The following is a 1,019,700-nucleotide window of genomic DNA, read 5'->3' as shown; positions in this document are numbered from 1 at the left end:
TTACAGATCGACAGGAAATGGCAAATAAACTGGAACAGCAGTACCAAAGAATGAACTTTGTACAACCAAAGATTATTAGAAAGATCAAGAACCCAAATTTAAGAAATAAGATCTAAGAAATATGAACCGCATCAAGACAGGAAACATTACTGGAAGGCAGACTCGGAAAATATCTTCCAATTAACGCAGAAAGAGGAACACAATGCACACAATGTACCAAAGTAGAAGACCCGAGACATATCTTTAATGATTGTCCATTTTATAATAGAGAAAAATAGGCCTACTGCAATGCAACAATGCAGAAGATACGAGAACCTACTACATACCCAGAGTTATTGATGCCAACAACCAGTAACAAACAAGTCACTGATCTCAACATTATTAATTATCTCAGACAGGTAAAATAGGTAGAGTATAAATAATATTCAGTAAAATCTCTATAATAGAGCCCTCAAGCTACAAATTAACAACAATCGGACCTTGCGAGTGGGACAAGGTGGATAGAGCAGCTGACAAAGGGCCGGAACATCTGTCACTAGGACATGGTTACGTCACTGCGTGTACTCGCACCCGGCATCGGTTGAGATGGTACTCCCTGCCGTTCGTACGTCTGATAGTTAATTAGACCAACCAACTAGCATTAGCAACAGGGATATAATATAGATTACGGTACCAATGCTAGGCAACCCTTAAATCACACTATATATTTAACCAAAAGGTAAAGGAGGGGAGTACTGAGAGGGCAAGTAAATAGTAAAAACGTCAACACAACAACAGCAGATTACAAAATCTTTAATTTAACACTCTCTACTACCTAGTTATTCTCAATAGAATCCTGGGGACGTTGTAGCTAGATGACCCCAAATAGTTACTGCAGTTGGGACAAAACAAGGACCGTCATGTCCGGCTGTATATTCAGCAACATAAATCGGGTTTAGATTATTACATAAGACCCAAATTAGGAACGTATGAGGTGGATTAAGCCCAAACCATTAGGACCTTCGTACTATATTTTTTATTTTTTTTAATCCATCAGTTTTATATTGAAGTTGATGTTATTTGTATATTCACAGACTTCAGTTAACTCATAATTAACTACATTGGACACAATACAGACTCAAGGCCAGTTCTATAAATAAAAGCAATATTGACATTATTAGCCTATTTTCGTATTTAGCATCAACATTAATGTTGATCTGTATTGAAATAATCACAGATGATGATATAAAAAGAAAAGCAATGACCCAAATGTTCCTATGTGTCTGAAGGTTTCGCTTTACAGTTTCGTACTTTGCACATGGTTAATGTTTAGAACATAAAAGAATTTCCCACGTTTTCCTCAATGAGTATCCTGGTAATATAAAATAGACATAATACATCTTGGGTATTTTTAAATTAACTTTTGATTCCCTTTTTGGGGTGCATGATTGATGACAGTAACTTGGGTTATATGTATAGTGCTTGACCTTACACAAGATGTGCATCTCTCAAAACAAAATAAAATGGAAAGTTATATTACAATCAATAATTTAAGAAAGACCTCAAAATGCACAAAATGTTCACCTCAGCAACAGCCGTCTATCTGATAATGAAATTGATATTAACTATCCAAATAAGAACAGAATATTAAACTAGTTTGCTAAATTTAACATATGACTGTTCTCATCCCTAGATATAAAACGGTGTTACACAAAACGGCAATCTGCATTAATCTGCTTTGAGTGGCTCATATCTCTCATGATACTTACTACTAACTCCATACTTGGTATAAATAACAGAGAAAGATAGGATTTAAATTTTACAGTACATTGGGGAAGAAGCTGGTCTTGATGAACATATTTTTTATGAGGTTATAACTAGAATTGCAGATGATATGAGAACTTCCTACTGGCATAGGCTACATGCATTTTAATCATGTCTTGTTCCTGCAACAAAACTGCTCCCAACCCAGCATCAGAAGCATCGGTTCTTATGATAAAAGGTTTGCTGATGTCAGGTAGCTTTAAAATAGGTGCACTAGCCAATTTTTCCTTAAATGCATTGAGTGCTTTTCCTGAGATGGTCTCCATAATCCTTTATTTGGTTGCCCCTTCTTTTTTTATATCTGATCAAGAGTTAGCAATGACAGAGAAATTAGAAATAAATTTCCTATAGAAACCTACCAAGCCTAGAAAAGACTGAACCTGCGATTTGTTATTTGGTTGAGGTGATTTGATAACCGCTTCTACTTGCTTGGGGTGTGGTTTTAAATGCCTGCTTGAGCAGACCATATGCCCCACTCTAAATGAGTATAGCCAATACTGCATCTAGTAGGTTGCACCGTGAGGTTGGCTTCACGGAGTCTTCTGAAAAGTTCAGCCAGAACGGATAGATGTTCCTCCCAAGTATCCGTATACACAAAAATGTCGTCCACAAAGCTATTAACGCACACTAAGCCCTTTAGTAACCTGCGCATCAAGCGATAGCATGTGGCACTCGCTCCTACCAATCCGAATGCCATCACCTTGAATTGGTACAGCCCTTTCTGTATAGCCAATGCCTTCAAGTGGAATGGAAATAAGACTCAAGTAATCTCATGTAATCAAAATGACCCAATTGAAACAACAATCAACTGAAACAAACATATGACTCGGTCATTTGTACATAAATATTTGTAAAAACTTGCAAATATGTCCACTAACATACCTGACAGGTCTCCCGAATTATTGGGTTGGCACACACTTGCATCGGCCGCACACACCCTTCATGGATTCACCATGCGCACAAGTTCACAAATTAGCGATGTCGTCTTTGTTTGGCCTTGATGGTTACCTCATCTTCCATATCCATATAGACACGCAGATGGACAGATAGACAGCCTTATTATCAGGCTGCCAACCTTCCAGGCATGCAATTAGTGAAAATAGGGATAAAAATTAGTAGATTTGGACATGAATTAGTGAAAAATACCATGACAATAACTCTATCCACTCTAACAGGCAATACTACACTATATCAAGATCGCAATATAAAACTAAAACACTACATACATGCAGAAATATATCTGCATTTCTATTTATTATGGTATTCATAAACTTCACTTGTTCTTGTGATTATTTATCATGACATGATAATGTGGCAGACTTGAACTTCCTCGACTGCTTGATCGTAAATTTGTTTTCAAAATAGTTCAGACTTCTTGCCTGCTGGTTGATCTTGGTGACTAGAATTGCTGACAAGGAGGCCCTAAACTCTGTCTTATTTTTCCTCACTAGAGAAAATACTCTTTCACTGTCTCTGTTGCTGTGAGGAATGCACAGGAGCTTCAGCACTTTTGGTTCTTCCACAGGAACATTTGGAAGCGATCTTCGAGTCCGGGGAACATTTGTCCGAATAAATGTTTAGCATGGTCTATAGCTGATAAAGATAGATTGTGTTCAACAAGAAAACTCACAAATAATGCTTCAGCGTTGGTAGCCTGCAGGCCTTTTGTCGTTGGCTTAAAATATTTCAGAGCTGAAATCTGCGAATTCTTAATTTTCACAACTTCTACGTGGTTTTTTCCAACCGATGTGCTTCCTCACATCGTTTCTGCCGCCATGCCCAATACTAAACTTTGTGGCACACTGTGTGCAAAAAGCATGATGTATATCAATGTTTAATGGCAGAATGCACGGCAATTTTTGGTATATTACAAATTAATCTTTCAACATCTTACATGCAATGCCGGACGATAATTCAAATCAGTGTTGGTGACGCATGCACGAAGCAAAATTCCGGTTAGGCCAGTTTCTCTCAAAAGCATTTGTAAAACTACTCTTATACATATTGATTAAGATAGACTAAAATGCTTGCTACCGGAAAACTGTACCAATAAACCGTAGTTCTACTAATATCACGACCAGCAGTACCAGGCCGTTTCGGCAACTGCCAATATCACGACTAGCGCTTAATGGGAAATCGGTTATTTTATTAAAGATTTAAAATAATTAAAAATTGGAGAATTCGTGAATTTTTTGCTTGCGGCGTGAATCCGTGACTCCCTGAAAAAGTTGTGAAATTCATGGTCAATCGTGAGGGTTGGCAGCTATATGTAACCCGCACACAAATATGCACCGACAGCACAGTTTTCCTAAATTGGGTTGGCCCACTTGTTCTGGCTACATCCACCCTTCATGGATCCACCATAAGCACAGACATACGTATAGACATACATAGACAGGTAGCTACAGCCCTATGACTGGAGAACAAAAATGGAGAACGTTCACTCCTTGACAAGATCCAAAGACCAGTGTGTCAGTTAGAAAACAAACTTGCCTAAATTTACATGAGTGATTGCTGGTAAGAGTTAAATAATCGTGCATATCGTGCTTTTTGTGTCTCTCGCCGCAAGCGATCTACGACGAGAAACATGCTTGTTCACTTGCTTACCTAGAAAAACAATTATCCACCCTATGTAATGTCGCATGGAGGTACGACGAAAATGATCAAATCGTTCTAAGGCGAAACAGTGTCACTTCTTGCATCATTATATGACATCTATGGAGCCCTCTGGGCAGAAGTTGCAAGCTTAACGACGGGGTGGGTGTGGGTGGTGATTGGGTATAGAATTATAAGATTTTCGTAATATGCCAGTTAATTTATGAGATATACATTATGCAAGATATTAAGAACCTTAAGATATCGAACATTTATGTTGAACTACTAAAGATATGCTACAAAGGAAGTTAAGTTAGTCACTAAAATTTATAAATAGATTGTTGTAGTTTATAATATCGTTAAAAGATGTTAAGTAAGCTTTGAAAAATACATTCCAGAGTTAGATATTTGGTAATGTTTCCATATCAAGTTCCAAACTGTATGTATGTATGTATGTATGTACTGTAGTGCGCTCACCCCAGTCAATTTCCAGCGCCAGCTCACTTACATTTAGAAGAGTTAATTCCCATCTCTTGTTTTTGTTGTTGTTCTTGTAGGGTTTAACGCCATTTTTCAGCACACGATAGGCTATACATGGCTGCCAGTATTAATGGTGGAGGAAGAACCCGGGAAATCCCCGGAAAGAACCACCGACCCTTGAGAATCTACTGGCAAGCTTTCTCACGTACCCACATTGGCCAAATCCGAGACTAGAACCCACGCAGACAGAGGTGAGATGGCAGTGATCCGTAATGGAGAGCGCTTTAGACCACTCGAGGCCCCTCCCGTCTCCTGACTACAGCAATCATTAAATTCAAACCTTGAATTGGTTGCAATGTTATGATGTACCAGTAGGCCGGTTACGTCAAAACAAAAAGGTGTTTCCTATTGCACTGGTTTTAAAATTAGGGTACGTAGGTAGGGATTATTTAATTTTTTAAGCATTATATATATGATAATGATTAGTATATATCATGTACTAAGCGCATCAAGTACTGGGCTAAACAACATGCACAAATTAATTTCTGGAATTGTTAAAAAGAATATTTATCCTTAAGGGAAAAAAGGGCTAGGGTCGAGGTTAGGCCGGAAACACGAACGTTTTCTATTTGTGTGTGTATTTGTGTGTGGGGGGGTCGTAACAAACGAAATCCCAGTATAAGTTATGGCTTGTTACATTAGCTACTTATATATCAAGAAACAATGCATCTATCCAAGTATACAGACAACATAAATTCTGGATGAGAAAATGGAGGATTTATTTTAATCTTCAAATCACAAATAAATTAATATAATAGAATTTACATATTCTCTTATTCTGTTCACTCTATTTCAATACATGTAATTATAATCAGGAGTGACGACAATTTGTCTTAAATACTACTACTACTACTAATAATAATAATAATCCCATAACATTTAGTATTAAGATTTAAGAACAGTCCTAGGAATAACATTAAATTCCCAATAACAAACACATTCAAATAATTTAACTATTCAAAATGATTGACCATTCCTGTAACAATTTAAAAAAATTAGTTATACAAATGTACTGAAATAGCATAAGTTTTATGGAGATCATATAACCCTACGTACTCTACCTTATGTCTTTGGCTTATATTTTTATTAGTACCGAAACTTATTAAATATTTATATTGCAAATATAAATATATACTAGTATGATTAATTTCAATTCAGAGAATCATAACATTCCTTATCACTTTTGGAGCCCGATTATAACGTATATGTTAAACTTGTTTATGAACCGTATACTGGTCGATTGGAAATTCGCTAGTGTGCACAACACCCGTATTTATAGCCTTCGGTTGACTACATCATGTAACACTCCGCGAAAATAGTGCATATTGCTAACAGGTATTTAACACAAAATACATATTAACTATGGTTAAAAATCGTGATTCGAGACAAGTATTGAATGCTAATTACATTATCACACTTTTAATTGGAAATGCATCACTTGACACTAAATTTATTGTGTCAGCTTTATAACAGTGAACATTTGGCCTCCAAATGAGTTGCTGGCGCAGGAAAATGAAAACATGCACTATGTGGACCTGCTAGCTTTGCAGGAGATATTAAGTGGATTAATTTATTGTTAGGCATAACTTATTCTACGTAATAAAAAAAAATCCTTAAATTAACTTGTTAGTAATGTTAAACTATGTTTGTGCACACTGCATAGTAAACATCTGTGGTGCCTCCAATACATAAATTTGCCTCCGAAACAAAGATGGCGGACATTGTAAAATACATTTAACGTAGCACATAATATCAATCATACAGAACATTATAAGGCATATCATCCTATTTAACATAGTCTCAAAATACTCTTATGTACATGGAACTATTATGTGTAATTTACAGAACTCACAAAATGTAAACAAACGATACAAAACACTGAACGTGCATCAATTTACCAGTACATAAACTGCCTCCAAAACAAAGATGACAGGCATCATCAAATAATAATAATAATAATGAGGACTTTGTATAACACCTAATCTTTAGAAGATCTAAGCGCTTTACAACATTAGACAACACCTATAAGATAAAAAAAGAACATAATGATATTACAAAAACAAACAAGAAATTAGAAAACATTATAAAAAAAAACATGCTGAGAATATTTAAAGTAGGAAACACTGTTATGTCTTTAAGTTTGTTCTTGCAGTCGAAATAAGTGAGGTTTGAGAGCCCTCTTGAATGTGATCACTGTGTCTTTGTGTCTAAGTTCAGTGGGCAATTCATTCCACACTGCTGGCCCTGGTATGCAAAAGAACGCTGTCCATATGACTTTGTTTTCATAGTGGGAATAATGAGTATACGATTGTCAGAAGAGGAGCGTATCTTGCTGGTATGTACACACATGGGTGAGGTCGGATAGGTATGTTGGACTAGAGTCAGACAGTAAAACATAGCACAGAGAACAAATTTTGTGTTTGATTCTGGATTGAATGGATAGCCCGTGTAGGGTACAGAGCAGTGGGGAGGTGTGTTCTGATCATGGTACTTTAAGTATGATCCGAGCAGCTGTGTTTTGAACTTTTTGAAGTTTCTGGAGCAGATATTGAGATGAACCAGACAGAATTGAGTGACAATAGTTCAGTCTTGAAAGTACTAATGAACACACAAGTGTTTTAGTGGCATCAACTGAAAGATATTTGCGAATTGAGCTGATGCATCTCAAGATATGCAGCCTTGCATATGTTCATGACATGTTGGTGCAGTGTGAGAGTAAATGCATCGAACGTTGTACTTAATATCAATCATATCGAACATTCTTTTGCAAAACAGAGTACTTAACATATAGCCTCAAAAATACCCATCTGTACATGAAACTAGTATATTTGCTATTTACAGCATGTAACAAACTGCTTACAATGCACAAGTGACAAGAAAATGGTACATTTATCAATAAATCACAACAAATCGCTGCCAAAAAAATAATAATTTATATTCATGTAAAACTTTTAACAATATGTATGTTATGATATGTTACAGTACAAGTATACAGTTCTATGGCGTGGTTTGTGCTAAACAGACATAGATATTGTAATTCAAGTTTGAATGTTAATACATAATAAGACATGATCTCTACTGTACTTATATAATCCATTTGTCAAGCCGTGAAACTCTCTGCATACTGCAAATATCCTATTGGTATTGTTTCTTATAGAATTCTCCGCATATTCTATTCAATATATTACCTGCAAGTGCAGAATTCATTTTCTTTCTTGGTGCACCAAGGCTGCTAGCACTAATAATTATTCACACACCCTCCCATTTGTTTGTAGACCCACACACACACACATTATTTTAAAAACAAAAGGCATAATTCACCGATTTATTATAATTTCTATCCTGTCGTCAAGGAGTCCCTAACACTGTTGACCAGTTAAGAAGCCTGAAGATGATAGCATGAAATAAGGGAAAAGATTCATTTAGTCCTCAGTATGTATTATTCTCCTTGCATATTCAGATGTTTATTAGGGATAAACTAACTCATAACAATTGTTTGGATACTGAAAAGCTCCCTGATCAAGGTGTACTTGCAGTGTGTCGAGTTCCGAGTCAGATTCCACTGAACAGATGATGTGGGTGAGTTATAGTTTGTAGCATAGTAAATAATATAGTAATGTTTAATTTAAAAACCTGATTATGGGATTATACCCTTTTTCTTGAAGTTTAGAGACTTGCAAACAATTCAGTTCTTGTAACTGGCGGTGACAAATATCCCATAACTCTTCCTATTCTTTATGGAGTTAAAACATGCTTTCTGAAGCAAACAAAAATGACTTTTTATATATGCTTCAGCAACATATTGGAATCAGCACCAGGTACACTAACTTTTCCTGTCCTTGAAATATGCAAACACATTTTACAGATGTGGGCATAACTTTTATTCAGAAAGTGCACTGACAAAATTATGCAATAGTCATTGGCTTATTTTCAATAATATACTTCTAAAGTTCATTATGTGAATATGGCCATAGAGAACTGGCCATCTTCCGTGAGATGCATATCAGAAGCAGTAGGTAGAGTATCAACAGTAGTCCATATAATCAGACAACCTTGGTATTTAATACCCTGATAATTGCTGTTAAACTCTGATTGGTGCTTCTGACCCAAACCTTTCAGACCTAGCAATATATACACTTCCTGCAAAAACAGCTTCCTTTCCCCATCTAAATTTGCCTTAAAATGTTTTCATTTTTGGGATGTGGTTTTTGCTTGATTTAAGATGTAGACAAGCAAATGCTTTAAACCTGGACCTAGCGAGGTTTTAATGGAGACCATTGATCTGTAAGATTTATGTTATGAACATTTTACTGTTTATGAATTGAAATATACAGTTTTGGGCAGACTAATGTTTGTTTTAAGGTAACCTTGTGCACAATGCAAGGTTCAGAGTAATGAATACTTTATTTTTCTCACAGCTACATCTGATCCTACAAAGCAGCCCACCCAACCCAATACAGCTTCAGTCACTGAGATGAATGTAGACCAGCCTTTAGCTTCTGGCAGAGAACTCAAGACTCCTGAAGTCCTCAATCATTTGTAGTCACATGGTTCTTTGGTCTAGCAGCCACCAAACAAAAATACAAAAAGAGATTAGCAAGTGTAAGAAGTCGCCCCATTGACTTATGACTGCTCAATACATACTCATATAATTAGTTAATCACTTATTATAGTCATCATTCTATGTGAGTTTAAATCACTGTTAATAGTACCTACTTATTACATATAAGATTAAAATACACATTTATTCTATTTGATCATATTGTTTTATATTCTGTATGCTGTGCAAACTTAAATTGATTGAAGATATCTCCAAATTAAAAATTGTTTCAAAAACGTAATAGCAAAGGTTGTTATGCCATTATCTGAAATACGTGTGTGTTGTGGTGGTAGAAGAATAAGTCCGAAAAATAACAGACCTAGGCCAGATAGAAGACGAGGCGTTGACTGATGATTTAATCGATTCTAATGCCACCCTTGAAAAGATTGTAACTTTCATCTATATGGACACTTCAATTGTAGTGTTAAGTCACAGTCCTCATTGCGTTTATGAAAGCTGCATTGCCAAACTGTTACTCATAAACCCTTAGACATGAATAATTTGTCAAAGTTCTTTTAAGTTCTTGTCTTTTGAACTAACAGCCATTTTTACTATTTTATTCATACACGAATTAACTCGCACCAGATTAACAAGATTATCTGTGCATCTATTTAAATATCAAAACATTAATTGGAGATTATGTCTTCAACAGAACTAAACATGAATTATTAGATCACTGTACATTTAAATTTGTTAGATTATCATGAGCTTTTTATACTTGTAGCCAAGGCTGTTTGTAAGGAGAAACAGCATGGCCTGTTGTGGATAGATGACTAAACAGACTCAACGAATTAAAAAGGTTAGTGAATGAATTTGAATTTTCAGGAGAATAAATTGAATTTATTGCTGGAGGTTTTATTGCAGCTAATGAAACACAGATATGACTGGAGCTCTGAGGGCAGTTTTGGTGTCTTCAACATTGAGATTTTGTTTTAGGGGATTTTTGTTTCTTTTTGAAGTCAGATACTGTAATGTGCATTATATTTCAGTTGACCATTCTTGTTGACCTAATGGCATGAAGACTGTTCACAAATGTTGTTCTCAGGTTGTTCACAAATGTTGTTCTCAGGTTGATGATTGACACCAGCTGTGAAATGGGAGTGGACAAGGACAAAGATGGTTGAAACTTTCAAATGCAATATGTCTAGTTGTTGTTCCAAGAATAACTATAATTTGTAGTAAATTCAGGGACTTAAGCACAAATGGTACTTTTTCATTTAACACTAATGTAAATGACACCCACAGACCAGACTGAGAATGTTTTAAGGATTATTGAATTCGGAGTTTGTTTTGAGGTAAAACAAGATCACAATGAATATAATATCATGTAGAATATTGACCGAGTAGCAGTAATTACTATAAGATCAGATGAATGAAAATAATTGCAAGAGATATTGCTGTTCATTTTCCCATTTACTGTTTTGTTCATATACTATAAATGTCTGTATAATATTTGTCAAAATTATCTTTTAATTTTATATCACTAGTGAAGTAAGATTAATATCTAAAATCTTAACCTCAGAAATAAATGATTTCATTTTTTAAAAATTTCTACCAGAGGGAACAAAATCCATAAGAGGTAACAACAACCAGGGGCAAAACATCTCCAAGGGAGCTAACCAAACTAGGGTAGAATTTCAGTCGATTTAAGTTGCAACCCATAACACATTAACCCCTGGTGACAAGTTTAAGTGGCAGGAGGTAGTAGCGGATATATCAGTCACTGGGAGTAATAGTGCTTTTGCAAATTTCTCGTATATGTTTCATACATTTTGTCAATTGTGATATTATTTTAATATTTTTATATGTCACGGCATGTTTGCTTTTTATTTTTTCACTGGCTATTTCTCATTGTATATGATATTGAATGAAAATGATTCAGGAATAATCTTCACTTTCTTTTTCAGATTTTAATGCATCCATTTCTGTATTCTATAAAATTGTTTCAGTTTTTAAAAAATAATTTTAATGTATTGTTCATGTCAAAATTATTTTCAAATCTAACACATATTTTGGTTGTATTATGTAAAACTTGCTGATGAAAATTCCATTGTATATATTCATCAGAGGCAAGACGTTTTAAAATCTTCGCAATTATTGTACCCTGAATTCACTATGCGAGAACATGTCTTCCTGTATGGTTTCATTTTCTACATAGCCACATGATCTAAACAGATGGGATTTTTCTCTCATTTATTTCATCTTCCACTCACTGTTTTCACTTCTATAAACTGGCAATTTGATGAATGCTTTGTTTGAAAAATAATTCACTTTTGGTCTTCTGTAGTTTTATTCATGTTATCCCTTTACTTCATACAACTATCTTTGGATGCCTCTACAAAAGTCGCATCGAAGCGACTTTTGATGCTTCTACAAAAGTCCCATGGAAGCGCCTTTTGACGTCTGCTGTAAACATCAGCCATTTTAAGCCGGTTTTCGTAGCGCCACCTTCAGGGGAAAACCGCTTACTAGATACTACATTCAATTCTGTGAGTGACAATTACGTCAGATCACGTGGTCACTGTTTATGCACTGGTCGATATCTGCTATTTAAAGTAACTGGGTCGTAATCTCCACTCTCCAAAATGGCGGTTGCGGATTTCATTCAGTACTTACGAAGTTTTCACGATTAGAATCACAACTATGAAAGATTCAATAACCTCGGTAAAGGTCTGATATTGATATAGGCTGCAATTAGTTTTTATAAATTTTCAAATTTAGATGACTTAGTGATGTAGACACAGACGAAAAACTTATAAATTTTGAGTATGAGAAATGGCACCTATGGTTGGTCACACTGCCTCACTGACATGACGGTGAACGAGTTCTCTCCAGATTTTAAAGCACATAACAAATTCTTCCGTGATAAATAATTACACAGCTATAACAATCGGACTTTACTCTTAAATTGTTCCAGATATAATAGATGTGTACCAAAAATGTAAAATGGTTAAAATTGCTGTTAAACGTAACATACACTACATTGCTTAATATTTCACAGGCAGGCTATGCGTATGCGGTCGGCTAGGTAACAGGTGTTCTATTTATAGTGCACTGCACTTTGTCACTATCCTCTATGAGGTAAAGGGTTATTGTTTAATAGTTGTATTTATTCATGTAAACCTCTTAAATTGTACTTTTTTGCCTATGTGTGTTATTTACAATGTTGTTTTACTAATTATGTGTAACTATGGTTCTAAAGAACAACATTATCTTCATTTATAATTATTTGATGTGAATTTATAATAACCTGGCATGTTAACTTAAATAATGACCAAATTATACAAATGAATTTAATTAGTATCAGTTTTTTTTGCCCATTACTTTTCTATGCATGATATTTTGAGATTTTGATCTTTGAATGATTACAGAAGAAAGAAAAACATGATCACAAGGATTCCATTATATAACACAGTCTTGATCATCAGTTATATTGTACAAGATTAAGAACTGAGTGAACGTCACAATAATTTACAATCTGCTTTGGATATTCACTTTATATTCCAAGTCTTAATAGAATTTAAGCTTTAGAGAAAAGAATGCATTTGCATATCCAAATTTCACGAACATTACTTTAAATCTGGTCTTTGTGTTTGGTTTCTTTTCAGTAGGGGACTAGTCGTGTGGAAACACAGCTGTGATTTAATTAATCTAAGGGTCAACTAATCAGTCAGTTGAATCACAGTTAAGAAACTGTCAAGTTTTGAGCCAAGTACAAATGACTCGAACCATCCATTAGTATCATCTATCAAATGTTTAGCAAAAGGACTATACTGAATTAGGGCCATTTTTATGGGGAACTCCTACACACTTATGCAGCATGTTTGCATTATTCTGTGAGTGAATCCCTCTCCCCATTTCCCTGTTCCTTTAAGATTTGAAATAAGAACATTAGTTTTCATTTTGATGGGGGGGGGGGCAATGTTTTCAGTTTTTAGTAGAAGTGTTTCTTCATGATATTTAAATTAATCATGGTTGAAGTCAGCATTAAATGAGGGAAGTGTTTGTGTTTCATTATAACTTTTCAACCAATAGTGTTTTCTTTTTTATTAATGTCCAAATTCTACCTTTAAAGAAGACTGAAGCTGGGAATAATAACTTGCCACTTTAATTATATTTTAAACTTTTAGAAAATACCGTGTTAATTATCGTAGACTTTTTTTTACACTTATTTTAACACAAGTTAGATATGGACTAGGTGGCATAACTATGATAGCCGACTAACATCATGTGATCAAACGTTTTGAATTTGAAATCGACTGTTGTGCTTCCTTGGCATATTAATAAAATGTGTTCGCGCCGTTATAGATCTCGCAGCTAAAACAACAATAGATGCACTTTTTGGGCGGGGTGGGGATTGGTCTGTTTACCCATTACCATTCATATTTCACAAAAGTATGCAAAAATTACTAAAGTGTTGTGTAAGGGATATAAAATATTACTTGGCATTTGCATTAATATGCAGACAAATATATAGTTCATCAACGGATCATAGATCAAGGGGTATGGAAGTCAAGGTATTTTTGCTATAGATTGAAACATGTATGTGTGTGTGTTATATTACCATGAAATTATAAGGATAAAAATACATAAAGAACTTGTCATTTCCAGTGAAGGTCACAAACCAATATATTTGGTGGAGAAGCTAACATACTGGCTCCTGTTAATGCCTCTATATATTCAATAATTCAATAATGTTAATCAATGTTTCATGTTGGAAGATTTTTTAAATATTTTTTGTCAATGAATTTAGGTGTAGTATTCAGTTCACTTATACATTATTATATATATATATATATATATATTATATATATATATATATATATATATATATATATATATATATATATATATATATAATTTACAGAGCTTTATAACCCAAAAATAATAAAAATGCATGGTGCAAAATTTAAAAGTGAGTGAATAGTTCTTGAAAAAGCAGTATCTATGAGAAGTTAATGGAAAAGATGACTCCTTCTCATGTCTTTTTTGATAGTGTTTTGACACCCTGTAACCATGGCAACTGACACATGAACACAAAACTGATGTCAGAAATAAATGTTAACCAACTCATATGTACAGTATACAAACAATATGGATATTTGAAGAGGGAGGCAGAAAATGGCCCTTATTCAATGTAGGCCTTTGTAAATTTTGTTTTGAAATTCATTCCTTTATTTCAATGATTTAAAATTCTGAAGAAAATAATTCAAAGTCATCTTGTCTTTCCAACTAAATTCCACTGTTTGGTGATTATTATCAACTCATCATTTGAACAATTTTTAACTTTTAGAATTCAACTAAATTCCTCTGTTTGGTGATTCACAATATATAAAAACATAAACCATTTGAAACTTTAGAAATTACTTACAGATTCTGAACCCTACTTATCCAAAGTAGGACGTAAATTATTATTATTAGTCACTCATAATTTGATCAATTTTTAACATTTCGAATTCATTTTGAGGCTTCTGTTTGCTTTTTTTGTATTTAAAACAATTAGTTAAGTTGTATTTACATGTACAAATGAATTTGCACTTTTTAATATTTTCTTTGATTCAGTTTAAATGTTTATTTTGAAGCTGATGGGTTCTTTTATAGATGTTTGTTTGACCACTATATTGGTCAAAAATTAAGATGAAATGTCGATTACCCTAGTCTGAATGTCCAGAAAACTACTGAGACTACAGTAGTAACATTTTTGAGACCAAATTTATTTGTTAAAATATTGATTGAAAACAAATCGAATGTTTTTCGGTTAATTCATAATTAGCAGTCATAAATGAGTGGATGATGATGTCTTTGTATGTTAGAATTTTTGTGTACAAATTCACCATTCAAAGTTTGGATGATGGTGGATTGTTTTTATAACTGAAATATAATTCTGAACATTTTTTGATGTACTTGATATATAACGTAGTATGGTAGGATAACAAGTATTTGTTTCAGAGCAGATGAATCAAACATGTTCATAATTAGTTTTCCATACAGATTATTAAATCCTTAAAGGAAAAGATCTTGGGCAGATTCTAGAATCACTCCAAAATATGGAAAATGGTATTGCTTTTAGTCTGTTGTCTTTTTAAATAGGTAATCACTAAGAGATATAATTTTTGCTCACTTTCTGGAAATTTTAGTATGAAAATTGAGGTAAATACCAGCCATACACAAGGAATGAGGTGGACAAATTCTGCCTCTACCAAACAATACAAAATTATGAAAGAAAAGTGTTGCTTAGCCTCTCAATCTTTCCCATATGTGTCTATGGTTCAAGCGAGACTAAATTTATGCCTTAATTTATAATTAAACGTGCAATAATTTTAATAGACACAAGAGTTCAGCATTGCAAACAATTTTTGACACAAAATTTGATTTTCTCTAACTTTTATGGTTTAGAATGTTAAAGGTGCCATTTAATTGGAACATTGTACATTTCTAAATTGTACATGAAAACTTTTATTATGTTTTTACTTTTACTTTGCCATGTATGGCACAATGACCTTTATTAATAAAACATCAAACTTGTAGTCTCAGCTTTTATGTTTATAAAGACTGCAATTTCAAAATTATACATCAGATTTGTATAAAATAAAATAAAATGTTTAGATAAAATATAGTTCGGATGACTAAGTTTAGTGGTCTTTACTTGATACACCAGACTGGACTTGGAGACATACAAGTGGTTTCATCAAACTGATAATTTTGAAGAATGATGTCTGAGCTCTGACAATTTACCATATTTTGTAATACACTGCATTAGCCACCTGTTCAAGTGTCTCTTCACACTGATGCACTGGCAATCACTGAAAGAGAACACAATTTTCATGGGTCATTTTGCAATTACAAACATTGTCTTTAAAACACTTTAGCAATACAGATAATAATAAATCTCTTAGGTTCTCTGAACATTTGTTTCCCTCTTCATATCCAATGTTTCCAAAAAGCGGTCTGACCAGACTCACTGTCACTGTTTAGTGTATTGTCATGAACACAGACATTTGCTTTGCATTGCCGTAATCAAGTCCATAAATAAATCTGTTTGTGATTGACTGGCTTTTTGAATTTCTACTTAATTACACATCTTCTCTTTGAAATCACAAATTCTCTCAATATTTGTGCTTTGTCTTATTTGGATGTTGAAATAATCTGTTTGACACAATGACGCACAATTTTGATCCAATCCACAGTTCCAGAATGTGCCACTACCACATCTATCATTTCAATCATAATGGCAAACTCAAGTCTGGTTTTGAACCTTGATTTCACTTAGAAAATCCAGTGCCACTTCGGTACATGATGAACTAATTTCGGTACCAACACATTATTCTGTGCAAGGTTGGGTTTGGAATTAGGATTATTTAAACCTGTCATTATGTGAATCATTTCTGAATGAAGACTTTTAGGTTGATTTCACCTGCAATATAACACTGATGTCAATTTTGTCTCTTTAACGATTTTACTACAATGCCTCTGTAAATAACATCATTTGACATTTTGAATACTAAAATTTGTGTTAGTAAACATTTATAAGCCTTGAAGGAAAGAAATAAACGATGTTGACTATTCACTCTTTTCATTTTGTGCTAGTATACTTGAAAGAACTTCTGAGGTGATTTTATTCTTGTTGTTTTTGGTTTTATGCCATTTCTAAGTGCAGGATTAGGCAATATATAGCCACCAGTATAACTAGTGGAGGAAGAACTTGGGCGAAAATGTTGATAAGAAACTAAACCTATGTTAAGCTATTGGCAAGTTTTCTCATATACCCACACTGACCGAGCCAGAGACTCGAACCTACATGACATGGCAGTATTAGGTTATGGTGAGTGCATTCAACCACTCAGTTTTCTGCAGTGAAAGAATGATCTTGTTGGCACTAAAGTACAGTGGAGAGATCTACAGTCATAAAAGTTTGAGGTCTATCTCATTTTATTTGACCTTGAACCCTAGCTCATCCCAATGCCAAAAAGAAAGACATTTCAGTCACAGTACATGAAAGTAGCATTGACTTAAACAAATATTCCATCTGTTCTGTTTGTTGAAATTGCATATAAATTCACCTTATACTTGTTCCTCTTTCATATGTACTTAAGAACTGTAGAGTGGAACAATACTGACCAAAGAGGTCTTATTACTGTACGATTTCAATTTCATTGTACCAATTAAACATTTAAGTCAAAATAATGTGAGTTCTTTTGAATAAATACAATAAATTCGTTCACAGAACTATTTATCTCAAACAGGTCTGCTTCCTCACATGATCATCCCCTCCCACAGCATACAATGGTGAAAACGGATTATTCATTTTAAGATGTCTCCTGATACATTTTACAGGTTGAACTAATGTGGAACAGACCAGGTTCAAAGAGTATTAAAAGAAGTGAAAACGAGAAATTAAGTAAACTCAACAAATTTCTCTTCAATACAAAATGAAAATTTAAAAGATACATTTTTGTGAATTAAATCCAAAATAATCATATCACAAATCCAAAAATACTGAATGTTCTGAATGAATTCTAATAATCTTGAATGCCCTGATGCACTATAATGATGCAATCATCTATTCTTGGCATTGGACACAAAACTATTTTGTTCACATTTCTATAGTCAGTACACGTGTGGAATGCATTATGTGCTTGAAGCACAAGAATGCATGGTGAACTCTGGTTACATTGACTTGGTTCTATAAAATCATTCTTCAGTAAATATTTGTTTTTTCAAATGAATTATTTCTGCTTGAGACGAATCATTATTTGAAGGTGCCATTTCATAGTTTTAGAATCTTTGATCTCAAGGTCATGACAGATTGTATTGTTTGTACTGGAATATCAGAAAATAAATGCTTATATTCACATAATAGTTGTTCAAGTCCACTTTTCCTGTGGTTGTAGATGTTAAAGTTTTTGGTCCAGATTCTATATTACTTCTGAATTCAGAAGATTGGTTAAACCAAAGACAACCATATTGTATTCCATCGTTTACATCCTCACTGTGTGGGACAAGCACAATTAGGCTATCACAGTCAAAATACACTTTTAACATACTTATGTGCCAAAGGTGTATCTGTTTCCGCCTCCCAATGTTAATTTAAGTCACTTAATTTCTTTTTGATTGTGTAAGGATGATAACATTTTGAAATATGGGCATTACAGTCAGGCTGAAAACTCCTTTCCTTTGTATTTATGTCATACCTTAATATCACGAATCAAAAATAATTGGAATGTTCCAAATGAAGTCCAATAGTCTTTAATGCCCTTATGTACCAGAATGATGCAATCCAAAATGTCTTTAATAGTTCACAATTAGTCCTAAGCAGTGTATATCCAAAGTCAATAAGCACTTAGCAATTCCACTGAATAATTTAGATAACTACTTCCCATTAAATTATGTACGAACACAACTGTAAACTCTGATAACAAATGGATCCCATAGACTTGAACTAACATAGGAATGATTTATTTGTTTACTATATCCCTTATTTATATACAATGTATTTGAAGCTCTTAGATGTGAATCATTCGAATTGAAAATTCTAATCAGATTGAAACAAGTCTGTTTCTAGAACACTTAGCTCATTAACAACCTGGCGACCTTTTTTGAAAACTGGCAACAAAATACTGAGGTTGGCAATATTTTTGCGGACAACTTTTTGAAGCCAAGACCATCCCTGAATATGCTAAGTAAACATTAGTTCATAAATTTCCATTATCTAGAGTCCAAGAAACAATCATGGACATAAATCATGTACACAATACATATAAACTTAACAAAGGACCATGGGTAAAATGGTTGCTAACTCTTTGAACACCAATATCTAAAAGGATGAAATTCAGTTTACCTAGTTGTTTTCTCAATTTTGTTAGAAACTAGTTTTAAAAATATGAGAAAATCAACAACATATGTGCAAATATTTTCTTTCATTTAATTCATAACTGTTATATTTAAACTGATATGCTCTAAGATTTTTGTTTCCCCATAATCAAGGACACTATACACAATACTAGCACAAGGCATATTCTATAAGATAGAGCAATATAGATATTATTAGCCTATTTTTATATATGACATCAACATTAATGTTCCTCTAAGGACACTATACACAATACTAGCACAAGGCATATTCTATAAGATAGAGTAATATAGATATTATTAGCCTATTTTTATATATGACATCAACATTAATGTTCCTCTAAGGACACTATACACAATACTAGCACAAGGCATATTCCATAAGATAGAGTAATATAGATATTAATAGCCTATTTTTATATATGACATCAACATTAATGTTCCTCTAAGGACACTATACACAATACTAGCACAAGGCATATTCTATAAGATAGAGTAATATAGATATTACAGTAAAACCTGTTATGAGAGACCGTCCCTTCTGCCAACCAAAAGTGGTCTCTCAAGACAGGTGGTCTCTCATAAGAGGTGTGTGAAAATGGACTGGTTTTCAGGGTCAATAGTTAGCATTGTTAAAAAATAAATAATACCCATACTCACTGTACAAGTATTATATCCTTTATTCATAAATCTTGTTAAATATTGCATGTATTCCTCTCAAAATATCTTTATATAATAAAGATGTACATCTATCAAACAACGAGAATACAATTTATATTTCAACATCACATTAAGATGTACAAAAAATGAACAGTTAGATATGATGTATATATCTTATTTTATACACTTATTCACTTGTTTTTTTTTATAAAGAAATCCATTATACTTCTTTGTTGACATGTTTTACTCAGCTATTTGGTCTGAACATGTATCTCAATTATTGCCTTTTCCTGAATCAACTTTCCACTTACTGGTATGTTTTTACTCCTTGCAACACAAAACCACTCCCATACTCGCTCGTTCAGATCTCCATAAACTGTCTGTTGTGCCGTGGCATATTTCCTCTGTGCTTGTGCACCTTTCTGCCATTCGTTTCTAATGGACTTCTTATCTTTGATTACATTTTGAACTTGCGTTTTACCGATGCTTAAGCTCACTGCTATTTTGCGAGTGGTCTCGCCTTTTTCATTTCTTTCAATGACATTAATCCTTTCTTTCAGTGTTAAAATTTTTTTTTTAGCGGAGATTCTGCTGTTGTTATTAGTGTTGACGTTATAAAGACTATCGGTTTTGATCAGGTTTTGGGGAAATATGGAATAAATATATATTATGTACCAATGAATGAAACCAAAAGACATAATTAACTCATCGAGAAACAATACATTTATTCTGAGACGAATTTTAAATCAACAGCATTATAGCTCCATAATCAAATGTTCCGACCATCTGCACCCAGGTAAACACTAACAAAAGAAATAAAAAATAATTTTTAAAAAATCTGGAAATGATTCTCACTTCCTACTATTAAAGACAATGAGCTCATTCACCCTCCAGGCATTATGGATTAACTGGAAAGACAAACGATGTACTCAAACCTACACTGAAGCCCTTTCAAACAATTTTTCACTGGGACATAAAGACTACCGGCATTTTGTGAGTTTTCATAAAGATAAAGAAAAATACAAACCTCTAAATTGTCTGCGTATATCCATCATTACTCCCTTTGATGTTACTGTTACTGGCTATTCACATGACTTCGGCACTACAATGGCAGTTAGTGACATGTACTTAAGTTTGGTTTACTGCAGTTTACAAACGACACCGTACGCTGGAGTTGTAAATTTCACAAAACTGGTACTGTAGCAAGACGAATTATTTTTAAATACTTTATTAAAGAAATCTTTGCTATTTATGCAGTCTTTGTTACAAAGGATTAAATGATGGTTAGAGGTGTTTATCCCGATATACGGTTGTTCAACTATAGTGTTATTTAATGTGTACTTTGTTTGCATACTACATTTATCCCGAGCTCAAGTGTTTACAATGGATTAAGTTAAGGTCAGTGGTGTCAATCTGTTTTGAATTTTTGGCAATGCAGTCGTTCATAGCAGTGTCAAAATGCATATTTTGCCAAGAAATCGCGGTCGCTGGTCGCGTTCAGCAGGTGGTCGTTCATAACAGAGCGTTTATATAGTAAAATTGATCCGTGCATTACGATTGTGGTCGGAAATGACAGATGGTCGCTCATAGCAGAGGTCGCTCATGACAGGTTTTACTGTATTAGCCTATTTTTATATATGACATCAACATTAATGTTCCTCTAAGGACACTATACACAATACTAGCACAAGGCATATTCTATAAGATAGAGCAATATAGATATTATTAGCCTATTTTTATATATATCAACATTAATGTTCCTCTGCATTGAGATAGTCACACATGATGATATAAAAAGAAAAGCAATGACCCAAATGTTCCTATTTGTCTTAAATATTTGCTCTAAACAGTTTCGTTGTTGTGGGGTTTAACGCCATTTTTCAGCACACGATAGGCTATGCATGGCGGCCAGTATTAATGGTGGAGGAAGAACCCGGGAAAACCCCGGGAAGAACCACCGACCCACGAGAAGCTACTGGCAAGCTTTCTCACATACCCACATTGGCCGATTCCTGGACTCGAACCCATGCAGACAGAGGTGAGATGGTGAGTTTTTTAACATAAAAGAATTTCAGAGGAATTCCTCACTGGGTATCCTGGTAATATAAAATAGACATAATATATCTAAGATGTCATAAAAATAATTTTTCATTCCCTCTGTTTTGGTGCATGATTGATGACAGTAATTTGGGTTATATAGTATACTGCTTGACCTTACTTGATATGTGCACCTCTCAAAACAAAACAAAATAGAAAGTTATATTACAATCGAGTTTTAAAGAAAGACATCCGTTATTCTGTCAATGCATACAATATTAAACTTGCTCATGGCAATTAATTAATGACTGTCTACCTATAGTTTGTTAAATTTAAGTTTCAGTATTCTCATCCTTAATCGAGATTGTGTTATACTAATCAAGTCTGTTATGAGAAGCTCCTTACTACTGATTCTAAACTTGTTAAATTAAATATAAGAGTGAAAATGGAGATTGAAATTTTACAACACTCTGCAGAAGAAGTTGGTTTACATGAACATATAGTTTATGAAGATAAATAGAATTACAAATAACAAATGATATAAAAAATTCTTCATGATATAAACATCCAATTACTAAAATTATTAAAATAATTTAACTGAGCAAATAGTTTTTTTAAGACTTTTTGTTCTTAAAATAGAGAGAAGAAAAAAAAGTAATATTTCATAGAGTTCATGTTTAATTCTAAGGTCAAGGCACCACAATCTTATATTAACATAAATGACAGTCTGGTTCAGTTAGCTTTTCCTTTCAGGAGACAATTAAAAATGGGAAGTATATGATAAACCTATGATTTTAAAATTTGCAATATAATTGAACTGAACAAACGGGAATTTTAATTTTAATAAATCCAAGTTACAGTAGTTCCTTGACTTACTAACGAATTTTTCGAGATACGAGGCATCTCCAGGCCGATTTCTTTGCTTTGAGTTGAGAGTTAAAATTCGGGTTACGAGCCAGCTTCAGATACCCCACCACTAGTTGGCGCAGCGAATGTCACAACATCTGCCCAGCATTCCGTGTCTCACTCGTTCAGTTTAAGTGGTTAGCTCGCAGTGGAAGCATCAGTGTTGTGCTCACATCTGTGCTTGCAGTTATTTTGCAAAACTTCGTTTTTCCAACCATGGATCCAAAGAAAGTGAGTGTGAATGACAGTGCTGAGAAGAAGAAGGGGATGATGTGCATTGAATTAAAGAAAGAAATTATCGAAAAACATGACCAAGGTGTGCGTGTAGTCGACTTGGCGAAGCAGTACGAGCGTAGCACTTCTACGATCTGCACCATACTGAAGCAAATGGAGTCGATAAAGGCTTTAACACCAGCCAAGGGCATTAAAATAATTTCTAAACAGCGGACATCTATCCATGACAATATGGAGAAGCTGCTGGTGGTGTGGTTGATGGAGAAACAGCTCACAGGAGATACCGTGACGGAGGCTATAATCTGCGAGAAGGCACGAGCTATTTGCGCCGATTTGCTGCAGCTGACCCCAGGCACTTCAACGGACGAGGCATCGGGCGAGCCATTTAAAAAGCCAGTTTGGGCTGGTTCGAGAATTTCATAAAGAGGACCGGTATTCACTCCATTGTCAGTCATGGTGAGGCAGCGAGCGCGGATATGAAGGCAGCTGAGGATTACCTCAAAACTTTTGCTGGAATTATAGCAGTAGAAGGATACATCCCCCAGCAAGTCTTCAACTATGACGAGACAGGACTCTTCTGGAAGAAGAAGCCAAGCAGGACTTATATAACGGCAGAGGAGAAGAGGATGCCAGGCCACAAACCCATGAAGGATAGGCTAACCCTCGCACTGTGTGCCAATGCGAGCAGTGACTGCAAGATTAAGCCGCTGCTCGTTTATCATTTGGAAAACCCCAGAGCCTTTAAGCCATAAAAGATTCTGAAAGAAAAACTGCAGGTTATGTGGAGGGCAAACCAGAGGGCGTGGGTCACCAGGCAGTTCTTTGTGGAGTGGGTTAATTTGGCCTTTGATCCTGACGTTAAGAAATATTTTCAGGAAAATAACCTACCCCTGCAAGCCCTTCTCATCCTGGACAATGCACCTGCTCACCCACCTAACCTCGAAGATGACATCCTCAAAGAGTTCAAGTTTATAAAGGTTCTGTACCTTCTACCCAACACCACCCCTATCCTGCAGCCCATGGACCAGCAGGTGATTTCTAATTTCAAGAAGCTCTTCACTAAGCACCTGTTCCGCTGCTGCTTTAAGGTGACGGAGAGCACAAACCTCACCCTTCGAGACCACTATAACATCATGATATGCCTCAGAATTATCAATATGGCCTGGCAGGGTGTTACAAAGAGGACCTTCACCTCTGCGTGGAAGATGCTGTGGCCTGAGGTTGTGTCTGTAACGGACTTTGAAAGACTCAACCCCGAAGCAGCAGTGGTGGAGGAGATTGTATCCCTCGGCAAGTCCATGGGCCTGGACATGGATGAAGGTGACATCAACGAGCTCATCGAGGACCATACCGAGGAACTGACAATGGAGGAGCTAAAGGAGCTACAGACGCAGCAACACGCGGAAAGTTTGCAGGAAATAGGTGATGCGGAGGAGGTTATCTCTACAAGTGAGATAAAGGAAATGTTGGGAATGTGGGAGAAACTTTAAGACTTTATTGAAAAGAAACACCCAGAAAAAGTTGCAACTGGGCGTGCAACGGCACTATTTTATGACACTTGCCTAACTCACTTCAGAAACATTCTGAAACAGAGGATGAAACAGATCTCATTGGACAGGTTTTTATCAAAAACCCCTGCAGATGAAAGTGAGGAAAGCGTGGCGAAAAAGGCAAAAATCAGCGAATAAGATTTAATTATTCACTTTAGCCTTTCTCCTACATGTAACAAAAAAATTGCAGTGTTTTTTTGGGATCCGGAACGGATTGATGGCTTTTCAGTTCATTTCAATGGGGAAAAGTGATTTGACATACGAGTAATTTGAGTTACGAGCTCCGTCACGGAATGAATTAAACTCGTAAGTCAAGGAACCACTGTACTTTAAGTGGAGGTCAGGCAGAATTCTAAGGTCAATGCATGAAATACATATTTTTTATTATTGTTACTGATACCATTATTGTTATTATAATTATCAGTCAACAATACCAGAATGGTTTATGTAATGGTTGATTAGCAGACACCATTCTAGACTGAGAGGCCAGTGCTGCTTTTTGAGCATGAAAAATAGAGATGAAAATATGTAAACTGTCCAAAATCCAACTTATTTGATGAGACAATATTAACAAAATCACCACACATTTTAAAACACTTAAAAAAGTGAGGTGGATCTGGGTAATTGTGAGTTGAAATGAGGTTCAACCTCAATCATATGTTTTTGGTGACTTTAGTTCAGATTAAATTCTAAAGATAAATGTTTCCTTTAGCCATTATTAAGGTTACCAATAGACATAACAAATTATAGGTGAACCAACTTCCTGGACACGGAGCCAAAACACTGTGTACTAAACAGCTTGATGCAATTCAAAATAGTTGCCATCCAAGCTTTTTTTGAGATATTTTACATGCATCGAACCCACATGTTCAATGCTATGGGTGACTAGTTCTTTTTCCTAGCCAACTAGTGGTATTTTGCTATCTACATACTACAAAGTTATTATGGGGAGGTGTACATGAGCCACATCAGTTTAAACAACCCAATACTGAAAAACCTAGTAAACAGATGTTTCCATATTTTTTTTAGTAAACAGTAATAGTCGAAAAAGTCACACCATAGCCTAAAGTTAAGAGATCTGACAGGAGACAATTTATGAAACTCTCCCCTGCCAACATCAGCATTTGGGTCAAAATTGTTTATTTCATACGGTGTGTACATATGACATATTTAGACATTATCTAGTAATATGGTTGTTGTTGTAGGGTTTAACACCATTTTTCAGCACATGATAGACTGGCTATACTTGGCAGCCAATAATAATGGTGGTGGAAGAACTCGGGGGAAAACCCCAGATAGAACCACCGACCCACGAGAAGCTACTGGCAAGCTTTCTCACATACCCACATTAGCCAAATCCGAGACTCGAACCCACGCAGACAGAGGTGAGATGGCAGTGATCTGTAACAGAGTGCTTTAGACCACTCGGCCACTCGGGGCCCCTAGTAATATGGTATAAAGAAACATATTTTGCATGCAAAACTAAACTGTTACTACTCTTTTTAGAGCAGAAGTGACTACTTTGTGCCAAAAAGCATTGTATTATTTACATTGTGAGTTATGATGACTGCATTTCTTGAAAGATTTAAAATTGTGCAAAAGCTCACATGCTTTTTATCTTTGTTAAGGGCCACATCATCAGGACAGAATCAATCAAAGTTCCTTTACAATGCTGCTCAAATGCTGAAAAGGGATTTGGAAGTTACAAGTTGTAGGAGTGAATGACAGGAATGCTATATTAGTTGTCAGTAACAGAAACTGAAAAAGTTGTCTAAACTCTTCTGGCTAACATCTCGGAAAGAAACTATACATTCAAGTAAATAATGTGCTTTAGAAGTAATTTTAGTCTGATATAAAAGAAATAGCTCTGACCCATTCATTTAATTCTGGTAGAGATAATAGCAGCATCAATGTTGTGAGAGTGTGTTGTGGGGGGAGGGCAGGTAATCTTAACAGTCTAGCTAATTGGGAGAGATCAAAGTTTAATAAAAATAACAGAAAATGTTGGAACATTGATACACTGATGTGTGGGACCTTGGTAAGCTTACAAAGTGAAATATCAAATAAATCCAATGATACATAGATATAAAAACTGACTATACATATATGATTACACCATAAAATTTAACAGAAATTTCTCATCAGACACCAATTCACTTACAACTGACTTTGATGACTTCTACACTTTAAAAATGATAGTAAATAGTAAGATAAAGTACAGAACAAATAGTAATAGTGGAAAATTCAGTTAAAGATAGAAAACATTTCAACTGGTTGTTTTTTTAATATGTACGTACCATAAAACAACTCTTGCTGAAGCTAGATATGCCCATTTAAGTCACTCTCTTGTGCGCTTTGATCAGGAGGACTATGTGGATGAGGTTCAAGCTAGTGTTTCTTTCAGCATGACTGACCAATTAATCCTTATATTTTACCATGCAAATTGAGACCTAAAAAAAGAAAAGATACAACTGATGATGAACTTTTAACACTCAATCGAAACTTGAGAATTTCAGAAGAAACTGTATTGTCAACTGTTTAAAAAAAATTTCAATTCCTCAAATGTCAAAATGTTTTTCCCGAAGTGAACATCCATGAAAGGCAAGGCATATACCTTTCCCCATAGCTGATAAAAGCAGAGTAACTCTGACTTTAGCTAGAAGAATTGATATACCAAGAGGAAATAATGATCTGCTCTTTCAACAACTTATAATCTTGATTTCAAATGAATTGTTGTTACACCGCTTTGAGGAAGTAAACGTTTTGTACAAAAAAAAACAAGGTTTACCAGTCGAAAGAAGCAAATTATATGCAAGTTCATTTTGCAGGACTGCTAAACCATGTACAAGCAATGAACAGACATATGGCATTAAACCCAACAGAATATTGCCTTTGTAGAATGCATTTAGCCCAACCAATATGTCCAACAGATTCTACCACATAATTTTAAGCTTGTTCGCCTTTGATAACTGAACCTAGAAGTTTTACGATATATGCATGATATTTCTTATTTATCACCCAAGTGTGAGATACGAATCTGATTTAAAATTCACAGTTGGGTCATGAAAGTAAAAACAAAGTTGCTGTACTAAAAATGTAATTCTTCTCTGCCAATATATAGCCCACAATATGTCATATGCATTACTGTGTGCTGGTGGCATTCACCATTCATAACAGCATGTTTATTTATGATTTCTCTCTTGTGTATCTGCTCCAGTAGAGTGAAATTACTTTTAAGAATCATGCATGTTGAGATATTATTCAACTCTCTATATATGTATGTACTGAACATGAATAGCATGCACTAAAATAGGGGTACAAGACCTTGACATCTACAGATTCTTTAAGACAAGAAAATATATTATAATCCCATTCAGATTCCCACATTAAGTTGTGACCAAAATATGCTACTGTCATCATGTAACTAGCTCTAAAATGAGGTACAAAATACAGTTACCTTCCCTCAACTGAGTTGTGCATACAGCAGAGAGTGGTATATGGGAAAATGAAGGTAGTATAAGGTGGCTAATACTTAAAAATTACTTACATACATACATACAATACATACATACATACACACACACATACATATATACATACAGTCATACATACAAAGTCAGCTGAGTGGTCTAAAGCGCTCTACATTACAGATCTCTGCCATCACACCTGTCTTCACCAGTTTGAGACTCGGATTCAGCCAATGTGAGTATGTGAGAAAGCTTGCCAGTAGCTTCTCGTGGGTCAGTGGTTCTTTCCAGGGTTGTCCTGGGCTCTTTCTCCACCATTAATACTGGCCGCCATGTATAGCCTATCGTATGCTGAAAAATGGCGTTAAACCCCACAACAACAACACACATAGTCATATGTACATACACACACATACAAAGAAACAAAAAGTTATAACATGTGGCTGACTGCACCAACAACAACAAAATAGCAGCTTTGCTTACGGGTGCAATAGTGAGCTTGTATGCACAAAATGAATGTATCATCTACCTGCCTAATACAAAAAAAGATCATACAAAATAAAATGCAAGAGTGAAGTCAAAAAGGTCCATAATAATTTTTGGATAGCTATATTAAAACAAAGCAAAAGAATAATATTCACTTGACCTGAAAAATAACAGCAGTTCATAGCAAAAGAAGTGTATGCATCCCAACCCCAAAATATATATCCACATTTTTCATGTTGAAGGTCATTTTTGACATGATGTGATGCTCACGGTGCAAACACATGCCCTGTTCCTAAGTTATAATTTTGCAAATCATTGTGCTACAATAAACAAGTACAAGCATTTTTTTAATTGGTAATGCATTGTAATATTATTATTAGAGGCTAAGCACTGTATCTACTGTACATAACAGGGAGAATGAACAGCTGATTGGAGAAATAGCGCTTAGAATGAGGCAAAATTTGGGAATAAAGTAATTTCCAGTTGGAGGAATAAAGGAGGGACTGCATTTTTGGCTTCTTTCAATGGGGCGACTGTTCTGTCTACTGGATATGGAAAAATAGTGATCAGTGAAGCACTGCCATTTCTGACCCCAGCAAGTGCATGTGTTATTTTTGTGATTGAGCAACAGAAGGCCGGACTTCAGGACAGATGTTTTGTTATTGATGATGCAGTGGTAATAGAGCTTGAGAATCATGGAGCTTAAGTGGATGAGTTATATGCAAATGTGTGTGGACAGAGAAACATCAGCAGTGGGTTTAAACAATCACTACATTCAATCAGACTCATATACTAAGAGTTTCATGTCATCAATTTATTCACCACCCTGGAAAATGTATATGTACAAAAGACCAAGACTACATATTCACATATATAGTGAAGTGATGCAGTAAAAGATTTTCATAAAAATCTCTTTTCTTCTGCAGAATACTATTCTTGCCTTAACACTTGAGAATTCTGTGTTTTTTGTTGTGACCAGTTTGAGCTGAGTTTTTACTTTTTCTTCAAATTATTCGATTTTTTCATTCTCGAATTTGATTTGTAAGACCATACATTCTTTTTCTTTTTACCTTGGGTTTTCAGGTAAATAAATTATGTGTTAAATTTTACAAAGCTTGTTGTCTTCACTTTTTTCTTTTTACTTTTAAAAAGAGCCTAAAAACGTAACACAATCCTATAGTTATAAGGCACTGACACTTGTGAAAAATAAAGAATAAAATGTAATCTTTACCATATATCTAGATACTAACTAAAGGCTAAAGACATGCACAGTCAAATTAGTATCTTGTATCTAAATATAATATGTTTGCGTACAAAACATACTTGGTCTTTCATGGGGTCAATCTGCTTTTCGACCAGCATATATAAAGTTAGCAAATATAATATATCAATATGCAAAAGAAAAATCAGTCACGATTAAAAATCTATGTATTAACTTTGCCTCTTTGTAACATAAATTTACCAGCTGATATGAAGTTAGCAAATATAATACATAAATATACAAATCAGTACTACAAAGATCACTCAAATGGTTATTAAAAATCTGTATTTAAAATTTACGTCCTTAAAGCATTAAAACAAAATTTTATTTTCTGATGAATAATCTATACAATGGTAAGATTATTTATCTTTGCCTTAAAAGATTTCACTACAGAATTTACAGATGTAGGTAAAACATTTTATGAGTGCTTTGTTTATATGTAAATTTAAGAAGTAAACCAGACCCAAGTATATTTCTCACTTGACGTGTATAGCTCCAAAACTTACCTTGGCCAAAAGGTAATCAGTGTTTGAACACCTTCATCACACACTTCAGAACTTCAGATATGTTTGAATAAGGTTTTGGAGATCTGAATGCTGTCATCTGCATGAAAAAGTTTCGGCAAGCTTCTCCTAAAAATGGTAATTTGTATCTATAGTTAATTTACAACAGAATACAAGAATATATAATTAAATAATGACGAGGCAAACAATATGACATGCAATACCTTAGTTTAATGAGTAATGAAGTAGTCAACTGAGCAAATGGATCAAAAAAATGTTATAAGATACAAACTATAATAATTTCCTTATTTCTTCAAAAACTTGTTTATTCAATAAAATTCAAATAATTATTATAAAAACATGCTTATTACATTCTACTTGGCTACCTTAAGTGATTGTTTGTTAACCAATACCAGTAAGTGTTTTTATATATTTAAAATAGATGTGCAAAGTTAAAACACAACAAAGTCACCAGAATCAAAATATCTGATTTGGGATGGTTTAGCAATATAGTTCTTTCCCTTTTTGGGGGAGTTGATACCTTGCTTATAATAAAAATAAAAAAACTAGGTTTTGGTCAAAATGCTCAATAATAGTATTAAAAAATGGAACAAATTACTACAATGGCTTGAAATTCTAATCAGCTCATCTACAGATTAAAAATATGCACAGAAAATTCCATTTGTTTTAGCTTAACCTTCCTTACAAGGTTTATGTCAAACAGTTCCAAGTCCATACATTTCAACCTTAAGTGATTTTTCTTGATGGATGTTGCTTACAAGGTTTTTGCAAGAATGTCTGAGACCAAAAAAAGCAAAACATATCCACAGATAATTTTCAGAAAGTTCAATTACTAAAACCAAATCGAGTCTTTGAACCCACTCAAGATATATAAATATTCAGTCTTGTTTTGTGTGACATAATACAAGATACCTTGCTTACAAATTATCACATGACAGCCAGAGTGATGAATGGACATCCATTTCTCTCTTTCCTTGAATAGAGACCTAGACAAGTGCTGTTACAATTCTATGGTCTTAAACTAACAGGAAAGATAACACACCAACATTAAGTTTTTGTAAATTCAACAAAAATTTATTTCACAGAACACAAAATGAAAATTAAAAAAAGAACTTAAGAGTATTGTAAATTAAAAGTTCTATCATTAGTCCAAATGTATGAAGTTCCAACTGAGTTCTAGTGGCATTTATCAAAAGCTCCAAACTGTCAATAAACTGATGTATTAAACTCATGAATCAAATAAACATTTACCTCCAAAGATAATGATCTGTATATATAATCCACACTCACATCAAAATATTAGCTATGTATTGTGTTGTTTACAAAATAAATGTTAGTGGTTAAGTACACCAAAATAAAGATGTACAAAATATAGTCACTAAGAAAAGCCAACAAATAATGCAAATTAAATACACATAATGGTGCAATATATCCACTGGTTAATTACATATTATACTGAACTAAAAATATTTCAGCCCTACAATTAACTATGGTTGAGGTTACTTTGTATTGCTACTGCTCGTAGCAAGAGATAGACAATGGATTTATCCTCCGTGAATATGGTACATGTATACGGAATGAAATGTTTTTCAAAAATCTCCCTCCTCCAAAGAGGAAATTGGTTTTGGAACAATTTTGGAGTAAATAACATCCTTGAAAATAGCCATATTAAAAAATGTTCATTTTTTTACTTCATAAAAAGGGTTCAATGGGGACTAACAACTGTTTGGCTCCCATCAAAAAGGCATACTCCACCGATAAAATTACCAAACAGTCAACTTCCCTTATCTTTTTCTTCTGACCAGTAAGTATGACTGCAGTTAATATATTGTATAAATTCTTTATTCATGTATGATTTCCTTTTTTATTGCCTAATTAGGAAACTAAAGAAGGGTTAGTGTGATTAATGTTCTTTCTGACCAAATGGTCTCCACAAGCGTTAACTGTTAACCTAACTTCTACTAACAGGACTACTCTGTTACCGAGCCGATTTAAAGTAGAATTATCAGTTCTCTTATGGAAGAAAAACAACATGACTTTTTTGAAAAGGTTATATCACTTCAACTAAAATTGCATTTTACATGCATATCAAATATTTCCTAGAATGGGAGGGTGGTGATGATAATGATACATGTACTACGTTTAAATGAACTTTTTTGTTTTCATTGGGGAAACAAAAATTATATCCTCTAGTCCAAAAATATAAAAAGGAAAAATATGTCACTTAGTATGTACCTATGTTCTGATTATAGTTGGCAATTTAATTTGTATTTCGAACATGTTGTCTGGAACTGTAAAGTAATTTTAGAACAGTATGGACTGGAGGTACGAGGGGGGATTCTTTAGAAGAGGTTCTTCTTGGTAGAAATTGTGTAAATGTAGCACAGTACAGTAAATAAAACAATGAGAAACAGAACTTAATTGTTCCTCATTCAGACAGTATTGGACTGAATAATGGTCCACAAAAATAGATGGATTACAATTTTGGTACAAGAGGTTAAGGTGTCTTGAACTTATATAAAGCGCTGCTCACCTGCGAATGCTGAATGTAATTTATACCGTCTATAAAAAATAAATAGAAACATTCTTCAGTTAAGATCAGACATTAAATGAGCTTTAGTTAACTTTTTTAAAATTTATTACAACACATATAAAGAATTCAAATTATAAAATACAAGAATGGAGGTATTAATATCATCTAAATAGTTACTGACAATACTTTTCTAGGAATACAAGGAATACTTTTTTAAACTAAATATCCCTGTCACTAGATTGTGAAAACCAGAAGATAATAAAATAACATAATGGACAAGTGTGACTAGCAATACCTAATTAATTCTTCCGCCCACTTGCACAATTTGATCATGTGATGCATTAAGTCGAATGACATACAACATTACTTTTACCCAGTTAGGCAAGGCTGGACTGTGTGGTCATATATAAAATTATTTTCAATATAATGTGATATCCAGTCACAAACATTATATAAAGACTAATGTCATAGGTATGAGTATCATAGCCATTATGTGTACTTTATTTAAATGAAATTGTTCATGAATTTGTTCAAAGCAGGTAACCAAAAAACAGGGACTCAACGTGAATTCAATTCACAGGACAGTTCAGGTGGATGTGAGTAGCTGGATATAAAGTGCTGCCCATTCATTGGCACTGATTAAAACTTACATGTCTGCATATTAATTAAAGAAAAATGAATATCCTTCAACTTCTGAATAGTGGAAATTGGAAAGGTGGAATAGTTGAGCTGGAACAAAAATGTAACAAGTCCACATTCCATTTTGGTAAGAGATGTACCATTTAGCCACATCTTGAGTTCGTTTATCTAAATAGAGCAGGTGGCTGGAAGTTCATTTTTTTTTGTGGGGGAGGGGGGATTCTGTATGAAGAAACATGCACTTGAAGACATCTTTTCTAATACCAACAACCATAATGTACTGGGTGTCAAGACTCTAGTCAAATTTCAGCTTAAGTGAACAGAAACAGAAACCAGCCTGCCAACCATTTTAAAAAGGCATTTTTGCCAGTACTGGGCTCACATATGGACAGTAGCAGCATAGATGGCGCTCTAGTTTCATATTTTGCATATGGTTAGATTTGTAAAGAAAAAGAATTTCCCAGATTTAATGACTTTAAAAAAAGACCTTGTATGTCTTCAGTATTGCAAAAAGAACTTTTAATTCCCTTTCATTTGGTGCAACAGTAATTTGGTTTTGAGTTTTCAGCTTGGCTTTAGTTCAGACGTGCACCTATCAAAAATTGACAAGTTCCACATGGTTCTTTTCACTTCCAGGACTTCAGAAGTAAACTGTAAAAAGAAGCAGCAGAACTCTTTCTTTTTGTTTACATTTTATATATTTTATAATTCATTGCACTTTAGAAGCTGGTGTTGCCTACTCTGGCAAAATTCATTTTTCCTATTTAATAATTGCTAAAGAATAGTGTCCTTTAGGATAATTCAAGATGAATTTTTTTAGCACAGAGAAGCAGTAATTTTAGTTAGCTGTGTGCTTATGTACAATTTCCACAAGTATAATTCCAAATAATTTTAGTCACACAGTGCATGAAGGTAACATAGATGTATGCCAAATTTATCTCCTTTCTACATGTTGCAAATGTAAATAACTTCACCTTACACATGTCACTCTTTCTTCAGTTCACATTATCTGTTGAGCATCCCCATAAGGGCCACGAACCATGCTATTTGGAAACAAGGAAGTTAGATTTCACTAATCCAGTTGGTGTCCTATGCCAATGCATGGGTTACCTAATTCATGACGTACAATCATGTTCCCATATAATCCCTGCATTTAAGATTATTAATCAGAATATGGAATGTACTAAATTAGGACGGACCCCAAGTGGCAGAGTGGTCTAAAGCACTCTCATTACGGATCACTGCCATCTCACCTCTGTCTGTGTGGGTTCGAGTCTAGGATTTGGCCACTGTGGGTATGTGAGAAAGCTTGCTAGTAGCTTCTTGTGGGTCGTTAGTTCTTTGTGAGGTTATCCCGGGTTCTTTCTCCACCATTAATACTGGCTGCCATGCATAGCCTATCATGTGCTGAAAAATGTCATTAAACCCCACAACAAACAAACAAAACTAAATTAGGATGTTTTCAGGGCTTTCAATAATTGGTAATTATCATATGGCATTTGCTATTGTGGTTCTTTGGATGGACACATTGGCAATGGGGTGATTAGTATTAGGTGAAGAAAAAAAAGAAAGCAATATACTGTTACAATCCATGGATCTTTGCTTCACCAAGCAGTGTCAAACCATTGCACGATTCCCACTAAAAGTCATAAGTTTACCCCATTTCCAAAGACTTCCATACAATTTCAGTTGTAAATTAGAAAGCCTGACGTGTTCGTTCTATACATAAATTTTACCGGTTTCCAACAGCAAAAAATGCCACTGCAGTTACTCCACCAATGTACACCACTAGATTCTAATATGGACTTTGTTATTCCAGAGACACTCATTCGGTTTTGACCTGAATTCACTACTAGTGAACCATGGCATCATGGAAACTCACTAAGACTTCACTCAGTGATGTTTGCTCCTAGTAATTGGCTAACTATTTCTGGCTAAGGAATCTTTCCATTGCACTGAATGTCAATAATCAGACTTGTAATCACGAAAATCTAAGAATTCCTTAAAACGGGGCACAATAACCAAATGCGCATATTCCAAATTTATAACAATACTTTAGCTTGCATTAGCTTAAAAATTGGTAAGTAGGAAATGACAAATAATAAAGGGATTCACAAGCAACACAATAAACTGAACCAAATTAATGCAATGGGCTACCAGGGCAGAAGTTTCATGGTTAACAGTGCAGGGATAGTGGAATGGTTTGTGTGTTGTACCTACCAGCATGTATTTAAATAGAAATAATGATGATTATGTTAGTTTTACAGTTTTGTGTAATCTACACTACCATATATACTTGCTTATAAGTCCAGTCCAACTGCAAAGAACAAAGACCCTGATCTGCCATAGCAAAATACGCCTGAAGATCAGGGTCTATGCTTTTTGTTCTACTTATTACTCTTAACAAACTGCATAGACCAGCCAGGGCATTATGCAATGGCAGATCTGGGTCTATGTAGTTTGCAATTGGGCTCTACTTATAGGCAAGTATATACGGTAGTAATCATTTGCTGCTGGAAACACTGTACCTTTCCTCACCTCACCTCCAAACCTGGAGGCACAATAATAATAATAATAATAATAATAAAGACTTTATTTAGAGAAGGTAACTCAATTAGTTACCGAACTAATCTACCTTGAGGCCTTCTATCTGCTATGTACAATATATATAGTATATACAACTTCATGTGAAGAGTCTGGCTTGACACTAAATAATTAAGTAATTTAAAATTCAAAGTATCAAGCCTGGAACACATTCACAGGCATCAGTGAAAACATAAACATATACAAAAAACATAAAATATATTCCTGCATTGAAATATTCAGCTATGAAAATGATGTAAAATTACAGAAAAGCAGGCGGTATTGTTTGTACTAGAATTGTTCAATTTTCTAAAGATTTCATCCATTTAAGACATTGATTGTGAAAAGATGAAATGCTAGGAGCCTACCTTATGTCACTGGGAATGTTGTTCCATACCAGTGGACCAGTATATTGAAAACTTTTTTTAAACAAGTCCTTCTTTGGCCTTGAAAGCTAACTTTATTTTATGCTGAACAAATTTGTCGGCAAATATGTAATGGATTGTGATTATTTAAACTTGGCTCAGCACTAACTTCTTTCAAGATCTGATTTGAACATTGTCCTTCACAGACCAGACAGCAGAGAGATGGTTGGTGGTGGATATGCTAGATATTACGTTATACTTTGTTAAAACTAATATGCTGTCATTACTAGGACTCCATGTGTCGAATATGTACATCAAAATATATATCTTATAAACACTGATAAAATATATATCTTATAAACACTGATAAAATATATATCTTATAAACACTGATAAAACCTCTAAAATAAACTTTTATAATATATGCTTTTAAATTATATTATGAAATGAATGAAATTTGTGAGCCCTCATACAAATAACGATTCTGGCGATTGAGAGTAACATTTCTAAACAATGATATCCAACACTTTATAAAACAATATATCAGTTATTATATACATTATGCAAGATATGTACTGGTTAGAGACCAATTCTCACCGCATACCAACTGTCACAATAGTAATAAAAACTTGTGAACACACATGAAGTTTTGGTTCCTGTTTAGAAAATAAGACTGATTGAAGCTGACAATTCTGAGAAAAATTAATCATTAGATAAGTCCATTAAGTAAAGAAAATAACCAAAATCCCCACTTTAGCCCCTTACACCTCCATTTACTGACATGAGGCAGTCATGTGGTACAATTAGCATACTTATGTCAACAAGAACTATGTCATAAAACAATACCTTGATGAGGGCTCCCGATTTTATAGCAGATGCTGTAAGGGAAAATTACAACATTTCCACAATAAAGCATCCTCAATTAAACGTTTTCCTTTTTCCACACTATGCAAAAACACAGCAAATAGCAAGTCTGCAGCATTCATTTATAATTTATTATCAGATCTTGTTAACACAATTCCATTAGCATTTCCAGACGCCATATTTTATTTGCAAAGAAAGATCAAGGGGCCAGAGCCAGGGAGCATTGATTATTATATTTCTTCCAAAATGGGGGAAACAACTCTTTTTAGAAAATATTACACTGAAACACAATTGTTACCCTTCTATGGAAATGTGTGCACCATTACTATCAACAGAAAACAAATATCAACTATATTTATTCCATGCTATATAAAAAATTTATAAACTAGCAAAATTAAATACTACGGTATTTTGGGACAATTAAAAAATAACCAACCTCCTACTTGGAATTTATTATATGTTTCATTAATCTTTCTTATGGTTATCAAAAATGCATATGAAACAGCTATGAAAAAAACAACTACTAGTCAGCTGACAAATATTCTTTAGTCCATATATTAACACATTAATCTCTGGAGCTTTTTGTCATTTTTGCCTAAAAATCGAGAGGGAAACACATTTGAAAGCTATTTCTGGTTAGACTCGATAAAACCAAATCCCTGGACATCTTTCACTAACATACTGCCTAGTTGTGTTAGAAACATCGTTTTTCATTGGTTATTTGACTTGTGCATGAGCAGAAGGGTAAAAGTTGGCCTTTTTTCTTTTTTGCTAAATGGAGCCATTATTTTTGTGATGTGATGTGTGATGTGATTTGCATTTTTAACGTAGCTTTAACAGTTTTTCAGTCATATCGCTACGATGTCTGCAATGTGGCAGTTTATCATGATGTCTAGCACTGGGGCATCATGCCGCAGACATGTAGCATGATGTCCCACCCAGTCACATTATCCTAACACTAACCTCTTAATGCTGAGCGCCAAGCGAGGCAGCTGTTAGTACTGTCTTTGTAAGTCTTTGGTATGACTCGGCCGGGGATCGAACCCACGACCTAACGCATCCGAGGCGGACACTCTAACCACTAGGCCACTGGAGCGGTTCATTACTTTTGTATGGAGACCACTCTTTATTCCAAATGCCCATCTTATCCTACTTTTTGCAAAGACTCATCTGTCTGTTTGCAGTTCATACCGGTTTGCTTTAGATCTGAGACCCAAAAGTATAAAATCTGGACACCAAATCGGATTCAGACCACAGGTGAATTTCGGGTTTTAAAAAATAACGGGTCCAAAAATGAGGTTTTTTAAATCTGTATTTTGTAGTGCAACTAGATATTCCAGATTATTTGGTATCATTGTAGAGCTACATCTGTCTACCTTTCTATAATACCACCCACTTTAGTGTATCATGCATGACCATGACGCTACAGAGCTAGGCAGTAGGCTACTACATCATGCCTCGTTAAGTCGTTGCTAGGGGTTAATGTGTTAAGGCATCTAAAAGGTGTTTTCCACTGCACATTATTTTTTAGTGGATTTTACTTTAAGATTTATTAAATTTCTGTGCATCATTATACTTCACTGTCACAATTTTAATAATTCATGACAAAGAGAAATGAAGATTTTTTCCTCAAATAAATTGACACATGTAATATGAAAACTGTTAAGAAAAATAACGTCTTTCTGGTGAATGTTACCTAAAGCAGTAAAGACAAGATATAAATTACTTTTCTTTTTTTTTTAGCAGTGCCAAAGAGGTATAGAACTGAAGAACTTCAATCTGCTATGTCATCTGTAAAGCAGAAAATACTCACAATTTCACAAGCATCTAGGGAATTCAAAGTTCTAGAAAAACTAGAAGACCAAGTCAAAGGGAAGGTAAAAGAAAAGGCCCCTGGAAGATGATAAGTGTTAACAACAAATGAAGAATTGTCCATGGTCAGTTATATGAAGTATTCGGTACAACAAGGTTTTCCGCTGACCAGAAAAATTACCAGGCAATATGTAATTACCATCATGAAGCAAAATGGGCGCCATTCCCTTTTTAACATAAGTAAAGGTCCCAGTGACAAAACTATCAGAGAGACATACTGAGCCACAGGACCAAGGCAGGAACAGGATGTCAAACATGCATGTCATGACTCGTTACTTCACTCTTCTTGAAGACACACTACACAGATTAGGATTAGACAACAAACCAGATCAGATTTTCAACTACGATGAAACAAGACTTAATGGAAAAGAAAAAAGTAATCAGAAAGTTATTGGTATCAAAGGCCAACAGTTACCATCAATCTGTCACATCACTGCGCATTTATGCATATCTGCAAGTGGAAAAATTATTCCATCTTTTTTGATTTTTGAAAGATGTTTACCCTATTTAGCTTATAAGGAAGGTGTTCCAGGTTCATGGTTATTTGGATACTCTACTAATGGGTATATGGATGGAACACTCTTCACTCATTGGTTTAAGGAATTCTTTTTATGTCATTGTGGATCAACAAGACCAGTGCTACTTATCATGGACAGCCACATAAATCTATATGTCATCAAGCTTGCACAAGATTATCAAAATGAATTATTGGGGTTGCCACAACACACATTTTACAACCACTGGATGTGCAAATCATTGGTCCACTGAAAGCAAAATTCACCTCAATTGCAGTTAACCTAACGGTTACATCAACAAAAATCAAATATTAAATAAAGCCAAGTTTCCAACATTGCTGTCTTATGCCCTTGATCAGTTTACCACTTATCAGGTCAAAGAAACCTTTAGAAAAACTGGTATACACCCATGCATGGAATCCTGATGCTATTGACAAGACACAGCTTGTCAATAGCCATTTGAAAATGGTGATTTGTCAGCCAGTTCCATCATGTGAACCATCCACATCAGCAAAACCATTATCTGATGAAGAATTACAGGCATAAAAAATCAGCCTGTCCAACCTGTGGTAGTTACATTAGAGTAAAGCCTTTGGTAGCAGAAGGCCTTATACCTCGACACTTATTTTAACATCTTCCCAGCAGTGTCTGTGAAACCGCAAGTTAGAAGAGCAAAACTGGTGTTACATTCAAGAGTACCAACATGTGATGATTTTTACAGAAAGTTAGAGGAAAATGCAACAGAGGACAAGAAAAAGCAAGAACTGAAAGAAGGACGTAAGAAGGACAGAGTAGAGAAGAAAGCACAAGTGAAAGAGAATGAAGAGATGAATTAATCAAGAAAATGTTTGGAAGGAAAGAAAATGTAATCTAGCTCTGATTTTGATATATGTGGTGTGTGCAAGTTGTCTGATCCATCAGTGGAAGAGTCAGATGATGAGAATGTTGAAGATGAGGCTAAAGATATATTTTGGGTTCAGTGTAGCAAGTGTCCACAGTGATACCACCAGTCCTGTATTCGAATATATACTATTGAAGAGGGTAACCTTGGCAAAGATGACACAGAATTCATCTGCAGTCTCTGCCTGAACAATGAAGAATTATAAGTTATATTAGTGTTGATAAATAAATCATTAATACAAATATTCATGCTACAATAATGACAATTTATAATAATTTCTTTAATGTTGTGCGGCTTTTATATTTTTTCCTAAATAATATAAAACAGAATTCATCAGCATCCTGTGCATGAACAATTAAAAATAGTTTTATTAGTGACAATAACAGAATCAGTAAAAAATTATTTATGATGCACTAATGATAAATTATAATAATTGGTTTACTGGTGTTTTTATTATACATTTTCTCCAAAATATTATGAAAATATTAAAATAATTTTATTTGACTCTTGTTTTTAATTGTGTATTTACTTTCATGGTTTCCTTGCCAATATTTTGTATAATTATTTATAATTACACAGCCAGCTAACTGCACAAAACTGGTGTCAAAATGATGCGACTACTTACCTCATTCACCGTGAAATGATAACAAAACGAATTCTCAGCAGAAAAAATTCTCATGTCACGTATGTAATTATATATGAAATGAAATAACCTGGACTCATTATTTCGAGACATTTAGTAAAACTGCAGAGAAGCAGACATTAATGTAACCTTTACATGTCACACAATGTTAAAAAAATCTGGGTTTTTTCAACCGGTGAATAAGTAAAATTACATGCATTCCTATATAACTCATAACTGGTAAAGAATATTAATTTGAATTACAAAGCTACACAAATTAACAATTAATTAATCAGAAATAATATTTTCTTTTAATTAAAGAGAAAATATATAGAGGATATTTGCTTGAAACAAGTGAATAATGGCAGTGGCGTCACGCGGGTTGGTGTCACCCAGTGCTGTAGCTCATGGTGTCACCCCCATGGTCCTCCTTCCGTAACAGACCATACAGAATCCTTAGTAATGTCATTTTGGTGTCACCCCCTCTGATGGTGTCACCCGGTGCAGTCCACACAACCCGCATCCCCCTAGCGATGCCACTGCTGTGCCTGCTAGTCATGTATTTAACTATGATCGGTTATCCGCTTATGAAATCCGACTAGACCGAGCAGTGTGTGCTCTGTAAAATTTGCAATTTTTCATTTTGGTGTCACCCCTCTGGGATGGTGTCACCCAGTGCGGTCCGCACCCCGCTAGCGACGCCACTGAATAATGGATATATTTCATAGAGTGGATGAAAATACTAGAGTTTTTCACCCACAAGATGAAATGTATCCATTATCCACTTGTTTCAAGCAAATATTCTTTTTATTTTATGCTCACATACGTTGGCTAGCTAAAGTTTGTGACACAGTGAATTAACAGATTTCTTACGGTAATGTCAGCTGTTTACTGTACATGTTGTGCTGTGCTATGTGTATCTGCACACAAAATTAGTTCCACATCAGATTGATAAATATTAACTGATATTTCTAGAATAACAAACTACAAATTTCAAGGATAACAGACAGGGATTATTAATAAGAAAACAAGCATAAGTAATTCATCAATGTATAATTGTTTTTTTTATTTATTAAAACAGAAAATCAAAGTGAGGTAAGTATGTTGTTGTTGTTGTTGTTGTTCTAGGGTTTAACGCCATTTTTCAGCACAAGATAGGCTATACATGGTGGCCAGTATAACTGGTGGAGGAAGAACCCTGGAAAACCCAGGGAAGAACCACCGACCCACGAGAAGCTACTGGCAGGCTTTCCCACGTACCCACGCTAGCCGAGCCTTGGACTCGAACACACGCAGACAGAGGTGAGATGGCAGTGATCCGGAACGGTGAGCGCTTTAGACCACTCAGCCACTCGGGGCCCCAGGTAAGTATGTTCTAACCCCAAAAAGTAGTTCCTGTAGTGAATAAATAACAATATTTTTTCACACAATGAAATATCAATATTATTTTAATTAGAAAATCAAGTAATTCACTGCTTAGCATAAAATAAAATAAAATCTAATAACCATGTCTGAGTAGATCATTAATTTTTAAACATGTGGAGACAATTGGTACTGACTCTCCTGTGAAGTTCAACACCAACACCGTTTTAATTAATGGTCCCAAAGTAACCATTCATGTTGCTGATTTCACATTTAACATGAGGAAAAATATGTTCATGTATTTTACTGCCAAGAAGCAAGTTCATGTTGGTAGTGGATAATTACAACAAAAAAAAAAAGGAAAAGGTGTCAAGAATTGGTCTCCAACCAGTAATAATCTTAAAATGTCACAAATTTACTTTAAACTTCTAAAGATGTCATACAAAGGAATTAAAGATTGTTGCTAAAATATATAAATATACTGTAAATTATGGCAAATGATATTCTTGGAAGAATTTATGCAAACTTTGAAAAATATCTTCAGAATTTAGATACTGCTACAGTTTCTGTATCAAATTCTGAGGATGGATGCATGCATGCATGTAAACAACAGAGCAGTCACCCAAATGGCAGTTTCATGTTTGCAGGTCTTAAGAGAACAGAAACTGTCAACAGAAAACCAACTTTATTAAGGCAGCTAACAGTTGTAAATACATATAAAAACCGCCATGTCACCAATTCTATGTGTGTGGTAATTCTGCACAACGATATGTCATTTCTGTAAACATTGGATCACATGCTATTTTGGGTCAAAAATCCATTTTGTATCCAGAAAGAACAATTGTACATTAATTAAGAAAAGTGATATTCATAAAGTGTACCAAAATATCCCACATTTAAACTTGAAATGCACATAAAAATGTGATTTCTAAATGGCCATGTGATGACCCACTCCATGACCTCCTTGAAACTGTAACCCAGAAAATTTGATTTACTATGCATCATTTAGAATCATACAAATAAACACATTATATAAAAGAGGAAAATGTGTACCTTAAAAATGTATTGCAATCCAAGTTTCCAATTTTGCAAGCTGTCCCACACGTACAAAATCATCTGCTACCCAACGTGTCTACTTGCCGTTAGAACATAAATTATCAACAAATTCCCTGGCATATAGTGTGTTTCTAAATTCTGCAGTGATTTTTCCACATAAACAAGACGTAATCACATTACATCCTATTCATTGTTGTTTCTCTTCCACATAATAGCTTATTTTTCATAACATGTTGAACTTTACTAACTTTTTTTTTACAAGATCTGTTTAGTTTGCTTAATATCTCTTGCCATTTATTGGCATTTTTACGTAGAATTTTGTAAACTAGCTATAAACCTGACCTAATTACTGGACTGAACTGCTGACAGAAACAGTACAGAGTAGTGTATTTCATTTCTGTAGCCCGATGGATAAACATTACATCTTTTCAAAGCTATGCGCAGAATAGGCCGACATATTGCGAGTCAGGAAAACAGGGAGGTGGTATCCTGTGTGTCCAAAAAAAAAATTTCATATTATTTTGAACAGAATATTCTGGTGACAATTGCATCTTTCAAATGGTAAGCATTGCTGTATTTTATTTTTGTCAATCACTCAAATTTGGTATGCGTTTTGCTTCAATATTGGAAACAAAAACCTTAGGTGCGCAGGAATGCCCGACAGCCGTGTATAATTTGATTGTCTAAATAAATTTTTTCATGCACAATTCAGAGTAACACAATGTAAGTGAAGGGTGTGTGTGTGTGATTAAGATTTTTAACATAGCTTTTTCAGTCATATTGCTACGATGTCTGCAGTGTGACAGCTTATCGTGATGTCTAGCACTGGGGCATCATGCCACAGACATGTAGCATCATGTCCCACCCAGGCACATTATCCTGACACCAGGCCGACCAGTCCTAACACTAACCTCTTTAATGCTGAGCGCCAAGTGAGACAGCCTTTACTTTTTAGTACCATTTTTGTAAGTCATTGGTATGGTTCAGAAGGGGATTGAACCCACGACCTTCCGCGGCAGATGCTCTAGCCATTAGGTCACAAGAGCGGTCAGTAGGTTAAGGGAAAAAAGTATAAACGGGATAATGCATAATGTGGGTAGATTCTAACTCCAGTATTTTGAGGTCAATGTAGATGACATTATATTTATTCCTCTACTCCAAATAGAATGTGTTTTCTCCAGAAAAATGGCTACTGTATCCGTTTATGATCTGAACCATAAATACTGGTAAGAAAATAAATTTCTTCACAGGCTTTGGTGACTTAGCAATGAATTATGGGTGGGGGTAAGTCTCTTTTTTTATACAACTTAGCCTGGACACAAAAGTATTATTTAACCTTAATACATTAAATATCATAGCAAAAAGTCAAAGCATAGCCCTAGGTCATGTAAAGCACAATGGGTGTAACTTTTTAGAATTTGATTTGAACTTTCATATCTTTAAATGGCAATTATTTCCTTTAGTTCGATCCCCATACATCCATATTCCTTTTGGTAGGTGATTAGTGACATTCCCCGAGAAACACATATGGCAAAATCAATGCTAAATTACGTGGACAGTTCTGGACAAGAGCAGCTTTAAGGTGTGATCCATCCAGTACAATCCAGATTGAATATCGCGCGCCGTGATGTCACAATGCACGCTACGCAGTTTTATACCCGTACAACTTTGTATTGTGACGTTTAGATTCGACGCGCTCTTTTCTTTACCCATTTTAGTACCTGGATACCATTGTAACATCGAATGATAATTTCTCATATAAGTATGTTGATGATAGTTATTGTTGTGTTATTGTGTTAAAACATAAGATGATACGTCGTGTTCTAACTATCAATACTTTAATAATATACAAGTGACTACTGTGAGGTCTTAATACAGAGTGCTATCAAAGAGGCAGACGCCTGTAGATAGTACCAGTGGAGCTATGACTCATGCACAGAGGGTTCTGATTGGTCAGTTACACATGGATAATGTTACAGTTATGGTACAAAGCATTTAATAATCAGTATAAATTTTAAAACAATAATTTATACTTAGTTTTAAATTAGTAAATGCACATACGTGACTTGTCTTATTTTAACTATAAGTTACCTGATGTTCGTAAGTTTGAATAGCAGCCCCATCCATTCAAGATGCAGTTATGGAAGACAGTCGTACTAATATTAGTACCCTTACTCGTACCTCAACCACAACAAATCAAGTTGAGGCTACGACATCGTAGCTAGGAAGACAGCAGACAGCCGATGTTTTGGGGTAAAACATACAGCACACACTCTGTTTTGACGCGGCCATTTTCTACTACTTTAACATTTGTAGCGGGCGTTATGATTGGTTGCTACACTCTTGTTGCTTGGATGGCAAGTATAAAACTCAAGAGCAATAGTTTCCTGTGCGGCAGATTCAGCTTGATTTAATTGGGTACAGCCAGAAATTTCCGTTTCCATTTTCATTTACACTTCTTATAACTAACCATAGAAATTCCTTGTATTAAAGATGCCAAAATCTGGGATTGTACGATAATGTGGAAATAATACTTTCAACACAGAGATTAACAGAATCAATGTTGGGGTTTGGACTGAGAAAAGGAAATACCTGTAAAGGGGTTATATTATTTGTCTCCCCAAGACGCAAATAATGTAACTCAGCGACTGATATTTCCTTGTCTTGGTACAAACACCGACATAGATTATAGTTCTCACCCAATTTTTTGCAACTAAATTAAAATAACCCTGTATCCTATCAATTTTTTAGAAATTCAAAACACGGTATTCATCAGGTACTATTATTGCTTCTCACTATGTATAAATGCCACCAGGTTTTGTACTCTTTTATGAAAATCAGAATAATTATCTACTTAGAATCAAGCTATATATGCCACTCCTAGAAAAGGAAACAAATAAAGAAAAAAGTTATGATTGTTGTGTTGGAATTATTGCGCAGTGAGCGTGGTGAACCACGTGCCTTTGTTTATCCATAGAATGCGCGTTAAGACGAATATATAAAAGGCGTAATACTGTATTTTAAACAATACCACGTTGCTAGAGAAGTTCGTTGCACAATACATCCAACACCTAACAGTTATAACTTTATTCCTTTATTTGTTCTTTTCCCTTTTCAAAGAGTGGCATGTAAAAATCACACACTGACCTTGTGACGTGTTAACATCAGTTAGGTGAAAGAATATACCTATTTATATCACATCCCCACCCTTTACATAATAGCATATATTTTTATTTTGAAAAGTGTAGTTGTCTATTCATAATATGATTATAAATACAATCCCATGAGATTATATTTGTTTTTGTTTTTAAATTTTGTTACTCTGTTCTTTGTTGGCACAGTGACGGGTAAATCAGTGTAATTTAGATACATCTATATTTTAATAAGCAAAACCTTCAGGGAACATTATAGTAGACGATAAAAGCAAATGTTCTGTCACTGGATAGAATATATTTTGCACTTCTTTTGAGGCGCAGCTTTGTTATTTTCATTACTTCATTAAAAGCAGGCAGAAATAAAAGGATTTTGTATTACTGTTAACAGGAGAAATTATTACATATTATAAAGGGGCCCCGAGTGGCCGAGTGGTCTAAAGCGCTCTCCGTTACGGATCACTGTCATCTCACCTCTGTCTGCATTGGGTTCGAGTCTCGGATTCGGCCAATGTGGGTATGTGAGAAAGCTTGCCAGTAGCTTCTCGAGGGTCGGTGGTTCTTTCCGGGGTTTTCCCGGGTTCTTCCTCCACCATTAATACTGGCCGCCATGTATAGCCTATCGTGTGCTGAAAAATGGCGTTAAACCCTACAACAACAACAACAACATATTATAAAACCGCTGGCAGACTTTGGTTGTAGAACAGGTGAAGTGCAATTATTACATGCTATAAAACTGTTTACTGGCTTTGGTTCTTGGACAAGCCAAGAGCAATTATTATATACATGAAGAAAAAATCTTTGCAGGCTTTGGTTACAGAAAATGTAAAGAGCAAGTATTACATGCCATAAAACTGCGTTCTGAGCGTGGTTGTAGAACAGGCCTGATGCACGCTTATGTACGTTGTAAGACGTCACTTCTGTGGATAGCTTCTATCATGGCTTAGTGGTTAGCGTGCAAGGTTTGTGATTGAAAGGATGTTGGTTCAGATCTTACCATTGAATTAGTCTGGATTCGCATTAAAACCAAACCATATATACTGTACATAGAAATTATGTGCAACATGTAGGAAATTAAGTGACATCTACAAATTAAATTTTCAATAAAATTTTCATTTGATCAACATTTTATTACGGTAATAATACTCATCATATCAAGTTTATTTGGCAAGGTCCAACTTAAACTCTAGGTAATCTTGCTGACTGTATTTTCCCACAGCCCTCTTGTAGAGCCGAATGAATTAGTCATAAGAACTGATTCCCAGAAATAATGAAATGGACAAAAGTAAATTCAAGCGGAAAATGAAAGATGAAAATAATGCATGCATATTAGTAGCAGCGGGGCGGGGGGGGGGGGGGGGCGAATCCTATAACTTTTTATAGGGTTCCGAATGTCAAAATAAATCCTCCAAAAAAAAGGATTTCAGCCAGAAATAAACCGTCGACTACGTTTCAAGAGGAACCTTTGGAGGGAAAAACCTCCCAGGAGGTCCTCCTGAGTTAGTCTAAATACGGTTTCTGGTTGAAATATTCATTAATGGTTTTTTGAATACGAAATGAACCAAATTTGTTGTCGTCGCCCTCCTCTGCTGCTCAATTAAAATTTTTTATCAAGACCAACTCGATACCGTGTTCGAGGATCATGTAAATTTATTGTTACAAATCCGTGCAGAGTTATTTTAGCACAACTGAAGAAATTTTTAAATTTATTTATATCCATATCACCGTTGCACCAAGTTTGATGAATATTTCTCAGTGTATGTGTATCAACTCCGTTAAAGACAGTAAGAATATTACAGTTATCCCTGATCACTTTAGGAATTTGTGTATATCGCTGGGTTACATAAATGACATCTGTGTTTTTGTGCCTGCCTCGTGAAAATATCCTGGCAGGATTTGATTGTTTATCCAGCATTACATCATCGTACACAACTAAATTGTTAATTGACCCGTCAATGAAATCAATACTTGGTGCTTCATTAATGTCAGTTATAAATTCGACAACATCATCTCCGCTCTCATTTAACAATTTTGCGCTTTCATTATAATCTTTTATTACATCATAACAACGCTGATCGTCCACAGATGGTGCTACCAAATACAATTTATCCCATTTCATCCATTTCATTATTAAATTAAGTAACAACTGCGTCTTGCCACTTCCAGATGGACCAATGATAATCATACGAACAGAATTTGGTAGCGCTGCGTGATGCTTAATTGGTTCTCGTCGTTTTGTAGCAGAAAAGTCAGTGATTTCCATTAGAAAATATATAAAAAGAATATGGATTTATATTGTGTGAAATGTAGGGCGCGCACACCGACAAGTGATCTAACAACTATTACAACAAAAAATAATAGATCTGCGGTTACGGGCAAGTGTGAGCGATGCGGTACAAAGAAATTTAAATTTATCTCCACTGGCAAATCAAGTGAAAAACCAAAGCCAAAGCCAAAGTTAAAGTCAAAACCAAAGTCAAAACCAAAGTTAAAATCGAGTGAAAAAAAAAGCAACACGGAGGTGATATTGCAGCAAAATTAACAAAACTACCCGGTACTCCGTGGGCCAAATACCCAGGAGAAAAACATCTTCCAGGATATAGTTACTGCGGGCCTGGAACCCGACTTGATATCAGACTTGATGACCAAGATCAACCAAAACCAGGTGAGTATCCGATAAACGCTATTGATAAAGCGTGTCATGCGCATGATGTAGCTTATAAAAGTAAAGATCTACAAGATAGGCATCTAGCAGATGTAAAATTAATTCACGCGTTAAATTCCATCACTGATAAATCTCTCAAGGGAAAATTAGCTAGTTGATTAATAAAATCTGCGATAAAAGGTAAATTAGCGCAAGGTGCTGGTAATTAGTTATAATGGAGTCGATTTATTATTCCCCAAAAGGATATTGGAGGGGTAGCCAGCAATCAGTAAACTCGCTGAAGCAGCAAAAGTTACGCGAGTTACTGCTAAAAATTGGTTATCCAAACAGGCAATATGGCAAATTTATCTACCGCGTCCAAAACAAATTCACTTTGCGCATTTTAAAGTTAGTGTGCCAAATGAAGTTCACCAGGCTGATATATTATTTCTGCCACATGATACCATTAAAATCCGAAGACGTCAAAACACATACAAGTACGCGTTAACTGTAGTTGATGTTGCAAGTAGATACAAAGATGCGGAACCATTAACGACTAAAACAGCATCTGAAGTAGCCAATGCATTTGAACGAATTTATCAACGAGGTGGTCTACGATGGCCACATCTGCTACAGGTTGGTCCTGGCAAAGAATTTGAGGGTGCAGTATCATCGCTGATGAAACAACATAACGTCACCATCAGACGAGGACATACTGAAATTCACCGCCATCAGGCAATTGTTGAGCGATTTAATCGAACTCTTGCTGAGCGGTTATTCGGATATCAATACGCGAAGGAATTCATTCAAGATAAAAGATCACGCGAATGGGTCGCAAGATTACCAAGCATGATAGCTGCATTAAATAACGAGATTACTCGAACAACCAACATGAAACCTATTAACGCAATTACTAAAAAACATATACCCGTACGACGTGATTCTTCAGCACAGCCAGTACTGGGTGATGTTACTGTCAGGTATTTATATGAACCAGGTGAACTTGAAGGTGGTGAAAAAAGAGCGACTGATCCCATCTGGAGTGTTACCACACACAAGATATCTAACATAACTAGATCTACTGGAGACCAGCAATCTACACGCTGGATTCAAATGCTCCTCAACGTGGGTTTACACGTGAACAATTACAAGTAATTCCCGAGGATACACAATTACCGCCCAAATCACTTAACTAGCACCCAAGGCGCTGGCGCCTCTACTTCGATTACACTCAAGACAGGTCAGCATTACATTTTCGCGTGTATGACCACGGCTGTTATCTTTTCTATCTACGGTAAATTGTCTTGAATGTTTATCCAAATACTGCCATAACATCATACAATTACAGCTTGCACAGTGATTATTCTGCTGTTGCTTCAGTGTCATGATAAATTCAACATCAAGGTCAAATTCTCTATTATTTTTTTTATCACTCTGTTTATAACCAGCTAATCTTTTTCTGATTATATCACTGTTATTTTCATTGTTAATTTCATCAGGCATTGACTCATCCAAGACAATCCTTCGCAGTTGAGATATTCTTCTGATTCTGGACACAGCTAAGTAAACTAAGTTTGACCACTCGATTCGATCATCAATGATCCAAACAACTGTATCAGTAATAGTTAATCCTTGAGATGAATGTATCGTCATTGCGTATCCTAGCGTCCACGGGGATTTGTTCATTTTTTGTGCATTTTCAACAACATTGATATCAACTGTAACAACATCATTTAATACTAAATTCTGTTTCCCTGACTGTCCTGGTATATCAATGTCAATATTCTGTAACCGCGAATCAGCTGGTCTATAACACAATGGCACTGGCAGTGTTGGAAATTTCTCTTTGTGTAATTGAAATAACTGCCGTTGAAGTGTGTCTCTGACTATCGTTCTACTTGCCATTATCAAATCATTTGGTTTCCACGTTTTCCAAAAGTCGTTCAAAGAAGTTTCTGAAATCACCTCGCGCATAATTTCACACTGAATTTTATTCGGTTGCAGTATGATTAATTTCTTAAATTCTTTTAATTCTGCATCTAGAGATCTATGATCATCAGTCACTACTTCGTAATAATCAACAAAATTCTTCAACCAATCGTGTGGAGATGGTCCAACAAACGGAGGTGGCTGACCGTGATCGCCGCACATAACCACAGCTGTATTTTTCAATAACAACCAATCGAGAAATGTTTTTAATGTTTCTAACGGCACTGTGCACACTTCATCCCAGATAATAACTTTTGGAATATATTTCTCTCCCATTCGATCTGGAGTCCACACACCGCCGCTGTATTTGAAAAAAACTGTGATAAGTACTAGAATTAACTCCTCGTTGTTTCATCTCCCTGGCAAGTCTGTGTGTTAGTGTTAGTACGATTATATCCGATTTTCCACGAAATAATTCGATTACTCGAGTCGTCTTACCAGAACATCCCGCCCCGTTCAAATAAACGGTTTTGTGTCTGGATACTGGATCATACACAGATGATGCACTCGACATTTCTGATAATTCTGATTTACAATAACTATCTTTAACCGCAATATCAGCGGATTCACAATAACAATGTAACATTTCTTTTCTTATTCTCCACGAACTCCATGATTCATCATTGCTTGTGAAACAAGTCAGTAATTCTGAATACTTTTTATCAATATAAAATGAATCCGTAGCAACTCTAACTGCAGTGTCAGGAAATCTATTTATGATCGATAGTAAATTTATAGAAACATAAGCTAGCATTGAAGATCTTAAATGAGTGTATTGAGGCGATTCTCCTTCGATGTAACTAACAATTGTGCCCAATTTTGTTCCGTCAGACAAGTAAGCATCTTCCCGATTACAAAGTATATATCTCGCAGTGGCATCATTAATTACAAATTCCAATTCAGCATCATCCATAATCAATCGTGAGTTATGTCGTTTATGATCATATGCACCACCTTGAGTAAATTTACCGATTATTCTTCTACCGAGATCTTTTGCTGTTTTTTCGCTGTTGTTGAGTTTAATCTTAAGAATATTAACAATGACATCCGCGGATAAATCTGGATATTCTCGTGCACATTCTTCGAGACTGATATACTCCGGTGTTGGTAACCAAACCGAAGTTTGTTTTCGGTACGATATAATTGCTTCACTGACCGTCAACGATATCAGTATTTTTTTGTCAAGCATATATCGTAATAACACTATTGGTGCCCAGCGTTTCTCCGAAAAATGTCTGCCAAACCAAACATAACACATCGGATGAAGATTCACAGTGAATTCAAACGACGTTACACGAGCAAATCCTGTCAAATCAAAATCGGGTAATGGACCATTAATCGATACTCTTACTATCTCATGATAAGGATGACCAAACCTTGTAAAATATCCAGCGCACTCGCCCATCCCAAGAAAACTTCCAGGATAACACGCGGTCATGTCTACGGAAATCATCTCGCTGATATTATACTTGATGTTCCACAAACCGCCGTGTCCGTATTCGATACAACTATTCTGGACATCTTCGAGGAACTCAGCGTGTGTTGGTCTCCAAGAATTTTTCTCTCTCGCGGCATGAGCAGCAATTGACGGAGCTGTAAAACAATTAGTTAATAACTGCTCAGTATTTTCTGAATATTTCTGTGCGAGTTTTCTCATTTCTTCGTGAAGAGATTCTTTACGATATAATTCACCGTTAGGTCTTACAAATTGATCATACTCACCTTCTTCGGAACTTTTAAACAACCACACTGATACAGGGTCGTTTTTGCTTATTTGGCTGATAGCATCAAACATTCCATTCCAAAATCTCTCTGACGAGTAATATCTCACAACACGATTTCGTGGAAATATTGTGACTGCGGGGCTCCAAGCGTGAGAATTATGATCAATGATATTTATTGGAGCTCCATTTCGATTATATTTTGATTTGTATAATATTTCCCCTGTTATCGTTGCTACGGTTATGGGAAATCTTAATGTTTTTCTAACTCAGCAACATCGTTTATTGACGCTCCTGTATCCTTAACCGATTCAGCCCATTTCCACGCTTCGCATTTTTAAAATATTCTATTACTCGCTCGGCCACACAATTTAGCCTTGACAAAGTCAAGGATTCGGATAAATTCCATAAATGACCGCTGTTACAGGATACGCTCGAGCATAATATGGTTTGTCGATTCCAGTCAGCATTCCTGGTTTGGAATCTTTACTTAACAGAGCGGTTTTTCCATCAGCAAGAACAGGGTCACGTTTGTCACGGATAATCCAAGTATCATCATCCGAGCGCACAATAAACTTTACTCTGAAAAAATATTTCTGATTGAGGTAATCGATAATTATTTTCGCCCGTGCATGATTCATTGTAACGTCCTTGACTTCGTCGACATCATCAATGTTGGTTGTAATTTTGAATGTGGACCACACGTGAGATGCTCCATCATTATGAAATTCTTTTTTGGCATCTCTGATAATATCAAACAGATCAGTTAAGGCTCGCCTTCGCGAATCAGGGGTTAGTCTGTCAAGATCAAATCTAGAAACTTTTCTGGGTTTGATTGCAGATAATCTCTCAAACTCTTCCATATTATATTTAAGCAAACATTTAAATAAGAAATATTATATATAATGAACCATTGCAGGTGGCTCAAAGTAGGATCTGTGACTGTTTGTAACAAATCATGCAAAAAAGAATTCTGCGGAGAACATCTCCAAAGTATCCGGAAAGGGTGTTCAAGACCAATACCGTGTCTGCAGTGTGGTGTTGGGGTCAGAGATAAAACACAATTATGCGCAAATTGTGGGGGTAAGCGATACCGCGAGCTTAAGAGATATTATAACAAAAAAAAAATAAAAATGACGTGTTGAGATGTGAGCGCGATTATATAACTAAGTTCTCAGAGAAATATAAATTAGAAAAATAACATTATTATAATGAACCAAGAATTTGTCCGACACCCTATCATCAAGAATTACGAAGCGAATTGTAATGGTGAAATTAGAAATTGCAGATTAAAAAAACCAGTTGGTTTTGTTACTAATGCTGGATATATAATGTTATCTCTGTCATCGCTTCATATTTGAGGTTTATTACGGAGTGATCGAAGATGGTCTTGTAATCAATCACATAGATAAAAATAAACTTAACAATAATTTATCTAATCTGAGAGTTTTGACACAAAGCGAAAATTGTAAATTTAGAAACGCTGGTTGTACTGATAATAGCGCCAAAACCACTGTATCTGTAAATCTAAAGACAAACGAAGAAAAAATATTTTGTTCAATGTACGCGGCTGGCAAGTATTTTGGTATTCAGTCGATATCAGTCAGACGTGTTGCAGAAAATATAATCAAATCAACATTTTCATACCGGTTTGATAGCTGGATTTTATTTCGTTATATAGATGCAGATAACGGAGACAACTCTGCAGCAGCTGTGTAAAAGTTAATGACGCAGTTATCCCGAGTCAAGGTCATTACCTGTAAATCAGCGAGCAGAACTGTATATAGTTTTTTTTTACACAGCCAATTGTAGCAGCAGTCTATTTTCACCTTGTCAATCCAGGTAAATGTTTCAGGTGACTGCACAACACCTGTAAAGGTGCATTATCCAGCGGCGGGCAGAACTGTATACAGCCATTTGTAATTGCACACACACTCTATTATCACTTCCGCCTTTGATTGTCAGTACAAATAAATATAAAATCAGAATTTAAAATCTAGTTCAGAACTTAAAATCTAGTTCAGAATTTAAAATCTAGTTCAGAATTTAAAATCGTTCAGAACAGCTGCCAAGCTCTGTCAAGTTACCTATATGATGTTAGCCGACTTTCGTCCCTCAGTTATCACTGTCTTCGGATCGAATCTCGTCACGGACATATGTAGACGGTGCCAATATTATGTCTTTTTTTTAAGTTGGGGGGACCCAAAAAGGGCCCTTATGTGCATATCCTCCTCCTCACGTTAAATCGTTGGGTGACGTCTTTCACCCCGGGATTTAATTCACGGGGGTGGGTATGTACATGAAAACACAGACAGCCTTCTGAATACTCTAACACTTCGCCTCGCTTTCGCTAGAGAATTCGCTGGAGGTATGTTTGTGAATACGCCCCCCCCCCCCAAAAAAATAAACAGTTGCCTTGGATGCAAAAGCTCTACGTCACATGGGTCTCACTAAAACAAAGCATTCAGAAAGAATGCGGCCAAAAAGAAACGAGTCACGAAGGATGCCGAGAATCGACAAGAAGCGATCTGTAAGACAAAAATCTTCGAGATAAAATCTTGGGATAAAAGTCTGAAAGGACCTTCGTGGAGACACACAGGCCAGTGCAAGACCCATGATTTGATAACCGCTCATCAAGAAACTGTTTATTTTTTATTTTAAATTTATAATTATATAAATATGAACTACGAAAATATCAACCAAGTAATTGCTGCTATTAAAAACTTACAAGAAAATAAAATTAATATATCTGATGACTTAAATGTTGAAAAAATCATGTCTGATTTTGAAGCGTTACACGAGGCTGCATTGGAAGGTCGGTATATTTTACCTGCTCAGTATAAATTTATTAAAAAAATCCAGACAGAGTTATATAAATCACTAGCTACAATACAAGAACAGCAACTAGATGAATTTGTCTCTCTGTCTCGTGCCATAGAAAAAATCAGGTTAGTGTTATCCCAAGAGTACGAACACAGAAAGGTAATCGGTACGCGTATGAGACAGTTGAAAAAAATTATGTCAGACCGTGAGTTAAATCCCCTTGATGAAATCAAGGATGAAATTGAAATTACTGGGAAATGAAGTCAGGTTCGTGGAAATGAAATCGAAAGTAGAAGTCTCGTACTGACAGAAAAAAAATATATCACCAGTTTTTTTTTTACCCACATTAATCTGACCTCCATCAATCTGATAAGTTATTTTTAATCAATCAATCTGATAAGTTATTTTCAATCAATCAATCTGATAAGTTATTTTCACTTGTATCATCTGCATCTGGATTTGGATTTGGGTCAATTTGATCCACAGGGTTAAATAGTATTTCCTTAAGCTGACTAAGTGCAATGCACGAGTGCGCGTAATTTAAAATCTGATCTCTGTCACATGTGATGATACAAATATGTTTTTGCTGCAGTTCGTCTAACTGTCCCTGCGTTAATAAAAAATCTTCATTACCAAACATATCAATAATCAAATCAACTGTGCTGACCGGGGATTGCATAAACACCTCCTTGATGTATTTTTCAAGTGCTTGCTTGTCGTGAATAAAAACCTTCACATGCTGGTACATATATGATACTCGTTTGATGAATTAGAAAGTCTGTCAGGAATAAGATTCTTCACAGGTATATATTTTTTTACTGAATTTGTGCAGCGGATGATTTTTATGATTCTGTCAGGGTAATCACCCTACGGAATTAGCAAATTGGACGATTTTCATGATTTTGATAGGCATATTACCCTTCAGCGTAGCAAAATCGGACGATTTTTCAGTAAAAAATCCCTGTCAGATAATCAACATCATCAAAGTTTTTTTATTATAAGAAATTTTATTCTTCATGGAAAATACTGATTTTTCGTGATTTTGATAGGGTAATTACCCTGTGGAATTAGCAAATCGGATGATTTTCATGATTTTGATAGGCATATTACCCTTCAGTGTAGCAAAATCGGACGATTTTCATGATTTTGACAGGCATATTACCCTGCAGAATTGAGAAATTTGACAATTTTTCAGTAAAAAATAAATTTCTTATAATTCTGAGCACCCTGACTGTCAAAGATTAAAAATCTTGAAGATTAAAAATCTTTAGCTGAAAGTCTTTAGGATGAAAGTCTTAAGACGAAATCCTTAGGATTTCACAAGTAAATTAATATGCAGAGTTTCATTTCTTAAATCCAGAAGGTGGTTAGATTGGTCTGTTAGTTTGAAATTTATTCTTGATAATAGTGGATTATAACACTGCAGATAAACCTGATTGATCGGCTCTTGCACAATCAGATATCCAGGTGGTTCTTTCGGGGTGAATGAATAAAGAACAAATCCTTGCTGGGCTTGATTTGATACTGATGTGTCTGTGCTGTAACTGCCATCGATGACATCACACACAAGATTGACCGCGACCACTTCGGTTATATTTACGATGCCCGGGGACACATGCCGGCCTGTCCCTTCCGAGTCATTATTGTGCCGGAGAATAGTTGCTGGTGGCAGTGTTTTTCTCCACGCAGCGAGTATGTCAGGAAAATATTCATCAATGACATCATTGACTGATTTTCTTAACTCAGCTGCATTATACCCAGGAAGTTTAAAATTCGGCAATGTAGCTTCTGTCAGCGCGTATGTAGTTAAAAATTGTTGTTTAGAGATACTCTTCTCGGCAATTATTGCTCCAAGTAACCGCCGATGAGTATATTCCATATCAGATACAAGCTGATTTAATATTTCCATGCGTTTAATAATTTCGCTGCGTGAGTTATCAAAAAGATGTTCTTGGAAACTTTGCTGTAGTCGTTGTAGTTGTGTTTTATGTTCTTCATTGATAGATTTAAAATATCCAGTGTTTTTGACTTAAAGTAATTCCAATACCTGATTCTCCAGCTTGACGTTTTTCATAAGCAAACTCCCATTCCATAGTATCCTTGTCGCGAAAATTAAAATTGTCATCCAATTTCGCTTGCTTTATACGATCCATCTTTATCTTGTAAACCAATGCAAGATCGTGATACGAAGTCTTATCCGTGACTTTTTCGGTTCTGGTGGTGCCGGTGGTGCCGGTGGTGGTATTTTAGGCCATCCTAACACTGTTCTGATCGAACTCTGATATATATCCACAGCATAGCCTGGAGTGTTTATTTCGATCGCAGAAGACAGCGTTGGCTCATGAACAGTTATTTTTATATTGGATTCTTTTCCTGTGATATTTTTTATCCGACGCTGTAATTCCTCATTGATTTCTTCGACTTGATAAGACCCGGTTGGTATCCCAATGACGTTCCAGTCGGGTGTACCATCGGGTTTATTTTTGTGTGCAAACACGAACGAATTATTTGCTGGTAATCCACCAAACGATTTTGATCTGATATTGGGCCAACTGTGATATACTCGTAATTGTGCTAGTGCGATTTCTTTCACGGGAATTGCAGTTGGAAAATTAATACTAAATTCAGGGTTAGTCGAACTTACCGTTATCATCGGAATTCTTCTCGGGGTTGTATTTTCGACTATGTCGAGCAGAGCTCGATGAAGTAATTCCGTCATTATTGTTCTTGATTGTTTTTAAATGGCGAGTGCAGTCTTCGTATATCTTAACCATTAACGCGAATTCGGAATCTGATATTGTTGTGTCATCAATGCTTGATGATATCAACGACGATAATTTTGAGTATGCGGCTGTGGCTGTGTTTAGTTGCATGACATAATCGTGGTATTTTCTGCTCGTGCACGAGGATATTTTGTTTGCGATTATATTAAAAAAACCCGCGATGGCAGTTGATGAAGAGACAATTGTTACTACGATTGTTACTGGTGTTAGCGCTGATAATACTACTCCGGTAGATGCAACTAGCGCGGATACTGAGTATACTAACGCATCCAGGATGACCGCTCGTCGTTTATATTTTTTTACTTTTAAGTTGTATTTGTCGATGAGGGTTTTTAACTCTGATTGCCATTCGCGCACTTGATCGTATCTGTATTGTTGCGCATCCAATGTTGTTGTTGACTTCGTCATTGACTCTGTTAAGGGGATCATTTATTATCTTACGCAGTAACCAATTCAGGTGTTTCAGCTACGAATTCCAAACACCACCAGTAAGATGTTGCGGTTAATTTCTTATCGGCTGCTTCTAGTATAAACTCTTCTTCGGTTCCCTTGTTTAGTATTACAGTCACAACCCCGGAAAACTTATCAGTGGAATGTCGCCAGGGATACTTTGTAAATATCTCAAATTTTGCAGCACTGAACACAGAAAATCTGTGCACACCAGTAACTGTTGCGGTATATTTGATAGTATTATTTTGTTTAGACCATGTTGCAAATCCAGATGATACCGTGTATTCTATGTTGTTAAAATGCCCAGGAGTAACTCCAGGTGGGAATTTAATCAAACTGGTTTTGTTAACGATATCAGGAATCCCACTTACGATATCTTGTTGTGTTTGTTTGATCGTGTCAAGGTTGGTTTTGATATCAGCAAGTTTTATGTCAACGGTGTGCGGAGCGCCGAAGAATTCTTCTGCGGTTTTTTGATGGTTTCTACGAAATCTTGCAAAAGCACTCACGTGAACGTCATACTCGGCCGCAGTGAATTTACTGTCTACGTTGTCAACATATTTTTTCGTTGCAGCATCTTCATCAGATGTTGGATCTCTTAAAACAACTATTTTGTTCCCGCTCATGTTGAGTTCACCTGTCATTGTGTCACCGGTATTTTTTAAGCGGTTAGTCACACTTTTTGCAATTTCATCTCTGATGGTTGTAAACGAAACACTTGAATCCCTGATTTTTCCGCTGTCAGTAAACACAGGAATGTTATCCGGGACAGCTCCAAGAACCCTGCGAACTATGTCATTCCATTTGATATTGCTGGTTTTTAGTTTTCCGTATCGGTCCTGAAAAATAACAACCTCATCTGGGTCTATCCCGGATAACGTTAAAAGATTGTCAATTTCATCTTTGGTCGCATATTTTGATAAATCTACATCACCGCGTTTTTTTTTTTTTTATCTCTGCTTCGATGAGAGATCTTCCCTAAATATCTACCATTATTCTCTTAAGGATTGTTTAAATCGACCCGAGGTATAGTCGTGCACGACCTTGTGAGGTGGTTTGGTTGATTTTGATATCGCATCGAGAACATTTAATACTTCACGGTCACATATCGGTGGATCGGTTAGTGTTTGTGTTGGTAGTGTTGAATACCAGATTGGAATGTTTTGCACTCTGTGCGCATATTTAAGAAATTCAACTGGCGGTGCTAACCCATACGAATCGAAATAGATAATTCCACGTGGATCGATCGCATAAGCATCCCAGTGAGTTCCTGGACCATCACTATTATCGAGATTAATAATTCCAGTTTCTGGATTATCCGGTTGTTGTGGTAGTTGGTCTCGCATAAAGACGCCTTTGAAATTTTTTATATTTAATTGTTTAGCAGCATCGAGTAAATCAAACTTTGACATCGGTGAAATACTTCGTATTTTCAAAACCGTTTTGGGTACCATGAAGGCGGAGTTCCTGGGAGTCTGAGACCTCGTCCTTTTTTTTTTTTATCCTTTTCCAGTTGCTTTTTTTAATGCCATTCCGGCAGCTGTTCCAACAGCTCCCAACGCGGCTGCTTTAGCTACAGCTGGGGCAGCAGCAGCTATCAGTGCTGGTATTGCTGCGAGAAGAGGAAATATACCACCTGATTTAATCATATCCTTGATAGCTTTTGGAGCGAAATCAAGTTGAACTCCGGTTTTTGCTTGTTTTGCTTTATTGAAATGTTTTAGTTGGGTTTTAGTCAGCGATAACCTGTTTGGACCACCACCTGAGATTTGATCATTTTTTAGTGTTATCGCCGCCCCACATACTTTTGCGTTTTTCGATTGTAATTTCTTTATCTGACCAGAAGTCAAAGTAACATTAACGTGACTATATGACATTTTATAATAAACGCGATTGATCTAATTGTCTACATGTTTTCGGAAAACTACATATTTTCCACTGGTGCATCAATGATTCTCATTCGGCCACTGATACCTTCAAGTAACATTGCCTTATCACTAAGTATAACAGCAATTGCTCTGTAAGGACCATGAACAACTGGCGGACCAACCGCGGTAATTGATGGGGTACCAACACGAGCTCGGAAGTGGTTATCAACAACAGACTGCTTGGATAAATCAAGATGCTCCAGCGAAAAGTAATAAATCGGATACAAATTTGTAAAATCAAACTGTGATATTTGCGTTCCAGTATCTATATTTATGTTACGCGCCAAGAATGTCAGCCAGCGATGATATGCGCGCGCTACATGATTATTGTTGAAATCTAATAATATGTCTTCGGATGGTTCTTGTTGCCCGTTTATTCTCAACGAAACCTCGGTAACGTCAAGTTTGTCAAATATCATATGAGATCGTAGCTGATTATTCACTCGACGCATATCTTGCAGCGCAATAAAAATATGTCGTGGCGCAGAAACACCTTGCTGTGATGCTATATGCCAAGTAAATATATCTTTGACGGAACTTTGGATGGCGTCTGTGGTTACTGTAAACCACGATAGCAATAATTTACCACCTTGATTCATAAAAGAAAGTAATCGTGGTTCTTCTGTGACTGATGGAGTTAATACCGGCATACACAGTGATAGTTTCGTTATTTTTACCATACCAGCAAGAAGAGCATCAGCATTAGCATCAGCACCAACAACACCAAGCCATCGCCAGATCGCATCATTGTCATCAGTTTTTCGTACGAGCACAACTGTGTGTTTAGCTCCAAAGATGACCTTTCTAACATCCCTGCAAAATCCGAAGATATGAGAGTGGAATCGCGCACGAAAAATTTCTTCATTCTCCTGACAACATTGCTTGGCGTGTTGCAAATCCCATGTTGAAAGTCGGGGCAGTACCTTTTATAATCTCAAAATTATCACCTGGCCTAGCTTCACGGTCTGGGTTGACAGCTTCTGCCTGATTATCAACTGCAGTAGCCCTTGGCGTGAGTAACTTGGTATATTGATTATGGTTTGCTTTGTCGGTGATATCTTTAGCAAACATCATTGATGGACCAGCTGATCTTATGTAATCGTCAGAGTATCTTGCTAAACCAATTATTGTTGTAGCAACATCGACATCATTCTGAATCGATTCGATATTTTTTCCATCAATCATGTAGATAGCGCTGCTAAATAACGCCATAATCCCATTATTGACAAAACCAACTCGAAGATTAGCATTGTATACAGTATCATTCGCCTTTACAAGCTCACCTTCTACTTCAATAAACGCCTCAGATGGCAAGAAATATCTACTTGTATCATGAACTTGAAGTTCGATACGCACTCGCTGATTTGGGGTTTTTTCATCATAGGAATAAAATTGATAATCACGCACTGATTTATCTTTAGGGACTGGCTCATCTATGTTAAATGCTGTGTCGGATATGTGTTTGAAAATTTTATACTATTGAGTGTTTTCAAATGGTGATTATCTTCGTCGAACACGAAGTCCACTTCCTGCTATCAAATTTGCTGTTATATTTTTTGTGCGTCAGATTCTAACGCTGCTAGTCTCTGATTTGCAGCTTCATTTATCACCTTACTGACATCCGCGGCCATAATTTCGGTACTCGGTAATTTCACCGGTGTTGATTTTCGTCTTATTAATCGCGCTAGTCTTTCTTTGATTGCCGAGAGTGCCTTACCAGCAGCGCTAACAATTGCACCAGGAGCTTTTTCAGTAACCACGTTAATGGCTTTCATCGATAATTGTTTTGCAAGAGGACCCAATTTTGGTGCTAACCCTGCAAATAATTGTTGAGTTACATCACCAAGTCCATCTCCGTAAGCTGCTCTGTAGATTTGTAATCGTGAGTTTACTGCTCTGATCTGCACAGGTGTATGTCTGTTATATATAACCATGTTATGCTATTTACTATTGTTTAATCGCTGTAATCACCAACGAGCTCGTCAACGAGTTCTCGGTAAATATCAGAATCCATAACACCACCTTGAAACAATCGCCGACAGATATCAGCTGCTTCATTAATTATTTCTGGTGAGTTATTTCCAGCTCGTTTTCCTCCTATGAGAACTTCTAATCGCGAAACGTCATTGAAGACACTATCAGGACAAGGAATACTTCCCAAACCACGGCCAATAGTACTGGGTGGTCTTGGAGGAGATCGTTGTAATGTTCTGACCTTTTCCATAAATTCCAAGTAATTGGGATCATTTGGGTTAAAAGGTAATCCTTTAACGGTAAAATATACTGCAGCAGGCCACTGCTAACGCGTTACTCTTTCAGAATATTCAGGTTTTAAATGAGAATTATGATCATTATATCTCACAGCAACCCAGACTAAAGTAGGGTCTGAATGTTTTCGAATTTTTTTTATAGAACGTTCTACAAACATATCTGCGAGATTCTCTGGTAATCCGGGCTGGGGTTGTTGTTGTTCTGTTTGCTGCGGAGACGAAGAAGATAGATATAAAGGAGGATCATCTTGGTCTTCTTCTTCTTCTTCTCCAGGTGGGAAATACTCACTATCCAGAATATCAGCACGGAATTGTTTTTTTTTTTTTTCCTCTTCCTTTCTTTTCTCCTTTGTTCTTGTGCTTCTTGTTTTTCTTGTTGTTTTTTTCTTTGTCGTTCTAGTATTCTCTCTCCCTCTTGCTGTTTTTGTTCCTGCATCATTCTATCATATTTCTTCACTCCTGATAAATATGTCTGATAAGATAAATTTTTTTTTGTCTAATCGATCATCACCTTTCTTTACCTTAAACACCCAATCACTCAATATTACGACCCACATTATTAGCATGTTCGGGTTTTAAAAAATCTTTTTTTGAATTATAACTAGCAGCAGCAAACATACCAAACTCGATTAGCTCATCACGACTTTTAGATGCTTGTTTTTTATTGTTGCTATACCCGATACAGTAAATTTATCCCTAAAATCAACTCCATTTTTTACCTTTTGAGTTTCTCCAACAGCATCTTCAGGTTGAGGCTGAACCGCAGCCATTTTTTTCAGCAGTTTCTTTTAATACTTGAATAAGACTTTCTTGTTTCTCACCTGGTTCCTTTTTAGGTCCCCTGATAGCAGTTAAAACATCTCCAGTAGCCGCGGTAAGAGGTTTAAACAACTGTTCCGTTTCCGCTGCGTACTCAACTTGTGCTTCCTGTCGCGATTGCACGGTTTTTTTTTTTTTTGAAGTCCTCTTTTACAGGGATATATTTTTTAAGTGCTTGTTCTCGCTCTCTAGCTAGTCTACCTGTGTAGGATTCCGAGTGTACCATTATTTGGTATAGCAATAATTTTTAATTCACAGCAGCAGGGAGGGCGACGACAACAAATTTGGTTCATTTCGTAATGAATTTTTCAACCAGAAACCGTATTTAGACTAACTCAGGAGGACCTCCTGGGAGATTTTTCCCTCCAAAGGTTCCTCTTGAAACGTAGTTGACGGTTTATTTCTGGTTGAAATCCTTTTTGTTTTTTGGAGGGTTTATTTTGACATTCGGAACCCTATACAAAGTTGTAGGATTCGCCCCCCACCCAGCCACCCCACCCCCCGCTGCTTTAGTTATTCATCAGTTAAGTAGTTTATTGTTAAATATGAGGTCTGAATGTAACCAAGTAGGTAACACACTTGTTAAGTAGTTTATTGTTAAATATGAGGCCTGAATGTAACCCAGTAGGTAACACACTTGTTAAGTAGTTTATTGTTAAATATGAGGCCTGAATATAACCCAGTAGGTAACACACTTGTTAAGTACTTTATTGTTAAATATGAGGTCTGAATATAACCCAGTAGGTAACACACTTGTTAATTTAAGTAGTTTATTGTTAAATATGAGGCCTGAATATAACCCAGTATGTAACACACTTGTTCTTCACCTGTAGCATCCTTGGTTCAGTCTCCACTACCATGCTTGCCAATCCATGGTTGGTGGTTTTCTCTGGGTACAATATTCTGATTTCCTGTACCGTAATGATCACTTTATGCTTTCATAATGATTTGAGAAGTACTTGTCTGAATTGATAGATTTCACCATAAATCAGTCAGTTACCAGAAGCGTATATTGTTTAAACATTACATTTCCCGTTAGTCTTAATACAGGCACAAACAAAATATGTGGGTTAAAGGCGTAATATTAAACTCCGTTAGCAAGCCCACACCTGTTAAACCTAGTAACAGCGCATTTTTTAAAATATTTATTTATTTATTTATTTATTTATTTAGCAGCTATTCTGTGCCAAGCGCTTTAAAACATTTGTATTTTAGGCATTTTGAGGAGCTAAATTTGCAAGTTCATAAAGCAGTCAAAACAAATAGCAAGTGGGTCAGAACCCTCTGTGTGTGTGTGTGTGTGTGTGTGTTGGAGAGGTATGTTTCTTCTTTTTGAGGATTATGAATCAAAATGTATCTCACAGTACCATACTTTCAGCTGTCCCGTTTTCCCCATATTTTCATTGAGCTGCCACTTTATCCTTCTTTTCTTCAAATCAAACCCACTACTCTTCATTTTAAATATTTAAGAAATGCATGTATCCATCTTATATTCCTGTGCATATCTATATTGTGTTTATAACTTTTGGTGCATGATTGTAGATTGCATATGAGATATATATAAAAAAGTGTTTACAAGTCTTAAAATCAGTCTTAGCAATAAAGGTGTCGACAATTTTGGGGTAATTTCTCTTTGGATAATGAGATCAGGTGGGTTCTATATTGCGACAGACATCGAGCAGGAAACTATTGCGATGTATGCCCGTAAGGGTGTATGCGAAGAGGTGGACAATTATTTCACTCACATTTTCCCATTTTCTTGTTTCAATATCAGTCTGTAAGTGTATTTAATGTTGTGTTTAAATAGAATTTGAGGGGACTCATTTGTTTGGATAGTCATCGAGATTACAAAGTGCTAATCAAGCCTGGACTTAAATATTAGTTTGGAGTTATGGCAAATTGATGTGAAAGAAGCTTTGGACAATGCCATTGTAAAACATCAAGAGTTTAGGCACGTTAGCATGTTCAAGGCTACTAATACGTAAGCCCATCCAGGCACTGGAATTCATTCAGATCATTCGTTTCTTTTGGACATCTTTAGAATACTGTAAGTTTTGTCTTCATTTTTCGTTTTATAAGTTAGAGATGTAAATTATTTGTGAACTTTTACACAAAGTTGTGGTTTTGCTTTTTCTGTGAATTTTGTGACAATATGTAGTAACCATCATATGGAGGTGTATTGCCCTCTCAGTGCTTTTTTTCTCAGTCATTTATGCAGTTATTACGGAACAAATTTTCTCTACTGTTATAAGTTTTGGTAGCCAGCCTCATCCATCTATTTCCTTCATTATTGATAAGTGTGACAACATTGTATTAACTGCAGTTTCAGATAAAGATGTGCTACCGCAGTGTGGAACTTGCTTATTCCTGGAAACATAAATCCTTGTTGGATTGCAGTGACAATTGTGAGATAGAGATGGTACTGAAGATACGGTTAACCATGGTAAATTAATCACATTGCGTTTGTTTTAATGTTCTCTCAAGAAGATATTTGTCTGTTGACAACAAAACCTTAGTAGGTATCGACAAGATGTTTGTATATTTACCGTAATACCTTAGGAGTTATCAACAAGATATTTGTCTATTGACAGAACAACCCAATGAGTTATTAACACGACGTTTGTCTATAAACAGCAATAACTTAGGAGTTATCAACAAGATAATTGTCTGTTGACAGCGATACCCAAGGAGCTATCATGAAGATATCACAAATGGACAGAACATAGATTAAGTTTATAATATATTTTCTCCTTAAACAATTATCACATTTACAAATATTTGAATAGGCACAAAGAATGAATATATCTTTCGAAAGTTTTATTGTTACGTCTTTTAATATCGTTTAGTACAGATGTATGCAGGAGAACATATGAAACAGTAACGCTATATTTGAGATAAAAAAAGTTTTCAAGATTTGTTTTTCTTCGTGGGGTATCCATATAAGTTTGGTGAGATTGCAATGTTTCTGTGTGTAGATTTATCAACATATAAACAAATTCCTATATTTCGTTTTTGTGTGAAATCTGACACCACCCTCAGTCAGTATGAAATAATTTGAATAAAATTATGAGAAATGTTAAAAAAAATATATTTCCAAATTATGCAGCATCATGATTCAAAGGTAAAATCTGGCCAAGTTAAAAACTAATTAACTAAAAATAACAGTAATGACAAAAGCTGTGTACAAAAATTGAAGCAAAGTTTCGGAAAATATTTTTGTTATCAAGAGGGTAATCCCAATGTATGTCAGTATATGCTGTATGTTCTTTTGACACCAACATATATTGATTACAATACCAAAAGCCCAACAATTAACACCATTACACAAAAACAGAATCGAGAAGAATGAACAATTTTGTATGATATTATACGAACGAGTCTCTAAAAATATGAATTTAAAGATCGGTTCATCGACACATTAAGTAAACGAGATTGAAAAGGGCATCCATGCAAAAGGGTGTATGTACATGACATGAAATTTAATCATAGTGACAGACGTAGAAGCATCCGAAAAAGATAAAAACAAAACTAAATATATTTCGACTGTGTATATATTTTTTTTCTTTTGTAATAACCCACAAGGCTACTAATTTGTCATAAACCATATCAGTTGGTAAAAACAATATTTGAAATAAACTTTTGACTTTTTGTCCTGCGGTTTTTCTTCTAAGATGTAAGCTTCTCCAAAAATTACCTTCTCATATAACCTTTTCTTGAATCTTAAACAGTTAAAACAGAGTATGTAATACTAATTGTGTTTGCAACTTAAATACCAAATAAACAAATCACGTAAAATCTGATACTCTTATTTACTTTCACAATACTTTTATCTGTTAATCCGTTGGCATCTTGTATTTTCTCGTATAGCAATTTGTTATTAATTATTCAACATGGCATATAACCTTCATGCCTAAAGAAACCAAGCATACAAGTTTTTACTTATTCTGTTATTTAATGCACCTTTTGCTGACTGGCCCCAATCTGTTTCGTAAAATTTATTATTGCGTGACTAACCATTTTTTATCATAGTCATGCCTCTAATCACGATGTGGGGGAATGTTACAAAATTATTTTAAATTGCTCTAGGTCTGTTTTATTATCCTTATGAAGATAGAAGCGTTTTCTCTAGATAATGGAACATTCAGACAATAATTTGATTATTTGAAAGTAATAGCACCATTTTTGTTGCTTTTACTGACTCCAATATACTGCTGTTTGTTGTTGTAGGGTTTAACGCCATTTTTCAGCACAAGATAGCCAGTATAATTGGTGGAGGAAGAACCCTGGAAACCCCTGGGAAGAACCACCGACCCACGAGAAGCTACTGGCAGGCTTTCTCGCGTACCAACGTTAGCCGAGCCTGAGACTCGAACTCAAGCAGACAGAGGTGAGACGGCAGTGATCCGTAACGGTGACCACTCGGCCACTCGAGGCCCCTCCAAATAGACTGCTAAATAACCATAAGATATTTCATAAGCTGGTGTTGCCATCCACACCACTCACATTTAATGACACTGCTAAAATTATATATTGCACTGTGCGCTGTACTTACTCAACAAATCTGTGTAATGAAGTTGTAAAATGTAATTATCAAAAATTTCTAATAGTTTGTGCGAATTGTTTGTGGTGTAGAAATTTAATTTAAGTAAACATTTGTTCAATGTTTTCAATAACTAAAGTGGTAAACGGAATGGCAGGAGAACAAAAGGGTGCTGTATTTATTTATTGTTGAATCACAAATCTATTTCATTTTCGCTATCTTATCATGACCCTCAGGATCATCAATATCAATTTCATCGATCTCACTTCTAGCTAAAGAAACTAACATCGATTAATTATGCATTTTGATGATAGAAAATGCAGCTATCATGACTTATACCTATTTACCATGAAGCGGGGTTGTTTTGAGAGCTAACCATAAAGCAAATAATTAATAGCGAAGATAGGAGATACTGTCGAAATAGTAATTTGTGTGTAAGTTTAAAAATTAAAAATGACATGGGATCTAAGATTTAGTTGTGGGTAATCGACCACGTGAGCAAAATTTTATCATTAAATAGGAGTGTCTTTTAATTTGAGATATCCTGGAAATTCAATGACCTCTGTCCTGTTATACTTGTAGCAATCGAATTTATATATAGGACAGATCCTGGTCTTTACAATATGCAGCTAAACTCAGTTGGTGTCAACTTAAAAGCATGTATAAGTACATAAATATGTTTCCAACCGTTTATTGGCCTAATAGTATGGTGTCTCCATTCCTTTCAGTTTTTATTGTGATTTCAAGCCTTATACTGCATACAGAGTGCAGAGTTATTAAATACGAATTCAGTGGAAGAAGTATAATTAGAAGGTAAGTGTTTTATTCTATAATTAAATACACGTAGGTAGGTAGGTAGGTAGGTAGGTCTGTAAGGGTTTAATGTTGTTTTTTCTGAGTTTATCTTTGGTATGAATTGTCAGTTGCCAAATCAGACAGCAAATAACTCCAGACGGGCGTTATGTAACCTGTGTGCTTTAGCAACTTACAGTTTATACCACGATAAATTCAGAAAAAAAGCACAAATTAAACCCTTATAATTGCAATTTTTTATTTTTTAAAATTCTAGTTATTTTGCTTTTTTGAAGATATTTCCTATCAGTTTTAGAGCTTTATTTCATCGTATGCTTTCTTGTTCATGGCGGCTGCTTCGTATTTATTTATAGGATAGGAGATTCTCCATCTGCAACGTAACAGCTGCACCAACGTAAAAAAGATGCTTCTACCAATGGTAGGCGATCGAAGACTTTGAACATTCCAGAGTATGGTCTTAATATTTTATCGAAATTGGCATATGTAATCGTAGTAAAAATTCAATATTCAACGCAAAGGATGTGTTGTTTTGTTTTAGATACGAATGATTCTTGGATTTGATGCTCTCATGAGTTAATTGTGACATGGCTGAATCTCTATCGTCCAGACACGACAGTAACCCATTTTTATTTCTTTTAATCTATTTTCGTGTTGCTTAACAGTTTAGGCTGCCAAAAGGGGCTATTTACAAATGAAATTAAGACTATCGGTAAATGGTTTTAGTCAAACAGTGCAAGACATCGACACCAACATTTATCTGGTAGTGGCGGAATTTCTATCCCCCACCCCACCCCACATTGTAACTATCGAATGAAGGTGCTGCACTATATAGACCCAATGTTCTCCTTCGCAGATTTTGAGTCTCCCAGCTTTTTTCAAACCTTACCAAAGAAAGAACTATTTATCTTCAGAAACGTTTTAAAGAGTTATTTGATTCTGTCAAATCAATATATTAAATTTTCTATATTTTAAATAAAACCCACTGATCTTATTTTTTTTCTTCAAATATAGACATTGTGTATGCTAGTCCGTATTTCATATGACATTTGCCACCCCATTTAAATATTTAATCCGCTGACAGACGAGATGTAACTCTATCGTTGATGAAATTTGACCTGGAACTCGCCATTTGCATTCTGAGTCACATGGCTACACAAATCTCGCAACCTACATGTTAATGACATCAGAGGTCCAATAAGCACGTGATATCAACAATATACCATTTCGAAAATTGTTGTACATATAATTCGAAAATATTAATTAAAATTTATGTAATACATTACATAAATATAACGCACACTTAATTCCATATTTATTCTGAGAACAACGACTAGAAACCTGTCGGTATCCCAGCAAGGTGGAGAAAACCGGATCCATCAAGTACTAAGCACGTGTCTGCAATTTTTGTTGGTATCACATGACTACTGCATTGACCCATACTCTCCGCTTATTGAATATGGTTTCGTCCAAGTTGCTGCATTATTTACAGATTTCTGATCGTAGTTTTCAGAACAAATATTTTTAGAAGTTTATGTTCTTTCATTTTTCTGTAAATAGTACCTGACTTTCATTTATATTTTCAGTTTGTTTTCCTACAGCAACGTTAGAAACGCTTTATTGTTAATATCACGTGACTATTTGAACTCGGATGTCATTGATATGTAGGTCGCGAGATTTGTGTAGTCATGTAACACAATGTGTATAAAATAAGATAAAAAAAGTAACCTCTGTAAAATGTATATGAAATAACAGACAAAAGCAACACCTGTAAAATGTATATGAAATAACAGACAAAGGCAACACGTGTAAAATGTACATACAAAATAACTGAAAAACGTAACATCTGTAAAGTCATGGTTAAAATTTCTTTTACAAACCTTACACAGTTACGTCAAGAAGATTACAAGAAAAAGCTTATGTGTGTGTGTGTGTGTGTGTGAGAGAGAGAGAGAGAGAGAGAGAGAGAGAGAGAGAGAGCTTTTACAGTGTATCAGATATTTCTTTCAATTGTAATATTTCGTTACACTTCTTTCACTGTCAAACTGCCGATATTTTCAAGAGAATTTTTGTGTTGTTGAAATTTAATCCATTGAATTTCAGCATAATTAAAATAACACAGTCCCTACTATATAACAGTATGACGCCTGTTTTCAACGACATAAAGGGTGTTGATTCTTCCTCCTGTAATTTGTATTGGCTGATTATGCTTCAATGTCAGTAATTATGTCGTTGTAGAGATCCTTTATTTGCAGCTCGACTGGACGAAATATGAGATGTGCTAAGAATATATAAAATATGTTAAGACCAGGGAAAAAAGAAATGAGTGACCTCTCACCAGTACGGGGATTCTTTTGAACGAATGGAGATATTTGAATGAAACTACTTGGGCAGTTATGATTAGAGTTATTATCTACTGGTGTTCGGAAAAGGCTCCCGCTTGCTCCAATTTATTCACCATTACCTTAAACAAAACAAATTTTATGGAAATGAAACAGTTTTTATTCAAAAGTAACAGGCCATTGCTTTACAGAATGACAGTTTAAAATACTAGCAATTACACTACAAACTAATAATGCGAAATGCTGAAATAGTTTAACAGTTTAGTTGTTGATAAAATTTGGTTTAAATCCTGGAAGATCCGATGAACAAATCAAAGTTGGTAAAAATGGGAAATCACCGTACCAGTTAATGATATTGAAACCTTACAATTAATCCCATGATATTTAAACATGTGAAAAACTAAACACGTCTTAGATATCACGAATCTAAATTCTTAAGTTCCATGCCAAATTTTGGCTGAACTCTCAGAACCCCAGGAAGCGATTTTCTGTGGAAATCAAAGGCAAGGGAAACATGCAATCAGGGTCCACAACATCGCAAACTATATTTAAAAAAACAAACAAACAACAACCTGGAAATAAAACTATTCTAAGTACTTCATTACTCTACAGCCGCAAGACAAATGTACTTAAAATCAAATACTCCTAAGTAAAAGTGTGATGATTAGCCACAAAAAGTGCAAACAAGGCCCATAACCTATGCAAATATAAACAACTTCAAGTGTCTTCAATATAAAGTCGAGTCTCAAAATTCAGCTGAAATCCAACCATTCATAGTAAATTCATGTTGCTAATAAAAAGATAGTTCCCCGGGAAAAGGTAACCTGCGGAAACTAAAAATAGGTGGACTTTTGGTTTTCACAAGGAAACTTTACTTGAAATGATTAATAACCAGTCTGTGTTAACAAATCCTAGAGGTCAGGCGGATCATGTCGTGGAAAGGTTAATGTCAAACTCGTTCTCAATTGGACTGAAATCGAAGATTTCCGCTCTTGTTATCTTGCAGGAAAACACTGTAGGAAGCATGGAAATCGGGGCAATAACTACACTTAAAAATGACCATGTAGACTCAAGGTTGAAATGCAATTATTCCCAGTAAATTTACGTTGTGTAAACCAAATTGTTGACTGCCAGCCGCACTGCTGGACCGATTGACATACCACAAGAATACTATAAAGCTCCGCCCTATTTCGTCTGGTTATTCCCAGTAAATTTACCTTGTGAAAACCAAATTGTTGACTGCCCGGCTACACCGATGGACCGACTAACATAAAGCCTGGCTACTATTGTGTTCCGCCCATTTCGTTCCATATGTCCCCATTTATACTTGGTGACACGGATGTAATTGTCTTAAGCGGCGGAAATAGTATGTATCTAAAAATGTGTATTGCTACACGCCTTCAAAAATATTCCCATAAACAACTACGCATTTAAATGCTAGTTTTGAGATAATAAATTATCCTCAAAATCGTCTTTGAATAAAACGTTTCTGTTTGTTTGCTTTAATAAGATAATTCACACAAAGTAGATATGTTGTCTCTACCTGATTTCTCAATTGCAGTAAAAAGAATGTAGACGAGGCGGAGATACGCACAACCGTGTCAACTACGAATGAGAGTGAGTTTCTTTTGAGCCTAACCTGACCTTGGTACTAGCCCGACCTTAGATTTCGATGATCGTAACAGCTATTTCGGACTCGGAGCACATCATTCGAATCACAGTATTTTAAAAAACATTCTTTCGATATCTTCAACTCTCGACTGCCCAAACCATCCCACGATAAATTTCGAGAATCAATTTTATTTTATTCGCGTGCTTTTTTTTTTGGTAACAAAATCAATATTGGATATTAAAAGACTCTCAAAGATATTTTATATCCACCCATTTGTAGATATTTTACGATAGGCCATGACAGTTTGACGTCCGACAGGGCGTACATATACAATCCATTCGTCCATGCGTCCGTCTCTCCTTCACTGTTATCCTATAATCTAAACTCCATTTACAAGGATTGTGTTTAGAGTGATGATAATTAGGAATTTGAGTAGATGACAAAGACGATTCAGATTCTGTATTGACTGAGGAGGAGAGGGTGGGGGGTAAAATGTCATATTTTCATAATTAACATGGATTTGTAATTTTAAGCTGAGCTACATGTACACCGATTGATGGAAGGCTAACATATCTGATAGGTTTCATTAGGACGAGTACATGAATGGCAAAAAATATTTCGAATTCGTAATACAGCTCATGCGGTCGGTGTTTGGGGGTTGGGTATTAGTGGGGTTTTGCTGTTGCTGCTGGTGAATGTGTTTGTTGTGTTGAGTCAAAAATAACTAGACCTGAAAGCCATCACAAATATCCACATCTTTTAATCCAGCCCCACGCCAATCCACCCACTCCAGTGCGTCCGCTGTCCAATACCACGTTTGCTTCTAAGATATAAAAACTTTGTTGATCCTTACTCATCGTCATCAATCATCTTAGGAGTCCAATGGCTTTTTTTCAATCCGTGCAGATCCATTTGATGTTCCAAGAAACGAACAGTCGCATGAATCCGACTTACGGACTGACAGACTTACAGGGAAGACTTGAACACAGTGTGGATTTGTACAGATTTTTAATAGCTTCCATTTCAACTTATTCGTCTTTGCTTGCTAAGAAAATGAGATAAACTAAAGGTAAACATTTTCAAAATTAAATGGTGCCAGTGTCCTTTGAGATCAGGTCCTCCCTCATTAAAAATATTTATTTTGAGAACCTACTCGACTTAGAATTCATTCTCCTTTCGGGTTCTTGTATTCTGAAATTTAGGACCAATATCTCAATTTCAAGACTTGTAAAGCCAGTTTATTTAAAAACGCAGGTATATTCCAGTTATTCTACCGTTATTTACAACTGATCGGTGTGGAAAGTTGGGATGTTTTTTTCTCTTCAAGTCAAAATGTTTAATGAAAAAGTAAAATTAAAACCGCGAAATGTAGTAGGTAAATAGAGAGAAGAAAGCAGTATATCACACTAAACTGATGTGCCCCCAATACGGAAACAAGAATAAATGTCCTTTATTTTGTCATGTCTCTAAACGTCCATTTTATTGACTTCGCTTGACTGTCATGTGCCATTCATTCCCAAATTCAAATCTTGATTACCTTATTCTAGTAGATAGGCACAGACTTCCACGGCTATTAATAATTCTTCGTTAATGTTCAAATACAGCTAATAATTAAAAATAAATATTGTGAAAACAATAATAATGTCATTCCAAGGTAATAAGATAGAAGTAAATTATTTATTACTCCAGAGAACGAAGGGAAGAAGGACGATGGCGTAGGCAACGATGCAAAAGATAAAGAAGAAAACTCCACTACTTTGCAAACTTCCAAATACATGACAACCACGGAAGCGATTCTAAGTTCGAGTTCTCCTACAGATGAAGATAAGAAGAATACAAACCGAAAAGGTAGCATTATTGTAAAACAAAATTAAAATTAATTTTACTTTTTGCTGACGTTTATGGTTGTCGTCATCGTCATCCTCTCCTCGTCTTTTTCTTCCGCTTCTTTTTCTTCTAAATTCGCCGGCATGCTCTCGTAATGCGTATGTTAGGTGCATGACTCTTTTTAATTCATGGAGACAAGAGAAAGGAGAGTTTATGCTATACACGTAGCGTCGTCTACGTCCTCGGTGTTGTCCGCAGTCGTAGAACAATTTTATAACGTTGCTATCAGGGCCGAATTATGGTTCTTGTAGGTCCTAGGCACTTTTGTTTCGTAGACCTTTTGGCAGATGCATTTTTATTGGGTTATTGATTTCGATGGGTTATCAAAATTATCATGATAAACGTTTCTCTGAAAGGAAACCATTCAAACAGAGATCTTTCTTACAGTTTTTAAAATTTGTTTTCGTAGGGCTTTATGTTTTTGTTGGCCCTGGGCACAATGCCTACTGTGCCAATTAGATAATTAGACCCTGCTTGCCATTACCTCGAGCTTTTTGCATAATTGGATACTGATACTCCCATCAATCCGAACCACACCAGAGAAAGTACGTGAAGGTGATCTACGTCATGGGGATTTAGTTTATATTTTGACCCTAGGGTTTTAGTTTTCATTTCTTGACATAGCTTTACCTTGGCATGGCATCTTCGTGCTGCTTGGTCAGAATACTACTGTGCTTCATTCAAACACTGCATGAGAACCAATGTCAAATTGGTATGATTCTCACGCACTGGTTTCTGACATTTCTGGACTACTTTTACAACATTTAATTCCATTTGTAAAATCTTGTGCCATACACATTAGTAGTGAAGGGGGATACATTAGCGACAATGGGAATTAGCATTACAGACCCCCCCCCCCCGGGACAGATTAGCGACAATGGAAATTTAACGTGGAGAAAAATCGTGGGACAGATTAGCGACAAGGGAAATTAACATGGAGAAAAATCGTGGGACTGTTGAGCGTCAAGGGGAATTGAACATGGGAATAGGGGACTGTATAGCGTCAAAGGAATTTAAACAGGGTGGGACTGTATAGCGTCAAGGGAAATTGAACATGGGATTTTTTTTTTTTTTAATTTTTAAAAAAGGGGTAGGCAATCGAAAGTCATTCTCTTTTCGAGACCTATGAGTGGCCCTGAAAAGGGCCTTTGGGTTTCTTCTGCTTCTAATTTCTTCTATTTCTCCACCAACTTCTTATTTTCTCTCCTACACTCTTTCTCTTCTTTTCTTCCTTTTTTTTCTCTTCTTTCTTCTTCTCCTGCTCTTCTTTCTTCCTCTTCTCATTTTCTTCTTCTTTTTCAATTTTTTCATTCCATGCTCTTATCCATATCCTTTCCTCTTCATCCTCCTTCTCCTCCTTTATTTCTTTCATCACATCACTTATCATGTCCTTTACTTTTCTTAAGTTGTTAATCTCCATCTTCACTCGATGGGGACTATAAGAATAGTGATCCTCGTTTAGTCTCACTAGCATTTGTTCCATCATGCCCAAATTGTCCAGGACGTCTTGCAATGTTTGCAATTTATCGAGGTGGTTTGAAGCCATCTTCTCTGTAGAATGGTTTGAACGACAAATACTGTGGGTTCTTATACGAAAAGCGCGGACGTGATGGAAAACATCCCCCTAAGACATAAAATTGATCTTACCTAGATGATGACCTAACAACGCGCGGACGTGAAGGAAAACATCCCCTACTTTTCTCATTTCATATAATATACTATCCACATAAGTGAACCATCAATAAACAAACCCCAAATCTACTATTCACACACGCAAAGCATTAAAATGAAACCCAAAACTACTATCCACACAAACATACGTGGGCGCTTACAAACACACACACACACACACACACACACACACAAAAGAAAAAAAGAGTCAGTGTTTATATTCACACTACTCTACATACACATTGGCAAATCGATTGTTATATCTTTTCTAGAGATTGGGGTAGCCCTGAAAAGGGCTGTTTTTTTAACTCCAGATGCACCTATCTAATGCTGGCACCTTCCTGGTCTGGCACCACACACACATCTTCGACTCCAGTCTCCTTGCCAATTCACCCTTGTTGCTGTAAGCGCAGAGGCGGGTTGAGTGGCTTCACTATTCCAATCTTCTGTCTCTGGAATAGTGAAGACTTAACTTTCTCTTCTTCTATTTCTTATTCTATGATGAATTGGCATCCTTACCTACTGTTGTGGTGCAGCTACAGGTTGGGGAGATGTTCTTGCCTTAGGTGTCACCTTGCACACAGGGTTCATCATAGGGTGACACCTGATCTCTCTCTTTCTTTCCTCCTCTTCTTTCATTTTTCTCTCTTCCTCCTCCTTTCTATCCTGGCTTCTTCCACAAGGGCCTCCGCAGCCAGCTCGTTCAGGAGGCATCTGGCATATTCCAGGTGCATCTGGAGTTCAAAGAGTTTTTCAAGTCTGCTACTCATTTTTATTGTTGATCAGTCAACAAGGGTAGCTAGACTGTCCAGCGAGTTTCAATTTATAGTGAAAGCGCGGACGTGAAGGAAAACATCCCCTAAAAACATAAAATTGATCTTACCTAGATCATAACCAAACAACGCGCGCACCTAAAAGAAACACTCACTTTTTTTATACTGCCCATCACTATTCTAAAAACATTTCATTAATCACTTCAATATACCATTCACATACGCAAAGCAATCCAATCAAACCCCAAATCTACTCTCCCCACACGTCAAACAGCAAAAAAAACCATGATCTTAATCTACTATCCACACCAACCTACGTGAGTACTTACAAACACATACACTCACACTATAAAAAAGAGTCAGTGTTTATATTCACACTACTCTACCTACACACATTGGCAAATCCATTGTTATTTCTTTTCTAGAGTTTGGGGTAGCCCTGAAAAGGGCTGGGTTTTTTTTGTTTGCTATGGCAATCGTTTAGTTTCTAAGAATGCGACGTCCTCTGAGGATAGACTTTCTGACGATAGGTCTGCTTCTTCGGAAAGAGAAGAAGAACTCTTTGGTGTCGATACGACAATCGACAAAGCCTCTCTCAGGTTCAGGTTCCTGCTGCTGCTGCTGCTGTTGTTGTTGTTGTTGTTGTTGTTGCTGCTGTCTCTGAAGTCTGTACTTCTCTGTCCATTCTTCTTTCTCCCTGTTCACTTCTTCTCTGAAGAGCTCTTCTATCAGGTCTTCAGTGACTTTTAGCATTCTCACATTCTCTATCTCTTCAGCTTTCGGTATCAGACTGTGTCTGACCCTATGCAAATTCACGTAGGCTTCGTTTAGCTTAGCTAGTTTGGAGCACATCTTCGTAGGAGGATGAGTCGACAATGGATGGTTAGACTGGAAACTGACTTGGTTCTTAAAGTCAAAGCGCGGACGTGAAGGAAAACATCCCTCTACGGTTTTCGAGCCGCAACGTTCAATGAGTGTCATGAGAGGGATAGTAAGAAGTCAAAGAGCATGAATCAACATTCTTATAGCCAAACAAAAGACAAAGGCATTTTTTTTTTCAAAACACAACATCTTTTATTCAAAAATCACTTAAACTAAACAAAAACTCTAACATTTTTTTAACAATAATCCAACCATATAACATCAAACATTTTTTCAAATCACAAACATTTTTTCAATTCACACTCTACTTTAAACAGGGCTGACAACATTGTGAATGAAATTGTGATTTCCACTGTTGGAAATCATTAGGCCATTGTCGGACACTACGTTTCCTAGCTCGAGACAAAAGATAAGCATAATGGTCACAAAACCATCGATCTACTTTCACATCGTTTCTTGAAGAAGAACGAGGATCAAAATGAGTCACTAAATGTTCTAAGGAATAGCCCAGGCTGCGATGATGCAGAAAATACACACAGTATTGTCCACACACCAAGGAATCTGTGCCTTGTAATTTCACGTTATTGAATCGGGTGGTCTGAGCATTTCTTCTCATAAAGTCGATGATATCGTCTTCCAAAGGGGGCAATCCGTACGAATCGAAATATTCCACACATCCTTCTTGAGGAAAGTAAACGGCTACCCAGTGGGTTCCTGGGAGATGACTGTCGTCCGTGTTGATCACATAAGCTAGATGGTCTTGAGGTTTGCGATGAGGGAGTTCATCTTTAGCACAGACGACAGGATTCCAAGAAGCCGTGTACGAACTGTGGTTTAAAAGGTAATAGAGTTCCCAGGTATCCATTGTTTTGTGTGTTTTCTTCTTCACAGGTAATAATAAGTCATCAATTCGATCCTGACTTTTTGCTTGAAAATGTCTGACAAATAACCGTTTCTTCGTTTCGTCTCCTCACTTTGATTCAGGAGAACTTCGATACGATCGATCTCTTGAGTGGTTAATGGTGGACAAGAATGTTCACGCAAGTCTTTATACCACTGATGCAACACGACTTCGTCCGAGATGAGACTCCAAGCTTCGTCCAGATACTCGTCCAATTTTTCTTCTTGACGTAGCATCAGGCATTTATCGTGCTGAATTTGACTGGGATGATCGTTTTGACATCCATAGCAATTTTTCTTGATCAATTCCGTCATTTTTTCGACCAAGTGTTTGGCAAAACAGGAGACTAAATGGGCTTCTTGTTCTGGCCATCTTGACTTCATCATGATAACTTCTTCGTCGTTGTCTTGGGATTCTTCTTCTTCCCCGGTCTCCTCACATTCCATCTCCAAAGTTTCTCCACTAGGTAAAGAGGGATAACAGTCTTCCATGGCTTCTAATAGTCTAGAATGACTTCTCTCAAACTGTTGATTTCTATCGTATTATCGAATTCTGCATACAGGATGACGTTCACTGTCTCTTTCACTTCTTCTGCAAACTGAAGTTCCACACGAATTTGGCCAGATTTTATAGGGTGGAAATGTCCCTCGTCACTGCCTTGGTCTGGAGTGAAATCGAAAGCCCACAAAGCGTAGCCTCCTGCGTAATCTTCGTACGTAATGCCGTGACTGGTGTTGGTTTCTAACTGACCGGTAGCTTCGTACAGGGACAAGTACGATCTCAAGTAATTGTTCTGGATAAAGTTCGGTTCGAAAGGTCTGGTACACAAGGTCTTGCCATCGCGACTGACTTCGATTTTCTTCACCTTAAAGTGTTTAAACTTAAAAGGATTTTCAGTGAAGGTTCCGTAAAAGGCTAAAATCTTGACCATACCAAGGATTAAACGTTTGGGTAACTGTCCTTGAAACAGATGATCTTGGATCATGGAATGTTGGTTAGCGGGAATGGTGAACGTTTTCACTTCCACACGTCGTATGGGACACTTGGCGGTCGTTCTGCTCAGCGTCTGACTGATGTCGTTTCCCACTTTAGGTAACACTTCCACGTGTCGTACGTAGAGTTTGGCCTCCTCGATTTTGCTTTTGGGATTGACGTCAGCACTATTAGCCAACAAATGGAAAGAGGCACTGCTGCGATTCAGTCTCAAGCGGATATCCACCCCGTTTAGCAAATACTTTTCTTGCAACCACATGTCCAAATGCAAACGATCCATCAGTTCTAAAATCTTTCCATTTTTGATTTTGTTTCTTCGTTCTACAAATCCCTCTTTGTGTGGTGTTTTGGATGCATCCGGTTGGAATTCGTTAAACTCGCCCGCATCGTCAGGTTCCCATAGCACGCAGGCATTGAGATGGGTGTTCTTGGCATCTATTCCGTACGTCAAAAGATTTTCCAGGTAGGCACGGTAAGGGTAAGTATCCATGCTGCTACTGACTAGTTTGTTATTCAAGTACAAATCCACTGAGCTGAACAAGGAATGCATGAAATTGTTGACGGGAGCTACTGGCTCAGTGTCTATAGCATTTCCATCCTTATCTAGAACTTTGACTTTCAAGTACAAGTAACTGCTATTCAGATCGATGTAATCTTCGGGCTGTCCCTTGATGTCAAACTCGATGGGAGCGGAATCTGTCAGTGAGGAGACGGGGTGAAATTCCACCCATTGGGATTCTTGCATCGTCATCATCGTGGGGGGCATGGCAAACAGATCCAGTTCCGACTTGGAACAGGCGCAAGACTCTTGGTGCATCATTTTTTGTTGTTGCTGTGTCTCAATAATCGAAAACGTCTAAGTCTCGAACGGTTCTTCTTTTCTTGGTCTTTCTAGCTTTACACGTGTGAAGTCTGGTGAAAGGGTGTTTTCTTCGTCGTCTCTTTCTGCCTTGTCCTTGCTGAATGCCTGACTCGGTAGCGTGCAGGGCATTTATAGGTGTGTCTCGGCGGCCCTAAAGGTCTTTGCTCGTTTGCAGCAAGACATTTTTGCCTGCCCTCATGAAAGCTTCTTTGGGGTTTTGTTTGTCGATGATGACATTTTGGAGAAATTCTTTGCCTTGCGTCAGTTCCGCATCTTTCAAGGCGTGCAATCCGCGTGTCACCATCGGTTTCAACACCGGGGCCACCGAACGAAAGGTCGATTTTAACATATCTCCTAAACCGTGTCCTCGCTGTCGAGCAACCCCTCGGTACACTGGATACATGACTTACGAATCGTGAGAGAACCGTTTTCGAAAATGGAGTTTCACCGTGACTTTTCCTTTGGTGAATGGAATATTTTGTTCCAGATCTCCTTTTATAGCAATGTTGACCGTGTCCAAATACGACTTGCTGACAGGCAAATAGTGAGGATGTACAAATTCGCGGTGAACGTGGTAAGTGTTTCCACCTTCCTCGTCAGTGGCCGTGGCAGAATTTACTTTGAAAGGAATGACACGCAGTAACGGTACGGAGGTGTGTCCCACCACGTTGTACTCCACCACATCGGAGTACACGAAGATCAAATTCAGTCCCTGGTTCAGTTCTAAAGGGAAACGAAAGTACCTTGCAAAATGCCCGTTGTTGTCAATCTCTGCTTTCTCTATCTTTTTGGTCTGCTTATCCGTGACCATATTCAGGTCTCCACCCAAAATGTCATACAATTCAGGGCAAAATTTAATACGTATACTTTTTTCCTCACTTTCAAATTTGATGAGTAGACGGTGAGACAGTTTGTGGTACTCCATGGTGACACGTTTTTTTAGTCCGGTCAGAACTTTGTCAAATGTTGCATAGAATTTGTCGGCGATGGCCTCCACCAGATGTTGACCACTAAAATAATGGCCTGAGTTAATTTTAAAGTGATAAACATAAAAAGGAGGAGAAGTGTCACTGCTGCTCCGGTGTATTGGGTCCTTCGCAAGAAATGATCTATGTTGAGGAGTGTTCGTCATGGTTTGCTGCACTGTTGGGTCCAGAATTTTGACGTCAGAAGTGTTTTGAGTTTCAGTGATGTTTTTGATTTGTGTTGGGTGAATCATTTCTACCAAAGCCACTTCCCAATGGGCTTCGTGATCTAACTGGATGGCCTGAGGTAATTTGGCCGTGTAACAGCGCAACGTGTTGTGAGGAAACACCTCCATGGAACTGTCACTGGGTAAGGTTAAGTAAAATTGGTTTTGGTGACTCATAAGTTCTGTGGCTGTCCGAGGGGTTACTGGACGTCAGAGGCGTGTCTCCACCCAAAATGGGTTGTTGTTGTTGGAGTGGTGACTGGCACTGGCACTGGACACAAGGTTCCCGTGGTTTCCGTTGGAAGAGAATTTCAGGGAGGGATCGGGAAGCAGGTAACCGATGCAACTGCTCAATAAAATGGTCCACAATTGTTTGTCTCCTTGTTGCAAACTCAAATTGGCAATGGCTGCCCCGATGACACAATACACCACGAAAATTTGGCAGAAAAAGACGATTTGCGTTTTAGGCACACGTTCTCCACACCACACCCACAAGGGTTGTTTTTGTAAATCTTGCACAGAAGAACTAGGTGAAGGAGTGGTCGACGTAGCTGCGTCTGTGTGAAAGGGCATGATGGTCAGTTCTTTTTATAGTCGATGACTTCCGAAGTGTCGATCCAAGAATCAAACCTGGGTGGATATTCTTTCCAACGTACTTTGACTTCTTTGACACGTCGTTTGCCCACTTTACGGGTTCTGCGTTCGAGAATGCTTTCGATGTCGTACACGTCGTCTTCTTTTTTGGTCACACGTTGTAACTCGGGCAAATAAAACGTTCCTTTGAGCACTTCTCCGTTCATGTCTTCCAATTTATAGACGGTAGGATGACGGCCATGCACTCGTCCAGTGACGCGAAACACTTCGGTCGTCCAGTTAGGTAAGTAACCTTTGTCGAAAGTGCGTTTGGTTTTGCCAATGCGCACCCAATCTCCTACGGCCAACTCTCCACTTTTCTTGGGGACAGCCCTCGTCGGGGACGTACCAAACAGACGCTCAAACACTAGCACTTCGTTGTCGGGAGTCACTTCTTGCGGGGCACGTACGATGCTTCGATGGTAAGATTGGTTGTACGCTTGCACCAGGTGCGGTAAGATGTCGATGTACTTCAGAGTGTGGTGATGCGTTTAATATTTCCACATGCGTTCTTTCAAAGTGCGTTGAAAACGTTCCACGATGCTAGCTTTGGTTTCGGGATTCTCGGTGGTAAAAAAATGAATGTCACGTTTCTTTAATTCTTTTTGGAAAGCTTGGTTCAGAAATTCGGTGCCTTTGTCCGTTTGCCATCGAAGAGGGTGACGACTACTTTGTTTCAACACCCGTTGCAGGGCTCGCACTAACTCGCTGCTCGATTTGGAAGTCAAGGGCACGACCCAGGCAAATTTGGAAAAGACGTCGATGACACAAAACAAATATTTGTAGCCACGATTGTAGCTGGCCAAATGAGAGACATCGGCTAAATCGGCTTGCCATTGATGATCGATGCCTTCCACTCGGGTGCGACTTCTGGCAAACTTGCGTCGAATGGGTTTGTGTAAAGTGTAGGTAGCTTGTTCTTGTAACCATCGTTGCACTTGAGGTAAACGGAGACTTTTCAGTCGCGTTTTGGCAGCACGATACAATTTTTGAACTCCTGCGTAACCTGCAGGATGCGAGAGATCATAGTAAATGCTGGATAAGACTTTTTACATTTTTTGTTTGTGTTGGTTGGTGTGTTAATAAGTCACCCACTCTTCGGTGATGCTACTTTGGGTGGGTCGAAAGGGTGGTTTGCAAAGGGATTTACGTGTCCGATGGGCTACGGGAGTAGAAGTCGAAGGTAGTGGTGGTGGAGGTGGCAATGGAATGGCATTGGTCTTCTTTTCTTTTTTCACTTCTGGTTTCCCTTCTTTCTTTTTCACTTCTGTCGAAGGAGGAGTGGACATCATCTTTTTAACCCAAGCTTTCATTTCTTCTCGTTGGGGTGTGGGGGACGGGGTCAACAAGGATGCTGCAATCTTACTCGAAATGGGAGCTGCTGACGGTGTTTGAAACACTTCTCCCATCTCTTCTTCCTCAGGTCTTCGTGGGGTAGCATCTCTGGTGACCCCTGGGGATGGTAGTAGTGGTGGTGGTGGTGGTGGTGGTGGTGATAGTGATGATGGTGCTGGACTTTTCATCAAGGTCTTAAAATCTTTCAGAGTGGGTAGAGCTGTTTCGTCTAAAGCTTTCTGGTGAAAGAGTTGCAGTCGTTGCAAGAGTTGACCGTACTTTTGCGATTTTTCTGTTTCGGACAAATCTTGGCGATCCATCAAGGACTGCAATTCGTGTTGTAACTGGGACATCTCGCTCAAATGGGGATTGGGAGGTAAATGCGGGGTGCGTTGTTCTTGCCAACGATGGTATTCCATCCATCGTTTGTAAGGCACTAAAGCTAGTTTTCGTCCTTCCATGGGGTTGTCAGGGGTCGATTCTGAGATCTTGGGACTTCTGAGGGCCTTTTGATCTTGCTCCCACCAGTCCTCCCAACATGGTTCCCAAGACTCCTTTCAGCAAGGGACCTAACAAGAGGGGTAAAATGCCTCCACGTTGGACCAACATCTTCTTCTTTTGACGAATCGGAATTTTCTTTTGAACCATTTGGCGAAGAACGTGACGATGTTTGCTTAAACATTGTTTCTGGTGTTTGGATAAAGGGATCGTGCCTTTCAAAACGTTCAAACAACATTCGCACACAGTATCGATGACCTCTTTGGAGGCCGATTGAATGAGTTTTTTTTCGTAGAGGTGGAGAAGCTTTGGACAGGACAGATAACATGTCCCCATGTTTGACTAAACATGGTGGTAGTCCTTTCCTTTTCTTTCCTTGGGGTTTTCTGGAGGGTGACATCTTTGAGTCTTCAGGAGCACCAAAAACACTGATACCCCCGACTTGGTCACAGGTCTTTTTTATACTGGAACGCGTCGCCACTGATTGTCTTTACGTCGTATCAGTTTGAGGACAGGCATGACACGTCGTGCAGGGGTACGTAACGGACTAAATCGAGCCAGTTCTTGCTTGGACAAATCCAGTAAACTTTGTAACATGCCCGATCTTTCTTGGACTTTGATTTTGGGAGAAGGTACTTTGTGAGCAGCAGCCACTGCGACTAAATTGGAGGGTCCTGCCACTGGGGAAGTTCTTTTTGGGGTCATCAACGGAGAAGTTCTTGGTGTGATCAACGTCTCCAAGTGCTCTTCAGTTCTTGGTGTCATCAACGGAGAAGTGGATGAACGTGAGGCTGCCGGAGACGCAGTCACCGCCGTGGCAGGTCGTGGTTTGCGAGTGTAAGGTTGCGTCCTGGCCGAAGAAGTGCCTCTCTTGCGACTAGTTTTCTTTTTCTGGGGACTTTTTCTCTGTTTCTTTTTCTGGGGGCTTCTTTTCTTTTTCCGGGGTGGTGTCTGGTAAGAGGAGGATCCCGCCACTGGAGAAGTTCTTCTTGGGGACCTGGTCTTTATCTTCTTCTTGGAGCTTCGTTTGACTTTTTTCTTGTGGAGAAGTTTGGGGGCATTAGGATCCCATCTTAAGAGAGAGCGAATGATGACCCCTCCTAGAGTACCGCTCCCTCCAGGTTTCAAAATGATTTGTTTTTTGGTTTGAGTGTCGATGCGGGGATCGGCCAGTTGGACCAAAGCGACTTTGTTTCGATCGAAAAAGCGTTTGGTTTGATGAGGAATCTGAATGATTCCTTGGATTATTTGACGTGCCGTCACCGTGAACCATCGTAAGACTTCTTTGAAACTAGCTTCTAAGACACGAGCTCGTATTTGTGGATTTTTTTTCTCGACTGATGCCATACAAGGCACGAATCAATTTGACGGGAAGATGCGACTGAAGGGACGTCATGTTCACACTGTGTGAGACAGACGAAAAGGGTCTGAGGTGTTTATAGATTTTTTTGTGGAGTGAAATTAAGTCGAGGACGGAGACGTGTACAGGACAGGCCCTCCGTCTTGGCACCAGTGGTGAAACAAGTGGGTACGAAATCGCAAATCCTCGGGGGTCCTAGGTTTCAAATCGACGGGTAAATAGGCGTGTGGAGTTTGAGTGGCATCGTCGTACGCCTGAGTCAGCCAAGGCGTTCCTAACTGTTCGGCTAAGACTTGCATTTGCGATTTATCTCGAGGGCTTTTAAACAAGACCACGTAATGCGCGTTGAGACTGATGGTGCGATGGGCTTTACTTTGTTGAAACAAATTTTGGGTGATGTAAACGACACTGGCATTACGGTGATGCCCTTTGCGCGTGAACCACAGTTTAATTTCTTCTTCGTCTTCTCCTAACATGTCAAAAATGGCCAAATGGGTTTGACTGGAGTCAGAGACGATGCCGTCGTCTTCTTTAGGAATGCCTTCCACAAACACGATGGAATCGCCTTGACTTTCTCGCAAGAGGCTGTACGCCGATTGCCACTCTTTGCAACACCACACGATCCGCTGAGGTGGCCGATCGATCAAATGATGTTTATGTTCGATCAAACGTTTGACGAATTCGGTTTTGCCTGAACCGCTAGGTCCAGCAATGAGCATGTTAAAGGGATGGCGAAGATACAAAGCCTCCCAACTGGCTCGATCTAAGTGTTCGTCGATGACTTTGACAGTAGAGGAAGAGGGAGCAGAGACAGCAGAGGTAGCCATAGTGTTAGGAATGTCACTTGTGACACGAAAACAGACAACACGAGAGTTTCCGTCCTTAAAGAGGCCCGCGCATTTCTTGAGGGTACACTTTCAAGGTGTATCGTGGAGCTAGGGCATCTTGCAATGTTTGCATCTCAGGAATGCCACAGGGTGTGTCTTTGGATAGGCCAGCTTGTTGTAACAGGAGTTCTGCTTCATTTCGTTGTTTGGCTCGATCGGATCGTTGAATAGTTTTCCAGGTTCTTTTCCATTCTACCGTGTCGTTCTTATCGGCATAAGTTCGTCCCACCACGATGGCCCTGGCTAAACACATCTGGTCTTGAGGGTTGTGAATTCGGACGAGACTCTTTTTGGTGCTGCGAAGCTCGTCCACCAATAACATCTTTTTGCGTCCAGTCCCTTGAGGAGGAGAGACGTGGGTCATGTCCAGTGTGGCTTTTCCATCGGTGATGTCAAACTGGTCATTAGATTGTTGCACGTGTTGAATCTTGTCCATGACTTTGGAAACGGTCAATTCTGCAGGGGTGCTAAACTCGATCCAAACAGGGGATTTCAAACCGTCGTGTTGTATGGAAAGTCTCAAGCGATCGTCTTCTTTGGGTTGACATTGTCGCTTGAGTGTGGTGAGCAAAGAATCCCACACCCCAGTGATGAACCTTTCCGCTTTCTCTAACGGTACTTCAGCCTTGAAATCTTTAAACTTCACCGTGTATTTGTAAGCCGTGGTTCTAAATTTTCTAGAGGAGCGCTTTTCCGTCTCTCGAATGGAATAGTACTTTTCAGGGTTGACTAAGGGTGGTGAACTTGGTTTAGAGGGTTCGGATTCTGGTTCACTAATGTCCTCTTCAAAATCACTGGCATGAATTTGTGCCAAGACTTCAGCCCTGGTACGAGGCGATAGATCACGTTTCTGCCTCTTACTTTCTTCTTCTTTCTTCTCGAATGAATAGGATCGTTTCATCTTGAGTAAAAAACGCCAAATGATTCAAGTTTAAACACCATAGACTAATTTATAGTCATGGCAGACCAGCGTATATAAAAGGGTGTGTGTCTTGTCCTTTCACTATTCATTTCACTCTCAAACCGAGCACAACGATGGAAGAGACTACCCAGATGGAACGTTTCATCAGAGCTTTGCGAGGGGTCATTAGAAAATTCTCTTCAGACCAGCCCACGGACTACTCTCCTTCCTTTCGAGATAAAAGTCAAGATACTTGCTATATCTGTCAGAAGAAAGGGCATTGGTCTTCAGAGTGTCCAGACCATCAAAAAAGCAAAAAAGGGGCTAGAAAACACAAAAGTCAAGATACCTGTTATTATTGTCAAGAAAAAGGACATTGGTCTCCAGATTGCCCAAAAAAGAAACAAGGGGAGTCAGAAGAAAAGAGGGATTCTTCAGAGGAAGAGAGGGATTCTTCAGAGGAAGAGAGGGATTCTTCTGAGGAAGAAAGCAGCCAGGTAAAGAAAAAGAAACAGGAGAAGAAAAGAAGAAGGAAAGAAAGTGAGGAGGAAGAGGAGGAAAAAACTGTGACGGTGAAGAAATTGAAAAAAATAGAGAGAGTAAACAATGAGACAGAAGAAGTCAATGAACTTTTTAAAGTGCTCTGTTGTGAATTGTGAATTGGATTGTAACAATGGATAAAAGAATAAATTAATTATATAAGGTAAGTGTCTTTGAGTTTTGATTTTAAAATAAGAAGCTACACTCACGCACTCATATACACGTACTATAGGGGTAAAATGGGTTGTTTTTTTTTGTTGTTGTTTTTTTTGAGTTATTGGCAATTGAAATTGTATTTATTTTCGAGAAATCTGGGGGGGGGGGCCTGAAAAGGGCCTTTTTTGGTGTAGGGGTGAGTTTAAGCAATCAACTTTAACTGCCTTAAGCCTTTGCCACGGCCAAGGCCTACTTCTGGACTGCGTACTGTTGATGATGATGATTGGGTTGAAATCACTAAGGGTGGTACGGTATTCTTAGTCACAGGGTTAACGTGTTTAGCTCGGGAAGGTCGTATTCTCTTCGGTCGTAATAAAGAAGTCTGATACATTTGTTTCAGACTTCTTAACTCCGCTAAAATGTCCAACAGTACCGTGACCGTTTGATTTTCACCCTCTTGTTTCTTTGCTGCTACTTCTTGTTGTTGTTGTTGTTGTTTTTTTTCTTACCTCTTCTTCTTGCTGCTGTTGCTGTAGGAGAAAAGCTTGTTCCGCTTCCTTTTGTCGTTGTATAAATTTCTCCAATTCTTCTTTCTGTCTCTGTCTAAAATTCTCCACTTGCGGTAATGAAGAAGGTGACGAAGGTTCCGGAACAAATTCTTGCGAGGTAAGAAAATCCACAAAATCCCAATGTACCTCTTCTGAAAGTAAGTCCGGGTTCCCTTGGGCGGTCTCCACTGCTGGTGCACCCCAGTTAATCGTTTTCTGAGTTTCCGTCATGTTGAATCACTGTCGCATAGATTGACTGCACACAGGCGCTAGCGAATCTATATAGACCACGTGACGTCACAGACTGCTCTCTTTGGATTGGATGCGGACTGACTGAATTTTGTAACGCGTGTTCGGATTGGTGAATGAACTCAATCCGTTTTAATCCTTCCTCTACCTATAAATAAGCGCAGTTCACTGCATTGATTCACCTGTTCTCGTCGCCTCAAGATGTGGACCACAGTTGAATCATCCACCCTTGTGTCTTCAATGATGTTTAGGACGGACATGCTCATGTATGTCCGATCCAAGTGGACCGTTGTCCACAGGACAGCCACCAGTCTGTGGATACGTAGGATCTACGTAGAAAGACAAGGATGCCTCAAAAGAGTGCTGATTTACGGTCCTACAGTGAGGCGCAGCCTAAGGACAAGAAGAAGACCAATGCGGTGCCAATTATGTTAATGCATACATTAACATAAACCCAAAGGCCCTTTTCAGGGCCACTCATAGGTCTCGAAAAGAGAATGACTTTCGATTGCCCACCCCTTTTTTAAAAAAAATTTATAAAAAAAAAAAAAAAATCCCATGTTCAATTTCCCTTGACGCTATACAGTCCCACCCTGTTTAAATTCCTTTGACGCTATACAGTCCCTTATTCCCATGTTCAATTCCCCTTGACGCTCAACAGTCCCACGATTTTTCTCCATGTTAATTTCCCTTGTCGCTAATCTGTCCCACGATTTTTCTCCATGTTAAATTTCCATTGTCGCTAATCTGTCAATGGGGGGGGGGGCTGTAATGCTAATTCCCATTGTCGCTAATGTATCCCCCTTCACTACTCACGATAACGCTCATATAAAACCCATTTTTATATATAAAAACCCACATCACCCTTATTCGTAGTCCATATTGTTATTTTCCGAGGTGGACCACTCATATGTTCATCACAATTAAAACTATAGATCTGAGATTTCGGCTCTTTGCGCTTCTGTGCTGCATCTGAAATTCACTTACATTTAAAGTCTGTATCTCTCGATGGATGAGACTGCGCCAGGTGGAGCGATCCTGTGTGCGATCTTCCTACGAGTACCGGTCAATGTTGAAGTGTATCAACGATGACTTGCTGGAACAGAATCCAGATACTGAATTTGAATATTAGTCAGTCCTGCATTCTGCACTTATCATGGCCTTCGTCACATCTTCTGACTGGTATGTATATTCCACATCACCATCTTATAATTGCAACGTATCTACCACGGCATCATTTTCTGATTGGTATGTACCTACCAAGTCACCATCTTCTGATATATATATATATATATATATATATATATATATATATATATATATATATATATATATATATATATATATATCACGTTACAATCTTCTGATTGGTATGTGTCTTCAACGTCACCATCTTCTTCTGATTGGTATGTATCTACCACTTCACCGGGTTCTGATTGGCACATATATACCGAGTCACCATTTTCTAATTGCTACGTATCTACCGAGTCATCATTTGCTAATTTGTATGTCTCTACCAGGTCACCACCTCCTGACTGGTACGTAGCTAACACATCATCATCTTTATATCTTCGTTTTGTCTCCTTGTAACCTGAACTACTCCTACATAGGCTGAGGATGAGGGATATTTACCACGATTTGTACCACGTCACCAGCTTCTGATTTGTATGTATCCACCACGTCTACATCTTCATATTTTAAAAAATTTCTCTATGTGTGTGTGATTTGGATTTTTAACGTAGCTTTAACAATCTTTCAGTCACATCGCTACGATGTCTGCATTGTGGCAGTTTATATTGATGCCTAGCACTGGGGCATCATGTCGCAGACATGTAGCATAATGTCCCACCCAGTCACATTATCCTGACCCCAGGCCGACCAGACCTAACACTAACCTCTTATAGCTGAGCGCCAAGCGAGGCAGCTGTTAGTACCATTTTGGTATGACTCGGCTGGGGGTCGAACCCACGACCTCCCGATTTCGAGGCGGACGCTCTAACCACTAGGCCACCGGATTTTTTTCTTTCTGTAACCTGAGCTACATCTACACTAAGGTAGGGTGATCACATCGACGGAGATTGGGTATGGTGTATAAGTATTTAAGAAGAAGATAAGCAAAACCAGTTCGACATTAAAGCCGTCGGGAAAAAAAAAACATACTTTCTTTTCTTTATTGTTTCCCTCAGTCCACTTCACCCGAAAAACTCCCGCCCTTAAAATCATTTTTGTTTCCAGGATACGAAAACTTCGTTATTATCTACTCATCCTCAGTCAGAGACCAAATATAATCATTCTTCTTCAGTCGTTATAAACGAAGTTCAGGTTACAAAAATAACATAGAGACGGATTAATACAAATGACTCGATTTCATGATTGAATGACAGGCAGAAGGGTATGATCGCAATATATCCACAAATAGTGGATATATCAGGGTGGGAATATTTATGATAACTTTCGTTTTGTTTAAAAGGGGTATCAAATACATGCCCGTGGAGTTATTTCCTGCTGCTTTCAGCCACACCTTGAATTCTGTAAAATAGTTAATAATGCAAAGATTGTCTTCATAGCCAGCCAGCTGTGATAAAACTTCGATTCTTACATCGTCTACTTCTTGTTTCCAACATTTCGACTGGTTACCTTTTATATGAGCCGCTCTCGCTGTATGAAAAGGTTTCAGTGATGCGGCCATCGGGCCAATATACTAGTCCTCACGTGGTACTCGTGGTGATTTGAGTTTGAGACCTCTTGTTTAAAGGAAATGACATCAACGAACACTGTCCATCTGCAAATTTAAATTGCTCTGAGATCGTTTCGAATCTTGTCTTGCTTTCATTGAAAGTTTCTGAGCTTGAGTACCTACCTCTTTAAAAAAAAAGTTCTATGTTGTGAAATTTATCTCAATGTCACACAGTGAAAACCCAGTTTATTTCAAAACGTAGCTGTAATATACATATCCCACAATTGCTTTACAAATGATGTGCAAAATTTGAGTTGAATTTAAAGTTAAGACGTTCTATGAAAGCTCTATTATGAATAATCCTTCGTCAACATTCCAATATAGCAAATATTGAAAAATCAACATGATGAAAGCAATAATAATGTTGTTACAAGTGTTAAGCTAAAAATGAAAATATTTGTTCTGACAGGGAAACAACATGTGAATGGTAATAAGGGAGTTAATAAACATGAAACTACTTCTCGAATGTCCGTGGAAACGCAACCCACAGAAAAGATTCAAAGTTCGAGTTATCCTACAGCTCGAGATAAAGAAAATGCGCACCGACTAGGTAGTATTGGTGTATTTAAAAATAAATTCTACTTTTCGGCATGATGCACAGGGCCATTCAAATCAAGACGCTCTGTATATTAGAACGCAATGTCATCCAATGAGATATATTATCATCGTCGTCATCATCTCATCGTCATCATCATCAAACTCATTAATATCTTTATTTAGTTCTTCTCCTTCTTTAAAAAGTCGTCTGCATGCTTTCGCTGTGTATGACTATAATTTCAAACCAACTACAAAATAGGCGAGTTTATGCTATGCATGAAGTGTCTTCGACGTTGTCAATGTCTTCTGCAAGTTTTGTTTTCCTGCCATTATATCTCCAGCTTATTGTATCATTATATAGTGGTATAGAGATATGTTCCATTCGTCGTACAACTAGATAGACACTTTATAGGTAAATAGCTACAGATTCATATATAATATTGAGAAAAAAAGCATGGTGTCTCGGACAACAATGGTAATATATTAACATAAAATAGTAAATATATATTTTGCGTGTAATAAGCATTTACAATGGAAATTTATTAAGGCCGAGAGGGGCTGTTACTAGAATGAAGTCTGACAGGAATGGCTCTGTCTTGTTAATGCAATTTATGGACTATTCATTGTTTTCAAAACACCCCTTGCTCCTAGATTATTGTGATACTTCTCGCCTACCACTTCAGTTTCTTACAATTTAACTTTCTTGCTATAAGGATACGAGCGTAATATTTCTGGACCACTCATATTTTAAACACTGCCTTCAAAGTCCTACTCATATTTCATAAATACTCAAAATACACTTTAATCCCTTAATTGTACGCTGAGTAGAAAGAAAATAAAATAGTTTTTGCACCACATACAATTTGGTAAAGGGCGACAAATCGATAATATTTCTGGACCACTCATATTTTAAACACTGCCTTCAAAGTCCTACTCATATTTCATAAATACCCAAAATACACTTTAATCCCTTAATTGTACGCTGGGTAGAGAGAAAATAAAATAGTTTTTGCACCACATACAATTTGGTAAAGGGCGACAAATCTTACAAAGTTGTTTCCGTTTTTATAAGTGATATGTATATGATAGTTCTTGAGCGCTTGACCCCACTTTATTATAGTATTTTTTAATTTAAAAAGGAAGAAATCTAATTAGAAAGTAAGAAAAAGAATAAACCTGAAATATTTTATTTGCTTTACTTATTAAAAAAATATCTAAAAAGGTCAGCATGTTTTTAAAGATATTAAAATTAATCAGATACCAGTTTGACAGTCAACGGTGGCAGGAACTTAGCATTTCAAGTTGATCACTAGAAATATATGAAAATGAAAACTGCTGTCAATAATAATTCCGCTAGATTTACAATAATGCATGCCAGTAAAAAGAATATAATAAAAAAATAAACAAAAAATCTTGATCGCATGTTTCTCTTACTAGATGTGTGATACAAGACGCGCCAAAAGGGTAATAACAAAATCAAAATCCTAATGTAATAAAAGTGTGAAAGAGAATCTAATATGCGCAAAACAAATATAACAAAGTTGTATTCATGTTGTCTCCCACGTAGGTATTAACTAATGCAAAATTTTCAGACTCTGAGTTGGGCATTTCGCAAATATTTGTATAGATTTCTTTCACGTATGAAAATTGTGTGTGTGCGTGTGTGTGTGTGTTTGTGTGTGTGGTTTAATTTTTAACGTAGCTTTTAACGATTTTTCAGTCATAGCACACCTATATCTGCAGTGTGACAATGTACAATGATGTCTAGCACTGGGGCATGATGCCGCGGACATGTAGCATCATGTCCTACCCAGTCTCATTATCCTGACACCAGTCCAACCAATTCTAACTCTCGAATCTTAATACTGGGCGCCAAGCGAGGCAGCTGCAACTACCAGTTTTTGGTATGACTCGGCTGGGGTTCGAACCAGCGACCTCCGGCATCCGAGGCGGATGCACTAACCACTATGGTCGACGGAGCGGTCGCGTATGAAAATAATTAGTACCTTGTTGTGATATGATTGAAAAGTCGTTAAAGCTATGTTGAAAATCCAAATCATACGCACATAAGTTGATAAATGCGTGTTTTTTTAATTATACATTTTTACATTAAAATGATACTTAAGACCATTTTCTTCGAATAATCATTTCAAGATCGTAAAAGACAATGCACCAAGAAGAGACACGCTATTCCAGTTTCCAAGGATCAGGAATAACAGTAGATGACTAGATCATAAAACATTTCAATTTTAATTCTATTGGGATTTTGATACTACTACGTAAAGAAATGTCTGCACTACTTACAAAGCCAGCGACAGCACATTGCTTTAGTGTACATGGACTACCTCATGATGCTAATTTGAAAATCTGTAAGGTGGAATTACAAATGCAAATGAATGTTATATATATATATATATATATATATATATATATATATATATATATACTCTACAATAAGTTCAAAATGTTGCTAAAATGGAAAAAATTACTGTCAGAATTAGCTGCGTACTGTATTCAAGAGAAAGCAGATGCGTTTCACAATATCAGATATAGCTTCGTTGTGTATTCAGATGGAGGTTGATACGTTTTTAAAATGACAGGCACAGCATAGTTAAGCATTCAGGTGGAGACCGATACATTTCACGATGTCGGAAAATAAAATATTCACTTTTACGACTCAAGTGACAACAGAAAAGTAAATCATTTGGAGTTCCCAGGATAAATGAAAAGAAACGAAACCTTTCAAGGCTAAGTTGAATGGTTTATCATTTTTTTTTTAAATTGTGCTCTTACAAATTTATAACGAATAACGAATCCTAATTTAACTAAACTGTAAATCAAGATATATTTAATTAGATCATATCATAGTACGTAATGCTGCACTAAGTCGCTGTTGATAAAAAGTGTTTTCGTGAATAGCACAACCACATATTGCATGGTTGTGTAGCTGATGGAGTACAGAAGATTCTACAAGAACTCGGTAATTTCCCATCGGTTGGGCTAGGTCACATGAATAATCAATTTTGAGACAAAATGAGTAATAAGATCCGTCGCGTGGGGTATATTTTGAAATATAGTCGTAATAGTTGGTGTATATAAGGAGGAAACTGATTAATTAGATTTATTCCGATTTTTTAGTCATTCTTATTTGTATTCATGTTCTAAGAGTGTATACTTGTTTTATGTTGTACTTAGATATTATTCGAGAGGAGAAGCATTTGTTTAGACTGTTCAGTGGAAATATAAAGTTCTCATTATTTGGACTATAATATTGTTCTGGAGCTGTTGTGAATTATTCAAAGGAGTTCTGGACGACGCCCTCTTTACAACGTTACGATTCTTTGCGCACTTGTGTATTTTCGGTTTTGAAATTTATACGGAACCTTTAATTCTTTGTGACTTTCATAGAACTTTGTCGAGATTATTGTTGATTCACTTCATAATATTGTAAGGTCTTCTCAAATTTTCGTCTATAATTTTTATAATTAAATACTTTTTAAGTGTAACGAAACTTACTGCTTTTGCTTCTTTCTGTTACTTAATTTGTGACCATACAGTCGTAACAATAAGGTATGTAATAAATTCCAACGCCAATGTATTCCTTTGCCCGTCGATACAACGTATGTTATGAATGTCTACGCCAATATAGTCTTTTGTCCATGGATATCATATATGTTATAAATGCCTAGGCCAATGTATTATTTTGTCGATGGATATCATGCATGTTATAAATGCCTGCATCAGTGTAATCTTTTGCCCATCAATATCCGGCGTATTATAATTGCATGCACCAATGTATTATTTTCAGGCATGTTATAAATGCCTCTGTGTAACTATTATGTTGCCAGTCGGTATAAGGTATGCGATAACTGTCTACAGCAATTTATTCTCTTGCTGATACATATCAAGTATGTTATAAATGCATACACCAATGTAATATTTTGCCCAACTATATCAGTTTTGTTATAAATGACTACAGTAATCTTTAATTTTGCCTTTTGACGTAAGGTACGGTACAAATAACAACAGCAATGCATTCTTTTGCCTATCGAAATAGGGTATGTTATAAATGCATACACCAGTGTACCTTTTGCCCATTGGTAAATCGTGAAAGGTTTATGTTGTTTTTATTCTAACATGAAACATTCCTAAGATTTTAAAACAGTAAATGTTGTGATTTACAGTAGGAAATATATTTCTGTTGTTGCCGTTATTATTATTATTATTATTATTATTATTTAGATTACGGCTATACGGAAAGCGGCAAAATAGCTTTAACGCTGGCCGTTGCCTTGATCCTAGTAGCATTTTGTGTTGGTGCGTTTGTGATGGCAGTAATTCTTTGTTGCACTCAAGAAAAATGGACGAGGTATACCTTATCAAAACTTGTGTTCTGCTTGTTATATTTCTATGTAATAATCAGTTCAAAGTAGACTTAACAAATGTATGTATGTATGTATGTATGTATGTATGTATGTATGTATGTATGTATGTATGTATGTATGTATGTGTGTGTGTGTGTGTGTATGTATGTATGTATGTATGTATGTGTGTGTATGTATGTATGTATGTGTGTGTATGTATGTATGTATATGTGTGTATGTATGTATGTATGTATGTATGTATGTATGTATGTATGTATGTATGTGTATGTATGTATGTATGTATGTATGTGTGCATGTATGTATGTATGTATGTATGTATGTATGTATGTATGTATGTATGTATGTATGTGTGTATGTATGTATGTGTATGTATGTATGTATGTATGTATGTATGTATGTGTGTATGTATGTAAGAAGGCGAGTTTTAGTCTCTGCCAGGAAAGTTTCAGCTACAACAAAAATAAACCCCAACAAAATCAAAATGGTTGTTTGAACGCTATATTGGCTCAACGATGTTTGCTTTCGGAACGTGTTTAATGTGATCATAAAGAGTGACTTTTAATGTGACACATTAGTGGAGACAATGAAGAGGGGGGGGGGAATAGGTAAGGTCAGACACATATACAAATAGACTAACAATTATCCTTGCTAACCACCACATTACACATACGTTACTTTCCCAACAAGAATAACTATTGTTGGATTGTATTTTTAGCCGCTTTCCAAGTCAACGTACACACCACGCCAGTAAATCATCTACTGAAAGATCAGACGCCGTTAATGTGATGTCAGACGTACAAATACAGACGGTAAGATAGTCACGCAATCACACACATTTGCACACACGCATCTGTATCTTGATATATATATATATATATATATATATATATATATATATATATATATATATATATATATATATATATATGTCTCGTGTATTCATATATTTAGATCCTAATAGTATGTACCTGATCTAACAATGTGTACTTATCTCGTTACAGTTAATCTACCTGTCAAATTTATGGTCACCATCTATCTCTCAAGTACAAAATATACATGATCTATCTCTCTCTCATCTTACTCAACCATCCAACCATTTCTCTGTCTGTCTGTCTGTCTGTCTCTCTCTGTCTCTGTCTCTCCCTCCCTCTCTCTCTCTCTCTCTGTATATATATATATATATATATATATATATATATATATATATATATATATATATATATATATATATATATATAATATTACAGAGTGGTTCAGTTGATGTGGATCCCGGCGAAAACGAAAATCTATCAGCAAATAATGTTCCTGTCAATCTAGGTGTCGCACACTTTGAACTAAGAGTTCCGTCGAAGCCAAACGAATACGAGATCGTGTTTGAACACGGTAATCGAAGAAGCAGCTTGGAACATCCATATGATTGTATGTTCGCAGGAAGTGACGTAAATCCGATTGTACACATTGAAATGTTGCATGATGAGACAATAAACAAAGAGGGAGAACATGAATACTTTGTTCTTCCATTAAATGAAGCTGACGGGGAAAATGCTACAGAGGGAAGCGAAATGAAAATGGTCGATGAGAATCACGACTATTTTGTTCTTGCACCACATGAACGTGATGGAGAAAAGTCACTGAAGAAATTAAACTAGAAACGATGGAGCCAAATCACGACTGCTTTGTTCTTTGATCTCACGAATATGATGGGGCAATGAAATAAAAAAGATGGAGAGAAATGATCATCACGCCCTATTTGAAGAAAAAGAAACAAGCACTAGCTGTACTAGTAGAGTTGAATCGTATGCATTGTATTGGACGTAGGACATAATCCTGCTGAGTCAGCCAATCTTGGCTAAACATGACACACAATCATTGTTGTAGACTGTGACTACTGCTATTTTTATTTGGATCTTGGCTGAATTGGTGGACCTTGAGAATAAAAACTGGAATAAATATGAATTGACAGCCATTATTTTATGCCATTGATTTGGGGACCTTACATATCCCTGACTAATTAGATCAATTATCAACAGTCTGTATTTCATGTCCATCAATTAATTATGACATAGGACATAGAGGACTCATTTTTTTATTTTATTTCTGTGACATCATAATTATGTGCGCATGTGTGTTATTCTGAATTAATAATAATATTAAGCAAAACTAATTTTTTCCATTTAACTTTTTTCAATTATTATCTAAATTTCCCTGCCGTATAATCATAAATATTTTCTTTAATGCAAGTAGGTTGTAACATTATACATGTGTAACTGACCAATCAGAACCCTCTGTGCATGAGTCATAGCTCCACTGGTACTATCTACAGGCGTCTGCCTCTTTGATAGCACTCTGTATTAAGACATCACAGTAGTCACTTGTATATATTAAAGTATTGATAGTTAGAACACGACGTCTCATCTTATGTTTTAACACAATAACACAACATAGGTCTTTAGTGCAATGTCGTAATTTGCTATCTATAGGTCTCCTTTTGAGAGATAGAGTTCTCTGTATTGAACTCGGATTTTGCTTTACAACTTAGACATTTTGAATGTGGTCCAATGATGCCTTACTTAACAATGCTGTAAAAATGTCCAATAATGTAATCATTAATAATGTCCAATAATGTCATCATTAATAATGACAGTAATGTATTCATTAATAATGCTCTATAATGTCATAATTAATCATGCCCAGCAATGCCAGTATTAATAATGCCCAATAATATCATCATTAATAATACCCAATAACGTCATTAATAATGCCCAATTATGACATCAATAATAATGACCATCAATGTCATCAATAAAAATGCCATCATTAATAATGACCAATGGTGTCATCAATAATTATTCCCAATAATGTCATCATTAGTAATGACCAATAATGTCATCATCATAACATTAACTTTTCCATAATGCTCATTAAAAATAATGGCTTCAACATGATTTTAATTAAAAATTTGTAAACATTCCAATCAAGACCTTTCAATTCCAGGGTCTTAGTGTGATTAGGACTGCATTATGCATCCAAATGAATCCCATCTATTCACTGAGTTTGTTTACAGAGTGTTTTGTTAGGTTAGGATTGAAATCTAAAGGTGCAGAATCTCTATACACTTTATATTCGTTTTATGCATATTGATCATTTATTGCTTTATTACAGTAATATTTACATTACCTGTCATAATTTGCTCATTTAGGTATAATTATTTCTTTTTATGGAATGTTACATTTTTGGAAGGTCCTTTCAATCTGAGTAAAATTCTCTATGAAACAAAACCAATATGAACCGCCATTATCTAACTTTGGTGTAATACCTGTTTTTCTTTGTCACATATACTTGTTTCTTGTCTTATCAGTTTCACTGAAAAATATTTGTAAGTATCATTTTCTTTATTTAAATAACTCTGTAATACTCAAAGAAATCCGATTTAATGGGTTCACTTTTTTTTAAATAAAGTACACACATAAAGCGCGTGCATTTGATCCGTCTCTGATCTGCTTAACATTTCCTGCTTGTTTGCTTTCGATTATGATGGTAACTGCACATCTTGATTCACAATTAGAATATCAGAAAACCAATTAAGTATCAGTAGTATAGGGGATACCACTGGGATCTAAATAAGACTCAAGCTATAACTGAAATTAGTAAAAGGCCGCCATAAGAAAGGATGATTATCCCCGTGTCTAATTTTGATTCACTTGATGCTGATCGGCGATTAAACATCAAAAACTTCAGAAGTGTTTTCATGCGTGATCAGTTGACAGAACAATCGAACCGTGTTGAAATTGGTATCATTAATCGATGGCCGTTCTGGTACAGGTACTCACTGGGTTGCGTACGTGGTTGATCCATAAAGTGTTGTTTATTTTGATTCCTATGGACTGACCCACCGAGAGAATTTTTATAAAATATCAGTGGACTGAGAAGCACTCCGATCTGGTATTCAACCTTAACCAACACGGACATTAACGGATCCACCCATATGCGGTCCAGAAGTACTTGCTGTAAATACCATTGTATGAAGGTCATCAGCGACACCATTTAAAAGTTTATAATGGTAGATATTTACGGAATATGTGCTAGAAGTAAGGCGACATTGATTTAGCAGCGTATGGAACACGAGATAAATTTACTGATCTTAAGAGTCTCACAGGGGTTGACCGGGATGAGGTTGTTGTTTTTCGATATTTACTGATACTGGAAAAATCAGAGACTCAGACATATAAATCGCAGCGATCAGAAATAGGATCTGAAATGAGGTCAGTAAACGTTTTGATAAAACCGGCGATACAATGACAGGTGAATTCAACATGAACGGAAGGAGAATTGTTGTTCTACAAGAACCATCATCAGACGATAATGTTACGCCCGCTGACATCGCCGAAAAAATTAAAGTGATTGGTGTAATTCATACTGCTCCGTTTATCAACGCGGTATACACGATGAGTCAAAACTAAATAACACAGACAAACATACCGTTGTGGTCACCGGGGTGTACAGGCTCTCAGTGTTTAATTCTGCGAAATTTAGGATATTTACGACGTATCCATGCCGTCATTCAACCTATATATTTTCTGGAACCATGTCAGTCATTCTAAATCAGGATACCGAGGAAATATTCATACTGGATCCCGAAGGCAAACAATTAACCGCAACGACGTATTGGGGGTGTCTGGAATTCCACACAGTCTTACAGATATAATAAAGCATGCGCGTGGAAGACATCGCTGGAAAACATCATTGATACTGCAGATGAATCATCGTCATCGACAATTTTGTATATGTGGTGTCTCGCTGATCACTGAGCAACAACGTTAATGGGCACATTATCATCAACGCACGTGATATCGCCAGTGATAGGAATTGGTTTCGCCGCTGTTCTCGGGGTTGCTGGTATTCTTAATATTACTGCGAAAAGAAAAACAACATATGCAGGTGAGAAATTACATGAACACACATAAATAGTGTAGGCGGTGACACGTGCTTATATAAATATATCATAGATAATGTCAACGGGGTTAAACGATGATATATCAGACTGTGAATTTGCTGCCATTAGTAATATGTATTATCGATATCACAAGAACACAGGCATCGCGACGCCGCCGGCATTGTTGCCACGCCAGATTTAGAATCAGTATAAATATAATAATGACCGCAGAATAACCACACGACTAGAACAGATGATCTCAAGCACAAAAGCGGCCGACGATCACAATGAGATCAGCGAGTTAACGTAGCCGGAATTCGATATTAGTTTTCCAACTCTGACAAAAGCGCTCAGTCGGTCACTCGAAATCGCACTGGCACAATTACGACTTTATTTAAGTAGGCCAAATATCAGATCAAAACCATTTGGTGGATTAGACGCTAACAATTCACCGGTATTCATTGATAAGAATAAGGAGGGGCCTGAGGATTCTGACTAGGAGGTCGTTGAACTCCAACAAGATCATATCAAATCGAAGAAATCAGTTACGGATTTTAGCGTAGAATCAAATGTATAGCAGGATAAGAATCAAAGATCACTATCAAAGAATACAAGCAAACGCTAAGTGCAGCTATTAAAATATCAATCCACAATTGCGTTGTTGACATATATACATGTAAGTCGTCGATCAGATGTGTGTTGAGATGGCTTCTTGTAGCACCGGCTTATGTTGGGCCACCGCATCTGATTATTTATCAGACAAACAAACATTCGTACAATGTCCAGAGTATAGAATACACCAAATATGCGCGGGGGGGGGGGGGGAGTCAAACGTTTTTCTGTTGGGAATGCAAGGATTAGTCTCATGGATTGGTTTTTATATCATGAAGATGAAATAATGTTAAGAGAATTTACCTTAAGGTCAGTGTATGAACTGGGGTTTACAGATAAAATAATTATAGCTTAAATAGCGAAGGAACATAAAAATACACAAAAAGATCTTGAGTGGTATATACTTGAATATCCGAATGATGATCTTAACCAAACAATTATTGTGACAGTACAGCACCTGAACTGGGTGAATTATGTTGATGAATTCTGTCAAAAACTTTGATAGATTAGTAATTCCCCATGGGGAGGGTTTGAAAATAGGAGGTGTAATTAGCCGTGGGGGGTTGAGAATAGACGTCGTAGCATACAAATAAAAGTTTCTTGACCTTTTTAAGATTACCGAAGACCAACTGCTTGCGTTCAAACTACCCGTCTTGGAGATCGATAAAATTCAGCAGGATCTCAATGATATAATGGACGAATATTTTCCGAAGACCAATGCTGCATGGATGAAAATTAAAGGCCCTCGCGTGTCGCTGAAAAGTTACTCACGTATAAATTGTAGCAATATGTATTATTTATATTCATGAGTCTAGCCTATATTGTGTTCGATGCAAGGGGGTCATGGATACAAATGAGCTAAGAGTAACAACCATAAGGAATAAGAGGCAAGTGTGTAAAATGCGGCATAAAAGTATAAGTTTAATTCACTCGGGAGATTCCCAGGAAACACCACGGGCTACGTACCCGGAGGAAAACACCTTCCGGGATGTGATTGCTGTAGTCCTGGAACACGACTTGATATCAGACTTGACGAGAAATATCAACCAAAACCGGGGAATTTCCAGTAAATGCAATTGATCAAGCATGCCATACCAATGAAGTCGCATATAAAAATAAAGATTTACAATAACGTCATATCGCTGATGTCAAGTTGATTCATACGTGAAGTCGATACAAAATAAAAACATACGAGAATCGCTCGCTAACTGGTTGATAAGATCGGAGATGAGCGGTAAATTGGCAGTGGGGCGGGCAATTCATTGTCCGATTATTATAACAATGGAGTCGAGTTATTAATGTCCAAAAGGATACTGGAAAGGTACAGCAGCGATCAGCAAACCCGCCGATTCCGCAGATGTCTTGCGTGGTGTTTCCAAAGAATGGTTGATCCAACATGCAATATGGCAAGTTATCTACTGCCACCTAAAACGATTCAACATGGACGGTTTGATGTCAGATCTCCCACCGAAGTTCACCAGATAACTTGCTTTTACCACATGACATTATCACGGACACATCACGCAAACGACAGACTCGTGCATACAAATGCGCGTTGCAAGTAGATAGAAGAAAGCGGAACCGCTCACTACTAAAACAGCAACTGAAGTCGCGACTGAGTGTGAACGAATTTATTGTGGACCTTTACGCTGCCCACAGTTACTACAGATTGATCCTGTCAAAGAATTTCTTAGTGCAGTAATATCGCTGTGCAACAACATAATGTTAAAATCAGACGCGGACACACGCCATACTTCGTGATCAGGCAATCGTTGAACGATTGAATCGAACACTTGCTGTGCAATTGTTTAGACATCAATACTCTCAGCAATTACGGTGCAAAGATAGATCTCACGAATGGGTTGCAAGACTAGCACACGTTTTAGCCACGTTAAACAGCGAAGTCACGCGTGAAACTGCCATGAAACCCGTCGATATAATCGCGTAGAAACACATACCGGATAAGCGGCGAGATTCGTCGCTGAGACCAGTGCTGGTCAGCAACGCGACTGTCAGGTATTTATATGAACCTGGTGAATTTGAAGGTGGTAATAAAGAGCACGTTGAATTGTCTTATCTCATTAGGAAAATATTCTCACAAAATTAGTGTGTTCTAGCAAGCGAAGTGATTATTTGGTCGTTATCTCAACGTCACGATACAATCAGGATCAAGGTCAAGCTCATGTTCATTTTTTTGGGATCTCGCTGGTAGCCAGCTATAATTTTTCCTTACCGTGCCGAGAAGTTTAGTGGAACCAAGGTGAGGTTGATTATAAACCATCTTGGAATTGTCCTAGAAAATTCTCCGCAGCTAAGACATTTTTGTAGCCGCCGACGCGACTATATACACTAAATGTGACCATTCGACACGATCATCGACGATCCAAATATTGGTATCTGAGATTGTTAGGCCCTACGATGAATGAATTGTTATTGCATATCATAGAGTCTAGCACGGTGATTGTGCCAGAGCCTGCTCAACAGCCTCCACGGGAACAACAACTATATCATTAAGAACGAGATTTTGCCGCACCACAGGGCACGTTACTGGAATATCCATGAGAATTATCTGGCGACGAGAATCTGCTGGATGATAACATTGTGGAACTGCCAACGTTGGAAATTTTTCCTTATGAAGCTAAAATAATGTACGCTGAAGTGAATCGCGAACTATTTTTCTGGATGTAACAATCATATTATTAGGGCGCCATAAGTTCACGAGGTCATTGATCGCTGTTTCTGGAATTACACTGCACATTATTTCACATTGAATCTTGTCCGGATGAAGTCCAATTAACGCTTCCAGCTCTCGTAATTATTCCCGTTGATCTATCATTTCTTCGTAAACGTCGACGTGATCACGCAACCATTTTTGTGGCGATTCTCCAGTAAACGGAGGAGATTGCCTATGAATACCATACATGATAACCGCAGTTTGTTTTCTTTCTATCCAGCCAAAACTATTTTTAAATAATTTTTGGACACAGTACAAATTTCGTCCCAAATCTTGATTTTGGAAATATGTTTCTCACTCCTTCGTTTTGGTGTTATCGCATCACCGCACATTCCAAAGAAGCTGTGGAAATATCAATACTTAACACCCCTTTGTTTCATCTCTCTAACAAGCCATTGAGTTGGGGTGAGCAATACCATATCGGAATTTCTAAATAAATTTAATGCACGCGTTGTTTTACCAGAACCATCAGGACCATTAAGATAACAGTTTTATGTCGTGTAATAGGATCATTTGGTGATGGCGCCGATGACGGTTGTTATAATTTATAGTTGCGGTAATACACGATGAGGTTTATAATCTGCAAATTCAGGATAATTACGTATCGTTTATTTTTTTTATTCTCCGATGACCCCAAGGAGTTGAATTGGTGTTGTCGGTGTGTAGCTTCGAAATATTTTTTTAAAAAATCTGTTGTTGATCTACTTATATAAAATGAGTCCGTGGTGACTCTAACAGCGTCATTTGGAAATCGTTAATCATCAATAATAGGTTGATTGATGCATAGGCAAGCATCAAGGATCTGAATAAACTGGGAAGTATCGCCGTCGTAGTAGCTGATGATAATACCAGTTGCAGTTTCATCTGGTAGTTTTGCCCCCTCCCTGGACGCTAACACACCTGTTTTACCATATCTGCGATTATAAAATTATGTTCTGCATGATCCATAATTAATCTCGTGCAACGTCTCTTGTCATCAGATGAGTCTCTATGGGTAAATTTGCCAATAATTTTCTGCTCAAATCTTTTGTAAACGATGTATCGTCATCTGGCAGACAGACCTTTTTTGTGGCATATATAACATTATCGCCGTGCCCACTGTCAGCGATGTCAGTATGATTTTATCGAGCATGAATCTCCATAGTACTGTTGGAGAACCCAACCACATTTATATTTTTGCACAGCAGTCTAGGAGATTTATTTCCGTATATGGTTTATTAAAACAGTGACCAAACAAACCAACAATAACTGGCTAAATGTTTTCTGCAAACTTAACTGATTCAGTCTTGGCAAGTCCAGTTAGATGCACAGCTGGCAGTGGACTGTTTCCTGCAGCTCTGGTCAGTTCATGTGTTGGATGACCAAATCGTGAGAAATGCGGCTCACGTTCACCAGCTCCAAGAAAATTAGCGGTGTAACAGGATACCATATCAACTGAAATTACACCAACGCGATTATATTTTGTATTCCAAAGGCCGCCGTGTCCTAATTCAATAAATGAACCCAATATATCCTCGAGAAGGACTTTTGAGGTTAGGCGCCATGAACAAGACATAAGTATCTTTATACATATGCATGTCCAAATATAATTTTACAGCGAACTTATAGTGTAGAGGTTAGAGCGGTTGGTAGCTTGTTCAGCGACCGTTGGTCGCCAAACGGAACATAGTTTTGGTTTTGAATCACGTTTAAAAAAAAATGTTATAATTGTGGGACAGTTGCAATCGACGGAGAAGATGTCGAAATATCAATCTACAGGTAATTGTAACGAACATAACTTGACGAAGGTGAATTTGACTGGGCCCTTCCATCATAACACACTAGGGTGTTCGTTTTGCACCAATGGGTTCACTTTGGAGGGTATTACAAATTAACGATTAAAACAATAAATATAACAATTACCCGTGAAACAGTATAGGAAACATCATTCAGCTGGGCGTGGTCATCTCCTTTTTCTAATTATTTATCTATTTTCTTGCACCACGGGACTGCATCTGGGCTTTAACTCTGGTCAATGCTTCATGTGCAATGGCTGGCCCGTCATGATTTCATCTTGGCAACCAGGCTTACATACAAGGCTCAACATTTTTTCCAAGATCCGGATTGTAGAATAGGTTCCTTGGCGGTGTAGGGTGGTCGTCACCCACCCACCCCCAAAGAAACAATCGGCTGTCCCCCACCCCTGCTTATGAGAGTGAGAGTTTTGACCTACTTGCTATTGTTTTGACTGCTTTATAAATTTAGAAATTTTGTGCAAAATACAAATATGCAACGTATTTGGAGCAGCATTCGTACTAAAGAAAGAAAATAAATAAATAAATAAATAAATAATATGTGGCCTTGTAAATGGTCTAAGGGAATTTAACATTACTCAGTTAGTCTATATGTTTTACTGGTATAGGCCTATATGGGATCTAACCGAGTTTATTATAACTACTTGTGTCCACACTGAACACGTGTAGGACAGGCGTTGACCTGCATTGGGACAAACGGAAATTGTAATGTTTAAGCTACATATGCTGTCCAACACTTAGTTATAAAATGTAAAACAACCTGTTATCTACCTTCCATCACTCACTAATTTAATATTAAATACCCACATTTGCTGTTTAACACACCATTTAGAGTGACTATCACCCAGTTATGTGCTATCCAACAACAAATTATCTCCCAGTTATTTACCATCCACATTATTGAATTTACGTACGTACATCTTATCCATACTTAGAAACACAAATCAAAACATAAAGATATTCTGGTGAATGGGAATCACTCTGAAATTTCATAACACATCTTCCTATACTGTTTTCCTTTTGGACTATTTTCACTTGAATGAGTATCCCTGGTTTTTTTTTTCTGCCTATCTTGCTTGAAATGTCTTTGTTTTCTTCTTTTTCCTCGTCTTCGGCTTCTTCGTCTTCAGGAATTAACTCCTTTTTATCACTTTCTCTGGATACTCTGTAAACCAAAGTCTTTTGCTATTGATGATGATAACAGGTATCTATCTGTACATTTGTCTCTCTTTCCTCCTTTCATAGAGGTTTCTATTCTTTGATGTTGTTCACATTTTCAAACCCATTATCCTTTCTGTTGACAAACTTAGCAAGCATTTGCACTGTTATCTTGAGAGGAGTAGTAATAACAAAATGATAAATGATTTATAAGATAGAGCGTATTTCATAGACATAGTTTCAAAGGACCTACATTTTTATTTAGGAAGCCAGATATTATAGCACAGGATTTTCCAGACAAATTTACGTTAAAAAGACACGTTCGTGTTTTCGTTTAAAGTAAAAGAAATTCATGATGCAACAAATGTATATAAAAAAATATTTAAAAAAATCATGCTATTTTCTCTCATGGTGCAATTTTATTATTAGATTACCACATTATTTAATAAAGAAGTGACTTTCACTATTCCAGTAACATATTTTAGTGAAAGAAAAAATACATTTACTGCTGCAGCAATCTAATATTAATGACAAAACTGACTTGAACTGTTCAGTAGTAGCAGCTAACGCGTGACATCGCTTTATATATGTTGACAAAATGCGTTCTATTACATTGATTACTTTTCATTATGCATCTCCATGGAATCAATATAAAACATTCATTAATTAAACCCTTTTCTTAATTACAAGTACAATTTTCAATTCGTATGAGCATACTGCTCATTTCGTCAACGGTAAACTATATTTAGAGCAAATGATCAATTTACATTTCAATTATGAAAGCACTTTGTACCTGAAATATGCATTGAAATCATTTAATACATTAGGAGCTGCCTATCTTCTATATTTTAAAATTACAGGAAATGCCTTTCAGTGCTCACAGTTTCATTACCCATCCATCCATCCATACACATACGCACACATACGTGCACACATCCATCCATACATACATACATGCATACATACATACATACATACATACATACATACATACATACATGCATGCATGCATACATACATACATACGTGCACACATCCATCCATCTATCCATCCATCCATCCATCCATACATCCATACATACATACACACATACATACATACGTGCAAACATCCATCCATCCATACATACATATATACATACATACATACATACATACATACATACATACATACATACATGCATATGTGCACACATCCATCCATCCATCCATCCATCCATCCATACATACATACATACATACATGCATGCATATGTGCACACATCCATCCATCCATCCATCCATACATACATACATACATACATACATTATATCGGGTTGTAATTCATATACTGAAGACCTATCAAAATTTATTGATAGTGTTTTACAACCTTTAATGAAATCACTTCCTTCATACATTAAAGATACAACTACTTTTATTAAAAAGTTGAAGTCTATTCCACAGCTATCTGATAATTTCAATCCTGGTATCATTAAATGTAACATCACTATATACCAACATTCCGCATGCAGACGGTATTGAAGCGTGTAAATATTTTCTTGATAACAATCCTAATAGTAGCACACTATCTAGTGAAGATATTTTTAAAATAATAAAACTTATCTTGGAAAATAATTATTTTCAATTTAATAATACGAATTACATACAAATAATGGGTACGTCAGTGGGTATTAATATGACTCCTTCATACTCTTCCCTTGCATGGGTAAATTAGAAACGGGTTTCCTTCAAAACGAAAAGTTTAATCAATATCTTTAACTCAGATTTTTAGATGACATATTTATGATCTGGAAGCATTCAACTGAAGAACTGCAAAAATGCATTGATCACCTAAATCATTTTCACCCGACGATTAAATTTACTTTCATTTTTAGATTAAATGTAATAAAAAAAATATTGATAACACTATCTCTACAAATATTCATATCAAAGAAAATAATATCCACCAATATGTACGCGTGATCATGGTGGTTTTATATATAATAAAATAACGTAATTTTTGTATATTTTGCATCGGTAATTTAGTAGTGAAATATTTTTTAAACTTCTCGTTCAACTTGAAATAGTTTGTTTGTTATTACTGAGAAATAATAAAATTACGAACACTGACAAAAAAGAAAAAATAAACTAAATGATGGGCATAGTATAAGTTAGCTTTCAGAAACCGTCCGAATTCTGTGCATTAGTCATAATGATGAACTCGGAATAATCAGTGGCGTCGCTAGGGGGGTGCGGGGGGTGCGGACCGCACCGGGTGACACCATCTCAGAGGGGTGACACCAAAATGAAAAATTGCAAATTTGACTTATTTTAAGAAGAAGAAATCCATGGTGGAAGTCTGGAGGGGTTACACCGTGAGTTTACCGCACTGGGTGACACCAACCCTAGCGACGCCGCTGCGAGTCGGATGCGACCGCATTTCCTGAGTAGGCGTCACTGATGCTTTTTATCGAGTTCAGTTATCATTCGTCAGTGGTTAGCAATTCTCAATGAACAATCAGATTAAATTGTTCAGTTAGAGAAATGATAGGATAACCCTTTGGCTTATTGACGGTCATCGCCACTTCAGTCGATTTCGGGTTATAGCGGTCCATGCCATAAAGTCATCTCACGATGACTTAGGTTAACGCCATTTTTCAGCACATGATAGGCTATGCATGGCGGCCAGTATTAATGGTGGAGGAAGAACCCGGGAAGAACCACCAACCGACGAGAAGTTACTGGCAAGCTTTCTCACATACCCACATTGGCCGAATCCTAGACTCGAACCCACGAGGACAGAGGTGAGATGGCAGTGATCCGTAACGGAGAGCACTTTAGACCACTCGGGGCCCCTTTATTAGGTTGGAACCCTTTCGTATATAAAACTGCAGACATCACATCATGCTTACACCCTCTCTATTTTTCCAAATAAAATGCATCTAATGATTTGAAGAGTAGAGCAAAAAGTACAGATAACACTTATTTTTCGTTAAGTACAGAAGCGGCGTTGATCAAATGGAAAAGTTGAAAAATTGCAAATTTTATAGATTTAATAAGTTATCAAGTTGAAGAAAAACAACAATAAATAAAGCCTAAGTCATGTGGCGACACCTCAGAATTACTATATATGATCCTTGGGGCGACTTCTCCAGGCGCCATGGGGCGACTTCTCCTGACACCTGGGATGAGTTCTCCCAGGGCGAGTTCTCCATGGGGCGAGTTCTCCGCTATTCTTGTTTGGCCATTATCGTGTCTAAAGATAGTGGACTCGGATCACAGTTATTACTCCGTTTCAGTACCCACGAATGTAGTCCTATTCTATTTTTAGAGCATTTTTCCCACTCTTTTAGGTGGTGATAAAATGCATTCTTTGCATTGATTTAAAGATAATTGTTTACTATTTATTATAATTTGGACGCAGTGGAAAGAACAGTACTGAAAACAAATGTAGAGGCTATATCTAGGAAAAACAATTATTTTATCCGGGTCCAGTTGCAAAACTCATGCGTGCCCCGATATTCAATCGCTAAAATGGAGAGACCACAAATGTAATATTTAAAGAGTAAGTGTGACCAACTCATGAAATGCTCACATTGTGAGTTCATAAATACTGGCTTGATAGTTGTTTTAGGAGTCCTGTGTTACATGACCACGAAAAAATCCTTCTTAAAATGACAGGATTACGAATAAATGCAATTATATTTAAATGATTAATTATTTTATGATTTCTTTCTTTTTCATTCTATTAAACAATAGCATTTTGTGATCTTCCTTGATGCATTTGATTTGCCGTCAGTCACATTAGATCTCAGAGAGTTGGAATGAAAACCTGCCGAACTCAAACAAACATCTTTTTTCATGCATAACTTATAATATTCCTTAAAAGGTACACTGATGACCAACATACAGATTTCAAAATGATATTCAATGGTATCCTGCTTGTAGGAGCTGTAAAAGAAGTAGACCTGGAGCAATGGGGTGAGCAACTGATAAATCATGTTCTGAACGTTGCAAGTTTAATCTAGCGAGCAATCGAGTCCTTATAAACATCATTACAATTTGGTTCAAAACTGATGAACAGGTCTTTTAAGGGTTAAGACTCTTTTGGACCGGTTTCGGCCTGTTTTATGCGGTTTGAACCGGTTCAATCCGGTTAAAAACGTTTCCAGCCGTATGAAACCTGTTCAAACCAGTTTATTCTGGTTCAGAACCAGTTCAAACCGGTTTATTCCAGCCGAATGTATAGTTTAAGGCTCTATTGGACATGTTTTGACCGGTTGTAAGCGATTCAAACCGATTCAATTCTGGTCAAACCAGTTCAAACCAGTTTATTCTGGTTCACAACCAGTTCAAACCAGTTTATTCCATGCCTATTCGATCGTTCAAGGCTCTAATGGACATATTTTGTCCGGTTTCAAGTGGTTCAAACCGGTTTAATCCAGCTGAAACCGGTCCCATCCGTTTCAAATCAGTTCATACCAGTTTATCCTAGTTCAAAACCAGTTCAAACCGGTTTATTCCAAGCCCATTTTATAGTTTATGACTCTGTTGGACAGAATTTGAATGGTTTTAAGCGGTTCGTTCAAACCGTTTCAATCCGGTTTAAACAGGTTCCATCCGGACCAAGCCAGTTCAAATCAGTATATTCTTGTTCAAAACCAGTTCAAACACATTTATTCTAAGCCTTTTTCATGGTCTAAGGCACTATTGGACAAGTTTTGACGGTTGAAACCAGTTGAAGCCATTTTATCCTGGTTCAAAACCAGTTAAACTGGTTTATTCTAAACCGATTTTATGGTTTTATGCTCCATTTTACAGGTTTTTACTGGTTTTAATCGGTTCAAACCGGTTCATTTTGGATTAGACTGGTTCCAACCTTTTCAAACCGGTTTACCTAGTTTATCCTGGTTAAAAACAGGTTCACACTGGTTTCTTCCAGCCGATTGTACGGTTTAAGGCTCTATTGAACATGTTTTGACCAGTTTTATTCGGTTGAATCCAGTTCAATCCGGTTCCATCCGTTTCAAACCAGTTTATATCTGTTTTTCTTCCTTCAAAACCAGTTCAAATCGGTTTATTCCAAGCTGATTTTATGGTTGGTTTAAGGCTCTATTGGACAGATTTGACTGGTTGTAAGTGGTTCAAACATGTTCCATCCGTTTCAAACTTGTTTAAACCAGTTTATCCTGACTTAAAACCAGATCAGACCGGTTTATTGCAAGCCGATGTTATGGTTTAAGGCCATAGTGGACAGGCTATGACCAGTTTTAAGCAGTTCAATCCGGATAATTCCTTTTCAAACCGTTCCATCCTTTTCAAACCATTTCAAACCAGTTTATTCCAAGCCAGTTATATATTTGAGGCCCTATTAGACAGGTTTTGACCGGTTTTAAGCTGTTCAAACCGCTTAAATCCGGTTCAAACTGGTTCCATCTGTTTCGAACCAGTTCAATCCAGTTTACCCAAGTTCGAAACCAGATCAAACCGGTTTATTCCACGCCGATTTTATGGTTTAAGGCTGGATCGGACAGATTTGGACCGGTTTTACGCGGTTCAAACCGGTTGAAACAGGTTGCATCCGTTTCAAACTAGTTATTGGTTCAAAAACAGTTCATACCGGTTTATTCCAAGCCGATAATATTGTTTAAGACTCCATTGGACAGGTTTTGACCGGTTTATAAGCGGTTGAAAACTGAACAATGCGGTTCAAACCGGTTCCATCCTTTTCGAACCAGTTCAAACCTGTTTATACTGGTTCAAAACCAGGTCGAAGTCGTTAATTCCAAGCTGATTTTATGCTTTAAGACCCAATAAGAACGGCTTTGAACGGTTTTAAGCGGTTCAAACCGGTTTAATCCGGTTCAAACCGGTTTCATCCATTCCGAGCCAGTTAAAGCCAGCTGATTTTTGTTCAAGACCAGACCATACCGGTTTATTCCAAGCCGATTTTATGTCATTATTCTCTATTGTACAGGTTTTGACCGGTTTTAACGGTTCAAAATTGTTCAATGCGGTTCATAAAGGTTCCATCCATTTCAAACCAGTTAAAATCGGTTTATCCTGGTTCAAAACATGTTCAAAATTGTTTATTCCAACCCGATTGTGTGTTTTAAGTTTCTATTTTACAGGTTTTAGTGATTTTAAGCAGATCAATCCGGTTTAAAGTGGTTCCATCCTTTTCAAACCAGTTCAAAATCAGTTTATTCTGGTTCAAAACCAGCTCAAACTGGTTCATTGCAAATTGATTTTACGGTGTCATGATTTTTGGGACAGATTTTGACCGGTTTTAATTGGTTCAAACTGGTTCAAACGATTTGCATCCGTTTCAGTTTACCCTAGTTCCAAACCAAATCAAACCGGTTTATTCCATGCCTATTTTATGGTTAAAGGCTCGATTAGACAGATTTTGACCGGTATTACGCGGTTCAATCTGGTTTAGAATAGGTTGCATCCGTTTCAAACTAGTTTAAGCCCGTTTATCCTGGTTCAAACACAGTTCGTACCAGTTTATTCCAAGCCGATATCATTATTTAAGACTCCATATGACAGGTTATGACTGGTTTCTAAGCAGTTGAAACCGGTACAATCCGGTTCAAATCGGTTCCACCCCTTTTAAACCAGTTGAAGCCTGTTTATCCTGGTTCGAAACAAGTTTAAATCCGTTAATTCCCTGCCGATTGTATACTTTACGACCCAGTTGGACCGTTTTTTTCTGGTTTTAAGCGGTTCGGACCAGCTCAGTCATGTTGAAACCGGTCCCATTCGTTTCATACCAGTTCAAAGAAATTTATCCTGCTTCAAAACCAGTTCAAACGGGTTTATTCCAAGACTAATTTATGGTTTAATGCTCTACTGGACAGATTTTGACCGACTTTAAGCGGTTAAAACTTGTTCAGTTCGGTTCAAGCAGGTTCAATGCCTTTCAAACCAGTTCAAACTTGTTTATCGTGGTTGAGAACCAGTTCTAACGAGCCTATTCCAAGTCGTTTTTACAAAATATTGGACAGGTTTTGACCGGTTTTAAGCAGTTCGGACAGGAACAATCCGGCTCGAAACCGGTTCCAACCGTTTCGAACCAGTTCACACCAGTTTATTCTGGTTCAAAACCAGTTCACACTGGTTTATTCCTAGCCAATTGTATGGTTTAAGGCTCTATTGGACCGGTTTTGAACGGTTTTAAGCGGTTCAAATCGAATAAAACTCATTCCATCCGTTTAAAACAATTCCAACCAGTATATCCTGGTTCAAACCGGTTTATTCGAAGCCGATGTTATGGTTTAAAGCTCTATTAGACAATTTTTGACCGGTTCAAAGCGGTTGAAACTGATTCAATCCGGTTCAAACCGGTGTCATCCGTTTCAAACCAGTTCAAGCCATTTTATTTTGGTTCAAAACCAGATCAAACCAGTTTATTCCAACCCGATTTTATGTTTTAAGTCTCTATAATTGGACAGGTTATGACCGGTTTTTAGCGGTTCAGACCGGTTCAATACAAATCAAACCGGTTCCATCCGTTTCAAACCAGTTCAAAACAGTTTATCCTCGTTGAAAACCAGTTGAAACCTTTTTATTCTAAGCCGATGTTATAGTTTAATGCTCTATTGGACAGGTTTCGACCAGTTTTAAGCGGTTCAGACCGGATCAATCAGGCTCAGACCGGTTCCTTCCATTTCGAACCATTTCACACCTGTATATCCTGGTTCGAAACCAGTTCACACTGGTTTATTGAAAGCTGATTTTAATGTTTAAGGCTCTATTTGACCGGTCTTGACCGCTTTTAATCGGTTCAATCCGGTTCAAACTGGTTCCATACGTTTCAAACCAGTTCAGTTAAGTTATCCTGGTTCAAAAACACTCCAGTCCGGTTTAGTCGAAGTTGATTTTACGGTTTCAGGATTTTGGGGACATATTTTGGCCGGTTTTAATCGGTTCAATCCGGTTCAAACGATTTGCATCCGTTTCAAACCAGTTCAATTAAGTTTACCCTGGTTCAAAACCAGATCAAACTTTGCCTGGTTTGATGCTCCATTAGACAGATTTTGACCAGTTTTAAGCGGTTGAAGCTGGTTTAGACAGGCTGCATCCGTTTCAAACTAGTTTAAGCCAGGTTATCCTGGTTCCAAAACAGTTCATACCAGTTTATTAAAAGCCGATAATGTTGTTTAAGACTGCACTGGACAGGTTTTGACCGGTTGTTAAGCGGCTGAAACCTGTTCAATCTAATTCAAACTGGTTCCATCCGTTTCAAACTATTTCAAACCAGTTTATCCTGGTTCAAAACTAGACCAAATCAGTTTATTCCAAGCTGATTTCATGACTTTGTTCTCATTTGGACTGGTTTTGACTGGTTTCAAGCGAATCAAACCGGTTCCATCCGGGTCAAACCGGTTCCATCATTTTGAAACAAGTTTGAACCAGTTTAACCAAAACCATTTCAAAACCATTTCAAAATTGTTTATTACAAACCGACTGTATGGTTTAAGGTTCTACTTGACAGGTTTTGACCGGTTTTAAGCGGTTCAAACCGCTTCAATCAGGTTCAAACCGGTTCCATCCGTTTGAAATCAGTTCAATCCAGTTTATCCTGGTTCAAAACCAGTTCAAACTGATTTATTATAAGCCGATTTTATGGTTTAAAACTATTGGGCCGGTTTTTACCGGTTTTAAGCAGTTCGAACCTGTTTCAAGTGGTTCACACCGTTTATATCCGTTTCATACCAGTTTATTTTGGTTACAAACCATTTTGAACCGATTTATTCCAGGCCTACTTTATTTCCTAATTCTCTGTTGGACATTTTTTCAACACTTTTAAGCGGTTCGAACCGGTTTAATCCGGTCCAGGTCCCAACCGTTTCAAACCAGTTCAGTCCAGTTTATCCTGGTTTAGACCGGCTTTAAGCTTTCAAACCATCGTAATCCGGTTAGAACCGGTTCCATCCGTATCAAATTAATTCAAGCCAGTTTACTGCTTTGAAAGTGATGGAACCGGTTTCATTCAGTTTGTACCGGTTCCAACCATTTAAAACGGATGGAACCGGTTCTAACCGGATTGAATCAGTTTGAAGAGCCTTAAACCTGTTGAAACCTGTCCGGTCGAGACTTAAACCATACAATATGCTGATTAAAAACTGATGGAACCGGTTTGAACCGGATTGAACTGGTTTCGACAGCTTAAAACCTTTTGAAACCTGGTCAGTCGAGTGTTTAACCATATATTAGGCTTGAATAAACTGGTTTGAAACAAGGATAGACTGGTTTGAACTGATTTGAAACGGATGCAAACGATTTGAATTGTACAGAACCAGTTTCAATCTTTTAAAACTGCACGAAACCTGGCCAATCGGGTCTTAAACCATAAAATAAGCTTTTAAAACGCCGATTTGAACTGGTTTGGATACAATAAAAACTGGTTTGAAACGCATGGAACCGATTTCAACCCGAATGATTCGGTTCCAACCATTTAAAACTGGCTGAATCTTGTCCATTCGAGTCTTAAACCCTAAAATTAGCTTTAAAAAAAAAAACGTTTGAACTGGTTTGGAACCAGGAAAAACTGGTTTGAATCGGATGGAACCGATTTGAACCGGATTGAACCGGTTTCAACCGCTTATAACCATTTCAAACCTGACTAATCGTGTCTTAAACCATAAAATCGGCTTATAATAAACCGGTCTGAATTGGTTTGGAACCAGGATAAACTGGTTTGAACGGGTATGAATTGGATGAAACCGATTTGTACCTGATTGAATTGGTTTCAACCGCTTATAACCGTCTCAAACCTGGCCAATCGTGTCTTAAACCATAAAATCGGCTTGTAATAAACCGGTTTGAACTGGTTTGAAACAGGATAAACTGGTTTGAACTGGTTTGAAACAGACTGAACCGTTTTGAACCTGATTAAATTGGTTTCAACCTCTTAAAACCGGTTGTAACTTGGCGAATCGAGTCTTAAATTGTTGTTGGTGTTGTTGTTGTATGGTTTAACGCCATTTTTCAGCACAAGATAGGCTATACATGGCGGCCAGTATATATGGTGGAGTAAGAACCCAGCAGGCCCGGCCCTAGGATGTGCGGGGTCCAAGGCAGCAAGCGATGAGAGCAGGCCCCCAAGCAAAAAAAACTGCATTGCCTGAAAGCTTGGGGCCCAAGGCGGTTGCCTCGTTCGCATTGCCCTATGGCCGGGCCTTGAACCCGAGAAAACCTCAGAAAGAGCAACTGGCCCACAAAAAGCTACTGGCAAGCTTTCTCACATACCCACATTAGCCAAACCCGACACTCGAACTCACACAGACAGATGTGAGATGGCAGCAATCCGTAACAGCTGGTGTTTTTTTAACCACAGGCCACTCAAGGCCCCAATCAAAGCCAGTCCATACAAATATACAAGTGTGTAGCAGACTATAACAAGAACACACATAGCATGCATGTTTGGATTCTATGAGGATCTTTGGCACAGATCACCTAAAGATCGAATGATGGAAGGCAAAGGCAAAGTATTTCGAAGGAAGGGACTACAACCCTCTTATGTCTAATAAACATATAAAAACCTTAATATAAACAGAGAAACTCCAGTCAAAATTATATCTAAATAAAGTTTTATAAACAAACTTCTGTTTGATTTTTTTTTTATAAAACACACAAATACAAACCTTTGAAGGAAACATACACATAAAACGCTTTACAAACTTTCGGACAGAGGTACTGGGTGGACACCTCTCCAAGGCTAATAGCTCTTATAGGTATATGTTTGAGAGGGGTCCACAAACAAAACGCAAGTTTACTGAGAGAAAGGCTCCAGGGAAGCAGCTGGCGGCCGAGCGTCCATGTGCTAGAATCAATTGAAATTATAGATATCATATAAATTTAAAACGAACAAGATAAGTGAAATATACAACATTATTGTTTGTGTGATCTGTGAATTTAGTTCACTTTACATATACATTTGGAAAGTGTATAAATTTCCTACTTCAACTTCTGACCTTTAAACAAGTCGTGAAAAGAAAATGTCTGTGATGGAGAAATACTTTAGATACTGAGGAAGGGCCATTCCTAGAATGTAAATATGCAGAGGGAGTACGAGAAAGAGATACTTCAGCTATTCAACCTGAAAATAGACCCACGATGCAAAGAATCCTATCAATCCTGGCATTCTGACAGCTTGTAGACCAATCAGAGGCGTTAAACAGAATTGGGAACACCGAGAGCTGTATATTATGAACATAAGAAACAAAACCTCTCCTGTCATAAGGACTCGTGCATATATCCAGGACAAAGAGAGCGGTCACCAGTAATGAAGAAGATTAAGAAATACAACCTGAAGAATTATACATAATGGGCTTACCATACAAAATTCCCCTCGAAGCTATAGTCCAAAGATTTGAGCAAAATTTTAACAAAAAACATACGGCGCCAGATGGGGAATGCATATTGGATACAAAGCCGAAAACGGAGTAAGAATCGTAGAAATAGACGAGGAACAGACCAAGAATATGAAAACTTTCCTCTATCTAGATGGTTTTCTTGTTAAAAGGTGGTATAAATTTTGCACCTTCCTCCGTAAATGTAAGAACTAGAATCACTGGTCATACATCAGCAAAATGCCCGAGGTAGAAGATGAAAGGACAAGAAAGGAAAAATGAGAGGAAAGAGCGCCCGTGAGGCCCACTTACAATGCTGAACTAACTATTTTCCCAAAAGTGGTCGATAGAACAAGCACTACAACAAAGCCGAAGCTGCAGAACAAAATGAATTACCAAAGTGGCATTAACGAAGTAGAAAAGAAAAGAAAATCAAACCAAGCAGAAGCATTACAACAAAAAGTTGCAGTGTGTTGAAAAGAATTAACGACTAATAAAAATGCAAAAACAAGCACAAAAAGAGAACAAAGACTGACAGAAACATAAATAACCTCAGAAGAAGCAACATAATCCAGTTCCTAGATAGAGATGATTCCTGCTAAACCCCCGAAGAAAAAGAAAACAGTATCCAAATAACGAGAGAAAAAATGACGAACATTACAATCTGACTTTGTGAGCTCTGACGAAGGACCACACTAATAAGATCCAAAAATATATCCTTATTTGAATTTCAATATAAATCCAAGTCTCTATTTCCAAGAATGTAATTTTTAACACTTTGTATTTCCGGAGAAGAATAACTTGAATTAAATAAATTGAATAAATAAATTCCAGCCCAAATGAAATACTAGACACAACAATAATACAACTGATTCTGCTCATATACTACAGCACAAATGAATAATTTCTAGATAAATAAACTTATATTGTCCTCTGCATCACCACAGGTCACAATCAGCATTTTCCACAAAAAGGTCTATTATATAATGAAAAATTTAAATCTGGAAGGTTCCAGATGTTTTTCAAGATAAAATCTTAGACATAATTAGAAGGTCTGATACTAGAATTATAATATAAGTAGTGAATAGGGGCGATTTGGCGACAATGGGAATTAGCATTACAAACCACCCTGGGCTTGATTAGCGACAATGGAAATTTAACATGAGCAAAAACCCTGGGCTTGTTTAGCGACAAGGGAAATTAACATGGGGAATAAATCGTGGGTCTGTTTAGCGACAAGGGAAATTTAACATTAACCACCCTGGGCTTGTTTAGCGACAAGGGAAATTAACAAAGGAAATTTAACAGGGTAGGTCTGTATTTTTTTTTTTAAAATGGGGTAGGCAATGAAAGTCAAGATCTTTTCGAGATCTATGAAGGGGCCCTGAAAAGAGCCTTTGGTGTCATCATCATCTTCTTCTTTTATTTCCTCCACTTCTTCCACCAAGTTCTCACTTTTTCCATCATTCCTTTCTTCTTCTTCTTCTCCTTCTCTGGCATCCAGTCTGGATGACCTATCGCTCGGAATTTCTCCTGTATTATGATCCAATTGTTGTTGAGTTTTTCAAAGGCCTCTTTTTTCTTTAAGTTTTCCTTATCCTTTCGTTCTTTATTCCACTTGTCTTTGATCTTCATGACTTCTTCCTCCATCACTTTTCTCATAAGTTCTTCCGATTTCTTAAGCTGGTCCAGGCCTTTTTTGACAAAGGACCACTCTGTCCATTCCATTACGTTTCCAAAAAGCACCTTACTTCTATCACATTATCCATGGCTTCTTTCAAGTGACCAATCTTTACATACTCTGGATCAATAAAGCCTCTTAGTCTTTTTACTTCTTCTTCTATCATCTCTTTCACCAGATCCATAGCTAATTTCAGGTTTGTCACTTGCCTTCTGACAAAATCTCTGGTAACTTCATGCTTCCATTCACGTTCAGTCCTTTCCACTACATAGGCTCCATCCACCATCCAATACCAAATATCTTTCAACTGGTTAAACAAGGCTATTACTGCTGTCATCTTGTTCCTGGCTAATTCCGTAGAATGGAGCGAACTATCAACGTTATGGGCTTTATAGTTAAAGCGCGGACGTGAAGGAAAACATCCCCCAAGACTCAAATCTTATATACCCAGATCATCACTTAAAACGCGCGGACGTGAAGGAAAACATCCCCTACTTTTCTCATCTCTTATTATATACTATCCACATACGCGAAGCAGCAATAAACAAACCCAAAATCTATTATCCACACACGCAAAGCATTAAAATCAAACCCAAATCTACTATCCACACAAACATACGTGAGTGATTACAAAACCCAATAATCTACTATCCACACGAACCTATGTGATCGCTAACACACAATCATATACATAAACACATATAATCTTAACAGGAAAAGAGTGAGTGTTTGTAAATTCGTTTTCGTTAGTTGGATTATAGTGGTTTTCGTTCTTTTGAACATGTACCACTTTTTTATTCACGCACTACGTGATTTTTAATTACTCCTGGGGGAAGGAAAAGGAGCCTCATCCCCCAGGCTTTTATGTACTCAAAGAGTACTTTTTAATTTAGCCACTCAGGTGTAGGACTAACTAGTCCTTAACAACCTGACTGAAAGGCTAATAGACATGAGTGGGAATAGTCACACCACACACTCGTGTTTCTTAGTTGGATTGAAATGCCCCAGGTGTCAAACCAAGCAGTATGTGACTCCCGCCACGATTGGTCGGCAGCGATGACGTCACATTAGGACACCCGGTCTTGTGGCATTGACGAAGTGGCCCGCTTTTTTGATATCATCAATTGCCTTTCCCAGTCCCATATTCCGGTAGACAGAGCCTTCCTTTTTTCCACTCTGTTTAGGTGGTGCAGGTTCATCAGCTTCATTGCCGCTGGATGATGATACTTCCAGGGCCGCTGCCAGCGTGGAAGTTTCAAATTCTTCAGTGTCGTCTGCCAACATTGTCTGGATTTGGCTGAGTATGTTAGTAGAAATAGCTGTGGAAGCTTGATTTAAAAGTTCAGCCAGATGTTGTTTAAGAGACAAGGAGACGGTTAGGAGTATTTTTTTTTTTTTCTTTTTTTATTCATGAATTCCTTATTTATTTTGATTCCCTATCTTATTGGTTTGGAATGAAAACTTGTTTTATGGTTGTTTGTATGTTATTATGGAGTCCTGTTTTAATTAATTCCTATTTTCCTATTTTAATTTTTTGTGGCCTTAATTGGTTTTTATTATTCGGGGTATGAACGGCTGTGTCAGTTTGTGAACCTACGAGACCTAGCAGGCCGTCATAATTCCCAAACAGTGATTTTGTAATATTCGTCCTTAACTGGTTTTTATTATTCGGGCTATGAACGGCTGTGTCAGTCTGTGAACCCACGAGACCGAGCCGGCCGTCATAATTCCCAAACAGTGATTTGTTATATTTTTAACTGGTCTTTGATTTACTTTCTTAGATTTTTTTGAGTAGATTGGATTCGTGTATAAAACTTATGATATTTCTGAATGTTAGATTAATATTGGGGTTTGTGTTTATCAAGAATTCTGGGTATGTTGTAGGGGATCCAATTTTATGCTGTTTAACTTTAAACTCAGCCCTTTCTTTTTCAAGTGTATGGCAGTTGTTAAAAATATGCTCTATGTCTTCTGGGACCCTGCAGTGGTAGCAGTTAGGGTTATGTGGTTGTGGTCCTATGTACTGTCCGAAGCTGTTAGCCAGCTTGGTTTTGCCCGTGAGTATTCTATTTATGAATTTTTGTTCACTGCCTTTTGTTTTGGGTGGCTTCCTATTTCTACATACTTCTTTAATGATGGTTTTTAGTTTCCTGCCTTGAGTGCTTGTGTTCCATAATTCCTGTTTATAAATACACTACTCTATATACACACATTGGCAAATCGATTACTATTACTTTTCTAGAGATTGGGGTAGCCCTGAAAAGGGCTGTTTGTTTTGAACTCCAGGGCACCTGGTTAATGGTTGCAACTCCCCGGCCTGGCGCCACACACATCTTCTACTCCAATCTTTCCAGTTGACTATTTTGACTGGGAGCGCAGAGGGAGGATGATTGGCTTCAGCACCCCAATCCTCTGTCTCTGGTATATTGTAAGTCATCCTCTCTCCTATTTTCTTTTCCTCCTCTTCTTTTTTCCTTTTTTGCTCCTCTTCCTCTTTTATTCTCCCTTCTTCCACTATAGCCTCCGCAGCCAGCTCATTCAGTATGAGCCTGGCATATTCCAGGTGTACATGAAGTTCAAACAGTTTCGCTAGCCTTCTGCTCATTTTGTAGTGTTGATCAATCAACACGGGTAGCTAGACTGCCTAGCGGTTTTCAATTTATACGAAAAGCGCGGACGTGAAGGAAAACATCTCTTAAAACCTTAAACTTATATTACCTAGATCATGACCCAAAACGCGCGGACCTAAAAGAAACACTCACTCACTTTTTTACTACCCATTACTAATTTAAAAATTTCATTAAATAAATAATATACTATCCACTCACGTAAAGCAGTCAAATCAAACCCAAATCTACTATCCCCACACTTCAAACAATCAAAAAATATCATAATCTACTATCCACACAAACGTACTTGAGCACTTACAATCACACACACTTTCTAAGCAAAATAAATAATTCATGTGCTTATACACGCACTTCTATTTTTTAACTTATTATAGGCAATCAATTATTATTTCTTTTCTAGAGGTTGGGGTAGCCCTGAAAAGGGCTGTTTTTTGTTTGCTATGGCCATCTTTTTTAGGTTTTCAGATTGCGGCCTCTTCTGACGATAGGCTTTCTCCCAGGATAAGGTCTGCTTCTTCGGAAAGAAAAGAAGAACTCTTTGGTATCGATACGACAGTCGACAAAGCCTCTGTCAGGTTCAGGTTGCTGCTGCTGCTGCTGCTGTTGCTGCTGTTGCTGTTGCTGCTCTCTCTGCTGTTTCTGAAGTCTGTACTTCTCTGTCCATTCTTCTTTCTCCCTGTTAATTTCTTCTCTGAAGAGCTCTTCTATCAGGTCGTCAGTGACTTTTAACATTCTCACATTCTCTATCTCTTCTGGCTTCGGTATCAGACTGTGTCTGACTCTATGCAAATTCAAGTACGCTTCGTTTAGCTTAGCTAGTCTGGAGCACATCTTCGTAGGAGGATGAGTCGACAATGGATGGTTAGACTGGAAACTTCCCCGGTTCTTAAAGTCAAAACGCGGACGTGAAGGAAAACATCCCTCTACAGTTTTTGAGCCGCAACGTTCAATGAGTGTCATGGGAGGGATAGTAAGAAGTCAAAGAGCATGAATCAAAATTCTTATAGTTAAACAAAAGACAGGCATTTTTTCTTCAAAACAACATTTTTTATTCAAAATCACTTAACACTAACAAACAACTATAACATTTTAACATAATCAAACAATATTAGATCAAATATTTTTTTTCAAAAACAAACATTTTTTCTCCAATAACACTCTACTTTAAACAAGGCTGACAACGTTGTGAATGAAATTGTGATTTCCACTGTTGGAAGTCATTAGGCCATTGATGGACACTACGTTTCCTAGCTTGAGACAAAAGATAAGCATAATGGTCACAAAACCATCGATCTACTTTCACATCGTTTCTAGAAGAAGAACGAGGATCAAAATGAGTCACTAAATGTTCTAAGGAATAGCCCAGGCTGCGATGATGCAGAAAATACACACAATATTGTCCACACACCAAGGAATCTGTGACTTGTAATTTCACATTATTGAATCGGGTGGTCTGAGCATTTCTTCTCATAAAGTCAATGATATCGTCTTGCAAAGGAGGTAATCCATAGGAATCGAAATATTCCACACATCCTTCTTGAGGAAAGTAGACGGCTACCCAGTGGGTCCCTGGGAGATGACTGTCGTCCGTGTTGATCACATAAGCTTGATGGTCTTGAGGTTTGCAATAAGGGAGTTCATCTTTAGCACAGACGACAGAATTCCAAGAAGCCGTGTACGAACTGTGGTTCAAAAGGTAATAAAGTTCTCAGGTATCCATTTATTTATGTGGTTTTTTTCTTCACAGGTAATGATAAGTGATCAATTCGATCCTGACTTTTTGCTTGAAAATGTCTGACAAGTAAAAGGCGTTTAGCTCCGACTTCTTACTCTGGTCAAAGAGAGATTCGATGAGACGGCACTCCAGAGACGTTAATGGAGGAGAAGAATGTTTATCCAAGCCTTTATACCACTCATTCAACACGAATTCTATCTCGATGCGACCCCAAGCTTTGTCCAGATATTCGTCCAATTTTTCTTCCTGACTCAACATCAGACATTTGTCGTGTTGAATTTGACTGGGATGATCATTGTGACATCCATAGCACTCTTCCTTGATCAATTCTTTCATTATATCTGCCAGGACTGTAGCAAAACAGGAGACTAAATGGGCTTCTTGTTCTGGCCATCTTGACTTCATCATGATAACTTCTTCGTCTTGGGATTCTTCTTCGATGGTCTCCTCACATTCCATGTCCAAAGTTTCTCCACTAGGTAAAGAGGGATAACAGTCTTCCATACTTCTAATAATCTAGAATGACTTCTCTCAAACTGTTGATTTCAATGGTATTATCGAATTCTACATACAGGATGACGTCCACTGTCTCTTTCAGTTGTTCTGCAAACTGAAGTTCCACACGAATCTGGCCAGATTTTATAGGGTGGAAATGTCCCTCGTCACTGCCCTGGTCAGGAGTGAAATCGAAAGCCCACAAAACATAGCCTCCTGCATAATCTTCGTACCTAATGCCGTGACTGGTGTTGGTTCCTAACTGCCCGGTGGCTTCGTACAGAGACAAGTACGATCTCAAGTAATTCATCTTCGTGGGATCAAAGTCCGGTTCGAAAGGTCGGGTACACAAGGTCTTGCCATCGCGACTGACTTCGATTTTCTTCACCAAAAAGTGTTGAAAGTTGAAAGGATTTTGATTGAACGCTCCGTTGAAGGCTGAATTCTCGACCATACCAAGGATTAAACGCTTGGGTAACTGTCCTTGAAACAGATGATCTTCGATCATGGAATGATGGTTAGCGGGAATGGTGAACGTTTTCACTTCCACGCGTCGTATCGGATACTTGGCGGTCGTTCTGCTCAAAGTGTTACTGATGTCATTTCCTACTTTAGGTAACACTTCCACGTGTCGTACGTAGAGTTTGGCCTCCTCGATTTTGCTTTTGGCAGCACTATCAGTCAACAAATGGAAAGCGGCACTGCTGAGATTTAGTCTCAAGCGGACATTTACACCGTTCAGCAAATATTTCTCTTGCAACCACATGTCCAAAAGCAAACGATCCATCAGTTCTAAACTCTTCTTATTTAAGATTTTGCTTCGTCTTTCCTCAAAGCCGTCATTGCTTTTATCTATTTTGTCAAACTCGCCCGCATCATCAGGTTCCCATAGCACACAGGCATTGAGATGAGTATTCTTGGCACCTATTCCGTACGTCAAGAGATTTTCCAGGTAGGCACGGTAAGGGTAAGTATCCATGCTGCTGCTAACCAGTTTGTTATTCAAGTACAATTCCACTTAGCTGAACAAGGAATGCATGAAATTGTTGATGGGAGCTATATTCTCAGTGTCTTCTATTCCACCATCATCCTTATCTAGAACTTTGACTTTCAAGTACAAGTGACTGCTATTCAGATCGATGTAATCTTCGGGCTGTCCTTTGATTTCAAACTCGATGGGAGCTGAATCCGTCAAAGAGGAGACGGGGTGAAATTCCACCCATTAGGATTCTTGCATCGTGATCATTGTAGGTGGCATGGCAAACAGACCCAGTTCCGACTTGGAACAGGCGCATGACTCTCGGTGCATCATTTTTTTTTTGTTGTTTCTCAATACTTTAATAATCAAAAACGTCTAAGTCTCGAACGGTTCTTCTTTTCTTAGTCTTTCTAGCTTTAGACGTGTGAAGTCTGGTGAAAGGGTGTTTTCTTCGTCGTCTTTTTCTGCCTTGTCCTTGCTGCGGCTTCAGGGAAGCGGGAATGCTTGACTCGGTAGCGTGCAGGGCATTTATAGGTGTTTCTCTTCGGCCCAAAAGGTCTTTACCCGTTTGCAGCAAGACATTTTTGCCTGCCCTCATGAAGGCTTCTTTGGGGTTTTGTTTGTCGATGATGACATTTTGGAGAAATTCTTTGCCTTGCGTCAGTGCGGCATCTTTCAAGGCATGTAATCCGCGTGTAGCTATCGGTTTCAACACCGGAGCCACCGAACGAAAGGCTGATTTTAACATATCTCCTAAACCGTGTCCTCGCTATCGAGCAACCCCTCGGTACACTGGATACATGACTTACGAGTCGTCAGATAACCATTTTCGAAAATGGAGCTTCACCGTGACTTTCCCTTTGGTGAATGAAATATTTTGTCCCAAATCTCCTTTTATAACAATGTTGACCGTGTCCAAATAAGACTTGCTGACAGGCAAATAATGAGGATGTACAAATTTGCGGGGAACGTGATAAGTGTTTCCACCTTCCTGGTTATTGTTCGTGGTACTATCCACTTTGAAAGGAATGACACGCAGTAATGGCACAGAGGTGTGTCCCACCACGTTGTACTCCACCACATCGGAGTACACGAAGATCAAATTTTGTCCCTGGTTCAGTTCTACCGGGAAACGAAAATACCTTGCAAAATGCCCGTTGTCAATGTCTGCGATGTGAATCTTTTTGGTATGCTTATCCGTAACCATATTGAAGTCTCCACCCAAAATGTCATACAATTCAGGGCAAAATTTAATACGTATACTTTTTTGCTCACTTTCAAATTTGATTAGTAGACGATGAGACACTACTCAATGGTGGCACGTTTTTTTAGTCCGGTGAGAACTTTGTCAAATGTTGCTTGGATTTTGTCAGCGATTGCCTCCACCAGATGTTGACCACTAAAATAATGGCCTGAGTTAATTTTAAAGTGATAAACGTAAAAAGGAGGAGAAGTGTCACTGCTGCTGCGGGGTACTGGGTCCTTCGGAAGTGATCTATGTTGATTAGTGGTAATCATGGTTTGCTGCACCGTTTGGTCCAGAATTTCGACGTCAAAAGTGTTTTGAGTTTCAGTGATGTTTTTGATTTGTGTTGGGTAAATCATTTCTACCAAAGCCACTTCCCAATGGGCTTCGTGATCTAATTGGATGGCCTGAGGTAATTTGGCCGTGTAACAGCACAACGTGGTCTTGGGAAACACCTCCATGGAACTGTCACTGGGTAAGGTCAAGTAAAATTGGTTTTGGTGACTCATAATTCCAGAGTTCTGTGGCTGTCCGAGGGGTTACTGGACGTCAGAGGCGTGTCTCCACCCAAAATGGGTTGTTGTTGTTGGAGTGGTGACTGGCACTGGCACTGGACACAAGGTTCCCGTTGTTCCCGTTGGAAGAGAATTTCAGGGAGGGATTGGGAAGCAGGTAACCGATGCAACTGCTTAAAAAAATGGTCCACAATTGTTTGTCTCCTTGTTGCAAACTCAAATTGGCAATGGCTGCACCGATGACACAATACACCACGAAGATTTGGCAGAAAAAGACGATTTGCTTTTAGGCACACGTTCTCCACACCACACCCACAAGGGTTGTTTCTGTAAATCTTGCAGAGAAGAAATGGGTGAAGGAGTGGTCGCCGTAGCTGCGTCTGTGTGAAAGGGCATGATGGTCACTTCTTTTTATAGTCGATGACTTGCGAAGCGTCGATCCAAGAATCAAAATTGGGTGGATATCCTTTCCAACGTACTTTGACTTCTTTGACACGTCGTTTGCCTACTTTACGGGTTCTGCGTTCGAGAATGCTTTCGATGTCGTACACGTCGTCTTCTTTTTTGGTGACACGTTGTAACTCGGGCAAATAAAACGTTCCTTTGAGCACTTCTCCGTTCATGTCTTCCAATTTATAGACGGCAGGATGACGGCCATTCACTCGTCCAGTGACACGAAACAATTCGGTAGTCCAGTTAGGTAAGTAACCTTTGTCGAAAGTGCGTTTGGTTTTGCCAGTGCGTACCCAATCTCCTACGGCCAACACTCCACTTTTCTTGGGGACAGCCTTCGTCGGGGACGTATTAAACAGGCGCTCAAACACTAGCACTTCGTACTCGGGAGTCACTTCTTGCGGGGCACGTCCAATGCTTCGATGGTAAGATTGGTTGTACGCTTGCACCAGGTGCGGTAAGATGTCGATGTACTTCAGAGTGTGGTGATGCGTAAAATATTTCCACATGCGTTCTTTCAAAGTGCGTTGAAAACGTTCCACGATGCTGGCATTGGTTTCAGGATTCTCGGTAGTAAAAAAATGAATGCCACGTTTCTTTAATTCTTTTTGGAAAGCTTGGTTCAAAAATTCGGTACCTTTGTCCGTTTGCCATCGAAGAGGGTGACGACCGCTTTGTTTCAACACTCGTTGCAGGGCTCGCACTAACTCGCTGCTCGATTTGGAAGTCAAGGGCACGACCCAGGCAAATTTGGAAAAGACGTCGATGACACAAAACAAATATTTGTAGCCGCGATTGTAGCTGGCCAAATGAGAGACATCGGCTAAATTGGCTTGCCATTGATGATCGATGCCTTCCACTCGGGTGCGACTTCTGGAAAACTTTCGTCGAATGGGTTTGTGTAAAGTTTAAGTAGCTTGTTCTTGTAACCATCGTTGCATTTGAGGTAAACGGAGACTTTTCAGTCGCGTTTTGGCAGCACGATACAATTTTTGAACTCCTACGTAACATGCAGGATGGGAGGGATCGTAGTAAATGCTGGCTAACAACTTCTCCATTTTTTTTTTGGTTTGTTAATAAGGCACCCACTCTTCGGTGATGCTACTTTGGGTGCGACGAAAGGGTGGTTTGGAAACGGATTTACGTGTCCGATGGGCTACAGGAGTAGAAGTCGAAGGTAGTGGTGGAGGTGGCAATGGAATGGCTTTGGTCTTCTTTTCTTTTTTCACTTCTGGTTTCCCTTCTTTCTTTTTCACTTTTGTCGAAGGAGGAGTGGACATCATCTTTTTAACCCAAGCTTTCATTTCTTCTCGTTGGGGTGTGGGGGACGGGGTCAACAAGGATGCTGCAATCTTACTAGAAAGGGGAGCTGCTGACGGTGTTTGAAACACTTCTCGTATCTCTTCTTCCTCAGGTCTTCGTAGGGTAGCATCTCTGGTGACCCCTGGGAATGGTAGTAGTGGTGGTGATGGTGTGGGGGATGGGTTTTCATCAAGGTCTTAAAATCTTTCAAAGTGGGCAGAGCTGTTTCGTCTAAAGCTTTTTGGTGAAAGAGTTGCAGTCGTTGCAAGAGTTGACCGTACTTTTGCGATTTTTCTGTTTCGGACAAATCTTGGCGATCCATTAAGGTCTGCAATTCGTGTTGTAACTGAGACATCTCAGTCAAATTGGGATTGGGAGGTAAATGCGGGGTGCGTTGTTCTTGCCAACGATGGTATTCCATCCATCGTTTGTAAGGCACTAAAGCTAGTTTTCGTCCTTCCATGGGATGTCAGGGGTCGATTCTGAGATCTTGGGACTTCAGAGGTCCTTTTTATCTTGCACCCACCACTCCTCCTATCACGGTTCCCAAGACTCCTTTCAGTAATGGACCTAGCAAGAAGAGTAAAATTCCTCCACGTTGGACCAACATCTTCTTTTGGCGAAGGGGGATTTTCTTTTTAACCATATGGCGAAGAGCGTGACGATGTTTGCCTAAGCATTGTTTCTGGTGTTTGGACAAAGGGATCGTGCTTTTCAAGATCTTCAAACAACATTCGCACACGGTATCGATGACCTCTTTGGAGGCCGATTGAATGAGTTTTTTTCGCAGGGGTGGAGAAGCTTTGGACAGGACAGATAACATGTCCCCATGTTTGACCAAACGTGGAGGCAGTCCTTTCCTTTTCTTTCCTTGGGGTTTAGAAGAGGAATGTTTTCTGGATGGTGACATCTTTGCTTGTTGGTTCCGGGACATTCACCGAACAGACACTAACGTCGATGACTTAACACACACCCTTTTATCTTTTTTTTTTGGGGGGGGACTATCGCTTTGTCATAAAGGTGACAATGTTTTTCCCAAAATCGCCAAGGAATCCTCCCCTTTGTTGACGCCTCTTTTTCTTGGAACGACTGTGTCTTTTCTTAGGGTCACGTCGATGCTTGGCTAAACACTTTGTCGGATGACGAGTCTGCCTTTGTCTCTTTCGTTTTTGACTTCTTGGAGGTGACATCTTTTGGAAGTTCACTGATACCCCTACTTGGTCGCAGGTCTTTTTTATACTGGAACGCGTGGCCACTGATTGTCTTTACGCCGTATCAACTTGAGGACAGGCATGACACGTCGTGCAGGGGTACGCAACGGACTAAATCGAGCCAGTTCTTGCTTGGACAAATCCAGTAAACTTTGTAACATGCCCGATCTCTCTTGGACTTTGATTTTGGGAGAAGGTACTTTGTGAGCAGCGGCCACTGCCGTTAAATTGGAAGGTCCTGCCACTGGAAAGTTCTTGGTGTGATGAACGTCTCCAAGTACTTTTCAGTTCTTGGTGTCATCAACGGAGAAGTGAATGAGCCTGAGGCTACCGGAGACGCGATCACTGCCGTGGCAGGTCGTGGTTTGCGAGTGTAAGGTTGCGTCCAGGTCGAAGTGCCTCTCTTGGGACTAGTTTTTTGTGGGCTTTTCTTTTTCTGGGGACTTTTTCTCTGTTTCTTTTTCTGGGGGCTTTTGTTTTTCCAGGGTGGTTTCTGGTAAGAGGAGGGTCCCGCCACTGGAGAAATTCTTGGAGACACGGGTCTCCTTGGGGACCTGGTCTTGCCACCGTGGCTCTTTTTCTTCTTCTTGGAGCTTCGTTTGACTTTTTTCTTGGGGAGAACTTTGGGAGCATTAGGATCCAATCTTAAGAGGGAACGAATGATGACCCCTCCTAGAGCACCGCTCCCTCCAGGTTTCAAAATCATTTGTTTTTTGGTTTGAGTGTCGATGCGGGGATCGGCCAGTTAGGTCAAAGCGACTTTGTTTCGATCAAAAAAGCGTTTGGTTTGATGAGGAATCTGAATGATCCCTTGGAGTATTTGACGTGCCGTCACCGTGAACCATCGTAAGACTTCTTTGAGACTAGCTTCTAAGACACGAGCTCCTATTTGTGGATTTTTTTTTTCGACTGATGCCATACAAGGCACGAATCAATTTAACGGGAAGATGCGACTGAAGGGACGTCATGTTCAAACTGTGTGAGCCAACTGAAAAGAGTCTGAGGTTTTTATAGATTTTTTTTTAGTGAAATTAAGTCGAGGACGGAGACGTACACAGGACAGGCCCTCCGTCTTGACATCAGTGGTGAAACAATTGGGTACGAAGTCGCAAATCATCGGGGGTCGTAGGTTTCAAATCGACGAGTAAATAGGCGTGTGGAGTTTGAGTGGCATCGTCGTACGCCTGAGTCAGCCAAGGCGTTCCTAACTGTTTGGCTAAGACTTGCACTTGCGATTTATCTCGAGGGCTTTTAAACAAGACCACGTAATGCGCATTGAGACTGATGGTGCGATGGGGTTTACTTTGTTGAAACAAATTTTGAGTGATGTAAACGATACTGGCATTACGATGATGCCCTTTACGCGTGAACCACAGTTTAATTTCTTCTTCGTCTTCTCCTAACATGTCGTCGAAAATGACCAAATGGGTTTGACGGAAGTCATAGACGATGCCATCGTCTTCTTTAGGAATGCCTTCCACAAACACGATGGAATCGCCTTGACTTTCTCGCAAGAGGCTGTACGCCGATTGCCACTCTTTGTAACACCACACGATGCGTTGAGGTGGTCGATCGATCAAATGATGCTTGTGTTCGATCAAACATTTGACAAATTCGGTTTTGCCTGAACCGCTAGGTCCAGCAATGAGCATGTTAAAGGGATGGCGAAGATACAAAGCCTCCCAACTGGCACGATCTAAGTGTTCGTCGATGACTTTGACAGTAGAGGAAGAGGGAGCAGAGACAGCAGAAGTAGCCATAGTGTTAGGAATGTCACTTGTGACACGAAAACAAACAAGACAAGAGTTTATATACTTTTTTCAGGACACGTTTATTGAATGTTTTAAACATGAATATGAAAAACAAAAATACATAAAAGCCAAAGGCTTAAGTACAACGATAAAAGGCACATCAAAATCATCAACGTGGAATAGAAACAAGTGTCTGTACACCATGTTTTGGGTAATGTTCTGACCAGTTCTATAGGGGGTAAGGTCACACATCTCTCCTCCCGAAAGGGTCTTTCAGGCATGTCCACGACAGTCCTGTCCTGGGTGACGGGTTCTTCTTCTTCTGGCACCGTCACTAACACAGGTTGATAAGTAACTTTTTTCCTTGAACAACTCTCGTGCATACTGGGCCACTTGATGGGTCCAAGCCTCAAAATCCCATTCTTTCCAATCACGGACATCTGTCCAATGGGGGGTGTAAGTCACAAGCTACACACACATCGTCATACACGTCTTCAGCAGCTAAAAGTTGACGAATCTTTTTTTCCCGTAGAGGTCGAGAAGTATCCAGATGAAAACGCAAGGCTTTGAGCAAAAGCAGTGTTTCGTGACCATTTAAGGACATTTGGGTGGTAAGTACTCATCGTAAAGAGTCCACAAGGAATCGGCTGGTAAACGAAATCCCAGAAAACAAGTCACTAAGACACACACCTATTGTCGACCCAAATTGAATGGATACAGTTCTTGTAATAATTGATGGTAATGATCAACGGTTTGAATATGTTCATTGAGTTCCTTCCACGGAATCTGTTCAATCACATGTGATAAAAGTCGTGGCATGGCAGCCTGTTTTTATACTCTCTTTGTTTCGGAAACAATACACGTACTTTCTAGCCAGAGATCTTCGTTCTCCAGTGGGGAATCTAAATGCTCCAAACTGTAACCTAAACTTCTTACTTCGATTAGAAGTTTCCTCTTCCGCTAAGTAGATTCCACGTAAAATATGTTGGTAATCCTTTAACTTGTCTTCCTCAATGCGTTGCACTAGGTGAATCTCGAAGTAACCAAAATTATGAACACGTGGATCATCGGTAGCCTGGAAGTATTGAACGAGGTCTGACCATTGAAACAATTTCTGACGAATCAGTTCTCTTATACCATCCAGGTACCAGTCGTTAAACATCTGGTGACGTAACGGATGCAACTGTTCTTTACGTTTGACTTGTATTTTGACCAGCTATCGGTAAATGCGTTCTCTCAACTCCACAGGCAAGCACGAATGTTCTCTTGCAAAGTATCCATAAACAGGTCATACTAAAAAAACTTTTTCTCGCAGACAATAAGTGTACTGCCTGGTCAGAGATGGTTTTATTCCAGTAGCAAATCGAAATGGTTTAGTCACTAACTTGCACTTTACAGTTCGTTCAGAAGTTTCCTCTTTCACTAAGGTGACATTCTGTAAAAGATGTTGGTATTCTTTTAACTCTTCTTCCTCTGAAATTTGTTGCAGTAAGTCTACCTGGTACCAAATAGAATCATCAAGAATGAACCATTTGTTTGAACCAAACGGTAGTTGATGAAGGTCTGTCCAATGAAACACTTTCAAACGAATCAATCCTTTTATAGCATTCAGGTGCCAGTGATTTCAAAATCGGTGACGTAACGGATGCAACTGTTCTTTACGTTTGACTTGTATTTTGACCAGCTCTCGGTAAATCCTTTCTCTCAACTCCACAGGCAAAGCACGAATGTTCTCTTGTAAAGTATCCATGAATAGGTCAGTCCGTACAATTCACAATCTTCTCCTAGGGCAAAAGTAATCCACATAGTAAGTAACTTCTGACCACTGCCACTCAGGGTAACGTCCAAGAATCTCATTGAACTCTTTTGATGTAAACGGTCTAGAGTGATATAATAGGATGAATGCACACTTGACCCAGAGAAATCTAACACATGATTAATTTTTTTCACTTTCCTCTTGTGAATTTCTCGACACAAAAGTTCTGCAGTTACCCATTGAGATTTCACTCTGGCAAGTCCCCGCCAAACTTCATTGTAACTCTTTTCTTGCAGTTTTTTAGGTAATGATTCATTATCGTTTTTGATATGAAGTTTAAATACTGGTCTCGGTGATGTCCAACATTTGATTCCTAACCAATCTGGTTTCTTCTTCTTCTTCAACGACATGGTAAGTTACTTCAATGTCTCGGTCCCACTAAGGGTAAGTAATTACAATTCGGTGACCATCGAGCATGTTCCAGGTAGGCCGAATCGTGTGGTTCCCAGTGGTGAAGTGACACACCGCAACTGAAGCACTTGATTTTATCCCCTTCGCCCAAGTAGAAAAATCCGGCTCCGGCTAATTCTTCGGGGGTCGGTCCTCCCAGATACTTAGGCCATTTTCCTTTGAACGATTGAAGACGATTTTCAAAGTCGCAGTTTTCCGACAAACGCACAGGAAACGAATATTCGTCTTTCACAGGTTCGTTTCGATGAGGGTTGGGTGACATGGACAGGAGTTTGCTCAGGGCTGGATGAAATCCGTAAGGGGGTAGACGTCAAGGTTGACATCCACATTTAAAACGAAACCCAGTAAAGTGTTCAAGAGGACGAGTGGCATCGCTTTCGCATCCCTCAGGTTTGACACGCACAGCATCACTTTCCATGATAGAAGCAATGAGAACAAAGTTCACATGATGCTTTACGGCATCGCTAAGGTCACAGCGTACAGCATCGTTCCCATCGTAAGGCTCACAATCGCATTCCACTTCAGAGGCCCCAAACTTGAATTGTGCCTGTCTGAACTTGTTTTGTGTTTCTCTGAAAGTATTCAACTTGTTCGCTTGGTCTTGATAGTCACAATGAACTATCGATCTTGACCATAGCCCCTTTTTATACTAGGCGCAATGCAGTCTCATTCTTGTGCATCGTTCCTTTTTTATGTCTTGTTTTGGAAGGTACCGTCTCTAAGGTACTGTCATAATTGTACCGTAGTGTAATGGGTGGAAAGGCCATAGAAAGGTAAGGGCAGTGCGGAGACCATCGAGTATGTTCCAGAATAGTTGAATCTTTATAGACACATAGAGCCATTCGTAACTACAGTCCGCAAGCGAAACACTGTACTTCGTATCCCAATCCAGTCTCAGGTCCCAAGTAGACAAATCCTGTTCTAGCTAAAACATGCGAAGAAGGTAATCCTTCCCTATCGGTAGGTCGTTTTTGAAACGTGTCCAATGGACGGGCACAATCACAATAGTCAGGTAAGAAGACTGGAAATTGGTAGGGTTTGAACTTGGAGTTCTCATCGGGTTTCTCACTCGATTCTTGCTGTGGCGAAGTCATCCTTCTGGTGGGTGGCTATCCTCTTACAACCAATGTTTTATACCAACATTTCCATACGGCAAAGTAAAGTGGTTGGGAAGCCGCACTCGCTTCTGGTACACGATTTGATAGACTTTTTCCAAGGGTCGACTGACGATGTGGTGAGTGGGTAAACGTACAATCTTGTTGGGTTGATAGGTGGTCACTTTAAAGTGGTCATCTTTTCCAGAGTGTAAGGCTTCTTTCAATAGCCAGAGTTCACCAGTCGACTGGTACGATAATTCAGAGTCAATCCTTTCACTTTACACTTCGTGTGCACTTCTCCTTGTTTGTCCCGGTATTCGTAGCCGTAATTTTTAGGACCGCCACTGGCGAAACTTAGAATCTTGTCGTCGGGGTACTTGTCTGTCCAGGCTCCTAAACGGTCTCATTCGATGTCAGGGTGCTGTTGACTCGGGAGATCGATGTAAATGCAACTGTCCGTGTCAAAGTACAGGACGCGTTCCCCTAACAGTTCTAAAGCTTCGTACAATTTTAAGCGAGCATGAGCTGTCACGTAAGCCGCAATGATGACATTTCCAAAGGAGTCGGCTTCTACAAAGTCCAGATCTTCTTCGTAATTGACCAAGATCAAATCCTCACGAACGACGTCCACGTGTTTCATGAATTTGGTTTTGTCGTGAATCATCTGAAAGTAGCGGGAAGGTTCTGTCAAATATTCCGTCTTGGGTAAACACGGTCGTTGTGCTATTTTACCCCACAAACAATTTAACATCACTTTGGCAAACGATCGCATGCCTTCGTTTTTCTCGATGTGATCTAAAGTAATGCCTTCTTGTGCCCGGTATTTCTCTTTGAATGTCTTTTGGTCTTCGGGAGTGTGACACCAGGAAGGATAGCCGCTGGCTTCTTGCTTCAGTTTCAAAAAGGCATCCACGTAGTCTGCGAAAATGCCTTTCTGCGTGGGGTCACCCTTGTGGTATTGTTGTGTCTTGGGAAAGTGATAAATTTCGTACACTTCTAACAGTTGGTATCCCAGGTCCAGAGCTTTGAACAATTCTACGCTGACCCACGTCCCCGTCAAGGTCCGTTCTTCCTGGGTGTGCTCACAAGGGTGGTCTTGGTTGCACGTTTCGGCACAAGTACGGCACAAAGGAAACATCAGTTTGTCTTGGCAATGGTGAGGTGGTAACACTGGATGGTACAAGTCGGTGGGAGGCAAAACTTTACATTTGATCAAGCCTTCGTATTGTCGAATGTTTTTCAGGTCGATGTGTTCCGTGAACAATTGTGGGTGCCCTGCAGGAAAGCGACAATATTTGCACACGTAAGGATACAGCGAACACACGTCCAAGTATTTCATTTCTTCTCCTTTCTCTTCGTCGGTTTGGTACAGCAAACAGGTGGCACTGGTCCTTCCTCCGTACAAACTATTCCCGGGTTCAGGGGGTTCATGAACTGGTAACTTTCCACGAGGCGTTTAAACTCGGGATCGGTTTTCAAACGGTGATCGTACTCGTGTTCCCACATTTCCACCACTTGGTATCCTTCCTGTTCTAACTTTAGGCGTCTCTGACAAGTGGCTTGGTACAAGTCTTCCATGGTTCGTTGTAAAAACTGATTTTTAGTGTCACGATCAGGGTAACAGACGGGGCATCCGTGAAATAAGCAACCGTTAAACTCCTACACGATCTTGGGGTTTTCTAAGTCCCAGCCATCGACCGAATGCATTCAGATGGACTTTTCACCCCCTCCGTTGCGTGCGTGCTGAATCCATTTGTCTTCCTTGTCGCACAAGTAATGTAACCAGCGTAGGGCTTTGACCGAGTATTGACGTTTGACAAAGTGGGTCGTTTGAGGACTGATGACAGCCACGGTGTTTTCAGGCATGAATCGTTGGCGGTACACTAAGGAACACGCTTTGGCAATGGTGCAAGCTTCTTTCAAAGGATCGACCCCTCCGTGTTCCATGAACAGTTCTCGAAATTTTCCACAGCAACGCCGTAAAATGTCCACGTCGGAACGACAATACTTTAACAGTTCTTCCAGAAAGTCGAAAGGGTCGGAGGCATGGACCTGGTACCAAGCGTAGAAAGCTTCTCGTTGTTCGGTACGCATGTTGTCGGGGTCGTAGTCTTTAGTCTCAGGCAAATGGGGTAGAACGGCATGTTAATTGGCTTCCGTATTGAAAAAGTGTGGAAAGTACCCTTTAGCCATTTCTGTCATTCCAAACGTTTTAGGCATTCGACTCAAAGGCATGGCCAAGTAACTCATCGAATCTTTAAACTGTACTTGTCCCACTTGCATGAAAATGATTTTGGCTCCGTTCAAAGTTACTTTAGGACGCTCGGTACCATGTTCCGTATATTATCTCAAAAGAAACTGTCCATCGTATCAGGAGAAATTGTGAGCCATCACCGTGGCATAACGATGACAATCTCCGTAACGTTCGATGTCCTCTTGGCTCCACGTCTTGTTGATGGGGTCTAAAACCCATTGAGCGAAATCTGCTAGAGTGTTCGGTCCTCGAAAGATTTTTTCACGCCCTCCAGGAATCTTATTGCAGTGAGGGCAATGACTGAAAATAGGTTCTTGAATGCACTTCTCGCACGCTCGATGAGCCACGCAGAAATTAGGAATGTGAATGCCGGTCTCTTGCATACATTCAAAATCGAAAAAGATGAAATTGCCTTTCTTCTTCTTGTGACCGTCCTCTTTCTCTGGTTGGGGTTGGTATTTTTGCACGTAGCATTAATGTTCCGTGTCCACGATGTGGTGACAAATGTGACATTTTTCTTTCCTCGACATACGTGTGCCTTGGTAGTATTGGTACATAGGCCTTGTCCACAAGTAGGGCACAATCTCAGGAGTTGACAAGCACATTTCTGCTGTGAACCTTGCATCTTCAGATGTTGTTGGTAGCAGTCAGAGCTGACAAACATACGCAGACAAGGAGGACAATGCACTCATTCTCACCCTTCGTTCAGACAGGGTTGAGAGGCCAAACACCCTGAGTATTTCGATCCGCAACGCTTGTGTTGCTCTCGATTGTTATAGCCATAGTCACATTTCTCACAGTAATAACTGTATCCCAGAAATCCGGTGATGCTGATAATGGTATCGAAATGTTCATCGTGATGATAGAGATGAATGTATTTTCCATCCTTAAAGTCTGTCCCTCGAAACAACAGAAGCCCGCGCACTTCTTGAGGTTGCATTTTCAAGGTGTAGAGTGAAGCTAGGATATCTTGCAATTTTTGCAGCTCAGGAATGCCACAGGGTGTGTCTTTGGACAGACCAGCTTGTTGCAACAGGAGTTCTGCTTCGTTTTGTTGTTTGGCTCGGTCCGATTTTTGAATAGTTTTCCAGGCTCTTTTCCATTCTTTCGTGTCGTTCTTGTTGGCATAGGTTCGTCCCACCACGATAGCCCTGGCTAAACACATGTGGTCTTGAGGGTTGTGCAATAAGGTCTTTCTGCGTTGTCCGGTCCCTTGAGGAGGAGAAACGTGGGTCATGTCCAGTGTGGCTTTTCCATCAGTGATGTCCAACTGGTCATTGAATTGTTGTACGTGTTGAATCTTGTCCATGACTTTGGAAGCGGTCAATTCTGCAGGGCTGCTAAACTCGATCCAAACAGGGGATTTCAAGCCGTCGTGTTGTATGGAAAGTCTCAAGCGATGGTCTTCTTTGGGTTGACACTGTCGCTTGAGTGTGGTAAGCAAAGAATCTCACATCTCGGTGATGAACCCTTCTGCTTTCTCTAACGGTACTTCGGACTTGAAATCTTTAAACTTCACCATGTATTTGTAAGCCGTGGTTCTAAATTTTCTAGAGGGACGCTTTTCCGTCTCTTCAATGGAATAGTACTTTTCAGGGTTGACTAAGGGTGGTGAACTTTGTTTAGAGGGTTTGGATTCTGGTTCACTCATGTCCTCTTCAAAATCACTGGCATGAATTTGTGCCAAGACTTCAGTCCTGGTACGAGGCGATAGATCATGTTTCTGCCTCTTACTTTCTTCTTCTTTCTTCTCATATGAATTGGATCGTTTCATCTTGATAGCAAAATGTCAAATGACTAAAGTTTAAACACCATGGACTAATTTATAGTCATGGCAGACCAGCGTCTATAAAGGGTATGTGTCTTGTCCTTTCACTATTCATTTCACTCTCAAACCAAGTAGAACGATGGAAGAGACTACCCAGATCGAACGTTTCATCAGAGCTTTGCGAGGGGTCATTAGAAAATTCTGACAGAAGAAAGGACATTGGTCTTCAGAGTGTCCAGACCGTCAAAAAAGCAAAACAGGGGTTAAAAGAGACAAAAGTCAAGATACCTGTTATCATTGTCAAGAAAAAGGACATTGGTCTCCAGATTGCCCTAAGAAAAAAGAGGAGCAGCAAGAAGAAGAGAGGGATTATGAAGGGGAAGAAGAAGAGGAAGAAAGTAGACAGGTGAAGAAAAAAAAACAGGAGAAGAAAAGAAGATGGGAAGAAAGTGAGGAGGAAGAAGAGGAAAAGACTGTGAAGATGAAGAAATTTAAAAAACAGAGAGAATAAAAAAAAGAGACAGAAGAAGTCTATGAACTTTTTAAAGTGTTATGCTGTGAATTGTGAATTGAATTGTAAATATTTATAAAAGAATAAATTAATTATAAAAGGTAAGTGTCTTTGGGTTTTGATTTTAAAATAAGAACCTACACTCACGCGCTCATACACAGACACGTACTATAGGGGTAAAATGTAGGGTTTTTATTGAGTTATTGGCAATTGAAAGTCTATTTCTTTTCGAGAGACATGGGTGGCCGTGAAAAGAGCCTTTTTTGGTGTAGGGGTGAGTTTAAGCAATCAACTTTAACTGTCTTAAGCCTTTGCCACGGCCAAGGCCTACTTCTGGACTGCGTACTGTTGATGATGATGATGATGTGGTTGAAATCACTAAGGGTGGTAAGGTAGGCTTAGTCAAAGGGTTGGAGTCTTTAGCTCGGGAAGGTAGTATTCTCTTTGGTCTTAATAAAGAAGTCTGATACTTTGTTTCAGACTTCTTAACTCCACTAAAATGTCTAACAGTACCGTGACCGTTTGATTTTCACACCCTCGTTTCTTTGCTGCTGCTTGTTCTTGCTGTTGTTTTTCTCTTACCTCTTCTTCTTGCTGCTGTTGCTGTAGGAGAAAAGCTTGTTCTGCTTCCTTTTGCTGTTGTATAAATTTCTCCAATTCTTCTTTCTGTCTGTCTAAAATTCTCCACGTGCGGTAATGAAGGAGAAGGTGACGAAGGTTCCGGAACAAATTCTTGCGAGGTAAGAAAATCCACTAAATCCCAATTCACCTCTTCTGAAAGTAAGTCCGGGTTCCCTTGGGTAGTCTCCACGGCTGGTGCACCCCAATTTATCGTTTTCTGAGTTTCCGTCATGCTGAAAGACTGTCGCATGGATTGACTGCGCACAGGCGCTAGCGAATCTGTATAGGCCACGTGACGTCACGGACTACTCTCTTCGGATTGGACGTGGGCTGACTGAATTTTGTAACGCGTGTTTGGATTGGTGAACTAACTCAATCCGTTTCAATCCTTCCTCTCCCTATACATAAGCGCAGTTCACTGGATTCCTTCACCTGTTCTCGGTACCCCCAACATGTGGACCACAGTTGAATCGTCGACTCTTGTTTCTTCCATGATGTTTCGGACGGACATACCGATGTATGTCCGATCCAAGTGGACTATTGTCCACAGGACAGACACCAGTCTGTGGATAAGAAGAATCTATGTGGAGAGGCAAGGATGCCTAAAGAGAGTACTAATATATCGCCCTGCAGTCAGGCGCAGCTTAAGAAGAAGAAGATCTAGCAGATGCCTTGTATGTTAATATTAAGTGTATATTAACATAAAACCAAAGGCCCTTTTCAGAGCCCCTTCATAGTTTCGAAAAGATCTTGACTTTTATTGCCTACCCCATTTTAAAAAAAAAAAATACAGACCTACTCTGTTAAATTTCCCTTGTTAATTTCTCTTGTCGCTAAACAAGCCCAGGGTGGTTAATGTTAAATTTCCCTTGTCGGTAAACAGACCCACCATTTATTCCCCATGTTAATTTCCCTTTGTCGCTAAACAAGCCCAGGGTTATTGCCCATGTTAAATTTCCATTGTCGCTAATCAAGCCCAGGGTGGTTTGTAATGCTAATTCTCATTGTCGCCAAATCGCCCCTATTCACTACTAATATATAATGTAGTAAACAAAAGGTAGACCCGGCATTTCGTGAAGAAATTCCAGTGTTCTGGACCCATATTGAGATAAAAATCATAATCAATCAATCAAAAGAAAAAGGATTTCAACCATGTTGATAAGTGGTACAAAAGTGACTTAATCATTTGCTAGAATCGATTACTGGAGAAGTGATGAAGATGATAAAAGAACGCGCTTTTCTGGAAAGATATCACATGTGTATCTTTCGGTTCTTACAGAAGGATGGAAATTAACTTTAGCTCTTTACAAACTCGTCAACATGTCTAAAATTGCAAAATTAGGCGATTCCCTTCTGGTGCAAATGAATAAAGCACCCCGTGAGCCAGAGGAATTTGTACGGAAAATATCCAGATTTTTTTCAAGATGCCACAAGGCCTCGTGAAGATGTCATAATAGAGAAAAGCAACAGAGCAAGAAAATAATGGGATAAGATAAACAGAAAAAGCAGCAAAAGAAACAGCAGGGAGAAGAGGTGGAGCAATGACATATAGAGACAGAGAAGGTCGATGTCTCCTGCTGAAAGAGGGGACTCTCTGCAGTAATATACCCAAAACGAGACCTAGTCGTCCTGAATACCGTCATTAATATATCAATAGACTGCATGGACAATCTAGGGGCAAACAAACCATATTTAATGTTTGATTCCATTATATTAAATCCCCTAACGAAATGTTAATTAATGCTTGCCCTCCATGTAATGAGGTCAATAACTTCTAAGAATGTAACAACGTAGCCTAAATGCTGAATTTCAATTTGAAGCTCAGGTTAAATTTACGATTGTTCCCAGAGTGTCCACTAGTGTAAACTCAATGCTTAATGATAATTCCTGTTTGCACCGAGGCTGACCCATATGACTTTCATTTTTGTTCCCATTTCGACTTCCAATACTAATGAGAAATGTGATTGTCTGTAGACGTGGGTGCTGGTCAGTAGGTGCGAATGCTGGTTAGTACGACGCTGCATTGGTCAGTAGGCGTTGGTGCTCGGCAGTAAGATGATATGTTGGTCAGTAAGTGCGTGTGCTAGTTGGTAAGACTGCCTGCATATCAGCTGGTCAGTAAAACGCTGTATTGGTGAACTGAAGTGCATTCTGGTTAGTAACATAATATTTTGGTTAGTCGGTGTCAGTGTTTTACGTATTAACTTTCCTCACACCATCTCACGTTGTTCATCATGTGGTTGTTTTTCATATTCCCTTTATCGCCAGATAATCCCAACCGTCGCAGCGGTCCCCCTTCATTACTATTATTATAGGTGCTGTCAAATACGAACCCTTCGTCAACATAAATAGGTTCATGCGGTGTTTGCCGTCATATACACCAATTTCTTGTTGCATTTGCCCCAATCTCTAAACACTTTGCCTACATTGTGATCAAGCTTGATGAACGCAATTATTCTGATGGAAATACAAATTATATAATCTTAAAATAAATGTAGGTTAGTTTTCACGTGACGTCACAAAACGTGTGTACTTCCATATCCGCCGTTTTTAGCCCCTAGCCCCTCAAATCGGCACTTAATAACATTGTTCTTCCCGCATAATTACGAAGGCACGTCTCATTTTGTGCGTAAGAATATAATAATACAACACATTCTGTTCTGCATATCAAACGCACGAGACAGAATGCGTGACTTTTCTACTTGTTTTCTTCAAGTAAAACGTTTAAATTTCAACAATCTTTGTTATTCTTTCATAAGCAAAAAGATCGATTGATAAACAAACGCATAAACAAATGGATACACAAACAAGCAGAAACATTTAATGATTTTTAATTTTCATGGGATGAAATCAATCATTTGGTTATCTTTCAAGTTAAAAAGCTAATTGTTAATATATAATTTAATATTTCTAAAAGCATTTCAGGAATACTTCGTTTTGACATTCGACACAAAGTCATGTTCCGTTTTGCATGTGTTTCGTTTGAATACAGTGAAGATGTAACGTCTTTTTGAACGGTTATCACTTTTATTCAGTATCATTCTACGTCGATCATCTCCACAACAAATACAATATTTGACCAGTCTAATTAAACTGGTTTGTCAACTGTCTTTGGTACAAGCACCGGTTGTCGCGAGAAGTATTTGTACATAAAAGTTCTGGCATAAAACACATGCTGTAAAATTTTAATTCATAACTGATATTGTATCCCGAAATTCATTGTCCGGAAATACTCTTTCAAGATGACAAGCTTAGGGATATGATACGATACACTTTTTAAAATTGTAAATATTGCCTGTTTGTAAAATAAGAATGCATTTCTATTTGATAGCAATATACATGATTACGGTTCAGCTTCACTTTTATGTATTTCGATAAAAGCAAGGGAACTTCTAGACTTAGTTTTATTTTCGTTATATAAGGCACTTAATTTCAAGTTTAATATATGTATTGTTTCAATGAAGTAAATGTCCTTATCGACACTTAAATCATATTATTATCTTAAATATACATGGTGACTAATGTTGACAAAGGTTTGTTAGGGACTCATAATGGCGGCGTAAGTGCGATCGCATTGCATTGTGGGTATTTGCGTACTCAATCGTGACGTTGGAGAAAATAACCCATAGTTTAATCGTTGTTTTTTATGGGGTTTTTTAGTGATACTTTTATGGTCTTCATTCACATTTTGGCAGAGCATGCGCGATAGAGTATAGACACTTAAATACATAAATAAACAAATAAAGAAATAATAATAATAACAACAATAATAATATGCATATACGCGTACTCTCTCCTTTTTCTTTCTGCCGATAGGATCCGGAACGCAGAGTAGGCGGTGTTGTTGCTGTAGAATATATTCCCACCCAATGGTGCCCTTATGTCGGTACGACCGTACCGGAAAGATATGGTTTGGGGGTCAGTACCATACTGGTAAGAGTTAGTACCTACTTGTACCACTGTCCCCACCTTTCTCCTTCCCGAGTCCCCCTGGCTTTATCTTACAGTTGACCTTTTCGGGTGAAGGCGCAGTTCTTTGTTCTGTGTATTTTGATGCCTCTTGTCCATTTGATGACAGTATGATGTGAGACCTGTTTTGTTTACAATTTGTTTTCGTTATTGCCAGCAAGAATATAATGTAACATCAGTTTTCTCTGTTTAATTTCACTATAAAAGAGATTGATGAACGGTAAATGAAGTTGTATGTAAAGTATTTGTCTCTTGAAATGGACGCTGGCGTAACTTATCCTGGACGTATTTGACGCACTTTGCATTTACTTTGACCTTTTCAGAAAAATACTCATTTCATAGTGATACCTCTCATTACTCTATTTTAACAAAGTATGGATAATAAATGACAATGATATATTCTTTCATACTCTTATTGTGTCTTTAAAACAGAACCATTGTGCATTTCATCCTCATTTTGGCGCATTTGATAGCCTTTATATTCTTCCGGTGACACAATTGCACATATGCGTCAGTAAAAACAATATTGCAGAGCAACATTAATAGCACACGGAGAATTCAAGCGTACAGGAAAACTTACAAGAAGAAATTTAACTTAACATTCCTAAAGCTTTTCTGTTATCATACTTTTGGTCTGGGAATAGATTTTGTGTCAAAGGCTAAAATAATGAAATTGGAAAAAATCATTATGGTATTATAATAAAATTGTCTACTTATAATAAAAGAATATTATATTTAGTGTATGACTTTACCTCAGTCCTTGAATGCAATGATTCTGAAACTTCAAAACTGTTTTGCATCATTCATGACATATTTCTCTAGAAGCACAGAGACATACGACAATAATATTACAGTAGACGGTTATATTTTCATTTATTATAATTATTAACATTATCAACAATTTTTTTTTTTAAAAATTGGTTAAAATAAATAACAAGGTTGATTGAAAAATTTAGAGTTAAAGTAAGCTTACTTGTTTATCAGATAGAAAATAATAATACAAACCTCATCATTCCTATCTTAATATCAGTCTTAGTTGAATTCAATTATGGGTGCATAGAAACACAGGAATGCACCTAAATGCCAGAACTCACTGAAACGCCGGAACGCAGTAGAGTAGAAACACCGGAACACACATCAGTTATATCGTATATACCATATCGTATATTGGTGGTGTATGTATAATTCATATTTGTGATATTTAACAGTAGTTATATAATAAATTAATATGTAATTTGTTTTCTGCAAGTGATGCAACATTAAACTAAAAGAAGCTGGAAACTGCGCATTTTGGCGACAGTTCTTATAGTAACAAAATTTAATATTAACAGCGTGTAATGCAATTTATACATGAGTTTAATGCTTCAGCTCTTAATAATAAAAACATATTAATATTGATTTAATATTGATTTCTTAAGTTGATTATTATGTTGTGGTTATTACTTATTAATTTTTCTTATTATCTTAAGTTCCGAGATGTGTAAGAATTGTGCAACCCAGCATGCAAAACAGCTGTATAGTTTGAGTGTAACTATCATGAATTATGCGTGCAAATGGTCTAAATGCAAAGAAACATGCGATATTGGCGTGTCAATTCATTTCTGTCATTCGTTGACCTTTTATAAACCTCTTCTGCTATTTGAAGAAGAGTATGGGATAGTGGTAGAAATGGGTTTAATACACAAAGACAAGATTTGGATCATATTTCAAAATGTATTTGTTGCATATAACACACAAATGTTTCAAAATTAATATACAAATAAGGCTTGCCCACTCAGAAATAAAATAATATTAAATGTAGCAACAACATGAATTAACACATACCAAGTTATATCAAATAAATTGATAAGACTTTGGCCTCACCATTCAGCCTCATTGCCAAAAAATGTATGAATCATTGCGCAGTTTTACCCGATGAGCAGCATTAGCCAACATGGTGACATATATATATAGTCACTAAAATATACAAAGTAATTAACACGTTGCCATGCTATATATTCCAAAGGACAATTTACTAGTTTATACAAGTTTATATACAAAGCATCACATAACCTACCATGAATTTATGATATAATTCCTATTAATATTAACTTTAAAACTTATACAAATATGAACAAGAAAAGCGGGCATGCAAAGATATTAGTTTCACAGCAATCAAACATTAGATTGTTGTTTCATATAACACACAAATGTTTCAAAATTAATTTACAAATAAGGCTTGCCCACTCAGAAATAAAATAATATTAAATGTAGCAACAACAGGAATAAACATGCTATTTACTCGTCTTAGTCTTTTGGCATCTATCTTTATATTTAGATAATTAAAATAATTGTCCATGCATAAATCTTGATACACTTCCACTGTACGGCTATTTAAATTGCTTATTTTGATGAAGTTTGTTCATGCCGGCATTAATAATCATATTATGTATTTATTAGTAAGAGATTAAGCATTATAATTATGTAACAATTGTATTAGACACTATTAATAGTAAATGTTCAAAATTTCACAATTTTCAGCATGGTATATACGATATTGCGTTCTGCTGTTTCTACTCTACTGCGTTTCGGTGTGTTCCGGTGTTTCTATGTAACGTTCAATTATAATTTGAGAGGAATCATTGGAATTACAAAGTATTCATTGACTGTTTGGACTCGGAGACTATTTTGGGATTATTGTAAATTCAGAATCATTCAGAGACATTCTGGATAATATCCTGGTGATACATCAAGAATGGTAACACATTAATACATTCAGGGCTATTGGTACATCAGCACATTAAAGACCTGTAATTCATTCATAACACTATATACTTTTGGACTTGAGATAGAACTTTTGGGATTATTATGGAGATTATTCACAATACTGTTAAGTTCCTTTTAAATTTTCACTTTTTATTCCTGGGAAATAAATTTTTGTTGCATTTTGCTAACTTATTGGTTTAAGCTATTTTCATACCAGCCTGTGTTTTATCCGCTATTCCAGATGTACTTCTGTTGGGGAGGAATTTGTGTTTAATGTTTTATCTCCCATCTTTAGCTTGCCTCTACTGCAAAGCTATTGCATTAGCCCTGACATTTCTTGGGTTTACCTATTTGTTATAGTTGTTGTAGGGTTTAATGACATTTTTCAGCACAAGATAGACTATACATGGCAACCAGTATAACTGGTGGAGGAAGAACCCTGGAAAACCCTGGAAAGAACCACTGACCCATGAGAAGCTACTGGCAAGTTTTCTCACGTACACACTTTAGTCAAGCCTGAGACTTGAACCCACACAGACAGATGTGAGATGGAAGTGATCTGGAATGATGAGCGCTTTAGACCACTTGGCCACTTGGAGCCCCTGGGTTTCATCTAGAAAATATTCAGCAGTCAGAGGAAAGATATGTTCTGCAGATGGATATCTTATGAGATTTACACATGGACATTGATGTTTCTGAAACTGAATCATCCGTCTAAAAATGATGAACATGTTGTAAATAGTGTATAAATAACTTGTTTAAGACTTGGACAAATAACAAATAACACAAATTATACATGTCTTTGTAGACAAATTTATTTGTAACAATTGGTGAAAAATTCTTGGATTTTTATCAGATATAAAGGAGAAATTAAAGTAAGAATGAATGCATGTGCATGATGTTTACAGAATTTTCCAGCTAGTTTAAAACTTGCCATGGCACAAGCATCTAGTCACATCTTAGTGATGCTAGGATACAGCAGTAGCAATGCTGATAATAGCGCTGGGATGAATGAAATAAAAAAAGGTAATATTTTACTGGCACAGGTTAATTGTTTCTTTATTTAGCTCAAGAACAAATACATCTTTAACCACATGTATAAAGTTGTGCTTTAAAACTTGGGTCAGGAACCATAAATTGTCATTGTGTTATATAACATAGCATGCAATATCAAGACCAGTAACATGCATGAAACTTGATAAAAATCAGATGCATTTTGATCACTAAAATAGGTATCAGTAATCCATATTGCATGCTTTATTGTCAGGGTTAAATCTTAAGCACTGTTTGTGTCGAAATCTTTGGACAATTGCAAGCATCTCTTGTAATATCACATGATTAAAAGACTTCAAGCAGATGAAGGTTGCTATGATCCACATTTCACATTTTTATGGCTTATGTGAAGTTTAGAGTTTAGCTCATGAACATGTACGTTTTTACCACCTGTATAATACTTTATTGCTGTAACTGGAATCGTAATGCTTGGTAAGAAGATGTATCTTGATAAGTACTAACGGTACACCCTCAACATAAAGTAGGTCACAAGGGACACTTGCTTCATGCTTAATTGACTTAGGTAAAATATTTTATTTTTACTGCATATGGTTGAATCATTAAACTAGATGATTGTATGCCTCACACTTAGTACTACACCCAGACCAAAATAGTGTGACCTGTATTGCACATTTCATTGGCTTAGATTAAAGTTTTGCATTTAGTTCATGTCCATATAATGTTTTCGGCATGCTGTGTATATTTTATCCTGTCTAGGATCATGGAACGTAAGCATTTTCATTTCATTGGCAGGTTCTTATGGTCCAGTGTTTATACTTAAATGACTTGAGTTATATTTTGTGCTTCATGTTCATTTCTCAGGCACTACTCATGCTAAAATTGAGGTTTATGATGATATACATACCTGTTACTACTATACCTTTACACTGTTACTACTATGGTACTACAATGTTACTACTATGCCATTATAATGTTTTTACTACACCATTATAATGTTACTACTACACCATTACAATGTTACTTCTAAACCATTACATTGTTACTAATACACCATTACAGTGTTACTACAAAATTACAGTGTTACTACTACACCATTACAATGTTACTACTACACCATTACAATGTTACTACAACACCATTACAATGTTACTACTACACCATTACAATGTTACTACTACACCATTACAATGTTACTGCTACACCATTACAATGTTACTACTACACCATTAGTGTTACTACTACACCATTACAATGTTACAACAACACCATTACAATGTTACTACTACACCATTAGTGTTACTACAAAATTACAGTGTTACTACTACACCATTACAGTGTTACTACTACACCATTACAATGTTACTACTACACCATTACAATGTTACTACAACACCATTACAATGTTACTACTACACCATTAGTGTTACTACAAAATTACAGTGTTTCTACTACACCATTACAGTGTTACTACAACACCATTACAATGTTACTACTACACCATTACAATGTTACTACTACAACATTACAATGTTACTACTACACCATTACAGTGTTACTACTACACCATTACAGTGTTACTACAACACCATTACAATGTTACTACTACACCATTACAATGTTACTACTACAACATTACAATGTTACTACTACACCATTACAGTGTTACTACTACACCATTACAGTGTTACTACAACACCATTACAATGTTACTACTACACCATTATAATGTTTTTACTACACCATTATAATGTTACTACTACACCATTACAATGTTACTTCTAAACCATTACATTGTTACTAATACACCATTACAGTGTTACTACAAAATTACAGTGTTACTACTACACCATTACAATGTTACTACTACACCATTACAATGTTACTACTACACCATTACAGTGTTACTACAACACCATTACAATGTTACTACTACACCATTACAGTGTTACTACTACACCATTACAATGTTACTACTACACCATTACAATGTTACTGCTACACCATTACAATGTTACTACTACACCATTAGTGTTACTACTACACCATTACAATGTTACAACAACACCATTACAATGTTACTACTACACCATTAGTGTTACTACAAAATTACAGTGTTACTACTACACCATTACAATGTTACTACTACACCATTACAATGTTACTACAACACCATTACAATGTTACTACTACACCATTAGTGTTACTACAAAATTACAGTGTTTCTACTACACCATTACAGTGTTACTACAACACCATTACAATGTTACTACTACACCATTATAATGTTACTACAACACCATTACAGTGTTACTACTACACCATTACAATGTTACTACAACACCATTACAATGTTTTTACTACACCATTATAATGTTACTACTACACCATTACAATGTTACTACTACACCATTACAATGTTACTACTACACCATTACAGTGTTACTACTACACCATTACAGTGTTACTACAACACCATTACAATGTTACTACTACACCATTACAGTGTTACTACTACACCATTACAATGTTACTACAACACCATTACAGTTACTACTACACCATTACAGTGTTACTACAACACCATTACAATGTTACTACTACACCATTACAGTGTTACTACAACACCATTACAGTGTTACTACTACACCATTACAGTGTTACTACTACACCATTACAATGTTACTACAACACCATTACAGTGTTACTACTACACCATTACAGTGTTACTACAACACCATTACAGTGTTACTACTACACCATTACAATGTTACTACTACACCATTACAGTGTTACTACTACACCATTACAATGTTACTACTACACCATTACAATGTTACTACAACACCATTACAATGTTACTACTACACCATTAGTGTTACTACAAAATTACAGTGTTACTACTACACCATTACAGTGTTACTACTACACTGTTACAACAAAAGAAGCTCATCGTGACCTATATTTCATGTTTTCCTGGTTAAGTTTTAGCATTTCACTCATGACCACACATGATAAGCTATCTGCATTCCGTCCTACTTAGAGTCATGAAATGTGACTGGATGCATCCTGGTAAGTTGTGAATTTTATTGTAAGAAAGGTCTTTGTGGTTGATATTTCATGTTTCATGGACATAAAAGAAACTTTTTTTGTCAACACATCAACCCCTGCCGACAAGTTTACGTGGCCAGAGGTAGTAGCCTACTGCCGAGCTCTGTAGCGTCAAGGTCATGTATGATACACTAAAGTGGGTGGTATTATAGAAAGGTAGACAGATCTATCTCTACAATGATACCAAATAATCTGGAAGTTCTAGTTGCGCTACAAAATACAGAGGGAAAAACCTCATTTTTGGACCCAATTTTTTCCACCCAAAATTCGCCCATGGTCGGTATCCGATTTTGTGTCCGGATTTACTTTTTGGTCTCAGATCTAAGGCTGACTGGTATGAACTGCAAACAGACAGATGAACCTTTGCAAAAAGTAGGATAAGATGGGCATTTGGAATAAAGAGTGGTCTTGATATGAAAATAATTGGTCTGTTAAGCAAAAAAACAAAACAAAAACAATTTTTACCCTTCTGCTCATAGCGAGCCAAATATCCAATAGAAAACAATGTTTCTAACACAACTAGGCATTAGGTTATTTGAAAATCACCTGGAACTTGATGCGTTTGGATGTATTCAGAAATAGCTTTTTAAATGTGTTCCCTACTCAAATTTCAGGCGAAAATAACAAAAACCTCCAGGAGTTAATGTGTTAATGGGTGCATTTTGATGACGTCACCAAATTTGAATATTCCTTGCATATTTAATCACTTGTGCATCGACATTGCACATAAATTACAAATTTAGCCATTCCTTGACGATTTGTAAAAAAATTAAAAACTCCTTGTTAACACATTAACCACTGTCAACGAGTTTATGATGAAGCTGTACAATACCACTGTACAAATTTTACATGATGTGATGAAGCTGTACAGTACCACTGTACAAACAATACATGCTATGATGAAGCTGTACAATACCACTGTAAAAACACTAGATACTGAGATTAAGCTGTACAATACCACTGTCCCAAAAAATACATGCTGGAATTAAACTTTATAATCATAGAAACTTTTCCACCATTGTCATACGTGTTGTAGGAAATAATGCAAAGTGACCATGACTTGGAACTGACAAGAAATATATAATCAAATTATGAGACATATACATACTCAAATTCCTTATTGTGAAATACTTTAGTTCTGTGAGAACTGGTTCCATGTAATGATTGTAATGTTTGGGGGACAGTTGAATCTTGCAGAAGACAAGCACAGCAATAGAACTGTCAACAGGTCTACAACCACTAGGATTTCATTACTAAGGATAGCTATGTAGACAAGAGACTTTGTGGTAAAAATGACTTAATTCACCTTTCATAAGAAGGACTAGAATGACTTGTCAAAAACATAAATGAAGTCATAAGAGTTTTGAACAATTATATTGGTGTCACTTTCAGAATAAAAATTATAAACTCACAAAGTTAAAACTTTGTGGACAAAAGTAAACAGTTCACCATTATAGACATTTAAGGACAAATCAAAGATGTAATCGGTGTGGTAGAACAAGCCACACTTTCACTGATTGTAGGCATAAAGGTAAGGAAATCAGATGCTGGGTATGTTCTGAGATAGGTAGGCATAGAGGTAAGGAAATCAGATGATGGAAATGTTCTGAGATAGGCCACAAAGCCAGAGCTCATAGCTCTTTCAGGACACAGACAATGATGTTGTTACTGTTGTTTCCATCAGTGGTGCAATCAGCTTTATCACAGACTCATGTCAACTGATAAACCTCACCGGCTGTCAGGTAAATCTAGACATCTGGTATGCAGACAGTAAATACTGTAAATAATACATTAAACAGGACTAAGAAATGAACTATGCACGAGAATGGGTCCAAAGATAACAAAGAAGGATACAAATGACAGCAGTGTAAATCTGTGTAGAAATAGTTGTATCCTTGGCTGCCCAAAATAGTCACTGCAGTCCTGTTAATGTTACAGTTATGAATTTAGGAATTTCAGCAAAACCATTATTTGTGATCCATAAAACATTGCAGAGATTTTCGATGAATTACTTGTAAAGTTTGCATCCAATAAACTAAGTTAGACTGATGATTAAAAACTAAAATGATTTTGTTAAACAAAACTTCCAAGTGACACATAATTTGAAATCCCATTAGTAAGTTCTGAATTTGCTTTGTCAATTACCTGAAAAACATTGATGTTTCTAAATCTACAGGTCTTGCCATGATAGGTGCAATACTTCTTAAGGCAGTTGCATGATGCTTTAATCTTTGACAGTATTACCTTTCTTTGTTGTTGTTGTTGTAGGGTTTAACGCCATTTTGCAGCACACGATAGGCTATACATGGCGGCCAGTATTAATGGTGGAGGAAGAACCCGGAAAAACCCCGGAAAGAACCACCGACCCACAAGAAGCTACTGGCAAGCTTTCTCACATACCCACATTAGCCGAATCCGAGACTAGAACCCACGCAGACAGAGGTGAGATGGCAGTGATCCGTAATGGAGAGCGCTTTAGACCACTCAGCCACTCGGGGCCCCCCTTTCTTTGTAATCGCAGTTTGAGAAAAAGTCAATTTCACTGATCCTGGAAAACTGACAAAGTAACATCACTAAACAAAGCTGGATCAAAATAGGATGAAAATAACTATAGTCCAATATAAATTCTTCCATCCTTTTCCAAATTACTAGAAAAGCATATACACAGTTCTTTTGCAAACTATGTTAGTGATCACAATATGCTTCGTGAAAATCAGTCTGGCTTTTGAAAAGATCATTGTGGTGAAATTGTACTTGTCTCTATGACTGACAAATGGCTGAAAGCATTAGATGAAGGAAAGTTAGTTGTTACTGTAATGACAGATTTTTGAAAGGCTTTTAACCTAGTAAACCATGAAATTTTTGTTGAAAAGTTAAACATTTATTATTGCAGTGAAGATACCCTTAATTGGTTCCCATCCTAATTGAGTAATAGGACTCAACAGGTAACATTAAATGGACACCTACCTGAAACTTAATATGATAAGTTGTGGATTGCCACAAGGTTTTATCTTGGAGCCTTTGTTATTTGTTCTGTTCGTAAATAACTTACCCCCAAAAATAGGAGATGCAGTCTCATCAGCTGACATTCATGCTGATGACACTACTTTGATGCTCAAAGCAACCAAGCCACAGTTGAAAAAAACTTCAAATTGCTCTCAGCAGACTTCAAATTTGGTGCAAGGAAAATGGCTTGATCCTCAATACTGACAAAACAAAAGTCTTGTTGATAGCTACACAACAGAAAAGAGAAAGATTGCAAACTGATGTGCTGCATGTTCTCTATGATAACATTGATCTGAAAAAGATGTGTTTATATAGAATTCTTGGAATATTTGTAGATAAAAACTTGAAGTGGGCTTATCCTATAAATTATCTTTCAAAGAAAATAAACTCTTTATCATTAGCTTCTAAAGAAAATCAAGGCCTTCATTCCATTACAGAGTTATCTTTTATAAAAGTTACGTTCAACCACATGACTATGGTAATATAATTTGGGGTGAACACAACTGCTACATTGTAATATGAGAAAAATTTCCAGACTCGGGGAGAGGTCGTGTAAAAAATTTCTTGATCAGCAAACAGAAAATGTTCAAACTGCAATGATTACATTCAAAGTACATGTATTACCAAGATATGAAAGAATATTTTTGAGAAAGACCAAAATAATGTTAAAGGTGCTTACAAAATCTGCTCCTACTTACCTAAACACCATTTTCCATGAAAGAGAATGTTGTTGTTGTTGTAGGGTTTAATGTCATTTTTCAGCACACGATAGGCTATACTTGGCGGCCAGTATTAATGGTGGAGGAAGAACCCAAGAAATCCCTGGAAAGAACCACCGACCCTTGAGAAGCTACTGGCAAGCTTTCTCACATACCCACATTAGCCGAATCCGAGACTCAAACCCACGCAGAGGTGAGATGGCAGTGATCTGTAACGAAGAGCGCTTTAGACCACTCGGCCACTTGGTGCCCTGAAAGAGAATGTACTGGTACCCCTGATATAAGATCATGAAAAGGAGAAAAATTTCACAGTACCCAAGCCAAGAAAGGAGCTTTCAGTTTTCAGGTGTGCTTGTCTGGAATAAAATTCCATATGGTATTAAATCAGCTCCAAGCATATCTTCCTTCCACAATAGGTGTATTAGATCGATGAAATCATAAAAATGGTGTACGTATTAAAGTACATGTTACACCACCCACCTCCTCTGCTTCATTTTCATTTCTGCAGCAATTCAGCATTTATGTGAATAGTTTATGTACTATTTGTGTGTGTGTGTGTGTGTGAACATATTATTATTAGCTTGTACCTTTTATGTACATAATAGAGGGCTTCTAAATAGATTTCTTATCTGTAACTAATTGAGTCATGTAGATTAATTTCTCATTTGTAACTACATGTAATGGAGTCACCCTCAGAAACTAAAGTCTTTATTAAGATCACTTTAGTCTCAACTTATTATTTTGCATTATAATTAATGTTTACAACAGCTACTACTACTACTAGTACTACTACTACTGATGCTCTTACTATTACTACCAATACTATTTCTACTAAAAAGTTATGTACACTGGTTGTTTTACAGCTGCTAGCCTACAGTGATGGACAAGAACAAGCTAATTGAATTTGGATTAGGGGGCCTAGCAGCGTGTGGTGCAGGTGTATTTACCAATCCTCTTGAAGTTGTCAAGACCCGTATGCAGCTCCAGGGGGAGCTTCAGGCAATTGGAAAGTATACTGTGCACTATCGAAACTCTTTCCATGCATTTTACATTATTGGCAAAACAGACGGACTCCTGGCCCTTCAAAAGGGCTTAGTACCTGCAATTTATTACCAATTCTTCATGAATGGCTTCCGACTGGGAACATACCAAGGATTGATAAATGCTGGTTTAACACAAGATGCAAATGGGAAGGTCAGTTTTGTGCGCAGTGTGATGGCCGGAGCATTTTCAGGTTGTGTTGGAGCCTTTTTTGGAAGTCCTTTCTACATGGTAAAATTTGGCAAACATTCTTTTCTTGTTTATTTTTCATGATTGATGCCATAATTGTCAGCATGATTGATGCCATAATTATCAGCATGATTATATCATTTATGTCAACATGAGTGATGCCATAATTATCAGCTTGATTATGTCATTATTGATGTCAGCATGATTGATGCATAATTATCAGCATGATTATATCATTATTTATGTCAGCATGATTGATGCCATAATTGTCAGCATGATAATATCATTATTGATGTCAGCATGATTGATGCCATAATTATCAGCATGAGTGATGCCATAGTTATCAGCTTGATTGATGCCATAATTATTAACATGATTGATACCATAATTATTAGCATGATTGATGCCATAATTATCAGCTTGATTTATCATTATTGATGTCAGCATGATTCATGCCATAATTATCAGCTTGATTTATCATTATTGATGTCAGCATGATTCATGCCATAATTATCAGCTTGATTATATCATTATTGATGTCAGCATGATTGATGCCATAATTATCAGCATGAGTGATGCCATAGTTATCAGCTTGATTGATGCCATAATTATTAACATGATTGATACCATAATTATTAGCATGATTGATGCCATAATTATCAGCTTGATTTATCATTATTGATGTCAGCATGATTCATGCCATAATTATCAGCTTGATTTATCATTATTGATGTCAGCATGATTCATGCCATAATTATCAGCTTGATTATATCATTATTGATGTCAGCATGATTCATGCCATACTTATCAGCTTGATTATGTCATTATTGATGTCATCATGATTCATGCCATAATTATCAGCTTGATTATATCATTATTGATGTCATCATGATTCATGCCATACTTATCAGCTTGATTATGTCATTATTTATGTCAGCATGATTGATGCCATAATTATCAGCTTGATTATATCATTATTGATGTCAGCATGATTCATGCCATACTTATCAGCTTGATTATGTCATTATTTATGTCAGCATGATTGATGCATAATTATCAGCATGATTATATCATTATTTATGTCAGCATGATTAATGCCATAATTGTCAGCATGATAATATCATTATAATTGTCAGCATGATTGATGCCGTAATTATTAGCATGATTGATGCCATAATTATCAGCTTGATTTATCATTATTGATGTCAGCATGATTCATGCCATAATTATCAGCTTGATTATATCATTATTGATGTCATCATGATTGATGCCATAATTATCAGCTTGATTTATCATTATTGATGTCAGCATGATTCATGCCATAATTATCAGCTTGATTATATCATTATTGATGTCAGCATGATTCATGCCATAATTATCAGCATGATTATATCATTATTGATGTCAGCATGATTCATGCCATAATTATCAGCATGATTATATCATTATTGATGTCAGCATGATTCATGCCATAATTATCAGCTTGATTATATCATTATTGATGTCAGCATGATTCATGCCATAATTATCAGCTTGATTATATCATTATTGATGTCAGCATGATTCATGCCATAATTATCAGCATGATTATATCATTATTGATGTCAGCATGATTCATGCCATAATTATCAGCTTGATTATATCATTATTGATGTCAGCATGATTCATGCCATAATTATCAGCATGATTATATCATTATTGATGTCAGCATGATTCATGCCATAATTATCAGCTTGATTTATCATTATTGATGTCAGCATGATTCATGCCATAATTATCAGCTTGATTATATCATTATTGATGTCAGCATGATTCATGCCATAATTATCAGCATGATTATATCATTATTGATGTCAGCATGATTGATGCCATAATTATCAGCTTGATTATATCATTATTGATGTCCGCATGATTCATGCCATAATTATCAGCTTGATTATGTCATTATTTATGTCAGCATGAGTCATGCCATTATTGTCAGTGACATAATAGCTGTTAGATGATCAATATTTGTTAAAAGTTTGTCATAATGAGTGAAACATGTAAAACATAAAGCTCTGTTTGCAGTGAAACAAAGATGTCCTGCAGAATCTATAATGATGAAAAGACATTGACTTTGTGATACTGCATGAGAGTTACTATGGAGTTTATATGAAGTATGACTTGAGTCACACACCATGTAAGGGTACTCAGTGATACTGCATGATAATTGCTATGGTGTTCATGTGCAGTATGACTTGAGTCCCACACCATGTAAGGGTAGTCTTGGTAATGCGTGAGAATTGCTATGGTGTTCATGTGCAGTATGACTTGAGTCATACACCATGTAAGGGTACTCATTGATACTGCATGATAATTGCTATGGTGTTCATGTGCAGTATGACTTGAGTCATATGCCATGTAAGGGTAGTCTTGGTAATGCATGATAATTGCTATGGTGTTCATGTGCAGTATGTCTTGAGTCCTACACCATGTAAAGGTACTCTTCATACTGCATGAGATTTGCAATGGTGTTCATATGCAGTATGACTTGAGCCATACACCATATAAGGGTAGTCTTGGTAATGCATGAGAATTGCTATGGTGTTCATATGCAGTATGACTTGAGTCATACACCATGTAAGGGTACTCTTGGTACTGCATGAGAATTACTATGGTGTTCATAAGCAGTATGACTTGGGTCATACACCATGTAAGGGTAGTCTTGGTAATGCATGAGAATTGCTATGGTGTTCATATGCAGTATGACTTGAGCCATACACCATGTAAGGGTACTCTTCGTACTGCATGAGAATTGCTATGGTGTTCATATGCAGTATGACTTGAGTCATACACCATGTAAAGGTACTCTTTGTACTGCATGAGAATTGCTATGGTGTTCATATGCAGTATGTCTTGAGTCCTACACCATGTAAAGGTACTCTTCATACTGCATGAGATTTGCAATGGTGTTCATATGCAGTATGACTTGAGCCATACACCATATAAGGGTAGTCTTGGTAATGCATGAGAATTGCTATGGTGTTCATATGCAGTATGACTTGAGTCATACACCATGTAAAGGTACTCTTTGTACTGCATGAGAATTGCTATGGTGTTCATATGCAGTATGTCTTGAGTCATACACCATGTAAGGGTAGTCTTGGTAATGCATGAGAATTGCTATGGTGTTCATATGCACAATGACTTGAGTCATACACCATGTAAGGGTAGTCTTGGTAATGCATGAGAATTGCTATGGTGTTCATATGCAGTATGTCTTGAGTCATACACCATGTAAGGGTACTCTTCGTACTGCATGAGAATTGCTATGGTGTTCATATGCAGTATGTCTTGAGTCATACACCATGTAAGGGTAGTCTTGGTAATGCATGAGAATTGCTATGGTGTTCATATGCAGTATGACTTGAGTCATACACCATGTAAGGGTACTCTTGGTACTGCATGAGAATTACTATGGTGTTCATAAGCAGTATGACTTGGGTCATACACCATGTAAGGGTAGTCTTGGTAATGCATGAGAATTGCTATGGTGTTCATATGCAGTATAGGGGCCCCGAGTGGCTGAGTGGTCTAAAGCGCTCACCGTTACGGATCACTGCCATCTCACCTCTGTCTGCGAGAGTTCGAGTCTCAGGCTCGGCTAACGTGGGTACGTGAGAAAGCCTGCCAGTAGCTTCTCATGCGTCGGTGGTTCTTCCCGGGGTTTTCCAGGGTTCTTCCTCCACCAATTATACTGGCCGCCATGTATAGCCTATATTGTGCTGAAAAATGGCGTTAAACCATACAACAACAACAACATCATATGCAGTATGACTTGGGTCATACACCATATAATGTACTCTTTGATATTGCTTGAGAATTGCTATGGTGTTCATGTGCAGTATGTCTTGAGTCATACACCATGTAAAGGTACTCTTCATACTGCATGAGATTTGCAATGGTGTTCATATGCAGTATGACTTGAGCCATACACCATATAAGGTTAGTCTTGGTAATGCATGAGAATTGCTATGGTGTTCATATGCAGTGTGACTTGAGTCATACACCATGTAAGGGTAGTCTTGGTACTGCATGAGAATTGCTATGGTGTTCATAAGCAGTATGTCTTGAGTCATACACCATGTAAGGGTAGTCTTGGTACTGCATGAGAATTGCTATGGTGTTCATATGCAGTATGTCTTGAGTCATACACCATGTAAAGGTACTCTTCATACTGCATGAGATTTGCAATGGTGTTCATATGCAGTATGACTTGAGTCATACACCGTGTAAGGGTAGTCTTGGTACTGCATGAGAATTGCTATGGTGTTCATATGCAGTATGACTTGAGTCATACACCATGTAAGGGTACTCTTCGTACTGCATGAGAATTGCTATGGTGTTCATATGCAGTATGTCTTGAGTCATACACCATGTAAGGGTACTCTTGGTACTGCATGAGAATTACTATGGTGTTCATAAGCAGTATGACTTGGGTCATACACCATGTAAAGGTACTCTTTGATATTGCATGAGAATTGCTATGGTGTTCATATGCAGTATGACTTGGGTCATACACCATATAATGTACTCTTTGATATTGCTTGAGAATTGCTATGGTGTTCATGTGCAGTGGTATATCATGTAAGGCTAGACTGAAGAAGTCTAATGCCCACATTGCTTTCAGAGGTTCATCTTGATTTTGTCAATACATACATACATACATACATACATACATACATACGTACGTACGTACATACATGCATGCATGCATACATACATACATACATACATACATACATACATACACAGGGATAGTCCTGGCTTTTAAAAAGCTGTCGCCAAAAAAATCGCCAACCTCAATATTTTGTCGCCAATTTTCAAAAAGTATCGCCAGAACAAGTAGTGTACATTTTTTCAAGTGTTAATTTAGTCTGTTAATGTAACAGGCAATGAAAATTACAAAAGATGAGTTAGTTAATACTCTAGTTACAACAAGCATTAACAAAAGATTACAAAATGTTGCATGAAGATCCGTCGCAATTTTAGGGCTGCCCACTTGTTGAATGCAGTTTTAAAGTCTAATTTTTCACATCTGTACATGCTGATTCTCATTAAATTCTCGAGAGATGAGATGCAGAGTTTATTTCTGATGTCAGTTTTTATGAAGTTCATCTTACTGAATCCACGTTCACAGTCTACAGTGCTGACAGGTGACACCAGTAGTCTCTCAGCAGCCCCCCCCCCCCCACTTTATGGCTAGCTTCACAAAGCTTGTAGTGAATTGCTTCCTAAATCCCAAGAATGATCACTGAATGCTGTACAGATTTTCTCGACAAGCAAAATAGGATCTCCATTCCCACGAATGAAACTTACATGAGTCAACACCTGGCAATATTGGACCGTATATATATAAGCATAAATTCACACCCAATTTAGGAATTCTTTCACTCCTGTATTTTGAGAAATAAATAATTATTATTAATTATACAAAACTGTTTTTTTTTTTTGCTATTTCTTGTTGCGGAGTTCAAGTCTCTGCAGCTGTAACACGGATTGATGGCAAAAGGAAAAGATCAATGAGTAAAATGCTGCACTGGCGACAGATATAATTGTGATTGAGATTTTTTCCATTTGCTTTGTATTTATACGCAGTAGTCGGTACTTCAAAGGTTATCAGTTTTCTATGAAGGTTCAGCAAAACTATTGTATTGGTATATGTCAACGACAACAAAAAAACAACAGAAGGATTAGCCATTCAATTAATTGTATCTGTTCTGTTCGTGTCTTCAGAAGCCAGTCAGTTGTAGGTATAGTTCGCTAGCATGATTGACTGTATCACAGCATACAGTACTCAGCCCAGATGTCAGCATAAGCAGATTATGATGTAACAATGCATGGTAAAGATGGGGTTGTCAATACAAACAAAGGATTGTTTGTGTAACAGATTGATTCCAATGCATTGCTTAGTCAAGTTTGTGGCTTCCTTTCATTCTCCCTTTTAATTTATCCAGTCCAAATCCATGATTGTATGTACAAATTAAATAACCAAAAAGTCTGTCGCCAAAAAAATCGCCAGATGGGATATTTTTGTCGCCAATAAAGAAAAAAAATTGCAATTTGCGACATTGGCGAAGCCCAGGACGATCCCTGCATACATACATACATGCATACATGAATGCATACAGCCATACACACATACATATATAAAAAAAGGAAATGCATGCATGCATGCATACAGTCATACATAAATACATAGATACATACATACATGCATGCGTATAGACATTCATACATACATACATACATCAGTGGTCCCGAGTGGTATAAACCGATCACCATTCCGAATCACTGCCATCTCACCTCTGTCTGGGTGGGTTAGAGTCTGACATGGATAAATGGGGCCACAAGTGGTCTAGAGCGCTCTACGTTACGGATCACTGCCATCTCACCTCTGTCTGTGGGTTCGGGTCTCAGATTCGGCTAATGTGGGTATGTGAGAAAGCTTGCCAGTAGCTTCTCATGGGTCTGTGTTCTTTCCGGGGTTTTCCCAGGTTCTTCCTCCACCATTAATACTGGCTGCCATGTATAGCCTATTGTGTGCTGAAAAATGGCATTAAACCCTACAACAAGTACAACAACTAACATGGGTACATGAGAAAGCCTGCCAGTAGCTTCTCGTTGGTCGGTGGTTCTTCCCGTAGTTTTCCAGGTTTCTTCCTCCACCAGTTATACTGGTCGCCATGTATAGCCTATCTTGTGCTGAAAAATGGTGTTAAACCCTACAATAACAACATACATACATATGCAGGAGGTCATGGGTTCGAACCCCAACTGAGTTATGCCACAGACTTATACAAATGGTACCAGTAGATACCTCTTTTGGTGCTCAGTATTAAGAGGCTAATGTTAGGACTAGTTGGCCTGGTGTCAGGATCATGTCTCTGGGTGGGACATGATACCAGATGTCTTTGGCATCATGCTCCATTGCTAGACATCACTATAAAATGCCACACTGCAGACATTATAGTGATATGACTGAAACATTGTTAAAGCTAAATTAAAAATCCAAATCGCACACACACACACACAGAAGCTTGTCAGCAAGATTGCATAAAAACCAATCCATAGAGACAAATGAAATTCTGATGGCATATTTATATCCATATGTAGCTGTCTTGATAAGATTTCAGGTCATTACCACAATTTTTTCAGTCTTTATAGATTTTTTACTTATATTTTTTTTTACCTTGTTAGTATGATAAAGCAAAACCCAATTAAGGCAGGCAAATTAAATTTTATATGCATATTTGTTTCCACAAGTAGATGGCCTGGTTCTATTTTCAGGCATATAATAATTTTTTTCTTTCTTTTCTTCAGATTTTTAAACTTTTTGGATGATAGTCTTGTAGACACCTTAAATATGTTTTTTTGCATATGCTATTATAATAAAACAGTTTTGAATTTCTCTGCACAATGGGGTCATCCACATTTTACAACATAATTTAGCTGAGCTAAAGTTATTCATTTGACTCAAAACTTGAGCAACATCTTTGGCTTACCATTTTAAATCACCATGTGCGTTATTACATACCATATTTACTCGCTTATAAGCTTGATCCAGCTGCAAACAGCATAAACCATTATCTGCCCATTGCATAGTGCACTGGCAGTTCGTGGTCCAGGTTGTTTGTTCGTCAGATTACTCCAAACAAAATGCATAGATCCTGATCTGCCAGCACATTATGTCACAGCACATCTGGGTTTATGAAGCTTTGAGTTAGATCTGACCTGTAAGAGAGTATGTACAGTACTGCTCTATCATTGACATACCCTGCTTCAGTAGCACCTGCAACTCTGGATAGTAACCCAAGGGAGCTGACCTAAATTATACTGGAAGCTTCATATGTCTACCTTGAAAGTATGCTTCACTTGGTCTGCTGATTTGCAGAAAAAAAGTTCAGGCCTCAAAATATGTTACACTAGTGATTGGCAGATAAAAGGTTCAGGCCTCAAAATATGTTACACTAGTGATTAGCAGATAAAAGGTTCAGGCCTCAAAATATGCTACACTAGTGATTGGCAGATAAAAGGTTCAGGCCTCAAAATATGTTATACTAGTAATCAGCAGACAAAAGGTTCAGGCTTCAAAATATGTTACACTAGTAATTGGCAGGCAAAAGGTTCAGGCTTGAAAATATGTTACACTAGTAATCAGCAGACAAAAGGTTCAGGCCTCAAAATATCTTACACTAGTAATCAGCAGACAAAAGGTTCAGGCCTCAAAATATGTTCACTAGTGGTTGGTAGACATAATGTTTAAGCCTACAAATTTTAAATCACCAGATTAATTGCTTTTTATTGAAATGAATCATCATCAAACAATTCTGATGACCTCTAGTGAATCAAACAAATGTTTGAGCCAACAAGACACGGCTTTTAAGTTTTTTAATGTAACTATTTCTTATGTACTATTAGCTGTATTCATTTGCACCAATGACTGCATTTGGCTTCACCATTGACTGTTTTTGGCTCTATCATTAGCTGTATTTGGCTGCATCATTGGCTGTATTTGGCTGCACCATTGACTATTCAGTTGCACCATTGGCTGTATTCAGCTGCACAGTCTGTATTCAGCTGCACCATTGGTTGTATTTCAACTACACCATTAGCTGTATTGGCTGCACCATTAGCTGTATAAGCTGCACCATTGGCTGTATAAGCTGCACCATTGACTGTAATAACTACAACTTTGTTGAAATATATCAGAGGCAAACATGGGGAAGAATATAATGTACTTAATTGACCTATCACCACTTGTCAATCACACTGATTGATTAACCAATCAGTGAGTGTAAACTAGACACACTTCCAGGCATCACTTACATCTGCCATTTTACTCCTAACACAAGGTGCTTGTGGTGATAATAAATTGATTCTGATAAATATTTACAAATCAAGCAATAGTTTGTCAATTTCTTGATCGATAATAAGGAAAAGAAATCAACAGAAGCTTTGTGATTCCGACAGTCGGTATCCAGATTGCCTAAATGGAGGAATTAGACTTCCTGTAACATATATGAAACTTGGATGGATTAAGACTTGTAGTCGCGTGTATGATCAGCTGAATATAGACACAAGTGATGGCAATTACCACACGTTTATTTGTGTAAACGTATGTGGACAAGCATGTCCCATCGATAGCTTGAAAGCATAAAAAGAAATAGAAATTGACAAATATATGTAAGAATAAATGTGTCTAGAATATATGTGGAGAACTTCCTAACTTTTGGGCTTTGCTATGTTTATTTGTCTTCTATGGGATGCAGTGAACTTATAAACAGTAATTATATGATTTTATTATATGTTTTTAAATTAATTTACTTCTAAAGGCAGCATGCACATAAATCAGATAAAATTAATAAGGATAAGATCACATACTAAATACATTAAGATTGTTTCCCTTTACTTGAATATATTTTCAGGTATCTTTAAAATTGATTTTTATTATCTACAGAAGTAAAACTTGTATCTTTTTACTATATGAACTTAAAGTACAGATATAAATATTGTCTACAGCAATATAATTTATACAACATGGTAATTTTACATTATTAAGAATAATACAAATCACTCTTAATAAACATATCACTTAAACTGAAACATGTTTCTTTGCCAGATACTGCATGTCTGTCAGAGGTTAATAGGTCATGTCATGTGTTTTGGCAGGCAAGCAATCTATTATCTCACGGAAGGTCAGCTACTTTATTCTCTAGAGTCCTGAACATCAGAGTACCGATAACCACTCTTGTGGAGTTCAGATACATGTCCTACTAATTGTACTTGGAAATGGAAATGACTGTACTGTACTCCAGCGTACATTTTGGAGTACAACAGAAATGTAGGCAGTTCAACTTTTGGAGCATTTCCTGCCAACATATTAAGTTAATAATTAAAGCAAATAAAATTGTACAAAACTAATCTTGCATAACATGAAATTTTTTAGCAGATATTATTTTCTTTCCTTGAGTGACTTTAATTTGTAAAGAGAGAAAGACTCATATTTCCATGATCTACAGGAAAATACCAGGAATGTTGAATCCTATATTTCTGCTGGAAGCATGTGTTCATATTGTGTGGATCTGGTGTAATCTGACATATAAAAATGAGACCAAATGCAACTCACTGACAATGTATCAGTTGAATTGACCAGACTGGTTTGCTCATTGACATTACACTGTTGTTTAAACTTTACGGCTGAATTATCCAAGTGAATCCTGGTCAAAACCACGTAGTTCATATGATCATAAAGTTAGCATCATCAAAACTGTGTCCAATGCAGTTTGACCATTAGATATGCTTGTCTGTATGGAACAATGAATATATGTCACATTTGGGACTGACCATTTCAGTGGGTGAAGAGGGGAGGGTGGATGTAATATACTCAAGTTTAAAGGGGGCCTTTGCAGTACATACAAAGTAATAATAAACACCTCTGTCCAGTATGATGTTAATACATTATCAATACTGTACATATCAACTGTGCAACGATGAGTGTATGCTTATTATTGTATTTCAGTGAATTGATTTTATGGCTAAATCAACCTGAATGGCATGGGGAAATTAATAGATGGTATTTTAAGAGGAATAAGACAATGGATAATAAAGAGAACTAATTGGAATGTTCAGTTCAGCGTGTCAGATATGTTTTGGTTTGCCCTGATGTTGCATACAGGTGGTGCTGCTCTTTCGGATGTTGTGCTCTCCATAATGACCTGTGTCGATATGTTGAAGGCAGTATATGCATAGAATTAGTTGCTTCCCATTGCTGTTGTGCTTAATTACTTAAAACTCTATCAACCAGGAGTTCTGAAATTTAGTTTTGCTTGTCTTTGCTGATAGCTTGTTGCTTCCTGGATTAATGGAAATGAATTCAGATGTTTTGTCTTCAAACATGAATCACGGTTAAACACTAAATTCTGACGACTGAAATAATCAAAAAAATTACTGTATTTAATCAGACATTCCGTTATTTCAAACTTTTTTGTGTGAATGTAGTATTGCTTGGGAAAAGTCAAAGTTTATGAGAGTTGTTTTGTACCACACAATACACAACATGACACTTTTGGTTGATTTACTCGCCTTGCTGATAAAATTTCTTTAAATTACATTACATTTCTTTAAATTATATTGTTGAACTTTAAAAACATTTTTTTAAATAAAACCTTTGAAGATTAACATTTTAATTTTAAAGAAACACTGTTTCAGGTTTGTAAACTACAGGGGTATACATATGCATAGCTAGGTATGGCATGTACATTCTCAAGGGTTAATATAAATAGCTACATATGGCATGTACATTGTCAAGGGTGTTCATATACATAGCTATGTATGGCATGTACATTGTCAAGGGTTAATATAAATAGCTACATATGGCATGGCAAGGGTATACATAATTAAAAGCTATGTATGGCATGTACATTGTCAAAGGTTTACATATAAATAGCTACATATGGCATATACATTGGCAAGGGTGTTCATATACATAGCTAGGTATGGCATTTACATTGTTAAGGGTATATATATATATATATGGCATGTACATTCTCGAGGGTTCACATATACATAGCTAGGTATATCATATACATTGTCAAGGGTAAACATATACATAACTGTGTATTGCATGTACATTGTCAAGGGTAAACATATACATAACTGTGTATTGCATGTACATTGTCAAGGGTAAACATATACATAACTGTGTATTGCATGTACATTGTCAAGGGTAGACATATACATAGCTAGATATGACATGCACATTGTCATAGGTTTGCATATAAATATGTGTAGCTAGATATAATGTGCACATTGTCAATAATTATTTCATTGCAAGCTGTGCAATATGCATTGACTTTACAGAAGAGTACTACAATAACAGCAGAAATACTTTATGAAGAGAAAATCTGGGAAAATGTTATCTTGCCATTGACCATTAAAGTTCCTTCCTGTAATTTCATAGTAAATATGGTGAAATTAGACTATGATTCTTTTATGTGAACAATAAAAGCATATTCTTTACACTATTAGGTGAAGACACATCTCCAAGCCAGATCTGCCAAGACAATTGCAGTAGGGACACAGCATGACCATGACTCCATGTTAAAAGGATTTCGTTGTGTCTATTCAACTGGGGGCTTTTTGGGATTATGGCGAGGTGTCAGTGCCGCTATCCTGCGTGTAACAGTTGGCTCAGCATCACAGCTGTCCACTTTCAGCACGTCCAAAGCATATATTGTACATTTACAGGTATATATTGAATCTATTATTGACATTTCTTCCCATGACCAATAGAACGTTATCTGGACGAACAATTGGTTGTTGAAAAAGAAAATTAATGGTGAAGTTGGTCTTAAATCAGAATGGAGCTGCTCAGACATCCAGTATGCTGCTGCACTGGCCATCTTGAAAGTCTTTGTATCCTCGCCTTCCAAAATTCATGGTCATATCTCAAGGATTTTTTTACGATGTTCAATCTTCTCAAGTAGAACACCAATCTAACTCTTGTACCAGTACAGGTTTTGACAAAATTCTTTTAGCATTAATAATCAAAAATCATGAGGTCAGCAAAAACGTTTGGTAGACATGTTTTTTATTCATATATGATTACCCCGGTAGCGTTGTATGCTAGTAGTGTAATTGTTTAGATTTGTGTACATTGTTCTAACTTCCTGATCGGCATTGTGATTATAGGGTTAGGTGTGCATGTTTTACAAACACAAATCAAGTTGGCTCTGTTTATGATAGATCAGAAGAGCTTATAGGATGACTTGTTGTCCTTTCCATCAGTCCTTTCATCTACTGGCACAAGTTTATTATCACTCCACATCAGCTACTTGGAAGAAATTTATAGACACTATCATTCAAATGCCAAGTTGTTTCTAAATGAACTTGGTCCATACAGACATGTAATATAGCTGACACAGTGACCGTCTTGAAAATCTTTTTACTGCTGCTGCATAGTAGTCATCTTAAAAATCTTGTTATCATCATTCATCAAAGATGGAAAGTCATATCTACACATAGTTTTTATCAGGAGACTTCTTGTGATATATAGATTACCCAAACTGAAAACAGCACTGATTTGACCTTGGATATGGTGGCCATTATGCTCATCCTGAAAATGTCATCATCATTCCTCCACCTGATTTGGTGGTCATATTGACATGGGATTTTCAACAATGTACATAATATAGTATCAAGCGGACCAGAATGAATAAGTTGCCGAGTGACATGCAATATGGCCATCATGGCAGCCATCTTTAAAATCTTGTCATCATGACAGCTGAATGGGAAGTCATATTGACCTGATGTTTTCACCAGCACATCCAGGTTTGTAGCAAAAGTAATGTACCTATTTCCGTAGGAGTCTGGTGTTTTATCAATAAAATACGAGGATAATTTGAAATACCTATATCTGTACTGTCAATATTTATGGTACAGATATAGTTAATTTGTGTGGTTACAAAGTTTCATAGTATTTCATTGATTAAACATCAGACTCCTATGATTTGTCAAACAATGTCCTGTGATTATGGCATGCAATGTCGATTACACCTTGTGTTTTTTTAAATTAGCTCTAATTATGCTTACTCCATTTTTGGAGTTGCCATGCGGCTCTGGTTGTCTGTTTTTAGCCTTCCTCCATACATTCTCTCTCATTTTCTCTCTCTTATTTACTGTGAAACTGAACCTGCAGTTTAGTTTTAAAAAGTGTCACTTATAATAAAAAAATCTGTGGCTCTTGGTTAACCCTTTACCTCATGCAAGTGTCTTTGGACGCCTCTACTCCATTCGCATGGAAGCGCCTTTTGATGCCTCTACTCCATTCACATGGAAGCACCTTTTGACGCCTGCTGTAAACATCAGCCATTTTGAGCTGGTTTTCGTAGCGCCACCTTCGGGGAAAATCAACCTATTAGATACTACATTCATTTCTGCGAATGACAATTACATCAGATCACATGGTCGCTGTTTATGCACTGGTTGATATCTGCTATTTAAAGTAACTGGGTCGTAATTCCACTCTCCAAAATGGCGGTCGCAGATTTCATTCAGTACTTACAAAGTTTTCACGATTAGAATTACAACTATGAAAGATTCAATAACTTAGGTAAAGGGTCTGATATTGATGTAGGCAGCAATTAGTTTTTATAAATTATCAAATTCAGATGACTTAGTGATGTAGACGCAGACGAAAAACATGTAAATTTCGAGTATGGGAAATGGCAGCTATAGTTGGTCACGCGGCCTCACTGACATGACGGTGAATGAGTTCTCTTAAGGTATTAAAGCACATAAAAAATTCTTCCGTGAAAAATAATTACACAGCTATAACAATCGGACTTTACTCTTAAATTTTTCCACATATAATAGATGTGTACCAAAAATGTAAAATGGTGAAAATTGCTGTTAAACATAACATACACTACATTGCTTAACAGTTCACAGGCAGGATTTCATTCAGTACTTAACAAAGTTTTCATGATTAGAATCACAACTATGAAAGATTCAGTAACTTAGGTAAAGGGTCTGATATTGATGTAAGCAGCAATTAGTTTTTATAAATTATCAAATTCAGATGACTTAGTGATGTAGACGCAGACGAAAAACATGTAAATTTCAAGTATGGGAAATGACAGCTACAGTTGGTCATGCGGCCTCACTGACATGACGGTGAGTGAGTTCTTTCGAGATTTTAAAGCACATAAAAAATTCTTCCATGAAAAATAATTACACAGCTATAACAATCAGACTTTACTCTTAAATCTTTCCACATACAATAGATGTGTACCAAAAATGTAAAATGGTGAAAATTGCTGTTAAACGTAACATACACTACATTGCTTAACAGTTCACAGGCAGGCCCATGCGTATCTGTTCGACTAGGTAACAGGTGTTCTATTTATAGTGCGCTGCACATTGTCACTGTGCTCTATGAGGTAAAGGGTTAACAATATTTTTCGTAATCCAAGTGTTTGAAATAGACATGCTAATGAAGATAACCCCATGGCAATGAGACTATCACCCTTCTTTTCCCCAGTCTTCATGCACTTCTACACGTCTCTTCGGTGTTGAATTTGTTATTTCATCCCCGCTCCTTACATAATCTTTAGGTATCTGTCTCCCATGCATATCACAACAGATGGTGTATACACAGACATGGCACAACCAAGTGCAGTCAACAAATTTTGATACCAGCGAGTATCCTAAAGATCATCTGTTATTTAGTAATGTCAATAAAAAGGTTGTTGGTAAGCTCAATGACAAATGTTTGGGTAAACTAATTAGTGAGTATTTGGGACTGTGGCCAAAAATGTACTCCATTGTGACCAGTGGATCCAAAAATGTTAACAAGACTATTGGTGTTCCACAGGTGATTATGCCAAAAGATCTGATGTATGAACTGTACACAGAGTGTCTTTGAGATTAACATGAATTAACTGTACATAGAGTGTCTTTGAGACTGACATGAATGAACTGTACATAGTGTGTCTTTGAGACTGACATGAATGAAATGTACATAGAGTGTCTTTGAGACCGACATGAATGAACTGTACATAGAGTGTCTTTGAGACTGACATGAATGAACTGTACATAGAGTGTCTTTGAGACTGACATGAATTCTCATGCATGGCAAGCATGATGCAATGTGAAGAAACATTGCAGGGGTATATACCGATGCACCAAGGTCAGTTTGCCTCCCTTGATACCAAGCAAGGATACTTCCAGATTGAATCACCACTGGTCATCATGCTGTAAACTAACTTATGATTGATACTGGTTAAAGTATCAACACAAATCCTGGTGGTAGTTCTGTATATGCTGGAATGACATGCAATTCCACTTGCACAAATGCAAGGCTGGGAGGCTTTGGCCTACCAAGGGTGACAAATACTGAACAAACTTGTCTCCAAGTGGTTGTAATGGTACTGGCTGTGAAATCATTTTCTGATTAACAGTGACAGTCTTTTGACAAATCGCATTGGCTGGTTTTAATCCAGTAGTACATTAGACTTCACTACCCACTCGGTCCTCATCAACAATTCCAGTGCATACTGGCAACCAAATAACTGTTCTGCAAGAATGCAATTAAATTGTTCCAAAATGGCTTGGTCACGATGCACATGAGATGTCTGGCATGTACAAGGTATTTGGTCAACATCACTATAACAGATCCAAGAAATTCTTCGCCAGGATCCGTTTGTAACAAATATGTCCATGTGAGTGGTCCACATGCATAAATATGCTCAAGTACATCTGCAGCACATGCAGAATCTTTTGATATCAATGGCGTGGCTTCTTTGTATCTGCTGACCACATTGACAGTGGTTAGAATGTATATGTACATGTGTAATTTACCTTGTCAATCACTGACATTATCATTGACAGTGGTTAGCATGTACCTTGTCAATCACTGACATGATCATGTGGAAGAAACAACAAACCAGCCTTATGGACCTCATTAGGTATTTGGACATCAAACCAACCATGTGAAATTTTTCTTGGTACTGGTAGGTAAATATGCCACAGTGCTTGTTTGGCCAACCATGCTCAAGCAACCCCATGAGGGACCTTTGCTGCACTGGCTAACTGTTACATGGTGACTTCACCTCTCCAGTACCCATGCAGACTGTAATATATTTTGGATAATGTCTGGCTTTTTATGTCCATTGTTTGTTTTTATAATTTGCTTTCAGTACAGTCTTGTCTTTCATACCTCTTTTGATGCCCCATCTTGCAATCTGTTCTTCCAATGTTGGATTAAATACATTTAAGTCATAGATGAAATCCACTTTGGTGCTTTTGATGTGAAAGGATATAATTGGATGCTTTATAAGCAATATGATGTTGGTAATATGCAGCATCAGTGCAGTGCAGTTAATAGGTACTTCAACAGGCTTTGGTCGGTTATTAGGATGGAGCCATATATCTAGCCATATACCAGGCCACCAGTAATTTTATCCAGGAGGGTGTTTTTCACCCAGATATTTGCTCCATGGTGTCCCTGGTAACTTTGTTAGTGCAGGTACGATATTACTGCCACCGACAACTGTTTATTTGATAAAGGTAAACTTATTTACTCCACATCGAACACAAGTTCCAGTAAAATCTGCTTGTCTACTGCGTGTCTGAACTCAAGTTGGATTTGCTGTACATGTTTTGGCATGACATCACATGCAGGAAATTAGCAAATACTTTTGGTAAAAGCAAAGATTTTTGGCCATTGACTTTTTTGCACAAGCAACGCCATAACCATCTAAGCATGGTGATGGAACCATGCACTGATCACTGGTCCTGCTTAATCAGGAAGAACACAACTGTTGCTGACTGGTTTTATGATAGTTAACATGGGATCGTTTGTACATGATTGTGCCATCAGCTGATGATCAACTATGTTAAGACATTTTCAAAGACTTTCAAAAAGCAATCAGTGATTAAAGATCGTTGAGAAGAGATGGTAACACCACCTTTGATGAAGCACCTACCATTGATGATTTGGATGCAAACAAAAACAATCTTGTTGTGTATGGCGATGTGATGCTTGAGAACCAAGTCAGTCAGGTGTTTTCACAAGGCTAACACAAAAACACTGATGTCATCTATTTGACTCAACAGTACTCACATGTAATCTATGACAACTGTAAACATGCTGATGATATTTCATGACATTGGCACTCATGGTCTTGAAATAATTTCTTTGGACCTTGTGTACTGCAGACCACATGTGTGATGAAATTTGTGAAATGTTTCCACAGATCACCTTGGTGACATATAGTTTTCTCACCATTGATTTAACTAGAACTTGCATGGGTAAATATTTTGTGGGTCTGAACACAGATATGTCTCACACGTTAGTTTACAATCAAAAACAGTCATATTAAATGTTCACCAATGATGTCATAGAAGAGTATGGGAAGCAACAACATAAATATCTCAAAAAAAGCAACAATTGATTCAAGGAAATTGCCCAATGTACAGAGGATATTAAAATGGCCACAAACCACAGTGGAACAAGTGGATTTGCTCACTGGAACAGAAGAAGAACCAGGTTGTTCATAAGATGCACCAAGGCTATCAAAAAAGCAGCAGAAGAGGTGTTTGCATGCTTGCTAAAGTAAAGAAAGGAGACATTAGAGAACCTAAAGAGTGTATCACTTCCACCCAGACATCACTGAATACACAGAAACAAAATTTTAATGAAGAATGTTGCCAAGGATCAAAAAAGATTCCTACCATGCAAGTCTTAAAATACACCCAATGGGAGAGATTTATTGACCAAAGAACCATCAAAGGACATAAACAATGGGTTGGGTCAAATGGGTTTAAAAGGAATTAACTGAGTCCATAAAAGCCTCAGGCAAGGTGTTTAATATTATAATAAAGTACTTGCTTTGATAAAAGCAGGAAAAATAATGAAGCAGTTGAAGCTGTGCAATATTTCTGCATGGGGTCAGGAGAATATCAACTAGTCTATGAGTCTTCTGCATGGGGTCAGGAGAATATCAACTAGTCTATGAGTCTTCTGCATGGGGTCAGGAGAATATCAACTAGTCTATGAGTCTTCTGCATGGGGTCAGGAGAATATCAACTAGTCTATGAGTCTTCTGCATGGGGTCAGGAGAATATCAACTAGTCTATGAGTCTTCTGCATGGGGTCAGGAGAATATCAACTAGTCTATGAGTCTTCTGCATGGGGTCAGGAGAATATCAACTAGTCTATGAGTCTTCTGCATGGGGTCAGGAGAATATCAACTAGTCTATGAGACTTAGAAGAATATTCATATCATCCAACCTTTGAAACTAAGATGGAAGAATATTTAGAATAATCAGTTATTACTCCTAAAATTGAAGCAAAAAGAATATTCAGATCAAGCAGCCACTTCTCGTCAACCAAAACAAAAGCCTTCACCAGTAAAAGTCACACAAAAGAAAATATGCTACGACACAATAAGAACAACCAGCACCCGAATCTCCTAAGCTTGAAAAACAATCAGAACGGAAAGATGAGCAGGACTGAATATCATATTGCACCTGACATTGTGAGGATTGTCTCATTTTCCCAAGTCGAATTAACCTTTGATGTCTTCAGTGGCTGTTATGAAAGCAGGTCTGAAATGATTGCAGTAGTTGTTCAGGGCTATATACTCTTTAGGTTTTCACCAACCATGGAACCAGATGATTTAATATCAATAACACCTGCAGCACCTGTGTATCTTCCATGCCAAATCAGCTGACACATATTCATTTTTCCCTTGTGGATCAACACAGGCACATTGTGGATCTGCATGGTAAAACATTGATGATACAACTGTTCATTAGAGATCAACCGGACATTTAAATATAACAATGACTAGTTTATGTGGACATGTGAAACCCATTAGTGTTATTAATGCAAGATATATATATATATATATATATATATATATATATATATATATATATATATATATATATATATATATATATATATATGTGTGTGTGTGTGTGTGTGTGTGTGTGTATGACATATTATGGAACTGGCCCTGGTAATGTTGTTCATGAATTGTACAGGCACAAGGCACATCAAAGGTGCTCTCTGCCTTATCATTGCATGCTCCAGCAATTGCTAAACAAGTTGCAACATGAGCCGTGGATAGTGTCAAAAGTGCATTCGTGGATTGATTGAAACCACATTGATCACAGGCTGCTCAGTGACTTTCAGATTGTGATGATAACGACATGAGCACCAACAAAACCAGTTACGCTACCATGAACATAAGTAATACTGCCGGCAGTTAATAAAGTCATTAATGAAGCCACTCAATGATTGTCAGATTCAGTGATTGCAGATCTGACAATGGGGAGTGGAATTACACACCAAGCTGTCATGCTGTAGAAAATCAATGTATTGTCTTGTCATGGGTCATTTTAAAGATAATCTGATTCAGCCTGTATTAGTGGATAGAAGCAAACACAATTTTCAGTATTACTCATGTCCAGCCAGGGATCACAGAATTACAAGTGAAGGACACATTTAGGTTTCTCATTCCATGTGAGTCATTCTTTGAAGTTAAGGGAAAACTGGTACAGGATAACAGTGCAGATTATCCTGCCAATAACACAGTTGGACTGTTAACAATGACATCATGGCATTGTTTAACAGTGCACATTATTTCATCGATGGAAAGGAAATCAAATCGATATTGAAAAAACGCTGATGTGGCAACACTTTATGATGAGACACTTTTGTCGGAGGGTGCTAGTAGCCAAATGAGGGTGATCAATGCACCTGTGGAAATTTTGTAGAATTCATAATTAAACCTGTTCCGTATTTTATTAATAATGTCCTTTCATGAAGTGGTATATCAAGAAATCTCTGAGTCCCCCTGTGCAACTTAATTCTGGATCTCTTCCAAGTAAAAAAATGTTTGATGTGAATTTTGGGCCCTGTGATGTTGTGAAGTGAAGAGTTGCATCTTAAGGTCTGTTTTAAACACAAGTTTGGAAAGTACTTGAGAAAAGGGATAGAAGTCATGTGATTGAGGACTTGAGGATATGAATGGTAGCTTTACAATTGTAAATATCCGCTTTATTTTTCAGTAAATATAAACTTAAAAAGCGTACAGTCCATTTGTAACGTTGATATAAATTTTTACCAGCTCAGCTGATGTCACAGTAAAACTGTTCTAAATATCCACTTTACCAGCTCTTTTGTCTCCAGTAAATATCTACTTTACCACAGTAAATGTCCATTTTACTTTCTTTGCCGACTTTTCTCCAGTAAATATTTACTTTAAGAGCACCAGTGACATGTCTCCAGTGAAACTAAATTTTGTGACAGTAACACCTCCATTAACATTCATATATCAAAAAAATATAAAAGATGTTACCGTTTAATACATGAGAAAACATAAATATCATCAATACATCATTTTATTCATCATACATATTAATTTATCTTATTTTTATTGTCAAAGGTTTTTCCTACAGAGAGTTGGCTGAACGCCCTTGCAGCAGCAGTGATGAGTGGTTTTGTTGTCACAGCCTTCATGACTCCATTTGATGTTGTCTCTACACGGATGTACAATCAGAGAACTGATGCTCATGGAAAAGGACACATATACAAGAATGTGTTAGAGTGTTTTGTGAAGATCTTCCAGACAGAGGGACTGTGGGGATTTTACAAAGGCTGGGCACCTTCCCTGATGAGACTTGCCCCACATACTGTACTGAGTCTAGTTTTCTGGGACAGATTACGTGATGCTTATAGAAGATTTCAGCAACATAATGTAATTGAATTGTGATTGTGAATAGTTTTGCCTACTTGATAACTAGGCTTTCAATTAAAAAAACTACTTGATAATTAGACTTTCAGTTAAAAAGACTACTTGATTTCTAGGCTTTCAATTAAAAAGACTACTTGATAACTAGGCTTTCAGTTAAAAAGATTCTTGATAACTAGGCTTTCAATTAAAAAGACTACTTGATAACTAGACATTCAGTTAAAAAGACTACTTGATAACTAGCTTTCAATTAAAAATACTACTTCGTAACTAGGCTTTCAATTAAAAAGACTACTTGATAACTAGCTTTCAATTAAAAATACTACTTGATAACTAGGCTTTCAGTTAAAAAGACTACTTGATAACTAGGCTTTCAATTTAAAAAACTACTTGATAACTAGCTTTCAGTTAAAAAGACTACTTGATAACTTGGCTTTCAATTAAAAAGACTACTTGATAACTTGGCTTTCAATTAAAAAGACTACTTGATAACTTGGCTTTCAATTAAAAAGACTACTTGATAACTAGCTTTCAATTAAAAATACTACTTGGTAACTTGGCTTTCAATTAAAAAGACTACTTGATAACAAGGCTTTCAATTAAAAAGACCACTTGATAACTAGCTTTCAATTAAAAAGACTACTTGATAACTAGCTTTCAATTAAAAAGACTACTTGATAACTAGGCTTACAGTTAAAAAGACTACTTGATAACTTGGCTTTCAATTAAAAAGACTACTTGATAACTGTGTTTTCAGAATAGGTAAGCAGAAGACCTATAGAGCAGTTATCACTGACAGCATTAATATATGGGAAACTTGTATCGGGTAATTCCTATTCATTGTTATATCAGAACAATCATCAGTAAGTAAATTATACCAGTCTTTACAGTATGGATGCCATGTTAGTTTTATTGTGTCAGTGAAATCACATTTCATCAGTTTTTATTATATTTTATCTATATGGTACACATGTGATATCACATTACAGTATGTAATATGATTTTACAACAACACTTAAATCAAAAGTAGAGGATCTAATATATTTTTTAAATCCATTATAAAATTAAAATTGTTTTAAGTATGTGCTCACATCAAGTCAGAACATGTATATTTGTAATGTTCATGTTTACTAGTTCTGTGTTATCTGTGCTGTAGAACTTTTAAATGGGTATGACGCTCTTTCTGAAAGTGTATTACATAAATTATATTTTTTTATTGCCTTTAAAGGAGACTAGAAATCAAAATTTTCCTTTTACGTATGTAATTCTCTACAGATTTTAATTCGACTGCAATGTTTATAAATTAAATATCGTAAGCGGGTAGTGATTATATTGCGTGGAAGATACCACGATTCCGTAAATTGCCGAGTTTTTCCGAGTTTTGATGAGACGACAGATCACGTGGTACCGTGACGCTATACTAGCCAGTCCTCGAATACAAACATAAACATTGGCGAGCGAGGCAGACAGGAGACCACATTTGGGTTGCACATTCAAAAGTTGAATCTGCAGTCTGATATAACAGTTTATATACTGTACTGGTAAGTGCTAAAAGAAATTTGTTAGGCACAGGCCCCGGGCTGGTGACTTAAATAAACTAAAAGTCCTGAATGAAATTCCACAAGCCCGGACAATTCATACCTGTCAACTCTCAAGCCGGGAGAAAAATCTCCCGATTTGGGGGGGTATTTCCTCATCTACCTCCCGATCTCGTAATATCTCTCAATTTTGCGCAGCGAAGTCCCGATTATTACATTATGTCTGTCAATTTTCATTTGTCAGAAGAAAAAAACCCAACCCCAAACCATTTATAAATATAACGTATGCAATCCACAGTCTAAACTGCCACACGGCAGACATCGTAGCGATATGACTGAAAAATTGTTAAAGCTACGTTACAAATTAAAATCACACGCACACACGTCTAAACCCGGCACTGGACGAAATAATTAATATCATACAACAGTTTTTTTCTTTTATTCATCTTCAGTAAATAGAACGTGAAGATTAAACATTATTCAAGCAAATTTCAGATGTTTTTAAACAACTACAACATTACTATAGAAAAAAATATTAAAAGAATAAAATTGTCACAATTAGCTTAAATGAATGATCGCTTTGAAATTTTCTCAGCAAACAAAATCGCATCTCCATTTCCGCCAAAGAAACTCGGCCAGTTAACACCTGATGTTCCTCTACCGTATATGAAAAGTTTAATTACCATGATTAAATTACAAGGAATAAAACGAAATATACCATGCAGTATATGTGGCCCTAAAGAACTAATTCTATAAATATTTTAATCAGCAAACAGTGTTACATGCATTAAGACTTAAACCTAAGGAAATAAGGTGGGGCATAAAACTTGAGAAAAACAGTTGCCACATGTACGGTAACTTGTGACTGCAGATTTGAACTGTTAAAATGAAGTCCATGGCATTGTAAGTAACAACAAAATAGGCATCGTTACATGTATTTGGCAATCAATTGCTGGTGCTTACACATACACACACTGTCGAACATGGTTTCTTTGAAGTATGTCCGAAGGGCAGTCCTTTTCACAAGATCAATGCAAGGATAAGGATTATGTTCATTAGTCACACCAGCTTTATTGTTTGTATACTTAAATCAAAACTTTAGCTATTTTGCAATTTAGCCAGAACTGACCAGAATATGCAAAAGGGGCTTGTCATGGGGGAATAATAAGGCATATCATAGGGAGAAAAGGCACGTCAAATGGACCGTCGCACATTGGGGCAAGGGGTTGGGGTCAATAGTGCCCTCCCCCTGTTCTATTGTCAGACAGTTAATGTGAAACTTTGACGTCTTTTTTTTTAATCACTGCTTTTTAAACTGCCCAAGGAATAGTTTTATATCAGTTCCAATTATTACAGATTACCGTTTATGCATACTACATGTATACAATGCATTTTTTTTTAAATTTTTAATTTTTATAAGATTACTGAAAATTGTGTTTTCTTGAAACACGACAGGTTTAGAATCTTATTTTTAGCAAAGCTTCCATTTGATTAAAATCAAATCTAAATTTCACCTAGGACAGTGGTGATTTGATTTAGATTGTGCCGTGTTAAGGCATGTATGTCAACATCTTGAAAATACATTTACTCATTTCACCAGCGCAATCAAAGTTTCCTCAAGCAAACAATTTTTGTTTCGACAAGCCTGACGGGCACCTCACTTTGAATACAGGATGGGCCGGAACTAAAACCAGAAGGGGCCCAGGGTGTCGGGCTATCAGATTTGTTTTTAGCACTGCTGTTTTAGATAAAAGATATGTGGATTGATTGTTGCATTTTGTGGTCACTTACTTGTCCTTCTGCCTATTTTCGTAACTCACACATTTAACACTTTTCCCAGGATTTAAAATGTCCAAAGGTATGTCTGGAACAGCGCCAACTTTTAGTCTAGGCCTAGCATTTGCGTATCTTTGAGCTGCCATTTTTTCATGATCCCTCTCGTAACATTCCTTTGAGAAATGTAACGAGCACATAGTGCTGTATGGTGTTGCTTTGAAATTGACTCGTTTGTAATAATGTACCCATTCTTTCATTATGCCTTTGTCTTTCGGAAAAGAAAAGAAAAATTATGTCAACAGTCTTTTCTTAATGTTCTATTACACCCGTAAGCAACGCAAAACGGTATTGTCTTTTACTCTGGCAACTCCCACTTGGGCTGCTGGAGTCGCTACTATGACGTCACATCCCGAAAGTAACCGAATAGGCGCAGAAATTTTGCATACGAGGTCACGGAAATTCAGCTTCTAGAAGATAGGCCAATATTTAAATATTGGCATTACGGTCGCAGATGATACTTCAGAATAAGGTTTTCTGCTATAGTACTTTTATTATTATTCTATATTTCCATTGGTTTCTGGTCTCCTTTAAGTTATTAGTTTCATTTACTTGTTTTCCTCTTGCTAGCATGAAATTTCTTTACCCCTTGCCTTTCTTGGAGGTGTAATATATGGCAACATACAGTAATCCCAGTATTTTAGTAAGATACAGTAATCCCAGTATTTTAGTAAGATACAGTAATCCCAGTATTTTAGTAAGATATAGTAATCCCAGTGTTTTAGTAAGATACAGTAATCCCAGTATTTTAGTAAGATATAGTAATCCCTGTGTCTGTCCATCTGGCACACAGTTCCATGTACTATGGCAGCCTGTTAAAAACACTGGTTATTGATGCAGTTTCAAAGCAGAAAGGCATGTGAACAACAGAAAATATTTTGTGATGTCTATTTTGTCCTGGATGAAAATGTTACCTATCTAACATCCAGTATGGCATCCATCTTCAAAATCTTGTTACAACTACTCCTCCAAAATGAATGGTCATATTGTCATGGGTTTTGCCACCAGAAGACTCAATAAACATCTGGTCCAAAATGAAAATGGCATCAATCTTACAACCAATGTGGCTGCAATGATGGCTGTCTTTAAAATCTTATTATTGTAACACCTCAAATTTGGATGGTCATATTGATGTGCAGGTTTTTGGCAAAAGACTTCAAATGATCAATAGTTTTTCTAATTGAAAATCATGCCAGTTATGTCCACTCTGGTAGGCAAAGCAGACAGTTTGAAATCGGTCAAGAATACCATAAATGGTTTCAGCACTCAGAGTGAAGGAACAGTCTTGTCTTGAATTTCTGGAAATTCTGTACAGCCAGTAGAGGCTCGGCCTCTTTGGGAGACTTTTGTAAGAGATATTGCTAACTTTAATTCCAGCTGGATATAGTTCATGGCAAATCTTGTGAACACAATAGTCTCACATTTGGTAAGGGATCACTACAGAATGTGGTAAAAGTTGTGATCCTGATGGATCACCTTAAAACATGGTAAATGTTGTGATCATGATTTAATGATACCCATGGCAACAAATCACTGTGTTCATGATTATTTTGTTGGCGTTATTGCCCTGTTTGAATGGGAGCCCAGTGTACCATATGTGCTTGCTTACAAGTCAAGTAGAACTGCAAACAACATAGACTCGGATCAGCCATCACTTAATTCAGTGGCAGTTCAGAGTCTGTGTTGTTTGTTATTCTGATTACTTATAGCAAATTGCATATACACAGCGCTGTATGTGATGGCAGAACTGGGTCCATGCCATGAGTAAATGTGGTAGTATATGACAGAATTTTGTGAATACAGCTGTTTTTGATGGCTCACTATGAAAATTTTAAATGTTATGGCAATCATTTATGGAGATACTCATTTCAGCAAGTTACTATATTCACCCAATATTTGTTAAGAGTTATTGCCCTTTTTGTCCTGCAGCTGAAGGCAGTGTAAATCATAATCATGTGAAAGTAGCATGTCATGTAGATTTTATGGACAGCTGTGAAACTTGTTTCATATTATGGTCGTCATTTGAAGATATTGTCCAATCTGCTGTAACTTTTACAAGAGTTGATCATTAGTAATTTCCAATACCTGAACTATACTTAAGATTGCTTATGAATTCGAAAAATTTGGCAATAACACACTGCCTTCATTAGAGACTAGCGTTGATTATGTGACTTATAATAGCGACGTGATTGGAGCAGACTAGTGTAGTAATTCAAGTCTCTGTTTAATTCAAGATTCAAAGCATGTTATTCTAAGTATGCAGTGGCAGTTAATGCAGTAGATACACTTCCAAGAGTTCCTTGCAGTTACTGTAAATTTGTTATAAAAAGTTATCTCCCTTACCCTTTTCACTTGTCAATGCATGTGCAAGATATGAAGTGGTGATGGTTTTTTTTTTTTTATAACTTGCCAGTACTTAAGATTTAAATACAGTTTGTGATGTTATTTCATGAAAATGTTCAGGTTAGTATATACAATATTGAACATACCAGTAGTGTGGGATTTGAATCATTCAGTCACATATTTATTTTGGAAGATATCTTTCATAGGCAGTGTTGTTTTATCCCCTCACCAGCACAGTTGGGAGGGGACCTGTTGTTTTGCCCAGTGGTTCCTTTGTGTATTTGTTACCATCTCAGAATTTGTTACCCCTCATTATTTCAAACCCCATTGCATCTACAAACATTTGTATGTGAAAGTATCTCAGGAAGAGAATCTCAGTCATATAACTAGGTCATTGTGACCCAATTTGCACATTTGAGTGACATGTACTTTAATATATTCAGCTGTTCCCACCTTTGACCCTATCGTACATACACTGATGAAAATTGTTGTTGTTGTTGTGTGTGTGTGTGTGTGTGTGTATATATATATATATATATATATATATATATATATATATATATATATATATACATAGATAGATAGATAGATATAATAGACAATGAAGAGAATACTTAATATGAAAGAAATTATTCTGAAAAGGAGGATTTCTTGTTTTCAAAGAGTTGAGTTGTCAAAGTTTTTTTTTCCCCCAAATTTGTTGATGTGATATTGTTTGCATTTTCTATGAGTTAAAATATAGTGACATTTAATGGTGCATTGTTGATGGCGTTTCCAGATTAACACCTTTGATAGCTGACAGAATGTTTTTGTCCTGTAAACAATGCAGGAATTAATTATTAGAGCCCAGTTATGTAGAGATCCTTTCAGTTATATTGTTGGAGTCAGTGTTCATCTCATGCAATCTCTTTAGTCAATTATGCAGAAATCGTGTCAGAGTTATATTGATTGATTCAGTGTATATCTCATGCAGTCTCTTTAGTTATTTATGTAGAGATCCTGTCAAAATTATAATTGTTATATCTCATGCAGTCTCTATTGTTAATTATGCAGAGATCCTGTCAGAATTATAATTGTTATATCTCATGCAGTCTCTATAGTTAATTATGCAGAGATCCTGTCAGAATTATAATTATTATATCTCAACCAGTCTCTTTTGGTTTAAGTTGTTTGCATAGGTTAGGGCTATTAAGACAGACATATTTACATAAATCCAATGTGTTTTGCTTTTTTTTTTCTTAGAAGCTGTACTGAAAGATAGGAAGTTGTTAGTTTGATGATATGTTCAACAAAGCAAAATATTCAGTGGGTGGGCATTGAACTATGCATTGGAAGTGAACTTGGCCTCGTATGTTCTGTTTATCTCGATTGAACAACTCATTGGAAATGAATTTGGCTGCATATGTTCTATTTATCTGGACTGAAAAACTCGTTGGAAGAATGAATTTGGCTGCATATGTTCTGTTTATCTGGACTGAACAACTCGTTGAAAAAATGAATTTGACTGCAATGTTCTGTTTATCTGGACTTAAGTAGTATAAAACTGGCAGCATTTGTTCTATTCCCTAGTCAGAATACATAATTATTCATAGAATATACCTCTAATGGATTGAAAACTGTGTGGTCTGTATCTGTTTTAATGTACAGCTTCTGTCAGAGTCCAAATACAATGCACACTTTTATTCTTAGTTTTTCACTGAAAGATCTGCCAGTGTATTGTACATGAAAACAGAATTTTTATAAATTTGTTTTTAATTTACCATTTCATTTAGTCTCCATATTGTCAGAAAAACACAAAATGCACACATACATACTTACATGGACATTAACATAGAATAACTCTCATGTTATATGAGATCATATTTAGAAAAACTCCTTTTTTTAAAACAATACATCTAGACTAGATTTCTTGAATATATCAAACTTACAAAAGATTTGTTGAATGCTCATTAATATACAAATAAAGTATGAAAACACAATTATAGATGATTGTAAATATTTGTCATATTTGTATCTTATATTCAATAGTGGGAAGAGGATACTATACACAAGAGATTTAAATAAACTTGTACAAACAAAGCAATATATACTGATATTTTGTGAGGTGTTATAGAGATGTACTTGCTTATAAGTCGAGTCCAGCTTCAGACTGCATCGGTACTGATCTGGCATCTCTTAATGCACAGGCAGATCTCGATATGTTCAGTTCAAAGTAATGAGTAGAACAAGCAACAATGACGCTGATTTGCTGGTTCATTATGTGAGGGGGGATCAGGGTCTATGTTGTTTGCAGTTGGGTTCAGCTTGTACACAAGTAAAAGTGGTAGTCAATTTTAATCAGTTGTTAATCAGGTTTATTTTTCTTTTGAGATATAAACTATAACAACAAAGTAATTTTTCCAGGGGTATAGTTAAATTATCCTCCAGGATCATGAAAGTCTAAGACATTTGTTACGTCAGCTTTATCCCCCTCCCTATGATTGCTCAAAAGATAAAACAATTAAAGTTGGTGATTCTTTTATTTCTCGAGTTTTTTAAAATATTTTTTTAGAAGTGGGAAAGATAACCATCTTGTAATCACATCAATAATCAAAATTGGTGCATTCATTTGGACTTTAATAACAAAAGAAAATGGCACCTGTGAAAATTTACATGCATCTTTATTAGAAGAAAGCTGTGTGGTATACTTGATATCATGTGACTTTGATAGGCTATGTGGATGTACTATACTATTTTGTAATGCAGAACTGTGGTAGACTGTTGAATGATAATATTGCAGTTAGCACAAGTAACCTAATGCCATACCTATATATGTGAATGTTATAGACATATACCTCATTTTATATGCCAGCCATAATGTGAAGCATATCATGTTTCGATATAAATCTGTTTTCTGTTTTCAACAGAGTCACTTTACTTCTCCACCATTTACCATTACCAAATTGTATAATTATGTTGTTCACATTTGGGACAAGGAAGAACTGATTGATTTGAGGCACAAGAAGTCAAAGGTCAAAGTCACAAGGAATAAAAGAAGGAAAACCTTCTATGCAATAACTTCTGTTCCAGACAGTCAAAATAGCTTCTATTTGAGACCAGAAAAAGACACCAATTGTTATTTTCCTTTTTCTTCATTAAATATGTTACCCAATCATTATACCTTAGGAGAACTACTGCTACCTTGCAAATCTAGCCCTCCTAGTTAAAACTTTTTAAGCTAAAAAGAACTAAAAGCTACCCAACTTGGTGGCAGTTAGGCAGAGTCATCTCCCATTGATAAAGGGATTGGCAGCAAACCAATGAATATCCCAGTTACTACTTCTGCTTGTGCCAGGAAGCAAGCTCTCAGCCCAGGAGACCATAAAAAAATCAGAATCAACGTTGATACAAGTTGGAAGAGTTCTCACTTCACAAGGAAAGTATACTCCATCAATATTTCCAGCTTATCTCTCTATCTTGACATGGTTCTGCCTTTACAATTTTAGCCACACTTTGTCATCTTTACACATTTAATTGTACTTTGTTATTTGCATGGGTAGCCCATGCCACTTCACAAATAAGCTATTGTCTAGGTAATGTTTTAAGGCATGGCTGTGCAGCAAATTTCTTTCAATAATAAGAGAGAAATGCAGAGCTACAACAGGTTTATACATTCTGCTCTATTTGTACTGAAGATTGGACTATGGGCAAAGCACAGGAATGTACAACTTATGGTGAAGACACTATTAGCCTAAATGTTGACATGGCTTCATTGTGGGAATTTTTAGCAGATAAGGGAGATAACAAAGGTCTTCTTCAGTTACAAAACACCAGAAATCAACTTGATCAGAAACAGCCCCAGCACCTATGTCCCCACCACAGGACTGTTATCTCTGGCTGTACCTTTAGGCATTGCCTCCTTAGGGTTCCACTCTATAGCTCTCGATGATAACAATGAGTGCATGAATAAAACAAAGCATCCTTTTGCTCCACCAATACATGGACGAGTCACATGGATCAAACCTCCCATAACCCACCTCAACCTTATGACTTGGATGATGTCCTCCTTGCAAACATGGCTATTTCTGTTTTGACTGGCCTATGTCTAGTAGAAGGGATCTTCAAGGACAAAAAGCTCAACATAATAAGTTCCTAGAAATCAATTTGTTGTCCAGTCTGCCGAACCCATTGTATACAGGCAATTTTATGGAGACCAGTCTAACCCACATGTCCTCACTGCACTCTCCATTTATGATACTTAGCTTAGTACCTGAGCCTCTGACTTATGTCGCCTTTCATTTCTCTTAAACCTTGGTCAATAAAAGGGATACTTTAACTGGTTTGAAAATCACCATTTCTACTTCAGGGCACTCTACAAGTTTTGTCAGTGGCAGACCTCAACACTCTTTACTAGCTGTCTCAGGCAACTCGAGAGATATCAGCCTCATGCAAGCAGAGGTGATACTTGCTCTCAGGCTCCTTCTTCACTTTTCGATCTCACTATGTCGCAGTCGACCTCATCATCTTTGGTTGCATTCATATGCACCTGTTACAAATGAATCTCAAATCCCAGTGGAAGCCAAAAGTGTCCCCACTGGAAAAACCTGGATGCTTAAACCTAATAACAGATTCTTTGACCCAGAACAATCAGCTGACACAGATGGAATGGTCTCCATCCCTCAGTGTTCAGTCAGATATTCACTCGATGGGACTGACTATTGGTGGGCCTGTTTGCAACAAGGTGGGATACCATGCTATCAGTCTTTGTCTTGTCAATCCCAGATCCCAAAGCGTGGGTAGTCAGTGTGCCATTCATAGATTGGAATGGCCTTGATGTATATGTCTACCATTCAACACGTCAGATTGTAAAGATGATACAAAAGAAGCAAAGTGTAACCTCATTCTTATTGCACCACTCAGATGGGAGAAATTGTGGATCACCAACCTCCTCAATCTCATTCCCTGGAAAATAGCAAATATCCCTCTACACAAACAACCTTGATGGCAGTTGTTTCACCCCTGTCGAGAGCTACTGAACTTACACATCTGGGTCATATTCAACAGATCCTCAGAAATAAACTTTTCTTGAAACCAGTAGTGGAGAGAATAACTAAAGTAAGAATGCCTTCCACTCTGAAAGTTTATGAAGGCAAATGGAAAATGTTTTGAACACATTCTAACTACAAGCATCTATACCTGGTATAACTTTCTCTTCGGGCTCTTTAACGATAAAACGTTAGCACTATCAAAGGCTATTGGTCCACAGTAGCTGACATTTCATCACCGAAGAGAGGATATTGGACAAAACAAAGACTTATCCAACGTCTTCTTCAACTTTGATTATACATAACCATAAATATTGGCTTTGTGCCTAAAATGGAACCTATCATGGTACTAACCTGGTTGAGTTCAACACCATTTGATCCACTTTCAGGAACATCTCTGGCTCACCTTTCATAACAAGACATGCTTCTTTATCACATTAGCAATGGCAGGCAGAATCTGTGAAGTACATGCCCTATCAGGTGGCCCAAATAACATGCAATTCTGACAAGATTGGTCAGTTTTACTTGTGACAATTCCCTTTTTCATCACCAAGAACAGGCTTCCATCCATGGGCAATGAGACCTTTGTACTGAAATCATTGTCTACTCAAGGCAACCTACAGGATCCAAGCCTTAAAGTACCTTTAAAAGACAGAGCCATTTTGTCACGAGAGTTCACTTCTATTTTTACCTTTCAATTAGGGACAGGATGATCTAGCAGCAGACCCTTTCACTCCAACTCCAACTCATGAATTTCAGCTCATGAGGTAAGAGCTGTTGCCACAAGCATAGCCTTTGACCAGAACTGTTCTCTAATATGATGCATGCCTTGGGATAGAGATACGAGTCCACATTCTCCAGCTTTTACCTCAGAGATCTTCATCTCAAAGGGTTGAATTCAATCAGATGGGGCCTATAGCCATGTCACAAGTGTCCACCTTCCCACATTGTTTGATAGCTTAATAAGAAGTGGCTTCACAACTTCTGTTGGATTTGCAGGAGGGAAAATTTTCCCTTTCCGAAGCCACACTGCGACAGATGGAGTCTTCTCCAGTCTGGTTACCTAGAAGCTCTCTTACATGCCTTAGGTCAGGAGATCTCATCTCGGGGGTAAAAGGGATGTACCTCCCTCCACCTGTTACCTACTCTCCTAAGTTATTTGTATTGGGTCATGTATTTAAAGAAGAAACTAATTTTTCTCTAGTTCAATGTTTCTTCGCAAATACTTATCCAGTCATAATACACATATACATATACTCTCCCAACCAGCCTGCAGTTACATCCATATAGAGTGCAGGCCTTGTCCTCAAGGAATAACTAAGATATTCATGGGTTTTGCCACCAATCCCTATATCAAGGGGAGATCACTCTGCTCAACTGCCACCTAGGTGGGCCAATAACTTTTAACTCTTTTAGCTAAAAGGTTTTATATGGGAGGGCTGGATTTGCGAGCTTGTAGGAATTTTTCTAAGGTATTATGATTAGGTAAGTATCTGCAAAGACACATATTTACTAGAAAACAGCTTTTTTTTTTTCATGGGTGCAGGTGGGGGTGAGGTGTAAACAGTCAAGACAGTCACTAAAAGAAGAAAAAATGTTTTTTTGCATAGTATTTAGAGTTGTTTCCCACCTCATTTGCCAAAATTTTGTGGATGGCTTGCATTAGAGAATTGAAAGCATCTAATCATTTTTGGGTCAAAGATCAAGGTCACATGGATTGATAGAAGAGAAATGATTTCCACAAAATTGCTTAAGGTCTGTAACAAATAATGTAGTTAAACTTTGAGGAAAGCATTCAGTTGAGACCAGAAAAGCACCTGTTGTGTTTGAGGTTAAAAGATGAAAGGTCAAGGTCAGAGCAACTCCAAAAAGGAAATATGCTTCCACAAAATAACTTGAGACTATGCCATAAATCAAGACCAAACTTCGCAAAGGTCTTTGGAAAATAACCAACTTCTGTGTCTTTTACTTTGATACAATTTTGTGGATAGCTTGCATTTAACACAAGACACAAGTTTATTTTGGAGTCAGAAGGTCATTTATCCAATCAGTGAAAAAGAGTTTTACCTAACAGAGGTATAATGATGCAGTTGACCATATATGGCAGGTATACAATGTACCATTTACAATACTCATTTGACTTAGAATTGGAATGCAACAGTAACAGCTCTGCAGTGGAAACATATAGGTTCCAAATACTTTTGATAAAGTTTAGTCCAGTATTTGATCTGTGATTGCATGAGGCCTTTTGTATAATTTGCTAATATGCATTACAAATGAAATTTCATACAACTTGTGAATTAATTATGTTGAAATAGTTGTATCCAAGAGGTTTTTATAGGTGCTGGCATAGTCTTAACTATATTTGTTCACTAATAATACATTACTTTGGGTATATTCTCCATTTAGTATCATTCATTGTATTTTGATATTTGTTAGATTACTTGGTATTTAAATATAAGTGTAAAATGTTGATCTAGTGAAATATTTTGCATAATGCTTTCATTTTGCCATTCATAATATTAAATAAATACAATTTTATCTGGTTGTTACAGTAAATAAAGCCAATTAAAACAGAATTTGTTACCTCATTTACATGTACACCTACCATACTTTACTTGTGCATTTTTATGGTGTTAAGAAGTATAACAACATTCTCTCCACTGTGCATATTGCAACTATAAAACAACTTCACCGTATACCCTCACTCTCCCAGAAGTTTTTAATATCTGTAGAACACCCCCAAGACCAGTTTTTGTTTTACATGGTTCACATCATAGAAATTGATTTATGTGTTCTTCAATCCAGCAGTAAGCCTTTATGTAACCCTGAATCAGACCTCCTGGTAGACCAACAAGTAGATCTATGTTTCTTCTGACATTTATGGTAGTACAAATATCAGGGAAAAAAGAGGGGAAATCTACTTGTTGGTCAAACCCTCTTGACTGACCTGATAAAAAACATGATTACATACTTTAACACCAATTTTATTGGATAAATGTCCTGATCCTGTTGTATAATGACCTTGCAAGGAATATAAATCAGTGAGGGCTATTCCATTTAAACATACACGCTACTCAGCGAAGGAATAGAAATCAGTGAGGGCTGTTCCATTTAAACATATATGCTATCCAGGGAAGGAATATAAATCGGTGAGGGCTGTTTCATTTAAACATACATGCCACTCAGGGAAGGTAATTTTTTAAATATATGGCAAGGTACTACGATTACTCAAAGAGTTCATATGAAAATAACAGTAATTCTAAATTATGGGTGGCTACTTCACATTATGTCTTCCCTGGGTTCCAAGTATATTTTAAAGGTATGTGTAATAAAATTTATGAAAACTGGGTTCCCCCACTTTTTCAGATAAAAATTTCCAGCTATTTTCCTGGATGAAATAGATATTTTATGGTTCACCTTTGACCCATTCTGGACAGAATTAAAAAAAAAAATTGTTCTGGTTTAGAAAACATGCACTTAAAAACAGTTTCAATTTTGAAACATAACATTTTATTTAAGCATATGACCATATAATAAACCACCGCTCCAGTGGCCTAGTGGTTAGAGCGTCCGCCTCAGATCCGGGAGGCCGTGGGTTCGATCCCAGGCCGAGTCATACCAAAGACTTACAAAAATGGTACTAACAGCTTCCTCGCTTGGCGCTCAGCATTACGAGTTAGTGTTAGGACTGGTTGGCCTGGTGTCAGGATAATGTGACTGGGTGGGTCATCATGCTACATGTCTGTGACATGACGCCTCAGTGCTAGACATCACTAAAAACTGCTACACTGCAGACATTGTAGCAATATGACTCAAAAATTGTTAAAGCTACGTTAAAATTCCAAATCACACACACACACACACATGTAATAAACCACAGGATGTATCACTACAATCAAGTATAACTATTGAAATATATATAAATGCATGTAATTGATTTTCAATTTACATAATGCAGATGTTAAATTTACTCTGTTTAACTGCATATGTTAGGATGAATACAGTTTTTTTCTCACTCTGGTCTTACTAAATATACACTGGCACCTGTTGTAAGCTTGATCCTCGAAAGGTTTGAAACCTGCCATCTTCCTTCTGAAGATAACAATTCATGATCAGGAAAGGAAAGCTTGTTTTCCTTGTGACATGTTCTGGGCTGACAAATAGGCAAAATAATTTGGTGATTGACATGCGCTTGATGCTGAGCATTGTTGAGCTTCAGAAATTGTTACAGGTAGAAGATGTACACCCATATTCTCATGGTGTGAATCTGGCCCAGGGTTGAAAAAGATGTCAAGTTTCCCCGAGTGTTTTTCCTGAGCCATGTTTATGCGTTGTTGGTACCCTAACATTTACCTTCAGTATAGTCTGATTATGGACTATATTTAATGCAGTCAAGGTAATAATTGGATATACCATTAAAAGTTTCCCCAACACTGGGTAGATTTCTTTGTATTTATATGTAGCTTGATTGGATTGTAAAATGTACCACAAATACATAACACCTTGTTCCCAGTGTAAACTACCAAATAATAAGCAAAGATTTATAACATTACAAATTATACAGCGATTGTTATTAGTCATCAAGTATATAATTTTATACATGTGAGAAATATACAGAATTTACCCTGATGGCATGGTTTATCTTCATCAAATGTGCCATTGTGAAACATCAAGAACTTGTTCCAATGGCATAGTTTACATTGATCAAATGTGCTATCAGGAAATATCCAGAACTTGTCCCAATGGCATAGTTTGCATTGACCAAATGTGCATTATGAAATATCCAGATCTTGTCCCAATGGCATAGTTAGCATTGACCAAATGTGCCATCAGGAAACACTGCTTAAAGTAGGAACAGTATGCTAACAACTCTGGACTAAATGCCTAAAATTGCTTTATGTGATCTGAATGCAATACAAATTTCATTATGCATTTTTAGTCAGTTAAAATTTGTAAATACACTGCCTATCTAGAACTCGTGTCATTCTCATGTACAATACACAGATACCCTGATGAGGGTAACTTAAAACAGTTTATAATGTAATGTCATTAATAAGGAAAGGTTAATACTGAATCAAATCTAAGCCACTCGCGAAGGCCAGGAGCTGGATTTTAGTTGACAGAGGCAGTAGGAGACGCAGGCCGTATGGGGCATTTTGGAGGATTGGGGCGCTTGTCTCCCAGTCCCACCCCGGGCAATGTCAACCTTAGACCACAAACCAGACCATGTTTTCTACTAACAGGAGAACGGGTGAAGGCGGCCCACTGGCGCCTTAAAACCAGTTGCTTCGGGTAGATGGGACTCGTAAACCTTGGATGGTAGCTCATCTAGGAGAAGGAAAACTCCGATTCCAAACCTCTGCTGCCTTGTGGCTATACCCACTCATGGGAAAGGCTAAGGGAGTAAACCCCGACAGAAAATCCGGAGATGGAGTCCCTAAGGCGGTATGACATTGACTTCAACGTCATTCCGGCAACTCCTGCGACGCCGTTGGTGCCAAGCTGTATCGGCATTCGTCGTTCCCTTGGGCACACCAGCTGCGTGGAGAGGGGGGATCTGCTGCATGGGCAACAGCTGATTCTCCATACCACCCTGCCCAGGCTTCATAGCTCCACTAGAGAGGACACTCCAGCGTCGTCGTACGGCGTCAGCACAACACGAGAAGTAGCAGTTTACCGGTTCTAAGTCAAAGCTCGATTGGCGTAGAGCTTGGCGCCAGGGGTTACTTCTGACGGTGGGAGAGATCATCAGGTCTCACTGGACAGCTACTGCCCGCCTCAAGCTGGGCAGCCCCCAGTCAGTAAGGTGCTGCCCACCATGGCCTGCCTGCTTCACTGGGTGCGTGGAGCTCAGAGAACCATCTCGACAAGTGGGCCACAAAACTCTGCACCAGGAAAGACTAAAAGAAGAAATAAAAAGACTCCAACTCTTCGTTTTGCAACCTGGAACATCAGGACCATGTGCCCTGGATTGACCACTGACCTACAGCAGATCGACGATGCACGGAAGACTGCCGTCATTGACAGAGAACTCTCCCGACTGAACATCGACATTGCCTGCCTCCAGGAGACCCGACTGGCTGACAGCGGCACCATCAGGGAAGCCAATTACACATTCTTTTGGCAGGGGAAGCCCTTGGATGAACCTAGGCAGCATGGTGTAGGCTTTGCCGTCAAGAACACGCTAATCGCCTTCATTGAACCTCCATCATCAGGTACTGAGAGAATCCTTGCCCTCCGGCTGTCAACATCCTTAGGCCCGGTCAACATCTTCAGTGTGTACGCCCCAACCCTCTACTCCACCTACGAGGAGAAAGACAAGTTTTATGAGGCTCTGGATCAGGCAATATCCAGTATCCCCAACAATGAAAGCCTTTACTTACTAGGAGACTTCAATGCTAGAGTGGGAGCTGACCATGAGGCCTGGTCCACCTGTCTCGGTTTTTACGGAAGGGGCAAGATCAACGAGAATGGTCAGCGACTGCTGGAGATGTGCTGCTCCCACAGCCTATGTGTGACAAACACTTTCTTCAAATGCAAGGAGATCCACCAGGTGTCGTGGAGACACCCACGTTCACGCCACTGGCACCAGCTAGACCTCGTCATCACCAGGCGTGCAGAACTGGCCAGTGTCCTCCTTACCCGCAGCTACCACAGTGCCGATTGTGACACGGACCATTCCCTCGTGGCCAGCAAGGTGCGAATATTACCCAAGAAGCTGCACCACGCCAAGAAGAAGGGTCACCCACGTATCAACACCTGCTGTGCAAGCAACCCAGAGAAAACACAGCAGTTCATCAGCAAACTGAAGGAAGCCCTCACCAAAGTGACACCTGATGACACCATTGATTCCAAGTGGTCCCATATCCGTGACTCTGTGTACAAATCAGCCATCACAGCTTACGGGAAGAGGGAGCGAAAGAATGTCGACTGGTATAAGGCAAACTGGGAGGAGATGGAGCCCGTGACTGAGGCAAAGAGGAAAGCCCTTCTGGCATACAAGGCTGCACCTAGCCCCAGAACACTACAAGCCCTCAGGATTGCAAGGAATAACGCCCAGAAGACCGCCCGCTGCTGTGCCAACACCTACTGGCTGAACCTTTGCAACAGTATACAGACAGCTGCTGACACCGGGGATACAAGAGGAATGTATGAGGGTATCAAAAAAGCGACAGGCCCCCCCAGCTACAAGACCGCCCCCCTCAAGTCCAAGACGGGCGAAGTCATCACAGACCAGGGGAAACAACTGCAGCGATGGGTTGAGCACTATCTTGAGCTATATGCAACCCAAAACAATGTCACTGGAACTGCCCTGGACGCCATTCCAGACCTGCCTGTCATGGAGGAGCTAGACACACAGCCCACCCTGGAAGAGCTCGGAAAAGCCATCGATTGCCTTGCCTGTGGGAAGGCTCCTGGAAGCGACGGCATTCCGCCTGAAGTCCTCAAGAGCGGAAAACCAGCACTGCTCCAGCCCCTACACACACTCCTCTGCCTTTGCTGGGAACAGGGATACATCCCACAGGACATGCGTGATGCCAACATCATCACTTTGTACAAAAACAAAGGAGACCGTAGCGACTGCAACAACTATCGGGGCATCTCCCTCCTCAGCATCGTCGGAAAGGCCTTCGCCCGTGTTGCCTTGGCACGCTTGCAGATCCTAGCCTCCCGCGTCTACCCAGAATCCCAGTGTGGATTTCGAGCCGGCAGGTCAACTGTAGACATGATCTTCTCACTACGTCAGCTGCAGGAGAAGTGTCGCGAGCAGCAGATGCCCCTCTACATTGCCTTCATAGACCTGACGAAGGCGTTTGACATGGTTAGTCGGAGTGGACTCTTCAGACTCCTGCAGAAGATCGGCTGCCCCCCACGTCTGCTTGCTGTCATTATGTCGTTCCACGAGAACATGCACAGCACAGTGTGCTTCAATGGCGCAACATCTGAAGCATTCCCAGTCGTTAGCGGAGTCAAACAAGGCTGTGTCCTTGCACCGACGCTCTTTGCCATCTTCTTCTCCATGCTTCTCCAGTACGCATTCAAGGACTGCAGCGAGGGAGTGTACATCCATACCAGGGCTGACGGCAAGCTGTTCAATATCGCCCGTCTCCGTGCTAAGACTAAAGTCACAGAGGTACTCATTCGTGAATTGCTCTTTGCCGACGATGCAGCCTTGACATCACACACGGAAGATGGACTCCAGCAGCTGGTATGCTGCCTCTCCCATGCATGTAAGGAATTTGGACTGACCATCAGTTTGAAGAAAACAAATGTCATGGCACAGGACACAGACTCCCCTCCCTCTGTCTCCATCGATGGGTACAATTTGGAAGTTGTCGAGAACTTCACATACCTCGGGTCTAACATCTCCAGCTCACTCTCCATTGATTCTGAGGTGGGCGGCAGGATTGCCAAGGCAGCAGCAGTGATGGCCAGACTTAACCAGAGGGTCTGGAACAACCCCAACCTCACAGAGAAGACCAAACTGCGTGTCTACCAAGCGTGCGTGCTCAGCTCACTTCTCTACAGCAGCGAAACATGGACCACCTATGCAAGACACGAGAGGAAACTCAACAGCTTCCACCTGAGATGTCTGCGGCGCATTCTGCACATCCAGTGGCAGGACAAAGTACCCAACACAGAGGTTCTAGAACGCGCCAACATGAACAGCATGTTCTCCATACTCAGCGAGAGGCGCCTTCGCTGGCTCGGCCATGTCAAGAGAATGGACCCAGGTCGCATTCCCAAGGACCTGTTATATGGGGAGTTAGCAGAAGGTGCACGACCAACTGGACGACCACACCTGCGCTACAAAGATGTTTGCAAGAAGGATATGAAGACAGCAAACATCAATGTCAACGACTGGGAGAGCTGTGCAAACAACCGTTCCAGCTGGCGTCTAGCTGTCAGGCAGGGAGTTCAAAACGCAGAGGAAAAGAGAAGAATAAAGCAAGCTGAAAAGAGAGCTAAAAAGAAGGATAAGCAAAAGCGTACTTTGGAGCTATGCCATCGTCTCTCGTAGACGGACGGATGCCAAGAATACTGAATAAACATTTATTTTCCATTGCACTGGTCAGAAAGGGCCATCTGAGTAAGCTAGGATGAATTTAGCACGGAAGAATCTGTTTGGTCATGAGCTGAATACAAATACATGTACCATACTTTACTTTAGCAATGCAAATATTGTAGGTCACTGTGATAGTTAGTTGTAAGGTTGGATTACTAACAGAAATGCATCCAGTTGTCAAGTTTCATGATCAGAACATAAATGGCACCCAATTAAGGACACAACATTTTAACATAGTCACTGAAGCATGAAATATAGGCCCAAGAGACCTCTTTTTGCAATAATGGTGTAGTACATATCTAGCTGCATTTGTTTATGATTCTAAGAGGGACTGTATGCAAATAGCATGCCATAAACTTCTTAGGTCATATTAAAAAATCAAAAACTTAACCAAAGCCAGTAAACAATCAACATTGATTAGCTTCTTATGTAGTAAGGATGTGGCACTAGAAGAGACATATATAATCATTTGTTTCATTACTCTAGCATAAGAAATGCCTGAGAAATAAATACCAAACTTGAACATTAAAGTTGGTGAATCGTAAACTATAGCCTATAATACAAAATAGCATATTTGGTCATGAGCTAAATGCAAAATATTACCTAAATATAAAATTTTCAAATTGAAAACTTTCAATGTTAGCATAAATATATTTCACAATAAATAATGGTTACAATGCACTGATGTTCATTAAAGTTTTCTAGAAGAATTCTAATTGTTGACTGTTGGACAGGCAGGATTACTGTAAGGTACATCATGTAATCATCAAATTGGCCTGTTTGCTAGCAACATTAGCAGGTGCTGGTTGGAGAAGTACTAGTATTAAATAAGCAATATTCAGGACTTTTTCAATAATAAGACCAGGTGGCCAGCCTAAAAAAAGGGTCAAAAAGTGGCGGTTATGGGCTAATTATTCGACAAGATATCCTAAGTAAATCTTTGCCAGACTTAAAAACAGATGGGGGACAGACATGTCATCTCAAGATTATCTCTTACTCTCTGTCAAACGTTCAAGGTACATCAAGTTATTTACAATGGACAAACAGTGACAAACATAAAACAGGATATGTTGAAATAATACTTTATTATTTGAGATAAAATATGAAATAAATACACAGACTGCTCAAATCTGGTCCTGAGGCCAATCTTGTCCTAAGGCCAATGTTACCAACAATAATCCCCATCTTGGATTTAAATTGGTTATTAAATGCATTTAAAATAATGACAGTATTTGCTTCTAAGCAGAATTCAACAGCAAAATTACACAGACCAATTTCTGTCACAAAATGCTCTGCCATGCAGAGTTAGTTATATCAGTTTTGTTAGGAGCAAAGAGTAGAACAAAATTATCTGACAGCAGATCAAGGTCTACATTGCTTGTAGTGGGACTGGGCTTATACGGGAGTATATATGGTACATCTCAAGGTTGTCACAGAAATATAAGAATAGAAGTTTCTATTTTGTTTTGTGGTTAAAATAAATTTGTATTTTAGTAAGACTTGTCCACAACTAATTTTATTCACATACTTTGTTCTAAATGTTAATTAATGTAGAACTGCATTTTCCTTCTCTATTTATAACCCAAGAAGAACATCAATAATTCCACTGATTTTATCTTATGTACTGTAGCAATTAATCCACTGATCCATTTTCACAACTATTTAATTAGGGGTCCTGGGATGAGGTAGGTGAGAAACTTACAATCCATCTCTTTGCTGCATTTTTTTCTCTCTAATATTCTGCTCCTTCAGAATTCGGATGACCCAAATCATCCAATAAAATAATATGTCAAGAAAGAAATCACAAGTACTGCAGCTCTAAAGTCAAATCCCAGGCTTACCCCCCCAACACACACATCAACCTAAAGAGAAATGAATGGATGTAATATGTCGATACATCCAGGTCCTTGTATGTAGGACAATATGACTCGTTACATGGTTTACTTTTGTGATTTAATTAAAAATTACTTAAATATTACAATCTGGAAATATGTGGATAAACAGCAATGATGGAAATTTATAAGTGTTTTAAAAGGACAATGCTTCATTGTTCTGATAACTATGAAAAACAGGAAATATGAAAAAAATATGAAATCACAGAAAGTATATTACTATATGGACTGTCTGAATATACAAAGAATTGCTCACACAATCCATACATGTCACACAATCCATACATCAAGCCATATTTTCAGAAGTACTCACAAAATGTAGTACATGATATTTCCATAAACGAATGAAGTAAAATCTAAACAACACAAGGTCTTGATCCATGACAATGGGGAGGTACAGTTACTGTATTGCTCTGCACCAAGGCAAGGAGTACATTACTTTTGGAATGATTTTAAGCTGCTTAAAGGTATATGAATGAACTCAAAATCCATATAAGCAAAGACACTTGATTGGTAGAAGTGACAAACCAACTTACTGGTACAGCATTACATTATTTTAACAGCAGTTTCAGTTAGGTAAGAAGGCATCAATCACAGTCTGACACACCAACTTCCTGCTAGTCAGCACTAAAAAAAGTCTCCCAGCTGTGTAGAAGAGGACCAGTCCAGAATCAAACTGTTAGATATTTATGAGACTGTCTGAAGTCAGTTGATATTGGAATTTAAAAAAGTCTAATTTATCATGATTCTTATTATGATTCGATTTACCCTATATAAAAATGCCACTAACTTAAACTTTTGTGCAAAGGAGGCAATTTCTGATGGCAATAACTTGTCCAATTAGAGGTATCACACACCTATTTTATTTCATTTTATGTTGTTATATAATACATATTTTTTTAATTAAAATCCTGTCACATACCAGTCTGATGATAAAGTGAAAGAGTAGAAAAACTATCTACCAATATGAAGCAATTTGCATCATATGCTTCAAACAAATTACCTGGCCCATCTCTTGCCACCTGCCCATAAATACATTTTGTACAAAATTTCTTTCTGTTCAAACCATACTGGGCCCCAAGTGACCATGTGGTCTAAAGCACTCTCCATTACAGATCACTGCCATCTCACCTCTGTCTATCTAGGTTCGAATCTCAGGTTTGGCCAATGTGGGTACATGTCAGTAGCTTCTTGTGGGTCGGTGGTTCTTTCCGGGGTTTTCCTGGATTCTTCCACCACCATTTATACTGGCCACATCAGAGTCTATTTTAAATAGTAGTACTGACATTAAGAAACAACACTGTAACAGAGATCCAAAGCTAACACTGTAGCGAACACCAAAAACTAACACTTAGGAATTTTTCCTGCCAAAAAGATGCTACATCATCATCACTGAGTGAACTTAATGTGAAAATGTAAATTCCACATGTGATATTAGATCAGGGTGTCTGTTGTTCTTTCTACTGATTGATCCTAACAAACTGCATAGACCAAGATTTGCCAGCACACCCACAGACCTTCAACCTTGCCAATGTTTAGAGTAGCTGAACAGTTCATGTGTACTTCTACTTCAATAAACAAAACATTTTCTCTACCATATGAGTCACATGTAATAAATATCTAGGTGACTTGGCTTTTGCAAGAGTGGCAACATTTGGTAATGTAAAATATTGTGTTAATTACCTGAAAACTGACATTGTGTCGTGTTACACCACTTGTGTCATGTTACACCATTTTCATCATTTATTTATATGAGCTTTCTCAAATTTTCTGTAGATGTTTCTTCTAATGAAGTTGATTGTATATGATATGAAAACAGTTCATTAAGGTCTCATTAATTTATTTTATCGTTATCCACATTTTAATGGCACATCTGCATTACAAATTCTGTACTGAAAGGTCAAGATCCTTCATCAGATTTTGTCAGATTTGTTTCAAATAAAGTTGTTTGATTTGTTTGAGGAATATTCTGAGATAAAGTAATTGTTTGATTTGTTTGAGGAATATTTTGAGATAAAGTTGTTTGATTTGTTTGTGGAATATTTTGAGATAAAGTTGTTTGAGGAATATTTTGAGATAAAGTTGTTTGATTTGTTTGAGGAATATTTTGAGATAAAGTTGTTTGAGGAATATTTTGAGATAAAGTTGTTTGATTGTTTAAAAGGTTCTACATTTACATTATCTATACAAAATTTTAAAGCCCTTTTTTATCCCTTCTGTCTAATTATGTTAAAATGTGTTACCAATTTACAAGAAATAACTTAATAGTTTTAGTAACAATAGATGGTAGTTGATAACAGATCAGGATTACAAATCTGAAAGACCTTCATCCCAGAATGTCCTGTGCCAAATTCACTTGAAACTGGTCTAATAGGTTTTGGAAAAATTAAAATAACACATGCTGAAAGTGATGATGGACAACACAGATGGATGTGTAGACATGCCACAAGCTCACTTGGTCTTTCATTTAGATCAGGTAAAGTCTAGAAATAGATAAAAAGATGAAGCAGAAAATGACCATAATAACAACCACTTTGTAAGGTATATCATACCCATCAAATAAAAAAAAATTTCTTCTCCATGTCCATATATACATGTACATGCTTTATGATGAGTTGATGTAAATGAAAACTATACAGACCAACATCTGCCATGACAGCATGATGCATGAGCAGACCTTGATATATGCAGGTTTTCTTTTAGGACTAATCAGTAGAACAAAGCACAGACCCTGCTCATCCGGCAGATTATGGGATAGGAAATCTAGGTCTATGTTTGTACTTAGACCTGATTTATCAGCGACACAGAATGTATATGAAGTAAAGGACCTCATTGCATGGAACAGCTCATGTAGGACATTTCCGAAAACATATTTCCATGTACAGATGAAAACTGTCACTCTTGATATTCATTTAACCAATAATGTAATAGAAGGCTAACCAATAAATATTTAATGCATTCCATTAACAAGAACAATAGTGCAATTTGTCTTGTCAATCAACTATCAAAGTGTATTTTATTGTCATGTACACAACTTTAGAAACTCATGAAATTTCATATATTTCTTGCTAAGACTTGTAGAGGATAACAGGAGGCCTATGTGGGGCCTGAGATTGCTCACCTAGCTGACATCTGCCTATATAGCCAACTGCAAGAAATTGTATCCAATATTGAATATGCTATGAAAACCACTGCTGCATCTTCATCTCTGTTTAATGGCACATTAGCATCATTTTTTAAATTAGGGGCCATCCATTTAGTATGTACACAAAAATCTGACAAAGCTTGACCCCCTATACACATGTGTACCTTTTTAACCCAACCCCCCCGCATACGTAAACTTGACAAACACACACACTCCAAATCCTACAGAATGGCCTATCTTTAATCCATGCAAAAGCGATCAAGGATTAATAATATTAACAAGTTTAACAAAACAGATAGTCCACCAACATTGAATGTCTGGCTGCATCAAAGAAATAAGCTGCATAACTTTAAAAAGTTTATTATGTGTCTGCTAAAATTCAAATGCAGACTGAACCCAGTTGAACAGGTTACATATTAGACAAATTATTATTGAGGTTTCACCCCTCCCATTTTCTATACGTATGTACATTATCAGTAGAAACCCCCATATGCAAGCGTATGCATTTGGGTTAATCATCCTCCCCCCTCCAAGCATACATACTAAATGGACGGCCCCAAATGAATGGCAAAATAGCATCATTTGTCCAATAATGAATCACACAGTAGCATTTGCCCAATAATGAATGGCACAATAGCATTTATTGGTCTTGTCCAATAATAAATGGCACAGTAGCATTATTTGTCCAAAAATGAATAGCACAGTAGCATTTGCCCAATAATGAATGGCACAATAGCATTATTTGTCTTTTCTAATAATGAATGTCACAGTAGTATTTTTTGTCCAATAATGAATGGCACAATAGCATTATTTGTACAAAAATGAATGGCACAATAGCATTATTTGTCCAATAATTAATAGCACAGTAGCATTTGCCCAATAATGAATGGCACAATAGCATTATTTGTCCAAAAATGAATAGCACAGTAGCATTTGCCCAATAATGAATGGCACAATAGCATTATTTGTCTTTTCCAATAATGAATGGCACTATAGCATTATTTGTCCAATAATAAATGGTACTATAGCATTATTTGTCCAATAATAAATGGCACTATAGCATTATTTGTCCAATAATGAAAGGTACTATAGCATTATTTGTCCAATAATAAATAGCACAATAATGAAAGGTCCTTATGCCATAATGCTTTCTGTCAAACTTTGTCAAATTCTGTTTTGCATTGTTTTTAAATAAAAAGATAAAATCATTTAAATATTTTTTGTAGTAAGGATAACCATATTTGACCATATTTCACAGTGGATTGACATCATTTACAGCTTAAAAGAAGTCTTTTGAAGCATGCTTTGTCAAATTTGAATACATTCGGTTTTTGAGAAGTCAATTAAAGGTTGTTCAGTTCTTAGTAATGGCAGCCATTTTTATTGGGAGATTGGTGTCAGTTGTATGAAACTGAGAGCCTTCCATCCAGTATTCTATCAGTCAACTTCAGTCAAGCAAGTTGTCAAAAGTCATATTAAAAGTATATGTATGTATTTCTAATAACTGTGGTTGCATTTTAAAGTCGATTAGCAAATGTGAAACTTTAAAGATCTCAGTGCAAGTATGTTTTGGTCAGAATCTGCTAAGCAGTTTTAAATAATTCATTCACAAGTTTTTTTTTTTTTTTTTTTTTTTTTTAGTAAAGGCAGCCATACTTGATGGCATGTAAGCATCACTTGTATAAATCTGAATAACCTTCATGCCAGAATACTTCCTGTCAAAGTCAGCCAATGTGGGTATGTGAGAAAAATTGCCAGTAGCTTCTCGTGGGTCAGTAGTTCTTTCCGGGAGTTTCCCCTGGTTCTTCCTTCACCATTAATACTGGCCGCCATGTATAGCCTATTGTGTGCTGAAAAATGGCGTTAAACCTCACAACAACCAACTAGCCAACCATCCTGTCAACATTGGTCAAAAATCATTTGAGCTGTTTTTGAGAAGCTGATTTACATGATTGTCTATTTTGGTGAAAAGGGGCCATATTTGATAGCAGATTGTCATCATCAGCACAAACTTCACATATCTTGATGCAAGGATGCTATCAGACAAATCTGGTAAAATTCTGCCGAGTACATTTTTAAATGTTGATTAAATGGTTTTCAATTAGTCAGTTTAAGGATTTTCTATTTTTACTAGTGGCAGCCATATCTGAGAGCAAATCAGCAAAATTGCTATAAAATTAAAAGCCCTTCAGGCAAAAATGCATTTGTTGGTCAAATTTGTCATGGCAACCATGTTTGATTGTGGATCAGCATAATTTGTACCAATTTGAAAGAACTCTGTATGGCTTGTATGGAAAGGTGGCATTACACTGCCACATGATAAAAACAATTCCAAAATGTCCATGCAAGGCCATTTTTTCCCTTCAAATTTAGTGAAATTCTACTGAGTGATTTTTGCTAAGTCAGTTAGAAACTTTCCTATATGCAGTATAGTGGCAAATTTTGATGATGAATCAACATCATTTGTGCAAACTAAAAACACCTGATTTTTTTGTCCTGACAGCTATAGCAGAAAGAACTTCATGCCACAATGGTCTCTGCAAAGTTTTTTTGAAACTGGTCCAATGTTTCTTGAAAAACTGAAAACAGACAATGTTAACTGACCTGTGATGGCCAATGCATTCTATAGCATACCAGTCATTTGCCCTGATGGCCATTTGAGAAGCCTGCAACTATAAAGACTGTTCCTAAATGACCAATATATATGCATCCTTAACCTAAACTGAAATATATCTGAAAGTGATAGATTGATGTGAATGTACCAAACTGTTAAATTTGACAAGATTATGAGAGTAGAGTAATTTATTGTCATTTTTTCAATCTGGTATAATTCAAACGTAAACAGACTGTTCTTGACTGTCAACTGTAAGAGATACAAAGTTTTGATTTCAGTGTACACACTATAAGCTGATCAATATTTTCATGGAAAATGTTAGCACACAAAATGTTATGGTAAATTACTCTACGAGTTGGCCTGTGCGATTGTCTCTAAGGTATGTACTATGTACCATGGCTTTTGTTAAAATATAACAAGTTATTCAAAGCAATGAAATTTCATATTTTTATTTCAAATTCTTTTATCAATAAACAAAGGTTGGGTTCTAACTGCTTTAATGGAAGAAAAAAAATGGTTTCTATTCCAGTGAAATTATGCAATGGGACATGTGCAACTGAATTTTACCCATATTTTCAAATGAAACTGAAGCTATTAAAATTATTCACTAATCAGATTACAGCTCTCCACACAATGACAACAAACAACACAATGACAATGGCTAAATGAAAGGAAAAGAATGGTTTGTAGACATTACGTCAGAGAATTCATATTGTCTCATGTCCTCATTATTATGTACCATATATACTCACATACAAGTTGAGTCAAACTACGATTAACAGACCCTGATTTGCCATCAGATCAGGGTCTATGTTGTTTTCCTACTTATTGCTCCTAACAAACTGCATAGACCCAGGTATGATGACATTTTATTTGACAAAAGAACTGCAGTTTGCAGCTCTATTTGACTTGTAAGCATGTACTGTAATTAAATGTATAAAAAAAACTTGAATTATCCTTCATACTGACCCGTCAATCATGATGCCATAGAAATGTAAGACAATATTAGTAACCATAAATGATATAAAGGTAAAATTTACGACATGTTAATAAGGTGCACATTCATCAACAACAGGTATCACACCTGAAATTGGGATATATATATGTATATATGAAAGGAAATTTCATAAAGTGATAGTTTGCTTCAGATGTTAAATACATTTTTGTCACAAAGTCACAGTATCATAATTACTGTAGACAGTTTTTATGAGTAATCCTTGGCACATGAGAGCTGTAGGTGAAATAAAAATGTTGTGCTAGTTGCAGAATTCTACGATAGTATTACTTTGACCATCTCTATGGTCAAATAAATGAAGGTCTACATTATTAATCTGAACTTGTCCGATACAGCCCTTGAATCCCATGTAATATTCTGGAGGCAAACCCCATGGCATATCAGCTTTGCCACCTGCAATAAACAAAAACATTTAAAATTAAATACAGTCAACTGTAAACTGAGGAACTTTTCTAATGAAACCAAAGATGGACATTCAGGGGCCATAACTCCTCTAAATGATGGCATGGGGAGCTGGAAATCCAATATATTTAAGGTCTCATCAGTACAAGTAACATCCCATGTAAATATATGAAATATGAAATAAAGATATGAAGTATCAAATAAGAATATGGTTCTGCAGCTATGCTGAATGCAAAACATAAAGCACCCATGGCACCATTACCTGCAAAAAGTCATACATGCCAAATCATCTGAACAATACTGAATCTTGAAAGATACTGGTCCTAAACTATGTTCGGTTCCATTAAAATCTGATAATATCAACATTTCAAAACATTTTGAGCCATTTTTTTTCTCCCTGGAACTGAAAAACTTTTTTTACATGTGCACAAATACATCCAATGCTGATTGGCGACATCCGTGGGTCAAATGATTTCATTTGAAAGCTGGAACACAAGATTTGAAGTCATCACCATTGTAAACATAAAAAACCAACACCATAATATGTTGTATTGTCTTCAGCCCATGTTCAACCTTTAAATGATTTCATGTGACCACCATTATTCATATTTTTATCTAATGTATGCTTTTCTTCTCAGATCTGCTTAAAAAAATGTGGGCCTGCCTCTCTTCATTCCATCTTGAATCAATTTGTGTGCCATGTGTAGATGTTAAAATAAAATAAAATAGAGACAAATGGTCATAAATATATTAATATTGTTATAAAGGATATACAATATATAAATTTTAAAAAAACCAACAATTTATACAATTTTATATAGTGCATTGACATTAAGTCCATTAGGATACAAAGTATCTAACTTATGAATCCAATAAGTTTCTTTTATGAGTCGATTCATGTCACCATGCACAATATCTATTGGCATGAAAGAAAAATCGAGTAGAGAGTGATTGTTGGTGCTAAAGTGTGTTGAACTATTAGAAAAAAACGGGATCTCCATAATTTTTTTTATGAAAACGATGATTATTAATACTCTAGGAAACTTGTTGAAGTGTTAGTCCACATTCTACATTTTTTTTACAGGTCATCAAATAAATCACATCAGTTGATATGCAGTTAGTGTTATCATGTAGAGAAAATACTGCTTTTGTATTAGTGCTACTGAAAGAAGTACTTTCTCTTATGTTTGCACATTGAGAGCACTGGTGTCTGTTACATTTTGATGAAAAAAATTGTCTTTTTTAATTTTCTGTCTGTTTAGTTTTAATTAGAAAATCTTGCAAATTGTTGGGTCTTCTATAAGCGAGAATTGGTTTATTTTTGTAAAGTGATTTCATGCTGGTTTTATTTGATAACTTTAGGAGACTAATATTTATTAATTATATGACCAAAATATAATCCTTCATTACCTAATACAGGTAACATACACCGGTGCTCTCGATGTGCAAACATACAATAAAGTACTTTAAGACCAAGCACTTTTAAGTTATATTATATGTTGTGTCAGTTTTGAGCTGGAAATTTTATTTCTTCAAATTATTGAATTTAAGTGATTATTTTCTCTGGAAATATAAAAGTGCTCTGATAAAATTCTTGGTTAGAGACATTCACTGGAATTTATAGTGAATTCAAACCTGTAGTTATATTACTGTGATGAATAAAAGACTCTTGACACATCAATACTTTATAAGCTACCACAAGAACATCTTCACTTTCAGTTCTTGGATTTATTCTGGACTTTTACTGAATTTTATTCAGGACTTTAAATTACTAGGACTTGTGTCTGTAATTCTTTTTTCTCATTTTCAATTGTATTTTCGGGAAATAAATTATTTGTTGAATTTTACAAAGTTGGTTGTCTTTCACTCTTTTCTGTTACTTATTTTAAGAGCATAGACTCGTAACACTGATAAATACCTATCCACAAGATGCCTTCTGTATCAAGCTGTGTAGCTCCATTATCAGAGTCTCCTACAATGGGTTTTTCCTGGTCCACCTGTAGGGAGCCGTGCCTCTTTTCCCTGTAGAATAGAACAATAATTTGAATCACTGAAGATATGATTCAATACAGTTAAATAATATTTGCAGTAATTTATTTAATAAAGAATGTTATTCTTTCAAGCCTTTGGAATTACTACTTTTGTAAAAACTTGTAAGATAAAATCTTTAATGATACATTTAATTCCCTCTATTTATAGCATAACATAAAGATGTTTCAGATGTATAGAGGATAAATGGAAAGTCTGCAAAAAATTCAGAAGACATCAAGTTTAAATTCCTGAGGAACTTAGAGAAGACTTGAAAAATATCATTCCATTTATTCTGAAATAAGATGCCATAGAATGTATTTATTGACCTGAGGAAAAAAATGTTATCAAGATTTTAACATTTTCACATGTCCATATGAAAAGGTATTTAGTAATTTGTCAAAAATGGAGAAAGGAATGATACACAAAGTTTCTTTGATTCACTTTACATCTACATGCCAAATGCTATCAGAATATGGTAGTGTTTATCAAGCTAAGCTGATTACACCATGACAGCATGTGATGGTCTGGAATTCATCTCATTTGAAACAGAATACAGTAATCCGATGCAAATTTTGGTCCATGGAAATTATACATGCACTAGTAATTACAATACAACTTCCCATTTTATTATATATTTATTAGCCATGATTTTCTCATCACATGATTGAATACTTTTGTTTACAATGTTTCTTTTTTTCACATTCACACTTTTGTATCAAAAAAAACAAAATACATTGAAGCTCAATTAATTATTAAAAAAACACCTCTTTCAAAGTTTTCTAAAAATCATGACCGTGAAATAGGTAACAATTAGAAATACTTTGCTGAGCATCTAAATATCAAATGAGCAGAACTAGTAATATTTCCTGGAAAAGTTTTATATTAACTTCCTTTTCTTAATGTTTCACTTCTCAGTTAAGCAAAGTTTGAATGGCAACATTTTTCACGTCTAAATGATACATTTTTTGGATGGGATATCATCTGTGTTTATTATCAAAGAAATGTGAGTTTCCTTTTTTACATTCTCGCACTATGTTTCAAGGACAAATGAAATGTACATGTTGGGAGTTTCAAGGACAAATGAAATGTACATGTTGGGAGTTTCAAGGACAAATGAAATGTACATGTTGGGAGTTTCAAGTACAAATGAAATGTACATGTTGGCAGTTTCAGCCATATTTATTTCAGAAACTTTGTCCAGTGGAATTGTACAGACAGGCACCGGATTTGGGATTTTTGTTTTTGATCTTTCAATAAGTATTTGTCATGAATACTAACATGGTATTGTTGTTGATCATATTTTAGTATGCATGATTACCACCATGGCATTGTTTTGGATTATCTTCAAGGCAGTATTTGTCATGACTATCACCATGGCATTGTTTTGGATTATCTTCAAGGCAGTATTTGTCATGACTACCACCATGACATTGTTTTGGATTATCTTCAAAGGCAGTATTTGTCATGATTACCACCATGGCATTGTTTTGGATTATCTTCAAGGCAGTATTTGTCATGATTACCACCATGGCATTGTTTTGGATTATCTTCAAGGCAGTATTTGTCATGACTATCACCATGGCATTGTTTTGGATTATCTTCCAGGCAGTATTTGTCATGACTACCACCATGACATTGTTTTGGATTATCTTCAAAGGCAGTATTTGTCATGATTACCACCATGGCATTGTTTTGGATTATCTTCCAGGCAGTATTTGTCATGACTACCACCATGGCATTGTTTTGGATTATCTTCAAGACAGTATTTGTCATGACTACCACCATGGCATTGTTTTGGATTATCTTCCAGGCAGTATTTGTCATGACTACCACCATGGCATTGTTTTGGATTATCTTCAAGACAGTATTTGTCATGACTACCACCATGGCATTGTTTTGGATTATCTTCAAGGCAGTATTTGTCATGATTACCACCATGGCATTGTTTTGGATTATCTTCCAGGCAGTATTTGTCATGACTACCACCATGGCATTGTTTTGGATTATCTTCAAGGCAGTATTTGTCATGACTACCACCATGGCATTGTTTTGGATTATCTTCAAGGCAGTATTTGTCATGACTACCACCATGGCATTATTTTGGATTATCTTCAAGGCAGTATTTGTCATGACTACCACCATGGCATTGTTTTGGATTATCTTCAAGACAGTATTTGTCATGACTACCACCATGGCATTGTTTTGGATTCTTCCAGGCAGTATTTGTCATGACTACCACCATGGCATTATTTTGGATTATCTTCAAGGCAGTATTTGTCATGACTACCACCATGGCATTGTTTTGGATTATCTTCAAGACAGTATTTGTCATGACTACCACCATGGCATTGTTTTGGATTATCTTCCAGGCAGTATTTGTCATGATTACCACCATGGCATTGTTTTGGATTATCTTCCAGGCAGTATTTGTCATGACTACCACCATGGCATTGTTTTGGATTATCTTCAAGGCAGTATTTGTCATGATTACCACCATGGCATTGTTTTGGATTATCTTCCAGGCAGTATTTGTCATGACTACCACCATGGCATTGTTTTGGATTATCTTCAAGGCAGTATTTGTCATGACTACCAACATGGCATTGTTTTGGATTATCTTCAAGGCAGTATTTGTCATGACTACCACCATGGCATTGTTTTGGATTATCTTCAAGGCAGTATTTGTCATGATTACCACCATGGCATTGTTTTGGATTATCTTCCAGGCAGTATTTGTCATGACTACCACCATGGCATTGTTTTGGATTATCTTCAAGGCATTATTTGTCATGACTACCAACATGGCATTGTTTTGGATTATCTTCAAGGCAGTATTTGTCATGATTACCACCATGGCATTGTTTTGGATTATCTTCAAGGCAGTATTTGTCATGATTACCACCATGGCATTGTTTTGGATTATCTTCCAGGCAGTATTTGTCATGACTACCACCATGGCATTGTTTTGGATTATCTTCAAGGCAGCATTTGTCATGACTACCACCATGGCATTGTTTTGGATTATCTTCAAGGCAGCATTTGTCATGACTACCACCATGGCATTGTTTTGGATTATCTTCAAGGCAGTATTTGTCATGATTATTTGTCATGATTCAATAACCTCCTTCTTTAGTTTCATTTAATGCAATGTTTCCTATTTAACCAAGATAACTGTTCTTAGTGACTGTAGTTAGAATTTTTTTTAAACCCCAGAATTTCAAACAAGATGGTTTCAAATTCCTAATATGTCTAAATTTCTTAGATTAGTTTCTACAAAATTTGCTAATTGTTACAAACATTTCTCAACATCAGGCATGCTATGTGATTCAAGACATTTCTCAACGTCAGGCATGCTATGTGATTCCAGACATTTCTCAACATCAGACATGCTGTGTCATTCCAATCTTTTCTCAACATCAGGCATGCTGTGTGATTCCAATCTTTTCTCAACATCAGGCACTCTGTGTGATTCCAATCTTTTCTCAACATCAGGCACTCTGTGTGATTCCAAACATTTCTCAACATCAGGCATGCTGTGTCATTCCAAACTTATCTCAACATCATGCATGCTGTGTGATTCCAATCTTTTCTCAACATCAGGCATGCTGTGTGATTCAAAACATTTCTCAACATCAGGCATGCTGTGTCATTCCAAACTTATCTCAACATCAGACATGCTGTGTCATTCCAATCTTTTCTCAACATCATGCATGCTGTGTGATTCCAATCTTTTCTCAACATCAGGCATGCTGTGTGATTCCAAACATTTCTCAACATCAGGCATGCTGTGTGATTCAAAACATTTCTCAACATCAGGCATGCTGTGTCATTCCAAACATTTCTCAACATCAGGCATGCTGTGTGATTCAAAACATTTCTCCACATCAGGCATGCTGTGTCATTCCAAACTTATCTCAACATCATGCATGCTGTGTGATTCAAAACATTTCTCAACATCAGGCATGCTGTGTCATTCAAAACATTTCTCAACATCAGGCACTCTGTGTGATTTCAAACATTTCTCAACATCAGGCATGCTGTGTCATTCCAAACATTTCTCAACATCAGGCATGCTATGTGATTCCAAACATTTCTCAACATCAGGCATGCTACGTTATTCCAAACATTTCTCAACATCAGGCTTGCTGTATGATTCCAAACATTTCTCAACATTAGGCATACTGTGTGATTCAAAACAGTTCTCAACATCAGTCATGCTGTGTGATTCCAAACATTTCTCAACATCAGGCATGCTATGTTATTCCAAACATTTCTCAACATCAGGCACTCTGTGTGATTTCAAACATTTCTCAACATCAGGCATGCTATGTTATTCCAAACATTTCTCAACATCAGGCACTCTGTGTGATTTCAAACATTTCTCAACATCAGGCATGCTGTGTGATTTCAAACATTTCTCAACATCAGGCATGCTGTGTGATTCCAAACATTTCTCAACATCAGGCATGCTGTGTGATTCCAAACATTTCTCAACATCAGGCATACTGTGTGATTGAAAACATTTCTCAACATCAGGCATGCTATGTTATTCCAAACATTTCTCAACATCAGGCACTCTGTGTGATTTCAAACATTTCTCAACATCAGGCACTCTGTGTGATTTCAAACATTTCTCAACATCAGGCATGCTGTGTGATTTCAAACATTTCTCAACATCAGGCACTCTGTGTGATTTCAAACATTTCTCAACATCAGGCATGCTGTGTCATTCCAAACTTATCTCAACATCATGCATGCTGTGTGATTCAAAACATTTCTCAACATCAGGCATGCTGTGTCATTCCAAACATTTCTCAACATCAGGCATGCTGTGTCATTCCAAACATTTCTCAACATCAGGTATGCTGTGTCATTCCAAACATTTCTCAATATCAGGCACTCTGTGTGATTTCAAACATTTCTCAACATCAGGCATGCTGTGTGATTCCAAACATTTCTCAACATCAGGCATGCTGTGTGATTCAGGAAAAGGTGACTATGTAGAACAATTCCTTGAGAATGAAAATTGGTTCTGAGAGTCATTTTTAAGCCAAAACTGACACCAATGTCTGAATGTTTCAAGCCAAAATATGGGGGCAACGGTACAAATTGCTTGGGTCATTAACTAGGCAGCTCACCATTCTACTGCAAATGTACTGATTACCTCTTTCCAACCTCAACCTGATATGACACGAGGCATGTTTGCCCTTAATGATACCCAAGCCATATCATAACCTAGCCTTATGTATGAACCCATTTGGATCACCTTTATTCTTTGGGGGCAAAAGGGAAGACATTAAGCGGCAAGCAGCCCAGAGACTGCTCCTCGAACTCACCTCACAAACCCACAACGGCTTTTAGGACCAATCTGCCTATGCCACAGAAGAGGTGTGTGAGATGGACCCGGGACAAGACTTCTCTTCCATCAAATCTTGAGTTAAAATCCCAGCCTAATTGCAGGAGGCATTTAAAATCCATGCCTATTTACAGGAGGCAATACCATGCCCAATTTAAGAGGCAACCTTACAATAGAGGCAAAACACAAAGTTTCTCCACTTCCAAGTTTCATAACTCAGGATGCTGACCTACCAAACGCACTGCTGCAGAAGGCCCACCAGTGGGCACCAAATTCCTGCAATTCCAGTCTCATCAAATCTCTTCAATTCCAGTCTCACTCACCAAATCGCTGCAATTCCAGTCTCACTCAATCACCCTATTTCCTCAGAATGAATGGTTAATCCAAGTCATTTTGTAAGGGCTTTGGATTTCATTTACTGAACTTTCTCTTCTTTTGTCCTTTTTGCTCTTCATGGAGGCACGGTCAGATCAGGAGAGGGATGCTTTTCTACAACAGGAGATATGGTAGGTAATTATAAAACAGGCAATGAAGATTGTGCAAAACCACAATCTCCAGGTTTTATTTTAGGCTTCTTCTTATCCAGAAGGTAAATTGATGCCAATCATCAACACAACTGGCATTAACCAATAAAATTTCTTTGATTTGCATAATGTGACTTGGTTTATCATTTAAAATCCTATTCTTTGGTTTAAACATTAACCCCTGGATGTTTACCAAAGTCATGGATTGCATAGTCACTCTGTTAAACTCGACTTCATCTACAGAAACTGTAACATACCTGCACAGCAACCTCCTGAAACTTAACTTATGGTAAGTTCTATTCTCCTCAAGGGTAGAAACAATCTTCAGTCACATTTGAATCATCTTGGTATTCCTGTTCTCAAGAGAAGAAACAATCTTCAGTCACTTTTGAATTTATTTTTAGAGAACTAGGAAAAGTCACATCTTCAGTCATCTGGGTATGGAGCTCACCAACATCAATTTGGCTTTCTCACATTTTGGGCAGTCCGGATCATCAAGACCATTTCCAGCAGGACTTGATTTCTTTCAAGAGAGTTCTTGCAACTCCTTGGATTACTCAGTGTGGTGGTGGACTTGATCCTGCTCCACCATATTTTTATGCACCCCTTACATAAAGCTGACCTGCTGGCCCTTTTCAACTCCCCATCAATCAAACATTGATGATAACACACACATTATGATCATCCCTGCTGGCCCAAAGTTGTCCCTTTTCAACCCCTCATCAATCAATCACTGATGACAACACTCACATTATGATCATCCTTGCTGGCCCAAAGTTGTCCCTTTTCAACTCCCCATCAATCAAACATTGATGATAACACACACATTATGATCATCCCTGCTGGCCCAAAGGTGTCCCTTTTCAACTCCCCATCAATCAAACATTGATGACAACACACACATTATGATCATCCCTGCTGGCCCAAAGTTGTCCCTTTTCAACTCCTCATCAATCAAACATTGATGACAACACACACATTATGATCATCCCTGCTGGCCCAAAGTTGTCCCTTTTCAACTCCCCATCAATCAAACATTGATGACAACACACACATTATGATCATCCCTGCTGGCCCAAAGTTGTCCCTTTTCAACTCCCCATCAATCAAACATTGATGATAACACACACATTATGATCATCCCTGCATGAGTGGCACAACCTAGGTTGACACATGACCAGGGTTCCTATAGAGAAGTCTCAAGCAAAAATTAAAGTATGTACCAGTATGTATCGTTGGGTTGCCCACCTGTTGGATTTCACTTCTATCAGTGGTATGTAGGAGCTAGGGGATCAGCCTCTTATCTAAATGAAGGTTGTCATCAAGGTCTTTCAGTTCTGGAGGAATCGACTCTCAGGACAAATGGTCCTAGTTATGTCTGACAATATAGTAGAGGCCTAATTCTTCCAACACGGGTGGAATAAATCACCTGACTCTGATTTAGTAGTTTCTACATTGATGCAACCAACTCCATATTAAAATACTAATCAGGCAAATTCCAGGCAGATTCAGTATCCAGGCCAAGACAATATAAAGAAAGGGTCAAGTCATTCATATGGAATAGCCTCTGAATCAATCAGGATTCCATTGTTTGTGCATACCCAATCAATGTATCCTGTCTTTGCAAATACCCAATCATTGTATCTTGTTTTTGTAAATACCCAATCATTGTATCCTTTGTTTGTAAACACCCATAATTATAAGAGAGAAGACTTCAAGACAGAATAGTCTCAATAACTGTTGATTAATAATGGACCTTTTGTGATGACGATGATGAAGATGATGATGATGATGATGATGATAATGATGATTCCATCATCAATACTTACCTATATGCAATAACTGTGTGCCAGACTCCATCACAAACATCTAGAGTGGATCTCAGTTTAAAAATGTTTATTTCATTCTGCTTTCCCAAGTTATAACTAAATTCCACTTTTCCATTCACAACACTTAATGATAAATAGTCACCAAGTATACTGGGACCACTACTTTGAAAAAGTAATAATCCATTTTTTTCTACAGTCTTGAATTGTAATTTAAATTTGTTATCTTTCTGTGCTGGTTGCCTGAAAAAAAGAAAACAAACATTTTAGCAAAATTAAAGAAGACCCAATAAAGAGAAGTCATCAAATTTCAAAGACTCCTCATGAATTTTTTTAGATTTAGAATGTATGCATCCATTAATACTCATGAGAAAGTATATACTTTTGTACAACTGAGAAATATATTTCCAGTTTCTCAAAATAATTCAAGAAAAATTCTGCAATTTAGCTAAAGGTTGTTGTGGGGGAATTGTTTACATTTACAGATTTACTATCAAATTATTTATTTTTGTGTATTTGTTTTATTGTGGTTTGGGTAAAAGTTACTTTTTTGGAGAGTCAGTACTTAAATTATCAAACTGAAGGAGAGTTATATTTTTTTCCACAAAAGATGTGTGTGTGTGTGTGTGTTTGTTCAAAATTTGCAGTGATATTTTTACAAAAAGTGCACAAGTTCTAGTGTACAGATTGTTGTATTTTCACTTTCTTTTCACTTTTCAGTTGATCTTTTTTTCTGGATCTAGATGTAGTGTTTTTCTTGGACTGTGCAACTGCTGTGTGCTGATAACAAACAATATTGGGTTGCACTCTCTGTTATCTGTCAGCAATGTAATATTTGAGAGCAATATCTCAGGAAATTAACCAGTACAAACATATTGATAGGTCTGACTCTACAAATATGCTGCATATCAACTTGATTCATACTAAAAGTGTCATGAATTTACTGCATATCAACTTGATCCATGCTAAGTGTCATGAATTTACAGCACGTCAACTTGATCCATACCAAAACTGTCACAAATTTACTGCATGTCACCTTGATCCATAATAAGTGTCATGAATTTACTGCATGTCACCTTGATCCATGATAAGTGTCATGAATTTACTGCATGTCAACTTGTTCCATACTAAGTGTCACAAATTTACTGCATGTCACCTTGATCCATACCAAAACTGTCATGAATTTACTGCATGTCAACTTGTTCCATACTAAGTGTCACAAATTTACTGCATGTCAACTTGATCCATACCAAAACTGTCATGAATTTACTGCATGTCAACATGATCCATACTAATGGGAAAAATATTGTTACCATGATACCGATTACTGGCTTATCAAATAGCTCCACAAAAAGACATGCCTTTGCCAGCAATTTCAGACTGTGAAAAACATGTTTACAAAACCAAAATCAATGATTCAGGTCAGGTAGACAATGAATTTGATTTTGGACAAGTTCAAATTTCAAAATGCATTTTTATTAAAAAAGGAAACAAAAATTGCAAATTAAATATGCATAACAAAAGGCACAAGCAAGTTGTTGTGACATAGTTTTTTGTAACTGGGTTAATTTTTGTGTCCCTAGGTATTCTTGTACTGCATCTGTAAAAGCACATGCATGTTATTGTGTAACAGTTTATTATAATCAAAGATGACTGTCCCTAGGTATCCCTTCACTGCATTTATAAAGATGCATGCATGTTGTTGTGTAAGAGTTTATTGGAATCACAGAAGACTGTCCCTAGGTATTCCTTCACTGCATTTATAAAGGTGCATGCATGTTGTTGTGTAACAGTTTATTATAATCACAGATGACTGTCCCTAGGTATTCCTTCACTGCATTTATAAAGGTGCATGCATGTTGTTGTGAAACAGTTTATTATAATCACAGATGACTGTCCCTAGGTATTCCTTCACTGCATTTATAAATGTGCATGCATGTTGTTATGTAACAATTCTTTTACAATCAAGGTTGATGTTTGTGTCCCTAAGTATTTGTTCACTGCATGCATATGCATGTTATTGTGCAATAGCTTTTATGTAAATAGCATCACAAGAGAGTTCCAGCATTATATCGCATTGTAACAGAAAGTTGGGGAGCAGCAAATTATCGCAGCTGGATCTAATAAAGATCTGTGTTGGCCTGAAGTACTCTAAAAATTATTTGGAATTCTGTATTCTCCAGTTTTACAACCTACTTATAAGTATCAAAGATTTAACCATGCAGTATTCAAAGAAATTTAATTCATTTCTTAATAGATTTTTTTAATTAAATGACACCTTAAAAATATTTCAGAATAGTGAACTTAACTGAGCAGATTTTCCAAAGCTGGGAATTCAGCACAAATAAGCATTAAATAAATTTCCCCATAGAAAGTTATAAAAAGAAGTCCCCTTCTATGAAGATAAATTAAAAGTTCTCATTTGAAAGGAAGACTTGATGTATACTTACATCATTTCCACTTCATTATTATACTTAAGATAAGTTTTTCCATTGAACATTACAGGTGAATTAGTATTTACACTATCAGCACCTATAGAAGAAATGGAAAAAATGGCACATGTTAAGTCATCCATAAGAAACCAGTTATAAAATATCTAAAAAAGAAATGTGTGACAAAAAAGAATTATATTTTAAAATTGCCTTTCTATCAAAAATATTAGAAACATGTTGAATTAGTGATATATTCTCCACAACAAAGTTTTAGAAATAATGAGATAGTTAATGTCCTGAGTTCCCCATACCAACTTCTTATCCTTTTATCCATTTATGATGAATTTTTGTGGGGGGGAGGATTGTTTTCTTTGGTCAAGTTTTTGTCGTAATGCATGCATGATTACTGGAGTTGCAGACATTAAAAATGAACATCGATCGTGCTGAAAGTTATTATAAACATTGTGATTGCTGAGTCTTGTGTGAAAGCCAGACAAAAATAGGTATCAGAAAAGTAAAAGCCCTTCCATTAGATACGTATGTTAGTCTACCTTTCTTTTCAATTAACTGAGAACAATTTCTTTTTCCATTAACTGAAAACTATTCTTTTTTTCATTAATTGAAAACAATTCCAACAGTTTAAACAATTTATAACAAAGTGTGTGTGATTTAGATTTATATGAAGCTTTTAATCATTTGTCACTAATAACGCTATGATGTCTGCAGTGTTGCAGTTTATGGTGATGTCTAACACTGAAGCATCATGCTGAGACATGTAGCACTATCTACCACCCATGACACCAGGTTGACCAGTCCTAACACTAACATCTTAATGCTGAGTGCTGAGTGAGGCAACCTATAGCCCCATTTTTATAAGTCTTTGATATGACTCAGCCAGGGTTTGAACCTGCAACCTCCGAAATTTGAGGCAGATGCTCTAGTCACATAGGTTTGTTTTATTACAATTACAAATTATGCAAGGTACACCGCTCCCTCGATAACTCGCGCCCGGATAACTCGCGATCCCGCTTATAACGTGGTGTCCGTCTTGGCTCCCGATTTTTTCCAGACAAAATGTATTTAAAATATCTTTAAAATATGCTGAACATGAAAAAAATTATGATAAGAATTGATAAATTAAACCTTGATACATTGCTCGTTTTATCATCAAAAATGGTGATTAATGCCTGTAAAAATATAATCCATATTTTGCAATTTGCAAGCTCTAGAGAAGAATTAATTTCAGAGATCTCGAAAACGCTTAATTACGCGTATTTGGACGCCAATTTTTGATCTGGGACGCAGAAAATCACTGAGGCTGGAGTCCTCCGTACGCATGTAATAGGTGCGCGGGAAATTTCAAAGATTTGCCGGTCCTGTTTCAGCCACCTGCTTTGTGGGAAAATGTGTTGATCAGTTTACTGTGCTGATATTTACAATGACAGAATTCAGTGACTGAAAGACTCTTTGATGTACTGTTGTTATTTCATAAGAGTACATTAAAAAAAAAAAAAAGAACATGATGCAACAGCTAGGCGGCTAGATCAAAGGCTTTGACTTGGCGGCCGAGTGAGAAAATATACTGATATTTAGTGATTGAATTCAGAGGCAGAAAGACCCAGTTTTAAAATCCTAGCGAGACCTCTGTTTAAAGATATCATATATTATGTAAGTTTTTAGGATAAATAGTTGTCATTATACTGTAAATAAACAGTCTGGTGAAATAGCGATCAATGAAAACTTCTGGTAAATGTTAACAGGTGGCAACAGAGAATGAAATAAACACCAATTAAACGACTTCCTGTGTGAAAGCCACATTCTAATCCTTTAATTCCGTTTCAGTGTAAACATTATAATCACAACATAGTCTGTTCATTGAAAACATGAAAAGAGTCAATCGACCGTCACATCGAAACCCTTGAGTACTTCTGTGAGAACCTAATTACATGTATATGCCGGCTTTGTTTTGATCAACAACTTGGGGAAGTGTTTGTTGCATTAAAAAAACAATCGATTACAAGAGACCTCGGGTGCTGGATTAAGGGTCTTGGAGCTGCCTTTGACGTAAAGCAAAACAGTAACAGAGACAACGACGACGATAGTGACTTCGAATGTTTCAGTGAAACTGATGTCATTAATGCCGAGGCTGTTTGGGAGAAATTAGTACAGACTCATGGTCCTGAGATGGGCGTTTCTCTTGGTGGAGGAGTGGATTTGTGCTGACAATGATTGCCCTACAGCCGAATACATGTCAGATGAAACTATAATTATTTCTATAGCGAACAAATTTGCAGCAGAAGACGATTCTAACTGGAGTAACACAAGTGTTGAAAGTGATGCAGACACAGATGTTGCACCCCCACCCCTCTGCACAGGAAGCAAATATTTTGATATTGCCATAAGGTGGCTGGAGACCCAAAATGTTGACTACGTAAAGCTCATGCAGTTGAGAAATCTGAGGGATTTTGCTCGGCGGCAGAGAAACCATGGAGTAACACACACAAAAAAAAATTAACTGATTTTTTCAAAAAGTGAATTGATATTTGTCAAGCGTGGCACAAACGGCAAGTATTAACTTGTTCTAATTTACGTTGTTTTAAATTTGTAGACCAATTAAATATGTCAGTACTGATTAACTCTTGTTTCTTTTTGTTTTCCATTTTACTTCTATCGCATTCAAATCTATCTATCTATCTATCGTTCGATCGACACTGTTTCTTGAAAAGAGTCGATCTTTTGTGTATAAAAAACTTCTAATTTGGCTCAAACAATAAAACTAGAATGCATACAATTCAACATAAAACTTAGTGACGTAGTACACAATGTGTGAAGTGGTACACATGTTCAGCGAACGGAAACCATATGGAATAATGTTTTCAATGTCAATATACTGTAATTTATCCTGAAATTTTTAATGTTGTCCTATGAGAAAATAATAAAGTACACCATTATGAAGAGATATTTATTAACAGTTAATCTCAGAACGATTATAAAGTGAGTATTCAACAGTATAATCTGCCTACCCCACCCCCCTTATTTTTCCGTTATGTCGTCAATCACTTTATTGGTTTTGGGCTTATTTTATAGGTCCCTCGATAACTCGCCCCTCGCTTATAGTGCGGTCGATGTTTCTGGACCCCGATGTGCGCGAGTTATCGAGGGAGTGGTGTATAAGAAATGGCAAATAACAATGTTTTAGATATAGTGAAGTACTTAAGTATTTACAAAAGACTGTGTAGTTTACGATAATATTTAAGATATAGTGAAGTACTTAAGTATTTACAAAAGACTGTGTAGTTTACAATAATATTTAAGATATAGTGAAGTACTTAAGTATTTACAAAAGGCTGTGTAGTTTACAATAATATTTAAGATATAGTGAAGTACTTAAGTATTTACAAAAGACTGTGTAGTTTACGATAATATTTAAGATATAGTGAAGTACTTAAGTATTTACAAAAGGCTGTGTAGTTTACAATAATATTTAAGATATAGTGAAGTACTTAAGTATTTACAAAAGACTGTGTAGTTTACGATAATATTTAAGATATAGTGAAGTACTTAAGTATTTACAAAAGACTGTGTAGTTTACAATAATATTTAAGATATAGTGAAGTACTTAAGTATTTACAAAAGACTGTAGTTTACAATAATATTTAAGATATAGTGAAGTACTTAAGTATTTACAAAAGACTGTGTAGTTTACGATAATATTTAAGATATAGTGAAGTACTTAAGTATTTACAAAAGACTGTGTAGTTTACAATAATATTTAAGATATAGTGAAGTACTTAAGTATTTACAAAAGACTGTGTAGTTTACAATAATATTTAAGATATAGTGAAGTACTTAAGTATTTACAAAAGACTGTGTAGTTTACAATAATATTTAAGATATAGTGAAGTACTTAAGTATTTACAAAAGACTGTGTAGTTTACAATAATATTTAAGATATAGTGAAGTACTTAAGTATTTACAAAAGACTGTGTAGTTTACAATAATATTTAAGATATAGTGAAGTACTTAAGTATTTACAAAAGACTGTGTAGTTTACAATAATATTTAAGATATAGTGAAGTACTTAAGTATTTACAAAAGACTGTGTAGTTTACAATAATATTTAAGATATAGTGAAGTACTTAAGTATTTACAAAAGACTGTGTAGTTTACAATAATATTTAAGATATAGTGAAGTACTTAAGTATTTACAAAAGACTGTGTAGTTTACAATAATATTTAAGATATAGTGAAGTACTTAAGTATTTACAAAAGGCTGTGTAGTTTACAATAATATTTAAGATATAGTGAAGTACTTAAGTATTTACAAAAGACTGTGTAGTTTACGATAATATTTAAGATATAGTGAAGTACTTAAGTATTTACAAAAGACTGTGTAGTTTACGATAATATTTAAGATATAGTGAAGTACTTAAGTATTTACAAAAGACTGTGTAGTTTACGATAATATTTAAGATATAGTGAAGTACTTAAGTATTTACAAAAGACTGTGTAGTTTACAATAATATTTAAGATATAGTGAAGTACTTAAGTATTTACAAAAGACTGTGTAGTTTACGATAATATTTAAGATATAGTGAAGTACTTAAGTATTTACAAAAGACTGTGTAGTTTACGATAATATTTAAGATATAGTGAAGTACTTAAGTATTTACAAAAGACTGTGTAGTTTACGATAATATTTAAGATATAGTGAAGTACTTAAGTATTTACAAAAGACTGTGTAGTTTACGATAATATTTAAGATATAGTGAAGTACTTAAATATTTACAAAAGACTGTGTAGTTTACAATAATATTTAAGATATAGTGAAGTACTTAAGTATTTACAAAAGACTGTGTAGTTTACAATAATATTTAAGATATAGTGAAGTACTTAAGTATTTACAAAAGACTGTGTAGTTTACAATAATATTTAAGATATAGTGAAGTACTTAAGTATTTACAAAAGACTGTGTAGTTTACAATAATATTTAAGATATAGTGAAGTACTTAAGTATTTACAAAAGACTGTGTAGTTTACAATAATATTTAAGATATAGTGAAGTACTTAAGTATTTACAAAAGACTGTGTAGTTTACAATAATATTTAAGATATAGTGAAGTACTTAAGTATTTACAAAAGACTGTGTAGTTTACAATAATATTTAAGATATAGTGAAGTACTTAAGTATTTACAAAAGACTGTGTAGTTTACAATAATATTTAAGATATAGTGAAGTACTTAAGTATTTACAAAAGACTGTGTAGTTTACAATAATATTTAAGATATAGTGAAGTACTTAAGTATTTACAAAAGACTGTGTAGTTTACGATAATATTTAAGATATAGTGAAGTACTTAAGTATTTACAAAAGACTGTGTAGTTTACAATAATATTTAAGATATAGTGAAGTACTTAAGTATTTACAAAAGACTGTGTAGTTTACAATAATATTTTAGATATAGTGAAGTACTTAAGTATTTATAAAAGACTGTGTAGTTTACGATAATATTTAAGATATAGTGAAGTACTTAAGTATTTACAAAAGACTGTGTAGTTTACAATAATATTTAAGATATAGTGAAGTACTTAAGTATTTACAAAAGACTGTGTAGTTTACGATAATATTTAAGATATAGTGAAGTACTTAAGTATTTACAAAAGACTGTAGATTACAATAATATTTAAGATATAGTGAAGTACTTAAGTGTTTACAAAAGACTGTGTAGTTTACAATAATATTTTAGATATAGTGAAGTACTTAAGTATTTACAAAAGACTGTGTAGTTTACAATAATATTTTAGATATAGTGAAGTACTTAAGTATTTACAAAAGACTGTGTAGTTTACAATAATATTTAAGATTTAATGAAGTTACTTAAGTACTTATAAAAAATCTGTGACGTTTTATTTTTATCAATGAAATTCAGCTGTAACAAAGAAATTTCACTGGTCCCCAACATCTAAATGACTTTGTAAATTTGTATCCATTGTAAATTCTACCCTTGGTAAGTCTCTACTCCTAGAATATGAGAAACTTATACTAACGTTTTTCACAGCGCTCTCCAATATATCGCTTAGGGCACCTGCAGTCAGCATTCTCAAGCCGTGGGACACAGACTCCACCATTCAAACAGGGGTTGATATTACACGGCTGTCCTTTATATTCCTCAATATGCCATGCTTCGATTACTGAGTTCATCAAATTGTCAAATAGGTGGTTTATATACAACTAGAAAGAGACAAGAAAATCTGTATCAAAAAACCATCTGACCACAAAAGAATTATACTTACATATACATTCATATTTATACAATTTATCAATTTATCAGAATCATCATATGGTTTCTGTTGGTAGCTACTGCCTGAAATTTTCTAAGTCAATGGCTGTGCCAGCTGTACTAACAGTGATGGGTTTGTATATATATATATATATATATATATATATATATATATATATATATATATATATATATATATATATATATATTTATGGCTGTACTGACAGCAATGGCCTTTTATATGTCTGTGTCTGTACTAGCTGTACTAGCAGTGATGGCCTTTTAGTATGTCTATGGCTGTATTAGCTGTATTAACAATGATGGCCTTTTAGTATGTATATGGCTGTACTAGCTTTCTGACAGTGATGGCCTTTTAGTATGTCTATGGCTGTATTAACAATGATGGCCTTTTAGTATGTCTATGTCTGTACTAACAGTGATGGCCTTTTAGTATGTCTGTGGCTGTACCAGCTGAACTAACAGTGGTGGCCTTTTAGTATGTCTATAGCTGTCTGACAGTGATGACCTTTTATTATGTCTATGGCTGTATTAACAATGATGGCCTTTTAGTATGTCTGTGGCTGTACCAGCTGAACTAACAGTGGTGGCCTTTTAGTATGTCTATGGCTGTATTAGCTGGTACAGCCATAAAAAGGTCATCACATTTAGTTCAGCTGGTATGTCTATGGCTGTATTAGCTGTGATAACAATGATGGCCTTTTAGCATGTCTATGGCTGTACTAGCTGTCTGACAGTGATGGCCTTTTAGTATGTCTATGGCTGTATTAGCTGTATTAACAATGTGCATGTGGTTCCTATCATTATGTCTATATTTGTATAAAGTAGTGTTTTCAAGATGTTTTTGACTTTGAGAATTCCTGGGGGACAAATTTACTTGCTCCAGCTATATAAAGCATTCTTACAACATCCTATCTGTTTGTAACCCACTTCTAGTTTTAAAAAAAGAAAGCATCAAGGATATAAAATATGCATGAAACTTGGTCATTTTATTAAATGATTTATAAGTTCTGACATGGATGTCACCAGAGGTCCCAAATACTGTCAGACTGTAGGTGTTTTAAATCAAACAAGAGTTTCTTTCGAAAAATGGTAGCCATATTTGCATAAGCCAGTCTGTGTTTTCAAGCAACACATGTGATGTAGTTCACCATCTTTGATAATCTCAATAATTCCATACATCTCTTTGACCGCTTGTATACAAGAGATATTTGTTCAGTTGGGGGGATATTAAAACTAGACATTTCAAATATTGGATGCATAAGACAGTTTTTAGTAAAATGGATTATTATAGAACCAGAAAAGGACAGCGATCAGTCTGTCTGTTTATTTACATCAAGAGCTTCCATCTGCTTTGAAATGCCAAAAAGCTGACAGTGTTAGGGATCCTCTTGGTGACAATCAATTTAGAAGTAATAAACTAATGAATAAAAGGACTAAGTTCTGTACATTTTTCCTTGATGATTTTTGTTTCTAAAATAGGTAAGAGGGTACAATTAACAAATGGATGGTGTGTGTATATTACAGACCTCTAGACCTGTTCCAGGTAAGTTTACAATAAGTAACAGGTAAGTTTACAATAACCTGGGAAAGCAAAACCGAGAAGGCATAGGAATGTTGATGGAACACCATCACAAATACTTTAATACTTACAATAACCTGGGAAAGCAAAACCGAGAAGGCATAGGAATGTTGATGGAACACCATCACAAATAATTTCTTTTTGCAACTAGTGTCTATTTCCAATTTCATGCAATTGGAACCAATGCAATTTTGATGCTTTGCCATTGGAAATTAATACAAGTCCCTGCCATGATACTGAGGAGGAAGCAGGCACAAATTCTTTCAGGATATTATAGAGGAAGCAAAGACATGTCAGGATATTGTGGAGATCACTGTCCAATGGTCAGGCACAACCCAGATAATACTGAGGTTCATAGACTGAAAGTTTAGGAAACCTGATGACTATGCTGGTCTTCTGTGCATCATGCTCTTGCCTTTAAATTAAGCAATATATATTAGGCCAAAGTCTGATGTATTCATTTCCACCTTACCCTCTGTATGGCTCCAGTTAGATTTGAAGTGATCCCAGAGTCAACTGGAATACTAAATCTATCCTTGTAACCTCCCAGATACACTTTCTCAGACAGCTGCAGTTCCATAAAGTCTGACTGCTAAAAAAGACAAGAATTGAATCAGACATAAATATTGATAAACCAAAAGAGTTACCGAATTTTGTGCCATTAAATATATAAGGTTTTTAAAATACAATTTTGTTAAAGTCCTTTAGTTAATGACATTATAAATTCTAAGATCCTATGAATGTCTTGTGTACTAAAAAAGGAGTAAAATTATAATATATAGTACTATTTTCATCTATGAAATCTCAAGGTCAAAGTGACAAGTACAAGTAAACATCATCACTTTGTCCAAATAGGTCATTAATGATGCAAATGGAGGTCAAAATAGTATGACATGATCAAAGGAGGACGTCTGTACTGTATGGGAGTCAGGCTGAATTATTTTGTGATTGGATAAAAACTTGAACAGCAGTTGTTGAATTAATCATTGGAAAAGTATTTCACAATATTCATTAATTCCAGAAACTCCAAATATCATTTTTCTATCATATTAAGTAATTACATTAAGAGCTTTTTGCACCACATTGTTCATTCATAGAGTTTGTTGACTTGGAAGATAACTCGCTGAGAGTTGTTTATTAGAAATGATAGAATCTCTTTGGACTCACAGTGCAAAAAAGAAATATTTATTTAAAGACTGGGAAATTAAGATCTGAACTGATTTATATCTTAAAAGGTTTCAATGTAAAATATTCATGAAAAATTTTTTTAATTGATCTACTGAGAAATATTTATGCAAGAATACTTTTGGAAATTTAAAACATCGTTATTATTTGTGTAGTGTTAGTACATAAACATTTTAACTGGCCACAGATATCTTTCAGAATATCTTAGGATGTATTTGCATATCTTGAAAATAATAGAGCATTTAAGGATTTCAGGAATTCATTAATCATTGTAAGTTAGTTTTAATTGTTACTCCTGTATATTAGGGAAATACATTTTTATTTAAAATATAAAATACTTTTTGGTTTTGCTCTTTCTTTTGATATATGTATATATACATATATATATATATATATATATATATATATATATATATATATATATATATATATATATATATATATATATATATATATATAATTTATTTTATTCCATTACATGTTATTGCAACAATGTTTGCTGACCTGTCCTTGTCCAAAATTGAGTTCAGTTCTGTTTGACCGGATTGACTTTTTCTATTTTTAAATATTTAATTTATGTAAACAACTAATAATGTACATATTGGCATTTCCTGTATCTATCTATTCATTCTAAATTGCCCGCATTTCCTGCACGTGAGAAGTGTTAAACATTTCATTGATGGCAACAAAGAATGTCATCTACTATAACAGTTCTTATTCTTATTATGTATCTTGCTTTTATGAGTTACAGAAAAGTGGTTTTAATTTCAGTAACATGGATATTAACTATACACATGTCTCATCTTGGATCCTTCTTTCATAATTTTACATGATATTTTATCATAAACCATGAATCCCCATGCCAAGACAAATCCCCATGCCAACATGAATCCTCATGCCAAGACAAATCCCCATGCCAACATGAATCCTGATGCCAACATGAATCTCCATGCCAACATGAATTCCCATGTCAACATGAATTCCCATGCCAACATGAATACCCATGCCAACATGAATCCCCTTGCCAACATGAATCCCCATGCCAACATGAATCCCCATGCCAACATGAATCCCCTTGCCAACATGAATCTCACTGCCAACAGGAGCACATTAGAAGCTGAGCCCAAAATACACAAACTAGCATGGAGGATAAAAATAATCACACAACCTGAATATGGGGTCCGAGTGACCTTGTAAGGCAGAATTAATGTCATTGAAATATACCCACATACCAATTTTGATGAGTGTAAGTGAAATAGGGTCCAATATATATATATATATATATATATATATATATATATATATATATATATATATATAAAAGGTGTGACAAAGAAATAGACGACAATACAAAATTTACTCTTGCATGATAATGAGATCATAGGGACTTTGCTTTGATAAGGTTGAGTTACCCTCCATAAGATACATCCATATGCCAAGGTTTACAAGTGTGTGTAATAAGATACATCCATATGCCAAGGTTTACGAGTGTGTGTAAAAAGATACATCCATATGCCAAGGTTTACGAGTGTGTGTAATAAGATACATTCATATGCCAAGGTTTATGAGTGTGTGTAATAAGATACATCCATATGCCAAGGTTTATGAGTGTGTGCAATAAGATACATCCATATGCCAAGGTTTACGAGTGTGTGTAATAAGATACATCCATATGCCAAGGTTTATGAGTGTGTGTAATGTAGATTACAATATATTGATGATGTAATGAAGATCAGCTGAAAACACACAAGTCACTTGTTCAAAATTGGGTGAAAATAACCTAGCTTTTAAATTGTAAAATTACTCACAATGTTATGCAAACATATTGCAATTTTCGTAAATACAGGTAAATATGGTATACGGTATTGATGGTGTAATGAAAAGATCGCTAATACAACAACAGTCACTTAAAGGCAAGAACACTGGGTCACAGCAAGCTAATTTGGGTACTGACAAGTTACTCTGTTCAAAATGATTCCATACAAATTTTCATCAGTGTTGGTGAAACTGGATCTATGTTACTGAAAGCTTTATGAACAAGATAGTTGAAAATGAAGTGTGAAAACTGGGTCATAATCAATGATGATCTAGAATTGGTTGTTGTTGTTGTTGTTGTTGTGGGGTTTAATGCCATTTTTCAGCACACGATAGGCTATGTATGGCAGCCAGTATTAATGGTGGAGGAAGAACCCAGGAAGAACCACCGACCCAAGAGAAGCTACTGGAAAGCTTTCTCACATACCCACATTGGATCTAGCATTGGTATGGTCAGATTACTCTCCCTGATATGCATACCATTTTTTATGTGTGAGTGAAATATGGTCCAATATATTTAAGGTGTAACAAACTGAGTGCTAAAATTTCAAAGTCAGTCAAACATGAAGGTTAGGTCACAATGACCTAACTTTGGAATGGTCAAGTTACTTTTTTTTAAACACAATCACACACCAATTTTCATGCAAGTAGGTGATATATATCAAGATTATGGATGGTGTAGTGAATAAGAAACTGAAAACATAAAAGACACATTCATACATTTTAAGTCTCAATGCCCTAGTTTTATATGGAAAGATTATTCATTGTGAGATGCATATACTTTGCAATTTTTATGATCATATATTAAATAGATAATCCAGATTACTGAGTCACTGAAGGTATAACAGACAAAATAATGAACAAACAGATGAACAAACACAAGAGCAAAAGACACCCTACTCTGTCTGTACCCTGTCAACTCTGCAGGTAAGATGAAAAATGCATTGCATATATTCATTTTATGTAAAGTCTATAACATTTAGATATTCTTTTATTTTTTCCTTATATCCAAATTGGTGTGCGTGTGTGATTACCAATGCATATAAAATTTCTTTTGATCATCAAATTCTCCAAAACAACTAGACATTTTTTTATCTACTGAACTATACCAGTAAATTGGGGCCCCGAGTGGCCTAAAGCACTCTCCGTTACGGATCACTGCCATCTCACCTCTGTCTATGTGTGTTCGAGTCTTGGATTCAGCCAATGTGGGTATGTGAGAAAGCTTGCCAGTAGCTTCTCGTGGGTCGGTGGTTCTTTCCGGGGTTTTCCCAGGTTCTTCCTCCACCATTAGTATTGGCTGCCATGTATAGTCTATCATATTCTGAAAAAGTGGCGTTAAACCCTACAATAACAACAACAACAACAATACCTGTAAATCATAGTTCTTTAAAACTGGACACCTTATAAACTTGCAGATTCCTTGTAATTATTCAATGTTTACAATATATATTTAGCTATTTCCAATTCTCTTGGTTTCATTTTTGTTTTCATAATACAGTATAGTAGCAGTAGTGGTAGTAGTAGTATTAGTATCAGCAGCTTTTGCAAATGCGTTATAATCAGACATTATCAGCATAGCTGAAATCTAGATATAATGTTGATCAAGTTTCACTTCACATATGTAAAACTATATCTGACTAGAAAATCCAGAATCTGACAGAAATATTCATAATGGCATAAATTGAGGTTTAGAATAGGATTCTGGATTCTTGGCAGTATTAGTAGTGTCAGTTCCAGTTCCCCTTCTGACTGTACAAACGTCCTCAATATTATTATCATCAAAGTAATTTGTTACAATTTAATTTACAGGATCATGGAAAGCAAAGTTTTAGTCAGTTATGTTTCTTTAAGAATATATACCCAATTACATTTTAACAACAGGAAATAAACATCGTTCTGTCTCAAAACCAGCCTGCTCAGCAAGATGAAATTTTAACTTTCCCATCTATATAGTACATGGGGAGAAGAAAATCTTCCAAATCACCTTCCTTTCCAGCACTTGGCATCTTCCCCTATAAAAAATAATGCCTATTTTTGCTTGAGAGAAATATCATTGAGGAGGCTCACGTTTTGGTGGGTTTTGGTGGGTAGTGTGATTGGATAAGTATTTTCAGAGAAAATTTTTAAAAAAAAATAATTTACCATTTTACTTGAATACGTTGCCCCAAAAACATCTTAACAATATATAATAGAAGGACATACATGAAAATCCATCCCCCACCACAGGAATACTAGAGTATCCATTCCCCACCACAGGTATCCTAGAGCATCCATTCCCCACCATAGATATCCAGAGCATCCATAACCCATCACAGGTATTCAAGAGCATTCATACCCCCAGCACAGGTATCCAAGAGCATCCATTCCTCACCACAGGTATCCAAGAGTATCCATTCCCCACCACAGGTATCCAAGAGTATCCACTCCCCACCACAGGTATCCTAGAGCATCCATTCCCCACCATAGGTATCCAGAACATCCATACCCCCAACAGTTATTATAGAGCATCAATCCCCCACAAGTATACTAGAGCTTCCATCTCCACAAAACATGTGTTCTAGAGCATCCATCCCCCACCACAGGTATCCTAAAGTATCCATCCCCCACCACAGGTATCCTAGAGCATCCATTCCTCATGACAAGTATCCTAGAGCATCCATTCCCCACCACAGGTATCCTAAAGTATCCATCCCCACACCACAGTTATCCTAGAGCATCCATTCCTCATGACAAGTATTCTAGAGTATTCATCCCCTACCACAAGTATTCTAGAGCATCCATTCCCCACCACAGGTATCCTAAAGTATCCATCCCCCACCACAGGTATCCTAAAGTATCCATCCCCCACCACAGGTATCCTAGAGCATCCATTCCTCATGACAAGTATCCTAGAGCATCCATTCCCCACCACAGGTATCCTAAAGTATCCATCCCCACACCACAGTTATCCTAGAGCATCCATTCCTCATGACAAGTATTCTAGAGTATTCATCCCCTACCACAAGTATTCTAGAGCATACATTCCCCACCACAGGTATCCTAAAGTGTCCATCCTCCACCACAGGTATGATAGAAAAAAAATGTCAGGAGACCCTACATGAAAATAAACCTCTCCCTTAACATGAAAGCAGCAAAGCTGACAGTCATGCTGTATGGCGATGATGCAGTTGATTTGATTCCCCTACCAACCTGTTTTGATCCACACATTAAACTGTTTCAAGAAAAATATTTTTTTAATTCATGACTTTTAAACTAGATTTGGAATTGACTAATAACTCCTGTGAGCAAATATGCAGGCATTTTAATTCACCACCCTTGGAGTGTAGGAGAAAGATTATTTCGATTTGGATTTTAATCAACCAACTAAAGCCAACAAGCCAAAAACCAAACCACCCTTCAACAATTTTTCAGTCATATCACTAAAATGTCTGCAGTGTGGCAGATTGAAGTGATGTCTAGCACTGGGACATCATGCCGCAGATATGTAGCATCATGTCCCACCTAGTCCCATTATCCTGACACCAGGCTGACCAGTCCTAACACTAACTTGTCAATACTGAGTGCCAAGCAACGAAGCTGCAAGCATCATTTTTATAAGTCTTTGGTAAGCCTCAGCTGGGGTTCAAACCCGTGACCTCCCACATTTGAGGTGGATGCTTGCATAAAGTAATTTATTTGACTGTCCTTATCTAGTAAGTCAATTAGCCTGCATTATTCCAAAAGAAATCTTAGACATGAACTCTTTCTATTGCACACATATTTTTAAATTATCAATTACATTGTGTACCATTTACCACACCAGAAAAAGTCTGAATTTCATAAAAAGCGAAAAATATGTAAAAATATCAATGAAAATTCACAAATAAGGAAAACTATAACAATACTGTTTCACATTTTTTGGTCAATGTGTAGAATTAAAGATGATGTTGATGGATATCAAGAGTTGATGAAGCGAGATATTACTCATACCACAGCAACAGCTTATACTGGTAAACATCCAGTATATAGTCAAAGAATTAGTGGGGGTAATTTTGAAGTGTTTCTTCCCTTAGTCTATTCTGGAGGGCTGGACACAAGATTTAGCTCAGAGTTTATTTTCTAACATTCATGTGTGCAGGATTGTTTTCCACGGAGAAATACAATTCATGAATTCAGAAATTTCTGACATTGAAAAATACAATTAATGTGTTCAGGAATGTATTCCATGGAGAAATACAATTCATGCATTCTAGAATGTCTTCCATGATGGAGAAACACAATTCATGTGATCAGGAATGTATTCAATGAAGAAATATAATTCAGGCATACAGGAATGTATTCAATGGAGAAATATGATTAATGTGATTAGGAATGTAGTTGTAGTTGTTGTGGGGTTTAACGCATTTTTCAGCACACAATAGGCTATGCATGGCAGCCAGTATTAATGGTGGAGGAAGAACCCGGGAAAACCCCAGAAAGAACCACCGACCCATGAGAAGCTACTGGCAAGCATTCTCACATACCCAATATGGCCGAATCTTAGATTCAAACCAATGTAGACAGAGGTGAGATGGCAGTGATCCATAACGGAGAGTGCTTTAGACCACTCTGCCACTCAGGCCCCCTGATTAGGAATGTATTCCATGGAAACACATGTTGTCTGTTATAAACATGCTAAACAAATGTAATTTTTATCTCAGGACAGACTTAAGTATCAGGGTTTATGCTGTCCATACAGAATAGCGTAGTATACATATCATAAACATAATAACTGTACCTGAGAAATGCCCTTATCAGGTTTGCCCCCATCTAGGATCAAATCAGCTTCCCTGTTCATCCGATGCACCATTACTCTATGCCACTTGTTGAGGGTAACTGCTTTTGAGCTCCTAGATAAAAATGACATTAAGAAAAATCATACATCAGGTATTGTATAAATTACAAGATATAAATTCATTCATTTTCAGAGAATACATTTTCAAGTTTATTCTTCTAAAAAATAAATTTGTGCAGTATCAATTTCATCAATTTGTGAAATGGGCCAGCTGTTTCAGAAACAGCTGTAGAATCTACAGAAAGGTCATTGCTTGCTTAGTCTTTGAATTCATAGTTTGTGGCAACCACAAAATTACAAAGATTGATGCATTGCAATTTCTTGAACTTTTGTCTAAAAACTTAATGATTGCTCTTAAATATAAGTTTCATTGTACCATAAGGATATTCTGAATTTATGTTGATTCCTAACAGATACACAATTTGTAGTAAAATTTTCATGGTGTTCAAAGTTACTGGATTCAGAATATTTTCTACAATTTGCAATATATCAGCCATGCTCAATGGTCATTGTCTGCATGAAGTAAAAATTATAAACAAACTGCAATTCCATTATACCATCCTTGTTTAATGGTCATTCAATTTCCATTTTACCATCCATGTTTAATGGTCATTCAATTTCCTTTTTACCAGCCATGTCAAATGGTCATTCAATTTCCATTATACCAGCCATGCTTAATGGTCATTCAATTTCCATTTTACCAGCCATGTTTAATGGTCATTCAATTTCCTTTTTACCAGCCATGTCAAATGGTCATTCAATTTCCATTATACCAGCCATGCTTAATGGTCATTCAATTTCCTTTTTACCAGCCATGTTTAATGATCATTCAATTTCCATTTTACCAGCCATGTTTAATGGTCATTCAATTTCCTTTTTACCAGCCATGTTTAATGATCATTCAATTTCCATTTTACCAGCCATGTTTAATGGTCATTCAATTTCCATTTTACCAGCCATGTTTAATGGTCATTCAATTTCCTTTTTACCAGCCATGTCAAATGGTCATTCAATTTCCATTATACCAGCCATGTTTAATGGTCATTCAATTTCCTTTTTACCAGCCATGTCAAATGGTCATTCAATTTCCATTATACCAGCCATGCTTAATGGTCATTCAATTTCCTTTTTACCAGCCATGTTTAATGATCATTCAATTTCCATTTTACCAGCCATGTTTAATGGTCATTCAATTTCCATTTTACCAGCCATGTTTAATGGTCATTCAATTTCCATTTTATAAGCCATGTTTAATGATCATTCAATTTCCATTTTACCAGCCATGTTTAATGGTCATTCATTTACATTATACCAGCCATGTTTAATGGTCATTCAATTTCCATTTTACCAGCCATGTGCAATGGTCATTCAATTTCCATTATACCAGCCATGTCAAATGGTCATTCAATTCCATTTTAACCAGCCATGTTCAATGGTCATTCAATTTCATTATACCAGCCATGTCAAATGGTCATTCAATTTCCATTATACCAGTGATATTTAATGGTCATTCAATTTCATTATACCAGCCATGTGCAATGGTCATTCAATTCCATTATACCAGCCATGTTCAATGGTCATTTAATTTCCATTATACCAGCCATGTTCAATGGTCATTCAATTCCATTATACCAGCCATGTTCAATGGTCATTTAATTTCCATTATACCAGCCATGTTCAATGGTCATTAAATTCCATTATAACCAGCACGTTAATGTTTATTTTTAGTATGAAAAGAAATTAATGGACAAACTGACTGTATAGACTTTAACACAGTTTAATTTGTATACTGAGTGACACACTAAAATAAACATGAAAGGTATTTTTTATAAAAGGGGGACAGATTTATCACAGGTGATCCTCATCCAAATTCATTCTGTCATACTGTTATCTGATATAAATAATAAGAATCTTCACATAGATATCTCGGAATTCAAGAATGTATTAGAAACCAAATTCAACTTATATTTTTTGGTAGAAATATGCATATTAAATTTAATACTGAACCCCACAGATTTAATGTGATCTTACGCTTTTATTACAGCTATGGATCTTTCAATGTTTTTTTTTATCACACCTGATTTTGACAGGACCACTTCCCAGGTCAAAATGGAACTCCACGTGCCTTTCCACAATGTTTAGAGAAATAAAATCTCCAAGCCCATCATACTGACTGGCAAACAACAGCATCCCTTATAAAAAGAAATATAATGAATTAAGTAATTAATGATCAATAAAAAAGAATTTAAATTAATTCATCATATTTTTTAATGTCCAAATACTTAAAGACAATGAAATAAATCAAGGTATGATGAAATCAGAACTTTTGCTTTCTAGAGATCTATTCATTTTGAGATATTTCTATGTAAATTCTGATGGTTCAAAATAAGAAAGTACCCAAGTGATAAAAATAGTACTTTGTCAATATCAGCCAAGTTCATGTTGCCAGAACTGCCACACATGAACATCTCATTGTCAATATCAGTGAAGTTCATGTTAAAACTACATGTCACACATGAACATCTCACTGTCAATATCAGGGAAGTCAAAGTTGTTAAAACTGCCACACATAAACATCTCTTGTCAATATCAGGGAAGTTAAAGTTGTTAAAACTGCCACACATGAACATCTCTTGTCAATACCAGGGAAGTCCAAGGTGTTAAAACTGCCATGCATGAACATCTCATTGTCAATATCAGTGAAGTCCAAGTTGTTAAAACTGCCACGCATGAACATCTCATTGTCAATATCAGTAAAGTTCACGTTGTCAGAACAGCCATGCATGAACATTTCATTGTAAATAAAATCATACATGTGAACTTTGCAACTGGGAGGATTCTCCTCCCAATAAGAATGTTGTGCCCTGTCCCTCCTGTCACTCAGGGAGATGTCCAGTGTACACAAAATTATCCCCCAAAGAATTCCAAAGCAAAAACTTATTCATTTTGTTTATTCACACCTTGCATCTAATGTAGCATATTTACAGTGCAGACTTCCTGTCATCACAAGATTATGAACAGGCATATGCAGCAAGTAAGACACTTTAATTCAAGAGACAATGGCCTACACCATGTCAATAGATTATACTATGTGTAATCAGTAGTAATTTAGGAAGGATTAATGATCTTAACAGAATATTTATGGATTACTAAAGAACTCAAAAACAATGAACATTTCATTCATCTTGGATGGTTGGCTTGACTTCAATGTTAAACTTTAAATTACAGTTTTTGAAGATTAATATTACCAAATAAAAGTGTTCTTTTCAGTGTCAGCTTTAACAGAATTCTGTATTTACTTACTTAAAAATAAGTGTAAATGACTATAGTAGATCTTTGTTTTAAAAACTGAATTAAGAAGTCTTGAATATTTGGTTCATGCAAATCAGTGTAAAACCATGATACAATGTTATCTTTGACTGCCTGTATAATCATGTAGTAATGAAACAATGGACAGATATTATTATCTCTTTTCTTCCTTTGCAATATCAATCTTATGACTTATGTAATAAGTCAGCTGATCATCTCACTAGGCATACAAAATCAATACACTTCATATCATACTGATTTTACATATTTTGCTGTAATTTAGGCATCTTGTTTTCCAAATGCATCTTATACAAGTTTATTGCAAGAGTTTATACAGCATTATCAAGTTGTAGGAATACAACATATTACATCCTTCATTTACGAAAGTCAATCCTACATTGCTATGCAAGTAACATACCATTAGGCTGTAAAGTCAGGAACCAGACCTCTATGGACATTTGTTTAGCCACCTTTTCCATTGGTAGAACCATAAATGAGTCACCTTTAAAATAGGGAACAATCACTCGTTCTAGCTTTTCTGAAAATAAATAAAAAAGATACATTTATTTTATATAATAGAATCCTTTTTGGTAAAACTTCTAATTATCTTAAAACCATTTTAAATTAATAATTAGATCTGCTAAATGACATTTGCACCTCTGAATCATGCTCTAATAATTAGTAAGCAGTTAATCAAGAATAGTTTCTGGTTTGCATTATGTACTAATTGGATTATCACCACTAACTGGATTATCCACACCTAAAGTCAAATTTTGAGAAAACTGATATGTGTTAGAAAGAGTTCAGAACAAACGTTTTAATGCAGTCAGTCACAAACTGAATAGGAGAACCAAGAAATAGACAATAATTCCAATATGTGTTTAACAGACCTCCATGCAGACCGTAGCAGAGGATACGGTTGACTCTGTACGTTATTGACCAACACTTCTCAATGGCCTGATTCTTTGGTCAAGGTATGCATCTTTGGACTAAATGTATTGTGCAGAAACCATTATGTTATTATCAGACTTGCCATGACCTTGAACTATGTCCTTCAAACCTGAAAACCTACAGGTTTCTTATTAGAAAAGTGCAAGCCAGCCATCCACAGAGTTTGTCAAGAGACTTACTTTAGAAGAAAAAAATTATTATGCAAGAACTATTTTTCTTTGAGTTACAATGACCCTGACCTACAACCTGTTGACACAAAATTTGAAAGGCCTATCCCATAGCTATGAGATATGCATGGCAGGATATGTACTCTGGTTGAGGTTCACCCTTCAAGTGATATGCACAAGTCAGATAGGCATGCCCTATTCACAATTAGTACACAACCACCTTACCTCTGTGATTTGTTTTATATGAGGGAGCCATGATGGATTTCATCTTATTAAGCTTGTTCATGGAGTTTTCATTCACAGATTTTGCTGTGCATGCTTGTTCATGGAGTTTTCATTCACAGATTTTGCTATGCATGCTTGTTCATGGAGTTTTCATTCACAGATTTTGCTATGCATGCTTGTTCATGGAGTTTTCATTCACAGATTTTGTTATGCATGCTTGTTCATGGAGTTTTCATTCACAGAATTTGCTATGCATGCTTGTTCATGGAGATTTCATTCACAGATTTTGGTATGCATCAATATCATGCTGATTTATGTAATATTTTAAGCCAGTGTTTGGAATCTTCAATTTGAAAATGGGTGTCTGCAGGGTAGCTTGATCTGCCATTTCCTTGCCAATATGAATATGACTAGGCAGCCAACAGTACAGAATATATTTTCCAGATTACATGAGCAAGTGATGTCTCTGTAACATTAATGATCTTAACAGGTTGTCAAGTTTCTAAATTTTCAAGGCTTCAGTGTGGAAAAGAAATGCAAAGGGATGACACATTTGTTTTTTGTTAGGTCTGAATGTTCTTCAAAACTTTCAGTATGATAGTAAAAGCTGCATGTTTGGCAGCATTAAAAATGGAGGTTTTGCCAAGTAACCAACCCAAAATGTTGCTAAGGGTCTTGCGACCTTGTTGCCATCTTTCAAAAATGACTGTACAAAATATGTCTCTGATTTCATTGAATCTGTTCTGAAAAATTAGAAGATTTGTAAAAGATGTCACAGATTTGAATGGTAGAATAATATTTTTGAGGTTGTGAGAACCATGACGGTGATTTGGGAATACAGAATTTTGCAAATATTTGGAAACATTTATTTTTGCTGGTTCTGCATTTTGCTTTTGACATCTCTGGAAGCATCATCAAACCATTGTTTGCTGGCATGTATAAGGACAACAAAGATGTTGGTATCCTAAACAACACCCTGGAGTATTTCTTTTAAATAAGAGATTGTGTTCACTATGTTTCTTTTCTTAAATGAACAGGCATCATGTTTGTTTTGCAGGGAGAATGAAACATTTTCCAATCTGCCTTGAACTTATGACATAAAGTTTGACAAGGATAGATACTGTAGACTTGACATTATCAGATAGAAGTGGAAATGCTACAAGTTTGAAAAGGATAGATACTGTAGACTTGATGTTATCAGATAGAAGTGGAAATGCTACAAGTCTGACAAGGATAGATACTGTTGACTTGACCTTATCAGATAGAAGTGGAAATGCTACAAGTTTGACAAGGATAGATACTGTTGATTTGACCTTATCAGATAGAAGTGGAAATGCTACAAGTTTGACAAGGATAGATACTGTAGACTTGACCTTATCAGATAGAAGTGGAAATGCTACAAGTTTGACAAGGATAGATACTGCTGACTTGACCTTATCAGATAGAAGTGGAAATGCTACAAGTTTGACAAGGATAGATAATGTAGACTTGACGTTATCAGATAGAAGTGGAAATGCTACAAGTTTGACAAGGATAGATAATGTAGACTTGACCTTATCAGATAGAAGTGGAAATGCTACAAGTTTGACAAGGATAGATAATGTAGACTTGACGTTATCAGATAGAAGTGGAAATGCTACAAGTTTGACAAGGATAGATAATGTAGACTTGACCTTATCAGATAGAAGTGGAAATCCTACAAGTTTGACAAGGATAGATACTGCTGACTTGACCTTATCAGATAGAAGTGGAAATGCTACAAGTTTGACAAGGATAGATACTGCTGACTTGACCTTATCAGATAGAAGTGGAAATGCTACAAGTTTGACAAGGATAGATAATGTAGAATTGACCTTATCAGATAGAAGTGGAAATCCTACAAGTTTGACAAGGATAGATAATGTAGAATTGACCTTATCAGATAGAAGTGGAAATCCTACAAGTTTGACAAGGATAGATAATGTAGAATTGACCTTATCAGATAGAAGTGGAAATCCTACAAGTTTGACAAGGATAGATACTGTAGACTTGACCTTATCAAAGAGAAGTGGAAATGCTACAAGAAAGAAGGGCTAATGCATAATATGCTCCACAAAATGGTGGACATACAAAAACTTAATTTTCAAATAATTCATACAAATAGTAATTTAAAGTTGGTTCGAGCACTAAAGATAACTGGTATAAGGCAAAGATATAATACTTTGTTTGGACCACGTTTGCTACTATAGTTTCAAAATACCAGTATGACAAAAATGATTACTCCCAACTTACATCATAAATACAAGTTCGCTCATAGGGCCTAGATATCATATTGTTTACATGTTATTCAATGCATGTTCAAGCCACATTTTGTTGCATGTAATTGGTCTCCAGTCAAAGGCATGTGGTTTATATGTGAATGGCCTCCAAATGGTTTCCAGCTAAAGCTTGTGGTTTGAATGTGCATGGTCTCCAGTAAGGCTTGTTGTTTGTGTGTGAATGGTCTCCAGTCTAAGGCTTGTGGTTTGCATGTGGATGGTCTCCAGTCTAAGACTTGTGGTTTGCATGTGAATGGTCTCCAGTCTAATACTTGTGGTTTGCATGTGGATGGTCTCCAGTCTAAGACTTGTGGTTTGCATGTGAATGGTCTCCAGTCTAATACTTGTGGTTGGTGTGTGGATGGTCTGCAGTCTAAGGCTTTTGGTTTGCATTTGAATGATCTCCAGTCTAAGGCTTGTGCTTTGTGTGTGAATGGTCTCCAGTCTAAGACATGTGGTTTGTGTGTGAATGGTCTCCAGTCTAAGACTTGTGGTTTGCATGTGAATGGTCTCCAGTCTAAGGCTTGTGGTTTGTGTGTGAATGATCTCCAGTATAAGCTTTTGGTTTGCATTTGAATGATCTCCAGTCTAAGGCTTGTGGTTTGTGTGTGAATGGTCTCCAGTCTAAGACTTGTGGTTTGCATGTGCATGGTCTTGAGTCTAAAGCTTGTGGTTTGTGTGTGAATGGTCTCCAGTCTAAGACTTGTGGTTTGCATGTGCATGGTCTCAAGTCAAAAGCTTGTGGTTTGTGTGTGAATGGTCTCCAGTCTAAGACTTGTGGTTTGTGTGTGAATGGTCTCCAGTTTAAGGTTTGTTGTTTGCATATGAATGGTCACCAGTAAAGCCTGTGGTTTGCATGTGAATGGTCTCCAGTCTAATGCTTGTGGTTTGTGTGTGAATGGTCTCCAGTCTAATGCTTGTGGTTTGTGTGTGAATGGTCTCCAATCTAATGCTTTTGGTTTGCATGTGAATGATCTCCAGTCTAAGGCTTGTGGTTTGCATGTGGATGGTCTCCAGTCTAAGGCTTGTGGTTTGTGTGTGAATGGTCTCCAGTATAAGGCTTGTGGTTTGCATGTAAATGATCTCCAGTCTAATGCTTTTGGTTTGTGTGTGAATGGTCTCCAGTCTAAGGCTTGTGGTTTGTGTGTGAATGATCTCCAGTCTAAGGCTTGTGGTTTGTGTGTGAATGGTCTCCAGTCTAAGTCTTGTGGTTTGCATGTGAATGGTCTCCAGTCTGAGGTTTGGGTTTGCATGTAAATGATCTCCAGTCTAAGGCTTGTGGTTTGTGTGTGAATGGTCTCCAGTCTAAGGCTTGTGGTTTGCATGTGAATGGTCTCCAGTCTAAGGCTTGTGGTTTGCATGTGAATGGTCTCCAGTCTAAGGCTTGTGGTTTGCATGTGAATGGTCTACAGTCTAAGGCTTGTGGTTTGTGTGTGAATGGTCTCCAGTCTAAGGCTTGTGGCTTGTGTGTGAATGGTCTCCAGTCTAAGGCTTGTGGTTTGTGTGTGAATGGTCTCCAGTCTAATGCTTGTGGTTTGTGTGTGAATGGTCTCCAGTCTAAGGCTTGTGGTTTGTGTGTGAATGGTCTCCAGTCTAAGGTGTGTGGTTTGCATGTAAATGGTCTCCAGTCTAAGGCTTGTGCTTTCTTCTTGATTCTCTTATTTTCTTCATGTCAAAGACCATCCCAAACCTCTTAGCTATCAAGGTTGTGATTGCTACAGATAACTGTTTTGTAAATGATGTCATGAAATGTAAACTTTAAAATATCATTACAAAACTTGATCTTACCATATTCACAGTACTGCCCTTCTCTTCCATCTGGACAGTAGCAGATTACCTCCCCTTCACCAGTCACACTACAGGTGGCACCATGGTGGCATGGATTGTTGGTACAGACATCTAGGGCAGTTTCACAGGTTCCTCCTAAAATATGGAAAGAAATGTCATTAGAATGATTAGCAGAGTGTGAACAATGGATTTATCATATATAATCCGGTCAATATTCACCTGAAATTTCAGAATGTAATTTTGTACAAAGAGACATTTTTAAACATTGTAACTTTACATGCCACCTGAACAAAGATTTGCATTACACATGCTTGTTTCAAGTGATTTAATGCTAACATCTAGGTAATGATGGTCGTAACAAAAAGGCAAAGATTAATCACAAGTTTAAACAAGTTTCAACACATAGTCCTGAAGAGTGCATTTATAATTCATCTTCCTTCTATAACAGGCACCAATATTGCTGTTGTTTTTTGGGGTATAATGTCATTTCTCAATAAAGATAAGCTATACAAGGTGGCCAGTATAATTGGTTGAATAAGAACTTGGGAAATCCCTGGAAAGCATCAATGACCCATGGGAAGCTATTGGCAAGCTTTCTGTCACATACCCCTATTGGCCATGCCCAGGACTCGAACCCACAATATTGCAAGTATAGACTTTCAGATTTGGGTGACTTGGTACCTGTTTTACAAAATAAATCTATAACTGCTTTATTATGTAAGAATGCTGATTCCCAAATTCTCAAGAAATTTCTCAGCTTTAATCTCTATTGCCAGCATGAAGATTTTTGTCCAAATATTACTTCTAGATCTGTATAATATACTGGAACAGCCCTTATTTTAAACTGCAAATTGGGTATAAATCGAGTCCAGTACAAATATATATATAGCTTTGTGAAGAGTTATGGGTATGATGATCAGGTTAATATAAAATTATATTGAATTCTTGCTTTAATCTGCTGACCATGCTTTCACCTACTTCAATCTGAGATAGATTATACATTACATAGTTCAAGACAAAACTGACCGGTGTATCCTTTAGGACATGTACACTCAAACAAGTCTGCCTCCTTCATGATGCATGTCCCTCCATTGGCACATGGAATACTCTGACATGGATTCCTCCCGCATGGGGCTGGAGTAAAAACAATAAATAAATAACAAGAATTGAAATCCGACAGTGAGAGTTGCTACAACAAATTAAATTAAACTAAGTAACAGAAAAAAGAAACACCAACAAGTTTTAAAATATTTAACAAATAATTTATTTCCTTGAAAAATCCAATTGAAAATTGAAAAGGAACTTCCAAATAATCCTAAAACTTCTATCACAAGTCTAAAAGTTCTAGTGCTCTATATGAATTCCAGTACTGGATGTATTGATGTGTCAATAGTCTTGGGTGGGCTGATGTGCCAACAATCTTGATGTATCACAATAATATAATCCAGAATGTCCTTGAATAAATCCATAACAGTGATTTTAGTCTGAACAGTCATAGAGCACTTTGTAACTCCAAGGAATAATATAAATATATATTTCCTCTCAAATTGCAACTGAATACGACTAAATTGGATTCCACAAGATTGATGTTAAGATAAGAATTAATATTAGTGATGTAAACCACCTTATATACATCCCCACTTGACCTATATGGCAGTAAATTTTTCTGAGAAAACTCCATCATCTTAGTGGAAAATTAACCCAAGCTATAAACAAATTAATTTCTAGAATCTTTGAGGTCATAATCAAGACTGGGTCTTGAAGTGCAACTCAAGTAAACAACGTATTTATATCTTATTAAAAAGACAAACATGAAGACCTCTATCCTCAATTACTGGTACATACCAAGGTCAAGCATACAATTCAAATTAAATATACATAACAGAGTAGTATGAAAATAAGAGACATAACAATAGAACTGCACAATTATGTACTCTTTGAACATCAATATATGCATCTGGACATAAAATACAAACTTAATTTGCATTAACGAGGCACAATGGGCAAATAAGTTAACATTGACTTTTAATTAATTAATAGCCCATTATATGGATAGACTATATATGTGATTACACATGAAAATTAACTGGCAGCCAGATAATTATGCAGTATCATAGCAAAACATTGAAATGAGATATAAAAAAAAGATACCACAAAAAAACCACTGTTATACTTAATTATGAAATGCACTGGAAAATGTGTTTCCAGACTTCCTTTTGCTGCACATTTTCATTGCTTTTATCCTTTTGTGATTCACAAGTCTTATCTTGAACTATTTATTGACAAGAATGTTTTTTTCTTCTTCAGAAAACCTTAAGAAAGTCATACAGCAACACTATGTATTCCAGTGAACTTGCCGCCTTTAAAAATTAAAAGACTAAAAAGATTAAAAGTTACAACAAGGAGATTTACTACTGTATCTGCAAAATGCTTAAAATGGAAAGTTTCACTTGATCAGCAAATGTTCATTTGAGCTCAACTGTCAGCCATGTCCAGCAAATAGGTGTGTGTGTGTGTATATATATATATATATATATATATATATATATATATATATATATATACACACACACATTAAAAATAACATGGCATTTAAAGTGTTGGTATAAAGCAATTTGATATACCCATACTATTGGTATGTCAAATTATGATCTGCCCATGGTGCAATAATATGCATATATAAACAACATTCTAGCGAATGTCTGCAGTTGATTCTGGATCAATATTCAATTTCCACATATTAATCTTTAGTGACATAAGAAAATAATGATAAAAAATATCAATAATCCCTGTTTTCTAAATGAATTTAATATGGTGCACATTTTTATCACAAACCTTTCTGATTTCTGTTCCCCCTCCCCTCTCATGCATAATGGACAAATTACGCATCATATGTGGAGAGAGAAAAGGAATTTGGACTGGATTAAAACTTTGAAATTGAAATTACACCAAGTAACCTGCAAAAATATGGTGTGTCATAATGATATATGTGCACTTTCCTTGGGATTTTTCTACAGCGTTTATCAGTGATACAAAGTTGCAAACCGTGTCACATTATACAGTATATTTCTTGGTTACATGGTACACATATTGTGATGTATTGAATGTTTTATTGTTGTTGTTGTTGCTGTTTCTTAACCATACTATAATGTTCTAAAAATCGATTAGCATTAATTAAATATGGAAATGTCCAAAGACCTATCTCTCTCGACCATCATAGCAAGATACTGGCTAAAATCCATGTAATGACAAATGTAGAGGATTTTTGTTTGTGTCATACCACAATGTCTCTGGACTTATGAATGATGGTAAAAGTTCAGTAAAACCAACTGAAGGATGAGAGAGAGAGAGAGAGAGAGAGAGAGAGAGAGAGAGAGAGAGAGAGAGACATACAGACAAACAGACAGAGACAGACAGAGAGCTTTAAAGTCAAACTGACTAGAGAGTGAGAGAGAGAGAGTTTGTGGTCAGTGGTACTGTTACTAAAGCAGAATAATGACTTAGATCAACTGTAAATATATTAAAATTATTTAATTACCTCTTGTTGGTTTATCATTTCACTTTGTTTCTATTCCATATTAATTTCCATGTGCAGGTATGTGAATGGCTAAGCATTCAAGTGAATGGCATATCTAACCAAGTATTTGTAGTGCTCTACTTTTATCATTAAAACCAGCTTTCATGTTTAAATCATAAGTGTGTATTATATTGATTTAATCAATGTGAAGAAAAACAGAAACTAAAAAAGAAAATATCTGCATGAAGGCAAATGAATAGAGGCTTGTGGCAAATATGGAAGTGAAATATGTGTTGGATAGGTCTAGACTGACCACATGTGTGTCTCTTTATAAAACACCTGATTGACTCTACCATTTCCATTTTGAACTTTGGTCCATGGATCTATTTTTATTGATTTGGGGCACTAAAAAGAGCCTGGATTGAAAATCCAGAGTTCCGTTTACAAACCCTATCTCCATTTACCACTTGTCTAGTAACAACCAGATCTCCTTCTTCAGCATTTTGGCTATCCCCAAATCTGAATATGCATCCAACATGAAAGGGGAAGATGAAGGTCAAGGCATCTGAAGCCCCTGTGAATGGAACTGGATCATTTTGCAAAAATAGTTTCATTAAATTCTGGTAAAAAATGAAGGATTCTTCTACGACAAGCTGGATGTCTTTGACCAGTTGGGGTGATGAGTCAGCAGCAGTTATTGGTGGGTTTTGAGAAATAGACAATTTATTTATTATTCCATTTTTAAACTGCCTTCTTAAATGATAGGCCTGCTGCCATATTAAATTTAATTTGAGGCTGAAATTGTTGTTGTTGTAGGACAGTATTCAGGCTCTTATCTCCTGGTCAACAATCATCCTCCACTGAGGACAAGACTGATTTAGTTATAACACTGATGCATTAGTTATAACACTGATGCATACAATGACAGATGGAGGTTCAACTTCTTGGCTGCTTGCCTCTGAACCTTCTCCTACTGTCAAATATTATCTACAGCCTGAAGACTTTTGTATGGAAGGCCAAGGAGTAATGCTGCTTGCCTCTGAACCTTCTCCTACTGTCAAATATTATCTACAGCCTGAAGGCTTTTGTATGGAGGGCCAAGGAGTAATGCTGCTTGAATGATTACAAGGAAGGACAAGTATCTGTCCTCACTGAAGACTGCTGAAATGGCAGATAAATCTGCTCTAGAAACCAATGCAAGATCGCTGCAATGATTTTTCCACAAATCAAACAATGACATACAATGGAAGGTCCAATATGGAGCATGCTGCCAGAATGTTACACACAAACCTTACAGGTGGGATGGACAAGGGCCAGCATATGTATCACTTCTTCCTGTACCAGGTGACTCATCTGCAACTCTTAATAGCATATGGGATGAATGCAGGTATGGTAACTATGCAACTCTTTCTTTGTCAGATTTGCTGGATATATTCATTGCAGTTTTCACACGCAATCTGAGACATAAAAATCTCTCCTAGCTCTTGATGCTTTACCACAACACATTGGACATGACATTTTCTGACCATGACATTTTCTGACCAACTTCATTTTCTGACCACTTCATTTTCTGACCACTGACCACTTCGTTTTCTGACCACTTCACTTTCTGACCACTAAACACTTCAGGCTGAGGATGGTGAAAACTCCATGCAAGCTCAACATGTATTAAATGTACATGTACCTTCATTAGGTTTACATTTCTTGTAGCACTTGCTGCATTTCGTTGGCACAACTGTTTGACTAACGTGACAAGAAATTGATAAATATGTGGAAAATAGCAGCCTATCACAATAAAAACATGATTTGTTATTTAAATAAATGAAAATATACAAGCAGTAAGAAAGAAATAAAGACCCAACAACTAACATAAAAAGACCATTTTGGAGGAAATTCTCAAAATAAATGAAGTTCTCAAATGCAAAATACTTCATATGAATGTTAGTTAAAATTAGAAAATAATAACACTGTACTACTAGCGTTCTGGATAGATGTCTTAAAACACTAACATATTCAAGGATTTCTTGCAATAACGATGAGTAAAAGCTCAAAACTGAACAACGGTAATTGGGATGTAATGGGTATGCATTTCTTCTCTTGGTCAGTAAGACATACATATGAAAAGACACAATTTTCTTCTTTTCAGTAGGGCTGCAATCAGCAGGGATGCAAGTTCATTTTCCTAACATTAATGCAATCAGAGAATGTATGTAAATAAAAATGAAAGGAAAAGTACTGACAACACTCAATCCCAGCTTTCTTCCAATCAACAACAGGTGATGTTACTGGAGTCAGGTAAGTAATAATACTTTACTGGTGTGCCAGGCAGTGAATAATCTACATGTAGTTTTGATTAGTGATTACTGTTTACAACTGTTTTGTTATCAGTCTGTTCCAGTCTAGGGAAAACATTAATAGTAAATAATGTTCAATTTGCCACTAAAAAAATCCCAAACATAAATCCAGACTACTAAAACCAAATATTGATAATTGCAGGATTAAATTCTTTCTTAAAACTTGCAACCTTTTAAACTATGTGGGCTCTTTATTTTTACATCACTGATCATGTGACTGATCATGTGACTAGTAGAAGGTAAAAAACCATCCGTATTATTTAAGAATGATTTGTTTATAGCTGTGTCAGCATTGTTACTTAAGAAAATAAAAAAACACTGATGTGTATGAAAATTTTAATGTACATATAAATGTTAAAACTTACTGATGTGAATGCCATCTTTAATGTCTGTGTAAATGTTGGGATATTCCATGTTGTAAATCTTGGCCAGTTCTGTCCGACCAGCTGCCAGACTCTGGATACATCCCACAAATCCCAAGTTCACTCCAACCTTCTCTAGAACACTGTTCAAAGTCAAGTTTAACTTTCATTTATTTTATATCAACTGTACAACAAAATCTATGTACAACACTATTGATTACTAAAATATAATTATGTAGTTCTGACACTGACCTATGGTATAAAAGTCAAGCCCAACAGCAAATAATATCAACCAGTAGATAAGAGTCATCTGTTGTCTGTTCTACTGACTGCTTCTGGCAAACTGCAAACACCCAGGTTTCCCAGTGCATTATGTAATGATAGATCTGGGTCTGTGCAATTTGTAATTGAACTTGCCTTTTAAGTGATTATATATATATATATATATATATATATATATATATATATATATATATATATATATATATATATATATATATATATATGCTGCAAAAAAAAACTTAATTACTTCGATTAATCCATATCAGACTCTATGGTCTTAAACTAAATAACAGATAAGAGCGAAAACCAACAAGTTTTGTACCATTCAACAAAAAGTTTACTTCAATTGGATACAAAATGAAAATTTACAAAAAAGTTCTAAAAGTTCTATAAAAAGTCCAAATGTATTAAGTTCCAACTTAATTCCAGTAGTGTTCAGAAATAGTCCAATACTGAATGTGTTGATGTGCCTATAGTCTCAAATATGCTAAGGTACAAGTCACAATTATTGTGGTGATGTGTTAACAGTCATTTTATGCATCACAATAATATAATCCAAAATGTCCTTGTCTGAATTCACTATAATTCCAAATTAATGTTCTTGTCCAAGAACTTTATTAAGCACTTTGCTATTCCAGTGAATAATAATTTGAATTAATAAATCCAACCCCAGTGAAAAAATAAATAAGATTGATTCTGATGTTAAGGCAAGAATTAGCAATTTTTCAAGTAACATCATTATATTAAAATCTAATACACAATAATACTGAGGGAATGAAGAACTCAATCACAGCATTTCTTGTATTTTTTAAAGTTTATGTGTTATTTCTTTTTCAGTTTGCTTAGTTTAAAATCAGAATCTCTCTTTCTCATAGAAACACATAGACAGGTTCAGGCTTCTTGGAAATGTATCTGTCATCTCTCACAATGCATTTTAGTTGATGACTCTTTATTTCATCACACTGTGATTCAACCTAACAACAGCATTGCACTGTGTACCATACCTCAGCTGACATGTAAGTTCCATGCGATGTAGTGGATACCCACTATTACATAATTATATTACTGTAAATAAAACCACTATGAGCCATGATGAGGACAATCCATGATGACCACTATATCTGGTCAGTACAGGCCAATTAAGCTCCACTGTTTGACTGTAGATTTTCCTTACATGATGTGTGTACTGTTTCGTGACTTACATTGCAGCTTAGAACATTTTTGCCATGAACCAAGGACCAATTTTACATGTCTACTAATGTGTCTTGCTATTTCCATCATAAACCTTGGACCAGTTTTACATGAAAGAATCCATGTCTCCTACTGTGTCAAAGTACAGTAGTCCCTCTCTCTAACAGCCCCCTTGACCAGTTTTACATGAAAGAATCCATGTCTCCTACTGTGTCAAAGTACAGTAGTCCCTCTCTCTAACAACCCCCCTGACCAGTTTTACATGAAAGAATCCATGTCTCCTACTGTGTCCCTCTCTCTAACAGCCCCCCTGACCAGTTTTACATGAAAGAATCCATGTCTCCTACTGTGTCCCTCTCTCTAACAGCCCCCCTGACCAGTTTTACATGAAAGAATCCATGTCTCCTACTGTGTCCCTCTCTCTAACAGCCCCCCTGACCAGTTTTACATGAAAGAATCCATGTCTCCTACTGTGTCCCTCTCTCTAACAGCCCCCCTGACCAGTTTTACATGAAAGAATCCATGTCTCCTACTGTGTCCCTCTCTCTAACAGCCCCCCTGACCAGTTTTACATGAAAGAATCCATGTCTCCTACTGTGTCCCTCTCTCTAACAGCCCCCCTGACCAGTTTTACATGAAAGAATCCATGTCTCCTACTGTGTCCCTCTCTCTAACAGCCCCCCTGACCAGTTTTACATGAAAGAATCCATGTCTCCTACTGTGTCCCTCTCTCTAACAGCCCCCCTGACCAGTTTTACATGAAAGAATCCATGTCTCCTACTGTGTCCCTCTCTCTAACAGCCCCCCTGACCAGTTTTACATGAAAGAATCCATGTCTCCTACTGTGTCCCTCTCTCTAACAGCCCCCCTGACCAGTTTTACATGAAAGAATCCATGTCTCCTACTGTGTCCCTCTCTCTAACAGCCCCCCTGACCAGTTTTACATGAAAGAATCCATGTCTCCTACTGTGTCCCTCTCTCTAACAGCCCCCCTGACCAGTTTTACATGAAAGAATCCATGTCTCCTACTGTGTCAAAGTACAGTAGTCCCTCTCTCTAACAGCCCCCCTGACCAGTTTTACATGAAAGAATCCATGTCTCCTACTGTGTCAAAGTACAGTAGTCCCTCTCTCTAACAGCCCCCCTGACCAGTTTTACATGAAAGAATCCATGTCTCCTACTGTGTCCCTCTCTCTAACGCCCCCCTGACCAGTTTTACATGAAAGAATCCATGTCTCCTACTGTGTCAAAGTACAGTAGTCCCTCTCTCTAACAGCCCCCCTGACCAGTTTTACATGAAAGAATCCATGTCTCCTACTGTGTCCCTCTCTCTAACGCCCCCCTGACCAGTTTTACATGAAAGAATCCATGTCTCCTACTGTGTCCCTCTCTCTAACAACCCCCCTGACCAGTTTTACATGAAAGAATCCATGTCTCCTACTGTGTCCCTCTCTCTAACAGCCCCCCTGACCAGTTTTACATGAAAGAATCCATGTCTCCTACTGTGTCCCTCTCTCTAACAGCCCCCCTGACCAGTTTTACATGAAAGAATCCATGTCTCCTACTGTGTCCCTCTCTCTAACAACCCCCCTGACCAGTTTTACATGAAAGAATCCATGTCTCCTACTGTGTCCCTCTCTCTAACAGCCCCCCTGACCAGTTTTACATGAAAGAATCCATGTCTCCTACTGTGTCCCTCTCTCTAACAGCCCCCCTGACCAGTTTTACATGAAAGAATCCATGTCTCCTACTGTGTCCCTCTCTCTAACAGCCCCCCTGACCAGTTTTACATGAAAGAATCCATGTCTCCTACTGTGTCCCTCTCTCTAACAGCCCCCCTGACCAGTTTTACATGAAAGAATCCATGTCTCCTACTGTGTCCCTCTCTCTAACAGCCCCCCTGACCAGTTTTACATGAAAGAATCCATGTCTCCTACTGTGTCCCTCTCTCTAACAGCCCCCCTGACCAGTTTTACATGAAAGAATCCATGTCTCCTACTGTGTCCCTCTCTCTAACAGCCCCCCTGACCAGTTTTACATGAAAGAATCCATGTCTCCTACTGTGTCCCTCTCTCTAACAGCCCCCCTGACCAGTTTTACATGAAAGAATCCATGTCTCCTACTGTGTCAAAGTACAGTAGTCCCTCTCTCTAACAGCCCCCCTGACCAGTTTTACATGAAAGAATCCATGTCTCCTACTGTGTCAAAGTACAGTAGTCCCTCTCTCTAACAGCCCCCCTGACCAGTTTTACATGAAAGAATCCATGTCTCCTACTGTGTCCCTCTCTCTAACGCCCCCCTGACCAGTTTTACATGAAAGAATCCATGTCTCCTACTGTGTCAAAGTACAGTAGTCCCTCTCTCTAACAGCCCCCCTGACCAGTTTTACATGAAAGAATCCATGTCTCCTACTGTGTCCCTCTCTCTAACGCCCCCCTGACCAGTTTTACATGAAAGAATCCATGTCTCCTACTGTGTCCCTCTCTCTAACAACCCCCCTGACCAGTTTTACATGAAAGAATCCATGTCTCCTACTGTGTCCCTCTCTCTAACAGCCCCCCTGACCAGTTTTACATGAAAGAATCCATGTCTCCTACTGTGTCCCTCTCTCTAACAGCCCCCCTGACCAGTTTTACATGAAAGAATCCATGTCTCCTACTGTGTCCCTCTCTCTAACAGCCCCCCTGACCAGTTTTACATGAAAGAATCCATGTCTCCTACTGTGTCCCTCTCTCTAACAGCCCCCCTGACCAGTTTTACATGAAAGAATCCATGTCTCCTACTGTGTCCCTCTCTCTAACAGCCCCCCTGACCAGTTTTACATGAAAGAATCCATGTCTCCTACTGTGTCCCTCTCTCTAACAGCCCCCCTGACCAGTTTTACATGAAAGAATCCATGTCTCCTACTGTGTCCCTCTCTCTAACAGCCCCCCTGACCAGTTTTACATGAAAGAATCCATGTCTCCTACTGTGTCAAAGTACAGTAGTCCCTCTCTCTAACAGCCCCCCTGACCAGTTTTACATGAAAGAATCCATGTCTCCTACTGTGTCCCTCTCTCTAACAGCCCCCCTGACCAGTTTTACATGAAAGAATCCATGTCTCCTACTGTGTCCCTCTCTCTAACAGCCCCCCTGACCAGTTTTACATGAAAGAATCCATGTCTCCTACTGTGTCCCTCTCTCTAACAGCCCCCCTGACCAGTTTTACATGAAAGAATCCATGTCTCCTACTGTGTCCCTCTCTAACGCCCCCCTGACCAGTTTTACATGAAAGAATCCATGTCTCCTACTGTGTCCCTCTCTAACGCCCCCCTGACCAGTTTTACATGAAAGAATCCATGTCTCCTACTGTGTCCCTCTCTAACGCCCCCCTGACCAGTGGCCATCCACTTATAGCTAGAATCTCTTGGCACAAGTTTGTGTTCGAAAGTACCCCTCAAGGATGTCCATTCCTCTAACGCAACCAGCAGCCGGCATAATATTAATAAAAAAATGTGGAATGTTCCCTCACAATCGGCCACTTTTTATTTCAAACGTATTCAGAACCAGTAATTACTTCATATTGTAATAGAAGGTAAATAATCAGATTATCTCTATCATCGATACATGTCTCCCAAAGTCAAGTTTCTGTTACGGAAAGAAGTGTTAACTAAAGTAAATGTAACAGTGAGATTAATATTATATTATTGTCTATAAAAGCTAACGTTTACAGGAAATGGACTCAACAATGTTGTATAGGGTTTGGAGTTTCACACATCTGTCGAGTTCTTCTCTTTGATGATTACAACCAGACATAACTGTCAATATCATAACTGGGTCAGCATAGGCTAAAAATAGATTTTGTGCATTAACACACCCACACACAGAGAAACTGAACAAAACAGGGCTCCAGACAAAGTCTGAAAAATCATGTGACAACACATTTATCACTTCCTTTATAAAAATGGCTTTTTGTTCACTTTATAAAAGTTTTGTCTGCATAATTAAATCACATACAGTTAGCATCATTCAAATAAATAAATACCAAACATTAACATGTCATCACGTAAACGGAGACATATTATTTTAGAAGAAAGTCAGTTATTCTACTTGACGACATCGGGTGAGGTGGGAGGGGGACATGTTGAACAATTTAATGCTGAAAAGACTTGAATAAACATTGTAATTGATAAGGAGGTTATTCAGTAGCAGTGGGAAAATGAAGCAAATGGAAAAAGAATTATGTAAGTATCAAGATTTAACAACGTTTTTGAACGGTTTTGCAATGTGCATGACAACAATACCCACTTGCATATCATGCTTACACCAAGAATAAGAACAGTTAATGTATATTCAGTTGAAATAAGTCTATTATTATAACAAGAACAACCTTTTATTTTAATAATTAATGCTATTTTTAAACAAAGATATTAAATGAAGATATCAAATGCTTTGAACTATGTAGCTTTCTTACTACGTACATTAATATACTTCTCACAAAAAATTTAGTCCCCCTCTGGAAAGGCCACCTGTCTTATAAGGCCACAGATGTAATGAAGTCAGTGCAGTCACATAAATGTTTATTCACTTAATTACTGTAAACTACCAATGCACTAGTTTTTCAAAAGAAAAATATTTTTTCATTTATTTTTAAATTAGTGCCCTTCGGACTATTACATTGGAATCTATCTGAAGCTGAGGAACATATCTTTTTCCATAAGAGGTAGGGTTTAAGTCTGTTTATTTTTCTTTTGTTGGTGCTGTATAATTTCAGTTGTTTTCTTTTTGTGTTAACCACCTCCTATTAGTCTTTAGTTATATGAAAGATTACTGAAATTTCTAAAAAGAATGGCCAGAGTTATTCTGGATGCTAAATTAGATATACAGTCAAGAAATCTTTTTAAAACCCTAAAGCAGGCTCCATTTTAGCAGTCTCAGGACTCAGTTTCAAAACAGTCTATAAATCATTACATGGTTTGGCCCTGATCAGTTTAAAATGTAAGTTTAAATTTGTTAGCAATGTGCATGTGTATGAACTAAGATCCATCTAAAATAACAAGTTATATTTACCTAAACGAAATTCAGAGTACTTTGGTGAAGGCTTAATTTAACTTATTTGACAATGTTTTAAACTTTTCAACTACATACACAAACAATAGAGAAAGATAACTTGAAGCTTTCATCCACACCTAAGGACTTCATCCGCAGATTGATTTAATCTCTATTGACTGTTAACATCACTAGATAGGATGGTGAGTGATGTTAACAGATTGTCCTAGATATGCAGCAGGTTGTAACAAGATGAGGGACAAGCTTGGTTCAATCTGTGGATTAAGGAGTTGATTGACATCCATGCACACAAACTGGCGCTGAACAAGGATGGGGGCCATTACAACCTGCTGTATATGTGGCAATATGTTAACAATGCTCACAATCTGTCTAGCAGTGTTAACAGTTCAGCTGACCTGATGAGCTTCTTCTTTAAATAAAGTCATTGTTATTATTGTTGTTATTATCATTATTATTATTATTTTTTATTATTATTATTTTTATTATCATTTTTATTATTATTATTATTATTATTATTGTTATTATTTTTGAAAAAAACTAGTCCTTATGAAACTTGTAAAATAAAAAGATGGGGAGAACTCTTGGTATGCATTCAAATTTTTTATTTTCAAACTTTTTTAAAGAAAACTAGCACCCCTCACAAGTCCTTAGTCTATGGGTATGTCAGTATTTTTATTTTATTGTTGAAATTTCTGTGCAACTGTGCATGTTTACTGATGGGGAGAACAAAACTAAATATTTTGACCAAGAGGAATTTGTTCTCAATACTGATAATTGATGTATGGACCACTTACTATGATAGATTTTGAGGAATGTGTCCTAGATATAGTGCTCCTGAGAGGTCCAGCGCCTTGAATGGGCTGGCATGGTTGACTTTGACTGGTTCACTGTTATCCTGGATAAGTATCCCATCTTGCCCTTGCAGCCTAATGATCACATGATGGTAACTGTCCAATGAGATTTCATGTGGATGGTGAGCTATGACTGGCCCTTCACCCATATCAAACCTGAAATTTCAGGATGTGAATTATTAATGCTTTCATTAAAGGAAACAAATTGATGGAAAATATCAGAATCTGTTCTAACCATCTAGGCCTCCTCACCCCCCCCCCCACCCCCCCCACCCCGCACAATCAACCTCAAAACAATATACAGTCAAATGATATTAAATAAACGTCTACTTTTAATTAACTTATTTGAATGTTTGAGGATATGTAGTGAGCAGCTGCAGGTCATTCACAGCTATTTAAAAGCCCCTATGTTTTTCATTATTGGGTTGATGCTGAATTAGTGAGGTGGTTGAATTCTCAAATGAAGTGACAAGAATATTATGTTCAATGTTTAATAATGTTCAGTGTCATTTATAATAATGTTCAGTATCATTTCTATTAATCTTCAGTGTCATTATAATAATGTTCAATGTCATTTATAATAATGTTCAATGTCATTTATAATAATTTTCAATGTCATTTATAATAATGTTCAGTGTCATTTATAATAATTTTCAATGTCATTTATAATAATTTTCAATGTCATTTATAAACTAAAAGAATGGTGAGAAATATGTTCATGTAAATACCCCCTGCTTATCCTGTTCCCACCCTTAACCCATGATGGAAGTAAGCCTATAATATAAAAACGAGCACATCTCTTCTAAAAATAACACGAGTAAAATGAATGGTGAATATGCACATCTGATGATAACCACAACATCAAGTAAGTTTCTCTATACAGCATTCACATAATTCTGTCACACATAGTTCATGTAGTCCTGGAGATTTCTTCAAGGACGTTTCAAGGACTTCCAAAGTTTTTCAAGAATTATTTTGTCTTGCAGAAATTGAATATACTCCATGTCTTAATTTGCTGGTGTGGTGTGTTATAACATTCACCAAATTTTAACCAATTTTATTTATTTATTCATTATGTCTGAAAAAATAAATAATAAAAATGCTAAATTTAGAGAGTGATATATTTTTTTCAGTTCTAACCTTTTGTATCCCTTCTGAATCAAATTTAAGGAGATTCGGCAAAATTCAAGATATTGTTGAAAACAGTTAAGGTCTTATAAAACTATTTCATTGAAATTCAATGAACTTTCATCATTTTATAAACCATGGTCATATACTGCATGGAGCCTTGTGTCCAAAAGGGCAATACTCTTACAAATGTCATAGAAGCACTCAATTTTTAATTTGATAATAGTACCAGAACTCCACAAAAGAACACAAGACAGGTTGCCATCATAAAATTCTGTCTTACACTGTACTCTGCTGCATTATGTCAAGGATAACGCATACAACAATTATCAAGCAAAGTGATTTGTTTCTATTCACTTTCTCAACTGATGATTATTCATACAACAATTATAAAGCAAAGTGATTTGTTTCTATTCACTTTCTCAACTGATAATTATTCATACAACAATTATAAAGCAAAGTGATTTGTTTCTATTCACTTTCTCAACTGATCATAATAACATGTACACAAAGTTTCATACATTGAAAACTGTGAGGCTAGTTGTGCTTATGGAATTCCGTCATCAAACACTACAACAGGCTCCAAAGTCAGCAAGGGCAATAACTCTTACAGACCAAATCAAGGGAGGACAGTACTTGTGCACATCTTGTGATGATGGTCACATATTTTCCCCATGTCATGCTCAGTAAGAATAGTAGTATTCTAAACAGTGTCACATACTTCATTCAGCTGCAAGTCAAAATGGGGATAACTCTTTTTTAAAAATTCCATCACAATCCATGAAAAACTGTAGGAATGTGCAACAACAAAGTGTCATACACTGATTTATGCTAAAAGACAGAAACAGCAACAACCCAAACAAAACTGAGGGAGCAGCGAGTTTGTCAATATGAACATCTTTATGTAACAACCATATTTACCAAGTTTATGGCAATCCACCAAACACTCAGGACTAACTACATTGTGTCATACACTTGTTATATGAACAAAAAGCAATAACTCTGACAAAAAGAGACAAATTATTTGTTGATATGTTCATCTTCATGTGAGGACCCTAATAATATTTATGATGTTTCATAACAATCTATAAAAACTCCAGACAAAGTTGCAGTAATGAGACTGAATACCAGATGGACATGAGGTTTGTGTTAATGATTATGCCTGCCAGAAAGACATGCAAGTTGTGTTAAAAAGACTGCAAACCAAATGGATATGCATGCTATGTTAATGAGACTATTGCCAGATGGACATGAGGTTTGTGTTAATGATTATGCCTGCCAGAAAAACATGCAAGTTGTGTTAAAAAGACTGCAAGCCAAATGGATATGCATGCTGTGTTAAGGAGAATGCATGCCAGATAGGCATGAGTGCTGTGTTAAGGAGACTGTATGCCAGACAGACATAAGTACTATGTCAAGGAAACTGTGTGCCAGATGGTCAGGAAGATAATTATTCATCTCTACTTCATTATAATTTCAAAATTACTTACAAGGTTATATTATAGCATTATCTTGACACAAGTCAGCCTCAAGCAAGCATGGAAATTCCCTCAAATTAATCCACAAGTCAGCCCCAAGCAAGCATGGAAATTCCCTCAAATTAATCCACAAGTCAGCCCCAAGCAAGCATGGAAATTCCCTCAAATTAATCCACAAATATAAATAATGGAACCAGTGAAAGAAATACAACTGAAGTCAAACTGAGTCATGACAAAAAGCTTTCTCATAACTTTTGCTTGATTACAGTTAATCTTATTTAATATTTTGATTTCAAATAATGAATATTAAAATAATAGATCCAACATTTGAACTAATATCTGTCTCTCATTTATGATGCAGCCCAAAGATACAACTCTAAACTCATTTTGTATTCCTGAGGTTTCATTTCATATTAACAATGTTCAAAGTAGTAATATATTTAATGAAATGCAAATCTCCAAAATTTAACAGTTGTACTATATGCCATACCATGTAGACTCTATCATTGCTCCCCTAATGTTAAGTGGCTTTAGCTCTTTAACAAGCCTAAAATTTAAAATACATATATACTCACTTATAATATGGGTCAAACTGTCGATGACAGATCTGCATTCATGCAGTTTGTAAATGGACTGGACTTCTAAATGATGATACTATGTATTTTCCTTGTTCAGTTCCCCATATAATGTGGGTGTGGCCCTGGATCCCATTAGACTGTGTCAAGTTTGTTTTATTGTTGCTACTTGTTCATTTGACTTTAATTCTTAGCTAATGAGAATCAGTCTTAATGTGCTGTCACATCCCATCAAGCACCAGCTTCACCTCTATTTACTTCTCTCATACCTCCATAATGTGACATACAGTTCTATACCAATGTGTGGACTTCATTGAAAATCTTGTAGTTATAATGGCAGGATAATAGATTCAGACAAAACAGCTTTGCATAACTAATAAACATACATTATATTGATATTTAACAACTTATAAAAGGAAATAATATGAATAAAAAATCGGAATATTCAGTAAGGAACATGAAAATGTTTTTTGACTTGCTAATAATAGGATTCAGAAAACTGGAAAATAATAAATGTTCAAGAATATTCTTAGAACACCATATGTCTTACTCCTTAAACACCATATGACTTACCTCAGTTCCACCTGTCCATTAGTGATGGCCAGCGAAATAAACTGTCCAGTGCCATCCTTGTTTTCAGAGGCAAAAAGAATGACACCATCTTTATTCATGGAGTGAAAAGCAATCTCCAAAGTAAAATGGTCTGTGATGTTTCCTATTGGAGTCAGGCTCAAAAAGGACAAACCCGAAAATGATGGGTACATGAAGCTAATCTCTGTAAGGAATAAAAGAACAAAATATTTTATAGCCAATGTAGAAACAACATCATATTGGCCAGAAGACTGTATTTTCATAACAACTGACCAATGGCCATAACAGCTTTTGGCATGGCCTGGTGTCTGCAATTATGCTGACTTGTCCAGTGTTAAACATATTAAATACTAATAAGAAACTTGCAAGAGAAATAGGTAAAAACTGGCACATGTATTTAAGTAATAAGTGGGTAGGAATGTAACTGACTTGGTCAGTAGATAGACAGAGAGGTGCATAGATAGATTTCAACCAACTAACCTTGTTTACAAATGGATCCTGATCTGCCAATGACACATAGGCAGCGATATCCTAGCGAGTGATCCAGCTGGCAGATTCCCCGATTTAGGCATGGATTTAATGTGCAGGCATTAAAATCAGTATTGATGGCAACTGTATTCTCACTAGGGTCTACATGAACAGCTGTCAAGAAAAGAAAACTTTTTCAATGACATAAAATTATTTAAATGACATACATACAACACATTACTCGAGTAAACAAGAGCGCTTCAGAGGGTCACTGACATTCAAATAGCTGCTAACCATCTCTAATATTATTGAAAATCTCCAACAAACTGAATTCAGTAAAAAGAGCATATTTTATTAAATGTTAGAGTCAGCATGTCCACAATACATATGTAAGTAAAGGGTACAATTCTTTTCAACACCATCTGACTTTGAACCCAATATCATGAATAGAAAATTACCGAATTTGTCTCAGACAATGTCACAATATGATAAGTTTGGTTAAATTGATAATATTTTGTGGGAAAATGTTAAGTAATCCCAGGTGAAAATGCAACTGAAATTTAACTGAAATTCACTGAAATGTCCTTTTTTACCAAAATTATGGTATTTGGCCAAATTTCAATAATATTTCACTGAGATTTTGCTAACATTTCTGAATATATCAGTGAGAGTTCATGATTGAAATTTCAGCGAGATTCAGCCAAAAGTTCTGAAAATATTGGTGACATGTTGTAATTGTAACATCAGTGAAATTTCAATGAAAAAAAATCACAATGAACGAGTACTTTACTAATATAAAAGGGGCCCCGAGTGGCCGAATGGTCTAAAGCGCTCTCCGTTACAGATCACTGCCATCTCACCTCTGTCTGCGTGGGTTCGAGTCTCGGATTCAGCCTATGTGGGTATGTGAGAAAGCTTGCCAGTAGCTTCTCGTGGGTCGGTGGTTCTTTCTGGGGTTTTCCCGGGTTCTTCCTCCACCATTAATACTGGCCGCCATGTATAGCCTATCGTGTGCTGAAAAATGGCGTTAAACCCTAAAATAACATAACAACAACTAATATAAAAAAAATGGTTTTCAGCAAAACTTATATTTCTCATTTCTTTATGACAGCTCTAATTTTATTGTTCAATTTGGGAACAACAACTTCTTTCCAGATACTTCATTGTTCTTTTTCCTGTATTATTTTGTTTAACTTCAACTGGATTTTAATGCCCTCAGATGTCAAGATTGTTTTCCATTTTTAAAGTAGAATTCCACATTTTTCATCTGGTTTTCTTTGATATGGACCATTTTTTTAAATACCATCTCTGAAACAGATTTTTTAGAAACGGTCTGTCTGGTCCCATTCCGCAACAATCCTAATAATAGTATTTCCTCCATATATTTTTTAGCAGATGATCACTGTAAAGAGCTTTCTCATTGGTCAGATGTAATACTTGCTTATGAATATTCATGCAACAGAAACTAATGAGATATAGCATGCCTGCCAAACATGTTGTTTCAAATTTTCCAGCAGGACCAAAGTTTGAATAATGGTTTGAAAAACGTACAAAAATGAAAATGGCTTGAAGGAAAAGTCAACATGAATGCAATTGGACAATATATAAGAGAACTGAATTTAAGGACTTGCATTTTAAAATTTTTGCCATCAAGATTTGAACTTATATTACCAACTTCGCTGTACAGTAGTGGATCACATATTAAATGAGAATTTGTATAACCCCAAACTGATTCCAGAATTACAGGAGGGACAATATAAAGATCACTGGTGGGGAGGTTTCTATATTGTTGCCAGATACAATGTCAATCAAAAATCATCATATCTTTACTGAGTTTTCATGGACCACTAGTAGAATCATCTTTCAGTGTTGTGAGTGATGTTACTGCTTATATTAGCAAAATATTCTGTGTTATAATTCTGAGTAAAATCAGAGTTATTATATCATGATAAACATTTGTCACCATTGCTTATGGATCAAGGGCTCATTCAAGTGATCACAACAACATGACAATTCCTACCTTTACAAGTTGTCTGCAGTACAACATTCTCATAAATCATGGATGTCATAATGATAACAGCTGTGTAATTTTGTTTCGTTTATAGTACTGTGTTTAATAAAGCGCAGTATAATTCATATCCATTATTTCATTTGAAACCTTTGGAAATGTCTGAAAAATTACTGAAACCTGAGTTAAATGCTGCATACAGTAACTTTGGAATTTCACTATTTCAGTGAAATCTGTTCAAATTTTCAGTGAAAGATTTGGTCAAACTTTTTGTGAAACCTTATCAAAATTTCAGTGAAATCTAATTAATATTTAGACCAATTTAGCATCAAGTGAAATTTCATGAAATACCAGTGAAATGTCAGCAAAATGTCTGAATATTTTGTTGATCATATCTACAACATTTTTTACTCTGACCCAATCAATGATATGTCACAACAATATTTTGTTGAAAATGCATGCATGAGGAGTATGCATAACAAGGTTCTCAAGATGGCCACTATGGTGCCATGTTAGAGGTCAGAACCAGCTACAGATTGCTATAATAATGTTAAAGTGATTACCCATATCATTAAGACTATTAATTCAAGACAATAATTAACCCATATCACTAAGTCCATCCAGTCAGGACAATGATGAACCCATATCACTAAGTCCATCCAGTCAGGACAATGATGAACCCATATCACTAAGTCCATCCAGTCAGGACAATGATGAACCCATATCACTAAGTCCATCCAGTCAGGACAATGATGAACCCATATCACTAAAGCCATTCAATCAGGACAAGTGATAACCCATGCCAATAAGAAAATCCATTCAGGACAATAATGAAGTGATAGCCCATATCAGTATAATTGATACCATACATCAATAAGACCATCCAATCAGGACAAGTGATAACCCATACCAATAAGACCATCCATTCAGAACAATAAGGAAGTGATAACCCATAGCAATAAGACCATCCATTCTAGGAAAATAATGAAGTGATAATCCATACCAATAAGACCATCCAATCGGGACAAGTGTTAACCCATACCAATTTTAAAGACCATCCATTCAGGACAATAATGAAGTGATAACCCATATCAATTAGACCATTAAATCAGGACAAGTGATAACCCATACCAATAAGACCATCGATTCATGACAAGTGATAACCCATACCAATTATAAAGACCATCAATTCAGGACAATAATTAAGTGATAACCCATACCAATAAGACCATCTATTCAGAACAAGTGATAAGCCATACCAATAAGACCATCTATGCAGGACAATAATGAAGTGATAACCCATACCAATAAGACCATCCATTCAGGACAAGTGATAACCTATACCAATTATAAAGACCATCCATTCAGGACAATAATGAAGTGATAACCCATACCAATAAGACCATCTATTCAGAACAAGTGATAATCCATACCAATAAGACCATCCATTCAGGACAAGTGATAACCTATACCAATTATAAAGACCATCCATTCAGGACAATAATGAAGTGATAGCCCATACCAATAAGACCATCAATTCAAGACAAGTGATAACCCATACCATTACGACCATCCATTCAGGAAAATAATGAAGTGATAACCCATATCAATAAGACCATCCATTCAGGACAAGTTATAACTCATATCAATAAGACCATCCATTCAGGACAAGTTATAACTCATAACAATAAGACCATCCATTCAGGATGATAATGAACTGATAACCAATACCAATACAACCACCCATTTAGGACAAGTGATACTCATACCAATTATAAAGACTGTTCATTCAGGACAATAATTAAGTGATAGCCCATATCAATAAGACCATCCATTCAGGACAGGTGATAACTCACATCAATAAGACCATCCATTCAGGACAGGTGATAACCCATATCAATAAGACCATCCATTCATAACAATAATAAAGTGATAACCCATTTCAATAAGACCATCCATTCAGGACAATAATGAAGTGATAACCCATATCAATCAGACCATTCATTCAGGATGGGTGATAACCCATATCACTAAGACCATCCAATCAGGGCAAGTGATAACCCATACCAATATGACCATCCATTCAGGACAACAATGAAGTGATAACCCATATCAGTAAGACCATCCATTCGAGACAAGTGATAACCCATACCAATAAGACCATCTATTCAGGACAACAATGAAGTGATAACCCATATCAATAAAACCATCCATTCAAGACAAGTGATAACCCATACCAATTAAAAAGACCATCCATTCAGGACATAGCCCATATCAACAGGACCATCCATTCTGGACAAGTGATAACCCATACCAATAAGACCATCTATTCAGAACAATAAAGTGATAACCCATACCATTAAGACCATCCATTCAGGACAATAATGAAGTTAAAACCCATATCAATAAGACCATCCATTCAGGACAAGTGATAACCCATATCAATAAGACCATCCATTCAGAACAATAATGAAGTGATAACCCATGTCGATAAGACCATCAATTCAGGACAATAATGAAGTGATAACCCATATCAATAAGACCATCCATTCAGAACAATAATGAAGTGATAACCCATGTCGATAAGACCATCAATTCAAGACAATAATGAAGTGATAACCCATAGCAATAAGACCATCCAATCAGGACAATAATGACGTGATACCCCATATCAATAAGACCATCCAATCAGGACAAGTGATAACTCATACTAATAAGACCATCCATTCAGGACAACAATGAAGTGATAACCCATATCAATACGACCATCCATTCAGGACAAGTGATAACCCATACCAATAAGACCATCCATTCAGGATAAGTGATAGCCCATATCAATAAGACCATCCATTCAGGACAATAATGAAGTTATAACCCATATCAACAGGACCAACCATTCTGGACAAGTGATAACCCATACCAATAAGACCATCCATTCAGGATAAGTGATAACCCATATCAATAAGACCATCCATTCAGGACAATAATGAAGTTATAACTCATATCAATAAGACCATCCAATCAGGACAAGTGGTAACTCATACCAATAAGACCATCCATTCAGGAGAATAATGAAGTGATAACCCATATCAATAAGACCATCTGTACAGGACAAGTGATACCCCATATCAATAAGACCATCCAATCAGGACAAGTGATAACTCATACCAATAAGACCATCCATTCAGGACAACAATGAAGTGATAACCCATATCAATAAGACCATCCATTCAGGATAAGTGATAACCCATATTAATAAGACCATCCATTCAGGACAATAATGAAGTTATAACCCATATCAACAGGACCATCTGTTCTGGACAAGTGATAACCCATACCAATAAGACCATCCATTCAGAACAAAAATAAAGTGATAACCCATACCAATAAGACCATCCAATCAGGACAATAATGAAGTTATAACCCATATCAATAAGACCATCTGTTCAGGACAAGTGATACCCCATATCAATAAGACCATCCAATCAGGACAAGTGGTAACTCATACCAATAAGACCATCCATTCAGGACAATAATGAAGTGATAACCCATATCAATAAGACCACCCGTTCAGGACAAGTGATACCCCATATCAATAAGACCATCCAATCAGGACAAGTGATAACTCATACCAATAAGACCATCCATTCAGGACAATAATGAAGTGATAACCCATATCAATAAGACCATCCATTCAAGATAGGTAGCCAATATCACTAAGACCATCTAATCAGGACAAGTGATAACCCATACCAATATGACCATCCATTCAGGAAAAGTAATAACCCATACCAGTTATAAAGATGATCCATTAAGGACAATAATGAAGTGATAGCCCATATCAATAAGACCTTCCATTCAGGACAAGTGATAACCCATACCAATAAGACCATCCATTCAGAACAATAATAAAGTTATAACCCATATCAATAAGACCATCCATTCAGTAAAAGTAATAACCCATACCAGTTATAAAGATGATCCATTCAGGACAATAATGACGAGATAACCCATATCAATAAGACCATCCATTCAGAACAATAATGAAGTGATAACCCATGCCAATAAGACATTTCAATTCAGGACATGTGATGACCCATATCAATAAGACCATCCATTCAGGACAAGTGATCACCCATACCAATAAGACCACCCATTGGACAAGTGATAACCCATATCAATTATAAAGACCATCCATTCAGGACAATAATAACGTGATAACCCATATCAATAAGACCATCCATTCAGAACAATAATGAAGTGATAACCCATGTCAATCAGACATTTCAATTCAGGACAATAATGAAGTGATAAGCCATACCAATAAGACCTTCCATTCAGGACAATAATGAAGTGATAACACATATCAGTAAGACCATCCATTCAGGACAAGTGATAACCCATACCAATTATAAAGACCATCAATTCAGGACAATAATGAAGTGATAACCCATACCAATAAGACCATACAATCAGGACAAGTGATAACCCATACCAATAATGACCATCCATTCAGGACAATAGTGAAGTGATAACCCATATCCATAAGACCATCAATTCAGGACATGTGATAACCTATACCAATAAGACCATCTGATCTGAACAAAAAGAGGCCACATCAGTAAGACATCCATTCAAGACAATAAAGAAGCCATATAAAAAATGTAAGGCTGGCCTTGCAAATAGCCATCTAGAATGTAAGCATTATCATTATTGTAATACTGGAATGACCAAATATCATATATACTCAGTCATAGGTCCAGTCAACCTGTAATATTGGAATGACCAAATACCATATATACTCACTCATATGTCCAGCCTAATTGCAATCTGTATAGACCCATATAAGCCACATAATAATGCACCAACAGACCTGGGTCTATGCACTTTGTTAGGAATAACTTGAACAACAATATTTACCATGATCTGCTGGTGCTTATACAATTATCAGATCAGGGTGTAGTATATTGTTTTGTGTTGGACTTGACTTATAAAATAGTAAATGGTATTGCAAGAAATTAAAGAAGGAAAGTTTTGTAAATATCTGAGTGATCATCTGTTTGGGAAAAGTAGCTGTTAAAGGTTTTTTTTTAAATTTTGGAGGTCATCAGATTCATTTAGGAACTGGAACATGTGCTGGAAAGTGTTTCAGTGAAAATCCCATGCTGATATTACTATCCATTTAAGGGAAGTAGTGATATCATTTTCAAGCTGTCCACCTTTGATCTGAACCATTTTTATTTAAAAACAATATGAGATACAAAATCTTTTAGCAAAAAGCCCCTGTCAATATGATCAACTGCTTGGTAAAAATGGTAATGAGATTTTCAAGATGTTTGTCATAATGGCCACATGAAATGTCCAAGGGCAACATTTTTTTTTCCAGACCATCTAGACATTACAATTGGTCATCTAGTGAAAACTTAGGTTGATATGCCCTCCAAGATGGCTACTATGGAGAACAATCATGTCAGGTCAGCACCGTGTACATTTAGGTAGATATTATAACATGCCTTTTTGGTCAGGATGAGTGACAGTTTCAAGATGGCCACTAGACCAACATACAGGATGTGAGGTCAGCATCATTTTTATTGAGGACGGCTACATGGTAGAGATGAAATGCATGAGGAGTAGAAAGAAGACATTTTAAGTCAGCCATCATGCTGACCATATTGGATCTAAGATCAGCATTATTTTCATTTAGGACAAACTAGATACTTTAAGACATCTTTTGGTAAAATCCTCATGTCAATATTGTTTTCCATTCAGGAGTAGCCAAATACAAAATATTCAATACAGCTGTTATGATAGCCATATTAGATGTCAGACCTGCTCCATTTTTAGTTTATAATAACTGGATAGAAGTCTTTTGGCAGAAAGCTTATGTCATTATACAGCAGGAGAATCAATAACAAGATTTTCAAGATGATTCTACCATGGCTGCCAAATTGCAGGTAAGATTGGTACTATCATCATGCAAATTTGTCTTGTGAGAGCCCCATATTGATATGACTGTTCAGGAGGAATAGCAATAATATTTTCAAGATGGCTGCTATGGTGGCCATATTGGATGCTCAAGCAACACTATTTTCATTTTTTAGACCAACTAGACTTTGGGATGTGTAGGCAAAGTTTCATGACAGGAGTAAAATAAACTTGTTATAACAGGCAAATGAAGGACAACAGGAAACGAATAAGAGGACATTCCATACATTCTTCCAATGAACAGATCAATGACCCATAGAGCTAAAACATTTCAATATGACATGTATCATCACAAAGCATCAGACTTAGATTATGCAGACACTTCCTTTTAAACTCAATGACCTCTCTGCTTTAAATTCCATTGCATGTTATCTGCACACATTTACCAACCTAATGATCAGCTCTTGTCTCCTGCATGTGGATTTCAAGAGGTATGATGGGATTGTTTTAACACAGTTAATGAGATAATGATCAGTAATTGCCTCCCACATGTGGATTTCAAGAGGCATGATGTCATTGCTTTAACACAGTTAATGACATAATGATTAGTAATTGCCTCCCACATGTGGATTTACACAGGCATGATGTCATTGCTTTAACACAGTTAATGACCTAATGATCAGTAATTGCCTCCCACATGTGGATTTAGACAAGCATGATGTCATTGCTTTAACACAGTTAATGAGATAATGATCAGTAATTGCCTCCCACATGTGGATTTAGACAGGCATGCTGTGATTGCTTTAACACAGTTAATGAGATAATGATCAGTAATTGCCTCCCACATGTGGATTTAGACAGGCATGATGTCATTGCTTTAACACAGTTAATGACCTAATGATCAGTAATTGCCTCCCACATCTATATTTCAAGAGATATAATGGGATTGTTTTAATCTTTTGCAATATTTTGTATAAAATTACCATGTGTACTCCCCTGTAAGTCGGTTTCAACTGCAAAGAACATAAACCCTGATATGCCATCACATCATGCACCAGCAGATCAGGACTATGCTGTTTGCTATACTCTGAACAAACTGCATAGACCTATATCTTCTGGCACATTATGTGACGGCAAATCTTGGTACATGTAGTTTGTAGTTGGACTAAGAAAGTACAGACAGTATTATTGGTTGTTCAGAATGATGACAGATGCATATCTTAAAGAAGTGTGGTACATATTCTTTTTATATATGTAGTATTCTTTTTATATATGGTACATATTCTTTTTATATATGTAGTATTTACCTGGGACAGGAATCCCTGAGTAATACCAATTATCACATAAATGATACATGGCCTTAATGCAGCATAGATGACATAAATAGTGTGTACTGGAGAGCATAGATGACATAAATAGTGTGTACTGGAGAGCATAGATGACATAAATAGTGTGTACTGGAGAGCATAGATGACATAAATAGTGTGTACTGGAGAGCATAGATGACATAAATAGTGTGTACTGGAGAGCATAGATGACATAAATAGTGTGTACTGGAGAGCATAGATGACATAAATAGTGTGTACTGGAGAGCATAGATGACATAAATAGTGTGTACTGGAGAGCATAGATGACATAAATAGTGTGTACTGGAGAAAACATGTTAGCTTACTTGCAAAAATATTTTCAGCATATCTACGCATCAAAATATAAAAAACTCAATAACTTCAAATTTCTGATTGCTTATGATCAAACCAATATTTATCGGTATAGATACATCCTGGTGCCAGCCTTTGCATAGAAAAAACCATACCAGTCACTGCATCTATGTGATTGAAACATGGGTTTTGAATTCTACACCCAAGAGTAAAATGATAAATTCAGGAATAAATTTTCCAAACTTAAGTCTTGAAAAGAATGAAATTCCATTATAAAAAACACTGTCTTGTTTTCCAGTTACAACTAGGGTATCAAAAGATCTTCATGACTAAAATGTTACTTTCATTATCAATCAATACTGGCCAACCAAACCCTATCATATATATATAATATATATATACAATTTTACCTAAACCCACTTCTAGACTGGTTCCCATTCTGATCATTTTGACCTGTGGTGCTGCTAGGCAGACTGTTCAACTTGGGTACCAAAGAGACATCAATATAACTGTCATGTTAGTATAGGACATAGTTTATTTACCAGGATTTGCTTTGTTAAATGAAAGGATTTCCTCAAGTTATAACTAAATTATTCCACCATTTATGTTGTTACTTCAGACTTGATTCCAGGACTAGGCTTTTACTATATCTGTTGCTGCATATGAAAATCTCTATACATGTGTTTTCAGTTCATATTAGTCTCAATACTATATTAAAAGGCCAACAAGAACAAAACAACTTGGTGAAAGAAAAATGTTTTCACAATGATAAAGCACTAACCAGAACACTGTGTGTTCTCGTAAGTTGGTATGTATCCCTCCATACAGTGACACAGTCCAAACTGACAGATGCTGTTAGGAATGTAACACCGCATGGTGCTACTGTCATCGACATCGTCAAGACATAAATCTCCTATCCTTCCTGAAATAAACACAAAGTCTTCAAACACAAGTAAAGTAAATTTTGCCATAAATATATTTTGTAACCAGCCCAAAATGTTTATCTTTTGCAAAATCACAAAATCAAAAATGATGCACACAACAATGAGTGAAGTTAAATTGTGGCTTTGAGCAAAAAGATTTTTACAAACTGCCATATTGTACCTTACAGCATCAACTTGCTACATTTTCCCTTAGAGGGGCATGCTCTACTGTGCCGTAGTAGGAACACTGCTACAGTGAGCCTTAAATTGGCAAGTTGCTACACTTCTCTCTCTTGACTGGCCTGACTATGTAATGGCCTGTACAGTACTCTGTGGTCAGGTACTCTAAATTGTTATTCTACTTATGCTAATATCATGTGAGGTATTACACCCAATCTTATACTACTTTTGTTACTGTCTTATGGCCATGTACATTCAATCTATATACTACCTGTGTTACTGTTTTATGGCATGTACATTCAATCTATATACTACCTGTGTTACTGTTTTATGGCATGTACACTCAGTCTATATACTACCTGTGTTACTGTTTTATGGCATGTACACTCAATCTATATACTACCTGTGTTACTGTTTTATGGCATGTACACTCAATCTATATACTACCTGTGTTACTGTTTTATGGCATGTACACTCAGTTTATATACTACCTGTGTTACTGTTTTATGGCATGTACACTCAATCTATATACTACCTGTGTTACTGTTTTATGGCATGTACACTCAATCTATATACTACCTGTGTTACTGTCTTACGGCCATGTACATTCAATTTATATACTACCTGTGTTACTGTTTTATGGCATGTACACTCAGTCTATATACTACCTGTGTTACTGTTTTATGGCATGTACACTCAATCTATATACTACCTGTGTTACTGTTTTATGGCATGTACACTCAATCTATAAACTACCTGTGTTACTGTTTTATGGCATGTACACTCAATCTATATACCTGTGTTACTGTTTTATGGCATGTACACTCAATCTATATACTACCTGTGTTACTGTTTTATGGCATGTACACTCAATCTATATACTACCTGTGTTACTGTTTTATGGCATGTACACTCAATCTATATACTACCTGTGTTACTGTTTTATGGCATGTACACTCAATCTATATACTACCTGTGTTACTGTCTTATTGACCAGTATTGTCAATTTTTATACTACTTGTGCCACTGTCTAATTGCCAAGTGTTGCCATTTTTTATACTACTTGTGTTACTGTCTAATTGCCAAGTATTGTCAATTTTTATACTACTTGTGTTACTGTCTAATTGCCAAGTATTGTCAATTTTTATACTACTTGTGCCACTGTCTAATTGCCAAGTATTGTCAATTTTTATACTACTTGTGTTACTGTCTAATTGCCAAGTATTGTCAATTTTTATACTACTTGTGCCACTGTCTAATTGCCAAGTATTGCCAATTTTTATACTACTTGTGTTACTGTCTAATTGCCAAGTATTGCCAATTTTTATACTACTTGTGTTACTGTCTAATTGCCAAGTATTGTCAATTTTTATACTACTTGTGCCACTGTCTAATTGCCAAGTATTGCCAATTTTTATACTACTTGTGTTACTGTCTAATTGCCAAGTATTGTCAATTTTTATACTACTTGTGCCACTGTCTAATTGCTCATCATTTTCAAATTTTATACTACTTGTGCTACTGTCTAATTGCCAAATATTGTCAATTTTTATACTACTTGTATTACTGTCTAATTGCTCAGCATTGTCAAATTATATACTACTTGTGCCACTAATTGGCCAGTATTGTCAATTTTTTATACTACTTGTGTTACTGTCTAATTGCCTAGTCTTGTCAATTTTTATACAACTTGTGTTAATGTCTAGTTGCTCAGTATTGTCAATTTTTATACTACTTGTGCCACTAATTGCCAAGTATTGTCAATTTTTTATATTGCTTGTGTCACTGTCTTATTGGACAGTAATGTCAAATTTTTTATACTACTTGTGTTACTAATTGCCAAGTATTGTCAATTTTTATACTACTTGTGCCACTGTCTAATTGCCAAGTATTGTCAATTTTTATACTACTTGTGCCACTCTCTAATTGCCAAGTATTGTCAATTTTTATACTACCTGTGCCACTGTCTAATTGCCAAGTATTGTCAATTTTTATACTACTTGTGCTACTGTCTAATTGCCAAGTTTTGTCAATTTTTATACTACTTGTGCCACTGTCTAATTGCCAAGTATTGTCAGTTTTTTATACTACTTGTGCCACTGTCTAATTGCCAAGTATTGTCAATTTTTATACTACTTGTGCCATTAATTGCCAAGTATTGTCAATTTTTATACTACTTGTGCCACTGTCTAATTGCCCAGTATTGTCAATTCTTATACTACCTGTGCTAATAGCTTATGGCTGACCTCTCTCCATTTATATCCTACTTATGTCCCTCAATGCTACCCTTTTCTCCATTACAAAATAAAAAGCGATTAATGAAGAAAATTCTAAGCATCAAAAGGCACCTCTATTCAACTTGCTTAACATGTGCACCTTGTCTGGGTGAAATACTTGGAACAAACTGAGATATAAACTCTGTAAATGAAATGTGTACATATAGACAGATGTATGGAAATAACCATAACAATATCCACCCATATTACATATCTAGGAAATAAAAAAGACTTAAACGTATGGTATGGGGATGAAAATATTGAACAGAGTTTGTCACCTACATGTATTTTCAAATCACCAAGTTAATGTAAGTTGCTGTCTTTATCCTCCCCTTTTCAATTTTTATCTTATAACTTCCTGACATCAACATCAGACAGTGGTGTACAAAAAATGTTTTGGGCCAAAATGTGTATGAACAGTGACACTTCACTATAAAAGAAGAAGAAATAAACTTGCTTTAATGAATATCAGGATTTTACAGCCAATCTCTAGGCAAAATACTCAAGTATATATGAACCGAACATTTCATCAAATTAAGTGTCCTACTGTGACAAGCTATTCTTTTGGATCTCAGGTTATTGCTTTTAATGGGTTGAAAAAAGGTTTGGTGGTTTAGTGTTTAAGGGCACAGCTACACAAACTGGAATTAATTGCTGTTGCCGATGGACACACTAGGGTATCTGGCCTGGGCTGATCTGATGTTAGAATTAGAACTTGCACCCATTCAGTTTCAAGTCCAACATGCCTACCACTCAGTCACCCCATCACCTGGATTATTCTTCTCTTACTGCGTTGAGAGCCTATCCTACATCAGCAAGCCTAAAGGGGGGTTAAAAAAGAACTAATTTACTTAAAGTTGTTCTTCATTGATGCTCATATTGTTTACTCCTGTGTTAAAGGAAAACATCAAAAAGAACAAAGCAACTATAACCAAAATGAAAGTTGAATATTCTTGCAAATTTACCATAATTCAAGTTTGGTTCTTTGGGTTTGTTGATTGGTGGCTTCTGTGTGGAGTTGCTACTTGGTTTTAAGTGAATATGTCGTGTGGTCTTCCTTGATTTGGTGGTTAGAGCTGGTGGGGTAATTCCCTTTGTAGAAAGTACCTCCCCTGAAATAAGGCAGACATACCATGTACACTATAATTAGGTTACAATTTTACTTTTAAGTTTAGTAAGGAAAGGCAACAGTTTGAAAATAATTTTATTCACTAAAAAAAAAGAACAAAAAAACAATAATGTGTGACTAAAAAATATAAATTAAAAGACAACATAATCAATTCTTATGACACAAAAACATATTTATGTAGTGATTGTTGTGGTCTTCATTTTCTCATCAAGCACCAACTAAATGATAAAGTAGTTCAGTAAACATATTTATAATTTAATGTTTAAATAATAATGTATAACTGACATCAGGCGATGACAAAAGTTTTGATGGATATCAGTCTTCTTATTACTTCTTACATGAGGTTTTCACCAAAAGATTTTTATGATATCTAGGTGGTCAAAAATGAAAATGCTGCCAATCTGACATCCAATATGGCCACCAAGGCAGCCATCTTGCTGAAAATCTTGTGTAACTTGTAACTGAATCTCAGTATGTATTTAATATTTCGAATATTGCAAGCAAATTTCTTACTCGGAAATTATAATTTGATTCAATATATATAAACTATATTTTTATGTTTGAACCAAAGGACACTAAATATTAATTACCCCTGCAAGGTCCATGATGTACAACCATGATTTCAACCTGAATGCGGCAGGATGCTTTTCGCAGCAGACATGTAGAGGCATATGTTTCTCCATTAGAGCCACAGACAGTTTCTGCCCTCCCATTGTTATTGCATGTTATGTCACACACACACTGTGCTGTTTCCCAGAACTTGGCACAGGTGGCTCCAAATTGGCATTCCAACTCTTCACATGACCGTGCCTGTATGCCTAAAACAAGGGGAATAACTCTGTATACATATTATAATTAAATAACAGCGACAGCTTAAAATTTCATGAGATTATCTATACATAAAAAATTGAAAATCATTCAATAAGCTTGAAAATCTTATGAGATTATCTATATATAAAATGTGAAGATCATTCAATAAGTTTGAAAATCTTATGAAGCTTGAAAATCTTCCGAGATTATCTATATATAAAATGTGAAAATCATTCAATAACCTTGAAAATCTTATGAGATTATCTATATATAAAATGTGAAGATCATTCAATAACCTTGAAAATCTTATGAGATTATCTATATATAAAATGTGAAAATCATTAAATAAGCTTGAAAATCTTATGAGATTATCTATATATAAAATGAGAAAATCATTCAATAAGCTTGAAAATCTTATAAGATTATATGGACATGAAATGAAATAATCACATCAAATTTCATTTGCCCCAGTCAAACAGGTTTCACATAATCTTACTACCAAGGTTTGCCAAAGAAAATTTAAACGTTTAAAAAGTATTTTAAAAAAAGCAAAATAAAATTCAAAACTAATTTAATTAGATGAAAATCTAAACATATCACATAAATATGGACAGAAACAGGCCAACTAAATTGCATTTGTCTGTGTAAATAAGCTCTTACATGATTATGCCAACAAGCTTTTCAGAATGGATAGATGGACAGTTGGACAGAAATAACCAAATTCATCATGAGACCCTTGAAGCAAGCTGTGGAGGCATACAAAAATAATGCAGAGTGGAATCAATGAATTTACTTAAAATGAATATATATTCCCTGAAAATATATATTTCAAAGACAGGGATTGTGAAATATGCATTAGATTTATATAGTTGTCTTGTCGACCTTGAAGACTATACATTTTACATGACAATGACTACTACATAAGTGTCCACAAGATTTTGTTGTTTGTTGTTCTTTTGGCAGTTTAACATAGCGTTTTGGTGCATGATTGGCTACACATGGCTGCCGGCATAATTGGTGTTAAGAAGAATCCTGGAAAGCCTTGGTAAGAACCATTGACCCACAGGAAGCTACTGGCAAGCTTTGTCACATACCCATATTGGCCAAGCCCAAGATTTGAACCCACACAGACAGATGTGAGAATTGGCAGTGAAAGATAAAGTTGAGCACTATAGGCCACTCACCCACCTGGTGCCCCTTCCATAAGAACTTAAAATTATGACATCTGAATAATATAAAGCAGAACTACAGTTAGAAGCAACATCATAATGTTATTCAATCATTAATGTGAAATTTAATAGAACACACTCATCATAATGTTATTCAATTATTAATGTCAAATCTAATAGAACACACTCATCATAATGTTATTCAATCATTAATGTCAAATTTAATAGAACACTAACATGAGAGTACATTTATATAATAACTGCTTGCACATTGCTGAATGACAACGCTTTGGCTGCTAAATGATATTTAAAACATTGTAGGAATTGATGCAAATGTATTGCTCACATAAATAAGCCACTACAGCTGTATTACACCACTACCCCATAGCACATCTCCTGTATCATATCTCTACCCCATAGCACACCTCCTGTATCATATCTCTACCCCATAGCACATCTCCTGTATCATATCTCTACCCCATAGCACATCTCCTGTATCATATCTCTACCCCATAGCACATCTCCTGTATCATATCTCTACCCCATAGCACATCTCCTGTATCATATCTCTGCCCCATAGCACATCACCTGTATCATATCTCTACCCCATAGCACATCTCCTGTATCACACCACTACCCCATAGCACATCTCCTGTATCATATCTCTACCCCATAGCACATCTCCTGTATCACACCACTACCCCATAGCACATCTCCTGTATCATATCTCTACCCCATAGCACATCTCCTGTATCACACCACTACCCCATAGCACATCTCCTGTATCATATCTCTACCCCATAGCACATCTCCTGTATCACACCACTACCCCATAGCACATCTCCTGTATCATATCTCTACCCCATAGCACATCTCCTGTATCACACCACTACCCCATAACACATTTCCTGTATCACACCACTACCCCATAACACATCTTCTGTATCACACTGATACCCTATAACACATCTCCTGTATCACACCCCTACCCCATAACACATCTCCTGCACCACACTGATATCTAATAACACATCTCTTGTACAACACCAAAACCCCATAACACATCTTCTGTATCACACTGATACCCTATAACACATCTCCTGTATCACACCCCTACCCCATAACACATCTCCTGCACCACACTGATATCTAATAACACATCTCCTGTACCACACCAATACCCAATAAAGCATCTTCTGTATCACAACGATACCACATAACACATCTCCTGTATCACACCACTTCCCCATAACACATCTCCTGTACCACACCACTACACCATAACACATCTCCTGCACCACACTGATACCCAATAACACATCTCCTGTATCACACCACTACCCCAAAATGCATCTCCTGTATTACACCATTACCATTAACACATACCCTGCATCACACCACTACCCTGTAACACACCCCTTGTATCACACAACTACTCTGTAACACATTGTCCATATCACATGGATACCCCATAACAAATCTATATCACACCATTACTCAATGATGATGATGATACAGTCAAGAAAAGCTTAGAACTCCTCTAAAACAATTTAAGTATAATGATTTGTCTACATGCACATCTGATGACTGTCATGGAATAAGGCAAGACAATAATTTGGTAATGCCTAAGATCAAGTTGGGTGACTGGTTTCTTGGATGCATACAACGTTACCATGGGTACTTCATATCTTTGTTTGTTGTGTGATTGGACAAGATACCCATATAGCACAATGTGCATGGGTACTTTATCCTGGTCATATACATTTTTTCCCCTGTATTTATAGGAGATATATTGTTTTATGCAACACAGTGATCATGTCAAGGAGTGTCAATACACTTACGACTTACAACAGCCATAGGAGTAAGTGTTAAAGAAAATACAAGTCAGTTTTGTAACTGTACATATAGTATGACCCCGCTATAACGCAGTAGTTGGGATCCATAAAACCTGACCACTTTATATACCGAACCGTGTTATATACAACCAAGTCATTGAGCTGAAGAAAATGTACCCCCAAAAAAATTTTGTGGGGTGTGTGAGTAATAAATGTGGGTGGTAAAATACGTGCTTCATCGGCACAGTTACCATCTTAAATTGATGCATATTAAATGAGAAATACACCTGTAGTGAAAACAGAGAAGACATAATATAATAGTTTACTTTATTTAGAGAACCATGAATTGGTACATATAAGTGAATCCTGTTTATATATAAATGTCTAATGTATAGCATGAATAGAGTATCAACACCGTGTACTCACCTGCGAACCTCATCATATACATTGAATCAACAATACAAGTGATTCCATCAAAAATATGCACACACACAGCTTTAAAATATTCATTAATTTTGTAACAGGTCATACTGGTCTGAATTCTGTGGAAAAACATAGCACAATCACATAACGAATAACGAAGCACATTTACTTTAAAGTATGTTCCAAATTGGTAAAAGTTAGTTCATGTTTTAAGCCGCCATTGGTAACGTTTGTAAGCATAAATTTTTTCCCTACAAAAAGGAAACTTTCACAGCACAGTTAATGTGTTCCAGTCATGTTGGAAAATGCAAAAATCCATCAGATTCCATCACTTTTATTTAAGTTTGGTGCTGACTTCCTTTGAAGAAAAGTTCTTTGCTGTTATTGAAAGATTGTAGTCGGCTTTCTTTGATGAAGGGTGCATGCGCAATTGAAGTCATCACTAAAGGACAGCTTTGGAGAACCAAATGAATGCCCATTTCTTATTGTGGCGGCAATATCAAATAATTGTGTTGCATGATTGAGACTTTTATTTTTTCCATTTGCTGAATACATTTTCATAACAGTCGGTGCTTCAAAGGTAATCTGTTTCCTTTGAAATTTCAGCAACTAGTTTATCTGAGTACATTTTTAAAAAGTTATTGGCTGTCGTTTAGACTATTCTAGTTACTGTCCCTCCATGCGCATACATACTGAATAAACCAATAAGTACAATGTATTTTTTTTTTTTTACATTTGTGGTAGCAGCGTGATGCTGCCTTCCACGCATGCATCTGAAAATTAACAAAGGGGCAACGGACAATAGAGACGCAGGTGTTCTGATGACAGGGATTATTACAGAAAATGTGAGTGTTCTGAAGGATTTAATTCTGAGTGAAAAGAGGAGGAATTTTACCTATCATCTACATACAAATGTCAGTCTTTGTAAATATATTAATTACTAACAAGCGGCCAAAAATCTGATGAAAGATATAGTACAAGACAATGCCTTGTCCAGTTGATCTCCATTACCAGAAATGTCAACAACAAAAATGTGGATATTTCACAACATACAGAACTCATGCTAGATGTCAGGATAAGCGGATTATGATATAACAATGCACTGTTTAGATGGTTTGTCAGTATGGACAAAGAATTTGTTTCTGTAACAATAGAAAAATTTCAGTGCATTTTATATCCAGTTTGTGGCTTCCTTTCATGGGGCCTCTGAATTTCTGCTCTCCAAACCAATGGTTGTATATAAAAGTTTAAACAGCCAACAATGTGCCAACAAGTAAAAAAAGCCACAAGGTATGTTTTGGAGCTAATAAGGACAAACAATCCAAGTTTGCGACATTGGCGAGGACCTATGCAATCCCAGAATAAATTTTTTATGCATTTTTTCTTCTTCTTACTTTTAAGAAGAAAAAAAATACTTTTTCATTTTCGAGAAAAATACATATAAAATTTCAGGAGCCAAGCCACAATCATCGTGTATTATTCATATGCGATCTCTTCCCCAAAATGATAAGCAACTTTTTATGTTTTTTGGTACTTTTTAAGAATTTTTTTTGTGCACAAGAAAAATATATGTATATGAAATTTTGGGAGCCACACCATGACCACTTTATATCTGAATTTGTGTTACAATGTAGTGCTATAGTGGGGTCACACACACTATATATATATATATATATATATATATATATATATATATATATATATATATATATATATATATATATATATATATATATATATATATATATATATATATATATATATATATATATATATATATATATATATATATATACACATATCATTATTTTTAAATGTCTCCCATTAATGTATGTACTGTTTTTTATTTGTCTCTCTTCAGATGTAAAATACTAGAAAATTGTTGGTCTGTGATAATTCATTGCTAGGGGTGTATTTTGATGTAAAAAATATGGTAGCATGTATTTATGGATTTCCTCTCTGCATTTAGTTTACATCTTATTATGATCAGCTTGTTATATATATAGCTGGATGGATGGATGGGCTGGAAGAACCAGAAAGGTGATGGCATGACCTGCAGTATGGCAGCATAGCCATTGATATTGATTCAACTGACATTGTATCTGTTACTGCATGACTGGACATGTACGATAAGAATTCTAGATTCTGGAGAAGGACTAGGAATAGTGATGTTAATTCGAAACTCTCAATAAGGACACTGTACACTGCTATGTTTACAATGAAATATGGTTGTAAGAACAATGCTTATTTCTCCCCAGCATATGGTAGCGTGAACCATGCTTATTTTCTCCCAGCATATGGTTGTAAGAACCATGCTTATTTCTTCCCAGCATATGGTTGTAAGAATCATGCTTATTTTCTCCAAGCATATGGTTGTAAGAACCATGCTTATTTCTCCCCAGCATATGGTTGTAAGAACCATGCTTATTTCTCCGCAACATACGGTTGTAAGAACCATGCTTATTTCTCCCCAGCATATGGTTGTAAGAATCATGCTTATTTCTCCCCAGCATACGGTTGTAAGAACCATGCTTATTTCTCCCCAGCATATGGGTGTATGAATCATACTTGTTGGCATAATCATGTAAGAACTACTTTATATCATATGGTTGTAAGAGCCATGGTTATTCCATTGTATCATTTGATTCTATTAGTCGTACTCATGCTTATTCCTTTTTATTATATGATTCTGTGAATCATACTCCTTTTCATTATATATATTGTGGATATATGAACCATATTCATATTTATTTTATATATGAGCCTGTTTTCTTTTCATAACATGTTTAGTATGGTAGTCTTATATGTAGTAGGTGTGTTTGTGATTCTACTTGCATATGTATTGTCATGGATATTTTGCATTCAATTCATAAATTTGCATTCACTCATATTGTATTGTGTTTTCACTCAGTCTAAAAATCCATTCAGTTACAATCTACAACATATACTATGTTTGACAGCAATCCTACAAGAACTTCAGTCATACACAGCATTCAGCAGCAAGTGAAAAGGGCAAGAACTCATAAACATCATGGGAGAACAGATTTTGTCAATATGTACGTATTTAGATGATAACCATAATTTGTACCAAGTTGTACAGTCATCCATTAAAATAAACTGTTATCACAAACTGTATGACAAACTGTATGACATACTGTATGACAAACTGTATGACAAACTGTAGGACTAACTGGTAGATGTATTAATAAGATTGTGCCAGCCACAAAACAATGCAATAATTCTGACAGGATGCCTATCTTGACTAATATTTACCAAGTTTCATGACAACCCATCAAAATTGGCAGGACTAGTTGATCTAACAAGATTGTGTCAAATACTGTGCATTAGCAGCAAGATAAAAAGTGCAATAAGTCTTAAAACAACTGCTGAAGCAGAGTTATTTGTCAACAGGTACATCTTCAGGTGTTGACCATGATATTTACCTAGTTTCTTGCCAATCTGTCACAAGTTTCATGGCAATCTGTCAAAAGTTTCTTGCCAATCTGTCAAAAGTTTCATGGCAATCTGTCAAAAGTTTCATGGCAATTTGTAAAAAGTTTCATGGCAATCAGTCAAAAGTTTCATGATAATAGTCAATAGTTTCCTGGCAATCAGTCAACAATTTCTTAGCAATCAGTTAAAAGCTGTAGGTTAAGCTATAACACAAACAGGGAAATGACTTTCTTAAAAAATTGCTAGAGCAAGGCAATTTGTCAACATATGTACCTCAGGTAATGACAATAATATTTACAAGGTTTAATGGCAATCCATGAAAAACACTGCAGAACTAGCTGCACAAAAGGAGTGCCAGAGAGAACCCAAATACTACTATACGCCCTACCTGGTATCTATTTCACATCTGCCATGTTCATTGGTGTTTTTTGTTCTCTCACATGAGCCAACTTTGTAATCATATACCCATGATAGCAGTGTCACAGATATGATGTTTATTTACAAGGTTTGCCTGTTTTCTCATGCATGTGGCTAATCTGTCTCACAGCTGTGTTGTTACCACTTTTCTCACACATGTTACATGTCTTGCAGCTGGCATGTTCACTAATGAGTCAGCCTGTATGTTGTTTAACACCTATTTTACTTAGTCTCCATGTAACCAGGCTTGCTTATCCCTAAGATGCCATGTTTACTAGTGAGTTCTTCCTGGTTTCCCTGTTGTCTTAAAACTGCTACACTTGCTTCTTATGTACCAAAATTACCTCATAAGTACCATATTCACTATTAGTTCACTTTTGTATCAACCTTTTTACATGTTATCCCCATGTACCTCGATTACCTGTGTCACAACTGACATTTTCACTGATCTTTTTGCCTGTCTTCTCACACCTGTCACACTTGGTTCCATTGTAGCCACGCTTGCACACACAACGTCCGGTCATTTGCTGACAGTCATCTCTCTCTGACCCAGTCTTGTGACAACCACAAGCTACAAATATATCAGAATCCTGTTAATCTTAAGAGTGTCTGCTTAACTGTTTACAAGCTTATATGTAACACTGTCCTGTCACTGTTTACACACATATATGTAACATTGTTATGTCACAGCTTGCACACATATGTGACATTGTTATGTCACAGCTTGCAAACATATATGTAACATTGTTATGTCACTGTTTACACACATATGTAACATTGTTCTGTCACTGTTTACAAGCTTATATGTAACATTGCTCTGTCACTGTTTACACACATAAATGTAACATTGTTATGTCATAGCTTGCACACATAAATGTAACATTGTTATGTCACTGTTTGCACACATATATGTAACATTATTCTGTCACTGTTTACACACATATATGTAACATTGTTTTGTCACTGTTTACACACATATACTTAACATTGTTATGTTACTGTTTGTACACATATATAACATTGTTATGTCACTGCTTGCACACATATATATAACATTGTTATGTTACTGTTTACACACATATATGTAACATTGTTCTGTCACTGTTTACACACATATATGTAACACTGTTCTGTCACTGTTTACACACAAATATGTAACATTGTTCTGTCACTGTTTACACACATATATGTAACACTGTTCTGTCACTGTTTACACACATATATGTAACATTGTTCTGTCACTGTTTACACACATATATGCAACACTGTTCTTGACAGTTTTGTCTTGGTTTGGCTGATATGATTAATAAACTGCTTAATGTTTATCCTTTGAATAATCCTTCTGATCTCAAAGCAACCACATTTAGCATTTCACACCTTTTATGTCTTGTTTTGTACATAATAAATATAATGTTTAGCCTTGTGATGAAAATGACACCTGCATGCCAATTAATCATCAATGGTGACTGGGGGGAACTTTAAAGTCAAAATTTTATTCTCTCAACTTTCACTACTGAAATGAGCCTAGGTATTGAAAGAAAATAATTAGTTTGTTACACTAAACCACAATGGACAGTGTCCTCAAATTAAATTTCTGTCTAGCCGCTCTTTAATGTGACATGAGAGAGACAAAAAACAGGATTGCTTTAGCAGATCAAACAACCATGTACTGTGTTTGTGTTTAATGCACACCAAACTCTAATCAGTACATACCTAATTCTGTCATTACATAATATATCAACATATTAGATTCTGGGTAGTGTAGACCTAAATCTGTCATCGAACAAAGTGCTGGCATATCAATGCCTATGCTGTGTAGACCCAAATTCATTACCAAACAACATGAAGGCAGTTTATGGCCTTAATCTATCATCACATAACATGCTGGCAGATCAAAGCCTATGCTGTGCATATCATTCTACATCAGTACACAGAGTGACAGCAAATCAGGGCCAAACAATTATGTGTAGACCTAAATCTGTCATCAGACAAAAAGCTGGCATACCAGTGCCTATGCTTGTGTAGACCCAAATCTGTTATCAAACAACATGAAGGCAGTTTGTAGCCATAAGCTGTCAATATGTGTTGTGTATGTCTTACTCTATCATTACACAATGTACCAGCAGATAAGGGTCTAACAATGCAGTACAGACCTAAATCTGTCATCAAACAAAAACCTGGCATATCAGTGCCTATGCTGTGTAGACCCAAATCAGTTATCAAACAACATGAAGGCAGTTTATGGCCTTAATATATGACAATATGTGTTATGGATATCTTACTCTATCATTGCACAATGTGCCAGCAGATCAGAGTCTAACAATTATGTGTAGACCTAGATTTATCATCACACAAAGTGCTGGCATATCAGTGCCTATGCTGTATAGACCTAAATCTGTTAGCAAAGAATGTAAAGCCAAATTAAGGAATACTGGCATTGTGCATACCTACATTTATAAATGCAAAGTGTGCCACCAGGTCAGGGCCTTACAGTGTTGTGAAGAACTAAACCTGTCATCACATAATGTGCTAGCAGATCAGGGCCTTACAGAGTAGTGAAGAACTAAACCTGTCATCATCATAATGTGCTAGCAGACCAGGGCCTTACAGAGTAGTGAAGAACTAAACCTGTCATCACATAATGTGCTAGCAGATCAGGGCCTTACAGAGTAGTGAAGAACTAAACCTGTCATCACATAATGTGCTAGCAGATCAGGGTCTTACAGAGTAGTGAAGAACTAAACCTGTCATCATCATAATGTGCTAGCAGATCAGGGCCTTACAGAGTAGTGAAGAACTAAACCAGTCATCACATAATGTGCTAGCAGATCCAGGCCTTACAGAGTAGTGAAGAACTAAACCTGTCATCATCATAATGTGCTAGCAGATCAGGGCCTTACAGAGTAGTGAAGAACTAAACCTGTCATCACATAATGTGCTAGCAGATCAGGGCCTTACAGAGTAGTGAAGAACTAAACCTGTCATCACATAATGTGCTAGCAGATCAGGGCCTTACAGAGTAGTGAAGAACTAAACCTGTCATCATCATAATGTGCTAGCAGATCAGGGCCTTAAAGAGTAGTGAAGAACTAAACTTGTCATCACATAATGTGCTAGCAGATCAGGGCCTTACAGAGTAGTGAAGAACTAAACCTGTCATCATCATAATATGCTAGCAGATCAGGGCCTTACAGAGTAGTGAAGAACTAAACCTGTCATCACATAATGTGCTAGCAGATCAGGGCCTTACAGAGTAGTGAAGAACTAAACCTGTCATCACATAATGTGCTAGCAGATCAGGGCCTTACAGTGTTGTGAAGAACTAAACCTGTCATCACATAATGTGCTAGCAGATCAGGGCCTTACAGAGTAGTGAAGAACTAAACCTGTCATCACATAATGTGCTAGTGGATCAGGGCCTTACAGAGTAGTGAAGAACTAAACCTGTCATCACATAATGTGCTAGCAGATCAGGGCCTTACAGAGTAGTGAAGAACTAAACCTGTCATCATCATAATGTGCTAGCAGATCAGGGCCTTACAGAGTAGTGAAGAACTAAACCTGTCATCACATAATGTGCTAGCAGATCCAGGCCTTACAGAGTAGTGAAGAACTAAACATGTCATCACATAATGTGCTAGCAGATCAGGGTCTTACAGAGTAGTGAAGAACTAAACCTGTCATCACATAATGTGCTAGCAGATCAGGGCCTTACAGAGTAGTGAAGAACTAAACTTGTCATCACATAATGTGCTAGCAGATCAGGGCCTTACAGAGTAGTGAAGAACTAAACCTGTCATCACATAATGTGCTAGCAGATCAGGGCCTTACAGAGTAGTGAAGAACTAAACCTGTCATCACAAAATGTGCTAGCAGATCAGGGCCTTATAATGCTCTGCAGACCTAAATCTGCCATCACAAAATGTGCTGGCAGTTAAGCATGTGTTATTCATAAACAAATACAGAATATAATCAGTTAATAGCTGACATACCACATACCATTGTTAGTGCATCTGATAAAACTTGCAACCCCTATACAGGCAATTGCTGCATCTGTCTTCAATCACAGTCTAGGCATCAAGTGAGAAGCATACATCCTTATAAATGCAGTATTTCTCTTTACTAATGTAGTGCCTTACTGTTCTGCCTGACTGATGGGGTCACTACTGCAGTTGACTTGGGGGTGGGGGTGACTACCTGAGCCTCATGCTGATGTAGCCAAATGACAATATTGAGTTGATGACTTGGGAATATGGGCCAACTGTTTTTAGTTATTCTCCTGATAAATGACTGTTTTATATACTAAAAGCATGCATATATAAAAACTATAACTACTTTTTGCATGTGATTCTTTTATCCCACTGACTTCCACAAGACTGATGATAATACTCCAAGAATTGAACATAGAACACATTATTGGTAACAAAATAGAACACATTATTGGTAACAAAATAGAACACATTATTGGTAACAACATAGAACACATTATTGGTAACAACATAGAACACATTATTGGTAACAAAATAGAACACATTATTGGTAACAACATAGAACACATTATTGGTAAAAACATAGAACACACCATTGGTAACAATACAGAACACACTATTGGTAACAGAACACACTATTGGTAACACAGAACACACTATTTTTAACACAGAACACACTATTGATAACACAGAATACACTATTGGTAACAACATAGAACACACTATTGGTAACATAGAACACACTATTGATAACACTAAGAACACACTATTGCTAACAACACAATTTGTCTGTCATTATTGTATACAGACTTATGTTCTACACACATAATTATTTACAAATGTTTAAATGGTAATTATGTTTTCTATTAGTTCTTAATTTGCTGTTGGAGATATTTGTAAAAGTTTTGTTTTACACAAACATCACACTGCTTGCACATTATGGACACAAACTTCAGCATCATGCTTCTCTTATGTCCATTTGCTCCATAGCTGTTAGTTTCAGCCATGATTTTTTGATCAAATAACAGTGGAAAATATTTAAATAAGAAATCTATCAAGTCTTCTCCTCACACAGATCTCTTATCCACACACTGTCCTCATTGTCTGATTCTGTCTCAATTTCTGACAGACTGGACAAAAGATGATAATTAGATATTACTGCTAACACTTTTTAAACCAATATAATCAATTTTGTTCCCATAAAGACCTAATTATTACATTTCCAAATCGCTAACAAAATCCATTGTTTCCACTATCAACAACTGCATGTATCAACTATCATGTGTTACAAAATTCCAGAAAATCCCCATATTTTGTAGCCATATTTAGTATATAATGTATTTCACTGGAAGAACCATCATTTGTAAACTCTGTTTTGATTGGATGAATGTTCTTTTACTGCTCATTGTTGATAAAACAATATTTCACTGGAAGAACCATCATTTGTAAACTCTATTTTGATTGGATGAATATTCTTTAACTGTTCATTGTTGATAAAACAATATTTCACTGGAAGAACCATCATTTGTAAACTCTGTTTTGATTGGATGAAAGTTCTTTTACTGCTCATTGTTGATGAAACAGATCATTTGCAACACAGATATACAGAGTGGATCTGTCAGTCACTGAAGCACGTAACAGGCAAGTGGATATAAACACTACAGCAGATAACAGTACTTGTTTACATGTGGATTTATCAGTCATTGTGGAGGAAAGGCAAATGTATTCAGCTGATGTACATGTCAGTGGTAGAAAAAGAGATATTCATACTTTATATGATGAAATGTACGATGTTGTGTGTCAAAGAGAAAAATTTGACAAGTTCAACTTACGCACACAACCAGAATGTTGTTTCTCCTGTATCAGATGAAGGCCCCAGTATCCAGGCAAACATCTGTCACACTGCTGACCTCCTACCCCACCTTTACACTTGCATTGCTTTGTAATGGAGTCACAGTTGGTCCCCAAAGAACCCATGCTGTTACACTGACATTCATCTGAAATGAAAATATTGACATGAAGACTGTTGTTGTTTTTATTTATCTGGATATCTAGGTCTCTCAGTCAAGCTGGTAACTTTGTCCTGAATTCTGGCTCAGTCTTTATTTTCAACATATTTTAGGCATATAACTTGAACCACAAGTAAAATGAATTTGACAGACTGTAACTTTAATTATAGGGATAGTTATGTCTTTTGATTGGTAAAGTTGTAGGTCTGTATATCAACTTTAACAACAGCTTGCACAACACTATACAATCCAGCTTATGATGCTGGTGACATCAGCTTGTCTACATGACACATTTTTCTCCTTTAAACAGCATGGACAAAATAGTTATTGTAAAGCTTTCATTAGTATCTGAAACTATAATATTCCATTAGTATAATGTACTTCAAGAATACAGATGAACAAACAGGATCACAGTAAATGTCTGTGACATCCCTGGATGGTGAAGAAATGGCATCACCATATATGTCTATGACATGGCATCACAGTAAATGCCTACAACATCCCACAAAGGAATGGTATCACAGTAAATGTCTATGAATCCCAAAAAAGAATGGCATCACAGTAAATGTCTATGACGTCCCAGTTATTTCTTATTAGAACTGGGCAGTTATTATGGGTAAAAAATACACATAAATAATGTAAAACCTCCAGACAGTTTGGTTTTGAATGTTGATTCTGAAACCAGTCACCTTCATTTAATCATTATGTTACACTTTAATCAGGTCATTGAACACAAATATGCATACCAATGTTTTGTTCAGGTTATTTTGCACAATGTTGCTACTGTGTTAATCAGATGGATGGACATACCAAATCCAGATGCTTCCAGCAAAAGGGGCTTAAAAAGTGTGCTAATTTATGTAGGGAATATTTGTCAAGAAAGAAGTGCTTTGTGTGGGGAAGGGTATCTGAACATGCAACTGAATAGTAAAACATGCATCAAAATTTTACAATCTTTTCTCTTCTTGCTATCTTCTTGTATATGAATTTTACCCCATGATATTTTAGGTTTGCATTTATTATACAGTGTTTGATAAGCAACACCCACATGTTGTTGCTTCTGACTTGACACAAAAAATCCTGAAGTGTGATGTACCAAATGCTAATGTATTTTGTACCAAATCCTGAAGAGTGATGTACCAAATGCTAATGTTTTTTTGTACCAAATCCTAAAGTGTGAAGTAGTAACTGTGAGTATATGAAAGATACTGAATGTGTGCTGATTACAACTGAAGTACCAACAATATCAGAGGAACATAAACTACATATTTTAGCTGTAATTGTGCCAAAGGCCAAGGATGGTATTAATGGAAAAAGGGGACAATATAAAACATGAATCAATTATCACTAACTCTAATTATGCAAGCTGGAAAGCTTTAAAGAGATTTTTTAAATGTTCAATATGGAAAAGCAAAAGTGGATAAAAATGAAGACAAGGTGAGACTTTTTTCAGGATTACCACATGTTTTATGTATGTTAAACAACTAATCACTGAGAGCATAGACCTGCCTATATCTAAAGTATTGACAGATCTGGGTCATCAGTATTCAATTCAAACTCTATATAGAATGGATCTATTCTATGATGTACAATTGCTAGATTCATGCTAATTCCTAAACAATCACACCCAAAAAGCAAGTATTATATTCTCAAGCCATGCCTTTGTTTCTTTGTTGAATCTATATTATATTTTGAAAATCACCCTAACCACATTTTCAAATGGGGGAGGTAATTTCACCCCTAAATTTGACCTGTGTAATAAACTATGGCTTAGACGCTAGTCTGCCTTGTAATTATGTGATAAAAGATCTGGGTCAGTGATAATCTACTATGCAATCATGTGAATTTGGGTCAATGCTGTCTAGAGTTTGTTGTGTAATATACATAATAAATACAAACATAATAATAAATATGAGCTATGCATACATGCCATAACAACATCATACAAATATTTCCATAAAAAACATCAAGCCATGCAATAAATAACGTCAAAGACCAAAACATCCAAACCTGACTGAAATAGATACCCGAATGAGTTACCATGGATACCATAATGAGTTACCATGGATACCATAATAAGTTACCATGGTTTTACACATTAAAACATTGATACCTTATTTTGTCCTTAAAAGCAGCATATAAAATAAGTCTGTGAAAAGAAAGCAACATAATTATAAATCAGCTGGAAGAAATGTAATATATGTTTCATGTATGTGTTCAATGAAAATTTTCAAAGATTTTTTTTTTTTCATATATATGATTAACATGACCTTTTTGCTCTTCATATTGGCATATAGTAATGAATAAAATATTTGAAATAAAATTTCAAATAAAATTACAAACAGAATTAAATACATACTTGGCTAGATTTTGTTTCATCTTTCTTTCTTTTATAATTTTGTAGAATTTTCAAAAATATAAATGGCACTTTAGGATTAAAATAAACTTTTGATTTATATCTACTCAAATTACATGCATCTCTTTTAAATGTGAATTAATATTATCACCCAAGCAGAAAAAATTTACCCCAATACATGTTTCATTCTCATTTACAGTAGTCACCCTCTTGAACAGCCCCCCCTGACCAGCAGCCACCTGCTTCTTTTGGCCAGAATCTCTTGGAAATGATGAGTTTGTGTTCAAAAGTACCCCTCAAGAACAACCACCCCACTAATGCAACCAGCATATTAGTACAAAAATGTAAAATGTTTTCCTCATAAGTGCCAGGCCACTTTTATTTCAAATGTATCCAGAACCAATAATTAAGTCATTTCATGATGTACGGTAAGTACTCATCTCTATCATCGATACATGACAGACCCAATGTCAAGTTTCCGTTACTGAATATATTGACTAAAGTACATGTAACATTAAAATTAATATTATACTATTGCCGATAAAAGCTGACAGTTACAGGAAATGGGCTCAACAATATTATGATAATAGAGTTTCAGGCTTCATTCATCTGTCAAGTTTTTCTCTTTGATGAGTACAACTGGACCTTATTGGCAAGATCGTAACAGGGCTGGCATAGGCTAAAAATAGATTTTGTGCATTAACACACACAAACAGAGAAATTGAACAAAACAGGGTACCAGACAAAGATTGAAAAATCATGTGACAACACATTTATCGCTTCCTTTATGAAGAAGACATTTAGTCCACTCTTCAAACGTTTTGTCTGCATAATTAAATCACATACAGTTAGCAACATCCAAATAAATCATTACCAAACATTAACATGTCATCACATAAACTGATACGTATTATTTTAGAGGAAAGTCGGTTATTCTACTTGATGACATGTAGAAAAGACTCAGATAAAACAATTTTATGTTGAAAAGACTTTGAATTTGAATAAACAACAACGAAACCGATAAGGAGGTTATTCAGCAGCAGTGGGAAAATGGAGCAAATGTAAAGAGAATTATGTATACACCAAGATTTAAATGACGTTTTTGAATGGTTTTGCAATGTGCATGACAACACATATCACGCTTACACCTAGAATAAGAACAGTTAATGTATATTCAGTTGAAATAAGTCTATTATTATAACAAGAAGAACCTTTTAATAATTAATGTTACTTTTAAACAAAGATATTAAATGAAGATATCAAATGCTTTGAAGTATGTAGCTTTCTTACTACATACATTACATATAATTCTCACAAAAAATTTAGTCCCCCACTGGAAAGGCCACCTGTCTTATAAGGCCACTTTCCCAGTGCAGAAGGGGTGGCCATATAAGTGGGGGACCAATGTATACATTAATGCAGAGCATAGGTTCCTAAACAGGAACCAACTTTTTGTTATGTGTTCGACCAAGATGAAGATTTGGTTCCCCATTGATGGATGAATTTGAGTTGCACCATATGACACATACATGAGGTTTTGTAGTGATGCAAAATATTCATAAATTGGGGGTTTACTGTAGAATGAAGATGTTTCTGTTTCATGAATAGAACTATGTAATATGGAAGGTATGGTATACTCAAATTATACAACTGCAAACACAATAGAGACCATGATCTATTGTCTAAAAATGCACTGCCAGATCAGGTTACATGTTGCTTGCTGACTGATTAGTCCTAACAAAAATGTACAGACCTAAATCTGCCCATGCATTGTGCAACGGAAGATCTGGGTCTGTGCAGTTTGCAGCAAGATCCATCTTTCATGTGAGTATATATGGTATTCATAAGCAGCTCAAAGGGTCATTTGATTTGAATCATTGGCGAGTTTCAGAATTTGTAGTCAACAAATGCATTTATGCAAAATAACTTCTCAAACAAGAGTCCCCCAACTGGAACTGTAGAAATTCATGTGAAGTCTGTTTCTTTCCTTCCTCTTCTGAGTATTGAAATCATCCCAGACATTCTTGAGAACTTCCAATATACTAAATTGGCAACACTGACCACTGAATGTTCATTGGAAGCAGTCCCATTTTCTGACCAAAAGAGCTAAATGTTATAATGAACTACTTAGATGAATATACTCTGAAATGAGTTATTTCAGGAGTGTATGTACCCTGAACTGAGGTATTTCATGAGTGTATATACTATAAACTGAGTTATTTCATGGGTGTATGTACCTTGAACTGAGTTATTTCATGGGTGTATATACTCTAAACTGAGTTATTTCATGGGTGTATATACTCTAAACTGAGTTATTTCATGGGTGTATATACTATAAACTGAGTTATTTCATGGGGGTATATAGTTTTTACATGGCTGTTAATTTTCTTCACTTGCAAACAAATTACATGTAGATGGATTCTTTAATTCACAGACTAGAAAAGGCATCCTAGTCTTCTGAGAACTTGGCATTGATATATGTGTTTTGGCTTTAACCACATAATCCAAGCAAAATGGTAACCCACATACAATGATGAATTCATAGTGTCATACATTTTAATTATTTATGGATTCTACCTCAGTATGGTGACTATTTATCAAATTGATATTTTACCTGGGCATCCAGCCTGTAAAGGCCCTAGGGCAATGGTAAAACCATCGCTACAGCACCCATATGTGGTCTCTGAACAGTCTGTGATACCATCCGACAAATGAGCTAACATATGTAAAAGAAACATGCAAAATAATGAGAAAACAAAGCTGCAGAAAACATGCCTTAAAATTTATCTCATTCAAGAAATATCTAGTGTGTTTATTTAACAGCTGCAATCTAAGTATCCCCAAATTTTGGCCTTCATTTCAAATGGACCTACCATACGGTCACTTGTAAGTTGAGGTCAACTACATCATCTGTCAATGCAGTTGGTCAGTGGTCAGAAGTATTCAGCAAAACAAAAAGCATGGACCCAAATCTGTCAATGCATGATGCAATGGCAGGCTGGGTCTATTGTTATTTGTAGTTGGACTCAACTTAGAAGCCAGTACTGACAGCAATTAATTACAGTGCCAACCATTTTCAAGTTTACAAAGCTCTGCATTTTTTGATAAAACAATGGGGTGTTTCATGTTCACTCTATTTGCATTTTTTGTCAATGTACTGAAAAATTACAACAAACATTTCCCCCATGGCATATAAGGTCTTTTGTGGTATATACTCACAGAATAATTTAAACTATGACAGGTATGAAAAGATTTCAGTGAAAAATTTCAAAATTATCACAAGAAACTTTCAAGTAATCAGTATTTGACTCAAACCAGTTTGAGATTTTTATTCACCAAAAAGGGGGAGCAAACTCTTGATGTAATTATGAGAACTAGCATGCACAACATAAAATTAAGACAAGCCCGACTTAAAAATTAAAATCAATAGCCAATGAGTTTTAATATCTGCAAATGAACATTGCTTTATATGTCATGACAATCAAATGAATGAAAAAAAAAATTTTCTGTACTTTCTATCCCCTAATTTCATTAAATTTTCTGTTTACAGCAAAATGGCAACATATTTCAACTAGAAATAAACCAGGAATAAACCAGGTAGTTTCTGCAGATATCAGATAATACAATTTAACTGAGATGAGATATGTCAGAAACATTTGTGCATCTCCAAGATAAAAAGAAATGACTGCACATGTGGCAATAACATATGCAAAATCTTCATGCTGCAACAAAATGTGTCTACCTCCTTTCAATACAATAAATAATAACAGTAGAACCATTCAATAATTATGCATCATGCAAAGAAGAGCACTACAGTGGAAGGTGTCCAAACCAGCCACAATTTGTGCCATAGATTCTGCCGAATATTCTCAAATTGTTAATGTTTTAAATAGATTACATTACACTGAATAAACAAAAGTATCAGGAATGGCACATTATATGTCTGTCCCATGTTAAATATTACATTATTTACACACTAGAGGGCATGGTTGACTGTGGACATTATTAACAAAAGGATACTGTCAATGATCCTCCCATTAAGAAATGAGGCCTGGAGCTAAACATACTGTGCAAGAACCATTATTTTCTTCATAGACTTGCCATGACTGATACATCTGATCTTTGGATCCCAGAATCTATAGGTTTCTTTATTACCCCACATACAAGCCATCCAGAAAGGCTGCTCATGGAACTTACTCTGCAAAAGCATTATTCTGCAAAACACATTTGTCTTTGAGCCTCAGTGATCTTCATCTTTCACATTTGTATGCTAAGTTCAACAGACTTCTTCCATACCTCAAGTACTAGCCCATCACAAACTTTGCTTGGTGCAGAACTAAAATTACTATGCAATAATCATTTTCTCCATCAGTAACATTTACCTGACCTTTGACCTCAAAATCAGTATGCTTCTTTCTCACCCAACATTTAAGTTAGCCACAAAAATTGGTGCAGATACATGGTCAAAAACTGGTGTTTTTGTATAGACACTATTTTTTCCTTCAGTGAGTGATCATTATCATTGACCTTTTGACACCCAAAATTAACAGGCTCTTCTAAACCAAGTTTCAAGATATGGAATTTTTTGAAAACTTTACTGCAAATGTTATCATAATTGTATCTTTAGAGGCAAGATAACTGTAACCCTGAACCGTGTTCAGTTTAGTAAGAGAGAACAATAATTTTGTCAGGCTATACTTTTTCCTGTTCCACTGTAGCACTCTTACATTCACGGCATGTATCAAGATACCTTCACTGCAGCACTTTCCAAACTGGAGGTGACAATAACTGTGGCCTGGACAGTGGTGACCAGTTGAACACCTGTAATCAGTGTCAGTCCTTGGGTCAATAAGAGCAGGTTCACCATCACATAACACATGGGTCATACCTGTTCAGAGAAATGAAATTAAAAAAATTTCAGTAAATGTTTCACATCATAAATTTTCTTGATTTTTAAAAAAAAAATTATATTGACCTGAAAGCCACTAACATTTCTAAATTCAAATTATCTTAGTATTTTATTTAATATAAACAGCACAAAATCCATTTCTAAAAACTGTTTTTGACACCTGATGAATACATTTCACAAAAGTCTTGTCAAATCAACTGAGGTAAGAGATATTTGGGTATTACAAGTATTTTACATAGTGATATGTGCTATTGCTTATAACATGGGTATATGAGACAGGTATTGATATTTACTGTATTTTAATTTGCTATAACTGTTATATCAAACACAGGTATAATTTTTCACAGGTGAAGTAAACATCCAGTTAGGATTCTCTTTTAAGATTTTTGATGTCTTACCATCACAGCTCTCCTGTGACACGACTGCTATTTCAATCTGCCTGTCACAGGCTGCAACCCGAAGTAAACACTCATTGCCATATGTAATGCCATCAGATCCGCACACTGGTGACCTGCATTAGACAGTGCATAAAATCCATTCACTTTTCTTCCTTCTTTTCTTTTCAACTTTGTCCTTCCAGGGAAGTATTTACATTATATATTTGAGATCGTTCAGTTTTTTATAAAAGAATTTTTTTGAAATTTCTTAACAAGTTTAATAAATCACTAAAATCCTGAACTAAACAAAAACATGACAAAAATGCAGGAGATTACAAGTTTGTAATTGTGATGATGAAGAAATAACCTATCACATAGTAGATAGAGAATTTTTTCCAGACTCCTTTGGCCATAGGTTGATAAAATATATGTTAATTAAAATATATGCTAATTAAAATATATGCTACTTAAAATATATGTTAATTAAAATATATGTTAATTCAAATATTAAAGTATTGCAGAAAAATATTGACCTTATGTAAGACAAAACCCATAAGACAGAAACTGGAAGACCTGCTTTATCAATATTCTAAAAAGAATTATCTACAACAGTGACATAATATTTTTTTCCAGGCAATAGTATGGTATGTGAAATATATACTGACATCATTATTCCAGAAAGAGACACTAATATATGATTCAATATGCTTGACACTTTTCCTTGAACTGAAAACACATTTTTGCAATAATCTTCAAAGCTAACTAGATTTTGTTTTGTACAATACATATGTTCTCAACTGAAGCAAATTTTTTATAAGTTCCAAAAAATAATATTTATAAAAGGTTACAATGACACAAAAATCAATGCAAATCATGTATTTGTCCATATATAATTTTATTTTGGCAGTAATTTGTTATTGATGCTAACAAGGCATTTACTGCATAACCATACTAAACAGTATTCACTGCTAAACTGTACTAACAATGTATTCACTTATAAACTGCACTAACAAGGTATTTATGGCTTAAATGTACTAACAAGGTATTCACTGCTTAACTGTACTAACCTGTCCACTTATTAACTGTACTAACAAGGTATTCACTGTTTAACTGTACTAACCTGTCCACTTATTAACTGCACTAACAATGTATATGCTGCTTAACTGTACTAACAAGGTGTTCAAATATTAACTGTACTAAAAAGGTATCAACTGCTTAACCGTACTAAAAAGGTATCAGCTGCTTAACTGTACTAAAAAGGTATTCACTGCTTAACTGCACTAACAAGGTATTCACTGCTTAGCTATACTAGCAAGGTGTTCATTTATTAACTGTACCAACAAGGTATTCACTGCTTAATTTCACTAACAAGATATTCACTTATTAACTACACTAACAAGGCATTCAGTGCTTCACTGTACTAACAAGGCATTCACTGCTTCACTGTACTAACAAGGTGTTCACTTATTAACTGTACTAACAAGGCATTCACTGCTTCACTGTACTAACAAGATGTTCACTCATTAACTGTTCTAACAAGGTGTTCACTTATTAACTACACTAACAAGGTATTCACTGCTTAACTGTACTAACACGGTATTCACTGTTTCACTGTACTAACAAGGTATTTCACTGTACTAACAAGGTATTCACTTATTAACTACACTAACAAGGCATTCACTGCTTAACGGTACTAACAAGGTATTCACTGCTTCACTGTACTAACAAGATGTTCACTTATTAACTACACTAACAAGGCATTCACTGCTTAACTGTACTAACAAGGTATTCACTGCTTCATTGTACTAACAAAGTGTTCACTGCTTCACTGTACCAACAAGGTGTTCACTTATTAACTGTACTAACAAGGTATTCAGTGTTTAACTGTACTAACAAGGTATCAACTGCTTAACTGTACTAAAAAGGTATTCACTGCTTAACTGCACCAACAAGGTATTCACTGCTTCAATGTACTAACAAGGTGTTCACTTATTAACTGTACTAACAAGGCATTCACTGCTTCACTGTACTAACAAGGTGTTCACTTATTAACTGTACTATATGCAGTACTACAAGGACCTAAATAGTTCATTATATGCAGTAATACTAGGACCTAAACAGTTCAGTACATGCAGTACTACAGTACCCTCAATGAGATGGAACAGGCTAGTCAGCTGGCGAAAATGCATACATCTGTGTATATGCATGTTGAAAGAAAATTGCAATTTCAGTGCAAGAACGCTTTACCATTGACCTATCAGCCATGTGTATTGATTAGTATTGACCAGGCATAATATACCAAAGTTTAATGAAAACTGGATGCATGTAAATTGAGTTATCATGCAGAAAACCACTAATGCAATTTTCTTTCCAGTGACAAACTTTATCAATTGCAGACTCAACAGGGAGCTATCCTCAAAGGTAAAATGGAACTATACAGTTGATAAAAAATGGGAACTTGTTGAAACTGGTTTGCAATTTGGAACCAATAAAGAAAATGTTATTTCCAGTTACCTTGACCTTTGACCTACTGGCCTGAAAATAAATAAAAAACAATATGTAGGTGCCTTTACTTCAGTATAGATTATAAAGTTTGATGAAAATTTCACTTACTGACCAGAAAGATGAAAAAGTACAGTGTTATTTCAAGAGACCTAAACTTTTCACCTCTTAGCCCCAGATTCAAATGAAATCTGCCCATGTACAAGAGTAGTTAACCACAAAAGCCTGTTGAAAATTAGATCAAGGAAACTTGACTGGTCATGCAGAAAGGAAAATCATGTTTTCAGCTCCAGTGACCATGATCTTGAGCCAAGCAATTCCAAAATGAACGAGCTACTTCCTCTCTCCATGGGTAAGACACTTTAGGTTGGATGAGAAAGAAACACAACAAGCTAAAGTTATGTTATGAACATCACCTCATATGCAACAGACAGACAGACAGATGGACACTGCTATAATTATTTATCCCAAATCATCAGTCAAGGTGATAAAAATACAGTTTAAAATCTCACCTGATGGCATCACAGATGAAGGAACATCGGCAGGAAAACAGACCATCATCTCCAAGGTAACAGGTGCCTCCAAACTTGCACATGCTCTCGTCACACACCACCATGCCATCTGACCCTGACCCTGACCCTGACCCTGATCCTGATCCTGATGCTAGCTCTGTGAATTTACTTAATACATCTTATATCCATTTGAAATACTTCTTGTTTCTATTATTCAGAAATCTGAACACCAAATATCTGGGTACTTTGGTCTCAGTTTTTCTTTACAAAGCATGTCTAAACACTGTATCTTGTTTTCTTTGCATTCATAGTAAGTACCCTTGTTGTTTATAATGCATGCTACTGTAACATTAGTTTAAGCTGGTCTGACATATGATTCTTTATTTCTTGGTTAACTACATTATCCTTCATTTTTTTAAAAAGAAAAATGTACATACTAACTATATATACTCAATATTTTACTCTGCATGTTGAACACCTACTTTGCCATTTTTGCCATGAAAACAAAACATTTACCAGATCTGCTAACCAAGAAACCTACTTAGTAAGGCAATAAATATTTTCCTGCATGTTAAATGAACTTTTAGTAAGGTGTAGCAAAATATCATGTACTACTGTTATTGACTTGGAAAACATGCAATTAAAGTGTTCAGATGTGTGATATGATGTAACGATGGTAGCATGATTGTAAAGCAAACACAGAGTTTAATGACCGCCAGTTAAGTTTAAGAAATGCAGTTGCAACCTTATTGTTTTCAATTTCTAATGGGAATGGCTAACCTTTCCAACTGTAAGCAGTACTCAAAACAGATTGACATGATGTCTATTAAACATAAGCAATACTCAAAACAGTTTGACATGATGTCCAATAAAAACAATTGTTACCTATCCTGTCTTTTTCCTGGGCATAGCCAAGAATCTAAATATTCCCTGTTATGCATCTGTACTGATTGTTTGAACCATTTAAAAGGCTGAATGTCCATTTTTCCAAACAAAGTGGTGTTGCTTATTGGACAACATTTCAAGATAATTTTATAATAGCAATAGACTATTCATGCGACCTTTTAATGAAAAACAAGTTCAGATTAAAGCCTTTATAGTTCCCCTATAAAGCTAGTCTGATCCCCTGGCCAGCTACATTGAATCTAATGTGAAAACCAGATATGGAGCAAAAAAAAATCTTATTTTTTTTCTTCATATTTTTTGCTATGATTTAGTAAGTCCATTATATGGGGTCATTTTCTGTAAGCCTTAACAGTGACATCATAAGGTGTTGGATGTTACATGTTTACGTAAAAACACTAAAATAGTTTGGGTGTAAAGAACGAATGAGTGTGGGTTCTAAGATAGTTTGCGTGTAAAGAATGAATGAGTGTTTGTTCTAAGATAGTTTGGGTGTAAAAAATGAATGAGTGTGGGTTCAAAGATAGTTTGGGTGTAAAGAACGAATGAGTGTGGGTTCTAAGATAGTTTGGGTGTAAAGAATGAATGAGTGTGTGTTCTAAGATAGTTTGGGTGTAAAGAATGAATGAGTGTGGGTTCAAAGATAGTCTGGGTGTAAAGAACGAATGAGTGTGGGTTCTAAGATAGTTTGCGTGTAAAGAATGAATGAGTGTGTGTTCTAAGATAGTTTGGGTGTAAAGAACAAATAAGTGTGGGTTCTAAGATAGTTTCGGTGTAGAACGAATGAGTGTGGGTTCTAAGATAGTTTGGGTGTAAAGAACGAATGAGTGTGGATTCTAAGATAGTTTGGGTGTAGAACGAATGAGTGTGGATTCTAAGATAGTTTGGGTGTAAAGAACGAATGAGTGTGGATTCTAAGATAGTTTAGGTGTAAAGAACGAATGAGTGTGGGTTCAAAGATAGTTTGGGTGTAAAAAATGAATGAGTGTGGGGTTCTAAGATAGTTTGGGTGTAAAGAATGAATGAGTGTGGGTTCAAAGATAGTTTGGGTGTAAAAAATGAATGAGTGTGGATTCTAAGATAGTTTGGGTGTAAAGAACGAATGAGTGTGGATTCTAAGATAGTTTGGGTGTAAAAAACAAATGAGTGTGGATTCAAAGATAGTTTGGGTGTAAAGAACGAATGAGTGTGGATTCTAAGATAGTTTGGGTGTAAAGAACACATGAGTGTGGGTTCTAAGATAGTTTGGGTGTAAAAAACGAATGAGTGTGGGTTCTAAGATAGTTTGGGTGTAAAGAACGAATGAGTGTGGGTTCTAAGATAGTTTGGGTGTAAAGAACGAATGAGTGTGGATTCTAAGATAGTTTGGGTGTAAAGAACGAATGAGTGTGGGTTCAAAGATAGTTTGGGTGTAAAAAATGAATGAGTGTGGATTCTAAGATAGTTTGGGTGTAAAGAATGAATGAGTGTGGATTCTAAGATAGTTTGGGTGTAGAACAAATGAGTGTGGATTCTAAGATAGTTTGGGTGTAAAGAATGAATGAGTGAGGGTTCTAAGATAGTTTGGGTGTAAAGAATGAATGAGTGTGGGTTCTAAGACAGTTTGGGTGTAAAGAACGAATGAGTGTGGATTCTAAGATAGTTTTTGTGTAAAGAACGAATGAGTGTGGGTTCAAAGATAGTTTGGGTGTAAAAAATGAATGAGTGTGGGTTCTAAGATAGTTTGGGTGTGAAGAACGAATGAGTGTGGATTCTAAGATAGTTTGGGTGTAAAGAACGAATGAGTGTGGATTCTAAGATAGTTTAGGTGTAAAGAACAAATGGCTAAAAAATACACAAATCAATCAAGTATGCTAATGAGGCTATGATGACCTAGTTCTGGCATTGGTAAATTAATATGGCCCTACTATATCTCAATTAATTCATGCCTGAAAACAATGCAAAACTCTCAGTTTATGATCAATTTCAGCTAACCACATTTCCATACCCAAACCAAATAAAGAACTCTTTAAGAAAAGTTTTCAATATCCAGGATCACTAATTTGATCAAAATCCCAAAGGATTATTTAGAGAAAGTACAAATATAAATACATTTAATTATAACTGAATTCAATGGATGAAACACGGAACCCGTTTGATTTTACAAGTACATTCCACTTAAGAATACATTTCACTAACCTTCCACATTCTTGTCTCATTATTTTTGTACTAAACTCAAGCATGAAATGTAGGTCAGAGTGACCTATTTTTTAATAGTTGACTTACACTCTATGAGATGCACCCACATACAAATAAAAATCAGTGTTGATGAAATCGGGTTCAAAATACTGTGATTCTATAATACAGATAGGTGGCGATATAAAGATCACATTGGCATGGAAATAAGGTTACAATGACCAGCTTTTAGAATGGCTAAGTTGCTCCTTGAGGCACATCAACATATTAATTTTTCATTAGTGTACACAAAGTAGAGTCCCAGATATTGAAAGTGTAATGAATTAATAGCTGAAAATATGAAATGCAGCTTTGCAAATAAGGTCATAGTGACTAAACCTTGATAGGCCAAATTATACATACCAGTTTTCATGAGTGCTGGTGAAATGCAGTCCAATATGATTAAGGCATAATGAAAACTGTATACTCCCTAATTAAGGCCCATGGGCACTACAGTTTCCAAATAAGGGATGTTTATTATAGCAAAATAATTAAATCTAAATTCATTCTTTTAATGTACTATCATGATGACCACATGTATATCTACCACTGAATTAAGTCACAATGACCAATCAATCAACACATTTTCCCACTCTGAATTAAGTCACAATGACCAATCAATCAACACATTTTCCCACTCTGAATTAAGTCACAATGACCAATCAATCAACACATTTTCCCACTCTGAATTAAGTCACAATGACCAATCAATCAACACATTTTCCCACTCTGAATTAAGTCACAATGACCAATCAATCAACACATTTTCCCACTCTGAATTAAGTCACAATGACCAATCAATCAACACATTTTCCCACGCTGAATTAAGTCACAATGACCAATCAATCAACACATTTTCCCACACTGAATTAAGTCACAATGACCAATCAATCAACACATTTTCCCACTCTGAAGCATTTGAAAGTAGGAGCACAAGTCTTTGAATTTTCTGTTCAGCTAAAGTCTTTCAACTTGCCACACAGCTATTATGTTACATTTGACACTACATATGTGCCTGTGACAACTTTAGTAATTTATACATTGATGTATACATCGCAACAGTATTGTTATCTAACTGAGACTGCTGCAGTATTTTGTTGTAATCATGGATCTGTAGAAGAAAGGGATTGAAAAACAGGTCTTACATTGCATGTTTAAACTTTTCTGCTCTTAAAATAGGAAAGAGGAGTCAATTAGTGTTATTTATGGAGAATAAAGTAGTTTGTAAAATTACGTAGCGTCACTCGAGCACAAAAATGAGTCACAGTGTCATTGTTGAGGTTTTCTTGCTATGATTCATACTTGCCCTAATTTTTATAAGTGAAGAAATAAAAATAGTGTCCTAGATGTTGATGGAATAGTGAATGAATAGTTGGAAAAAGAAAATTAACAAAGGTACAGAGAATGGCACACCCCTTGTTTAACAATCCTCTTAGCATGCACTAGTTGAGTATGATGGAGGTGACAACAGTAGATGTGTGTGCTTTTTGTTTGTAGTTGGATGCACATGATTCATAAGTCAATATGGCAACTGAAAAAGTAGACATCTTTATGTGGATTTTTTATACTAATCTGCAAGTAAGGTAGAAATCTACTAATCTGCAAGTAAGGTAGAAAACTACTGTGTTCACTCACTACAAAACACCTCAATACAATCACAGACCCTGAAATGATATGGGCATAGTCACAAATTCCATTGTACTCAGGTTGAATTCTGTTTTTTCAGGTACCTCAGTACAACATAGCCTTGCCTATAAAAAAAATTCCAATTAACATTTGGTGGGTGGTAGGTTTTTAAAAAAATAATTTGGAGATAGATTTTTGATAAACCAATACATACACAACATACAATTTGCTTGCTGTACTCAAAGCATCAACAGTTGTGTGAACACCAAGTGTAGATATAAATAGTACACAAACAATTAAAGCAACTATCTGGAGCTGATCTAAGGTGAAGGTCATGGAAAATGCACTAGTTAGTGTAAGCCACTGCCATTTGTTTGCATCACAACACAAATTTGTTTTTTGCATGCGCTGCTGAGAATATAAAAGAAGAATTAATGTGACACAACATTTCTAACTCAAATTAAACCTATACTTTCAATGCTGAACTGATTCTCTTGAAATGAAGCAATAGCTTGCAATCAGCAAATTTACCTTGTTATGGCTATTCTCATACTACATTTTGTATGTCATTAGCTACTTTTTGACATGACTGTTCTTGTACTACATTTTGTATGTCATTAGCTACTTTTGGACATGACTGTTCTTGTACTACATTTTGCATGTCATTAGCTACTTTTGGACATGACTGTTCTTGTACTACATTTTGTATGTCATTAGCTACTTTTGGACATGACTGTTCTTGTACTACATTTTGTATGGCATTAGCTACTTTATGACATGACTGTTCTTGTACTATATTTTGTATGTCATTAGCTACTTTTTGACATGATTGTTCTTGTACTACATTTTGTATGTCATAGCAACTTTATGACATGACTGTTCTTGTACTACATTTTGTATGTGATTAGCTACTTTTTGACATGACTGTTCTTGTACAACATTTTGTATGTCATTAGCTACTTTATGACATGACTGTTCTTGTACTACATTTTGTATGTCATAGCTACTTTTTGACATGTCTGTTCTTGTACTACATTTTGTATGTCATTAGCTACTTTTGGACATGACTGTTCTTGTACTACATTTTGTATGTCATTAGCTACTTTTGGACATGACTGTTCTTGTACTACATTTTGTATGGCATTAGCTACTTTATGACATGACTGTTCTTGTACTATATTTTGTATGTCATTAGCTACTTTTTGACATGATTGTTCTTGTACTACATTTTGTATGTCATAGCAACTTTATGACATGACTGTTCTTGTACTATATTTTGTATGTGATTAGCTACTTTTTGACATGACTGTTCTTGTACAACATTTTGTATGTCATTAGCTACTTTATGACATGACTGTTCTTGTACTACATTTTGTATGTCATAGCTACTTTTTGACATGTCTGTTCTTGTACTACATTTTGTATGTCATTAGCTACTTTTGGACATGACTGTTCTTGTACTACATTTTGTATGTCATTAGCTACTTTTGGACATGACTGTTCTTGTACTACATTTTGTATGTCATTAGCTACTTTTTGACATGACTGTTCTTGTACTACATTTTGTATGTCATAGCTACTTTTTGACATGACTGTTCTTGTACTATATTTTGTATGTCATAGCTACTTTATGACATGACTGTTTTTGTACTGCATTTTGTACATCATTAGCTACTTTTTGACATGACTGTTCTTGTACTACATTTTGTATGTCATTAGCTACTTTTTGACATGACTGTTCTTGTACTACATTTTGTATGTCATTAGCTACTTTTGGACATGACTGTTCTTGTACTACATTTTGTATGTCATTAGCTACTTTTGGACATGACTGTTCTTGTACTACATTTTGTATGTCATTAGCTACTTTTGGACATGACTGTTCTTGTACTACATTTTGTATGTCATAGCTACTTTCTGACATGACTTTTCTTGTACTATATTTTGTATGTCATTAGCTACTTTTTGACATGACTGTTCTTGTACTACATTTTGTATGTGATTAGCTACTTTTTGACATGACTGTTTTTATACTACATTTTGTATGTCATTAGCTACTTTCTGACATGACTGTTCTTATACTACATTTTGTATGTCATTAGCTACTTTATGACATGACTGTTCTTGTACTACATTTTGTATGTTATTAGCTACTTTTGGACATGACTGTTCTTGTACTACATTTTGTATGTCATTAGCTACTTTCTGACATGACTGTTCTTGTACTACATTTTGTATGCCATTAGCTACTTTCTGACATGACTGTTCTTGTACTATATTTTGTATGTCATTAGCTACTTTATGACATGACTGTTCTTGTACTACATTTTGTATGTCATTAGCTACTTTATGACATGGTTGTTCTTGTACTATATTTTGTATGTTATAGCTACTTTATGACATGACTGTTCTTGTACTATATTTTGTATGTTATTAGCTACTTTTGGACATGACTGTTCTTGTACTACATTTTGTATGTCATTAGCTACTTTCTGACATGACTGTTCTTGTACTACATTTTGTATGTTATTAGCTACTTTATGACATGACTGTTCTTGTACTACATTTTGTATGTTATTAGCTACTTTTGGACATGACTGTTCTTGTACTACATTTTGTATGTCATTAGCTACTTTCTGGCATGACTGTTCTTGTACTACATTTTGTATGTCATTAGCTACTTTATGACATGACTGTTCTTGTACTATATTTGAAGGTCATTAGCTGCAGGTAGTCTACTTTAAATCTGTGACATTTTCACTTATTTTAATGTACATATTTATGACTAAAAATCTGGTATGCAGTTGTAACAGCTGACAAAATTATACTTAGTTTTCCAGTACCTGTCAAACAGAATAACCTCTAACATGAAAATGAAAAACTCAAAGCATTGTTCTGTTTTCTCCCTGAAGTAAGCCAATGTCATAGTGTCCTCTGCATTGCATATATCAGGAAATAGTAATTAAATGAAGGAATGGGAGAAAATGCCTGTGTGTTTAAATTACTTGTTTGATATATCGAAACAAAGAGGGACATGTAGTCTAGATTGGCTGACACAATCATCTGTATACATTGTACTACTGGTGAAAGAAAAGTAACACACAGTACAATAATAAGTACATTACACCAGTAATGAGTACATTACACAGGTAATAAGTATAATAATGAGTAGATTACACAGGTAATGAGTACATTAAATTATCCTTTCCTTTACACATAGTTCTACATAGATAACTGAAATACTGATCAGTTATAACAGCAGGATAATTAAGTTTTGGTAATGCACTATTTCTCAACTGGTATTGTGAATGTTGTAAAAATGTAACATGGCACCAATTATAATGAAGAGAAACATATTTGTATACATTAATGTTCTAGCATTCCTAAAGCCATGTATACATTACTCTCCAGAAATTATCAAAGTAGATTGAATAAATGGTAACAGCTAAAATGAAAGGGCTTTTAATGGAAGTATTTCAAATAAAGAAGTTAGTACATAAAAATGATTTGAACATAATTATTTCAGTATCATTTCTAAAGGTTGAAGCTAAAGAGTGTTCTGACCATGGATCAATCATAAGACATATACTACTGCAGTTACTTGTGTATATTGCATAATCAATTGCAAACCTTGATCTGATGTTGCATACTTCACTGGCAGATTAGGGTTACACTGCACTGGCCAGTTTTCATTTAATTTCAAGTCAAAATGTTGACCCTAGTTTACTATCTTGTACTTCACTGGCAGATTAGGGTTTACACTGGCCATTTTTCTCTTAATTTCAAATGAAAGTGTTGACCCTAATTTGCTATCTTGAACTTCAGAGGCAGATCAAGGGTCACACTGGCTGTTTCAAAAGTAATTTCAAGTGAATGTGTAGACCCTTATCTGATGTGTTGTACTATACTGGTAGAACAGGGTCTACACTGGCCATTATTCTTATTATTTGAGTGTAACTCTAATACTAATCTGCCATCATACTACCAACAGATCAGGGTCTACACTGGCAATTATTCTTAAACTTTTGTTTGATAGTGAAGACCCTGATTTAATATAGCATTTTGCACTGGCAGATCAGGGTCTACATTGACCATTCTACTTCTAATTTCATGTGAAAGCAAGGACCCTGATTTGACAGCATATATTTTATTTCAACTCCAGAGGTGACCACAATCAGACAGTATATATTTTATTTCTAACTCCATTGTTGACTCCAATCTGACAGAGCATATATTTTATTTCTGAGTCAAGAGAAAGTAAAGACCCTGATCTTCATTCAGATCAGGGTCTATGCCAGCCATTCTACCTGTTATTTGCTACTAATAACATCAACACTGATTTTCCAGAGCATTATGTGATTGAAGATCTGGTTCCCTGCTTTTGGCAATGGATTTGTATTATATGCATATATATAGGGTCAGAACATGACAGACAGACAGACAGATGCACACTGGCAAGAACATGTTGAATTCAAAAAAGTTTTAAATAGGAGCATAGATGTTTTCTTCTCTGCAGCTAAGACTACCTCCTGATCCAGATTCAATCACTTCACTACACTCGCCACTGTAGGCAATGCTCAGTTCATGCCCTGTCCTACAGGCCTCTTTCTGCATCTCACATTCACTTTTGTAACCAATTCCATTGCTGGCACAGACAGGTTCAGACACTAATGGGCAATGCACTGGGCAAACACACATCCCCTTCTCACACCTTGCCCCGTTCTTACACTGTACACCACTGCAATCCTCTAGAATTGAAAGTTTCATGAGTATTTTAAGCAGAATTGTGCCAATGTCAAAAAGTACACACTATTATTATTATTATTATTATTATTATTAATAGTATTATTATTATTATTATTATTATTATTATCATTAAACTATTGAATGAAGATTATATGATAATACAATTATCAATTACCAAATCTGAAGTACTAATCATCAGTTTTTGTCTGGGAATAAAACATAAGACAGAACATTAGAAATACATTTTAACTGATGATTTATTAGTATTCTACATTATTAGTGTTCTACAGTATCAATTGCCTTCTTCCTTTCCCACGATTAGCTCCAAACAAAAATTAAAACTATGTGACAAATGGTATTGGTTAAAACATTATCTTTTTTGTATACTCCATTGAAAATTATTGGAACAATAATCTTGTAATTTTCAGGGGTCCAGCTGATTTTATGACTGTAACTGAATCAGTCATATTTGCCAATTAACCATTAAAATGTAAACTTTATTGAACAGCATGTCTGAAATTTCCAGTAGTCATTTTTTAATTACATTTTACCATCATCAACATATTTGTTCCATCCACAAAGTACATTATATAATATTACATTTGATATGTTGACAAAAAATAATTAAAAAGTTACATATCATCAGTGATAAAAGTACTGACTTAGTGAAGAAGAGTGGTCAAGAAAATATAGTACAGTCTTTCAGAAAACCATGACTACTGGACTTCTTGCTACCATAGTTCAACTTTTTCAGAATCAATTGACACAATAGCATAATTATTACACTAGTAAGCTGTTTAAAGTTATCAATTATCGCTATTGTCTATTCATATATAACACATTTATGTCAGTATATTTGAAAAAGTCTTTCCAGATAATATATTTGGAGTGACTTCTAATCATACCCTTGTGCAAGAGGAAAATTGCTGGTAAGAAAAAATGTCAACAACAGGCTTGAGCAATTAGCAATTGATGCATCCCAGAGAGCTGAGCTCTTTATAGTTAACTCAGTGGGACTTTAATCAAATGATCTTCAACTGGAAAACCAAAGTTTGAAGATGAGCTATCAGGGGCCATAACTCTTCTAAATTATGACATGGCTTGCTGAAAATTGCACTCATTCAAGGTATTGTCAATATAAAGTTACATAATAAGTTTGGTTCAAGTGTTCCTTAGCAAAATTATGCTCAGAAATCAAAATCAAGAGGATGGCAACTTAATGCCTGTAATGGAGTAATCCATCAATGTCAAGTGACCCCAAATCTGATTGAAATTAAAACTGTTTTAATGAAGTTATCATGTGGAAACCAAAGTCAGTGGATGAGAATTCAGGGGCTACAGCAAGCCCAATATAAGGCACATTTATATCTAAGAGTCAGTAATGAAACAAAACTGAATAAGGATACGTAAAATTGTCCTTTAGCTCAGCTAGTTACAAACAACATCCCCTGTCAATATATGAAGTCAATTTTCAAGGGCTATAACTCTATTCAACTGGAGATAATGATAGAAAACCAATTAAAGGCAGATGTAGATCCATGAGATAATACACACCAATTTGCAATAGAATATACTGACTGGTTTCTGAGCTCCATGAAACAATACATGCCAATTTGCAGTTGAATATACTGACTAGTACCTGAGCTCCATGAGAAAATACAAGCCAATTTGCAATAGAATATACTGACTGGTACCTGAGCTCCATGAGAAAATACAAGCCAATTTGCAATAGAATATACTGACTGGTACCTGAGCTCCATGAAACAATACGTGCCAATTTGCAGTTGAATATACTGACTGGTATCTGAGCTCCATGAGAAAATACAAGCCAATTTGCAATAGAATATACTGACTGGTTCCTAAGCTATTACAAGGATTTGCTGCAGTGGTAATATATTATTTATGGAAAAAGAACTCCATCAAAATTAGACCTGAAAAGAAGACACATTTAAAAGACAATCCTGCATGAAATAAGCAACTCATTCACATGCAATTAGATGTAAGATTGCAGAACTGTGCTGGTTACAAGCAATGTCTTATATGAAGACTTCAATTGACAATGGCTATAAATCACTGCAAAATGGAGTTCACATGATGACCCCCCCCCCCCCCCCCCCCCAGGCATCCTAGGTCTATCAGACAATGAAAATACAAATTCCAACAGAATATGTTGACTGGTTCCTGAGATATGATCAATTCACAAACCAGTCACTATAATTATGTCATGAAACATGCTCAACCAGTCACATAACTATAATTATGTCATAAAACATGCTGAACCAGTCACAAAGATTGATTTTGTCATAAAACATGCTCAATTCACAAACAAGTCACTATGATTATGTTAAAAATCATGCTCAGTTCAAAAACTGGAATTATAAATATAATTGTAATAACAATATCACAAAATAAAGAATTCTGTAAATAGAAGAACATGCCATTAATATTCTCCAAGTATCACAATAGGAGATGAGGATGCAAAATATATGACCACAACATACACATCATTCTTCAAGCACAAAACAGCAACAGATATCATCCAGGATACAGGATAACAATTAAATGAGGCGGGGTAGAAAAATCCCATATGATCAATTGTACCACACTGGAAAACATACACCCTGACACATGCAGGAATGTAAGAATCAAGTCATTCCATCTATTATTTAATTCACCCTGCCTCATGTTTGCATTATTTCCCCCTGCCCTATTCACATTACAGTCTATCTTCCATATGGTATGTCCCACTGATGGAGTTGCATGATACACCAGTTTACTGTGGCATTTCTTCCAATGGTACATAACCACAGTACATTTTCACTGTAATGGTACTTTGGTAGTTTCTTTCCGTAAGGTATGTATGGAAATTCCTGACTAATCTTAATTTAATGTTATTAAAACAGTGTTTTCATTTTCATCACAAAAATTATTTATAATATTTTTACAAAAGTTTGTCGTATTTTTTAAGCTAAGTTTGTATATTACAAATGTATAGGTAATTATATTAAATAATCATACATTTGCAATGTGTCATGTGTCAAATAGGGATGTTGTTAAAGATAGTCAGGCCAAATCCAACTTTTGGAAAAATTTGAGATTAAATTTTAAAAAACTTTTTTGCTCTTTACTAGCATTACAGTGTGAAGTGCATGTATTTCTTGTAAGATTTCTAATTATAATCATTTGCAGAAGTGCAGTTGTTTTCTGTTAGAACTTTGTCATTTCTCAAGTCCACTATCTATTGTTCTCATTTGCTGAGTAAGTGAGTTTTATGTTAATTGGCCCTCTATGATAAATATCTTGCCTGGGCTTTAGCATCCCACTCAAAGTTTCCCTGCCTATCAATATTAGACCTAGTAAATTGTATTATTAAGCGTCAGCACTTCCTATTTCTGTCAACAAGCTCTTCAATATCAAAACCATGTTGTTTACAGGGAGCCAACTATAGTGTAAGCTTATTCATCCAGTTACAGTGTTTAGATTCCAACTTATGAAACAGTTAACATACACATGGCAAATGCATGTACTGTAAGGTAAGACCATGTTTAATTGTTTTGTGGGGGGAGGCTGTGATTTGCTTTTGAGCTGATATATTTTCTTTTCTTTTATTTTAAAAAAATATGTTTTTTCAAATAATATAATGGATACAATAAAGTGTTATTTTGCAATAAATCAGAGCTAGATATATTTAGAAGCCACTGACAGACTTAAATTTAAAATGCTAGAACACTACTTAGAACCATAAGTTGTTGCGCCCTAATATAATTGTGGTACACCATGGTACATTGTGGTACACCATGGTACATATCAAGGTATGTTCAGAATATGTTATGGTACCCTAAGCTCTAACCACTGACATACTTTCTTCAGGCAACCTGAGACTCCAGGAAGGAAAAACTCATCTTATTTTTTTCTGTTTATAAAACAAGAGTGCCATAAACAGGACATGACATTCCCAGCTCAAATTTAATAGTTCTCCATGTAAGAAATGGAAGAGTGTGGATGATTCTGGAGATTTTTTTACCAACGTTCTCAGTGGGCTGGTCTTAAATCTGGTTTTGGTCTTTAATCAATGTTAATGTGCTGAAACTATTATTTTGTTTACAGTCATGGTTACATTGACCTCTGATCTTTTGATGCCAAGGTCAAAAGGGTTATTCCTTACCTCAAGTGAGAGCCTTTCACAAAGTCTGGTTACTGAGGATGGTGAAGAGCTCAAGAAACCATTTTTCTTCAATTAGTCATAGTGACAATGACCTTCAATTAGTCATAGTGACAATGACCTTCAACTTAATCTGACCCCCAAAACGATAGAGTTCTTCCTTACATGAAGTGCAAGCAATCCACAAAGTTTGGTAACAGGAGATAATGGACAATAATAGCATAAAATGGAAAAATGGGCATCAGGCCTAGACCTAAAATCCTTATAATAATTATACTATTAATGAATTAATAAAAATGACATATGTCCATATAAGGTCGTAATCTTTCGTGTGCAAATGACTGAAATGTGAGCAAACCATAACAGTACAGCATTCTGTTTTGATGGTTCAAAAATAGAAATGATTTAAATATGCATACAGACCACACTGTCCTAAAGAGACCATCAGGATGGTTTTCTGCATCCTGCAGGAGGCCACCCTCAGCTCACATTCATTCTGATATGTCACACCATCTGAACCACACACCTTTGCGTCTACCTGAAATGTAAAAATCATATCAAGTGTATATACCCAATGCTTTGAATCAAATGGTAAACAAATATTTTAAACACATCATAATGCAGAACTCAGGATTCTTATGAGTGTTGCCTTTGTGTGAGTGTTGCCTTTCTGTGCAATTAATGAAACATTGTTGAATGGTTTACATGTTTTGTAAGTTTTCTCAAACATGATATCATTTCAGAGATTCATAAACTTGATTTGAAATGAATATAAATGTAAAATTATGTGTATCAACAGACAATACAAGTTTTTCTTACTAAGTCATAAAATATGGGAAAAATACCAAGAGAGGTTTATTACACATAAACCCAGTTATAACATGTTATAACACAAATTTGGATATAGCATGGTAGACATATAGCTCCCAAAACTGTAGAAGTTGGCCAGTTTTGTGAAGTAGACCCAATCTCTTGTGAAAAACTAGAATATGATTGTCACAGAATTAGGCAAAGAAATAACTTGGCTTTGCCTTAGAACTATTTGACTATTTCTCGTTGTACATGTGTACAGCGCTATCTAGGGTAAATATGTGTTTTTCCAGGTAAGCGACTGTATTAACATGTACCTCGCCAGAAATTACTTGTGACGAAGGAACATTAATAACATGACATGCACGGGTATTTTACCCTGACTTTTGCTCACTCTCCCATGGATTTAAGTAAGATCAATTTCTAAAACCAACACTGGTCATTTTGGATCACGTCAAGGAGTGTATGCTCTCCATTGCTTTCTAGCCATAAGGGTAAGTGTTAAATTTACATTTCATTTGATATGCGGAGCTTATTCGGTTTGTAATGTCTTATCGCACAATAATGTATTTATTACAATGCAGATTTGAAATTTGAATTACAAGTCACTATTAGAGGTTAAGGTATTATCATATATCTAGAGATTTTACAGAAACTATTATTATGACCAATTTGGTTTTATTGTAGCTGATTGTGTCTGTCGCTGTGATTGTGACTATGACTAGAGCTGACTAGAGTTTACTAGAGATGTCTGAAGCTGTCTAAAGTTGTTTAGAGCTGTCTGGAGTTTCCAGAGTATTTAAGGCTGTGTGCTGTTGATATGTATGTATGTATGTATGTATGTATGTATGTATGTATGTATGTATGTCTGTGCCTTGGACATAGGTGTAGCAAATTCAAAAGGGTGCTGTATGCTGTCTGTACGTGTATAAGTATGACTGTACATGTGGTGGATCCATAAAGGGTGCGAGCGGCCGATAAGAGTGTGGGCCAACCCAAGGAATCGTGCGACTGTACAAGGGGTCTAGAAGCATACGTTTGGTTCAATTATTGTTCCAATTACATTTTTATGTTCATAAGATTATTTTGAATCTTGTGTTCATAAGATTATTTTGAATCTTAGTTGTGTTCATAAGATTGTTTTGAATCTTAGTTGTCTTCATAAGATTATTTTGAATCTTAGTTGTGTTCATAAGATTGTTTTGAATCTTAGTTGTGTTCATAAGATTATTTTGAATCTTAGTTGTGTTCATAAGATTATTCTGAATCTTAATCGGAGTTCATATTTGAGATTTATGTGAATCTCTCTTGTAGTGTATAATACTGTTTGAAGTGTATCTGCAGTCCATGAAGTTTCTTGGATCTGTACTTCATATTGAATTGATATTTTTGGTTTATTTTCAATGTGTGAATGTTGTGTAGAGTGATTGGTCAACCGTATGTTGAGAACATGAGAGAATCATTGTATTTTTACATCATATATTTGTCTTTATTAATTCATTTCATAAATTTCCATCTTTCTCACATTGTGTTTGTCTTATTCATTTAGTCCAAAAACCCATTTGGTTTCTATTCTGCGACACTGATTGAATTACTTGGCAAGACATTTTGTATTCTTCAATAAAAAAAATGAATCTTATCACTGCTTCTTATTTTTCAAAAAATACATCGGCTCCTTTACAAACTTATGATTGTAAATCTAATTATTACTGAACAATCAATGATATATCCATTTTCTTTGTGTTTCTCAACAATGCATCCTGGGTAAACAATACCCAACAGATGTTGCTCAGTCATCTAGCTTACAAACTTAAGCACAAACAATGCAGTGGTCTGAACACCTGAATTACAAATCAATAAAATTACTTACATATTTAAAGTAGAACATTTCCAAAGCCTTCTCAGTCAAATATCATACACAACCATAATGCCATTGCTAAAATAATTTTATTACCTGAACTGTGTTGTGCACACACATACCCATCCACCCATGCACACTGCTCATCATCTTACCTCAGTTAACTCCATAAATAGAATTATAAATGTAAAAACAAATTATCTCTTTATGTAAGTTTAGAAGCCATCAAAAGCCCTACCCATATCCTTAAAATCTAGTCAGAAATGCAGACATCAGCTTCAAACCACTCAGAGGCTGCTCTGAACAATGTCTTAAATAAGGATGTTTTATAAAAGTGATGCCTATTATAAATTCTAACTGAGGTTTGTATTGTTTGTATAATCACTGACCGTTGAACAGTCACTAGGACAGACACATCTAGAAGTCTCCCCATCAAACTGACATGCAGAGTAGTACTGGCATACGGTCTTGTTCTTCTCACAGCTGTTGCTCACTGAAAGAAAATTAAAATGTCAAATAACTTCTTACTAGATTATTACACTTTAGTCTAATAATCTGCTCATCCCACCCTGTCTGACCCTCATATAAGGCTATCCCACCATTTGACCCTCGTATAATATTACCTCAGTCATACTGTTACTATTCTCACATCCTCCAGATTGATTTATTCCAATATTTTTTGTTGGGTTTTTATTTTGTGTTATACAGGTATCTCAGATACAATCAGCATAGTCAAACATGGGAAGTACAAGATTTCTACATTCTTTCTTAGGATAAATGATCCTATCTCTTTCAAATTCTTCAAAGTTGCTAGTTATCCCTGATGACATTTTGAGGATTTCCTTTAAGAAAATTTCTAAACATTTTTACCAAGAATATGAAGGTTTCAAAATTTAAAAGTGAAAAGTGATTTTGTAATATTTCCACTGTCTCCACTCCTGACAAAAATATTAACATTGTTTACAGTATCTCCTTAAAATCCTTCAGGCAATTAAAGACACAAAGACAAACTTTGTCATAGAAAGATGAATGGTTCAATGGGGAAAATGGCAACATGAAAGCATTGTTACTGACAGAGAGTTGAGTAGTCAGATGTGGTACAATGACAATATCCAACCTTTGTCATGGACAGAGAGATGAATGATTCATTGGGGGAAAATGGGGCCCCGAGTGGCCGAGTGGTCTAAAGCGCTCTCCGTTACGGATCATTGCCATCTCACCTCTGTCTGTGGTGGTTCAAGTCTAGGATTCAGCCAATGTGGGTATGTGAGAAAGCTTGCCAGTAGCTTCTCGTGGGTCGGTGGTTCTTTCTGGAGTTTCCCCGGGTTCTTCCTCCACCATAAATACTGGCCGCCATGTATAGCCTATCGTGTGCTGAAAAATGGCGTTAAGCCCCAAAACAACAACAACAACAACATTGGGAGAAAATGGCAATATCCAAAAACTGTCATAGAGAGATGAATGGTTCAATCAGGGAAAATGGCAATACCCAAACACTGTCATAGAGAGATAAATGGTTTGATGGAGGAAATGACAATATTAAAGCTTTGTTATTGACAGCAATGAGTAGTCAGATGTGGTACAATGACAATATCCCAACTTTGTCATGGACAGAGAGATGAATGATTCATTGGGGGAAAATGGCAATATCCAAGCATTGTCATGGACAGAGATGAATGGTTTAATGGGGGAAAATCGAAATATCCAAGCATTGTCATGGCCAGAGAGATGAATGGTTTAATGGGGGAAAATGGCAATATCCAAGCATTGTCATGGCCAGAGAGATGAATGGTTTAATGGGGGAAAATGGAAATATCCAAGCATTGTCATAGCCAGAGAGATGAATGGTTTAATGGGGGAAAATGGTAATATCTAAGCATTGTCATGGCGAGAGAGATGAATGGTTTAATGGGGAAAATGATAATATCCATGCATTGTCATGGCCAGAGAGATGAATGGTTTAATCGGGGAAAATGGCAACATCAAAGCGTTGTTATTAACAGAGAGATATGTAGTCAGATGTATTACAATGACAATATCCAACCTTTGTCATGGACAGAGAGATGAATGATTTATTGGGGAAAATGGCAATACCCAAAAGCTGTCATAGAGAGATGAATGGTTCGATGGAGGAAATGGCAATATTAAGCTTTGTTATTGACAGCGATGAGTAGTCAGATGTCGTACAATAACAATATCCCAACTTTGTCATGGACAGAGATATGAATGGTTTAATTGTGGAAAATGGCAATATCCAAGCACTGTCATGGACAGAGATGAATGGTTTAATGGGGAAAATGGTAATATCCAAGCATTGTCATGGAGAGATGAATAGTTTAATGGGGAAAAATGGAAATATCCAAGCATTGTCATAGCCAGAGAGATGAATGGTGTAATGGGGGGAAAATGGTACTATCCAAGCATTGTCATGACCAGAGAGATGAAAGGTTTAATGGGGAAAATGGTAATATCCAAGCATTGTCATGGCTATGGTTTAATGGGGGAAAATGGAAACATCCAAGCAATGTTATGGCCAGACAGATGAATGGTTTAATGGGAGAAAATGGTAATATCCAAGCATTGTCATGGCCTGAGAGATGAATGGTTTAATGGGGGAAAATGGTACTATCCAATCATTGTCATGGACAGGGAGATGAATGGTTTAATGGGGAAAATGGAAAAATCCAAGCATTGTCATGGCCTGAGAGATGAATGGTTTAATGGGGGAAAGTGGTACTATCCAATCATTGTCATGGACAGAGAGATGAATGGTTTAATGGGGAAAATGGAAATATCCAAGCATTGTCATGGCCAGAGAGATGAATGGTTTAATGGGGAAAATGGAAATATCCAAGCATTGTCATGGCCAGAGAGATCAATGGTTTAATGGGGAAAATGGAAATATCCAAGCATTGTCATGGCCAGAGAGATGAATGGTTTAATGGGGGAAAATGGTAATATCCAAGAATTGTTATGGCCAGAGACATGAATGGTTTAATGGGGGAAAATGGTAATATCCAAGCAATGTCATGGCCAGAGAGATCAATGGTTTAATGGGGGAAGATGGTAATATCCAAGCATTGTCATGGCAAGAAAGATGAATGGTTTAATGGGGGAAAATGGTAATATCCAAGAATTGTCATGGCCAGAGAGATGAATGGTTTAATGGGGGAAAATGGTAATATCCAAGCATTGTCATGGCAAGAAAGATGAATGGTTTAATGGGGGCAAATGGTAATATCCAAAAATTGTCATGGCCAGAGAGATGAATGGTGTAATGGGGGGAAAATGGTACTATCCAAGCATTGTCATGGCCTGAGAGATGAATGGTTTAATGGGGGAAAATGGTAATATCCAAGCAATGTCATGGCCAGAGAGATCAATGGTTTAATGGGGGGAAGATGGTAATATCCAAGCATTGTCATGGAGAGAGAGATGAATGGTTTAATAGGGGAAAAAGGTAATATCCAATCATTGTCATGGACAGAGAGATGAATGGTTTAATGGGGTAAAATGGTAATATCCAATCATTGTCATAGACAGAGAAATGAATGGTTTAATGGGGGAAAATGGTAATATCCAATCATTGTCATGGACAGAGAGACCAGTGGTGAAATGGGGGAAAATGGTAATATCCAATAACTGTCATTGAGACAGAGATGAATGGTTTAATGGGGGAAAAAGGTAATATCCAAGCATTGTCATGGCCAGAGAGATGAATGGTTTAATTGGGGGGAAATAGAAATACCCCTATTCTTGAGTGACACAGCTTAATGTTGTACCTCTCTCTGTATATATCGGCTGCAGGTGGACGCAATGAACATTCATGTAGCAGTACTGGTTATTCAATATACATACCACAAAGACCTTGGTACTCAATTTCAATGTTTCTTTTCTTCTCGCAGTTCTCCTGTTTCAATTTACACATGTTCAGGTATGACATGCCATCCTTCCCACACACCTGAAAGTTTCAAATTACTCCAACTTTAAAAATGATGAGAAAATCAGTGATATGAACTGTAGCAGAATGTCAAAGCTAACTAGATGTACATAGACATGCATATCCCATTCTTCAGAAACATTCCTTGGAACACACTTTTTTATGTGGCAAACAATACAAGTTCGCCTTCTCTAAAGACCTTCAAAGCAATGAAAGATCAGAATCAATCCTATACATTTATAAACACTCAGGTATATAAATGTAAATGTAATGATATAGTAATATAATAGGGTTGCATACATACTCAATGAACAGGCTGAATTCTTGAAGCTCCTCCTTTTTCAATGAGGAAGGCATTGTTAAGATAAAGGAATATCAATGTACAAACGTCTGTCATCTTGCTTGTATTCACCATGCATTAGTCACAAGTCTTCAATGTTATTTAAAGGTGTTAATATGTCAGACTTGAAAGCAAGGCAGTTTTTAGCATTAGGGTAGAGTGTTGATGCAATTTGTTTACTGGATGGTATGAAAAGTAGCTGTGATATCACAGCAGAAATATGAATCACCTACTGTGCCAGTGTGACATGTTATAATTCTTCATGAATTAAAGCTATCTCTGAAGGAAAACAGTATGATCATAAATACAGAAAAAATGAAAGCCCTTCTAGTCACAACACAACAAAAATGAGCAAGGCTAGACAGCGACAAACTCCAGGTTCTATTTCACAATGTGAGCCTTAATATGACCTCTCAAGATAGAATTCTTAGTGTATTCATAAATAACAATTTTACTTGGTCTATTCTTTATACTGGTCTACTGGTATGGAACAACATTTCCAGTGACATAAGGCAGGCTCCCAGCATTTCTTCTTTTCATAATCAATGTCTTAAATGGATGAAATCTTTAGAAAATTGAACAGTTCTAGCACAAAATATAACACCTGCTTTTCTGTCATTTTGTATCATTTTCATAGTTGAATTTTTCAATGCAGGACAATATTTTATGTTTTATATATGTTTATGTTTTCACAGATGCCTGTGCATGTGTTCCAGGCTTGATAATTTGAATTTTAAAATTATTTAATCATTTAGTGTCAAGTTAGATTCTTCACATCATGTTGTATAATATTGTATATATTGTACATAACAGATATAAGGCCTCAAGGTAGATTAGTTCCGTAAATGAGTTACCTTCTCTAAATAAAGTCTTTATTATTATTATTATTATTATTTTTATAGAAAATGGTGATCTCTGACAAGAGATATGAGTTACATTTCTTTTCATTAGGGTCAAGGGTCAGTCAACATTTAAAACTTGTCTGTAAAGGGTGGCATAGTTCTAGTTTCTAGGTCATGAAGAGTACACATATATTGCTTCTTTTGATCCCCTTTTCACCACAGGCCTCTCATGTAAGCTGACTGTCTTTCAATTTCAGCATGTTGAACAAAAGGCCAATCCCGATATTGGATTTGAAGCATGAACAAGATGTTTTCAAGCCTAATTTATAAAAGCTGGCAGACCAAGAATCAGTCCTTGGTTTTACAATCATATTGTTATGTTTAGGCTCTTATAAAACATAACAAGAAAAGAGTGAAGACAACAAGCTTTGTAAAATTTAAAAATAATTTCCCTAGAAAAACAAGGTAAAAATGAAAAAATTAACTTATGGTTTTATGAATCATATCCAAAAATAATCCAAGAATTAAAAAATAGAAAAAGTCCTAGTAATGAAAAGTCCTAATGAAAATGAGTTCTTATCATGATGAAATCCAAAATGGAAGGCAATGATGTATGCTGTGGCCAGTGTTGTACTGATGTGTCAACAATTCTTTGTTGAATCACAGAAAATAATATTCCAGTGTTTGAATTCTTTGTAAATTTTGATAACTGTCCTTGTCCAAGAATTAATTTAAAGTATTTCCAGGGAAAAATAATCTCTTGGAATCCAAATAATTTTTTGAAAACAAAATAATTATCCAAACAAATCTGGTCACAACATAAAACACTTAGACTTCTCTTGTGTGAAGGCACAGAATGACTATTCTTTCTCAAAACATCAATATCAAGTCTTAGCAAGATGCAAAACAGATGCCCAGAAGTGAGTCAGTCTACTGGAAAACCTAACTAATACATGTTATTTGTCAAATATTCCAAGTATGGCCTCAAATTCACTCTATGAATCTTACTGTGAGAAAGAATTTTAAATTTTTTTAAAAAGTTGTTTTCTTCAACTCTTGCTAATTCTGAATCAAAGTCAGGAACATTGCCAGCATTAGATACAAAGGTTTTATTATTAGTGTTTACGAAAAACAGTCAGATCAAACTGAACTGAATTTCTGGAAAATGTCAAATCCAGTAAATAAAATTACATTACAACAGCATATAATGGAATGAAAAAAATTAAAACTAACAAACAAACAATTAAATTAAATCAAATATGAATTAAATCAAATATGTATAACAATACACAATATATCAATCAGTGCCAAAAAGAAACAACTCAGTGATTTTTTAAAGTCAGTAATGATGTAATTAATAGGATGGGACAAGATCGTGTGTGGAACATGAATTTGGCAAAGAACATTTTACGATTCTGCTTAATAGTGTTCATGAAACAGTTTTTATAACATAATGACATTGACAATAATAATGACAATGACAATGACAATAATAATAATAATAATAATAATAATAATAATAATAATAAAGATATTCAGTGCATGATATCTGTTAAAAAACAATTCTGACATGTTACCTTGTGTATCCATAGTTACATCTACCCAAACTGATAGACTGTGGGAGCAGATGAATCCCAACAATGTTACATTGGGGACAAGTTTCCATTCATTCCTGTGATATGGCATGGAGATGGATAAATCTCACAATCTCAATCCTTAGGTTAACTTTTTAGATGACAATAAAGTTACACCACTCTCTCGATAACTCACAAACCTGCTTATAATGCGGGTTCTGGAATGGCTCCCATTTTTTAAACCAGAAAATACCCTAAAACTGATCCCTATTTGTTGAACTTGAAGAAAATCACAATCACAATTGGTAACGGAAACTTTGATGTTTTGCTCGTTTTATTGTCGAAAACGGTAGATAGGACCTGGAAATTTTAATCAACATTTGAAAATATCAAATTTATAAATAGGTCATAAAATATTTTACATTTTCTTTTTAAATGACATTCCTAAGTACACTGCAATTAATGATAAGTAAGGAAATTTTGGTCAATGAAAATGTCACACTGAGCGGAAGCAGTACTTTAATAAATACAAATTAAATAATTTTTTATCAGTTGAAATTTGTGTCCTAGTTCTATCTTTTAGTTCCTTTTAAGTGTAATCATCATAAAGGCAAGGTGTTCTCTTGTAATTAAATGTAAAATGCCTCAATCTGCCATAACATCTATATCCGCGGGTGTTTTGATAACTGACTTCCGGAAGTATTTGTTGTATTGTTGCATTGAATTGAAAGCTGGCTTCCTTTGTATTACCATGTTAATTATGTTTTTTGAATGAAATAAAGGAGGTGGAATGAAAAGTAAGTTAAAAGGCACAAAAATCCTACAAACTTTAAATCTAGTGGCCTTGGTCAGATGTCGGGTGAACTCACTTCATATTTGATCAATCAAACACTTATAAATATTATTGTACATGTAACATAGACTACCTTAAATTAAAGTAGTCTTTCATAAACTGTGATCAAAGATAACAAGGCAGCCAAGCAAATGAATACTTCATAAAATAAAGAGCATGATTTTACAGATACGGACCATCGTGGGCAAGCGAGTTTCAAAGAATACTTGAACTGGCACTAAAGTATGATAAGAAGTTTCATTATTACTTCCAATGAAATCATGAGATCGATATTGTTGCGTTTTTTGATAAAAAGGAATCTTGTTTGATGGTGTCTCAACAATTAGTCTAGTTCCCTGCTCTATGGACTTCCAATTTGGCAGGATAATAGTAAACACCAGTTGGAATGATCTTTCATATCTTGGACATCTTAAAATAAATATTATTAAGACAGAAGAATAAATAACTTCATTAGAGTAAGCATGTTATTAAATATTATCAACATAATTGTAAAATGAGGATTCAGTCAATAAACCAGTTCCCTAATGCCGCTCCCCCACCCATGGTTTTCTCGATGTCAAGGTGATTTTTTTTCTCAATTTTTGGAGGTCCCTTGATAACTCACGCCTCGCTAATAGTGCAGTCTATGTTTGTGGACCCTGTTGTGCACAAGTTATCAAGGGAGCAGTGTATTATGCTCAGATTGTTTTCCTTTTGATATTTTTTATAATTATATTAGAATTGATAGACTTGTGATGCCCAATCAATGTTTGCATAAAATGACCAAATGACCAAATGTGCAAGTGCCTGTAGTTTTTGAGTAAACCTGGAATCTAATAAGGATCATTTTAGTCTGCATTTTCCATACAATGCACAAATTCTTAGAACTCAGCATAAATAAATTCAGATAACTGCACACATACCCTTTTTGTCAAACTTTTCTTGTCCTCTTCAAGAGATATGTATATGTAGATATATACAAGGGAAGGGTCTATTTGCATCTAATGTTAAATGGCAATTTAGCAAAGCTAAAAGTAGAGCTAAGTTTAAAAATGCCTGTACTCCCATTTAGACCAAGATGTTAAACCCTACTGGCTGTAGAGTATATAATTGGTACATGATATCCAATAAAGTTCTGTAGAGTATATAATTGGTACATGTTATCCGGTAAAGTTCTGTAGAGTATATCCAATAAAGTTCTGTAGAGTATCTAATTGGTACATGATATCCAGCAAAGTTCTGTAGAGTATCTAATTGGTACATGATATCCAGCAAAGTTCTGTAGAGTATCTAATTGGTACATGATATCCAGTAAAGTTCTGTAGAGTATCTAATTGGTACATGATATCCAGTAAAGTTCTGTAGAGTATCTAATTGGTACATGATATCCAGTAAAGTTCTGTAGAGAATATAATTGGTACATGATATCCAGCAAAGTTCTGTAGAGTATATAATTGGTACATGATATCCAGCAAAGTTCTGTAGAGTATCTAATTGGTACATGATATCCAGCAAAGTCCTGTAGAGTATATAATTGGTGCATGATATCCAGTAAAGTTCTGTAGAGTATGTAATTGGTCCATGATATCCAATAAAGTTCTATAGAGTATATAATTGGTACATGATATCCAGTAAAGTTCTGTAGAGAATATAATTGGTACATTATATCCAGTAAAGTTCTGTAGAGTATCTAATTGATACATGATATCCAGTAAAGTTATGTAGAGTATGCAATTGGTACATGATATCCAGTAAAGTTCTGTAGAGTATATAATTGGTGCATGATATCCAGTAAAGTTCTCTAGAGAATATAATTGGTACATGATATCCAGTAAAGTTTTCTACCTAAAAATAGCGCTACTGGAGAGCTCTGGATCAGATTTAATAATTTCTATTATCAGATATTAACGCAATCTTTGTTGTGGTCAGATAAATAAAATGCTTAGACACCAGGGCATCTTTATGATTACGGATATCCTTCTCTTATTCTTTTAGTCTCACCTACATATTTGTGTTCCAGGCACTGATGAAAATTAGTGACTCTTGTGTGTAGATTAATTTCTAATCCTCAAGCATTTTCCCCCTTTAAGGCTACACTCTTGGAGGTAGTCAGACATCATTTTTAGTTACATGTATTTGGAATGAAATTTTCTCACTTTTTTATAAAGTGGAATTGATTGGGATAGCAGTAGCAAACATTCACTTTGGGCATTCTCTAACTGGTTCTTCCATTTTTGCAGGAAGTTGTGGGTTTGAACCCAGGCAGTCATACCAAAGACTAATAAAAATGGTACTAGCAGCTGCCTTGCTTGGCTCTTAGCATTTAAAGAGGTTAGTGTTAGGACTGGTTATTCTGGTGTCATAATAACATGACTGGGACATGATGCTATATGTCTGCAGCATGATGCCCCATTGCTAGACATCACTATAAACTGCCACACTGCAGACATCATAGTGATATGACTGAAATATTGTCAAAGCTACATACAAAATCCTAATCAGACATACACACACCACACACACACCCTTCTCCTGAGGCGTCTTAGTCACCCCCTGTCTCGACTGGTTTTGTTACTGTTGTAACTCATGAGAGGGAATAATATGGGTTGATTTGTTTGTTCAACTGTTGAACAAATGATTCAACTCATCCAAGCAGTTAATATCTTCCTTAAAACTATAACTATTTTATGTATCCATACATTATATATCTTCCCCTCCTCAACACCCAACCATAATTATATAGAATTGACTCCAGGGTCATATTCCAAAACTTGTCCTTAAGCTATGACCATATATTTATAAATCTGGTTAAAAAAATATTCAACAATGTCCATGTGATTCCTACTTGTTTATATTATTGAAATCTGACCCCCTCCCTACAACCCCCAGGAATAAGATCCTAAAACCATGCTCTTCAAAGAGATAGTTGATACACAGCAAATCCGATGAAAACATTCGATGAATTTCCAGCGAGTAGTTAATGGTTATAGATAGACGGAGGTCATGACAATAACCTCTGTTAATGTGTAGGTATGATATAAATATTGACAGAGTTTACCGGATCATATTCCTCTGTGCATGCTGGACATTCGCACACAGGCTGACCTGTACGAACCACACATTCTTCTCCAGTATCACATAGCACAGTCTTACAAAGGATATTGGTCTCTGGAATAACAGAACAAAATCTACAGCTCAGTGAAGTTATCAAAACTTTGCTTTAAATATAATCTTCCTTCACATTTGTTACATCTATACAGATTTATCTGCAATGTTTAAATACCTTAATCCAGGTAAAACAGTTGCATGATTTCACTCCCATTGCAACAATCTTTTTAAATGCAAAAATTAAAAACATTATTCAAAATATTTAATGAGAATATAGGAATTCTAAGTGGTTTACTAAGTTCAACCAGTTGGTTACATGGACACTAGGATAAAAAAATATTAATTCTGATCATGTTGCCATGATTAATTGTTTTTAAAAAAATCAATTACTTTTAACTTGTAGCTTACTAGTTATCAAATGTTCAAGCAGTAATTATCAGTATAAACACAAATGTAATCCTTGATAGAAAACTAAAGTGTTACAGGTATTTGAAATGGACAGCATTTACATCAGTTAAATCTTTCAAGTATTTGAAATGGACAGTGTTGGCATCATTGAATTGGACTGCATTATTTTTTTTCAAGTTTAGACCATAACACACAATGCTATAATGAAGTGAAACATATTTTGAATACTGAAACAATCTGAAATGAACCAAATGTACTACTTATTATTAGTATCACTTATCCAAACGTGTACAGTTCCAAAACATACCATGTCTCATAGTGGCCTGTCTGACTTAGCACAATGTTTATTCAGGCCAACAAAACATGGCTTGCAGCCCACAGCATGTCTCATTTAAACTTTATTTCACATGACAGCATGGCACATTACAATATGTCCCACTAAGCCTATAAATCACACATGTTTTATTCAGGACTATATCACATATCATGTCTTATTTAGGCCTTATTTCACATGACAGCATGTCTTACATAGATTAATATCACATTACAACATGTCCCATTAAGCCTAGAAATCACACCACATGTTTTGTTCAGGCCTATATTATTTAGGCCTAAAACACATAGCATATCTTATTCAGGTCTATATCACATAGCATGTCTTATTCAGGCTGATATAACAGAGCATGTCTTATTCATACCTATATCACAGAGCATGTCTTATTCATACCTATATCACTGAGCATGTCTTATTCAGGCCTATATCACAGAGCATGTCAATATTCAGGCCTATATCACAGAGCATGTCTTATTCATACCTATATCACAGAGCATGTCTTATTCAGGCCAATATCAAAGAGCATGTCTTATTCAGGCCTATATCACAGAGCATGTCTTATTCAGGCCTATATCACAGAGCATGTCTGATTCAAGCCTATATCACAGAGCATGTCTGATTCAGGCCTATATCACAGAGCATGTCTTATTCAGGCCTATATAACAGAGCATGTCTTATTCAGGCCTATATCACAGAGTATGTCTGATTCAGGCCTATATCACAGAGCATGTCTTATTCAGGCCTATATAACAGAGCATGTCTTATTCAGGCCTATATCACAGAGTATGTCTGATTCAGGCCTATATCACAGAGCATGTCTTATTCAAGCCGATATCACAGAGCATGTCTTATTCAGGCCGATATCACAGAGCATGTCTTATTCAGGCCGATATCACAGAGCATGTCTTATTCCTACCTATATCACAGAGCATGTCTTATTCAGGCCGATATCACAGAGCATGTCTGATTCAGGCCTATATCACAAAGCATGTCTAAGTCAGGCCTATATCACAGAGCATGTCTTATTCAGGCCTATATAACAGAGCATGTCTTATTCAGGCCGATATCACAGAGCATGTCTTATTCAAGCCGATATCACAGAGCATGTCTTATTCAGGCCGATATCACAGAGCATGTGTTATTCAGGCCGATATCACAGAGCATGTCTTATTCATACCTATATCACAGAGCATGTCTTATTCAGGCCAATATCACAGAGCATGTCTGATTCAGACCTATATCACAAAGCATGTCTAATTCAGGCCTATATCACAGAGCATGTCTTATACAGGCCTATATAACAGAGCATGTCTTATTCAGGCCTATATCACAGAGCATGTCTTATTCAGGCCCATATCACATAGCACGTCTTATTCACACCTATATCACAGAGCATGTCTTATTCAGGCCGATATCACAGAGCATGTCTGATTCAGGCCTATATCACAAAACATGTCTAATTCAGGCCTATATCACAGAGCATGTCTTATTCAGGCCGATATCACAGAGCATATCTGATTAAGGCCTATATCACAAAGCATGTCTAATTCAGGCCTATATCACAGAGCATGTCTTATTCAGGCCTATATAACAGAGCATGTCTTATTCATACCTGTATCACAGAGCATGTCTTATTCAGGCCGATATCACATAGCACGTCTTATTCGCACCTATATCACAGAGCATGTCTTATTCAGGCCGATATCACAGAGCATGTCTGATTCAGGCCTATATCACAAAACATGTCTAATTCAGGCCTATATCACAGAGCATGTTGTATTCAGGCCTATATAACAGAGTATGTCTTATTCAGGCCTATATCACAGAGCATGTCTGATTCAGGCCTATATCACAGAGCATGTCTTATTCAGGCCTATATAACAGAGCATGTCTTATTCAGGCCTATATCACAGAGCATGTCTTATTCAGGCCGATATCACAGAGCATGTCTTATTCAGGCCTATATCACAGAGCATGTCTCATTCAGGCCTATATAACAGAGCATGTCTTATTCAGGCCTTTATCACAGAGCATGTCTGATTCAGGCCAATATCACAGAGCATGTCTGATTCAGGCCTATATCACAGAGCATGTCTTATTCAGGCCGATATCACAGAGCATGTCTTATTCAGGCCGATATCACAGAGCATGTCTTATTCAGGCCGATATCACAGAGCATGTCTTATTCATACCTATATCACAGAGCATGTCTTATTCAGGCCGATATCACAGAGCATGTCTGATTCAGGCCTATATCACAAAGCATGTCTGATTCAGGCCTATATTACAGAGCATGTCTGATTCATGCCTATATCACAGAGCATGTCTTATTCAGGCCTATATCACAGAGCATGTCTTTATTCATACCTATATCACAAAGCATATCTGATTCAGGCCTATATCACAGAGCATGTCTGATTCAGGCCTATATTACAGAGCATGTCTGATTCAGGCCTATATCATAGAGCATGTCTTATTCAGGCATATATCACAGAGCATGTTTTATTCAGACCTATATCACAGAGCATGTCTGGTTCAGGCCTATATCACATAAAATCATGTCTCCTTAAAGGCCCAAGATAGCAGAGTTATCTAAAGTGCTTGCCTTTACCAATCACTGCTGTCTCACCTCTGTCGACATGAGTTTGAGTTTCAGGCTCAACTAATATAGTTATGTGAGAAAGCTTTCATTTAGCTTCCAATGGGTTGGTGGTTCTTATCAAATATACTGGCTGCCATTTATAGCCTATCATGTGCTAAAAGCAAATGACATTAAACCCAAAACAATAATGTCTCACTTGTCCTAAATCATAAAGCATATTTTATCATGGTCTATATTACATAATAACATTACTCACTTGGGTATAAAGCACATAACAGCATTTCTCACTTTGGTCTATATTACATAATATCATGTCTTATTAGGCATACATCACACCGCAAGTCTTATTTAGGTCTATACCACACATAATGTCTCATTTAAGCCAATAGCATATAGAATGTTTCACTGATACTGATATTACATAATATCATGTCTCAATAATAATAATAATAATAATAATAATAATAATAATAATAATAATAATGAGGACTTTGTAAAGTGCCTCATCTTTAGAAGCTATAAACGCTTTACAACATTAGACAACACCTATAACACAAAAAACATATAATGATATGATTACAAAAATACAAACACCATGAATTTAAAAAAACATATAAAACATGGTGAAAATATTTAAGGTAGGAAACATTATTAGGTATTTAAGTTTGCTCTTGTAGTTGAAATAAGTGAGCTTTTAGAGCACTCTTGAATGGGATCACTGTGTCTTTGTGTCTAAGTTCAGTGGGCAATTCATTCCAATAGACCTACATCAAAAAGCATGTTTCATTAGACTACATTAAATAGAATGTCATCTTTAGATCAATATCACATAAAAGCATTTCCCATTTAGATCAATATCACATGTTAGCATATCATGTAGGACTGTATCATTATTTTGGTCTGTATCATATAACAGCATGTCTCATTTTGGTCCGTATCAGATAACAGCATGCCTCATTTTGGTCTGTACCATATAACAGCATGTCTCATTTTGGTCTGTATCATATAATAGCATGTCTCATTTTGGTCTGTATAATATAATAGCATGTCTCATTTTGGTCTGTATCATATAACAGCATGTCTTATTTTGGTCTGTATCATATAACAGCATGTCTCATTTTGGTCCGTATCATATAACAGCATGTCTCATTTTGGTCCGTATCATATAATAGCATGTCTCATTTTGGTCTGTATAATATAATAGCATGTCTCATTTCGGTCTGTATCATATAACAGCATGTCTAATTTTGGTCTGTATCATATAATAGCATGTCTCATTTTGGTCTGTATAATATAATAGCATGTCTCATTTTGGTCTGTATCATATAATAGCATGTCTCATTTTGGTCTGTATAATATAATAGCATGTCTCATTTTGGTCTGTATAATATAATAGCATGTCTCATTTTGGTCTGTATCATATAATAGCATGTCTTATTTTGGTCTGTATCATATAACATCATGTCTCATTTTGGTCTGTATAATATAATAGCATGTCTCATTTTGGTCTGTATCATATAATAGCATGTCTCATTTTGGTCTGTATCATATAATAGCATGTCTCATTTTGGTCTGTATCATATAACAGCATGTCTCATTTTGGTCTGTATCATATAATAGCATGTCTCATTTTGGTCCGTATCATATAATAGCATGTCTCATTTTGGTCTGTATCATATAATAGCATGTCTCATTTTGGTCTGTATCATATAATAGCATGTCTCATTTTGGTCTGTATCATATAACAGCATGTCTCATTTTGGTCTGTATCATATAACAGCATGTCTCATTTTGGTCCGTATCATATAACAGCATGTCTAATTTTGGTCTGTATCATATAACAGCATGTCTCATTTTGGTCTGTATCATATAATAGCATGTCTCATTTTGGTCTGTATCATATAATAGCATGTCTCATTTTGGTCTGTATAATATAATAGCATGTCTCATTTTGGTCTGTATCATATAACAGTATGTCACATTTTGGTCTGTATAATATAATAGCATGTCTCATTTTGGTCTGTATCATATAACAGCATGTCTAATTTTGGTCTGTATCATATAACAACATGTCTAATTTTGGTCTGTATAATATAATAGCATGTCTCATTTTGGTTTGTATAATATAATAGCATGTCTCATTTTGGTCTGTATCATATAATAGCATGTCTCATTTTGGTCTGTATCATATAACAGTATGTCTCATTTTGGTCTGTATCATATAACAGCATGTCTCATTTTGGTCTGTATCATATAATAGCATGTCTCATTTCGGTCTGTATCATATAACAGCATGTCTAATTTTGGTCTGTATCATATAATAGCATGTCTCATTTTGGTCTGTATAATATAATAGCATGTCTCATTTTGGTCTGTATAATATAATAGCATGTCTCATTTTGGTCTGTATCATATAACAGCATGTCTCATTTTGGTCTGTATCATATAATAGCATGTCTCATTTTGGTCTGTATCATATAACAGCATGTCTCATTTTGGTCTGTATCATATAATAGCATGTCTCATTTTGGTCTGTATCATATAACATCATGTCTCATTTTGGTCTGTATCATATAACAGCATGTCTCATTTTGGTCTGTATCATATAATAGCATGTCTCATTTTGGTCTGTATAATATAATCACTCAATACTCTAGATGTCAACATTCAAGATGTCAATACACTAGTTGTTAACATTCTAGATGTCAATAAAACTAATTGCCAACATTCTAGATGTCAATGCCCTAGATTTCAACATTCTAAATTTCAATACTCTATATATAAATATTCTAGATGTCAATGCTTTAGATGTCAACATTTTATATGTCAACATTCTAGATACCAATACTCTAGATGTCAACATTCTAGATACCAATACTCTAGATGTCAACATTCTAGATACCAATACTCTAGATGTCAACATTCTAGATACCAATACTCTAGATGTCAACATTCTTGATGTCAATGCTCTCTAAATGTCAATACTCTATAGATCAATATTCTAGATATCAATACTCTTGATGTCAACATTCTAGACATCAATGCTCTATATATCAACATTCTAGATGTCAGTACTCTATATGTCAACATTCTATACGTCAATACTCTAGATGGCAATACTCTAGATGTCAACATTCTGTATGTCAATGCTCTAGATGTCAACATTGTATATGTCAATACTATAGATGTCAATATTCTAGATCTCAAAATTCTAGATATCAGTACTATATATATCAACAGTCTATATCTCATTGGTCTAGATGTCAGTACTCTAGATATCAACATTCTATATGTGAATACTCTAGATGTCAACATTTTATACATACATACTATAGATGTCAACATTCTAGATGTCAATGCTCTCTAAATGTCAATATTCTATAAATTAACATTCTAAATATCAATACTCTAGATGTCAATGCTCTAGATGTCAATAGTTTAAATATCAATGCTCTAGATGTCAACATTATAGATGTCAATACTCTAGATGTCAACATTATATATGTCATTACCCTAAATGTCAATGCCCTAGATGTTAACATTCTGTATGTAAATACTCTAGATGTCAACATTGTATATGTCAATACTATAGATGTCAATATTATAGATCTCATCATTCTAGATATCATTACTATATATATACCAGAATGTATCAACATTCTAGATGTCAGTACACTAGATGTCAAAATTCTAGATGTCAGTACTCTAGATGTCAACATTATAGATGTCAATGCTCTAGATGTCAACATTCTTGATGTCAGTACTCAAGATGTCAACATTATATATCTGAATACTCTAGATGTCAACATTTTATATGTCAATACTGTAGATGTCAATTCTCTAATCTCAACATTGTAGATAGCAATATTATATAAATGAACATTCTAGATGTCAATGCTGTAGATGTCAACATTCTAGATGTCAGTACTCTAGATTTCAACATTTGTGATATCAATACTATATATATATCAACATTCTAGATGTCAACATTCTGTGTCAATACTATGTCATTACTCTAGATGTCAACATTTTATATGTCAATACTATATTATCAATACTCTAGATGTCAACATTCTAGATATCAATACTATATAAATCAACATTCTAGATGTCAATGCTCTAGATGTCAACATTCTAGATGTCAGTACTTTAGATCTCAACATTCTAGATATCAATACTATACAAATCAACATTCTAGATGTCATTACTCTAGATGTCAACATTCTAGATGTCAGTACTCTAGATCTCACATTCTAGATATCAATACTATATATGTCAACATTCTGGATGTCAATGCTCTAGATGTCAACAGTCTAGATGCCAGTATTCTAAATCTCAACATTCTAGAGATCAATACTCTAGATGTCAACAGTCTAGATATAAAAATTCTAGGTATCAGTACTCTAGATGTGAGTTATCTAGATATCAATATTCTAGATGTACCAATCCAAAATCATATAAATTGCAATTTGTTTGACTCCCATTCACAATGTACAACTACTAACTCTTTAGAAGGTGTCAAGGAGGACTACATAAAAAATGCAACTGTGTATTTAGGTTTTGTTTGAAATTCAGACAAAAACACTTGTTGCTGTAGCATATGAATATATCTAGGCCTTATCAAACTCATTATTACTGCCATCATGGAACAAAACCCATACATGGCTCTGTGTCTTTATCATTCTGCTTTAATGTATGAAACTCATCATCACAATAATTTATCTCATTATTGTCATATACCTACCACATTTACCACTGTGAACAATGTTTATCTCAACATCATGTTCACAGGCATATTTCCGCAACTCGCACTCATTTTCATAAGTCTGACCATTGCTCCCACAGACTGGTCTCTTAATCTGTTCACATGGCACTGGACACATGCAGACAGCCTGGCCTTTTCGGTCAATTGTGCAGTCCCGGTTAGGCCCACAATCCAGTGCCTCACATAGATTGTCCTCTGCTAATATAACATCTACTGAGATTTAATGGTGGATGGTAATTGCAAATGAAAATTCATGTGGTTTGTATTATGTATCAATCATACACAAGTCAAAAACCTGTTCACAACTTCCAAGTTAATCTAAACAACAATTTAATGCTGACAAAATTCAAATTCCACATAATTTATACAAGAAGCATGATGGTAAATTGATCTCTGTAACACTCTAGAAAATTCTGTTAACTCTCATAATAAACAAAGATTCAAATAACAAAGGCTCTGTAAGAATGCAACAAAAATGTTCACTGAAGTCTGAATTCTTCCCAAGCATTTTATTAATTCTTACAAAAATTTCTGTAGTTCTCAGAAACTCAGAATGTAATCCTAATCTCAGAAACTCAGAATGTAATCCTAAATAATCATAAACAACTTGGTACAGTATTTGGAAACAATAAAACAAAAAAAGACTCCAGGAATTAATGATAATATGTAGCATGTTAATCAAGTCGAGAATTATTGAAAAAATAGTCAATTACAGCTGTAAAAGATCAAACTGAATGAGATAAGGTAAGAAAAAAAATGAACATTTTTATACATACTGCTTATATACAAAAATCAAGCCATGCATGGACTAGCATATTTAAATTATGAAATATTCAAACTGTTGAATTACTGACAGCAGACAAAAGAAGCACCACACTGTCTGTATAAAACCCAACAAATAGAGACAATAATGATTGTGCAACATGACACTCATGCTATACATTTGTAATCATTACATTTAACTCATCCAAGATTTATAATCATGGTTCCCAGAAAGAATCACCTCAAATGACACTACATGCTCAGCACTGTCTGACTAATATAACATACTGCTAAATTGGATTCTTGTTTTCTTTTCTTTGGTCTGTTAATATTGTTGTTAATCAAAAGTTGATGTATGTCTGTCTATACTGAACTGTAGAAAAATACCATTTAATTTCTCTCATAACAATATACTAAAATCATATACCTTTATTCATTTTGTATGCAAGACAAGGATTGTTGTAAAATAAAATCACATACTTTTTTCCAATTTATACGCAAGGCAGAGATTTGTCAGTGATGAATTGAAATGAGACTGAGTCAGTCACTGGGGATTTGGAATGCACTTTTGTTTAATTATCTGCTAGTTTGAAATATTAGAGTTTCAAAAACAACCAGCCCCCTTGGTAGTTTTATGACAATTCCTGTGATTTTGCTTATAATGTCATTTATACAACTGTTTATATACGAACGATGGTCTAGTTTGTACAAATACTTACTATAATACCCTGAATAGAATTGGACCAGTCTAGTTTGTGCAAATACTTACTATAATACCCTGAATAGAATTGGACCAGTCTAGTTTGTACAAATACTTACTATAATACCCTGAATAGAATTGGACAAGTCTAGTTTGTGCAAATACAGTGCAACCCTGCTATAATGCAAATTTGGATACAATGCGGTCATGGCATGGCTCCTGAAATTTCCTACATTCATTTGCACATGAAAAAATACTTTTTGTTCAAAGTACATTTAATTTATTATCATTATGGGGAAGAGATCATGTATGAATTCGAATTTAATATGATTGTGGCGTAGTTCCTGAAATTTTAAATACATGTACATGTATTTTTCTCGTACCTGGAAAAATACTTTTTTTACAGTACAAGAAATAGTGTGTAAAACATTTATTATCATTTTGGGGAAGAGTTCGAGTACAAATTCAAATATAATATGATAGTGGCTTGGCTTTTGAAATTTAACAACTTCACTAGGTTCTTGAAGTGTTATGCCAAAATAAACATTATCGGAAATGTTACTTTTTACTGATCCATGACTAAAGCCAGTAAGTCATCTTTGTGATTTTCTTCAATTAATTCTGTATACAATCATTGCTCAAACAATAACCGATATGTGTTTCTTCTTTAACTGCATAACAAACAAGCAGCAGACAATGCGGTGGTTGATAAAAGAGCCTCACAATTTAATAAACATTAAAAAACTAAAGCGGCCAACATGTCTGCTTAGCTTGGCAGTGTTGTTAAATGCAATCAGTTGACCAGTAAATACTGTCCACTTTATTAGTTGGAAATTGAAAGGGTATGAAATTGTACATGCGGTCAGCTTAATTTTTATATATAAAAGTGACTTGTGGCAATTGTAGGCCTACTGCACTTAGTTCTCAGATTTTACATGGGTATGGGGTTTGTTTATGAACTTGTTATTAATTTCATATTTTTGATAAAAATATTTTACTATTATGGAAAAGCAAGTTCACAAACGCAAGTTGTTCTCTTCACTTTTGCAAAGATTAGTATAGTAGTTTTCACATATTTCTTTCGATATTCACAAAACCTGAAGTAAAAGTAATATGCACACTGAAAGCATGTGTTGATTGGTAATTATTCTTGTTGTAGTTGTTCAAATGAATAGGCATACAAGCATTAATTATTGAAAATTTGCAACGGATAAATGCACATGGAAACGCATATGAGAAAATTTTAGCAGTATGAAATTTCTACAGACGCAGTTCATAGACCCTGGAAAGTAATAAACCATACACATGCTTTGTCTTTCTTAACCTAATTTTTGCTGTTAATTTTTCCCATTGAATTCAGATACATAATGGTGTGTGACAAAATTATTGAATAGTTTAAATATGTATGCAATTTTTGCACTGGAATTACATATTTTATGGATTAATTTCAAGCCCCGATGGTAAGTAAATGGTGTTGATACTCTGTTCGTGCTATATATTAGATGTTGAATTCAGACACAATGATCTGGGGAAAAAATAATGAATATTGTAAATCTGTGTACAATTTTTCAATGGAATTACATACATTATAGATGAGCTGAATGCCACGATGATATGATAGTAAACGGTGTTGATACCCTATTTATCATCAATATTAGACATGAATACATGTATATGTACCAATGAGCCGTTCTCTGAAAAAAGTAAAATACTGTAAAACTCCGCATTAACGTGACCCTGATATTAACATGATCCAATTTTTTTGGACCCCAATTATCGTGTTATAGCAGGATTCCACTGTACTTACTATAATACCCTATATAGAATGGGAACCAGTCTAGTTTGTACAAATATGTACTGTAATACCCTGAATAGAATTGGAATCAGTCTAGTTTGTACAAATACGTACTGTAATACCCTGAATAGAATTGGAATCAATTTAGTTTGTACAAATACGTACTGTAATACCCTGAATAGAATTGGAATCAGTCTAGTTTGTACAAATACGTACTGTAATACCCTGAATAGAATTGGAATCAGTCTAGTTTGTACAAATACGTACTGTAATACCCTGAATAGAATTGGAATCAGTCTAGTTTGTACAAATACGTACTGTAATACCCTGAATAGAATTGGAATCAGTCTAGTTTGTACAAATATTTACTATAATACCCTGAACAGAAATGGAATTCTCACGATCAGGCTTCACCCATCGGTTTAAAATCTTGCTTTGTTTTGCCAAATGTTTGAATTTATAAAATATGCTGCATATGGCCATTATACTGAGTACCTAAAAAGTGCATCCACTGCTATTTTAATTTTTTCACTGCAATGAAGTGTAACATCAACATGAGGTGTTTATTAAAAAGAAATTTATCTCTTGCATGAAATGGACTTACAAATTTACATAATCTTGTTAAGACTTAAGATTTTCTTTTACAAAAATGCTGTCCCTGTGTGGGTGTAATATAGGCCTGATTAAAATACATTAAAAACATCCTCATTTTGGGTGTAAAACAGGCCTGATTAAAATACAAGCTTTCCTCACTTGGGTTTAAAATAGGCTCAATTAAATTAATACTGTCCCCATTTGGGTGTAAAATAGGCTTGATTAAAATTTGTGCTGTCCCCATTTGGGTATAAAATAGAACTGATTAAAATTTGTGCTGTCCCTATTTGGGTGTAAAACAGACCTGATAAAGTTCATGCTGTCCCCATAGGGGTGAAAAGGTCTGGTTAAAATTCATGCTGTCTCCATGTGTGTGTAAAATAGGCCTGATTAAAATTAATACTGTCCCCATTTGGGTGCAAAGAAAGCCTGATTAAAATTCATGTTGTCCCCACATGGATGTAAAAAAGACCTGATTAAAATTCATGTTTACTCACAGTGGGTGTAAAGAAGGCCTGATTAAAATTCATGCTGCCCCATGTGGGTGTAAAGAAGGCCTCATTAAAATTCATGCTGTCTCCTTGTGTGAGTAAAGAAGGCCTGACTAAAATTCATGATGTCCTCTTTTGGGTGTAAAGAAGGCCTGATTAAAATTCATGCTGTCCCAATGTGGGTGTTCAAAAGGCCTGATTAAAATTCATGATGTCCTCTTTTGGGTGTAAAGAAGGCCTGATTAAAATTCATGCTGTCCCAATGTGGGTGTTCAAAAGGCCTGATTAAAATTCATGCCTGTTGCAACATGACTAATAGCGGTGATACATTTTCCATTTCATTTTCAGCATGGTCCAATTAAATGCTGTGATCTACCATTATTCTCTTTCTCTCTCTCTCTCTCTCTCTCTCTCTCTCTCTCTCTCTCTCTCTCTCTCTCTCTCTCTCTTGCTCACTGCTACAATATTTGCATAACTTATGAAAAAGTTATTATATGAACAGATAATAAACCATGCATACCTTGCATATCAACACAAACAAGAATGATTTAATTGCATGCAGAGTTTGAAAACTGAATGAAAATTTACTACACAAGTGTTAAGAATTCACCTGTCCACTGAGTGCCTAAATAACAAAGACAAATCAAACTGCATATGTGGTAATTACATGTGGTGAGAATACAGGAAAGAAATATATGCATCTATAATGACCAATGACTCCTACAAAAAATGGAATGACCAATGACTCCCACAAGAACTGGAATGACCAATGACTCCCAAAAAACTGGAAATTATGTACCCAGATTCATGCTGAATAACTAGCCAAACATAAATGAGGAGACTGATTTATTCAAGGGAATTCACCAGATTAAAAATTTTAGTCGACAATGGTCTAAAGAATTTATCAAGCAAAAAAATGCATCTAATATCTAAAAGTACCATCATTTAACTGTTTATTTTCTATCTTCTAACTAAGCAATGTTTTTGAAAATGTGCATGTATTTACACAAAAATTGTAGTGATTCAATATTTATTTTTGGAAATACTGTTGTGCAATTGAGTACCAGATAACATTTCATGACTGCATGTCTGATTGGATGTCAGATAACATTTTATGACTTCTGTCTAATTATTTGCCAGATAACACTTCATGATTGCTATGTCTAATTGGATGTCAGATGACATTTCATGACTGCTATGTCTAATTGTATAACAGATAACATTTCATGACTGTTATTTCTAATTAGATGTCAGATAACATTTCATGGCTGCTATGTCTAATTGTATAACAGATAACATTTCATGACTGCTATGAAGAGAAGAGAAATTCAAGAGAACTCTATATTTAATTGATGGTACCATTCATGTATGAATTTAAGATCTGATTTTAGATTCATAATGGAATGCATGATGTTTTGTTATCTGTCATGTTATAAGCATCCCCCTATACAAGTTGCATTATTTAACAACAACGAGTTTTTTATTTTTTTAGTTTATAATAATACATACACAGCTTTTATTAGTCACAATTTCTTATACAGATACTGTTTTAACGTGGGGACTCCATGAAAACGGCTTTAAAACAATCAATTATGATTACAGGATTGGAAAGACAAAAGGATCAGAATTGAGTCGGACCATTCATTGATCAATAAAATTATGATTACTGGATTGGAAAGACAAAAGGATCACAATTGAGACGGACCATTCATTGATCAATAAAATTATGATTACTGGATTGGAAAGACAAAAGGATCACAACTGAGACGGACCATTCATTGATCAATAAAATTATGATTACTGGATTGGAAAGACAAAAGGATCACAATTGAGACAGACCATTCATTGATCAATAAAAAGCCATCGTACTTCTACAGAATAGTCAACAGAAAGTAATCATGTGATACATAAAGACAAACTCGCTTACAAGTCCAACTACAAAACCACACAGACCACCATCACAAAATGTACCAACAGATCTGAGTCCATGCAGTTTGTTAGGAGTAATTAGTAGAACAGATAGCATTGACCATAATCTGCTGGTACATTATACAACTACTGATCAGGGTCTTTGTGTTTTGGAACAGACTTATATGTGAGTATACATGGTATATTAACACTGTGACAACACGAGGATTTACCAAAAAATATCTTTTCTTCCTGAACATCAAATGAACTGCCTGCCAAACAAATTTACAATGACTAACAATTATCAATATGCTAGACATACAAATACACTGACACACAACTACACAGATAATGATTATCCATCGACATCATAGCAAAAGTCAAACTATTTTGCAAAATTTAATGACTAGATTATCTAAACATATATTATTAATTCAATTTTCAGCTCACATCAAAATATTAACTTGAAATATTTAATCAGCTGCAGCTTATAATGCAGTATAGCTATGGATCCCATATTTTTTAAGAGCTGGCAACAACAAATACAGACATGGAAGATAACAAAGTAAGACTCTGTTTTCAAAAAACTCTAAAACATAAAATGTCCAATTATTTTTTGATGTTAATCAAGATCAAAAGAGATTTTTTTTAATTAATATCCAATTATATAAACATTTACACTAACATAAGGCAGCTTGGTCTCATGTCCAATAATGACATATAGCTGACCCTTTTATACAACTGTTATGAACTTAATTGTCATCCAACATTATATTCTCAAGAATGTGCTAAAATACTGCTTGTTTACTTTTGGTAAATGGGGGAATGGGTGAGGGAGGGGGAATGAGCAAACAAATTCTGATCGACTGACCCAATTTTTTTTTACCAGTGTCAACATATTGATGATTGGCTCTGGCTCAACACTTTGTGTCTTCTTACAATGGATGTACTGAAAGGGAGGCAACTCCAACTTTAGATAACCCTGAATTTGTATGCATTGCATAACAACTGGATTTATATTAGAGGTCTTTATTAATTTCAATTAACTTTTTGAGATCTAATATCCAGTAAGCTTACAATCCATTATCACAATATTTATGCAGGACAAAGGACTTATATAAATCAGAAATATATTGGACAACACAAAAATGTATATCTAAAACTGTTACTTTGTCTCATGCATGGGAGGTGGGGGGGAATACAAACATTCTGGTTCCATTGATCCATGAAATTCATACAAAATGCCATGCAAATCCTCACAACACTAACACAAGCACCAATAAATGACAATCTCCAAACCTACACCATTATAACCAACAACAAATGATTTGATAAATTAATATGGATAAAGATGCTCAATGAAAATGCAAACTTTTGAAAGTGTGCATGATCATTCAAAGAGCTCCTTGAAATATGCATGTACTAGTCACTATTTAAAAAAAATCAATCTTTCTGATGATTTATCCATTTCATCCAGTGTTTTGATCTAATGATCGATAAAGCAGATGTGACAATTGCCAAGAAACCATAACACCTATCAAATCTTGACAAAGAACTACTTCCTTAAGACACAATGTATATATCATTAATAGTAAACACACTCTAAAATAGGAACAATGTAAAAGTGAAAAACATATGCAGAAAATTGCCTTCTGGTATTTAGGTAGCACAAGTCAGCATGATTAGCATAATCTGCGTACAAAGAAATCAAATGCTGTGCTGTCAAGTCAGCTTGGCTATTTCTATAAAGTACTTTCTCCTTTCTAACAGCAGTCTGAATATGCTGTAAAAGAAAATTGAATTGTGATGAACTTCACTGCTGATAAGTACGTCTCAAAATTGCATTTGATCTTCAATAATTTATTTTAAAAAGCATGCTTATGACCATGATTATATACTACCTATGCATCAAGTTTCACAGACTTACCACTGCACTCTCCCATATATCTGACAGTGATTTCTCTTCGTGATTTGCAAGCCTCCCGTCTCATCAGACATTCATTATTGTATGTTCGACCATCACTCCCACAGACTGGTGCCACGACATCCCCACAGTCTGTGTCACATCGACAGACTGGTTTCCTGTCCGCATCAATCTGACAAGTTTGGCCATCAGTACACTCAAATCCATCACAGGGATCTGATAAAAAAAGGTTTTAACAGGGTTTTGTTTTGTTTTTCTAATGGAAATGTATGTTCATGCAAACAAAATCCTAACATTCCCAATTAGATTTATTGCACACATACATCATGCGTACTGTAAACAACAAAGATTACAGTGGTAAAGAAGTGCAGCATCGCATGCTGTAATGGATATTGTTGTCTAGAGAAATATTTATTCTTATTCATTTATTAGTTTAATAAAAAGGAATCATCCTATTGTAATAAATCATCCTATTGTTATAAATCATATTGTTATAAGTCATCCTATTGTTATAAATCATCTTATTGTTATAAAATCATCCTATTGTTATAAATCATCCTATTGTAACAGTTATAAATCATCCTATTGTAATAAATCATCCTATTATAATAAATCATCATATTGTTATAAATCATCCTATTGTTATCAATCATCCTATTGTAATAAATCATCCTATTGTTATAAATCATCCTATTGTAACAGTTATAAATCATCCTATTGTAATAAATCATCCTATTGTAATAAATCATCATATTGTTATAAATCATCCTATTGTTATCAATCATCCTATTGTAATAAATCATCCTATTGTTATAAATCATCCTATTGTAACAGTTATAAATCATCCTATTGTAATAAATCATCCTATTGCTATAAATCATCTTATTGTTATTAATCATCCTATTGTAATATATCATCCTATTGTTGTAAATCATCTTTTTGTTATAACTCATCCTATTGTTATAAATCATCTTATTGTTATCAATCATCTTATTGTTATAGCAGTGTTAGGGACCAGCTTCACACTGCTAAAAGATACTGCCGTAAAGCTGAGAGGCTTTGGCTTTCCACCAGACTCACTATCCATCACAATTTTCTTCTTGCACCTAATAATCAAATAATCCGTAAACTCTTTGGAGAGAGACAGACAGAGTTACGTCTTCACGATTGTAAATGTGTATTGTTCACTTACCTGATGCCTGATTTTACTTGTGTCTATTGTCAATTAATACCACTAGTTATGCAGTTCCTTCTGGTTTTGTTTCTATTATCCATTTATTATAAGAATCACATGACTTTGTAGTGGTATTTACATGCTAATTAAATATGCCACAGCTGTATTCAGTCATTCCAAGCTAACACCTGTTTGAGGTCAATATTTGGCAGACCAGATTAGATTAATGAGGCTACTAATAGGGAAATGAGGCTACCCATGGGTATTACTAATACCATACCATATTTTTTGGAGCAGTTTCCGAATCTTCTGGACTATGGAAATTTAATAGGTGGCAACCTGATCATTCTTGGAGATTTCAACTTTCACTTTGACTGTCCTGGAAACCCAAATACATCAAAATTCATAGATGCCATTAATGTTTTCAACCTCAAACAATCAGTTAACCAACCCACCCATAAACATGGTAACATTTTAGACTGGATTCTTCATAGACCTGATGATGACATTCTACGGTCCTCTCTGGTATCCCATGACCTTGCATCAGATCACCTCTGCATTATATGCCATCTTGACATATCACTAATCCCTAACACTCCACCTTTATCTGCTACTAAGAGAAACCTCCGTATGATAAATAGAGTACCAAACTAATGCACAACATCCAAGCTAACCTAACAACTTGCTTACCTCCTACCGCAGAATAACTTGATAACTGCCTACGTTCATTGCTTGACAAACATGCCCCAGCTACCAAGTGCAAGTACACTACTAAGATCATGGAAAGTGCCAGTTGCAAAGAGCTCTTTGAGATTACTAACAAGCTAATGCCAAGGAACAAATCTACACCACCACTTCCAACTACCTTCTCTCCAGTCGACCTTCCTAACACGTTTGTAAATTTCTTCTGTGACAAAGTACAAACCATTAGAGATAAGCTTGACACCACAATTTCAATTGACTTATCGTCACCATACAGTTGGGATACAGAATTTGAGTGGCAACCATCAGCAGCATTTGAACCTGTCTCTATGGGTTTCATATGGACAATCCTGATGAAGAGTGAACCAAAGTCATGTGAACTTGATCCAATCCCATCATCACTGCTACTTGAGTGCTTAGATCCAGTATTGCCTTCACTAACTGATATTATTAATACTCTCTCTCATCCGGGGAATTCCTATCATTTTTCGAAAACTGCCATTTTAATTTAGCCTCTGCTGAAGAAACGAACACTAGACCATAACCATGTAAAGAACTACCACCCAGTTTCTAATCTCCCATTCATATAAAAAAATCTTAGAAAAGATTGTTCTATCACAGCTTGTATCTCATCTAAATACAAACAGTCTTTTTAGCAATGTACAATCTGCATATCACCCTGCCATAGTACTGAAACTACTCTTCTAAAAGTAGTTAATTACATTCTCTTTGTGTTGGATAGTGGAAAGATTACAGTCCTCACCCTCCTTGATTTGTCTGCAGCATTTGACACAATAGACCATGATATATTACTTCACCATCTCCAGCATGCATTTGGCATTCATGATACAGCCTTACTGTCATTCAAGTCCTACTTGGTAAAACAGGACACAAATTGTATCTGCAAATGGAATACACTCCAGCCGAGTTGATCTATGTTGTGGTGTTACACAGGGGTCTGTTCTTGGACCTGTTCTCTTCATTCTGTTCACTCAGTCGCTCTCAAGCGTCATAGATCATCATCCAGTGTCTCACCAATTGTATGCTGATGACAACCAAATATACAAATCTAGCCACCCAACTGAAGTTGATGCTACCATCCAAGGTGTAGAGATGTGCATTTCTGATGTGAAATCATGGATAACATGTAACAAGCTACAGATGAATGATGATAAAACTGAGGCCATTCTGATCACAACACAAAGACTTTCCTTTACTTCAAACAATAAATATCAGCAACACCAACATTAAATTCACACAATCAGTATGCAACCTAGGTGTTACTCTGGACATTACTCTCACATTGCACCAACGTATCTTTCATTTGATGCCACTAAAACACTTGTGTGTTCATTAGTACTTTCAAGACTGGACTATTGTAACTCAATTCTGTCTGGTCCATCTCAATATCTGCTCCAGAAACTTCAAAAAGTTCAAAACACAGCTGCTTGGATCATACTTAGAGTACAAAGATCAGAGCACACCTCCTCGTTGCTCTGTACCCTACACTGGCTATCTATTTGATCCAGAATCAAACATAAAATTTGTTCTCTGTGCTACATTTCACTCTAGTCTAACATACCTATCTGATCTCAACCATGTGTACACACCAGCAAAATACTTATGCTCCTCTTCTGACAATTGTATACTCATTATTCAAACTATGAACACAAAGTCATATGGACAGTGTTCTTTTGCATACCGGGCCCTGCAGCAACATGGAATGAATTGCCCACTGAACTTAGACACAAAGACACAGTGATCACATTCAAGAGTGCTCTCAAAACTCACTTATTTTGACTGCAAGAACAAACTTAATGACTGAATAATGTTTCCTATCTTAAATATTGTCAGCATGTTTTTTAATGTTTTCTAATTTCATGGTGTTTGTTTTTTGTAATCATGGCATTACAAAGTCCTCTCTCTCTCTCTCTCTCCTTACCTCTCTCGCATATAACGGACCATATTTGATTTTGATCATAAGGTGCAGAAATAAAAATGTGATGGAATACATATGCATTCTGCTCTCTGTACCCGCCCCTGCCCCCACCCCAGAAAATGCATTTTAGTAATAATGATGCAATTGCTGGTTATCTGAAATAGCATACAGTGATACTTTTAATATTTATGAAACCAGAAGTAATTATAATTTAATTCCACATAGCATTGCAAGTTTCATCCTATCTGTAAATCAAAATCTGATCAGGTCAACATCATTATATATAGCCAAAAGTACATAATATGTTTAAAATATTTCTTATGAAACAAATTAGGTACTTTTAGTTACATTTAATGATCCTGACTAGACAGGTTACTCGGTTACAGGTAGGATAAAATTCGCGATGCTGTGTGAAATGAAATGAAAAACACAATCCAAAATGCTCATCTAGCCTTGTCTTCTCCTCAGCATTGACTTATATAAGGATGAAGGCTGGAAAATTTCCAACATTTCCTGATTTAACTTCACATCAACTTATAGGCCAGCAAATACAGCAAAATGTCATATGTAAAATCCTATCCATGAATTCAAAGTTCACGTAACTGAAAAGTCTATTTCTTAAATGTTATTTCAAGTCCAAAAGCCAGATCCAGAAGTTTGAGCAAATCAATACCAATCCTCCACATGGTATTTGCTATCAGAGCTACGATGCTTGCCTTTACTGATCATTTCCATTTCACCTCTGTCCATGTGGATTCGAATCTCAGTCTCAGCCATTATGAGTATGCAAGAAAGCTTGCCAGTAATAAGCTTCCCATGGTGACTTCCTGGGGTTCTAATCCCAGGTTCTTCCTCCACCAGACAAACTGGCTGCAATGTCTAACCCATCACATGCTGAAAAATGGCATTATACCCACAAAAACAACAACATACGTGCTTTCAAACAACGAATTCCCCCAAGGAGTTCTACTCTGATGTTTATCAAAGGTTTTGTCAACTATAATTGCATTTTTATAATTCACTGACACTAAAATAATAAATTACTCCTATTTGTATTTTATCAACTCTTTGTACAACTAAAATTAATAAAGCTGAAGTTAAAATTCATAAGCCTTATTATGGTGTAAAGATTCCCAGTGAAGTTAGACTGAATCTTTAATCTAGTTATAACGATGACATTTTGAGCTTCGTATGTATTGATTGAAGGAGACCTAGAAATTTGGGAACAAATTTAATCTGTTTGCTGTAGGATAATTTAATCTAAAAGACTGCTCTTCGAGTGTCTACAAAAACTGGCAGCATCATCAATTACAGCAACATTGGTACTGTGAGTGAGTGAGCCAGCAATATACAATAGCCGGTGAAAATTAATGAAAACATTATGTTTATCCAAATATAAGCAGAGACAATTAAACTGAGTGTCAGGCAAGTTCATTAATATCAGTTCAGTCTGACATGTTCTTAATGATGAATGCAAATTCATGAGAGGGAGCCATTATGGTGGCTCAGTGCATGGTTTAAGCCAAACCAAATTCCTGAGAGGCAGCCATTGTGGGTCAGTGGTTAGCCAAGCCAAATTCCTGAGAGGCAGCCATTGTGGGTCAGTGGTTAGCCAAGCCAAATTCCTGAGAGGCAGCCATTGGGGGTCAGTGGTTAGCCAAACCAAATTCCTGAGAGGCAGCCATTGTGGGTCAGTGGTTAGCCAAACCAAATTACTGAGAGGTAGCCATGGTGGCTCGGTGCATGGTTAGATGTTCATATAAAAATGAATATATGGTCTTGATGTCAAACATATTACAGGCTAAAAGACACAAGGACAGGATGTGCATGTCAAGCACATGATAAAAGCATTGCTAAGTAAAACATGTGACCCTTGCCCCTATGGTCAAAAGGCATAATATCTTACAACAATAACAATAATAATAATGTTGTTGTTGTGGGGTTTAATGACATTTTTCAGCACATGATAGGCTATACATGGCGGCCAGTATTAACAGTGGAGGAAGAACCTGGGAAAACCCCGGAATGAACCACCGACCCACGAAAAGCTACTGGCAAGCTTTCTCACATACCAACATTGGGTGAATCCAAGACTCGACCCGATGCAGACAGAAGTTACATGGCAGTGATCCGTAACAGATAGCACCTTAGGCCTCTCGGGGCCCCAATAATAACAATGATAATAATGATATAATAATAATGATATAGAACATAGCATGATACAGAATGATATCTTATAATAATAATAATAATAATGATAATAATAATAATGATAATAATTAATAATAATAATGACTTTATTTAAAGTAGAATCTCATTTGGTCAACTGACCAATCTTCCATTAGACTTTCTACACTTACATTTATATGATGTACAATTTGTACAACTTGTGGTATTTTTAGACTAGAGTGCTATTAAAACACAAGATAGTTGATCTACAACTTTAATGTGTACAGGGTATTAAAGATGCAGGATTCGTACAAAGATCAGATGTTAATCTGTGTTAGACAATTAATTTACAGGTAAGTATATGGAAGCACTTTGCTTTAAAGATGAGCAGTACTGAATTACACAAAGTCATACATTATTTCTGTGAATGTTCACTAAGAAACTTTTTAAAGCTTTTGGATGATTTGTATTAGCTTATGTAGATTAGAACAGAATTCTACAGTTAGAAACTGCAAAACTATTCTAATAAACCTGTGAATTTGGTTTAGGTAAATATGATTTTTGTATGAGATCACTGATAATTCCTATGTATTGATATTACACAAAAACTTAAAATTACTTTTGAGATAATCATGAGCTAATTCATGTCAGGATTTGTATGCTTGTAATCCCTTTTGAGATAATCATGAGCTAATTCATGTCAGGATCTGTATGCTTGTAATCCCTTTTGAGATAATCATGAGCTAATTCATGTCGGGATTTGTATGCTTGTAATCCCTTTTGAGATAATCATGAGCTAATTCATGTCAGGATTTGTATGCTTTTGAAGTCAAGCTTCTGCTGTATTGGAAGGGTTTTAAGATTTGTTGATGGTGTATCCATTAGTATCAAGAATGAACCCAGTTTCGCTTTTTGAAATTTCAGTAATCTTTATTGACTTTCTGTATCATTATTACCCCTGACAAAACATCATTAACCTAGATATGTGCATTGTAAAATATCTTTCTTTATTCTTCATGGAGATAACATTTTATTCTGTTCAAGAGCTAAAGCAGTGAATAACATTCTTCATGACGTATCAACCTGCATTTTCCAGGTTAAGATAATGTCAAATGTGATGCCAAGTAGTTTTTTATCTTTAAGAGTGCCCTATAACTATTTCTTTTGGATTTACTTTGAAGTTTTATTTCTCAGCTTTTACTTTGGCTCACCTGATCTTAACTTTTGACACCTGTCTGCATTTATCCTCATACCACTGTGCTCACTTTACCCAAGCCTGATTTAGCTCATGAACTGTTGATCCAGTGTTATATAATGTTGTGTCTTTGACAAATGATGTATAGATAAATATGATGTGGAAAAAAATTGATGTACAGCAGAAAGAGTAAAGGTCCAAAAACTGACCCTTGTGGAACACCTGACTTTATGTGTTTCTCATCTGGTTCATCCAAAATATGAATAAAAATCCATCAAGGAGTTTAAGAAATACAGTCAAAGGGGTCTAAGCAGTCTCCAGTGCAAAGTGAAATTGTTGAGGCAGATGGTTGCCTAATACAGTCTGTTTTAAAATTTGGTTTACAGGACTCTGAAGAACCAGCTGTTAATACAGCGGACATTTAAGATTGGTTCTACTGCATAAGCAAAAGAAAATCCTTTAACCAAACCTTAGCACAAAATTTATGACTCTGACTTTGACCCCAGTGTCAGAAGTGGCAAGCATGCATATTACCTAATGAGTTGTCTCAGCATGAGTCATCCTATTTTTACAGTGCCAGATTTTTTTATTTCAGGTAGCAGTGTAGGTATCAGCATCACAGATAAAATTATACATTTGAATATAATTCTATTGTTATATTTTATTATTGTTTGGTTATGATAGAGGGGTACATCTGAACTGAATGATAATTTCAGTAAGCACCGATTCCTATTAAATATGATGTTAGCTGTTGCCATTTATTGCCCAGTGGGGGATGTTCCATTCAGGTTCTCAGGCCAGTGAAATAATGAAACGTGTTACTGGCAGGAATTGTCTATTTATACACTTACAATAAATCACTGGGAGTAATCTAATATAGCTAAACATTTAGTTGTATGACCATGCATCTGTTGATCATCCCTCAAAAGCATTATTTACAGAACTCAAATGGTTCACAATATATGACAGGATAGATTTTCACAAGGCAGTTCTTTTATATAAATGTCTACATGGAACTGCACCAGAGTATCTTCAGGACTTATTCAGGCCTTTTTCAACACAATACCAGTTGAGATCAACATCACATGGAAACCTTCTAGTACCAAAACCAAGAACAGAGCAATTTAAAGAGAGTTTTCAATACTCTGGTACAGTTCTGTGGAATAAGCTTCCTATACATGTAAAATCTGCTGAAAATATTAGAGTATTTAAGAAATGATATCATGAGAATGTATGTATTTCTAATAGATAATGGAATTTAGTATTTTAATACTAAACATGCTAAAATAAAAAGTAATTATTGTTATCTTCATATAATGTGCATTGTTATACTCTCCTTAAGAGGGCCTCAGGGAGAATAGTCCTTGACTGATGAGTCACCCTCTATAAATAAAGCATTATTATTATTATTATTATTTGATGCAAAATTTGTAGCTCTTTAAGTAGGTGTAATGTACTTAGAACAGAGTTAAGTAGTTAGAAACTAATTTGGAATAAATTGTAGTTCATAAGCAAAATGTTACCAGTAATTTTCTACTTACTAATATAAATGAAATTTTAATATACATCTTACTAGGGAGTGTGATTGGACAGTGGATATGTGGCTATAGTTTGGTTACAGAGTTTAGATTGTGTGTATTTTGGTTTATATGTTAGAATCAGATAAATGCCTGCAGTTAACACAATCTGACAATCCATTTAGCTCAATACTAAGTTAATAAAGGTCTTCAGGGTATAGTTCCTCTGAAGCCTGCTAGGTTCATTGAAAAACTAATATCAGCCACAGTGCTGAATCAGGCAGTCAGCGTGAAGAACTAGAATAATGTTAAGTATTACGAAGACTCCATCAAGGAGTTTGGAATATAGATGCTATTTGTGACGAGAATCTACCAAGGGATTTAGATAATATATGCACGTAAAAAAAATTAGCCCATGCATTAACAAACTGTTCCTGCCACCAATGACATAAGAAAAGTGACTGCAATGTTTTGCTTCTGATTGATTTGGCTGCAAAATAAACCATCATCCAATTTTGATTTCATTAGTAAATATTCTCTTATTTTCCATCATACACCTGACCTGTTTATTCTATGCCTTCCATAGCAGTGAGGTATGATGAATGTGTACACATCAGGTGCTTTTGATGAATGTGTACAAAATGCAACAGTGGCTTTTGATGAATTTGTACAAAATGCAGTGGCTTTTGATGTGTACAAAATGCAGTGGCTTTAGATGAATGTGTACAAAATGTAACAGTGGCTTTTGATGAATGTGTACAAAATGTAATGGGCTTTATATGAATGTGTACAAAATGTAATCATGGCTTTTGATGAATGTGTACAAAATGTAACAGTGGCTTTGGATGAATATGTACAAAATGCAGTGGCTTTTGATGAATGTGTACAAAATGTAGTGGCTTTTGATGAATGTACAAAATGTACTGGCTTTTGATGAATGTGTACAAAATGTAGTGGCTTTTGAAGAATGTGTACAAAATGTAACAGTGGCTTTGGATGAATATGTACAAAATGTAGTGGCTTTTGATGAATGTGTACAAAATGCAGTGGCTTTTGATGAATGTACAAAATGCAGTGGCTTTTGATGAATGTGTACAAAATGTAGTGGCTTTTGATGAATGTGTACAAAATGCAGTGGCTTTTGATGAATGTGTACAAAATGCAGTGGCTTTTGATGAATGTGTACGAAATGTAGTGGCTTTAGATGAATGTGTACAAAATGTAGTGGCTTTTGATGAATGTGTACAAAATGCAGTGGCTTTTGATGAATGTACAAAATGCAGTGGCTTTTGATGAATGTACAAAATGTAGTGGCTTTTGATGAATGTGTACAAAATGTAACAGTAGCTTTGGATGAATGTGTACAAAATGTAGTGGCTTTTGATGAAAGTGTACAAAATGCAGTGACTTTTGATGAATGTACAAAATGCAGTGGCTTTTGATGAATGTACAAAATTCAGTGGCTTTGGATGAATGTACAAAATGCAGTGGCTTTTGATGAATGTGTACAAAATGCAGTGGCTTTGGATGAATATACAAAAAGCAGTGGTTTTTTATGAATGTACAAAAAGCAGTGTTCTTTATGAATGTGTACAAAATGCAGTGGCCTTTGATGAATGTGTACAAAATGCAGTGGCTTTGGATGAATATACAAAAAGGAGTGGTTTTTGATGAATGTACAAAGAGCAGTGGCTTTGGATGAATGCACAAAATGGAGTCACTTTTGATGAATATGTACAAAAAGCAGTGACTTTTGATGAATGTGTACAAAATGTAGAGGGTTTTGATGAATATGTACAAAATGCAGTGGCTTTTGATGAATGTGTACAAAAAGCACTGGCTTTTGATGAATGTGTACAAAATATAGAGACTTTTGATGAATGTGTACAAAATGCAGAGGTTTTTGATGAATGTGTACAAAATGCAGTGGCTCTTGATGAATGTACAAAATGCAGTGGCTTTTGATGAATGTACAAAATGCAGTGGCTTTTGATGAATGTGTACAAAATGCAGTGGCTTTGGATGAATATACAAAAAGCAGTGGTTTTTGATGAATGTACCAAAAGCAGTTGCTTTGGATGAATGTACAAAATGCAGTGGCTTTGGATGAATGTACAAAATGTAGTCACTTTTGATGAATGTGTACAAAATGAAGTGGCCTTTGATGAATGTGTACAAAAAGCAGTGGTTTTTGATGAATGTACAAAATGCAGTGACTTTGGATGAATGTACAAAATGCAGTGGTTTTTGATGAATGTACAAAATGCAGTGGCTTTGGATGAATGTACAAAATGCAGTGGCTTTGGACGAATGTACAAAATGCAGTCACTTTTGATGAATGTGTACAAAAGCAGTGGCCTTTGATGCATGTTTTTTGAATGTGTACAAAAAGCAGTGGCCTTTGATGAATGTACAAAATGCAGTGGCCTTTGATGAATGTACAAAATGCAGTGGTGTTTTCTGAATGTGTACAAAAAGCAGTGGCCTTTGATGAATGTACAAAATGCAGTCACTTTTGATGAATGTGTACAAAAAGCAGTTGTTTTTGATGAATGTGTACAAAATGCAGTGACTTTGGATGAATGTACAAAATGAAGTGGCCTTTGATGAATGTGTACAAAAAGCAGTGGTTTTTGATGAATGTACAAAATGCAGTGACTTTGGATGAATGTACAAAATGCAGTGGTTTTTGATGAATGTACAAAATGCAGTGACTTTGATGAATGTACAAAATGCAGTCACTTTTGATGAATGTGTACAAAAGCAGTGGCCTTTGATGAATGTACAAAATCCAGTGGCTTTTGATGAATGTGTACAAAATGCAGTGGCTTTTGATGAATGTGTACAAAATGCAGTGGCTTTTGATGAATGTACAAAATGAAAAGGCTTTTGATGAATCTGTACAAAATGCAATGGCTTTTGATGAATGTAGAAAATGCAGTGGCTTTTGATGAATGTGTACAAAATGCAGTGGCCTTGGATGAATATACAAAAAGGAGTGGTTTTTGATGAATGTACAAAAAGTAGTGGCTTTGGATGAATGCACAAAATGGAGTCACTTTTGATGAATATGTACAAAAAGCAGTGGCTTTTGATGAATGTGTACAAAATGTAGAGGGTTTTGATGAATGTGCACAAAATGCAGTGGCTTTTGATGAATGTGCAAAATGCAGTGGCTTTTGATGAATGTACAAAATGCAGTGGATTTTGATGAATGTGTACAAAATGCAGTGGCTTTGGATGAATATACAAAAATGCAGTGGCCTTTGATGAATGTGCAAAATGCAGTGGCTTTTAATGAATGTGTACAAAATGCAGTGGCTTTTCATGAATGTACAAAATGCAGTGTTCTTTATGAATGTGTACAAAATGCAGTGGCTTATGATGAATGTGTACAAAATGCAGTGGCCTTTGATGAATGTACAAAATGCAGTGGCTTTTAATGAATGTGTACAAAATGCAACAGTGGCTTTTAATGAATGTGTACAAAATGCAGTGGCTTTTGATGAATGTGTACAAAATGCAGTGGCTTTTGATGAATGTATACAAAATGCAGTGGTGTTTTTTGAATGTGTACAAAAAGCAGTGGCCTTTGATGAATGTACAAAATGCAGTCACTTTTGATGAATGTAAAAACTGCAGTGGCCTTTGATGAATGTACAAAATGTAGTGGCCTTTGATGAATGTACAAAATGCAGTGGCTTTTAATGAATGTGTACAAAATGCAACAGTGGCTTTTAATGAATGTGTACAAAATGCAGTGGTTTTTGATGAATGTACAAAATGCAGTGGCTTTGGATGAATGTGTACAAAATGTAGAGGCTTTTGATGAATGTGCAAAATGTAGAGGCTTTTGATGAATGTAAAAAATGCAGTGGCTTTTGATGAATGTACAAAATGCAGTGGCTTTTAATGAATGTGTACAAAATGTAGAGGCTTTTGATGAATGTACAAAATGCAGTGGTTTTTCATGAATGTACAAAAAGCAGTGGTTTTTGATGAATGTGTACAAAATAAAGAGACTTTTGATGAATGTGTACAAAATGCAGAGGTTTTTGATGAATGTGTACAAAATGCAGTGGCTTTTGATGAATGTACAAAATGCAGTGACTTTGGATGAATGTACAAAATGCAGTGGCTTTGAATGAATGTACAAAATGCAGTGGCCTTTGATGAATGTGTACAAAAGCAGTGGCTTTTGATGAATGTGTACAAAATGTAGTCACTTTTGATGAATGTGTACAAAATGTAGTGGCTTTTGATGAATGTGTACAAAAAGCAGTGGCTTATGATGAATGTGTACAAAAGCAGTGGCATTTGATGCATGTACAAAATGCAGTGGCCTTTGATGAATGTACAAAATGCAGTGGCCTTTGATGAATGTACAAAATGCAGTGGTGTTTTTTGAATGTGTACAAAAAGCAGTGGCCTTTGATGAATGTACAAAATGCAGTCACTTTTGATGAATGTAAAAAATGCAGTGGCCTTTGATGAATGTACAAAAAGCAGTGGCCTTTGATGAATGTACAAAAAGCAGTGGTTTTTGATGAATGTGTACAAAATGTAGAGGCTTTTGATGAATGTACAAAATGCAGTGGCTTTGGATGAATGTACAAAATACAGTGGCTTTGGATGAATGTGTACAAAAAGCAGTGGTTTTTGATGAATGTACAAAATGCAGTGGCTTTGGATGAATGTGTACAAAATGTAGAGGCTTTTGATGAATGTACAAAAAGCAGTGGTTTTTAATGAATGTGTACAAAATAAAGAGACTTTTGATGAATGTGTACAAAATGCAGAGGTTTTTGATGAATGTGTACAAAATGCAGTGGCTTTTGATGAATGTACAAAATGCAGTGACTTTGGATGAATGTACAAAATGCAGTGGCTTTGGATGAATGTACAAAATGCAGTGGCCTTTGATGAATGTGTACAAAAGCAGTGGCCTTTAATGAATGTGTACAAAATGTAGTCACTTTTGATGAATGTGTACAAAATGTAGTGGCTTTTGATGAATGTGTACAAAAAGCAGTGGCCTTTGATGAATGTACAAAAGGCAGTGGTTTTTGATGAATGTGTACAAAATGTAGAGGCTTTTGATGAATGTACAAAATGCAGTGGCTTTGGATGAATGTACAAAATACAGTGGCTTTGGATGAATGTGTACAAAAAGCAGTGGTTTTTGATGAATGTACAAAATGCAGTGGCTTTTGATGAATGTGTACAAAATGTAGAGGCTTTTGATGAATGTGCAAAATGTAGAGGCTTTTGATGAATGTAAAAAATGCAGTGGCTTTTGATGAATGTACAAAATGCAGTGGCTTTTGATGAATGTGTACAAAATGTACAGGCTTTTGATGAATGTACAAAATGTAGAGGCTGTTGATGAATGTGTACAAAATGCAGTGGCTTTTAATGAATGTGTACAAAATGCAGTGGCCTTTGATGAATGTGTACAAAATGTAGAGGCTTTTAATGAATGTACAAAATGTAGAGGCTTTTGATGAATGTACAAAATGTAGTGGCTTTTGATGAATGTACAAAATGTAGAGGCTTTTGATGAATGTACAAAATGTAGTGGTTTTTGATGAATGTGTACAAAATGCAGTGGCTTTTGACGAATGTGTACAAAATGTAGAGGCTTTTGATGAATGTAAAAAATGCAGTGGCTTTTGATGAATGTGTACAAAATGCAGTGGTTTTTAATGAATGTGTACAAAATGCATTGGCTTTTGATGAATGTACAAAATACAGTGGTTTTTGATGAATGTGTACATAATGCAGTGGTTTTTAATGAATGTGTACAAAATGTAACAGTGGCTTTTGATGAATGTACAAAATACAGTGGCTTTTGATGAATGTACAAAATGCAGTGGCTTTTCGATGAATGTACAAAATGTAGAGGCTTTTGATGAATGTACAAAATGTAGAGGCTTTTGATGAATGTGTACAAAATGCAGTGGCTTTTAATGAATGTGTACAAAATGTAGAGGCTTTTGATGAATGTACAAAAAGCATTGGCCTTTGATGAATGTACAAAATGCAATGTTTTATATGAATGTACAAAATGCAGTGACCTTTGATGAATGTACAAAATGTAGAGGCTTTTGATGAATGTGTACAAAATGCAGTGGCTTTTAATGAATGTGTACAAAAAGCAGTGGTTTTTGATGAATGTACAAAAAGCATTGGCCTTTGATGAATGTACAAAATGCAATGTTTTATATGAATGTACAAAATGCAGTGACCTTTGATGAATGTACAAAATGCAGTGGCTTTTGATGAATGTACAAAAAGCATTGGCCTTTGATGAATGTACAAAATGCAGTGACCTTTGATGAATGTACAAAATGCAGTGGCTTTTGATGAATGTGTACAAAAAGCAGTGGCTTATGATGAATGTGTACAAAAGCAGTGGCATTTGATGCATGTACAAAATGCAGTGGCCTTTGATGAATGTACAAAATGCAGTGGCCTTTGATGAATGTACAAAATGCAGTGGTGTTTTTTGAATGTGTACAAAAAGCAGTGGCCTTTGATGAATGTACAAAATGCAATCACTTTTGATGAATGTAAAAAATGCAGTGGCCTTTGATGAATGTACAAAATGCAGTCACTTTTGATGAATGTAAAAAATGCAGTGGCCTTTGATGAATGTACAAAATGCAGTGACCTTTGATGAATGTACAAAATGCAGTGGCTTTTGATGAATGTGTACAAAAAGCAGTGGCTTATGATGAATGTGTACAAAAGCAGTGGCATTTGATGCATGTACAAAATGCAGTGGCCTTTGATGAATGTACAAAATGCAGTGGCCTTTGATGAATGTACAAAATGCAGTGGTGTTTTTTGAATGTGTACAAAAAGCAGTGGCCTTTGATGAATGTACAAAATGCAATCACTTTTGATGAATGTAAAAAATGCAGTGGCCTTTGATGAATGTACAAAATGCAGTGGCCTTTGATGAATGTACAAAATGCAGTCACTTTTGATGAATGTAAAAAATGCAGTGGCCTTTGATGAATGTACAAAATGCAGTGACCTTTGATGAATGTACAAAATGCAGTGGCTTTTGATGAATGTGTACAAAAAGCAGTGGCTTATGATGAATGTGTACAAAAGCAGTGGCATTTGATGCATGTACAAAATGCAGTGGCCTTTGATGAATGTACAAAATGCAGTGGCCTTTGATGAATGTACAAAATGCAGTGGTGTTTTTTGAATGTGTACAAAAAGCAGTGGCCTTTGATGAATGTACAAAATGCAGTCACTTTTGATGAATGTAAAAAATGCAGTGGCCTTTGATGAATGTACAAAAAGCAGTGGCCTTTGATGAATGTACAAAAAGCAGTGGTTTTTGATGAATGTGTACAAAATGTAGAGGCTTTTGATGAATGTACAAAATGCAGTGGCTTTGGATGAATGTACAAAATACAGTGGCTTTGGATGAATGTGTACAAAAAGCAGTGGTTTTTGATGAATGTACAAAATGCAGTGGCTTTGGATGAATGTGTACAAAATGTAGAGGCTTTTGATGAATGTACAAAAAGCAGTGGTTTTTAATGAATGTGTACAAAATAAAGAGACTTTTGATGAATGTGTACAAAATGCAGAGGTTTTTGATGAATGTGTACAAAATGCAGTGGCTTTTGATGAATGTACAAAATGCAGTGACTTTGGATGAATGTACAAAATGCAGTGGCTTTGGATGAATGTACAAAATGCAGTGGCCTTTGATGAATGTGTACAAAAGCAGTGGCCTTTAATGAATGTGTACAAAATGTAGTCACTTTTGATGAATGTGTACAAAATGTAGTGGCTTTTGATGAATGTGTACAAAAAGCAGTGGCCTTTGATGAATGTACAAAAAGCAGTGGCCTTTGATGAATGTACAAAAGGCAGTGGTTTTTGATGAATGTGTACAAAATGTAGAGGCTTTTGATGAATGTACAAAAAGCAGTGGCTTTTGATGAATGTACAAAATGTAGTGGCTTTTGATGAATGTACAAAATGCATTGGCCTTTGATGAATGTACAAAATGCAGTGACCTTTGATGAATGTACAAAATGCAGTGGCTTTTGATGAATGTGTACAAAATGTAGAGGCTTTTGATGAATGTACAAAATGCATTGGCCTTTGATGAATGTACAAAATGCAGTGACCTTTGATGAATGTACAAAATGCAGTGGCTTTTGATGAATGTACAAAAAGCAGTGGCTTTTGATGAATGTGTACAAAATGCAGTGGCTTTTGATGAATGTACAAAAAGCAGTGGCTTTTGATGAATGTACAAAATGTAGTGGCTTTTGATGAATGTGTACAAAATGCAGTGGCTTTTAATGAATGTGTACAAAATGCAGTGGCTTTTAATGAATGTGTACAAAATGCAGTGGCTTTTAATGAATGAGTACAAAATGCAGTGGCCTTTGATGAATGTGCAAAATGCAGTGGCTTTTAATGAATGTGTACAAAATGTAGTGGCTTTTGATGAATGTGTACAAAATGCAGTGGCTTTTAATGAATGTGTAGAAAATGCAGTGGCTTTTAATGAATGTGTACAAAATGCAGTGGCTTTTAATGAATGAGTACAAAATGCAGTGGCCTTTAATGAATGTGTACAAAATGCAACAGTGGCTTTTAATGAATGTGTACAAAATGTAGTGACTTTTGATGAATGTACAAAATGCAGTGGCTTTTAATGAATGTGTACAAAATGCAGTGGGTTTTAATGGATGTGTACAAAATGCAACAGTGGCTTTTGATGGATGTGTTCAAAATGTAGTGACTTTTGATGAATGTACAAAATGTAGTGGCTTTTAATGAATGTGTACAAAATGCAGTGGCCTTTGATGAATGTGTACAAAATGCGGTGGCTTTTGATGAATGTGTACAAAATGCAGTGGCTTTTAATGAATGTACAAAATGTAGTGTTCTTTATCAATGTGTACAAAATGCAGTGGCTTTTAATGAATGTGTACAAAATGCAGTGGCTTTTGATGAATGTGTACAAAATGCAGTGGCTTTTGATGAATGTACAAAATGCAGTGGCTTTTGATGAATGTACAAAATGTAAAGGCTTTTGATGAATGTACAAAATGCAGAAACTGCAATGCAAAATATTTTGCAGAAGCATAACATATTCCTAAATAATGCTTTATTTTTAAAGGTGATTTAGATCTTAGGACTTCAGATGGAAGGTCCTTTTCTACATTCTGATTTTCTAAGTTTTCTTTTTGCAGTGTAATCTCTCCCACCTCATTAAATATCCTCAAAATCTAATGGGAACATTACATGTTTTGGCTAATTGAAATTCCTGGCACTGTGGGCTGACACAAACCATATCTGATGACAATTCCTCTTCCCTTATCCAGACAAGAAGTTTATCTTGATCATCCCAAGCAAATGTGTGACTGAAACTTTAGAGCTGAATTGGCTAAGAGTTATGGAAGATAGCTGATTCCTGGGCAGACAGGAGGGCTGACAAAGATGAGAAACTGAATCAAAGCTGCCACTGAAATGCTGTTAACCCTTTCCCACTAATAGTACATGGATTACTGTCTTTTACTTAGGAAGAAAACTATCTTTAAATATGCCTCACTCCTTACTTCATAAGGAGGTCAAGATAAGGACCAAAGAACACAAGAAAGGTTCCACTTAGCAATCATGAACAAGCAACTGATCTCCAATGCTCAAAATACCTAACAAGTTTTGAGACATAAAGGTCTGACCAAGTGGTGGAGTTCACCAAACACTTACAAATATTAGGAATGTTCTACAGCCCATATTAGTGGAAAATGAGTGATCTTTATCTTCATGGAAATAAAAACAGAAGAAAGCCTGCAGCTAGGGTCAAAGAGGGACAGACCAAAGCAATGCCATGTCAAAACTACATCAATCACAGTAGACTCTAGCCTGGTGTCAGGAACGAAGAATGTCAACTGGCTCCTAGCCTGAGCAGTGCAGTCTGCAACCTTGTTCCATAATTGTTCTTGGTTGATATGTGCCAGGCATGATGGTGGAGCATCTGCTATTGCTGTACTGGAGGGAAACACTGTGATAAATGGCATATCCTTCCTCAGCAGTAACTTACTGGGGGTATCCACCTATATATTAAAGAGACTTCTGAACCAAAATGATGGGCCATGATGAAAGAGTCTAGACTCAGTGAAAAAGTTATGTGATCCTGTTGGTAGGAACAAGAACCAACCCAAGAAATGTTAAGAAATTCTTCCCCACAAAGTTGAAATTATGACAAGGATTCAGCCCCAGCTTCTCCAGACTGAGAATAAAACCCAAAGGAATCACTGTCTTCCAATACTGTGAGTCTTTGAGTAAAATATGTCAGAGAACATTGCCTATCAACCAAACTGTCAAAACAGTGGATGATGGCAACCAAAAAAAACATCAAGTAAGTTCCCAGGACTCCTGTCAGTCTGGCAAAGACTCTTTTCAACGTAGGTATGCCAAAGGGCAGAGCCTGAAATTAAAAGACATCCTTGTCCAGACAGAAATTTCATGCTGTGATATGTAAATAAATATCTTGGAGAGCTACGGAGACTGCTCAGTCATTTGGGTTTATGAAATTCCCAAGTGAACCTAATATTTCTTTCTGAGGCATCCATGGGGATTAACCCACCAAACAAGGATTCAAAATCCAGGAGGGCTGCAGACAATATATCTTTTCTATGATCCCACAAAACATTAGGAAAACTAAAAGCAGCATTCTTACAAAGGGCAGTTCACCTGACAAGAATACATGTCTTCCTAATTTTGGCTATAGTCTCTATAGCCGCTGAAGATAAAGACTACTCCTAACAAACACTGTATAAAGGAAGCCAGCAAGACAAGATTGGTGTGCAAAATATCTTTCAGTTGATGCCACTAAAACACTTGTGTGTTCATTAGTACTTTCAAGACTGGACTATTATAACTCAATTCTGTCTGGTTCATCTCAATATCTACTCCAAAAAACTTAAAAAAGTTCAAAACACAGCTGCTCAGATCATACTTAGAGTACCATGATCAGAGCACACCTCCCTGCTGCTCTGTACCCTACACTGGCTATCCATTCGATCCAGAATCAAACGCCAAAATTTGTTCTCTGTGCTATGTTTCACTGAAGGACTCTAGTCCAACATACCTATACGACCTCACACATGTGTACACACCAGCAAGATACTTAAGCTCCTCTTCTGACAATCATATACTCATTATTCCCACTACGAAAACAAAGTCATATGGACAGCGTTCTTTTGTATACCAGGACCCCAGCAACATGGAATGAATGGTCCACTGAACTTAGACACAAAGACACAGTGATCCCATTCAAGAGCGCTCTCAAAACTCACTTATTTAGACTGCAAGAACAAACTTAAAGACCTAATAATGTTTCATACCTTAAATATTCTCAGAATGTTTTTTATGTGCTTTCTAATTTCATAGTGTTTGTGTTTGTAATCATATCATTATATGTTTTTATCTTATAGGTATTGTCTAATGTTGTAAAGCGCAGTAGAGCTTCTAAAGATTAGGCACTATACAAAGTCCTCATTATTATTATTATCATCTAAGGTGAGAATCTTTGCTGACCAGATGACCATGGATGACCTACCTGAAACATTGTAAAATCCAGGCATGGAAGTTTAACCAACCACGTAGGTGAGTGAACCATATACCTACCCACATAAACCAGTGGTTGCAGAGTGGTACAGGGGACTGAACTCTGCTATCTGACTGCTTATGGAATCATCCCCAAACTGTGATGAATCTCATTTCTGAAGACCAGTAAGGTTAAGGATGCATATCCAGGTTCAAACGGTAATAAACTTAATTTGTCAAATGTCCACACATTTTCATCTACTGCCCAGAGCAATAAAGAGATGGGAATACTGAATGGGTAAATCACACCAACTCAACTGAGTCTCCTCTAACTCATTACAGGAAACAATAATAGACAATTCATCATCCTGTTTCTCTTTGAATGGTGAGACAGGACTATGTTACCTTCTCTCTCTTCAGAAAAGTGGATTGTTATTCCCTTCTTGATGCTGGAGATATGATTGGTGTCCCCCACCTTTATTTTCTTTGATAACAAAAACCAAAGGGGAGAGGGGGGAGTGTCAACTGCTTGCCTGGTCCACAATGAGGCCATGATAAACTCAACTATGGTGCCATGTGGGGAAAAAGATATGTTCCATCCTCACTATTAGTGTGTGAGTCACCAAGCCCTCATTGGCATTGAAGGGAAACATAGAAACTGGTGGGAGGGGTGGTTATGTTTAGTGACCTACTCTCATTCCTTACCGAAGACAGGTTGCTCCTGATCAGAGAAGCACAGTATTTATCACTGCCAATATAAACACCAGGTGTCTGACCTGCCTGGTAACTCATGACAGCTGCCTAGACCAAGTGCCTACTAACTAGTATCTGTAATTTTGCTTGGAGCCTGGATCCCTGTACATGTTGATCGACCAGTGTCTCAGTCTAGTATCTGGTGACTTGTTAAAGACTGACTGAATGACAAAGATCATAAAGAGGGGTCCCTACAGTGGAAACTTGATTTAAAATCACAACTCCACTGATGAGCCAGGAGAAGAAGAGTGCACTTCATGTCCCTCATTTTGAAAAACTGGTGCTTGTTCTGAAGTGATTGGGGACTTCCATAAACAGAAAATTACCCATGATTCCTCCTACCACTCTCCAGAGCAACAATCTGGCAACTTCTGTGTACTGGGAACTGAACAGCTGGCGACTTCCTGATTGCAAAAATGCCACTGGTTTGTCACTGGTTTGGAGGGGACCATCCATCACAAAAAGGCAGCTTCTTTCTTTATGTTTGTGGATGAGCAGCAGATTTCAACTAAATCCAACACTTCATCAGTCAGTATAGCATGCAAAAAACATCTGTCCCTGTGCACATAATTTAGTGCATACAAAACTAGTGGAGGCATAGCTGAAAATAAATTGCCAAAATAAAACTAAACTGAACCAGAATTGAAAAAAGGAAGAATTTCTCTAAAACCAACAAGGGAACAAGTATATGCATGGACTCACAAGATACAATCAAACAAGGGATGCTGAAAATGTCAAAATTATCCAGCAACTGAGAAAAAAGCTCAAATTCAAAATGGATTCATCTAACTGAAATGAAGCAAAAGCACTTAGATTAGCAAATATCATGAGAACCCAAAGACATATTTTACAACACACAATCAAAGGAATAGAAGAATGATTCCATATGGATAGAACTGACTAAAACGTTGGACTGGGCGCATGTTATTTTGTTCTAGACCTGAAATGTTCAGCTTAGACTGACAGGACTAATGCTAGAAAAAGAGATAACAATGTAATTAGACTAATGCTAGAGAAAGAGATAACAATGTAATTAAATAGTGGATGCTACTCCTATAAAAATACAATTATTATTGATAAATTATTTTTCACCCTTTCCATTCTAAAATTATCTTCAGATGTGAAATATATATCCATACATTTTCCAGATCTGAAATACAAGATTATTAATAAAGTTATGAGATGCTTTGAGTGTGTGCACCTACAAATGTTGAATACACTGTATTTGAGAAAGAGAAAATCCCTTTTTTTATGCACCAAATGATAAATTATATCATGTATTAACATATAAAAACAAAATATCCCTTCACTCTATATCAGTCTCTTCATATATATATTTAAGAGGTTTATTTTGTATCAGGTAATCAGGTGTGTGTGTGTGTGTGTGTGTGTGCATTGTTCTGGAATGTGACTGGTTTCACCATCTTGGTAGGGATCCAATTTCCTTGGAGCTGCTCAGCTGAGCTGAGCTGATCATACTGACCCCAAAACAAATGAACTTTTCCATCATTCAAACAAACGTGAAGCTTCCTCAACCTGTTAGACATCCTTAGCAAATAGTTTCTTTTGGCTAGGTCCAGTAACCAAAAATATTATATATTTTTACCACAAAAGAAAACATCACATCAGATATTTATATATGAAGAGAAAATCTCTCTGTCTCTGTCTCTGTCTGTCTGTCTGTCTGTCTCTCTCTATATATATATATATGAGAGATAATGTAATAATGCATATACATAAACACAGACTTACCACATTTCCCATAATATTTGACTTTAATTTCCTCCATCTTCCTGCATGATGCCCTCTGTAGTTCACAGAAGTTGTTGTAGTCAATTTTGTCATTTCCACAGATTGGAGTATTTCCCACATTATCCCCATATGAGTCACACCGTTCCTGGCATTGGCAACGCGATGATTTGCCATCTTTGGAGGAAACACAGATAGCTCCATAGTTACACTGCACATTCTTACAGGGGTCCTCTTTTCCTGGTGGAAAAACGTAGCATGACTGACAGATTGTTAACTGGAGTGTTAGTAAAAGTGTTACCATCATAAAACATTTACTATTCATCCACAAAACATTTCGGAATCTGAAGCTGTAACCAGAAGCATTGTTCTTGGTATTTGGATTAATATGCCAGGACTTAGAACAATGTCCAAATAACATAATCCAGGACTTAGGACAATGTCCAAGTAACATAATCCAGGACTTAGGACAATGTCTGAATAGCATATTCAAATAATGCATTAGGGACACACTACAAGCCATCTGCATGTTACCACCAGTCAAAATTTGCAGCTTCCAGTATATCCACAAAAATTGATCCTTACTGTTTTTCATGTTTTACAAATCATGACATTTAAAATGTTAATGGACACAAGCCAAGTAAATATTTCATCTCCAAAATGCTTCCCATTTATCTGCAAAGGAGAGTGAAACTTTGCTTATTGATTTTCCTTCACTGGAGTAATATGACACTTTCCACATGCCACTCTAGAACGCAATGCCATGTTTCATTAACCTATTGATGGTAACAATTCTCCGACACCTTCTGGTACATTTCCATGTTAGCATGTTGAAAAAAAACTATGATTGTAAGTCAGAAATCTGAGACTCTTTTATTTTCCTTTAAAGGAAAAGTGAAATTTAGGAAATATACAAAATTGTTTTTAAATAATAGCTGAATTAGAATACAAATGTATCAAGTCTGCCTTGAGACCGTCATCAAATCTGTCTTGTCCATGGATCAGATAAGTTCTAGTTCAGGACAGAAAGCTGTACAGTGATGAGCAGTGTTGAAATTTAGGATCGTGTGCATTTCCTTGTTCTAAAATGAGAGTCAATACTAAAACTATCAACATCAGAGTCTAATAATATCAGGTAAGAAGCATTACAGTTATTTGGTTTGATTTGTCACAACAATTTTAAAACATAATAGGTGTCAATCCAAAGAAATGGATGCCCTGTAAGAACAAATCAAGATAGTCAAATGTGACCTATGACCTTATGTGGCAAATCAAGGTAGTCAAATGTGGCATGTAGCGAACCTATGACCTTATGTGGCAAATCAAGGTAGTCAAATGTGGCATGTAGCGAACCTATGACCTTATGTGGCAAATCAAGGTAGTCAAATGTGGCATGTAGCATACCTATGACCTTATGTGGCAAATCAAGGTAGTCAAATGTGGCATGTAGCATACCTATGACCTTATGTGGCAAATCAAGGTAGTCAAATGTGGCATGTAGCGTACCTATGACCTTATGTGGCAAATCAAGGTAGTCAAATGTGGCATGTATCGAACCTATGACCTTATGTGGCAAATCAAGAAGTCAAATGTGGCATGTAGCGAACCTATGACCTTATGTGGCAAATCAAGGTAGTCAAATGTGGCATGTATCAAACCTATGACCTTATGTGGCAAATCAAGAAGTCAAATGTGGCATGTATCGAACCTATGACCTTATGATTATGACACTAATGCTCTACCAACTTAGAACTAAGTTTGCCATGACTTTGTCTGTGATGGATATAGATTCTGAATGAAAATGAAATATGACATCATGAATGAAAATGAAATATGCATGAATGAAAATGAAATATGACATCATGAATGAAAATGAAATATGACATCATGAATACTGCAAAGAAAATATGGCTTCTCAAGACTACACTATATTGAGACCAAAAAAAAATTGGCATTTCAAATATGGCCTCTAAACACTTCTTAATAGTTCATGGTCTTCATGGCTTATAACAAAATTGATATGTATTAAAAAAAGTCCAGTCAAAATTGACAGTTGGTCTTTTAAAAAAATTGGTCTTTTAATATGTACAAGTTAACCTCATGCCTATTGGGAGCCCCGAGTGGCCGAGTGGTCTAAAGTGCTCTCCATTATGGATCACTGCCATCTCACCTCTGTCTGCATGGGTTTCTGTCTGTGTGGGTTCGATTCTTGGATTTAGCTAATGTGGGTATGTGAGAAAGCTTACCAGTAGCTTCTCGTGTGTCGGCAGTTCATTCCGGGGGTTTTCCCGGGTTCTTCCTCCACCATTAATACTGGCCGCCATGTATAGCCTCTCATGTGCTGATAAATGGCGATAAACCCTACAACAATTACAACATGCGTATTGTCATATCCTCCAATGATGTTATAATTAATTTTGGTGACTAACTCAGGTGGAAGTTAATCTCAATCTGTGATTGAATTGCCTCGGTCGATTCAATTTACTTATCATCTTATAAGTGCTTTAACCTTCCTGGGAACCAGGATCAAATCAGATTTAAAGAAAAGAAACAATGATAATGATTTGCTTAAGAAAAGATTATCTGAGGATCAAAATAACACACACAATGTAATTTATCTGCAGATCAAATTAACAGACACAATGTAATTTATCTGAAGATCAAATTGACACACAATGTAATTTATCTGCAGATCAAATTAACAGACAGTGGAATTTATCTGAAGATCAAATTAACAGACACACAATGTAATTTATCTGCAGATCAAATTAACAGACACACAATGTAATTTATCTGAAGATCAAATTAACAGACACAATGGAATTTATCTGAAGATCAAATTAACAGACACACAATGTAATTTATCTGAAGATCAAATTAACAGACACAATGTAAATTATCTGAAGATCAAATTGACAGACAATTAATGCAACTTATCTGCAGATTAAAAAAACGGATACTAAGGGAAATTTATTTGAGGATCCAAATACTTGTACATATACTCAAGACAATTTATCTAAGGATCAAAATAACTGACACTCAATGCAATTTATCTAAGGATCAAAATAACTGACACTCAATGCAATTTATCTGAGGATCAAAATAACAGACACTCGATGCAAATTTATCTAAGGATCAAAATATATAACAAAACACTCAGTGCAATTTATCTGCTAATTAAAGTTATGGATGAATGAAAATTCTTTTTAAGCTACCACACAGTGTGAATGCCAATTTGACAAGGGTTAAATTATTAATGTGTCTGGTGGCTGTATCAATTTTCCTTCTCAAGAGACCTCGGTAACATTAGTAGCAGCTAACCATTTGTTGTAGAAATTAGAAGTTTGTGAACCATGATATACCATGTGTGTTTGTCACTTGGATGAGAAAATTGGTTAAGGTTAACCTTTTTGGCATTAATTTTATTACTATTAAAAGAAAAGGATTCCTGTTGATAATGTATCTGAATCAGTCTCCAAAACACACAAGTGGTGATTTAGGCAGAATTTTTTTTATCATAAAAATGCAAAGATGCTAAGTCAGCTATTATATAGATAAATATAATTACTTCAGGTGGTATGGTTTTTATATAGGTTTTAGAATAGAAGATACATTTGTATATAAATTTTCAAAATTTTCTTGATACATTTCATAGTTATATGTCTATGATTGGTGAGTACATCTTTATTTACTGTTAAACTTAGGGCTGTGATTCAGGTTAAATATGGTATAATCTGCAGCCATGGTATTAGGTTACAGATCTGAGTTAATTTGAAACAAAGAAGTCGTTATGAGCAGGATTGTGTGTTTGTAAACTTACTGTAAATCAATGATAACAAGTTTCCGTTAATAGTCAAACATTAAGTTTAATGACCATTTGTTGTGGACTTTGAAGTTCCTTTAGTAGGTATAAATTGCTACAGTTAGGTAGTTACATTTTATTTTTGAAGTAATTAGCTCATAAGGATACATTTTACAAGTAATTTCCCATTTAACATAATATTTTTGGAAATTCTAATATACATTAAAGATTGCAAAAGAGTGTTTGTGGAGAGTGGATATATGGCTTTATTTGGATTATATAATTTAGATTTTGTGTACTTTGGTATGTTGTTGTTGTTGTAGGGTTTAATGCCATTTTTCAGCACACGATAGGCTATACATGGCGGCCAGTATTAATGGTGGAGGAAGAACCCGGAAAGAACCACCGACCCAAGAGAAGCTACTGGCAAGCTTTCTCACATACCCACATCAGCCGAATCCGAGACTCAAACCCACGCACACAGAGGTGAGATGTGATCTGTAACGGAGAGCGCTTTAGACCACGCGGCCACTCGGGGCCCCACACTTTGGTATGTAGACTATGGGCATATTTTACATATGATTGGAACTTAATTCTTTCTTTGTGGTTTTTTGTTGGGAATTTTCAGCTACAGTGACAGTGTTATAATTACAGACTTGAAGCACATTCAGATATCAAACAAATAAACATTATAATTTCATCCAGATTAATACACCCCAGACCCAGCCTGACTCTGGCTCCAGACTCCTCCCCATCACTTTACTGTACATTTTGCAATCTGATATAGCTGTATGCATTTCAGAAGTTGGGCCATAATGAGAATGGAATTGGTAGTAAAATATGTGGAGGGAGATGTGTGATTGTATTGCTGAAGTCACTTTTGTTATATATACAACCTCTCCTACCCTACCCTGTACTCTGATGTAGCCAATTCCTTCCATTACAGCCCATATTTTTAAGGATCTTTTCCTATCACTTTTAGAGGCTTTTTGAAATGTATGAATTTTTGTTTAGGGCATCTGCTATATAGCTATTTATAGAACAGGGGATTCTCCATCAGCTATGTCAGCATCAAACAAATTCTACTGAATGGAAAGCAATCTAAGGTTTCAAACATTCCACAATATGGTTTTAATATTTTAACTTAATTGGCATATGTGATCTGAGTAGAAGTTCAATACTGATAGCAAAGGATGTGTTGTTTTGGCATATATGATCTGAGTAGAAGTTCAGTACTGATAGCAAAGGATGTGTTGTTTTGGCATATATGATCTGAGTAGAAGTTCAATACTGATAGCAAAGGATGTGTTGTTTTGGCATATGTGATCTGAGTAGAAGTTCAATACTGATAGCAAAGGATGTGTTGTTTTGGCATATGTGATCTGAGTAGAAGTTCAATACTGATAGCAAAGGATGTGTTGTTTTGGCATATGTGATCTGAGTAGAAGTTCAATACTGATAGCAAAGGATGTGTTGTTTTGGCATATGTGATCTGAGTAGAAGTTCAATACTGATAGCAAAGGATGTGTTGTTTTGGCATATGTGATCTGAGTAGAAGTTCAATACTGATAGCAAAGGATGTGTTGTTTTGGCATATGTGATCTGAGTAGAAGTTCAATACTGATAGCAAAGGATGTGTTGTTTTGGCATATGTGATCTGAGTAGAAGTTTAATACTGATAGCAAAGGATGTGTTGTTTTGGCATATGTGATCTGTGTAGAAGTTCAATACTGATAGCAAAGGATGTGTTGTTTTGGCATATGTGATCTGAGTAGAAGTTTAATACTGATAGCAAAGGATGTGTTGTTTTGGCATATGTGATCTGTGTAGAAGTTCAATACTGATAGCAAAGGATGTGTTGTTTTGGCATATGTGATCTGTGTAGAAGTTTAATACTGATAGCAAAGGATGTGTTGTTTTGTTTGATCTTTGAATGACCTTTGGACTGAATGCTTTTCTGAGTTTATTGTGAAACTGACTGAATCATTATTGTCCAGACACATGAGTAACCAAGTTTTGCTTCTTTAAATCTATTTTTCTGTTTCTCAACAGTTTAGGCTACCTACAGGGGCTACTTACAAATGAAATTAAGACTATCAGTAAATACAGTGATGGGGGACCAATAGTCAAACAGAGCAAAACATCAACCATCACAATTACAATGGGCAATTAGCGGGATTTTTACACACCTACCTCCACATTCGTAACATGCCTGCTTCTTACATTGTAGAACTTTTGAATCCAACTGTTATAATGCTAGTCTTTCAGTCCCCCTCCTCCTTATATCCATTTACCTATAGCTTTAAATTTCATTTGTAATGAGGCCTATGGTGAAAGTGCTATACAACATAGGACCAATGTTCTTCTTAGCAGATTTTACTTTTTTCTGCTTTTTAAAAATATCTAATCAAAGAAAGAGTTATTTATCTTCAGAAAAATTATATAGATTTGTTATTTGATTCTGTCAAATCAGTTTTTTTAAATTTTCTAAATAAAATATAAACCCACCGTTTTTATTTCATTTTAAAAGCATACCTTCCAATTTAGTGTTTATATTAGTTACTTTGCATGTGACTCATAAGTATAAAGTAATTTATAAAGAAATAAATTCAATATGGGCTCAGATCACATGGTTATGTTCTGACCAATGGAAATCTTTCCTACATTGATCAACTGATGCAACTGCATACACACTCTAATTTAGTTCCGTCCATCCCTCCATGTTCTACACTACAGTTATAGCTTTCCACTCATAATAGCTATCACTCCATTATGTCTAGTAGGTATTCTACCTTTTCTATTAATTGCACATATTCTATAACTTTGTTTTTTTTTTCTGACTATAATCTTAAAGTCATTTTACATACATACATACATACATACATACATACATACATACATACATACATACATACATACATACATACATACATAGATACATACATACATGCATACATACATACATACACACATACATACTGTGATTGGTTAAAACCATTGCTAAATGAAGGATGGCCAGCCCCACATATCATACCATAACTTAATGGTGCTGCTGAAACAGCAGGAATATGACCCAGATTTCTCATGATGCTGACCCATTTACTCAGATTTGTAACTGCCTTCCTGAATTCCAGAAACTTGACCTGGTTTTGATACTTTTTCCAAATTCTCACATCCAACTTAATGCCAGTTAGAAACCTGATATTGGTACTGCTATTATATAATTTCCTGTCCATTCAAACTTATATAATTTAACATCTATTGTTATTTTGCTCGTCAATTTTTTATTAATTAAGCTTCAGTACAGACCTATAGTCTTATTATGTACGAGAAATTCTCAAACACACGATCAACTTTTTTTCTAACCATAAGAATTAGCCTGATTCCTTGGAAGTACTATATACATGCATCTTAGAGTAGCTACTGCATTTTGCTATTCCACTGTACAACTTCCATTTGTACAACAATACATGATCTCAGTCAACATTTTGCTATTCCACTGTACAACTTCCATTTGTACAACAATATATGATCTCAGTCAACATTTTGCTATTCCACTGTACAACTTCCATTTGTACAACAATACATGATCTCAGTCAACATTTTGCTATTCCACTGTACAACTTCCATTTGGGGGCGCTCACCAATTAATATGTACTTTAGAGAGAGTGACGTATGTAAGGTGAAGTAGTTCGCATTTAAAACATGCACAATGGAGAGTTGTTGTTGTTGTAGGGTTTAACGCCATTTTTCAGCACAAGATAGGCCATATATGGCGGCCAGTATAACTGGTGGAGGAAGAACCCTGGAAAACCCAGGAAAGAACCACCGACCCACGAGAAGCTACTGGCAGGCTTTCCCACGTACCCACGCTAGCCGAGCCTTGGACTCGAACATACGCAGACAGAGGTGAGATGGCAGTGATCCGGAACGGTGAGCGCTTTAGACCACTCGGCCACTCGGGGCCCCCACAATGGAGAGAATGTTGGCATACCTATATGCTACAGTAATGTAATGTGGATGATATTTCTTTGGATATTGTACTTTTGGAAATTTTACATGATTTAAGCACATTGCTAACTAAAATGACTGCTCCCTTGTGTTAAAAAATCAGCCTGAATTAGTCTAAAGTACACTATACATAGCAGCTATTAAAATAGGGAAAATGAATTTTGCCAGACTAGACAAGACCAGCTTCTGAAAGTGCAATGAATGAATTACCGAATATATAAAATGTAAAAAACGTTATTGGCTCTATTTTATACAATTTACTTCTGAAGTTCAGGATGTGAAAATGACCAAGTAGAGCTAGCACTTTTTTGAAAGTTGCACATTTGAAGTAAGGCCAAGCTGTATACTCTATAACCCATAGTACACCCATCAATCATACACCAAAATAAAGGGAATTACAGGTTCTTTGAATTATACCTAAGATATACAAGGTCTTTTTTAAATAGCCAGTATAACCAGTAAGGAAAACCAGGGAAATTCTTTTTCTTTAAAATCCTAACCCCTGTGCAAAGTACAAAACTGTAGAGTGCCACCTTTGTACAACAATACATAATCTCAGTCAATATTTTGCTATTCCACTGTACAACTTCCATTTGTACAACAATACATGATCTCAGTCAATATTTTGCTGTTCCACTGTATAACTTCCATTTTTACAACAATACATGATCTCAGTCAACATTTTGCTGTTCCACTGTACAACTTCCATTTGTACAACAATACATGATCTCAGTCAATATTTTGCTATTCCACTATACAACTTCCATTTGTACAACAATACATGATCTCAGTCAACATTTTGCTATTCCACTGTACAACTTCCATTTGTACAACAATACATGATCTCAGTCAACATTTTGCTATTCCACTGTACAACTTCCATTTGTACAACAATACATGATCTCAGTCAATATTTTGCTATTCCACTGTACAACTTCCATTTGTACAACAATACATGATCTCAGTCAACATTTTGCTATTCCACTGTACAACTTCCATTTGTACAACAATACATGATCTCAGTCAACATTTTGCTATTCCACTATACAACTTCCATTTGTACAACAATACATGATCTCAGTCAACATTTTGCTATTCCACTGTACAACTTCCATTTGTACAACAATACATGATCTCAGTATACATGAGAATAATGACATGATGGAGGTGGACAGGACAAATCTATTTATAGCAATGCAGCAATACTATCATGTAAATTGGGTTCATCTTGAATTTTGTCCATCACAAAATGAGTCCATATTTTCTTTTTTCTATGTTTAGCGGAGTAACATCACATATACATGCACAACGGAGATTCAATGTACCCCATAAAGCAAGTAAGGTAGACCTTACATGACAGAGACAATATGGGCATGAATATTAGGACAATTAGAAATAGCAAGCACCTTTTTAAACAATATTTCCTTGTCTGGTTACATGAATACTTCCTGTATTTCCTTGTCTGGTTACATGAATACTTCCTGTATTTCCTTGTCTGGTTACATGAATACTTCCTGTGATTCATCTGCTTCTATACACATCACTTTTCATTTTGTAAAACTTGCACAAAAATCTAAATGTTTATGCAGTTGATATAGATACAACAAAAACAGACTCAACCACCAACTATACATTCACAGAGAGGGTATCCTCACAAAAAGATTTCCTAGTGGTGCTATAATTGTCAAAATGTAATCAATATAAAAGTAATATCCCAGACTGCATCAAGTAAACAAAATGCAGTAATTTCTTGGGCTTCAAACATCTTTAACTGTTAGGAACTCAATGGCTATTTAAGCATAGATTTACACATCAAACTGTCAAAATGCAGTAATTTCTTGCCTGGCTTCAAACATCTTTAAGAGCTCAACAGCAGATTAAGCAAAGATTCACACATTATTGGGATAAAATTCTGTTATTATCATCAACATTCACTTAAAAGTCAAGTCTGGCTGCAAAAAGCACAGACTCAGATGTACCATATTATAATATGCTGGCAGATCAAGGTCTATACAGTTGCCAAGGATTAATCAGTTGAACAAACATAGACCCTGATCTTTAAATGATGACAGATTTAGGTCTATGTTGCTTGAAGTTTACTTGACTTATAAGCAAGTACATACGATACTCACAATAGTACCTAAATTACCCAAACTGATTCCTCCTTATGACCAGCTTTATTGGCTGCAAGCTGAATTCTCACTAATGAAAGGATCAGATTTGGTCTAGAAGAGGGCAATAGTATCATATTAGAACTTCAAGACTACAATGGCTTCCAATCCTCTTAGGATTTGGTCTGCTAATTGGAATGCAAGAGATACAACACAAGTCAGCTTAAATGTTTGAAAAATGGATGATGTTACTGCAAAATGGACTAGGTATCAATATCATTAAATCAATAAAAATGCATTCTGACTGTATAAATAGTCAACCCATGGTATTCAAGTCCTCAACCCACGTACTAAAGTCCTCAACTCATGGTATTAAAGTCCTCAACCCACGGTATTCAAGTCCTCAACCCACAGTATTCAAGTCCTCAACCCACGGTATTCAAGTCCTCAACCCATGGTATTAAAGTCCTCAACCCACGGTATTCAAGTCCTCAACACACGGTATTCAAGTCCTCAACCCATGGCATTAAAGTTCTCAAGCCACAGTATTAAAGTCCTCAACCCATGGTATTAAAGTCCTCAACCCATGGTATTCAAGTCCTCAACCCATGGTATTCAAATCCTCAACACATGGTATTAAAGTGTCTTCAACCCATGGAATTACAGTCTTCAACCCACGGTATTAAAGTCCTCAACCCATGGTATTAAAGTCCTCAACCCATGGCATTAAAGTCCTCAACCCAAGGTATTAAACTCCATAAGATGTATCTTACTTTAAGTAAGCATATTCATATAACATGTACATTTTGATGCATTATACAATTAATTTTGATGAACGGGAAAGAGTGAAAAGTAATACTGATATATTTATTTTCAGTTTTGTATGTCTCACATGATCCACAATATAACAAAGGTCTCAGACCTCAACTGCATTTATTCTATGTTGTCGTATATTTGTATATTTTTGTAAAGCAGAAGATTGCAATAATTTAAAATATGGGACATAGTCGAGATTGTTTGTGTACTGATGTTCATTGTGTGATTAACTTTGTAGTTATGTACTTTAACAATCCTACCCATAATACTTTTATTACGTTGTTGCACTGTTTTAACTTTAAATTTTGAGATGGATACCTTAAAAGATAATGAGAAGCCTGGGTACAATATCATGGTAATTATGCTTTGTGATGAATGCAGAGAGTACATACTAATTAATACACATGTGCAACCTGCATCAAACATTATCCCCTAATTAATACACATGTGAGACTGACATCAAACATTATCCCCTAATTAATACACATGTGAGACTGACATCAAACCTGATCCCCTAACTAATACACATGTGAGACTGACATCAAACATTATCCCCATCAAACATTATCGCCTAATTAATACACATGTGCGACCTACATCAAACATTATCGCCTAATTAATACACATGTGTGACCTACATCAAACATTATCCCCTAATTAATACACATGTGTGCCCTACATCAAGCATTATCCCCTAATTAATACACATGTGCGACCTACATAAAGCATTATCCCCTAATTAATACACATGTGCGACCTACATCAAGCATTATCCCTTAATTAATACACATGTGCGCCCTACATCAAGCATTATACCCTAATTAATACACATGTGCACCCTACATCAAGCATTATCCCCTAATTAATACACATGTGCGACCTACATCAAACATTATCCCCTAATTAATACACATGTGTGACCTACATCAAGCATTATCCCTTAATTAATACACATGTGTGACCTACATCAAACATTATCCCCTAATTAATACACATGTGCGACCTACATCAAGCATTATCCCCTAATTAAGACACATGTGCACCCTACATCAAGCATTATACCCTAATTAATACACACGTGCGCCCTACATCAAGCATTATCCCCTAATTAATACACATGTGCGACCTACATCAAGCATTATCCCCTAATTAATACACATGTGCGACCTATATCAAGCATTATCCCTTAATTAATACACATGTGTGACCTACATCAAACATTATCGCCTAATTAATACACATGTGCGACCTACATCAAACATTATCCCCTAATTAATACACATGTGCGACCTACATCAAACATTATCCCCTAATTAATACACATGTGCGGCCTACATCAAACATTATCCCCTAATTGATACACATGTAAGACCTACATCAAACATTATCCCTTAACTAATACACACATGAGACTGATGTCAAACATTATCCCTTAATTAATACACATATGAGTACTACATCAAACATAATCCCCAAATTAATACACATATGAGACTGACATCAAACATTATCCCCTAATTAATGTACATGTGAGTCCTACATTAAATATAATCCCCTAATTAATACACATCTGAGACATCAAAACATTATCCCCTAATTAATACACATGTGAGACTGACATCAAACATAATACCCTAATTAATAAACATGTGTGACTGACATCAAACATTATCCCCTAATAAATACACATGTGAGACCTATATCAAACATGACCCCTTAATGCACATGTGAGTACTACATCAAACATAATCCCTGAATTAACATACATTTGAGACTGACATCAAACATTATCCTCTAATTAATGCACATGTGAGTCCTACATCAAATATAATCCCCTAATTAATACACATCTGAGACTGACATAAAAACATTATTCCCTAATTAATACACATGTGAGATTGACATCAAATATTATCCCCTAATTAATACACATGTGAGACTGACATCAAACCTTATCCCTTAATTAATACACATGTGAGACTGACATCAAACCTTATCCCTTAATTAATACACATGTGAGGCTTACATCAAACCTCATCCCCTAATTAATACACATGTGAGACTGACATCAAACATTATCCCCTAATTAATACACATGTGAGACTGACATCAAACATTATCCCCCAATTAATACACATGTGAGACTGACATCAAACCTTATCCCCTAATTAATACACATGTGAGACTGACATCAAACCTTATCCCCTAATTAATACACTCGTGAGGCTTACATCAAACCTCATCCCCTAATTAATACACATGTGAGACTGACATCAAACATTATCCCCTAATTAATACACATGTGAGACTGACATCAAACCTTATTCCCTGAAGCTGATGTAGCTGCTGATTTGGAGTTTAAGAGCAAAGCAAAAAATTACAAGTAGGTTATTTGGTTCCAAGGCAACTAAAGTAAATGGCATTGCCCAAGAACACAACACAATAGCCAGTCGAAGCAAAGTAGGATTTGAACCCACACCTTTTCAGCTGCATGTCCAACACATTAACCACTAAGCCACTATGATTCCTTTCCCTGAGGTAGATAGTACCCATTTAGTGGTGGGGCTGTGTTAAATGTCTTGCAATTATAGCAACTGTCATGGGAAAAAGCTGGAAACCCACTTCATGGAAATCAGCCATTAATTACTATCATTATGTTTATGCAGAGTCTTGTAACAAGCAGGTCCATACTGAGTGCCATTCTAACCATAAAGAAATTACAATATAAATTATACACCTCTGACAGCAAGGAAATATTGAAAAGAAAAAATAACCTCATAGACCATAAAACATCCCAATAAATGATGAATTATCCCAAACTGTTCTAAGTAGCTGGCCAAATGATTTAATAAAAAGCTTTCCCACAGGCATGAAATGAATTTCCTATCAGAGAATGTAGTGATTACCATTGTGAAATTAGCGTGTATAACAAACATTTCCTGCTACATTATTATCCAACTCTCAAACCTGTTATGCATAGAAACCTTTAAAACATCAAACAGCTAGCGACTTATTGATTAAAAAGATTCTAAACATATCATTTTTAAACAGATGACACAAATCATTGTGCTATATTTCTTGAGATCCAATTTTAAATAGAAAGGATAAAGGACGTTAATTGTATTTGATCTTTCTAGGGCTGATGGCACAATGCGATTAATGACTATAGATATTGACTGGCATATACTGACTCATTCTGATTTCACAAATATAAAGCCCTGTACAAAAGTAATAAATATTCAATAAACAAAGAGCAAGTAGTGATGGGTACATCACAGAGGGCATTGCTTCATACAGGCAGGATTTATAACATAGGAGCTTGTGTTAAACAACCCATGTTATGAAATTGGAAATTCCGAGTCATAACTGCTCTAAATGATGTAGAAGGAATAGGGCTATGGTTAGTGGTTATGGTTTGGGTTGAAATCTAACTCATTTGAGACCCCAACAGTGTAAAGGTGCATGGTAAATTTGGTTGAAATCTAACTCATTTGAGACCTCAACAGTGTAAAGGTGCATGGTAAATTTGGTTGAAATCTAACTCATTTGAGACCTCAACAGTGTAAAGTTTCATGGTAAATCTGGTTGAAATCTAACTCATTTGAGACCCCAACATTGTAAAGGTACATGGCAAATCTGGTTGAAATCTAACTCATTTGAGACCCCAACAGTGTAAAGGTGCATGGTAAATCTGGTTGAAATCTAACTCATTTGAGACCCCAACAGTGTAAAGGTGCATGGTAAATCTGGTTGAAATCTAACTCATTTTAGGCCATATCAATATAATGGTGCATGGAATATGGCTTAATGCTAGTATTGTTAAGTAAAGTTATGCTGCTGTAAGCAAAGTCAGGAAAATGAGCATCAGGGGACATAACTCCAGTAAATACTGTGGAAAGTTCAGGAGAATGAGCATCAGCATTCATACATCCTGCAAATAGTGTGGAATGTTAGGAGGATGAACATCAGGGGTCATAACTCCTGCAAATAATGCTGTGCAATTCTGGAACTCAAATGTATTTCATGATGTCATTAATATAAAGCTGCAGGCCAAATTTGGTTGGAATCTAAAATGCCTAGAAAAGTTAGGTTGCACAAAACAAGCCAAGAAAAATGAACAGATGGAAGGACAGACAGAAAGTGTATTCAAAATGTCATTTCAATACACTATTCCAGTTTTGTCAAATAAAATTACTGATGTTCATTGTATGATAAACAATTTTAAATGTGTACTCACTCTGAATGAAATGTTATGAAATTTATTGAATTAATCTAATCTTCTGTTTGTCAAGGTTTACAAAGAATAGACAATATTAAACTTCTTTCATAAATTTCAGCTTGAATCCAACCAAAATAAGTCCCTGTAAGAAAATCTGCCAGAATTGAGAATTGTAGGTCTGTACATGCCATGTGAACTTGTACTCTGTGATAATGACTTTAGCATGCAATCTAAAATTCCCTGAAAACCTGTTGTTAGTTTGTTTTTTTCACACAAAAAAAACAATTTTTTCTTTAACCATCAGAATTCATTGCTCATTTCTTGTACATGTACTAATTATAATTTACTGAACTCTATAATTACAACTTTCTTTCAGCATCATTATTTCAGTCATCACTGTACCTTGTCAACATATGGGATGTTAATTGTCTCCTAATTTAGCACCATTATGAGTGCATGGTACTTATGTCAAAAGACTAGATGACATTAATACTTATATTCACAAATTGTTGTCCAGTTTTATGACTGCCATCAGTTTTCCAACAGAACCTAAATATTACTGACATAAAACAATTCATGAAGTATTTTTCACCTAAATATTACTGACATAAAACAATTCATGAAGATTTTTTAACCTAAATATTACTGACATGAAACAATTTCATTAACAAGCAAATTGTCATCTGAGTAAAGCAAGTCATTTTATGATGTAATATAAACTGGTTTCAGATGAATGCATATTTTAATGAAATAAATTGTTCTGACATGAATATCTGTCATTTTCAAAGTAATATTACTCATAGGGTCACATGTACGTGGTAAATTTAAAAAAAAATATGTTCATCTGTGTCTTGGTATTCTCCAGAGCAGTTGAACAAATTCAAGTTATGCACACAAAAAAAATGCTGGAGGTGGGTAATTTAAGCATGGCAACTGGTGATTTGTCTTTCATTGTTCAAAAGCCACATCATTAAAAAGTTTTAACTATAAAAAACTCTGGATGCAAGAAATTTGCCAAAAAAACAAATTTAGTAGTCTTCAGCCAAAAGAGTTAAACTCAGCCATGATGAAACTATACAACAGCACACCTCTTCTTCTTCCTTAAAATCTATTTTTTAAACCTCCGAGGGACATTGTGAACCATCAATCACACAGTATGACATTTTTTCAAGAGATAGGATCTCTTTTAATTACAGGTGATAGATTTTCAAGTAGGTTTTGATTGACACAATTAAGCAAGATCGCAAGAATTGAGATATTTTTATTAACTTAGCTTTAGCTTTAAATAAAATTGCCTTCTCTAATAGTTTATTGATGCTGAGGTGGCTACCTGAACCGCCGTATTTGTTTTCAACTAAATCAATACATCTGCACTAACTTTGAATTATACACTGTATACACTAAATCAATACATATCTACACTAACCTTGGAATACACCGTATTTGTATTAAAATAAATCAATACATCTACACTAATTTTGAATTAAACACTGCATAATAATGAACTAGCTCATTCTATGTATGGGAGAATATTTCAGTCGTTAAACCCCAAACATTTATGTCCATTCAGCACAATGATGCCAAAAAAGTATTAGAGGTTGTTTATTCATGAATAGCATCATACATAAATATGGACCCATTATATTTGTGAAAAATATTCTATTCATCATATAGTGATATTTTACTGTTTTATGCATCAAACATTTTTGACTAAGTGTTGCTGAAAGGCCAACAAACCTGACCTGGGGACTTATCACCATTTAATCATTCTAGAAAGAATGCAGTGATAAGAAAATAGAATAATGAAATCTTTTTACAATTTAACCACAAAGATATTTGAATCGATCCACACCATCATTCCATTGCTGCAATTAATGCAATTCCCTAACTGAATGCTGAATACTGACCAAACCATGTTAGCAGCTCCTTCCAAGAATCCTAAATCAAATGTTGTTCTAAGAATCCCAAATCAAATGTAGTTCCAAGAGTTCCAAATCAAAGTTGCTCCAAGCGTCTGAAATCAAATGTGGTTACCAAGCAGACAGATTTAACTTCCCAAATTTCTCAAGAAAAATTAATCTCAGATAATAATAGTCCTGATCCTTGACACACTGTACTCCTGTCCTTTGTTTGCCTCCCTAAAAGTGATTCTTTCATTAGTGAATAGAATTCTCATATTGCTGCAACTGACACATATGGCTTAACCTCACAGATGTTTCTATCTGGAGAATATTCAATGAAGTGCTCATTCTACATTGGCAAATGTCAGATGAAGCTAAAATCAGGTCACTGTTGCCTTCAGTCTACGTCTCTCCCAGAGAACAAACCACCGAGTTCATGCATGCACATAACTGTCATTGTCTCAAGATTTAACACTCAAACAACACTCTTGTAATTCACATAAAAATAGGCATCAAAATAAAAGGTTCTGGAACTCTTCAATCAAACAGGCTTTGATATAGCATGAAATATTTCCATTACTGGCGGAGAATAACAGGATACAGATAGTGTATTACAGTACTGGCTTTTGATGATATTGATTTACAGAAGCATTGTGGTGTGATCATCAAGACAGAAAGCCATTCAACATTACATTCTGGAGTCAGCTTTGCACGGCATCGCTAATACAAGCTTCTAAATAAATAATGACCAGAAAAGCCTTAAGGAAGAGCCAAGTTAGCAGACTTAATAGATTTCAATTTTTCTCTATTATTGATCCCTCATAAATGAACAATGATTGATGCCAGCGCCATGTCAAGCTAAGATTTAAAGCATACTTGATATGAGTGCCATTCATCACATTTCTGATGTACTTCTTCCCAAAAAAAACACAAGCAACATAAGTATTGTGCAAATGAAAAATGACAGGCATAGCAATGTCAGCAGTCGAAGCAGCAACTAAATTTTAACTTGTTAATTTTTGCTGTCTCATGACTCAAAATCAAAATCCAGTTGGAATATGATGAAACCTGCTAAATGTAATCTTTCAGAAGTGGGAATTGCTTTTCTTTTTCCATCAAAGTGAATCCCACTTGAGATGGAAAAAGGTGAGCGAGGTGTATGTATGTGAATGCATCTATTTTTGGAATATAAGTAGACACCTAAATTTGCTTTAAATTAATGTTACCCTAGGTCCATGCCCCAGACTCCAGGTCCCCGAGTCATAATTTGGAAACCATCAAGTACCACCCTATTATAACCGTATATACCTCTTTTAGGCAAGAAAAGACATTTATGTAGCCAGTATTGGTCCCTGGGTCTATCCCTGCCTCCTCAGAATTGGCCCTTGAGTCATTACTTTGTAACAGTTCATAGACCTACACCTAACGTATGCATTCATTTACTTGGCATTACAAGGGGATTTCATTTATGCAGTTGGCACTAAGGTTTATGGGTCTTTCCTTATTGCTCTGGCATGCTGTCTTGGGTGTAATTTACCACACTGATCCTGCAAAGTCTAGTATCCATTTTGTGCATGCACATCTAGTATCCATTTTGTGCATGCACATCTAGTATCCATTTTGTGCACGCACATCTAGTATCCATTTTGTGCATGAACATCTAATTCACTGCCCTGCCCAAAAATATTCAATAAATAAAACAACAGAATTAATGTCTTCGCAAGTATCTAATTATTTAGGACAAAGATGCAGGTCACTTTGCCTCACAGGTTACCAATTTCATGTTATTTTAAGAGGATAACAAACAATGCATGGAAAAATCTATGATACAAAATTCACTTGTAGTGAAGAAAATAGGACCCACTGCATTAAATCTACAATATCCACCAATTTAATAACCATGGAAATAGAATAAACTAAACCTCACAAAACCACACTGATCCTGCAAAGTACAAAACCAGACAGAAAAGTTTTGTTCTTAAAATGAAAAACCACTAGCAACTATATATGTCATCGAGACAGCACATACAGAATACCCCCACCCTTGTAGAAAATCAAGTATAAATAAAATTGTCCAAAAAGCATTCAATAACACAAAACTAAATTGTGAGTCACAAACTCATCAAAATACAAAATGTATACAAAGGTTCCTGATAATATCATAAATAATTTTAGAGATATTAACCTGACAAGAGAGTAACAGACAAATATAATTTGCAAATAAAACTGTTGATCAATAAGCAAATCCTCCAATGATAAACATAAAATTATACTATGCTTCACAGTAATAAACTAAAATCTGTAATGATGACTATAATATGTAGTGTTTCACAGTAATCCACTAAAAACACAAATGATGACCATAATATATACTGTTTCACAGTAATCCACTAAAAACACAAATGATGACCATAATATGTACTGTTTCACAGTAATCCACTAAAAACACAAATGATGACCATAATATATAATGTTCACAGTAATCCACTAAAAACTGTAGTGATGACCATATGTACTATTCAACAGTAATCCACTAAAAACAGTAATCATGACCATAATATGTACTGTTTTACAGTAATCCAGTAAAAACTGTAATCATGACCATAATATGTACTGTTACACAGTAATCCACTAAAAACTGTAATGATGACGATAATGTGTACTGTTACACAGAAATCCACTAAATATTAATCATGACCATAATATATACTGTTTCACAGTAATCCACTAAAAACTGTAATGATAACCATAATATGTACTGTTTTACAGTAATCCACTAAAAACTTTAATCATGACCATAATATGTACTGTTTTACAGTAATCCACTAAATATTAATCATGACCATAATATGTACTGTTTTACAGTAATCCAGTAAAAACTGTAATCATGACCATAATATATACTGTTTTACAGTAATCCAGTAAAAACTGTAATCATGACCATAATATGTACTATTCCACAGTTAAGTCCACTAAAACTGTAATCATGAGCATAATATGTACTGTTTCATGGTGTTCTACTAAAAAACTGTAATCAACACCATAATATGTATTGTTACATGGTAGTCCACTAAAACTGTAATGATGACCGTAATATGTACTGTTACATAGTAATCCACTAAATCTTTAATCATGACCATATGTACTATTCAACAGTAATCCACTAAAAACTGTAATAATGACCATAATATGAACTGTTCCACAGTATTCATTAAAAACGGTAATCATGACCATATTATGTACTGTTTGAAAGTAATCCACAAAACTTTAATCATGACCATATTATCTACTGTTTCACTGTAATCCACTAAAAACTGTAATAATGACCATAATATGAACTGTTGCACATTAATCCATTAAAAACTGTAATCATGACCATAATATGTACTGTTTCACAGTAATCCAATAAAAACTGTAATCATGACCATAATAGGTACTGTTTCACACTAATCCATTAAAAACTGTAATCATGACCATAATATGTACTGTTTTACAGTAATCCAATAAAAACTGTAATGATGACCATACTATGTACTGTTTTACAGTAATCCATTAAAAACTGTAATCATGACCATAATATGTGCTGTTTCACAGTAATCCATTAAAAACTGTAATAATGACCATAATATGTACTATTCCAAGGTAATCCACTAAAACCTGTAATGATGACCATACTATGTACTGTTTTACAGTAATTCATTAAAAACTGTAATCATGACCATAATATGTACTGTTTTACAGTAATCCATTAAAAACTGTAATCATGACCATAATATGTACTATTCCACAGTTAAGTCCACTAAAAACTGTAATCATGACCATAATATGTACTATTCCACAGTTAAGTCCACTAAAACTGTAATCATGAGCATAATATGTACTGTTTTACAGTAATCAACTAAAAACACAAATGATGACCAAAATATGTACTGTTTTACAGTAATTCATTAAAAACTGCAATGATGTCGATAATATGTACTGTTTTACAGTAATCCACTAAATCTTTAATCATGACCAGAATATGTATTGTTCCATGGTAATCCACTAAATCTTTAATCATGACCATAATATGTATTGTTCCATGGTAATCCACTAAAAACTGTAATCATTATAAGCATATATCATTATGTATATCTATATTGTTGATACTCCTCATACATGATCTTATTTAATTTTTAAAATTTTGTAATAATGGCTGTAAATTGTTCAGAATATTTTAAGTTAGATTTTTCCTACATGACCTGAGTCTGTTAAGAGAAAATATCATGTAGAATATATAAGGCAAAATAACAGAAATCAGATTCATTCTAATTTTGGAGTCATCCTCATTTCTTGTGTTCCAGTTTTAAGTCTGCAGACGTATGTTGTACCAAGATATTATACAAGAGGAAAAATATTTCTTTGGACTGTTCAGTGCAATTAGAAAATGCTCATTATTTGGACTATAATATTATTCAGAATTAAACGAATTTGTCAAAGGAATTCAGGACTATGCCATCTTGAATATGTAATGATTCTTGGCAGACCAGTACATTTCCAGCTTAGACATTTATTGGGAACTTTTCTTTCATTTTATAAATTTTATCAGGATTCTTCTGATTCACTAAATAATACTGTAATTTCCTCCCATTTATGTCTTTGATAATTGAATTGTTTAAGTTTTATCAAATTTGTTGGTTTTGCTTCTTTCTGTTACTTAGTTTGTGATCATAGAGTTGTAACAATGTACTATTTGACAGTAATCCGCTAAAACTGCAACGATAATGATAACCATAATATGTACTATGATTCAAAATGATTGACAAAAAACTGTAATAGCAACTGTATTGACAAAACCCTGTCATGGGTGCTTAATAAATACAAAATCCTGTCATGGGTGCTTAATAAATACAAAATCCTGTCATGGGTGCTTAATAAATACAAAATCCTGTCATGGGTGCTTAATAAATACAAAATCCTGTCATGGGTGCTTAATAAATACAAAGTATGACTGATAACTAAATAATCAGATAATTTCATTCTGAACTGAACCAGTACTGCTTCTTTAAGTACATCATGTCATTCACTTTATTTCTATCTAATACTACTCCAGGCGTAGACAAAATCGACTGTAATACTGCCAGTAAGGTCAAACTGAAATGAGACAACACATTCATGAAAATCATCCATCCCAGAAAACCCACTTAAAGCCTTTATCTTTCTAACTGTGGCTAGAGTTTTGTTGCTGCAATCTCATGGGTATATGGCCAGACACATAGCATATTGATCCACAGCTGCTGAGATATCAACTACAATCTCTTAAAATCATCTGACAATGGTCAATTTAGAAAATTTACTCATGTATCAAGCCTATAGCAAGTGATACATGTACACTGAATGTCAACTGAATCAAATATCAAGCCCATATTAATACAGTGAATATCTACTGAATCAGATATCAAGCCCATATTAATACAGTGAATGTCTACTGAATCAGATATCAAGCCCATATTAATACAGTGAATGTCTACTGAATCAGATATCAAGCCCATATTAATACAGTGAATGTCTACTGAATCAGATATCAAGCCCATATTAATACAGTGAATGTCAACTGAATCAAATATCAAGCCCATATTAATACACTGAATGTCTACTGAATCAAATATCAAGCCCATATTAATACAGTGAATGTCTACTGAATCAGATATCAAGCCCATATTAATACAGTGAATGTCTACTGAATCAAATATCAAGCCCATATTAATACAGTGAATGTCTACTGAATCAGATATCAAGCCCATATTAATACACTGAATGTCTACTGAATCAGATATCAAGCCCATATTAATACACTGAATGTCTACTGAATCAAATATCAAGCCCATATTAATACAGTGAATATCTACTGAATCAGATATCAAGCCCATATTAATACAGTGAATGTCTACTGAATCAGATATCAAGCCCATATTAATACAGTGAATGTCTACTGAATCAGATATCAATCCTATGATGGTAATACAGCGAATACCAACTGAATCAAATTAAGCACAATCAACTGGGTCAACTGATTTTGGATGACGCACACACACGACAAACACAAAAATGACACAGACACACATACAGATCACACACACACATGACACATACACACGACACATACACATGACATATACATCCTTGTAAACAAACCAGGAAATTAGGACTTTTCTACTTTGTTTCTTGATGTAAGATATCAGATATACAACAATGAGATTTCAATTATTTGGGCTATATGTACATCAGTGTGTAGGTTGTATAAAATAATCCAGAAAATATTCTACACTCCTTAGATGAACTCCCTGGTCTGCAAAAATGTCATGGCTTAGACAACAGTTGCCCCCAACTATACTTGTCTTAGTAGAAACCCTCAAATTTCAGCAAGTTACCTTTAATCATGTCTGGTACCCACACAATTGGAGTAGTCCTCATGTTATTCCACAATTAAGTAGGCACCAAGTTCTTGTATGTACTATATTCTAAGTTACTTAGAACACTGTGGACTGACATGTGATGTTAATTTTGGGCAAAAGGATTTAACATTACACCATAACTCAGCCACTCACTATATGGCCATTCATTTTAGCAAGGTTCCTTTAATATAGGTATGTACATGAAACTCACTAGGATTGGCTGGAAATATACACATTGATGTTAAGGAGGCATCATCTGACTAAGTTGACAATAATACACATCTATGGAAACTTTAAAAGTACAAAAGCTTTCACATATCACTCCCATTAGTGCTCATGGTCTGATTACAGTTACATGTAAGTTTTGGTGTGGACTTTAGTGCTCATGGTCTGATTGCAGTTACATGTAAGTTTTGGTGTGGACTTTAGTGCTCATGGTCTGATTGCAGTTACATGTAAGTTTTGGTGTGGACTTTAGTGCTCATGGTCTGATTACAGCTACATGTAAGTTTTGGTGTGGACTTTAGTGCTCATGGCCTGATTGCAGTTACATGTAAGTTTTGGTGTGGACTTTAGTGCTCATGGTCTGATTGCAGCTACATGTAAGTTTTGGTGTGGACTTTAGTGCTCATGGCCTGATTGCAGTTACATGTAAGTTTTGGTGTGGACTTTAGTGCTCATGGCCTGATTGCAGTTACATGTAAGTTTTGGTGTGGACTTTAGTGCTCTTGGTCTGATTGCAGTTATATGTAAGTTTTGGCATCATGATGAATGACAGGAAATGAATTAAAATCAATAACTAGCACCTGTCTGATAAATTCATCCAACATGAATTCAAATTAAATGTTAAATATTAAGCTCAGTTTAAAATGTATTCTTCATATTTGCATAAACACTGGCCAATCAGGAAAAATTAATAATGTACATGTACCCAACAGTAGGCAATCAAGACCGTGAGTAGATGACCAGGATGATGACAGGTGACCAGGTCCATTAGTATGTGACCAGGACCATAAGTAGATGACCACTGCCATGACAAGTGAACAGGACCATGAGTAAATGACCAGGACCATGAGTAAATGACCAGGACCATGATTATATGACCAGGACTATGAATAGGTGACCAGGACCTGTGAAAATAAATCAGAGATGTCAAACATCCAGTCATCATTGTGCTGGTGAAATGGCTTGTATAGAGGGTTTCTGGACAAGTAAAATTTAAAATATATGGAAGAGAAGTACCATTAATATTCACTTCTAAGTCAATTCCAACTGCAAACAACATAGACTTTGATCTACCATCTGATAATGCACTGGAAGATCATTGTCCATGTCATTTGTTCTACTGATTACTCCCAACTAATTGCATAGAACCAGATCTGCTCAGCTACATTATGCAATGACATATCTGGGTCATGTCTTTCTTGCAGTTGGGCTCAACTTATAAGCAAGTATATATGGTAAATGGATTCAATATTTTGTCACCAGCACTGTATTCCGTAATCAACTTTCCTCTGCTAAAGCGCTCACCATTAAAGATCATTGCCATCTCACTTCTGTCTGTGTGGGTTCAAGTCTCAGGTTTGGCCAATGTGGGCATGTGAGAAAGCTTGCCAGTAGTTTCTTGTGGGTCGGTGGTTCTTTCCAGGGTTATCCTGGATTTTTCCTTCACCATTAATACTGACCACCATGTATAGCCTATCTTGTGCTGAAAAATGGCATTAAAACCCAACAACAACAACCATAACAAATCCTCTGCTGCAGTTTACAGTTGCTTGATGGAGGTGTTGCCATGGATATATTTCACTGATTGTAAATGCAATAGCTGTTTAAATGGACCAAAACTGAATCCTTGAAAGTGCTTTTAAAATCATTGTACCTAAGTGTTGTGGCATCTAATTTCCTCTTTGCTCATTAATGTACCCTAATAATGATGGAATTGTCTTCTGTCTGTCATATTTGCCTTGGAGTCATGTGATCTAGAATGGATGGTACAAGGACTGATACACTAAAGTACCTTGGAGTCATGTGATCTAGAATGGATGGTACAAGGACTGATACTCTAAAGTACCTTGGGGTAATGCAATTTAGACTGGTACAAGGACTGATACTAAAGTGCCTGTCATGCAATCTAGACTGGCACAAGGACTGATAGTAAAGTGCCTTGGAGTCATGCAATCTAGACTGGTGCAAGGACTGATACTAAAGTTGATCATTATTCCTCTCTCCCTATATTACCATTACCCTGTCAATGCAAAACAGTTCTTAAGGAACTGAATGCATTGATACCCAATAAAAACTTGTACATGAAAGTTTGTCAGTAAGATGTAGATATCAATAGGATTGTTGCCATGCCAACAAAGCAATGCAGTTTAGCCTCCAAGTGAAATCACTACTCAGACTGGGAACCTTGGTTTACAGTTGGTACATCAGACTTCAGAGGAGGAACTTAATGTTTTAAATTAAAACAACGGAAGAAGTAAACGTTTTATCCAAAACTTGGTCTTACTCTAGGATGGATAAGAAAAGTGTTTTATTGCACATATCATGGTCATTCAGACTGAAAATTGGGATTTAAAAAAGTATTGTGATTTTACTGTTTATGCTGGGCTGGAGTTTTGGAGAAAAAGGGAACAAAAAATGTAGGCTACATGTTTTTTAATAAGAGGGAATTTATACTGTATGTGTCATGAGTTTTAACAAATATGTTCTTACATGTATAGACTTTGTACTCATACCTCCAAACAAATAAAACAGATATCTCAAATTTCATGTATATTTAAATGGAAAAACTATTGTAAACTCTCCAAAATTCCAAATATTTTCAAGAAATCATTAATTATTCACTGTACAGCTCCAGCATCCAAGCTAACAGGGGATCCTTGTGCAGTTTCTGATTCACCCTTAAAAGACGCTGGAGAGGGTACAGAAACAGTCTTCCTAAAGAAACTATATCCGCCTTGAAGTTCAAGATCCCAGGTAGGGATTAATATAGGCAAGCCAATGAGGTCTTGGCCTGAAATGCCACCAGAGGAACCAACATTATGTATATCTTGTTCATTGGATCACAAATTGATCCTAGATTGGTGAGGAAATTCATCTTGCAAGAGGACTCAAACAGTGCATCAGTCAGTGGGCTTTATGGCACTCCAGACTGAGACAGAAATCTCCATATTAAATGGTTCTTCCTGAAACACACATGGTTGGAATGATTAATAATAAGCTGAAGCTTTCCACCTTTTTGGGAGATCAGGAAAATCCTTCCGTAGAAAGTAAGAGACTTGAAATCTGTCACTCTTTTGTTCTCTGCACCCAGTCTACAGAAGGTGTGCACAGCTTCCTCTTATTGAACCAGTTTTGACTGGTTAAAGAAAATGAGGGTCCCTGCAAGAGGATGCATTGCAGGAGAGTATTCAAGTTCCTAAGGCCTCCTCCCATTACTTTGTGAAGGATGGAGGAGTCTACAGGCTTCCTACCTTGATCTTTGTGCCTCATCCACCTAAAAACAGGTTAGAAGGAGGCTTAGATTTACATTGCATCATTGACTGTTAAGGCTGCATCTATTTAAAGAACTCTGAAAAGGCCCAATGGTCAGTCAGGATGAGCATGCATCTTTGCCAATTTTGACTGGTCAACATCAACTGTGAGGAACCATCACAGTTAATCCCTTAGTTCCTGAGATGCTACAGAGTGAATGAGACTACCAAAGAGGATATCTGCTTCCAAAGCATCAGCCTTAATGTATATTCTTACAGTTATCAAGCAAACCTTTGACACAGCATCAACAATACTTTATTATTTACAAGGGAAAAATGTATCAACTTTTGACAAGTGGTCAGATTAAGTGAAAAATGTCTGGAACTGCAGGATAAGACACTTTAATTTAAAGACTAACAAGGAGAAGTCTACAAAAAAGGAGTGACCTGACTTGCCCTTCCAACCAATGGCTACCACAGTGTTCTGTGTACAAGTTGAAAGAGATCATAATACAATGCAATAACAATATAAATGTGAACATCTCGCATGGGTGGGGTTTTTTTTCACCGAGTTTAATGGCATCTTGTGACCCTCCTGTCATTTAGTAAAATCTTCCACATATACAGAATTATTAGGAAAAAGTTTAAGACATCTAGATAACTCCACAAATGATCTGTTGACTATGTTAGAATACTGAAAGCCATGCAGATCAATAACATGACACAATTTTGTAATCACTGGGTTGGCTTTTATTGTCAACATTATAGAGTGGCTGCAGACACAGTAACATTAGCGTTGCATCCATACAGACATTAAATGATGTCTACGGGAGAAACCTAACAGCTTTCAGGCAAACATCAAGTTTGGAAAATGTATATGTCATATTAAATGCTGACATAAGCCTGGTGTAAATCACAATTAAAAACAAAATTGCAGAATAGCATAGTCGAAAGATGCACAAGATAGTAACCTACTTCCAGAATGACTTTGCTCTAACCAGTTAGGTTGTAATTATAAAGCAACCTAAGATAAAATAATTTTTGGCAAGAATCCATTTTACTAGCACTCCACTGGATTAATAGTAGGTTTCTGCTTCTGGTTCTGAGGAAATGGAAGGTATGACAGTATCACAGGAAGCCCTGCATAGGTCATTATAGATTACTACAAACGACAACTGCAACTATCACGCAGGAAAACCTCAATTATTTGTAACATTATTAACAATTAGTCTTGGATTCGGCCAATGTGGGTATGTGATAAAGCTTGCCAGTAGCTTCTCATCGGTCAGTGGTTCTTTCTGGGGTTTTCTTGGGTTCTTCCTCCACCATTAATATTGGCCACCATGTAAAGCCTATTGTGTGCTTAAAAATGGCGTTAACCCAACAACAACAACAACAACAACAACCTAACAAAACAAGGGTCTAGGATGCTCTAGTAAATCAAATGTCATACCTAACAAAGCAAGGGTCTAGGATGCTCTAATAAAAGAAATGCCGTACCTAACAAAACAAGGGTCTAGGATGCTCTAGTAAATCAAATGCCGTACCTAACAAAACAAGAGTCTAGGATGCTCTAATAAATGAAATGCCGTACCTAACAAAACAAGGGTCTAGGATGCTCTAGTAAATCAAATGCCGTACCTAACAAAACAAGAGTCTAGGATGCTCTAATAAATAAAATGCCGTACCTAACAAAACAAGGGTCTAGGATGCTCTAGTAAATCAATTGCCATACCTAACAAAACAAGGGTATAGGATGCTCTAGTATATCAAATGCTGTAACAAGGTTATACAATCATTTTTGGATATATCTTTGAAATTATAAACTTGAAAATCAATGTAAAATCAGATGTTAAATCTTAGATGGATATGTCCTTATCCTATGGCAAATACTCTTAATTTTGTATATAATTGATCTGGCAGCTTTGACAAAGCAACTTGATATATTCTATAGTTCCAAGCAGTCCATCTGAGTCTAATTTTATGTCTAACCTATATATTCCATATTTCCAAGCAGTCCATCTGAGTCTAATTTTATGTCTAACCTATATATTCCATATTTCCAAGCAGTCCATCTGAGTCTAATTTTATGTCTAACCTATATATTCCATATTTCCAAGCAGTCCATCTGAGTCTAATTTTATGTCTAACCTATATATTCCATATTTCCAACCAGTCCATCTGAGTCAGTCTAATTTTATGTCTAACTTGTATATTCCGTATTTCCAAACAGTCCATCTGAGTCTAATTTCATGTCTAACTCATATATTCCATATCTCCAAGCAGTCTCTCTGAGTCTAATTTCATGTCTAACTTGTATATTCCAAATATCCAAGCAGTCTATCTGAGTCTAATTTCATGTCTAACTTGTACATTCCATATTTCCAAGCAGTCCATCTGAGTCAGTCTAATTTCATGTCTAACTTGTATATTCCATATTTCCAAGCAGTCTCTCTCTGAGTCTAATTTCATGTCTAATTTGTATATTCCATATTTCCAAGCAGTCCATCTGAGTCTAATTTCATGTCTAACTAGTATATTCCATATTTCCAAGCAGTCCATCTTAGTCTAATTTCATGTCTAACCTATAATTCCATATTTCCAACCAGTCCATCTGAGTCAGTCTAATTTCATGTCTAACTTGTATATTCCATATTTCCAACCAGTCCATCTGACTCAGTCTAAATTCCTGTCTAACTTGTATGCTCAGAGTATGATCATTAACACTGTACGATTTTTCAAATGCTGACTGTTAAAATCTCAAACAGTGTGACAAATTTGCAATAATTAAGTTAGATGTCTGTTATCCTTTCATAAATCTTACAAACAGATAATAAATTCCACCATTAGAGTAAGTAGCAAAATGTAATAATAAAGATCAAAATTGCATCCTATAAGTATCACAAATTTTTACCAGTATTGTGGTTTTATCTGTCATGTAATGTTTTAAGATAAAATGAAGATTATAAATGTACATGTATGCTAAATTTATTTCATGTACCTCAGTTCCAGTAGACCATAGCCTTTTTTCTTTTCCTATTCTTTTAAAATGTCATGACAAGTGGCATAAGAACTACAGTACATTATTGCTTTTAGGAATGCTGAGAAATAACTTGACCTTCCTTTGTTTCATTAAATCATCTCCTCTGTACCCGGTTCTGAAAGATTCCAATCAAATTAAAATGCCATTTCTGACTGAATGAGATTGTTTTTTCCAAAGAAAAGTCTGCTCTTTGCTCAGACTTTGTGAATCAATCTGTCTGCATACAATACATGTCATGCTTTGATCAAACCAACCAATTCTCTTCTGAATTAATCAGGATGATAATGATCTTTTCAGTGCCTGAGTTTAGTACACTTTATGTTCAATGCCTGAGTTTAGTTCACTTTATGTTCAATGCCTGAGTTAGTTCACTTTATGTTGTTATTGTAGTTGTTGTTGTACAGTTTAATGTCATTTTTCAGCACAAGATAGGATATACATGGCAGCCAGTGTCAATGGTTGAGGATGAACCTGGCAAACCCCCGGAAAGAACCACTGACCCACGAGAAGAGACTTGAACCCACGCAGACAGAGGTGAGACAGCAGTGATCCATAACAGTGAACACTCTGGACCACTTGCCACTTGGGGCTCCAGTAAACTATATGTTAAATGCCTGTGTTTTGTACACTTTATGTTCAATGCCTGGGTTTAGTACAATTTATGTTCAATGCCTGGGTTTAGTACGCTTCATGTTCAATGCCTGGGTTTAGTACAATTTATGTTCAGTGCCTGGGTTTAGTACAATTTATGTTCAATGCCTGGTACAATTTACGTTCAATGCCTGGGTTTAGTACAATTCATGTTCAATGCCTGGGTTTAGTACGCTTCATGTTCAATGCCTGGGTTTAGTACAATTTATGTTCCAGAAGTCATTATGAAAGACGTCTTCTGCATCATCTATATTTAAGATGTAGCTCCACCATCCTGTTTAGATTAAGTGTAAAGGGGTTTCATTTTATATATATTGATATTATATATATTGATTTTACATATAATGAATTTACATATATTGATATTACATATATTGTTTTTACATATATTGATATTACATTAACTGAATTTACATATATTGGTTTTACATATATTGATTTTACATATAAAGAATTTACATATATTGATATTACATATATTGATTTTACATATATTGATATTCCACATATTGATTTTACATATATTAATATTGCATATATTGAATTTACATATATTGATTTTACATAGAATGATTTTACATATATTGATTTTACACATATTGAATTTACATATATTGATTTTACATACACTGATATTACATATATTGATTTTACATATATTGATTTCACATATTTTGATATTACATATATTGATTTTACATATATTGATTTCACATATTTTGATATTACATATATTGATTTTACATATATTGATATTACATATATTGATTTTACATATATTGATTTTAAATATATTGATTTTACATATATTGATTTTACATATTTTGATATTACATATATTGATTTTACATATATTGATTTCACATATTTTGATATTACATATATTGATTTTGTATGTATTGATATTACATATATTGAATTTACATATATTGAATTTACATATATTGATATTACATATATTGATATTACATATATTGATTTTGTATGTATTGAAATATGGTTTGTAAGATAGCTAATTAAGAATTACTTGAAATAAGGAGATAGAATTTGTAGTATATGACTAGACCTTATCCATGATGATAATTTCTCTGTACCATATCAATGCATGGCTTTATCCATGAAGATAATCTATCTGTACCATATCAAATGCATGGCTTTATCCATGAAGATAATCTTTCTGTACCATATCGGGGCCCCGAGTGGCCAAATGGTCTAAAGCGTTCGCCGTTACGGATCACTGCCATCTCACCTCTGTCTGTGCCAGTTCGAGTCTCAGATTCAGCCGATGTAGATATGTGAGAAAGCATGCCAGTAGCTACTCTCCCAGGATATTATGAGAAGCTGACATTGCCAAGTAGAATCTCTCCCTCTCTCTCTCTCTCTCTCTCTCTCTCTCTCTCTCTCATTTAAGCTGACTTTATACATGAGGCTACTCTCTCTGGGTATCATATGAGAAGCTGACTTTTTTTTTACAATAAATGATTTTCTAATCTATGTGTCATATGTGAAATTGACCTTATCCTGCAAGCTACTTTCTCAAAGCCATAAAACAGGCTGCATTGATCAGAGAACTTACTTTCCTTTAGTTCTTTGAGATCTTCACCTTATCCAGGAAGTTCCTTTCCTTATGTTGTTTTTGGAGATATTGACATTATATAGGAATCTTCATTACTGACATTGTGAGATGTTGATTTTATCCTGGTGTCTACTTTGTCCTTTCACATTAGAGGGTAAACCCAAGTTCAGTTTTTTTGTATGAAAGACATTCAACACTTCTAGATTTATGTCATCTTTTCAGGTGTATATCTAGAATAAATTATCTGTAAGTTGGTTCAATTTCACCTGTAAATTGTAATTCTATCAAAAACTGTATCTATACAAGTGATATCAATGTAATATATATATATATATATATATATATATATATATATATATATATATATATATATATATATATATATATATATGGGGGCCCCGAGTGGCCGAGTGGTCTAAAGCGTTCGCCGTTACGGATCACTGCCATCTCACCTCTGTCTGCGCCGGTTCGAGTCTCAGATTCAGCCAATGTAGATATGTGAGAAAGCATGCCAGTAGCTTCTCATGGGTCAGTGGTTCTTTCCTGGGTTTTCCCGGGTTCTTCCTCCACCATTAATACTGGCCGCCATATATAGCCTATCGTGTGCTGAAAAATGGCATTAAACCCCATAACAACAACAACAACACACACACACACATATATATATATATATATATATATATATATATATATATATATATATATATATATATATATATATATAGTTACAGGTATGTGTATCATCTGTCTAATTTATAAATTATATAGTTTTTTTTTTATTCAAGTCATTTGGGTTTATGACATTTATATTTTAATTCTTTAATTCAGTGGCTGGCTAGCACTATATTAAAGTACATGTGCACTATGTTGTAGGAAACTCATTCATAAATGAAGGTCAGTTGCTATGATCAAGTTAACTTTAGGTCAAATGTGCCATGCATTCAACATCACCTGAAATTAGGAGTACATTTGCCCTGTACAGCTATCATGCATGCCTTAATTGTTGATTGGTTCAATAGCTTAAAAAGGTCGTAACAAGATTGTCTGAGTTATTTCAAATTATAATCATTTAATTGTTAGAGAATCAATTAGTAAATCAGATTCTGTTGATTTGTTATGTATAAAGAGACTATATAATGAGAATATACACACCACATATTCTATTCTTATCTTCAGTCTATGCCAGAGTCATTGAGAAGAAGTAGCAATTTATTTATAATATTTGTTCATTGGTATTATCAGATGGGAAAGTCTTAATTTAAACATTCAGTACCTATTGGATTATGTGAATTCATTCAAGGACTTGAATATTTAAATAACTCTATCAGATTATGTGAATTCATTCAAGGACTTGAATATTTAAATAACTCTATCAGATTATGTAAATTTTTAAAGGACTGCAGTGATATTCTTCTTGTATGGGATTACCTTGAAGTAAAAACATTTGAATATAGAACTGTGATTCATCAGTGGTGTTAGTACAGTAGCACATAAACACCTTAGAACTTTCATTTGGAATACCTTTGAACAGTTTCTGAAACAGTTTGGACTTGATAGTACAATTTAGGATATTCTAGAAATTCATACACTGAAAGTTATTTTTAATACTTTCACACTATTTGATATTATATTTTATTTAAATAAAGTTAGATTTTGGAAATTGAATACTTGTTGGGTTTACCTTGACTTGTTATTTAAGTTAAAGCCCCTAGACATAACAATATACAAGTGGCTTCAAAATACGTGTGGTTGCATTATAACATTTTTTTTCTGAAATATACTGAAATTATTGTTTTACAAAAGGTGATGAATTTCAATTTCAAGCCAATCCAACTATTTTAAAAAGTAGTAAGTCAAGTTAAAACGATTAGGATCTAATTAGCAAATGATGATAACTTAGACTTCAGACAAGGTAAAGATTGGAAATTTGGGCTCATGTGCAAGCACCAAATGAGTTCTAAATGAAAACTCATTCCAAACATACAAACTTTTACCAACTGCATTTATCACCAGTCAAAAAGTGAAGGTGTGTAAAGAAAACAATTGATTTTTACATCTTACATTTTTAACAAGGCAGCTAATTACTGTTTCCAATACAATTTGGTTGTCTATATATTACATAATTTATCATAATTGAAATAATGTCAGAAGGAATGGAAGGTTGGATTGACAGCTCAACCTTTCATAACTCATAATAAAATCTCTCCAATGTATGTTTTTTAATATTAAAAGAATTCTCAGATGCTTAGAAGTTGGACTAGCACAGCTGGAGTGTATATTCAGATTAGTTCCCATGATTAGCTCATCCACAATTTTTAAAACATTTTGCAGCCAATATTTACCAAACACAGTCATGTGTTATAAGTCAGATTAAAATAAAAACTGTATTGACCCCAATCTGCTGTTTTACAATCACCTGCCAATCTGGGTTTATGAAGTTTCAAATCAATACTTTGTAGAGCCAACAACATAGACTCTGATCTGCCATCAAATTATGCAATGTCCAATCAGTGTCTATGTTGTTTACAGTAAGACTTGACTTGTTGGTGAGTGTATAAGGTACCAAGGATATTTTTCTCTGATAACATGTCCATCCCCTAGATTTGGAAAAATGTATTAGACTGGCTCCAATTGTTTTTTTCATGAAAAAGATGCTATAATGGTATGAATTTATTAGACTGGCTTCAACGGTCTTTTCATGGGAAAAATACTATAATAGTAAGTGGCCTATGTCTTAATAACACAATCATAATCATTTTTCATCAATAGTGTAATATGATAATTCCTTTTATACTCTATCCATACTAAAACTTTGTGATGAAATACAAATAATGAAAGTAAAATAATGACTCTTACATATGGGCAAACAATTACAAATACCTACATGTGGGCCAGCAATTACATATACCTATATGTGGGCCAGGAATTACAAATACCTACATGTGGGCCAGCAATTACAAATACCTACATGTGGGCCAGCAATTACAAATACCTACATGTGGGCCACCAATTACAAATACCTACATATAAGCCACCAATTACAAATACCTACATGTGGGCCAGCAATTACAAATACCTACATGTGGGCCAGCAATTACAAATACCTACATGTGGGCCAGCAATTACAAATACTTACATATAAGCCAGCAATTACAAATACCTACATGTGGGCCAGCAATTACAAATACTTACATGTGGGCCAGCAATTACAAATACCTACAAGTGGGCCAGCAATATAAACCCCTATGAATGTGTTAGCAATTACAAACCCTTAAATATGGGCCAGCAAATTACAAATGCCTACATGTGGGCCAGCAATTACAAATATCTACAAATGGGCCAAGAATTATATACCTCAACATAAATGTTAGCAATTATAGCTCCTTTACATGGGCCAGCAATTAGAAGCCCCTATGTATGAGTCAACAATTACAATACCCTTACATGTTGGTAAGCAATTATAAACCATTACAGATGGGCCAGCAATTAGAAACCCCTATATATTGGCCAGCAATTACAAATCCCTGCATGGTGGTCAGCATTTATAAACCATTACAGATAAGCCAGCAATTAGAGGGAAACAAAATCTTTCTTGACAACAAAATACTGGTTTCATATTGTTCCAATACTTGGTACAAGATATATTACCATATTAAGATCTAATCTAACTGATAATAATGATTTATCAAAAAAGTATAAAACAACACTTACAAAAAATGACTTTTGCTTTATATTAATACCAACTACCAGCATATTAAAAAAATTGGGAATCAAACACCAACAAATAAATCAATAATATTAAATATGCATATCAAAATATATAAATATTATCAAATATTGCCTATTATTATCAATATTATCAAATATCACCTATTACATGTATTATCAATCTTTTCAAATATCACCTATTATTATCAATATTTTCAAATATTACCGACAATTTCTGGTATTCCTGCTTTACATGCTTAAATTTATACTGAAAAAAGATACGATTCTGATGATCAAAGTGAATTTGTAATCTATGACAACAATAGCATTACAACTTAGTATGGTTGGAAGGGAAATAAATCCTACTAATTTGTCAAATTTACTAGTAGAAGAGTTGTTACCCGTAGCATATTACAACTAATTCTCTTTCTCTCTCAACAAAATTATGCTAATAATAAATGACGCATCAGTTATTAGACTTACATCAACAGCTTAATTCAGCCATTAAATGTATCTGTTTCAACTTGCATATGTCTGATACTCTAGGCTAGAGGTATCAGCTTGACAGTCTCTCTCTCTCTCTCTCTCTCTCTCTCTCTCTCTCTCAGATTTACAAATCAACTTGCCTTACTCACTGGACAAGCTTAAATTTGGCTTGGGCATAATCAAATTCCCAAGTAACTTGCCCACAGGTAACCCCAAAAAACTGAGTTTTGTTAATGTTCTGTTATTAACTGCAGCCAGGTTTGACAAATAAGGAACATTGCTATTCTAACTTGTAGTTACATTTTAATCAAATTATTTGTACCTATCCAAGATGAGGCAAAGTTTAGGACCCTGCCCTAGCATCATATAGTTTCTTACTTGGCTGAGTATACAGGTTGTTTCGATGTATGTTGCAATCTTTAGGTGAGTATGGTATTAATTGTTAATAATATAACCTGTGATATTTCACAGACAGGTGTGTTTGGAAGTGAAAGTCACTGTCACTAACAATTAGATACCTGGATTTCATCCAAAGCATGATCAATGACCAGAAAATGTCACACCCACATAAAATGCTGTGTTTATGATCTGTTGTTTATGTGGTAATTAACAGGAGATTGATAAGTAAATAGTGATTTGTTTGTGTGTTTGGATTTTTAAAATAACTTTAACAATTTCTCAGTTATAGGCCTAATGTGGCAGTTTACAGTGATGTTTAGCACTGGGGCATCATGCCACAGATGTGACAGTTTATAGTGATGTCTAGCACTGGGGCATCATGCCACAGATGTGACAGTTTATAGTGATGTCTAGCACTGGGGCATCATGCCACATATTGTGACAGTTTATAGTGATGTCTAGCACTGGGGCATCATGCCACAGACACATAGCATCATGTCCCACCCAGTCACATTATCCTGACACCCAGCTGACCAGTCCTAACACTAACCTCTTAATGCTGATTGCCAAGCAAAACAGCTGCTAGTACCATTTTTATAAGTCTTTGGTAAGACTTGGCCAGAGTTGAAACCCATGACCTCCCACATGTAAGGTGGACACTCTAACCACTTTGGCCACTGGAGTGGTTGATATGAGTAAAAAATGTTTTGCAAGCAAGTAAATGGATACAAATAAGTTGTCTGTCTCAAAAGCTGGCTTGTCAAACATTTTAATGGATGTTGGTGTCAAGATGATAAAGCAGACATGTGACTGGACATATCATGACCCAGAAAAGCATGATAAAATTAAATCATTGACAAATTTGTGTGTATTTGACTGATGGACTTATGTTTACCTTGTTTTCCTCCTGCATGCATAATTAAATCTGCATGATCATTTAAACTTAAATTAGAAAGATCAAGAATAATGTTACGTATGAAAATGAATGCAGCTCTGTTATTGGTTGTTTAAAGTGGTCTCTGTCTCTGTCTCTGTCTCTAAAAAAATCAGGCTATTTTTAAACCCTTTTCTTCCTGATCGTTTTTGGGGCAAACTCGTTTTTCCTATGGCAATTTCAATCTTCTAGTCACATGGTCAAGGGCAAGCTCGCTTTTAGAAAATTTGCAAATCATATCATAGTTTGATCAGTGTTTTTCAAGCATGTGCATTATGAATGGAACAAAATAAGGATATATTACTGATTTCATTTATGATTAATTAATTTTGTATATATGGATGCATGAACTTGTTCACTTGTTTCACAAACACACATAAACACAAAAACAAACACATACAAAACACATACATATGTACAGTCATAGAAGATGTTTGTGTGCATGTTGTGAATACAAACACTGGCTTAATTATCTTAACCCCCAATTGTACATGCCTACAATTTACTAGTTCCATGTGCTGTGTACTGGCTTGATAATATGACGTCCCAACTGTACTTATGTCATCTTTTCTTGTCCCTTGTGCTGTGTTCTGAATAAGTAAGGCTCCACCTGGAGACCATTCTGTGGGTTTTTATTCTGCATTCTGTATGAAGATAATTTTCTGATATTGTTTGGGTTATTACTCTGTACTATGAGTCAATCCAAATGAGTTGTAAAGACATAATTTATTATTATACACTTTGAACCAATCCAGATTAGATTTTGAGACTCCATAGTTTGAGTCAATCTAGAAGGGATTTTGATGTAAGTTAGGTTATTATTTTGCACACTGAGCCAATCTAGGTGAGTTCTTTACATAATCTGAGTTCTTTTTCAGTACTTTGGGCCAATCCATTTGTGTTTTACTTATGTTTGGTTAGTATTCAGTACCTTGAACCAATCAAGGTGAGTTTTAATGACATAATTTGGGTTGTTATTATGTATTTGGAGAAAACCCAATTGAGCCAATTGAGATGAGTTCAGATTTAATTTGGGTTATTATTCTCTATTTGATGAGTTTTTGATGTTATTATTCTATACATATCTTGAACGAATCAGGGTGAGTTTTAATGACATAATTTGGGTTGTTATTATGTATTTGGAGAAAACCCAATTGAGCCAATTGAGATGAGTTCAGATTTAATTTGGATTATTATTCTCTATTTGATGAGTTTTTTGATGTCATTATTCTATACATATCTTGAACCAATCAGGGTGAGTTTTAATGACATAATTTGGGTTGTTATTATGTATTTGGAGAAAACCCAATTGAACCAATTGAGATGACTTCAGATTTAATTTGGATTATTATTCTCTATTTGATGAGTTTTTGATGTTATTATTCTATACATATCTTGAACCAATCAGGGTGAGTTTTAATGACATAATTTGGGTTGTTATTATGTATTTGGAGAAAACCCAATTGAACCAATTGAGATGACTTCAGATTTAATTTGGATTATTATTCTCTATTTGATGAGTTTTTGATGTTATTATTCTATACATATCTTGAACCAATCAGGGTGAGTTTTAATGACATAATTTGGGTTGTTATTATGTATGTTGAGCTAATTCAGGGCAGTTTTGTGACATAATTTGGGTTATTGTTCTGTACTTGGAGCTAATCCATAGTTTTAATGACATAAATTGGATTATAATTCTGTACTTTGAGAAAATCCAACTGAGTTTTAATGACATAATTTGAGTTAGTCTTCTGTACTGTAAACCAATCCAGATCTGAATTTGACAAATTTGGGTTATTATTCTGTACTTTGGACCAATCTAGATGAGATTTTGACATCATTTGGGGTCATGCATCTTTTATTTTGTTTTTACTACAAGGTAACTTGGATTTGTAAACTCTATTAGGCACAAACTCGCTTTTAACGCACATAGGAAAACCAATCACAACCTCATAGCGGTTTTTCTAGACCTAGAAAAAGCGTTCGACCTAGTATGGACCAATGGACTAATGGCCAAATTAAACCAATTTGGAATAACTGGAGGCTTGTTCAACCGGATTGGCGATTTCCTCACAGGCCGGAAAATTACCACAAGAATAGGCAACACCCATTCTGAAGAATTTTCACTTGAAAATGGAACACCGCAAGGCAGTGTAATAAGTCCCTTACTATTTAACCTAATGGTAAATGACCTTGACCTCAATGCAGCCTCCGCAAAAATAAACTTGTCACGATTTGCAGATGATAGTGGCATATGGAGGTATGGAGGTCCTGCCAATAAAACAGTAGTTAAAGAAATCCAGCAGAGCCTAGACAACATAGGGAGATGGGCAGACAAATGGGGTTTCAAAATATCTCATGAAAAAACTGTGGCAATCATATTCACCCCCAAATGAAATAGTCTATCCAAACGTCAATATACAAAATCAATTAATCAAATATGTAACAGTAGTAAAATTCCTAGGAATGTTCTTTGACAACCACCTCACATGGAAACAGCACATTGAACCACTCACTCAGAATTGTAACAAAGATCTCAATTAACTCAGGAACATCACAGGGACTGACTGGGAATCCAACCAGGAAACTCTCCTCATGATATATAAAACCCTAATTATATCAAAACTGGATTACGGTTGCCATGAGTGGCCGAGTGGTCTAAAGCGCTCTTCGTTACGGATCACTGCCATCTCACCTCTGTCTGCGGCGGTTCGAGTCTAAGATTCAGCCAATGTGGGCATGTGAGAAAGCCTGCCAGTAGCTTCTCGTGGCTCGGTGGTTCTTTCCGGGGTTTTCCGGGTTCTTCCTCCACCATTAATACTGGCCGCCATGTACAGCCTATCGTGCTGAAAAATGGCGTTAAACCCCACAACAACCACAACAACAACAAGCCATGAGCTTATAATTTGGCGAAGCAACCTGTACTACAAAAACTTGACACTATCCAGAGAAAAACCTTACTATTATGTACAAGAACACTCCCCTTAACATCATTAGAAGAACTACAAACACTAACAGGAGATCTACCCTTAAAATTACGTAGGCAAGAACTGCTCCTCCGATACTCCATTCGATTAGATACCCACCCAGACAACCATCCCACCAAAATAGCTATAAACAAGTGTAAAGTTGCCTTCAGACCCAAAATCATACCCACCACACCAAGTGGCAAAGTGTTCCTTGAACTAAGAGAAAAGATACCTCTACTAAAAAAACATGTAACAAACAATACAGACCACAACAAATCACCCTGGTTACAAAAACCACCAAGGATTAACATTGAAGCTACCAAATTAGGCAATAAAGAAGAACAAGAAAACTTGATAAAACCTGTAATGGTAAATGAAATCAACCAAAAATACTCGGACTATGTTAAAATATATACCGATGGATCAAAAACAATCAACCCACCAAGAACAGCAGCAGCAGTAGTCATCCCTGAATTAAATATACAAACGGGATCCAGATTACCTGACTAAATTGCTCCATTTACACCACTGAATTCTGGGCTATACTTGAATCACTACAATGGATCAAAGACAACCAAATACCTAAGCAGTCATTATAAGTGATTCCCTAAGCATTATAAAATCATTCCAAAATCACAATACACACCTCAGGGAACAATTCCTCGACAGAGCATGCCAATTAATCGACGATATCACCACAGCACATCAATTAGTCGAGCTCATGTGGATACCATCACACATTGGAATCTCTGGCAATGAAACAGCAGACAAAGTTGCACAAACCAAACTAGGAGATCAAAACTCTATCAAGCTTAATATAGCTCTACAGAAGTACTAAGCTTCGCACAAACACATATAGACCAAAAATGGCAAGATTTTTGGAACTCCTCCACAAAAGGTAAAAAGCACCATGAAACCCCAAAAACTGTAGATAGGAACATACAGCTACCTACAGGTACCTATTTAGAACAGAAAACCATAAACAGGATAATAACTGGAAAAACTAAACTAGCAAGCAGTTTTGTAAGGTTTATAGGACCCAAACCAGCAACCATTAACTGCTTTAACTGCCACACCACTGAAGATCTACACCACATATTCAATATATGCCCAAAATATCAACCCACTAGGAAAATATTTATCAAAAACCAAAAAGAGATTGGATCACAAGACACATACCCAGAGTTACTTATGGACTCTAATAAAAATAAACAATCAGCATATAAAAATATAAATAAATTCATAGACTCAGCAGGACTTAGGAACAAAATATAATTACTATCCCACAAAACCAAAAGACCCAGTATTTAGCTAAATAAATTTAGAAGCCTCCACATAAAAACCCATAACATATCATTCAATTTTATAAAAATATTAATAAATAATTCACTTACAAAGCACCTATCAAAAACTAAGGAAACTGCAAAATTGGATGTCCTAGATGTCCTTAATGAACCGAGTAATTAGCTAGGACTCCAGTCCTAGATGTCCTTAACAAACCGAGTAATTAGCTAGGACTCTGGTCCTAGATGTCCTTAATGAATTGAGTAATCAGCTAGGACTCTGGTCCTAGATGTCCTTAACGAACCGAGTAATCAGCTAGGACTCTGGTCCTAGATATCCTTAACAAACCGAGTAATTAGCTAGGACTCTGGTCCTAGATGTCCTTAACGAACCGAGTAATCAGCTAGGACTCCAGTCCTAGATGTCCTTAATGACTCCAGTCTCTTGCTAAATAAAGTATAAATAACATTCAATCTCTAAAAACATTAATAAATAAATAACTTAAAGAGGCAATATCTAAAAACTTATAAATAACATAACGTAAGAAACACACACTAAACACCTCGACTAGTAATACCATAATAACCTTGAAAATCTCTCTTCATACATGATTTCTACTAACAACCTCTATACACAGCATAGAACACACACACCTTTTTAGAACATTTTGAAGAAAGAAAAAAAAAAAGAAACAAAAAACACGCAAGAAACACCAGGCAAATGCAACAAGAAACCAGTAATGTGAAGTGACCAGGACTGTTCCCGAACTCTCCTTCCCACTAATGACAGCCAACCATTCAACTGTAAGGGATCTTTATAGACCCACAGATTGAGGCCAAACTATCAGGGTTCCTTGAACCCATAAAAGCCTGGGGGAAGTGGCACCATTCCCTTCCCCAGGAACAACTAGCAGGCTGTGGTGCAGTCAGAAAAAATTGGCACATGCACAATTGTGCGCACGTCACTATAATTAAACTCAACAAAAACAACAACTATCAGTCATATCCAACCCTTGATAAAGTTGTTATCTATTCAACGTTGAGTTGTTCTATGTATCGGAAATGTCGTTGGAATTGCTGACTGGGGGCATAAATTTTAATGCACAATTTCTGCCGATTGAGTTATAATAACATAGTGGATCTGCAATATTATTTATAATACCATAGCAGAGTTGTGACAGACTGCTTTTGCAGTGGTGACAAGTTTAGGTCCGGTGCAGGACTCCTGGCTCTTTACATGCAGCCTATGCACATCTTTACGCTGATTAATTCCTATATACTATGTTCTAACAATAGAACTTAGAACACGTAACACATTTCAGGCGTTTCAGCAATGGGGGTGGGGTATCAAAACAAAAGAATTTCAGTTACTTCAGCAATAGGGGCAAGGTATAAATTCAAAAGAATTTAATGCTTTTAGCAATGGGGGCAGGGTATAAATTCAAAAGAATTTAATGCTTTTAGCAATGGGGGCAGGGTATAAATTCAAAAGAATTTAATGATTTTAGCAATAGGGGCAGGGTATAAATTCAAAAGAATTTAATGATTTTAGCAATAGGGGCAGGGTATAAATTCAAAAGAATTTAATGCTTTTAGCAATGGGGGCAGGGTATAAATTCAAAAGAATTTAATGCTTTTAGCAATGGGGGCAGGGTATAAATTCAAAAGAATTTAATGCTTTTAGCAATGGGGGCAGGGTATAAATTCAAAAGAATTTAATGCTTTTAGCAATAGGGGCAAGGTATAAATTCAAAAGAATTTAATGATTTTAGCAATAGGGGCAGGGTATAAATTCAAAAGAATTTAATGATTTTAGCAATAGGGGCAGGGTATAAATTCAAAAGAATTTAATGCTTTTAGCAATGGGGGCAGGGTATAAATTCAAAAGAATTTAATGATTTTAGCAATAGGGGCAGGGTATAAATTCAAAAGAATTTAATGCTTTTAGCAATGGGGGCAGGGTATAAATTCAAAAGAATTTAATGCTTTTAGCAATGGGGGCAGGGTATAAATTCAAAAGAATTTAATGCTTTTAGCAATAGGGGCAAGGTATAAATTCAAAAGAATTTAATGATTTTAGCAATAGGGGCAGGGTATAAATTCAAAAGAATTTAATGATTTTAGCAATGGGGGCAGGGTATAAATTCAAAAGAATTTAATGCTTTTAGCAATGGGGGCAGGGTATAAATTCAAAAGAATTTAATGATTTTAGCAATAGGGGCAGGGTATAAATTCAAAAGAATTTAATGATTTTAGCAATAGGGGCAGGGTATAAATTCAAAAGAATTTAATGCTTTTAGCAATGGGGGCAGGGTATAAATTCAAAAGAATTTAATGCTTTTAGCAATGGGGGCAGGGTATAAATTCAAAAGAATTTAATGATTTTAGCAATAGGGGCAGGGTATAAATTCAAAAGAATTTAATGCTTTTAGCAATGGGGGCAGGGTATAAATTCAAAAGAATTTAATGATTTTAGCAATGGGGGCAGGGTATAAATTCAAAAGAATTTAATGCTTTTAGCAATGGGGGCAGGGTATAAATTCAAAATAATTTAATGCTTTTAGCAATGGGGGCAGGGTATAAATTCAAAAGAAATTCAATGACTTCAGCAATGGGGCAGGGCATTCATGTTGCTGAATCATGTCCCAGTATGTAGACTTTTAAAGTCATAACTGAGTTGCTTTTATAAAAGATTAAATACAAACAATTTCATCAAACTTCAAAATGGTGTATTCTAGGGTGTGCCAATGTCAGATTAGCACTGTTATCTAAACAAAATCAAACTTAAAAATCAAATGTATCCATCAACAATTCACATTTTATCTTCATTTTCTACAATTCATTTTTTTGTTTAATACTGTCATTTTTAAACATAGTTGTTAGAATTCTTCCTGTAATATTTTCTGTTCTAGAACAGACCAGTGCTTCAGAGCAATTGAAAGAAAATTTTAATCAGTCAAATGGGAATCCATCAAGAATATATATGTAAAATAAGCATGGCAAACATCACCAGCTGCATATGAAATGTAATGATATGTCAATAACCCATACAACAGACCTAATGAGGAGATCTCACTTAAAGAATTGGCAACATGAATGAATAGCCATTTGGTTTTTATTACATTAAGATCAGCTGTCTATTACAGCTGTACAGCCATTTAGTTTTTATTACAATAAGATCAGTTGTATATTACAGCTGTACAACCATTTGGTTTTTATTACAGAAACATCAGTTGTCCATTACAGCTGTAGAGACATTTGGTTGTTATTACAAGATCAGTTGTCTATTACAGCTGTACATCCATTTAGTTTTATTACAAGAAGATCAGTTTGTATATTCCAGCTGTACAGCCATTTGGTTTTTATTACAGGAACATCAGTTATCTATTACAGCTGTACATCCATTTATTTTTTATTACAAGATCAGCTGACTAGTACAGCTGTGCAGCCATTTGATTTTTATTACAGGAACATCAGTTGTCTATTACAACTGTACAGCCATTTTGTTTTTATTACAAGAAGATCAGTTGTCTATTACAGCTATATGCCCATTTAGTTTTTATTACAAGATCAGTTGACTATTACAGCTGTGCAGCCATTTAGTTTTTATTACAAGAAGATCAGCCATTTGTCTTTTATTACAGCAGCTGTACTGGGTAATATCCAACAACAAGAATTCATGCAGTAAGGAGATATAGTATTTCCACAACATGGGAAATACACATCTGAAATATGAATTTTCTGTTTGTCTCATGACAGAGTCATTCATATGGAGCTTGTAAGATTGTATAGTGCACACAATATTTGGTTCAACAGTAGCATTAACTTGTAAACAAAGTCTTTGTGACAGTTGCATGGATTCTCAAACCTGGGCAGGCACATGGTAAATAGGCAGACATTTTTAGAAATAATGGGATCTTATACAACATATTTAAGTCATCATATCAATCAAATTTCCATGACATAAACATTATATACCAATAAAATGTTCGGACAAAAAATTACATGCCAATACAAATTTCCTTGACAAAAACATTAACTGATGGATCTAAGAAAACAAAATTCCATAGTTATCTACATCAACCACCATGCAATTAGTCATCTGAGTTTTTTAATGCCGACACCTAACAACTCATTTCAAATTATTCTGATATTTGTTTTATTTACATCTCAATTTTATTTTGCGTTACTTTGGTTATATACAGAAATTCATATCAAATTATTTTGACATTTTTTTTATTTATCTGTCAATTTTATTTTGCATCACTGTGGTTATATACAGCAATTCATTTCAAATTATTTTGATATTTGTGTTATTTTGTGTTACTGTGGTTGTATACAGCAATTCATTTAAAATTATTTTGATATTTTTGTTATTAACTTTAAATTGCTTATCATTTTTCAATTTTATCAAGTTTCCATCTATTATATTTGAACAAATTTTGCATCTACTCATACCACATTTAGTTACTCAGGCCTTTCTTTCAAAGAAATCAAATTTAGATCTAGTAAGAATCTGTTTCAAAATTTTGGGTTGTCTCTTACTGTTTCTAATTTTCCTTATTTTCAAGACAATTTTTATTTTAATACTACGTTTGAGTAATTGTTTACTTGTTCATAAAGTCGGTATGATATTTGTATTCTATGGATTATAGGTTGTAATTAAAGGAATTCCATCTGATGATGGATTTATTTTTTCATGGTTATTTCCCTTGATCGGTCCTTTTCTTTTCGCTTTGAGTATTCCTTGTTGATAATTTCATCAGGGTAATTTTACTTCTGAAGATGTTGCTGTCACTCTGTCACTCTGCCAGTCTTATATATATATATATATATATATATATATATATATATATATATATATATATATATATATATATATATATATATAATCACACATATCAATTTTATGATTAATTAATAAAATCCCAAAATGTAACAGATAAAAAGAAATTGCTTAACATTTCAAACTGTCAGATATTAACCTCAGCTTGAGTCATAGACTGAATTTTATTTTTTAACAGTTAATATGTACATCAATATTTAGTTTCATGAATGAATCATGTGTAATAACAGTCACTCATTTAGGATACTATCACTGTTACCAGTAATGACAAAAGTTCTTTAACTTATAGGGCTAGCATTTAATGCATTTTATTTATATTTTGACATGTCACTTAGAAGCACTGTGTTGCAATTTAACTACTTGAAAATTAAAAGAGTAAAGCAAGAAAAAAGGTTAATGCTAAAATGAACAATTTTTTTAATGAATTACTGGAATGTTTTGTTTTATTTTGGTTGTTATAATGACACTTTTAACACAGTATTAGCTATATCATAGAGCGGAAATTCGAGCTAAGTGACTTTCCCATAGACCCAGTGTTCTACCTCATCTATAGATTACCTCAAAAATATGTATAGGTTTGTCTTATAATAAAATTCATTCAATACATCTAGTTGACATATGATGTCTGATTAAAACTGGGCCAGAGTGGTAAGAAGCTCAACCAAACAGACAAAAGATCGTCACTTTTATGTGCATTAAGTTCATAATAAATCTCATTAGACATATTGATCATGGATATAAGCCTACATATCAAGTTTCATCAGAAATAGAGTTGCCAAAATGCTGGCAAGCTCACCAGTCAAATCATGCCAATAATATGCATATATCTCAGCTGTACACCTAGGAAAGCTTGAAGATTTAAGTCTATTTACCATATTCAATATCAGATCAGAATTACGGTCTCTGGAGTGGGTCAGTTTATCAGATGCAACATCACCTCATTAATATGCATAAATCTTGTTTATATTCAAACTTGTCCAAGACCTTGATGCTATAAGCCCATATTTCTAGTTTGATTCGAACCATATCAAGAAATGTGGTCTTCAAAGTGACAGCAATCAGGTGCAAGAACATCACATTAACAGTTCATGGATCTTCCTTGTTACTGTTTGAGATCAAAGTTATACAAGTCATGATTCATCAAACCAGGTCTGAAATATGACCTCCACAGTGGACATATGCAGTGGACACAGTGGACATATGCAGCTGTTGATGGACACATGATGCACAATGTGTACAGGGCCATTCAGCAAGTGAGCTAAAATTGAGGTTCTCAAAACACACTGTGCTACAATAGGTAGCAAACATCACTGGATATCAACATATATTCTGCTTGCTTAACTTGATTATCTTCTATTACATACACCAAGACAGCCTACTGTATATGATCATTGATGAGTCAGGTTCACTGTGAATAACACAGACCCTGATATAGTGTAACATTATGCACCATCAGATCTGGGTCAGAATGTTGTTTCTTCAATTGAATTCACCTAAGAAACTATATACCGGTAGACCCAGATCTCCCAGCACATTAAGTGATGGAAGATCTGGGTCTGTGCTGCTTGTAGTTGGACTTGACTTACAAACAAGTATTTATGATAAAACATTGGATTACATGTATTATTGTTTAGAACTAATTTGCACAAAATAGTTTTATAACCAAAACTGATATAACAAAAGTTATTCAATACCGTTTATGTTGCTAAATTGACTGATTCATAAAAATGGCATTATTTCAAACAGGAAAGTCTAACAACTTCAAAACTATGGACCTCATGGATTAAAAATGTAATATTTGTCAGCCATAAATGATATATATATATATATATATATATATATATATATATATATATATATATATATATATATATATATATATATATATATATATATATATATTATAGTAATTATTCTATAATTATAGAACTGACTTTTTGTATGAGCATAGGCACCCCCCAAAAAAACATATACTGCATGCCTGTAGCTAGAATAATCTTTTCTAAAATATTTTGCTTTACACTATATGTGTATTATAGTATATTAACTACATTTGAGTGAATATCACTTACCACATTGTCCAATATGAATAACCTTGATTCGCCTCTGTTCATCACAGCTGGCCTTCTTCATCAGACATTCACTGTCATAGGTAATATCATCACTGCCACATACTGGTGAGAAAGTGTCGGAGCATATGTCTTCGCATTTACAGTGGGGACTGTTGTCTGTGAGGTTCACCACACATTGAGCACCAAAGGCACAAAAATAACCAAGACACGGTGCTGCATAAGAAATGATCCATTTTCAGTGAGAATGCTTTTGCAATAATCTAGGTCTTACACTGCAAATAAAATCTATAATCCTCAGAATGTAGTCTTGTCTAAGAATATCATAATTAGAACACAGCATGATTAAGACAACATTATTAAGACACATCACAATTAAGACACAGCATGATTAAGACACATCACAATTAAGACACAGCATGATTAAGACACATCACAAGACACATCACAATTAAGACACAGCATTAAAACACATCACAATTAAGACAAAGCATGATTAAGACACATCACAATTAAGACAAAGCATGACTAAGACACATCACAATTAAGACAAAGCATGATTAAGACACATCATAATTAAGACACAGCATGATTAAGACACATCACAAGACACATCACAATTAAGACACAGCATTAAAACACATCACAATTAAGACAAAGCATGATTAAGACACATCACAATTAAGACAAAGCATGACTAAGACACATCACAATTAAGACACAGCATAATTAAGACACATCACAATTAAGACAAAGCATGATTAAGACATGTCACAATTAAGACACAGCATGATTAAGACATCACAATCAAGACCAGCATGATTAAGACATCACAATTAAGACAAAGCATGATTAAGACACATCATAACTAAGATATGGCAATTTTAAGACACATCATGATTAAGACACATCATAACTAAGATAGATCATTCCAGACACATCATCAAGACACATCATGATTAAGATACATCATAACTAAGATACAGCAATGGTTAAGACACATCATAATAAGGACACGTCATGAATAACACACATCATAATTAAGACACATCATGATTAAGACAGGATGATTAAAACACATCACAATTAAGACACACCATGATCCAAACACATCATAATTCAGACACAGCATGATTAAGACATCATACATAAGATAATGCATGGTTAAGACACACCATAATTAAGATGCCTCATGATTATTACACAGCATTATTAAGACACATCATTTTTATTTCAACAAATCTGCATGAAACATATGATCTTTTTGAAATAATATTGGATGAATCCATTTAATATTTTACACAAAGAGTAAACAAATCAAAGCTTTATACTTCTGTTAGATTTTAATGGCCAGTTAAGCCTCTGTCCAACCATGAACCATAAACAAATCAAAGCTTTATACTTCTTTTAGATTTAAATGGCTAGTTCTTAGCATCTTTGATTTGTTGGTTCTCAATCTGAAATATTATTACTATATTTACATTCAGCAACCAGCAACATTATAAATATTTTAGGGGGAAAATGAAAACAAAAGTAATAATTATTAATCTCTCTCTTACAAAGAAGCTATTATTCACAGCTACTTTATTTCAGCAGCCATTTGTCAAATGTGTGATTATAAATAAATTTCAACCAAGAAAACATAATAAATGATATATGCTGTAGAATGAAGATTTGGAAAACATCCTTCATATATGTTAAACTAGAGCCTGTAATTTTCTCCTGTACTAATGTAGGTACTTACGGTCATGCTTGATGCAATTACTATTTACATTACTATCATATTTATAATAAGCACAAAATAATGTCAAATCAAATTATGCTGATTGCATACATGATATAAAACACCATTAGCGTGGGCATTAAATACACAGCATACAACGACCTCTGTAAATGAGGAGTGAAATAAAGTTTACAATTAGTACAGTTATAGATAATATTTGCTCCACAAGGATGGTGTATACAATTTTTTTCTCAAATAGTGATTCTAAATAAGTTTTGGATTTTCACTCAAATAAAAAACCAATTGGATTATTGCTCAAATAGTGATAACTGAATACATTATTAAAAATTTCCATAACTTGTGGCATGACATCCACAATGTATCTTCAATTCCACTAATCTGACAGATGATCAAGGAGCCACCATACATGACCCACCCCTCCAAGCTGTCAAATAATCCATTGAGAGCCATCCCTGTTCACTGCATACCTGTTGGTCCTGATGCTTTGGTCCCTCAACATGAGATAAGCATGGTCTTCCTCTGAACCAATGTCATCACTGACAGAAGCTCACAGGTTATACACAACCCACTTATTACCAATCAAAGTCCACATTTGATCCAGATAACACGGAGTCCACATTTGCTCCAGATAACACGGAGTCCACATCTAATCCAGGTAATTGACTAAAAGCTGAAAGGCCTTGTTACAAAGGCTTTTGAATTCTGTTTAGTTGACTTCATGATAAGTACTGCATATTTTGAATTCTGTTCACTGGACTGCATATTTTGAATTCTGTTCAGTGGACTTCATGATAAGTACTGCATATCTTGAATTCTGTTCAGTGGACTGCATATTTTGAATTCTATTCAGTGGACTTCATAATAAGTACTGTATATTTTGAATTCTGTTCAGTGGACTTCATGATAATTACTGTATATTTTAAATTCTTTTTAGTGGACTTCATGATAAGTACTGTATATTTTGAATTCTGTTCAGTGGACTTCATGATAAGTACTGTATATTTTGAATTCTGTTTAGTGGACTTCATGAAAAGTAAAGTATATTGTTAATTCTGTTCAGTGGACTTCATGATAAGTACTGCATATTTTGAATTCTGTTTAGTGGACTTCATAAGTACTGTATATTTTGAATTCTGTTTAGTGGACTTCATGATAAGTACTGTATATTTTGAATTCTGTTCAGTGGACTTCATGATAAGTACTGTATATTTTGAATTCTATTCAGTGGACTTCATGATAAGTACTGTATATTTTGAATTCTATTCAGTGGACTTCATGATAAGTACTGTATATTTTGAATTCTATTCAGTGGACTTCATGATAAGTACTGTATATTTTGAATTCTGTTCAGTGGACTTCATGATAAGTACTGTAAGGTCTACATCATGTCTATAAATCTGAAAACTCTGATTTACAAATGATGTCAGTCATTTTATTTTTCAATATTAATGTTGACTTTGCTATACGAACAATGTATCTGCATAATGTACATGATGAGGTGAAGTGGCATGATGCCGACACTCGCACACATAAGATAAAACATGTCAGAAAATATTTAACACATAACATAAAACATGTCAGAAAATATTTAACACATAAGACATGTCAGTAACCATATACTATATTCTGGTGTTCAAGATACCACTACATCGAGAATAAAAATACAATGGAGCCAAAACCTCTAGGACAATATTCTCAGAATCAAATGGTGGAGATCTTGCATGTTGTGTACAGCATGTATATCTAACCGGGTATCAACAATTTTTACCAATACATGATTCCATGTCATGCCACACAGGGAAGTACCAGAAATGAAAAGGATAAAATAACTTACTAAATTTTCAACAGTCAATAAATTTGTTATTTTGATAATCTCTGAATACACACCCAAGTTGTAACTCCTTTTTCATGCATTAACTTCAACAGCTACTTTAAGTTTAATTACATATATACAGTTCTTTGTTTCTAGCACAAGATTGTTTACATAAAAAGAATCATTATATTTAAAATCTGGACATGCCAGACTGCTGAAAGTCATGGAAATGTTTTTAAAATTTGGCAAATTTATATCTGATGTTATGTGTACATGTATTTAGTTTGTATTACTTGTTGGCTTTTCTTACTGATTACATGGCATATACATTTGTATTTGGGGCCCCGAGTGGCCAAGTGGTCTAAAGTGCTCTCTGTTACAGATCACTGCCATCTCATCTCTGTCTGCGTGGGTTCGAGTCTCTGATTCAGCCAATGTGGGTATGTGAGAAAGCTTGCCAGTAGCTTCTCGTGGGTTGGTGGTTCTTCCTGCGGTTTTACCAGGTTCTTCCTCCACCCTTAATACTGGCTGCCATGTATAGCTTATCATGTGCTGAAAAATGGTATTAAACCCTACAACAACAACAACATTTGTATTTAATACTTGATTGTAAAATATCAAGCTCACTGTAGGCATGACCATTAACATTTATTTTGTAAACAACATATTACATAACTGATATTTCTCTAGGAGTGTGGATTAAATATTCAGATCATTATTAATGTAAACATGTTTACCAGAATTTGAGTTAAAAGACAGTCTTGATTCTGACCTCGAATGTTCTAGAATGGAAAATTCCATTAGGTGACAGAACATTTTTAGAAAATGGTATTGCAATGTAGGTCAAGTAGAGGGCTATATAATTTTGTCTAAAAATTATTCAATCTTGCCTTAACATCTTGAAGCAGAATCAGTCTTATTGTTATATTAAATTTTTCAGTTGGTTGGATTTATTTATTCAAATTCTTATTTTCTGGAAGTACAAAGTGCTCGTCAAAAATATTTTTGAATGAAATATTAATTTGGAATTATAGTGATTCAGATATGAACATTTTTGGATTATATTACTGTGATAAATCAAAAGACTCTTGGCACATCACCACAATCCAGGCCACTGATGCATTAGCATGTTTGAGATTACACACATATCAATATATTTAATATTTGAACTAATCTAGAATACCACTGGAACTTTATTCATTTGGACATGTCATAGAACTTTTAGTACTATTTGGGATTTAATTGACAATACTGTCAGTTCTTTTTAAATGTTCGCTTTGTATTCTAGGGATATAAATTATTTGCTGAAATTTTAAAAAACCATGTTGGTTTTCTGTAACTTATTTTAAGACCATAAAGTCATAGAACTGACCATAAAAAGCCACAGGAATTGAGAACATTTGGTTCATGTAAGCATACCCTCACCTCTCCTGCATCCCACACAATAGTAAAATAAAATTGTAAAACTCTAGAAAATTGTGTGAATGATTTGTCAACATGCATATCTTCTGCTGGTTTAACTATCACAAAAGTAGCTGCAATCAATTCTGTCATACATATCCTTCAGCTAAAGGGGAATAACTTGTACAAAAAGCAAGGGGACATATATATATATATATATATATATATATATATATATATATATATATATATATATATATATATCCATCATTAGATGGTGATCATAATATGTACTACATTTTACAAGCTGATGTGCTATTTATGATTTGTAGATTCCTGCTTCTTCAAATGATGACTAATATTTGCCAAGTTTTATTGCAATCAATACAAAACTAGGGGACTAGCTGTGCTAATGAGATTGTATCATGCACATCATTAAACCACAAGACAACAGAAGCAGTAAAAAATTATTGAGCAGTGATCTGTGCATAAAGTGATGAATATGGTATACATTGCTATCTCTGCCACCGGTAATGTCAGGAAGTAAACAGAAAATGGTGGAGAACAACATGATGCTCTAAGACTGGTGTTAATATACATGTAATGTTGAAGACACAGTCAAACCTCCTCAATCTCAAGTGGCAGACATATTAGAGGTGTGCGGTATTACCCATATACCTGTATACCATTTGCAAAATGGGGAGAGGAGAGTAATATTACTCATTAGGCCATGAAGCCAATATGTCAGCTATTGACAGAGGCTCCACCAGCAACTATTACAGCCAAATTAAAATACACCAATGGATTTTATTTGTAACTAATGGTATCTGATGAAGTTTTTTGTTTTAAAGTTTGAAGTTGAATGGGTCATTTCTACCATATGGTCATTTGAACAAGTCATAACGACAGGGTGAAGTTATTACATAAAAGATAGAACTTTGCAAACACTTTTCATTAAAATAAAATACTATACACCAATTATGCTGGCCTAAATTGATACCTGTATGTATATGTGTGTTTGTATGAATCTTGTTGTTTTCTTCCAGCACAGTATATTCAGTGTGCCCTCTGGGACATGCAGTTAAGTGTGGTGTAAAGGATCCTTAATCTCTACATATGATATCCTTCATAGATCCTTCAATAAACTCACTAGATGATTGAAAGCTATTGTAGACAGAAATTTACATCATACAAGCTTGCAACCAAATTTTGCCATTTTCAAAGTTCCTCATTACTATCTTTCAGTAATATGATAATGTGGATTTTAGACTATTTCACTAATTTTCAGTTTAAACCACTTCTGTATTCCCCAGGACTTTTTCCCCACTGTGTATTTTCTCACATGTTTGTGTCTGTGATTGTAGCCCAGGTGAGTCCACATAGAAGCGTGTTATGCGTTGGGAGTTACAGAGTGAGGTCACTTACAGACTGATATGCACATGCAATACATAAGTGTTTCATTGTTAATGAATTGCAGTGGGATGTTATATAAGGCCATAATAAACCACACAGTTTGACACATAATATTATGAAAAAATTCAAATCTACAGTCAATGTGGGTATTAAACTAGCTGACCCAAGCATCTGTAACATCACAAAAAATATCTAATTGCTATTTAGCCTAAATGGGGGGCCCCGAGTGGCCGAGTGGTCTAAAGCGCTCACCGTTACGGATCACTGCCATCTCACCTCTGTCTCCGTCGGTTCGAGTCTCGGATTCGGCTAATGTGGTTATGTGAGAAAGCTTGCCAGTAGCTTCTCGTGGGTCGGTGGTCCTTTCCGGGGTTTTTCCGGGTTCTTCCTCCACCATTAATACTGGCCGCCATGTATAGCCTATCTTGTGCTGAAAAATGGCGTTAAACCCTACAACAACAACAACATTTAGCCTAAATGCATAATATCAATTCATTAAAGAGTCTCTAACGATTTTGACAAAGCTCTTTCATCAATCCTCAAGCAGTTGAAAAATATACCAAATTAGGTTCAGGATTGATTTTTGACAGATGCATATTAAGTTCAACTGCATATTTCCCTGTAAAAGCCTTTCTTCGGATCAAGTTGCGTACCAACACCATCATGTATTTGGCCAATAGTGATAAACGTGAAAGTGAAGACAACAAGTGCTTTGAATGAGCAATCTTATCCGTGATGAATCCTGTGGTGAATCACATAGACCAGCCTAGAAACTACCAATGACTACGTGCATTCTAAGAAAGACTGGTCCATGGTATTTTATCAAAACCATGGTGATTATTACGATCTGTTGCTGCTCTCGGATGTTTTGCAATCCGATTAAACACGTGCACAAGCTGGATCCTGTGCATTCGTGTGCATCACAAGGAATGGCCTGAGATGCATTGTTGTTAAAACCACGATTGAGTTGGAGCTATTCATTGACCACGATTAACATTTATTCATCGAACGTGGTTTCTTCAGCGGGACTTCCATGCCGATTCACTGTTACGCTTGCGCTAATAGCCCTTTCTTGGACTAATACAACCAGGTTCTCCCAAGCAATTACATTATATACTTGGATCAAACAAATCTATGGCTCCACAACAATGCAGCCATTGTCAATAGGTTAGTTCACATTGGGGTTACATAACACCAGAACACACTGAAAACACCGAAGTGCACTTCAACTATATCGTACAGCCATAGTTTATCAATAGTTGCATATAATTTATATTCGTTTTATAATAAAGTAGCGTGTAGTTTAATTACTGCTTTCAAGCGATGCAACAATAAATCTTACGGGCAGAAGATGGACAGCAAATTAATAAGTAGCTGGAAACTGAACATTTTGGACACAGCTTTGAAGGTAAATAATTTTATTTTTAACAACATTTATTACAATGTATACATTTGTTTATTGTTTAAGCTATTAATAATAAATACATATTGATAGTGATTTATTACGTTGATTATTACATTATGGTTATTAATAATGGTTTTAATGGCCCATCTAATGTGGGTGCGTAAAGGCATTTGTATAATTTTGATTGTCACGTTGTACAATGATGGTTTTCAATCAAAGCGCCACAATATATTGCCGTAAACACAAATGCTAAATTGCTCTTTATATTATACTTTAATTATAGTCTTTGTTTTTGATGTCAGGACAAAGAGGATCAATAAAGAATGGATTAAGTAAACATAGTCATTATACTCAATTACCGTGAAAGGATGGTACTATAAAACTATATTGTATCTCTTTTTTTATATTAATTTATGCCATCAGTAATGATAGAACATGTTAGTTCTATTATATAACTAATTTCAAATTATCAAAGGTATGAATTATTCATACAAACAAAATCAAAGATATACAGTGCGGTATACAATATGAATTAAATTCTATGTCGGTGTTTTCAATGCGTTTCGGTGTTTTAGTGCGTTTCGGTGTTTCTATGCACCGCTCAGATGGTTTGATCTCACTAGTGTAGACATACACAAACATGTACACAAGCACAATAATAACAGTGACCATGGGTAATTTTTTGAAGTTGACCTGAAGCATCCATACAAACTGCACAATGTCAGTGTTCCCATATCAGTGTGAAATAGTGGATGATTCTGGATGCCAATTTACAGAATATGCCAAGCGTACTAACTTGTGCACGGTTCCAGCTAACAAGCTTATCAACAATGTTGTGTTTTGAAAACCATAGAGAACATGCAGGATATAATCTACATTGATCTTGTTCAGGACAGCAAACAAGACCAGCTCATTTGAGTACAGGAAGAATTTTGCTAGTAGATTCTCTGAAAGAAAATAAAAACTAAAGTTGACATAGCTCATCTACATTGGCGCGTCAGTGCTGGACTTATCCATTTTACTAATGTATGAGTTCTACAATCACTTGATTAAGCCATGGTATGGCAGAGACGTCAACATGCTGTACACAGATATGGAATCGTTGCTAATGCACAGTACCACCAATGATGTCTACATTGACATGAGCAAGGTTTTATCATAGGTAATTGAGTTTGACACCAGCAAGCATCCGAAAGAGCATTTACTATTTAGCAACACCATCAAGAAAGTTGTAGGGAAATTCAAAGACTGTTCATGAGCAATCACACTGAAGAATATATGGGACAGCACTTGTGACAGTTGTTTAATCTTTAATAATTTATTTACATTAAGAAAAAGCCCAGTAGATGTTTGCCAGCGTATCTCAATGCGTATGGGGGTCCGTGGTATTTGAGTTGTCTAATGCGCTCCCCTTTACAGATCACTGACATCTGACCTCTATCCACGTTGGTTCAAGTCTCAGGGATGGCCATTGTGGGTACCTAAGAAAGTTTGCCCGTAGCTTCCTTGGGCCGGTTGTTCTTTATAGGGTTTTCCCAGGCTATTTCTCTACCAAATATAATGACCGCCGTGTACAGCTGAAAAATGACGTTCAATCAGCAACAACAAAAAAAAAATCACTATGTCTGTGGGGTCTCATTATTGGAGTTCCCAGTCCACGACAAACTTCCACGTGGAGTGACATGGGTTACAAGCACAGAAAAATTCTCAGAGGAAAAAAAGTCATAGGCAATCTAACTGGGATTTCGTCATGGTTATCGAATAATGACGAAATCGTCTAAATTCCCATTATCATACTACTCCTTGTTTCAAAATCTTTTGATTTCACTTTACTTGCTTTCTTTCTATACTGTGCAGGAAAATATTTGGATCCATATTTTTTTATATCTATTTTGCCTACTGTAAGGAGGTGCTGTTCTTAATAAAAACAAATATATATAGGTACACATAAATATTGCAGTATTATAATTGGTACTATAGTTCGATACTTACAAATCTTTGGTAATATTTGTGGTTTGAAAGGAATATCTGAAAAAAAGAAAGACAAAAGTTTAAACGATCGAAAGAACTCTCTCTCTCTCTCTCTCTCTCTCACACACACACACACACACACACATAACTTATACCTGGGTCAGATATAAGTAACTGAAATAGAAAAAGTAAAACATTAACAATAAAAATTAATGCTGAATTTATAACGAGCAAAACAGAGAATTTTGTTAATTCATTAACGTATTGTAAAATGTTGCATTCTCTGGCAAAATTCTGGATGAAACAAATTAAAGCGTCGGTTAAGTTTGACCACGCAAAAGTCACGAGGATGCTGGACCCGCTAAAATAATCAGCTTGACCAACGACAGCAACATTAATTTCACACAGGCATTACCAACCAAGGGGCCACGCTTGACCATACTCTCTCATTACACCGTCACGTCATAAACATATGCTATGATGCGGATCTAGAGCCTAGTAGCACCGGCTATATTCGCAGTTATCATTCTGTTGATGCCACTAAAACACCTGTATGTTCCTCAGAACTTTCTAGACATGACTAGAAAATCTCTTCTCTGCTACATTACGTTGACTGACTGCACCTGTCTCACCACAACAATGTATACACTCCTTCCAAAAACAAACTCTTTCATTTGACAAACTTGCATTCCCATTTTCCTTGCTGTAACAATTAATTCATACGGACTTCCTCAAACCAACTGTCTCTTGTACTCAGACACAATACCACATGGACCTGGTCTTTTGTTGTTCTTGTTGTAATCTTGTTTAATCACTATATTAACTAGTATTGTAAAACGCTGAGGGATTTCAAACATAAAGACCTTACTAAATCATTATTAATTTATTATTATTATTATTATTATTATTATTATTATTATTATTATTTTATTACATTTTTTTATTACCCCAATCGCTATGAGGTACAAAAGAATATATGTATCTCAGTCTGTAGTCCTGTTTGCTTTACGAAACGCCATTTTCTTGGACAAATGTACAACTGGTAAGCTTGTACAAGAGATCCAACCTATAACTCTAAGGTTTTCCAGGATTATGTATGTCCTTTTCTTTGCAAAACGAGTGGTGTAACGCTATGAACACTGCATTTTCTGGTCAACTTGAGGAGGGGGCTTGGTTATGTCTTATCAGATGATTGTATGACCTAACGAATGTGAATATATTCTATGGACTGAAGAATGCGAATATGTCTTATCAGATGATTGTATGACCTAACGAATGTGAATATATTCTATGGACTGAAGAATGCGAATATGTCTTATCAGATGATTGTATGACCTAACGAATGTGAATATATTCTATGGACTGAAGAATGCGAATATGTCTTATCAGATGATTGTATGACCTAACGAATGTGAATATATTCTATGGACTGAAGAATGCGAATATATTTTATGGACTGAAGAATGCGAATATATTTTATGGACTGAATAATGCGAATATATTTTATAGACTGATAATGCGAATATATTTTATGGACTGAAGAATGCGAATATATTTTATAGACTGATAATGCGAATATATTTTATGGACTGAAGAATGCGAATATATTGTATGGCATAAATATAACATATTTCATGGCATTAACATTCATATTTTGTCATAAAGAATATGAACACACACACACACACACACACACACACACACACACATATATATATATATATATATATATATATATATATATATATATATATATATATATATATATATATATATATATATATATATATATATATATATATATATATATATATATATATATATATATATATATATATATATATATATATATATATGAAGAATGTGAATATATTTTATAGCGGCCTTTGCATAGTATTGGTTGAAGAAACTTCTAATACTGAATTTTCATTAATGTTACATTATGGAACCAAATTATTGAAAAGTACATTTGGTGCATGTAGTGTGTGTGGGGGGGGGGAGAGAAAATTAATACGAGATATTCTTTCTTCGTTTAAACCCTCATTAAAACATTCTTTCTAGATCAGCTGGATTGATATAGTAATGCCTCAGTACTGATTGTTATGAACGGTATCTTTGTATCCAGATAAATCTGGGGCGGTTTTATGTTATGTTATGTATGTATATACGACTTTTGACATTCTAAAATGTGTATAACCTGTTATAAAAATTGAGGACCACATGGCAGACAGATCTTTCATGGCCAAGTGTTTTGTCCTCGTTAAATAAAATTATTATTATTATTATTATTATTATTTAAAATGCTGTGTAGGTACCTATCAAGGGAAATTGAGAGTGGAAGAACTATACGATATTATTAACCTTTTACATCATAGTTACCTAAAACGTACAACTATTTGAAACATAAAACGTGGAAAATGTAAAATTATTATAAGGTTTAAAAATACATATGAATCAAAATCTTCAGTAAGACAGCCTTTTAAATAAAATTTATTTGTTACAAGATACATGGTACATGATACCAAAGCTCTGTATTTAAAATAAAACTTAAAGGACTGGAAGGGAATCCATTAAAATGCGTCATGGCTATACTAACAGTTCCTTTCTTGATATTTAGCATTTTCTTTTTCAATAGTACGAAAAGGTTAGAGAGAAAAGTTATGGAAATGTTGGATGGACATTATAAAGAGTATCTGCCTTACATCGATAAAGCATGTGTATGAATGACAGATCAACTCGTCCGTAAGTATGTATATGGATGACAAATGAACTCGTCTGTAAGTATGTTTATGAGTGACAGGTTGACTCGTCCGTAAGCGTGTGTATGGATGACAGATTAACTCGTCCGTACGTATGTGTATGGATGACAGATCAACTCGTCCGCAACTCATCGGTAAGCATCGTGTTAGATAATGTTGTTTCCAAAGAAACATTTGCCTTGCTTTCAGCACAATGAACATATAAGAACAACAACAGGAAATCACGGTTTTTATGATCATTCCAAATATCTACACTGAGCATCAGCTAAATTCGGATTGTAGGTATTATAGCCATGGCCATAACACACCAGAAAATCACACACACACACACACACACACAAACCCCACACAAGTTTCTTTTCCAAAACTTTCAACATCGTTGATTAAACACAGACTCTATAAGTAGTTTTGTCCTGAGCCAGCTCAAGACTCTCAAGGGAATCATTTTACGCAAAACTCAGAATTCCGTTTTATAAATGATGGTTGAAAAGTGTGTCTATAATTGTCAATAATAATAAAAAAAAAAACTGAATTGAGATTATAATTCACAAATGCGAAGAATGTCAAAAAGTTATCGCCCACATAATAACAGCTTGACAACACTGTGAAATGATATGAAACATTCTTTGGATAATAATAATTAAACCTATTGACGTGTGATATTCAAAACAAGGACTACTTTCATAATATATGAGGTTCAAAACAAGGACTACTTTCATAATATATGATATTCAAAACAAGGACTACTTTCATAATATATGATATTCAAAACAAGGACTACTTTCATAATATATGATATTCAAAACAAGGACTACTTTCATAATATATGATATTCAAAACAAGGACTACTTTCATAATATTTGATATTCAAAACAAGGACTACTTTCATCACGTATGGTTATCAAAACAAGGACTACTTCCATCACGTGCAGCATTCAAAATAAGGACTACTTCCATCACGTGTGGCATTCGAAATAAGGACTACTACCATCACGTTTAGTAATTCAAACAAGGACTACCTCCATTACGTAAAACATTCAAAACAAGGACTACTTTTCATCAAGAATATTTTTGAAAACAAGGACAACTTCCTTCACGTATAGTATTCAAAATAAGGACTATTCCATCACGTATTGTATTCACAACAATGACAGTTTTCAATACCTGACGAAGATCAATGATATTATGTTTGCTATAAGAAAACCAGCTTCATGCAAGATGTATGGTTTAGTTTGGTGTCTTTAAGGTACATCAACACGACTATGCTATTTAGTGCCGACGAGTAAGGACACATGACGGTATTTTCGGTCATTAATCCGCCACGTTAACCATTGAGCCACCGCGGCTCCCTATATCAAAGGAACTCATTGAACATGAACTGCTCATGGATCAGTATCATGTCTTTTATAATTCATTTCACGGAGCAGATTTACTGCTCATGGATCAGTATCATGTCTTTTATAATTCATTTCACGGAGCAGATTTACCAAATTGAAACTGACGTGAATTCAATCACTCTCTCATCACCAATTTCATCCATGTAAAATTGACCAATGTTTTAATTTAATTACCTTGATATCAAACTTAGTATTGGCTACTATTTTTGGTGTATGTGGGGGATTGTGAGATTGTTGTTGAGTCGATAGGAGTTTAGAAACAAAGTTCTATTTGATGGCAGAAAAGTGTTGGTAAATGGTAAAGTGAGAAAATCTACGATACTATTCTGAAAGGAAATTCCCCAGGCTAGCATATTTTTGACCTTTGTTCTATCCAATGGATACCAGTAAAACATAATTCAGCATTTCCTATCAGTGAGTAGATGCTTATTCAGTATTTTTAGTTGTATTAATCTCATGGCAGATAAAGTATAATAAATAGGTTTAATTTATTATTTTTTTATTCTTAAAAGCAGACTGTGTGATTCTGGCTGTCTTAATACCCGATCAATACACATCGCTGTGAAGCTCAAATCAGTACGTTTTCCAAGAAAGTAATTTAACGTTTGAACGGAAAAACAACTCATTAAGTTCCGTGGTAAACTCATTAGGCAAGAGTAATTATTTAATTTCAAGTGATGGATTTGAAGAAAAAGAAGTAATTGTTCACGCAAAGTAAAAACAGGACAAAGAGGTCATGGCAGGGTATTTAAATAAGATATGTTTATATTCAAGATGTATACCCCAATTGCAAACAGAAGGTCTAAGTCTCAAAATTCGAGATCAGAAAACTACTCAAAAATTCGAGATCAGAAAACTACTCAAAAATTCGAGATCAGAAAACTACTCAAAAATTCGAGATCAGAAAACTACTCAAAAGACATGAAAATCTAATGAGTTCATGTACAAACATGCCTACCCAATTTATGTCTTCATGAAAACGTCTTTGCGTCATCGTGTCAGTAAACTTCCTTGGACGTATTGTAACGAATATGGTATTTACTACGTAAAAGAAAGAAGCAACACGAATATGGCATGTAAAACTTAATAAATAATTTAATTATCAAAGTTATAAATGAAAGTGTAAGAGAAAGTTACAGTATTATGAAGTGAATCCAAAATAGTCCTGACAATGTTCTTGAAAAGCCCAAATGAATGAAAGGTTCCGAATACATTTTAAAACTGTAAATGTACTGATCCGCCAAGAATCAAGATGGCTTCATCCAGAACACCTTGGAACAATTCACAACAGGTCCAGAATAATATTATAGTTCAAATAATGAGCTACTTTTATTTCTACCATACAGTCCAAAGAAATGTTTTTCCTCTCGAATAATTTCTAAAATCAACACAAAACACATCCGCAGACTTACAACAGGAAAATAATAAATGAGGACGACTCCAGAAGTGGAATAAATATGTTTGCTCAGTTCCCTCCTTATATAAACCTTCTATTGCAACTGTTTCACAATATACCCAACTTAACGGATATTTTACCTCGAATTTGCCTAGTCGTGTTACCTACCCCAACCAATGGGAAGTTACTGAATTCTAGAATCGTCTAAACTCTATCGGCCAATGAAAAATTAACCAAATGAAGTAATTAAGTCTAATCATTAAGATTATTAATATTAAATGTCAACACCTATTTATAAATCCTATGTAATTTTAAGATCTTAACAGGCTGGGGCCATGTGACTAAAACAAACATCCTGTACAGCCATGAATATAAATTAAATTAATTAGATAAACTCATGTACCAGTTTATAAAATATTGATATGCATAACAGTATGGATGGATTAAGGGACGTATTGACGAACGGACGCAACAAATCAAAATGCATACGCTGTATGTTATGAGGGCATAAAAGTTACATCATTTCCTTTACTACATAGGCTATGTGCTCATATCTCACCCAGCTTATGGGTTAAAAAATAAACAGTGATGTACGGCTATGTCAAAATGAAGTAAATACACAGTAAGTGTCTCATTGTCATAGTATGTGTGTCGCTGTCATATGTGTCTCGTTGTCATACTATGTGTATCGTTATCATAGCACGTGCCTCGTTGTCATAGTATTGTCTCGTTGTAGAAGTGTGTGTCTCGTTGTCATAACACGTGTAAAGTATATGTCTAGTTGTCATATTATGTGTATCGGTGTCACAGCACGTGCCTCGTTGTCATAGTATATGTCACGTTGTCACAGTATGCGTCTCGTTGTCATATTATGTGTCTCGTTGTCATATTATGCGTCTTATTGTCATAGTATATCTCCCGTTGTCAGAGTATGTGTCTCGTTGCCAAAGCTGCATCTTGAAACATAATGTTTTCATTTTATTTGTAATATTGCAACACATTTTCATTATCGTGGTATTTGGGCGAATCCAATTTTACACATACTACATACTGTTGAGCAGATAAAAAAATCTAATGTTTATCTTCCATTAGGTTTATGACTATTTGAAAAACAACTGTCTGGTTGAAAGGGGATTTGACAGAGAAAACAAACTATTTCGGTGATTGTAATTTCCTCAACCCTAATTTCCTCAGATCGGGCTGATAGATCGTGTATTGATTTTGCCAAAGGAAAGAAGGCCATTATTCGACATTTGTTTTATCATTTGAATAAATTTTCATATTGAAACTCGTTTCCTGTGTATATGGGATAGAGTTGTGTACAGCGGATGTCATGCATTCGTTTACAAACCAGGATACGTTCTGATCTTATGAAAAACATGTGCTATAGGAAAAAGAGACACAAATATTGATGTAATTAACTCCAAATTTACTGACAAATCCTGAAGATAAAATTCACAAATAAATAAAAATGTAGGAACAAATAAATGACAAAATGAAACAAATAATTGAAAGTACACACCCACTCCCCGCACCCTCCCTCAACCCCTCACACCGGATTACGTAGACAAGCCTAGTCTCTTTTGTAAAGGTCTTATTCAGTTGCACATTTCGCCCGGACAAGATTCTCTTGATTCCTAATGGGAATATACAGTGAGATCTTTAATTGGATTGTTGGAAGAGAATTGGCGTTCTGGTATAGCCGGTCATATTTGTTGGAAGATAATTGGCGTTCTGGTATAGCCGGTCATATTTGTTGGAAGAGAATTGGCGTTCTGGTATAGCCGGTCATATTTGTTGCATACAATAATAACTGGAATCAAACCCGCAACTTCAGAAGTTGACGGTAAATGTTTTGAAAATGCGCTGCGATTGTCTTGATTTTATTTCAAGATTCACTGAGAAATTGTGGCATCCATTTGAATGAATTAAGACAGAATGGATTCGTTACCAACAACACGATCATATTGAGCGAACACTATAGCTGGTCAATGCGTTCCTATTTTTTACCCACATAACAAGGTACATCCATTCAAAATCTATAATGGGAAAACCAATATAAAACAGATGCAGAGTGTTTGCACTAAGAGAACAATGCAGTACATTGCAAACAAGAATATTAATAATCGATGATTGATGCAATAAATAATACTACAAGATACTGGATGGTATCAATCATCCTCATGACTGATTGAACTGCATATGAGAACTTCATATAATAACGATGTAATATTGTAGTTGTTATTATTACCTGCGGTCCTACATATCCATACAAAAACAAGTCTTCTTGACGTCACCGTTATTATTATTGTTGCTGTTCTGAATGTTTGATCTCGATCTTTCAATACAGCTTAGTTATGACATTAGAGCTTTTTCGAAACAATAGAAATAAATGTCAGCTAAGACTAGCCTGTTGTGAACCTACTACAGATGTTTATGCTACTAAGTAACATGTTATGAGCCTATAACGTATGTTTACAAGTCTAAGTAATCTGTCTTGAATCTACAGATGTTTACATGTCTAAGTAATCTGTCTTGACTCTACAGACGTTTACATGTCTAAGTAATCTGTCTTGACTCTACAGACGTTTACATGTCTAAGTAATCTGTCTTGAATCTACAGACGTTTACATGTCTAAGTAATCTGTCTTGAATCTACAGACGTTTACATGTCTAAGTAATCTGTCTTGAATCTACAGACGTTTACATGTCTAAGTAATCTGTCTTGAATCTAGAGACGTTTACATGTCTAAGTAATTTGTCTTGAATCTACAGACGTTTACAAGTCTCAGTAATATGTCTTGAATCTACAGACGTTTACATGTCTAAGTAATCTGTCTAAGAAACTAAACTTGTCGTGAATTCAACCGACGTTTATATATCCTGCTGTGAACATACAACACACGTTTTAAATTACTAAGTAACCTGTTATAAATCTAGAACAAATGTTTATATGACTAATTAACCTGTTGTGAACCAACACTATACATGACTCAGTCACCCTTGAATAAGTTACGTCTGGAGTAGGAAAACACTTGTGTTCTTGTGATCACACGATATGTCCAGTTTTCACTGTAACGACTAGATGACAGTCTTTAAAATAAACCACTAATTTACGGTGATTTTATGTCATGTTTACTGGTTCTCCTCTGAGAATACATTGTATAGTTTCTTCATTGCAAATTTTCCTGTATAGTCCCTAAGGCGACAGGACATTCCGATGTATTTCCGCCTATAACTAGAAATCCGGATATAGGGAATTCCCAAATGGTATTTGATCTATATTTTCAGCGTTGACTTACAAATGACCCAACCATTCAGGTCAAACTGATGACAAGTGTGATGAGTCCCTGTTAACATTTTAGGGACCAAACACGTTACAACTCAATTGCTTGATGACAGCATAAACTGGTGTACTGTTATACATAATCGACAGGGAAGAAATTATACTTTGATCTGAGATTACAACTTCAAGAATGCCATGTAAAAAAACCTGTTCACCCTTAAACATTACTTACCTTGTAAGCGGAATTTAATTGTTACGACAATGCATTTTATTATTATTATGGTTACATTTGTATCTACACCGAACTAAAACAAAGCGTAGGTCCTACTGGTCATTAAACACATTTTGGAAGAAAACCTTTCACTACTTAGACCCTTCTTTGAGAAATTTACGCTTGTGAAAAATATGTCAAAAGATTCAGAAATTCATATAAAACCTTTTAAAGCAAATCTCTCATGAAACCAGTAAATTCAACAAAATAGTGGCCGTATAAACTGATGGTGCCTAACTTGTCATCAGCAGGTGTTGATGTGTTGCCAACAATAATGTCAAACGCATCCAGGCAAGATCGTTGTGGCTACCTAGTAATAACATTGGAAAAGATATACAAAAAAAAAAAGAATAGCTTACCTTGCTTTACTCAAAACTTAAACATAATTGTTGTTTCCTATCCTTCCTGTTGCAATTCCCGAAAGGATAGCTTTATTCATAAGCAAATAGTAACTTTCAGGAGGCTGTATACAATTTAGTTCACTCTTTAAAAAGATCTGTGTTGATCAAAATGTAGAGATTTTGTGTCATTCTTTTAAAGTTCAATGAACTAAAATTACTGTTGCTGTTATACAGCATTGACGTTTGTATCGTGCAATGGCATGCCTTGTAGAGTGCCTTACTCAAACCGATGATGGGAATCAAACCCACATCCTTCTGGACACGAGTTTAACGCCTTGACCATCGCAGTTTCTGGAATGAAATTAACCATTGAACCATCGAGGCTTCTGAAGTGAAATTAATCATTGAACCGTCGAGGCTTCTGAAGTGAAATTAACAACCGAGCCATCCATCGGGGCTTCTGAAGTAAAATTAACCATTGAACCATCGGGGAATAGGAAGTGAAATTAACCATTGAACCATCGAGGCTTCTGAAGTGAAATTAACAACTGAGCCAGCCATCGGGGCTTCTGAAGTGAAATTAACCGTCGAACCATCGGGGATTGGGAAGTGAAATTAACAACTGAGTACTCGGGCCTTCTGAAGTGAGGTTACATCATAATTCCAAGATACAGTGATGCCAATAGCTGCATAAAGAAAGCTATTATATTGTGTGAAGTGTCAAGATTTTAAGGTGGCTAGATATTAATACCATTTGTTTAAAAAAGTAATATATTGTTTTAAAAGATATTATTTTCCTTAACGAAACAGCACCGCATTTAAACAGGATAATATATACTGTCTCAGCGAAAGAGTATGCTTGTTTTATTTTCGTGTTTAAACGAGATAATAGTTTCTTTCACCTAGACAATGTTTTGTTTAAGGTAAATAATATATTATTTAGATGAAATTAATTTTTTTGTTTTGATATCATCTGGTTTGATACAATTATCAAACAGATTGTGGCACTATCCAACCAACATAAGATTATACATGACATTGTAAGACCATTCAACGTCGCGCTTTTAAATTGTATTAGTTTAATTACACAGCGATGGTTGAAATTTCATTTGTATGTCGAGTTTTTAGATTTTAGGTTTATAATTACATAGCGATGGTTGAAATTTCAATGTTGTACTTGGAGAATACAAGTTGCACACGTTGAATAAGATGGTTGATTTTGAATGTTTTATTTTATATGACGAGTTTTTCAGATTTTCTCAGTTGAAAGTTCAATTTCCTAGAAATTCCCATAAATATGGCATATATAGTTTTATGTATACTCCTGTATTTATTCTTGCACCTTTTTATTGCGTGTGATTTTGATTACATTACCCATTGTTCATACTGATGGGATGGGATGAATAACTGATTTGTGATTGGACAAAATAACTGGCTTGCCCTAAAAAAAAAACGCTTGCATAATCAAAGTCTCCAATGACTTTTATTATGTCTATAAAATATTTGGTTTAAATTTCGTACCTGGAATTTTAAAACGAGAGTCTGCTTTCTATAGTTTATTTTTTAGGTATGTCCCTTTTGCATCGTTAGTCAAAGAGCAATATAAATATGTATGACTATTCATTGTGGTGAGTAACACAAATATCAACGAAAAAGTAGGTCACTGTAATTTACGTTTACCCTTCAGTAACTGACTCCATCTGTAATTTTGAGACCAGGTTTATAGAAAGCGAGACATTTATTTTGTTCCGATAGGGCTTCTGTGTTGTCGACAGTTATTTTATTACAAGTTTAAATCTGCGTTCATTTCGTAAACACCTCTGTAGATTCTCATTATAACCGGCATACATAATTATGACCCAAAAACAATCCATTTTATAACATGTTCACTAGCACTTTTTCATTGGGGTGAGGTTCGCATAAAATGTACGTTAAAGTTTAATATTTCCGGGATTTGTAGTTTTGCAACTACGAAAATTCATTTCTCGACATGCATACTCATCCCTGTGAATTTGGAAACAATGTCACATTCGCATAACTTTTACAAAATAGTTTGTGTTAAGTGGTTTCATTTGTTTTTATTTCCTAAACTCTTTCATGGATTTGGTCATGACTGAAATACTGGAATGAGTCATAACGATGCTAAAGATACATTTATTGACATGCATGCTTACCCTTTGACCTTAGGTTCATGGTTACAATCGTACAAAAATTTACTCAAATTTGTTTTAAAAAGCTGTTTTTGATTTTGTGTTTGTTTTTTGATCTTTTCTTTTTTGTTTATATTTCCTGAACCACTGGATGAGCTTTGTACATACTTAGATGCACATAATTATGATGATAATGCCATTTTCGAAACTCTCTAGCCTTTCTGATATTAAAGCACAGTCATATAGAAAATGTGCATCAAAGTTTAAGTAAAAGTTTCTTGATTCCCCATTTTATTTTGTAAACACCTTGTTTGATTTTGGAAAGGGGTCAGGGTCGTTTTTTATATTTTATAACTGTGTTGATTGTGGTCTCGACATTCAGACCCTGGCAATTTTGTGTTTAGTTCCTTTTGTCATGGATTAAATGCATCATAAACATCCTGCTTAGTGTTGGGATACGTCTTGGAGAGTGCAACACGTTATGACCACATACGACCTTTTAGTCCAAGGCTGGAGCAAAGTTCCGACAAATAAATCAGTACCTTAGAATTGGGCGCAACAAAAATGCACAAAATTGTCTGAGTAACGCCCCTCCCCGCCCTTCGGGCCCAGTCATTTTAGAATGGGGACGCGGCAGTCTCTTCTTTTCCATTTTGTTTCCCCGCGTCAGGACGGTTATCAAATTCTTGCCTAGCGTTTTCCGCCACCAGTTTGTCATCCCCTTTGATTTCTCACCATGGATGAACTACATATGAAACGTGTAATTTTTCGAATTTTACAAATCACTTACTCCTTTTTCAGATTATTCAAAATCAACACTACTACTACTACTACTACTGCTACTACTACTAATGATACTTAGCAGAAAAACAGTAACAATTCAGGGGCGAAGGGGATGGCAGAGCCAGAGACTCCTCCACACACCTGAAAAAAGTGAGCATGAATATACCGGATTGTTTCCTATATCAAGTGTCCGTACAGTAAGATGGTTAGAATCATGCCCTGGGAACGTTTAAGATGCAGAAGCTCCCCTAAACTGTATTTCTCAATCCACCCCTGCAATTCACGTTACAATGAGTAGCCTTCTTGATCGCGACATGTACATTGAATTGCCCTCTAGGAGGATAATTTTCATGCCCTTGTTAGATCCTGGGGAATTACATTTGAGGGATACAAACTATTTCTTTATAGACAAGTGTGTCCAAGTAAAACTATCTGCCGCACGCATGTTAGAAAATTACCTTTGTCACTTTTTACAATATTATGCTGCAATAAATACACTGTCTTGAAAGCCTGTAATTTTAATGCATATAAAAACAGAATGCATTCAAGAATTAAACAACCAACAGCACTGAACATTCGTTCTTGATATTTTAGTGACGAAAATTAACTTAAAAGAGAACACTTAAATTTTTTGACAAGTTGAAAGTGTAAACGTTATGGAAAGGAATGGAAGACTTTTTTCATTGCTAATATAATTGAGGAAGATGGCAGTAATTAAGTGTGCATAAATCTTACTTTTTTTTCATACATAATGAGGAAGATGACAGTAATTAAGTTTGCATGAATCTTAATTTTCATTGCTTACATAATGAGGTAGATGACAGTAATTAAGTGTGCACGAATCTTAATTTCATTGCTTACATAAATAGGAAGATGGCAGTAATTAAGGGTGTATAAATCTTAATTTTCATTGTTTACATAATGAGGTAGATGACAGTAATTAAGGTTTTATAAATCTTAATTTTCATTGCTTACATAAATAGGAAGATGGCAGTAATTAAGGGTGTATAAATCTTAATTTTCATTGCTTACATAATGAGGTAGATGACAGTAATTAAGGGTTTATAAATCTTAATTTTCATTGCTTACATAATGAGGTAGATGGCAGTAATTAAGTGTGCACGAATCTTAATTTCATTGCTTACATACATAAGAAGATGGAAGTAATTAAGTGTGCATAAATCTTAATTTTCATTGCTTACACAAATAGGAAGATGGCAGTAATTAAGTGTGTATAAATCTTAATTTTCATTGCTTACATAATGAGGTAGATGACAGTAATTAAGTGTGCACGAATCTTAATTTTCATTGCTTACATAAATAAGAAGATGGCAGTAATTAAGTGTGCATAAATCTTAATTTTCATTGCTTACATAATGAGGAAGATGACAGTAATTAAGTGTGCACGAATCTTAATTTTCATTGCATACATAATGAGGTAGATGTCAGTAATTAAGGGTGAATAAATCTTAATTTTCATTTCTTAAAAATGAGGAAGATGGCAGTAATTGGGGGGGGATAATTCTTAATTTTTATTGCTTACATAATGAGGTAGATGACAGTAATTAAGTGTGTATAAATCTTAATTTTCATTGCTTACATAATGAGATAGATGTCAGTAATTAAGTGTGCACGAATCTTAATTTCATTGCTTACATAAATAAGAAGATGGCAGTAATTAAGTGTGTATAAATCTTAATTTTCATTGCTTACATAATGAGGAAGATGGCAGTAATTAAGGGTGTATAAATCTTAATTTTCATTGCTTACATAACGAAGAAGATGGCAGTAATTAAGGGTTTATAAATCTTAATTTTCATTGCTTACATAATGAGGTAGATGACAGTAATTAAGTGTGCACGAATCTTAATTTTCATTGCTTACAAAATGAGGAAGATGACAGTAAATAAGTGTGCATGAATCTTAATTTTCATTGCTTACATAATGAGGTAGATGGCAGTAATTAAGGGTGGATAAATCTTGCAAAATTGAGTTGTGAGTATTAGGACCAATGGAACATCATAAGGTCTAAAATACACACTGTTCTTGTCTCAGTTTCACATGTATAGACAACCTAAATAATACAGTATCCTTAAACAACAATGGCAACACTTACAATTTGACCCAACGTGTAGAATTGGAATTTTTGACATAGGAAATGTAATTTCTAACTACCGATGTTTAACTGAACAGATGACATCTGAAATCTGACATAGGAAATGGAATTTTCAAGCACGACTTTGTAATCAAACATCGAAAATGTCAAAACTCGACATAAACGACATGTGAAGTGGAACTATCAAATAATATGGATATACTACATCAGACAGAAATTTCAACGCAAACAATTCCGATATACTACCGTGGAATCTCAACCACTGCTGCATAACTTGACGGATAAAATGTAAAACCTCAATATAGAAAATGGAACCTTCAACCAGCTCAATGTTATTCAACAGATTTTTTTTAAAAAGTGTATCCCCTAGGGGTGCAAGACTGAGAGTAAAAAATCTTCTTGGTGTCAAAACTGGGGGTCAGACTGAGTAAAAAACAAACCTTGGTATCAAAACTGGGGGTCAAATTAAAAATTTGAGGGTCTCTGAAGCGCAAATGAGGGTAAACGGAAACACTGAAAAATTACAAAACTTAACAGATATAATAGAACTTTCAACACCAATAATTTGATTCAACCAGTGAAATTGGAATTCTCGAAATTTGAGATTGAAACTTCAACTTTTACTTTCCCGTTGGACCTCTACAAAGCCTCATATATGTCGAGTGAATTTTCTTTCACACTGAGCCAATATAAATTTGTCTCGAAGACTTTTGGAACAGACGAGAACTGGACGACATATATGTATTAGATATCAGACAATCCCAAGTACACGTTAAAATGAACTTTCAAGAAAGCAAATTACCGTGTCTGTATAATATTTGTCGGCGCCTTATTCCCAAGATATAACTACAATGATTAAATTTTCTTTGTCGGTGAGTCGTAGGGTACTATCATCTAGTTTATTTAAAAAAAATATTTATACGTATGTAGACATCCGGTAATGATTATACCGAAACAAAGTAACGGAACATATATATTTTTTAATTTCTAATTTGTTTTTGTTTCTGCTATCCTAGATCCAAAGCTTCCTTAACGATTAATACATGTCTGAGCTCACTGCTCAAATATTGTAGGATTGCAGAGAAAGTATCCTCCCTTGATGTTATTTGAATACGTTTACCATTTGTTTACCACATTTGAGAAAGTAATATAACCAGTGACGTAACTTCCGAGGCCCCTGCAAAGACGGAGGGACGGTGGTATTCTAAAAGAGGACCCTTAAGTCAGAGTTTGAAGACTGAGAGGGTCCATTTTTATCAGTTTTGCTGGGGAAGACAACATTTGAAGTTAGGTCACTGAAGTTAACGTCAGCATTAAATTAGAAACTGTATCACTCTGCACAATCAGACATTGTATTATTAGATTTTAAAGCAAAGTAATGACAGACATGTGAAGTTGCTCCTAGCGTTGGAGATATTGTTTTTCACCAGAACCAACAGGCTGCGCTTGAGGTTTTGCCTATTTTATTTACTGTATAAGCGCTTAGAAATTATTACCTATTTTCGCTATCTGCATCTGAAAAACGTGACCAATGTGCCATGTTCCGGCTCTGGTTATTTTCAAACTCCTAATCTTCCATAGCAACAGTTGCTTTTTCTCTGGTAAATTGCTTTATTTTGAGAGGTAATACTGAAGCAAACAAAAATTAGTTGCATCACACTTTAAGGTGGTTCGTAATTTAGTTTTATTTTAACTGCAGTAGCAAAGGGTATATATATATATATATATATATATATATATATATATATATATATATATATATATATATATATATATATATATATAATCGTTGCTAGGAATCAAGCAGTCTTGCAACACGTAAACCATAATTGTACAATGTAAGGCACTATTTTTTGCGAAGTTACGAGGAGTCTTCGTGTTGTCATCGTTTCATCAGGCATGGTTCAATATAAGGGCCAAATTTGTGCTGATACTATTGTATTTTATCTAGAATTGGAAACGACTAGAGATAAATGCTCCTATCTCATACGCTCTAAATGTATAACAATATTATTTAAGCAGACGGGGTCTATTTTACATTATGTTCCTTGCCTTCGTGTCCTGGAAGAGACATGCCACGAAAAGTCATTTACTGCCAGCTGATTGACACAACTGATCTAATGATTTGAATCAAGTGTTTACATGAGCTTGACAAAGCTTTTACATGAGCTTGACAAAGCTTTATTTGTAAACGAGAATCTAATCAAAATTCAGACTTTGTCAGAATTAGTTTGCAAGGAAATTCGATTGGACTTTGTTATCTGTTTGTTTCGTTTCCCTGTCTTAAAATGTCAGACTCTGTTAAATAAATACTTTTAAAATCATGTCTATATTGACTTGATTACTAAGTTGTCGATGTATCTAGTGTTTCCACTACAATAATATATAAAAATAAATCCACTACAGAATGGAAGGCCTCGAATAGGTTGACTTGCAGCCTGGGACAAAAAAATGGGAGGCCTTATCGTTGGTGATGCGTGTTGATGGTATAAAGTCAAATAGCGTTGAGACATATATTGGTGCACTGGCTACATATAATTGCCCGCCTCTGAAAACTCTATAGACCTTCTTAACTGTTAACTTATCGTTTAGACCGAGGTAATATAAATGTTTCAATTGAAATAAACATCTTCAGCATTTCTTATATTTGAAATTTTTCTATAGTTAAGCAAAATATATTTTCGAGTCTTTGAAATCAGTGAAAAATATTGCAGAATTTCTGACAATATAAATCCATGAAAAATATAAATTTATTTATTCTGAGTCCAATGTATTCTGTCGATTTGGAAAAAGAAACAAAATGAATAGAAGAACAACCTAACCCATGCGTTTAGATATTTCTTCAAAACATTTGCGTTTAAAGTACTGTCAACTCCCTAAATATAATAAACATTTCAACACTTTTTTCGTGCCCATCTTAAAGAAACATAAGAGTTACGTTTGGGCGGCGGCATCAACGGTGTGAACAATTTGTTAAGGTTTTAGTTAAATTCTTTTGCATAAAATTCCTGAACTCCATGAAAGATTGTCATCATACTTGGAACAGTTCATTACGAAGATGAACCAATTTATTATGGAACAAATAGTCTTGCCTCCTTGACCATTGGTCAAGTCTCATTCATAGAACATTTTGGCGCTAAGATTATGATTTGGGAATTTTTATTTGCTTTTATTTCCTTAAATAGTCCATAGATTTTGTTTATTGTTGTAACGAATCCTCATGATTCAAAGACAATTCTTTCTTCGTCACACTTGATGTCACCTTTGACCTTAGGTCAATTTTAGAGTCAGATAAAATTATTTCTGTTAAAGTGATTTCCTCCTTATTTGTATACCTTACACTATGCCCATGATGGATTTAGCTCAGATGAGATGAATCATTATAAGTTATATTTAAAAAATTCTGACATTATTCCGCCCTCATCTTTTTACGTGGGGTCAATGCTCAGAACATGGGCTTGACGTGTAATAATAATAATAATAATGAGGACTTTTTATAGTGTCTAATCTTTAGAAGCTCTAAGCGCTTTACAACATTAGACAACACCTATAACATAAAAAACATATAATGATATGATTACAAAAACAAACACCATGAAATTAAAAAACAGGCTGAGAATATTTAAGGTAGGAAACATTAGTTCTTTTATGTTTGTGTTTGTAGTCGAAATAAGTGAGTTTTGAGAGCCCTCTTGAATGTGATTACTGTGTCTTTGTGTCTTGTCAGAAGAGCAGCGTACGTATCTTGCTGGTGTTTACACATGGGTGAGGTCGGATAGGTATGTTGGACTTGAGTCCGACAGTGAAACGTAGCACAGACAACAAATTTTGTGTTTGATTCTACATCGAATGGATAGCCAGTGTAGGGTACAGAGCAGCAGGTGTGCTCTGATTGTGGTACTCTAAGTATGATCCGAGCAGCTGTGTTTTGAACTTTGTGAAGTTTCTGGAGCAGATATTGAGATGAACCAGACATAATTGAGTTACAATAGTCCAGTCTTGAAAGTACTAATGAACACACAAGTGTTTTAGTGGCATCAGCTGAAAGATATTTGCGAACTGAGCTGATGTGTCTCAGCTCAAGATATGCAGCCTTGCATATGTTCATGACATGTTGGTGCAATGTGAGAGTACTGTCCAGAATAACACCTAGGTTTCGTACTGATTGTGTGAATTTAATGTTGGCATTGCTGATATTTATTGTTTGAGGTAAAGGATGTGAATGAGAAAGTCTTTTTGTTGTGATCAGAATGGACTCATCATTCATCTGCAGCTTGTTACATGTCATCCATGATTTCACATCAGAAATGCACATCTCTACACGTTGCATGGTAGCATCAACTTCAGTTGGGTGGCTAGATTGGTATATTTGGGTGTCATCACCGTACAATTGGTGAGACACTGGATGATGATCTATGACACTTGAGAGCGACTGAGTGTACAGAATGAAGAGAACAGGCCCAAGAACAGACCCCTGTCGAATACCAAAACATAGATCAACTGGGCTGGAGTGTATTCCATTTGCAGATACAATTTGTGTCCTGCTGACCAAGTAGGGCTTGAAACACAGTAAGGCTGTATCATGAATGCCAAATACATGCTGGAGACGGTGAAGTAATATATCATGGTCTATTGTGTCAAATGCTGCAAACAAATTAAGGAGGGTGAGGACTGTAATCTTTCCGCTATCCAATGCAGAGAGAATGTCATTAACTACTTTTAGAAGAGTAGTTTCAGTACTGTGGCAAGGGCGATATGCAGATTGTACATTGCTAGAAAGACTGTTAGAATTTAGATGAGATACAAGCTGGGATAGAACAACCTTTTCTAAGAATTTTTATATGAATGGGAGATTAGAAACTGGGCGGTAGTTCTTTAAATCGTTATGGTCTAGTGTTGGTTTCTTCAGCAGAAGCTTTACAATGGCAGTTTTGAAAAATGATGGGAATTCCCCGGATGAGAGAGAGGTATTAATAACATCAGTTAGTGAAGGCAATACTGGATCTAAGCACTCAAGCAGCAGTGATGTTGGAGTTGGATCAAGTTCACATAACTTTGGTGCACTCTTCATCAGGATTGTACTTACGAAATCCATAGAGACAGGTTCAAATGCTGCTAATGGTTTCCGCTCAAATTCTGTATCCCAACTGTATGGTGACGACGAGTCAACTGAAATTGTGGTGTCAAGCTTATCTCTAATGGTTTGTACTTTGTCATGGAAGAAATTTGCAAACATGTCCGCAAGGTCGACAGGAGAGAAGGTAGTTGGAAGTGGTGTAGATTTGTTCCTTGACATTAGCTTGTTAGTAATCTCGAAAAGCTCTTTACAGCTGGAACTTTCCAAGGTCCTAGTAGTGTAGTGGGCTGATTTCGCTGCATGGCTATATTTGTGACATTCTTCTTAGAGGCTTCATATATCTGCTTATGAATAGTGAGTCTGGTGGAACCCAGATCCTTTCAGCTTTACGGCGGTCTCTTTTAGCAGTGCGAAGCTGGTCCCTAACACTGCTATACCATGGAGAACACTTTTGAATTGATACTCTGCACTTGGTAGCTGGGGCATGTTTGTCAAGCAATGAACGCAGGCAGTTATCGAGTTGTTCTGCCGTAGGAGGTTGTTGTTGTTGTTGTTGTTGTAGAGTTTAACGCCATTTTTCAGCACACGATAGGCTATACATGGCGGCCTTTATTAATGGTGGAGGAAGAACCAGGAAAACCCGCGGAAAGAACCACCGACCCACGAGAAGCTACTGGCAAGCTTTCTCACATACCCACATTAGCCGAAGCCGTAGGAGGTAAGCAAGTTGTTAGGTTAGCTTGGATGTCGTGCATTAGTTTGGTTCTATTTATGATACGAAGGTTCCTGTTAGTAGCAGATAAAGGTGGAGGCTTAGGGACTGATGCATCAAAATGGCATATAATGCAGAGGTGATCTGATGCAAGGTCATGGGATACCAGGGAGGACCGTATAATGTTGTCATCAGGTCTATGAAGAATCCAGTCTAAAATGTGACCATGTTTATGGGTGGGTTGGTTAACTGACTGTTTCAGGTTGAAAACATTAATGGAATCTATGTGTTTTGATGTATTTGGGTTTCCGTGACAGTCAACGTGAAAGTTGAAGTCTCCAAGAATAACCAGGTTTCCATCTATCGAATTTCCATAGTCCAGGAGATTCGGAAACTGCTCCAAAAAGAGAGAGTCAGCCAGCTTGTTTTTTCTACTAGGAGGAGGGCGATATAGGCAGAAAAAAATGGACTGACCTTTGCTCCAGTGTGAGTGTGGTTTGGACTAGTTCAAACGATGTGTGGTCGAAATTGAATGTTGTGGTGTGGCTAAGACTTTGTATCATGGTGTTCTTTGTGATGACAGCAATTCCACCTCCGCGAGAATTACGGGGGAACGACTTGATGGAGTAACCAGTGGGTGTTAGATCCGCACACTTAGGCTCATCGCCTGATATTTTTATCCATGTTTCTGTCAGGAAAAGTAGGTCAGTATTCTGGTCGTTGATAAAATTAACTATTTATGTGCGCTTTTCCGGTGGTCCTACTGAGTGGGCATTGAATAATGCAATACGCAGAGGTATCTCCTGGATACTTGACACAAAGGTTGACGAATTAATAGGGATTTTAATTAGGTTATCTAAATTAACGGTCGATTTTTTTTTTAATTGGTGAGCCGAAAAAAGGGAGATAACTGGAATTCTTCGTCCTGTTCTGCGCCGGCCAGCCTTGAAACAACGTTTCTTTTTTCGCTTCTGTTTACATTTAGGTAATGATGAATGTAGTCCCAATTCCTTTAGTCTAGAGCACAATGTAGTGTGTAGAGCCAAAGAGTGATCATTTAAAGCAATTAATGTGGGTCCATCGTAGCATAGGCGGGTTCGACTGGTGAGTATCACGTGACGGCGGTTTGTTCAAAAACAGTGGAGCAAGACAGCTGAGGAAAAGTCTAATTGCTCTCATTTCCAAAACAAGAAGATGAAGAAACACATACGAATTTAACAGCCAATACATAATGAACACAATAACGTAGATGAAAACAGGCAACAAGCACAAATATCATGAAAACGGCAATAAAAAACGGAACAGCTGCTTCAAGACGGTTAAGCGATAGCGGCCATCTTGTTTCACGTGTAGACCATGATCATAATACAGCAGCTTATAGGAGCTTGCTTTAAACTTCAACTTTTTAATGTCCACGTACTTGCACGTGCTACATAGGTGAACACTGACCGACACCTGGTCAGAATCGTACTGTATTAATGGTAAAATGTTTATAATGCCACGTGATTTGTTTTGTTGCTTTTATATTTCATTCGAAATAGGCGAAAAGCAAAACATGTAATCCTTTGTTTTTCTTTCTAGAGTAGACGCTGTTTATACAGACTTTACAGGCTACAGAAGATGCTGGAAAGGTATAAAAGTAATTTCTGAAAGAGTGGCAAAAGATAAACCAAAACATTGCCAACATGTGCCTTAATGGGTAATCAACGATTAATATGGAATTTGTTATCTATTAGCAAACATTTAAAATGCCATCACATCGCCTTTCATGGAAATAATTGATCAGTTTTCTCTTAATTAGCTTTCTTGAACATAACACAAACAGCTTATGAATCAATCAGCTTACAGTGAGCATTGTGGCACTGGTCTCTCTAATCCATGACTGCGGTTAGCTACTGTACCCATATCAGTTTCATTGAACCATGACAGTATGGTTAGACACTGTCCCCAAATCAGTCTCTCTGGTCCATGACAGTGTAGCTAGAGCTAGACACAGTCCCATCATCAAACTCTTTGATCCATGACAATGTATGCGGTTATACACTGTCCCATGATCAATCTATTTGATCCATGACAATGTATCCGGTTAGACACTGTCCCATGATCAATCTCTTTGATCCATGACAATGTATGCGGTTAGACACTGTCCCATGATCAAACTCTTTGATCCATGACAGTGTATGCGGTTATACACTGTCCCATGATCAATCTATTTGATCCATGACAGTGTATGCGGTTAGACACTGTCCCATGATCAATCTCTTTGATCCATGACAATGTATGCGGTTAGACACTGTCCCATGATCAATCTCTTTGATCCATGACAATGTATGCGGTTAGACACTGTCCCATGATCAATCTCTTTGATCCATGACAATGTATGCGGTTAGACACTGTCCCATGATCAAACTCTTTGATCCATGACAATGTATGCGGTTATACACTGTCCCATGATCAATCTATTTGATCCATGACAGTGTATGCGGTTAGACACTGTCCCATGATCAATCTCTTTGATCCATGACAATGTATGCGGTTAGGCATAACCCTTATATACAAGATTAGCCTTATGGCACAGTACTTGTTTATCTATCACACGGGTGTGGTTAGACACTGTTTCCAGATCAGTCTCTCTGATCCATGACAGTTTGTTTAGACACTGTTCCCAGATCTGTCTCTCTGATCCATGGAAATGTGTTCTGACACTGTCTCCAGATCAGTCCCTCTAATCCATGACATAGTGTTTAGTTAGACACTGTCCCAAGATTAACCTCTCTGATTCATGACATAGTGTGTGGTTCGACACTGTCCCAAGATTAATCTCTCTGATACATGACATGGTGTGTAGTTAGACACTGTCCCAAGATGAATCTCTCTGTTCCATGACATACTGTGTGGCTAGAGTCCCCAAAATAATTGCGTTCTGATATTCATAAACACAAATGCTACGTAATACGGCTTATTATAAATTATAAGACAATTTCTCTCTGTCACGTCAATCCTTTTACATTCTACTTCTTTAAGTAACTCTTTTCTCAATGAGACTATACTCTTTTGTTCTTCAAACACGTGTCAAGATGTTAATTTACATCAGCTATGAAGAGAAAATAATATGAAAAAGACTGAATAGTCAAATTAACAAATGCTTCTTGTTTTCAGATGCACGACGATGAATAGTTAATGTCGGCCAAATGCAATCAGGTTGTATTCGTCTTCTTAATACTACAGACAAGAGGTAAAACATGACGTCTTGATGTCAATTAGGATTCATATTTCTTTAGCATGCCTCTAAAACTAATTTCCACCTCATTTCTCCAAAAAGAAATTATATAATCAACTGGGGAAAAACGAGTGTGGTTCGCTTGATTATGCCACTTATGTTTATACATTGCTTGCCAAATGTCACGCTATCTATTGGAATGCAGTCAGGCAGTGTCAAGAGAATATACTGGCTTGTTGGAGGATTCCTGACGCCAGATCTGGAAACGATGGCAATAACGACAAGATATTCCTACAAAGGTTGGACGAACTAATCCCTCAAAAGTCTAAACCCTGGCCAAAAAACTAGTTGTGAATATTACTGGAAAACATACAATAATCACACAAATGATAAGATATTTTCATTAAACAAGTATATATTAAAAACGTGTGCAATAAAACAATCTGATTTCCACATTTTTAACATTTCTCTTCATGTCACCTGAATAGACAACTTCTTCTTTGGACTTTGATAACAGCAAACTGCCATCTGCTTTCGTAATGCTTTATGGTAACCTTGCTGTTCACGTTATTGCACACGGTGTTGTACACGTTGTTGTACACATTGATGTACACGTTGTTGTACACATTGTTGTACAGGTTATTGTGTACATTAGGTGATATTATTGTCTCCAAGCACCATTAACTCCAAAGTTTATTTGGTAAAATATGTTATTGGTTATTTTTGTGTCATATAACATCCATAATTACAACTTCCAATTCTTTCTGTATATTTTGGCCAGTCAGTTTGTAAAGATCATATAAGTAAATTGTTACGTGGTGGTGATGGTGTTTACTGTTATCTAGAGGACGATTGTCCACGGTGTTTTTGCCCACATCGAGTGGATAATGAAAAAAAACTATTATGTAATTGACTGAATAACTAGAGATCTGAGCAGAGATATAGAATAGAACAGTACGATCCCAAGTAGATAAGATATAACAAGTAAATTGATTATATTAAACAAAAATAAATTGTAAAAGACACTTAAATGTAACACTTATATTAGCAAATAATTTCCAAAACGTTATTACAAAATGAAATTAGTAGTTCCGTGTACACAGATATGACCAATTTCATCATAAAATCGAGTTAGAGTGTTCCAACTTAATTGTCCAGCATGACTATAAAACCTGATGGATATTAGCAAGTTACTCCAGATTCAACACGGACAGTAGGTTGGGGTTGATTTATCCCTGCGACTTCTCATGTGATACAGCCTACACTGACCACTCTCTTGTATTCAACCCCTTATGGGTCTCAATTGACCTTACGACAGAAGGTAGATCGCTCCGCCTACCGAACACGTGACTTGACAACCACTTAACCTCCGACAAACATTCTGTGAAAATGGCGGACGTGATAACATTAAAATATATACCAGACGATATTGGTGAGCAATATTTGCCATATGAAACAACATTGAGACAGAGACAGAAAGCGAGAGCATTTATCCATGCGAAGAACTCGCCTCATGGAGAACTCGCCCCCATGTATCTGGAGAAGTCGCCCCAGAGTGGTCGGAGAAGTCGCCCCAATTGGTTGGAGAAGTCATCCCAAAACTTATCACCGAAATAACCTTTTAACCTTTTTATAACAGAATTAAGTCATTTTTTACGTGATTCACACACACACACACACACACACACACACACACACACATATATATATATATATATATATATATATATATATATATATATATATATATATATATATACGCGATCACAAAAGAGATATTAATTAAAGCAATATCACAGTAATATTTCTAAGGACGAAATTAAGTCTGTATATAATCTAATGAATGACGACAGTATAGTGATTAAAAAGGATGATAAGTCAAACACTATTATTATTATGAATCAAGATGATTATGTTAAAGAAGTTGAACGTCAGTTAGGAATTAAATAAAAAAATTCAGCATGCATTAATGAGATCGCTAAAAATAATAATTCCGTATGTGAGGAATTTGATACTTTCCCTCTTAACATATGTTCACCTCAAAAATAATAGCGTCACTTAGAAATTAAATAAAAAATTTAAACATGCATTAATGAGATCGCTAAAAATAATAATTCCGTATATGAGGAATTTGATACCTTCCCTCTTAACATACGTACACCTCAAAAATAGTAACGTCAATTAGAAATTAAATAAAAAATTTCAACATGCATTAATGAGATCGCTAAAAAATAATAATTCCGTATATGAGGACTTTGACACTTTCCCTCTTAACATACGTACACCTCAATTCTACATATTAACCAAAACTCATACAAATCCTGACCATAATTTACCTTTAAATTTTCCAGGACGACCCATTATATCAGGTTGTAATTCATATACTGAAGACCTATCCAAATTTATTGATAGTGTTTTACAACCTTTAATGAAATCACTTCCTTCATACATTAAAGATACAACTACTTTCATTAAAAAGTCGAAGTCTATTCCACATCTATCTGATAATTTCAATCCTGGTATCATTAGATTTAACATCACTATATACCAACATTCCGCATGCAGATGGTATTGAAGCGTGCAAATATTTTCTTGATAACAATCCTAATAATAGCATACTATCTAGCGAAGATATTTGCAAAATAATAAAAACTTATCTTGGAAAATAATTATTTTCAATTTAATAATACCAATTACATACAAATAATGGGTACGGCAATGAGTATTAATATGGCTCCTTCATGATCTTCCCTTTCATGGGTAAATTAGAGAAGGATTTTATTCAAAACGAAAAGTTTAATCCATCTCTTTGGTTCAGATTTTTAGATGACATATGTATGATCTGGAAGCATTCAACTGAAGAACTGAAAAAAATTGCTGATATACAATAGCTGAGTCGATATCGACAGAAGCAGCTTGTCTGAGGAAAATGGCGGACGTAAACAGTGCCTGGAGGTGTGTATAATAGCGCTCGCATAGGGCAATACGGATTCCGTTTCTGTCCCCGTTGCGTTGCGTTGTTGTTTGTGGCGTTCTGTGAACTATTTCCCTTGCTCTGTTTCCCCCTTTCGGATTCGCCTCTTTACCCTTTTAGAGAATCGTCTCTCAAGACTTCCAATACACGTCCCTTGGACGTTTGTTTAACGAGAGAAAAAAATACTCGTTATTCTTCCTCAAGCTAATACTTCGCCACTCGTAAAACTTAGACTAACTAATTTTGCAATGTAAAACATTTATAAAACATGAACCCCATCCCTTATTTAGTTTATCCAATCAAGATTAGATTTGACTAACCGACGAAACTCAACACACGCTTATCCACGTTTCAGTAATTCATCATAAATGGTGCCTTATTAATACATCGATTTCTGGATGCTTTCATCTTATGGATCTTAAAATCTAAATTACCTATATCGACAATGCCTTACATGATCTTAAAATCCAAATTACCTATATCGATAATGACTATAATGATCTTAAAATCCAAATTACCTATATCGACAATGACTATAATGATTTTAAAATCCAAATTACCTATATCGACAATGCCTTAAATGATCTTAAAATCCAAATTACCTATATCGACAATGCCTAAATTGATCTTAAAATCCAAATTACCTATATCGACAATGCCTTAAATGATCTTAAAATCCAAATTACCTATATCGACAATGTCTATACATGATCTTAAAATCCAAATTACCTATATCGACAATGCCTAAATTGATTTTAAAATCCAAATTACCTATATCGACAATGTCTATAATGATCTTAAAATCCAAATTACCTATATCGACAATGCCTATAATGATCTTAAAATCCAAATTGCCTATATCGAAAATGTCTATAATGATCTTAAAATCCAAGTTACCTATATCGACAATGGCTATAATGATCTTAAAATCCAAATTACCTATATTGACAATGCCTATAATGATCTTAAAATCCAAGTTACCTATATCGACAATGCCTATAATGATCTTAAAATCTAAATTACCTATATCGACAATGCCTTAAATGATCTTAAAATCTAAATTACCTATATCGACAATGACTATAATGATCTTAAAATCCAAATTACCTATATCGACAATGATTATAATGATTTTAAAATACAAATTACCTATATCGACAATGCCTTAAATGATCTTAAAATCCAAATTACCTATATCGACAATGACTATAATGATTTTAAAATCCAAATTACCTATATCGACAATGTCTATTCATGATCTTAAAATCCAAATTACCTATATCGACAATGACTATAATGATTTTAAAATCCAAATTACCTATATCGACAATGACTATAATGATTTTAAAATCCAAATTACCTATATCGACAATGTCTATTCATGATCTTAAAATCCAAGTTACCTATATCGACAATGCCTAAATTGATCTTAAAATCCAAATTACCTATATCGACAATGTCTATAATGATCTTAAAATCCAAATTACCTATATCGACAATGCCTATAATGATCTTAAAATCCAAATTACCTATATCGACAATGCCTAAATTGATGTTAAAATCCAAATTACCTATATCGATAATGTCTATAATGATCTTAAAATTCTAATTACCTATATCGACAATGTCTATAATGATCTTAAAATCCAAATTACCTATATCGATAATGTCTATAATGATCTTAAAATCCAAATTACCTATATCGACAATGCCTAAATTGATCTTAAAATCCAAATTACCTATATCGATAATGTCTATAATGATCTTAAAATCCAAATTATCTATATCGATAATGTCTATAATGATTTTAAAATCCAAATTACCTATATCGACAATGTCTATTCATGATCTTAAAATCCAAATTGCCTATATCGACAATGTCTATAACGATTTTAAAATCCATATTACCTATATCGACAATGTATATTTATGATCTTAAAATCAAAATTACCTATACTGACAATGTCTATAGTGATCTTAAAATCCAAATTGCCTATATCGATAATGTCTATAATGATCTTAAAATCCAAATTACCTATATCGACAATGTCTATTCATGATCTTAAAATCCAAATTGCCTATATCGACAATGTCTATAATGATTTTAAAATCCAAATTACCTATATCGACAATGTATATTTATGATCTTAAAATCAAAATTACCTATATTGACAATGTCTATAGTGATCTTAAAATCCAAATTACCTATATCGACAATGCCTATAATGATCTTAAAATCCAAATTACCTATATCGACAATGTCTATACATGATCTTAAAATCCAAATTACCTATATCGACAATGCCTAAATTGATTTTAAAATCCAAATTACCTATATCGACAATGTCTATAATGATCTTAAAATCCAAATTACCTATATCGACAATGCCTATAATGATCTTAAAATCCAAATTGCCTATATCGAAAATGTCTATAATGATCTTAAAATCCAAGTTACCTATATCGACAATGGCTATAATGATCTTAAAATCCAAATTACCTATATTGACAATGCCTATAATGATCTTAAAATCCAAGTTACCTATATCGACAATGCCTATAATGATCTTAAAATCCAAATTACCTATATCGACAATGTCTATTCATGATCTTAAAATCTAAATTACCTATATCGACAATGACTATAATGATCTTAAAATCCAAATTACCTATATCGACAATGATTATAATGATTTTAAAATACAAATTACCTATATCGACAATGCCTTAAATGATCTTAAAATCCAAATTACCTATATCGACAATGACTATAATAATTTTAAAATCCAAATTACCTATATCGACAATGTCTATTCATGATCTTAAAATCCAAATTACCTATATCGACAATGACTATAATGATTTTAAAATCCAAATTACCTATATCGACAATGACTATAATGATTTTAAAATCCAAATTACCTATATCGACAATGTCTATTCATGATCTTAAAATCCAAGTTACCTATATCGACAATGCCTAAATTGATCTTAAAATCCAAATTACCTATATCGACAATGTCTATAATGATCTTAAAATCCAAATTACCTATATCGACAATGCCTATAATGATCTTAAAATCCAAATTACCTATATCGACAATGCCTAAATTGATCTTAAAATCCAAATTACCTATATCGATAATGTCTATAATGATCTTAAAATCCAAATTACCTATATCGACAATGTCTATAATGATCTTAAAATCCAAATTACCTATATCGACAATGTCTATAATGATCTTAAAATCCAAATTACCTATATCGACAATGTCTATAATGATCTTAAAATCCAAATTACCTATATCGACAATGTCTATAATGATCTTAAAATCCAAATTACCTATATCGACAATGTCTATAATGATCTTAAAATCCAAATTACCTATATCGACAATGTCTATAATGATCTTAAAATCCAAATTACCTATATCGACAATGCCTAAATTGATCTTAAAATCCAAATTACCTATATCGATAATGTCTATAATGATCTTAAAATCCAAATTATCTACATCGACAATGTCTATTTATGATCTTAAAATCCAAAATTACCTATACTGACAATGTCTATAATGATTTTAAAATCCAAATTACCTATATCGACAATGCCTATAATGATCTTAAAATCCAAATTATCTACATCGACAATGTCTATTTATGATCTTAAAATCCAAATTACCTATATTGACAATGTCTATGATGATTTTAAAATCCAAATTACCTAAACTGACAATGTATATTTATGATCTTAAAATCCAAATGATCTATATCGACAATGCCTATAATGATCTTAAAATCCAAATTACCTACATCGACAATGCCTATAATGATCTTAAAATCCAAATTACCTATATCGACAATGCCTAAATTGATCTTAAAATCCAAATTACCTATATCGACAATGTCTATAATGATCTTAAAATACAAATTACCTATATCGACAATGTCTGTAATGATCTTAAAATCCAAATTACCTATATCGACAATGTCTATAATGATCTTAAAATCCAAATTACCTATATCGACAATGTCTATAATGATCTTAAAATCCAAATTACCTATATCGACAATGTCTATAATGATCTTAAAATCCAAATTACCTATATCGACAATGCCTATAATGATCTTAAAATCCAAATTGCCTATATCGACAATGTCTATAATGATTTTAAAATCCAAATTACCTTTATCGACAATGTATATTTATGATCTTAAAATCCAAATTGCCTATATCGACAATGCCTATAATGATCTTAAAATCCAAATTACCTATATCGACAATGCCTAAATTGATCTTAAAATCCAAATTACCTATATCGACAATGTCTATAATGATCTTAAAATACAAATTACCTATATCGACAATGTCTGTAATGATCTTAAAATCCAAAATTACCTATATCGACAATGTCTATAATGATCTTAAAATCCAAATTACCTATATCGACAATGTCTATAATGATCTTAAAATCAAAATTACCTATATTGACAATGTCTATAGTGATCTTAAAATCCAAATTACCTATATCGACAATGTCTATTCATGATCTTAAAATCCAAATTGCCTATATCGACAATGTCTATAATGATTTTAAAATCCATATTACCTATATCGACAATGTATATTTATGATCTTAAAATCAAAATTACCTATACTGACAATGTCTATAGTGATCTTAAAATCCAAATTACCTATATCGATAATGTCTATAATGATCTTAAAATCCAAATTACCTATATCGACAATGTCTATTCGTGATCTTAAAATCCAAATTGCCTATATCGACAATGTCTATAATGATTTTAAAATCCAAATTACCTATATCGACAATGTATATTTATGATCTTAAAATCAAAATTACCTATGTTGACAATGTCTATAGTGATCTTGAAATCCAAATTACCTATATCGACAATGCCTATAATGATCTTAAAATCCAAATTACCTATATCGACAATGCCTATAATGATTTTAAAATCCAAATTACCTATATCGACAATGTCTATTCATGATCTTAAAATCCAAATTACCTGTATCGATAATGTCTATAATGATCTTAAAATCCAAATTATCTACATCGACAATGTCTATTTATGATCTTAAAATCCAAATTACCTGTATCGATAATGTCTATAATGATCTTAAAATCCAAATTACCTATATCGACAATGTCTATAATGATCTTAAAATCCAAATTACCTATATCGACAATGTCTATAATGATCTTAAAATCCAAATTACCTATATCGACAATGTCTATAATGATCTTAAAATCCAAATTACCTATATCGACAATGTCTATAATGATCTTAAAATCCAAATTACCTATATCGATAATGTCTATAATGATCTTAAAATCCAAATTACCTATATCGACAATGTCTATAATGATCTTAAAATCCAAATTACCTATATCGACAATGTCTATAATGATCTTAAAATCCAAATTACCTATATCGACAATGTCTATAATGATCTTAAAATCCAAATTACCTATATTGATAATGTCTATAATGATTTTAAAATCCAAATTACCTATATCGATAATGCCTATAATGATCTTAAAGTACAAATAACCTGTAATGAGAATACGTACAACACTGTCATGTGGCTAGGAAAACATGTGTGAACTTGTTACTGTTGTTGTTGTTGTTGCTCAGCAGAATCCATTTTATTGATGAATATAGACAAGTTTATATTAGACAATATTGGTAAGAAAGTGCGGTAAGTTTTAGTTTATTGATGAATTTAGACAAGTTTATATTAGACAATATTGGTAAGAAAGTGCGGTAAGTTTTAGTTTATTGATGAATTTAGACAAGTTTATATTAGACAATATTGGTAAGAAAGTGCGGTAAGTTTTAGTTTATTACGTTGTTTCCTTGCTTTATTGGTGATAAGATTTTTATGATGCTGGTAAATGTTCCTCATTTTAAATTATCACATGGTTGAGTTTTAACATTACGTCACGCAATTGAATACACATATTCGTGCTGGCATTAAATTTTAGCCACGTTCTTCCTATAAACCACGTGCGATTAATAAAACAACTATAAAAGAAGAGCTGCATGGAGGGGACCTGAGTGGCCGTGGGGCTCTCCGTTACAGATCACTTCCATCTCACCTCTGTCTGCGCCGGTTCGAGTCTCAGATTCAGCCAATGTGGGTATGTGAGAAAGCTTGCCAGTAGCTTCTCGTGGGTTGGTGGTTCTTTCCAGGATTTTCCCGGGTTCTTCCTCCATCATTAATACTGGCCGCCATGTATAGCATATCGTGTGCTGCAAAATGGCGTTCAACCCTACAACAACAAGAACAAGAACAACAAGAACAACAACAACAAGAGCTGCATGGAAGCTAAAACATCTGGAACTCATCAAAACGTCTTTACATCGCATTTATGTCCATGAAACGTATTATTATTGTAATTATACTGATTCCAACCATCAAGTTTAAACAATCGTTGATTAGAATTTATTACATACCAACGTGGTTCCTACTGCTTACCACGCTCACGATTTTTTATTTCCATTTAAATCATCGCAAAGCTATGGTCTGGTGAAAGACGTGTAGGCAAAAGAAATGTTTAGTGAAGGCTGTTTCACAGACCGATGTTTTCATATATTTTCATATATTTTGCTACGTATGCAGTCTGCTACAGTAATTGTCTATACCTGCACATCAATTAATGCGACAGTAACTGCAAATATCAACACATCAATAAATTATACAGTAAATGTTTATACCTACATATAAATTAATGATACATAAACCGTCTATACCGATGCATCGATTAATGTTGTGGTACCTGTCTATACATACACATCAATTAATGATATAGCAACAGCATATATATATATATATATATATATATATATATATATATATATATATATATATATATACACACACACACGCACATCAGTTCATACTGCACTGTCTATACCTACACATCAATTAATGATACAGTAATTGTCTATACCTACACATCAAGTAATGATACAGTAATTGTCTATACATACACATCAATTAATGACACATAAACTGTCTATACCTGCACATCAATTAATGCTACATAAACTGTCTATACTTGCACATCAATTAATGAACCACGGATGGATTCATCTTTGGAGTTATATGTACTACGTGGAACATAGTATTCCAGCATCAATGATGGTGTTCATCTTTAGACTTGTATTTGTTTTAAAAAGATTAAACTATTTTATTGATCCGAGAGGCAGGGAAAATTCCCATTAATTTTAAACCAAATTACATTGGTTCAGAAGCCTATTTAAACCGATAGCGTTTAATTAGTTCCAAGGAAATTGCCACTTAATGATAGGATCGAGGAAACCGTTATGGACGGAAATTTGTATGATGTGGTGTTTATTGACCAACATTAACGAATATTGCTCAACACTCAACATTCTACTGCGGATAACAGTCATTGATTAGGCAGGTTTAATCATCGCTATCACTAACGTAACATTCTTGATCACTAGTATGAAAGGCACATATCTTAAAAACTTGTATGCAGTTTTTTAATATTCCATGGACGTATCAAACGAGTATGCAAACAATACGACATTGAATTTGAATTCTAAATGATGAGCTGTCTAAGTGTGTTGTAGACGATGGAACTGAAATAACCTCTGTCGTAGTGTATTGTACACAATACAACTGAAATAACAGCTGTCGTGGTGTGTTGTGGACGATGGAACTGAAATAACCTCTGTCGTAGTGTATTGTACACAATGTAACTGAAATAACAGCTGTCGTGGTGCGTGCTGTTGTACACTGTATAATAGTCCGAGTTTCTCCCTTGCCACCTCATTTTTGATATTTGGACATTTGTGATGGGGTGGATCTGGGCCGGCTAGTAAGCGGCTATCCCATGCCGACACCAAATGGTGTCGGCTAATTCCAACTTTTCGATAGGGAATGGACTCTGATCCTACACCCCAACATAAATTTCCAAATATCAAAAATTGACAAGGGCCAGAGGAAACTCGGACTAATTATGGAACTGAAATAACCGCTGTCGCGGTGCTTGCTGTTGTACACAATGGAACTGAAGAAGAAAGAAAAAAACGTTGTTGTGGTGCGTGCTGTTTGTACACTATGTAATTCATATGACCGCTGCCTTGTGCGCACTGTTCTACTCAGTGGAACAGGAATAACCGCTGTTGTATGTGTGCTGTTTTACATTACGGAACTAAAATAACCGCATTTTTTAGTCATTCCTGTGGAACTAAGGCTAGAAACTCATTTTGTTTTTAAGCTACATTACATTTATTTGGGGTGGTGGTGGTGGGACATTTGACAAAGTTATATCAGATATACATGCGATAGAATTTACAAAGTTATGTAAAAAAAAAAACAACCCAAAAACCCAACAAAAAACAACAACCTGATGTCATTAAAGTTCGACTGCAACAGAGAGTTAGGCATTATATCTTAATGCGCAAAAATAAGAATTCAGCAACAACTGTTATAAATACTATATCTTTTAATAATTAAGGACTTGTTCAATGTTCTGTCAATAAAATAAATTGTACAAGATGATTTATTTCAAAGACGGCTTTGACAATTAATAGGCATTCTTGCGCTTATTACGTCATTGGTGTTGTCGGGCGGAAAGCACTATTTACCATGTCAAGGTGGAGGCTTCATTTGGGTAAATATCAATTATTGTTACTGCAAACCAGCAAACGGACGCAATTAGAGGAATCTTGCAAGAGTCTATCACAGTTAATGTACATGAAATATTTCCACGGGCCCTATCGAATTATATTTGAAATGACTTTTCGACTAGAAATGTTAAATGATGTCAAGGAAAATAAAGTTTTATAGGATATATTATTATTATCAGAGATATGGATTGTTGATCAAATTATTGCAAAACAACTGGTCGACAGAATACATTAAAGTCAGAGCATATACAGCGCGTTTTCTCTTTATAAAACTTGATTTAAAATAATGCTTTTACTTGATTAAAACGCCTTAAGCGAAGAAACTACAGTTATCAGTATACTGTATATCTGAATGTGAAAAGTACTATTACCAGATGAGAATGCAAACTTCTTGCAAGAGACAAGTATATTCTTGGAATAAAACAACAGCTTTTTGATACTTTTTTCGTTTCTAACTCCAGATAGACGTTTTATTAATAAGGTCCTAATTAGTTATACATGAAAATAATTATATCCTTTAAATCAATTTAGATATTTTTGTTTCCGAAGCAAATCTAATAACCTTTATGACTTGGCTCAAATAATGTCATAATTTTTGACAATCATATTTTGGCAAGTCAGATGATCGTATAAATGTGTTATTTTCCAAGAGAGAAGGAAAATAATATCATTGGCAGATATTTTTATGATCCGCAAATAAAACAATAAGTTTCATTGTGACTGTGCTTGTTTCTTGGTTGTTCAATCCGGATTTGAGAAACACTTTATCTTTTGGATCTAAGAATCTAAGAGAAGCCAAGGGTTCACTGTTTTGCAATGTAACAATGTTCATCACTTCACTGACTAGAAATGTAGCAAATTTTCATCACTTAGAACTCATCGGTTCACTGTCTAGAAATGTAAAAAAAAAAAAAAAAAAAAAAAAATCATTACGGGAACTCCTCGAGTCAGAATGTTAATCATGATTACATTCAGTGGATATAAACAGAATTATCCGTCGCCTACTTTCTATCAATAAAACGCAGATTTTAATAACATGTTCAGTCTCAAATGTATTGTTAATAAGATTTTTTGTTGATAGACACGACAATGTTAAAAAGAAACGTGCTACCGCAAAGTCGATGATTGTGCGATTAGCACTGATTTAGATACAGTAGCAAATTACTCTCCTATGACAAATGTATTTAAAATTTAGATTGCAAAATTGAAAAACTCGTCATCATTATCACGATAAACAGCAGTACTAAATTTCCGTAAATAATACAAATACATGTACTGAAATCCACGGAAAAACAATGGGACTGAATGTGCATTTTCCTTGGACACACACACACACACACACACACTTTGACACCAATATACAATATAATCATGTAATACGTTCCAAGCATGAATGAAACCAAGCGCTCGTCTCTTCCACCGACGCAGGATTGGACAATGTTGAAGGTAAGGATTGGAGGTGTACAAGTACCCTTAGCCAACATATTCGACAGAGACAAGAACAAAATCATCAGAATTAAACTCCTAAACTAACAGAGATTTACTGATTGATTCGAATTATATTATTATTATTATTATCATTATTATTATTATTATTATATCATTATTATTATTATTATTATTATTATTATTATTCAGCACATTCTTGTTTAATGCAAAGACATTCAGTTCCAAATAGCATTTTCATCCATTGACAGGCCACGATAAGCATTCGATTCATATTGAGTTTATCTTGTAAGTTTGTGTTTCCGTAGACATTCTGCATTTATGCTCGACACCCCTTTAGATATGTTGTTAATTCGTCTGTTAGTCAGATATTTTCATGGTTTTAAGCACCACTATTACTTTGAAGTTTCTCTTTTATGTGCGAAAATGTAAATAAATTGTATTATGTGTGACTTCGGTATGTTTTTCACTGTCGACTTAGAAAGACCCTTTTAAAGTCGAAACGATGTGAAATTCTCCACCGTGAAAAATAATTTTGGTTCACATATTTATAAAACTGAACGTCACGATCTTTAGCTCTGCTTTCAGAGTATCGACAGCTCTGTAGTTGCATTGTCTATAAGATATACTGGGTACTGTGGATGTATGACAAGAAAACCTGACGTTAACTGAGTTTGTATGATGCATTAATTGTTGTGTATGTATGAGTGAAAAAAAACTGACGTTATCTGAATTTGTAAGATGCACGGCTTGCTATGGATGTATGACGTCAAGAAAACCTAATGTTATATGATTTTTGTAAGATGCACTGCTTGGTGTGGATGTGCGACGAGAAAAAGCCTGACATTATCTGACTTTCGTAAGATGCACTGGTTGATTTGAACGTATGTCCTGATAACGCCTGACGTTATCTGATTCGTGTCAGATGCACGGCTTGCTGTGGCTGTATGACGTCAAGAAAACCTAATATATGATTTTTGTAAGATGCACGGCTTGCTGTGTATGTACGACGTGAAAAAACTGACTATCAGATTTGTGTAAGTTGCACTGGTTGCTGTGGATGTATTATCGTGAAAAACCATGACGTTATCTGATATTTGTAAAATGCATGGCTTGCTGTGGCTGTATGAAGTCAAAGAAAACCTGACGTTACCTGATTTTTGTAAGATGCAATGGTTTCTGTGGATATATGACGTAAAGCAAACCTAACGTTATCTCATTGTTGTAAGATGCACTGCTTGCTGTGGATGTATGACGTGAAAAAATGATCAGATTTGTGTAAAATGCATTGGTTGCTGTGGATGCATTGTCGTGAAAAAGCCTGACGTTATCTGATTTTTGTAAGATGCACTGGTTTCTGTGGATGTACGTCATGAAAAAACCTGACGTTATCTGAGTTTGTAATAAACCCAGTCATATAATTGCTGATAATTATATTTCAGGACGAAAATCTTTTTTTCCAGTGTGTAACGTTTCTTGGTTAAACTAAAAATATTTCAGTTTCATGATAACGACTAGTGAACATTCAAACATCCAATATTAAAGTATGCATCTGGGGACATTAAAACTTTGCCACACATACATACATGATCTTATTCCGGTCAAACTTTAAATCGTAGCTATAAATGTGAAATATTATTTTGTTCACTGATAGAGGTCGGGAATATTCATTCATCAGACTGAGTCCAGAGCTGCCATACAAGTTTAGGTGACAATTTCCAAATAGAAATGTTAACAAAATAGTTGCTCGCTTGACAAAACAACATACAACATATCTCAAAAATAAACTGTTTGTAAATTAAAAATTTGGAGAAAGAATTGAAGTCGATAAGTTAGAAATGTCCATCAAGTGCATATTACCAATGACATCAAGTGCATATTGCCAATGCCCATCAAGTGCATATTACCAATGCCATCAAGTGCATATTACCAATGCCCATCAAGTGCATATTACCAATGCCATCAAGTGCATATTACCAATGCCATCAAGTGCATATTACCAATGCCCATCAAGTGTATATTACCAATGCCCATCATGTGCATATTACCAGTGCCCATCAAGTGCATATTACCAATGCCATCAAGTGCATATTACCAATGCCATCAAGTGCATATTACCAGTGCCATCAAGTGCATATTACCAATACCATCAAGTGCATATTACCAATGCCATCAAGTGCATATTGCCAATGCCCATCAAGTGCATATTACCAGTGCCATCAAGTGCATATTATCAATGGCAATGGCATCAAGTCAACATTATCAATACCACCAAATGCATATTACCAATGCTACCAACTGACCTGTATTGATGCACACAGGTTCTTACCAAGAAGGGTGTCTTCCTTGGATTAGATATTGGTAAGATTCTTGTACTCGGACACGTGACTTGCAGCTGTTGAGGAAGAGTCAAACATGTTGGCTTATATATACTGACATGCAGTTACAATGAATCGGCTGGGAAATAGAGATCGAAAGCAATTACGTTGCTTCAGTTAAAAAAACAAACATTATCATTACATAATTACCCTGTCAATGATTATTGTCGCATAATTACCCTGTCTATACTTATCATCACATAATTACCCTGTCAATGATTATCTTCGCATAATTACCATGTCAACGGATTTCTTCACATAATTACCCTGTCTATAATTATCATCACATAATTACCCTGTCAATGATTATCTTCGCATAATTACCCTGTCAATGATTATCTTCGCATAATTACCCTGTCGATAATTATCATCACATAATTACTCTGTCAATGAGTATCTTCACATAATTACCCTGTCAATGATTATCTTCGCATAATTACCATGTCAACGGATTTCTTCACATAATTACCCTGTCAATGATATTAATGACTGAACCTGTCAACGATTTATGATCGGAATGCCGGAAATAAACAACTCTTCGTCACACAAGTTAAAAATAGTGTTTTTTATAGCCCTAAATGAACGCGCAGAGTGACTGGAAATATGTATCAAAACTGCATCCAAATTCAAATAAGCAGTTTTAACGTTATGGCTATCAATACATATGATCAAACTATAACAGTGATATTCTGGGTGTCGATAATCACCATGATGCCTAATAAAATTTAAGTATGGTTCTGGTTACTCGATTGACCTGATTTTTACTGCCAACACTACATCTCTTTTTTTCGGGCGGGGTGGGGAGGGAGAAGAAAAATATGGAAAAATAAACGTTCGGGAGAATTATATTTGCAATCGGATGTAGCTATGATCGAAAATAAATTCGGGATGCCAATGATGTACATTTTCAAGTTTTTGCTTAATTTTAATCAGTCCGGACACAAGGTTTTATACCGACCTCACTACCCCATTTTTTCCCAGTGCAACCAGAACCACTCTAAAGAAGCCCAATTCATATAACTATGACGTCATTTAGTGTCATTCAGTCTATTGCTGAGACGTTAGTCTCCCAATTCACTGTAACGAAACTCTATCTTTACAATGTTTAAAGTAAAATGATACCGAACAAATACATTAAACAACAGAATAAACAACCACGATCAATTCAGATAATGAAGATAACATAAGGAAGCAATGTAAAAGGCCGTGTACCATTTGCTATGCATAATATTGGAACGCGCTATTTTTCTCTAAGGCAACATCTCTATTATTGGTTAGTTAGTTACGTACCAAACTTTATCACGATAGTGTGAGATTGTTGTTGTTGTTGTAGATTTTAACGCCATTTTTCAGCACACGATAGGCTATACATGGCGGCCAGTAATAATGGTGGAGGAAGAACCCGGGAAACCACTGGAAACAACCACCGACCCACGAGAAGCTACCGGCAAGCTTTCTCACATACCCACACTGGCTGAATCCGAGACTCGAACCGGCGTAGACAGAGCTGAGATGGCAGTGATCCATAATGGAGAGCGTTTTAGACTCTGGGGCCCCGATAGTGCGAGATATTTCCAGGACAAGTTAGTTTTAATATGAAATCAAATTCATCCGAACTATCTACTTGTCTCTTAATCTAGTCAGGCTGAGCTGCATCGATTATACGACTCAAAGTGCATTAGTTTCCTGGACACCTCAGATAACGCCGCTGCTACGGCAGGCTGAAATATATTTGAAGCTTGCAGTAAGACTTTTGTTTCTTGATCTAACATCTTCTTAGAAAGAATTAGCCCAAAGTAACGGAATAAACTTGTATACTCAAACATGTCAGGCCCGGCCCTAGGATGTACGGGGCCCAAGGCAACAAGCGATGAGCGCGGGGCCCCAAACAAAAAAACTGCATTGCCTGAAAACGCGGAGCCCAAGGCGGTTGCCTCGTTCGTCTTGCCCTAGGGCCGGGCCTGAAACTTATTCTAATACTGCCACAAATCTATCTGCTAAATAATAAGAAATGACGTTTCAAAAACGAAGTTGACACCTTGGTCAGACGGATTATAGAGGCAGTGCGCATTGCTTATGGCCTTGTCTAAGAAATAATTTGCGTCACAATACAAACAATGCTTTGACATTTAAAGAGCTTGCAAACATATATATATATATATATATATATATATATATATATATATATATATATATATATATATATATATATATATATATATATATATATATATATATATATATATATATATATATATGTGTGTGTGTGTGTGTGTGTGTGTGTGTGTGTGTATGCATGTTATTAGGCAAGTCCTTTAATTCTATTTAGTTTACATTCATATTAGGCTTTAAATGGATTACCAACTTGCTGTAAAAATCATTTGCTGCTTAAAAAAATCTCCATCTTTAGGACAGATAGTAAACTTCCAGATTTGTGCAAAAACTGACGCTAACAACCTTTGTGGCGAAACATGAAATCCCAAAGCCCATTAGTTTTTACTAATTGGTCCACAAGGAGTTTTTGATGTATTGATCATTTTAAAGCGAATTTGTGAATTGTGTATAGAGGTGTTAAAAGAACTGGAAAATTTGCAGTTAGCCATAATGTCAAAAGAACTAGTGAAGGTTCTTCATCGAATATCTACTTATCCTCTTCTAACTATGAACAGTCTTGTCCTTTTAAATAATAGGCTGCACTAACCGTTGTCAAAGGTCGTTAAAAAAAGTGAGTTTTTAAAAATGGCAACATCACTGAGCTAATTTTGTTGCGGTTGGCGTAACAAGTACAAATTAACATTCACATATGGGCTAGGCCAGCAATAAATCGCTAGCCTAGATTGGTGGTGAAGTTACTATTTGGGGCATGATTTCATTTTTTATTGAGACAATGGTTAGAGACAGTGTGGCGAGGTTAATTTGTGGCTAAGTAGCGGAGAAACGACAAAATGGAGACAATCCAGAAACAAGTTAAGGCATTTTAAATAAGTGTCATAAAAAGATTTTGTTGTGTCCAGAAATATTTAATAAAAAGGCAGAATAGAGACAACTATTCTAACTTCGATAAGAGTGTTGAACGTTTGGCAGCTAGATAAGTTAATCCTCAACAAAAAAGGGGAGGGGGCTTTAGAGGCGAAATTCAATATTTTTTACATTCTGTCTCGAAAATTTCGTCAGTCTAAGTGTCTGATGGAAGCTAGAAAGTTGACTCAGGAAATTAAAAAAATTTCTCGTAATGAATTTATACAAGGGACGGGTGTCTGGAAGTTGTGGGACACGAACATCAAATGTTCAAAGAGATTCGGCTGTATAGCAAAAAATAATCTCGAAAAGCACAATGTATTGTCTCAATCGCATACAATTTTATTCTTTGATAACTGTTTCTAAGTATTTGTTTACATATGTCATAAATTCATAATCCAATTTTCATTGAGTTCGGAAGTTAATTGTGTGCATTCGTTTGTCTTTAATAGTATATGACTGTTGTGTTCCAAGTATGTCATACATTATTTCCTTGATATGAATACGTTCGAGTTTACTCGTTTGCATGTAATAGCAACCATGTATTCTAGGAATGTCATTCATTACTTATTACAAATTGTGAATTTATCTATCCTGAATGATATTGCTCATGTAGGTTTGGAAATGATACTGCTATGTCTCCAAATGTTATTCCAACAATTTACTTGTTAGAAAATATTGTATTTAAGACAAGAAACGCATTCCATTAATTCATTTGTGTAATTATGTTGTGAATTCTTTTAATCCAGGAATCGGCGCCTACCGACCGACATAGTCCAGTTAGTGATGTATAGCCCACAGTAGGGCATAACTTGGTTTGTTCTGTCGACGTTGTCATAGTCCCTTTCGGAATGTGACTAGCCGCTGGGGGGAATACATTAATTTTATGGTTACAGGGTTGTGTGTATCCGCTGTCAGGATGAGAACTGGCGCATATTAGCCTTGGTTCTGTTGAATTAAGATAAAATGATATCTGATGAAACAAGAGTTGGAATATTCTTCGATCCCAGGATAAAAAAATGACAAACACTTCTGTTGTGCTTTTGCTTATACGGGAGAAAAATCGCTCCATATGCATGCCACACAATGGGAAAAGAGAGCAGACATCCAAGTTACGGTTGATGACCCGAAAAGACTTGAGAAAGAGAGAAGAACAAGAAATACGGCAATGCTGAAATGTCACGAACATTGAATTTTGAAGGACAGGAAACAACCACCATTTGCAGGCATGCTGAGCAAATGAGTTCGGTCATTCACTCCATTTTATGATGAAATTTGTTTTACCGAACGGCTAATTGTATTTCTTATAAATTTTGGTACATTTAGTTCTAAGAAAAATTACATCTTCGCTAGCCAAGGTTCCGATGTGTTTATCCTATCTACACCTTGGCGAATCGAGCAGATCTTTTAGTACTTTGTCCCAGCGACATCTATTGGATTTCACGAGTTACCTCCCTTATTATATACTGTCGACTAACCAACAGGGTGTAACAGTAGTGCATTGTACATCGGCCGAAAACGGTGGAAGCAAATGACTTCAAAAGGATACTTTCTAAGTTTAACATCGTAAGTATGATTACGTACCAAAGAGAAGCAATTTCATTTTGAGTGAGAGATATTTGTACAAACACGGACAGGCAGTGGAAAATTGCTTATTTATCATATAGTAGGTAACTTTTCCTATAGTATGTGCAGTTTCATATTTTTTATATTATCACACATTAAAATATCACTTTAAATGATGCTGATTGGTCCAAATAAGCCCATGAAATTATTGTGCAGTATTTTCTTTACTGATTGGCTGCGGTCGTGGGAAAACATTTTTTTAACCCCGCCTTTTGGAATTTTTTGTTTTCGATGAAAATTTTGGCCACAATTGTTCGAATCGACTAGCAAAACGAGAATTGGGGGGAAATGGTCTCGTCTGTTTTAATATGGCTTATTATCCCCACACATGAATCACACAACTTAACATGAAAAAGGGCTAAAAGATTAATACAAAAGCAATAAGAACAACAAGTAAAACTACGGGTATTGCTTGTGTGGGGTGGGGGTTGATGGAAGCGGTATATATGTAGCATGGAATCCACTATACAAGCGTGATTTAAATGTAAACTTTCACAAAACTAAATAAACTCAACTGTGTTCACAGAAGAATGTGGACATAAACCGGTCTCCAAACCGACAGAAGTTTATCCAACCAATGCATATTTACGCGTTAAATATGTGATGAAATTCGAGTCAAAATGAAATTTGTTTTCATATTTTGTAGTCCACTGTTCCAAATCAAACACTGCAAGTTTACAGTCACAGATATATTACAGTAAATATCACAATATCAATACCGCTCCGGTGGCCTTAGTAGTTAGAAGGTCCGCCTCGGATGCGGGAGGTCGCGGGTTCGAATCCCGGCTAAGTCATACCAAAGACTTTTTTAAAAAAATGGTACTAACAGCTGCCTAGCCTGGCGCTCAGCATTCAGAGGTCAGTGTTAGGACTGGTCGGCCTGGTGTCAGGATAATGTGACTGGGTGGGACATCATGCTACATGTCTGCGGCCTGATGCCCCAGTGCTAGACATTGCTATAAACTGGCACACTGCAGACAGCGTAGCGACGTGACTGAAATATTGTTAAAGCTACGTTAAAAATCCATATCACACACACACACAAACACACACGCAATATCAATGTAATGTTTAGTTGTGAAAGCGACACATTAAGGTTACGTAATACTTGATCGTCAACTATACGGGTAGAGCATCAAACAAAGTGACATCAAACATTATATATTCTGTATCGAAAAATGATTTTGTCTGTGTAACATGTTCCGTTGATTCTGAAAAACGCTTGTTCTATGATTTCTAGCTTGTAAGAAAAGTATAATATACTTTTCAACGTCAATACTAGTTCAACTTTGGTTAGGACCATTTGTTACACACAACAAATGAAACGTGCAACGTCTGTCAGACTGAATAAAATTATTCGTTCTTCTTTGCACCTGAATAATTTCCACTGAAGTAAAATACCTATGTGATGAAAAGAATCTCAAATGGATAATGATTTAATATTAAACTTATGAACCTCGTTGAATAATGTCAGGCTCGCAAAAGCTGGATAGTATTCAACGAGTTTCATAACTTTAATATTAAATCATTACCCATCTGAGATCCTCTGTTTATGAGTCCAGTCAAGTTATGTGCTCCCCTTGTCTTGATCATGTAAGAACAGTGTTCATATTTTAATAACTTAATTTTGATTGGATGCATTGGCTAGCCGTCACATCTAATGAAATGGACAGACCCGGAGAACATAAATATCTGCTCGATCCGCCAAGGTGTAGATGTGGTTAACATATTGGAACCTTGGCTAGCGAAGATGACAGAAAGTGTATCATTCAAATGTCATGTTAATTTTCATTAAACTGTTATGTTTTATATTCAGGGGCTCATGTTGTTCTATTTTATATCTCTGTTCAGATATATGTTATTCCATTCATTAATTTCACCCTTTATTTAATTATTTACTCTATCCAGGCAATAACGCCGTGGTCGATCATCTCCTAGATAACGATTACCAAACAAAAGCCTTACATAACAAGTGGACCCCTAAAAAAGCAGTTTCTTAACGAACGTATTTTGCTGCAACTTTCAAGCATATTTTGACTTCTATTCAAAACGAAAACTTAATCTAAACATCGGTTTCCAAACAAAACATTGTTCTAGAGTATTCAGAGTAAGAAAATGTGCACTACTTAATACAGCAAACAATAGCCTGCTACTCACACTTATAATACGGAGTAAACTCTGACGTATTAATATGATATTTAAGGTTTGGATTAATGGTCTAACTGGGGTCGCCACTAGTAGTGTGGTTGGGGTTGTGTGGGCTTCTATGGGCCATGATAGAGAATTAAACTTTTTATAATACAGGATTCTTGAAGTCCTTAATGCTATATATATTTAATTTGTATTGTGCAACCTTTGTGAATACTTGAGGCTAGGAGTTTGGACGAACTAAACGTTGTTTGTTTGGGGTAGGTGGTGTTAGCTAATTTTTGTCTTTAATTGTAGATTATATATTAAGTATATTATTATTTGCAGGTAAACGTGCTTACATGGATGTGAATTCAGGACACTTTGTTTTCCTTTCGGGAATTCTTGGTCTACCTTTTGGTTGACACTTTCTTTAGTAAGGCTTTAGTCATATAAATGATCTTTTCTATAAATTAAAATGTCATGGAAATAAACTTTTGACCCTCACACTGGATCCTATATTATGCATTAGGTTTTAATATAATGGGGAATTAAAAAGAAATTCTTTATCCTTCTCTTAACTTTAGTTGTGTTCAGGTTTTATTGGAGAGGATTCATTTATTTAAAGTATTTATTGGAATTACAATTTGTGCAATAATACTAACTAAATCACTAGTTTGGGATTATTATAAATTAATTTGGATACATTGTGGATTATATCATTTTAATACATCAAGACTGTTAGCACATCAAAATTAATCCAGGCTATAGGTACAACAACAGTTTCAAGATCGGAATTCATTCGTAGCACCACTGAAATTCATTTGGAACTCTATACTCTTTGGATTTGTGATAAAACTTTTAGACTTGTGATAAAACTCTTAAGACTGTTTGGATTTACTTCACAAATCTATAAGTACTTTTTAAATGTTCACTTTGTATTCTAGGAAAATAAATTATTTGTTTAACTGTACTAAACTTGTTACGTGGGTACGTGAGAAAGCTCGCCTATAGCTTCTCCTGGGTCGGTGGTTCTTTCCGGGTTTTCCCGGGTTCTTCCTCCACCATTTATACTGGCCGCCATGTACAGCCTATCTTGTGCTGAAAAATGGCGTTAAACCCTATAACAACAATAGCAACCAAACTTGTTGGTTTGTCTCTTTTTGTTACTTAGTTTAAGGCCATAGAGTTGTAACAATAATGTGTGAAATTACATTACTCATTGCATGTGATGTTCCTATATGGTGCTTATAACTAGGGACTTCAACTTTTCTGAGTCATGGTGAGATTTAGACAAATCTGTTGCCTGCTACGAAAGGTTTGCTAACAGCACATTCCTCAGTACATTCAAACCCCTATTTATGCTCACTATCACTGCTATGTAGGTAACAGTCGCCATATTATAATGGGTTTGGTATATCAGTCCTATTATTTTGCAATCAAACTTCACTAGAAGTATCTGGAGAGATCTGACTGTCGTCACATTGATGGTTCCCATTGATTATACGCGTCTACACCAAGAGGTTCAATTTCAATATTGGTCCCACGAGAAACAGAACTTGACACAATCCACGGAAATAGAGTCTGTATATGAAAACAATAGTAAATAATGGAAAATATATAATAACGTTGTCTTTTGATATGCGAACGCAGATGAAAGCAATATAAACTCAATAAACCCAGTGGATTCAAACTAAAGGACAGCATCCAAATTGAGACCATTTATTAATAGGACTGGATAAAAGTGGCCGTGGAATATTCGGAACAAAATATCCTACGCACATCATGGATTTTAAAGCATGAATGATGATCACACGTGTCACACCCAGGCAAACCCCTTCTTCCCCTTCTCTTCTTCGACAAGGTATTGATCAAATGATTATGTATGCGACCTTAATGAGTTAATATAAAGATGCAATGATTCATCGAGATTCCTTCAGTTTTGGAGCCCAGAGTGGTCGGGCACGTATCAATCACAGCTCACCTTTTTCCACGTGGTTTTCAGCTTATGTGAGAAAACTTGCCACTAGCTTCCCCGTGGGTCGTTCGTTCTTAATGTGTTCTTTCTTTCACCAGATATACAAGCCGTTATGTTTAGTCTATCGTGTGCACCAACGTGGCGTTATACCCGAAAAACCAAACCAAACGTCTGAAGTAAGTCAAGACGACTGCTTTGCCATTATAGAGACTGTAAAAACTTACAAACAGTACAGATGAAAGGCTACTGACTCCCCAATAGAACACACCCTGATAAAACGTCTTAATTTGCCATATTTGTATTGGGGACAGTTGGTTCCCTGTTTCCAAAATGTTATGAGCAAAGTCTTCAGAAATAGTGAACCAGTCTAGAGATCACAGTGTACCGTCACGCCATCTGGCGATGGACACAATTCAGCGGTGAATTCTATCACATTATTTATCGTAAATCATCTTTAGCAAAGGGTTTCCAACAGGCGGCCCGCAGACCGCGTGCGGCCAGCCAAACCGTATCCTGTAGCCCGCAAAATTATTGGCGTTACAAAGTGTCATGAGAGATAATAAAGGTGTTGCAGCCCTTGGGCCACTGAAAATCCCCTCATGCTGTCCTGAGGATGGTTTCGTGCTGTCAGAGATTTCATCATATTTTATTGATAAAATGTCAGACTCCTGTGGCCAGAGAGAGAGAGAGAGAGAGAGAGAGAGAGAGAGAGAGAGAGAGAGAGGTCAGTTGTTGATAAAGTATTAATTATTAACATAATGATACTAATACATTATAATGTATTAGGAGGTGCGATAAGTGATTAGTCGTTTAAAGCAATTCGATATTTCCTTATCATAAGCATACCTCTTGTCGTACCATGGCTCATGCATTACATTCATAATGTATGCACTGATGGCAACACGTGTCAAATGTACAATGTGTGACATACCATGTGTCAACACTAATGGTTAACTTAGTGAAATACAGCGTGTCTACATTGCCAGTAACATGTGTGACAAACCTTTTATCTACACTGATAGTAACAGGTGTGACATACCTTATGTCTACCCCGATAGTTATATGTGTGACATATGTGTCTACACTGTAGGTAAAATGTGACATAACATGTGTCTACACTGATAGTTAATGATATATCATATATCATATGTCTACAATAATGGTAACATGTATCATATAACATGTGTCTACAGTGATGATAAAATGAGTGCCCTTTCTGTGTTTCCACACACACCCTCCAGGTGTACAGAAGAGGAAAGGGAAGATAATGTTGTCAATAATAATTAGATGTTCTTCTCTAGTACACTGCATTGTGTTTTATGGACGGGCACGAATCATTATAAAATCTACCTGGAATCAGCACCAGCGCCTTGATTGGTCAATTACCAAATGACTGTGTTATTTCATGCAAAGGTCACTAACTAACCATGTACCTAATATGACCGGTAACACATTGGCATTTTATTTAAGTGTTACTTTAGGAAGCTCATAATACAAGATAATTAAATAGTAATATTAATATATAGACTATCACATTTTGATATTTAGAACTGTTTTGTTTGTGTTCTAGACGCGGTAGCACTGCATATCCTTCATTATTCGGAATCGTCTGTTTGATAATGTTTGGACTCTCAGCGTAAGACCTCTTGGTTTGGCCGCAGAATGACCAAATATCTTGGTGGTTCGGCTTGGATAGCCAAGAGAGAACGATGCTCTCTTTTGGAAACTCTTCAAAGTACTACGACTCTATGGTCTTAAACTTAGTAATATAGAAGAGTGAAAACCAAGACGTTTGTAAAATTCAACAAAATAATTTATTCCCATGAAAATTAATGTGAAAATTAAAACCAAGTTAAATTCAAAATGATCGAAAGTGTTCTATCCCCAGTCCTAATAAGTAAAGTTCTAATTAAATTCCAGTGGTATTCCCAATATGACCCGAGATGATGATGCACCTATAGTCTTGAAGGTACTAATATACCAATGGCCTGAAGTGTAATGATGTGCTACATATTCCATTTAATCACAATAATGGAATCCAAGATGTCCTTCTCTGAATTTACTATAATTCGAAATTAATGTTTCTGTCCAAGAATGTTATTGAAAAGCACCTTGTATATCCAGTGAATAACAATTTTAATAAATAATTCCAGCCAAATGAAATACTGAAAACAATACAAATCAGTCTTCTAAATATGTTAAATGCACGAGTGAACAATTTTTCAAGTAAACTAGATCATATAAAAAGCAAGATAGATAATACGGACCAGTATAAAGATCCAAAAGTTCATTTCTAGAAAATTATAAGTTGTAAGCAGATACAATCTATTACTGAAGATGTTAAATAATTTTTCAAGTAAACTAGATCATATAAAAAGCAAGATAAATAATAAGGACCAGTATAAAGGTCCAAAGTTCATTTCAAGAAAATTATAAGTTGTAAACAGATAAAATCTGTTACTATAATTATAATAAAGAATGTGGCAAACATCAGGTACAAACGGTTCTTAATGGGTTAATACAAATGTCCTATACCTAGACTCAAATAAACAACTTTGATAATGATCTTACTATTTAACACAGACTCATAGCGAAAATATTAGCTGTGTATTATTCACTTAAAAAATTAAAAGCTATTGGTCAGATACACAATGAAATTGATTTTGGACAAGGTCAAGTGCAAAATACAAGTATCCATACAACCATGGAGAACAAACACAAACTAAATATACATGACACCTCCCCTCATAGAAAAAAATGTATACACTAAAGATAAGCATTTAACTATCATTCAAATATACATGTGAACAAAAGTACAAAAGTCTCATGAATGAGACATAGTATATATGTAGCCATATAATAGTTCTGTACACGTGGAAGTGCATCTGCAATTAGATATACCTTTTCCATTGATGTGTGTCATGTCATTCCTGCAACACCAAGCTACACCTTAATAATCTGGCTTTTGTTTTTCATCTTACCAGTGAAAGTAATGGGGTTGTAATCACTGAATACAATAATCGGAGAAGAAGCTGAGCTAATTAATATACACGTCAAAGTGTTGCAAGGCCAACATCAAGGCCAAACATTCCTTCTCGATTGTGGAATAATTTATTTCGTGCCTAATTATTTTTTTCGCGAAAAAATGACACACTGGATGATCAACACTATTTTTGTCTTCTTGAATCAATACTTGAACACAAATTAGTCACGGGTTCAACAATTATGGAAAAATTGGAACAAAATTTCCAATAATATCCAGCGATGCCAAAAAGATTGCATCATCTGCGTTTTACTGATAGGCACAGAGAATTCAGAGATAGCATTGAGTTTAGCATCTCTAGGGGTTTAACTTGTCCGTGAACGCGCGATATATCCTAGAAGTATAACACAAGCACGATAAAACTCACCTTTAGATAAATTAATTATCAAATTTGCCTCTGTGAGTCTGTCAAGGAAATTTCCAAAATGTCGCTAAATGATCTTTCCACGTGTTGTTTTAGCTGATGGCGTCATCGATGTAAACGTCACAGTTATGTAGACCAGATATAGTCATGTTCATTAGATGTGAAAAGTAAAAGGTGAATCTTTCATTCCGAACAGCATCACTTTATACTGACAAAGCCCATCTGGAATTGGGAAATTCAGAAATTTCCTTTATCTTTCAGTCAGTGGAATTTGCAAGAAACCTTTCAAAAGGTCAAATTCGGAGACATAGTTTGCATTTCCAATATTTTCAATGTTGTCATCGATTCTTGGCAATGGAAATTATTATGTTTTTGTAAGACAGATTAGTTCCTGCAACTTCACAGGCCTTTGACAACTTATATTTCAACTCAGAATATACTCAAGAAGATTATTTTATGTATCTTTCATCTTTCAGCAACTACAATGATCCACTGATGGTATGTCTAATCATTGGTTCAGAGGGACTAAATCCTAAAGATTCATAAACTAATTCCCTAACAGTAGACAACAGTAAATGAACACCTTCGTCACAATCTTTTCCAGTAACAAAACAATATGACCGAATCATATTTTAATAGCTTGATGAACTTTTTCTAAAATTCTTTGGCTTTTAGGTTGATAGGTTGATGATTTCAATTTATGGATGCCTAATTTATTCATAATTGCTGGAAAATTCCAAAAGCAAAAGTCGACCCTTGACAAGATTGGGCAGATATGGAAAGGCCAAAAATTGTGTGGAGAAATATTATCAAAGAACTAAACGTGGCTATAGGTTTAAAATTCCTTAGGAATCAGGTGGATGCACACATTATGGTGAACAAGCATTGCTTGCCTCACTCGATCATAGGTAAGAAACCGACACTTTACCATTATCCTACCAGATGGTTTATCAAATGCAGGAATACGTTGCAGAGGATCTTTGTGTATCTTTTGGTTTGATTTTCTTATCATTTGACTAGCGTGATTAAGATCTACAGTATTTACAAAAATAACAATCCTAATTTTCGGCCAAAAAAATGAGTAAAGATTTTGTGATAGGTCTTCTTGATTCTAAATGACTGTCATGGGATAAACTAAGAACTTCCTGTCGATACAACTTAGGAACAATACTTTGATAGCTCAACGACCACTCGTCACCAGCAGGTACCGCAGATGGTCTCCATTTGTTCATAAGGACCCCATTTTAACATATTAATACATACGTACTTGTGTGGATTCAGTTGCACTAATAGCTCTCTCAACAAACAGGATATATCATTATCTTTTTCCTGTTCGATAAAGTGTGATTGTCGTTTGTCATCCTGATTATAATAAAGAGAATAAATAGAAACCAGAGAATCGCTGTAATCAATACTTTTGATTGATAAATACCAGGAGAAAAAGTGACCTCATGAAAGCCTGACCAATACACGTGTCAGCTAATGTAATTTCCTTATGAACTTCATTATTAAGAGCTTTCTATTTCATAGTTCAAGTACCTGCACAAGAGGGGTATAAATCGGGAATTTCACTTTTAATAGGATCTAGTTTCTGATCCAAACTGGGCTTGACAATTCCAGTTAGGTTATTGCCTGGGAATATATGAATACCCTGGATAGGTAAACACGTCACTGTTTCGACGTCATGGGTCATGAGACTAGGTCTGAGGACAAATGTACATAATGAAGAGGAACAGTCACAAATTCACATCCTTCTCCTTGAAGCAGAACACGGCCGTTAGAAGACTTCTCAGAGAAAAGGCAAATTACCTGATAATAAAAGATTCTGAGAAGCTCCAGTGTTCTTTTTAAATTAGAATAGCGGTAAGATTGGCAGAATCAATAATAAGTAATACGGAGACTTTCTTCATGAATGGCTTATAATTCTCCACAAATAAAATAAAACTTTGTTTTTTCTTTCTTCCAACCTATCAAATGTATTCCTATCAATACGTGACCTTGACCTTGACCTCTTAGATATAAGAGCATTTAGAATAGCCATATCTTGATTATGTTGCTTATATTTCAATATGTAGCAATTATAAATAACGTGCCATTTCTTCTTGCAATGGGTGTAAGCAGGAGGAGATAAAGATTTCTGATTAGTCTTATCAGAAACATGATGCCTAAAACCAGTGCCAGTCTGAGATCTGGAAGTGCTCGTATGAGACTGAAGTCTGAGATCTGGAAGTGCTCGTATGAGACTGAAGTGCCTGTTTACGAATAAGCTGCTGAGTGGAAGACTTACTGACAAAAGAAACTTAGTGAGTCATGGTATAATAGCTGTACGAAGGGCTTTTCTAAAGTTTCGACCTTTTGCTCATCAAGATATGTCTTAATGTTACTGTAGACGCAGTTCACGAACCCTTAAATTAAGTTTTCTGAGGTATAGCAGTCTTGACCAGCCTTCTTGGCTGAGTACCACCTAACAAATAATTGCTTTTTTCTCTTGCAAATTCCACTGTGTCTTTCCAGTTTCGTTTTCAAAGTTCCTTAACCTTTGTCGACATGTCTAAGGTACAAACGAGTCATCCTTTAATATAATTCCTTAATCATAACACAATCACCACCTTGTTTTAGTGACAGTGAAGAATTCACTTCACGAGCTTTGCCAGTAAGTATACTTTGTCTCTTGGTGTTATCTTTATTTAATTTGTATTGTTTATTAGGTTTTTTTCTCATTAATATTATTGCATTTTGGAAATGGCCTTATTCACAATTATGTACAGTGTCTGTCTGAGGACTAACTTTTATCAGCGGTAGATAAATAATGTATAGCTAATATTTGCATAAAAGTGTGGGTTAAATACTGGGATCATTATCTTGGTCTGAGTCAAGGACATTATGTTTACCATGTTCTTTAACATAATTTTAGTAACAGATTTTATCTTGTAAACAACTCCCAAAAACAATTCCACATAGAAAACAGTATTTCCAGTGAATGCTTATTGTTACCTCGGTCAGGTAGAGAGATTCATAATCTTGCTAACTTGAGAAAATATTCATTCCTGTTATAACATCTGAAGAAGAAAGCAGTCTTATTGTTGTGTTCAGTATTTCCTTTGAGAGAAAAAATATTCGAATAGTTTATTCACTGGAAATACAAAGTGCTCTTAAATAATATTCCTGGAGACATAAACATTAATTTTGGTATTTTAGTCAATTCAGATAACAACATATTGGATTGTATTATTGTGATTAGCTGGAAGACTTAGTACGTCACCACACATCAGGTTACTGGTGCATTAGTACATTCAAGACTACGGACACATCAACGCCTTCAGCGCTGGGTCTTATTTCGAACTCCACTGGAAGTTAAAAAGTTTGTTCATTAGAACTGATGATACAATGTTTGAATTGGAATTTAATTTGCAGTACTTTAAGTTCTTTTTAAGCTTTCACTTTTAATATAAATTGTTTAAAGTAAACTATATTATATAAAAGCCTAAGACACAAAAGAAGAGCCAGGATGCAGGTCCAAAGTTCATTTTTAGAAACTAATAAGTTGTAAATACATAAAACCTGTAACTAAAATTATAATAGAGATTGTGGAAAACATCAAACGCAACAGATTCCTTAAAATTAAAGATTACTGCTCAGGTACACAATAAATTTGATTTTGGACAATATCAAGTCAAAATTACAATTATTCATAACATATACCAATGACAAAAAAAAAAAAACAAATACGAATTAAATATACATATCACAGGAGTGATATCATGACTGATGCTGGTGGAAGAGTTTAATTCCTGAGGAAGAGTCGTTGCTGTCGTAGCAGAAGGAGTCGATAATTGTGAGCAGCAGTGTAACCTGATATTGTCTGCAGCTGACGAAGTGCTTACTGTAGAACCGCCAGGTTTCCTTATTTGGACTTGGGCTTGGCTGTGATGATGCTATGTCAGAGTTTTGTCAACAATATGAAGTTGGCACTGTGCGAAGATTGATGTGGAGAACGGTTGGGCAGTCAGTAAGAATCGACAAAGGTCTGACCAATTGTTACTTGCCTGCTGTTTAGTATTTGTTGTTGCTGTTATGGTTTTAACGCAATTTTTCAGCAACTGATGGGATGTACACGGCAGTCAGTGTATCAGGTGGAGAAAGAGATCCGGTAAGAATTACCGATCCACGAGAATAAATTGGCAAGTTTTTTTCACAAACCCATGGAAGCCGAGTTTGAAATTCGAGTCCACGCTGACAGAGGTGAAATGTCCGTGGTCTGTCAAAGCGAGCGCCTTAGACCACTCGACTATCCAAGGTTCCCCAGCTGGTTATATGGGATATCTTAGATGTGTAGGCATATTTGGCATTAGTTAGATCCTTCCATTCTGCTTCGAGTTACATAGACCCACTAACGATCAACCAGCAATATATTAGAGTTTTTCTGACGTGGCTATTATCCTTTTTATTGAGCTAACTTTAGAAGATCCTGATATATGTGTAAATGGACCTGCAAGCTGATATTAATATACGAATAGGTTCAGCTGTGATAGCACCAAATCAGTGTCATATTTGACAGAGCGTTATGGATTGTGAGGTCGTTCTTCATAACATTATGTTGCGTGTATGGGTCGTGGTTTGTGATGCACAGCGTAAAGTACCAATCTTCGGCTTGAAAAGACATACTAACGAGTCATACATGTGTGAAGCAAGAAAAACTGTGCAAGTGTGAATACAGAGTTTTGTGATGTACGGTCTGACATTAGATGTTTAGAAGTAAGTGATTATATTATTAGCGTGATTAAAAACTCTTAGTTGAAAACAACTATTATCGTTAGTGTCTTGGAAACATGGTCAACCATAGACCTCAAGATAGACTCACACTTGAGTTATCTGATCCGCTCAGTAGTGAGACACCTTGCGTCTATCATTACTTAATTTAACAATTTTCATATGTATCATTTTCCGTCGAAAAGAAGCACCCAAGCCCGATGCAATTTAAATTTCTCAAATTACTGAACACATACACATAGTTAACAAATGCAGCCTGTCAACATGGGAACTTAAAAATGTTTTCCTTTTACCAAACTTGAGACATAGGTTCTCAAGTATCCATATTGTCATTGATACTTTGTAATCACTAAAGCGGTTATAAATACTGCCGTTTATATACGCAATCGTGATCACTAAGATGTATTGTTATATTGACATGTATACCTAAAAGAGCACATGTCAGTCCGATTTGAGAAATCACAATATTGGGCACGGTTTCATCACAATATATCTTCCTCCTGTGGAAGTCAATATTTAAAAGTAAGAGTTAGCTATTTCACTACTGTCAATAAATCTTTCACCGCTTAATGAAAGACCCTGTCGTAACGATATCTTCAAAAACAGAAAGCATTTTGTCCAAATATTGTTCCAACATTTAAAAGATTGGATTTCCTCCACCCAAGTAATGAGCCATTTCATGGGACATATGTACATGCCCGACATACAGTCTAATCAATCATAACATCATCACGTAACAGGTATTCGTAGAGCAAAATTTCTAAATGCTGATAGAATGAAAAACAAAATATTGTGATGATTAGTGGGAGAAAATCGAATAATATTGAAATACAAATAATTCATTCAATATATTTTTGATAACTAACTTATATTTAGCATAAGGAAAACGTATCGCATGAAGTAGGATGAAGCTTCAGTAAAAGATTTTAGCAGCGGGATCTAAAATGCTTTTATGAATGGAAACTCTGGGAGCCTGTTTATTGATTGCAAGTGTGTTCCGGTGATACAAAGGAAATGATCAAGCATGCCACTAATGGCTGGTGGTATCTCAGACTTGATTACATGCTTCTCTGGACTCCTTGGCATACGAGCATTAATCTTGGTCAATTATATGATAAGAAAGAGATATTGTTCTGAATACTGGTCTAATTTTATCATTGTTAATCAAGAATTATTGTTGAATCTATACAGCGCATGAGACGAAGTAATTTTGAGTTTTGACACAAAATCCTTAATTGTTTTTAGTGCCGCAAATAAATGTTTCCTTCGAACTGGTGCAGTAAATTTATGGCTGTGTTGGAAATAGTAAAAAAAGTAAAGATGGATAGTTACACAGATGTTGTACGTAGATTTCAAGCTTGATTGATTATTAGTTTTCCAAAGAATTGTTGATTCTCGTCCTGCTATTCGGATACTTAGCGACGAAATCAAGAAGGCCTAAACCCTATATATTAGCTAGAGGGTTTACACCCTTCATATTAACTAGGGGGTTTATAACCTATATATTAACTAGAGGGTCTAAATCTTATATATTAGATATAGGGCCTAAACCCTATATATTAACTCGAGGGTCTAAATCTTATATATTAGCTATAAGGCCTAAACCGTATATATTAACTAGAGGGATTAAACCCTATATATTAACTAGAGGGTATAAATCTTATATATTAGCTAGAGGGCCTAAACCCTATATATTAACTAGAGGGTCTAAATCTTATATATTAGCTACAGGGCCTAAACCCTATACATTAACTTGAGGGATTAAACCCGATATATTAACTAGAGGGTTTGAATCCTATATATTAACTAGAGGGTCTAAATCCTATATATTAGCTACAGGGCCTAAACCCTATATATTAATTAGAGGGTTTAAATCCTATATATTAACTAGAGGGTTGAAATCCTATATATTAGCTACAGGGCCTAAACCCTATATATTAACTAGAGGGTCTAAACCCTATATATTAAATAGAGGGATTAAACCCTATATATTAACTAGAGGGTTTAAATCCTATATATTAGCTAGAGGGATTAAACCATATATATTAACTAGAGGGTTTAAACCCCATATATTAATTAGATGGTCTAAACCCTACATATTAGCTAGATGGCCTAAACTCTACATATTAGCTAGAAGGTTTAAACCCCATGTATTAATTAGAGGATTTAAATCCTATATATTAGCTACAGGGCCTAAACCCTATATATTAACTAGAGGGTGTAAACCTTATATATTAACTGACCTTTACATAAAGAAAACGAGATGAAAAGATCAAACCAAGAAAAGAGAATCATGTACGTAGGATACATAAAGACTGGACACAAGACAATGAGCCTCAAAAGCGACAACACTCTATTCAACTCGATGACTTAATAAAATCAACAATGAATCATTCTTTCCATGCTGATAATTGTCATGGCAACAACATGTGTATAACATTAATAATTTCTCTCTATGATTAGTGAACATATTGTAAATATGTTTTAGTACATAAATTAGGCTTTAGTCGTCTTCCTAAAATTAGGAACGGGGTTAGCTGCATTTGGTTTTGATTATGCAAATAAATAATTCTAATGCTATTAAAAAAACATTAAAAAAGACAATTTGACTGCACTTCAGTTCAAAGTGTCTCAAGTATTAAATCAGTTTCCGAAATAATTTATATCAGTCCATCGACTTGGAGTATGTTCCTTTTTATACTTAAAATCAATCTTCATTGAGTGATGAAGACTTTTACATTAGGTAGCACGCACCTTCGTATCGTGAGAGAATATACTTTATATTGTGTCGTGTGTTTTTAGATCCGTTATTGATCTGGTCATCTTGCTTTGTCTGGTACATTTAAAAATTATGCTGTATGTTATCAACTCTGTTTTCTCTTACTATTTTCTTTCGGCATAGTTTGAAACCACAGAAATTTTTTTGAGACCGACCAATAGACATCTAAAAGTCACAAAACATTATCATAACTTGGGGGATTCGCACGGAACTTTGACTTTCTAATTAAAATATGACTATCGTAATTATCCGTAAATAGTAACACATTATTTTAACGCTAGTCAATAATAAAGCACACAAAATAAAAATGAACAAGTATTTACCTTGATTATTGATTATATTAAGGTAGGTAAGAATCATGACAACAGCCACTCCACACCAGAAGCTTCCAAAGAAACACACGAGTAGTGGTAACTTGTGTCTTTTCCAAAACATCCAATATTTGTGCGTTAGCATTCCCAGTATGGATATTAAGTTATCTCTTGTTAAGAAATAATTCCAATAGGTCTTTGTAAATTCCTTGGTGCTCGCTATACAATATCGTTATTTGGAAATTGATAACACTATAGCAATGTTGGACACTGAAATTGCACAAAGATTCTCGAAATAAGTATAAAAATGATAATCATGAATAAATCGTACGACCATAGGCTAAGAAAACAAACCTTTTTTTGCTAACTTGTAACAAATATTATTAAAAATATCATCAATGAGATCAGAACAGTTCTTGATATTGCAGTATCATAGGCAATGAAAAAGTGTTTCCATCACAAAACGTAACCAATAGATAAAAACACTAAAGTACTTCAGCTGATGAAGTTGGATGAAATTACTCTCAGTCAAAATAGCTGCTAGTTGGTGGATGGAATTTTGGTTATGTTCATAGCTAATTCGTTTAGATATCCACGTAGCTGAGTGCATCTACTAGCCCCATATTGATGTGTCCAAAATCAATTAAACTCTCTTTACCAATCAGGTGACTGCAAACACGCCTTATGCAGTAGAGCAAAACTAGTGGCTTTTCAAGCATTGGACGTTGTTTTGTTGGCCTAAAATTCGAAAGCGGTTTGTGCCACTTTTGTTTCTTTTCTGAGCTTGATGGATTTGGTTGGGTGTGTTTATAAATGGGGAATCAGAATTAATCCTGGGCAAGAATAAAGAGAGACGATATATGAGGCTTTCACGAAGACGATACCTACGAGCATGCGTACTGATAATCTATATTCCTGGATTACAAGTGGAATCATTTGACGTTTCGTGTTAATTGACACGATTTCAATCTTCCATGCACGACCCTTTTGTACTTTATCATCCGGTATGGTATGACATTTTATATATGTCACGGTCCAGTGAATTTGTAATTCTGGTCCTATAGCTATTGCTACGTAACCGTCTTACCATGCACCGCAAAGCGAGAAATGTTTTCTCAGAACACGCATGCCCAATCCAGGGACCCCAAAGCTGACCTAAACATAAAACACGACTGCAGTCTGATACACCTATGTACAAACGGACGGACAATAGTAACACTGTGCCCCACTACTGTCGTTCTGGGGCATTTGCACTAGGTCAACCGTATTTAATTTTTAGCTTCAAAAGTAGCTTTAATATGTCAAAATTTGGACAGGAGGTAAATAAGCATTTCAATATTCGACTTACAACCTGCATACTATTAAAAAGAATGGTTATTGATATGTAAAATGCACCCCGCATAAATTGGAATATTTAGCTCAATATAAAAACGCAAGCAGGAACCGAAATGATCTAGATCGCAGAGACGATGTACAGTATTTGTAATATTCATGCATACAATGGAATTGTTACTAACCAGGATTTAAAACGGTATTAATGAGAACAAAGGGGGGGGGGGGATGCCCATATCCCCGTGGATTGTATGCGATTCCTAAATTAGTACATTCCATTCAAGTCTTTCTTTATCTCCTACAAAATAATATTCTATATGTATCACATGTTTACAGTCAGAACAATGTGAAAAGATTTTTGATAATTTGATGGTTTTTGTTGTTTAAAAATGTGGTTCCAGCTAGTTTATTCTAAAGTATAATTATTATCCAAAGAAAATAATTCAGACACATTAAATAAAGCTTGCGTAGGAAGAAGGAGTTTGAAAAATGCAGTTACATTTTGCATATTAGAGTTTAATAAATCGACGGCAATATTGGATATTAGAAAAACGTGGTTATTTACATAAGGTACAAATTCAAAGCATTACACAGAAAACGTATGACGAATCACTTAAAAATTTAACTCTGATTTAACCTCACCACTAGTTGTGCTAAACGGATTTATGTTCACCAAATGGGGCTGATATAGTTCACTTAATAAATTAATGACATCATTGCTTCATCACAAACACGCATCATCTCCAGCAAGTTCCCTCGATATTTATCTCTCGGAATCAGAAACCAAATTTCAGAGAAGAGATATAAATTGAGTGTCAATCAACAAGCTACTTCCATATTGTGAAAGTGTCAGTTTCACATGTAATTGCAAGAAATATGGGAACTTTATTTGTATTGCCGTAACCGATAAACAAAAGTTATATCATGTATCCCGTATTTATGCGTTAAGGCTAAACGAAAAAGAAACCATTCTTTACACAGGCAGTGCCAACACATTAACGCTGCCATCACATGCAGGAAATGCAACTGTTATGGGGTTTCCGAACTGCCATTTTTGCGTCATGATCTCCAGAATTGTCTGAAGAAAACAAGACGCAACAAACTGTCTGAAATCATACCAAAGAGTACTAATGACAAAAGCAAGAGAAAACATACTCACTGAATCTATACCACAAAGTTACTGCTGTTTAGAGCAAGACGTTAAACCGAACCCCCGAGTTTCTAGAGAGAAAGACGAAACAAGCTCACTGAAACCAAACCACAAAGTTACAGCTGAAGAGAGCAAGACGCAACACTCACATTAAATCCATAACCCTGAGTTACAGCTGAAGAGAGCAAGACGCAACAAGATCATTGAAACCAAACCCTTGAGTTACATCTGAAAAGAGCAAGATGCGACAAGTTGAAACCATAACCCTGAGTTACAGCTGAAGAGAGCAAGACGCAACACGTTCATTGAAACCAAACCCTTGAGTTACAGCTCAAGGAGCAAGATGCAACGAGATCATTAAAATGATACCTCTGAACAAGAGATGAAGAGAGCAAGACGCCGCTAGTTCATTGAAACCATACCCCTTACGTGCAGCTAATGAAAGAAAGACTCAAAAAAAGTCATTGAAACCCCGTGTTAGAGCTCTGCTGAATATTTACATCACAATGGACGTGCTATTGTCTTTATTATTCTGTTATCGTGTGTATGTGAAAGCGTACGCTTGAAACTTGATGAAGAATATTAAATTGTACTGCACATTAATGCATAGCTATATATATATCAATTCATTTAAGCGTTGTTCTTTTCAATATTTGAATTCGTTTCTTATACAAAACAAATGATAATGACGTGCAACAATCGTAATAATGTTTAAACATACGTATACCTTTCGTGTAGGTCATAATTCAACGAAGAAACATATGACAAGCTGTCCAGGTTGTTAATTTACATTATAATACTACCAAAGAGGAAAATATATTCATCTGTGAGCAAGTGATAAAGGATGTGGTCTTATAATTGACAGATGACAATGAGGCAGTAGCATATCAGTGTGATAAGTGGTCATATAATAGACAGAAGCCACTGAGGCAGTAGCATATCCAAGTGATAAAGGATGTGGTTTAATAATTGACAGATGACACTGAGGCAGTAGCATATCCAAGTGATAAAGGATGTGGTTTAATAATTGACAGATGACATTGAGGCAGTAGCATATCCAAGTGATAAAGGATGTGGTTTAATAATTGACAGATGACACTGAGGCAGTAGCATATCCAAGTGATAAAGGATGTGGTTTAATAATTGACAGATGACACTGAGACAGTAGCATATCCAAGTGATAAAGGATGTGGTATAATAATTGACAGATGACACTGAGACAGTAGCATATCCAAGTGATAAAGGATGTGGTTTAGTAATTGACAGATATCGCTGAGGAATAGACAGAGGCCACTGAGTCAGTAGCATATCCAAGTGAATAAGGATGTGGTTTAATTATTGACAGATATCGCTGAGGAATGGACAGAAGCCACGGAGGCAGTAGCATATCCAAGTGGTAAAGGATGTGGCCACATAACTGACAAATGGCAGTGAGGCAGCAACATATAAATATGTGATAAAGAATGTGGTCACATACTAGACAGATATCACTGAGCAATTATGGAGAAACTATTTGTTTCTATAATCTGAGTAAGCCTCCTTGTGCAATGGCAAAAATTTGAAATAAATGTTTGCAAAAGAGAAATTATCAGTGTAATTATTGTACAATAGTCTGATCAGCAAAGTTAAATGCAGTGTAATTCATGTAGACTTGTGTGAGCAGCAAAGTTAAATGCAGTGTAATTCATGTAGACTTGTGTGAGCAGCAAAGTTAAGTACAGTGTAATTCATGTAGACTTGTGTGAGCAGCAAAGTTAAATGCAGTGTAATTCATGTAGACTTGTGTGAGCAGCAAAGTTAAGTACAGTGTAATTCATGTAGACTTATGTGAGTAGCAATGTTAAGTACAGTGTAATTCATGTAGACTTATGTGAGTAGCAAAGTTAAATACAGTGTAATTCATGTAGACTTATGTGAGTAGCAAAGTTAAGTACAGTGTAATTCAAGTAGACTTATGTGAGTAGCAAAGTTAAGTACAGTGTAATTCAAGTAGACTTGTGTGAGTAGCAAAGTTAAGTACAGTGTAATTCATGTAGACTTGTGTGAGTAGCAAAGTTAAGTACAGTGTAATTCATGTAGACTAGTGTGAGCAGCAATGTTAAGTAGTCATTCATATGACTTGCCTCGTAAAACTGATACATGTCATGGATAATCATGCTTATCACCGTTTGTATTTTGATTGTTATTGTTCAAATGTTTATTAATAAGGCAAAACAAAATTTATGGTAATGGTATTAACATTGTATGTCGACATTGTTATAAGGTTTTAACAAGTACGGATGATTTCTAAAAGATTAGATGGACATAAACAATGCTGTTTCCACAGAACATTAACAGTAAATACCTCTAGAACACAGGTTATGACGTAAATAGTGATAACATGTATTAAAATCTTGTATAAATTTTCTGGAAAACCGCAAACATTTTATGCAATTTATTTGATACTCTTCATTTTTATTTCTATGAAATGGTGCAGACGTTTGATCAATTATACAAGGCATTGTTGTTGAAATGCGTTCATTTGTGGCTATGTGGAAATATTTTAGCTTTTACACATGCAACAGGGAATGATACTGCATTAGCTGAACTAGGGAGGGTTCTTCATATGATACACAAACTCTTTGAAAGTATTCAATATTACTTAATAATTGTAAATTATGGAAATAGCAAATATTTCAAAAAATAATTTCCTTGCCGTTTTACTAGCAGCAATTATTATATTTAAAAAAAAAACAATTTTCTGGATATCAAGAATTAAATAACTGCAAGAAACACGTGTTTTGGGAAGGATTTGCTTGCATCAAGGTGTCAACAATGTTGATGTGTTTGTACAAGCATAAATTAACATTTGAACGATTATTTTGTTCAAACATTGGAATTCTAGGCTTGTGCCTTCAAACATAAGACTTTTAAGCTGAGTCTTCCAACATTGAAATTCTAGGCCTGAGTCTTCAATTATTGGAAATGTAGGCTTGAGACTTAAAATATTGGAATTCTAGGCTTGAGACTTCAAATATTTGAATTCTAGGCTTGAGACTTCAAACACTGGAATTCTAAGCTTGAGTCTTCTAGTAGAACAAAGGTTGTATATCATCTGGCACAAGCTTTGGCATATAAAGAATATATTACCTTGTTGTTATTCAAAATTACTTCAGGATATCACTAGCTAAATTGCGAACATTATCTTGTAGACTCCATTTCGAAAGAGGTAAATGGATTGAACCATAAACAATATCATGCAAAGTTGGAGCATATTGTTTTTGTAATGTGATGAAAGGTGAATTTCATCTTATATAATAATGTCAGTGTTACGTACAATACAGACGCATGTGTATACCTAAATATTATTGGACTTATTCAGATGTGGCAATGTTCTTGATCTAATTCAAGTAATAATTAGCATATAACTCGAACATTTATATACTTTTGTATCTTTAAAACTTTAAATCATACTTTTGAATTATGAGACTTTTTTCAAAGATTTTATTAAACTTTGAATAAAAAGGACACTTTCTTAACCATTCTCAATTAGTCTCAACCATCTACTAAGTTTGAATATATTTTACATTTCACATTCATTAATTTACGTTGCTGATAATGTTAATGCTCCCACTATTTCTCATTCATGTCCTTTTCTGTTAAAGTAATTGTACGACATTTGCCATTGTTGTGATTGAGTTTTGCCTACCCGACCTTTGTCATGGTTTTAAATGGTAAACAAGATGTTTACTAGAACCAGAGTTCAAGAGTTAGCAGAATATTCTATCGGATATTTTGGTTTACCAGAACAATCTATTGCGCTGTATGTCTATTGGGCATTTCTATATATATAGAGCTTTGGTAAACATGTATTCATTCCTGTTTCATATCAGTCTTTAGGAATCTATGATAAAAGTTTTCAGCGGTGTTCAGATATAATTTGAGAGGAATTCTTTATTTAAATTATTCATTGGAATTACAACGTGCATTTTTACTTTTGGACCTTACGTTGAGATTATTGAGAACTCAATAACATTCTCAAGTGTATCACTACGATACATCGGGACATTCAAGAATTAATTCAGAACATGTTTTGGGACTTGTGTATCTATTACGTTTTTCATTTCATATCTTCGTCAGCTAGCTCCTTCGTAGCAACAGCCGCAGTTAAAGAATCACAGTAATTCAGAATGTGACGTGTAGGTATGTCTGCAGTTATTGACGACGATTCACATTACTGCATTTTGAATGGAACTGTGCTATAAAAAGATTGTGATTTCTTTTGTATATGTGTTATCATGCTTCTGCCGTTAGTTCCTAATGGTATTAATTAATTTTCTTTATGTTTTCAGTAGGTTGATAGGCTAATGTGCAGTAAGGATTCTTTTCTATGTTATAGGATTATCATGTAATCGAACGGTAAACATGCATGACCAATCAGTCATTATTAGCAGTCACCAGCCCCCACCACACCGGATTAAACAAAGGTTTGCTTAATTAACACAGATGACTTTCCTTGTCTGTATATTTATTCGGTATGCAGAGCTAAGGATTCTTGTTAAATTCGAGATAAGTAAGAGTGTGGCAGCCTAAATTGTTCGTCTTTTCTTAGATCACTTTTCATCTTTGGAACCGAATATTTGTCCGCATTTCTTAATTTGCGGGTGTCTCCATTTCTCGAGGAATTAGTTTGTGATGTTGTTTAGGAATAAACTTGAATTGTGGATAACTAGCCCATTTCGCTATTGTCCATTATGTCCGAGTGTGGGCTCTGACAGATTTCACTGCAATTGTAAACAAAATACACAACTAATATAATGTTTACTGTAAGAAATAAATTTAATTTAAGTCTTAAATTAGACTGATACCCAAACAGTTAATTACAGTGTACTAGTACCTTTTATTTTAGGAATACCGGCATAATTAGCAACAATCCAATGGTTAAGTTTGCAACACCCAAATTCCGATCTCCGCAGTATGGGAGGAAATTACAACCGTACTTTCTGTAGAGATTTAGGAACACAAAGAATGAGCTGTAAAAGTGTACAAGGTGGTGGAGGATTATACTCAAGGTTGGTGTTGTTGTTGTTGTTGTTGTTGTTGTAGGGTTTAACGCCATTGTTCAGCACAAGATAGGCTATACATGGCGGCCAGTATTAATGGTGGAGGAAGAACCCGGGAAAATCCCGGAAAGAACCACCGACCCACGATGAAGCTACTGGCAAGCTTTCTCACATACCCACATTGGCTGAATCCGACACTCGAACCCATGCAGACAGAGGTGAGATGGCGGTGATCCGTAACGGAGAGAGCTGTAGACCACTCAGCCACTCGGGGCCCCTTATACTCGAGGTAACAATATAATTGTGAACTCTGAATTGCTAGCCAAAACCCACTATGTGGTTGTCACGGTATTGTTACCTACCCTTAATCTGTATGCATATAGTAAAATAAGTACCCGGCACTAATCTAGCAACCTGATTTAACCTTATTTCTCTGCTCCCAATGTTTTTGTTCCAGTATCTATCATTATGTAATGGATTTTTTTTTCCGTTTGGCTTCATTGCGACATGGATTTTATCCGTATGAATTCATTACACCTTGGAGTTTGTCCATATGACATTAAATGAGGACAATGATTTTTTTCATATCACTTCAAATAAGGAAGAGTATAAGCACCATTCTAACTGCTCATAGCACCTGTCTTGAATTATCGTAATACAAAAAGAAACAACATTTATATCATCAACTTCCATGAAAACGAAAACACAAATTGTTACTCTGTTCCTAAAACTTTACCAAAAGTCGACCAAAACATTCACATTGGTTTCTGAGCTGATCTCTCAAAAGTGTAGTTGGGCAGAGATGTCACTCGTGATATTAGTGACCGCCATGATTTGAATACATAACCAACAATGTTTGAAGACATATGATAATGCGCTCTCCTGTACGTTTATAGGGGTTGAAACGCTATCAATTTTGTCATTATTAGTTCGATCTGAGAGGCTAAGAAAAGAAAATTGGATGTTCAAGTGGTCGTGTGTTAAATGTTTTAACATATTGTCAGCTATCATGTGTTACAATGTTGAGTAAAAACTGTGCTCATCTGAAGTCATATGGCAAAAATACTTTATATAATGACTAAAATGGGGACATCAAGTTTTACAAATAAACAAATGTATAAATCTTTGCAAATAAAAAAGTGAATCAACGCACACAGGTTGCAATACTGTGCTTGTAGGCTGATGGTTAGACAGTATGAGTCTCATAATGGCGTGCTTTGCTGCTGCTAGAGACAATCAGGAAGTAGACCAAACACATTTGTAATTTCCAGATGGTTGTATGTCCATCATCTGGCAAAAAAAAAAAAAAAAAAAAAAAAAAAGAGAAGGATTGTTTCAAATAGACTATGTAGGTAGCAAATAAGGTAAATGGTTTTCTTTTAGACTTCGATATATATGAATAAGAACCGCATTGAACAATTATATGTACTGCAGCCGTTACATCAAGAAGACAAAGTCTAAAATGTTTGATCTCCCTTCCCACTCTCCGACGTGCTCCCATCCATTCCGCCCCCTCCCCCTCCCAGACACACTCCAGACCATACAATGAACCGCTGTCGCTAAGCTGTTATCGTGCCAAACTCTTAACCACAAGGCTGACTAAAACAATGAAAACCGAAAATAAAGACCACATTATGTAGTTTTAAAGTATTAGGTTATATTTTGTTTTTTGTTTACTTTTTTTTCCAAATAGTTCTCCGTCTGAATCTTAGAAATTACCATTGCCTGAACTTACCATGGCCTATTTCAATTTTATACTATTGTTTTTCTTAATGATTATATGTTATGTACATCTGTACATTGTTCAAAACAAAGTTAATGGATTATCTTAACAGTGGCATTATATTTTGTAAACAAAATAACACATGGTTAATATTTCTCTATAAGAATATATTACATATTCAAATTATTAATAGCAAACATGTTTACTTCAATTTGTCTTAAAGACACAGCCTTGATTCTGGCCTTAGAAACTTCCAGAATGGAAATTTTCTAAGTCACAACGTATTTTCAGAAAATGGTAATTATGATCCAGATCAAGTAAAAGTGTATATGAACTTGTTTACGTTGGGATTATTCATTCTTGCCTTAACATCTGAAACAGAATCAGTCTTACTGCTGTGTTCTGTGTTTGATTTGGGTTGATTAATTTATTCAAACTATTATGCACTGGAATTACAAAGTGCAAAATAATATACTTGGACTAAAACTTTAATTTGGAAGTATATAATTCAAACAACGACATTTTGGATTATATTATTGTGGTACGTCAAAAGACTGTTAACACATCGCCACACTCCAAGCTATTGGCACATTAGCACAGTCGAGACTACATGAACATCAATACATAAAGTATCGAAATTTATTTGGAATACTATTGGAATTCAGCTGTAACATCATACATTTGGACTTGTAATATAACGTTTAGGACTATTTGGGATTTAATTCACGATATGGTATGTTCTTCTTAAATTTTCACTGTGTATTCTAGGGAATAAATTATTTCTGGAATTTTACAAGATCATGTCTCAGAAACTCGACGACGAAGAATAAAAATTGAAGAACAAAACTCTCATCTGGATATAATAGTAAAACGTGATCTAGTAGCGATTTCAACTTTCGTCACATTTAAGCTTTTGTAAGGGAACTCTGAAGAAATCGGACATGGATGTATATGACACGGATATGAGTGGGTCGAAAACAGAAACCAAGAGACCAACTTCGATTGAAGTGTTACCGCACTAGATTGTTAGTTCCTCTATGCCCCAAATGTCATGTATGAATATTGAAATAGTGCAATAAATACACAAACAAAAGAGGTAAATTCCCAAATTTGTGAAATATTTCTTAAACTACATGATGTTACGCTCTGAATGGATAGGACAATGATGCCACATATATTCAACCACTGTTCACCGTTTCAACATGCACAAGTTGTGTTAAGAAAAACTATATCCTTTATCAGAAAAGCAAAACTGAAAACGACAAAAACAACAATACTTAATTGAACCACTATATGTAAGATTAACATTTGTAATAGTTATTGTCATATATTATTAGAAACTGTGAACACTTCTTTGTACCGCTGTGGTACATGATATACAGCCTAGTGGGCTAGTGTCAACTGCACGTGCATAACAAAAATGTGAAACATTCATTCAAATCAACCTTTTCCGCTTTAAATATGCATAATAATAAGACTGCGCACATACAGGAAAAATCACTCGTGAAGTGGAAATACATTTATGTTACTCGTGATTTCTCCCTACTTTCCACTTCACTCTTTAAATATATTCATATATCTACTCACGCAACGTTGATATCTTCTGGTTATTGTATGACCCCTATTTATAGTTAAAGATCAAATGGATGTGTGTATCCAAGATCAATCTGTGGAGACTGCCACTACGAATAACATGAACAGCCCGCCAAAATAAGTATTTGCTTAGTTTGGTCAAAACAACTTTATGATAGAAAGTTCGTAAACTATTCGACTAGGCATATAGAGAATTGACCTGCAGAATTAGTTTGAAATGATGAACAGTAATCTTTCCTTAGGTGATTTGACTTACGAGAAATGAATACAATATAAAGATAATTTTAAAAAGTGGATAAAAGCTGGTGAAATCTGAAAAAATGAAAATTATTCATAAAATAGTGACGAGACTGAGATAATATTGGGTTGATGAGGAGAGGGGTAGTTTAACTTTGACTCAGATAACATACATGCGGTATCTGAGTGCAGATATCCCAAATATGCTCCAGGTAGTCCAAAATAAGTCTTATAAAATTAGCATTAAAATGCTCTAGTTAATCTCTTGCCACGCGTATTATAAAGGTAACATTAAAATGCTCTAGTTAATCTCTTGCCACGCGTATTATAAAGGTAACATTAAAATGCTCTATCTCTTGCCACGCGTATTATAAAGGTAACATTAAAATGCTCTAGTTAATCTCTTGCCACGCGTATTATAAAGGTAACATTAAAATGCTCTAGTTAATCTCATGCCACGCATATTATAAAGGTAACATTAAAATGCTCTATCTCTTGCCACGCGTATTGTAAACATTAAAATGCTCTAATTAATCTCTTGCCACGCGTATTATAAAGGCAACATTAAAATGCTCTATCTCTTGCCACGCGTATTATAAAGGTAACATTAAAATGCTCTAGTTAATCTCTTGCCACGCGTATTATAAAGGTAACATTAAAATGCTCTATCTCTTGCCACGCGTATTATAAAGTTAACATTAAAATGCTCTAGTTAATCTCTTGCCACGCATATTATAAAGGTAACATTAAAATACTCTATCTCTTACCACGCGTATTATAAAGGTAACATTAAAATGCTCTAGTTAATCTCATGCCACGCGTATTATAAAGGCAACATTAAAATGCTCTATCTCTTGCCACGCGTATTATAAAGGTAACATTAAAATGCTCTAGTTAATCTCTTGCCACGCATATTATAAAGGTAACATTAAAATACTCTATCTCTTGCCACGCGTATTATAAAGGTAACATTAAAATGCTCTAGTTAATCTCTTGCCACGCGTATTATAAAGGTAACATTAAAATGCTCTAGTTAATCTCTTGCCACGCGTATTATAAAGGTAACATTAAAATGCTCTATCTCTTGCCACGCGTATTATAAAGGTAACATTAAAATGCTCTAGGTAATCTCTTGCCACGCGTATTATAAAGGTAACATTAAAATGCTCTAGTTAATCTCATGCCACGCATATTATAAAGGTAACATTAAAATACTCTATCTCTTGCCACGCGTATTATAAAGGTAACATTAAAATGCTCTAGTTAATCTCTTGCCACGCGTATTATAAAGGTAACATTAAAATGCTCTATCTCTTGCCACGCGTATTATAAAGGTAACATTAAAATGCTCTAGTTAATCTCTTGCCACGCGTATTATAAAGGTAACATTAAAATGCTCTAGTTAATCTCATGCCACGCATATTATAAAGGTAACATTAAAATGCTCTATCTCTTGCCACGCGTATTGTAAACATTAAAATGCTCTAATTAATCTCTTGCCACGCGTATTATAAAGGCAACATTAAAATGCTCTATCTCTTGCCACGCGTATTATAAAGGTAACATTAAAATGCTCTAGTTAATCTCTTGCCACGCGTATTATAAAGGTAACATTAAAATGCTCTATCTCTTGCCACGCGTATTATAAAGTTAACATTAAAATGCTCTAGTTAATCTCTTGCCACGCATATTATAAAGGTAACATTAAAATACTCTATCTCTTGCCACGCGTATTATAAAGGTAACATTAAAATGCTCTAGTTAATCTCATGCCACGCGTATTATAAAGGCAACATTAAAATGCTCTATCTCTTGCCACGCGTATTATAAAGGTAACATTAAAATGCTCTAGTTAATCTCTTGCCACGCATATTATAAAGGTAACACTAAAATACTCTATCTCTTGCCACGCGTATTATAAAGGTAACATTAAAATGCTCTAGTTAATCTCATGCCACGCATATTATAAAGGCAACATTAAAATGCTCTATCTCTTGCCACGCGTATTATAAAGGTAACATTAAAATGCTCTATTTAATCTCTTGCCACGCGTATTATAAAGGTAACATTAAAATGCTCTAGTTAATCTCTTGCCACGCGTATTATAAAGGTAACATTAAAATACTCTATCTCTTGCCACGCGTATTATAAAGGTAACATTAAAATGCTCTAGTTAATCTCATGCCACGCATATTATAAAGGTAACATTAAAATGCTCTAGTTAATCTCTTGCCACGCATATTATAAAGGTAACATTAAAATGCTCTATATCTTGCCACGCGTATTATAAAGGTAACATTAAAATGCTCTAGTTAATCTCTTGCCACGCATATTATAAAGGTAACATTAAAATGCTCTAGTTAATCTCTTGCCACGCGTATTATAAAGGTAACATTAAAATGCTCTAGTTAATCTCATGCCACGCATATTATAAAGGTAACATTAAAATGCTCTAGTTAATCTCTTGCCACGCATATTATAAAGGTAACATTAAAATGGTCTATCTCTTGCCACGCGTATTATAAAGGTAACATTAAAATGCTCTAGTTAATCTCTTGCCACGCGTATTATAAAGGTAACATTAAAATGCTCTAGTTAATCTCTTGCCACGCGTATTATAAAGGTAACATTAAAATGCTCTATTTAATCTCTTGCCACGCGTATTATAAAGTTAACATTAAAATGCTCTATTTAATCTCTTGCCACGCGTATTATAAAGGTAACATTAAAATGCTCTATTTAATCTCTTGCCACGCGTATTATAAAGGGAACATTAAAATGCTCTAGTTAATCTCTTGCCACGCGTATTATAAAGGTAACATTAAAATACTCTATCTCTTGCCACGCGTATTATAAAGGTAACATTAAAATACTCTATCTCTTACCACGCTTTCGTAATCGTTTCCTGCATGAGAATAAAGTTTCCATCAAGAGTTAAGATGAAATATTTTGATAAATAACGTACTTAATTACCGTACCGTTCAATGACAGTGTTGGGTGATGCTTATCTTTACATTTCCTGGATATGGTTCCCTAATTCAATTTTATTTAAATTAGAATCTACTAATTAGTGACCGGCCCACAAGTTGATTTTACATAGGATTTTTGATAAAAACTCCAACAGCAATGGTTAGATAATTGGTAAGAAAATATAATGAGAATGTGGTCTGATAGAAAACTGAATATTTGTCACAATATCAGGATTTTACATTAAACAAAGAGTGGTTCAATTGATCGTTTCCTTCCGTTGATTGGTTAATAGAAAGAGCCCCAGTGAGACTATTGGTTAATGAAAACAGTCACAGCGATACTAAAAGACCAATATATACAACCTCGGCAAGCTAATATTTCCAATTCCTGCAGAAGTATAGCCTTCCAGAGACTTTGTTTTTTAAATGATTTAATTTTAAACCCATTTTAATAGAAAAGAATAGCAGAATTTTAACAAGGTTCCATACAAAGAATCCAGTGGTGCTTATTGAAATTAGCGGTGGCAAAATTTTGATATATCACAAAGAAAATACGAATCGTGCGTCCCGCGAGATATAGGTTATGAATTTTGCTATCTTTTCCAATGTCAACATTTTGCGACACGAAATCAATAATCTTCTAGTGATTCGAATAATTCTTAACAGATTCGAATAATTCTTAACAGATTCGAATAGTTCTTAACAGATTCGAATAATTCTTAACCGATTCGAATAATTCTTAACTGATTCGAATAATTCTTAACAGATTCGAATAATTCTTAACAGATTCGAATAGTTCTTAACAGATTCGAATAATTCTTAACCGATTCGAATAATTCTTAACAGATTCGAATAATTCTTAACTGATTCCAATAATCCTCATTTTAACAATCGGAGCTAAATGCCAGGCTTGTATACACATTACTTGCGTCATAAAATGTAAATGAATTGTTTAAAGTAGTATGAATAGCAGCACACAGATGTAAAATAGCTATATCTTGTATATTGTCGTGTGACAAAGGTAGCTAAGTCGACTCATAGGCTGCTTTAGGTTCTGTTATCATCACATTGTCATACATAATTTTGCTAATCGAAACATTCTTCTCCGTTAGTTAAGTTATCAGATTACATTTAGATATAAAATTTCTACTTGTTAACTATTTTCGGACATTGACAGCTGCATAGAGAGAATTTATAATGACAACGGTATTGTCGTCTTGTAATTATTAATACTGGTTAATTGATTGAATTACCTAATAATCATAGATCCAAGACAGACACTTAAACATATTACCAGGTAACTGACAATCGTCGATGTATGGAGAAAATTCAATGATATATGAAAACATAAACTTTGTAAAAACAAAAAAAGAAAAAAGTCGATTTTATTTTCCTACTTCAGAGAAAAAATAGACACATTAAAAATAAAGATATTGAATAAGGAGATATAAAGGGTAATATGATGTGATTTTAATGTATATAAAAAGTTGTGAACTTTAAGAAGAAGAAAAAAATGCTTCTAATTTCACTTTAAACAACCATTGTTGCTAATGAGGAACACTACCTTTGTCATACGACTGAATGTATACACTAACTTTGTCATACGACTGAATGTATACACTACCTTTGTCATACGACTGAATGTATACACTACCTTTGTCATACGACTGAATATACACTACCTTTGTCATACGACTGAATATATACACTACCTTTGTCATACGACTGAATGTATACACTACCTTTGTCATACGACTGAATGTATACACTACCTTGTCATACGAATGAATGTATACACTACCTTGTCATACGAATGAATGTATACACTACCTTTGTCATACGACTGAATGTATACACTACCTTTGTCATACGACTGAATGTATACACTACCTTGTCATACGAATGAATGTATACACTACCTTGTCATACGAATGAATGTATACACTACCTTTGTCATACGACTGAATGTATACACTACCTTGTCATACGAATGAATGTATACACTACCTTTGTCATACGAATGAATGTATACACTACCTTGTCATACGAATGAATGTATACACTACCTTGTCATACGAATGAATGTATACACTACCTTTGTCATACGAATGAATGTATACACTACCTTGTCATACGAATGAATGTATACACTACCTTGTCATACGAATGAATGTATACACTACCTTTGTCATACGACTGAATGTATACACTACCTTGTCATACGAATGAATGTATACACTACCTTGTCATACGAATGAATGTATACACTACCATGTCATACGACTGAATGTATATACTACCTTGTCATACGAATGAATGTATACACTACCTTGTCATACGAATGAATGTATACACTACCTTTGTCATACGAATGAATGTATACACTACCTTGTCATACGAATGAATGTATACACTACCTTGTCATACGAATGAATGTATACACTACCTTTGTCATACGAATGAATGTATACACTACCTTGTCATACGAATGAATGTATACACTACCTTGTCATACGAATGAATGTATACACTACCTTTGTCATACGACTGAATGTATACACTACCTTGTCATACGAATGAATGTATACACTACCTTGTCACACGAATGAATGTATACACTACCTTGTCATACGAATGAATGTATACACTACCTTGTCATACGAATGAATGTATACACTACCTTTGTCATACGACTGAATGTATACTCTACCTTGTCATACGAATGAATGTATACACTACCTTTGTCATACGATTGAATGTATACACTACCTTGTCATACGACTGAATGTATACACTACCTTTGTCATACGACTGAACGTATACACTACCTTTGTCATACGAATGAATGTATACACTACCTTTGTCATACGACTGAATGTATACACTACCTTGTCATACGACTGAATGTATACACTACCTTTGTCATACGACTGAATGTATACACTACCTTTGTCATACGAATGAATGTATACACTACCTTGTCATACGAATGAATGTATACACTACCTTGTCATACGAATGAATGTATACAAAATGTTAGAAATTGCGATTATTTACTTAAATGTTAGAACATTTAGTAGAGACATAGGTGTGTTATAAGAGACACCATTTCTGTCCCATTTTGTGCGAATATAAGTAACAGATCCTAATTAAACTAGTTAGAAAGAAATATAGCTTGATTTATTTGTTATAGATACTCTGCAACAGCGGTATGGTTTAAGACAAAGCTATTCTGGCACGTTTTACCTTGTCTGTGACTCAGGCAATTGCTTCTCAGTTTTCCTAGCCGTCAAACAGATTTAGAAAAATCGGCACAGACATTTACATTTTTAATTTTTTAACACACTAGAAATATTAATATTGTAGATACTACTTTGGTCAGCGAATGAATGGCACATTATAACAATAATATTTTTACCTATTGACTAAAATGTTAGGCTTATGATTTGTAATTGTTTAGTCTTATTCAAACTATGTAAGAGAGCAAATAATCTTGAGAATAATAACCGGAATTTTATATTAATGCTATAAGTCACCGTTATTCATACAAAATGGTAAATTTTAATGTCATACGTTAAGCACTATTATTCATAAAAAATGATAAAATTATAGTTAAGCTTTAATGTCATACTTTAAACACTGTTATTCATACAAAATGGTTGTTGTTGCTCTTGTCTTGGGGTTTAATGCCATTTTTAAGAACACGATAGGCTATACATGGCGGCCAGTATTAATGGTGGAGGAGGAACCCAGGAACACTCCTGAAAGAACCACCGACCCACGAGAAGCTACTGGCAAGCGTTCTCACATACCCACATTGGCCGAATACGAGAATCGAACCTACGCAGACAGAGGTCAGTGATCCGAAACGGAGAGAGCTTTAGACCACTCGGCCAGTCGGGGCCCCTCATACAAAATGGTAAAATTATGGTTAAGTTTTAATGTAATACGATAAGTACCGTTATTCATACAAAATGGTAAAATTATTGTTAATTTTCAATGTAATACTTTAAACAACGTTATTCATACAAAATGGTAACATTATACTTCAAATTTGTACAGGAGACGCTATCTGAAAATTTTCATGGTTGCTTCCAGTTTATCGCCGCAGGGTGTCAGCTTTGACACAGCAGATAAAACCATTTCATTTTTATTGAATCACTATGTTAACAGCCCGGTTCAATTTTCTGCCGCTGTGAAATACAAACATCAATTTGCAGGTAATTCAGAAACATAATTCGAAATACAATACAAGTGTGAGAGTGCTTTTTAATGCTATTGATTTGTGAGGAATTATGCTGCTATCTAAAAATGATAGTGAAAAATGAGATTCACATAAACATACCGTGTTTCAAGACGCATTGTGTGTGTGTGTGTGTGTGTGTGAGAGAGAGAGAGAGAGAGAGAGAATGCATCCTCATGTAGGCTCCAGGAATAGAACTTTAGAACTTTTCGTTGTGTTTTGTGTATATTTGTAACTCACTTTGAAACCTTGCTTTATCTCATTTGAATCTGGACCGAATGTGTACTCAGAAGAGAATTAATTATTGATAAGCACATGTGTCTGCTACGTACGAATACCTATATCAGCGAATTTGTAGAATCCTTTATGGGGGTATGCATGCTTTTTCGAGGGGTGGGTGGGATAAGAAGATTAATGATAGCAGGCAAAGTGATATGCACCGTGGGCTATATTATCATACAGGTTAAATCATTTTATACGGGCAATTTGAGATGCTGACAAATATAAAGAAGTCCATGCTTCACACACCATAAGCCTTTGAATCTCCCATGCAGTGACTTTATATTTTCAGACTATATTTACTTCTACTTGATCCTCACACGGGAAGACATTCCAAGGCCTTCACGAACGGCTTGTGCAATAACAGCTGAGATGTGCAGGCCACTTCACCAGGATGTCCGACGAGCCAGTAACATTCATCTTTTATGGCGAGATGCAGACTCAGGAAATGCCATCTCAGGTTCGTCATAAAATGTTCTTCAAACATTACCTCGGGTTATTCTTGAAATATTTTAACGTTGACCCAGAGTCATAGGAAGCTCTTGCACAGGGATCGTGTTGCCTCACTCTGTCTCAGATTTTTTTAGCTGAACGGAACTGAAGAGGCAGTCTAGAAGCAAGAACAGCGTACATCACTGACGTGTAGCACGTACTCTGTCGATCAAGCAGCTTAAAAGTGCATCTTCTCTCCAGTGTGCCACATAAAAATTGGCCTGAAACCAAACCAGTTAGTGATGTCATAGTCTCAGATTCAAAGGACGAACAACAACACTACGTGTACTGTACTAATGCAAATACGAGATATGCATCAATTCTAAATTTCGGGTATTTTCTAATGTCCGTGCGTCCGTTTCGATATGGAACTTATATAATATTTGGAGTAGTCTGATGCCCAGATAATATAACCTTTTCTCTACTTCCGAGTACTGGAACTTTTCTTTCTCGTTCGTAATTTCTTTTATAGATCGGACTGATGCCTTTGTAAGTCAAAGAATATCATTTTTCCATACGGTCGTATCTGACACGATTCGTCTTAAAGAATCTGATAATAGTGCTTAAGCTTTTCAAACGCCAATAATTTTATGTATTCCTGACATTAAATACGTATACTTTGTAGTGACTAGCAAATTTTGAAAATTATTGTTCACATATTTGGTTTCTGTATAACTGGATGTTTTGCATCGGAAAACTGAATTTGAATCATGAGTGATTTCTTCTCAATCTTTCTGGATACACACCATGAAATAAGCTAATTAAACCTCAGCGGTAGTTTTTGCTGCCTTAACGATATAAGACCGAGAAAATTAACTTGCGCAAACACATCCAACGCTTTTCCAAACAAAATCGATAGATTTGATTACGCTTCAACCGACTTAAGCTGTAATGGGGATCGAAAAAGCATCAATACTGTTTTCGTTATCCTTCTCAAGGATAATGTATAATCCATCACTCAGGTAACGGTCATGTTGACAAAGCAGTCACGAAAGGTATGCAATTTATTAAGTAAACCCCACCCTCTGTGAACCGTATGAGAAAAGAATTTATTGGAAAGTAATCAACATCCAGCAGAGCTAATCTGGACCAAAAATTGATTACAATCAAGAGAAGTGTTCTGGTCTAACGGCTATAACTGCATACATATATTTTTTTTCTAAATTTCGAAATTTATTGTAAGCTGCGTACATTGGACATATTTAACTTTTGAGAAAACTAACAACATCGTAAAATAAAACCATAGTCTTATCGTGGATAAGAAATATTTATTTTATTGATGACTTTTTCGACAATAATTCAATTTTAAACAGTGTATTTGAGAACCAAGGAAAATCACACGCAGGCACGAACTACTACTTTGAGAGTTCGAACTGAATCATAATCAAATAATGCCAGCGATATTCTTCCTAGCTGTTGAAATAAAACAATTCTTTCAGTTTAGAATTAAGTAAAGAAAGCTTCAATAGCGTATTTACAAGGACAAATTTCATTTCGGATAACACGTTTTTTCCCCAAACAAAGTGTAATGGGATTTGATCTCTATAAGTTGAATAACAGTTGATTTAAGTTAAATACATTTTGACAGTAAAACGGATTTATATTGCTCCGCGAGGCTCAAGAACGAAATATGCTAAAATTGTCTAATTGTTTCCCGAAAAGTAGTAATTTTCCATGAGTAACTCTCCGTACAAAAAGGAAATTGTTTCCTACTCTTTCCAGATCGGAAACAAAATCCAATTCTTAAATTTCTTGACAATTATTGATAATCCTATACTACTACTACTACTACTACTATAGGAAATGATAAAAGAAACGGTGGATATCCGTTTTTTATCTTAAGCAAATAATGTCACATCATTATATTTTGACTCCACAAGCAAAAATACTTTTGGTTTTATACTGGACAAAAACAATTTTTCAATAGCTTTCAAGGTTAGATCTGTGTTTGTATTTGTGAATACACAATTACGTTATATCACTCATCTCCGTTTCCTTTAGAGCTTCGGTTGACTGACAAAGGTGCAAACAAGACGACAGTCGATCACCTAAGAGTCGTTCTTGCAGACTGTAAGTATTGGACACATCGCTGGTCTGTCTGTCCTCAAAGACGAATGAGTTGTGGATCAGTTGCAAAATCTCTCAAAAAGAACAGTTTCCTGATTAGCATTTCTGCATAGAAATCGGTCCATAATGGAGATTGTTTTGCAACAATCAACAAAATCAGTGGCAAACTTGTAAATCAATGGACTTAGTAAAACGTAATATAAAAAAAACTTTATGACTGTTTCGCGTGATTTTGGTTTTTTTGGGAGAGGCGGGTACTAGTATACCCCACCCTCTTTACCTTTGGATCCGACCTTGGAGTCCATGAAATTTCGTTCTCATACTTCTAAATCGCACTCATAATGCAATAAGAGATTTTAAATTTTAAACTGTGAATACTATACAAAAGAAGAATCCCAGGAGCTCGCTATCTCCAAAATTTAACTTGGTTTCTATCATAAACTGTAGGACCATTTTTGCTTTGAAGTAATTTTGTTGCATGTCGGCCATACCAATATTTGGGCTTAATAACCATGGCCAGTTGTGTTGATGAATCGCTTTGTCTTTGCAAGAACTGTAATTACACAACTTAGGCAATAAACATAACAAATAAATCGTTCAAGATCCCATGAATTCTCTATTTGGGAAAAGTCTTTCCAATCTATATAAAATCAAATTAATTATAAGTAAAATAAATATCATTATTTTTAATCATAATTTATTTTATACTGAACCCCAGTCGATTAAAATTGACTATTTCTAGATAACTAGAGACTGTCTGAATGAGTTTTCTGACTATGCGAGAGAAAAGTAAAAATATCTGTCTTGATTTCTCACAATAGAAGATTTTAGTTTGCAAGTATACACCAACTCTTTGCAGATACTAAATTGTCAATCAAAACGGATGACTACAATGGCCTGTTTTTGGTTGCTAACGGAAATCAAAATACTAAACAGTCGTGTATCAGAATTGCACTAGTTATTTCAGTACAAAAGATTCCATGACCGATATAACATATCAGCAAAACGACACCTAATATATATTCCACGATCTGTATAACACACCAGCATTCCCAACGTTTACTCTATGACCTATATAACACAAAAGCATAAATATTCCCGATCGGTATTCCACGATCAGGGTAACACATCAGCAAGATGATTCCCAAAGGTATTCCATGATCGGTATAACACATCAGCAAGACGATTCCCAATGGTAGTACATGGCCAGTATAACATATTAGCAAGATGATTTCTAATGGGCATTCCATGACAATTATAACACGTCGACCAGAAATGCAAATGTAGGGTAAAAAAGTAACGATAATAAGTGGAGTACACCAGATTTTGTTGTTCTTTGTTGTTGTGTTGGGTTTAACGATATTTCTCAGCGTAAGACAGGCTATACATGGCGGCCATTATACTTATAAGAGGAAGAACCCTTGAAAATCCCGGTAAGAACCACCGACCCACAGGAAGCTACTAGCCAGCTTTCTCACATCCCCACATTAGCGAGCCCGAGAATTGAGCCCAGTCAGACAGAGCGAGATGGCAGTGATCTGTAAAGGCGAGTGCTTTAACCACTCCGCAACAGTCCTCCCCCCACCCTTGATTTTCCAAGATAGCCAATGTGAAATTGATAAACTCGCAATTTCCTTTTGCTATGGTATTCTGCAATAAGTTTGATGAAATGACAGACAGCATAGATTTGTATTGAATTTTTGGAATCTCATTCGTCCTTAATGTCGAGACTGTTAGAAGCGAATCGCTGATCAGAAACGAAGTATGATTTAATTCGTTTCCAAGTCGCATAAATCTGTTTGATGGTATACCCCGGTAAATTTGGAAGAAAACCAGACGCGTCATTTTTCTCTTTATCCAAATGTTAGGAAAAATAAGCTTGCTGAGGATTGCATCTCCGTGAAAATAGTATCTTCGAATTTCTACTGTACAAAAGTGTCCATGTAATTTACATTACTAACATACAGTTTAACAGGTTGAAGGTATTGTCGTACGAGAATAGGAAATAAAACGGTCAAAATCAAAACAAAGGAACTGAAGGTGATGTTGGCGAACGGGCAGATGACATATTACATTGGTAGTCATAGAACCTTAAATTTAACATAAAAGCCGCATTCCGCGACCATCGTGTGTAGCACTCTGCATTATATTTAATATGTTAGTGACCTTTCAGTCTAATATTGGACACCTCCTTGCCACGTGGAAATATGCATGCATTTGCCATCTAATCATGGACACCTCCTTGGCATATGTGTATATACGTGGCAAGGAGGTGTCCAAGATGTATTTGCCATCTAATCATGGGCATCTCCTTGGCATATGTGTATATACGTGGCAAGGAGGTGTCCAAGATGTATTTGCCATCTAATCATGGGCATCTCCTTGGCATATGTGTATATAGGTGGCAAGGAGGTGTCCAAGATGTATTTGCCATCTAATCATGGGCATCTCCTTGGCATATGTGTATATACGTGGCAAGGAGGTGTCCAAGATGTATTTGCCATCTAATCATGGACACTTCCTTGTCACATGGAGATATACATGTATTTGCCATCTAATCATGGACACCTCCTTGTCACATGGATATATACATGTATTTGCGATTTGATCACTGACACCTTTTCACATGGATATGTACATGTACCTGCTATCTAATCATGGATACCTTCTTGTCACATGTATGTATACATGTATTTGCCATCTGACCATGGATACCTACTTGTCACTTGTAAATAAGCATGTATTTGCCATCTGATCATGAACACGTTGTCACATGGATATATGCATGTATTTGCCAAATGGAAGAACCCCAAACTCCCACAGGGGACTTAAATGATTGATATTTATTTTCAGTGCAAACGATTTTCCGGAACGGATGAATCATACATGTTCACCATGCCATCTTACGTAAAAGCCATAAACATGAGTCCAAATTATGAATTTGTTATTTATATCTTCTGCTTAAGATTGAATGCCGATTTCTTTTGAATACAAGTGACATTCTTCACTGGTTAATAACTTATTTATGAAACACATTCAGAGATAAAGTTATCCGCTATTATATTTTGGACTACATTACAATACAATAACAGCTGATTTTCTAGACGCAGTGGTACTTGAGACCCTTTCAGAGTTATTCATATCCTTTCTATACGCACCACTTAATCACTTACACCTTCCTCGACTGTTATGCAGTGTTATTGTTCGAATGAAGCATGTACAGATGTAATAATAATGCAACAATAACAACCATCGTCCTGCTAAAATAAAATATATTCCAATATGTAAAGCATTTAATGATGGCTACACACTTATCGAACTCGTACAAAACATGACCGCATATCCTTTTCATGGCAATCGATATTACAGAGCGTTGGCGCCATAACAATTAATATTTCGTATATTTTTCGAATTAAAACTGCTTCTATTTTCCTTAAATGGAAGTATTTTTTATCTGAATATTACGACATTTACGGAAAGAAAAGTACTGTCTATACACTAGAATAGTAATTGAGAACCTCTATGTATAAAACAATACCTGATGAAACTATATGAGATTGTCAGTCTGGAGTTAAATGCGTTAAAGTTAGACTTGACTGTCAACATTGATGTTAAAATGTACTCAGTTTTCCTAGACACCCTGCTAATTTATACGCAGACCTTTAATCTCCATGCAATTCTGTTCGAGTCGTTATCAAGTCCATGAAACAGTCATGATCGAAAAATTCAGTGATCGCACAGCTGCGTTCATGCCATAAGATATCTTCATGCCATGAGATACGCGTGATTCAGGTTTTTCTGTTGTAGCCTTTCACTCGAAGACATAAAAGTATATCAACCGAATATGAAACAACCATATCAGTTCTCTTTACTAATCGTATCTCATTGCACTAGTTGATCTTATAAACCCATGAAAGTTGTATACAGTTGTAAATTGCGTCCAGTTACTGTTTTTTTACGAGAGTAATGGTTAACGAATTTAACACGTGTTTTATATATCAATAGCCTTGATACAATACATAAGGAGTCAAATATATCAACAACAAAATGCCACAAATACTTTCAACGCAAATGAATGTTGCGTTAAATAAAAGCGATCGAAGATTAATATTGTAACACATAAGGGGTCTTGTAGCATGTAACTGCATAGTGGAACACGCAATGTCAAACACTTGTGCGAGCCTGGCTAGCGGGTCAATGCTTCCCTTATGTCCAAGGACCTCAAGAAAATAAGCGTTGTCAACTGATGAGTTTTTAAACGTGCGAATAACACATATGTTTCACTAATCATCTAACGACCATACATTCTACTTACTTACAGCCCATTAAGCATACTTGATTTGTAGGGCAGCAACGAATCTCTTTCACGTAAGTCTGTCTTTGGCCAGTTTCTCTGGTGTGCCCTACCTGTGCTGAAGAGTCTTCGTCTCAGCCTCAACAGTACGACGCCATGTTGTCTTAGGCTTCCTACGCTTCCGTCGTCCCTCAGGTGCCCAGTATAGTGCTGTCCTGATAATGAATAGCTTCTGCCAAATTTCTCATCACATGGCCGTTCCATCTCTAGTGTCTTCTCAAGATGATAGTGGCCATGCTTTCTTGGTTGCATCGCACAAACAGGTCGTGGTTGGTAATTATCCTCTGCCAAAAAACAAGTAGTATCCTGCGAAGGCTAGTGATGTGGAAGTAGGAGGGCTTGGCAAGATCACACTGCCATGCGGTGGTGTGGAAGGACGAGGGCTTGGCAAGATCACACTGTCATGCGGTGGTGTGGAAGGACGAGGGCTTGGCAAGATCACACTGTCATGCGGTGGTGTGGAAGGACGAGGGCTTGGCAAGATCACACTGTCATGCGGTGGTGTGGAAGTACGAGGGCTTGGCAAGATCACACTGTCATGCGGTGGTGTGGAAGGACGAGGGCTTGGCAAGATCACACTGCCGTGCGACATCACTCAGAGCCACATGGAAGCGTTAATAAGTTTTGATACAGCTTAAGCTTGGTGTTGATCTCCAGACATAGTTCATACTTCGGAATACAGAGTAGTGGAAGAATTCTCTGTCATTGTTTCCGTAACAATTATTTTTATTTCTATGTCTGGGTTGTTAGCCCTACGCCAAACAGACCACACATTCACACGAATCAAATTTCACACTTGCATGGTTGTTTCTTTTTCTTTCTTTTTTTTTTTTTTGCTTCACATCTGCGAGATTTATTATGATGTTTATCTCGGCCGTAGAGATATAAAACACAGAATTATTCCTATCTCAGATCACTTAACAATTATAGGAGAGAATATTCCTAAATTATAGCATGTTATTAAATTAGGATGAGTCCAGTTTAATAAACTAATCGACGCTAGCCTGAAGTCTACTGAAAAATATTTGCTTATATATATATATATATATATATATATATATATATATATATATATATATATATATATATATCTAACACCTTTGTATTATCAGTTATCATATTTTCCAGATAGCCTTAGGATATTGTCACAATAACTTAACACTTCTTTGCATCAGTGTACAATGACAAATCCACGAATTGTGGATTGCTATTTAAAGAGACTGGTTTCAAGTTATGTTTCTATATTTTCCTTGAAATGCATATTATTAATAAAGACACCATGTAAAGAAATATGTTGAAATTGATGGGGTGTCGATAATTAGGCACATACATATACTGACGACCTGATACTTCCATCTGATTAGCCAAGCCATTAAAGGCTGCAAATCTGAATTTCATCACAGACATTGGTATATGTACTACTTTTATACTTTGTGTCTTGTATTGTCAGCCATGATCTCAGACCAAGGGCCACAATAACCTATTTTCGATGGTAGCAATTATGGTGGAAACCTATCCGATAGCTGATGTGCTCTTGAACATTTCACGCAGTGACGCTCTCCTTATAAATTTAATAAACTCAGTCAAGAAATAAAGACAATATCAAATCTAAATCTTGGATTTTCTTAAATGAATGTTTTTGTACTTTGATGTAGTCTAGGGATTTACTTTTCTGACCTTTTTATGATTTCAACAAAACTGAACCATTTTCGTAATATCTGTCTACATCAGACTAACACTTTTAAAGACTCTGTTACTGAATGTTTTCATAGACACATATACAATTAGCGATCTTGAAATAATACTGCATAGGTTTACAAAATTAACATAGACAGTTCTTTTTTAACGGAATCACAATACAAAGAATGTATAATGGTTAAATTGAATTGAGTAAATGTTCATGACTCATTCACAGAATTTCTGCAGATAATTCTTGAAGGTGAAAATTCTTGTTGACACATTATATTTATGTGTTCACTGTTTACATCGAAATATTAAAATGAACCTACTATCCAAAGATTAATTACTTCTACACCTATGGGATTTAACTCGTGAAATATTCTGATTTGCTCCAGCAACGTTTTTGCCACATTGACGAACTAAGACCAGTGAAATTCAACACAACTCTAGGAAAAAAAAAATCGATAAAACTGCTTACAACTCAACTAATTCTGGCTGAATTCAGAATCCAGAACACCATTAGGATACAAAACTCCACAAATGTTGTGTTTTCTGCTTTCTGCATGATCAAGAACACTAATTATGTTCATGCCGACAAAAAAGTTACGATAGGCATCTCGTGTTCCCCAGCATATATATATATATATATATATATATATATATATATATATATATATATATATATATATATATATATATATATAAGTGCTCTTTTAATCGTGAGATACGCGTTTATTTAAAGTGCCCCTTTAATCGTGAGATACGCGTTTAAAGTGCCCTTTAAATCGTGAGATACGCGCTTAATGTTCCTCTTTTAAGTGTAAGATACTCATTTAAAGTCCCCCTTTTAATCGTGAGATACGCGTTTAAAGTACCCTTTAAATCGTGAGATACGCATCTAAAGTGCCTTTAAAATCGTGAGATACGCATTTAAAGTGCCCTTTAAATCGTGAGATACGCGTTTAAAGTGCCCCTTTTAATCGTGAGATACGCATTTAAAGTTCCCTTTAAATCGCGTGAGATACGCATTTAATGTGGCCTTTAAATCGTGAGATAAGGGTTTAAAGTGCCCCTTTTAATCGTAAGATACGCATTTAAAGTGCCATTTTTAATCGTGAGATACGCGTTTAAAGTACCATTCAAATCGTGAGATACGCGTTTAAAGTATCATTCAAGTCGTGAGATACGCGTTTAAAGTGCCATTTTTAATCGTGAGATACGCGTTTAAAGTACCCTTTAAATCGTGAGGTACGCGTTTAAAGTGCCATTTTTAATCGTGAGATACGCGTTTAAAGTACCATTCAAATCGTGATATACGCGTTTAAAGTACCCTTTAAATCGTGAGATACGCGTTTAAAGTGCCATTTTTAATCGTGAGATACGCGTTTAAAGTACCATTCAAATCGTGAGATACACGTTTAAAGTACCCTTTAAATCGTGTGATACGCGTTTAAAGTACCATTCAAATCGTGAGATACGCGTTTAAAGTACCATTCAAATTGTGAGATACGCGTTTAAAGTACCATTCAAATCGTGAGATACGCGTTTAATGTGGCCTTTTTGGAGGATAATTCCTATGCTCTTATTATATTACTGGGTAAATAAATACTTCCGCACGCCTTTTTATTCTTGCTGGAAGTGTGCGACAAAAATAAAAATGTTTGCCACAAACATGCGATAAGATTTTTTCGATCCCTTTTTACAACATTATGCTACAATCAACACACAAGCATGGAACCTTTTGGCTTTAATGCAATACAAATACTGGATTTATTCAATAATCTTATATAAAACCATAAATAACAGTAGTCCTTGATATTTTGGTAACAAAAACTTTCTCTAAGAGGATACAAAACAAGATACTTAAAACCCAGGACAGGTAAAAATATAATCATTGTGGAACGAATAGAAGAAATTCGCTTTGCTTTAAACACTTGAGAATAAAGTTAGTAATTAAGTGCTTAGATTTATATTTACTTATGATAATAACCAATATTTGTAATATTGCAATAATCAGTTATTGTCTCATCTTCATATTTTTACAGACAAAACGTATAAAGTGTACTTAAATAACACATGTATGGATGACAAATTTTCAACACACGCAATTTAATTCAACACGTGACATTGGAATTCTCTACATAGGAAATGGGAGCTTTCAACTGAACACAAAATATCTAAAACCTCGACATAGGAAATGGACCTTTCAACAACCAGTGCGTGACTCAACAGATAACATCTAAAACATTACGACAGGAAATTAAAATTTCAATAGCCGCCGTGTAACTAAATGGAAAAAAGCGAAAGTCTCGACATATGAAACTAAACTTTCTTCAGAAAAATGTGATTCAACATGTGAAGTTAGAATCTTCGACATACAACAAATGAAATTTCACCCACCGCTGTTTATTTCAAAAGTTAAAATCTAAACACTGGACCCAAACAAAAAATGGAATTTTCAACAACCACCGTGGAATTCAAGAGATAAAATATTAAAGCTCGATATGTAAAAAGGAAATCTCAACGCAAGCAATTTGATTCAACATTTAAGCTGAAATTCCCAATTTACAAGATTAAAATTTCAACTAATGTTGTGTAATTGACAATATAAAACTTTAAAGAAAAATCAACTTGATATTGAAAATGTAACAGTCAAACGCTACTATGTAATTCAACAGATAAGACAGAAACTTGACAGACGAAATAGAACACCAACAATTTGATTTAACATGTGAAGTTGGAATTCTCGACATGCGAAATTGGAATTTCAACTGCTATTTTCTCAATGGACAAATATTTGTCAGCTAAGGCGCCTCATAGATAAACAACAAAAATGAGTGCCTCGACTACACAAAATGGTTACGATTGTATCAGAGTTCAAAGTGAATTGTATTCAAAGAGAGTTGTTGATTTTCGTATCGACTTTCGTATCTTTATATTATTCCTATAGGTCTTTGATTAAACCAAAAACAATCCCATGGCAAGCTGAATATTTTGTCCACAACAAGATGGAATATCAGAGATAGTGTCTTGGATTTATTATATTTTAGTCAAGGAATATGTTTAGTGAGAGTCAGGACTGTGTAATGTCAGGAAAACCATTGAAAAATAATCGGCCATTACTTTCTTTGTCATCTGAATAAAATACAGAACAGAACATAACAGAACTTTATTTCCAACTCAGGTCACACAAATTACATATGATATTCAGTACCAGTACACGATGACAGTAGTGGTAGTACAAATTAAATGTGGTGTTCATACAAATTAACTATGGTGTTCATACAAATTAACTATGGTGGTAGTACAAATTAACGGTGATGGTAATACAAATTAACTATGGTGGTAATAAAAATTAACGGTGATGGTAGTACAAATTAACGGTGATGGTAGTACAAATTAACGATGGTGTTCATACAAATTAACTATGGTGGTAATACAAATTAACGGTGATGGTAGTACAAATTAACGATTGTGTTAATACAAATTAACGGTTATGGTAGTACAAATTAATGGTGATGGTAGAACAAAACAACGATGGTGTTCATACAAATTAACTATGGTGGTAATACAAATTAACGGTGATGGTAGTATAAATTAATGGTGATGGTATTACAAATTAACGATGGTGGTAATACAAATTAACGATGGTGTTAATACAAATTAACGGTGATGCTAGTACAAATTAACGATGGTGTTCATACAAATTAACTATGGTGGTAGTACAAATTAACGATGGTAGTAATACAAATTAATGGTGATGGTAGTACAAATTAACGGTGAACGGTGATGGTAGTACAAATTAACGATGGTGGTAATACAAATTAACGATGGTGGTAGTACAAATTAACGGCGATGGTAGTACAAATTAACGATGATGGTAATACAAATTAACGATGGTGGTAGTTCAAATTAACGGTGATGGTAGTACAAATTAACGGAGGTGATAATACAAATTAACGGTGGTGTTCATACAAATTAACGGTGTTGTAGTAATACAAATTAACATTGGTGTTTATACAAATTAACGATGGTGTTAGTACAAATTAATGGTGGTGTTCATACAAATTAACGATGGTCGTAGTACAAATTAACGATGGTGGTAATACAAATTAAAGGTGGTGGTAGTACAAATTAAAGGTGGTGGTAGTACAAATTAACGGTGGTGGTATTAGTACAAACTAACGTTGGTGTAAGTACAAATTAACGCTGGTGTAAGTACAAATTAACGCTGGTGGTAGTGCAAATTAACCATATAGCAGGTAAAGAAAGTCTGAGAGGTGATGGGTAGAGATATTCTGATCAGTATTGTGGATATACGTATCAGTATTGCGGATATACGTAAAAAAAAGAATTACACATAACTACTATGAGTTTATATGGGAACAGACAGATTTAGATATCAGAACTGTACATTTGCCTCATCTAATATGCATGTCGTTTTTTGTGTTATTAAGCAACTCATTATATATATATATATATATATATATATATATATATATATATATATATATATATATATATAAGTTAAAATGTTAAAAAAAGGTTCAAATATCTGGTCCGGAAACGCGATTGTCTATATTGATATCTCAAACTCATTTTGACTTTTTTCTTTAGCCGATCAATATATTATAATGGTTTTTATCTAATGAAACTCTTGTATTTTTAACTGTTTGGGAAATCTCTGCACATATATTTCAGTGATTCCATAATACCGAATTTTAGATATATTTCAGTGATTCCATAATACCGAATTTTAGAGTACACGCCTAACTACATGTTGAAATGAAGACATTTGTTGCTAAGTGATAAAAATAAATACTGAAATAGTGTGTTTGTGCCCTGACATCAAATGTTTACGATCTCAGTGTCTAACGCCAAGAAACTGATTATCTGTTTTCGCATGTTGTGTGTCCAAAGAACAACGGAAGTAATATGTTCATACCACCTCAATCGCCTCCTTTGCCAATTCACAATCGTATGACTGGAGTTTGCCTCTATTATCAATACTTTCACGCCATATATATATATATATATATATATATATATATATATATATATATATATATATATATATATATATATATATATATAAGAATACAAGTCATATGGCGAATAACTGTCCTTTCAAGTGCACTGGATTCAACCTCATATGGCAAGATATACCTTTGGTGCGATCTAACACAATTGCTCACAACCCAAACTGGAGTTCCGAAATCAGGAAAGAAAATGAAATCTTACATTTTCTTCTAAATAATTCTCTAAATTTGCTTAATAGCATATAATTACTACCGTATCAATGAAATATCCGGGATATAATTTACGCTTACATAAATTTACACAACATAACAGATGTCGCTATGGCTCATCCATTTCTAGGTCAATAAAAATATTTTACAGCATCCACAACAAGAAATAAACTAGTTGAATCACAATAAATCTGTGTGTGTGTGTGTGTGTGTGTGTGTGTGCACAGACATACCCGACAATTACGTTCGAAACGCTCAGTCGATTTCATTTTGAAATGTGCCATAACTATGTAAACGGAAAGTTCAAATGAAATTTAGAACTTTGTATTAATTTATTTTTCTAGGAGAAGCGTATTCAATGATTGGTCTTGTACAATTTTGTTTTGTTTATCTAATTAAATTGTTATATTCTGTCTAAGACAATCCGTGTTGTTCTGTTCTGTATCTCAGCAGATGATCTTCATTTATTCCATCCATTAATGTCATATGTAATATTCGCTCTATCCAGGCCATAACACCGAGGTCGATCTTCCCTTAGCCATAATAACCATTTTCGTCTTATAAGCCACAACACGTGTACTGATATGTTTACCCTTTTAATTGGACTATTGTGCAGCGTTACGCGATACCAATGATACAAAGTTGAAAAACTTTAGCGAGACCAGAGGTCTAATAGATGGAACACCTGTATCCATTTGATGCTTTGTTTTCTTTATGTTCGTTGTAACCAATAGTGCGGGTCTAAAACATTGGTCTCAAACTCGCGGCCCTCGTCACAAGGTATCATTAAAGATAACAAAGGTGGTGCGGCCCTTTGGTCATCAAAAATGCCCTCATGCGACCCTCAGGGTGGTTTGAGTTTAAGACCCCTGGTCTAAAACCTGATATTGTAATACTTAAGGGACCGACACATTAAGTTTCGGGGCGGATAGGGTGCGGGCGAGACGGAGCCTGAGATTTTCGTAACCATCAGGATATTTTGTTTCTTTTATCTCAGAACGGATATGAAAAGGTTCACTTATCTACAAATCTGAGAAATAGGAAAACAATTCAAGCTCTTTGGGAAACAGATTATTGTTTTTTTTTTTTTTTGTTATTTAAAAAAAAAAATTGCCACCCTCTTACAACTATTAACCCCACCCGAAAATGAAATGGTCATTCCCTAAATGACTGAAGGCTTCTCTTTGCTGGTTGATTTTTGAGCCGTTTAAATTTATTTCAGTGACTCTAGATCTCTCGTTCTCTTGATATGTGGGGGGGGGGGGGAGAGAGAGAAAGAGAGAGAGAGAGAGAGACTGTACGGTCAATGACCTTGGTAATTAACAATAACTTAGTACAACTGTAAATAACTTTCAATGTTTGTATTACCTCTTATTTCTTTGTCATTTAGACTGTTCTATTCCCGCTGGCTCTACTGACCGATGACCGAATGGCTGCGCTTTCAGTGCTTGGGACGCTAACGTTCCACTTTTTGCAGAGTTTCCCCTTGTTTTTTTTTTAAACAATATTGAAGTTTAAACCAAAGCGTCTATTGTATTTATTTAATCAATAAGAAAAAAAACCGTTAACATTTATTTTGCTAACAGCATCATACACAGCTATTTTTATATGTGTGTATTAAATAATCAAATTATTATTAATGGAGATAAACGGTAAACAAGTTTATTTCCGTCTGGGTCTAGGACCTAAAATTTCCAGTTAGAAATTCACGAACTTGTTGACAACTTTGAATGCTTACGCTCCGGTGTCCGAGTGGTAGAGCGTCCGCCTCGGATGCGGGAGGTCGCGGGTTCAAACCCCGGCCTAGTCAAACCAAAAATGGTACTAACAGCTCCCTCGCTTGGCGCTCATCATTAAGACATTAGTGTTAGGACTGGTCGGCCTGGTGTCAAGATAATGTGACTGGGTGGGACATCATGCTACATTTCTGCGGCATGATGCCCCATTACTTACATCACTATAAACTGTTACACTACAGACATAATAGCGATAATACTGAAAAGTGTTGAAGCTACGTTAAAAATCTAAATCAACACACACATATTAATTGTATTTCAGTCTACAGATTGCGCGGAGTCAAAATACAAAACATGATAACAATAGTGGAAAACATTCTATACAAATTTCATGGTCTTCTTATTTTAAATCCTCAATTTTTCAGATATGCCAAATTGAGAAAAATATCTGAGGGTCGTGCAATTTTCCCGAAAATAATGAAAGATTTCTTATTATATCATCTTTCATAATTTTGCATTTATTTAGTGGATTTTAACAGTACTTTTAACACAGTATTGGCTGTATTATGCCGAGAAAGATGGGGGTGGGGGTTAAGGGTAAGTGCCTTTCCAAAATACATACCAGTACAGCCAAGCCTGGATGTCCAACCCGCGACCCTGAAAGAAGAGTCTGACGCTCTACCAACTACCGCCACTCAAGCTTTATATGTTGCAGCGAAAATATAAGCCACTCTGTATAGGATAGTTCGAAACGGTGTAGTCCATGCAACAAGTTTGGGATTTGTCTCTCAAAATTCTTTTAAAACAATCAACTTTTTGTAGGCGTGTTCATTGTTGTCTGGTCTCGTTTATTTCTTACCTGACATAATGTCCCATGTTTAGTTCAATACAAATTGGTAAATTATTTTGTCATGATTGATATCTATCAGACGAGACATGACAAGCATATTACATTTATAAGACCAGACATGACAGCCATATCACATCTATCAAACTTGACATGACAAGTATATCACATATATCGAACCAAACGTGACAGGGATATCACATATATGAGACTCAAAATTTTCGAACATGCTTCGACTGTCCGCTACTGTGGTGTAATTGTGCATGGCTGATAAAGTGAAAAAAAGAAAACATGAATGAAACGCATTCACTAACGAGTAGTTCATTCAAGTAGATGCAATCATTCGAATGATCTGGCACTTCTGTCGTCATGGATTGTTGTCACGTGTCAGATTAGCATGGACGATCATAATTATGAACCGCTTTTAATGGCATAATTTCTACATTATCTGAAGAGTTTTGAAGAATATGTCTTCGTGCTATTAACGACGAGATTTCTATATTATCTGGGGTATCTGTGTTGGATCGTAAATGGCAAACATTTACGCCAGTGATTGCGTTTTTGTTTAAATTTTTAAAACATTCTTCTTTTGTTTGCATGTTGAAACATATCCCAAAAACATAAGGTCTCCAAAATTTGATGCTCCTGGTCATAGCTAGTCAGCTTACCAATTATAATGAGAACTATAAAAAGCTAATTGGAGCGTTTGAAAATTGAAATACGATACCGTATTTTAGTTTGTCTAGTCTCTACGTACTTGAAAATGTCCCTCTTTTCCATTCCTATAAATTTTGCTTGTAGAAGTACAAACAATTGAGGTGCTGACTGGACATCGAAACTTTTTTGCCTTAATTGCCTGTCAAATGGTTGATGCGTAACAAGAACATCGTACCAAGAACACTGTACCAAGAAGATCGTACCAAGAACATTGTACCAAGAAGATCGTACCAAGAACATTGTACCAAGAAGATCGTACTAAGAACATTGTGCCAAGAAGATCGTACAATGAAGATCGTACCAAGAACATTGTACCAAGAAGATCGTACCAAAAACATTGTACCAATAAGATCGTACAGTGAAGATCGTACTAAGAAAATCGTACAATGAAAATCGTACCAAGAACATCGTATCAAGAAGAGAGCCTCTTTAATCGACACTCAACAAGACAGTAAAGTGCTTCTAATGCACAACCGTAAGCGATCAGCATATACACAGAACTGATGTCACGTAATGCGCGCGCATATCAGTGTCGACGCAATTTCCTTAAAATGATACGCAAAACGGAGAGCATATAATTCATTCTATCTTTATCTCATATGACAGTGGCTCTGATTCCAAGCTTCTTTGCAATGGAAACTTCATGAAAGAGCCAATTATGGTAGCATCTTTCGTGGAGATTTAAACAATCTCTTTGTTTTCATCCAGGTTCTCTGTACAAACCACATACTTTGAATCGAATGTCATGTACGGGGTACCATTAGTTACGAATGTGGGGAATACTATTAACCAAGAATATGAAATACCCCCCCCCCCTTTCGCCATAACATTTGTATTCGGAGGTATATCCACGACTTGAAATATCAACGAATTCGTAATTTTGTGAATAATCACGAAAATATTTGCTTACGACAATGAGCACCTGTCAAAGCATTTGTTTTCATTGGAAAAGACATTTTGCTAGGGTTTCGAAATAAATTCTTTATCAAATATAATTCCCCAGACTTTAAAAGTTGGTTTAGAAGTTCATCGGTCGAGCTTAATCTATATTTATCTGTCTAAATGCTCTCCCGACTGAAGAAAATTGAAAGAGAAAAATACTGATTTATTTATGAAAAGAGTTTGCATTTTATAATATCAACATTTGCAGGTTCTAAACAGGCAACCAGTATCACTCTAACTGAATTCAACTTCATGAGAATGCACTGTAAATTAAAATATTTACTAGAGAAAGGCTTTTATTTAAATATTGTAGTCACGTGAGTGTTGATTGGATTGGTTTGATACTTTACGTCACAAGTAGGATATTTAATGCCAGGGCACCGGAAGTAAGATGCACACCCAAGGACACACCATGGTAGCTGATCCATGCTAATTCGATAGTAGGATTCCAAGCCGCACCCTTTTTGATGGCTGGAAAGGATATGATGTAATTAATTTGTATATCCCTAATGATGTCAAAGCCAGCATTACCTGGCCAATGCATCATGTCGTCAGACATTGCTGGCTTTTCATGAGTTACAAATAAGAATAAGCTTAACATAAGTGGATTTACTAGATTACAGATTGCAAGCTCCACTCTGGCCCACTTCCACGTCTAACAAGAAGAAGCGAGATTCTCAACAATCGGTTATAATTTAAGAGATAAATCATGCTAATGATGCACAAACGCTCGAAATTAAGCTTTGGTAGAAAATAAATCGTTAAATTCCCACCACGTTTAGCGCTCGAAAGTAAATTGCCTTGAAAATAAGCAACCCAATAGTCTTAGCCTATCTGCATTGAAGTTAGGGTGCAAATGGAGAAGCTTTCGTCATCATAGAAGAAACGCCCATGATTGAAATTATACGTCAAAAACCTAATTGTAAAACCATATATTAATTAATATACATTTAGCGTGCTCTTTACGAATGCTGCATTAAAAGATGGGATTTAAAAATTCCTCAACATTCTGACAATGCAAATTAATTAATTAATTAATACCGGAACATTTTTACCACTGATTTTATTACTCCCAAGTAAATCCACCTCAAAAAGAAGTCGAACAAACTTTCTAATAACTCTAATATAATCTGCCACTTATTTTCGAATTATTTTAACCATGCGAAAACAGAAAATGCGTTTCGAAGGAAAACGCATAAACCTGAAGGCTCCCTGGCTGAAACCGACAGGTCGGTTCTTCTTAAAATGATAGTATAATTTCTGTAACATATTTAAAGCAGAATGAATTTCATGCCGTGATTAAATTGTAGATAATGATTATTTTACCATTTACAAGGCTGAACGATGTTCAAAATGATAACGTTTAAAAATCAAAAGGAGAATGCATGCGATTGATTAAAAATTTACATAATATCAGCAAATTGAACTAAAAACTACTGATTTCTTTCGTTTTATTTTGATCATTCGCATTTCTCTCGCCAATTTGCCTCTTGTAGTAAATTTTCATCCATTTTATTAATAAGGTTTTAATGTGCACGAATACATCAGCAAAAACTGACTGGCTTTCTTTTACTGCCATGTTCTAATTGACATGGCAAGAATGTGTGCTTGGATTAATTGTGTGCTAGGATGAGAACTAATGATTTCTGTCTTGCTCGTCGTTATTGTAAATATATTCAGCTTGATAATTATATTCTTTTCGTGAGGCTGACCATAATGGCACTAGAAGCCATAAAGATGAAGCCATGCTACTCCCATAACATTGGGCATCCTTCAAGCAATGGCCTTCATGTTTATTCATGGACATTTCTAGGACCCCAGTTGAATAAAGTTGATAAGCCTACCAAATACAGACTTCCTCCCATACCATGTCACGCGGTATTTCATTACGTGTAGTAGATGTGATATCGTGAATCAATCCGATCTTATTTGTTCTGGATCAGATTCTTTTCTGTCGTGTGGTTGTAAAGTTTTGGAAATTCGAATTTCAAAACGGTATCCCCGCATCAAGTTCCTCTTTTTCCAGCCTCTTCAAGCCGTTTATTGTTCAGTAATGTTAAAATGAATCTAATGACATTTCTCCTTATGCTGTCTACGGATGTCTGTTGATGGCTTCGAAAGTGAATTACATTTCTTTCATGTTCCCCATTTACACTAATCTTACTCATCATTTCACCAGACACAAAACAAGGCGATAACGGTCAATGTTGACTTATACGAATGACGCTGTTTAGTTCGCAGATTTGATATCAAATCGGTCAGTAAACTGAGACGATGTTCGTGGTAGCCATACTGCTTGTATAAACCATTCGATTCGCAATAATACGCAAACTATACAATGTTCCAAATCGGTCTTAAAATATCCATAAAGCGGTCGTTAAACATCGTATGCCACAAACCAATGATTGAATGGTTATAAAACATCCATTACTTAAGCCAATGATTAAAGCGGTTGTAAAACATCCATTACTTAAACCAATGATTAAAGCGGTTGTAAAATTGATATGGCTCTATCCAGCCATTAAAGCGGTTGTAAAACATCTATGGATCAAACCCGTCATTAATACGGTCGTACAATATATATGGTTCAGACCAATGATTAAAAGGGTTGTCAAATATCTTTGTCTCAAAACAGTTAATACACTGGTTGCAAAGTACCCATGACAAACCAGTGATTAAATTATCTTAAAACATTCATGGATCAGACCAGTGTTTAAGAAACCGATCCTAAAATACCAAAAAATAAACCAGAAATTAAACTGGTCGTAAAACATGCATGACTCCAACTGCGATTAATGTGTTATAAAAACATCCAGCTCAAATCAGTAAGTATAGTAATCGTAAAACATCCGTGACTCAAAACAGTGATTAAAGTGACCGTGAAAGACCCGTGACTCAAGCCAGTGATTAAAGTGACCGTGAAAGACCCATGACTCAAAACAGTGATTAAAGTGACCGTGAAAGACCCATGACTCAAAACAGTAATTAAAGTGACCGTGAAAGACCCATGACTCAAAACAGTGATTAAAGTGACCGTGAAAGACCCATGACTCAAAACAGTGATTAAAGTGACCGTGAAAGACCCATGACTCAAAACAGTGATTAAAGTGATCGTGAAAGACCCATGACTCAAGCCAGTGATTAAAGTGATCGTGAAACAGTCATGGCTCATGCCAATTGTAGAAGGTTGTCATAAAACACTCGTGACTCAAATAGTGATTAAATTGATCGCAAAACACCCATATCCAACACCAGTAATTCAAGTGATCGTAAAAATTACACATATGATTCAAACCAGTGATTAAACTGATCGAACAATATCCACGACTCAAACCAGTGATTAAAAATGGATTATAAAACTTTCATGACTCAGAATGACGGAAGTGGTCCTAAACCATATATGTCTTAACCCACTGATTAATCTGGTTGTTCATATTCAGAAATTTAAACAGTGGTTAAGGTTGCTTAAAAGCTAATAGTGATTCAAGAATTTTCCTAACAGCCAAAAAATGGAATAATTAGCGAACAAGTGGGTCCAGTCATCAAAATCCTGTACTCAATACTTTTTCCTCACAAAATGTTTTTTTTTTCACAATGCGTTCTTTTCTTACTCACAATCCGGAGGGCGGATTCATATGCATAACTTTATTTTCATATCATAGAGGTCCTACGTTTCTTAAGATGTAAAATAAATTTGTGACGAAGCAAATTTCTTTGGTAATGAAATGACTATCTTCCACGCAAATAAAACAAACATTAGTAGTAAATGGGGTGAGATTAGCGACAATGGGAATTAGCATTACAGAGACCCCTGGGTCAGATTAGCGACAATGGAAATTTAACATGGCGAAAAATCGTGGGTCAGATTAGCGACAAGGGAAATTAACATGGGAATAAATCGTGGGTCACTCTAGCGACAAGGGGAATTTAACATGGAACTATAGTGTGGGTCTGTCTAGCGACAAGAGGAAATTAACATGGGGAATAGAGTTCGGGCTTTTGGGATTTTTTTTTTAAATTTAAATTTAAATTTAAATTTAAATTTAAAAAAGGGGTAGGCAATGGAAAGGCTATCTCTTTTCGAGAAATATGGCTGGCCCTGAAAAGGGCCTTTGGGTTTTCTTCTTCTGCTTCTAATTTCTTCTTTTTCTCCACCAAGTTCTTATTTTATCTCCAACACTCTTTCTCTTCTTCTCTTTCTTTTTCTCCTGCTCTTCTTTCTTCTTCTTCTCTTCCTCCTCTTCTTTCTTCCTCTTCTCATTTTCTTCTTCTTTTTCAATCTTTTCGTTCCATTTGCTTATTCTTATTCTTTCCTCTTCATCCTCCTTCTCCTCCTTTATCTCTTTCATGACACCACTAATCTTGTCCTTTACCTTTTTTAAGTTATTAATTTCCATCTTTACACGATGGGGACTATAGGAATAATGGTCTTCAACCAGTCTTATTAACATCTGCTCCATCATTCCTAAGTTGTCTAAAACGTCTTGTAATGTTTGTATTTTGTCCATTTGGTTAGAAGCCATCTTCTTTTTTTATTCTTTGCAGAATGGTTTGAACGACGAATACTATGGGTTCTTATACTTAAAGCGCGTACGTGAAGGAAAACATCCCCCTTAAACGTAAAATTGATCTTACCTAGATCATGACCAAACAACGCGCGAACGTGAAGGAAAACATCCCCCTACTTTTTCATTTCATATAATAAAACCCAAACTATACTTTTTCATTTCATATAATAAAAACCCAAACTATACTCTCCACATACGCTAAGAAACAATAAACAAAATCCATAATCTACTATCCACACAATCTTACGTGAGCGCTTACAAAACCCAAACTATACTCTTCACATACGCTAAGAACAATAAACAAATCCATAATCTACTATTCACACAATCGTACGTGAGCGGGTACAAACACAAACACAAACACACAAACACAAACACACAAACACATACGCTAAGAACAATAAACTAATCCATAATCTACTATCGACACAATCGTACGTGAGCGCTTACAGGACCCCGAGTGGCCGAGTGGTCTAAAGCGTTCTCCGTTACGGATCACTGCCATCTCACCTCTGTCTGCGCCGGTTCGAGTCTCAGATTCAGCCAATGTAGGTATGTGAGAAAGCATGCCAGTAGCTTCTCGTGGGTCGGTGGTTCTTTCTGGGGTTTTCCCGGGTTCTTCCTCCACCATTAATACTGGCCGCCATATATAGCCTATCGTGTGCTGAAAAATGGCGTTAAACCCCACAACAACAACAACAACAGAACCCTAACTATACTCTTCACCTACGCTAAGAAACAATAAAGAAACCCATAATCTACTATTCCCACAAACATACCTGAGCTCTTACAAGCACCAACACACAAACACATACCCTCACACTATCTTAAAAAAGAGTTAGTGTTTATAATCACACTACTCTACCTACACACATTGGCAAATCGATCGTTATTTCTTTTCTAGAGTATTGGGTAGCCCTGAAAAGGGCTGTTTTTTTTTTGTTTGGAACTTCATGGACACCTGGTTAATGGTGGCACCTTCCAGGCCTGGCGCCGCATACACATCTTATCCCCCAATTACTTTTTACCTTTTGAGGGGAGAGAGCAGAGGCAGGATATGTCGCTTCAGAATCCCAATTTTCGCTCTCTGGGATTCTGAAATTTCTTCTTCTTCTCTCCTTTTCCTCCTCCTCCTCTTCTTTGCATCTTCTCTCCTCCTCTTTGTATCTTCTTTCCTCTTCTTTATATCTTCTCTCCTCCTCTTCTTTATTTCTTCTTTCCTCCTCCTCTCTTATCCTTCCCTCCTCCACAATGGCTTCCGCGGCCAGTTCATTTAATATGCGCCTGGCATATTCCAGATGCACATGAAGTTCCAACAGTTTCTCCAGTCTCGTGTTCATTTTTGGTGTTGATCAATCAACAAGGGTAGCTGGACTGCCGAACGAGTTTCAATTTATAGTGAAAGCGCGGACGTGAACGAAAACATCCCCTAAAAACATAAAATTGATCTTACCTACATCATGACCATAAAACAACGCGCGGACCTAAAAGAAACACTCACTCACTTTTTATGCTACCCATCACTATTTTAAAATTTTTTATAAATCACTTCAATAGACTATCCACATACGCAAAGCAATCCAATCTAACCCCAAATTTACACCTCAAACACCAAAAAAAAAGACATCATTTTAATCTACTATCCATACCAACTTACTTAACCACTTACAAACACAAACACACAAACACATACCCTCACATTTTTTTAAAAAAGAGTTAGTGTTTATTTTCACACTACTCTACCTACACACATTGGCAAATCGATTGTTATTTCTTTTCTAGAGTATTGGGTAGCCCTGAAAAGGGCTGGTTTTTTTTGTTTGCTATGGCATTCTTTTTTTAGTTTCTAAGAATGCGATGTCCTCTGAGGATAGACTTTCTGGCGATAGGTCTGCTTCTTCGGAAAGAGAAGAAGAATTCTTTGGTGTCGATACGACAATCGACAAAGCCTCTGTCAGCTTCAGGTTGCTGCTGCTGCTCTTGTTGTTGTTGTTGCTGCTGTCTCTGAAGTCTGTACTTCTCTGTCCATTCTTCTTTTTCCCTGTTCATTTCTTCTCTGAAGAGCTCTTCTATCAGGTCTTCAGCGATTTTTAACATTCTCACATTCTCTATTTCTTCTGGCTTCGGTATCAGACTGTGTCTGACCCTATGCAAATTCACGTAGGCTTCGTTGAGTTTAGCTAGTTTGGAGCACATCTTCTTAGGAGGATGAGTCGACAATGGATGGCTAGACTGGAAACTGCCCCGGTTCTTAAAGTCAAAGCGCGGACGTGAAGGAAAACATCCCCCACACGGTTTTTGAGTCGCAACGTTCAGTGAGTGTCATGAGAGGGATAGTAAGAAATGAAAGAGCATCAATCCAACATTCTTATAGCTAAACAAAAGACAAAGGCATTTTTTTCAAAACACAACATTTTTTATTCAAAAATCACTTAACACTAAACAACAACTCTAACATTTTTAACAATAATCCAACAATATAACATCAAACAATTTTTTCAAAACACAACATTTTTTATTCAAAAATCACTTAACACTAAACAACAACAACTCTAACATTTTTTAACAACAATGCAACACTAAAAGTTTCTCCACTAGGTAAAGAGGGATAACAGTCTTCCATGGTTTCTAGTAATCTAGGATGACTTCTCTCAAACTGTTGATTTCTATCGTATTATCGAATTCTGCATACAGGATGACGTTCACCGTTTCATCAGGGTCTCGGTCTTTAAACTGAATTTCCACACGAATCTGGCCGGATTTTATAGGGTGGAAATGTCCCTCGTCGCTGCCTTGGTCTGGAGTGAAATCGAAAGCCCACAAAGCGTAGCCTCCTGCGTAATCCTCGTACGTAATACCGTGACTGGTATTGGTTCCTAACTGTCCGGTGGCTTCGTACAAGGACAAGTACGATCTCAAGTAATTCTTCTTTTTAAAGTCAGGTTCGAAAGGTCGGGTACACAAGGTCTTGCCATCGCGACTGACTTCGATTTTGGACACGCCAAAGTGTTGAAAGTAGAAAGGATTTTTTTCGGCAGCTCCGTTGAAGGCTGTATTCTCGACGATACCAACGATCAAACGTTTGGGTAACTGTCCTTGGAACAGATGATCTTCGATCATGGATCGCTGTCCCTTGGGAATGGTGAAGGTTTTCACTTCCACGCGTCGTATGGGATACTTGGCGGTCGTTCTGCTCAACGTGTGACTGATGTCGTTTCCCACTTTAGGTAACATTTCCACACGGCGTACGTAGAGTCTGGCTTCTAGGATTTTGGTTTTGTAACCGTCACTATCAGCCATCAAATGGAAAGCGGCACTGCTACGATTCAGTCTCAGGCGGACATCCACCCCGTTCAGCAAATACTTTTCTTGCAACCACATGTCCAAATGCAAACGATCCATCAGTTCTAAACTTGTGTCGGCTCCCGTGATTCTCTTTCTTCGTTCTACAAATCCATCATTGTTGTCTTTCTTTTCATCAGTTTCCAATATTTCAAACTTGGTAGGTTCGTCAGCTTCCCATACCACACAGGCATTGAGATGAGTGTTCTTGGCATCTATTCCGTACGTCAAGAGATTTTCCAGGTAGGCACGATAAGGGTAAGTATCCATGCTGCTACTGACCAGTTTGTTATTCAAATACAAGTCCACTCCACTGAACAAGGAATGCATGAAATTGTTGACGGGAGCTACTGCTTCATCGTCTATAGCACCTCCAGTCTTATCTAGAAATTTGACTTTCAGGTACAAGTAACTGCTATTCAGATCGATGTAATCTTCGGGCTGTCCTTTGATTTCAAACTCGATGGGAGCGGAATCGGTCAGTGAGGAGACGGGGTGAAATTCCACCCACTGGGATTCTTGCATCGTCATCATCGTGGGGGGCATGGCAAACAGATCCAGTTCCGTCTTGGAACAAGCGCAAGATTCTCGGTGCATCATTTTTTTGTCTCTTTTCTCAATAATCGAAAACGTCTAAGTCTCGAACGGTTCTTCTTTCCTTGGCCTTTCTCGCTTGAAGTCTGGTGGAAGGGTGTTTTCTTCGTCGTCTCTTTCTGCCTTGTCCTTGCTGAATGCCTGACTCGGTAGCGTGCAGGGCATTTATAGGTGTTTCTCGTTGGCCTAAAATGTCTTTGCCCGTTTGCAGCAAGACATTTTTGCCTGCCCTCATGAAGGCTTCTTTAGGGTTTTGTTTGTCGATGATGACATTTTGGAGAAATTCTTTGCCTTGTGTCAGTGCCGCATCTTTCAAGGCGTGCAATCCTCGTGTCACCATCGGTTTCAACACCGGGGACACCGAACGAAAGGCCGATTTTAACATATCTCCTAAGCCGTGTCCTCGCTGTCGAGCAACCCCTCGGTACACTGGATACATGACTTAAGAGTCGTGAGAGAACCGTTTTCGAAAATGGAGTTTCACCGTGACTTTTCCTTTGGTGAATGGAATATTTTGTCCCAGATCTCCTTTTATAGCAATGTTGACCGTGTCCAAATACGACTTACTGACAGGCAAATAGTGAGGATGGACAAATTCGCGGTGGACGTGGTAAGTGTTTCCACCTTCCTCGTCAGTGTTCGTGGCAGAATCCACTTTGAAAGGAATGACACGCAGTAACGGTACGGAGGTGTGTCCCACCACGTTGTACTCCACCACATCGGAATACACGAACATCAAATTCAGTCCTTGGTTCAGTTCTACCGGGGCACGAAATAACTTGCTAAAAGACTCGTTGTCGTAAACGATGGGTAATTCGTTTTTCTTGATCATGGTCTTTCTCATGTCCATGTCTCCGCCCAACATGTCAAACAATTCAGGACAAAATAAAATGGACAGGATTTTACTCCGTTCAAATTTCATCAAGAAGCGACGAGCTGCTTTGTGGTACTCCATGGTGACATTTTTGTTGACATGCTCCAAAGCTTTCAGAAACACGACATTAAACCTGGAGGTTATGGTGCTGACCAAATGTTGACCACTAAAATAATAGCCTGGGGGAATGAACAAGTGATAGGTGGTGTACTTTTTTGTACGGGTTTTCTTGTCATATTTGACATTGCTATCCATCCACTGTTGCATTTGCTCGTCATGAACTTCCACATCAAAAAAATTTTGATTGGGAAGGACATTGAGGACTTGGGTCGGGTGAATCATTTCTACTAAAGCCACTTCCCAATGGGCTTCGTGATCTAACTGGATGGCTTGAGGTAATTTGGCCGTGTAACAGCACAACGTGTTCTTGGGAAACACCTCCATGGAACTGTCACTGGGTAAGGTTAAGTAAAATTGGTTTTGGTGACTCATAATTCCAGAGTTCTGTGGCTGTCCGAGGGGTTACTGGACGTCAGAGGCGTGTCTCCGTCTAAAATGGGGTTCTGGTTGTGATTGAAGTGGTGACTGGCACTGGCACTGGACACAAGGTTCCCGGGGTTCCCGTTCGAGGTGAATTTCAGGGAGGGATTAGGAAGCAGGTAACCGATGCAACTGCTCAATAAAATGGTCCACAATTGTTTGTCTCCTTGTTGCAAACTCAAATTGGCGATGGCTGCCCCGATGACACAATACACCACGAAGATTTGGCAGAAAAAGACGATTTGCGTTTTAGGCACACGTTCTCCACACCACACCCACAAGGGTTGTTTTTGTAAATCTTGCACAGAAGAACTAGGTGAAGGAGGAGTGGTCGACGTAGCTGCGTCTGCTGTGTGAAAGGGCATGATGGTCACTTCTTTTTATAGTCGATGACTTGCGAAGCGTCGATCCAAGAATCAAAACTGGGTGGATATCCTTTCCAACGTACTTTGACTTCTTTGACACGTCGTTTGCCCACTTTACGGGTTCTGCGTTCGAGAATGCTTTCGATGTCGTACACGTCGTCTTCTTTTTTGGTGACACGTTGTAACTCGGGCAAATAAAACGTTCCTTTGAGCACTTCTCCGTTCATGTCTTCCAATTTATAGACGGCAGGATGACGGCCATGCACTCGTCCAGTGACGCGAAACAATTCGGTCGTCCAGTTAGGTAAGTAACCTTTGTCGAAAGTGCGTTTGGTTTTGCCAATGCGCACCCAATCTCCTACGGCCAACTCTCCACTTTTCTTGGGGACAGCCCTCGTCGGGGACGTACTAAACAGGTGCTCAAACACCAACACTTCGTTGTCGGGAGTCACGTCTTGCGGGGCACGTCCGATGCTTCGATGGTAAGATTGGTTGTACGCTTGCACCAGGTGCGGTAAGATGTCGATGTACTTCAGAGTGTGGTGATGCGTAAAATATTTCCACATGCGTTCTTTCAAAGTGCGTTGAAAACGTTCCACGATGCTGGCTTTGGTTTCGGGATTCTCGGTGGTAAAAAAATGAATGTCACGTTTCTTTAATTCTTTTTGGAAAGCTTGGTTCAGAAATTCGGTGCCTTTGTCCGTTTGCCATCGAAGAGGGTGACGACCGCTTTGTTTCAACACCTGTTGCAGGGCTCGCACTAACTCGCTGCTCGATTTGGAAGTCAAGGGCACGACCCAGGCAAATTTGGAAAAGACGTCGATGACACAAAACAAATATTTGTAGCCACGATTGTAGCTGGCCAAATGAGAGACATCGGCTAAATCGGCTTGCCATTGATGATCGATGCCTTCCACTCGGGTGCGACTTCTGGCAAACTTGCGTCGAATGGGTTTGTGTAAAGTGTAGGTAGCTTGTTCTTGTAACCATCGTTGCACTTGAGGTAAACGGAGACTTTTCAGTCGCGTTTTGGCAGCACGATACAATTTTTGAACTCCTGCGTAACCTGCAGGATCTGAGGGATCGTAGTAAATGCTGGCTAAGACTTTTTCCATTTTTTTGTGTTGTTTGGTGTGTTAATAAGACACCCACACTTGGAGGATGCTACTCTTTTTCTCTTGGGGTATTTTCTTGGATTGCAATGCTTTGCGTGTGCGGCCAGCAATAGGTGTCGAAGAGGAGAAGGATGTCTGAGCGGGGGATATCGGTTCTTGTTTCACTTCCGTCTTCACTTCTGTCTTCACTTTCTTTTTCTCTTGTGAGGAAGAAGGGGTGGCCATCATCTTTTTAATCCATCCAATTCTGGAGGTAGGTGGTGTTGTTAACTTGCGTACTTTTTCTGGTGGAGTTTGAAACCCTTCCTCTTCTTCTCCTTTTTCTGTCTTGGTCACGGGTACTGGTGGTACTGGTACTGGTACTGGTGATGGTGCTGGACTTTTCATCAAGGTCTTAAAATCTTTCAGAGTGGGTAGAGCTGTTTCGTCTAAAGCTTTCTGGTGAAAGAGTTGCAGTCGTTGCAAGAGTTGACCGTACTTTTGCGATTTTTCTGTTTCGGACAAATCTTGGCGATCCATCAAGGACTGCAATTCGTGTTGTAACTGGGACATCTCGCTCAAATGGGGATTGGGAGGTAATTGCGGGGTGTGTTGTTCTTGCCACCGATGGTATTCCATCCATCGTTTGTAAGGCACTAAAGCTAGTTTTCGTCCTTCCATGGGGTTGTCAGGGGTCGATTCTGAGATCTTGGGACTTCCGAGGCCTTTTTATCTTGCTCCCACCAGTCCTCCCAACATGGTTCCCAAGACTCCTTTCAGTATGGGGCCTAACAAGAGAGGTAAAATACCTCCACGTTGCACTAACATCTTCTTTTTTTGACGAATGGGAATTTTCTTTTGAACCATTTGGCGAAGAACGTGACGATGTTTGCCTAAGCATTGTTTCTGGTGTTTGGACAAAGGGATCGTGCCTTTCAAAACGTTCAAACAACATTCGCACACGGTATCGATGACCTCTTTGGAGGCTGTTTGAATGAGTTTTTTTCGTAGGGGTGGAGAAGCTTTGGACAGGACAGATAACATGTCCCCATGTTTGGCTAAACGTGGTGGCAGTCCTTTCCTTTTCTTTCCTTGGGGTTTTCTGGAGGGTGACATCTTTGAGTCTTCAGGAGCACCAAAAAACACTGATACCCGACTTGGTCACAGGCCTTTTTTATACTGGAACGCGTCGCCACTGATTGTCTTTACGTCGTATTGGTTTGAGGACAGGCATGACACGTCGTGCAGGGGTACGTAACGGACTAAATCGAGCCAGTTCTTGCTTGGACAAATCCAGTAAACTTTGTAACATGCCCGATCTTTCTTGAACTTTGATTTTGGGAGAAGGTACTTTGTGAGCAGCAGCCACTGCCACTAAATTGGAAGGTCCTGCCACTGGGGAAGTTCTTTTGGGGGTCATCAACGGAGAAGTTCTTGGTGTGATCAACGTCTCCAAGTACTCTTCAGTTCTGGGTGTCATTAACGGAGAAGTGGACAAACGTGAAGCTGCCGGAGACGCAGTCACTGCCGTGGCAGGTCGTGGTTTGCGAGTGTAAGGTTGCGTCCTGGCCGAAGTGCCTCTCTTGCGACTAGTTTTCTGTGGACTTTTCTTTTTCTGGGGGCTTCTTTTCTTTTTCCGGGGTGGTGGTGGTGTCTGGTCAGAGGAGGGTCCTGCCACTGGAGAAGTTCTCCTTGGGGACCTGGTCTTTTTCTTCTTGGGGCTTCGTTGGACTTTTGTCTTGGGTATAACTTTGGGGGCATTAGGATCCCATCTTAAGAGTGAGCGAATGATGACCCCTCCTAGAGTACCGCTCCCTCCAGGTTTCAAAATTATTTGTTTTTTGGTTTGAGTGTCGATGCGGGGATCGGCCAGTTGGACCAAAGCGACTTTGTTTCGATCGAAAAAGCGTTTGGTTTGATGAGGAATCTGAATGATTCCTTGGAGTAATTGACGTGCCGTCACCGTGAACCATCGTAAGACTTCTTTGAGACTAGCTTCTAAGACACGAGCTCGTGTTTGTGGATTTTTTTCTCGACTGATGCCATACAAGGCACGAATCAATTTGACGGGAAGATGCGACTGAAGGGACGTCATGTTCGCACTGTGTGAGACAGACTAAAAAGGGTCTGAGGTTTTTATAGATTTTTTTATGGGGAGTGAAATGAAGTCGAGGATGGAGACGTGTACAGGACAGGCCCTCCGTCTTGGCACCAGTGGTGAAACAAGTGGGTACGAAATCGCAAATCCTCGGGAGTCGTAGGTTTCAAATCGACGAGTAAATAGGCGTGTGGCGTTTGAGTGGCATCGTCGTACGCCTGAGTCAGCCAAGGCGTTCCTAACTGTTTGGCTAAGACTTGCACTTGCGATTTATCTCGAGGGCTTTTAAACAAGACCACGTAATCCGCACTGAGACTGATGGTGCGATGGGCTTTACTTTGTTGAAACAAATTTTGGGTGATGTAAACGACACTGGCATTACGGTGATGCCCTTTGCGCGTGAACCACAGTTTAATTTCTTCTTCGTCTTCTCCTAACATGTCGTCGAAAATGACCAAATGGGTTAGACGGGAGTCAGAGACGATGCCGTCGTCTTCTTTAGGAATGCCTTCCACAAACACGATGGAATCGCCTTGACTTTCTCGCAAGAGGCTGTACGCCGATTGCCACTCTTTGTAACACCACACGATTCGTTGAGGGGGTCGATCGATCAAATGATGTTTATGTTCGATCAAACGTTTGACGAATTCGGTTTTGCCAGAACCGCTAGGTCCAGCAATGAGCATGTTAAAGGGATGGCGAAGATACAAAGCCTCCCAACTGGCACGATCTAAGTGTTCGTCGATGACTTTGACAGTAGAGGAAGAGGGAGCAGAGACAGCAGAGGTAGCCATGGTGTGAGAAATGTCACTTGTGACACGAAAAACAAACAAGACAAGAGTTTATATACTTTTTCAGAACACGTTTATTGAATGTTTCAAACATAAATACGAAAGACAAAAATGCATAAAAGCCAAAGGCTTCAGTACAAGAATAAAAGGCACATGATAACCATGAACGTGGAATAAACACAAGTGTCTGTACAACATGTTTTGGGTAAAGTTCTAACCAGTTCTATAGTAGGGGTAAGGTCACACAATTGTCCTCCCGAAAGGATCTTTCAGGCCTGTCCACGACAGTCCTGTCCTGGGTGACGTGTTCTTCTGGCACCGTCACTAACACAGGTTGAAAAGTAACTTTTTTCCTTGAATAACTCTCGTGCATACTGGGCCACCTCTTGTGTCCAAGCCTCAAAACCCTGGTCTCGGTGATGTCCAACATTTGACTCCTAACCAATCTGGTTTCTTCTTCGTCAACGACATGGTAAGTTACTTCAATGAACAATGAACTATCGATCTTGCCTAGGGTTCCTTTTCATATACAGACCAATACCGACGTGACCGTACGGTAAGGTGAAGTGATTGGGAAGTCGCACTCGCTTCTGGTATACAATTTGATAGACTTTTTCCAAGGGTCGACTGACGATGTGGTGAGTGGGTAAACGTACAATCTTGTTCGGTTGATAGGTGGTCACTTTAAAGTTTCCATCCTCTCCCGATTGCAAGGCTTCTTTCAATACCCCAAAGTTGACCACTCGACTGGTACGATGATTCAGAGTCAGTCCTTTCACTTTGCACGTCGTGTGCACTTCTCCTTGTTTGTCCCGGTATTCGTAGCCGTAATTTTTGGGACCACCACTGACGAAACTTAGAATCTTGTCGTCGGGATGCTCGTCTGTCCAGGCTCCTAAACGGTCTCCTTCGATGTCAGGGTGCTGTTGAATCGGGTGATGGATGTAAATGCAACTGTCCGTGTCAAAGTACAGGACGCGTTCTTCTAACAGTTCTAAAGCTTCGTACAATTTTAAGCGAGCATGAGCTGTCACGTAAGCCGCAATGATGACATTTCCAAAAGGGTCGTCTTGTACAAAGTCCAGATCTTCTTCGTAATTGACCAAGATCAAATCCTCTCGAACGACGTCCACGTGTTTCATGTATTTGGTTTTGTCGTGAATCATCTGGAAGTAGCGGGAAGGTTCTGTCAAATATTCCGTCTTGGGTAAACACGGTCGTTGTGCCATTTTACCCCACAAGCAATTTAACATCACTTTGGCAAACGATCGCCTGCCTTCGTTTTTTTCGATGTGGTCCAAAGAGATGCCTTCTTGTGCGTAGTATTTCTCTTTGAATTGTATTTGGTCTTCGGGAGTGTGACACCAGGAAGGATAGCCGCTGGCTTCTTGTTTCAGTTTCAAAAAGGCATCCACGTAGTCGGCGAAAATGCCTTTCTGAGTAGGGTCACCCTTGAGGTACTGTTGTGTCTTGGGAAAGTGGCAAATTTCGTACACTTCTAACAGTTGGTATCCCATGTCCAGAGCTTTGAACAATTCCACGCTGACCCAGGTTCCCGTCAAGGCACGTTCTTCCTGGCTGTGATGGCAAGGTTGGTCCTGGTTGCACGTTTCGGCACAAGTACGGCACAAGGGAAACATCAGTTTGCCTTGACAATGGTGAGGTAAGACGGGATGGTATAGGTTCGTGGGAGGCAAAACTTTACACTTGATCAAGCCTTCGTATTGTCGAATGTTTTTCAGGTCAATGTGTTCCGTCAACAATTGCGGGTGCCCTACAGGAAAGCGACAATATTTGCACACGTAGGGATACAGCGAACACACGTCCAAGTATTTGATTTCTTCTCCTTTCTCTTCGTCGGCTTGGTACAGCAAACAGGTGGCATTGGTCCTTCCTCCGTACAAACTATCCCTCGGGTTCAGCGGGTCCATGAACTGGTAACTTTCCACGAGGCATTTAAACTCGGGATCGGTTTTCAAACGGTGATCGTACTCGTGTTCCCACATTTCCACCACTTGGTATCCTTGCTGTTCTAACTTTAGGCGTCGCTGACAAGTGTCCTGGTACAAGTCTTCCATGGTTCGTTGCAAAAACTGATTTTTAGTGTCACGGTCAGGGTAACAGACGGGACATCCGTGAAATAAGCAACCGTTAAACTCGTACACGATCTTGGGGTTTTCTAAGTCCCAGCCATCGACCGAATACGTTCCGATGGTCTTTTCGCCTCCTCCGTTGCGGGCATGCTGAATCCATTTGTCTTCCTTGTCGCACAAGTAATGTAACCAACGTAGGGCTTTGACCGAGTATTGACGCTTGACATAGTGGGTCGTTTGAGGACTGATGACAGCCACGGTGTTTTCAGGCATGAATCGTTGGCGGTACACTAAGGAAAACGCTTTGGCAATGGTGCAAGCTTCTTTCAAAGGATCCACCCCTCCGTGTTCCATGAACAGTTCTCGAAATTTTCCACAGCAACGTCGTAAAATGTCCACGTCGGAACGACAATACTTTAGCATTTCTTCCTGAAAGTCGAAAGGGTCAGAGGCATGAGCCTGGTACCAAGCGTAGAAAGCTTCTCGTTGTTCGGTACGCATGTTGTCGGGGTCGTAATAGTGAGCCTCAGGCAAATGGGGTAGAACGGCATGTTGATTGGCTTCCGTATTGAAAAAGTGTGGAAAGTACCCTTTAGCCATTTCTGTCATTCCAAACGTTTTAGGCATTCGACTCAAAGGCATGGCCAAGTAACTCATCGAATCTTTAAACTGTACTTGTCCCACTTGCATGAAAATGATTTTAGCTCCGTTCAAAGTGACTTTAGGACGCTCGGTGCCTTGTTCCGCATAGTACCTCAAAAGAAACTGTCCATCGTATCCGGAGAAATTGTGAGCCATCACCGTGGCATGACGATGACAATCTCCGTAACGTTCGATGTCCTCTTGGCTCCACGTCTTGTCGATGGGGTCTAAGACCCATTGGGCAAAATCGGCTAACGTGTTTGGTCCCCGAAAGATTTTTTCACGCCCTCCGGGAATCTTGCTGCAGTGAGGGCAATGACTGAAGATAGGTTCTTGAATGCACTTCTCGCACGCTCGATGAGCCACGCAGAAATTAGGAATGTGAATGCCGGTCTCTTGCATACATTCGAAATCGAAAAAGATGAAATTGCCTTTCTTCTTGTGACCGTCCTCCTTCTCTGGTGGGGGTTGGTATTTTTGCACGTAGCATTGGTGTTCCAAGTCCACGATGCGGTGACAAATGTGACATTTTTTTTTCCTGAACATACGTGTGCCTTGGTACTATTGGTACGTATGCCTTGTCTACACGTAGGGCACAATCTCAAGAGTTGACAAGCACATTTCTGCTGTGAACCTTGCGTCTTCAGATGTTGTTGGTAACAGGTAGGACTGACAAACGTGCGCAAACAAGTCGAACAAGGCACTGGTCCTTCGCTCAGACAGGGTGGAGAGGCCAAACATCCTGGGCATTTCATTCCACAATGCTTGTGTTGCTCTCGATTGTTATAACCATAGTCACATTTCTCACAATAATAACTGTATCCCAGGAATCCAGTGATACTGGTAATGGTATCGAAATGGTCATCGTGATGATAAACATGAATGTATTTTCCGTCCTTAAAATCTTGGCCTCGAAACAACAGAGTTCCACGCATTTCTTGAGGGTGCACTTTCAAGGTGTAGCGTGGAGCTAGGGCATCTTGCAATTTTTGCATCTCAGGAATGCCACAGGGTGTGTCTTTGGACAGTCCGGCTTGTTGTAACAGGAGTTCTGCTTCGTTTCGTTGTTTGGCTCGATCGCATCGTTGAATAGTTTTCCAGGTTCTTTTCCATTCTACCGTGTCGTTCTTGTTGGCATAGGTTCGTCCCACCACGATGGCACGGGCTAAACACATCTGGTCTTGAGGGTTGTTAATTCGGACGAGACTCTTTTTGGTGTTGCGAAGGTCGTCCACCAATAACATCTTTTTGCATCCAGTTCCTTGAGGAGGAGAGACGTGGGCCATTTTCAGTGTGGCTTTACCATCGGTGATGTCAAACTGGTCATTAGATTGTTGCACCTGTTGTATCTTGTCCATGAATTTGGAAGGGGTCAGTTCTGCGGGTCTGCTAAACTCGATCCAAACAGGGGATTTCAAACCGTCGTGATCTATGGATAGTGTCAAGCGATCGTCTTCTTTGGCTTGACATTGTCGCTTGAGTGCGGTGAGCAAAGAATCCCACATCTCGGTGATAAACCCTTCTGCTTTCTCCAAGGGTACGCCGGCCTTGAAATCTTTAAACTTCACCGTGTAGGTGTAAGCCGTGGTTCTAAATTTTCTAGAGGAGCGCTTTTCCGTCTCTCGAATGGAATAGTACTTTTCAGGGTTGACTAAGGGTGGTGAACTTGGTTTAGAGGGTTCGGATTCTGGTTCACTCATGTCCTCTTCAAAATCACTGGCATGAATTTGTGCCAAGATTTCAGCCCTGGTACGAGGCGATAGATCACGTTTCTGCCTCTTACTTTCTTCTTCTTCTTCTTTCTTCTCGAATGAATGGGATCGTTTCATCTTGAGTGCAAAACGTCAAATGACTCAAGTTTAAACACCATAGACTAATTTATAGTCTTGGCAAACCAGCGTATATAAAAAGGGTGTGTGTCTTGTCCTTTCACTATTCATTTCACTCTCAAGCCGAGCACAACGATGGAAGAGACTACCCAGATGGAACGTTTCGTCAGAGCTTTGCGAGGGGTCATTAGAAAATTCTCTTCAGACCAGCCGACGGACTACTCTCCTTCCTTTCGAGATAAAAGTCAAGATACTTGCTATATCTGTCAGAAGAAAGGGCATTGGTCTTCAGAGTGTCCAGACCGTCAAAAAAAAAAAACAGGGGCTAAAAAAGACAAAAGTCAAGATACCTGTTATTATTGTAAAGAAAAAGGACATTGGTCTCCAGATTGCCCAAAAAAGAAACAAGAGGAGTCAGAAGAAAAGAAGGATTCTTCAGAAGAAGAGAGGGATTCTTCGAAAGAAGAGAGGGATTCTTCAGAGGAAGAAGAGGAAGAAAGAAGACAATTCTATTTAAAAGAGGCAAAGAAACAGGAGAAGAAAAGAAGAAGGGAAGAAAATGAGGAAAAAACGGTGAAGAAATTGAAAAAACAGAGAGACTAAATAAGGAGAAAGAAGAAGTGTAAGAACTTTTTAAAGTGTTCTGTGGTGAATTGTGAATTGGATTGTAAAAAATGGATAAAAGAATACATGAATGATATAAGGTAAGTGTCTTTGAGTTTTGATTATAAAATAAGAAGCTACACTCAAGCACTCATACACAGACACGTACTATAAGGGTAAAATGGGTGGGGTTTATTTTTTAGTTATTGGCAAATTGAAATTGTATTTCTTTTCGAGAAATGTGGGTGGCCCTGAAAAGGGCCTTTTTTCTTTATGGTGTAGGAGTGAGTTTAACCAATCAACTTTAACTGCCTTAAGCCTTTGCCACGGCCAAGGCCTACTTCTGATGATTGGGTTGAAATCACTAAGGGTGGTACGACAGGCTTAGTCACAGGGTTGGCGTGTTTAGCTCGGGAAGGTCGTATTCTCTTCGGTCGTGATAAAGAAGTCTGATACATTTGTTTCAGACTTCTTAACTCCGCTAAAATGTCCAACAGTACCGTAGCCGTTTGATTTTCACCCTCTTGTTTCTTTGCTGCTACTTCTTCTTGCTGTTGTTGGTGTTGTTTTTTTTCTTACCTCTTCTTGTTGCTGTTGCTGTTGCTGTAGGAGAAAAGCTTGTTCCGCTTCCTTTTGTCGTTGCATAAATTTCTCCAGTTCTTCTTTCTGTCTCTGTCTAAAATTCTCCACTTGCGGTAATGAAGAAGGTAACGAAGGTTCCGGAACAAATTCTTGCGAGGTAAGAAAATCCACAAAATCCCAATGTACCTCTTCTGAAAGTAAGTCCGGGTTCCCTTGGGCAGTCTCCCCTGCTGGTGCACCCCAATGGATCGTTTTCTGAGTTTCCGTCATGTTGAATCACTGTCGCATAGATTGACTGCACACAAGCGCTAACGAATCTATATAGACCACGTGACGTCACAGACTGCTCTCTTCGGATTGGATGCGAGCTGACTGAATTTTGTAACGCGTGTTCGGATTGGTGAATGAATTCAATCCGTTTCAATCCTTCCTGTACCTATAAATAAGCGCAGTTCACTGCATTGATTCACTTGTTCTCGTCGCTTCAAGATGTGGACCGATGTGCAATCTTCTACGCTTGTGTCTTCCATGATGTTTAGGACGGACATGCTCATGTATGTCCGATCCAAGTGGACCATTGTCCACAGGACAAACACCAGCCTGTGGATACGTAGGATCTACGTTGAAAGACAAGGATGCCTGAAAAGAGTGCTGATTTACGGACCAACAGTGAGACGTAGCCTAAGGACAAGAAGAAGACCAATGCGGTACCATTTATGTTAATGAATACATTAACATAAACCCAAAGGCCCTTTTCAGGGCCAGCCATATTTCTCGAAAAGAGATAGCCTTTCCATTGCCTACCCCTTTTTTAAATTTAAATTTAAATTTTAAAAAAAAAATCCCAAAAGCCCGAACTCTATTCCCCATGTTAATTTCCCCTTGTCGCTAGACAGACCCACACTATAGTTCCATGTTAAATTCCCCTTGTCGCTAGAGTGACCCACGATTTATTCCCATGTTAATTTCCCTTGTCGCTAATCTGACCCACGATTTTTCGCCATGTTAAATTTCCATTGTCGCTAATCTGACCCAGGGGTCTCTGTAATGCTAATTCCCATTGTCGCTAATCTCACCCCATTTACTACTAACATTATTTTATCAAACACTTTTCCCTGCCATGAAGTCTGTAGATTCAATTTGTGGTGTACTAGTACCAGTATCATAAATATCAGTTAAACGAACAATGTAAACATTTATACAAAATACTGGTTGCATGACTATTCCACACTTGTGCTGCTTATTTTGAAACTAAACGCTATATAAATCCCATCTGCCAGTCCGTAATGTTTTCCGTACTATATCAGTTGTACAATTTACAAGGAGGTTATTCGAATTCGTCGCACAAATTCTAAAGCAATTCATTATTTTCAGATTCCACATACTACGCCCGGAGTCTGACATTTAATTGATCGCCTTGAATTCATAGACAATATATTTGTGTCAAGTTACTCGATTGACCCAATCAGCTTTGTCTGATTATTGTTAGTTCTAAAAATACAAAAATCATAGGACCTAATTGTGCTGAAGTACAAGACAAAAAATGACTTTATTACACTCTGGTGGTAAAGTATAAAACATATGGGGTGTATAAGAAAATGCAAACAAATATAGCGTGTGATATCATAAGATAATGCGGGCCAGGAATTACAAAATTTAGAAGAAAAAAATCTAAGAACCTGTAAATACTTTTCGAGATTCGTATGTGACCTGTATAAATTCGTGTTAGTCCTGGGAATGTATGTTTGTATTTCATCAATTAAATAAGAACAGGACAGAACAGAGTAATGTTCACCTACTTATTGCGACTGACAGTAGGAAACATTATACCATCTTCCACTTTCAACGGGAAACCAACTATTTGCAGCCCAAAACTTAAATACATTTTCAGGTATATGTTTTGGTAATGAGATATGATCTTTCGAATACAATGTGTGTTATAATCCAACTTTCCATTCATTCTCAAACTCACTTTTAAAATCAACAAAAGTACCAACAAATACATCTTTTTCCGATGTCTAATAAATTCTAAAACGCTGTACTAAAGAAAGACACTGTATATTATGGAGTAGTCATTCCTGAATCTAGCATGAGTCTGAAATAGTAATTTATCATCGTCAAGAAATTCACATAATCTTAAATTTAATATAGCAGTAACACTTTAACAAAAGAGCTTTTTAAAATAATAGGTCTATAATTTGATATATCGATTATGCTACCTTTTTCGATAAATTGGCACATTAATACAATTAGTCCCACCATCTGGTACGAATACAGTATACAATATTATATTAAAACGTTTAAGATACACATTTTACATTTCAGCAATTGAGCTTTACTCATATTCATTGAACATATTATCAACTAAAATGGCTTCTTTTTTTTGACTGTTAATAACCTTAAATATGTTTTCAGCTGTAATTAAGTCATTCAGACAAGGGTTATCGACAAAACGAGCCGTTTGCTTTGCTTCTTCGATTACTCTGTCACTATTTGTGTCCAGTGAGTTTATTGTTTTTTTAAATATTAAAAACATTCTTTTAGTGCACTACTTTCAAGAGGTCTTATCTTGCCGACATGTGTATCATATTGCAGTATATCTTTGCATTCTTTGACTAAATTGCTTAATATGCATCGCGGTTATATTTTATGTCGAGAACAACGATTTGCAAGACCTTGTTTATACTCTCTACTAGCTGTTAGCATATTAGCTTTACTCGCCGCAGTTTTTCTAATTTCGTGAATTTACCTTACAAGTATTAATGTTTTCTTGCTTTCATAACTCAATTCTAAACCATAGTTTAGAGTCATTTTTTTCCCACCTGTATGTTCTTTATGAAAAAATGCCAGTTCAGCAGAGGAGGTAGTAAAATTTATTTACTAATATTGTTGATGAATCTATTTACATCGTCTACTATTATTGATACACTCCTGCAATTAATAGTCGATTTAATTCAGATTGTGAACGTTTATATTAGCCAGGAATACATTTTGTACTTCTCGAATCCACAATCCTCTAGTTCAATTTTCTATCATAGAATCATCAAGTACATGTAACTGATTATTCGGAATTAAGTATGATAAAAGGACAGTGAATATATAAACACAAAGGATTAAAATCAAGCATTTCAAGTGGTTACTAAATAATCAATAAGGCTGTTATCACGGATGAGCATTGTTCAATTCCTCTATTTAAACCCACCCTCCTGTTACGAATATACAAATTGTTGTTTGTACAAACATTCCATAAATGCAAACCATACCTATTTCTATTTCTGTCTTGGGAGCATCAGACTATATTTATCTGGACGATTGCTCCACCCTATGTAATTCGATGTATCATTATTAAGAATGAACATTTCAGCTGGGTGTTTATTACAACTTTATAAAAAATATCTGATAATTTTTTAATTCTCTCATTAAAGTCACCAAGGAGAAAAATATAGCTAGAGCTATTATACAAATTTTTATATTCTATTTCAGTAAATCTGAGCCATAATCGGAACCTTGACGACGATCACAGTACAGCATATTTATTTACAAATGGAGAGAAAATTATATGCAGTTGAAATATAAAAGTAACAACTTAAGAAACCATAAGCATTCGTAAAGTGATTATAATCAAATCAAAAGTTGAAGAAAAGAAAGATTAAGTAGTACATAAGATACTGATAAAAAAAAATCAATATTTAAGACACCAATATAAGGCAACGATTTTGTTGTTATCCAGATTGATATAATCTTGACTGGCATACGGCACTTATTAACGTCAAAGTCGATAATATACCAATTATCGACATCATCTTTGACAATACACCAATTATCGACATCATAGCAAACAAAATATCGAATACCACACTCATGACATTGGGAATTATTACCGCCTAGCGCGTGACAAATATTTAAAGGAACAAACACTTTAATAAATTCGTGTTTTTTTTTTTTTTTTTATAATTTCTCTGACATCCACCAATTTTTGGGTTAATTCATTGCATGGAAAAGAATCCTTTTGGATACATAATGATTTTAGATTATCCCACAATCATGATGAGTTGACATTCATTCCTAAAATGACAACATTTTACAGGCGAAGCAAAATACAACCTTGGCTGGCACGTGCAACATAGCATTCTTTGTCATTATTGACTTTGGGAGATAATGACTACGAAATAAGAAAGGGAGCGTGAAAAGTAAACTAAACCAACTCGAAACATCAAATTATAGTATCATCAGCCCGTTTTTTATTTCCTCTACAGAAACACAAAACAAAGAGTTCCTTGATTCCACGTCTGACAAAATATCGACCAGTCAGATTCAGCAATACCTAGATCCTTTGTTTTACCCTAACTTGATTTACTACATCAGTGAAGACTACGGAAACAACACAGATTTTCAGTGCCCAAGGAGGTCTACGTAATATTTAGTTATGGATCCGTCACGTGACTCTAACTGAAGATTGTCAATGCTACCATTTCTAGAAGTCTGCGGGTGAATTGTAAAAGTCTATTTTCAAAACTTCACCATCGCATTATCTGTGCAAGACCAAATTACAACATCCCAATTTTAATTTTTTTCCCGACACCTTTCACTTAGGTGTCAGCTTAGCATTATAATTATCCAGTCTCTTTGACCAGATTCAATATTTGCCTCATTCAATATTTGATCCTTTCAAACTTTGACCCTTTTTACTTTTATGTAATATTTGCGATATGTGCGTATGTTGTACTATATGATACCGAAATATAAATATCCCTAACCTCTACGCTAGTATATCATTATTTACTATTATTTCTATATTTAATGTCCTGTACGCTGAAAGTAGTTTGTCACATTAAACAAGTATCAAAATATTATTGTATGAAACAAAACTTTTATAAACGTTTTTTAATAAATGAAACAAAATGTCCATTATTTAATTACCAGTTTCTAACAGCAAAGTAATTTTTAGACAGAACTGAATCCATTTTCTGTTTTGAAATTACTAATTTTGACAAACACAACTCATGCATAGCCTACACTGGATGGTACAATATGATTTTGTAAAAAAAAAAGAATTGGCTACACCTTCGATTTCCTTGAAAATAAATGTTTGGCTTCGGAAGACTGAAGCCGAAGTCAACTTTCTTAACACTTATCAGCCTAAATTAAGAATGACCTAGTTGATCCCAGTGAGACAGGCCCGGTCATAGGGTGTGCGCGGTCCAAGGCAGCATGCGATGAGCTGGGCCCCAATAAAAAAAAAAAAAACTGCATTGCGGAGTTGATTTCCTAAAAGCGCGGGGCCCAAGGCGGTTGCCTTGTTCGCCTTGCCCTAGGGCCGGGCCGGCAGTGAGAGTTTATACATCTGTCATTTAACTACTGATAGAGCTGAAAACTCAATTAATTTGTGATCTGGGGTAGAAACGAATTGCAAGATTCGGTCCCTGCCGGTCGTGAACTGACTTTTTTTTATTGCAATTGCGTGACCTATCACTTAAGTACAGGTGATGCTGATAAGAAAGTCAAGCGAAGTCTAATCCGTTTTACATGATAAGAAACCTCTAAATTACACGCACGTTGGCTAGACGTGGGACGAATGTTCAGTTGGAATTATCTTAACACGTACCTTCTGAAAGGGTATTAAAGGCAATACTTTACGCTCCAGACTTATATTAAAATCAAATTTTTTACTAAGATTTTTTCTTCTTCTGTACAGTCATACAAAGAGTCCCAGTATTACCTACAGTCATATAAAGAGTCCCAACATTACATATATAGTCATATCACAAGTCCTAGTATTACCTATGTTGACATATGAAGAGCCCCATCATTACTTATATAGCCATATAAAGAGTTCAAGCATTACCAATATCGTCATATCACGAATCCAAGTATCATATATGTACACACACGAAAAGTCCCGGCATTACTTGAATAGCCATATGAAGAGTTCAAGCATTACCAATAGTCATATCACGAGTCCTAGTATCACCTATGTAGGAATATGAAGAGTCCTAGCATTACCTGTGTAGCCATATGAAGAGTCCCAGTAATACCTATATTTTCATACCAAGAGTCACGGTATTTCCTGCATAGTCATATCGAGAGTTCATATATAGAGTTCATACAGAGTTAGAGTTTCAACGCTCTTACTTGTCAGTGAAGCCTTCACATATATAATGCATTATTTTCACAGATAACGCCAGTTTGTTTTCCATTTAAAAAGTTTTATTTCATTTCGTCCTTAATTTTAAGAGTATGTTCACACTCAGCATTCATATGTATTATCAATAAGTTAGCATATTTCATTTTCACAATTCTCAAAGCCTGATCAATATTTAAAAGTTTTTACAAGTCCCATTGTGTAAATAATAATATGCAATACCCAACAGGCTTTTCCCATTCATAAATAACAAAAATGCGAACATTTAACTTCTAAATAATTTGAATTGAAAGGCTGGTCAGCCGCATAAGCATGTTACGACAAGAAAAAAACAAATTCAAAGACAGACAAAACATCCCTCCCTTTAACTGAAGACATATTTAGACATTGAAAATACAGCAATGAATTACACGTTATGTAGATAAAAAATAGACATGTTTTCTTTGAATCGGTGTTGCTATTTTCTTCTTTTACGCTTTTGAAATATGTTTAGCTTTAATATTTGGGTGATTTTAAAACAGAATGGGATTTGTTAAATTGCGATTCACTGCATCTACAATTATCGATACGTGTACGTCAAAGAAGACACCTAAGTTGCAATGAGTGTAATAGAGATTGAATAAGAATGTCTAATGCAAGCTCAAGCATGTAAGATTAAACGGGCATGTAATAAAGAACAGAAGCAACTATTAGAATTCGTCTGTATGTTTTACTATCCTTCGTAAACATTCATGATCATGATTTTATAAGATACATGTATATAGCTTTCGTTCTCACTTTAATTATTGATCTCGTGGTCCTTGCGCTGCGTTGTAGTTCGTTCCACACATCACTACGAATTTTATCCTATCTGTAAATTTTCAGGTCAACGAAATTAAATGTAGCTAAAAGTACATAGTTTACTTTAAATAATTCGTGTAAAACGAATGAGATAATGTTAGCTACATTTAATGCCGCTAATCTGAAAATTTGCTAAGTTAAAGATAGGATAAAATTCGCGATGTTGTGTGAAAAGATTTAAAGTCATATGTCGCAACCACAGGTTTTGCATGTGATCCATTTTCTGTCTCTTACAACCCCAGTCAAAAAGATACCAGAGCACTCGAAACAGATAATACAATATCAAGAACCAATATTCTTAGCTGAGAGACGACTGTTTCTGGACCGTTGAGTTAGTGTAATAAGAAAATTGTTGAACATAAAAATTTCATTTTTTCTGCAAATTGTCAATGCGTGCTGATTTTCTTTGCACACGACACATTAAAGAGGATTCTTTCTATACGACACATGAAAGAGATGATGAGGATTCTTTCTAGACACATTAAAGAGATGATGAGGATTCTTTCTACGCGACACATTAAAGAGATGATGAGGATTCTTTCTCACGACACATTAATGAGATGATGAGGATTCTTTCTACGCGACACATTAAAGAAATGATGAGGATTCTTTCTACACGACACATTAATGAGATGATGAGGATTCTTTCTACACGAAACATTAAAGGGAGTATGTAAATTATTTTCATCATCGAGAACTATCACATACGGAACTCATAAACGTGACAAAATCCAATTTCCCTACATCTTGATAATAAATCCCATAAGAAACTATTCTGCATCCCTATGTAATGTTTCACCGCCAGCTGGACTGATTTAATGTTTATTCATGAAAAATAAAGCTCCCTAGATCCTGTGGGATAAATCTTATGATATAGCAATTTTACCTGGACGTAGTCATGTTTTTTAATCGATATGTATGCAGTGAAATAGCAAATCTGTCGTCTTAGGATTCTATAGAAGCCACCTGCCTGCCCAACCGCCGTTATCTGATCATTATGTTAAATGCCAGTACATGCAAGCTGGAACATGCGAACGGCTTGTTATATTTAACTCACTGTTAAAACACAAGAAACGATATTTAGTTTTTAGGAGAATGGGGAGTGCAGATGATAGTTGCTACGCATTTTACAAAAACAATAGCCCTGTTTAAATGTAAGATAATGTTTGTATTAGATTGTAAATCTGAAATAAGTATACGAAACTATATTTTGCACAATGACAATAACAAATTTTTTATTACACTCAGGTTACAATACGCAATATATGAGGAGAATTTTAGTATCTATTTTTGAATGCGTGTGCATCAGCCATGGACGCTATATTTGTTTCACTTTGGTCATTACATCTGGTAATTTGTCTATAGGACTTCAAATATACGCAGCAGAACCATATCATGTCATTAATTTTAACTACTGGTTGCACATACATTGTTATTAATTCCAACTACCGGTTGCACAGACAATGTTATTAATTCTAACCACCGGTTGCACATACATTGTTATTAATTCTAACTACCGGTTGCACATACATTGTCATTAATTCCAACTACCGGTTGCACAGACAGTTGTTAATTCCAACTACCGGTTGCACAGACATTGCTATTAATTCTAACCACCGGTTGCACAAACATTGTTATTAATTCCAACTACCGGTTGCACAAACATTGTTATTAATTCTAACCACCGGTTGCACAGACATTGTTATTAATTCTAACTACTGGTTGCACATACATTGTTATTAATTCCAACTACCGGTTGCACAGAAATTGTTATTAATTCCAACCACCGGTTGCACATGCATTGTTATTAATTCTAACTACCTGTAGTACATATCTTCTTATTAATTCTAACTACCGGTAGTACATACGTGGTTATTATTTCTAACTACAGGTAGCACATACTTTGTTATTAATTCTAACTACCGGTAATATATAAGTTACATTATATTAAATGATAATAGGTAAAGCAAAAATATTTAATGAACTGATACAAGCCCAAAGAAATTAGTTACATTTAAACATATACTGGTGCGCTGCAATTTATCAAGCTCTCTAAAATATTTCGATGGGACTTGATGAAGACTTCTTAAGTCGTACTTTGCCTAAAACTTCAAAAGCGTTCTGAGTGTCTACGTTAAATACATCTTGAACCATAATGAGTTTTTTAACTGAAAAAAAAACAAACAAACTACATTTCACGAATCATTTGTGCAATTTTTGGAGGATGGAATCACATTCAGCACGGATCCTTTTCGGAGTAAAAAGAAACATTCCTCTAAATTTACTTGATAAATTTGAGTTACGCTCTCTTTTTACAATAAAAAATGTTGTTGTAACTCAGTGTATTTAAGTAAGATATTTGATTCATGATTTTAAACGTAAAACGTGAGCTAAATAAAAACTGGACAAGATCTTTGAGGTAGCAATTATTATTGCTTGTAAGAGACGCGAAAATACACAAATTGAATCTATTTACGGTTTAGAAGCCAAATCACCGTGTCATGTTAATGGAGTGTTAGTTAAGAGTTTAACGTTGTTTTTTCTGACTTTATCGTGGTATAAACAGTTGCCGACTCATACAGCAAATAACACCCGAAGGGCGTTATGTAAGCTGTGTGAATCGGCAACTGACAGTTTATACCACGATAAACTCAGAAAAAATAACGTTAAACTCTTGTAATTGAAATTTCAATTATTCGTTATTTTATTTTGTTTGCATCATTAAAAAACAGAAATCTTATTTGAGCGTAGTAATACACGTTTGGGTTATTCTGTTACGTAGCTATATATAGCACTTGGGATTGTCCTGCTTGATCGTAATAAGGTCATCATACTACCAGTCCTTCAACCAATGGAAGCCAAATTTATTCAAATTTTTTTTAAAATTGTTAGAATGTTATTTTTCTTTGTGTTTCCCTTTGCTGGTATTGTTTATATTATGCTGTACACGTGACTCTATTTATAGAAGTGGGTATTCTTAGAAAAGTAGTTCTCCTTACAGTTCATACAGAAATAAACGCAATTCATTTTGATCACGTGGTAACATTCTGACCAATGGAAATGTTACTTTCCTTGACCAGCTACTGGTATTGCAATTATTACGCGTTGTTGTACATCCAAAACGACGTTAGTAGTGAAGGGGGGCACCCTACGGACAATGGGAATTAGCATTACAAAACCCCTTGGGCAAATCTACGGACAATGGAAATTTAACATGGAGAAAAATCGTGGGCAAATCTACGGACAAGGGGAATTAACATGGGAATAAATCGTGGGCCACTTTACGGACAAGGGGAATTTAACATGGCGATAAATCGTGGGTCACTCTACGGACAAGGGGAATTTAACATGGGATTTTTAAAAAAAAATTGTTTTAAAAAAAGGGGTAGGCAATTCAAAGACTATCTCTTTTCGAGAAATATGGCTGGCCCTGAAAAGGGCCTTTGGGTTTTCTTCTTCTAATTTCTTCTTTTCCTCCACCAAGTTCTTATTTTATCTCCTACACTCTTCTTCTCTTTCTTTTTTTTCTTCTCCTCCTCCTCTTCTTTCTTCTTCTCTTCCTCCTCTTCTTTCTTCCTCTTTTCATTTTCTTCTTCTTTTTCAATTTTTTCGTTCCAATTGCGTATTCTTATTCTTTCCTCTTCATCCTCCTTCTCCTCCTTGATCTCTTTCATTACACCACTAATCTTGTCCTTTGCTTTCCTTAAGTTATTAATTTCCATCTTCACACGATGGGGACTATAGGAATAATGGTCTTCAACCAGTCTTAATAGCATCTGTTCCATTATTCCTAAGTTGTCTAAAACGTCTTGCAAGGTTTGTATTTTGTCCATTTGGTTTGACGCCATCTTCTTTTTATTCTTTGCAGAATGGTTTGAACGACGAATACTGTGGGTTATTATAGTGAAAGCGCGGACGTGATGGAAAACATCCCCTAAAAACATAAAATTAATCTTACCTAGATCATGACCCATCAACGCGCGTACGTGAAGGAAAACATCCCCCTACTTTTTCATTTCATATAATATAACCCCAACTATACTCTTCATATACTCTAAGAAACCCATAATCTACTATCCACACCAACCTACTTTATCACTTACAAACACAAACACACAATCACACAAACACATACCCTCACATTTTTATAAAAAAGAGTTAGTGTTTATATTCACACTACTCTACCTACATACATTGGCAAATTGATCGTTATTTCTTTTCTAGAGTATTGGGTAGCCCTGAAAAGGGCTGTTTTGTTTGGAACTTCATGGGCACCTGGTTAATGGTGGCACCTTCCAGGCCTGGCGCCACATACGCATCTTATCCCCCAGTTACTTTTTACCTTTTGGGGGGAGAGAGCAGAGGCAAGATATGTCGCTTCAGAATCCCAATTTTCGCTCTCTGGGATTTTGAAATTTCTTCTCTCCTTTTCCTCCTCCTCTTCTTTGTTTCTTCTTTCCTCTTTATATCTTCTCTCCTCCTCTTCTTTGTTTCTTCTTTCCTCCTCTCTTATCCTTCCCTCCTCGACAATGGCTTCCGCGGCCAGTTCATTTAATATGCGCCTGGCATATTCCAGATGCACATGAAGCTCCAACAGTTTCTCAAGTCTCGTGTTCATTTTTTTGGTGTTGATCAATCAACAAGGGTAGCTGGACTGCCGAACGAGTTTCAATTTATACTGAAAGCGCGGACGTGAAGGAAAACATCCCCCTAATAACATAAAATTCATCTTACCTAGATCATGACCAAAAAAAAACAACAACGCGCGGACCTAAAAGAAACACTCACTCACTTTTTATGCTACCCATCACTATTTTAAAATTTTTTATAAATCACTTTAATTGACTATCACATAAGCAGAACAATCCAATCTAACCCCAAATATACACCTCAAACACCAAAAAGACATAATTTTAATCTACTATCCACACCAACCTACTTTATCACTTACAAACACACAAACACACAATCCTATACACAAACACATACCCTCACATTTTTTGAAAAAGAGTTAGTGTTTATTTTCACACTACTCTACCTAAACACATTGGCAAATTGATGGTTATTTCTTTTCTAGAGTATTGGGTAGCCCTGAAAAGGGCTGTTTTTTGTTTGCTATGACATTCTTTTTAGTTTCTAAGAATGCGATGTCCTCTGAGGATAGACTTTCTGGCGATAGGTCTGCTTCTTCGAAAAGAGAAGAAGAACTCTTTCGTGTCGATACGGCAATCGACAAAGCCTCTGTCAGCTTCAGGTTGTTGCTGCTGTTGCTGTTGCTGCTGCTGTTGCTGCTGTCTCTGAAGTCTGTACTTCTCTGTCCATTCTTCTTTTTCCCTGTTCATTTCTTCTCTGAAGAGCTCTTCTATCAGGTCTTCAGTGATTTTTAACATTCTCACATTCTCTATTTCTTCTGGCTTCGGTATCAGACTGTGTCTGACCCTATGCAAATTCACGTAGGCTTCGTTGAGCTTAGCTAGTTTGGAGCACATCTTCGTAGGAGGATGAGTCGACAATGGATGGTTAGACTGGGAACAACCCGGTTCTTAAAGTCAAAGCGCGGACGTGAAGGAAAACATCCCCACACGGTTTTCGAGCCGCAACGTTTAGTGAGTGTCATGAGAGGGATAGTAAGAAATGAAAGAGCATCAATCCAATATTCTTATAGCTAAACAAAAGACAAAGGCATTTTTTCCAAACACAACATTTTTTTATTCAAAAATCACTTAACACTAAACAACAACATTTCTAACATTTTTAACAATAATCCAACACTATAACATCAAACAATTTTTTTCAAATCACAAACATTTTTTCTCAATCTACAATCTACTTTGAACAGGGCTGACAACGTTGTGAATGAAATTGTGATTTCCACTGTTGGAAATCATTAGGCCATTGATGGACCCTACGTTTCCTAGCTTGAGACAAAAGATAAGCATAATGGTCACAAAACCATCCATCTACTTTCACATCGTTTCTAGCAGAAGAACGAGGATCGAAATGAGTCACTAAATGTTCTAAGGAATAGCCCAGGCTGCGATGATGCAGAAAATACACACAGTACTGTCCACACACCAAGGAATCTGTGCCTTGTAATTTCACGTTATTGAATCGGGTGGTTTGAGCATTTCTTCTCATAAAGTCGATGATATCGTCTTCCAAAGGGGGCAATCCGTACGAATCGAAATATTCCACACATCCTTCTTGAGGAAAGTAGACGGCTACCCAGTGGGTTCCTGGGAGATGACTGTCGTCCGTGTTGATCACGTAAGCTTGATGGTCTTTAGGTTTGCGATGAGGGAGTTCATCTTTAGCACAGACGACAGGATTCCAAGAAGCCGTATACGAACTGTGGTTCAAAAGGTAATAAAGTTCCCAGGTATCCATTTGTGTGGTTTTTTTCTTCTTCACAGGTAATAATACGTCGTCAATTCGATCCTGACTTTTTGCTTGAAAATGTCTGACGAATAAATGGTTATTCGTTCTGTTTCCTCACTCTGATTCAGGAGAGCTTCGATACGATGGATCTCTTGAGTGGTTAATGGTGGACAAGAATGTTCACGCAAGTCTTTATACCACTGGTGCAACACGTCTTTGTCCGAGATGAGACTCCAAGCTTCGTCCAGATACTCGTCCAATTTTTCTTCTTGACTCAACATCAGGCATTTATCGTGTTGAATTTGACTGGGATGATCGTTTTGACATCCATAGCAATTTTTCTTGATCAATTCCGTCATTTTGTCGACCAAGTGTTTGGCAAAACAGGAGACTAAATGGGCTTCTTGTTCTGGCCATCTCGATTTCATCATGATCACTTCTTCTTCTTTTTCCACGGTCTCCTCACATTCCATCTCCAAAGTTTCTCCACTAGGTAAAGAGGGATAACAGTCTTCCATGGATTTCTAATAATCTAGAATGACTTCTCTCAAACTGTTGATTTCTATGGTATTATCGAATTCTGCATACAGGATGACGTTCACTGTCTGTTTCAGTGGTTCTGCAAACTGAAGTTCCACACGAATCTGGCCAGATTTTATAGGGTGGAAATGTCCCTCGTCGCTGCCTTGGTCTGGAGTGAAATCGAAAGCCCACAAAGCATAGCCTCCTGCATAATCTTCGTACTCAATGCCGTGACTGGTGTTGGTTCCTAACTGGCCGGTGGCTTCGTACAGGGACAAGTACGATCTCAAGTAATTGTTGTTGGTAAAGTCAGGTTCGAAAGGTCGGGTACACAAGGTCTTGCCATCCCGACTGACTTCGATTTTCTTCACGTTGAAGTGTTGAAAGTTGAAAGGATTTTCTTTGATGGCTCCGTTGAAGGCTGAATTCAGGACCATACCAAGGATTAAACGCTTGGGTAACTGTCCTTGGAACAGATGATCTTCGATCATGGATTGCTGTCCAGCAGGAATGGTGAACGTTTTCACTTCCACACGTCGTATGGGATACTTGGCGGTTGTTCTGCTCAACGTTTGACTGATGTCGTTACCTACTTTGGGTAACACTTCTACGCGTCGTACGTAGAGTTTGGCTTCTTGGATTATGCTATTAGGAGCCTTAGCAAGATCAGCAGCCTGCAAATGGAAAGTGGCACTGCTGCGATTCAGTCTCAAGCGGACATTGACCCCGTTGAGCAAATATTTCTCTTGCAACCACATGTCCAAATGCAAACGATCCATCAGTTCTAAGCTCTTTTTACCTAGGATTTTGTTTTCTCTTGCCTCAAAGCCTTCATTGCTTGTATCTATTGTGTCGAACTTGTCCGGTGTGTCATCTACCCACAGCACACAGGCATTGAGATGACTTGTCTTGGCATCTGTTCCGTACGTCAAGAGATTTTCCAGGTAGGCACGGTAAGGGTAAGTATCCATGCTGCTGCTGACCAGTTTGTTATTCAAGTACAAATCCACTGAGCTGAACAAGGAATGCATGAAATTGTTGACGGGAGCTATATCGTCATCGTCTTCTACTCCTTTATCATCTTTTTTTAGAACTTGGACTTTCAAGTACAAGTAACTGCTATTCAGATCGATGTAATCTTCGGGCTGTCCTTTGATTTCAAACTCGATGGGAGCGGAATCGGTCAATGAGGAGACGGGATGAAATTCCACCCATTGGGATTCTTGCATCGTCATCATGGTGGGGGGCATGGCAAACAGATCCAGTTCCGTCTTGGAACAAGCGCAAGACTCTCGGTGCATCATTTTGTTCTGTGTTTCAATAATCGAAAACGTCTAAGTCTCGAACGGTTCTTCTTTTCTTGGCCTTTCTCGCTTGAAGTCTAGTGAAAGGGTGTTTTCTTCGTCGTCTCTTTCTGCCTTGTCCTTGCTGAATGCCTGATTCGGTAGCGTGCAGGGCATTTATAGGTGTGTCTCGTCGGCCCAAAATGTCTTTGCCCGTTTGCAGCAAGACATTTTTGCCTGCCCTCATGAAGGCTTCTTTAGGGTTTTGTTTGTCGATGATGACATTTTGGAGAAATTCTTTGCCTTGTGTCAGTGCCGCATCTTTCAAGGCGTGCAATCCTCGTGTCACCATCGGTTTCAACACTGGGGCCACCGAACGAAAGGCCGATTTTAACATGTCTCCTAAACCGTGTCCTCGTTGTCGAGCCACCCCTTGGTACACTGGATACATGACTTACTTACGAGTCGTGAGAAAACCGTTTTCGAAAATGGAGTTTCACCGTGACTTTTCCTTTGGTGAATGGAATATTTTGTCCCAAATCTCCTTTTATAGTGATGTTGACCGTGTCCAAATACGACTTGCTGACAGGCAAATAGTGAGGATGGACAAATTCGCGGTGGACGTGATAAGTGTTTCCACCTTCCTCGTCAGCGTTTGTGGCAGAATCCACTTTGAAAGGAATGACACGCAGTAACGGCACGGAGGTGTGTCCCACCACGTTGTATTCCACCACATCGGAGTACACGAAGATCAAATTCAGTCCTTGGTTCAGTTCTACCGGGAAACGAAAATACTTGGCAAAAGAGTCGTTGTCATAAATGACTGGTAATTCGGGGGATTTTTTTTGTTCTCCTATCTTCCTCATCTCCGTGTCACCGCCCAATATGTCAAACAATTCAGGACAAAATAAGAAAGACATGAATTTTCTGGACCCCTCAGAAAATTTCATCAGAAAGCGACGAGCTATTTTGTGGTATTCCAGGGTGACACTTTTTTGGACATTCCCCAAAGCTTTCAGAAACACGCCATTAAACTTGGAGGCTATGGCGCTGACCAAATGATGACCACTGAAATAATAGCCTGGGAGAATGGACAAGTTGTAGGTCCACGTTTTAGTTTTGTCATCATAGGTTTTATTGGTATATGTGCCAATCTTATCCAACTCATCTTGCAATTGTTTGTCATGAACTTCTACCTTAAAATAATTTTGATTGGGAATGACATTGTGGACTTGGGTTGGGTGAATCATTTCCACTAAAGCCACTTCCCAATGGGCTTCGTGATCTAAGGGGATGGCTTGAGGTAATTTGGCCGTGTAACAGCACAACGTGTTGTTGGGAAACACCTCCATGGAACTGTCACTGGGTAAGGTTAAGTAAAATTGATTTTGGTGACTCATAATTCCAGAGTTCTGTGGCTGTCAGAGGGAATATTAGTGGATGTCAGAGGTGTGTCTCCGCCCAAAATGGGGTTCTGGTTGTGGTTGTTGTTGGAGTGGTGACTGGCACTGGCACTGGACACAACGTTCCCGTTCGAGGAGAATTTCAGGGAGGGATTGGGAAGCAGGTAACCGATGCAACTGCTCAATAAAATGGTCCACAATTGTTTGTCTCCTTGTTGCAAACTCAAATTGGCAATGGCTGCCCCGATGACACAATACACCACGAAGATTTGGCAGAAAAAGACGATTTGCGTTTTAGGCACACGTTCTCCACACCACACCCACAAGGGTTGTTTTTGTAAATCTTGCACAGAAGAACTAGGGGAAGAAGGAGTGGTCGACGTAGCTGCGTCTGATGTGTGAAAGGGCATGATGGTCACTTCTTCTTTTTATAGTCGATGACTTGCGAAGCGTCGATCCAAGAATCGAAACTGGGTGGATATCCTTTCCAACGTACTTTGACTTCTTTGACACGTCGTTTGCCCACTTTACAGGTTCTGCGTTCGAGAATGCTTTCGATGTCGTACACGTCGTCTTCTTTTTTGGTCACACGTTGTAACTCGGGCAAATAAAACGTTCCTTTGAGCACTTCTCCGTTCATGTCTTCCAATTTATAGACGGCAGGATGACGGCCATGCACTCGTCCAGTGACGCGAAACAATTCGGTCGTCCAGTTAGGTAAGTAACCTTTGTCGAAAGTGCGTTTGGTTTTGCCAATGCGCACCCAATCTCCTACGGTCAACTCTCCACTTTTCTTGGGGACAGCCCTTGTCGGGGACGTACCGAACAGGCGCTCAAACACCAGCACTTCGTTGTCGGGAGTCACGTCTTGCGGGGCACGTCCGATGCTTCGATGGTAAGATTGGTTGTACGCTTGCACCAGGTGCGGTAAGATGTCGATGTACTTCAGAGTGTGGTGATGCGTAAAATATTTCCACATGCGTTCTTTCAAAGTGCGTTGAAAACGTTCCACGATGCTGGCTTTGGTTTCGGGATTCTCGGTGGTAAAAAAATGAATGTCACGTTTCTTTAATTCTTTTTGGAAAGCTTGGTTCAGAAATTCGGTGCCTTTGTCCGTTTGCCATCGAAGAGGGTGACGACCGCTTTGTTTCAACACTCGTTGCAGGGCTCGCACTAACTCGCTGCTGGATTTGGAAGTCAAGGGCACGACCCAGGCAAATTTGGAAAAGACGTCGATGACACAAAACAAATATTTGTAGCCGCGATTGTAGCTGGCCAAATGAGAGACATCGGCTAAATCGGCTTGCCATTGATGATCGATGCCTTCCACTCGGGTGCGACTTCTGGCAAACTTACGTCGAATGGGTTTGTGTAAAGTGTAGGTAGCTTGTTCTTGTAACCATCGTTGCACTTGAGGTAAACGGAGACTTTTCAGTCGAGTTTTGGCAGCACGATACAATTTTTGAACTCCTGCGTAACCTGCAGGATGCGAGGGATCGTAGTAAATGCTGGCTAAGACTTTTTCCATTTTTTTGTGTTTGTGTGTTAATAAGGCACCCACTCTTGGAAGAGGCTACTCTTTTTCTCTTGGGGTATTTTCTTGGATTGCAAGGCTTTGCGTGTGCGACCGGCAATAGGTGTCGAAGAGGAGGATGTCTGAGCAGGGGATATCGGTTCTTGTTTCACTTCTGTCTTCACTTTCTTTTTCTCTTGTGATGAAGAAGGGGTGGCCATCATCTTTTTAATCCATCCAATTCTGGAGGTAGGTGGTGTTGTTAACTTGCGTACTTTTTCTGGTGGAGTTTGAAACCCTTCTTCTTCTTCTTCTTTTCCTTTTTCTTTCTTGACCACTGGTACCGGTACTGGTACTGGTACTGGTGATGGTGCTGGACTTTTCATCAAGGTCTTAAAATCTTTCAAAGTGGGTAGAGCTGTTTCGTCTAAAGCTTTCTGGTGAAAGAGTTGCAGTCGTTGCAAGAGTTGACCGTACTTTTGCGATTTTTCTGTTTCGGACAAATCTTGGCGATCCATCAAGGACTGCAGTTCGTGTTGTAACTGGGACATCTCGCTCAAATTGGGATTGGGAGGTAAATGCGGGGTGCGTTGTTCTTGCCACCGATGGTATTCCATCCATCGTTTGTAAGGCACTAAAGCTAGTTTTCGTCCTTCCATGGGGTTGTCAGGGGTGAATTCTGAGATCTTGGGACTTTCGAGGGCCTTTTTATCTTGCTCCCACTAGTCCTCCCAACATGGTTCCCAAGACTCCTTTCAGTATGGGGCCTAACAAGAGGGGCAAAATGCCTCCACGTTGCACTAACATCTTCTTTTTTTGACGAATGGGAATTTTCTTTCGAACCATTTGGCGAAGAACGTGACGATGTTTGCTTAAGCATTGTTTCTGGTGTTTGGACAAAGGGATCGTGCCTTTCAAAACGTTCAAACAACATTCGCACACGGTATCGATGACCTCTTTGGAGGCCGTTTGAATGAGTTTTTTTCGTAGGGGTGGAGAAGCTTTGGACAGGACAGATAACATGTCCCCATGTTTGGCTAAACGTGGTGGCAGTCCTTTCCTTTTCTTTCCTTGGGGTTTTCTGGAGGGTGACATCTTTGAGTCTTCAGGCGCACCAAAAAAACACTGATACCCTACTCGGTCACAGGCCTTTTTTATACTGGAACGCGTCGCCATTGATTGTCTTTACGTCGTATCAGTTTGAGGACAGGCATGACACGTCGTGCAGGGGTACGTAACGGACTAAATCGAGCCAGTTCTTGCTTGGACAAATCCAGTAAACTTTGTAACATGCCCGATCTTTCATGGACTTTGATTTTGGGAGAAGGTACTTTGTGAGCAGCAGCCACTGCCGCTAAATGGGAAGGTCCTGCCACTGGGGAAGTTCTTTTGGGGGTCATCAACGGAGAAGTTCTTGGTGTAATCAACGTCTCCAAGTACTCTTCAGTTTCTGGTGACATCAACGGAGAAGTGGACAAACGTGAGGCTGTCGGAGACGCTGTGGCAGGTCGTGGTTTGCGAGTGTAAGGCTGCGTCCTGGCCGCAGTGCCTCTCTTGCGACTAGTTTTCTTCTGTGGACTTTTCTTTTTCTGAGGACTTTTTCTCTGTTTCTTTTTCTGGGGGCTTCTTTTCTTTTTTCGGGGTGGTGTCTGGTAAGAGGAGGGTCCCGCCACTGGAGAAGTTCTTCTTCTTGGGGACCTGGTCTTTTTCTTTTTCTTCTTGGGGCTTCGGTGGACTTTTGTCTTGGGGATAACTTTGGGGGCATTAGGATCCCATCTTAAGAGTGAGCGAATGATGACCCCTCCTAGAGTACCGCTCCCTCCAGGTTTCAAAATGATTTGTTTTTTGGTTTGAGTGTCGATGCGGGGATCGGCCAGTTGGACCAAAGCGACTTTGTTTCGATCGAAAAAGCGTTTGGTTTGATGAGGAATCTGAATGATTCCTTGGAGTAATTGACGTGCCGTCACCGTGAACCATCGTAAGACTTCTTTGAGACTAGCTTCTAAGACACGAGCTCGTGTTTGTGGATCTTTTTCTCGACTGATGCCATACAAGGCACGAATCAATTTGACGGGAAGATGCGACTGAAGGGACGTCATGTTCGCACTGAGAGTGAGACAGACGAAAAAGGGTCTGAGGTTTTTATAGATTTTTTGATGGGGAGTGAAATGAAGTCGAGGACGGAGACGTGTACAGGACAGGCCCTCCGTCTTGGCACCAGTGGTGAAACAAGTGGGTACGAAATCGCAAATCCTCAGGAGTCGTAGGTTTCAAATCGACGAGTAAATAGGCGTGTGGCGTTTGAGTGGCATCGTCGTACGCCTGAGTCAGCCAAGGCGTTCCTAACTGTTTGGCTAAGACTTGCACTTGCGATTTATCTCGAGGGCTTTTAAACAAGACCACGTAATGCGCATTGAGACTGATGGTACGATGGGCTTTACTTTGTTGAAACAAATTTTGGGTGATGTAAACGACACTGGCATTACGGTGATGCCCTTTGCGCGTGAACCACAATTTAATTTCTTCTTCGTCTTCTCCTAACATCTCGTCGAAAATGACCAAATGGGTTAGACGGGAGTCAGAGACGATGCCGTCGTCTTCTTTAGGAATGCCTTCCACAAACACGATGGAATCGCCTTGACTTTCTCGCAAGAGGTTGTACGCCGATTGCCACTCTTTGTAACACCACACGATCCGTTGAGGTGGTCGATCGATCAAATGATGTTTATGTTCGATCAAACGTTTGACGAATTCGGTTTTGCCTGAACCGCTAGGTCCAGCAATGAGCATGTTAAAGGGATGGCGAAGATACAAAGCCTCCCAACTGGCACGATCTAAGTGTTCGTCGATGACTTTGACAGTAGAGGAAGAGGGAGCAGAGACAGCAGAGGTAGCCATGGTGTGAGAAATGTCACTTGTGACACGAAAAACAAACAAGACAAGAGTTTATATACTTTTTCAGAACACGTTTATTGAATGTTTCAAATATGAACACGAAAGACAAAAATACATACAACCCAAATAGTGATGTACAGGAATATAAAACACAGCAAAGCGATCAAAGTGGAATATAAACAAGTGTCTGTACAACATGTTTTGGGTAACCAAGATGTCCTAGGGACAGTGTGTAATGTTCTTACAGTCTCTACATGAGGTATTGTCACACAAGTGTCCTCCCGGAATGACCTTTCAGGAATGTCCATGACAGTCCTGTCCTGAAGCGAGTGGTTGTTCTCGGTGACGGGTTCTTCTGGCACCGTCACTAACACAGGTTGAAAAGTAACTTTTTTCCTTGAGCAACTCTTGTGCATACTGGGCCACTTCTTGGGTCCAAGCCTCAAAACCCCCCTTTTTCCAGTCACGAACATCTGTCCAATGAGGGTGTAAGTCACAAGCTACACACACATCGTCATACACGTCTTGGGTAGCTAAAAGTTGACGAATCTTTTTTTCCTGTTGAGGTCGAGAAGTATCCAGATGAAACCGCAAGGCTTTGAGCAAAAGGAGTTTTTCGTGACCATTTAAGGCCATGGAGGTGGTAAGTACTGATCGTAAAGAGTCCACAAAGAATCGGCTGGTAAACGAAATCCCAGAAAACAAGTCACTAAGACACACACCACTTGTCGTCCCAAATTGAATGGATACAGTTCTTGCAATAATCGATGGTAATGATCCACGGTTTGAATATGGTCATTGAGTTCCTTCCACGGAATCTGTTGGATTACATACGACATAAGTCGTGGCATAGCTGCCTGTTTTTATAGTCTCTTTGTTTCGAAAAGAATACACGTACTTTCTAGCCAGTGATCTTCGTTTTCCAGTGGGTAATGTAAATCTTGCATACTGTAACCGAAACGTCAGAGTTCGATTAGAAGTTTCCTCTTCCGCTAAGTAGATTCCACGTAAAATATGTTGGTAATCCTTTACCTCGTCTTCCTCAATGGGTTGCTCTAGGTGAATCTCGAAGTAACCAAAATGATCAACACGTGAATCATCAGGGGCCTGGAAGTATTGAACAAGGTCTGACCACTGAAACAATTTCTGACGAATCAGTTCTCTTATACCCTTCAGGTACCAGTGGTTAAAGATCTGGTGACGTAACGGATGCAATTGTTCTTTACGTTTCACTTGTATTTTGACCAGCTCTCGGTAAATGCGTTCTCTCAACTCCACAGGCAAAGCACGAATGTTCTCTTGTAAAGTATCCATGAATAGGTCATACTAAATTCTCTTTGGTCTGACACAAGAAATGTACTCTTTGCACAAACATGGTTTTACTTCAGTGTCGAATTTAAATCGTTGAGTCACTAATCTACACATTACAATTCGTTCAGAAGTTTCCTCTTTCACCAAGTTGACATTGCGTTCAAGATGTTGGTAATTCGTTAACTCTTCCTCTGGAATTCGATGCAGTACGTTTACAATGATGTAGGTAGAATCGTCCATAACAAACCAATCCTTTTTAAAACTAGAGGATCGTTGATCAATGTCTGTTCGATGGAACACTTTCAATTGAATCAATCCTTGTATAGCTTTCAGGTACCAGTGGTTCAAACACCGGTGACGTAACGGATGCAATTGTTCTTTACGTTTCACTTGTATTTTGACCAGTTCTCGATAAATGCGTTCTCTCAACTCCACAGGCAAAGCACAAATGTTCTCTTGTAAAGTATCCATGAACAGATTATTATGGTAAGAAGTTACTTCAATGTCTCGGTCCCACTAAGGGTAAGTAATGACAATTCGGTGACCATCGAGCATGTTCTACGTAGGCCGAATCTTGCGGTTCCCAGTGGTGAAGTGACAAACCGCAACTGAAGCACTTGACTTTATCTCCTTCGCCCAAGTAGAAAAATCCGGCTCTGGCTAATTCTTCGGGGGTCGGTCCTCCCAGATACTTTGGCCATTTTTCTTTGAACGATTGAAGACGATTTTCAAAGTCGCAGTATTCCGACAAACGCACAGGAAACGAATATTCGTCTTTCACAGGTTCGTTTCGATGAGGGTTGGGTGACATGAACAGGAGTTTGCTCAGGGCTGGATGACATCCGTAGGGAGGTAAACGTGAAGGTCGACATTCCCCTTTAAATCCGGTAAAATGTCTAAGAGGACGAGCGGCATCGCTTTCGCATCCCTCAGGTTTGACACGCACAGCATCACTTTCCATGATAGGGGCAGTGAGAACAAAGTTCCCATGATGCTTTACGGCATGGCTCAGGTCACAAGGTACAGCATCGTATCCATCGCAAGGCTCACAATCGCACTCGTCTGCAAACTCCGTTACGCAATTACAATGGTAACCACATGGACAATCGCAGTTTCCTTCCGGACATTTTCCGTCGCAATGCATGGGTCTTATCCATCCAATATTAGTCACACTAGAGGAAGATACAACTTTTTTACAATCCCCAAACTGGAACGATGCCTCTTTCAAAGTATTCATCTTGTTCGCTCGGTCTTGGTAGTCACAATGAACTATCGATCTTGACCATAGCCCTTTTTATACTAGTCGCAATGCAGTCTCCAGCTTGTACATCTTTCCTTTTTTACGTTTTTTATGTCCTGTTCTGGAAGGTACCGTCTCTAAGGTACCGTCAACATTGTACCGTAGTGTGATGGGTGGAAAGGCCATAGAAAGGTAAGGGCAATGCGGAGACCATCGAGTATGCTCCAGAATAGCTGAATCTTTATAGATACATAGATCCATTCGTAACTTCAGTCCGCAAGCGAAACACTGTACCTCGTATCCCAATCCTGACTCAGGTCCCAAGTAGACAAATCCTGTTCTAGCTAAAACATGCGAAGAAGGTAATCCTTCCCTATCCGTAGGCCATTTTTGAAACGTGTCCAATCGACGGGCACAATCACAATAGTCAGGTAAGAAGACTGGAAAATGGTAGGGTTTGAACTTGGAGTTCTCATCGGGTTTCTCACTCGATTCTTGCTGTGTCGAAGTCATCTTTCTGGTTGGTGACTATGATCTTACAACCAATGTTTTATACCAACGTGTCCATACGGTAAGGTGAAATGATTGGGAAGTCGAACTCGCTTCTGGTATACAATTTGATAGACTTTTTCCAAGGGTCGACTGACGATGTGGTGAGTGGGTAAACGTACAATCTTGTTAGGTTGATAGGTGGTCACTTTAAAGTTTCCATCCTCTCCCGATTGCAAGGCTTCTTTCAATACCCCAAAGTTGACCACTCGACTGGTACGATAATTCAGAGTCAGTCCTTTCACTTTGCACGTCGTGTGCACTTCTCCTTGTTTGTCCCGGTATTCGTAGCCGTAATTTTTGGGACCGCCACTGACGAAACTTAGAATCTTGTCGTCAGGATGTTCGTCTGTCCAGGCTCCTAAACGGTCTCCTTCGATGTCAGGGTGATGTTGAATCGGGTGATGGATGTAAATGCAACTGTCCGTGTCAAAGTACAGGACGCGTTCTTCTAACAGTTCTAAAGCTTCGTACAATTTTAAGCGAGCATGAGCTGTCACGTAAGCCGCAATGATGACATTTCCAAAAGGGTCGTCTTGTACAAAGTCCAGATCTTCTTCGTAATTGACCAAGATCAAATTCTCTCGAACGACGTCCACGTGTTTCATGTATTTGGTTTTGTCGTGAATCATCTGGAAGTAGCGGGAAGGTTCTGTCAAATATTCCGTCTTGGGTAAACACGGTCGTTGTGCCATTTTACCCCACAAGCAATTTAACATCACTTTGGCAAACGATCGCCTGCCTTCGTTTTTTTCGATGTGGTCTAAAGTGATGCCTTCTTGTTCGTAGTATTTCTCTTTGAATTGTATTTGGTCTTCGGGAGTGTGACACCAGGACGGATAGCCGCTGGCTTCTTGCTTCAGTTTCAAAAAGGCATCCACGTAGTCTGCGAAAATGCCTTTCTGAGTAGGGTCACCCTTGTGGTATTGTTGTGTCTTGGGAAAATGGCAAATTTCGTACACTTCTAACAGTTGGTATCCCATGTCCAGAGCTTTGAACAATTCTACGCTGACCCAGGTTCCCGTCAAAGCCCGTTCTTCCTGGCTGTGCTGACAAGGTTGGTCTTGGTTGCACGTTTCGGCACAAGTACGGCACAAGGGAAACATCAGTTTGCCTTGACAATGGTGAGGTAAGACGGGATGGTATAGGTTAGTGGGAGGCAAAACTTTGCACTTGATCAAGCCTTCGTATTGTCGAATGTTTTTCAGGTCGATGTGTTCCGTCAGCAATTGTGGGTGCCCTACAGGAAAGCGACAATATTTGCACACGTAGGGATACAGCGAACACACGTCCAAGTATTTGATTTCTTCTCCTTTCTCTTCGTCGGCTTGGTACAGCAAACAGGTGGCATTGGTCCTTCCTCCGTACAAACTATCCCTCGGGTTCAGCGGGTCCACGAACTGGTAACTTTCCACGAGGCGTTTAAACTCGGGATCGGTTTTCATACGGTGATCGTACTCGTGTTCCCACATTTCCACCACTTGGTATCCTTGCTGTTCTAACTTTAGGCGTCGCTGACAAGTGTCCTGGTACAAGTCTTCCATGGTTCGTTGCAAAAACTGATTTTTAGTACCACGGTCAGGGTAACAAACAGGACATCCGTGAAATAAGCAACCGTTAAACTCGTACACGATCTTGGGGTTTTCTAAGTCCCAGCCATCGACCGAATACGTTCCGATGGTCTTTTCACCCCCTCCGTTGCGGGCATGCTGAATCCACTTGTCTTCCTTGTCGCACAAGTAATGTAACCAACGTAGGGCTTTGACCGAGTATTGACGCTTGACAAAGTGGGTCGTTTGAGGGCTGATGACAGCCACTGTGTTTTCAGGCATGAATCGTTGTCGATACACTAGGGAACACGCTTTGGCAATGGTGCAAGCTTCTTTCAAAGGATCCACCCCTCCGTGTTCCATGAACAGTTCTCGAAATTTTCCACAGCAACGCCGTAAAATGTCCACGTCGGAACGACAATACTTTAGCATTTCTTCCTGAAAGTCGAAAGGGTCTGAGGCGTGAATCTGGTACCAAGCGTAGAAAGCTTCTCGTTGTTCGGTACGCATGTTGTCGGGGTCGTAATAGTGAGCCTCAGGCAAATGGGGTAGAACGGCGTGTTGATTGGCTTCCGTATTGAAAAAGTGTGGAAAGTACCCTTTAGCCATTTCTGTCATTCCAAACGTTTTAGGCATTCGACTCAAAGGCATGGCCAAATAGCTCATCGAATCTTTAAACTGTACTTGTCCCACTTGCATGAAAATGATTTTGGCTCCGTTCAAAGTCACTTTAGGACGCTCGGTGCCTTGTTCCGTATAGTGCCTCAAAAGAAACTGTCCATCGTATCCGGAGAAATTGTGAGCCATCACCGTGGCATGACGATGACAATCTCCGTAACGTTCGATGTCCTCTTGGCTCCACGTCTTGTCGATGGGGTCTAAGACCCATCGAGCGAAATCGGCTAGCGTGTTCGGCCCCCGAAAGATTTTTTCACGTCCTCCAGGAATCTTGCTGCAGTGAGGGCAATGACTAAAGATAGGTTCTTGAATGCACTTCTCGCACGCTCGATGAGCCACGCAGAAATTAGGAATGTGAATGCCGGTCTCTTGCATGCATTCGAAATCGAAAAAGATGAAATTGCCTTTCTTCTTGTGACCGTCCTCGTTCTCTGGTGGGGGTTGGTATTTTTGCACGTAACATTGGTGTTCCAAGTCCACGATGTGGTGACAAATGTGACATTTTTTCTTTCCTGAACATACGTGTGCCTTGGTATTATTGGTACGTATGACTTGTTCACACGTAGAGCACAATCTCAGCAGTTGACAAGCGCATTTCTTCTGTGAACCTTGCGTCATCAAATGTTGTTGGTAACAGGTAGGGCTGACAAACGTGCGCAGACAAGTTGAACAAGGCACTGGTTCTTCGCTCAGACAGGGTGAAGAGGCCAAACATCCTGTGCATTTCGATCCACAATGCTTGTGTTGCTCTCGATTGTTATAACCATGGTCACATTTTTCACAGTAATAACTGTATCCCAGGAATCCAGTGATAGTGGTAATCGTATCGAAATGGTCATCGTGATAATAGACATGAATGTATTTTCCGTCCTTAAAGTCTTGCCCTCGAAACAATAGAGGTCCGCGCACTTCTTGAGGGTGCACTTTCAAGGTGTATCGTGGAGCTAGGACATCTTGCAATTTTTGCATCTCAGGAATGCCGCAGGGTGTGTCTTTGGGCAGTCCGGCTTGTTGTAACAGGAGTTCTGCTTCATTTCGTTGTTTGGCTCGGTCGGAACGTTGAATAGTGTCCCAGGTTCTTTTCCATTCTACCGTGTCGTTCTTGTTGGCATAGGTTCGTCCCACCACGATGGCACGGGCTAAGCACATCTGGTCATGAGGGTTGTCAATTCGGACGAGACTTGTTTTGGTGTTGCGAAGGTCGTCCACCAATAACATCTTTTTGCGTCCAGTCCCTTGAGGAGGAGAGACGTGGGTCATGTCCAGTGTGGCTTTACCATCGGTGATGTCAAACTGGTCATTAGATTGTTGTACGTGTTGAATCTTGTCCATGACTTTGGAAGCAGTCAATTCTGCAGGGGTGCTAAACTCGATCCAAACAGGGAATTTCAAACCGTCGTGTTGTATGGAAAGTCTCAAGCGATCGTCTTCTTTGGGTTGACATTGTCGCTTGAGTGCGGTGAGCAAAGAATCCCACACCTCGGTGATGAACACTTCTGCTTTCTCTAACGGCACTTCAGCCTTGAAATCTTTAAACTTCACCGTGTATTTGTAAGCCGTGGTTCTAAATTTTCTAGAGGAGCGCTTTTCCGTCTCTCGAATGGAATAGTACTTTTCAGGGTTGACAAAGGGTGGTGAACTTGGTTTAGAGGTTTCGGATTCTGGTTCACTCATGTCCTCTTCAAAATCACTGGCATGAATTTGTGCCAAGATTTCAGCCCTGGTACGAGGCGATAGATCACGTTTCTGCCTCTTACTTCTTTCTTCTTCTTTCTTCTCGAATGAATGGGATCGTTTCATCTTGAAAGCAAAAAGTCAAATGACTCAAGTTCAAACACCATAAACTACTTTATAGTCATAGCAGACCAGCGTATATAAAAGGGTGTGTGTCTTGTCCTTTCACTATTCATTTCACTCTCAAGCCGAGCACAACGATGGAAGAGACTAACCAGATGGAACGTTTCGTCAGAGCTTTGCGAGGGGTCATTAGAAAATTCTCTTCAGACCAGCCGACGGACTACTCTCCTTCCTTTAGAGATAAAAGTCAAGATACTTGCTATATCTGTCAGAAGAAAGGGCATTGGTCTTCAGAGTGTCCAGACCGTCAAAAAAGAACAAAAACAGGGACTAAAAAAGACAAAAGTCAAGATACCTGTTATTATTGTCAAGAAAAAGGACATTGGTCTCCAGATTGCCCAAAAAAGAAACAAGAGGAGTCAGAAGAAAAGAGGAATTCTTCAGAAGAAAAAGAGAGGGATTCTTCGGAGGAAGAGAGGGATTCTTCTGAGGAAGAAAGAAGACAGGTGAAGAAAAAGAAACAGGAGAAAAAAAGAAGAAGGGAAGAAAGCGAGGAGGAAGAAGAAGAGGAAAAGAGTGTGACGGTGAAGAAATTCAAAAAACAGAGAGACTAAACAAGGAGAAAAGAAGAAATCAATGAACTTTTAATTAAAGTGTTGTGTTGTGAATTGTGAATTGGATTGTAAAAAATGGAGAAAAGAATAAATGAATGATATAAGGTAAGTGTCTTTGAGTTTTGATTTCAAAAATAAGAAGCTACACTCACGCACTCATACACAGACACGTACTATAAGGGTAAAATGGGTGAGTTTTTTTGAGTTATTGGCAAATTGAAATTGTATTTCTTTTCGAGAAATGTGGGTGGCCCTGAAAAGGGCCTTTTTTCTTCATGGTGAAAGGGTGAGTTTAAGCAATCAACTTTAACTGCCTTATGCCTTTGCCACGGCCAAGGCCTACTTCTGGACTGCGTAATGTTGATGATGATTGAGTTGAAATCACTAAGGGTGGTACGGTAGGCTTAGTCACAGGGTTGACGTGTTTAGCTCGGGAAGGTCGTATTCTCTTCGGTCGTGATAAAGAAGTCTGATACATTTGTTTCAGACTTCTTAACTCTGCTAAAATGTCCAACAGTACCGTGACCGTTTGATTTTCACCCTCTTGTTTCTTTGCTGCTACTTCTTCTTGCTGTTGCTGTTGTTGTTTTTTTCTTACATCTTCTTCTTGTTGCTGTTGCTGTAGGAGAAAAGCCTGTTCCGCTTCCTTTTGTCGTTGTATAAATTTCTCCAATTCTTCTTTCTGTCTCTGTCTAAAATTTTCCACTTGCGGTAATGAAGAAGGTAACGAAGGTTCCGGAACAAATTCTTGCGAGGAGAGAAAATCCACAAAATCCCAATTCACCTCTTCTGAAAGTAAGTCCGAGTTCCCTTGGGCAGTCTCCCCTGCTGGTGCACCCCAATGGATCGTTTTCTGAGTTTCCGTCATGTTGAATCACTGTCGCATAGATTGACTGCACACAAGCGCTAGCGAATCTATATAGACTACGTGACGTCACAGACTGCTCTCTTCGGATTGGATGCGGGCTGACTGAATTCTGTAACGCGTGTTAGGATTGGTGAATGAACTCAATCCGTTTCAATCCTTCCTGTCCCTATAAATAAGCGCCGTTCACTGCATTGATTCACCTATTCTCGGAGCCTCAACATGTGGACCGACGTTGAATCTTCAACCCTTGTGTCAACAATGATGTTCAGGACGGACATGCTCATGTATGTCCGATCCAAGTGGACCGTTGTGCACAGGACCAACAGCAGCCTGTGGATAAGAAGAGTCTATATAGAGAGACAAGGTTGCCTCAAGAGGACTCTGATGTATGGCCCTGCTGTAAGACGAAGTTTGAGGAAAAGAAGATGTCGCAAATGCCCTTTATGTTAAGGGCATATTAACATAAACCAAAGGCCCTTTTCAGGGCCAGCCATATTTCTCGAAAAGAGATAGTCTTTAAATTGCCTACCCCTTTTTTTAAAACAATTTTTTAAAAAAAAATCCCATGTTAAATTCCCCTTGTCCGTAGAGTGACCCACGATTTATCGCCATGTTAAATTCCCCTTGTCCGTAAAGTGGCCCACGATTTATTCCCATGTTAATTCCCCTTGTCCGTAGATTTGCCCACGATTTTTCTCCATGTTAAATTTCCATTGTCCGTAGATTTGCCCAAGGGGTTTTGTAATGCTAATTCCCATTGTCCGCAGGGTGCCCCCCTTCACTACTGACGTTTAACACTTACGTCTTCAAGACGTTTTGCTTCAGCACGGCCATGCAAATAAAACGTTTGCTCTCATGTATGTGAAAACTGTCAAATAAATCTGTCTTATTTTATCTGATCGGTTCTCAGACCTAAAACGTGTTCTCAATACACTACTATTCGAATTTCAAAGTATTAAGAATCATCACTGCCAATTAAAAGAATACAGCCACATGCACATTGCAAAAATATGCCTTGGAATTCAAAGACATAACAAGAAATTTACCAGTAACGCCGCGATTTTATTTCAACTTCACTGTGACTGAAAGGTAAGCATCCTAATTATATAAGATATAGATTGCATCTGGACTTCGTATGCTTTTATTTGAACTCCTATGAGCTTCAACTATATTAATTAGAAGAAAGTGTCGTGTCCACTTGATCTGAATGTGCGTGCAGTGAAGCATGCGCTGGTGCACAAATAATCACCAGCGTCCCACTCTTTCTGTTTTGGTTGTATTTATCGGTGTATGCTGATAAGCGGGTGCTGGAAACTGGTATGGGTTAACTAAATATCGGTAGAATACAGAGGAATAAATAATCCTTTTTTTTACAATGTGCCTTAAATTATTTTGTTGGTAGTTATAAAACCAACGCAACTGTGTGAAGCAAACCACGCACATACAAACACACGCATGCACACATACACACGCACACATATCAATAAATTAAACATACAATGCAACGCATGTAGTACATCATTGTCGTGAAAAACTGATTTAAAACAAAACATTAAAAATATTCACTTTGACCAAGGTACTAGCTAGAATGCTTTCTAGTGAGAAACTCTAGAGTTATCAATATAAAATATATTCACTTTGACCAGGGTACTAGCTAGAATGCTTTCTAGTGAGAAACTCTAGAGTTATCAATATAAAATATATTCACTTTGACCAGGGTACTAGCTAGAATGCTTTCTAGTGAGAAACTCTAGAGTTATCAATATAAAATATATTCACTTTGACCAGGGTGCTAGCTAGAATGCTTTCTAGTGAGAAACTCTAGAGTTATCAATATAAAATATATTCACTTTGACCAGGGTACTAGCTAGAATGCTTTCTAGTGAGAAACTCTAGAGTTATCAATATAAAATATATTCACTTTGACCAGGGTACTAGCTAGAATGCTTTCTAGTGAGAAACTCTAGAGTTATCAATATAAAATATATTCACTTTGACCAGGGTACTAGCTAGAATGCTTTCTAGTGAGAAACTCTAGAGTTATCAATATAAAATATATTCACTTTGACCAGGGTACTAGCTAGAATGCTTTCTAGTGAGAAACTCTAGAGTTATCAATATAAAATATATTCACTTTGACCAGGGTACTAGCTAGAATGCTTTCTAGTGAGAAACTCTAGAGTTATCAATATAAAATATATTCTTGTTAAAGGAAAGGTAGACTTATTATTCTTCATGCGAAATTCATAATAAAAGAGGAAATATCTTTGCTTTTCTCAAATCGCCAACGATGCTTGCTAGCTACAGTTTGTTTAACAGCTCATATTTAATCGTAGGTTGTATCTGAATAAAAATTAACTTTTAAATGCGTTTTTAAACCGCTTACACCCAAGACTGATCTATTACTAAAATAAATAAATAAATAAATAAATAAATAAATAAATAAATAAATAAATAAATCTTCTTATACATGCTTTTTGAATCTCATTCAGCTCTCATAGCCAGTCGACTAAATATACATGAACGAGATCTTCTTTTATGGCGGGAAAACAATTCATACAAGTTTCCCAATTTGACAATGAGTCAAGAGTCGTCAGAGTTTGAAGAAAGTTGTTGCAAAATTAGACTACTCTATCAACCTTCCGTAAATTATATATTTCATTTCCCCGATTTATACATCGATCAGTCCATAAAAATGAGTCGATCTGTTTGATAATATGGCTGCAAACATCTGTAATGTAAAGATTATGAATTTTTAATCCAAAGAATTATTATTATTATCGTGTGCAGTGCGTGCTCAGCCATTTAACAACGTCATCATTAGCAAGGTCCAGATCCTGCAGTCCACGGGGGAACTTTGTTAGTGGACAGTTGTTCACAATGTATGACATTGTCTGAAGAGCTCCACAGCAACATGAAGGGTAAGTGGCCTGGCCCCATCGGAGAAAGTGGACTGCACAACGACCATGTCCTGTCCGAATGTGGTTCAATGTGGTCCACAGATGACGTGGAAGGTTGAAGTCAGGAGGGCAGACAGATGGCTCAGCTACGAGGGAGTGGTTTACGACATCTGTTGAAGACCACTCAACACATCAGGCCGAAATAACTGTCATATCCTCCGGCAAAGAACCTAACCAGAGTGGGCGTCTCGAAGTCAAGCGGATTGCTGAATCTGAGGTGATGTCTATGTACAGTAGAAGTTTCTCACTGGCATAGACCTTAGCCAACACTTTTGTGGTTGCTTCCTGGCGACGCGGACGTGGAGGAGAAATGTTGCTGAGTGTTGGCAGCCATGGTCAAGGAGTAGGATGTAGTGTTCCAAAGATTATGCGCATTGTTGTGTTGAGCTGGACATCAAATAACTTAGTGTGGGATGATCGAGCCTAGACAGGAGTGCAATAATCGGCTCTAGAATAACAGAAGGTCAGTGCTGATGTCTTGAGTGTCTGAACGCTAGCGCCCCAGGTTGAGCCAGTCAGTTTGCGGAGTAATTTGTTTCGTGTGCTAAGTTTTGCTGCAGTTTTCTTCAGGTGGTTTTAGAATGTCAGTGATCAGTCCAGAGTCATAACAATGTATGTTGGTGTTGGGTCATGTTTTATTTGCTGCCCATTGAGGAGGATGCAAAGCTCAAAGTTCGCATTTGCATTGTTAAGGTGGAAGACGCTGGAGACTGTCTTTGTTGTACTTGGCAGTAGACGCCATTTCTTGGAGAAGTTCGTCATATCCTCCAGGTTCTTGTTCAGTACCCGCTCAAACTCAGTAAATGAGAGAATTTGGGTCCCGAGAGCAGTGTCATCTACAAACATGAACTTGCGCGAATGCGTGACAGGTAAGTCTGAAGCGCCGGTTGCAAAGGAACAGTTCAACAGTCTCAACTATCCAGCGCGGCAATACTCTGGAAATTTTCAAGAGCAGCCCTGCATGCCAGACCGTGTCATATGCCGCTGTTAGATTCAGAAAAACAACTCCAGTTTTAAGGTTTCTCTGAAACCCGTTTTCAACAAATGTAGTCAGGGCAATGGCTTGATTGCAACTGCTCTGGCCATCCCTGAAGCCTGACTGCTCAACAGTTATGATATTTTCCAAGTCAGGACCAGTTCTTTGGAGAATCGGGCGCTCCACTACCTTAAAACAGACCGAAAGCAATGAGATCAGCCGATTACTCTCCGCATTGTGGGGATCTTTGCCAGGATTTGGGATTGCAATAATCTTTGCATGGCGCCACAAAGTCGGCATGCACTTTTCCCTAACAACGCGGATGCAAAAAGCGGTAAGCCATTCCTTTGCCTTCGGGCCAGAATGCTTCAGGAACTCAGGCAGAATGGTGTCGTTATCCTGCTGCTTTGCCAGATTTGATGCTGCATGTCACCGTTGCAAGTTCTGTTGTTGTAAATGCCTCTGGAGTATTTTGATCTAGTTCATCCGACGGCAGTATTGTCGCCACTCATCTCGTAATTGACGTCGGTGCTGTTTCTCGAGGTGTGCTTTTGCCACTTGTAATAAGTAGCTAGCTACAGCATTTGGCTTGACAACAGGGTGGACTTTAACTCATGGTTGCTGAGCGGTGGCAAGTCTTCGAATCAAGCTCCAACATTTCCAGCTGAAGCGCATAAAGTTAAGTGATCCTGCTGTTTCCTCCCTGTAAGTGCATTCGTTCCAGATAATGAAGCAAAAAGAAGGCTTCCTGCATGATATCATAACGTCCTGTTATCATCAAAGACTTTTATCTGAACAACACGTCGTTCAGACTAGTGAAGTACAAAAAACACGTCATGCATTTAATAAAATGAATATTTTCTATTAGGTAAACACGTAATAAAATGAATATTTCTATCAGATAAACAGATAATATCAATGTTTTGAAACATGATAATGTCCATGCTATTTCAATTTCTCTACATGATTCATTTTCATCTTATTTTACATCTTTCACGAAACTATCTTATATGTTTTGCCATATGAATTTACTACCATGGGATAAATAATATTCCAGTCTCAGTAAATCATTACTGTCTCCATTTACAGGTGTGCAGTTTTCTATAGCCACTCAATCTAGAATTATGAGAGTACTAAAATTGGGACAAACCTCGTTCCCATATATATCTTTTCAAGTTAAAAAAATGGAAGATTTCTTTACAATATTATTGATATCCCTCTGAGTCGTTCTTCTTGCTGTCTAGGTTGTTGTTGTTCTAGTTCAAACTCTGCATCACATAGGACAATTTTGACATGCAATCTAGTGGCTAAAAACTGCCAATGCCGCTTATTAGCTCCCTGTCCGTTTCAATAGACCGTCGTGTATATGTTTCATAAGACTGTATGTACGAAAGACTTTAAACATAATACCTTTTTAATTATTGTTTTCATATTTGTTGATTTTACTTATGTACTTTATATTTTGCTTACAAAGCCAAAGTGTTTTCTAACATGGCATGGACGTTTGCTATTTTTTAAACCACAATTCGTTTTAAAGTCATTTCTCTAGAAGTTTTGTTTCTTGTTTTTTATTCCAGGCGACTTTATTATCAGTCCTGTCATATAATCTTTTGTTGAGATAATAGTAATCAAGCTGAGACCAGTTTAGCGTTCTGAAGATTGTGCCAGCTAGGTCATAATATTTATGCAAATATATTAATGAAAAGCCTTGGTACTCAGCTCTGGCCAACATCAGATATTTCTAATTTTTTGCAGTCAGTGTGAGACCAGTAAAGTAGCAGGAAATTCTGCCCCATCCCCAGCAAATCTTAATTGTGGGGCCCATCCCAATAAAAATGTTCTTTGATTGGAAGTTTACACACCCACTGGGTCTGCCCCCACCCACCCCTGCAAAATTGCAGAGGTTCCTTGGACAGTTGCCACGCCACTTAATAAGACTAATTGCTGTGTATTATCATCTTATCCTGAATGTATTGTTACACGCAAGCGGTCACATTACCGAGCTAAGCAGACTACTTCTGCGTGAGTTTGGTATTGACAGTCTATGTTTCTCCTATTTCCAAGGCCCTCAAGATAACAGTCGTTGTCAGTGAAAGGTTCTTAAATGCTCAAACTCTACAAATAATTTTTTTGTTTTAACTACCAATTAACCACACATCACGAAACTCTAATAATTTCGCATTTGCACCGTTTTCCTTCTTTAACGTTTGTATTTTCACCACTAAGTATTTCCAAGCCGAATATTAAGAAACACCACCCAAGTACCCAATACAAGCAAACATTTCTATCTAAAATTAAAAAAAAAAAAAAAAAAAAAAAAAATTTGCCTAAAATATCTAGACGCATTTCTCTGTTTAGAAAATATTGAGGGTCCATTTTACGAAACCAATCGATGTTGTCTTTAAAGTTCGCGAGTACTCTTCAGCATGACGTCTAGAATTTACTCGGACTGAGAAATATCTTCTCAACACAGACACCCCATAATCGACAAAGCTATGTATAGAGATATAAATACAAGTAGCAGATACCCTAGGTTTACCACAGTATTCTCCCTGAGTTAAATCCTCGTACATTTATTTTCTATCAGCTGAATGATTACTAAAGAACTGTGTACAGGACAGAGAACCCCTTCTTTCCATGCTTAATGCTTCAAGCACTTTACGGTAAGGGTCGATACGAAGCTGGTCATAGAGGGCACTTGTAATATTAATAATCGATATTGTTAAGTCAGTTTTATGGCTTGAAAAACAATATATCAGCAATCAGGCTATTCGGATCGAAACAAAAACTATAAAACATGCTCGTCATATTTTATCTGTTGATTGTTTCTCACAAAACATGATCATAAAACATTTCTTCGCAGTCTGCTTCTCTCCAATAATAGATTTTATTTCAGATACTAGGAAACTTATGTTCTACTTGCTGAAAAATACATTGATTTCGTCCGGCCGCTAGTTCAGTTAAACAATTACAATACATATTCAGAAGTAAAACCATCTTCAAAAGAGGTAAACACAAGTATGTGAACACGAGTGTTATATACTAATTATAAAATAAAGACATTATATATGACATGCTTGTTGTTTACTTTTACAATATAGCAAGAGGACTATTTTCTACGGGTTTATCTCAATTCTGATTCTTAACATTATTTTCCCATGTTTCCACAGACGTACCAACACTGTACGTCATAATTTTCTAAAGATGATTTGGAAACTTTTATAACTTCCATCTTAAATTGAACTATCCAAATTTATTTATAAAAAAAAAGATCTTTTTATTTAAAAAAAGTTACGTCTTCATATAGACTTACAGACTGACCAGTCTACTGGCTCATTGGTAGTTTTCTTCGTCATTTTATAAGATTTTCTTAGTTTGGGATGACATATTTGTTGCATGTTACTGTTGCCTAAGGCCATTTGATCTACTGAGATACACGTGATGAAAATGCGTACTAACGACTTGAATACGGCTTTAATAATACCAGGAAACTGTGTATATACGTAAATCCGCTACCGCTAGAAACTTCCTTCACCGTGATAAAGACATCCCAACGGAGAAACCAAACATTATCAGATTTCATATGAATATGAATCGATAACTTAATATCATTTCCTCGTTTTCAATGATGCACTAAAGTGTCATATTTCAGAGTTTTCAGGAAGAGGCGTTGTTTTGCAAAGACTCCATGTTTGTTCCTAGATGTTCTGGAAATAGTTTACACATTTTATTTTGCGTTGAATCGTCGGGTTATTGTCTTGTATGCAAGGTCTCTGTGTTAACGCGCAATCAGTTTGTCATTAAATATGTTAACAGCTAAGATCAAACTACTTCTCTAGCATGGCTTCGTCGGTAATTTGCCTTCAGAGATCATGATTTCCAGTCGGATTCAATTACCGATCCAGTGTACGGAGGTGGGTTTTTTTTCTTCTTTTTTTTTTATTATACACTCTTCACCGAAATATATCAGAACCCCACTTTTGAAAATTTGGTGTCATTGCCTAACTTAAAAATTTAGTAAGATCAGTTACTCGCATGCTCTCAAAAGAAGAATCTGTCCAAGTTATATAAAAATTAACGAAGTGATGCTTTCATCTAATACCTGCATGCAATAGTACTAGGAAACATCCAGAAGTCGAAGTTATTTCGTTTTATTTTAGCTGAATTATTTTGTTTATTTGAAAGAATTATTAAGCTCGTGTAAATCTGTTTAATTACTGTTTTTCTATGAACAAGACATTGTTTACATTTCTTAGATATAACGTTTTCTTGTCATCGTGTTTTGAGTTCTCTGTATATCACACGGGTAAATTGAAATTTCTCATTAACCTCACCGCAGTATCATTGTAGGGGGCACGTTCCTACTAGTCGCCCGCCCTCTCTTGTCGTTGTTGTTGTTGTTGTGGGGTTTAACGCCATTTTTCAGTACGATAGGCTATACAGGGCGGCCAGTATTAATGGTGGAGGAAGAACCCGGAAAACCCCGGAAAGAACCACCGACCCACGAGAAGCTACTGGCAAGCTTTCTCACATGCCCACATTGGCTGAATCTTAGACTCGAACCGCCGCAGACAGAGGTGAGATGGCAGTGATCCGTAACGAAGAGCGCTTTAGACCACTCGGCCACTCGGGCCCCCCCCCCCCTCTTGTCACCACACCTGTCGTCCGTCGCCTATTTGGTTTACGCTCAGGAACTGTTAAAAGTATAAGACTTCATCGATTGAAAGGAGATTTGATACAGGCTTTGTATTTAGGAGACTTAAGTGAACTTCGGTTGTCATCAATGTCCTAGGAAATATCATGGAGTCATTAAATGCATACATACATACATACATACATGCATACATACATACATACATACATGCATACATAAGTATACTATGATCTTGCAACTGTCATTTTGTATCAGCTTGGGCCTGTAGTTGGACCAGTAATGTAGCACATCTTACGTATATACTCGTGTATCAGTTGAATCAAACTTCAATCTGGATAGACCCAGATCTGACGGAGTGCAATGCGCCGGCAGATGTGTTTTTTTTTTTTTTTTTTTTTGCAATTTGTTAAAAGTAGTCATTAGCGCAATCATCATCGACTTGGATCTGCCCGCGCACGATGCGATGTCTGAAGAGGAAGTAGGTGGCTTGTAGCTGTACGTGGCTTATAAGCGAGCATATACGGTAATCTGTTATGTATAAGAAGGAAGGTAAATAACACAATTTGGCTGTAATTCCCAAGCCTCTAAATCACACATCAGTTTTCTTCTACTCCAAAAAAATACCAAAATAAAACTTTTGTGTAACTAGTGATTTCATTTCAAAAGACATTAATCCACGTAGATATGCTTGTAATATTACACGAACTGGGTGTATTTTGAAGTAAATGTATCGACTATTTCTGAAATAATTTACAATATCTTATGAAATTAAAATGTTCACGCGATCATGTTATTGTTGGGATTTGTGTAAAGGGATATAGTTTAGTACAATTAGTCCAACGAATCTTGCTTTTTGTGTTGTTTTATTTCTGTTTATAACCCTCTCATTAGAAATCGGATTTGTTTACAAATGCTATCATTGGCACAAAATTAACAGATGCTGTCTTCACAAACTGAAAAATGTACTTTGATTCAGTTGACACTCCGCATCATCTGGAAACTTGAATTATTTCCTACTCGTGTTGGATGATTCCATGAAAATACGTGTATCAGAGAAGTGATGCTATTGGTCTTCTGAATTATGGCATGTTCGTACTGTTAACAAGTAAATGTTTCAGATAAAAAGGTCCTAACATCGAGTACGGTCTCAACAAAACATAATCTTTAACCAGATAGTGTTATATGGAATGCGAATAAACTGTACACTGAGGGAAAGATAGGCACATGGGCTCCTACCAATAGTACTTTACCAATAAGTAATATTAAAGCAGACCAAATTGTTCAAAATGGATGAACTGGAACGAAAGTAGGTTGAACTGGGTAATCGTAGGGTGAGCTGGAGTAAATGTGTGTTGTGTTAGAAAAGGCAACCTGGAATATTCGTAGTGTGAGCTAAAGAACTCGTGGGGTGAGCTAAAGAACTCGTTGGGTGAGCTAGAGAAATCGTAGGATGATGTGGAATAATCGTAGTGGTGAGATCATAAGGGTGAGCTGGCATAATCGTATTGTGAGCAGGAGAGATCATAGAGTAAGCAGGAGTAATCGTACGGTGAGCTGGGGAGATCGTAGGGTGAGTTGAAGTGTGCGTGTGTGTGTGTGATTTGGATTTGTAACGTGGCTTTAACATTTTTTCACTCATATCGCTACGATGTCTGCAGTGTGGCAGTTTACAGTGGTGTCTAGCACTGGGGTATCATGCCGCAGACATATAGCATAATGTCCCACCCAGTCACATTATTCTGACACCAGGACAACCAGTCCTAACACTAACCTCTTAATGCTGAGCGCCAAGCGAGGTGGCTGTTAGTACCATTTTTTGTAAGTCTTTGGTATGACTCGGCCGGGGATCGAACCCACGACCTCTCGCATCCGAGGCGGACGCTCTTACCAGTGAGGTGAAGTAATCGTAGGATCAACTGGAGCAATCGTACGGTGACGTGAAGTAATCGTATGATGAACTGGTGTGATCGTAGGTGAGCTGGAGAAGGCGAGCTAAGGAGATGGTAAGGTGAGGTGGTGTGATCGTAAGATGACCTGGAGAGATCATGATGAGCAAAGGTAATTGTAGAGTGAGCTAGATAGATCGTAATGCCAACTAGGGTGAGCAGGAGTAATAGCTAGCTGAGATTGAGTAATTGCACGGTGATCTGGTGCATTCGAAGTGTCAGATGGAGGGGTTAGCTGGAATAGTCGATAATTAATTGTAATGGTGAATACATGACGGATAATTCTATCAGGAAAATGTTGGGGCGTTTTTAAGGTCTACAAAGCTATCGGAAAATTGCCTTCGCTGAACCGCAGCAACTTTCATTAACTTTATTATTTGATATAAGTGTGTTTAGAAACCATACAGGGTGACTTAAACCGGCGGAAAAATATGAAACGTAAAGTATAAAATTCCAGGCTTCCTTATTTATTTGAAATAGGGTTTTGTCTACCGGGGTATATATAATTCCATGGTATATTTCATGTTTACTAGTCACATTTGATACAAAATCTGATGGCAAACAACCAATGAGAACCGAAGCTGTAGATATTTTATGACTTATATCTGTCCCCGAGGTTACTTCAAGCAAACTTAAGACAAATACGAGAAGACAGGCTATGGTGGAGACTTATTTATTTTATGGATCGATCGCTTCAAAATTAAAGAAGAAATTTGCCCCCCCCCCCCCCATATGAGATTGTGTTAAATATCCGGATCCTTATCAATGAAAATAAACATATTTATTTGGGTCTGGGTCTATGACATTGGTATTCCCCAGTGATAACAAGTAACAAGTTGTATCTGGCATTTATAGCATTCTTTATTATACTATTAATAACATATTTTATCTTGTTGATAGCTTAGAATTTTCTATAAATGAATTAGACCATCATCCTGGTATTTCTTTTGTGTCTTCGTTTTTGTATAACCTTGTTTACTTGAAGAATTATTCATTCTTGCTTTAACATCTTTAGGCAAAATCAATCTGATTATTGTTTCTGAATTTGATTTGGGTGAAATTCTTTATTTAAATTATTACGTGCTGGAAATACTCTTAAATAATATTGTTGGGCACAGGCATTGATTTGGAATTATATTGAACTCAGATAAGGATATCTTGGATTAAATTATTATGATTAATTGGAAGACTGTTGGTGTGTCATTACACTTTCACGTTACTGGTACGTTAGTACATTCAAAACTGTAGGCAAAACGACGCCTCCAGCGCTGGATCTTATTTCGAATACGGCTGGAATTTAATTAGACCTTTATTCATTATGACTATTTAGGATTTTATCCGCATTGCTGTACGTTCTTCTTCACTTTTCACTTTGTATTATAGGGAAATAAATTATTTGTTGACTATTCAAAACTTTATGGTTTTCGCTCTTCTCTGTTACTTAGATTCGTACATATACATATATGGGTGGATTGCTATTCTTAATACAAGCGTAATGTCACGGACTATGCTTCTTGCTTGAATGTTTTTGCACAACTAACCTTTAGTTAACAATGTCTTAATACAGATAGAGTATCTTTCTAAGTACGGGTATATAGCAAAAAAAACAATAACCAATAATAATTTGACTAAAAGGTAACTACTTGATGAAGTATATCTGGTAGATATTAAATAAACATCGATTTGCTTTATCTACTCATCGGTATTCCCCTACCCCCCACCCACCCACCCCACCACCACCAAGCTACTTCGATGGATCCTTGTTGCAAGAAGAAAGGAAGTATTAAACCGAGCCTTTTCGTTCTTCATGTCAATATGGGGGGTTTATGGAAATTTAACATTACGGTTGAGTCACTATAGACTCAGTTAGTACAGAGATAGTGAGTTCAAGGCTACCCACTTTGTATTTTGATTATATAAGTAAAGCTGGTTCAAAAGAGGCCAACTAAAAACAGAGTGAGTTCAAAACCTTGATAGATATCGGAACGGTTTTGATGCTACGCACGCATAAATTAGGCATAAAATTCTTATTTCTCTTTTCTATTTTGAACGAAAGCATCATTTATGATAAAAGGAGTAATCTATAACCTGTGTTATGTATATCTATTTTTTGGCAATTCCTTGTACATGATTTTGTCTATTTTTTTATAATTTGTGTTCTGGTTGTAAATTCAACATAATATCTTTATTAAATTTTGAATACGTGACCTTGGTATCTTAAGAGTTTAGTATCACATAGAATCTATAAATAGATGCTTACGTATGTGTTGACAATTATTAATAAATCTTAATAATAAGACAATGCGCTTATGGGTTAATTTCTCATTGGCTGATGGGGTTTCCACGCTTCTAGAATAAATCTAACTTCCCATTGGCTGGGCTAGGTCATATGTATAGGCCTATTCGACACAAAATGAACAGTGTATTCTGTCACGTGGGGTAGATTACAAAATACAGACGCAATAGACAGTGTATATAAAGACAGAACTAATCATTTCATTTAGATTTTGGTGTCATTCTCACTTCTTTTGTTCATGTTTGTAAGTCTGCAGACGTGTTTTATGTTGTACTTATATATTTTGCGAGAGGTTTGGAGAGTTCAGCGGAAATAGAAAGTAATCATTCTTTGGACCATAATATTATTTTGGAACTGTTAAAATTTATTCGAAGGAATTGTGGAAAACGCCATACTGACAACGCCGCGGTTTTTGGAGGACCAATACATTTCCGGTTTTGAAATTTATACGGAAGTTTTCATTGATTTAGGAATGTCATAGACCTTTATAGGGATTAGTTTGGATTCTCTTCATGATACTGTAAGTTCCTCTTAAATTTTTCATTTATAATTTTGATACTTAAATTTTTGTTAAGTTTTACAAAACTTGTTGGTTTTACTTCTTTCTGTTACAATGTTTATTTCCATAGATTGTAATACCTGCCATTTCTAAGGTACAAACAGGCTCATTTCAAATATCATGCGTGGCCTTTGAATTGTATCAGTTCAACTGATGATTGTGACAGTGCGAAAACGTTCCAAGATCTTTCAAAGTTTTGAACTCACTCTGTTTTTTAGTAGGTCACTTTTGAAACTTTACTAAATGAACTAAAATGTAAGGAGGTAGCCTATAACTCACCATCCCCTTACTACTTGAATTTATAGTTACCCAAATGCAATGTTAAATTTCCATAATTCCCATAGTGGCATCCATAATGTTAAATTCACATACTCCACGTAGTGCTTCGCCTCATCTCCCCAATTTCCCATAACTGGCCCAACTCACGTCCCGACAGTTAATTGGGCCCTCTCCTATGGCCAAACACCCGACATAACCCACCCTCATACACCCCTAAAAAAACATGAGAACTTCTATATTCGTGATTAAATTTAATCTTACTACCTTCTGAGATCGTTATGCAGACAACGTCACCCAGAAAAACAGCGTCACTTCCTAAGCATATGTAATCAACTACTACTTAAGGAGTCTGTCAAAACACAAGGACGCAGAACGAAAAAAAAAAAAACACGAAGTTGATAGTTTTCGTTTTTCTTCAAAAATCGGGAAACAAATAAGTAATACATAAAAAGGCTTGAGCATTTTCAATATGACCGCTGAATTATTTTTATTTAAAAAACAACATGCTTATGAATAGACAAAGAAAATCGAAGTAGGTATTATCTAGACATACATCATCAAGTAGTTATATTTCAGTTTGCATCGCTAATGGTCATTCTTTCTTTACGTAACCAAACTTAAAAGATGCTCTACCAGTGTAAAGGCAATGATAAAAAAGATTATGAAATTCAAGCAAGGAACATTGCATAACATTCTGAGATTTGACAACTTTCTTCTTTCATTTCGAAATGAATCAATTCGTAAATGAAACAAGTTTCTAACATGGCTTGTCCTATTTGTCCTAATTGTGTCGGTAGTAATCTGTGTGACATAGGTTAATTATCCAATATCTGACACTCCTGTTCGTAAAGATTGCCTGCCGTCAGATTTTGTACCGTATTTTTAAAATTAAACATGAAAAATACCAAAAACATAATATGCAGACAATTTGGCATTTATGTAATGACTGTTCCTGATTCTGATAAATGAATGGTTTGTCTTCTCATATTTGTCTTCATTTCGATGGAAGTAACCTTAGGGAGAGAGGTTAATAATGTTTAATATCTACATCTCGTGCTTTCATCGGTTGACTGCCATCAGATCTTGTACCAGTTTTGACTAGAAAACATGAGAGATACCAACAAATTATACTGAGACAAAACAAATATCAGGTAAATAAGCATGCCTGGATTAACATACTTTAAGTTTTCTGTTTTTACATCGGTTTGAGTTACGCCTGTATGATTTATGAATGCACTTATGTGAAATAATAAAATCAGCGAAATTTACTGCGGTTCAGCGAAAACAATTTTCTGGAAATTTTTGAAAGACATTAATAAACAACGTGCTGATTGAAATATCCCCATTCAATGAATTATCGATTGCTCCAGCTCGTTCTCAACTCCAGCCCACCCTCTCCGGCTCGCCCTATTAATTTACTCCAGTACACCCTACGATCTGTCCAGCTCCCCTTCTCAACCTCACACTACGATTACGCCAGCTCAGTCTACGATTACTCCAGTTCACAATACGATCTCTTCATCTCGCCCTCCGATTACTAAAGCCCACCCAACGATATCTCATGTCCGCCATTGTATCTACTACAGCACCAGCTCATCCATTTTTTAATGATTTGGCGCTCCTTATAACATGCTTAAACAGAACATTCGGTTGCACCTCGGTTAAAGGCACAAATAACAAGTTTAATAATTCATTACTTTTTCCTTCCTTTCCATAGTAATGGCGCTCCTTATAACATGCTTAAACAGAACATTCGGTTGCACCTCGGTTAAAGGCACAAATAACAAGTTTAATAATTCATTACTTTTTCCTTCCTTTCCATAGTAATGGCGCTCCATATAACATACTTAAACAGAACATTCGGTTGCACCTCGGTTAAAGGCACAAATAACAAGTTTAATAATTCATTACTTTTTCCTTCCTTTCCTTGGTAAAAGCTATAAGAGGAGTAGACACATTGAAAAGATCGAAAATGTGATTCGTAGCCAAGTGCAAGAAAACCAAACCAAACCCATATTTGAATACTTATTCTTATCCCAATAATCAGTTCACTCTCAAGAGTGATGCAGTCTTGTATTGACAATAACGCTGCACACATGCAGGTGCATATTATAAAACAAAGCAAGAAATTCCCGTTACATTTTTCATGATTTGCTCAATTCTGATGCAAAATGACTTTCGAATGGTGGGAAAAGATGTATTTCGAACCAGCTTATTTGTTGTTACAACAATCCAGATGACACTGGTATATGACGAATAGATAATCACGTAACAAGATTCAATAATTTCACCAGATGACCCGAGATTCTCTGATTCGTGTATAGCTCCATAGAAAAGCTGTATTACACGAATCAATGTAGTCACATAATTTCGTTTCAGTATGTTGGAAAGTCAACATAATTCACACGGCTAAAAATAATTTCAAGTTCCTACGAAAATAAAAAGTCAATGGGATTAGTGTTTTTATTCCAATGTTTGCTGGTATGACTGCCGCCACAGCTTCGGTAAGAATGACAACGGTTAAGATCATAAAGACGATTCTGCTTTCTGTGTGAAAAAGAGAGCCATTGAGCACAAGTATTGTCTGCAATTAAATGAAAACAAATTGAAATGTTTCGAAATTGCTACTTTAAAAATCTGTATTACTGATTTGTGAGTTTCATCCAAGCGTTCCTTGGCCGCATCGATTTACATAGTCCGGCCAATTTCGGTTCTGAAACTTTTCTCTTGTGGAAGATATTAAATTCTGGGGGTTGAATATCCCTATTATGCCACGTCAATCAACAAATTTCAGGCAGACTGGTGTAGCAATGATTCAGATCCAAGAACTCTTGACTAATGAAGTCCTATTGACTCGTCCTTCCCTCTACTGCGCTGATTTATTGGAAGGAAAATGTTTGCCCATGTACAAGTATAACTCATGTACACAATGTATGATGCACAGCCACATCAGGATCTAGTCTGTTTGCCTACAGTTATGAGTGGAATAAACACTCTTCATTATGATTGTACAGATATGGGTCTACGTTGTCTGGAGTTTAGTACGTATTATATGCGAATTAAGATGGTGATATTGGCAAGATGTAATGTTAGAACCTGGCCCCATTTCAAATTTGCAAAATGATTACGTTATCCGGATTGTTTCCATATAAATCTTTGATACAGTCACGGCTAGATGTAAAGTAAACAAGCACAACATATATTTAACAAGAAGAAAGTGATCCAAGTCAAATATGGGGAGTCTGTTTTGGAGACGAGTCTAAACGAATTCGGTAGGAACATCAAAGCAACGGTTATATTTAAAGTGGCTATCAAAGGATATGATGTGATGTACTGTCCAGGAGGAACACGAGAATAACCAGGGTTCGACAATGTCTGGAACATATTCGTAATACTCCACTTCGTTATTTTCTTTAAAGATACAAATTAATGGCCGCCTGATGGTCCATTCTGAGGAATGTACACCAGAAAAAAATAATGTACTGTATATAAGCGCGAATAAGTTGGGTCTAAGTGAAACAACAGAGACTCTGACCTGCCGTCGCATAATGCGCCCGTTGATCAATTGACCCTCATCCTGGTATTTCTATTATTCCGTTGTTCTATTGATTAGGCCTAACAAACTGCACAGATCTGGGTCTATGCAGTTTACCGTTGGATCGACTTGCAAGTATACTGTTTCTGTTAGAGGTGATGGAAATTTTGCGGTTTCTGGAATGGATTTGTTGGTGTTGATTACATTTGACATAAAATCAACACGAATTTTTTTAAACACTTTTTTATTGTCTGCAATTTTGGAAAGAACTATCTCCTGCCAAATGACATCCGAATATGAGCAATAATGTACCAAACATAACAGTGAACATGACTATTTACATGAAAAGTATATATGTTTGACTTTTTCACCGAATGGTTACGCATCCTCTTCGACCATAGACCGTATTGAAATGTCTTTCATTATTTGATACGATTCTTCGTTGCCAGACGGATGAAGTTATAGGTATTTAAGGGTATAAATATAGAGGTTCAAGAAAAGTCACGCAGTTCTTCTCTCATTACTTTTTAGAACATAAAATACAATATAAACCTGTCATTGACACATCCGATGGTAATTTAGAGACTACTGAACTCTGTGGTGAGAGAAAATCAACATAATTTTTCGAAAACTCGCAAGACGGGTATTTTGTGTTTCGTGCTTTGCTAAAAGGCCATGCGGTAAAGGGTCTTTAAAGTACGCGTTGCTAAAGACGGTGGTATTTGTGGTCTGTAGCACACTGGACTGGGATGCTCACTGATTCGTTTGTTAAACAGCAATAACATTCCGGTCAAATAATGTTTACACTTAGTAGTGTTTTGGTCCCGTGAATGTACATGAACCTTACTAACGCCAACATGTGTGCGTCTGTCGATTGTACACACATGAGGCAAGATTTTTTTAAGGCTTTCTCTCTTGTGGAAGATACTCAAGGGGGGCAGTTAGATAATAATTTCGAATCCTTTAAAAAGTTTCTGCGTGTATAAAAATTGTGATTCTTCAGTTTGGATTTCTGGTGATAACAAGTTTCTTTCTGAAAATAACATTTAGCAGGTCACAACTTACATCTTCAACTAGAGGCCCCGGGTGGCCGAGTGGTCTAAGGTGCTCGCCCTTACCAATCACTGCCATTTGACCGCGTCAGTTTGAGTCTCGGACACGGCTAAGGTGGGTATGTTAAAATGCTTGCCAGTAAGTAGCTTCCCGTGGGTCGGTGGATCTTTCCGGACACACGGTACTAATGATACGGAAAAATGGAAACCAGCCTGAAAATGGGTGAACCTAAAATAGAGTATATATGAGTTTGGCTGACCAGGATTGGTTAATAATGTAAGTTCTGTTTTAAGAAAAATAATCTTTTAAGAGCTTATCCTAGTTGTAAGTAGGAAAAAATATAGAGACATTGTTTTATTGATGGAATTTCAGTCCTTTAACAGTCTTGAGTTTTGAACACTCATTACTAAAATTTGCACTGGACTCTTTGGTGCGGAATTGAACGCACATGTTTCAAACACATGCAGGTCCAGAAAATACAGCGGCTCATATCCATTCCTCTACACAGAAGCTGACATCCAGGTTTCATCTATACTGATAAATATAGGTTTGATCATAAGCACTCAAAAATTTTAAATTATTTAATTTTTAATATCATGGTGTTTGCATTGGTTTACTATGGGAACTGAATTAGTACAGTCTTTACGGGGTTTGCCCGGGTTCCTCCACCAGTTATACTGGCCGTCATGTATTGTCTAACTAGCCGTGAGAACTGCCACTAAACCCGAAACAAGAACAATACCAGTGTAAACTGTATGACACAAAATGGCTCCGGTAATGCCAACATGCCGTAAAACGTCTTTATAGCATCATAGTTTAAGACCAATCGAGTTATTTCCCTTATACCTAGATTGCTGTTGCCAGCTCGATGATTTCATTGTCTGGATATGTTAGACCTAACTCAAATCAAGTAATTAGGGTTTGTGTATTTACAAATAACGAGCTAAATGATATTCTTGGAATCGTCCACTATCTATCTATCTATCGATCTATCTATCTATCCGTCCACAACCTTAAAAGCGATTGCCAGTAAGTATCACACATTTCTCATGAGTATGCCATGCTTGAATTTTTAAAAATAAGATTAAGTCTTTTTTAATACAGATACTCTCCGTGCTAATGAGGCATATGTACATAAAAAGGTACATAATCATTTACATTAAATAATAATAATAATAATAATAATAATAATAATAATAATAATGTGCCCAGGCAATATGAATTCCCCAACAAAATAACATATAATTAAAACATCCTAGGTTCAGATGCAAGTAAAACTTCTTAGTTAAACAGAGCCATAATTTTTGCTGACTTTCTGCAGGATCCATAACTTGGTTGATTTTTTCCAGACAATATCACCACTGAATTTGATCTTGCTCTCCTAGATATAAGAGTTAATATTAAAGTTTATTTACTTCCATAAAATCCGTGTGTGCGCGCGCGTGTGTGTGTGTGTGTGTGTGTGTGTGTGTGTACATGGCCAGATGACTGTAAAGATGACTAACTGACTCAGTGATGAAATACGTATGTGTGTTTGGATTGATAGGTGACTGAAATGATGTCTGGCTAAATGAATGATGAATATGTACGTGTTTTTGGATAGTTGTTGTTTTTGTTGTTGTTGCTCTAGGGTTTAATGCCATTTCTTAGCGCAAGACAGGCTTTAGATGGCAACCCATATAAGTGGAGGAAGAACCCTGGAAAAAACCCATAAAAAGCAACGACCCACGGGAAGCTCCTGACTGCTACCTCACATATCCATGTTGGCTCAGCTCTAGAGCAGCAGGGAAGTTCTACAGACCCCCTGGCACAGACCGAATTAATCCTTCCAGACAAACAATTTCCGTAGAACCCTCAGAATTCAAAAATAAAGCCTCCTACGAAAAATAATCCGCAAAATTCCCCCCCAAATTGCATTTTCGGGCATAAAAAAAATAGCGGCTTTTTTGGGGGGGGTATTGTAAAATTTATTTGCCATAATTGAATTTGGGTTGCAATTTTATGAGTAAATCTGATCAAGACCAACTCGATATCTACTACGTGGATCATGAAGATTAATCGTGACAAATCCGTGCGGTGTTGCCTGAGCGTGACTGAAGAAATTTTTAAACTTATTTATGTCCATGTCGCCGTTGCACCAAGTTTGATGAATATTCCTCAGCGTGTGAGTATCAACGCCATTGAAAACTGATAAAATATTACAATTATCTCTAATCACCTTCGGAATTTGCGTATATCGCTGCGTCACGTAAATCACATCGGTGTTCTTGTGTCGGCCACGCGAGAATATCCTAGCTGGGTTAGTTTGCTTATCCAGCATCACATCATCGAAAACAACAAGATTATTAGCATCACCATCTAAATTTTCCACTGATGGAGTTTCATTGATATCCGTTATAAATTCTATTGTGCCATCCTCAGTATTATCGCTAAATTCCTTTAGTACTTGATAACATCGCTGATCATCAACGGACGGCGCAACTAAATATAATTTATCCCATTTTAACCATCTCATTATCAAATTTAGCAATAACTGAGTTTTTCCAGAACCAGATGGTCCAATGATTATCATTCTAATCGAATTTGGTAATGCCTCGATATGTTTTACTTGCTCGCGTTTTTTCGTGGCTGAAAAATCAATTACATTCATGTTATTAGAATATTATGGATTCATATTGTGTTAAGTGTCGCACTCGAACTGCTACGCTAAATCCAATCGAAGTCGTTACACGCAACAACAGAAATGCAATCAAGGGAGAATGTGAAGTTTGCAAGACAATTAAGTTTAGATTTGTAAAAAAAAAAGTAGAACCGGAGGAGACATCGCAACCTCCTTAACAAATCTGCCTGGAGCTCCCTGGGCGAAATATCCCGGAGAGAAACATTTACCAGGATATAATTACTGCGGACCTGGTACAAGGCTAGATATAAGACTTAACGATAATAATCAACCAAATCCTGGCGAGGATCCAGTAAACGCTATCGATAACGCATGCTACTATCACGATCTTGCATATCGCAGCGGAGATTTACAACAAAGACATCTTGCTGATATTAAATTAATTCACGCAATAGATGCTATTCCTGATAAAAATTTCAAAGAGAAATTGGCAACTTGGTTGATAAAAGGAGCAATGAAAGGTAAATTAGTACTAGGTGCTGGTAATTTATAATGGAGCAAATATATTATTCTCCGCGAGGATTCTGGAAGGGAAAATCAGCAATAGCCAAACTTGCTAAGGCAGCAAAAGTAAAGCAATCTGTCGCTGAATCGTGGCTATCGAGGCAAGCAGTCTGGCAAATTTATCTTCCTCCGCCTAAGAAAATATCATATGCGAGTTTCTCTGTCAGCGTCCCTAATGAAGTCCATCAGGCTGATCTTATGTTTCTTCCTTACGATACCGTTGACGGAGTTATATACAAATATGTTCTGACGGTTGTTGATATTGCAAGTAGGTACAAGGAAGCGGAACCGTTATCGAATAAAACAGCAACAGATATTGCTAAGGCGTTTAGCGAAATTTATTCACGATCTCCATTAACATGGCCGAAGCTTCTCCAGGTTGATCCAGGTCGAGAATTTCTTGGCGCGGTTACTTCACTGATGAAAAAGAATAATGTTAAAATCCGTCGCGGTATTGTAGGTGTTCATCACAATCAAGCTATCGTTGAGAGATTCAATAAAACTCTTGCAGAACGATTATTCGGATATCAGTACGCGAGAGAATTTATTCAAGATAAACGATCTCGCGATTGGGTAATAAGATTACCTCACGTGATTAACGCGCTAAATAACGAAGTAACACGAACAATATCAATGAAGCCCGCAACTGCAATTACAAAGACAAAAATACCACTAAAGCGAGATTCTACTATTCCACCTGTGCTAGGTAGTGTCACGGTTAGATATTTGTATAAAGAAGGAGAAGCCGAAGGTGGCAGAAAAAGAGCAACTGATCCAACTTGGAGTGTTACGACACATAAAATATCAGCTGTAACAAGATCATCAGGAAGGCCAGCAATTTATTTTCTAGATTCATCGGCACCACAACGCGGATTTACCAAAGAAGAGCTACAAATAATACCAAAGGATACTCAATTACCGCCATCTTCGTTAATGTGAAATTTAATCCTACCTAACTGAGATAATTTTCTTACTCGAGAAACTGCTAGATAAACTAAATTTGACCAGGAAATTCTATCATCGACAATCCAAACTTGGCCATCTACTGTTAATCCCTGTGACGAGTGAATCGTTGCTGCGTATCCAAGTTTCCATGGCGATCTTTCTGCGTTTATCGCATCATTGACAAGATTAATATCGACGAAAATAATATCGTTTAAAACTAATATTTTTTCTTCTCCACATGGCAAAATAACATTGATATTTTGTTTCCTAGTATCAGTTGGCCTATAACACAACGGCACCTGCAACGTTGGAAATTTCTCACAGTGAAGCTTAAATAGTATTTCTTGAATATTATCACGAATAATTTTTCTGCTAGCAACGATCAAATGATCTGGACGCCACAAATTTAGAAAATTATCCATCGAAGTCTCGTCAATTATTTTTCTCATCACATCACATTGAAACTTATTATGTTGCAATCGAATCATTTTTTTAAACTCAGTTAGTAAATTATCATTAGATCTATAATCGGCATCAATCTCTTCATAATAATCCACAAAGTTTCTGAGCCATCTATGAGGAGATTCACCATCAATAGGATCAGGTTGACCATGATCTCCGCACATTATCACTGCAGTATTTTTTTCTTCTAGCCAACCCAGGAATAATTTTAACACAACTAAATTTACCGTGCAAATTTCATCAAATATTATAATCTTGTTGATATATTTATTTCCCATTCGAGCTGAATCCCACAATCCACCGCTGTATTTGAAATAACTATGATACGTACAAGAATTAACGCCACGTTGTTTTATTTCTCTCGCTAGTCTGTGAGTTGGAGTCAACACGATCATATCAGAGTTTGAAAATAAGTTTATTGCTCGTGTTGTTTTACCACTACCGCCAGGACCATTTAGGTAAACGAATTTGTTTCGTGAAATTGGATCGAACACTGATACTGCTGTTGATATTTCATCACATTTATCTTTATGAAACTTATCGCAATCTTCTACATCCGCGTCCTCACAATAATCTAGAATATCCTCGTTTTTTATTCTCCAAGTTCCCCAAGAACCATCGGTGATTAAATTTTCCAATCTACATTGAAATTTCTTATTGATATAAAATGAATCCGTTGCAACCCTTACCGCGATATCAGAAAATTTATTTATCATCGACAGCAAATTAATACTCACATAGGCGAGCATTGATGATCTTAAATGAGTATACTGCGCGGATTCTCCATCGAGATAAGTGATCACTGTACCCAATTTTTCTCCATCAATAATAATATTTTCTCTGTTGCAAAATATTCCACGCGACACTGTATCAGTAATAATAAAATCCATCTCAGCATCATTGATAAATAACCTAGCGTGTCTGTGTTTATGATCAACTGATCCTCCTTGAGTAAATTTACCAATTATTTTTCTTCCAATATCTTTCGCGTTCTCACAATCTGTCGGCAACCACACCTCGGTCTGCTTTCTATACGATATAATTGCTTCACTTACCGTCAGCGATATCAACATCGACGAATCCAACATATATCTCAACAATACCGTAGGGACCCATCTTCGCTGAGATAAATGCCGACCAAACCAAATATAACAAATTTTATGCAAATTTTCAGCAAGTTCGAATGAAGTAACATGAGCGAATCCTGTCATTACAAAATCAGGTAACGGTCCGTTAATTGCAACTCTCGTCATCTCGTTGGTGGGATGGCCAAATTTAGCAAAGTAATCTGCACAATCGCCATACCCAAGGAAACTTCCAGGATAGCATGCGCTCATATCAACGGAAATCATATCCTCGAAATAATATTTGGTATTCCATAATCCTCCATGGCCGTATTCGATACAGCTAAGTTGAATATCATTGAGAAATTCATTTCTTGTAGGTTTCCACGAATTTCTTTCTCTAGCAGCGTGAGCAGCAACAGACGGAACAGTAAAGCAGTTTGTCAGCAACCGATCTGGATTTGACGAATATTTCTCCGCGATATTTTTCATCGAATCGTGTAATATTTCATCACGGTAAATATCTCCGCACGGCAAGATAAATTGATCGTATTTTTCTTCGCTGGAAAATAACCAAACCGATATTGGATCGGACTTGGCTAATAGTTTGATATATCGGAACATTGCATCGGAACTATCTTTGGATTCCACGGGATAGAATTTAACAACACGATCTCGTGGAAATATCATTACTGATTGAGTCCACGCGTGTGAATTATGATCAACAATTTCGATTGGAGTTCCTCTAGATTTATACGGCGATGAATATAATATTTCACCCGATAGTGTTTTAACCGTAATAGGAAATTTAAGTTTCTTACTTAACGCAGCAACATCATCGATTGATGCGCCATTAACAACTGTCTTTGCCCATGAATTAATTTTATCCAATCTCAATTGAGTCAGACCAGATCCGCGACGAGCGTTTTTCATGTGTTCGATAACTCGCTCAGCCACGCAGTTTATCATCGGTGATTCCCTCATCGCAGGTAGATTTTTCACATCAGGATTATTATTCAGCCGATAAATTCCATAAACAACAGCACTAGAAGGATACGCCCTAGCATAATAAGGACCATCAATCCCCAGCAGCAATCCTGGTTTCGAATTTTTATCAAAAACGACATTTTTCTTACCGCCGCGTACCGGATCTCGTTTATCACGAATAATCCAAATGTCATCGGGCATTTGTGCAATAAATTTTATTCCGAAAATAAATCTCTCTTCTTTGTGTGAGTTTTTTATATGTTCGATTATCTTTTTCGCTCGCTCCAAATTCATCGTAGCATCAACAAAGTTAGTTTTCCATGTCGACCAAACATGAATCGCTCCATCATCAAAAAATTCCTTCTTCGCATTATCAACTTCAGGAATGATATATTCTGCCTCATCAAGATCAAATAAATCCATTATTATATTTTAGACAAATATCTAAATATAATGAAGCAATGCGCGTGGATAACAGTCGGATCAACAAAATCATGTAACAAATCCTGCAGAGGTGAATATTGTGGCGCTCATATATACGAAGTTCGACGAGGTAACAAAGGACCACAACGGTGCTTAATTTGCCAAGTTGGTATTCGAGGAAAAACAAGATTGTGTTTCTCTTGTGGAGGGAAAAAATATCGTGAGTTACGAAGATATTATGAAAAAAGATCCTCGTCAGTGATAAAATGTGAAGAAGATTATATTAATCGATTCAAAGCAAATTACGATTTAAACAAAGAGAATATTGTATATGAATCACAAATCAACGATCCCTGCAATGAAAATCTCACACGAGTATAGATCTCATCCTACCATTAAGAATTACGAAGCATCTGCCGATGGTAATATCAGAAATATCAAAACAAAGTATCATCTCGGTAATGTTTGTAATTCGGGGTATTTGGCGTGTAACTTCAACGAGAATAAAAAAATAAATTATCTTTCTCACAGATTTATATTCGAGTGTTTTCATGGAATCATCAAGGATAATTTGGTTATCGACCACATTGACGGAAATAAACTTAACAACAAACTTTCTAATCTTCGCGCGGTAACTCCGAGTGAAAATGCAAGATTTGGTAATACCAGTGGCGGACGGCGACCAGCTAAGGCGGTTAAATCGATAAATCGAGAAACAGGTGAGGAGATCGCTTTCGAATCGATGAAATCAGCTGCGAAATATTATAATATTAGTTCAGCATCGGTGCGGCGAGCGGCAGAAAAAATAATCCACGCTACATTTTCATATAATCTCGGCAATTGGATCGAATTTTCTTATATTCCGATAATATTTGATTCGGAGAGTGACGAAGAATAATTGAATATCTCCGCAAAACAAAAAAAAAAGATTAATTTTGAAAATTCTCCTGGGTTTTATTTATTTTTTTCCCCCAGAAATATTTCTGGGATACAGATTTGGAAAATCTCACTTGCGATTTAAAAATCAGAGATTCTCACGATTTCACCAAAAGATTGATACTTACAGTTTCTCCTCGTATATCAAGTAAATTTCCTTTCTGATCCGTTAGTTTGAAATTTATTCTTGTCAATAATCGATTATGACATCGCAGGTAAAACGGATTCATCGGTTCCTTGATTATCAAATAACCAGGAGATGCGCTAGGTGAAAATGAATACAATATAAAACCCTGATGAGCTTGATTTGATTCTGACGAATCCACGTTGTAACTACCCTCGACAACATCCGCGTGAAGATAAATCGCGATAACTTCCGTTATATTAACGATACCCGGCGATATGTGCCGTCCACCTTTGTCAGGATCGTTATTGTGTTTAAGAATCAATTCTGAATGTACTTTTTTGGTCCATGCGGCATGTAATTTCGGAAATAAATCATCGATGGTATCAGTGACGGATTTTCTCATCGCATCAAAATCAGAATTAGGAAATTTAAATTTTGGTAGTGTTTCCTCGGTTAATTCAAATACTCTCATGAATTTTTGTTTCTCACCCGAGTTCTTGATCAACTCGAATTTGCTAATAGGAAGAACATACTCGGCAATTGATATATCGTCGACTATCGCCTGAATAAACATATCATGATAATATTCAATATCATTCGCGAGTTGATTTAAAATCTTCACGTGCTTTATAATTTCGCTACATGAACTAGATTTATTTAGGATGCATTCATGAAATGATCCTCGCAATAAATTTAATTGTAATTCGTGTTCTTGAATAAACTCGTCTAGCGTTCTTCTTACCAAGATACCGTCTATGGGGGCTATTATCCTGTTAATGTGGGTAGCGTCGAAGATTTTCACGTCTGGGGGGATTTTAGGAAGAGGCAGCCATGAGAGAATTCTTTCGTTAATAAAAGTGAAAGCGAACATTACCAGGTTAAATTTGTGGTTATTCATGAGATTGATGGCGCTGTGGATCAAAGGTTTGTGTTTGATATCTCCATACCATCCTTCGTTGGTTGTAAAATCTTCCTTTTTTGGTTCCGGTAGTTCTGGAAGGGTTTCATCATACCAACCTGGAATAATAACATCCGATTTCTTTGGTTTTATCAGAGGTGCGACCTCGGGCCAACCTAATATATTTCTAATCGATGATTGGTAAATATCTACCACGTACGGTGATTTCACTTCTATCATTGACGATAGTGTTGGATCATGTGAAGATATTTTTATGCCCGGTTTAGCATCGCCGGTTAAATTTGATATTCTAGTGGTAAACTCATTATTCAGCTGATCAATTTCGTAACTACCGGTTGGTATACCAACGACAATCCAATCAGGTGTTCCATCGGGTTTATTTTTATTTGCAAAAACAAGTGAATTATTTGGCATCAAATTACTGAATGATTTCGATCTAACATTAGGCCAGCTATTGTAGACACGCAATTGTGTTAATGCAATTTCGTTAACGTTAATTGGTGTTGAGAAATTAATACTAAACTCTGGTTTCGTTGAACTTAGCGATATTAACGTTGTTGTTGGCGGTGTCGTGTTTGTCACGATCTGGGCTAGCTCGGACATTATTAATATTCATTTGTTCAATCTCCGAGTAAATACTAATCATTGAAGAAAATTCTAGATCGGATATAATACCATCGTTGAGACTTTCAGAAAGTAACAATGATAACTTCGAGTACACGTCACTAACTTTAGTTAGTTTATTTTTGTACGAAGATAACTTTTCATTTGTGCACGAGGATATCTTTTTCGCGATGATATTAAGAACACCCGCGATTGCTGTTGTTGACGAGATTATTATTGTTGCTACGATTGGCGCTATCATTGTTACCGCGGATAGAATTATTCCTGCACCAGCGACCACAGCTGATACCGCGTACACTGCAACATCAATGATAACTAATTTGCGCTGGTATTTATTTATTTTTATCTGATAATCGTCAAGTTGTTTTCGCAACGAATCCTGCCATGATCGCGCAAGATTATATCGATAATCCGATGCTGTCATTTATTAATCTACGATATCAATTATCCAGTCGATTTAATTTGTTATAAATAAATCAGTTTATAAATTAGCACCAACCTCGGTCAATCCTGATAAATATTCGAAAATTGCAAAATAATCAGCCAACATAATAGTTCTAACTTGCGGTTCTAGTCTAAAGATTTTTATTTGATTTTCAAGTATAGTAGTAATAAAAAAACCAGGACTATATTCATGAAAATCCATATAATCTTCGTCAATTATTACATTGAATTTTTGCGATATGATAATATATCCTCGATATATGCCAGTAATTGGCGCGGTGAATTTAAATGTGTTATTCTCAGGTGTCCATTTATTAAATTTTATTTTTACCACAAATGGTATATGACATGTGAGATTTTTTGTTTCTACTTCCTCTGGTATCGAAATTCGCGATAATCTTCCAAGGTTCATTGACGATATTTTTGTGTTGATATCGTCAATTTCTTTACCTAATTGTTTTACGTCAGTGGCGTGACCAGTTTTATCGGCGGATTGATCAATTTTTGTTGTTGCAGCAAGAAGTTTCGTGTTTAAATCTCGAATTTTTTCATCGTACGTTGATGTATCTAACTTTTGACGCGCTAATTCACGTACCACGTTAATTTCATCGTTGATGGATTTTATTTGTCCTTGCATCACGTTAATCCCCTTGGTAAATTCAGGAACAACAACATTACCGAGTTTAATAATTTCCTCGTTGATTTTTTTGTTGAGATCGTCGATCGATGGTTTCTGACCCATCGAGATATTTACTTCGTTAATTTTGGCAAGAATATTAGTAATTTCCTCGTTGATTTTTTTTATTTTTTTGTTGAGATCGTCGATTGATGTTTTATCGATTTTCTGACTCATCGAGATATTTACTTCGTTAATTTCGGCAAGAATACTAGTAATTTCCTCGTTGATTTTTTTTATTTTCTCGCTAAGATCGTCATGTGATGCTTGATCTGATGCGGAGGAAGTATCACTGGATGTTTTTATATTCTCGTCAAATTTTTTGCTAAATTTAGCTAAAATATCGTCAAGTTTTTTAAGATCGTTATTTAGTTTGTTAAGTCTTTTTGTCATTCTATCTTGAAGTTCGTCGTGTAATGTTTTATCAGCCTTCAGGGGTAACTTTGCTATAATATCGGCGATATCAACAACAGATTTTAATACCATCTCCGATTGGCGAGTAAATTGACTAATGTGATCGCGGTATTCGTCTCGCTTGATTATGTCAGTTATTTTAACGTTGCTAGTTTGTAATCGCCCTTCTGTATTTTGAAATACAGCAACTTCACCAGGATCAACTTCTGACAGCGATAAAAGATTGTTAATATCACTCTTGGTTGCAAACTTTGATGTATCGATGTCGACTACGTCTTTTTTTTCTTTCCTAAAGAGAGACCTACCGTAAATGTCAACCATGATATTTATCTACGGTATATTCAAATAAAATTTTGCGAAAAGGACGAGATGATTTTGAAATTGCATCAAGGACGTTAATTGTCTCTGAACCGCATATTGGTGGATCCGCTAATGTTTGTGTTGGAAGCGTTGAATACCAAACCGGAAGTTTTAGTTTTGACACGTATTTGATAAATTCGTTTGGTGGTGCTAATCCATACGAATCGAAGTAAATAACTTCGCGAGGATTAATCGCATACGCAACCCAGTGAGTTCCAGGACCGGAATTTTTATCGAGATTTATTATTCCTGTCTCGGTGAGATTTGGTTTATCTGGTAGTTGATCTCGCATAAATACGCCTCTGAAAAATTTTATTTTCTTTTTTTTTGCTTCACTGATTAAATCTAAATTTGAGGTTGGTAGGCTCGACTTAGACCGGATCCGTACGGGGGTCGTCTTAGGTAAAGGCCGGATCCTTGTTGCGGCTGCAGCACTTTTGCTAGAAGAGAGAAGGGGGAGATAAACCCTCCCTTTTTTTTGCGATATCTTCCTCCAACGACCTTCTTTCCTAATGCGGAACCTATCCCACCAAGTGCACCTAATCCTACTGCCTTTGCAATCATGGGGGCCGCTGCAGCTATTAATCCTGGAATAGCGGCGAATAAAGGAAAAATACCACCTACTTTGATCATATCTCTGATTGCACCTATCGAGAGATTCAAGCGAATACCAGTATTTGCTGATCTGGCTCTGGTGAAATGTCCGTGTTGATTTTTAGTTAACGATAGTTTGTTAGGTCCACCGTGAAGTTGATTACTTTTCAAAGTTAAACTTAAACCTCGTCGTGCTGCTGTTGCTGCATGAAGTTTTTTCACCTGACCGGGGGTCAGAGTTACGCTGACGTGATCGTATGGCATATTAATAATCACTTAATCTAAATTTAGAATTTATTACATGTTCTCTACGGGTGCGTCGATGACTCTCATTCTACCACTGATACCCTCCAGGATCATTGTTCTATCACTGAGAATAACCGCGATTGCTCTTGCTGGTCCTCCTGTGTTAATTCTGGCTTTGAAATGAATATCAACGACAGACTGCTTTACTAAATCGAGATGTTCCAGGGAAAAGTAATAGATGGGATAGAGTGTATTAAAATCTAGTTGTGATATTTGCAATCCGGTATCAATATTTTGATCACGACCCATATAACTTAATAATCGATGATACGCGCGTGCCGTCGAATTGTTCTCAAAATCGATGGCTATTTCCTCGGATGGCTCCTGTTGGCCATTTATTCTCAACGATACATTTGTTGCCTCTAATCGATCGAATATCATGTTACTATGTAATTGATCGTCTCTGATCATGCTTTGCAGAGCAACAAAGATATGTCTAGGTGCGGAAGAGCCTTGCTGTGAAGCAATTCGCCAGGTAAATATTCCGTCCAAATTAACATTTTCGTTGGAGTCAGTCATTGTTGTCAACCAAGACATGATGGATTTTCCTCCTTGATTCATAAATGATAATAATTTTTCTTCTATGATCATCGATGGAACTATTGCTGGCATCCACAAGGTAATTTTTTCAAGGACAACTTTACCAGGATCACCAGGATCTCGCCAAATGGCTCTGTCATCATTGGCATCTCGAACGAAAGATATCGTATGCTTCGCTCCGTAAATAACTTTTCTGAAATGTCTGCAAAATCCAAAAATATGAGATAATGGAATTGCACAGGAGAATTTTCGTTCAGCTCCCTTCAACATATTTTTTCTTATGGCAAATCCAAGATTGTAATTGCCATTGGGGGCAATCATCGCTGAACGAATATCAGCGGCGGCGCCAGCAACGGTTACCGGTCTACCAATATCAAATGGTAAATGTTCAGGGTAGTTGGAATTATCCTTGGCAAACATCATACTAGGACCGGCTGATCTGGTAAAATCATCCGAGTATCTTGCTAGACCTATGATAGTCGTTGCTATATCAACGTTGTTCGTAATTGATTCAATCTCTCTTCCATCAATCATGTAAGTGGCATTCTTGAATAATGCCATGATACCATTATTGACAAAACCAACACCAAAATTTGCATCGTAGTTGGTACCATCAGCTGCCTTTACAATTTTTCCAACAAATTCGATATACGCCTCAGATGGAAGAAAATATCTTGTTGTATCGTGGACTTGAATTTCCTTCCGATTTCTTGAATCTGGCTCAACTACATCGTACGAGAAATACTGAAAATCTCGCACTGATGTGTCCCTACCTACTGGCTCGTCCATATCAAATACTTCATTTGACACTTGTGCGAACATTTATTACTAATAATATCGTTTAAAACGAAGACCACTACCTGAAACAAAACTTGTATTTGCTAAATTTGTATTAGCAACATTCTGTGCTGGATTTATATTAGCAACTTCCTGCACTAGATTTGTTATAGCAGCTTCCTGTGCTAGATCATTTATTTTTTTATTTGCCGCATCATTTATGGCCTTACTGACTTCAGGTGGCATTTCTCTGGTAATAGGTAATTTGACGGGTTGCTTTTTACGTACTAAACTTAATATTTTATCTTTGATAGCGTTGAAGCCTTTACTGGCCAAATTACCGATACCAGAAACAGCAGTCTCACCTATCTTTCCTATTGCTTTTAATCCTAGTTGTTTTACCATTGGTCCAATTTTAGGTATTACTCGCGTGACAAGACTTCCAACGATATCGCCGAATCCATTACCGTGAATATATTTGTATACTGGCAATCGAGAGTTTACTATGCGGACCTGATTAGGTCTGCGTTGATGTTTATGAATAATCATATTATTTCAATTGTGTTGATTTAATCGATGAGTTCATCGACAAACTCTTTATAAATGTGAGAATCGATGATACCACCACGGAATAATCGCTGACAAATATCTGATGCTTCGTTGACTATCTCACGGGAGTTATTTCCGGCTCGTTTTCCTCCGATTAATACTTCGAGGCGAGATACATCATTGACAACACTGTCGGGACAAACTGAATATCCGCTTCCTGTTTTTTTTGTTTCTGGAGATTCCAATGGCGTTGAGTAAAATATTTCGTCTGACGGCGATGAAGATGTCCCTGACGACGATGACTTCGGTGGCAAATCCTCTATAGGACTATCTTGTTTAGGATATTTATCCTTTATAGTAAGATATGGGCTTATAGCAGCCTTTTCAAGAGGAGCATATGGTTGTAAAATAGAAACTTCTTCAAGTGATTTTACACGCGGGGGGTATGTTAATTTAGAAATAAGTTCCTCTGTGGGATTATAAATTTTTCTAGGACTAAACTTTTCAGGACTATCTTGTTTAGGTGTTATTAAAGTTGATAATCTTGCTTTTCCCTCTGATAACTTTATTCTGTAATTACCAACATCCGATGAAAATTTCGCAAAATCTTCATCGGAATATCTTACTGGTTTTCCTAAACTACCAAAATACATTATCGCATACCAATCAAGTATGTTAACTTTATCAGCATCAAATTCTTTTCGCAAAAAGAATCTTTTATTTTTCGTAGAATCATCCGCAGCTATTTGAACTACTGAATCATAGTCGCCAAGTAAATAAAATTTTTTTGGATTCAAATAAATATCCGCTGTTACACTAGGATCAATTTTAAACACACTACTAGCCGGTGATGATTTATATTCGGGTACAATTATCGGTTCATCACTCTGATCTTTTTTCTTTCTTGATTTTCTTTCTTTTTTCTGAGGTGGAGTTCTTTCTTTTGGTCTAGCTCCTAATTCCTCTGGTTGAAATATTGGCTCCTGTGGTTGAATATCTTCCTGTGATGTTTCTTTTCTCCCTCGTGTTTTAGGTGTTGGTCTAGCTCCTAATTCCTCTGGTTGAAATATTGGCTCCTGTGGTTGAATATCTTCCTGTGGTGCTGCTTTTCTTCCTCGTTTTTTAGTTTTTTCCTTCTTCTCCTGTTGTTTTCTTTCTTTTTCCTCTTGTTTTCTTTCGTCCGCTACTTGCTTATTAAATCTTTGTGTATCTCTTGCCGCTTCTAAAAATCTTCTGTAACGTGGATCTGTTACTACACTCACATGTGTTTTTCCCGTATAAACTTTATATACCATGTTGTACCAATTATCACGAGTTCCATATCTTTTTTTTCCTATTGGAGTCAAATATTCATTTCGATCGCTAAAATAATTTTCCGCAAAATCACCAATTTGTTCTATAGTATACAATGCCGAAAGAGGTCGCGATATCATATCCCATCCCTCCTCGGTAAAATTTTCTCTTAAATTCTCAATATTAAATTTTCCTTTTATCATTAAAGGTTTTCCTCCTCCAGGTTTTTTTCCTCCAGGTTGTCCTCCATCATCAATTGCAAGTTGTTGCGCCGCTGCTGCTATTGCTAATCGCTCGGGTAATGTTCGTGATTGATCCTCAATACCTTTCAACATAGGAAAAATTCCACGTTTTCTAGCATCTGGATCTTTTTCGTCGCCATATACAACCTGCTCAATTGTTCCGGTCACTGGCTTCAACCATTTTGCCGAAGTTTCTGAAATTCCATGTTGCATATCTTCGTAACCACGAATATTTTTCTTAAATAATTGTTTTGTCGGAATGAACTTCTTTAATGCCGCTAATTGCTCTCGCGCTAATCTGGCAGAATGAGGTTCTCCAACTGTGCTAACTTTTCGACTCATCTTATTTTCAACAATATTGTTTTATTGTGAAATAAAATTAGTATCCGCAACCCACCATAATTCAATTATGGCACAAACAAATTTTACTACCCCCCCCCCAAAAAAACCGCTATTTTTTTTATGCCTAAAAATGCAATTTGGGGGGGAATTTTGCGGATTATTTTTCGTAGGAGGCTTTATTTTTGAATTCTGAGGGTTCTACGGAAATTGTTTGTCTGGAAGGATTAATTCGGTCTGTGCCAGGGGGTCTGTAGAACTTCCCTGCTGCTGCTCTAGACTCAAACCAACGCGGACAGAGGAGAGATGGCAGTGATTGGTAAAGGCGGACCACTCTTCCACCCAGGGCCCTATTTTGGGGTGGATAGACTGATAGATGGCCAGATAACTGAAAGGTGGCAGGCTGAATGAATGGTCATTTGTGTGGAGCGTGTCCATCGTCGTTGTTTTGTCCATATAGGATCTTTAAAATTCATGATCAACCAATATAATAAAAGATTTTCACCCATTTTTCAATTTTAACGTAGATAGAATAAGATTTGTCCTCTGTAGTAGGACGAAACTTGTCAAAACCGATCTTACCTTCCACAGATCTGCTTCACACTTCGGTAAATAATTCAGTCACAATGATTTAACCAACACTGCATGACCTACACAGTACGCCTCAACGAGAAGTTTATAAACGATTAGAGGACACGTATGCATAGTGATGGACACGATTTACCTTACCTTTTGAGTTGAGCCAAGACAAATTATTATAAATTTGCACACTCATCACTGATTTAATTTTTATTATACACTACGTTTGTCTTTCTCATGTATCTTCCTCTTCGTACATAATCTTTCATCGAAAATAAATTTTCATGACCGTCTAGTTCTCTGTTTTATCCGAGTCGAAAAAAACAAAAAGTTATGTCAGACTAGGTCCATGTTTTATCCCAATCTATTATGGATCGATGTAGAACACCATTCCTTTGACTTTTTGTTCGATGGAGATTTCATGATCATTACTATCTAATTCCAAATAGTTTTAAATGGCAAGCCTTTTCTGCTTGTAAGTGTTCTATTCAAGTGTCAGATTTCTCAATCAAATGACCTACAAAGAAAGCTTCCGTTTTCAGAAGGATGATCCTGAAAAAAGCCACATAGGAATTTTTGTCTGTTTTTGAACCACTTTAATAGCAGTTTAGTACACATATTTCACATGGGGCAACATTCGCGCAGTAATTAAATTCAATATGACGTGAGGATTTAGCAGGATTACAGGAAAATGAGATTCATCTTATGATAATCCAGACTAAAACTGTAGACTCTTTGAGGGTCGTCCCCAGATCTATTGGTGCAATGACCTTAAATAAACGTTCTAGCGTGGATTAAGGTATGTTTACTCTGCCAGACCTCTGGCTAATTTTGGAGACATTGAGTAGTCATGCTGAACGCAGAGAGTACTTATCGTAAGGGCATGAAAACCAAGAGAAAATAGTTTGTGTTTTTTGATAACCGTGTTAGTCGATTTGCTTACATTAAATTTAGATACTTTATTTTAATAAAAAGGGAGAATACAACTTTTCAGAATCTGTTCATGCGTTCTGCTTTCACTGTAGCCTTGAATTACGTCATATGATATATCCTATTACATTTTTTTAATTAATATCGTTATCTTTTTTGTCTTTCTTCGTGTTAGGGCTTCCAAACAAGATGTCCCGAGTTCGAAACTCGCGCGTCATTCCAAATGTTTTAAAACTCTTTCTTGGTAGTTTCATGTTCAATATTTCTTTTCAACTCGCTCCTACCGATTTTCTTTTACTTTTGTTTTTAACTCCCGTCATAGGACTGGCAATTAACAAGTATTTTAATAATATGCAAATGCATTTCAAATCGCCATTGATATATATGGTACCTGTCTTCTCTTGGGATACAAGCGTCTTTTGAAGTAATGTTAGCGTCTTCTTGCGTGTGAAAAATTAGTACTGTTTTTACATGTTTGACTTGAAATTATACGTCTTAAATAGTTAACAAAACGCTTAAATATCAGTCACATGGGGCTTTTATATTTAGATAGTTTAAAAGAAAGACAAATTACTTGTAACAGTCAGCATCAAAGGCAAGGAATTTGGATAAAAGTGATACAGTAATAGTGTTTATCCCTATACACTCTAACGAAAATAGAAGAAAAAAATGAAACGTCCATTTGCATTGAAGCATATTCAAATTATCTACACCTGAGAAATGTTGATATTGTATTGTGTATTTGACCAGATTTAGTACGCCAAGCTGTAAAATGGCGAGGATGAGCGAAGCAGTTTTGTCGCGATGACAATCACGTACGTAGACCCTATTTGGAATCAGATCACAATTAATAGTTCGAATTACCCACGAATGTAGTCCCAGTCTATTGTGAGAGCATTTTCTCCTGTCTCCTTTTGGTGGTGATACAAGAGTTGGATTTAGGCATTCTTGGCATGGATTTAAGGGTAATTGTTAATTTTTAAAATATCAGCGACAGTGTACAGTGAGTGATAAATAAGGTCGTGGTGATGATCAGGAAGTGAAATATGTGTTCCATTGCACGTTGGTTTTTTTACAGTCCAGCCTCTCAAAGAAATGCCGGTGGCAAGAACTTCACCGTGAAGTCATATTTGATGGTATTTTTTTATATTAACGTATGATTTGTATTGATTAGCACACAATGCAAAGTTCAATACTGAGAAATAAATGCAGAGAATATAAAGCAAAATTAATTGTGTTCTGGGTCCATTTACTGGATATTACTAATGAATCAATGGCCTATTGACCTGGATGAGACCATTTTACGGTATTTTATTCTCAACATCTAGACGCTGTGAAACACTTCGCTCATATAGTTGAATGGCAAACGTTTAAGGAAAAAAAAATATTGTTTAAAAAAAAATCGAACGTTGCTTGAAATAAATATGCTATATCTGTATATAAAGAAAAAGCGTCCAACGCAAGCTTCATACCAAAATGGGTCCAAATCATGATAATAGTATGCTTATAGTAAACATGGCGATTTTATAACCATTTTAATATATGGCCCCTGAAGTAAATATATGATACAAGTGATTGTTAGCAACCTATAAGATTGCAGTTTCTCAATTGAATGACAACTTATTAACTGTTTTGACTTTTACCGGATCACAATTTTTCGTAATCTTGGTGCCATTTTAATGTTTTGCTTTTCAACAAGCAATCTCACATTATTATGGACTAGATATGTAGGAAGCTCAGATACAGAGAATGCCACAGTTCTGTGAATTTTCGTCTGCATAAACACTGTCACTGGTAATTTCAAGACTGCAGCTTCAGTGCTACATTATCGTCTTAAAAGCAGCAGATATTCCTCTGGCTTTAATTGAAAGAATTGCTTCTCAGCAATTTTCACCAACTTTGTAGGAAGTAATCCATCTAAGTCAATTCTCCATTACGAGAGAACTACTTAAGTGCACTTTACCAGGGGAGTTTCCTGGTTGCCTAAGCATCGGAAGGTTACAATGTCATTACCCAATTAAATTACGACAACATGAGCCCTAATCTCCACATTATGTGTTTAAGATCATAGATTTAAGCTGCATGTATTGTGTAAAGTCTGTGGAAATCGGAGGAGACACTTCAAATACTTCCTTCAAAAGCAGATTATCAACACTTTTCTTATGCCAAGTTATTACATACGTAAGTAAATATCTGTTGGATTATTCACTGTATAAATAGAGCTGCACAGTCTTAACAATGCCGGTCATCTGGGGCGAATATAACGCTGACCTGATGAAACATTACACAAATGTTGACATATGCGGCTTCTTAAATTATCACAGGTGTTAGCTCAAAACGACGCATAAGTCGTTTTAAAGGAAACTTAATCACATTAAAATGATTCCTACATTATTGAAAACTGTCGATGTAAACAAGAAGATCAACATAAAATCGAAGCTAGGTGTGAAACAGCAATTTCTTGGGTTAGTACACAAACCCTGTCTCTTGTTATATGACGGGACATGCATTCAGGCTCGGTCCTAGGATGTGCAGGGTCCAGGGCAGCAAGCGACGAGCACGAGGCCCCAAGAAGAAGAAAAAATGCATTGCCTGAAAGCGAGGGGCCCAAGGCGGTTCGCCTTGCCTTTGGGCCGAGCCTGCATGCACCAGAAGAGTTGTATTCACAGAGTCTTCACTTCAGTCCACGGTGTCTTCATTTCATTCTTCACTAAATGTAGTATTAAGACTGCGTCAGGTAACTGTGTAAACAAAGTCGGCCTCCTTTCCGACATGTTCTAGTCTGATAAGAAGAAGCAAAATGAAATTGACGCGAGCTATCTTTTGAGTGCTGCTGAACTATCGTCCTTGTTAAAGGTTGAACATGCATACAGATTTGTTCTTAGGGCGTGATTTTGCATCTCTCTACCCAGGGATGAGGACATTGTAAAGTCTTCCTCAGCAGTCAATGTTTATCCGATTTGGACGGAAGGACGAGTGGTTTTCATGAGCCCTGGATCACAATGATCTCCGTCGAGTATGCATCGCGACGCCACTATCAATGTTGTTATTTTAAGCTCATCGAATACATTATGGAGACCTTTTTTCCGTTGCGGTATGTAAGAGTAGATCTGACTGTACTAAATATGCAACTGGTACGCTTTAATCACAACGAAATAAGTCTAGTCAGCGTAACCTCCTGCACCGAAGCATGTCATTCCTTATATCGCAATACGATCTTCAATGAGACTATTAGTTGGATGTAAACGAAACGATTATGCGATATGAAGATTGCCTCAAATTCTTGCAAAACAGGTTATCTATACAACTCAGTTCTCTCAGTTACCACCTGAAGACTTGCAGTATCCATATCCTCAATAATAATAAGGTATATATGCCACACATAATACTAAGCGATATGATATTCTAACGAGAGGACACAGCGTGAAATTTTTGTCGTCACCTATGATAAAAGTTCTAATCTTCACGTTTGGGTTTCCAAGTCTATTTGAAGAAAGTGATCATTGTTTAGCGCCGCGTGAAGTGATAGACTGCTAACTTATTCGCAAAAGACTATGTCAGTTTTGTTGGAAAGGTGACGCGTTAACCAGTCAGTTGGAAAACTGAAAAAATTTATACATAATGTTTTATTTTTTAAAAATTGGGGAAAATGAATGATGTTGTCAGAATTCGTTCATTTCAAAGATTGTAGACTGAATAGTGAATCAGCATGTGTTCTACAAGACATAATTCGTTTTGAAAAGAAACTGAAATGGCAGTTGACCCCTGAAATCAAACCGGGAGCTGAGAACTATTATTGCAAGTCATCAACAAGCATTTACGAAAGAGAGAGAGAGAGAGAGAGAGAGAGAGAGAGTGTGTGTTATGGAATCTAACAAATAGTCTAGCACATCTTTTCCATTCAATATATCAGTACTTTCTTACAAACTTGAGTAACCCTAATTAGCATAAACCAATACCAAGTTTGGGTCTATGCAATATCTAGTTTCTTACAGTATAATACAGTATACACTTCTTACACAGTAAAATACGGTATACACTTCTTACACAATGCAGTGCTGTGTACACTTCTTGCACAGTACAATACTATATAAGCTTCTTGCACCGTACAATACTGTACACACTAGCAGCAGGGAGGGTGTACAGACCAGGTGGCTCAGATAAATTTAACCCTCCCACCAAACATTTCTCCGTAGAAGCCTCAGAAAGCAAAAATAAAGCCTCCTGCGCAAATTAATCCGCAAAATTTCACCCCAAATTGCATTTTTAGGCATAAAAAAAAACAGCATTTTTTGGGGGGGGTATTGTAAAATTTGTTTGTGCCATAATGAATTATGGTGGGTTGCAATTTTATGAGTAAATTTGATCAAGACCGATTCGATATCTACTACGCGGATCATGAAGATTAATCGTGACAAATCCGTGCGGAGTTGCCTGAGCGTGACTGAAGAAATTTTTAAACTTATTTATATCCATGTCGCCATTGCACCAAGTCTGATGGATATTCCTCAGCGTGTGAGTATCAACGCCATTGAACACTGATAAAATATTACAATTATCTCTAATTACCTTCGGAATTTGCGTATATCGCTGCGTCACGTAAATCACATCTGTGTTCTTGTGTCGGCCACGCGAGAATATCCTAGCTGGGTTAGTTTGCTTATCCAGCATCACATCATCAAAAACAACAAGATTATTAGCATCACCGTCTAAATTTTCCACTGATGGAGTTTCATTAATATCCGTTATAAATTCTATTGTGCCATCCTCAGTTTTATCGCTAAATTCCTTTAGTACTTTATAACATCGCTGATCATCAACGGACGGCGCAACCAAATACAATTTATCCCATTTTAGCCATCTCATTATCAAATTTAGCAACAATTGCGTTTTTCCAGAACCAGATGGTCCAATAATTATCATTCTTATCGAATTCGGTAATGCTTCGGTGTGCTTTACTTGCTCGCGTTTTTTCGTGGCTGAAAAATCAATTACATTCATGTTATTAGAATATTATGGATTCATATTGTGTTAAGTGTCGCACTCGAACTGCTACGATAAATCCAATCGAAGTCGTTACACGCAACAACAGAAATGCAATCAAGGGAGAATGTGAAGTTTGCAAGACAATTAAGTTTAGATTTGTAAAAAAAAAAGTAGAACCGGAGGAGATATTGCCGCCTCCTTAACAAATCTACCTGGAGCTCCCTGGGCGAAATATCCCGGAGAGAAACATTTACCAGGATATAATTACTGCGGACCTGGTACAAGGCTAGATATAAGACTTAACGATAATAATCAACCAAATCCTGGCGAGGATCCAGTAAACGCTATCGATAACGCATGCTACTATCACGATCTTGCATATCGCAGCGGAGATTTAGAACAAAGACATCTCGCTGATATTAAATTAATTCACGCAATAGATGCTATTCCTGATAAAAATTTCAAAGAGAAATTGGCAACTTGGTTGATAAAAGGAGCAATGAAAGGTAAATTAGTACTAGGTGCTGGTAATTTATAATGGAGCAAATATATTATTCTCCGCGAGGATTTTGGCGAGGAAAATCAGCAATAGCCAAACTTGCTAAGGCAGCAAAAGTAAAGCAATCCACCGCTGAATCGTGGCTATCGAGGCAAGCAGTTTGGCAAATTTATCTTCCTCCGCCTAAGAAAATATCATATGCGAGTTTCTCTGTCAGCGTCCCTAATGAAGTCCATCAGGCTGATCTTATGTTTCTTCCTTATGATACCGTTGACGGAGTCACATATAAATATGTTCTGACGGTTGTTGATATTGCTAGCAGATACAAGGAAGCGGAACCGTTATCGAATAAAACAGCAACAGATATTGCTAAGGCGTTTAGCGAAATTTATTCACGATCTCCATTAACATGGCCGAAGCTTCTCCAGGTTGATCCAGGTCGAGAATTTCTTGGCGCGGTTACTTCACTGATGAAAAAGAATAATGTTAAAATCCGTCACGGTATTGTAGGTGTTCATCACAATCAAGCTATCGTTGAGAGATTCAATAAAACTCTTGCAGAACGATTATTCGGATATCAGTACGCGAGAGAATTTATTCAAGATAAACGATCTCGCGATTGGGTAACAAGATTACCTCACGTGATTAATGCGCTAAATAACGAAGTAACACGAACAATATCAATGAAACCCGCAACTGCAATTACAAAACCAAATATACCACTAAAGCGAGATTCTACTATTCCACCTGTGCTAGGTAGCGTCACGGTCAGATATTTATATAAGGAGGGAGAAGCCGAGGGTGGCAGAAAAAGAGCAACTGATCCAACTTGGAGCGTTACAACACATAAAATATCAGCCGTAACAAGATCATCAGGAAGACCAGCAATTTATTTTCTAGATTCACTAGCTCCACAACGCGGATTTACCAAGGAGGAATTACAAATAATACCAAAGGATACTCAATTACCGCCATCGTCGTTAATGTGAAATTTAATTCTACCTAACTGAGATAATTTTCTTACTCGAGACACGGCTAGATAAACTAAATTTGACCAGGAAATTCTATCATCGACGATCCAAACTTGGCCATCTACTGTTAATCCTTGTGATGAATGTATCGTTGCTGCGTATCCGAGTTTCCATGGCGATCTTTCTGCGTTTATTGCATCATTGACAAGATTAATATCAACGAAAATAATATCATTCAAAACTAATATTTTTTCTTCTCCGCATGGCAAAGTAACATTAATATTTTGTTTCCTAGTATCAGTTGGCCTATAACACAACGGAACCTGCAACGTTGGAAATTTCTCACAGTGAAGCTTAAATAGTATTTCTTGAATATTATCACGAATAATTTTTCTGCTAGCAACGATCAAATGATCAGGACGCCACAAAGTTAGAAAATTATCCATCGAAGTTTCGTCGATTATTTTTCTCATCACATCACATTGAAATTTATTAGGTTGCAACCGAATCATTTTTTTAAACTCGGTCAGTAAAATATCATTAGATCTATAATCAGCGTCAATTTCTTCATAATAATCTACAAAATTTCTAAGCCACCTGTGAGGAGATTCACCATCAATAGGATCAGGTTGGCCGTGATCTCCGCACATTATTACAGCGGTATTTTTTTCTTCTAGCCAACCCAGGAATAATTTTAACACAACTAAATTTACCGTGCAAATTTCATCAAATATTATAATCTTGTTGATATATTTGTTTCCCATTCGAGCTGAATCCCACAATCCACCACTATATTTGAAATAACTATGATAAGTACAAGAATTAACGCCACGCTGTTTTATTTCTCTCGCTAGTCTGTGAGTTGGAGTCAACACGATCATATCAGAGTTTGAAAATAAGTTTATTGCTCTTGTTGTTTTACCACTACCACCAGGACCATTTAGGTAAACGAATTTGTTTCGTGAAATTGGATCAAACACTGATACTGCTGTTGATACTTCATCACATTGGTCTTTATGAAACTTATCGCAATCTTCTACATCCGCGTCCTCACAATAATCTAGAATATCCTCGTTTTTTATTCTCCAAGTTCCCCAAGATCCATCAGTGATTAAATTTTCCAACCTACACTGATATTTCTTATCGATATAAAATGAATCCGTTGCAACTCTTACCGCGATATCAGAAAATTTATTTATCATTGACAGCAAATTAATACTCACATAAGCGAGCATTGATGATCTTAAATGAGTATACTGTGCTGATTCTCCATCGAGATAAGTGATCACTGTACCTAACTTCGTTCCATCAATAATAATATTTTCTCTGTTGCAAAATATTCCACGCGATACTGTATCGGCAATAATAAAATCCATCTCAGCATCATTGATAAATAACCTAGCGTGGCGATGTTTATGATCAACTGATCCTCCTTGAGTAAATTTACCAATTATTTTTCTTCCAATATCTTTCGCGTTCTCACAATCTGTCGGCAACCACACCTCGGTCTGCTTTCTATACGATATAATCGCTTCACTTACCGTCAGCGATATTAACATCGACGAATCCAGCATATATCTCAACAATACCGTAGGGACCCATCTTCGCTGAGATAAATGCCGACCAAACCAAATATAACAAATTTTATGCAAATTTTCAGCAAGTTCGAATGAAGTAACATGAGCGAATCCGGTCATGACAAAATCGGGTAACGGTCCGTTAATTGCAACTCTAGTCATCTCGTTGGTGGGATGACCGAATTTAGCAAAGTAATCTGCACAATCGCCATACCCAAGAAAACTTCCAGGATAGCATGCGCTCATATCAACGGAAATCATATCCTCGAAATAATATTTGGTATTCCATAATCCTCCATGGCCGTATTCGATACAACTAAGTTGAATATCATTGAGAAATTTATTTCTTGTAGGTTTCCACGAATTTCTTTCTCTAGCAGCATGAGCAGCAACAGACGAAATGGTAAAGCAATTTGTCAGTAATCGATCTGGATTTGACGAATACTTCTCCGCGATATTTTTCATCGATTCATGTAATATTTCATCTCGGTAAATATCTCCGCGTGGTAAGATAAATTGATCGTATCTTTCTTCGCTAGAAAATAACCAAATCGATATTGGATCGGACTTGGCTAATAGTTTGATATATCTAAACATTGCATCGGAACTATCTTTGGATTCCACGGGATAAAACTTAACAACACGATCTCGCGGGAATATCATTACCGACTGACTCCACGCATGTGAATTATGATCAACAATTTCGATTGGTGTTCCTCGAGAATTATACGGCGATGAATATAATATTTCACCCGATAGTGTTTTAACCGTAATAGGAAATTTAAGTTTCTTACTTAACGCAGCAACATCATCGATTGATGCGCCATCAGTAACTGTCTTTGCCCATGAATTAATTTTATCCAATCTCAATTGAGTCAGACCAGATCCGCGACGAGCATTCCTCATATGTTCGATAACTCGCTCAGCTACACAATTTATTTTCGGAGATTCCCTCATCGCAGGTAGATTTTTCACATCAGGATTATTATTCAGCCGATAAATTCCATAGACAACAGCACTAGAAGGATACGCCCTAGCATAATAAGGACTATCAATCCCCAGCAGCAATCCTGGTTTCGAATTCTTATCAAGAACAACATTTTTCTTACCGCCACGTACTGGATCTCGTTTATCACGAATAATCCAAATATCATCGGGCATTTGTGCAATAAATTTTATTCCAAAGATAAATCGTTCTTCTTTATGTGAGTTTTTTATATGTTCGATTATCTTTTTCGCTCGCTCTAGATTCATCGTAGCATTAACGAAGTTAGTTTTCCATGTCGACCAAACATGAATCGCTCCATCATCGAAAAATTCCTTCTTCGCACTATCAACTTCAGGAATGATATATTCTGCCTCATCAAGATCAAATATATCCATTATTATATTTTAGACAAATATCTAAATATAATGAAGCAATGCGCGTGGATAACAGTTGGATCAACAAAATCATGTAACAAATCCTGCAGAGGTGAATATTGTGGCGCTCATATATACGAAATTCGACGAGGCAACAAAGGACCACAACGATGTTTAGTTTGCCAAGTTGGTATTCGAGGAAAAACAAGATTGTGTTTCTCCTGTGGAGGGAAAAAATATCGTGAATTACGAAGATATTATGAAAAAAGATCCTCGTCAGTGATAAAATGTGAGGAAGATTATATTAATCGATTCAAAGCAAATTACGATTTAAACAAACAGAATATCATATATGGAACTGAAATTGACGATTCCTGCAATGAAAATCACGAACGAATATAGATCACATCCTACCATCGAGGGATACGAGGCATCTAAAGATGGTAACGTTAGAAACATTAAAACAAAAAATCAAGTTGGATGTATTGGTAATACGGGATATTTCAAATTTACATTTGGTAAAAAAGGAGAAAGAACAAAATGTTATCTCAATCATAGATTTGTGTACGAATGTTATTACGGACCAATAGAAATTGGATTTGTCATCGACCACATTGACGGTAATAAACTTAATAATAAACTTATCAATCTTCGGGTTGTAACTATGAGTCAAAATTCGAGGTTTGGTAACACCGGCAAATATCCTAAGTATTCGAGGGCTGTTAAATCAGTGAATCAAACAACAGGTGAGGAAATCGCGTTTACATCGATGAATGCAGCAGCAAAACATTTCGTTATTGACCCAAATTCGGTACGAAGTGTTGCAGAAGGAAAATATAACGCAACATTTTCTTATGATGCTGATTCGTGGATTAAATTTTCCTATACTCGAATAATATTTGATTCGGAAATCGATGAAGAATAATTGAATATCTCCGCAAAACAAAAAAAAAAGATTAATTTTTTGAAAATTCTCCTGGGTTTTATTTATTTTTTTCGCCCATTTTTCCCCCAGAAATATTTCTGGGATACAGATTTGGAAAATCTCACTTGCGATTTAAAAATCAGAGATTCTCACGATTTCACCAAAAGATTGATACTTACAGTTTCTCCTCGTATATCAAGTAAATTTCCCTTCTGATCCGTTAGTTTGAAATTTATTCTTGACAAAAATCGATTATGACATCGCAGGTAAAACGGATTCATTGGTTCTTTTATTATCAAATAACCGGGAGATGCGCTAGGTGAAAATGAATATAAAATAAAACCCTGATGAGCTTGATTTGATTCTGACGCATCAACATTGTAACTACCCTCGACAACATCCGCGTGAAGATAAATCGCGATAACTTCCGTTATATTAACGATACCCGGCGATATGTGCCGTCCACCTTTGTCAGGATCGTTATTGTGTTTAAGAATCAATTCTGAATGTACTTTTTTGGTCCATGAGGCATGTAATTTCGGAAATAAATCATCGATGGTATCAGTGACGGATTTTCTCATCGCATCAAAATCAGAATTAGGAAATTTAAATTTTGGCAGTGTTTCCTCGGTTAATTCAAATACTCTCATGAATTTTTGTTTCTCACCCGAGTTCTTGATCAACTCGAATTTGCTAATAGGAAGAACATAGTCGGCAATTGATATATCGTCGACTATCGCCCGAATAAACATATCATGATAATATTCAATATCATTCGCAAGTTGATTTAAAATCTTCACGTGCTTTATAATTTCACTACATGAACCAGATTTATTTAGGATGCATTCATGAAACGATCCGCGCAATAAATTTAATTGTAATTCGTGTTCTTGAATAAACTCGTCTAGTGTTCTTCTTACCAAGATACCGTCTATGGGGGCTATTATTCTGTTAATGTGGGTAGCGTCGAAGATTTTCACATCTGGGGGGATTTTAGGAAGAGGCAGCCATGAGAGAATTCTTTCGTTAATAAAAGTGAAAGCGAACATTACTAGGTTAAATTTGTGGTTATTCATGAGATTGATGGCGCTGTGGATCAAAGGTTTGTGTTTGATATCTCCATACCATCCTTCGTTGGTTGTAAAATCCTCCTTTTTTGGTTCCGGTAGTTCTGGAAGGGTTTCATCATACCAACCTGGAATAATAACATCCGATTTCTTTGGTTTTATCAGAGGTGCGACCTCGGGCCAACCTAATATATTCCTGATCGATGATTGGTAAATATCTACCACGTACGGTGATTTCACTTCTATCATTGACGATAGTGTTGGATCATGTGAAGATATCTTTATTCCCGGAGTAGCATCGCCGGTTAAATTTGATATTCTAGTGGTAAACTCATTATTCAGCTGATCAATTTCGTAACTACCGGTTGGTATACCAACAACGATCCAATCGGGTGTTCCATCGGGTTTATTTTTATTTGCAAAAACAAGTGAATTATTTGGCATCAAATTACTGAATGATTTCGATCTAACATTAGGCCAGCTGTTGTAGACGCGCAATTGTGTTAATGCAATCTCGTTAACGCTAATTGGTGTTGAGAAATTAATACTAAACTCGGGTTTCGTTGAACTTAGCGATATTAACGTTGTTGTTGGTGGTGTCGTGTTTGTCACGATCTTGGCTAACTCGGACATTATTAATATTCATTTGTTCAATCTCCGAGTAAATACTAATCATTGAAGAAAATTCTAGATCGGATATAATACCGTCGTTGAGACTTTCAGAAAGTAACAATGATAACTTCGAGTACGCATCATTGATTTTAGTTAGTTTACTTTTGTACGAAGATAGTTTCTCACTTGTGCACGAGGATATTTTTTTCGCGATGATATTAAGAACACCGGCAATTGTTGTTGTTGACGAGATTATTATTGTTGCAACGATTGGCGCTATCATTGTTACCGCGGATAGAATTATTCCTGCACCAGCGACCACAGCTGATACCGTGTACACTGCAACATCAATGATAACTAATTTGCGCTGGTATTTATTTATTTTTGTTTGATAATCGTCAAGTTGTTTTCGCAACGAATCCTGCCATGATCGCGCAAGATTATATCGATAATCAGATGCTGTCATTTATTAGTATCCTACGATAACAATTGCATGATTTAATAATCCAAAATATATTCGGCTAAATATTCGAAAACTATATTATAACCAAATGGTCCCATATTGGTTCTATCTGGTGGTTCCAACACAAATATATGATCATAACCTTTGTGCATAATATAATTAAAATTTTCTCCGTGGGTGCTACGGCTAGATTTTACCTTAAAATTTGCCATAGATTGAATAAATATTCGATAATATCCACTAATTGGCGGGTTAAATGTAAATGTGTTATTCTCGGGTGTCCACCATATCTCTTTTCGTATCTCTACCACAAGTGGCACACTGCAGGTAAGATTTTTTGTTTCTACTTCCTCTGGTATCGAAATTCGCGATAATCTTCCAAGGTTCATTGACGATATTTTTGTGTTGATTTCGTTGGCGTTTGTTGTTACAGCAAGAAATTTATCATTGATAGTTTTTATTTCTGTGTCGTGTACTGATTTATCGAGTTTTTTACGTATAAATTCAAATATTTTATTGATATTTTGGCTAACTTCATCAATGACATTGTCGAGTTTTTTCGTTATTGCATCATGTGATATTTTATCGACTTTTTGACTCGCTAATTCACGTACCACGTTAATTTCATCGTTGATGGATTTTATTTGTCCTTGCATCACGTTAATCCCCTTGGTAAATTCAGGAACAACAACATTACCGAGTTTAATAATTTCCTCGTTGATTTTTTTGTTGAGATCGTCGATCGATGGTTTCTGACCCATCGAGATATTTACTTCGTTAATTTCGGCAAGAATACCAGTAATTTCCTCGTTGATTTTTTTTATTTTCTCGCTAAGATCGTCATCGGCTTTTTTATTTGCTAGTTCGTTTGCGGCGGAGGAAGTATCAGTTGATGTTTTTATATTCTCGTCAAATTTTTTGCTAAATTTAGCTAAAATATCGTCAAGTTTTTTAAGATCGTTATTTAGTTTGTTAAGTCTTTTTGTCATTCTATCTTGAAGTTCGTCGTGTAATGTTTTATCAGCCTTCAGGGGTAACTTTGCTATAATATCGGCGATATCAACAACAGATTTTAATACCATCTCCGATTGGCGAGTAAATTGACTAATGTGATCGCGGTATTCGTCTCGCTTAATTATATCAGTTATTTTAACGTTGCTAGTTTGTAATCGCCCTTCTGTATTTTGAAAAACAGCAACTTCACCAGGATCAACTTCTGACAGCGATAAAAGATTATTAATATCACTCTTGGTTGCAAACTTTGATGTATCGATGTCGACTGCGTCTTTTTTTTCTTTTCTGAAGAGAGACCTACCGTAAATGTCAACCATGATATTTATCTACGGTATATTCAAATAAAATTTTGCGATAAGGATTGGATGATTTTGAAATTGCATCAAGGACGTTAATTGTCTCTGGACCGCATATTGGTGGATCCGCTAATGTTTGTGTTGGAAGCGTTGAATACCAAACCGGAAGTTTTAGTTTTGACACGTATTTGATAAATTCATTTGGCGGTGCTAATCCGTATGAGTCGAAGTAAATAACTTCGCGAGGATTAATCGCGTAAGCAACCCAGTGAGTGCCAGGGCCGGAATTTTTATCGAGATTTATTATTCCTGTCTCGGTGGGATTTGGTTTATCTGGTAGTTGATCTCGCATAAATACGCCCCTGAAAAATTTTATTTTCTTTTTTTTTGCTTCACTTATTAAATCTAAATTTGAGGCTGGTAGGCTCGACTTAGACCGGATCCGTATGGGGGGCGTCTTAGGTAAAGACCGGATCCTTGTTGCGGCTGCATCAATTTTGCGAGAAGAGGGAGAAGAGGGAATATCCCTCCCTTTTTTTTGCGATATCTTCCTCCGACGACCTTTTTTCCTAATGCGGAACCTATCCCACCAAGTGCACCTAATCCTACTGCCTTTGCAATCATGGGGGCCGCCGCAGCTATTAATCCTGGAATAGCGGCGAATAAAGGAAAAATACCACCTACTTTGATCATATCTCTGATTGCACCTATCGAGAGATTCAAGCGAATACCAGTATTTGCTGATCTGGCTTTGGTGAAATGTCCGTGTTGATTTTTAGTTAACGATAGTTTGTTAGGTCCACCGTGAAGTTGATTACTTTTTAAGGTTAAACTTAAACCTCGTCGTGCTGTTGTTGCTGCATGAAGTTTTTTTACCTGACCGGGAGTCAGAGTTACGCTGACGTGATCGTATGGCATATTAATAATCACTTAATCTAAATTTAGAATTTATTACATGTTCTCTACGGGTGCATCGATAACTCTCATTCTACCACTAATACCTTCTAGGATCATTGTTCTATCGCTGAGAATAACTGCGATTGCTCTTGCCGGTCCTCCCGTGTTAATTCTGGCTTTGAAATGAATATCAACAACCGACTGCTTTACTAAATCGAGATGTTCCAGGGAAAAGTAATAGATGGGATAGAGAGTATTAAAATCTAGTTGTGATATTTGCAATCCGGTATCAATATTTTGATCACGACCCATATAACTTAATAATCGATGATACGCGCGTGCCGTCGAATTGTTCTCAAAATCGATGGCTATTTCCTCGGATGGCTCCTGTTGGCCATTTATTCTCAACGATACATTTGTTGCCTCTAATCGATCGAATATCATGTTACTATGTAATTGATCGTCTCTAATCATACTTTGCAGGGCAACAAAGATATGTCTAGGTGCGGAAGAGCCTTGCTGTGACGCAATTCGCCAAGTAAATATTCCGTCCAAATTAACATTTTCGTTGGAGTCAGTCATTGTTGTCAACCAAGACATGATGGATTTTCCTCCTTGATTCATAAATGATAATAATTTTTCTTCTATGATCATCGATGGAACTATTGCTGGCATCCACAAGGTAATTTTTTCAAGGACAACTTTACCAGGATCACCAGGATCTCGCCAAATGGCTCTGTCATCATTGGCATCTCGAACAAAAGATATCGTATGCTTCGCTCCGTAAATAACTTTTCTGAAATGTCTGCAAAATCCAAAAATATGAGATAATGGAATTGCACAGGAGAATTTTCGTTCAGCTCCCTTCAACATATTTTTTCTTATGGCAAATCCAAGATTGTAATTGCCATTGGGGGCAATCATCGCTGAACGAACAGCAGCGGGTTGGCCAGCGGGGTCTACCGGTCTACCAATATCAAATGGTAAATGTTCAGGGTAGTTGGAATTATCCTTGGCAAACATCATACTAGGACCGGCTGATCTGGTAAAATCATCCGAGTATCTTGCTAGACCTATGATAGTCGTTGCTATATCAACGTTGTTCGTAATTGATTCAATCTCTCTTCCATCAATCATGTAAGTGGCATTCTTGAATAATGCCATGATACCATTATTGACAAAACCAACACCAAAATCCGCATCGTAGTTGGTACCATCAGCTGCCTTTACAATTTTACCAACAAATTCGATATACGCCTCAGATGGAAGAAAATATCTTGTTGTATCGTGGACTTGAATTTCCTTCCGATTTCTTGAATCTGGCTCAACTACATCGTACGAGAAATACTGAAAATCTCGCACTGATGTGTCCCTACCTACTGGCTCGTCCATATCAAATACTTCATTTGACACTTGTGCGAACATTTATTATTAATAATATCGTCTAAAACGAAGACCACTACCTGAAACAAAACTTGTATTTGCTAAATTTGTATTAGCAACATTCTGCGCTAGATTTGTATTAGCAACTTCCTGCACTAGATTTGTTATAGCAGCTTCCTGTGCTAGATCATTTATTTTTTTATTTGCCGCATCATTTATGGCCTTACTGACTTCAGGTGGCATTTCTCTGGTAATAGGTAATTTGACAGGTTGTTTTTTACGTACTAAACTTAATATTTTATTTTTGATAGCGTTGAAGCCTTTACTGGCCAAATTACCGATACCAGAAATGGCAGTCTCGCCGATCTTTCCTATCGCTTTCAACCCAAATTGCTTAATCACGGGTCCAATTTTAGGTATTACTCGCGTGACAAGACTTCCAACGATATCGCCGAATCCATTACCGTGAATATATTTGTATACTGGCAATCGAGAGTTTACTATGCGGACCTGATTAGGTCTGCGTTGATGTTTGTGAATAATCATGTTATTTCAATTGTGTTGATTTAATCGATGAGTTCATCGACAAACTCTTTATAAATGTGAGAATCGATGATACCACCACGGAATAATCGCTGACAAATATCTGATGCTTCGTTGACTATCTCACGGGAGTTATTTCCGGCTCGTTTTCCTCCGATTAATACTTCGAGGCGAGATACGTCGTTGACAACACTATCGGGACAAACTGAATATCCACTTCCTTTCCTTTCTGGATCCTTAAATACTTCTCCTGACGAACTAGACGACGACGTCAGTGGTGAATATATTTCTGGTGGAGGTGAAGGTGAACCGCCCCTAAGTGTTGCACCCTCCCCGGGGTGAATTCCCCATCTTAATGGTTTTTCAGTGGGACCCCTGTAGTTTGACGCTGTTGGTTCCACAGGTGGGGGTCGCCAAGAGGGGAATGCAGAAGGTTCCCTTGGATATAATGTAGGAGAGAGAGGAGGGTGATGAAGATCAAAGGAAAATGATTCAGGACTATCACTTTTAGGTGGTGAACCTTTATCTTTAGGTGATGAACTTTTACTTCTAGGTGGCGAAATTGTCTTTTTTGCATCCGCAAGTCTGTATTGAATAACATCTGATGAAAATTTTCTAAAATTTTCATCACCATATTTTACTGGTTTTTCTATACTACCAAAATACATCATTGCTAGCCAATCAATTTCCGCAATTTTATCAGCATCAATATCTTTTCGCAAAAGTAATCTTTTATTTTCCGGAGAATTATCCGCAGCCATTTGAACTGTTGAATCATAGTTGCGAGTTAAATGCAACATGTTTTCATTCAAATAATTTTCAGCAGATATTCTAGGATTAATTTTAAACACACTAATAGCCGGTGATGATACATGTTCGGGAACAATTATCGGTTCATCACTCTGATCTTTTTTCTTTCTTGATTTTCTTTCTTTTTTCTGTGGTGGAATATCTTCCTTTGGTCTAGCTCCTAATTCCTCTGGTTGAAATATTGGCTCCTGTGGTTGAATATCTTCCTGTGGTGCTGCTTTTCTTCCTCGTTTTTTAGGTGTTGGTCTAGCTCCTAATTCCTCTGGTTGAAATATTGGCTCCTGTGGTTGAATATCTTCCTGTGGTGCTGCTTTTCTTCCTCGTTTTTTAGTTTTTTCCTTCTTCTCCTGTTGTTTTCTTTCTTTATCCTCTTGTTTTCTTTCGTCCGCTACTTGCTTATTAAATCTTTGTGTATCTCTTGCCGCTTCTAAAAATCTTCTGTAACGTGGATCCGTTAATACACTCACATGTGTTTTTCCCGTATAAACTTTATATACCATGCTGTACCAATTATCACGAGTTCCATATCTTTTTTTTCCTATTGGAGTCAAATATTCATTTCGATCGCTAAAATAATTTTCCGCAAAATCACCAATTTGTTCTATAGTATACAATGCCGAGAGAGGTCGCGATATCATATCCCATCCCTCCTCGGTAAAATTTTCTCTTAAATTCTCAATATTAAACTTTCCTTTTATCATTAAAGGTTTTCCTCCTCCAGGTTTTTTTCCTCCAGGTTGTCCTCCATCATCAATTGCAAGTTGTTGCGCCGCTGCTGCTATTGCTAATCGCTCGGGTAATGTTCGTGATTGATCCTCAATACCTTTCAACATAGGAAATATTCCACGTTTTCTAGCATCTGGATCTTTTTCGTCGCCATATACAACCTGCTCAATTGTTCCGGTCACTGGCTTCAACCATTTTGCCGAAGTTTCTGAAATTCCATGCTGCATATCTTCGTAACCACGAACATTTCTCTTAAATAATCGTTTTGTCGGAATGAACTTCTTTAATGCCGCTAATTGCTCTCGCGCTAATCTAGCAGATTGAGGCTCTCCAACTGTGCTAACTTTTCGACTCATCTTATTTTCAACTATATTGTTTTATTATGAAATAAAATTAGCATCCGCAGTCGGAATTTGCACCATAATTCAATTATGGCAAATAAATTTTACAATACCCCCCCCCCCAAAAAAATGCTGTTTTTTTTTATGCCTAAAAATGCACTTTGGGTTGAAATTTTGCGGATTAATTTGCGCAGGAGGCGTTATTTCTGATTTCTGAGGCTTCTACGGATAAATGTTTGGTGGGAGGGTTAAATTTATCTGAGCCACCTGGTCTGTACACCCTCCCTGCTGCTACACACTTCTTAAACAATGCAATACTGTATACAATTCTTGCACAGTACAATACTTTATATACACTTCTTACGCTATGCAATAATGCATACACTTCTTGCACAGTACAGTGCTGTATACACTTCTTGCACAGTACAATACTATATACGCTTCTTGCACCGTACAATAATGTACACACTTCTTACACAATGCAATACTGTATACAATTCTTGCACAGTACAGTACTATATACACTTCTTACACTATGCAATACTGTATACATTTCTTGAACAGTACAATACTGTATACACTTCTTACACAGTACAATACTGTATACACTTCGTACACAATGCAATACTGTATACACTTCTTGTACAGTACATACTTCAATACTGTATAAACGTCTTACACTAAGCAATACTGTATACACTTCTTACACAATGTAATACTGTATACACTTCTTGCACAGTACAATACTTTATATACACTTCTTACGCTATGCAATAATGCATACACTTCTTGCACAGTACAGTGCTGTATACACTTCTTACACAATGCAATACTATACACACTTCTTACACAGTACAATAATGTTTACACTTCTTGCACAATGCAATACTGTATACACTTCTACCACATTACAATACTGTATACACTTCTAGCACATTACAATAATATATATACTTCTTGCACAGTGCAATACATTATACACTTCTTTCACTGTACAGTACCAAATAGACTTCGTACACTGTAGAATAATGTATCTACTTCTTACACTGTACAATCTAATGTATACTTCTTGCACTGTAAAAAAAAAAACTGTATTGACTTCTTTGCTATTTAACTAGACATAAGTGTTAAATAGAGTACCACTCTTTTCTGGGTGCACTGAAAGTAAATTAAGCATTTCTTGAATGTCGAACATTTACGAAAGCCAGCATGCTTTATTCGGGGTAAGCGTTCTATACAGCTTAAGCGTTTCTGAAAATATCCACACAAAAAACAAATGTGAGTATTCTTCACATTGTAAATATAACTGATCCAAATAGTAGGTTAAATTATTTCGTGAACATTTAAGACATTATCTGGGAATGTTGTTGTTGTTGTGGGGTTTAACGCCATTTTTCAGCACACGATAGGCTATGCATGGCGGCTAGTATTAATGGCGGAGGAAGAACCCGGGAAAACCTCGGGAAGAACCACCGACCCACGAGAAGCTACTGGCAAGCTTTCTCACATACCCACATTGGCCGAATCCTAGACTCGAACCCATGCAGACAGAGGTGAGATGGCAGTGATCCGTAACGGAGAGCGCTTAGACCACTCGGCCACTCGGGGCCCCTATCTGGGAATAAAGCAGGCGTTAAATCTTCGATGATGCATTTTTCTCAAATATAATGATTCATGTTTAGCCTCAGCTCGTCACTGTCTCGAACACAGATAAATAAATAGTGAAAGACGGGCCGATTGATAGATATACGTGTATATAAAACAAAAAGACAACAGATACAGACATGCAGACAAGTAGATACCATCATAAATAGTGGTTTGACGGAGACATAAGGATGGGTGAAGGGCTGGATAGACAGACGGAGTGACAGATGGACATTAATCGATGGATAAACAGATGGCTTAAAGAATAACCTATTTGCTTGGTTAATTGATATACCGATTTACCAAGAGATCAATGGACAGCACATTCTCTGAGAAAACATGTTTATAAAAATTACAAACAATACTTTAACCTGAAATTTCATCTGTAAGTGACGCAGATACCCAAAGTCTCAAGGCATCTGTTTTCAAGCCAATCATACAATTTGCCGTTATCACGCGTACAGTGCGCGCACAACCGCGTACAAAGCGTTTCCAACAGCGCATCACGCACTTCAACCGCAAAGTAGGCTCAGACCTTACGTCACATAATGTAGCGAGAAACCAGAAATCACCGTTTGATATATCACTACAAGCTAAGAGCATAGACTTTAATCACCAATCACATTTAGGACGGCAGATCTATGTTTATTCCCACATGGGTGAGACCGAAAAATGGATTAATACGGTAACCAGCAGACTAATTATTGTCGTATCTAGTCAGTTGAAATGAGGCGTAACAGTAGCACTGTCAATAACACCTTGTTGACAACGATGCCAGTGTAGTTCAGGTCACCACCTTTTATTGCTCGAACCATTATTTTTACAAATTTAATTTGCTTCTTTTTAGCAATTACTGTAAGATGTTTGTGTTCAGTTCTAGTTTTGTAAATCAGCCGATCCATTAAAAACACTTATGAATAACGCTGAATTTACAGTTTAACCATATTCAAATCACAGTGGTTCTACTTAAAGAAAAAATAAACTTTAACATCTAATGTTTTTCTCTCGATTGTGCAATTAGTTCTGAAAACGTATTTAATATCAGAGCTGTTAGTCAGTTAGTGAAAGGAATGATATCAGTTTCAGAAAGTGGCAACTGTTTGGTCGTGGCCCTCGGGCGAATTCCCGGTTGGGATGGGTGTGGGGGTCAAGAGGGACACACACACACACACACACACCTAATTACTTTGGAAACCAGTCTAATACTTCTCCTGACATGGTTTGAAAACATATTTTGTTGCGCAATGTATCGGAGATTGGCAGGAAACTTGAAAATATTTAAGGTTAAAAATGCATGATATCCTTCTATGAACGCGTGTGACAATTCGCGATTTTAACGTGGTTTCTGTACAAAATGCGTGTGACTCACGTGCAGTATGTGAGACTTGACAGGTATGCAACATACCATAGGAAAAGACAGGGACTGGCGGTAAATTGACAAGGACAAAACTTAAGATTTGTACCCCAAACGTGAATGCTACTTAAATAGTGGCAGGACCGCAAAGAAACATTGTCTGTACTTTTCTAACTAGCTCGAGGTGGCGTTCTTGATAAATTATTGCAAATGAAACGAAAAATAGCATCATTATGAATAAAAATTTCCAAAGTATTGTTCTTAATTTTAAAGAAGACTTAAACAAACTTAAAACTAAGCCATGACGGCCGACACGCACCAAAAATATGTCTTTATTTATCTTTGTGTTTTCAGTCATTTACCTCTTTCATCGTTGGGACTGACGCTGGACAAGTCTCAATTAAATAAAACCCAACATCACATCAACAAAAAGAATAATTCAAGTCAACGATATTTTTACCAGATTTTAAACGCAGCACCCAACCAATTAACTTTCCACTGCTTATACTTCTGATAAAAATAATTTGCTAAAATAATAAGTTGCCATGGTATACAAAGTAAGGATTATCAAATTACATCAATGTACTATTTGTTCATTCTCATACTTCCTGTTCGGTAACTGATGTGCTCAGGTTACATAAAAAAATATGGTAAACCAGAGGGCCCCAAAATATCGTCTAAATCCATTGTCACGGTACGTGGGTGCTTTGTTCACAAATCGTTTAACAAATAGAACAATCCTCAAGAAACGAAAGGCCAGCGTGATGTCGTTTGTTAACTCGTCTAGAGATGATCGCCGGGGGGGGGGGGGGGGGGGGAGGAGGGGGTACAGTTCAGTCAGATTCTCCCTTCTCTACCGGATGGTAATATGATATTAGGTGATAAACATGGGAATGTTACACAACTATGATCGACCGATGTTGTATGTCTCTCGGAAAGAAACTTGACTCGTATTACACAGCGCTATTATTAATATTTGCTGACGCGCCAGATAACACCAATTACTCAATCTATTTGGGCTCTAATAACACGAATTAATTATTCCAACTGTCTGGGCTCTGATAACATCAATTAATTAATCCAACTGTTTGGGCTCTGATAACACCAATTAATTAATCAATCCATATATCTGGGCTAGAATAATAAAAATAGGTAAAAAGCCAAATAAAGTAAAAGCTACTCTTTAGCCATAGTGCACAGTCTCCCAGACACGATATTAACTGCTGCTTATAAAGTTTGAATTAAAAACTCAACGTCTGTTTTTATTACAATTTACATTTCTATAGGCAATGACTGATTGAGGTGATATTTCAACCTCTTCTATTTTTCAGGTAAATACCTCAACAGAAAAAAAATCCGTCTCCAAAACTGAATGAAACACAAGCAAATACCATATCATGTGTCGCTTTGTGAAGTGGTCATGTGACGTTTTACGCCGTTTTTATTCACAGTCAAATAGGTTTGCACGGGATAATGATCGTGTATTAAACATTTCCAAGCAAAGATTTAGGTTTGTTTAGATCCAGCAATGTAATTGTGTTCATTCGTGCGTACTTGCTCACTAATTCCTGTTAAGTAATACAATATCTAAGTTTATAAATATACTAGATTACACTAAATTATCAATCGGATTAAAATCAGATCTGCGCCGTCCTATTTGAAGATCTGACAATGAACACTTAGGGGTCATGTTCTTGTGTCAATGGAAATGTAGATGTCAGTGATCTGAGAGAGAATGAAATCGTTCAGCACACACTGAAGCTCTTCAGCCATACTGCACAGTCTCCCAAACGTGATGATGTACGTATTCATCTGATTGACTGATAAAATTAGCGATTATGGCAATAGCATAGGTCAGCAAAAACATGACCCGTAAGTGGCCGCTGTCAGATCTTCTCGTAGGACATTAGATATCTGATTTTAATTAGATTCACTAGATTATTCCATTCAAAATATTTTTTCAACACCATATTCCTATTTAAATTCGATGAACCGAGAGAGAGAGAGAGAGAGAGAGAGAGAGAGAGAGTTGGTGTTGCTGTAGGGATCTGGTGCAGGGTTTAGCGCCATTTTTCAGCTAAAGATAGGCTATACATGGCGGCCACTATCAATGGTGGAGGAAGAACCCAGGAAAATCCCGGAAAGAACCATCGACCCACCATAAGCTACTGGCAAGCTTTCTCACGTACAAACGTTAGGCGAATCTGAGACTCGAACCCACGCAGACAGAGGTGAGATGGCAGTAATCCTGAACGGTGGGCGCTTTAGACCATTCGGCCACTCATGGCTATGAGAGATGATGATATTCTTTTATTCCTCCATTTTCTGAAGTATAGAAATGCAATGAAATACATAGAATCACAAAATTAGTGCATTCGTTACTTATGAAGTCCTCTGAATTATTTCCAATAGTAAACGAATAAATAAATTAATATCATTACTATCCTCACAACTAAAATAGTTAGTTTCCTAATCGCTTTGCAATCCAGTACAAGTATTTCTTTCCTTATATTCTGCGTGAGTTCTCTATTGAATCGAATATATAATATTTAATAATAATAATAATAATAATAATAATAAACAACTATCTTTAACGAGGATAACACATTTGGTCATGGCTGACCCATCTGCCATGTGGGCCTCAGTTTTTGTAATAAAAAAATAAAAATAGAAGTTCATGCACATAACCATGTATCGTCGCACACTCATTTGTACATAACAGACATGAAAGATTATGTTGACTATACTGGGAAACATACAAATATATATCAATTATGGATATGATTTTCAAGTTTTCTATTCAGAGCTTTTAATATCTTAATGAAATACTTGGTAGATAGTCTAATCATGTTTATCCATGCCTCAAGTTCTAAACGTTCTGATATGTCATTTAAACCACCAAGCAGTATAATCAGTATAACATAATCGATCTGATCACAGAAGTCACGGTAAATCACTGGAGGCATATACGAAAATAGACTTTCCATCAAGTGGTTTCTGTCGTCTAAGGTTAAGGCACAGTTCATCGAAATGTGCAAAATACGGTCATGACTCATTTTGCCACATAGGGGAAACAGTCCAGGTCTTGCTTGCATTCCTCCAATACGAATTAATGTCCCATATTCCATTTTTCTGCTTGAGTCAGTGTAAGCTATTTTCCATAGATGATGCATTTTTAATCCTGGATTAATTTTAAAAAATCTACCGAATCCCTCTGACGGATTTTAAATACTCATTTCATGTTTTCTCTCCTCAAATAGCTGTATTCTTGTAACAATTAAGTTTTTCCATGTTATTTTGTTTGGAAATTTTCCAGTGAAAATAAAGTCGTTGAGATAGTCTTCTAAATCATACTTTTTGAGTGCAGTATTTATATTGTATATAAAAGAGTTGTAGCTATGTTGGGGGTCAAAAATCAAATTTCCAATAGCCCAGATCCACATTCTAAAAGATACGACATGTAAATAGAAAACGATTTATCTGGAATAAAAAAAAGTGACGAAACTGATGTGCAAATGTATTTTTATTCAGGAATGCGATATATCAAGATTATACACACCTGTATGACTGCTCACCTGTATGACTCTCTCGAAACCGTATTCTGGCCGTTACGTACACCTGTATGGATGTTTCGATACCGTACTGTGGTTCATAAACACACATGTATGACTATATAGATACCATATTCGGGTTTATACACACACCTGTATGACCGTCTCAATACCGTATCGTAGGATTATACGCACATCTGTATGACTGTATCGATACCGTATTGTGGTCTACTTGAACTTGAGCTATTCCAAGGTAAATCAGCTTTAGCAGTTACTAAAATTACTCAATTAAAGTTACTAAATTTGGGAAGATTAATTTTGCCGTAGTAGACAATACTAACGTCTGAGAGTGTAATAAAATAATTCTAAAAATAAAACAAAAACGGAGAAAAAAAGTGCATGCTAATTTTTTTCTTCTCTTTTTCAAATTTACCTTTATATGTCCCAATAGTGGAAATAACCAAGCAGAGCTAGTACGCATTTGATAGATGTACATCTGAAGCAAGGCCAAGAAGTATATTCTATAACCCAAATTAAATCCATCAACCGTACACCAGTATAATCGGGATTAAAAGGTAATTGAAGGATGTTTAAGATATGAAATATTTAAAAAAAAAAATAATCAAGTCAACAGTGAGAAAAACCTTGAAAATTATTTTCCTTTAAAAATTAAACCCTTGACAATCGAGGTACAATGTTGTGCTCACTTGTGACATCAAGATTGTTTATTGTACGTAGTAAAGTGATACAAGCCACTCCAGGTAACATGTCTGAATTTAAGAGCAACGTTTAGGTATGAAAAGAATTCCAGTAACGATGTGTAGCCGAGCACAAAGGAAAGAAACAAATAGTTGCAGAGGTGAGACAGAGGTAGAGATAAAGCTAACCATAAAAAGTCTAGGCAAATAGATGTACAGCTTTTCAGCAAAAGTAGAAATGGACGGGTAGAGATATATATAAAAAAGAGAGTCCAGGAGATAGGTGAACAGATAAAAAAATGCAGAGAACAAGAAAGAAATATCAAGGAATGTGAAGTATACCATGAAAAGGGATGAAAAGTTTAGAGATAGATATCAAGGTGGAGAGACAGGGACAGAGACTTGTAGATATCATTTATTTTTTCTCATTTATTCTAACTTCTAACTAATATAAATTAGAAACAAAGTAACAATTTTATCAAAGAATACATGGAAGGAAAAAGAAGGAAATCATTCGTACATGACTTTTGTCTCACTCGACTTGTAGATATCATTTATTTTTCTCATTTTAAATTAGAAACAAAATTATAATTTTATCAAAGAATACATGGAAGAAAAAAAAGAAAGAAATCATTCTAACATGACTTTTGTCTCACTCGAAAATGCGAAAATATTTTACAACCAGATACAGAAGTGGAATGGGGGATATTCCATTGTGTTAAAAACAGACGAGACAGCGGGTTCCAAGGAATCCTTCTTCAACAAAATCATACGGAGTATTTAAAATAATATCATCTGATATGCTTACAAAGATTGGAAAGTTTTTGAAATTCCCGTTCCTGTCTTAACACAATTTCAAGGGAACGATTCCTGTATATGTATTGGTCATGAATATCCTCTCTACAACCTGTGCTAAAAGGTTTTACATTTTTAGCCTAGTTTATTCCTTAAAAGTAAAATTGTATTATTGGACCTTGTACATGTATATTGCATTCTATAAATCGTATTTATGTGTGTGTGTGTGTGTAAGAGAGAGAGAGAGAGAGAGAGTAATTGTTTAAAAAGTCGTATAATAGTTATAAAAAGAGTGTTGACACCGTCTATAAAACTCTTTAACGACGCAACATTCGAGTCATTAGCCATTGTATATTAAATATTAGGCCTAAGGAAGACATACGTATATAAAATAATCATGTTGAATAGGACAAGCTCTGCACAAGTGTGATATTGTTATAAAGATAGTACTTGATAAATTGTTATCTAGCATCCCAATCGAAATCTATGAAGTTTAGGATGGACGGTCGAGAAGAGCAAATCGTCTCGCCATCGTATGACTTACCTTTGACCCCTAAACAAATACGGAGCAAATAGGGCTTTTATGTGACAATGTTTGAAGACTTAGCATATCTCTGATGGCCATCTACCGCACAATTATCGCAATTTACCAAAGGCAAGTCGCCAAGTTAAGCGCACTAGAGCGTCTGCAGGCGGTCTGGTGTCTTCTTTAGAGTTGATAAGAATGAGATTAGAAGATCCGAACAGATAGGACTCGAGCGACCCGCGAACAGAGAGAATAACCGATGTAATACATCCAAGATAACACCAATAGAACTGCAGTAACGCGAGGTCGAAGTGGGCGACCCAGGTGTTACGAAATGTAATTTGCACGCAGTTTTATGGAATTTAATATACAACGCTATACTAATCTTCGATTATCTGTCTCCTTGCTCATTTGTACGAGTATAAAAATCAATTCTTAAATAATGAGGAACGGCTGTATAATTGTTTCCTTTAACCGTAAAGTGTTGACGGTTGTGTAATTAACCAAAGAAGGTAGCTAACAACTCTTTTAACACAATCTCCCACGCTCACTTGAAGCGATATAACGCCATTCAAACACGTTAAAGAGAGGCCTGCCATAATACCGCAAATTTCATTTAAACAGTTTATTTGTTTCCATCGGTCATGGATAACTAACCCTAACTTGAGACTGATTGTATTTAGGACGATGATTTAATTTATTTCGTTCTTTTGCTCGGCGAGCACACATAAAATATTTATCTTTTGTGATAATTATTTTATTGCACATCAGTAACGCAATAAAGTGGACTACAAACAAATTGTATCGACTTTTAAAACACGTTGCATAACAAAACAAAACTGTCTTTGGCCGACAAGCGTGTAGAGTTATGCTGACAATAAGAAGTCAGTATGAAGAATGCGTGTTGGATAGATTTAAATGCTCAAAAGAAATGAAAAATAACCGCACAGTTTTTTCTACATCGTGGGTGTTAAGGGATGAAGGATTTTTTTGTTTTTGTTGTCAACACCTATTAGTCCACTTGCAACCATTATTGAAAATTCAGAAGGGGGAGCATTTGTTTTTTGTTTAATCTCAAAGCTCTAAGCAGGCTAAAACAGGCCGATTGCAAGCAAAAACAAAGCATCTTTGCTGCTGAGTCCCAAAAAATCATGTCCATTTATCATATAGACAAACACCAAAACAAAGCATCTTTGCTACTTAATCCTAATAAATCATGTCCATTTATCATACAGACAAAAACAAGGACTCTTTACCGCTGAGTCCCAAAATGGCCGAACATGTCCATATACCATATAGACAAAAATAATAATATTATCTACTTTTTCTCGAACTTTTACAATATTATCAAGCTTTCAAAAGTCTTTTTTTGCATGCCTTCTTACCGCGTTGTACAAAATAAAATGTTCACGTGTTACCATCTTTTATATATGATGATTCCTGTTTGAAAAACGAAATATGGCAAATTACGGAGAAGCATAGCTTAATATCTCTTTGAGATGTACATTTTCTTTAAGCAAGAGTATCTCATGCAGAAACCCTTCAATTAGGGCACAAATGCGATGAACTGAGCGACGTCCAAAACCGAACCACTTCTTTTCAGCAAAGGCAGAGTGTTAAAACGGAAATATTGTACAAATATAACCCTGACTTGTCGTATGTTTCCTTCCACTTTACTAATTATACCTTTTTGTAAATAACTGTCTTCTTTTCTTCTGTCGATAACGAACTAATTTAAACTGATAACTTTGGACAATGTATTCGTCTGTTCCATCGACAATTCAGAGCCCACGGATAAAACAGTTTAAGCAAAACGCATGGTTTATAAATAAAAGTTTTCCCTGTCCTTGATAAAATACAAGCATATTGAAAACCTCTTAAAGAAGATGATAGGTGAACAGTTTGAGGTCAAAATAATTGAAAGGCAGATAACAAATGTTTGGTTTTCGTGCCGAGTTTAATTTGATATTTATAATTTACTCACATTATAAATAACAAATGTACCTTCAAATGACTTATTACTAATCTTGATTGGTAATGTTTAATTTGCATCTAAGCAGCTTGTAAACCTTTCAGAATAATACCCCTTTATTGATAATATCTAATATGCATCTAGGCAATTTTTAAAAATTTGAGATGAATACATATTTATTGGTAATGTTTAATTTGCATCTATGCCATTTTTAACCCTGTCAGATTGATATCTTTTTATTGGTAATGTTTAATTTGCATCTAGGCAAATTTCAACCCGGTCAGATTAATACTTTTTTTTTATTGGTAAAATTTAATTTGCATCTATGCAGCTTTTAACCCTGCCAAATTAATACCTTTTTATCGGTAATGTTTAATTTGCATCTAGGCAATTTTTAACCCTGTCAGATTAATACCTTTTTATTGTTAATGTCTAATTTGCATCTAGACAATTTTTAACCCTGTCAAATTAATACTTTTTTTTATTGGTAATGCTCAATTTGCATATAGGCAATTTTTAACCCTGTCAAATTAATACTTTTTATTACTGGCAATGTTTAATTTTCATCAAGGTAATTTTTAACCCTGTCAGATTAAAGCCTTTTTATTGGTAATGTTTAGTTTGCATCTAGGTAATTTTTAACCCTGTCAGATTAAAGCCTTTTTATTGGTAATGTTTAATTTGCATATAGGCAATTTTTAAACCTGTCAGATGCTTTACCTTAAGATATGTGGACTTTGAATTGTTATGAATTTGTATTCAGTGTTCAATTTGCTTCTTAGCATCCTTTATTTCCTAACCCGTGCTTTACTTTTGTTAATTGTACACTAAATTCAATATTTTAAAACAATAGAGTTTTTATTAAATTAAATAATGAATGCTTTATCTGCTAATACTTTAAGTTATAAGCTATGTGATTGGTCTCATCGTATTTACGTATTATGCTATTTTATCTGTTTTGCCAATTATGCTTATTTAATACGTTTATTGTCTTTATGTAATGTCGATAAAAAGTTCATCACAACCTATGTTTAATTTTTGCTTTAATTATGCAAAATTAAAGGAAAATTTTTATTACATATTTAATTGTATCATGTTAAAAAATATCAGTGGGAAAAAACAAATAATGCCGCAGTGGCGATATCACTTTTTGAACCATTTGGTTTTCCTTTTTAGGCACATATTTGCCCGCGAGTGTGCTATTCAAACTTTTATTTCCATGTTTTGCAATATTTTCTTTTCTTATACTCGTCCTCTATCACCCTCCCATTTCACTTCCGCTCTCCACCACCCCACCCCACCCTATCTCCATCAGGATGAACATATCTAAAATGTATTATTTTTATCTATATCGTCTGCTTAATGTTTGTCCATGATTGTAGATTGTACGTTAAGCTAACGGTCATTTGTAAACAACATGTTTACATATATAACTTATGTTGACGATTCTAAGTTATAAAAAAAAGATGCTGACTTAGGTCTTTGGGATCAGAATATTTTGGAAACAATTTGATGAAATTTTCAAATGAGAAATCACATTCCTGGAATTCCAGAACATTCTACTATGTCTTAGGTGAAGTGAAATTTATATTAAAGGAAAATTTGAAAACAAGTATTCATGTCTGTTTCATACCAGTCTCTGGGAAACTATGATTATAGTTAGTAGTTGTGTTCAGTCATAATTCGAGAGGATTGTTTTTATATATCATTCATTAGAATTACTAACGTGCTCACTGATTGGATTAACACATTAATTTGGGGTTATCCAGAACGCCTTCAAAGATATTCTTGATTAAATTATTGTGGTACACCAGGACATTCGAGACTATTGACATTCATTCGGAACATTATATACTTTTGGATTTGTGACATGATATTTAGGATCATTTGGGTTTTAATTCACAATAATATAAGTTTTTCTAAAATTTACAATTTGCAACTTAGAAAAATAAATAACTTTTTATGCCATGTTATTTTTAATGTATGTGGTATAAATATACATATTTATAATACAAACATTAAAACTAAACATGCACTAAGTAACCTACAGTAATCTGATTCGTCGTAACGGCATGTTTACACTTTCCTTGGAATATATCTACAGTGTTTTTTATATCAATAATACATACCTGCAATAGCCAGTCGACACTAGGCCTATATGTTAAATTTGCCGGCTACGAGGCACACATACTGTAGCACATTTAATGCTTTGTTGTTGTTGTTTCTTAAACCTACTATAATGTTCTAAAAATCGATTATTAATTATTAAATATAAAAATGTCCAGATGGTCCCTCTCTCTCTCTCTCTCTCTCTCTCTCTCTTTTCTCTGGATTATCGTAGCTAGATGCAGGCGAAAATCCATGAAAAACGAGCGTTGGGGATTTTCGCTCGTGTCATACGATGATTCTGGACCTATGAATTTATCGTAAAGTTTAGTCAAACCGTCTAAAGGGGAGAGAGAGAGAGAGAGAGAGAGAGAGAGAGAGAGAGAGAGAGAGAGAGAGTTAGTGAGTGGGAGAGAATTGTGTAGTCTTTAGAAATGTCAATTAAAGCAGAATAATGACTTAGATGAGCTGTCAATATATTAAAATAATTTAGCTACCTCTTGTTGGTTCGCCATTTCGCCGCTTAGTTTCTATACTACGCTAATTTCCATATGCCAGTACGTGAATCCCTGACAGTTCACGTTCAGTGTATAAGAAGCTAACCGTGTTTGTAGTGCACAACTTTCTTGATAAAAACCATATTTCAAGTTTAAATCATGAGTGTCTCTTATACTGATTTAATAAATGTGAATACAAATAGGCTCTGAAAAATAAAACAGTCATCTAATCATTTGCATATGTGATTGTGAAGAACAAGAAAAATCCTAGAACTACATTTTGTAGCGATTCACTTGCAGGGACGTGAGGGGTTCACGCACACGGTCAATACACAGTTGCTCAGAGAATATAGTAACTCCACTGAAACTGCAAATATGCGTATCTGTATGTGATATAAATAAAACAGATGTATAGTATGTAAGCTGTATCAGTGATATACAACTCGTTGCATAAGTTTTCCATTAAAAGGAAGCTATGCAAGCCTCGTTTTCTTTCAATTAAGAATCTATACAGCTCGTGGTACATTATTGATACAGCGTACACACACACACACACACACACACACACACACATATATATATATATATATATATATATATATATATATATATATATATATATATATATATATATATATATATATCTTTTCACTTCATTCGTAACATTATATCCATATATGCTAAATATATTCAATAGTGTTCACTAGTGATGAATGGTACTTTAAAAATAAAAACACGATATAATTTCCACACACGGTGTTGGGTTTCAAAGTAACAAATAGCAATCCTTGAATTTTGACAAAGGCGTACATTCAACTGTCGTCTTAGAAGGATATACCTCTGAATATTCCATTTGATGGGAAATTTCTCTGCAATTTCTGGAATAAGTTCGTTTATCATGTTATTAAATTAATATAAACCGTTCCATGCACTACTTTATAATGTCAAAATAATAGTCTCGACCCACATTCCAACCAAGAAACAAGCGGTCACTGTAGTCAGTTGTTGTTGTTGTGGGGTTTAACGCCATTTTTCAGCACACGATAGGCTATACATGGCGGCCAGTATTAATGGTGGAGGAAGAACCCGGGAAAACCCCGGAAAGAACCACCGACCCTCGAGAAGCTACTGGCAAACTTTCTCACATACCCACATTGGCTGAATCCGAGACTCGAACCTGCACAGACAGAGGTGAGATGGCAGTGATCCGTAACGGAGAGCGCTTTAGACCACTCGGCCACTCGGGGCCCCCACTGTAGTCACTAACTTGTATTTTAAAATTTAAACGTCATTTTCTTAAAAACAAATTTGGTATTAACGTTCGCCGAATCCTTTGACTGTGTTGAAACCATCACACTTGAATTGAAAAAGAGACGATGAAGATACAAATTCGAGTGAGAAAAATGCTGGTTGTCAGGGCCTTGTTGGTAAATTTGTATTGCATATTGCAAAAATAGTTTTAAAAAAGTAAACAAAAAATAAAATATAAATAACAACAAAAACAAAAAACAAAAAGAAAATCAAAGAAAAAGAACACTAAACCACGTCGGGTTCATCTACTTAATAGAAAACATTACTGTTTATCAGGTAAAATAAGCAGGATTACGTCTTAAGTCCCGTCGAGTCATCGGTGTTTCTAATTAAGTACAAGTTATCTTCGTCAGACTAAATTGTTTAAAAGAATATGTGACGTATTATTTGACAGATCTCTTATTTTTTTTCTTCTTCAGGAAACGGAACAAATGAAGAAACATTTTTAGAACTCTGAATAACAATTTTGTCACCAAGAACTCATAAAATATGAATCTGTTCTTGTCAAAGTTTAAATAATTTACATTAACATTTATATTTTGGTTGCAAAGGTAACCGCATTCTAAACATGGCCCTTATCACAAGCAAAGGCCTTAATCAATAACCAATTATCATATTTCAAGACTTCAAGTCAGGAGTACATACATATTCATGTGACAAAATATCTATTTCGTGTCAATCAGAATTTGGGAGAAAAATATATGCCTATCACATCTAATAAGGTCGCATACCAGAAATCGTGCCAAGTCTTGTGTTTATGATCAAAGACGAATGTTGAGCCTATCCTAACGATTAAATCATTTTTGAGACATATTAAGTTAGAAATAAATTGTTTAATACACATTCCTTGGCACATAATTATCAACCTAATAATAAATTATCATTTCGTCGAGTCTGCGTAAGTAGCGACACTGTCAGTTGTGCATACATGTATATTGTACAGATAAACGACGTAGAAAAAAAATGTTCAGTGATTGGTTTACAGATAAATAAATTTGTACTTCACCTTCGGAGAATCATCAATAACCAGTAACATGGTTTGTCGATTTATTGCAATTAAAATAAAATGCCACTATCGTCTAAATTTCGATAAAGTTAAATACTGCAACATAAAAGAAAACTGTAAAACTGTCTTCAAGTACAAAATGGTTGCATTAGAAAAACATATTACGTCAGTACGAAGAATCGGACGATGTGAGTCGACTGTTTAACTGCTATTATAAACCAATGTTAGTGACAGACAATTTGATTTTCAGGTGTGGCGAGGTGGGTATTTATTCTGACAAACAATTATGATTTTCAAATAACTTGAAAATGTTTTCTTTGCGTGATTTATTGCAACAAATAGATTTATTATATTTGTAAAAATAAATATTCTTATATAAAAGAAAAACTAAATATCCCGCTTCAAATCAAAATCTCAGAGGCCCCCTCCCACAACGAAAACTAAATGGTCCGACGTTTAATGCATTTGAACCACCATCTCCCTAGCCCCAGATACGGTAACCGCTACTACTGGCACTTAATGAAAACTGTTAAAGCCTTATTGCAATGAGTACACGGTCGAAAGACATAAAAATGCTACTAACAGCTGCCCGCTTCGCGCTCAGCACGCTCTGCATTAAGAGGGTAGTGTTATGACTGGTCGGCCTGGTGTCAGGATAATGTGACTGGGTATGATGCTACATGTCTGCGGCATGATGTCCCAGTGCTAGATATCATTATAAATTGCCATGCTGCAGACATCGTAGCGATATGACTGAACAATTGTTAAAGCTACTTTTAAAAATCCAAATCTCTCTCTCTCTCTGTCTCAGACACACACACACACACACACACACACACACACACACACACATACACTGAATACACGCAGCATATAACTGGCTGAACAAGATATGTTATTGACCTTAGTTGCATGTTGTTACAAAGGCATTTGTCTTATAATGCTTAAAGTTGTCACGTTTCATTCATCCTACTGAATACCTCAGTCAAATTGTGCATTTCATCATGCACCGTTAGGAATATATTGACAGGAAATGTCATGGGCTAAATACCACATTTGTAATAGCTTCCTTGCAAGAATGGGCTGTCCCTGGAATGTGGAATATCTCGGACTGATAATAAACATTGTAAAAAAGGTAATTCATTCTATTGATGTTACCATATTCATTGTATTCCTTGGTGACAGTTCTGAGCCAAAATAGAATATGTACTTTTTACTACTCCCACGAGAGAGTCTCAACTGAAATCATAAAATTTACCCACCAAATTGCTCCAATAAAAATGATGACTTGGTTGAAGGAGAGAAGAAAAAGAAAAACAAACAATAAAACATTCGTCATTTCCACCACACATTGCATTAGACACGGTGTTCATCAAATTGTATTTACCAAACAATGGACCCGAACTAGCTTATACGAATGGTGAAGAAGCGATGAACGTTTGTCATAATTAATTCTGATTCTCTGCGTGTTTCCTCTCTACACATCCACCACATCCTCTCCATAGCATGTGTCAATATATCTATGCAAACACACATCAATAATTTCGTCTATCCATTTTCTGTCTGTTTTTCTATTTACAACCCACACCCACAATCGTTTCCATTTTTTGTCTTTCTACTTGCACATTCACCGTGTTCACTACCTATTTTATATCTTTCTATTTACACATACACACATCTACCTTATCGTCCATCCATTTCTGTATTTTTTTATTTACACATGCACACATTCACCATTTCCTCTATTAATTTGTGGTGTCTTTCTAATGACTCGTGCACACATTCACCATTTCCTCTATTAATTTGTGGTGTCTTTCTAAAGACTCGTGCGCACATTCACCATTTCCTCTGTTAATTTGTGGTGTTTTTCTAATGACTCGTGCGCACATTCACCATTTCCTCTATTAATTTGTGGCGTCTTTCTAAAGACTCGTGCGCACATCCACCATTTTATTTGCTGAGCCAATAGATTGCAAAACACATTTTAGATTAAACTTACGAACACCAAGTTTCCAGTGTTCCAGATGAGTCGGCGTAGTTTCGTATATATATATATATATATATATAAAACACGTTCGTGTTCTTCCGCCTGTACGACTTCCTTTTGAGTATGAGTTTATGACCAGCTGGACTATATTTTCCGATGCCTCTGTTGGTGCGTGTACAAATAAGCAAGTCTAAAGTAGGGTGATCACATGGATTACGTCAAGAGTTGATTATCTTGGATTACGTCAAGAGTTGATTATCTTGGATTACGTCAAGAGTTGATTTACTTGGATTACGTCAAGATTTGATTATCTTGGATTACGCCAAGAGTTGATTATCTTAGATTGCGTCAAGAGTTGATTATCTTGGATTACGTCAAGAGTTGATTATCTTGGATTACGTCAAGATTTGATTATATTGGAGTACGTTAAGAATTGATTATCTTGGATTACGTCAAGAGTTGATTATCTAAAACTGAAACTATAATCCACTGCAGATGGGAGTCAGGTGCATCTTTACGGAAACCTTTGAGCAATGGGCAGTCAAAGGAACAAATATTGTTGGACATGGATATTGTCTATGTTATGCATGTATATCTGGGAAAATCTATATATCTATCTACCTATCTATATATCTATCTAAAAGATTGAACTATTGTCACGAGAGCATTCTGAAAGTTAAGAATTGTGCAAAATGTCCTTAATAAAGCGCTGACCCTTAAAGTAGTTACAACAGCACAATAACATCATTTAAAAACTTAAATATAAAATGTTTTAGCATATATCACTTGTTGCAAGGGGCCCCGAGTGGCCGAGCGGTCTAAAGCGTTCACCGTTCCGGATCACTGCCATCTCACCTCTGTCTGCGTGGGTTCGAGTCCAAGGCTCGGGTAGCGTTCGTACGTGGGAAAGCCTGCCAGTAGCTTCTCGTGGGTCGGTGGTTCTTCCCTGGGTTTTCCAGGGTTCTTCCTCCACCAGTTATACTGGCCGCCATGCATAGCCTATCTTGTGCTGAAAAATGGCGCTAAACCCTAGAACAACAACAAAAACACTTGTTACAACTCTATGGTCTTAAACTACGTAAAAGAAATTGAGCGCAAACAAATAAGCTTAGTACAATTTAACAAAATAGTGTATTTCATTAGAATACAAAGTGAAAATTTAAAGAGAACTTCCAACATTGTGAATTAAATCACAAACAGTCTTAAAAATTCTATCACAATTCTAAAAGTATATGAATTCTAATCTTGAATGTGCTGATGTACCAATAGCTTGGAGTGTGTCAATTTGCTAATAGTCCTGATGTATCACACTGATAAAATCCAGAATGTCTTTAAATGCATTCACAATAATCCCAAAATAGTGATTTAGTCCAAAAGTATCAATGAGCAATTTTAAATTCCAAGGAGTAATTACAATAAATAAATCCTCCACAATTATAAATGAACACAACTAAAAGAATGATACCACTACAAAAATTAAGATAGGAATGTATATGTTTGATTTAAACAACATCAATATAAAGACAAAGACACAATCAGAGGATCAGGATAATTGTCATTTTCCCATCAATTTCGTAAAAAAGGTCAGATTTATTTACTTATTTTAACAAATTAACCTGATAGAAATCATGCAGGCCATATAATTTCCATGGTAAAACCACTGAACTCAAATCCAAGTAATCATGTTTGTAAAAAGTGGCATTAGTAAGTAGGCCCAAACGTTTACCCTAAATTATGGACAAAGGTCAATCACACAATACAAATTCAATATATATAACACACTGAACACCACAAACATATTCGTTTGTACATAATGTACTGGTTAAAATCAGGGCCTGCCGGACCATATGGGTGATATAGGTAGTCCTGGTACCATTTTCATAAGTCTTTGCAGCGTCTCGGTAGGGATTCGAACACGCGACTTCCCTCATCCGCGGCAGACGCTCTAACCACTTAGGCCACATAAATAATTGTCAGTACCTGGTGACGATATTATATATATGTGAGCATGCATGTATGTATGTATGTATGTATGTAAGTTGTTGTTGTAGGGTTTAACGCCATTTTTCAGCACAAGGCGGGATATACATGGCGGCCACTATAACTGGTGGAGGAAGAACCCCGGAAAACCCCGGAAAGAACCACCGACCCACCAGAAGCTACTGGCAAGCTTTCTCACGTACCAACGTTAGCCGAGCCTGAGACTCGAACCCACAAAGACAGCAGTGAGATGGAAGTGATCCGGAATAGTGAGCGCTTTAGACCACTCGGCCACACGGGCCCCATGTATGTATGTATGTATGTATGTATGTATGTATGTAATCGTCAAGAGCGATTAAAAGAGTCGTATACTTGGTTTATTCGTCAATATATACATATATGTATGCAGACAGGGAAACTGTTAAAAATACTGATCGATACAACTGACCTAAGCAGCCTGACAGCCCCGGATTGTCAATAAACTTTGTCGGCACTTTGATAACAGTAGCATTTCAGTGATTTACAGGTAAAATATATAGCCTTGTCCTTTGATCTTCATATTGACCGACGTACAATGTGTAAATTTTATCTCGAGTTCAGTGTTGCCAAAATGTAACAATAAATTGATCTACAAACACTTTATTTCTAGCATGAGAGAGAGAGAGAGAGAGAGAGAGAGAGAGAGAGAGAGAGAGAGAGAGTGTTATGCAGTGTTAGTTCAAAATACAGTGATTACGCAATGCAAACGATTATTTCAAGCCATTCCTGGCAATATACTTTGCCGAAACGGTAACGCTACTTATAATTTGTTGGAAAAAAATGATTGTGGTTATTTAGATCCACATATCACTAGATTCAACCATGAAACTATTATTAACGTTTCGAGCATGTGCGTGTGTGTGTGTGTGTTTGTGTGCGTGTGTGTGTATGAGAGAGAGAGAGCTTACTATGCAAAATTAGTTAAATATGCAATAACATATCGACCTATTGTGAATGATTATGTGGTTATTTAGGGTACCGCCCTACATCCTGTGACTATTTAGGGTACCGCCCTACATCCTGTGACTATTTAGGGTACCGCCCTACATCTTGCGACTATTTAGGGTACCGCCCTACATCATGTGACTATTTAGGGTGCCGCCCTACATCATGTGACTATTTAGGGTGCCGCCCTACATCTTGTGACTATTTAGGGTACCACCCTACATCCTGTGACTATTTAGGGTACCGCCCTACATCTTGTGACTATTTAGGGTACCGCCCTACATACTGTGACTATTTATGGTACCGCCCTACATCCTGTGACTATTTAGGGTACCGCCCTACATCCTGTGACTATTTAGGGTACCACCCTATATCCTGTGACTATTTAGGGTACCGCCCTATATCCTGTGACTATTTAGGGTTCCGTCTTGCATCATATGACCATTTAGGGTTCCGTCTTACATCATGTGGCTATTTAAGGTCCCGTTCTACATACTTGTAATCGTTGGCTATTTAGGGTTTCGTTCTACATCCTTGTAGTTTGTGGCTATTTCGGGTTCCGTTCTTCATCATGTAGCTATTTGGGGTTCCATTCTATATTTTGTGGCTATTCCGGGTGCCGTCCAACATTATGTGGCTTGTTAGGGTTCCGTTTTAAATCATGTGGATATTTAGGATTCCGTTCTGCATCCTTTACCTATTTAGGGTTCCGTTCTACATCCTGTGGCTATTTAGGGTTCCGTTCTCCACCCTTGTAGTCTGTGGCTATTTAGGGATCTATCCTACATCTTGTGGTTATTTAGGGTTCCGTTCTACATACTTGTAGTCGTTGGATATTTAGGGTCCCGTTCTACATACTTGTACTTTGTGGCTATTTGGGGTTAATTTCTTCTTCATGTGGCTATTTAGGGTTCCGTTATACATCCTGTGACTATTTATGGTTCCGTTCTCCACCGTTGCATTCTGTAACTATTTAGGTTTCTGTCCTACATCATGTGGCTATGTAGGATTCCGTTCTCCACCCTTGTAGTCTGTTGCTATTTAGGTTTCTGTCCTACATTTATGTTTCTGTCCAACATCATGTGGCTATTTAGGATTCCGTTCTCCACCCTTGTTGTCTGTGGCTATTTAGGTATCTGTCCTACATCATGTGGCTACTTAGGATCCCGTTCTCCACTCTTGAAGTCTGCGGCTATTTAGGTTTCTGTCTTACATCATGTGGCTATTTAGGGTCCTGTTGTAAATCTCATGGCTGTTTAGGGTTCCGTTCTACATCCTTGTAACCGGGCTGTTTATGATTCCGTCCTACATCATGTAGCTGTCTAGGGTTCCGTGGCACATCCTGTGGCTGGTGAGGATTCCGCCTTACATCATGAGCTATTTATGGTTCCGTTCTTCATCCTTGTAGTACGTGGCTATTTAGAGTTCCGTTCTACATCATGTGGCTATTAAGGGTTCCGTCCTACATCCAGAGTTTTCTTAGAATTTGTATCAATTCTTCGACACATCTTACTACTTTAGGTCATTTGTTGGTAGAAATTACACGTGAAAGGAGAAATTTGAAATTCATACTTTAGAATTAGCAAGAGAAACAAACACAGCATCACAAAAATTTACCAAAACCTACGGCCATATTACAAGTGAAGACCCTAACAAACACAGCATCACAAAACTTTACCAAAATCTACGGCCATATTACAAGTGAAGACCCCAACGAACACAGCATCACAAGTTTACCAAAAATCTACGGCCATATTACAAGTGAAAACCCTAACAAACACAGCATCATAAAAGTTTACCAAAACCTACGGCCATATTACAAGTGAAGACCCTAACAAACACAGCATCACAAAACTTTACCAAAACCTACGGCCATATTACAAGTGAAGACCCTACAGCATCACAAAAATTTACCAAAACCTACGGCCATATTACAAGTGAAGACCCTAACGAACACAGCATCACAAAAATTTACCAAAACCTACGGCCATATTACAAGTGAAGACCCTAACAAACACAGCATCACAAAAATTTACCAAAACCTACGGCCATATTACAAGTGAAGACCCTAACAAACACAGCATCACAAAAATTTACCAAAACCTACTGCCATATTACAAGTCAAGACCCTAACGAACACAGCATCACAAAATTTTACCAAAACCTACGGCCATATTACAAGTGAAGACCTCAACAAACACAGCATCACAAAAGTTTACCAAAACCTACGGCCATATTACAAGTGAAGACCCTAACAAACACAGCATCACAAAAATTTACCAAAACCTACGGCCATATTACAAGTGAAGACCCTAACAAACACAGCATCACAAAACTTTACCAAAATCTACGGCCATATTACAAGTGAAGACCCCAACGAACACAGCATCACAAGTTTACCAAAAATCTACGGCCATATTACAAGTGAAAACCCTAACAAACACAGCATCATAAAAGTTTACCAAAACCTACGGCCATATTACAAGTGAAGACCCTAACAAACACAGCATCACAAAACTTTACCAAAACCTACGGCCATATTACAAGTGAAGACCCTACAGCATCACAAAAATTTACCAAAACCTACGGCCATATTACAAGTGAAGACCCTAACGAACACAGCATCACAAAAATTTACCAAAACCTACGGCCATATTACAAGTGAAGACCCTAACAAACACAGCATCACAAAAGTTTACCAAAACCTACGGCCATATTACAAGTGAAGACCCTAACAAACACAGCATCAAAAAAATTTACCAAAACCTACGGCCATATTACAAGTGAAAACCCTAACAAACACAGCATCACAGAACTTTACCAAAATCTACGGCCATATTACAAGTGAAGACCTCAACAAACACAGCATCACAAAAGTTTACCAAAACCTACGGCCATATTACAAGTGAAGACCCTAACAAACACAGCATCACAAAAATTTACCATAACCTACGGCCATATTACAAGTGAAGACCCTAACAAACACAGCATCACAAAAATTTACCAAAACCTACGGCCATATTACAAGTGAAAACCCTAACAAACACAGCATCACAGAACTTTACCAAAATCTACGGCCATATTACAAGTGAAGACCTCAACAAACACAGCATCACAAAAGTTTACCAAAACCTACGGCCATATTACAAGTGAAGACCCTAACAAACACACCATCACAAAAGTTTACCAAAATCTACGGCCATATTACAAGTGAAGACCTCAACAAACACAGCATCACAAAAGTTTACCAAAACCTACGGCCATATTACAAGTGAAGACCCTAACAAACGCAACATCACAAAAATTTACCAAAACCTACTGCCATATTACAAGTGAATACCCTAACAAACACAGCATCACAAAAGTTTACCAAAACCTACGGCCATATTACAAGTGAAGACCCTAACAAACACAGCATCACAAAACTTTACCAAAACCTACGGCCATATTACAAGTGAAGACCCTACAGCATCACAAAAATTTACCAAAACCTACGGCCATATTACAAGTGAAGACCCTACAGCATCACAAAAATTTACCAAAACCTACGGCCATATTACAAGTGAAGACCCTAACGAACACAGCATCACAAAAATTTACCAAAACCTACGGCCATATTACAAGTCAAGACCCTAACAAACACAGCATCACAAAAGTTTACCAAAACCTACGGCCATATTACAAGTGAAGACCCTAACAAACACAACATCACAAAAATTTACCAAAACCTACGGCCATATTACAAGTGAAGACCCTAACAAACACAGCATCACAAAACTTTACCAAAATCTACGGCCATATTACAAGTGAAGACCCCAACGAACACAGCATCACAAGTTTACCAAAATCTACGGCAATATTACAAGTGAAAACCCTAACAAACACAGCATCACAAAAGTTTACCAAAACCTACGGCCATATTACAAGTGAAGACCCTACAGCATCACAAAAATTTACCAAAACCTACGGCCATATTACAAGTGAAGACCCTACAGCATCACAAAAATTTGCCAAAACCTACGGCCATATTACAAGTGAAGACCCTAACGAACACAGCATCACAAATGTTTACCAAAACCTACGGCCATATTACAAGTGAAGACCCTAACAAACACAGCATCACAAACATTTACCAAAACCTACGGCCATATTACAAGTGAAGACCCTAACAAACACAGCATCACAAACATTTACCAAAACCTACGGCCATATTACAAGTGAAGACCCTAACAACGGCCATATTACAAGTGAAGACTGTAACAACGGCTATATTACAAGTGAAGACCCTAACAACGGCCATATTACAAGTGAAGACCCTAACAACGGCCATATTACAAGTGAAGACCCTAACAACGGCCATATTACAAGTGAAGACCCTAACAACGGCCATATTACAAGTGAAGACCCTAAAAACGGCCATATTACAAGTGAAGACCCTAACGAACACGAGAGATAAGGGTTCAATAATAAGAATATATTTCAATGCATCGTGTCAGCTGTCTCAATGCGCGCTGAAATATTTTTTTTTGTTTTACGCGTACGCATTACATATATTTGTCAGCATATGTAAGCAAGCACGAGGATCTTCACGATGATACGGGCTTTTCGGATTACCTCGGACGGTCTCGAGATACAAACTGAGTATGAGGATCTCCACGATGATACGGCTTTTCGGATTACCTGGGACGGTCTCGAGATACAAACGGAGTATGAGGATCTCAACGATGATACGGGCTTTTCGGATTATCTGGGACGGTCTCGAGATACAAACGGAGTATGAGGATCTTCACGATGATAAGAGCTTTTCGAATTGCTGCGGCTCTCAGAATAAAATCTGAGCATCAGGACCGTCACAGTTATATGGGCCTACGTGATTGCTGCAGCTGTCTCACAATAACAACCGAGTATGAGGACCTTCATGATGATACGGTCTTTTCAGATTACGATGGGCTGTTTCAGAATACAAACCGAGTATAAAGGCCTTTACGATGATACGGGCCTTTCTGATTGCTGCATCTGTCTCTGAATAGAAAACGAATACGAGGACCTTTAGGATGATATGGTCTTTTCGGATTACTGGGGGCTGTTTCAGAATACAAACCAAGTATGGAGGCTTTCACGATGATACGGTTTTTTTTTATTGTTGTGGCTGTCTCAGAATACAAATAGCTCTATCTGAAGCAGAGACGAAATAAAAGAACTCGAATGATATCGCCAACTATGGCACACTCGGTTGTTTCAAATCCTACAGACAACCATGCCTTGCTCTGATTATGTAATCTATGATAAAGCAAACAAAGCATCACCGCTGAAAACAAAAGTATTTTAAAGAGGTTAGAGGCATTAGATAATACAAGAGGATGACACTTCCATTCATTGGCACTTGGATCGGATACTTGTCCCTCTTGAACACTACCATGATTATCATAATTTTGTCGGCTATTTTTCCGACGTGATTTCCGTATGATATATTCATTATTTTCATTTTTTTTTAAATCAGCCACCTGTCCTGGTCGCCACTCTGGAGACACAAACCTACTTTTGTAAAATACATTTATCGATCTATGTTTTAAATTTTGAATTTATTATGTGAAATATCTGCTACAGTACACATAAAACAGCATTAGTGTACTCGGTCGATCGACTGACTGAGAGATAAACACACAGTCCAGTTGACTCATGAAGTAAATTCTGCAGGAATTTTGCGGTATTTAAACTTGAACTATTCAAGCGCATGTCTTAAGATGCTAGTTTCCTTCTCTCAAGGCTGGATGTGAATTTCGTTTTAAGAGGAATAATCATGAATATTGCGGTCTTTGCACTACAAAATGTACTTTGGATCTTCCAGTTGTGACTTGTTACAGCATAAATTCGTGCGTATAAAAGTAGTTACGCAATAATAATCCGTACGTACACACCTCTGACTTCAGAAGTTCATTCAATGGTAACGATTATACCTTTATATTTAGATCCAGGGGAAGATATGAAGGTTGGGGGGCTCTAAGTACGAGCGAAAAACAACCAAAATGTTTCCTGAAGAAAGTGCGTTTTACGGTTAGTTCAAATTACAGTCTGGAAATACTAACATGCAGAAGCCCTCAATACAACCCTCCCGATGATTCTCGCCATACACACCTCCACCTGTTTACGCTCTTATCTTCATTCGTTTCTCCCAACCCCTTACATGATATGAGACTTAGATCATCGATATGCATGGGCGCCAGCAGCATATGTCAAGGGGGTCACGTGACCCCGGGAAATCATACTATATATATATATATATATATATATATATATATATATATATATATATATATATATATATATATATATATATATATTCCGACAAGTTTGATCATGGAAATGAAGCTGAAAGTATGTCACGAGATTATGTTCAAAATTCTTAGTAAATATTAGCTTAAGTTTCAGACTACTTACGCACGGAACTACGCAACCAACTCTTCGGGCCGTGTCTGACTGACCCGCCCCTGCAAAAAATCCTGCGGGCGCCCATGTCGGTATGGTATAATTCAATAGCCAATAGAAACAGGGATTGGTCTTCATCGCTTGGAATTGGCTACCAGTCTTTTTAGTGAGGCAGAAAAAAATGATAGTCTTGATAGAACTGAGGTTGCGTTTACCATTAAAAAGAAAACCACGTAGAAAATAGGCCATTGCGATCAACGTAGCAATCTGGAGACATAAAATAGAATATTGGATATCGCATGATCTCCAGAAGTCCATATGAAGCTAACCTGAAAAATAACTTGTTGGGTAACGTGATATAAATAAACGGGCAACGTGTCTCCACTATACATCAGTGTGGAATGGTTCATTCCATATAGTTCTCGCTATGATTCTGACAAACAGAAATCCGTTACCAGATTTTTCCAGATTCTTCAAGACAAGTATACCAACTGACCGAGTTTCCTCTAACGCTTCCCAATCCATTTTAGATATTTGAACATTTATGTTTGGTTGTGGGGTCAGAGCTAATTGCCTATCCTCGCCGTCATTCAGTTGGCGTAGGGCCCCTGCATGTCGAGCGTTTCCAGGGCATAACTTGAACAAGAGATACCCGGCGATGCAGAGTGAAAATGAAAACTCGATAGTCACGTGATACAAACAAGAATATCACTTACACATGCTCTATGTTTGGTGACTGACTTTCTCAAGGTTGCTGCGACAGCGACGGGTTTTAGGACATTATTATCGGTAAAAATATGTTGAGAGTTAAGTATCCTTTCAGTTAGTATTTTAGCATTTTTTGTACAGCAAGACTGGAAATGGGTTGATTGTTAATATCACTTGACTATTGGACCTCAGATGTCATGGATATAATAATAATAATAATAATAAGCTGGACATTTGTGTAGTCATGTGACCAGAAATGCAAATAGCGAATAACAGGTTCGAATTCATCAACACTGTTGTTTCTTCTCGTCTGCCATTGGATGAAAGAAAGAGAATGTTGTACTCGCAATTTCTGAGGAAGTACATCATCTTCCTGTCGATTTAATTCAGGTAAGACTCGACGTATGGTCGTTTCAGTTCAGTCCCGACCCTAGAAAGTTAGGGGCCCAAGGCAACATGCGGGGCCCAAGACAGCAGGCGATGAGCGCGGGGCCCACAATCAAAATTAAACTGCGGAGTTGTTTTCCTGAAAGCACGGGGCCCAAGGCGGTCTCTCGTTCGCCTTGCCATAGCGCAGGGCCTGTTTAAGTTTGCTAGGACCGCTAATAAGTGGCTAGCCTATGCCGCCACAGTACAGTGTCAGCGAATTCAATTTTTTTTTTACTCTGACCCCACGCCCAGTCTTTATGTTATATTATAAATGGATTGAAAGGGTCAGAGAACCTTACATACCTACGTTTCAAAATGGAGAATCCAGGGCTAGGATCTGGGTGTCCTGGAAGTTTCTTACTGCAGAGGATTGGTATTCGTTATTAGCCGAAAACGTAATATCTTCAAAAACTTATACAGTAAAAACGGAGAACTCTAAAAGTACTCTCACAGATGGTAGACGAATCCTGAATTACCTTTCGTGATACTGATATAAGAACCCATTTGATTGCATGAGAATAGAAAAATGTATAAAAAAAATATTAAAAAGAAACCTACCTTCGACCGCAGCCTCGGTTCTGCCTAGATTTATAACAGTAATGGGCTCAATACTAGAATTCAAACGAAGTTCTCCATTGCCGACTTTATTAAGGAGAAATATCCGTGTATCTCTGACTCTTGCATTATTTACACAGATATTAAGGTCACCAAAACCCCTGACCATCACCATACTAAGTTGTGAAAATGAGTCTGACACACCCCTGGCAGCTATCAAACTTTCTAACACTTTTTCTCCTTTGAACACTCTTTTCACTTCGACTTTCCCCATATACATCCCACTGTGGTGCGAATCTATCATAATTTCTTTCACTGTTCCCGATAATATTACACTTGCCATTTCCTCTCTTAATTCCAGTGGTTTTTCTAAGCATCCAGGCTGTCTGAAATATCTAGCATTTGAAGGACACACGTATGAAGCATACAAAATGAATACCACGATAAAACTGACCATACTGTTCCTTCCGGCCATAACACCAATTTCATTACGATATCCTTCCATCACGGAGGAAAGTGATTATTCAGAGGAACACCGCTACTATCAGATAAACCACATTTCCTAATTTGCCTTGTGATCTATATCCTTTCTATCGTTTGAGCTAATTAATAAGATTTAATCCAGGTGCGTGAAAGAGTGCCACCCGACCATTCTCATGTGAACCGGACTGACGACAGGTAAGATTTACAGGTATACGAACCGCATACCTGTAGAGATACTTTAAAAACTTTTAATCGGCCGACCTCAAAAGGGATCCACGTGTAGCTAGAGATCTCTTCACGGAGCCTAACGGAAAGCTACGATACGCTGTGCACCCCTCTATACAGCTCGCGTTATAAAGAAGGTTAATTCATCGAAATATATGTAGGTTACGTAAGAGATGTAATCATAGTGTGTGTGTGTGTGTGTGTGTGTGTGTGTGTGATTAGGATTTTTTAACGTAGCTTTAACAATTTTTCATTCATATCGTTACGATGTCTGCAGTGTGGCAGTTTATAGTGATGTCTAGCACTGGGGCATCATGCCGCAGACATGTAGCATGATGTCCCACCCAGTCACATTATCCTGACACCAGGCCGACCAGTCCCAACAGCTATTAGTACCGTGTTTGTAAGTATTTGGTATGACTCGGACGGGGTTCGAATCCACAACATCCCGCTTGCGAGGCGGACGCTCTAATCACTAGGCCACCGGGGCGGTATGTGTAATCTTAGTCATAGAAGTGAGTGTGTGTTTACGTAAGGACATCATTCAGTTATTTTGGGTTTTTTCGCGGGGGGTGGGTGGTGTCCATAGATTCAGCAAGTCTCACCAGATGGGGTACTGCTGGTTTCCACAACATAATTTAAACTTCATGTTTTATTCTGACCAGGCTGTCGTTCGTAATCCAGCGGTCATTTGGAAAGCGTGATAAGGGACTTCAGATGTCAGGGGTCATTTTCCGGATCCTTAAGAAATTAAGACAACCGCTTTGCTAGAGAATAATAGGTTCCACGTATTATGATCAGGTTGTGAAACATTACGCACTTATTCTTCGTATGCAAATACAATCTTTTAAAGATTCTCTATTTCCATATTGGAAAAAAAATTACCAACAAATTCACTCATCAATAATTTCGAGGTGAGTCTGCTCGTTTGGCTGCATATGTATGAAAATCGATAAATTTGTCTCTCCATTTGTTGATAAAATCAATATACCTATATATTTATCTATTAAAGCCTTTGTACTTTCAATGACCAACGTATATAAAACCCTGATAGGGCATTGATTGTGTCAAATTTTCTTACATGTTATCAGGTTTAAATACATGTTAATACATTCATTACCGTGATTTATTAGGTTCTCATCTTGAAGGGTACTGTTAAATATGCTTTTTTACAATCTCGACTCAGTGGTATAAAAAGTCATACTCTGGTGCACTCTTTTACCCTGCAATGACAAATTACACAGAAACATTTTCTTTGCATGAAAACGCACAATGTATACCTTTGGCACTGCTATAGCTTGATTTGATACAGAGCTCTGATTTTGCTGTGAATATTATAACTGTTTGTTTAGAATACCACCCTTTTCTGTGAACTTCAGCAAAGCAAAACACATACAGCTATTGCACATTATCAGTGTTTTGTATATATAATTTATAATAACATTTTACATAAGACAGGTACTTGTGATATTGATCGCATTCGAAGGAACGAATTCCCGTCCAAAGTTATAAACCTGAATAATTGTCATACTGATTTGTATAACGAAACGACATAGAATCCGGTGGACTTAGAATAGCACTTGAACTGGGTAAACTTGGCACTGAAAGTATTCCATCATATTCAAACCTGTGAATGGAGGCATAGGTTGTTATGCTATGTGTTTACTTTTGAGAACTTGCTGCAGAAGGCTCATTTAAATAATGTGTTGTATCAATACTTTATAAATGAAAATACCGCTGAATGGGATCATAGGGTTATCTGCGTGTTAACTTAGTTGTATGGGTGGAGTCAAAAGGAATTGGAGTAGTATCGCGTTTCGTATGCGGTTTTTCTGCAGTTGCAAGTTCATCATCGTCTTTGTAATCATCATTATTGTCACTATTATCACCATGGGATGAAAATCCTCTTCCACTTTTAGTCTGGCTTCGATCGGAGATTAACGTATGCCTAGTTAATGTGACAAACAAGTTGCTCACATTTGACCTTATCAGTTCATCGCCAATATACTCATTAGCATTTCCACTTTAAAGTCAACCTTGTCTTTTAACAATATTAAATACACATTTCACATGCAAATATAAATTAAAATATTGGGCAAATTTTGGCAATAAACGTTATTGTCAGAAGGTGGGATTATAAGTGATCCCCACTCGTTGCGATGTTTTAGTTTTCGTTATCTAGGCAACGATTGACCACGTTCAAGTAATTAATAACATAAAATATCAAATTAAAGGATGGAATAACAGAGATCTGAGCAGAGATACATAATAGAAGAACACGAGTTCCCGAGGATGTTCCGCTGGAGGAAACAGTCGTGCTCTCACCCCAACAAAGACTGAAGTAAAATAAAATTTAACAGAATGAGCGCGTAACAACGGAGCGTTTCCTTGAATACATTTACTTTCCAATTATGCCCCGGAAACTCTTACAATGCAGGAGTTTTCACTCCGTCCCACAAATCCCTCACTCACTTGGACTCCGGCACAAGTATTACCTGTGAGTAGTGAATGGGGCCACTTTACGTACAATGGGAATTAGCATTAAAAACACCCCTATGCCACTTTACGTACAATGGAAATTTAACATGGAGAAAAATCGTGTGCCACTTTACGTACAAGGGGAATTAACATGGAAATAAATCGTGGGCCACTTTACGTACAAGGGGAATTTAACATGGGGGAATAGAGTTTGGGCTTGTCTAGGGACAAGGGGAATTGAACATGGGATTTTTTTAAAAAAAAATTTAAATTTAAATTTAAATTTAAATTTAAAAAAGGGTAGGCAATTGAAAAGTCATTCTCTTTTCGAGAAATATGGGTGGCCCTGAAAAGGGCCTTTGGGTTTATGTTAATGTATCCATTAACATAAAGGGCACCGCATTGGTCTTCTTCTTGTCCTTAGGCTGCGTCTCACTGTTGGTCCGTAAATCAGCACTCTTTTGAGACATCCTTGTCTTTCTACGTAGATCCTACGTATCCACAGACTGGTGTTTGTCCTGTAGACAACGGTCCACTTGGATCGGACATACATGAGCATGTCCGTCCTAAACATCATGGAAGACACAAGGGTGGATGATTCGACTGTGGTCCACATCTTGAAGCGACGAGAACAGGTGAATCAATGCAGTGAACTGCGCTTATTTATAGGTAGAGGTAGGATTGAAACGGATTGAGTTCATTCACCAATCCAAACACGCGTTACAAAATTCAGTCAGCCCGCATCCAATCCGAAGAGAGCAGTCTGTGACGTCAGTTGGTCTATATAGATTCGCTAGCGCTTGTGTGCAGTCAATCTATATGACAGTGATTCAACATGACGGAAATTCAGAAAACGATCCATTGGGGTGCACCAACAGGGGAGACTGCCCAAGGGAACCCGGACTTACTTTCAGAAGAGGTGAATTGGGATTTTGTGGATTTTCTCTCCTCGCAAGAATTTGTTCCGGAACCTTCGTTACCTTCTTCATTACCGCAAGTGGAGAATTTTAGACAGAGACAGAAAGAAGAATTGGAGAAATTTATACAACGACAAAAGGAAGCGGAACAAGCTTTTCTTCTACAGCAACAGCAGCAAGAAGAAGAGGTAAGAAAAAAACAACAGCAACAACAGCAAGAAGAAGTAGCAGCAAAGAAACAAGAGAGGTGAAAATCAAACGGTCACGGTACTGTTGGACATTTTAGCGGAGTTAAGAAGTCTGAAACAAATATATCAGACTTCTTTATTACGACCGAAGAGAATACGACCTTCCCGAGCTAAACACGTCAACCCTGTGACTAAGCCTAGCATACCGCCCTTAGTGATTTCAACCCAATCATCATCATCAACATTACGCAGTCCAGAAGTAGGCCTTGGCCGTGGCAAAGGCTTAAGGCAGTTAAAGTTGATTAGTTAAACTTACCCCTACACCAAAATAAAAAGGCCCTTTTCAGGGCCACCCACATTTCTCGAAAAGAAATACAATTTCAATTTGCCAATAACTCAAAAAAAACCCCACCCATTTTACCCTTATAGTACGTGTCTTTGTATGAGTGCGTGAGTGTAGCTTCTTATTTTAAAATCAAAACTCAAAGACACTTACCTTGTATAATTAATTTATTCTTTTCTCCATTTTTACAATCCAATTCACAATTCACAACAGAACACTTTAATTAAAAGTTCATTGACTTCTTCTTTCGCCTTGTTTAGTCTCTCTGTTTTTTGAATTTCTTCACCGTCACACTCTTTTCCTCTTCTTCTTCCTCCTCGCTTTCTTCCCTTCTTCTTTTCTTCTCCTGTTTCTTTTTCTTCACCTGTCTTCTTTCTTCCTCAGAAGAATCCCTCTCTTCCTCTGAAGAATCCCTCTCTTCTTCTGAAGAATTCCTCTTTTCTTCTGATTCCTCTTGTTTCTTTTTTGGGCAATCTGGAGACCAATGTCCTTTTTCTTTACAATAATAACAGGTATCTTTACTTTTGTCTTTTTTAGCCCCTGTTTTTTTTTCTTTTTTGACGGTCTGGACACTCTGAAGACCAATGCCCTTTCTTCTTACAGATATAGCAAGTATCTTGACTTTTATCTCGAAAGGAAGGAGAGTAGTCCGTGGGCTGGTCTGAAGAGAATTTTCTAATGACCCCTCGCAAAGCTCTGATGAAACGTTCGATTTGGTTAGTCTCTTCCATCGTTGTGCTCGGCTTGAGAGTGAAATGAATAGTGAAAGGACAAGACACACAACCTTTTATATACGCTGGTCTGCCATGACTATAAATTAGTCTATGGTGTTTAAACTAGAGTCATTTGACGTTTTGCACTCAAGATGAAACGATCCTATTCATTCGAGAAGAAAGAAGAAGAAAGTAAGAGGCAGAAACGTGATCTATCGCCTCGTACCAGGGCTGAAATCTTGGCACAAATTCATGCCAGTGATTTTGAAGAGGACATGAGTGAATCAGAATTTGAAACCTCTAAACCAAGTTCACCACCCTTAGTCAACCCTGAAAAGTACTATTCCATTCGAGAGACGGAAAATCGCTCCTCTAGAAAATTTAGAACCACGGCTTACAAATACACGGTGAAGTTTAAAGATTTCAAGGCTGAAGTGCCGTTAGAGAAAGCAGAAGTGTTTATCACTGGGGTGTGGGATTCTTTGCTCACTGCACTCAAGCGACAATGTCAACCCAAAGAAGACGATCGCTTGAGACTTTCCATACAACACGACGGTTTGAAATCCCCTGTTTGGATCGAGTTTAGCACCCCTGCAGAATTGACTGCTTCCAAAGTCATGGAAAAGATTCAACACGTACAACAATCTAATGATCAGTTTGACATCACCGATGGTAAAGCCACACTGGACATGACCCACGTCTCTCCTCCTCAAGGGACTGGACGCAAAAAGATGTTATTGGTGGACGACCTTCGCAACACCAAAAAGAGTCTCGTCCGAATTAACAACCCTCATGACCAGATGTGTTTAGCTCGTGCCATCGTGGTGGGACGAACCTATGCCAACAAGAACGACACGATAGAATGGAAAAGAACCTGGAACACTATTCAACGTTCCGATCGAGCCAAACAACGAAACGAAGCAGAACTCCTGTTGCAACAAGCTGGCCTGTCCAAAGACACACCCTGTGGCATTCCTGAGATGCAAAAATTGCAAGATGTCCTAGCTCCACGATACACCTTGAAAGTGCACCCTCAAGAAATGCGCGGACCTCTGTTGTTTCGAGGCCAAGATTTTAAGGACGGAAAAAACATTCATGTTTATTATCACGATGACCATTTCGATACCATTACCACCATCACCGGATTCCTGGTATACAGATATTACTGTGAGAAATGTGATTATGGTTATAACAATCGAGAGCAACACAAGCATTGTGGAATGAAATGCCCAGGATGTTTGGCCTCTTCACTCTGTCTGAGCGAAGAACCAGTGCCTTGTTCAACTTGTCTGCGCACGTTTGTCAGCCCTACCTGTTACCAACAACATTTGAAGACACAAGGTTCACAGAAGAAATGTGCTTGTCAACTCCTGAGATTGTGCCCTACCTGTGGACAAGGCCTACGTACCAATAGTGCCAAGGCACACGTATGTTCAGGAAAGAAAAAATGTCACATTTGTCACCACATCGTGGACTTGGAACACCAATGCTACGTGCAAAAATACCAACCCCCACCAGAGAAAGAGGACGGTCACAAGAAGAAAGGCATTTTCATCTTTTTCGATTTCGAATGCATGCAAGAAACCGGCATTCACATTCCTAATTTCTGCGTGGCTCATCGAGCGTGCGAGAAGTGCATTCAAGAACCTATCTTCAGTCATTGCCCTCACTGCAGCAAGATTCCCGGAGGGCGTGAAAAAATCTTTCGGGGACCGAACACGTTAGCCGATTTTGCCCAATGGGTCTTAGACCCCATCGACAAGACGTGGAGCCAAGAGGACATCGAACGTTACGGAGATTGTCATCGTCATGCCACGGTGATGGCTCACAATTTCTCCGGATACGATGGACAGTTTCTTTTGAGGTACTATACGGAAAAAGGCACCGAGCGTCCTAATGTGACTTTGAATGGAGCCAAAATCATTTTCATGCTAGTGGGACAAGTGCAGTTTAAAGATTCGATGAGCTATTTGGCCATGCCTTTGAGTCGAATGCCTAAAACGTTTGGAATGACAGAAATGGCTAAAGGGTACTTTCCACACTTTTTCAATACGGAAGCTAATCAACACGCCGTTCTACCCCATTTACCTGAGGCTCACTATTACGACCCCGACAACATGCGTACCGAACAACGAGAAGCTTTCTACGCTTGGTACCAGGCTCACGCCTCGGACCCTTTCGACTTTCAGGAAGAAATGCTAAAGTACTGTCGTTCCGACGTGGACATTTTACGGCGTTGCTGTGGAAAATTTCGAGAACTGTTCATGGAACACGGAGGGGTCGATCCTTTGAAAGAAGCTTGCACCATTGCCAAAGCGTGTTCCTTAGTGTATCGACAACGATTCATGCCTGAAAACACCGTGGCTGTCATCAGTCCCCAAACGACCCACTATGTCAAACGTCAATACTCGGTCACGGCCATACGCTGGTTACATTACTTGTGCGACAAGGAAGACAAGTGGATTGAGCATGCCCGCAACGGAGGGGGTGAAAAGACCATCGGAACGTATTCGGTCGATGGCTGGGACTTAGAAAACCCCAAGATCGTGTACGAGTTTAACGGTTGCTTATTTCACGGATGTCCCGTCTGTTACCCTGACCGTAGCACTAAAAATCAGTTTTTGCAACGAACCATGGAAGACTTGTACCAGGACACATGTCAGCGGCGCTTAAAGTTGGAACAGGAAGGATACCAAGTGGTGGAAATGCGGGAACACGAGTACGATCACCGTATGAAAACCGATCCCGAGTTTAAACGCCTCGTGGAAAGTTACCAGTTCATGGACCCGCTGAACCCGAGGGATAGTTTGTACGGAGGAAGGACCAATGCCACCTGTTTGCTGTACCAAGCCGACGAAGAGAAAGGAGAAGAAATCAAATACTTGGACGTGTGTTCGCTGTATCCCTACGTGTGCAAATATTGTCGCTTTCCTGTAGGGCACCCACAATTGCTGACGGAACACATCGACCTGAAAAACATTCGACAATACGAAGGCTTGATCAAGTGTAAAGTTTTGCCTCCCACGGACTTGTACCATACCGTCTTACCTCACCATTGTCAAGGCAAACTGATGTTTCCCTTGTGCCGTACTTGTGCCGAAACGTGCAACCAAGACCAACCTTGTCAGCACAACAAGGAAGAACGTGCCTTGACGGGAACCTGGGTCAGCGTAGAATTGTTCAAAGCTCTGGACATGGGATACCAACTGTTAGAAGTGTACGAAATTTGCCACTTTCCCAAGACACAACAATACCACAAGGGTGACCCCAGTCAGAAAGGTATTTTCGCCGACTACGTGCCTTTTTGAAACTGAAGCAAGAAGCCAGCGGCTATCCGTCCTGGTGTCACACTCCCGAAGACCAAATACAATTCAAAGAGAAATACTATGAACAAGAAGGCATCACTTTAGACCACATCGAGAAAAACGAAGGCAGGCGATCGTTTGCCAAAGTGATGTTAAATTGCTTGTGGGGTAAAATGGCACAACGACCGTGTTTACCCAAGACGGAATATTTGACAGAACCTTCCCGCTACTTCCAGATGATTCACGACAGAACCAAATACATGAAACACGTGGACGTCGTTCGAGAGAATTTGATCTTGGTCAATTACGAAGAAGATCTGGACTTTGTACAAGACGACCCTTTTGGAAATGTCATCATTGCGGCTTACGTGACAGCTCATGCTCGCTTAAAATTGTACGAAGCTTTAGAACTGTTAGGAGAACGCGTCCTGTACTTTGACACGGACAGTTGCATTTACATCCATCACCCGAGTCAACAGCACCCTGACATCGAAGGAGACCGTTTAGGAGCCTGGACAGACGAGCATCCCGACGACAAGATTCTAAGTTTCGTCAGTGGCGGCCCCAAAAATTACGGCTACGAATACCGGGACAAACAAGGAGAAGTGCACACGACGTACAAAGTGAAAGGACTGACTCTGAATTATCGTACCAGTGGAGTGGTCAACTTTGGGGTATTGAAAGAAGCCTTGCAATCCGGAAAGGATGGAAACTTTAAAGTGACCACCTATCAACCGAACAAGATTGTACGTTTACCCACTCACCACATCGTCAGTCGGCCCTTGGAAAAAGTCTATCAAATCGTGTACCAGAAGCGAGTGCGACTTCCCAATCATTTCACCTTACCGTATGGACACGTTGGTATAAAACATTGGTTGTAAGAGGATAGTCACACGCTAGAAGGATGACTTCGCCACAGCAAGAATCGAGTGAGAAACCCGATGAGAACTCCAAGTTCAAACCCTACCATTTTCCAGTCTTCTTACCTGACTATTGTGATTGTGCCCGTCGATTGGACACGTTTCAGAAATGGCCTACTGATAGGGAAGGATTACCTTCTTCGCATGTTTTAGCTAGAACAGGATTTGTCTACTTGGGACCTGAGTGAGGATTGGGATACGAGGTACAGTGTTTCGCTTGCGGAATGAAGTTACGAATGGATCTATGTATCTATAAAGATTCAGCTATTCTGGAACATACTCGATGGTCTCCGCACTGCCCTTACCTTTCCGTGGCCTTTCCGCCCATCACACTACGGTACAATGTTGACGGTACCTTAGAGACGGTACCTTCAAGAACAAGACATAAAAAACATAAAAAAGGAAAGATGTACAAGCTGGAGACTGCATTGCGACTAGTATAAAAAGGGGCTATGGTCAAGATCGATAGTTCATTGTGACTACCAAGACCGAGCGAACAAGATGAATACTTTCAGAGAAACACAGAACAAGTTGTTTAGAAAGGCACAATTCAAGTGTGAAGCTTCGGAAGTGGAATGCGATTGTGAGCCTTGCGATGGGTACGATGCTGTACGTTGTGACCTTAGCGATGCCGTAAAGCATCATCATGGGAACTTTGTTCTCACTACCCCTGTCATGGAAAGTGATGCTGTGCGTGTCAAACCTGAGGGATGCGAAAGTGATGCCGCTCGTCCTCTTGGACATTTTACTGGGTTTCGTTTTAAAGGGGAATGTTCACCTTCACGTCTACTCCCCTACGGATGTCATCCAGCCCTGAGCAAACTCCTGCCCATGTCACTCAACCCTCATCGAAACGAACCTGTGAAAGACGAATATTCGTTCCCTGTGCGTTTGTCGGAATACTGCGACTTTGAAAATCGTCTTCAATCGTTCAAAGGAAAATGGCCTAAGTATCTGGGAGGACCGACCCCCGAAGAATTAGCCAGAGCCGGATTTTTCTACTTGGGCGAAGGAGATAAAGTCAAGTGCTTCAGTTGCGGTGTGTCACTTCACTACGGGGAACCGCAAGATTCGGCCTACGTAGAACATGCTCGATGGTCACCGAATTGTCATTACTTACCCTTAGTGGGACCGAGACATTGAAGTAACTTACCATAATCTGTTCATGGATACTTTACAAGAGAACATTCGTGCTTTGCCTGTGGAGTTGAGAGAACGCATTTACCGAGAACTGATCAAAATACAAGTGAAACGCAAACTCAAAGTTATTCATCCGTTTTTAAATTATGCTCTGTTCCAAAGTACAAGAAGACTGATTATGAGTGGATATTACATCAGGCACAATGTTAAACGAGGCTATTGGCCACCACCCAACGATTCCAAAAACAGTGCATATACTTATGGATACTTTACAAGAGAACATTTTGGGCTTGCCTGAGGAATTGAGAGAAAGGATTTACCGAGAGCTGGTCAAAATACAAGTCAAACGTAAAGAACAATTGCATCCGTTACGTCACCACATCTTTAACCACTGGTACCTGAATGGTATAAGAAAACTGATTCGTCAGAAATTGTTTCAGTGGTCAGACATTGTTCAAAACTTTGAGGTCGCCAATGATGTACATGTTCATAATTTTGGTTACTTCGACATTCACTTACTGCAACGTATTGAGGAAGACGAGTTAAAGGATTACCAACATTTGTTACGTGGAATCTGCTTAGCGGAAGACGAAACTTCTAAACGAACTCTGACGTTTCGGTTACAGTATGTAACATTTAAATTCCCTACTGGAGAACGAAGATCTCTGGCAAGAAAGTACGTGTATTGCATCCGAAAAAAAGAGAAAATAAAAACAGGCTGCCATGCCACGACTTATGTCACATGTCATTGAACAGATTCCGTGGAAGGAAGTCAATGACCATATTCAAACCGTGGATCATTACCATCGATTATTACAAGAACTGTATCCATTCAATTTGGGACGACAAGTGGTGTGTCTCTTAGTGACTTGTTTTCTGAGATTTCGTTTACCAGCCGATTCTTTGTGGACTCTTTACGATCAGTACTTACCACCTCAATGGCCTTAAATGGTCACGAAAAACTCCTTTTGCTCAAAGCCTTGCGTTTTCATCTGGATACTTCTCGACCTCAACAGGAAAAAAAGATTCGTCAACTTTTAGCTACCCAAGACGTGTATGACGATGTGTGTGTAGCTTGTGACTTACATCCCCATTGGACAGATGTCCGTGCCTGGAAAGAATGGGGTTTTGAGGCTTGGACCCAAGAGGTGGCCCAGTATGCACGAGAGTTATTCAAGGAAAAAAGTTACTTTTCAACCCGTGTTAGTGACGGTGCCAGAAGAAACCGTCACCCAGGACAGGACTGTCGTGGACAGACCTGAAAGACCCTTTCGGGAGGACACTTGTGTGACCTTACCCCCTACTATAGAACTGGTTAGAACATTACCCAAAACATGTTGTTGTACAGACACTTGTGTTTATTCCACGTTAATGGTTATCATGTGCCTTTTATTCTTGTACTTAAGCCTTTGGCTTTTATGTATTTTTGTCTTTCGTATTCATGTTTGAAAAAAAACATTCAATAAACGTGTTCTGAAAAAGTATATAAACTCTTGTCTTGTTTGTTTTCGTGTCACAAGTGACATTTCTCACACAATGGCTACCTCTGCTGTCTCTGCTCCCTCTTCCTCTACTGTCAAAGTCATCGACGAACACTTAGATCGTGCCAGTTGGGAGGCTTTGTATCTTCGCCATCCCTTTAACATGCTTATTGCTGGACCTAGCGGTTCAGGCAAAACCGAATTCGTCAAACGTTTGATCGAACATAAACATCATTTGATCGATCGGCCACCTCAGCGGATCGTGTGGTGTTACAAAGAGTGGCAATCGGCGTACAGCCTCTTGCGAGAAAGTCAAGGCGATTCCATCGTGTTTGTGGAAGGCATTCCTAAAGAAGACGACGGCATCGTCTCTGACTCCCGTCAAACCCATTTGGTCATTTTCGACGACATGTTAGAAGACGAAGAAGAAATTAAACTGTGGTTCACGCGCAAAGGGCATCACCGTAATGCCAGTGTCGTTTACATCACCCAAAATTTGTTTCGCACCATCAGTCTCAATGCGCATTACGTGGTCTTGTTTAAAAGCCCTCGAGATAAATCGCAAGTGCATGTCTTAGCCAAACAGTTAGGAACGCCTTGGCTGACTCAGGCGTACGACGATGCCACTCAAACGCCACACGCCTATTTACTCGTCGATTTGAAACCTACGACCCCCGAGGATTTGCGATTTTGTACCCACTTGTTTCACCACTGGTGCCAAGACGGAGGGCTTGTCCTGTACACGTCTTCGTCCTCGACTTCATTTCACTCCCCATAAAAAAATCTATAAAAACCTCAGACCCTTTTTCGTCTGTCTCACACAACGTCAACATGACGTCCCTTCAGTCGCATCTTCCCGTTAAATTGATTCGTGCCTTATATGGCATCAGTCGAGAAAAAAATCCACAAACACGAGCTCGTGTCTTAGAAGCTAGTCTCAAAGAAGTCTTACGATGGTTCACGGTGACGGCACGTCAAATACTCCAAGGAATCATTCAGATTCCTCATCAAACCAAACGCTTTTTCGATCGAAACAAAGTCGCTTTGGTCCAACTGGCCGATCCCCGCATCGACACTCAAACCAAAAAACAAATCATTTTGAAACCTGGAGGGAGCGGTACTCTAGGAGGGGTCATCATTCGCTCACTCTTAAGATGGGATCCTAATGCCCCCAAAGTTATACCCAAGAAAAAAGTCCAACGAAGGTCCAAGAAGAAGAAAAAGACCAGGTCCCCAAGAAGAACTTCTCCAGTGGCGGGACCTTCCTCTTCTCAGACACCACCCCGGAAAAAGAAAAGAAGCCCCCAGAAAAAGAAACAGAGAAAAAGTCCCCTGAAAAAGATAAGTCCACAGAAGAAAACTAGTCGCAAGAGAGGCACTTCTTCTTCGGCCAGGACGCAACCTTACACTTGCAAACCACGACCTGCCACGGCGGTGACTGCGTCTCCGGCAGCCTCACGTTCATCCACTTCTCCGTTGATGACACCAAGAACTGAAGAGTACTTGGAGACGTTGATCACACCAAGAACTTCTCCGTTGATGACCCCCAAAAGAACTTCCCCAGTGGCAGGACCCTCCAATTTAGTGACAGTGGGTGCTGCTCACAAAGTACCTTCTCCCAAAATCAAAGTTCAAGAAAGATCGGGCATGTTACAAAGTTTACTGGATTTGTCCAAGCAAGAACTGGCTCGATTTAGTCCGTTACGTACCCCTGCACGACGTGTCATGCCTGTCCTCAATCTGATACGACGTAAAGACAATCAGTGGCGACGCGTTCCAGTATAAAAAAGGTGTGTGACCAAGTAGGGTATCAGTGTTTTTTTGGTGCTCCTGAAGACTCAAAGATGTCACCCTCCAGAAAACCCCAAGGAAAGAAAAGGAAATGTTATCTGTCCTGTCCAAAGCTTCTCCATCCCTACGAAAAAAACTCATTCTAACGGCCTCCAAAGAGGTCATCGATACCGTGTGCGAATGTTGTTTGAACGTCTTAAAAGGCACGATCCCTTTCTCCAAACACCAGAAACAATGCTTAAGCAAACATCGTCACGTTCTTCGCCAAATGGTTCAAAAGAAAATTCCCATTCGTCAAAAAAAAAAAAGATGTTGGTCCAACGTGGAGGCATTTTACCCCTCTTGTTAGGCCCCATACTGAAAGGAGTCTTGGGAACCATGTTGGGAGGACTGGTGGGTGCAAGATAAAAAGGCCCTCGGAAGTCCCAAGATCTCAGAATCGACTCCTGACAACCCCATGGAAGGACGAAAACTAGCTTTAGTGCCTTACAAACGATGGATGGAATACCATCGGTGGCAAGAACAACGCACCCCGCATTTACCTCCCAATCCCAATTTGAGCGAGATGTCCCAGTTACAACACGAATTGCAATCCTTGATGGATCGCCAAGATTTGTCCGAAACAGAAAAATCGCAAAAGTACGGTCAACTTTTGCAACGACTGCAACTCTTTCACCAGAAAGCTTTAGACGAAACAGCTCTACCCACTCTGAAAGATTTTAAGACTTGATGAAAAGTCCAGCACCATCACCAGTACCAGTACCAGCACAACCAGTGACCAAGACAGAAAAAGAAGAAGAAGAAGAAGGGTTTCAAACTCCACCAGAAAAAGTACGCAAGTTAACAACACCACCTACCTCCAGAATTGGATGGATTAAAAAGATGATGGCCACCCCTTCTTCATCACAAGAGAAAAAGAAAGTGAAGACAGAAGTGAAGACAGAAGTGAAACAAGAACCGATATCCCCCGCTCAGACATCCTCCTCTTCAACACCTATTGCCGGTCGCACACGCAAAGCATTGCAATCCAAGAAAATACCCCAAGAGAAAAAAAGTAGCATCCTCCAAGAGTGGGTGCCTTATTAACACACCAACGAACACAAAAAAATAAAAATGGAAAAAGTCTTAGCCAGCATTTACTACGATCCCTCCCATCCTGCAGGTTACGCAGGAGTTCAAAAATTGTATCGTGCTGCCAAAACTCGACTGAAAAGTCTCCGTTTACCTCAAGTGCAACGATGGTTACAAGAACAAGCTACCTACACTTTACACAAACCCATTCGACGCAAGTTTGCCAGAAGTCGCACCCGAGTGGAAGGCATCGATCATCAATGGCAAGCCGATTTAGCCGATGTCTCTCATTTGGCCAGCTACAATCGTGGCTACAAATATTTGTTTTGTGTCATCGACGTCTTTTCCAAATTTGCCTGGGTCGTGCCCTTGACTTCCAAATCGAGCAGCGAGTTAGTGCGAGCCCTGCAACGGGTGTTGAAACAAAGTGGCCGTCACCCTCTTCGATGGCAAACGGACAAAGGCACCGAATTTCTGATCCAAGCTTTCCAAAAAGAATTAAAGAAACGTGACATTCATTTTTTTACCACCGAGAATCCCGAAACCAAAGCCAGCATCGTGGAACGTTTTCAACGTACTTTGAAAGAACGCATGTGGAAATATTTTACGCATCACCACACTCTGAAGTACATCGACATCTTACCGCACCTGGTGCAAGCGTACAACCAATCTTACCATCGAAGCATCGGACGTGCCCCGCAAGAAGTGACTCCCGAGAACGAAGTGTTGGTGTTTGAGCGCCTGTTTGGTACGTCACCGACGAGGGCTGTCCCCAGGAAAAGTGGAGAGTTGGCCGTAGGAGATTGGGTGCGCATTGGCAAAACCAAACGCACTTTCGACAAAGGTTACTTACCTAACTGGACGACCGAATTGTTTCGTGTCACTGGATGAGTGCATGGTCGTCATCCTACCGTCTATAAATTAGAAGACATGAACGGAGAAGTGCTCAAAGGAATGTTTTATTTGCCCGAGTTACAACGTGTGACCAAAACAGAAGACGACGTGTACGACATCGAAAGCATTCTCGAACGCAGAACCCGTAAAGTGGGCAAACGACGTGTCAAAGAAGTCAAAGTACGTTGGAAAGGATATCCACCCAGTTTTGATTCTTGGATCGACGCTTCGCAAGTCATCGACTATTAAAAGAAGTGACAATCATGCCCTTTCACACAGACGCAGCTACGTCGACCACTCCTTCACCCAGTTCTTCTGTGCAAGATTTACAAAAACAACCTTTGTGGGTGTGGTGTGGAGAACGTGTGCCTAAAACGCAAATCGTCTTTTTGTGCCAAATCTTCGTGGTGTATTGTGTCATCGGAGCAGCCATTGCCAATTTGAGTTTGCAACAAGGAGACAAACAATTGTGGACCATTTTATTGAGTAGTTGCATCGGTTACCTGCTTCCCAATCCCTCCCTGAAATTCTCTTCCAACGGGAACCACGGGAACCTTGTGTCCAGTGCCAGTGCCAGTCACCACTCCAACAACAACCGCAACCCCATTTTGGGCGGAGACACGCCTCTGACATCCACTAACCCCTCGGACAGCCACAGAACTCTGGAATTATGAGTCACCAAAACCAATTTTACTTAACCTTACCCAGTGACAGTTCCATGGAGGTGTTTCCCCACAACACGTTGTGCTGTTACACGGCTAAATTACCTCAAGCCATCCAGTTAGATCACGAAGCCCATTGGGAAGTGGCTTTAGTAGAAATGATTCACCCTACACAAATCCAAAACATCACCGAAAAGCAAAACACTTTTGAGGTCGAAATCCTGAACCAACAATTACAAGAAGCCATGAATGACATCGGGTTTTCAGGGGACACAAGACCATCCAACAATTCACCCTTCAATATCTACACCTTGAAAATTCCGGCAGGGTTTTATTTTAGTGGCCAACATTTGGTGGACACCATTGCTTCCAGGTTCGAATTAGCCTTTGGCAAAGCCCTGAACAGAATCAAAAAAAGTGTCACCCTGGAGTACCATAAAGTGGCTCGTCGCTTACTGATGAAATTTCAGGATACCCAAACGTTGTCCATCAGTTTTAATCGTGACTTGTTTGATATTTTAGGTGGAGACACAAAAATGGCTCCAAATTTTAAACCGAAGATCAACAGCAATACGGAATTTTACAAGTTTTTTCGATTCCCTGTAGAACTGAACCAAGGACTGAATTCGATATTCGTGTACTCCGATGTGGTGGAGTATAACGTGGTGGGACACACCTCTGTGCCGTTACTGCGTGTCATTCCTCTCAAAGTGGATAGTACCACGACCAGTGACCAGGAAGGTGGAAACACTTACCACGTCCACCGCGAATTTGTACATCCTCACTATTTGCCTGTCAGCAAGTCCTATTTGGACACGGTCAACATTGCTATAAAAGGAGATTTGGGACAAAATATTCCATTCACCAAAGGAAAAGTCACGGTGAAACTCCATTTTCGAAAACGGTTCTCTCACGACTCGTAAGTCATGTATCCAGTGTATCGAGGGGTTGCTCGGCAGCGAGGACACGGTTTAGGAGATATGTTAAAATCGGCCTTTCGTTCAGTGGCCCCAGTCTTGAAACCGATGGTGACACGCGGATTGCACGCCTTGAAAGATGCGGCACTGACGCAAGGCAAAGAATTTCTCCAAAATGTCATCATCGACAAACAAAACCCTAAAGAAGCCTTCATGAGGGCAGGCAAAAATGTCTTGCTGCAAACGGGCAAAGACCTTTTGGGCCGACGAGAAACACCTATAAATGCCCTGCACGCTACCGAGTCAGGCATTCAGCAAGGACAAGACAAAAAGAGACGACGCAGAAAACACCCTTTCACCAGACTTCAAGCTAGAAAGGCCAAGAAAAGAAGAACCGTTCGAGACTTAGACGTTTTCGATTATTGAGAAAGAACAAAAAAATGATGCACCGAGAGTCTTGCGCCTGTTCCAAGACGGAACTGGATCTGTTTGCCATGCCCCCCACCATGATGACCATGCAAGAATCCCAATGGGTGGAATTTCATTCCGTCTCCTCATTGACCGATTCCGCTCCCATCGAGTTTGAAATCAAAGGACAGCCCGAAGATTACATCGATTTGAATAGCAGTTACTTGTACTTGAAAGTCAAAGTTCAAGATAAGGATGGAAATACTATAGACACTGAGCTAGTAGCTCCCGTCAACAATTTCATGCATTCCTTGTTTAGCGGAGTGGACTTGTACTTGAATAACAAACTAGTCAGTAGCAGCATGGATACTTACCCTTACCGAGCGTACCTGGAAAATCTCTTTACGTACGGAATAGACGCCAAGAACACTCATCTGAATGCCTGTGTGGTATGGGAAGCTGACGATGCAGGCCAGTTTGAAACATTCAAAGGTGATGCAGACAAAGACAACAATGCGGGATTTGTAGAACGAAGAGACAGAATCAAGGAGGGAAAGAGTTTAGAACTGATGGATCGTTTGCATTTGGACATGTGGTTGCAAGAGAAATATTTGCTAAACGGGGTGGATGTCCGCCTGAGACTGAATCGGAGCAGTACCACTTTCCATTTATTGGCTGATAGTGACGATAATTACAAAACCAAAATCCAAGAAGCCAGACTCTACGTACGCCGCGTGGAAGTGTTACCTAAAGTGGGAAACGACATCAGTCAGACGTTGAGCAGAACGACCGCCAAGTATCTGATCCGACGTGTGGAAGTGAAAACCTTCATTATTCCTAGGGGACAGCGATCCATGATCGAAGATCATCTGTTCCAAGGACAGTTACCCAAACGTTTAATCTTTGGTATGGTCGAGAATACAGCCTTCAAGGGAGCTATTAATAAAAATCCTTTCTACTTTCAACACTTTGATGTGTCCAAGATCGAAGTCAGTCGCGATGGCAAGACCTTGTGTACCCGACCTTTCGAACCTAAATTTGGTGACGGGAATTATTTGAGGTCGTACTTGTCCTTGTACGAAGCCACTGGACAGTTAGGAACCAACACCAGTCACGGCATTACGTACGAGGATTACGCAGGAGGTTATGCTTTGTGGGCTTTCGATTTCACTCCAGACCAAGGCAGCGACGAGGGACATTTCCACCCTATAAAATCTGGCCAGATTCGTGTGGAACTTCAGTTTGCAAAGCCACTGGACGAGACAGTGAACGTCATCCTGTATGCAGAATTCGATAATACCATAGAAATCAACAGTTTGAGAGAAGTCATTCTAGATTACTAGAAACCATGGAAGACTGTTATCCCTCTTTACCTAGTGGAGAAACTTTGGACATGAAATGTGAGGAGACCGTGGAAAAAGAAGATTTGATCATGATGAAGTCAAGATGGCCAGAACAAGAAGCCCATTTAGTCTCCAGTTTTGCCAAACACTTAGTCGAAAAAATGACGGAATTGATCAAGAAAAATTGCTATGGATGTCAAAACGCTCATCCCAGTCAAATTCAACACGATAAATGCCTAATGTTGAGTCAAGAAGAAAAATTGGACGAGTATCTGGACGAAGCTTGGAGTCTCATCTCGGACGAAGACGTGTTGCATCAGTGGTATAAAGACTTGCGTGAACATTCTTGTCCACCATTAACCACTCAAGAGATCCATCGTATCGAAGCTCTCCTGAATCAGAGTGAGGAGACGAAACGAAGAAACGGTTATTTGTCAGACATTTTCAAGCAAAAGGTCATGATCGAATTGACGACTTATTATTACCTGTGAAGAAAAAAAAACAACACACAAATGGATACCTGGGAACTTTATTACCTTTTGAACCACAGTTCGTATACGGCTTCTTGGAATCCTGTCGTCTGTGCTAAAGATGAACTCCCTCATCGCAAACCTAAAGACCATCAAGCTTACGTGATCAACACGGACGACAGTCATCTCCCAGGAACCCACTGGGTAGCCGTTTACTTTCCTCAAGAAGGATGTGTGGAATATTTCGATTCGTACGGATTGCCCCCTTTGGAAGACGATATCATCGACTTTATGAGAAGAAATGCTCAAACCACCCGATTCAATAATGTGAAATTACATGGCACAGATTCCTTGGTGTGTGGACAATATTGTGTGTATTTTCTGCATCATCGCAGCCTGGGCTATTCCTTAGAACATTTAGTGACTCATTTTGATCCTCGTTCTTCTACTAGAAACGATGTGAAAGTAGATCGATGGTTTTGTGACCATTATGCTTATCTTTTGTCTCAAGCTAGGAAACGTAGTGTCCATCAATGGCCTAATGATTTCCAACAGTGGAAATCACAATTTCATTCACAACGTTGTCAGCCCTGTTTAAAGTAGACTGTAAATTGAGAAAAAATGTTTGTCATTTGTTTAGAAAATGTTTGATGTTATAATGTTGAATTATTGTTAAAAAATGTTAGAGTTGTTGTTGTTTAGTGTTAAGTGATTATTGAATAAAAAATGTTGTGTTTTGAAAAAAAATGCCTTTGTGGTTTGTTTAGCTATAAGACTGTTTGATTGATGCTCTTTCATTTCTTACTATCCCTCCCATAACACTCATTGAACGTTGCGGCTCGAAAACCGTAGAGGGATGTTTTCCTTCACGTCCGCGCTTTGACTTTAAGAACCGGGTTGTTTCCAGTCTAACCATCCATTGTCGACTCATCCTCCTACGAAGATGTGCTCCAAACTAGCTAAGCTAAACGAAGCCTACGTGAATTTGCATAGGGTCAGACACAGTCTGATACCGAAGCCAGAAGAAATAGAAAATGTGAGAATGTTAAAAGTCACTGAAGACCTGATAGAAGAGCTCTTCAGAGAAGAAATGAACAGGGAGAAAGAAGAATGGACAGAGAAGTACAGACTTCAGAGACAGCAGCAACAACAGCAGCAGCAGCAGCAGCAGCAACCTGAAGCTGACGGAGGCTTTGTCGATTGTCGTATCGACACCAAAGAGTTCTTCTCTTTCCGAAGAAGCAGACCTATCGCCAGAAAGTCTGTCCTCAGAGGACATCGCATTCTTAGAAACTAAAAAAGATTGCCATAGCAAACAAAAAACAGCCCTTTTCAGGGCTACCCCAATACTCTAGAAAAGAAATAACCGTCCATTTGCCAATGTGTGTAGGTAGAGTGGTGTGAATATAAACACTAAGTCTTTTTTAAAAAAAATGTGAGGGTATGTGATTGTGTATAGGATTGTGTGTTTGTAAGTGATCACGTACGTTGGTGGGGATAGTAGATTAAAATAATGTTTTTGGTGTTTGATTGCTTTGCGTATGTAAATAGTATATTGAAGTGATTTATAAAAATTTTTAGAATAGGAATGGGTAGCATAAAAAAGTGAGTGAGTGTTTCTTTTAGGTCCGCGCGTTGTTTCTTTGGTCATGATCTAGGTAAGATCAATTTTATGTTTTTAGGGGGATGTTTTCCTTCACGTCCGCGCTTTCACTATAAATTGAAACTCGCTGGGCAGTCTAGCTACCCTTGTTGATTGATCATCACAAGAATGAATAGCAGAATAAGCAAACTTCTTGAACTCCAGATACATCTGGAATATGTCAGGCGCCTGTTAAATGAACTGGCCGCGGAGGCTATAGCAGAAGAGGAAAGAATAAAGAAGGAAGAGGAGGAGAGAAGACAGAGGGAAGAGGAGGAAAAGAAAATAGGAGAGAGGATGTCGTACAATATTCCCGAGACAGAGGATTGGGGTGTTGAAGCGAATCATCCTCCCTCTGCGCTCCCCAGAAGAAAGGTGAAAGGAGACTGGGGAAGAAGATGCGTGTGTGGCGCCAGGCCAGGAAGGTGCCATCATTAGATAGGTGCATCTGGAGTTCAAAAAAACAGCCCTTTTAAGGGCTACCCAATACTCTAGAAAAGAAATAACCATCAATTTGCCAATGTGTGTAGGTAGAGTAGTGTGAATATAAACACTAACTCTTTTTTAAATAATGCAAGTGTTTGTGTGTTAGTGATTGTGTTTGTAACGGCTCGCGTAAGTTGGTGTGAATAGTAGATTATGGGTTGCTTTATTGTTTCTTAGCGTAAGTGGAGAGTATAGTTAGGGTTTTATTATATGAAATGAGAAAAGTAGGGGGATGTTTTCCTTCACGTCCGCGCGTTGTTAGGTCATGATCTAGGTAAGATCAATTTTATGTTATTAGGGGGATGTTTTCCATCACGTCCGCGCTTTCAGTATATAACTAACAGTCTTGGCCATTGGAGCCCATTCTACGTAATAAGCAAACAAGAAGATGCCAGCAGCTTCAGCTTTATACAACGATCTTATGGGAAGTTGGTATTGGATGGTGGATGGATTGAGTGTAGCAGAAAGGGTTGAACAGGAATGGAGGTATGCAGTGACAAAAGACTTCGTCTCAAGACAAGTAACCAGCCTCCACTTATCCGTAAATATTGTAAAAGAAATGATAGAGGATGAGGAGAAGAGAATCAGAGGTTTAATTAACCCACCGTATGTGAAAGTGGGTAAGTTAAAAGAAGCGATAGTTCATGTGACGAGTGCAAGGTGCTTTCTAGAAGACATTGTAGAATGGACAGATTGGTGTTTCGCGAAGTGGGGGTTAGAAAAACTTAAGAAAGCGGAAGAAGTAATGAGGAATGTGCTGACCGAAGAGGTCAAGAAGATCAAAGAAAAGTGGTCAAAGGAAAGAAAAGAAGAAGAAAATAGAAAAAAAAAGGAAGAACTAGAAAAACTAAACGCAAACTGGATGAAAATCCAAGAGAAGTTCCGGGCCATGGGCCACCCGGACTGGATGCCGGAAACAGAAAAGAAGAAGAAAGGAATGATGGACAAAATAAGAGGATGGTGGAAGAAGTTAAGAAGTTAAAAGAAGAAGAAAAACCCAAAGGCCCTTTTCAGGGCCACCCATATTTCTCGAAAAGAGAATGGCTTTTCAATTGCCTACCCTTTTTTAAATTTAAATTTAAATTTAAATTTAAATTTAATTTTTTTTTTAAAAATCCCATGTTCAATTCCCCTTGTCCCTAGACAAGCCCAAACTCTATTCCCCCATGTTAAATTCCCCTTGTACGTAAAGTGGCCCACGATTTATTCCCATGTTAATTCCCCTTGTACGTAAAGTGGCACACGATTTTTCTCCATGTTAAATTTCCATTGTACGTAAAGTGGCATAGGGGTGTTTTTAATGCTAATTCCCATTGTACGTAAAGTGGCCCCATTCACTACTCCTGCGGTTCAGTACCCACGAATGTAGCCCAGTCTATTTTTAGTGCTTTTTTTCTTCTCTCTTTTTGGTAGTGACACAATAATTAGATTTAAGAGTTCTTGGTATTGAGTTAAAGGTAATTGTTTATTCTTTAGAATAAGAGCATTATGGTATGGTTGTCTGTGTGTATTTATATGACAGTTAACAGCGACTAATGAGGAACTGATACAGTAAAATCCGTGTCCCAGTCTACATTGTTTGCTTACAGTCAGCCTCTCATAATATGCCAGATAACCTAAGGCAAGAATGTTACCATGAGTTAATCTTCGAAGATACTTTAGATTAACAAGGGATTTATTAGGATTTAGACACAGTGGAAAGTTCAGTACAGAGAAATAAATGTAGAAATTACATAGGAAAAGTAACTGCGATCTGAGTCCACTTGTTTACGCCTCTCCCCTCCAGATAGTTCTTGCCTTTCCCTTGGAATCTGTTTTGAATGACAACTGTCATAGAACAGCATAGTGAATCTAAAATTGGATAACGCCTTATCATAACAAAATCTGCATCATGCATATGGTAACGTAATGATACGAAAGGTACAGCGAAGTACCCTACGCTGTCTTACAGATTTCACATATCAGATGACATTGTACAGGCTTTAAAATCGAATTACATATAGAAAACTGTTTGGAAACAATTTTTACTTGAAATTGATATACAGTGTGGCACCGTGGAATCTTGTTCGATAAACTGGATGCAATAACACAGATTTCGTCAACACTGTCATTGTAACAGATTTTTCTGTGATAAGAAATCTGTATCGATCGACTTGACATTCCGAATGCATAGTAATGACCTAATATTGAGGGCCGGCCGAATGGTTTTGCCAGGGCCGGATTATCCTTAAGGCAAAGTGCGCAACGTGACCGGGGCCCCCGTGGCTCAAGATATCCCGTATATTATCGTCCGATTTCACAGGCAGTGCCCCCGAGGCTCAAGGGGCTCCGTATATTATCGTCTGATTTCACCTGCGGGGCCCCTGAGGCTCAAGGGGCCCCTATATTATCGTCTGATTTCACATGCAGTGTTGTTAATAGTACTGTAACCATATTTATGGACAAGACAGGATAGCTATGGGCCCCTATGTTGGCTGTGCCGAGGACCCCGAAAGACCTTAATCCGGCCCTGTATTTTGCCGCCCTAGACAAAATGTGACGTTGGCGCACCCCCATCCCATTCCACCCCATCCCCAAAGAGCCCCCATCCCTTTCGTTTCGTTTGGTGCCTGTTCAAGCCCTAAACGATGCCTAGTTCGCCTATACCGTGTGACCGCCCAGCCCAGTTAATACTTTCACATATCGAAGAACAAATATAAACCATTATTTCCTGCTACCGATTAAGCTATCTCTATCGCAACATTAAGTTATTTATGAAAAACAACTTAAAAAAGCGATAACTAAACCAGAGCAATCGCTTTCTCAAAGGGTGACGTTGATTGCAAAATGTTAGAAAATATCGTACTAGTCTCGTCACAAATGTCTTAACTAATCGCTCTGAATATTGAGCTAACCTCGGTGAATATATCTAGCTCAAAGACATGACACATCTTGAGTGCTTTTGTTTCAATTAAACCTCCACCATTTTAGCAACATAGAGTGAAAACTCGATACAGAAATCTACAAATCGTAATATGTGTAGTATGATAAAATAGGGAGTTTCGTTTTTTTTTTTTAGAATATGTCAGATCATTGCATCTTCATACCATCACAATATTCCTAAGATCACTTAATGCATTAATGCAGCTGTTAAGTGACTTAAGAAAATGGAGGTGATGGTCAAACAACGAACTGGCAGCCACAGGGTTGTATAAATGAGTTAGGTAAACACTCAAACAAGACAGGGTACTTACAAGAGCTCTCGAAGCCAGACAGGGCTGTCCAACTTCATCCTCCAGTAAGGTCCTGGTATTTGATTCAATTCAACTTGAAAGTGGTTTGCAGGCAAAAGTAAACTCTTCAAGCAAAAGTGAATATTTGATTATAAATTCTGATTAATAAATAAGGTGGATGTTATCACTTCTCACTTCAAGGCGGGGCCAATCGCCGTGTGCTGACCTGAGAAGAAAAGGACGAGAGAGAGAGAGAGAGAGAGAGAGAGAGAGTGAGTGTGTGTGTGTGTGTGTGTGTGTGAGAGAGAGAGAGGCGAACCACTATATTATTTTTCCATCTTCCTTAATCTACGACTCAGATTATTACTGGGGTCACAGGTAACCTTTAAGTTAACTGAAATGAAACTGTCCCCACTCTCACTCTCTCTCTCTCTCTCTCTCTCACACGCACCTCCCCCCCCCCCACACACAATGTAGACATGCATTGCATTTTTTCTTCTTCAATATTTAATAATAAATAAAATGCATGTTCGCAGACATTATTTGGATATTATTACCATACAAGGGCACAAGGATTGACCAAACAATAGCTCTAAATACATATCCAAGATTACCTTGACACGGCATAGTACACTTCCGTTTTGTCTTTAATAGTTGTCGTGTAAATAACCGACATTTTGTGGGGGAAAAACTTTTCTTGTTTACAAAAGTGACAATGGCTTTTGACATATTGACTCCCAAATCAATAGGCTTCTTGCCTAATCCAAGTGTAAGCGATCCACAAAGTTGGATACAGGTTTGTAAGGGAGAAGTGATTTTATTTTGCCTTACCTTTTGTTTTCTTTTAGTCACAGTGAACTTGGCCTTTGACCTTTGATCTTAAAATCATCGCCATTCTCTTACTCCAAGTGTAAGCAATCTACAGTTTTGATCGAGATTTTGTGATGTAGAAATAATACATTTTTATTCTTTCAGTCACAGTGACCTTGACCTTTGACCTTTTTAAATTATAAAATAGAGTTTTTGTTACGCCAAGTGTAAGCTATGAACAAAATTTGGCCACATTATATGTGGGTAATTTATTTTGCTTTGCAGAAACGATTATTTCTTCTTTTATACACACTGACTTTTGACCATTTGACCTCGAAATAAGTAGGGACCGTCTTTATTCCAAGTGCAATCTATCTGCAGGTTCATAAGCTTACATGGTGAACAAAGCTATTCTGCGTAAACAAAACTGATAACAGACAGATGGACGGGTATCCTAACTAGGTTTTTCCTTATTACCGGCGTAATAAAATTAAGACCTTGACCTAAATATTCCAAAATAGATATCTTGTAGCTGTTAGAAGAAGTGCAACGTTTGCGCAGACCCTTGTCAAATAACAGTTGCACAGTGACAGAAGAGGAATGTAGAAAAGAAACACTCATTTAACAGGAAAGTTTATAAACCATCGCTTATGAACATGATCGTTCACTTATGAGACGTAACCTTTTTTATCAAGCAAGTGGTGTATGCATTTATCGACTGTGGATATATTACATAATTACTGAATTTATAACCATAACACAGACTTTGCCCTATTTTGTCTAAGTAACGACTGTGTCAGTAGGTGGTGGTGATATGTGATCTGCCCACCCCTCTCCCCTCTTTAAGGTGATTGATTATCGTTATCTAGGAGATGATCGATCACGATGTTATTACCCTGATTAATTAATAACATAAAATTTTAAATTAGTGGATAGAATTACAGAGATCTAAGCAGATATACAGAATAGAACAACACGAGCCCCTGTATATATAATACAACAATTTTATCAATTACATAAACAAAATGAAATCGTATATCACATCTAAATGACTCGATTTCTCTTAGACATAGTGTTAGAAAATTATCGAAAATAAATTAGCCTTTCTGTTATACTGATAGAACAAATTGTGTTATATGATTTAACTCAAATGCCTGGCATGACAGCATCACCTGGTGTATCCGGTCTTTCCCAAATCACTGTTGGTGATAGGACGCTCCCCCCCTCCTCTTATCAGCCTTTTGCCTCGTTAGAGAAACTGCAAACCAACCAAAAATAGGTATAATTCCATCGAAGTTAGAATAACCCTCTCCAGTCTACCTTTATTAATAACTATTCTGGAACCTATCATTTTATTGACACCTGTTTGAAATGGCCCTCGACTTTTTATAATGTTCCCTGGTTCATCTCAGCTCTTGACATTTTACCGCTATTGATTTGCGTTAACATTGCACCCTTTACATACTAATTAGAACCCTACCTAAAAAAAGAGTAATAGGAAGACTACTCTAGAAATTATTATACTAGAGACACAAGTATTTCACAATTGGTACAAATTACCAAATTAGACAGACAAACATTTGATAACTGGTAAAAATTACGACTAGGCGGACTAGTATTTGATAACTGGTACAAATTACCCGACTAGACAGACTAGTATTCATAACTGGTAAAAATTACCAGATAAGTTAGAGTTGAGAATTTTAAAAATTATAAAAACTGATTTACCGATCAGTCCAGAGACGAACCTGCAGTGTTGTTTTACAAATTAAATCCCCTGATTATAGATACGTAATACAATATACGCAGATTAACCTGATCAACACAATGTGTAAAGGCGCGCGCGCGCGTGTGTGTGTGTGTGTGTGTGATTTGGATTTTTAACGCAGCTTTGAAAAAAATTCAGTCATATCGCTACGATGTCTGCAGTGTGGCACTTAATAGTGATGTCTAGCATTGGGCATCATGCCGCAATCATGTATCATGATGTCCCACCCAGTCACATTATACTGACACCAGGACGACTAGTCCTAACATTAACATCTTAATGCTGAGCGCCAAGCGAGGCAGCTGTTAGTACCGTTTTTGTTAAGTGTTTGGTATGACTCGGACGGGGATCGAGTCCACGACCTTCCGCTTCCGAGGCGGACGCTCTAACCACTGGACCACTGGAGCGGTCTGTTGTAAAGGTATATTTAAAATGTATGATAACAAGGACTTGAAGATGATTACAGTGGTGACCATATTTGATGTATGAGTGGCACAAATTTCATGTTATAAGAAGTAATTTAGCACAATCGCTATGCTGATACGAACATATATTCAGGCGGAGTAGCGATTATATTTTCAACATTGATTCTGTTCTGGCCATATTGAATGAGCCAACAGGACCGTTTCATTTTGAAGCAGCTTGACATCATAGAAAGTCTTTCAGTGAAAAGCGCATACTGATATAACCGTACAATAATGACTAACGATCATATGATTATTGGACAGCTGGTCGGAACCCATTTTAGAATAACCCACAATACATGATATGATGCATTCGGTGAAAACCCCATGTCAATATAACATTCCATTCAGACGGAGTAGATTAAGATTTGAAACCACTGTTTGATGTTATAATTCATTATTGCTTATAATATACATTTTTGACCGACAGTTTTGCAGGATATTTAGGTATAATTAGTTACTTTGCTGAATATTTGCCATTTAAGGCAGGTTTGCCTCTATCTGCACCGAGCGACAGTGTGATAACTTTCAAAAATGTTGATTTAAAAAAGACCCACTCAAGCACAATAAGAAGACTCTGAAAAAATGCTTGATTAGAAATATATACAAGCTGCTTTGTTTGTTAATACATTTATTCCCTAACAAGAATTAATCTGTCAACATAATTTTCTGGAGTGTCTGCCTGTCATTCGAAGTCGACGATGAACAAAAGACAATATTATTCAAAGTTTCATCCATGATGAAGCTAGCAAACTTTTTGGATGATTTTTCGTGTTTCCGTGTCTCTTTTAAAAAAAAAGGGCACTCTACCATTTTGGGACCTATTAATCGCAATCATATAACTAGCATCTGACAAACGCAAACATTTTGGGACGTATTTCTTTGCTTGAAGTCATATGTCATGTGTTTGACAAATGCAAACATCTTCGGACGTATTTCATTTATTGGCAATCATATACCTAGTGTTTGACCAGTGCAAACATTTTCTTTGTTGGTTTGGATCTGACAGGTAAAACTATGAGTCTGGACTATTATGATCATGTTGAGATAATTTTCAGTGGAAGTGAAAACATACCACTTTAACGTTGTGTTCGAGTTCAAGTTTCTTTCAATGATTGTCAAATTCTTACTTTCAATGGGGAAAGTTAGTAATTTTGCTTTAGAAATTAGTCTTCATTGTCATCATCGTCTTATCGCTGTTATTTTCTATTGCATATTTTTGGCAATTATCAACATTTTCCATTTTATACGGCTTACTGAGCTCAACATGAGGAGTTTGAAGTAGCACTTTTTCTGTAAATCAGATACGCACGTTTATACTTAACACTTTTAAAACAAATATGTACACATTGATTTTATTAGCCCAGTTAGACTTCAAAATTAAACTGCACTATTTGAACCATAGCTGAAAAAGGACTTACAATTAACATCTTCAAATTATATTTCCTTAATTTTTAACATTTTTTTGTTGTAATCTACAAAGAAGGTGAACAAAACAGAAAGAATAAACTAAGGTCAGCAAAGAATCAGAAAAAGTCATTTCACAAATCCTAAATATCAATTTATAGCTGAACTAGGAGGTAGATACTTGAAGAAAAAACAATCTTTGATATTCTTCAGCAATAACACGTCTTTAAATTAGCTGCTGTGGTGGATATGTTCCAGGTCAGACAGGCATAATTTTCATTTAGGATCAACTAGACAGCATAAGAAGTCTTCTGATGGGACTAAATGCTGACATCACTTTGTTTTAAAGAGTAATGTTGGATATCAGATTAGAACTATTTCCATTTAGGACCAACACGACATTGTTACAAGCCAGGGGTCTTTACTTGACCAAGCGGTGTCAAAACCCTGGCGCGATTCTCGCTAAAAGTCATTAGTTTACCCCAAATTTTCAAAGACTTCCATTTCAGTTCTAAATTAGGCGCCCGACGTGTCCATTCTAAATATAACTTTTACTCTGATCAATGCAAGACCATAGATCTCACGACCTGCCAAATATCCACGGCCTCTCTTCGTTAGGTTTCCGTATCGCCAGCAGTTCTCGCCGTAGAAACTATGCAACTGTCCTTTAACACGGGGAACTATTTTAACTATGCCACCTTAGGCCGGTCAAACTATGGTTTCCAGGCACTTTCCGACATTGTAACTGCACTACATTTGCCACCATGGCGACATAAACGGTATCTGCCGAGTCCCTTCTTATTGATTTGATTGTGTAATTTACCGGTTCCTGCCGTAAATACTGCCATTGCAGTCACACCACCAATGTACACCACTAGATTTTAGTAGGGACTTTATTATTCCATGGACACTCACTCGGTTTGGACATGAATTCACTACTAGTGAACCATGGCATCACGGAAACTCACTAACTTTACTCCGTGACGTTTGTTCCTAGTAAAAGGCTTATTATTTCGGGCAAATGAATATCTCTGTTACACCGAATTCCAATAATCAGACAAGTAATCACAAAAATCTAAGAATTACTTAAAACAGCGCGCTATAACCAAATGCGCATATTTCAAATTTATTACAATATCATAATAAATATTTGGCGAAAGCACATTGTCAGCATGATAAGCCATCCACGAGAAATCGCCATAACTAGACGGCAATCATGAAAAGTCTTTCTATGAAAACCACATGCTGGTATGATCATTCATCCAGAAGACATGAGAACACGATTTTCAAGACTGCAACTGTGGTAGCCATATTAGATACATGCACAGCACCAATTTTACTTCGGATAAACTAGATATTATACTAAATATACAACCATCCATTCAGAAGGAACTGTGAAAACAAGATTTCAGTATGGCTGTGACGGCCATATTGGAGGTACAGGTGCCACCATTTTCATTTAGGAGAAGCAACAAGTCATAAAGTGTAAAACCTGTGACATGTTACGTTTTCTTCATTACATTAGTGATATAAAGATTTTCAATATGGATGTTGTTATGGCCATATCGCGCATCAAATGTGCATCATGTTCATTCAAGAACATCTATACAACATAAAAAAAACCTCATGTCAATAAGACTTGCCTTTTAGTAGGAATAATGTTAACATAACTTTCAAGGTGCTGACATGGCGGCCATTTGGACATACGACTGGCACCATTTTCATTTTAACTTTCATAGCAATATTCACGTAGTTAACAAGGAGTGGTAATAACAAATGTGCATGATGGCACAACTAACCGTCATCGTAACTCCTCCTGGTTAATGACTAGAAGAACTGGGGAAAAAAGGTTACTACACAATTTTTCTCAAAACTGAATAATGAGTTATGAATGTGAGGTCTTTTTTGACTGTGACAATGGATTAGAGATAAACAGCCACCGTTTTACATTAAAAAATGGAACCAAATAATGTATGGTGAAGATGAAAACCATTATACTATCTTTACGAGAACATTATACGTGTGGATAAAGATCTTCAGCAGATTTGTTGCCGACAGTCTCAGTAAACATGAACACTGCACATATTTCTTCTACAACTGTTTACATAGATTTCAAACTAGAAAAAGCTACTGTATTGAAGTACAAAGAAAAACAATGCCGCAAGATAATAAAGCGTTTTTACAATTTGATAAACCGGAGCGAAGTACAAAAGTACCATTTGTGATCTATGGCTATTATGAGTCTTTTGTTGTTCCAACAAAAGTCTGTGAAAAATGTAACTGCGAGTGTAAAACTGTTAGAGTATAAAAACGTGTCCCAGCATCATACGCACTAAATACAGCTAGTGTTGATGACCGCACAGACGGAAATGTTGAGCCGCCGCAAGTGAATATGCTGATGTATTTGTTTGAGGAAGAAATTCACATCAGCAAAATAACAGAAAACCCAATTGAAGAAGTTAAGTTTTCAGATGAAGACAGAAAAATATATTACAGCCCAAATAATAAATGCCAACTTTAATATAGAGCGTTCGTATTTGGAGTAAAAGTTCCATTCCACTGCATTTTCACATTTTCAAATTTATTGGGCCAGCTCATGAAAAATGTAAATCCAATAATAAACCACAAAAAAGTCATACCAATTGTATTTGCGTGGCTAAGACGGTCACTTTATTTTGCGGGCACTTGATCACCCGGATATAACAAAATATTGAAGTGACCATAAAATCAAACTCGGTGGAATTCCAAATAATGCTGAAACATTTATGTCAATCACGATTGGCAAATTACGTTTCAATGACAGTTATCAGTATATGAAATCGTCGCTTGACATGTTAGCTGCTCAAACTTTCCATGCCTCACAAAGAAATTCGGAACTGAAAAAGTAAACTATCTTACAAAGAAGGGATTCTTCCCATATGAATATATTGACAGCTGCGAAAGATTTGCAAAAACATACTTACCAGACAAAGAATTTTTTCTTCTTTCATCCTTAAATGATAAAAATATTTCAAACGATGAGTATGCTCATGCGCAAAAAGTTTAAGAATTTAAATGTAAAACATTAGCCGACTATCATGATATTTATTTGTTGGTGGATGTTCTATTACTCAGCAATATCTTGTAAAGTTTTCAGGAAACGAGCTTAACAAATATGAGCTATATCCTTGCTGGTATTTCTCAGGGACAGAGCATTCTTGGGACGCACAAATGAAATTTTTCAAAATTCGGCTTGAGCTGATAAATGAATCAGACGTATAATTTAATTGAAAAAGGAATCAATGGAGGCATTAGTGTGATGAAGAATTTTTTTTTGCATCGGCAATAACAAATACATCAAAACAATTTGATGCTGCTGCATTGGTCAAATATATAATATACCTCGAGCACAATAATCTATATGGCTATGCAATGTCTCAACCAATGTCGTACAACAGAACAGTTTGTCGAGGAAACTAAAAATCTAACCTTGCCAATTAATGCCAATTAATTTGAGATTGATGTTGATTATCCATGCATAACGATTATTATTACCTCGCAGAAAGGATGTTGATAACTGATAATGTGTTCTCCAAAGAGCAGACAGCGCTTCGTACAACTGAGCCTTGCAGTGTAGCTAAATTAATCCCGAATCTCGTCAACAAGCGAAATTGTTTGTCATTACAAAAAATCTGAAACATGCCATTGATGCTGGATTAATTATTTTAAAAATTCGGCACGTGTTGAGGTTTAATCATTTTTGCTGGATGAAAAGTTATATCGATTCTAATACTGCTAGACGTGCCAAAGCGACCAAAGATTTTGAAAAAAGGACTTTTCAAACTGATGAATAATTCCGTTTTTTTGTAAAACTATGGAAAATATTCACAAACGCATTAACATCAAAATAGTTAACAATAAAGAGCCATGTAGAAAACTGGTTGCATCAAACGTGTTTGTCAGCCTTATAAATATCGGCGAAAACCTGGCCTTAATCGAAAGAAAGAAAACAAACTTAGTTCTCAACAAGCCAATATATATCGGTGCTTCCATGGAAGAACTTTCAAAATGGCTCATGTATGATTTTCATTATGTAAAATGAATATGGCCTAATGCAAAACTATTGTTTACAGACACCAACTCATTGGTTTTTGAGATTGATGGTGTTGATCGTGTTAATGGTGATGTTTTCCGGGATATCTATGACAAAAGAGAATTATTTGATCTTTCCAATGTTTCACATAATAATCCTTTCCATGATCCCACTAACACAAAGGATACTGGCAAGTTCAAAGATGAATTCAACTTTGGAATTGTTTCCGAAGTAGTTGGGCTCCGCAGTCTGATGTATGCACTATTGTGTGATGATGATGTGTGCGTGTGATTTAGATTTTTAACGTAGCCGTAGCAATTTTCCAGTCATATCATTACGATGTCTGCAGCGTGGCAGTTTATAGTGATGTCTAGCACTGATGAGTTAAGAGTGAAATCAGTATACGGCATCAATTTACAGCGGGCAATTGTCAGTTATAATCTTAATGTCTAACCGTATTCTAAACTTTTTACCATAACACTACAAACAGTATCGTATTATTGCCATTATTTTGTGCATTATTTTCTCCTTACCACAACTTTCTCAATAGTATAGTAAAAGGCCGGTTCTGGACCAGCTGGTTCTAGAAACCCTATTTTTAGTTCATAATGCCTCCTTCTCCAGAATAAAATCCAGGGGAAACATTTTGTGCTTTTATATTTTTGGGATGCCATGCGGTCTTAATAACACCAAACTGACTAACCAACCTAGATCATCTCTAACTGGGTTAGTTCATTTTGTTACTTTACTTTTGACGTTTATGCTTTTCAATCTTTTTTATGCATGTTTGTTTTACCCATCCACCCAAACTTTCTCATCTTGTTGAATAATAACCCAACGTAAATGTGTTAATACTATCAGCGCAATAACATTTGTCATAAAAATTGTTTAAACCACTTTTGGTAATTATATCAGTAACTATTTCATGTTTATATGACCCGAAACCTCTTGTAGTAATACGATCTATTATTATCACACCTGATTGATGATGCAGCACTTGTTTATAATTACTGAATCACATTTTATTTTGTATATAATTATTATTTAACCAGTTTACCTTTTCTTGTTTTATCATTATCATCATCACACGACTGCTCCGTTGGCCTAGTGGTTAGAGCATCCGCCCGGATGCGGGAGGTCATGGGTTCGAACCCCAGCCAAGTCATGCCAATGATTACTAAAAATGGTACTAACAGTTGCCTTGCTTGCTGCTCAGCATTAAGAGGCTAGTGTTAGGACGGGTCGGCCTGGTGTCAGGATAATGTGACTGGGTGGGACATCACGTTACATGTCTGCGGCATGATGCTCCAGGGCTAGATATCATTATAAACTGCCATGCTGCAGACATCGTAGTGATATCACTGAAAAATTGTTAAAGCTACATTAAAAATCCAGATCACACACACACATCATTAAGTATATAAACTGTCTACTCCACTTCCTTTACAACTCGCGCCCTGATAACTCGCAAAACCATTTATAACAGGGGTGGGGGTGGGGTGGGGTTGGTTCCCATTTTTAAAACCAGAAAATACCAAACAATGATGCTATTTGTTGATGATAATCGCAGTCAAAATTGGTAACAAACATTGATATATCGCTCCTTTTATCATAGAAAATGGTAGATATGACTTGGAAATTTTAATCAACATTGTGAAATATCAAATTTAAAAATAGGTCATACATTTTTTTTTACATTTTCTTTCTAAACGACATTCCTAGCATACTGCAATTAATGACAGGTAAGGAAATTTCGACCAATGAAAATGTCATTTATGCCGAGTGGAGGCAGTACTTAAATAAATAAATACAAATTAAATAAATTTTTTATCAACTGAAATTTGTGTTCTAGTTCTATCTTTTAGTTCCTTTTAAGCATAATCGTCATAAATGCAATGTGTCCTCTTGAAATCAAACGTAAAATGCATCAATTTACCATAATAGCTATGTCTGCGAGCATTCTATGAGGACATAATTGTGCCGACTGTGTTTTGATAACTGACTTCCGGAAGTAATTGTTGTATTGTTGCAATGAATTAAAAGCTGGCCTCTTTTGTTAAATCACATTAGTTATGTCTTTTGAATCAAATAAAGAAGGTGGAATCAAAGAAAAGTTAAAAGGCACGAAAATTCTTCAAACTTAAAATTTAATGACACTGGTAGTATGTTGGGTGAACTCACTTCATTTGTACAATTGAACAATGTTATAAATGTTATTGTGTATGTAAACTACCTCAAATTAACTGACTCTTTCATAACTGTGATCAAAGACAGCAAGGTAGAAATGAATACCTCGTAAAAGAAAGAGCTTGATTTCACAGATACGGCAAGCAAGTTTCAGAGAATTCTTAACTGGCACTTAGAGATAACCTCAAGGATGATAAGTTTCATTATTATTTCCAATAAAATCACGACATCAATATTGTACTAATTGAACAATAAAAAGTTGACTTTTGACGTACATGATTGTCTCGTGAAATAAATGTTGCGTGTTTTTGAAAGAAAGGAATCTTGTTTGGTGGTGTATCAACAAGACTCATCAAGAAAACAACAACAACAAAAACAGTGATGTAATACAGAGATTTTTCGCATACATGTGATGGTAGTTGAAACAGATGGAACAATCTTTAACATTATGGACATTTTGAAAATAAATGATATTAAGCAGAACAACGAACAACTTCATTAGAAAAAGCATGTTATTAAAAAGTATTATCGATGTGATTGTAAAATGATGATTCAGTCATTAAACAGCCGCCCCCTTACACACACACACCCCCCCGTTTTCTCGATGTCAAAGCATTTTTTTTCATTTTTTGGAGGACCCTCGGTAACTTGCGCCCTCGCTTATAGTGCAGTCTATGCTCATGGACTCTGTTGTGTGTGAGTTATCATGGGAGAGGTGTATATATATTTTATTTATGTCAGACAGAAATACATATATTTGCCCTTTGAATGGAGTTTAAGACAGACAATAGGCAACTGTGTATTGACAGAGTGAATGAGCTCATCATATCCTTTCCAAGTGTGATTGCTACAAAATGTAGTTCTGTGCCTTTTGTTGCTATTTACAATCACCTTTGCATATTGATACGTTGTTTTCTTTTTTGAGTTTCTATTTTTATTCACATTGATTAAATCAATACAAGACACTTATGATTAAAACATGAAAGACAGTTTTAATGAAGAAAGTAGAGCACTACAAACACATGGTTCGCTTAGCCATTCACAAAAAACGCTCAGCCATTCATGTACTGGCTCATGGAAATTAGTGTGAAATAGAAACTAAGCAAAATGACAAACCAACAAGAGGTAATTAAAATATTATAATATATTTACAGCTGATCTAAGTCATTATTCTGCTTTCATAACAGTACTACAACTCATAAAACTTCCTTTCTCTGTCTCTCACTCTTCCTTTGGTCAGTTTGACTTTAAAACTCTCCCTTTCTCTCATCCTTTGGTCACTTTTGACATAACTTTTACCATCATTCAAAAGACATCATGGGATGACACAAGGAAAAATCCTCTATGATCGTCTTTTCATAGATTTTCGCCCATATCTTGCTATGATGGTATAAAGAAAGGGGGGGGGGAGCAGCCTTTCAACATTTTTAACCTAATAATAATCGATTTTTAGAAACAACAACATCAAAACATTAATTACATCAAAGTATGTATATAACATAACTGAGAAATTTACCATATGTTAACAAGGTTAGCAACACTGTATCATTGATTACATGAACACTGTAGGTTACTTGTTGAAATTTCAATTTCAAGAATTTCATCCAGTACAAAATCCTTTTTCTCTCTCACTCCAGATTTCTCTGTATTTTGTCCCTTATGCATGATAGGAGAGGGGGAACGGAAAGCGGACAGGACTGCCATGAAATTGTGTACCATATTAAATTCATTTAGAAAACGGGGATTATTAATACTTTTTATTGCTATAAATCAAAATCGTGCTAGACAAGAATATAATCACCACTTTATAGCTAGTGCATTAGTCATTTTTTCCACCTCATGGTATTGAGTGTGCAGCATTTGTCTGGTCTTGCCTGAATTCTGGCCACCAAGCCAGTCTCTGTACATTATCTCAATCCCCTGTACAGTATGTGGATCTATACAGTGTACAGAATTGTACAATTCGTTCACACTAGCAAGCCTGCCTCGTGCATTTTCCCCATCCTCTGGACGAATCTGACCACCACCATTGTTACAGCCTGAGGGACAAGCCATTATCTCCACAAAATGATACGGACATTTCCCACGTTTAATTTTCTGAACAACATTCTGAATATTTCGGAAGCCATATGCCAGAGCCATCCTTAGAACTGGTTTTCCATTTGCTTCCAAAGTTACTTCCTGAAAGTCCTGGTTTCTGAAATGAATGATAAAAGTTGTAAAGAATTATTTGCCACACATATACTGTGGTACTTATTGGAATACCAGGATGATAGTCATATATGACATTAATTATAATTAACTGTTGACCCAAAATTTTAACTCATCCAATTAAAGTAATGGGTTGTAACTGAGTAGCTAGTACATGTTTATACAAAAGCATTTTCACTGGCAGGAAAATATTGATGAGCACATCCTATGAGTCAGACATTCTTTCAAAAGTTTGGTCAACGTGGTTATAGTGAAAACTGATTTAAAGTCAGAGGCAAAATGTCCATGTTAGAGATGTTGTTTGTACCTGGTACAAAAGAGCCATGTATTTTAGCCGATCGGACTGTGGAATTTACTGATACATTAGCGGGATCAGCTTCTCAGAGTGATCTCACAAGGAAGTTAATTTAGAAGATACAACATTGGAAGAGTACCACAACCTCTAAAAACAAAATCACCAATGGCATGATTCATGGTACTGCAAGCACCGAAGCTGGACTGCTGAGAAAAATTGCTCTGACACCATTTACAATGGTAAGTCTAAGACAATGGTTATGTCAGATAACAATAAGAAGGTATCTGTGTGGAAAAATCTCAGTGCAGAATGGAAACCAGAATGTTTGGGAATGCACAGTGGCCATTCTTCACATTGAAACATCTCTGGAAATACTTTTAATGGGGTGAGAATGCTGCCTGTTGAAGGCATCGTAAACTCAGAGATGCACATGCATGTAGTGAATCAGAATTTATGGCCTGTTGTTGCCAAAGAATTAAATGAGGGATGGATTCTTCAAGACGATAATGGTCTTGTGCACATATCAAGCATAGCAACTCACAGGAAAGCCACAAATATACTTGGCCATCACAGTCACTAGACATAAACATCATTGCAAATGTATATCATATTTGTTATGTTTTGCTAAATAACACAAAACATGGTTTAGTCTAAGTAAGTTAATGGCTAGATTACAACTGACTAAAATAGAGAAAACACAGCACACTAGTTTCTCATGCTAATGTTATCATAAGGCATATATGACTCGTGGTACTAATTCAGTTCCCATAGTAAACCTATGCAAACACCATGATATTAGAAACCAATAACTTCAAATATCTGAGTGCTCATGATTAAACCTATATTTATCAGTATAGATAAAACCTGGATGTCAGCTTCTGTATAGAGGAAAGGATATGAGCCGCCGCATTTTCTGGACATACGTGTATTTGAAACGTGCTTTCAATTCCGCACCAAAGAGTCAGGTGCTAATTTTAGTACTGAGTGTTCCAAACTCAGGACTGTTAAAAGACCATTTTTCCATATAATTAATATTGTGTGTGATTAGAACTGAGTGAGTGCTGGAGTTGACCTCATGCAAGCTGTCACACCATTTGTAACAACAGAATGTTTGTACTGTATATTACCACAACTCCCCCTAAAAGTGAGCTTTGTGCATTTCTTTTGAATTCACATATTCATTTCTCCTTTCCTTTTTAATAAGTTTGCAAACACATTCAAACTTAACAAAATTATATCTTCCACATGAATATATATTTCAATTAGTTTCTGGTGAGTTGGAAAAGGTCTACTAATTGTAGTTAAAATTAAAAATTCTAGCCCTATGAGATTCACAATCATTCTTATACCCATGAAGGCAAATACATGGTGATATATTGGCAGTGGTACTAAAATCTACAGTGCTAATATTTTGTTCTTCAATCCAGTTGTTATCATTGCATATAAACTTATGTGAGCATGTGTGTGATTTGGATTCTTTAACATAGCTTTAACAATTTTTTCAGTCATATCGCTATGATGTCTGCAGTGTGACAGTTTATAGTGATGTCTAGCACTGGGACATCATGCTGCAGACATGTAGCATGATGTCCTACCTAGTCAAACTATCCTGACACCAGTCATAGCAATAACCTCTTAATGCTGAGCACCTAGCGTGGCAGCTGTCAGTACCATTTTTGTAAGTCTTTGGTATGACTCAGCAGGGGATCAAACCCACGACCTCCCGCATCCAAACTGATGTGATATAACAGATGTATTAGTATTTGTATGCCCTTAACCACTTCCAGTTTCTAATATCCACAAGACACAATATAATTCAGAAAAATTATCAAGTTCACATAATAAAATCTTTGTATCTTGCAGGCTTATTTATTAGACGTCCAATCCTTGTTCGAATCTCCCCTGCCTGGTTTGGCTCATTAATGACTAATGACATCTTGACGTTCAGTTCGGTGACCTCCTTGTTAGTATCTTTTTATGCATATCTCTGGTAATCTGGTAATGTCTCTTTTGTTTGTAACAGATGCCTTTGGTTTCTCCTGTATGTAGCACCATCCTGGGTTTGCACATCATACAACCTTTCAGTGCTACCTTTTCTGACGACTAAAGCTGGTTCCCAAAGATCTTGTCTTCTGATTCTTACTTTGCCTCCAAAAGTCAGATTTGGAAGCTCTTTAGCTGTTCTATCATACTGTTTATTTTGCTTATATTACTTCTCGCCCAGATTCCTCTTTAGGTTTCTTTGTTTTATAGCTTGCGGATGTAGCTGTATGTCGGCAGTAGGTAAAGTTGATCAAAGTCTTCGACTCCTCAGTATTTGTGCCGGAGATCCCATATCATCAATTGGTGTATTTTGACACTCCAATATTGATAAATATGGATCTTTTCCATCTCTCTTTGCATTATTGAGAATTCCTTTGACAGTTCGAATGATTCTTTCTACTAAACCTTTAGACTGTGTATGAATCTCCAGGTTTTTGCAAACTGCCCATATTCTTTTGAGGTGAACTGTCGTCCATTATCACCCCTTACTTCTTGCAGTATTTCATGTCTTGCAAAAACTGACTTTGTGTGTGTGATTACTGTGCTTGCTCTTGTATTTTCTAACATGGCAACTTCAAAATATCTGGAGCAATAGTCTACTATCAAGAAATATTTGTAATTATTCCACATGAATAAATCTGATCCAACCATTTCCCATAGTGCAGTAGGGTATGTAATTAACAATAGTTCTTTTTTATTTGACTTTCTGTATTCCTGGCAAGTAGAACAATTCGATACTGTGTCTGCAATCTGTGCATTCATGCCAGGTCAATACATAACGTCTCTTGCTAATTGCTTTGTCTTCTCAATGCCCATATGACTTTTGTCAAACTCTCTTAGCATTTCTTTATGAAAAGCATCTGGTAGTACAATCTTCTCTTGTTTTAAAACTAATCCATTTCTGAAAGTTCATCTCTGCAGTTCCAGAAATTTCTGATTTCAAAGGGTATGAGATGTTTATCATTTGGCCATCCCTTTTGAATAATTTCTTGTAATTTGGTCATTTTATTATCATGTTTAGTTCCATTCTTTATTGCTTCTAACTGTGTATCTGCAATCTACATATCTGACATGATCATGTGCAAATAGCACTCAATTTTAGCATCCATGTTCATCTCAAATGTGTTTGTCTGTCTGTATGCCCTTGATTTTTCCTGGACAATAAGTTAATTAAAAACTGTACTTCTGCAGTCTTAAAAGCATTCTATGAAGTCTAGGCGGTGTGGCAGATATAGGTTTCTTGAGGATTGATTCCAGAGGTTCATGATCCGATTCAACTTGTACTAGATGACCATAAGTATGTTGATTAAATCTTTCCAGACCAAATAACACAGCAAGCCGTTCTTTTTTGATCTGTGCATACCTTGTTTCTACATCTGTCAAAGACCTTGATGCAAATGCAATGGGTTTGCCTGACTGCATCAACACTGCACCAAGTCCTGATTTTGATGCATCACAACTAACAATGACAGGCTTCTTAACATCAAAGTATTTCAACACAGGTTCTTTGCTTAGAAACTGTTGATCTCTTCAAATTCATTTTTCTGTGCAGTTTCCCAAATAAATTCAGTGTCACTTTTCAAAAGTGCTCTGATTGGCTCTGTCACTGTAGACATATTTGGGACAAAATTCGCTAGGTGGTTGACTGTACCCAGTAATCTTTCAATTCCTTTCTTGTCCATCAGAGCAGGAATTTCTGTGATTACTATTTTTTCTGGGTCAGGTTTAATACCAGATAATATCAACATGTGTCCCAAGTAGCACACTTCTGTTAGTCCAAATTGTCATTTTTCCAAATTCAGTGTCAGATTTATTTCCTGGCATTTCTTTGAAACATTTTCCAGTTTTGTATCATGATCTTCCTTTGAAGTTCTCCAAACAATTATGTCATCTATTTCAGTCACCACCCCAGGCAGGTCCTTAAAACACTGTGCTATACGTTTCTGGAACACTTCTTGAGCAGATTTAATACCAAAAGGCATTCTCACGTAGCAATATCTCCCAAACGTGGGCGTTAAATGTTGTCAATAACTGGCTTTATTCATCCAGGGGTATTTGCCAGTAGCCATGATTGGCATATAGTTTCGAGAAGACCTTAGCTCCAGCCATCCTTGTGGTTATATCTTCAATCATAGGAAGTTGATAATGCTCTCGCTTGATAGCTTGATTCAAATTTCTCAGATCTAGACAAATTCGTAGTTTCTTGATTTGGATTGTTCAACAATTACTAATGAACTGACCCATTCTGCTGGTTCATCTACTTTCCGTATTACATTTTTCCATTCCAGAGCTGATTAAAATGGGTCTCATAAAGTTATAGGAACCATCCTTGGTGAATTAATGACAGGTTTCAAATTTTTGTTAATTGCGATATGATATTTTTGTTTCAGGCATGCTAGACCTTCGAACACACTGGGAAATTCTTTGACGATATGATTGTCCTCATTCCTGTGAACATTGCAAACTACTTGTATTAAGTGGTAAACTTGAGACACTTTGAACCCAAGGATAGGTGGTTGGTTTTTTTTTTTTTTGTGATATAAAAATCAAGTTTGCATTTGCCTATGACAATTAGTAGCTTTTGAGATAGGTGTTGGTTGGTTTTACTTCAACGTTGTCAATGTTCATTGTTTCAAAAATGTGATTTGGAATGATGATGTTTAATTGCGAGGCAGTATCAGTTTTAAATTTGACATCTGTACCATGAAGAGTCGCAGAAACGTAGCTTTCTTTGTCACAGATTTTAGTGTTGCCTTTGTCACTGTTCCTACAAAAGATGTTTTTTCCTCTTCTCTTGAGTAATTTGCATACCATGCACCCATTTTGTCTTGCTGCATTTCAGAAAATGGTGCCGTTTTCGACACCTGAAGCAAGATTTTCCATAGGCTGGACACCTACCTTTTGCATGTAATTTGCCACATTTACCACAGTTGAATAATCTAGAGTCTGATTTCATGTATAATATTTCCACTTTCTTTGGTTGTGCCATTTTCTTTTCTTTTTTTCTTCATTTTCACATCATGAACTTCTGATGCAGCTGCTTCATTTTGCATACTTTGAATCTGCTTTTTGGAGTTTGTGTCTGCTCTGCAGAGAGCCAGTGCTTTTTGTAATGTCAGCTGATCTTCTTGTAAAAGTCATTCTTTTACTTTTTCAGAATTAGTCCCACAGACAATTCTATCTCTAATCATTTCATCCTGTAAATTTTCAAATTTTCAGTTCTTTGCTATCAATTTCAGTATTGTTATGGAGATATACTTCTTAACGGTATAAATCTAACTTCTAAAATTTTCACTTCTGACACCATGTTATGTTTTGCTAAATAACATACAATATGGTTTGGTCTAACTACTTTAATGGCTAGATTTCAACTGACTTGAAACAGTGAAAACACTCGCACAATAGTTTCTCATGCTAATGTTATCATAAGGCATATAGGATTACAACTGAGTGAGAGCCTGGAGCTGATGTGACCTGTACCAACAGAATGTCAGTACTGTATATTACCACAACAGTCACTAGACATAAACATCATTGCAAATGTATACAACAGTCACTAGACATAAACATCATTAAAAATGTATATCACAGTCACTAGACTTAAACATCAATACAAATGTATATCACAGTCACTAGACATAAACATCATTGCAAATGTATATCACAGTCACTAGACATAAACATCATTGAAAATGTATATCACAGACACCAGACATAAACATTACTGCAAATGCATATCACAGTCACTAGATATAAACGTCAATGAAAATGTATATCACAGACACCAGACATAAACATTACTGCAAATGCATATCACAGTCACTAGATATAAATGTCATTGAAAATGTATATCACAGACACCAGACATAAACATTACTGCAAATGCATATCACAGTCACTAGATATAAACGTCATTGAAAATGTATATCACAGACACCAGGCATAAACATCACTGCAATGTATATTACAGTCACTAGATATAAACATCACTGAAAATTTATTAAGAACAATTTAAACAAAACTTACAAAAAGACTAACCAAATTAAAACCAAAAGTAACATCAATGTTGCCAATGATATTTGGTTTTAAGTGAATCAAGCTCACATAGCACTGCTATACCTGTAATAACTTCTTAACTTCCATGGTACCAGGATTTTAAGTTGCCAAAAAATCAATACTGCATCAACCCTTCAGACACACTGCTGTAGTTTCTAATATTTCATATAAAATCTACACAGCTAAGATTACATTTATAACAATTCAAAAACAAGAGACAAGCTCATTCTCCAGTAAAATGCTGTGACTTGGCTTGAAAATCATTTGTGCACTTTACCTTGTGTGCTGTAATAATTTTATGCAAACCCAATATACTGTCACAAAAAATTTCACTAGTTTCAATGAGAAAGGTTAAATCATAGATTAATTACAGTAATTTAAGAACACAAATTACCAAAACTAATAGACATTTGATATTCTCAGCTGTCCAGGACATTAATGACACAATTACCAAATCTAATAGACATTTGATGTTCTCAGATGTCTCTAATATTAAGATCATAGTTGATGTCCTCAGCTCATTAAACAAACCATATTTCTCCAATCAAAAGACCATGCTTGATGTCCTCTGTTCATTGGACATATCATATTACTCTGATCAGAAGACCATGCATGATATTCCCAGCTCATTAAACAAACCATATTTCTCCAATCAAAAGACCATGCTTGATGTCCTCAGCTCATTGGACTAATCATATTTTTCCAATCAATAGACCATAGTTGATGTCCTTAGCTCACTGGACAAATCATATTTTTCTGATCAAAAGACCATGCTTGATGTTCCCAGCTCATTGGACAAACCATATTCCTCCAATCAAAAGACCATGCTTTATGTCCTCAGCTCATTAGACAAATAATATTTCTCCAATTGTAAATTTATGCTTGACATTAAGTCTGTTCCCCAGAGTTTTATAAAGTGTTACTGAATTTTGCATACAAAAAGTCCTGTCCCTACTTGCCATCCTATTTACAAGGCAGGAATCTGAGCTTATCATGGGAGAAATACCATCAACAACTATGCATATCTATTTGCCATCATATAATGCACCAGAAGATCTTGGTCTATGCAGTTTGTTATGAATAATCAGCAGAACAAATAGCACAAACCCTGATCTGGTAGAACATTACATCATGGCAGATCAGGGTCTATGTTATTTGCAATTGGACTGGAAACTTTTGTGAGCAGATGTGGCACTTGTTCCTAGAAATATCAAGGTTTGAGGTTTGTGGTTTTGTGGGTTCAGTGTCAATTTACAGCCAGTATATTTGATAAAAGAATAGCACAAAACCCCCAGGAATAACCCCCTACCCATGGGAAGCTACTGGCAAGCATTGTCAGATAACTACATTGGCCAAGCCACGAGTCAAACCCACATGGACTGAGATGAGATGCCAGTGATTTGTAAAGGTGAGCATGACAGACCACTCGCCCACCAAGGGCCCTCTAAATCTATCATGGATAACTTCTAAAATATGTACACATGAAATCATCAAGTTGATTAAGGATGACAGATTAATTTTTTTTTATATCTTAACAATCTAACAGCAAATGTAATTTTCTGCAACAAATTACTATTTCAAATGACTGGCTGCATTTTTCTGTCGCTTATGTTCAATAAGATGTCAATAAAACACAAAAATCAATTAATCACTAATCATCCTGTCAGAATGAGACTTAACTCCCTTGAGATAATGTATTCCTTATTTCCTTTCAATGTCTGGCTTTATAACTTTGCTTCATTTTTCATGTAACCTGAGCTACATTATCATTTCTAAAATTATTTTTTTTACTCATTTTATATTGGAACTGTTACACATTTTTTTTAAAGAAAAGAAGCTAAAAACCTCCTGCTTATCATAAAATGTTATCACTTGCTCTATTAATTTGAAAGTTGTCAAAAGGGTTATGAAAAACACAATGCCATGCCATTGTTATGTATATTTAATTTGTATTATTTGCTGGCTTATGTTATGTGCATCAATATTTTGTACCTGGTGATGTCCAAAATCAAGTTCACTGCATACCTGACCTGGCTCATTTATTTTCTATACAACATAATACATAGCTGAAATTTTCTCAACAATTGTGGATTAAATATTTAGATCATTATTAATGGTAAATAAGTTTATACTCTTGATTCTGACCTTAGAAAATTTTAGAATGGAAAATTCCATCAAGTGACAGAAAATGTTCAGAAAATGTTCAAACAGAAGGGTATATAATCTTGTTTTTTTCTTGCCTAGATATCTGAAGCAGAATCATTCCTGTTGTTGAGTTCAGTTTTTCATTTAAATTATTATTCACTGGAATTACAAAGTACTTAGTAATATTCTTGGACTGGAACATATAATTTGGAATTATAGTTAATTTAGACAAGGACATTTTTGGAATTTTATTCACAATACTGTAATTTTATTTAAAAATTTTCACTTTGCATTGTTGTTTTCATTGTTTTATGTTACACAATTTAAGACACCATATACTATGTACAGACCTTGAAACATAATTTTATATCCAAATGAAAACATAATGCAGAGCAAATGAAGAATCAATGGGAATCAAATGAAGACTCAGTGGGGAACAAATGAAAGATCAATGGGAAGCAAATGATGAATCAATGGGAACAAATGAAGACTCAATAGGAAACAAGTGAAGACTCAATAGGAAACAAATGAAGAATGACTGATAACAAATGAAGATACAGCGGATAACAAATAAAAGCTCAATAGGAAACAAAGAATGAACGTAAATAAAAGGCACAATGAAAGCAAACAAAATTATGAAAGCATTTTGAAGAAAACAGAGTGCAAATGCAAAACACAAAATGAAAATGATAATGGAACAAATAAAATAGCATTTCATGAATGTATCTGGAAAAATATCAATTACTTTCAAGCTGACATTGAATTTCCATTCTAAAAACCATTTATATGATAATCCAGGATTAGATTTATTACAAATGAGAGACACCATTTCACCTTTACAAGCAGTAGCATTGTTCGTGTCAAGAAGGCAGATATAAACTGTGACTGATGTGATGAAATCAACAGCAGTATTTATACAAATTGAGAAACTGCATTTACTAAGTTAACAAATGCTTGGCAACTGTATGTTTTAATTAACTGCCCTGTTTTGTTTGTATTTTTATTTATTTTAAATTCAGTACGATATTTTGCATTTGTTTGTTGCCATTGTATTACAGGATGCATTTAATAAGAGAATAACAGAGTTCTCTCCCTTGAACACTATTGGAATCAGAAACTGACTTTAGTAAATGCATTTTTATACCATAAATTTTGTTCCCAATGAACAAAAATGAAATGACTCATCAAACAGAAATCAAACCTGCAAAATAGGAATCATTTCTGAAATACAAAGCAAAAAGTAATATGACAGATGAAATACAAACATGAATGGAATAAAAATGGAAGACGAACAAAATGAATTCCAAATCTATTTCAAAATGCATATAAAACACATATAAAATGCAAATTTGGCACAAATACTTGTTTACAGAGTGTATGACTTTTAAATTGTAAAGACAATATCCCAATCTTGATAATACTGTAGCCTACTAGAAATGTGATATGCATAACTATCTGTTAAGCAAGGCGAAAGGCAAAAACAAAATTGGAACTACAAATTTTCAAATAGTTGTAATAATAATAATAATAATAATGGGGACTTTGTATAGCGCCTAATCTGTAGAAGCTCTAAGCGCTTTACAACATTAGACAACATCTATAAGAGAAAAAACATATAATGATATGATTACAAAAACAAACACCATGAAATTAGAAAACAAAAAAAACATGCTGAGAATATTTAAGGTAGGAAACATTATAAGGTCTTTTAGTTTGTTCTTGCAGTCAAAATAAGTGAGTTTTGAGAGCCCTCCTGAATGTGATCACTGTGTCTTTGTGTCTAAGTTCAGTGGGCAATTCATTCAACGTTGCTGGGCCCTGGTATGCAAAAGAACGCTGTCCATATGACTTTGTTTTCATAGTGGGAATAATGAGTATACGCCTGTCAGAAGAGGACATATTAGTGCAATGTGAGAGTACTGTCCAGAGTAACACCTAGGTTTCGTACTGATTGTGTGAATTTAATGTTGGCATTGCTGATATTTATTGTTTGAGGTAAAGGATGTGAATGAGAAAGTCTTTGTATTGTAATCAGAATGGCCTCAGTTTTATCTTCATTCATCTGCAGCTTGTTACATGTCATCCATGATTTCACATCAAAAATGCACCTCTCTACACCTTGTAATAACACTACAATATTATCAGACTGAGGATATTGCAGTAAGAGATTATACTGACAACAATTCAAGACAACTATAGCAAAGCTTCTTTCATGAGAGATTGAGGTTTTTGATGTATTCCTTCACAAGTGTTATAAAGCTGTCTTACCGTAATGTTTTGTATTCCACTGTGTCCAGTGTTTGGTCAAACAATTCCCTTGCAGCAAATTTAATGATATGCTCAAGATATCCTCCTGATCCCCCTCCTGAATGGTTTACAAGTTCCTCTCCTCCACCAACACAAAAGCACCTGCAAATAAAGAACACAACCATTCAAGTATAGTCTTGTCTAACATGTCACAAACTTAATTTGTACGAGTCTAGTCTTTCCCTAACAAGTTGTTGTTGCTGTTGTTATAGGGTTTAACGCCATTTTTCCGCACAAGATAGGCTATACATGGCGGCCAGTATAACTGGTGGAGGAAGAACCCTGGAAAACCCAGGGAAGAACCACCGACCCATGAGAAGCTACTGGCAGGCTTTCCCACCTACCCATGCTAGCTGAGCCTTGGACTCGAACTCACGCAGAGGTGAGATGGTAGTGATCCAGAACGGTGAGCGTTTTAGACCACTCGGGGCCCCTCCCTAACAAGTAACGCCTTATACATTACTATCTGATTACCTAACTTGCAAAAAATAAATTAAATAATTTTTCTGAATTTTCTAAATATTTACAGCATTAATAATAACCTATTGTACTGTAATCTGATAAGATTTTTTACCAACGAAATTAGAAGATAAATCAGCCTGGTAAAAAAAAACGTGATTCTAAATGACCTGCAATAACAACTTCCCATAACTGAATTTGTACACATGCACGAGTACAATAAAAAAAGTTGCCTAAACAAGACTGATCTGCCATACCTGCCTGAAAGGTCACCTCTCACACAGAACGTGTCCTAAAGGTCACCTCTCACACAGAACATAGCCCAAAGGTCACCTCTCACACAGAACGTGTCCTAAAGGTCACCTCTCACAAAGAACTTGCCCTAAAGGTCAGAACCTGCCACATAGGTCACCTCTCACAAAGAACCTTTTCTAAAGGTCACTTCTCACACAGAACCTGTCCTAAAGGTCAACTTTCAGACAGAACCTGCCTGAAAGGGCATATCTCACACAGAAAGGAAGCTGCCATAGTTCAGTTGGTAGAGTACTGGACTTGCAATCCAAAGGTCATGGGTTAGATACCCACCAAGGTCAGTTTGGGGCAGTTGCTTCAGTGTGTCCTTGGGGAAGGCACTTAACTCCAATCTCCTTGGTATGACAATATGTTAAGATGCCAAAAAAAGCAAAAGGAATCCCCCAAAAATAACCTCATACAGACATGATCCAAGATACCTCTACATAGAATTCACAATTCACCATACAAATAAGCCTTAATTAAGCAACACCATGTTTATGGTAATTATTTCACTTCTCAGAAATGGCTGCCTAAGATTCAATTGACTTTGTAAGAAAGCAAAAAAGTACGATTTTGCCTCATCTTCTTCTTATAAATATAACACTGATTTTATAAAATAAACATGTGTGTTATGTCCACTGGATAACCAACAGAGAGACTTGGACAAATTTTAAGGTGAATGGTCTAATCAAAACATTGCAAATTTTTCTGGCTTTTGCTGAAGGTTGCAAGAATGCTGCATAAGAACTTAAGGGTAATACACATAGCATCTTTACTAGCCAAGATTCCGATGTGTTATCCATATCTACACCTTGGCAGATCGATCAGATAATTCAGGTGGATTTCATTCCATGCGACAGCAAGCCACTAAATAAAATCAAATTAAAGTTATTCAGATCTGAAGACTATTCCTACATGATCAAAAGAAGGGAACACAACTGGAATGGACTAATAAATAAGCAATTTTCCACTGCTGGTCTTTGTTTGTATAATATCATAATTTCCCTCAAATACAACTGTAATGGCTTCTCTCTGGTATGCAGTCATACTTTCAATGTTAAACTTACAAAATATAATTTTGAAGTCAATTGCCTCCACCATTTTTGGACAACGTACAAAATAACAATGCACAGCTGTTAAATGCTATTGGCTAGTTGGCATTATATCCTAAGGGAGACTACTCATGAAATCCAATAGCTGCCACTGTTACAAAGCAATCAACTATGTGATCGATCTGCCACGGTGTAGACAGGGTTAACACATAGAAGCCTTGGCTAGCAAAGATGTACACATAGTGGATAACAATATAAATAACATACTTTCAACAGGTAACCCTTAGTCACTAAAATGTTATTAAATACAGGTAAGAAATGGCAGTTTTCCAAAGAATTAACTTTAATTAGAACCTGTCAAAATGTTTTTACTGAGTTGTTCAATAACAACAAAGCTGCATGTACACAAATACGTTAAACTGGAAACAAAATATTTACACCACATCTGGGCTTCATCCATGACAAAAAAGTTGTTGTAAGAAAAGTTGTCTCCTGTGATTTACATTCACTTTTAAGAAAAACTGGCCCCTGTGATCTAAATTCACTTACTGGATAAGCAGAGTTTAAAAAGCAACACCATGCTCCAGTACAGAAACATGAACAAAACTGTGAAATGCAACTTTTCATACAGGGAGACATTAACCTGTAAATAAAGAAGTCATCAGCATAAGGAAAGCAGACCACTATGACCTGTTTTCCTTGCAGTAATTCTCATTTCTTTAAGGCTTCCAGACAAAATTTTAAAAACAATATGTTACAGATGAAGGCAAAATCTTTTGAACTGGGTTACCTACTAAAAGTTTGTTAGTCATATTTCACTCACGCTGGTGGAGGGTGCTGACGAGTTCAGTACAAAGAACTACCTGTGAATGTCTGGTCTTAATGGTACCACTTTCTCTTGGTGAAATCTGAACTCCACTCAAGAACAAAAGAGTGGAATCTACCTGATTAGTTTGTGGATTACCTCTATATACCTACTGGAATAACAGATCATAAATCAATTAAGTGTATTAAAACAACAGCACAGTTCTGCTCAGATCTGACTCCACCTATAAATCCTCGAGATTTAACAGTGTTGATGGGTGTACTTCAGTGAATGCTACACTTATGTAAGTGGAAAATAGTCAACACACTGTGTGTACTGCAATTCCTAAAATATAAAAAGGCTAATGCAACATCTTTTCCATGCAGGATGTTTCAATAAAGTAAAGTAATATCCTGACAAAGTTACAATACCTCCAACTGTTGGATAGCCTGAAGCCTTTAGTCCCTACAGTTCTAGATGTATGAGCTGTAGAAAGCTTGTAAAAAAAGCAGAAAGACAATATCTCCTGGAATGAAATGTGGCATATTTATTTTAACCTCCTGAAAGTGTTAGATTATTCATCTGCCTGCTTGGATTTAATCTGTAGGTTCCCTCACACTTACACACATTATCTCCATTTTTATTATAAAGCAGCAAACCTTTTGTACAAAGAGAAGCAAACATGAAAATCAATACCTAATCTGTTCTCCATATTTCCTATAATTAGTAGCTGCATGTCTTTCTCAGACAATAATAGTATTTCCTGAACCTAGTCTGAGTTTCCTTTGACCCATGTCACCCAATTTTAGATATTTGGACATTTATGTTGGGGTGTAGGGTCAGAGTCCATTCCATATTGAAAAGTTGGAATTCGCCAACACCATTTGGTGTCGGCATATGATAGCCACTTACTAGCCAGCCCAGCAAACTTTAATGACCTTTCATAGAGTTAAACCTGCATGAAATTGATAGGAATATGACTAGGAATGTAAATGGCCAGATCCAGATCAAATTTCAGCAACAATGTACTTTCGTCTCATCTGTCAGCGGATTAAAGACATAACAAATGCTATGATCATAATTTCTTAGAAAATAAATCATATTCCTATTGATTTAATGCAGGTATATCTGATAAACAGTCATTCAAGTTTGCCGAGCCGGCAAATGGTATCGGTTTGTTGTTGGGTTTAACGCCATTTTTCAGCACACGATAGGCTATACATGGCGGCCAGTATTAATGGTGGAGGAAGAACCCGGGAAAACCCCAGAAAGAACCACTGACCCTCGAGAAGCTACTGGCAAGCTTTCTCACATATCCACATTGGCCGAATCCGAGACTCGAACCTACGCAGACAGAGGTGAGATGGCAGTGATCCGTAACGTAGAGCGCATTAGACCACTCGGCCACTCGGGGCCCTGCAAATGGTATCGGCGAATTCCAACTATTCGATAGAGAATGGACTCTGACCCTACACCCCAACATAAATCTCCAAATATCAAAAATGGGGTGACAAGGGTCAGGGGAAAATCAGACTATCCTGAACCTTGGTCACACTTGCAGTGTATAACATTGGTGATTAAATAAATCAACCAGTCCTGAAACTTGCTCACACTTGCAGTGTAATACACTGGTTATTAAATATATCAACCAGTCTTGAACCTTGCTCACACTTGCAGTGTATAACATTGGTGATTAAATAAATCAACCAGTCCTGAAACTTGCTCGCACTTGCAGTGTAATAAACTGGTTATTAAATATATCAACCAGTCTGAACCTTGCTCACACTTGCAGTGTATAACATTGGTGATTAAATAAATCAACCAGTCCTGAACCTTGCTCATACTTGCAGTGTAATACACTGGTGATTAAATATGTCAACTGGTCCTGAACTTTGCTCATATTTGCAGTGTAATAGATTAGTGATTAAATATATCGACCACTCCTGAACCTTGTTCACACCTGCAGTGTAATACACTGGTGATTAAATATATTGAACAGTGATTCTGAGAACACTTGGCAATTAAAATAAGTAAGGGGATTTTACATCAATAAAGCGATAATTGTTTTAATCAATCAGGTCACAGAGCTGCAGATTCCTTGATACACATGGGTGTCACCTTGAAAATGTTAACTGTACAGTGACAAAAACAAATTACAAAATTTAAAGTTATTGTTTTTAAAAGATAAACTAAGAACTCATTTAAATTTTAAAAATAGAAATTTATACTTTACAATGGAATCAAAATTTGAGTGAGCAAATTGTTATTGTTGCCAAAGTGCAATGTAAAATATCAACTATTTAGATACTGAACTCTGATTAGGACTGGCAAAAGCATTTCTTTACATGAAAATTACCTCTCAATTAAAGTCAATAAATTGGATCCAAATCAAAGAGTGAATAAATTCAATCCAAATCAAAGAGTGAATAAATTCAATCCAAATCAAAGAGTGAAAAAATTCAATCCAAATCAAAGAGTGAATAAATTTAATCCAAATATGGGTAAATAAATTCTATCCAAATATGAGTCAATAAATTCAACCCAAATCAGAGCGAATAAATTCAATCCAAATCAGAGCCAATAAATTCAATCCAAATCAAAAGAATGAATACACTCAACTGAAAGCAGAGCCAATAAATTCAATCCAAATCAGAGTGAATAAATTCAAATTTGAGTGAATAAATCATGTAAAATTGTTGCCAAGGTACACTGTGCATCATAAACAATTTTGATAATATGCACTGGTTGCAATGAAACAATGAGAAAACAGGTTTTTAAATGAAACAGAAATCTAACATTTTTAGTTAAAAAAGTCACAAGTTTTGTTCAAGTACACAGTAATGCATACATTATTTTGTGTGACAAACAAAACAGCAAATAACAGTAAATAAATAGAAAGCAAATTTTATTTCTTTCTTAATCATTTTGTTACAACACATGCAAAACATGTCAATATGACCTTGTGAGGTGAGCTGAATCAATGAGAAGAGTGGATTGAACATTTGGATACAAAATGCTCAATAAAAAGGCAATGAATTATAAACAGAAAATGCAATAAAAATACAGCTATCAGATATTTCTTACGGAGAATCAAGTTCAGCCTCTTCAGAATCAGCTAATGATATGCCTTTCTTCACTAGCATCTTCTCTACCTCACCTGCAGAAATTAAGATTTCAACTTTAACTTTCTTTAATAAATGTACATGCATAAGAAGCGTTCTCAAAGAACTGGTTTTACTGTTTGGTTTAAAGTGACTATATACTGCTGAAAAGAATCAGATAGAGGGAAGGGGGAACAGAAGTTTGGTGGGATTACCAAAAATGTATTTTATTTTGGTAAAACTAATTTCAATTATGTTATACTTACCTGTCACTCTTGTCTGGCTTACTCTATCTGCAATGGAGAAAACCTCATCCATCTAATATACACCATCCTTTTTTTCTAGAAATTCTCTGAACTTGTGTATGAACTGTCTGACTTGCCCACATTGGCCCATGCACAGTAGCACATCTTTATTCCTTTTCCAGGACCCTAAGGAAGGACGGTATAGAGGGGTAGGAGAAGGGCATCTAATAGTGACAGGTAAGTATTACATAACTGAAATTAGTTTCACCCTCCCTCCAAAGGTTATTAACAATATCAGTTATACATCACCTGTCACTATTGCAAAGCTGAATTTGTCAGTAAGGAGGGAGGCTAATAATGGACTGTAAGGGAGTAAGAAGTGATAAATTACCATGTAGCCCAGCCACTTAATTGCTGTTATTAAGCAGCAGTCTGTTTGTGTAGCGGCAACTGGACAAAGAGAAAAAATACCTTAGCTCTGGTGTTGATTAGGAACAAACATAAAATGACCACTGGGGAATTTAAGAATGTCTGAAGGGCAGGCAGCCCTATGACCTTTGATGCTGCAGACTGAACAAAGTCTTTCTTAACAACGGATAAGCAGACAATCTGCTGCTGCAGCAAGAGAGGATAACTAGGATTAATTCGTTTCCTGCATCATAGGCATTGGATGCAAGCCATTTCATGGTCTGGTCAACGCAGTTCGCAACATTGCATGAAAACTTCAGCTGGCATATAGATAACGTGCAATGAGCTTAGCATAAAGGTGGATAATCCATGGATTAGTGAGAAACAGTACCATTGTGCTGCAAGATTAATATCTCGCACTGAGGTCACACAATTAACTGGTTGATCAATATGTTGAGGAGATTGATGAAGAACTTTGAGGCATCATTTATGAAAGACTTAAGGCAAAATCATAACTGTTAGTAGATCTGGTGGTGGAGCTCCACCGACAACACCAGCGTCTTATACAGTGCATGCCAAGTATTGCTACTGCCTCCAATAACAACTGAGCAGATAACGATTCTTCCTTCAGAAGCCGATGAAAACAGATGTCATGCTGTAGCTACTAAGGACCTGGCCTTCAGCTCTAAAACTTCTCATGTTATGTGAGGTGAGCAAAACAGCTTCAAGAAAATTCCTCCTTGCAAAGCTGCAGCATCCAAGGGGTGGAGGATATAGTTCAGGAGGGAAAATGAACCCTATAGCTGGAAGCTGATGTTAAAGGTCTCAGAGCAAAAAGAGGGACTCTTCAATTCTTGCCTTTTTTTTCCATCTTGTGTGCAAGTTCATTTGCCATAGATGAGTGAAGGATCTTATCTTTGGCTAGCAAGCTTGTAGACCTTAATGGTAGATGCTGCTCTCTTCTTAGAAGAGAAACTATAATACTAGGAATAATGATGCTCTCCCCTCTTTCATTTCATCAGAATACAACCAATCCTCTGAGAAGCAGCTGTTACAGTTATCTACTGACAAATGGAACTGGAGGTAGCATGTATGTTGCAAAGGTATCTTTTCAACATGTACACTGAATGAGCAACAGCATGTCTTCAACATGATGACAACCTAAAATCTATTTCCAGTAAAACAAATTTAAAAAAACTGAAAATGCTTACAAAGTTGCAAGGATGCCATACAGTTGGAGTACTGGTCTTTTGTCTCCAAAGATTCTACAAATAAACTTACAAGAGGATCAAATAAACAAATTTAATTTTTACTCTTATTATAATAATATGCTATAACTGAAAAGTGCAATTTAGCACAAAACTGTTTCCCTTTAAAATTAACTTACTTCCAAAATTTCTGAGACTTTAGTTAAGAGTAACATTCTTAAAGTATAATGATTTTGTGACTTCAGTGCCTTATTACAATCTACAGTTAATGTATTCTCCATACCTGATGACAGAACACAGTCCACATCTCTTGTTTTGAACAAATCGTTGTAGAAATCTGACCGTGATGCTTCCAGCTTCTTATCATAACATGGCATCACAGTGACATGGTAAATCTGGCTTGGCAATTTTTTGACCTGGCCAGACAGAAAATCTTTGACGATGGACCCCATAATCTGTTGTGGAGATTTTGTTGTGCTTATATATGGCAAAATGTAGGAGCCATGGGTCTTCTCAGCATAGCAGATCCAACCTGAGGGAATGCGCATGAAAAGAAAAGAATGTTATAGATTGAAAACCTCTCAATGTGACCATCCCCAAATAAACAGCAATTTGCAAAAAAACAACCACATCTGTTTAGTCCCTTTTACTATGTAAAAGAGCAAGTTTATCCTAAAAATTATGACTACATATAAAATTAAGATAACTTATTCAATCCAAATGGTGGCCCTAATTACAAAAGTTAACTGCATTTACATTTATTTCTTAATAAAGAAAATTTCCAATTTTTTTACCCCCCCAAAATTATCATCCCAACCTACTGCAGAGATGCCAAACCCTATCAATGTCGAAGCAGAGGGGACTGCTTCCCCAACCCCAACATGGACGCATGGAGGGATGAGTGGAGCATAATTCATTCTATGATCTTCTGGGCAAATGCGAGAGGTGCTCCTCCTTGAGGGGAGGGCATGATTCACTCTTTGTCCTAATGGAAAAGATAGAGTGCTGTTCCTCCCTCACAGCAGGTAATGACTCACTCTCTGACCTTCATATAATGGATCATAGAACCAGGGGTATAATCCAAATGTTTATAAAGAATATACTACAATACTGTTTTTTTTGCAGACCTAAAATAAGGGGGTCGACTTGTAGTCAAATCAACTTACACAGTAAGTCACTGAAATTAAAGCCCATATGGAATTATTTAAAAAATGTTTTCAATATACTGGTCCACTGGTATGGAACATTCACTACCAGTCACATAAGGCATAAGGCAGGCTCCTAGCATTTCTTCCTTTCATAATCAATGTCTGAAATAGATGAAATCTTTAGACAACTGAACAGTTCTAGTAAAATAAATACTGCCAGCATTCCTGTAATTTTTCATCATTTTCACAGTAGAATTATTAAAAGCATAATGATCTTTTATATTTGTTCATGTGTTCCAGGCTTGATAATTTGAATTTTAAAATTACCTAATTATTTAGTGTCAAGTCAGATTCTTCACATCATGTTGTATATACTGTATATATAGTATATAACAGATAGAAGGCCTCAAGGTAGATTAGTTCTGTAACTAATTGAGTAACCTTCTCTAAATAGTTGTTATTATTATTATAGATCACTCTGGTGGCCTGGTGGTTAGAGCATCTGCCCCATTTCAGGAGGTTGGGGTTCGATCCTTGGCCAAGTCATACCAAAGACTTACAAAAATGGTACTAACAGCTCCCTCGCTTGGTGCTCAGCATTTTGAGGTTAGTGTTAGGAATGGTCAGCCTGGTGTCAGGATAATGTGAATGGGTGGGACATCATGCTACATGTCTGCAGCATGATGCCCCAGTGCTAGACATCACTATAAACTGTCACACTGAAGACTTCATGGTGATAAGACTGAATTATTTTTAAAGCTATGTTAAAAATCCAAATCACACACACAGTATTATTATAATCAGTCATGAATTTTCCCTGTATAGAGGTATGATTCAGAGTGCTTGATAAACAGCTTATTTGTTTATTTTTGCACAAATTAATTGACAAAAAATGTATTAAGAACATTTTTCACCTGCTGAACTTGTGCAAAACAATTTACTTGTATATTTAAGTCCAAAGTTGCAAGCATATTGCTCATGCTAAAAGCACAGGCCATTATTTATGCTGGCACAGCCCATTATTTATGCTGGCACAGGCCATTATTTATGCAGACACAGCCCATTATTTATGCTGGCACAGCCCATTATTTATGCTGGCACAGCCCATTATTTATGCTTGGCACAGCCCATTATTTATGCAGACACAGCCCATTATTTATGCAGACAGGACATTATTTATGGTGGTACAGGCCATTATTTATACAGACACAGCCCATTATTTATGCAGACACAGGCCATTATTTATGCAGACACAGGACATTATTTATGCAGACAGAGGCCATTATTTATGCAGACAGGCCATTATTTATGCAGACACAGGCCATTATTTATGCAGACATGACATTATTTATGCTGGTACAGGCCATTATTTATGCAGACACAGGCCATTATTTATGCAGACACAGGTCATTATTTATGCAGACACAGGCCATTATTTATGCAGACACATGGCATTATTTATGCAGACACAGGCCATTATTTATGCAGACAGGACATTATTTATGCTGGTAAAGGCCATTATTTATGATGACACATTTCATCAAGATAAACTTTGTTTGGGAACTAGTTCAAGGCATTTCAATCATGTCTGAAATGACAGTACTTGATCACAGTGAGAACACACATTCAAACATAGCAAAATAATCAAATAAACTTTGAACCAGTCTTGATTACAAGAGTATTTGCCTGCACTTAGTAGTTTGTACCCTTAGTGATTTTAAAAATGAAAAACAACAACGCCAAAAAAAATTAGTCATCTTATTCACCAATTTGTAATTTCTAGTGTTGCCATGTTGCGCTTTATATCGCCATCATGGTCACGGTTCAAACCAAACAGAAGCTGTCAATGTAAACAACCAGACTACTGGTATCCAGTATTTGTAATGCCTAGTTTTATTATTTTAAAGAAAAAAAATCTGAACATAATAAAAAGGTGTAACTCAATAGATATGTTTTCCAATGATTAACTTCAAGAGTTATTGAATTTGATGGAATCTGGAGCTTATCAAAGATGGTGAACAACATCACATCAACTGTCTGAAAAAACAGACTCTTCTATGTATATATATAATAACCACATTAGTAAAGTAACTGATTGGTTTGAGGAGTGTTAGAGATCCTATGGTGACAATCAGGTTAGACATGACAAGTTGTTGCCAAGTGACTCTGCATCACTTCAATTTTCTCCTCTGTCCAGAGTCCTATAAACATTCTAACAGATCCATTCAAAGCCACCAAGAAGTAAATGACCATCTTCAGAAAAGGGTTGTAGAAATTGTTCGAAATATAAATTTCCATTGGATTTTATTCCCAACTTATCTTGGTCCCAAAGGCAAGCAGCACTCATCTACCACTATAGGCATCAATACCTGAAATAGCTAACTCCTTTCTTTGATGAGAAAAAGTTAGCTCCAAGCACAATGAAAGGTTAGAGCTCCATGATCACTGACACCTGACTTCATCAAAGAGAGGATATCAGGCAAAACAAAGACTTATCCAACCTCTTTTCCAACTTTGATTATACAATGACAAAGTTGTTGGCTCTGTGCCCAACGAGGAACTTGTCATGGGTACTAATCTGGTTGAACAAAACACCATTTGAACTGCATTCTGAGACATCTTTGGCCCACCTTTCACACAAGACCTGCTTCCTTATCGTACAGCAACAGCAGGCAGAACCAGCAAATGTCCTATTGGGGGACCTGAATTACATCGCCAAGTTCTGGGTTCTGTCAATTGCAAACCAGACCTTTGTACTGATGTAATTGTCTACTTTGGATACTTCCATTAAAGGCCACCTACAGGATCCAGTATGAGCCTTGCAATGGTAACTTAAAAAGACAGAGCTGTTGTGTTGAGGTTCCCAAATGAAAAGCTGGTGTTTGGCAATAGTAGCAGAGATCTCAGAAACGCTTAATTATGCATATTTGGATGCCAATTTTTGATCTGGGATGCAGAAAATCACTGAGGCGGGAGTCTTCCGTATGCATGTAATAGGTGTGCGGCAAAATTCAAAGACTTGCCAGTCCTGCTTCAGCTACCTGCTTTGTGGGAAAATGTGTTGATCAATTAGCTGTGCTGATATTTACAATGACAGAATTCAGTGACTGAAAGACCCCTTGATGTACATACATGTTGCCATTATAAGAGTACATCAAAATGAACATGATGCAATAGCTGGTCAGCAACTTCAAAGGCTTTGACTGGCGTCCGGATGTGAAAATGTACTGATATTTACAGTGATTGAATTCAGAGTCAGGAAGACCCAGAGATGTACTTGTGGTCATTTATAAAAGTACATCAAATAAACAACTTAAGCTTTCGTTATTGTGTTCATTTCCGAATGTATCGGAATAAGTAGTGCACGAGAATCAAGACATGTTGAGACTTAGACAAAATGCCATTTGTAAATTTGGATACGTATGTTGGGGTTAAACGACAAACTTACGAAGACTGTAATGAGATTAAGAAGAGTGCTAAAGCTGCTAGAATTGATAGTTCGGATAGGACAGTAGCTAAGTGTAAGAAAGTGTGTGATGCCTAGCTTAGTGTTTGGAATAAGTCCTTACTTGGATTGACAAAATTCAGTATCACTCTGATGGACGAACAAGAGCTATTTAAGAGGTACAATGACTGACCATACTTTTTAAAAAAATGCCCCTCGCCTTAGCCCGTTTAGTTCTAGTGTTGTAGCAAAATGTATTCATCAAGACATCAGTAGCTTGACTTAGTTTTTATATCAATTACGTTGACATACAAACTCTTTCCCATTCACAAGCATATGTTTTGATAACTGATTGACCATTAACCCTTTTCCGAGTAAGATAGCAACTATCAATTTCCTGCATGATATCCTTTGATGATAAAACGTACAAACATGTGTTTTAAGATCAGAATCCGTGATCTGGATATATATTAACTGCCTCTTGTACACTATTTCGTCATAAAATTAGTTTGAAACTGTAAGTGAACCAGTAGGCCTAATGGGAAATAATGGCAGACTTCACTAAGTCTGGGATGTACCAGTTTATTAGATTGTCTGTTTTCGTAAATCATTGAGCAAATATTTTCAGAAAAATATACAGATCATTGAAAGCAAAGCCAAGGTATGATTGTATTAAAGATTTAACTTTAAAATGCAACTTATGTAGATCAGAAATGTATGGGACAATGCTTTGTTGTGGAATTCGCGAGATGCGCTTTATGGTCTAAGATGTTTTCTGACCTGACACGTATTTGCGAAAATACGGGGGAAAAAAACCCAGCAAATCAGATACTATTTAACCATTGCCTAAAATTACTACAAGGACACAGACATATAAATAAACCATAAATTTGCAATCCTGTCAATGGACTGTTATAATGAAGCTAAATTAAAGTAATTACATTATGAAAACCTCTTCATCTAAAAATAGATGCACTCACGTCTGTGTTAATTCTGTAGGAAAGAAGGGACTGCAAGTTTTGATGGTGGGACTCCTATTTTTACCAAATTGGGAGTCCTGGACTCCTAGTTTTAAAATCTTAGTGAGACCTCTGAGTAGAACTGCTGACGAAAACATGATGGAATGCGTTTTTTATAAGTAAATGAGATGGTTGATACCGGGTTTTGTAACTGCTGATGTAAACAATTCAAAATGTTTTGTGATTTGGCCTGACTGTGAAAGCAATCGGAAGTTGGATTCTTCCTTTTTCATGATAAGATCAAAAGAGCCCTGGTCCAGGTGGTTGATAAGGTCGGAGGATGCAGGCAAAACTCTGGTGGTGAAAGACAGAAAACTTCTTCAATGAAACTCTGAAGGATAAGTCTTCCCATGGCATAGTGAAATCAAGAAGTGAAGAAGGAGCAAGCATCATTGTCTCTGTTTGCATGAGGTGATAATGATGTCTCTTGAGTTGCCTGAGAAGGAGCTGATGAAAAGTGTTGAGGTATACCACTGACAGAACTCATGGAGTGCCCTGAAGTCGAAAAGGTGACTTCTTATCAGTTGCTGATTAAATAATCCCTTCTATCGATAAGGGTTGAGAGAACTGAGAGGTGGAATCATTTAGAAACTGAGGTACTTAGCTCAGTATCATAGACAGAGAGTGTAGTGAAGCCATATGTGGGTTACACAGGTCTCCATAGTTGCTGGTATACACCAGGATTGTCAGACTGGATGGCAGATTTATTTCCAGAATTTATTGTGTTGATGTTTTTGTCCCTGAAGATCCCTTGCAGTAGGCCTAGGCTGGTCAAAACAGAAACAGGCCATGTTAGTAGGGATGACATTGTTTCAATCGTAACAAGCTGGGATGGGTTATGGGATATTTGATCCATGTTACCAGTCAGTGTATCGGTGGAGTGAGAGGATACTTTATTTTGCTTGTTCCCTTGCTGCTTATCATGAAGAACTGTACAGTGGAACCCTGAGAAGGCAAGGCCTAAAGCAGGGGTGCACAAACTTTTTTGGTCAAGGACCAGATTGCATTTTCTAAGAACACTCGATTGTGGCCAGGTTTCTGTGCTGTTTTAATTTGCCCTGAGGGCCGGACAGAGCACATTCACGGGCCATATCCAGCCCACGGGTAGTGCACCCCTGGCCTAAAAGTATTGCCAGCAATGAGGAGTCCTGTGGTGGTGACATAGGTACCAAGGCTGTCTCTGATTGCATAGATTTCCAATGTTTAGTAACTGGAGAGCCTTTTTATTGATTTACTCCCCTCATCTACCAAAAATTTATGCACTGAGGATATGTCAGCACTGGTGCAGATCTATGCCTTAAAACATTAACTGGAAAAGAGTGGACAAATTTTATAATCTTTAAAGCACCCCTGTAAAAACCAAAATAATTCACCATACTACTACTGTGACAGGTTCAAGGCCAACCCGTGCAGGTAAATAAAATGAAGGGTGGTATCTGGACGCTAAATGTATTGGCAGAGAAAATTTACCTGTATGTAGCCAGCCATTGTGGAATTCAACATATATTAAGAGTTTTCTATATGTCTCAGGGATTTGTACAAACATAAATTAAAAGTATGGCCTGAACTATGCATGCACCTAAGTAAATTTAAATGTGGAAGGACAACAAAAATGTGGTAAAATTGTAAAGGCATATCTCTGTCAACATAGAAAGAAAAGTTGGAAATGTAAAAAGAGTATATGTTCTTTGTGAAGTGAGAACTCCAAACTGTATCAGAGTTGATTCTGGCTTTTGTGAGTTCTTTCACGGTGAGAGTATGCTTATCAGCATGAGAGGAAGTAGTAACTGAGATATTCATGGGTTTTCCTGACAATCCTTATATCAAGGGGAGATCACTGCCCACAGCCATCTAGATGGGCAGATAATTTTTATCTCATTTTAGTTAAAAGTTTTATCTGGAAGGACTGACTCTGTGAGGTAGTAGTAGTTCTCCTCAGGTATTATGATTGAGTAACATAGTTTTAGACAAAACAAAGCTAATTAATGTGAACAGTTTCCTGCAAGATTTAATTCAAATTTTTTTTTTTCTCGAATAAATATACCGAAAATTGGGTATTGGAAACAGGATACACAGATCTTTTGGGGGGTTATGTATTACAGCTATTGAGCGTTAAGCAGCTGTTTTGAGCAGCCACTGTTGTCACATAACCCCTTCCCCCCCCCGTGTTTGCATCTGTGACATCAAGGTGTAGTATAATAAACAAAATCTACTGGACCTTGCTACAGAACTCACCAGGACAAGCTGAGGCCAGCATAGGAATTGATGTCTTCTCTGTTTCTGCATCTCTGTATCGCCGAACAAATTCATGACAACTTTCTATCAGGCTAAAGTTTCTGGCAAATGTGGTATCAAACACATAATGAACACCTACGAAACAAACAAGATATATAACCAATGGTTACAACACAAAGGACTGCACTAAATTCATTTTGAAAACTTTAGTTGAAATTCAAACCAATGTAATGAGAATGTACAATCAGGGGGACATAAATCCTGTATATGACATCAAGGAATGATAGAAATCAAACTCAATAAAGGTCTTCTAAATATAAAGCTGCATGCTAAATCTGTTTAAAATCCAAAATTCATTATAAAATTTATGACACAGAAACAAATCAGGGGCCAAAAATATTTTAAAATGATGCTGTGGAAAAAATATGGCTGAAATTCAGCAATCCTTGGTAAAGTAAAGCTGCTGAAACAAAAGTCTAAAGAATGAACAATTAGGGGAAATAACTCCTGTAAATGATGTCAGGGAAGGCTGAATATTGATATCACTCAAAGAAATCAAACTGTGGATGAATCACATGTTGTTGGAAAACAGACTGTCAGAGAAAATGATGAACAATTGCTATAGAGCTCTAACAACGATAGCTCTCAGTTAAGGTTCCAGCTAGAGAAAAATTAACAAGTAAAAAGAATTATAAAGTTCTTATTTCTTGTAATTTTCAAAGTACATATCTCATTTTGGGGGAAAAACAATTATCTACAAAAAAATTCAAAGGGAGCAATGACAGCTTTAATTGACAACCTTACCTACATAATTATTGACAGTCTTACCTATATATTTATTTAGTCTTACCTACATCTTATTGACAGCCTTACATATGTATTTACAGCCTTACCTATTCCTATCTACATATTTACTGACAACCTTACCTACATATTTATTGACAGTCTTACCTACATATGTATTTACAGCCTTACCTATTCCTATCTACGTTTACTGACAACCTTACCTACATAATTACTGACAGTCTTACCTACATATTTATTGACAGTCTTACATATGTATTTACAGCCTTATCTATTCATATCTACCTATTTACTGACAGCCTTACATATATACTGGCAGCCTTACCTACATATTTATTGACAGTTTTAGCTCCATATTTACTGACAGCCTTACCAGCATATTTATTAACAGCCTTACACACATGTTGAGTCTTACCTGATATTCATTGACAGCCTTGCAATTATGGGAAAGACAAGGTGAATGTGAACTAACCAAAGGGAAGCCAGTCTAATGCTTGTTAACTGAACTTCTTTACAGATTTTGTTACCACTTGAAAACAAATGAGGTAAATGTTAATGGTAAGAGTTCACATGAGGATTTCCTAGTTAAAAAATTAAAGGCTGGCAAGAATTTTTAATTGGATCCAACTTACCATTTTTTCTTTTATTCAGTCAAAATAAATAACCAATCAATCTGAGAATTTGAATAGTATGTACAACCTGAAAACAGTTAACTTTTAATATATATATATATATATATATATATATATATATATATATATATATATATATATATATATATATATATATAGTATCATTGATAAATTTTTCATTAATGAAATATTTATACAGTGATTGGCATATGGAAGATATTGCACACATACTATGCATATATTTTATTTACATCACATACAGATATCGTATTGCCAGCCAATAAGATGATACTTTTTGACCAGAAAATCTTAGTGTCATCTTTTACTCTGAATCCACTTATAGTGTGACCCCGCTATAACACGGTAGTTGGGAGCCATAAAACCAAGCTGCATTATATACCGAATCGTGTTATATGCAACCAAGTCAGCTGAAGAAAATGTACCCCCCCAAAAAAAATTTTGTGTGGGGGAGGGGTAGTGGTGTAGGTAATAAATGCGGGCATTAAAATAAGTGCTTCGTCGGCACAGTTACCAACTTAAATTGATGCATATTAAATGAGAAATACACCTGTAGTGAAAACAGAAGACATAATATAATAGTTTACTTGATTTAGAGAACCATGAATTGGTACATATACGTGAATCCTGTTTAGATATAAATGTTGTTAGTATGGACAAAGAATTTGTTTATGTAACAATATATAAATTTCAGTATATTTTATATCCAGTTTGCAGCTTCCTTTCATGTGGCCTCTGAATTTCTGCACTCCAAACCAATGGTTGTATATAAGAGTTTAAACAGCCAACAATGTCGCTAACAAATAAAAAAGCCACGTGGTAGGTTTTGCAGCCAATAGTAAAAACAATTAAAGTCTGTGACATCGGTGAAGACCTACGCGATCCCAGAATAAAATTTTTATGCGTTTTTTCTTCTTCTTACTTTTAAGAAATAGAAAAAATAAAAGATTTCGTGTATGAGAAAAATACAAATAAAATTTCAGGAGCCAAGCCACGATCGTTGTGTACTATTCATACGCAATCTCTTCCCCAAAATGATAAGCAACTGTTTATGGGTTTTTTTCGTACTGTTTAAGAACTTTTTTGTGCACAAAAAAATACATGTATATGAAATTTCAGGAGCCACGACAACAACCATGTTATATCCAAATTTGCGTTATAATGGAGCGCGCTATATGGATTTTGTCATCCAAATCACTTTATCCTATGTCATAAAAAATTTTGTACATAAAAAATTCTTCAAAAGTATGATAATGTGTAAAAACACATTTCATTTTGGGGAAGTGATTGTGCATGAAAAAATATAGGACTCCATATTGAGAATTGAAACAATTACATGATCGTCAGTATTAAAATTAACTTATATCAAGGTGTTAACTGCACTAAAACAACATTTTGATATGGGTGCATTAGAACTGAAAAGTTACAAGATGAATAGCCATAACAAAGACAGATATTCCATCACAATTTTCTTGCACCTAATGATTAAATATAAATTATTTCTCAATATGATAGAGAGAGAGAGGTATTTACAATTGTAATCTTTTACTGTGCACTTACTTGATGACCGTGATCCTACTCACATACAAAAGTGCAGTACTATATTCCATTATCAATTAATACCACTAGGTAAGCAATTCCTTCTAGTTTTAGTTATCGCTTCCCTTGTTCACGAGGCTTTGTAGTCATATGTACATGCTAATTAAATATGCTACAGCTGTAGTCAGGTTTTCCAAAGTTAAAAATTTTTTGAGGTCAAGATTTGGCAGACCAAATCAGATCAGGTATTATGATTATGGTACCACATAATGAAAGGAAATGGCAGGTGCTACTTGTGTAAATTTCTCAACCAGTGACATTTTTTGAACCTGCCGATAGAACTGACAGAAATTTAAAGTAACATATAACATGAGCAAAGATAATTACAATTGTTGCCTAAGTACAGGAAGAGTACTTGTACTTGAAAAGATACCAATCTTATTTGTTGGGAATGGAGAGGTTGTTATAATTGCAAAGAAAATTAAACATCATGTGAAATGGTATTCTTGGGATTTAACCTAGTAAAGTGAGTCTATATGGATATAACTGTTGTGAATATTCAAACCCTGAAGGAGCATGGTATGTATTTTCATAGTTTACATTTACTTTTTAATATATTCATTTTTTTCTCTCTTTGACAAAAGCTTCAGCTAAACAGGTGATAAGGCGAAGAAAAACCCCACAAAGTCATGGAATCTCTCTCTCTCTCTCATATTGGGCCATATTTTATTTTGATCATGAGTGCAAGAAGAAAAATGTGAGGGAATAATATGCATCTCTCTCTGTATCTCTCTCGCCCCCAAAACAAAGAAAAATTTGGAAAAAGCATTTTAGCATCAATGATGCAATTTCCCTATTGCTGGTAATCTGAAATAACATACAGTGATACTTTTAATATTTATGAAATCAGAAGTTATTATAGTTTAATTCCATACAGCATCACAAATTTTATCCTATCTGTAATTCAATAAATTTTCAGGTCAGCATCATTGTATGTAGCTGAAAGTACATAATACATTTACAATACTTAATGTGAAACAAATCAGGTACTTTTAGTTACATTTATTGATCCAGACTGGAAAGGTTACTGTATTACAGATAGGATAAAATTTGCGATGCTGTATGGAACCAAATGAAAAAAACGAAGCTGAGGTATTGAGCTGGCTTCATCTTATACGCAACATTGACTTATAAAAAAATTATATGGATAAAGGAAGGAAAATTTACCAAATCTGCTCATTCGACTTAAACTCTGCATTGTACTCATACTAGCATTTTCAAGGAGTTAAGACTGACTACAGGAAACTGAATTCATGAAGGTAGTGAACACTTTACATCCCTGCCCAACACGTCTGATACAAAATCTAGTTCTGTATCTATTGTAGCTCTTTACGATCTTCATTGCAAATTGGTAAGCTGGATCTATTCCTTTTTTTGAAATTTTATTTTCATTCATATTGATTCAATAAACTAAACACATTCTTATGATTTCAACATGATTTTTGAGGTTTTACGGGGTTTAACAACATTTTAAACACATGACAGGCTGTACATGGGAATCTTAAACACCTGATAGTCCTAACATGGGGGATTTTAAACACCTGAAAGGTTGTATATGGGAGATAGTGTAACTGGTCAAGGAAAAACCTGGAGAGATCTGGGAAAGAACCAGTGACCTATGGAACCTACATACAAGTTTTCTCACATAGCAATATTGGTCAAACTGAGACCTAAACCCATGAAAACAATCAAGCCCACCTTTTTTTGAGTGATCAGTCTTTTTTTTACCATTAACTCAATGACGAATGAATGCTATTAAGACCTGAATGCACAAGGAAGTCACATAATAACAATATCTAACCTTCATCAAGTATTTTCAACATAAACAGATCTTTAAATCTTTAGTCTCTCATAAGGGACATCAAATTTATAAAAAAATTGTGTTTTCATGCCTTATGTGAAGAAAATTTCTTAATGGCAAAAAATATCCTAATGACCTAGCCTCCTAAAAAATCCTGTAATCCTTTTGGCACAATCAGTGATGGACAGTTTGTACTTTGCTGCCAGTGAAGCTCTAGACTGAGGGGACATGGACACCACAACCGTCTTCATCTGATCCCCTTTTCCAGTCTGTAATAAAGTTGACAAAATATAATGACATTTATCCCATCAAATAAAGAATTTGTTACTGTATGTATGTATGTATGTATGGGTGTGTGCGTGCATATGTATGTATTTACGTGTATGTATGTTATGTATGTGTGTGTGTGTGTGTAGAAGCATTTTATGGTGCCTAAAAGCAACAGGTGCTATTATGGTATAAACTAAAGATAAAATGTTCAAATAATGTAAAACTGAATTCCCTCCAAAATTTAAGAAGATAAACCATCCCATGTACTCCATTGTATTATTGTAAGGTATACAAATGCCAAGTAAATTATAAGCAACCATATGAGCCCCTGTGATGATGAAAAAAAGCACACACAACACCAGCCAGGAACTGTAATCGTTATTCTTTGTCTTGATTTGAACTTGGAATACTTTTTTGTTTAACAGGTACCTGGTTGTTCATTTTATTACCCAGGTTATTATCAACAGGCGGGTACCCGAGTACCCATGTACCCTTTGGCATCTATACATGAGCTATACTTTCAATGTGTTTGTGAGAAAGACACCAAGTTTACGTATGATAACAGCTTCATATGTAGATGGACAAAATGTTGTAAAGGTCAGATGTCAGACTTTTCTACACTCAAAGATGCCCTTAGTCAACCTGGGAAATTATGGACAACAGGGTAAAAAATTTGTAATTCTATTGAAAAATTAGGGACACTTACCGAAGCAAATAAAATTTCACCTGGAAGACAGAGTAATGATAAATAATAGTATGAAACTGATCACATGACATGAGTTACTGGAAAAGACTGGGAATGAACTGTTCTGATTATAATAGCATGTCATATGTTTTATGCTGCAAAATATCAGAGAGATGCAAAAGGACCAAAAACACTCAAGTTATATGATGGAAACTGATATGTTACAAATTAATAGAAGTCTTGAAAGGACCAAAAACACTCAAGTTATATGACGGAAACTGATAATATGTTACAAATTAATAGAAGTCTTGAAAGGACCAAAAACACTAAAGTTATATGACGGAAACTGATAATATGTTACAAATTAATAGAAGTCTTGAAAGGACCAAAAACACTCAAGTTATATGACGGAAACTGATATGTTACAAATTAATAGAAGTCTTAAAAGGACCAATTGGAAACTGATAATATGTTACAAATTAATAGAAGTCTTGAAAGGACCAAATGGAAACTGATAATATGTTACAAATTAATAGAAGTCTTGAAAGGACCAAACGGAAACTGATAATATGTTACAAATTAATAGAAGTCTTGAAAGGACCAAACGGAAACTGATAATATGTTACAAATTAATAGAAGTCTTGAAAGGACCAAACGGAAACTGATAATATGTTACAAATTAATAGAAGTCTTGAAAGGACCAAATGGAAACTGATAATATGTTACAAATTAATTGAAGTCTTGAAAGGACCAAATGGAAACTGATAATATGTTACAAATTAATAGAAGTCTTGAAAGGACCAAAAACACTCAAGTTATATGATGGAAACTGATAATATGTTACAAATTAATAGAAGTCTTGAAAGCACCAAAAACACTCAGGTTATATGATGGAAACTGATAATATGTTACAAATTGATAGAAGTCTTGAAAGGACCAAAAACACTCAAGCTATATGATGGAAACTGATAATATGTTACAAATTAATAGAAGTCTTGAAAGGACCAAACGGAAACTGATAATATGTTACAAATTAATAGAAGTCTTGAAAGGACCAAATGGAAACTGATAATATGTTACAAATTAATTGAAGTCTTGAAAGGACCAAATGGAAACTGATAATATGTTACAAATTAATAGAAGTCTTGAAAGCACCAAAAACACTCAGGTTATATGATGGAAACTGATAATATGTTACAAATTGATAGAAGTCTTGAAAGGACCAAAAACACTCAAGCTATATGATGGAAACTGATAATATGTTACAAATTAATAGAAGTCTTGAAAGGACCAAAAACACTCAAGTTATATGATGGAAACTGATGTTACAAATTAATAGAAGTCTTGAAAGGACCAAAAACACTCAAGTTATATGATGGAAACTGATAATATGTTACAAATTAATAGAAGTCTTGAAAGGACCAAAAACACTCAAGTTATATGACAGAAACTGATAATATGTTACAAATTAATAGAAGTCTTGAAAGGACCAAATGGAAACTGATAATATGTTACAAATTAATAGAAGTCTTGAAAGGACCAAATGGAAACTGATAATATGTTACAAATTAATAGAAGTCTTGAAAGGACCAAATGGAAACTGATAATATGTTACAAATTAATAGAAGTCTTGAAAGGACCAAATGGAAACTGATAATATGTTACAAATTAATAGAAGTCTTGAAAGGACCAAACGGAAACTGATAATATGTTACAAATTAATAGAAGTCTTGAAAGGACCAAACGGAAACTGATAATATGTTACAAATTAATAGAAGTCTTGAAAGGACCAAATGGAAACTGATAATATGTTACAAATTAATAGAAGTCTTGAAAGGACCAAAAACACTCAAGTTATATGACAGAAACTGATAATATGTTACAAATTAATAGAAGTCTTGAAAGGACCAAATGGAAACTGATAATATGTTACAAATTAATAGAAGTCTTGAAAGGACCAAATGGAAACTGATAATATGTTACAGATTAATAGAAGTCTTGAAAGGACCAAATGGAAACTGATAATATGTTACAAATTAATAGAAGTCTTGAAAGGACCAAATGGAAACTGATAATATGTTACAAATTAATAGAAGTCTTGGAAGGACCAAATGGAAACTGATAATATGTTACAAATTAATAGAAGTCTTGAAAGGACCAAAAACACTCTCATATGGCTTCAACTTCTGCCCAATATTTTGGGGGGCTAATTATTTTATGAAAAATTTTGATTTTTGTCTATGACAGTGTTTTTCGAGAACAGTTATGACAATTTGGGACACACACCAGGATAATGGGCATCTTTGCAACACAAATTATCCATCCTGAATTGTGGGTAGTAAGGCTGTTAATGTACTGAATAAAAATCATGTCATTCAGGAACACCTGGCTTCCCTGTGAAGGCATTCCTGAACTGGGATATGATTTTGTGTAATGCCATCCTTAAGGTACAAGTTGGTTGACACACAAACAATTCTTTTTATGTGTTTTGGAGGAAGGTGCCAAGCTGAAATGTATTAAGGGTTCCATACCTATAGATGGATCAAAATTATGAGAAAGGACAAGGTTGGACTTTCTAAATTGATTATTCACCACAAAATGAGGGAAGTATGATAACGATCCAGAAACCAAACTTACAGAATACGTTTGTGGTGTGTGGTGCAGGAATATTGCCATTGCTGCAATGGACATTCTAAACTCTTAAGGAAGACCCAAGGGCTGGGGCCATATGAATCACTATAAGGAAGCATGCATCAGATTAATTCCGTATTCATCATGCCCCTATCAAAGGTTTCAACTGCTGTTGGACTTTGTAACAAGAAATGTTCTGGAGTAGAAGCCCTATTTGTGCAGTTTTTGTGTTATCTATAATGCCCTTTACATGAAGAAAAATCATAATTTTCCTATGCAAAAACATCAACTTTCATGGGATCACCTGAGAGTTCCTTCATGAAGGTAGGATGATGAAAGTTGAGTAATAAAGGCTTAGATTGCAATCATTTTATTTTGTGAGAATGGCTGGTGAAGATCTGACTAAGAGATAGTAGTCTGGTGCCTCAGGTGGGTTGCCAAAGGGTCTGGGTGACGGTATGTCTTATTGATGATTGACAGAAGGAACAGGGATAGAAAAACTGTGTTCCTCTCTCTTGTCTCCCTGTGCCCTGTTGATGCTGAGAACTGCCACTGCAAATGTTCTCGTAACAACTGTCCAGTCTCATGTATGTTCCCTAACAGGGTCCAGATAAGATAGCTGATTGTGCTGAAAAAAGGGCAACTCATGAGTCTCTTGTTTTTTCACCGGAAAGGGAGTGAGCACATACAAAAACAGTAATGAATGGAAATGATCATTTCACCTAAACATAAAAATCATGAGATGCACAAAGGCAAGTAATGAGGAAGCTGATACAATTTCCATGCTAACTTTGATGTTGTATTAATGACTCTCCTGTGTACTTTATCAACATCTAAACAAAAAATGTATAAAGAAAGCAAATTTTTTAAGTTCATTATGTTTCTCTGAGAATACTTAATTGATCACACTAATGTAAGGATATAAGCCTGCTACCTCCCGAATCAAGCCCTACCAAAAAAGATGACAAAGTGTATTTTCTATCTCAAATAGACAAAGGATAATAACTCTTGCCCATTATCTCCTCTTGCCACCACCAGGTACTGATATTATTTTAAGCTGAGTGATATATCAGCAAGAATGCTGATTGCCAGTGAGCCCAAAGCCCAAACTTCTCATCCAAGTCAGCAGGCAAATGTAGGCCACTTGTGATTCCACCATGTCTCAAAAATATCAATGAATGGACACCCCCAAAGTGCATAAATCTGAAGAAACACTGACTGATGGAGACACTTCCTGTTTGAAACATCTGACCATTTCTGGATAGAGTGTATGTCTGGATTTGTACATTGCTATGGAGTAAGGCACACCAATGTTGAAACTGCCAAATGAGAATGCACCGGTCAGGTAAGAGTGTAGGTCATCACTACAGAGCTGACTGACATATTCAGGACTGATTTTCCGGTGAGTCAATCCTTCCAAAAATGAAGACATTGATGACAGCCTTGATTTTGAGAAGGTTCATGTGAAGAGCTAGATTCCCATATGCTACTGACCATAGTGAAGTCTGGTAACAAACTGGCACCCAAGCTATACTGGCACCAGTACATACAGTACAGTCATCCAAACTATACATACTGGCACCAGTACATACAGTACTGGCACCCAAACTATACATACTGGCACCAGTACATACAGTACTGGCACCCAAACTATACATACTGGCACCAGTACATACAGTACCATCACCAAAACTATATATACTGGCACCAGTACATACAGTACTGGCACCCAAACTATACATACTGGCACCAGTACATACAGTACAGTCACCCAAACTATACATACTGGCACCAGTACATACAGTACAGTCACCCAAACTATACATACTGGCACCAGTACATACAGTACTGGCACCCAAACTATACATACTGGCACCAGTACATACAGTGCTGGCACCCTAACTATACATACTGGCACCAGTACATACAGTACTGGCACCCAAACTATACATACTGGCACCAGTACATTCAGCACAGTCATTTCTGCATGGGAGGGGGCAAAGACACCCAAACTATACATACTGGCACCAGTACATACAGTCATTTCTGAATGGGAAAGACCTTGGAATAAAAGACCAGAGATTGTAGTTTTTGCACACTCTCCACTGCCTGACTGTCGACGGGCAAACATATTTTCTGTCATAAAAAACTGTTTTTTTCCTGATCTGATCATATTTCCATAGAATGGAGAGATGTGGAAAGAGTTTAGATAAATGAAACCTGAAGCCTCTCTGAAATCACATGGAGAAACCACCCTTCATTAATCTGAATGTTTAACACAAAAATGTGAATGATGCCTGCCGTTCTTGCACTGAAGAATATTTTATCTCTTTTGACATAATGTGAAAAGAAAGTGAAAATAAAAAGAGACAAAGACAAAGAACCTAATGAGTAGATCTACTCATATACTGTACTGCATAGCTTTACCAAAACATTTGCTCACCAAGTTTCATGACTCCACTATGTATACAGGGTGCAAAAAAACAAAAGTGATCAAGGAGCTAAATGCAAAACCAAGAATATACAAATGCAGGAAGTTAGCACTTTTGGTCTTTCCCCTGGTGGGTAGGGGTCATGAAAACCACTCCAATCTGTTGCCATGGAAAAACAATGAAAGAATGATGTACATGCTATGCACAGTGCTCAAAGAACTTCTTTTGCAGACACAGGCCAAAGGCTAGTGACTTTTAAACCATCACGAGCCTCAAATCAAATTTCACATGCCCCAACTCCAATTCCAAGTGCCCTATTTCTATTTTACTATTATCTGTTGTATAACACCACAATTGCTGTATCTTACATAAGAAAAGCAATTAACAAAATCATATAAAACTGTTCCTTTTTTTAAAATTAAGATTTCAACATAGTTCATGTAAATCATTGGTTTCCTCCAAGTTTTGATGTCAACCATTGTCCAATTGCCTTAGAACTATTTGACTATTTTTCGCTGTACAGGCATACAATGTTATCTATGGTGAATAAGTGTTTTCCAGGTAAGCGACTGTACTAACATGTACCTCGCTGGAAATTACTTGCGATGAGGGACATTAAAAACATGATATGCACTGGTATTTTACCCTGAGAATGACTCACTCTCCAATGAATTTAAGGAAGATCAATTTATAACTGACACACTGGTCATTTTGGATCATGTCAAGGAGTGTACGCTCTCCATTGTTCTCCAGCCATAGGTGTAAGTGTTAAATTTATATTTCATTTGATATGCGAAGCTTATTCGGTTTGTAATGTCATAACGTGTAACAATTGACTTATTACAATGCAGATATGAACTTTGAATTACAAGTTGCTATTAGTGTTTAATGTATTAGCATATATCTAGTGATTTTACAGAGCCGATCATTATGACCAGTTTGGTTTTATTGTAGCGGACTATGACTAGAGCTGACTAGAGCTGTTTAGAGCTGTCTGGAGTTTCCAGAGTATTTAGGGATGCGTGGTGTCGATACGTATGTACGCATGTCTGTACATGTGGTGGAGCCACGGATGTAGACGTAGCTAATTAGAGGGTGCTGTATGCTGTCTGTATGTGTGTATACGTATGACTGTACATGTGGTGGTTCCGTGAAGGTGGTGAGCGGCCGATTAAAGTCTGGGCCAAAAGAAAGGATGCAGTGAAACTGCGGTTCATCAGAGTATGAATCGTACGACTGTACAAGGGTCTAGAAGCATATATTTGGTCCAATTGTTGTTTCAAATGGGTGCATTTTTATGTTCATAAGATTATTTTGAACCTTAGTTGTGTTCCAAGAGATTATGCGAATCTCTAACATAATACTTGAGATTATGTGAATCTCTCTTGTAAGGTATAATATTATATGAAATGTATCTGCAGACCATGAGGTTGATTTGGATCTTTATTTCATACTGAATTCATAGTTTTTGGTTTATTTTCAATGTGTGAATGTTTGTGTTGAGTGATTGGGTCAATCATATGTTGAGAGCCTGAGAGAATCACTGTATTTATACACCATATGTTTTTCTTTATTAATTCAGTTCATAAATTTCCATCTTTCACACACTGTGTTTGTCTTATTCATTTAGTCCAAAACCCACTCGGTTTCTATTCTGCGACAATCTTCAATATCTTCCTTATTAATCATTAGCATGCTTTATACAGTTTCTCTTTAAAATTTTGCTGTTGTTCATAGGTGCCACCTGGTATGTGTAAGAAGTATTGCATTTCACTAGTGTAAGTGTTGTTGTTGTAGGGCTTAACGCCATTTTTCAGCACATGATACATGGCGGCCAGTATAACTGGTGGAGGAAAATCCCTGGAAGAATTACAGACCCAAAAGAAGCTACTGGCAGGCATCTCACGCACCCATGTTAGCCAAGCCGGAGATTTGAACCCACAGAGACAGAGATCAGATGGCAGTGATCCGTAATGGTGAGCACTTTAGACCACTCAGGGCTGGTGTAAGTGTCAGCAAGGGACAGTTCAATTATTATACATTAAACTTTAACCTGAAACATATTGAACAAAGCATTAGCAATTAAACAAGACTTAAAATCAAAATACTTACTCAAGTGTTTCTAATGCAATAATTTTTGGTTACGTTTTCCCTTTCATTCTACTTCTGCAAAAGGACAGATTATGTTTAATCAAAGATTCAACGCCAACCCTTGATCCCTTTATTACTTATAATACCTAACAAAACATACTGCATTTGGCCTAAACTTGCCAAATTACAATAATCAACTAACAGCTTGTTGTGCATACCTGTTAGCCTTAATCTGATTACTCAGCCACACATCAGTGCACTCGTTACCATGACTGATGGAACAATTCTGGTTCCCAGGAGACTGGTTCTGGCTGGCTTTTGTTATGCATGGATAGAACACATAAAGCAGCTGATTTCAGTTATAAAACGGTCTGTGCAGTTGACAGTCATCAAACACAATATTTAGGTAGACTCACAAGTTAAAATGAGCACATGGCAATCTGTTCTCCCAGTCACAGGTTTGTATACAAAGTTAACAGCTTTCAATGGTATTACAACCTTGATACTGGGTAAGGGGCATACATGGCGATAAACATTAATAATCTCTCAACAACCTATTTGCATTTTCTCAGTGTAAATGAAGTTATCTCAGGCAAATTTGATTTTTTTCCACAAGACCAACAGGCATCTCACTTAAAATAACAAAAGGCATAAAGACCCAATCAGACATTAGCCGGGGCACTGGTGCATCAGTCTATTTGATTGTTTAGCATTATACCAGGCTGTACAAATGGACATGCTTTCATATGTGCTGATGCCAACACTGGGGTTGGTACAATAGCTCTCCGGTGGACGTTTTAGACTTTATTAGAGCTAAAATGTCATATGAACATACCCAAATATCATTAAACGAAACAATTTATTCAACAGAGGAGAATAATGTATCATACAATGTTCAAACCAATAATCAAATCATTGTAATAATGAAAACTTTCCAAGTATATTTACTATACTGTTATTTAAAATGCAGTATTCAGCTTTGTTATGGTCAATCAATTTGGGAAGACATACTTCCTGTAAGTGCCTGTTCTCTTGGAGGACTCTGTACAACTCCTCTTGACTCTGTTGTGTGATAAGAACACTCTCTGCAGAGGTGATACAGCCACTGCATGCCAGGCAGTCATTTAGAGTTATCTGTGCCTTCTTTAACTTGGTCACCTCTCCTGACTAAAACAGAGGAAGAAAAGAAACATAACAAGTTTTCTTTTCAGAATTTCTCAATAAACACAATTACATGTATTGAATTAAAAGCAATACTGAACTCTATTCTAGGATTCAAGCTAAAACAATGTGAACCATAATAATGTGTAAGTGTCAGATATAACAACTGCATGTCTCCCAGGGTTCAATACAGGATATTGGGGTAAGGGACCAATGCACCTTAATAGCTCTTATGGGGCCATGATTGGGCAAATATTTAACATGGTTGCCATTTCTTAAAACTATTATTAATATCACACTTTAGATAGTGTTAGTTTCAGCTTGGAAAAGGTATGTTCCTATCAAACAAAGCCATCTGACACTCGGCGCATTGTATTTAAGTCAAATTATGGTATCATAAGTCGTAAGTTTGGTAATTGTTCCTAATTAATCAAACCTCAATGTACTGTTGAAATTACTAATAAGACAGAAAATTTTCAAATCTTAGATGCCCATGCTCAGAGATTTTAATTCCCAACAAATGTACAGCATTCTGCTTGGATATCTCCACGTGTATTCAATTATTTTTTTCATTCTTGTAAGGGAAAAATATAATAACTATTCTTATCATCATAGAAAAAGTAGTTGTATGGAAAGGATGTGTCAATAACGTAATCGTAATAAACTGATCTACTTCTTATAATTATTTAGATAGAAATGTAAAATATGTAGTTTCCTGTTTGTGACTATTGGAGCGTTTGGGTAGCGAGCACAAAAAAAGAACCGTAAACAAAAAAATTTGCAAACAAATTTCTTTGAATAGTTTTTGCAGTGTTCTTTTGTGTGGTATACCACTTCATAGCTTGTTACTGTGGTCGAGTGAATAAATTGTGATACCACATCATTTTTTCATTATCAGATTAATTAGGATCAATTACCAAACTTCTGTTGTTAATGAAAGGACCATAATTTTCGATGTTAAGTTAAATGCACAAAATCTGATAGATTCTTGTTATAGCAACGCGCCTTTCAGAGGCAGAAACTGACTTCACTTTCTCATGCTAATATTTTATGACTGTTTACAATGGCCACTGCTTTGATTCTACAGAACATCTGCCAAGTCAAGTCTTTATTAGGGAATGGCGTAAACAAACGCTGACTATTGATAAATGAAACTTACTAGCCCATTGGACTATTAACATTATGAACATAGCTAGTCTGACAGGAAATCTGCTAGCCTCGGGCTAATGGACTACTGCTAATTTCGAGCCATATATATATATATATATATATATATATATATATATATATATATATATATATATATATATATATATATATATAGTATATATAATTGACCAAAAATACTTACATAGATAAATAAAATCTTTGTGTGATCTGCACTCTAGCTACTAATTTGTGAAAAATAGCATTCATTCACCCCAATAAAAGATGAACTGCCTGTCTGGCCAAATGTGAGGAATTCTAGGATATTAATTTACTGTCCTCTTCTGCAAGCCACTATCCTGCAGTTATGACTCTTCTTAGTTTTTTTAAATAACAACCAGAATTCATTTTAAAAAGAAATCTTGAAAACGTATTTTGCTGATAGTTCAACATTATCACAATACATAATACTTTTATATATTTCAAATTTAAGAACAGTTTTACTACAACAAAAATATTTTTATTAGCACTCCTAAGATGTTTTTATTTCTGGATATGATAATGGCCTAGATGTGCATGAAATGAACTGGAAAGAATTACTTTAATGAATTTCCATGATGCAGGCAACATGTTTCTGAATCACTCAATATTAATAGAAGTTAACAATGGTTTAATTACCTCCTTTTTTCTTTTAAGAAAGACCTTGTCAGAATTACTCAACAATATGTTTTAAGATGGTTACATATACTTTAATTCTGTAAATAATTAAAACCTTTTGGATAAAACTTGCAGTGAATTTGAAGCAAACCATGATTAGCAAGCAAAGGTAGGCATGAGAAAATCACACTCCAAGTACTATGTCAACTTGGTGTTTAAAAAATATTTGGATACACAGCAAGTATCTTAATGAGTGTAAGGTCTATTACTGTTAATGTAGGTGCTGTACAGATATTATGTAATTACGAGAGAGTGATAGGTGTAAGATGAATCTATTTACATTTGCAACATGCACAATGAAGAGAATCTTGGCATACCTGTTTTAATTTTATGCACTGAAATTACTTTGGATATCATGCTTGTGGATGCTCTAAGCACACAGCTAACAAACTTTAGAAGGTATTAAGAATAGAAATACAAATTTTACCACATTAGATAATTCCAGCTTCTAAAAACTGAAATAAATGAATTACCAAATATATTTTTATTTTTTATTTTTATAATTTATTTCTGAAGTCATGGATGTGAAAATTACCAAGCAAAGCTAGCAGTTTTCAAAAACAATTCCCTTAATCACATACAAAAATGAAGGGAATTAGAAGTTCTTTTAAGAAAACGAAAGATATACAAGGTGTTTATGAAATGGTCAGAATAATCAGTCAGGAAAATCTGTGAAAATCTTTTTCTATAAAAATCTAACCCTAGTATGCAAATGATGAACCTGCAGTATGCCACAACTTATGAATTAAATTAAAATTGGTCCCAATATTCAGAAAATATGTATCTTTTTAATGGTCAGAAATACGTCTAGGGTTGGTAGGCCCAAAAAGATTGAGTTAGGAAACAAAACAAAGTAATTTTTCTTTTTTATGCTTTATTGATGACAGGCACGATTGCTTAAAAATGTAGGTCCAAAGTTTTCTGTCACATGAATGGGGACAAAAATGTAATAAGTGAATCTCAATCAACTTACCTCAGTGACAGAACTATAACTGCCATCATCTTCTATTTTGATCTTTCCAACTTTTCCTGGTTTCCTTTCAATTTTCACTGGTTTGATGCATTCCTGTCATGAAAAAGTGGGACATTTAAAATTAATTAGAGATTTTAAAAATACAATATACTGAAATAAGAGGACTGACAATCATAATGTGGAAACAATTCATACATTCTTTAGACTCCACTCAGAACTTATTCAGAGCTCAAGCTAGTATACAGAAAAACATTTTTCTGGATGTGGACTGATATGTATATTTAATTTGCATTGTTTGTTAAACTTTTTTTTACTATCTATTATATGCTATGGATAATGGTATTTTGGACTTGCCCTTGTCCTAAATCAAGTTAATTTTCTACCTAACCTGAATAATTGATTTTGTTTTGTAAACAAGACGTTTATCTCAATCAACATAGGAAATTCCACCCAAAATGCTGGGTCTACCTGTTGGTTACATTTTATAACTTGAGCATCAGACCTTCTAATTATAACTAAGATTTTATCTGGTAAACATTTACAACCTTCCAAATAAAATTTTCTATTAGGTAATAATTATTTTTAAAAAATGCTAATTGTGACATGAAGTCAAGTAGAAGACTATATTTAGAAATTATTAATTTGTGCTGTAAGATCTGAGCAGAATTAGTTTTATTATTGTTGTGCCAGTTTTTCATTTGGGCTGGAATTTATTTATTCAAATTATTTAATTAAAGTTATTTGTCTCAGAAGTCAAAATTTGTGAAAATCGCACGTTTTGGAGCCTGTAACTTCAGTTTGGTACAACAAAGAAAAGTCAATGATGGCTTGATGAATAAAAAAATATCTCAATAATAAAACAGCCATATAGATCATTTTCAGTTGCTATTTTTAGCTGGCCATATCCCATAGCCGCATCCAATATGATATGCGCATTTGCCTTACATGAATAGAACATTTGTCATTATAGCTCTCCACAGATAGTAGTGAACAATAATATGCCAGCACTCAAGCATAAGAGTTGAAATGTATGTTTTCAGCAAGTATTTTTTACAATAAATAAGTATTTATTGCTATACATCAATGCATCGTTATTCTTATCTAAATTTCGCCACCCTCTCTTATTATTGCATGGTAATGAATAATCCGAAAATGAACATGTTAGCTTGTTTAATTAGCAGCAAACAATGAACACCAAAGGCGGCACATCACATATTAACACATTAACCCCTAGCAATGAGTTAACGTGGCAGGAGGTAGTAGCCTACTGCTGAGCTCTGTAGTGTCATGGGCATACATGATACACTTAAGCGGGTGGTATTATAGAAAGGTAGACAGACGTAGATCTACAATGATACCAAATAATCTGAATTTCAAGCTGCACTAAGAAAAAATACTGAGGGAAAAACCTCAAATTTTGGAATAGATTTTTTTCTATCCAAAATTGGCCTGTAGTCAGGATCCGATTTTGTTTTTGGATTTTAAACTTTTTGGTCTCAGATCTAAGGTAAACCAGTATAGACTGCAAATAGACAGATGAACCTTTGCAAAATATAGGATACAATGGGCATAAGATGGAATAAAGAGTGGTCTCGATACAAAACTAATTGATCTGTTTAGCAAAAGAAACCCACAAAAAACTCCAACTTTTACCCTTCTGCTCATGCCCGAGCCAAATAGCCAATGAAAAATGACGTTTCTAACACAATCAGGCAGGATGTTATTGAAAGATCACCTGTGATTTGGTGTTTTCGGATACATTCAGAAATAGCTTTCAAAATGTGTTTCCTACTTGAATTTCAGACGAAAATGACAAAAACCTCCAGGTGTTAATGTGTTAAGCAGATTCCTTAAAGGTTTGCCATTTAGTTAATAAATTAAATGGGAATAAATGTAAATCCCAAAACTGCTTACGATAGAGTGGATTGGCTAAGAAATTTCTCTCTCTCTCTCTCTGTCTCGTTAGTTTGCTAACTCCATGAAAAAATATGTATAATAATGATGAGTTAACTCATCCTGTGATACATTAGCAAAGACAAGTTGCTACAGTACTATTAGCTATATGTAATTCATGTGGCTTCTTGGATTGGGATTGGGATCTGATTACACTGGCATTGATGATGCTTTGTTTACCTGTATGCATCTATCCACTATGAAATTAATTAAATGCAAGAAAGAGATTTGTAAGTCCTCATGTTTTCAAGAGTATAAAGTCTTGAAGAGTCATCTAAATACAGGTAGATTTGTAGAAAATTGTAATTCTAGTAACATATGAAAATCAACCATCCACCTCTTTCCTTTCAGAAATGAATCATACAACTCTGTAAGTCCTATCCAGGACCACGGACAGAGTAGGACAAATTGTTTCAATCTGTGATTCATTGGGGTCTATTGGATAAATTTTCCTGGGGCCCACAAATCCTGTCCGCTGCCCTGGTCCTCTCTGATGCTTTTTGTGATGATATCTACTTTTCTGTTTTAGGCAGGTTACTGAACTATTTACTCATGATTTTTAAACACACTATTACTGTGAAGAGTGTACAGATGTCAAACCTTTAAAAATTTGTTTAAAACTTTCTTCACGAACATACACTATGTTCATGACAATCACTTAAAAGTTGTTCTACATTGACAGCGCATGCATTAAATATTGGAGTGGAAAAACCCAGATTTGACTTCCTGAGAAAGGTCTACTGTATGGTCGTGTGCCTTTAAAGACGGAAATAGCAGAAGGAAATCGAGGGTCATGGGTGGAACGGAGTATTTTGAAGTTACGTACCTTTTCTCTTATATAGTATGATAGAGAGGGTCCTGTGGCAGAACGTGTTATGGGGGTAATCTAAGGTACTTTTGTCACTCTGTATGATTTTTTTCACTTCAGATTATTGTTGTTTTTTTTTTTTATTTCTCAACATCATGCTCACGTCGAACACCTGTGTGTCAGAACGGGGTAATCTTAGGTATTTTTGTCACTCTGTATGATTTTTTTCCTACAGATTATTATTATTTTTTTTCTCAACATCAAGCTCGTGTCGAGCAACTTTATCCAAAACACGATACACAGCGCCGTTACTTAAGTAGAAAGACCCAGACGCCCAAAACGTAAATATCAGCGTCGAGATCTTACATGTATGACTAAACCTTAGCCTGACAGTTAGCATAGCTTAAGCGAATTCGAAGAGGCATACCCAAGGGGAAACGTTTATCAATAATATTACTGGCAATGAGATAAATGTATACCTGGGATGGAGTGATGAAGTCATTTAAGTCTGTTAACTGAAGTGCACCACTAAATCCTTCCATGGTTTTTCTAGTGCAGCAGGAAAACTACCAAGGTTAACCAAATAATAATCGGTGTTAATGTAAATTTGTTTCATTCTAAATTGATTCCACATCTTTCCATATCTGAAATATAATACTCTTATGAATAAATTACACATTTTACAGCTACTGAATGCAGCTGGGATCAGGATAAATTTGTAGAATGGTAATGAGATTAAATCACGCACTAGCAAAATTTAAAATTTACAATAGTAAAGACACATCAAATAAAGTAAAAGTGATAAAATAATTCAAATGCATTAACTCCCAATCTAATGCACACAATGCCGTGCTACTTAAAACTTTCTAGTAGTACATACAAATAGCTTGCGCACTTTCTTTACCACTGCACAAAGACAAAACCCAAATAATCAAAGCTGGCACACACATTCATTATCGCTGATTTTAGTGAGATAGTCCAATAAATGTATACACCACACACGTGAAACACAAATTGCTACTGAAATCTTAGTACTATACCGTAAATTGATTCGTAAAATGCTGCAATCGTGATTCTTTAAAATATCAAAACGAGATGAAACGTACAGAGACAATACAGTTGATACAGAATCTATTAATTTATTAAGCACTTTGAGTGGGTAGATCAACCGCATTGTTTTATGTGCAGTGCTTGATCATTACATGGAGAGAAATAAAATTCTTATATAAACCAGCAAAAACAAAGCCAGTGAGCATTGTACCAAGAACAAATGCATCAAGTAAATGCTTTCAATGACTTAAGAGAATGACTGACCGAGTCATTCAAATTCTGGACTCTCTCTCTCTCTCTCTCTCTCTCTCGTACATTTGACAGTTTGTACCATTCATGCGATAGAGCATTCGGTCACAGATTTTTCTAGAACGTTCTCAGGAAAATCTCTAGGGTATGAGAATTTATTCACATCAGTGGGCTCTTCATATGCTAATTAAACGGTCATTATGCGTATTCGTAACATTACATATATCGATATCTCGTATTCGTCGCATTACAAACATTGATAACGTATTCGTCACATCACAACACCGGTAGCGTATTCGTCACATTACAAGCATCGATAACGATAGCTGAGAAGATTAAATCATCTGCAAGGGATACTGAAACACGAATCAACAGCCAGATAAAACATTGAAAATGAATTCATCAACAAGTGATACTGAAACACAAAGGGCGAAAACAATCCTTAATTCACTAGTGAAATTACAGCAATAATGACCAACTGCGTTAGTTTTGTCATGTAATCGATAGGTTTGAAAACAATAGTTGATGGTTCTTGAGTCACGTTTGCCAATGTATTTTGCTGGTAAATTGAGCGCCACCATGGTATTTGAAGCTACAACGCTACACGACAGGTTTCGAAAAAACAAAATTAGGCCTATACGTGCTATGTAAGCTCCACATGAAACTTCTTAATTATCAGTATAACGCAGGGAGGAATTGGTCTGGTGCAAAGAATATGTATTTGGAACTTGTGGCACAAGAGTTACCCCTACAACTTAAATATAAAGAGCAACAAAACAAAAACAAAACACAGCAAGAAGCAAACAAACAGTCAAATGAACCACCGTATGCATAAATAAAGCAGCAAGGGACATAAATGCGCTGGAAAGAAACTGGTTCATGCATGACTTACGTAAAGTGACACGTGAGCAAGCATAAAAAATGTCTGATTTCATGACATATTAATATGTTTTCTAGTACAGAAGCTGATTTATTTAACAGCAAACAGATTTGATACTGCTGAAACATTAAAATGAGTGTATTTATGTGTGGGTGTGTGCTACGCGCACGCGCGTGTGTGTGACAGAAACTATATTTAAATTTTGCCATTGTATTTTAGAAAACGCCACTTCAGTAATTATGTCTTCTCCCTCTGCGGGTCGTACAACACGCTTGAAAATATATTTAACCTGCACAAAATGAATTGGTAATGAATTCGGACTTTTAGTTTTGCTATTTCATTATTTTCACAATTCTTAGTCTAAGGTAAAATTAAATATTGGAACTGCTCTGGAAGATTACTGGAATTCAATTGGCTTTCATAAACTTGGACTTGTTTTAGACTTTGTATGATTATTCAGGATTTAATCCACAATACTTATATGTTCTTTTTAAATTTTCACTTTGTATTCTTGGGAAATAAATTATTTGTTGAATTTTGCAAAACGTTTTGATTTTCGCTCTTTTCCGTTGTTCAGTTTGTTCTGATTACGTCCGATTTCCTGTTAGTGCATGTGTGAAAGTCGACAGACGTGGATCGTAGAGAAATTGAGAGGCATTAGACTGTACTCTGAGTAGCCAAAGCTGTGCGCTCTTTAAAAGGCAAAATGGAATTCTGGTGGAATTCTAAGTTTGTATTTGCGGACAAAGGTTTCTTGAGGTAACTTATCTTCGCCCGAATTGGTCTTACTTTTATAACTAGGTGTTGTAAGATTGATATATTTTTGTGCACATTTTATTTATTAGATATATAGTCTTCTATGTATAGCTGAATTATCAATATGTCTTAACGTAACATAAAGCGAATCATCAACATACAAGATTAAGATATGTAGATTGTTGGATTGTGTGATTTACTATGTTGCATCGTAATGCATGACTGAATTCATAAGTGAAATGTGTTAGAACTTGTACTTTGTTAGTATATACATATATAGATTGTGAATTACGCAGACTTATTCATTGTTGTAATTAGGTATTTGCATATTTGTATGTCTTTTATAATTCGTAGGGTAGGAAATGTATATGATTGTTGTTGATGATGATAGTTACTATATCGTGAAGTTAATTAGGGATGTGTGTGCATATATTAGAAGTCGTATGTGAGACTGTGGTTAATTCTCCTGAGATTGGAGCAAGGAGACAAGATAATACGTCCCTTCTAATTCCACAGGAAGTTTTCTGGATGGGTGTGAGAGGCGACACCCGAAGATCGGAGAGAGGGAAGACACGTTAAAAGCACGTAGGAAGTCTCTGGTGACGTCAGCTGTTGTATGGAGGTGTAGCGCTGGAAAGTAACTTGGAAGAGAGTACCGGAAGTGTCGGAAGGACGGATAATGTAGTGCGAGGAGACTACGTAATCAATGGTGCTGGAAGAACCAAAAAAGAATAAGAGGAGGACAGATGAGGATCAGACACAATACTGAAGGGAAACACTCTCATTTAAGACCTTAAATTCATATGATGAGATAGTATTTGGCAACTGTGAATAGGTCATTGTTTGTATTTGTTCGAAAGAAACTGCGATTGAGAAATTTGTCGAATACATTTGAATACATTTGATATATTTTGTTAAATTGTCGCACCTTTCATCTTGAGTTAGTAAGACAACTAGGCCGTCGGCATTGCTGACTGGGGGCTCGGAGCATTTAAAATTTTAATTGTCCATTTTCTCCGGTGTTAGAAATAATACCTTAGGAGGAACGTGACAAGCATAATGAACAGACGTGACATGGATGATATAATTGAACGTTCGCGTGACATTTTAAATACCAGATATAGACAGGAAATAAGTGAAAGCTCGAGGTGGATGTTTGATAGGATTAAACTTGTAACACTGAACGTAGATATATCTCTGCAAGAGAAAGTCCTTATAATGACATACGGATGATATACAATTAAAATTTAAATTATGCAGAAGAAGATAGCCAGAATCTTCGCATAGTTTCATTTGATAGAGTAATTGGTTTGACAGATGCCTATAACCGTACAGTACATGAGAAATTGAGCTTGAATATGATATACACATAAATGTGTTTGAACTAGTTGAATTCATATACTTTAGAACAGATCGAGTAACTGAGAAAGAAAACGATAGTAAATTTGACATTTTTATTTTATTTCATGTAATGGACAAATATCAACAAATATTTATTAAAGCTGGCATCATTATGAGTAAGCAAACCTTATGAAGAGCGTCGACAACTATGTAGAAGCAATGCCTTCAAAGGGACCATTTGTTAAATTCATAAAATATCCATCAACTATTGAAGGGTCCCTATGTATTTTATTGCGAGTTTCAAAGTACTTACCATAATAATTGTATTGACCAGTGTATCTTGGACGTCGTAATGAGCAGCAGAGATGGCGAACAGACCATAGAATTCCGACAAAACAAATAAAACAAACAAAAAAAAAAAAAAAAAACACGTAGAAAGGTCTAGATTTTCACAAATAAACGTTTCCTGGGAGGTTTTTATTTTTTGTTGAAACCAACCCCATCAATAAAACCCCATCGAAAAAGATAGCTGAAAAAAATAAAATATTCTACGTGTCTATTTACTTTTTTGTTTAATTACTGGACGACCAACATTGGTAGGCGCCCTCTCTGCTGCTATATTAATTTTAAAAATCAGAAACGCTAAAAGATTTTATCAAGACCCACACGATATCTTGTTCTTGGATCATGTAAATTTATTGTTATAAATCCATGCGGAGTAGCTTGCGCTCGTGAGAAGAAATTTCTGAATTTAATTATATCCATGTCACCACCACACCAAGTTTGATGAATATTTCGCAGCGTGTGTCTACACCATTAAACACAACTAAAATATTGCAGTTGTCCCTGATCACTTTTGGTATTTGTGTATATCGTTGAGTAACATAGATCACATCTGTATTTTTATGCCTACCTCGGGAAAATATTCTAGCTGGATTTGATTGTTTATCTAGCATCACATCGTCGTATACAACTAGATTATTAATAAATCCGTCTAAAACATCTACAGACGGTGCTTCATCAATATCGGTTATAAATTCTATAACATCATTACCTTCATCCAGTAATCGCGCGTTTTCACTGAAATCTTTAAGTACATCATAACATCGTTGATCATCAGCGGATGGTGCTACTAGATACAATTTATCCCATTTCAACCATCTCATTATCAAATTAAGTAATAATTGTGTCTTACCCGATCCAGATGGTCCTATGATAATCATTCTGATGGAGTTCGGTAGCGCAGGATGATGTTTAACTGGCTCTCGTCGCCGAGTTGCTGAGAAATCAATTATATCCATATATATTATAACATGAATTTATATTGTTTACGCTGTAGAGTTAAAACTCCAACTGTTGATTTAGCTACAGTTATAACAAAAAATAAAAAAAATAGCGTATGGTGGAAAATGTTCTGTGTGCGGTAGAAAGAAATTTTCGTTTTTACCTAATAAGCGCGGTGGTGATGTTGCTAATTTGATGTCAAAGTTTCCAGGTGCTCCATGGGCTAAATACCCAGGAGAAAAACATCTACCAGGATGTAATTATTGCGGTCCTGGTACCAGACTTGATATCAGGCTCGATAATCAAGATCAACCAAAACCAGGCGAGGAACCAATAAACGCTATTGATCGAGCTTGTCACGCTCATGATGTTGCGTATTAAAGTAAAAATCTACAAGATAGACATATTGCAGATGTGAAATTAATTCACGCGCTAGATTCTATAAAAAATAAAAATATCAAAGAAAAATTAGCTAATTGGTTAGTAAGATCCGCGATGAAAAGTAAATTAGCGCTTGGGGCTGGTAATATATAAATGGAATCGATTTATTATTCACCGAGAGGATACTGGAGAGGCAAAGCAGCAATTGGTAAACTTGCTGATGCAGCAGCGGTTAAACATTCTACTGCTAAAACGTGGTTATCTAAACAAGCAATATGGCAAATTTATCTACCACGTCCTAAACAAATTCAGTACGCGTATTTCGATGTCAGTGTTCCTAATGAAGTTCATCAAGCTGATATTCTGTTTTTACCGCATGATACTGCGCGTAGAAAAACATACAAATACGCGTTAACCGTAGTTGATGTTGCAAGTAGATATAAAGAAGCAGAACCGTTATCGACGAAAACATCATCTGAAGTAGCCGATGCGTTTGAACGAATTTATCAACGAGGTGGTGGACCACGAGGTGGTCTACGATGGCCACAGCTACTACAGGTTGATCCTGGTAAGGAATTTCTTGGTCCAGTATCATCGTTGATGAAACAACATAATACAAAAATACGACGAGGACATACTGCAATTCACCGTGATCAGGCAATTGTTGAGCGATTTAATCGAACACTTGCCGAGCGGTTATTTGGATATCAATACGCGAGGGAATTTATTCAGGATAAAAGATCTCGCGAGTGGGTTGCAAGATTACCAAACGTGATAGCTGCATTAAATAGCGAGATCACACGAACAACCAACATGAAACCCACTAGCGCGGTCACAAAAAAAAATATACCAACACAACGAAAAGATGTTGAAAAACAGAAAATATTGGGTGATGTCACAGTCAGATATTTATATGAGCCTGGTGAACTTGAAGGTGGTAAAGCGAGAGCGACTGATCCTATTTGGAGTGTTACCACACACAAAATATCCACCGTGACAAGATCGCCAGGTAGACCTGCAATCTACAGATTAGATTCGGCTGCTCCTCAACGTGGATTTGTACGTGAGCAACTACAAATAATTCCCATGGATACACAATTACCACCGCGATCACTTAAGTAGCACCCAAGGCGCTGGCGCCTCTACGTCGATTACACTCGAGACAGGTCAACATGATATTTTCTCGTGTATGACCGCAACTATTATCTTTTCTATCTACGGTAAATTGTCTTGAATCATTACTCGAATACCGCCACAGCATTATACAATTGCAACTTGCACAATGATTATTCTGCTGCTGTTTTAACTCAATAATAAATTCAACATCAAGATCAAAATCACGTTTATTTTTTTTATCAGATTGTTAATATATATTTTTTTCTTATTATATCATCATCGATGATGTTAAATTTATCAACGATTTCAGGAATTATAATTCTACGTAATTGAGATATCTTTCTCACCCTTGATACCGTTAAATAGACTAAATTTGACCACTCGATGTGATCGTCCACAATCCAGACTCGTGTGTCAGAAATAGTTAATCCCTGAGATGAGTGGATCGTCATAGCTTATCCCAACACCCATGGAGATTTGTCAGCGTGTAGTGCATCTTCGACTACACTGATATCAACGGCGACAATATCATTTAATACGAGATTCTGTTTTTCAGTCTGCCCTAGAATATCAACATTAATATTTTGTTTTCGTGTATCTGATGGTCTATAACATAACGGAACTGGTAGTTATGAATATTTTTCTTTATGTAGTTGAAATAACTGCTGTTGTAAATCGTCTCTGATTATTTTTCTGCTTGCTACGATCAAATCGGTGGGTCTCCATAAATTTAAAAAATCAATCATTGAGGTCCCTGAGATCACTCCACGTATTATTTCACACTGGATTTTGTTTGATTGTAATCTGATTAATTTTTTAAACTCCTTTAAATTTGCATCAAGAGCTCTATGATCATCATCTATTTCTTCATAATAATCAACGAAATTTTTTAACCAATCATGTGGAGATGGTCCAACAAAAGGCGGCGGTTGACCATGATCGCCACACATTATTATAGCGGTATTTTTCGTCAGCAACCAATCAAGAAACGTTTTTAATGTATCCAATGACACCGTACATATCTCATCCCAAATAATTATTTTAGGTATATATTTTTCTCCCATTCGTTCAGGAGTCCATGTATCCCCGCGCCACCGAAAGAAACTATGATACGTGCAAGATTGTACTTGCCGTTGTTTCATCTCGCGTGCAAGTCTATGTGTGGGTGTCAGCACGATCATATCCGAATTTCTAAAAACATTAATGGCTCGAGTCGTTTTGCCGCATCCACCAGGTCCATTGAGATATACTGTCTTATATCTGGTTATTGGATCACTCACCGGCGGCGCTTTCGACATTTCTGATATTTTATTACTCTCACGATAAAAATCTCTCATTGGAACATCTGCTGATTCTGTGTAATTGTGTAATATTTCTTTTTTTATCCTCCACGAACCCCATCGTTCATCATTACTTGTGAATTTCATAACAGGTTCTAAATATTTACTCGAAATATAAAACGAATCTGTTGCGACTCTGACTGCGGTCTTGGGAAATCTATTAATCATCGATAATAAATTTATGGAAACATAAGCCAACATGGAAGATCTTAGATGAGTATACTGTGGGGAGACGTCATTTATGCAACTAACGATCGTGCCCAATTTTGTTCCGTCGGATAAATAAACATTTTCTCGATTTACAAATATATTTCTCGCTGTTATATCAGCGATTATAAAATCGTACTCGGCATCATCTAAAATTAATCGTGTGTGATGTCTTTTATGATCATATGCACCACCTTGAGTAAATTTACCTATAATTCTTCTACCGAGATCTTTTGCGGTTTTGAGTTTAATCTAGAGAATTTTAATATCATCTTCGGAAACATCAGGACATTTTTCCTTAAACTCGCTAATAACTTCATCGAGATTGATATAATCTGGCATGGGCAACCAAACTTCGGTCTGTGCATGATATGATATAATTGCCTCACTGACCACCAACGATGTCAGTATCGCACAATCTAGCATATATCGTAACAAAACTATAGGTGCCCAGCGCTTTTCACAAAAATGTCTGCCAAACCAAACATAACAAATCTTGTGAAGATTTTCGTTAAACTCGAATGATTCAACACAAGCAAATCCAGTCAGATCAAAATCAGGTAATGGTCCATTAATTGCCACTCGCGTCATCTCGTTTGTAGGGTGACCGAATCTTTTAAAGTATACAGAACAATCTCCGTATCCTAGAAAACTTCCCGGATAACATGCAACCATATCAACCGAAATAACATCATTGTAATTATACTTGGTATTCCATAATCCGCCATGTCCGTATTCGACGCAACTTGCGCGTACGTCCTCGAGTAAATCAAATCGTGTTGGTTTCCATGAATTTCGTTCTCTGGCGAAATGAGCCGCAACAGATGGAACGGTAAAACAATTAGTTAGTAATTTTTCAGTATTTTCCGCGAAAAACCTATCCGCGAGATTTTTCATCTCGTCATGGAGAGATTCTGTTCGATATATTTCACCATTTGGTCTAACAAACTGATCAAATTCACCTTCCTCATCACTTTTAAATAACCATACCGATACAGGATCGTTTTTACTTATTTCGTTGATAAAATCAAACATACTGTCTGCCCCAGAATTATCTGGGGGGTAAAATCTAACAGTTCGATCACGTGGAAATATTGTCACTGCGCTGGTCCATGCGTGTGCGTTATGATCAATAATATTTATTGAAGCTCCTTTTGATTTATATTTGGATTCGTACAGTACCTCTCCCGTTATTGTTGATACTGCTATTGGAAATTTTAATATTTTTCCTAGTTCAGCAACATCTTTTATTGTAGCACCGGTATCCTTAACTGAATCAGCCCACGAGTTTATTTTTTTACGTCTTAAATCAGTTATTCCATTTCCACGCATCGCGTTTGTAAAGTGTTCTATTACTCGTTCGGCTACACAATTTAACCTTGAAAATTTCATGGGTGCCAGTTTATCAACGTTGGGTTTTTTATTTATCTCATAAATTCCATAAATAACCGCTGTTACAGGATACGCTCGCTCATAATACGGTTTATCAGCACCCGTCAATAGACCCGGTCTGGAATTTTTACTTAATATGGCAATTTTATTATTGCCAAGGACAGGATCATATTTGTCACGGATAATCCAACTACCTGTTTCTGTTAATACAATAAATTTTACTTTGAGGAAATATTTTTGATTACCCTCGTATTCAGTGATGTAGTTAATGATAGTTGCCGTTCGCTTGTCGTTCATTGTGGCGTCCTTGACAGAGTCGACACTGACTTTGTCAGTGTTGCGTATAATCTTGAACGTTGACCATGTGTGAGATGCACCATCTGTGTAAAATTCCTTCTTGGCGTCGTGAATTTTCGAGATCAGACTTTTATTTTCCGGATCAACCAGATCTCGTACTGGCAAGTCAGAAGATAATCTGTCGAGGTTGAATTTATACTTAACAGGCCTAGCTTGGGATAATTTCTCAAACTCGTTCATATAATTAAAACAAATATTTAAAATAAAAAATATTATATATACAATGTCTCAATGCAGATGGTTGATGATCGGTTCAGTAAATAGATGCAATAAATCCTGTAGAGGCGAATTTTGTTGGATGCACTTATAAAGTATACGACGAGGAAGTCTAGGACCAATACCGTGTCTGCGGTGTGGTGTTGGAGTGCGAGAAAAAACAAAATTATGTGGAAAGTGCGGGGGAAAACGGTTCAGAGAGCTTAAAAGATATTATGACAAAAAAAATAATAATGGTGAAAACGCTATAAAATCCGTGGAGGATTATATATCAAGATTTCAGACAAACAATGATTTAAACAAATAATATTATTATAATGGAGCAAAATAAATTTGTCCCACATCCCACAATAACAAACTATGAATCAGATCGTAATGGAATGATTAGAAATTGCAGGTTGAAGAGACCGGTTGGTAATGTTTCTAATACTGGCTATCTAAGGTTCAACGCTGGAGGGAAAGGGTATCATTGTCATAGATTTACGTACGAATGTTTCTTCGGAGTGATCAAAGACGGTTTTGTGATCGATCACATTGACGGGAACACTCAAAACAATAATTTATCCAATTTACAAGCTATCTCACACAGCGAGAATAATACACGTGGTAATACTGGAAGATGTAAGACAGTTTCTACAAACATATAAACCGGTGAAGAAATTACATTTCAGTCTATGAACGCGGCTGCGAAATACTTTAATATTAATCCGCGTTTGGTACAATTTATCGCAGAAAATATAACCAGATCTGCTTTCTCAAAAAAATATAAACAGAGAATCACCTTTCAGTATCAATAATTATCATCACCACATTATTAACTATCATCACCACATTGAATTAATTTTTTTAATTTATGTCACAGTATGTCCTCCATACACTACTGAATTTTTGATTATATAAGGGGAGATTACTTTGTAATATATAGTTTTCTTCGTAGATTTTTGATTTTTTATGATCGTAATTGGTCAGTTTAACTAATTACGTCGTAATTAATTACTCGTAGAAGCATATTTATGGTTTTTAAATATTTCCCATCATGCAACATTACGAGAAATCAGGGCAATTTTACAACCGCTGTTATTGATCCGCAGGTAGCTGTGTACAATCAGCTTAGAAACCTTTGTTAGTGTACAGGTGCATTTCACAATCCGTTATTGATTTCGCAGGTATTTGCAGTCTGCATAATACAAATATATTCAGAAACCGCTGTTATAATTCAGAAACCGTTATTTTAATGCAGGAGTAGTTATTTAAATGTAGAAATTATTATTATTCAGAAACCGCTATTTCAGTGTAAATATATTTGAAATTAGTTCCTTAGTTATATATTAACTTTCGAAACAAATGTTTCTAACAAGATTTGATAGCTCAATCAGTATCGTATTGGACTGTGACGCTCGCGGTCCAGGATCGAATCCCATGACTTACAATTGGTCGGGTGGTTACGCATATTAGCGATTTTTATAATTAATTGGGGCACCGCCAGCCCCCCTCCGCGAGAACACCATCCTATCATGTCAAACGTGGTAGATACATGTTTTTGTATTTCCCACGGGTTGATTATTGCGGGTGGGTGTTCTCGCGGAGAAAATGGCCTCATTACATTCATTACATTCATTCATTACATCTCATTACATATATTTCATCTCATTACATCTCATTACATACTTAATGAAACTGCTAAAAGACTCGAATAGAGGTTCCATTTCATAATATATGTTTGTGCCGTCATTCATTGCATAAACCTGCTAAAAGACTCGAATAGAGGTTCCATTTCATAATATATGTTCGTGTCGTCCATGCATAATGAACCTGCTAAAAGACTCGAATAGAGGTTCCATTTCATAATATATGTTTGTGCCGTCATTCATTGCATAAACCTGCTAAAAGACTCGAATAGAGGTTTTATTTCATAATATATGTTTGTGCCGTCCATGCATAATGAACCTGCTAAAAGACTCGAATAGAGGTTCCATTTCATAATATATGTTTGTGCCGTCATTCATTGCATAATGAACCTGCTAAAAGACTCGAATAGAGGTTTCATTTCATAATATATGTGCCGTCCATGCATAATGAACCTGCTAAAAGACTCGAATAGAGGTTCATTTCATAATATATGTGCCGTCCATGCATAATCTGAGCTCGCTAAAGACTCGATAGGGGCTCTTCATTCATTAAATGTTATGTGTGCCTGGTGAACTTGGTAGAATGCGATGGCAATTTGCGAGTTCTTGGCTGTACTGTCCATGCATAATCTGAGCTCGCTAAAGACTCGATAGGGGCTCTTCATTCATTAAATGTTATGTGTGCCTGGTGAACTTGGTAGAATGCGATGGCAATCTGCGAGTTCTTGGCTGTACTGTCCTTGAAACATCCCGACGAACTCGCTAAAGACTCGATAGGGGTTCTAGGGATAATTTTTTTTTTATTTTAAAGATTTATATATTATATAATGAACCACGAAAATATCAAAGACATTATTTCTGCTATCAAAAAACTAGAAGAAAACGGAATTAATATATCTGATGAACTAAATCCTGAAAAAATAATATCTGATTTTGAAACATTAGAAGAGCTTAAGAACGAAAATAAGCACGTTCTATCATCTCAATATAAGTTCATAAAGCGGATTCAGTCAGCTATGTTTCAGTCACTGGCTATGGTGAGCGATGATCAAGTAAATAAATTTGTTCCTCTTTCTGTCGCAGTAGAAAAGGTCAGATCGCTGTTATCATACGAGTACGAAACGAATAAAACAATCAGTACCCGCATAAGATACTTAAGAAAAATTATATCAGCGGGTAGCGACCAAAGCACCCCTGTCTGAATTAATTATTTATTTATTCTGGGATTATATTTATTCTGAAATATTTTATTTTTTTTCTGAAATATTTTATTTATTCTGGCATTTTATTCTGAAATATTTTATTTATTTCTGAAATATTTTATTTATTTCTGAAATATTATATTTATTCTGAGATTATATTCTGAAATATCATATTTATTCTGACATTATATTCTGAAATATTGTATTTATTCTGAAATATTGTATTTATTCTGAAATATTATATTTATTCTGAAATATTTTATTTATTCTGAAATATTGTATTTATTTCTGAAATATTGTATTTATTCTGACATTATATTCTGAAATATTGTATTTATTTTGACATTATATTCTGAAATATTATATTCTGAAATATTGTATTTATTCTGAAATATTATATTTATTCTGAAATATTTTATTTTTTTCTGAAATTGATGGGCTAGTTGGTACTCAGATTTATGTAAAATGATCAAAATTGCAAATTTGATGGGTTAGTTGGTACTCAGATTTATGTAAAATGATCAAAATTGCAAATTTGATGGGTTAGTTGGTACTCAGATTTATTATTTATTTTATTTTCTGAATTATCCATCAGATCGTGGGGGGGGGGGTAAGTTGCTTGATTCTCTAATTGATTTCAATTGAATAAAATACCAAAACCAACAAAAATTAGAAAAAATCAGTAAAATTAGCTTAAATATCAGTAAAATTAGCTCAAATATCAGTAAAATTATCTAAAAAAATATGTAATTTTTTACTGATTTACTGGTTTTTACTGTTTTTGATATTTTATTCAATTGAAATCAATTAGAGAATCAAGCAACTTACCCCGACGATCTAATGGACAAAATCACCCAAATGGGTAAAATACCCATCAAAAACACGAAATTTGTTGATTTTTCACTGAAATTCAGAAAAGAATAAAATATTTCTGATAAAATAAAATATTTCTGATAAAATAAAATAAAATAAAATATTTCTGATAAAATAAAATAAAATAAAATAAAATAAAATAAAATATTTCTGATAAAATAAAATAAAATAAAATAAAATAAAATATTTCTTAATCCGCTCCTTATTTTATTCATTCTGGAGTATTATTTTTTTAAGTGATCGACTTTAATGCAGGAGTGTGCATAATTTAGAATCTGATCTCTGCTGCAAATGATCTCGATAATATGTTTTTGACTGAGCTCATCTAACTGTTCTTGTGTTAATAAGAAATCCTCACCTCCGTATTCATCAATAACTAAATTAACGTTAAATTGCTCCATGTTTTGTGAAAACGCTGTTCTGATGGCGTTTTCAAGTACTTCTTTGTCGTGTATAAAAACCCTCACGTGTTGGTACATTATATAATATTTACTTGATTAATTCGAGATCAAAGATCTACGATTTCACATACAGATTTATCACGAGCTCTTCTCCACGTATGTCAATTAAGCGATTGAGGTGGTCTGTGAGCTTAAAATTTATTCGTGTTAACATATTATTGTGACACCGCAGATAAACAGGATTAGTTGGTTCTTGCACGATTAAACTTCCGGGGGAAACTTGTGGTGTAAATGTATATAAAATATATCCTTGTTGAGCCTGATTTGATCTTCCGAGATCTATTTGATAGCTGCCATCGACTACGTCACAAACCAGATTAACCACGATAGTGCTGGTTATATTAACGATTCCCGGAGAAACGTGTCTGCCGCCGTCATGTGGATCATTATTATATCTTAAAACAGTTGGAGGTGGTGCTAGTTTTTTCCACGCATCGAGTATTTTAGGAAAATATTCATCAATGACATCATTGACAGATTTTTTAGTTCATTCGCGTTATATCCGGAGAATTTAAAATTTGGTAGATCAGCTTCTTTTATTTTATACTTATCTAAAAAAAGCTTTTTGCTATGGTGGTCTGCTTCAGCACTAATTACTGCATTAATTAATCGCTGGTTGAGATATTCCATGTCGGAAACAAGTTGATTTAATATTTCTACACGCGTAATGATTTCTTCGAGTGAGCTTGTTATATTAAAAAGATGTTCTTGAAAGTACTGTTGTAGTTGCTCTAGTTGTTGTTTATGATGTTTATTAATTTCTGTAAATATTTTAGTAAGTTCAATTGTGCTAATACCAATTGAGGCAACTATTCTGGATTGTGTTTTTTCAGAGTAAAATGTCCAAGAAAATATATCTCTATCAGGTAAATAAAAAACCGCATCATCACCAGCCCTTATTTTTTTACATCGATTAACGTTTTTTTTTATACACTATATCAATTTCGTGATATGATTGTCCATCTGTGACATAATCAGATTTTTTTGGTTCTGGTGGTCCTTCATACACCGGGGGAATTTCAGGCCAACCTAGTACGGATCTTAACGTGGATTGATAAATATCAACGACGTAATCAGGAGAATGTATCTCAACCGTCGAAGATAGCGTCGGTTCGTGAACATTAATTTATATTTTTGCTTCTTTTCCGGTTATTGATTTTATTCTACGCTGAAATTCCTCATTGATATCTTCAATCTCATAACTACCAGTGGGTATTCCAACATCTATCCAGTCAGGAGTACCATCTGGCTTTTTCTTGTTAGCAAATACGAGCGAATTATTTGCTGGTGTACCATTAAATGATTTTGATCTGATATTTGGCCAGCTGTAATATACCCGTAATTGAGCTAACGCTATTTCTTTTACTGGAATTGCAGTAGGAAAATTAATACTAAATTCAGGATTAGATGAACTTACCGAGATCATCGTTATCTTTGGTGGAGTTGTGTTAGTAACAATCTGCTGGAGTAATTCTGTCATTATTAATATTTGTATCTTTAATACCGATACCTTCGTCGTATATTTTAGTCATCATTGAAAACTCGAAATCGGATATAATTTCATCACTGAGACTCGCTGATAACAACGAGGATAATTTCGAGTATGCTACCGTCGCTGTGTGTAATTTTATCATACAATCGGATAATTTTTCGTTCGTGCAAGTACATATTTTTTTTGCGATGATATTGAGTACACCTGCAATCGTCGTTGCCGCTGAAATACAAATAGTTACAGCTACTGGTGCCATCATTGTCACCGCTGATAATACGACACCCGTTCCAGCAACAACAGCGGATACTGAATAAACAATCACGTCGACGATAACTAATCGTCGTCGATATTTTTTTACTTTTACTGTATATTGATCGACTTGATCTTTCAACGCCGCCTGCCATTCACGCGCTTGATTGTATCTGTATTGTGCACCGTCCATATATTTTTATGCAGTAACCAATTGAGGTGTTTCAGCTACAAATTCCAAACACCACCAGTAAGATGTTGCGGTTAATTTCTTATCACCTGCTTCCAGAATAAATATTTCTTCAGTTCCGCTATTTAATATAATAGATACAACCCCGGAAAACCTGTCGGTGGAATGACGCCATGGAAACGTTGTGAAGATCTCAAATGGCGCAGCACTGAACACGGACAACCTGTACACGCCAGTGACTGTTGCGGTATATTTGATAGTATTATTTTTCTGCGACCACGTTGCAAATCCCGATGATACTGTGTATGCGATGTTTGTGATATGTCCGGGAGTTATTCCAGCTGAAATTTTAATCAGACCGGTTTTGTTAACGATCTCAGGAATCCCCGCTACGATGTTTTGCTGTGTTTGTTTGATCGTGTCAATGTTGGTCTTGATATCTTGCTGTGTTTGTTTGATCGTGTCAATGTTGGTTTTGATATCAACGAGTTTTATGTCAACGACAAACGGAGTTCCGAAGAATTCTTCTGTGGTTCTTTGATGGTTTCTGCGAAATCTTGCAAAAGCGCCCACGTGAACACCATACTCAGCCCGTAACGTGGATAATTTATTATCTGCGGTACCATAGCTAATGTCAACATACTTCTTCGTTGCTGCGTCTTCGTCGGATGTTGGATCTCTTAAAACTACTATTTTGTTTCCGTTCATGCTGAGTTCACCCGTCATTGTGTCGCCGGTGTTTTTCACGCGATTAGCAACGCTTCTTCCAATTTCATTTCTGATGGTTGTAAATGATACACTCGAATCTCTGATTCTGCCGCCGTCAGTAAACACAGGAATATTATCTGTAACTGCACCGAGTACTCGTCGAACTATATCATTCCATTTAATATTGCTCGTTTTTAGTTTACCTTATCGATCTTGAAAAATAACAACTTCATCTGGGTCAACTCCAGCCAGGTTCATAATATCAGCGAGGTCATCCTTAGTCGCATACTTCGACAGATCAACATCGCCGGATGTTCTCCTAGCACGCGAGAATCTTCTTCCGTAAATATCAACCATTATACTAAGATATGTTGTTTAAAACGCCTTACGCGAAACGAATCTGTTACTTGTATAATCATGCACGACTTTATGTGGTGGTTTGGATGATTTTGATATAGCGTCGAGTACATTAATTACTTCACGGCCGCATATTGGCGGATCTGTCATTGTTTGTGTGGGTAGTGTTGAATACCAAACTTTCGCGTGGAGTGGTGCGACATACTTGATAAATTCAGCAGGTGGAGCTAACACATACGAATCAAAATAAACAATTCCACGTGGATCAACCGCGTATGATACCCAATGAGTACCTGGTCCAGAACGTTCATCGAGATTAATAATACCCGTTTCGAGGTTATTCGGTTGTTTCGGTAATTGATCTCGCATAAAAACACCTCTAAAGGCTTTTAGTTTTAATTTTTTAGCGGCATCAAGTAAATCAAAATTTGATGCTTGAGTATCTAACGTGGAAGCCTCAGACCTCTTCCCAAACGAGATCCGGGTAATCTCAGACCGCGTCCTTTTTTTTTGTTATATCGTCCACCAGTAATTTTATCAAAAACTTTTTTACCCACCTCTCCAGCAGCACCTAACGCAACTGCTTTTGCTACGGCTGGAGCAGCAGCAGCTATTAACGCCGGAATAGCCGCAAGAAGTGGAAATATACCACCCGTTTTAACCATGTCTTTGATGGCGCTCGGGGAAAGATGAAATTGAACTCCAGTTTTTGATTCTAGGGCTTTATTGAAATGTTTAATCTGATTATTTGTCAACGATAATTTGTTTGGACCACCACCAATTTGATCTCGTTTTAGTGATATTTTAGTTCCGCATTTGTTGGCGGTTTTTGATTGAAGCTTTTTTACCTGACCAGGAGTCAGAGTAACATTAACATGACCATACGACATTTTTATATAAAATATATTTTTCTAAATAACATGATTAAAGATTTTCCACCGGTGCATCAACGACCCTCATTCGACCACTACCACCTTCAAGTAACATGGCTTTATCGCTAAGTACGACCGCGATTGCTCTGTAGAAGGCACCAGCACCTGGTGGGTTAGTAACACGAGCTCGAAAGTGTATATCAACGACAGATTGTTTGGATAAATCAAGATGTTCTAGTGAAAAATAATAAATCGGATATAGACCTGTAAAATCTAATTGTGATAATTGCAAACCAGTATCTATATTTTGATCACGTCCCATGAATGACATTAAACGATGATATGCGCGCGCTACATGATTTTGATCAAAATTTAACAATATATCCTCGGCTGGTTCTTGATGTCCATTTATCCGTAAGAAAACTTCATTAACTCCAAGATTGTCAAATATCATATGTGAATGTTCTTGATTATTCGTCCGGTCATTATTTTGCAGCGCAATAAAAATATGTCGTGGTGCAGAAACACCCTGTTGTGATGCTATATGCCATGTAAATAAACCATTAACATTACTTTGAATAACATCTGTGGTTACTGTTAACCATGATAGCAATGATTTACCGCCTTGATCCATAAAAGAAAGTAATTTTTGTTCCTCAGTAATAGATGGAGTCATTACTGGTATCCACAGTGAAAGTTTTGATATATTTACTTTACCATCAGCAACACCAGCACCTCGCCAGATTGCATCATTATCATCACCTTTTCTTACGAGCACAATTGTGTGTTTAGCTCCAAAGATGACCTTTCTAACATTTCTGCAAAATCCAAAGATGTGAGATAATGGAATTGCACATGAAAAATTTCTACTATCTCCCGACAGCGCTGCTCGGCGCGTTGCAAATCCTAGGTTGTAAGTGGCATTATCATTTTTTATAATATCAAAATCAGCACCTGGTCTGTCTGCGTGCTCAAAATCAACTGGTTGTGGATTAACTGCAGTATTTTGTGGTGCCAGTAATTTAGTATACTGAACATGATCAGCGTTGTTGGTAATATCCTTAGCAAACATCATTGTTGGACCAGCCATCTTGTAAAGTCGTCAGAATATCTCGCTAGACCAATTATTGTTGTGGCAACATCAACATCCTTCTGAACTGATTCAACATTTTTTCCATCAATCATGTATGTGGCGCTATCAAACAACGCCATAATCCCGTTGTTGACAAAACCAACACGTAAATTAGCGTATTAGCTACAACATTCGTTACAAGTCTACCTTCTACTTCAATAAACGCTTCAGCGGGCAAGAAATATCTACTTGTATCATGAACCTGTAATTCGATTCTCCCCCGCTGATTTGGTTGTCTTGCGTCATAAGAATAAAACTGATAATCACGTATGGATTCGTACTTAAGGACAGGTGCCTCCATATCAAATGCTGGGTCTGATTCGCGCCTGAACATTTTTATTATAGTTACCATTTTTCAAATGATGATCATCGTCGACGAAGACCGCTTCCTGCTATTAAATTTGCTGTTATATTTTTTTCTGCTTCTTCAGATATCGCCGCTAGTTTTTGATTTGCAGCCTGATTTATTATTCTGCTGACATCTGCTGGCATAATTTCAGTACTTGCCAGTTTCACCGGTGATTGTTGTTTTCGTCGCAATAATCGTGTTAATCTTTCTTTGATCGCCGAGAATGCCTTACCAGCAACATTGACAATTGCTCCAGGAGCTTTATCACGAACAATATCGATAGCTTTCATCGATAATTGTTTTGCAACGGGTGCTACTTTTGGGGCTATCCTTGTAAATAATCCCTGAATAACATCACCAAGTCCATCTCCGTAAGTAGCTCTGTAGATTGGTAATCGTGAGTTTACCGCTCTGACCTGCATGGGTTTACGATGATTATTATGTATGATCATCTTATTTTTATTTACCATTTATTTAACAACTAGTCATCAGCAAGTTCATCGATAAGTTCTCGGTAAACGCCGATATCCATGATACCACCCTGAAATAATCGCCGACAAATATCAGATGCTTCATTAATTATTTCTGGTGAATTATTTCCGGCACGTTTTTCTCCTATGAGAACCTCTAACCGTGACACATCATTAATGATATTATCAGGACAAATAAAATTGTTTTCTCCCGACGTAGTCAGAAAACCACTTCCTACAGCGCTCGGAGTATCATCACCAGGATCTCTTTCTTTACCCAGGGAACGTAATTTCTCCCGTTGTTTAGTTTCTATATTTTTTAATATTTCTTCTTCTTGTTCCCATTTTTCTTCTGCTTTTCGCTTCATTTCTTTTGCCATCTGCTTCCTTTTCTCTCCAGATGGTTTTTGCGGCGAAGAAGATTGCTGTTGTTCTATATGTTGCAGAGGTGGAGGAAGTTGATACTGGGAGAGTTCTCCTTGTTCTAGTTGTTTTATTTGCTCTCCATAAAGTCTTCTTATTTCTTGATGAAGATTTCTGAATTCAAAATCATTTTTTCTAACTTGTTTTTTATTTCTATATACACGATATATCCATTTAATAAGATCATCATCACTTACTTTTTCATAACCAGGTTTTAAAATTATAGATTTATTAAATATACTAATTAATATTTTTTCAGGTAGTTTTTCTCTTTTAGTATTTCTAATATCTTCGATAAAACCTTCATTAAATCTTGCAATCAATTCTACGTTTTCTTTTTTGGTTTTGGTTCAGGTGTATGTTTTTTTTGCACGTCGGCGACTTCAGCACGAAGTTTTCCAATACTTTCAAGTATTTCCTCACCAACAGGTGGAGGCTGAGCCGCAGCTATTTCCCTGGCTATGCCAGGTGGAAGATCTCGTAAAATCTTCTTTGTCTGTTTAGTTCTTCTTGCTATTTTTTCAGCTTGTTCTGCTGTTTGTTTTCATACCGGAAGAAGATCCTCTTTGATGACTGTTGTAACCTGTTCAGTAGCTGCAGTGACGGGTTTAAATAGTTTTTTAGTGTCTTCTTCATACTCAACTTGTGCTTCTTGTTGTGCTTGTAGATTTTTTCTAAATGAATCTCGCACGGGACGAAATTTTTTAATTGCTTCTAATCGTTCCCGTGCTGTTCTTGCAGTATGAGATTCTGGATGTACCATTATTTTTAATATAACAATCTTTTAATTAATATAGCAGCAGAGAGGGCGCCTACCAATGTTGGTCGTCCAGTAATTAAACAAAACAATAAATAAACACGTAGAATATTTTATTTTTTTCAGCTATCTTTTTCGATGGGGTTTTATTGATGGGGTTGGTTTCAACAAAAAATAAAAACCTCCCAGGAAACGTTTATTTGTGAAAATCTGGACCTTTCTACGTGTTTTTTTTGTTGTTTGTTTTATTTGTTTTGTCGGAATTCTATGGTCTGTTCGCCCTCTCTGCTGCTTAATGTCAGTAAAGCTGGAAGTTTAAAACAACCAGTCACATAACAAAAATCAGTGTTTTTATGTACGTTGACTCAGTTTATACATATTACGTGTCAGTGGTTTTCAGAGATAGGGTAGAGGGGGGCAAAACGCCTCCATGGGGTAAAACGCCCCCAAGCCGTCCTGACGCCCCTGCGCTAGAAAATGGCCTGGTCTTTATACAGCAAGGTTGCCCAGGTTACACCGGCCTTGTGAATGGCTGCCATTGTTGGATGCAGCCGCACGCATGGTTTTTATGCAAGAATATCACTTTTTTGGCATCATCCTGTAAAAAAGTTCAATCCATTTGTTTGCAGTATTTTTGACTGAAACTGCCTAAAGAAAACAGGGTATGTATATTTTTAAACAACGTATTATAGAGATGCATTATGTATAATATTTCATGATTCTCAGCAGTTGTTAATTCCGCATATTGTTAAATTGTCAATGTTGTACGATAGGGGTAAAACGCCCCCCACCCAGGGGGCGTGTTGCCCCATAGCTGTTTAAATGTTGTACACTTTTTAACTAACCGTTCATATGCCTAAAATTATTATATACTTTTTGCAGATGGTGCGAACTTACAGAAGGAAAACTGATCGAGGAAATTATGGGACACTAGCTCTAAAAGCGGCTCTTGAAGCAATTCATTCTGGAACTTCACTGAAAGCTGCTGCAAGGAATTATAGAATTGCAGCTAAAACTCTGCGTAGACATAGAGATTTGAAGGTTTCGCAACCTGGAGTGTCAAAAGTGAGAAGTAAAACTACTTTTTTCAAGCCTGATTATGAGTTACTTCTAGTTGAGCACTCCAGTCCATGGAAAAGGCATTATTTGGACCTACCACAATTGCCGTACGGCGTTTGGCATACGGCTTAGCGGTTCATCTGAATATTAAAAAAAACCCATCCATTTCAAGCCAGTGTAGCAGGTATTGATTGGCTGAAAGGCTTTATGAAAAGGCATCCAATTCTAGCCATCATAGCTCCAGAGACAACCAGTGTCAGCAGAGCTGTGGGCTTTAACCGGCCACAGGTAGTTAATTTTTACCAAGTAAATATGGAATCTCTTGACGCAACACTTCCTGATGGTCTCAGAATATGGAACATGGATGAAACGGGCATTAGTACTGTCCACAAGCCAGTGAACATCATTGCATCAAAAGGTGTTAGATCAGTTGGTAAAGTTACAAGCGGTGAACGTGGTCAAACTATTACTGTAATATGTGCCATGAATGCGGCCGGTACCTTTGCACCACTAGCATTTATCTACCCACGTAAACGAATGGTTCCGTCACTGATGAATTTCGCACCAGCCTGATCACTAGGCTTGAGAAGCCCAAGTGGGAGGACAGACAGTCATATTTTCTTGCAATGGCTGGAACATTTCACTACTTTTGTGAAATCTACGAAGGACTCTCCACACATTCTTCTTCTTGATGGGCACCATAGCCATACAACGTTGGAAGCTGTTCTCTGTGCACGCGAGAAAGGGAATGTGCTGATAACCTTACCTACCCATTGCACATATTGGCTGCAGCCTCTTGATGTCACAATTTTCAAAGCACTAAAAAATGCTTTCAATTTGGAGTCTGGTAACTGGATGACAAGCAATCCAGGAAGACGAATAAGTGCATTTGAAGTTGCTACAATTATTTCTGCAGCATATAACCGATCTGCCAGTTTACAGAAAGCTGTCACTGGTTTTGAAGCCTGAGGACTTTGGCCTTTTAATCCAAATAAGTTCACAGATGACGATTTTGCTCCTTCTGTGGTAACTGATGAACCTCAGCCAGTATCAGATAGGCCTAATGCGTGTCAACAAGCACTACCTATGTCATCACCACTGATTGAATCAAATAAGACAGCTGATCACATGTCGGTTACTGGCTGCACAGACATGCCGAAGGGGTCGGGTGATGCAGAAACATCTGTTCAAGAGGATAAGACAGCTGACAATCAGTTAGTATTCCTATAGTTATTGAAGGTGGGGCAAGCGATATAGAAACATCGAATGAGGGAAATATATCAGTTGATGATCAATCGCTTGGTAACGTTATGATCATTTCTGACAATGCAAAAACATTGACTGAACCAAGCAAAACGGTTGAATTTCTGCTAACTGGTAGTTCTACAGCCACTGTGGATGGGTCGGGTAATCCAGAGACAGACCAAGCAATTTATACTCAGTCACCTGATAATCAGCAAACACATCACTCTGTCATTACCGTCGAGGAGACAGGCAATCGGAAAATGTTTGACGAAGCTAATTTTGCTGGAAGAACGGAATGTGCTACCTTGGGGGTATCTCATAACGAATGCAAAGGTGCAGACGATTCAGCGTGTATGAACATATTGCTTAAACTTTCGCCAAAGCCTAGAATATCCAGTCAGCGCACAAGAAGGCGAAAGGCAGAATAATCCATGAACTTAACATCATCACCGTATAAAAAGATGCTTATTGAAAAGCAAAAAAAGACGATAACAAATACAAAAGGCAAATGTGATAGAACTGTACAGGCATGTGAGAGCAAACGGAATGAAACCAAAGTTTCAAAACAGAAAGAAATGCAGACGAAAAAGAAACAAACATGTAGAGAGGACAAAAAGATAGGTAGAAAACCATCTAAGACTATGAAGACAATTTGTATAGAGGACCATGAAAAGGGAAAAAAAGGATTCGGGTCCAAAGTCAGTTGCTAAACATGATCTTGCCTTGTCAGTAGACAACACATAATAAAGACAGCTTTTGTGGAAACTGCGAATTTGAATATGGAGGAAGTGATGATCCCTTAATAGAAGATTCCTGGTCGCAGTGCAAGGAATGTTCCAGGTGGTGCCATGAATCATGTGGCACCACCCTCAATATGCAATTTTGCTGTGTTAAGTGTGAGTAATAAAGAATTTACCGGAAGCATTCATTCTTTTGGGCTTTGTCTTTTTCTTCATTAACTATGGACATTAGGGACTATTTAGACTTGAGCATTGTTATAGCTGCTTGCTTATCTGCATTGCTGTGCTAACTTGAATGATGTAACACTATGTAGTTTTAGCATCTTTGCCATGTATAACATGTCCATATAGCATCTTTGCCATGTATAACATGTCCATATAGCATCTTTGTCATGTATAACATGTCCATATAGCATCTTTGCCATGTATAACATGTCCATATAGCATCTTTGTCAAGTATAACATGTCCATATAGCATCTTTGTCATGTATAACATGTCCATATAGCATCTTTGCCATGTATAACATGTCCATATAGCATCTTTGCCATGTATAACATGTCCATATAGCATCTTTGTCATGTATAACATGTCCATATAGCATCTTTGCCATGTATAACATGTCCATATAGCATCTTTGCCATGTATAACATGTCCATATAGCATCTTTGCCATGTATAACATGTCCATATAACATCTTTGCCATGTATAACATGTCCATATAACATCTTTGCCATGTATAACATGTCCATATAGCATCTTTGCCATGTATAACATGTCCATATAGCATCTTTGCCATATATAACATGTCCATATAGGAATAATACTTGATTTTATTGTTCAATAGTATCCCTGTAGTTTTACAGACTTTTACAGATGTCGCATGCATTGTGGGGCAAAATGCCCCGGAGGGGGCTTGTTACCCCACCATAGGGACAAAATGCCCCTTTATAAAGTTTTACCATATTTCATTTTTCTCGTAAATAGTTTCTTCGTTGTAGCCAAACATCATTCCATTATGTTAGACGTAAAGCATACTGTAAATAAATTGTCCATTTGCGAACACAATCATGTAAATCATGCTATAAATTACCAAAAGTTGTTAAATGGGGCATTTTGCCCCCCCCCCCCCCAACTGGTCGCATACAGGTCTGTTGCAACTGTTTGTGTACGATAGCGAGACTAGTCAACAAAGAAATCAAGGATGCAGAAACTATGATATTCACATGGGAAGGCTAGAAACATTGTAACCCACCAATGCACGTTATATTTTCAAGAAATAAATACGTAGCACTAGTGGTACGTGAGGTGATTCCTCTGAAGAACGATCATAATTACCTAACATCCAAGCCGCCCCCCCCCCCATAGATACTGTAATTTGATATGAATTTTAGATACCTCAAATAATCTCTCTAATCATCCGTAGATTGTGCGGTTATGATAGTCTTATGTTCATCAATAATCTTGTAACAAATAACCCATATGACGTAGAGAAAAATCATACCGAAAAATGATTTGATAGCAGATGGATTCATAAAGGATGGCAACAAAATAGCAGTTATAAGAAGGATTAGATCTGTATATAGCATTAGGTTTAGTTATTACAACAGCATGCTTGATACATCAGCTGATGGAAAATTTACAGAAACGCTGAAATATTTTGAAAATAAAAAGGTACATTTTTTGATGAATTGCATTTACCAATATGAGTAGATGGATAGCTGTGAATTACACAATGAAACAAGCTATAACATCCGTATAAACGTTTTAATCAAGTCTCCCTGATTTAAACATATCAGTCAGATAGCGATTACTAGTATGTTCATTATGTGACATCTCACTTCAAAATGAGCACACCAGCTGACCCTCAAGGGTGCCTGTTGAATAAATATACTTGGATGTTGTGTAACATTTTCGAGGAGTTTATGAACAAATGTACGAAACACTGAAACTTGACCCGGATTTAAATATGACACCATTTTTAATATATAAGGGGTAGAAAGTTAGCCTTTGACAGACTGTGTGGTGTGTTTCTGGTGATTTTGAGAGTGATCTTAGACGTGGAATTAGCATAATACCACACATATAGGCCTAAGAGAACAACGTGTATTACGTATAGGATAACAAAGCAAAGACAACGTCAGACTGAAAGAGAAAATGTAAGGCCAAATTACACATGTATCTTGACACGACGAATTTATAGGTTTGAAACATTAACCAATATATGCAAGGTAGAACTTTAGGTGGGGAAACGATGACGAAATTATTTTGTTACAGAACAGCTTACTAACATTTCTTATGTTGCTGTCATAGGGTTGATGTTACACTTTGATTTGGAGATAATAACTCATTTAAATGTCGGTTTTCATGGACTACCCTCTTTTTCAGAAGAAATTAATTTCAGATGAAATAATGTATCTCCCTTACTACAGCAATTTTTAAATGACTGCAAATATACTAGATCAAATGTATACAAGTCATGTTGTACACACAAGATACACAGTGATGTCTTAACTGAATAGCAATCTTGGTTTAAGATAGACAAAGAACTGAATACAAGTTTTGACTAATGAGTTCATAAAAACAAGATTTCTTCAAAAGAAACGATTACAAAAGGAAGAAATAACAACGGAAGAAACCAAGAGTACGCAAGAACAAATGAGCACCAAACCAAAATAACAAAATAAACAGAGACAAATTCAAGTGAAACAACAAGAGAGACAGCACAGACAGAGGATCAGATAAAAGAACTGGAACTAGATAGAAGCATAAGAAAGGGAAAAAGAAGACAAAGAGGACAGGAAGAATATAAAACGATGGAAACCTATTTACTAGCAAATCACCCTCCAAAAAGAAAAAGAATTGAAAGGGAAACTCTGACCTAATTGATAGTTTTTGTTTCGTTCTGTTTTAAACTACTTCAGATCTCTGACTTAATTTCCTGTGGTATTAACCATTTCCACTGCCTCTTTGTTAATGCTTAGAAAGGCAAACAAAACCGTATATATTCCCCGAATCACAGACATGTACTTTTGTAACATCTACGATGCATATAATCTGAAATGTCTTCCGCTAAAACCTTGCCTTAATAAATAAGTTGCTTTCTTTTTCACGTCAACAACCATAAATTAGAAACAAATTATTGACTCCGTGATACATGTCAGTTAGTAAGTACAACCGGTTATCATGTTTAGTTTCAGGGTTAATCACGATCTCAAAACATCCTCTTTCTTTGGTATGTTTTGTCTGAAATAAAGGTTTTTACAAATAATAACCACTAAATAAAACACCTGTCTCTATTGAGTCTCTAGCAAATTGAGAGAAAAAGCTGTCTTACCACATTTAATCATTTCATAAATGATCATATGAGGTTCATTCGAGCGCTTTTATTATTGCCTATACAGAATATTTTTGCGGTAATTGGACTGAATGTTTACTTTATATTCAGCCATTGAATACATGTAGATTTTTCGTACTTTTAATAGATTTCAAAAAGAAGCAATCCATTGTATTATTAAGTGCATGTCCACTACCATGTCATTTTATTATCATGGACACTTCTCAAATCATATCACATGTAGTAATTGTTTCGTTACTCACTCCTGTTTGTTGTTTATTCAAAATACATTGTGCCTCTGTATAGTATAAACTCATCTAATATATATGGGAATGCACCGTTTGTAATATCTTCCATGATCACATTGTATTTGCAAATGGAATACACTCCAGCCCACTTAATCTATGTTGTGGTGTTCCACAAGGGTCTGTTCTTGGACCTGTTCTCTTCATTCTCTACACTCAGCCGCTCTCAAGTGTCACAGATCATCATCCAGTGTCACCCATATACAAATCTAGCCACCCAGCTGAAGCTGATGCTACCATCCAAGGTGTAATGAGGTGCATTTCTGATGTGAAATCATGGATGACATTAACAAGCTGCAGATGAATGACGATAAAACTGAGGCCATTATGATCACAACACAAAGACTTTCTCATTCACATCCTTTACATCAAACAATAAATATCAGAAACACCAACCTTAAATTCACACAGTCATTACAAAACCTCGGCGTTACTCTGGACAGTACTCTCACATTGTACCAACATGTCATGAACATATGCAAGGCTGTATATCTTGAGCTGTGACGCATCAGCTCCATTCGCAAATATCTTTCAGCTGATGCCAATAAAACACTTGTGTGTTTGTTAGTACTGTAAAGACTGGGCCATTGTAACTCAATTATGTCTGATTCATCTCAATATCTGCTCCAGAAACTTCAAAAAATTCAAAACACAGCTGCTCTGATCATACTTGTAGTACAACGATCAGAGCACACCTCCCCGCTGCTCTGTACCCTACATTGCTAATCCATTTGATCCATAATCAAACACAAAATTTGTTCTCTGTGCTACGTTTCACTGACGGACTCCAGTCCAACATACCTATCTGACCTCACCCATGTGTACACACCAGCAAGATACTTACGCTCCTCTTCTGACAATCGTATACTCATTATTCTCACTATGAAAACAAAGTCATATGGACAACGTTCTTTTGCATACCAGGGCCCAGCAACGTGGAATGAATTTGTCCACTGAACTTAGACACAAAGACACAGTGATCCCATTCAAGAGTGCTCTTAAAACTCACTTATTTCGACTGCAAGAACAAACTTAAAAACCTAATAATGTTTCCTACCTTAAATATTTTCAGCATGATTTTTATGTTTTCTAATTTCATGGTGTTTATATTTTATAATCATATCATTATGTTTTGTGTTATAGGTGTTTAATGTTGTAAAGCGCTCATAACTTCTAACGATTAGGCGCTATACAATGTACTCATTATTATTATTATTATTATTATTATTATATTTCATACTGAATTTAACCGAGTTGCTCCGTAATTATCCGAATAACCTCCCGAATTACTTTATACTCCAGCCAATCAAACGCTGGTGGGCACATGTACATAACAAAATGGCGTCCATTGTTGTTTGGAAATATTTCAGAAATAAAATTAATTAAATGATTGAAATTTATATGTAAATTATCCACAGACTTTCAAAAACAAATCTGATAAACTCATATGAAACGCATTTTATTATAGTGACGTTTCGGATGCACAGAAATAGTTTGAACAACTTGCTCTTTGCCTGTCAGGATTAAATTTGTTTACTTCTACACCGTTTCCTTACTTACATGTACATGTCCAGATGTAAACAGCTCAAAGCTACTCTCTCGTATGGGTTTGAAATCCGCCCTGGTTTCCAGAAAATAAGACAGGATGGTTCCAATATTAAATTTCGTCAATATCTGCGGCAGCATCGCTGTTGCATATGCATTTTTCAACTCGATAAACGATGTTGAAGTAGTTACAGAAGTTGATGCCGATGCTGAAGCGTTAGCCGTATTTTGCCCACCACCTATTATGGTCAGCTGACCACCCTCCACGTGATCAAAATTCCGAGCAAATTACGAAGTTCACCGAAATCTGCATGAAACGGGCTATTATTATTATTATTATTATATGCATGAGTAAACCTAAAAATATATCACGTGGGTATATCTGTTTGCATATCTTCATTAGTCATCCTGGGAAGAGACACTGTTTGGCATATCTTCAATAGTCACACTGGAAATAGACACTGTTTAGCATATATTCAATAGTCACCCTGGGAATAGACACTGTTTTGCATATCTTCAATAGTCACCTTGGGAATAGACACTGTTTAGCATATATGCATGAGTCAACCTATGAATATATCCTGGGGGTATATCTGTTGGCATGTCGTCAATAGTCACCCTGGGAATACAGACTGTTTTGGCATATCTTCAATGGTCATCCTGGGAATGAAACTGGTCTATCACATTTGCAACAGTCATCCTGGGAAAAGACACTGTTTGACATATCTTCAATAGTCACCCTGAGAATAGACACTGTCTAGCATATCTTCAATAGTCACCCTGAGAATAGACACTGTTTAGCATATCTTCAATAGTCACCCTGAGAATAGACACTGTTTAGCATATATTCAATAGTCACCCTGGGAATAGACTCTGTTTAGCATATCTTCAATAGTCACCTTGGGAATAGACACTGTTTAGCATATATGCATGATTCAACCTATGAATATATCCTGTGGGTATATCTGTTGGCATGTCGTCAATAGTCACCCTGGGAATACAAACTGTTTTGGCAAATCTTTAATGGTCATCCTGGGAATAAAATTGGTCTATCGCATTTTCAACAGTCATAGTGGGAATAGACAATGTTTGGTATATCTTCAGTAGTAACTCTGGGAATACACCCTGTTTTGGCATATCTTCAATAGTCACCTTGAGAATAAAACCAGTTTGGCATATTTTCAATAGTCACCCTGGGAATACAACCTGTTTTATGTTATTCAGTTTAGAAACTCGTACATTTTTAAACCAAATGCAATGTTCTGTAACCTATATTATTGACCATTTAACAATCAACGTAGTCCTTTATTGTCTCCATTTTGGCTACTTTAACTTCTGCATGCAATGCCAGAAGATTATGTTATGCATATCATGATGTTTCCTAAGTTCAAATATCAAGACAGAGAGACTGACTGTAGGCATAGTTTTCCTCCTTGAACCATATCTGATTCAGTGTCTGATGTTTGTACAACTCTGTTAGGTTGGATAAAGCAGAGCAGGAAATTGGCGTTACCCATTGTAGAATCAGAGGCTATACACCCAGACTATTCTACAGATGGGGAATCAAAACAAATGCCTCTGAACAAGAATTCAAACAGTGACAATATGAAATAACGCAACCATATATCGTCATCTACAATGATCAATTTAACTGATCGTGCTAAAATTTCATGTCTATCTATGATAAATACCTTTTTATTGATAAATCACTGTCAAATTTTAATGCGTAGTTGTTAAAATGTTTAAGTCTTGTAACTTTGCTATCTCGTTAAAATCATTATATTTCTTCGCTGCCATTAAAAGCTATTATATACCTGATGCAAGGGAAGTAATTGTTTCGCAGAACATGCATGTAAACATAAACGTGTTACGTCCCATTTTAGAGCCGATAATATTGGAAGAGTCGCCTGTGCGGAATCCGATATGGGATGATGGTTTTCGTGATGAGGCATTAGCTTTGCATTTCTATCGGATAAACTTGACTCAAGATTTCGTCAAGTGTTCGGCTTGGTGATAATCTATATATACATGTGTGCCATTTCTCAGGCATCTCGGTTTATTTCACCTATCACCATCTTGGTCTTAAACCTATACAGTTATTATTGTTTGGATCTGGACTGCTAAATTTTTTGACATCTATAGCTAATTGGATCGGTTAATTATTTTAAATCTATACTTATTTGATCCGCTTCAATCATTTGACATCTATGCATCTGTATGTAATTGGTTGGACCGACCGTTTAATTAATTGGTCCAAGTATATATATATATATATATATATATATATATATATATATCAGACACTGTTTTTATCAAGGCTACCAGACACTACTTACCGATTTACAAGTAGACTACATGTTGCCGGTTCCTTTTTTGAAAAGAGAACATCAACTCAGTTTATCTTCTGGTGTACACTGATTCATGTGATTTAGGTCACGTTTCGGCATGTGACAACATACAGAAAGATATAAATGCTATCGAACCCACGAAAGGCTGATTGTGGGTTACCCTGCTATTCCAACTAGTTTAAACGGTACTCTCTCTCTCTCTCTCTCTCTCTCTCTCACACACACACACAATACCTACAGACTCTAGACCTTTATAACCTAGTTAGTACTCTATATTTCACACGTTCATACTGAATTTAATTTATGTCCCATTTAACAACGACTTAGTCACTAATTATTATATCCAGAACCTACAATGCTAGGTAAAAATTCAATGTATCCTTATGTCAAAGCGTCTCTTTTGTACTATTTTTTCTACTAATATTACTACTATATTAGTATTAGTGGAAGTTGTTGTTGTTGCTGCTGCTGTAGTTACTACATACCAAATCATCGTGAGTTCCGATTCAGATTTTCTGTGTTGTTAAATTGTCTGATCATCGTATTGGAATGTTTTTGATAATTTTACAAAAGGAATGGGCTAGAAAAAACGAAACAACCTCCAATCCCCAAAACCTACAAAAAAAACAAAAAAAAAAAACAAGAACAACAAAGTATAGAAAACAACAAGATTGTAAGCATGGTAAATAAATTATTGAAAAAATGTTTATTCATAATTTTACTATTTACATTACAAACTACGGTAATACAAATTATTTCAACAAATCACTGCACGAATTATGAACTTGTGTGTGAACGACTTAAACGAGTTTAGCCCTCTTTTGATGGAGAATATATCTTGCTATAAACATATTTTATAGATGGTTTGAACAAGTCAAGAACTTGTTTGAACACATTGAAGCCTAGTTTGAACGAGTCCGAATCTCACTTTGGAACTCGCTTGAATAGGCTCAGAACTCATTTGAAATACCGTAAATCTCTTTTTCCAACAAGTAATAACTATATAATCGAGTTTTAAAAGTTATTCAAACGAGATTTAAAATCGTTGAAACAAATCTAAGCTGTTTCAAACGGAATTAAACTCATTAATGCATATTTTTAATTTTTAACTTTTTAAAATATATTTTATGTCCCTAATGGATTTCAGCAGATTCTTCACTTGCCGTCCGAAAAAATGGTAATGGCAGAAGTAACATTCCCAGGGCCCACGTCTAGTTAGTTAACTGATCTTAAAACTCGATAAATGTTCAAAAGAGGAAATTACTGGTATAAAGTAGGACGGTCACGTGCAGCTCTAACGAAATGTCTTCTATCTAGGACATCTAATCACGAGACGGACTGAAATGAGCGTGATAATTACTAGAGCTGGGTACCGCGAACAATTTTGTACCGCGGTTTACTGAAGTATTTCTGAATTTACGGCGATGCGTACCACGGCATAATACCATTATATTAGACCAATAAGTTAATGTTAAGTGTTTAATTTCTGTTAATAGCTGAAAAAATATTGCTCTAATTTAAAGCATAATATATCAAGTATATTTAATTATTTCAGAATGAAAGAAAAGATCATATTTCTGCTGCAAAGAAAATCACACACCCCTTTTAAATTGTTAATACCTAATAGTGTCCGAATTTTCTACGTGTGTGTTATTGTTGTATAAGTTGCAACCCAAAAGCCGTAACTAAAGTGGGGTTATTAATCCTACACTATAATTGATACTGTGAATAACATGGTGCAGACAGCAAGATCCTACTGATAACTGTTGAAACCGAAGCCTTGAATGTTCTAGCTACACTTTTGATAAAATAGGAATGAGAAACTTTGAGTGGGATGCCAACATAAAACATATTTATTCAATAAACGATAAAACATTTAGTAGGCTTGAGAAATTAAGTAAAGTTCAGACAAAAAACAAGCGCGCTTTTGAAAATCCATGGATGAGTCGCAGTCTTAAAAAGGAATACATATACTTAATACATTGACATATGCTAGTAATAACTTAAACATGAGAAAATGTGAGTTTTTTTATTTATTTGATTTTGTTTTGAAATCCGAAAAACAAAAATATCTCTGAAACTTGGATAAGGCCCAAATACGTTTCACAACATTCCATTTGGTCACCGCTTTGGCATGCGTGACACGTTTCAAACATGGGATTAAACAAACATAATTATGATTATATTTGTAATTAAAGCCATTGATTTATGACATTTATCCATTGATTTATGACAGTTATAACCGTTTTGTAAAAATGATAACATTTAGGAAATTTTCCTGTCATGATTAACGAAAACACGCTGCTTATATCATTAAAGTCGTAACAAGATTTCACGGGAATTTCCGTACCTTCTTTAGTAGCAGAAACTACCGACCTGTCGCTACAGTGAAAAAGTACCTTGGCACGTACCATTTGAAAAAAAAAACCCCACAGGTAATAATGGGTACCTTTAAATAGATACGCGTGTAATACAGCAATCAGAAATTTATTTAAATTTTATGTTTTCAATTGTCTGTGTCCCAGATGAAGTTCTTTGCAATAACCCTATTTCTGGAGGTTATCTTCGTCCTCCAGTCATTGTCTGTCAAGCTGAACCATGACCTCGATCAAGAATGGGAACAATTCAAGATCACTTACCGCAGGCAGTACAAAGAAGACGAAGAACTGAAAAGGTAATCGAGTAATTAACTGTATATTAGCCCTTCACTTTTTAAGACTTTTTGACCCTCTTGTCTTCTTACAAATCGTCAAATAATAAACAGATTAAGACATATACAAGAAAAAATCAGTTCTGGCTGCTGGAACATTTTTTCAAATTTAACCTCCAATGAGTGTTTTACAGTTTATCTTTCTAAAAAGCCTTTATTAATTGTGTTGCAAAATAATTCCCGACTTTTGCAATACGTTCTGCTTTTTCATTTTGAAAGAGAAAATAGATTTCCAAAGCAAATGTGTCAGCTTATAAATCCTTGCAAGAAAAGAAATCTCCAACAGGGACGCAAAGAAGATTTGCTAGTCGACGTTTTAAATATTCATTTAATCGTTCCTCTGTAAAATGGGATGGAATATTAGACTGCTTCGCGTTATTATTTTTACAACAGGTATGCAATTTACCTGTTTGTACTGAGACTTATGGCATCATCAGCTTTATCAACAGCTCACCTATTATTATATACCGTAATTCAAAACAACTGAGTCACAGAAAATATAATTCTTGTCACCGTCTACAGTATGATATTCAAAAAATATTTAATTCTTAAATATGATTTTGACGGCCACGCTATCCGTTAAAATAACGAAGTTAATGTTCAAGTTTATGTTAGGACAAGAAATAATTGATTCTCCTTAACTGTATACTGAGATGAAGACAAATGTCGTTTTTAGGAGTTAGGAGAGTGGGACGCACGGAATTTGCTGTCCCTTTTAAACAATGTTTGAATAAATTGTCTTTAAAGAATTCACATGATTTAAAGATAAAATTTTGAAAAGCCAGCTTAATGGATATTTTGTTTCTTAACAAGTCGTGCTTCAGAACCATCTGTTTCAATAATTTGCCATCGGAGTTTCTTCTAACGATGGATTAATTCATGATTGAATTAAACAACATGGTCAAGACTTAATTTCTGTAATAAACATGTCTTTTGAAATGTATTTAAATGGCACCCACCTTGACCCGCATGTACATTCAGAATTTTTTTACTGTCACCAGGAGAGGGATCTGGGAGCGAGCAGTTAAGATAATAGAAGCGCACAACCTGGAGGCAGACAGAGGCAAGCATACCTATTGGATGGGGGTGAATGAGTATGCTGACTTGGTAAGTCCAATGAGATACGTCATGATATGGACGAGTTAAAAGCGTAAAGGTATGTAACTCTGTAGAGCATAAGAGCGTGATGAGCGGATGCATCGAATTATTACAATCAATAAAGTAGTTTCTCGTATCCAAGTTTGTTTTAAAATGTTATACATATCCGATATTTTAAAAGAGGCGTATTGCAGCTTACTTGCTTTTAACTATTCATGCTTGCTGAACCAGCTTTTTTGCCATCTTAACTTTTTTTAAAAAAGTCAGCAAATTTAAAAAATGTCTTGATGTGCGATATATTTAGGGGAAATAAAGGACCCATTCTATACATTCATGTGTCAGATTAGAGCATAAGAGCGTGATGAGCGGATGCATCGAATTGTTACAATCAATAAAGTAGTTTCTCGTATCCAAGTTTGTTTTAAAATGTTATACATATCCGATATTTTTGAAGAGGCGTATTGCAGCTTACTTGCTTCTAACTATTCATGGTTGCTGAACCATCTTTTTTGCCATCTTAACTTGTTTTTTAAAAAAATCAGCAAATTTAAAAAATGTCTTGATGTGCAATATATTTAGGGGAAATAAAGGACCCATTCTATACATTTATATGTCAGATTGTTGTCGTAGGACAACGTTTCCTAATCTTGGAGGATACGTATCAAGCCCTTATTCTCTCTTTACGCAATTGCTATGTGTATCAATATTGTTTTGTAACTCCTGAAACACGATTTGATGTAAATTTTATAATTTTTATTCATGGCTTTATATTGTAATAAGTTCCCATTATCTTTAGTTAGATTTTGTTTACTTGACTAGGGTCTTTTTTATAGAAATATTTAGAGCGTATAATTACATGGGATCTATAAATAGATACTCACGTATGTGTTGACAATTGCTAATGACAATCTTAATAATAAAACTTATTGACAACTTTGGGTTAATTTCTCATTGGCTGATGGCGTTTTGGCTGTTCTAGCAGAAGTAAGTAATTTCCCATTGGTTAGGCAACGTTACATGAATAAGCACTTCGAAAAATAGTCCAAAGAGAAGATGTATATAAGGAGAGAACTGAGCAACCAGATTCATTCATATTTTGGAGTCCTTCGTATTTCCCGTGTTCCATTTGTACGTCTGTATATGTGTTTTGATATTTTGCTTAGATATTGTTCGAGAGGAGAAACATGTATTGTACTGTTCAGTGGAAATAGAAAGTGCTCATTTTCGGGATTATAATATTATCCTGGAACTATTGTGATTTATTCACAGGAGGTTTGAACGATGCCATTTTGATAACGTCGCGATTTTTGCGTACTAGTACTTTTACGGTCTTGAAATTTGTATAGAACTTTTAATTCTTTAGGGCTTTCGAAGAACTTATCAGGATTATTTTGGATTCACTTCATAATACTGCGAGGTCCTCTAACATTTTCACTTACGACTTTTGATAATTCATTTATTTGTTAAGTTTTAAAAAAATTGATGGTTTTGCTTCATTCTGTTACTTAATTTATGACCAAAGATTCGTAACAAAATCTGCTTGATTTTACTAATTTAAGGCCTTAATTTTGATTTGCTGGCGAAAGTCGCTGTCTACCAGAAATTCCATCGCACCCAGACTATAACCAATTTTCCGTTAATCAATGAATGGCCACGAATATCACAACTATACATTTGCATTACAATTTCACAGTTGCATGGCATCCTCACAACTACTTAGTTTCTCCTAATTACATTTCCATAACGTAGCGCTAGTACTTAACATCCTGAAAATATAAATACAACTCAAACACTAATTAGTGGGAACTATGTTCCTACTCTGCCATCTCTAGGTCAGTCAAATCGTGATTTTAAGCCTCATTTCGCATGTTACTTAACACTATATTTAACATCAAAGAATGCAGCTCTACACCGTATTTACCATCGTATCAACTATAAAAGATAATGGAAGAATCCCTTCTCAGTTATTCCATTGTACAAAATATCAGGCTATTACACAAATATTCCACATGGAGATACACAATCAATCAACTTAAGCGGCTATAAGCTGAACTTAGTACAAAATCAAACCATGCCATCATGAAATCTCATCAGCACTGTTCTCCGTAACATTTTCCCCCAGCAAATGGTTAATTACTTGGGCTGAGGAATATTTCCCCAACACCTATTTCCCATAATCAAACAAGTACTCGCAATACCTAACGAATCCTTAAAATGGAGACGTAAATACAAATGACACATAGCCTAGATTTGTTACAATAGTTATCGGGCAGTGTAAAACATGCAGGAACAACGGTTCAGTTAACTTGATAGGGTCTACTTAAAAGCAAAGGGTTCACCCCAATCTGACGACTGCATACTATCTTCATGAGGAAGTTTATTAGCTCAGATGGTCTGCTCTTTACATCCCCATAATGGCATGACAAGAAGAGGGTTGGATGTTTACAACATTCAATACATCAACAAATTTTACTCTGAAAACCAAGTCGGCTTGTTACGCCATTGAAGGTCATAGTGTGATGGACTGTTGAAGAGACGTCATTCATTTATTATACTAGCCATACAGTGTGATGTCTAGATGGACTGTTGAAGAGACTTCATTCATTTGTTATACTAGCCATACAGTGTGATGTCTAGATGGATTGTCTAAGAGATTTCATTGAGTATAATAACCATACTCACATAAAGCTATAAATCTCTACACAAATAGTGTAAATATTTTTATTTTTAATTTTGACATCTTTTAATATAGACAGCAGAGGAATGGAAGAAAATGAGTGGCTTTGTAATGAAAACTGGCGGAAGCAAAATCACATGTGGCAAGTACAGCTCCCCCATCAAGCCATCCGATCTTCCCAAGGCAATTGATTGGAGAGCTAAAGGTTACGTCACTAATGTGGAAAATCAAGTTAGTTTATATTTTATGTACATATTTTGTACTACATATAAATGTGCAGAACATTTAAAACCTGCTCAATATAAATGTGTGCTTAATACTACTACTACTACTACTACTAATAATAATAATAATAATAAGCCAATACATTTGCAGTAATTAATCTCCCTTGGGCTACTCTATTATATATAATATTTACATGCATAATAAGTTGGGTACAGTTATGCTTGGTTAGATTTGATGTTTTAATCCACAGCAAGGCATATAGGTTATTTGCACAGTGACAATTTGTGTAAAGTGCCTTGTCCAAATATGCATCATAAATGGGGTATGAGTCTAAAGAAAATAAAATTAAAAACATAAAAATTAAAAAAATAAAATGTGTTATATTTGGTAGTTTAAAATATCAATCATTTGTCTTCATCAAATATCCCTTCTAGAACTTCTTTGTGAAAAACATTTTCTGATGTGACTTCCTTGACAAATTTAGGTAAAATATTTTCTGATGTGACTTCCTTGACAAATTTAGGTAAAATGTTGTCAGATGTGAATTTCTTGACCTAGTAGTTACAGCGTCCACCTCGGATGCGGTAGGTAGTGTGTTCGATACACGGCTGAGTCATACCAAAGACTTATAAAAAAGGTGCTAACAGCTACTTCGCATGGCGCTCAGCATTAACAGGTTATTGTTAGGACTGGTCGGACTGGTGTCAGGATAATGTGACGTGGTTGGACGTTGTGATACATATCTGAGACATGATGTCCCAGTGCGAGACATCACTGCAAACTGTCACACTGCAGGCATCGTAGCGATATGACTGCATGTTTTAAAAACCTATGTTAAACACACACACACACACACACACACACACACACACACACACACACACACTTCCTTGACAATATGTTTTCTGATTTAACTTCCTTGACAAATTTAGGCAAAATGTTTTCTGATGTGACTTTCTTTATAAATTTAGGTAGACTGTTCGAGATGAGATCCAAGGAATGTTTCAATCAGTCACTTTTTAGGTTTTTGGAAATTAGATTTTTGGGAAATTTATAAATTTGTTTATGCAGGCAAATATTTCAGTTTTCGCAACGAAATCTTACACTCATTAGTTTTCAATATTTCTTTGTAAGTTCTGAACTCTTTTGTAACTAATGTGAACCAGACATACAAATATCATTCTTAATTCATTATATTTTTTATTTTTTTGAATTATGCAAGAATATAAGTTTGCTTTCTTCCCGTTTGTATTTCTTGTTTTTTTCGTATATGATGTTATTGTATCTTCTCTGACTGCTACCTCGACTGGATCCATAAATTAGCAAGGTACATAATCGAGTTGTGTTTATTCTACCATACCAAATGACTACGTCACTGATTTTTCAGGGCCAGTGTGGATCATGTTGGGCTTTTGCAGCAAATGGTGCGTTGGAGGGACAACATTACAAGAAGACCCGCAAACTCATCGCACTCTCAGCTCAAAACTTGATGGATTGCTCCAGAAGTTATGGCAAGTTTTCATTTCTGCATGCAAATTATATACAAATCAAATCGCAGGTGTGACCTCGTAACAACCGATATCTTTCCTTGTATTTAAAAAGAAAATATGTTTGACGGATCAAATTACTGAATATTGAAAATAATTCGTCATATTTATCTGTGAAGTGAAATGCATACAGTTATAATGACATACTATATTTCAATATTTTCAATTCTGAATGTGTAATATGTATACACTTTTTCTAGGCATTGTAAACCCTATAATGGGATAAGTGAACCTGTATAAGGCAAACCCCTGTCTCCGGAGACTACGTTTTCACTTCTTACGAAGTCGGAAAATGTTAAAGACACCTTCATTTTACAGTAAATTATTAATAATTACACTTTTCTGCAGGAAATGATGGATGTTGTGGGGGTCTGATGGATTATGCCTTCCAATACATAGCAGATAACCACGGAATAGACACTGAGCTGTCTTACCCTTACACTGCAAAGGTAATTCTTTTGTTTTCTGTCTGGTTTTATCTGTCTTCCTTTAACTGACCCCTTCCCCCGCACCGGATTATCAGCACGCACAATGTGCAAGTCACAAATACACTGAATAATTCCAGTATGAAAAAGTTCTGCATTTGGCAAAAGAAAAGTAAGCTCCACAGAATGAAGTTCGTGTAATCATGATCATGTCACATTTATTTAATAACTTATAGACTTTACGAAGTGCATGTAACAAGGGATATGGTTTCGAATAAAACTCTCGTTAAAAAAACCAAGACGTGTTCGCTGATTTAATTCAAGCTTGTCCTGCTTTTTACAATATGTTGCAGGATGATACCAATTGTCATTTTAATAAATCTACAATTGGTGCCACGGAAGTTGGATGCATGGATATAAAGCAAGGAAGTGAAGACGACCTCCAGAAGGCAGTTGCCACGGTGGGGCCAGTTGCCATGGCACTGGACGCAGTAGAGTCTTTCGCGTACTACAAAAGCGGCGTCTATTCAGACCCAACGTGCCAAGCTTCCTCTGTCAACCATGCCATGTTAGTTACAGGGTATGGAGTGTACCAGGGTAAACAATATTGGATGCTTAAGAACAGGTACTTTGTCATTCAATCATGCCAGGAAAAATCAGGATCTTGTCTTAATGCATTTCGATATACTATATTTAAAAATATGATATATGTATGTTTATTGATGAAAACTCCAAAGGTCTCTTTTTAGGATTCAATGGAAAAAAATCGATCTTTCTTCCATTAAATTATGCTAATCGGTTGCTTTCTCTAATCTATTTAAGACATCAACCAGAAATTGACTAGGGCTGATTGCGATTTCTGTAAATGGCGTTGATTTTTTTCGTCTTTTGTTTTTATATTAAAAGGGCTGATTTGCTTTTTTTTAAATATTTGTTGTGCTTGAGTGACTGGATTGAAAAAAATATAGATACCAAGATTTCAAGATAATGAAGCTTTCTATCAGGAGCTTTAGAAAATCTACATTGTTTTGTGAGAACTTAATGCTTTAATCCTAGGTTGTATGGAGCTTTTGTAAACAGGTAGACTGAGCATACGTCTTTGCCAACTATTTCCATGGTATCCATTGCATTACAATGCCATGTCATGCCGACTTGCTAATACCAGTCTGGGTAGTGTTCATACTATTTCAATAAGTTTATGGGGTCGTTGGTTTGCTTCTTGTTATGAGCTCAGCCATATGCTGTTTACTGTACAACATCAATATCACAAAAAAAGACAGGAGATTAATTCTAAACCGAGTTTATTTAGAGAAAGTCTGATGATGAGTATACTGTAAAGGCGATGCCTGGATATTAAACTAAGATTATTTACTAGCAGAAACTTGTGATAGGCAGAGGATAGACTCGAGGAATCATAACGTTTGTCGTTATTGCTTTCCTAATTTATTGACACTTCTCAGTTCTGTCAGATACATTATTCAGTTCAAGTAGACGGCAAACATTGGATGCAATCTGTCATCCTGGTTTTAATCTTATTAGATAGCTAGATCGAACTGATGAAGTTATACTATTTGAACCATTCTGTAGGTCATGTGACTCCAACCTCACAATGCACCAGTATATCACATTCATACAGTTTAACTCTTGTATCTGAGGGGAGTGCAGAGCAAAAGGAACAAGTAATCAGTTTTAAAAGCAGTATCAATGTTATATATGTGCTGATTATATATATATATATATATATATATATATATATATATATATATATATATATATATATATATATTCTAATACTCTTCGCAGTTTCGGAACCAGCTGGGGAATCAACGGCTACATGATGATTGCCCGAAACAAGAACAATATGTGTGGAGTGGCTACGGTATCCAGCTTCCCTACAGTGTAGAACCCTATCAAGCCTTGAATAGACTTTAATTTGTTGGTCCGAATATTTATTTGAAAAATATATCCTTTGTTTTTAAAAAGCCGGCCTCTCTTTATTTCCCTATCAGTCAACCAGTCAATCTACGTATCTATTTTTCTGTTAATGTTTTCTTTCTGTATATTTAAATGAACGATTAAAGTTTCCAAAATATGTCTTAATTACTATTATAAAAGAAGAAGTATTGTTTGTAGTTTTCAAGCCAGATAAAGAAAAAGGCTGGAGAGTTGATGGCAAACATTCAATGTGGTAAATAGACACAGTCTATAGATGGTAACACATTGTTGTAACAAATGGTAACAAATCAAAATGGGTTCTGGTTGTTTCGTTCTCCGTCTCCGTCGTTTTATATTATTCGGATCAATGGATGTAAGCAGCTGCGTGTCGCCAACATAAAAACTGTTTGTTTCATTACTTCTCAAATAAAGACCAATATCCAAGGAAACCTATGCGACTTATTAAAAAGAAGCAAAATATTAAGACTGCATTTGAATCGGTTCCAATACTAGAAGGATAATTTTTGAAAGATTTAAGTTCGAGGAATCACCTCGTATGTGTCAGTTCCAGCTCTTGTACAATGCAAAGGTAGAAAATTTCTAAAGAAGGAAGTTTCATCTATCAACACGAATGTGTACTTTACGTGGCAATTGAAAGACTGGGCTTTTCAGAAGAAAGCATGATTACCGGCAGATTCTTTGTAACATCATCCGACGTTTTCATGTTGACCTACAATACATGAAACTCGAAAATAGTTATTATGCAATTTGAGGCTCTTTGAAATACGTGACGAAAGGTAGTGTTATTGTCCTTCAGTTCAAGATTCGTATATTAGTTTAATCAGGGGAATTAGCTTTCAACGAAACCCATAATAATGACACATTTTTTAACGTTGAAAGTATATAATTAATTTCCGACCGGCAAGACTTCTGATCTGCCAGGACACATGGAGCAGCAGTGGATGGTATGTGACATGTTTCAAGCACTCAAACTATTTCAAATGGTTTTAAAACATAATGATGCCCCTAAACGAGAACATATAAAACATTGTTATTAATTTTTAAAAAGACAATTGTACAACTTTTGAAACACCAAACCTTTTAACCTGTTACTGTTACTAACATACATTAAATCTCGAAAAATGACAACCGGACAGAACTGGTTTACACATATTCGTACAAGAATATCTCTAGCATATTTGAAAGTGTAAATCACATCAGAGAATTTTCAGAAATTAAAATACCACTACTGTCAGTTTTTCATCTACTCTTGAATAATATCGACTTCGTAAAGAACTAAAATGTTAATTTTTCTCCAGTACAAGCTAGTTTCTAGAACGCATTGCATTTGGTTCTCTTTGCTTAGATATACGACTCACATAGGGAAATCAATAAAGTCCTAGCAATATATCTGAGCATGCAAATACAGCATTTATAGGACAGTTCGATTACTCAGTCACGATACTAGCTTTATACTGTACAATAAAAAAGCTATATCATTCAAAAGGGAAACACATGCCATGATTGAGATATGAGTGATACATCACAGAGCGCATAAATAATGGTATAATACACATAAATAATGGTATAATACACATAAATAATGGTATAATACACATAAATAATGGTATAATACACATAAATAATGGTATAATACACATAAACCATGGTATAATACACATAAATAATGGTATAATACACATAAATAATGGTATAATACACATAAACCATGGTATAATACACATAAATAATGGTATAATACACATAAAACATGGTATAATACACATAAATAATGGTATAATACACATAAATAATGGTATAATACACATAAACCATGGTATATTACACATAAATAATGGTATAATACACATAAAACATGGTATAATACACATAAATAATGGTATAATACACATAAATAATGGTATAATACACATAAAACATGGTATAGATGAAGTGATACGTCTTAAAACATAGAAAAATGATATTATGCGCAGAAGCCCATAAAATAATTACGTACTTCTGCTCAAAAAATGATGTAAACAATATGCATAATAGCAGAAAATAATAATAACCCAAAATCTGTCTAATAACTAAAATAATTGGCAACGAAATATATATTGAAGTAATCTTATTTAAATAAATATCAAGGAGGCGAGGTTGATTTGAATTTTACATATCTGATTTGGACACGATGTAAAGGAAAAGACAAATGTGAACGTTCCACAGGATTACAAATTTAGCATTGCACTTAGATAATAATTAGAGTAGTAATAGGGGACGATTCAGCGACAATGGGAATTAGCATTACAGACCCCCCTGGGACTGTTTAGCAACTATGTAAATTTAACATTAAACACCCTGGGACTGTTTAGCGACTATGTAAATTTAACATTGACGAAAAACCCTGGGACTGTTTAGCGACTATGTAAATTTAACATGGGAAATAGATTTTGGGACCGTTGAGCGACAAGGGAATTTAAACAGGGTGGGACTGTATAGCGTCAAAGGAATTTAAACAGGGTGGGACTGCATAGCGTCAAGGGAAATTTAACATGGGATTTTTTTTAAAAAAAAATAAAAAAATAAAAATAAAAAAAAGGGGTAGGCAATTGAAAGTCAATCTCTTTTCGAGACCTATGAGTGGCCCTGAAAAGGGCCTTTGGATTTATGTTAATATGCCCTTAACATAAAGGGCATCTGAGGCATCTTCTTGTCCTCAAGCTGCGTCTTACTCGAGGGCCATAATCAGTGTCCTCTTGAGGCATCCTTGTCTCTCCACGTACACTCTTCGTATCCACAGACTGGTGTCTGACTTGTGGACAACGGTCCACTTGGATCGGACATACATTAGCATGTCCGTCCTAAACATCATTGAAGAAACAAGGGTGGATGATTCGACTGTGGTCCACATCTTGAGGCGCCGAGAACAGGTGAATCAATGCAGTGAACTGCGCTTATTTATAGGGATAGGAAGGATTGAAATGGATTGAGTTCATTGACCAATCCAAACACGCGTTACAAAATTCAGTCAGTCCGCATCTAATCCGAAGAGAACAGTCTGTGACGTCACGTGGTCTATATAGATTCGCTAGCGCCTGTGTGCAGTCAGTCGATGCGAGACAGTGATTCAACATGACGGAAACTCAGAAAACGATTCATTGGGGTGCACCAGCAGTTGAGACCGCCCAAGGGAATCCGGACTTACTTTCAGAAGAGGTAAATTGGGATTTTGTGGATTTTCTTACCTCGCAAGAATTTGTTCTGGAACCTCGTCTCCTTCTTCATTACCGCAAGTGGAGAATTTTAGACAGAGACAGAAAGAAGAATTGGAGAAATTTTATCCAACGACAAAAGGAAGCGGAACAAGCTCTTCTGATACAGCAACAGCAAGAAGAAGAAGAAGAGGTAAGAAAAAAACAAGAAGAAGAAGCAGCAAAGAAACAAGAGGGTTGTTCTGGATCTCATTCACTCCTCTAGTGATTCGATCCGTTGTGGAAATATATTAAATATCTTGTTTATTAAATTCCCGAACTCCCGTTTTACCGTTTAAATAAATTTCATTAGTTTCCGGATTTGACTCCGTATTCCGCTTCCGCTATTTTACTTACACCTGGATTTCCTGAAAATCGTTCAACATACGACACAGGACAAACTACTGTCAAGTACGACTATATATCTATTCCTTTGTGCTCAGGAACATTATTTCGGACTGTTCAATGTATTAATTATTGGTTTACAACCGTCAGATGTGTAGTTTCAATGTTTTGAATTGTATTTTCGTTTTCGTATGAACTGGACATTTCGTCACATATATATTTCGTCATGTAATTATAATTTTCCCTCTTTTTTTGATCATAGTGTAATAGCCCCTTACCTTATTTTTCAGTTTAACATTCTACTGTACATCCATTGGGAATTTGAATAAATACAAGCCTCTACACTGAGTTGTCTTTGTTTTCACCTTCGCCAAGTGGGTCCATATGTACTAGGTTGCACTGTCTGGTCCGGCCAGAACAGTAAATTGACATCAATAGTCAACGTCCCGTCGACCCGTGACACTGGAGCACGTTCCATCCGGTAGGCAACACGCTCAACGTTGGAGTCGAGGTAAGACCGCTCCTCACTAAAAAGTGGTAGTAGTGTCAGGGCATTTTTTAGTCCCCTAAAATCATGGACGACCTCGAGTCTTTACACTCAGAAGAATTGGGTCCAAGAACCCGTACCCTGTCAGAAAAGGGGAGAGAATCCTACATAGAAAGGAGAGACAAATATTCCCTGGACGTGGAATACCTATGGTCCATGCTGGATTCATATTTGAAAAATGCCGATAGCCCGCCTGAAGGCGTCCAAGTCTGTCTTGCCCTGGAGCAAAAAATCATACAGGGAAATGCCAGATATATGGGTCAGGTCAACGCCTTTACGAGCTTTCTAAAAGGAACTAGGTCAGATGAAAGTACTCAAGATTTAGATACTTTATCTCAGCTAGTAGACGTTCGGAAACGTGCTGTCGATAGGGCGCTAAACCTTCTCAAGGACAAAAGTCAATATGACGACACGAGGTCCATCAAATCACATCATTCTGGGAGCAAAGCTGGTTCCCAGTCGTCAAAACATTCTGACGCCTCAAGCGTTACCAGACAAAAACGGGCAAAAGCGGAAGCTGCTAGGGCCGCCATTCTCTTTGCCGAGAAACAGGCTGAACTTGAAAGAATGGAGGCCATGACAAGGAAAGAAGCTGCTCGACAAAAAGCAGCCATGGAACAAGAGGCTGCTCGACAAAAAGCAGCCATGGAACAAGAGGCTGCTCGACAAAAAGCAGTCATGGACGAGGAAGCAGCCATTAATGCACTCCGGGAGGCAGAAATTAAGACTGAAATGAGCCTCCTTCAAACCAAGAAAGAGTTAGCCATTACCGAGGCAGAAGCTCGTGTCTACGAGATGGAGGATGGTCCACCGCAACGAACGGCGGATTACTCTGACCGGATTAAAGAATACATCAAACAACAAAGTCAGCTCATTGATAAAGGAAACATCGCCGATGTGGAGCCTGTTGAGGTATCGTCTGGTACAATGACCAGTGAACCGCTACATGACGTACAGAGACGAACAGGCGAGGATAAGAACCTTGATTTTCCTTATGGAGTCCGAGAACATCGTTCTGTTCACTTTGAGTCGTCCTTTGATGATTATCAGCCGATTACATTTACTCCTGCCAGATTACTCTCCAGTCAGGAGCCAAAATTATTTCAACTCTCCGCAGACTCACCAGAATTTGTCCCTACTTCACACGACGAAAGACAAGGGGACCTAGTCCTCTCTCAAAATCATAGCTTAAATCAGGACATACAGATAGGGACGCAACATTCAACCCTGCCGAATGCCTCAGCTGTGACCGATAATGGGACATCTGAAATGACAAAGGTCTTGTTACGGAAAGATTTGCTTTTCTCCCAGCTCACGCAATATAACGACAAACCTGGATGCTATCATGCATGGAAAGACAGTTTTCAATGTGTAGCCAAAGAACTGAGATTATCAGACTCGGAACAAATCAACTTGTTGGTTAAATGGCTAGGCCCAAAATCCTCAGAACAAGCCCTAAGCATCAGATCGTCTAATGCAGGGGATCCATCTAATGGATTAAAGGAACTTTGGAAACGCCTAGATCGGAGGTATGGTTCGCCAGAGATGGTAGAAGCTTCCATAAAGAAAAAACTTGAGTCTTTTCCCAAACTCACCAACCGGGACAACGAGAAGTTATATGATGTTTTGGATCTACTGTCAGAGGTGAAATTCCGTAAGAAAAAGGATGAATTTAAGACTCTCCTTGCTTACTTTGACTCGTCCACTGGGGTACGACCTCTCGTATCTAAACTTCCTTACGGACTGCAAGAAAAATGGTCAAGCAGAGCAGCCAACTATGCTTCAAAGCATTCCATCGCTTTCCCACCATTCGAGGAATTCCATGCCTTTCTTGAGCACATATGCGACCTGAGGAATAACCCCGGGTTCCGACCCGTAGATCTGGACAATCCCACTCAAAAAGGTGATTCTGCAAAAAACACTCATGGAACCAAACCTAAAGTGAGTGTCCGCAGAACAGAGTTGGCAAATCAAAGCGACGATCAGCTAAAAAGTCAACCATTAAGTAACTGCATTCTACACAACATGAGACATACACTCGATAAATGTAGGGGCTTTAAGTCCAGATCCATCGAAGAGAGGAAGAAACTCCTTAGACATCACAACATTTGTTTCAAGTGCCGTGCATCGGATAAGCATGTCAGTCGCGACTGCAAGGCGAAGATTTGTTGTAAGGATTGCGGCAGCAAACAGCATACTACGGCTTTACACGTCAATAGGCCTTCTCCAAGTTTACCTCCCGAGGTTGCGGCAAATCATGGCGGGGAGTTCTCCAAAAACTCCAAGAGGCAAAATGACGAAGACGTACGAACTAAATGTACTGAAATCTGTAAAGGAGCTCATGGCAAGTCATGCGCCAAAATCTTACCGGTCAATGTTTACAACAAAGACAATCCAAATAAATTTCTTAGACTCTATGCTATTATCGACGACCAAAGCAACAGATCCTTAGCCCTGCCAAGTTTATTTGACTCTTTTGATGTCAGATCAGAACTTGAGAGTTACACCCTAAACACTTGTTCCGGTCGAGTCACTACCTCCGGTCGGAGAGGAAGTGATTTCATCGTAGAATCCATCAATGGAGACGTCGAGTTGGAACTTCCGACACTCATCGAGTGTGACAACATACCTGATGATAAAAGCGAGATTGCAACTCCAGAAGTTGTAAAGTTCCATGAACACTTAAACGATCTTATTGGGTCTATCAAACCAATAGACAGGAGAAAAGAGATTATGCTACTGATCGGAAGAGACTTGGCAGAGGCTCATTACGTTCTAGAACAACGAATAGGTCATCGAGGAGCACCATACGCCCAGCGACTCAAGCTAGGATGGGTGGTCATAGGAGAAGCATGTTTAGATAAGCAACATGCGCCCGATAATGTCAACGTCAGCTGAACTCATGTTTCACCTTCGGGTCAGCCGACAACCCTAGTGCCATGTCACAACTATTTGGAAGTACGGGAGCAACTTTCTAATCCCGCACTAAATTGCAAAGATAGCGAGTTTGGTTCCTCAGTTTTCGAGAGGACAAAGGACGACGACAAGACTGGTAAGTCGCACGAGGACAGAATATTCATGCAACAAATGGATAATGAGTTTCAAATAGACTCAACTGGGCACTGGGTAGCTCCGTTACCCTTCAAGTCACCTAGGCCGCCACTGCCGAACAACGAGCCCCAGGCAAAATATAGGGCACAACTTCTTGACGCCAATCTGAAGAAAAATACTAGGAAACGTGAACACTTCCTTGAATTTATGGCAAAAATCTTGGACAATCATCATGCCGAGGTAGCTCCACCGCTAGCGGCAAACGAAGAATGCTGGTATTTACCATTGTTTGGGGTTTACCATACGAGAAAACCCGATCAAATACGAGGCGTGTTCGATTCATCTGCAAAACACCAAGGAGTGTCATTGAATGACGTACTGCTTACAGGACCCGACTTAATCAACAATCTTATTGGTGTACTTCTTCTCTTTAGAAGGGAAATGGTAGCTGTTACCGCAGACTTGCGGCACATGTTTCACTGCTTCATCGTCCGAGAGGACCACCGAAACTATTTGCGTTTCTTTTGGTATGAGAACAATGACATCAATAAGAAACTCACTGAGTACAGGATGAGAGTACATGTATTTGGAAACAGTCCATCTCCAGCCGTCGCAAATCTGGGAATACGTAAGGCCGCTTTGAAAGCTGAACCTGAGTACGGAAGCCAGGTTACATCGTTCGTCTCCAGAGACTTCTATGTCGACGATGGGTTAACTTCTTGCCCAACACAAAATTGCATCGAATAGCCCTGAAGTAATGGCTGCTTTTCCAACAACCGATCTGGCATCTAATTTGAAAGATCTAGATTTAGACTCGGAAGAAAAACCGCTCCAACGGAGTCTTGGTCTAATATGGGATGTCAACGCGGACAAATTTCTGCTTGAACTGTCTTCCGATCAAAAACCAATTACCCGTAGAGGAATCTTATCAACGATCAACAGCATTTTTGATCCGCTCGGATTTCTATCTCCCGTTATCATATATGGGAAACTCATCCTTCGAGACATTGTCTTAGAGACCATAGATTGGGACGAGCCCGTATCCGAGGAAATTGCCTCCAAATGGGAGTCTTGGAAAAACGCCCTTGAACCACTTAAAAACTTGAGAATATCAAGGACATATGTGGCCGAACTTAGCAAATGCATCACCAGGGAACTCCATGTCTACTCGGATGCTTCAGAGAAAGCTATTGCCGCCGTCGTTTATCTTCGAACGAGAAACGTCAATAACCATTATCACGTAGGATTTGTTATTGGAAAGGCTAAAGTAGCCCCCCAAACTGGAACCACGATTCCAAGAAAAGAACTTTGTGCCGCGGTCCTAGCTGTGGAGATTATTACACCGACAGCAAGGTCGTTCTTGGTTACATATGCAACTCAACTAGGAGATTCTATGTCTATGTGGCGAATAGAGTGGAGAAAATTCGCAAATTTTCAGATCCCGATCAATGGAATTATGTTCCAACGGATCAAAATCCTTCAGACTCTGCAACGAGGTCGATACAGGCTGTAGACCTTCAAGCTAGCAGTTGGCTCAATGGACCCCAACAATTATTTGAGTCGACCCCTCAGCAAGGTGAGACCCATGAGGTCGTAATGCCCAACGACGACATCGAAATTCGCACGGCATTTACCACTGTCGACCCTACGAAGGTAAATTCATCATGTAGTGGACTAGGAACCGCCAGATTCGAGCGTTCTTCGTCATGGAAGAGTCTGATTGCGGAGATTAATCACCTTCGACTAATTGCTCGCCAACGGAAATGTGGGAAATCAGCTGACTTTAAAGTATTGTCAGAAAGCCAAGTGTCAGAAGATCTCATCTTGAGAGCCACACAGGGCGAATTCTACGGCAAGGAAGTGGCCGCACTTCAAATGGGAGAACAAATTTCCAAACGCAGCCCGCTAATCAAATTGAACCCAACATGGGACACTACCCGGAATATTCTACGGGTAGGGGGACGCTTGGAACACTCCAAGGAAAACCTTGAGATTATAAAACCCATAATTGTACCTGGCAACAGCCCCATCGCATCCCTTTTGGTCAGACACTGCCATGAGAAAGTGAAACACCAGGGCCGTCACATCACTGAAGGTGCCATCAGGTCAGCAGGATACTGGATTACCTCTGGTAAACACCTGATATCCAGCGTCATACACAAATGTGTAATTTGCAGAATGTTAAGGAGGGAGCCACAACACCAAATTATGGCTGACTTGCCTTCGGATCGCCTCGAGCCAGGACCTCCCTTCACCAACGTAGGTGTTGAGTTTTTGGACCTTGGGAAGTTCTCACAAGGAAAACCAGAGGCGGATCGGCTAACTCAAAACGTTGGGCCGTCATGTTTGCATGCCTTGTAATAAGAGCAGTTCACATCGAAGTCATCGAAGAAATGTCATCATCATCATTTATGAACGCTCTTCGAAGATTCCAGCCTATCCGTGGACCCGTGAAGCTTTTCCGCTCTTATCAAGGAACAAACTTTATCGGAGCCGTTGATGACTTGAAAATCAACCACGGACCAATAAAAAACTATCTATTGGAGAACAGGACAGAATGGAAGTTCAATCCACCCCATTCTTCACACATGGGAGGTGCATGGGAACGTATGATTGGCACCGCCAGACGGATTCTTGACGCCATGCTCGCCGAATCGCCGAGCAGGAAATTCCTCACTCACGAAGTTCTCAGCACATTTATGGCTGAGGTCTGCGCCATTATCAACTCCAGACCACTGACTCCTGTCTCAACGGATCCGGAGAATCCTCTTGTTCTGACACCAGCGATCCTCTTGACGCAAAATATCGACTACGCTTACAAGTCAGACGAGTTGGGAGATACATGTCCCGCAGACTTGTATCGTTCTCAATGGAAGCGAGTGCAAGCTTTAGCTCAGACCTTCTGGTCACGTTGGAGGAAAGAGTATCTTCCGTCACTTCAGGACAGGAGAAAATGGACGGTTCAACAACGGAATCTAACCGAAGGAGACGTCGTTCTTGTGAGGGACAGTTCGGTGTGCAGGAATCAGTGGCCAGTTGGCATTGTCACAAGAGCAATAAAAGGATCCGATGATCACGTCCGAAAGGCAGACGTCCGGATCGTTGTTGGTGATAAATGTGAACCTAAAATTTACACCCGTCCGATTACCGAACTTATACTTCTGATTGACTAAAGACATTCATTGGATCATCGTTCATTGGTCATCGACATTCAGACAATTACCGTTTTTCCATTTGCATAACTGTTGGATAGGAATCCATTCATGTGACATTCGTTGGGTTTACGTTTTATTCGCATATTCGTATTTCTATATATCTTGGATATATATCTGGGATTTATGTGCTTTATTTATTCACATATATTAATTTGGATTACTGTGTATCCACAATATCGTTTTATATTCTAAAATAGAATAAGTGGTAGTGGTATCTCTATAGATACCAGGCGGGGAGTGTTCGGGATCTCATTCACTCCTCTAGTGATTCGATCCGTTGTGGAAATATATTAAATATCTTGTATATTAAATTCCCGAACTCCCGTTTTACCGTTTAAATAAATTTCATTAGTTTCCGGATTTGACTCCATATTCCGCTTCCGCTATTTTACTTACACCTGGATTTCCTGAAAATCGTTCAACATACGAAACGTTTTAAATCGACAGGACAGGACAAACTACTGTCAAGTAAGACTATATATCTATTCCTTTGTGCTCAGGAACATTATTTCGGACTGTTCAATGTATTAATTATTAGTTTACAACCGTCAGATGTGTAGTTTCAATGTTTTGAATTGTATTTTCGTTTTCGTATGAACTGGACATTTCGTCACAGATATATTTCGTCATGTAATTATAATTTTCCCTCATTTTTTGATCATATTGTAATAGCCCCTTACCTTATTTTTCAGTTTAACATTCTACTGTACATCCATTGGGAATTTGAATAAATACAAGCCTCTACAATGAGTTGTCTTTGTTTTCACCTTCGCCAAGTGGGTCCATATGTATTAGGTTGCACTGTCTGGTCCGGCCAGAACAAGGGTGAAAGTCAAACCGTCACGGTACTGTTGGACATTTTAGCGGAGTTAAGAAATCTGAAACAAATGTATCAGACTTCTTTATCACGACCGAAGAGAATACGACCTTCCCGAGCTAAACACGCCAACCCTGTGACTAAACCTACCGTACCACCCTTAGTGATTTCAACCCAATCATCATCATCAGAAGTAGGCCTCGGCCGTGGCAAAGGCTTAAGGCAGTTAAAGTTGATTGCTTACACTCACCCCTACACCAAAAAAGGCCCTTTTCAGGGCCACCCACGTTTCTCGAAAAGAGATACACTTTCAATTGCCAATAACTCAAAAAAAAAAAAAAAAACATTTTACCCCTATTGTACGTGTCTGTGTATGAGTGTGTGAGTGTAGGTTCTTATTATAAAATCAAAACTCAAAGACACTTACCTTATATAATTAATTTTTTTTTTATCAATAGTTACAATCCAATTCACAATTCACAACAGAGCTCTTTAAAAAGTTCTTACACTCCTTCTGTCTCATTGTTTAGTCTCTCTGTTTTTTAAATTTCTTCACCGTCACATTCTTTTCCTCCTCTTCCTCTTCACTTTCTTCCCTTCTTCTTTTCTTCTCCTATTTCTTTTTCTTTACCTGGCTGCTTTCTTCCTCTGAAGAATCCCTCTCTTCTTCTGAAGAATCCCTCTCTTCTTCTGACTCCTCTTGTTTCTTTTTTGGGCAATCTGGAGACCAATGTCCTTTTTCTTGACAATAATAACAGGTATCTTGACGTTTGTCTTTTCTAGCCCCTTTTTTTCTTTTTTGATGGTCTGGACACTCTGAAGACCAATGCCCTTTCTTCTGACAGATATAGCAAGTATCTTGACTTTTATCTCGAAAGGAAGGAGAGTAGTCCGTCGGCTTGTCTGAAGAGAATTTTCTAATGACTCCTCGCAAAGCTCTGATGAAACGTTCGATTTGGCTAGTCTCTTCCATCGTTGTGCTTGGTTAGAGAGTGAAATGAATAGTGAAAGGACAAGACACACACCCTTTTATATACGCTGGTCTGCCATGACTATAAATTAGCCCATGGTGTTTAAACTTTACTCATTTGACGTTTTTCACTCAAGATGAAACGATCCTATTCATTCGAGAAGAAAGAAGAAGAAAGTAAGAGGCAGAAACGTGATCTATCGCCTCGTACCAGGGCTGAAGTCTTGGCACAAATTCATGCCAGTGATTTTGAAGAGGACATGAGTGAACCAGAATCCGAACCCTCTAAACCAAGTTCACCACCCTTAGTCAACCCTGAAAAGTACTATGACATTCGAGAGACAGAAAAGCGCTCCTCTAGAAAATTTAGAACCACGGCTTACAAATACACAGTGAAGTTTAAAGATTTCAAGTCCGAAGTACCGTTAGAGAAAGCAGAAGGGTTCATCACTGGGGTGTGGGATTCTTTGCTCACCTCACTCAAGCGACAATGTCAACCCAAAGAAGACGATCGCTTGAGACTTTCCATACAACACCACGGTTTGAAATCCCCTGTTTGGATCGAGTTTAGCAGACCCGCAGAACTAACTGCTTCCAAAGTCATGGACAAGATTCAACACGTGCAACAATCTAATGACCAGTTTGACATCACCGATGGAAAAGCCACACTGGACATGACCCACGTCTCTCCTCCTCAAGGGACCGGACAACGTAATAAGGTGTTACTGGTGAACGACCTTCGCAGCACCAAAAAGAGTCTCGTCCAAATTCACAATTCTCAAGACCAGATGTGTTTAGCCCGAGCCACCGTGGTGGGACGAACCTATGCCGACAAGAACGACACGGTAGAATGGAAAAGAACCTGGAAAACTATTCAACGTTCGGACCGAGCCAAACAACGAAACGAAGCAGAACTCCTGTTGCAACAAGCTGACCTATCCAAAGACACACCCTGCGGCATTTCTGAAATGCAAAAATTGCAAGATGTCCTAGCTCCACGCTACACCTTGAAAGTGCACCCTCAAGAAGTGCGTGGGCCTCTGTTGTTTCGAGGCCAAGACTTTAAGGACGGAAAATACATTCATGTCTATTATCACGATGACCATTTCGATACCATTACCAGTATCACTGCATTCCTGGGATACGGTTATTACCGTGAGAAATGTGACCATGGTTATAATAATCGAGAGCAAAACAAACATTGCGGATTGAAATGCTCAGGATGCTTGGCCTCTCCACCCTGTCTGAGAGAAGGACAAGAAAGAGTATATTGTCCTGCTTGTCTGCGCACGTTTGTCAGCCCTGCCTGTTACCAACAACATCTGAAGATGCAAGGTTCACAGCAGAAATGTGCTTGTCAACTGCTGAGATTGTGCTCTACGTGTGGACAAGGCCTACGTACCAACAGTACCAAGACACACGTATGTTCAGGAAAGAAAAAATGTCACATTTGTCACCACATCGTGGACTTGGAACACCAATGCTACGTCAAAAATACCAACCGCCTCCAGAGAAAGAGGACGGTCACAAGAAGAAAGGCAATTTCATCTTTTTTTGATTTCGAATGCATGCAAGAGACCGGTATTCACATTCCTAATTTCTGCGTAGCTCATCGAGAGTGCGAGAAGTGCATTCAAGAACCTATCTTCAGTCATTGCCCTCACTGCAGCAAGATTCCTGGAGGACGGGAAAAAATCTTTCGGGGACCGAACACGTTAGCCGATTTCGCCCGATGGGTCTTAGACCCCATCGAGAAGACGTGGAGCCAAGAGGACATCGAACGTTACGGAGATTGTCATTGTCATGCCACGGTGATGGCTCACAATTTCTCCGGATACGATGGACAGTTTCTTCTCAAATACTATACGGAACATGATACCGAGCGTCCTAAAGTGACTTTGAACGGAGCAAAAATCATTTTCATGCAAGTGGGACAAGTACAGTTTAAAGATTCGATGAGTTACTTGGCCATGCCTTTGAGTCGAATGCCTAAAACGTTTGGAATGACAGAAATGGCTAAAGGGTACTTTCCACACTTTTTCAATACGGAAGCCAATCAACACGCCGTTCTACCCCATTTGCCTGAGACTCATTATTACGACCCCGACAACATGCGTACCGAACAACGAGAAGCTTTCTACGCTTGGTACCAGGCTCACGCCTCGGACCCTTTCGACTTTCAGGAAGAAATGCTAAAGTATTGTCGTTCCGACGTGGACATTTTACGGCGTTGCTGTGGAAAATTTCGAGAACTGATCATGGAACACGGAGGGGTCGATCCTTTGAAGGAAGCTTGCACCATTGCCAAAGCGTGTTCCTTAGTGTACCGGCAACGGTTCATGCCTGAAAACACCGTGGCCGTCATCAGTCCTCAAACGACCACCTAAGTCAAGCGTCAATACTCGGTCAAAGCCCTACGCTGGTTACATTACTTGTACGACAAGGAAGACAAGTGGATTCGGCATGCCCGCAACGGAGGGGGCGAAAAGACCATCGGAACGCATTCGGTCGATGGCTTTGACTTAGAAAACCCCAAGATCGTGTACGAGTTTAACGGTTGCTTATTTCAGGGATGTCCCGTCTGTTATCCTGACCGTGGCACTAAAAATCAGTTTTTACAACGAACCATGGAAGACTTGTACCAGGCCACTTGTCAGCGACGCCTAAAGTTAGAACTGGAAGGATACCAAGTGGTGGAAATGTGGGAACACGAATACAATCACCGTTTGAAAAAAGACCCCGAGTTTAAACGCCTCGTGGAAAGTTACCAGTTCATGGACCCCCCTGAACCCGAGGGATAGTTTGTACGGAGGAAGGACCAATGCCACCTGTTTGCTGTACCAAGCCGACGAAGAGAAAGGAGAAGAAATGAAATACTTGGACGTGTGTTCGCTGTATCCCTACGTGTGCAAATATTGTCGCTTTCCTGTAGGGCACCCACAATTGCTGACGGAACACATCGACCTGAAAAACATTCGACAATACGAAGGTCTGATCAAGTGTAAAGTTTTGCCGCCCACGGACTTGTACCATCCCGTGTTACCTTACCATTGCCAAGGCAGACTGATGTTTCCTTTGTGCAGTACTTGTGCCGAAACGTACAACCAAGATCAGCCTTGTCAGCACACCCAGGAAGAACGTGCCTTGACGGGGACGTGGGTTAGCGTGGAATTGTTCAAAGCTCTGGACATGGGATACCAACTGTTAGAAGTGTACGAAACTTGCCACTTTCCCAAGACACAACAATACCACAAGGGTGACCCCACGCAGAAAGGCATTTCGCCGACTACGTGGATGCCTTTTTGAAACGAAGCAAGAAGCGAGTGGCTATCCGTCCTGGTGTCACACTCCCGAGGACCAAAAGACATTCAAAGAGAAATACTATGAATACGAAGGCATCCCTTTAGACCACATCGAGAAAAACGAAGGCAGGCGATCGTTTGCCAAAGTGATGTTAAATTGTTTGTGGGGTAAAATGGCACAACGCCCGTGTTTACCCAAGACGGAATATTTGACAGAACCTTCCCGCTACTTTCAGATGATTCACGACAAAACCAAATGCATGAAACACTTGGACGTCGTTCGCGAGGATTTGATCTTGGTCAATTACGAAGAAGATCTGGACTTTGTACAAGACGACCCTTTTGGAAATGTCATCATTGCGGCTTACGTGACAGCTCATGCTCGCTTAAAATTGTACAAAGCTTTAGAACTGTTAGGGGAATGCGTCCTATACTTTGACACGGACAGTTGCATTTACATCCATCACCCGAGTCAACAGCACCCTGACATCGAAGGAGACCGTTTAGGAGCCTGGACAGACGAGCATCCCGACGACAAGATTCTAAGTTTCGCCAGAGGTGGTCCTACAAATTACAGTTACAAATACCGGGACAAACAAGGAGAAGTGCACAAGGAGTGCAAAGTGAGAGGACTGACTCTGAATTATCGTAACAGTCGAGTGGTCAACTTTGGGGTATTGAAAGAAGCCTTGCAATCTGGAGAGGATGAACACTTTAAAGTGACCACCTATCAACCCAACAAGATCGTACGTTTACCCACTCACCACATCGTCAGTCGACCCTTGGAAAAAGTCTATCAAATCGTGTACCAGAAGCGAGTGCGACTTCCCAATCATTTCACCTTACCGTATGGACACGTCGGTATTGGTCTGTATATAAAAAGGAACCCTAGGCAAGATCGATAGTTCATTGTGACTACCAAGACCAAGCGAACAAGATGAATACTTTCAGAGAAACACAAAACAAGTTTAGAAAGGCACAATTCAAGTGTGGGGCTTCTGAAGTGGAATGCGATTTTGAGCCTTGCGATGGGTACGATGCTGTACGTTGTGACCTTAGCGATGCCGTAAAGCATCATGGAAACTTTGTTCTCACTACCCCTATCATGGAAAGTGATGCTGTGCGTGTCAAACCTGAGGGATGCGAAAGCGATGCCGCTCGTCCTCTTGGACACTTTACTGGGTTTCGTTTTAAAGGGGAATGTTCACCTTCAAGTCTACCCCCCCTACGGATGTCGTCCAGCCCTGAGCAAACTCCTGTCCATGTCACCCAGCCCTCATCGAAACGAACCTGTGAAAGACGAATATTCGTTTCCTGTGCGTTTGTCGGAATACTGCGACTTTGAAAATCGTCTTCAATCGTTCAAAGGAAAATGGCCTAAGTATCTGGGAGGACCAACCCCCGAAGAATTAGCCAGAGCCGGATTGTTCTACTTGGGCGAAGGGGATAAAGTCAAGTACTTCAGTTGCGGTGTGTTACTTCACCACTGGGAACCGCAAGATTCGGCCTACCTAGAACATGCTCGATATTCACCGAATTGTCATTACTTACCCTTAGTGGGACCGAGACATTGAAGTAACTTACCATGTCGTTGACGAAGAAGAAACCAGATTGGTTAGGAGTCAAATGTTGGACATCACCGAGACCAGTATTTAAACTGCATTTCAAAAACGATATTGAATCATTACCTAAAGAACTGCAAGAGAAGATTTACAAGGAAGTTTGGCAGGGGTTTGCCAAAGTGAAATCTCGATGGGTCACTGTATAACTTTTGTGCCGAGAAATTCATAAGAGGAAAGTGAAGTAAGTGAACCAGTGTGTTATATTTCTTTGGGTCAAGGGTGCATTCATCCTATTGTATTACTCTAGACCGTTTACATCAAAAGAGTTCAGTGACATTCTTGGACGTTACCCTGAATGGCAGTGGTCAGAAATTACTCACTATGTGGATTACTTTTGCTCTAGGAGAAGATTGTGAATTGTACGGTCATTTCTCGATTTTTAAATTATGCTCTTTTCCAAAGTATAAGAAGACTGAATATGAGTGGATATTACATCAGTCACATAGGTAAACGAGGCTATTGGCCACCACCCAGTGATTTCAAAAACAGCGTATATACTTATGGATGCTTTACAAGAGAACATTTTAGGCTTGCCTGTGGAGTTGAGAGAACGCATTTACCGAGAGCTGGTGAAAATACAAGTGAAACGTAAAGAACAGTTGCATCCGTTACGTCACCAGATGTTTAATCACTGGTACCTGAATGGTATAAAAGAACTGATTCGTCAGAAATTGTTTCAGTGGTCAGACCTTGTTAGTGAGTTAGTGAATGATCGACATGTTCATAATTTTGGTTACTTCGAGATTCACCTAGTGCAACGCATTGAGGAAGACAAGTTAAAGGATTACCAACATATTTTACGTGGAATCTACTTAGAGGAAGAGGAAACTCCTAAAAGAAGTTTGAAGTTTAGGTTACAGTATGGAAGATTTAGATTCACAAGGGAGAACGAAGGTCTCTAGGTAGAAAGTACCTGTATTGCGTCCGAGAAAAAGAGACTATAAGAACCGGCTGCCATACCACGACTTATGTCACATGTAATTGAACAGATTCCGTGGAAGGAACTCAATGATCATATTCAAACCGTGGATCATTACCATCAATTATTACAAGAACTGTATCCAATCAATTTGGGACGACGCATAGTGTGTGTCTTAGTGACTTGTTTTCTGGGATTTCGTTTACCAGCCGATTCCTTGTGGACTCTTTACAAACAGTACTTGCCACCCCATTTAACATGAAAGTGGTGCCTTTAAATGTTCACGAGAGACTCCTTTTGCTCAAAGCCTTACGTTTTCATCTGGATACTTCTCGACCTCTACGGGAAAAAAAGATTCGTCAACTTTTAGCTACCCAAGACGTGTATGACGATGTGTGTGTAGCTTGTGACTAACACCCCCATTGGACAGATGTCCGTGACTGGAAAAAATGGGATTTTGAGGCTTGGACCCAAGACGTGGCCCAGTATGCTCGAGAGTTGTGATCCTTCCTTTCAACGTCCAAAGAAAAAAGTTACTTTTCAACCAATGTTAGTGACAGTACCAGAAGAACCCGTCACCCAGGACAGGACTGTCGTGGACAGGCCTGAAAGACCTTTTCGGGAGGACACTTGTGTGACCTTACCCCCTATAGAACTGGTCAGAACTTTACCCAAAACATGTTGTACAGACACTTGTTTTTATTCCACGTTAATGATTTTCATGTGCCTTTTATCGTTGTACTTAAGCCTTTGGCTTTTATGTATTTTTGTCTTTCGTATTCATGTTTAAAACATTCAATAAACGTGTTCTGAAAAAAAGTATATAAACTCTCGTCTTGTTTGTTTTCGTGTCACAAGTGACATTCCTGACACTATGGCTACTTCTGCTGTCTCTGCTCCCTCTTCCTCCACTGTCAAAGTCATCGATGAACACTTAGATCGTGCCAGTTGGGAGGCTTTGTATCTTCGCCATCCCTTTAACATGCTCATTGCTGGACCAGCGGTTGAGGCAAAACCGAATTCGTCAAACGTTTGATCGAACATAAACATCATTTGATTGATCGACCACCTCAGCGGATCGTGTGGTGTTACAAAGAGTGGCAATCGGCGTACAGCCTCTTGCGAGAAAGTCAAGGCGATTCCATCGTGTTTGTGGAAGGCATTCCTAAAGAAGACGACGGCATCGTCTCAGACTCTCGTCAAACCCATCTGGTCATTTTTGACGACATGTTAGGAGAATACGAAGAAGAAATTAAACTGTGGTTCACGCGCAAAGGGCATCACCGTAATGCCAGTGTCGTTTACATCACCCAAAATTTGTTTCAACAAAGTAAAGCCCATCGCACCATCAGTCTCAATGCGCATTACGTGGTCTTGTTTAAAAGCCCTCGAGATAAATCGCAAGTGCAAGTCTTAGCCAAACAGTTAGGAACGCCTTGGCTGACTCAGGCGTACGACGATGCCACTCAAACTCCACACGCCTATTTACTCGTCGATTTGAAACCTACGACTCCCGATGATTTGCGATTTCGTACCCACTTGTTTCACCACTGGTGCCAAGACGGAGGGCCTGTCCTGTACACGTCTCCGTCCTCGACTTAATTTCACTCCACAAAAAAATCTATAAAAACCTCAGACCCTTTTCGTCTGTCTCACACACATTTTGAACATGACGTCCCTTCAGTCGCATCTTCCCGTCAAATTGATTCGTGCCTTGTATGGCATCAGTCGAGAAAAAAATCCACAAACACGAGCTCGTGTCTTAGAAGCTAGTCTCAAAGAAGTCTTACGATGGTTCACGGTGACGGCATGTCAATTACTCCAAGGAATCATTCAAATTCCTCATCAAACCAAACGCTTTTTTGATCGAAACAAAGTCCTTTGACCCAACTGGTCGATCCCCGCATCGTCACTCAAACCAAAAAACAAATCATTTTGAAACCTGGAGGGAGCGGTACTCTAGGAGGGGTCATCATTCGCTCTCTCTTAAGATGGGATCCTAATGCCCCCAAACTTCTCCCCAAGAAAAAAGTCAAACGAAGCTCCAAGAAGAAGAAAAAGACCAGGTGCCCAAGGAGAACTTCTCCAGTAGCGGGACCCTCCTCTTACCAGACACCACCCCGGAAAAAGAAAAGAAACCCCCAGAAAAAGAAACAGAGACAAAGTCCCCAGAAAAAGAAAAGTCCACAAAAAATAGTCGCAAGAGAGGCACTTCGGCCAGGACGCAACCTTACACTCGCAAACCACGACCTGCCACGGCGGTGACTGCGTCTCCGGCAGCCTCACGTTCATCCACTTCCCCGTTGATGACACCAAGAACTGAAGAGTACTTGGAGACGTTGATGACACCAAGAACTTCTCCGTTGATGACCCCAAGAACTTCTCCAGTGGCAGGACCCTCCAATTTAGTGGCAGTGGCTGCTGCTCACAAAGTACCTTCTCCCAAAATCAAAGTCCAGGAAAGATCGGGCATGTTACAAAGTTTACTGGATTTGTCCAAGCAAGAACTGGCTCGATTTAGTCCGTTACGTACCCCTGCACGACGTGTCATGCCTGTCCTGAAGTTGATACGACGTAAAGACAATCAGTGGCGACGCGTTCCAGTATAAAAAAGGTGTGTGACCAAGTAGAGTATCAGTGTTTTGGTACTCCTGAAGATGTCACCCTCCAGAAAACATCCCTCTTCTAAACAACCTCAAGGAAAGAAAAGGAAAGGACTGCCTCCTCGTTTAGTCAAACATGGGGACATGTTATCTGTCCTGTCCAAAGCTTCTCCACCCCTACGACAAAAACTCATTCAATCGGCCTCCAAAGAGGTCATCGATACCGTGTGCGAATGTTGTTTGAACGTCTTGAAAGGCACGATCCCTTTGTCCAAACACCAGAAACAATGCTTAGGCAAACATCGTCACGTTCTTCGCCAAATGGTTCAAAAGAAAATTCCCCTTCGTCAAAAGAAGAAGATGTTGGTCCAACGTGGAGGTATTTTACCCCTCTTGTTAGGCCCCTTACTGAAAGGAGTCTTGGGAACTATGTTGGGAGGACTGGTGGGAGCAAGATAAAAAGACCCTCTGAAGTCCCAAGATCTCAGAATCGACCCCTGACAACCCCATGGAAGGACGAAAACTAGCTTTAGTGCCTTACAAACGATGGATGGAATACCATCGTTGGCAAGAACAACGCACCCCGCATTTACCTCCCAATCCCCATTTGAGCGAGATGTCCCAGTTACAACACGAACTGCAGTCCTTGATGGATCGCCAAGATTTGTCCGAAACAGAAAAATCGCAAAAGTACGGTCAACTCTTGCAACGACTGCAACTCTTTCACCAGAAAGCTTTAGACGAAACAGCTCTACCCACTCTGAAAGATTTTAAGACCTTGATGAAAAGTCCAGCACCATTACCAGTACCACTACCACCACCACTACCAGTGACCAAGACAGAAAAAGGAGAAGAAGAAGAGGAAGGGTTTCAAACTCCACCAGAAAAAGTACGCAAGTTAACAACACCACCTAGCTCCACAATTGGATGGATTAAAAAGATGATGACCACCCCTTCTTCATCACAAGAGAAAAAGAAAGTGAAGACAGAAGTGAAACAAGAAAAAATATCCCCTGTTCCGATATCCTCCTCGACACCTATTGCCGGTCGCACACGCGAAGCATTGCAATCCAAGAAAGTACCCCAAGAGAAAAAGAGTAGCATCTTTCAAGAGTGGGTGCCTTATTAACAGACAAACAAACAAAAAATGGAAAAAGTGTTAGCCAGCATTTACTACGATCCCTCCCATCCTGCAGGTTACGCAGGAGTTCTAAAATTGTATCGTGCTGCCAAAACTCGACTGAAAAGTCTCCGTTTACCGCAAGTGCAACGATGGTTACAAGAACAAGCTACCTACACTTTACACAAACCCATTCGACGCAAGTTTTCCAGAAGTCGCACCCGAGTGGAAGGCATCGATCATCAATGGCAAGCCGATTTAACCGATGTCTCTCATTTGGCCAGCTACAATCGCGGCTACAAATATTTGTTTTGTGTTATCGACGTCTTTTCCAAATTTGCCTGGGTCGTGCCCTTGACTCCAAATCCAGCAACGAATTAGTGCGAGCCCTGCAACGAGTGTTGAAACAAAGCGGTCGTCACCCTCTTCGATGGCAAACGGACAAAGGCACCGAATTTCTGAACCAAGCTTTCCAAAAAGAATTAAAGAAACGTGACATTCATTTTTTTACCACCGAGAATCCCGAAACCAAAGCCAGCATCGTGGAACGTTTTCAACGCACTTTGCAAGAACGCATGTGGAAATATTTTACGCATCACCACACTCTGAAGTACATCGACATCTTACCGCACCTGGTGCAAGCGTACAACCAATCTTACCATCGAAGCATCGGACGTGCCCCGCAAGAAGTGACTCCCGACAACGAAGTGTTGGTGTTTGAGTACCTGTTTGGTACGTCCCCGACGAGGGCTGTCCCCAAGAAAAGTGGAGAGTTGACCGTAGGAGATTGGGTGCGCATTGGCAAAACCAAACGCACTTTCGACAAAGGTTACTTACATAACTGGACGACCGAATTGTTTCGTATCACTGGACGAGTGCATGGCCGTCATCCTGCCGTCTATAAATTGGAAGACATGAACGGAGAAGTGCTCAAAGGAACGTTTTATTTGCCCGAGTTACAACGTGTCACCAAAAAAGAAGACGATGTGTACGACATCGAAAGTATTCTCGAACGCAGAACCCGTAAAGTTGGCAAACGACGTGGTAAAGAAGTCAAAGTACGTTGGAAAGGATATCCACCAAGTTTTGATTCTTGGATCGACGCTGCGCAAGTCATCGACTATAAAAAGAAGTGGCCATCATGCCCTTTCACACAGACGCAGCTACATCGACCACTCCTTCACCTAGTTCTTCTGTGCAAGATTTACAAAAACAACCTTTGTGGGTGTGGTGTGGAGAACGTGTGCCTAAAACGCAAATCGTCTTTTTCTGCCAAATCTTCGTGGTGTATTGTGTCATCGGGGCAGCCATTGCCAATTTGAGTTTGCAACAAGGAGACAAACAATTGTGGACCATTTTATTGAGCAGTTGCATCGGTTACCTGCTTCCCAATCCCTCCCTGAAATTCACCTCGAACGGGAACAACGGGAACCTTGTGTCCAGTGCCAGTGCCAGACACCACTCCAACAACAACAACCCTATTTTGGGCGGAGACACGCCTCTGACGTCCAGTAACCCCTCGGACAACCACAGAACTCTGGAATTATGAGTCACCAAAACCAATTTTACTTAACCTTACCTAGTGACAGTTCCATGGAGGTGTTTCCCAACAACACGTTTTGCTGTTACACGGCCAAATTACCTCAGGCCATCCCATTAGATCACGAAGCCCATTGGGAAGTGGCTTTAGTAGAAATCATTCACCCGACCCAAGTCCTCAATGTCCTTCCCAATCAGAATTTTTTTACGGTGGAAGTTCATGACGATTCATTGCAACAGTACTTGGATACCCATGTCAAATATGCCAAGAAAACCCCTAGCACAAAAAATCAAAAGTGGACCACCTATCACTTGTTCATTCCCCCAGGCTGTTATTTTAGTGGTCAACATTTGGTGAGCACCATTGCCTCCAGGTTCCATGTCGTGTTTCTGAAAGCTTTGGAAAGTGTCAAAAAAAGTGTCACTATGGAATACCACAAAGCAGCTCGTCGCTTCTTGATGAACTTTGACGGGAGTAAAATCGTGTCCATTTTATTTTGTCCTGAATTGTTTGACATGTTGGGCGGAGACATGGAACTGAGGAAGAAAGTAGAACAACAGAAAGGCGAATCAGCAGTTATTTACGACAACGATTCTTTTAGCAAGTTTTTTCGTGCCCCGGTAGAACTGAACCAAGGACTGAATTTGATGTTTGTGTACTCCGATGTGGTGGAGTATAACGTGGTGGGACACACCTCCGTACCGTTACTGCGTGTCATTCCTTTCAGAGTGGATTCTGCCACGAACGCTGACGAGGAAGGTGGAAACACTTACCACGTCCACCGCGAATTTGTACATCCTCACTATTTGCCTGTCAGCAAGTCGTATTTGGACACGGTCAAGATTGCTATAAAAGGAGATTTGGGACAAAATATTCCATTCACCAAAGGGAAAGTCACGGTGAAACTCCATTTTCGGAAACGGTTCTCTCACGATTCGTAAGTCATGTATCCAGTATACCGAGGGGTTGCTCGACAGCGAGGACACGGTTTAGGAGATATGTTAAAATCAGCCTTTCGTTCGGTGGCCCCGGTGTTGAAACCGATGGTGACACGCGGATTGCACGCCTTGAAAGATGCGGCACTGACGCAAGGCAAAGAATTTCTCCAAAATGTCATCATCGACAAACAAAACCCCAAAGAAGCTTTCTTGAGGGCAGGCAAAAGTGTTTTGTTGCAAACGGGTAAAGACATTTTGGGCCGACGAGAAACACCTATAAATGCCCTGCACGCTACCGAGTCAGGCATTCAGCAAGGACAAGGCAGAAAGAGACGACGAAGAAAACACCCTTTCACCAGACTTCACATTTCTAGAAAGGCAAAGAAAAGACCGTTCGAGACCTAGACGTTTTCGATTATTGAGAAAGAACAAAAAATGATGCACCGAGAGTCTTGCGCTTGTTCCAAGTCGGAACTGGATCTGTTTGCCATGCCACCCACCATGATGACCATGCAAGAATCCCAGTGGGTGTAATTTCACCCCGTCTCCTCTTTGACAGCCTCAGCTCCCATCGAGTTTGAAATCAAAGGACAGCCCGAAGATTACATCGATCTGAATAGCAGTTACTTGTACCTGAAAGTCAAAGTTGTCGATGAGGATAATACGCCCCTAGATGGTGATGAGGTAATAGGTCCCGTCAACAATTTTGTGCATTCCTTGTTCAGTGGAGAGGACTTGTACTAGAATAACAAACTAGTCAGTAGCAGCATGGATACTTACCCTTATCGAGCATACCTGGAAAATCTCTTGACGTACGGAATAGACGCCAAGAACACTCATCTCAATGCCTGTGTGGTATGGGAAGCTGACGATGCAGGCCAGTTTGAAGAATTCGAAATTAATACAACCAAGGAACACAATGCGGGATTTGTAGAACGAAGAGACAGAATCAAAAGTGGAGATAGTTTAGAACTGATGGATCGTTTGCATTTGGACATGTGGTTACAAGAAAAGTATTTGCTGAACGGAGTGAATCTCCGCCTGAGACTGAATCGTAGTAGTGCCGCTTTCCATTTGATAGGTACTAGTGCTGGCAAAACTGTCATCGAGGAAGCCAGGCTCTACGTACGACGCGTGGAAGTGTTACCTAAAGTGGGTAACGACATCAGTCAGACGTTGAGCAGAACGACCGCCAAGTATCCCATACGACGCGTGGATGTAAAAACCTTCACCATTCCTACGGGGCTGCGATCCATGATCGAAGATTATCTGTTCCAAGGACAGTTACCCAAACGTTTGATCATTGGTATCGTCGAGAATGCAGCCTTCAACGGAGCTTTGGCTAAAAATCCTTTCCACTTTAAACACTTTGACGTGTCCAAGATCGAAGTCAGTCGCGATTGCAAGACCTTGTGTACCCGACCTTTCGAACCTAACTTTGACAAGAAGAATTACTTGAGATCGTACTTGTCCCTGTACGAAGCCACCGGTCAGTTAGGAACCAACACCAGTCACGGGATTACGTACGAAGATTAAGCAGGAGGCTATGCTTTGTGGGCTTTCGATTTCACTCCAGACCAAGGCAGCGACGAGGGACATTTCCACCCTATAAAATCCGGCCAGATTCGTGTGGAAATTCAGTTTACTACAAATCTAACAGAGACGGTGAACGTCCTCCTGTATGCCGAATTCGATAATACCATAGAAATCAACAGCCTGAGAGAAGTCATTCTAGATTATTAGAAGCTATGGAAGACTGTTATCCCTCTTTACCTAGTGAAGAAACTTTGGACATGAAATGTGAGGAGACCATGGAAGAAGAAGAAGAAGAAGAAGAAGAAGAAGAATCCCAAGACGAAGAAGTTATCATGATGAAGTCAAGATAGCCAGAACAAGAAGCCCATTTAGTCTCCTGTTTTGCTACATTCCTGACAGATGTAATGAAAGAATTGATCAAGGAAGAGTGCTATGGATGTCACAACGATCATCCCAGTCAAATTCAACACGACAAATGTCTGATGTTGAGCCAAGAACAAAAATTGGACGAATATCTGGACAAAGCTTGGGGTGTCATCGAGATAGAATTCGTGTTGAACGAGTGGTATAAAGGCTTGGATAAACATTCTTCTCCTCCATTAACGTCTCTGGAGCGCCGTCGCATCGAATCTCTCTTTGACCAGAATAAGAAGTCGGAGCCAAACGCCGTTTACTTGTCAGACCTTTTCAAGCAAAAGGTCAGGATCGAATTGATCACTTATCATTACCTGTGAAGAAGAAAAAAAACATGGATACCTGGGAACTTTATTACCTTTTGAACCACGGTTCGTATACGGCTTCTTGGAATCCTGTCGTCTGTGCTAAAGATGAACTCCCTCATCGCAAACCCCAAGACCATCTAGCTTATGTCATCAACACGGACGACAGTCATCTCCCAGGAACCCACTGGGTAGCCGTCTACTTTCCTCAAGAAGGATGTGTGGAATATTTCGATTCGTACGGATTGCCCCCTTTGGAAGACGATATCATTGACTTGATGAGAAGAAATGCTCAGACCACCCGATTCAATAATGTGAAATTACAAGGCACAGATTCCTTGGTGTTTGGACAGTACTGTGTGTATTTTCTGCATCATTGCAGCCTGGGCTATTCCTTAGAACATTTAGTGACTCATTTTGATCCTCGTTCTTCTTCAAGAAACGATGTGAAAGTAGATCGATGGTTTTGTCACCATTATGCTTATCTTTTGTCTCAAGCTAGGAAACGTAGTGTCCATCAATGGCCTAATGACTTCCAACAGTGGAAATCACAATTTCATTCACAACGTTGTCAACCCTGTTTAAAGTAGAGTGTTAATTGAAAAAAAATGTTTGTGATTTGAAAAAAATGTTTGATGTTATATTGTTGGATTATTGTTAAAAATGTTAGAGTTGTTGGTTAGTGTAAAGTGATTTTGAATAAAAAATGTTGTGTTTTGAAAAAAAAGAATTTGTCTTTTGTTTGGCTATAAGAATGTTGATTCATGCTCTTTGACTTCTCTCTATCCCTCTCATGACACTCATTGAACGTTGCGGCTCGAAAACCGTAGAGGGATGTTTTCCTTCACGTCCGCGCTTTGACTTTAAGAACCGGGGTAGTTTTCAGTCTAACCATCCATTGTCGACTCATCCTCCTACGAAGATGTGCTCCAAACTAGCTAAGCTAAACGAAGCCTACGTGAATTTGCATAGGGTCAGACACAGTCTGATACCGAAGCCAGACGAGATAGAGAATGTGAGAATGTTAAAAGTCACTGAAGACCTGATAGAAGAGCTCTTCAGAGAAGAAGTGAACAGGGAGAAAGAAGAATGGACAGAGAAGTACAGACTTCAGAGACAGCAGCAACAGCAACAACAACAGCAGCAGCAGCAGCAACCTGAACCTGACAGAGGCTTTGTCGATTGTCGTATCGACACCAAAGAGTTCTTCTTCTCTTTCCGAAGAAGCAGACCTATCGTCAGAAAGTCTATCCTCAGAGGACGTCGCATTCTTAGAAACTAAAAGATTGCCATAGCAAACAAAAAAAAAAAACAGCCCTTTTCAGGGCTACCCAATACTCTAGAAAATAAATAACAATCCATTTGCCAATGTGTGTATGTAGAGTAGTGTAAATATAAACACTGACTCTTTATTATAGTGTGAGGGTATGTGTTTGTGTATAGGATTGTGTGTTTGTAATTGCTCACGTACGTTTGTGTGGATAGTAGATTAAGATCATGTTTTTTTTGCTGTTTGACGTGTGGGGAGAGTAAATTTGGGGTTTGATTGATTTGCGTATGTGGATAGTATATTGAAGTGATTAATGAAAATTTTTAGAATAGTGATGGGTAGTACAAAAAAGTGAGTGAGTGTTTCTTTTAGGTCCGCGTGTTGTTTGGTTATGATCTAGGTAATATCAATTTTGTTTTAGAGGGATGTTTTCCTTCACGTCCGCGCTTTGAGTATAAATTGAAACTCGCTGGGCAGTCTAGCTACCCTGTTCATTCGTTGACAAGACAATGAATACCAGAATTGTGAAACTGCTAGAACTCCAGATGCACCTGGAATATGCCAGGCGCATAGTAAATGAATTGGCCGCGGAGGCCATTGTCGAAGAGGGAAGGATGAAAGAGGAGGAAAGAAGAAAAAAAAGAAGAGGAGGAAAAGGAGAGAAGAAATTTCAGAATCCCAGAGACAGAAAATTGGGATTCTGAAGCCACTTATCCCGCATCTGCAGTCCCAAGAAAAAAGGTAAAAGGAGACTGGGAAAGAAGATGTGTGTGTGTGTGGTGCCAGGCCTGGAAGGTGCCATCATTAACCAGGTGTCACTGGAGTTCAAAAAACAAACAGCCCTTTTAAGGGATACCCAAACCTTTAGAAAAGAAATAGTAATCAATTTGCCAATGTGTGTGTGTGTGTAGGTAGAGTAGTGTGAATATAAACACTGACTCTTTTTTTTATAGTGTTTGTGTTTGTGTTTGTAAGCGCTGACGTAGGTTCGTGTGGATAGTAGATTTGTGTTTAATTTTAATGCTTTGCGTGTGTAAATAGTAGATTAGGGGTTTGTTTATTGATGCTTCACGTATGTGGATAGTAGATCATATGAAATGAGAAAAGTAGGGGATGTTTTCCTTCACGTCCGCGCGTTTTAAGTGATAATCTAGGTAATATCAATTTTGTTTTAGGGGGATGTTTTCCATCACGTCCGCACTTTAACTATAAAGCTAACAGTGTTAGCCATTAGAACCCATTCCACGGAATAAAGACAAAGAAAATGGTGGTAGCAACAGCGTTACTGAATCATTTGATAGGCATTTATTATTGGATAGTAGATGTTACGTTTGTCATGGAAAAGATAGAGAAAGAATTCAAATTAGAAAAGTGTCTTGACTGTTTTAATAATTTGAAGGAAGCAAAGGAGATAGTAACAGGAATGATGGAAGAAGAGGAAAAGAGACTGAGAGGATTGATTGACCCGCCTTATGTAAGAGTGGGAAGTTTAAAGGAAGCACTTGAAAATGTCATCGAAGTCAGGTGCTTCTAAGAAAAGATATTGAATTGGAGTGGCGATACGTAAAATGGGGGTTGGACCAGCTGACAAAAACGGAAGAAGTAATGAGGAAAGTGATGACGGAAGAGGTAAAGAACATCAAAGAAAAGTGGACTAAGGAAAGAAAAGAAGAAGAAAATAGAAAGAGAAAAGAAAGCTTTGAGAAACTCAACAATAACTGGATACGAATACAGGAGAAATTCCAAGCGATAGGTCATCCTGACTGGATGCCTGAATCAGAAATAAAGAAGAAGACAGGAATAATGGCAAAAGTTAGAAGATGGCTACAGAAGTGGAGGAAATAAAAGAAGAAGATGATGATGAAACCAAAGGCCCTTTTCAGGGCCACTCATAGGTCTCGAAAAGAGATTGACTTTCAATTGCCTACCCCTTTTTTTATTTTTTTTATTTTTAAAAAAAAAAAAATCCCATGTTAAATTTCCCTTGACGCTATACAGTCCCACCCTGTTTAAATTCCTTTGACGCTATACAGTCCCACCCTGTTTAAATTCCCTTGTCGCTCAACAGTCCCAAAATCTATTTCCCATGTTAAATTTACATAGTCGCTAACAGTCCCAGGGTTTTTCGTCCATGTTAAATTTACATAGTCGCTAAACAGTCCCAGGGGGGTCTGTAATGCTAATTCCCATTGTCAATGAATCGTCTCCTATTACTACTAATTAGCCGCTTTACAGGAACTCGAATACGAATCTTTTCTGCATGGGCTGCTTACATAAACTCGTATATGAAATTTGCCTGCCTGAGGTAAGAACAAAACTAATCGTAGTTGGCGACGTATACAGTGTAATTGTTACCCATAATTATGCGTGCTTCTGACTTTTGGATCAAACATAAAATATAAATATAATCACGATTTCCGATAAATCTCAAGATTTCATACACATTTTAGTTTATCCAGTAAACGTAAGTATTTAAGAGTCCATTTCATTCTTCCCACTGCAGCAGTTAAATATTTTATCAGCAATATTGTAGCAGCTTGCAATACAGTCGGATTCTCTGCAATGAAACAGTTTTCCATTTTTGTTATTGTTAGGATGGAAAAATAGTTTCCTTTTCAGAGAGACATTCGAATGTATTACAGCTTTCTAGCTCTAAAAAGTCTGAACCATTCAGTTTTCTAGCCATAAAGTATGCCAAAAGTCAACATCAATTGGAAAAATTAGCTCAGACGAGAGTTAGTTTTCTATTTTTGTATCTGTATTCATTTTCACGATTTCCTGTTTTGTTTCTTCTTCTGTATTTCTTTGTTTCTGGTGTACTCATTGATGATCAAGAAATAAACACTCCATAACTGACATTATATTTGCTGATCTATTTGCTGATAATGCCATCGATACATTTCAAGTTACAAATTGCATATTTCATCATCTTCTAAAACCAATTTACGAATTGTCCTCTCATTCAAACCTTTTGGAACAACTCCTAATTAGGTCAAGGTTGATTGAACAAGTAGTATTTCCGATAACTCCATTCTTCTGCTAAAACATATATACAAGATGAAACAGGTTCAATACTTGCTTCCAACTAATTCAAAAAACGATCTCCTTGATACAATAATCTGTAACCCCTTTACTTTTGGTGTTCTTCTCTCAGAGGAAAGTTTTATTTATTCTCGTAAGGAAACTTCAATATTTATCTAACATTAACCAACCTAGCTTTGATTTAGTATAATTTCTTTACTTTAAAGACCATTTACTGTAATGTATTTTATTGAGAACTGGCTGAAATGCCCTTGAATGATTAACTTTTTTACTTCGTCAATATCCATGGGTGATGGAAGACTAATTGTAAACCTCAACAGCTTTGTCAAAAGCATGACGTTACCATCACTAAAAGCAGATCTTAATTTACATACTTAATTGTTTCAATAATATTTGTATTTTTCGCTCGAGCCTGTCGTATTTATGTACGTTCTTAGTGTATAATTATTTTACACTTGCTTGCATTAACAATTTTGTCAGGTAAATGTACATGTTATAGCTATTGGCCAATTGTGAATTGTGAAATTGAAAATGGAAACATCCATATTACAATTTCATCAATTTCGGTCCATTGTTGATAGTGTACGTATGAAATAACACACAGTGTCTTGAACATCTTGAGGTATATATTGGTGAGAACATAATGAAGTGCTGCGTTGCAACGAGAATTAATACTGTTGACTATTTCGCTCGAGATCTTGTTATTTATCTAGCGAAATGTTTTCAACCCTTTGAGGATAATTGCAGTTCTTCTAAAGCATATCTTGTATATTTGGTTATATTTAAACAAATTGTAGTCGTCCAGATTAAATATTTTTTTCGTTTTGCTTTGTTGTTTTGCTCTGGTTGATTACTCATTGCTAGATCAGACATCTTTTACAACGGCATGCTCAAAACTCTGTAAAGACATACTTACAATTACATTTATAACACCTTCAAAATTAATTTTAAGATGGATTGTGCAGTTTGGTTTCTTTCTTTCCTTTAATGCAGTCATGTCAAATTCTTCATGAAGTTGTTAGCACTGCAGAATAGTCTTGTTCTATTTAATCTTCAGCTTTGGCTTTTTTAATTATAGGAACGTCTGCGTAGTTTTCTGTCATCTTTCAACTTGACATAAGATCATTACGCTTATGTATTGTGACCTTTCCAGTTCTTTGCTTTATATCTGCCATCATACCATTCTCGTTTTCTCATATGCCTGATTCTCCGCAACCGGAGAAGCAACCACCAGTAAAAAAACAGGTCTTATAGGACACATTGAACTGGTTGTATTATATGGATGCATAAACATGTTGAGGAAACATTGAGCAGTACTATATAATCTATCTCGACATCATTGCATAATAAAAAGACAAGCCTATGAATTAGGGGATTTTCCAGGAGAAATAAGTTTGATAATTTACTGAATTATCATTTTTATTGTAGTTCCTAAAGACCCCGATAACTTTATCATGAAGAATTTAATTCGCCATATTGTTAATTGCATGAGACCGTGTTACACAGCAGTACATATCCTAGTAAACGTACAATTAAATTGTATGATTTGTTTTTACATTAAATCAGGAAATATAATTATGTTACTTCACATAATGCACAGAACACAAAAGAACACGAACGGCATACAGTCTTCTCTGAACTTTATTGTACTTGCTTTGAATAGCATATATATTTCATCTTGTGAGCAAAAACAAATTATTTTCATTCGTAACTTCGCCAATTGTGCAAGTACTGAACACTGCGTTTTTCATCCACCCGATGAAATACATCCGTTATTCGATTGTTACAAGCACGTAACCGCACGCACGCCAGTATAATTAAACTCAACAACAACAACAACAACAACAACACGTAACCGCTGTATAGGAATGATTACTGCAAATACGTGCATATGCCAAAATTTGACAGTTGTTTTAAGAACGCTATTTCTTGGTGGCTTTTAAAATTGTTTTTTCCCTCAGTCGAAATGTACGAATGATTTAAACCTAGCATGCAAATACAGGCTTTCCTTAAACATGGTTTAAATGACAATTCGGTTAAATACCTAGTTCCATTTCAAGTCACCACTAAGTTTAACTTGCAGACTATTCCAGCTGTGAATTCCACGAAATCTCGCAAATGATGACACAGGATAAATGATAACATCTGACAATGATTTTCACAGTTCCAACCTTCAAAAAGATTTCAGACGATTTCTTGATTTGTTTCCTATTTCATTTTTTCATTGTCTTCTTAGTAACGGTTTTACCAGTTATCGCTATGTTTGAAATGGTTAAATTTGATTCCTGTCTGTAGTCTTAGATCTACACAGGTAGAGTGTTTTTAAAATGTTTGTGACTTATTCATTTAATTTATATTTAGATGGTCATGGTTATGACATGGTAGACGCACAAGTCGAAATGGAATTTGATGATACTATACATATATTAGTACTATACATATATTAGTACTATACATATATATTAGTACTATACATATATATTAGTACCATACATATATATTAGTACCATACATATATATTAGTACCATACATATATATTAGTACCATACATATATATTAGTACCATACATATATATTAGTACCATACATATATATTAGTACCATACATATATTAGTACCATACATATATTAGTACCATACATATATTAGTACCATACATATATTAGTACCATACATATATTAGTACTATACATATATTAGTACTATACATATATTAGTACCATACATATATTAGTACCATACATATATTAGTACTATACATATATTAGTACCATACATATATTAGTACCATACATATATTAGTACCATACATATATTAGTACTATACATATATTAGTACTATACATATATTAGTAGTTTTGATGAAGACGATGCAGGACCACAAAAAAGGGACGCATCAAAATAAAATTGAATTACATTTTCCGAGATTCTAATAAGAAAAAGCTTGCTTTGACTCTATAAAATATGCAAAATTGTTTTTGTTCCTTATGGATCCTTGTGGATCTCAATGAACATATGCAAGGCTGCATATCTTGAGCTGAGACGCATCCGCTCAATCGCAAATATCTTTCAGTTGATGCCACAAAAACACTTTGAGTGTTCATTAGTACTTTTAAGACTGGACTATTGTCACTCAGTTATGGCTGGTTCATCTCAATATCTACTCCAGGAACTTCAAAAAGTTCAAAACACAGTTGCTCGGTGTCGCAGAATTGCAACCGAGTGGGTCTTGAATGAATTAATAATGATAAATATATGACGTAAAAATACAATGATTCTCTCACGCTCTCAACATACGATTTACTCAATCACTCTACACAACATTCACACATCGAAAATAAACAAAATAAATATTAAATCAAAATGAAGTACAGATCCAAGAACCCTCAAGGACTGTACATACAGTTAAAACAATATTTTACACAATAAGAGATTCACATAATCTCGAACAAAAATTCTATTAAGATTCAAAATAATCTTAACACAACACAAATAAGATTCAAAATAATCTTGACACAACACAACTAAGATTCACACTAATCTTACCACAACTAAGATTTACAATAATCTTACAACTAAGATTCACGATAATCTTATGAATATAAACAACAACAACAAAAAATACAATGGAACAACAATTGATCCAATCGTATGCTGCTACACCCCTTGTACAGTCGCACGATTCGTTGGGTTGGTCCACACTCTTATCGACCGCTCGCACCCTTTATGAATCCACTACGAGTACAGTCATACGTTACACGTACAGACAGCATGCAGCACTTTCTCAATTTTGCGACGTCTACGTCCGTGGCACAGACATACGTACATACGTATCGACAGCACGTAGCATTAATTGTTCTGGAAACTCCAGATAGCTCCAAGCAACTTTAGACGGCTTCGGACAGCTTCAGACCGCTCTAGTCATATTCACAATCACATTTCATAGACAATCACAGCTACAAGCACGGTCAGCTACCATAACAGTCAGCTACCATAACAGTCAGCTAAGAACACAGTCAGAATTAGCAACAATAAAACCAAATTGGACATAATAGTTTCTGTATAATCTCTAGATATATGATAATACTTTAAATCTGCGTTGTAATAAACACATTATTACGCGATAAGACATTACAAACCGAATAAGCTTCGCATATTAAATAAAAATGTAAATTTAACACTTACCCCTATGGCTGGAGAATAATGGAGAGTGTATACTCCTTGACGTGATCCAAAAACGACCAGTGTGGTTTTTAGAAATTGGTCTTACTTAAATCCATAGGAGAGTGAGTACAACTCAGGATAGAATACCCGTGCATATCATGTTAGTCATGATACCTGTCACAAGTAATCTGTGGCTAGGTACATGCTAATACAGTCGCTTACCTGGAAAAACACATTCACCCTAGATAACGTTGTACGCATGTACAACGAGAAATAGTCGAATTGTTTTAAGACAAACCCAAGTTATTTCTTTGCCTAATTCTGTGACACTCGGATCATACTTAGAGTATCACGATCAGACCACACCTCCCCTCTGCGCTGTAACCTACACTGGCTATCCATTCGATCCAAAATCAAAACAAAAAATTTGTTCTCTGTGCTACGTTTCACTGTCGGACTCTAGTTCAACATACCTATCTGACCTCACACATGTGTACACACCAGCAAGATACTTACGCTCCTCTTCTGACAATCGTATACTCATTATTCCCACTATGGAAACAAAGTCATATGGACAGCGTTCTTTTGCATTCCAGGGCCCAGCAACGTGGAATGAATTGCCCACTGATCTTAGACATAAAGACACAGTGATCACATTCAAGAGTGCTCTTAAAACGCACTTATTTCGACTGCAAAAACAAACTTAAAGTCCTAATAATGTTTCCTACCTTAAATATTCTCAACATATTTTTTATAATGTTTTCTAATTTCATGGTGTTTGTTTTTGTAATCATATCATTATATGTTTTTTTATCTTATACGTGTTGTTTAATGTTGTAAAGAGTTTAGGTGCTATACAAAGTCCTCATTATTATTATTTTATTATTAATAATTAATAGTGGTACCGAACTTTGGCTCCTAGACGAATAGACTCAACGTCAGAAAATTCGAGTTTTCTAAGACATTTAAACATTAAGGATATAGCTAATCAAACTGCTTGTTGAATTTGTTAAATAAGATGAGCCAATAGAAGTTCAATGAAACCAGTGAAAAACGAAAACCCCAGGAATCTGTATCAGATTTTCAGATTTGAGTGGCTTTTGATTTACTGAGCGTTTCGTAAAATAGAACAAAATATATATTTCTATAATCTTTTATGTGATTTGAATGAGAAAGAATATAATTATAAGAGAACATCTGTGTACGTGTTTAAGTGTGAAAATATTATGAAAGTTGCTTGGGTTTTTCTGAGCATTTAACGAAGGCTGAAAAGAACAAGTTTCTTCCAAAAGGTCCTTCCGGTCACAAGAATTAATAATGTTGTTCCAAATAGATATACAGTTCTGAGGCCAAGAAATATTTAAGAAACGATACATTTACTTTAAATCTGTTAGAATTATTTATGATAGCCCGTAATATTCAAATAACCCATATAATTCACAATGTTCCAATGTCATGGTAATGAACCCCGGGTATTTAGTCAACTAACCAAAACAGTTTTACCAATCATTTAATATCACCAATCACAGCTAGACAATATGGAGATATTCCTTTATCTTTAAACGGATGATCTGTAAGCTTTTACTTGCTAAAATCATACTTTAAGAGTTGGGTCTCTTTCGTTTGTTGAACACGCGTTATATATTGTTTTGAATTCACGCGCCCTTGCGACATATCTGACCAATAAACCTACTTAATGTTGGCTAACCGTAAATAATAAGTGTTTTTGACGCATTTAACAGTTTAAATACATATATAAAGCTAATTTATGTTTATGCGTATATATTGTAGTATCAATTCAAACTAGGATGAACATTTATTTCTTGTTTACGGAGTTAAGCAGTTTCGGATTACTGGCAAGGATGATAGTAATGAAGGAAACATTTGGGACTCCAAACGTTATCAATATTGAGATTCCAGTGTACAGAGCCTTCTGTATAAAGAGGCTTCACTCTACTTGGAGAATAAATGCAGTGTAACAAGACGAAGGCAGTTTGAGATTAGATTTAGCGAACAAAGTGAACACAGTTTTTCTTAAGGAGTTGATTACTTGAATCTCATACCATAACCATGTACTCAAAATGTCAAATAAAAGAAATAACATAATGAGGAGTACAGACTTCAACAATGGATATAAGAAAATAAATAAGCACATGTAACTTCAACGAGTAATCAAACGAGAATCAAAGTATCGAACTCATCAACAAATATGATTGATATATGGATATATCACCATGGCGGATCAAAGTATAAAATTTATAAATAAATATGAACAATGAATTGTTAATCAACAAATTGTATGCATAATGGATTTTGGCACATATAGCGATGTTGAAACATATTTTGTAAATCAAACAATGATATTGTATATCATTAATTCAATCATGGACCAAAGATGTATCTCGTGTCGTCTAGCCGACGAACATGACGTATTTACGGTTTCACAACTCTCGTCGAATAGTCAAGGAGCATGCACTCATAGCCCGCCCTGCTCAGCCTTCCGAAAGATGGCTCTAGAATCTCTGTTTTCTCTACGGACCCGTTGGTCACGAAACGGTCTCTCACTGCCAGTAAGCCAACTGCGTCGTTCTAACCAACATCACCATCGACCGCAACATTCTTACTACACAAACCTCCGCTGAATTCTGCACCTCCACATGAGAAAGCTCTGCCACTGAAGAGTGATTCCATAAAGTGGACAGTTTCCTATAGAAACTCGTCTAATTTTGGTTATGAGACAACGAAACCCGAGAACATTTTCGTTCATGAATAATGCAGAACATATTACTACAAACAATTCCGTGAAATAGATGTGCAAGATTGTTATATGCACAGATTAGAGATAAAGTAAGAAAAAAATGGAAACTGATACGGTTGAAAATGAAACAGTAAAATAATCACCTTCAGATGATGAAGTAAGTAATATAGTACAATAGTGGATTGTCTAACATATGTTGACTTTAAAAGAAGAAATGTTAGGATAAAAGGAAGCTGGTGAAATTAAACTATGGAAATTGAAGCTTTTAAAACAGAAGTAGGACATCGTAATGAACTCCTAGAATACACGAATATAGTAAAAGAGAAGCAAATGATCTTGACAAAATATCAAGTTAAATTGGTTGGTCATATCTAGTGTGTAAAACGATGGGAAACTATTTACAAATTAAACAAAGAAAGAATAAAGAAAACGACAAAAATCGTAAATTTCCATCTGAAGAGAGACAGTCTGTTATTGAGAGAAAAGGGTTTTCACATTTGCTTCTACAGACACGGTATAGCAATATTTACTCCACCTATAGCAAATGGTTAACAAGCTCATAGAACACAAACTGCATCCCTTCCAGGAGAATCAATTGTTGCCATTACAAAAACTGAGAAACGTAGACAGTTATTTTGCTGATCTATGCTAAGTGCCTAGAATTATGAATGACGGGATAAGTGATTTTCGTACTTAAGAATGGTGGTCAAATTTGTATTGCATTGCTTTATATATTATTGTACCTGCTTTATCATTAATTCGTTTATTTCATTTGATTAAAAGAATAAGCAATACATGCAGGAGAGTAGGAGGTTAATAAATAATTTAAGATATTAACTAGAGCAGCTCCCACAACCTTGAACATCAAAATATATGATAATTTATCTAGTATTCGAAATTGCTTTTCTACGTGTAAGAATCGACACGTATCTTTTGAATATTGAAGACCAGGATAGAACTGGAAGATGTGAAAGCAAAGTAAGTAAAGTATAATATAATTCTTCTTCTATATATAAACTTCACCCACAGTTGTAGTCTTCATTGTCCTTCATAATTTCTTGTCGTTGAGTAATCTTTTTGTACAGTCTTGGTACCGATACTATGGGTATAACCACAGATAAGTGTTAAAAGAGCACATGTTAAATATTATGTCCAGGAAAAATGCGTAGTTGAATATGCTTTAGCAATCACTGCTAAAACTTGATTATATTCGTTTGACTGCCATTATAAGAAATTGCCTACATTGTCCTCGCCTTATCATGTTTTTCACATGAACCATTGTTTTATTTTGCTGCAATGTTTTGGAACGTGCTATTTTCTATATGGCTTACATGCATTTTAACTCGTTAATTTTCAAGGGAGTTGTTTGCTCGAAATCTGTAGAATACTATGAAATTGTTTTATTTGCAGAATTTCACAGTGTTTCTGCCTTAAATCATAATTTGTATTTAATGTGTTTCGTTAGCTCGCTCATCTGATTGATATCTGTGTAAGCATGTTTACTATCAGCATCATAGGAAAGAAAACGTATTATATTTCATTTTTGTCATTCAGTTAAAAAAGTACAAAAAATATCCAAAAGAACATGTTACAGTTGACAAATAATTGTCTTTAAGCATTACAAGCAAACCACACGGGCATCCAGCAATAACGGGGGCATTTGTGTGCAATGTTATTTTAATTCTTTCAAATGCATAACTTATTTTAGATTTATGTCAAATTTTGCCAACTGTATAGAACAATTAATATAGACACAGCGCATTCATCCACTATAAGGTACAGCCTATTTAATTCTTGAGGGAATGGGGCTGAGATTTTTATTTGAATTTATATATTTTTTTATCTTTCGTTAAATAAGTTTATTTCAATTTATGTGATGGATATAATATGATGTTAGTATGGTATAAATCAGAGCAAGATATTTTTCTAGCTTTCGATAAAAGGAAGTTTGTTTTTAAACAACGTCAAGACTCTGACCCAAAACGTTAAATGGCTAGATCTTAATATAAAATTGTGGATTACAGCATATCAAACCATTTGTATTCTCTTGCTCTCATGCAAACCATCTAACGTTGACCATATACCATCCACATTTGTAATGAGGTACACTTAATCTCGTTATACCTAGTATATTGCTTTTATATTGAACTCATATACATTTGTTTATTTATTTATTATATTTAATGAACGTTTTATGATTGCAATCAAGCGATATGTCATGATCATTATGTCATACTTAATGAAGTACAGATGATGATTGGGAATATATGGTCTTAAGTAATTTAAAAGAGTGAGAAGCAACAATCTTTGCAAAATTCAACAAATAATTTCTTTTCTCTCTTGAATACAAGACAAAATGTAAAAAGAACTTGCGGTATTGTGAATTAAATCCCAAAATATCATGGAATTACCATCACAAGTCCTAATGAAAAAAGTTCTGAATAAAGTTTAGTGGTACTCAAAAATAATTTCCAAATCTGAAGATATGCCTGCAATGTCCAGTTTTCTCTAATGTACTAATATACCAAAGTCATGATGTGCCAACGGTATTTTGATGAATCACAGTAATTTGATTCAAGGTAGGAATTCACTATTATTTCCAGTTAATCTCCGTGCAAGCTTATTATTGAGCACTTTGTAGTTTCGGTGAATAAATAATATTTTGAATTAAATATTTTGATCCCAGATTAAACACTGAACACAAATGATTTTGCCGTAACATTTTATAGCACGAATGAGTAATAGATAAACAAAACTATACCATTAAGAATGTAGACACAAGAGAAGAGCCAGGATGTAAGACAAAAGTTCATTTCCAGAATAATTCTAGCTATAATTAGACACATTCTGTTACTAAAATTATGATAAAGAACATAGCAAACTTAATTTCTTTGACTCAGACCATTATAATGATCATATGATTTAACCTAAACTCACAGAGAAATATAAATTATATATTAGTTGTTTACAGATTAAACAAAATCAAAGATTACGGTCAGGTAGACAACAATCTTGATTCTGAAGAAGGGCAGCTACAAAACGCATAGCCTATAATGAATTTTTTAAAAAACAGCTAACACTACAAGCTAAAAATACATAACACGTTGACAATGCCCATTGCATTGTACCCAAATCGCCAAGATCACGAATGATTGAAAATTATATGCTATTTCGTCATACAAATGGGGTAAACAATTTTGATTTTTCTTGCAATATATGTATTACATGCCAATTAAATTTGACATCTGTGATATGACATTCGATATGTTCAGTCTATATCTCCGTATTGAGCTCTAATATTCTGCATACCGAACAAAGTTTATATCTGTTTTCCACTTGAGTGAATATCAGTGACACTTAGGTAACGAAGTCCTTTCTGAAACTGGTGGAACATCCAAGTACACTTACTGAATATTGTGAAACAATTAAAACTAATTACCTATTTTTCAAAATGTATCTCTCTCTGACGCTTGTAATCATAAAGTGCGAATATTTTTCAAACATAGGACAAATTTACATTATGGTTGGACTCTTGAGTGATATTTTCTCTTTTGATTATATGTGCCTTTCTCTCCATGTCTTTGATTTACTGTGTCTTTACCAGAACACAGTTGTCTTTTATAATTAATTTGTTTATTTAGCAAAGGTTACATCAGGCCTTATGTCCTTTGCAGCAAATGAAATGCTATTCGTAGTGAAAAGTATGAAGCTTATGCACGGATGCCATAAATTCATTTTATTTTCTTCGAGCTTGATAAAGATTAATTTTGATAAATTTTGAGAAACCAATCAGTAGTAAAAACGCTTATTCGTTCTGTAAACTGTGTAACGTGTAGTTTTCTTCAAACACGAAAGAAGTAATTGGTGCGGAAGATATGTTTAGTTCTGCATCAAATGCAATTTTCTGCGAAGGAAAGTAGGAATTTGTTTATGAAAAAATAGTTGGATATGCCACAAATCCTAATTTACTGCTAGTTTGAATACATCAGCCCTGTAAAGGAATTTTTTTCGGCAGTTAATATTGTGCGCCTTCTTTTCATTATTGCTGTCATAATTTGCGCTTGTTCGTCAGCTTGTTTATTAGGCTGTTTGTTAGCCTGTTCGTTAGGGTGTTTGTTGCTTACATTATTGCCACATTTGCGAATCCAATTAATAATGAGGAGGTGATTGATATTACAGTGCTAAATAATTATGCAAGTTTGATAGAATTATGCGTAAACATTTTATGCTGACTTTTTACTAAATAAAAATGCAGTGGACATTACACTACCAAATATACAAACAAAGCATATAACTAATTTGCTTGTTTGTAGGTTTCTGTGTTTGTCATAATGTTATATCACACTCTTAAAGGATATTCATTGGCCTGTACAAATTGAATGTTTGAAAGTAAGATTGCGTGTCAATCAGCATGCCGTATATTTAGATCGTACTTGGTTTGTAAAGTTTGATTGTAAGTATGTGTGATCTTATAATAACCTACCATACGCCATTCCCCCTCCATTATCAATTTCATTGTAGGTGTGTATGTAAATAGGGTTGTTTTTCTCACCATATCATAATTAGTTTGTATCGATAAGCGTTAAATTGTAAGTATGATTGTTTATTTGCACGAGCCAGCATACAACCTTCACCCCATTGCACTGTTTTGTATGTGTGGGGTTTGTTTGCAAATGTAGAATTCGTTCTAGTCCTCATACCCCAGTCCACGACCCTTATCTCTATAAATTGGTTTACTAGTGTGTGCGTTTGTGCTTGGGGTCTAAGGACGTGCGTTCCTGTATAAGAATGAGTGTAGGTCAGAGGTTTATACCCTTTATCCCCTTCGTACATTGATTTAAAAAGAGTTGTTGTTGATTCTAATATTTGTTGTTGGTCTGTAAAGAGTGCGTGGTTTCCGATACATACAGCATTAATTTTCCATCGCGTTTGGATTCTCAGAGCGAGTATTGGTCACACTCAAATGCAAGACACCATTATCCTTCTGACTTTGGTTTGTATGGATGTGTTTTGGTATCTTAGTATGTGTGTGTGTAAGTCATCATAGAATATCACCGACACTTCCATTTCTTTGATCAGTTTGCGATTGTGTGTATTCCATTATACAATGACATACTCCGCTTCGCCTCCTTTAAACATCTGTATTGGGTTGAAATTGTGTTTGTGATTGTGCGTGTGTGTAACGGGTACTATAATATCATACCCCTATCTGTCCCCCTTAAATACTGTTTTGTAGATGGTGGGTGTTTCTCTTTTAGGCTTTTTATTGGTCTCATGGGGTATATATCAAATATCATACCATGACATGCCCTTTACGCCCCATGCATTGCTTTGTATGTGTGGATATTGGATTATAAATATGTGTGTTAGTTGTCAACCCTCCATTCCCTTTATATGATTAGTGTGTGTGTGTATGCCGACCGGTAATGAACAACTCCATATATGGAAAATAGCATATTATTTAAGGGCGAAGGACAACAATAAAATAGGAAATGACGAACATACATTTTACAAATGCCAAAGACATTTTTCGTTTCTTTCTGTGTGTGATTGTTTGACTATGACACAATGTTGATCTTACTCGTCCATTTGTCTATGCAAGTGTGCGGAAACAAATCATAGACTCTACTTCATTCCTTTGAATGTATGATTGCAAGTGTTCTTTATGTACGAAACAAATCCCAAACACTCCCTTTGTGTGTACGATTACACGTATCGTTTATATACGAAACAAAAGACCCAAACACTCCCCTTGTATGAATCATTGCTAGTGTTCTTTATGTACGAAACGTAAGACACAAAATACTCCCTTTGTATGTATGATTGCAAGGGTCCTTTATATACGATGCAAAAAGCTCAATCACTCCCTTTTTATGTATGATTTCAAGTGTTCGTTTTGTACGAAACAAAAGACCCAAACACTCCCTTTGTATGTACGATTACACGTATCTTTTATATACGAAACAAAAGACCCAAACACTCCATTTGTATGTACGATTACACGTATCGTTTATACGCGAATCAAAAGACCCAAACACTCCCTTTGCATGTATGAATGCCTGTGTTCTTTATGTACGAATCAAAAGACCCAAACATTCCATTTGTATGTACGATTACACGTATCTTTTATATGCGAATCAAAAGACCCAAACCTCCATTTGAATGTGTAATTACACGTATATTTTATATACAAAACAAAAGACCCTAACACTCCCCTTGCATGTATCATTGCTAGTGTTCTTTATGTACGAAACATAAGACACAAAATACTCCCTTTGTATGTATGGTTGCAAGGGTCCTTTATGTACGAAGCAAAAAGCTCAATCACTCCCTTTTTATGTATGATTTCAAGTGTTCGTTTTGTACGAAACAAAAGACCCAAACACTCCCTTTGTATGTATGATTGTACGTATCTTTTATACGCGAAATAAAAGACCCAAACACTCCCTTTGTATGTATGAATGCCTGTGTTCTTTATGTACGAAACAAAGGACCCAAACACTCCATTTGTATGTATGAATGCAAGTGTTAGTAATGTACGAAACAAAGGACCCAAACACTCCCTTTGTATGTATGATTGCAAGTGTTAGTAAAGTACGAAACAAAAGACCCAATCACACCCTTTGTATATATGATTGCAAATATTATGCACGAAACAAAAGACGCAATCTCTCTCTTTGTATGTACGACTGCAAGTGTTCTTTATGTAAAAAACAAAAGACCCAAACACTCCCTTTGTATGTATGATTGCAAGTGTTCGTTATGTACGAAACAAAAGACCCATTCATTTCCTTTGTATGTTTGATTGTATGTGTATATACTAAAATAAACTCTACTGTGTGCGTATGTGTTATAGCAAGTCGAATTGTAAATATAAATGTGTTAAGAACATTCATTATACCCCTTTTATAAGTTATTCCCCTTGCATAAATTATTCCCCATACATACCCTGTCCTTTGGTTGGTTTGTATTGTTGTTGGATAGTAAGTTCAGGCATGTTCATTATATTATCCTATCATGTCCAATTTTCTCCTCCCTCGTTAGACTGTACCATGAAATCAAAGTGTCTGGGTGTTTGTAATCACATGTGTGCAACTCCAGCATCCATTCCATGTTTCACTGTTTGTCTCAGAATACATGTGCATACATGTATTTATTCTTTTCCTGTCTTTCGATGTTTATTTAGAGATGTCATTCATAATGATGTATTTTCCTTGAGTAGCCAGCTATTTACTTTCTCATGGTAAATGCATATTACTTGTCCCCACAGCAATAGTTTGGTCCCCAATACCAAACCCAATAACTACTATTAACATCGTGGTCTCGTCTAACAAACCTCTCAATACACACCCATCTAACTACTTGCGATATCTTCACGATAATATTATCATTTGCATGTTAATTACAAGCAACTTGCGATATCTTCACGATAATATTATCATTTGCATGTTAATTACAAGCAACCTGAAAAAAGGAATTACCTAACAATAAAGCTGAACCACGTAAATGATCACTTTTAAACGTTACGTAATAATGTTAACAATTGTTCATGATGTAAATTGCAGGCTAAGGAAAATAAAAATTTTCAGGGTACAAAATCTGGCAAAATACCTATCCAATTTAACATTTGTTACGTGATCTTGTGTGCACCTGGGTAATACATTTCCTGACACAATCTAATAGAAAGAAAAATATCCAAACATTGGTGGTCTGGCGCATAAAACGAACAAAATATATTAATCTAGAATTTGTAATGTCAGGCATTTTCAATCTTTATAGATAAAATAACCAGGAAAAAGAATGCTGGTGAATATTTTAGAAAATTGTCTCTGACATTTATATTCCTTATTTTGTAGTTTTTTGTACTTTATACAACCGTTTATTACTCAAGTTTGAGCCGTATATTACAGTTCCTGTGTTAATGGACAAAAACAAGTTTCTCTGCTTCTATAAATTAACTTTTGGTGCTTGCGAATGAGAACCACATGTGTCGCCTCAGGAACGCTACCATTCCTCTGGGTCATAGCGAAAACTATGTTTACATATTTGCCAATTATTTGCAATTATGTTTAAACTTTTTCTCATTACATCATTAACCATTCTGCATCTATATGTTGGTATATTTTTCTATCCATTTATCTTCAGTCTATATGTATTTTCAAGATACAGTATATATGATATAGCCATAAGGCACATAGACCGTTTACACAACAGATAATAAACTAAGCGTTGGAACACTATTTAAAATAGAGTGTAAATGTTTAGAGAGAAACGTGATCAAATGTCAAGTGATTTTAATAGTGACATTTGTTTCGTTTCATTGGATTCATCCATAAAATCAGAAATTATCATAAAAAATAGAAAATATACATTTTTAATCACTCAAAACATACATTTATATCAAATCTGTGTTCCCGTACATCAAACGTATATGTTGTGTTGAAGTCAATGTTAGAAATCAGAAACAATGTATGCTTAAACAACTAGAAAGTTGTTTCCCTAATTAGAGAAATGACCTAGTTTAATCTTATTTACATGAAATAAGACGAAACGTTAAATAGAATGAATAGACTTGTCCTGAAACTTGAAAAGACTTCATAATGGATAGGAAAATACATATTTTTTTGAATCTCGGTTATTGTAAAAGCTGCTACTGATTCACATTAATTAGAACACGAGGAATTTAAGTTTCAATACCGCGCACTATAAATCCGACGGATATGAAGTAACGATAGAACAATAAAAGTTGCAGCTGGATATTAGGACCACTGCCGAAAGCAATGTTTTAGATGGTGGACGAAGATTCTTAAACAGCCATGACATGTATGAATAATACAATACACTAGGAATACATTTCTCATTAATACCTGTACTCTATTGCTCTTCTACCTGTCTGGCTGTAAAGTTCAGTAATTAAAAGGTGCTCGTAAATTACTGAAAAAATTTAGACAAAGAAAATAAGAGTATGCGTGTTCCATTGAAGATAGCTAACCCTGTCAGATACGTCAACATTATTTGCCAAATGGAAATTTATGGATTTTAGACAGTCTATTGGTTAATTTAATGAGAAGCATCATGTTATCATACCAATTATGGGACGTAACGATTTGTGGAGCCTACTGAAACAAAAACGACAATAAATGGGTGTAGGTGGGAGGTAACACATTGAGGTTTGTTGTTTTGCAGTTGAAACATTTGACAGATAAGTGTAATTTATTACAAACACATATTTATTAGGTAGCTGTTTACACATTCATGCCTCACAATTAGTTACCCTGTTGGCATTTAATGAAGTGCACTAATGGCGCATGCTTTGATATATTACTTTGAGATGCATTTATTTGCTAATGCTTCTTTAGGTATGCAGTTTAATTTATTTGACTGTAGACTGATTACATCCATCTTAACCTCCCGTTTCTCTTCGAGAAGTAAAGAGTATAGGCCTCTGTTACCCAAACTATGCACCACAGCCTGGTAGCATTATACATCTTTGTCAGTTTGAAAACACGTGCAGAATTGATAAAGGTATCATGGTAAATTTTGTGCGTGCTTTTTTATTAAACAGTTGGAAAACCGGCCCCTAACTCAAGCCGTGTCCATTGTAATCCCTAACATACTCCAATGATTGTTACAGGACGTAACAAGGTATGATACAAAGGCTTAACGTCCTAAAATAACGAATAAATAAAGAGAAGCCTCAACTTGCCATATATTGTAGAAAGAATTTAAGTTAATAGGAAATGAGTAGTTTTTTGAACGCCTGAAACTAAAAATGCAAATAATTTCAAAAACATCCTCACGTTTCATGACATGTATAATTTCAAATTATGCTTGTACTCGTATTTTAACAACACTGATGGATCCAAGAGTAATGATTTTACAAGCGTCAAGTGCTTGACCGTTTCATTGTTATTTTAAATTAAACACATACATATTTAGTAGCATATCCCATGCTGGTTTAATGCGGAACGTTTTAAACTCTTTGTTAACGATTTCCACCCATGAACCGTTTGTATATGAGTCATGGCATTTTAACATTGCATCATATGGACTCCAGTCAATGTAGTACTAAACATGGGGACCCCCGTTACTGTACTCCTAAACATGGGGAGTCCAGTTACTGTATTTCAAAAACGTGGACTCAGATTCACTTTATTCCAAAACATGAGGACTCCAGTCGACGTTTCAGGACAAAGAATGTAAAACTTGTGTTAAAAAATCGAATATAAACACATCGCATATAGTCCCACATACGTTTTGCAATTTATATGTATACTGAGTTTGTACAGATAAGGCAATGGTGACATTTCTGCAATTCTCCCTTTATTAAAGCATTTAGTGTCGAATATCTGAAATGTTAGTCCGAGTGCAACTTTTGTCATTAAGATGTTGCGTGACTACGAGTACAACACAGTATCTTAGGAACATTTTGAGAACTAAACTCAACCCCAGAGACCATAATTAGAAATTCAGCATCAGAGCCCATAAAAAGAAGCTCAACTTCAGAGTCCCTCCCCATATTCTTGAAAACTAAGTGGAACTATATAGTGAACATTATTTGAACATCTTGCTGTGATTTGTGGTGTCAATCTTGATTTGGTTTGCCTTAAATGATTTGGATATAGCGGTTACACATCTTGAGCTTGCATGCAAATTTGAGACAACCAAAAAAATACAATTTAAATAAAAGTGATCTGAAAATAGAAATTTTTTAAGTTTACGAATTTTGTTAATTTTGGAGTATTGTTATTTTTCAAATAGCAAGTACAAAAAACAAGTACAAAAAATCTAACAAACAATATTTGTATTTCGAAAATTGACTCAACTGCAGACATTTTAGAAATTCTAAGTCATGATTTATAGGAAACAATGCAGATGAACATTTATTCCCCATGGGCATGTATGCTTTTTATTATAAAGTTCTTAAACAGTTAAAATTTAGAAGAGATATATTGAAACGGTTGTTCTGCAAATCAAGAATCTAACGTACCTTTCAAGAACATTTTCAGACTTTCGATGCTTATTCAAGTTTGTTCTAAACTAATTTAAAATTCTGTTTCCCCGACATATCTGTTACAAGACATAAGATTGTAGATACTATTTCTGTAGATTTATTTTTGGGGAAGGAAAGATGGCCATCCGTTATTTCTATCTTTACTTTTTAATCTTGTTATATGCTCTCTGTCTGTTATAAAGATTTCAAACTATATGCCATATATACAATATGGCCCCTGCTTTTACAGTTATATTAAGTTGTAAGTTCAATAAAGCAGATAAGGCAAGGCTGAAAGACAGAAATAATATATTGTGACTGCTTGTTTCTGCAAATCTGAACATCTCATGATATTTCCAGACTTTTCATGCTTGAGTAACAGTTCCTTCATGCTCAGTTATAACCTGTGTTTCATCAACAGATCTGTTACTAGACAATCGTTTGCTGATACTGGGAAAATCTGTTTCTCGGGGAAAAAATATGTCTCTGCGTTATGTTTATCTTTACCTTGAATCATGATGTATGGCGAAGTCTCTTAGATAGTATACTGCAGTACTACCAGTATGGTGCCTTCTTCGCCAAGGAAAAAAGAGAGTTACTTGTGCCGCAGGATTTGACGCTCAATTATTTCAGTATTATTCAAAAGATATAATTTTTCCCACCGCCAATTCTTTTTGTTATGTTTATTGATTGCTAGCGTAGAATGCTTAGAAATGGGATTTATGTTTTCATATATAGCATTAAATCAGGAGTATCCTTTTTTGTCGTGCGACAGGTGAACATTTCTAGTATACTTGTAAATCGTACGAAAACAAAGCGAGTTTGGAGATTTTCGAGAGTAGTTCGCTGTTTGGTTTAATGGCAATTTTAACACAATATTGGCTAAAGCATGACATTGAAATGGGATATTGGCACCTTTCACAAGGACTTACTGAGGCAGAGTAATCAGGGTGGTCTAGGAGGGTGTGCATCCCATGATCAGTGGACACTCTACAAACTGAGCTACATCTGCTCCCTGTTTAAAAAGTAAAGTTATTAACCACACGGGGATCAGATTTCTGGCCCGCATATAAAGTTTAGGATATATATGAGACGATGAAGACCCAAAATGGGTTTTGGCGCAGCAGGGTTTCTGACCAAAGTCCACCAACCCCACCCCACCCCGTCATTACACTACTGGGGTAACTGATAGGATAACGGTAAGTAAAACAAGATAACCGGATGGAATTTCAGATTTACAACAGAACCCTTTTGATGGTGATACAAATACAATGTTTAATGACGAATGACTTGAATGTGAAAAGAATTATGATTAATATGTGCGCATAATATCCAAATATTGGATCAATTAGCATAATCAGTACGAATAATGAAAATATAAACAAATGACCTTACACAGTATAAGGACAATGGATAAATGATTCACAGTGATGTCACAACGAAAGAATGATGTATTTTACTCAAATGGTAAAAACTTGTATTTTACTTATATATAGTAAAAATGTATGCACTTAGATAGTGAAAATGATGAAATCAAAAGAACATACAAAATGTCTTTACAGTCACAAAAACACACTGGGTATTACAAACCACAAAGATTTGCCCTCGGCTAAAAGATTACTTGTATGGAGTTACACATTACGTCACCAGAACGCTTGGCTACCAGTCACACTGGTCAGTCAAGCAGTCAGTATTTCAGGTAGATCAATCAATCAATCAGTGCCCACCCATCTCGATCAGCAACACCCGATCAACTGCTACTCTACCAGCAACACTTTACTCAGCTCTACGGCTGCTATGGTTCAGCTTCACAGTCAATTGTACCACGACAACTCCGATTACTCCGATACCTCTGATCACTCTGGTCAGTCCGACCACTCCGATCACTCTGGTCAGCTGAAAATTACACCTAACACCGTGTACTACGCAAGACTGCCGGCATATACGATAAAACGTAATTACGTTATATAGGGTAAGCTATGGTGACTACATTATCGGCACAATAATTACAAAATAATACATAAGTTCAGAAGTGAACCTAACCGTGCCCGATAAGAATCCTACGGTACTAAACGTTTCTTAAAATTGCAACTTTAGATTGCTAATATAAATCTCTTGCTAAGTCATGAACAAGAATAGAAAATATTTGCATGATACTACGTAAGCCGAAGCTACATAGAAAATAAACAAAAAGTGGTAGTACAATAATTATAACTATACACAAGAAATTAACAAATAACTCACATACCTCTACAGCTGAAGTTGTGCAAGTCCTTAAAGTAGACCGCTCACTGACAGGACGTTCCGTAATGTAAATATTTTGTCTTACGGTGAGGCATTTATACACAGACGATGCCGCAATACATGTCTGTGCGCTGGAAGTATTCGGGTCTTCCCATCGAAAGTACTTCTCACCTGCGGCATAGGATGAACCGAACTCACTATTTCGAAATCTTTGTAAAATATACATAAACCACCATCGGGTATCTTTGTACACAAAAAAAAAAAAACGAAACCCGAGTACATGTATATAATAAATAAAAGGATTTATACAATTCTGTGACAATACGGTTAAAACTAAATCTACTACAAATACACGACAAGGTAAAGAACACCTCCATATTTGGAATTTTGGTACAAAATTTAACGGCAAAGGACAACAGTAAATGTATATACGGAGGAACATACATTTTCGAAATGCCAAAGAGATATATCATACGCCTGGAGAACAATTAGCAACAAGTGGTGTTGCTAGTAGCCCTGAAGGACTAGAAGATCAAATTAACCAAAATTGTCGTGACTTGATAGTAGTAGGTATTGTGCACTCCGAAAATTATTTTGTACAGACATGAAAGACATAAAGTTATAACGTTTTGTCAACAGCTCTATTAGGATCAAATAACATGAGGAGATTCGCTATTGATCCTGAAATCAGCACAGCTGTTATATATATTTTCACTGAGAGGCTTAACTGTTATTGAGTAACACATTTTGTTACTGCCTCCAATTTTTACCTTGACAGCAACATCTAACTGCAATAATTTAGCATAGTTTTTCAAAGCCAATAGTAAATTTTCGTATGCTAGTTGCTAAGCTTTTTATTCCTTTAAATTATAATGATTACATTCCATTTACTATTTTAGTGTGCACACGAAAATTGTATTACCTTTCATCCGGTAAAAAGACAAGGCAAATTAAATTCGATTTAGATCCAATATTGAAGATTGCAAAACTTGTATAATGAGTTAAAAGACACCAGTTTGCAATTTACCAATCGTGTGAAACGTGAATTCAGCATAAGGCGACAAGCCATAGTTAAATTAATAGGCCTCCACCAATTTTTAAGGTAGCTTGATGGTTTTGGATTTAAAATATTTCAGGACCTATTTTGTTTCTGGATATAGAAAACAGATCTCAAAAGAGGAACCTCCTTTCTCAAGATAGATTTTGCTCTAATTCGCATAAAGTCAACTCCTGAATCTATGCGTTGCGAACACCGTAGAGCAATATAGATCACGGCATGAGTTTAATTTTGTCATTATACTTTATTTTGTCTTTATTAATTTTCTATTTTATTTCATACATCTTAACACCCAATACAATTCTCTTGTCGTGTTCATTTCAATTCAACCTTTTCGTTTATTTCCATGCTAAGTGGATTACTTTTAGCACAATAGGCGCGAGTGTTTTATCGACTTGAATTTTAAAGACATCTGTATATATTTTAAATGTTAATGTTTTATTCATTTCAATCTTAAAAGCATGTGTACATATTTAAACATTTGTTTTTTTAAACATTTATTTCTTAAATGTATCTGTAACTGCTGTAAACATTTGTGTTTTATTCCTTTGATTTTTACCGACATCTGTAAACGCTTGTTTTGGCCGCTTAAGTCTTATAAGGATCTGTAACCGTTGTAAACATTAGTTCCAACTCAATTAAATCTTTCTCCACTTTTTTCCCCATCAATTTCATACGTTTAAACTGCTCACTGTCAACGTGGTATTTGTATATGCTTTATTTATAGTGTTCACTGTCAACGTGGTATTTGTATATGCTTTACTTATAGTGTTCACTGTCAACGTGGTATTTGTATATGCTTTATTTATAGTGTTCACTGTCAAGTGGTATTTGTATATGCTTTATTTATAGTGTTCACTGTCAAGTGGTATTTGTATATGCTTTACTTATAGTGTTCACTGTCAACGTTGTATTTGTATATGCTTTACTTATAGTGTTCACTGTCAACGTTGTATTTGTATATGCTTTACTTATAGTGTTCACTGTCAACGTGGTATTTGTATATGCTTTACTTATAGTGTTCACTGTCAACGTGGTATTTGTATATGCTTTATTTATAGTGTTCACTGTCAACATTGTATTTGTATATGCTTTATTTATAGTGTTCACTGTCAACATTGTATTTGTATATGCTTTATTTATAGTGTTCACTGTCAACGTGGTATTTGTATATGCTTTAGAGCGTTCAATCTGATTATGAAATGTCTTGTTATTACTTGTCTATGATCTAAAACTAAGTAAAAGAGAGTGAGAACCACCACGTTTTGTAAAATACAACTATTATTTATTTCCATAAACTACAAAGTGAAAACTTTTAATCATACATACGGTATTGCGAATTAAAGCCCACATATTCCTATATTTTCTGGCACACGTCCGAATGATTAAAGTCCTGAATAAACTTTATCGGTATCCCATAATAAATCGTGTTAATGTGCCTGTGTTTGCCTGAAAAGTAATGACGTTCCAACATTCGTTTATTGAATCAAAACATTAATGTCCAATAATTATCCTTATTTGAATTTACTAAAAATCCAAATATCTATTTCCAGGAATATTATTTTGGATGAGCAATTGTATTTCCAATGAATAGATAACTTGAATAAATCAATTCCAACCCAAAAGAATACTGGACACTGCAATAAAACTTATTTCTGCTTCAGTTATTATCTCTAAAATAATAATTTTCCAATAAACACGATTTTATATTCCTCTTCCTGACCTACGTCACAACTTGCGTTTTCTAAGAAAAGTACATTACCTCTCATTATAGAGGGTTCCAAATGTTTACAAGATAAATGTCAATCAAAAGTAGAATATATGTTACTAAATTTGTAATAAATAAAATGGTAAAGAATATCCCTGACTCAGACCAAGACAAATATGTTTACATGTATTACTAAGTCCAAAGAGTAAAAGCATGCTCATAGAGAAAATATTAACTATGAATAATTTTATTTACATAATTAAAAACAAAGACAAAGTTGTTGGTGAGGTACACAGTCAACTTGATTGTGGACAAGGTCAGTTACAAAATTACATGTTTACATAACTCACAGCCTACAATTAAATAAAAATTTAACAATAAAACTAAGAAACAATTCAAATCAAATATACATAACATTGTAAAATTCACTTTTATCGCTTTGATCAAATCATTAAACCTTTATTGACATATCTTAAATTGTTCTCATCAATTTTGCCATGAATTAATTGATATGTAATTTGTTTGGGTTTATTAAAATCTTGTACAGCAGTAAAACAGGTTTTATCAATCTGTGTGAAAAATTCATGTAGATCGGATATTGTGTTCAGTTTTCTTTAATCTGCTTTTGCGATTATATTTTTTTAACTTATTCAGGACCACGTTATGCCATATCAATGGCTTATTTTCATTTTGTTCCATCCACGTATTACTGTCACACAAATTGTAATCCTATACAGTTGAATAATTAATTATCAAGTAGTTTTGAAGAGAATATTAATTAGCAGTGTCAAAAGTGTCCACTGGATGTTAAAGGTAGCTATGTCAACTGTTTTTAGTGGGCTTTTATTATAACCATGTCATCTGTTTCTAATGGGTCTTAACGGGAAGTAAGATGTTGATCCTTGAGGTAGGCATGAGGTAAAGTTTGGTCTCAGTGTGGAATTGTGAGTAATAATGTGGCTTCCTGAAGATATTTCTCTAGCTGGTTGGGATTTATTATGAGACAGTGTGTCAAATGTGTCAACTACAAGTCTGTTTGTTGTCTTTTAGTTGCTTGAGATACAAATCTATTTGATGTTTTGCAGTAGGTTGAGATTTTTTGAGTGGCAATAGAGACAGATAAAATCTTTTTGCTTTCTGGTAGTAGATTGATACGTATTGAGAGACACTGGCTCCAGAAATGAGTCTATTTGTTGTGTGATTTGATTGAGGCTAAAAGAATCTGAAACGATCTGCAACTCCAGCGAAATTTCCAGGAACATGTTGTATGTAAATGTAAGAGCAGACCTTAACGTTGCTTTGTAAATTGTGTTAATAATATATTTTGTTTCGCCAGACGTTGTATTATTATTTCACATTTGTGTCTACAGTGTTAAGAATTCCGTCATGTAAAAGTCCGTTCTCTGTTAAAAAGTCTGTTGTGAACAGTGAAGATTGTATGTTGATCTTAGCAGTTTCTTAAATGTCCGTGTTTAATGGTAGAACTACTAATATCTTGAAAAATTCATTTCAGCAGAACGCTGTATGTAATTGTGGGAGTATATTGAAGTGGTTTTGGTAAACAAAACTGATAATATTCCTGTTTCACCAGACATCTTGTTATTTATTAGCCGACACGTTAATTAATGGACTCGCTGAAACATTTCTGGCATTGGGTTGTACTTCGTAGAGTTTGACACGGTCTTATCTTTTTGATGTTTTTTCACTGATTGTTAATTAGTAAGTCCGACATATTTTCTCTGGTATGTTACTGTCTGTGCTGGGCGCCTCGCCTACGTAGGGCAATAATATGTGAAGTATGTTTAGACCAAATGACCAGGATGCTTAAACGAAGCTAGCCATCCACCTATCAAGAAAAAAATGTGTTACTTTCGGTTGTTTCATTTAACTCCCGTTGTGTGTTTGTGGCATCGTAAAACATTTTAGACTTTTGTCTTTTCGTTAAACGTTCGTCTTTTGCTTTCTCGAATTCCTGTGAACATCTTCAGGTTTTGTTTCTCTGAACTCTTTGTGGAGTTTTTGTTCTTTGTGAAGTTACCTTTTCAGGTTCTTTGCTGACCTTGTTTTATTTCTTTGTGTTCCCTATCTTCCTCTGAATTGATAAAGAAAGTTGTAAGATAGATGAACATATATAAAACGTTGAAATAATGTTATTTGCAAGATGCTGTATTATGCTTTTTTGCGTTGTCAAAACTAATTTGAAATATATTTGGGTCAATAAAGAAATGGACTTCAAGACCTTTTTCAAAGGTTTTGATGGTAAATCACAAACTTGTTCATAATGTGAGCTCAAAATTTCGATCAAGAAGTGGCACAACAATACAGAGGGGACGCCAAAAGAGAACATGTAAACGTGGAGAGTTGTAAACAGAGGGTACATGAAAAAAGTGAGAGATGAAAAAGATATAACAATAACTGACCCATGCAAAGCGCAGAAAAGACACCATTATGTTGAAAACTTCAGATAGATTAGCAAGACAAGAATTACATTTTACAAGAATTGAATTGAAACATCAGTTTATACCCGCAAATGAAGATACTATGCGCAAAATCTGGAATTTCTTATTAAAACCAATTGAAAGATGCTAAATGTTACAAAATTTGAATGGGTAATTGAATGTAACGTAAACATATAGCCTTATGTGCTTGTTTTTATTTATCTGTGTGTGTGTGTGTGTGTGTGTGTGTGTGATTTGGACTTTTAACGTAGATTTAACATTTTTCAGTCATGTCGCTACGATGTCTGCAGGGTGGCTTTTTATAGTGATGTCTAGCACTGGAGCATCATGCCGCAGAAATGTAGCATGATGTCCCAACCTGTCTCATATATTTGTCTGAGCAAGAACAATAACGGAGACGGTTCAGCTGAGGACTATTACATGCATGACTGGTAGTGACAATAGACAAAAAACTGACAGCATTTTGTTAAGTACAAGGATACATGCTTACGAGAAAGAGAAAAAACGTATAGCTGCCTTTGCTATTGAGAAGGTCATCAAATTGTGTTGTTTTTTGTAAACAACTATTAATATAAACTTTGTATCTAATGCTGACTTAGTTCCTGACCTTTTTCAAAACCAGTTAGATTTACAGTAAAAAAACTTTTTTAAAAAATTCAGTCTCGAAGTAAGATTCATGAAGTGAAATCGAAACCATACTTGGAGTACGTGCCAATTAACATGTATAAATTAGGTTTCTCTAGAGGACTGACCCACATCTATGCATTTGTTTTGAGTTGTAGTTGATTTATTATTGATATCTGGAGAAAGAATAGTGATTACTTGCCTTAACTCTTGAGAAGTTAAAGTGTGTTTGTTTGTAACTAGTTTTAGGGCTAATTATTTTTATTTTCTTCAAATTATTTTGAGTCCAAGAGATTATTTTTCCCTGGAAATACTTGTGCACTAAATTAATTCTTGGACAAGGATATTTATCGCAATTTACACAGGATTCAAACACTGGAATATATTTTTCTGTGATTCAACAAAGAACTGTTGACATATCCGTATGACGCTAACCATAGCATACGTCATCGACTTCTATTTTGGATTTCATTGGGATTCGAACTCAGTTTTGTTAGGACTTTTTATTACTAGGACTTTTTATTTTTAATTCTTGCATTATTCTTGGATTCTTTTTGGATTTGAGGCGTAGAACCGTAAGTTCATTTTCTCACTTTTATCTTGTTCTTCTAGGGAAATAAATTATTTATTAAATTATACAAAGCTTGTCTTCACTTTTTTCTTGGTACGTGATGTTTGAGCCTAAATATGTAACAGTTCTGGTGCTTTGAAACCAGTCGTACGCAGTATATTTAGTTCTGGAAAGGCCTTCATTCCATACATTGTAAACAATTGAGAAATAGACTGTGATATACATATATTGCAAAAGTTTCACTTGAGTGTAGTTTTGAATATTTTTCTTGAACTTTTGTGTGAAATATTTTAACATTGTCATGATGACTTCAAATAAAACATATCTCTTGCAAATTACTGATAAATTGATCCATATCTTTGACCTATTTTCGTCCTTGTGTTATGTATATTTATTTTGCATCGTTTATTAGTTTCGCATTAGTTTCTATTCATTATTTGCTATGAATAATTGTATTTTTGATCTGACCTTCTCTAAATATAATTTCATGTTCTATCTGACCGGAATAGTTTTTTTTAAAATTTGTAAAGAGCTAATACACAGCAAATAATTTCTCTATGAGTATGGGATTAATATTAAGATTATTATTAATAGAAGTAAATATTTTATCTTGGTCTGATTCAATACATTGTTTATTCCATGGCGAGTTTTATAACCTGAGTAACAGACCTTATAATTTTGCTAAGATTTTATCATGTAAATCTCTCGAACCTTACTGAATGATATTTGTCATTACGTAAAACTTTGTTTTAGAAAATGCTAATTGTGACTTTAGGTCTGGTGGAAGACTAAACAATCTTGTTACTAAAAAGTTTTTTTATTCGTGCTTTGAAATCTGAGTAGAGTCAGTTGCAGTATTGCTGTGTCTGGTATTTCATTTTTGCTTAATTTATTTATTCAAATTAGTTAATTTAATTGATTGTTCTCTGGAAATGCAGGGTGCTGAAAGATACTATTCTTGGAAATAGAGACTTGGATTCATCCTGAATTTTTAAATGAGAATATATTCTGGGATTGTATTATTGTGAACAAACCAATGACGGTATGCACATCTTTACAGTACAGACCACCATATGCACATTAACACTTCCAGCGTTGTATTTTTTTGGAATGTCACAAAAGTTTATTCAGAAATAATAGGACTTATTATAGGAATTCAAGGATTATTTGGAATCTAATTCGCGATATCAGAAATTCTTTTAACATTTGTCATTTTGTATGCTTGGGAAATAAATTATGAGTTGAAATTTAGAAAACCTTAATGTTTTTTGCTCGTTTCTATTATGTAATTTAAGATCATAGTACCGTAATACATGCATATTATAACCGGGATCATGTCTATTCACATCGGAGTAGTGTCACTTTAACCACGAAATACCGCCAAGAAAACATCAACTTCATTTGGGGTGAATTCCATACACTTTATAGCCTTTAATGTTCTGTTAATCCTTTTCACTATAGATGCTGCAGGTTTCAGTAATTGAAAAGTTCTCAATATTTTTCTTTCCCAAATCCTTCTTACCGTTTGTGCTGTAGAATTTTTTTCTTCACGTTAATCGGTATGCTTTCAGGTTTTCTTTCTGTAACAACATCGCTGAAAGCTGAAAGCGATGTGATCATCTCCTTTTCCGTTTTGATTTTTTTGGCCTAAACATATTTTGCGTCATTATCAAGATATTTTTGCATTCCTGTTGTATTTTTCAAATGTCTGCATGCCAACTGTCATTTATGCGACCTGCAAAGATATTCTATACAGATGTATTTTCCTAGATTGCTTGAGTAATGTGTCGATAGACCGTATATTTTACAATACCCATTATTTCAATGCTGTGTAATTTATATTCCGATTTTACTGTTTAATTTGTCCCCAGAGTTTATTGATACTTGTATAAACAACTGTGCTTTTAGGATGGTAGTTAATTCAATTTTTCTATTGTCTCGTTCTGAAAACTCTCAGAATATTAGTCATTTACACCGGTATAAAAGAACCAAATAAAACTTTACGATTGAGGTATTGCCGTTCGATGCAGCCAGGAATCCAAAAGGATAACAGAATCTTCTGTCTGAGGTAGTTTGCAACATTTATTCAGTGATTTCCAGCTTCAAAAATATTTTGGCTTGATGCCACATTTAGCCTTCCAATAGTTATCTCAAAACAGCCGACAGCTTATGAACGAGTTCCAATTTTTTTTAAATCTGTGGTTTACAAAAAGACAGCCGACAGTTTATGAACGATTTCCAATTTTTTTAAATCTATGGTTTACGAAAAGACAGCTGATTTCCAATTTTTTTTAAATCTATGGTTTACTAAAAGACAGCCGACAGTTTATGAACGATTTCCAATTTTTGTTAAATCTATGGTTTACTAAAAGACAGCCGACAGTTTATGAACGATTTCCAATTTTTTTTAAATCTATGGTTTACGAAAAGACAGCTGACAGCTTATGAATGATGACCATAACATAACACAACTAGATTTACCCTTCCATAGTAAAACTAGTTGTATATTTGACCATATAGTAACACAACTAGATTCAAATATAACTTTATTCTATCAAAACTTGTAAACAAATACACGTTATCTCTTGATACCGTAATTTAGGCCTAATTTATTTAATATTCATATAACTTTTATGAAAGCTGCTGAGATTATCACAAATGGTGGTTATTTATATTGTTTAAGGCATCGAAAGACAGCCAAACTATTCTGGAACGAGCGGTATGCTTGCTTATTGACACTATTTGAGACGTTCATCTAATCATCTAGAAACCAACCACGTGATACTAATGTTGTTTACTTGCAATAGTATTGAATTTTCAGAAATTGATATTGTGTGATCCGGAAACCTCTTTTAGAAACACCAGCCAGTCGAAATGTTAGAGTTCAGTGCAGTTAGGTAGAGTTGGGAAAAGTGGTAAACATACTGAGTGTCGGATCAAATTGTGACTTTTTAATACACTGAAGGTGGACTTCATCTAAACTGTTATGATGAGCTTTTGCAGGACAAATTCTTGACCAATGTTTAATTTTTGTGTCTGCTTTTGTGAAAGAATTTTAAAAAGTTTCTCTGATTGGCAGTTTTCCTTTCGAACATGCTAAATGACTATTTACCAGAGACAAAACCCAATCCGAAAATCATTTGCTTTACAACTCTTGCTGACGATATATATATATAGTTTTAGCACAAATTATAGCTACTATAGGAATTGAACTAGTCTCCCTTTGAAAGAAAGATATTCAATCATCGTTTGCAAATTTAGATGACTTACATGTGATTCTTTGAAATATAAGTACGGACAAAAATGAGAAATTATCAGCCTTCCATAGCCAAACTTTCCTAATTATATTTGATTGTTCTGTAGCAGAGGATATTTACCAAAGAATATGGAAAAATCTATAATTTGACATTTTCATAAACAAGCTTTAAAATATGAACCTTCCAATTGTCAGCCTATATCCATATTAGATTGTGTGTGGGAAATATAGAACAAATTATTTTCAAATACCGATGGTCTTATTTGCAATTTTCAATACGATGTTTGTCTGTCCTAACCATGCAAATATACGTCACATTATGTATGCAGCACTTGATAATAGGATCAACATGTGTACCGTTGTTTCTTTTGTAATGTCTCCTAGACCGATAGTCATGTGCTGTATACGTAGATTGAAAATTAATGGAATCGACGCTCATCTCCTGAACTGGTTTTCTGCTAAATTTCAAATCCATGTCAACTCGTATTTGCTGTTACATCTAAATCTAAATGTTGAATTGTCTATGCTAGTGTAACACAAGGTTCGGTCCTTGGTACCTTATTTTCCATGGTGTATTTAAGTGATATCACTGGGGATCGTTTGAGTTTTACAAGACTTTTTGTTGACCATTGCTCATTATGACATTTATCAGTAGATATTGTGGAAACATTAATGTGTATTAGATGCTAACCTTAAGCCTACGTTCAATGCGACTATAATCCTGTCGTATATTTATTCCAACATTGAAGCCTTCGCTTTCTGATGTTAAACTTAAGAAACACAAAACGACAGCAAACGTCTTGGGCATTTATGCTATTTGTTTAGATGCGATTTGACAAAACAAATTAAAAGGCATCGACCAGTCGGTATTAAAAACAATTTATTGTTCTTAAACATTACTATTTAAAGTGAAGAGGAGAGCTTTAGAAAATACATATTTCATGTATATACGTACATAACTAGAACAAAGTTATGTCGCTTGGGATATTTGTTCTTTTAAAAATTCCAAAAAAATGAGCATCATTTCATTTAGAAGCGGTTAGGACTGGCATCACATGTTGTAAACGCAATCACAGCTTATATACAATGGATGCAGTCCGCTTCATCTTTCAGACTGAAGTAAACTTAATGAGCTTGGTGTATTTTTAACAAACTTTTTATTGGTATAGCTCTTTCCTATATAGCGAATCTTTTAATTTCTTTTCACAGGTATATATAAAGCCGACAGTCTAGATGTTAAATATAAAATTAATAAGGTGAAAGGTATAACAATTTAATAAACTATATTACGGTATTCCACAATTACAAGACAATTTGTCAAAGTAATTGCTACCAATCAATACACGACCATTTCAAATTGCCAATTATATCATCCAGCGAAATTAAAGATGAGAAGGTTTCCTTCCCGTGTCAGTTCTATGTTATTCATCTGTAACTTCTGTCTTGTATTCCTTTCGGTGCTTCCGGTATCCTTGTTTCCGTTTCCGGCTTTTCTTGTTGGCAATTCCGGTACCCTCATTTCCGTTCTCTCGGTCCTCCTTGTCGATACTTCACGTACCTTCGTTTCCGTTTGCTCGGCACTCCTTCCTGGCACAACAGTCTATCTATAGGTCCTCTCCACGTCTTCTCTTCTCTAATCTTCGGGTGGCGTCCGATCCCACCAGGAGAGCTTCCTCTGGATTAGAAGGGACGTACAATGGTGTCTACTTGTTTGAACACAGGAGAATTATCACACTCTCACATATCTTTCATAAGCATAATAGCACTTAAATAATTAGGTCAACTCAAAAATTTCCCATCAAATTATTCCACACACGCTTGTTCGGTAATAAAGGCAGCAACAACAACAACGATGATATCACGACCTCGGATAAATACATATATATCCCCAATTCTCTATATAGTAAACTATCAACATCAACATTCCTACTCATTTCCTACCTTACAAATTATAAAAGATACATACAAATGTAAATGCCTAATTATACGTGCACATGGCCAACAATGTCTAACTCTGCACAATCTACAAATATATATTTAAATACAAACAAGTACAAGGTCTAACACTATTCCCTGTTAAATTCACTTCTGCGCCACGATGCAACATCGTAGCAGATTACATGATCCACTTCGAGTTTATCCTAACAACTACATGCATTAATCTTGAATATTACTAATTCGCTATACACTACATTACGACATGTTGAAAATTAAGCTGTACACGGAAGATTAGATTTCTACTATATCTAATGCACATAATGACTATAAATCTTTCGACACATAGTTAAGAAGTGAGACTGATTCGGGGCGAAGATATTCAACCTCAGAAGCCTTTGTTCCAATTTCGTCCGAAATTCCTAGAACTTATTTTCTCCCCCTTTAAACAACCGCGTAACTTCGGCACAAAGAGCGCAGTCTAGTGTTTCCAACTCCCTACGTCTGCTATTGCCAATGTCCACACAATGCACTGATCCTTTCACAATGGATGGAACAGGATACTATCTGGCTGCGTGAGAAATCTGCGCAAAGTTCGATTATCTTAGTTCTGATTAGATACCGGTGATCTCTTTGAAAACTGTCTGGGGTAGTATTATTGAGGTGTTACAATGTCGAGTTTCCGGCCTCTAAGCTTAAGCTGACCAGTGACATTACTACTTCTTGCAAACAACCAGGGTTTCTCGCCCCGCGGCAAGGTTCTTCAAAGGTAGTAACCGCGAATTTGACCGTAACGCAATTGCTAATTCACGGATTGGTAGTTTCTTTGTTTCAGAAACGCTCGTATTTAGTTTTCAATGTTTGCTTTAACAAAAAGCTAATAAAGATACATTTTGTTAGCCAATTTCGATGTGTGCTAGAAATTATGAAACTTCTATTCAAAATTTCAAATAGCATTATAATCACTTGATTGTGAATTTCCATGTGTTCCAAAACCTTTTTGCATATCCAGCTTCAAATTAAAATATTATCTTGGTAATATGCACTATACCGAATTATTCCAATGCCTATAGCCTCATTTTCTACTAGGGCATGAGAAAATTACTTTGAGTGGATAATGATTGATAGGTCCAACGAAATTTGTATAACGTTAACATAGAACCTGTTATGATAAACCATACTTCGTTTTGAATTCACCAAACACAGCTAAACAAAGCTTTTCTATATATTCTGAACAAAATGTCGACCAAAAAAATCTTACATCAAGGAATTAGTGTAGATCAATATCTTACGTAATTGCCATATATCTTCATGGAATTTAGGACTCTTCTCACGTTTTTGAAACTATGTGTACTCATAATGATAAATACTTAGCAGCTACATACTCACTGTTGCAGCGTAATACATATTCAGCTACCTCATAGCTTTGTTACAACGTAATATATATTCCACTATCTCATAGCTTTGTTCTGCGTGCATAGTAGATTAGTTGCACTATACTGTAGTATATATGTGGTATAATAGTTGTGCTATACTATAGTAGACATGTGGTATAATAGTTGTACTATGCTGTCGTAGACATGAAGTATATTAGTTGTACTATACTGTAATGGGTATGGGGTAAATCATGCGCACTATGTTATAGTGGATTTGAACTATAAAAATGGAGATGGGTATAGTAGATGCTCCATATTATAGTGGATATGGGGTTTAGTAGTTGTTTTTCTCCCCTCTCTGTCTCTTTCACTGCATGAGATGGTCTGCAAACGTCTTCTGTGGAATTTCATTGAACATACTCTAAGATTTCAACAGTTAAAATTGTCTATTGTATCGATAGTGTCTTATTGTGTAGTACTGGACTGAACATTAACTGTAGCATTTATAGTAACAAAACGTAAAGGACACACAGTGAATAAAAGTTGATACAAGATTTGATATTTCCAAAAAATATATACTTAGATTTTTTATTCTTTATCCCATCTGCGCACTTAATTGTGTTGGAATTTATGGCTTCTGAGGCAGACACTTTTTTACCTTTCCTATTTTGACTGTGACACAAGATTTTCGATTCCGTATCGATCTGTTCTTGAGTGGCATTCTTCAATACCATGTCTACCAAGGAATACATAAAATTCTGTTTCTTACGGAAGTAATTTTATCATAAACCAATTGCATCAAACATGAAATACCAACCCATACGTAAAACCCGATGGATGCTTGCTAGAACCTTAATCATTGCAACTGCTTTCATGCAAGAAATGTCGACGAGGAGCTATGCGCAAAAACAGTACATTTGTTTAAACAATCCAAAGTCCTTTTGCCCTTCAGTAATGGAAGCGATACGACCACCTATGTATACTGGTGTATCCACCATGGACATTTGACATAATTGGACTCTGGTCACACTCCCCTTTGAGACTATTTCTTGTGCGTACTTCACTCCAACTGCAGAATCACGCTGTGCTACTGGAACATAAAACCTAATAAAATATCTCCCTTTACAATCAGTAATCGGCGCTGACTGTTTCAATTAAGGATTTCCTATTGTGCCAGCCAGCTACTGAGTTTAAGAATCTAAAATATAACTGTCCTAACCCAAATGACTTAAATAAATCCACATCATAAATTAAATGCATGATTCAGATATCCGTAACAAGATTAAATCCAAGCATCATTAGCATAAATTTGCAACAATTTAATTACTGCAGCCGTTTTGACATTCCACCACATCATAATTGGAGACTCATTAAGGCACAGAATAAGAAAAGTCATAAATAACGTTGGAATGCACATAAAGATTTATTTGTTTCAAAAAAAGAATAGTTAACAGAGGACTAATACGTTCGTGCATTTTGTTGGTGGTACGGGAATGTTAAATAACCGCACAATTATTTTAATTAGCATATCAGTGCAGATAAACCAACTGGGTGGGCTTAATTCATTTTTGAAAGCAGTAACGAAATAATAAATGGAGGTATTGCTAAGATAAACCAAAGCGTCAGAAGCAATGCAGTCTGCAATTTAGGTATACAGGTTCAAAAGTGAAGATTTATTGCACAGAGTGTCTCTCTAGACCTAAGCCATTGTTAAAAAGGTTTTGAGATATTAATATCAACTGAACACGATATAAACTCAGATAAAATTATTGTGACAAGATTTAAATGTGTACGTCAGACTCACAAGTAAAATTGAACTATACTCTTGGATGTTACCTTATCTTTTCTGTCAGCGTACGATTTGGTCATAAAAATGGGTGGTATGGTTGCATAAAAAAGAATTTAATGAAATCGAAAAAAACTCGTTTAAGGTCGGATTAAATCGTACAACAATACCGTAGTAGGACATTATTATAAAACCTTATAAACAATATCTGGCAGTACTTTTAAAATGGTAGAGTGCATTAAAAGGAGAAGAAGCGAGTAAAAATTATGTAGGAAGAAAGCATTGTGACGTTGACAATCCCGCTGTTTGATCGTCTAATGGGATCTTAAGCTCCTACATTTTGGATCGCAATTTGCAATTAAAAAAACGTTGAAAATAAAATTTATCATGAAATTAGTACATGATCATCGATAATGGATACTAATGCTTGCGGGAAAATAAACAGATGGAACCATGCATATGGAATGAAATGATGCATGTTTGAATCATCATCCCTAACACATACATCCGTAACGGTTGTAGAATTTAACTTCTCTGTTAAAAATGAATACATGCAACATCAAATCGTTGTCCATCATTGTAAATAAAATTGTGTTCATTGTCAATTCTGAAATCCTTTGATTATTATTATCGTCGTATATGCATGTTTGCACTAATTTACGTATTCCCTGTTTTGTTCTATCCAATTCTGAAAATAGCGTTTATTGTTTATTTCATCTCTACTATTTTTCACATGGAAATCTTTAAAAGGTTTTACAATAACCATATTGGCTTTCTTGCATCTGGGTTATCATTGTTTTTATTGTCCGATTTAAATTTAAATTTAGTTTGAACTACTCAAAGAAAACTTGCAAGTTAGCTTACATGTGATATTATTTCCCACTCAAATTTAAATGATTTACTTTCAAATTTGAAGAAGAAAAAATGCAGAGAATGAGAGAAAACAGGTTTAATCCAAGGTTTACAGAAATGAAAGAAAATTATATTTCACAAAAGCCAAAAATATCCACGTGTAGTTGAACTTGGCAGACGATTTAGAAAACTTGGCAGATAATTTGGTAGACAATTTAGAAAAAGTTTTCAGATATTAAAAAGCTACAGTAGTAGTAAATAGGGATACCCGAGCGACAATGGAAATTAGCATTACAGGACCCCCTGGGACAATCTGGCGACAAGGGAAAATTAACATGGGAGAAAAATCGTGGGACAATCTGGCGAGAAGGGAAATGAACATGGAGAAAAATCGTGGGACTGTTGAGCGACAAGGGAAATGAACATGGAGAAAAATCGTGGGACTGTTGAGCGACAAGGGAAATTGAACATGGGATTTTTAAAAAAAAAAAAAAAAATAAAGAAATAAAAAAAGGGTAGGCAATTGAAAGTCATTCTCTTTTCGAGAAATGTGGGTGGCCCTGAAAAGGGCCTTTGGTTTTTTGTTAATACACAAGTACCCTCTTGACACATCCTTGTCTTTCTATGTAAACTCTTCTCATCCATAGACTAGTATCTGTCCTATCAACAACAGTCCACTTGGACCGGACATACATGAGCATGTCCGTCCTAAACATCATTGAAGACACAAGGATGGATGATTCAACTGTGGTCCACATCTTGAGGCGACGAGAACAGGTGAATCAATGCAGTGAACTGCGCTTATTTATAGGTAGAGGAAGGATTGAAACGGATTGAGTTCATTTACCAATCCGAACACGCGTTACAAAATTCAGTCAGCCCGCATCCAATCCGAAGAGAGCAGTTTGTGACGTCACGTGGTCTATATAGATTCGGTAGCGCTTGTGTGCAGTCAATCTATGCGGCAGTGATTCAACATGAAGGAAACTCAGAAAACGATCCATTGGGGTGCACCAGCAGGGGAGACCGCCCAAGGGAACCCGGACTTACTTTCAGAAGAGGTAAATTGGGATTTTGTGGATTTTCTTACTTCGCAAGAATTTGTTCCGGAACCTTCGTTACCTTCTTCATTACCGCAAGTGGAGAATTTTAGACAGAGACAGAAAGAAGAATTGGAGAACTTTATACAACGACAAAAGGAAGCGGAACAAGCTTTTCTCCTACAGCAACAGCAGCAAGAAGAAGAGGTAAGAAAAAAACAACCACAAGAAGAAGTAGCAGCAAAGAAACAAGAGGGTGAAAATCAAACGGTAACGGTACTGTTGGACATTTTAGCGGAGTTAAGAAGTCTGAAACAAATGTATCAGACTTCTTTATTACGACCGAAGAGAATACGACCTTCCCGAGCTAAACACGTCAACCCTGTGACTAAGCCTACCGTACCACCCTTAGTGATTTCAACCCAATCATCATCATCATCAACATTACGCAGTCCAGAAGTAGGCCTCGGCCGTGGCAAAGGCTTAAGACACTTAAAGTTGATTGCTTAAACTCACCCCTACACCAAAAAGGACCTTTTCAGGGCCACCCACATTTCTCGAAAAGAGATACAATTTCATTTGCCAATAACTCAAAAAAAACAAACAAACCCATTTTACCCCTATAGTACGTGTCTGTGTATGAGTGCCTGAGTGTACGTTCTTATTTTAAAATCAAAACTCAAAGACACTTACCTTATATAATTAATTTATTCTTTTATCCATTGTTACAATCCAATTCACAATTCACAACAGAACACTTTAAAAAGTTCATTGACTTTTTCTGTCTCATTGTTTACTCTCTCTGTTTTTTAAATTTCTTCACCGTCTTTTCCTCTTCTTCCTCCTCACTTTCTTCCCTTCTTCTTTTCTTCTCCTGTTTCTTTTTCTTTGCCTCTTGTAAATAGAATTGTCTTCTTTCTTCCTCTTCTTCCTCTGAAGAATCCCTCTCTTCTTCTGAAGAATCCCTCTTTTCTTCTGACTCCTTTTGTTTCTTTTTTGGGCAATCTGGAGACCAATGTCCTTTTTCTTGACAATAATAACAGGTATCTTTACTTTTGTCTTTTCTAGCCCCTTTTTTTCTTTTTTGACGGTCTGGACACTCTGAAGACCAATGCCCTTTCTTCTGACAGATATAGCAAGTATCTTGACTTTTATCTCGAAAGGAAGGAGAGTAGTCCGTGGGCTGGTCTGAAGAGAATTTTCTAATCACCCCTCGCAAAGCTCTGATGAAACATTCGATTTGGTTAGTCTCTTCCATCGTTGTGCTCGGTTAGAGAGTGAAATGAATAGTGAAAGGACAAGACACACACCCTTTTATATACGCTGGTCTGCCATGACTATAAATTAGTCCATGGTGTTTAAACTTGAGTCATTTGACGTTTTTTACTCAAGATGAAACGATCCTATTCATTCGAGAAGAAAGAAGAAGAAGAAAGTAAGAGGCAGAAACGTGATCTATCGCCTCGTACCAGAGCTGAAGTCTTGGCACAAATTCATGCCAGTGAATTTGAAGAGGACATGAGTGAACCAGAATTTGGACCCTCTAAACCAAGTTCGCCACCCTTAGTCAACCCTGAAAAATACTATTCCATTCGAGAGACGGAAAAGCGCTCCTGTAGAAAATTTAGAACCACGGCTTACAAATACACGGTGAAGTTTAAAGATTTCAAGGCTGAAGTACCGTTAGAGAAAGCAGAAGTGTTCATCACTGGGGTGTGGGATTCTTTGCTCACCGCACTCAAGCGACAATGTCAACCCAAAGAAGACGATCGCTTGAGACTTTCCATACAACACGACGGTTTGAAATCCCCTGTTTGGATTGAGTTTAGCACCCCTGCAGAATTGACCGCTTCCAAAGTCATGGACAAGATTCAACACGTGCAACAATCTAATGACCAGTTTGACATCACTGATGGAAAAGCCACACTGGACATGACCCACGTCTCTCCTCCTCAAGGGACTGGACGCAAAAAGATGTTATTGGTGGACGACCTTCGCAACACCAAAACAAGTCTCGTCCGAATTAACAACCCTCAAGACCAGATGTGTTTAGCCCGTGCCATCGTGGTGGGACGAACCTATGCCAACAAGAACGACACGGAAGAATGGAAAAGAACCTGGAAAACTATTCAACGATCTGACCGAGGCAAACAACGAAATGAAGCAGAACTCCTGTTACAACAAGCCGGACTGTCCAAAGACACACCCTGTGGCATTCCTGAGATGCAAAAATTGCAACATGCCCTAGCTCCACGCTACACCTTGAAAGTGCACCCTCAAGAAATGCGCGGACCTCTGTTGTTTCGAGGCCAAGATTTTAAGAACGGAAAATACATTCATGTCTATTATCACGATGACCATTTCGATACCATTACCAGTATCACTGCATTCCTGGGATACAGTTATTACTGTGAGAAATGTGACTATGGTTATAACAATCGAGAGCAACACAAGCATTGTGGATTGAAATGTTCAGGATGTTTGGCCTCTTCACCCTGTCTGAGCGAAGGACCAGTGCCTTGTTCAATTTGTCTGTGCACGTTTGTCAGCCCTACCTGTTATCAACAACATCTGAAGACGCAAGGTTCATAGCAGAAATGTGCTTGTCAACTCCTGAGATTGTGCCCTACGTGTGGACAAGGCATATGTACCAATACTGCCAAGGCACACGTATGTCGAGGAAAGAAAACACTGGACAACAAATTTTTACAAAAGTCATGTTACTGAAATAAAATTAGTCAATTCTTATCAATTTTTATGTGCTGAACACGAATATGACAGTCAAATTGCAAAATTGGCTCTAGTTCTTTTGTAATCTGCAAGAAATTAATGTTTACATAACGAAATGCATTCCAATAGTAAAAGGTCAACTGTAATAGCCTACCTATAAAAAATCAAGTCATTGACTACATCTTAGATTTCTTCGCCTGTCTCTTGTACAGCTGTTCGGGAGCATCTCTGAGGAGTGTCCAGCAGTAGTCAGCCAGCATTGTAGTGGACCATTTTCCCTGGTATCTTTGTTCCATTGTTGCGATATCTTGATGAAAACGTTCGCCGTGTTCATCACTAACAATACCACAGTTGCTAGGAAAGAAATCCAAATGGGAATGAAGGAAGTGAATCTTTAGAGACATATTGCAGCCAAGTTTCTTATACTTCATCAACATGTCTTCTACTAGTTCCTTATAGTTTTCTGCCCTAACATTTCCGAGGAAGTTTGTAGAAACTAGGCGAAAAGCATTCCATGCTTGTTTCGCGTCACCTTCCAGCAAGTTGTTGAACCGGTCATCTTTGAAAAGCTCTCGAATCTGAGGACCCACAAAAACTCCCTCTTTAATCTTTGCTTCGCTGAGTCGAGGGAATTTTTCATGCAGGTATCGGAATGCTGGCAAAGTCCGGTCAATGGCTTTCACGAAGTTCTTCATCAAACCTAGTTTGATGTGAAGGGGTGGTAGCAAGATTTTCTGAGCCTCAACCAGAGCTGGGTGTTGGATATTCTTCTCTCCAATGGCTACATTCTGCCTGTGAGTCCATTCCTTCCTCATGTAGTGCATTTCCCTTGCTCGGCTATCCCACTCGCATAAGAAACACATGTATTTTGTATATCCTTGCTGCAGTCCCATTAAAAGGGCAACTACCTTCAAATCACCACAGAGGTGCCAGCTGTACTTGTTATACTCAATGGAATTCAGTAGCTGCCTTAAGTTATCGTATGTCTCTTTCATGTGGACAGCATACGCTACTGGAATAGATGGAAGAATGTTTCCATTGTGCAAAAGCACAGCCTTGAGACTCAGTTTCGAAGAGTCCACAAATAGTCTCCATTCTTGTGGGTCATGAGTGATTTTTAAAGCATTCATGAGGCCCTCAATATCGGAACAGAATATCAGATTACTTTCCTTTCTGAAGAAAGGCTCCAATTGCTGGTGGCGCTTTCGATATGCAGTAATTGTGACATCTTCTTCTAGAAGATTCCATTGTTGGAGTCTTGATCCTAGCAATTCTGCCTTGTTCTTTGATAAGTCCAAATCACGAATCAGGTCATTTAGTTCTTCCTGTGTTATTCTGTGTGGGGTTGATGATGCACCACAGTGAAAATCTGGATCACTGCATGCTGATGGACCAGGAGAAGAACAGGTCGACTCACCTTTGTCTTCGTCAGATGAATCAAGAGAATATTCTGCTGGAGGTTCTGGAATAGGAAGTCCCTCACCATGTGGAACTGGTCTCAATGCAGACGGAATGTTTGGGTAGACTATTCTCGACTTCTTTCGCTTCGTTATTCCGCCGGAAAGAGGAGGAACCAAGCAGAAGTAACAGTCATTTAGGTGGTTGCTTGGCTCTCTCCACACCATTGGGACTGCAAACGGCATTGATGACCTTTTGCAATTCAACCACTGTGAAAGCTGTGTTGTACATGTAGCACAGCATATATGCGGAGCCCAAGGCTTGTCTTGGTCACCAACCTTGCATCCGAAGTAAAGATGATATGCCTTCTTCACTTGAGAATTGATACTTTTCTTCTGGTTGGCAAATGTCACTTCCCCACAAATATAGCAAAAATTGTCCGCGGTATTAACACACTTTCGAGGCATTACTGTTCTTTATTGTACGTAAATGGATAAAATAATAAGTTTTATGTAACAGTAGCTTGAACTGTCTCGCACAACGTCTAAAATATTTTAAATGCTGAACCTATCTGATTGGGCTTTATATAGTACACTGCTTACGTCAGCTTCAGCAGCCGCCTGGCATTAGTATAATAGGCCTACACATGTATAGTACACTGCTGACGTCAACTTACTTCAGCAGCCGCATGGCATTAGTATTGCATTGCATCAGAAAATGATGCAATCAACTGTGGATGATGTGAGCATGATGGTATTATGCAATGTTACATCATTATTCCGGATGTTGCTGCAGTCCTACTGGAGAAATTTACACAGTGAAACATAGAAAATGAGGTATATGAATATCTTCAAAACGAGAGCCAATACAAATTTTTCACGGTTATATTCGTGTTCGGCACACCAAAATACTACAGATTAGGGCCTTTTCAAGTCAGTAATGATTTCACTGTTGACCAGTGAAAAATGTCACATTTGTCACCACATCGTGGACTTGGAACATCAATGATACATGCAAAAATACCAACCCCAACAAGAGGAAGATGACGGTCACAGGAAGAAGAAGAAGAAGAAAGGCATTTTCATCTTTTTCGATTTCGAATGCATGCAAGAGACCGGCATTCACATTCCTAATTTCTGCGTGGCTCATCGAGCGTGCGAGAAGTGCATTCAAGAACCTATCTTCAGTCATTGCCCTCACTGTAGCAAGATTCCCGGAGGGCGTGAAAAAATCTTTCGGGGACCGAACACGTTAGCCGATTTTGCCCAATGGGTTTTAGACCCCATCGACAAGACGTGGAGCCAAGAGGACATCAAACGTTACGGAGATTGTCATCGTCATGCCACGGTGATGGCTCACAATTTCTCCGGATACGATGGACAGTTTCTTTTGAGATACTATACGGAACAAGGCACCGAGCGTCCTAAAGTGACTTTGAACGGAGCCAAAATCATTTTCATGCAAGTGGGACAAGTACAGTTTAAAGATTCGATGAGTTACTTGGCCATGCCTTTGAGCCGAATGCCTAAAACGTTTGGAATGACAGAAATGGCTAAAGGGTACTTTCCACACTTTTTCAATACGGAAGCCAATCAACACGCCGTTCTACCCCATTTACCTGAGGCTCACTATTACGACCCCGACAACATGCGTACCGAACAACGAGAAGCTTTCTACGCTTGGTACCAGGCTCACGCCTCGGACCCCTTCGACTTTCAGGAAAAAATGCTAAAGTATTGTCGTTCCGACGTGGACATTTTACGGCGTTGCTGTGGAAAATTTCGAGAACTGTTCATGGAACACGGAGGGGTCGATCCTTTGAAAGAAGCTTGCACCATTGCCAAAGCGTGTTCCTTAGTGTACAGACAACGATTCATGCCTGAAAACACCGTGGCTGTCATCATCCCTCAAACGACCCACTATGTGAAACGTCAATACTCGGTCAAAGCCCTACTCTGGTTACATTACTTGTGCGACAAGGAAGACAAATGGATTCAGCATGCCCGCAACGGAGGGGGTGAAAAGACCATCGGAACGTATTCGGTCGATGGCTGGGACTTAGAAAACCCCAAGATCGTGTACGAGTTTAACGGTTGCTTATTTCACGGATGTCCCGTCTGTTACCCTGATCGTAGCACTAAAAATCAGTTTTTACAACGAACCATCGAAGACTTGTACCAGGACACTTGTCAGCGGCGCCTAAAGTTGGAACAGGAAGGATACCAAGTGGTGGAAATGTGGGAACACGAGTACGATCACCGTATGAAAACCGATCCCGAGTTTAAACGCCTCGTGGAAAGTTACAAGCTGATGGACCCCGTGAACCCGAGGGATAGTTTGTACGGAGGAAGGACCAATGCCACCCGTTTGCTGTACCAAGCCGACGAAGAGAAAGAAGAAGAAATCAAATACTTGGACGTGTGTTCGCTGTATCCCTACGTGTGCAAATATTGTCGCTTTCCTGTAGGGCACCCGCAATTGTTCACGGAACACATCGACCTGAAAAACATTCGACAATACGAAGGTCTGATCAAGTGCAAAGTTTTGCCGCCCACGGACTTGTACCATCCCGTCTTACCTCACCATTGCCAAGGCAAACTGATGTTTCCTTTGTGCCGTACTTGTGCCGAAACGTGCAACCAAGATCAGCCTTGCCATCACACCCAGGAAGAACGGGCCTTGACGGGGACGTGGGTCAGCGTGGAATTGTTCAAAGCTATGGACATGGGATACCAACTGTTAGAAGTGTACGAAATTTGTCATTTTCCCAAGACAGAACAATACCACAAGGGTGACCCCACGCAGAAAGGCATTTTCGCCGACTACGTGGATGCCTTTTTGAAACTGAAGCAAGAAGCCAGCGGCTATCCTTCCTGGTGTCACACTCCCGAAGACCAAATACAATTCAAAGAGAAATACTATGAACAAGAAGGCATCACTTTAGATCACATCGAGAAAAACGAAGGCAGGCGATCGTTTGCCAAAGTGATGTTAAATTGCTTGTGGGGAAAAATGACACAACGTCCGTGTTTACCCAAGACGGAATATTTGACAGAACCTTCCCGCTACTTTCAGATGATTCACGACAGAACCAAATACATGAAACACGTGGACGTCGTTCGCGAGGATTTGATCTTGGTCAATTACGAAGAAGATCTGGACTTTGTACAAGATTATCCCTTTGGAAATGTGATCATTGCGGCTTACGTGACAGCCCATGCTCGCTTGAAATTGTACGAAGCTTTAGAACTGTTAGGGGATCGCGTCCTGTACTTTGACACGGACAGTTGCATCTACATCGATCGACCGGGTCAGCAACACCCTAACATCGAAGGAGACCGTTTAGGAGCCTGGACAGACGAGCATCCTGACGACAAGATTCTAAGTTTCGCGAGTGGCGGTCCTAAAAATTACGGCTACGAATACCGGGACCCACAAGGAGAAGTGCACACAGAGTGTAAAGTGAAAGGATTGACTCTGAATTATCGTACCAGTCGAGTGGTCAACTTTGGGGTACTGAAAGTTGCCTTGCAATCGGGAGAGGATGGAAACTTTAAAGTGACCACTTATCAACCGAACAAGATTGTACGTTTACCCACTCACCACATCGTCAGTCGACCCTTGGAAAAAGTCTATCAAATCGTGTACCAGAAGCGAGTTCGACTTCCCAATCATTTCACCTTACCGTATAGACACGTCGGTATTGATCTGTATATAAAAAGGAACCCTAGGCAAGATAGATAGTTCATTGTGACTACCAAGACCGAGCGAACAAGATGAATACTTTCAGAGAAACACGAAACAAGTTGTTTAGAAAGGCACAATTCAAGTGTGGGGCTTCTGAATTGGAATGCGATTGTGAGCTTTGCGATGGGTACGATGCTGTACGTTGTGACCTTAGCGATGCCGTAAAGCATCATGGGAACTTTAGTGTCACTACCCCTATCATGGAAAGTGATGCTGTGCCTCTCAAACCTGAGGGATGCGAAAGTGATGCCGCTCGTCCTCTTGGACATTTTACTGGGTTTCGTTTTAAAGGGGAATGTTCACCTTCACGTCTACCCCCCTTACGGATGTCATCCAGCCCTGAGGAAACTCCTGTTCATGTCACCCAACCCTCATCGAAACGAACCTGTGAAAGACGAATATTCGTTTCCTGTGCGTTTGTCGGAATATTGCGACTTTGAAAATCGTCTTCAATCGTTCAAAGGAAAATGGCCTAAGTATCTGGGAGGACCGACCCCCGAAGAATTAGCCAGAGCCGGATTTTTCTACTTGGGCGAAGGAGATAAAGTCAAGTGCTTCAGTTGCGGTGTGTCACTTCACCACTGGGAACCACAAGATTCGGCCTACGTAGAACATGCTCGATGGTCACCGAATTGTCATTACTTACCCTTAGTGGGACCGAGACATTGAAGTAACTTACCATAATCTGTTCATGGATACTTTACACGAGAACATTCGTGCTTTGCCTGTGGAGTTGAGAGAACGCATTTACCGAGAGCTGGTCAAAATACAAGTCAAACGTAAAGAACAATTGCATCCGTTACGTCACCGGTGGTTGAACCACTGTTACCTGAATGCTATACAAGGACTGATTCAGTTGAAAGTGTTCCATTGGACAGACATTGATCAACGATCCCCTAGTTTTAAAAAGGATTGGTTTGCTCTGGATGAATCTATCTACTACATTGTAAACTTACTGCATCGAATTCCAGAGGAAGAGTTAACGAATTAGCAACATCTTGTTCACAATGTCAACTTAGTGAAAGAGGAAACTTCTGAACGAATTGTAATGTGTAAATTGGTAACTAAACGATTTAAATTCGACACTGAAGTAAAACCATGTCTGTGCAAACAATACATTTCTTGTGTCAGACAAAAGAGGATTTAGTATGACCTATTCATGGATACTTTGCTAGAGAACATTCGTGCCTTGCCTGTTGAGTTGAGAGAACGCATTTACCGAGAACTGATCAAAATACAAGTGAAACGCAAACGCAAAGTTATTCAACCGTTTTTAAATTATGCTCTGTTTCAAAGTATAAGAAGACTGATTATGAGTGGATATTACATCAGGCACAAAGGTAAACGAGGCTATTGGCCACCACCCAAGGATTCCAAAAACAGTGTATATACTTATGGATACTTTACAAGAGAACATTTTGGGTTTGCCTGAGGAGTTGAGAGAAAGGATTTACCGAGAGCTGGTGAAAATACAAGTCAAACGTAAAGAACAATTGCATCCGTTACGTCACCAGATCTTTAACCACTGGTACCTGAATGGTATAAGAGGACTGATTCGTCAGAAATTCTTTCAGTGGTCAGACCTTGTTGAACACTTTCAGTTTGTGAATGATGAACTAGACGTTCGTAATTTTGGTTACTTCGAGATTCACCTACTGCAACGTATTGAGGAAGACGAGTTAAAGGATTACCAATATTTGTTACGTGGAATCTGCTTAGCGGAAGACGAAACATCTAGACAAACTCTGACGTTTCGGTTACAGTATGTAACATTTAAATTCCCTACTGGAGAACAAACATGTCTAGTTAGAAATTACCTTTATTGCTTCCGAAACAAAGAGACTATAAAATCAGGCTGCCATGCCACGGATTATGTCCGTTGAAGGAACTCAATGACCATATTCAAATCGTGGATCATTACCATCGATTATTACAAGAACTGTATCCATTCAATTTGGGTCGACAAGTGGTGTGTGTCTTAGTGACTCGTTTTCTGGGATTTCGTTTACCAGCCGATTCCTTGTGGACTCTTTACGATCAGTACTTACCACCCAAATGGTCTTAAATGGTCACGAAAAACTCCTTTTGCTCAAAGCCTTGCGTTTTCGTCCGGATACTTCTCGACCTCAACAGGAAAAAAAGATTCGTCAACTTTTAGCTACCCAAGACGTGTATGACGACGTGTGTGTAGCTTGTGACTTACATCCCCATTGGACAGATGTCCGTGCCTGGAAAGAATGGGATTTTGAGGCTTGGACCCAAGAAGTGGCCCAGTATGCACGAGAGTTGTTCAAGGAAAAAAGTTTCTTTTTAACCCGTGTTAGTGACGGTGCCAGAAGAACCCGTCTCCCAGGACAGGACTGTCGTGGACATGCCTGAAAGACCCTTTCGGGAGGACACTTGTGTGACCTTACCCCCTACTATAGAACTGGTTAGAACATTACGCAAAACATGTTGTACAGACACTTGTTTTTATTCCACGTTAATGGTTATCATGTGCCTTTTATCCTTGTACTTAAGTCCTTGGCTTTTATGTTTTTTTGTCTTTCGTATTCATGTTTGAAACATTCAATAAACGTGTTCTGAAAAAAGTATATAAACTCTTGTCTTGTTTGTTTTCGTGTCACAAGTGACATTTCTCACACTGTGGCTACCTCTGCTGTCTCTGCTCCCTCTTCCTCTACTATCAAAGTCATCGACGAACACATAGATCGTGCCAGTTGGGAGGCTTTGTATCTTCGCCATCCCTTTAACATGCTCATTGCTGGACCTAGCGGTTCAGGCAAAACCGAATTCGTCAAACGTTTGATCGAACATAAACATCATTTGATCGATCGGCCACCTCAACGGATCGTGTGGTGTTACAAAGAGTGGCAATCGGCGTACAGCCTCTTGCGAGAAAGTCAAGGCGATTCCATCGTGTTTGTGGAAGGCATTCCTAAAGAAGACGACGGCATCGTCTCTGACTCCCGTCAAATCCATTTGGTCATTTTCGACGACATGTTAGGAGAAGACGAAGAAGAAATTAAACTGTGGTTCACGCGCAAAGGGCATCACCGTAATGCCAGTGTCGTTTACATCACCCAAAATTTGTTTCAACAAAGTAAAGCCCATCGCACCATCAGTCTCAATGCGCATTACGTGGTCTTGTTTAAAAGCCCTCGAGATAAATCGCAAGTGCAAGTCTTAGCCAAACAGTTAGGAACGCCTTGGCTGACTCAGGCGTACGACGATGCCACTCAAACTCCACACGCCTATTTACATGTCGATTTGAAACCTACGACCCCCGAGGATTTGCGATTTCGTACCCACTTGTTTCACCACTGGTGCCAAGACGGAGGGCCTGTCGACTTAATTTCACTCCACAAAAAACATCTATAAAAACCTCAGACACTTTTTCGTCTGTCACACATTTTGAACATGACGTCCTTTCAGTCGCATCTTCCCGTCAAATTGACTCGTGCCTTGTATGGCATCAGTCGTGAAAAAAATCCACAAATACGAGCTCGTGTCTTAGATGCTAGTCTCAAAGAAGTCTTACGACGGTTCACGGTGACGGCACGTCAATTACTCCAAGGGATCATTCAGATTCCTCATCAAACCAAACGCTTTTTTGATCGAAACAAAGTCGCTTTGGTCCAACTGGCCGATCCCCGCATCCACACTCAAACCAAAAAACAAATCATTTTGAAACCTGGAGGGAGCGGTACTCTAGGAGGGGTCATCATTCGCTCTCTCTTAAGATGGGATCCTAATGACCCCAAACTTCTCCCCAAGAAAAAAGTCAAACGAAGCTCCAAGAAGAAGAAGAAAAAGACCAGGTCCCCAAGAAGAACTTCTCCAGTGGCGGGACCCTCCTCTTACCAGACACCACCACCCCGGAAAAAGAAAAGAAGCCCCCAGAAAAAGAAACAGAAAAAGTCCCCAGAAAAAGAAAAGCCCACAGAAGAAAACTAGTCGCAAGACAGGCACTTCTTCTTCTTCGGCCAGGACGCAACCTTACACTCGCAAACCACGACCTGCCACGGCGGTGACTGCGTCTCCGACAGCCTCACGTTCATCCACTTCTCCGTTGATGACACCAAGAACTGAAGAGTACTTGGAGACGTTGATCACACCAAGAACTTCTCCGTTGATGACCCCAAAAAGAACTTCCCCAGTGGCAGGACCCTCCAATTTAGTGGCAGTGGCTGCTGCTCACAAAGTACCTTCTCCCAAAATCAAAGTTCAAGAAAGATCGGGCATGTTACAAAGTTTACTGGATTTGTCCAAGCAAGAACTGGCTCGATTTAGTCCGTTACGTACCCCTGCACGACGTGTCATGCCTGTCCTCAAACTAATACGACGTAAAGACAATCAGTGGCGACGCGTTCCAGTATAAAAAAGGCCTGTGACCAAGTCGGGGTATCAGTATTTTTTGGTGCTCCTGAAGACTCAAAGATGTCACCCTCCAGAAAACCCCAAGGAAAGAAAAGGAAAGGACTACCACCACGTTTAGTCAAACATGGGGACATGTTATCTGTCCTGTCCAAAGCTTCTCCAACTCTACGAAAAAAAACTCATTCAATCGGCCTCCAAAGAGGTCATCGATACCGTGTGCGAATGTTGTTTAAACGTCTTGAAAGGCACGATCCCTTTGTCCAAACACCAGAAACAATGCTTAAGCAAACATCGTCACGTTCTTCGCCAAATGGTTCAAAAGAAAATTCCCATTCGTCAAAAAAAGAAGATGTTGGTCCAACGTGGAGGCATTTTACCCCTCTTGTTAGGTCCCTTGCTGAAAGGAGTCTTGGGAACCATGTTGGGATGACTGGTGGGAGCAAGATAAAAAGGCTCTCGGAAGTCCCAAGATCTCAGAATCGACCCCTGACAACCCCATGGAAGGACGAAAAGTGGCTTTAGTGCCTTACAAACGATGGATGGAATACCATCGTTGGCAAGAACAACGCACCCCGCATTTACCTCCCAATCCCCATTTGAGCGAGATGTCCCAGTTACAACACGAATTGCAGTCCTTGATGGATCGCCAAGATTTGTCCGAAACAGAAAAATCGCAAAAGTACGGTCAACTCTTGCAACGACTGCAACGACTGCAACTCTTTCACCAAAAAGCTTTAGACAAAACAGCTCTACCCACTCTGAAAGATTTTAAGACCTTGATGAAAAGTCCAACACCATCACCAGTACCAGTACCAGTACTAGTGACCAAGACAGAAAAAGGAGAAGAAGAAGAAGAAGGGTTTCAAACTCCACCAGAAAAAGGACGCAAGTTAACAACACCACCTACCTCCAGAATTGGATGGATTAAAAAGATGATGGCCACCCCTTCTTCATCACAAGAGAAAAAGAAAGTGAAGACAGAAGTGAAGACAGAAGTGAAACAAGAACCGATATCCCCCGCTCAGACATCCTCCTCTTCAACACCTATTGCTGGTCGCACACGCAAAGCATTGCAATCCAAGAAAATACCCCAAGAGAAAAAGAGTAGCATCCTCCAAGAGTGGGTGCCTTATTAACACACAAACAAATGGAAAAAGTCTTAGCCAGCATTTACTACGATCCCTCGCATCCTGCAGGTTACACAGGAGTTCAAAAATTGTATCGTGCTGCCAAAACTCGACTGAAAAGTCTCCGTTTACCTCAAGTGCAACGATGGTTACAAGAACAAGCTACCTACACTTTACACAAACCCATTCGACGCAAGTTTTCCAGAAGTCGCACCCGAGTGGAAGGCATCGATCATCAATGGCAAGCCGATTTAGCCGATGTCTCTCATTTGGCCAGCTACAATCGTGGCTACAAATATTTGTTTTGTGTCATCGACGTCTTTTCCAAATTTGCCTGGGTCGTGCCCTTGACTTCCAAATCGAGCAGCGAGTTAGTGCGAGCCCTGCAACGGGTGTTGAAACAAAGCGGTCGTCACCCTCTTCGATGGCAAGCGGACAAAGGCACCGAATTTCTGAACCAAGCTTTCCAAAAAGAATTAAAGAAACGTGACATTCATTTTTTTACCACCGAGAATCCCGAAACCAAAGCCAGCATCGTGGAACGTTTTCAACGCACTTTGAAAGAACGCATGTGGAAATATTTTACGCATCACCACACTCTGAAGTACATCGACATCTTACCGCACCTGGTGCAAGCGTACAACCAATCTTACCATCGAAGCATCGGACGTGCCCCGCAAGAAGTGACTCCCGAAAAAGAAGTGCTGGTGTTTGAGCGCCTGTTTGGTACGTCCCCGACGAGGGCTGTCCCCAAGAAAAGTGGAGAGTTGGCCGTAGGAGACTGGGTGCGCATTGGCAAAACCAAACGCACTTTCGACAAAGGTTACTTACCTAACTGGACGACCGAATTGTTTCGCGTCACTGGACGAGTGCATGGCCATCATCCTACCGTCTATAAATTGGAAGACATGAACGGAGAAGTGCTCAAAGGAACGTTTTATTTGCCCGAGTTACAACGTGTGACCAAAAAAGAAGACGACGTGTACGACATCGAAAGCATTCTCGAACGCAGAACCCGTAAAGTGGGCAAACGATGTGTCAAAGAAGTCAAAGTACGTTGGAAAGGATATCCACCCAGTTTTGATTCTTGGATCGACGCTTCGCAAGTCATCGACTATAAAAAGAAGTGACCATCATGCCCTTTCACACAGACGCAGCTACGTCGACCACTCCTTCACCTAGTTCTTCTGTGCAAGATTTACAAAAACAACCCTTGTGGGTGTGGTGTGGAGAACGTGTGCCTAAAACGCAAATCGTCTTTTTCTGCCAAATCTTCGTGGTGTATTGTGTCATCGGGGCAGCCATTGCCAATTTGAGTTTGCAACAAGGAGACAAACAATTGTGGACCATTTTATTGAGCAGTTGCATCGGTTACCTGCTTCCTAATCCCTCCCTGAAATTTACCTCGAACGGGAACCACGGGAACCTTGTGTCCAGTGCCAGTGCCAGTCACCACTCCAACAACAACAACAACCACAACCAGAACCCCATTTTGGGCGGAGACACGCCTCTGACGTCCAGTAACCCCTCGGACAGCCACAGAACTCTGGAATTATGAGTCACCAAAACCAGTTTTACTTAACCTTACCCAGTGACAATTCCATGGAGGTGTTTCCCCACAACACGTTGTGCTGTTACACGGCCAAATTACCTCAGGCCATACCCTTAGATCACGAAGCCCATTGGGAAGTGGCTTTGGTAGAAATCATTCACCCGACCCAAGTCCTCAATGTCCTTCCCAATCAAAATGTTTTTGATGTGGAAGTTCATGACGAGCAAGTGCAAAAGTACTTGGATAAGAATGTCAAATATGACAAGAAAACCTATAATGACAAAACTCAAACGTGGACCTACCACTTGTTTATTCCCCCAGGCTATTATTTTAGTGGTCAACATTTGGTCAGCACCATTACCTCCAGTTTTAATGTCGTGTTTCTGAAAGCTTTGGAAAGTGCCCAAAAAAGTGTCACCATGGAGTACCACAAAGCAGCTCGTCGCTTCTTGATGAAATTTGACCGGAGTAAAATCGTGTCCATTTTATTATGTCCTGAATTGTTTGACATGTTGGGCGGAGACATGGACATGAGAATGGCCATGCTCAAGAAAAACGAATTACCAGTCATTTACGACAACGAGTCTTTTAGCAAGTTATTTCGTGCCCCGGTAGAACTGAACCAAGGACTGAATTTGATGTTTGTATACTCCGATGTGGTGGAGTACAACGTGGTGGGACACACCTCCGTACCGTTACAACGTGTCATTCCTTTCAAAGTGGATTCTGCCACGAATGCTGACGAGGAAGGTGGAAACACTTATCACGTCCACCGCGAATTTGTCCATCCTCACTATTTACCGGTCAGCAAGTCTTATTTGGACACGGTCAACATTACTATAAAAGGAGATCTGGGACAAAATATTCCATTCACCAAAGGAAAAGTCACGGTGAAACTCCATTTTCGAAAACGGTTCTCTCACGACTCGTAAGTAAGTCATGTATCCAGTGTACCGAGGGGTGGCTCGACAGCGAGGACACGGTTTAGGAGACATGTTAAAATCGACCTTTCGTTCGGTGGCTCCAGTCTTGAAACCGATGGTGACACGAGGATTGCACGCCTTGAAAGATGCGGCACTGACACAAGGCAAAGAATTTCTCCAACATGTCATCATCGACAAACAAAACCCTAAAGAAGCCTTCATGAGGGCTGGCAAAAATGTCTTGCTGCAAACGGGCAAAGACATTTTGGGCCAACGAGAGACACCTATAAATGCCCTGCACGCTACCGAGTCAGGCATTCAGCAAGGACAAGGCAGAAAGAGACGACGAAGAAAACACCCTTTCACCAGACTTCACACGTCTAAAGCGAGAAAGGCCAGGAAAAGAAAAACCGTTCGAGACTTAGACGTTTTCGATTATTGAGAAAGAGAAAAAAATGATGCACCGAGAGTCTTGCGCTTGTTCCAAGTCGGAACTGGATCTGTTTGCCATGCCCCCCACCATGATGACGATGCAAGGATCTCAGTGGGTGGAATTTCATCCCGTCTCCTCTTTGACGGAATCAGCTCCCATCGAGTTTGAAATCAAAGGACAGCCCGAAGATTACATCGATCGAAATAGCAGTTACCTGTATTTGAAAGTCAAAGTGAGCAAAACGGACAACAGCAATCCTAGAGCCAATGATAGGGTAGCTCCTGTTAACAATTTCATGCATTCCTTGTTCAGTGAAGTGGACTTGTACTTGAATAACAAACTGGTCAGCAGCAGCATGGATACTTACCCATATCGTGCCTACCTGGAAAGTCTCTTGACGTACGGAAAAGAAGCCAAGAATGCTCATCTGGATGCTTGCGTGGTATGGAAACCTGACACGGCAGGTGTAGGCACGTTTAACGACACAGCCCTGACAGAAGATGACAATCCTCACAATGTGGGGTTTAACACACGTAGAATTAAAATTCTGCAAGGGCGAAGTTTAGAACTGATGGATCGTTTGCATTTGGACATGTGGTTACAAGAAAAGTATTTGCTGAACGGGGTGGATATCCGCCTGAGACTGAATCGTAGCACTGCTGCTTTCCATTTGATGGCCCATAACAACGAATACAAAACTGTTATCCAAGAAGCCAGGCTCTACGTACGACGTGTGGAAGTGTTACCCAAAGTGGGAAACGACGTCAGTCAGACGTTGAGCAGAACCATCGCCAAGTATCCGATCCGACACGTGGAAGTGAAAACGTTCACCATTCCTGTTCGACAGCGATCCATGATCGAAGATCATCTGTTCCAAGGACAGTTACCCAAACGTTTGATTGTTGGTATCGTCAGAAATTCAGCTTTCAATGGACTTCACAACGAAAATGCTTTTGAGTTTCGACACTTTGGCGTGTCCAAGATCGAAGTCAGTCGCGACGGCAAGATCTTGTGTACCCGACCCTTTGAGCCTAACTTTACCCAGAACAATTACTTGAGATCGTACTTGTCCCTGTACGAAGCCACGGGACAGTTAGGAACCAACACCAGTCACGGTATTTCGTACGACGATCATGCAGGAGGCTATGCTTTGTGGGGTTTTGATTTCACTCCAGACCAAGGCAGCGACGAGGGACATTTCCACCCTATAAAATCCGGCCAGATTCGTGTGGAAATTCAGTTTGCAAACCGAGACCCTGCTGATCCAACGTTGAACGTCATCCTGTATGCAGAATTCGACAATACTATAGAAATTAACAGTTTGAGAGAAGTCATTCTAGACTATTAGAAGCTATGGAAGACTGTTATCCCTCTTTACCTAGTGGAGAAACTTTGGAGATGAAATGTGAGGAGACCGTGGAAAAAGAAGAAGTGATCATGATGAAGTCAAGATGGCCAGAACAAAAAGCCCATTTAGTCTCCTGTTTTGCCAAACACTTGGTCGAAAAAATGACGGAATTGATCAAGAAAGATTGCTATGGATGTCAAAACGATCATTCCAGTCAAATTCAACACGATAAATGCCTGATGCTGAGTCAAGAAGAAAAATTGGACGAGTATCTGGACGATGCTTGGAGTCTCATCTCGGACGAAGACGTGTTGCATCAGTGGTATAAAGACTTGCGTAAACATTCTTGTCCACCATTAACCACTCAAGAGATCCATCGTATCGAAGCTCTCCTGTATCAGAGTGAGGAGACGAAACGAAGAAACGTTTATTTGTCAGACATTTTCAAGCAAAAAGTCAGGATCGAATTGATGCTTATTATTACCTGTGAAGAAAAAAAACAACACACAAATGGATATCTGGGAACTTTATTACCTTTTGAACCACAGTTCGTATACGGCTTCTTGGAATCCTGTCGTCTGTGCTAAAGGTGAACTCCCTCATCGCAAACCTCAAGACCATCTAGCTTATGTCATCAACACGGACGACAGTCATCTCCCAGGAACCCACTGGGTAGCCGTCTACTTTCCTCAAGAAGGATGTGTGGAATATTTCGATTCGTACGGATTGTCCCCTTTGGAAGACGATATCATTGACTTTATGAGAAGAAATGCTCAGACCACCCGATTCAATAATGTGAAATTACAAGGCACAGATTCCTTGGTGTGTGGACAGTACTGTGTGTATTTTCTGCATCATCGCAGCCTGGGCTATTCCTTAGAACATTTAGTGACTCATTTTGATCCTCGTTCTTCTTCTAGAAACGATGTGAAAGTAGATCGATGGTTTTGTGACCATTATGCTTATCTTTTGTCTCAAGCTAGGAAACGTAGTGTCCATCAATGGCCTAATGACTTCCAACAGTGGCAATCACAATTTCATTCACAACGTTGTCAGCCCTGTTTAAAGTAGAGTGTGAATTGAAAGAAATGTTTGTGATTTGAAAAAAAATGTTCGTGATTTGAAAAAAATGTTTGATGTTATAATGTTGGATTATTGTTAAAAAAATGTTAGAGTTGTTGGTTAGTGTTAAGTGATTTTTGAATAAAAGATGTTGTGTTTTAAAAAAAATGCTTTGTCGTTTGTTTGGCTATAAGAATGTTGATTCATACTCTTTGACTTCTTACTATCCCTCTCATGTCACTCATTGAACGGTCCGGCTCGAAAAAACCGTGGAGGGATGTTTTCCTTCACGTCCGCGCTTTGACTTTAAGAACCGGGGAAGTTTCCAGTCTAACCATCCACTGTCGACTCATCCTCCTACGAAGATGTGCTCCAAACTAGCTAAGCTAAACGAAGCCTACGTGAATTTGCATAGGGTCAGACACAGTCTGATACCGAAAGCTGAAGAGATAGAGAATGTGAGAATGTTAAAAGTCACTGAAGACCTGATAGAAGAGCTCTTCAGAGAAGAAGTGAACAGGGAGAAAGAAGAATGGACAGAGAAGTACAGACTTCAGAGACAGCAGCAACAGCAACAACAACAGCAGCAGCAGCAGCAGCAGGAACCTGAACCTGACAGAGGCTTTGTCGATTGTCGTATCGACACCAAAGAGTTTTTCTTCTCTTTCCGAAGAAGCAGACCTATCGTCAGAAAGTCTATCCTCAAAGGACGTCGCATTCTTAGAAACTAAAAGATTGCCATAGCAAACACAAAAAAAAAAAAAAAAAAACAGCCCTTTTCAGTGTTACCCAATACTCTAGAAAAGAAATAACAATCGATTTGCCAATGTGTGTAGGTTGAGTAGTGTGAATATAAACACTAACTCTTTTTTTCTAGTGTGAGTGTATGTGTTTGTGTATAGGATTGTGTGTTTGTAAGTGCTCACGTAAGTTGGTATGGATAGTAGATTAAGATCATGTCTTTTTTTCTGGTGTTTGAAGTGTGGGGAGAGTAGATTTGGGGTTTGATTGCTTTGCTTTGCGTATGTGGATAGCATATTGAAGTGATTAATGTAAAAAAAGTTTTTAGAATAGGAATGGGCAGTATAAAAAAGTGAGTGTTTCTTTTAGGTCCGAGCGTTGTTTGGTCATGATCTAGGTAAGATGAATTTTGTTTTAGGGGATGTTTTCCTTCACGTCCGCGCTTTCACTATAAATTGAAACTCGCTGGGCAGTCTAGCTACCCTTGTTGATTGATCAACACTATAATGAACACCAGACTAGCGAAACTGTTGGAACTTCATGTGCATCTGGAATATGCCAGGCGCCTGTTGAACGAACTGGCCGCGGAAGCCATTGTGGAAGAGGGAAGGATGAGAGAGGAGGAGGAGAGAAGAAACAAAGAAGAGGAGGAGAGAAGATACAAAGAAGAGGCGGAAAGAAGATACAAAGAAGAAGAAGAGGAGAGAAGAAACAAAGAAGAGGAGGAAAAGGAGAGAAGAAATTTCAGAATCCCAGAGACAGAAAATTGGGATTCTGAAGCTATTTATCCGGCCTCTGCTCTCTCCCCAAAAAAAGTAAAAAGCAACTGGAGAACAAGATGTGTATGTGGCGCCAGGCCTGGAATGTTCCATCATTAACCAGGTGTCCATGAAGTTCCAAAAAAACAGCCCTTTTCAGGGCTACCCCATACTCTAGAAAAGAAATAACCAGCAAATTGCCAATGTGTGTTGGTATAGTAGCGTGAATATAAACACTGACTCTTTTTTTCATAGTGTGAGTGTATGTGTTTGTGTGTTTGTGTTTGTGTTTGTAACTGCTCACGTAAGTTTGTGTGAATAGTAGATTATGGGTTTGTTTATTGTTTCTTAGCATATGTGAAGAGTATAGTTAGGGTTTTATTATATGAAATGAGAAAGTGGGGGATGTTTTCCTTCACGTCCGCGCGTTGTTTGGTCATGATCTAGGTAAGATCAATTTTATGTCTTAGGGGGATGTTTTCCATCACGTCCGCGCTTTCACTATAAGAACCCACAAGGTTTGATGTTCGAATCATTCTAAGGAATAATAAAAACGAAGATGGTGGTTGCAAGTGATTTGTTCAACAACTTGGTAGATATATACAATTGGATAATGGATGGTATCTATGTAGTGGAGAGACTAGAAAAAGAATGGAAGATAGCAGAGTATCTGGACTACGCTAAATGCCTAAACGTAGCAAAAGAAGTGATAGCAGAAATGATAGAAGAGGAGGAAAAGAGATTGAGAGGTATGATAAATCCCACCTATGTCAAAGTGGGAAGCCTAAAGGAAGAACTTGACAATGCAAGCAAAGTCAGGTGCTTTCTTGAAAATATGTCACATGGGACAGAGTGCTCTTTTGTGGAGAGAGGTCAGGACAGACTGAGGAAAGGAGAGGAGTTGATGAGAAAAGTGATGGAGGTAGAGGTAAAGAAAATTAAAGAGAGGTGGAATAAAGAAAGAAAAGAAGAAGAAAATAGAAAGAGAAAAGAAAGCTTTGAGAAACTGAACAATAACTGGATACGAATACAGGAGAAATTCCGAACCATGGGTCACCCGGACTGGATGCCTGAATCAGAAATAAAGAAGAAGACAGGAATAATGGCAAAAGTTAGAAGATGGCTACAGAAGTGGAGGAAATAAAAGAAGAAGATAATGATGAAACCAAAGGCCCTTTTCAGGACCACCCACATTTCTCGAAAAGAGAATGACTTTCAATTGCCTACCCTTTTTTATTTTTTCATTTTTTATTTTTTTTTTTTAAAAAAAATCCCATGTTCAATTTCCCTTGTCGCTCAACAGTCCCACGATTTTTCTCCATGTTAATTTCCCTTGTCGCTCAACAGTCCCACGATTTTCTCCATGTTCATTTCCCTTGTCGCTCAACAGTCCCACGATTTTTCTCCATGTTCATTTCCCTTGTCGCCAGATTGTCCCACGATTTTTCTCCCATGTTAATTTTCCCTTGTCGCCAGATTGTCCCAGGGGGTCCTGTAATGCTAATTTCCATTGTCGCTAGGGTATCCCTATTTACTATTTACAGTTGGACATTCAGAAAAGATCAGTAAGGGTTTTATATAGCACAATATGAAGCCAGTGTGATTTCGGGACGGTGCAAAAAACGATACCACTTAAGTTCAAACAACAATTTCTATTATTCAATAGTTGGTAATTTGGCTGTTTCGGTATCTTGTTCATTGTCTCAAAAGTAAAACTGATATTGCTTCTTAAAGTCTTAAACACCGCTTGGCTCAGAGTATCCTTGTACTAAAGTCACACGACACAAGCGCTGTGCGCAATCAAAATGTATAAGCTAATGGATTTAATAATTTACAGTCAATCTCTTCTACATGAAATCACTCTGACAACATACAACTTAATAAGTGCTTTTGACTTTTTATTAATAAGCAGCGTATGAAACATATATTGTTAATGCCAGATAAATAGCATAGGTTTAACTACAAACAAGCGCCAAATAAAATAAGACATCCTATTTACTCTACCATGCAACATTTAGTCTCAAGGTTGTCTAAATCAATATTTAGACGAAGCTGTAAGATAAACATACAGTCCACCAATAAACATTTATTCAGGAGAAATTGCAACTGATTTTCTCCATTCTTACTAACTATACATTGCAATACTTATTTTGTTCTGTTGTATACAATGTTTTGTTTTAATTTTTATTTAGTTATGCCATCTGATATCCAGATTATGCTATGTAGTTTTAAGAGTTAAAGTCACGTGATCGCTTGTGACATACGCGAGGTACAATCCGCCATTTTCTCTAAAGAACTCAACTACAGCAGACACATTATCGTACTTATACGCTCTAGACTTTTAACCACGTCAAGGATGGAAATCGGATCTCGCTGCTCGCATTCTTTTAGGAGTGCTGCAAAATCTATAAAATCTGTTCAGTCACACATATCAGCAACTAGTGTTTTTGCTACCTGGTCGCGTGCTGAAGCAGAGACGTGTGTGATGTGATCTGAATTTTTTACGTAGCTTTAACAATTTTTCAATCATATCGCTACGATGTCTGCAATGTGACAGTTTATAGTGATGTCTAGCACTGGGGCATCATGCCGCAGACATGTAGCATGATGTCTCACCCAGTCACATTATCCTGACACCGGGCCGACCAGTCCTAACACTAACTTCTTAATGCTGAGCGACAAGCGAGGTAGCTTTTAGTACCATTTTTGTAAGTCTTTGGTATGACTCGGCCGGGGATCGAACCCACGACTTCCCGCATCCGAGGCGGACGCTCTAACCACTAGGCCACCGGAGCGGTCTGAAGCAGAGACAGCACGCGCACTTGACACATACAATGAAAAGGAAGCAAACATTAAGCTAGAAAGAGCCCTTATCGAAGCAGGAGAACAACTGGCAGCCACTATCGCTATACTTAGGAAGTTAGAATTGGAAGTCAGTTTAAATGCAGGATATATGCTCACTCGACTCGCGTCGCAACACCTTACACTGGAAAAGAGACCAGAGACAAATCACTATTTCCTGGCATTCATGAAAAGAATATTTGAAAACGGCCACGCGAAACCAGCCCCACGAATGAAAGAATGTGAAGAATGTTGGTATCTACCGACCTTTGAAGTGTACATCCACAGAAACCAGGTCAAATCAGTGTGGTATTTGGCTCAAGTGCTCAATTTCAGGGCATCTCATTGAATGATGTTCTTATTACTGGTCCAGACCTAACTAATAGCCTCGTGGGAGTGCTAATCCGTTTCATGGAAGAGCCTGTTGCAATATCAGCCTACATCAAGCAGATGTTCCACTGTTTCGTCGTTTTGAGCAGACGACTGAAATTATTTATGATTCCTGTGGCTTCATAACAATGGCGTCAACGATGAGGTCGTCGAGTACAGAATGAAAATGCATGTTTTCGGAAATAGTCCATCACCTGCAGCGGCTACATACGGACTTCGAGGAGCAGCACAGGAAGGAGAACGCGAATATGATACTGACGCCATACAGTTCGTAGAAAGAGACCTCAATGTAGACGATGGACTTTATCAGTTCCTACATAAGCAGAGGCTATCGATCTGCTCAAAGGAACACAGGAAGTGTTAACCGGATCCTATATGAGGCTCCACGAAATTGCCTTCAGCCGCGCCCAGGTAATGGAGGCATTCCCGTCAGACAACCACGCAATGGATCTAAAGGACTTGGATCTTGGTGTACGTAGTCTTGGGTAACGCTAGAACCTCAAGACGAACACGTTTACATTCCAGGTGTCAGTTGATCCTGTCGACTGTGAACCGACTCTACGATCCACTTGGATTCGTAGCTCCAGTCAGCATCCAGGGGCGGTCATTACTTCGCGCGTTTTCTTCAGAGACTAGAGATTGGGACACTATACTACCCAAAGAAAGGTGAAAGGGTTATATGCAGGCTCTGAAACAGGTTCGGATTCCACGTACATACACCCCAAACTATCTTTCTTCAGCACAGAGCAGAGAAATATGCGTCTTCTCTGATACCACAACGAAGCCATATCAGCCATATCAGCCGTGGCTTACTGATAAACCATAGATGCAAAGGGAATACATCATGGAAAAGTAAGTTGACTCCGCAACCCGAAGAAACTATTCCTATCCTAGAACTATGTGTAGCCGTACTGGTAGTAGAAATAGTAGAGATGATTGTAAATGAAGTTTACAAGTTTCTATGTTTACGTCAGCAACAGGGTGGAACCTATCAGGAGATCATTGCAATCAAACCAATGGCATTAACTTCCTCCTGACCGAAACTCAGTAGACCACGCTACTAGACAAGTTTCAGCAGATTATTTGATGTTCATAACACGGCAGTCAGGACCAGCGTTCCTGCTACATGACGACAATACGCCGCCAGAGCTGCGGAACACCATTTCGACTTTGTGGACCTCAGATCAGGCACATATATTCGTCCTCAGGTCACAACCGTTGAAACCAGATATACATCTGAACACCAATTTGGTTCACACCATTTCAACCGCTTTTCAATCTGGACATTGCTCATACAAGCTGTAGCGCATTTTATCCATATTGCGCGTTGCTTCTATCGGGTATCTAATAATGGATCATGCAGTTGTAATAGTTGACATCACTGTGCAAGACCACGCAGCATAGATGATCTCTTCCGGGCAAAGAACATCATCATCCGCTGCGTACAGCATTAATCATTCGTAGAGGGGATTATGTGCATCAAGAAAAAAGGAGATATTCCTAAGGGTAGCTCCCTGTGGAAGTTGGACCATATTATGGATGAGGATGGCATGATAATAATCGGCGGTCGTCTAAACAATGCATATTTAGACAGGACTGGGAGCAATCTTTCCATCATTCCAGGTAGTCATCACATCGCCAGTCTGCTAGTCACTATCACGAGCAGGTGAAACATCAGGGCCGTCACTTGACAGAGGGAGCAGTCAGAACGGCAGGGTTATGGATCGTCGGTGAAAAGCGTTGCATTACCAATGTAATCCACAAGTGCATCACATGCCGTAGACTACGAGGTAGAATGGAGCACGAAAGATGGCAAACATGTCAGCAGACCGCCTAAGCACAGATATCCCTTTCAACTCTGTTGAACTCGACGTCTTCGGGCCACGGATAGTAACCTCACATCGGACATGGGGAGGACACGCGATCAACAAATGGTGGGCGGTGCTGTTCACATGCATGAATGTTCGTGCAGTTAACACTGAAGTCATTGAATCAATGGACACTTCCAGCTTCATGATTCCCCTTCGCAGATTCTTCTTAATTAGAGATCTGGGTAAACAACTATGTTCCGATTGCGGAACCAATTTCGTTGGAGCGTGTAAGGAGGTAAAGATCAATAGAACTGACGTTGATATCAGCGTTGAGAAATACCTATTTGATAAAGGCTGCACATCGGTGTTTAACTAACCTCATTCTTCCCACATGGGCGGAGCCTGTGAACGTATGATTGGGATGACTCGTCGCATGTTAGACTCCATGCCCATGGATATTTGGACCACTCGACTCTTGCATGAAGTCCTTGCAACTCTAATGGCCGAAGTCTCAGCTATCGTTAACGCAAGACCCGTAATTGCGATGCCTGCTGACCCATTGTCTCCACTCATCCTGACTCCCACTACGTTTCTCACTCATAGAGTTGGCACGTCTTTGACGCATCTCGTAACATTTGACAACAAAGACCTCAGGACGTCTGCAAGACAAGTACAATGCCTTGCCAACAACTTTTAGTACCAATGGAGGCGATATTATCTAGTAACGCTTCAGAGTCGCCGTAAATGGCAGTCTAACAGACCGGATATCAAAGTAGGAGATTTCGTATTAATGAAAGACAAGCAAGTGGAGCGGAACATATAGACAATGAACTTGTCATCAAAACAATCCCCAACAGCAATGGAAAGGTCCGTAAGGTCGAGATCAGGGTGGCAAGACAATGGACTACGAAAACCTTCGCCAGACTCATTTCTGAGACAATGCTTATTATGTCTCACGAAGATATGGACAAAACAAAATAGTTGTCAAAGTTAACTTTTATTCGAGTGCGAACAGTTATTTCAACATATAATCATGATAGTGGTATCTTTCAGTTTCTAGACGGGGAGTGTTCTGTCTTATACAATGTTGAACTCCGGCGTTTTCTAGTGCTATCCGCTTGGAAAACTATTTCTGTGAGTACTCGTTAATGTGGTTACACTAGATTCTTTAGAATTACTAATCTAGTAAGTTTTGTATACTGCAGTTTTATTAGTGAATTTCGTATGGCATGCATAAGGACACATTCCAGAGAAAACCATTCAAATGTGACGTTCCCCATTCATTTGTGAAGTGCGCCATTGAATTGTGAAGCTTGCCATTCAAATGTGAAGTTGTGTATATCATACAGCAATAACATAAGGCCTTCTAGCATTTGTTTTTAACATTTTTAGTTTCATTGGATGGTTAATTGCATCTTGTATGAAGACATAAAATTATGATGCAAGACTTTAGTAAATCAGTATAAATAAGTCTTTGTTAATATACAGAATTGCACACAGATTTGTATATTTTATGGCCACGTTGAAAGGTATACACACTAGATATCATCGCGTGTATTTGTAAATATGCATGCCCTCATTGTAATGAGTACATGTACTGTAATTCCTTATGTTTTCTTTCAGTTTTACACTACTTCCGATCATGCTAGAGACTGTTCATTTTATATGGAGAATTTGAATAAATTCCACTAGATTCGGATGATCATTCTTGTCTTCGTATGTTTTCTTTGGAATTGTTCCTAGCTATCTGTTAAGTCAGGAATCTTTACTGTTTGACGAGAACAGAATATATTTGCACTTTGATTTTGTACAGGAGAAAAATTATTTACACTTTAACGAAGAAAGTATAATCGAATTGTATTACTAAAATATTATAGTTTCGATTAGCTAATAAACAACCTAATTTTACCAAGGTACAAGTGTCCAGTGAAGCAAAAGAAATTTCAAAACAATTTACATTGCAACATCAAACTATGCTGTAATTATCGATTACATAATAGTTTTGAAAAGCTAATAAAGTTTACCTACTACCTATGGTCAAGCACTGATTTTAAAAAAGAATACCCTAGTACAGATTTAATTTTTTTGGTATAATTATTTTACATTTAACCTTTATAATAAATTTGCGCAAAAAGCCATTTGTTTTATCTGGTCCGTGAGCCCATTTGGACTTCCATGGAGCGTTGGGAGCACCTGACCGCCCCAGGGATAGGATGTGTCTCATTGTCTTACAATAATTTGAAAGGTTTTTGCCGCTAGTTTCTTACCTCAAAGCTGTCGAGATATTGCTGAACCATTTCTATTATAATGATTAATATAACTCCAAATGGAGTCACTAAGTTGAAACAAAGAAGTAGAAACTCCAAGTGTAATTCAACTTGTAGCTGTAGTAATGCGATCTCCCGAGATTTATGCTTCAATAATTGCACATGCCCTGTAACCTAAAGTAACACGTAAAGTATCTTGGCATTGATATGATGCCATATTTAATTTTCCTCAAGGTCAATCATCCCATTTACACCGATTTACTTTAATGACAAATCGACACATTTAAAATTCATCTCAGCGGAGAACCTTAGGGCAGACCCATCCCATTGTATACGCCATGCTCGCTCATATTGACTGTAAAATAAATTATATATGATTTTTATGTATACAGGCATTTGGTTGCTCTTGCCCGATCTAAAGGAGATCTCACTGTTTAATTTAAAGGGTCGATCCTCTCAATATGTCAACTACTAAAATATGAGAAATTTATTACTTCATATGAAATTAGTGGTTAGCGGTCCGTATACTACATTTTCGTTATAGACCTTGGAAAAGTTGAAGAAAATACTTTAAACACGACCGTATGATAGTGGACATCATTAAGTGTAATAAAAAGGTACGGTCTGCACGCCATGCATTGAAATCAGGTAAGTGTATACATAAGACATATAGCCACTGCCAATCTTTGCATTTGCGAGGAACATCAAACCTAGATCTTCTTGGCTAAGCGTGACCTTATTTTAAGATAAACAGACATTTCTCTGAGTCAGTTCCTACAATGTAGTTCATTTGAAAATCTAAGAATCAGAAATCATTTTAACGTGCAGTCTTAAAACGACTTTATGTAATATAAATGGAACTGAATAAATGGAAATTAGGCATTATAACAGTCGTAATTGTTGTTACTTATTGATATGTACAGATAAAGATTATTTAGTTGTTCTAAAACCACGAGAACAATCATTTTCATATGTTAGTGCTTGTATGACGGGCCTGCTAGCATCCTAAATGTGGGATGAAATATTGTCACTACGGTTACTATGTTAAAAGCAAACGATACAGAACTTCTAAGTCAAAGCAGTTTTGAAGTTATATTAGTTTGGAGTTATGACGTGTTTGCGCGTGACTTTTTACTTATATTTATTATGCCAGATGACTTGCAATTAAAGGTGATAGTAAAAAGAGAAAGACAAGGAGGAACGAAGTAAAATTTGTAGCACAGAAGTTGCCAACCACATAATAATTGTTACTACATTTATCTTCATAATTAAATGGCAAGGTTAAGATGTCCTATCTTCGTATCCCATATAAATTTTGCTTCTTGCGCACCATTGGCTTTGATTATAACACGTTTGTCAAAATAACCTTAGCGAATATTGGAAAATAATCGGCCGTGTCATAAATTGCAGGTTTAATTCGTTTCGTTAAAAAATTGTAATTTTGAGGTACGGTAACATAACTGTTCTGGTATATTTTACAGAAATCTGAGCGAACGATCAAAATGGGAAAAGCGGATACAAGAATATCAGGTGTTTTCTACAAAGATCAATGTCTGACATTCATGTTTCTTGAATTACTAGCTTATCATTATGTTTCTTTTATTGCTATCTTATCATTTGTGATGGTTTTATGTCCTCACGCTCCAGACACTACTGATGTTTTTTTATTGTGAGTGAAATGTGCAGGTGTCACTTGCAGGTTCTGCACATTCTCTCAGACAGTAAATAACATTAGTAATATGATGCATGCAAAGATATGCACTTGAGAATTTGTCTGTCATTAATTACCCGCGTTACTTGTTACAAGGATATATTTTTGTACTTTGTGTAAGGTTCTTAAATTTTGGCAAGTAGCCACTCAGATGAACAAACTTATATAGTTACCATGTACTATGTTTGATTCAAATATGCATTTTATTTTACTTTGTTTGTTTTCGTTTCCTGTCGAGGAATACGATATACTCAAGGAAATCACTACTTTGGAAAACTCTGTAATACTTATATTGTTGGAGAATAATGGAAATAAAAAAAAATTAAAGAAAGCTTTAAAAGCAACATTGGGTTGAAGAAGGAGAGAAACCAACAAGGTACTTCTTTTTGTAGTTTTCTAGAATAGAGAAACTATGAAAACAAAGCTGTAAGACACTGATAAAACGAAAGGATATCACTTTTCCTTCAGAAAGTCTCTATGCTGAGGCAAATGAGGTAGAAGAACTTAGATGTTATTTTATATAATAACAAGTTATCTTCTATTTCAGCTAACCCGCATACGATTTAGTGTTTAGGCCGCAATACTAAACTTTGTACGTCCAGAAATCAAGCTTCATTCCATTGATTGTGATACTCTGAAACAGCAAAATCATTGCTGGAAATATTGTAAATTTCTGTATTCCCAGTCATCACCAGGGTTACAAAAGCCTCCCAAAATAATATTTGACCTTTGCAAATTCCAAAAGTCGTCCACAAATCCTCTCCTTTTGGGAGCACGTTCAGTTAAATCATAGCCTCCTATCGGAGCCTTACCGTTATACAGACGGTTCAAAATATAGAGACAAAGGTGGAACTGTCATCGCAACACCACATGGCACCATTTGGAGATATTTACCGGATAAAGCCTCGGTTTATACTGCAGACATTACCGTCATACTCAAAGCTTTGAACTACCTTGAAACCTCTCAAACCATGTTCCATCATCTCCTCGGGTTTCCTTTCCACATTGAAAGCCTTGCTGAATCTTAAATCTGACAACCCGTTAATATCCCAGATATTACAGAAACATGCTATTCTCGTACAGGTTGGGAAACGTATTCTATTATTTTGCTGCCTAATCACATTTTATTATTGGTAATAAAAGAGAAAATGGAAGATTTCATATACTGACTTCAAATAAAGTACAAATCAATGTGTTCATAATACTTGCAAGATGTATGCAATGAAAACTTCACAAACAAATTTAAGAACATCAAAATATATTATAGGAGAGTGGCATACCTGGCGTAGAACGAATCCAAGAGATGAGGTGGTACTGTGCTGATTGCTTGTCAGACACACATGCCTGACTAGCACACCTCATGACAGGCGAATCGCGATCGGAATATATACCATGCCTGAGTCCACTTAAAGTGGAGCACGTTCTTGTCGAGTGTGTTATTTCCACCGCGTGAGATATACATATTCTGACGTGAGGTGCTTGAAAAACTGTATGAGGATGTACCAAGGTCAATAACGAATGTGGTTTATACAACGAATTTTAATAATTGTTTCAGGACTTTTAACTATTTTCTTTTTATAGACTTTGTAAAATGTTTGCTGTTATTTTTTTCGTAGAACAGAATGATTATATTTATTTTGAATGATTTAGCTTTATACATTTTGTGCAATTCACTTTTAGATTTAAAACAATTATCTTTAATTTGAACTACAAAGCCACTTATGTGCTGATGTTTTGAACCAAATGAGATAGTTAATAAACAATCTTTATTTGTAAGGATTGACTGTTTATTTTATTTAAATTCAACAAGGCGTGACCCGAAAAACGTTGTGGAAACTATGACCGGCGGAGCGGATCATAAAAGTTTGAAAAGTCTTTTTCATTTTTTCCTTTGATTAAATTCAGCAGCATAAATTGTTAAATAAACTGGAACTTTGATAACATTCTTATATTTAATCATATTTTGAATTTCATTCATCAAGGCGCAATAGTATAGAAGAGTGAATCCCACTGATATATTTACAGCTAATCAGAGAAAAGCTCGCAAGCTGACGTCAATACACAACTCCGATCAGCTGGAAGATGTTAGATGCTAGCGTGTTTTATATAAGTCTAATCTGTTTCATAATCAACAACAATCCATAAATAAAAGTGTATATATAAACTCTGTAAACATACTATAATGGATTTAATATAGTATCTAATACTATGTCAAGCGATAGCAAAGCTCTGTTGGTTAGAGCGTCGTGCGTTAATGCAAAGGTCACATTACTTTTTGTTTTCTCTTTAGTTCTTCTCTTATAATTTTATTCTACAGAACAAATTTCTAATGTCCACATTAGAACGGTATAAAGACTGCACATCTTATGTCAAAACATTAATACATACACTGATGAATTTCGCAAGGTACCGTCACGTCTTCTCATCAAGATATGTAAGCAGACGATGTTTATTATTCATTTAAAGTGCATATCACTTGTAACATTAGCAAATCATGTACACTTTCTCAGTTCGACCCACTGCTAAGCTTTTCCTATTTTGACTAACTACTGTGCCCTTTCGATTCCTACTTTCCTACTAACTTTTTAAACCACGTTCTCCTGCACTACTTTTCTGTACACATACTCAATGAATGAGACCTATATCAAGAATATCGGATCACTCAGACTTGTTACGTAAGAGTTTAATTATTAACCAAATACAGGACCTTTTCTAAAATAAATGAGATATCTTTTGTAAAGTTACAAGCGATATGTACTTTAAAGGAATAAATAAACACACACACACACACACACACACACACACACACCCCCACCCACACACACACATATATCCATATATACATAGATATATATGTATATATATACATATATAGATATACGTATATATATATATATATATATATATATATATATATATATATATATATATAGAGAGAGAGAGAGAGAGAGAGAGAGAGAGAGAGAAGGGGGGGGGAGAGAGAGTAACGTGCGTGTGTATTTTTTTTAAATATGTTAATATAATGAGGAGTACAGTCGTTCATGCCTCATAAAACTTCACATCATTATCTGGTTACGGTGATAATTTTTTATTGATTTTTAATAATCTCCTTTATAAATATGAAATTGATCCCCCCCCATTCCAAAATATTTCAGTTCCTATATATCACTGCTTTAGACAAACGAGAGGATGTGTATATTATTTTGTGATGTTTTCCAAAGCTTTTAATCGTGACAGGCATAATGGTTTGCTCTTTAAATTGAAAACAAACGGAATAGATTATATAGTGATTATCATTTAATCAGCTGACAAATCAATTATCTTTATGGTCGACATCAAAGAATGTGCGTTAATACCTCTGAATCAACAAATAAACGTGTTTGCTGGAACGACATGCCAATGTAATGGTTTCTCTGGTTACTTTTAACCAGATCTAATGAAACACGCAGTTGTTGTAGCTGTTTTGGGCTTAACGTCAGTTTTCAGCGCATGCTTGGCCCTACATTGCGGCTAGTATTACTGGTGGAGGAACAACCCGGGAATGAATGACACACGTGAAGCTTCTAGCAAGCTGTATCACATACTTATATTGGTCGAGCCCGAGAATCGAACCAAGGAGGACAGATGGTAAGATGGCAGTGATCGGTAAAGGCTAGAGCTTTAGACCACTCGGCCACCTGGTTAGATGTAAAAAATAATTTTCGGTCCTGATCTTTGAAAGCAATGAAGCTTTAAGTTGTCTCACTGTGAAAGTTAGTTTCCTCTAATAAAGGCCTGCAAGTGAGTTGAGTATTTCTTTCAGACGGACAATTTGATTTCTTAACAGACGATTTGGTGGTGTATCTACACATTGGAAAGACCGGAAGTTCAGACATGAAAGGCTATACATGCGGCCAGTATAGCTTGTGGAATAAGAACACGTGAAGACCCCGTTAGGAACAACCGACTTTCTCACATACCCGTATTGGCCGAGTCTGAGACTCAAACCTACCCAGGGAGACTTAAGATGGCTGTAGACTACTCACCGACCCGGGGGTACAGGGACTGGTTAGGAATAGACAATTACAATTTTTCTTGTAAGCAACAGTTAACTTGTTTATTTTCCAGTCATTGTAATGGCGGTTCGGCACGTTTGTTTATGATTAAGAGCTTCTTTGAAAAGGGATTTTGAAATGCTTTATGAAATACACAGCGGTCATGAAAGCCTACCATATACCTTACAATCTTGTCAAATATAGTAAAAATCATTTCCTAAAACCGTCAAGCAAACTGCAGGTAAACACCTATGCAAACTTTAATACGGTAAATAAAGGCCACGCAAGATACAAATAAACTTGTGTCCTCAATAGTTTTCAATTATACAAACTAATACCAGTGATATTCGTCCTTATTGTTATTAACTTTACTGTCTGTACATGGATGCACTGCATTGTAGCCTGAAGGTTGCTTAAACAGACTTAAACTTATAGTGTGATTGAGAGCTACTCATCATGTGACTATCAGACGGATACTCGATTTTATTTACTATTTGACTTCCTACAATTTGGTCTTCACATAAATGTGTCGATAAATGTAAGTACTTCACTATTTAGACACAAAAAACAAGCTCATTAAAAATTATTTGAAGAAGTCAAGTTACAAACTTAAACTGCCATCAAGCATTTCATGAACTACCTTAAGGTACATAGTTCAGAAATTAAAAAAAAAACTTCACCTCAGACAGGTAAACAGAAAACTCTGAGCACCGAGACAAGGTTGCATTTTCCCGTTGTGTGCATTATTGCTTAACGCATTATTGCCTGGCAAAACGTCAAGCCATCCGCATCCTTGATCCCAACGGGTGTTAGACTGGGAATGTCTAGTGTTAAATATATTTAATTTGCATTTTTTGCTAGAATTTGTAATTTATTATATGCTATTGATATATATGTTGGACCTGACTTCGTCCAAGATCAAGTTTATTTTATACATGACCTGAATCATTGATTTTGGTTTTCTAAACAACACGGTTATCTCAATCTGAGTTTAGAACTTTGGAAATTCTCAGTAAATTGTCAGGTCTAAATCTTGTTTACTTCATCTTATATCATGATGATAGTAAAAGCCTTCTATTTATAGCCAAGATTTTATTTTGTAAAGATTTGGAACCTTTAAGAATGAATTCCAGTAGGTAATATTTTTGTTATTATAAAAAAAATGGAACTTGTGACCTGAGGTGAGGTAGAGGACTATATAATCTTGGTACTGGAAAGATTGTGTATTGGTGCTTAAGATCTTTTCAGAATCAATATATTATTTTTGTGTCCAGTAATTCATCTCAGCTGGAATTTGTTTATTCAAATTATTTTATTCAAGTGATTCTGCCGTGAAATACGAATGCTCTTCACAAATAACATTTTGGAAATCGATACTTTAATTTATACTGAAATTTCAACTAAGGTTTGAGCAAAAGGAGTACACATTAATTTAGATATGTGGCTTGAGCAAAGGAGTGCACATACATTTAGGTATGTGGGTTGCTCAAAATGAGCACACATCAACTTAGACATGTTGCTTGAGCAAAGGAGTAAAGAAGTACACATAAATTTAGATATCTGGCTTGAGCAAAGGAGTACACATAAATTTAGATATGTGGCTTGAGCAAAGGAGTACACATAAATTTTTATATGTGGCTTGAGCAATGGAGATTGTAATACACTGCGGGAATATGCGGCACAAAAACCATTGTGCATAAATACATGAATAATTGCAAACGTTCTTTTCCACATACCCACAATCACATATAGAGGTAATAACACCCACCCACATAGAGGAAAAAACACAAAAACACACACATAGACACACACCTACAGAAAGTCGTACACACACACGCTCACACATACAGGAAGTCATACATACACACACATATGTATAACGCAGTTCGCCATAACACTTTTTTAGCTATCACCTGTCTGCATCCATTGCAAACATTTCATTGAATGAAGACATTGATTACGCTTCTTTAAAATCGTTCGATAAAGAGTGTCAGGTAACGAGACCAAAAATGCCAATCTATCTGCGTATGAGTCGCTTTGGGGCTTAGGAAGAATGAATTTATTAGAGGACGCAGTGCGCAGTATCGGTTAAAATGCACCTGTACTTGTATTTTTTTACCTTTATTAATCATTTCATTTACAATTTAGTTGCAAATTGGGACTTAGAAAATATAAATCATGAATTCAGCTTTATACACACACACACACACACACATATACATATATATATATATATATATATATATATATATATATATATATATATATATATATATATATATATATATATATATATATATATATATATATATATATATATATATTCGTTCATATATAGACACAATATTCAGATTGCATATGTATTGGTATGTAGTGTATGTACTGTTATCAAGGATATATCTGAAGACTCGTTTTGCAGTATTTATGTTTTTAACATCTATGCAGCGAAAATATTACCCCATATTATGTTGCAGTAGTCAAGATGAAATTGACCCTAACGTTTAAATATAAAAAGTGTTTCCTGTTCTCGATAGTTAGATATACATCAATGCTTTATAGTAATCATATGGCTTTAGACATGATAAGGCAATGGCATGATCAAATGAAATCGTTATCAACTTGAATTCCTACGCGTTTTTCTTGCATCATATATTTCTGTTCCACATCATTACTTTTTGTGCAACATCTCTTTTAAATCTTGTATGCCATTTATACGTATTTATAAGCATCATAAACAAATGCAGATGTTGCGGTTGAATCGAATTGGATTTTTGGTTAAAAAGTAATGATCAACAATAAACTAGGAGCATCAGTGACAATATCAGTGTCGTATTATGTCAGTTGGGGAGCATCAGTGACAATATCAGTGTCCTATAGTGTCATTAGGGGAGCGTCACTGTCGATATCAGTGTCTAATAATGTCAGTAGGGGAGCGTCACTGTCGATATCAGTGTCTAATAATGTCAGTAAGGGAGCGTCACTGTCGATATCAGTGTCTAATAATGTCAGTAGGGGAGCGTCACTGTCGATATCAGTGTCTAATAATGTCAGAAGGGGAGCGTCACTGTCGATATCAGTGTCTAATAATGTCAGTAGGGGAGCGTCACTGTCGATATCAGTGTCTAATAATGTCAGGCGGGGAGCGTCACTGTCGATATGAGTGTCTAATAATGACAGTAGGGGAGCGTCACTGTCGATATGAGTGTCTAATAATGACAGTAGGGGAGCGTCACTGTCGATATCAGTGTCTAATAATGACAGTAGGATTTCTAAATATTTTCATTGATTATATTAGTCTCTGAACTTCATAAGCATACTCCACCTATTGCATGTTTAAAACGAAAAACACTGAACTTTCTTCTTATTGGCCTATAGGTATCTGACCCTGTCTAGTCTCTACACACGCCACTCACCATAACATTCGACATTCTCTCTCTCTCTCTCTCTCTCTCTCTCTATATATATATATATATGTATATAATAACGTAACACGAATTATGAATTTAACCAACTAAAGTAATTATATTTGTCAAAGTTCATCATCATTTTATTTTACGACGTTTCAAATTGTATTAATATTTTACATTGACTGATTCCAAATGATTAAGGTAATGTCATGACGTGATGCTGCAGAGTGTGAAAGCTAACACATAAACAAAAATGGGATAATGCGATATCAGTAATAACATACTGAACTCGACTTTTTTTAAATTGAATATGTTGATTAAAATATATTTCCATTGTCATATGCTGGTTCTTTGAAATCTGCATCTAATGTAAACTCCGGTTAACAATTATCGGTCATCGTAATCAGCCATTAGCAGTGGCTGTACCACACCTACAGTAACCTTCAAATTTTTTGAATGTGTTGCTTTTCCACATCTTCACGTGCGGCCAGTTCGGTTGAACACATATCACTTAATATTATGACTGTCTCTCACGTCTTGTTCATGCCATGCTAATAATATCTTGACACTTGTCATCCAAGTCTCACTAATGTTGTATACTCGATTGTTGCCGTATCTATCTATTCTACACAACTTCTCAGCTATTGACATATTTGTCCAGTCACGAAATACAAATGCATGAGTACGTATGTCTCCATAAATATGTGTATGGTTGCAAATATGTATGGTTATGTGTGTATACAATTAGGTGTGAGTGTGTGTGCGTGTGTGTATGTGTGCGCATGTGTACACATACGTACTTAAAGATCCTTATTTTCTTCGTACACCAATATTTTATAGTGTGATCATAATAATGTAATTTCTAGTCTTATGGATTTTACATTATGCTTTCACCTCAAAACAGAACTCCATATTTAGTCGACCTGTGTTGGCATTATTCAGCATACGGTTTTAGCACTGTATTAAGTCTATATTTCAATTTAGAGTCAATAAATTTTCCCGGTTCTATACCAAATTAAGCAGCCAATTGTCTAAATCATGAACAACTTGTAAACATGCTCTAACCTGTCGTTGTCTCTATCCCTTTCGACCTGTTATTCTTTTCCGTTCTTCTATGCACAATGTCAGTACCGCAGTGTTATACAGTCAGTTTTATTTATGTTTTGTCCATATCTTTATGGTGAATATCCCCAATGGAAAACATTTACAGCAACAAATTTCCAAATGATTACGGATAACTCCAGAATGAGGTACCACATCTCCACGGGGTATTCAACAATCGTTCATTGTTGTTTAGTTGTAAATGCATGATTATTAATGTCATAAATATGTTTCAAAATATGTTTTAAGCAATTATATGCAGTTGCTGCATTTGCACCTATGGTTTTATTGCTGTATTTGCACTTATGGTTTTATTGCTGTATTTCAACTTATGGTTTTATTACTGTATTTCAACTTATGGTTTTATTACTGTATTGCCACTTATGGTTTTATTGCTGTATTTGCACTTATGGTTTTATTGCTGTATTTCAACTTATGGTTTTATTGCTGTATTTGCACTTATGGTTTTATTGCTGTATTTGCACTTATGGTTTTATTGCTGTATTTCAACTTATGGTTTTATTGCTGTATTACAACGTATGGTTTTATTGCTTTATTACAACTTATGGTTTTATTGCTGTATTTCAACTTATGGTTTTATTGCTGTATTACAACTTATGGTTTTATTGCTGTATTTCAACTTATGGTTTCATTGCTGTATGTCAACTTATGGTTTTATTACTGTATTTCAACTTATGGTTTTATTGCTGTATTGCCACTTATGGTTTTATTGCTGTATTGCCACTTATGGTTTTATTGCTGTATTACAACTTATGGTTTTATTGCTGTATTACAACTTATGGTTTTATTGCTGTATTGCCACTTATGGTTTTATTGCTGTATTACAACTTATGGTTTTATTGCTGTATTACAACTTATGGTTTTATTGCTGTATTTCAACTTATGGTTTTATTGCTGTATTTCAACTTATGGTTTTATTGCTGTATTACAACTTATGGTTTTATTGCTGTATTTCAACTTATGGTTTTATTGCTGTATTTCAACTTATGGTTTCATTGCTGTATTTCAACTGATGGTTTTATTGCTGTATTACAACTTATGGTTTTATTGCTGTATTACAACTTATGGTTTAATTGCTGTATTACAACTTAATGGTTTTATTGCTGTATTACAACTTATAGTTTTATTGCTGTATTGCCACTTATGGTTTTATTGCTGTATTGCCACTTATGGTTTTATTGCTGTATTACAACTTATGGTTTTATTGCTGTATTACAACTTATGGTTTTATTGCTGTATTACAACTTATGGTTTTATTGCTGTATTACCACTTATCACGAATATTCCATGCGTTTAATTGACATCCCTCTTAATAACTATTTGTGGGGACATTGTACCAAACTCGGGACCCGACGAGGATAATACATTTTCTTTGCATCATTTCAATACTAGGAGTATCAATGAAAAACCTAAGTATTTGCAAAGTATAGCTGAAGATGTTACATGCACATTACAGTTCTAACGCCCATATGGATAGCTTAAAACTCGATGGTTCGAAAAGGCCTTGAAGAAAAGACTGAAACTGTCACGGAGGAATCATCATGGTATACATTTCCAATGAAACTGTCACGGAGGAATCATCATGGTATACGTTTCCAATGAAACTGTCACGGAGGAATCATCATGGTATACATTTCCAATGAAACTGTCACGGAGGAATCATCATGGTATACGTTTCCAATGAAACTGTCACGGAGGAATCATCATGGTATACGTTTCCAATAGGCAAACGTCTGAAGATACGAACTTTATATATCATGATACTGAATATACATGGATCAAGATTAAGTTATCCTCCTATAAAGTAGCTGTTACCACTCTAGGGTCCTGAACTAAGTAACAGTGAATCCCCAGAATGTTTTATTAAAATAAAAACCAGACTTATTGCTCTAAGTTACAAACTGAAAATTTAAGAGGAACTTACATTATTCTGACTTAAGTCCCAAGTAATCCCAAACGTTCTATCACAGGTTCAAAAGTACAGAGTGTTCCGAATATTGAATGTGATGATGTACCAATACTCTTGAATAGGTTGGTGTACGAACAGTTTTGATGTATCACAATGATATAATCCCAGATGTCTTAAAAGAATTAACAATAATTCCAAAATAGTGTTTCTGTCCTAAATAATGAACATTTTGTTATTCCAAAGAATAATTTCAATAAATAGTTCCGCTCAAGTTATAATTTGAACACAATAGTGAATAATTCTACAGATTTAACTTAAGGGTGGAATGATTAATTGTGTTGACCACAACCTTATATAAAAACATACGACAAAATAAAATGAAAACTATGTGGACGAAAAGTTCTCTACCAGATCATTCAAAGTTTGTAAATAAGGCTAGACCTTAAACTCAAATGTCAGAAAACAACTTTTAAAAATGATAAAATTATGGTAGTCAATACCTACGCTATCCTCAATCACGGACAAAAGTCTGGCACACAAACTAAACTTATGCGAATGTAATAGCCGTTGTGGAAGGGTATATATCAACCTACTTTCATACTAATTGATGGGAAAGTCTTAAAACGTAGAATGGTATCATAAGCGAAACGAATAAACGTACAATTATCATGGGGGACTACAGATCCTCCCATCATCATCATTCAACCAGGGAACGTCGACCGGTGAACATCGTGAGCAGTGCAAGGCAGCCGACCACGTGCTACGAAGCAGTGCAGTGCAGCCTACCGCCGTGCCACTCGCCAAAATAGATTCGACATGCTGCAAAATACATTGCAGCATATGTAATTCAACATGGAGCACAAAAGGCATTGCAGCATGGAGTTACACTGGGAGACAGAACGACACAGAAATGAAACCGGAGCGCTGGTTACTAGGAATTTTAGAGAAAAGGAGGGAGTGAGGAGTGGACTTAGCTGCGACACGTGGGCCGTGACCAACCAGCATCAAATAAGCAAAAAAGGTGGCGCGACCATACACACGGAGCCTGCAGCCCACGGAAACCTAACGACCCAGCCATTCTCAACCGTTCAACGTAACGGAAAACCAGAAACTTGCGTATTAGCACAGTATCAACGCTGATGCCGGAAAATGTCGGAGCTGATAAAAAATTCAGTGGAGACCAAACCGGACCTGGTGACGTTCTCGAACTCGATTTGAAAAGGTCGAGCAACGTATCAAATTGCCTGGTTGAATGTGGGGTTCTCATTTTGGCTAGAGAACCAATTTGATAATATCTATTTCATAATTACCTAATTTGATTTATTTTGGTACCGCCGTCTAAATTCTGATACTCAATTTTAAACCATGCGTGATTCAAACTGATATAAGTAGTTTAAGACTTTACTGATTGGTTTTTATTTAATAATTCATGTACACTTTGTACACTAAATTCAAACTTGTCCGTAAAATGTATTCAAAATTGATAACTGATTTTATTTGATTAATTGCAGGGGTGGCTTGCACATTATTGGTATTTTTATTGTCCATTAGTACAACTGGACTAAATTTGAAATAAGTACGGGCTAGCGTTTCAGGAAGTACACAATATCTATGGCTGGCTTGCCGAGTGCCTTTTACTCCTTCACCACGTTCGGATATCGTACACGTGGCAAGATGTGGAACGATTTCCACTTGCCACACGACCAGGTGTCCTAATGTGACGTCATCGCTGCCGACCAATCGCAGCGGACGTTACATACTGCTTGGGTCGACACCTGGGGCACTTTAAATGCAAACCAAAACTTTACTAACATGAGTGCGTGCTTTCACTGTTCCCACTCATGTAAGAGCCTTACATTTAGGTAGTTAAGAACATAAAGTTTCTACAATCTAACGACTACAATCAAGAAGTACTCCATGAGTACATAAATGCCTGGGGGATGTGGCACCATTCTTTCCCCAGGAGTAATCAAAAAGGTGCCATTGGCACCATAAACAAGAGGTACATGTCTATTGTAGACGAACACCTCTATAATTCAACGCAACAACAACAAATGGGAGACTAAAACGATGATTTACACAGACCGTCCATTTCTGCGAAATTGACTTTATGTCATTATATGATAGCAAACCGTATACGAATTGCTTATACTACCAAATCATTTTTCGAACCAATCTTTGTAAGTGTGGTATAACAATACTTTACACGGACGTCTTAGAAATTGATAGAGAATGAGGTGAACATAATGCTTCTAAAATGGCAATCTCTAGTAACATTAATCTCCATGTGATCTATAAGCGCCTTGTCTGGATTTAGAGAAAGCTGATTTCAAAAAACTCAAAGCTCTTATAACAGGAACTGGCTGTAGAGATCTATTGCAACCCTCAATAGATGTTGATGCTGCAACTAACATCTTTACCGCCAAAAAGTAGAATTTACACTTTTGCGTATTCGTTATAAAACTGTAACAATTCGCCCAATTGATAAACTGTGGTTTGTTCCCCAATTTAGGATAATGGTACGAAAAGCGAAATAGCACACAAATTTACCCTTATCCATTGTGGACTAATTGACTGGAATAAATACAAAGAAACCAAGAACAATGCAAACATGATGGAAAATTATGGTAAAGAGCAAAATATGGATAATATTGGTGCACACCGTTTGGATATCGAGAAAAAAGATCCAATAACATTTTCGATAATTACAAAATCCCTTTTGAAAGAGATAAGTCCTTCCAATTCTGCCCCACCACTCAAAACTACAAGAAGAAAGGCTTACTTAATAAATGAATATTTTATTTCGGTTTCAAGTGTTGATAGTAATGTTTCCCTTTTTCTCTTAATAGCCTGAACGAAATTACAATCTATGATAAAGAAATTAAAGATATTATTAATTCCATTTCCATAAACAAAAGCCACTGGGCATAAGTCATATAATGCTTATAACGATCGTGAAAAGATAGTCGTGTCACTACATATTATTTTGAATCCATCGTTGAAGGAAGATAAATTTAAAGAATAATATAAACTTGCGTATATTCTTCCCATTTCTACAAAAAGGTGATCTGTCAGGAAGTTTCCAGCTATGAACCAAACTCCTTACTTAGCTGTATCGTAAAAGGGTTCGAAAGATGCAGTTTAAAACATGTTTATAATTTTTTTCATAAACCTTTTGTTATAAGTAACAATGATGATTCCTTCCCAGTCACTCCACCGTTTTCCACTTATTGAATTGTATCATAACATGTGTAAGTTACTGGAACAATTCCAACATTCCTGTATTCTAGTTTGGGATCTGTCAAATGCTTCAGATCGGCTATTGCACATTGGTGCTTTTTGTAAACTGAATGAATATGGTGTTTCAGGTAATCTGCTGAAATGACTTGCAAAATTATCAGAGTAAATGAAATGATTTACCTTTTGCATGATATTTATTCACGAGAAAAGATCACTATGCTAGTGTGCAACATGGATCCGTGCTTGGACCTTTCATGTTTCTAATCTACAAAAACGATTTTGCCGAGTTTTCTGATGGTAGTTGACTCATTTCGACATTATTGAGCCCTTACTGTCCTGAAATAGAGGTATTCGCGAATAATAATTTTACAAATCGGCACAACTTGTCAGAGCAAGTATCTTTATGAGTGCTTTAAGTTTTTCTTGCTTATATAGGTCAACGACTTCTATACCCCATGCTTTACCCTTCCGTCACGCGCGACTCCATGTTTTGTACTGACCGAACATTTCAGAGGTTGATGCGTAGAGTATCTGTAAAAAAAATCACGAGTATATCCAATTCTGGGAATATATTACCAGACTAATGGAGTGTATTTTACATTACAGAAAAAATTAAAACGCTCTTTCGCTTAAATTAATTATACAGATTTGTCAAAGAGGCTTTCAACTGTGTGTTTTCAAATACGTAACCAAAGCGTTCGATAAATTAATCGATTTAAGGATTATCGAATAATAATAACGACGTGTACTTGGACGAGGTTTGGAGAACATATGCGAAAAGTCATTATATGATATTGTTCCGGAAATATGCGAACAATTATACAACTCTGCAGAAGCAGGACAACTGGTCCGATCTTACAAATTTAGCAAAGATATATTCAAGCAAAGAATTAGTAGCATGGATGATATGTCAAAGTATATAGTAATAGGTATAAAATTATATAATGAATCACGGCCAGTTTGACTTTATTTACCCTTGAAGAAAATTATATTTGCGTTGGTACCTAATCTATTTGGTCAGGATCGGGAAAATGAGACTGTTTCAACACAGCCTAGTGTGAGATTAAAATTATCCACCTTCATCGGAAAAAGTATCGTTAAGTTTATGGCCTTCAGTTCGAATATCTTCAGGATTATGACAAGTTTACTTTCCCACCGCAGTACAGTGGGGATGACATGCAATTGATCTCAGATAAATATTTTACTTGGTGGAAGTCGTCCACTCAAAATTGTCCCTCGTGGCTTTCTCACACATTTGCAAGCGGGAGCTAAATTATAACGCGTTGGCAGTCCTGGAAAATCAATCCGATCTAAGAATCTAAATACATCTACAGCACACACCGGGTCAGTAGCTCGACGTTGCCAGCCTTCTTACCCCACCGTTGCATACAAATTTAGGACAAAATTATTTCCGAGTGGGTTTGTTACAGGCGGCTTTGAGGCTGATTTATGAGTAAAGGATAGATTTCAGATAATCTCCTCAGCAGGTGTGAGCCCAGTCACTGGTTTCATCAACTATCGCTTGCGTAACTGATATGTCGTTTCATCCGCTCTGCTATCTGGGTCCGAAACCTTGTTACCAATTCTAGTTCGCACTCATGTCTAAATAGCCGTTCAGCAAGTGTGCGGCGAAATCGTTCCATAATAGCTTGGTCACTATGTACGTTACCTATTCTATTCCAAAACGATAGAGCATCTAATATTATTTTAACAACTCAGCACTACTCCACGAAATGCTTCACCTGGATCCATTTGCATCAACAAAGGGTATTGTTATTGATGAACGTGCATAGATACGTTTACATGCATTTGCGACACTTGCTGAATCTGTAGACGACAATGGCTCAGCTTCTTTTTATCGGCTGACAAGATATACAATAGTTAACGCGTAACTTTGTGTGTTAATAATACAACGGCGTTCACCTACATGGTCACGTGAAGAAAAAAAAAAGATTAGCCTGGTGAACTTCGGTAGGTATTTTTGACATCAAACCATCTACGGAAAATCTTCCTTGGTGCAGGCAGGTAAATTTACCATAGCCCTTGTTTTGTTATTCATACACCATGAATTCCATGGGTAACCTTGTCGCGCTAGGTATATTTTCAACAATTGATTCACTTTTTCAAAAACGACGTGGACTGTGGAATATATTGGATAAAGTACGCTTGGAAAGTACGCTTGGAAAGTACGCTTTATTATTCGCGTTGTTTTGTTTATTTATTCTGTCAATATATTTTACCTCAAACGAATGAACTTTGTCCACCACGTAGTGCCTTCCTAATACAATCTTGGCCTTCATATCTCCTTTGATGATCCATCTGACAATTCGTTCTCCGGGTGTAGGAATAATTGAATCCATGCCATTGATGAGATCTAATTTGGCACGTTGACTTGCATGGGTATCGTTTGTTATGCCTTATAAGCAAGATCGTGTCGGTAACTGACAACGAATCTTTTACACCGGTAGCTTTCAGCTCCACCGATAGCCCTGAAATTTCTTACTAACGTGAAATTTTTTTACTCCACGTCGAACACAAGTCTCAGCGATGACAGCATGAACGTTACGTGTTTAAATTCGAGTTAGATTTGCAGTATGAATTTTCATGCGACATCGCACACAAGATTAACATATATAATAAATCAACATTCAGCAGATCATCACGAGAAAGGAAAAGCTCTGACTGAAGAAAATCACAGATTTTCTGTCATCAACCTTTCGAGGCACGCAAAGCCCGGACCTCTATTACAAAGGAGACCTATTTCGAAATTTAGTTCGTGCATGAATCATTGGCCCTACCGGTTCACGGAAAACTTAATATGATTTTCAGATGGTCAACATGCGTTCGGCTGAACATAATTGCACTGAGGTCGGACAACCAGTCATGCTATGGCGTACTTTGGTATTTTCAGACACCAAGACAATCCCGCAGGAATAGTTTCCCGTGGCCGACACAAATACATAGCCGTAATATGTAACACAACGATACTCATACGTTACTTAAGTCATATAGGACAACTCTAACATGTTTATATTTCGCGGCAATGACGCACATGGTCTTTCAAAATTCTTAGTGCTCCATATATATCATATGGAATGAGTTTCGTAATATGTTCGCGTAGGACACATAGGAGCCACATTGCTATTAATTTGACTGGCCGAGAGCACACTTATTTTTGTCTGGACGCGAATGATTCTTTCACGAACGTGTCTCACCAAGCGTATCACACAACTATTTAACACATACAAAATGCCAACGCCCGAGAGTGATATCATAGGAGAGTATGTGGAGCGATGGAACAAAGCTGTTGCTCGCGACTAATATATTAGTAATGTAATAGCCATCAGCAAACGTTTCAAAGACATGTTGCAGTCTAGAAAACCAGCACGGGACTACCTGCAAGAAAGGTTCGAATAAACGATTCCACAACTGATCAACAGGGCGTGAAATCGCGTCTAGGTTTATATTAAAATCGCCATGAGCAAAACTGTGAAACAGATGTCATCGGTAATATGAGCAAAAGAAAAACCTAGCCAAATTTGTACGATAGCAACGCGCCAGGGATATTAAGAAAGCTGCTCTATCAACCTCTGAGACTATCAAACCTTTGTCAAAGATGATAGATGAAATCCAAGAGGACATCGGAGAATTTGGAGAAACGTTTGTTGTAATCTGTGATCGCAAAAGGCATCCGCCGAGTAATTTATAAATACGTTTGCGCAGATCTCGAGAAGCTCCCACCACTACTATCTATATATGAATCAATAATAAAAACGCAACGACTACATTGTAATCACCATGGTTGCCAGTCAGTGATTGAAAATCCCATATACTTTATCTTTAACATATCCATCACCCCAACGGAAGCAGTACGTACCGAAAAACAAAATATATCATTAGTCTACACATGGTACTTGTGGGTATTTATGGAGATTACCGGTTACACAAACCACTCGAGAAGCTTAGGAATTTTATAATAACATACCTAATACATATCAATCTTGAAACTTAAAGAAAGACAAAGAATTGTTGATGACTTTATGAAATACAATAGAAAAGATAAAACCTAGGAAACGAGGTCCCAGGCGAGAACAACGACCACGCCAACACAAGTTCGCAGATGTACCCAAACCTGGACACTCGTATGAACTGCAGGTCGAGCAACAACAAAGAAGGTCTTGGTAGAATGTATGATCCTCACGACCTTAGTGGAAAGCGTGACCGGTGTAAACATTTGTAAAACATCAAAGATAAATCCATATTTGACATGCAGACAGACCGATGACGCCGCAGCCCAGTTTATATAGGCTTTGGCATGGTTACGAATAGGTACATGTTGAGGGTTGTACACTATAGTTCATATAGCACCAATTACCTAATTCATTTTTCAAAAGTATGCATTGAAATTTATTTAAAGAATGTGTGAATAAAAATGGTATATGAAAGAAATATAAAACCACGTAAGTGTTTTGTTCCGATTCGGGGAAACTAACTCGTTTGAAACGGCGTAACCGTATAGTCTCGGCCCGACGCCTCGACATTCCTACGCCGTTTCAAACTCGTTATTTCCTTACGCTCAGAAGAAAACAAATGTGTAGTTTTCTCGACGACCAGATTTCCCACCAAAGCAGATTTCAGCGAATGTACCTGCCGAACTATTGTTAACGTCGATACCGGCGAGATTGTAATTTTCCAGATCAAACTGGAAAACCTATCTGACGTGGACAGTCAAGATAACGGTTTGAAGCTTTGAGGTGCTTTTGTTAAGAATCTAGTCGAAATCAGTGAAATCGGGGGAATCAGAGACTCCGTTCTGTTGGTTGCGTTGATCTAAAGAATATGTTCATGATGTTGATCCTACAGTAAAACAAGACGTAGATGACCGGAACCGGAGGAACTTTTACCTCCACGCATAGAAAGTTCATGGGGCGCATTTGTGGGGATATTAACCAACAAAGAGAAGAAAACTCCATTAATTTAGCAAACGGTTGACTTTTTTTAAAATGCCGTCCGGGATGTTTGATAAACCTAAACTTCACGATTTCAAAGTGCGCAAGTCCGAAAAGGGCGGGGAACAATAACAATAAATGAGGCCCAGCGAGGTGAGCTGTACGAAATATATAGCACCATAGATGCCAATGTTCCAGAATCTTTAACATATGCAGTATAAGTTCAAAGAACTCAACATGTATCGAAATGGGTACTTAAACATCATTGATATTTCTTTTTAAGATTTATTATGACATATTGATGATTGATTCTGCCTTATTTGCCAACGGAGTGTTGGAGGGGACGACAAGTGAAGTTAAGGTGATTTTGTTTCACGAATATGGCCTTAACAAAGCCTCATATACACTGAGACACAACCTAGATCGTAGATCAAATATAAATGGGCCGGGGTTCGAACCAGCGACCTCGTGCATCCGAGGCAGACTCTCTAACCACTTAGGCCACCTGCTGAGTGGTGGGCTTGATGTGACAAAATGGTCCTGATTGGTAGTATTATAATGGTATAGTACATACACAGTAACGACAATGGTTTGACAAATGCTGAGGTTTAATTTTCTGTTAAGAAAACCATCTTTTCGTGTGTAAAGTAAATGAAGCCCAAACTCTAAAAGAGATGCATTTTTCTTGCGCGCGCTTGCATGCATCATAAAGGACATTACTCTGTAAGCTATATCATAATTAGAAAAATACACGAACATCCTTAAAAAGCATTTGAGTGATCTTTGTTTCACAAGAGCAGAAGGCTTAATTCTCTCCTCTCACTGGTTATGGGGCCGGACTCTTTGCTCGTTTCAAATGTAAGGAAACCATGCTCACCAAAGATTAGATACAAACATCTAGTACTATTAATTTGTATTGCTCCACTAAGATCTGTGACACCTTGGTTGACAAGATGTAGGCCACAAGAAAAATCTAATAAGTATTTTAAAACAATGTTTGTCAAATAATTTTGACCTTGCCACGGGAGGAAAGACAAAATGATTATGGTTGCACATAGATGTAAAGGAAACGCTTATCAGTCAGTCTAAGCTGATCGCTATAGACGAAGACTCGAACCGAAAACCGAACAAAAGTTTCAGGTTACCATTAAATTGCCTATGGAACAGAGGAAGAACAAAAGAAACCACTTCAATATCATGAACATCGCCGCATCAGCTGTCTGAATTAGAAGTTCACAGAGGATTCAGAACAAAAAATCAAAATGTTTTGTCTTCCTTGTCAATATTAATGCACTGTACGTTTCATGTTAGTCAGGTAGAGAAAGCAATTTGTTCCAATTATTTAAACCTATGCCAATCATGACCTAAACGAAAACTTAATACCCGGAGTATTTGTTCATATTACGCTGTGTCTTGAATGATGCATTGCTCCAATGTCAAAGTCATCTCTTGTTTTAAGAGGATCCCACGATATGGCATGAAAGAACATTTCTTTCCATAGTTTGAACTCTATTACGAATCAGCCGAGCATGTATATAATTATATGATATTTTTCCGGAAATATGCGAACAATTATACAACTCTGCAGAAGCAGGACAACTGGTTCGATCTTACCATCGCAACGTGATCAAAACAACCAGAGATAGTACAGACAGTTATCAAGACATAAACCAAATGTCTACAGTTTTTAAACAAATGCTATTCTGTGTTAAAGATTACAATGTGAAAACGTTATGCTTTTGTACAATAGCCTTCTCGGAATCCCGACTGTTCTTCGGGTATCTTGTGAGCCCATGAATTAAGGCTTTCATTTAAAATTGCTGTAAATGTCTTGTTGCAAGCACCTAGTAAATCTATTATTCTGTACTTGTTAAAATATATTTTGTCCGTAGATCAGTGAATGCGCCATTGTAGAATATAACATAAATTCAAGTGTTAAATAATGTATTATCGTATCCATTTAAACTCGAAAAATTCTCCCACAAGTACATTATTTACCAAGTGATTTTCGTCATTTAAGCAAACTTAATGCTGTCAATACTTCGTTTGCTAAATTAAGACTCATCTGTGTCATCAAATCGCTTTAGGGAACGCAAATGTTTGGTCTGGTACAGCAAAAAACAGATAACAGCAATAAAATATTGGTCCACGGAGGAAATCAGTGCTGGTAGTTACTTCAGACTTAAAAACTGAATGCCATGTTTTGAAACTAGAAATGTTGTAAAATACGTTTAAAATTTATTTTTATTGAAACTGTCTTTTATATTCTACAAAAACGGACACTTAAAGTTTTTGGAAAAAATAGGAGAAAATCATGAACATGTTATTGCTATCTGTGTATGGACTTGCTTGCATTATACCGCTTTCTATCTATTAGTTTACGTTACCTAGCGACTATTGAAGAGGGCATAAAGTCTGATTAGCGGTCAGAACGTTTCATCGATTAATGTATTTTCTGCTCTTCATGTTTCTCTTTTATCCATATGTAATATTTCTTGCTTTGTGAAGTACATATTGCTTCTTTCGACTGTATTTTATAATAAAAGCTAATCTAATATATAACTACCTCAGTCTGACGTTTGTCTAGAGTTGTAACATGAATGATAGCTTTAACGTTCCTGGAGATTCTAAATATTTAGAATTACTAATGAATGATATATTGGCGTTGTTTTTGGGGACAGCCGGCGTCAAACAAAAAACTGTTTGTGGTTTCTAAGTTATAATTTAGACATTAACCAATATATCTGAATATATCGGCAATATTATCATTCTAATTCATGTCGATGGAACAAGCAAATAAGAAATATATACACAATTATTGCTGATAAAACTGAATATTGATGCCTGAGTAATGGGTTCACTGGAATTGTAACAAATATAAATTTCATCTTGCCATCTCTTGGAAGGATGGATATATATATATATATATATATATATATATATATATATATATATATATATATATATATATATATATGCATAAGACGCACATATTTGGCTGTCAGACAATTTTATTGACATCATAATATCGAACAAGGAATCTGAAGCATGCTTGCACTGTAGGAGTTGTCAGCTAAAACCCACTTCATTTTGACAATGCTGCTTGTATGAAGAGTATCATCAACCTTGCTGTTATTTGTATGAAGAGTCTGATCAACCTGGCTGTTTCTAGTATGAAGAGTATCATCAACCTGGCTGTTTCTTGTATGAAGAGTATGATCAACCTGTCTGTTTCTAGTATGAAGAGTATCATCAACCTTGCTATTATTTGTATGAAGATTCTGATCAACATGGCTGTTTCTAGTATGAAGAGTATCATCAACCTGGCTGTTTCTAGTATGAAGAGTATGATCAACCTGGCTGTTTATTGTATGAACAGTATGATCAACCTTGCTATTTTGGTATACATTTTATCATCAACCTTGCTGTTTCTTGTATCAATAGTATCATCAATCTTGATATTCCATTTATCAATGATATCAATAGTATCATCAACCATGTTGTTTCTTGTTTCTTGTATCAATAGTATCATCAACCATGTTGTTTCTTGTTTCTTGTATCAATAGTATCATCAACCATGTTGTTTCTTGTTTCTTGTATCAATAGTATCATCAACCATGTTGTTACGTGTTTCTTGTATCAATAGTATCATCAACCATGTTGTTTCTTGTTTCTTGTATCAATAGTATCATCAACCATGCTGTTTCGTGTTTATTGTATCAATAGTATCATCAACCATGCTGTTTCGTGTTTCTTGTATCAATAGTATCATCAACCATGTTGTTTCTTGTTTCTTGTATCAATAGTATCATCAACCATGCTGTTTCGTGTTTCTTGTATCAATAGTATCATCAACCATGCTGTTTCGTGTTTCTTGTATCAATAGTATCATCAACCATGTTGTTACGTGTTTCTTGTATCAATAGTATCATCAACCATGCTGTTTCGTGTTTCTTGTATCAATAGTATCATCAACCATGTTGTTTCGTGTTTCTTGTATCAATAGTATCATCAACCATGCTGTTTCGTGTTTCTTGTATCAATAGTATCATCAACCATGTTGTTACGTGTTTCTTGTATCAATAGTATCATCAACCATGCTGTTTCGTGTTTCTTGTATCAATAGTATCATCAACCATGTTGTTTCGTGTTTCTTGTATCAATAGTATAATCAACCATGTTGTTTCGTGTTTCTTGTATCAATAGTATCATCAACCATGTTGTTTCGTGTTTCTTGTATCAATAGTATCATCAACCATGTTGTTTCTTGTTTCTTGTATCAATAGTATCATCAACCATGTTGTTTCTTGTTTCTTGTATCAATAGTATCATCAACCATGTTGTTACGTGTTTCTTGTATCAATAGTATCATCAACCATGTTGTTTCGTGTTTCTTGTATCAATAGTATCATCAACCATGTTGTTACGTGTTTCTTGTATCAATAGTATCATCAACCATGTTGTTTCTTGTTTCTTGTATCAATAGCATCATCAACCATGTTGTTTCTTGTTTCTTGTATCAATAGTATCATCAACCATGCTGTTTCGTGTTTCTTGTATCAATAGTATCATCAACCATGTTGTTTCGTGTTTCTTGTATCAATAGTATCATAAACCATGTTGTTTCGTGTTTCTTGTATCAATAGTATCATCAACCATGTTGTTTCGTGTTTCTTGTATCAATAGTATCATCAACCATGTTGTTTCGTGTTTCTTGTATCAATAGTATCATCAACCATGTTGTTTCGTGTTTCTTGTATCAATAGTATCATCAACCATGTTGTTTCGTGTTTCTTGTATCAATAGTATCATCAACCATGTTGTTTCGTGTTTCTTGTATCAATAGTATCATCAACCATGTTGTTTCGTGTTTCTTGTATCAATAGTATCATCAACCATGTTGTTTCGTGTTTCTTGAATCAATAGTATCATCAACCATGTTGTTTCGTGTTTCTTGTATCAATAGTATCATCAACCATGTTGTTTCGTGTTTCTTGTATCAATAGTATCATCAACCATGTTGTTTTTTGTTTCTTGTATCAATAGTATCATCAACCATGTTGTTTCTTGTTTCTTGTATCAATAGTATCATCAACCATGTTGTTTCGTGTTTCTTGTATCAATAGTATCATCAAACATGTTGTTTCTTGTTTCTTGTATCAATAGTATCATCAACCATGTTGTTACGTGTTTCTTGTATCAATAGTATCATCAACCATGCTGTTTCGTGTTTCTTGTATCAATAGTATCATCAACCATGTTGTTTCGTGTTTCTTGTATCAATAGTATCATCAACCATGCTGTTTCGTGTTTCTTGTATCAATAGTATCATCAACCATGTTGTTTCGTGTTTCTTGTATCAATAGTATCATCAACCATGCTGTTTCGTGTTTCTTGTATCAATAGTATCATCAACCGTGTTGTTTCGTGTTTCTTGTATCAATAGTATCATCAACCATGTTGTTTCGTGTTTCTTGGATCAATAGTATCATCAACCATGTTGTTTCGTGTTTCTTGTATCAATAGTATCATCAACCATGTTGTTTTTTGTTTCTTGTATCAATAGTATCATCAACCATGTTGTTTCTTGTTTCTTGTATCAATAGTATCATCAACCATGCTGTTTCGTGTTTCTTGTATCAATAGTATCATCAACCATGTTGTTACGTGTTTCTTGTATCAATAGTATCATCAACCATGCTGTTTCGTGTTTCTTGTATCAATAGTATCATCAACCATGTTGTTTCGTGTTTCTTGTATCAATAGTATCATCAACCATGTTGTTTCGTGTTTCTTGTATCAATAGTATCATCAACCATGTTGTTTCGTGTTTCTTGTATCAATAGTATCATCAACCATGTTGTTTCTTGTTTCTTGTATCAATAGTATCATCAACCATGTTGTTTCTTGTTTCTTGTATCAATAGTATCATCAACCATGTTGTTTCTTGTTTCTTGTATCAATAGTATCATCAACCATGTTGTTTCTTGTTTCTTGTATCAATAGTGTCATCAACGATGTTGTTACGTGTTTCTTGTATCAATAGTATCATCAACCATGTTGTTTCGTGTTTCTTGTATCAATAGTATCATCAACCATGTTGTTACGTGTTTCTTGTATCAATAGTATCATCAACCATGTTGTTTCTTGTTTCTTGTATCAATAGTATCATCAACCATGTTGTTTCTTGTTTCTTGTATCAATAGTATCATCAACCATGCTGTTTCGTGTTTCTTGTATCAATAGTATCATCAACCATGTTGTTTCGTGTTTCTTGTATCAATAGTATCATCAACCATGTTGTTTTGTGTTTCTTGTATCAATAGTATCATCAACCATGTTGTTTCGTGTTTCTTGTATCAATAGTATCATCAACCATGTTGTTTCGTGTTTCTTGTATCAATAGTATCATCAACCATGTTGTTTCTTGTTTCTTGTATCAATAGTACAATCAACCATGTTGTTTCTTGTTTCTTGTATCAATAGTATCATCAACCATGCTGTTTCGTGTTTCTTGTATCAATAGTATCATCAACCATGTTGTTTCGTGTTTCTTGTATCAATAGTATCATCAACCATGTTGTTTCTTATTTCTTGTATCAATAGTATCATCAACCATGCTGTTTCGTGTTTCTTGTATCAATAGTATCATCAACCATGTTGTTTCGTGTTTCTTGTATCAATAGTATCATCAACCATGTTGTTTCGTGTTTCTTGTATCAATAGTATCATCAGCCATGTTGTTTCTTGTTTCTTGTATCAATAGTATCATCAACCATGTTGTTTCGTGTTTCTTGTATCAATAGTATCATCAACCATGCTGTTTCGTGTTTCTTGTATCAATAGTATCATCAACCATGTTGTTTCGTGTTTCTTGTATCAATAGTATCATCAACCATGTTGTTTTTTGTTTCTTGTATCAATAGTATCATCAACCATGCTGTTTCGTGTCTCTTGTATCAATAGTATCATCAACCATGTTGTTTCGTGTTTCTTGTATCAATAGTATCATCAACCATATTGTCTCGTGTTTCTTGTATCAATAGTATCATCAACCATGTTGTTTCTTGTTTCTTGTATGAATAGTATCATCAACCATGCTGTTTCGTGTTTCTTGTATCAATAGTATCATCAACCATGTTGTTTCGTGTTTCTTGTATCAATAGTATCATCAACCATGTTGTTTCGTGTTTCTTGTATCAATAGTATCATCAGCCATGTTGTTTCTTGTTTCTTGTATCAATAGTATCATCAACCATGTTGTTTCGTGTTTCTTGTATCAATAGTATCATCAACCATGTTGTTTCTTGTTTCTTGTATCAATAGTATCATCAACCATGCTGTTTCGTGTTTCTTGTATCAATAGTATCATCAACCATGTTGTTTCGTGTTTCTTGTAACAATAGTATCATCAACCATGTTGTTTCTTGTTTCTTGTATCAATAGTATCATCAACCATGTTGTTACGTGTTTCTTGTATCAATAGTATCATCAACCATGTTGTTTCGTGTTTCTTGTATCAATAGTATCATCAACCATGCTGTTTCGTGTTTCTTGTATCAATAGTATCATCAACCATGCTGTTTCGTGTTTCTTGTATCAATAGTATCATCAACCATGCTGTTTCGTGTTTCTTGTATCAATAGTATCATCAACCATGTTGTTTCGTGTTTCTTGTATCAATAGTATCATCAACCATGTTGTTTCGTGTTTCTTGTATCAATAGTATCATCAACCATGTTGTTTCGTGTTTCTTGTATCAATAGTATCATCAACCATGTTGTTTCGTGTTTCTTGTATCAATAGTATCATCAACCATGTTGTTTCGTGTTTCTTGTATCAATAGTATCATCAACCATGTTGTTTCGTGTTTCTTGTATCAATAGTATCATCAACCATGTTGTTTCGTGTTTCTTGTATCAATAGTATCATCAACCATGTTGTTTCGTGTTTCTTGAATCAATAGTATCATCAACCATGTTGTTTCGTGTTTCTTGTATCAATAGTATCATCAACCATGTTGTTTCGTGTTTCTTGTATCAATAGTATCATCAACCATGTTGTTACGTGTTTCTTGTATCAATAGTATCATCAACCATGTTGTTTCTTGTTTCTTGTATCAATAGTATCATCAACCATGTTGTTTCGTGTTTCTTGTATCAATAGTATCATCAAACATGTTGTTTCTTGTTTCTTGTATCAATAGTATCATCAACCATGTTGTTACGTGTTTCTTGTATCAATAGTATCATCAACCATGCTGTTTCGTGTTTCTTGTATCAATAGTATCATCAACCATGTTGTTTCGTGTTTCTTGTATCAATAGTATCATCAACCATGCTGTTTCGTGTTTCTTGTATCAATAGTATCATCAACCATGCTGTTTCGTGTTTCTTGTATCAATAGTATCATCAACCATGCTGTTTCGTGTTTCTTGTATCAATAGTATCATCAACCGTGTTGTTTCGTGTTTCTTGTATCAATAGTATCATCAACCATGTTGTTTCGTGTTTCTTGGATCAATAGTATCATCAACCATGTTGTTTCGTGTTTCTTGTATCAATAGTATCATCAACCATGTTGTTTTTTGTTTCTTGTATCAATAGTATCATCAACCATGTTGTTTCTTGTTTCTTGTATCAATAGTATCATCAACCATGCTGTTTCGTGTTTCTTGTATCAATAGTATCATCAACCATGTTGTTACGTGTTTCTTGTATCAATAGTATCATCAACCATGCTGTTTCGTGTTTCTTGTATCAATAGTATCATCAACCATGTTGTTTCGTGTTTCTTGTATCAATAGTATCATCAACCATGTTGTTTCGTGTTTCTTGTATCAATAGTATCATCAACCATGTTGTTTCTTGTTTCTTGTATCAATAGTATCATCAACCATGTTGTTTCTTGTTTCTTGTATCAATAGTATCATCAACCATGTTGTTTCTTGTTTCTTGTATCAATAGTATCATCAACCATGTTGTTTCTTGTTTCTTGTATCAATAGTGTCATCAACGATGTTGTTACGTGTTTCTTGTATCAATAGTATCATCAACCATGTTGTTTCGTGTTTCTTGTATCAATAGTATCATCAACCATGTTGTTACGTGTTTCTTGTATCAATAGTATCATCAACCATGTTGTTTCTTGTTTCTTGTATCAATAGTATCATCAACCATGTTGTTTCTTGTTTCTTGTATCAATAGTATCATCAACCATGCTGTTTCGTGTTTCTTGTATCAATAGTATCATCAACCATGTTGTTTCGTGTTTCTTGTATCAATAGTATCATCAACCATGTTGTTTTGTGTTTCTTGTATCAATAGTATCATCAACCATGTTGTTTCGTGTTTCTTGTATCAATAGTATCATCAACCATGTTGTTTCGTGTTTCTTGTATCAATAGTATCATCAACCATGTTGTTTCTTGTTTCTTGTATCAATAGTACAATCAACCATGTTGTTTCTTGTTTCTTGTATCAATAGTATCATCAACCATGCTGTTTCGTGTTTCTTGTATCAATAGTATCATCAACCATGTTGTTTCGTGTTTCTTGTATCAATAGTATCATCAACCATGTTGTTTCTTATTTCTTGTATCAATAGTATCATCAACCATGCTGTTTCGTGTTTCTTGTATCAATAGTATCATCAACCATGTTGTTTCGTGTTTCTTGTATCAATAGTATCATCAGCCATGTTGTTTCGTGTTTCTTGTATCAATAGTATCATCAGCCATGTTGTTTCTTGTTTCTTGTATCAATAGTATCATCAACCATGTTGTTTCGTGTTTCTTGTATCAATAGTATCATCAACCATGCTGTTTCGTGTTTCTTGTATCAATAGTATCATCAACCATGTTGTTTCGTGTTTCTTGTATCAATAGTATCATCAACCATGTTGTTTCTTGTTTCTTGTATCAATAGTATCATCAACCATGCTGTTTCGTGTCTCTTGTATCAATAGTATCATCAACCATGTTGTTTCGTGTTTCTTGTATCAATAGTATCATCAACCATATTGTCTCGTGTTTCTTGTATCAATAGTATCATCAACCATGTTGTTTCTTGTTTCTTGTATGAATAGTATCATCAACCATGCTGTTTCGTGTTTCTTGTATCAATAGTATCATCAACCATGTTGTTTCGTGTTTCTTGTATCAATAGCATCATCAACCATGTTGTTTCGTGTTTCTTGTATCAATAGTATCATCAGCCATGTTGTTTCTTGTTTCTTGTATCAATAGTATCATCAACCATGTTGTTTCGTGTTTCTTGTATCAATAGTATCATCAACCATGTTGTTTCTTGTTTCTTGTATCAATAGTATCATCAACCATGCTGTTTCGTGTTTCTTGTATCAATAGTATCATCAACCATGTTGTTTCGTGTTTCTTGTAACAATAGTATCATCAACCATGTTGTTTCTTGTTTCTTGTATCAATAGTATCATCAACCATGTTGTTACGTGTTTCTTGTATCAATAGTATCATCAACCATGTTGTTTCGTGTTTCTTGTATCAATAGTATCATCAACCATGTTGTTTCGTGTTTCTTGTATCAATAGTATCATCAACCATGCTGTTTCGTGTTTCTTGTATCAATAGTATCATCAACCATGCTGTTTCGTGTTTCTTGTATCAATAGTATCATCAACCATGTTGTTTCTTGTTTCTTGTATCAATAGTATCATCAACCAAGTTGTTTCTTGTTTCTTGTATCAATAGTATCATCAACCATGCTGTTTCGTGTTTCTTGTATCAATAGTATCATCAACCATGTTGTTACGTGTTTCTTGTATCAATAGTATCATCAACCATGCTGTTTCGTGTTTCTTGTATGAATAGTATCATCAACCATGTTGTTTCTTGTTTCTTGTATCAATAGTATCATCAACCATGCTGTTTCGTGTTTCTTGTATCAATAGTTTCATCAACCATGTTGTTTCGTGTTTCTTGTATCAATAGTATCATCAACCATGCTGTTTCGTGTTTCTTGTATCAATAGTATCATCAACCATGCTGTTTCTTTTTTCTTGTATCAATAGTATCATCAACCATGCTGTTTCGTGTTTCTTGTATCAATAGTATCATCAACCATGTTGTTACGTGTTTCTTGTATCAATAGTGTCATCAACCATGTTGTTTCGTGTTTCTTGTATCAATAGTATCATCAACCATGTTGTTTCGTGTTTCTTGTATCAATAGTATCATCAACCATGTTGTTTCGTGTTTCTTGTATCAATAGTATCATCAACCATGCTGTTTCGTGTTTCTTGTATCAATAGTATCATCAACCATGTTGTTTCGTGTTTCTTGTATCAATAGTATCATCAACCATGTTGTTTCTTGTTTCTTGTATCAATAGTATCATCAACCATGTTGTTACGTGTTTCTTGTATCAATAGTATCATCAACCATGCTGTTTCGTGTTTCTTGTATCAATAGTATCATCAACCATGTTGTTTCTTGTTTCTTGTATCAATAGTATCATCAACCATGCTGTTTCGTGTTTCTTGTATCAATAGTATCATCAACCATGTTGTTACGTGTTTCTTGTATCAATAGTATCATCAACCATGTTGTTTCGTGTTTCTTGTATCAATAGTATCATCAACCATGTTGTTTCGTGTTTCTTGTATCAATAGTATCATCAACCATGTTGTTACGTGTTTCTTGTATCAATAGTATCATCAACCATGTTGTTTCTTGTTTCTTGTATCAATAGTATCATCAACCATGTTGTTACGTGTTTCTTGTATCAATAGTATCATCAACCATGTTGTTTCGTGTTTCTTGTATCAATAGTATCATCAACCATGCTGTTTCGTGTTTCTTGTATCAATAGTATTATCAACCATGCTGTTTCGTGTTTCTTGTATCAATAGTATCATCAACCATGTTGTTACGTGTTTCTTGTATCAATAGTATCATCAACCATGCTGTTTCGTGTTTCTTGTATCAATAGTATCATCAACCATGTTGTTTCTTGTTTCTTGTATCAATAGTATCATCAACCATGCTGTTTCGTGTTTCTTGTATCAATAGTATCATCAACCATGTTGTTGCGTGTTTCTTGTATCAATAGTATCATCAACCATGTTGTTTCGTGTTTCTTGTATCAATAGTATCATCAACCATGTTGTTTCGTGTTTCTTGTATCAATAGTATCATCAACCATGTTGTTTCGTGTTTCTTGTATCAATAGTATCATCAACCATGTTGTTTCTTGTTTCTTGTATCAATAGTATCATCAACCATGTTGTTTCTTGTTTCTTGTATCAATAGTATCATCAACCATGTTGTTACGTGTTTCTTGTATCAATAGTATCATCAACCATGTTGTTTCTTGTTTCTTGTATCAATAGTATCATCAACCATGCTGTTTCGTGTTTCTTGTATCAATAGTATCATCAACCATGCTGTTTCGTGTTTCTTGTATCAATAGTATCATCAACCATGCTCTTTCTTGTTTCTTGTATCAATAGTATCATCAACCATGTTGTTTCTTGTTTCTTGTATCAATAGTATCATCAACCATGCTGTTTCGTGTTTCTTGTATCAATAGTGTCATCAACCATGCTGTTACGTGTTTCTTGTATCAATAGTGTCATCAACTATGCTGTCTCGTGTTTCTTGTATCAATAGTATCATCAACCATGCTGTTTCGTGTTTCTTGTATCAATAGTATCATCAACCATGCTGTTTCGTGTTTCTTGTATCAATAGTATCATCAACCATGCTGTTTCGTGTTTCTTGTATCAATAGTATCATCAACCATGTTGTTTCGTGTTTCTTGTATCAATAGTATCATCAACCATGTTGTTACGTGTTTCTTGTATCAATAGTATCATCAACCATGTTGTTTCGTGTTTCTTGTATCAATAGTATCATCAACCATGTTGTTTCGTGTTTCTTGTATCAATAGTATCATCAACCATGCTGTTTCGTGTTTCTTGTATCAATAGTATCATCAACCATGCTGTTACGTGTTTCTTGTATCAATAGTACCATCAACCATGTTGTTTCGTGTTTCTTGTATCAAAAGTATCATCAACCATGTTGTTTCGTGTTTCTTGTATCAATAGTATCATCAACCATGTTGTTTCGTGTTTCTTGTATCAATAGTATCATCAACCATGTTGTTTCTTGTTTCTTGTATCAATAGTATCATCAACCATGTTGTTTCGTGTTTCTTGTATCAATAGTATCATCAACCATGTTGTTTCGTGTTTCTTGTATCAATAGTATCATCAACCGTGTTGTTACGTGTTTCCTGTATCAATAGTATCATCAACCATGTTGTTTCTTGTTTCTTGTATCAATAGTATCATCAACCATGTTGTTTCGTGTTTCTTGTATCAATAGTATCATCAACCATGTTGTTTCGTGTTTGTTGTATCAATAGTATCATCAACCATGTTGTTTCGTGTTTCTTGTATCAATAGTATCATCAACCATGTTGTTTCGTGTTTCTTGTATCAATAGTATCATCAACCATGTTGTTTCGTGTTTCTTGTATCAATAGTATCATCAACCATGTTGTTTCGTGTTTCTTGTATCAATAGTATCATCAACCATGTTGTATCGTGTTTCTTGTATCAATAGTATCATCAACCATGCTGTTTCTTGTTTCTTGTATCAATAGTATCATCAACCATGCTGTTTCGTGTTTCTTGTATCAATAGTATCATCAACCATGCTGTTTCGTGTTTCTTGTATCAATAGTATCATCAACCATGTTGTTTCGTGTTTCTTGTATCAATAGTATCATCAACCATGTTGTTTCGTGTTTCTTGTATCAATAGTATCATCAACCATGTTGTTTCGTGTTTCTTGTATCAATAGTATCATCAACCATGTTGTTTCTTGTTTCTTGTATCAATAGTATCATCAACCATGTTGTTTCGTGTTTCTTGTATCAATAGTATCATCAACCATGTTGTTTCGTGTTTCTTGTATCAATAGTATCATCAACCATGTTGTTTCGTGTTTCTTGTATCAATAGTATCATCAACCATGCTGTTTCTTGTTTCTTGGATCAATAGTATCATCAACCATGCTGTTTCGTGTTTCTTGTATCAATAGTATCATCAACCATGTTGTTTCTTGTTTCTTGTATCAATAGCATCATGAACCATGCTGTTTCGTGTTTCTTGTATCAATAGCATCATCAACCATGTTGTTTCGTGTTTCTTGTAACAATAGTATCATCAACCATGTTATTTCTTGTTTCTTGTATCAATAGTATCATCAACCATGTTGTTACGTGTTTCTTGTATCAATAGTATCATCAACCATGTTGTTTCTTGTTTCTTGTATCAATAGTATCATCAACCATGTTGTTTCGTGTTTCTTGTATCAATAGTATCATCAACCATGTTGTTTCGTGTTTCTTGTATCAATAGTATCATCAACCATGCTGTTTCGTGTTTCTTGTATCAATAGTATCATCAACCATGTTGTTTCGTGTTTCTTGTATCAATAGTATCATCAACCATGTTGTTTCGTGTTTCTTGTATCAATAGTATCATCAACCATGTTGTTTCTTGTTTCTTGTATCAATAGTATCATCAACCATGTTGTTTCGTGTTTCTTGTATCAATAGTATCATCAACCATGCTGTTTGGTGTTTCTTGTATCAATAGTATCATCAACCATGCTGTTTCGTGTTTCTTGTATCAATAGTATCATCAACCATGCTGTTTCGTGTTTCTTGTATCAATAGTATCATCAACCATGTTGTTTCGTGTTTCTTGTATCAATAGTATCATCAACCATGTTGTTTCTTGTTTCTTGTATCAATAGTATCATCAACCATGTTGTTACGTGTTTCTTGTATCAATAGTATCATCAACCATGCTGTTTCGTGTTTCTTGTATCAATAGTATCATCAACCATGTTGTTTCGTGTTTCTTGTATCAATAGTATCATCAACCATGCTGTTTCGTGTTTCTTGTATCAATAGTATCATCAACCATGTTGTTTCGTGTTTCTTGTATCAATAGTATCATCAACCATGCTGTTTCGTGTTTCTTGTATCAATAGTATCATCAACCGTGTTGTTTCGTGTTTCTTGTATCAATAGTATCATCAACCATGTTGTTTCGTGTTTCTTGGATCAATAGTATCATCAACCATGTTGTTTCGTGTTTCTTGTATCAATAGTATCATCAACCATGTTGTTTTTTGTTTCTTGTATCAATAGTATCATCAACCATGTTGTTTCGTGTTTCTTGTATCAATAGTATCATCAACCATGCTGTTTCGTGTTTCTTGTATCAATAGTATCATCAACCATGTTGTTACGTGTTTCTTGTATCAATAGTATCATCAACCATGCTGTTTCGTGTTTCTTGTATCAATAGTATCATCAACCATGTTGTTTCGTGTTTCTTGTATCAATAGTATCATCAACCATGTTGTTTCGTGTTTCTTGTATCAATAGTATCATCAACCATGTTGTTTCTTGTTTCTTGTATCAATAGTATCATCAACCATGTTGTTTCTTGTTTCTTGTATCAATAGTATCATCAACCATGTTGTTTCTTGTTTCTTGTATCAATAGTATCATCAACCATGTTGTTTCTTGTTTCTTGTATCAATAGTATCATCAACGATGTTGTTACGTGTTTCTTGTATCAATAGTATCATCAACCATGTTGTTTCGTGTTTCTTGTATCAATAGTATCATCAACCATGTTGTTACGTGTTTCTTGTATCAATAGTATCATCAACCATGTTGTTTCTTGTTTCTTGTATCAATAGTATCATCAACCATGTTGTTTCTTGTTTCTTGTATCAATAGTATCATCAACCATGTTGTTTTGTGTTTCTTGTATCAATAGTATCATCAACCATGTTGTTTCGTGTTTCTTGTATCAATAGTATCATCAACCATGTTGTTTCGTGTTTCTTGTATCAATAGTATCATCAACCATGTTGTTTCTTGTTTCTTGTATCAATAGTACAATCAACCATGTTGTTTCTTGTTTCTTGTATCAATAGTATCATCAACCATGCTGTTTCGTGTTTCTTGTATCAATAGTATCATCAACCATGTTGTTTCGTGTTTCTTGTATCAATAGTATCATCAACCATGCTGTTTCGTGTTTCTTGTATCAATAGTATCATCAACCATGCTGTTTCGTGTTTCTTGTATCAATAGTATCATCAACCATGTTGTTTCGTGTTTCTTGTATCAATAGTATCATCAACCATGTTGTTTCGTGTTTCTTGTATCAATAGTATCATCAGCCATGTTGTTTCTTGTTTCTTGTATCAATAGTATCATCAACCATGTTGTTTCGTGTTTCTTGTATCAATAGTATCATCAACCATGTTGTTACGTGTTTCTTGTATCAATAGTATCATCAACCATGTTGTTTCTTGTTTCTTGTATCAATAGTATCATCAACCATGCTGTTTCGTGTTTCTTGTATCAATAGTATCATCAACCATGCTGTTTCGTGTTTCTTGTATCAATAGTATCATCAACCATGCTGTTTCGTGTTTCTTGTATCAATAGTATCACCAACCATGTTGTTTCTTGTTTCTTGTATCAATAGTATCATCAACCATGCTGTTTCGTGTTTCTTGTATCAATAGTATCATCAGCCATGTTGTTTCGTGTTTCTTGTATCAATAGTATCATCAACCATGTTGTTTCGTGTTTCTTGTATCAATAGTATCATCAACCATGTTGTTTCTTGTTTCTTGTATCAATAGTATCATCAACCATGTTGTTACGTGTTTCTTGTATCAATAGTATCATCAACCATGCTGTTTCGTGTTTCTTGTATCAATAGTATCATCAACCATGTTGTTTCTTGTTTCTTGTATCAATAGTATCATCAACCATGCTGTTTCGTGTTTCTTGTATCAATAGTTTCATCAACCATGTTGTTTCGTGTTTCTTGTATCAATAGTATCATCAACCATGCTGTTTCGTGTTTCTTGTATCAATAGTATCATTAACCATGTTGTTTCGTGTTTCTTGTATCAATAGTATCATCAACCATGTTGTTTCTTGTTTCTTGTATCAATAGTATCATCAACCATGTTGTTTCGTGTTTCTTGTATCAATAGTATCATCAAGCATGTTGTTTCTTGTTTCTTGTATCAATAGCATCATGAACCATGCTGTTTCGTGTTTCTTGTATCAATAGTATCATCAACCATGTTGTTTCGTGTTTCTTGTAACAATAGTATCATCAACCATGTTATTTCTTGTTTCTTGTATCAATAGTATCATCAACCATGTTGTTTCGTGTTTCTTGTATCAATAGTATCATCAACCATGTTGTTTCTTGTTTCTTGTATCAATAGTATCATCAACCATGTTGTTTCTTGTTTCTTGTATCAATAGTATCATCAACCATGTTGTTACGTGTTTCTTGTATCAATAGTATCATCAACCATGTTGTTTCTTGTTTCTTGTATCAATAGTATCATCAACCATGCTGTTTCGTGTTTCTTGTATCAATAGTATCATCAACCATGCTGTTTCGTGTTTCTTGTATCAATAGTATCATCAACCATGCTCTTTCTTGTTTCTTGTATCAATAGTATCATCAACCATGTTGTTTCTTGTTTCTTGTATCAATAGTATCATCAACCATGCTGTTTCGTGTTTCTTGTATCAATAGTATCATCAACCATGCTGTTTCGTGTTTCTTGTATCAATAGTATCATCAACCATGTTGTTTCGTGTTTCTTGTAACAATAGTATCATCAACCATGTTGTTTCTTGTTTCTTGTATCAATAGTATCATCAACCATGTTGTTACGTGTTTCTTGTATCAATAGTATCATCAACCATGTTGTTTCGTGTTTCTTGTATCAATAGTATCATCAACCATGTTGTTTCGTGTTTCTTGTATCAATAGTATCATCAACCATGCTGTTTCGTGTTTCTTGTATCAATAGTATCATCAACCATGCTGTTTCGTGTTTCTTGTATCAATAGTATCATCAACCATGTTGTTTCTTGTTTCTTGTATCAATAGTATCATCAACCAAGTTGTTTCTTGTTTCTTGTATCAATAGTATCATCAACCATGCTGTTTCGTGTTTCTTGTATCAATAGTATCATCAACCATGTTGTTACGTGTTTCTTGTATCAATAGTATCATCAACCATGCTGTTTCGTGTTTCTTGTATGAATAGTATCATCAACCATGTTGTTTCTTGTTTCTTGTATCAATAGTATCATCAACCATGCTGTTTCGTGTTTCTTGTATCAATAGTTTCATCAACCATGTTGTTTCGTGTTTCTTGTATCAATAGTATCATCAACCATGCTGTTTCGTGTTTCTTGTATCAATAGTATCATCAACCATGCTGTTTCTTTTTTCTTGTATCAATAGTATCATCAACCATGCTGTTTCGTGTTTCTTGTATCAATAGTATCATCAACCATGTTGTTACGTGTTTCTTGTATCAATAGTATCATCAACCATGTTGTTTCGTGTTTCTTGTATCAATAGTATCATCAACCATGTTGTTTCGTGTTTCTTGTATCAATAGTATCATCAACCATGTTGTTTCGTGTTTCTTGTATCAATAGTATCATCAACCATGCTGTTTCGTGTTTCTTGTATCAATAGTATCATCAACCATGTTGTTTCGTGTTTCTTGTATCAATAGTATCATCAACCATGTTGTTTCTTGTTTCTTGTATCAATAGTATCATCAACCATGTTGTTACGTGTTTCTTGTATCAATAGTATCATCAACCATGCTGTTTCGTGTTTCTTGTATCAATAGTATCATCAACCATGTTGTTTCTTGTTTCTTGTATCAATAGTATCATCAACCATGCTGTTTCGTGTTTCTTGTATCAATAGTATCATCAACCATGTTGTTACGTGTTTCTTGTATCAATAGTATCATCAACCATGTTGTTTCGTGTTTCTTGTATCAATAGTATCATCAACCATGTTGTTTCGTGTTTCTTGTATCAATAGTATCATCAACCATGTTGTTACGTGTTTCTTGTATCAATAGTATCATCAACCATGTTGTTTCTTGTTTCTTGTATCAATAGTATCATCAACCATGTTGTTACGTGTTTCTTGTATCAATAGTATCATCAACCATGTTGTTTCGTGTTTCTTGTATCAATAGTATCATCAACCATGCTGTTTCGTGTTTCTTGTATCAATAGTATTATCAACCATGCTGTTTCGTGTTTCTTGTATCAATAGTATCATCAACCATGTTGTTACGTGTTTCTTGTATCAATAGTATCATCAACCATGCTGTTTCGTGTTTCTTGTATCAATAGTATCATCAACCATGTTGTTTCTTGTTTCTTGTATCAATAGTATCATCAACCATGCTGTTTCGTGTTTCTTGTATCAATAGTATCATCAACCATGTTGTTGCGTGTTTCTTGTATCAATAGTATCATCAACCATGTTGTTTCGTGTTTCTTGTATCAATAGTATCATCAACCATGTTGTTTCGTGTTTCTTGTATCAATAGTATCATCAACCATGTTGTTTCGTGTTTCTTGTATCAATAGTATCATCAACCATGTTGTTTCTTGTTTCTTGTATCAATAGTATCATCAACCATGTTGTTTCTTGTTTCTTGTATCAATAGTATCATCAACCATGTTGTTACGTGTTTCTTGTATCAATAGTATCATCAACCATGTTGTTTCTTGTTTCTTGTATCAATAGTATCATCAACCATGCTGTTTCGTGTTTCTTGTATCAATAGTATCATCAACCATGCTGTTTCGTGTTTCTTGTATCAATAGTATCATCAACCATGCTCTTTCTTGTTTCTTGTATCAATAGTATCATCAACCATGTTGTTTCTTGTTTCTTGTATCAATAGTATCATCAACCATGCTGTTTCGTGTTTCTTGTATCAATAGTGTCATCAACCATGCTGTTACGTGTTTCTTGTATCAATAGTGTCATCAACTATGCTGTCTCGTGTTTCTTGTATCAATAGTATCATCAACCATGCTGTTTCGTGTTTCTTGTATCAATAGTATCATCAACCATGCTGTTTCGTGTTTCTTGTATCAATAGTATCATCAACCATGCTGTTTCGTGTTTCTTGTATCAATAGTATCATCAACCATGTTGTTTCGTGTTTCTTGTATCAATAGTATCATCAACCATGTTGTTACGTGTTTCTTGTATCAATAGTATCATCAACCATGTTGTTTCGTGTTTCTTGTATCAATAGTATCATCAACCATGTTGTTTCGTGTTTCTTGTATCAATAGTATCATCAACCATGCTGTTTCGTGTTTCTTGTATCAATAGTATCATCAACCATGCTGTTACGTGTTTCTTGTATCAATAGTACCATCAACCATGTTGTTTCGTGTTTCTTGTATCAAAAGTATCATCAACCATGTTGTTTCGTGTTTCTTGTATCAATAGTATCATCAACCATGTTGTTTCGTGTTTCTTGTATCAATAGTATCATCAACCATGTTGTTTCTTGTTTCTTGTATCAATAGTATCATCAACCATGTTGTTTCGTGTTTCTTGTATCAATAGTATCATCAACCATGTTGTTTCGTGTTTCTTGTATCAATAGTATCATCAACCGTGTTGTTACGTGTTTCCTGTATCAATAGTATCATCAACCATGTTGTTTCTTGTTTCTTGTATCAATAGTATCATCAACCATGTTGTTTCGTGTTTCTTGTATCAATAGTATCATCAACCATGTTGTTTCGTGTTTGTTGTATCAATAGTATCATCAACCATGTTGTTTCGTGTTTCTTGTATCAATAGTATCATCAACCATGTTGTTTCGTGTTTCTTGTATCAATAGTATCATCAACCATGTTGTTTCGTGTTTCTTGTATCAATAGTATCATCAACCATGTTGTTTCGTGTTTCTTGTATCAATAGTATCATCAACCATGTTGTATCGTGTTTCTTGTATCAATAGTATCATCAACCATGCTGTTTCTTGTTTCTTGTATCAATAGTATCATCAACCATGCTGTTTCGTGTTTCTTGTATCAATAGTATCATCAACCATGCTGTTTCGTGTTTCTTGTATCAATAGTATCATCAACCATGTTGTTTCGTGTTTCTTGTATCAATAGTATCATCAACCATGTTGTTTCGTGTTTCTTGTATCAATAGTATCATCAACCATGTTGTTTCGTGTTTCTTGTATCAATAGTATCATCAACCATGTTGTTTCTTGTTTCTTGTATCAATAGTATCATCAACCATGTTGTTTCGTGTTTCTTGTATCAATAGTATCATCAACCATGTTGTTTCGTGTTTCTTGTATCAATAGTATCATCAACCATGTTGTTTCGTGTTTCTTGTATCAATAGTATCATCAACCATGCTGTTTCTTGTTTCTTGGATCAATAGTATCATCAACCATGCTGTTTCGTGTTTCTTGTATCAATAGTATCATCAACCATGTTGTTTCTTGTTTCTTGTATCAATAGCATCATGAACCATGCTGTTTCGTGTTTCTTGTATCAATAGCATCATCAACCATGTTGTTTCGTGTTTCTTGTAACAATAGTATCATCAACCATGTTATTTCTTGTTTCTTGTATCAATAGTATCATCAACCATGTTGTTACGTGTTTCTTGTATCAATAGTATCATCAACCATGTTGTTTCTTGTTTCTTGTATCAATAGTATCATCAACCATGTTGTTTCGTGTTTCTTGTATCAATAGTATCATCAACCATGTTGTTTCGTGTTTCTTGTATCAATAGTATCATCAACCATGCTGTTTCGTGTTTCTTGTATCAATAGTATCATCAACCATGTTGTTTCGTGTTTCTTGTATCAATAGTATCATCAACCATGTTGTTTCGTGTTTCTTGTATCAATAGTATCATCAACCATGTTGTTTCTTGTTTCTTGTATCAATAGTATCATCAACCATGTTGTTTCGTGTTTCTTGTATCAATAGTATCATCAACCATGCTGTTTGGTGTTTCTTGTATCAATAGTATCATCAACCATGCTGTTTCGTGTTTCTTGTATCAATAGTATCATCAACCATGCTGTTTCGTGTTTCTTGTATCAATAGTATCATCAACCATGTTGTTTCGTGTTTCTTGTATCAATAGTATCATCAACCATGTTGTTTCTTGTTTCTTGTATCAATAGTATCATCAACCATGTTGTTACGTGTTTCTTGTATCAATAGTATCATCAACCATGCTGTTTCGTGTTTCTTGTATCAATAGTATCATCAACCATGTTGTTTCGTGTTTCTTGTATCAATAGTATCATCAACCATGCTGTTTCGTGTTTCTTGTATCAATAGTATCATCAACCATGTTGTTTCGTGTTTCTTGTATCAATAGTATCATCAACCATGCTGTTTCGTGTTTCTTGTATCAATAGTATCATCAACCGTGTTGTTTCGTGTTTCTTGTATCAATAGTATCATCAACCATGTTGTTTCGTGTTTCTTGGATCAATAGTATCATCAACCATGTTGTTTCGTGTTTCTTGTATCAATAGTATCATCAACCATGTTGTTTTTTGTTTCTTGTATCAATAGTATCATCAACCATGTTGTTTCGTGTTTCTTGTATCAATAGTATCATCAACCATGCTGTTTCGTGTTTCTTGTATCAATAGTATCATCAACCATGTTGTTACGTGTTTCTTGTATCAATAGTATCATCAACCATGCTGTTTCGTGTTTCTTGTATCAATAGTATCATCAACCATGTTGTTTCGTGTTTCTTGTATCAATAGTATCATCAACCATGTTGTTTCGTGTTTCTTGTATCAATAGTATCATCAACCATGTTGTTTCTTGTTTCTTGTATCAATAGTATCATCAACCATGTTGTTTCTTGTTTCTTGTATCAATAGTATCATCAACCATGTTGTTTCTTGTTTCTTGTATCAATAGTATCATCAACCATGTTGTTTCTTGTTTCTTGTATCAATAGTATCATCAACGATGTTGTTACGTGTTTCTTGTATCAATAGTATCATCAACCATGTTGTTTCGTGTTTCTTGTATCAATAGTATCATCAACCATGTTGTTACGTGTTTCTTGTATCAATAGTATCATCAACCATGTTGTTTCTTGTTTCTTGTATCAATAGTATCATCAACCATGTTGTTTCTTGTTTCTTGTATCAATAGTATCATCAACCATGCTGTTTCGTGTTTCTTGTATCAATAGTATCATCAACCATGTTGTTTCGTGTTTCTTGTATCAATAGTATCATCAACCATGTTGTTTTGTGTTTCTTGTATCAATAGTATCATCAACCATGTTGTTTCGTGTTTCTTGTATCAATAGTATCATCAACCATGTTGTTTCGTGTTTCTTGTATCAATAGTATCATCAACCATGTTGTTTCTTGTTTCTTGTATCAATAGTACAATCAACCATGTTGTTTCTTGTTTCTTGTATCAATAGTATCATCAACCATGCTGTTTCGTGTTTCTTGTATCAATAGTATCATCAACCATGTTGTTTCGTGTTTCTTGTATCAATAGTATCATCAACCATGCTGTTTCGTGTTTCTTGTATCAATAGTATCATCAACCATGCTGTTTCGTGTTTCTTGTATCAATAGTATCATCAACCATGTTGTTTCGTGTTTCTTGTATCAATAGTATCATCAACCATGTTGTTTCGTGTTTCTTGTATCAATAGTATCATCAGCCATGTTGTTTCTTGTTTCTTGTATCAATAGTATCATCAACCATGTTGTTTCGTGTTTCTTGTATCAATAGTATCATCAACCATGTTGTTACGTGTTTCTTGTATCAATAGTATCATCAACCATGTTGTTTCTTGTTTCTTGTATCAATAGTATCATCAACCATGCTGTTTCGTGTTTCTTGTATCAATAGTATCATCAACCATGCTGTTTCGTGTTTCTTGTATCAATAGTATCATCAACCATGCTGTTTCGTGTTTCTTGTATCAATAGTATCACCAACCATGTTGTTTCTTGTTTCTTGTATCAATAGTATCATCAACCATGCTGTTTCGTGTTTCTTGTATCAATAGTATCATCAGCCATGTTGTTTCGTGTTTCTTGTATCAATAGTATCATCAACCATGTTGTTTCGTGTTTCTTGTATCAATAGTATCATCAACCATGTTGTTTCTTGTTTCTTGTATCAATAGTATCATCAACCATGTTGTTACGTGTTTCTTGTATCAATAGTATCATCAACCATGCTGTTTCGTGTTTCTTGTATCAATAGTATCATCAACCATGTTGTTTCTTGTTTCTTGTATCAATAGTATCATCAACCATGCTGTTTCGTGTTTCTTGTATCAATAGTTTCATCAACCATGTTGTTTCGTGTTTCTTGTATCAATAGTATCATCAACCATGCTGTTTCGTGTTTCTTGTATCAATAGTATCATTAACCATGTTGTTTCGTGTTTCTTGTATCAATAGTATCATCAACCATGTTGTTTCTTGTTTCTTGTATCAATAGTATCATCAACCATGTTGTTTCGTGTTTCTTGTATCAATAGTATCATCAAGCATGTTGTTTCTTGTTTCTTGTATCAATAGCATCATGAACCATGCTGTTTCGTGTTTCTTGTATCAATAGTATCATCAACCATGTTGTTTCGTGTTTCTTGTAACAATAGTATCATCAACCATGTTATTTCTTGTTTCTTGTATCAATAGTATCATCAACCATGTTGTTTCGTGTTTCTTGTATCAATAGTATCATCAACCATGTTGTTTCTTGTTTCTTGTATCAATAGTATCATCAACCATGTTGTTTCTTGTTTCTTGTATCAATAGTATCATCAACCATGTTGTTACGTGTTTCTTGTATCAATAGTATCATCAACCATGTTGTTTCTTGTTTCTTGTATCAATAGTATCATCAACCATGCTGTTTCGTGTTTCTTGTATCAATAGTATCATCAACCATGCTGTTTCGTGTTTCTTGTATCAATAGTATCATCAACCATGCTCTTTCTTGTTTCTTGTATCAATAGTATCATCAACCATGTTGTTTCTTGTTTCTTGTATCAATAGTATCATCAACCATGCTGTTTCGTGTTTCTTGTATCAATAGTATCATCAACCATGCTGTTTCGTGTTTCTTGTATCAATAGTATCATCAACCATGCTGTTTCGTGTTTCTTGTATCAATAGTATCATCAACCATGCTCTTTCTTGTTTCTTGTATCAATAGTATCATCAACCATGTTGTTTCGTGTTTCTTGTATCAATAGTATCATCAACCATGTTGTTTCTTGTTTCTTGTATCAATAGTATCATCAACCATGCTGTTTCGTGTCTCTTGTATCAATAGTATCATCAACCATGTTGTTTCGTGTTTCTTGTATCAATAGTATCATCAACCATATTGTCTCGTGTTTCTTGTATCAATAGTATCATCAACCATGTTGTTTCTTGTTTCTTGTATGAATAGTATCATCAACCATGCTGTTTCGTGTTTCTTGTATCAATAGTATCATCAACCATGTTGTTTCGTGTTTCTTGTATCAATAGTATCATCAACCATGTTGTTTCGTGTTTCTTGTATCAATAGTATCATCAGCCATGTTGTTTCTTGTTTCTTGTATCAATAGTATCATCAACCATGTTGTTTCGTGTTTCTTGTATCAATAGTATCATCAACCATGTTGTTTCTTGTTTCTTGTATCAATAGTATCATCAACCATGCTGTTTCGTGTTTCTTGTATCAATAGTATCATCAACCATGTTGTTTCGTGTTTCTTGTAACAATAGTATCATCAACCATGTTGTTTCTTGTTTCTTGTATCAATAGTATCATCAACCATGTTGTTACGTGTTTCTTGTATCAATAGTATCATCAACCATGTTGTTTCGTGTTTCTTGTATCAATAGTATCATCAACCATGTTGTTTCGTGTTTCTTGTATCAATAGTATCATCAACCATGTTGTTTCTTGTTTCTTGTATCAATAGTATCATCAACCATGCTGTTTCGTGTTTCTTGTATCAATAGTATCATCAACCAAGTTGTTTCTTGTTTCTTGTATCAATAGTATCATCAACCATGCTGTTTCGTGTTTCTTGTATCAATAGTATCATCAACCATGTTGTTACGTGTTTCTTGTATCAATAGTATCATCAACCATGCTGTTTCGTGTTTCTTGTATGAATAGTATCATCAACCATGTTGTTTCTTGTTTCCTGTATCAATAGTATCATCAACCATGCTGTTTCGTGTTTCTTGTATCAATAGTTTCATCAACCATGTTGTTTCGTGTTTCTTGTATCAATAGTATCATCAACCATGCTGTTTCGTGTTTCTTGTATCAATAGTATCATCAACCATGCTGTTTCTTTTTTCTTGTATCAATAGTATCATCAACCATGCTGTTTCGTGTTTCTTGTATCAATAGTATCATCAACCATGTTGTTACGTGTTTCTTGTATCAATAGTATCATCAACCATGTTGTTTCGTGTTTCTTGTATCAATAGTATCATCAACCATGTTGTTTCGTGTTTCTTGTATCAATAGTATCATCAACCATGTTGTTTCGTGTTTCTTGTATCAATAGTATCATCAACCATGCTGTTTCGTGTTTCTTGTATCAATAGTATCATCAACCATGTTGTTTCGTGTTTCTTGTATCAATAGTATCATCAACCATGTTGTTTCTTGTTTCTTGTATCAATAGTATCATCAACCATGTTGTTACGTGTTTCTTGTATCAATAGTATCATCAACCATGCTGTTTCGTGTTTCTTGTATCAATAGTATCATCAACCATGTTGTTTCTTGTTTCTTGTATCAATAGTATCATCAACCATGCTGTTTCGTGTTTCTTGTATCAATAGTATCATCAACCATGTTGTTTCGTGTTTCTTGTATCAATAGTATCATCAACCATGTTGTTACGTGTTTCTTGTATCAATAGTATCATCAACCATGTTGTTTCGTGTTTCTTGTATCAATAGTATCATCAACCATGTTGTTTCGTGTTTCTTGTATCAATAGTATCATCAACCATGTTGTTTCGTGTTTCTTGTATCAATAGTATCATCAACCATGTTGTTTCGTGTTTCTTGTATCAATAGTATCATCAACCATGTTGTTTCGTGTTTCTTGTATCAATAGTATCATCAACCATGTTGTTTCGTGTTTCTTGTATCAATAGTATCATCAACCATGTTGTTTCGTGTTTCTTGTATCAATAGTATCATCAACCATGTTGTTTCGTGTTTCTTGTATCAATAGTATCATCAACCATGTTGTTACGTGTTTCTTGTATCAATAGTATCATCAACCATGTTGTTTCTTGTTTCTTGTATCAATAGTATCATCAACCATGTTGTTACGTGTTTCTTGTATCAATAGTATCATCAACCATGTTGTTTCGTGTTTCTTGTATCAATAGTATCATCAACCATGCTGTTTCGTGTTTCTTGTATCAATAGTATTATCAACCATGCTGTTTCGTGTTTCTTGTATCAATAGTATCATCAACCATGTTGTTACGTGTTTCTTGTATCAATAGTATCATCAACCATGCTGTTTCGTGTTTCTTGTATCAATAGTATCATCAACCATGCTGTTTCTTGTTTCTTGTATCAATAGTATCATCAACAATGCTGTTTCGTGTTTCTTGTATCAATAGTATCATCAACCATGTTGTTGCGTGTTTCTTGTATCAATAGTATCATCAACCATGTTGTTTCGTGTTTCTTGTATCAATAGTATCATCAACCATGTTGTTTCGTGTTTCTTGTATCAATAGTATCATCAACCATGTTGTTTCGTGTTTCTTGTATCAATAGTATCATCAACCATGTTGTTTCTTGTTTCTTGTATCAATAGTATCATCAACCATGTTGTTTCTTGTTTCTTGTATCAATAGTATCATCAACCATGTTGTTTCTTGTTTCTTGTATCAATAGTATCATCAACCATGTTGTTACGTGTTTCTTGTATCAATAGTATCATCAACCATGTTGTTTCTTGTTTCTTGTATCAATAGTATCATCAACCATGCTGTTTCGTGTTTCTTGTATCAATAGTATCATCAACCATGCTCTTTCTTGTTTCTTGTATCAATAGTATCATCAACCATGTTGTTTCTTGTTTCTTGTATCAATAGTATCATCAACCATGCTGTTTCGTGTTTCTTGTATCAATAGTGTCATCAACCATGCTGTTACGTGTTTCTTGTATCAATAGTGTCATCAACTATGCTGTCTCGTGTTTCTTGTATCAATAGTATCATCAACCATGCTGTTTCGTGTTTCTTGTATCAATAGTATCATCAACCATGCTGTTTCGTGTTTCTTGTATCAATAGTATCATCAACCATGCTGTTTCGTGTTTCTTGTATCAATAGTATCATCAACCATGTTGTTTCGTGTTTCTTGTATCAATAGTATCATCAACCATGTTGTTACGTGTTTCTTGTATCAATAGTATCATCAACCATGTTGTTTCGTGTTTCTTGTATCAATAGTATCATCAACCATGTTGTTTCGTGTTTCTTGTATCAATAGTATCATCAACCATGCTGTTTCGTGTTTCTTGTATCAATAGTATCATCAACCATGCTGTTACGTGTTTCTTGTATCAATAGTACCATCAACCATGTTGTTTCGTGTTTCTTGTATCAAAAGTATCATCAACCATGTTGTTTCGTGTTTCTTGTATCAATAGTATCATCAACCATGTTGTTTCGTGTTTCTTGTATCAATAGTATCATCAACCATGTTGTTTCTTGTTTCTTGTATCAATAGTATCATCAACCATGTTGTTTCGTGTTTCTTGTATCAATAGTATCATCAACCATGTTGTTTCGTGTTTCTTGTATCAATAGTATCATCAACCGTGTTGTTACGTGTTTCCTGTATCAATAGTATCATCAACCATGTTGTTTCTTGTTTCTTGTATCAATAGTATCATCAACCATGTTGTTTCGTGTTTCTTGTATCAATAGTATCATCAACCATGTTGTTTCGTGTTTGTTGTATCAATAGTATCATCAACCATGTTGTTTCGTGTTTCTTGTATCAATAGTATCATCAACCATGTTGTTTCGTGTTTCTTGTATCAATAGTATCATCAACCATGTTGTTTCGTGTTTCTTGTATCAATAGTATCATCAACCATGTTGTATCGTGTTTCTTGTATCAATAGTATCATCAACCATGCTGTTTCTTGTTTCTTGTATCAATAGTATCATCAACCATGCTGTTTCGTGTTTCTTGTATCAATAGTATCATCAACCATGCTGTTTCGTGTTTCTTGTATCAATAGTATCATCAACCATGTTGTTTCGTGTTTCTTGTATCAATAGTATCATCAACCATGTTGTTTCGTGTTTCTTGTATCAATAGTATCATCAACCATGTTGTTTCGTGTTTCTTGTATCAATAGTATCATCAACCATGTTGTTTCTTGTTTCTTGTATCAATAGTATCATCAACCATGTTGTTTCGTGTTTCTTGTATCAATAGTATCATCAACCATGTTGTTTCGTGTTTCTTGTATCAATAGTATCATCAACCATGTTGTTTCGTGTTTCTTGTATCAATAGTATCATCAACCATGCTGTTTCTTGTTTCTTGTATCAATAGTATCATCAACCATGTTGTTTCTTGTTTCTTGTATCAATAGTATCATCAACCATGCTGTTTCGTGTTTCTTGTATCAATAGTGTCATCAACCATGCTGTTACGTGTTTCTTGTATCAATAGTGTCATCAACTATGCTGTCTCGTGTTTCTTGTATCAATAGTATCATCAACCATGCTGTTTCGTGTTTCTTGTATCAATAGTATCATCAACCATGCTGTTTCGTGTTTCTTGTATCAATAGTATCATCAACCATGCTGTTTCGTGTTTCTTGTATCAATAGTATCATCAACCATGTTGTTTCGTGTTTCTTGTATCAATAGTATCATCAACCATGTTGTTACGTGTTTCTTGTATCAATAGTATCATCAACCATGTTGTTTCGTGTTTCTTGTATCAATAGTATCATCAACCATGTTGTTTCGTGTTTCTTGTATCAATAGTATCATCAACCATGCTGTTTCGTGTTTCTTGTATCAATAGTATCATCAACCATGCTGTTACGTGTTTCTTGTATCAATAGTACCATCAACCATGTTGTTTCGTGTTTCTTGTATCAAAAGTATCATCAACCATGTTGTTTCGTGTTTCTTGTATCAATAGTATCATCAACCATGTTGTTTCGTGTTTCTTGTATCAATAGTATCATCAACCATGTTGTTTCTTGTTTCTTGTATCAATAGTATCATCAACCATGTTGTTTCGTGTTTCTTGTATCAATAGTATCATCAACCATGTTGTTTCGTGTTTCTTGTATCAATAGTATCATCAACCGTGTTGTTACGTGTTTCCTGTATCAATAGTATCATCAACCATGTTGTTTCTTGTTTCTTGTATCAATAGTATCATCAACCATGTTGTTTCGTGTTTCTTGTATCAATAGTATCATCAACCATGTTGTTTCGTGTTTGTTGTATCAATAGTATCATCAACCATGTTGTTTCGTGTTTCTTGTATCAATAGTATCATCAACCATGTTGTTTCGTGTTTCTTGTATCAATAGTATCATCAACCATGTTGTTTCGTGTTTCTTGTATCAATAGTATCATCAACCATGTTGTTTCGTGTTTCTTGTATCAATAGTATCATCAACCATGTTGTATCGTGTTTCTTGTATCAATAGTATCATCAACCATGCTGTTTCTTGTTTCTTGTATCAATAGTATCATCAACCATGCTGTTTCGTGTTTCTTGTATCAATAGTATGATCAACCATGCTGTTTCGTGTTTCTTGTATCAATAGTATCATCAACCATGTTGTTTCGTGTTTCTTGTATCAATAGTATCATCAACCATGTTGTTTCGTGTTTCTTGTATCAATAGTATCATCAACCATGTTGTTTCGTGTTTCTTGTATCAATAGTATCATCAACCATGTTGTTTCTTGTTTCTTGTATCAATAGTATCATCAACCATGTTGTTTCGTGTTTCTTGTATCAATAGTATCATCAACCATGTTGTTTCGTGTTTCTTGTATCAATAGTATCATCAACCATGTTGTTTCGTGTTTCTTGTATCAATAGTATCATCAACCATGCTGTTTCTTGTTTCTTGGATCAATAGTATCATCAACCATGCTGTTTCGTGTTTCTTGTATCAATAGTATCATCAACCATGTTGTTTCTTGTTTCTTGTATCAATAGCATCATGAACCATGCTGTTTCGTGTTTCTTGTATCAATAGCATCATCAACCATGTTGTTTCGTGTTTCTTGTAACAATAGTATCATCAACCATGTTATTTCTTGTTTCTTGTATCAATAGTATCATCAACCATGTTGTTACGTGTTTCTTGTATCAATAGTATCATCAACCATGTTGTTTCTTGTTTCTTGTATCAATAGTATCATCAACCATGTTGTTTCGTGTTTCTTGTATCAATAGTATCATCAACCATGTTGTTTCGTGTTTCTTGTATCAATAGTATCATCAACCATGCTGTTTCGTGTTTCTTGTATCAATAGTATCATCAACCATGTTGTTTCGTGTTTCTTGTATCAATAGTATCATCAACCATGTTGTTTCGTGTTTCTTGTATCAATAGTATCATCAACCATGTTGTTTCTTGTTTCTTGTATCAATAGTATCATCAACCATGTTGTTTCGTGTTTCTTGTATCAATAGTATCATCAACCATGCTGTTTGGTGTTTCTTGTATCAATAGTATCATCAACCATGCTGTTTCGTGTTTCTTGTATCAATAGTATCATCAACCGTGTTGTTTCGTGTTTCTTGTATCAATAGTATCATCAACCATGTTGTTTCGTGTTTCTTGGATCAATAGTATCATCAACCATGTTGTTTCGTGTTTCTTGTATCAATAGTATCATCAACCATGTTGTTTTTTGTTTCTTGTATCAATAGTATCATCAACCATGTTGTTTCGTGTTTCTTGTATCAATAGTATCATCAACCATGCTGTTTCGTGTTTCTTGTATCAATAGTATCATCAACCATGTTGTTACGTGTTTCTTGTATCAATAGTATCATCAACCATGCTGTTTCGTGTTTCTTGTATCAATAGTATCATCAACCATGTTGTTTCGTGTTTCTTGTATCAATAGTATCATCAACCATGTTGTTTCGTGTTTCTTGTATCAATAGTATCATCAACCATGTTGTTTCTTGTTTCTTGTATCAATAGTATCATCAACCATGTTGTTTCTTGTTTCTTGTATCAATAGTATCATCAACCATGTTGTTTCTTGTTTCTTGTATCAATAGTATCATCAACCATGTTGTTTCTTGTTTCTTGTATCAATAGTATCATCAACGATGTTGTTACGTGTTTCTTGTATCAATAGTATCATCAACCATGTTGTTTCGTGTTTCTTGTATCAATAGTATCATCAACCATGTTGTTACGTGTTTCTTGTATCAATAGTATCATCAACCATGTTGTTTCTTGTTTCTTGTATCAATAGTATCATCAACCATGTTGTTTCTTGTTTCTTGTATCAATAGTATCATCAACCATGCTGTTTCGTGTTTCTTGTATCAATAGTATCATCAACCATGTTGTTTCGTGTTTCTTGTATCAATAGTATCATCAACCATGTTGTTTTGTGTTTCTTGTATCAATAGTATCATCAACCATGTTGTTTCGTGTTTCTTGTATCAATAGTATCATCAACCATGTTGTTTCGTGTTTCTTGTATCAATAGTATCATCAACCATGTTGTTTCTTGTTTCTTGTATCAATAGTACAATCAACCATGTTGTTTCTTGTTTCTTGTATCAATAGTATCATCAACCATGCTGTTTCGTGTTTCTTGTATCAATAGTATCATCAACCATGTTGTTTCGTGTTTCTTGTATCAATAGTATCATCAACCATGCTGTTTCGTGTTTCTTGTATCAATAGTATCATCAACCATGCTGTTTCGTGTTTCTTGTATCAATAGTATCATCAACCATGTTGTTTCGTGTTTCTTGTATCAATAGTATCATCAACCATGTTGTTTCGTGTTTCTTGTATCAATAGTATCATCAGCCATGTTGTTTCTTGTTTCTTGTATCAATAGTATCATCAACCATGTTGTTTCGTGTTTCTTGTATCAATAGTATCATCAACCATGTTGTTACGTGTTTCTTGTATCAATAGTATCATCAACCATGTTGTTTCTTGTTTCTTGTATCAATAGTATCATCAACCATGCTGTTTCGTGTTTCTTGTATCAATAGTATCATCAACCATGCTGTTTCGTGTTTCTTGTATCAATAGTATCATCAACCATGCTGTTTCGTGTTTCTTGTATCAATAGTATCACCAACCATGTTGTTTCTTGTTTCTTGTATCAATAGTATCATCAACCATGCTGTTTCGTGTTTCTTGTATCAATAGTATCATCAGCCATGTTGTTTCGTGTTTCTTGTATCAATAGTATCATCAACCATGTTGTTTCGTGTTTCTTGTATCAATAGTATCATCAACCATGTTGTTTCTTGTTTCTTGTATCAATAGTATCATCAACCATGTTGTTACGTGTTTCTTGTATCAATAGTATCATCAACCATGCTGTTTCGTGTTTCTTGTATCAATAGTATCATCAACCATGTTGTTTCTTGTTTCTTGTATCAATAGTATCATCAACCATGCTGTTTCGTGTTTCTTGTATCAATAGTTTCATCAACCATGTTGTTTCGTGTTTCTTGTATCAATAGTATCATCAACCATGCTGTTTCGTGTTTCTTGTATCAATAGTATCATTAACCATGTTGTTTCGTGTTTCTTGTATCAATAGTATCATCAACCATGTTGTTTCTTGTTTCTTGTATCAATAGTATCATCAACCATGTTGTTTCGTGTTTCTTGTATCAATAGTATCATCAAGCATGTTGTTTCTTGTTTCTTGTATCAATAGCATCATGAACCATGCTGTTTCGTGTTTCTTGTATCAATAGTATCATCAACCATGTTGTTTCGTGTTTCTTGTAACAATAGTATCATCAACCATGTTATTTCTTGTTTCTTGTATCAATAGTATCATCAACCATGTTGTTTCGTGTTTCTTGTATCAATAGTATCATCAACCATGTTGTTTCTTGTTTCTTGTATCAATAGTATCATCAACCATGTTGTTTCTTGTTTCTTGTATCAATAGTATCATCAACCATGTTGTTACGTGTTTCTTGTATCAATAGTATCATCAACCATGTTGTTTCTTGTTTCTTGTATCAATAGTATCATCAACCATGCTGTTTCGTGTTTCTTGTATCAATAGTATCATCAACCATGCTGTTTCGTGTTTCTTGTATCAATAGTATCATCAACCATGCTCTTTCTTGTTTCTTGTATCAATAGTATCATCAACCATGTTGTTTCTTGTTTCTTGTATCAATAGTATCATCAACCATGCTGTTTCGTGTTTCTTGTATCAATAGTATCATCAACCATGCTGTTTCGTGTTTCTTGTATCAATAGTATCATCAACCATGCTGTTTCGTGTTTCTTGTATCAATAGTATCATCAACCATGCTCTTTCTTGTTTCTTGTATCAATAGTATCATCAACCATGTTGTTTCGTGTTTCTTGTATCAATAGTATCATCAACCATGTTGTTTCTTGTTTCTTGTATCAATAGTATCATCAACCATGCTGTTTCGTGTCTCTTGTATCAATAGTATCATCAACCATGTTGTTTCGTGTTTCTTGTATCAATAGTATCATCAACCATATTGTCTCGTGTTTCTTGTATCAATAGTATCATCAACCATGTTGTTTCTTGTTTCTTGTATGAATAGTATCATCAACCATGCTGTTTCGTGTTTCTTGTATCAATAGTATCATCAACCATGTTGTTTCGTGTTTCTTGTATCAATAGTATCATCAACCATGTTGTTTCGTGTTTCTTGTATCAATAGTATCATCAGCCATGTTGTTTCTTGTTTCTTGTATCAATAGTATCATCAACCATGTTGTTTCGTGTTTCTTGTATCAATAGTATCATCAACCATGTTGTTTCTTGTTTCTTGTATCAATAGTATCATCAACCATGCTGTTTCGTGTTTCTTGTATCAATAGTATCATCAACCATGTTGTTTCGTGTTTCTTGTAACAATAGTATCATCAACCATGTTGTTTCTTGTTTCTTGTATCAATAGTATCATCAACCATGTTGTTACGTGTTTCTTGTATCAATAGTATCATCAACCATGTTGTTTCGTGTTTCTTGTATCAATAGTATCATCAACCATGTTGTTTCGTGTTTCTTGTATCAATAGTATCATCAACCATGTTGTTTCTTGTTTCTTGTATCAATAGTATCATCAACCATGCTGTTTCGTGTTTCTTGTATCAATAGTATCATCAACCAAGTTGTTTCTTGTTTCTTGTATCAATAGTATCATCAACCATGCTGTTTCGTGTTTCTTGTATCAATAGTATCATCAACCATGTTGTTACGTGTTTCTTGTATCAATAGTATCATCAACCATGCTGTTTCGTGTTTCTTGTATGAATAGTATCATCAACCATGTTGTTTCTTGTTTCCTGTATCAATAGTATCATCAACCATGCTGTTTCGTGTTTCTTGTATCAATAGTTTCATCAACCATGTTGTTTCGTGTTTCTTGTATCAATAGTATCATCAACCATGCTGTTTCGTGTTTCTTGTATCAATAGTATCATCAACCATGCTGTTTCTTTTTTCTTGTATCAATAGTATCATCAACCATGCTGTTTCGTGTTTCTTGTATCAATAGTATCATCAACCATGTTGTTACGTGTTTCTTGTATCAATAGTATCATCAACCATGTTGTTTCGTGTTTCTTGTATCAATAGTATCATCAACCATGTTGTTTCGTGTTTCTTGTATCAATAGTATCATCAACCATGTTGTTTCGTGTTTCTTGTATCAATAGTATCATCAACCATGCTGTTTCGTGTTTCTTGTATCAATAGTATCATCAACCATGTTGTTTCGTGTTTCTTGTATCAATAGTATCATCAACCATGTTGTTTCTTGTTTCTTGTATCAATAGTATCATCAACCATGTTGTTACGTGTTTCTTGTATCAATAGTATCATCAACCATGCTGTTTCGTGTTTCTTGTATCAATAGTATCATCAACCATGTTGTTTCTTGTTTCTTGTATCAATAGTATCATCAACCATGCTGTTTCGTGTTTCTTGTATCAATAGTATCATCAACCATGTTGTTTCGTGTTTCTTGTATCAATAGTATCATCAACCATGTTGTTACGTGTTTCTTGTATCAATAGTATCATCAACCATGTTGTTTCGTGTTTCTTGTATCAATAGTATCATCAACCATGTTGTTTCGTGTTTCTTGTATCAATAGTATCATCAACCATGTTGTTTCGTGTTTCTTGTATCAATAGTATCATCAACCATGTTGTTTCGTGTTTCTTGTATCAATAGTATCATCAACCATGTTGTTTCGTGTTTGTTGTATCAATAGTATCATCAACCATGTTGTTTCGTGTTTCTTGTATCAATAGTATCATCAACCATGTTGTTTCGTGTTTCTTGTATCAATAGTATCATCAACCATGTTGTTTCGTGTTTCTTGTATCAATAGTATCATCAACCATGTTGTTACGTGTTTCTTGTATCAATAGTATCATCAACCATGTTGTTTCTTGTTTCTTGTATCAATAGTATCATCAACCATGTTGTTACGTGTTTCTTGTATCAATAGTATCATCAACCATGTTGTTTCGTGTTTCTTGTATCAATAGTATCATCAACCATGCTGTTTCGTGTTTTTTGTATCAATAGTATTATCAACCATGCTGTTTCGTGTTTCTTGTATCAATAGTATCATCAACCATGTTGTTACGTGTTTCTTGTATCAATAGTATCATCAACCATGCTGTTTCGTGTTTCTTGTATCAATAGTATCATCAACCATGCTGTTTCTTGTTTCTTGTATCAATAGTATCATCAACAATGCTGTTTCGTGTTTCTTGTATCAATAGTATCATCAACCATGTTGTTGCGTGTTTCTTGTATCAATAGTATCATCAACCATGTTGTTTCGTGTTTCTTGTATCAATAGTATCATCAACCATGTTGTTTCGTGTTTCTTGTATCAATAGTATCATCAACCATGTTGTTTCGTGTTTCTTGTATCAATAGTATCATCAACCATGTTGTTTCTTGTTTCTTGTATCAATAGTATCATCAACCATGTTGTTTCTTGTTTCTTGTATCAATAGTATCATCAACCATGTTGTTTCTTGTTTCTTGTATCAATAGTATCATCAACCATGTTGTTACGTGTTTCTTGTATCAATAGTATCATCAACCATGTTGTTTCTTGTTTCTTGTATCAATAGTATCATCAACCATGCTGTTTCGTGTTTCTTGTATCAATAGTATCATCAACCATGCTCTTTCTTGTTTCTTGTATCAATAGTATCATCAACCATGTTGTTTCTTGTTTCTTGTATCAATAGTATCATCAACCATGCTGTTTCGTGTTTCTTGTATCAATAGTGTCATCAACCATGCTGTTACGTGTTTCTTGTATCAATAGTGTCATCAACTATGCTGTCTCGTGTTTCTTGTATCAATAGTATCATCAACCATGCTGTTTCGTGTTTCTTGTATCAATAGTATCATCAACCATGCTGTTTCGTGTTTCTTGTATCAATAGTATCATCAACCATGCTGTTTCGTGTTTCTTGTATCAATAGTATCATCAACCATGTTGTTTCGTGTTTCTTGTATCAATAGTATCATCAACCATGTTGTTACGTGTTTCTTGTATCAATAGTATCATCAACCATGTTGTTTCGTGTTTCTTGTATCAATAGTATCATCAACCATGTTGTTTCGTGTTTCTTGTATCAATAGTATCATCAACCATGCTGTTTCGTGTTTCTTGTATCAATAGTATCATCAACCATGCTGTTACGTGTTTCTTGTATCAATAGTACCATCAACCATGTTGTTTCGTGTTTCTTGTATCAAAAGTATCATCAACCATGTTGTTTCGTGTTTCTTGTATCAATAGTATCATCAACCATGTTGTTTCGTGTTTCTTGTATCAATAGTATCATCAACCATGTTGTTTCGTGTTTCTTGTATCAATAGTATCATCAACCATGTTGTTTCGTGTTTCTTGTATCAATAGTATCATCAACCGTGTTGTTACGTGTTTCCTGTATCAATAGTATCATCAACCATGTTGTTTCTTGTTTCTTGTATCAATAGTATCATCAACCATGTTGTTACGTGTTTCTTGTATCAATAGTATCATCAACCATGCTGTTTCGTGTTTCTTGTATCAATAGTATCATCAACCATGTTGTTTCGTTTTTCTTGTATCAATAGTATCATCAACCATGCTGTTTCGTGTTTCTTGTATCAATAGTATCATCAACCATGTTGTTTCGTGTTTCTTGTATCAATAGTATCATCAACCATGCTGTTTCGTGTTTCTTGTATCAATAGTATCATCAACCGTGTTGTTTCGTGTTTCTTGTATCAATAGTATCATCAACCATGTTGTTTCGTGTTTCTTGGATCAATAGTATCATCAACCATGTTGTTTCGTGTTTCTTGTATCAATAGTATCATCAACCATGTTGTTTTTTGTTTCTTGTATCAATAGTATCATCAACCATGTTGTTTCTTGTTTCTTGTATCAATAGTATCATCAACCATGCTGTTTCGTGTTTCTTGTATCAATAGTATCATCAACCATGTTGTTACGTGTTTCTTGTATCAATAGTATCATCAACCATGCTGTTTCGTGTTTCTTGTATCAATAGTATCATCAACCATGTTGTTTCGTGTTTCTTGTATCAATAGTATCATCAACCATGTTGTTTCGTGTTTCTTGTATCAATAGTATCATCAACCATGTTGTTTCTTGTTTCTTGTATCAATAGTATCATCAACCATGTTGTTTCTTGTTTCTTGTATCAATAGTATCATCAACCATGTTGTTTCTTGTTTCTTGTATCAATAGTATCATCAACCATGTTGTTTCTTGTTTCTTGTATCAATAGTATCATCAACGATGTTGTTACGTGTTTCTTGTATCAATAGTATCATCAACCATGTTGTTACGTGTTTCTTGTATCAATAGTATCATCAACCATGTTGTTTCGTGTTTCTTGTATCAATAGTATCATCAACCATGTTGTTACGTGTTTCTTGTATCAATAGTATCATCAACCATGTTGTTTCTTGTTTCTTGTATCAATAGTATCATCAACCATGTTGTTTCTTGTTTCTTGTATCAATAGTATCATCAACCATGCTGTTTCGTGTTTCTTGTATCAATAGTATCATCAACCATGTTGTTTCGTGTTTCTTGTATCAATAGTATCATCAACCATGTTGTTTTGTGTTTCTTGTATCAATAGTATCATCAACCATGTTGTTTCGTGTTTCTTGTATCAATAGTATCATCAACCACGTTGTTTCGTGTTTCTTGTATCAATAGTATCATCAACCATGTTGTTTCTTGTTTCTTGTATCAATAGTACAATCAACCATGTTGTTTCTTGTTTCTTGTATCAATAGTATCATCAACCATGCTGTTTCGTGTTTCTTGTATCAATAGTATCATCAACCATGTTGTTTCGTGTTTCTTGTATCAATAGTATCATCAACCATGCTGTTTCGTGTTTCTTGTATCAATAGTATGATCAACCATGCTGTTTCGTGTTTCTTGTATCAATAGTATCATCAACCATGTTGTTTCGTGTTTCTTGTATCAATAGTATCATCAACCATGTTGTTTCGTGTTTCTTGTATCAATAGTATCATCAGCCATGTTGTTTCTTGTTTCTTGTATCAATAGTATCATCAACCATGTTGTTTCGTGTTTCTTGTATCAATAGTATCATCAACCATGCTGTTTCGTGTTTCTTGTATCAATAGTATCATCAACCATGTTGTTTCGTGTTTCTTGTATCAATAGTATCATCAACCATGTTGTTTCTTGTTTCTTGTATCAATAGTATCATCAACCATGCTGTTTCGTGTCTCTTGTATCAATAGTATCATCAACCATGTTGTTTCGTGTTTCTTGTATCAATAGTATCATCAACCATATTGTCTCGTGTTTCTTGTATCAATAGTATCATCAACCATGTTGTTTCTTGTTTCTTGTATGAATAGTATCATCAACCATGCTGTTTCGTGTTTCTTGTATCAATAGTATCATCAGCCATGTTGTTTCGTGTTTCTTGTATCAATAGTATCATCAACCATGTTGTTTCGTGTTTCTTGTATCAATAGTATCATCAACCATGTTGTTTCTTGTTTCTTGTATCAATAGTATCATCAACCATGTTGTTACGTGTTTCTTGTATCAATAGTATCATCAACCATGCTGTTTCGTGTTTCTTGTATCAATAGTATCATCAACCATGTTGTTTCTTGTTTCTTGTATCAATAGTATCATCAACCATGCTGTTTCGTGTTTCTTGTATCAATAGTTTCATCAACCATGTTGTTTCGTGTTTCTTGTATCAATAGTATCATCAACCATGCTTTTTCGTGTTTCTTGTATCAATAGTATCATCAACCATGTTGTTTCGTGTTTCTTGTATCAATAGTATCATCAACCATGTTGTTTCTTGTTTCTTGTATCAATAGTATCATCAACCATGTTGTTTCGTGTTTCTTGTATCAATAGTATCATCAAGCATGTTGTTTCTTGTTTCTTGTATCAATAGCATCATGAACCATGCTGTTTCGTGTTTCTTGTATCAATAGTATCATCAACCATGTTGTTTCGTGTTTCTTGTAACAATAGTATCATCAACCATGTTATTTCTTGTTTCTTGTATCAATAGTATCATCAACCATGCTGTTTCTTGTTTCTTGTATCAATAGTATCATCAACAATGCTGTTTCGTGTTTCTTGTATCAATAGTATCATCAACCATGTTGTTGCGTGTTTCTTGTATCAATAGTATCATCAACCATGTTGTTTCGTGTTTCTTGTATCAATAGTATCATCAACCATGTTGTTTCGTGTTTCTTGTATCAATAGTATCATCAACCATGTTGTTTCGTGTTTCTTGTATCAATAGTATCATCAACCATGTTGTTTCTTGTTTCTTGTATCAATAGTATCATCAACCATGTTGTTTCTTGTTTCTTGTATCAATAGTATCATCAACCATGTTGTTTCTTGTTTCTTGTATCAATAGTATCATCAACCATGTTGTTACGTGTTTCTTGTATCAATAGTATCATCAACCATGTTGTTTCTTGTTTCTTGTATCAATAGTATCATCAACCATGCTGTTTCGTGTTTCTTGTATCAATAGTATCATCAACCATGCTGTTTCGTGTTTCTTGTATCAATAGTATCATCAACCATGCTCTTTCTTGTTTCTTGTATCAATAGTATCATCAACCATGTTGTTTCTTGTTTCTTGTATCAATAGTATCATCAACCATGCTGTTTCGTGTTTCTTGTATCAATAGTATCATCAACCATGCTGTTACGTGTTTCTTGTATCAATAGTGTCATCAACCATGCTGTCTCGTGTTTCTTGTATCAATAGTATCATCAACCATACTGTTTCGTGTTTCTTGTATCAATAGTATCATCAACCATGCTGTTTCGTGTTTCTTGTATCAATAGTATCATCAACCATGCTGTTTCGTGTTTCTTGTATCAATAGTATCATCAACCATGTTGTTTCGTGTTTCTTGTATCAATAGTATCATCAACCATGTTGTTACGTGTTTCTTGTATCAATAGTATCATCAACCATGTTGTTTCGTGTTTCTTGTATCAATAGTATCATCAACCATGTTGTTTCTTGTTTCTTGTATCAATAGTATCATCAACCATGTTGTTTCTTGTTTCTTGTATCAATAGTATCATCAACCATGTTGTTTCTTGTTTCTTGTATCAATAGTATCATCAACCATGCTGTTTCGTGTTTCTTGTATCAATAGTTTCATCAACCATGTTGTTTCGTGTTTCTTGTATCAATAGTATCATCAACCATGCTGTTTCGTGTTTCTTGTATCAATAGTATCATCAACCATGTTGTTTCGTGTTTCTTGTATCAATAGTATCATCAACCATGTTGTTTCTTGTTTCTTGTATCAATAGTATCATCAACCATGTTGTTTCGTGTTTCTTGTATCAATAGTATCATCAAGCATGTTGTTTCTTGTTTCTTGTATCAATAGCATCATGAACCATGCTGTTTCGTGTTTCTTGTATCAATAGTATCATCAACCATGTTGTTTCGTGTTTCTTGTAACAATAGTATCATCAACCATGTTATTTCTTGTTTCTTGTATCAATAGTATCATCAACCATGCTGTTTCTTGTTTCTTGTATCAATAGTATCATCAACAATGCTGTTTCGTGTTTCTTGTATCAATAGTATCATCAACCATGTTGTTGCGTGTTTCTTGTATCAATAGTATCATCAACCATGTTGTTTCGTGTTTCTTGTATCAATAGTATCATCAACCATGTTGTTTCGTGTTTCTTGTATCAATAGTATCATCAACCATGTTGTTTCGTGTTTCTTGTATCAATAGTATCATCAACCATGTTGTTTCTTGTTTCTTGTATCAATAGTATCATCAACCATGTTGTTTCTTGTTTCTTGTATCAATAGTATCATCAACCATGTTGTTTCTTGTTTCTTGTATCAATAGTATCATCAACCATGTTGTTACGTGTTTCTTGTATCAATAGTATCATCAACCATGTTGTTTCTTGTTTCTTGTATCAATAGTATCATCAACCATGCTGTTTCGTGTTTCTTGTATCAATAGTATCATCAACCATGCTGTTTCGTGTTTCTTGTATCAATAGTATCATCAACCATGCTCTTTCTTGTTTCTTGTATCAATAGTATCATCAACCATGTTGTTTCTTGTTTCTTGTATCAATAGTATCATCAACCATGCTGTTTCGTGTTTCTTGTATCAATAGTATCATCAACCATGCTGTTACGTGTTTCTTGTATCAATAGTGTCATCAACCATGCTGTCTCGTGTTTCTTGTATCAATAGTATCATCAACCATACTGTTTCGTGTTTCTTGTATCAATAGTATCATCAACCATGCTGTTTCGTGTTTCTTGTATCAATAGTATCATCAACCATGCTGTTTCGTGTTTCTTGTATCAATAGTATCATCAACCATGTTGTTTCGTGTTTCTTGTATCAATAGTATCATCAACCATGTTGTTACGTGTTTCTTGTATCAATAGTATCATCAACCATGTTGTTTCGTGTTTCTTGTATCAATAGTATCATCAACCATGTTGTTTCTTGTTTCTTGTATCAATAGTATCATCAACCATGTTGTTTCTTGTTTCTTGTATCAATAGTATCATCAACCATGTTGTTTCGTGTTTCTTGTATCAATAGTATCATCAACCATGTTGTTTCGTGTTTCTTGTATCAATAGTATCATCAACCGTGTTGTTTCGTGTTTCTTGTATCAATAGTATCATCAACCATGTTGTTTCTTGTTTCTTGTATCAATAGTATCATCAACCATGTTGTTTCGTGTTTCTTGTATCAATAGTATCATCAACCATGCTGTTTCGTGTTTGTTGTATCAATAGTATCATCAACCATGTTGTTTCGTGTTTCTTGTATCAATAGTATCATCAACCATGTTGTTTCGTGTTTCTTGTATCAATAGTATCATCAACCATGTTGTTTCGTGTTTCTTGTATCAATAGTATCATCAACCATGTTGTTTCGTGTTTCTTGTATCAATAGTATCATCAACCATGTTGTATCGTGTTTCTTGTATCAATAGTATCATCAACCATGCTGTTTCTTGTTTCTTGTATCAATAGTATCATCAACCATGCTGTTTCGTGTTTCTTGTATCAATAGTATCATCAACCATGCTGTTTCGTGTTTCTTGTATCAATAGTATCATCAACCATGTTGTTTCGTGTTTCTTGTATCAATAGTATCATCAACCATGTTGTTTCTTGTTTCTTGTATCAATAGTATCATCAACCATGTTGTTTCGTGTTTCTTGTATCAATAGTATCATCAAGCATGTTGTTTCTTGTTTCTTGTATCAACAGTATCATGAACCATGCTGTTTCGTGTTTCTTGTATCAATAGTATCATCAACCATGTTGTTTCGTGTTTCTTGTAACAATAGTATCATCAACCATGTTATTTCTTGTTTCTTGTATCAATAGTATCATCAACCATGTTGTTACGTGTTTCTTGTATCAATAGTATCATCAACCATGTTGTTTCTTGTTTCTTGTATCAATAGTATCATCAACCATGTTGTTTCGTGTTTCTTGTATCAATAGTATCATCAACCATGCTGTTTCGTGTTTCTTGTATCAATAGTATCATCAACCATGTTGTTTCTTGTTTCTTGTATCAATAGTATCATCAACCATGCTGTTTCGTGTTTCTTGTATCAATAGTATCATCAACCATGTTGTTTCTTGTTTCTTGTATCAATAGTATCATCAACCATGTTGTTTCTTGTTTCTTGTATCAATAGTATCATCAACCATGCTGTTTCGTGTTTCTTGTATCAATAGTATCATCAACCATGTTGTTACGTGTTTCTTGTATCAATAGTATCATCAACCATGCTGTTTCGTGTTTCTTGTATCAATAGTATCATCAACCATGTTGTTTCTTGTTTCTTGTATCAATAGTATCATCAACCATGTTGTTTCTTGTTTCTTGTATCAATAGTATCATCAACCATGTTGTTACGTGTTTCTTGTATCAATAGTATCATCAACCATGTTGTTTCGTGTTTCTTGTATCAATAGTATCATCAACCATGTTGTTTCGTGTTTCTTGTATCAATAGTATCATCAACCATGCTGTTTCGTGTTTCTTGTATCAATAGTATCATCAACCATGCTGTTTCGTGTTTCTTGTATCAATAGTATCATCAACCATGTTGTTTCTTGTTTCTTGTATCAATAGTATCATCAACCAAGTTGTTTCTTGTTTCTTGTATCAATAGTATCATCAACCATGCTGTTTCGTGTTTCTTGTATCAATAGTATCATCAACCATGTTGTTACGTGTTTCTTGTATCAATAGTATCATCAACCATGCTGTTTCGTGTTTCTTGTATCAATAGTATCATCAACCATGTTGTTTCGTGTTTCTTGTATCAATAGTATCATCAAGCATGTTGTTTCTTGTTTCTTGTATCAATAGCATCATGAACCATGCTGTTTCGTGTTTCTTGTATCAATAGTATCATCAACCATGTTGTTTCGTGTTTCTTGTAACAATAGTATCATCAACCATGTTATTTCTTGTTTCTTGTATCAATAGTATCATCAACCATGTTGTTTCGTGTTTCTTGTATCAATAGTATCATCAACCATGTTGTTTCTTGTTTCTTGTATCAATAGTATCATCAACCATGTTGTTACGTGTTTATTGTATCAATAGTATCATCAACCATGCTGTTTCGTGTTTCTTGTATCAATAGTATCATCAACCATGTTGTTTCTTGTTTCTTGTATCAATAGTATCATCAACCATGCTGTTTCGTGTTTCTTGTATCAATAGTATCATCAACCATGTTGTTTCGTGTTTCTTGTATCAATAGTATCATCAACCATGTTGTTACGTGTTTCTTGTATCAATAGTATCATCAACCATGTTGTTTCGTGTTTCTTGTATCAATAGTATCATCAACCATGTTGTTTCGTGTTTCCTGTATCAATAGTATCATCAACCATGTTGTTTCTTGTTTCTTGTATCAATAGTATCATCAACCATGCTGTTTCGTGTTTCTTGTATCAATAGTATCATCAACCATGTTGTTTCTTGTTTCTTGTATCAATAGTATCATCAACCATGTTGTTTCTTGTTTCTTGTATCAATAGTATCATCAACCATGCTGTTTCGTGTTTCTTGTATCAATAGTATCATCAACCATGCTGTTACGTGTTTCTTGTATCAATAGTGTCATCAACCATGCTGTCTCGTGTTTCTTGTATCAATAGTATCATCAACCATACTGTTTCGTGTTTCTTGTATCAATAGTATCATCAACCATGTTGTTTCGTGTTTCTTGTATCAATAGTATCATCAACCATGCTGTTTCGTGTTTCTTGTATCAATAGTATCATCAACCATGTTGTTTCGTGTTTCTTGTATCAATAGTATCATCAACCATGTTGTTACGTGTTTCTTGTATCAATAGTATCATCAACCATGTTGTTTCGTGTTTCTTGTATCAATAGTATCATCAACCATGTTGTTTCTTGTTTCTTGTATCAATAGTATCATCAACCATGTTGTTTCTTGTTTCTTGTATCAATAGTATCATCAACCATGTTGTTTCGTGTTTCTTGTATCAATAGTATCATCAACCATGTTGTTTCGTGTTTCTTGTATCAATAGTATCATCAACTGTGTTGTTTCGTGTTTCTTGTATCAATAGTATCATCAACCATGTTGTTTCTTGTTTCTTGTATCAATAGTATCATCAACCATGTTGTTTCGTGTTTCTTGTATCAATAGTATCATCAACCATGCTGTTTCGTGTTTGTTGTATCAATAGTATCATCAACCATGTTGTTTCGTGTTTCTTGTATCAATAGTATCATCAACCATGTTGTTTCGTGTTTCTTGTATCAATAGTATCATCAACCATGTTGTTTCGTGTTTCTTGTATCAATAGTATCATCAACCATGTTGTTTCGTGTTTCTTGTATCAATAGTATCATCAACCATGTTGTATCGTGTTTCTTGTATCAATAGTATCATCAACCATGCTGTTTCTTGTTTCTTGTATCAATAGTATCATCAACCATGCTGTTTCGTGTTTCTTGTATCAATAGTATCATCAACCATGCTGTTTCGTGTTTCTTGTATCAATAGTATCATCAACCATGTTGTTTCGTGTTTCTTGTATCAATAGTATCATCAACCATGTTGTTTCTTGTTTCTTGTATCAATAGTATCATCAACCATGTTGTTTCGTGTTTCTTGTATCAATAGTATCATCAAGCATGTTGTTTCTTGTTTCTTGTATCAATAGTATCATGAACCATGCTGTTTCGTGTTTCTTGTATCAATAGTATCATCAACCATGTTGTTTCGTGTTTCTTGTAACAATAGTATCATCAACCATGTTATTTCTTGTTTCTTGTATCAATAGTATCATCAACCATGTTGTTACGTGTTTCTTGTATCAATAGTATCATCAACCATGTTGTTTCTTGTTTCTTGTATCAATAGTATCATCAACCATGTTGTTTCGTGTTTCTTGTATCAATAGTATCATCAACCATGTTGTTACGTGTTTCTTGTATCAATAGTATCATCAACCATGTTGTTTCGTGTTTCTTGTATCAATAGTATCATCAACCATGTTGTTTCGTGTTTCTTGTATCAATAGTATCATCAACCATGCTGTTTCGTGTTTCTTGTATCAATAGTATCATCAACCATGCTGTTACGTGTTTCTTGTATCAATAGTACCATCAACCATGTTGTTTCGTGTTTCTTGTATCAAAAGTATCATCAACCATGTTGTTTCGTGTTTCTTGTATCAATAGTATCATCAACCATGTTGTTTCGTGTTTCTTGTATCAATAGTATCATCAACCATGTTGTTTCTTGTTTCTTGTATCAATAGTATCATCAACCATGCTGTTTCTTGTTTCTTGTATCAATAGTATCATCAACCATGCTGTTTCGTGTTTCTTGTATCAATAGTATCATCAACCATGTTGTTTCGTGTTTCTTGTATCAATAGTATCATCAACCGTGTTGTTACGTGTTTCCTGTATCAATAGTATCATCAACCATGTTGTTTCTTGTTTCTTGTATCAATAGTATCATCAACCATGTTGTTTCGTGTTTCTTGTATCAATAGTATCATCAACCATGTTGTTTCGTGTTTGTTGTATCAATAGTATCATCAACCATGTTGTTTCGTGTTTCTTGTATCAATAGTATCATCAACCATGTTGTTTCGTGTTTCTTGTATCAATAGTATCATCAACCATGTTGTTTCGTGTTTCTTGTATCAATAGTATCATCAACCATGTTGTTTCGTGTTTCTTGTATCAATAGTATCATCAACCATGTTGTATCGTGTTTCTTGTATCAATAGTATCATCAACCATGCTGTTTCTTGTTTCTTGTATCAATAGTATCATCAACCATGCTGTTTCGTGTTTCTTGTATCAATAGTATCATCAACCATGCTGTTTCGTGTTTCTTGTATCAATAGTATCATCAACCATGTTGTTTCGTGTTTCTTGTATCAATAGTATCATCAACCATGTTGTTTCGTGTTTCTTGTATCAATAGTATCATCAACCATGTTGTTTCGTGTTTCTTGTATCAATAGTATCATCAACCATGTTGTTTCTTGTTTCTTGTATCAATAGTATCATCAACCATGTTGTTTCGTGTTTCTTGTATCAATAGTATCATCAACCATGTTGTTTCGTGTTTCTTGTATCAATAGTATCATCAACCATGTTGTTTCGTGTTTCTTGTATCAATAGTATCATCAACCATGCTGTTTCTTGTTTCTTGGATCAATAGTATCATCAACCATGCTGTTTCGTGTTTCTTGTATCAATAGTATCATCAACCATGTTGTTTCTTGTTTCTTGTATCAATAGCATCATGAACCATGCTGTTTCGTGTTTCTTGTATCAATAGCATCATCAACCATGTTGTTTCGTGTTTCTTGTAACAATAGTATCATCAACCATGTTATTTCTTGTTTCTTGTATCAATAGTATCATCAACCATGTTGTTACGTGTTTCTTGTATCAATAGTATCATCAACCATGTTGTTTCTTGTTTCTTGTATCAATAGTATCATCAACCATGTTGTTTCGTGTTTCTTGTATCAATAGTATCATCAACCATGTTGTTTCGTGTTTCTTGTATCAATAGTATCATCAACCATGCTGTTTCGTGTTTCTTGTATCAATAGTATCATCAACCATGTTGTTTCGTGTTTCTTGTATCAATAGTATCATCAACCATGTTGTTTCGTGTTTCTTGTATCAATAGTATCATCAACCATGTTGTTTCTTGTTTCTTGTATCAATAGTATCATCAACCATGTTGTTTCGTGTTTCTTGTATCAATAGTATCATCAACCATGCTGTTTGGTGTTTCTTGTATCAATAGTATCATCAACCATGCTGTTTCGTGTTTCTTGTATCAATAGTATCATCAACCATGCTGTTTCGTGTTTCTTGTATCAATAGTATCATCAACCATGTTGTTTCGTGTTTCTTGTATCAATAGTATCATCAACCATGTTGTTTCTTGTTTCTTGTATCAATAGTATCATCAACCATGTTGTTACGTGTTTCTTGTATCAATAGTATCATCAACCATGCTGTTTCGTGTTTCTTGTATCAATAGTATCATCAACCATGTTGTTTCGTGTTTCTTGTATCAATAGTATCATCAACCATGCTGTTTCGTGTTTCTTGTATCAATAGTATCATCAACCATGTTGTTTCGTGTTTCTTGTATCAATAGTATCATCAACCATGCTGTTTCGTGTTTCTTGTATCAATAGTATCATCAACCGTGTTGTTTCGTGTTTCTTGTATCAATAGTATCATCAACCATGTTGTTTCGTGTTTCTTGGATCAATAGTATCATCAACCATGTTGTTTCGTGTTTCTTGTATCAATAGTATCATCAACCATGTTGTTTTTTGTTTCTTGTATCAATAGTATCATCAACCATGTTGTTTCGTGTTTCTTGTATCAATAGTATCATCAACCATGCTGTTTCGTGTTTCTTGTATCAATAGTATCATCAACCATGTTGTTACGTGTTTCTTGTATCAATAGTATCATCAACCATGCTGTTTCGTGTTTCTTGTATCAATAGTATCATCAACCATGTTGTTTCGTGTTTCTTGTATCAATAGTATCATCAACCATGTTGTTTCGTGTTTCTTGTATCAATAGTATCATCAACCATGTTGTTTCTTGTTTCTTGTATCAATAGTATCATCAACCATGTTGTTTCTTGTTTCTTGTATCAATAGTATCATCAACCATGTTGTTTCTTGTTTCTTGTATCAATAGTATCATCAACCATGTTGTTTCTTGTTTCTTGTATCAATAGTATCATCAACGATGTTGTTACGTGTTTCTTGTATCAATAGTATCATCAACCATGTTGTTTCGTGTTTCTTGTATCAATAGTATCATCAACCATGTTGTTACGTGTTTCTTGTATCAATAGTATCATCAACCATGTTGTTTCTTGTTTCTTGTATCAATAGTATCATCAACCATGTTGTTTCTTGTTTCTTGTATCAATAGTATCATCAACCATGCTGTTTCGTGTTTCTTGTATCAATAGTGTCATCAACCATGTTGTTTCGTGTTTCTTGTATCAATAGTATCATCAACCATGTTGTTTTGTGTTTCTTGTATCAATAGTATCATCAACCATGTTGTTTCGTGTTTCTTGTATCAATAGTATCATCAACCATGTTGTTTCGTGTTTCTTGTATCAATAGTATCATCAACCATGTTGTTTCTTGTTTCTTGTATCAATAGTACAATCAACCATGTTGTTTCTTGTTTCTTGTATCAATAGTATCATCAACCATGCTGTTTCGTGTTTCTTGTATCAATAGTATCATCAACCATGTTGTTTCGTGTTTCTTGTATCAATAGTATCATCAACCATGCTGTTTCGTGTTTCTTGTATCAATAGTATCATCAACCATGCTGTTTCGTGTTTCTTGTATCAATAGTATCATCAACCATGTTGTTTCGTGTTTCTTGTATCAATAGTATCATCAACCATGTTGTTTCGTGTTTCTTGTATCAATAGTATCATCAGCCATGTTGTTTCTTGTTTCTTGTATCAATAGTATCATCAACCATGTTGTTTCGTGTTTCTTGTATCAATAGTATCATCAACCATGCTGTTTCGTGTTTCTTGTATCAATAGTATCATCAACCATGTTGTTTCGTGTTTCTTGTATCAATAGTATCATCAACCATGTTGTTTCTTGTTTCTTGTATCAATAGTATCATCAACCATGCTGTTTCGTGTCTCTTGTATCAATAGTATCATCAACCATGTTGTTTCGTGTTTCTTGTATCAATAGTATCATCAACCATATTGTCTCGTGTTTCTTGTATCAATAGTATCATCAACCATGTTGTTTCTTGTTTCTTGTATGAATAGTATCATCAACCATGCTGTTTCGTGTTTCTTGTATCAATAGTATCATCAGCCATGTTGTTTCGTGTTTCTTGTATCAATAGTATCATCAACCATGTTGTTTCGTGTTTCTTGTATCAATAGTATCATCAACCATGTTGTTTCTTGTTTCTTGTATCAATAGTATCATCAACCATGTTGTTACGTGTTTCTTGTATCAATAGTATCATCAACCATGCTGTTTCGTGTTTCTTGTATCAATAGTATCATCAACCATGTTGTTTCTTGTTTCTTGTATCAATAGTATCATCAACCATGCTGTTTCGTGTTTCTTGTATCAATAGTTTCATCAACCATGTTGTTTCGTGTTTCTTGTATCAATAGTATCATCAACCATGCTTTTTCGTGTTTCTTGTATCAATAGTATCATCAACCATGTTGTTTCGTGTTTCTTGTATCAATAGTATCATCAACCATGTTGTTTCTTGTTTCTTGTATCAATAGTATCATCAACCATGTTGTTTCGTGTTTCTTGTATCAATAGTATCATCAAGCATGTTGTTTCTTGTTTCTTGTATCAATAGCATCATGAACCATGCTGTTTCGTGTTTCTTGTATCAATAGTATCATCAACCATGTTGTTTCGTGTTTCTTGTAACAATAGTATCATCAACCATGTTATTTCTTGTTTCTTGTATCAATAGTATCATCAACCATGCTGTTTCTTGTTTCTTGTATCAATAGTATCATCAACAATGCTGTTTCGTGTTTCTTGTATCAATAGTATCATCAACCATGTTGTTGCGTGTTTCTTGTATCAATAGTATCATCAACCATGTTGTTTCGTGTTTCTTGTATCAATAGTATCATCAACCATGTTGTTTCGTGTTTCTTGTATCAATAGTATCATCAACCATGTTGTTTCGTGTTTCTTGTATCAATAGTATCATCAACCATGTTGTTTCTTGTTTCTTGTATCAATAGTATCATCAACCATGTTGTTTCTTGTTTCTTGTATCAATAGTATCATCAACCATGTTGTTTCTTGTTTCTTGTATCAATAGTATCATCAACCATGTTGTTACGTGTTTCTTGTATCAATAGTATCATCAACCATGTTGTTTCTTGTTTCTTGTATCAATAGTATCATCAACCATGCTGTTTCGTGTTTCTTGTATCAATAGTATCATCAACCATGCTGTTTCGTGTTTCTTGTATCAATAGTATCATCAACCATGCTCTTTCTTGTTTCTTGTATCAATAGTATCATCAACCATGTTGTTTCTTGTTTCTTGTATCAATAGTATCATCAACCATGCTGTTTCGTGTTTCTTGTATCAATAGTATCATCAACCATGCTGTTACGTGTTTCTTGTATCAATAGTGTCATCAACCATGCTGTCTCGTGTTTCTTGTATCAATAGTATCATCAACCATACTGTTTCGTGTTTCTTGTATCAATAGTATCATCAACCATGCTGTTTCGTGTTTCTTGTATCAATAGTATCATCAACCATGCTGTTTCGTGTTTCTTGTATCAATAGTATCATCAACCATGTTGTTTCGTGTTTCTTGTATCAATAGTATCATCAACCATGTTGTTACGTGTTTCTTGTATCAATAGTATCATCAACCATGTTGTTTCGTGTTTCTTGTATCAATAGTATCATCAACCATGTTGTTTCTTGTTTCTTGTATCAATAGTATCATCAACCATGTTGTTTCTTGTTTCTTGTATCAATAGTATCATCAACCATGTTGTTTCTTGTTTCTTGTATCAATAGTATCATCAACCATGCTGTTTCGTGTTTCTTGTATCAATAGTTTCATCAACCATGTTGTTTCGTGTTTCTTGTATCAATAGTATCATCAACCATGCTGTTTCGTGTTTCTTGTATCAATAGTATCATCAACCATGTTGTTTCGTGTTTCTTGTATCAATAGTATCATCAACCATGTTGTTTCTTGTTTCTTGTATCAATAGTATCATCAACCATGTTGTTTCGTGTTTCTTGTATCAATAGTATCATCAAGCATGTTGTTTCTTGTTTCTTGTATCAATAGCATCATGAACCATGCTGTTTCGTGTTTCTTGTATCAATAGTATCATCAACCATGTTGTTTCGTGTTTCTTGTAACAATAGTATCATCAACCATGTTATTTCTTGTTTCTTGTATCAATAGTATCATCAACCATGCTGTTTCTTGTTTCTTGTATCAATAGTATCATCAACAATGCTGTTTCGTGTTTCTTGTATCAATAGTATCATCAACCATGTTGTTGCGTGTTTCTTGTATCAATAGTATCATCAACCATGTTGTTTCGTGTTTCTTGTATCAATAGTATCATCAACCATGTTGTTTCGTGTTTCTTGTATCAATAGTATCATCAACCATGTTGTTTCGTGTTTCTTGTATCAATAGTATCATCAACCATGTTGTTTCTTGTTTCTTGTATCAATAGTATCATCAACCATGTTGTTTCTTGTTTCTTGTATCAATAGTATCATCAACCATGTTGTTTCTTGTTTCTTGTATCAATAGTATCATCAACCATGTTGTTACGTGTTTCTTGTATCAATAGTATCATCAACCATGTTGTTTCTTGTTTCTTGTATCAATAGTATCATCAACCATGCTGTTTCGTGTTTCTTGTATCAATAGTATCATCAACCATGCTGTTTCGTGTTTCTTGTATCAATAGTATCATCAACCATGCTCTTTCTTGTTTCTTGTATCAATAGTATCATCAACCATGTTGTTTCTTGTTTCTTGTATCAATAGTATCATCAACCATGCTGTTTCGTGTTTCTTGTATCAATAGTATCATCAACCATGCTGTTACGTGTTTCTTGTATCAATAGTGTCATCAACCATGCTGTCTCGTGTTTCTTGTATCAATAGTATCATCAACCATACTGTTTCGTGTTTCTTGTATCAATAGTATCATCAACCATGCTGTTTCGTGTTTCTTGTATCAATAGTATCATCAACCATGCTGTTTCGTGTTTCTTGTATCAATAGTATCATCAACCATGTTGTTTCGTGTTTCTTGTATCAATAGTATCATCAACCATGTTGTTACGTGTTTCTTGTATCAATAGTATCATCAACCATGTTGTTTCGTGTTTCTTGTATCAATAGTATCATCAACCATGTTGTTTCTTGTTTCTTGTATCAATAGTATCATCAACCATGTTGTTTCTTGTTTCTTGTATCAATAGTATCATCAACCATGTTGTTTCGTGTTTCTTGTATCAATAGTATCATCAACCATGTTGTTTCGTGTTTCTTGTATCAATAGTATCATCAACCGTGTTGTTTCGTGTTTCTTGTATCAATAGTATCATCAACCATGTTGTTTCTTGTTTCTTGTATCAATAGTATCATCAACCATGTTGTTTCGTGTTTCTTGTATCAATAGTATCATCAACCATGCTGTTTCGTGTTTGTTGTATCAATAGTATCATCAACCATGTTGTTTCGTGTTTCTTGTATCAATAGTATCATCAACCATGTTGTTTCGTGTTTCTTGTATCAATAGTATCATCAACCATGTTGTTTCGTGTTTCTTGTATCAATAGTATCATCAACCATGTTGTTTCGTGTTTCTTGTATCAATAGTATCATCAACCATGTTGTATCGTGTTTCTTGTATCAATAGTATCATCAACCATGCTGTTTCTTGTTTCTTGTATCAATAGTATCATCAACCATGCTGTTTCGTGTTTCTTGTATCAATAGTATCATCAACCATGCTGTTTCGTGTTTCTTGTATCAATAGTATCATCAACCATGTTGTTTCGTGTTTCTTGTATCAATAGTATCATCAACCATGTTGTTTCTTGTTTCTTGTATCAATAGTATCATCAACCATGTTGTTTCGTGTTTCTTGTATCAATAGTATCATCAAGCATGTTGTTTCTTGTTTCTTGTATCAACAGTATCATGAACCATGCTGTTTCGTGTTTCTTGTATCAATAGTATCATCAACCATGTTGTTTCGTGTTTCTTGTAACAATAGTATCATCAACCATGTTATTTCTTGTTTCTTGTATCAATAGTATCATCAACCATGTTGTTACGTGTTTCTTGTATCAATAGTATCATCAACCATGTTGTTTCTTGTTTCTTGTATCAATAGTATCATCAACCATGTTGTTTCGTGTTTCTTGTATCAATAGTATCATCAACCATGCTGTTTCGTGTTTCTTGTATCAATAGTATCATCAACCATGTTGTTTCTTGTTTCTTGTATCAATAGTATCATCAACCATGCTGTTTCGTGTTTCTTGTATCAATAGTATCATCAACCATGTTGTTTCTTGTTTCTTGTATCAATAGTATCATCAACCATGTTGTTTCTTGTTTCTTGTATCAATAGTATCATCAACCATGCTGTTTCGTGTTTCTTGTATCAATAGTATCATCAACCATGTTGTTACGTGTTTCTTGTATCAATAGTATCATCAACCATGCTGTTTCGTGTTTCTTGTATCAATAGTATCATCAACCATGTTGTTTCTTGTTTCTTGTATCAATAGTATCATCAACCATGTTGTTTCTTGTTTCTTGTATCAATAGTATCATCAACCATGTTGTTACGTGTTTCTTGTATCAATAGTATCATCAACCATGTTGTTTCGTGTTTCTTGTATCAATAGTATCATCAACCATGTTGTTTCGTGTTTCTTGTATCAATAGTATCATCAACCATGCTGTTTCGTGTTTCTTGTATCAATAGTATCATCAACCATGCTGTTTCGTGTTTCTTGTATCAATAGTATCATCAACCATGTTGTTTCTTGTTTCTTGTATCAATAGTATCATCAACCAAGTTGTTTCTTGTTTCTTGTATCAATAGTATCATCAACCATGCTGTTTCGTGTTTCTTGTATCAATAGTATCATCAACCATGTTGTTACGTGTTTCTTGTATCAATAGTATCATCAACCATGCTGTTTCGTGTTTCTTGTATCAATAGTATCATCAACCATGTTGTTTCGTGTTTCTTGTATCAATAGTATCATCAAGCATGTTGTTTCTTGTTTCTTGTATCAATAGCATCATGAACCATGCTGTTTCGTGTTTCTTGTATCAATAGTATCATCAACCATGTTGTTTCGTGTTTCTTGTAACAATAGTATCATCAACCATGTTATTTCTTGTTTCTTGTATCAATAGTATCATCAACCATGTTGTTTCGTGTTTCTTGTATCAATAGTATCATCAACCATGTTGTTTCTTGTTTCTTGTATCAATAGTATCATCAACCATGTTGTTACGTGTTTATTGTATCAATAGTATCATCAACCATGCTGTTTCGTGTTTCTTGTATCAATAGTATCATCAACCATGTTGTTTCTTGTTTCTTGTATCAATAGTATCATCAACCATGCTGTTTCGTGTTTCTTGTATCAATAGTATCATCAACCATGTTGTTTCGTGTTTCTTGTATCAATAGTATCATCAACCATGTTGTTACGTGTTTCTTGTATCAATAGTATCATCAACCATGTTGTTTCGTGTTTCTTGTATCAATAGTATCATCAACCATGTTGTTTCGTGTTTCCTGTATCAATAGTATCATCAACCATGTTGTTTCTTGTTTCTTGTATCAATAGTATCATCAACCATGCTGTTTCGTGTTTCTTGTATCAATAGTATCATCAACCATGTTGTTTCTTGTTTCTTGTATCAATAGTATCATCAACCATGTTGTTTCTTGTTTCTTGTATCAATAGTATCATCAACCATGCTGTTTCGTGTTTCTTGTATCAATAGTATCATCAACCATGCTGTTACGTGTTTCTTGTATCAATAGTGTCATCAACCATGCTGTCTCGTGTTTCTTGTATCAATAGTATCATCAACCATACTGTTTCGTGTTTCTTGTATCAATAGTATCATCAACCATGTTGTTTCGTGTTTCTTGTATCAATAGTATCATCAACCATGCTGTTTCGTGTTTCTTGTATCAATAGTATCATCAACCATGTTGTTTCGTGTTTCTTGTATCAATAGTATCATCAACCATGTTGTTACGTGTTTCTTGTATCAATAGTATCATCAACCATGTTGTTTCGTGTTTCTTGTATCAATAGTATCATCAACCATGTTGTTTCTTGTTTCTTGTATCAATAGTATCATCAACCATGTTGTTTCTTGTTTCTTGTATCAATAGTATCATCAACCATGTTGTTTCGTGTTTCTTGTATCAATAGTATCATCAACCATGTTGTTTCGTGTTTCTTGTATCAATAGTATCATCAACTGTGTTGTTTCGTGTTTCTTGTATCAATAGTATCATCAACCATGTTGTTTCTTGTTTCTTGTATCAATAGTATCATCAACCATGTTGTTTCGTGTTTCTTGTATCAATAGTATCATCAACCATGCTGTTTCGTGTTTGTTGTATCAATAGTATCATCAACCATGTTGTTTCGTGTTTCTTGTATCAATAGTATCATCAACCATGTTGTTTCGTGTTTCTTGTATCAATAGTATCATCAACCATGTTGTTTCGTGTTTCTTGTATCAATAGTATCATCAACCATGTTGTTTCGTGTTTCTTGTATCAATAGTATCATCAACCATGTTGTATCGTGTTTCTTGTATCAATAGTATCATCAACCATGCTGTTTCTTGTTTCTTGTATCAATAGTATCATCAACCATGCTGTTTCGTGTTTCTTGTATCAATAGTATCATCAACCATGCTGTTTCGTGTTTCTTGTATCAATAGTATCATCAACCATGTTGTTTCGTGTTTCTTGTATCAATAGTATCATCAACCATGTTGTTTCTTGTTTCTTGTATCAATAGTATCATCAACCATGTTGTTTCGTGTTTCTTGTATCAATAGTATCATCAAGCATGTTGTTTCTTGTTTCTTGTATCAATAGTATCATGAACCATGCTGTTTCGTGTTTCTTGTATCAATAGTATCATCAACCATGTTGTTTCGTGTTTCTTGTAACAATAGTATCATCAACCATGTTATTTCTTGTTTCTTGTATCAATAGTATCATCAACCATGTTGTTACGTGTTTCTTGTATCAATAGTATCATCAACCATGTTGTTTCTTGTTTCTTGTATCAATAGTATCATCAACCATGTTGTTTCGTGTTTCTTGTATCAATAGTATCATCAACCATGTTGTTACGTGTTTCTTGTATCAATAGTATCATCAACCATGTTGTTTCGTGTTTCTTGTATCAATAGTATCATCAACCATGTTGTTTCGTGTTTCTTGTATCAATAGTATCATCAACCATGCTGTTTCGTGTTTCTTGTATCAATAGTATCATCAACCATGCTGTTACGTGTTTCTTGTATCAATAGTACCATCAACCATGTTGTTTCGTGTTTCTTGTATCAAAAGTATCATCAACCATGTTGTTTCGTGTTTCTTGTATCAATAGTATCATCAACCATGTTGTTTCGTGTTTCTTGTATCAATAGTATCATCAACCATGTTGTTTCTTGTTTCTTGTATCAATAGTATCATCAACCATGCTGTTTCTTGTTTCTTGTATCAATAGTATCATCAACCATGCTGTTTCGTGTTTCTTGTATCAATAGTATCATCAACCATGTTGTTTCGTGTTTCTTGTATCAATAGTATCATCAACCGTGTTGTTACGTGTTTCCTGTATCAATAGTATCATCAACCATGTTGTTTCTTGTTTCTTGTATCAATAGTATCATCAACCATGTTGTTTCGTGTTTCTTGTATCAATAGTATCATCAACCATGTTGTTTCGTGTTTGTTGTATCAATAGTATCATCAACCATGTTGTTTCGTGTTTCTTGTATCAATAGTATCATCAACCATGTTGTTTCGTGTTTCTTGTATCAATAGTATCATCAACCATGTTGTTTCGTGTTTCTTGTATCAATAGTATCATCAACCATGTTGTTTCGTGTTTCTTGTATCAATAGTATCATCAACCATGTTGTATCGTGTTTCTTGTATCAATAGTATCATCAACCATGCTGTTTCTTGTTTCTTGTATCAATAGTATCATCAACCATGCTGTTTCGTGTTTCTTGTATCAATAGTATCATCAACCATGCTGTTTCGTGTTTCTTGTATCAATAGTATCATCAACCATGTTGTTTCGTGTTTCTTGTATCAATAGTATCATCAACCATGTTGTTTCGTGTTTCTTGTATCAATAGTATCATCAACCATGTTGTTTCGTGTTTCTTGTATCAATAGTATCATCAACCATGTTGTTTCTTGTTTCTTGTATCAATAGTATCATCAACCATGTTGTTTCGTGTTTCTTGTATCAATAGTATCATCAACCATGTTGTTTCGTGTTTCTTGTATCAATAGTATCATCAACCATGTTGTTTCGTGTTTCTTGTATCAATAGTATCATCAACCATGCTGTTTCTTGTTTCTTGGATCAATAGTATCATCAACCATGCTGTTTCGTGTTTCTTGTATCAATAGTATCATCAACCATGTTGTTTCTTGTTTCTTGTATCAATAGCATCATGAACCATGCTGTTTCGTGTTTCTTGTATCAATAGCATCATCAACCATGTTGTTTCGTGTTTCTTGTAACAATAGTATCATCAACCATGTTATTTCTTGTTTCTTGTATCAATAGTATCATCAACCATGTTGTTACGTGTTTCTTGTATCAATAGTATCATCAACCATGTTGTTTCTTGTTTCTTGTATCAATAGTATCATCAACCATGTTGTTTCGTGTTTCTTGTATCAATAGTATCATCAACCATGTTGTTTCGTGTTTCTTGTATCAATAGTATCATCAACCATGCTGTTTCGTGTTTCTTGTATCAATAGTATCATCAACCATGTTGTTTCGTGTTTCTTGTATCAATAGTATCATCAACCATGTTGTTTCGTGTTTCTTGTATCAATAGTATCATCAACCATGTTGTTTCTTGTTTCTTGTATCAATAGTATCATCAACCATGTTGTTTCGTGTTTCTTGTATCAATAGTATCATCAACCATGCTGTTTGGTGTTTCTTGTATCAATAGTATCATCAACCATGCTGTTTCGTGTTTCTTGTATCAATAGTATCATCAACCATGCTGTTTCGTGTTTCTTGTATCAATAGTATCATCAACCATGTTGTTTCGTGTTTCTTGTATCAATAGTATCATCAACCATGTTGTTTCTTGTTTCTTGTATCAATAGTATCATCAACCATGTTGTTACGTGTTTCTTGTATCAATAGTATCATCAACCATGCTGTTTCGTGTTTCTTGTATCAATAGTATCATCAACCATGTTGTTTCGTGTTTCTTGTATCAATAGTATCATCAACCATGCTGTTTCGTGTTTCTTGTATCAATAGTATCATCAACCATGTTGTTTCGTGTTTCTTGTATCAATAGTATCATCAACCATGCTGTTTCGTGTTTCTTGTATCAATAGTATCATCAACCGTGTTGTTTCGTGTTTCTTGTATCAATAGTATCATCAACCATGTTGTTTCGTGTTTCTTGGATCAATAGTATCATCAACCATGTTGTTTCGTGTTTCTTGTATCAATAGTATCATCAACCATGTTGTTTTTTGTTTCTTGTATCAATAGTATCATCAACCATGTTGTTTCGTGTTTCTTGTATCAATAGTATCATCAACCATGCTGTTTCGTGTTTCTTGTATCAATAGTATCATCAACCATGTTGTTACGTGTTTCTTGTATCAATAGTATCATCAACCATGCTGTTTCGTGTTTCTTGTATCAATAGTATCATCAACCATGTTGTTTCGTGTTTCTTGTATCAATAGTATCATCAACCATGTTGTTTCGTGTTTCTTGTATCAATAGTATCATCAACCATGTTGTTTCTTGTTTCTTGTATCAATAGTATCATCAACCATGTTGTTTCTTGTTTCTTGTATCAATAGTATCATCAACCATGTTGTTTCTTGTTTCTTGTATCAATAGTATCATCAACCATGTTGTTTCTTGTTTCTTGTATCAATAGTATCATCAACGATGTTGTTACGTGTTTCTTGTATCAATAGTATCATCAACCATGTTGTTTCGTGTTTCTTGTATCAATAGTATCATCAACCATGTTGTTACGTGTTTCTTGTATCAATAGTATCATCAACCATGTTGTTTCTTGTTTCTTGTATCAATAGTATCATCAACCATGCTGTTTCGTGTTTCTTGTATCAATAGTATCATCAACCATGTTGTTTCGTGTTTCTTGTATCAATAGTATCATCAACCATGTTGTTTCTTGTTTCTTGTATCAATAGTACAATCAACCATGTTGTTTCTTGTTTCTTGTATCAATAGTATCATCAACCATGCTGTTTCGTGTTTCTTGTATCAATAGTATCATCAACCATGTTGTTTCGTGTTTCTTGTATCAATAGTATCATCAACCATGCTGTTTCGTGTTTCTTGTATCAATAGTATCATCAACCATGCTGTTTCGTGTTTCTTGTATCAATAGTATCATCAACCATGTTGTTTCGTGTTTCTTGTATCAATAGTATCATCAACCATGTTGTTTCGTGTTTCTTGTATCAATAGTATCATCAGCCATGTTGTTTCTTGTTTCTTGTATCAATAGTATCATCAACCATGTTGTTTCGTGTTTCTTGTATCAATAGTATCATCAACCATGTTGTTACGTGTTTCTTGTATCAATAGTATCATCAACCATGTTGTTTCTTGTTTCTTGTATCAATAGTATCATCAACCATGCTGTTTCGTGTTTCTTGTATCAATAGTATCATCAACCATGCTGTTTCGTGTTTCTTGTATCAATAGTATCATCAACCATGCTGTTTCGTGTTTCTTGTATCAATAGTATCATCAACCATGTTGTTTCTTGTTTCTTGTATCAATAGTATCATCAACCATGCTGTTTCGTGTTTCTTGTATCAATAGTATCATCAGCCATGTTGTTTCGTGTTTCTTGTATCAATAGTATCATCAACCATGTTGTTTCGTGTTTCTTGTATCAATAGTATCATCAACCATGTTGTTTCTTGTTTCTTGTATCAATAGTATCATCAACCATGTTGTTACGTGTTTCTTGTATCAATAGTATCATCAACCATGCTGTTTCGTGTTTCTTGTATCAATAGTATCATCAACCATGTTGTTTCTTGTTTCTTGTATCAATAGTATCATCAACCATGCTGTTTCGTGTTTCTTGTATCAATAGTTTCATCAACCATGTTGTTTCGTGTTTCTTGTATCAATAGTATCATCAACCATGCTGTTTCGTGTTTCTTGTATCAATAGTATCATCAACCATGTTGTTTCGTGTTTCTTGTATCAATAGTATCATCAACCATGTTGTTTCTTGTTTCTTGTATCAATAGTATCATCAACCATGTTGTTTCGTGTTTCTTGTATCAATAGTATCATCAAGCATGTTGTTTCTTGTTTCTTGTATCAATAGCATCATGAACCATGCTGTTTCGTGTTTCTTGTATCAATAGTATCATCAACCATGTTGTTTTGTGTTTCTTGTAACAATAGTATCATCAACCATGTTATTTCTTGTTTCTTGTATCAATAGTATCATCAACCATGTTGTTTCGTGTTTCTTGTATCAATAGTATCATCAACCATGTTGTTTCTTGTTTCTTGTATCAATAGTATCATCAACCATGTTGTTTCTTGTTTCTTGTATCAATAGTATCATCAACCATGTTGTTACGTGTTTCTTGTATCAATAGTATCATCAACCATGTTGTTTCTTGTTTCTTGTATCAATAGTATCATCAACCATGCTGTTTCGTGTTTCTTGTATCAATAGTATCATCAACCATGCTGTTTCGTGTTTCTTGTATCAATAGTATCATCAACCATGTTGTTTCTTGTTTCTTGTATCAATAGTATCATCAACCATGCTGTTTCGTGTCTCTTGTATCAATAGTATCATCAACCATGTTGTTTCGTGTTTCTTGTATCAATAGTATCATCAACCATATTGTCTCGTGTTTCTTGTATCAATAGTATCATCAACCATGTTGTTTCTTGTTTCTTGTATGAATAGTATCATCAACCATGCTGTTTCGTGTTTCTTGTATCAATAGTATCATCAACCATGTTGTTTCGTGTTTCTTGTATCAATAGTATCATCAACCATGTTGTTTCGTGTTTCTTGTATCAATAGTATCATCAGCCATGTTGTTTCTTGTTTCTTGTATCAATAGTATCATCAACCATGTTGTTTCGTGTTTCTTGTATCAATAGTATCATCAACCATGTTGTTTCTTGTTTCTTGTATCAATAGTATCATCAACCATGCTGTTTCGTGTTTCTTGTATCAATAGTATCATCAACCATGTTGTTTCGTGTTTCTTGTAACAATAGTATCATCAACCATGTTGTTTCTTGTTTCTTGTATCAATAGTATCATCAACCATGTTGTTACGTGTTTCTTGTATCAATAGTATCATCAACCATGTTGTTTCGTGTTTCTTGTATCAATAGTATCATCAACCATGTTGTTTCGTGTTTCTTGTATCAATAGTATCATCAACCATGTTGTTTCTTGTTTCTTGTATCAATAGTATCATCAACCATGCTGTTTCGTGTTTCTTGTATCAATAGTATCATCAACCAAGTTGTTTCTTGTTTCTTGTATCAATAGTATCATCAACCATGCTGTTTCGTGTTTCTTGTATCAATAGTATCATCAACCATGTTGTTACGTGTTTCTTGTATCAATAGTATCATCAACCATGCTGTTTCGTGTTTCTTGTATGAATAGTATCATCAACCATGTTGTTTCTTGTTTCCTGTATCAATAGTATCATCAACCATGCTGTTTCGTGTTTCTTGTATCAATAGTTTCATCAACCATGTTGTTTCGTGTTTCTTGTATCAATAGTATCATCAACCATGCTGTTTCGTGTTTCTTGTATCAATAGTATCATCAACCATGCTGTTTCTTTTTTCTTGTATCAATAGTATCATCAACCATGCTGTTTCGTGTTTCTTGTATCAATAGTATCATCAACCATGTTGTTACGTGTTTCTTGTATCAATAGTATCATCAACCATGTTGTTTCGTGTTTCTTGTATCAATAGTATCATCAACCATGTTGTTTCGTGTTTCTTGTATCAATAGTATCATCAACCATGTTGTTTCGTGTTTCTTGTATCAATAGTATCATCAACCATGCTGTTTCGTGTTTCTTGTATCAATAGTATCATCAACCATGTTGTTTCGTGTTTCTTGTATCAATAGTATCATCAACCATGTTGTTTCTTGTTTCTTGTATCAATAGTATCATCAACCATGTTGTTACGTGTTTCTTGTATCAATAGTATCATCAACCATGCTGTTTCGTGTTTCTTGTATCAATAGTATCATCAACCATGTTGTTTCTTGTTTCTTGTATCAATAGTATCATCAACCATGCTGTTTCGTGTTTCTTGTATCAATAGTATCATCAACCATGTTGTTTCGTGTTTCTTGTATCAATAGTATCATCAACCATGTTGTTACGTGTTTCTTGTATCAATAGTATCATCAACCATGTTGTTTCGTGTTTCTTGTATCAATAGTATCATCAACCATGTTGTTTCGTGTTTCTTGTATCAATAGTATCATCAACCATGTTGTTTCGTGTTTCTTGTATCAATAGTATCATCAACCATGTTGTTTCGTGTTTCTTGTATCAATAGTATCATCAACCATGTTGTTTCGTGTTTCTTGTATCAATAGTATCATCAACCATGTTGTTTCGTGTTTCTTGTATCAATAGTATCATCAACCATGTTGTTTCGTGTTTCTTGTATCAATAGTATCATCAACCATGTTGTTTCGTGTTTCTTGTATCAATAGTATCATCAACCATGTTGTTACGTGTTTCTTGTATCAATAGTATCATCAACCATGTTGTTTCTTGTTTCTTGTATCAATAGTATCATCAACCATGTTGTTACGTGTTTCTTGTATCAATAGTATCATCAACCATGTTGTTTCGTGTTTCTTGTATCAATAGTATCATCAACCATGCTGTTTCGTGTTTCTTGTATCAATAGTATTATCAACCATGCTGTTTCGTGTTTCTTGTATCAATAGTATCATCAACCATGTTGTTACGTGTTTCTTGTATCAATAGTATCATCAACCATGCTGTTTCGTGTTTCTTGTATCAATAGTATCATCAACCATGCTGTTTCTTGTTTCTTGTATCAATAGTATCATCAACAATGCTGTTTCGTGTTTCTTGTATCAATAGTATCATCAACCATGTTGTTGCGTGTTTCTTGTATCAATAGTATCATCAACCATGTTGTTTCGTGTTTCTTGTATCAATAGTATCATCAACCATGTTGTTTCGTGTTTCTTGTATCAATAGTATCATCAACCATGTTGTTTCGTGTTTCTTGTATCAATAGTATCATCAACCATGTTGTTTCTTGTTTCTTGTATCAATAGTATCATCAACCATGTTGTTTCTTGTTTCTTGTATCAATAGTATCATCAACCATGTTGTTTCTTGTTTCTTGTATCAATAGTATCATCAACCATGTTGTTACGTGTTTCTTGTATCAATAGTATCATCAACCATGTTGTTTCTTGTTTCTTGTATCAATAGTATCATCAACCATGCTGTTTCGTGTTTCTTGTATCAATAGTATCATCAACCATGCTCTTTCTTGTTTCTTGTATCAATAGTATCATCAACCATGTTGTTTCTTGTTTCTTGTATCAATAGTATCATCAACCATGCTGTTTCGTGTTTCTTGTATCAATAGTGTCATCAACCATGCTGTTACGTGTTTCTTGTATCAATAGTGTCATCAACTATGCTGTCTCGTGTTTCTTGTATCAATAGTATCATCAACCATGCTGTTTCGTGTTTCTTGTATCAATAGTATCATCAACCATGCTGTTTCGTGTTTCTTGTATCAATAGTATCATCAACCATGCTGTTTCGTGTTTCTTGTATCAATAGTATCATCAACCATGTTGTTTCGTGTTTCTTGTATCAATAGTATCATCAACCATGTTGTTACGTGTTTCTTGTATCAATAGTATCATCAACCATGTTGTTTCGTGTTTCTTGTATCAATAGTATCATCAACCATGTTGTTTCGTGTTTCTTGTATCAATAGTATCATCAACCATGCTGTTTCGTGTTTCTTGTATCAATAGTATCATCAACCATGCTGTTACGTGTTTCTTGTATCAATAGTACCATCAACCATGTTGTTTCGTGTTTCTTGTATCAAAAGTATCATCAACCATGTTGTTTCGTGTTTCTTGTATCAATAGTATCATCAACCATGTTGTTTCGTGTTTCTTGTATCAATAGTATCATCAACCATGTTGTTTCTTGTTTCTTGTATCAATAGTATCATCAACCATGTTGTTTCGTGTTTCTTGTATCAATAGTATCATCAACCATGTTGTTTCGTGTTTCTTGTATCAATAGTATCATCAACCGTGTTGTTACGTGTTTCCTGTATCAATAGTATCATCAACCATGTTGTTTCTTGTTTCTTGTATCAATAGTATCATCAACCATGCTGTTACGTGTTTCTTGTATCAATAGTATCATCAACCATGTTGTTTCGTGTTTGTTGTATCAATAGTATCATCAACCATGCTGTTTCGTGTTTCTTGTATCAATAGTATCATCAACCATGCTGTTTCGTGTTTCTTGTATCAATAGTATCATCAACCATGCTGTTTCGTGTTTCTTGTATCAATAGTATCATCAACCATGTTGTTTCGTGTTTCTTGTATCAATAGTATCATCAACCATGTTGTTACGTGTTTCTTGTATCAATAGTATCATCAACCATGTTGTTTCGTGTTTCTTGTATCAATAGTATCATCAACCATGTTGTTTCTTGTTTCTTGTATCAATAGTATCATCAACCATGTTGTTTCTTGTTTCTTGTATCAATAGTATCATCAACCATGTTGTTTCTTGTTTCTTGTATCAATAGTATCATCAACCATGCTGTTTCGTGTTTCTTGTATCAATAGTTTCATCAACCATGTTGTTTCGTGTTTCTTGTATCAATAGTATCATCAACCATGCTGTTTCGTGTTTCTTGTATCAATAGTATCATCAACCATGTTGTTTCGTGTTTCTTGTATCAATAGTATCATCAACCATGTTGTTTCTTGTTTCTTGTATCAATAGTATCATCAACCATGTTGTTTCGTGTTTCTTGTATCAATAGTATCATCAAGCATGTTGTTTCTTGTTTCTTGTATCAATAGCATCATGAACCATGCTGTTTCGTGTTTCTTGTATCAATAGTATCATCAACCATGTTGTTTCGTGTTTCTTGTAACAATAGTATCATCAACCATGTTATTTCTTGTTTCTTGTATCAATAGTATCATCAACCATGCTGTTTCTTGTTTCTTGTATCAATAGTATCATCAACAATGCTGTTTCGTGTTTCTTGTATCAATAGTATCATCAACCATGTTGTTGCGTGTTTCTTGTATCAATAGTATCATCAACCATGTTGTTTCGTGTTTCTTGTATCAATAGTATCATCAACCATGTTGTTTCGTGTTTCTTGTATCAATAGTATCATCAACCATGTTGTTTCGTGTTTCTTGTATCAATAGTATCATCAACCATGTTGTTTCTTGTTTCTTGTATCAATAGTATCATCAACCATGTTGTTTCTTGTTTCTTGTATCAATAGTATCATCAACCATGTTGTTTCTTGTTTCTTGTATCAATAGTATCATCAACCATGTTGTTACGTGTTTCTTGTATCAATAGTATCATCAACCATGTTGTTTCTTGTTTCTTGTATCAATAGTATCATCAACCATGCTGTTTCGTGTTTCTTGTATCAATAGTATCATCAACCATGCTGTTTCGTGTTTCTTGTATCAATAGTATCATCAACCATGCTCTTTCTTGTTTCTTGTATCAATAGTATCATCAACCATGTTGTTTCTTGTTTCTTGTATCAATAGTATCATCAACCATGCTGTTTCGTGTTTCTTGTATCAATAGTATCATCAACCATGCTGTTACGTGTTTCTTGTATCAATAGTGTCATCAACCATGCTGTCTCGTGTTTCTTGTATCAATAGTATCATCAACCATACTGTTTCGTGTTTCTTGTATCAATAGTATCATCAACCATGCTGTTTCGTGTTTCTTGTATCAATAGTATCATCAACCATGCTGTTTCGTGTTTCTTGTATCAATAGTATCATCAACCATGTTGTTTCGTGTTTCTTGTATCAATAGTATCATCAACCATGTTGTTACGTGTTTCTTGTATCAATAGTATCATCAACCATGTTGTTTCGTGTTTCTTGTATCAATAGTATCATCAACCATGTTGTTTCTTGTTTCTTGTATCAATAGTATCATCAACCATGTTGTTTCTTGTTTCTTGTATCAATAGTATCATCAACCATGTTGTTTCGTGTTTCTTGTATCAATAGTATCATCAACCATGTTGTTTCGTGTTTCTTGTATCAATAGTATCATCAACCGTGTTGTTTCGTGTTTCTTGTATCAATAGTATCATCAACCATGTTGTTTCTTGTTTCTTGTATCAATAGTATCATCAACCATGTTGTTTCGTGTTTCTTGTATCAATAGTATCATCAACCATGCTGTTTCGTGTTTGTTGTATCAATAGTATCATCAACCATGTTGTTTCGTGTTTCTTGTATCAATAGTATCATCAACCATGTTGTTTCGTGTTTCTTGTATCAATAGTATCATCAACCATGTTGTTTCGTGTTTCTTGTATCAATAGTATCATCAACCATGTTGTTTCGTGTTTCTTGTATCAATAGTATCATCAACCATGTTGTATCGTGTTTCTTGTATCAATAGTATCATCAACCATGCTGTTTCTTGTTTCTTGTATCAATAGTATCATCAACCATGCTGTTTCGTGTTTCTTGTATCAATAGTATCATCAACCATGCTGTTTCGTGTTTCTTGTATCAATAGTATCATCAACCATGTTGTTTCGTGTTTCTTGTATCAATAGTATCATCAACCATGTTGTTTCTTGTTTCTTGTATCAATAGTATCATCAACCATGTTGTTTCGTGTTTCTTGTATCAATAGTATCATCAAGCATGTTGTTTCTTGTTTCTTGTATCAACAGTATCATGAACCATGCTGTTTCGTGTTTCTTGTATCAATAGTATCATCAACCATGTTGTTTCGTGTTTCTTGTAACAATAGTATCATCAACCATGTTATTTCTTGTTTCTTGTATCAATAGTATCATCAACCATGTTGTTACGTGTTTCTTGTATCAATAGTATCATCAACCATGTTGTTTCTTGTTTCTTGTATCAATAGTATCATCAACCATGTTGTTTCGTGTTTCTTGTATCAATAGTATCATCAACCATGCTGTTTCGTGTTTCTTGTATCAATAGTATCATCAACCATGTTGTTTCTTGTTTCTTGTATCAATAGTATCATCAACCATGCTGTTTCGTGTTTCTTGTATCAATAGTATCATCAACCATGTTGTTTCTTGTTTCTTGTATCAATAGTATCATCAACCATGTTGTTTCTTGTTTCTTGTATCAATAGTATCATCAACCATGCTGTTTCGTGTTTCTTGTATCAATAGTATCATCAACCATGTTGTTACGTGTTTCTTGTATCAATAGTATCATCAACCATGCTGTTTCGTGTTTCTTGTATCAATAGTATCATCAACCATGTTGTTTCTTGTTTCTTGTATCAATAGTATCATCAACCAAGTTGTTTCTTGTTTCTTGTATCAATAGTATCATCAACCATGTTGTTTCTTGTTTCTTGTATCAATAGTATCATCAACCATGTTGTTTCTTGTTTCTTGTATCAATAGTATCATCAACCATGCTGTTTCGTGTTTCTTGTATCAATAGTATCATCAACCATGTTGTTTCGTGTTTCTTGTATCAATAGTATCATCAACCATGCTGTTTCGTGTTTCTTGTATCAATAGTATCATCAACCATGCTGTTTCGTGTTTCTTGTATCAATAGTATCATCAACCATGTTGTTTCTTGTTTCTTGTATCAATAGTATCATCAACCAAGTTGTTTCTTGTTTCTTGTATCAATAGTATCATCAACCATGCTGTTTCGTGTTTCTTGTATCAATAGTATCATCAACCATGTTGTTACGTGTTTCTTGTATCAATAGTATCATCAACCATGCTGTTTCGTGTTTCTTGTATCAATAGTATCATCAACCATGTTGTTTCGTGTTTCTTGTATCAATAGTATCATCAAGCATGTTGTTTCTTGTTTCTTGTATCAATAGCATCATGAACCATGCTGTTTCGTGTTTCTTGTATCAATAGTATCATCAACCATGTTGTTTCGTGTTTCTTGTAACAATAGTATCATCAACCATGTTATTTCTTGTTTCTTGTATCAATAGTATCATCAACCATGTTGTTTCGTGTTTCTTGTATCAATAGTATCATCAACCATGTTGTTTCTTGTTTCTTGTATCAATAGTATCATCAACCATGTTGTTACGTGTTTCTTGTATCAATAGTATCATCAACCATGCTGTTTCGTGTTTCTTGTATCAATAGTATCATCAACCATGTTGTTTCTTGTTTCTTGTATCAATAGTATCATCAACCATGCTGTTTCGTGTTTCTTGTATCAATAGTATCATCAACCATGTTGTTTCGTGTTTCTTGTATCAATAGTATCATCAACCATGTTGTTACGTGTTTCTTGTATCAATAGTATCATCAACCATGTTGTTTCGTGTTTCTTGTATCAATAGTATCATCAACCATGTTGTTTCGTGTTTCCTGTATCAATAGTATCATCAACCATGTTGTTTCTTGTTTCTTGTATCAATAGTATCATCAACCATGCTGTTTCGTGTTTCTTGTATCAATAGTATCATCAACCATGTTGTTTCTTGTTTCTTGTATCAATAGTATCATCAACCATGTTGTTTCTTGTTTCTTGTATCAATAGTATCATCAACCATGCTGTTTCGTGTTTCTTGTATCAATAGTATCATCAACCATGCTGTTACGTGTTTCTTGTATCAATAGTGTCATCAACCATGCTGTCTCGTGTTTCTTGTATCAATAGTATCATCAACCATACTGTTTCGTGTTTCTTGTATCAATAGTATCATCAACCATGTTGTTTCGTGTTTCTTGTATCAATAGTATCATCAACCATGCTGTTTCGTGTTTCTTGTATCAATAGTATCATCAACCATGTTGTTTCGTGTTTCTTGTATCAATAGTATCATCAACCATGTTGTTACGTGTTTCTTGTATCAATAGTATCATCAACCATGTTGTTTCGTGTTTCTTGTATCAATAGTATCATCAACCATGTTGTTTCTTGTTTCTTGTATCAATAGTATCATCAACCATGTTGTTTCTTGTTTCTTGTATCAATAGTATCATCAACCATGTTGTTTCGTGTTTCTTGTATCAATAGTATCATCAACCATGTTGTTTCGTGTTTCTTGTATCAATAGTATCATCAACCGTGTTGTTTCGTGTTTCTTGTATCAATAGTATCATCAACCATGTTGTTTCTTGTTTCTTGTATCAATAGTATCATCAACCATGTTGTTTCGTGTTTCTTGTATCAATAGTATCATCAACCATGCTGTTTCGTGTTTGTTGTATCAATAGTATCATCAACCATGTTGTTTCGTGTTTCTTGTATCAATAGTATCATCAACCATGTTGTTTCGTGTTTCTTGTATCAATAGTATCATCAACCATGTTGTTTCGTGTTTCTTGTATCAATAGTATCATCAACCATGTTGTTTCGTGTTTCTTGTATCAATAGTATCATCAACCATGTTGTATCGTGTTTCTTGTATCAATAGTATCATCAACCATGCTGTTTCTTGTTTCTTGTATCAATAGTATCATCAACCATGCTGTTTCGTGTTTCTTGTATCAATAGTATCATCAACCATGCTGTTTCGTGTTTCTTGTATCAATAGTATCATCAACCATGTTGTTTCGTGTTTCTTGTATCAATAGTATCATCAACCATGTTGTTTCTTGTTTCTTGTATCAATAGTATCATCAACCATGTTGTTTCGTGTTTCTTGTATCAATAGTATCATCAAGCATGTTGTTTCTTGTTTCTTGTATCAATAGTATCATGAACCATGCTGTTTCGTGTTTCTTGTATCAATAGTATCATCAACCATGTTGTTTCGTGTTTCTTGTAACAATAGTATCATCAACCATGTTATTTATTGTTTCTTGTATCAATAGTATCATCAACCATGTTGTTACGTGTTTCTTGTATCAATAGTATCATCAACCATGTTGTTTCTTGTTTCTTGTATCAATAGTATCATCAACCATGTTGTTTCGTGTTTCTTGTATCAATAGTATCATCAACCATGTTGTTACGTGTTTCTTGTATCAATAGTATCATCAACCATGTTGTTTCGTGTTTCTTGTATCAATAGTATCATCAACCATGTTGTTTCGTGTTTCTTGTATCAATAGTATCATCAACCATGCTGTTTCGTGTTTCTTGTATCAATAGTATCATCAACCATGCTGTTACGTGTTTCTTGTATCAATAGTACCATCAACCATGTTGTTTCGTGTTTCTTGTATCAAAAGTATCATCAACCATGTTGTTTCGTGTTTCTTGTATCAATAGTATCATCAACCATGTTGTTTCGTGTTTCTTGTATCAATAGTATCATCAACCATGTTGTTTCTTGTTTCTTGTATCAATAGTATCATCAACCATGTTGTTTCGTGTTTCTTGTATCAATAGTATCATCAACCATGTTGTTTCGTGTTTCTTGTATCAATAGTATCATCAACCGTGTTGTTACGTGTTTCCTGTATCAATAGTATCATCAACCATGTTGTTTCTTGTTTCTTGTATCAATAGTATCATCAACCATGTTGTTTCGTGTTTCTTGTATCAATAGTATCATCAACCATGTTGTTTCGTGTTTGTTGTATCAATAGTATCATCAACCATGTTGTTTCGTGTTTCTTGTATCAATAGTATCATCAACCATGTTGTTTCGTGTTTCTTGTATCAATAGTATCATCAACCATGTTGTTTCGTGTTTCTTGTATCAATAGTATCATCAACCATGTTGTTTCGTGTTTCTTGTATCAATAGTATCATCAACCATGTTGTATCGTGTTTCTTGTATCAATAGTATCATCAACCATGCTGTTTCTTGTTTCTTGTATCAATAGTATCATCAACCATGTTGTTTCGTGTTTCTTGTATCAATAGTATCATCAACCATGTTGTTTCGTGTTTCTTGTATCAATAGTATCATCAACCATGTTGTTTCTTGTTTCTTGTATCAATAGTATCATCAACCATGTTGTTTCGTGTTTCTTGTATCAATAGTATCATCAACCATGTTGTTTCGTGTTTCTTGTATCAATAGTATCATCAACCATGTTGTTTCGTGTTTCTTGTATCAATAGTATCATCAACCATGCTGTTTCTTGTTTCTTGGATCAATAGTATCATCAACCATGCTGTTTCGTGTTTCTTGTATCAATAGTATCATCAACCATGTTGTTTCTTGTTTCTTGTATCAATAGCATCATGAACCATGCTGTTTCGTGTTTCTTGTATCAATAGCATCATCAACCATGTTGTTTCGTGTTTCTTGTAACAATAGTATCATCAACCATGTTATTTCTTGTTTCTTGTATCAATAGTATCATCAACCATGTTGTTACGTGTTTCTTGTATCAATAGTATCATCAACCATGTTGTTTCTTGTTTCTTGTATCAATAGTATCATCAACCATGTTGTTTCGTGTTTCTTGTATCAATAGTATCATCAACCATGTTGTTTCGTGTTTCTTGTATCAATAGTATCATCAACCATGCTGTTTCGTGTTTCTTGTATCAATAGTATCATCAACCATGTTGTTTCGTGTTTCTTGTATCAATAGTATCATCAACCATGTTGTTTCGTGTTTCTTGTATCAATAGTATCATCAACCATGTTGTTTCTTGTTTCTTGTATCAATAGTATCATCAACCATGTTGTTTCGTGTTTCTTGTATCAATATTATCATCAACCATGCTGTTTGGTGTTTCTTGTATCAATAGTATCATCAACCATGCTGTTTCGTGTTTCTTGTATCAATAGTATCATCAACCATGCTGTTTCGTGTTTCTTGTATCAATAGTATCATCAACCATGTTGTTTCGTGTTTCTTGTATCAATAGTATCATCAACCATGTTGTTTCTTGTTTCTTGTATCAATAGTATCATCAACCATGTTGTTACGTGTTTCTTGTATCAATAGTATCATCAACCATGCTGTTTCGTGTTTCTTGTATCAATAGTATCATCAACCATGTTGTTTCGTGTTTCTTGTATCAATAGTATCATCAACCATGCTGTTTCGTGTTTCTTGTATCAATAGTATCATCAACCATGTTGTTTCGTGTTTCTTGTATCAATAGTATCATCAACCATGCTGTTTCGTGTTTCTTGTATCAATAGTATCATCAACCGTGTTGTTTCGTGTTTCTTGTATCAATAGTATCATCAACCATGTTGTTTCGTGTTTCTTGGATCAATAGTATCATCAACCATGTTGTTTCGTGTTTCTTGTATCAATAGTATCATCAACCATGTTGTTTTTTGTTTCTTGTATCAATAGTATCATCAACCATGTTGTTTCGTGTTTCTTGTATCAATAGTATCATCAACCATGCTGTTTCGTGTTTCTTGTATCAATAGTATCATCAACCATGTTGTTACGTGTTTCTTGTATCAATAGTATCATCAACCATGCTGTTTCGTGTTTCTTGTATCAATAGTATCATCAACCATGTTGTTTCGTGTTTCTTGTATCAATAGTATCATCAACCATGTTGTTTCGTGTTTCTTGTATCAATAGTATCATCAACCATGTTGTTTCTTGTTTCTTGTATCAATAGTATCATCAACCATGTTGTTTCTTGTTTCTTGTATCAATAGTATCATCAACCATGTTGTTTCTTGTTTCTTGTATCAATAGTATCATCAACCATGTTGTTTCTTGTTTCTTGTATCAATAGTATCATCAACGATGTTGTTACGTGTTTCTTGTATCAATAGTATCATCAACCATGTTGTTTCGTGTTTCTTGTATCAATAGTATCATCAACCATGTTGTTACGTGTTTCTTGTATCAATAGTATCATCAACCATGTTGTTTCTTGTTTCTTGTATCAATAGTATCATCAACCATGTTGTTTCTTGTTTCTTGTATCAATAGTATCATCAACCATGCTGTTTCGTGTTTCTTGTATCAATAGTATCATCAACCATGCTGTTTCGTGTTTCTTGTATCAATAGTATCATCAACCATGTTGTTTCGTGTTTCTTGTATCAATAGTATCATCAACCATGTTGTTTCGTGTTTCTTGTATCAATAGTATCATCAGCCATGTTGTTTCTTGTTTCTTGTATCAATAGTATCATCAACCATGTTGTTTCGTGTTTCTTGTATCAATAGTATCATCAACCATGTTGTTACGTGTTTCTTGTATCAATAGTATCATCAACCATGTTGTTTCTTGTTTCTTGTATCAATAGTATCATCAACCATGCTGTTTCGTGTTTCTTGTATCAATAGTATCATCAACCATGCTGTTTCGTGTTTCTTGTATCAATAGTATCATCAACCATGCTGTTTCGTGTTTCTTGTATCAATAGTATCATCAACCATGTTGTTTCTTGTTTCTTGTATCAATAGTATCATCAACCATGCTGTTTCGTGTTTCTTGTATCAATAGTATCATCAACCATGTTGTTTCGTGTTTCTTGTATCAATAGTATCATCAACCATGCTGTTTCGTGTTTCTTGTATCAATAGTATCATCAACCATGCTGTTTCGTGTTTCTTGTATCAATAGTATCATCAACCATGTTGTTTCGTGTTTCTTGTATCAATAGTATCATCAACCATGTTGTTTCGTGTTTCTTGTATCAATAGTATCATCAGCCATGTTGTTTCTTGTTTCTTGTATCAATAGTATCATCAACCATGTTGTTTCGTGTTTCTTGTATCAATAGTATCATCAACCATGTTGTTACGTGTTTCTTGTATCAATAGTATCATCAACCATGTTGTTTCTTGTTTCTTGTATCAATAGTATCATCAACCATGCTGTTTCGTGTTTCTTGTATCAATAGTATCATCAACCATGCTGTTTCGTGTTTCTTGTATCAATAGTATCATCAACCATGCTGTTTCGTGTTTCTTGTATCAATAGTATCATCAACCATGTTGTTTCTTGTTTCTTGTATCAATAGTATCATCAACCATGCTGTTTCGTGTTTCTTGTATCAATAGTATCATCAGCCATGTTGTTTCGTGTTTCTTGTATCAATAGTATCATCAACCATGTTGTTTCGTGTTTCTTGTATCAATAGTATCATCAACCATGTTGTTTCTTGTTTCTTGTATCAATAGTATCATCAACCATGTTGTTACGTGTTTCTTGTATCAATAGTATCATCAACCATGCTGTTTCGTGTTTCTTGTATCAATAGTATCATCAACCATGTTGTTTCTTGTTTCTTGTATCAATAGTATCATCAACCATGCTGTTTCGTGTTTCTTGTATCAATAGTATCATCAACCATGTTGTTTCTTGTTTCTTGTATCAATAGTATCATCAACCAAGTTGTTTCTTGTTTCTTGTATCAATAGTATCATCAACCATGCTGTTTCGTGTTTCTTGTATCAATAGTATCATCAACCATGTTGTTACGTGTTTCTTGTATCAATAGTATCATCAACCATGCTGTTTCGTGTTTCTTGTATCAATAGTATCATCAACCATGTTGTTACGTGTTTCTTGTATCAATAGTATCATCAACCATGCTGTTTCGTGTTTCTTGTATCAATAGTATCATCAACCATGTTGTTTCGTGTTTCTTGTATCAATAGTATCATCAAGCATGTTGTTTCTTGTTTCTTGTATCAATAGCATCATGAACCATGCTGTTTCGTGTTTCTTGTATCAATAGTATCATCAACCATGTTGTTTCGTGTTTCTTGTATCAATAGTATCATCAACCATGTTGTTTCTTGTTTCTTGTATCAATAGTATCATCAACCATGTTGTTTCGTGTTTCTTGTATCAATAGTATCATCAACCATGTTGTTTCGTGTTTCTTGTATCAATAGTATCATCAACCATGTTGTATCGTGTTTCTTGTATCAATAGTATCATCAACCATGCTGTTTCTTGTTTCTTGTATCAATAGTATCATCAACCATGCTGTTTCGTGTTTCTTGTATCAATAGTATCATCAACCATGCTGTTTCGTGTTTCTTGTATCAATAGTATCATCAACCATGTTGTTTCGTGTTTCTTGTATCAATAGTATCATCAACCATGTTGTTTCTTGTTTCTTGTATCAATAGTATCATCAACCATGTTGTTTCGTGTTTCTTGTATCAATAGTATCATCAAGCATGTTGTTTCTTGTTTCTTGTATCAACAGTATCATGAACCATGCTGTTTCGTGTTTCTTGTATCAATAGTATCATCAACCATGTTGTTTCGTGTTTCTTGTAACAATAGTATCATCAACCATGTTATTTCTTGTTTCTTGTATCAATAGTATCATCAACCATGTTGTTACGTGTTTCTTGTATCAATAGTATCATCAACCATGTTGTTTCTTGTTTCTTGTATCAATAGTATCATCAACCATGTTGTTTCGTGTTTCTTGTATCAATAGTATCATCAACCATGCTGTTTCGTGTTTCTTGTATCAATAGTATCATCAACCATGTTGTTTCTTGTTTCTTGTATCAATAGTATCATCAACCATGCTGTTTCGTGTTTCTTGTATCAATAGTATCATCAACCATGTTGTTTCTTGTTTCTTGTATCAATAGTATCATCAACCATGTTGTTTCTTGTTTCTTGTATCAATAGTATCATCAACCATGCTGTTTCGTGTTTCTTGTATCAATAGTATCATCAACCATGTTGTTACGTGTTTCTTGTATCAATAGTATCATCAACCATGCTGTTTCGTGTTTCTTGTATCAATAGTATCATCAACCATGTTGTTTCTTGTTTCTTGTATCAATAGTATCATCAACCAAGTTGTTTCTTGTTTCTTGTATCAATAGTATCATCAACCATGTTGTTTCTTGTTTCTTGTATCAATAGTATCATCAACCATGTTGTTTCTTGTTTCTTGTATCAATAGTATCATCAACCATGCTGTTTCGTGTTTCTTGTATCAATAGTATCATCAACCATGTTGTTTCGTGTTTCTTGTATCAATAGTATCATCAACCATGCTGTTTCGTGTTTCTTGTATCAATAGTATCATCAACCATGCTGTTTCGTGTTTCTTGTATCAATAGTATCATCAACCATGTTGTTTCTTGTTTCTTGTATCAATAGTATCATCAACCAAGTTGTTTCTTGTTTCTTGTATCAATAGTATCATCAACCATGCTGTTTCGTGTTTCTTGTATCAATAGTATCATCAACCATGTTGTTACGTGTTTCTTGTATCAATAGTATCATCAACCATGCTGTTTCGTGTTTCTTGTATCAATAGTATCATCAACCATGTTGTTTCGTGTTTCTTGTATCAATAGTATCATCAAGCATGTTGTTTCTTGTTTCTTGTATCAATAGCATCATGAACCATGCTGTTTCGTGTTTCTTGTATCAATAGTATCATCAACCATGTTGTTTCGTGTTTCTTGTAACAATAGTATCATCAACCATGTTATTTCTTGTTTCTTGTATCAATAGTATCATCAACCATGTTGTTTCGTGTTTCTTGTATCAATAGTATCATCAACCATGTTGTTTCTTGTTTCTTGTATCAATAGTATCATCAACCATGTTGTTACGTGTTTCTTGTATCAATAGTATCATCAACCATGCTGTTTCGTGTTTCTTGTATCAATAGTATCATCAACCATGTTGTTTCTTGTTTCTTGTATCAATAGTATCATCAACCATGCTGTTTCGTGTTTCTTGTATCAATAGTATCATCAACCATGTTGTTTCGTGTTTCTTGTATCAATAGTATCATCAACCATGTTGTTACGTGTTTCTTGTATCAATAGTATCATCAACCATGTTGTTTCGTGTTTCTTGTATCAATAGTATCATCAACCATGTTGTTTCGTGTTTCCTGTATCAATAGTATCATCAACCATGTTGTTTCTTGTTTCTTGTATCAATAGTATCATCAACCATGCTGTTTCGTGTTTCTTGTATCAATAGTATCATCAACCATGTTGTTTCTTGTTTCTTGTATCAATAGTATCATCAACCATGTTGTTTCTTGTTTCTTGTATCAATAGTATCATCAACCATGCTGTTTCGTGTTTCTTGTATCAATAGTATCATCAACCATGCTGTTACGTGTTTCTTGTATCAATAGTGTCATCAACCATGCTGTCTCGTGTTTCTTGTATCAATAGTATCATCAACCATACTGTTTCGTGTTTCTTGTATCAATAGTATCATCAACCATGTTGTTTCGTGTTTCTTGTATCAATAGTATCATCAACCATGCTGTTTCGTGTTTCTTGTATCAATAGTATCATCAACCATGTTGTTTCGTGTTTCTTGTATCAATAGTATCATCAACCATGTTGTTACGTGTTTCTTGTATCAATAGTATCATCAACCATGTTGTTTCGTGTTTCTTGTATCAATAGTATCATCAACCATGTTGTTTCTTGTTTCTTGTATCAATAGTATCATCAACCATGTTGTTTCTTGTTTCTTGTATCAATAGTATCATCAACCATGTTGTTTCGTGTTTCTTGTATCAATAGTATCATCAACCATGTTGTTTCGTGTTTCTTGTATCAATAGTATCATCAACCGTGTTGTTTCGTGTTTCTTGTATCAATAGTATCATCAACCATGTTGTTTCTTGTTTCTTGTATCAATAGTATCATCAACCATGTTGTTTCGTGTTTCTTGTATCAATAGTATCATCAACCATGCTGTTTCGTGTTTGTTGTATCAATAGTATCATCAACCATGTTGTTTCGTGTTTCTTGTATCAATAGTATCATCAACCATGTTGTTTCGTGTTTCTTGTATCAATAGTATCATCAACCATGTTGTTTCGTGTTTCTTGTATCAATAGTATCATCAACCATGTTGTTTCGTGTTTCTTGTATCAATAGTATCATCAACCATGTTGTATCGTGTTTCTTGTATCAATAGTATCATCAACCATGCTGTTTCTTGTTTCTTGTATCAATAGTATCATCAACCATGCTGTTTCGTGTTTCTTGTATCAATAGTATCATCAACCATGCTGTTTCGTGTTTCTTGTATCAATAGTATCATCAACCATGTTGTTTCGTGTTTCTTGTATCAATAGTATCATCAACCATGTTGTTTCTTGTTTCTTGTATCAATAGTATCATCAACCATGTTGTTTCGTGTTTCTTGTATCAATAGTATCATCAAGCATGTTGTTTCTTGTTTCTTGTATCAATAGTATCATGAACCATGCTGTTTCGTGTTTCTTGTATCAATAGTATCATCAACCATGTTGTTTCGTGTTTCTTGTAACAATAGTATCATCAACCATGTTATTTATTGTTTCTTGTATCAATAGTATCATCAACCATGTTGTTACGTGTTTCTTGTATCAATAGTATCATCAACCATGTTGTTTCTTGTTTCTTGTATCAATAGTATCATCAACCATGTTGTTTCGTGTTTCTTGTATCAATAGTATCATCAACCATGTTGTTACGTGTTTCTTGTATCAATAGTATCATCAACCATGTTGTTTCGTGTTTCTTGTATCAATAGTATCATCAACCATGTTGTTTCGTGTTTCTTGTATCAATAGTATCATCAACCATGCTGTTTCGTGTTTCTTGTATCAATAGTATCATCAACCATGCTGTTACGTGTTTCTTGTATCAATAGTACCATCAACCATGTTGTTTCGTGTTTCTTGTATCAAAAGTATCATCAACCATGTTGTTTCGTGTTTCTTGTATCAATAGTATCATCAACCATGTTGTTTCGTGTTTCTTGTATCAATAGTATCATCAACCATGTTGTTTCTTGTTTCTTGTATCAATAGTATCATCAACCATGTTGTTTCGTGTTTCTTGTATCAATAGTATCATCAACCATGTTGTTTCGTGTTTCTTGTATCAATAGTATCATCAACCGTGTTGTTACGTGTTTCCTGTATCAATAGTATCATCAACCATGTTGTTTCTTGTTTCTTGTATCAATAGTATCATCAACCATGTTGTTTCGTGTTTCTTGTATCAATAGTATCATCAACCATGTTGTTTCGTGTTTGTTGTATCAATAGTATCATCAACCATGTTGTTTCGTGTTTCTTGTATCAATAGTATCATCAACCATGTTGTTTCGTGTTTCTTGTATCAATAGTATCATCAACCATGTTGTTTCGTGTTTCTTGTATCAATAGTATCATCAACCATGTTGTTTCGTGTTTCTTGTATCAATAGTATCATCAACCATGTTGTATCGTGTTTCTTGTATCAATAGTATCATCAACCATGCTGTTTCTTGTTTCTTGTATCAATAGTATCATCAACCATGTTGTTTCGTGTTTCTTGTATCAATAGTATCATCAACCATGTTGTTTCGTGTTTCTTGTATCAATAGTATCATCAACCATGTTGTTTCTTGTTTCTTGTATCAATAGTATCATCAACCATGTTGTTTCGTGTTTCTTGTATCAATAGTATCATCAACCATGTTGTTTCGTGTTTCTTGTATCAATAGTATCATCAACCATGTTGTTTCGTGTTTCTTGTATCAATAGTATCATCAACCATGCTGTTTCTTGTTTCTTGGATCAATAGTATCATCAACCATGCTGTTTCGTGTTTCTTGTATCAATAGTATCATCAACCATGTTGTTTCTTGTTTCTTGTATCAATAGCATCATGAACCATGCTGTTTCGTGTTTCTTGTATCAATAGCATCATCAACCATGTTGTTTCGTGTTTCTTGTAACAATAGTATCATCAACCATGTTATTTCTTGTTTCTTGTATCAATAGTATCATCAACCATGTTGTTACGTGTTTCTTGTATCAATAGTATCATCAACCATGTTGTTTCTTGTTTCTTGTATCAATAGTATCATCAACCATGTTGTTTCGTGTTTCTTGTATCAATAGTATCATCAACCATGTTGTTTCGTGTTTCTTGTATCAATAGTATCATCAACCATGCTGTTTCGTGTTTCTTGTATCAATAGTATCATCAACCATGTTGTTTCGTGTTTCTTGTATCAATAGTATCATCAACCATGTTGTTTCGTGTTTCTTGTATCAATAGTATCATCAACCATGTTGTTTCTTGTTTCTTGTATCAATAGTATCATCAACCATGTTGTTTCGTGTTTCTTGTATCAATATTATCATCAACCATGCTGTTTGGTGTTTCTTGTATCAATAGTATCATCAACCATGCTGTTTCGTGTTTCTTGTATCAATAGTATCATCAACCATGCTGTTTCGTGTTTCTTGTATCAATAGTATCATCAACCATGTTGTTTCGTGTTTCTTGTATCAATAGTATCATCAACCATGTTGTTTCTTGTTTCTTGTATCAATAGTATCATCAACCATGTTGTTACGTGTTTCTTGTATCAATAGTATCATCAACCATGCTGTTTCGTGTTTCTTGTATCAATAGTATCATCAACCATGTTGTTTCGTGTTTCTTGTATCAATAGTATCATCAACCATGCTGTTTCGTGTTTCTTGTATCAATAGTATCATCAACCATGTTGTTTCGTGTTTCTTGTATCAATAGTATCATCAACCATGCTGTTTCGTGTTTCTTGTATCAATAGTATCATCAACCGTGTTGTTTCGTGTTTCTTGTATCAATAGTATCATCAACCATGTTGTTTCGTGTTTCTTGGATCAATAGTATCATCAACCATGTTGTTTCGTGTTTCTTGTATCAATAGTATCATCAACCATGTTGTTTTTTGTTTCTTGTATCAATAGTATCATCAACCATGTTGTTTCGTGTTTCTTGTATCAATAGTATCATCAACCATGCTGTTTCGTGTTTCTTGTATCAATAGTATCATCAACCATGTTGTTACGTGTTTCTTGTATCAATAGTATCATCAACCATGCTGTTTCGTGTTTCTTGTATCAATAGTATCATCAACCATGTTGTTTCGTGTTTCTTGTATCAATAGTATCATCAACCATGTTGTTTCGTGTTTCTTGTATCAATAGTATCATCAACCATGTTGTTTCTTGTTTCTTGTATCAATAGTATCATCAACCATGTTGTTTCTTGTTTCTTGTATCAATAGTATCATCAACCATGTTGTTTCTTGTTTCTTGTATCAATAGTATCATCAACCATGTTGTTTCTTGTTTCTTGTATCAATAGTATCATCAACGATGTTGTTACGTGTTTCTTGTATCAATAGTATCATCAACCATGTTGTTTCGTGTTTCTTGTATCAATAGTATCATCAACCATGTTGTTACGTGTTTCTTGTATCAATAGTATCATCAACCATGTTGTTTCTTGTTTCTTGTATCAATAGTATCATCAACCATGTTGTTTCTTGTTTCTTGTATCAATAGTATCATCAACCATGCTGTTTCGTGTTTCTTGTATCAATAGTATCATCAACCATGCTGTTTCGTGTTTCTTGTATCAATAGTATCATCAACCATGTTGTTTCGTGTTTCTTGTATCAATAGTATCATCAACCATGTTGTTTCGTGTTTCTTGTATCAATAGTATCATCAGCCATGTTGTTTCTTGTTTCTTGTATCAATAGTATCATCAACCATGTTGTTTCGTGTTTCTTGTATCAATAGTATCATCAACCATGTTGTTACGTGTTTCTTGTATCAATAGTATCATCAACCATGTTGTTTCTTGTTTCTTGTATCAATAGTATCATCAACCATGCTGTTTCGTGTTTCTTGTATCAATAGTATCATCAACCATGCTGTTTCGTGTTTCTTGTATCAATAGTATCATCAACCATGCTGTTTCGTGTTTCTTGTATCAATAGTATCATCAACCATGTTGTTTCTTGTTTCTTGTATCAATAGTATCATCAACCATGCTGTTTCGTGTTTCTTGTATCAATAGTATCATCAACCATGTTGTTTCGTGTTTCTTGTATCAATAGTATCATCAACCATGCTGTTTCGTGTTTCTTGTATCAATAGTATCATCAACCATGCTGTTTCGTGTTTCTTGTATCAATAGTATCATCAACCATGTTGTTTCGTGTTTCTTGTATCAATAGTATCATCAACCATGTTGTTTCGTGTTTCTTGTATCAATAGTATCATCAGCCATGTTGTTTCTTGTTTCTTGTATCAATAGTATCATCAACCATGTTGTTTCGTGTTTCTTGTATCAATAGTATCATCAACCATGTTGTTACGTGTTTCTTGTATCAATAGTATCATCAACCATGTTGTTTCTTGTTTCTTGTATCAATAGTATCATCAACCATGCTGTTTCGTGTTTCTTGTATCAATAGTATCATCAACCATGCTGTTTCGTGTTTCTTGTATCAATAGTATCATCAACCATGCTGTTTCGTGTTTCTTGTATCAATAGTATCATCAACCATGTTGTTTCTTGTTTCTTGTATCAATAGTATCATCAACCATGCTGTTTCGTGTTTCTTGTATCAATAGTATCATCAGCCATGTTGTTTCGTGTTTCTTGTATCAATAGTATCATCAACCATGTTGTTTCGTGTTTCTTGTATCAATAGTATCATCAACCATGTTGTTTCTTGTTTCTTGTATCAATAGTATCATCAACCATGTTGTTACGTGTTTCTTGTATCAATAGTATCATCAACCATGCTGTTTCGTGTTTCTTGTATCAATAGTATCATCAACCATGTTGTTTCTTGTTTCTTGTATCAATAGTATCATCAACCATGCTGTTTCGTGTTTCTTGTATCAATAGTATCATCAACCATGTTGTTTCTTGTTTCTTGTATCAATAGTATCATCAACCAAGTTGTTTCTTGTTTCTTGTATCAATAGTATCATCAACCATGCTGTTTCGTGTTTCTTGTATCAATAGTATCATCAACCATGTTGTTACGTGTTTCTTGTATCAATAGTATCATCAACCATGCTGTTTCGTGTTTCTTGTATCAATAGTATCATCAACCATGTTGTTACGTGTTTCTTGTATCAATAGTATCATCAACCATGCTGTTTCGTGTTTCTTGTATCAATAGTATCATCAACCATGTTGTTTCGTGTTTCTTGTATCAATAGTATCATCAAGCATGTTGTTTCTTGTTTCTTGTATCAATAGCATCATGAACCATGCTGTTTCGTGTTTCTTGTATCAATAGTATCATCAACCATGTTGTTTCGTGTTTCTTGTATCAATAGTATCATCAACCATGTTGTTTCTTGTTTCTTGTATCAATAGTATCATCAACCATGTTGTTACGTGTTTCTTGTATCAATAGTATCATCAACCATGCTGTTTCGTGTTTCTTGTATCAATAGTATCATCAACCATGTTGTTTCTTGTTTCTTGTATCAATAGTATCATCAACCATGCTGTTTCGTGTTTCTTGTATCAATAGTATCATCAACCATGTTGTTTCGTGTTTCTTGTATCAATAGTATCATCAACCATGTTGTTACGTGTTTCTTGTATCAATAGTATCATCAACCATGTTGTTTCGTGTTTCTTGTATCAATAGTATCATCAACCATGTTGTTTCGTGTTTCCTGTATCAATAGTATCATCAACCATGTTGTTTCTTGTTTCTTGTATCAATAGTATCATCAACCATGCTGTTTCGTGTTTCTTGTATCAATAGTATCATCAACCATGTTGTTTCTTGTTTCTTGTATCAATAGTATCATCAACCATGTTGTTTCTTGTTTCTTGTATCAATAGTATCATCAACCATGCTGTTTCGTGTTTCTTGTATCAACAGTATCATCAACCATGCTGTTACGTGTTTCTTGTATCAATAGTGTCATCAACCATGCTGTCTCGTGTTTCTTGTATCAATAGTGTCATCAACCATACTGTTTCGTGTTTCTTGTATCAATAGTATCATCAACCATGTTGTTTCGTGTTTCTTGTATCAATAGTATCATCAACCATGCTGTTTCGTGTTTCTTGTATCAATAGTATCATCAACCATGTTGTTTCGTGTTTCTTGTATCAATAGTATCATCAACCATGTTGTTACGTGTTTCTTGTATCAATAGTATCATCAACCATGTTGTTTCGTGTTTCTTGTATCAATAGTATCATCAACCATGTTGTTTCTTGTTTCTTGTATCAATAGTATCATCAACCATGTTGTTTCTTGTTTCTTGTATCAATAGTATCATCAACCATGTTGTTTCGTGTTTCTTGTATCAATAGTATCATCAACCATGTTGTTTCGTGTTTCTTGTATCAATAGTATCATCAACCGTGTTGTTTCGTGTTTCTTGTATCAATAGTATCATCAACCATGTTGTTTCTTGTTTCTTGTATCAATAGTATCATCAACCATGTTGTTTCGTGTTTCTTGTATCAATAGTATCATCAACCATGCTGTTTCGTGTTTGTTGTATCAATAGTATCATCAACCATGTTGTTTCGTGTTTCTTGTATCAATAGTATCATCAACCATGTTGTTTCGTGTTTCTTGTATCAATAGTATCATCAACCATGTTGTTTCGTGTTTCTTGTATCAATAGTATCATCAACCATGTTGTTTCGTGTTTCTTGTATCAATAGTATCATCAACCATGTTGTATCGTGTTTCTTGTATCAATAGTATCATCAACCATGCTGTTTCTTGTTTCTTGTATCAATAGTATCATCAACCATGCTGTTTCGTGTTTCTTGTATCAATAGTATCATCAACCATGCTGTTTCGTGTTTCTTGTATCAATAGTATCATCAACCATGTTGTTTCGTGTTTCTTGTATCAATAGTATCATCAACGATGTTGTTTCTTGTTTCTTGTATCAATAGTATCATCAACCATGTTGTTTCGTGTTTCTTGTATCAATAGTATCATCAAGCATGTTGTTTCTTGTTTCTTGTATCAATAGTATCATGAACCATGCTGTTTCGTGTTTCTTGTATCAATAGTATCATCAACCATGTTGTTTCGTGTTTCTTGTAACAATAGTATCATCAACCATGTTATTTCTTGTTTCTTGTATCAATAGTATCATCAACCATGTTGTTACGTGTTTCTTGTATCAATAGTATCATCAACCATGTTGTTTCTTGTTTCTTGTATCAATAGTATCATCAACCATGTTGTTTCGTGTTTCTTGTATCAATAGTATCATCAACCATGTTGTTACGTGTTTCTTGTATCAATAGTATCATCAACCATGTTGTTTCGTGTTTCTTGTATCAATAGTATCATCAACCATGTTGTTTCGTGTTTCTTGTATCAATAGTATCATCAACCATGCTGTTTCGTGTTTCTTGTATCAATAGTATCATCAACCATGCTGTTACGTGTTTCTTGTATCAATAGTACCATCAACCATGTTGTTTCGTGTTTCTTGTATCAAAAGTATCATCAACCATGTTGTTTCGTGTTTCTTGTATCAATAGTATCATCAACCATGTTGTTTCGTGTTTCTTGTATCAATAGTATCATCAACCATGTTGTTTCTTGTTTCTTGTATCAATAGTATCATCAACCATGTTGTTTCGTGTTTCTTGTATCAATAGTATCATCAACCATGTTGTTTCGTGTTTCTTGTATCAATAGTATCATCAACCGTGTTGTTACGTGTTTCCTGTATCAATAGTATCATCAACCATGTTGTTTCTTGTTTCTTGTATCAATAGTATCATCAACCATGTTGTTTCGTGTTTCTTGTATCAATAGTATCATCAACCATGTTGTTTCGTGTTTGTTGTATCAATAGTATCATCAACCATGTTGTTTCGTGTTTCTTGTATCAATAGTATCATCAACCATGTTGTTTCGTGTTTCTTGTATCAATAGTATCATCAACCATGTTGTTTCGTGTTTCTTGTATCAATAGTATCATCAACCATGTTGTTTCGTGTTTCTTGTATCAATAGTATCATCAACCATGTTGTATCGTGTTTCTTGTATCAATAGTATCATCAACCATGCTGTTTCTTGTTTCTTGTATCAATAGTATCATCAACCATGTTGTTTCGTGTTTCTTGTATCAATAGTATCATCAACCATGTTGTTTCGTGTTTCTTGTATCAATAGTATCATCAACCATGTTGTTTCTTGTTTCTTGTATCAATAGTATCATCAACCATGTTGTTTCGTGTTTCTTGTATCAATAGTATCATCAACCATGTTGTTTCGTGTTTCTTGTATCAATAGTATCATCAACCATGTTGTTTCGTGTTTCTTGTATCAATAGTATCATCAACCATGCTGTTTCTTGTTTCTTGGATCAATAGTATCATCAACCATGCTGTTTCGTGTTTCTTGTATCAATAGTATCATCAACCATGTTGTTTCTTGTTTCTTGTATCAATAGCATCATGAACCATGCTGTTTCGTGTTTCTTGTATCAATAGCATCATCAACCATGTTGTTTCGTGTTTCTTGTAACAATAGTATCATCAACCATGTTATTTCTTGTTTCTTGTATCAATAGTATCATCAACCATGTTGTTACGTGTTTCTTGTATCAATAGTATCATCAACCATGTTGTTTCTTGTTTCTTGTATCAATAGTATCATCAACCATGTTGTTTCGTGTTTCTTGTATCAATAGTATCATCAACCATGTTGTTTCGTGTTTCTTGTATCAATAGTATCATCAACCATGCTGTTTCGTGTTTCTTGTATCAATAGTATCATCAACCATGTTGTTTCGTGTTTCTTGTATCAATAGTATCATCAACCATGTTGTTTCGTGTTTCTTGTATCAATAGTATCATCAACCATGTTGTTTCTTGTTTCTTGTATCAATAGTATCATCAACCATGTTGTTTCGTGTTTCTTGTATCAATAGTATCATCAACCATGCTGTTTGGTGTTTCTTGTATCAATAGTATCATCAACCATGCTGTTTCGTGTTTCTTGTATCAATAGTATCATCAACCATGCTGTTTCGTGTTTCTTGTATCAATAGTATCATCAACCATGTTGTTTCGTGTTTCTTGTATCAATAGTATCATCAACCATGTTGTTTCTTGTTTCTTGTATCAATAGTATCATCAACCATGTTGTTACGTGTTTCTTGTATCAATAGTATCATCAACCATGCTGTTTCGTGTTTCTTGTATCAATAGTATCATCAACCATGTTGTTTCGTGTTTCTTGTATCAATAGTATCATCAACCATGCTGTTTCGTGTTTCTTGTATCAATAGTATCATCAACCATGTTGTTTCGTGTTTCTTGTATCAATAGTATCATCAACCATGCTGTTTCGTGTTTCTTGTATCAATAGTATCATCAACCGTGTTGTTTCGTGTTTCTTGTATCAATAGTATCATCAACCATGTTGTTTCGTGTTTCTTGGATCAATAGTATCATCAACCATGTTGTTTCGTGTTTCTTGTATCAATAGTATCATCAACCATGTTGTTTTTTGTTTCTTGTATCAATAGTATCATCAACCATGTTGTTTCGTGTTTCTTGTATCAATAGTATCATCAACCATGCTGTTTCGTGTTTCTTGTATCAATAGTATCATCAACCATGTTGTTACGTGTTTCTTGTATCAATAGTATCATCAACCATGCTGTTTCGTGTTTCTTGTATCAATAGTATCATCAACCATGTTGTTTCGTGTTTCTTGTATCAATAGTATCATCAACCATGTTGTTTCGTGTTTCTTGTATCAATAGTATCATCAACCATGTTGTTTCTTGTTTCTTGTATCAATAGTATCATCAACCATGTTGTTTCTTGTTTCTTGTATCAATAGTATCATCAACCATGTTGTTTCTTGTTTCTTGTATCAATAGTATCATCAACCATGTTGTTTCTTGTTTCTTGTATCAATAGTATCATCAACGATGTTGTTACGTGTTTCTTGTATCAATAGTATCATCAACCATGTTGTTTCGTGTTTCTTGTATCAATAGTATCATCAACCATGTTGTTACGTGTTTCTTGTATCAATAGTATCATCAACCATGTTGTTTCTTGTTTCTTGTATCAATAGTATCATCAACCATGTTGTTTCTTGTTTCTTGTATCAATAGTATCATCAACCATGCTGTTTCGTGTTTCTTGTATCAATAGTATCATCAACCATGTTGTTTCGTGTTTCTTGTATCAATAGTATCATCAACCATGTTGTTTTGTGTTTCTTGTATCAATAGTATCATCAACCATGTTGTTTCGTGTTTCTTGTATCAATAGTATCATCAACCATGTTGTTTCGTGTTTCTTGTATCAATAGTATCATCAACCATGTTGTTTCTTGTTTCTTGTATCAATAGTACAATCAACCATGTTGTTTCTTGTTTCTTGTATCAATAGTATCATCAACCATGCTGTTTCGTGTTTCTTGTATCAATAGTATCATCAACCATGTTGTTTCGTGTTTCTTGTATCAATAGTATCATCAACCATGCTGTTTCGTGTTTCTTGTATCAATAGTATCATCAACCATGCTGTTTCGTGTTTCTTGTATCAATAGTATCATCAACCATGTTGTTTCGTGTTTCTTGTATCAATAGTATCATCAACCATGTTGTTTCGTGTTTCTTGTATCAATAGTATCATCAGCCATGTTGTTTCTTGTTTCTTGTATCAATAGTATCATCAACCATGTTGTTTCGTGTTTCTTGTATCAATAGTATCATCAACCATGTTGTTACGTGTTTCTTGTATCAATAGTATCATCAACCATGTTGTTTCTTGTTTCTTGTATCAATAGTATCATCAACCATGCTGTTTCGTGTTTCTTGTATCAATAGTATCATCAACCATGCTGTTTCGTGTTTCTTGTATCAATAGTATCATCAACCATGCTGTTTCGTGTTTCTTGTATCAATAGTATCATCAACCATGTTGTTTCTTGTTTCTTGTATCAATAGTATCATCAACCATGCTGTTTCGTGTTTCTTGTATCAATAGTATCATCAGCCATGTTGTTTCGTGTTTCTTGTATCAATAGTATCATCAACCATGTTGTTTCGTGTTTCTTGTATCAATAGTATCATCAACCATGTTGTTTCTTGTTTCTTGTATCAATAGTATCATCAACCATGTTGTTACGTGTTTCTTGTATCAATAGTATCATCAACCATGCTGTTTCGTGTTTCTTGTATCAATAGTATCATCAACCATGTTGTTTCTTGTTTCTTGTATCAATAGTATCATCAACCATGCTGTTTCGTGTTTCTTGTATCAATAGTTTCATCAACCATGTTGTTTCGTGTTTCTTGTATCAATAGTATCATCAACCATGCTGTTTCGTGTTTCTTGTATCAATAGTATCATCAACCATGTTGTTTCGTGTTTCTTGTATCAATAGTATCATCAACCATGTTGTTTCTTGTTTCTTGTATCAATAGTATCATCAACCATGTTGTTTCGTGTTTCTTGTATCAATAGTATCATCAAGCATGTTGTTTCTTGTTTCTTGTATCAATAGCATCATGAACCATGTTGTTTCTTGTTTCTTGTATCAATAGTATCATCAACCATGTTGTTACGTGTTTCTTGTATCAATAGTATCATCAACCATGTTGTTTCTTGTTTCTTGTATCAATAGTATCATCAACCATGCTGTTTCGTGTTTCTTGTATCAATAGTATCATCAACCATGCTGTTTCGTGTTTCTTGTATCAATAGTATCATCAACCATGCTCTTTCTTGTTTCTTGTATCAATAGTATCATCAACCATGTTGTTTCTTGTTTCTTGTATCAATAGTATCATCAACCATGCTGTTTCGTGTTTCTTGTATCAATAGTATCATCAACCATGCTGTTTCGTGTTTCTTGTATCAATAGTATCATCAACCATGCTGTTTCGTGTTTCTTGTATCAATAGTATCATCAACCATGCTCTTTCTTGTTTCTTGTATCAATAGTATCATCAACCATGTTGTTTCGTGTTTCTTGTATCAATAGTATCATCAACCATGTTGTTTCTTGTTTCTTGTATCAATAGTATCATCAACCATGCTGTTTCGTGTCTCTTGTATCAATAGTATCATCAACCATGTTGTTTCGTGTTTCTTGTATCAATAGTATCATCAACCATATTGTCTCGTGTTTCTTGTATCAATAGTATCATCAACCATGTTGTTTCTTGTTTCTTGTATGAATAGTATCATCAACCATGCTGTTTCGTGTGTCTTGTATCAATAGTATCATCAACCATGTTGTTTCGTGTTTCTTGTATCAATAGTATCATCAACCATGTTGTTTCGTGTTTCTTGTATCAATAGTATCATCAGCCATGTTGTTTCTTGTTTCTTGTATCAATAGTATCATCAACCATGTTGTTTCGTGTTTCTTGTATCAATAGTATCATCAACCATGTTGTTTCTTGTTTCTTGTATCAATAGTATCATCAACCATGCTGTTTCGTGTTTCTTGTATCAATAGTATCATCAACCATGTTGTTTCGTGTTTCTTGTAACAATAGTATCATCAACCATGTTGTTTCTTGTTTCTTGTATCAATAGTATCATCAACCATGTTGTTACGTGTTTCTTGTATCAATAGTATCATCAACCATGTTGTTTCGTGTTTCTTGTATCAATAGTATCATCAACCATGTTGTTTCGTGTTTCTTGTATCAATAGTATCATCAACCATGTTGTTTCTTGTTTCTTGTATCAATAGTATCATCAACCATGCTGTTTCGTGTTTCTTGTATCAATAGTATCATCAACCAAGTTGTTTCTTGTTTCTTGTATCAATAGTATCATCAACCATGCTGTTTCGTGTTTCTTGTATCAATAGTATCATCAACCATGTTGTTACGTGTTTCTTGTATCAATAGTATCATCAACCATGCTGTTTCGTGTTTCTTGTATGAATAGTATCATCAACCATGTTGTTTCTTGTTTCCTGTATCAATAGTATCATCAACCATGCTGTTTCGTGTTTCTTGTATCAATAGTTTCATCAACCATGTTGTTTCGTGTTTCTTGTATCAATAGTATCATCAACCATGCTGTTTCGTGTTTCTTGTATCAATAGTATCATCAACCATGCTGTTTCTTTTTTCTTGTATCAATAGTATCATCAACCATGCTGTTTCGTGTTTCTTGTATCAATAGTATCATCAACCATGTTGTTACGTGTTTCTTGTATCAATAGTATCATCAACCATGTTGTTTCGTGTTTCTTGTATCAATAGTATCATCAACCATGTTGTTTCGTGTTTCTTGTATCAATAGTATCATCAACCATGTTGTTTCGTGTTTCTTGTATCAATAGTATCATCAACCATGCTGTTTCGTGTTTCTTGTATCAATAGTATCATCAACCATGTTGTTTCGTGTTTCTTGTATCAATAGTATCATCAACCATGTTGTTTCTTGTTTCTTGTATCAATAGTATCATCAACCATGTTGTTACGTGTTTCTTGTATCAATAGTATCATCAACCATGCTGTTTCGTGTTTCTTGTATCAATAGTATCATCAACCATGTTGTTTCTTGTTTCTTGTATCAATAGTATCATCAACCATGCTGTTTCGTGTTTCTTGTATCAATAGTATCATCAACCATGTTGTTTCGTGTTTCTTGTATCAATAGTATCATCAACCATGTTGTTACGTGTTTCTTGTATCAATAGTATCATCAACCATGTTGTTTCTTGTTTCTTGTATCAATAGTATCATCAACCATGCTGTTTCGTGTTTCTTGTATCAATAGTATCATCAACCATGCTGTTTCGTGTTTCTTGTATCAATAGTATCATCAACCATGCTGTTTCGTGTTTCTTGTATCAATAGTATCATCAACCATGTTGTTTCTTGTTTCTTGTATCAATAGTATCATCAACCATGCTGTTTCGTGTTTCTTGTATCAATAGTATCATCAGCCATGTTGTTTCGTGTTTCTTGTATCAATAGTATCATCAACCATGTTGTTTCGTGTTTCTTGTATCAATAGTATCATCAACCATGTTGTTTCTTGTTTCTTGTATCAATAGTATCATCAACCATGTTGTTACGTGTTTCTTGTATCAATAGTATCATCAACCATGCTGTTTCGTGTTTCTTGTATCAATAGTATCATCAACCATGTTGTTTCTTGTTTCTTGTATCAATAGTATCATCAACCATGCTGTTTCGTGTTTCTTGTATCAATAGTTTCATCAACCATGTTGTTTCGTGTTTCTTGTATCAATAGTATCATCAACCATGCTGTTTCGTGTTTCTTGTATCAATAGTATCATCAACCATGTTGTTTCGTGTTTCTTGTATCAATAGTATCATCAACCATGTTGTTTCTTGTTTCTTGTATCAATAGTATCATCAACCATGTTGTTTCGTGTTTCTTGTATCAATAGTATCATCAAGCATGTTGTTTCTTGTTTCTTGTATCAATAGCATCATGAACCATGTTGTTTCTTGTTTCTTGTATCAATAGTATCATCAACCATGTTGTTACGTGTTTCTTGTATCAATAGTATCATCAACCATGTTGTTTCTTGTTTCTTGTATCAATAGTATCATCAACCATGCTGTTTCGTGTTTCTTGTATCAATAGTATCATCAACCATGCTGTTTCGTGTTTCTTGTATCAATAGTATCATCAACCATGCTCTTTCTTGTTTCTTGTATCAATAGTATCATCAACCATGTTGTTTCTTGTTTCTTGTATCAATAGTATCATCAACCATGCTGTTTCGTGTTTCTTGTATCAATAGTATCATCAACCATGCTGTTTCGTGTTTCTTGTATCAATAGTATCATCAACCATGCTGTTTCGTGTTTCTTGTATCAATAGTATCATCAACCATGCTCTTTCTTGTTTCTTGTATCAATAGTATCATCAACCATGTTGTTTCGTGTTTCTTGTATCAATAGTATCATCAACCATGTTGTTTCTTGTTTCTTGTATCAATAGTATCATCAACCATGCTGTTTCGTGTCTCTTGTATCAATAGTATCATCAACCATGTTGTTTCGTGTTTCTTGTATCAATAGTATCATCAACCATATTGTCTCGTGTTTCTTGTATCAATAGTATCATCAACCATGTTGTTTCTTGTTTCTTGTATGAATAGTATCATCAACCATGCTGTTTCGTGTGTCTTGTATCAATAGTATCATCAACCATGTTGTTTCGTGTTTCTTGTATCAATAGTATCATCAACCATGTTGTTTCGTGTTTCTTGTATCAATAGTATCATCAGCCATGTTGTTTCTTGTTTCTTGTATCAATAGTATCATCAACCATGTTGTTTCGTGTTTCTTGTATCAATAGTATCATCAACCATGTTGTTTCTTGTTTCTTGTATCAATAGTATCATCAACCATGCTGTTTCGTGTTTCTTGTATCAATAGTATCATCAACCATGTTGTTTCGTGTTTCTTGTAACAATAGTATCATCAACCATGTTGTTTCTTGTTTCTTGTATCAATAGTATCATCAACCATGTTGTTACGTGTTTCTTGTATCAATAGTATCATCAACCATGTTGTTTCGTGTTTCTTGTATCAATAGTATCATCAACCATGTTGTTTCGTGTTTCTTGTATCAATAGTATCATCAACCATGTTGTTTCTTGTTTCTTGTATCAATAGTATCATCAACCATGCTGTTTCGTGTTTCTTGTATCAATAGTATCATCAACCAAGTTGTTTCTTGTTTCTTGTATCAATAGTATCATCAACCATGCTGTTTCGTGTTTCTTGTATCAATAGTATCATCAACCATGTTGTTACGTGTTTCTTGTATCAATAGTATCATCAACCATGCTGTTTCGTGTTTCTTGTATGAATAGTATCATCAACCATGTTGTTTCTTGTTTCCTGTATCAATAGTATCATCAACCATGCTGTTTCGTGTTTCTTGTATCAATAGTTTCATCAACCATGTTGTTTCGTGTTTCTTGTATCAATAGTATCATCAACCATGCTGTTTCGTGTTTCTTGTATCAATAGTATCATCAACCATGCTGTTTCTTTTTTCTTGTATCAATAGTATCATCAACCATGCTGTTTCGTGTTTCTTGTATCAATAGTATCATCAACCATGTTGTTACGTGTTTCTTGTATCAATAGTATCATCAACCATGTTGTTTCGTGTTTCTTGTATCAATAGTATCATCAACCATGTTGTTTCGTGTTTCTTGTATCAATAGTATCATCAACCATGTTGTTTCGTGTTTCTTGTATCAATAGTATCATCAACCATGCTGTTTCGTGTTTCTTGTATCAATAGTATCATCAACCATGTTGTTTCGTGTTTCTTGTATCAATAGTATCATCAACCATGTTGTTTCTTGTTTCTTGTATCAATAGTATCATCAACCATGTTGTTACGTGTTTCTTGTATCAATAGTATCATCAACCATGCTGTTTCGTGTTTCTTGTATCAATAGTATCATCAACCATGTTGTTTCTTGTTTCTTGTATCAATAGTATCATCAACCATGCTGTTTCGTGTTTCTTGTATCAATAGTATCATCAACCATGTTGTTTCGTGTTTCTTGTATCAATAGTATCATCAACCATGTTGTTACGTGTTTCTTGTATCAATAGTATCATCAACCATGTTGTTTCGTGTTTCTTGTATCAATAGTATCATCAACCATGTTGTTTCGTGTTTCTTGTATCAATAGTATCATCAACCATGTTGTTTCGTGTTTCTTGTATCAATAGTATCATCAACCATGTTGTTTCGTGTTTCTTGTATCAATAGTATCATCAACCATGTTGTTTCGTGTTTCTTGTATCAATAGTATCATCAACCATGTTGTTTCGTGTTTCTTGTATCAATAGTATCATCAACCATGTTGTTTCGTGTTTCTTGTATCAATAGTATCATCAACCATGTTGTTTCGTGTTTCTTGTATCAATAGTATCATCAACCATGTTGTTACGTGTTTCTTGTATCAATAGTATCATCAACCATGTTGTTTCTTGTTTCTTGTATCAATAGTATCATCAACCATGTTGTTACGTGTTTCTTGTATCAATAGTATCATCAACCATGTTGTTTCGTGTTTCTTGTATCAATAGTATCATCAACCATGCTGTTTCGTGTTTCTTGTATCAATAGTATTATCAACCATGCTGTTTCGTGTTTCTTGTATCAATAGTATCATCAACCATGTTGTTACGTGTTTCTTGTATCAATAGTATCATCAACCATGCTGTTTCGTGTTTCTTGTATCAATAGTATCATCAACCATGCTGTTTCTTGTTTCTTGTATCAATAGTATCATCAACAATGCTGTTTCGTGTTTCTTGTATCAATAGTATCATCAACCATGTTGTTGCGTGTTTCTTGTATCAATAGTATCATCAACCATGTTGTTTCGTGTTTCTTGTATCAATAGTATCATCAACCATGTTGTTTCTTGTTTCTTGTATCAATAGTATCATCAACCATGTTGTTTCTTGTTTCTTGTATCAATAGTATCATCAACCATGTTGTTACGTGTTTCTTGTATCAATAGTATCATCAACCATGTTGTTTCTTGTTTCTTGTATCAATAGTATCATCAACCATGCTGTTTCGTGTTTCTTGTATCAATAGTATCATCAACCATGCTCTTTCTTGTTTCTTGTATCAATAGTATCATCAACCATGTTGTTTCTTGTTTCTTGTATCAATAGTATCATCAACCATGCTGTTTCGTGTTTCTTGTATCAATAGTGTCATCAACCATGCTGTTACGTGTTTCTTGTATCAATAGTATCATCAACCATGTTGTTACGTGTTTCTTGTATCAATAGTATCATCAACCATGTTGTTTCTTGTTTCTTGTATCAACAGTATCATCAACCATGCTGTTTCGTGTTTCTTGTATCAATAGTATCATCAACCATGCTCTTTCTTGTTTCTTGTATCAATAGTATCATCAACCATGTTGTTTCTTGTTTCTTGTATCAATAGTATCATCAACCATGCTGTTTCGTGTTTCTTGTATCAATAGTGTCATCAACCATGCTGTTACGTGTTTCTTGTATCAATAGTGTCATCAACTATGCTGTCTCGTGTTTCTTGTATCAATAGTATCATCAACCATGCTGTTTCGTGTTTCTTGTATCAATAGTATCATCAACCATGCTGTTTCGTGTTTCTTGTATCAATAGTATCATCAACCATGCTGTTTCGTGTTTCTTGTATCAATAGTATCATCAACCATGTTGCTTCGTGTTTCTTGTATCAATAGTATCATCAACCATGTTGTTACGTGTTTCTTGTATCAATAGTATCATCAACCATGTTGTTTCGTGTTTCTTGTATCAATAGTATCATCAACCATGTTGTTTCGTGTTTCTTGTATCAATAGTATCATCAACCATGCTGTTTCGTGTTTCTTGTATCAATAGTATCATCAACCATGCTGTTACGTGTTTCTTGTATCAATAGTACCATCAACCATGTTGTTTCGTGTTTCTTGTATCAAAAGTATCATCAACCATGTTGTTTCGTGTTTCTTGTATCAATAGTATCATCAACCATGTTGTTTCGTGTTTCTTGTATCAATAGTATCATCAACCATGTTGTTTCTTGTTTCTTGTATCAATAGTATCATCAACCATGTTGTTTCGTGTTTCTTGTATCAATAGTATCATCAACCATGTTGTTTCGTGTTTCTTGTATCAATAGTATCATCAACCGTGTTGTTACGTGTTTCCTGTATCAATAGTATCATCAACCATGTTGTTTCTTGTTTCTTGTATCAATAGTATCATCAACCATGTTGTTTCGTGTTTCTTGTATCAATAGTATCATCAACCATGTTGTTTCGTGTTTGTTGTATCAATAGTATCATCAACCATGTTGTTTCGTGTTTCTTGTATCAATAGTATCATCAACCATGTTGTTTCGTGTTTCTTGTATCAATAGTATCATCAACCATGTTGTTTCGTGTTTCTTGTATCAATAGTATCATCAACCATGTTGTATCGTGTTTCTTGTATCAATAGTATCATCAACCATGCTGTTTCTTGTTTCTTGTATCAATAGTATCATCAACCATGCTGTTTCGTGTTTCTTGTATCAATAGTATCATCAACCATGCTGTTTCGTGTTTCTTGTATCAATAGTATCATCAACCATGTTGTTTCGTGTTTCTTGTATCAATAGTATCATCAACCATGTTGTTTCGTGTTTCTTGTATCAATAGTATCATCAACCATGTTGTTTCGTGTTTCTTGTATCAATAGTATCATCAACCATGTTGTTTCTTGTTTCTTGTATCAATAGTATCATCAACCATGTTGTTTCGTGTTTCTTGTATCAATAGTATCATCAACCATGTTGTTTCGTGTTTCTTGTATCAATAGTATCATCAACCATGTTGTTTCGTGTTTCTTGTATCAATAGTATCATCAACCATGCTGTTTCTTGTTTCTTGGATCAATAGTATCATCAACCATGCTGTTTCGTGTTTCTTGTATCAATAGTATCGTCAACCATGCTGTTTCGTGTTTCTTGTATCAATAATATCGTCAACCATGTTGTTTCGTGTTTCTTGTATCAATAGTATCATCAACCATGTTGTTTCGTGTTTCTTGTATCAATAGTATCATCAACCATGTTGTTTCGTGTTTCTTGTATCAATAGTATCATCAACCATGTTGTTTCTTGTTTCTTGTATCAATAGTATCATCAACCATGTTGTTTCGTGTTTCTTGTATCAATAGTATCATCAACCATGTTGTTTCTTGTTTCTTGTATCAATAGCATCATGAACCATGCTGTTTCGTGTTTCTTGTATCAATAGTATCATCAACCATGTTTTTTCGTGTTTCTTGTAACAATAGTATCATCAACCATGTTATTTCTTGTTTCTTGTATCAATAGTATCATCAACCATGTTGTTACGTGTTTCTTGTATCAATAGTATCATCAACCATGTTGTTTCTTGTTTCTTGTATCAATAGTATCATCAACCATGTTGTTTCGTGTTTCTTGTATCAATAGTATCATCAACCATGTTGTTTCGTGTTTCTTGTATCAATAGTATCATCAACCATGCTGTTTCGTGTTTCTTGTATCAATAGTATCATCAACCATGTTGTTTCGTGTTTCTTGTATCAATAGTATCATCAACCATGTTGTTTCGTGTTTCTTGTATCAATAGTATCATCAACCATGTTGTTTCTTGTTTCTTGTATCAATAGTATCATCAACCATGCTGTTTCGTGTTTCTTGTATCAATAGTATCATCAACCATGTTGTTTCTTGTTTCTTGTATCAATAGTATCATCAACCATGTTGTTACGTGTTTCTTGTATCAATAGTATCATCAACCATGCTGTTTCGTGTTTCTTGTATCAATAGTATCATCAAACATGTTGTTTCGTGTTTCTTGTATCAATAGTATCATCAACCATGCTGTTTCGTGTTTCTTGTATCAATAGTATCATCAACCATGTTGTTTCGTGTTTCTTGTATCAATAGTATCATCAACCATGCTGTTTCGTGTTTCTTGTATCAATAGTATCATCAACCGTGTTGTTTCGTGTTTCTTGTATCAATAGTATCATCAACCATGTTGTTTCGTGTTTCTTGGATCAATAGTATCATCAACCATGTTGTTTCGTGTTTCTTGTATCAATAGTATCATCAACCATGTTGTTTTTTGTTTCTTGTATCAATAGTATCATCAACCATGTTGTTTCTTGTTTCTTGTATCAATAGTATCATCAACCATGCTGTTTCGTGTTTCTTGTATCAATAGTATCATCAACCATGTTGTTACGTGTTTCTTGTATCAATAGTATCATCAACCATGCTGTTTCGTGTTTCTTGTATCAATAGTATCATCAACCATGTTGTTTCGTGTTTCTTGTATCAATAGTATCATCAACCATGTTGTTTCGTGTTTCTTGTATCAATAGTATCATCAACCATGTTGTTTCTTGTTTCTTGTATCAATAGTATCATCAACCATGTTGTTTCTTGTTTCTTGTATCAATAGTATCATCAACCATGTTGTTTCTTGTTTCTTGTATCAATAGTATCATCAACCATGTTGTTTCTTGTTTCTTGTATCAATAGTATCATCAACGATGTTGTTACGTGTTTCTTGTATCAATAGTATCATCAACCATGTTGTTTCGTGTTTCTTGTATCAATAGTATCATCAACCATGTTGTTACGTGTTTCTTGTATCAATAGTATCATCAACCATGTTGTTTCTTGTTTCTTGTATCAATAGTATCATCAACCATGTTGTTTCTTGTTTCTTGTATCAATAGTATCATCAACCATGCTGTTTCGTGTTTCTTGTATCAATAGTATCATCAACCATGTTGTTTCGTGTTTCTTGTATCAATAGTATCATCAACCATGTTGTTTTGTGTTTCTTGTATCAATAGTATCATCAACCATGTTGTTTCGTGTTTCTTGTATCAATAGTATCATCAACCATGTTGTTTCGTGTTTCTTGTATCAATAGTATCATCAACCATGTTGTTTCTTGTTTCTTGTATCAATAGTACAATCAACCATGTTGTTTCTTGTTTCTTGTATCAATAGTATCATCAACCATGCTGTTTCGTGTTTCTTGTATCAATAGTATCATCAACCATGTTGTTTCGTGTTTCTTGTATCAATAGTATCATCAACCATGCTGTTTCGTGTTTCTTGTATCAATAGTATGATCAACCATGCTGTTTCGTGTTTCTTGTATCAATAGTATCATCAACCATGTTGTTTCGTGTTTCTTGTATCAATAGTATCATCAACCATGTTGTTTCGTGTTTCTTGTATCAATAGTATCATCAGCCATGTTGTTTCTTGTTTCTTGTATCAATAGTATCATCAACCATGTTGTTTCGTGTTTCTTGTATCAATAGTATCATCAACCATGCTGTTTCGTGTTTCTTGTATCAATAGTATCATCAACCATGTTGTTTCGTGTTTCTTGTATCAATAGTATCATCAACCATGTTGTTTCTTGTTTCTTGTATCAATAGTATCATCAACCATGCTGTTTCGTGTCTCTTGTATCAATAGTATCATCAACCATGTTGTTTCGTGTTTCTTGTATCAATAGTATCATCAACCATATTGTCTCGTGTTTCTTGTATCAATAGTATCATCAACCATGTTGTTTCTTGTTTCTTGTATGAATAGTATCATCAACCATGCTGTTTCGTGTTTCTTGTATCAATAGTATCATCAGCCATGTTGTTTCGTGTTTCTTGTATCAATAGTATCATCAACCATGTTGTTTCGTGTTTCTTGTATCAATAGTATCATCAACCATGTTGTTTCTTGTTTCTTGTATCAATAGTATCATCAACCATGTTGTTACGTGTTTCTTGTATCAATAGTATCATCAACCATGCTGTTTCGTGTTTCTTGTATCAATAGTATCATCAACCATGTTGTTTCTTGTTTCTTGTATCAATAGTATCATCAACCATGCTGTTTCGTGTTTCTTGTATCAATAGTTTCATCAACCATGTTGTTTCGTGTTTCTTGTATCAATAGTATCATCAACCATGCTGTTTCGTGTTTCTTGTATCAATAGTATCATCAACCATGTTGTTTCGTGTTTCTTGTATCAATAGTATCATCAACCATGTTGTTTCTTGTTTCTTGTATCAATAGTATCATCAACCATGTTGTTTCGTGTTTCTTGTATCAATAGTATCATCAAGCATGTTGTTTCTTGTTTCTTGTATCAATAGCATCATGAACCATGCTGTTTCGTGTTTCTTGTATCAATAGTATCATCAACCATGTTGTTTCGTGTTTCTTGTAACAATAGTATCATCAACCATGTTATTTCTTGTTTCTTGTATCAATAGTATCATCAACCATGCTGTTTCTTGTTTCTTGTATCAATAGTATCATCAACAATGCTGTTTCGTGTTTCTTGTATCAATAGTATCATCAACCATGTTGTTGCGTGTTTCTTGTATCAATAGTATCATCAACCATGTTGTTTCGTGTTTCTTGTATCAATAGTATCATCAACCATGTTGTTTCGTGTTTCTTGTATCAATAGTATCATCAACCATGTTGTTTCGTGTTTCTTGTATCAATAGTATCATCAACCATGTTGTTTCTTGTTTCTTGTATCAATAGTATCATCAACCATGTTGTTTCTTGTTTCTTGTATCAATAGTATCATCAACCATGTTGTTTCTTGTTTCTTGTATCAATAGTATCATCAACCATGTTGTTACGTGTGTCTTGTATCAATAGTATCATCAACCATGTTGTTTCTTGTTTCTTGTATCAATAGTATCATCAACCATGCTGTTTCGTGTTTCTTGTATCAATAGTATCATCAACCATGCTGTTTCGTGTTTCTTGTATCAATAGTATCATCAACCATGCTCTTTCTTGTTTCTTGTATCAATAGTATCATCAACCATGTTGTTTCTTGTTTCTTGTATCAATAGTATCATCAACCATGCTGTTTCGTGTTTCTTGTATCAATAGTATCATCAACCATGCTGTTACGTGTTTCTTGTATCAATAGTGTCATCAACCATGCTGTCTCGTGTTTCTTGTATCAATAGTATCATCAACCATACTGTTTCGTGTTTCTTGTATCAATAGTATCATCAACCATGCTGTTTCGTGTTTCTTGTATCAATAGTATCATCAACCATGCTGTTTCGTGTTTCTTGTATCAATAGTATCATCAACCATGTTGTTTCGTGTTTCTTGTATCAATAGTATCATCAACCATGTTGTTACGTGTTTCTTGTATCAATAGTATCATCAACCATGTTGTTTCGTGTTTCTTGTATCAATAGTATCATCAACCATGTTGTTTCTTGTTTCTTGTATCAATAGTATCATCAACCATGTTGTTTCTTGTTTCTTGTATCAATAGTATCATCAACCATGTTGTTTCGTGTTTCTTGTATCAATAGTATCATCAACCATGTTGTTTCGTGTTTCTTGTATCAATAGTATCATCAACCGTGTTGTTTCGTGTTTCTTGTATCAATAGTATCATCAACCATGTTGTTTCTTGTTTCTTGTATCAATAGTATCATCAACCATGTTGTTTCGTGTTTCTTGTATCAATAGTATCATCAACCATGCTGTTTCGTGTTTGTTGTATCAATAGTATCATCAACCATGTTGTTTCGTGTTTCTTGTATCAATAGTATCATCAACCATGTTGTTTCGTGTTTCTTGTATCAATAGTATCATCAACCATGTTGTTTCGTGTTTCTTGTATCAATAGTATCATCAACCATGTTGTTTCGTGTTTCTTGTATCAATAGTATCATCAACCATGTTGTATCGTGTTTCTTGTATCAATAGTATCATCAACCATGCTGTTTCTTGTTTCTTGTATCAATAGTATCATCAACCATGCTGTTTCGTGTTTCTTGTATCAATAGTATCATCAACCATGCTGTTTCGTGTTTCTTGTATCAATAGTATCATCAACCATGTTGTTTCGTGTTTCTTGTATCAATAGTATCATCAACCATGTTGTTTCTTGTTTCTTGTATCAATAGTATCATCAACCATGTTGTTTCGTGTTTCTTGTATCAATAGTATCATCAAGCATGTTGTTTCTTGTTTCTTGTATCAATAGTATCATGAACCATGCTGTTTCGTGTTTCTTGTATCAATAGTATCATCAACCATGTTGTTTCGTGTTTCTTGTAACAATAGTATCATCAACCATGTTATTTCTTGTTTCTTGTATCAATAGTATCATCAACCATGTTGTTACGTGTTTCTTGTATCAATAGTATCATCAACCATGTTGTTTCTTGTTTCTTGTATCAATAGTATCATCAACCATGTTGTTTCGTGTTTCTTGTATCAATAGTATCATCAACCATGCTGTTTCGTGTTTCTTGTATCAATAGTATCATCAACCATGTTGTTTCTTGTTTCTTGTATCAATAGTATCATCAACCATGCTGTTTCGTGTTTCTTGTATCAATAGTATCATCAACCATGTTGTTTCTTGTTTCTTGTATCAATAGTATCATCAACCATGTTGTTTCTTGTTTCTTGTATCAATAGTATCATCAACCATGCTGTTTCGTGTTTCTTGTATCAATAGTATCATCAACCATGTTGTTACGTGTTTCTTGTATCAATAGTATCATCAACCATGCTGTTTCGTGTTTCTTGTATCAATAGTATCATCAACCATGTTGTTTCTTGTTTCTTGTATCAATAGTATCATCAACCATGTTGTTTCTTGTTTCTTGTATCAATAGTATCATCAACCATGTTGTTACGTGTTTCTTGTATCAATAGTATCATCAACCATGTTGTTTCGTGTTTCTTGTATCAATAGTATCATCAACCATGTTGTTTCGTGTTTCTTGTATCAATAGTATCATCAACCATGCTGTTTCGTGTTTCTTGTATCAATAGTATCATCAACCATGCTGTTTCGTGTTTCTTGTATCAATAGTATCATCAACCATGTTGTTTCTTGTTTCTTGTATCAATAGTATCATCAACCAAGTTGTTTCTTGTTTCTTGTATCAATAGTATCATCAACCATGCTGTTTCGTGTTTCTTGTATCAATAGTATCATCAACCATGTTGTTACGTGTTTCTTGTATCAATAGTATCATCAACCATGCTGTTTCGTGTTTCTTGTATCAATAGTATCATCAACCATGTTGTTTCGTGTTTCTTGTATCAATAGTATCATCAAGCATGTTGTTTCTTGTTTCTTGTATCAATAGCATCATGAACCATGCTGTTTCGTGTTTCTTGTATCAATAGTATCATCAACCATGTTGTTTCGTGTTTCTTGTAACAATAGTATCATCAACCATGTTATTTCTTGTTTCTTGTATCAATAGTATCATCAACCATGTTGTTTCGTGTTTCTTGTATCAATAGTATCATCAACCATGTTGTTTCTTGTTTCTTGTATCAATAGTATCATCAACCATGTTGTTACGTGTTTCTTGTATCAATAGTATCATCAACCATGCTGTTTCGTGTTTCTTGTATCAATAGTATCATCAACCATGTTGTTTCTTGTTCCTTGTATCAATAGTATCATCAACCATGCTGTTTCGTGTTTCTTGTATCAATAGTATCATCAACCATGTTGTTTCGTGTTTCTTGTATCAATAGTATCATCAACCATGTTGTTACGTGTTTCTTGTATCAATAGTATCATCAACCATGTTGTTTCGTGTTTCTTGTATCAATAGTATCATCAACCATGTTGTTTCGTGTTTCCTGTATCAATAGTATCATCAACCATGTTGTTTCTTGTTTCTTGTATCAATAGTATCATCAACCATGCTGTTTCGTGTTTCTTGTATCAATAGTATCATCAACCATGTTGTTTCTTGTTTCTTGTATCAATAGTATCATCAACCATGTTGTTTCTTGTTTCTTGTATCAATAGTATCATCAACCATGCTGTTTCGTGTTTCTTGTATCAATAGTATCATCAACCATGCTGTTACGTGTTTCTTGTATCAATAGTGTCATCAACCATGCTGTCTCGTGTTTCTTGTATCAATAGTATCATCAACCATACTGTTTCGTGTTTCTTGTATCAATAGTATCATCAACCATGCTGTTTCGTGTTTCTTGTATCAATAGTATCATCAACCATGCTGTTTCGTGTTTCTTGTATCAATAGTATCATCAACCATGTTGTTTCGTGTTTCTTGTATCAATAGTATCATCAACCATGTTGTTACGTGTTTCTTGTATCAATAGTATCATCAACCATGTTGTTTCGTGTTTCTTGTATCAATAGTATCATCAACCATGTTGTTTCTTGTTTCTTGTATCAATAGTATCATCAACCATGTTGTTTCTTGTTTCTTGTATCAATAGTATCATCAACCATGTTGTTTCGTGTTTCTTGTATCAATAGTATCATCAGCCATGTTGTTTCGTGTTTCTTGTATCAATAGTATCATCAACCGTGTTGTTTCGTGTTTCTTGTATCAATAGTATCATCAACCATGTTGTTTCTTGTTTCTTGTATCAATAGTATCATCAACCATGTTGTTTCGTGTTTCTTGTATCAATAGTATCATCAACCATGCTGTTTCGTGTTTGTTGTATCAATAGTATCATCAACCATGTTGTTTCGTGTTTCTTGTATCAATAGTATCATCAACCATGTTGTTTCGTGTTTCTTGTATCAATAGTATCATCAACCATGTTGTTTCGTGTTTCTTGTATCAATAGTATCATCAACCATGTTGTTTCGTGTTTCTTGTATCAATAGTATCATCAACCATGTTGTATCGTGTTTCTTGTATCAATAGTATCATCAACCATGCTGTTTCTTGTTTCTTGTATCAATAGTATCATCAACCATGCTGTTTCGTGTTTCTTGTATCAATAGTATCATCAACCATGCTGTTTCGTGTTTCTTGTATCAATAGTATCATCAACCATGTTGTTTCGTGTTTCTTGTATCAATAGTATCATCAACCATGTTGTTTCTTGTTTCTTGTATCAATAGTATCATCAACCATGTTGTTTCGTGTTTCTTGTATCAATAGTATCATCAAGCATGTTGTTTCTTGTTTCTTGTATCAATAGTATCATGAACCATGCTGTTTCGTGTTTCTTGTATCAATAGTATCATCAACCATGTTGTTTCGTGTTTCTTGTAACAATAGTATCATCAACCATGTTATTTCTTGTTTCTTGTATCAATAGTATCATCAACCATGTTGTTACGTGTTTCTTGTATCAATAGTATCATCAACCATGTTGTTTCTTGTTTCTTGTATCAATAGTATCATCAACCATGTTGTTTCGTGTTTCTTGTATCAATAGTATCATCAACCATGCTGTTTCGTGTTTCTTGTATCAATAGTATCATCAACCATGTTGTTTCTTGTTTCTTGTATCAATAGTATCATCAACCATGCTGTTTCGTGTTTCTTGTATCAATAGTATCATCAACCATGTTGTTTCTTGTTTCTTGTATCAATAGTATCATCAACCATGTTGTTTCTTGTTTCTTGTATCAATAGTATCATCAACCATGCTGTTTCGTGTTTCTTGTATCAATAGTATCATCAACCATGTTGTTACGTGTTTCTTGTATCAATAGTATCATCAACCATGCTGTTTCGTGTTTCTTGTATCAATAGTATCATCAACCATGTTGTTTCTTGTTTCTTGTATCAATAGTATCATCAACCATGTTGTTTCTTGTTTCTTGTATCAATAGTATCATCAACCATGTTGTTACGTGTTTCTTGTATCAATAGTATCATCAACCATGTTGTTTCGTGTTTCTTGTATCAATAGTATCATCAACCATGTTGTTTCGTGTTTCTTGTATCAATAGTATCATCAACCATGCTGTTTCGTGTTTCTTGTATCAATAGTATCATCAACCATGCTGTTTCGTGTTTCTTGTATCAATAGTATCATCAACCATGTTGTTTCTTGTTTCTTGTATCAATAGTATCATCAACCAAGTTGTTTCTTGTTTCTTGTATCAATAGTATCATCAACCATGCTGTTTCGTGTTTCTTGTATCAATAGTATCATCAACCATGTTGTTACGTGTTTCTTGTATCAATAGTATCATCAACCATGCTGTTTCGTGTTTCTTGTATCAATAGTATCATCAACCATGTTGTTTCGTGTTTCTTGTATCAATAGTATCATCAAGCATGTTGTTTCTTGTTTCTTGTATCAATAGCATCATGAACCATGCTGTTTCGTGTTTCTTGTATCAATAGTATCATCAACCATGTTGTTTCGTGTTTCTTGTAACAATAGTATCATCAACCATGTTATTTCTTGTTTCTTGTATCAATAGTATCATCAACCATGTTGTTTCGTGTTTCTTGTATCAATAGTATCATCAACCATGTTGTTTCTTGTTTCTTGTATCAATAGTATCATCAACCATGTTGTTACGTGTTTCTTGTATCAATAGTATCATCAACCATGCTGTTTCGTGTTTCTTGTATCAATAGTATCATCAACCATGTTGTTTCTTGTTTCTTGTATCAATAGTATCATCAACCATGCTGTTTCGTGTTTCTTGTATCAATAGTATCATCAACCATGTTGTTTCGTGTTTCTTGTATCAATAGTATCATCAACCATGTTGTTACGTGTTTCTTGTATCAATAGTATCATCAACCATGTTGTTTCGTGTTTCTTGTATCAATAGTATCATCAACCATGTTGTTTCGTGTTTCTTGTATCAATAGTATCATCAACCATGTTGTTTCTTGTTTCTTGTATCAATAGTATCATCAACCATGCTGTTTCGTGTTTCTTGTATCAATAGTATCATCAACCATGTTGTTTCTTGTTTCTTGTATCAATAGTATCATCAACCATGTTGTTTCTTGTTTCTTGTATCAATAGTATCATCAACCATGCTGTTTCGTGTTTCTTGTATCAATAGTATCATCAACCATGTTGTTACGTGTTTCTTGTATCAATAGTATCATCAACCATGCTGTTTCGTGTTTCTTGTATCAATAGTATCATCAACCATGTTGTTTCTTGTTTCTTGTATCAATAGTATCATCAACCATGTTGTTTCTTGTTTCTTGTATCAATAGTATCATCAACCATGCTGTTTCGTGTTTCTTGTATCAATAGTATCATCAACCATGTTGTTACGTGTTTCTTGTATCAATAGTATCATCAACCATGCTGTTTCGTGTTTCTTGTATCAATAGTATCATCAACCATGTTGTTACGTGTTTTTTGTATCAATAGTATCATCAACCATGGTGTTTCGTGTTTCTTGTATCAATAGTATCATCAACCATGTTGTTTCGTGTTTCTTGTATCAATAGTATCATCAACCATGTTGTTTCGTGTTTCTTGTATCAATAGTATCATCAACCATGTTGTTTCTTGTTTCTTGTATCAATAGTATCATCAACCATGTTGTTTCGTGTTTCTTGTATCAATAGTATCATCAACCATGTTGTTTCGTGTTTCTTGTATCAATAGTATCATCAACCATGTTGTTTCGTGTTTCTTGTATCAATAGTATCATCAACCATGTTGTTACGTGTTTCTTGTATCAATAGTATCATCAACCATGTTGTTTCTTGTTTCTTGTATCAATAGTATCATCAACCATGTTGTTTCGTGTTTCTTGTATCAATAGTATCATCAACCATGTTGTTTCGTGTTTCTTGTATCAATAGTATCATCAACCATGTTGTTTCGTGTTTCTTGTATCAATAGTATCATCAACCATGTTGTTTCTTGTTTCTTGTATCAATAGTATCATCAACCATGTTGTTACGTGTTTCTTGTATCAATAGTATCATCAACCATGCTGTTTCGTGTTTCTTGTATCAATAGTATCATCAACCATGTTGTTTCTTGTTTCTTGTTTCTTGTATCAATAGTATCATCAACCATGCTGTTTCGTGTTTCTTGTATCAATAGTATCATCAACCATGTTGTTTCTTGTTTCTTGTATCAATAGTATCATCAACCATGCTGTTTCGTGTTTCTTGTATCAATAGTATCATCAACCATGTTGTTTCTTGTTTCTTGTATCAATAGTATCATCAACCATGCTGTTTCGTGTTTCTTGTATCAATAGTATCATCAACCATGTTGTTTCTTGTTTCTTGTATCAATAGTATCATCATCCATGTTGTTTCGTGTTTCTTGTATCAATAGTATCATCAACCATGCTGTTTCGTGTTTCTTGTATCAATAGTGTCATCAACCATGCTGTTACGTGTTTCTTGTATCAATAGTGTCATCAACTATGCTGTCTCGTGTTTCTTGTATCAATAGTATCATCAACCATGCTGTTTCGTGTTTCTTGTATCAATAGTATCATCAACCATGCTGTTTCGTGTTTCTTGTATCAATAGTATCATCAACCATGCTGTTTCGTGTTTCTTGTATCAATAGTATCATCAACCATGTTGTTTCGTGTTTCTTGTATCAATAGTATCATCAACCATGTTGTTACGTGTTTCTTGTATCAATAGTATCATCAACCATGTTGTTTCGTGTTTCTTGTATCAATAGTATCATCAACCATGTTGTTTCGTGTTTCTTGTATCAATAGTATCATCAACCATGCTGTTTCGTGTTTCTTGTATCAATAGTATCATCAACCATGCTGTTACGTGTTTCTTGTATCAATAGTACCATCAACCATGTTGTTTCGTGTTTCTTGTATCAAAAGTATCATCAACCATGTTGTTTCGTGTTTCTTGTATCAATAGTATCATCAACCATGTTGTTTCGTGTTTCTTGTATCAATAGTATCATCAACCATGTTGTTTCTTGTTTCTTGTATCAATAGTATCATCAACCATGTTGTTTCGTGTTTCTTGTATCAATAGTATCATCAACCATGTTGTTTCGTGTTTCTTGTATCAATAGTATCATCAACCGTGTTGTTACGTGTTTCCTGTATCAATAGTATCATCAACCATGTTGTTTCTTGTTTCTTGTATCAATAGTATCATCAACCATGTTGTTTCGTGTTTCTTGTATCAATAGTATCATCAACCATGTTGTTTCGTGTTTGTTGTATCAATAGTATCATCAACCATGTTGTTTCGTGTTTCTTGTATCAATAGTATCATCAACCATGTTGTTTCGTGTTTCTTGTATCAATAGTATCATCAACCATGTTGTTTCGTGTTTCTTGTATCAATAGTATCATCAACCATGTTGTATCGTGTTTCTTGTATCAATAGTATCATCAACCATGCTGTTTCTTGTTTCTTGTATCAATAGTATCATCAACCATGCTGTTTCGTGTTTCTTGTATCAATAGTATCATCAACCATGCTGTTTCGTGTTTCTTGTATCAATAGTATCATCAACCATGTTGTTTCGTGTTTCTTGTATCAATAGTATCATCAACCATGTTGTTTCGTGTTTCTTGTATCAATAGTATCATCAACCATGTTGTTTCGTGTTTCTTGTATCAATAGTATCATCAACCATGTTGTTTCTTGTTTCTTGTATCAATAGTATCATCAACCATGTTGTTTCGTGTTTCTTGTATCAATAGTATCATCAACCATGTTGTTTCGTGTTTCTTGTATCAATAGTATCATCAACCATGTTGTTTCGTGTTTCTTGTATCAATAGTATCATCAACCATGCTGTTTCTTGTTTCTTGGATCAATAGTATCATCAACCATGCTGTTTCGTGTTTGTTGTATCAATAGTATCGTCAACCATGCTGTTTCGTGTTTCTTGTATCAATAGTATCGTCAACCATGTTGTTTCGTGTTTCTTGTATCAATAGTATCATCAACCATGTTGTTTCGTGTTTCTTGTATCAATAGTATCATCAACCATGTTGTTTCGTGTTTCTTGTATCAATAGTATCATCAACCATGTTGTTTCTTGTTTCTTGTATCAATAGTATCATCAACCATGTTGTTTCGTGTTTCTTGTATCAATAGTATCATCAACCATGTTGTTTCTTGTTTCTTGTATCAATAGCATCATGAACCATGCTGTTTCGTGTTTCTTGTATCAATAGTATCATCAACCATGTTTTTTCGTGTTTCTTGTAACAATAGTATCATCAACCATGTTATTTCTTGTTTCTTGTATCAATAGTATCATCAACCATGTTGTTACGTGTTTCTTGTATCAATAGTATCATCAACCATGTTGTTTCTTGTTTCTTGTATCAATAGTATCATCAACCATGTTGTTTCGTGTTTCTTGTATCAATAGTATCATCAACCATGTTGTTTCGTGTTTCTTGTATCAATAGTATCATCAACCATGCTGTTTCGTGTTTCTTGTATCAATAGTATCATCAACCATGTTGTTTCGTGTTTCTTGTATCAATAGTATCATCAACCATGTTGTTTCGTGTTTCTTGTATCAATAGTATCATCAACCATGTTGTTTCGTGTTTCTTGTATCAATAGTATCATCAACCATGCTGTTTCGTGTTTCTTGTATCAATAGTATCATCAACCATGTTGTTTCTTGTTTCTTGTATCAATAGTATCATCAACCATGTTGTTACGTGTTTCTTGTATCAATAGTATCATCAACCATGCTGTTTCGTGTTTCTTGTATCAATAGTATCATCAACCATGTTGTTTCGTGTTTCTTGTATCAATAGTATCATCAACCATGCTGTTTCGTGTTTCTTGTATCAATAGTATCATCAACCATGTTGTTTCGTGTTTCTTGTATCAATAGTATCATCAACCATGCTGTTTCGTGTTTCTTGTATCAATAGTATCATCAACCGTGTTGTTTCGTGTTTCTTGTATCAATAGTATCATCAACCATGTTGTTTCGTGTTTCTTGGATCAATAGTATCATCAACCATGTTGTTTCGTGTTTCTTGTATCAATAGTATCATCAACCATGTTGTTTTTTGTTTCTTGTATCAATAGTATCATCAACCATGTTGTTTCTTGTTTCTTGTATCAATAGTATCATCAACCATGCTGTTTCGTGTTTCTTGTATCAATAGTATCATCAACCATGCTGTTTCGTGTTTCTTGTATCAATAGTATCATCAACCATGTTGTTACGTGTTTCTTGTATCAATAGTATCATCAACCATGTTGTTTCGTGTTTCTTGTATCAATAGTATCATCAACCATGTTGTTTCGTGTTTCTTGTATCAATAGTATCATCAACCATGTTGTTTCTTGTTTCTTGTATCAATAGTATCATCAACCATGTTGTTTCTTGTTTCTTGTATCAATAGTATCATCAACCATGTTGTTTCTTGTTTCTTGTATCAATAGTATCATCAACCATGTTGTTTCTTGTTTCTTGTATCAATAGTATCATCAACCATGTTGTTTCTTGTTTCTTGTATCAATAGTATCATCAACGATGTTGTTACGTGTTTCTTGTATCAATAGTATCATCAACCATGTTGTTTCGTGTTTCTTGTATCAATAGTATCATCAACCATGTTGTTACGTGTTTCTTGTATCAATAGTATCATCAACCATGTTGTTTCTTGTTTCTTGTATCAATAGTATCATCAACCATGTTGTTTCTTGTTTCTTGTATCAATAGTATCATCAACCATGCTGTTTCGTGTTTCTTGTATCAATAGTATCATCAACCATGTTGTTACGTGTTTCTTGTATCAATAGTATCATCAACCATGCTGTTTCGTGTTTCTTGTATGAATAGTATCATCAACCATGTTGTTTCTTGTTTCCTGTATCAATAGTATCATCAACCATGCTGTTTCGTGTTTCTTGTATCAATAGTTTCATCAACCATGTTGTTTCGTGTTTCTTGTATCAATAGTATCATCAACCATGCTGTTTCGTGTTTCTTGTATCAATAGTATCATCAACCATGCTGTTTCTTTTTTCTTGTATCAATAGTATCATCAACCATGCTGTTTCGTGTTTCTTGTATCAATAGTATCATCAACCATGTTGTTACGTGTTTCTTGTATCAATAGTATCATCAACCATGTTGTTTCGTGTTTCTTGTATCAATAGTATCATCAACCATGTTGTTTCGTGTTTCTTGTATCAATAGTATCATCAACCATGTTGTTTCGTGTTTCTTGTATCAATAGTATCATCAACCATGCTGTTTCGTGTTTCTTGTATCAATAGTATCATCAACCATGTTGTTTCGTGTTTCTTGTATCAATAGTATCATCAACCATGTTGTTTCTTGTTTCTTGTATCAATAGTATCATCAACCATGTTGTTACGTGTTTCTTGTATCAATAGTATCATCAACCATGCTGTTTCGTGTTTCTTGTATCAATAGTATCATCAACCATGTTGTTTCTTGTTTCTTGTATCAATAGTATCATCAACCATGCTGTTTCGTGTTTCTTGTATCAATAGTATCATCAACCATGTTGTTTCGTGTTTCTTGTATCAATAGTATCATCAACCATGTTGTTACGTGTTTCTTGTATCAATAGTATCATCAACCATGTTGTTTCGTGTTTCTTGTATCAATAGTATCATCAACCATGTTGTTTCGTGTTTCTTGTATCAATAGTATCATCAACCATGTTGTTTCGTGTTTCTTGTATCAATAGTATCATCAACCATGTTGTTTCGTGTTTCTTGTATCAAAAGTATCATCAACCATGTTGTTTCGTGTTTCTTGTATCAATAGTATCATCAACCATGTTGTTTCGTGTTTCTTGTATCAATAGTATCATCAACCATGTTGTTTCGTGTTTCTTGTATCAATAGTATCATCAACCATGTTGTTTCGTGTTTCTTGTATCAATAGTATCATCAACCATGTTGTTACGTGTTTCTTGTATCAATAGTATCATCAACCATGTTGTTTCTTGTTTCTTGTATCAATAGTATCATCAACCATGTTGTTACGTGTTTCTTGTATCAATAGTATCATCAACCATGTTGTTTCGTGTTTCTTGTATCAATAGTATCATCAACCATGCTGTTTCGTGTTTCTTGTATCAATAGTATTATCAACCATGCTGTTTCGTGTTTCTTGTATCAATAGTATCATCAACCATGTTGTTACGTGTTTCTTGTATCAATAGTATCATCAACCATGCTGTTTCGTGTTTCTTGTATCAATAGTATCATCAACCATGCTGTTTCTTGTTTCTTGTATCAATAGTATCATCAACAATGCTGTTTCGTGTTTCTTGTATCAATAGTATCATCAACCATGTTGTTGCGTGTTTCTTGTATCAATAGTATCATCAACCATGTTGTTTCGTGTTTCTTGTATCAATAGTATCATCAACCATGTTGTTTCGTGTTTCTTGTATCAATAGTATCATCAACCATGTTGTTTCGTGTTTCTTGTATCAATAGTATCATCAACCATGTTGTTTCTTGTTTCTTGTATCAATAGTATCATCAACCATGTTGTTTCTTGTTTCTTGTATCAATAGTATCATCAACCATGTTGTTTCTTGTTTCTTGTATCAATAGTATCATCAACCATGTTGTTACGTGTTTCTTGTATCAATAGTATCATCAACCATGTTGTTTCTTGTTTCTTGTATCAATAGTATCATCAACCATGCTGTTTCGTGTTTCTTGTATCAATAGTATCATCAACCATGCTCTTTCTTGTTTCTTGTATCAATAGTATCATCAACCATGTTGTTTCTTGTTTCTTGTATCAATAGTATCATCAACCATGCTGTTTCGTGTTTCTTGTATCAATAGTGTCATCAACCATGCTGTTACGTGTTTCTTGTATCAATAGTGTCATCAACTATGCTGTCTCGTGTTTCTTGTATCAATAGTATCATCAACCATGCTGTTTCGTGTTTCTTGTATCAATAGTATCATCAACCATGCTGTTTCGTGTTTCTTGTATCAATAGTATCATCAACCATGCTGTTTCGTGTTTCTTGTATCAATAGTATCATCAACCATGTTGTTTCGTGTTTCTTGTATCAATAGTATCATCAACCATGTTGTTACGTGTTTCTTGTATCAATAGTATCATCAACCATGTTGTTTCGTGTTTCTTGTATCAATAGTATCATCAACCATGTTGTTTCGTGTTTCTTGTATCAATAGTATCATCAACCATGCTGTTTCGTGTTTCTTGTATCAATAGTATCATCAACCATGCTGTTACGTGTTTCTTGTATCAATAGTACCATCAACCATGTTGTTTCGTGTTTCTTGTATCAAAAGTATCATCAACCATGTTGTTTCGTGTTTCTTGTATCAATAGTATCATCAACCATGTTGTTTCGTGTTTCTTGTATCAATAGTATCATCAACCATGTTGTTTCTTGTTTCTTGTATCAATAGTATCATCAACCATGTTGTTTCGTGTTTCTTGTATCAATAGTATCATCAACCATGTTGTTTCGTGTTTCTTGTATCAATAGTATCATCAACCGTGTTGTTACGTGTTTCCTGTATCAATAGTATCATCAACCATGTTGTTTCTTGTTTCTTGTATCAATAGTATCATCAACCATGTTGTTTCGTGTTTCTTGTATCAATAGTATCATCAACCATGTTGTTTCGTGTTTGTTGTATCAATAGTATCATCAACCATGTTGTTTCGTGTTTCTTGTATCAATAGTATCATCAACCATGTTGTTTCGTGTTTCTTGTATCAATAGTATCATCAACCATGTTGTTTCGTGTTTCTTGTATCAATAGTATCATCAACCATGTTGTATCGTGTTTCTTGTATCAATAGTATCATCAACCATGCTGTTTCTTGTTTCTTGTATCAATAGTATCATCAACCATGCTGTTTCGTGTTTCTTGTATCAATAGTATCATCAACCATGCTGTTTCGTGTTTCTTGTATCAATAGTATCATCAACCATGTTGTTTCGTGTTTCTTGTATCAATAGTATCATCAACCATGTTGTTTCGTGTTTCTTGTATCAATAGTATCATCAACCATGTTGTTTCGTGTTTCTTGTATCAATAGTATCATCAACCATGTTGTTTCTTGTTTCTTGTATCAATAGTATCATCAACCATGTTGTTTCGTGTTTCTTGTATCAATAGTATCATCAACCATGTTGTTTCGTGTTTCTTGTATCAATAGTATCATCAACCATGTTGTTTCGTGTTTCTTGTATCAATAGTATCATCAACCATGCTGTTTCTTGTTTCTTGGATCAATAGTATCATCAACCATGCTGTTTCGTGTTTCTTGTATCAATAGTATCGTCAACCATGCTGTTTCGTGTTTCTTGTATCAATAATATCGTCAACCATGTTGTTTCGTGTTTCTTGTATCAATACTATCATCAACCATGTTGTTTCGTGTTTCTTGTATCAATAGTATCATCAACCATGTTGTTTCGTGTTTCTTGTATCAATAGTATCATCAACCATGTTGTTTCTTGTTTCTTGTATCAATAGTATCATCAACCATGTTGTTTCGTGTTTCTTGTATCAATAGTATCATCAACCATGTTGTTTCTTGTTTCTTGTATCAATAGCATCATGAACCATGCTGTTTCGTGTTTCTTGTATCAATAGTATCATCAACCATGTTTTTTCGTGTTTCTTGTAACAATAGTATCATCAACCATGTTATTTCTTGTTTCTTGTATCAATAGTATCATCAACCATGTTGTTACGTGTTTCTTGTATCAATAGTATCATCAACCATGTTGTTTCTTGTTTCTTGTATCAATAGTATCATCAACCATGTTGTTTCGTGTTTCTTGTATCAATAGTATCATCAACCATGTTGTTTCGTGTTTCTTGTATCAATAGTATCATCAACCATGCTGTTTCGTGTTTCTTGTATCAATAGTATCATCAACCATGTTGTTTCGTGTTTCTTGTATCAATAGTATCATCAACCATGTTGTTTCGTGTTTCTTGTATCAATAGTATCATCAACCATGTTGTTTCTTGTTTCTTGTATCAATAGTATCATCAACCATGCTGTTTCGTGTTTCTTGTATCAATAGTATCATCAACCATGTTGTTTCTTGTTTCTTGTATCAATAGTATCATCAACCATGTTGTTACGTGTTTCTTGTATCAATAGTATCATCAACCATGCTGTTTCGTGTTTCTTGTATCAATAGTATCATCAACCATGTTGTTTCGTGTTTCTTGTATCAATAGTATCATCAACCATGCTGTTTCGTGTTTCTTGTATCAATAGTATCATCAACCATGTTGTTTCGTGTTTCTTGTATCAATAGTATCATCAACCATGCTGTTTCGTGTTTCTTGTATCAATAGTATCATCAACCATGTTGTTTCGTGTTTCTTGTATCAATAGTATCATCAACCGTGTTGTTTCGTGTTTCTTGTATCAATAGTATCATCAACCGTGTTGTTTCGTGTTTCTTGTATCAATAGTATCATCAACCATGTTGTTTCGTGTTTCTTGGATCAATAGTATCATCAACCATGTTGTTTCGTGTTTCTTGTATCAATAGTATCATCAACCATGTTGTTTTTTGTTTCTTGTATCAATAGTATCATCAACCATGTTGTTTCTTGTTTCTTGTATCAATAGTATCATCAACCATGTTGTTTCGTGTTTCTTGTATCAATAGTATCATCAACCATGTTGTTTCGTGTTTCTTGTATCAATAGTATCATCAACCATGCTGTTTCGTGTTTCTTGTATCAATAGTATCATCAACCATGTTGTTTCGTGTTTCTTGTATCAATAGTATCATCAACCATGTTGTTTCGTGTTTCTTGTATCAATAGTATCATCAACCATGTTGTTTCTTGTTTCTTGTATCAATAGTATCATCAACCATGCTGTTTCGTGTTTCTTGTATCAATAGTATCATCAACCATGTTGTTTCTTGTTTCTTGTATCAATAGTATCATCAACCATGTTGTTACGTGTTTCTTGTATCAATAGTATCATCAACCATGCTGTTTCGTGTTTCTTGTATCAATAGTATCATCAACCATGTTGTTTCGTGTTTCTTGTATCAATAGTATCATCAACCATGCTGTTTCGTGTTTCTTGTATCAATAGTATCATCAACCATGTTGTTTCGTGTTTCTTGTATCAATAGTATCATCAACCATGCTGTTTCGTGTTTCTTGTATCAATAGTATCATCAACCATGTTGTTTCGTGTTTCTTGTATCAATAGTATCATCAACCGTGTTGTTTCGTGTTTCTTGTATCAATAGTATCATCAACCGTGTTGTTTCGTGTTTCTTGTATCAATAGTATCATCAACCATGTTGTTTCGTGTTTCTTGGATCAATAGTATCATCAACCATGTTGTTTCGTGTTTCTTGTATCAATAGTATCATCAACCATGTTGTTTTTTGTTTCTTGTATCAATAGTATCATCAACCATGTTGTTTCTTGTTTCTTGTATCAATAGTATCATCAACCATGCTGTTTCGTGTTTCTTGTATCAATAGTATCATCAACCATGTTGTTACGTGTTTCTTGTATCAATAGTATCATCAACCATGCTGTTTCGTGTTTCTTGTATCAATAGTATCATCAACCATGTTGTTTCGTGTTTCTTGTATCAATAGTATCATCAACCATGTTGTTTCGTGTTTCTTGTATCAATAGTATCATCAACCATGTTGTTTCTTGTTTCTTGTATCAATAGTATCATCAACCATGTTGTTTCTTGTTTCTTGTATCAATAGTATCATCAACCATGTTGTTTCTTGTTTCTTGTATCAATAGTATCATCAACCATGTTGTTTCTTGTTTCTTGTATCAATAGTATCATCAACCATGTTGTTTCGTGTTTCTTGTATCAATAGTATCATCAACCATGTTGTTACGTGTTTCTTGTATCAATAGTATCATCAACCATGTTGTTTCTTGTTTCTTGTATCAATAGTATCATCAACCATGTTGTTTCTTGTTTCTTGTATCAATAGTATCATCAACCATGCTGTTTCGTGTTTCTTGTATCAATAGTATCATCAACCATGTTGTTTCGTGTTTCTTGTATCAATAGTATCATCAACCATGTTGTTTTGTGTTTCTTGTATCAATAGTATCATCAACCATGTTGTTTCGTGTTTCTTGTATCAATAGTATCATCAACCATGTTGTTTCGTGTTTCTTGTATCAATAGTATCATCAACCATGTTGTTTCTTGTTTCTTGTATCAATAGTACAATCAACCATGTTGTTTCTTGTTTCTTGTATCAATAGTATCATCAACCATGCTGTTTCGTGTTTCTTGTATCAATAGTATCATCAACCATGTTGTTTCGTGTTTCTTGTATCAATAGTATCATCAACCATGCTGTTTCGTGTTTCTTGTATCAATAGTATCATCAACCATGCTGTTTCGTGTTTCTTGTATCAATAGTATCATCAACCATGTTGTTTCGTGTTTCTTGTATCAATAGTATCATCAACCATGTTGTTTCGTGTTTCTTGTATCAATAGTATCATCAGCCATGTTGTTTCTTGTTTCTTGTATCAATAGTATCATCAACCATGTTGTTTCGTGTTTCTTGTATCAATAGTATCATCAACCATGCTGTTTCGTGTTTCTTGTATCAATAGTATCATCAACCATGTTGTTTCGTGTTTCTTGTATCAATAGTATCATCAACCATGTTGTTTCTTGTTTCTTGTATCAATAGTATCATCAACCATGCTGTTTCGTGTCTCTTGTATCAATAGTATCATCAACCATGTTGTTTCGTGTTTCTTGTATCAATAGTATCATCAACCATATTGTCTCGTGTTTCTTGTATCAATAGTATCATCAACCATGTTGTTTCTTGTTTCTTGTATGAATAGTATCATCAACCATGCTGTTTCGTGTTTCTTGTATCAATAGTATCATCAGCCATGTTGTTTCGTGTTTCTTGTATCAATAGTATCATCAACCATGTTGTTTCGTGTTTCTTGTATCAATAGTATCATCAACCATGTTGTTTCTTGTTTCTTGTATCAATAGTATCATCAACCATGTTGTTACGTGTTTCTTGTATCAATAGTATCATCAACCATGCTGTTTCGTGTTTCTTGTATCAATAGTATCATCAACCATGTTGTTTCTTGTTTCTTGTATCAATAGTATCATCAACCATGCTGTTTCGTGTTTCTTGTATCAATGGTTTCATCAACCATGTTGTTTCGTGTTTCTTGTATCAATAGTATCATCAACCATGCTGTTTCGTGTTTCTTGTATCAATAGTATCATCAACCATGTTGTTTCGTGTTTCTTGTATCAATAGTATCATCAACCATGTTGTTTCTTGTTTCTTGTATCAATAGTATCATCAACCATGTTGTTTCGTGTTTCTTGTATCAATAGTATCATCAAGCATGTTGTTTCTTGTTTCTTGTATCAATAGCATCATGAACCATGCTGTTTCGTGTTTCTTGTATCAATAGTATCATCAACCATGTTGTTTCGTGTTTCTTGTAACAATAGTATCATCAACCATGTTATTTCTTGTTTCTTGTATCAATAGTATCATCAACCATGTTGTTTCGTGTTTCTTGTATCAATAGTATCATCAACCATGTTGTTTCTTGTTTCTTGTATCAATAGTATCATCAACCATGTTGTTACGTGTTTCTTGTATCAATAGTATCATCAACCATGCTGTTTCGTGTTTCTTGTATCAATAGTATCATCAACCATGTTGTTTCTTGTTTCTTGTATCAATAGTATCATCAACCATGCTGTTTCGTGTTTCTTGTATCAATAGTATCATCAACCATACTGTTTCGTGTTTCTTGTATCAATAGTATCATCAACCATGTTGTTACGTGTTTCTTGTATCAATAGTATCATCAACCATGTTGTTTCGTGTTTCTTGTATCAATAGTATCATCAACCATGTTGTTTCGTGTTTCTTGTATCAATAGTATCATCAACCATGTTGTTACGTGTTTCTTGTATCAATAGTATCATCAACCATGTTGT

The 1,019,700-nt window shown here is 36.2% G+C and overlaps 7 protein-coding genes and 2 long non-coding RNA genes across 19 annotated transcripts; 5 read left to right on the top strand and 4 right to left on the bottom strand.

The window, feature by feature from the left end:
* Window positions 1-15,749: 15,749 nt before the first annotated feature.
* On the bottom strand, window positions 15,750-30,604 carry LOC149781222 (uncharacterized). Its single transcript, XR_016414496.1, has 3 exons — window positions 30,495-30,604; window positions 27,072-27,224; window positions 15,750-16,341 (listed from the first exon to the last, which is right to left on the bottom strand). It is a non-coding gene; the product is annotated as an uncharacterized LOC149781222 (long non-coding RNA).
* Window positions 30,605-69,558: 38,954 nt separating this feature from the next.
* LOC149781221 (uncharacterized) lies at window positions 69,559-101,992 on the top strand. Of its 4 annotated transcripts, XR_016414656.1 has the most exons (8): window positions 69,559-69,756; window positions 73,657-73,712; window positions 75,397-75,555; window positions 93,122-93,262; window positions 97,492-97,618; window positions 98,350-98,443; window positions 98,882-99,878; window positions 100,080-101,992. XR_016414656.1 is itself a non-coding variant. In XM_089935302.1 (7 exons), the coding sequence occupies exons 1-7, from the start codon at window positions 69,602-69,604 to the stop codon at window positions 99,281-99,283; spliced, it is 1,134 nt and encodes a 377-aa protein (XP_089791428.1). In that variant the 5' UTR covers window positions 69,559-69,601; the 3' UTR covers window positions 99,284-100,036. The 4 variants fall into 4 exon arrangements, 3 of the variants coding, with proteins under 3 accessions (XP_089791428.1, XP_089791429.1, XP_089791430.1); XM_089935302.1 differs by lacking the exon at window positions 100,080-101,992 and having other exon boundaries at window positions 98,882-100,036; XM_089935303.1 differs by lacking the exons at window positions 93,122-93,262; window positions 100,080-101,992 and having other exon boundaries at window positions 98,882-100,036.
* Window positions 101,993-102,115: 123 nt separating this feature from the next.
* LOC149781220 (uncharacterized) lies at window positions 102,116-146,598 on the bottom strand. Its single transcript, XR_016414657.1, has 2 exons — window positions 146,471-146,598; window positions 102,116-102,545 (listed from the first exon to the last, which is right to left on the bottom strand). It is a non-coding gene; the product is annotated as an uncharacterized LOC149781220 (long non-coding RNA).
* LOC149781219 (solute carrier family 25 member 35-like) lies at window positions 146,497-193,093 on the top strand. 3 transcript variants are annotated; one of them, XM_089935305.1, is made up of 4 exons: window positions 146,497-146,613; window positions 158,105-158,513; window positions 170,541-170,759; window positions 179,471-193,093. In XM_089935305.1, the coding sequence occupies exons 2-4, from the start codon at window positions 158,121-158,123 to the stop codon at window positions 179,795-179,797; spliced, it is 939 nt and encodes a 312-aa protein (XP_089791431.1). In that variant the 5' UTR covers window positions 146,497-146,613; window positions 158,105-158,120; the 3' UTR covers window positions 179,798-193,093. The 3 variants fall into 3 exon arrangements, with proteins under 3 accessions (XP_089791431.1, XP_089791433.1, XP_089791432.1); XM_089935307.1 differs by having other exon boundaries at window positions 146,514-146,598; XM_089935306.1 differs by lacking the exon at window positions 146,497-146,613 and adding an exon at window positions 146,631-146,764.
* A 7,557-nt stretch (window positions 193,094-200,650) lies between these two features.
* LOC149781218 (agrin-like) lies at window positions 200,651-655,437 on the bottom strand. 6 transcript variants are annotated; one of them, XM_089935296.1, is made up of 35 exons: window positions 654,722-655,437; window positions 426,501-426,536; window positions 416,736-416,948; window positions 367,999-368,235; window positions 345,203-345,415; window positions 337,005-337,223; window positions 328,867-328,976; window positions 322,139-322,241; window positions 318,670-318,773; window positions 316,036-316,150; window positions 311,231-311,452; window positions 301,962-302,118; window positions 298,969-299,081; window positions 298,412-298,549; window positions 296,276-296,377; window positions 291,129-291,293; window positions 285,729-285,878; window positions 277,791-278,018; window positions 277,037-277,183; window positions 273,474-273,614; window positions 263,114-263,275; window positions 262,616-262,817; window positions 258,805-259,017; window positions 251,492-251,631; window positions 246,282-246,389; window positions 245,256-245,390; window positions 240,246-240,365; window positions 238,596-238,710; window positions 236,462-236,573; window positions 229,175-229,294; window positions 226,870-227,053; window positions 220,840-220,921; window positions 218,393-218,632; window positions 210,571-210,674; window positions 200,651-208,643 (listed from the first exon to the last, which is right to left on the bottom strand). In XM_089935296.1, exons 1-35 carry the CDS (start codon window positions 655,221-655,223, stop codon window positions 208,492-208,494), a joined length of 5,604 nt encoding a protein of 1,867 aa, XP_089791422.1. In that variant the 5' UTR covers window positions 655,224-655,437; the 3' UTR covers window positions 200,651-208,491. The 6 variants fall into 6 exon arrangements, with proteins under 6 accessions (XP_089791422.1, XP_089791423.1, XP_089791425.1 ...); XM_089935297.1 differs by having other exon boundaries at window positions 337,005-337,220; XM_089935299.1 differs by lacking the exon at window positions 654,722-655,437 and adding an exon at window positions 485,508-485,637.
* Window positions 655,438-692,259: 36,822 nt separating this feature from the next.
* Window positions 692,260-739,272, bottom strand: LOC149781217 (cytosolic Fe-S cluster assembly factor narfl-like). Its single transcript, XM_089935295.1, has 9 exons — window positions 739,192-739,272; window positions 735,952-736,044; window positions 732,966-733,121; window positions 723,982-724,114; window positions 718,992-719,126; window positions 711,428-711,676; window positions 709,267-709,339; window positions 703,534-703,674; window positions 692,260-692,712 (listed from the first exon to the last, which is right to left on the bottom strand). Exons 1-9 carry the CDS (start codon window positions 739,252-739,254, stop codon window positions 692,313-692,315), a joined length of 1,443 nt encoding a protein of 480 aa, XP_089791421.1. The 5' UTR covers window positions 739,255-739,272; the 3' UTR covers window positions 692,260-692,312.
* Window positions 739,273-770,584: 31,312 nt separating this feature from the next.
* On the top strand, window positions 770,585-782,653 carry LOC149781216 (cathepsin L-like peptidase). The gene is made up of 9 exons (XM_089934719.1): window positions 770,585-770,683; window positions 770,991-771,206; window positions 773,547-773,695; window positions 774,733-774,838; window positions 777,582-777,737; window positions 779,119-779,242; window positions 779,627-779,727; window positions 780,057-780,328; window positions 781,507-782,653. Exons 3-9 carry the CDS (start codon window positions 773,547-773,549, stop codon window positions 781,604-781,606), a joined length of 1,008 nt encoding a protein of 335 aa, XP_089790845.1. The 5' UTR covers window positions 770,585-770,683; window positions 770,991-771,206; the 3' UTR covers window positions 781,607-782,653.
* A 6,215-nt stretch (window positions 782,654-788,868) lies between these two features.
* LOC149781215 (uncharacterized) lies at window positions 788,869-790,345 on the top strand. The gene is made up of 2 exons (XM_089934681.1): window positions 788,869-789,488; window positions 789,580-790,345. The coding sequence occupies exons 1-2, from the start codon at window positions 788,869-788,871 to the stop codon at window positions 790,343-790,345; spliced, it is 1,386 nt and encodes a 461-aa protein (XP_089790807.1).
* An 880-nt stretch (window positions 790,346-791,225) lies between these two features.
* LOC149781214 (uncharacterized) lies at window positions 791,226-792,005 on the top strand. Its single transcript, XM_089934680.1, has one exon. The coding sequence runs from the start codon at window positions 791,226-791,228 to the stop codon at window positions 792,003-792,005; it is 780 nt and encodes a 259-aa protein (XP_089790806.1).
* Window positions 792,006-1,019,700: the final 227,695 nt, after the last annotated feature.

This window comes from Sinohyriopsis cumingii, chromosome 15 (assembly GCF_028554795.1).
Source record: "Sinohyriopsis cumingii isolate HCF-2022 chromosome 15, ASM2855479v2, whole genome shotgun sequence".
In the NCBI taxonomy this organism is placed as follows: Eukaryota; Metazoa; Mollusca; class Bivalvia; order Unionida; family Unionidae; genus Sinohyriopsis; species Sinohyriopsis cumingii.
Note: the sequence above shows the minus strand (reverse complement) of the source record. Positions and strands in the feature narration are given on the sequence as shown.

Bases quoted from the DNA above. Each gene is read 5' to 3' on its own strand.
- LOC149781221 (XM_089935302.1), top strand. From the start codon at position 69,602: ATGTATAAGTACATAAATATGTTTCCAACCGTTTATTGGCCTAATAGT. The intron at 93,263-97,491 runs GTAGTATTGGTG...ATTATTATTTAG, and splicing joins AGAAAATGCGCACCGACTAG to ATTACGGCTATACGGAAAGC. The intron at 97,619-98,349 runs GTATACCTTATC...TTGTATTTTTAG, and splicing joins ACTCAAGAAAAATGGACGAG to CCGCTTTCCAAGTCAACGTA.
- LOC149781219 (XM_089935305.1), top strand. From the start codon at position 158,121: ATGGACAAGAACAAGCTAATTGAATTTGGATTAGGGGGCCTAGCAGCG. The intron at 158,514-170,540 runs GTAAAATTTGGC...TTACACTATTAG, and splicing joins TTGGAAGTCCTTTCTACATG to GTGAAGACACATCTCCAAGC. The intron at 170,760-179,470 runs GTATATATTGAA...TTATTGTCAAAG, and splicing joins CATATATTGTACATTTACAG to GTTTTTCCTACAGAGAGTTG.
- LOC149781218 (XM_089935296.1), bottom strand. From the start codon at position 655,223: ATGGAAGGATATCGTAATGAAATTGGTGTTATGGCCGGAAGGAACAGT. The intron at 426,537-654,721 runs GTAGGTTTCTTT...TCTTTTTTTCAG, and splicing joins AACCGAGGCTGCGGTCGAAG to ATATTCCTTTCAAACCACAA. The intron at 210,675-218,392 runs GTAAGTATTGAT...TCTATTCTACAG, and splicing joins CACACAGTTATTGCATATAG to GGAAAAGAGGCACGGCTCCC.
- LOC149781217 (XM_089935295.1), bottom strand. From the start codon at position 739,254: ATGGAAGGATTTAGTGGTGCACTTCAGTTAACAGACTTAAATGACTTC. The intron at 736,045-739,191 runs GTATACATTTAT...TTTTCATGACAG, and splicing joins ACTTCATCACTCCATCCCAG to GAATGCATCAAACCAGTGAA. The intron at 709,340-711,427 runs GTATGGAGAATA...TAATTTCTGCAG, and splicing joins GGACTGTGTTCTGTCATCAG to GTGAGGTAGAGAAGATGCTA.
- LOC149781216 (XM_089934719.1), top strand. From the start codon at position 773,547: ATGAAGTTCTTTGCAATAACCCTATTTCTGGAGGTTATCTTCGTCCTC. The intron at 777,738-779,118 runs GTTAGTTTATAT...CTGATTTTTCAG, and splicing joins TCACTAATGTGGAAAATCAA to GGCCAGTGTGGATCATGTTG. The intron at 779,728-780,056 runs GTAATTCTTTTG...AATATGTTGCAG, and splicing joins CTTACCCTTACACTGCAAAG to GATGATACCAATTGTCATTT.
- LOC149781215 (XM_089934681.1), top strand. From the start codon at position 788,869: ATGGATAATGAGTTTCAAATAGACTCAACTGGGCACTGGGTAGCTCCG. The intron at 789,489-789,579 runs GTACGGAAGCCA...TGCATCGAATAG, and splicing joins GCTTTGAAAGCTGAACCTGA to CCCTGAAGTAATGGCTGCTT.
- LOC149781214 (XM_089934680.1), top strand. From the start codon at position 791,226: ATGTCATCATCATCATTTATGAACGCTCTTCGAAGATTCCAGCCTATC.